Here is a 1,153,433-nt window from a genome sequence, read left to right on the forward strand (position 1 = left end):
GCGGGATGAGGTTTCATGTAGGGTTTTAAAAATTTTAATAAAGTTTTTTTTAGAAATTGTGAACATGCCCCAACTCATGTGACATTGTCACATGGCGGGGGGCGTGTTAGGGAAATTTTATTTTTCTATTTTGAGCTTTTTCACATTTAGAGCCGATCTCCCTGAGGCTGCACTTAGCCTCAGGGAGATGGGTGTGCTCTTTCATGCACATGCGCGAAAGAGCACACTCTCGATTTTAGGAATCCCCCCACCGCCCGCACAGGGAGCGCATAGCGCTTCCCTGCGGACATCACGCTGGGCGGGATGTAATTGGCCCGCCCACCTAAAATGGTGCCGCGCCTCCGATTGGGGGCACCGATCGGAAGCGTGCCCATATGCGCCCGCCCATCAACTGAAAATTCAGCCCATAGAGTTTAAAACAATAGGTGGGTGATTTCATTTAAATATATAAACTTAAAAAACATTTCTTTCACAGGAAGTGGGTGTCGCTGGCAAGGCCAGGCATTTGATGCCCATCGTAATTGCCCCTTGAGAAGGTGGGTGGCGAGCTGCCTTCTTGAACCGTAGGTACACCCACAGTGCTGTTGGGGAAGGAGTTCCAGAGTTTTGACCCAGCGACAGTTCAGGAACGGTGGATAGAGTTCCGAATTGGGATGCTGAGTGGCTTGGAGGGGGATTTCTTAAGGGACTTGACAGGGTAGACGCCGGGAGGAAGGTTCTCCCGGCTGGAGAATCTGGAACTAGGAATCATGGTGTCAGAATAAGGGGTCAGCCATTTAGGAATAGAGAGTTGTGAATGTTTGGAATTCTCTACTCCAGAGGGTCATGGATGCTCAGTCATTAAGAACATTCGAGACAGAGATTGATAGATTATTGGATACTAGGAAATGAATGGATATAGGGATAGGGCAGGAAGGTGGAGGCAAGGTAAAAGGTCAGCCCTGAGCTTATTGAATGGCAGAATAGGCTCGAAGGGCTGAATGACTTGCTCCTGCTCCAGTTTCTCCTGGTCCTTTATGTTTGTTAGATCCATTTCTCACTCCAGCAAATCCTGAGGCTGTTTGGAGTGAGTGTGGGATCTCCTGTTCGCTCCAATGTGTGGGTGATCTTGTGCTCCCAGTGTCAGTGGGAAGGGGACATCCAGCACATTAGACTGGGCCTAGATCCAAGATTAGATGGAAATACAACACTGAGACGTCATGCAGGGCCAGATATTGCATGCTATGTAGACTTAATTTGGTGAATTTTCTGACTGTACCTTTGTCTTATCCTGGGTCACTACAGTAGTAGAGAGAAGATTAACAATAAGGAGAGACTGTGTAGGGGGTTGGGTGGGGGCAGTGAAAATGCATGGCAGTGAGTTCTGAGATCAGAGGGAGCTCTGCCACTGGAACTAAGTGGGGCTTTTTGGAAACTTAAAGTTTAACTTTCAACAGCAGTGTCCATCTCCTTGATGCAGCTGGAGCCTTTAATTGCTTCTCTCACTTTGATCCAAAAGAGCTTTTGAGCTTCCACATCTGTTGGCCACTGGATGTAGGTCTTCTTCCTCATCACCTTCCTCATCTTGTGATAGGTTGAGAGTTCGGCATCTGGAATCTTCTCCAAGAAGATGAGTATGATGACATCTTTCAATTCGTGGAACAACCTGTAACTAACCAGCTGTAGTTCCATCGAGCACCATTCACTCTCCAGGTAGTTGTGGCTCATCACACAGATAGTCTTCCTGCTCTGGTAGATGCTGTCCACAATGTTATCGATGACGTATTTGCCCAGTTCGAAATCTCTGTGGTGGAGGCAGAGCTTGAAGCATTGAGGTCCTGTCGTTTCCAGGTTCGGCACCAGCTCTTGCAGGACCCAGCCCTCGTCATTTGAATTATAGGAGATAAATGCATCGTACTTGTAGCACTGCTGGCTCTCGTTTCTTCCCCTGTGGTCATTCAACCATGAGCGAAAAATGTAAAACCCATACTTGATGTGCCAGTATCCTTCCTTGTAGATTAGAGGGATGAACATGCACATGATCAAGATTGGAAAGGTTATTTGGAGCATGAGATGTCCAATGTCCAAGTAGCACACACGAGCATCAAACCTGTACAAGTATTCAGTCGGCTGACCTGCACAGGTATGGTTGTAAAAATAGACAACCTGGACCCTGGGGTTAGACAGCGACCAGTTTTGGAACCAGCTGTTACTACAGGTACAAGGAAATGGGTTCTTCCGTAAATCCAGGTAGGTCAGGGAGGGCAGGTGTTTGAGAACCGTGCTATTGACAGTCTGAATGGCGTTTTTTCCCAAGAACAGTGTCCTGAGGTTGGAAAGGTTTCCAAGGATGTCAACAGACATGAATTGGAGACCCACATTTTCCAGGTTTAGCCTCTCTAGTCTCTGGAGGTTCTCAAAGATTCCTGGGTTCAGACTATGGATCCCATTGCAAGTGTCGGGCATGGAGAGGATTCTCAAGTTGTTCAGATCTTCAAATCCACCTTGGGACAGTGACATTTTATTCCTTCCTATGTACAGATCCCTTAAAGAGATGAGGCCTTTGAAAAACTTTGGAGGAATAATGTTAATGCCGTAAGGTTGCTGGGCTTCTAGCTTGAGAATGTAGAGCTTTGTCAGGTTAATAAATGGAGATGTTACAGTCAGACCGCTATTGTATCTGATCCAATTACTGTCCAGGTCCAATACCCCCAATGACAGGAGATTGCTGAAGATTTCCCTGCTGATATGGCTTATATAGTTTCTGTCGAGATACAGCTTGGACACATTGTCCAATCCCCTGAAAGACAGGCTGGTGAGGCTTCGGATTTTGTTCCCTCCCAGGTCCAAAGTCTCCAGGTTGTCGAGATTTTCAAACACCCTCTCGAAAAGAATTGAGATCCTGTTGTTCCTGAGATTGAGGATCCTGAGGCTTCGGAGCCCGCTGAAGTTGTGTTGGTGGATGTCAGTGATGAGGTTGTTGTCGAGCCTGAGTTGCAGTAGGCTGGTGAGGTTAGAAAAGGCTCCACTGTTGATGACAGCGATGTTGTTAATGTTTAACATCAGGCTCCGGAGATGGGGAGCATAAGAGAAGGCATGGCTTGAAATGGTGAAAATCCTGTTGTAGCGAAAGGAGAGGCGTGACAGTTTTGGAAACAGCGTGACTGTCCTCCCATCCCTGAAACAGGAAGGCAGGTATTGGATTTGGTTGTGTTCGATAATGAAAGAAATGACTTGCTCCCTTTTGGACACAAATTCAAGGCAGCCGACAGAAGTGAGGGGATTGTGTGATAAGTCCCAGCTGGTGATGGGTGGGCACTGGGCGAAGGAATGGGCGGTGAGGTTGGAGATCTGATTGTTCTGCAGGACCAGGCTTCTCATGGTCAAGTTACCTAGATGATGGCACAAGTCAGAGAGCCTTGTCTGGTTCAGCCTTAAACCAGAGTACTGAACCTTCCGCAGGTCCACGTTTCCAGAGTCGAGAAACTCAGTGATGTTTAAGGGGTTGCCCTTGATGATCAACCAGGAGATCTTTCTCAGGTCAACTTTAGAAAATTCCGAAGCATCGGAGAGCTTGTTATCAGACAGATCCAATGTGAAGTTGTGGTTGAGAAAATTCCGTTTGCAGCCAAAGGTTGTGAGAGAGGTGTTGCGGAGGTAAAGGAACTGAAGGGAGGGTGGGAGATTGGTAGATTGTTGCAGGGAACCCAGACAGTTATTGCTCAGATCCAGGAGAGTCAAGTTTCTGAATGCAGAGACAGCGCTCACCACGTGAGAGAAATTCTGGAGGTCATTGGAGCTTAAAACGAGTGTTTGAAGACTTGCCAATTCAGCGAAGGCGTTTGGTTCAACTGTGGCCAAGCGGTTGTGGTGGAGCAGGAGGCAACGTAACTTCCCAAGCCCCCGCAAGTCCAGAGGCGCCAGGTGGGCGATGCTGTTGTAGGACAGGTTGAGGGTCAGCAGGTCGGTGAGGTTATTGAACACGCCACAGCATACGCTGTCAATCCGATTGTAATCCAGGCGCAGGGTCAGCAACTTGGGCAGGCTGCCAAAGCTGCCCGTTGGCAGTTGGGTCAGCTGGTTGTGAGAGATGTTCAGGTGCGCAGTGCTGGCTGGGAGGTCAGACACGGCGCTGGAGACCCGTGTGAGGAAACGGTGGACGCATCGGAAGGTATCGTTTTGACTGAAATCCTGGATGCAGTTCCTGAAACTGTAGGCCGGCACTGTGGGCATCAGCACAATGCTCGAAAAGGCATAGAGGAGCCATAGACGGTCAACATTTAGTCTCAACATCTCCTTTTGCCCGAGAGCCCCAAATGTTTAGCTGGAGGTTACCTGAGAAAAATGTTGGAGGTTTGTATTTTCCTCTATCCCTTCTCACGATGGCCTATAAATCGGAGATAATTTAAATGGTCAATTTAGTAAATATTAAACAAAGCATTTAACCTGCACTCCAGTGTCACTACTCTCCGCACTCTGAAACACCATATTTACTATCTTGTATCTGAGGATATTACCAGCTCACTGAAGACCCCTGAGATAAAAACAAAAAGCTAAAAGCTACTGCGGATGCTGGAAATCCAAAACAAAAACAGAATTACCTGGAAAAACTCAGCAGGTCTGGCAGCATCGGTGGAGAAGAAATCAGTTAACGTTTCGAGTCCTCATGACCCTTCGGCAGAACTGAGTATAGTTAGGAGAGGGGTGAAATATAAGCTGGTCTAAGGTGGGGGGGGGGTGCGGGGGGAGAGAGAAGTTGAGGGTGTGGTGATTGTGGAGATAAGCAAGCCGTGATAGGAGCAGATAATCAAAAGATGTCACAGACAAAAGGATCAAAGAGGTGTTGAAGGTGGTCCTTGGCCACACGAAACTCTCTTGGCATTGGTTCATGTAATCTGATGTCTCCCTCTGTCCACTCCATATCCTGAAAATGGCAGCAGCTCAGGATCTCCCTCTAAGACCTTCAACTTGAATATTGCTGAAAAGAGAGACACGCGGCCGCAGTTTCTGATCTTGCGCTCATCAGGACAAACGCAAGAATGCCAAATTTCAAACTCTCACAACAATTTATACTGCATAGTGAAAAGGAAGCTGATTGGCTGGTAAGTGGACTCTGATTGGTTGAAGAGTTGCCATAGAGAAAGCAACGGGAAACTGCGGGCTCCCCAAGCTCCTGGGTAATTCGAAAAAGATGCACAGCTTGAACATATTCCTTTTGTTTGTGGAGAACATGTCCCTGTGTATGAATGGATGTGCTTCTTAGCAAGCATAAATGAGCCATGTTATGAGCCTGACTGATTATCTTAAATTGGTTGTTAGTGTAGTTATTAGTGCACTCAGGATTGTGCAGCACTTGCTGAAATTTGCAGAATCATATCCAACAGTGGATATTTGTTTTGGGTTTTGCGAGCACGGGCTTGTTGAGTACAGTCTGTACTCTACCTTTTCAGCTAATCGTTGGGACGTACAGCCTACATACCTAGCATTGCACCAGCACTGAAATTCATACACAACGTTGCTCAATTGTGTGGTAGTCAGAACATCTCTTTAGACTGATGGCAGCGTCCAGCTATTGGAAAATACCACTCATGTAACCACTTCATACTAGCAGTGTGAAATGGCTTGCTTAACTTGTTGTTCAAATTCTTGATATACTTTTCCCTTCCAAGGTAGTTTGAGGTAGACCGGGCACTTTTCAGGTCCAAAAGTAGCGGCTTTTGGTCCATTTGCAAGTTTGTGTGACACACACAGTGAACAATGACCTGACCGGTCTCGCTACTGTCCCGCACGTTAGCTCTGATACAACATGCACAGGGACCAGTTCTCCACAATCAAACGGAATGTGTTAAAACCTTGCAACCTTTTTGAATTACCTGGAGGTTCCTTGTTGATTTCACCATGGCAACGCCTTGGCCAATCAGAGTCAACTTGCCAACCAATCAGCATCCTTCTCCCCTGCAGCATAAATTGTTGTGCGAGTTTGAAATTTGGCATTCTTGCCTTTGTCCTGATGAGTGCAGGAGGAAATATTTCGGCAATATGCCTCTCTTAACAGCAATATTCACGTTCTGTGCTACCAACCCTTCACTTTACTACAATTAGTTATTTCCAACCTGGTCAAACAGTTTTCCCTTCACCCCCACCCAACGCCCCCATCCCTTTCACTCACTCCTCCAATCATTCCCCCTCGGGCACCCTTTCACATTCCCCGCATTCGTGGCCCACTTCATCTGCTCCTCCAGTCTTGCCCATTTCACACCTCCCTCCATTTACACCCCTTTCACACCCCCCCTCCATTCACACCCCTTTCACACCCCCTCCATTCACACCCCTTTCACACCCCCTCCGTTTACACCCCTTTCACACCCCTTTCACCCCCCCTCCATTCACACCCCTTTCACACCCCCTCTTTTCACACCCCATTCACACCCCCCTCCATTCACACCCCTTTCACACCCCCTCTATTCACACACCCTCCATTCACACCCCTTTCACACCCCCCCTCCATTTACACCCCCTCCATTCATACCCCTTTCACACCCCCCCTCCATTCACACCCCTTTCACACCCCCTCTATTCACACACCCTCCATTTACAACCCTTTCACACCCCCCCTCCATTCACACCCCTTTCACACCCCCCCTCCATTCACACCCCTTTCACACCCCCTCCATTCACACCCCTTTCACACCCCCTCCATTCACACCCCTTTCACACCCCTTTCACACCCCCCCTCCATTCACACCCCTTTCACACCCCTTTCACACCCCCCCTCCATTCACACCCCTTTCACACCCACCTCTATTCACACCCCTTTCACACCCCCTCCATTCACACCCCTTTCACACCCCCTCCATTCACACCCCTTTCACACCCCTTTCACACCCCCCCTCCATTCACACCCCTTTCACACCCCCTCCATTCACACCCCTTTCACACCCCCTCCATTCACACCCCTTTCACACCCCTTTCACACCCCCCCTCCATTCACACCCCTTTCACACCCCCCCTCCATTCACACCCCTTTCACACCCACCTCTATTCACACCCCTTTCACACCCCCTCCATTCACCCCCCCTCCATTCACGTCCCTTTCACACCCCCTCCATTCACCCCCCCTCCATTCACATCCCTTTCACACCCCCTCCATTCACACCCCTTTCACACCCCCTCCATTCACACCCCTTTCACACCCCCTCCATTCACCCCCCCTCCATTCACACCCCTTTCACACCCCCTCCACTCACACCCCTTTCACACCCCCTCCATTCACCCCCCCTCCATTCACACCCCTTTCACACCCCCTCCATTCACACCCCTTTCACACCCCCTCCATTCACGTCCCTTTCACATCCCCTCCCATCACACCTCTTTCACACCTCCCTCATTCCTACCTTCTTTCATGCCTGTCCACTTTCTCCCTCCATTCATTACCCCTTTCTCCACTGCTTTTCAATACCAATAGGTTCCAACTGTCACATTATCCCAGGTGAACTGTTTGACATTCAGCCCGGAAAGAAACCTAAGTTGGGGCAGTGTCTACCTCACGTGGAGATTGGAGACACATTCTATATCTTGCTTTGCCTAATCAGCTCTCCTAATACCCCTCTGAACACCTCACCCTCTCACATCCCTTGCCCATCCAATCATCACCTGTGACTCCACTGGGTCACAGTTAAATAGTTAAAGGGTTAACAGATGGGATATGCTAACATATGATGATGTATCATTGACATCTATCAGCCTTGTGTTAGACTCTCTCTCTCTCTCTGTCCCTGCCTCTACTCCGTCCATTTGACTGCCCGGAAGGCCTGCAGAAGGCCCAGCAGTGTGGGTTATGTAAATGCCATTTCCTCCAGCACTGAGCAGCATCGGGCCTTAACAGTAGAGAGAAAAGGCTTCAAGTCAGTTCCTTCCTTTACTCAATGGGCCCAGGAGCGGATGACGTTCTCCTAAGGCAGGGAGGCAGGAGTCCGCAATGGACTTTGAATTCATTCTGAAAGCCTTTGACACTTATTTAAGTCCAAAACCAAGCTTGATAATCGAAGGAGCACACCTTAACCAGCGCTCACAACGACCTGGGGAATTATTTCAAACCACCTAGCTAGTTGTTGCGGATACGGGGACGCTGAGGGACAAACGAATCTTTGATCGCGTACTCGTGGGTGTCTGGGGTCAAAGAGGATCATACTTCAGATCAAGCAGGCCCTTACCGAGGCAGGCCGAGCTTGGAGGATTTAACCCGGCTATAATTCGGCGCGACTATGAGGCTTCACATGGCTCCGTTGACAGGGTTGACCCACGGGCAACAGCCTCACCCACAGAAAAGCCAGCCAAGCCAGGCTAAAGGGCAGGAAACTCCGCTGCCGATTTGAGATGCTTGCATTGTGACGTGCAAACCCAGCATAGATATCAGGGCTGCCCAGCAGAGGGTGTGGAATGCTTCCAGTGTGGAAAAACTGGACATTTCCTAGTCTGAGTCTGAGGATACGGGGTAGACCATTTAGGACTGAGATGAGGAGAAATTTCTTCACCCAGAGAGTGGTGAGCCTGTGGAATTCGTTACCACAGAAAGTAGTTGAGGCCAAAACATTTTATGTTTTCAAGAAAGAGTTGGACATAGCTCTTGGGGCAAAAGGGATCAAAGGATATGGGGAGAAAGCGGGAGCAGGCTATTGAGTTGGATGATCAGCCAATGATCATGATGAATGGCAGAGCAGGCTCGAAGGGCCAAATGGCCTACTCCTGCTCCTAGTTTCTATGTTTCTATGTATGTTTCTGCAAATCCAACAATTTTAATCAAGGTGGAAGACAAAAATATATTTATGAAACATGCTCCATCCAAGAATCAGAAAGTCAAGATAAAGACAAAATTACAAGTTCCTAGGCGGAGTTGATAGTCTTAGTCTAGATTATTGGTCAGCTTTTTAAAAATTCATTCACGGGATGTAGGCGCCGCTGGCTAGGCCACCATTTATTGCCCATCCCTAATTGCCCCTTGAGAAGGTGATGGTGAGCCGCCTTCTTGAACTGCTGCAGTCCGTGTGGTGTAGGTACACCCTCAGTGCTGTTAGGAAGGGAGCTCCAGGGTTTTGAACCAGAGACAGTGAAGGAACGGCCGATATATTTCCAAGTCAGGATGGTGAGTGACTTGGAGGGGAAATTCCAGGTGATGGTGCTCCCATCTATCTGCTGCCCTTGACCTTCTAGATGGCAATGGTCGTAGGTTTGGAAGGTGCTGTCGAAGGAGCCTTGGTGAATTCCGCAATGCATCTTATAGATAGTACACACTGCTGCTACTGTGTGTCGGTGGTGGAGGGAGTGAATGTTTGTGGATGTGCCTATCAAGAGGGCTGCTTTGTCCTGGATGGTGTCGAGCTCCTTGAGTGTTGTGGGAGCTGCACTCATCCAGGCAAGTGGGGAGAATTCCATCACACTCCTGACTTGTGCCTTGTCGATGGTGGACAAGCTTTGTGGAGTCAGGAGGTGAGTTACCGATTGTATGATTCCTAGCCTCTGACCTCTTCTTGTAGCCGTAGTATTTACGTGGCTAGTCCACTTCAGTTTCTGGTCAATGGTAAACCCCAGGATGTTGATAGTGGGGGATTCAGTGATGGGAATGCCATTGAATGTCATGGGGCGATGGTTGGATTCTCTCTTGTTGGAGATGGTCATTGCCTGGCACTTGTGTGGCGCGAATGTTACTTGCCACTTGTCAGCCCAAGCCTGGATATTGTCCATGTCTTGCTGCAATTGGACATGGACTGCTTCAGTATCTGAGGAGTCTTGAATGGTGCTGAACATTGTGCAATCATCAGCGAACATCCCATATCTGACCTTCTGATGGAAGGAAGGTCATTGATGAAGGAGCTGAAGATGGTTGGGCCAAGGACACTATCTTGAGGAACTCCTGCAGTGATGTCCTGGATCTGATTTGACTGACCTCCAACAAGAGCAACCATCTTCCTTTGTGCTGGGTATGACTCCAACCAGCAGGGAGTTTTCCCCCTGATTCCCATTGACTCCAGTTTTGCTAGGGCTCCTTGATGCCACACTCGGCCAAATGCTGCCTTGATATGAAGGGCAGTCACTCTCACCTCACCTCGGGAGTTCAGCTCTTTTGTCTATGTTTGAATCAAGGCTGTAATGAGGTCAGGAGCTGAGTGGCCCTGGCGGAACCCAAACTGGGCATCAGTGAGCAGGTTATTGCTAAGCAAGTGCCGCTTGATAGCACTGTTGATGACCCCTTCCATCACATTACCGATGGTCATGAGTAGGCTGATGGGGCGGTAATTGGCCGGGTTGGATTTGTCCTGCTTTTTGTGTACAGGACACACCTGGGCAATTTTCCACACAGTCGGGTAGATGCCAGTGTTGTAGCTGTACTGGAGCAGCTTGGCGAGGGGCACGGCAAGTTCTGGAGCACAAGTCTTCAGTACTATTGCCGGAATGTTGTCAGGGCCCATAACCTTTGCAGTATTCAGTGCCTTCAGCCGTTTCTTGATATCACGTGGAGTGAATTAAACTGGCTGAAGACTGGCATCTGTAATGCCGGGGACCTCTGGAGGATTGCAAGTTCAAGGCTTCAATACCACTTTTAGAATTGATACTGGAGGCACTGTTAACACATTAGTAGATGATCTCAATTGGCTTCAGCCAATGACCCTTCATTCATCAGACATCAAATTACAAGGTCCAGGTGGCATAGACCTTACAATTGAAGGTAGGATTATTCCTCCTCTTCGCTACAAGGGGTGACAGATCATTGATTCTCTCTATGCTCTTCACAATCAATGTACATCCTTATTGAGTGGCGATGTTGGCATGCTAGGAATCCTAGAAAAACCAGATGATACCCACCATTTGAATGACTTGTCTTATTACAGAAGATGTTGCGGTGTTGGCTGCATATCATTGAATCACAGAAGGTTTACAGCACAGCAAGAGGCCACTTGGCCCATCGTGTCTGTGCCAGCCGACAAGCGAGCCACCCAGCCTAATCCCCCTTTCCCGCATTTGGTCCATCGCCCTGCAGGTTATGGCTCTTCAGGTGCATATCCAGACGCTGTTTAAATGAGTTGGGTGTTTCTGCTTCTACTACCCCTTCAGGCATTGAGTTCCAGACTCCCACAAACCTCTGGGTGAAATCTTCTTTCTTATCTCCCCTCTAATCTTCCTACCAATCACTTTAAATCTATGCCTCCTGGTCACTGACCTCTCTGCTGAAGTAAATAAGCTATTCTCATCCATTCTATCCAGGCCCCCCACAATTTTGTACGTCTCCAATCAAGTATCCCCTCAGCCTCCTCTGTTCCGAGGAGAACAACCCCAGCCTATCCAATCTCTCCTCATAGCTGCAATTTTCCAGCCCCAGCAACATCCTCGAAAATCTCCCCAGTACTCTCTCTACTGCATTTACATCCTTTCTGTAATGAGGTGACCAGAACTGTACACAGTAGTCAAGTTGTGGCCTAACTAACGTTTTATCCTCAGCAATTCTTCCCATTACCCTTATTAGAGCAACCTCACACAGAGAGAAAGCTGATTGTCTACTTTCTGTAGGCAGTCCTCCCGAAATATCATTGGATAATCATCTGTTCTTCTCCTGACGGGCTTACAGCAATTTCGTCATTTTTTTCCCCTTTGTTGTCTAAGTTCATTGAAATCTCGGATCTTCAATGCCTTTTCGGTCATTGATACAGCTGTGATAGCCTTTCCTGGACTTAGAGATTATCCCTCTTCTGAAGGTCTTCCCAGTGTGCTTTGAGGGAGCAAATAGTTCCTCAGAGTGTCCGGAGTTCTCAGCTTCTAGTCCCAGAGGGTCCAAAGATTGATGCCCTCCTGTCTTCTCTCTTGGATCAGTCTCTCATTGAAAATCTTCGTTAAACCTTGCAGTTAATTCATCTTGCAACTTACGCTGTGCTTCCCAGCAATGCTACTGTAGTGCTGTCCTGTTCTGCGGATGTTGATGCCTTACTAGATGCAAGATGAAAGCCTTCATGTCCCCAGGATGTCTCCCCTAAGGGCTGAGAATACTGTGCGAGATTGAATCTCCCAGGACTGTGACTTGGGGAGGCGAAGAGTAGGTATTGGAGTTGAGTAACGTTTAGTACTTGTAAAAAGGGTGTTACAGAAATGCAATGTAAATAGTTAAAGACATAGTTTCATGTTGTTGTTTGAAAATAGGAGGGGGGGGGAAGGAATATTTTAAAGGGTTAACAGATGGGATGTGTGAATGTCATAACAATCTTCAACCAGAAGTGCCGAGTGGATGATCCATCTCGGCCTTCTCCGGAGGTCCCCAGCACCACAGATGCCAGTCTTCAGCCAATTCGATTCACTCCACGTGATACCAAGAAATGGCTGAAGGCACTGGATACTGCAAAGGTTATGGGCCCTGACAATATTCCGGCAATAGTACTGAAGACTTGCGCTCCAGAACTTGCCGCATCCCGAGCCAAGCTGTTCCGGTACAGATACAATACTTGCATCCACCCAACAATGTGGAAAATTGCCCAGGTATGTCCTGTTCACAAAAAGCAGGACAAATCCAACCCGGCCAATTACCGTCCCATCAGTCGACTCTTGATCATCAGTAAAGTGATGGAAGGGGTCATCAACAGTGCTATCAAGCGGCACTTGCTTAGCAATAACCTGCTCACTGGCGCTCAGTTTGGGTTCTGCCAGGGCCACTCAGCTCCTGACCTCATTACAGCCTTGGTTCAAACATGGACAAAAAGCTGACCTCCAGAGGTGAGGTGAGAGTAACTGTCCTTGACATCAAGGCAGTATTTGACTGAGTGTGGCACCAAGGAGCCCAAACAAAACGCAGTCAATGGGAATCAGGGAGAAAACTCTCCGCTGGTTGAAGTCATACCACGCACAATCATCATCAAGTCAATCATCTCAGTCCCAGGACATCATTGCAGGAGTACCTCAGGGTAGTGTCCTAGGCCCAACCATCTTCAGCTGCTTCGTCAAGTACCTTCCTTCCATCATACGGTCAGAAGTGGCGATGTTCATTGATGATTGCACAATGTTCAGCACCATTCGCAACTCCTCAGATACTGAAGTAGTCCCTGTCCAAGTGCAGCAAGACCTGGACAATATCCAGGCTTAGCCTGACAAGTGGCAAGAAACATTCGAGCCACACAAGTGCCAGGCGATGACCATCTCCAACAAGAGAGTATCTAACCATTGCCCCTTGACATTCAATGGCATTACCATCACTGAAGCCCCCAATATCAATATCCTGGGGGTTACCCTTGACCAGGAACTAAACTGTATCAATCCCAAACCCATCCCATTGCCCCGCTCTCTCCCCATAGCCCTGTATCAATCCCAAACTGATCCCACTGCTCTACTCTCTCCCCATAGCCCTGTATCAATCCCAAACTGATCCCACTGCTCTGCTCTCTCCCCATAGCCCTGTATCAATCCCAAACTGATCCCACTGCTCTACTCTCTCCCCATAGCCCTGTATCAATCCCAAACTAATCCCACTGCCTCGCTCTCTCCCCATAGCCCTGTATCAATCCCCAAACTGATCCCACTGCCCTACTGTCTCTCTATAGCCTTGTAACAACCCCAAAGTGATCCCACTGCTCTGCTTTCTCCCCACAGCCCTGTATCAATCCCAAACTAAACCCACTGCCCCATGCTCTCCCCATAGCCCTGTATCAATCCCAAACTAAACCCACTGCCCCGCGCTCTCCCCATAGCCCTGTTTCAATCCCAAACTAATCCCACTGCCCCGCGCTCTCCCCATAGCCCTGTTTCAATCCCAAACTAACCCCACTGCCCTACTCGCTCCACATAGATTTGGAGGGGCGAGGACATGGAGTGTTTTGAAAACAAGGATGGAAAATTTTAAAATCAAAGTGTTGCATAACCAGAAACCAATGGGGATTAACGAGCACAGGAGTGATAGATGAATGGAATTTGATGTGTGTTCGGACATGGGGAGCAAAGATTTAGATGACCTTAAGTTTACAGAGGGTTGAATGTGGGAAACTGCTCAGGAGTCAAGTTTAGAGGGTTTCAGCAGCTGATGTGCACATGTAGGGGTGGAGTCGGGTGAAGTTATGGTGGTGGAAATAGGCAGCCTTAATGATGGGACCAATATAAGGTCAGTAGCTCAACTCAGAGTTAAAAACACCAAGGTTGCCAACAGACTGATTCACCTTCAGGCTGTTCCCAGGGAGAGAGTTGGAGTCGGCAGCTGGTGAATGGAGTTTCTAATGTAGACCAAAGACAATGTGAAATAAAAACAGAAAATGCTGAGTTTTTCCAGCATTCTCTGTTTTTATTTCAGATTTCCAGCATCCGCAGTATTTTGCTTTTACCAAAGACAATGTGTTCAGTATTCCAAATAATTATCTGATGGAAGTTTCTGTTCATCCGGGACTGAATGTCGGACAAGCAATCTCCCCATGGCGCTGTATCGACTAAACCAATTGCTCACTTTCTTCTTTGGTCCGGTATCAATTACGAACAAATCCCTCTTTGGTCTCTCCCCATAGACCTGGTGCCGGCTCTTTGAATGAGCAATCCAATGAACCCCACTCCCCCAATACCCTGTCCCCGTAGCCTTGTAAATTATTTCCTTTGCACTTTTGAAAGTTACTATTGAATATGCTTCCTTTCAGGCAATGTATTCCAGATCATAAGAACTGCTTGTGTAAAAAAAAAGATCCTGTTTTGCTTCTGTATATGTTGCTGAACTGTGTCCTCTGGTCACCGATTCTTCTTACAATGGAAACAGTTTGTACTTATTTACTCTATCAAAACCAATTGTGATTTTGAACGCTTCTATCATATCTGCTCTCAACCTTCTCTGCTCTGAGGAGAATGATCCCAGCGTCTCCAGTCTCTCCACATCACTGCTACCATCCTCTGCACCCCTTCCAAGGCATTGCTTCCCTGCTGTATCGGCTAAACCAATTGTTAACAACATAGCACTGATATGTCACGGTACTTTGAAAGGTTTTTAATCGATCATTGACAGAGGGTATATCTCACCTGTTGCTGGAGTTTTGAGTCATTAAAAGCTGGCAGCCGGCAGTAGATGTTATCCCAGGGCTGTAGGTGCAGTCATTTTGCAAAGACAGTCAGAGGGGATGTGGTTTAGACACTGCATGGAACAAATGGAAGTTTCATCTTAAAAAAGGAGAAGAGCAAGTGAAAGTTGGTCACGTGAGGGATGGATGGTGAAAAGGATGGGTTGTGGTTACACACTGTCCAACAGCAGCAATTCCATTCCTGTACTTTGTCTACAAACTTCCTTCCCCCCCCACCCCCCTCCTCTCCTCCCCTCACCGTTCACAGTGTCCACAGCCAAAAGGGCAAGCAGCCGAGAACCAAGGCTTATTCACCCTCTCCCTGAGCTTTGTAGGGGAAGCAAGTTCCAGATTGCCACTCCCCTTCGTATGAAGAAACGCTCCCTGACATTCCTGATTGGCCTACTTCTAATTTTAAGGTTATGCTCTCTTGTTTGGACCTAGCCCACCACACCTTTATCCTGTCAATTCTTCCTTTTCTTTTATCCCATATCATTGACAGCTTTAAAAGGAGCCAATCTGTTTCTGCAAATGTTGGGATTGAAGGACCAATATTGAGGCAGGGAAAAAAAGCTAGTCTCAGTAATGGTGACCATGAAACAATTGAATTGTCATATAAACCTATCTGGTTCACTAATGCCCTTTGGGGGAGGAAATCAGCCCTCCTTACCCAATCTGGCCTACATGTGACTCCAGACCCACAGCCACGTGGCTGACTCTTAACTGCCCCCCTGAAATGGCCGAGCGAGACACTCAGTTGCATCAAACCGCTACAGAAAAGTTGACTAGGAATGAAACTGGATGGACCACCCAACATTGACTGAAGCATCGAAATGACAAAGGCACACTCTGCCCAGTCAACCCTGCAAATTCTCCCTCACTAACATCGTGGGAGAGCTGGCCCACAGACTAGTCAAGAAACAGTCTGAAATAGCTAACTCACCAAATCAGACTTTATATCCAATGTCCCACACACCACCATCACCATCCCTGGGCATGCCCTGTCCCATCGACAAGACAGACCCAGCAGAGGTGGCGCCAATGGTGGTATACGGTCAGGAGGGAGTTGTCCCGGAAGTCCTCAACACTGACTCCGCAGGCCATAAAGTTTCATGGCATCAGGTCAAACACGGGCAAGGAAACCTCCTGCTGATTGCCACCTACTTCCCCCCACCACCACCCCCCCACCACCCTCCCCACTCAGCTGACGAATCAGTGTTCCTCCATGTTGAACACCAATTGGAGGAAGTACTGAGGGTGGCAAGAACATAGAATGTATGCTGGGTGGGGGACTTTAATACCCATCACCAAGAATGGCTTGGTAGCACCACTACTGACCGAGCCAGAGGCTGAAGGACATAGCTGCTATTCTGGGGCTGTTGAAGGAATCAACGAGGGGGAAAACCTACTTGGCCTTGTCCTCTTCAGTCTACTTTTTGCAGATGCAACTGTCCATGAGATTAAAGGTAGGAGTGGCCACCGAACAGTCCTTGTGGAGACGAAATCCCATCTTCACAATGAGGATACCCTCCATCGTGTTGTGTGGCATTATCACCGTGCTAAATCAGATTGACTCAGAGCAGAAACTAGCAACTCGAAACTGGACTTCCATGAGGCGCTGTGGGCCACCAGCAGCAGCAGAATTGTACTCAACCGCAATCTGTAACCTCATGTTCACACTGCCGCTACCATTGAGCTAGAGGATCAACCCCTGGTTCAATGAAGAGTGTGGGAGGGGATGCCAGGGGCAGCCTCAGGCATATCTAAAATGAGGCATCAACCTGGTGAGCTGCAACACAGGACCACTTGCGTGCCAAACACTGGAAGCAGTATGCGATAGACAGCTAAGTGATCCAACAACCAACAAATCAGATTGAAGTTCTACAGCCCTGCCACATACAGTCGTGTATAGTGTAGGAGAATTGAACAGCTAACTGGATGAGAAGGCTCCACAAATATACCCATCCTCAGTGATAAGGAAGCCCAGCACATCAATGCAAAAGAGAAGGAATGAAGTATTTGCAACCATCTTCAGTTACAAGTGCCAAGTGAATGACTCATCTCAGCTTTCTCCTGAGCTCCTCAGCATCAACGTTGTCAATCTTCAGCCAATTGGATTCACTCCACATGATATCATGAAATGGTGGGAGGCACTGGATACTGCTAAAGCGATGGGCCCTGATAAAATCCTGGCAGTAGTAATGAAGACTTGTGCTCCAGAACTAGCTGTGGCCCTAGCTAAACTGCTACAGCAGAGCTGCAACACTGACACCTACCTGACAATATGGAAAATTGTCCAGGTATGTCCTCTCCTCAAAATTCAAGAGGTGAGGTGAGAGTGACGGCTGTTAGCATCAAGGCAGCTTGATCAAGGAGCCCTAGAAAAATTGGAGCCAATGGGAATCAAGGGGAAGACTCTCCGCTCGTTGGAGTCACACCTAGCACAAAGGTAAATGGTTGTGGTTGTTGCACGATTAATCATCTCAGCTCCAGGACATCACTGCAGGAGTTCCTCAGGGTAGTGTCCTCGGCCCAACCATCTTCAGCTGCTCCTTCAATGACCTTCCTTCCATCATAAGGCCAGAAGTGGGGATGCTCGCTGATGATTGCACAATGCTCAGCACCATTCGCGACTCCTCAGATACTGAAGGAGTCCATGTCCAAATGCAGCAAGACCTGGACAATATCCAGGCTTGGCCTGACAAGTGGCAAGTAACATTTGTGCCACACAAGTGCCAGGCAATGACCATCCCCAACAAGGGAGAAACTTACCATTGCCCCTGGACATTCAATGACATTACCATCGCTGAATCCCCCACTATCAATTTCCTGGGGGTGACCATTGACCAGGAGCTGAACTGGACCAGCCATATAAATACTGTCCATTTGTACAAATCGAGCCTGTAAAACAGGAACAGAAGGAGGCCATTCAGCTCCTTCAGTCTGTCACATAGGCACAGCCCTTAGAGAGGGGAACCCCTCTACCCCCACATTGTAATCTGCCCCTCTACCCCCAAACACACTGTAATTAGCCCATCTCTCCCAACACTCTGTAATCCGTCCCTCTCTCCCCACCCACACACTGTAATCAGCCCCTCTCCCCCCCACACACTGTAATCAGCCTCTCTCCCCAACACACACACTGTAATCAGCCTCTCTCCACACACACACTGTAATCAGCCTCTCTCCCCAACACACACACTGTAATCAGCCTCTCTCCCCAACACACACACTGTAATCAGCCTCTCTCCACAACACACACACTGTAATCAGCCTCTCTCCCCAACACACACACTGTAATCAGCCTCTCTCCCCAACACACACACTGTAATCAGCCTCTCTCCCCAACACACACACTGTAATCAGTCCCTCTCCACACACACAGTAATCAGCCTCTCTCCACACACACACACACTGTAATCAGCCTCTCTCCCCAACACACACACTGTAATCTGCCTCTCTCCACACACACACAGTAATCAGTTCCTCTCCACACACACAGTAATCAATCTCTCTCTCCCACACACACTGTAATCAGCCCCTCTCCCCACCCACACACAGAGTAATCAGTCCCTCTCCACACACACACTGTACTCATCCCCCTCACACTCTGCCCCCGCCATACACACTGTAATCAGCACCCCTCTCTCTCCCACACACTGTAATCAGTCTCTCCCCCCCCACACACACGAAAACCAGCCCCTATCCCCCACACACGCAAATCAGCTTTTCCCCCACACACACTGTATTCAGCCTCTCCCCCCACACACACACTGTAATCAGTCCCTATCCACACACACACACACACACACTGTAATCAGCCTCTCTCTCCCGCTACACACACTGTAATCAGCCTCTCTCTCCCGCTACACACACTGCAATCAGCCTCTCTCTCCCGCTACACACACTGTAATCAGTCCCTATCCACACACACACACACATACTGTAATCAACCTCTCCACCCCCACACACACTGTAATCAGTCTCTCTCCGACACACACTGTAATCAGCCTCTCTCTCCCGCTACACACACTGTAATCAGCCTCTCTCTCCCGCTACACACACTGTAATCAGCCTCTCTCTCCCGCTACACACACTGTAATCAGCCTCTCTCTCCCGCTACACACACTGTAATCAGCCTCTCTCTCCCGCTACACACACTGTAATCAGCCTCTCTCTCCCGCTACACACACTATAATCAGTCTCTCTCCCACACACACTGTAATCAGCCTCTCTCTCTCCCACACACACTGTAATCAGCCTCTCTCTCCCGCTACACACACTGTAATCAATCTCTCTCCCACACACACTGTAATCAGCCCCTCTACCTCACACTCTGTAATCAGCCTCTGTGAAAGAATAAAATACATCTACAGGTCAACTAACGGTTGAACAGTTAGCACCATGGTGGAATACTAGTTCCCTCTCTCGTTAGCACAATGGTGGAATACTAGTTCCCTCTCTCGTTAGCACAATGGTGGAATACTACAGCACAGTTCCCTTTTTTGTTCTAGCAGGCACACCTGCAGCTGCCAGCTAATGGAGCAGGAGGGGAGAAAGGGGAGTATCATGGGCAGGCTTCCTGGAGTCCTTGAGACGGGATGTCTGCCCCCAGGATCAAGCAATGGTCATCTATTCTCTGTCTCACTTTTATTACTACGTGAGCCTCCCCCAATATCCTGTATAGACATAAACTTAGAATAGACTAATTGTGTGACAATGATTCTCAATGTAATTGATCATTGAAAGTTAGACAGCCTTATCACCTTCAAGCTCTTTGATATGTACAACTTCTACTATAAATACGTGTGTGCTCTGATGCTTCCTCAGAGTGTCAGCTAGCTACCTTGTATGTTACTGGGCTCTCCGTGATATCTCGATTAATAAAGGCTTCCGAGACAAACCTCCTGGGTCTGAGTGTTCACTCCGATTTCCGCGACAGCCTCTCTCCCCCACTACACACACTGTAATCAGTCCCTATCCACACACACACACACACCCCGTAATCAGTGCCTCTCCACACACACAGTAATCAGTCCCTATCTACACACACACACTGTAATCAGCCTCTTTCCCCACCCCCACACACACCCCGTAATCAGTCCCTCTCCACACACACAATAATCAGTCCCTATCTACACACACACACTGTAATCAGCCCATCTCCCCCCAGACACACTGTAATCAATCTCTCTCCCACACACACCCAGTAACCAGTCCCTCTCCACACACACACACACACACACTAAGTGAGGTAAGAGAGTGTATGTCTGAGAACTGGAGGCTGTAGTATATTTCCCAAAGAGCTCAAGACTGCTTTTGAAAAGTGTATTCCTAAAACACCAGGTGAGAGTGACCTCTCTTGACATCAAGGCAGCGTTTGACCGAGTGTGGCATCAGCAAGACTGAAGTCAATGGGAATCAGGAGGAAAAATCTCAGTTGGTTGGAGTCATACATAGCACAAAGGAAGATAGCTGCGGTTGTTAGAAGTCAATCATCTCAGTAATCAGTCCCTCACTGAGGGAGTTTGGCAAGGTTGGATGGCATTTATTTTAATGCAAGGAATCTGACGAATAAGGCAGATGAGTTGAGGGCACAAATTAACACATGGAAATATGATGTCACTGCTGTCACAGAGACATGGTTGAGAAAGGGGCAGGATTGGCAGCTCAATATTCCAGGATATAGGGCCTTCAGGCGAGACGGGGAAGGAGGTAAAAGAGGAGGGGGTATCGCAATATTGATCAAGGAATCAATTACTGCAGTAAGGAGGGATGACATCTTAGAAGGCTCCTCAAATGAAGCCATATGGGTAGAACTTAAAAACAAAAAAGGAGCAATCACATTGCTGGGAGTGTACTATAGGCCCCCAAACAGTCAGACAGAAAAAGAAGAGCAGACATGTAGACATATTTCAGAGAAGTGTAAAAATAATAGGGTAGTAATAGTATGGGATTTCAACTTCCCCAACATTAAGTGTGTTAGTCATAGTGTGATAGGTTTAGAGGAAGCGGGATTCTTAAAATGCATCCAGGAGAGCTTTCTAAGCCAGTAGAAGGTCCTACAAGAGAGTGGGTGGTCCTGGACTTAATTTTAGGGAATGAAGCCGGGCAAGTGGTAGAGGTATCAGTGGGGGAGCATTTTGCAGAGAGTGATCATAACTCTGTTAGATTCAAGGTTGTTATGGAAAAGGGCAAGAATGGGCCAGCAATCAGAGTTCTAAATTGGGGGAAGGCCGATTTTAATAAGGTCAGATATGATTTGGCCAGAGTGGACTGAGAGCAGCTACTTTTAGGTAAATCTGCATCAGAGCAGTGGGACTCATTTAAGAAGGAAATAGGGAGAGTACGGGGCCAACATATTCCAGTAAAGACAAAGGGTGGGACCAACAAATCCAGGGAACCTTGGATGTCGATGGATATACAGGATTGGATAAAGAGAAAAAGGGAGGGTTATGGCAGATAACGAGGGCTTAAAACAGCAGAAATTCGAGAGGAGTATAGAATGTGTAGGGGGAGCTTAGAAAGGAAATTAGGAGAGCAAAAAGGGGGCATGAAAAAACATTGGCAGGTAAAATAAAGGAAAATCTAAAGTTATTTTCCAAGTACATTAAGAGTAAGAGGATAACTAGGGTAAGATTTAGGGCCCATTAAGGACCATAGTGATAATTTGTGTGTGGAGCCGGAAGAGGTAGGTAGGATTCTAAATGAATACTTTGTGTAGGTGTTCACAAGTGAGAGGGACGACGTGGGTATGGAAATCAGGCAGAAGGACTGTGATATAATGAAAGAAATTAGCATAGAAAGGGAGGAGGTTTGAAGTGGTCTGGCAGGCTTAAAAGTAGATAAATCTCCAGGCTGGGATGAAATGTATCCCAGGCTGTTGAGTGAGGCAAGGGAGGAGATAACAGGGGCGCTGGCAATAATTTTCAATACCTCTCTGGTCACAGGAGAGGTGCCAGAGGACTAGAGGACAGCCAATGTGGTACCTTTATTCAAGAAGGGGGGGAAGGGATGAACCAGGGAACTACAGGCCAGTCAGTCTAACCTCAGTGGTGGGGAAACTATTGGAAACAATTCTGAGGGACAGAATTAATCTACACTTGGAGAGGCAGGGATTAATCAAGGACAGTCAGCATGGTTTTGTTAAGGGGAGGTCATGTCTGACCAATTTGATTGAATTTTTCGAAGAGGTGAGCAGGTGTGTAGATGAGGGCAATGCATTTGACGTGGTCTACTTGGATGTCAGCAAGGCTTTTGATAAGGTCCCGCATGGGAGACTGATAACACAGGTAAGAGCCCATGGGATCCAAGGCAATTTGGCAAATTGGATCCAGAATTGGCTGAGTGGCAGGAAGCAGAGGGTGATGGTCGAGGGGTGTTTTTGTGACTGGATGCCTGTGTCCAGTGGGGTTCCATAGGGATCGGTGTTGGGACCGTTGCTGTTTGTGGTATATTAAAACGATTTAGACTTGAATGTAGGAGGGTTGATCAGTAAGTTCGCGGATGACAGGAAAATTGGTGGGGTGGTAAATCGTGAGGAGGATAGCCTTAGATTACAGGAGGATATAGACGGGCTGGTCAGATGGGCTGATCAGTGGCAAATGGAATTCAATCTGGATAAGTGTGAGGTGATGCACTTGGGCAGGACAAACAAGGCACGGGAATACACGATGAATGGTAGGACCCTGAGAAGTACCAAGGATCAGGGGGACCTTGGTGTGCATGTCCACCAGCCCCTTAAGGTAGCGGGACAGGTAGATAAGGTGGTTAAGAAGGCATATTGGATACTTGCCTTTATTAGCCAAGGCATAGAATATAAGAGCAGGGAGGTTATGCTGGAACTGTATAAAACGCTAGAGTATTGCGTGCAGTTCTGGAATCCGCACTATCGGAAGGATGTGATTGCACTAGAGAGAGTGCAGAGGAGATTTACCAGGATGTTGCCTGGGCTGGAGAGTTTTAGTTATGAGGAGAGATTGGATATACTGGGTTTATTTTCCCTAGAGCAGAGAAGATTGAGGGGGGACATGATTGAGGTGTATAAAATTACGAGGGGCATAGTTAGGGCAGACAGGAAGGAACTTTTCCCCTTGGTGGAGGGATCAATGACCAGGGGGCATAGATTTAAGGTGAGGGGCAGGAGGTTTAGTGGGGATGTGAGGAAGAGTTTTTTCATCCAGAGGGTGGTGGGAATCTGGAACTCTCTGCCTGAAAGGGTGGTAGAGGCAGAAACCCTCCTAACATTTAAGAAGTATTTGGATGTGCACTTGCGATGCCATGGCATACAAGGCTATGGGCCTAGTGCTGGAAAGTGGGATTAGAATAGTTAAGTACTTGTTTGACTGGCGCAGACTTGATGGGCCGAAGGGCTTTTTTCTGTGCTGGAGACTTCTATGACTCTAACACTGCAGGAGTTCCTCAGGATAGTGTCCTCGGCCCAACCATCTTCAGCTGCTTCATCAATGACCTTCCTTCCATCATAAGGTCAAAAGTGGGGATGTTCGCTGATGATTGCACAATGTTCAGCACCATTCGCGACTCCTCAGATACTGAAGCAGTCGATGTCCAAATGCAGCAAGACCTGGACAATATCCAGGCTTGGGCTGACAAGTAGCAAGGAACATTCGCGCCACACAAGTGCCAGGCAATGACCATAGTTAGCAAGAGGCTGGGTCACTATAATAAGTTGCAATACGAGGATTGCTGTTTGAGGTTGTTTGCTTTGTCAGGAGCAGGGGTCAACTCTCACCCCATACAAATTGCATTTTCTATTGAAGCCTTTTAAAGAACTGCTTGTAAAATAAGTTGTTTCAAAAGTTAAATAAGAATTTTTGCTTCCATGTAGATATTTGGAATAGTAAGTGTAATGTGAATTTGTATCTGCTGTGAAACAGTTGGGAAGGGAAGTGATGGTATAAAACTTGGAAGCATTGTGAGCTGTGAGGAGGATAAAGTAGGACTTCAGAAGGACATCGACAAGTTGGTGGAATGGGTGGACAGGTGGCAGATGAAATTCAATGGAGAGAAATGTGGAGTGATTCATTTTGGTAGAAAGAACATGGAGAGACAATATAAAATAGAGGGGAACTCTAAATGGGGTGCAGGAGCCATTGAAAATGGCAGAACAGGTTGACAGAGCAGTTAATAAAACATGCAACATTTATTAATAGGAGCATACATACAAGACCAAGGGGGTTATGTTGAATTTGTATAAGTCACTAGTTTGGCCTTAGCTGGAGCATTGTGTCCAGCTCAGGGCACCACACTTTATCAAGGATGTGAACGCACTGGAGAGAGTGCAGAAAAGATTCAGGAGAATGGTTCCTGGGATATTGTGTGTATTGTGGGTGTTCGAGCAGAGAGGGTGTGTGTGTGTGTGTGTGTGCGCAGAGAGGATGCCGTGTGTGTATGTGTGTGTGTGTGCAGAGAGGATGCCGTGTGTTGTGAGGCATGTTTAGAGAGGTGGTGTGTGTGCAGAAAGGATGTTGTGTGTGTATGTGTAGAGAGGATGTTGTGTGTGTGTGTGTGTGCAGAGAGGATGCCGTGTGTTGTGAGGCGTGTTTAGAGAGGTGTAGGATGTGTGTGTGTGTAGAGAGGAAGTGTGTGTGCAGAGAGGATGTTGTGTGTTGTGAGGCGTGTTTAGAGAGGTGTGTGTGCAGAGAGGATGTTGTGTGTGTATGTGTAGAGAGGAAGTGTATGTGCAGAGAGGATGTTGTGTGTGTATGTGTAGAGAGGAAGTGTATGTGCAGAGAGGACGTTGTGTGTGTATGTGTATGGTGTGTGTATGTGTAGAGAGGATGTTGTATGTGTGTGTGTGTGTGTGCAGAGAGGATGTTGTATGTGTATGTGTAGAGAGGAAGTGTATGTGCAGAGAGGATGTTGTGTGTGTATGTGTAGAGAGGAAGTGTATGTGCAGAGAGGATGTTGTGTGTGTATGTGTATGGTGTGTGTATGTGTAGAGAGGAAGTGTGTGTGCAGAGAGGATGTTGTGTATGTGTTGTGAGATGTGTGCAGAGAGGATGTTGTGTGTGTGTTGTGAGATGTGTGCAGAGAGGATGTTGTGTATGTGTTGTGAGATGTGTGCAGAGAGGATGTTGTGTATGTGTTGTGAGATGTGTGCAGAGAGGATGTTGTGTGTTGTGAGATGTGTGCAGAGAGGATGTTTTGTGTGTGTTGTGAGATGTGTGCAGAGAGGATGTTGTATGTGTGTTGTGAGATGTGTGCTATGTTTTGTGTGTGTGTTGTGAGCTGTGCAGAGAGAGAGAGAGCGAAGTGGAGCACTGGTGTGAAGAGAGTGTATGGCTGTGAACTGGAGGCTGTAGCAGATTTCACAAAAACCAATGCCGGAAAATGCTATTGCTGCAATACCAGCGGAAATGGGGGTTGAGAGGGAAATGGGTGTATCCGTGGCGGCCGGTTAGCTCAGTTGGTTAGAGCGTGGTGCTAATAACGCCAAGGTCGCGGGTTCGATCCCCGTACGGGCCATTCATTTTCATAGAGGGGGGGACCCCCTTGAATGATCTCTTGCTGTGAGCAACCTGCAAGGAAACTCTCACAGTCATGGCTTCTTTCTTGTGAAAAATTGTCGAGTGTGCAGGGGGTTCATAAGACATGCAGATTCTGGGCTGGGCTGTATATATAAAAAAAAATAGGGTGTATGGAGTATAAAAGGGAGGAGGTGAAATTAAACCTGTACAAGAAACACTGGTTCAGCCTCAGCTGGAGTATTGAGCCCAGTTCTGGGCACAGCATTTTGTGTGCAATTGTGTCTATCGCTTTAATAGGCAGCAGTGGAGTTTCTGTGTCAGTTTGTAATCACTACTGAATACAAAAAGCATCAGACAATTGCCCTGGGGAGAGAGGTTCTCTGACGCCTTTTGAACTTTGTTCCAGCTTAATATGGAAAATTAAAATCCTGCAAAGCCCACTGGCCCCTGTTGCTCACCCACCCACCCCCTGCTTCTCAATCTCTCTCTCTCTCTATTTCTCCTTCCGAGGCGTTTATCTTGTGCATGGTTCACCAATCAGAGGGAAAGTGGGGAGGGACTGGAGCAGGAAGTGGGAGAAAGGATCTGCTTTCTCCACCCTCCTCCCTCCTTGAGCCTGTCTGAGGGAGTCAGGCTGCCAAAAATATATATATATAAAAATCCGGCACCCCGCCAAATTTCACCTAAAACCCGACTCTGGTGGGACTCGAACCCACAACCTTTGAATGCCTTATTCCATCATTGCACTAGAAGTCCAACGCGCTATCCATTGCGCCACAGAGCCACTGAAGAACACCACTTTCACATTCCCTATATGTGGAGTTCTGTCCAATTCCACTGCACTGTTTCCCCCCCAAAACTGGAGTTTCATCCAGATCAGAAACAGAAATACCTGGAAAAACTCAACAGGTCTGGAGTAAGAGCACAGCTGAAGTTTCGAGTCCTCATGACCCTCCCACAGAACCATTCATCAGGGCAGTTTAAAATATAGAAGTGGGATGGGGAGTAAGTCATTCTCCCTCAGGTTGTTGGGTGGGCTCCCCATGATTGAAGCAAAGTGTGTGTGTGTGTGGTTGTTTGCAGAGGAAGTTGTGTCTTTGAGCTAATTTTGCCTGGGTCACACAGAGTGAAGTAATTAAGAGCAGTCACAGGAAATGTAAAATGCCATGTCTGACATGTAACCCTCTCCTAGGCTGTAATAATGGTACTTTTGCCTGTGTCACACAGAGTGAAGTAAGAGCAGTCACAGGAAATGTAAAATGCAAAGCCTGTGTTAGAGTCCTCTCTTGGGCTTTAATAATTCTGATTCTATGGAGCAGCCGTGGTGCTGTGCAGTGGCCGGTTAGCTCAGTTGGTTAGAGCGTGGTGCTAATAACGCCAAGGTCGCGGGTTCGATCCCCGTACGGGCCATTCATTTTTCTTTCAGTTTTCTTTCTAAATCGCGTCAGTGCCCTTTACAAGGGAGCTCACAATATTTTGAAGCAATGCATGCAGAGGCTCACTTCTACGGCCCTATCATTGATTTTAACACCGTGGAGACAACGCTTTCTGAGGCCTTGGAGGGACTGACATCCCACTATGAAGAAAACCACCTCCGCGCAAACCCACCAAAGACCAAAGGTTTGTGCATTCCCCCTCAGAAAGCGTGAAGCCAAACGCCAGCTTAAAGTAACCTGGTGTGGAGCAACACTGACGCATTGCGAGCACCCTACCTACTTAGGAGTCACCCCTGACAGATGCCTCACCTTCAAGAACCACATCGAAAAGACAAAGGCAAAAGCGAGCGCACGAAACAACATCCTGAATAAGCTCACAGACACAAAATGGGGAGCAAGCTGGAAAACATTGCGAACCAGTGCACTTGCTCTTTGCTAATCCACTGCCGAATACGCCTGCCCTGCATGGGAAAGATCTACTCATGCTAAGAAGATGGATGCTGTTCTGAACGCAAGCTGCCAACTTATCACAGGTTGTTTAAAACCAACAAACACCAACAGCCTGTATATCCTGGTGGGTATCGCTCCCCCTGATATAAGAAGAACGATAGCCAGCAAGAAAGAGCGACTCAGTCAAACATCAGATGAGAGGCACCCTCTACATGGTCATACACCTACACCCAGCCGCCTAAAGTCAAGGAGGAGCTTCATGAACAGTGTTGTTCCATTACAATCAACCCCATCTGAAGCCCGCATCGCCTTGTGGAAAGACTGGCTCGCCAGTCTCGAACAACCCCCAGCGATGGAAATTCTAGCTGATGAAAGTCTTCCCCCAGGAGCTAATTGCAACTGGGCAACCTGGAAGTGCGTTAACAGACTTAGGACTGGTGTAGGTCGTTCAAAGGTGTCACTAAGCAAATGGGGATATACAACCAGTCCGACAACTTGTGAATGTGGAACTGAGCCACAGACTTTGCAACATCTCCTGCAATGCCTATCGCTAGAGGAACCCTGCATTGTTGCAGATCTTGCCGAATTCAACAACAAGGCGCAAAAATGTGCCCAGTTCTGGCTGGGCCATGTATAGACTGTCCGTGGACACGATAAGAGGAATATCTCTCTATGTGCCACTTGAGAGATGTGTGAGCTGTTGACAGTTTACAGCCTTCCTTTCATCTTTCCAGATCCCAGCACCAAACCTGTAGTTTGGATTCTTTAATATTTCACCCCAGTGGGCTGCTATTAACAAAAGTAAATAGCAGAGGCTGGAACAATGCATTGTCTAATCCTGTGGTCCCGAAAGGCAGAAAGAAATGATTGAATTTCTGGGATAAACGGTCTGATATTTGGGATTATTTCTGGGGCGAATGGTCTGTTATTTGGGATTATTTCTGGGATGAATGGTCTGTTATTTGGGATTATTTCTGGGATGAATGGTTTGATATTTGGGATTATTTCTGGGGTGAATGGCCTGATACTTGGTGTTAATGTGAGGAATGCAGCTCTCTAACAAATTTGATTGAATTTTTCGGAGAGGTGAGACTAGTGTAGATGAGGGTAGTGTAGTTGATGTAGTCTACATGGACTTCAGTAAGGCTTTTGACAAGGTCCCACATGGGAGACTGGTCAAGAAGGTAAGAGCCCATGGGATCCAGGGCAATTTGGCAAATTGGATCCAAAATTGGCTTAGTGGCAGGAGGCAGAGGGTGATGGTTGAAGGTTTTTTGTGTGATTGGAAACCTGTGACGAGTGGTGCACTGCAGAGATCGGTACTGGGACCTTTGCTGTTTGTAGTGCACATTAACGATTTAGATGTGAATATGGGGGGTATGATCAGTAAGCTTGCAGATGACACAAAAATTGGTGGTGTCATAAATATTGAGGAAGAAAGCCTTAGATTACAGGACAATATAGATGGGCTGGTAAGATGGGCAGAGCAGTGGAAAATTGAATTTAATCCTGAGAAGTGTGAGGCGATGCATTTTGGGAGGACTAACACGGCAAGGGAATACACGATGAACGGTAGGACCCTAGGAAATACCCAGGGATCAGAGGGATCTTGGTGTACATGTCCATAGATCCCTTAAGGTAACAGGACAGGTAGATACAGTGGTTAAGAAGGTATATGGGATACTTGCCTTTATTAGCCAAGGCATAGAATATAAGAGCAGAGAGGTTATGTTGGAGCTGTATAAAACGCTAGTTAGGCCACAGCTGGAGCACTGTGTGCAGTTCTGGTCGCCACACTATAGGGAGGATGTGATTGCACTGGAGAGGGTGCAGAGGAGATTCACCAGGATGTTGCCTGGGCTGGAGCGTTTCAGCTATGAAGAGACTGGATAGGCTAGGGTTATTTTCCTCGGAGCAAAGAAGGCTGAGGTGGGGCCTGATAGAGGTATACAAAATTATGAGGGGCATAGTTAGGGTAAATAGGAAGGAACTTTTCCCCTTAGCTGATGTGTCAATAACCAGGGGAGCATTGATTTAAGGTAAGGGGCAGGAGGTTTAGAGGGGATTTGAGGAAAAGTTTTTTCACTCAGAGGGTGGTTGGAGGAACATACTGCCTGAGGGGGTGGTAGAGACTGGAACCTTCACAACATTTAAGGAGTATTTAGACGGGCGCTTGAAACACCATAGCACACAGGGCTATGGGCCAAGTGCTGGAAAATGGAAATAGAATAGATAGGGGCTTGATGGCCGGCATGGACACGATGGGCCAGTGCTGTACAACTCTATGACTCTCCTTCTGGATGTGATGGTTGAGATACTCCAAATTCAGTATCAATAACAGTATCTGTAACAATCCTCTGATTCTGTGGAACAGCAATAATAGTATCAGTGTAACTGTAACAATCCTCTGACTCTGTGGAACAGCAATAATAGTACTAGTGTCACAGTAACAATCCTCTGTCTCTGTGGAACAGCAATAATAGTATCAGTGTAACTGTAACAATCCTCTGACTCTGTGGAACAGCAATAATAGTATCAGTGTAACTGTAACAATCCTCTGACTCTGTGGAACAGCAATAATAGTATCAGTGTCACTGTAATAATCCTCTGTGGAACAGCAGTAATAGTATCAGTGTCACAGTAACAATCCTCTGACTCTGTGGAACAGCAGTAATAGTATCAGTGTCACAGTAACAATCCTCTGACTCTGCGGAACAGCAGTAACAGTATCAGTGTGACAGTAACAATCCTCTGACTCTGTGGAACAGCAGTAACAGTATCAGTGTCACAGTAACAATCCTCTGACTCTGTGGAAGAGCAGTAACAGTATCAGTGTCACAGTAACAATCCTCTGACTCTGTGGGAGAGCAGTAACAGTATCAGTGTGACAGTAACAATCCTCTGACTCTGTGGGAGAGCAGTAACAGTATCAGTGTGACAGTAACAATCCTCTGACTCTGCGGAACAGCAGTAACAGTATCAGTGTGACAGTAACAATGTTGTGACTCTGTGGGAGAGCAGTAACAGTATCAGTGTGACAGTAACAATGCTGTGACTCTGTGGGAGAGCAGTAACAGTATCAGTGTGACAGTAACAATGTTGTGACTCTGTGGGAGAGCAGTAACAGTATCAGTGTGACAGTAACAATGCTGTGACTCTGTGCAACAGTATTGAATGCTGCTGCCAGCGGCCGGTTAGCTCAGTTGGTTAGAGCGTGGTGCTAATAACGCCAAGGTCGCGGGTTCGATCCCCGTACGGGCCAGTCTCACATTTTAGCTTTTTAGTAATAATAATAATTCTCAATCCTTTGCAAAAAAGCCCTTGGGGTTGTTTTTATGGAGGGGAAAGGGAGAGAGAGGGGCAGATGCAGCTGGAGAATGTCCCTGTGAGACCCCAGGGGAAGGGGGGTGGTCCCTGACAGACAGGGTTTATTCGCTATTAATGCGGAGGATGCGGTGCTGGGGCTGTGGAGCTGCGATGGCCGAGTGGTTAAGGCGTTGGACTCGAAATCCAATGGGGTTTCCCCGCGCAGGTTCGAACCCTGCTCGCAGCGACCGACAAACCTGCTTTTGCTTCCTTGGCTTTTCCTCTGAGAAACTGAACAGACTCAGAAATTGCATCGGGACCTCGCTCAGCCCCAGTCCCAGCCCCAGACCCAGCCCCCAGTCCCCAGCCCCCAGTCCCCAGCCCCCAGTCCCAGCCCCCAGCCCCCAGTCCCAGCCCCCAGTCCCAGCCCCCAGCCCCCAGCCCCAGCCCCCAGTCCCAGCCCCCAGTCCCAGTCCCCAGCCCCCAGTCCCAGCCCCCAGTCCCAGCCCCCAGCCCCCAGCCCCAGCCCCCAGTCCCCAGCCCCAGCCCCCAGCCCCCAGCCCCCAGCCCCCAGTCCCAGTCCCCAGCCCCAGCCCCCAGCCCCCAGTCCCCAGCCCCCAGTCCCCAGTCCCCAGCTCCAGCTCCAGCCCCAGCCCCCAGTCCCCAGCCCCAGCTCCAGCCCCAGCCCCCAGCCCCCAGTCCCCAGCTCCAGCTCCAGCCCCAGCCCCCAGCCCCAGTCCCAGCCCCAGCTCCAGCCCCAGCCCCCAGCCCCAGTCCCAGCCCCAGCCCCAGTCCCAGCCCCAGCTCCAGCCCCAGCCCCAGTCCCAGCCCCAGCCCCAGCCCCAGCGCTACATTTGTAGTCCCGGCTCCCACTCGACACATTGTTTTGGCGACAATGTTACCAAAAAAAAAAGCTAAAATGTGAGACTGGCCCGTACGGGGATCGAACCCGCGACCTTGGCGTTATTAGCACCACGCTCTAACCAACTGAGCTAACCGGCCACTGCGGCATCAGCGGGATGGTTACTGCTCCATGATACTCTCATTGCTCTCCCACAGGGTCCACAGGGATTGTTACTGTCACACTGATACTCTCATTGCTCTCCCACAGGGTCCACAGGGATTGTTACTGTCACACTGATACTCTCATTGCTCTCCCACAGGGTCCACAGGGATTGTTACTGTCACACTGATACTCTCATTGCTCTCCCACAGGGTCCACAGGGATTGTTACTGTCACACTGATACTCTCATTGCTCTCCCACAGGGTCCACAGGGATTGTTACTGTCACGCTGATACTCTCATTGCTCTCCCACAGGGTCCACAGGGATTGTTACTGTGACACTGATACTCTCATTGCTGTTACACAGGGTCACAGGGATTGTTACTGTGACACATACTGTTATTGCTGTTACACAGGGTCACAGGGATTATTACTGTGACACTGACACTCTCATTGCTGTTACACAGGGTCACAGGGATTGTTACTGTGACACCGACACTCTCATTGCTGTTACAAAGGGTCACAGGGATTGTTATAGCTGCACTGATACTGTTATTGCTGTTACACAGAGTCATAGGGATTGTTATAGCTGCACTGATACTGTTATTGCTGTTACACAGAGTCACAGGGATTGTTATAGCTGCACTGATACTGTTATTGCTCTTACACAGAGTCACAGGGATTGTTATAGCTGCACTGATACTGTTATTGCTGTTACACAGGGTCACAGGGATTGTTATAGCTGCACTGATACTGTTATTGCTGTTACACAGAGTCACAGGGATTGTTATAGCTGCACTGATACTGTTATTGCTGTTACACAGGGTCACAGGGATTGTTACAGCTACACTGATACTGTTATTGCTGTTACACAGGGTCACAGGGATTGTTATAGCTGCACTGATACTGTTATTGCTGTTACACAGAGTCACAGGGATTGTTATAGCTGCACTGATACTGTTATTGCTGTTACACAGAGTCACAGGGATTGTTATAGCTGCACTGATACTGTTATTGCTCTTACACAGAGTCACAGGGATTGTTACTGTGACACTGATACTGTTATTACTGTTACACAGAGTCACAGGGATTGCTATAGCTACACTGATACTGCTATTGATACTGAATTTGTTGTTAAACTGAATCAGAGGATTGTCACAGTTACACTGATACTGTTATTGCTGTTCCACAGAATCAGATTGCTACAGTTACACTGATACTGAGTTTGTTGTTAAACTGAATCGGGGATTATTACAGCTACACTGATACTGTTATTGTTGTTACACAGCTCACAAACATTATCACACAGCCCACTGACAGTCTCACACAGTTCACGAACATTCCCACAAATGTTACAGCTACACTGATATTGATATTGACACTGTTACTGATACTTTATTGATACTGGATTTCGAGTATCCCAGCCATCAGAGCCACGGGGAGAAAGAGTTGCATTCCTCACATGAACACCAAACATCAAACCAACCATTCACCCTAGAAATAACCCCAAAATAGCAGACCATTCACCCCAGAAATAACCCCAAATAGCAGACCATTCACCCCAGAAATAATTCCAAAGATCAGACCATGTGCCCCAGAAACAAATATCTGCAGCATTGCTTCAATATGTTGTGAACTTATTTGCAAAGGTTTTTGTATAGTTCAGAAGGAAAGATAAAGAAGCAGAAATAAAATGAATGGCCCGTACGGGGATCGAACCCGCGACCTTGGCGTTATTAGCACCACGCTCTAACCAACTGAGCTAACCGGCCAGATACACAAACATTTTTATGGCTGTTACACAGAATCAGAATTATTAGAGGCCAAGAAAATACTACATCCTAGACATTGCTTTTCCCCATCTCCAGTGACAGTTCTTCTGATTTCACTCTGTTGACACAGACAAAAGCATAATTATTCATTAACACAATTATTAATTACCACAGTAATTAAACACAACAGCACCCTGCCAGCACAGATAGTTTTGCATTTCAGCATTATACTCAAGCATTATATTCTAGCACTCATCACACTCCAGATTCCCAGCAATTGTTCCACTTATTCTGTGCCACACAGAAAGGCCCATAACTCCTGGGCTCCGGAGCAGATACCCCAAAGATGCCCTGGGGGTTCTGCCCAGGAAGTACCCAGGTAAAGGTTGACCACAATTGCCCGAAGGTGTTCAAACTTCCATTGGGAAATTGCCCTGCGCCTGGAAACATCCGAAAACAGGATTCAAATTGCAAACTTTGGATGGTTCCGACTGTCATAGTTACCCAGAAAAAGTTAGAAGAATTAAAATCACTTTTAACTCCTGGGTAACCAAAGTAATGACCCCCCCCCCAACCTCTCCGACTCCCCCCATCGGACTACCCTGACCATCCGACACCCCCCCCCATCGACCACACTCAGGACCACCTGACCCCCAATGACCCAATCCTAAACCACCCGATCACCACCCACCTACTGACCAATCCCCGACCATCCGATCTGCAAGCTCCCAATGACCACTCCTCTGAACCACCCAACCACCTCCGCCCCTGCTGATTGCCCCCTCGCTGACCACCCAACCACCCCCCCCACCGACCACCCGACATCCCCCAATCACCATACCTCCACACCTGACCCCCACTGGTTCCCACTGATAACTCTGATCAAATACCCCTGATCCTTCTTAATTCCAGCAATACAACAGTGTGTCACAACTTGTAATTTAACCCTTGGTGTCCAGGAATCATTCTATGAAACCTATGCCGCACTCAAATGGACGCGGACCCCCAAGTCTCTTGGAACTTCCACAGTTTCTAGTTTCATCATTTAGTAAGAGTGTGTGTCTGTGTGTATCTGCATGTGTGTGTGTATGTGTATTTCTGTCACATGGGAGCATCGGAACAGGAGGAGGCCATTCGGTCCATCAAACCTGCTCCACCATTCAAACAGATCGTGGCTGATCACCTACCGCTCCGCCATTTTCCCCACATCCCCATATTCCTGATGTCACTAGTCTCCAGAAACCTCTCAACTTCTCTCTTGAACATGGTCAATGACTGAGCCTCCACTGCCCTCTGGGGGAGGGAATTAGGCATTAGAGGTTGTTCTTAACCACCCTATTTATGTGTAGGGTCCTGTTAGAATATCTCATGATTGGTGGTATTTTGAGTATTTTCTTGTCCCACTCTGTTGTCCGGTTCTGCTGGGAAGCGGGATTTGATATGTCGAAGGAATCCTTTTGTGTAAGCCCTCTGTCTGAGCCCAGTGAATAAAGTGGTTACTGACTGGACAAAATCTACTTTAGTACAAATGTGGAGGAAGCAGGTTGGCTGTGATGAACTACTCCCCGGGTGGTGTCTAGGGTGGAGGCTTTCTGCATGTAGCAAGGTGTCTGTTGGTTTAAAGAAAACCTTTGCCAACTTGTGTTTTCTCTTGTGTTAGTTAAAAACACTTCTGTCTAAGAAATCGACCCTTCATTTACCTATTGTGGCTTTTGAGAGGGGGGTGATGGTTGTTAAGGCTCTGTATGAATCCCAACATTTCCACTTTGGCATGGGTCCTAAATACTAAATGAATTATGGCTTCATCTGCTCTTTCAAGTTGCAGGTAATTGTTGAGGGTGCTTTGTACAGTTTGGAAGTCTCTGAAGAAGAGTCATACGGACTCGAAATGTTATCTCTGTTCCTCTTTGCTGCCAAACCTGCTGAGTTTTTCCAGAATTTTCTGTTTTTGAAGCAAAGTGCAAAGGTGGGCGGGTTCCGCGGCTCGTTTCCTGCTGATCAGAATGGAGGTAATCGCACTCAATCCCACGCTCGGAAGCTTATTAATTGTGCACAGACGAGTATCTCTGGGAATCACATGGTGGGACAGGAGCTGATTCGTCTGCCCTGCTGTCACCTAATGGGGGTCAAAGGTCCGGGCGCCATATTTAAACACCACCTGAGCACACACATTTCACTTCTACCTGTAGAGGTGTTAACAAGCAGGAAGAAGGAGGCTGCTCCCCACTTCAGCAACAACACCCTCCAGGCCTTGAGCACAGAAGTATGGCAGCGTCGGGATGTCCCCTACCCCAGTGCTGGTGCGAAGAAGCATACCAGCCTCACCTCTCCGGCCTGGGAGGCCATCGCAAGGCAGGTCAGCGTGGCTGTACCCGGAGTGCGATCCGGGGCAGGAAGAGAATGAACGATCTCATCCACTCCGCCAGGGTAAGTCAACTTTCAAATGCCTCCAATGTCAAAATTCCCATTATGGCCTTATGCACTCAAAGGGCTGCTTCTCTTCAGCGATCTCACACAAATATCAGCACCGATTCTCCCGGGTACCTTCCCATCATTGCCATCTCATCCACCAAGTGGCACACACGCCATCCTCAGTCCTTTGTGAGGAGGGCTCACCACACACACACACACACACACACACACACACACACACAGGGGGGAAATGCATCTTTCCCAACTTCGGCACCATCCCTTCTCCTCACAGTCCATCCCTTTGCCATCAAGCTTGCCCACAGCCGGAGGGAAAGATGCCAGGCCGGAGGAAGGACGGCTGACCCTTCACCCCTCACCCAGTTGGAGGAAGATGGCCACCGAACTGGCTGGGGAAAATAGGGATCGCGCCCGTGGTGGGGAAGGACAGATTGGCTTATCCCAGCAACCTAGTATGGATGACACCTCTATGACGTCATCACACTTGCGGCCTCCAGATCTTCATTCCAGGAGTTCTCAGCTACCCACACGGAAACCAGGCACACTGATGGCTTTGTCACGATCAGGTAAGCATGTCGACTGCCCGTTGGAGAGTTGGCTCAGGGATTACGCCAAGCTATGCCAGCCAGCCCTTCAGGTCCGGAGCAGCAGCCTCCCATTTCATAGTCCGGCATCTGGGCCTTGACACACACCTCTGAAGCCGCATGGTCATTGTTCTCTAGCAGGTATTTCAGGAGTCACCAAGTGTCAGCAAGGTCCATAGCTCTGTATCATGCAGGTGGAGATTGGGAACTACTATAGGGGTGATGTCTGATTGCAGACACACACAACGCCATGCTACAGGCCACCACTAGCGGCTAAGATCCCCGAATATTTGTGGGAATGTAACCCACAGTCAAGCTTGACAGACATTACATGGAGGCCACTAAAAGATGCTCTGAGTGTGATTGACTCCAATGTGGGTGGTCATTGAAATCTCTTAAGGTCCACATTGACCAGTCTTCAGTGCAGCAGCATCAGGAGAAGGAACCAAACTGCAACATCTATACTCATGAGGCCACATGACCTGATCTTCTGACATAACTCTCAGGTGGGCATAGCCCAAGCACCTGGTTGTTGCAGCGAGAGGCTCTGCTCATGTCGCTGCTGTGGACAGAACGGTGACTCGCTGGAATGAGATGGTGCGAGATGCCATAGGCCTGAGGGACAGGATGGGAGATAAGTGAGGAGGGGGGGGGAAATGGGGGTGTGGGGGCCCCTGTTACACTTGTATGATCTCGGAGCATTGCACCAGACAGAAGAGCTATTCGCTGGACGAGAATTTCGGAGAAAGAAAATATATTTACAGACGTGCAGAGTATCTGCAGAGAGTGAAACCCTTTGTGCCCTTCATATTTCTTAACCTGCTTACCCTACCGCCGCGTCCAGATGCATTCCTGACATCTGCAGCAGTGGTGGAGGCTGCCTGCTACGTCCTGTTGTCTGTGATAACCTCGGCGGGCGACTTCTGGAGGGTTGAGACCTGGAGGGCCCCGGCCTGCTCTGGGTCTCTGGCACCCTCCTTGGCCGGTGGGGCTGGAGTTGCTGGGGTCACAGGCAGAGGGGAGCTGGAGCGGCTGGACAGTCCTGGGTTGGAATGCCCCAGGGTGTCTGGCTGACATCCTCCTCTCTGTGGGGGCCAGAGGCCCCTACCCGACTCCTTGACGGGAAAGGGCTGCTGGAGGAGATTGAGGTGCCCTGCCCCCTCTTGCGAACCCACTGATGGATCCCAGTCATAGCTATAGTGATGGGATGTGCAGGTCCCGGTGATTATCTGGCAGGAACGGAGTGTTCTTCTGGACCTTCCGGTGGTGACCCCGATGCGCTGTCACGTCGGTGCCACCACATCAGACAATACGTGGACGGACTCCTCCATCCTCCGTTCCAATCTGGTGATGGCCTCTGACCATCCTGCCCGCTGTACCTCTTGCTGGTGCCTGTGGTACAGAGACGAGATAATGAGGGATTGGCTGGATGGTCACCTACAGTAAAGAGCACTCAGTTTCGGCGGGGGGGGGGGGCGAAGACTGCTGGATGGACCCTCACTGGCTTGTTGTGAGATGCTGATCTCGCCGTTGGAGCAGGAGCGGTCGCTGTCCTCGCCAGCTAGCCCTGTCGCCTGCTCCTTGAAAGGAGCTCAGCTCTGGCATATCCCCCTCCAACCTGGGATCTCTCCCGGTTGTTGTGTGGTGATCTTTTCCTGCATAATGATAGGTGGACAGACCGTGGGCAGGATGGATGCCAAAGCTGATGATCGGCGTGCCTGCCTTCTGTGCGTGTGCTGTGTGGACCGATACAAGGGCTGAAAACGCGACTTGTGCAGGATGAGACTAGAGATGAAGATGTAAAAGTGTGTGTGATGAATCAGTGATGATGTCCACTGTGTTGGCCGTGTGTGAGATCCCAGCAAATGCCTGATGGCCTGGTGAAAGTGAGAGTTTAGAGTGAGGAGAAGGTTGACTTGCCCTGGCGGAGTGGATGAGGTCATTCATCCTCTTCCTGCATTAGATTGCAATCCTCTTAAGCAGCGCATTAGCACTGACTGCACTAGCGACCTCTTCCCAAGCCTTGGTGATCAGGCTGGTGGACCTCTGCCTCCCATCATGGGAGGAAAGTATCTTCTGCTGGTCCTCGACCTCTTGGAGGGCTGCGGCCAGTGCATTTTCACTGAACTTTGGGGCTGTGGGCCTCTTTCACTTTTCAGGGCCATCCTGACGCTTGCCATAACCAGTCCCGGGCTGCAGGGGGTGAATGTGTGTGTGTGGTTGCAGTTTAAATATGGTGCCCGGTGATATGAGATGTGGGAATGGCGGGACAGACGAGTCACGTCCCACCCTGCCACAAGATCTGACGTGCATCACATTCGTGCATAAACAATGAGCTGAAAAGCAGACGATCTGATGCTGAACCTGCCATGGCTGGCGGGTGATACACTGCCTTCCCCACCCACCACTGCAATTAGTCTCCACAGCCGAAAACACCCCCCAAGGTCTCTCCTTCCCTCTCTCCACCCAACCCCCCCCCACGACCCCAGTTCTCTCGTTCCCCCTCTCCACTCCCCTCCTCTCTCTATCCCTCCCTCTCTCTCTGGCTCTCTCTCCTTGGGATTTTGTTCCTGTTGCTTTATTTCTACAGTAATTAGGTGTATCTCCCTTTCTCTGTTTTTGCCCCTCTCTCTCTGCCCCCCTCTCTTTCTATCCCTCCTTTGCTCACTCTGTCTTTGCCCCTCTCTCTCTCTCTCTATCCCTCCCTTGCTCTCCCTGTCTTTGCCCCTCTCTCCATCCCTGCCTCTCTCTCCCTATCCCTCCCTGACTTTGCCCCTCTCTCTCTATCCCTCCCTTGTTCTCCCTGTCTTTGCCCCTCTCTCTCTATCCCTCCCTGGCTCTCCCTGACTTTGCCCCTCTCTCTCTATCCCTCCCTTGTTCTCCCTGTCTTTGCCCCTCCCTCTCTATCCCTCCCTTGTTCTCCCTGTCTTTGCCCCTCCCTCTCTATCCCTCCCTTGTTCTCCCTGTCTTTGCCCCTCTCTCTATCCCTCCCTTGCTCTCCCTGTCTCTGCCCCCCTCTCTCTATCCCTCCCTTGCTCTCTCTGTCTTTGCCCCTCTCTCTCTCTCTATCCCTCCCTGGCTCTCCCTGTCTTTGCCCCTCTCTCTCTCTCTCTATCCCTCCCTTGCTCTCTCTGTCTTTGCCCCTCTCTCTCTCTCTATCCCTCCCTGGCTCTCCCTGTCTTTGCCCCTCCCTCTCTCTCTCTATCCCTCCCTGGCTCTCCCTGTCTTTGCCCCTCTCTCTCTCTCTCTATCCCTCCCTTGCTCTCTCTGTCTTTGCCCCTCTCTCTCTCTCTATCCCTCCCTGGCTCTCCCTGTCTTTGCCCCCCCTCTCTCTCTCTCTATCCCTCCCTTGCTCTCTCTGTCTTTGCCCCTCTCTCTCTCTCTATCCCTCCCTTGCTCTCCCTGTCTTTGCCCCTCTCTCTCTATCCCTGCCTCTCTCTCTCTCCAAGCCCATTTCTCTTTCTGTCTCTCCCTCCTTGGGATTCTGTTCCTGTTATTTTATGACCACAGCCATTTTGTGTATCTCTCTGCCTCCCTCTAACAGAGATTCAGGTACTATTGACCTTTGACCCCCAATGTTGACCCTGAGAGAGACTCCGCCTCCACGGGCCGCCTTGTGAGCTCACTTCCTCTCGGGACCTCCCCCTTCACCGGTGCACTCTGGGAATTGTAGTCCGGGGTTTCCGGTTGCCCCGAACAACTGGCCTAGGGATTCAGGCTGGGTGGAGACATGAAGACAAATTATAAAATAATTAAACACCTGCAGCTGCTGCGAATGTGAAAGGCAGAACAAACCAGTCGGGGACTTAATTTAGCTCTAAGTCTCCAGGAGACTGAATCTCTGGGCACTGCCCCTGGGAGCAAACAAACAAAAACCGATTAAATTTGTCATCAAGGCGGTGGGAGGGCGGGGTTAAGGATTCGGGCTTTTTGGCTGTCAGTCAAAAATCCTCCAATCAATGTGACGGGAGGAAGACCGTTATCCAATCAGGGTGAGGGAGGAGAATGATGGACAGGCGGACTGGCCAATGGACGCGGAGCAACGCTTGTGGGTGGTAGGTTTTTCTGTCTAATTGGAGGGGGGGGGTGGGGTTTGATGGGGACTGGCCAATGGTGCTGGATCATGTATGGGAGCGGTTGGCTCACTGTCCAATCTATGAGAGGGGGGGGGGGTAAATGATGGACAGGTGGACTGGCCAATGGGTGCAGAGTGCTGTTAGGGGTTGGTAGGATCCCTGTCCATTTGGGGGGGGGGGGTGTGGGAGGGGCATGATGGACAGTTGGATTGGCCAGTGGGAACAGGGTGATGGAGGCGGGGCAGGGGGGCTGGGTAGGTCTCACTGTCGAATCAGGGCGAGCGAGCAGGATGATGGACAAGTGAACCCTCAAATGGTGGGGGGTGGGGGGGAAACAAAAATACCTGGAAAAACTCAGCAGGTCTGACAGCATCTGCGGAGAGGGACACAGTTGACGTTTCGAGTCCATACGACCCTTCATCAGAATTAAGACATATGGAAATGAGATGAAATATAAGCTGGTGGGGGGGGGGGGGGAGGGGGTGGGACAGGTGGAGCTGGATAGGGGGCCAGTGATAGGTGGAGGCCACGAAGAGATTGCCAAAGACGTCATAGACAAAAGGACAAAGGGGCGTTGACGGTAGTGATATTAAGGGAAGCAAGCTAGTGGCAGATGGCCCTAGTGTGGGTGGGGTGGGGGGAAGGGATCGAAATGGGCTAAAAGGTGGAGATAAAACAATAGATCGAAATAAATTTAAAAATAGGAGGGAAAAGAAAAAAAATAAAGTTGTAAAAAAATTATACATTATTGGAAAAGGGGGGGATCGGAAAGGGGGTGGGGATGGAGGAGAGAGTTCATGATCTGAAATTGTCGAACTCAATATTCAGTCCGGAAGGCTGTAAAGTGCCTAGTCGGAAGATGAGGTGCTGTTCCTCCAGTTTGCGTTGAGCTTCATTGCAGCAGGCCAAGGACGGACATGTGGGCATGAGAGCAGGGTGGTGTGGGAGACTAGCTCCACCCCCCCCCCCCCCCACACCCGTCCGTCCGTTACCACAGCTTCAAGCTCCACCCCAATCAGTTACTACAGCAACTAGCCCCACTCCCTATCTGAGAGCACAGAAACAGGCCACACACACCCACCCCCCCACCCCCCACTGGAAATGGTGAAATAAAATGAGAAAATCCTGGAAAGTCTCAGTGATTCAGTTCTTCTCATCAAAGTCCGATGTTGAATCAGTCTGGGTGGAGCTAAGAAGCAACAAGGGGCGGAAAACAATAGTGGGAGTTGTCTTTAGGCCGCCAAACTGTAGTGGGAATGTAGAGAACGACATTAAACAGGAAATTAGAGATTTATGTAACAAGGGTGCTACAGTAATCATGGGTAACTTTAATCTACATATAGACTGGGCAAACCAAATTACCAATAATACCGTGGCAGATGAATTCCTGGAGTGTGCACGAGATGTTTCTTTAGACCAGTACATCGAGGAACAGGCTAACCTAGATCTGGCATTGTGCAACGAGAAGGGGTTAATTAATAATCTTGTTGTGCAGGGTCCTTCAGGGAAGAGTGACCATAACATGATAGAATTCTTCATTAGGATGGAAAGTGAAGTAGTCCACTCCAAAACTAGTGTACTGAATCTAAACAAAGGAAAGTGCGAAGGTATGAGGGGTGAGTTGGTTACAATAGATTGGGGAGCTTCATTAAAAGGCATGACAGTGGATAGACAATGGCTAATATGTAAGGAACGAATCTATGCTTTGCAACAGTTATACATTCCTTTCTGGTGCAAAAACACACCAGGAAAAGTGGCCCGACCATGGCCAACAAAAGAAATTAAGATTAGATCCAAAGAGGAGTCATATAAAGCTGCTCGAAAAAGTAGCAAGCCTGAGGATTAGGAGCAATTTAGAATTCAGCAAAGGAGGGCCAAGAGATTGATTAAGAGGGAAAAAAGAGAGTATGAGAGTAAATTTGCAAGGGACATAACAGCGGATTTAAAAGCGTCTATAAATATTTAAAAAGAATAAGGTTAGTGAAGACAAATGTAGGTCCCTTACTGCCTGAAATAGGAGAATTCATAATAGAGAACAAGGAAATAACAGAGAAATTAAACAACTACTTTATTTCTGTCTTCACAGAGGACGGCACAAGTAACTCCACAGAAATGCTATGATACTAAGGGTCTAGTGGGGAGGAGGAATTGAAGGAAATTAGTATTACTAAACAAGTAGTACTCGAGAAATTAATGGGACTGAAAGCTGATAAATCCCCAGAGCATGATAATCTACATCCCAGGGTACTAAAGGAGGTGGTCATGGAAATAGTGAATGCGTTGGTTGCCATCTTCCAGAATTCTATAGATCCTGGAACAGTCCCGGCAGATTGGAGGGTGCCAAATGCCACCCCACTATTTAAAAAAGGAGGGAGAGAACAATGAACTACAGACCGGTTAACCTAACCTCAGTTGTAGGTAAAATGCCAGAGTCTGATATAAATGATCTGTTAACAGGGCAGTTAGAAAATATCAACAGGATTAGATGAAGTCAACATGGATTTATGAAAGGGAAATCATGTTTGATAAACCTACTGGAGTTTCTTGAGGATGTAACAGGCAGATGGATGGGGAGAACCAGTCGATGTGCATTTGGATTTTCAGAAAACTTTTGATAAAGTCCCACCTAAGAGCTTAGTGTGCAAAATTAAAGCATGTGGCATGGGTTGAGAATTAGTTAGAAGACAGGAAACAGAGAGTAGGAAAAAAATGGGTCTTTTTCGGAGTGGCAGGCGGTGACTAGTTGGGTACCGCAGGGATCAGTGCTTGGGGCCCAGCTATTCACAATATATATCAATGATTTGGATGAGGAAACCAAATGTAAATATTTCCAAGTTTGCTGACAACACAAAACGAGGTGGGAATGTGAGCGGTGAGGAGGATGTTAAGAGGCTTCAAGGCAATTTAGACAAGTTGAGTGAGTGGGTAAATACAGTATAATGTGGAAAGGTGTGAAGTTATCCACTTTGGTAGGAAAAACAGAATGGCAGAGTATTATTTAAATGGTGATAGATTAGGAAATGTTGATGTGCAAAGGTACCTGGGTGTCCTTGTACACCAATCACTGAAAGCAAGCACGCAGGTGCAGCAAGCAGTTAGGAAGCCAAATGGTATGTTGGCCTTCATTGCGAGAGGACTTGAGTACAGGAGCAAGGATGCCTTACTGCAGCTGGACAGGGCCTTGGTGAGACCACACCTGGAGTATTGTGTGCAGTTTTGGTCTCCTTACCTTAGAAAGGTTATACTTGCCATAGAGGGAGTGCAGTGAAGGTTCACCAGACTGATTCCTGGGATGGCAGGACTATGTGATGATGAGAGATTGAGTCGATGAGGCCTATATTCACAGAGGTTTAGAAGAGTGAAAGGATATCTCAGTGAAGTATATAAAATACTGGCAGTGCTGGACAGACTGGATTCGGGACGATGTTTCCTCTGGCTAGGGGGATGTCTAGAACAAGGGGTCAGAGTCTCAGGATACGGGGTAGGCCATTTAGGACTGAGATGAAGGGAAAGCTCTTCACTCAGAGGGTGGTGAACCTGTGGAGTTCTCTACCAGGGAAGACTGTAGAGGCCAAGTCACAGAATATATTTACAAAGTAAGTAAATAGATTTCTACACTCTAAAGGTGTCAAGGGGTGTGGGGAGAAAGCGGGTGTATGTCATTGTGGTAGATAATTTGGCTATGATCATATTGGATAGTGCAGCAGGGCTGAATGACCTACTCCTGCTTCTATTTTCTGTTTCTATGAGTAAAGGGATATTTGAGCACATTCTTCAAGTGCTCTCTGAACTTAGTCTGGCTGATGGCATAAATAGCAGTGTTTGTGCAGCAACTCAGGAGCTGCAGCATGGAGCCTAATTCCATCACTAAATAGTTTATCCATACAGAATCATACTGCATCCGGCTCCATATAGAAAACACCATTAACAGTGACCATAACAGGATGAAATTGGCCGAGATGGCAAACAGTAAAATGATGGATTTGCTTCGACTCTCCATCTCTGGGACTCTCCCCACTGCTGTGAGCCCGGAGTCTCCTGCGGGCTCTGCTGCTCACTAAAATGTGCCTGACGGTGAGAACATTGAGCAGCAGAATCAGGGCAAATGGGACACACGGGTTTAGAATGTTGTGGAGGAACTCGATTCCTGTCCAGACCAGAGAGACCCAAACATCTTCTGATACCTCACACAACCAGGGTCGGTTCAACAGCGCATACCGAGCTGATAACATAAAATACCAGAAAACGTTCTTTACACAGCTCAGCACTGTCACTGTTCCCAGAACCATGGCCGCCATTTTCTCACTGCAATATTTACTTTTCAGCTCCTGGCAACAAATGGCCACAAATCGATCAAAGGTGAAAGTGACGGTGAACCAGTCAGTGACTGCATTAAGCAGGACAGCGTGGATATTACACACAGGGATGAAATACAGGAAATAAAACTGTTCCCCATAAACAATCGGAATGTGTCTCAGTATCAGGTCGATGATAATGACCAGTAGATCCACCACAGCCATGGCCACCAAATAACAAGTGACACATTTGGAGAGACCACATTTTTTGCGAGTAACAATTACAATTGTTACTAAGTCAGCTGTGAGGAAGGGAAATGAACAATGAAATTACACATCAGGCTGGGGACAAAGCTACCAATTTAACTGAGGACTTATTGTGATTTTCAAATATGTTAGTTCTCACATGCAATTCAGACCCTCTTTACGACATGCTTATCTGATCAGTATGCCGGGTTTCCATGTGGATAGCTGAGAACTCCTGGCATGAAGATTTGGAGGCTGCAAATGGAATCAGAGTGAAGCTCCACTACATCTGATGTGTGTTCTTTATTACAAACTCCACAGATTATTAATGCCCAAATACAGTGTCGCAATTTTCTGAGCCAAAGATGACAAGGCAAGGCTGGACAGGAACTTAGGATACTCCAAACTAAGGCTGAGTCATGAGTGCTTCTCAATGCTCAGGCGATGATGCTGCTGAAGTTCTCTCTGTGCGCACAAAGGTGACCCGAATCGCCGGCTCGCACCCATGACTGAGAGTGACAGATCAGTGCGTCCGACAGAACGAGCTCAGGCTGGGGACTCAGCATGATGCTGGGGACTCAGCATGATGATGAGGCCGGAACAGTGATCTTGCACGTGGGAGTGCCTGTGGATCAGACCTCAGGCATCAACATGAGAACCACGTGTGTACCGAGAGCAATGGGGCCCCCAGCGACACAGTGGAGCAGACCATGGGTGTGATGAAGCAACGCCTCTGATGTCTGAACCGCTGGGAGTGAACCCTCCAGTACACCCTGGAGCAGGTGTCCATGGTGTTCTGCTGCACCCTTCATATCATCACCATCCTGAAGGCACAAGCATTGTCACCAGGAATCCGGAGGACACGTTAGGAGGAGGCAGGGAGGATATTTGCTGGATGCCTTTGACACATACAGGCTGTCGGAGAGTGGCTGCTAAGATTCCCTCTCTCTCTCTCACTCTTTCTCTTTCTCTCTCCATCCCTCTCCCTCTCTGACTCTCTCTTTCCCTCTCTCCGTCCCTCTCTCTCTTTCTTTCCCTCTCTCCGTCCCTCCCTATCTCTCTCTTTCTCTCTGTCTCCGTCCCTCTCCCTCTCTCTCTGACTCTCTTTCTCTCTCTCTCCGTCCCTCTCCCTCTGACTCTCTCTTTCCCTCTCTTCGTCCCTTCCTATCTCTCTCTTTCCCTCTCTCCGTCCCTTCCTATCTCTCTCTTTCCCTCTCTCCGTCCCTCCCTCTCTCTCTCTTTCCCTCTCTCCGTCCCTCCCTCTCTCTCTCTGACTCCCTCTGTCCCTCCCTCTCTCTCTCTGACTCTCTCTTTCTCTCTCTCCGTCCCTATCCCTCTCTCTCTGACTCTCTCTTTCTCTCTCTCTGACTCTCTTTCTCTCTGTCTCCGTCGCTCTCCCTCTCTCTCTTTCTCTCTCTCTCCGTCCCTCTCCCTCTGACTCTCTCTTTCCCTCTCTCCGTCCCTTCCTATCTCTCTCTTTCCCTCTCTCCGTCCCTTCCTATCTCTCTCATTCCCTCTCTCTCTTTCCCTCTCTCCGTCCCTCCCTCTCCCTCTGACTCTCTCTTTCTCTCTCTCCGTCCCTCCCTCTCTCTCTGACTCTTTCTTTCTCTCTCTCTCCGTCCCTCTCCCTATCTCTCTCTGACTCTCTCCATCCCTCTCTCTTTCTCTCTCTCTCCGTCCCTCTCCCTCTCTCTCTGACTCTCTCTTTCTTTCTCTCTCCGTCCCTCTCCCTATCTCTCTCTGACTCTCTTTCTCTCTCTCTCCGTCACTCTCCCTATCTCTCTGACTTTCTCTTTCGCTCAGAGATAAAAACAAAAAACTGCGGATGCTGGAAATCCAAAACAAATACAGAATTACCTGGAAAAACTCAGCAGGTCTGGCAGCGTCGGCGGAGAAGAACAAAGTTGACGTTTCGAGTCCTCATGACCCTTCAACAGAACTAAGTAAAAATAGGAGAGGGGTGAAATATCTCTCTCTGACTCTCTCTTTCCCTCTCTCCGACTCTCTCTTTCCCTCTCTCTCTCTCTCTGACTCTCTCTTTCCCTCTCTCCGTCCCCCTCTCTCTCTGACTCTCTCTTTCCCTCTCTCCGTCCCTCTCTCTCTCTGACTCTCTCTTTCCCTCTCTCCATCCATCTCTCTCTGACTCTCCCTTTCCCTCTCTCTCTCTGACTCTCTCTTTCCCTCTCTCCGTCCCTCCCTCTGACTCTCTCTTTCCCTCTCTCTCTGACTCTCTCTTTCCCTCTCTCTCTGACTCTCTCTTTCCCTCCCTCTGACTCTCTCTTTCCCTCTCTCCGTCCCTCTCCCTCTGACTCTCTCTTTCCCTCTCCCCGTCCCTCTCCCTCTGACTCTCTCTTTCCCTCTGACTCTCTTTTTCCCTCTCTCCGTCCCTCTCCCTCTGACTCTCTCTTTCCCTCTCTCCGTCCCTCTCCCTCTGACTCTCTCTTTCCCTCTCTCCGTCCCTCTCTCTCTGACTCTCTTTCCCTCTCTCCGTCCCTCTCCCTCTGACTCTCTCTTTCCCTCTCTCCGTCCCCCTCTCTCTGACTCTCTCTTTCCCTCTCTCCGTCCCTCTCCCTCTGACTCTCTCTTTCCCTCTCTCCGTCCCTCTCTCTCTGACTCTCTCTTTCCCTCTCTCCGTCCCTCTCCCTCTGACTCTCTCCGTCCCTCTCCCTCTGACTCTCTCTTTCCCTCTCTCCGTCCCTCTCCCTCTGACTCTCTCTTTCCCTCTCTCCGTCCCTCTCTCTCTTTCCCTCTCTCTCTGACTCTCTCTTTCCCTCTCTCCGTCCCTCTCCCTCTGACTCTCTCTTTCCCTCTCTCCGTCCCTCTCCCTCTGACTCTCTCTTTCCCTCTCTCCGTCCCTCTCCCTCTGACTCTCTCTTTCCCTCTCTCCGTCCCTCTCTCTCTGACTCTCTCTTTCCCTCTCTCCGTCCCTCTCCCTCTGACTCTCTCTTTCCCTCTCTCCGTCCCTCTCCCTCTGACTCTCTCTTTCCCTCTCTCCGTCCCTCTCCCTCTGACTCTCTCTTTCCCTCTCTCCGTCCCTCTCCCTCTGACTCTCTCTTTCCCTCTCTCCGTCCCTCTCCCTCTGACTCTCTCTTTCCCTCTCTCCGTCCCTCTCCCTCTGACTCTCTCTTTCCCTCTCTCCGTCCCTCTCCCTCTGACTCTCTCTTTCCCTCTCTCCGTCCCTCTCTCTCTGACTCTCTCTTTCCCTCTCTCCGTCCCTCTCCCTCTGACTCTCTCTTTCCCTCTCTCCGTCCCTCTCCCTCTGACTCTCTCTTTCCCTCTCTCCGTCCCTCTCCCTCTGACTCTCTCTCTCTCCTTCCCTCTCCCTTTATCTTCTTGTTTCTCTCTTTCTCTTTGTCTCTCTCTCTCTCTCCTTGGGATTCTGTTCCTGTTATTTTATTTCTAGTCATTATGTGTATCTCTGTGTAAGAGAGATTCAGGTCCAATTGACCCTTCAATTTCCCTTTAACATCCCATGTTGACCCTGAGTTAACCCCTGTCCCTTGACCTCTCCCTCCCCCCCCCGCCCACCCCAAGCTGGCTGGTGGAAGTTGAGAGACTCCGCCTCCACAGGGCGCCTCTATGACCTCACTTCCTCCCTATGACCTCATTCCTCAGTCTCACCCTGTGACCTCACGTCCTCTGCCCCTCCCACCCGTGCACTCTGGGAATTGTAGTCCGGGGTTTCCGGTTGCCCTGAGCAACAGGCCTAGGGATGCAGGCTGGGTGGAGACAAGAGCAGTTGCTGCAAATGTGAAAGGCGGAACAAATCAGTCAGGGACTTCATTCGGCTCGAAGTCTCCAGGAGACTGAATCTCTGGGACACTGGCCCCTGGGAGCGAACAAACAAAAACCGAAGGCGGGGGTTAAAGATTCAAGTTATTTTAAACTGTCTGTCAAGAATCCTCCAATCATTGTGACGGAGGGAGGACGGCTGTCCAATCAGGGTGAGGAAGGGGATGATGGACTGGTGGACTGGCCAATGGGTGTGGAGCGGTTAGGGTGTGGTGGGCTGCCTGTCCAATTGGTGTAAGGTAAGGGGGATGACGGACAGTTGCCTGGCCAATGGGAGCGGTGACATGTCAGGGAGTTGGTGGGCTCCCTGATCAATCCATGAGTCAAAGTCAAGGGGTCTAGAGCACAGAAAAAGGCCCTTCGGCCCATCGAGTCTGTGCCGGTCAAACAAGTACCTGAGTGCTCTAATCCCATTTTCCAGCACTAGGCCCATAGCCTTGTATGCCACGGGCATCATCGCCAGTGCACATCCAAATACTTCTTAAATGTTAGGAGGGTTTCTGCCTCTCCCACCCTTTCAGGCCGTGAGTTCCAGATTCCCACCACCCTCTGGGTGAAAAAATTCTTCCTCACATCCCCTCTAAACCTCCTGCCCCTTACCTTAAATCTATGCCCCCTGGTTATTGATCCCTCCACCATGGGGATAAGTTCCTTCCTGTCTAATCTATCTATGCCCCTCATTATTTTATACACCTCAATCATGTCCCCCCCTCAATCTCCTCTAGGGAAAATAACCCCAGTCTATCCAATCTCTCCTCATGACTAAAACACTCCAGCCCAGGCAACGTTCTGGCAAATCTCCTCTGCACTCTCTCTAGTGCAATCACATCCTTCCTATAATGCAGATTCCAGAACTGCACGCAATACTCTAGCGTTTTATACGGTTCCAGCATAACCTCCCTGCTCTTATATTCTTTGCCTCGGCTAATAAAGGCAAGTATCCCATATGCCTTCTTAACCACCTTATATACCTGTCCCGCTAGCTTAAGGGACCGGTGGACGTGCACACCAAGGTCCCTCTGATCCTCGGTACTTCCCAGGGTTCTACGATTTATCGTGTATTCCTGTGCCTTGTTTGTCCTGCCCAAGTGCATCACCTCACACTTATCTGGATTAAATTCCATTTGCCACTGATCAGCCCATCTGACCAGCCTGTCTATATCCTCCTGTAATCTGAGGCTATCCTCCTCACTATTTACCACCCCACCAATTTTCGTGTCATCCGCGAACTTACTGATCAACCCTCCTACATTGAAGTCTAAATTATTTATATATACCACAAACAGCAAGGGACCCAACACCGATCCCTGTGGAACCCCACTGGACACAGGCATCCAGTCACAAAAACACCCCTCGACTATCACCCTCTGCTTTCTGCCACTCAGCCAATTCTGGATCCAATTTGCCAAATTGCCTTGGATCCCATGGGCTCTTACCTTCGTTATCAGTCTACCATGTGGGACCTTATCAAAAGCCTTGCTGAAGTCCAAGTAGACTACGTCAAATGCATTGCCCTCATCTACACACCTGGTCACCTCTTCGAAAAATTCATTCAAATTGGTCAGACATGACCTCCCCTTAACAAAACCACACTGACTGTCCTTGATTAATCCCTGCCTCTCCAAGTGTAGATCAATTCTGTCCCTCAGAATTGTTTCCAATAGTTTCCCCACCACTGAGGTTAGACTGACTGGCCTGTAGTTCCCTGGTTTATCCCTTCCCCCCTTCTTGAATAAAGGTACCACAATGGCTGTCCTTCAGTCCTCTGGCACCTCTCCTGTGGCCAGAGAGGTATTGAAAATTATTGCCAGCGCCCCTGCTATCTCCCCTCTTGCCTCACTCAACAGCCTGGGATACATTTCATCCCGGCCTGGAGGTTTATCTACTTTTCAGCCTGCCAGACCACTTAGAACCTCCTCCCTTTCTATGCTAATTTCTTCAATTATATCACAGTCCGTCTGCCTGATTTCCAGACCCACGTTGTCCCTTTCACTTGTGAACACCGACACAAAGTATTTAGAACCCTACCTACCTCTTCCGGCTCCACACACAAATTATCACTATGGTCCTTAATGGGCCCTACATTTTCCCTAGTTATCCTCTTACTCTTAATATTCTTGTAAAATAACTTTAGATTTTCCTTTATTTTACCTGCCAATGTTTTTGCATGCCCCCTTTTTGCTCTTCTAATATTTTTTTAAGTTCCCCACTCTACATTCTATACTCCTCTAGGGCTTCTACTGTTTTGTGCCCTCGGTATCTGCCATAAGCCTCCCTTTTTCTCTTTATCCAATCCTGCATATCCATCGACATCCAGGGTTCCCTGGATTTGTTAGTTTCACCCTTTGTGTTTACTGGAATATGTTGGTCCCGTACTCTCCCTATTTCCTTCTTGAATGAGTCCCACTGCTCTGACGCAGATTTACCTAAAAGTAGCTGCTCCCAGTCCACTCTGGCCAAATCATATCTGACCTTATTAAAATTGGCCTTTCCCCAGTTTAGAACTCTGATTTCTGGCCCATCCCTGTCCTTTTCCATAACAACCTTGAATCTAACAGATTTATGATCACTATCTGCAAATTGCTCCCCCACTGATACCTCTACCACTTGCCCGGCTTCATTCCCTAAAATTAAGAGAGGGAGCGAGATGATGACAAGTGGGCTGGCCAATGGGAGCAGGGTGGTGCAGGTGGGGGTGGGAAGGTCTCACGGTCGAATCACTGTGAGGGAGCAGGATGATGGACAGGTGAACCCTCCAGTGGGAGACTAGCAACTGACCTCCACCGCCCCCCCCGCCCCATTACTATAGCGACAGGCCCTACCCTCGGTCTGTTATATAGGAAAAAGGAGCAGGAGTAGGACATTCGGCCCTTTGAGCCTCCTTCGCCATTTAATGTGATTATTGTTGATCCTCTATCTCAACGCCGTACTCCCGCTCTCTCCCCATAACCCTTGGTGCGTTTAAAGTCCTGAAACCTATCTATTTCCTTCTTAAATATATTCAGTAACTTGGCACCCACAGCCTTCTGTGGTAGAGAATTCCACAGGTTCACACCCTCTGAGTGAAGAAGTTTCCCCTCATCTCAATCCTAACCGGCCTATCCCGTATCCTGAGACTGTGACCCCTTGTTCTAGACATCCCCCTAGCCAGAGGAAACATCATCCCTGCATCCAGTCTGTCCATCCCTGTCAGAATTTTATACGTCTCAGTGAGATCCCCTCTCATTCTTCTAAACTCCAGTGAATACAGGGCCTAGTCAGCCCAATCTCCTCGACAATCCTGTCATCCCAGGAATCAGTCTGGTGAACCTTCGCTGCACTCCCTCTATGGCAACATATCCTTTCTTAGGTAAGGAGACCAAAACTGCACACAATACTCCAGGTGTGGCCTCACCAAGGCCCTGTACAGCTGCAGTAAGACATCCTTGCTCCTGTACTCAAGTCCTCTCACAATGTAGGCCAACATACCATTTGCCTTCTTAACTGCTTGCTGCACCTGCATGCTTGCTTTCAGTGATTGGTGTACAAGGACACCCAGGTCCCTTTGTACACCAACATTTCCCAATCTATCACCATTTAAATAATATCTCTGCCATTCTGTTTTTCCTACCAAAGTGGATAACTTCACACTTATCCACATTATGCTCCATCTGCCATGTATTTGTCCACTTAATCAACTTGTCCAAATCACCTTGAAGTCTCTTAACACCCTCTTCCTCGCTCCCATTCCGACCAAGTTTCATGTCGTCAGCAAACTTGGAAATATTGTATTTGGTTCCCTCATCCAAATCATTGATATATATTGTGAATAGCTGGGCTCCAAGCACTGACCCCTGCGGTACCCCACTAGTCACCGCCTGCCACTCCGAAAAAGACCCATTTATTCCTCCTCTCCGTTCCCTGTCTGCTACCTAATTCTCAATCCATGCCAATATATTACCCCCAATCCCATGTGCTTTAATTTTACACACCAACCTCTTATCTGGGGCTTTATCAAAAGCTTTCTGAAAATCCAAATACTGCATGTCCACTAGTGCTCCCTTATCTATTCTGCTAGTTACGTCCTCACAAAACTCCACTGGTTTGTCAAACATGATTTCCCTTTCATAAATCCATGTTGACTTTCTCTAATCCTGTTGATATTTTCTAAGTGCCCTGTTATTACATCCTTTATAATAGACTCTAGCATTTTACCGATATTAGGATGTTATCATAGCTTCAGTCTCCACTCCTGATCTGTTACCATCGTGGCAGGTTCCGCCTCTGATCTGTTTCTATAGTGACCCACCCCACCCCGCACAGATCTATCAGCACAGACACAGGCCGCACTCCCCCCCACCCCCACTGGAAATGTGAATTAAAATGAGAAAGTTCTGGAGACTCCCAGTGATTCAGTTCTTCTCGTCGGTGAATGAAATGAAGATTTGCAGTTAAGGGATATTTCAGCACGTTCTTCAACTGCTCTCTGAATTTAGTCTGGCTGATGGCATAAATAGCAGTGTTTGTGCAGCAACTCAGGAGCTGCAGCATGAAGCCTAATTCCTCCACAAAATAATCTATCCATACACAATCATACCCCAAATACCACATTCGGCTCCCTATGGTGCACACCATGAATATTGACCACAACAGGATGAAATTGGCCAAGATAGCAAACAGTAAAATGATGGATTTCCTTCGAATCTCTATCTCTGGGTCTCTGGGTCTCTCCCCATTGCTGTGAGCCCGGAGTCTCCTGCGGGCTCTGCTGGTCACTAAAATGTGCCTGACGGTGAAGACATTGAGCAGCAGAATCGGGGCAAATGGGACACACGGGTTTAGAATGTTGTGGAGGAACTCGATTCCTGTCCAGACCAGAGAGACCCAAACATCTTCTGATACCTCACACAACCGGGGTCGGTTCAACAGCGCATACCGAGCTGATAACATAAAATACCAGAAAACATTCTTTACACAGCTCAGCACTGTCACTGTTCCCAGAACCATGGCCGCCATTTTCTCACTGCAATATTTACTTTTCAGCTTCTGGCAACAAATTGATCAAAGGTGAAAGTGATGGTGAACCAGACAGAGCAGTCAGTGACTGGATAAAGCAGGACAGCGTGGATATTACAAACGCGGATGGACTTCAGGAAATAAAACTGTTCCTTATAAATAATTGGAATAAGTCTCGCTATCAGGTCGATGATAATGACCAGTAGATCCACCACAGCCATGGCCACCAGGTAGCAAGTGACACACTTGGAGAGACCACATTTTTTGTGAGTAAGAATTGCAATTGTTACTAAGTCAGCTGTGAGGAAGGGAAATGAACAATGAAATTATACATCAGGCTGGGGACAAAGTTACCAATTTAACTGAGGACTTATTGTGATTTTCAAATATGTTAGTTCTCACTCGCAATTCAGACCCTCTTACACCCACAACCTCCATCTGAATGCTTTCCCCTTCAGGCCTAAAATGGGAAATACAACCAACACTCACTGCTCGAACACACAGATGCACACATAAGGAAAGATGATATCTTTAAAATTAAATGCACTTAGATTATTAGAAGAGTGAAACAGAAAGAGGTCACTTCTTTCCAGTCCTTTAGATAATGGTGGAAAATGTTGCAGGCATGAAGGATTCTCTCCTCATTTCTCAAAGACAAATGGAGGTTGGAAATTTCTGTGTTTTAATCTAAATTGTGATCGAGTCCCTGCAGTGAAGGAGTTTAACAACAGGCAAAGAGGATGAGCCCTTTTTACTGCCTGAGGTGACATTTAAACAGGGTTCATCTTTTGCTGAACCAGCATCTCTTCCCACAGGACCTTCCTGCTTTTCTTCGATTAACTGGCTTCTGGACATTCAAGAAAAAATACTATGGAATGCTTCAAAAAAATATCTGTTATATAATGTCAGTTATAAAGTGTTTTCATCCTAAACTATCTCCCTGTGCTGTGACCACAGTGTCAGATTTCCATTGTCCATAGATTAAGATTCCCATTATGAACAGACTCCAAATCTCTCCGTGCACCTCTGTTCTCCTACATGGGAATATGACGTGACTGGAACAGGGTCCACACGGATGGATGTTTGTCTTTTATTTTGATTTTTACATTTGCAAGAAAGCCTATTTTGTGACTGTTGCTGAAAGTTTTGGTCCCCACATTTAAGAAAGGACATCCTTGCGTTGGAGGCAGTCCAGAGAAGGTTCACGAGATTGGTCCCTGGGATGAAGGGGTTGTCCTTGGATGAGAGGCTGAGAAAATCGGGTGTCTATTCCCTGGAGATTAGAAGAACGAGAGGACATCTCATTGAAACCTACACAATTCCGAAGGGTAGTTGCTGAGAGATTGTTTCCGCTGGTCGGAGAATCTAAAACATGGGGGCATAGTTTCAGGACAAGGGGCCGATCATTGAGGACTGGGATGAGGAGAAATTTCTTCACTCAAAGGGTTGTCAATCTTTGGAATTCTCTACCCCAGAGTGTTGTGAATGCTCCATCGTTAATACATTTAAGATTGGGATAGACAGATTTTTGGTCTCTCAGGGAATTAAGGGATATGGGGAGTGGGCAGAAAAATGGAGTCAAAGCCCAAGATTAGCCATGATCGTATCGAATGACGGGACAGGCTCGATGGGCCGTGTGACCTACTGCTGCTCATATTTCTTATGTTCTTGTGTATTCAGTCCCTCAAGCCTGTTGACGGGAACAGGAGGCCATTCAGCCCCTCAAGCCTGTTAGACAGGAACAGGGGGAGGCCGTTAAAGCCCTCGATCCTGTTGAACTGGAGTGGGAGGAGGCCATTCAACCCAATGAGCCTGTAACACAGGGGACAGGAGGTGGAGGCCCATCTAACCCTACGAGCAGGTTACAGAGGGAAATGAGCAGGCTGTTCAGCCCACCAAGCCTGCCGCACAGGGATGGCAGGATAACCATGTGCTTGTGGTGCCTGTTATACAGGAAATGCAGGAGGCTATTTAGCGCCTCTCAAGTCTGTCACGCTGCCGCATAAGAAGATGAGACCATTCAGCCCCTTGAGCCTGTAACATAGGAACAGGTGGAGGTCATTCAGCCTCTCAAGCCTCTTGCATAGGGACAGGTGGAGGCCATTCAGCCCCTTGACCCTGTTACACAGGAATAGTAAGAGATCATTTTGGGGGAGGTGGTGATGCAGTGGTATTGTCACCAGACGAGTAATCCAGACACCCAGGGTAATGCTCTGGGGACTGGGCAGATGGTGAAATTTGAATTCAAGAAAAAATCTGACGACAACCATGAACTCATTGCCGATTGTTGTAAAAACCCATCTGGTTCACTAATGTCCTTTAGCGACATCCGGCCTGTCCTACACATGACTCCAGACTCACAGAAATGTGGTTGACTCTTAAATGCCCTAAACCACTGTAAAGTCCAAAAGGGATGAAACTAGACAGACCTGGGCACCAGAAATGACAACGGCAAACTCAGCCCTGTCAACCCTGCAAAGTCCTCCTTACCAACAACTGAGGGCTAGCGCTAACATTGGGAGAGCTGCCTCACAGACTAGTCAAGCAACAACAATCTGGTGACGGCCTCTGAGAACTGCCTGTCTTTAGAGTTCCAACATCTCTTAAGAGCCTATTCCAGAGGGTCAACATCGGACTCGGATGCAGCAGGAGCTTGGCCTCCAGCTGTCCTCCGAGCGTCGCTTTCCTAGGCTGTCACTTCCTCTGCTGTGGAGCTGAATTTGTGCTGTGCTCACCAGATGGTGACCGCCCCCCCACCAGCCTGCTCTTGAACTAGGTCCCACCGAGGTCTGTGTCTCTGAGCTGGTGGAGGGTGCAGGTGCTGTGGCAGCTCGACATCTATTGGGTCCCCAGGATCTTCATCAGAGGTGGTCTGGGGGCTGGGGCTGATGGGCTCACTGGTGGTGTGTATCCTCCTTTTCTCGCTGGTGCCTGTAATAGAGTGATTGGCTGGATGGTCACCCACAGTAAAGAGCACTCAGTTTCGGCGGGGGGGAGGGCGAAGACTGCTGGATGGACCCTCATTGGCTTGTTGTGAGAAGCCGATCTCGCCGTTGGAGCAGGAGCAGTCGCTGTCCTCGCCAGCTAGCCCTGTCGCCTGCTCCTCGAAAGGGGTGAGTGGTCTCAGCTCCGGCATCCCCCTCCAGCCTGGGATCTCTCCCTGTTGTTGTGTGGTGATCTTTTCCTGCATAATGACAGATGGACAGACCGTGGGCAGGATGGATGCCAAAGCTGATGATCGGCTTGCCTGCCTTGTGTGTGTGTGCTGTGTGGACCGATACAAGGGCTGAAAACGCGACTTGTGCAGGATGAGACTAGAGATGAAGATGTAAAAGTGTGTGTGAAGAATCAGTGGTGATGTCCGTTGTGTTGGCCGTGTGTGAGATCCCAGCAAATGCCTGATGGCCTGGTGAAAGTGAGAGTTTAGAGTGAGGAGAAGGTTGACTTGCCCTGGAGGAGTGGATGAGGTCATTCATCCATTAGCTCTTCCTGCATTAGATTGCAATCCTCTTAAGCAGCGCATTAGCACTGACTGCACTAGCGACCTCTTCCCAAGCCTTGGTGGTGAGGTTGGTGGACCCCCGCCTCCCATTAGGGAGGAAAGTATCTTCTGCTGGCTGTCGACATCCTGGAGGAGTGCTGCCAGCGCATTTTCACTGAACTTTGGGGTTTTGGGCTTCTTACTTTTGGGGGCCATCCTGGTGCTTCTGACTGCCAGTCCCGGGCTGCAGAGAGTGAATGTGTGTGTGCGGGTGCGGTGTAAATATGGTGCCCGGTGATATGAGCTGAAGGGGTAACGGTGGGGCAGACAAATCGCAGCCCAACCCGCCACGAGATCTGACGCTCATGCATAAATAATGAGCTGAAAAGCAGACGATCTGACGCTGCCTTTCCCACCCGCCACTGCAGTTAGTCTCCAGAGTGGAAAATTCAATCCCTATGTCTTTCTCCCTCTCTCTTTCCCTCTCTCCGTCGCTCCCTCTCTCTCTCTTTCCCTCTCTCTCTCCGTCCCTCTCTCTCTCTCTCTCCGTCCCTCTCCCTCTCTGACTCTCTCTTTCCCTCTCTCCGTCCCTCTCCCTATCTCCCTCTGACTCTCTCTCTCTGTCCCTCTCCCTCTCTGACTCTCTTTTTCCCTCTCTCCGTCCCTCCCTCTCTCTGACTCTCTCTTTCCCTCTCTCCGTCCCTCTCCCTATCTCTCTGACTCTCTCTTTCCCTCTCTCCGTCCCTCTCCCTATCTCCCTCTGACTCTCTCTCTCTGTCCCTCTCCCTCTCTGACTCTCTCTCTCTGTCCCTCTCTTTCTCTCTCTCCGTCCCTCTCCCTCTCTCTCTGACTCTCTCTTTCTCTCTCCTTCCCTCTCCCTATCTCTCTCTCTCTCTGACTCTCTCTCCGTCCCTCATTATCTCTCTCTTTCCCTCTCTCCATCCCTCTCTCTCTCTGACACTCTCCTTCTCTCTCTCCATCCCTCACTCTCTCTCTTTCCCTCTCTCCATCCCTCTCTCTCTCTGACTCTCTCCTTCTCTCTCTCCATCCCTCCCTCTCTCCGTCCCTCCCTCTCTCTCTTTCCCTCTCTCCGTCCCTCCCTCTCTCTCTGACTCTCTCCTTCTCTCTCTCCATCCCTCCCTCTCTCCGTCCCTCCCTCTCTCTCTCTGACTATCTCCTTCTCTCTCTCTCCATCCCTCCCTCTCTTTCCCTCTCTCCGTCCCTCCCTCTCTCTCTGACTCTCTCCTTCTCTCTCTCCATCCCTCCCTCTCTCTCTTCCCCTCTCTCCATCCCTCCCCCTCTCTCTTTCCCTCTCTCTGTCTCTCTCTTTAACTCTCTCTTTCCCTCTCTCTCTCTGTGTCTCTCTCTGACTCTCTCTCTTTCTCTCTCCTTCCTTCTCCCTCTATCTTCTTGTTTCTCTCTTTCCCTCTGTCTCTCTCTCTCTTCTTGGGATCCTGTTCCTGTTATTTTATTTCTACAGTCATTATGTGTATCTCTGTGTAAGAGAGATTCAGGTCCAATTGACCCTCCAATTTCCCTTTAACATGCCATGTTGACCCTGAGTTAACCCCTGTCCCTTGACCCCCCCCACCCCCAAGCTGGCTGGTGGGAGCTGAGAGACTCCGCCTCCACAGGGCGGAACCATGACATCACTTCCTTCCCATGGCATCTCCTCAGCCCCACCTTGTGACCTCACTTCCTCTGCCCCACCCACTCGTGCACTCTGGGAATTGTAGTCCGGGGTTTCCGGTTGCCCTGAGCAACAGGCCTAGGGATGCAGGCTGGGTGGAGACAAGAGCAGTTGCTGCAAATGTGAAAGGCGGAACAAATCAGTCAGGGACTTCATTCGGCTCGAAGTCTCCAGGAGACTGAATCTCTGGGACACTGGCCCCTGGGAGCGAACAAACAAAAACCGAATGTGGGGGTTAAAGATTCAAGTTATTTTAAACTGTCTGTCAAGAATCCTCCAATCATTGTAACGGAGGGAGGAGGGCTGTCCAATCAGGGTGAGGAAGGGGATGATGGACAGGTGGACTGGCCAATGGGTGTGGAGCGGTTAGGGTGTGGTGGGTTGCCTGTCCAATTGGTGTAAGGTAAGGGGGATGACGGACAGTTGGACTGGCCAATGGGAGCGGTGACATGTCAGGGAGTTGGTGGGCTCCCTGATCAATCCATGAGTCAAAGTCAAGGGGTCTAGAGCACAGAAAAAGGCCCTTCGGCCCATCGAGCCTGTGCCGGTCAAACAAGTACCTGACAATTCTAATCCCATTTTCCAGCACTAGGCCCATAGCCTTGTATGCCACGGGCATCGTCGCAAGTGCACATCCAAATACTTCTTAAATGTTAGGAGGGTTTCTGCCTCTCCCACCCTTTCAGGCAGTGACTTCCAGATTCCCACCACCCTCTGGGTGAAAAAATTCTTCCTCACATCCCCTCTAAACCTCCTGCCCCTTACCTTAAATCTATGCCCCCTGGTTATTGATCCCTCCACCATGGGGATAAGTTCCTTCCTGTCTAATCTATCTATGCCCCTCATTATTTTATACACCTCAATCATGTCCCCCCCTCAATCTCCTCTAGGGAAAATAACCCCAGTCTATCCAATCTCTCCTCATGACTAAAACTCTCCAGCCCAGGCAACGTTCTGGCAAATCTCCTCTGCACTCTCTCTAGTGCAATCACATCCTTCCTATAATGCAGATTCCAGAACTGCACGCAATACTCTAGCATTTTATACGGTTCCAGCATAACCTCCCTGCTCTTATATTCTTTGCCTCGGCTAATAAAGGCAAGTATCCCATATGCCTTCTTAACCACCTTATATACCTGTCCCGCTAGCTTAAGGGACCGGTGGACGTGCACACCAAGGTCCCTCTGATCCTCGGTTCTACGATTTATCGTGTATTCCCGTGCCTTGTTTGTCCTGCCCAAGTGCATCACCTCACACTTATCCGGATTAAATTCCATTTGCCAGTGATTTGACCAGCCCGTCTATACCCTCCTGTAATCTAAGGCTATCCTCACTATTTACCAATTTCCGTGTCATCTGCGAACTTACTGATCAACCCTCCTACATTCAAGTTTAAATGGTTTATATATATCACAAACAGCAACGGACCCAACACCGATCCCTGTGGAACCCCACTGGACACAGGCATCCAGTCACAAAAACACCCCTCGACTATCACCCTCTGCTTCCCGCCACTCAGCCAATTCTGGATCCAATTTGCCAAACTGCCTTGGATCCCATGGGCTCTTACCTTCGTTATCAGTCTCCCATGCGGGACCTTATCAAAAGCCTTGCTGACATCCAAGTAGACTACGTCAAATGCATTGCCCTCATCTACACACCAGGTCACCTCTTCGAAAAATTCAATCAAATTGGTCAGACATGGCCTCCCCTTAACAAAACCATGCTGACTGTCCTTGAATAATCTCTGCCTCTCCAAGTATAGATTAATTCTGTCCCTCAGAATTGTTTCCAATAGTTTCCCCACCACTGAGGTTAGACTGACTGGCCTGTAGTTCCCTGGTTCATCCCTTCCTCCCTTCTTGAATAAAGGTACCACAATGGCTGTCGTTCAGTCCTCTGGCACCTCTCCTGTGGCCAGAGAGGTATTGAAAATTATTGCCAGCGCCCCTGCTATCTCCCCTCTTGCCTCACTCAACAGCCTGGGATAAATTTAATCCCGGCCTGGAGGTTTATCTACTTTTCAGCCTGCCAGACCACTTTGAACCTCCTCCCTTTCTATGCTAATTTCTTCAATTATATCACAGTCCGTCTGCCTGATTTCCAGACCCACGTTGTCCCTTTCACTTGTGAACACCGACACAAAGTATTTAGAACTCTACCTACCTCTTCCGGCTCCACACACAAATTATCACTATGGTCCTTAATGGGCCCTACATTTTCCCTAGTTATCCTCTTACTCTTAATATTCTTGTAAAATAACTTTAGATTTTCCTTTATTTTACCTGCCAATGTTTTTGCATGCCCCTTTTTGTTCTTCTAATATTTTTTTAAGTTCCCCACTCTACATTCTATACTCCTCTAGGGCTTCTACTGTTTTGTGCCCTCGGTATCTGCCATAAGCCTCCCTTTTTCTCTTTATCCAATCCTGCATATCCATCGACATCCAGGGTTCCCTGGATTTGTTAGTTTCACCCTTTGTGTTTACTGGAATATGTTGGTCCCGTACTCTCCCTATTTCCTTCTTGAATGAGTCCCACTGCTCTGACGCAGATTTACCTAAAAGTAGCTGCTCCCAGTCCACTCTGGCCAAATCATATCTGACCTTATTAAAATTGGCCTTTCCCCAGTTTAGAACTCTGATTTCTGGCCCATCCCTGTCCTTTTCCATAACAACCTTGAATCTAACAGAGTTATGATCACTATCTGCAAATTGCTCCCCCACTGATACCTCTACCACTTGCCCGGCTTCATTCCCTAAAATTAAGAGAGGGAGCGAGATGATGACAAGTGGGCTGGCCAATGGGAGCAGGGTGGTGCAGGTGGGGGTGGGAAGGTCTCACGGTCGAATCACTGTGAGGGAGCAGGATGATGAACAGGTGACCCCTCCAGTGGGAGACTAGCAACTGACCTCCACTGCCCCCCGACCCGTTACCATAGTGACAGGCCCCACCCTCGGTCTGTTATATAGGAAAAAGGAGCAGGAGTAGGACATTCGGCCCTTTGAGCCTCCTTCGCCATTTAATGTGATTATTGTTGATCCTCTATCTCAGCGCCGTACTCCCACTCTCTCCCCATAACCCTTGGTGCCTTTAAAGTCCTGAAACCTATCTATTTCCTTCTTAAATATATTCAGTAACTTGGCCCCCACAGCCTCTGTGGTAGAGAATTCCACAGGTTCACACCCTCTGAGTGAAGAAGTTTCCCCTCATCTCAATCCTAAACGGCCTACCCCGTATCCTGAGACTGTGACCCCTTGTTCTAGACATCCCCCTAGCCAGAGGAACACCATCCCTGCATCCAGTCTGTCCATCCTTGTCAGAATTTTATATGTCTCAGTGAGATCCCCTCTCATTCTTCTAAACTCCAGTGAATACAGGGCCTAGTCAGCCTAATCTCTCCTCATACGACAATCCTGTCATCCCAGGAATCAGTCTGGTGAACCTTCGCTGCACTCCCTCTATGGCAAGTATATCCTTTCTTAGGTAAGGAGACCAAAACTGCACACACAGTTCTTCTCATCGGTGAATGAATTGAAGATTTGCAGTAAAGGGATATTTCAGCACGTTCTTCAACTGCTCTCTGAACTTAGTCTGGCTGATGGCATAAATAGCAGTGTTTGTGCAGCAACTCAGGAGCTGCAGCATGAAGCCTAATTCCTCCACAAAATAATCTATCCATACACAATCATACCCCAAATACCGCATCCGGCTCCATATAGAAAACACCATTAACAGTGACTATAACAGGATGAAATTGGCCGAGATAGCAAACAGTAAAATGATGGATTTCCTTCGACTCTCCATCTCTGGGTCTCTGGGACTCTCTCCATTGCTGTGAGCCCGGAGTCTCCTGCGGGCTCTGCTGGTCACTAAAATGTGCCTGACGGTGAAGACATTGAGCAACAGAATCAGGGCAAATGGGACACACGGGTTTAGAGTGTTGTGGAGGAACTCGATTCCTGTCCAGACCAGAGAGACCCAAACATCTTCTGATACCTCACACAACCAGGGTCGGTTCAACAGCGCATACCGAGCTGATAACATAAAATACCAGAAAACGTTCTTTACACAGGTCAGCACTGTCACTGTTCCCAGAACTACAGCCACCATTTCCTCACTGCAATATTTACTTTTCAGCTTCTGGCAACAAATGGCCACAAATCGATCAAAGGTGAAAGTGATGGTGAACCAGACAGAGCAGTCAGTGACTGCATAAAGCAGGACAGCGTGGATATTACAAACGCGGATGGACTTCAGGAAATAAAACTGTTCCTTATAAATAATTGGAATATGTCTCAGTATCAGGTCGATGATAATGACCAGTAGATCCACCACAGCCATGGCCACCAGGTAACAAGTGACACATTTGGAGAGACCACATTTTTTGCGAGTAAGAATTGCAATTGTTACTAAGTCAGTTGTGAGGAAGGGAAATGAACAATGAAATTACACATCAGGCTGGGGACAAAGTTACCAATTTAACTGAGGACTTATTGTGATTCTCAAATATGTTGGTTCTCATATGCAACTTAGACCCTCTTACACCCACAACCTCCATGTGAATGCTTTCCCCTTCAGACTTAAAAAGTAAAGTAGAACCAACATTCAATGCATAAGCACACAAGCACACACATAAGAAAAGATGATATCTTTAAAATTAACATGCACTTAGATTATTAGAAGAGTGAAACAGAAAGAGGTCACTTCTTTCCAGTCCTTCAGATAATGGTGGAAAATGTTGCAGGCATGAAGGATACTCTCCTCATTTCTCAAAGACAAATGGAGGTTGGAAATTTCTGTGTTTTAGCCTAAATTGTGGTTGAGTCTCTGTCGTGAAGAAATGTAATGAGCTAAAGTGTATTAGCCCCTTTTACTGCCTGAGGTGACTTCTAAAAAGGGTTCATCTTTTTTTGCTGGACCAAGATCTCTTCTCTTAGGGCCTTCCTCTTTTCTTCGATTAACTGACTTCCAGGCATTCAAAAAAATGTCAGTTATGGAATGTTTCCAAAAATGTCTGTTATATAATGTCAGTTATAAAGTGTTTTCATCATAAACTAATCTCCCTGTGCTGTGACCATGGCGTGGGATTTCTGTTATCCATAGATTAACATTCCTGTTATGAACAGACTCTGAATCTCTCCGTGCACCTCCATCTTCCCAACAAGTTCCACGGGAACATGACACGACCATAATGGGGTCCGCACATTAACAGAAGGATGGATGTTTACCTTTCATTTTGATTTTTACATTTACAAGAAAGCCTGATTTGTGACTGTTGCTAAAAGTCTTGGTCTCCACATTTAAGAAAGGACATCCTTGCATTGGAGACAGTCCAGCGAAGGTTCACTAGATTGGCCCCTGGGATGAAGGGGTTGTCCAATGCTGAGAGTCTAAGAAAATCGGGTGTATATTCCCTGGAGATTTGAAGAATGAGTAGCGATCTCGTTGAAACCTACACAATTCTGAAGGGGCTTGATAGGGTGGACCCTGGGAGATTGGTTCCATTGGTCGGGGAATCTAAAACACGGGGACACATTTTCAGGATAAGGGGCCGGTCATTGAGGACTGAGCTGAGGAGAAATTACTTCACTCAAAGGGCTGTGAATCTTTGGAATTCTCTACCCCAGAGGGTTGTGGATGCTCCATCGTTGAATATATTTAAGGCTGGGATAGACAGAGTTTTGGTCTGCCGGGTATTTAAGGGATATGGGAAGTGGGCGGGAGAATGGAATGGAAACCCAAGATCAGCCATGATCGTATTGAATGGGGGAGCAGGCTGGATGGGCTGAGTGGTCTATCCTGCTCCTAATTCTTATGTTCTTGTGTATTCAGTCCCTCGAGCCTGTTGACGGGAACAGGAGGAGCCCAATCAGTTCCTCGAGCTTGTTACACAAAAAACAGTTGGAGGCTATTCAGTCCTGTGAGCCTATTTAACAGGAGGAGGCAATTCAGGAATGGGAGGTTGTCTTTCAGCTCTTTTGTAAGATTGCAAAGAAACAATAAGAGGATGGAGGAGGGGGGCGTGGATGGTGGTGTGTAGTTGTAATGTCTAGTGGCTCTGGGTACATGGGTTCAAATCCCACACCAGCAACTGACGAAATTTAAATTCAGCTGATAAAAATCTGGGGTTAAAAGCTCGTCTCAGTAATGGTGACCATGAAACCATAGCCGATTGTTGTAAAAACCCATCTGGTTCACTAACCTACTTTAGGGAAGGAAATCTGCCATTCTTACTTGGCCTGGCCTACCCGTGACTCCAGAGCCACAGCAACATGCTTGACTCTGAACTGCCCTCTGAAATGGCCTAGCGAGACACTCAGTTGTACCAAACCGCTGCAGTGTCTACAAAATGGATTGAAACTGGGCGGTCCAGGCAGCGTCAATCTAGGCACCCGAAATGTCAATGGCAGACTCAGCCCTGTCTCCTTATTAACATATGGGGGCTGGTGCCAAAATTGGGAAAGCTTTCTCACAGACTGGTTAAGCAACAGCCTGACATAGTCGTACTCATGGAATCATACCTTACAGGCAATGTCCCAGACACCACCATCACTATCCCTGGGTATGTCCTGTCCCACCGGCAGGACAGACCCACCAGAGGTGGTGACACAGTGGTATACAGTCAGGAGGGAGTTGCCCTTGGAGTCCTCAACATTGACTCTGGACCCCATGAAGTCCCATGGCATCAGGCCAAATATGGGCAAGGAAACCTCCAGCTGATTGCAAACTACCACACCACACCCCCCACCCCTTCCCCACCCCCCTCAGCTGATGAATCAGCCCTCCTCTATGTTAAATATCAATTGGAAGAAGTACTGAGGGTGGCAAGGGCACAAAATGTACTGGGGGTGTGGGGGGACTTCAATGTCCATGATCAAGAATGTCTTGGTGGTGATCATTACTGACCGAGCTGGCTGAGTCCTAAAAGACATAGCTGCTGGACTGGGATAGATTTCGAACAGAACTAGCAATTCAAAACTGGGCATCCATGAGGTGCTGTGGGCCATCAGCAGCAACAGAATTATACTCAACCACAATCTGTAACCTCATGGCCTGGCATATCCCCCACTCTACCATTGCCATCAAGCCGGGGACCAAATCTGGATTAATAAAGAGTGCTGAAGGGCATGCCCGGAGCAGCATCAGGCATACCTAAAAATGACGTGTCAACCTGGTGAAGCTACAACACAGGACTACTTCCGTGCCAAACAGTAAAAGCAGTAAGCGATAGACAGAGCTAAGCGATACCACAACCAACGGATCAGACCTAAGCTCTGCAGTCCTGCCACATCCAGTTGTGAATGGTGTTGGACAATTAAACAACTCACTGGAGGAGGAGTCCCCACAAATATTCCCATCGTCATTGATGGAGGAGCCCAGCACAGCAGTGCCCAAGCCAAGGCTGAAGAATTTGCAACAATCTTCATCCAGAAGTGCCGAGTGGATGATCCATCTTAGCCTCCTCTGGACATTCCCCATCATCACAGATGCCAGTCTTCAGCCAATTCGATTCACCCCATATGTTATCAAGAAATGGCTGAAGGCACTGGATACTGCAAAGGCTTTAGGCCCTGACAATATTCCAGCAATTGTACTGAAGACTTGTGCTCCAGAGTTTGCCGCGCCCCTAGCCAAGCTGTTGCAGTACAGCCACAACAACACTCGCATCTACCCTGCAATGTGGAAAATTGCCCAGGTATGTCCTGTACACAAAAAGCAGGACAAATACAACCTGGCCAATTACCACTCTTGATCATCAGCAAAGTGATGGAAAGTGTCATCGACAGTCCTATCAAGCAGCACTTGCTTAGCAATAACCTGCTCACTGATGCTCAGTTTGGGTTCCACCTGGGCCACTCAGCTCCTGACCTCATTACAGCCTTGGTCCAAACATGGACAAAAGACCCGATCTCTAGGGGTGAGGTGAGAGTAACTGCCCTTGACATCAAGGCAGCATTTGACTGAGTGTAGCATTAAGGAGACCTAGCAAAACTGAAATCAATGGGAATCAGGGGGAAAATTCTCTGTTGGTTGGAGTTATACCTAGCACAAAGGAAGATGGTTGTAGGAGACCAATCATTACAGTCCCAGGACATCACTGCAGGAGTTCCTCAGGATGGTGACCTTGGCCCAACCATCTTCAGCTGCTTCACCAATGACCTTCCTCCCATCATAAGGTCAGAAGTGGGGATGTTCGCTGATGATTGCACAATGTTCAGCATTATTCGCGACTCCTCAGATACTGAAGCAGTCCCTGTCCAAATGCAGCAAGACCTGGACAATATCCAGGCTTGGGCTGACAAGTGGCAAGGAACATTCGCGCCACATAAGTGCCAGGCAATGACCATCTCCAACAAGAGAGAATCGAACCATCTCCCCTTGATGTTCAATGGCATTACCATCACTGAATCCCCCACTATCAACATCCTGGGGGTTACCATTGACCAAAAACTGAACTGGACCAGTCATAAAATTACTGTGGCTACAAGAGCAGGTCAGAGGCTGGGAATCCTGTGGTGAGTAACTCACCTCCTGACTCCCCAAAGCCTGTCCACCATCTACAAGGCACAAGTCAGGAGTGTGATGGAATACTCTCCACTTGCCTGTATGAGTGCAGCTCCTACAACACTCAAGAAGCTCGACACCATCCAGGACAAAGCAGCCCCGCTTGATCCACAAACATTCACTCTCCCTACCACCGACGCACAGTAGCAGCAGTGTGTGTACCATCTACAAGATGCACTGCAGGAACTCACTGAGGCTCCTTAGACAACACCTTCCAAACACACGACCGCTACCATCTAGAAATACAAGGGCAGCAGACACATGGGAACACCACCACCTGGAAGTTCCCCTCCAAGTCACTCACCATCCTGACTTGGAAATATATCGGCCATTCTTTCACTGTCACTGGGTCAAAGTCCTGGAACTCCCTCTCTAACAGCACTGTGAGTGTACCTACACCACAGGGACTGCAGCGGTTCAAGAAGGTGGCTCATCTCTACATTCTCAAGGGGCAATTAGGGATGGGCAATAAATGATGGCCTAGTCAGCGGCGCCCACTTCCTATGTAAGATTATTAAAAATAAAGATATTCAGTCCTCGAGCCTATTACACAGGAACAGGACAGCATTCAGCCACTTGAGCCTGTTACACAGGAAGAGGAGACCATTGGCTCCTGGAACATGGTACACAGGAACAGGTGGAGGCCATTCAGCCCCTCGAGTCTGTTGCAAAGGAAGAGGGCGAGGCCATTCAGCCCCTCAAGCCTGTTAGACAGTGACAGGACGAGGCCATTCAGCCTGATGAACTTGTTCCTCAGGAACAGGAAGGGCCATTCTAACTCTTGAGCCATTTGGAGGATAAAAGAGGCCATTCAGCCCCTCAGGTCTGTTGTATGTGAACAGCAAGAGGCCATTCAATCCCCGAGCCTGTTACAGTGGAACAGGAGGAGGTCATTTATTCCATTAAGCCTGCTATACTAACCTGCGATAGGAGGCCTCGAGCCTGTTACACAGGACTCGGAGGAGGCCATTCAGCCCTTCAAGCCTGTTGCATAGGAGCAGAAGGAGGCCATTCACTCCCTGGGGACTGTTACTGAGCAACAGGAGCAGGCCATTCAGCCCCTCAGGCCTCTGAAACACGCAGAGGAGGACATTTGGAAAGTTGGTGTTCATTGCAAGGGGAGTTGAGTATAAAAGCAGGGAAGTGTGCAGGGCCTCAGATAGACTACACCTGGAGTACTGTGCATTCTCTGTATTTAAGAAAGGATATAAATGTGGTAGAAACAGGTCAGAGAATGTTCACTCGACAGACACCTGGGAAGGGTGGGGTGGGTTATCTTATGAGGGAAAGGTTGGACAGGCTGGGCCTGTGTCCTTGGAAATTTAGAATTTAGAAGATCATCTTCGGTGACCTTATCGAAATATATAAGACCCTGAAGGGACTTGACAGGGTGGGAGGATGTTTCTCCTTGTGGTCGAGACTAGAATTAGGGGACACAGTTTCAAAATAAAGGGCCTCCCATTTACTAAAGAGAGGGTTGTGGGGGACAGGTAGGAAAGTGGAGTTAAGGCCACAATCAGGTCAGCCATGATCTTATTGAAGGGTGGAATAGGCCTACCCCTGCTCTTAATTCTCCTACAAGCCTGTCATACAGGAACAGGAAGAGGCCATTCAGCCCCTCGAGCCTGTCACACAGGAACAGGAACAGGAAGAGGCCATTTAGCCCCTCGAGCCTGTTGCATGGTAAGTGCTGGAGATCATTCAGCCAGTTGAGGCTGCTATACAGGAAAAGTTGGGAGGAGGCCATTCAGGCCCTTGTTTCTGTTACAGAAGATCGGGAGGAGGCCATTCAACCCGTCGAGACTATTGCATAAGAACAAGGGGAAGCCATTCAGCCCCACTATCGAGCATGTTACACAGAAACAAGAGAAGACAAATTCAACCCCTTGAGTGTGTTACCAAGGAATAGAAGGAATCCATTCAGCCCCTCATCCCCGTTGCATCTAAACAGGAGGAAGCCATTAGGCCCCTCGAGCTGATTGTATGGGAATACAGAGGAGGCCATTCAGTTCCTCAAGCCTGTTACTCAAAGGAGGCCGTTCAGCCACACGAGTCTGTTAAACTGAAAATGAGAAGGCCAGTCAGACCCTAGAGTCCACTGCAGAGAAATAGGAGGAGGCCATTCAGCCCCTCAAACCTGTTGCAATGGAAGAGGAGGCCAATCAGCCCCTCAATCGTATTATACAGGAACAGGAGGAAGCCATTCAGCCCCTCAAACCTGTTGCACAGGAACACTTGGAGGGCATTTAGCCTGTCAAAGCTGTTATACAAGAACAGGAGGGTGTCATTCACCCCTTGAACCTATTGCACAGGAACAGGTGGAGGCCATTCAGCCCTCAAACCTCTTACGCAAGAACGGGAGGAGGCCATTCAGCCTCTCAAACCTGTTACACAAGAAAAGGAGGAGGCCATTCAGACCATTGAGCCTGTTACACAGCAACAGGAGGAGACTATCCAGCCTCTCTCGCCTGTTAAAGAGAAATTACAGACAGCATTAGTTCTCCCATCACTGCAACTCCGCCAGTGTCCTTGCTGTTATCCAGCACAGACTGCTGCTGCCCATATCGAGGTGGTGCAGTCCGAGGCTGAGCCCTCAAGCCCCAGGGCTGCTCGAGGGTGTCCTGTAAGGTCATCTGCAGTCTCCACCTCCCAGTGAAAGCCAGCAGCCTTTCACCAGCCATGCTGCAGTCACTGGGGAAACAGGAGGACTAGGGAACCCACAAGACAGGCACTAGGGGAATACACAAGGGTGAGAAATTCAGTTTAGTTTGTCAAATTGGATGTGTTGTTGGTTAACGATACTAATGAAAAGGTTTTGGTTGCTGGTTTTTATGACAGGATGGTGTCCAAGGGGAAGCTGTGAAGAGACGTCTCAGGTAGAGGAAACCGTGGAGAATGGGGGATCCATGGTGGGAAAGGGAAGTTGTCCTACAGGATCTGGAGTCTTAGCAGGCACTCTCTGACAGCCTGCCTGGGTCGAAGGGGTCCAGGAAATATCCCCCCTGCCTCCTCCTGCTGTTCCTGATGTGTCCTCCGGATTCTGGGTGACAATGTGCTCAGGATGATGGTGATATGAAGGGTGCGGCAGAACACCATGGGCACCTGCTCCAGGGTGTACTGGAAGGGTCACTCCCAGCGGTTCAGGCATTAGAGGGGTTGCTTCATCACATCGATGGTCTGCTCCTCAGTGTCGCTGGGGGCTCCATTGCTCTGGTACACACGTGTTATTTTCATGTGGTTCGCTGGCGGTGGGGAGCGGTGAGGGGTTGGGCACTTTGAGCCTGGCATCGCGGTGTTCATCTCCCAGAAGCCACCCTCTGGCTCTCTGTGGGGTACTGAAGATGGTGGGAATGGCTGTGCTTCAGAATGAAGGCATTGCGGCTGCTGCCAGGATTGTAGACATTCACCAACATGATGTACTGTGCACGGTCACACACCAACTGAGCATTAATGGAGTGAGAGCTCTTTCAGACCCTGTACCTCTCCCCAAGCAGTGCCACATACACCATCGGGAATCCCGCTATGCTGGGAACATCATGGGACCTCTCATCCTGCTTCTCCCTGCTGAGGGAGAAAACGAATGCATTCACCTCACCCGGCATAGATGGTCTCTGTCACTCAATGGACAGCAGACTCGGAGATGCTGGATATCCCACCCGCTCCTGTCAGGAATGTTCCAGATTCGTTGAAGTTCAGTGAAACTGTGACCTTACTGGCCACTGACAGCACCGTCCTCACCCTGGTGTGAGGCTCCAGGTTGTGTTGAAGCTCTCTGATCACCCCCTTGTTGAATCAGAGTTGGCTCATGCTCTGCTCCTGGGTTAGGTGTAGCTAAGGACTTAGGAGCATTGGAAATAGGAGCAGGAGTAGGCCTTTCAGCCCCTCGAGACTGCTCTGCCATTCAACTAGATCATGGCTGATTTTCTACCTCAACGCAGTTTTCCCGCACTGTCCCCATATCCATCGATATCTTTAACAACTAGAAACCTATCAGCCTCTGTCTTGAACACGCTCAATGACTGAGAGCATCCACGCAGTCCTCGGGGTAGAGAGTTTGAAAGATTCACCACCCTCTGAGTGAAGAAATTCGCCCTCATCTCAGCCTTAAATGCCCTCTTTCTTATTCTGACACTGTGTCCTCTGGCTCTAGACCCCCCAACACCTCCCCCCACCACCCCACCAAGCCAGGAGAAGCATCCTATCCACATCCACCCTTTCGAGCAGTGTAAAAATGTTGTATGTTTAAAAGGAATCGCCTCTCATTCTTCAAAACTCTGCACAATATAGGTCCAGCTTCCTCAATATATCCTCATAAGGCAACCTCTTCCTATAATAACTTTTTGCACCTGCATGATAGCTTTCAGTGACTGATGAACAAGGACTCCCAGGTCCCTTTGCATATCAACACTTCCCAATCTCTCACCATTTAAGAGACGCTTTGCATTTCTGTGTTTCCTACGAAAGTGGATAACTCCACCTTTGTCCATGTTATATTCCATGTCCACTCACTTAGCCTGTCTAAATCTCTTTGAAGGCTCTTTCTACCCTCCTCACAAGCACACATTTTCACCAACTTTTTGTTATCAGTAAACTTGGGAATATTACATTTCGTCCCCACATCCAAATCAGTGATATAGGTTGTGAACAGCTGGAGTCCAACCACTGATCCTTGCAGTACCCCACTAGTCACAGCCTGCCATCCAGAGAATGACCCATTTATTCTTACCCTCAGTTTTCTGTCCAGAAACCAGTTCTCAATCCATTCCAGTATATTACCCCCAATCCCATGTGCTGTAATCTTGCATACTAACTTCTTGTGTGCAACCTTATCAAAAGCCAAATACATAACATATGTTTTCCCTTATCTATTCTGTTAGTTACATCCTCAAAATACTCCAACAGGTTTGTCAAACACGATTTCCCTTTCATAAATCCATGATGACTCTGCCCCATCCAACCATTATTTTCTGTGCCCAGTTATCACATCCTTTATAATAAACTCGAGCATTTTCCCTACTACTGATGTCAGGCCAACAGGTCTGTAGCTCCCCCATTCCTCTCTCCCTCCTTTCTTAAATAGTGGGGCCACCTTCCAATATGCAGGAACAGTTCCAAAATCTTTAGAATTTTGGAAGATGACAACCAACGCATCCATTATCTCTACAGCCACCTCTTTCAACACTCTGCAATGCAGAGCATCAGTCCAGGGGATTTATCAACTTTGAGTCCCATTAATTTCTCCAGTACTACATTTTTATGATTAATTTCTTTCAGTTCTTCATTTACACTAGTCAACTTGGTTCTCTGGTATTTCTGGGAAGTATTTTCCTCTGTGAAGACAGACACAAAGGATTTGTTTAGTTTCTCTGCCATTTCCTTATTCCCCATTATAAATTCTCCTGTCCCCACTTGTAATGGACCCACATTGGTCTTTGCTAATCTTTCCCTTTTTACACACCTATAGAAACTTTTACAGTCCATTTTTATGTTTCTCACTAGTTTACTTTCATATTCTATTTTCCCTTTCTTTATCAGTTTCTTGGTTCTTCTTTGCTGAATTCCAAGATGCTCCCAATCCTCAGGCTTACTAATTTTTCTGGCAAGTTTATAAGTCTCTTCCTTTGATCTAATACAATCTTTAAGTTCTCTTGTTAGCCACAGTTGGATCACATTTCCTGCTGGGTTTTGTGCCTTAAAGGAACGTAAATTTGTTGTAAATCATGCATTAATTATGTTAATTAATTAATTAATTAATTAATAGCCATTGCCTGTCTGACATCATACTTTTTAATGAAGTCTCCCAATCTAACACGGCCGACTTGCTCCACAAACCTTCGAAGTTTCCTTTGTTTAGATTTAAGACCCCAATTCTAGATTGAAGTACATTGCTTTTAAACTTCAGGTAAAATTCTGTCATTTTATGGTCACTCTTCCTGAAATTAATTAGCCCTTTCTCATTGCACAATAGTCGGACCTCTAGTTGGTTCCTCAACATACTGTTCTGGAAAACCGCCAGTGTACATCCCAGGAACGTGTCCTCCAGAGTAATAATGTTAATTAGGTTAGTGCATTCCATATGTAGGTAACGTCTCCTATGATTACTGTATTACCTTGGTTGTATGCACTTCTAATTTCCTGATATATACTGTGCCCTACATTACCACGATTGTCTGGTGACCTATAAATAACTCCTACCAGTGTTTGCTGCCCTTGCTCTTTCTTAACTCCACCCAAATTGATTCTACATCTTGATCTTCTGATTTAAAATCCTTTCTTACCAATGTACTGATCTCATCCTTTATTAAAAGCACCACCCCACCTCCTTCTATATGTTGCCCATCCTTAGCCTTGGTCACCCTGCTGCCTCGCCTCCATATTTGGAATTAGATCATACCTCTTTACTTCCATTTGTGCTGTGAATTTATCTACCTTATTACAAATGCTGCTTGCATCCTGATAGAATGCTTTTAATTCTCTAATTTTATTATTTTTGCAACCTCTTGCCTTATCTGCTGGTATGCTCTTAAGTTTGTACGCTCTAACCCTCCCTTATTGTTACCTTGCTCTCTTGTCCTCTGCCCCCCAACACCACTATTTAGATTAAAACCTTCTGTATCACCCTAGTTACACCCAGCATGGTTCAAGTGTAAAACAACCCAACAGTAAAGCTCCCATTCTCCAATACTGGTGCCAGTGCCCCATAAATTGAAGCCCATTTATCCCACACCAACCTCTGAGTCCCACGTTTAACCCTTGAATATTATTTACCCTATGCTAATTTGCTCATGGCTCAGCTAATAATCCAGAGTTATTACCTTTGAGGCTCTGCTTTTAATTTAGCCCCTAGCTGCTCATACTCCCTCATTCTACCTATGTCATTACATATTACATAGTATTGGCGGTTGGGGAGGGAAAGTTAGCTGCCTGACTTCTAATTTTAATTCAGAGTCCAAAATTTGGTGTTGGAGAAATGAAATGATGTCAAATTAAAGGGTGTTAATTTGCAACCAGTGGTGGGGGGTGCTTTGAGATCCAACTTGTTCTTCTGGGGACAGAGAGAGTGTGAATCTATTTGGTGATTATATTTGCCATGTACCAGTCAGAAAGAATTACAGTTATCAGGTTTAATAATTTGGAGTGCTGGTTGTCCACTGTGGCAAATCAGCTTTTATCTTTTAAAGTATCAAGTCATTATCAAGTTTAGAAACAGGACTGGGAGATGTCGGTCGTTGGTACCTACGTGAACCATGACAACTGGATCCTCTGCCTTCCACTGCAAGTTCCTCTCTAGCCCCGAGCAGATGTCCTGAATCCTGGCACTGGGCAGGCAACACAGCTGTCTGAATCGCAGCCGCAGAGAACTATGTCTATTTCCCTGACTATGCCCCAATGACCACTGCATTCCTATTTACTTCCCCCATTTGAGAAACTTTCTGTGCCATGGCCCCATGGTCAATTTGCTCAGTCACATTGCAGCCACCACTTTCATCCACACATCGGCTGCAAGAACTTCGAACCTGTTGGACATTTTCAAAGGCTGAGGCTCCTCTACTTCCACTTTCTTGATCCCCTCACCCGCCTGTCTCGAAGTCACACCCTCCTGTCCCTGACCACAGACCAAATCAGACCACCCTATCCTCAGGGTTGTGACTGCCTCCTGGTACAAAGTGCCCAGGTAACTTTCCCCCACCCTGATTTGTCGCAGTGTCTGCAGCTCGGCCTCCAGCTCATTCACTCTGAGCCGAAGCTCATAAAGCTGCAGACAGTTGTTGAAGACATGTTTGCCTTGTAACACACTGGTGTGCAGGAAACCCACATTCTGCAGCTGCCACACATCACCTGACCAGGCATTTTAATAATGTTTAATTAATTAATGATTTTACTGGTTAATTTAAATTAATGTCTCTACTCCCGCCTGTGCTGTTATTCTTATTATTTCAAAAATGTTCTACTTAACCTGATTGAAACTCCCTCGTTAAGATAAATAGGAAATACTCACCTTCCAATCTAACAAGCTTTACTACTATTAGTAAAGCTACTATATTAATAAAAACCTTCCAATTACTAAAATTATCCAGGTTTTGAAAGATAAGCAAGAAATATATTCGGCAACCAATCAACTACCTGTTTTCCTGTGATGTCACACTTGGATTTTTTTCCCCCCAAAAATAGACTTTATTCATAAAATATCCAAAAGGTAATTTCAAATTGGGCATTACATAAAGCGAAATAATATTTAACTTTTCTCCATAAAGCGCGTTCCACGCTGAGGTGCCTCAATGCAATTGCATTTGCAATAAACATTCAATGAGGGGTTCTACAATGTTATCAGCCCCTCGGTGTGCTCTGGCTGAAATGTCTTGAACAGTGACCTTTCCCCATTGTGCCTCTTTGGAGCATCCCTCAGCATGTAGCCCTGGACCTTGGAATGTGTCAGTCTGCAACACTTGGTCGTGGACAACTCTTTGCACTGGAACAAGTCTCAAAGAAGCATCAGGTTTCGGGCAGGCCAAAGTGTGTCTTTCACTGAGTTAATGGTCCCCCAGCTGCAGCTAGTGCCTCTATTGGTGTGCATCCCTGGGAAATGCCCCTAGAGCACAGAGTCCTGTGTCACTGAGATCCCTGGGATGAACCTTGACAAAAAACCATTGCATCTCTCTCCAGGTGTGCTTTTCAAAGGATCATTCCAGAGGGAAGTGGACAATGGTCTCTTGCCTCCCCCTCCCCACCACAGCTGCTTCAAGAGACAGTGTGTGGTGGCGCAGAGACTTCAGCCGTGTTGGAAGGATCTGATGGGGAGGGCCTTTCTCACCACCAGCCAAGCTGCGACTTGGTGCTTGTTTGAATGCTCTGTAGATGAGGCATTCTGCCAAATGACTTTGACAGTCTGCTCGGGGAACCATCTGACAGGATCTGTCATCTCCTTTTCCTGCAGGGCCTCGAGGACGTTATGTGCCGACCACTGCCTGATGGTCACATGTGTTGCTTTGCATAAATTTCCCCATGATGGACAGGTGATATGGTACTTGGAGCATTCCACGGCAATGTGGGCAGGCCCATCCTTCACAACACTGGCCGAACCTCAGCACATAGTGACACTTGGTATTTGCGTATTGAGGATCTACACAGAGCTTGGTGCAGCCCACACATGAGGATGAGGGGGACATTGGATATGCTTTTCCCTCCTCTATCCAGAGCTTTGTACATGGTATCCCCGCAACCTCCAGACATGACCCATCTTTGATCTCTGGATTGTGAGAATCATATCTCTCAAGGCTGAATTTTTCTCTTACAAAATGGAAGGACATGGCATCATCTGTACATTTGGCTGCTAACCTGGGAATTGTTTTAAAAGAGGTTCATAAGTTCACCTTGGAACTGCCAACATGCAGGACTTTGCCAATGAACCCCCTGACCTTTACGGTACTTGAGGAAGGTCTGGCTGTTTGTTTTGAACAACAATCACTTTAATTGATGGAGAAAAAAATGGAAAAGGCAAAGGTTGGTAATTTCCTGGAAATCACATGGGAGAGAGGAAGAAACTTAAGTTGTGACCCCGCTGGTTTTGACAGCGGTCTCGTTGGGGAACAAGCTGAGGAAGGAAGGCTACCCTAACTGGCTCTCTCTCTCTCTTCACCTTGCCTAAAATTGTGGCTATCAACCTATAGCCAGAGAACCCTAATCTGAGTGTAACTGGTCTGCATTTGGTCTTGCAAAGCTGGGGCCAGTTGGTGAGAAGTTCCAGACATCCAGCAGCCTGTCTTCACATGAGGGAAATCCAGGCCGACAGCTTAGAGTCCCTGCGAACCTATTCCTTTAGTTTATAACACCCATCCTCTAAAGCCCATCTCTGCAGAGACACTCCATCGGTTTGTCCTTTGTTTATCTGTGTGTGTATGTGTCTCTCTGTGTGTGTGTGCTTGTTTGATTGGATTCCCAATTACAAATGAGTGTTAACCAGTACTTGCAACTTGTTAAAAAGAAATTTCATTTTATAATAAACAGTCACTCTGAGTTTATTGAAAGAAGCCTGGTTAAAGACTCTTTTAGTCTGGGCACCAGTAGGGGAAATAGACCATTGGCTATTTTGGTGAGAAAAATTAAACTTTTAAATTAATGGCATGGCCTGCGGAGTAGTGGGTCTAGATCATACACACACTCCTCCCATCCCGGTCTTAACGAGACGAAGTGGAAGATGGTTTAAGTGACTGCTGTGGAGCAGAATCGAGGTATGGGCCACACCTGTGCCATGTGCAGCAACACCGAGAGTGCCTCACACCTAATGGCAAGGTTCTTACCTGCAGTAGAGAGGGAGCATCACTCCCACAAGCCCAGTTTCTGCCTCGCCTTGGCTCTACGCTCCTTCCAGTTTTTGGCACATTCTCGGGTCCCTTCAAACCATATCCCCAGCACCTTCAGGCAGTCCGACCTGATGGTGAAGGGGACAAAGGATTGGTCAGCCCAGTTCCAAAAGAACATGTCCTCACTCTTGACGCGATTTGCCTTGGCTTCCGAGGCCTGTTCGAACTGGTCGCAGATGCTCGTCAGTCTGTGCACCAATAGCAGGTCTGAGTGGAAGAAACAAAGGTAACTCCTTTATTCAAAAGGGGAGGGAGACAGAAAGCAGGAAACTACAGGCCAGTGGGCTTAACATCTGTCATAGGGAAAATGTTAGAAGCTATTATTAAAGATGTTATGGCAGGGCACTTAGGGAACTTCAAAGCTATCAGGCAGTGTCAACATGGTTTTGTGAAAGGAAGATAGATCATGTTTAGCCAATTTATTGCAGTTCTTTGAAGGAGTCACATGTGCTGTGGATAAAGGGGAACCAGTGGATGTACTGTACTTAGATTTCCATGAAGCATTTGATAAGGTGCCTGTCATGAAACTATCACATTTTTCATAATAATGTTGTGGAGTATTGTAAAGTAGGTTTATGTGCTTGTGTGGTTCTGCGTGTGGCTGATTTAATGAAATTTGGGACGGTTAGACTGCACGGTTAAAATTATCAAAAGAGTTAGGTGTAAATGGCATTTGAAATGCTAATGCATAAGCTGGGTGAAGTCAACAGATAGGGTGTGAATGAAATTTGCATTTTTAGATAAAGGGAAATGTTGTTGGATTTTCAAAGAGACATGATAGGGTTTTTACGACTGGAAAGATAAGTGGGGCATGTTTTTCCCCAAAATGCTGCCATAATGACAACATAAAATGTTTTAATATTAAGAGCAAAGTAAATTCCAAAGACATGGGGGATTTACAGATTACCGATTAAAGAGGAAGAAATATATTTAAAGAAGGATTGGAAGGCTACGTGTATGTGGCTGTGTGGGATCTGAAAGGTACACCATTTGAAACAGACTTGGGGAAAAGCCTAGAGGCTTACAGAACACTGCTGTTCCAGTAATCAAAGTTGTGTTAAAAGCTTTTGGAATTCCACTGTCGAGTGGGTGCTTGTGGTAACCTTGCTGGATTGTCTCTATAAACTTAAAATATATTTTGGAATGTTGCCTTAAAGGGGATGTGTTGTTGGGAGTCAGGTTAATTAGGAATTTTGGGAATTGTTATAATATTGAGCAACTGTATCATTGTAATCTTGTGTATGTGTTTTATTCTTTTGTTAACGAATGTTCTGATTTACTTTTTAAAATCTCTAAAAGTGTTAGTGCACTCATTACTCTGAAATCAGCGCACAAAACTTCTCGTAATTAAAAACAACTTGCAAAACCATTGTGATAGCGTTGCCAATTCCCATTGTGGATTTGGTCAGGCTGGTGAATACTGCCTGTCATATCATCACAGTGCCATATGAAAGGTTATTGTGGAATATTAAAGTTCATAGTGTAGGGGGTAACATTTTGGTATGGATGGAAGATTGGTTAGCTAACAGGAAACAGGGGATAGCCAAAAATGGGCCTTTTTCTGGTTGGTAGAATGCAATGAGCGGTGTGCTACAGGGATCAGTCCTGGGGCCTCAAGTTTTTACAATTGATATAAATGATTTGGATGAAGAGACCTAAGGTATGGTTGCTAAATTTGCTGATGGCACAAAGATAGGTAGGAAAATAAATTGTGAAGAGGACATAAGGAGGCTACAAAGGGACATAGATAAATTAAAAGTGATTTGGCAAAGATCTGGCAAATGGCGTATAATGTGGCCAACTGTGAACTTGTCCATTCTGACAGGAAGAATAAAAGAGAAGCATATTATCTAAATGGTGAGAGATTGCAGAGCTCTGAGATTCAGAGGGATCTGGGTGTCCTAGTGCATGAATCACAAAAGGCTGGTTTGTAGTTACAGCAAGCAATTAGAAAAGCTAATAGAATGTTACTGTTAAGTGAGAGGGGAATTGAATACAAAAGTAGGGAGGTTATGCTTCACTTATACAGGGCACTGGTGAGACCACATCTAGAGTACTGTGTACATTATTGCTATCCTTATTTAACGAAGGATGTAAATGCATTGGAACCAGTTCAGAGAAGGTTTACAAGATTAATTTGCAGCCTTCTGGACTTAATATTGAGTTCAACAATTTCAGATCATGAACTTTCTCCTCCATCCTCACCCCCTTTCCGATCCCCCTTTCTCCAATAATTTATAATTTTTTACACTATATTTTTTTCTTTTCCCTCCTATTTTAAAATTTATTTCGATCTATTGTTTCATCTCCACCTTTTAGCCCATTTCAATCCCTTCCCCCCACCCCACCCACACTAGGGCCATCTGCCACTAGCTTGCTTCCCTTAATGTCCCCATTAGTACATCTTTTAATATCACCACCATCAACACTCCTTTGTCCTTTTGTCTATGACATCTTTGGCAGTCTCTTCTTGGCCTCCACCTATCACTGGCCCCCTATCAAGCTCTCTTGTCCCACCCACTTCTACCAGCTTATATTTCATCTCATTTATATATGTCTTAGTTCTGATGAAGGGTCATACGGACTTGAAACATCAACTGTGTCCCTCTCCGCAGATGCTGTCAGACCTGCTGAGTTTTTCCAGGTATTTTTGTTTTTGTTCTGGATTTCCAGCATCCGCAGTATTTTGCTTTTACTAGATTGATGTCAGGAATGGGCGGGTTGTATTATCAGAATAGGTTGGACAGGCTAGGCTTGTATCCACTCGAGTTAAGAAAAGTAAGAGGGGACTTGATTGAAACCTTTGAGATCCTGAGGGGTCTTGACAAGATGGATGTGGAGAAGATGTTTCCTCTTGTGGGATAATCTAGAACTAGGGGTCATGGTTTAAAAATAAGGGGGTGCCCATTTAAAACAGAGATGAGGAGAACATTTTCTGTCAGGGGGCTGTTAGTCTTTGGAACTCTCTTCCTGAAAATGTGGTGGAAGCAGAGTCTTTGAATATTTTTAAGGCAGAATGAGATAAGTTCTTGATAAGCTAGGTGGTGAAAGGTTATTGGGGGTAGGTGGGAACGTGGAGTTGAGGTTATGATCAGATCAGCCATGATCTTAGTAAATGGTCAAGCAGGCTCGAGGGGCTGAGTGGCCTACTCCTGCTCCTGGTTTGTATGTTCTGAAAGCCATCACTTCCGGGAGTTTTATGCATCTTGAAGCACTTGGCAGCCTTTGTCAGCTCATCGGGAGGCGATGGCGTAGTGGTATTGTTGCTGGGCTAGTAATCCAGACACCCAGGGTAATGATCTGGGGACCTGGGTCGGAATCCCGCCATGGCAGATGGTGGAATTTGAATTCAGTAAAAATCTGGAATTAAAAAGTCTGATGATGATGATGAAACCATTGTCGATTGTTATAAAAACCCACCTGGTTCCCTTTAGGGAAGGAAATCTGCCGTCCTTACCCAGTCTGGCCTACATGTGACAGGAGGAAGAGCATCCAACAGAGGGCGCTGGTGAGAAGTGACTGAAGCATTCTGGGAGAAGTCATCGCAGCCACTGCGACTCAGGAGGTAATCGAGGAGAAGGACTCTTGCACTCAACAGGAGGAAGGACATCCAACAGAGGGCGCTGGTGAGAAGTGACTGAAGCATTCTGGGAGAATTCTGTGGGACTTGATCGGCCCAGACCTGCTAGGGGTGTACGAGAGTATGCTCCTGGCCGGTAGTATGTCAGAATCCATGAGGAAAGGCATCATCACCCTCATCTACAAGCACAAGGGGGAAAGGGAGGAAATTAGAAATTGGCGACCCATTTCACTGTTGAATGTGGACTATAAGATTCTGTCCAAGGTCATCGCCAATCGGGTCAAATCCGCTCTGGAATTGGTGATTCACCCTGACCAGACCTGCTCTGTGCCAGGCAGGAAGATCTCTGACAGCCTGGCGCTGCTCAGGGATACGATTGCCTATGTACAGGACAGGGGTGTGGATACCTGCCTCATCAGCTTGGATCAGGAGAAGGCCTTTGACAGAATATCGCACACCTACATGGGGGATGTGCTCTCCAAAATGGGGTTTGGGGAGGGAATTCGAAATTGGATCCAACTGCTCTACACTAACATCAGTAGCGCAGTCTCAATCAATGGGTGGGAAACAGATAGCTTTCCGATTAAATCTGGAGTCAGGCAGGGCTGTCCTCTCTCGCCTGTCCTTTTCGTGTGTTGCATAGAACCCTTTGCCTAGTCCATCAGGAAGGATCCGGGCATAAGAGGAGTGACGATCCCAGGCAGTGGAGGCACTCAGGTGAAAGCCTCCCTGTACATGGACGACGTCGCCGTCTTCTGCTCGGATCCGCTGTCGGTGCGCAGACTGATGCACATCTGCGACCAGTTCGAACTGGCCTCGGGAGCCAAGGTAAATCGTGGGAAGAGCGAGGCCATGTTCTTTGGGAACTGGGCTGACCGATCCTTTGTCCCCTTCACTGTCAGGGCTGACGGCCTGAAGGTGCTGGGGATATGGTTCGGAGGGACCGGGGCATGCGTTAGAAACTGGAAGGAGCGAGTGGCTATGGTGAAAAGGAAACTGGGCATGTGGGAGCGACGCTCCCTCTCCATTGTGGGTAAGAACCTGGTCATCAGGTGTGAGGTACTCTCGCTGTTGCTGTACGTGGCGCAGGTCTGGCCCATTCCAGACTCCTGCGCGATGGCGATCACTCGAGCCATCTTCCGCTTTATCTGGAGGTCGAAAATGGATCGTGTCCGCAGGGACGCGATGTACAAGCCTCTAGATAAAGGGGGAAAAAACGTGCCCAACATCGCCCTCATACTGATGGCCACCTTTGTGTGTGGCTGCATCAAGCGGTGCGTAGACCCTCAGTACGCAAACACCAAGTGTCACTACGTGCTGAGGTTCTACCTGTCCCCGGTGTTGCGAAGGATGGGTCTGGCCACGCTGCCGCGGAACGCTCCAAGTAGTTGGACCGTGCCGTACCACCTGTCCCTGGTGGAAAAATTTATGCAGAAAAACACCTTTGACCACAAGTCCATCAGGCAGTGGTCAGCACGTAACGTCCTAGAGGCCCTGAGGGAAAAGGAGAGGGTGGACCCTGTGGGATGGTTCCCCGAGCAGACTGTCAAAGTCATTTGGCAGAATGCCTCATCGCCAGAACTTTCCAACAAGCACCAAGACGTAGCTTGGCTGGTGGTGAGAAAGGCCCTCCCCGTCAGATCCTTCCTACATGCCAGGAAGCTCACCCCCTCTGCACGTTGCCCTCGAGGTGGCTGTGGTGGGGAAGAGACCGTTGTTCACCTCCTTGTGGATTGTGCCTTTGCAAAGAAAGTCTGGAGAGAGATGCAGTGGTTGCTGTCGAGGTTCATCCCGAGCAGTTCTGTGACACAGGACTCTGTGCTCTACGGGCTGTTCCCAGGGACACACACCGAGACAAACATCAACTGCAGCTGGAGGATCATCAACTCGGTGAAAGAGGCGCTTTGGTCTGCCCGAAACTTGTTGGTCTTCCAGCACAAAGAGTTGTCCCCGACCGATTGTTGCGGACTGGCACAATCCAAAGTCCAGGACTACGTGCTGAGGGACGCACTAAAGCTTGGGGCAGCTGCCGCAAAGGCGCAATGGGGAAGGGTCGCTGTCTAAGACCTTTCTACCACAGCGCACCGAGAGACTGGGAACTGTTTAGAGCCCCTCGGGCTGTACAGATCAAAATGAAAGGCTGTAAATGATTGTAATATTGTTTGTACTGATGCACCTGGTGAAACAATTTGTAAAAGTTTAACCTGGATTGTACCCTTGTAATGTTGTGTTTGAAATGGTTTTGAATGTGATTGAAGATATTTTATGAATAAAGTATATTTTTACAAAAAAAAAAAAAAAAAAAAATTCTGGGAGAAGTCACCACGACTCAGGAGGGAATTGAGGAGGACCCACTGTCAAAGAACGGAATAGCCCCAAACATTACATTGCTGTAGTGCTTCCATCCCTCCCTCCTCCTCAAACCTAAAAAAAAAGAGAGAGAGGAAGAGGCAGTGCCTTCAGGAGTGCACCAGACCTGTGAGGGACACTCTTCTGAAAGTGGATTTTAAAGAAAAAGCAGCTGATTGGTGAGTAAACCCTGGGAGCAGACTCGGAGGGAGGAGCACCGGAGCAGTGAGTATTGATCTAGCTTACCTCGGGGATTCGCGGCATTGTCTCCAGGGAGCAGACTCGGAGGGAGGAGCACTGGAGCGGTGACCTTGGGGCACAGAGTAACTGAAGCCAAAACTAAAAAAGTGACATCACAGGAAAGCTGTGACCTGATTGGTTGGTAGGAAATCTGCACCAAATTTGAAAAAAAAACACTGCAAGCTAATTAATAAATTAATTATCTAAGTAGAGATGGCTGGGCAGGTGATGTGCTGTAGCTGTATGATGTGGGAGCTGGCAGATCCCATTGCGAGCCGCAGTGACCACATCTGCAGCAAGTGTTGGTTGCTGGAGGAACTCCAGCTCAGAATTGGTGAGCTGGAGTCCGAGCTCCGGATGCTGCAGCACATCTGGGAGGGGGAGAGTTACCTGGACGCTTTGTTTCAGGAGGCGGTCACACCCGATAGATTAAGTACCTCAAGTTCGGTCAGTGGTCAGGGTCAGCAGGGTTTGACTGCAAGTGAGGCAGGTAGAGGGACCCTGTGTTCAGGAACAGAGGAGCCTCAGCTCTTGACCTTGTCCAACAGGTACGAGGTACTTGCTCCCTGTATGGATGAGGAACAGAGCTGGAGGGAGGATGAGCCAGCTGACCACGGCACCGTGGCACAGGAGGCCATTCAAGAGGGGGGAGCAAAAAGACAAGTGGTAGTTGTAGGGGATTCTATAATTAGGGGAATTGATAGCATCCTTTGTAAGCAGGATCGAGAGTCCCGCATGGTATGTTGCCTGCCCAATGTCAGGGTGAGGGACATCTCTGACTGGCTTGAAAGGATATTGGAGAGGGAGGGGGAGGATCCAGTTGTTGTGGTCCACGTCAGGACAAATAACATAGGTAAGACTAGGAAAGAGGACCTGTTTGGGGATTATCATGAACTAGGAACTAAATTAAGGAACAGGTCCTCAAGGGTTATAATCTCCGGATTACTACCCGAGCCACGTGCAAGTTGGCATAGGGACGCGAGAATAAGGGAAGTAAACATGTGGCTAAAGGAATGGTGCGGGAAAGAGGGGTTCTATTTCGTGGGGCACTGGCGTCAGTATTGGAACAGGAGGGATCTGTACCGTTGGGACGGTTTCCACCTGAACCGATCTGGGACCAATGTTCTAGTGAAAAGGGTAAATAGGGTGGTCAACAGGACTTTAAAAAAGGAAGTGGAGGTTGTGGGGAGGGAAGGGTAAAACTCCAAGAAGTACAACTAATTGGAAACAAAGCAGCAGGTTAGCGTGTGGGGGGGTGGATTCAATTTCATGGAAAATTATGAAAAAACTGAAAAGAAAGGAGAGCCCAGGAGAGGCTATTAAAGTCCCCAGAACACAAAATAGGACAGAGTGTTTGGAAAGGGCTAGGAATCTAACTTCAAGCACATCAGATAAAGGGACGACAATGAGAAAGGGGACGGGAAATACAGGACTGAAGGTGTTGTATCTGAATGCACGCAGTATACGAAATAAGGTAAATGAGCTTGTGGCGCAGATTGAAATTGGCAGGTATGATGTGGTGGGCATCACGGAGACATAGCTGCAAGGGGATCAGGACAGGGAGCTAAATATCCAAGGATATACATCCTATCAAAAAGATAGGCAGGTTGGCAGTGGGGGTGGGGTTGCTTTGTTAGTAAGAAATGAAATTAAATCGATAGCACGAAATGACGTAGGGTCAGATGATGTAGAATCTAAGTGGGTAGAGTTGAGGAACCGCAAAGGTAAAAAACCATAATGGGAGTTATGTACAGGCCTCCGAACAGTAGTCAGGATGTGGGGCACAAGATACACCAGGAGATAGAAAAGGTGTGTAAGAAAGGCAAGGTTACAGTGATCATGGGGGATTTCAATATGCAGGTAGACTGGGAAAATCAGGTTGGTAGTGGATCCCAAGAAAAGGAATTTGTAGAATGTCTACGAGATGGCTTTTTGGAGCAGCTTGTGGTGGAGCCCACTAGGGAACAGGCAATTCTAGAGTTAGTGATGTGTAATGAGGCAGATTTGATAAGGGAGCTTAAGGTGAAGGAACCCTTAGGAGGAAGTGACCATAATATGATAGAATTTACCCTGCAATTTGAGAGGAAAAAGCTGGAATCAGATGTAACGGTATTACAGTTGAATAAAGGTAACTACAGAGGCATGAGGGAGGAGCTGGCCAGAATTGACTGGGAGATGAGCCTAGCAGGAAAGACAGTGGAACAGCAATGGCAGGAGTTTCTTGGAGTAATTTGGGAGACACAGCAAAAATTCATCCCTAGGAAGAAGAAGCATACTAAAGGGAGGACAAGGCAACCATGTCTGACAAGGGAAGTCAGGGACAGCATAAAAGCTAAAGAGAAAGCATACAATGCGGTGAAGAGCAGTGGGAAACCAAGGGATTGGGAAGCCTACAAAGACCAACAGAGGACAACTAAAAAAGAAATAAGGAGGGAGAAGATTAAATATGAGGGTAAACTAGCCAATAATATAAAAGAAGATTGCAAGAGTTTTTTTTAGATATATAAAGGGTAAGAGAGAGGCAAAAGTGGACATTGGGCTGCTGGAAAATGATTCTGGAGAAGTAGTAGTGGAGAACAAAGAAATGGCGGAGGAACTGAGTAGGTACTTTGTGTCAGTCTTCACGGTGAAAGACACGAGTAACATCCCCAAAGTTCAAGAGAGTCGGGGAGCAGAGGTGAGTATGGTGGCCATTACCAAGGAGAAGGTGCTAGGAAAACTGAAAGGTCTGAAGGTGGATAAATCACCTGGGCCAGATGGATTACACCCCAGAGTTTTGAAGGAGATAGCTGAAGAGATAGTGGAGGCGTTAGTGGTGATCTTTCAGGAATCACTGGAGTCAGGGAGGGTCCCAGAGGACTGGCAAATTGCTAATGTAACCCCCCTGTTTAAGAAGGGAGTGAGGCAAAAGATGAGAAATTACAAGCTGATTAGCCTGACCTCAGTCGTTGGTAAGATTTTAGAGTCCATTATTAAGGATGAGATTTCAGAATACTTGGAAGTGCATGATAAAATAGGGCAAAGTCAGCATGGTTTCATCAAGGGGAGGTCATGCCTGACAAATCTGTTAGAATTCTTTGAGGAGGTAACGAGAAGGTTAGACAAAGGAGAGCCAATGGATGTTATCTACTTGGACTTCCAGAAGGCCTTTGACAAGGTGCAGGAGGCTGTTCAGTAAGATAAGAGCCCATGGTGTTAGAGGCAAGGTACTAGCATGGTTAGAAGATTGGCTGTCTGGCAGGAGGCAGAGAGTGGGGATTAGGGTAAGATAAGATAAGATAAGGATAAGATCAGGATGGCGGCCGGTGACTAGTGGAGTTCCACAGGGGTCAGTGTTGGGACCACAACTTTTCACTTTATACATTAATGATCTAGATGAAGGAACTGAGGGTATCCTGGCTAAGTTTGCAGATGATACAAAGATAGGTGGAGGGACAGGTAATATTGAGGAGGCGGGGAGGCTGCAGAAGGATTTGGACAGGTTAGGAGAATGGGCAAAGGAGTGGCAGATGGAATATAACGTGGGGAAGTGTGAGGTCATGCACTTTGGTAGGAAGAATAGAGGCATAGGCTATTTTCTAAATGGTGAGAGAATTCAGAAATCTGGAGTGCAAAGGGACTTGGGAGCCCTAGTCCAAGATTCTCTTAAGGTTAACTTGCAGGTTGAGTCAGTAGTTAGGAAGGCAAATGGAATGTTGGCATTTATTTCGAGAGGACTAGAATATAAAAGCAGGGATGTGCTGCTGAGGCTTTATAAGGCTCTGGTCAGACTACATTTAGAATTTTGTGAGCAATTTTGGGCCCCGTATCTCAAGAAGGATGTTCTGGCCCTGGAGAGAGTCCAGAGGAGGTTCACAAGAACGATCCCAGGAATGAAAGGCTTAACATATGAGGAACGTTTGAGGGCTCTGGGTCTATACTCGATGGAGTTTAGAAGGATGAGGGGGGATCTGATTGAAACTTACAGAATACTGAAAGGCCTGGATAGAGTGGTCGTGGGGAAGATGTTTCCATTAGTAGGAGAGACTAGGACTCAAGGGCACAGCCTCAGAGTAAAGGGAAGACCTTTTAGAACAGAGATGAGGAGAAACTTCTTTAGCCAGAGAGTGGTGAATCTATGGAATTCATTGCCACAGAAGGCTGTGGAGGCCAGGTCATTGAGTGTATTTAAGACCGAGATAGATAGGTTCTTGATTGGTAAGGGGATCAAAGGTTACGGGGAGAAGGTGGGAGAATGGGGTTGAGAAACTTATCAGCCATGATTGAATGGCGGAGCAGACTCGATGGGCCGAATGGCCTAATTTCTGCTCCTATGTCTTGTGGTCTTATGGTCTTATGGTCAGACCTACAGCAATGTGGTTGACTCTTAACTGCCCTCTGAAGAAGGGTAATGAGGGATGGGTAATAAATGCTGGCCTAGACAGTGATTCCCACATCCCATGAATAAATATTGAAAAAGTTAGTGGTTTGCCCACAGTCTCCCGCTCACTATAATCTAAGACATCTGTGATAAAGGACAAGAAGGACTTGGAGGCTGTGTTTTTTGTGGGATTCAGGTCATGCAATCCGGCATAAAAGGATTTGCTAATCCTCAAAATTTCAGACTGTGATGGCTTTACTGAGCTGCCTCCTTCCTACAGGCTGCTGATCACAGAGCTCTCTCTGTGTACCTTTCAGAAGGAGAAATCGACCACCTCTCATCCAGCTCTGCAGCGTGGACCCTGGATCGGAAGATGACCTCTGAGGCAAAGAGCGAGACTTGCTGGCTCCTCACGACTTGGAGATCCTCCTTGACATTGACCCCCATCGACTGCCGCCGGAGCAGGTTCTGTGTATTTTTCTGGAGCTGGGACATTTCTCACTGTCTCTCTCTCACCTTCTGAACACCTTTGAAGGTGAAGAACCTTTTAATGTTCTCCTTGATCACCCCCCCAGTGTGTCTGACACTCAAAGAGGGGTTTCACGGTTCTTCAGCCTTTGCAATCCCTTTTGAGTTCCTCCATGTTCCCAGGGGCCAATAGTCTGCAAAGCCTGGCGCTGATGACCGTGAGTGCTGCCCGAAGCAAGGTAGGCAAACAAACCTGGGAGTCCTGAGCAAAGTGCAGCTCACCAGGTGCACATCACTTATGTACAGTTGTGAAACATGTTGGCGTGCAGTCATGCCAATGTGCTCGGATGATCCAGCAGGGGGCAATGATTCCAGTGAGCTGGGTTTGTAATGATACGCAGATGTACTACAATGTATTACATCCGATGGTGGGACATGTGGGCCCCCTATTGACGGGTAGACGATTGCAACCTGGTTTCACAATGTTGTGAAACTGATTTTTGGCCTTCTTGCCATATTGTCTGCTCATGTCATTGAACACACCCGATGCCAATGGGCGGGGAAAATTCCAGCCAGAAAGCAGAGAGGAGTAGTGAACGATGGTTATTTAGACAGGGTAGTATACAGTGATGCTCCCAGGGGCCAGCCTTGGGACGAATGCTTACTTTGACACTTATACGCGATGAAGACTCATGTCTAAATGACTAAATTTTTACGTTTGCAGATAGCAGGAACTGGGAAATATAAACAGGAGGATAGCCCTAGGCTTCAAGGAGATATAGACAGGTTGGTGAAATGGCAAAACACATGGTAAATGAAATTGAATGCAGAGCAGAGTGAAGGATAGATCTGGGAGGAGGAAAGAAGAGAGACAATATAAACTAAATAGGGCAATTAAAAACAGAATTTCTGTACACACTTCTTCAACAATGGGAATACAAATCGATAAGATGGTTCAAGTGCACACAGAATATTTAGATTTATAAATGGTGTCATAGTTGCGACAGTGTGGATGTTATGCTAAAACTTTATAAATTATTGGTTGGGCCTCAGCTGAGGTATTGGGTTCCTCTCTCTCAGTGACCCTCCTCCCTGGGGCTCTCTGCTCTCCACAGCCCCTCCCTCTCTCAGTGACCCTCCTCCCTGGGGTTCCCTGCTCTCCACAGCCCCTCCCTCTCTCAGTGACCCTCCTCCCTGGGGCTCTCCACTCTCCACAGCCCCTCACTCTCAGTGACCCTCCTCCCTGGGGCTCTCCACTCTCCACAGCCCCTCACTCTCTCAGTGACCCTCCTCCCTGGGGCTCTCCGCTCTCCACAGCCCCTCACTCTCAGTGACCCTCCTCCCTGGAGTTCTCCGCTCTCCACAGTCCCTCCCTCTCTCAGTGACCCTCCTCCCTGGGGTTCTCTGCTCTCCACAGCCCCTCCCTCTCTCAGTGACCCTCCTGCCTGGAGTTCTCTTCTCTCCACAGTCCCTCCCTCTCTCAGTGACCCTCCTCCCTGGGGTTCTCTGCTCTCCACAGCCCCTCCCTCTCTCAGTGACCCTCCTGCCTGGAGTTCTCTGCTCTCCGCGGTCCCTCCCTCTACCAGCGACCCTCTGCCCTGGGTTCTCCACTCTGCACAGTACCTCCCTCTCCCAGTGACCCTCCACATTGGGATTCCCCACTCCCCGCAGCCCCTCCCTCTCTCAGTGTGATGACTATGGAACAGACTATTTTCGTCAAGAAAGAGTGAAACTTTATGACAGAAACAATTTCAGTGCTTGCACGATCGACCAGATCTCTCATCGGAAAAGCCCTGCATCCTGGATTGCCCGCGCTAAGAGCTCATCTGTGGGAGCCCCCGCAATACATCACATGACCCACGATTGGCAGGAGGGAGGGCCAATACATGCAGTTACCACCGTGCCTCCCCCTTTAATTGTTTACAATTACTCTTTACAAAACACATTTGAACATCCAAAAAACATATATACAATTTCAGGTGATAATAAATCAAGTGTCTGAGGTGCTTTTCGTATACGGTTAGGGTGGGGTAGCTCTACCACAGGTGTTTTTTAACAGGATCTGGAGCTGCAGTATGAGACACATCATTGGAGCTGGGCAGTTCAGGATTTGGCAACTCCTCTGAAACATCTGGAATGTCTGTTCTAGGTCAATCACAGCTCAGAAGCCGATGGTGCAACATTCACCACAGGTTGATCAGTTAATTGTTGGGGTGCCTCACTGGCATGGATGTGATCTATGTGCTTACAGATGATTCTATCTCCCAGTTGTGCTTGGAAAGATAATGGACCAGACGCTGAAACCATGGCTGCCGGAGCCCAACAGATCTACTGCTGAAATTTTGCATGTATACCATGTCACCTACGCTGAATGTGTGAGCCTTACAGTGTATGTCATGGTTAAATTTCTGATTACTCTGGGTCTGTGTTACTTTCCCCTCTAAATTTGGAAATACCAAGTGTAAATGTATGTGCAGACAGTGTTTCATTAATAACTCTGATGTGTAGAACCCGTAGTCAAATGTGCCATTCAACGATAACTTAAGGGAATCTGGGAAAGTCGAAATTCCAGAGTGCATTCCCATAACCTTTTCATACCAGATTTAAAAGTTTGCACAGCCCTCTTGGCTACATCATTCAATGAATGATGCCAGGGAGCTGTCTTTATATGGTGGATCCCATTCAGATCCATGAATTTCTGTAACTCGGTGCTGGTAAAGGCTGTACAGTTATCAGAAACGACAATTTCAGGTAGGACATGTATGCTGAAACAGTGACGTAGTTCCTCGATAGTTGTGTTCGGCATTGGCAATTTGACTTTGTACACATCCATCCATTTTGAATGTGCATCTACAATTGACAAGAACGTGGCACCTAGGAATGGCCCTACATAATCGATATGTAGTTGAACCCAGGGTCAACCAGGCCACTCCCACAGATGCAGAGGAGCTGAAACAGGCAGCTTCTGATGTTGCTGACAGCGAAAACACTGCTTGACCACGCTTTCGATGTCTCTGTCAATGCCTTGCTACCATACATAGATTTGCGCAAGGATTTTCATCTTTGATATGCCTGGATGCACGCTGTGAAGCTCTGTCAAGAATGGATGCCTACCTTGTGATGGGGAGACAACTCTTGAACCCCACAGCACAATTCCATCTTGACAGCTTAATTCTGTGTTGCTGACATGGAATAGTCTCAATTCTTCAGATACGGGCGAATTTGGCCACCTTAGCAAAACACAGTCTTTGACTTGGGATAATACTAGATCTCTGTTCATCCAATTTCTAATTTGTTTCACACACACTGGTGAAGAATCTCAGAAATTCAGTAATAGCACTAGTTCTTGTGGAGTATTTACAATGCTATCTGGTAATGGGAGGCGACTGAGTGCATTTGCATTTTCAATGTGTAAGCCAGGATAACATGGATCCTACACCATAACGAGAGGCATCACATGTTAACACCAGCTCTTTCCATGGGTTGTAGTGCACCAATAAACCCGATGAATGCAGCAATTTCTTTAATTTCACAAAAGCTTCTTCTTTCTGTGAACCCCTTGACAACAGTGGTTCTTTTTTTAGCAGTGAGTGTAATGGTGTCATAACAGTTGATAGGTTGGGTAAGAAGCAGCTATAGTAGTTGATCATACCCAGGAAGGACTTGAGTTCGGTTACATTGGACGGTGAGGGCCCATCTTTTATTGCCTGAACTTAATATTCTACTGGATGAAAACCCATGGCGCCCACCCTGTGACCTGGACAAGTGAATCCTGGTGCTTGAAATGTGCAAATAATCGTGTGCCAGCTTCCATGAACCTTCTTAGCATCTCCTCCCAAGTTGGCCAAGTCCCAGTGATGCCAACATCATCCAAATGTACTGCCACTTGTGGGTGTCCTTGCAAAAGACTCTCCATTGATCTCTGGAAAATAACACATGCTCCAAAGGTTAGATGAGTGTACTGACAGAGACCCTTATGTGTGTGTTAATAGTCAAGTATTCTGTCGAAGTGCTATCCAGTTTTGGCTCATATCCAATTACACATAGGACTTGCCCTCAGCCAGCTTGGCATATAAGTGGCCTATCATTGGAATGGGGCACTTGCCTAGTTTTTCAGCCTTATTTAAAGTCAATTTATAGTCTCCACAGGTGCGTTTGGTGTGGTCCAGTTAACCAATGGAACTATGGGTGCTGCCCACTCTGAGAATTGGACAGGTTGGATAATGCCCAGCTTTTCTAACCAGCACAGCTCTGCATCCACCTTTTCTTTCAATATATAAGGCACAGGCTTAGCCTGAAAGAAACCTGGTGTCACCTGAGGATCAACATGTATCTTGGCGTGCATGCCTTTTAACTCCCCTAATTCATCCCGAGACCCATGTTGTATTTCCTTCGAGGTTCTGGGATCCCGTCTGATTTTAGGTGAAATATCTCAGAGCAGTTGAGTTTGTTATTCTGTAGCCAATCTGGACCTAAAAGATTGGGTCCATCCCCTTTCACTATTATTACAGGCAGTTGGGTTGTCTGTCGCTTGTGAGAGGACTAGGGCAATGGCGATGCCCTTTACTTGAATAGACTCCCATATAAGTTCTTAATTTAGTGGTTGTCCGCTCCAAGTTTATTGACTGTCTTCCTTCATTAAGGTACCTGAAAGTGTGCTCTCCTACCACCATAGTTGAGTTACCAGCATCCACCTCCATTGTTAGTGGCTTCTCATTCACTTGTACTGTCACCGTAATAGGCTCAGTCTTCACAGCAGTCACATTATATAAGGAGTAAACATCAGGAGCAGCAGCTTCAGCTTTTGCTGTACCTGTTACTTCCATCATGTTTGCTTGCTGTTTTCAACTTTGTCCGGCATTGCCTAACCACGTGACCCTTCTTGTGACAATAATGACATTCTGCCTCTTTGAATTTACTGGTATCTGCCCCGTGGTTATCTCCACATCTATCACAATTTTATCTTGAAACTGATGATGAAGCGTTTCTGTCAGGCTTCTCAATATTTCTCACAGTGGCCATCGAATTGCGCTTTCATTCTGCAGGTCTGGCTTTTGCTCCATGCTCGGCGGCAGGTTCCCTCCCAACATGAAGTACCATTACCCATGTGCTGCAAAAGCTGCAAACTCTCGCGGCACTTTCCAAGGCGAGGGAGATTTCCGGGGTGGGTTTAACATCGATATTGAGCTCGACAAGTAATCGGCGCTGAATGGCATCACCCTTGACTACACATACCAATCAGTTCCACAGCATTTCATTCAAAAGGTCTCCGAAGTTGCAGCATCCTGTTAACTGCTTGTGGTTCACTACATAGGCTGCGATGGACCCTCCTGGGGCCTGAACTCTTGAATTGAATTTAAAGTGCTGCATTATTACAATTTAAAATCTGAGGCGCTCGACACACTGGCTTGAGTCTTCAACATTAGCATCGTATGGATAGATTCTTCCAAACGGTGGCGTGACTGGTGAGTAGCTTTCTTAAAATTCGATTTACTCGGAGTAACAGGGCAAGGTGCAGAGTCGAAGTTGATTTCACCCTCGTCGCCAAATGTGATGACTGTACGGAGCAGACAGGTTTCCTCAACAATGAAAACAGAAAATGCTGTAAAAAACTCAGCAGGTCTGACAGCATCTGTGGAGAGAGAAGCAGAGTTAACCTTTCGAGTCTGTGTGACTCTTCTTCAGTTTCATCAAGAAACAGGTAAACTTTATTGCAGAGACATTTTCAGTCCTTGCACGCTTGACCAGATCTCTAATGGGAAATGCCCCTCCTCCCGGATTGCCCACTCTAAGAGCTCACTGGTCAGAGTCCCCCGCAGTACATTACATGACCCGCGATTGCCAGGAGGGAGGGTCAATCCAGGCAGTTACCACGCTCAGCGTTCCTCCACCCTGGGGTTCTCCATCTTCACAGTCTCTCCCTCTCTCAGTAACCCTCCTCCCCCAGATCCTCCACTCCATTCTCACAGTCAGGTCACTCGTAAGTTCTAAATTCCTGCTTCTGTTGTCCCAGCCTATTTAAATGAATCCACCTGGGACAAATCTTTTGGCCCAGTCGTTCCTGCTTAGTTGTCAGCAGGTCCTCTGTGTGATATCGTTGGTGATAAAAGATCTGAGATCCCACCCAGTATTGAAACATGGTCTTTCAAATGATTATTAACTATCAAAGTGTCCACGGCACACAGGACGCACATGTCCCTCTGTCTATAATCGAATGAAAAGACTAAGGATACTGGAGACCTGAAGATAAAACAGAAAGTGTTGGAAAATCTCGGCAAGTCTGATAGCATCCGTGGAGGGAGAAACAGAGTTAACGATTCGAGTTCAAGCATTGAGTTCAGTCCTGAAGAAGTCATGATGGACTCAAAACGTTAACTCTGCTTCTCTCTTTGCAGACTTGCAGCACTTTCTGCTTTGAGTGTTGCTGTTAAAAGAGACATGCTGTCAAAGCTTTTCATCTTGCACTCATCAGGACAGAATCACAAGAATACAAAACTACAAAGGGAACAACAACTTGTGCTGCATGAGAAAAGGTGCTGATTGGCTGGCAAGTGGACTCTGCGTGGTTGAGGCATTGCCATGGGTAATTCCACAGGGAGCAATAACCCCCCCTTCCTGCCCCCAAAAGCTTTTGTTCAAATTCAAACCAGGCAAGTGGACTCTGATTGGTCAAGCCTTTGCCATGGGGAATCCACTGGGGCACAATTGTTCTTCCAAGTGTTTTGTTTAGTTGAAAGAGGTGCAGTGCCTGGTCACGTTCTTCCTGTTTGCAGAGGACAGGGCCCTGCATGTGAATATATGTAGCTTCTAGCATGTGTAAGTGAGCCACACTGCAAAATGACTGATAATCTTAAATTGGTTGTTCGTGTTGTACACTTGGGATTGCTCAGTCAGTGTTGTCCGATTACAGAAACACATCTAATGTCAGACACTATGCTCTGAGTTTTGCAAGTATAGGCTGGCTGTGTTAATGGTCAGGAAGCTGCCTGTTGTGGACCACTGGAAGGGGCGTGCTGTTAGAGATGACCCACCAGTCTTTGGGACATATGGCCTATATACGTGACACCTCACCAATACTAAAATTCATAAACCACCTTACTCATTTTTGAGCTTGGAGAATACCTTTTCGGTTTGATGACAGCATCCTGTTGGTGGAGAGTACCGCCCCTGTTGCTACTCATGGTAGCAGCATGGAAGAGCTTCAGTTGTTGCTCACATTTTTGTGGCACCTTACCCTTCCAGGGCAATCTGAGGTGGACTGTGCACTTTTCAGGATCAAAAGTGGTGGCCTTAGGCCCATTCGTGAGCTTATGTGAGATACAGAGAGTAATGATCTGGCCAGTTTAGCCATTAGCCGCAGGATACGAACATACGAAGATACAAATTTTGGAGCAGGAGTAGGCCATTCGGCCTCTTGAGCCTGCTCCACCATTCAATAAGGTCAGGTCTGATCTGATTGTGGCCTTAACTCCACATTCCCGCCTACCCCTGATTACAGTATCTTTACAGTGCAGAAGGAGGCCATTTGGCCCATCAAGTCTGCACTGGCTCTCTGAAAGAACATTCCACCTAGTCCCACTCCCCTGCCTTATCCCTGTAACCTTGCACATTCATTATTTTCAGGTAGCAATCCAATTCTCTTTTGAATACCTTGATTGACCCTGCTTCCACCACCCTTCCAGGAAGTTTGTTCCAGACTCCAACCACCCTCTGGGTTAAAATTATTTTCCACACAACACATTTACTCCTTTTGCCAATTATTTTGAATCTTAATTAATTAATTAATCTTAATCAATCAGCTTCATTGGCTGCCCGCTTCTGTGGTGCAGGCAGCCAGCATGGGTCCCTGTCTTCCTATTGTAATCCCCAGTGGTGGGAATGCACAGGAAGCCATCACAATGCAGCTCCCCCTGTGCCTGCCCCTTAGATAGATAGAATCTATCTCCCTCTGTTTTAAAAATATTCACTGATCCTGCCTCCATCGCTCTCTGAAGAAGAGAGTTCCAAAGATTCACGACCCTCTGAGAGAGAAAAAAAATCTTCTCATCTCCGCCTTACCTGAGAGACTCCTTATTTTTAAACTGTGTCTCCTAGTTCTAGCCTCTCCCACAAGGGGAAACACCCTGTCAACATCCACCCTGCCAAGTCCCCTCAGGATCTTACATATTTCAATAAGGTCACCTCTCGACCTTCTGAGCTCCAATGGATACAGGCCCAGCCTGCTCAACCTTTCCTCATAATATCTTACCCACTCATCCCAGGTATCAGTTGAGTGAACCTTTTTTTTTTGCTCTGAGAGGCTTGATGGGCCCTATTTTGGCATCAAGCCTTCACAGTGAGCAAATGCCTCAATCTCTGTTCACGAGGTTGCCGATAAGGCCAATCTTATAGCACATGGCGCAGTAAGAACCCCAACACATTTCTGACCAGCGGATGCAGGCTTGGGGTAGACAGTAGGTTGGCAGGTTTCTCAACCGGCAAGCGGAGAAAAGGAAGCTCATTGGACTGCTCCATTCCAAAGGTGAATTTGAACGCGGGATGGAGTCCATTAAGTTGTACAAGGAAACTCTTACTTTCAGCTGCACATTCAAAGATAGCAATCACACCGTCTATGTGTTGGAAATATGCAAGCTGTAGGAGGTTAGGGGGTCATGCCTTCGAAAACAAGTTTCACGTGGAAACCGAAAAGTGCTCACGAGAGCTGATCCCAGAGGGGATTCCATGGGCATACACGGCCAAGCTGAACTTAACAGCGTGAGGTGCTAAGTTCATAAGTTCAATGAATACCGATTCAGATGATGGCAGTGCATCTGGATTGCCATGATACAGTGATGCAGTGTATATGTCCTTGGCTTCTTTGAGTGGTGCTTCAGTGAATAGGCTGGCAATGTGAAATTTGCACATGGACATGGCATTGCTATCGGTATGTAAGTGCTGTATGGACCTCACAAAAGTGAAGGAATCCCTCACCGTGGATGTGGAAAACTTGCTCAGAACTGGTTGCAGCAACTGACCAAACCATTGGACTAATTCATGTTGTGCAGAACTAGTCATAGGTAAGGTGGGACATAAAGGGACACCACTGTTGTGTGTCTTTGGCAACCCACACACATGTGGACGAGGTGAGTCATGAGGATGAATCCTATCATATGCACCACCAGACAGTTCATTATTCTTAGATAAGCCTTAACAAACATTTTTGTAACTTGCTTTTGAGCAAGGCTGTGTGGCCATGCTTAGTGGCAGGTCCAATGGATACGATTTGGACCCGTCATTAAGAATGGCGTACATTTTCTGTTTTGATTGTCATGCCGTGTATAATCTACTTCTCTCTCCACTTTTGTTTGTGCCCATCTATCTCTCCTCATTCTCTGTCTGCCACCCCGTCTCTATCTCTAGTTACTGCACTCTCCTATCTTTCTATCCCTGTTCCCATCTCTCAATTCTCCCTCTCGCAGTTTCCATCCAACTCCCATTTTCTCGCCCTCACAAAATGTCTTTTTTTCACTCTCTTCTCTCTCTCTCTCTGCCTCCTATCTCTCTGTCTCCCTCTCTCCCTTTCTCAATCTCCCTGTTCTCCTGTCCCTCCTTCCCCCTCTGCCATTCACACCAACTCGCTTTTCTTCACTCATAATCACTATTTATTCATCTGCCTCTATCACCCACTCTCTTTCACCCCACCCACCCCGCAACACCCCCACAACTTTCTCTGCCGGCACTTTTCTCCACGTCCCTTCGCCGTGCCTCTCTCTCTCTCCATGTTCTCTCAATCCCTTCCGGTCTCACTCTGTCTCCCTCTAATAGCATCCCCATTTCTCTCCAAGCCTCTCTGTTTGTCTCTATTTTTCATTCCCACTGTGTGTGTGTTTGTGTCACTCTCCCCCTTTGTCTTTCTCCACCTGTATCTATCTTCATCTGCCTCTCCCTTTCTCTCGCTCTTTCTCTGCCATCCCTGTAGCCCTGATTCCCTCATCCTGTGTGTCACTCTCTGTATCCCGTCTCTGGCCCCACTCCCTCTAGCTTACTTTTCCTTTCCTTCTCTGTATCGCTCTCTAATTCTAGTCAGAAGGGTCTCGACTACGAAGCATAATGGTCTCTACTTCTAGAGAAAGTGTCTCTATTTCTAGACACAAGCGTTTCTACCTCTAGAGATAAGGGTCTCTACTTCTAGATAAAGGGTCTCTACTTCTAGACATAAGGCTCTCTACCACTAAACTTAAGGGTCTCTACTTCTAGACATAAAGGCCTCTACTTCTAGTCATAAGGGACTCTATTTCTAGATAAAAGACCCTACTTCTAGATAATGGGCCTCTACTTCTAGTCATAAGGGTCTACTTCTAGACATAAGGGTCTCTATTTATAGACATAAGGGTCTCTAATTCTACTCATAAGGGTCTCCATTCTGACTACTTCTAGTCAGAAGGGTCTCTACTACTAGGCATAATGGTCTCTGCTTCTAGTCATAAGGGTCTCTACTTCTAGATAAAGCATCTCTATTTCTAGACATAAGGGTTTCTACTTCTAGAGATAAGGGTCTTTACTTCTAGATAAAGGGTCTCTACTTCGATACATAAGGGTCTCCACCTCTAAACTTAAGGGTCTCTACTTCTAGACACAAAGGCCTCTACTTCTAGTCATAAGGGGCTATATTTCTACATAAAGGGTCCCTACTTCTAGATAATCAGCCTCCACCTCTACTTCTAGACATAAGGGTCTCTATTTATAGACATAAGGGTCTCTAATTCTACTCATAAGGGTCTCTAATTCTAGACAAAAGGGCCTGTACTTCAAGTTATAAGGGCCTCTCCTTCTAGTCACAATGGTCCCTACTTCTAGTTAAAGGGTATCTACGTATAGACAGAAGGGCCTCTACTTCTATTGATAAGGGCCTCTACTTCTATTGATAAGGGCCTCGACTTCCAGACATAACAGTCTCTACTTCTAGACATAAGGGTCTCTACTTCGATACTTCTAGTCATCAGGGTCTCTACTTCCAGACAAGGGGTTTCTACTTAAAGTCACAAGGGTCTCTACTTCTAGACATAAGGGTCTCTACTTCTAGACATAAGGGCCTTTACTTGTAGATCATAAGAGTCGCTACTTCTAGATGTAAGGGTCTCTGGTTCTAAACATAAGGGCCTCTATTTCTACACATAAGGGTCTCTACTCCTAGGCAAAAAATTCTCTACATCTAGACATAAGGGTCTCTACTTCCAGATCATAAAGGTCCCTACTTGTAGATCATAAGGGTTTCTACTTGTCGATCATGAGAGTGTCTACTTCTAGACATAATGGCCTCTGCTTCTAGGCATAAGGGTCTGTACATCAAGGCATAAGAGTCACTACTTCTAGACATAAGGTTCTCTACTTCTAGATCATAAGAGTCTCTGCTTCTAAACATAAGGGTCTCTACTTCTAGACATAAGGGTTTCTACTTCTAGAGATAAGGGTCTCTACTTCTAGACAAAAGGACTCTACTTCTAGGTATAGGGGTCTCTACCTCTGGACATAAGAGTCTCTACTTCTATAAAGGCCTCTACATCTAGCCATAAGGGACTCTATTTCTAGAAAAAAGGTCCCTACTTCAAGATAATGGGCCTCTACCTCTAGTCATAAGGTTCTCTACTTCTAGACATAAGGGTTTCTATTTATGGACATAAGGGTCTCTAATTCTACTCATAAAGGTCTCTAATTCTAGATAAAGGGTTTCTACATCTAGACATAAGGGTCTCTACTTCGAGTAATAAGTGTCACTACTTCTAGACATAATGGTCTCTACATCTAGGCATAAGGGTGTCTACTTCTAGATAAAGTATCTTTACATCTAGTCATAAAGGTCTCTACTTCTAGACATAAGGGTCTCTACTTCTAGACATAAGGGTCTTTACTTCTAGACATAAGAGTCTCCACTTCTAGACATAAGGATCTCTACTGCTAGATAAAGGTTCAGTACTTCTAGACATAAGGGTCTCTACTTCTAGTCACAATGGTCTCCACTTCTAGTTAATGGGTATCTACTTATAGACAGAAGGGTCTGTACTTCTAGACATAAGGGTCTCTATTTCTATTGATAAGGGCCTCTACTTCCAGACATAAAGGTCTCTACTTCTAGACATAAGGGTTTCCATTTTGAGAAATAAGGGGCCCTTCTTCTAATCACAAGGGTCTTGACTTCTAGTCATAAGGGTCTCTACTTCTAGACAAAGTGTTTCTACTTCAAGTCATAAGGGTCTCTACTTCTAGGCATAAGGGTCTCTACTTCTAGACACAAGGGCCTCTACTTGTTGATCATAAGAGTCGCTACTTCTATATATAAGGGTCTTTGGTTCTAGGCATAAGGGTCTCTACCTCTAGTCATAAGGGTCTCTACTTCTAGGCATAGGAGTCCCTACTTCAAGGCATAAGGGCCTCTATTTCTAGACATAAAGGTCTCTACTTCTAGTCATAAAGGTCTCTACATCTAGACATAAGGGTCTCTACTTCCAGATCATAAAGGTCCCTACTTGTAGACCATAAGGGTTTATATTTGTAGATCATGAGAATCTCTACTTCTAGACATAAGGGCCTCTGCTTCTGCACATAAGGGTCTCTACCAGTAGGGAATAAGGGTCTGTACATCAAGGCGTAAGTGTCACTACTTCTAGACATAAGGTTCTCTACTTCTAGATCATAAGAGACTCTACTTCTAAACATAAGGGTCTCTGCTTCTACACATAAGGGCCTCTACATCTAAGCATAAGTGTCTCTGCTGCTAGAAATAAGGGTCTCTACTTCTAAGCATAAGGGTCCCTGCTTCTAGTCATAAGGGCCCCTGCTTCTAGATATAATAGTCTCCACTACAAGGTATAAGAGTCTCTTCTTCTACCCATAAGGGTCTCTACTTCTAGATGTAAGGGTCCCTACTTGTGGATCATAAGGGTCACTACTTTGAGATCATAAGAGGTCTGCTTCTAGACATAAGGGCCTCTGCTTCTAGACATAAGGGTCTTTACTTCTAGGCATAAGGGTCTCTACTTCAGGCATAAGAGTCTTTACTTCCAGGCATAAGGGTCTCTACTTCTAGACATAAGGGTCTCTACTTCTAGACATAAGTTTCTCTACTTCTAGATCATAGGAGTCTCTGCTTCTAGACGCAAGGGTCTCTACTTCTAGACATAAGGGTCTCTACTTTGAGATCATAAGAGACTCTACATCTAAACTTAAGGGTCTCTGCTTTAAACATAAGGGTCTCTACTTCTAAACATAAGGGTCTCTGCTGATAGTAATAAGGGTCTCTACTTCTAGGCTTATGGGTCTCTGCTTCTAGTCATAAGGATCTCTGCTTCTAGTCATAAGGGTCTCTATTTGTGGTCATATCAGTCTCTACTTCTAGTAATAAGGCTCTCTACTTCCAGTCATAAGGGCCCCTACTTCTCGACACAAGGGTCTCTACTTCTAGTCACAAGGGTCTGTACTTCTAGACATAAGGGCCCTCTACTTCTAGACTTAAGGGTTTCTACTTGTAGATCATAAGGGTCTCAACTTCTAGATCATAAGAGACGCTACTTCTAGATGTAAGGGTCTTTGGTTCTAGACATAAGGGTCTCTACTTCTAGATATAAGGGTTTCTAATTCTCGACATAAGGGTATCTACTTCTAGTCATATGGGCCTCTACTTGTAGTCATTAAGGCCTGCACTTCTAGACATAAGGGCCTCCACTTCTAATCAGAAGTGTCTCTACTCCTAGACATACAGGTCTCTACTTCTAGTCATAAGGGTCTCTGCTTCTGGATATAAGGATCTCTACTTCTAGTCAAAAGGGTCTCTACTTCTAGGCATAAGAGTCCCTACTTCAAGGCATATGGGCCTCTATTTCTAGACATAAGGGTCTCTACTTCTAGTCACAATGATCCCCACTTTTAGTTAAAGGGTATCTACTTATAGACAGAAGGGCCTCTACTTCCAGAAATAAAGGTCTCTACTTCTATACATAAGGGTCCCTACTTCGAGACATAAGGGCCTCTACTTCTAATCATAAGAGTCTCAACTTCTAGTCATAAGGGTCTCTACTTCTAGACAAAGGGTTTCTACTTCATGTCATAATGGTCTCTACTTCTAGACATAAGGGCCTCTACTTGTAGATCATAAGAGTCTCTACTTCTAGACATAAGGGCCTCTGCTTCGAGGCATAAGAGACTCTACTTCCAGGCATAAGGGTCAGTACGTCGAGGCATTAGAGTCTATACTTCTAGACATAAGGGTCTCTACTTCTAGACATAAGGCTCTATACTTCTAGATCATAAGAGTCTCTGCTTCTAGACATAAGGGTCTCTAGTTCTAGGTCATAAGAGTCTCGACTTCTAAACATAAGGGTCTCTGCTTCTACACATAAGGGTCTCTGCTTCTAAGCATAAGGGTCTCTGCTGCTAGTAATAAGGGTCTCTACTTCAAGGTATAAGCGTCTATGCTTCTAGGCATAAGGGTCCCTACTTCTAGACATAAGGGTCTCTACCTGTAGATCATGAGAGTTGCTACTTCTAGATGTAACGGTCTCTGGTTCTAGCCATAAGGGTCTCTATGTCTAGGCATAAGTGTCTCTACCTCTCGTCATAAGGTTCTCTACTTCTAGACAGAAGGTTCTCTACTCCTAGAACTTAAGAGACTACTTCCAAACATAAGGGTTTCTGCTTCCACACATAAGGGTCTCTACTGCTAGTAATAAGGGTCTCTACTTCTAGGCATAAGAGTCTCTGCTTCTAGTCATAAGGAGCCCTGCTTCTAGACCTAAGTGTCTCTACTTTTAGACATAAGGGTCTATACTTATAGATCATAAAGCTCTCTGCTTCTAGACATAAGGGTCTCTGCTTCTAGACATAAAGTTCTCTACTTCCAGACAAAGGGGTCTCTACTTCTAATCATAAGGGCCTCTACTTCTATTCATAATGGTCTCTACATCTTGACATAAGGGCCGCTACTTCTAGTCATAAGGGCTCTACTTCCAAACATAAGCGTCTGCGCTTCTAGTCATAAGGGTCTCTACTTCTAGGCATCAGGGTCTCTACTTCTAGAGATATGGGTCTCTACTGCTAGACATAAGGGTCTCTGCTTTTAGACATAAGGGTCTCTACTTCTAGTCATAAGGTTCTCGACTTCTAGACATAAGGATCTCTACTTCTAATCATAAGGGTCTCTACCAGTCGCTGAAGGTAAGCATGCAGGTGCAGCAGGCGGTAAAGAAGGCAAATGGTATGTTTGCCTTCATAGCCAGAGGATTCGAGTACAGGATCAGGGATGTCTTGCTGCAATTATACAGGGTCTTGGTGAGACCACACCTGGAATACTCTGTGCAGTTTTAGTCTCCTTATCTAAGGAAGGATATACTTGCTATAGAGGGAGTGCAGCGAAGGTTTACCCGACTGAATCCTTGAATGGTGGGACTAACATATGAGGAGAGATTGAGTCGATTAGGATTATATTCGCTGGAGTTCAGAAGAATGAGGGGGGATCTCATATAAACCTGTACAATTGTAACAGGACTAGACAGGGTAGATGCAGGAAGGATGTTCCTGATGGTGGGGGAGTCCAGAACCAGGGGTCACAGTCTGGGGATATGGGGTAGAGCATATAGGACTGAAATGAGGAGAAATTGCTTCACCTAGAGAGTGGTGAGCCTGTGGAATTCGTTACCAAAGAAAGCAGTTGAGACTAAAACATTGTATGTTTTCAAAAAGTTAGATATAGCTCTTGGGGCGAAAGGGATCAAAGGATTTGGGGAGAAAGCGGGAGCAGGCTATTGAGTTAGATGATCAGCCATGATCATAATGAACGGCGGAGCAGGCTCGAAGGGCCGAATGGCCTACTCCTGTTCCTAGTTTCTGTGTTACTTCTATACTTATCTACTTCTAGATAATGGGCCTCTACTTTTAGTCATAAGGGCCTCTACCTCTAGACATAAGGGTCTCTACTTCTGATCATAAAGGTCTCTATTCCTAGACATAAGAGTGTCTACTTCTAAACATAATAGTCTCTACATCTAGTCAGAAGGGTCTCTACTTCTCGATAAAGGGCCTCTACTTCCAGTCCTAAGGGTCTCCACTTCTAGACATAAGGGCATCTACTTCTGGACATAAGAGTCTCTACTTCTAGACATAAGAGTCTCTACTTCTAGTCATAAGGGTCTCTACTGATAGACATAAGGGTCTCTATGTCTACTCATAAGTACCTCTACTTCTAGATAAATGGTCTCCGCTTCTCGATAAAGGGCATCTACTTCTAGACATAAGGGCCTCTATTTCGAGATAAAGTGTCTCCACTTCTAGAGATAAGGGTCTCTACATCGAGACATAAGGGTCTCTACTTCTTTTCACGTTCCTAACTTCTTCCACGGTCCTTGTTCTTCTCAAACTATGACCTCTACTCGTGCCCTGTCTCCATCTGGACTACCGTTACAAGATCTCTCCCTCCTCCGACCAGATTCCCTTTCGCAAGTCTGTGATCTTTTCCTAGCGCCCAGATCACTCCCAGGTCCACTTTCAGAGCCCACACTGCATTTTCTGGCCTTCTACGTCTTCACTTTATTTTGCCAATCCATGGGTCTTGCCTCCTGTCCCTCATCTTGCACATTCAGGCAATGTTTGTATTTGCCAGTGGCTTTTCCTGCTCTCCTTATAATGGTGACATCCCCCATTGTCTGGCCTCTACTGGCATATATGTTACTCTAGTGCCTATATTGGGTAGTTGTCCTTAAGGATAAAGAGCCTTATCCTGCATGTCAGTATCATTTTGCTCATATTAGCTCAGCCCTTTATCTGCCATCATCTGCTCCTCGTAATTGTCCAACATATGCATTTGTGAAGTACACGTTGCCTCTACACTTTCTATTCCCTGTTCAGATTCTGTAAATGTATAACCAGTGCCAATTAGCCTTGAGGAATGTACCCTAACAGTTTGATTGGCATGTTGTAAAATTACTGTTTTTCCATCACTGATTATAACCTTACCCGGGCCTTTCTGCTCTTTCTGCCCTTCTCTTTTGTAATTTACCACGTCCCTTGGATTAAAATGTATTTCTGATGGCCTTATTGGCTATGGTAAGGCTCGCCAAATTTTCTATGAAACCTCAGTCTTGATAAATGTCCTTCCCCCTTCATGAAAGGCGTTCAAGTCCTCAGGGCAAATTGAACCTTACAAGGCCGGGGTATGATCTCACATTACCGAATGCACTTTTGGATTTCTCCCATAGACTAACTGATAGGGACTGTAGCCTCCCAACCATTCAATGTGATTTCTTCAGATGGAGCGTCTGCACCAAAGCAGATGTCAGTTTACAGCTGGGTTGGCCAGCTAAGATTTTAGGGAGCATAACAACAATTGCAGTGTGATTTCTTTCACAAAAACAATTACTAAAGGGACTTTCCACTGCTGTGTTCATTATGACAATGTTCATATTTTCACACACACTTTTAAATGCATCCTTGGCAAACTCCACCACCACCACTGCCACATTGTCAGTTAAGAATTCAGCCAGTGCTCCCAGTCCAGTTTCTATCCATTTTCCATTATCCTGTCCCCAGTGACCTTTTTGTTTTTACTATAGGTTACTTTTGACAGACTGTATCTAGTTGTCATGTCTATGAAGCATAAGAGAAAAATATTTTTGTCCTTATCCCAACGCTTCAAGTCCATTGCTGCAATTTCATTAAAGTCTCTTGCTAATGGGAGACTCACTTTAGGCCATGATGGCATCCTCCTATATATATTTTTTTTTACATATATTGCAATTCTCACCCATCTCTTCTATAAGTTTAGTATGTTCATCATCCATTACCCCTGCATCCTTTAGTGGAATTTTGAACCTATGACAAGATAGATGGACAAACTGCTGATGTAGTTTTGATCAATTTGCCTTTTTTTCTTTAAACACCTGCCCCTTGATGTCACCAACACTTCTTTAAGGTGGTGATTCGAAATGTCAGGCCTTGTTAAAGGGATACAATAATGTCCCAATTGTGTAAGCTGTAAACTTACAGATTTTCCAAAAACTATTGCCTTATTGTGTTCCAGATCTAATTTCATTTGAACCTTTTTCATAGACAGCTTATTCAACAGTAAGGGTATTTCACTGGAGACTACATCTGTGCTGATAAAATGGTTTATTCTGGCTATTTTACATGGAATCACCACTCCCATTGGTGGCTTTAACATGTTATCATCCCCAAACATGAAGTAAGTAGAACTTCCGTATCCCTTAACCTTACTTCCGTCTTTATTACTTGGAGAATTCAAGTAATACTTCAACCAATCCACTCCACAGACCGTGGGCTTGTACCCATGGTCTAACAGAGTACCATTGAATGAGTCTGCAACTAGAATACACATCACTTGACTCAAACGTCTGGTGACCAGTAAAATTCCTTTTGACTGGCCAGTATTGCCATCTTCCCCTTTTGAACATTCCTTATCATGTGTCACTTTAAAACCCTGTTATTCCATTTTGGCAATTCATTGTATCATGATATCTCGAGTCCCATCTGAAAAAAACAATTCATCATTCCTCGGTTTCTCTGGGAGTTCATTCTCCTGCCATCGTCACCCAATCCCTGATGTCCATTAGAGTTACCAGAAGGGTCACTATTCTCATTTATTTTGTTTGTACCCCATCTCGAAACACTACCAGCATCAAATCCTCCATCGTTCGTGTTACCGCTGAAGGTCACGTGAAGGTGCCGTGAAAATAGATGGAAATGAATGCTTCCCCAGAAATATTTTTAAAACTCCACTCATCTGCTCCTAAAGTGTATCTCTTTCTGAGGACTTAACTCCAGTCAAGACCAGGAGCCTATCAGCAGAATGTGGACAGATTTCCCTTTTAGACACTGACCATGGTGTGTTTGTGAACTTGTGTCACACAGCTTCTAATAAACACCAAGTGCTGATATGAAATTAAATTGGTCGATCATTATTCAGCACGTAAAGGAACAGGGGGAGGATTGACAGTAAATAATTTACAGTTCAGACAATAAAACATAAAATTACATAAAATGACAGGACAGGAAGAGAATTGCAGACAGTAACCGCACAGAAACATGTATCTATACTATTCTCCTCGATTACTCCCTGTGGGAGCAAGTTCCACATTCTCCCCACTCTCTGAGGAAAGTCATTTCTCCTGAATTCCCCATTGGATTTTTTTTGGTGACTATCATACACAGGTGATCAATGTTTTCCAAATCCTGCAGATGTCGAGCTAACATCCCAATGTCTGCCTTATTAAACCATTTCCTTATTTGAAAGACCTCTATCAGGTCACCCATCAATCTTCTATTCTTTTTTAAGAGAAAAGAGTTCCAGCTTGTTCACTCTTTCCTGGTAGTTAGAAGCTCTCAGTTCTGGGTCAAGGACAATGAGCTTCCTCAGCATCTGTGCATTGTCCCATCTCTTCCAGGAGGAGATATCCTGTCAGGTTCAGGTAGAGTGGAGAGGGGTTTGGAGAGCGTAACTAATGAGAAGATGTTTCCACTGGGCAGGAGGGTCGGTAACCAGAGGGACACAGATTGAAGAGAATCGGCAAAAGAACCAGAGGGGGAGATGAAGAGAATTATTTTTATTCAGCGAGTTATTGTGATCTGGAAGGCGCTGCCTGAAAGGGCGGTGGACGCAGATTCAATAGGAACTTTCAAAAGGGGGAATCAGATAAATATTTGAAGGTGAAAAATTGCAGGGATATGGGGGAAAGAGTAGGGCGGGGAGTAGAGACTAATTCAATAGATCTTTCAAAGAGCCAGCAGAGGCGTGGCGGGCCGAATGGACTCCTCGTCTCAAAGGCGCAATTTCAGTCCAGTCTCTCTCCACATTTCAACGTCATTGTATTGGTGTTTTTAATTGCATTCTGCCTCTTTATACAGTATATGAGCAAGATGTAATTCAAATAATATTTGCAATGTTCCTGTGTCCGAGTTACCAATATATTGAAGGACATTTGAAAACCAATGATAACTTTGCATCTCCATTTTTTTTTTGATGGTTCAGACCAGGGTCGCTCAGGGTGTTTCTTACTCTAATTTACAAATGCATTTAAAGAGCGAATGCGTGCAGGTTAGAAATGAGGTTAAGGGCCGAGAGGGCCGGTCAGGCACTGGCTGGAGATTTAGGCTGAATTAATATGAAAACTGCAGTGTTAGTGGATCTCGAGCCTTCACTGGTTGTGTCCTGGGAGTCAACATTTACACATACTCTTGAAAGAAATTTATTTGCAATCCACCTACCCTTTGGATAATGCAGTTCAATGGATTTTACAGACTAGAATCATAGAATCATAGACACTTACAAAATATAACTAGGCCATTCGGCCCGTCACGCCTATGCTGGCTGTTCGAATGTACACTTTAGTCCCACTCCCCAGCTATCACCGCAAGACTCTGAGAATTAGTCCTCTTGTAGTAAACCTCCAGTAAATGTTAGTATCGATGCTGCCTACAGCAGAAACCGCCGGCTGTGACTGAAAGCGGTTTGCTGACAATATTAAGAATTCGCAAGAGTCAACACAATTCACTTCTCGCATGAGAAGGTCAGTCAAATCGGCGACTAAACTTGAGATAGTGTTTCGCTGAGATGATATGAGATATTTCCATGGAGCCTTTGATTTCATAAACACTAAAAAGCTGGACTGGAATTCGTTGGTGTGAAGATCACTGGATAATTGTGTTGGTTATTGAACTCTGATCGAATGAAGATCCTCTTGTCCTTAACGGATAGAAGCATTCCCAAATTAATATCGACTTATTCTGCTGTAAATTTACATTCTGCACTGACACTGTAAATTGTATTTGGAGGCACTTGTTACAAGATACAGATGGAAAAATTCATTCTGCTAAACACGGCTCATCCACCCGGGAATGTTCTGCCCCCCTCAACCATCAGAACAACAATTCTTTCTTAAACAATTTCGGGAGTTTCACAGACCCAATCCCCCTCAGCCCCAACTGGCTCTACCCAGAGAACCATTCTCAATGCTGCTCGTCCTGTGTGTGATAGACCTCCTGACATCAGTCCTCAACTTATGGCTTCTCAATCCCACTGGAAACAGGAATTTGGAGTAGGACGAGGCCATTCAGCCCCTCGAGCTTGTTTCGCCATTCGATTAGGTCATGTGTGATCTGCTCCTGAACTTCACATGATTGCTTTCATTCCAGATCCTTTAATCCCCTCGCCTGAATAAAATGAATTAACCGCAGCATTAACTGCTTTTTTGGGGAAGACAGTTGGGGATTTCCACTCAGCTTTGTGTGAACAAGTGCTTCCTGACATCAGCTCTGAGCAGCCTCACTCTAATTTGAAGGTTCATCCCCATTGGTCTGGACGCCCCCACTGCCCCTACTAGAGGTAATAGTTTCCCTCCATCAACCCTATCGAATCCTTTCATAACCTTAAACACTCCAGTTCGATCACCCCTTAATCTTCTAAACTGGAAGAATGGGAGCTTTGCGTTACCAGCCTGTACTCCTAATTTAACCCTGTGAACCCCGGTATCGTCCTTGTGAACGTAAGTCTGCGTTATGTAAGCCTCTAACACAACCTAAATGCACATTAGGAAGAGCGCGATAGATCATTTAAGTCTCTTGAACATTTTCTCGGAGATGGATTTTGAAAGAGTTTTTTGCCTGGAACTGTCATTGCTGCTGCCGAATCTGATCCTGTTGTACCAGTGATTCTGGAGTAATCAGAATGGGAATATTTAGACTGATGTGACTCTGCTCGGTAATTCAGTCTAACCAGGTGTAGTGTCAGCCTTTATCTCTAGGGCTAAATATCTTGTAAATAGCCGTTTGGAGGTTGGGAACTCGAGTATTGATGAAAAAAGGAGAATTTTTGTTGAAGCTTTTCTTTCTGAACTCATCCTTGAAATTCGCAAGGAAGTAGTAATTTCTGGGGAAACCTGCCTATTTATATTTATATACACCAAAGGCAACAGTTTCTCCCTATCCACTGCCTCCAGACCCTTCATGATGTTGAATATCTCCATCAAACCTCCTCTCAACCTTCTCTTCTCCCAGGAAAACAGCCCCAGATTCTCCAATCTAACTTTGTAACTGAAGTTCCTCGGCCTTGGAACCATTTTTAACAATATTATCTGCATCTCCTCTCTACAGCCTTCACATCCTCCCCAGAGTGTGGTGACCAGAACGGGACACAATGCATCGGCCCAGGTCGAACTCAAACTTTTAAGGAGGTTTATTATAACTTTATGCTTTTCTACTCTATGTCCGCATGAATAAAGTTCTGAATCCCCTCGATCTTTACTAACTATTCTGTCAACCTAGTCTATCACCTTAAATGATTTCAACACACATATAACCAGATGACTCTGTTCCTGCAACACTTTTAGAATCGTATCCGTTATTTTATATTGTCTCTCCTCGTTCTTTCTAACAAAACAGATAACTTCACACTTCTGTGCATTAAATTTAATCTACCACCTGTCAGCCCATTCCGCCAACCATTCTGAGACCCCTTAAAATCTATCAATCTCCTCCTCACAGGTCAGAAAACTTCCAAGTTTTGTGTGAAACGTTAAGATTGTACCTTGTACACCTGTGTCTAGGTCATTAACATACATCAGGAAAAGCCTGGGCCCTCAAAGCCCAGCCCTGTGGAACTCCAGTCGATACTTTCCTGCAGCCTTAATTAATAACCAATAATTGACCTTTTCTATGGGACCAACAGACCGGAGAGTGATTTCAGAATATCTTGATGGCGGGAAATGCACTTATTAATCACCAGAATTTCCCGAATTTAATATTGAATCTGCACCAAATTTTCAGTGCAACTGGCCCGTTTGTCAGTCATTCTGCACCTCTCTTTGCTCCCTCTCTCTCTCTCTCTCAAGCTAAAACTGGATTGGAACAAATATATCAAACAACTGTTCGGTTTTGTAAATCCTGCCTCAGGTGCCAGAGATAGGTGAGAAGAAAATTGCCGAGCGGCCTTAGAATCAATCGTAAACTATCCAGCTTCTATCATTGCAATCAGTGTTGGGGTTGAACTGGGTTAGACCCATGTTAAATATAGAGAGGGTGCTCGGGATAAACTTTCCAATTGGCTCTGTTACTTACTTTTCATTGTGGGATCTCTTGTCTTGTTCTCCTGAAAGAAGAATCTGTAATTAGCAATCTAAAACTGCGAGAAGGGAATCACATTGGACAACCAATTATGAAAATGTCCCTGATAAACATTGTTCCTCACCTGGTCTGCCGCTTTTATGTGTCCCAATGAAAATGAGGATCAAGAGTAGAACTGGGATCGCCGCCACCATTCTGACAACGTTAAGGGTCGGAATGCACCATCCTACAGAGACAAAACAATTAGAAACTGCTGCTCGGTCAAATCATTATTTTCTGGGATCCTCTCTTGGGAAACCTGGCCCAGTTAAAAGTCAGTGTCTCAAACAGCCGGTGCGACAGATAGCGGCGAGTGGACGCACAGAATGAAATACATGAAGCAATGTTTTCGAATTGAGATGAATTGGCGGACAGCACTGTCAGGGTTGTTCCAAAATTATACTGTATCAGTATGAAAACATCTTACCGATGTCTACCTGGGAACTCAGTTATAGAATCATAGAATGAACTAACACCGAAGGAGGCAGTTCGGCCCATCGTGTCTGTGACAGCTTTTTGTGTAAAAAAGGAGTCAACGTATTTTCCACAGAATTGGACACAATGCTCCAACTGTGGTCTGACCAGGGATTTATAATGTAGAACTTTCTCTTGTATTTTTTTTCCTGTATTAATAAAGCCGAGGTCTCCCTATGATGTTTTAGCGGCCATCTCAACTTGTCCGGCCACCTTCAGAGATTAATTAACATGCGCCATGTGCCTGATGAGTGTGAAACTCGATCAGTCCCTTATTAACCCAATTTCACTGACGTTTCATCACACGGGGTTAATGTAAAATCCCACTGCTGATATCGCCAACTGATGTTAAAATTAAACTGGATTTTGCCAGGAAAATGGAGATTGCTAAGGGAGATTGCGGGAAATGAGGAAGGTGACGGGGGCAGAGGGCGAGAGTTACATCCCTGCAGATCCATCGCTTTTCCCAAATACCTCATCTCTTCACCGCTTTCTGCTCATGAACTCATTCTGTGTGGAACTAATCTCAAACCTGTTCCTCGTCCATTGTCTGAAAGAATGAAGGAAGCTGATTAAATAATAACTTCCCTAAGGGAAATCGGGTTATTAAATGGATTATGATGAATGGGAACGTGTTACAGGATGATTGGGAAAAGGTGGGATTAATTGAATGTCCTCTTTCTGTGCTGTATCACTCTATGATTCTAAGATGTCACACAGGAGCTGAAGGCGAACCGAGAACGTGTTGACAAGACAAGACAGAGGAAATCTCTAATTTATTTCAAATCATTGAATGCGCCTTTTACTTAAATGGTAGACACACATAAACGCATACGTACATAAGTATATATATATAACATATATTATACATGCACAGGCAAATGCATAAGCACATATATAAACACACACGCACACACACGCACAGATATACACGCACACACATATATGCACACAGACACACACACACAAATATATATTATATGTATCCGTAGTATTCTATTGATCCCGTGGAGGCGTTTAAATCGGACGCTGCAGACTTTTAGAATCTAGTAAATAACTCCAACTGATTCGTTGAATAAAAGTCTCCATTGAACAGATCACCAGCTCACCTGATCCTGTCTCTGCTGCTTTGGGGATCGATACGCTCTTTGTCCAATATTTGTTTAGGGACCCCAGTTGAACAATACAAGTACAGACACCGCCAGTTTTCCAGGTTTCCCTCGACACCATGACGTGACTTCTGATACTGTAGGTCCCATCCGCTTCCATTGTACCGGGATCGCTCGGCCCCTCGGTGACCAGGCCGGAAATATTCCAGAAAATAGCAATCTGGTTGGAAGAAACTCCACTGACCAAACACACTAAGGGGACGGTTTCATTCAAATGCAGCTCACCCGGCGGGACGAACACCAGCACAGCCGTCTTGTTGGTGGAACTGTCTGGACAGAGATTGGGACACAGTTAACGGTTAAATTGCACCAAATGTTAATGTTGTGCACGATCTGAATTTATTTCACTTGCTCTCTTACCTCCAACCAGTAGTGTCGGTCCATTCTGTAGCGGTGCATTGCCAAACCTATCAGTACAGTCGTAGGAACCCGAGTCATTCACCTGGACATTGCGAATTTCCAGAATCAACACATTTCCGCTGTTGCCTTTTTTGGAAATAAACTTACAATTGTCCCCGTGACAGGACTGGATGTCGATTTGTTTCGGGGCTTCACCCACCCGTTGTTTGTACCAGAAATAGCTCCGCACCAATTCCACTTCGTAAATTCAGTGACAGGTTAATTCCACCGTCTCCCCGACTTCAGCTGTCATTATGAAGGGGCCCGGAGACAGAGAGGGCTCGGATTCTGTAACTAGAGGGATTATTGTTACAATTATCACTGATTGTTGAGGGATAGGAAGCAGTCGCTTTGAAAGACGTCGCGTGTAATTTAAGAGCAGTCACATCATTATCTATAAATATTCTTGGTTAGATTAATTCTCCAATTTGTTTTTGTTCTCCTGATAAGAGCAACCAATAAATAAACTAACACGAACAGGTCAAATCCCTTCACCTGGTCCCTGGGTTACATTTTCAGTTTAGTAAACACTGATTCTGGCTGATTCCAATTTAAAATTCCCACCCTCCTCTAACTCACCGTAAACCCGCAGCACTTGGAAAATGAGCATCAGAGATAAAGATTCCTTGGACATCTTGACGCGGTGAGTTCTCCCTGTTTTCGCTCTCACCAGTTTGTTTGTGCAGGCGGAGCGGCCGCAGACTGACCTGAGCTCAGTCCCAGTGAGTTACTCCCCTTTCAGATGCGGTGGAAACTATGACGAGCTCTGCTGTGGAAAGTGTGGTACTATTTTGGCTGAAGCGTCCTGGTGAGTGCTACATACGTTTGACTTACTGTGGCCACCGCCTGTGCGTCACAGCGGTCAAGTGGCAGAGTGTTTATAAAGATCTTTACTGGGTTGTCGTTCGGGGTGGGGGGTGGGGGCGGTGGTGGGGCCTGGGTCACAGAATATGAATTGTATGGATGGATGCTGAATATTTCAGGTAAAGATGAATGAATTCTGGGGATGTCGGAGCCGCTAGCAAGGCAAGCATGTATTAACTATCCCTAATGGACTCTTGAGAAGGTGGTGGTGAGCCGCCTTCATGAACTGATGCAGCCCATGTGGTGTAGGTACACCCACAGTGCTGTTAGTTAGGGGGGGTTACAGGAATTTGACCCAGCGACAGTGACGGAACTGCGGTTCTTTTCAAGCCAGGGTGGTGAGTGGCTTGGAGGGCAACTTGCAGTTGGTGGTATTCCCATGTATCTACTGCGTTGTACTTGATGTTTGTAGGGGGTCACAGGTTTGGAAGGTGAACGCCAGGAATTCAGAGTGTTATGTCATAGCACTCAATATAACCTATTCTGTGAACAGGTTGTACAAGATTCATGATAAAATCTGGTCAAGACAGAGACTGGAATATATTGGGTAAAATACATATGGATCGATTTGAATTTTAATTACTAGTGTCGCATTCTCTATATCACAATTTAAGCAGAGATCTAGAGTGGAATTCTGATGGAACAAACACGGTCTCTCACTGCACTTATCGAGAATCTAAATGAATGAATCTCTTTCGAATTCAGTTCCACTCTTTACAATGTCCATGCACCGCCCTCCTTTCTGTTAAGTCTCATTGAGTAGGCTTTCGACTGACTTATTCCATAATATAAAACGCCATTGCTGATTGACCTGAATTCTGTGTTCTGAGTTCATTGTAGAATTCTATTTACCAATGATTTATTGATTGACCCCATGAAGAGAGTTTCAAACAATAATACATGTCGCACTCTGTATTGTGCTCTAAGCGCGTTTACAGCAGTTCAATGGAAAATTCACTGCACAGTTATCACTTTGAAATATCTGTTTAGCTCCGTGGATGTTACAGTTTACAGAGTTACATAGAATTTGCAGCACAGAAACAGGCCATTCGACCCGAATGCTGGTGCCCGTGTTTATGCTGCGCACCAGCTTCCTCCCACCCCCTCTTCATCTCAAACCAACAGCATATCCTTCTATTCATTTCTCCCGCATTTGTCTATCCAGCTTCCCAATTAAATGCATCTCTGCAATAGACTCAACCACTCCCTGTGGGAGCGGGTTCCACATTCTGCCAACTGCCTTGGTAAAGAGGATTTCCCTGGATTCCCGACTGGATTTATCTCATATCAAGGACCCCTAGTTACACAGGGCCATAGGAACACAGGGGCAGGATTAGGCCTTTCGGCTCTTCGAGACTGCTCCACCATTCAATAAGATCATGGCGGATCTGGTTGTGGTCTCAAATCCACTATCCTGTCTGCCGCCCAGAGGCCTTGACTCCCTCGCCTAACAAAAACCTGTCCATCACGGCCTTGAATAAATTCAAAGGCCCAGCCGGAACTACTTTCTGGGAAAGAGAATTCCACATATCAACAACCCATTGGTTGATAAAAAAAAACCTCCTCATCTCTGTCATAAAATGGAAACCTCTATTTTTGACCCATGCCCCTGGCTTTGGCCTCAACAGGAAACATCCCCTGGGTATCCGCCCTGTTAAGGCCCCTCAGGAACTTATATGTTTCAACAAGATCACCTTTCATTCCTCTAAACCCCAAGCGGAATTCTTGAATACTTCGGAATTCCCGATTGAATTCTTGATGGCCAACATTTTTGAAATCCAGCTGAAGTAGAACCACCTACCCCTCCGCCTGCCTAAATAAACCATTTCATAATTTTAAAGATCTCATCAAGTCACCCCTCAATCTTCCCCCCTTCTTAATAGTAAAGGGCTCCGGCCTGTTTATTTTCCCTGGTAGTTATAAGCTCGCCATTCTGTTGTTGCCTTTGTGAAATATTAACTGTACATTTTACACTGCCTCTATATCCTTTCTAGAATATGCAGAACTGTGTTCTGTGCTCCAAGTGAGGTCTAACTAATGTAAGTACAAACCTGCTGTATTTTGCAAAACAGATGATGAGTGCGTGACAGCATTTGAACCTGCAATAAACAGGAAAACCACAGAGAGCTGTCTACCTCGGCACCATTTTGCAACCCCTATCGTGTATCTATGAAGAAACACAGAATGCTATTCAGTCTGCACATTTCACACCTTCACACCGAGAGAACGAGAGCGAGTTCTCAGTGAGATTCGGACTGGGGGCTCAAGAGTCTGACTGTCTGAAGTCCCGGGCAATGAGCTTCCTCGCTGTGTGTGCATTGTCCCATCTCTTCCAGGGTGAGATATCCTAACATGGTCAGATAGAGTGAAGAAGGGTTGAGAGCGAGTAAATAAGGAGAAACTGTTTCCACTGGGCAGGAGGGTCGGTAACCAGAGGGGGACACAGATTGAAGAGAATCGGGGAAAAGAACCAGAGGGGGAAATTAGGAGATTTTATTTACACAGCGAGTTGTTGTGATCTGGAAGGCGATGCCTGAAAGGGCGGTGGAATCAGATTCAATCGGAACTTCCAAAAGCGGAATTGGATAAATAGTGGAAGGGGTAACATCTGCTGGGATATAGGAGAAGGAGCGAGGTCGCGGGGAGAGCGGGGACTAACTGGACAGATGTTTCAAAGTGCCAGCACTTCGAAGGGCCGAATGGCCCCCGCTAGTCCTCTCCGCTTCTATAAGGTGTAATTCAGGCTGCAGGTTCAATTTAAAACCAGACCCGATGTATTGAACAAAGTGGATAATGTCGCCTATCAGTCAGGAACAATGAATGGAATTAATCCGAGATGCGATCTCTCCCGAGGTTAAAGATGTGAGTTGGTTCCGTTGACATTCTTGGCGGATGAGGAGAGGAGAGAGTTTCAGGTAAATCATTAGACAAAGTTATAGTCTCTTGAACAAAATAAAATGCACAAAGTCAGGGAAGGGGAGGAAACGAAGGATGGATGAGAGAAACATAAACCAGGTGGGAAATTTAGCTTTGAAGCAGCTCTTTTGTGTTATTAACTTCACACAGTCCCCATGTCTGTGCACCAATGATTAAACCAGGTTTACTGGTGAATGGACTCGGACTGTGTCCTTGGAAAGACCAGGGTGAAACGGCGCAAACAATCGCTGAATCGGCCCGATTTTAACTGTGTGCAATTTTTCGATATGGACTATTTTTTATAAATGCTTTTGCCTCCTCCATATCGGGGTGTCTTCGCCGGAGGCTGGCTTCGGGTGAGAGGGGTTGGAGGTGCGGGGTGACGGGCTGCACCATAACCTGAAGTGACTCATGTTTATTTCTCTCTTGCTCAGTTATTGTGTCTCAGCCCGTCTTGTCTCAGTCTCCGCGCGTTCAGACACTCACTGCAGGGAGTCGCGCTAAACTGAGCTGCCACACGGAGATGTCCAAACCTGGGCTCATCTTCTGGTACAGACAGCGAGAGCGAGACGACATGAAGCTGGTTTATACAGCGCACAAGCTCACCCCAGCAGAGGGGAGGTTTTCCCGCGAGATTTCTGACAAAGCGGGTTATTATTCACTGCTCATTGCGGATACCCGGAGAGATGATTCTGGAATGTATTACTGTGCAACCCGCAATTACCCGAACAGGGCCTTAATATTCGTAAATGGCTCCCAGTTAGTGATTACAGGTAAATTTCATTATCATTCTATTGCACTGGACATTTCTACAGCAATTTAAAGTATCTGGTTTCAGCTGTTAATGGGGTTTCTGTTTCATTTGCCAAATTTAGAGGGCTCCCCCACCATATTCCTCCTCACCCCGCCGGAGGATGAGATTCCTTCGATGGAAAGGGTCCCGTTGTTGTGTTTGATCAGAGGCTTGTCCCCCGATCCCTTCCCCCGTCCGCTGGAATGTGTCCGGACGGGATACCGAGAGACAGACCGATTCCTGGACAATTGAGTCGGACGGGACCTACACCATCAGGAGTTACACCAGCCTCTCGGCGGAAACTTGGAGCAGCGGCGCTCTCTGTACTTGCGCCGTTCAAATCAACTCCAGTGAAAATCTTCTCAGTGCAAGTGTCTCATCTCAGAGAGGTAGCTATTAACAGTGACCGTTTACCAACCTATTTAATGCTGATGGGAGGCTTTTTCAACTTTGTAAATTAGAATTGTACATCTGTCCGTGTGTGTCCATGTAACATCATTTTATCATTGACCTATCACAGGTCTCTCAATCTTTCAGAGTTTAGCTTTCTGAAATTTTAACCCCATCTGTTCTCCCTACCCCACAGAGCTATGGATGTTCAGTCACTGAGATAGATTTTTGTACACTGAGGGAATAAGGGAGGTGGACAGTGCGGGAATGTTAAATTAATGTCCAACATTAGCCATGGTCTTCATGAATGGCAGGTCTCTTTGACGGGCCGAATAGTCTACTGCTCCTATTTCTTGTGTTCTTATGTCTATCTAGCCATATTGACAGTGTTGCATGCCTCTGGATAATTTGTCAGTGTGTTAAATTGAAAGGTGTGATTACATTCCCAGTGCACCACTCTGTCTCGCCATGCCTGTGTACAATTATCTATTCATCTCTCTATCTACTTAACATTCACAATATTTCTGTCCATCTTAATTAAACAGTGAGGTATAAGATATCTTCTCTATCTGCGTGTCTATCTGTTTATCTGTCTATCCACCTCTCTCTCTCTATCAATCAATCTATTCCTGTCCTGTCCTATCCTTGTTTTATCTATTTGTCTGCCTGACTGACTGTCTGACTGTCTCTCTCTCTGAAACAGACTCTCTATAACTCCTCTCTCTGTGTCTCTCTCTGTCCCTCTCTTTGTTTGCCTATCACTTTCTGTCTGTCTTGTTCTCTGTCTTCATCTATTGATTTTTCTTTTAGTGATCTCTCTATCCAACTATTTCACTCTCCTGCTCGTCTTATCTATTTCTATCCTAGTTAAAAGGTGCATTATATGACTTCTGGAACTTTCATCTATCTTCCTATATCCCGATCTCTTTCTATCGCTCTCTCCCTCTTTATCCTTTTCTATCCAGTTAAACAGTTCTGTGTAAGTTTCCTGCTCTATCTACCACACTTTCTTCATCTCTATATCTCTATTTATCTCTCCATTCATCTCTCCATCCATCTCTCAGTCCACCTCTCCTCCATCTCTGCTCTCCCTCTCCCCCTTCTCCAAATCTGCCTTCCTCTTTCCCTCTCCTATCTCCCACCTTTCCCTCTCTCCCCATCTCTCCCTCTCCCCCTAACTCCCCAGCACTCCCTCTCTCCAACCCTCCCTCTCTCCCCTATCTCCCACCTCTCCCCCTCTCCCATACTCTTTTCTCCCCTTCTCTCCCCAGGTCTCACTTGTTCCCTCTCTCCACCGTCTCTCCTCTCAACCATCTTTCCCTGTCTCCACCATCTCTCCCCTTTCTCTCTCGCTCCCTCACCTCTACCTCTCTCCCTATCTCTCCTCTCTCCATCTCTATCCCCTCTCTCCCCTCTTTCCCATCCTCCCCCCTCTCAACTCTCTCCCCTTCTCCAACTATTTCTGCCTGTATTTCTATCCTAGTTAAACAGTTTTCTATAAGTGATCTGCTCTCTAGATCACTCTGTCCATCTCTCTATGGCTTAACATTTCTGTGCTATTAAAACATCTATCTCTCAATCTCTCTCTCTCTGTCATTCTCCCTCTACCTCACTTTCGTATCTCTCTATGTTTGTCCTATTTAAAAAGCGTTCTGTAAGATCGCTGACCATTCTCTCTTGCTTTCTCTCCCTCTATTTCTGACCCTTGAAAACAGTGTTCCATCGATCTCTCTATCACTCTCTCTCTGTGTCCTATTTAAGCAGCGCTTTAAGAGATTCCTGCTCCACCGCTCTCGTTATCATTCTCTCCTGCTCTCTCTCCCTCTTTCTCTCTCTCTCTCTATTCTGCCCTGTTTTAGCAATGCTCTATAAGATCTCTGCCCTCTCTTGTTATCAATCTCTCAATCTCTTTATCCCTCTTTGTCTAACTCTTCTCGCTCTTTCTATCACTTTTACTCCTCTCCTATTTCAGCATTGTTCTATCAGATCTCTGCTCTATTTCAGGGTCATGAAATAAGCAAAAAATCTATTTCTGCTTTCGGGTGAAATCACACATTCAGATTTGTCATCTTTTCGGTTGTCTATTAATTCCACAAACTTTCTTTTAAATGAAAAGGGTTTTTTTTTCCCCCCCAGCAGATTCTCCGCTCTTTACCACCTGCAGTGTCCCGCTTTCCGAGAGTTTGGCGGCGGCGGTGCTTCTCGTTCTGGGAATGAGCCTTGTGGCCGGGAGAAGGAGCTGCCGGAACCGGCAGACAGGTAGCGATTGTTGGGAGACGCTGTAACTCCGCGGCGCTCTCAATCCATCCATTTATCAATGGGTTATTGACACCTTCAGCCGGTTCAGTGTGAAATGTAACCATTTATGCTCAGTTTGAATTTTGCTTTCTAACAGGAAAGATGAATATTGATGTGGAACTGACAGATTCCAGAGCACACCGACAGGATGAAGAGGTAAAAGGATGGAATTGTAGCTGAATGGATGCATTTCACTGAATTTTAAGCCAAGGTTTAAAATTCATAATTATTGTTACAAGAGTCAGGAAAACTTTGCGTCGTGGGCAGTGCAGGATGGTAGAAACTAGGCTTCAATCCCTCTCGCGGGGAAGATTAAGGGGTGATCCAACTGAGGGGGTTAAGATAATAAAAGGATGCGATCGTGTCTATAGAAAGTATGTGCTCTGGTGGCGCTGGGGCTGGTGGGGTGGTGAGATGTGTAATGGGGGAAGGGGGTTGGTGGGGGTGGCTGGAGTCCAGAACAAGGGGGCAGAACCTTAAAATTGGAGCCAGGCCGTTCAGGGGTGATGTCAGGAAGCACTTCACACACACACACAGGGGAATGGGAATCTGGAACTCTCTCCCGTCAAAAGCTATTGAGGCTGGGAGATTAATTGGAACCGTCAAGAATTATATTAACAGATTTTTGTCGGGTTTGGGGATTAAGGATTAGGGAATCAAGTTGGGTGGGTGCAAGTTATGATACAGACCCGCCATGATCTAACTGAACAGGCTGGAGGGGCTGAATGGCCTCCTACTAACCCAACGATGATGGTGTCAGTTATATTAATAGAGTCTGTTTTTACCTTTTCTCCACAGACACTTTGTGCTCGCTTGGCCTTTAAGGAGGAACCCACACTCTGATTGGAGAGGAAAGAGGGAGAGAGCTCACAGTCTGCTCCCTGAACATGACGTATTGTAGAAAGTTTCCTCTGTTGGGCGGGGAGTTTTGAAAGTCCAACCGACGCAAATTCACGTGTATTCTCGGCGCAATTTTATGATGTTGACCAAAGCGGAAACTGAATAATCTCTCAATGTCCGCTTTTCTAACGATGAAATATCGCCTGCAGTTCCCACTCCAGCCTCTCCAGATTCTGTTATTTGGTATTAGTGTTTATAATTGAATTCTGCATCTCTACTCATGATGTGAGTAAAGATATTATTAATATTGACTTTACAATGCAACTGTGCTCCAGTCAACAATACATTAAAACAGATTTGAAAACCAATGACTGCTCTGTGATTCCAGTTTTTTGATCATTTAGACCAAATGCGCCCAGGATACCTGTGATGCCAATTTACAAAGTCGTTAATAAAGAGAATGTATACAGCATAAGAATAGGGTTAAGGATGGGGATTTAGGCTGCATTGATATGAAACCTGCAGTGTTAATGGACCCCAAGCCTTCACTGGTTGTGTCCTGGGAGGGAACAGCGTTACAGTTACACTTGAAAGATGATTATTGACAATCCATCGGCCTTTTTGATAACACAGTTGCGTGGATTTTGCAGACTAAAATCACTAGTTCGCAGAACCTTAAAGCACAGAAGGAGGCCATTTGACCCTTCACCGCAGTGCCAGCTTTTTGAATGTGTACTTTAGTCCCACACCCCAGCTGTCTCCTCATGACCCATAGAATTATTCCTCTTGTCGTACATCTATCGGTAAATGTTAGTCTCTAACCCGCTTACAGCACAACCCGCCCGGCTGTGACTTAAAGCGGTTTGCTGGCGATGTTAATAATTCGCAAATGTGAACACATTTCGCTCCTCACATTAGGAGATCAGTCAAACACGTGATAAATTTGAGATGATGTTTCACTGGGTTGATGTGATATATTTCCATGACAAATTTAAAATCATTCCTATTAAAAAGCTGGTCTGGAAACCCTTGGTATGCTGATGACTGGGTAGTTTTGTTGGTGATTAAACTCTGATCTGCAGAACCCCTTGTGATCCCTGTTCCTAGCGGCTAGAATCATGCCCAAATCAGCATCGCCTTATTCTGCAGTCAACACACATCCTGCACAGATATTTGGAGAGTATTTCCAGACACTTATTTCAACATGCAGTTGGGAAATGACATTCTGCTAAACACAGTTCATCCGCCCAGAATGGTTCTTTTTTCCTCAACCTGCAGGACAACAAGTGTTTCTTAAAAAGAAAACAAAAAATCAGGGGGTTCGCAATCGCCTCCCTATTGCCCCCACCCAAAGCCCCATTCTTAGTGCTGATCACTCTGTGTGTCATAGACCTTCAAACATCAGTCCTCTTAATATCCTGAACGATCAATCCTACAGGCACTTTGGAGAAGGAGAAGGTTCGGGTGGGGTCGGGGAGGGGGAATTGATGAGAGATCCATAGCATCTGTTTGGTGTGTGGGGCGGAGAGTGGGTGGAATATATTAAATATTGTGGATAGGCTCATTTTAGCATGCAAAGCTACCTGGGGAATCACAGGAAGGAAGATCTGTTCACGCCTGCTTCTAAACCTCAGCTCCTCAGGTGTAAAAAAGGGCAGCTGCCAGTGAGGGAGAAACACCATCAGACACCCACTCTGCTGCCATCGGAGAAGGTGGTTAATGAACACAATGACCCAATTCACGTCCAAGTTTCAGTATTTTTAAAGCGAATCATTAATCCCATCGGAGGCTAATTGACAGGAAATAGTTCACGAGACCTTCAGAAGCAGAGAGTAGGAATAATTTAATGGTGGAATTGTGGATTTGAGCCGATTATCACACTCTGACGCTGTTCACTAGTGCAATTGTTTTTTCTAAATAAATCCGATATAAGATTTTATAAATTAGCTCCCCAAAATATTGCCTTAAAGTTTATTCGTGGGTCATTCTGCGAGTGAATGTGATTTACCGATATTTCAGCCATGTTGGACACCTGGATGATTCAGGATATCACAAAAAGCGGATTAATGGACACCAGGTTGAATGGTTTGCGTCGGGTCACAGAATCACAGAATCACACAGTGCCCAGAAGAGGCCCTTCGGCCCATCGAGTCTGAACTGAAACTTGAGACACCTGACCGACCTAGCTAATCCCATTTGCCAGCACTTGGCCCATTGCCAAGAATATTATGACGGGTCAAGTGCTCATCCAGGTACTTTTTAAAGGATCACGAAATTGTTTGTCCCGGTTTCGAGGTTATAACCATCAGGAACGATTGAACAGGCCGGGGCTCTTTCCTCTAGAAAAGTGGAGGCTGAGGGGGTGACCTGATAGAGGTCTTTGAAATTATGAACATATTCGATACGGTAGACGCAAAGAGATGTTTCCACTTGTGGGAGCGAGAACAGAACCAGGGGCCATCAATATAAGACAGTCACTAAAAAATCCAAAGGGGATTCAGGAGAAACTTCTTTGCCCAGAGAGTGGGGAGAATGTGGGACTCGCTCCCACAGGGAGTGGTCGAGGCGAATCGCAGAGATTGATTGAAGGGGAAAGCTGGATAAACACATGAGGAAGAGAGGAATAGAAGGATATGTTGATGGCATGAGATGAAGAGGGGGAAATTAGTATTAGTAAGAAGGTTGCATTGGAGAGATAAATGGTACTGAAAGTTTAAAAGTGCCCGGGGCCTCATATTCTGCATCCCAGACTATCGAAAGAGTTTGCTGTAGAGATAGAGGATGCATTGGTGATCATTTTCCTAAATTCGATAGATTCTGGAATGTTTCCCCAAGTTTGGAAGGTAGAAACTGTCATTCTTATTGAAGAAGGGACGGAGAGAGGGAGAACAGGGAACTACAAGCCTGTTAGCCTTACTTGAGTAGTAAGGAAAATGCTAGAATCTATTATAAAGGGTGTGATGAATGGATACTTGGGCAATCATGGTCTGATTGGACATAGTTGGCGTGGCTTTGCGAATGGGAAATCATGTTTGACGAAATTGTTAGAGCTTTTTGAGGATGTTACTCACAACATTGTTAAAGGAGACTCGATGGATGTAGTATACTTGGATTTTCAGGAGAGCTTTTGATAAAGGCCCCCACAGGAGGTTGATTAGCAAAATAAAAGCAGATAGGCTAGGAAGCAATATAACTGGCATGGGTTAAGGATTGGGTAACAGGCAGAAAACAGTGACTAGGGATAAACGGATCCTTCTTGCATTGGCAGTCTGTGACTAGTGGGGTACCGCAAGGATCAGTACTTGGGCCCCAGCTGTACACAATATATATCAATGATTTGGATGTGGGGACCAACTGTAATATTTCCAAGATTCTGCAGAGGATACAAAGTTGAGAGGGAATGTGTGTTGTGAGGAAGATATAAAGTGGCTACAGGAGGATGTAGACAGACTTAGTGAGTGAGCAAGAACATGGCAGATGGAATAAAATGTGGATAAGTGTGAGGTTATCCACTTTGGGAGAATGAACAGATGTACCGAGTATTTCCTAAATGGTAAGAGATTAGAAAGTGGAGATGTAAAAATAGACATTTGTGTCCTTATCCATAAGTCACTGAAGGCTGACATGCAGATGCAGCAAGCTATTAGGAAGGCTAAGGGGATGTTAGCCTTTAGCTCAAGTGGATTTGAGTACAGGGGCAGTGAAGTCTTGCTTCAATTGTAAGGAAGCTTGATTGGACTGCACCTGGAGCACCGTGTGCAGTTTTGGTCCCCTTACCTCAGAAAGGATATTATTGCCATAGAGGGAGTGCAACAAAGGTCCACCAGACTTGTTCCGGAGATGGCGGGACTGTCTTATGAAGAGAGATCGGGCAAACTGGGCCTGTATTCTCTAGACAATTGAAGAATGAGAGGTGATCTCATTGCAACCTACAAAATACCTAAAGGAATAGACAGGGTGGATGCAGGTAAGATGTTTCCCCTGGTTGGGGAGTCTAGAACCAGAGGACACAATTTCAAAATAAGGGAGAAGCCACTTAGGACCGAGATGAGGGGGAATTTCTTTACTCAGGTGGTTGTGAACCTTTAGCATTCTCTACCCCAGAGGGCCGTGGAAACTCAGCCAAGGAGTATGTTTAAGGTAGAGATTGATAGATTTCTGATTAACAATATTGTAAAGGGTTGTGGGGAAAATGTGGGTAAAAGGCATTGAAGTGTTCGATCATCCATGATCGCATTGAATGGCAGAGCAGGCTCGACGGGCTGAATGGCCTTCTCCTGTTCCAAGTTCCTATGGGAGGAGGATCGAGTGGAGGCGAAAGAACGACACAGAGCAGATGGTCCATGCTCCGTTGGTCCACAGGGATAATTTTTACAGAAAGAGACAGGCGGGGAGAGAGATTCTGGGTAACACAGTTACTAAAATATTAGCACTAGATTCTAGGTTTCTTCAAACTAGTGTGCTTTCGTTGAAATCAGAATAGATTAAACTGTTCTGGATGAATTAAACAGAAAACTCGGAATTAGGGGCTTTTCCCCCGCCTTCACGCGAATGTTATAAGCAGCAATGTTGTTGAATTCAGCACCATTGCATTTTGACCTCAGTTTGGACAGCGCACCGCCTGTGACGCGTGTTTACCACGATCTGTAGCGTGTTGTCCTTTGCAGGCAGAGCCGTGCGCGGTCTCCTAACCTGTAAACAGGAAACCCTCAGCTAAAACTTACACCGCGCTGCTTTTTTCAGTGAATGTATATGTGTGTGTGGGCCGGGGGCGGAGGTGGGTGGAGGGGGGTGGTGGGCAGAAGGAGGGTGCGGATTTAACCCCTGTGTCCCCGGGGCTCATGTTTATCCCCCGAACAACATCATTAAAGGCATGATCAGTGTCACAAACACATTCTTATTTGTGGGTCTTGCTCTGCGCAGTTACCGCTGCCGCACTGTTGTAGCCGCTTCTCCATAGGAAGAATTTTCTCTCTCCCGGTCATAACAGAACCCAGGGTGTTGTTTTTGAACCTCTCAGTTAGTGTATCTCAGGCTGTTTTGTCCCAGGCTCCGGCGGTTCAGAGTCTCTCGCTTGGAAGTGCCTACAAAGTGCACTGCGACACAAGGGTATTTTCGGGAGAAGTTAGCGGCACACGGAGTCTCTATTCTCTGATCATGTGACTATGTATAATTTCTGAGCCCTTACTCCGTCATCATGCATCTCATCATTTCCGTGTTTAGCTTCCTGAATTTTTAAGTCTATCTGTCTATTCGGCGTAAAAGCGGATGGAGGGAGATATGCTGTTTTGACAAGTCAATGATTAAATCAAAACCCAATTTTCTGTTTACCAATTTCTCTCCCGATTCCTCTCATCACCTGTACTCCATTGAGTTTCCAGCACGGAAACAGTGCATTCGGCCCCTTTGCTCGGTTCTGGTGTTGCTGCACCACACGAACCTCCTCCCACCCCCTCATCATTTCACTCCATCAACATATTCTATTCGCCCATTCTCACTCATGTATTTATACAGCTTCACCCATAAACCCATCTCTGCAAGTGACCGCAACCACTCCCTGTGGGAGCGACTTCCACATTCTCCCCGCTCTCTGGGTAAAGAGATTTCTCCTGAATTCCCGCTTGGATTTATCAGTGATTATCTGACATTGATGGATTCGAGCTGTGGACTCCCCCAACAAGTGCAAACACCTTGTCTGCGCCTGCGCGAAATATCCTTTCAAAATCTTAAAGATCTCAGGTCACTCCTCAGTCTTCTCTTTTCTTGGGAAAAGAAGATAGCCCGTTCAAATTTTCCTGACTGTTACACTCTCAGGTTTGGAATCGTTACAGTAAACTATTATTTCACCTTCCCCTGTTTCTCCATATTCTTTATTATCATATAGAGACCAGAATGATTCACAGGAACCTAAGTGTGCTCAGGTTAAGTTTTATTATCCGTTTGATAAAGCCTTACTTCTTTACATGCTTATTTATGTAGACATACCCACACTCTGGGCCTCAGTTTATTTATGAACTTATTAACCCCCAGGGTATATCGCATTATATGAAAACGAATCGAAAATAATTATGGGCAGCAATGGGAAGCTCAACGCTTCCCATAGGATAACACTCCTCGGGGCGTGGGGATGGGTGGGGGTCGGTGGGGTGGGTGGAGGTGGGTGGGGTGGGGTTGGGGTGGCGGGAGTGGTGGTGGCTGGGGTAAACAGGTAAATCTCTCCCCCCCCTTTGCCAGGCCTGTCGATGGCAGCTTCACTCACGCACCCACCCCCACCTCTGACAGGAGGGAGAGGTCCATCTACCATCCCAAACTGCAGCTGCCCACTCAGCTTGACATTTGCACAGAGGGAGGAGGTGTTGTGTGTGTGGGGGTGGTGGCGGCGGGCGGGGGTGGGTGGTTGGTGGTTGGGGGTAGTGGAGAGGGGTGTGGGATTCCAGTTAGCAAAATAATCCTCCTGGCGGCTGTTGGCAATTTGCTGAAGCATTTTTTGCACTCTCCCTGTCAGTCCGGATCTAACAGGCCTCCAATTGGAAATGTGACAATACAGGAACTCAGTCTGTCACTTGTGTTCCCATTGTCCGTTGGAGCCCCTGTACAAAGAATAGCGCGGTTCTCCTCTCAATTCAACTCGCCTCGAAAGTAAAAGACCCCAGGAACAGGAGGAGGCCATTCATCCACTCGAACCTGTTCCCCCTTTCAAACAGAGCGTGGCTGACCTGTATCTTAACTTCATCTAACCACCTTGGTTCCCCTGTTAATTCCGTTACACGGGAAAAATCTATCAATCTCAGGTTTAACATTTCCGGTTGACCTCCAGCCAAGGCAGCTTTTTGGTGGGGGGGAGAGTTCCAGGTTTCCACACCCCTTTGTGTGAGGAAGTGCTTCCTGACACCACGCCTGGCTCCCATTTTAACCCGAACCCAGGGCCCTGTGGGGCTCAGTCTTTGAGTGAATTCACTAACTTAATTCGAACACTTCAATTGACTCATCCCTTCATCTCCTGTGCACAAGGAATACTAGTTTATTCGAAGCATCCACACGACATAATCCAAGCCTTTAATCTTCGCTAAATTTGTTGTGATACTGCACTGGTTTGAGGAACCGGAAACTATCTAGACTCGGCGAGAATCAGGCCCCAGTTCCATAAAACCACCCCTTTAAAATTCACTCTGGCTCCTTTTTTCCAGAAGCAAACAGGGTTTTAGGTTTAAGTATAAATGAAGAAAAAACCCTGCAATTTTTAGAATTTAAGATGTAAACAGAAACTGCTGGAGACGCACGGTGGGTGGGTCAGTGTTTATTTCTGGGACAGGCAGGTTTAATGCAGGTTCAGGGGTCTGTTCAGCACCTGAAGTGGCCATTAACTAGTCTTCCAGCCCCCACACGTGCTGACGGGTTCGCTCTCTACTTCCAGCATTTCCTGTTTTTTTCATCTTGACCAGAAAGAAATTTTGTCCAGTTCATAGTGAAATTTTAAAGGGGGTTCAGTAATAGAGGGACCTGGGGGTTTATAAACACTAATCTTTGACAGTGGCGAGAGGTCGAGGAAACTGTTTGAAAAAGGGATATATGACTCTCGGCTTTAATAATAGAGGCAAAGAGTACAGAAACACGTATGCAATGTCCAAAATTTACAAATGGCTGACTCTGCCTCAGCTGGATTATTGAGTCCTAATGGGCCCCACACTTTAGGAAGGATATCCAGGGCCTTGGAGAGGGTGCGGATGGACACTCCCCCAGAATGGGACCAGGGATGAGGGGACTTCAGTCCGTGTGGGAGAGACTGGGAGAAGCTGGGATTGTTCTCCTCAGAACGGAGAAGGTTAATGGGGAGATTTAATCGAGGCATCCAAAATCAGCAAGGGGGTTCGGACAGAGTAAATAAGGAGAAACTGTTTCCACTGGGCAGGAGGGTCGGTAACCAGAGGGGGACACAGATTGAAGAGAATCGGGGAAAGAACCAGAGGGGGAGATGAGGAGAATTTGTTTTTTATTTACACAGCGAGTTGTTGTGACCTGGAAGGCGCTGCCTGAAAGGGCGGTGGAAGCAGATTCAATAGGAACTTTCAAAAGGGTGAATTAGATAAATACTTGAAGGGAAGACATTTGACAGCTATGGGGGGAAGGGTGAGTGTGGTACTAATTGGAGAGATATTTCAAATGGCCTCTTTCTATGTACGATCAGTCTATGAATCTGTGATTTCCGTAGAACATTCAACTTCACTGGGAATTCCCAAAGGGTTTATAACCAATGTAATATTTTTCAAAGGTAGTCATTGGTATAATGTAGGCAAAGGAATTGAAAGATTAGCCGGGGGATTATGGAAATAAAAAAGAATTGAAACTCTTCAATTAGTGAGTAATTTATTTTAAAGTGGATGTGGTTTGTGGGGACTTTTGGCGTCCAATCTGATTACAGATCAGAGTGTTCTATATGTTCATGAATCCCTCTCTCTCACACACACACAGACACGTCAAGGTGTTCTGTATTTTGATGATTTTTCTCTCCCCCTTCCCACACACACACACACACACACACACTCACACACGCAGGTGGTGAGGATCGGAGTCCACCTGTCCTGCTTCCTCCCTCCTCGGAAGAAATAGACTCAGGCTCGGCCACTGTGTCCTGCCTGGTGAGTGGCTTTAAGCCGGGTTTCGTGCGGGCCCTCTGGAGTGTGAGGGGTAAACAGACAGAGAGCGGAGTGAGGACGAGTCCTGTGTCCCGGACAGCGATCAAACTTACAGCCTGAACAGTTACCTGGGAGTGCCGACCACTGCCTGGAAGGAGGGCTCCAGATATTCCTGCGGTGTCAGCCACAGTCCCTGCACTCACCCCTTCTCAAAACCATCAGCTCCAGCGGTTGCTCGCTCTGAGAGGCTGCTAGTCGGCGTTACAGTTTGATTAATTGAAGATATTTCATATGGTGGCGCAAATTATTCAACGTGTGAAAAATGCGCCTTTTTTTGCAATGTTATCGCTGTAACAATGTCAGATTTTGGAGAGGAACACGAATGTCAAATGAAACCAGAAGCGAGCGAAATTATTATCTGACCTTGTGCCTCGGAATTTCCCATGGAATTGTTCCCACTCTCCTGTGTGCAAAGTTTCGCTGTGTGCACACTGGGGACAGGTTCCCCCTTTTATACACTGACCATGGTGTGTTTGTGAACTTGTGTCACACACCAAGCGCTGACATGACATTAAATTGGTCGATCATTATTCAGCAACTAAAGGAACGTGGGGGAGGATTGTCAGTGAGTAATTTACAGTTCAGATAACAAAACATAGAATTACGTAAAATGACAGAACAAAAATAGAATTGCATACAGTAACAGTACAGAAACATGTACCTATACTATTCTCCTCTAACCCACTCCCTGTGGTAGCGAGTTCCACATTCTCCACACTCTCTGGGAAAAGAAGTTTCTCCTGAATTGCCAATTGGATTTTTTCTGTGACTACCTTATACATATGACAAATATTTTCCAAATCCTGCATAAGTAGAGCCTTATTAAACTATTTTATAATTTTAAAGGCCTCTGTCAGGTCACCCCTCAATCTTCTATATTTTTTAGAGAAAAGAGTTCCAGCCTGTTCACTCTTTCCTGGTAGTTATAAGCACTCAGTTCCGGGTGACGTACAATGAGCTTCCTCGGTGTGTGTGCATTGTCCCCTCTCCTCCAGGGGGAGATATCCTGACAGGTTCTGATAGAGTGGAGATGGGTTTGGAGAGCGTAACCACTGGCAGGAGGGTCGGTAACCAGAGGGACACAGATTGACGATAATCGGCAAAAGAACCAGAAGGGCAGATGAGAAGATTGTTTTTTAAAACAGCGAATTATTGTGAACTGGAAGGCGCTGCCTGAAAGGGCGCTGGATGCAGATTCAATAAGGACTTTCAAAAAGGGGGAATTGGATAAATTCTTGAAGGGGAAAAATGCAAGGATATGGGGGAAAGAGTAGGGCGGAGATTGAGGACTAATTGGATAGAACTTTCAAAGAGCCAACAGAGGCACGGCGGGCCGAATGGACTCCTCGTCTTAACGGCGCAATTTCAGTTCAGCCTCTGCACGTTTCAACTTCCTTTTATTGGTGATTTTAATTGCATTCTGCCTCTTTAGACAGTATAGGAGCAAGGTGTAATTCAAATAATCTTTGCAACATATCTGTGTCCGAGTTGCCAAAATATTGAAGCACATTTGAAAACCAATAATAACTTTGTAACTCCAGTTTTTTTGATGGTTTAAACCAGAGGCTACTCAGGGTGTCTCTTACGCTAATTTACAAATGCATTTCTAGAGTGAATGTGTGCGGGTTAGAAATGGGGTTAAGGGCCGAGAGGGCCGGTCAGTCACTGGCTGGAGATTTCGGCTGCATCAATATGAGAGCTGCAGTGTAAGTGGATCCCGAGCCCTCACTGGTTATGTCCTGGGAGTGAACAGTTGTACTAACTCTTGAAAGAAATTTAATTGCACTCCACCTGCCCTTTGGATAATACATTTCAATGGATTTTACAGACTAGAATCACAGAATCATAGACACTTCCGGAATATAATGAGACCATTCGGCCCGTCACGCCTGTGCTGGCTGTTCGAATGTACACTTTAGTCCCATTCCCCATTCACCTCCTCATGACTCTGAGAATTAGTTCTCTTGTAGCAAACCTCCAACAAATGTTAGTGTCGATGCTGCTTCGGGCAGAAACCATCGGCTGTGACTGAAAACCGTTTGCTGACCATATTAGGAATTCGGAAAAGTTAACACAATTCGCTTCTCACATGATAAGATCAGTCACATCGGCGACTAAATTTGAGATGGTGTTTCACTGAGATTATGTGATATATTTCCAGTACAACTTTAATTTCATAAACATTAAAAAGCTGGAATGGGATTGGTGTGATGAGCACTGGATAATTGGGTTGGTTATTAAACTCTGATCGAATGGCGAACCTTTTGAGATTCCTGTTCCTAACAGATAGAATTATTCCCAAATTAACACTGGTTTATTCTGCTGTAAAGCTACATTCTGCATCGATATTGTAAAGAGTATTTGGAGGCACTTGATAAAAGATGTAGATGGAAAAGTACGTTCTGCTAAACACAGCTCATCCACCCGGGAATGTTCTGCCCTCTTCAACCATCAGAACAACAATTCTTTCTTAGACAATTTCAGGGATTTTCACAGCCCCAATCCCCTCAACCCCAATCCGCTCTCGCCAGAGAACCATTCTCAATGCTGGTCGTTCTGTGTGTGATAGGCCTCCTGACATCAGTCCTCAACTTATGACTTCTCAATCCTACTGGCAACATGGATATAAGATGAGGGTGAGGCCATTCAGCCCCTCGAGCCAGTTTCGCCATTCAACTATTTCACGTGTGATCTGTTCCTGAACTCCACCTAACTGCTTTCATTCCAGATCTCCAAATCCCCTCACCCGAATAAAATGAATTGACCGCAGCATTAACTGCTATTTTGGGAAAACAGTTGAAGATTTCCACTCAGTTTTGTGTGAACAAGTGCTTCCTGACATCAGCTCTGAGCATCCACGCTCAAATTTGAAGGTTCCTCCCCTTTGTTTTGGACGCCCCCACTGCCCCCACCAGAGGTAATAGTTTTCCTCTCTCCGCCCAATCGAATCTTATCATAATCTTAAACGCCTCGGTTCGATCACCCCTTACTCTTCTAAACTGGAAGAATGGGAGCTTTGCGTTACCAGCCTGTACTCGTAATTTAACCCTCTGAGCCCCGGTATTGTCCTTGTGAACGTGAGTCTGCGTTATGTAAGCCTCTAACACAATCTAAATGCACATTAAGAATAGCGCGAGAGTTCTTTTAAATCTCCAAGAGATTTCTTGAGAACTTTCTCAGAGATGGATCTTGAACGATTTTTTGCCTGGAACTGCCTCTATTGCTCCGGAATCTGATCCTGTTGTACCTGTGATTCTGGAGTAATCAGAATGGAAATATTTAGACTGATCTAGCTCTGATCGGTAACTCAGCCTAACCAGGTGTGGTTCAATCCTTTATCTCTCTAACTAAATATTTTGTAAATAGTCGTTTGGTCGTACAGATTATAATATCGCTGAAAAAAGAGAGACTTTTATGCGGAAGCGTTTCTTTTTGAACTCAACCTTGACATTCACAAGAAAGTGCCAATGTCAGGGGAAAGCATCTATTTATACTGTTCGAGAAGAAAGCGCTGATTGGTTGGCCGGTGGACCCTGTTTGGTAGAGGTGTTGCAATGGAGAATGCACTAGTTGAAGGTGACCGGCAGCTAAATGCCAAGCAGGAAATCTCATACATTTCAGCAACGGATTAAACTAGCTGCTTCACGTAAATACTATGCAGTAGCAACACGAGTGGTGTTCGCCATTAACAGGATGTTACCGTCAAACCCTAAATATGTTCTGCCTATCACACAAAAGGCTAATGTGGTCCATGAAGTCCTGTGCCAAAGTGATGCTGGGCATATAGTCCGCATGTCCCAAAGACTGTCCGATTGTATCAAACAGCGTGTGCCTTCCATTGTTCACACTGGGCAATGTACGGACTGTACCCAACCAGCCCGTGCTCGCAAAACTCAAAACACAATGTCCAACATTAAAACTGATTCCGTGATTGAACAACCTTTGGCAAATAATCCTCATGGTGCTCCGAATTACGCTGAGAACCATTGTAAGATAGTCAGTTGGGCTCAAAGTGGGGCGCATTTATGTGCACTTGAATTTACATATTTTAACACACAGGGCCCGATTCTTTGCAGACAGAAATAACATGTACACACATTGTGTCTGTTTCAGCTAAATGAAATGTGTCAGCCATTCACTGCTTCATTACTCAGGATAATGTCTTGTCCAACCACAGCCAAACTACCTGGTAAAAATTTCAAAAAATGCTTGGCAGTTAACTGTCTGTCACCATTAACTATTGCATTTTCCAAGGCAACGCCTTTACAAACCCACTTTCCAATCAACCAACACTTTCTTCTCAGGTGGTATAAATATATATTTTTTTCTCTGAGATCGGTATTCTCATGTGAATTGTCCTGATGAGCTCAAGGTGAAAATCTTCGACAAAGATATCTCTTTTTTTCAGTGATGCTCGATTACCTTGTTGAAAGCTGTGCCAACGTACAAATAGGAAAATACGAATATCTAGACGGAAAAAGACCAAATTCAGATAGATTGCATCCAACCGCCCTAGTATTTCTATGATGCAATGGTAATTGGGTTGTCACGGCAATAAATCAATATCAATTTGTCCACACCAGACCCAGATGTGAGGCGGGAGAATCCCTCAGTGATGGAGAGTTGTGGGAAACATATCTCCAAAGTCATCTCTCCTGCCAGAACACACTTCGCTCACCTTATGGCTCCGACATGTTGGTTTAAAATTAAACACAATCCAAAACACACTGCATAAGAGCAAAATGGAATCATCATAAGTTTCCTGCATCACTGCCCGCGTCCCTCTCCTGCTGCGCTCTAATCCTGTAAATGATTGTAGAGATAAACAGAATTTTTTAAAAAAAATCAGAAAACTGGAAATCTGAACTAGAAATTGCTGGGGTACGGAATTAGAGATGAACGGAGATATTCCATCTGAAATATTAACCTATCATTTGAATAATCCGATTGGGAGAGGGTTGAAGGATATCTTCTGATTCCAGTTAGAGGGCTGAATGGGATTTGACATAAATTCAATTGCTCTAGATTGTGACCTGCTCGCTGCTAACTGCGTGAACTATCCAGCAATACGCACTTTATCCCAAAAATGAACTTTCTGTACGTTATTCCAACAGCTCTATAAACTCACCTCTTTTGCACCCTGATGTGTCTCCTCGCCTCTGTCTGACTGTGGTCACCTGTGTATTAATGGTTTAGGTATGAATTGAAAATATATACCAGCGTAGACAAGCTATAATCAATCACAGGCACATTGAATGACAAATACCGTAATTTTCCCCAATGTGCCAATATTTCTCCAATCTTGCATTACTTCCCCACATGACAATGGATGGACATGGACAATGTACACGAAACAACACCCACCCCCTCCTTTCCCCGACCACCGCAATGGACATGCCTGATACAATATTGCCAATGTTAGACCCGCCAGATGTCTATAGCACAGAAGCAGCCGATTCAGCCTCTTGTGTCTGGGTTGGGTCTCTGAAGGGAGAACTCACATAGTCCACCCTCTTCTCAGCCCCGCCTTTTCTCCGTAGCCCTAGAAATTATGTCTCTTTCCATCTTCTCACAATTATCCAATTTCCTCATTCTAGGACCTTCCAAATATGGCAACACCTTCCCCTACCCACTGTCTCCAGACCCTTCATGATTTTGAATATGTCTATCAAATCTCCCCTCAACCCCCTCTCCTCCAAGGAACACAGCCCCATTTTCTCGACCCTAACTCTGGAAATGAAGTCCCTCAGGCTTGGAACATTCTCAACGAACTTTTATGCACCCTCTGTAAAGTCTTTACATCCTTCCCAAAGTGTGGTGACCAGAACCGGACACAATGCACCTGCCGAGGCCAAACTCAATCTTTCTATGCAGGTTTATTCTAACTTTGTGCTCTTGTACTCTGTATCCGTATTAATAAAAACTTGAATCCCCTATGCTTTGTTAACTACTTTGTTAACCTATTCTGTCACCTTAAATGATGTGAGCACATATACAACCAGAGGAATCTGTTCCTACACCCATTTTAGAATTGTGCCCTTTATTTTACATTGTCTCTCCCCATTCTTCCAAACAAAACGTATCAATTCACATTTCTGTGCATTAAACTTAATCTGCCACGTATATCACTCTCCCCCTCGCAGATCAGGAAACTTCCAAGTTTTGTGTCAAACGCATATTTTGAATTTTTACCCTGTACACCCATGCCTAGGCCATGAAACTCTTTCGAGTTATCAACAGTCACCGATTGCAACTTTTTCGAGTACAATCGCTGTTCTTGGTTTCCGGGAGTGGGACATGAACCCACAACCCTCTGATTCAACGGCGAGGGTGCTATGAACTGAGCCACAGCTGACACCTCTAACATGTGTCAGAGGAAGCCCGGGTCCTAAAAGCTGAGCCGTGGGGAACTGTTGTCCATAATTTCCTGCAGTCTCAATTAATAACCAATAATTGGCAATTTTTATCGGACCAACAGGCCGGAGAGTGATTTCAGAATTTATTGATGGCGGGAAATGCACTTATTAATCTCCTGAATTTCCCGAATTTAATATTTGATGGGGCACAAATCTTTGAATCCAACTGACCCTTTTGACATTCATTCCGCACCTCGCTTGGCCCTCTCTCTTTCTCTCAAGCTAAAACTGGGTTCGAACAAACATACCAAACAAGTGTTAGGTCTTGTAAATCCTGGCTTAGGTGCCAGAAATAGTTGAGCAGAGAATTGTCGAGTGGTCTTAGAATCAAACTTAAAAGATCATGGGGAATGTCAGCGTCTATCATTGGAATCAGTGTTGGGGTTGAACGGGGTTAGACACAATGTTAAATATAGAAGGTGTTCAGGGTAAACTTTTCAAATGGCTGTTACTTACTTTTCATTCTGGGATCACTTGTTTCGTTCTCCTGAAAGGACAATCAGTAATTAGTAAATTAAAACTGCGAGAAGGGAAACACATTGGGGAACTAATTATGAAAATGTCCCTGATAAATATTAATCTTCACCTGATCTGCCACTTTGATGTGTCCAAATGAACATGAGTATCAAGAGTAGAACTGGGATTGTCGCCACCATTCTGAAAGTATTAAGGGTTGAAATGCACCATCCAACAGAGACAGAACAATTAGAAACTGCTGCTCGGTCAAATCATTATTTTCTGAGATTCTCTCATGGGAAACGTGACCCAGTTAAAAGTCGGTGCCTCAAAGAGCCAGTGCGACAGATCGCGGTGAGTGGACGCACAGAATCAAATAAATGAAGCAATGTTTTCGAATTGAGATCAATTGGCGGACAGCACTGTCAGGATTGGTCCAAAATTTTAATGTATCATTATGAAAACATTATACCAATGTCTACCTGGAAACTGAACTGTAGAATCATAGAGTGAACCAATACAGAATGAGGCAGTTCGGTCCATCGTATCTGTGGCAGCTCTTGGTGTATGAAAACTCAATATATTTTCCCCTTTTGTTCTCTGTCCGTGGAAACAGTTTTCCCTTTTTAACTGTATCAAAACAATTCATGATTTTGAACACCAGTGCTAAATCTCCCGTTAAACGTCTCTGCTCTAAGGAGAACAATCCCAGACTCTCCAGGCTCTCTACATTAACGGAATCCCCTCATCCCGGCTCCCATTCTGGTGAATGTACCCTGCACCCTCTCCGAGGCCCTGTCATCTGTTCTTAATATGGTGTCCGGAAATGGACACAATATTCCAGCTGCGGTCTGACCAGGATTGATAATGTAGAAATTTCTCTTGTAATTTTTCCCTCTATTAATGAAACCGAGGTCTCCCTATGATGTTTTAGCGGCCATCTCAACTTGTCCTGCCACCTTCAGAGATGAATATAAATGCGCCATATGCCTGATGAGTGTGAAACTCGATCAGTTCCTTATTACCCAATTTCACTGATGTTTCATCACACGAGGTTAATGCTAAACCCGACTGCTGATATCACCAACTGATATTAAAAATAAACTGGATTTTACCAGGAAAATAGAGATTGATAAGGGAGATTGCGGGAAATGAAGAAGGAGGCGGGAGCAATGAGCGAGAGTCAAGTCCCTGCAGATCCATCGCTGTTCCCAACAATTTCATCTCTTCACTGCTTTCTGCTCCCAAACTCATTCTGTGTGGAACTAATCTCTAACCTGTTCCTCGTCCATTGTCTGAAAGGATGGGGGAAGCATCCCTGAGGGAAATTGGATTATTAAATGAATTTTGATGAACGGGAACGTGTCAGGGGACTATTGGGGAAAGGTGGGATTAATTGAATATCATCTTCCTGTGCTGTATCACACCATGATTCTAAGATGTCACACAGGAACTGAAGGCGAGCCGAGAACGTGTTTACAAGAGAAGGTCTCCCTCTCGGACAGAGGACATCTCCAATTTATTTCAAATCATTGAATGCACAATTTACTTAACTGGTAGACATACATAAACGCATACGTACATAAGTATATATATAAAACCTACTTATTATATATGCAGAGGCGAATGGACACGCACATGTATGAGCACGTGCACACACACATACATAGATATACACGCACACACATATATACACACAGGCACACATATGTATGCACGAACACGCGAGCGCGCGCACACACACGCAAATATATATGCATCCATAGTTATCTGTTTATCTCGTGTAGGTGTTTAATTTGTAGACCGTAGATTCTTAGTATCTAGTAAATTATTCTAACTGATTCGTTCAACAAAAGCCTCCATTGAACAGATCATCAACTCGCCTGCCCCTGTCTCCGCTGCTTGTCCAAAATTTGCCTGGAGACCCCAGTTTAACATTAGAAGTACAGGGACCGCCGCTTCTCCAGCTTTCCCTCGACACCATGATGTGACTTCTGATGCTGTAGGTCCCGTCCGCCTCCCTTGTACCGGGATCGCTCGGTCCCTCGGTGACCTGGCCGGAAATATTCCAGAAAATAACAATCTGGTTGGATGAAACTCCACTGACCAAACCCTCTAAGGGGACCATTTCCCCCAAATGCAGCTCACCCGGCGGGACAAACACCCGCAGAGCCGCCTTGCTGGTGGAACTGTCTGGACAAAGATTGGGACACAGTTAATGATAAATTTGCTCCAAATGATAATGCTCTGCACGGCCTGAATTCATTTCACTTGCTCTCTTACCGCTAACCAGTAGACTGCGTCCTGGAGCGGTGCATAGCTGGTAGGTGCATAACTAGTGCCTTATGCACACTACAGTAGGAACCCGAGTCATTCACTTGGACATTGCGAATTTCCAGAATCAACACATTTTCGCTATTCCCGTTTTTGGAAATAAACTTACAATCGGATCCCTGAAAGGACTGGCTGTCTATTAGTATCGGGGCTTCACCCACACGCTGTTTGTACCAGAAATAGCGAGACACCGATACCAATTCGTAAATGTTAATTCTACCGTCTCACCGACTTCAGTTGCCATTATGAAGGGGCTCTGAGACAGAGAGGGTTCGGAGTCTGCAACTAGAGAAATTATTGTTACATTATCACTGGTTATTGAGAGATAGGAAGCAGCCGATTTGAAACATTTCGCCCGTAATTTAAGAACAGTCACGTCATTGCCTTTAAGTATTCTTGGTTAGATTAATTCTCCAATTTGCGTTTCCCTCGCCCCACAGGAGGAACCTGTAAATAGACTCAAATAAATATCCTCGTTCTGTGGTGTATCCCTCTGTGATTCTAAGATGTCACACAGGAGCTTAAGGCGGGCCAAGAAAGTGTTTACAAAACAAAGTCTCCCTCTCGGACCGAGGACATCTCTAATTTATTTCAAATCATTGAATGCGCTTTTTACTTAAATGGTAGACACACATGAACGCATCCATACATGCGTATATACATATATATAGATAAAACCTATACGTTATATATACACAGGCAAATGCACATTCACATATATACACACAGGCACACATATATGTATGACCAGACACACGCGCGCACACACACATACACAGGCATACACGCACACACATATATACACACAGGCACACATATATGTATGACCAGATACACGAGCGCGCCCACGCACTCACACACACACACCAACACACACACACACACCAGAAATAACAATCAGCCCCATCTGAAGCTAGGAGGAATCCTCTTTGAACAAATCGCCCGTAAGTTAAGAAGGATCTCGTTATTGTCTTTAATAATTCTTGGTTAGACTAATTCTGCAATTTGCCTTTTCTTCGATTTATAGCAGAAAACAGAAAACAAACTCACATGCTCTGCTCAAATCCCTTCACCTAATCATCGGGTCACATTTTCAGCTTAGTAAACACTGATTCTGGCTGATTCCAGTTTAAAATTCTCCCCCGCCTCTTACTCACAATAAACCCGCAGCACTTGGAAAATGAGCATCAGAGATAAAGATTCCTTGGACATCTTGACGCGGTGAGTTCTCCCTGTTTTCGCTCTCACTAGTTTGTTTGTGCAGGGGGAGTGGCCGCAGACTGACCTGAGCTCAGTCCCAGTGAGTTGTTCCCCTTTCAGATGCGGTGGAAACTATGACGAGTTATCCTATTGAAAGTGTGACACTATTTTGAGTGAGGTGTCCTGGTGAATGCCGCATGCGTTTGACTGACTGTGGCCACCGTCTGTGCGTCACAGCGGTCAAGTGGCAGGGTGTTTGCAAAGAACTTTACTGGGTTGTTGTTCGCGGGGACGGGAGGTGGGTGGGACCTGGGTCACAGAATACTAATTGTATTGATGGATGCTGAATATTGTAGTTAAAGATTAGTGAATCCTGGGCATGTCAGAGCCGCTGGCAAAGCAAGCATGTATTAACCATCCCTAATGGACTCTTGAGGTGGTGGTGATAAGCCGCTTTCCGGATTGGTGCACTCCATGTGGTGTAGGTGCACCCACAGTGTTGTTAGGTAGGGAGCTCCAAGAGTTTTGAAACAGTGACAGTGACGGGATGGCGGTTCTTTTCAAGCCAGGGTGGTGAGTGGCTTGGAGGGCAACTTGCAGTTGGTGGTGTTCCCCATGTATCTACTGCCGTTGTTCTTGACGTTTGGAGAGATCGCAGGTTTGGAGGGCGAACGCCAGGAATTCAGAGTGTTATGTCATTGTGCACAATATAATCTATTCTGTAAACAGATTGGACAAGATTCATGATAATACCTGGTTAAGATTGAGAGTGGAACATATTGGGTAATATGTATAGGGATCGATTTGAATTTTAATTACGAATATCTCATTCTCTATATCATTAATTACGCAGAACAAACACGGTCACTCACTGCACTTACCGAGAATCTAAATGAACGAATCTCTTTCGAATTCAGTCCACTCCTTAAAGTTTCCTTGCATCGTCCTCCTTTCTGTTAAGTCTCATTGAGTAGGGTGTCGAGTGACTTATTCTACAATAATAAACGCCATTGCTGATTGACCTGAATTCAGTGTTCTGAGTTCATTGCAGTATGCTATTTGACCATCATTTGATTGATTTACCCCGTGGAGAGAGTTTCAAACAATAATACATGTTGCACTCTGTATTGGGCTCTAAGCGCGTTTACAGCAGTTCAATGGAAAATTCACTGCACAGTGATCACTTTGAAATATCTGTTAAGCTCCTTTGATGTTACAGTTTACAGAGTTACATAGAATTTACAGCACAGAAACAGGCCATTCGACCCGACTGCTCGTGCTCGTGTTTATGCTCCGCACAAGCCTCCTCCCACCCTCTCTTCATCACAGCCCACAGCATTTTCTTTTACTCACTTCCCCTGCATTTGTTTATCCAGCTTCCCACTTAAATGCAAATCTGCAATCGACTCAACTACACCCTACGGGAACGGGATCCGCATTCTCCCCAAAGTCCGGGTAAAGATATTGTTCCTGAATTTCGGGCTGGATTTATCTCATGTTAATGACCTCATTGCAGAGGACCATAGGAACATAGGGCTAGGCCATTCGGCCCTTCGAGCCGGCTGCACCATTCAATAAGATCATGGCCGATCTGGTTGTGTTCTCGACTCTACTTCTCTGTCTGCCGCAAATAGGCCTTGGCTCCCTTGCCGAACCAAAATCTGTCTAATGCGGCCTTGAATACATTCGAAGGCCCATCCGCCACTACTTTCTGGGGAACAGATTTCCACACACCAACGACCCTTTGGGTGAAAAAAAATCTTTTCAGCTCTGCCTTAAAATGGAGACCTTTATTTTTGATCCATGCCCCTCGCTTTGGCTCTGACAGGAATCATTCTCCAGGTATCCGCCCTATCAGGACCCCTCAGGAACTTAAATGTTTAAATAGGATCACCTTTCATTCCTTTAAACCCTAATGGGCATCCCTGAATTCTCCGGAATTCGCGATTGGATTTATTGATGACCAATATTGTGGAAATCGTGCCGTAGTCGAGTCACCTTCGTTAAGTCTGCCTAAATAAAGCATTTTATAATTTTAAATACCACGACCAGGTCACGCATCAATCTTCCCCCTTTTTTTTAATACAGAAAATAGCCCCAGCCCGTTCATTCTTTCTTAATAGTTATAAGCTCTCAGTTCTGATATCATCCCTGTGAAATATTAACTGCACCATTTCCAGTATTTCTGTATCCTTTCTAGAGAATGCAGAGCCGTGTTCTGCACTCCAACTGTGGTCTAACTGATGTGAGTAAAAACCTGGTGTATTTTACAAAACAGATGATGAGTGCGTGAGACCAGTAATAAACAGGAAAACCGCAGAGAGCTGTCTACCTCGGCAACATTTTCCAACCCGTATCGTGTATCTATGAATAAACGCAGAACGCCATTCAGTCTGCATATTTCACACCTCCTTCACACCGAGAGAACGAGAGCGAGTTCTCAGTGAGGTTGGGGTCGGGGGCTTAGAGTCTGACCTTCTGAAGTCCCGGACAATGAGCTTCCTCGGTGTGTGTGCATTGTCCCATCTCTTCCAGGGTAAAATATCTTAACATGTTCAGATAGAGTGGAGAAGGGTTGGGAGAGAGTGAATAAGGAGAAATTGTTTCCACTGGTCAGGAGGCTCGGTAACCAGAGGGACACAGATTGAAGAGAATCGGCAAAGAACAGGGGGGTGGTGGGTGCCGGGGGTCGGCGAGAAGATTCTTCTTAACTAAGCGAGTTGTTGTGATCTGGAAGGCTCTGCCTGAAAAGGCGATAGAAGCAGATTCAATAGGAACTTTCAGAAGGGAAATTGGATAAATAATCGAAAGGGAAACATTTTCAGGGATATGCGGAAAGGAGCGGGGGCAGAATGGGTGATAACTGGTTATATGTCCCAAAGTGCCAGCATCCTGAAGGGCCGAATGGCCTCCGCCTTCGCTGCGCGGGTCTATAAGATGCAATTCAGTTGTCAGGTTCGATGTAAAAATAGAGCGAATATAGTCAACAACGTGGAAACTGCATCCGTCAGGAACAATGAATGGAATTAATCCGAAATGTAACCTCCCCTGGGATTATAGATGTGATTTGGCTCTATCGACATTACTGGCGATTGAGAAGAGGACAGAGTTTCCAGTGGATCATTAGAGTGAGTTTTAATCTCTGGAACAAAATAAAATGCCCAAAGTTAGCGGAGAAGAACAGGAAACGAGGGGAGGATGAGAGAAAAAATATAACAGTTCGAAAACGTAGATTTGAAGCAGTTCTTTTAACTTATTAACTTCACACAGTTCCCATTTGTGTATCCCAGTGATTAAACCAGATTTACAGCTGAATGGACTCGGACTGTGCCCTTGGAAAGACAGGAATAGAACGGCGCAAACAACCGATTGCGCGCGATTTTTCGACATGAGCTATATATATTGTAATGATTGTGCCTTCTCCTTATCGGGGTGTATTCGCCGGAGGCTGGCTTCAGGAGAGGGGGTGTGCGGGTGCGGGGTGGCGGGTTGCACCATAACCTGAAGTGACTCTTGTTTATTTCTCTCTTGCTCAGTTATTGTGTCTCAGCCCGTCTTGTCCCAGTCTCCGCGCGTTCAGACACTCCCTGCGGGGGGGTCGCGCTAAACTGAGCTGACACACGGAGAGCTCTAAACCTGGTACCATCTTCTGGTACAGACAGCGGGAGCGAAACGACATGAACTTTGTTTACAGAGCGCATAAGTTCGCCCCAGCAGAGGGGAGGTTTTCCAGCGACTTTTCTGACGAAGCAGGTTATTCTTCACTGCTCATTGCGGATACCCGGAGAAATGATTCTGGAATGTATTACTGTGCAATCAACAGTAACCAGAACAGGAATTTAATATTCGGAAATGGCTCCCAGTTAGTGGTTACAGGTAAATTTCAACAATAATCCATCGAATAGAGCATTTCTACAGCAATTAAAGGTGTCTAGGCTGAACTGTTAATGGGTTGTCTGTCCCATTTGCCAAATTTAGAGGGCTCCCCCACCATATTCCTCCTCACCCCGCCGGAGGATGAGATTCCCTCCATGGAAAGGGTCCCGTTGTTGTGTTTGATCAGAGGCTTGTCCCCCGATTCCTTTCCCGTTCGCTGGAATGTTTCCGGGCGGGTTACCGAGGCACAGACCGATTCCGGGACAATTGAGTCGGACGGGACCTACACCATCAGGAGTTACACCAGCCTCTCGGCGGAAACTTGGAGCAGCGGCGCTCTCTGTACTTGCGCCGTTCAAATCAACTCCAGTGAAAATCTTCTCAGTGCAAGTGTCTCATCTCAGAGAGGTAGCTATTAACAGTGACCGTTTATCGATCTATTTAATGCTGATGGGAGACTTTGTCAACTTTGTAAATTAGAATTGTCCATCTTTCCGTGTGTGTCCATGCATAATGATTTTATCATTGGCCTATCATAGATATCTCCATCTTTCAGTGTTCAGATTTCTGAAATTCTAACTCCATCTGTTCTCCCCAGACCAGAGAGTTATGGATGCTCAGTCACTGAGGTAGATTTTTGTGCACTTTTAGAATAAGGGATGTGGACAGGTCAGGAACGTTCATTTAATGTACAAGATTAACCGTGGTCTTCTTGAATGGCGGATCTGCCTGAGGGGCCGAATGGTCTCCTGCTCCTATTTCTTGCGTTCTTGTGTCTGGCTAAGCATATTGACATGGTTCCATGCCATTGGATAATTTATCAGTGTGTAAAATTGAACGATATGATTACATTCCCAGTGTACCACTTTGTCTCACCATGCCTACGTACAATTATCTATTCATGTCTCTTTCTGCTTAACATTCACAATATTTCTGTCTTTCTTAGTTAAACAGGGAGGTATAAGACATCTTCTCCATCTGCGTATCTATCTGTTTATCTGTCTATCCATTTCTCTTGCTCTGTATCAATCAATCCATTCCTGTTCTCGTGCAGCTTTAGATAGCTGATATATCTGTCTGTCTGACAGTCTCTCTCTCTCTCTCTCTCCCCCTCTCTGAGACCCTCTCTCTACATGTCCCCATCTTTGTCTCCCCCGGACCCTCTCGCTGTTTGTCTATTCACTTTCTGCCTGTCTCGCGCTCTGTCTCTATCTATTGATACATGTATTGATCTCTGTATCTATCTCACTCTACCTCTGTTTTTCTTGTCTATTTCTATCCTAGTAAAATGGTGTTATAAGAAATCTGGGGCATTCATCTATCTTCCTATCTCTCGATATCTCGCAATCTCTCCCTCTCTCTTTCTTTCTCTCTTTCGCTCTCTGTCTCAATCGCTCTCTCTCTCTATCCTTTTCCATCCAGTTAAACAGTTCTGAAAAATTATATGCCCTATCTATCACACCCTCTTCATCTCCCTATCTCTATCTGTCTAACTATCTCTCCAACCATCTCTCCATCCACCTCTTTGCCCCGCTTCTCCCACTTTCCTAATCTCCCGCTCGCGCTCGCCCCCTCTCTCCTCAACTCTCCATCTCCCCTCTTCACCTCTCCCTTCCACCCTCTCTACCCTATCTCTCATTTCTTCCTCTCTCCCCCACTCTGTCCATCTCTACCCCTATTCCTCTCTCCCTCTCTCTCCATCGCTCGCTCTTCCCCTCTATCCCTAAATCTCCCTCTCTCGAACTCTTCCATACCCCCATCTCTCCCCCTCTTCATCTATCTCCCCATCTCTCACTCCCTATCGCTCCCTCTCTCCCTACATCTCCCTTTTCTCCTCTCTCCCCAACTTTCCCTCTCTCCACCATCTCTCCCTTTCTCCACCATCTCTCCCTCTCTCCCCATCTCCCACTTTATCCTTCTCTCTCCCCCATCTTTCCCTCTCTCCAAATCTCTCTCCCTCTCTCTCTCTACCCCTGTTTCCCCTCCCTTCCCCTCTCACCTCTCTCCCCTTCAACTATTTCGCTCTGTGTTTCTATCCTAGTTAAACAGCTTTTTCTAAGCGATCTGCTCTCTTGATCACCCTCTGTCCATCTCTACCTGGCTTAACATTTCTTTGTTTTCAAAACAGTGCTTTATCTACCTCTCCCTGTCATTCTCCCTCTATCTCTCTTTCGTTATCTCTCTATGTTTGTCCCATTTAAATAGTGTTCCATATGATCGCTGCTCTCTCCCTCTCTCGCTTTCTCTCTCTCTATTTCAGTCTCTATAAACAGTGCTCTATCTACCTCTCTATCACTCTCTCTCTGTCTGTGTCCTATTCTATAAGCGTTTTGAAAGATCTCTGCTCCACCGCTCTCGTTATCATTCTCCCCATTTCTCTCTTTCACTCTCTCTCCACCTCTCTCTCTATATTTCTGGCGCTGTTTAAACAGTGCTTTAGAAGATCTCTGCTCCCTCTTGCCATCCATCTCCCCATCTCTCTTTCTAACTCTTCTCCTTCTTTCTATTTCTTTCTACTTCTGTTCTGTTTCAACAGTGTTCCAAAAGATCTCTTCTCTATTTCCGGATAATGAAATGTGCAAAAATCTATTTCCGTCTCCAGGTGAAATCATACATTTAGATTTGTCATTTTTCCCCACTTGTTTAATTAATTCCACAAACTTTCTTTGAAATGAAAAGGGTTTTTTTTTGTTGCAGGTTCTCCGCTACCTGCCGCCTGCCGCTTCCTGCTTTCAGTGAGGTTGTCGGCGGTGGCACTTCTCCTTCTGGGGATGATCCTTGTGGCCGGGAGGAGGAGCTGCAGGAACCCGCAGACAGGTAGCGATTGTTCGGAGGCGCTGTAACTCATCGGCGCCGGCAACCTATCCATTTATCTGTGGGTTATTGACACTTTCAGCCGGTTCAGTGTGAAATGTGGCTATTTATGTTCATTTCAAATTTTACTTTCTAACAGGCAACATTGATGAACATTGATGAGGAACTGACAGATTCCAGAGAACAATTAAAGAACAAAGAGGTAAAAGATAGAATTGTTGTTGTCACTGTGCATGGATGCTTTTCACTGAATTTTAATCCAAGGTTTTAAGTTCATAGCTGTGGCCATGAATCTAGAAAGGTTTGCGTCGTGGGCACTACAGGATGGCAGAAACTAGGCTTCAATTCCTCCCGTGGGTGGATTAATCGAGGGGTTTAAGATGATAAAGGATACGATCGTGTCTATAGGGATAAAGTATTTGCTCTAGTGGCGCGGGTGTGAGGGTGGTGTGCCGGATGAGTACTGGTGGTTGAGGGGCTGGAGTGCAGAACTAGAGGGCACAACCTTAAAATTAGTAGAAAAGCAAAAATAGCTGGAAATAGCTGTGAAAACTCAGCAGCTCTGATGAAGAATCATACGGACTCTATACGTTAACTCTGTCTTCCTCTCCACAGATGTAGTCAGACCTGCTGAGTTTTTCCAGCTTTTTTTGTTTTTGTTTCAGATTTCCAGCATCCGCAGTATTTTGCTTTTACATAAAACATTAGTGCTCGGTCGCTCAGGGGTGATGTCAGGAAGCACTTAGTCACACAAAGGCGAGTGGGAACTTGGAGCTCTCTCCCCTCAAAAGCTGTTGAGGCCGCGGGATCAATTGGAAAAGTCAAAACTGAGATTGATAGATATTTGTTGGGTTAGGGGATTAAGGATTATCGAACCAAGGTGCGTACATGGAAGTTATACAGATCCGCCATGATCTAATTGAATATACTGCAGGGTCCGAATGGTCTTCTCCTATCCCTATGATGATGGTGTTTGTTATATTTATGTATTCGTTTTTTATTGTTTCTCTACAGACACTTTATGCCCGCTTGGCCTTTAAGGAGGATCCCACACTCTGATTGGTGAGGAAAGAGCTCACTGTCTGCTTCCCGAACATGACGTGTTGTAGAAAGTTTCCTCTGTTGGACGGGAAAGTCCGAAAGTCCAACAGGTGCAAATTCAGGCGCATTCTCGGCGCAATGCTGTGATGTCGCCGAAAGCGTGAACTGAATAACCTCTAAATTCCCGATATTCCAACGATGAAATGTCGCCTGCGGTTCCACTCTACCCTCTCCAGCTTTCTGTTATCTGGTTTATTTTGGTATTCTGCATCTTTAATCAGTATGTCAGCAAGAAATTATTCAAACAACATTTACAATGTATCTGTGCTCGGGTTACCTACATATTAAAACAGATTTAAATAATAATAATGACAGCTCTGATTTACCAGTTTTTTTGTTCATTTGGAGCAGATGCGCCCAGGATATCTCTGAGGCCAATTTGCAAAGTCATTTATAGACGAATGTAAGCAGGATGGAAGTAGGGTTGTGGACCGACAGGGACTGGATGGGGATTTAGGCTGCATTGATGTGAAAGCTGCAATGTTAGTGGACCCCGAGTCTTCACTGGTTCTGTCCTGGGAGTGAAAAATGTTACATTTACACTTGAAAGAAGGTTATTGACAATCCATCCGCCCTTCTGTTAATACAGTTGATTGTATTTTAACGACTAAAATCACTAGTTCGTAGGCACTTAAAGAACAGGAAGAGGAAATTCGTCCCGTCACGCCTGTGCCAGCTTTTTGAATGTGCACTTTAGTCCCACTCCCCAGCTGTCTCCTCACTGCCCTATGAATTAGTCCTCTTGTAACACACCACCAATTAAACATTAGTCTCTATCATGAGTACAGCACATCCCATCGACTGTGACTGAAGGCGGTTTGCTGGCGATGTTAACAATTCGCAAACATGAACACAATTCGCTCCTCACATTAGAATATCAGTCAAGCGCAAGAGTAAATTTGATGCTTCACTGAGATGATGTAAACTATGTCCATGACATCTTTCATTTGATCAATATTAAAAAGCTGCACTGGAAACCGATGCTGCGCTGATTACTGGATAGTTATGTAGATGATTAAACTCTGGTCTGCGGAGAATATCGTAAATCCTTTTCGTAGCAGATAGGAACATTCCCAAATTAACACTAGCATTATTTTGTTGTAAAGTCTCATTCTGCACAGATATTTCGAGAGTATTTCCAGATACTTATTACAAGTCGCACATGGAAAAGGTCAACCTGCTAATCACAGTTCATTCGTCCGGCAAGGCTTTGTCATCCTCAACCTGCAGGGAAATAACCTTTTCCTTAAAAATACCAGCAGAATTTGCAAGTGATTCCCTATTCTACCTACCCAGAGAACCATTCCTGCTGCTGATCTCTCTGTGTGTCATCGACCTCTAGGCATCAGTCCTCATAATATCTTGACCTATTAATCACAGAGGCACATTGGAGCCTTTCAGCCCCTCTGGTTGTATCTGGCATTCGATCTGGTCATGGGTGAAATTAGGAAATTGAGATCGTTTAATTACGTTCTATGTGCATTAGTGTTTTTTAAGTATAAGGCACATCTGTAAGTTTAAGTTTAATTTATATATCTTTTTCTATTTTTCGATTAAAATGTGAAACCTGGGATCTAGTTTCATTTTTGAATGAGGCAGCAGGTCCAAAGCATCTGTTTTTATACTTGCGTTTCTCATGGGTTTTATGACTCCTGAAGACAAGGTGAAGCAATCACAAGAGTAGAACAAACGGTGCCGTTGACTAGCAATAGGGAGGGTTGATCAATAAGTTCGGTGATGACACAAAAATATGTCGGGTGGTAAATAGTGAGGAGGATAGCCTTAGATTACAGGAGGGTATAGACGGGCTGGTCAGATGAGCTGATAAGTGGCAAATGGAATTTAATCCGGACAAGTGTGAGGTGATACACTGGGGCAGTACTAAAAAAGCAAGGGAATACGGGATGAATGGTAGGTTCCCGGGAAGTGCCAGGATCAGAGGGACCTTGTTGTGCATGTTCACCGGTCCCTTAATGTAGTGGGACAGGTAGATAAGGTGGTTAGGATGGATGTAAGGTAAGGGACAGGTGGTTTAGAGGGGATCTAAGGAAGCATTTTTTCAACCGGAGGGTGGTGGCATTCTGGAACTCACTGCCTGAAAGGGTGGTAGAGGCAGAGAACCTCTTAACCTTTAAGAAATAATTGGAAGTGCACTTGCGATGTCATGGCATACAAGGGTATGGGCCTGTGTTGGAAAATGGAATTAAAATAGCAAGGTGCTATTTGTTTGACTGGCGCAGACTCGATGGGCCGAAGGGCCTTTTTCTGTGCTGTAGACCCCTATGACTCTATGACTGCACCCATGTTGGATACCTGTATGATTCTGGATAGCACAAAATGCGGGTTAATGGGCTACAGGTTAAATGGTTTGCGACGGGTCACGAAATTGTCGGTCCCGGTTTCGAGGCTATAACTTTCAGGAAAGATTGAACAGGCCGGGGCTCTTTCCTCTAGAAAAGTTGAGGGGGTGACCGGATAGAGGCCTTTAAAATTATGACCATATTCGATACGGTAGACGTAAAGACGACATTCGCACTTATGGGAACGAGACCAGAATTAGCGCCATCAATATAAGATAGGCACCAATAAATCCAGTCAGGAATGCAGGAGAAACCTCTTTACTCATAGAGTGTGGAGAATGTGGAACTCGCTCCCATAGGGAGTGGCCGAGGTGAATTGCCGAGATGCACTGAAGGGGGCATCAAAATAAACACCCGTGTTGTAAGGAATTGAGGATGTGTTGATGGTGTGGGATGACGGGAGGGAGGCGGCGGGTTGTGGCGTGGGGAGGAGTGGTGGGGAGAGGTGGGGGGAATTTCCTGTGCATCAGAAACACCGGCGCAGAGCAGATGGCCGATTCTCCGCTGATCCACAGGAGTAATTCTGACACATAGAGGCAGGCGGGGAGACAGATTCCGGGTGAAACAATCACTAAAATATTCGCGTCATATGCTTGTTTTTTTTTCAACCTGGTGTGTTTTTGTTGAAATCAGAATAAATTAATGTGCTCTGGGTGAATTAGACAGTGCACTCGGAATGAGGGGCATTTCCCCTCTGCCCAGGCAAATGTTCTAAGCAGTGATGTTGTTGATTGCAACACTATTGCCTCTTGTCTCCAGTTTGAACCAGTCTGGACTGCGCACCGCCTGTGACGCGTGTTTACCACGATCTGCAGCACGATTTGCAGGCAGAGCCGTGTGTGGTCTCCTAACCTGTAAACAGGAAACCCTCAGCTAAAATTTACACCGCTCTGATTTCTCCTGTGCGCTTTTTTGAAACGTTTCATGGACATTCCCCTTGTCTCTCTGGGGCCAATATTTATCCCCCAAACAACACCATTAAATGCACGATCTGGGTTATAATCACTTTGTTATTTGTGGGTCTTGCTGTGCGCAATTTCGGCTGCTGCGTTTCCTACATAACAACAGGGGTTACACTTGAAAAAAAAAATGTCTTTCATTATATCTGATGCGCCTGTTTTTCCTTCTTGCTCGTGTTATTGTTTCAAATTTAATCATCAAACGTTTGAGTCCATTAGCGTGTCTTCACCAGTGGATGGTCTTTTTATATATTTCACTGTTGTAGCCGATTCGTCATGACAAGTAATTTCTCTCTCTCTGCCATAGCAGAGCCCATAATGTTGATATTGTACCTCGCAGTTATTTTATCTCAGGCAGTTTTATCCCAGACTCCGGAGGTTCAGACACTATCGCTTGGAAGTAAAACAAGATGCATTGTGACACGCCATAGCTGGCGGTGATGGGGAGGGGGCGGTCGACTGGTATAAACCGAACCAGCGGACGCATCTCCAACTGGATCGCAGCGTGACAGAATACAGCTCTCCAAACGGGAGATATTCGAGAGAAGTTAACGAGAATCGAACCTCTGTTCTCTGAATATTGCGGATGCCCAGGCTAGTGATTCGGGCATGTATTACTGTGCAGCTAAGGATCTCAGTAGGGTGTGCTTTACGTTTGGAAATGGTTCCAAATGGTTTATCACAGGTGCAAATTAAGACTATTTTACACATTGTATCATCAATAACCAGTAAGTTATGGCCAATAGTGACCGAATTTCAACGCCTGATTCCACCGCGTTCTCCAATAATCTACCATTTAACTCCGCCTCCAGCTTAAATTCGCTCGATGGGAGGGGAACTTTTGGTGTGTTTGGTGAAGTGTTTGGGTCCCGATTCCTTTGCCGTCCGCTGGACTGTTTCCGGGCGGGATGCCCAGGGACAGAGCGATTCCAGGGCAATGGAGCCGGACGGGATCTACACCAACAGGAGTTACATAATTCTCTGGGGTAAACTCGAAGCAGCGGTGCTCTTTGTACTTATGCCATTCAAATCAAATACAGTGAAAATCTTTCAAGTGAAAGTGTCTTATCTCACAGAATTATATCTTATCAGATTCCTCGTGCATTTAATGTGCGGCCTATTTGTTAGTAATATCTCTTTGCACATTTGAACTCCCCTTCAACGAGTTCACTTATTGTTTTCTGATCCCTTAATCCGTTCTGATGTATCTCATCATTTCAGCGTTTACCTTTCTGAATTCTTAAGCCCACCTATCTAGTTGGGATAAAAGCGTATGGAGAGAGATAAACCATTTTGACGTGTCAATGATTAAATAAAATGCCAATTTTCTGTTTACCACTTTCTCTCTCGATTCCTCAGCGGATTATCTGTATCCCATAGAGCTTCCAGCACCGACACAGTGCATTCTTCCCTTTGGCTTAGTGCTGCTGTTTCTGCTCCAAAAGAACCTCCTCCCGCCCCTCCTCATCTCACCCCATCAACATAACCTTCTACTCCTTTCTCCCTCATGTGTTTATACAGCGTCACCCATCGATCCGTCTCTGCAATTCACCTCAACCACTCCCTGTGTGAACGATCTCCACATTCTCCCTGCTCTCTGATTAAAGAGGTTTCTCCTGAATTCTCGATTGGATTTATTAGTGACCATCTGATATTGATGGCTTCTAGTGCTGGTCTCCCCCAAAAAGTGCTAATACCTTCTCTGCTCCTGCCCGAAAATCCCTTTCATTGTGTCAAAGATCTTGATCAGGTCACCCCAAAGTCTTCTCTTTTCTCGAAAAAAAGAAGACAGCCTGTTCAATCTTTCCTGACTGCTATAACTCTCTGTTCTGGTAACATTCCAGCAAACCTTCTCTTTATCGCACGTTCCCATGTGCCTCTGTATTCTTTTGCTGATAGGCACGCCAGGATAATTCACAGGACTCCATGTGCGGTCTAGCTATGTTTTGATATACCTTAATGTCACCTTTCTTCTTTTCATTGCTGGGCTTGGTTTTTACCACCTTATTTACCTATTGTCACTACTTTCAATGATTTTTGTCTTATACCTCAGATCCCTCTGCTCTTGTATCCGATTTAAACGCTTATTTTCCAGTGGGTGTGTCGCCCAAACCTTATCACATTGTCTAACCCAGACCCCAATCCTTCTGCTTCCTAGCTAAACGGTCTCTATTTTACGTTTCATCCAAGACAAAATAAAGGAATCCGCTGGATGATTATAAGCTGGTTAGTCTTTCATGCGTGGCGGAGAAACGCTTAACATCAACTACTATACATGAAATTGGTGAGCGTTTCTAAATAGATGAATTCATTAAGGACACGCAGCACGAATTTGTGAACTTGCAGTCATGCTTAACACATTTAATAAAGATTGTTCTTTCAAGAAGTGTCCGAGTGGACAGATAAAGATTATTCAGTAGATAGAACCTGCATGGAGTTCCCTAAGGTCTTCATGTGTTTTTGTTTGGAAAATTTACCTATGTATTTCTCGCTCGCACCCGATCTTACGTATAACAATCTATCTATCTATCTATCTATCTATCTATCTATCTATCTATCTATCTATCTATCTATCTATCTATCTATCTATCTATCTATCTATCTATCTATCTATCTATCTATCTATCTATCTATCTATCTATCTATCTATCTATCTATCTATCTATCTATCTATCTATCTATCTATCTATCTATCTATCTATCTATCTATCTATCTATCTATCTATCTATCTATCTATCTATCTATCTATCTATCTATCTATCTATCTATCTATCTATCTATCTATCTATCTATCTATCTATCTATCTATCTATCTATCTATCTATCTATCTATCTATCTATCTATCTATCTATCTATCTATCTATCTATCTATCTATCTATCTATCTATCTATCTATCTATCTATCTATCTATCTATCTATCTATCTATCTATCTATCTATCTATCTATCTATCTATCTATCTATCTATCTATCTATCTATCTATCTATCTATCTATCTATCTATCTATCTATCTATCTATCTATCTATCTATCTATCTATCTATCTATCTATCTATCTATCTATCTATCTATCTATCTATCTATCTATCTATCTATCTATCTATCTATCTATCTATCTATCTATCTATCTATCTATCTATCTATCTATCTATCTATCTATCTATCTATCTATCTATCTATCTATCTATCTATCTATCTATCTATCTATCTATCTATCTATCTATCTATCTATCTATCTATCTATCTATCTATCTATCTATCTATCTATCTATCTATCTATCTATCTATCTATCTATCTATCTATCTATCTATCTATCTATCTATCTATCTATCTATTACCTTCTATCTATCATTGTCTCTCACCCTATGCATGTATCTGTCTCTCGCTCTATCTAGCCATCCATCTACTTTCAACTTTGAAGATCAGCTTTGGCTCTTTAATCCTTTTTCAAAATCTGTTATTTGCAACATTGCATGGTGATATTTGTCGCAGTGACAAGATTGACACTCATTGCCCATCCTGAGCTGGCCTCTGTCGGTGGTGCTGGATCTCCTTGAACCGTGTTTAACAGTCATACATCTTGTGTTGCGGGATTTCCTCTCAAATAGAATGATATTTTTCAATTTTTGCTCTGCATATTCTCTGCTACCTAGAGCCTGCAGTTTCCCACTTTCCAAGAGTTTGCCCACGTCGGCGCTTCTCATTCTGGGGATTGTTCTTATGCCCGGGTTATGACACAGCAGTTGGTATAGGCTGTTATTTAAAATCCCAGAGGGAAACCTTAAACAGCTGTTATAGCATATTTGCAAGTGGTATGTTTGACAAGCAGCTTTAAATTCATGAATAAGACCACCAGTTCTCGAGAGGTTTTTATGGCAAAATACATGAAACATTTAGTAATTTACGCAGGTTAAACATATACACATGCTTACAAATTACTACAAGCATAACTTTTTAACCAATTCCCAAACTAATCTCCACTAAGACAACAACACCCCATCGACTTTTAGCAGCCACCAGGCAAATCATTATCATCTTACAAATGCAAAATGAGGATCCTTTCACTTTTGTCCCTTAGCAGTCACTTGTAGGTTTACAGATGCTTTGATGTTTTCTGCCTTTGCCCTACACACACAACACTCCCTTTAGGTTATACCCAGCACTTCACCTGGCTGGTAAACTTTCATTGTATCATCAGGCTCGTGGATCTCCACCTCATCTATCAATAAACCCCCTTTCAAAGCACCAATTCTATTCGCAATATAAGCATATTGAATTTATTAAATGAACTATACACCAAAATGCAAATATGCTCCACCTTACTGTTTACCTGTCAATGCTACTATAGATCAAAGCACCCAGACTAGCTGGTTTTAATCCAATTAAAACACGCACGGACACCCCCACAGGCTGAACATCTAATTTAAAAAAAATAAATTGCAGTAACATTATATACATTAATATTTTCATGACAGGCCGGGAGATGGAGTTGCAGGAACCGGCAGGCAGTTAGCGATTATACAAAGACGTTGTAACCCCGCGACACTCTCAATGCATCCATGTATCGCAGGGTTGTTGACAATTTCAAGTGTTTGAATGTGAAACGTGGCATTTCCAACTCAGCTTAAATTTCACTTTCAAACAGGTAACATGAATAGTGATGCGGAACTGACGAATTCCAGAGCACGGAGACAAGAAAATACGGTAACTATGGGTGAAATTGTTTCCTAACATGTGGAGATACATTTCACTGAGTTTTAATCCAAGGTTTAACATTCATAATTGCTGCCATATATGCCTAGGATATTTCAAAATGCATACTGCAAGATAACAATGTTTATGTGTCCTATAACAGTGCAGCAATAGTTGAAAATAAAGGTATGTGTTTGAATTGATTATGTTAACATTGAGATTGGTAGATTTTCCTTGGGTGAAGGGGATCAATTGTTAGGGAACGAATGCGAGGAGATGGGGTTAAAACACAGATCAGAAAGGACCTAATTGAAAGGCGGAACATGCTCGAAGGTCTGAATGGCCTCCTGGTGATGGTATGGCTCACGATAACTGTTTTCTGTTATAGGCTGTTTTTGCTCTATCGGCCTTTAATGCGGGCCCCACATTCTGATTGCAACAATATTGCGAGCTCATATCCTACTTCCGGGCTATGACGTGTTATTGGGAGTTTCATCTGCTGCGTTCTCATTGGAGGAAAGCCTGGAGGCGTGACCCTTTCTGAAGGACAGCCATGTCAAATTCTGTTCTCGGCTGAATTTATACTTATTAATAATAATGAACAATTCAGGATGCCGATTCATCAGCTACTGAATAGTTATCAAGTCTGAAAAACAGGCTCCATTTTAAGGCTCCATTGCAATTTGACACTCGGAAATTTAAGCTTTCTGTTCAGTCTCACTATGTTTCTATTTTCTTGTGGCATTGACTGTAAGTTCATTGTGCACCTTTGTGTATGCTTGAGCAGGAAAGAGCGAATGAGTGTCCAAGTTAGCGATTCATTGAAACACGTTTTGAAAGCAAAGCGTTGCATTTAGTAGTTCAGGCTGTTTGATCCCTTAGTGCAGATGTGCACGGTCAATCTGCAATGTTAGGTTATAGGGAATCTTTATAGAACAGATGTGTGCATCTTAAAAGCTGGAAACAATTCGACACGATGATACTAGAACTGAGAGTTTATGATATCAGGGAAGGTTGAACAGGCTGGGCCTCTTTTCTGATGAAAAGGGAAGACTGAGGGGTGAACTGATGAGGATAATTACAATTATGAAAAGATTCAATTGGTGTTGCCGTGTAGAGAATGTTTCCATTTGCAGGCAGAGCTGCAGTAAAGGCCATGAATATAAGATGTACACTAATAATTACAATGGAGAATCCAGGAAAAATTACTTTCCCAAGAGAAAGTGGAGAATTCAGAACTCGGAACCAAAGCGAGTGGTCGAGGTGAATAGCTAAGATACATTTAACGGGGAAGATGGATAAACAGATCATTAATAAAAGAATTGACTGATAAGTTGATGGAATGAGCTGAAGAGGGGGCGTGAGTAGGCTCGTGTGTAACAGGAAAGTTAACACGGAGCAGAGCGGCCTATTGGTCTGTTTCTACTCTGGAAACAACTTTGAATTTTTAAAGCAGAAAACATGAGCCGTGACTGAAAGTGCTTTTCTGTGAATAGATTGCATCAATAGCACCATTTGTTCTTCGAAATAAAAGAAAGAGTTAAATGTGAAAGTCGAATTCAATGTATGTTTCACGAGGTGATCTGATATCTTTCCTTTACTCCCTCAATATTATAAACATTGAAAAGTAGGTTTTGAGGCCACTATTTACGATGCACTGATACATGTCGTTCAATGAACAAGCCAAACCCCAGAGCGAAACTTGTCATCCTAATCATATTGTTTTTGTATTTTGATAACGAGGGGAAAATAATGATCCCAGAAGTAAAGAACCGCAGTAACACTTTTACGATTTTAAAATTAAAAGATTTATGAACAAGAAGGAAAGCATAAGCACACAAGCTGAAACTTTCCTAATTGAAATATTCTTATAAACCAGCCCTCCAAGAAAAACCTCTGTGTCAGAACACACAAGTGAGCTAATTGGCAACAGATACCTTATAGTTTTGTAATCATGAAAATCGAGTAATAATACCCAAGGCAAACACTGCCAATACTTGAGGAAAGAATACCACACGACTTGTCACTCTCTTCCGATCTGCTGTGGAAATCCGATGGAGGTCCAGAAACACACTCCTCCCTGAAAACAAAGACTTCTCTTTCTTCAAACTGGATGGCTGCTTCAAATTCACCATTTTTCTAAGCACAGAGCTGGTCTCAGGACCAATCCCCCACACAGCCTCCTAAACTCAAACAAACATGTCCCTTAACTACCTATTTTTACCTTTCACCCTAGGTTCTATTGTCCTGAGCACATCGTAGAAATCAACTTTTCTAAAATATAAAAAAAAATATTTCATGTCTTCCTATTGCCTCTACTTTCTGGTCAATTAAAATAAAATGACCTTCGCCTGCTACCGAAGAAATCTTTGTGAGTTGTAAAAGTCCCTTAAACTTCCTTTGAAGTTTAGAGGCTGAAAAGACAAGACCTTATCTATCACCTAATGTAAATGAAAAAAACCATCGAATTCACTTGTAATTCCAACTTAACATAGCCTCTCCTTACAAATGTACGCATCCAGCTCTTTACATTGTATTTCCCATTTCACAAAGACGAGCTGCCTTTACTAACTTTCCCCAGTTCAATTACCTATGAACACACACACACAGACAACTTTCTTTGCAGACTACCACCAAAATAGATTAAAAAGAACAACATCCATCTTCACGTACTGAACTCCAGTCATTCACCTTGTTTGCATATCCCTTAATGCACTTGCACAACAATATAAAATGGACACCATCTTCAGCATCTTTCTGGGGGAGGGACATCCAGGTTTAGACTCCAGCTTCCACGTAACTTCTTTCTCCAAAACACAATACACTCACAGTAAAGCTCTGGCAAGTAGTTTTAAAGTTGAACATAAAACAAAAGACAATGTGTAAAAATGATATGGAACCATCACACGTTTCCTGCATCACTGCCCGTGTCCCTCTCCTGCTGTGTTCTAAATCTGTAAATGATAGAACACATCACATCTCAGACAACGAAACCCAGCACGAACAGCATCTCAATCCAGGACTGATATTGTCAGCTGAAGGGAAATTGCAGTTTGATTCAGCTGACATTTAACTATCAAGTAATTAATAATCATTACAATCCTCTGGTGCATCGTTATTATCGAAGAATGATTTATTTTATTTAGACACAAACATTTGTCAAGAAATCAACATCCTGTCATTAACTGATGTTACAGAATCAGCATAAAATTCCCAGAGAAACCGGGGAATGTCCGTACTCTTTGCTCAATGTTTCTTTCACACTCGAATTCCACGATAACGGTGGAATATCCTTAACAATAGTCAAAGCAACTTCTACATTCAGCAAAATGAGCCAGTCTTTGTAGATCTGGGCAGTGGACGAGGAACGTTTATTTCTTTAAAAGGAGCCTCCTTTGCTCCATGTTTATTTCCACAAGGCTGTTGGTTTTTTGGCAAATCCTGTCTCCTCCATAATTCATCAGACGGAAACCGCCCCGATTCTCATCTGCGACCCGCCTTCTTTTTTGACCTTTTATCCAATGCAGCCAAGTCCAGGGAGGCGTAGACAGGTCCGCCTTGGGTCTGGGAGACATATTAAACATTAACACCCGAAAGCAGTAAAAAGACAGGTCGTATTACCCACTTCCGCAACCGCGTTTCATAGAGTCACAGAATGAAGCAGCGCAGAAGGAGGACATTCGGCCCATTTCGTCTGTGCCAGATCTTTGAAAAAGCAATGCAATTAATGCCAATGTAGCCTTCTCTGTCCCCATATCGCTGCCAGTATTAACCATTTGACTGTTTTTTTGTAGTTCTTTCTTGAAAGTTATGATTGAATCTGCTTCCAATGCCCTCTATATCAGTTTGAGGATATCTTTGCTTCATTTGTCTGAATTAATGCTTTGTAACAGCGAAGCAGGTTTGGGAAAGCAACCGGAAATCACCAAAGTTTAATCAGAAAATTGGGTTGATGAGGCTATCAATTTAATTGGATTGTATTGCTGCTAATCAGCCAATCCGGTTCCCATGTTTCGCGATGCGCCATCCACACGATTGAATAGAGCCAACAGCATGAATCACATTTAGAGGATTCACTCACACCCACAATCACAATTAAAAGACTTGCGTTTATATTGCGCCTGTCACGAATTAAAGAAGACTCAGAACATTTTACAGTCACATATTTGAAGTGTGGTCTCTGTCCTCAATGCAACGGGGCAGCCAGTCTGCGCACAGTAAGATCCCATAAACAGCAATGTAATAATGACCCAGGTTTTTTTTTATGATGTTGGTTGAGAGATATAACATGAAATGGGCCACCAGAAAGAGCCGCTCCCCAACAATCCAAGCATTACCCGTCTTGCAATAGCGGCAGTGTCATCTTTTATATTATCCTGAGAGGGTAGACAGTGCCTCGCTTTAACGTTTAATTTGAAAACGGCACCTCTTACAGTGCAGCAGATGCTCTGGTGGTTCAGGATAGATTTTCTGCTCACGTCTCTGGATACACACACACACAGACACACACAAAACACACACACAGGCACACAAAAACACGCACACAAACACACACACACACACATACACGCAAAACACACACACAAACACACATACAGACACACACACACACGCACAAGTATACGCACACATACACAGACACACGCAGACACACACAATACACACACACAAACACACAATCACGCAGACACACACAGACACAAAGCACACACAAATACCCACAAGCACACAGACACGCAGACACAAACACTCACGTACAAACACATTCACAGACACAGACATACAGGCAAACAAAACACGCACACAAACACCCACACATACACAGACACGCATACACAAACACGCACACGTACACGCACAGACACACACACACACAGATACACGCAGAAACAGACACCCGCACACGCACACACATACACACACACTCTTTCTGCCCGAACTGATTCCATCTTTGTCCACTTACAATGGAAATTCATTTTTATTTATCTATAAATCTCCCCTGAGTTTGGCATTATCTTCATTGTAATTCGATTGGCTAATGCAGCTACTTAGTTGGTTGGGTCGGGGAGCAGAAATTTGCGAAATCAGGGAGGGGGATTGGACTCACTGTAGAGGGAAATGCAAATAGCAGAAAGTTAAACGTTTAGCTGCTGTTAATCCGCAGTGAAGTCTGGTGGAACATTACTCTATCCTTTGTATTAAGAGATGGGGTGCGGGTCTGGGGGATATGTTCTGATTCCACGTCGAGGGACGTGCGGGATCGGCAGAAATTTAGATGCTCTGTGACCTGGTTTCCATTAACCGCGTGAAATATCCATCATGGAATTCCTTGCAGCTTATCCCCAAAAAACAAGTGTTTGTATATTATTACAACAGTTCGAAAACCTTACCGTTATTGCATCCTGACATGCCCGTTTAGCCTCTGTTTGACGGTGGTCGCCTGTGTTTTTAATGGTTAAAATAAGAATTGAAATGTTACCCCAGTCTGGCTAATCCATAATTAATTACAGACACACCGTGCGTAAATGATCCACCAATTTTGCAATTGCCCCAATACCTCATTGGGCCCCAGATGCCCACGGACCCCCAATCCGTTGAAGTTCCTCCAATACGTGAAAAGTCCCTCAATAATTCAGTGGAGCGGTTTAACCCCGGTGCCAATCATCTCTTGTCCATCTGCTCTAGTACTGCCACAATTCGGAACCAGTAATTGGCATTTTTTATGGGGCCCACAGGCAGCAGAGCGATTGGAGAACATTTTGATGGCAGGGAATGGTCTTAAGCATTTTTCCAATTCCAGCCACTTGACTTTTAATCCTTGCCAACATTTCAATGCCACTTACCCTTTTGTCGCTCATTCTGCCCCTCTCTTTGCCTTCTCTCTCTCAACCTAAAATTGGATGCAAACAAAAAGGTCAAACACGTGTTATGTCTTAGGTACCATAAATAGCCGAGAAGAAATTTGTAGCGCTGCCTTAGAATCAATCCTAAAAGATCATGGAAAATGTCAGCATATGTCATTGGAATCGGAGTTGGGGTTGAACTGGTCTAGACGCAATGTTAAAGAAAGGGATGGTGTTCGGGTTGAGCTTCTGAAATGGTTCAGTTACTCACTTTTCATTGTGGGGTCTCTTGTCTCGTTCTTCTGAAAGCATAAAATGCAATTAGTAATTTTAAACGACAAGAAGGGAATCAGATAAGGGAAACAATTATTCAAATGTCCCCGATATATATTAATCCTCACATGATCTGCCGCTTTTATGAATCCAAATGGAAATCAGGACCCAGAGTAGAGTCAGTATCACCAGGGCAGTTATGATAACAGGAAGGATCAGATTGCACCATCCTACAGAGACAAAATACTAAGAAGCTGCTGCTCGGTCAAATCATCCTTTTCTGGGATTATCTGAAGGGAAAAGTGACCCAAATGGAAGCCCAGAAACAGTCCATTCGGACGATTGTGCTAGTGCAGTCCCTTTGAACGAGTTGTCTAATTTGTCCTATTCTCTCTGCTCTTCTGCCCAAAAGACCTGAAAATGTTTCCCCTCTAAGTATTTATCCGATTCTCCCCTTTTGAAAGTTCCTATTGATACTGCTTCCACCGCCGTTTCAGGCATCGCCTTCCAGATCACAAAAACTCGCTGCGCTTAAACAAATTCTCCTAATCGCCCTCTCTGGTCCTTTTACCGATTGTCTTCACCGTCTCCCACTGGTTACCGGCCCCCCTGCCAGTGGACGCAGTTTCTCCTTATTTAATCTATCGAAACCCCTCATAATTTTAGGCGCCTCGATTAAATATCCCCTCAACCTATTCTGATCTAAGGAGAACAACACGAGGTTCTACAGTTTCTCCACATTAACTGAAGTCCATCATCGCTGGTCCCATTCTATTCAAAATTCTTTATACCCTCTGAAAAAAATGTTTGGAAGTAGGTTCAACAATAATTTTCAGAAGGAAACTCCTATATGACTTGAAGAGGAAAATGTAAAAGTGGTATCGGGAAACTGATTTCAAAGTCGAATAAAAGCCTTCATTGCTGAAATCACCTTCTCACCTGTCCATGTCTCTGCTGCTTTGGAGAACGACGCGCTCTTTCTCCAATATTTGCCTGGAGACCCCAGTTGAACAATACAAGAACAGAGACCGCCGCTTCTCCAGGTTTCCCTGGAAACTATGACGTGACATTTGATGCTATAGGTCCCGTCCGCCTCCAATGTACCGGGATCGCTCTGTCCCTCGGTGACCAGGCCGGAAATATTCCAGAAAATTGCAATCTGATTGGAAGAAACTCCACTGACCAAACACACTAAGGGGACGGTGTCATTCGAATGCAGCTCGCCCGGCGGGACAAACACCAGCACAGCCGTCTTGTTGGTGGAACTGTCTGGGCAGAGATTGGGACACAGTTAACGATTAATTTGCTCCAAATGTTAATGCTGTGCATGATCTGAATTAATTTCGCTTACTCTCTTACCTCCAACCAGTAGCGTGGGTCCATTCTGTTGCGGTGCATTGCCAAACCTATCAGCACAGTAGTAGGAACCCGAATCATTCACCTGGACATTGCGAATTTCCAGAATCAACACATTTCCGCTGTTGCCTTTTTTGAAAATGAACTTACAATCGGGCCCCTGACAGGACTGGGTGTCGATTAGTATCAGGGCTTCACCCACACGCTGCTTGTACCAGAAATAACGAGACACCGATTCCTCTTCGTAAATGCTCTGAGAAGTTAATTGCACCAACTTTCCGACTTCAGCTGTCATTATGAAGGGGCTCTGAGACAGAGAGGGATCGGATTCTGCAACTAGAGGGATTATTGTTACATTATCACTGGTTATTGAGAATAAGGTTGTAGCCGTTTTGAAGCATTTCGTCCTTTATTTAAGAAAAGTCACATCATTGTCTTTAAGCTTTCTTGTTTAGGTTACTTCTCCAATTTGATTGTTTTTCACTTTAAAAGAGGAACCAGTAAATAAACTCACATGATCAGGTCAAACCCCTTCACCTGGTTACATTTTTAGCTTAGTAAACACTGATTCTGGCTGATTCAAGTTTAAAATTCTCACCTGCCTTTTACTCACCATAAACCCGCAGCATTTGGAAAATAAGCAACAGAGATAAAGATTCCTTGGACATCTTGGCGCGGTGAGTTCTCCCTGTTTTCGCTCTCACCAGTTTGTGCAGGCGGAGTGGCCGCAGACTGACCTGAGCTCAGTCCGAGTCAGTTGCTCCCCTTTCAGATGCGGTGGAAACTATGACGATCTGTGCTTTGGAGATTGTGAAACCATTTTAGGCGCGGTTTCCTGGTGAATGCCACATACGTTTGACAGACCGTGGTTACCGTCTGTGCGTCACAGCGGCCAAGTGGCAGCATGTCTATAAAAAAACTTTACGGGGTTGTGGCCCAGAGTGTTTGTTGAGGTGGGGGTGGGTGGGGGAGGGGTGCTGGGGGGGGGTGGTTTCAATGAATACTAATTGGATGCATGAATGTCAGACTTGCTAGAAAGGCCAGCATGCATCAACGATCCCTAATTCCCCCTTGAGAAGGTGGTGGTGAGCTGCCTTCCTGAACCGCTGCAGTCCCTGTGGTGTAGGTACACCCACAGTGCTGTTAGGGAGTGGATTCCAGGATTTGGAATCAGTGACAGTGATGGAACTGCGATATAATTCCTAGTCAGTGTGGTGAGTGGCTTGGAGGGGAACTTGCAGTTGGTGCTGCTCCCATTCTTGCATTCCAACATTGTAGAGGTCGTAGGCTTGGAATGTAAAAGACAGGAATTCAAATTGTTAGCATATAGTGCTCAATATAATCCATTCTGTGAACAGATTGTACAAGATACGTGATACAACCTGGTTAACACAGAGACTGGAATACATTGGATAAAATGTATGTTGATTGATTTGAATGTTAATGACTAGTATCTTATTCAACATGCACAAATTACGCAGAGATCTTGAGTGGAATTCTAATGGAACAAACACGGCCACTCACTGCACTTATCGAGAATCAAAATGAACGAATCTCTTTCAATTCAACATGTTCCTTGGAATGTCCGTGCACCGTTCCCCTTTCTGTTAAGTCACCTTGAGTGGGTTTTCGAATGACTCATTCTGTGGTGTAAAGCACCATTGGGGATTATCATGAATTCAGTGTTCTGAGTTCATTATTGAATTCTACTTACCAATTATTTGATTGATAGCGTTTCAAATAATGATACATGTTTCACTTTGCATTGCACTGTAAGCGCGTTGCAGCAGTTCAGTGGAAAATTATCTGCTCAGTTATGACTTTGAAGTTGCTGTTAAGTTCCGGTGATGTTACAGTTAACAGTTACATAGAATTTACAGCACAGAAACAGGCCATTCGAACCAACTGCTCGTGTTCATGTTTATGCTGCGCACGAGCCTCCTCCCGCCCCATCTTCATCTCAGCCCAACAACATTTAATTTTATTCATTTCTCCCGCATTTGTTTATCCAGCTTCCCACTTAAATGCATCTCTGCAATAGATTCAAGGACTCCCTGTGGGAGCGGGTGCCACATTCTCCCTACTGTCCGGGTAAAGACATTTATCGTGGATTCCAGACTGGGTTTATCTCATTTTAATGACCACTCGTTAAAGAGGGCGATAGGAACACAGGAGCAGGATGAGGCCATTGGGCCTTTCGAGCCTTCTCCACCATTCAATAAGATCATGGCCGACCTGGTTCTGGTCTCAATTGCACTTTACTGTCTGTCGTCCTTAGGCCTTGATTCCCTTGCCTAACAAGTATCTGTCTAACACTGGGCCTTGAATAAATTCAAAGGCCCAGCCGCGACTAATTACTGGGGAAGGGAATCCCACACACCAACGACCCATTGAGTGAAAATAATTCTCCTCATCTCTGTCTTAAAATGGAGACCCTGATTTTTGATCCATGTCCCTAGATTTGTCCACAAGAGAAAACATCCACCGAGCATCCTCTCTATCAAGGCCGCTCAGGAACTTATAAGAAAATAAGACCATAAGAACTAGGAGCAGGAGTGGGCAATTCAGCCCCTCGAGTCTGCCTACCCCGCCATTCATTATGATCATGGCTGATCTCATTTCAGCCTTAACTCCAATTTCCTGCCCTCTGCCCATAACCTTTTAACCCTTTATTAATTTAAAAATTGTCTATCTCCTCCTTATATGTTTCAATAAGATCACCTTCCATTGCTCTAAACCCCAAGGGAATCCGCGAATTCGCCGGGATTCCCGATTGGATTTATTGATGACCAAGATTTTTTAAATCCTGCAGAATTAGAGAAACCATTCCATGATTTTAAAGACCTCGGTCAGGTCACCCCTTAATCTCTCCACAAGAGCCTCCAAAACACTTTTGAGAGAGAAGAGCCCCAGACGGCCTTTTATTTCCTGATGTCTATACGCTCTCAGTTCTGGTCTCATCCTTCTGAAACATTAACTGCACCTTTTCCACTGTCTCTGTATCTGAATATAGATCACATTTCTAGATTATGCAGAACTGTGTTCTGTACTCCAAGTGTGGTTTAACTAATGTGAGTATATAGCTGGGTTATTTTGTAAAACAGATGCTCAGTGCGTGACAGCACTTTTGGCCTGTAATGAACAGGAAAACCGCAGAGAACTGTCTCACTCGGCACCATTTTACAACCCCTGTCGTGTATCTGTGTATCTATGAAGAAGCACTGAATAGTATTCAGTCTGCATATTTCGCAACACCTTCACACCCAGACAATGAGAGCGAGTTCTCATTGAGATTCGAGTCGGGGCTCAGAATCTGACCGCCAGAAGTTTAGGAAAATGAGCTTCCTCGGTGTGTGTGCATTGTCCCATCTCTTCCAGGGTAAGATATCCTAAAATGTTCAGATAGAGTGGAGAAGCGTTGGGGTGGAGTAAATAAGGAGAAACTCTTTCCACTGGGAGGAAGGTCGGGAACCAGAGGGACACAGATTGAGGAGAGGAGAACGTTTAAGTTAAATCATTAAAGAATGTTATAATCTCTTGAACAAAATGAAATGCACAAAGCCAGCGGAAGTTAAGAAGAAGCGAAGGGTAAATGAGAACAAAATAATAAGATTGTAAATTATAGATTTGAAGAAACTCTTTAGTAATTAACGGCGTACAGTTCCCATGTGCGTACCCGAGTGATTAACCCAGATTTGCTGTTGAATGGACTCGGACTGTGTCTTTGGAAAGACCGGGATAAAACAATGCAAACAATCGCTTGATCAGCCCGATTTGAATTGTGCGCGGGGCGGGTGTGCCATTTTCCGATATGGAATATTTTTTATAAATGATTCTGCCTTCCCCAGATCGAGCTTTATTCGCCGGAGGCTGGCTTCGGGGGAGAGGGGTTGTGGTTGCGGGGTGACGGGCTGCAACATAACCTGAAGTGACTCTTGTTTATTTCTCTCTTGCTCAGTTATTGTGTCTCAGCCGGTCTTCCCTGCGGGGAGTCGCGCTAAACTGAGCTGCCACTCAGTAGTTGACCCCGTTTACTGGTACAGGCAGCGGCAGCGAAGCGACATGAAGCGGATTTACACAGCCAGCAAGTACTTTTCAGCGGTGGGGAGGTTTTCCAGCGAGTTTTCTGACGAAGCGCATTATTCTTCACTGCTCATTGCGGATACCCGGAGAAATGATTCGGGAATGTATTACTGTGCAATCCGCAATTCCCAGACCATGACCTTAATATTCGGAAATGGCTCCCAGTTAGTGATTACAGTTAAATTTCATTATCATTCTATTGCATTGGACATTTCTACAGCAATTTAAAGTCTCTGGTTTCAGCTGTTAATTGAGTTTCTGTTTCATTTGCCAACTTTAGAGGGCTCCCCCACCATATTCCTCCTCTCCCCGCCGGAGGATGAGATTCCTTCGATGGAAAGGGTCCCGTTGTTGTGTTTGATCAGAGGCTTGTCCCCCGATCCCTTTCCCGTCCGCTGGAATGTTGCCGGGCGGGTTACCGAGGGACAGACCGATTCCGGGATAATTCAGTCGGACGGCACCTACACCATCAGGAGTTACACCAGCCTCTCGGCGGAAACTTGGAGCAGAGGCGCTCCCTGTACTTGCGTCGTTCAAATCAACTCCACTGAAACTCTTCTCAGTGCAAGTGTCTCATCTCAGAGAGGTAGCTATTAACAGTCACCGTTTGTCAATCTATTTATTGCTGATGGGAAGCTTTGGCAATTTTGTAAATTAGAATTGTACATCTTTCCGTGTGTGTCCATGTATCATAATTTTATCATTGGCCTACCAGAGATCTCTCCATCTTTCAGAGTTTAGCTTTCTGAACTTTTAGCTCCACCTGTTCTCTTTAGCCCAGAGGGCTATGGATGTTCAGGCACTAAGGGAATAAGGGATGTGGACAGTTCGGGAGTGTGAATTTGATGTACAACATTAACCATGGTCTTATTTAATGGCGGATCTCCATGAGGGGCCGAATCATCTCCTGCTCCTATTTCTTCTGTTCTTGTGTCTGGCTCGGCAAACTGACATGGCTGCATGCCAGAGGGTGACTTGTCAATGTGTAAAATTGAAAGATTGGATTGCATTCCCAGTGTACCACTCTTATTCGCCATGCCTGTGCACAATTATCTATTCATCTATATACTTAACATCACAATATTCCTGTCTCTCTTAGTTAAACAGTGAGGTACAAAGTATCTGCTCTATGTGTGTCTGTCTGTTTATCTGTCTCTCCATCACTCTCGCTCTCTATCAATCAATCCTTTTTTGTCCTCGTGCTGTGTAAGATTCCTGTTTTCCTGCTTGTCTGCCTGCCTGTCTGACTCTCTCTCGCTCTGAACCCGTCTCTCTACAACCCACCTTCTCTCCCTGTCTCTCCCAGTCCATCCCGCTGTTTTTCTATCACTTTCCCCCTGTGTCGCCCTCTGTCTTTATCGATTGATTCATTTGTTGATCTCTCTATTTATCTCCCTCTCCCTCTGTTTATATTGTCTATTTCTATCCCAGTTAAATGGTGCGTTATGAGACATCTGGGAAATTCATCTCTCTTCCTACATTTCGATCCGCCTCTGTCTCTCTCTCTCTCTGTTTCTCTCTGTCTCCATCTTGCTCTCCGTCTTCCTCTCTCCCTCTCTCTCTCTATCCTTTTCCATCCAGTTAAACCGTTCTGTGTAAGTTTTCTGCTCTATCTATCACACTTCCTTCATCTCTCTCTATCTATCTATATATCTCTCCATCTATCTCTCCATCCATCTCTCCGCTCATCTCACTGTCTCTCCACCATCTCTCCTACTACTCTCCTCCTATCGTTTTCTCCTCTATCTCTCCCCCCCTATCCCCATCCCTCACACATCTCTTCTCTCACACTCTCCCACCCTACCTCTCTCCCTAACTCCGATCTCTCCCTCTCTCTTCCATTCTGCACATCCCTCTCTCCCCTTTTCTCCCTACACCGTCTCTCCCCAACTCTCCCTCTCTTGAACTCTCCCTCTCTCCCCAACTACCACCTCTCCCTCGCTCTCACTCTCTCCCCATCTCACCCTCTCCTCCTCTCTCCCCAACTGCCTTTTTCTCTGGCATCCCTCCCTCTCTCCCCATCTCTTCGTTTCTCCATCTCTCTCCCTCATTCCTCTCTTTCTCCCCATCTCTCCTCTCTCCCTCTCCGCCTGCTCACTCACCCTTTCCCGTCCTTCCGCCTCTCACCTCTCATCCCTTCCCCAACTATATCTCTCTGTAATTCTATCCTAGTTGAAAAGTTTTGTCGAAGTGATCTGCTCTCTCGATCGCGGTCTGTCCATCTGTGGCTTAAAATTTCTGTGCTATTAAACCAGTGCTCTATCTGTCTCTCTCTGTCATTCTCCCTCTATCTCTGTCTCGTTCTGTCTCTATGTTTCTCCTATTTAAACCTTGCTCCATAAGGTCGTTGCTCAAGCTCTCTCTCTTGCTTTCTCACTCTTTATTTATCTCTTATAAATAGTGCTCTATCACTCTCTCCCTCTTAGCGACCTATTTTAATACGTTTTTAGAATATCTCTGCTCTCACTAGCTATCAATCTCTCAATCTCTCCCTCTATCTCTTCTCCAGCTTTCTTTCTCATTCTCCTTCTGTCCTATTTCAGCATTGTTCTCTAAGATCTGGGTTCTATTTCAGGATGATTAAATATGCATAAATCTATTTCCGTTTTCGGGTGAAATCATACATTCAGGTTTGTCTTTTTGTTCACTTGGTTAATTAATTCCACAAAATTTCTTTTAAATGAAAGGATTTTTTTGCAGATTCTCCGCTAACTGCCACCTGCATTTTCCTGCTATCCGGGAGTTTGTTGGCGGCGGCGCTTCTCCTTCTGTGGACGATCCTTGTGGCCGGGAGAAGGAGATGCAGGAACCGGCAGACAGGTAGCGGTTGTTGGGAGACGCTGTACCTCCGCGGCGCCCTCAATCCTTTCATTTATCAATGGGTTATTGACACTTTCAGCCGGTTCATTGTGAAATGTAGCCATTTACGCTCAGTTGATTTTTTACTTTCTAACAGCCAAAAATGATGAGGAACTGACAGATTCCAGAGCACAACGACAGAATGAAGTGGTAAAAGAATGGAATTATTGCTGCCACTGTGCGCGGATACATTCCACTGAATTTTAATTCAAGGTTTAAATTTCATCATTATTGTTGTAAGAGTCAGGAAAACATTGCGCCGTGGGCACTGCAGGATGGCAGAAACTTGTCTTCAATCTCTCTCGTGGGGCAGGTTGAGGGGTGATCCAATTGAGGGGTTTAAGATGATAAAAGTGCACGATCGTGTCTATAGAGAGAAGCTCTTTGTTCCGGTGGGCGGGGAGGGGGTTGGCGGTGCGGGAGGAAGGGGCTTCTGGTAGTGGGTGGATTCCAAGTCGTGGAACCTTAAAATTAGAGCTAGGTCGTTCAGGGGTGATGTCAGGAAACACTTAGTCACACAAAGGCGAGTGGAAACCTGGTGCTCTCTCCCCTCAAAAGCTGTAGAGGCTGCGGGGTCAATTGGAAATGTCACAATTGAGATTGACAGGTTTTTGTTGGTTAAGAGATTAAGAATTATGCAAACAAGGAGGGTAGCTTGAAGTTATTAAACAGATCCGCCATGATCTATTGAATAGACCTGGGGGAGCGGGGTTGATTGGCCTCCTCCTATCACTGTGGTGATGGTGTTCGTTTTGTTAATAAATTCTGTTCTTATTTTTCTCCACAGACACTTTATGCCCGCTTGGCCTTTAAGTAGGATCCCAGACTCTGATTGGAGAGGAAAGAGGGAGAGAGCTCACGGTCTACTTCCCGAACATGACGTGCTGTAGAAAGTTTCCGCTGTTGGGCGGGAGAGTCGGAAAGTCCAACCGGTGCAAATTCAGGCGCATTTTCGGCGCAATTTTATGATGTCACCCGAAGCGGGAATTGAATAATCTGTTAATGTCCGCTATTCTAACGATGAAATGTCGCCTGCAGTTCAACTCCATCCTCTCCAGGTTTCTGTTATTTGGTATTCATGCTTATTAATTAATTCTGCAATTTTATACAGTATGTGAGCAAGATATTATTCAAATGGGTTTTGCGATGTATTTGTGCTCGAGTTACCAACATATTAAAACAGATTTGAAAACCGATGACTGCTCTGTGATTCGAGTATTTTTTGGATCATTCAGGCCAGATGCGCTCAGGGTATCTCTGAGGCCAATTTATAGAGGGAATGTAAGGACGATAGAAGTAGTGTTAAGGACTGACAGGTACTGAATGTGGAGTGGGGTTGCATTGATATGAAAGCTTCAATGTTAATGGACCCCGAGCCTTCACTAGTTGTGTCCTGGGAGTGAACAATGTTACATTTACTCTTGAAAGAAGATTATTTACAATCCATCCGTCCTTTTGATATTACAGCTGAGTGGGTTTTACCGACTTAAGTCAGCACAGGGCAGTTGACCCTTCACCGCAGTGCCATCTCTTTGAATGTGCACTTTTGTCCTACACCCCAGCTGTCTCGTCATGAACCTTAAAATTATTCCTCTTGTAGTACACCTGCCAGTAAATGCCAGCATCTATCCCGCTTGCAGCACAACTCATCCGCTGTGACTGACAGCTGCTTGCTGGCGTTCTTAATAACTCACAAGTGTGAACGCAACTCTCTCCTCACATTAGGCATCCGCCCGGCAAGGTTCTGTCCTCCTCAACCTCCAGGAAAACAACTGTTTTTAAATTTAAAAAAATCAGAGGGTTTGCAACCGCCTTCCTATTGTCCCCAGACAGAGAAACATTCTTAGAACTGATCACTCTGTGTGACAGTGACATTCAGACATCAGTCCTTCTAATATCCTGAATGGCTAATCCGACAGACACATTGCAGAAGGAGGAGGCCGTTCAGTTCCTATCTTGACAAAAACAAAAACAAAAATACCTGGAAAAACTCAGCAGGTCTGACAGCATCTGTGGAGAGGAGCACAGTTAACGTTTCGAGTCCGTAAGACTCTTCATCAGAACTAGGAAATATATAAAAAAGGTGGAATATAAGCTGGTTGAAGTGGGGTGGGACAGGTAGAGTTGGATAGAGGGCTAGTGATAGGTGGGGGTAAAGAAGAGATTGCCAAAGGTGTCATAGACAAAAGGACAAAGCGGTCTTGACAGTGGTGATATTAGCTGAGGAATATGTTAATGATGACATTCAGGGTAGAAAGCAGGACGAGCAAGTGACAGCTAGCCTTAGTGGGGTTGGGGTGGCGGGAAAGGGATCGAAATAGTCTAAAAGGTAGAGATAAAACAATGGATGGAAATACATTTAAAAATAATGGAAATAGGTGGGAAAAGAAAAAATATATATATAAAAAATCATATATAAAAAAATATAAATTATTGGAAAAAATGGGATCGAAAAGGGTGTGGGGATGGAGGAGAGAGTTCATGGTCTAAAGTTGTTGAACTCAATATTAAGTTCCGAAGGCTGTACAGTGCCTAGACGGAAGATCAAGTGCTGCTCCTCGATTTTGCGTTGAGCTTCACTGGAACATTGCAGCAGGCCAAGGACGGACATGTGGGCATGAGAGCAGGGTGGAGTGTGGGAATGGTAAGCGACGGGGAGGTCTGGGTAATGCTTACGGGGCTGTCAGCAATTGTTTCAACTCTACAGAGAGTCGGGATACTTTAATGATGTAGTGTTGGATTTGAGCCGATTGTCACTGTTACTGTTCACTGTCATAATTATGTATTCTAAATAAATCAGATATAAGATTTTATAAATGATTTGTACAAAATATTGCCCGAAAATTTATTCGTGGATCATTCTGCAGGTGAAACTGATTAATTGATATTCAACCCATTTTGGACGCCTGTGCGATTCAGGATATCACAAAATGCGGGTTAATGGTCCCAAGTTGAATGGTTTACGTTGGGTGACGAAATTGTTGGCCCCGGTTTGGAGGTTATGCTTTTCAGGAAATATTGAACAGGCTGGGGCTCTTTCCTCTAGAAAATTGGACACTGAGGGGGTGACCTGAAAGAGGCCTTTAAAACACAGAAAATGTTCCATAGATTAGACGTAAAGAACGGTTTCCACTTGTGTGAGTGGGACCAGAACTAGGAGGCCATCAGTATAAGATATTCACTAACATACCCAATGGGGAATTCAGGAGAAACATTTTACCCAAAGAGTGGTGATAATGTGGGACTCATTCCTACAGGGAGTGGTCGAGGTGAAACGTAGGGATTGATTGAAGGAGGAAGCTGGATAAGTGCACGATAGAGAAAGGAATAGAAGGATATGTTGATGGGGTGGTGTGAAGAGGCGGGTGGGTGGAAAGTAGTATCAGGAGGAAGGTTATGTTGGAGAAATTAATGGGGCTGAAAGCTGATGAGTTCCTGGCACCTTATATTCTGCATCCCAGACTGATGAAAGAGGTTGCTATAGAAATAGTGGATGCATTGGTGATAATTTTCCTAAATTCAATAGATTCTGGAAAGTTTCCCGAAATTTGGAAGGTAGCAAATGTCATCCCCTATTTAAGAAGGGACGGAGACAGAAAAACAGGCCTACAGACCTGTTAACCTTATATTAGTAGTAAGGAAAACGCTAGAATCTATTATAAAGGATGTGATAAGTTAATACTTGTATAATCATGGTCTGGTTGTGCATAGACAGCGTGGATCTGCGAATGGGAAACCATGATTGACGAACTTGTTGGAGATTTTTGAGGATTTGACTAACATAATTGTTAAAGGAGAGTCGATGGATGTAGTATACTTGGATCTTCAGAAAGCTTTTGATAAATTCCCCACAGGAGGTTGATCAGCAAAATAAAAGCAGACTGGAGAGGAGGCAATAAACTGACAAGGGTTAAGGATTGGGTAACAGGCAGAAAACAGGGAGTAGGAATAAACTGGTCCTTCATGCATTGGCAGGCTGTGACTACTTGGATAGCGCAAGGATCAATACTTGGGCCCCAGCTATTCACAATGTGTATCAAAGGTATAGATGTGGGGACCAAATGTAATATTTCTAAGTTCACAGATGATACAATGTTAGCCAGGAATGAGTGGTGTGAGGAAGGTGCAAAGCGGCTACAGGAGGATTTGGACAGACTTAGTGAGTGGGCAACAACATGGCAGATGGATTAAATTATGTGAAAATGTGAGGTTATTCGCTTTGGGAGAATGAACAGATGTGCAAAGTATTTCCTAAAAGGCAAGAAATTGGGAAGTGTAGATGTACAAAGGCACCATTTTGTCGTTACCCATAAGTCACTGAAGGCTAACATGCCAGCAAGCTATTAGGAGGGCGAAGAGGATGTTTGACTTCATCTCAAGTCGGTTTGAGTACAGGAGTAGTGATGTCTTGCTTCAATTGTATAGAACTTGGTTTAGACCGCACCTGGAGTGCTGCTAAGAGTTTTGGTCCCCTTACCTCAGAAAGGATATTATTGTCATAGAGTAAGTACAATGAAGGTTCATCAGATTTGTTCCGGGGATGGCGGAGCTGTGATATGAAAAGGAATGGGAGTTCTGCAGAATGAGAGATGGTCACATAATACCTAAAAAATGTTGAAAGGAATAGACAGGATGGTCTCAGGTGCGATGTTTCCCCTGGTTTTGGAGTCCAGAACCGGGAGTGAGGCGCACCATTTCAACATAAAGGGGAAGCCCCTTAGGACCAAGTTGATGAGAAATGTCTTCACTAAAAGGGTTGTGAATCTTTAGGATTCTCTACCCCGGAGGACCCTGGAACTCAGTCATTGAAAATGTTTAAGGTGCAGATTGGTAGTTTTCTGATTAACAATTAACCAAATGGTTATGGGGATAGTATTGGTAAAAGGCACTGAAGTGTTCAATCTGCCATGATCGTATTGAATGGCGGAGCAGGCACGGCGGGCTGAATGGCCTTCTCCTGTTCCTGTGCTCCAAGGGAGGAGGATCTTGCGGAGCAGACACACCGGCACAGAGCAGATGGTCCATACTCCGCTGATCCACAGAAGTAATTCGGACAGAACTAGACAGGTGGGGAGGGAAATTCTGGGTATAACAGTTACTAAGATATTAGCATATGATTCCAGGTTTCTTCACTCTGGTGTGTTCCTGTTGAAACCAGAATAGATTAATCTGTTCTCGATTATTTAAACAGAACACTCGGTATTAGGGGCATTTTTCCTGGCCTTCACGAGAATGTCATGAACAGTAATGCTTTTGGATTCAGCCTTTTGACCTCAGTTTGAACCAGTCTGGACTGCGCACCGCCTGTGACGCGTGTTTACCACGATCTGTAGCATGTTGTCTTTTGCAGGCAGAGCCGCGTGTGGTTTCCTAACCTGTAAACAGGAAACCCTCAGCTGAAACTTACACCGCGCTGCTTTTTCCAGTGAGTGTATGTGTATGTGTGTGTGTGGGCCGGAGGCAGTGGTGGGGGTAGGCTGGGGGGAGGGGGGTGGGGGGGGGGGGGGGATGGTGGGATGTGGTTTGAGGGTTGGTGGGCGGTGGTGCGTATTTCCCCCCCCTGTGTCCCTACGACCCATGTTTATCCCCCGGACAACATCATTAAAGGGATGATCTGTGTCACAAGGACATTGTTATTTGTGGGCCTTGCTCTGCGCAATTACGGCTGCCGCATTGTTGTAGCCGATTCTTCACAGGGCGAATTTTCTCTCTCTTCCGCCCATAACAGAAACCAGAGTGTTGTTTTTGAACCTCTCAGTTATTGTGTCGCAGGCAGTTTAGTCCCAGACTCCGACGGCTCAGATTCTCTCGCTTGGAAGTGCCTACAATGTGCACTGTGACACGGCGATGGTGGGGAGCGGGCGGGGGCGGTGCCCTGGTATAAACCGGACTCATCGGCAACTGGTTTATATCGCGACAGAATATAACCTTCCAACAATGTTATTTTCGGGAGAAGTTACCAGCACATGTCGTCTCTATTCTCCGCTCATGTGCCTTTGTCTAATTTCTGACCCCTTACCCCGTTCTCATGTATCTCATCATTTCAATCTTTACCTTTCTGAATTTTTATGTTTATCTGTCTCTTTGGCGTAAAAGCGGATGGAGGGAGATAAACTATCTTGCCATGTCAATGATTAAATAAAAGCCCAATTTTCTGTTTACCAATTTCTCTTCCGATTCCTCTCAGTCATCATCTGTGCTCCACTGAGCTTCCAGCACAGAAACAGGGCATTCGGCCCCTTTGCTAGGTGCTGGTATTGCTGCTCCACACGAATCTTCCCCCACCCCCTCTTCTCAATCCATCAACATATTCTATTAGCAATTTCTCCCTCATGTGTTTACACAGATTCACCCATAAATCCATCTCTGCAAGTGACCTCAACCTCTCCCTATGGGAGTGAGTTGCACATCCGCCCTGCTCTCTGGATAAAGAGATTTCTCCTGAATTCCTGATTACATTTATTAGTGATTAGGTGATATTGATGCCTTCGAGCCCTGGACTCCGCCAACAAGTGCAAAACACTTTTTCTACGCCTGCCCGAAAAAAAACCTTTCACAATCTTAAAGACCTCAGGTCACTCCTCAGTCTTCTCTTTTCCGTGAGAAAAGAAGACATCCTGATCAATCTTCCCTGACTGTTATAAATCCTTATTTTTGGAATCATTCCAGCAAACTTTTCTTTTCTCCTTCCCCGTTTCTCTAGATTCTTTTTATGATCTAGAGACGAGAATCATCCTAATATTGCACAAGTTGCAAAGTAAAGCCAGACAGAAGTTTGGGAACAAAATGTAAAACTAACATATAAAGGAGAAAGTACCCCAGGGCTGCAGTTTTTTTAATAGGATCCTTGGCTATGGAAATATCAACTGAGAGCAATGTTAGGTATCCCCCGCCATTCTCCAACAATTACAGTGCCTGTTTATGGTGTGTGCACATGTGCTCCATCCACATCCTCAGGAGAGACACATGAATCTTGTCGGGTTGGATAGTGTCCTTGGTCCCCATGATGATTCTTAATGTCCAGATTCCACCATGTCAGAGAACATAATAAAGCGAGTGACGAGCTTCAGCTAATATACCAACCACAAATTCTACCTTGTCCATTGATCCCAGTTTTCCCCCCAAATCCTCAAATTGCATTTTAACAATGAGGCTGAGTCAATATTTACCGGAAATGATCGCTAGCTAAAGCATAGCTGTCTATTTTAGTCCAGACACCCCCGACTTGCTTCGGACAGCCTTTCCACACCCATCACGGGTGAAGCTCCAACGTGTCCTGCTCATCCTTGAACTCAGCGTCCTGCCCTTACCCCGAGTCCATTCCACTGACTACTGACTGCGGTCTTCTAAATATTGGCTGCGTTTATCCCGGATCCAACAACCCTGATCCAGAGCTCACCACCTCGACGTTTAATTTCAACAGCGCTCTTCCTACCAAGAGGCCCACTTCCTTCTTCCTCAAACACCATCCATACCGAATGATAGCGCCGAAGCAATAACACAACCAAGACAAACTCCTTCTGCCTTCTTGACAAGTTCCTTTGCTTTCCTGAATTCCAGTGAATCGATTCGAAAACACTTGCCGGTCCCTGACAATCACTTTGTGCATGAACCGCTGACTATCACAGCGACCTCCCACACATATCAAGCCGATAGTGTGCATTCTCCACTCGTCTCTCAGGCCACGTGGTGCAACATTTCTGCTTATTCCCCGCTCCATCCGCTACACCAGCGCCTCAAATCCTGCAAAGAGCCACACCCAAACCATCTGGGGAAATCTGGACCCCCATCAGCTCCCTACTTAAAATGCACTCACGTCCAGAGCATATGTCCATGCCTCTTTTCAGGAGCTGACCGTGCTAGCATCCTTCACCATTCCCCTTCCCAGAGTCAGGACTAAAGAACGGGGTGTTTCACGGTCATTCTCCGAGATTGTGCGTAAGGCATCACTGTTTGCTGCGCGTTGTAGGGTAGTGGATTAAATGATCGATTAAGGTTACAGGAAGCCAATCTGCGTAATTTATACTAAAGAGGGACTCGCCCCAATAAATAATGACCTCCAGTTGTTCGAGGTGGGGTAGTATTTTCAGCTGGTGTATTAGATCAAAGGGCTGCATCAGTCAGAGAAGCTGTTTGAGTATGAAGAACAGTATAATTTTGTGGGATATCATTGTCTTGAGGAGTTGTATTAGTTTGACAGCTAATTCAGTTTAACCTTGTATCCACAAACACAATCCAACATTTCGAATTGACTTACTGAGTGTCAGCGGTGATAGAGGGCAGCCACATCCCAGAGTGCTTGACAATCAGACTTGACAGGGCAAACCTATGTGAGGAATTCAATTATTGAATAACGACAACAGAGTAAAGGACATCATTGAGACAGAATGAAATGTAGAGATTGGCCTGATGCTGTTGGAGTAAATGTACATGCCTTTGTGTCCAGGTTATCTATTTTCTTTAGTTCATTAGTAATATCGGAATTTACACGTTTTGGAATTTTTTCAAAGCAGACACTGTACAAAATATATTCTGTCAAATCAAGGATATAAGTTGATGACGTAATAAGTTTGTAGTAATAAAAAAAAACATAAAATATTTGAACAATGATGTAAAGTCAGCGTTCCCGTAGAGATACCGAAGGTTGTCAATTTTTGCCTTTGGGAATATGTTGCTCCTGTGGTTAATTCAGGGACATTGACGGGACAGATCACTTCACACGAACGACCATGAACATATTTTACAATTTCAGGAAAGTATATAACACGATTCTTGCCGCCTTTGGTGTTCCTGGTAAGTTAGTGTAACCATTAACGTTGCGCAGTGTATCAGCATTTACTCTGTGACTGATAATGTTACATGCACATACAGTTGTGAACAGTTATGCACATAACCGTCCAGTGATATCATTTCATTAATTCAAAATCCTGAATTATCTCCTAGACTTTGTTCCATTGCATCATTTGAAAATGAACCTTTGTTTGTACCTCCCAGGAATTCCTAACTGTCCAGTGACTTGCTTCTTTTGAGATTTGCATTCTGTTTTGCAGACATGGCCCTGAGAGAAACTCTGCGTGGGTGTCTCAGTCAATGTGATTTCACATTGCGTAAGGCCCACTAAATGGAGTGAAGCAAATGACCCCACTGACCACGTATCAACGGGAGTATCTGTCACTGTGGAACTCCACTTAGAGTCATGTAATTAATAAAGCTAACGGCACAGAAAGAGGCCACGGGGCCCATCTTGCTTGCCCAGGCAGGAAAACAAGCCACACTGGGAGCCACCCTCAGTGTGGGGATTAACCGCGCGATTAGACCTGCATGCATAGGGCAAGGGTGACTGGGGTATCTGTCAGTATAGAGCTATGCAGAGCAACATGCGTGGAACATCTAATCCCAGTGTAACATGTATCATTGTAAATCGAAGCCTGTGATGAACTGTTTGGAATGTGGGCCTCCAGCTGGAGTGTGGCGCCTGATGCTGGTGCCTATGCATTATGGAGAGTAGAAACTCACAAGGTGCTGTTAAGCCGCTGGTAAGCAGCAGAAGAGCAATGTTACTTTATTTAATTCCTCTTTAATACTATGTATTGTTCGCATATGTCTAGTTATTCTAAAGACTGAAGTTGCTTTGGTGCTTCTTCGTCAGGCCGCTAGTCGTGACCTAGCGCAGAAAAGGCAGATAATTTATGGGCACGTGTGTTTAATTATATTACCTTGCTAGCACAGGGCGTAAACTGGGAGCTTGTTCTTAATGATTTCAGCTCTGAAACTGATTACATTTTCCTGAACAAGTTCTTATATCTGATTAAGTATGTCGACGCATGTAACCTGCACGTCATCCGCTTGTAGTCCAGGGAGGTGTGTCCCTGCCAGGAGACACTCCGACAAATGAGGACCATAGGTTTCATGCATTCACAATAGAGTGAATAGCGAGAGGACAGTAGAAATAACGTTGCTAACCCGTTAAGAATGTAATAAATAGTGCACTGCATGAATAAATATTGATTTTCAATATTATGAAATAACTTAAAACCCCATATGTTAAAAAGATCCAGTCTTCCGAGTTTCTCGGTAAAAACGTTGTATTCAATAGAGATTCTCCTACATTAAATAACTCCACATGACATCTTCCTCCCAAAGGGAAGCATTATCCTCATGTTTCCCCTCTCAATCTCTTTGATGTTTTAAATTTCTCCATTTGATTACTCCTCAGCTGTCTGTTTTTTAGAGATTAAAGTTACAGCCTGACAATCTTCCTGACAGTTATCATCTCTCAGATGTGACATTGTTCTTGTAAATAATATTTGCACGCTTGGAAAATTTCGATCTCTATTTCGTAATATGACGACCACAAATGAAGGCACAATGTTGAATGTAGCATAGTTAAGGTACCATAAACGATTATAATCTTTCTGATTTTATTCTTCTGCCTCTATAAATAACCCCAGTGCTTTCATCGCATCTTCATGGTTTTGATCGCCCTCATTGCTAGCTTGAATCACTTGTGACTGTGCTCCCCCAAAATCCTGTTCACCATCGTTTACTTTATGAATTATTTGTCTCATTTTACCTTAAATGCCTTGCACTTTGTATTATTCATTCGTTCAATTCTTACTTGAGAGGGAATTGCTTCCTCTCAGATTTCCCTCCCTTTTCTGCATCTGAATCCTCAACAATGGTTTCTTCTTCTCCAATTGCCCCACAAAGCCTCTTGACAAAGACTTTGAAGTTGCCCCCTGGATGCCCATTGTAATTGCTACCCATGCCAGACCGCCATCTCTGCTCCAAAGGCAAGATACGCGAGTTGCCCTTGAACTGCTATAAGTCTGGACCTTTCTTGACCTATAGCAGTCGTTCTTTGCCCAGCCAATATCCCTCGGCCATCTCCCACAATTCCTTTTGGGGGGGTCCCCATTTGGAACATATTCGTTTGTTTTGGGTTCGCTACAACCCTCATTGGAAATATTTTCCTCATTAGCGGCTGTGCATTGCTCAGGTTTCCTGCTTCAACCTTGGTTTTTCCAGCACTTTCATGACCGTATCACTCCCATTCCCTTCTTTCGTCCTGGCTTGCCTCCACATGATCCATTTCTGAATCTTCCTTTCTTTCCCCAAGTTTTCCATCTCTATTTCAGTATATAGACCTTCCACCAATATCAGACATCGAAGTCAATGGTTAACTTGACCATGCACCCTGAAACTCTGCTTTTTTTAAGGGCTCTGTTCTAGCCTCCTAGTTGCTCGGTCTTATCTTCCTCTGTAGCTCTGATGACACCTTCCACATCGGTGTTTCCCAAGTGAAGTATTTTGCTCCTCAGCAGAGGTTTGGCCACCGGTAACCTGGCCCAACCGTGTCGAATCTGTTCCCAGCATCGATGCGCTCACTCTCTGCCCTCCCAGCCAGAACCTGCAGAGGGAGCTCTTGTCCTGAGAGATTTCTCCCGCCTCTTGTGTTCAAAAACTCTCTCGCTGTCAACAGAGCTTCTTACAGACCCTTCCACACTGTCGTCTGAATCATTCCCCTGAAAGTGAGAGAGAAAATAAATTGGTTAGAAATTATCAAAAGATTCAGAACAAAAGAAGGCACAGCAAGAGCCAAAGCTCCATTTCTCAGTTCCTTAGGTAACCTCTCTGCACCTGCCAATTATCAGCAAATTTCATCTCCCAATCTACACGTTTGCTCATCTAAACCTAAACTGGCCTCAAGTAAATTCTGTTCAATCCCGAAATATTGTTTCCCATCCCTCAACGGGTATTCATCTCAAAGGCTCCCACCATTATTTAAACTCCTTTGAAACCCTAAAAAATATTGTCCTTCTCTCAATGTGTGTTAATCTAAAACTCTTATCTTAGCATGTAAACGCATGTATATCCCTAAAGATCCTTGTGCTTCCCCTTCTCTGTACCTTCACCAGCTAGTAAAAACTTTGAGATACTTGCGTTATTCTAATTCGCTCTTCTTGCGCATCCCTTATCTTAATTGTTCCAACATTGTATACCCTTCATTTAGCTGCTTTGTCTCAAAGCTCTCGGGTTATTTTCCCAAATACCTCCGCCCCAATAAATCTCTTTCCTGTTTCAAGCCCATTAAGCCGGCTCTGCCATTCAATCTGATCATGGCTGATGGAACACCTCAATGCCGTTTACCCACACTATTCCCTTAACTCTTTACGTTATTGTTAATCATAAATCTATCAATCTGAGGGTGTTTTTCTGCTTTAAATACACCTTGAAAATGCAAACTGTTATCACCCTGATCCCAAAAAACTCTCCAAGAACAGGCACAACACGGAATGGATGCAGATTGAATTCAATCCACGCTGTATCATCAATTGTTGTCATGGCAGGAACGGAATTATTTACATAAAGACTTAAGACACCTAATAGCCCGGAGGATGGAGTGCGTCTTACATGCAGAGAAGCACACCCTGAATTATAACCAATAAAACTCTTCTAAGAATTGCAAAGATCTGGATACATAGAGAGTTATTCTCCTTATACAGTGTCCCATCAAGCACTGTCTCAGCAGTTACCGGCGTGTATCAACTAAAGAGTTATGTTCCGTGTACACAATCACCTCAAAACATCCCAATTACATACAGAACTTTTCAAACACAGCGAATCCGCTGTATGCTCTCCAATAGAACACTAAATGAAAAAAGATACAATGCAGGTTAGATGCATATTAATCATCCTTTTACAGTCCAAGACCATAAAACTTAGCAGAAATACAAGTTAAACTTCTCTATAAAATGTCACATCAACCATGCTCTGAGCAAGGGTTCAATCCTGATTTAAACTCTTTTACGCTGTTCCATCAAATTATGCAAGGGCAGGTGAAGCACAGTTTAGACACAGAGTAAATCTCCCTCGATACACTGTTCCACAAAACACTCCGATGGAAGGTACAGCAGGGGTTAGATACAGATTAAATCTCCCTCTATATACTGTTCCACAAAACACTCCTGTGGGAGGTACAACAGAGTTTAGACACAGAGAAAATCTACCGCTGCACTGTTCCATAAAGTACTCCACTTAAATTACAGCAGGGTTTATATACAGCTTAGACACAGAGGTACAGCTGTCCTTTAAAATACTGCCGGGAATGGTACATAACCGGTTTGGTAGAGGCTAATGTTCCCTCTGCAGTCGATTACCATTGCAAGGGCAAGAAATGCATGGCTTGGATATAATGTAAATGTCACATTTAAATGTCATAACATCAAATCATAGGCATGTAGAGCTTGGGTTATATCCCGATTATAATTGCTTCCGCTCTGCCCCATTTCATTCATGGCATGTACAGCAGGGTACACATAGAATAATAATGCTTCCTTTACACTATCTCCAGAACGTATCACGGCAGGTACAGCACAGGGTAGTGTTGTCTCTATGTTCTCCCATCAAACACCCGGTTCAAGGACAGAAAAGGTTAGATGCAGAGTAAATTGCACTGGGTACTCGAAGATCAGTTTCATGGAAGATCAAGCAGTTCTTGGATGCAGCAATAATCTGGTCCTAAAGAGTCCCAAAAAACACGGCCAAGCCGTGTTTATTGTACACGCATGGATAAAGAGGAAAGCTCACTCTACAATGTCCCGGCTAACTCCCCCAGGACAAGCTCAGCAAGGGGTTAGAAAGAGAATAATGCGCCCTCTACATTGTCCCCAACAAACTCTCCCAGGACAGGTACATCACAGGGTTTAGATACAGATTAAATCTCATTCGGCACTGTCTCCATCAAACACCGAGCTGGTAAGTATAGAACGGGTATGATAGAGAGTTAAGCTCCATGTGCACTGTCCCATGTAAAACCCCAGGACAGTTAGAGCACGCTTGAGACACAGAGTAAATCTGCCTCTATATTGTTCCATCAGCATTCATATGAATGGTCAAGCAGTGCTTCGATATATGTTAAAGCTCACTCTCTAATGCCAGGTGAAACGATCCTAAATGAAGTACCACTCCACGGTCAGCACTGCCTGGTTCCGTGCTCCAATATGGTGAGGAGGACTTCGTAACAGGCTGTATTACCAAGTAGTCACAATCTTGGACGCAAGGAGATGTGTCCAGTCCCTGGTAATCAGAGCAAATACTCAGAGCTTAGCCCTATCCCCAGAAGTGTGGACTTTGACTGACACAATTCCTATGTGGATGCATGAATGTGTTTTGTGGAATCGAGTGGGGCTGGAAACACTTTTGCTCCTGCTGTCCCATAAGAAGTGATGTAAAGACATTTGCTGTCTCTTCAAAGCTGTCCTCAGCTCTTTTCAACTCCGGAAATTCTGAGGTGTGTAAATCACAACTGGCCAATGAGAAACAGCAAACTAGGTTAGAATAGAAGTTGCCAGCCTCATTATAATATTTTACATGCAATATCGCCTCCTGGGTGCAGCCTGCTGCTTGTCTCCTCTCCATATACTGTTAAACATTGAAGCCAGCCATCCAGATGCGGTCTGAAGATGTTTTTCAGATTCTCTACCATCTGACCAGGTCCCCTAGTTTACTGCCTGGGTGACGGAGAATATTTCATCAATAATTTGCAGTATCTTCCGCTTGCCTTTCTGACAGTTAATTTAGTGGCGATTGTGATCCTGTCCGTCAGAAAGTGTGGCCTCTCCAACTGCACCACTCGCTACCTAGTGGCCTTGGCAACGGCGGATCTAATGGTCATTATCACCGAAGTCATCCTGTTTCGAGTCAATTTTTAGTATTTCTCCGTGAGGTTCCTGGACATCACCGCTGTGTGTCGTGTTCGCGCTGTCCTGACTGGAGCAGCAACAGAATGTGCTGTTTGATTCACCGTCACTTTTTCCTTTGATAGATATGTAGCTATCTGTTGCAGCAATGTGAAACTGAAATATTGCCGCGTGAAAAATGTGGTTGCGGTTCTCGCAACAACCGGCATTCTGCCCTGTTTAAAAAACGTTTCTGTCTACTTTACATATGAAGCTGGAAAGACAATCGTCAATGTGCCGTTCTTTTGTATGGTAAAGGCGAGTTATTTCACTGTGCCCGGATGGTTGGGGTTTGACTGGTTTGATAAGATTTGAACCCCAGTGTTTCCAATTGTTTTAATTCTGCTTTGCAACGCTCTGACTGTCAGATATATTTTAGCCGCCAGTCGAGTCCATAAGGGACTGACAGGCCAGAGCGAGGGAGATTCCCACAGTGAGCCAGAAATGGAGAGCAGAAGGAAGTCTCTGATTTTACTCTTCACCATATCCAGCAGCTTCATTCTTCTGTGGCTGACACAGAGTATCGAACTTTTATATGATGTAGTTACAGGGTCTGATCGCAATAAATACGACTGATCTTCTAATATTCTTCGAAAAGTTGGATACTTGCTGGTGGTTTTAAGTTACTGCATGAACACATTTATTTATGGGGCGATTCAGTCGAAGTTTAGACAACAGTTAATGATCGCGCTGAAATATCCGATTATATTAATTATTCAATCCATTAATAAAAAAAGCAGCTGAGGCCTCGTGTGCATCCCAGCATTTACTGACCTTCAAGATACTAAAGGGCAGCAGACGCATGGGAACACCACCACCTGGGAGTTCCCCTCCAAGCCACTCACCATCCTGACTTGGAAATATATCTCCGTTCCTTTACTATCGCTGGGTCAAAAGACTAGAACTGCCCCCTAACAGCACTGTGGGTGAACCTACACCTCATGGACTGTAGCAGTTCAAGAAGGCAGCTTACTACTACCTTCCCAAGAGGCAGTTAGGGATGGGCAATAAATGCTGGTCTAGCGACGCCCACACCCCATGAATGAATAAAAAACAGACTGACTCACATCAACAGAATTACACCCGGAATGAGCAGGGGGCCAAACAGCAACGAAGCCGTGAGAACCCTTCTCCCTCCCTTCTTGTAAGACTAAGGTGGGCTCTTCACTGGACAAGCCAAGGTTTTTGGGTGTCTGTGGGAGAGGACAAGGGTCCATAGATTTTTTGTTTCCATTTAGGGAATGTGGGATTTGCTGGCTGGGCGAAAGGTTAACCAGATGGGTTTTGAATGATAATCGTTAATGGTTTCATCGTCATCATTCGCCATTTATTCAGATTTCTCTTCAATTTCAATTCCAGCCTCTTCCGTGTTTCGGTTCCAATCAATGTGTCTCTGGACTACCAGTGACAATACTACTACACCATCGCCTCACTTATTTGTTGTCATATGTGCCCCCTGGGTGAACACCAAAACCCATATTCTGGCATTCACATTGCTTCAATTGTCACTTGTTTTAACAACTCTATATTGTCCCTGGTGGACTGGGATATGTCGATTGAGTGGAATGTGATGTTGGATTTAGTTATGATCCATCTGTTTTAAATTGGCTAGAATTAGAATTGGAGAACAGCCTCGGGAAATAAAACAGTGTTGAAAAGTAATGTAACTCCATTCCCTCTCCAATTCACAACCAGAGGCTAAAAGGAAATTTTGTTTTTATGGAAATGCTGCCTGAACAGACGGTGGAAGCAATTTCATTAGGAGCTTTCAAAAGGGGAATTAGATGAATATCGAAGGGGGACATTTGCAGGGCTAAGGGGAAAAGAGTGCCAGGCGAGCAAGACTAATTGGATGGATCTTTCAAGGAGCTAGCACGGACACAGTGGGCCGAATGACTCAGTTATTTATCATTTCTGCCTTTATTCTTTTGGCCGCCCCTGTCTAGTTCTGGCAGTTGGCAGAGAGGCAGAGAAAATCTCCCCCACACGCCACCTCTGTAGTGAGAGCATTTTTCGATCTCATTGAGGGAGATCAAGAAGTGAAAATCTTCATCAAACTATTTGTAGTATGGTTACCCGAGGTCACTAAGTGAGTGGCCGAGGGTTTAGAATGTCCTCTCCTCGTTCGGTGAGGACTTCAATACTCAACATTATTCCTGACGCAAATTTCATCGCCGCGATATTTGAAAACGGATCGAAAATAATTATGAGCAGCAATATGAAGCTTAACGCCTCCCACACTGCTCGGGGCGGGGGTGGGCTGGGGGGCGGCGATCGGGGGGGAGCATGTTTGAGGGGGACGATTCGTTCCATTGCGCCTGTGCTGTCGCTTTGAAAGAGATATACAATTCATCTCACTGCCTCCAGATCTTCCCCCACATCCCTGCAAACTTTCCCCTTCAAGTATTCATCCGATTCCCCCTTTTGAAAATTCCTATTCAATCTGCTTCCTCCGCGCGTTCAGGCAGCGCCTTGCAGATCACAACAACTCATTGTGTTAAAAATAAAATCTCCTCATCTTCCCCTCTGGTTCTTTTCCCAATTCTCTTCAATCTGTGTCCCTTTGGTTACCGACCCTCCGGCCAGTGGGAAAAGTTTAGGTTCCACAGGTAAATCTTTCCCCGCCTTTGCCACGCCCTTCGATGTCAGCTTCACTCACACACCCGCCCCGCTCCGACAGGAGGGAGAGGTCCATCTGTCATTCTAAACTGCAACTTCCCCCTAAGCTTGAAGTTGCACACAGAGAAGAGGTGTTGCGTGTGTGGGGGTGGTGGTGGCGGATGGGGGTGGGTGGTAGGGGGTTGGTGATTAATGGTAGTGGAGAGGGGTGTGGGATTCCAGTTAGCAAAATAATCCACCTTGGGGCTGCTGGGAATTTGCTGAAGCATTTTTTGCACTCTCCCTGTCAGTCCGGATCTAACAGGCCTCCAATTGGAAATGTGACTATACAGGAACTCAGTCTGTCACTTGTGTTCCCATTGTCCGTTGGAGCGCCTGGACAAAGAATAGCGCGGTTCTCCTCTCAATTCAACTCGCCTCGAAAGTAAATGACCCCAGGAACAGGAAGATGGCATTCATCCAACTCGAACCAGTTCCGCCATTCAATGACATCGTTCCTGTTCTGTATCTTAACTCCTTCTGACCGCTATGGTTCCGTAATCGTTATTCCCCATACACGGGAAAAAGCTATCATTCTCAGGTTTAACATTTCCAGTTGAACCCCAGCCAAGGCTGCTTTTTGGGGGGAGAGTTCCAGGTTTCCACACCCCTTTGTGTGAGGAAGTGCTTACTCACACCACGCCTGTCTCCCATTTTAACCCGAACCCAGGGCCCTGTGGGGCTCAGTCTTTGAGTGAATTCACTAACTTAATTTAAACCCCCCAGCTGACTCACCTCTTAAGCTCCTGTGCACAAGGAATAGTCGTTTATTCTATGCAACCAGACAATTGAACCCTTTAATCTTCGGTAAATTTGTTGTGAAACTGCACTGGTTTGACGTATGGGAAACTATCCAGACTGGGCGAAAATCAGATCCCAGCTCCATAAAACAACCCTTTTAAAATTCACACTGGCTCCTTTGTTCGAGAAGCAAACCGGGTTTTAGGTTCAAGTATAAATGAAGAAAAAAAACCCTGCAATTTTTAGAATTTAAAATGTAAACAGAAACTGCTGGAGATGCACGGTGGGTGGGTCATTGTTTACTCCTGGGACAGGCAGGTATAGCTCAGGTTCAGGGGTCTCATCTGCCTCTGAAGTGGCCATTAACGACTCTTCCAGCCCTGTAGGTGCTGACGGATCCGACCTCTATTTACAGCTTTTCGTTTTTGTTAACTGTACCCGAAATAAATTTTGTCCAGTTCATAGAGATATTTTAAAGGGGTTTCAGGAATAGAGGGACCTGAGGGTTTATAAACACTAATCTTTGACAGTGACAAGAGAGGTCGGGAAAACTGTTTGAAAGAGGGATATATGACTCTCGGAATTTATACTGGAGGCAGAGAGTACAGAAACTCGGATGCAATGTCCAACATTTACAAATGGCTGATTCTGCCTCAACTGGATCATTGAGTCCTAATGGGCCCCGCACTTTAGGAAGGATGTCCAGGGCCTTCTAGAGAGTGCGGAGGGACACGTACCCAGAATGGGACCAGGGATGATAGGTTTTGGTTCATGTGGAGAGACTGGAGAAGCTGGGATTGTTCTCCTTAGAGCAGAGAATGTTAAGGGAGAGATTTAATCGAGGCCTTCAAAATCAGCCAGGGGGTTTGGATCGAGTAAATAAGGAGAAACTGTTTCTACTGGGTAGGAGGGTCGGTAACCAGATGGACGCAGATTGAAGAGAATCTGGAAAAGACCCAGAGGGGGAGATGTGGAGAATGTTTTTTTTTAACACAGCGAGTTGTTTCAGGCGCTGCCTGAAAGGGCGGTGGAAACAAATTCAATAGGAACTTTCAAAAAGGGGAATTGGATAAATACTTGAAGGGGAGACATTTCACCGCTATGGGTGAGTGTAGTACTAATTGGATAGATATTTCAAATGGCCTCCTTCTGTGTTCGATCAGTCTATGATTCTATGATTTCCATACAACATTTAATTTCATTGGGAATTCCCAAAAATGAACTTTCTGTATATTATTCCAACAGCTCTATAAACTCACCTCTTTTGCACCCTGATGTGTCACTTCGCCTCTGTCTGACGGCTGTTACATTCTCCAAGGCAACGCCTACACAATTCAGACCCCACTTGCCAATAAATCAACACTTTCTTCTCAGCTGGTGTAATTGACTTCTCCCTGACATTTGTATTCTCATGCGAATTGTCCTGATGAGTGCAAGGTGAAAAGCTTCGGCAAAGAAGTCCCTTTTTTCAGGAATACGCGGAAATCTTGTTGCAAAGACTTGCAAAAGTGGAATTAGGAAAATGCGAATATCTAGATGGAAAATGTCTAAATTCCAGCTAGATTACATTACACCATCCTAATATTTCAATGATGCAATGATAATTGGCTTATCATGGCAATAAAGTAACATCAACTTGTCCACATCAGGCCCAGATATGAGGCGAGAGAATCCTTCTGTGATGGGCAGTTTTGCTCCACAGTCATCTCTTCAGCCAAAACACATTGCACTCACCCTATGGGTCTGACATGTTGGTTTCAATTTCAACACAAGCCAAAGCATACTGTATCAAAGCAAAATGGAAACATCACAAGTTTCCTGCATCACTGGCCGCGTTCCTCTCTTGTTGTGCTCTAATTCTGTAAATGATTGCAGAGTTAAACAGGATTTAAAGAAAAGCTGGAGATCTGAACTAGAAACGGCTGGGAATCCGCAGTGGGGACTGATGGAGATATTCAACCTGGAACATTAACCTATTATTTGAATTATCAGAGTGAGAAAGGGCCGAGGGACATGTTGTTATTCCAGTTAGAGTCCTCAGTGGGAGTTGACACAAATTCAATTGCTCTAGATTGTGACCAGCTGTTCACCGCGTGAAATATCCAGCATGGGGCGCCTTGCACCTTATCCCAAAAATGAACTTTCTGTATATTATTCAACAGCTCTATAATCTCACCTGTTTTGCACCCTGATGTGTCGCTTCGCCTCTGTCTAACGGCTGTCACATGGGCATTAATGGTTTAAGTATGAATTGAAACTTTATACCAGTCTAGATAAGCTATAATCAATCACAGACACTGAATGACAAATACGCTAATATTCCCCAATTCGCCGATGTTTCTCCAATATTGCATTACTTCCCCAACATGACGTTGGATGGACAATGTACACGAAGCAAACACCTCCGCCTCCCCCTCCCCCGCAATGGCCATGCCTGACACAATATTGCCAATGTTAGACTCATCTGGTGGTTCCAGCACAGAAGCAGTCAATTAAGCATCTTGTGGCCGGGTTGGGTCTCTGAAAGAGGAACACATATAGTTCACCCTCTACTCAACCCCGCCTTTTCCCCGTGGCCCTAGAAATGATTTGTCTTTCTATCTTCTAACCATTATCCAATTTCCTCATTCCAGGCCCTTCCACCAATGGCAACAGTTGTTCCCTATCCACTGTTTCCAGACCCTTCATGATTTTGAATATCTCTATTAAATCTCCTCTCAACCTTCTCTTCTCCCAGGAAAACAGCACCAGTTTCTCCAGCCTATTGTATTTTTTAACTGAAGTTCCTCATCCTTGGAACCTTCTCAACAATATTGCCTGCAACCTCTCTATAGCTTTCACATCCTTCGCAAAGTGTGGTGGCCGGAAAGGGACACAATGAGGCCGAACTGAATCGTTTTATGGAGGTTTATTTGAACTGTGTGCCTTTGTACTCTATGTCCGTATTATTAAAAGCCTGAAACTCCAACGCTTTACTAACTCCTCTGTCAACCTATTCTGTCACCTTAAATGATTTGATCACATATACAACCTGATGACTCTGTTCCTGAACCCCTTTTACAATCGTCTCCTTTGTTTTATATTGTCTCTCCTCGTTCTTCAAAACAAAAGGTGTCATTTCACACTTCTGTGCATTAAATCTAACCTGCCGGGTGTCAGCCCATTCCAGGAACCTGTCTGTGTCCCCAGGAAGTCTATCGCTCTCCTCCTGTAGGTCACAGCGCTTTCAAGTTTTGTGTCAACCGCTAATTTTGAAATTGTAGTCGTGACACCAATGTCAAGGCTATTAATATCCACCAGGAAAAGCCCGGGTCCTAAAATCCGAGCCTTGAGGACCTCCAGCCTATACTTTTCCTGCAGTCTCAATGGTGGGCATCTTATATGGGATCAACAGGCCGGAGAGTGGTTTCAGAATATCTCGATGGCGGGAAATGCACTTATTATTCTCTTGAATTTCCCTAATTTAATATTTAATCTGCACAAAATATTTAGTCTAACTGACCCGTTTGTCATTCATTCCGCGCCTCTCTTTGCCCTCCCCCTCTCTCTCTCTCTCTCAAGCTTACCAGGATTCGAACACAAATATCAAGCACGTGTTAGTTCTTGTAAATCCTGGCTCAGGCGCCAAATTAGCTGATAGGAAAATTGCCCTGGGGTTTTAGAAGCAATCTTTATAGATCATGGAAAATCTCATTGGAATCAGAGTTGGGGTTGAACTGGGTTGTACACAGTGGCAGATGTAGAGAGGGTGTTCGGGATAAAGTTTTCAAATGGTGCAGTTGCTCACTTTTCATTGTGGGATCTCTTGTCTTGTTCTTCTGAAAGGAGAGTCTGTAATTAGCAATTTAAAACTGCGAGAAGAGAATCACATTGGACAACCAATTATTAAAATGTCCCTTATAAATATTGGTCCTCGCCTGATCTGCCGCTTTTATGTGTCCAAATGAAAATGAAGATCAAGTGTAGAAGTAGGATTGCCGTCACCATTCTAACAACATTAAGGGTCGGAATGCACTATTCCTACAGAGACAAAACAATTAGAAACTGCTGCTTGATCAAATCATTATTTCGTGGGATGTCTCATGGGAAACGTGGCTCAGTTAAAAGTCGGTGCCTCAAACAGCCAGTGCGACAGATAGCGGCGAGTGGACGCACAGAATGAAGTAAATGAAGCAATGTTTTCGAATTGAGTTGAATTGGCGGACAACACTGTCTGGATTGTTCCAAAATTACACTGTATCAGTATGAAAACATCTTACCGATGTCTACCTGAAAACTGAATTGTAGATTCATAGAATGAACCAATCGACAAGGAGGCAGTTTGGTTCATGTTGTCTGTGGCCGTTGTTTGTGTAAAGAAAACTGAACATGTTTCCCCCTTTGCCCCTCTGTCTTTGGAAGCAGCATCTCCGTATTTACTCTATCTAAACAATTCATGATTTCGAACTTCAGTGCTAAATTTTCCGTTAACCTTCTCTGCTCTAAGGAGAGCTATCCCAGATTCTCCAGCCCCTCCACATTAACTGAAATCCCTCATCCCGGGTCCCATTCTGGTGAATGTCTTCTGCACCCTCTCCAAGGCCCTGACATCTTTCCTTAATATGGCGTCCAGAATTGGACACAATACTCCAGCTGGTGTCTGACTAGGGATTTATGAAGTGCAATTTTCTCTCCTATTTGATTCCTCCGTTAATGAAGCCGCGGGTCTCCCAATGCCTTTTTTGCACCCCCTCAACTTGTCCCTTCAGAGATTAATATCCACGCGCTATCTTCCTGAAGAGAGTTCAACTCGGTCAATTCCATATTAACCCAATTTCTCTGTCGCTTCACCACACGCAGTTAATGTTAAATCCGACTGCTGATATCACCAACTAATATGACTTAAACTGGATTTTACCAGTAAAATGGAGTTTGATAAGGGAGATTCCGGGAAATGAGGAAGGTGACGGAGGGAAAATTGAGCGAGAGCCACATCCCTGCAGACCCATCGCTTTTCCCAACAATCTCATATCTTCACTGCTTTCTGCTCAAAAAAAAACCCATTCTGTGTGGAATTAACCTCAAACCTGTTCCTCATCCACTGCCTGAAAGAGTGGAGGAAACAGATTAAATAATAACGTCCCTGAGGGAAACCGGATTATTACATGGATTATGATGAAAGGGAACCTGTTACAGGATTATTGGGAAAAGGTGGGATTAATTGAATATCCTCCTTCTGTGCTGTATCACTCTATGATATTAAGATGTCAGACAGGAGCTTAAGGCGAGCCGAGAATGTGTCTACAAGACAAAGACTCCCTCTCGGACAGAGGACATCTCTAATTCTTTTCAAGTTATTAAATGCGCGTTTTACATAAAGAGTAGACACATATAAAAGCATATATACATAAGTATATATAAAACATATATATTGCATATAGACAGGCAAATGCACATGCACATTTATAAACACACGCGCACACACACATACACCGATATACACGCACACACATATGTGTGAACAGTCATACACACGCACACACGTTAACACACACATTAAAATACACACACGCATTAACATCCACACACACACACACACTCACACAGACACCCACACGCTCTCTCTCTCTCTCTCTCACTCTCACACACACACACGACCACAAACTCACAAATATCTTTATATGTGTCCATTGTTATCTGTTGTCCCGTGGAAGTGCTTAACTGGGAGGCAGATGCTTAGAATCTAGTGAATTCCTGTAACTGATCCTCTGAAATAAAAACCTTCACTGAACAGATCACCAAAAAATCTGTCGCTGTCTCTACTGCTTTGGTCCTTAGTCCAATATTTGTTTGGAGACCCCAGATGAACGATACAAGTAGAGGGGCCGCCAGTTCTCTGGGTTGCAATCGACACCATGGCGTGACTTCTGATGCTGTCGGTTCCATCCGCCTCCCTCGTACCGGGATTCTGTAAGTAGAGAGATTATAGTTACATTATGACTGGTTACTGAGGGATGGGAAGCAGCCGCCTTGAACGACGTCGCGTGTAATTTAAGAACAGTCACATCATTATCATTAATTATTCTTAGATTAAGTCTTTCATTTGATTTTCTTCGCCTTATAAGAGGGAAAATTAAATAAACTCATAGGATCAGGTCAACCCCTTCAGCTGGTCACTGGTTAACATTTTTAGTTAGTTAACAATGATTCTGGCAGATTCCAGTTTACAATTCTCACCCGCCTCTGACTCACCACAAACCCGCAGCACTTGGAAAACAAGTGTCATAGATAGAGATCCCTTGGACATCTTGACGCGGTGACTTCACTCTGTTTTCTCTCTCACCAGTTTGTTACCTCAGGCCGAGTGGCCGCAGACTGACCTGAGCACAGTCCCAGTCAGTAGCTCCACATTCAGATCCGGTGGAAACATGACTAGCTATGCAATTGAAAGTATTAAACTATTTTGGGTGACACGTCCTGCTGAGTGCCACATGCATTAGACATACTGTGGTCACCGTCTGTGCGTCACAGTGGTCAAGTGGTAGAATGCCACTCAAGTTGTCGCCCGGGGGTGGGGGATGGGGGAGGTGGTGGGGCCTGGGTCACAGAATACTGATTGTATGGGTGGGTGCTGAATATTGCAGTTAAAGATTACTGCATTCTGGGCATGTCAGAGCCATTGGCAAGGCAAGCATAAATTAACCATCCCTGGTTGACTCTTGTGGTGGTGGTGGTGACCCGCCATCTTGAACTGGAGCAGTCCATGTGGTGTAGGTACACAAGCAGTGCTGTTAGTCAGGGAGTTACAGGATTTTGGCCCAGTGACAGTGAAAGAATTGCGGTTCTTTTCAAGCCAAGATGGTGTGTGGCTTGGAGCGCAACTTGCGCTTGGTGGTGTTCCTATGCATTTCCTGCCATTGTACCTGAAGTTTCTAGAGGTCACAGATTTGGAAGGTGAACGCCAGGAATTCAGAGTGTTATGTCATTGTACTCAATATAATCAATTCTGTAAACAGTTTGTTCAAGATTCATGATAAAATCTGGTCAAGACAGAGACTGGAATATATTGGGTAAAATGTATGTGGATTGGTTTGAATTTTAATTACGAGTATCTCATTCTCTATATCACAAATTACGCAGAGATCTGGTGTGGGATTCTAATGTAGCAAAGACGGTCAGTCACCGCACTTATCGAGAATCTAAATGAACTGAATCTTTCGAATTCAGTTCCACTCCTTCCGTGCATCGTCCTCCTTTCTGTCAAGTCTCATTGAGTAGGGTTTCGACTGACTTATTCTATAATATAAAACGCCATTGGTGATTGACCTGAATTCAGTGTTCTGAGTTCATTGCAGTATTCTAATTACCAATGATTTATTGATTGAGCCCGTGAAGAGAGTTTCAAACAATCATACATGTTGCACTTTACATTGTGGTCTAAGCGCGTTCACAGCAGTTCAATGGAAAATTAACTGCACAGCTCATTTTCCATTGAACTTTGAAATAGCTGTTAAGCTCCTTTGATGTTACAGTTTACAGAGTTACACAGAATTTTCAGCACAGAAACAGGCCATTCGACCCGAATGCTCGTGCTTGTGTTTTTGTTCTGCACGAGTATCCTCCCACCTCTTCTTCATCTCAGTCCAACAGCATATCCTTGCATTCCCTTCTTCCGCATGTGTTTACCCAACTTCCCACTTAAATGCAAACCTGCAAGAGCCTCATCCATTCCCTTTGGGAGGGGGTTCAACATTCTCCCCAACGCCCGAGTAAACAAGTTTCTCCTGAATTCCAGACTGGATTCAACTAATATTAATGGCCCCACATTATAGAGGACCATAGGAACACAAGGCTAGGCCATTGGGCCTTTCGAGCCTGCTACACTATTGAATAAGGTCATGGCGGAACTGGTAGTGGTCTTGACTCCACTTTCCTGTCTGCCGCCCTTAGGCCTTGGCTTCCATGCCGAACAAATATCTGTCTAACACAGGGCCTTGAATACATTCAAAGACCCAGCCGGCACTAAATTCCACACACCAACTACCCAATGGGTGAAAAAAAAATCTCGTCATCTTTGTCTTAAAATGGAGACCTTTGTTTTTGAATTCTCCGGGATTCCCGATTGGAATTATTGATGGCCAATATTGTTGAAATCCTGCAGAAGTAGCGTCATCCTCCTTCAGCCTGCCAAAATAAACCACTTCACATTTTTAAAGGCCCCGACGAGGTCACCCCTCAAACTTCTTTTTTAGATTAAAGAGCTCCAGCCGGTTCATTCTTTCCAGACAGATATAAGCTCTCAGTTCCTATATCATCCTTGTGAAACATTAACCGTACCTTTTCCAGTGCCTCTGTATCATTTCTAGAATATGAAGAGTTGTGTCCTGTACTCCAGCTGTGGCCTAACTAATGTGAGAACATAGCTGGTGTATTTTGTAAAGCAGATGAGTGCGCGACAGCACTTGGACATGTAATAAACAGGAAAACCGCAGAGAGCTGACTACCTCGGCACCATTTTTCAACCCCTATCGTGTATCTATGCATAAACACAGAATGCCATTCAGAATGCATAGTTCACACCTCCTTCAGACCGAAAGGAGAACGAGTCCTCTATGAGATTCGGATCGGGGGCTCAGAGACTGACCGTCTGAAGTCACGGGCAATGAGCTTCCTCGCTGTGTGTGCACTGTCCCATCTCTTCCAGGGTGAGATACCTTAACATGTTCACATAGAGTGGAGAAGGGTTGGGATGGTGTAAATAAGGAGAAATTGTTTACACTCGCGGGAGACCCTGCAACCAGAGGGACACAGATTGAAGAGAACCGGCAAAAGGAACAGAGAAGGTGGGGGAGTGGAAACAAGAATAGTTTTTCTTTAACCAAGAATTGTTGTGATCTGGAAAGCTCTGCCTGAAAAGGCGATAGAAGCACATTCAAAAGGAACTTTCAAAAGGGAAATTGGATGAATACTCGAAAGGGAAACATTTGCAGGGATATGCGGAACGGAGCGGGGTGGGGTTGGTGGCGGTGGGGGGAGGGGGGGATGTTGGCGGGCGGTTGGGGGGAGGGACAGAATGAGGGGCAGTTGGATAGATCTCTCAAAGTGCCAGCATTCTGAAAGTCCGAATGGCCTCCGAATTCGCTGCGTGGGTCTATGAGATGCAATTCAATTATCAGGTTCGATTTAAATAATAGAGCGAATATAACCAACAACTTGGGAACTGCATCCGTCAGGAACAATGAATGGAATTAATCCGAAATGTAACCTCTCCTGGAATAGGAGATGTAAGTTGGCTCCATCGACATTATTGGCGATTGAGAAGAAGAACAGAATTTCAAGTGGATCATTAGAGTGAGTTATAATCTCTGGAACAAAATAAAATGTCCAAAGTCAGCGGAGAAGAACAGGAAACGACGGGAGGATGAGTGAAGAAATATAACAGTTCGAAAGTTTAGATTTGAAGCAGCTCTTCTAAGTTATTAACTTCACACTGTTCCCTTTTGTGTATCCCAATGTTTATCCCAGATTAACTGGTGAATGGACACGGACTGTGCCCTTGGAAAGACAAGAATAGAATGGCGCAAACAACCGATTGCGCGCGATTTTTCGATATGAACTATATATTTTTTTAATGACCGTGCCTCCTCCCTATCGGGGTGTATACATCGGAGGCTGGCTTCGGGAGAGAGGGTGTGCGGGTGCGGGGTGGTGGATTGCACCGCAATCTGAAGTAACTTGTTTATTTCTGTCCTGCTCAGTTATTATGTCTCAACCTGTCTTGTATCAGTCTCCGCCGGTTCAGACACTCCCTGCGGGGAGTCCCGCTAAACTGAGCTGCCTCGCAGAGGGCTCAGTGGTTGGCTTCGTCTTCTGGTACAGACAGTCGGAGCGAAATGACATGAAGCTGGTTTACAGAGCGGGCCAGTACATCCCCGCAGAGGGGAGGTTTTCCAGCGAGACTAGTTGCAAAGCAGGTAATTGTTCACTGCTCATTGCGGATACCCGGAGAGATGATTCTGGAATGTATTACTGTGCGATCCGCAATTTCAAGAACATGGCCCGGATATTCGGAAATGGCTCCCAGTTAGTGATTACAGGTAAATTGCAGCATTATTGCATCGAATTGGGTATTTCTACAGCACTTAAAAGTCTCTGGTTTCAGCTCATAATGATGTTTCTCTTTCATTTGCCAAATTTAGAGGGCTCCCCCACCATATTCCTCCTCACCCCGCTGGAGGATGAGATTCCCTCCATGGAAAGGGTCCCGTTGTTATGTTTGATCAGAGGCTTGTCCCCCGATTCCTTTACCGTTCACTGGGATGTTTCCGGGCGGGATGCGGATGGACAGACCGATTCCGGGAGAATTGAGACTGACGGGACCTACACCATCAGGAGTTACACCAGCCTCTCGGCGGAAACTTGGAGCAGCGGCGCTCTCTGTACTTGCGCCGTTCAAATCAACTCCAGTGAAAATCTTCTCAGTGCAAGTGTCTCATCTCAGAGAGGTAGCTATTAACAGTGACCGTTTAACAATCTATTTAATGCTGATGACAGGTTTTGTCAATTTTGTAAATTAGAATTGTCCATCTTTCCGTGTGTGTCCATGTATTATTATTTTATCATTGACCTATCATAGATCACTCCGCCTTTCAGAGTTTAGCTTTCTGAAATTCTAACTCCATCTGTTCTCTCTACCTCAGAGGGCTATGGACGCTCTGTCACTGAGATAGATTTTTGTGCACTAAGGGAATAAGGGATGTGGACAGGGCAGGAAAGTGCATTTAATCTGCAAGATTAACCGTGGTGTTTTTGAATGGCGGATCTCTTTGAGGCGCCGAATTGTCTCCTGCTCTTACTTCCTGTGTTCTTGTGTCTGTCTAAGCATATTGACATGGTTCCATGCCACTGGAGCCGTTGACAGTGTGCAAAACTGACAGGCGTGATTACATTCCCAATGTACCACTTTGTCTCACCATTCCAGTGTTCAATTATCTATTCATCTCTCTATCTACTTAACATTCACAATATTTCTGTCTGTCTTAGTTAAACAGTGAGATACAAAATATCTTCTCTATCCGTGTGTCCATCTGTTTATCTATCTATCCATCTCTCTTGCTCTCTTGCAAACAATCCATTCCTGTCCTAGTACAGTTTAAGATGGGTTTATATATTTTTATGTCTGACTCTCTCTCTCTCTCTGAAACCTTGTCACTACCAGTCCCCCTCTCTGTCTCTCCAGGTCCTTCTCACTGTTTGCCTCATCACTTTCTCCCTCGCACTCTGTCTTTATCTATTGAATAATGTACTCATCTCTCTATCACACTCTACCTGTGTTTATCTTGTCTATTTCTATAGTAATTAAATGATGCGTTATAAGAAATCTGGGGCGTTCATCTATCTTCCTATCTCTCGATCTCGCTCCAACTCTCACCCTCTTTCTCTCTTTCGCTCTCTGTCTCTATCGCTCTCTCTCTCTCTCCCTTCCCATCCAGTTAAAAAAGTTCTGTCTATGTTTCATGCTCCATCTGTCACACACTCTTCATCTCTCTATCTCGATCTAACTATCCATCTCTTCATCCATTTCTCCATCCAGTTCTCCGTCCATCTCTTTGATCTGCTTCTCTCTCCTCTCCTTATCTCCCTCTCTGCCTCTCCCCATCTCCCATTTCTTCCTCTCTCCCAAACTCTCTCCATCTCATCCCCTCCCTCTATCCCTCTCTCCCCATCTCTGCCACACCCCAATTCCCCGTCTCTCGAACTCTCCCTCTCTCCCCTATCCCCCATCCCTTCCTCTCTCTCCCCATCTTTCCCTCTCTCCCTTGCTCCCTCTCTCCCCATCTCTCCCTCTCCCCCGCTCTCCCCAACTCTCCCTCGCTCCCCCATCTTCTCCTTTCTCCCTCTCTCTCCTCCATCTCTCCCTCTCTCCACATCTCTCCTCTCTCCGTCTCTACCCCTGTAAGTGATCTGCTCTCTCTATCACTCTCTGCCCATCTCTCCCTGTCTTAACATTTATTTGCTATTAAAACTGCGCTCTATCCACCTCTCTCTTTCATTCTCCCTCTATCTCTCTTTCGTTATCTCTCTATGTTTGTCCTATTTAAATAGTGTTCTATAAGATCGCCTCTCTCTCTCGCTTTTTCTCTCTCTATTTCAGCCTTAATAAACGGGCGTCTATCTATTTCTTTATCACTTGCTCTCACTGTCCGATTCAAGTAGCATTTTTAAAGATCTCGTCTCATTCTCCCTTTCTCTCTCTCTCTTTCTATATATAGATATATACCATGTTTAAATAGTGCTTTATAAGATCTCTGCTGTCCCTTGACACAGTCTCTCTTTCTCCGTCTCTATCGCTTCTCTCTTTCTATCTCGTTCTCCTTCTGTCCTGTTTCAATATTGTTCTGTAAGGTCTCTGTTCTATTTCCGGATATTGAAAGATGTAAAAATCTATTCCAGTCTCCAGCTGAAATCAGGCATCTAAATTGTGATTTTTTCCCCCACATGTTTAATTAATTCCACAAACTTTCTTTTAAAAGAAAATTTTTTTTTGCAGTTTCCCCGCTCTTTACCAACTGCAGCTTCGTGCTTTCCGGGGGTTTGTCGGCGGCGGCGCTTCTCCTTCTGGGGATGATCCTTGTGGCCGGGAGAAGGAGCTGCCGGATCCGGCAGACAGGTAGAGATTGTTGGGAGACGCTGTTACTTCGCGGCGCTGTCAATACATCCAATAATCAATGGGTTATTGACACTTTCAGCCTGTTCAGAGTGAAATGTAGCCACTCATGCTCAGTTCAAATTTTACTTTCTAGCAGGAAAAATTAACAGTGATGAGGAAATGAAAGATTGCAGAGAACAACGAGAGAATAAAGAGGTAAAAGAATGGAATTGTTGCCAAAAGCCTGGATACATTTCAGGAAATGTTAATCCAAGGTTTAAATCTCATAGTTATTGCGATTAATCTAGATTACTTTGCGTCATGGGTAGTACAGGGTGGCAGAAACTAGGCTTCAATTCCTCTCGTGGGGAAGATTAAGGGGTTATTTAATCGAGAGTGTTAAGATGATAAAAGGATACGACCTTGTCTGTAGAGATAAACTCTTTGCTCTGGTGACGCGGATCTGGGGTTTGGGTGCTGGATGAGTAGTGGGTGTTGGCGGGCTGGAGTTCAGGACAAGGGTGCAGGACTTTAAAATTATCGGGAGGTCATTCAGGGGTGATGTCAGTGTGCACTTTGTCACACAAAGGCGAGTGGAAATCTGGAGCTCTCTCTCCTCAAAAGTTGTTGAGGCTGCGGGACCAATTGGAAATGCCAAAACTTAGATTGATAGATTATTGTTGGGTAAGGGGGTTAAGGATAACGGAACCAAGGTGGGTGGATGGAAGTTATGATACAGACCCGCCATGATCTAAATGAATAGATTGGAGGGGCTGAATGGTCTCCTGCTATCCCGATGATGATGGTGTTCGTTATATTAATAGATTCGATTTTTATTTTTTCTCCACAGACGCTTTATGCCCGCTTGGCCTTCAATGAGGATCCCATACTTTGACTGGAGAGCAAAGAGGCAGATAGAGCTCATAGCCTTCTTCCCGAACACGACGTGTTGTAGACATTTTCCACTGTTGGACCGGAAGTTCCAAAAGTCCAACCGGTGCAAATTCAGGCGTATTCTCGGCGCAATTTTATGATATCGTCCAAAGCGGCAACAGAATGATCTCTTAATGCCCGCTATTCTAACCATGAAATATCGCCTGCAGTTCCACCCTAGCCTCTCCAGCTTTCTGTTATTTGGCATTGGTGTTTATTAATGCACTCTGTGCCTTTATTCAGTATATCAGCAGGATATTATTCAAACATGCTTTATAATGTATCCGTGCTCGAGTTACCTACATATTAAAAAAGATTTGAAAACCAATGTTAGCTCTGTGATACAAGTTTTTTTGGATCATTCAGAACAGATGCACCCAGGGTGTCTCTGAGGCTAATGTACAAATACATTTATAGAGCGAATTTTAGCAGGATAAAAGCAGGGTTAAGGACCAGCAAGTACTGGATGGGAGTTTAGGCTGCAGCGGTAGTGGACCCCGAGCCTTCACCGGTTGTGTCCTGGGAGGAAACATTGTTATATTTACTCTTGAAAGAAGATTGTTGACAACCCATCCAACCTTTTGTTAATACCTCACTATATAAAAATGGAGGTAGAGCGAAAACAGGGAATTATAGACCAGTCAGCTTAACATCGGTAGTGGGCCAAATTCTAGAGTCTATTATAAAAGATTTAATAGTTGAGCACGTAGAAAACAGTGACGGAATCGGACAGAGTCAGAAGGGGTTTACGAAAGGGAAATCATGCTTGACAAATCTACTGGAATTTTTCGAGGATGTAATCAGTAGAGTTGATGAGGGGGAGCCAGTGGATGTGGTTTATTTGGACTTCCAGACGGCTTTCGACAAAGTCGAACCACATGAGAGGTTAACGTGTAAAATTAAAGCTCATGGGATTGAGCGTCGTGTATTGGGATGGATAGTTAACTGGTTGGCAGACAGAAAACAAAGAGTAGGTATGAATGGGTCTTTTTCCGAATGGCAGGCAGTGAATAGTGGGGTACCGCAGGGATCGGTGCTGGGACCCCAGCGATTCACAACATATACTAATGATTTAGATAAGGGAGCTAAATGTAATATCTCCAGATTTACAGACGACACAAAGCTGGGTGGGAGGGTGAGCTGTGCGAGGGAGGCAGAGATGCTCCAGGGTGATTTGGACAAGCTGAGCGAGCGGGCAAATCCATGGCAGATGTAAAGTACTGTGGATAAATGTGAAGTTATCCCCTTTGGAAGAAAAAACAGGAAGGTATATTATTACCTGAATGGCTATAAATTGAGAGAGGGTAATGTGTAACGAGACCTGGGTGTCCTCGCACACCAGTCGTTGAATGTAAGCATGCAGGTGCAGCAGGGGGTAAAGAAGGCAAATGGTATGTTGGCCCTCATAGCGAAAGGATTCGATTGCAGGGGCAGGGATGTCTTGCTGCAGTTATACAGGGCCTTGGTGAGACCATACTTGGAATATTGTGCGCAGTTTTGGTCTCCTTATCTGAGGAAGGATTTGCTTGCTATAGATGGAATGCAGCGAAGGTTAACCAGACTGATTCCTGGGATGGCGAGACTAACATATGAGGAGAGATAGGATTATATTTCCTGGAGTTCAGAAGAATGAGGGGGGATCTCATAGAAACCTATAAAATTCTAACAGGGCTAGGCAGGGTAGATGCAGGAAGGGTGTTCCAGATGGTAGGGTAGTCCAGGACGAGGGTTCACAGTCTGAGGATACAGGGTAGACCATTTACGACTGAGATGAGGAGAAATTTCTTCACCTAGAGATTGGTGAGCCTGTGGAATTCATTACCGCAGAAAGTAGTTGAGGCCAAAACATTGTATGTTTTCGAGAAGGAGTTAGATATAGCTCTTGGGGCGAAAGGAATCAAAGGATATGGGGAGAAAGCGGGAGCAGGCTATTGAGTTGGATGATCAGCCATGATCATAATGAATGGCGGAGCAGGCTCGAAGGGCCGAATGGCCTACTCCTCCTCCTAGTTTCTATGCTTCTATGTTTCTGTGTTTGCTCTTTGTGGTATATGTAAACGATTTAGACTTAAATGTAGGAGGGCTGATCAGAAAGTTCGCGGATGACACGAAAATTGGTGGTATGATAAATAGTGAGGAGGATCACCTTTGATTATAGGAGGATATAGACAAGCTGGACAGATCGGCTGATGAGTGGCAAATGGAACATAATCAGGTTAAGTGTGAGGTAATGCACTGGGACAGGGCAAAAAAGGCACGGGAATACACGATAAATGGTAGAACCCTGGGAAGTACCGAGGATCAGAGGTACCTTGGTGTGCATGTCCACCTGGCCCTTAATGTAGTGGGACACGTAGATAAGGTGTTTAAGAAGTCATATGAGATACTTGCCTTTATTAGCCGAGGCATAAAATATAAGGGCAGGGAGGTTATGCTGGAGCTGTATAAAACTTTGGCTAAGGCGACAGCTAGATTTTTGCATGCAGTCCTGGAATCTGCATTATAGGAAAGATGTGATTGCACTGGAGACAGTGCAGAGGCGATTTACCAGCCTGGAGAGTTTTAATGATGAGCGGAGATTGAATAGGCTGAGGTTATTTTCCTTTCAGCAGAGGGGATTGAGGAGGTATATGGTTGAGCTGCATAAAATTATGAGGGGCATAGATAGGGTAGAGAGGAAGGAACTTTTCCCCTTGGTGGAGAGATCAATAACCAGGGGGCATAGATTTAAGGTGAGGTGCAGGATGGTTAGGGGGTATGTGAGGAAGAACTTTTTCACCCAGAGGGTTGTGTGAATCTGGAACTCACTGCCTGAAAGGGTGGTAGAGTCAGAAACCCTCATATCATTTAAGACATATTTGGGTGTGCACCTGCGATGCCATGGCATACAAGGCTAACGGTCAATTGCGGGAAAATGGGATTAGAATAGTTTGGCATTTGTTTGACTTGCGCCAGATTCCATGGTCCGAAGGACTTTTCTCTGTGCTGTCGACCCTTATGATTCTATGACTCTATGAGTCCACCCATGTTGGATACCTGGATGATTCAGGGTATCACAAACTGCGGGTTATTCGGCGCAGGTTAAATGGTTTGCGTCGGGTCAAGAAATTGTTGCCCCCGGTTTCGAGGTTACAACTACCTGGAAAGATTGAACAGGCTTGGGCTCTTACCCCTAGAAAAGTAGAGGCTGAAGGGGTGACCTGATAGAGGTTTTAAGTTATGAACATATTCGATATAGTAGAACTAAAGAAGGTGTTCCTACTTGTGGCAGAGAGATCAGAACTAGGGGCCATCAATATAAGATAGTCACCAGGAAATCCAATCAGGAATTCAGGATAAACATCTTTACTTATCTGATGCGAAGAATGTGGAATTCTCTCCCACAGGGAGTGGTCGAGGTGAATCGCAGCGCTGCATTGAAGGGGGAATCAGGATAAACACACGAGGTGTAAGGGATAGCGGATGTGTTCATGCAGTGGAATGACAAGGAATGGGAGGATGTTCCTGTGGAGCAGATACATCGGCACAGAGCATATGCCACGTGCTCCGCTGATCCACAGGGGAAATTCTGACACAAAGAGGCAGGCGGGAAGGCAGCTTCTGGGTGAAACAGGTATTAAAATTTTAGCGTCATATTCTAGTTTTCTTTCTTGTTGAAACCAGAAAAACATAATGTTGCCTCGGTGAATTAAGCATAACACTCGGAATGAGGGACATTTCCGCTCTGCCCACGCGAACGTCACAAGCAGTCTTGTTGTTGAATTCAGAACCATTGCCTTTTGTCTCTGGTTTCAAGCAGCCTGGACTGCGCACCGCCTGTGACGCGTGTTTACCACGATCTTTAGCGTCTTGACCTTTGCAGGCAGAGCCGTGTGTGGTCTCCTAACCTGTAAACAGGAAACCATGAGCTAAAATTTACAGCGCGCTGATTTTTCCAGTGAGCTATTTTTAAACGTTGCACCTAATTAAAGCAGCATCTGCATTTTCATCATGTCTTCCGAGCCCGGGGCCGAGAACAGAGACATCCGAGCGAAGAGGCCGAGCAAATCTCAAAGGAACCGGCCCGGGATCTGAGACCACGTGCTTCTTAATGCTCTGTGCGTTGCTGCATCTGTTTCCAGGTTTGAGACTTCTTCACTCGTCACTCAGGATGGTTTAAGGCCATGAGATAGTCAACCGAGTAGAAAATTATCCCCATGCCAACATTCTATCATATTAGCTTCATGTCGTTGGACTGAGTTATGTCCACCTGCTCAAAACTGATCACATATCAACATTCTCCAATCTATCTGAAAAAATGTTCAAACGAGATCCTTTGACTGCCTATTTCGATTGCAAACGATCCCAGGGCCACTATTAGCAGTTGAACGGATGGGTTGGGGAAGGGGCAGCGGAGTTTCACCCCTGTGCCCCTGGAGCCAATATTTATCCCCCAAACAGCATGATTAAAAGCACGACCTGGGTCATAGTCACTTTGTTACTTGTGGGTCTTTTTGTGCGCCATTAAGGCTGCCGCGTTTCCTACGTAACGTCAGAGACAGTATTTTTAAAGAAGTCCTTAATTGTCTCTGATGCGCCTCTTCTTCTCTCTTGCTCGTGTTATTGTTTCAAATTTAACCCTCAGCTTTTGACTCCATTAACATGTATTAATCAGTGGGTGGTCTATTTATATTTTACTGTTGTAGCCGATTTGCCTGAGCGAACATTTTCTCCCTCCCTGCCATAGCAGAATCCATAGTATTGATTATGTACCTCTCAGTTAATGTATCTCAGGCATGTATTACTGTGCAGCCAAAAAGCCCAGTCGGATGTCTTTACGTTTGGAAATGGTTCAAAATTGTTTATCACTGCTTCAAATGACGATTTTTTTTACAATTCCATTATCAGTAACCAGAAATCTACGGCCAATAGCCATCGAATCTCAAAGCCCGATCCCTTCACGTTGGCCGAAAACCGACCTTTGAACTCCGCCTCCAGCTGAAATTCTCTCGATGGGAGGGGACCTTTCCTTGCGTTTGGGGAAGTGTGTGGACTCCGATGCCTTTGCCGCCCACTGGAAAGTTTCCGGAGGGGGTGACCTGGGACTGAGCGATTCCAGGACAATCGAGCCGGACGGGACATACCCCATCAGGAGTTACGTAATTCTCTGGGCGGAAACATGGAGCAGCGGCGATCTCTGTCCTTGCGCGGCTCAATTAAACTCCAGTGAAAATCTTCCAAGTGAAAGTGTCTCATCTCAGGGAGTTAACTGTTAACAGCTTGCTCGTGCATTCAACGTGCAGCCTATTATTTTGTCATATCTCTTTGTACATCTGAACTTCCACCTTCAATGCGTTCACGTATCATTTTCTGACCCCTTACCCCGCTCTCCTGTATCTCCGAATTTCAGTGTTTATCTTTCTGAATTCTTAGTTCATCTGTCTAGTTGGGATAAAATCCCAATTTTCTGCTAACCACTTTCCCTCTCGATTCCTCTATGACATTATCTGTATCCCATAGGGCAGAGCGTCCAGCAGTGACACAATGCACTCTGCCCTTTGGCTCGTTGCCGGTGTTTCTGCTCCAGAAATCAATCAATCAATCAATCAATCAATCAATCAATCAATCAATCAATCAATCAATCAATCAATCAATCAATCAATCAATCAATCAATAAATCAATCAATCAATCCATCAATCAATCAATCTATCTATCTATCTATCTATCTATCTATCTATCTATCTATCTATCTATCTATCTATCTATCTATCTATCTATCTATCTATCTATCTATCTATCTATCTATCTATCTATCTATCTATCTATCTATCTATCTATCTATCTATCTATCTATCTATCTATCTATCTATCTATCTATCTATCTATCTATCTATCTATCTATCTATCTATCTATCTATCTATCTATCTATCTATCTATCTATCTATCTATCTATCTATCTATCTATCTATCTAAATATATATCTCTGTCTACCTATTCTATCCATCCGTCTCTCTCTCTCTATCTTTCTCACACAAGCTGCCTATGTGACTGTCTCCCTTTATCTAGCCATCCATCTACCTTCAAATTTGTAAATTTGCTTCGCTTGCCTAATAAATGTCGATTTTTTAAAAAAATGCGCTTGGTGATGTTGGTGACAGTGACAAGACTGACATTGTTGCCCATCCCGAGCCGCCATGCGTAGGTGGCGCTGGATCTCCTTGAACCTTATGCAAGAGCCAAACGGCTCGGGTTGCAGTATTTTTCTGAAATACAATGAGATTCTTCAATTCTTGCTCCCTACCACATGCAGTTCCCATTTTCAGGGATTTCGTCCGAGGCGGGATTCTCCTTCAGGGCATGGTTCTTGTGCCCGGGAGAAGGGGTTTCAGGAACGGGCAGTCAGGGAGAGATTGTAGGGAGAAGCTGTAACTCCGCGGCGCTCTCAATGCATCTGGGTTTTGGCAGTTTCAGCTGTTTGAATGTGAATTGAGGACATTTCAACTAAGTTTACATTTCACCTTCTAACAGGCAACATGAACAATGATGCGGAACTGACACATTCCAGAGGAACGACACAAGAAAATGCGGTAATTATGGATGGAATTGTTTCCTAACATGTGCAGATACATTTCACTGAATTTTAACCTAAGGTTTAAAGTTCATTGTTAATGCCATATGTGTCTAGGAGATTTTGCATGGTGCATATTGCAAGATAACACTGTTTACATGTCATATAACATTCTGATAATAAATGAAAAATATAGATCGGTGTTCAATTAAATATGTCAAAATTGAGATTGATAAACTTTTGTTGGGTAAATGAACTGTTAGGGAACGAAGGAGTGGAGATGGGGTTAAGACACAGGTCAGAAAATACGTTATTGTAAGGCAGAACATGCTCGAAGGGCTGAATGGACTCCTGATGATGGTAAGCTCACGATAACCGTTTGTGTTTCCTCTTACAGACTGTTTTTGCCCGGCTGGCGTTTAATGCGGATCCCACAGTCTGATTGCAAACGATATTGAGAGCTCAAGTTCTGCTTCCGGGATATGACGTGTAGTGTAAAATTTCCTCTCTTGTGATCTTATTGGAGGAGAGCCTAGAGGTGTCACCCTTTCCAAGAGACAGCCATGGCAAATTATGTTCCCGGATGAATTATTATTTAATAATAACAATGAGCAAAATAGTACGCCGTATAGTCACCTACTGCTGAGTCCTCAATTCTGAAAGAACAAGTCCTTTTCAAGGCCACATTGACTCTCTGGAGTTTTAGCTTTTTGCTCAGTATCGATATGTTTCTACTGTCTTGTAGCAGTGTTTTTATGTTCATTCTGCATCTTTGTGTAGCGCTTGAGCAGGAAAGAGCGCATCAGTGTCCAAGTCAGCAATCCATTAAACACGTTTTGAAATGCAAACACTGTGTTTGGGACTTCAGGCTGTTTGGCCCCTCAGTGCAGAAGTGCTCAGCGAACCTGCAATAGCAGGGTACAGGATATCTTTATCGGCCATATGTTTGCAGGTTAGACGTGGGACCAATTCAACAAGAATGATATCAGAGCTAAGAGGTTATGATGCCAGGGAAGAGTGAACAGTCTGGGCCTCTTTTCTCCCCAAAAAAGAAGACTGAGGGGTGACCTGATGAAGATAATTCAAATTATGAAACGATTTGATACGTGGAGGCGGAGAGAGAATGTTTCCATTTGCAGGCAGAGCTGCAGCAAAGGCCATGAACATTAGATATTCGCTAATAATTCCATTGGGGAATTCAGGAATAACTACTTTCCCAGGAGAAAGGGGAGAATGCAGAACTCACAACCACAGCGTGCAGTCGAGGTGAATATCTGAGATGCACTTAAGTGGGAAGCTGGACAACTACGTCATGAATAAAGACATAGGAGGACATGTTGATGGGGTGAGGGTGTTGGAGGAGGGTCGTCTGAAGCACAAACAATAGCAGAGAGCAGAGGGGTTGAATGGCTTGTTTCTGCTCTGGAAATAAGTTTGAATTTTGTAAAGCAGAAAACATGAGCAGTGACTGAAAGCTCTTTGCTTGGAAAAGTTTGCCTCATTAACACAATTCCTTCTTCGCACTGATATAAATAACTAAATGTGAAAGTTGGATTCAGCGGGTCGAGGTGATCTGATATTTTGTGTTAGACCTTCAAGATTATAAGTATTAAAAATTAAGGTTTGAAACCATTGATTTTTAAGATACATGTTACATAGAATCACAGAATCACACAGTGCAGAAGAGGCCCTTCGGCCCAACGAGTCTGCACTGACACGTGAGAAACACTTGACCTACCTACCTAATCCCATTTACCAGCAAATGGCCCATAGCCTTGAATGTTATGACTTGCCAAGTGCTCATCCGGGTACTTCTTAAAGTATGTGAGGCAACCAGCCTCTTCTGCCCCCCCAGGCAACGCATTCCAGACCGTCACCACCCTTTTGTTAAAAACATTTTACCGCACATTCCCCATAAACTGCCTGCCCCTCACCTTGAATCTATGTCCCGTCTTGACTGACCCGTCAACTAAGGGGAACAGCTGCTCCCTATCCACGCTGTCCAAGCTCCTCATAATTTTGTTCACCTCGATCAGGCCGCCCCTCAGTCTTCTGAGTTCCAACGAAAACAACCCAAGTCTAACCAACCTCTCATCATAACTTAAATATTTCATCCCGGACAACATCCTGGTGAATCTCCTCTGCACCCCCTTCAGTGCAATCACATCCTTCCTATAATGTGGCGGCCAGAACTGCACACAGTACTCCAGCTGTGCCCTCACCAAGGTTCTATACAACTCCAACATGATCTCCCGACTTTTGTAATTTATGCCTCGATTGATAAAGGAAAGTGTCCCATGTGCATTTTTAACCAGCCCACTATGATGCCCCAACCGCCTTCAGAGATCTATGGACACACATGCCAAGGTCCGTTCATTCCTCAGAACTTCTTAGTGTCATGCCGTTCATTGAATGCTTCCATGTCAAATTAGTCCTTCCATAGGGATAAATCCCATCTGTCATTTATCTGCCCATTGGACCATCCCGTCTATATCTTCCTGTATCCCAAGACAGTCAACCGCACTGTTAACCACCCGGCCAATCTTTGTGCCATCCGCAAACTAACTAATCCTACCCCCCACATTATCACCTATGTCGTTGATAAATATGACGAATAATAGGGAACCCAGCACAGATCCCTGTGGTACGTGACTGGACACTGGCTTCCAGTCACAAAAACATCCTTCTCCCATCACCCTCTGTCTCCCAAAACTAAGACAATTTTTAATCCACCTAATCAAATTACCCTGTACCCCATGGATATTTGCCTTCTTTATAATTCTCTCATGTGGATACTTGTTAAAGGCTTTGCTGAAATCCATATAAACTACATCAACTGCTCTACACTTACGACTTCAACCAATGTTATTCACTGAGCAAGTGAAATCTCAGAGGGGCGTTTTTCTTACTGATTGGATTTTTTTTTTTTCAATTTTGAAAACGAGGGAAAACCTTGATGATTCTTGGATCAAGAAAAAAAAAACTTACCACACAAAATAAAAAATATATGGCTGAAGCACTCTTACAAGGTATTCCTCCAAAGAAGAAGCATTTTCAGAGCTCACAAGTAAACTATTTGGCAATAGCTCTTTTATGGAGTTTTAACTGTAAAAAGCCATCAATCTTACCGAAGGAAAAAATTGCTTCTGTTTTAGTAAAATATATGACGCTCCCTCCCACTCTCTTCCAGTCTGATCTGGAAATTCGAAGGGAGTTCAGATACAGACTTCTCCCTGAAAGCAAAGACTTTTCCGGTTTGAAATCGGATGGCAGCTTCAAATTCTCAATTCTTCTAAGCACAAAGATGGTCTCAGGATATCTCCCCCACAGAGCTATTTCAACTCAACTAAGCATTGCCTTTGAATATCTTCCCCCCGCCCCCTTTCATCCTGGCCTCCATTGATCTAAGCACCTCTTTGAACTCAGTTTTTCCAAAATATAAAAATCCTTCATGTCATCCTATTACCTCAACTTTCGGCCAAATATCAATAAATAACCTCCCCTTGTTTACTTATGAAGTATTTGTAAATGGTAAAAGTTCTTAAATTCCTTTGAAATATAGCAGCTTAAAGGACAAGCTCTTACCTATCACCTCATGCAAATTTAAAAAGCCCATCACATTTACTTATACTCGCAGCTTCACCATACCCTCTCGTTACAAATGATTGGATCCAGATCTTTCATCTCATTTCTCACAGACAATCTGCCTTTACTAACTTCCCCCGTTTAATTACCCATGAAGACACACACACACACACACAACGTTCTTTATAGAATACCATGATCTTCACAAAAATATATAAAAACATCATCCACCTTCACGTAGAAAAATCGACCCATTCACCTTGTTTCCCTTTCATTCATTACACCTACAGCACAAAAGGTATGGAATATCAGCTTCAGCAACGTTCTGAGGGAGAGAGATCCAGATTTTCACTCCATCTTCCACAGTACCTTTTATTCCAAAACATACTACACTCAAGGTAAATCTCTGACTCAAGGTAAATCTCTGACATGTAGGTTCAAATGTGAACACAAATGAAAATATACTGTGTAAAAGTGAAATGGAACCATCACAAGTTTCCTGAATCACTGCCCGTGTCCCTCTCCTGCTTTGTTCCGATTCAGTAAATGATAGAACACGTCACACGTCAAAGACCCCCCACCACTAACAGCATCCCAATCCAGGACTGATATTGTCAACTCAGCAGAAATTGCAGTTTTACCCAGGTGACATTTAATTATAATTTAATCACTAATCAATACAAACATCTGATGCATCGTTATAATCGAAAAATAATTTATTTTATTTACATACAGACATTTGCCAAGAAATGACTACCCTGACAGAAAATTGAGTTGCTGAATCAGCACAAAAAGTCCAGATAAACTAAGGAAAGTCCCGAGTCTTTGTTCAATGTTTCCTACACACTTGAGTTGCACGATAACGATGGGATATCCTTAACAATATTCAAAACAACTTCTACATTTAGCAAATTGAGCCAGCCTTTGAAGCTTTGGACAGTGAACGGGGAAAGATAATTGTCTCTTTGGCTCCAGGTTTATGTCCACTAGGCTGTGTGTTATTTGGCAAATCCTGTCACCTCCATAATTCATCAGAGAGAAACAGACCGGATTCTCATCTGCGACCTTCCTTCTTTTTTTGCCTTTTATCCAATGCAGCCAAGTCTAGTGAGGCATAGAGATGTCCGCCTTGAGTCTGGGAGAGATTTTAAACATCAACAGCGAAAAGTAGTTTAAAGATAGGTAAGATTGCCCACTCTCGCAACCGCGTTTCATAGAATCATTGACTGATACAACACAGAAAGAAGTAATTCCACCCATTGTGTCAGTGCCAGCCCTATGAAAGAGCTATGCAATTAGTCCCATTGTACCTTTCTCTTTCACCGTATCGCTGTCATTATTTCCACCTTCCACTATTATTGTAATTCTTTCTTGAAAGTTGCTACTGAATCGGTTCCTATTGCCCTCTTTCCCAATTTGAGGAAAGTTTTGCTCCATTTGTATGCACAAGAATCGTCTGAATTGATGTTTTCTAACAGAGCTGCAGAATTCGCAAAGAAACTGGAAATAACCAAAGTTTAAACAGAAAACTGGGGTGATGAGTCTATCAATTTGATTGAATTCCTTTGTTGTTAATTGGCCAACCCGATTATTGTGTTTCGCCATGTGCCATCTACACAATTGAGTAGAGTCCACTAAATTGATCACATTTAGAAGAATGGAACAAACACAATCAAAAGGCTTGTGTTTATATAGCGCCTGTCACGCACTGAAGAAGCCCCAGCACATTTAGGTCCACTTCTTTGAAGTGTAGTCTCTGTTCTTGTTGCAACGCGGCTGTGAGTTTACGCACAGTGAGATCTCATAAACAGCAATGAATTAATGACGTAGATAATTTATTTTTAAGGTGCGGGTTGAGAGATAAATTATGAAACGGGAAACCAGAGAGAACCCCCCCCCCCCACAACACACACCGCAACCCCGATCCCCCAACGCCCCACCACTGGTCGTCTTGCAATAATGGATGTACCATCTTTCATGCCGACTTGAGAGGGCTGTCAGGGCCTTGGTTTAACGATTCATTTGGATTCGGCACCTCGGACAGTGCAGCACTCGCTCCAAAGGTTCAGTCTAGACCTTCTTCCTAAGTCTCTGGACACACGCACACACACAAATACACACACGCACTTGCACATAAACACACACACACACACACACACACACACACACATATAAACACACACGCACACACACACTTTCTCCCCAATCTGACTCCTTCGCAGTCCACTTCCAACAGAAGCAGATTTAGATTTATCTATAAAAACTCGCCTGCGTTTAGTCTGACCTTCATTCTAATTCCATTGGCTAATGTGTTTACTAAATTGGTTAGGTCGGAGGAGGGGAAAAGGTGTTCACCGAGGGAAGGGGATTAGACTCGCTGTAGAGATAAAAGAAAATACCACAATTCTAAAATATGAACTGCTGAAAATGCGCCGTTAAACCTGACGGAGACATTCCACCTGGAAAATGGTCCTATCCTTTCTGTTGTCAGATGGGGAGAGGGAATGGGGAATATTTTTTGATTCCAGTTCGAGGGACGAGTGGCATTATATACAAATTCAGATGCTCTGGACTATGACCTACCCTGTGATAAACGCGTGAAATATCTGGCATGGGAAGCCTTGCACCTTATCCCAAAAAGGTTTTTGTATGTTATTACAACAATTTCATAACAACTCACCTGTACTGCATCCCGACGTGTCCGCTTTCCATCTCTTTGACGGTGGTCATCTGTGTTATTAATGGTTGAGATAGGAATTGAAATGTTATCCCAGTCTGGCTCATTCATAGTTATTACAGATACGTCATTCGCCAATGATACAGCAATACACCAATGGCTCCAGTAAGCCCATTTGTGAGCCTGTTCATAGAATGTCTCCCAACACGCGAAAGTTCCGTCAAAACTTCAGTGAAGTGAAAATTGCCAATGGATGGACAAGCACTCTCCACCCACATTGCCTGGCGTCTATTGTCCTTCTGGTAAACTACGGCAACTATTAATAACCAGGAATTGGCATTTTATATGGAAACCAGAGACAGCAGAGTGATTGAGAACATTATTGATGGCGGGAAATGCTTACCTGTTTGTCGCTCATTCTGTCCCTCACTTTGCCTTCTCTCTCTCAAGCTGAAACTGGATGCGAAGAGAATTATCAAACACGTGTTATGTTTTATGAATACTGACGGAGGTGCCAGAAATAGGCGAGAAGAGAATGTCAAGTGGTTTTAGAATCAATCTTAAATGCTCACGGAAAATGGCTGCATATATCATTGGAAGCATTTTGGGGTTGAACTGGGCTAGGTCCAGTGTTAAATATAGAGCCTGGGTTCGGGATGAACTTTTCAAATGGTTCAGTTACTCACGTTTCATTGTGGGACCTCTTGCCTGGCTCTCCTGAAAGCAGAAAGTAAATTATCAATTTAAAACTCGGAGAGGGGAATCATTTGAGACAATCAATTATTAAAATATCACTGATAAATATTAATGCTCACCTGATCCGCCGCTTTTACAAATCCAAATGGAAATAAGGACCAGAAGTAGAACCAGTATCACCAGGACAGTTATGATAACAGGAAGGGCCTGCATGCACCATCCTACAGAGACAAAATACTTAGAAACTGCTACGCCATCAAATCAACCTTTTCTGTAACACTCTGATGGGAAACCTGCCCCAAAATTAAGCGCAGAAGCAGTCCATTTGGATCATCGTGCCAGTGCAGGCTCTTTGCGAGCGGTCACTAATTAGTCATATTCTCCCTGCCCTGTCCCCCATACGCCTGAAAGTGTCTTTCCATCAGCTATTTATCCAATTCCCCTTTTGAAAGTTCATATTGAATCTGCTTCCAACGCCCTTTCGTGGGGCGTTCTCCAGGACCATTCGCTGTGTTAAAAGAGAATTCCCCCCATCTCCCCTGCTGGTTCCTTTGCTGATGATCTTCAATCTGTGTCCCTCTGGTTACCGACCCTCCAGCCACTGGAAACCGTTTCTCCATGTTCACCCTGTCGAAAACTCTCATGATTTTGAACGCCTCGATTAAGTCTCCCCCTCAACCCTTTCTGCTCTATGGAGAACATTACCAGATTCTATATTCTCTCCACATTTACTGAAGTCCCTCATCCCTGGTCCAATTCTGGTAAATCTCCTCTACCCTCCCCAAAACATCTTTGGCTGTTTTCTGCTTGTAAAGTGCATCCAGTTTGGAACTGACCTCAATTTCATTCCAACATCCACTGCCTAAACAGGAGGGCGGATGTAGATTCAATGTTAACTTTCGGAAGAGTAATCAGATTCTAACTTGAAGAGGAAAATGTGGAAGTGTTGTGAGGAAAGGGTGGATCCAATGGGTTAACGCTTACAAAGAGATAGCACAGGCACGATGGGCCGTAATCGTTCTTTCTGCATCTATCGTTCAAGGATTCGACGATGTGACGGAGAAATATAAGGCAAGTCCAGAAACTGTTTAAAAGGACAACTCTACACCTGGGCCTAAGGTAACCCAAACTTATTTTTATCATATTTAGAATATCTATATTTATAGCTTACTTTACAGCTGCAGGTTCCAACAATAACTTAATTCCTCCAATCGACTCTAAAGTCGCATAAAACATTGAACAGATCGCCTACTGACCTTCCCCTGACTCTGCTGCTTTGGAGAAAGGCAATCTCTTTGTCCAATATTTGCCTGGAGACCCCAGTTGAACAATACAGGCACAGACACCGCCGCTTCTCCAGCTTTCCCTCGACACTGTGACATGACTTCTGACACTGTAGGTCCCGTCCGCTTCCATTGTACCGGGATCTCTCGGTCCCTCGGTGACCAGTCCGGAAATATTCCAGAAAATAACCATCTGGTTGGAAGAAACTCCACTGACCAAACACACTAAGGGGACGGTTTCACTCAAATGCAGCTCACCCGGCGGGACAAACAACAGCACAGCCGTCTTGTTGGTGGAACTGTCTGGACAGAGATTGGGACACATTTAACGATTCATTTGCTGATAATGCTGTGCATGATCTGAATTAATTTCATTTGCTCTCTTACCTCCAACCAGCAGTGTTGGTCCATTCTGGAGCGGCGCATTGCTACTCCTATGAGCACTGTAATAGGAACCCCAGTCATTTTTCTCGACATTGCGAATTTGCAGAATCAAGTGATGTTTGTTGTTGCCTTCTTTGGAAATAAACTTACAAATGCCCCAGTGACAAGACTGGGTGTCTATTAGTATCGGGGCTTCACCCACACGTTGTTTGTACCAGAAATAGAGAGACACCGATTCCACTTCGTAAATGTAATGAGAGGTTAATTCCACCTTCTCTCCGACTTCAGCTGTCACTATGAAGGGGCCCGGAGACAGAGAAAGCTCGGATTCTGTAACTAGATAGATTATTGTTACATCACTATCGCTTATTGGGAGATTGTAAGCAGCCACTATGAAAGACTTCGCCTGTAATTTTAAAATAGTCACATCATTGCCTTTAATTATTGGTGTTTACATTAATTCTGTAATTTGATTCCTTCGCTTTCTCGGAGGAACGACTAAATAAAATCACAGGATCAGGTCAACTCGCTGCACCTGGCCACTGGGTCATATTTTCAGCTTAGGAAACACTGATTCTGGCTGATTTCACTTTAAAATTCTCACCCGCCTCTTACTCACCATTAAGCCGCAGCATTTGGAAAATTAATATCAGAGATAAAGATCCCTTAGACATCTTGATGCGATGAGTTCTCCCTGTTTTCATACTCACCAGTTTGTTTGTGCAGGCGGAGTGGCCGCAGACTGACCTGAGGTCACCCCCAGTCAGTTGCTCCCCTTTCAGATGCGGTGGAAATTATGACGAGTTCTGCTATGGAAAATATGACACCATTTTGGGTGCAGTGTCTTGGCGAATGTCACATGCGTTTGACTGACTGTGGTCACTGCCTGTGCGTCACAGTGGTCAAGTGGCAGCATGTCTTTCAAGAACTCTACTGGGTTCTCGCTTAGAGGGGGGTGACAGGATAATAATTGTATAGGCGTACTCTCAATATTGCAGTTAAAGTTTAATTGAATTTAACCACCCCCAATTGTTATTGAGAAGGTGGCGGTGACCCAGTTTTAAGAACCTCCGTCAAATCGCTCCTCAGTCTTTTCTTTAGAGAAAAGGGACCTAGCCGAATCAGTTATTCCTGTTAGCTATAACCTTTCAGCTCTGGTATTAGCCTTGTAAATCTGTCTTCCACCGCCTGCAGTGCATCAATATTGCTTTTATAAAATTGAGTCCAGGAATGTGCACATTTTGACTAAATGTGGCCTGAACAAGTTTCTATAGACGAACATGTCTTCTTTGTTTTTCACTTATGTTTGTCTGCAAATAAGCACCGTACTGATTTGTATTGTTCCAGTTAAGATCACAGGCAATTGCATCAGTGAGAACTTCCAATATACTGACTCACAGGGCGAATGAACCGTTCGTTTAATCCGCGTCAGAAACAGACCAGGACCTGAGGGCAAGATAAAGGAAAATTTCTGCGGATGTTGGAAATCTGAAATTAAAACAGAAAATGCTGGTAAATTTCTGCAGGAATCTCTGAAGAAGAGCCATAAGTACTCCAAACGTTAAATCTGTTTCTGTTCCAGACTTGCTGAGTTTTCCCAGCATTTTCTATTTTTATTTCAGAACCTGAGGTCTCTGTTTTCCGGGTTTGGATTTAGGTCCTGAACGGGGATCACACTCCCACATTGTGCTGTTGAGTGAGCGGCGTCACTGCAAAAAACCCGGGCAGAACCGGCTCACGTAGCCCAGCGGCAATAACAGTGGACATGATTTTTTAAAAGCGCAGATTTTACGAAAGAACCGCGTTCGGGTTTAAAGGAAACTAATTCTCAGAGGGGAATCAGCACGAGCCGGACACACACAATCTCCGGGAATCGGTAATGAGAAAATTCTTTACGTTAGCGAAACTGAGGGGCAGTGGGTGCAAGGTTTATAAGAATCTGATATCAATAGAAACTTCCATTATCATTTGCTGAAGGCAAGAGTCCGCTAATTTATTTGAACCCGCTCATGGGATTTGACGGTCGCGGGCTAGGCCAGTGTTTATTGCCATTCCGCATTGCCCCCTGAGAAGGTGGTGAGCCGCTTTCTTAAAAAGCTGCAGTCCCTGTGGTATAGATACACCCACAGTGCTCAGGGAGGGAGTTCCAGGATTTTGACCTAGAGACAGTGAAGGAACAGCAATAAAGCTCCGAGTCAGGATGGTGTTTGTCTTGCGGGGTAATTGGAGTTGGTAGTGTCAGATGCCCCCTCTGTCCTTGTCTTTCTAGGTGGTGTCAGCCTTGGCGATTGGTTCCAATGCTGCCTGTGTATAGATAGTACAAACTGCAAACTCTCTGAGCCTCTAATGAAGCGAATGCATCAATTGTTAATTATTATCGGGATCAGTTATTTTTTTTAAATACCGGGAATCGCAGATAAACAGTGACCCGGTGCCAGGTCGATGTGGACACTGTACATGAGATGAATGTACACCAGCCTGTTCTCTGTTCAGCTGAATCTACCCTGGACGACAAAGCTTCTTCAGTCTGCGGTTTAACATTGAGTCAAATGCAGGCGGTTCTGTGCATGAAGCGCCTCAACTGTAAAAACAGGAAAACCACCGAGAGCTTCTGGATCGAACATCATCTTCCATTTCAAGCGAAAAGCGGTCAGAATCTCGGCAAGCGGTTTACGCCAATCGTTGTGCTTTGCACAGCCCCCGAATGGGCTGTGAGCGAGGCGTCTTTCTGAGACTCGCAGTAAACAGCCGCGGTCACTGCCAATGCGCCTCTTTGCTGCCCAGCCCCGCTCTCTGTTGCAAGGTTCACTGACCCACTTCTTTGTTATTGAAGGTCAAGCATTTCTGCAGAACAGTTCAGACACTCAGTAAGGAACAACACTGTCTGCTCATTTCAGAACTCATTCTAAAAGTAATTCATTCTACCAGGTTAGTCACATTAAGGTAAACGTTTCTCCCTCTTCACACCCAGTTTCCGCCCGTCAGCATTCTCCTGAAGGTTCCTTGACATGGGTTCCTGTGGAGTCTTGCAGAGAATTTGCAGCACGGATTTGCTGCTTTTACTTTATAATTGGCTCAAGTTTGCCATGATGGAGACCCATAAAATAATCATTTGACCCAGCAGCAGTTTTTAAGTAATTTGTCTCCGTTGGGGTTGAGCCTTTTGATCCTTTACCACAACTGTCACCATTATCCAGGGTCTCGTCTTCGTCTTGATTCGTATGTGGATTCATTAAAGCGGCAGGTCTGGTGAGTATTGGTGTTTAACCGGGACTACTCAATAAGCGTGTGTTAATATGCTCGCTTTTAAATACTGATTTCAGTTTCTCGTTTCAGAAAACTCAATGAATATATCCCAAAAGGAAAAGCGTCTAACATTTTGTCAAATTCATCACTAACAATCCCGCTGTCTTCATCACTGTGTCAAACCAATTCAACCCAAACGCGCATTCCAATTGTATAGATATTTTAATATTTTCCAAGTTCTTTTCAGATTGATTCTGAGACCCATGAACATTTCCCATCTAAATATGTATTTCAAGTGACCAAAGACTAAAAGATCTTCAGCAACAGGAGCAGGGGTAGACCCTCGATCCTGCTCCGCCATTGAAGACGATCTTGGCTAATCTGGTTGTGGCCTCAAGTGCACTTTGCTGCACATAACTCAAGGCTCCCTTGTCAATCAAAAATCTGCCCAACTCAGCCTTAAATATATTGAATGGCGAAGCCTCCAGTGCTCCCTGGGGAGGGAAATTCCAAAAAATCTAACCACCAACCGAGAGAAGAACTTCCTCCGCATCTCCGTCTTAAAAGGGAAATCACATATTGTGAAACTGTGTCCCTATTTCTACTTACGTCCACGAGTCGAAACACCCCTTCAGCAGTTACCCTGTAAACCCCTTCAGTATCTTATATGTTTCAATAAGTTCACCTCTCATTCTTATATTTACAACCAGAAGTGCGTGTTTGATATTTTTTGTCTGTGTGTAGTTTGAGTTTGCAAGGAACATTTCTCCCGGTTAACAGAGGGCATTATCAGTCTATAATGATCATCTTCATTTGCTCCCCAAGCGCTACTACCGCTCTAACTGGAAACTCACTGTCACCAACAAAAGAAGCATTCGTTAAGGCGTAGGAGGTAATGTCTTCGTCAGATTTATTACCCAAGAATGCATTTTGCTCTTTTGAAGACGCCGCCAAAAAGAAGGCGGGAGAGAAGGGAGAACTCAAATGGATTCGAGTAGCTTTCCAAAGAGATACACTGATGTCGAAGGCAGTAATTTAACTTTCAGTGTGAGGCATCGGAAACTCTCAACCAACAACTAAGCTATCTTAATTTAGAGTGGTTAAGAGAGTTAAAGTTACTTTGGGTGGAGACAGATAACATTCCCTCACGCGGGTTGAGTGTGTGTGTGTGGTGGGGGGAAGGGTAGGTGGGGAGGAGGAATAGAGTCCTGACCAAGGGGCCATTGCATTCAAATTATAACCAGGCCGCCCAGGGGTGATGTCCGGAAACAATCCGTCCCCCCAAGAAGTTGCTGATGGGTCGTTTAGTTGCTGTGCGTTACTGAAAACATGATGCGCCTAAGGGCTCAGGCACGTGATGACCTCTGCAATTGTTGGGTAATAGCTGATTAACACAGATTATGTTAAAAAATCTCACTATCCACAGGCACCTTTACCTTGCGCTCTGTCCCTCTACTGTATACTATCGTAATCACTCTCTCTCTCTCTCTTTCTCTCTCTCTCACACACACACACACACTAGCAAGCAGGCATTCATCATTCGGAGCCTCACTCAGATGTACAGGCACATTCTCCTGTTTGAGTGAACTACTAACTCTTGCGGTTACACAGGGCACAATGACCCTCTCTATATGCTTCAAGAGTCACTTTATCTCCTTCCAACGTTGGGTTGTTGCATAGCACATGTATTTATGCAGTGATACAAAACCAGTTCGGACAGGAGAGAAAATAGATAAAGCAATCAGTGAAAAACCTGAAGAGCCTCTTCTCAGTTTATTTTATTTAAATGAAATCGACATAATAAGGAAAAGACATCACGCCAGCATTGCGGTCACGTGCTCCGTCAGAGATGGAGGGGAGGGAGGTGGTGGCGGGGCCAGAGTTAGACAAAGAGCAGGGACCGCTCTCGGGGTGAGGCAAGAGTCGATGCCGGGAGGACCAGAGATGGAGGAGGCCTTGAAGGGAGTTAGAGCGGCCGCCTGTGGACAGGACGCGAAACGGCAACAGCCACCGTCTCTGTGACAGTGTCCGTGCTGAAGAATTTTCAACTCTCATGGAATTATTATACTCCTGTTGAAATAATGGGTGCCCCTTTGGAGGCTGCTAACCTTTCTGGACTCCTTCAAATGCTGGAAAATCCCAACTTTCTTCATTCTTAATCTTCCTCGTTATGTGGCCTCACAAGTTTGTGTTTATGCAGATTTCATCCTCCCCCCCCCGCCCCACCTGCTCACCCCGCCGCCACCTCTCCATACAATCATTAGCTGGGACATAAATTTGCACATTACAGTCTGTCCGCTCTGTGCCCTCTTTTACACGAAAACGCTTTGCTTTTAAAAATAAAGACAGACTTGCATTTCTGTAGCACCTTCCACGCCCTCAGGTCACCCCATAGCAACTTAAGGTCAATTAAAGACTTTTTTGAAAAGCCGTCTCCGTTGTAATGTAGGGGCCGCAGCAGCCAATATGCGCACAGCAAGATCCCAGAACCATCAATGAGATAATGAACAGATTTGATTGAGAGGTAAACATTGGCCCCAGGGCACAGTGGAGGACGTCACCCCCGGTTACTCTTCTTCCAATGGAGGCTGTGGGGTCTTTTAAATTCACCTGAGATGGCTGACTGGCCCTTGATTTAACATCTCGTCCGAGAGACAGCTCCTCAGACAGTGCTGGTCTCTCTCAGAATTGACAATGCGGGATCAGCCTCAGGACAGGGAAATGAACCCCCAAGTTTCTGATGCAGAGGTGAGGGAGCTACGCTCTGAGCCGCAAGTCACGTCTGGTCTGGACTGTGTGGGTCAAGGTTTATCAGTTTAAATGGGTGATAACCCTGAACACTTTGATGCCCCTAAGGTCAATTTCCAGGAGTGATGTTGAATTTGATTGATAGTGAATTCTGGGAAAGATCTGATCAATTTCCTGCTCTATGTTGAAGGTGAGAAAGAATGAAAATTGAGAGAGTGTATAAGAGTGGAATGAGCCATTCATGCCGGATACAAAATATCTTCCAATGCTAAAACGTCTTAATTTTAAAATATTTATTCATAGGATATGGGCATCGCTGACAAGGCAAGCATTTGTTTCCCATTCCTAATTGCACTTTAGAAGCCACCTTCTTGAACCACGACAGTCCCTGTGGCGAAGTTGCTCCACAAATCCATTGGATCTAGAGTTCCAGGATTTTGACCGATAGACGAAGGAGGGAATATGTCCATGTCTGGTTGTTGTGCAACTTACAGATCGTGGTGCCCCCTGCTGCCCCAGCCCTTTGAGGTGGTAGAGGTTGCAAGTTTGGAATGTGCTGTCAAAGGGGCCTTGGCGAGTCGCTGCAGCTCACCACGTGGATGCTACACACTGCAGGCACTGTGCGTTGTTGCTGGAGAAGGTGAATGTTTGAGGTTTTGGATGTGGTGTCGCTCAAGCAGACTAGCCCAAGGACAGCCTGGGTGCCAAACCCACATCTACGACAAATTTTGAAATGAGCAACATTGACATAACTGACCATGAGAAAACACACGTACATTTTCTGTCTGATGGGTGACGAATTAAATTGGGCTAATTTTACACTCTCTGAATGTTCAAATGATCGTCCCCTTTACTCCTGCAGAGAGCTGATCGAAACACCTGAATGGCTGGATAACAAACCTCCTGTTAACTGCATACCATATGAAGTGGAGAAATTGGAAGATTTAATCTCCCGTCTGGACTGAGTTAACTGACCTCAGTGGAGGTCATAAAATCTAACCAGTTTGTAAGGATGTTGAAGTACCTTAGAGAACCACATACTGTTTTGAAAGACATTGAACAGCATTGCACTTTATCGCAAAGTGGAATAGCCATGTTATGTACCTCAGAAATGTTTCTTAATAAAGTTGATGTTTTGGAAAACTAAAGTATTACTTAGTCTGCTGCCCTTTGACGCCCAATGGAACGGTAGTTGGTGTTTATCTCAATATGCATCCTATAGGCCACAGAGCCTTTAATCCCGGGTAGGATCTCGACAGAACACACTGCACCACTTACCATAGTTGCTTCACCAAAGTATATTGCAGCATTTAATCTACCCTGTTTTCCATTTTTAAGAGACCGATCCTTTTTGTTCATTCCTTTCCTTCCCGCTCTTTGTGTGAAACTTGTAAAGTGTGTAACCTTTTCGAGCTCTGATTTAGGCTCACTGACCTGAATCATTAGTCAGTGAGTTTCATGGAAAGGCATGGAGTTAGTGAGTTCCCTGTTAGACAAAGAATTGTCTTGTAAATATCAACTCCAATTATGTATGTGGTGGATAACATAGAGTACTGGAAGACAGTAATTTGGTTTGCATCTTATGCAATCTCAGATTTTAAGGGCCATGTAATGCTCTTTTATGAATTTTCATGAATGAAGTATGTTTTAGGAAAAATAAAGACTCGTCTGAAACTCCCTCAGCCCCTGACAAAGCCTCATGTCTCCCGGCTGACCAAGTTTTCAAAACGGTTTGAAGTTTTACACAAGGTTTTGCTTATCGGTTTTGAGTTCACTGAAACATTGCCAACTTCTCTATCTCCTCGCTGGAAAAATGTACCAGGTTTACTCCAATTGAAAGGGTCGGTTAGTGGAAAACTGGCAGTATGGCCGCAACCTGGCTGCTGAAGTTTTGAAATTGCAGCGCAACTGCGTTGGATTCTTTTGCAAATCCTGTCTCCTCCACAATTCATCAGAGAGAATCCATCCAGATTCTCAGCTACGACCCGCCTTCGGTTTTGATCTCTTTTCTAACGCAGCAGGGAGGCGGAGACAGGTCTTCCCCGAGACTTGTTAATATATTAAAGATTAACATTAAAGGTAGGTAAAACACAGGTCAGATTACCCTCCTAAATTTATCAAAGTCCTTCAATTTTTTTCCTTTTAGTCCCGATAAGCAATGCTCACTTCTGTCTCCACGCTGAACTTGTGGCTGCGTTGATGTTGCCACCATTTTACATTGATGCTCTCCTCCCTTTTGGTGAATCCCTGATGATTTTCCCTCTGCTTGTACAATAGCGTCGATAGGCCAGAAGAGGGTGGGATTGTATAATTTTCACCACATGTTAGAAAAACAGGTTTGCGGAGAAGTTGAATTGGCCCTTATTAATTCATTCAGTCACCCAGAGACAAAAGATTACCCTTTGCAACCATCCTTGCTGCTTCTGACATCACATTAGATATTTCATTCTCAATGCAAGATTAGTTCCGGAACTGATATTTCACGTTGTTGTCCCTGGAGTTATTTCTCTCTTTAGGTATTTTTCTAATTTTCTTTCGAGGATTAATGTTGACAGCAACAGCTGCGCCAATAACACAAACACAGCGAAGCAAACACACACACGCACAGACACACACACACACACACACACGCTCAGACACACACAGACACACACACACAGAGACAATGACACACATACGCACAAATACCCACACGCACACACACACACACACACACACACAAGACACACACACACACACACACAGGCACAGGCACACACACACACACACACACACAGGCACACACACACGCACAGACACAGTGACACACACACCAATACCCACACGCACAGACACAGCGACGCACACACACAGACACACACACACACAAAGACACAAACGCACAAACTGAGCGACACACACACAAACAGCATAACTCACACAGGGACACACACACACCCATACACGCACACACACACACACACACACACACGCCCTCACACAGCGCAGAGATGCGCATGAACTCACATAAGCTGTGTTTTCTGGTTCCCGATCGTCCAAACAATGGGAATTGTTTCTCTGATTCACACTGTTTAGAATCGTACAAAGTTTATGGCACAGATAGCGGCCACCCGGCCGACCGTGCTTTCGCCGGCCGAATATAGAGCCACTCAGCCCAATCCCACTTGTCAGCAATTGGTCCATAGCCCTGCATGTTCTAGCACTTGAGGTACCCAGACACATTTTAAATGAGTTGAGGGTTACTGCCTCCACCTTCAGGCAGTGAGTCCCAGAACCCCATAACCCTTTGGATGAAAAAAAAATCTCATCTCCCAAGATTCCTAGCACCTCGATTAAATCTCTCAAACGCCTCTTCACCAATGTTAACAATGCCCACTTCTCCAATCTATCCATGGAACTGAAGTCCCCGGAACAATTCTTATCAATCTTTTCTGGAACCTCTCTGATGCCCAGACATTTTTCCTAAGGTGTGGTGCACTGAATTGCACACGGTTGATGTTGAATCAGTGTTTTATAATTGTTCATTGTAACGTCCTTGCATTTATATTCTTCGCCACAATTTATAAAGCCCAGCATCTCGTCTGTCGTAACCACTTATTGTATCCATACCTAAGGAAGTATATCGAAACAGCTAATTAAGAACAGTCAAATAATTTGAGAAAAACCAATGTAAGACTGATGAAAGCTCTCTGTAAGTGTTAAAAAGCGAGATGGTCGAACAATGTCCTAAATGGAGGGGCCTGGCCTATAGTTGACTCGAGACGCACACTGACTGCGAACGTTCTCAGAGCAACTTAGTGATGGGCATTTCTCAAGCACTTTTCATGACTTTAGGGTATCTTAAAGCACTTTAGAGGCAGTGAAGCAGTTTTGTTGTCCTTTCGTTCTTGCTTAGAGATGCTAATTTCAGAGAGAGACACGGAGAAATAGGCTCACAGATGAAGAATGAGATTGTGGTGTATAAATTTCAGAGTTGACAGTGAGGCGCACAGGGTGAACAGCAGCAGTTGTGAGTGAATTTTCCCCTTTTGCCTCTGGTGTAATGGATATGTACAGGAGCTAACAGGCAACATCTTATAATTATATAGCAACATTAGCCACAATAAAGCGTCATAAGATCGCCAGAGCCTTATGGAGCAAAATTGTGGCCCAACAGATTAGGTTCAATGGTCGGGTTCATCAAAGAGGCAGGTTTTAGGTCTTCAATGAGGCGAGAGAGAGAGGTGTTGAGGCAGAGAGTTTGAGGGAATGAATTCCGCAGTTAGGGCTTTGTTAGCTCAAGGCACGGCTAACAATGATCACAGAACCTTTTCAGTGCAGACGGAGGCCATTCGGGGCCCATTGGCTCTCTGTAAGAGAATTCTGCCTAGTCCCACTGCCACGCCTTGTCTCCATAACACTTGACATTGTCTCTTTCAGGGGTGGGATAATAAAAATGTGGGAATCTTAAGAAGAGAGAATTAGCCGAACACTTATACCAGAGGATTGTGGAACTGGAAGAGATTACAGCTTGGGAGAGATAGTTTGGCGAAGCCAGTCCCAAATTTTACCATCATCATGTCTAGGTGTGTTTCTTATTTTGACTCTTGTAAGAGTTATGGACAACTGTTAGACTTTAAATTGTTCCACTAGCCCTAGATTCCCCAAGCAGTAGAAATCGACCCTCTCAACCTGCCCTATCAGTTTCCATTGCAGGACAGGGTTTGAGGAGTCAGGAGCTGAATTATTCCCTGCACGATTCCTAGCTTCTGGTCTGCACTTGTCGCCGCAATATTTACATAGCTACTCCAGTTCAGTTTCATCTGAGTGGTAACCCCCAAGTTTTTGATAGTCGGCATTCAGCAACGGTAATGCCATTGAATGTCTAGGGGCAATGGGTAGATTTTCCCTTGTTGGAGGGGGTCATTGATTGGCACTTCTGTGGCACAATTGTTAATTGCCACCTGTCAGGCCAAGCCTGGAAATTGTCCAGGCCTTGCTGCATTTGGGCGTGGACTGCTTCAGCAACTGAGGAGTCATGAATGCTTCTGAACATTGTGCAGTCATCAGCGAACATCCCAACTTCTGTCCTTATGATGGAAGGAAGCTCATTGAAGAAGCAGCTGATGATCGTTAGGCCTAGCACGCCCTCTTGAGGAACTCATGCGATAATGCCCGGGAACTGAGATGACTGATCTCCAACAATCACAACCGTCTTCATTTTGGATAGGTATGACTGCAAACAGCGGAGAGTTTCCCCCGATTAACATTGGCTCCAGTTTTGCAAGGGCTCCTTGATGCCACACTCAGTCAAATGCTGCCATGATGTCAAGGCTAGTCACGCTGAAACCACGTCTGGAGTTCAGCTCTTCTTTGTCCAGTTTTGAACCAAAGCTGTAATGAGGTGAAGAGCTGAGTGACCCTGCCGGAACCCAAACTGACCGTCACTGAGCAGGTTATTGCCAAGAAAGCGTCGCTTGATGGCACTGTTGATGACCCCTTCCAGCTCTTTACTGATGATCGAGAGTAGACTAATGGGGTGGCAATTGGCCAGGTTGGATTTGTCCTACTTTTTGTGCACAGGACATATGTTGTGGTATCTTTGGAAAACGGAGCACAGGAGAGGCTCAAGAAGAGGTTACGCTCGTTTATTCGAGCAATTGCAAGGCGGGATCCACCTCAAGCATTTTGAAGTAGCACTCTGCTAATTTACAAGTGCTCAGCATATTTATATATCATTGGTCACGTACAAGAACATTTTTCAGATTCCAATCTCGTCAACATATAGGTTTCCATTAAACAGACATCTCTGGTAACAGGTACATGCATCATATGACCCTATTTTCACGCAGGCAGAGACCCTTCCTCCTATCTAAACTAGGACCATCTGTTCCTTCCCTACCTGTTGGAAACAGGCTCAACCTTATTTGATTTTCAACCCAAATCTCCAGTCTGACTCCTAGGACACCTAATGTAATTTATTTGCATTCTTCTATGTCCAGCCTGGCTCCCAGGACCTTGCTGATGTTCACAGGCCCTCAGGCTGTACAAGGTTCATATGGTGGTTTTGAACTGCTTATGCACTTGTAGGCACTGGCTGCTTGGAGAAGTAAACAGTATCATTCCCTTACAATCAATTCTTCCTGGAATCTTACTTGTCCTCCCTTACCTGGACAACTTTCCACATTGCCGGGTAAACACCAGTGTTGATATTGTACAGGAAAAGCTTGGTGAGAGGCGCGGCAAGTTCAGGGGCACAAGCCGTCAGTGCAAGTGCCGGAATATTGTCAGGGCCCATAGCCTTTGCAGTAAACGTCTTGGTACTATTGTTTGTGCACATGCGCCTCTCCCTGTGCGTCATTCTTTACATTCTCTCTCCCCCTCTCTCTCTTTAGATCTCCAGATCCCTATTTCTTCATCCCCCCCCCTCTCTCTCTCTCTCTCTCGCGCGCACACACACACACACACACACACACACACACACACACACATACATGACGTACCCTTCTCTGCCCCTCGGTATTTCTGCTTTTCCATTACTCTCCCTGGGTTATATCTACTTTTGTTTTCTCTGTTACTCTCAGTTCTGTCTTTCTCCCTGTATTTCTCGGCTCTTTGCTCCCCTCACTGGGGGAGATTTAGAGTCAGCACCATGGTGTTTTATAGCTCATAAATGTACCGTCATCCTTCTGTTTTCCATCTGTCCCGAATTTATTCTCAGTGAGTGGTAAGAGTAGTGGAGAGAGGTGGAAATGAGCAGCTGGTTCACAAGCGCCCGGTTTGCACGATTGAACCGAGTCAAAGTCCAGCCCAGTGGTCGGTGTGGGGGGAAATTAATTATTAATGTTTAAAATGCGGAGGATTTTGTGCTTTAGATTTAAAATTATGCATTCCGAACAAGGACTAACTCATGATTTGAATGTCTTTTTACACTAAGCTCAGCGATGGTCTGACAGCGGTGGGGTTGTTGGGGAGGACATAAGGAATTGTAATCGCGAATCTAAATGGGGAGGTGGCGAATCAAACTGGGGATCTGTTCACATGGAAGCAATGAATCAGACAGGATTGTATTTGAAGAGTGGGGGAATCAGACAATGATCGGTTCACAGGGTGCTGGAATCAGACAGGGACCTGTTCACATGGAGGGGGAATCAGACAGGTATCTATTCACTGCATGAGGGCATCAGGCAGATACTTGTTCATATGGTGGTAGCAAATCAGACAAGTCTCTGTTCACAGGGGCGGCGATCAAGACAGTTGTTCAGTTCACAGGGAGGGGGATATCACATGGGGATCTTTTCACAGGTCAGTGGAAAAGCAGACAGGTGTCTGTTCACAGGGAGGGAAGTCATCCTGGTTAATTCCACTTGCTAACCAATCAGCACTCTCTCCTTCTTCTTGCTTCGCCTGATATTGGTATTCTTGCGATTGTCCTGATGAGTCCAAGAAGAAAAGCTTCAACAAAATGTCTTTTTTCAGCGACACTCAAGTTCTGTGCTGTCTTCACTCTCTTCAGTACAGTATGTGGCACTTTATCATACTTCAATAAACTCACAGCATGATCAGATTTGCAGTTCTCACTTGATGTCAAACATCCTCTGCTGCCTTGTGTTACAGAGGTCAGACTGACAGCAGTGCGGAACATGAGCAGAAGCATTCCCAGGTAATTTGCCTGCATTAAGCAAGTGTTAGCGCTACTCAGCTTGCACCTTTGAAGAAAATGGCTTTTGACTTATATTTTTGCATTTATTTTTTCACGTTCCTAACGCCCACTAAAACTATTATGTGTGTTAACAGCTCAGATATTTGAGGACTCTCTCTGCATCACACTAACTCACCTTACTAATATTTCTCTTTTTTTTTGAATCCCTTGGTGAACTCTTGCATCGCCTCTTGTAGATATAACACACTGCTGCTACTTAGCTTCGGTGGTGGAGGGAATGAATGTTTGTGGATGGGGTGCCAATCAAGCGGGGCAGCTTAGTCCTGGATAGTGTCGTGCTCCTTGAGTGTTGTTGGAGCTGCACTCATCCAGGCAAGTGGGGAGTATTCCATCACACTCCTGACTTGTGCCTTGTAGATGGTGGACAGGCTTTGGGGAGTGTGAAATGCACCTGGAAGCAGCACAAGTTTAATTGCGGTTGTGACATTCTTCCAAGGTTTGTTCTGCACTCTGAAATTGGCTGTTCTTTTTGCAGCTAATGTTAAATGAGAAGACAAAGCGAGGTCCCAGTGGAAACTTCTCCCATTACCAATGACTCCAGTTTTGCTCGTGCTCCATGATGCCACATTCGTCAAATGCGGCCTTGATGCCAAGGGCAGCCACTCTCACTCACCTCGGGAGTTCAACTGTTTCTTCCAATGTTTGAATCACGGGTGTAATGGACGAAAAATCTGAACTCCCGAGGTGAGCTGAGGGTGACCTGAAGCGGGATCCGCTTTCGAATCCCACAATGGCAGATGGTGAAATTCGAACTCAATAAAAATCTGGAATTAAAAGTCTGATGATGACCATGAAACCATTGCCAATTGCGCTAAAAACCCATCTGGTTCACTAATGTCCTTTAGGTAAGGAAACCTGCTGTCGTTTCCTGTTCCGGTGTGCGTGTGACTCTAGACCCACAGCAATGTGTTTGACTGTTGAATGTCCTCTGAACAAGGGAAACTAGGCATGGGCAATAAATTCTGGTCTAGTCAGCTTTTCCCACATCCTATGAACGAATACAAAAAATCGCTACTCCTTAGATACTGAAGCAGTCTATGCCGAAATGAAACAAGACCTCGACAATATCCAGGCCTGGGCTGAGAAGTGGAAAATAACATTCACGCCACAGAAGTGGCAGGTAATAACGATCTCCAACAATAGAGAATCTTGACGTTCAATGGTATTAACATAACTGAATCCTTACTCTCAACATCCTGGCGGTTACCATTGACCAGAAACATAACTGGAATAGCTAGGTAAATAATGTGGCTACAAGATGAGATCAGAGGCTAGGGATCCTGCGAAGAGTAACTCACCTCCTGGCTCCCCAAAGTTGGTCCACCAGCTACAAGGCACAAGTCAGCAGTATGATGGAATACCCTCCACCTGCCTGGATGAGAGCAGCTCGAACAACACTAAAGAAGCTTGCCACTATCCAGGACAAAGCAGCCTCTTTTGATTGGCACTCCATCCGCAAACGTTCACTCCCTGCAGCACCGACGCACAGTAACAGCAGCGTGTAACATATAGAAGTTGCACTGCAGGAATTCACCAAGGCTCCTTAGACAGCACCTCCCAAACCCACGGCCACTACCATCTAGAAGAACAAGGGTGGCAGATTGATGGGAACACCACCACCTGGAAGTTCCCCTCCAATTCACTCACCATCCTGACTTGGAAATATACCACCGTTCCATTACTTTCGCTGGATCAATGCCCTGGGACCCTCTACTAACAGCACCTTGGGTGTACCTACACCACAGGGACTGCAGCAGTTCAAGAAGGCAGCTAACCACCACCTTCTCAAGGGCAACCAGGTATGATTGGCCCAGCCAGCGAAGCCCATATACCTTGATTTAAAAATAAAACACATTGCCCATCTCTAATTGCCTGTGCCGGGTGCTGTCAAAATCACACACTCACACAGTCACACACACGCTCACACAAACACGCTGCCTCTCTCACACACATGGTCTCACACACATCCGAACTCACACACACACGCTCTCACACAGACACTTAGACAACATGTCGGGTCTCAGTACTACTAGAGTTAATTCTGCTTTAAACCCTCCTCTCCAGTCACTTGCTCAACTTCCATTCACTTCAATCTACTGGAAAATAAGAGTTGGAACCTGTAAGCATTTGGAAGATATTTACGGATGACTCCAGGTTTTCTTTCAGTTGGAACCTTTATCTAATCTGTCCACTCGAGGTGCTGTTTCGCAGACTTGCCCCTGATAATATCAATTGTTTCCTTCTTGATCGGAAATGATGAATCTTGTGAATTCACAACGTAGATAATCAAGCTCACATACAATTGATAGTTCTTTATTGACTTTATTAACTTCAATAACACAGACTAAACCATTCAGCAATAATTGAAGAAGTTCACTAAAGGTCATTAAGATATAAAGTGAGAGATGTTTGCTAAAGTGTATAATAGGAACACTGGATTCTATAGGTTAAGGTTAACAAACCATTTTTCACAACAATCAGGTCACCAAGACCGTTAAAATTCGACGGAACTGCAGATGTTAATTTCCAGAGGAACTGAATTGACAGGCACAGATAATCAAAGTTACTTTCTATTTCTCTGTAGCTCTGATGAAGGGTAATACAGACTCGAAACGTTAAATCTGTTTTTCTCTCCACAGATGCTGTCAGGCCTGTTGAGCTTATCCAGCATTTTCTGTTTTTCTTTCAGATATCCAGCATCCGCAGTATTTTTCTATAAACTTAACTGCAACCTTGCTTATATCACACTCACCATACTGTTGGCAGTGTGTAATGATGGCTTTTAAGGAAAGGAATCAGGAAGGTCTACAATCAACACTGGGAGATTAGGAGGCACAGAGTCAGAGTTAAAGGATTGAAAGAAGCTGAGCCGAGAAAGGAGGCAAATTTCAAACTCACGGTGCAGTATCATGCAATGAAAAGGGATACACGCACACATAGACGGCATTACCTTCAGTATTTTCCCATTAGCTGGGCTGTCTCTGTATCACACATACACAACACACACACACAACACAAACACAAACACACACACACACACACAAATACACCTCCCCACACACACACAAACACACACACGCAGGCACACACATACATACACTCAAACAGATTCCCCGACACACCCACATCTTTTCGTTCCCAATCTACCCTCCGTTGGATACTGTCAGCATCACACACCCGTAAATCGCGACCAATACACCATCAGCTGGTCACTGCCAGAATCTCACACACAAACACGCACGCACATACATTTTTTCGAATATGCCCTCTGCTCGATATTGTCAGAATCACACAAACATACACACACACATTTTTTTCGAACATGCCCTCTGCTGGATATTGTAAGAATCACACACATATACACACGCACACATTTTAAGAAATGTGCCCCCTACTGGATAGTGTCAGAATCACACACACACAAATACACACGCGCACACGCACACACAGACATGCACACACAAAAACATGATTTCGAATATTCCCTCTTCTGGATAGTGTCAGAATCACACACACACAAACACAAGCACATACACTCACGCACTCACACACATACATGTTTTCGATTATGCCCTCTGCTGGATAGTGTTAGAATCACAGGCACACTATCACGCACACACACACACACACATACCCACACACACACACATAGATATATATATATAATTTATGTTGCAGTTTCTTCGGAACGAGTGAATTTCTCCAACTGATTCTTTGAATGCAACCCTCCATTGAACACAAAACAGCAACCTGATTGGATAAACTGCACTGACCAAACCCACTCACTCAAATGCAGCTTACCCAACGGGGCAAAAGCCAGCACAGCCGTCTTGTTGGTGGAACTGTCTGGACTGAGATTGGGACAGAGTTAACGAATATTTTGAACCAAATTATCATGCTGTGCACGATATGAATTCATTTCACTTGCTCTATTAACCTCAACCAATAGTGCGGTACATATCTGAGCGCTACATAGCCAAACTTATCAGCACAGTAGTAGGAACTCGAGTTATTCCACTGGACATTGCGAATTCCCAGTATCAATTGAAGTTTGCTGTTGCCTTTTTTGGAAATAAACTTACAATCGGCCCATTAACAGGGACGGATATCGATTAGTATCGGGCCTTCACCCACAGGTATTTTGACCAGAAATTGCGAGATACCAATCCTTCCTCATAAATGTAGTGACAGGTTAATTGCGCCGTCTGGCCGACTTCAGCTGTCAATATGAAGCGTCTCTGAGACAGAGAGAGTTCGGATTCTGCAACTAAAAATATTATTGCTTCGTGGCCATTGATTGTGGAGAGACAGGAAGCAGCGGCTTTGAAACGCGTGGCCTGTAATTTAAGAATAGTCAGGTCATTGCCTTTAATTATTCTTGGTTAGATTTATTTTCCAATTTGCGTTTTCTTCACTTTACAGGAGGTACCAGTAGATAATCTCACATGATCAGATTAAGTTCCTTCACCTAATCGCTGGATCAAATTTTCAGCTTGAGAAACACTTTTTCTGGCTGATTCCTGTTCAAAATTCTCACCCACCTCTTCCCCATCATAAACCCGCAGAACTTGGAAAATGAGCATCAGAGATAAAGATTCCTAGGCATGTTGACGAGGTGAGCTTTGCTTGCTTTCGCTCCCATCAGTTTGTTACTGCAGGCACAGTGATCTCTGACTGACCTGAGCTCAGACCCAATGAGCTGCTCCGCTTTCTGATGTTATGGAAACTATGATGAGCTTTGCTATTGACAGTATGACACAATATTAGGTGCGGGTCCTTGTGAATGCCACGTGCATTTGACTTCCTGTGAGCCACAGCGGTCAAATGGCAGAATGCTTATTAAGGGCTTCATTGGGTTGTCATTCAGAGGGGTGGTAACAGAAAACTACCGGTAGGGGAAAAGGTTCAATATTGCAGTTAAAGATTGATTCGTTCTCGGGATGAAAGCCTCACTTGGAAGGCCAGCATGTATTAACCATCCAGAATTGCCTATTGAGAAGGTGGTGGTGAGCTACCTACTTAAAGTGCTGCAGTCCATGTGGTCTAGGTACACCCAGAGTGCTGTTTGGGCGAGGGTTCCAGGATTTTGACCCAGTGGCATTGAAGGAACTGTGGTTTATTCCAAGTCAGAATGGCTTGTGACTTGGAGGGGAGCTTGCAGTTGGTGGTGATCCATGTATCTGCTGCCCTTGTACTTCTAGGTTGTAGAGGTCGCAGCTTTAGAATGTGAACGCCAGGAAATCATAAAGTTACGTCACAGAGTTCAATACAATTTATTCTGCAAAGAGGTTTTAAAGATTCTTGATGCAGCTTGATAAACACAGAGGCTGGAAAATATTGAATGTGACTTCTGTACATTGATTTGAATTTTAAGTACGGGTATCTCGTTCTCCAAAATACAAGTTGCACACAGACATGGAGTGGAATTCGAATGGAACATTACGTTCTTGCACTGCACTTATCAGGAATCAATTATAAGATTCTCTTTCTACTTCAGTTCTGCTCCTTAACATTTCCGTGCACTGTCGTCCTTTCTGTTAAGCCTCATCTGTGATATAAAATGGCAATGCTGATTAGCCTCAATTCAGTGTTTTGAGCTCAATGTAGAAATGAATATAAAATGATTTGGCTGATTGATTCCGTGAAGAGTTTCAAACAATAATGCATGTTTATCTTTAAATCTTACTCTAAGTGCGACTACAGCAGTTCAATGGAAAATTCACTGTACAGTTATACTTTTGAAATAACTGTTAAGCTGCTTTGATGTTAAAGTTTACAAACTTACATAGAATCTACAGCACAGAAACAGGCCATTCGACTCGAATCTACGTGCTTGAGGTTATGCACCACACGGGCCTTCTCCCAGCCCCTCTTCCTCTCAGCCCAAGAGCTTATTCATTTCTTCCTTTCTCACGCATATGTTTGTCCAGCTTCACACTTAAACACATCTCTGCAAGGCTCTACCACTCCTGATGGGAACAGGTTCCACATTCTCCCTCTTGTCTAGGTGAAGGAGTTTCTCCTGGATTCCCGGCTGGATTTATCTCATATTGATGACCCTAAGTTACAGAGGACCACTGGAACACAAGAGCAGGATTAGGCCATTTCGCGTTTCGAGCCTGCTCCACCTTTTAATATGATCATGGCCGATCTGGTTGTGGTCTCAAATCCACTTTCCCGACTGCCGCACATAGTCCCTGAGTCCCTTGCCGAACAAAATTCTGTCCATCACGGTCTTGAATACGTTCAAACGCCCAGGCGCCACTACTTTGTGGGGAACGACCATTTGGGTGACAAAAAATTCTCCTCATCTCTCTCTTAAAATGGAGACCTTTATATTTGAAACATGTCCTCTAGCTTTGTGCACAACAGGAAACATCCTCCGGCTATCCGCGCTATCAAGGCCCCTCAGGAAGATATACCTTTCAATAGGATCACCTTTCATTCCTCTAAACCCCAGTTGGAGTTCCTGAATTCCCGGTTGGATTTATTGATGACCAATATTTTGGTAATACTGCCGAAGTAGAGCCACCTTCCCGACGTCTGCCGAAATGAAGCATTTCATAATTTTAAAGACTTCGGTCGAGTCACCCCTCAATTTTCCCCTTTTATAAGAGTAAAGAGCCCCTGCCTGTTTATTTTCCCTGATAATGATAAGCTCGCCGTCCTAGTGTCATCCTTGTGAAATATTAATTGTACCTTTTCCACTGTCTCTGTAACCTTTCTAGAATATGCAGAGGTGTGTTCTGTACTCCAAGTGTGGTCTAACTAATGTGAGTACATACCTGCTGTATTTTGTAAAACAGATGAGTGCGTGACAGCATTTCAACCTGCAATAAACAGGAAAACCGCAGAGAGCTGTCAACCTCGGCATCATTTTCCAACCCCTATCTTGTATCTATGAATAAACACAGAACGCCATTCAGTCTGCACATTTCACACCTCCTTCACACCGAGAGATCGAGGGCGAGTTCGCAATGAGATTCGGATTGGGGGCTCAGAGTCTGACCGTCTGAAGTCCCGGACAATGAGCTTCCTAGGTGTGTGTGCATTGTCCCATCTCTTCCAGGGTGAGAAATCGTAACATGTTCAGATAGAGTGGATAAGGGATTGGATAGAGTAAATAAGGAGAAAGAGTTTCCACTGGCAGGAGGGTCGGTAACCAGAGGGACACAGATTGAAGAGAATCAGCAATAGAACCAGAGGGAGATGAGATTCTATTTTAACTAAGCCAGTTGTTGTGACCTGGAAGGCGCTGCCTGAAAAGGCGGTAGAAGCCAATTCAATCGGAAGTTTCAAAAGGGAAATTGGATAAATACTTGAAAAGGAAACAGTTGCAGGGGTATGCGGGAAGGAGAATGTTGTGAGCGGGGGCTAAATGGATAGATATGTCAGAGTGCTAGCACTTTGAAGGGCCGAATGGCCTCTGCCTGAGCTTTGCGGTTCTATAAGATGTAATTCAGTTTTCAAGTCGGACGTAAAAATAGAGCGAATATAGTCAACAACGTGGGAAATGTGTATACGGCAGGAATAATGAATGGAAATAAACCGAAATGGATCCTCTCCTGGAATGAAAGATGTGAGTTGGCTCCATTGAAATTATTGGCAATTGAGAAGAGCACAGAGTTTCTAGTAGATCATTAGAGTGAGTTATAATCTCTGTAACAAAATAAAATGCCCAAAGTCAGCCGAGAAGAAGAGGGAACGAAGGGTGGATGAGAGAAAAATAAAACAGGAGGAAAATTTCGATTTCAAGCAGCCCTTTTAAGTTATTAAGTTCATACAGTTCCCATGTGTGTATCCCAGTGATTAAATTAGATTGAGTGGTGAATGAACTCGTACTGTGCCCTTGGAAAGACAGGGGTAAACCGACGCAAACAACCGATTCCGCGCGATTTTCAGATATGGACTACTCTTTAAAAAGGCTTTTGCTTCCTCCATTTCGAGGTGTCTTCGCCGGAGGCCGGCTTCAGGAGCGAGGGTGTGCGGGTGACGGGCCGCTCCAAAATCTGTGGTAACCTCTTGTTTTTTCTCTCTCGCTCAGTTATTGTGTCTCAGCCTGTCTTGTCCCAGTCTCCGCCGGTTCAGACACTCCCTGCGGGCAGTCGAGCTGAACTGAGCTGCCACACGGAGAGCCCATTAGTTGATTACGCCTTTTGGTACAGACAGTGGTGGCGAAACGACATGAAGCTGGTTTACACAGCAGGCAAGTACCTCCCAGCAGAGGGGAGGTTTTCCAGCGAGAGCTCTGACAAAGCGGGTAATTATTCATTGCTCATTGCGGATACCCGGAGAAATGATTCTGGAATGTATTACTGTGCAATCCGCAATTACCAGAACAGGGTCTTAATAATCGGAAATGGCTCCAAGTTAGTGATTACAGGTAAATTTCATCAATATTCCATTGCATTGCGTATTTCTACAGCAATTAAAATTGTCTGGTTTCAGTTCTTAATGGGGTTTCTGTTCCATTTGCCAAACTTAGAGGGCTCTCCGACCATATTCCTCCTCGCCCTGCCGGAGGATGAGATTCCTTCGATGGAAAGGGTCCCGTTGTTGTGTTTGAACAGAGGTTTGTCCCCCGATCCCTTTTCCGTCCGCTGGAATGTTTCCGGGCGGGATATCGAAGGACAGACAGATTCCGGGACAATTGAGACGGACGGGACTTACACCATCAGGAGTTACGCCACCCTCTCGGCAGAAACTTGGAGATCCGGCGCTGTCTATACTTGCACAGTTCAAATCAACTCCAGTGACAATCACCTCAGTGCAAGTGTCTCATCTCAGAGAGGTAGCTGTTAACAGTGACCGTTTACCAATCTATTTAAAGCTGATGGGAGACTTTGTCAATTTTGTAGATTAGAATTGTCCATCTTTCCGTGTGTGTCCATGTATCATCATTTTATCATTGACCTATCACAGATCTCTCTATCTTTCAGAGTTTAGCTTTCAGAACGTTTTACTCTATCTGTCCTCTCTACCCGAGAGAGCTATGGATGTTCAGTCACAGAGATAAATTTTTTCATATGTGTACACGGTGGAAATATGAAGCTGCAGTACAGTATTAGCCTTAGTCTTATTGAATGGCGCACCAACTTTAATGGACCGAATGGTCTCTTGCGCCCATTTCTTGTGTTGGTGTGTCTGGTTAGGCATATTGACATGGTTCCATGCCACTGGATGATTTGGCAGTGTGTAAAATTGAAAGGTGCTATTACATTCTCAGTGCAGCACTTTGTCTCACAATGCCATTATACAATTACCTATTCATCCCTCTACCTAATTCACATGCACAGTATTTCTGGCTGTCTCAGTTAAACGTTTAGTTAAAAGGTACTATATTTAACTGTTTGTCTGCCTATTTATCTGTCTATCCATCTTTCTCTCTCTCTCTCTCACTTTCTTTCTCTCTCTCTCTCTAGCAATCATTATATTTCTTTCCGAGTGCAGTGCAATATGTCTACCCCTTCTGTCTGTCTGTCCGGCTCTCTGTTTCTTTCTCTCTGATCTCGTCTCTCTTTTTTCTGCCTTTCTCTGCTTCTGTCTCACTCAGTTTGTCACTTTATGTCTGTTTCATTCTCTGTCTCTGTTGATTTATTTATTCATCTCTCCATTTGTCTATCTCACACTCCCTGTGATTATCTTTTTTCATTTCTGCCGTAGTTAAATGGCGCGGTATAAGACATCTAGCCCATTTACCAATCTGCCTATCTCTCTCTTTCTATCCTCACTCTCTCTTTCTCTCTCTCTTTCTCTCTCTCCCTCCCTCACTCACTCTCTTTCTCTCTCTCTCTCTCTCTGTATCAATCATTACATTTGTTTCCTAGTGCAGTTTAATATGTCTACCCCTTCTGTCTGTCTGTCCGACTCTGTTTCTCGCTTTCTGATCTCCTCTCTTTTTTCTGCCTTTCTCTGCTTTTGTCTCTCTCAATTTGTCATTTTATTTCTGTCTCATTCTCTGTCTCTGTTGATTTATTTATTGATCTCTCCATTTGTCTATCTCACTCTTCCTGTGATTATCTTGTTCATTTCTGCCGTTGTTAAATGGTGCGTGATAAGACATCTAGCCCATTTGCCAATCTGCTTATTTCTCTCTTTCTATCCTCTCTCTCTCTTTTTTTCTCTCTCCCTCTCCCTCTCTCACTGTTTGTCCTCATGCATGATTCACTGATAGCTTGTATGCAGCTACAGCAGGTAACAAGGAAGGCAAATAATATTTTGTCATTTATTGCTAAAGGAATAGAGCATAAAACAGGGAAGTGATTTTGCAGTTGTAAAAGGCATTGGTGAGACCGAACCTGGAGTGCTGTGCACAGTTTTGGTCCCCTTACTTGAGCAACGGTGCAGTTGCATTAGAGACGATTCAGAGAAGGTTCACTAGATTCATTGCAGAGTTGCGTGGCTTGTCTTATGAGGAGAGATTGAGCAGTTTAGGCCTGTACTCGCTGGAGCTTAGAAGGATGAGAGGAAATCTAATTGAGGTATATAAGACGCTAAAGTGGATAGAGAAAGTAGACGTGGAACTGATGTTTCCCCTTGTGGGGCATTGTAGAACGAGAGGCCATAGTTTTCAGCTAAGGGGTCGTAGAATTAAATCAGAGATGAGGAGAAATTACTTTTCTCAAAGGGTCGTGAAACTGTGGAATTCAGTACCTCAGAGTGCAGTGGATGCCGGGACGCTGAATAAATTTAGGGAGGAGATAGACAGGTTTTTAATTAGTAACGGATTTAAAGTTTATGGGAAGAGGGCGGGAAATTGGAGTTGAGGCTGAAATGAGATCAGCCATGATCGTATTGAATGGCGGGGCAGGCTCGAGGGGCTGGGTTGCCTACTCCTGCTCCTAGTTATTATGTTCTTATTTTTGTTTGTCTCTCTCTCACACTCTCTCTCTCTTCCCCGCTGCCTTTCTATTGCCCCCTGTTTCCATCTGTCACTAAATCTCTTTCACTCTCTATTTCTCTCTCTCTGTCGCTCTCTCTCTTCCTCCCTCTGTCTGCCTCTATCTCTCTTTCATTATCGATGCCTCTATCTAACGATTTATCTGTGCATTTCTATCCTAGTTAATCTGTTTTGTATCATATATATGCCTTTTCTATCAGCCTCTCTCCATCTCTCTCTATGTTACTATTTATCTCCTGTTTAAACAGTGCTGTATAAGATCTATGCTTTCAATTGCTATCCAACTATCCATCTCTCTATCTATTTGTCCTCTCTCTTTTTATCTCATTCTGCTTCTGTCCTGTTTCAACACTGTTGTGTAAGATCCCTGCTCTATTTCAGGATGATGAACTTGGCAAAAAATCAATTCCCATTTTCGGGTGAAGTCAAACATTTAAATTGTCAAAATTTCTCTTGTTTAGTTAATTTCACAAACTTATTTCAAATGAAAGGCTTTCTTTTTCAGGTTCTCCGCCCCCTACCACCTGCAGTGTCCCGCTTTCCGGGAGTTTGTCGGTGGCGGCGCTTCTCCTTCTGGGGGTGATCCTTGTGGCCAGGAGAAGGAACTGCAGGAACAGGCAGACAGGTAGCGATTTTTGGGAGACGCTGTAACTCCGCGGTGCTCTCAATCCATCTATTTATTAAGTTATTGATACTTTTAGCCTGTTCAGTGTGAAATGTAACCATTTACGCTCAGTTCAAATTTTACTTTCTAACAGGAAAAATGAACATTGATGAGCAACTGACAGTTTCCAGAGAACAACCAGAGAATACAGAGGTAAAAGTATGGAGTTACTGTCACCACAACGCGTGAATACATTTCACGGAATTCTAATCCAAGGATTGCATTTCACAATTATTTTCCTATGAGCCTTGAAAACTTTGCGTAGTGAGCGCTACAGTATTGGCGAAACAGGCTTCAATCCTCCGAGTGCAGCGGGTTAAGGGGTAATCTCACCGAGGGCTTTATGGTAGTTAAAGGATACGTTAGGCTCAATGGAGAGAAGCTTTTCCACTTTTGGGGCTGGGAAGGGGGGAGTCCAGAACAAGAGGAAGAACGTTAACATTAGATCAGCTCGTTGAGATGTGATATCAGGAAGCACATCGTAACTCAAAAGCGAGTGGAAATCTGGAAATCTCTCCCCTCAAAAGCTGCTGCGGCTGCGGGATCAATTGGAAATACCAAAACTGAGATTGATAGATTTGTGTTGCGTAACAGGATTAAGGATTATGAAACCAGGTTGGGTAGATGGGAGTTATGATACAGATCCGCCATGATCTCAGCGAATAGGCTGGAGGGGTTGAATGGCCTTCTCCTAACCCTATACTGATGGTGCTCATTATATTATCGCTTCTGTTTTTACTTTTCCTCCACAGACACATTATGCCCGCCTGGCATTTAAGGACGATCCCAGACTCTGATTGGAGAGGAAAGAGGGGGAGAGCTCACAGTCTTTTTCTCGAAAATGACGTGTTGCAGTAAGTTTCCTCTGTTGGGCGGGAAAGCCCGAAAGTCCAACCGACGTAAACTCAGGCGCATTATCGGCGCAATTTTGCCATATTGCCCAAAGCGGGAACTGAATTTTCTCCTAATGTTCGCTTTCCTAACGAGGAAATATCGCCTGCAGTTTCTCTCCAACATCTCCAAGTTTCTCTTATCTGGTATTAGTGTTTATTATTGCATTCTGCATCTTTAATCAGTATGTCAGAAAGATATCATTCAAACAGGTTTAACAATGTATCTGTGCTAGAGTTACCTACATATTAAAACCATTGAATAACAGTGACAGCTCCATGCTTGTTTTTTTTTTGATCATTCAGACCAGATGCGCTCAGGGTATCTCTGAGGCCAATATACAAATACACTTTTAGAGTGAATGTTGTTAAGACAGAAGTAGGGCTAAGGACAGACAGGTACTGGGTGGGGATTTAGGCTGCATTGATATGAAAGCTGCGTTGCTAGTGAACCCCGAGTCTTCACTGGTTGTGTCCTGGGAGGGAACAATGTTACATTTACTCTTGAAAGAAGATTATTTACAATTCTTTGGCCCTTTTGATAATGCAGTTGAGCGCATTTTACCGACTGAAATCACTGGTTCGAAGATACTTACAGCAAAGGAGGAGGCCAATCGGCCCGTCACGCCTGTGCCAGCTTTTTGAATACGTACTTTAGTCCCACACTCCAGCTGTGTCCTCATGACCCAAAGAATTAGTCATCTTGTAACGCACCGCTCATTAAATGTTAGTCTCTATCCTGAGTGCAGCACATCCCATCGGATGTGACTGAAAGCGGCTTGCTCGCGATGCTAATAATCCGCAAACATGAACACAATTCGCTCCTCACATTCAAATGTCAGTCTAACGCTTGAGTAAATTTGAGGTAATGTTTCACTGAGGTGATGTAATCTATTTCCATGACTATTTCATCAACGTTAAAAAGCTGAGCTGGAAACCGTTGCAGTGCTGATCACTGGATATCTGGTTTGCAGAGTGTCTTGTGATTCCTCTTCGTAGCAGATAGAAACGTTCCCAAATTAATACTGGCTTATTCTGCTGTAAATCCTCATTCTGCACAGATATTTGAGAGTATTTCTAGACACTTATTACAAGATGCATGTGGACAAAGTCATTATGCTAAACACAGTTCAACCGTCCGTCAAGCTTCTGTCATCCTCAACCTGCAGGAAAAAAACTTCTTCCTTAAAAAATATCAGTGAGCTTTGCAAGAGCTTCCCTATTCTACCTACCCAGGGAACCATTCCTCGTGCTGATCATTCTGCATGTCATCGACCTCCAGGCATCAGTCCTCATAATACCTTGACATATTAATCCCAGGGACACAATGGAGCCATTCAGTCCCTCAGGTTGGATTTGGCATTCGAACTGGTCATGGCTGAAATTAGGAAATTGGGATAATTTAAGTGCGTTCTCTGTGTTTTTGTGTTCTTTTAAGCATAAGGTACATCTTTAAGTTTAATTGATATATTTTTTCTATTTTTCGATTAAAATGTGAAACCTGGGATCTAGTTTCATTTTTGAATGGGGGCAGCAGGACTAAAGCTGTATTTGTTTTCTGGCGCTTCTAATGACTTTTATTAATCTTGAAGTGAGTGTAAAACAATCACAAGAGTAAAAACAAACGGTAATGTTGCCGAGCATTAGGGGTGCAGGAAGGGAGTCACTCACCCAGAAGCGCACACACACTCACATATATAAACGAACAGAGAGAGAAAGAGAGAGAGAAAGTAGCAGTTTGAGTTCACTTGGAAGCAGCTGCCAACGAGAGGATGGAGATCAGAGATAGCAAGTCGCAAACTGAAGTTGAAGTCAAGACTCCAGATAAATAGTCTACTGGGAGACGAGGCTGCAGAGAGCAGGTTTCCCAAAAGAACCGAAAGGTTCCAAGCCCAAGGAGTGATACAGAAACGTGGCAAATTCACAAGGATACGTTCCAGTTAAATGAAAGACAGGGGCCGGGTGTTAAATTGATTGGATATTCTCATTTTACCGTGTAAAGCTACCTGGGGATTCATTGAAAGAAGCTCTGCTCAAGCTGCACCTAGGCCTCATCTCCTCAGGTGTAAAAAAAAGGGCAGCTGCCAGTGAGGGAGAAACACCATCAGGCACTCTCTCTGCTGTCACCGGAGAAGGTGGTTAATGAACTGAATGACCCAATTCAGCTCCAAGTTTGAGTATTCTTAAAATGAACCATTAATCTGCTCGGAGACTATTTGACAGGAAATAGTTAATGAGTCCTTCAGAAACAAAATTAAACTGGTTTGAATTTTATAATAACGGATTCAAATATTTTAATGATGGATTTGTGAACTTTAGCCGATTATTACACTCTGACATTGTTCACTGGTATAATTTATTCTCCAAAATAAATCAGATAGAAGGTCTTAGAAATGTGTTGCCAAAATATTGCCTTAAATTTTAGACTTGGATTATTCGGCGAGTGAATGTGATTTACCGATATTCCACCGACGTTGGATACCTGGATGATTCAGGATATCACAAAATGCAGGTTAATGGACACCAGGTTAAATGGTTTGCGTCGGGTCACGGAATTGTTGCCTCCGGTTTCGGGGTTATAACTATCAGGAAAGGTTGAACTGGCCGGGGCAGTTTCCTCTAGAAAGGTGGAGGCTGAGGGGGTGGCCTCTTAGAGTTCTTCAAAATTATGAACATATTCGATATGGAAGACGTAAAGAAGATATATCCCAATTGTGGGAGAGAGAACAGAACTAGGGACCATCAATATATGATAGACACCAATAAATCCAATCAGGAATGCAGGAGAACCATCTTTACTCATACAGTGTGGAGAATGTGAAACGCGCTCGCAGAGGGAGTGGTCGAAGTGAATCGCATAGATGCATTTAAGGAGGAATCAGCAATAACACACGAGGTGTGAGGGATAGAGGACATGTTGATGGTGTGGGATGAAGGGGCTGTGGGCGGAAGATCCTGTGCAGTAGAAACACCGGCACAGAGCATATGGCCGATTCTCCGCTGATCCACAGGAGTAATTTTGACACAAAGAGGCAGGCGGGAAGGCAGATTGTGGGTGAAGAAGTTACTAAAATAATAGCGTCATATTCTAATTTCTTTTTTCAATCTGGTGTGTTTTTGCTGAAATCCGAATAAATGAATGTTGTCTCGGTGAATTAACCAGAACACTCGGAAAGGGGGACATTTCCACTCTGCCCACGCGAATGTCATAAGCAGCCGTGTTGTTGAAATCAGCACCATTGCCTTTTGTCTTCAGTTTGCACCAGCCTGGACTGCGCACCGCCTGTGACGCGTGTTTACCACGATCTGCAGCGTGTTGCCCTTTGCAGGCAGAGCGGTGTGTGGTCTCCTAACGTGTAAACAGGAAATCCTCAGCTAGAACTTACACGTGCTGTATTTTCCACTGCGCTATTTTTAAATGTTGCACGTAATTTCCGCAAAATATGCATTTTCACCTCGTCTTCCGGGTCCGGGGCCGAGAACAGAGGCGCCCGAGCGAAGAGACGGTGAAAATCTCACAGCAGCCGGCCCGGGATCGGAGGCCGAGAGCTTCTTAATGCCCTGTGCGTTGCTGCATCTGTTTCCAGGTTTGTGCCCTCTTCACTCCTCATTCGGACTTGTTTAAGACCACTGATATAGTCAGCCAAGTGGAAAATTATCACCATGGCTATATTCTATAATATTAGCTTCATGTTGAAGGACCGAGTTATGTCCTCCTGATCAAAATTGATCACATATTAACATACTCCAATCTATCGGATGAGATGTTCAAACGATATCCTTTGTCTGCCCCTTTCGGATGCAAAAGGTCCCAGGGTCAATATTCGCAGAGGAACGGAGGGGGAGGCGGGCGGCGGAGTTCCCGCCGTATCCCTGGGGCGAACACATATCCCCCAACCAACAACATTAAAAACACGAACTGGTTCATAATCACTTTATTATTTGTGAGTCTAGCTGTGCGCAGTTAAAGCTGCCGCCTTTCCTGCATAACAACAGAGATTAACTTAAAAGAAACTCCTTCATTGCCACTTATGCGCCTCTTTTTCCCTCTTGCTCCTGTTATTGTTTCAAATTTAACCCTCAATGTTTGACTCCGTTAGCCTGTATTAACCGGTGGATGGTCTATTATATATTTTACTGTTTTAGTCGATTCGCCATGGCAAGTGTATACTCTCTCCCTGCCACAACAGAATCCATAGTGTTGGTTTTGTACCTCGCAGTTATTGTACCTCAGGCAGTTTTGCGCCAGACACTGGAAGGTCAGAGTCTGTCGCTTGGAAGTGCCTACAAGGTGCATTGTGACACGGCTTAGTTGACGGTGGTGGGGTGGGGATTGTGGGGTTTGCTGTTGGTGGGGTGCGGGGGGCGGTCCACTGGCATAAGCGGAACCATCGCACACATCTGCAACTGGTTCTACATCTAAGCCGCGACAGAATGCAACTCTCGAACCGGGATCTTTTCGAGTGAAGCTAACCAGAATCCACACGCTGTTCTCTGAATATTGAGCGTGTCCAGGCCCCTGATTCGGGCATGTATTACTGTGCAGCTAAGGAACTCAGTGGGATGTCCTTTACGTTTGGAAATGGTTCAAAGTTGCTTATCACAGGCAGAAATTCGGATAACTTAACACATTGCAACATCAATGACCAGGAAGTTATGGTCGATGGTAATGGAATCTTAAGGCCCGGCCCTACAACGTTCTCCAATAATCGATCATTTAACTCCGCCTCCAGCTGAAATTGTGTCGTTGTAAAGTGTCCCTTCGGTGTGTTGGGTGAAGAGTGTGGGCCTCGATTCCTTTTCCGTCCGCTTCAATATTTCCGGGCGGGGCCCCGAGTGACAGATCGATTCCGAATATCGAGCCGGACGGGACATGCAACATGAGGAGTTTCATAATTCTCTGCGCGGAAACTTGAAGCCGCGGCGCTCTCTGTACTTGCGCCGTTCCAATCAACTCCAGTGAAAATCATCCAAGTGAAAGTGCCTCAGCTCAGAGGGGTCGGTATTAACAATTACCTTGTACATTTCATTTGCGGCCGATTTGTTACCAATAGTTATTTGTATATCAGAACTCCCCCTTTCTATGCGCTCATGTATCATTTTCTGAGCCCTTACCCTGCCCTTATATAACTCATCGTTTTAGTGTTTAGCTTTCTGAATTTTTAAGTCCATCTGTGTAGTTGGGATAAAAGGGTACGGAGGGAGATAAAATATTTTGACATGTCAATGATTAAATAAAATCCCAATTTCCTATTTACTATTTTCTCTCTTGATTTCTCTATGTCATGACCTGTTTTCCATCGAGCTTGCAACACAGAAACGGTGCTTTCGGCCCTTTGGCTCGGTGCTGGTGTTTCTGCTCCATGCGAACCCCCTCCAACCCCATCTTCATCTCAGCCCATCAACATATCCTCCTGTTCCTTTCTCCCTCATGTGCTTATACAGCAACACCAATCAACCCATCTCAGCTTGGATGACTAAACTGATCATAACACCGTGGTACAGGGAGCCAGTCAATTGGGTGGTGGTGGTGGTGGTGGTGGTGGTGGTGGGGGGGGGGGGGGGGGGGGATTGGGCGTGGGGAGGAGTGGGGAGGAGGGGAGGGGTTGGGGGCGAGTTAGAAATAGAAATGTAGCTCTAATCGGGGACAGTATAGTTCGGGGAATAGATATTGTTCCCTTCAGCCAGGATCGAGAATCCCGAAGGCTGTGTTGCCTACCTGGTGCCAGGGTTAAGGATATCTCATTTCATCTAATCTGGGCTGCAGCCGAATTTGGCGTGAGGGCGGAAAGATCCAGTTGTCGCGTACCACCTAGGTACCAACGGTATAGGTAGCACGAGGAATGTAGTTCTGCTGAGAGAATACGAGCAGCTAGGGGCTAAATGAAAAAGCAGGATCAAGAAGGTAATAATCTCCGGACATCCACCTGAGTCACGAGCTAATTGGCGGTGGCAGATTTAACTAAGGAATGAGGAGGAATTACGTTTCTGAAAGGGTCGTGAATCTGTGGAACTCACTACCTCAGAGTTCAGTTGGTGCCAGGACGCTGAATAAATATAAGGAGGAGATAGACAGGCTTTTAATAAGCAACGGGTTGAAAGGTTACGGGAAGAGTGCGGAAAATTGTTGTTGAGGCCGAAATTAGATCAGCCATGATCGTGTTAAATGGCGGGGCAGCCTCGAGGGGTTGAATTGCCTACTCCTGCTTTAAGTTGTAATGTTCTGTAATTCACCTCAACATCTGCCTTTGGGAACGAACATCACGTTCTGCCCGCTGTCTGGTTAAAGAGGTTTCTCCTGAATTCTCGAAAGGATTTGTTAATGACTATCTGGTATTGACGTCTTCTAGTTCTGGCCTCCCCTAAAATGTGCCAATACCTTACCCACGCCTGCTCGGAAATCCCTTTCATAGTCTTAAAGTCCTTGATCAGGTCACCCCACAATCTTCTCCTTTCTCGAAAAATAGAAGACAGCCTTTTCAAACTTTCCTGAATGTTATAACCTCTCACTTTGTTGACATTCCAGTAAGCCTTTTTTTGCACCTTCCCCTGTGCTTCTATATTCTTTTTTATGATGTGGAGACCAGAAATATTCACAGGACGCTAAATGTGGTCAAGCTATGTTTTGATACATGCTTAGAGTCGCCTTTCTCCTTTTCAATCCTGGGCCTGTTTTTTTTTATGACCTTATTAACCTCTCTCACCACTTTCAATGATTTTTGTGTCTATACCTCAGAATCCTCGGCTCCTCTATCCGATTAAAACTCTTATTTTCCAGTGAGTGTGTGGTCCGAACCCTATCACTATGCCGAACCCAAACCCCAATTCTTATCCTTCCCAGCAAAACGGTCTCTCTATAGCATTTCATCCAAGACAGAAACAATGAATCCGCTGGTTGAACTTAAGCTACTTAGCCTTTCATGCATGGCGGACAAACGCTTTGTATCAATAACTATACATGAAATTGGTGAGCATTTCTAAATAGATGGTTTCCTTAAAGGCAACCAACACCGATTTGTGAATGTGAAGTCATGCTTAACACATTTAACAGAGATTGCTCTTTCAAGTAGTGTCTGAGTGAACAGTTAAAAAATAATCCAGTAGATGGAAACTGTATGGAGTTCACAAGGCCTTCATGTGTTTGTGCTTTATAAATTTACCTATGTATTTCTCGCCTGCACCCGATCTTCTTTATATCCATCTATCTATCTATCTATCCATCTATCCATCTATCTATCTATCTATCTATCTATCTATCTATCTATCTATCTATCTATCTATCTATCTATCTATCTATCTATCTATCTATCTATCTATCTATCTATCTATCTATCTATCTATCTATCTATCTATCTATCTATCTATCTATCTATCTATCTATCTATCTATCTATCTATCTATCTATCTATCTATCTATCTATCTATCTATCTATCTATCTATCTATCTATCTATCTATCTATCTATCTATCTATCTATCTATCTATCTATCTATCTATCTATCTATCTATCTATCTATCTATCTATCTATCTATCTATCTATCTATCTATCTATCTATCTATCTATCTATCTATCTATCTATCTATCTATCTATCTATCTATCTATCTATCTATCTATCTATCTATCTATCTATCTATCTATCTATCTATCTATCTATCTATCTATCTATCTATCTATCTATCTATCTATCTACCTAACTATTTATCAACCTAACTGTGTATCTATCGATCTCTCCCTCTCTCTCTCTATCTCACTCTATCCATCTATTGATAATCGATCGATCTATCTACCTATCCGTCTCTCTCTCTCTATCATTCTCTCATACGCTGTCTATGTGACTGTCTCTCCATCTAGTCATCCATCTACCTTCAAATTTTAATATGTGCTTCGCTTACCTAATCATTTTCAAAACTTTTTTTTAATGTGCTTGGTGATGTTGGTGACAGTGACAAGACTGACTTGATTGCCCATCCCGAGCTGCCCTCTGTAGGTGGTGCTGAATCTCCTTGAACCTTGTGCAAGAGCCAAAATGCTCGGGTTGAGGGATTTGTTCTGGAAAACAATGCCATTTTTCAATTTTTCCCCCGACCGCCTGCAGTTTCCCACTTCCCGGGAATTTGTCCGAGGCGGCAATTGTCCTTCTGGGGATGATCCTTGCGGCCGGGTGAAGGAGATGCAGGAAAAAGCAGTCAGGGAGAGATTAGAGAGAGACCCTGTAACTCAGCAGAGCTCTTAATGCATCCATTAATCACTGGGTTTTTGGCACGTTCAGCTGTTTGAATGTCAAATGAGGTCATTTCAAATAAGTTTAAATTTCGCTTTCTAATAGGCAACATGAACAGTGATGCGGAAGTGACACATTCCAGAGCACGGAGACAAGGGAATCCGGTAGCTATGGATGGAATTGTTTCCTAACAAGTGTCGGTACATTTCACTGAATTTAAATCTAAGGTTTAAAATTAATAGTTGCTGTCATATGAGTCTAGTTGATTTTGCTTAGCGCATATCGCAAGATAACACTGTTTACCCGTCCTATAACACTGCGGCAATAGATGAAAATATAGGTAGGAATTCAATTGAATGTGTCAAAATTAAGATTGATAAGTATTTGATGGGTAAAGGGGATTTCGTGTCAGGGAACGAAGGCGAGGAGATGGTGTTAAAATAAAGATGAGGACGAGGCTTATAGAAGGACAGTAGATGCTCGACGGGCTGAATGGCCTCTTGATGATGGTGTGGCTCCGATAATTGTTTGTGTTTTCTCTTACAGATTCTTTTTGCCCGGCTGGCGTTTAATGCGGATCCCACTGTCAGATTGCAAACGATATTGAGGGCTCAAGTGCTGCTTCCGGGCTATGACGCGTAGTGGAAAGTTTCCTCTGTTGACTCCTTATTGGAGGATAGCCTGGAGGTGTGACCATTTCCAAGAGACAGCCATCGTAAATTCTGATCCCGGCTGAATTCATATTTATCAATAATAATGAGCAATACAGGCCGCCGATTCGTCACCTACTGGACAGTCTTCAAGTCGGAACAGACTCTGTTTCAAGCCCAATTTGACTGTCGGAAATGTTAGCTTTCTGTTCAGTCTCGATATGTTTGAATTTTGTTATGGTAGTGTTTTTAAATACATTGTGCATCTTTGTGTAGCGTTTGAGCAGGAAAGAGCGCATCAGTGTCCACGTTCGCAATCTATTAAACACGTTTTGAAACGCAAGCATTATATTTGGGCTGTTTGATTCCTCAGTGCAGGTGTGCTAATTGGATCTGCAATGGCAGGTTACAGGACATCTTTATGGTCCAGATGTGAGCGGTTTAAAAGTGGGAACAATCCTACAATAATCATACCAGAACTGAGAGTTTATGATAGCACTGATCAATTCTCCACAAAAAAGATGACTGTGTGGTGACCTGATGGCGATAATAAAATTATGAAACTATTTCATGCGTGGAGACGGAAAGAGAATGTTCTCCTTTTCAGGAAGAGCTGAAGTAAACGCCGTGAACATTAGATATTCGCCAATAAATCCAATCCGGAATTCAGGAATAATTACTTTCCCAGGGGGAAGGGGAGAATGCGGAACTCGCAACCACAGCGAATGTTTGGGGAAAATAGCTGAGATGCATTTAAGGGGGAATTTGGATAAATACATCATGAATAACGGGACAGGAGGATATGTTGATGGGATGTAGAGGGCGTGGAAGGGTGCTCCTGTGGAGCATAAACATCAGCAGAGAGCAGAGGGGCTGAATGGCCTGATTTTGCTCTGAAAATAATTTTGAATTTTGTAAAGTAGAAAAGATGAGAAGTGACTGAAAGCTGTTTGCTCTGAGCAGTTTGCATCGATAAAAGAATTTCTTCTTCACACTAAAATAAATAGTGAAATGTGAAATTGGAATTCAAAGGACTTTTCGCCGACATGATCTAATATCTTTGCGTTACCCCTTCAGTATTATCATCATTAAAAAATAAGGTTTGAGACCACTGCTTTTTAAGAAATATGTTACGACTTCAACCAATGTTATTCACTGAGCAAGAAAAATCCCAGAGGGAGATATGGCTCACTGGTAATATATATATATTTTTCTATTTTGAAAAAGAGAGGTAATCTTTTACGATTCCTATATTAAAAGATTTATTAACAAGGAGAAAAAAAAACTCAATCATACAAGACTAAATTTAAACGCTTGAAGCAGTCTCACAAATTATTGTCCCGAGAAAAACACCCGCTTTTCAGAATGCACAAGCAAACTGTTTGGAAACAGCGTTCTTCTGGAGTTCTAACCGTAAAAATGCAGTAGTATTACCCAAGGCAAATACTGCTGCTACTTTAGTACAGTATGCCACACGACTTCTCACTCTCTTCCAGTCTGCTGTGGAAATCCAAAGGGAGTTCAGAAACAGGCTCTGTCTTGAAAGGAAAGACTTCTTTGTGTTGATATCGGATGGCTGCTTCAAAGGCGATATTCTTCTCGGCACAGAGCTGGTCTCAGGGCATTTTCCCCACACAGCCACCTCAACTCAACTAAGCATTTACCTTAAGTATCTTTCTGACCCCCTTTCATCCTTGGTTCCAATGTCCTAAGCATTCCTTTGAACTCAAATTTCCAAAACTAAAAACTCATTCATGCCTTCATATTGAATTCACATCCACGTCAAAATAAATTTAATAACCTTTCCTTGTTTACTTCTGAAATATCGGCTGCTGAAAAGACAAAGTGCTTCCTAACAGCTAATTCAAATTAAAAAAAAAACAACATATTAATTTATAATCCCAACATTACCATAGCCTCTCATTACAAATGCATGCATCGATCTGCTGTATCTTTCATCTCTAATTTCCCACAGGCAATCTGTCTTTACGAAATTTCCCCAGTTTAATTACTTATTGACACACAGACACACGCACCTTTCTTTATAGAATACCACCATGTTCCCAAAAATACATGAAAATAACATCCATTTACAGAAACCATTCACCTTGTTTCCAGATCCATTAATAATCGTGCACAACAAAATATAATGGATACCAGCCTCAACAGCTTCCTGAGGGACATAGATCCAGATTTCCACTCCAGCTTCCAAAGCACCTCTTGCTCCAAAACACAGTACACTCATGGATAATCTCCGACAAGTAGGCTTAAAGTTCAACATAAACCAAGAGACACTCTGTGGAAGTGAAATGGGACCATCACAAGTTTCCTGAATCACTGCCCGTGCCCCTCCCCTGCTGTATTCTAATTCATTAAATGATAGAGCACATCATAAATCAGAGAAAGAAACCCACTCCGAACAGCATCTCCATTCAGGACTGATATTGCCAGCACAGCAGTAATTGCAGTTTTATCAAGATGACATTTAATTATAATTTAATTATTAATCAAAACAAATCTCTGGTGCATCGTTATAATCGAAGAATAATTTATTGTATTTACGTACAGACATTTGTCAACAAATGAACATCCAGTCAGTGCTTGGAGTTACAGGATCAGCAGAAAAAGCCCAGAGAAACTAAGGAAAGTCCTTAGTCTTTGTTTCATGTTTCTTTCACACTTGAATTACACGATAACCGTGGAAAATCCTTAACCCTACTCAAGATCCCTTCAGAAAATGAGCCAGTCTTTGTAGTCTCTGGCGTGTCCACGGGGAAAGATAATTGTTTGATGGGAGTCTCATTGGCTCCATGTTGTTTCCACAAGGCAGTGGGTTATTTGGTAAATCCTGTCACCTCCATAATTTATCAGAGAGAAACAGTCCCGTTTCTCATCGGCGACCCGCTTTCTCTTTTGATCTTTTATCCAATGTAGCCAAGTCCAGGGAGGCGTAGAGAGGTCCGCCTTGGGTCTGTGAAACATTTTACACATTAACACCAGAAAGCAGTTAAAAGACAGGTCAGATTACCCAATCCCACAATCGCGTTTCATAGAACCACATAATGATACAACACTGATGAAGGACATTCGGCCCATTGTGCCAGCTCTTTGAAAGAGTTATGCAATTTGCCCCCTTGAACCTTTATCTGTCTCCATATCGCTGCCATAATTTTCCCCTTCCACTATTTTCTAATTCCTTCTTGAATGTCCCTTTTGAATCTGCTTCAATTTCCCTCTAGATCAATTTGAGGGGATTTTTTTGCTTTATTTGTATGTGTAATAATTGTCTGAATTAATGTTTTGCAACAGAGAAGCAGAATTCGGAAATCTGTTTGATGTTGTTTCAGGCATAAAATATGAAACACCCTCCACCCCCATCCCCTTCACCCATCTACTTGTAATAGTGGCGATACGATCTTTTATGCCGAGCTGAAAGGGCAGACAGGGCCACGGTTTAAAGTTTGATGCAAAAGCGGCACCTCAGACAGTGCAGCACTCGGCTTGGAGATTCAGTCTAGACTTTATGCTCAAGTTTCTGGACACACACACTCTCTCTCTCTCACACACACACATACACAGACAGAGAGGCACACGTACTTTCCACCCAAATGGAATCATTCTTAGTCCACTTACAACAGAAACACAAATTCATTATTCTGTAAAACTCCCCTGATTTTGGTGATACCTTCATTGTAATTCCATTGGCTAATGTATTTATAAATTGGTTTCTTCGGGGGAAGGAGAAATGTGGGAAATTTGGGGGTTGGGGATGAGACCCAATGTGGACATAAAAGAAAATAGCTTAATGCTAAAATTGAACCTGCTGCGAATCCACTGCTAAGTCTGACGGAGGCATTCTACCTGGAACATCACCCTATCCTTTGTAGTATCAGATGGGGAGAGGACTGGGGGGAATTTTCTGATTTTAGATAGAAGGATGAATGGGATTTTATACAAATTCAGATGCTCAACACTGTGACCTGCTCTATGATAACAGCGAGAAATATCTAGCATGGGAACCATTGCATCTTATCCCAAAAACGAATTTTTTGTATATTGTCACAACAGATTCAAAAAACTCACCCGTATTGCATCCTGATGTGTCTGCTTTGCCTCTGCTTGACGCTGGTAATCTGTGTTATGAATTGAAACGTTATCCCAGTCTGGTCAATACATAATTCAATGCAGATACATTGTTCGCCAATGATCCGCCAAATTACCAATGGCCCCAATACGCCAATCGGCCCCATATGTCTCTGGGCCCCCATTTCGGCGGGAGATCCCCCAATGCGAGAAAAGTCTCTCAATATTTCAATACAGTGGGGTGAATTTCTCCAATGGATGAACACGTACTATCTACCCCGCTGCGTGGTGTCTATTGTCCATCTGGTATATTACTGCCATTATTAATAACCAGTAAATAACATTTTACATGGTTCTCACAGATAGAGCGATTGTAGAACATTTTCATGACAGGAAATGCTCTTATTCATCTTCCAATTCCACCCACTTGAATTTAAAATGGTGCCAACATTTCAATGCAACTTACCCGTTTGTCGCTCATTCCGGCCCTCTCTTTGCCTTCTCTCTCTCAAGCTAAAACTGGATTGGAACAAAAATATCAAACACATGTTATATCTTTCAAATCCTGGCTCAGATGCCAGCAACACTTGAGAAGAGAATTGTAGAGCGTCCTTAGAATCAACCTTAAAAGATCATGGAAAATGTCATTATACATCATTAGAATCAGTGTTAGAGTTGAACTGGGTTATAGACAGTGCTAAACATAGAGAGGGTGTTCGGGATTTACTTGGTTCAGTTACTCACTTTTCATTTTGGGATCTCTTGTCTCGTTCTTCTGAAAGCAGAAAATGTAATCATGAATTGTAAACTACAAGAAGGGAATCAGATAAGGGAAACAATGTTTCAAATATCCCAGATAAATATTAATCCTGACCTGATCTGCCGCTTTTATGAATCCAAATGGAAATAAGGACCAAGAGTAGAACCAGTATCACCAGGACAGTTATGACAACAGGAAGGGTCAGCATGCACCATCCTACAGAGACAAAACACTTAGAAACTGCTGCTCGGTCAAATCATCCTTTTCTGGGATTCTATGATGGGAAAGGTGACCCAAAAGGAAGCCCAGAATCAGTCCATTCGGACGATCGTGCCAGTAAAGGCTCTTTGAAAGGTATTTCTGATTATTCCTAGTCACCCTGCTCTTCCCCACAAATTTGAGTCCACCGCCCTTTCAGGCAGCGCCTTCCAGGTCAGAGCAACTCGCTGTGTAACAAAAAAAATCTCACCGTGCCCCGCTCTGGATAATTTATTGATTATCTTCCATCTGTGTCCCTCTCGTTACCGACCCTCCCGCCAGCGGAACGTTTTATGCGTATTTACGACATAGAGACCCCTAATTATTTTGAATTAAATCTCCCCCTTAAACCTCCTCTGCTCTAAGGAGAACAATGCTAGCTTCTGTAGTCTCTCGACATTAACTGAAGTCCCATATCCCTGGTGCTAGTCTGCCAAATCTCCTCTCCCCCCATCAAAACCCCCCAACCACCACAAGGCATCCTTGGCTGTTTCCTGCTTGTAAAGTGATTCCAGTGTAGAACTGAACTCAAATCCATTCCAAGATACACTGCCTGAAAAGGGAATAACGCTTCGAAAGAGATAGTACCGGCACGATGGGCCGAAATCACTCTTTTCGCATCTAATGTTCTAGGATTTTACGATGTGATGGAGAAATATAAGACAAATCCAGGAATTGTTTACAAGGACAAGACTACACCTTGGGCTAAGATAACCATAACTTATTTTAAAATACTTTAACAGGCTGAAAGCACACACACACAAACACACACACAAACACACACACTCACACACATAAACACACAAACACATACATACATATACATACATATATATATATATGGCTCTAAGAAGCTCATGATTTACTCCAAATTACTTCAAAGTCGGATAACAGCCTCCGCTGCACAGATCAGCAACTCACCTGTCCCTGTCTCTGCTGCTTTGGGAAACGACACGCTCTTCGTCCAATATTTGCCTGGAGATCCCAGTTGAACAATACAAGTACAGGGACCGCCGCTTCTCCAGGTTTCCCTCGACACCATGACGTGACTTCTCACACTGTAGGTCCCGTCCGCCTCCCTTGTACCGGGATCTCTCGGTCCCTCGGTGACCAGGCCGGAAATGTTCCAGAAAATAACAATCTGTTTCGAAGAAACACCACTGACCAAACACACTATGGGGACGGTTTCATTCAAATGCAGCTCACCAGGCGGGACGAACACCAGTACAGCCGTCTTGTTGGTGGAACTGTCTGGACAGAGATTGGGACACATTTAACGATTGATTTACACCAAATTATAATGCCGTGCATGATCTGAATTCATTTCACTTGCTCTCTTACCTCCAACCAGTAGTGTCGGTCCATTCTGGAGCGTTGCATAGCTAGCCCTACGAGCACAGTAGTAGGAACCCGAGTCATTCAACTGGACATTGCGAATTTCTAGAATCAACACATTTTCGCTGCTGCCCTTTTTGGAAATAAACTTACATTTGTCCCCCTGACAGGGCTGGATGTCGATTTGTTTCGGGGATTCACCCAGAAGTTGTTTGCACCAGAAATAGCTCGACACCAATCCCACTTGGTAAATGTACTGACAGGCTAATTCCACCGTCTCTCCGACTTCAGCTGTCATTATGAAGGGACCCTGAGGCAGTGAGGGCTCGGATTCTGTAACTAGAGAGGTTATTGTTTCATCACTACTGGTTACTGAGAGATAGGAAGCAGCCGATTTGAAATACATCGCGTGTAATTTAAGTAGAATCACCACATTGACCTCAATCAGTCTTGGTTAGGTTAATTCTCCAATATGTTTTTATTCGTCTTGTAGTAGGAAACTGTAAATAAACTCAAATGTTCAGGTCAAATCCCTTGGCCAGATCACTGGGTCGCATTTTCAGCTAAGTAACCACTGATTCTGGTTGATTTCAATTTAGAATTATCTCCCGCCCTTTACCCACCGTAAATCCGCAGCACTTGGAAAATTAGAATCAGCGATAAAAATCCCTTGGACATCTTGACGCGGTGATTTCTCCCTTTTTCCGCTCTCACCAGTTCGTTTCTGCAGGCGGAGTGGCCGCCACTGATCTATGCTCAGTCCCAGTGAGTTGCTCCCCTTTCAGATGCAGTGGAAACTATGACGAGCTATGCTATGGAAAGTATGACACCATTTTGGGCGCGGTGTCCTGGTGAATGTCACATGCTTTTGATTTACCGTGGTCACCGTCTGTGTGTCACAGCGGTCAAGTGGCAGAATGTCTATAAAGAAGTTTACTGTGTTGTCATTCAGAGTGGATGGTAGAATAATAATTGTATAGGTGTTTTTGAATATTGCAGTTAAAGTTAATTCAAGTTTAGCCATTCCTAATTGACAATGAGAGGGTGGCGGTTGAGCCAGTTTTAAAAACCTCTGTCAGGTTACTCCTCAGTCTTGTCTTTAGAGAAAAGAGACATAACCTGTACAGTCATTGCTGTTAGTTTTACCTCAGCTCTGGTAACCGCTTTATCATTTGTGTTTGCACCGACTCCATTGCCTCAATATACCTTTTATAAAATTGAGTCCAGAAATGTGCACAGTTAGTCCAAGTGTGGTCTGAACAAGGTTCTACAGACGAACATGACTTTTTTGTTTTTCAATTATATTCCTCTGCAAATAAATCCCACTGCTGATTTGTACTTTTTTCCAGTTAAGAGCACAGACAATTGCATAAAAAGCAACTTGTTATAGAATTATTGACAGGGTCAAAGAAGCAACCGTTAAATCAGCTTCAGAAACTGACCAGGCCCGAGACCAATGCAAAAGCAAAATACTGCAGATCCTGGAAATCTGAAATAAAAACAGAAAATGCTGGAAGAACTGTGCCGGCTTGGCAGCATCTGTTCACATAGAGAGAGGATAAACGTTAACGTGTCGAGTCTTCCTGCTTAGTTCTTCTCCACAATTTTCTGTTTTTAGTGATGCTACCTGACCTGCTGAGCTTTTCCAGCATTTTCTATTTTGATTTCGGAACCTGAGGCCTCTGTTTAACGGGTTTGTATTTACCTCCTGAACGGAGGTCACAATCACACATTCTGCTGTTGAGTGAGCGACTTCACTGTAAAAAACCGGGGCAGAACAGGTTCACATAACCCAATCATGGTCGAGGGAAGTCTTTCGGGAGTTTTCCTTTTAACCGGAAGCGCACCGTGTTTGCTCCGTTGTTTTGCAATCCGTGTTCCTAAACATTTCACTGAGAAGGGTTTTTCCACTGGGGAATAACAATGCACATGATTTTAAATAAAGCGCCACAATGAGGCCGTGATTATAAACCTCGAATGCATAATGGGGATTTTTCCCAGTCTGCAATCTGTTGGCAAACTCGGGAATAAAGATTTCCGATCTTCGCCATTCCCAGCGGAATTCTGTAGGTTTTACTAAAGATCCGCGTTAGGGTTTAATGGAACCGAAATCTCAGAGGGAATTCAGCACAAGCCGGACAGAGAGAGTCTCCGGGGATCTGTAGAGAGAAAATCCTCTACAGGAGTGAAACTGAGGGACAGTGGGTGAGAAGTCTTTAAGAATCTGATATAAACACACACTTCCCGTTTTCTTTTGTTGAAAGAAAGAACCTATTGCCTTATTTTTATTCGATCAAGGGATGTGAGGGTCGCGGGCTAGGCCAGCACTTATTGTCCCCCATAATTGCCCCTTGAGGAGATGGTGGTGAGCCGGTTTCTTCAAAAGCTGCGGTCCCTGCAGTTTAGGTGCACCCACAGTGCTGTCAGGGAGGGATTTCCAGGATTTTGACCCAGATACAATGAGGGAACGGCCGTACAGTCCCAGGCATGGCTAGTGTTTGTCTTGGGGGGTAATTGGAGGCCGTGGCTCTCACATGCCCCCTCTGCCCTTGTCCTTCTCGACGGTGGCAGCCTTGGCGATTGGTTGCAGTGCTTCCTGTATATGGATAGTACAAATTGCAATCTCTCTGAGTCTCTGATGAAGCGAGTGCATCAATTGTCAATAATATTGGGGATCAGTTATTTTTTGAAAATATCGGGCACAGCAGGTAAGCAGTGACCCGGTCTCAGGTCACTGAGGACACTGTAAATAAGGTGAATGTGCACCAGCCTGTTCTCTGCTCTGAGGAATCTACCCTTGACGTCAAGGCCTCTGCTGTCTGCGGTTTAACATTTAGTGAAATGCAGGCGGTTCTGTACATGAAGCGCCTCAACTGCAAAAACCACAGAGAGCTTTTGGACAGAACATCATTTTCCATCTCAAGCCAAAAGCGGCCAGAAACTCGGTCAGCGATTTATGCCAAATGATATGCTTTGCACAGCCCCCGCATGGGGTGTGAGCGAGGCGTCTTTCTGAGACTCGCAGTAAACAGCCGCGGTCACATCCAATGCGCCTCTTTGCTGCCCAGCCCCGCTCTCTGCTGCAAGGTTCACTGACCCACTTCTTTGTTATTCAAGGTCAAGCATTTCTGCAGAACGGTTCAGACCCAATAAGGAGCAACACTGTCTGCTCATTTCAGAACCCATTCTGTCAGTAATTCATACTATCAGTTTCGCCACACTAAAATAAATGTATCTCACTCTTCTCTTCCAGATTCCGTCCCTCAGAATTCTCCTGAAGATTCCTTGACATGGGTCCCTGTGGAGCCTTGCAGAGAAGTTGCAGCACGGATTTGCTGCTTTGACTTTATAATTGGTTCACGTTTGAGACGAGGGAGTCCCATAAAAGAGTGATTTGGCCCAGCAGCAGTTTCTAGTAACTTGTCTCGGTTTTGATCCTGTGCCATAATTGTCACAATTATCCGGGTTCTACTTTTCACCCTCATTCGGATTTGGATTCATTAAAGCGGTTAGTCGGGTGAGTATTAATGCTTAACAGGGACATCGCAGTAAGCATGTGGTAAAGTGCTTCGCTATTAAATGCTAAATGCAGTTTCCTGTTTAAAAAAAAACCTGAGAGAATATCTCCCACGAAGAAAACCGACTAACTGAATCATTTTGTAAAATTAATCACTAACAATCTCGCTGTATTTATCATTGATTGAAGCCAGTTCAATCCAAACACCCATTCCATTGGTACAGATACTTTAATATTTTCCACGTCCTTTTCAGATTGATTCTAAGAACATCAACATTTACCATCTCAATATTTATTTCAAGTGACCAAAGATTAAAAGATCATAAGGAAGAGGTGCAGGAATAGGCCCTCGATCCTGATCCGCCATTGAATAAGATGTTGCCTAATGTGCTTGCGGCCTCAAGTGCATTTGACTGCCTAAAACCCATGACCCCGTTGTCAATGAAAAATTTTCCCAACTCAGCCTTGAATATATTGAATGGCCCAGCCTCCAGTGCTCTCTGGGGAAAGGAATTCCATAAACAGAAACGACCAACGAAGAGAAAACAAAATCTTCCGCATTTCCGTGTTAAATGGGAGGTCTTTTTTTTTTGTAAAAATATACTTTATTCATAAATTATCTTCAATCACATTCAAAACCATTTCAAAAACAACATTACAAGGGTACAGCCAGGTTAAACTTTTACAAAATGTATCACCAGGTGCATCAGTACAAACAATATTACAGTCATTTACAGCCTTTCATTTTGATCTGTACAGCCCGAGGGGCTCTAAACAGTTCCCAGTCTCTCGGTGCGCTGTGGTAGAAAGGTCTTAGACAGCGACCCTTCCCCATTGCGCCTTTGCGGCAGCTGCCCCAAGCTTTAGTGTGTCCCTCAGCACGTAGTCCTGGACTTTGGATTGTGCCAGTCCGCAACAATCGGTCGGGGACAACTCTTTGTGCTGGAAGACCAACAAGTTTCGGGCAGACCAAAGCGCCTCTTTCACCGAGTTGATGATCCTCCAGCTGCAGTTGATGTTTGTCTCGGTGTGTGTCCCCGGGAACAGCCCGTAGAGCACAGAGTCCTGTGTCACAGAACTGCTCGGGATGAACCTCGACAGCAACCACTGCATCTCTCTCCAGACTTTCTTTGCAAAGGCACAATCCACAAGGAGGTGAACAACGGTCTCTTCCCCACCACAGCCACCTCGAGGGCAACGTGCAGAGGGGGTGAGCCTCCTGGCGTGTAGGAAGGATCTGACGGGGAGGGCCTTTCTCACCACCAGCCAAGCTACGTCTTGGTGCTTGTTGGAAAGTTCTGGCGATGAGGCATTCTGCCAAATGACTTTGACAGTCTGCTCGGGGAACCATCCCACAGGGTCCACCCTCTCCTTTTCCCTCAGGGCCTCTAGGACGTTACGTGCTGACCACTGCCTGATGGACTTGTGGTCAAAGGTGTTTTTCTGCATAAATTTTTCCACCAGGGACAGGTGGTACGGCACGGTCCAACTACTTGGAGCGTTCCGCGGCAGCGTGGCCAGACCCATCCTTCGCAACACCGGGGACAGGTAGAACCTCAGCACGTAGTGACACTTGGTGTTTGCGTACTGAGGGTCTACGCACCGCTTGATGCAGCCACACACAAAGGTGGCCATCAGTATGAGGGCGATGTTGGGCACGTTTTTTCCCCCTTTATCTAGAGGCTTGTACATCGCGTCCCTGCGGACACGATCCATTTTCGACCTCCAGATAAAGCGGAAGATGGCTCGAGTGATCGCCATCGCGCAGGAGTCTGGAATGGGCCAGACCTGCGCCACGTACAGCAACAGCGAGAGTACCTCACACCTGATGACCAGGTTCTTACCCGCAATGGAGAGGGAGCGTCGCTCCCACATGCCCAGTTTCCTTTTCACCATAGCCACTCGCTCCTTCCAGTTTCTAACACATGCCCCGGTCCCTCCGAACCATATCCCCAGCACCTTCAGGCCGTCAGCCCTGACAGTGAAGGGGACAAAGGATCGGTCAGCCCAGTTCCCAAAGAACATGGCCTCGCTCTTCCCACGATTTACCCTGGCTCCCGAGGCCAGTTCGAACTGGTCGCAGATGTGCATCAGTCTGCGCACCGACAGCGGATCCGAGCAGAAGACGGCGATGTCGTCCATGTACAGGGAGGCTTTTACCTGAGTGCCTCCACTGCCTGGGATCGTCACTCCTCTTATGCCCGGATCCTTCCTGATGGACTCGGCAAAGGGTTCTATGCAACACACGAAAAGGACAGGCGAGAGAGGACAGCCCTGCCTGACTCCAGATTTAATCGGAAAAGGTCACTTATTCTGAAACTGTGCCCCTAGTTCTGCACTCCCGCATGAGTCGAAACATCCTCACAGCACCTATCCTGTGAAGCCTCCTCAGAATCTTATATGCTTCAATGAGTTCACCTCTCATTCTTAGATTTACAACCAGCAATGCTTGTTTGATATTTTTGTCTGCATGTAATTTGAGTTTATAATGAATATTTCACCCGGTTAACAGAGGGCATTGAGGGGTCAATGTCGAGCATCTTAATTTGCATGGCAATCACTATTATCGCTCCAACTGGAAACTCACTGTCACCAACAATAGAAGCATTAGCGAAGGCTCGGGGGTAATGCCTTCCATACATCCATAGATCCATAGAAAAGTTACAGCACAGAAGGAGACCATTCGGCCCATCTTGCCCATGCCATCCAGAGGACAACCAGGTGTCCTTTCTAATCCCACCTTCCTGTACCAGGCCGATAGCCCTGCAGTTTACAGCACTTAAGGTGCAGATCCAGGTACTTTTAAAAAGAGTTTAGAGTTTCTGCCTATACCACCAGCTTGGGCAACGAACTCCAGAAAACCACTGCGTAAAAAAGTTCTTCCTCATGTTCCCCTTACACCTTCTGCCACTTATATTGAATCTATGTACCCTGGTTCTAGAATTCTCCACCAAAGGAAACAATTTTATCCTGTCCAATCTATCTATTCCCCTCATAGTTTTGTACACCTAAATCAAGCCACCTCTTAACCTTCTTTGTTAAAAGAAAACTAACCCCAACCTATCCAATCTCTCCACGTAGCTACACTTTTCTAACCCTGGCAACATTTTTGTAAACCACCTCTGCACTCTCTCCAGAGCTATTACGTCCTTCCTGTAATTTGGTTACCAGAACTGCACACAATACTCCAGTTGTGGCCTCACCATTGTTTAATACAATTCCAACATCATATCCTTACTTTTATATTCTATACCTCTGCCAATGAAGGACAGCATTCCATATACCTTCTTTACATACTTGTCTACTTGAACGGCTGCCTTCAGGGACCTGTGTACTTGTTTGAAAAGATCTCTCACTTCATCTACCCCTCTTAGTGTATTCCCATTTATTGTGTAATCCCTGTAACTGTTTGACCTCCCTAAATGTATGATCTCACACTTGTCTACGTTAAAATCCATCTGCCACTTTACCGCCCACTCCACCAAAACATCTATATCGTTTTGGAGATTATGTGTATCCTTTACACTATCCGCTACTCAACCAATCTTTGTGTCATCTGCAAATTTCCCATACGGGCCCCCCAGGTTCACGTCCAAATCGTTAATATATAACGCAAACAGCAAGGGTCCTAACACTGAGACCTGTGGAACACCCTTTGAGAAAACTGTTCATTCGCAAGAGCATCCCTCGACAATTACCCAATGTTTCCTGGTACAAAGCCAACCTGTTATCCAGTGTGTCACATTAACCTCAATCCCATGGGCGTTTTCTTTCCTGACCAATCTGCCATGTTGGACCTTTTCCAATGCCTTGCTATAATCCATGTGCACCACAGCCACTGCACTACCTTCATCAAACCCTTCTTGTCACTTCCTCAAAGAACTCAATCAAATTTGTGAGGCAAGACCTTCCTTTAACAAATCGATGCTGACCATCCCTGACTAGTCCATGCCTTTCCACATGACAGTTAATAGTATCATTCAGGATTGATTCTACTAATTTGCTCACCACCGATGTAAAACTAACTGGCCTATACTTGTTTGGCATTTCCTTTGATCCCTTTTTTAAACAACGGAAGTACGTTTGCATTTCTCCAGTCCTCGGGTACCTCCCCTGTATCTCGTGAAATTGGAAAAACATCCTCAGAGCATCTGTTAGCTCTTCACTGACTTCCTTCAGCAGCTGTGGAAACAATCCATCTGGCCGTGATGACTTATCAACTTTCAAGGATTTCAACCCTTCGAGTACTTCCTCTGTCTTTATGACTATCCCGTCCAATATCTCGCAGTGTTACTCGTGGACTACTATATCTACATCTCCCTTTCCTTTGTAAACACGGAGACAAAATATTCATTCAAAACCCACAGCCTCTGCATCTACACACAAGTTTCCATCTTCATCTCTGATAGGTCGCATTTTTCCTTAACTAACCTTTTAGCATTAATGTAATGGTGAAGAATCTTTGGGTTTTCTTTAACTTTACTTGCTAATCATTTTTCATGCCCTCTGTTTGATTTCCTTATTTCCATTTTCACTTCGTCCCTGCACTTCCTATATTCATCTAGGCGATCTGCAGTGCTTAGTTCTTTGTGCCTATCGTACACTTTCTTTTTCTGTTTAATCTTCCCCTGTATTCCACTCGACAACCAGGGGAGTCTAGATTTGGCAGTATTACTCTTATTTTTGCAGGGGACATGTCTACTTTGTACAATTAGGATCTCGCTTTTTAGTGCTTCCCACTGGTTTTCCACTGTTTTATCCTCTAGCAATGCTGTCCATTCCACCTCAGCCAAGTCCCTTCTCATTTCTGCAAATTTTGCCTTCCCCCAGTTCAAGAGTTTTACTCCTGCCTTATCTCTGTCCTTTTCCATGATAACGCTAAATCTAACTGAATTGTGATCACAGTCCCTGATACGGTCGCCAACTGTCTATTCACCCACTTGCCCTTCTTTGATCCCCAAGACGAGGTCTAGAATTGCATCTCCTCCCGTTGGGTTTGTCACTAATTGTTGAAGATATTTTCCTGGACACAGTGCAAGAATTTCTTTTTCCCCTCAGTGCCCCTGATATTGCTTAAATCCTAGTTGATATTAGGGTAGTTGAAGTCTCCTACTATTGTTGCCCTCTTGTTCTTACAAGCAGAAATTTACCAATATATTTGTTCTTCTATCCCCTTTCACTATTTGGGGATCTGTAGTATACTCCCAGTAGCGTGACTGGCCCTTTTGTATTTCTAAGCTGAATCCATAAAGCCTCGTTTGTTGACCCATTTAGTGTATCATCCCTTCTCACAACTGGAATTGATTCTTTAACCGTTTGTGCTGACCACCCCCAGCTCCCCCACTCTCCTTTTTTTTAATCTCCTGCTCTATCGTATCTGAAGACACTATAACCAGGGATATTAAGCTGCCAGTTTTGCCCCTCCTTTAGCCAGGTCTCCGTTATAGCATTGGCATCCTGCTGCATCCTGTGCCCTTAACTCATCTCCGTTGCTTGTAATACTCCTTGCATTGAAGTAAAACAGTTTAACCCCGTCAATTTCCCTTGCTGGACACATTGAAAACTTTGCTTCTCAAAGTCAGGTTCTTTAGCCAGGAATGGATTTTGCTGCATTGTAAACGCCGCCAGTGAGAAGGCAGGAGGGAATGGAGAACTTAAATGGATTCCACCAGCTTTCCAAACGGATCCACTGATGTCTTAGTCACTAACTTAACTTTCAGTGTAAAACATCGGAGACTTTCAACCAACAAATAAACACTCTTAATCTAGGTTGAGTAAAAGAATTAAAATTAATTTGGGTGGAGCCAGAGATACCATTTCCTCAAGTGGGTGGAGTGCGTGTGTGTGGGTGGAGTGCGTGTGTGTGTGTGTGTGGGGTGGGGGTTGGGGGGGGATGTTGGGGGAGGGGTGGGGGGAGTGGGGGGGGTCCAGACCAAAGGGTCACTACGTTCAATTTGTAACCAGACCGTCCAGGGTTGATGCCCGGAAGCAATTCTTTGCCCCAAGGAATGGCTGATGGGGCATTAAGTTGCTGTGCGCTGTTGAAAACATGTTGTGCGCTGAGGGCTCAGGAACTTTTAGACCTCTGGAATTGTAGAGTAATCGCTGATTACCACAGATTATGTTAAATAATCTCAAACTTCACAGACACCTTCACCCTGAGCAATGCCCCTCTATTGTATATCGTCGAAATCTCTCTCTATCTCACAGACACCGACACTCATCAATCGGAGCCTCACTCGCCCGTACAGACACGTTATCCTGTATGATTGAATTGCTAACTCTTATAGTTACACAGGACGCAGTGATCCTCTCTATATGCTTCAAGAATCAGAATGTCTGCTTCTCCATTTTGTGTTGCTGCACTAGCACATGTATTGATGCACTGAACCAGAACAAGTTCAGAAAGGGGATAAAGGAGATGAAGCAAGCATTTAAAACTCTGAGGTGCCTTGTCTTAACTTTTCGGTTTGATTTTTAAAAACTGAAATAAATGTCACGCCAAGTTGTGGGCCACGCGCTCTGTCAGGGGGGCGTGGCCGGTATTTAACACAAAGCAGCCGCCGGGCACGGGGGGAGGCAAGAGGTGACTCAGGGAGAACTGGGGGGGGGAGAGGAGGCCTTGAAGAGATTTAATGCGGCCCCAGTGGACAGGGCAGCAAACGACAGCAGCCACCGCCTCGGTGACAGTGACCCCACTGAAGAACTTTAAACTCTCATGGAATTATTGTTCTCCTATTGAAATAATGGGCGCCCCTTTGGAACTCTGATAGTATTTCGTCCCCCCTTTCAAGGCAGGCAACCCCCATCTTTCTTCATTCTTTACCTTCCTTGTCATGTGGCTTCACAAGTTTGTCTTTTATATACATTTCTTCCTACCTCCCCCCTCCATAAAATAATTCGCTGGGTCATGAGATTTCGCATTTCAGTCACATTGAATTGGCCTGGCCTCTCGGTTCCCTCATATAGCATGAGAACTCTGCTTTTAAATATAAAGACAGACTTGTATTTGTACAGCACCTTCCACTACCTCTGGGCATCCCAAAGAGATTTACAATCAATTAAGGAGGTTTTTGAAATGTCGTCGCTGTTGTAATGCAGGAGACTCAGCAGCCAATTTGCACACAGCAAGCTCCCACAGCCATTAATGTAACAAATGAACAGATTTGATTGAGAGGCAGACATTGGTCCCAGCATAGAGGGGAGAAAGTCACCCTGACTGCTCTTCATCCAATAGAGGCTGTGGGATCTTTGTATCCTACTGAGATGGCTGACAGGCCCTCGATTTGGCAGCTCGTCTGCGAGGAAGCTTTAATGCAATGGAAACTAACTGTTGGAAACTGTAAGCATGTGGAAGATATTTACAAATGACTCCAGGCTTTCTTACAGTTGGAATCTTTCTCTAATCCGTTCATTCGAGATGCTGCTTCACAGATTTCCCCCTGCGAATATCAAGCTTCCTTCTTGACCAGAAATGTTGAATCTTGTAAATTAACACCCTAGATGATCATGATTGCATTGTTACTGGCTTTATTAACTTCAATCATACAGGTTAACCCATTCAGCAATAATTGAATAAATTCGTAAAAGGCCATTATGAAATAAGGTGAGAGATAATTGGTAAAGTTTATAATGAGATCATTGGATTCTACAGGTCCAGATTAACAACTCATTTCTAACAGCAGGTTAGAAAGACCATTACAACGCGAAGGAAGGACTGGTGCTAATTTGCCTAGGAATTGAATGGAAAGGCAGAGAGAATCAAGCTTACTCTCTACTTCTCTGTAGCCCTGAAGAAGCGTCATACGGACTCGAAACGTTAACTCTGTTTTTCTCCCCACAGATTTTGTCAGGCCAGCTGAGTTTTTCTAGAATTTTCTGTTTTCCTTTCAGATTTCCAGCATCCACAGTATTTTGATTTTAAACTAACATGTAACCTTGCTTATATCACACTCACCATACTGTTGGCAGTGTGTAATGATGGCGTCTAAGGTGAGGAATAGGAAATTCTACAATCAACACTGGGAGATTAGGAGACGCAGACTGAGAGTTGAAGGATTGAAAGAAGCTGAGAGGACAAAGGAGGCAAATTTCAAACTCACGGCGCAGTATGATGCACTGAAGAGACACACACACAGACTGTTTCACGTTGAGTAGTTCCCCTTCGTTGAACTGCCTTTGTATCACACACACACGCACATACACACACACACACACACACATGTTCACTAATCTAACCTCCGTTGGATAGTGTCAGAATCACACAACCAGAAATCACTGGCTATCTGCACTCTGCTGGATATTTCCAGAATCACTCACAAACACACACATACCCAGGCAGAGTCCACCACACACCCACAGCTCTTCTTTCCCAATCTACCCTCCGTTGAATACTGCCAGAATCACACGCACACGCAAACACACACACACAGACTCACTCACACACAGACAGAGAGACTCACTCACACACACACACAAACACATACACTCACTCACACACACACACACACACACACACACACATACACAAACAAACACACACGCAAACACACGCTCAGGCAATGTCCCCCACTCTCCCAAATACTTTCCTTCCCAATCTACCCTCCGTTCCATACTGTAAGAATCAGACACTCGCAAATCACTATGTACCCTCAGCTGGTTACTGCCAGAATCTCACACACAGGGACACACGCACACACACACACACACACACAAACACGCAAACACCTTTACCAATCTGCCCTCTACTGGATGGTGCCAGAATCACGCAAACCCACCTGCAGAAATCTACCCTCTTCTATCACTGTGATAACACTCTACTAAATACATTACCATCATTTCCCATGATGTTCCCCGAGAATCACCTCCATGTGGTTATTTTAAATGATATGAGGTTTTCAGCCACATATTGTTCTGTCTGTTTGACTGTCAATTTCAAATGTGATCGATTTGTGACCATTTGCAGACAGAAGCAGAAAACTAAATATCACAAGGAGGAAACTGCAGCTTTCTCACAGCAACCAGCATTCTAAGCCCCTCAATGCTGTTGACCCAATCGTCCACCACCTCCCACGCAGCATGATCCTGGGATTCCACTTCTTCCCAATTCTTGGCATGAGTTTTTTTATCATGCACGTGCAGTAGGAGGGCACGACGGGCGGCCTCACTGCATCTAAAAGCAGCTTTGTCTCTTCTCGAACGCCTCTCCCCTCGCTTCATTTTCGCAGATATCTATGCATGGTAATATGAAATAAATGTGGAACTCTTCAATGGGAAAATGTGGGAGTATTGCAGATTTTTAAAACTTCTGCCACCCATGAAGACTGATATGGTTCGCAGAGATGAGCTAAATTTATAATAAAACAGGAAATGTTGGGCAATTTTCAATAGGCGATTTGGAAATTCCATTCTCATTATTTTGTATTAAAGACGCTCCCAAAGCATCGACTGGCTTTAACCATTTTGAACTCATTTACGGTCATGAGGTAATGGGACCACTGAAATAGACCCATGAGATATTGATGGTTAAAAATTCAGAAACTAACCTGCTGGATTACGTATGAAAGTTCTGGGAGAGATTAGAAAGAGCATGTGAATTGGATAGGGAACAGTTAAAGGTATCACAGCAAGTTGTGAAACTTAAAGCAGGCCGGAAGGCTACAGCTCAGAATTTTGTTGCTGGAGAGAAATTGCTATTTCTGTTACTAGTACTGGGCGACTCATTAAAAGCAAAGTATAGTGGGCTTACTGGATTGAAAAGAAAGTGAGTGAAACAAATTATTTAATAAATATTCGAAATAGAAGAAAGAAGCAGAGGGTGTGCCGTGGAAACATGTTTGAAAAGTACTTTGGCAGGGAAAAGGGCCAAAAGGAAATGTGAGTAGTCGCAGAAAATGAGAAAGAGGTGGAATTGCAGGACTATGGAATTGGTTTTCCTCAAATCAATTTGTATAATGAGGGGGGTTATTATCTATGAGGAGAGGTACATAAACTCGGACTTTTCTCACTAGAGCGACGGAGAATGAGGACCGACTTGATAGAAGTTTACAAAATTATGAGTGGCATGGACAGAGTAAATAGCCAGAAGCTTTTTCCCAGGGTGGAAGAGTCAATTACATGGGGACATAGATTGAAGATGAGAGGAGAAAACTATGAAGGTGATGTGCGGGGCAAGTTTATTATGCAGAGGGTAGTAAGTGTTTGGAATTCGCTGCCAGAGGAGGTGCTGGAAGCAAGTACGATAGTGGTGTTTAGGAGGCAGCTTGACAACTACATGAATAGTATGGGAATAGAGGGATACGGACCCCGGAAGTGAGAATGTTTTAGTTGACCGGCAATATAATCGGCGCAGGCTTGGAGGGCCGAAGGGCCTGTTCCTGTGCTGTACTTTTATTTGTTCTTTGTTCTTTGAGGTGTAGGATTCGGTGTTGACCTTGCAGGATTTTGAAATCAATGTGGCAAACAATTCATCAGAAAGAATTGTTTATGCAGAGCACAATTCTTTAAAGCTTCTGGTCAAATTTCGAGACAGAAGCGCAAGGCTATTCATATGGAGTATATTATAGCAACCATTAAATCTACAGACTATACACGTTGCTGGTAGGGTAAATCTGATTTCAGGTGTCTTATCAGGAGTTTGTAGTTTTAAAGGGAAAATTGGACATTTAAAACCTGGAGACTGAACTTGTAAAAATTTTGTGGATTCCAAGGATTTGTATTGATATTCTTATGGTAATGCATGCACCTGGTAATATAATAAAGTACATAGATAAAGACAGGAGGTAGTTTAAGGTGGGTTAATCAAAATGAATCTGTCTTTTAGAATTATGATTGTTCATGTTTCGATAAGGATGGGCGATATCATAAGATATAATAGTGTTTATAATGTCACTGGAAATTATTTCAAAATAGAGTTCATGTTGTGTATCCAAATGGCTGTGTCTTAATTGGATTAGAGCCAGCTGGTCTCGAGGCTTTGATGCATAAAAGCGAAGCAGGTTTGAAGTTTTAATTGGGTAAACATAGGGAAGTCAGAAGGTGAAGTGGAGAGGGGGCAGTTTTCATTTTAAAATAAGCCATTCAAAAGAGTGGGTGAAATATGGCACATAGACAGATGAAGCCAAAGACTGTGTTTATTTTAAGAAAGGTTACTAATAAAATTGGTGTTTTCCAAGGGTTTTATTGTTAGAAGAGGTAAAGTTCAAAAAACCTAGTGAACAATGAGAATTTGCATTCAAATAGCAAAATATGTATAGTGGAAGAGAAGGCTATTGGTAAATCTGACAGGATACTAAGACCTAAAATTTCCATCCTGTAAGCCTCAAGGACCCAGAGCTGAAAGAAACTCCTTTTGAAATCGACTTTCCAGAGTGTGCTTTGCCAGGGGTCTGTTTAAATATTTTTGTTTACTGTTGACTTAACAGATGTATAAGTGAGAGTCGGTATAATTATGGGATTTTTAGAAATTATTTTAGTAGCATTTTGTAGTCTTCTGTACGTGCTTACAAAGTTTTAATTAACAGATGTTTGATTTCGTTTAACTAAAACCTTTTTAAACGTTGCAGTCATATTATAACGGAATTCAAAGTCTGCATTTCGAAACATACAAATTGCAAAAATTGGTTCTGGCAGTCGTTTCACGTTTTCCTCCGGGATTTCACCAACACTGTGTTTCTTTGCTCTGCTCGCTGCCCTCAGGTGCACACACCGAGATCAGCTTGAATTCCTGTTTATGCTGGAATCTGCAATTAACTTTCCAAAAATATACTTTATTCATAATACATGTGAAATACATTGCATGACTCCCAGGTTGACATAAAGTGCAATGCAATTCATGTTCGTTCAATACAGTATGTGGCACTCTGAGTTATTTCAATCCCGTTACAACATGATTAGATTTACAATTCTCACTTCATATCAAACATTCACTGGGTTGTGTTATAGAGGTCAGATTGGCAGCAGCCCAGAACAATATCAAGATATCTCTGAGATAGTTTGCCACGTATTAAACAACTGTCAGCTATACTTCAGCTTCCATCTTTGGAGAAAATGGCTTTTGAATTTTATTTTCGCAGATATTTTATCACTTCCCTGGTACCCACAAAATCATGTCCGCTTACAGCTCAGGTATATGAGGGCTCTCTCTAACTCACACTAACTCACATTACTAATATTGATCAACCAGGGTCTGCCTCACTTTGCCTTTCAGATTAAAGACGAAGCGGCAAATATATCAGGTCATTTCAGAATTCAGAACAAACTGTCGAAGGATGTCACAACCACATTTCACTTTATGCTGCCTCCATTACCAAAGGCAATTCACGCCCGGGGACATCATGGTGGTCGGAACGACTATGCTAATCATAATTATTTGGACACTTAGACACTCGCCCCATATTTACGGAACAAACAAAGATTAGGGGCCGAGACACTAACTTGTTTTTAATTTTTTTTTTACGGGTTGCTGGCATCGCTGGCTAGGTCAGCAATATTGTCCACCCCCACTTTCCTCTGCTGGGTACTGTCGTAACCACACAGGCACACGCACAAAGGCAGACACATACACTCACACACACACGCTCTCACGAAGAAAGGCTGTCACACACCCACGCTCTATCTCACTCTCTCGCTCTCTCTCTCTCTCTCTTTCACACACACGCTCTCACACACACGCTCTCACACACACGCTCACGCACAGCTGTGTTTCCTTCTTGTTTTGCAATGTTGAATCTTGTGAATGCACACCCTAGTTAATCAAGCTCACAAACAATCGATAGTTTTTTTACTGAATTATTAAATGCAATAATGCATTCAGCAATAGTTAAATGTATTCAGTAATACATTTATGAATATATTAATGAATACATTTCATCATGGCTAACAAATCATTCCTATCAACAATCAGGTTAGCAAGAACATTCCAATGCGAAAGACGAACTGGTGCTAATTCCCAGTTACTGAATAGAGAAGCAGAGATGCTATATCAAAGTTAAGTGCAACACTGGTTTTACCACACTCAGCATACTGCTGGCAGCATGACATGATGACATTAAGGAAAGGAATAGGAATGTGTACAAGCAGCGTTGGGAGCTCCGGAGGCACAGAGGTCAGAGTCGAAGGATGGAATGGTGCGGAGAGGAGAAAGGAGGCAATGTTCAAACTCAGGACGCAGGACGCACTGCAAAGACACATGCACGCCTTCATCTTTAGTGGCATCCCCTGTATCACACACATTCTCTATATCACACACACACACACACACACACACACACATGCACGCACGTATGCATGCAAACGCTCGCGTGCGCACACAGGCACACACGGGCGCGCACACACACAGACACACACACACACACACATATACACCTTTACCAATCTGCCGGATACTGTCAGAATCATACGCACAAACATAAACAGAGATTTACCAATCTACCCTCTGCTGGATACTGTCAGAATCACACAGACACAATCGCACAACTTCATCAATCTACACTCTGCTGGACACTGCCACAATCTCTCTACAAATTTCTCTCTCTCTCGCTCTCTCACGCACACACACACACACACACACAAGCACACACACACACACACAAGCAAACCAATACCAATCTCCCTTCTGCTTTCACTTGAGATCACGCTGTACCAAGTCAATTAATATTATTTCCCATTATGTTCCGGGAGAATCACTCATGTTTGTGGGACTTTCAATGTTCTGCGGTTTTCATCCACACATTGTCTGGTTCATTGTCAATTTCATATTTCATCGATTTGGGGCCATATGCTCCCAGAACACCCAACTCTGTGCTAAAAAATGCCTCTACTTCTGCCAGCTCTGATATATGGTCACTGGCCGGAAACATTAACCATGTTGCATTATCATTGGCATCAGTAAGGTCGGAAATAGAAAGCTGGATTCAGTCGGCGTTTTCAGTGAACAAAGGGGCTGACTTGTAAATGGGTATAGTACATGTAAATGCAGTGAATAACAAACAATATTGGAAGAAAGAGATTTAGTCTGTACCTTATGAAATGTAACGTAAATAAGTGGATGATGAAAAATTCCACCTGAGTTAGTCCAGTGTCAAGGGGCTATAGCATGAATGCTCTTGCATCAAAGTTAGGCTGCTGAACGTGTAAAACAGCAATCTATCTGAGATCCAATCTTACTGAGGTATGGGGATGGCGTGGAGGGTCGGGTAGAGGAAGGGAGAGAGTCAGAGACAGACAGCCAGGGGCGAAACCATTTTTCCTTGTGTCCTTCAACCCCACTGTCACACAATGATTCATGTTGGTCTGTGCAACACCTGGGAAGGTGTGTTTATGATGGAAATAGCTGAAAGATGGCTGGATGGGGTTGATTTAGGAGGTGTGGCGTGTTTGTGTGACAAACATAGGGGCATAAAACTATTGGAGAAGCCATCTGCCTTGCTCTTGACCATGCAGGCTTGAGTGAAAACCTGTATCTATGTGAGGTTTTTCTGTCTGCCTTTGTCTGTGCGCATTTGTGGGACTTGCCTGAATGGAATCACTGATCTGATCGTTTTGACCCCACCTCACTGCCAACCAGCGCCAAACACGCTGGCATAGGATGTCTCTCCCCATAAAAGAGGCGATGGGGGGAGTCTGACAGCCTATCCGGAGAACCCAGACTACGTGGAATGGTAACGATCACCTTTACTACCTCTCCCTGTCTTTCTCTGCCTCATGTCTGTTTTTCTTTCATTGCCTGAATCTCTCTACCCTTGTCTCTCTCTTCCTTTATTTCTCTCTCTCTGTCCCTTTCTCTGCCTTGCTTTGTCACCCTGCCTTTGCCTTTCTGCCTTCATCTCTCTGCCTTTCCCTCCCTGTCTCTATCTCTTTGCTTTCTCTATATCTCTCATTATCTCGCTATCCCTCAATCTCCTTTTCTCTATCGATCACTCTCTTCTCTGCCTATCTCTGTTTATTTCCACCCTGCTTCCCCTCAATCCCTCGTATACTATATATTTCTTCTTTTTCACTCTCTGTCTTTTTGCTCTAGCGCTCACCTGTTCGCTCTTCCATTCTCTCTCCGCCTTTCTATTTTTCCCTCTGTCTTTATGTATTTTTTTTCCTTTCTGCCTTTCTCTCTCTGTGTCCTTTTCCCTCTCTCTCTCTCTCTCTCCATCCGTCATTCATGCTCCGTCATTTACTCTGAATTTTTCTCTCTAACATCCTTTTCTCTTTCTTCTCTTTCTCTCTCTCTCTCTCTCTCTCACTCTCTTTCTCTCTCTCTGGCTCCCTCTTTCTGTCTTTCTTTCCTCTTTGATCTCTCACTGACTCGCTCCCTCTCTTTTCCTCTCAATTCCTTTTTCCATGTGCCTCCATTCCACATTACCCTCGATAATCTTGTCCCTTCTTCCTAAGACCGCCCCTCCACCCCAAGGAATTTTGCCTCCAAATTCCACACCTGCCAGAAATCTGATCAGTTAAGCAGGGCCTACCCGCCAAATGTGCCCACCGACCACGCAATTCGGCCTCTTCAATTCCCTCGCAACCAGCACGCAATTTCTCCCATGCCGCAATTTCTCCCAGCCCGCAATTTCTCCCAGCCCGCAATTTCTCCCAGCCCGCAATTTCTCCCCCGAAATTTCTCCCCCACAATTTGTCCCGACGGCACAATTTAGCGACCGCAAATTCTCCCATCTCCTGAATATCCCACCCCTACGTAAATCTCCCCCCAGCCGTAAATCGTGGATCACTTTCTCTTCCCTAAAGTGCTCGTTAATTACCACAGCAAACAGATTCCTGATCATGTCTTCCCTCTGAGGCTCTATCCTGAATATTTCTCAACGCCCCCACGTCAGAAACAGCTCTCTGCAGAATGACCCTCCCCACCACTACCACCACTCTTCCTACCCCAATACGTGCGAATCTGCCCCCTAGATTATTCCCCCGATGAAAGTTCCCGTGGATAACTCGCCCTCACTGTGAACATACCTCTATCTGATGTGCCACCTCCCTAAGAACAGATCCCTGTCTACTTCACCCTCCCTGGTAGCAGACCCCCTGTCTTGATTTCCCCAACTCATGAATAGATACCGAAATGATTCCCCCATCCCTTGAACAGATCGCTCTCTGATTCCCCAAACCTGTGAACAGATCCATGTCTGATTCATCCCTTCCCTGGAAACAGATCGCCAGTTTGTTTTGCTACTTCCCCATTTAGACAGGCGATTAATTCTCCGTCACTCCTCCCATCCAAACCCACCACTCTCAGCCCATCTCCGAACTTCTGTGTGAAATGAAATTCACATGATCAGTCGGTCCCGGATCGAAATTCATCATTTAAAATCTTGAGCAGGGAACCCTCCTCATTCTCAACATTAGCAAGAATCCCCACCGCTCTCCACCCACACACTCCCCCACCCGTCCAAGCAGCCCCCTCTATTTTAAGAGCCGCCAGTCCCTATTCGCCAGCCCCCCCGCCCCCACAGTATAATTCCCCCCAACCGTAAAATTTCCCCCACCCACTCCCCGCCCCGTCCCGCCCCCAATATATGTCCTTTCACGCAAAATTCCTTCAACCAGTGACTTTCCTCTCCATTGTAGAAAACGCTTTCCTGAGCTCTAAATCATAATCAAAACCTTATCTTACTGATCACCAACCAACGCCCCTACCTCCTCCAACACCAACCGCATCTCCCACACACCGATTAACCCCTCCACCCCACCCCCAATGCCCTCCAGAAGACATTGCAAATACACACACAAACTTTGCACAGAAGCAGGAGGAGGCCATTCTGCCCATTTGAAACTTTCGCCATAATATTAGTGAATGGCTGATCTGCCTTTTGCCCCCACCCCCTCCACTTTCCCCATTAGAAAGTGAGGTAGACACAGTGTTTGAGCTGGCACATCGAGAGGGAAAGAAAACATTGGGATAGACCTTGATTCGGTGCAATTGCGCAACCGGGTGCTCGTGAACCATCCGCTCGTTTTCACCTCTCTGCCTTTGTTGCTACCACTCAATGAGTATAAAACTCGGGAAAGATGGATAACAGGAGGATTGCGATAGAATTATCAGCTACACAATACCATGGTACTGAGTTTACTGCTCCCCCAGCCAGAGGGACAGCGAGCAGAGAAATCCAGGGAGAATGACAGAACTGAGAGTAACAGAGGAAGTAAAGGGAGTGAAACCCCAGGAAGAGAAACTGAGAGCACAGGTACCGAGAGAAAGAAGAGTAGACAGTGAGAAATGGAGAGAGAGATGAAGAAGTAGACAGCTGGAGGTCTAATGCAAGAGAGAGAGTGGGGAGGAATGAGAGGTGGGGCGGGGGTGGAAAATGCTGCAATGCAGTTATCAAGAATGACCGACAGGGAGAGACACATGGGCACAAACAAAAGGATATCAAGCAGCGCTGTAAATATTCCAGCAATTGTGCTTTTTTTCCTGAAATTGCACGGATAGCCAAATGCCTCTGGTATAGCTACAGCCCAGGCATCTACCCGACAATGTGGAAGATATCCTAGGTATGTCCTGTACAGAGTGCAGGACAAATCCAACCCGGCCAGTTACCTCCCCATTAGTCTAATCTCCATCCTTAGAAAAGTAATGGAAGGGGTCAGCAACAGTGCTATCAAGCGGCACTTGCTTAGCAATAACCTCAACACTGCCAGTCAGTTTGTGTTCCGACAGGATCACTAAGCTGCTGACCTCATTACAGCCTTGGTTAAAACATGGAAAAAACAGATGAAATCCCGAGGTGAGGGGGGAATGACTGACCATGACACCCAGGCAGCATTTGCCCTTGCGTGGCATCAGGATGCCCTAGCTAAACTGGAATCAATGGGAATAAACAGAAAAACTTCCCGCTGGGTTGAAACATACCGAGCACAAAGAACAATGGTCGTAGTTGTTGGAGGATAGACATCAGAACTCCAAGACATCACTTCAGGAATTCCACAGGGTAGTGTCCTCGGACCAACAATTTTCAGCCGCTTCATCAATGACCTTCCTCCCATCATAAGGCCAGAAGTGGACATGTTCGGTGATGATTGCACAATGTTCAGCACCATTTGTGACACCTCAGATACTGAAACAGTCCATGTCCAAATGCAGCAAAACCTGGACAAAAGCAGGCTTGGCCTGACACATGGCAGGTGACATTTGCGCCTCCCAAGTATCAGGAAATGATCATCTCCAACACGAGAGAAACTAACCATGGCCCATTGATAGTTAATGTCATTGCTATCGCTAAATCCCCCACTATCAGCATCCTTGAGGTTGCCATTCATGAGAAACTGAACTGGGCTAGCCATATACATACTGTGGCTACAAGAGCAGGTCAAAGACTAGGAATCCTCCACCGAGAAACTCACCCCTGGCTCCCCAAAGCCGGTCCACCATCTCGAAGGCAACGCCAGGAGTGTGATGCAATACTCTCCACTTACCAGGATGAATACAGTTCCAACAACACTCAAGAAGGAGGGAGACAGAGCGCCAAAGTTTCAGAAAGAGAGAGAGGGGGTTAAATATGCAAATATTTTTGAAAAGAGATTTATATATATTTTGAGAGACGGAGATGTAAAGGATGTGGAGAGAGGGATAAATTTGAAGATGTGGGGAAATAAGTACGAATATGGAGGGAAGTGCAGAGTTCCAGGAAGAGGTGGAGGGACTGAAATCTATGGGATTACGTTGGGACCCGTCTGCAACAGGGAGCCTCAAGCTCCTCAGCTCTGGTTCCCTCCTCCACGCAGCTCAACCGCAAACCCCCCCGCACCCCCATTCATCGGCACCCCGCCAGACGCTGCCCCATATTGTAATCACCCCACGGATTAATTTAAAGATACATTTTAGCTGCATATGCAAATGAGAGACAATGAGACATATGCATTTATTATTATTTCCTCCTCTTGTTAAAGCTCTTGTTTCGGGATTCCTGGTGGTAAAAGTATTCTCTCTTTTCCTCGTCAAAAGTTGCAGCTTCCACATAAGCTCGGCGCGAGAGAGAGAGAAGGATTGAAATTGATTAAAACAGAGCGAAGGTTATGGGAAGAAAAAGACACAGCAAGATCCCAGGACTCCCCTCATTCACTGACATAAACAATCTCAGTGGTTACCATTTCAAAACACATGCCCTGAAATTAAACCCAGGCAATGGGAACAGATTTCAAATATAATGAAAGTGTGAATGTCTCATGACTGCCCCAGAATGTATTTTTTATATACCTCACACAGTGGAAGACGGGGATGGTAGGGGTGGGGTCTTTAATCCAGAGGCTGGACTGTCTACAAACACTGGATCCGTACCCCCACCCCCGCTCCCACCAACACCCACAGAGTCTTAACCTCTCCCTCTCTGATTAACCTGCTTTCTCCAGGGATATTTTCTGTCTCATTGTACAACAGACAAACACTGATGATTCTCTTAGATCCCTCTCCCATTCACTACAGCCCCTCCCCCACACCCCCGCCCCGCTGCTACCTGCTCAATCCATGATAGGTGCTGTGTGTACATCTGGCACAGTCACCTCCCTTGCTGTTTCTCTACCCCTCTGTCGCTGTTCAACTTCCATCTCTATTCATCTTTCCATTTCTCCTGCTTTCGTTGCATCTGTCCATGTCTCTGTTCCCTTTGTCTAACTCGGGATGACTCTTGATTGAAATGCACTCTGTGAAGTTTCTGTCTTACCATTTGAGCTGACATACATGACATTGTAGCCCTGTTTTATATTGAGAATCCACACGTACATTCCCAGTAAACTGAATCTGGGCAGCGTCGCCAAGTTTGCATTGCAGGGAAGGCTGTGGGCAATTTTTGCCCAGCAAGAACCCACTGTAACAATGCTATATTTGACAGGTATTCCCCTACAACACCCCCGCTTCCGCAACCCCAGTGGCTCCAAAAAGTAGCAACTTCCCTCTTTCCAACTGGGAAGGAGCCTCTGATCCTTTTGTAAAACCTTCTTAAAGGTTTTTCAGAAAACCACATGAACTGAATTCAAATACATCTTTCGCCTTCCTGAAAACACATTTCAATGATCAATTCGTCCCTCTGCCTAAAACACAGGCGTTATTCAGGAAGTGTAACAAGCCTTTACACAGCTTCGCATTTAGAAATTAATTCCAGGACCTGGAGCATGAATTAAAAATTGCAACTGAGGCAGTTTTGCACAGCAGCATCCAACTCGCTGTATCACCAGGGACATCACCACAATGGGAAGACAACCTTCGGACTTGAGTCTATTTCCCTTCCACCCAAGCCTCCAACACACCCCTTCCCATCCGTTTTTCCCTCTTATCTCTGTTTCTTTTTTGTCGTCATTCCACTGAACCCCGCCCCTTCTTTTTCACAAATCTTTTATTTTTAAAGCGAGGTCACTGTTGCAATGAACAAAACAGTGAGCTGGCCGCGTGCAACGAGCAGGATATCACAGAGAATGGGGTCACGGTGGGATCAATGTGTTTCTGGTGAGGATTGCTGGAAAGCCGGGGCAGGCAAATATATTTCACATTCACCCCTCTCTTTGTGTGCCTCTGTGTCTCTCTCGGTGTCACTTTATCTCTCTCTATGCAACTTGTCTGGGTGTAATCTTCATTGAAATGTGCTTTCAAATTGACATCATATTGCTGTTTTTGCCGTGTTGTTAATGAATAGCATAAGAGAGAGAGAGAGAGCAGAGTGATGGGGTGGGGGTGGTGCTTGGGTGGAGATAGAGCGAGAATTTCACCTCCCCCAGCCCCAGCCGCGCTCAAATCCTCAGTAAAATAAATTTAAATGATCACTGAATATTTTATTTCAACGTCAAACTCACATCGCCCTACCTAAAACAACACAAAAACAATTTTTTGAGAATTACTGAAAAATCCTTCACACAGGTTCGGGGCTAATTGAAATCCTCGCGAATGTTTCAAACGCAATGAATTAATTCGCACTTTATTCCTAGAATTTAGAAGTAGCTGTGAGTTGATCAATGTTTTCCAAGAAATAATGATAATTGATAGGGCGAGCAGAGAGAAACTATTACTACTGCTTGGGGAATCCATGGAGAGGAGAACAGTCGTAAATCTAACGGTTGTCCCAAACCTTTACAAGAGTGAAAATAAGAAGCACTTGGATACACAAGGGATGGTAGAAGTTTGAAACTAGGATTTTTCCCTTCCAGTTCAATAATCCTCTGCTATGAGTGCCCCTTCGATTCTATCTTCTTGAGGGACCCCAATTCTAATCATGGCAATCCGGAGATAATGCGGGGGAGTGGGACTAGGCAAATGCTCTTTAAGACGGCCAGTGCAGACCCGATTGGAAGCATGACCTCCTTCCGAACTGTAACTATTGTGTGTTTCTGTGCTCATTGTTGATGATGCGTCGAACTGCCAAACCCATTACTGTGCAATTTCTCCCTCAAAATCTATGTCTCAATTTCCTCATTAAAGATGCTCCCTGACACCAATTTCTTTGACGATGCCAAAAATTGAGCATAATATCTTGGTCTGTAATTTTGCTCCATGATGCTCTGGAGAAACGTCTTATGACGTTTTATTGTGGTTGAAGGCGCTATGTAAGTATAAGGTGTTGTTGTCAGTTCCTGTACATATCCATTGCACTACAGGTAAAAGGGAATGATTCACTCACATCTGCTGCTGTACAACTTGTGTATTTCAGTGCCAACAATGAAAAATATATAGGGCAAAATCTCAGTCTTCCGTGGTGAATCTGTCTCCACATCTCTCTCTGAAATTAGCTTATCTATTGTCTAAACAAAAACGACTATACATCAGCTCTGTTCCTTTGCCTGCAATCTGCTTTGGGATAGCCTAAATTCATGTTAAGTGGTTTATAGATGCCCACCACTAAGTTGCTCTGCGGACATTCACAGTGAGCGTGTCACTCGAGTCAAATATAGGCCAGGCCTCTCCTTTTAGTACATTCTTCTACCATCTCGCTTTTTAACACACACAAAGGGCATTCATCAGTCATGCATCAGATTTACTCGCATTCTTTGACTGATGTTACTTAGTTGTTACTATATCCTTCCATTGGCAGAGAGGCAATAAGTTATTAAAGACAGACGAGAAACTGGGCTGTATTAATAGTGGCGTAAGATATAAAAGTAAGGAAGTTACAATGAACCTTTATAGAACACTGGTTCAGTATCAACTGTCTGCAATTCAGGGCACTACACCTTATGAATAATGTGAAGGCATCAGGGAAGTACCAGAGAAGATTTATAAGAATTGTTCCAGAGTCTTCAGTTCCATGGATAGGTTGGAGAAGCGGGCAGTTTTAACCTTGGAGATGAGGAGGTTGATGAATTGATAGAGGTGCTCGGAATAATGTAAGATGATGATGTTTTAGTCATCCAAAAGTTAGTGAGGGTGTGGGACTCACTGTCGAAAACGGAAGTAGAGGCAGTAACCCTCAACTCATTTACAATGTGTCTGGATATCTCAAGTGCACGAACCTGCAGGGTGTTGGACCAAATGCTGCCCAGTGGAATTGGGCTGAGTGGCTTGATTTTCGGCCGGCGGAGACACCATGGGTCAATTGGCCGCTTTCTGTGCCGTAACATTTCTATGAATCTTACTGTGTGGATCAGAGACACAATTCCCATTGGTGGCTGGGTGCGGGGTGGTGGGGGCGGGGTGCGGTAGAGTACCAGAACACACAGTTTATTTGTATGCATGCGCATGTGTGTCGCTGTGTGCGTGTCACTGTGTGTGTGTGTTTGTGTGTGTGCATCTGTCTGTGTGTGTGTGTGTGTGTGTGTCGTAGTGTGTCACTGTGCCTGTGTGTGTGTGTATGCGCGTCGCCGTGTATGTTCTTGGCGCATATTCCGCTGTCAATATTAACCTTGAAAAGGAATTCAGATCAGTACTTAAAGAGGAATATCATTCCAGGGGCAAAAAAAAAAATCAGTTCCGGAACTGATTTGGCGTTGGGGGTGAGAAGCCAAAAGTCATGTCAGAAGCAGCAGAGGTGGTGGCAACGGGTGATCATTTGTCTTTTGGTCAATGAGTGAATTAAAAGGCGTCGAATCCTCTACTCCGCAAGAATGTTTCCCTGTTTTTTGATTAAAGTGATACAAGCCCTGCCTCTGCTGGCGGACCGCAGTTAATGTACAAGCAGAGGAGAAATCATCAGGATTGCGCCAATAGGCAGGATCAGATCAATAGAAAATGGCAGGAACATCAACGCAGCCAGACATTCAGCGTGGAGATAGAGCTGAGCATTCTTTAATAGGGCGCACAGAAAAACCTGGAAGGACATTGATAAATTTTTGACAGATAATCTGACCTGTCTTTTCCGTATTTTTAATGTTATTTTTAAATATATTCCAGTTTCGGAGAGGACCTCGCTATGCCTCCCTGCAGTTTGCTGAATTGGAAAATGGATCAAAAAATATGTCGGGTCGCCGATGGGAACCCGGGATGGACTCTCTCCGATTAGTTGTGGAGGAGACAAAATTTGCCAAAGAATCTACCGTATTTGCGCTGCAATTTCCAAATTTCAGCAGCCGGTTTACGGCCAAACAGCCAACTTTCCGCTCGCGGCTCATTTCAGCTGGACTAAACCTGGTGTATTTTCCAAGGAGGGGATACATAAATGAACAATGTTTCACTGAGCCCAAAACCGCTAAATAAAACCTTGCAAACGCATGAGCAAAACTTCGAATGATTATGAAAACTTGGTCAGGCAGGAGACATGGGGCTTTGTCAGGGGCTGAGGGAGTTTCAGGAAAGTCATTTTTTTTCCTAAAATACAATTTATTCATAAATCCTTGTAAAAGTGCATTACACGACCCTTAATATGTGACATTACATAAGATTAGTTTCTACCAATATTGCAAGTTGTTCACCACATTTACAAATATTGTTGACACTTACAAGACAATTCTTTTGTCTTCTAAAGACCTGACTAACTCTTTATCTTTCTAAGAACCTCACTGACTTAATATTTCAGGTCAGAGCTCCCAAAGGTTACACAGTTTACAAGTTTCATAAACAAAGAGCGGGGAAGGGAGGAAATGAATAAAAACGATCGGCCTGTGATAAAACGGAGAACAGGGCAGATTTATTACTGCAATCTGTCTTTGTGAAGCACCTGTGGAAGGAGAGGCCGTAGTCTTTGTCGAGAAAGATCCCGGGCTTCATCCGTGACACAGGACTCTGTGCTCTACTTGCAGATCCCAGGGATGCACACTGAGTTAAATACCAAATACCGCCCCATAGGGCAGCAAACGGCTGCAGACTGTGTAATGCTTTAGTTTTCCAAAAACAATACTTTATTTATAAGATATGTTAAGGTACATAACATGTCTTTTCCACTTTGTGTTAAAGTGCAGTACAGGTCAACCTCCGTCAAAACAGTATGTGGCGCTCTGAGGTGCTTTAACACCCTTACAAAGTAATTAGATTATCTAACCTCCACTGAGGTCAGTTAACTCAGTCTAGACGAGAGATTAAAACTTCCGATGTCCCCACTTCATACGGTGCCCAGCTATCGGTAGGTTAGTTATTTAACGATTCATGTGTTCCATCACGTTCTCAGGGGCAATTAGGTTTCGGAAACAAATGCTTGTCTTGCCAGCAATATCCATACCCTGTGGATAAATATTAAAAACAGTAATACGTTTCAATTATTAAGATATTCTGCAACAGGAATGAATGGGTTATCCCACTGTTATACACTCTCTCCATTTTCTTCCTTTATTACCTCTAATATAGAACAGGAAATTGATCAGATATTTGCCACCATTCACTGTCACTCAAAATCATGTCCCACTCCAGAGAATGATGCTCCCATTATCAGTACTGAGAACAGGTTACACTATCGGTGGAGCAATTTCTCAGATGCGAATTTAAATCGCGGGTCTTGGAAGCAGTTCCCAAATGTTAGCAGGGCTCATTATTTCAAGAGGAGAGCAATAATTCCATCAGAGTTTAACGTTTTTCAGCAGGGATCCTTTCACTGAGAATGTGGCTGCTGCTGTTTCCCCTCCTATCCACAGGGGGCCGTTCTAACGCCCTTCATATCCTTCTATACTCTCTGGCCCTCCCGCAGTCAGCTCTTGCCATCCCCGGAGCCCGGTCTCTGCTCTGGGCGTGACGTCTTCTTCGTTTATTTTTTAAAAATAAATTCGTCAAAGAAAAGCGAGCATCTGCAGAATTTTTAAAGATATGCTTTATCTCCTTTCTCTCCTGAAATTTGTCTGGGTCGCTACACAAATGGATCATTCATACACGTCTTTGTGCTGCAAATCAAAATGGAGAAGCAGGCACCCTGATTCGTGAAGAATATAGAGAGGGTCATTGTGTCCTGTATATCTGTAAATGTTAGCATTACACGCACACAGGAAATTTATTTTTTTTTTTGCATAAATATACCTTATTCATAAAATATCTTCAACCACATCCCAAACCATTTCAAAAACACCATTACAAGGGTACAATCCGGTTCAACTTTTACAAAATGTATCACCAGGTGCATCAGTACAAACAATATTACAATCATTTACAGCCCTAAATTTTGAGTTGTACGGCCCGAGGGGATTTAAACAGTTCCCAGTCCCTCGGTGCCCTGTGGCAGAAAGGTCTTAGACAGCGACCCTTCCCCATTGCGCCTTTGCGGCGGCTGCCCCAAGCTTTAGTGCGTCCCTCAGCACGTAGTCCTGGACTTTGAATTGTGCCAGTCTGCAACACTCGGTCGGGGACAACTCTTTGTGCTGGAAGACCAACAAGTTTAGGGCAGACCAAAGCGCGTCTTTCACCGAGTTGATGATCCTCCAGCTGCAGTTGATGTTTGTCTTGGTGTGTGTCCCTGGGAACAGCCCTTAGAGCACAGAGTCCTGTGTCACAGAACTGCTCGGGATGAACCTCGACAGCAACCACTGCATCTCTCTCCAGACCTTCTTTGCAAAGGCACAATCTACAAGGAGGTGAACAACGGTCTCTTCCCCACAACAGCCACCTCGAGGGCAACGTGCCGAGTGGGTGAGACTCCTGGCGTGTAGGAAGGATCTGACGGGGAGGGCTTTTCTCACACACAGGGAAATGTACCTGTGTAAGTGAGTGAGGATCCGCATGATAAGTGTGTGTGAGACAGCGATTATGACATTATCCAATGGAGAGGCTTTCCTCAAGGTGAAGGTGACTGTGGAGTGTGATTTAAAAAAAAAGACCTGTGCTAATCAGCTATGACCCTGCAATTGCAGATGTCTTTAAGTGTCTGAGCCTTCACCGCACATCATATTTTCAGCAGCGCACAACATCTTATCGTCCTAGCAGTCATGTCTTTGTTGGGGTGTGGTGGGGGGAGAACTGCTGCTGGACTTCACCCCTGGACGGACTGCCCTAATTTGAACTTACTTAACTCCACACCCCACAACCCACGCCACACACACACTTCCCACGCACGGTAGGAATTAGTTTCTCTCTCTCCACCCAATCAAACTTAACTAAATTTAGTGACCCCGCAAACAGTGGATCCCTTTGGGAATCTGATAGAATCAATTTGAGTTCTCCCTCCCTTCCCGTCTTCCCATTGGATGCATTTTCAGTGCAGCCAAATCCATTCCTGGGTGAAGAGTCTGACGGAGGCATTGCTCCCTAAGCCTTAAAATATTTTTTATATTGTTCGGTGACAACGAGTTTCTATATAGAGCGATAAAAGCGATTGGGGTGCAGATGAAGATGATCAATATGAATTCCTAATGCCCTCGGTTAACGCGGAGTATCCTTCGTTGCCAGCCCAAACTACATACAGATAAAAATATCAAACAATCATTGCTGGTTCTGAATATAAGAATGTGAGGTGAACTTATTAAAACTTATAAGATTCTGAGGGGGCTTCACAGGTTAGATGCTGAGAGGATGTTTCGAGTCGTGCGGGAATGAAGAACTAGGGGCACAGTTTCAGAATAAGTGATTTCCCACTTAAGACGGAGATGTGGACGATTTTTGCGCTCAGTTGGTCGTTAGCTTTTTGGAATTCCCTTCCCCAGAGAGCACTGGAGGCCGGGCCATTGAATGTATTCAAGGCTGAGTTGGGCGGAATTCTGATGGACAAGCGAGCCTAGGGTTATGGGCACGGCAGTGCACTTGAGGCCACAACCAGATTAGCCAAGATCTTATTGAGTGTCGGAGCCATATGGAGGGCCGACTCCTGCTCCACTTTCTTATGATCTTTTAATCTTTAGTCACTTGAATTAAATATTGAGATGGGTATTATTGATTGGTCTCAGAATCAATCTGAGAAGAACGTGGAACATGTTAAAATATCTTTCCCATGCGAATGGGTGTTTGGGTTGAACTGGTTTAGATTCAGTGTTAAACAGAGCGAGGTTGTTAGTGATAAATTTTCGAAACTAATTCAGTTACTCGCATTCCTTTGTGGCAGATATTCACTCGGCTTTCTGAATCAATATACTGCAATTAATATTTAAAATCGATGCAATTTAAAGAAACGCCTATTAAAATGGCCATCAATACTCACCAGATCAACCCTTTTACTTAATCCAAATCTCAGTGAGGATGAAGACTAGAACCCGGATAATGGTGACAGTTGTGGCCAAGGATCAAAATGCGCCATCCCGACCGAGACAAATTACTTAGAAACTGCTGCTGGGTCAAATAATTATTTTATGGGATTCCCTCATGGGAAACTTGAACCTATTATAAAGTAAAAGCAGCAAATCCGTGCTGCAAAATGTCTGCAATACTCCACAGGAACCTATGCCAAGGGATCTTCAGGAGAAAGCTGAGGGGCGGAAGCTGGGAGAGAAGAGCGAGATACATTCATCTTACTGTGACGTATCTGGTAGAGTGAAATACTGTCAGAATGGGTTCTGAAATGAGCAGACAGTGTTGTTCCTTACTGAGTGTCTGAACCGTTCTGCAGAAATGCTTGACCTTGAATAACAAAGAAGTGGGTCAATAAACCTTGCAGCAGAGAGCGGGGCCGGGCAGCAAAGAGGTGCATTGGCTGTGACCGCGGCTGTTTACTGCGAGTCTCAGAAAGACGCCTTATTCACAGCCCATTCGGGGGCTGCGCAAAACACATCGATTGGCGTAAACCGCTGGCCGAGATTGTGCCCGCATTTCACTTCAGATGGAAAATGATGTTCGACCCAGAAGCTCTCGGTGGTTTTCCTGTTTTTACAGTTGAGGCGCTTCATGTACAGAACCGTCGGCAATTGACTCAATGTTAAACCGCAGACTGAAGAGGTTTTGCCGTCCAGGGGAGGTTCAACTGAACAGAGAACAGGCTGATTTACATTCACTTCATTTACAGTGTCCTCATCGACCTGATACCGGGTCACTGTTTGTCTGCGATGTCGGGTACTTGAAAAAAAAACTGATCCCCAATATTATTCAAAATTGCTGGACTCGCTTCAACAGAGGATCAGAGAGATTGCAGCTTGTGCTACTTCTGCACAGGCGCCACTGCGACCAATCGCCAAGGCTGCCACCGCCTAGAAGGGCAATGGCAAGGGGGCCAAGTAAGCACCACCACCTCCGATTACCCTCCAACACAAACACTATCCTGACTTGGAACAATATCGCCAACGCTTCACTGTCTCTGGGTCAATATCCTGGAACTCCCTCCCTAACAGCACTGTGGGCGTGTCTTTATCACAGGGACTGCAGCTTTTCAAGAAAGCGGTTCACCACCACCTTCTCAAGGAGCAACTAGGGATGGCAATAAACGCTGCCCTAGCCCCGCGACCCTCACATCCGATCAACGGATACGCATAAATTGGCAGACTCTTGTCTTCAGCGAAAGATGAAGGCCGCTTGTATTTATATCAGATTCTTATAAACCTTTCGCCCATTGACCCTCAGATTCACCACCATGAAATATTTTCTCATTAGAGATTCCAGGATATTCTCTCTGTCCGGCGTGTGCTGAATCCTCGCTGAGAAATAATTTGCATTAAACCCTAACGCGGCTCTTAAGGAAAAACGGCAATTTTCCTCTCAGAACTACGATCCTCGGAAATCCTTATTCCCGAGGTTACTAACAGATTGCAGACAGGGAAAAATCTCCTTATGGTTTCGGGGTTTAAAATCGCTTCCTTATTCGGGCATGAATCATGTCCATTGTTATTGCCGCTGGGCGATGTGAGCCAGTTCTGCCGTTCACTCGACAGCAGAATGTGTGAATGTGATCCCCGTTCAGGATTTAAATACAAACCCGGTAAACAGAGGCCTCAGGTTCTGAAATAAATAATAAAAAATGCTGGAAAAATCAGCCCGCCTGGCAGCAACTCTAAAAACAGAAAATGCTCGGAAATCTTATATTTTCTGGAACGGACGCAGACCTAACGTTTCTAATCCGTATGACCGTTCTTCTAAGTCTTCCTGCTGAGATTTAGCAGCATTTTCGGTTTTTATTTCAGATTTTCAGCATCCGCAGAATTTTGCTTTTATCTTGCCCTCAGGTCCCGGTCAGTTTCTGACGCGGATCAAAGGATTGGTTCGTTCGCCATGTGATTAATTATATTGGAAGTTCACTTTGATGCAATTGCCTGTGATCTTAACTGGAAAAATGCAAATCAGCACCGGGCCTCATGGGCAGAGGAATATAAGCGAAAAACAAAGACGTTATGCTCGTCTATAGAACCTTGTTCAAACAAAATTTGCACTAACTTTGCACATTTCTCGACTCAATTTTATAAAAGGAATGATGAGGCACTGGAGACGACGCAAACAAGATTGACGAGGCTGTTTCCAGAGCTGAGCGGTTAAACTAACAGGGATAACTGAACAAGCTGCGGCTCTTTTCTCTAAATACAAGACTGAGGAGCGACCTGACAGAGATTTTTAAAACGGACTCCCCGCCACCTTCTCAATGACAATTGAGGATGTTTAACTTTAATTAAACTTTAACAATAATATTCAGCATACAAACATACAATTGTTATTCTGCCACGCCATCTGAGCGACAATCCAGTATAGCTCTTTATAGACATGCTGCCACTTGACCGCTGTGACGCACAGACTGTGACCACAGTACGTCAAACACACGTGACATTCACCAGGACGCCGCAGCCAAAATGGTGTCATACGTTCCACAGCAGAGCTCGTCATAATTTCCACCGCATCTGAAAGGGGAGCAACTCACTGGGACTGAGCTCAGGTCAGCCTGCGGTCACTCCGCCTGCACAAACGAACTGGTGCGATCGAAAACAGGGAGAACTCAGGGCGTCAAGATGTCCAAGGAATATTTGTTTCTGATACTCATTATCCAAGCGCTGCGGGCTTACGGTGAGGAAGATGCGGGTGAGAATTTTAAACTAGAATCAGCAAGAATGAATGTTCACTAAGCTGAAAACTTGACCCAGTGGTGAGGTGAAGGGGTTTGACCTGATCATGTGCGTTTATTTACTGGTTCCTTGGAGAAAGCGAATGAATCAAACTGGAGAATGTATCTCACCACCAATAGTTAAAGACAATGAGGTGGCTTTTCTAAAATAACAGGCGGAGTCTTTAAAAGCTTCTGCTTTCGATCTCCAATTAACCAATATTAATGTAGCAATAATCTCTCTAGTTACAGAATCCGAGCCCTCTCTGTCTCAGAGTCACTTCACAATGACAGCTGAAGTCGGAGGCACGGTGGAATTAACCTGTCAGTACATTTACGAAGTGGAATTCGCGTCTAGCTATTTCTGGTACAAACAACGTGTGGGTGAAGCCCCGAAGCTAATCGATATCCAGTCATGTCAGGGGGCGGATTGTAAGTTTATTTCTAAAAAAGGCAACAACAAACGTCAATTGATACTGGAAATTCGCAATGTCGAGGTGAGTGACTCGGGTTCCTATTCCTGTGCTCATAGGGATAGCTATGCACCGCTCCAGAATGGACCCACACTACTAGTTGGAGGTAAGAGAGCAAGTGAAATGAATTCAGATCATGCACGGCATTATAATTTTCCGCAAATCGATCGATAACTGTGTCCTAATCTCTTATTCTCTGTCCAGACAGTTCCACCAACAAGACGGCTGTGCTGGTGTTCGTCCCGCCGGGTGAGCTGCATTTGAATGAAACTGTCCCCTTAGTGTGTTTGGTCAGTGGAGTTTCTCCCAATCAGATTGCTATTTTCTGGAATATTTCCGGCCTGGTCACCGAGGGACCGAGCGATCCCGGTACAATGGAGGCGGACGGAACCTACAGTATCTCAAGTCACGTCATGGTGTCGAGCGAAACCTGGGGAAGTGGCGGTCTCTGCACCTGTATTGTTCAACTGGGATCTCCAAACAAATATTTGACAAAGAGCGTGTCGTTCTCCAAACCAGCAGGGACAGGGACTGGTGAGTTGGCGATCTGTTCGGCTTTTATTCGACTTGATAATCAATTGGAGAAATTAATTGATTCTTAGAAACTGCAGGCTGTAAATTAAACCATAAATATACACTTTATAAATATGTTAACATAATTTAGAGTTACCTTATCCCCAGGTGTAGACTTGCCCTTGTAAACAATTTCGGGGCTTGCCTTATATTTCTCCGTCACATCGAAGAATCCTAGAACGATAGATGCGGAAAGAGGGATTTCGGCCCATCGCGCATGTGTTATCTCTTTATAAGAGTTATCCAACTGGATCCAACCTTTCCCCACAACACTGTCACATCTTCTTATTTTCTTCAAGTTAGACTGTGCTTCCTCTTCTGAAAGTAATTGTTGAATTTCCTTCAACCACCCATTTCAGGCAATGGAATTTGGAATGAAATTGAAGTAAATTCCATAATGGATGCACTTTACAAGCAGGAAACTACCAAGAATGCTTTGTGGAGGGTGTACAGGAGATTTGCCAGAATGTGACCAGGGGGGAAGGACTTGAGTTAATGTTGAGAGACTGTAGATTCGGGGATTGTTCTCCTTAGATCAGGGAAGTTTGAGGGGGAGATTTAATCGTGGCGTTCAAAATCATGAGGGGGTTCGACAGAGTGAATAATGAGAAATTATTTCCACTGGCAAGAGGGTCGGTTACCAGAGGGTCAAAGATTGGAGAGAATCAGCAAAAGAACCAGAGGGAGAGATGAGGAGAATTATTTTTAACGCAGCGGCTTGTGACCTGAATGGCACTGCCTGAAAAGGGCAGTGCAAGCAGATTCAAACATTACTTTCAAAGGGGAATTGGATAAATACGTGACGGAAAGGCATTTTCAGGGATATTGGGGGAAGAACATGTAAAAGGGCACCTCTTTCAGAGGGAATGCACTGTCACAATCGTCCGAATGGGCTGCTTCTGGGCTTAATTTTGGGTCACGTTTCCTATCAGACAATCCCAGAAAAGGATGATTTAACTGAGCAGCAGTTTCTAAGTGTTTTGTTTCTGTAGGGTGGTGCCGTCTGGTCTTTCCTGTTCTCATAACTGTCCTGGTGATACTGGCTCTACTCTTGGTCCTTATTTCCATTTGGATTCTTAAAAGCGGCAGATCAGGTAAGGAGTAATATTTACCGGTGATATTATAATAAGTGTTTGCCTAATCTGATTCGCTTCTCGGAGATTTAAATTGCTAATTTAATTTTTGCTTTCAGGAGAACGAGACAAGCGATCCCACAATGAGAAGTGAGTAACTGAAACATTTGAAAAGTTCATCCCGAACTCTGCATTTTACACTGGGTCTAACCCAGTTCAACCTGAACACTGATTCCAATGGTAGATGCTGACATTTTACATGATTTTTTAAAAAGGTTGATGCTAAGTCCGCTCGGCAATTCTCTTCTCAGCTATTTCTGGATCCTGCTTCAGGATTTAGAAAACTAACATGTGTTTCATATTTTTGTTCGCATCCATGTTTAGCTTGAGAGAGAGAAGGCAAAGAGAGGGGCAGAATCAGCGAAAAGCAGGTAAATTGCATTGAAATGTTGGAACATTTTAAATTCCAAGTGGGTGGAATTGTAAAGATGCCTAAGAGCATTTTCCACCATCAAAATGTTCACAATCACTCTGCTGTCTCTGGGTCTCATATTAAAAGCCAATTACTGGTCACTAATAGTGAGAGCAATATACCAGATGGACAATAGACGCCAGGCACGGTGGGTGCTTGTCCAACCATTGGCGAATTTACTCCACTGATGTATTGGGGGACCTTCCGCGGATTAGGGGCTTGCTGACATATCGGACTCAGTGACGTATTGGGGCCATTGGTACAGTGGCGGATCATTGGCGAACCGTGCATCCACATCAATTATGAATCAGTCAGTCTGGGATAACATTTAAATTTGTATCTTAACCATTAATAACACAGATGACCACCGTCAAACAGAGGGAAAGCGGCCACATCGGGATTCAATACAGGTGAGTGTTTTTGAAATTGTTGTGATAAGATACCAAAACTTGTTTTTTGGCATAAGGTGCAAGGCTTCCCATGCTGGATAATTCACGCATTTATCAGAGAGCAGGACACAGTCTAGAGCATCTGAATGTGTGTATAATTCCACTCGTCCCTCTAACTGGTTTCAGAAAATACACCTCTGACCCTCGCTCCACCTGATAATAGAAAGGATAGTCTAAATTTCCGGGTAGAATTTTTCCGCCTGACTTAACAGCGGATTTCCAGCAGTTCATATATTAGATTTCTGCTACTTTCTTTTATTTATACAGCGTGCGTAATTCTCATTCCTCGTTTCCCGCCTTTGCACCCCCCCACCCCCCCACCGCCCCGAACCCGAAAATGCTGATTTAGTAAATACATTAGCCAATGGAATTACAAAGAAGATAAGACCAAACCCAGGAGCGTTTTATAGATAAATCAAAATGTGTTTCTGTTGTATTTGGACTAAGAATTAATCAGTTTGGGCAGAACGGGTGTGTGTGTGTGTGTGTGTGTGTGTGTGTGTGTGTTTGTGTATGTGTGTGTGTGTATTTGTGTGTGTGTGTTTGTTTGTTTGTGTATGTGTGTGTGTTCAGAAACTTGAGCAGAAAGTCTAGACTGAACCTCCGGAGCGAGTGCTGCACTGTCTGAGGCGCCGATTTCAGGTGAAACCTTACACTAAGGCCCTGTCTGCCCTCCCAGGTTGGCATGAAAAATGGTACTGCCAGTATTGCAAGAAAAACAGTAGTTGGTTGTTGGGTGGGGTCGGGGAGGGGGTTTTCTCCCTGGCGTCCGGTTTCAAATTTTATCTCACAATCCGCATGTTAAAAATATATTATCTACCATTGCTGTTTATGGGATTTTGCTGTGCGTACATTAGCTGCTGCGTTGTATTAAGAGCAGAGACTACAATTCAAAGGAGTGGATGTAAATGTCATGAGGCTTCTTCAGTTCGTGACAGGCGCTATATAAACACAAGTCTTTTGATTGTGTTTTGTGATTCTTCTGAATGTGATGAATTCTGTGGTCTCTGATTAATCGTGCAGATGACATAGGGCGAAATACAGTAATCGGAATGGCCAATTAACAACAAAGGCATTCAAACAAATTGAAAGACTCATGATCCCAATTTTCTGATTGAACTTTGGGGATTTCCAGTCGTTTTTCGAATTCTGGTGCCCTGTTACAAAACATCAATTCAGACAATTCTTGCACATACAAATGAAGCAAAACATTCCTCAAATTGATATAGAGCGCAATGGAAACCGAACCAATCGCAAATATCAGTAAGGAATTTGAAAAATAGTGGAAGGGGAAAATAATGGCAGCGATATGGGGTCAGAGAAGGCTGCAGCGGGATTAAATGCATTGCTCTTTCAAAGATCTGGGGCAGACAGATTGGGCCAAATGGCCACCGTTTGTGCTGTATCATTCCATGGTACTTTGAAACGCGTTTGCGGGAGTGGGTAATCAGACCTGTCCTTTAAGAACTTTTCGCTGTTAATGCTTAATATGTCTCCCAGACTCAAAGCGAACCTCTTTACGCCTCCCTGGACTTGGCTGCATTGGATAAAAGATCAAAAAAGAAGGCGGGTCGCAGATGAGAATCGGGTCTGTTTCTCTCTTATGATTTATGGAGGTGACACGATTTGGCAAACAACCCACGGCCTTGTGGAAGTAAACATGGAACCACGGAGACTCCCATGAAACAATTATCTTTCCCCGTGCACTCGCCAGGATTTACAAGGACTGGCTCATTTTGCTAAATATAGACTGTGTCGTGTGTATTGTTAATAATATTCCAATGTTACCGTGTAACTCAAGTGTGAACGAAACATTGAGCAAAGGCCAAGGACTTTCCTTAGTTTCTCTGGGCTTTTTCTGCTTATTCTGTAACTCCAGTTACTGACAGGATGTTCATTTGTTGACAAATGTCTGTATGCAATTAAAATAAATTATTCTTCGATTATAACGATGCACTATTGGTTTGCATCGATTAATAATTATATTATAATTAAATGTCATCTGGATAAAACTGCAAATTCTGCTGAAATGACAACATCAGTCATGGATTGAGACGCTGTTAGTGGTGGCTTTCCTTGCCTGAGATATGATGTATTCTAGCATTTATTAAGGACGCAGTCGGAGGGAGATACGGGCAATATTGCAGGAAACCTGTGATGGTTCCGTTTCGCTTTTACAGAGTCTCTTTTGGTTTATGTTCAACTTTAAACATGTCAGAGATTTATCGTGAGTGCAGTAGTGTAGTAAGAGGAACTGTGGAAGGTGGGGGCAAGTCTAGCTCAGAAAGCTGTTAAACTGGTATCCATTACATTTTGTTGTGTAAGCGTATTAAGCGACACGGAAACAATTGTGGAATTTTGGACGGAAAGATGGATGTTGTTTTTATATAGTTTTGGGAACATGTTGATATTCTGTAAAGAAAGCTTTATGTGCGTGTGTGTGTGTGTGCGTGTCCATGGTTAATCAAACCTGGGGAAAGTTAGTAACGATAGATTGCCCGTGGTAACTGAGAGGTGAAGGGTAATCCAGCTGGATGCATGCATTTGTAATGAGAGACTATGGTAAATTTGGAGCTATAAGTGAAGACGTTGGGTTTTAAAATTTGCGTTAGGTGATAGGTAAGGGCTTGTCTTTTCAGCTGCTAAATTTCAAATGGAGTTTAAGGACGTTTAGTAATTACAAATATTTCATAAGTAAACAAGGCAAGGTTATTAAATGTTATTTGACCTGGAAGTGGAGGCAATAGGGAAACATGAAGGATTTTTATAATTAAGTTCTAAAAGGTGCTTAGGACAATGGATCCCAGGTTGAAAGGGGGGCGGGGGTGGAAAAGATATTTAAGGAAAATGCTTCGTTTAGTTGAGGTGACTCTGTGAGGGAAATGTCCTGAATGTTGCATTGTGCTCAGATAAAAAAATGAAGCAGACGTCCGATTGCAAGACAGTGAGGTCTTTTCTTTCTGTTTGCGATCTTTCTTCGGATTTCCACAGCAGACTGGAAGAAAGTGAGGAATCGTGTGGTATACTGCACTAAAGTAGTAGCAGTTATTGCCTTGAGTGATATTACTGGATTTTTTTTTACAATAAAATCTCCACAAGGGAGCTGGTACCAAATAGTTTACTTGTCTGTACTGAAAACCTTTTTTTTTGGAGGAATAATTTGTAAGGCTGCTTCAACCGTAAAATTTTAATCGTGTGTGAATACGCTTTTTTCCTTCTTGTTTAAAAATCTTTTACTCTAAGAATCGTAAGGGTTTTCCCCTCGTTTTCAAAATAGAAAAAATATATATGATCAGTGAGATAGGTTTCCCTCTGGGATTTGTCTTGCTCAGTACATAACTTTTGGTGCATTCGTGACATGTATCTTAAAAAGCACTGGATCCAAGCGTTACTTTTTACTGTTTATAATATTTTAGTTGTAATGCAAAAATACCAGGTCACCTCGGTGAAACATCTTTTGAATTCTACTTCCACATTGAACTATTTGCTTTAGTGTGAAGAAGAAATTCTGTTATTGATGCAAACTCTTCAGAGCAAACAGCTTTCATCACTGCTCATGTTTCCTACTTTCCAAAATTCAAAATTATTTCCAGTGCGGGAACAGAGCATTCAGCCCCTCTGCGGTCTGCTGGTGTTTCTACTCCACACTATCCTCCTCCCACACCTCTACATCTCACCACATCAACATAGCCTCCTATTGCTTTATTCATGATGTATTTAAAAAGCTACCCCTTTAAATGCAGCTCAGCAATTTACGTCGGGCACTCGCTGTGGTCGCGAGTTCTGCATTCTCACCTTTCTCCTGGGAAAGTAATTATTCCTGAATTCCCCATTGCAATTATCAGTGAATACCTAATGTTCATGTTCTTTACTTCAGCTCTTCCTGCAAATGGAAACATTTTCTTTCCCTCTCCACGTATCGAACCCTATCATAATATTCAAAATCCTCATCAGTGCACCCCTTAGTCTTCTCTTTTCTGTAGAAATAAGGCCCAGCCTGTTCAAGCTTCCCTGATATCACAATTCTGGCGTCATTCTTGTAGAATTCGTCCCAGTTTTAAAACGCACACATCTGGACTTTGAAGATGTCCTGTAATCTGCCAGTGCAGATTCACTGAGCAAACCAGCACTAAAGAATTGAACAACCTGAACGCCCAAATGCAATTCTTGGGTTTCAAAACGTGTTTTAATGGATTGCGAACTTGGACACTAATGCGCTCTTTCCTGCTCAAGCACTACACAAAGATGCACAATGCACTTAAAAACACTATCACAAAAAACTCGAATCATATCGACACTGAGCACAAAGTTAAAATTTCCGGGAGTCAAATTGGACTTGAAATGGAGCCTGCTTTGTCAGACTTGAAGACTGTCCAGTAGGTGACGAATCGGCGGACTGTATTGCTCATTATTATTAATAAATATTAATTAAGCCGGGAACAGAATTTGAGATGGCTGTCTCTTGGAAATGGTCACAACTCCAGGCTTTCCTCCAACAAGGGCACAGCAGAGGAAGCTTTCCACTACGCATCATAGATCGGAAGCAGAACTTGAGCTCTGAATATCGTTTGCAATTAGACTGTGGGGTCTGCATTAAACTCCAGCCGAGAGAAAAGAGTCTGGAAGAGAAATCACAAACAGTTTTCGTGAGCCACATCATCATGAGGAGTCCATTCAGCCCTTCGAGCATGTTCTGCCTTTCAATAACCCCCTTTCTGAACTGTATTTTAACTCCATTTCCTCTCCTTCGTTCCCTAATAATTAATCCCCTTCACGCAACAAAACTTATCAATCTTAATTTTGACATTCAATTGAACAGTTATCTATATTTGCATCTATTGTTGCAGTGTTATAGGACAATAGAACAGTGTTATCTTACTGTATTCAAGAGGCAAAATCTCCTAGACTGATATAACAGTAACTATGAATTTTAAATCTTAGATTAAAATTCAGTGAAATGTATCTGCACATGTTAGGAAACAATTCCATCCATAGTTACCACATTTTCTTGTGTCGTTGCTCTGGAATGTCTCAGTTCCGCATCATTGTTCATGTTGCCTGTTAGATAGTGAAATTTAAACTTAGTTGAAATGATCTCAGTTCACATTCAAACAGATGAAAGTGCCAAAAACCCACTGCTAAATGGATGCATTGAGAGCGCAGCTGAGTTATAGCGTCTCCCTCCAACCTCTCCCTGACGACCTTCCTGGAACTCCCTCTCCCGGCCACAAGAACCACCCCCAGAAGGAGGAGCGGCGCCACGGACGACCCCCGGAGATTGGGCGCTGCAGAGGGTAGGGAGCATAAATTGAAAAATGCCATTGTATTTCAGAAGAAATCCTTGCATCCCGAGCCTTTTACTCTTGCAGGGGATTCAAGGAGATCCAGCACAACTTACAGAGGGCAGCTCGGGTTGGACACTCAGTGCCAGTCTTGGCACTGTCACCAACATCACCGAGCACATTAAAATGAGAAATGAAAATGATCATAGAAGCGAAGCAGATTTACAAATTCGAAGATAGATGGATGGCTTGATAGACGGAGACAGTCACATGAACGGCATGTGAGGGAATGATAGGGAGAGAGATAAGAGGCGGATGGATAGATAGATATATGGATAGATAGATAGATAGATAGATAGATAGATAGATAGATAGATAGATAGATAGATAGATAGATAGATAGATAGATAGATAGATAGATAGATAGATAGATAGATAGATAGATAGATAGATAGATAGATAGATAGATAGATAGATAGATAGAAAGACAGACAGACAGACAGATAGACAGACAGACAGACAGACAGACAGACAGACAGACAGACAGACAGACAGACAGACAGATAGACAGATAGATAGATAGATAGATAGATAGATAGATAGATAGATAGATAGATAGATAGATAGATAGATAGATAGATAGATAGATAGATAGATAGATAGATAGATAGATAGATAGATAGATAGATAGATAGATAGATAGATAGATAGATATGTATTAAGAAGGGGCGGTGCGAAAAAGAAAAGGTTGACTGGGATGATACCAAAACTGAGAGGTTACAACAGTCATGATAGTTTGAACAGGCTGTTTTCTTTTTTTGAGGAAAAGAAAAGTATTTGGGATGACCTGATCAAGAACTTTAAGAGCATGAAAGGGATTTTCGGGCAGGAATAGATCAGATATTGGCACTTTTGGCGGGGAGACCAGAACTAGAATACATCAATATCAAACATTCACTAATAAATCCATGCGAGAACTCAGGAGAAAACTCTTTAACGAGAGAGTGTGGAGAATGTGGAGCACGTTTCCACACTGAGTGGTTGAGGTGAATTCCAGGGAAGGATTGATGTGTGACGCTGTATAAACACATCAGGGAGAAAGGAGTAGAAGGATATGGTGATGGGCTGTTGTGGGAGGAGGTTCTTTTGGAGCAGAAACACCAGCAGCAAGCCAAAGGGCAGACTGTACTGTGTCAGTGCTGCAAGCTTTGCCCTAAGGGATAGAGAAAATGTCATAGATGAATCGAAAGGGAAAGTGGTAAACAGAAAATCGGCATTTTATCCCAACTAGGCAGATGGACTAAGCATTGAGAAAGATAAACACTTCCAAGCGAGAGGCTCTGAACCTCAGGAGCCTGGACAAAACTGCCTCACATACAATAACTGCGAGGTACATAATCAACACTATGTGTTCTGCGATGGTAGAGGGACAGAGAAAATACTTGCTCTGCTGAATCGGATAGAACAGTAACATATATAATACACCATCAACTGGTTAATATTTTCTAATAGGGTCAAAGGTTGAGGGTTAAATTTGAAACAATAACACGAGCAAGAGGGAAAGAGGCCGTTCAGGTGCACTGAAGGACTTTTTTTTTTGAAATGTAGTATCTCTTGTTATTTAGGAAAAGCGGCCGCCGTAACGGTGCACAGCAAGATCCACAAATAACAAAGTGACTATAACCTAGATCGTTGTTTTAGTGATGCTGTTTGGGGGATAAATATTAGCCCCAGGGGCACAGGGGGGAAAATCCGCAGCCCCTTCCCCAGCCCATCCGTTCCACTGCGAATAGGGGCCCTGGGGTCCTTTGCACCCGAAAGAGGCAGACAAAGGATCTCGTTTGAACATCTTATACGATAGATTGTCGAATGTTGATATGTGATCAATTTTGATCAAGTGGACATAATTCAGTTCTTCAACATGAAGCTAATATTATAGGATATAGGCATGGGGATAATTTTCCACATTGCTGACTATCTCTTTGGCTTAAACCATCATGAATGAGGAGTGAAGAAGGCACAAACCTGGAAATAGATGCAGCAACGCACAGGACATTAAGAAGCTCTCCGTCTCCGACCCAGGGCTGGTGCCTATGAGATTTGCAACGTCTCCTCGCTCAGGTGTCTCTGTTCTCCGCCTCGGGCTCGGAAGACGAGGTGAAAATGCACATTCTGCTTTAATTACGTGAAACGTTTAAAAATAGCTCACTGGAAAAATCAGCGCGCTGTAAGCTTTAGCTGAGGGTTTCCTGTTTACAGGCTAGGACCCCACACACGCCTCTGCCTGCAAAAGGCAACACGCTACAGTTCGTGGTAAACACGCGTCACAGGCGGTGTGCAGTCCAGGCTGGTTCGAACTAGAGACAAAAGGCGACGGTGCTGAATTCAACAACACGGCTGCTTGTGACAGTCGCGTGGGCAGAGTGGAAATGCCCGAGTGTTCTGCTTAATTCATCGATACAACATTAATTTATTCTTGTTTCAACAAAAAAAGACCAGATTGAAAAATAAAACAAGAATAACTGTTTCACCCAGAACCTGGCTCCCTGCCTGACACTTTGTGTCAGAATTACTTCAGTGGGTCAGCGCCGCATCGGCCATCAGCTCTGTACGGGTTTTTCAGCTCCACAGGAACTTTCTCCCACCCCCTGTTATTCCACAGCATCAACATATCCTCTATCCCTTACAACCCGTGTGTTTATCTTGATTCCCCCTTATGTGCACCTGTGCGATTAATCGCGACCACTCCCAGTGGGAGCGAATTCCACATTCTTCGCACGATATGAGTAAAGAGGTTTATCCTGAATTCCTGAATGTATTTATTGCTGACTATGCTATATTGATGGCCCCTAGTTCTGGTCGCTCTGCCTCAAGTGGGAATATATTCTTTAGGTCTACCGTATCGAATATGTTCATAATGTTAATAGACCTCTATCGGGTCACCCCTTCAACCACCACTTTTCTATATGAAAGAAGCACAGCCTGTTCAATCTTTCTGGGGAATTATAACCTCGAAACCGGGGCAAACAATTTTTTGACTCGACGCAAACTATTTAATCTGGCGCCCAACAACCCGCAGTTTGTGCTTTCCTGAATCATCCAGGCATCCAACATGGTTGAAATCATAGGGTCATAGAGTCATAGGGGCCGACAGCACAGAAAAAAGCCCATCGGCCCATAGAGCCTGCGCCGGTCAAACACATGCCAAACTATTCTAATCCAATTTTCCAGCACTAGGCTCAGTGCCTTGTATGCCACGGCATCGCAAGTGCACATCCAAATATTTCTTAAATGTTATGAGGGTTTCTGCCTCTACCACCCTTTCAGGCAGTAAGTTCCAGGCCCACATCACCCTCTGGGTGACAAAAATCTTCCCCACATTCCCTGTAAACTTCCTGGCCCTTACCTTAAATCTATGGCCCCTCGTTATTGATTACTCCACCAAAGGGATGAGTTCCTTCCATTCTACCTTATCTATGCCCCTCATAATTTTATACACTTCAATCATGTCCTCCCTCAATCTACTCTGCTCCAAGGAAAATAACCTCAGCCTATCCAATCTCTCCTCATCATTAAAACTCTCCAGCCTGGTAAATCTCCTCTGCACTCTCTCCAGTGCAATCACATGCTTCCTACAATGCCAATTCCAGAACTGCATGCAATTCTTTAACTGTGGCCTAACCAACGTTTTATACAGCTTCAGCATAACCTCCCGGGCCTTATATTCTATGCCTCGGCTAATAAAGGCAAGTATCTCATATGCCTTCTTAATCAACTTATCTACCTGCACCAATAACTTAAGGGACCGTGGGGCATGCGCACCAAGGTCCCTCTGATCCTCGGTACTTCCCAGCGTCCCACCATCCGTCGTGTGTTCCCGTGCCTTGTTTGTCCTGCCCCAGTACATCACCTCACACTTATCCGGATTAAATTCTATTTGCCACTGATCAGCGCATCTGACCAGCCTGACTATATCTCCTGTAATCTAAGGCGATCCTCCTTACTATTCATCACACCACTAATTTTCGTGTGATCCGCAAACTTACTGATCAACCCTCCTACATTCAAGTCTAATTCGTTTATAAAAACACAAACAGCAAAAGACCCAACAGCGATCCCTCTGGAACCCCACTGGACACAGGCATCCAGTCACAAAAACACCCTTCGACCATAATGCTCAGCTCCCTGCCACCCAGCCAATTCTGGGTCCAGTTTGCCAAACTGCCTTGAATTCCATGTGCCCATACGTTCGTTCTGAGTCTTCCATGCGGCACGTTATCAAAAGCCTTGCTGAAGCCCAAGTAGGCTACGTCAAATGGGATTGCCCTCATCTACAAGCCTGGTGACCTCCGTGAAAAATTTAATCAAATTGGTCAGACATGGCCTCCCCTTAACAAAACCATGTTGAGTGTCCAGGATTAATCCCTGCCTCTCCTAGTTTAGATTAATTCTGTCCCTCAGGGTGGCTTCCATTAGTTTCCCCGCCACTGAGGTTAGAATGTGGAATATCGGTAAACCAGGCTCGCTCACTGAATAATCCAAGACTAAAATTTAAGGCAAGACTTTGGCAACACATTTAGAAGGCCTTCTGTCTGATTTATTTTGAAGAATGGCTGATATCAGTGAACGTTGTCTGAGTGTGATAATCGGCTAAAGTCCACAAATCCGTCATTGAAGTATTTCAACCCATCATTATAAATTTCCAATCAGTTTAGTTTTGGCTCTGAAGGACTCATTAACTGTTTCCTGTCAACTAGTCTCCAATCAGATTAATGATTCGCTTTAATAATGCTCAGTCTTGGATGTGAATTGTGTCATTCAGATCATCAACCTCTTTCTCCAGTGGCAGCAGATTTGGTATCTTACGGTGCTTCTCCCTCACTGGTAACTGCCCCTTTTTACACGTGAGGAGCTAAGGTTTAGTTAGAGCGTAAACAGAGCTTCCTTCCTGTGACTCCCGAGGTAGATTCGCACGTTAAAATGAGCTTATCCACATATCCAATCAATTACACACCTGGTCCCTGTCCTTTATTTGACCAGAAAGACGTCTTGGGACTTTGTACCGTTTCTCTTTACCTCCGTGGGTTTGGGAGCTTTCCTTTCTTATGGAAATCTGCTCTCTGCAGTCCTTTCTCCCAGTGGTCTACTTATCTGGAGTCTTGGCTTCAACTTCAATTTGGGACTTGCTATCTGTAGCTCTGCTCTCCAGTCTCTGTCTGGCAGCTGCATTCATGTGAACTCAAACTGTTGCTTTCTCTCTCTCTCTTTCACTGTATTCATGCGTGTGTGTATGTATGTATGTATATGTGTGTGGGCGTACACATGTGCGAGAGCCTCCCTCCCTGGACCCCTATTGCTGGCAGCAGCACCGTTTGTTCTACACTTGTGATTGCTTTACCTTCTCTTCAAGAGTCATAAAACCCATTGTAAATGCAAGTATAAAAACAGAGCGTTGGACCTGCTACCTACATTCGAAAATGAAACTAGATCCCAGGTTGTTAATCGACAAATAGAAAAAAATTACATGAAAATTAAACTTGTACTTAAAGATGTAACTTATACTTAAAAAAAACACAAAAACTCATTGAACGTAATCAAACTACCTCAAGTTTCTAACTTCAGCCATGACCAAATCGGATTCCAGATCCAACCAGATGGGACTGAATGGCTGCAATGTGCCTCTGGGATTAATAGATCAAGATATTATGAGGGCTGATCCCTGGATGTCAATGACACAAAGAGTGATCAGCACCAGGAATGGTTCTCTGGGTAGGTGGAATATGTAATGGCTTGCAAAGACCCCTGGTATTTATAAGAAAAAGTTATTTTCCTGCAGTTGAGGATTGAGAAAACCTTGCCGGATGAATGTACTGTGATTAGCAGATTGACCATTTCTATCTGCCTCTTGTAATAAGTGTCTGGAAATACCCTCGAAATAACTGTGCAGAATAAGGAGCGTTTACAGCAAAATAAGCCAGTGTTAATTTGGGAATATTACTATCTGCTACGAACAGGATTCACAAGGCAGTCTGCAGATCAGAATTTATTCATCAGCAAAAGTATCCAGTAATCAGCGCACCAACGGTTTCCAGAGCAGCTTTTTAACATTGATGAAATGAAAGATGTCATAGAAATAGATTACATCATCTCAGTGAAACATCAAATTTACTTACACGTTGGACGGAAAATCTAATGTGAGGAGCAAATTGTGTTCATGTTTGCAGATTATTAACATCGCCAGCAAGACATTTTTCAGTCACAGCCGATGGGATGTGCTGCACTCAGGATAGAGACTAACATTTAATGGGCGGTGTGTGACAAGGGACTAAATTTTAGGGTCATGAGGACACAGCTGGGGTGTGGGACTAAAGTGCACATTCAAAAAGCTGGCACCAGCGTGAAGCGATGAATGGCCTCCTCCTATGCTTTAAGTGCCCTCGAACCAGTGATTTAGGTCGCTAAAATGCAATAAATTGTGTGACATAGAAACATGGAAAAAAGGAGCAGGGGTAGTCCTTTCGGCCCTTCGAGTCTCCTCCACCATGCATTATGATCTTGGAAGATCATCCAACTCAATAGCCTGCTCCCGCATTCTCCCCATATCCATTGATCCCTTTCGCCCCAAGAGCTATAACTAACTCCTTCTGGAAAACATACAATGTTTTGGCCTCAACTGTTTATGTGGTAGCGAATTCCATAGGCCCACCACTCTCTGGGTGAAGAAATCTCTCCTCATCTCAGTCCTAAATGGTCTGCCCCGTATCCACAGACTGTGACCCCTGGTTCTGGGCTCACCCACCATCAGGAACATCCTTGTTACATCTACCCTGTCTAGCCCGGTTAGAATTTTATTGGTTTCTATGAAACCTCCCCTCATTCTTCTGAATTCCAGCGTATATAATCCTAACTGACTCAATCCCTCCTCATATGTCAGTCCCGCCATCACAGGAATCAGTCTGGTAAAGCTTCGCTGCACCCCCTCTATAGCAAAAACATCCTTCCTCAGATAAGGAGACCAAAATTCAACACAATATTCTAAGTGTGGTCTCACCAAGTCCCTGTATAATTGCAGCAAGACTTCCCTGCTCCTGTACTTGAACCCACTCGCTATGAAGCCTTCTGTACCGCCTGCTGCGCCTGCATGCTTGTCTTCAGCGACTGGTGTGCGAGGACACCCAGGTCTCGTTGCACATCCCCCTCTCACAATTTATAGCCATTAAGATAATAATCTGCGTTCCTGTCTTTGCTACAAAAGTGGATAATCCTCACATTTTTCCGCATATTCTTGCACCTGCCATGCATTTTCCCACTCACTCAGCATGTCCAAATCATCCTGAAGCATCTCTGCATCCTTTTGAAAGCTCAACCTCCCACCCAGCATTGAGTCATCTGTAAATTCGGAAATATTACATTAAGCTCCCTCATCTAAATCATTAATATATATTGTGAATATCTGGGGACCCAGCAACGATCCCTGCATTAGACCACTAGTCACTGCCTGCCATTCGGAAAACGACCCGTTTATTCCTACTCTTTGTTTCCTGTATGCCAACCAGTTTTCTATCCATCTCAATACAGTACTCCCAATACCACGTGGTTTAATTTAACACGCTAATCTCTCATGTGGGACTTTGTCGAAAGACTTCTGAAAGTCCAAATAAACCACATCCAATGGCTCCCCCTCATCAACTCTACTAGTTACATTCTCGAAAAATTCCAGTAGATTTGTCAAGCATGATTTCCGTTTCGTAAATCCATGCTGACTCTGTCCGATTCTGCCACTGTATTCCAAGTGCTGAGCTATTAAATCTTATAATGGACGCTAGGATTTTGCCCACTACCGACGTCAGGCTGACTGTTCTATAATTCCATGTTTTCTCTCTAACTCTCTTTTTAAATATTGGGCTGTTAACAAAACGGCTGACGGATTGTCAACAATCTTCTTTCAGGAGTAAATGCAACATTGTTCCCTCCCAGGGCACAAGCAGTAAAGGCTCAGGGTCCACTAACGCTGCAGCTTTCATATCAATGCAAGCGAAATCCCCATCCCTTACCTGTCGGTCCTTAGCCCTACTTCTATCCTGCTAACTTTTGCTCTATAAATGCATTTTTACATTGGCCTCAGCCATACCCAGGGTGCATCTGGTCTGAATGATACAGAAAACTGGAATCGCAGAGCTGTCATTGGTTTTCAAATCTGTTTTAATATGTAAGTAACTCGAGCACAGATACATTGCTGGAATAATATCTTTCTGATATACTGAATAAAGATGCAGAATGCATAAATCAACACCAATACCAGATAACAGAAACCTGCAGGTGCTGGAGTGGAAATGCATGCGAAATTTCATCGTTGGCATAGCGGGCATTAAAAGATTATCCTTCTGCCGCTTAGGACGACATTGTAAATTTGCGCCAAGAATACACCTGAATTTGCACAAGTTGGGCTTTCGGAACTTCCCGTCCAACAAAAGAAAATGTCTACAACACGTCATGGTCGGGAAGCAGGCTGTGAGCTCTCTCCCTCTTTCCTCGCCCATCAGAATGTGGGATCCTCCTTAAAGGCCAAGCGGGCATAAAGTGTCTGTGGAGAAAAAATAAAAGCCGAACCTATTAGTATAACGAACACAATCATCATAGGCATAGCAGGAGGCCATTCAGCCCCTTCAGTCTATTCAATTAGAGCATGGCGGGTCTGTATCATAACTTGCATCAACGCACCATGGTGCTCAACTCATTAATCATCTTACCCAACAAAAATCTATCAATCTCAGTTTTGACATTTCCAATTGATCCGGCAACCTCAACAGCTTTTGAGAGGACAGAGCTCCAGATTTCCACTCGCCTTTGTGTGACTAAGTGCATCCTGACATCACCCCTGAACGGCCTACCGCTAATTTTAAGGTTCTGCTCCCTTATTCTGGACTCCAGCCCCCCATCCCCCACTACTCACCCCGGACCCCACCCCCACAACAGCGCCATCAGAGCAAATATTTAATCTCTATAGACACGATCGCATCCTTAAGTCATCTTAAACCCCTCGAATAAATCACCCCGTATTCTTCCCCACGAGATGAAGTGAAGGCTAGTTTCTGCCATCCTTTAGTGCCCACGACTCAAAGTTATCTAGATTAATCCCAATAACTATGAAATTTAAACCACGGATTAAAATTCAGTGAAATATATCCACGCTTGTGGCAACAACAATTCCATTCTTTTACCTCTTTATTCTCCCGTTGTTCTCTGGAATCTGTCATTTCATCTTCACTGTTCATGCTGCCTGTTAGAAAACAAAATTTGAACTGGGCATGAGTGACTACATTTCACTCTGAACAGGCTGAAATTGTCAATAACCCATTGATAAATGGATGGATTGAGTGCGCCGCGAAGTCACAGTGTCTTCCAACAATCGCTACCTGTCTGCCGGTTCCTGCAGCCCTTTATCCCGACCACAAGGATCATCCCCAGAAGGAAGAGCGCCGCCGCAGAGAAACACCCGGAAAGCAGGAAACTGCACGGCGCAGAATCTGCAAAATAAACCTTTTGTTTAAAAGAAAGTTTGTGGAATTATATAAACAAATGGGAAAAAAATCACAAATCTGATTGCCTGATTTCACCTGCAGTAGGAAATAGATTTCTGCATATTTCATTCTCCAGAAATAGAGTAGAGATCTTTTAGAATAATGTTGAAACAGGACAGAAGTAGAAACAGATAGAAAGACGGAGGCGAGATGGAGAGAGAAATGGAGAGATGGGTGGCAAGGGAGAGCAGAGATCTTATAGAGCACTGTTTAAACAGGGCAGGTATATATATATATATATATATATATATATATATATATATAGGGAGGGAGAGAGAGAGAGAGAGCGAGAGAGAGAGAGAGAGAGAGAGATAGGGAGAATGAGAAGGGCTCTTTAAAAACGCTGTTTGAATCGGATACTACGAGAGACCGATAAATAGATAGATAGACCACTGTTTATAAAGGGTGAATTAGAGAGAGAGAGAAAGCGAGAGAGAGAAGAGCGATCTTATAGAACACTATTTAATTAGGACAAACATAGAGAGCTAACGAAAGAGATAGAGGGAGAATGACAGCAAGAGATAGATAGAGCACTGTTTTAAAAGCAAAGCAATGTTAACCCAGGGAGAGATGGACAGAGAGCGTTCGAGAGAGCAGGTCACTTAGAGATAACGGTTTAACTAGGATAGAAACAGAGAGGGAAATATTTGAAGAAGGGGAGAGAGGTGAGAGGGGGAGGGAGGCAGGGGGGAGAGGGGAAATGACGGAGAGCGGATATATGCGGTGAGACGGAGAGATGGGGGAGGGAAAGGGAGAAAAGGGGAGATGGGGGAGCGAGAGAGAAATGCTAGAGAGAGGGAGAAATGGTGGAGAGAGGGAGAGTTGGGGAGAGATGGAGTGAGGGAGAGATGGGGAGGAATGGAGAGTTCGAGAGGGGGGAATTGGGCAGAGGGGAAGCTGGGGATTGAAGGAGAGGGGGAGAGATGGAGAGGGCGGGGGAGAGAGGAAGAAATGAGTGAGAGTGATGATATGAGAGGTGAAGAAGGAGGAGAGGGAGAGATGGAGGAGAGAGGAAAAGATGATGTTGAGAGGGAGAGTTGGGGAGAGAGGGAGCGACGGAGAGTGGGAGAGATGGGGAGATAGGGGAACAGAGGAAGAGATGGTGGATAGGGGAGGGAGGCAGAGTTCTAGAGAGGACGAATTGGGGAGAAGGACAGCTGGGGAGAGAGGGAGAGTGGGTGACGGGGAGAGGTGGAGAGAGCCGGGGAGAGAGGAAGAAAGGAGAGTGAGGGAGGAAGTGAGAGGTGGAGAAGGGGGAGAGGGTGAGATGCGGAGAGACGGGGAGAGCGAGAGCGGGAGATTATGAGAGGTGGGATAATCGGAGCAAAGAGACGGGCTGGGAGATGGATGGAGACATAGATAGATAGTTTGAGATAGAGAAATGAAGAGAATGTGAGAGATAGAACATAAAACATATGCAGAACTTTTTAACTGAATGGGAAAGGATAGAGAGACAGCGACTGAGACAGAGAGAGAAACAGAGAAAGTGAGAGAAAGAGGGAGAAATAGAGAGAGATCGAGAGATAGGAACATGGATGAATGTCCCAGGTTTCCTGTAACGCACCATTTAACTAGTACAGAATTAGGCAAGATAAACAGAGGTAGAGTGAGAGAGATATAAGAGATCAATACATGTATGAATAGATGAAGACAGAACGCGAGGCAGGGAGAAAGTGAATAAGCAAACAGCGAGAGGGAGCTGGAGAGACAGAGATGGGAAGTTGGACAGAGAGGGTTTGGGAAAGAGATGGAGATTCAGACAGACAAATATATAAATCAGCTGTCTTAAACTGCACTAGGACAGGAATGTATTGTTTGATAGGGAGCAAGAGAGATGGATAGACAGATAAACAGATTGACACACAGATAGGGAATATATTTTATATCTCACTGTTTATCTAAGAAATACAGAAATATTGTGAATGTTAAGTACAGAGAGACATGAATGGATAATTGTACACAGACATGGTGAGACAAAGTGGTACACCTGGAATGTAATCACCCCTTTCAATTTTACACACTGACAAATGATCCAATTGCATGGAACCATGTCAATGTGCTTATCCAGAAAGAAGAACACAAGACAAAGGAGCAGGAGACCATTCGGCGCCTCAAGGATATCCGCAATTCAATAAGACCACATGTATTTTAAATGAGCTTTCCAGCCTTGTCTTCATCCATTTATCCCTTAGTGCACAGAAATCTATCTCAGTGACTGAACATCCATAACTCTCTGGGGGTAGAGGGAACAGATGGAGTTAGAATTTCAGATAGCTAAACTCTGAAAGAAAGAGAGACCTGTGATAGGTCATTGAGAAAACGATGCTACATGGGCAAACACGGAAAGATGGACAGTTTTAATTTACAAAATTGGAAAAAACTGCCATCAGGAGTAAATAGGTTGGTCATCGGCCACGGTTAATAGCTACCTCTATGAGATGAGACACTTGCACTGAGAAGATTTTCACTGGAGTTGATTTGAACGGCGCAAGTACAGAGAGCGCCGCTGCTCCAGGTTTCCGCCGAGAGGCTGCTGTAACTCCTGATGGTGTAGGTCCCGTCCGACTCAATTGTCCCGGAATCAGTTTGTGTCTCGTTAACCTGCCCGGAAACATTCCAGCGAACGGGAAAGGAATCGGGGGACAAGCCTATGATCAAACACAACAACGGGACCTTTTCCATCGACGGAATCTCATCCTCCGGCGGGGTGAGGAGGAATATGGTGGGGGAGCCCTCTAAATTTGGCAAATGAAAGAGAAACCCCATTAACAGCTGAAACCAGATACTTTTAATTGTTGTAAAAATGCCCATCTCGATAGAATAATGATGACATTTACCTGTAATCACTAACTGGGAGCCATTTCCGAATATTCGGCTGAAGTTCTGGGAATTGCGGATTGCACAGTAATACATTCCAGAATCATTTCTCCGGGTATCCGCAATGAGCAGTGAAGAATAACGCGTTTTGTTAGAAATCTCGCTGGAGAACCTCCCCTCCGCTTTTATGTACGTGCCCGCTGTATAAACCAGCTTCATGTCGTTTCGCTCCCTCTGTCTGTACCAGTGGATGACTCCAGCTACTACCCTCTCCGTGTGGCAGCTCAGTTTAGCACGACTCCCCGTAGCCAATGACTGAACCGGGGGAGACTGGGTCAAGATGGGTTGAAATATGAGAACTGAGCAAGGGAGAAATAAACAAGAGTCACCTAAGGTTATGGTGCAGCCCGTCTCCCCGCACTCACACACCCTCTCTCCGGAAGCTAGCCTCCGACGAATACACACCGATAGCGAGGAGGCACAATTATTAAAACAATATATAGTTCATATCGAAAAAAGGGGCGCAATCGTTTGCTTGCGCCGTTTTATTCTTGTTTTTCCAAGGGCACAGTCCGAATCCATACAGCAGTAACTCTGCTTTAATCACTGGGATACACAAATGGGAACTGTTTGAAGTTAATAACTTAATATTTTGTTCAAGAGATTATAACTCACTCTAATGATCCACTTGAAACTCTGTCTTCTTCTCAATCGCCAATAATGTCGATAGAGCCAAATCACATATTTAATTCCATGGGAGGTTACATTTCGGATTAATTCCATTTATTCTTACTGACGGATGCACAGTTTCCACGTTGTTGACTATATTCGTTCTATTTTTACATCAAACTTGATAACTTAATTGCATCTCACAGACCCCCGCATCGCACTTGGAGGCCATTCGGCCCTTCAGGATGCTGGCACTTTGAGAGATCTATTCAGTTATATCCGATTCTGCCCCCCGCTCCTTACCGCACACCCCTGCAAATGCTTCCCTTTCGATTATGTATTGAATTTCCCTTTTGAAAGTTCCTATTGAATATGATCCTGCCGTTTTTTCAGGCGGCGCCTTCCAGATCACAACAACTCGCTTAGTTAAATATTAAGTCGTCTCGTCCCCCTCCGCCCCTACCCCACTGTTTTTTTTGACGATTCTCTTCAATCTGTGTCCCTTTGGTTACCGTGCCTCCTGCCAATGGAAACCGTTTCACGTTATTTACTCTATCCCAATCCTTCTCCACTCTATCTGAACATGTTAAGATATCTTACCCTGTAAGAGATGGGGCAATGCACACACAACGAGGAAGCTCATTGCTCGTGACTGGAGACAGTCAGACTCAGAGCCCCTGATCCGAATTTCACTCAGAACTCGTTCTCCTTTCGGTGTGAAGGAAATTTACAGACTGAATTGCGTTATGTGTTTATTCTTAGATACACGATGGGGGTTGAAAAATGGTGCCGAGGTAGAGAGCTCTCTGCGGTTTTCCTGTTTATTGCAGGTCCAAATGCTGTCACGCACTCATCATCTGCTTTAAAAAATACACCAGTTATGTACTCATATTAGTTAGACCATAGTTGCAGTGCAGAACACAGCTCTCCATATTCTAGAAAGGATACAGAGGCACTGGAAAAGGTACAGACAATGTTTTATAAAGTTGATATGGGAATTGGGAGCTTATCAGGAAAGAATGAACCGGATGGAGCTCTTTAATCTAAAAAGGTGAAGATTGAGGGGTGATCTTGTCGAGCTCTTTAAAAATATGAAATGGTTCATTTAGACAGACTGAATGAACATAACTCTACTTCTGCAGGATTTCAACAATATTGGCCATCAATAAAACTGGAAGCACAGAAAATTCAAAACTAAAGCTCTCCATTGTAAGACAAAGATGAGGAGTTATTTTTCACCCAAAGGGTCTTTGGGGTGTGGAATTCTCCACCTCAGAAAGCAGTCGTGGCTGGCTCTTTGAATTTGTTCAAGGCCGTGTTAGACAGGTTTTTGTTCGGCAAGGGATCCAAGGCCTATGGGTGGAAGAGAGGGAAGTGGAGTCGAGACGACTACGAGATCCACCATGATCTTATTGAATAGTGTAACAGGCTCGAAAGGCCCAATCCCCAAAACCGGTGTCCCTATGGCCCTCTGTAACGTAGGGCCATTAATAAGAGTGAAATCCAGCCTGGTATTCAGGAAAAACGTCTTTACCCGGGCGTTGGGGGGAATGTTGAACCCTCTCCCACAAGGAATGGATGAGGCTACTGCACATTTGCATCAAGGTGGGAAGCTGGGTAAACACATGCGGAAGAAGGGAATGCAAGGATATGCTGTGCGGCTGAGATGAAGAAGGGGTGGGAGGAGGCTCGTGCGGAGCATAAACAGGAGCACGAGCTGTCGGGTCGAATGGCCTGTTTCTGTGCTGCAAATTATATGTAACTCTGCAAACATTAACATCAAAGGAGCTTGACTAAGAGCGTGTATTCCCTAAAGCAGCAGAAACAGGGGCAGGTGAGTTGTTGATCTGTTCAAGGGACGTTTTTTATTCATAGGATCAGTTGAAGGAATTCAATAGAATCTAAGAATCTGTCTCCTAATTAAGCACTTCCACGGGACAAACAGATAACAATGGATACATATAAAGATATTTGTGAGTGTGTGGTCGTGTGTGTGTGTGTGTGTGTGTGTGTGCGTGTGTACGTGAGAGAGTGCTTGTGGGTGTGTTTGTGTGTGTGTGTGAATGCTTGTGTGTGTGTGTGAATGCTTGTGTGTGAGTTATTGTGTGCGTGTGTATGACTGTTCATACATATATGTGTGCCTGTGTGTATATATGTGTTTGGATTTATATCTGGACATGTGTGTGTGCGCGCGTGAGTTTATGTATGTGCGTGTGTATTTGTCTCTCTATATCCAATGTATATGTTATAATAATACTTATGTACATGTGCGTTTATGTGTGTATACCATTTAATAAAAAGCGCATCCGATAATTTGAAATACATTGGAGATATCCTCTGTCCGAGAGGGAGACTTCGCCTTGTGAGCACATTCTGAGCTCGCCTTAAGCTCCTGTGTGACATAGATTGATACAGAACAGAAAGAGGATATTCAGTTAATCCCAACTTTTCTCAATAATCCTGTTACATATTCCCGTTCATAATAGTCAACATACTAACCCGGTTTCCCCAGGGAAGTTATTATTTAATCTGTTTGCTCCATTCTTTCAGGCAGTTGATGAAGACCAGGTTTGAGATTCGTTCCCTACACAATGGGTTTAGGAGCAGAAAGCAGTGAAGAGATCAGTTGAGAAGAGAAGAGCAGCGATGGGTCTGTAGGGACGTTGCCCTCGCTCAATTACCCCCGTTACCTTCCTCATTTCCCGGAATCTCCCTTATCAATCTGCATTTTCCTGGGAAAATCCAGTTTAAGTCATATTAGTTGGTGATATCAGCAGTCGGATTTAACATTAACCTCGCGTGGTGAAGTGACAGTGAAATTGGGTTAATATGGAATTGATCGAGTTGAACCCCCATCAGTCAGACAGCACATGGAAATTAATCTCTGACGGTGGAAGGACAAGTTGAGGTGGCGGATAAAAGAAATATGGAGACGGCGGCTTCATTAAAAGAGGAAACAAATAGGAGAGGAAATTGCACTTTATAAAGCTCTGGTCGGACCCCAGCTGGATTATTGTCCCCAATTCTGGTCGCCATGTTAAGGAAAGATGTCAGGGGCTTGGAGAGTGTGCAGAGGACATTCGCCAGAATGGGGCCCGGGATGAGGGATTTCAGTTAACGTGGAGAGGCTGGGGAATCTGAAATCGTTGTACTTAGAGCAGAAAAGGTTAACGGAAAATTTAGCACTGTTGTCCGAAATTATAACTTGTTTTGAAAGAGTAAATACGGAGAAACTGCTTCCACAGGCAGAGAACCAACGTGGGAAACATGTTGAGTTTTCTTTACACAAATAGTGCCACAGAGACGATGTGTCGAACTGCCTCCCTGTTGATTGATTCATTCTATGAATCTACAATTCAGTTTCCTGGTAGACATCGGTATATTTTCATACTGATACATTATAATTTTGGAACAACCCTGACAGTGTTGTCCGCCAATTGATCACAATTCGAAAAAGAATTGCTTAATTTATTTCATTCTGTGCGTCCACTCGACGCTACCTGTCGAACTGGCTGTTTGAGGCACCGACTTTTAACTGAGCCACGTTTCCCATGAGAGGATCCCAGAAAATAATGATTTGACTGAGCAGCAGTTCCTAATTGTTTTGTCTCTGTAGGATGGTGCATTCCGACGCTTAATGTTGTCACAGTGGTGGCGGCGATCCCAGTTCTACTTTTGATCCTCATTTTCATTGGGACACATAAAAGCGGCAAATCAGTTGACGATCCATGTTTATCAGGCACATGTTCATAATTGTTTGTCCAATGTGATTCCCTTCTCGCAGTTTTAAATTGCTAATTACAGATTATTTTTTCAGAAGAACGAGACAAGGGATCCCACAATGAAAAGTGAACAACTGCGCCACATGAAAAGCTTATCCCGAACACACTCTCTACAACTAACACTCTGTTCAACCCAGTTCAAACCCAAAACTGATTCCAATGATTAATGCTAAGATTTTCCAAGATCTACCAAGATTGCTTCTAAAACCCCAGGGCAATATACTGCTCAACAATATCTGGCGCCTGGGCCAGGATTTACAAAATCTCACACGTGCTTGATATTTTCGTTCGAATCCTGGTTAGCTTGAGAGGGAGGGAGAAGGCAAAAAGAGATGCGGAATGAATTACAAACGGGTCAGTTGGACTAAACATTTTGTGCACGTTAAATATTAAATGAGGGAAATTCAAGAGAATAATAAGTGCACTTCCCACCATCAAGATATTCTGAAATCACTCTCCGGTCTTTTGGTCCCATATAAAAGGCCAATTATTGAGACTGCAGTCAACGTATAGGCTGGAGTTCCTCAGGGCTAGGATTTTAGGACCCGGGCTTTTCCTGATGTATATTACCACCTAAGGCATGGGTGTAATGGATACAACTTCAAATTAGCGATTGACACAAAACTTATAAGATTTGTGACCTTGAGGAGGAGAGTGATCGGCTTCATGGCGCAAGAGAAAGGTTGGTGGAATGGGCGATCAACTGGCAGGTTAAATTTAATGCACCGAAGTATGAAATGACAAGTTTTGTTTGGAAGACCGAGGAGAGACAATATAAAGCAAAGGATACGATTGTAAAAGGGGTGCAGGAACAGAGTCATCTGGTTGTAAATGTGCTGAAATCATTTAAGGTATCAGAATAAGTTGACGGAGTAGTTAGTTAAGCGTAGGGGTTTCAGGTTCTTAATAATATGGGCAAAGAGTGCAAAGGCACAAAGTTGAAATAAACTTCCATAAAAATATTGAGTTCGGCTTCGGCTGGTGCATTGTGTCCCGTTCTGGCCACCACACTTTGGGAAGGATGTGAAGTCTTTAGGGAGGATGCAGACAAGATTGTTGACAAGGTTCCAACGATGAAGAATTTCAGGTAAAACGTTAGTCTGGAGAAACTGGGGCTGATTTATTGGGAGAGGAGAAGTTGGGGAGGAGAGTTAATAGAGATATTCAAAATCATGAATGGTCTGGAGACAGTGGATAGGTAGAGAGTAATGTCATTGGTGGAAAGGTCTGGAATGAGGAAATTAGATAATTATGAGATGGTAGAAAGAAAAATCAGTTTCTACGGCTATGGGGAAAAGGCGGGTATGGGTAGAGGGTGAACTATGTGTATTCCTCTTTCTGAGACACTTGACGGACACAAGAGGCCGAATTGACTGCTTCTGTGCTGTAACCACCAGATGAGTCTAACATTGGCAATATTGTATCAGGCATGGCCACTGCGGGGGTGGGGGAGGCGGAGGTGGTTGGTTCATCTACATTGTCCATCCATTGTCATGTTGAGGAAGTAATGCAATACTGGAGAAACATCGGCGAATTGGGGAATATTAGTGTATTTGTCATTCAGTGTCTGTGATTGATTATAGCTTATCTAGACTGATATAAAGTTTCAATTCATACCTAAACCATTGTTGCACAGGTGAAAACCGACAGACAGAGGCGAAGCGACACATCAAGGTGCAAAAGAGGTGAGCTTATATAGATGTTGGAATAATATAAGAAACTTCATTTTTGTGGTAAGGTGCAACACGCCCCATGCTGGACATTTCACACGGTGAAAAGCTGGTCTCAATCTAGAGCAATTGAATTTGTGTCAAATCCTACTCAGCCCTCTAACTGGAATAATAATATATACCTCGGCCCTCTCCCACTCTGATAATTCAAATAATAGGTTAATGTTCTAGGTTGAATATCTCCGCCAGTCTCCATTGCGGATTCCCAGCAGTTTCTAGTTCAGATCTCCAGCTTTCTGCCTTTCTTTAAATTCTGTTCAACTCTGCATTCATTTACAACATTAGAGCACAGCAGGAGAGGGACGTGGATAGTGATGCCGGAAACCTGTGATGTTTCCATTTTGCTTTTATACAGTGTGCTTTGATTTGTGTTAAAATTGAAACCAACATGTCAGAGCAATAGGGTGAGTGCAGTGTGTTTTGGCTGAAGAGATGACTTTGGAGCAAGGCTGTCCATCACTGAAGCATTCTCTCGCCTCATATGTGGACCTGATGTGGACAATTTGATACTAATTTATTGCCATGATAAGCCATTTATCATTGCAACATTTAAATAATAGGATGGTGGAATGTAATCCAGCTGGAATTTAGAATTTTTCCATCTAGATATTTGCATTTTCCTACATCCACGTTTGCACACCTTTGCAGCAAGATATCCGCATATTCCTGAAAATAGAGACTTATTTGTCGAAGCTTTTAACCTTGCACTCATCAGGACAATTCGCATGAGAATGCCAATGTCAGGGGGAAGAAAAAAACACCATCTGAGAAGAACGTGTTGATTTATTGGCAAGTGGGATCTGATTTGTGGACGCTTTGCCTTGGAGAAAGCTACAGTTGATGGTGACCTACAGTTAACTGTCAAGAATTGTTTGTAATTTTTGGCAGGCAGTTTGTCTCTGATTGGCCAAAACATTGCCCTGATGAATGAACCAATGAATGGATGACGCTTATTTTGAGTAGCTGAAACAGGCATAATGTGTGTACAAGTTCTTTCTGGCTGCAAAGAATAGTTCCCCGTGCGTTAATATACGTAGATTCAAGTGCACGTAAATGTGCCCCACTCTGAGCCCAACTGACTATCTTAGATTGGTTGTCAGCATAATTCGTAGCACCCTGAGGATTCTTTAGCAAAGGTTGTCTGATCACGGGATGACTTTTAATTTTCGACACCGTGTTTTATTTTTAAACAGAATAGAACGCTGGTTGTTGCTCGAATTGCAACTGCAGTTTTATCGCAATATTTCCGTTTCACATTGCTGCAACAGACAGCCACATGTCTATCAATGGAGAAAGTGACGGTGAATCAAAAAGAACAATATGTTACTGCACCAATCAGGACAGCGCGAATACCATACACAGGGCTGATGTCCAGGAAGCTCATGGGGGAATAATAAAAATTGATCTGAAACAGTATGACCTCGATGATAATAACCAGTAGACCCGGCGTAGTCATGGCCACATTGTAGCACGTGGTGCAGTTGGAGGCCACACTTTCTGCTGGACAGGATGACAGTCGCCAAAAAATTAACTGTAAAAAAAACAAGGGGAAAATACTGCACATTATTGATGACACATTCTCCGAGACCCAGGCAGTAAACACGGGTGTCTGGTCAGATGGCAGGGAGTCTCAAAAACATCCTGAAACCTCCTCCAGCTGTCTCACTGCAATGTTTAACAGAGTAGGGAGAGCAGACAAGTAGCAGGATGCATGCAGGAGGCATTATGGCATATACATTATTTTAATAAGGCTGGCAAATTCTATTGTAACCCAGTTTACGATTTTTCATTGGCCAGTTATGATTTCCACACCTCAGATTTGCATGAGTTGAAAAGAGCTGAGGACAGCTATGGTGAATTCTCTCTCTCTCTCAAACACAAACACACATGGATAAGAGTGTTATGTGTTTGAATGAATTTTCTTTCAAAGACACAGACAGGTCAAAGTCTCCTATAGAGTAATGAATCTCTCCATCTCTCTCTCTCTCTCTCTCACAAACGCACAAGTCAGAGTGTTCTCTCTATATATACATTTTTTGTGCTCTCTCACACACGCAGGTACTGAGGATCGGAGCCCATCCGTCATTCTTCTCCATCCTTCCTCGGAAGAGATAGACTCAGGCTCGGCCACTCTGTCCTGCCTGGTGAGTGGCTTTAAGCCGGGTTTCGTGCGGGTCCTCTGGAGTGTGGATGGTAAAGAGACAGACAGCGGGCTGAGGACAAGCGTCGTGTCCCCGGACAGCGATCAAACCTACAGCCTAAGCAGTTACCTGAGAGTCCCGGCCACCGACTGGAAGAAGGGCTCCAGATATTCCTGCAGTGTCAGCCACGGCTCCCTGAACTCACCCCCTCTCAACACCATCAGCTCCAGCGATTGCTCACTCTGAGAGACTTTTTTTGGAGTTAGAGTTTCATTTATTCATGTTTCATGTAATTCCGCAGAAGAAGGTGCAAAATGCGCCTCTGTTTTACTGCAATGTAGTGGCTGTGGCAATGTCAGGTTTTGGCGAACAACCCGAATGTTGAATAAAATCGGAAGCGAGTGAAATGAGTGTCAGACTTTGTGACTGGAAATATCCTGTCGAATTGTCCCCAGTATCCTATGTGTAAATTTTCTCTGCTTGTAGAATGGGGATAAATTCCCTTTTTAGACAACGACCATGTACTGTTTGTGAACAGAAGCTCTGAATAAACATGAAATACAGCCATGAAATTAGAGTTCTCCATCATTATACAACACTTAAAGGGACATTGAGAGGACCGATAGAGAATAATGGCAGCTCAGGCAATAATACATAGAATTACTTAAAAGAGAAATAGGGAAATATGTGTCTGTGCGATCCGCCTCAACCGCTCCCTGGGGAGCGAATTCCACATTCTAACCACTCTCTGGTTTAATAAGTTTCTCCTGAATTCCCCATTGGATTTATTCATTGTAAAGACATGTCTCCTGGTTTTGGACGTTGCCCCTTATCAGGAGAGTATTTTCTGTCTATTTACCCCTTCATTTTTTTCCCAAATGCTCAAAATCCCTATCATATCCTCCCGTAATAATCCCCAGTTCAGGGAAGCCAAACTATGTAACTCCCCCTCGTAATTTAAACCATGGACTCCCAGTAACACGATGGTTAATCTGTGCTGCGCCCCTTCCAATCGATGCTTTATGTAAGGAGGTGTCGGGAACTATACACAATCTTTCCGATCCTGAAAGGTTTAAGAAGGGCGGGGGAAAGGACGTCCAGGTAACCACGGACCTCTCAGTGTATCGCCAGTTGTGGGGGAGTTTTTAGAAGCTGTCATTAAGGATAGGGTGGATGGAGTCTTCAGCAAAATGAACTGAGCAGTGGTCGCCAGTACAGCTTTATTGAAGGGAAATCTTGTTTGTTTGATGTGATTGTAATTCTGAAGGACATCACTGATCAGACAATGGTATTTCCATGGAAGTTTCTCCTCACTCGCCGTCCGTCTATATTTCTCTCTCTCTCTCTCTTTGTAATTCTCTCTTTCTCTCCCCCCTCACCCCACGCCTCACATTCACCCCTTTCTCTCTCCCTCTCAATTTCGAACACAATCTCTCCTTTCCTCTCTGTCTTCCTCTCCCCTTCTCTCTCTCTCTCACTCTATCTCTCTTTCTCTCTCTTTCTGGCAAGTTGCGAACATGCGCAGTAAGTACAATTAAAGCAGATTTAGAATATTGCTTCACAATTGTCATTCTCACACATCCAAAATGAGGTGAGAGAAAAATTTTAACCATCAGACAAAGAGATGGTGAGAGAGATACAGCCCGAGAGGGTGAGCGACAGACAGAGGGCGAGTGACAGAAGGATACTTGGATTTTCAAAAGGGATTTCATCAATTTGATCAAATCACCCCTGATGCTGCTAAATTTCAGGGAATATAATCCGGTTTTGTGCAATCTCACTTTGTAATTTCAACCTTGGAATCCAGGTCTCATTCTGGCAAAGCAGCGTTGCGCTCATACTGTCTACACTGTCCCTGGAGTGTCGGATTAACCCGGGTCACTGACTTTCACCTGGATCAGGCTCAAGTTTCACCTGTCTCACTCACTGAGACGCTCCTGTATCACTTGCCTAATTGTAGTCGGATGCCATGTTTTGGAGAAGAGCAGGTACAAGGGATTAGAATGACTGCTCATGTGGAGGATAAGCACCATGAATCTATCAGAGACTTAGAACAGGCCAGGAAGAATCAATCAAGGAAACTCGTGTTCAATTTGTGAACCCTGCATTGTGGAATGCTTTTGTGTTGGGTGAGAATGTTGCCATCTAATATCCCCAGAGATGGTGCAGCACGAGGTTAAATATAGAGTAAATCTCCATCTGCACTGTCCCCATCAAACTCTCCCAGGACAGGTACAGCATGAGGTTAGATACAGAGTAAATCTCCTTCTACACTGTCCCATCAAAGATTTCCCGAGCAGGACCAGCACACGATGAGTTACAGACTTAATTTCCCGTAACAACCTCATATCAAAAACATCCAGGATAGGGATAGTACAGAATTAAGCCCGCTCTACAATCTCCCATTTAACATGACAAGGACAGGTACAGCACACGTAAGAAACAGAGAAAAGCTTCTTCTTCACTGTCGCATTAAACACTTGATGTACAGGAACAGTACAGGGTTGTACAGAGGTTAAGCTCCCTCTACACTGTCCAATCAATTGGTCTACAATATTAAGAAAGTCTTGCTGTGATCAAACAGGAATTTGATGTAAAAATGACCACAATGAAATAACTTAAAATGGCGAAATGATGTATGTAGTAGCAGAAGGGAGTGAATCATTCCATCTAGGAGATTTTCTTCTATTTCAAACTCATTTTTTCATCCTTAGAGAAAACAGTATTTTAATTTATAACAGCCCAATGCGGCTTTTGATAAATTTCTGTTTTCAGGATCGGCCCAGTTTTCCAGATTTGGACACATTGTGAACAAGACTCACATCTTCAATTCAATGCTTAGCTGCCATCTCACCTTTTGTATTTTACAATCTCTTTCTTTCCTTCATGTGTCTGAAGAATTGGGCTGTGTGGAAGCTTTTAATTGTCTTGGGGCACTTACTGTAACCAGCTTATCTCAACGGGACATCATTGAATTTGCTATTAAATCAACCAAAAACCGGCATGTGAATTCAAACCCACCCATCTTTACTTTCTGCAAAGATAACTCACATTTCCACAATGCAGGAATCCCTGAAAGAAAAATGCTTTTGACAAATTACCCTCATGCAATTGATAACAGCTTTCAGGATGAAATTTTCAGGACAACAGCCCAAAACTGAATCGGAAAGAGATTGAAAGCAACACCGGAATGAAACTGCAGCTTTCTCTGTTCTATGCACCCACTTTAACATCGGACAATTTGTTTCACATTGCCCCTCCTCAGTCTAACATTCAAAATGGTTCACGACACATATCACAATATTCATGTTATCCTTCTATGAGTCTGTCCATTTCACCAGACTGACTATATCCTCCTGAAGTCTGCTGCTATTCTCTTTCATGTTCACTACATTGTCACTTTGCGAGACATCTGCAAACTGTGAAGTTATGCCCTGTGAACACAGGATGAGTTTATTCTTATATAACAGAAAAAGCAGTGCCCCTGATATGAACCACTGGGGAATAGGATTCTGTACCTCCTCCAGACCTGAAACAACTGTTATCGACTACACTGTGTTCAGTCTCTGAGCCAATGTCACATACATTCTGCCACTGCCCCTTTAATCACTATTCAAATATGAGACATTATCTCCTCCACAGGAAGATATCACAGACCTCTCCACTTCCACTGTACCAATAACATTCCCAGCACAGGTATAGCACAGGTTCGATACAGAGGAAAGCTCTGTCTGTCCAAACTATCCTGTGAAACTGTCCCAGGACAGGTACAGCATGAGATTAGATACAGAGTAAAGCTCCATCTAAACTGTCCCCATCCAACACTCTCAGGAGAGCTACAGCAGGGTTTAGATACAGTGTTAACCTCTCTGGATAAAACACTCACATGGCATGTGCAGCACAGCGTTAGATACAGAATGAATCTCTTTCTACACTGTCCCCTTAAACACTCCCAGGGCTGTTACAGCATGGGATTACATACATGCAAAATTGCCACTAATACCGTGCACATCAAACACTCTCAGGCCAGGGACAGCGAAGGGTTAGAAGCAGCTTAAAAGCTCTCTGAACTGCTCCCATCAAACACTCCAAGATCAGGTACAGCACAGGGTTAGATAAGAGTAAATCTCACTCTACACTTTACGTATCAAACACTCACAGGACAGGGACAGCACGGGTTAGATACAGAACACAGAGGGGAGGTGGGGAAATGAGGTTGTGTTTAACTTGAATTCTTTAGATGTCTTCACCAGGTAGGGCAGGAAGTCACAGGAGACTGGGAGATACTTCAGAAGACACGACAGACACAGACAGACCGACACACATACACACACACATACAGACAGACAGACACAGTGGCACACGCAGACGTACATAAACAGACACACTGACAGGCACACATACACACTCACGGACACACACACACACATAATGTACAATGCACTCTTCCGCCCTTTCTCTGTCACCCTGAAAACATTTTCCCTTCATCTTCACATCCAATTTTGGATTAAAAGGGACAGGGAAAGGGAGAGGGTGAAAGAGAGAGAGAGAGAGACAGAGTGAGACAGGGCGAGAGAGAGAGCGAGAATGGCAGAGAGATGTGGTGAGTGGGAAAGGGAGGCAGAGAGACGGGACGAGGGATGGATAGACAGGGAGGGACAGGGAGACGGGGTGAGAGGGAAAGAGAGACAAAGAGACAGGGTGAAGGAGAGAGATAAAGAGAGGTGATTAAGTGACAGAAGAAGATATGTGGTGAGAGAGAGACCGATAGAAGGGAAGGTTTGATAGCTTATGGAGTGAGGTGAGCTAGAGAGAGAAACAGAATTAAGAGGTTAGGGTGGCAGAGAAATGGGGCAGGAGAGAGATAGAAGGAACGAGACAGGAAGAGAGAGAGAGACAGAGCAGGAGGGAGAGAGGGGGAAGGGGCAAGAGGTAGGTAGAGACAGAGCGATATGCAAGAGAGAAAAAGAGGTGGTATGTGAGCGAAAGATTGGGCGAGAGAGAGAGACACACACAGGTACAAGGCAAGAGAGAGAAATAGAGAGAGAGAGACAGAGGCAGGGCGAAATAGAGGAAATGCGTTGGGATGAGAGAGAGAAGTAAACGGACTGGGGAGAGAGAGAAGAGGGATGGCACGAGCGAGAGAGGGAGAGAAGGGGTGAGAGAAGACAAAGATGTGCGGTGAATAGTGAGAGAGAGAGTCAGGGAGGCGAGTCGAGAGAAAGTAAAAGATATAGTGCGAGAGGGAGAAAGAGAGAGAGAGAGAGAGAGAGGACGAAATGGAGCAAGGACCACCCTCAGCATTTAAAATGCAGGAAGATTCCTGCTGCATCTTTAAAATGGAGGAGATCGCTTTTCAAACTTAAAATGAAGGGAGATCCCTTAACCAGGTTTGAAATGGAGGGTGATCCCTTCCACATCTTCAAAATGGAGGAAGATACCTTTTCCATCTTGAAATGGAGATCGATCCCTTCTCCATCTTTAAAATGGAGGGAGATCCCTACTCCACCTTTATGATGGAGGGGGACCCCTTCTCAGATATAAAATGTTTCCCTGCGTGCTGAGCTTGACAGCATTTCCAAAATCCAACACACATTGCTGCCTGTATTGTGTGAATGCAGTTGTGAAGAGGTTTAAAAATTTAAACATCAGACAGAGAGACAGTGAGAGAGATACAGCCCGAGAGGGTGAGCGAGAGACAGAGAGCTAGTGACGGAAGGATACTTGGATTTTCAAGATTGATCCCACAAGGTGCCTGACGAAAGGTTGTTACACAGGAAAAGGGCTCATACTTTGACAGCTTGATCAAATCACCCCTGATGCTACTAAATTTCAGGGAATACAACCCGAGTTTGTGCAATCTCACTTTGTAATTTTACCCTTGGAATCCAGTTCTCATTCTGGCAAAGCTGCGATGCACTCAAACTGTCTAAACTGTCCCAGGAGTGTCGGATTAACCAGGGTGACTCACATACACCCGGGTCAGGCTCAAGACTCACCTGTCTCACTCACTGCGACGCTCCTATATCACTTGCCTTATTGTAGTCGGATGCCGTGTTTGGGAGCAGGGCAGGTACACAGTATTAGGATTTCTGCTCATGTGGTGGATAAGCTCCAGGAATCTATCAGAGAATCCGAACAGACCAGGGAGAATCAAACAAGTTAACTCAAGCTGAATTTGTAAGTCATGCTTTGTGGAATGTTTTCGTGTTGGGTGAGAATGTTGCCATCAAATACCCCCAGAGATGGTGCAGCACGAGATTAAATATAGAGTAGATCTCCGTCTGCACTGTCCCATCAAACACTCCTAGGACAGGGACAGCACGGGGTCAGATACAGAGTAAATCTCCCTCTACACTGTCCCCAACAAACATTCCTAGGGCAGTTACAGCACGGGTTTAGTTATAGATTAAAGCTCCCTCTACACTGTCCCCATCAAACACTCCCAGGACTGTTACAGCACGGGGTTAGATACAGAGTAAATCTCCCTCTACACTGTCCCCATCAAACACTCCTAGGGCAGTTACAGCACGGGTTTAGTTATAGATTAAAGCTTCCTCTACGTTGACCCATCAAACACTCCCAGGACAGGGACAGCACAGGGTTTGATTCAGAGTAAAGCTCCCTCTACACTTTTCCCATCAAACATTCCCAGGAAAGGCACAGCACGGAGTTAGATAAAGAGGAAATCTCCCTCTACACTGTCCCCATAAAACACTCCCAGCACAGTTACAGCACGGGGTTAAATACAGAGTTAACACCCTCTAAACCGTCACATGAAACACTCCCAGGACATGTCAGGTACAGCACACTGTTGGATATGGAATAAATCTCTCTCTACACTGTATCCTCAAATACTCCCCAGGCTGATATAGTACGGGGCTAGGGACAGGTTAAAGTTCCCTTTAGATGGTTACTGATAATCAGTCCCTGGAGGTTTACAGCACATGGTTATGTGCAGAGAAAATCTCCCTGTACAATGTCCCAATATTCACTCCCAGTGCAGGAACAGCACATGGTTAGTAACAAAGTAAATTTCCCTTTACAATCTCCTTGCAAACACTTCCAGGACAGGTACAGTACAGAGTAAAGCTCCCTCAACAATCTCCCATTCATACATGCCCAGGACACGTAAGAAGCTGGGTAAACCTTCCTCTTCATTGCCCCATCAGACACTCGCAGTACAGAAACAACTACAGTTTATATAGTAGGTCAAGCTCCCTCTACACTGTCCCTTCAAATACAGAGTAAATTTCTCTGCACAATCTCCTTTGAAACACTTTCAGGACAGGGAGAATACAGAGTAAGGCTCCTTCTACACTGTCCCTACCAAACACTCCCTGGACAGGTACAGTACAGAATAAAACACCTTCTACAATCGCCTATTCAAAGACGCCCACGACAGGTGCAGCACATCTAAGAAACAGAGTAAACCTTCCTCTTCACTTTCCATCAGACAGAGCAGGTACAATACGGGGTTATACTGAGCCTCAAGCTCCCTTTTCACTGTCCCATCAATGGGTGTACAATATTAAGGAAGACTTGCTGTGGTAAAACCGAATTTTGGTGTGAAAATGGCCACCATGAACCAACTCAAAATGGCCAAACGATGTATGTAAAGGCTTCCAGGGTGCCGGAGAGAGCAACAGGGAAACACTCACACACGCACACAAACACACACACAGAGAAACACAAACACAGAGACGCACAAACACACACACATACAGACACACCAAACAGATGCACACAGAAAGAGGTACACACATACACACACACACACAGACTGAAACAGATACACACAGAAAGAGGTGCACAGGCACATACACACACAGACACAGACACACACACATACACACAGACACAGATGCACACAGACACACAGAAAGAGGCACACACACACACATACAAATTGAGCGAGGGACAGAGAGGAATAGAGGCATATTTGGATTTATGAAAGGCATCAGATCAGGTCTATCATAGATTTGAAAATTAAAAATTGACTCAGCATCAACTACAATTGTTGAGGACAGTTCCAAACATACACGGCCCTTTGTGTGTAGAAGTTATTCCCTCTACACTGTCCCCATCAAACACTCCCAGGACAGTTGCAGCTAGATGGGTTCTGGTATGTTTATATGCACAATAACGGATACCCAGAAGTGAGTTACAGACTGGAATCTAATCGAAGGGTTTGGGCGGGTTGGGGGGTTGTGGGGGCGGCGTTATATATACAATAACGGATACCCGGGAGAGAGTTCAGACTGGAATCATATCGAAGGTTTCAGGCTGGTTTATTTACAGGATAACAGACACCCGGGAATGAATTACAGACTGGAATCTTATCGAGGGGTTCGGGTGGTTTATATATAGAATAACAGATACCCAGGAGTGAGTTACAGGCTGGAATATAATCGAAGGGTTTGGGGGAGTTTATATTTAGATTTACGGATACCCGGGATTGAGTTACAGGCTGGAATCTAATCGAGAGGTTAAGGGTGGTTTACATATATTATAACAGATACCCGGGAGTGAGTTACTGACTGCAATCTAATCTAGCGGTTCGGGGTGGTTTATATATAGAATAACAGATACCCGGGAGTGAGTTACAGGCTGGAATCTAATCGAGGGTTTCGGGGTGGTTTAAATATAGAAAAACAGACACCCAGGAATGAATTACAGACCGTAAACTAATCGAGGTGATCGGTGGAGGTTTATATATAGAATAACAGATACCCGGGAGTGAGTTACAGACTGGAATCTAATCGAAGATGTCGGGGTGGTTTACATATAGAATGGAAGATACCCGGGAGTGAGTTACAGATGGGAATCTAGTCGAGGGGTTTGAGGGGTTTATATATAGAATAACAGATACCCGGGAGTGAGTTGCAGACTGGAATCTAATCGAGGGATTCGGTGGGGTTTGTACGTAGAATGATTGGTTCAAATCACGAACCGTTGAAAATATCATTTTTCTTGTGATGTGCTGAATTGCAGGTTACAGAGGCTGATTCATGGAATGTGTAGTGTGAGTTGTTAACCAGCTTTACCCCGATCACTTTTAATTTCTCATTGTAACGATTTGAAGTTTTATTTGTCTTGACACAAATGGACAGGGGCTCCCAAGTCTTTTAGATCCCCACTGTTTCCACCTTTTCATCATTTGTAATGTAATCTGTTCCATCTTTTTTAATGTGAGCGGCCATACATTTTTCCTACAATGAAATCCATCGTTCTCTATTTCACACATTCACTTAAGGTGTTCATATCTCTTTGGAATTTGAAGCTTCCAACAATGTTTGCGTGAGGGTGAAAATATCTGTGAGCGAGAATGTGTGTGTTCATGAGAGAAAGAGAGAGAGAGAAAATTGGTGTCTGTAAGAGAGGGAATGTGTGTGCATCTGAAAGAATATTTCTGTGTGAGTGTGACAGTGTGTGTGTGTGAGAGAGAGAGAATGTGTGTGTATGTGTGCAAGAGGAAGAGTTTATCTGTGTGTGTGTGACTGTGTGTGTGAGAGAGAGAGAGAGCATGTGTGTGGATGTTTTTGTGATGGAGAATATATCTGTGAGTGTGACTGTGTGTGTATGAGGATATGATTGTGTGTGCCAGTGTATGAGAAAGAATATATGTCTGTATGTATCTGTGTGTGGGAGAGAAAATATATCTGTGTAAGTATGCCTGCATGTGTGTGTGAGAGAGAGAGAATGTGTATGTGTCCACGTGTGTGAATGCCTGTGTGTGTGTTTGTGTGCGTGTGGGAGAGAGAAAATATACCTGTGTGAGTGTGACTGTGTGTGTGTGAGAGAGAAGGAGAATGTGTGTGTGTGAGAGAGAGAGAGAGAATGTGTGTGTGTGTGACTGTGTGTGTGTGTTTGTGAAGGTGTTTGTGTGTGTGAGAGAGAGAGAATGTGTATGTGTGCGTGTGTGTGAAAGAGAGAGCAAATGTGTGTGTGAGAGAGAAAGAATGTGTGTGTGAGACCGTGTATGCTTGTGTGAAGGTGTTTTTTTGTGTGTGAGAGAGAGAATGTGTGTGAGTGTATGTGTGTGACTGTGTTTGTGTGTGAAGGTGTGTGTGTGAGAGAGATTGAGAAAGAGAGAATTGGTGTCTGTAAGAGAGAGAATGTGTGTGTGTGTGAGGAAGAATGTATCTGTTCGAGTGTGTGTGTGTGAGAGAGAATGTGTGTGTGTGAGAGAGAGATAGAATGTGTGTGTGTGTGTGTGTGTGTCTGTGTGTGACTGTGTGAAGGTGTTGGTGTCTGTGTTAGAGAGAGAAAGAGAGAATTGGTGTCTGAGAGAGAGATAATGTGTGTGCATGTGAGAATGCATCTGTGTAATTGTGACTGTGTGTGTGTGTGTGTGCAAAGGAAATAGGGAGAGAGAGAAAAAGAGATGGGGTAGCAGAGCAAGAAAGGAAATGGAAGGAGATCAATTCCCCATCTTTAATATGGATGGAGATCCCTTCACCCTCTTTAAAATGGAGGGGAAACCCCTTCTCCCTCTTTAAAATGGAGGGGGATCCCATCTCCCTCTTTAAAGTGAAAGGAGATACCTTTTCCACCTTCAAAATGGAGGGAGATCCCTTCTATATCTTTAACATGGAGAGAGATTTTTCTCCATTTTTGAAATGGAAGGTGGTCCCTTCCCCCTCGGTAAATGGATGGAGACCAATTCTCCATCTTTAAGATGGAGGGGAATCCCTTCTTCCTCTTCCCTATCTTTAAAATGGAGGGAGATCCCTTATCCCTCTTTAAAATGGAGGGTGGTCCCTTCTCCATCTTTAAAATGGAGGGGGATTTGTTCTCCCTCTTTATAATGAAGGTAGATCCCTCCCCCACCTTTAAAATGGAGGGAGACACCTTCTCCATCTTTAAAAAGGAGGGAGATTCCTGCTCCATCCTTAAAATGAAGGGAGATCCCATCTCTATCTTTAAAGTGGAGGGAGATCCCTTCTGCAACTTTAAAATGAAGGGAGACACCTTCTCCATCTTTAACATGGAGGGATATCCCATCCCGAACATGTGACGTGTAAGTGCTGGAACCTACAATGGAGGAATGAGTAAAGCTTATTTGAGAATGGAAACATAATCTGTGTGTGTAACACAGAACGGTTACTGCACAGGAGAAGGCCATTCAGCCCATCAAGCTACTGTTGACTCTCTGCAAGAGCAGTTTTGCTGTCCTCACTTGTCCATCCTTTCCCCATAAACCTGCAAATATTTTCCCCTCAGCTTCACATCCAATTTGTGCTGAAAAAATAGTGGGCGAGAGAGAGGGACAGAGAGAGAGGGAGCAAGAAATGTTGAGAGAGAGAGAGGAAGAGTCAAACAGAGGCGTAGAGAGACAGGGAGAGAGAGAGAGAGAGAGAGAGATAATTCTGGACAGAGTAAGAGAGAGAAGGCGAAAGACATAGACAGAGAGAGAGAGAGGGAGAGAGAATGGCTGAGTGAGAGAGAGAGGGACGGAGAGCGAGAGAGAGATTCGGAGTGAGGGAGAGAGGGTGAGAGAGCAATAGAGAGAGAGGGCAAGAGAGAGAAACACAGGGCAAGAGAGAAAAGGACAGGGAACGACAGCGAGACGAGTCTGAGAGCGACAGAGAGACGGGGCAAGAGAGAGAGGGAGCGAGAGTGACAGGGGCCGGAGGTGAGAGCGACGGAGTGAGAGAGACGGACAGAGAACGACATTGAGCCAGGGCGAGGGAGAGATGGGACGAGAGAGATAGTTGGAGAGAAAGAGATAGAGATGGGGTGAGAGAGAAAGAGAGGCTAAGAAACGGGTTGAGAAAGGATCTCCATCCCCTCTAACCATCTCTCATCCAAAAATGGAGAGAGCATCGGGGAAAGACATAGCGCGGGGGGCAGAGAGAGTGTGGGCGGGGTGGGGGGGGGGGGGGCAGAGAGAGTGTGGGGGGGGGCGGTGCAGGGAGACTGTGGGCGGCGGGGGTTAGGGGTGGGGTGGGGGGGGGGCGGTGTGGGAGAGAGGCGATGGGGGGAGAGAGAGTGTGCGAGTGAGTGTGTGAGAGATTGCAGAAGTGAATTTGAGAATGTGTGTGTGAGAGTATGTGAGCGTGTGTGAGAGAGAGGGACAGAGAATGTGTGTTTATGTGTGTGTGTATGTGTGTGGGGAGAGAGAGAGAATGTGAGTGTGTGTATGTGTATGTGTGAAAGAGAGAAATATCTGTGTGAGTGTTACTGTGTATGTGGGGGTGTGTGTGTGTGTTTTTGTGTGTATATGAGAGGGAGAGAATGTATGTGTGAGTGTGTGAGAGGGTGTGGGTGTGTGTTTATGTGCGTGTTTGAGGGAGTTTGTGTGTTTATGAGGGAGGGAGAGAGAGAGGATGTGTGTGTGAGAGGGAGAATATATCTGTGTGTGTGAGAGTGTGTGTGAGAGTGCGAGAGAGAGAGGGAGAATGAGTGTGTATATGTGTGTATGTGTGTGTGTATGTGTGGGGACAGAGAGAGAGAATGTGTGTGTGTGTATGTGCCTGTGAAAGAGAGAAATAATTGTGAGTGTGTGAATGTGTTTGTTAGGGTGTCTGTGTGTTTTTGTGTGTGTGTGCCTGCGTGTATGAGAAAGTATATATCTGTGCGTGAGTGTGTGTGTTTGTGTGTATATGAGAGACAGAGAATGTATGTATGTGTGTGTGTGGGAGGGTAGTGAGTGTGTGTGTGAGTGTCTGTTTGTCTGTGAGGGTGTGTGTGTGTGCTTGTGTGTTTGCGTATGAGAAGCAATATATCTGTGTGGGTGTTTGTGTCAGAGAAAATGTATGCGCTTGTGTGTGTGAGAAAGAATATATCTGTGTGTGAATGTATGTGCGAGGTTGTGTGTGTCTGCGTGTATGAAAAATAATATATCTGTGGGAGTGTGTGTGAGAGAGAGGAAGAATGTGTGATGTATGTGTGTGTGAGGGAGAAAACAACCATCAGTGACAGTGTGTGTGTTCATGAGAGAAAGAGAGAGAAAATTGGTGTTTGTAAGAGAGAGAATTTGTCTGCATGTGGGAGAGAATGTATCTGTCTGAGTGTGACTGCGTGAGTGGGTGTATCTGTGTGTGAGACAGACAATGTGTGTGTACGTGTGCAAGAAGGAGAATATACCTGTGTGAGTCTGACTGTGTGTGTGTGTGTGTGCCTATATATGATAAAGAATATATCTGAGTGGGTGTGTTTGTGTGCTAAAGACAATATGTGTGTGACAGAGAATATAATTGTGTGATTGTGCCTCCACGTGTGAGTGTGGGAAAGAATACATCTGTGTGTGAACGTTTGTGTGATGTTGTGTGAGTCTGCGTGTATGAGAAAGAATACATCTGTGCGAGTGTGTGTGTATGTGTGTGAGAGAGAAAATGTGTGTGAGAGAGAGAATATGTCTGTGTGAGTGTGACTGTGAGAGAGAGGGAGAATGTGTGTGTGTGTGTGTGTGACTGTGCTTGTGTGTGAAGGTGTTTGTGTGTGAGAGAGGGAGAGAGAATTGGTGACTGTAAGAGACAGAATCTGTGTGCGTGTGACAGAGCGTGTATCTGTGTGAGTGTGACTGTGTGTGAGAGGGTCTGTGTGTATGTGTCTGCGTGTATGATGAAGAATGCATCTGTCTGAGTATGTGTGCATGTGTGTGAGAGAGAATGTGTGTGTGCGTGAGAGAGAATGTGTGTGTTTTTGTGCGTGTGTATGAAATAGAGAATATATCTGTGTGAGCGTGACTCTCTGTGAGAGGGTATGTGTGTGTGTGTCTGCGTGTATGAGAAATAATGTATTTGTGTGAGTGTGTGTGCTTGTGTGAGAGAGAAAATGCGTGCGTATGTGTGTGTGAGGGAGAATATATCTGTGGGTGTGACTGTGAAGTCATTTTGTTGAGATTCTGCTCAGTTATTTTTATTTGGTCAATGATCCCACTGCGCGCAACAAACTCAGTTTCATGAAGTTGCCCCCAGTTATAAAGAAAATAGGAAGAGTTGGGATGTGGTTAAGAACGCTGCAGCCAGCGGTTCAATTATAGATTTATTGATTGTTTTACGATGGGAAGTTTGCTCACACATTTATTGCAATCGGGATGTCAAAATGAAGGGAGGCCTCGGATTGTGACACATGAGAGATTTCTGAACAGTTTCATCCCATTATGGACGGCGTTCATTGTGCATTCTACAGGGTACCAGGTCTTTTGATTGGGATTTCTATCTTCCGCTGCACAGGCTGTGATACAGCCTGAACTCGCACATTTTGTCAGCGTTTTGTCTTTTTTTATCCTTTGAACAAAGAATGAATTTAAAAAGTGCCAAAGCCTCTTCTCAAATCAGGTTCACTGTCTTGTGATTAAAGTGATACAAGCCCACCCTCTGCTGGTAGCGCACCGCCACTACAGGCGCTGTTCTTTGCCAGTCTCAGAGAAGTTCAGTTCCTGCAAGGCTGCATCTGGAAACAGACCGGTGAAGAGTGAATATTGACAAATAGTGTAGGGATTGAAGTTTGCAACAGGGTGCACAGTTCGCTCGGGTGGTGTATTGGCTCTTTTACCACCTCAACCTGTACATGAGCTCTCTCCTCATTCCCCATTGGAGATATTGGCTGGAGATGGTAGTTGGGGATTATTTCAGTCTGCAAGGTGCACATTTGGTTCTGTTATCAGACTGTAATCCCATTCAGAATGGGAATGGATAAACTTTGCTGTAACCTGTACCTCCTCTGCAATACATTTTCAATGTTTAACCTGACACTTTGGATTTTGCTAAAGGTTTTTATTAACTATGTTTCCAAGATAGTTTTACTCAATTCCCCACTCGGATTCTTTGCCCTAGAAAAAAAAACATTGAAAGAACAAACAATATAAACCAGAGAATTTATTTTAACATCCTTACAGCCATTATTCACATTGTGTCCGTGCTGGCCCAGAAGTGAAGAGCTCTGCAATCTATTCCCATTTTGCAGCTCTTGGTCTGCACCCCTGTAGGTTTCAGTGATACAGAGGGAGACCAGCTGAGTTGGAAACCAAATGCACTACCTCCACTCTTGCCCCTAATTCACCCTGCCAGCCACAACAGAATTGCCAAGGAAACGTTTACTTTCATAAATCAGTGTTGGCTCTGGTGAAACTGGTGACCCTTCCCCAAAGCACAATAAACACACAGAGGCCGAATAATATCTCAGTTATGTCTGGAAACTGATAACAGCAACTGGGCACACGGTGGGTAAAGTGATTCTGTTCCAAAGGTGGAATGTGTTGCTGCTTTATAATATCAATCTCACACAGACACACTCAATCACAAACACACTCACATAGACGGAGACTTACAAACTCTCACCCGCATGCGTTGGGCACCCGGCTTTGAATGGCACCTCCGGCAGAGGGAGGAAATGGAACTGAAGAGGAATCTGGAATTAAAAGTCTAATGATGACCAGGAATCGATTGTCAGAAAAAAGAAAATAAACCCCATCTGGTTCACTAATGCCCTTTAGGGAAGGAGATATTCCGCCCTTACCCGGTCTGACCCTACATATGACTCCAGATCCACATTTTCCCTTCAATGCCCTCTGAACAAGGTTAATTATGGATGGGTAATAAATGCTAAGCCGAGCCAGAGACACCCACAACCCGTGAACGAAGGAAAAAATAATGATAAAGCGAGTAAACAATCTCATTTCTCTTTTTTTTAATATATCTGTGCTGAACAATTTGGAGCCGGTCCCGAAGACCAGGGACATTCCATGGGTTTTCCGGGCTGCGCAGTAATAAACACCCGAGTCATTTCGCTGGACCTCCACGATCACCAGGGTGTAACTGGTCGATTTGTCGTTGATTTCTCCTGAAAACCTTCCCTCTGCAGGGATGTGCTTTCTCACCATGTGAAGGAACTGCAGGTGCTCTCGGTGCCGCTGTTTATACCAGTAAACAGCTCCACTTGATAACCAGCCTGTGTGGCAATGCACCTTGAAGCTACTGCCCACCGAGACGGTCTGAGCGGCCGGTGTTTGCGGGAACGCGGCCTGAGAGACGGTCACTGAGGGAAAAGAACACATCACAAGAAATCCTGTTATGTCAGGGAAACATAAAACCTGTTTCACACCAATTCTGTCAGGAAGGATCGCCAGTTCCTGACCTGTAGCCGGGGTAAAGCGCTGAGGGTTAAATTTGAGATCATATCTGGAGGGAGGGAGGAAGGAACAAAGAAATAAAGAAATAAAGGAAGGAAGAAAGGGAGAAAGAGAGGAAGGAAGAAAAAAGAAAGAAAGGAGTTAAAGGCGCTTGACATGAATTATTTTTCAAGGGCGGTCACTCTTGCATTCACGGAAATGCGGCGAACAGTTAGCGCACAGCAAGATCCCACAAATAGCGCCGTGGTAATAACCAGACAGTCTGTTGGGTGGAGGGATAAGTCTCGGCCCGGAGCAATGTCAGGGCTGTCCTGCCCTCTTCAAAATTGCATCCATGAGATGTGGGACATTTCGCTTTATCTCGAGTTGTGACCTTTTGACCATTCAGTCCCTCGGCAGAGGAGGAATATTCCAGAAAGCGGCAGCGTCGCCTCCTCACCTTCCTGAGTTTCCTCAGTGAGCTTCCCCTGGAATCCCCCCGTGCATCAGGAGTGAGGAAATCTAACCAGGGAAGAGGTGCAGCAGGACGCAGAGAGTGAAGACGCCCATTGTCGGCGGCCGAGGCTGTGGCTGAAGTTGTGAGTTTCACATTCGACACTTATTCCTCTGGGGGGTCGGGATCCTCAATCCAGACGGGGAACCGGGTGAAACAGTGAAATACGGAGCCGCGGAAATTAGGCGCTGCCTTTTAAACACAGGCGGATGGAAAATGCAGCAGGAGTTAAGCGGTGATTCTGAGCTTCCTCTTTACTCGCTCAGCTCCCACACACAGGTCCTGCCTGTAAAGTGATGGAAGAAGTTCACCCGCTGCTGCGCTAAGCGGTTTGCAACACATCCTTGTGTCCACTGCAGTCAGCAGCGGCTGTAACTCTGAACAATAAACTGCTGCTTTAAGGCGGAACACATTGAGCTTTCATAAAGATTGTAGAAATGTTTCGGGTTTTTTGGGGGTTTATCAAACACCGGTGAAGTTGGGCCCATTTATTTTATTCCTCAATTCGTATTTGATAAATCATATTCCACCTTTGGAAGGGGAGGATCTGGAAGTTTTGACTCCTTTGGAATTAAGCACAATATGAACGCTGATGCTTTCAAAAGCAATTACTGAGCACAGGAGATTTTGACCATCCGGTATCCCATGTGAGGGGAATGGAATGGGGGCGCGTCCGTCATCTTAATTTAACATTGAGGGGGGTGTGGGGGGTGTTGTTTATGCTTTGGTTCTGTTTGATTAAGCAAATTGTAACCCCGTTGTTTAGAAATAACGCCGGCAAGTACTTCCTCACAGAGAAGGCATTGAAAATCTGCGACCCATTCGTTTCAACAGCAGGAAATTGAGACTGGCAGGTTTTTGTTGGGATTACTGGGCAAGAGAATGGGATTAAGACACAGACCAAGAACGACATTCCTGAATGGCTGAATTGACTCACGGGCCCCTCATGTTCCTAGGCTCTGGGACATTGATGTCTGCATCGAACATGTACCCATCCTGGTAACATTAGTTGACACATACTGCAAGCTCTATTTAGAGTAAATGTCCCCCTTATTCTAGTTCGCCACTTCGGCTTCCTTACAAAGGATTTCTTTTGCTGGGATAATTTCAGGCGTGGAGTTGGCCCGATTTCTGGTCCAATAGACCCGGACAGGGTTTCCAACGCTTTAAATAAAGCAACAGGACTATCTCTGTGGGATCTTAGAGCAGTTGTGCACTTAGTGTTGTTCATCTTGGCTTTTCGTGCCAAAATTATGAAGAAGAGTGTCTAGAAAATATAATACAGAAAACATTTAAGGCGTGAAAGATGTGCAAGTGACTCTGTTAATGCAACCGATTCACTACTTTGAATTACATAGAATGCAAAGCACCGAAGCAGATCATTCGGCCCAGGTAATTCTGTCAATGTTAATCCTTAAGACAAAGCTTTACCCATTGTTATGACAGGGCAGATGCGGTGTGCCAGGCAGAGCAAATACACGAGGGAAAGTTGGTAGGTCTCTCACAATGGCTTCACAATTTGCATGTGTTATGAAATGTGTGCACTGAATTCAGAAGTAAAACGTCCACCAAGGCATTTAGAGATTTTTACAAGGTAAATGAAAATGTTTATTAACAAAATGAAAGGTGTCTAGCACATATATAACGCTACGGTTACGACTGTAATACCTCGTAACAATCCTAATTAACCTAATCCCCCAATTATACACCATTTAAGGCAATGTTACAAAATAGATGTTAGTTTTAAAACAAACTCAGCATTTAACACAATACCCTGGGCAGTGGAATTCCAAATCGCTTTTCCCTAACTTCAGTTTTGTTACATAGCAGACTTATGCACAAATCCTGGAGACTTTATTAAGGTTACTTCATACATTCCTCTTAGATCTTACATGGCCTTGTGACACGTAGAATTTCGTTCTCCTTTATATATATCCCTCTCTTATCAATATGTCGAAGAAGGCTTGGTGAGTTCCTGCAGTGCATCTTGTAGATGATGCACAATTCTGCTGCTGTGCATCGGCGGTGGAGGGAGTGAATGTTTGCGGATGGGGTGCCAAACAAGCGGGCTGATTTGCCCTTTGTCCTGCATGGTGTCAAGCTTCTTTATTGTTGTTGCACCAGGCAAGCTGAGAGTATTCTATCACACCCCTGATTCGTGCTTTATAGATGGTGGACTGGCTTTGGGGATTTAGGAGGTGATTCACTCGCTGCAGGACTCCTAGCCTCTGATGCTCTTATAGCCACATTATTTATAAGGCCAGTCAAGTTCAGTTTCTGGTCCAAAGCTGAAGGGTTGAGGCACATCCCGGAGTGAAGTAGAACAACCCCGAAGGGAATACCCTAAAATGTATAATTCAGTTACTGAAGGAGAAAAATTAAAGAGGTAAGCTACATCCCAGCCTGTACAAAAGAAATACTAAGAAACGCAGTGTACCAATTGGTATTTAATTACTGAAGGAGCGCTGCAGATTGAAAGGCATCATCGAAACGCCAGGAGATCTAGATATAAATATAATGAGGTTTGCAATAACAACGTCATTACTTGGAATAAAACATGTCTAACCTTCATGACAATGAATTGTGCATCTCTAATCCAGTCTCAGTGCTAAATATATTCAGCCATAACACCGACTTAATACGATGTCGTCATATGTTTGTTCCAATTGTGAAAAGAAAAGATTTTGCAATCGACATATCCCCCATGGAACTCTCACATGGTATTAGTTAAAGACTCTGCGAATGTAGTGATTCAGACGTTAATTCAAAGGAATTGACTGCAGAACGAAAGACTGGTTACTTCACAAAGAAAATGCTTGAAACATTCTACGGCATCAGGAAAGTGTACTACACAACCCTTGCTCTTATTGGTGTTCCAGGTGAGTGAGTGAAACTGTTGAAGTCGTTCAAATAATTCTGAGTAGAGGTTGTGTTTGCTCATGATGTTCCTGATGATGTTGTGCGCCGATGTATCGTCACTCTTATGCAGTCATTGGATCAGTTATATCATTTCATTCATGCTGAATGATCCCTGCTGTTTTATTCAATTGACCGAAACTTGACACAAACAACTGCACTGATATCAACAGTTCGTTGCATTATCATACTCCATCCTTTAGTGGAACATCTGCAATTGGTGAATCGAACATTGGTGTAGGCAACTCTCTTGGCAAAGTTATTAGTGAAAGTATCGGTCAGTGTGAATGCAGGATGTGTGTCAATTGGCATAAAACACCAGGCGCCAGACAGAATATTTGTCGCTGTAGAATTTTCACGAGGTACGGTTCACTAAATGGATTGGAGCAAAAGAGCCCAGTCTATGTATCACTGGCAGTGTATGTAATTGCACCATTGAGCTGAGTGGCTGTTCAATACCTGCAGTGGAACAAGTCAGTTTTGCTTCGAAATCATTCCTTCAGGCGACTGATTCTGTATTTTGATTGAGCGGTTTACCTGCTTTATGAATGTAAATGGTGATGTTGGCTTGGTGTGTTTGGCAGTAAGACTACAGAAAGGTGTGCATTGATAGTGTCCTCTTTCCTATTGATATGCATGGCCAGAGAAAGATGTAGCGAATTTACTGATAGCTGAACAGCAAGACAGCATTGATACATAGGAAAATCATGTGTATAATGTATATAATGTCCTGTATATAATCCTGTGCCCCTATTATACCAAAAGTGGGCCAGTTGGACGAGCGTTTGGGGCATAGTTCTGAGTCTTTAACCTTGCTGCGTTCTCCTTGACAGAGGGAATGTTTCACCGCTAACTTTATTTATTTTTCCTCTTCTTGTACCCTTCTTTCTCTTCCAGTTAACTTGGTGGCGATAGTGATACTGTCCCGGGGCAGCTGCGGTCTATCTACCTGCACTACCCGCTACCTGGTAGCCATGGCAACGGCGGATCTAATGGTTATTATCACTGAGATCATACTGTACCAAATCCAGTCTTATTACTTCCCGCTATTTTTCCTGAGAATCACCCCTGTGTGCAGTATTTTCACTGTTCTGAGGTTTTCAGCCACTCATTGTTCCGTCTGGTTCACTGTCAATTTCACATTCGATCGATTTGTGGCCATTTGCTGCCAGACTCTGAAAAGGAAATATTGCACCGACAAAACTGCAGCCTTGGTCCTCACAGCAACCTGCATTCTGCTCAGTTTGAAAAACGTTCCCTACTATTTTACATATGCCCCGGGAGATATAATTGACAATGTGCCCTGGTTCTGTTCCAGAAAGCCAAGCTATTACACTGAGCCCGGATGGGTGGGGTTTGATTGGTTTGATACGGTTTTAACGCCATTGCTGCCATTTACTTTAATCATCTCTCTCAACGCTCTGACGGTCAGACACATTGTGGTGGTCAGTCGAGCCCGTAAGGAACTGAGGGGTCGGCGGAATGGAGGGAATTGCATTGACCCCGAGCTGGAGAGCAGGAGGAATTCTGTGATTTTACTCTTCACCATATCGGCAAACTTCATATTCCTGTGGCTATCATTTGTTATCCATTTCTTATATTACAACATTTCAAGCGCAAATCCCGCTGATTATACGGATTCCTTATATATCTTTCGACATGCCGGGTATATGTTGCTGAATCTAAGTTGCTGCACAAACACATTCATTTATGCGGTGACTCAGTCCAAGTTCAGAGAGAAATTCAAGAGCGCAGTGAAATATCCGGTTACCTCAATTGTTCAATTGATTCATCAACAGAACATTTGAAAACGGTCCAGGGGCAATTTTCAGCGTTTCTATTCCGTGAATATACTATCCACCCCAGACTCCCATCAGCTTAATGAGACCCAGTACCGCTGCTGATCTGAATATATAAACAGTTCACAGGACTAAAGTGGTACTTCGGACACAATCGTATTTCTGTTTGCCAGTCTGGGCATTTTCTTCCTGCACATCAGCACGAGTTTGATGCACTGCGTCATGTGTAGAGAGTCACTCCGGCTGTCACTGATGTATCTGTCACTTCCACAATTTCGACACAAGCAGAGCTCGGCTGCTTTCAGAAAAATCCTTCTAAACGTCGGTTAATAACCAATAAATATCAATATATGACGGCCATCTCCAAACTACATGAGGCTTTGAAATTACGTGAAATAATAGCAACCCGTGTTAAAGAATGAGGAATAACTGTGACCGGTCTGCTTTCCCAAATAGACTGTAGCAGAGGCACCTTGGAGTCGGGCTGCTCTCCCCGGCATTCCACACCTGTTGCTGCGGCCTCTCAATGGAGTTTGCGAAAATATTATTTACTTTAACCGGCCGAACCTTTGGCCTCTTTGTTCTCCCTGTTTCTGCGTTATTTCTTCTCTACAGATCATCCTCTGCGACCCCTAGATCACAACTGATACTGATCTACCCTCTGCTGGATAATGTCAGCATCACACACACAGCTTTACCGATCTTACCCTCTGTTGGATAATGTCAGAATCACACACACACACCTTTACCAATCTACCATATATTATTATTATTATTATTATTATTAGATATTATATCACTTTGCAATGCAGCTCTGGTTTACCCCACTCACCTTCACTGTTCCATACCGCTGCTGCATAACCTCAGAATTACACACACACCTTTACCAATCTACTCCCTGCTGGATAATTTCAGAATCACACACACAACTTAACCAATCTACACCCTGCTGGATAACCTGAGAATCACACACACACACCTTTACGGTTGTAACCCTGTGCTCGATACTCTCAGATTTGCTGTGAATATACAGGGTTTTGGGGAGAAAATGGCCGCCATGAACAAACGCAAAATGTCTGATTGATGTATGTGGAGATTTACAGAGATTCAGGGATTGGCGGGAGTGAAACACACACACACCAGGGGACAGAGAGTGACAGAATCAATTTAGTTCAATATTATATTTAAATTAACAATTGTCTGAGCATCAATCTTCACTTGCGGAAGACAGTTCCAAACTTCACCGACCCAAGCGTGTTGAAGTGTAGGATGATATCACCCCTGATCCTCCTAAATTCCTGGGAATACATTCGGACCTTGTGCAATCCCACTTGTAATTTACCCCTTCCTGGTATAATTTGAGTAAAGCTGCCCTGCGCTCAAATGTATGGACCCTCAACTTTCTTTCGACGTCCACAGTTTGTAGCTTTGTGTTATTTCAGCAAGCATTCTATCATATCATCTTCAATCACGAATAAATACATTGAATCTCAGAAACACACACGCAGACACTTGTTTTTTGCAAAATTATTCTTTTTTCATAAAATATTTGAGAGAAGATTACAAAACATTTCAGAAAGTGCAATGATATTCAGATTTTCTACTTAAATCATGTTGTACTCTGAAGTGCTTCAATACAATAAAAGAAGCAGCCATTTCAAAATGGTTGTTACAGAAAGGGCAATGATGTTTAACAACATTTGCAGCATTTCCAAAATGTAACATACAATGCTGTCTGTATTGTGTGAGTCCAGCTGTGAACATTTATGAGGAACTGACACATTCCAGAGCGCGTACAGAAGAAAAGACGGTAACTATGGATAGAAATGGTTCTTAGCGTGTGTAGATAGGGGTGGCGGAGTTTTAATTAAAGGTGAAGATTCCTCATTCCTGTCATTTGAGTGTATGAGACTTTGCATGGCGCATGATTTAAGATAACACTGATTACCTATTCAATAGAACCGTGACAATAAACGTGAATAACTATATGGGGGGTCAGCTGAAAATGGCGAAACTCAGGTTGATAGATTTCCGTTGGACTAAGGTTTATAGTAGCAAGGCGGGTACGTGGGTTTGACATGCGGGTTCAAATTGATTGAACTGTCTGGCGGGAAAGGTTCGAAGGGCTGAATGCCCGCCTTCTGCCCCCTGATGATGGTGCTTCTCATGATCACGGTTTGTGTATTCTGCTGCAGACTCTTTATGCTCGGCTGGCGTTTACTGCGGTCCCCACACTCTGATAGTAATGGAAATTGACAGCTCATATGCTGCTTCCGGGATATGACGTCTTGGAGAAAGTTTCCTCTTGTTTTTGGTCCACATTGGAGGAAAGCCTGGATGTGTGAAACTTTCTAAGAGACTGTCATCGCAAATTCTGAACGCAGTTTTATCAGTAATTGTGAGAACATTTATCGCCGACTGGATAGACTGCATGCCTGATAGAACCTGCTCCATTTCAAGAGAATGTTGACATTGGGACATTTTAGCTTTCTGCTCAGTTTCTACATGTGTTACTTTCTTGTGTTAGTGTTTTTCTTAATTTAATTGCGCAACTTTGTGGAACTTGAGCAGGAAAGAGAGCATCAGTGTCCGATTTACCGATCCATTAAAGGAGGTTGGGAAATCGAAGCATTGCGTTTGTCATTACAAGCTGTTTGTTCGCTCATTCCAAATGTGCTCTTTGGATCTGCAGTTCGGGATATCTTTAGATAGCAGATGTGTGCGGTTTAAAATTTGGGAACAATTCTCCTAGGATGATAACAAAAATTTTATTTTATGATATCAGTTAGGATTGAACAGGCTCACTGAGGGGGTGACCTGATAGAGTTCTTCAAAATTATGAAATGATTGGATACTTGAGTGGGAGACAAGAACTATAGGCCATCAGTATGAGATATTCACTGATAAATCCAAAGGGGAATTCATGTTAATCTTCTATAGCCAGAAAGTGGGTAGAATCCACATCGATACCGGGGGCGAGGGCGGGGGGGGTTGCGGGGGTGGGGTTGGGGAGCAGTTGAGATGACTATCAGACTTACTTTTCAGGGGAAGTTGGATAATCACATGAGGGAAAAAATCAATGGAATGATATGTTGAATGGGCGAGATCCAGAGGTGGTGGGAGGAGTCTCGTGCGGACCGGAAACACCATCACGGAGGGAATACAAGTCTAGTCTGATCAACCTTTTCTTTTATTTAAACCATTTTGTCCCGAGTCCTGGTAAATTTACATCTGCTGTAAATAACACTACAATACAATCTAAATTCACATTAACAAGTTCACCACAGTCAGGAGCTCAGTTAAATCCTCAACATGTTTATTAGACAGTTTCTGGGAGATGGATCTTGAAAGTGACTTTACCAGGAACTGTTTTTCTTGCTCGTTTGTCTCATCCGGCTTTAACTTTTGATTCCAGTGTAAAGAGAATGATAATATTTAGACTGATATGACCCTGATCGAAAATGAATTGTGCCCGGGTGTGGGGTAATCCTCTATCTCTCTGACTGAAAACATTGTTCCAAAGCTTTGCAAAACTGGTACTGGGATAATAGGAAAATCAAGATGGACAAAGGAAAAACAAACAATCAGTCTAGATTGCACCCTACCAGCCTGGCAGTTCAGTGGTACAATGATAATTTGGTTGCCATGGCAGTAAACCCGTCTTAATTTGTCTACAACATTCCAGGCATGAGGAGTGAATACCCCAGTGGTGATCGGCTTGGGGAAACATAGCAGAAAAGTCACCTCTTCTTCCAAAGCACACTGCACTGAACCAAAGGCTCTGACATGTGTATTTATAACTAAGCTCAAAGCAGAACACACTGTGTAAAAGTAAAATGGGACCATCACAAGGTTCTTGCATGAGGGCCCGTGTCCCTCTCCTGCTGTGTTCTAATTCTGTAAATGATTAAAGTCATCACATCTCAGGCAGAAAACACCACCACCAAACCATCTCAATTCAGTGCTGATATTGTCAGCTCAACAGGAATTGCAGTTTCATCCATTTGACATTGAATTATAAGCTAATTATTGATCGATACAAATCTCTGATGAATCGTTATAATGGAAAAATACTTTATTCTATTTACTTACCTACAGAAGTTTGCAAAGAAATAAAAATCCTGTCAGTAACTGGGATTTCAGGAACAGCAGAAAAGGTGCAGAGAAACTGAAGAATGTCCCTAAGATTTGTTCAGTGTTTCTTTCACACTTACACGAATACAGTGGAATATCCTCAACAATCCTGAAAACAACTTATTTCCCATTTCAAAAAAGGAGACAGTGTTTTGTAAATTCTGGCGGGAGTAGTTTAGTTGTTTCTTGGGAGTCTCCTTGGTTCCGCTTTGTTTCCACGAGGCTGCGGGTTATTTGGCAAATCCGGACTCCTCCATAATTCATCAGAGGGAAAATGTCCAGATTCTTATCTGCGACCCGTCTTCTTTATGATTTATTTTCCATTGCAGCAAACTCCAGGAAGGCGTAGAGAGGTCCGCCCTGAGACTGGGATATGTATTAAACATTATTATTCAGAAATAGTTAAAAGTAAGGTCAGATTATCTCTGTAATAGAGCTTGATCAAATTATATAATGATAGAGCACAGAAGGAAGCCATTCGGACCATAGTGTCTGTTCCAGCCCTTTGAAAGAGTAATCCAATTCGTCCCAGTGAACTCATCTCCTACCCATATCTTAGCATTTTTCCTACCACAAATATGCCTGCCTGTTGAAATGTATTATTATATCTGCTTTCATTGCTCCGTATCTTAATTTTATGATTGTTTTGCTTAATGTGCCTTTGCAAGAATTGCCTGAATTAATGTTTTGGATTAGAGAAGCAAAATTCGGAAAGCAATTTAATACAGAAATCACCAAGTTGTAATCAGAAAATTGATATGATGAGTCTCAATTTTATTGGATTGCATCGATGTTAACTTGCCAATCCGATTACCATGTTTCGCACTATGCCATTTATACGGTTGGGTAGATCCCACAGAATTAATCGTATCCAGATAGAATCACACACAATTAAAAGGCTTGAGTTAAAATAACGCTTTTCAAGACTTCAGCAACCGCATTTGTTTTTCAGACACTTCTTGTAGTGCACTCACTGTTTGTAATGTTGGTAACGCAGCAGCTATATTGCGCAGAGCAAGATCCCATTAAAACGCAATGAGATTATGACCTTGTAAAAGTGTTTTAAGATGTTGTTCGAGAGATTAAATATCGCCCAGGTCACAAGAGAAAACCCAGTTCCCATCCCAGCTCTTCATTCAGTAGCGAGGGTGCATCTTTCACACCGACCGACGGGCAGAAAGGGCCAAGGATTAACGCTGAATCTGAAAGCGGCATCTTAGGCAGTGCAGCGCTCCCTCGGGTCTCCTGTGATGAGCCAGTCTACACTTTGTGCTCAAATCTCTGGCGTGGTGACTCGAACCCTCCACTTCTGACTCTGAGGAGCGTGTTGGTGGGTGAGGGATAGTAGAGCAACAATCAAATTTAATTTTATTAAAATCTTCACAGTGCACAGACAGCTCCGGAAGAAAGCTATCATCTTACTTGCCTCATCTACACTTTTATTTCACTAAAATACCCGATTGATATTTTCTATTCAACTACGGCCAAGGGAAATAATTCCCATTTGATGATCTGTCTTTTTCCTACATTTATGTCCCACCATCAATTACTTCCTCGCACAATATTGCACATGGAATAGTTACCATCCTATCACATACAGGAACACTGGAGAAACTTTACCTTACAGTACAATATCCTCATAAGATCTTTAAAGCAGAAATCAAACAGTCTCACGTGTTTCCAGTCATGAACACAGTTTGTTTGTTTGTTTTTGCTTTGAGGCAACGTCTGACGCTTTACAATTTCAAAATTGTCCCAGATTCAATTCGCAGTGTTATTGGGCTGATAGGCGCTTTTTGTGCTCAATTTATTCCTCTCTAAATTAACCTTTATTTATACTACCCAGAAGCCACCTAGACTGTGTTTTTCCATTAGCTTTTATGTTTGAAGGTTAAAATTTGATTACCCTCTTAAAGAACAGGTAAATTTCCCTTTCAGTGTTTGAACTAGCAACTCATATCAATTTATTATACTCATTCAAATTTCAGAAAGAGTTATACCTAAGATTGTCGGCTTTAATTTTTTTTTATATCGGAGACACAGAGGCTTGCTATCAGTTTGGAGATAGTTTACACATTTCCAATTCTCCAGCAGTTTTTCTTGGAAGGTAACAAATTACCTGAACGGTCATGGTCCAGGCTTTGAAAGGCAAATATCTTTTTCAAAACTGTCAGCATGCTGCGATTAAATTCTCAAAACTGTTGGATTCCTTCCTGCACCAGCAGTATTAACATGGAGCTGGAAACGATCGCCACCAATTGCCAAAAACACAAACAATCCATTGTGACTTTAGTTAGGAGTCCAGTGGGTATATCTATAAAATTAGAATATTTACATTTAATAATGTCCATGATATGAAGTTACATTAGCAAGACAAAAAATTGCGAAGTGATTTTTTAAAAAGCGCCTAATAGAAAAAAGGGTAAAATTAGCTGCTGGTTTTCAGGGAGCGGAGAAACATTTGCACACAACTGTGTCTCTTTTTTTACCCAATGTTGCTTTTTTGAAAGTTTCCCATAAATAAAGAGCCATGTTCCATTTTAAATTGTTTCCTATTCCTAAATAATTTTGTTTTCTTTTCCTTTCCACTTTTATGAACAAAAAAGTCAACTTTCAGGTTAGAACAAAAGCTTCAACGTTGGAACTTTTATCTGCAGAAAACAGGACATAAACTTTCTCATAGCTGTTTTGTTTGTGCTTTTTTCTCTCTCTTAAAGCAATGTTTAAGCTTCGGTGTTTGCAAATTAACCGCATAGGTTAAGGGTCTTTAATATATATCTTGAAGCTGTAAAACAAAACAGTACATTTTACACTCCAGTAAAATCAAAGCAGCTCTCCGAGGAATGCGCCATGCCTCTGAACACAAACACACACAAGCTCAGTCACACACGCACACATTCACGAAAGAACACACGTACAAAGACGCAGTCATTCTCATTCACACGCACACACTCACAAATTCAGACACATACAAACACGCACAGACACAGAGTTAGTCACACACAGCAACAGGCACACACAGCCACACACATAAACAGGCACACACAGTCACACACGCACAAACACACACATAAACGCACACACACTTACAGTCACACGCATGAACAGACACACACTTAGTCACAAACATACACACACACGGCATATACAAACCTTAAAATTCTGAGCTGCAATTTGAAAAAATAATTTTTTGACAATTTAACACCATTTTGAAGTATGTTAGGTTTAGAATTATCTATCTGCTGTATCCCAAACTAGCCATTTCTTTCTGTTTCTATCGCGCTACCTGTGCATATCTATCTGTCTCCATGCCTCGTTTTCACGTTATCCATGATCAGCACAAACTTAACGAATGTGGAGAATGTGGAACTCGTTCCCACAGGGAGTGGTTGAGGTGAATAGCGGAGCTGCATTTAAGGGGGAAGCTGGATAAACGCACGGGCGAGAAAGGAACAGAAGGATATGTTGATGGGGGTGAGATGAAGAGATGTTGGAAGCGATTCCTTGTGGGGTATCAACACTAACATGGTGACGTTAGCCGAATCGCCTGCTCCTGTGCTGTACGGACTGTGCAGCGCTTTGCAAGTTCAAACAAATCTACATGAATTGTCACGTTCAGTGGCGGCATGGAAATTGAACGACATGAGCGAGAAATATAAACTTTAATCAGAAAGTCCTGATATAATGAATTACTGACAGAATTGGTTCGGAGTTGAGCTGGATTATTCAGGCAGACTGTATATCAGAACTGTTTATGGAAAAATGCTAGGACTTAAGTGACGACTAAGCGAGCCAGGGGACTTCAGACAGAAGGACAGCGAGGTTGACAGCAGAAGGTCACTGAGTATATCCGCGGCTGTTGCTGCGAACCAGCCAGAGGCGCCTCTCTCACAAACCATTGCGTTCGGAGTGTGAAAGGTACATCGAGTGGCGGAAATCCCTGGCCTACATTCTGAGCAACTTGCGCTTAACTCGTAAAATAATACCTCAGCCAGAGGACCCTGTGGTTTCCCTCGCTTCACAATTCAGGCCCTCACCTGTAGAACTGTCTGCAAAGTTCCAGCAGCGAGACTCAATGTCAAACCGCAGGTACAAGAACGTTTGTCAGAGGGCCGATTCATAGAATCATAGGATGTTTACAGCAAACACACACGCACACACGCACACACAGGTCATTGCGCCAAAGTCAGGTCCCTTCAAGAGAAACTCAACTGAACAGAGAGCAGCACATTAACCTCATTGAGAGTGTCTCTTCCACGTGACAGTGAGCCTTGCTTATCCGTATTGGTCGGTGTTTGAAAAGGATTAACTGATGCCCTGGTTTTATACCCAAATGATGCGGCCCCACGACCGGGCTCAGAGGTACTACGGTGCACATACTATCTACTCACAGGCAGCACTGCAACAACTTGCTAATGCTGCCACTGCCCAGAAAGTCAAGGGCAGCAGACACATAGGAACATCTGCAAGTTGCCCACTAAGTCAAACACCATCCTGACTTGCAAGTCGATTCTTCATTGTCCATGGGTCAAAAACCAAGAAATCCCTTCCTAAGAGCAGTGTTGGTGTGACCACACCACATGGACTGCAACGGTTAAAGGAGGCATCTCGCCTCCAACTTCTCAAGTGGGAACAAGGGGAGGCGATATATTTTGCCCCAGCCAGCGACGCTCACATCCCGGGAACGACGAAATAGTGTTTAGACGAGTCTTGCTTTGGTATAAAGGATGAAGTGAAGATTCTTACAAACTTTTCACTCACTGTCCTCCAGTTTCACTTCTCTAAAGGGTTTCCTCATTACAGTTCATCACAGATTGTCTCTGTCCGGCATGTGCTGAATTCCCCCTGAGAATTACTTTCAATTAAATCCTAAAGCGGCTCTTCAGGGAAACCGGCACCATTCCGCTGGGAATGGCGACCGTCATAATTCTTTATTCCCGAGGTTAATAACAGATTACAGGCATTTAAAACAGAGATGAGGTGAAATTTATTCTCTCAGAGGGTCGTGAATCTTTGGAAATCTCTTCCTGAAAAGGACTTGGAAGCAGAGTCTTTGAGTATGTTTACAGCAGAGGTGGACGGATTCTCGGTGATCTAGAGGGGGTGATAGGTTATCGGGGGTAGGTGGGATGCAGATTTACGGTTACTCTCAGATCAGTCATGATCCTATTAAATGGCGAAGCAGGCTCTACGCGCCGAATGGCCTACACCTGCTCCATGTTTAAATTTCCGTCTGTCCCCTCGCCACTCGGTGTTTAGATTCGCTTCCTTATTGCGGCAATTATTAAAAAATGTCTACTGCTACTAACCAGTGGAAAAACGGTTTTAAGCGAATTGTTCAGAAACAAGGTTTGCAAATCAACAGAGCGGACGTGGTCATAACCCAGTTAAAAGAAAAGCTCCACAAAAACAACTCTCGACCAGCGTTGGTTTGTGTGAGCCTATACCTCTTCTGGCTATTTGCAATGGAGCTACTCACTCAATAGCAGAATGCGGGATAATTATCTCCGTCCAAACTCAGTAAAGCGAGGCCTCAGGTTCTTGTCTGTTTCTGACGCTGACCAAACGGTTGTTTCATTCAGGCTGTGAAATATTCTAAAGTAAGTTGTTTTTGATGGAGTTGCTTATGATCTCTATTAGAAATATGCTAAATATGCACTGAGGTTCATTTGTGGGAGAATATAATAGAGAAGCAGAGAAGGTATGTTTTAATGTACAAGCTTTGCGAGAATGTAATTTAACAGTACTCGATATAATCTATTCTGTGATGAGTTTGTACAAGGTTCTTGATACAACTTGTTTAACACAAAGACTGGAGAATTGGATGATCTGTGTGTGGGTTGATTTCAATTTTCATTACTCGTCTCATATTCCTCATAGCACAAGTAATGTGGAGAGCTAGGATTCACTGTACACATGTCTCCCCCCTCCTTTTATAAACAGCGTATAAAGGCGCTGTGGTCTCAGTCTGTGGTGACTTCTCATGCAGGATCAAACTCGTAAGGGCGCGAATAGGGAGAACTCAGCGCATCAAGATGCCCAAGACATCTTTATCCCTGATGCTCGTTTTCCAAGTGCTGCGGGTTTCTGATGAGTTAGAGGCGGGTGAGAATTTTAAATTGGAATCAGCCAGAATCAATGTTTACTAAACTGAAAATGTGACCCAGTGAACAGGTGAGGGGGCTTGACTAGATCATGGGTGTTTCATTTTCTGGTTGCTACTGCAAATTAGAGAATAAATCTAACCTAGAATAATTAAAGACAACAATGTGACTGTTCTTAAATGACAGACCAAGTGTCTCAAAGCGACTGCCTCCTGTCTCTCAGGAACCAGTGGTAATGTAACAATAATCTCTCTAGTTACAGAATCCGAGCCCTCTCTGTCTCCGAGTCCCTTCATAATGACAGCTGAAGTCGGAGACACGGTGGAATTAACCTGTCACCACATTTACAAAGTGGAATTGGTGTCTAGCTATTTCTGGTACAAAAAACGTGTGGGTGAAGAACCGAAACCAATTGATATCCCTCCATGTCAGGGGCCCGACTGTAAGTTTATTTCTGAAAAAGGTAACAGCAAGTATGTATTGATTTTGGAAATTCGCAATGTTCAGGTGAATGACTCGGAGTCCTATTACTGTGCTCATATGCATAGCAATGCACTGCTCCAGAATGGACCCACACTACTGGTTGGAGGTAAGAGAGCAAGTGAAATGAATTCAGATCATGCAGAGCATTAATATTTGGAGTAAATTAATCGTTAACTGTGGCCCAATCTCTGTCCAGACAGTTCCACCAACAAGACGGCTGTGCTGGTGTTTGTCCCGCCTGTTGAGCTGCATTTGAGGGAAACCATCCCCTTAGTGTGTTTGGTCAGTGGAGTTTCTTCCAACCAGATTGCTATTTTCTGGAATATTTCCGGCCTGGTCACCGAGGGACCGAACGATCCCGGTACAAGGGAGGCGGACGGGTCCTACAGTATCAGAAGTCACGTCATGGTGTCGAGGGAAACCTGGAAGAGCGGCGGTGTCTGTACTTGTATTGTTCAATTATGTTCTCCTGGCAAATATTGGATAAAGAGCGTGTCCTTCTCCAAACCAGGGACAGGTGAGTTGGTGATCTGGTCGATGGAGCTTCATTTCAGAGTTGGCGTAGTTCTCAAGATTCTAAGAAACTGCGCTCTTTGAATTAAACATCTCTACGTGATAAACAGATGAGTGTATAAGTGTGAGTTAGTGTGCCTGTGTGCGTGTGTGTGTGTGTGTGTGTGCGTGGTTGTCTGTCTGTCTGTATCAGGTAAGTATCTGCATCCGGTATATATGTATAGATGTGTGTGCACACACGTGTCTGTGTGTGTGTTTCTATAATATATGAAAACATGTATTAACTTTGTTCAAATAAGTTTGAGTTACCACATTTTCTCGGTTTGCTTTATATTTAGGTGCGAATTCTTAGAATCACAGATTGACACAGCATGGAATGGATCCATTCTGCTATTCAATTAGTCCCACCCTTTCCCAATAAACCTTTAACAATCTTCCTTCATAATCCCTTTAGTAATCCAATTTCCGTGTTGAAAGTTATTATCGAATCTGCTTCACCCGCCCTTTCAGGCAGTGGTTCTTGGAATGGAATTGAGATTAGGTCCACACAGAATGAGTTTATGGGAATAAAGCAGTGAATAGGTGAGATTCTTGGGAAAATGCGTGTGTCCGCAGGGATGTGATTTTCGCTCAATTCCACCACCAACCCGAACATCACGTTCTTCATTTCCTGTGAGCTCTCTTATCAATCTCCAGTTGCTTGGTAAAATTCAGTTAACTTTAATTACACTTTGTAATATCAGCAGTCGGATTAACATTAACATCGGTTTATGAAACTTCAATGAAGTTGGGTCATTCGAAACTCTCATCAAGCAGGTGACGCACAGAGGAGGTAGGGCAAGTTGAACTGGCCGCTAAAAGACGTATGGAAACCTTGGCTTCATTAATAGAGGAATCATATGCCAGACGCTGTTATACTTTATTGATACCTCGTCAAACCACAGCTGTATTATTTTGTCCAATTCTGGACACAGTACGATAGGAAGGAAATCTAGGCCTTGGAGAGGCTGGGGAGGAGATTTACCAGAATGGCACCAGGGATCAGGAACTTCAGTTAATGTGGAGAGAATGGAGAATCTGGCATTGTTTCCTTTAGAGCAGAGAAGGTTACCTGAGTATTATTAACTGAGGCTCAATTGAGGGAAAAATGTCAATAGCATGAATGGTTTTGATAGAGAATTAAGGAGGAATCTGTTTCCACTTGCAGAATCCAAAGCTGGAGATGTGGTGATTTTGTATTCTTTATACATAAAGAGCCGGCGCACACACGATGGGCCGAACTGCCCCAGTGCTTGGGCCGCAGCTATTCAGAATCTTTGGATGTGGGGACGAATTGTAATATTGCCAAATGTGTTGAGGACACAACTCTAGGTGGGAATGTAATTTGTGAAGAGGCTGCAACAAGGCTACAAGGGGGTTTAGGCAGACGGAGTGAATTCACAAGCAAATGGCAGATGGAATGTCATGTCAACAAGAGTGAAGTTATCCACTGTGGTGGAAAAAAGAAACAGAAAGGCTAGTATTTCTTAAACGGTGGGAAGTTTGAAAATGTTCATGTCAAAAGGCACCAGAGTGTCCTTCACGTGTCACTGAAAGATACCATGCAGCTTCAGCAAGCTGCAGCAAGCAACAAGGAAAGTAAGTCGTATTTTGGCCTTCATCGCAAGGGTACTTGAGTAAAAGAGTAAAGATGTCTTGTTGCAAATGCATAGAGCCTTCGTGAGACCGCACCTGGAATATTTTGTACGGTTTTGATCTCCTTATCTAAGGAATCATGCATTTACCATGGAGGGAGTGCAACAGAGGCTCACCAGACTAATACCTGGGATGGCGGGATTGCCTGATGAGGAGAGATTGAGGGAACTGAGACTGCCTTCTCTATAGTTTGAAATAATGAGAGGTGATATAAATGAAAGTTACAATCTTTTTTACAGGGTACGATAGGGAATCTGAGGATAGGATATGTTTTCTCCTGCTTGGTGAGTCTAGATATAGGGAGCACGCCGTCAGAATAAGGGGCGAGCCATTCAAAACTGAGATGAGGAGGAATTTCTTCAGTCAGACGGTGGTGATGTTTTGGAATTCTCTATCACAGAGCGCTGTGAAAGCTCAGCCACTGAGCGTCATCAAGAAAGGTGTCGATAGATTTCTGGAAGCTAATGACATCAAGAGATATATCGATAATGGGAAAACGGCGTGAGAATAGATGATCAACCATAATCTGTTTGAATGAAGCAGCAGGTTCGACCGGCCGAATGGCCTGCTCACGGTCCTATTTCCCCTGTCCCTACGCCCCTATGCCTCCTCTTCTGACGTGTCATTCTGAGATTCTATAATTCAGTTTTTAGAGAGACATTGTTATGATGCTTTCATACTGATAACACTGTAATTATCGAGCTATCCTTACAGCGCTCTCATTCCATTCATCTCAATGAGCCAACAGTGTGTCACTTGTCCCATTCTGTGCGTCCACGCATCGTTATCAGTCCCGCTGGCTGTGTTTTTTTTAATTCTTACCCGAATTTAATGATCCGGCTTTTTAAATGGTCACGTTTCCCATGAGGGAATCCCAGAAAATAATGATTTAACCGAGCAGCAGTTTCTAAGTCTTGTGTCTCTGCAGGATGGTGCATTCCGACACTAAACTTTGTCAGAATGGCGGCGGCGATTGTAGTGCTGCTTTTGACCCTCATATTAATTTCCATGCACAAAAGCGGCAGACCAGGTGAGGGTTAACGATTTTTCGGGGCCATTTTCAGAATTCTTTCTCAATGTGCTTTCCTTCTCATGGTTTTCAATCTCTAATCACAGTTTCTGGTTACAGAAAAAACGAGACAAGAGATCACACAATGAAAAGTAAGTAACTGAACCATTTGCAAATTTATCCCAAACGATCTATTTACCGATGGTTCAAAGCCCATTCAATGCCAGCACTTGCTCCAATGATATATGCTGACATATTTCATAACCTGTCCTGCCTTTTAGCTATTTTCTGAATGACAACGTTCAATATATTTTTTAGTCTCAGGGGTGGACATCTCCACGCCTCCCTGGACTTGGCTGCATTGGAGAAATAGGTTATAAGAGAAGGCTGGTCGCAGATGTGAATCTGGGTGATTTCTGACTCATGAATTAAGAAGGAGACAGGATTTTCCAAAGAACCCACAGCCTGATGGAAATGAATATGGAGCCACGGAGACTCCCATCAAACAACCAAACTGTCCCCGTGCACTCCCCAGAGTTACAAAGACGGGTTCCTTTTGTTAAAAGTTAAACAAGGACTTTTGGGTACCGTTGAGAACAACCTTCTCTATTCGTGTAATACAAGTGTGAAGGAAACATTGAGAAAATACCAGGGAATTTCCTAGATTGTATGAAAATTTTCTGCTGATCATGTACCTGCAGTTACGGACAGGTTTTGTTTCTTTGGAAATGTCCTCATGTAAATAAAATGAATTATCCTTCGATGATAATGATGCAAAATGTGTTTGGATTGATCATTACAACAAAGAAAGTTCCCGGTAAAATACTTTCAGGATCCGCCCCCCAGAAACTGCCGAATACATCGTTTTGGGATTCAAATGAACTCTTAGCTGCATTGCAACTGTTAATGTGAATTTAGATTGTGCTATAAGGTTGCATGAAGCGGATCTAAGTGCACCAAGACGATACTGGGGTAAAAGATTTCATAGGCAAGCTGTCTATTCCATCCAGTGTAGAAGGTTAAGGGCAGCTCGAATCGAGGTGTTTCAGCTGATTCAATAATACAATAATGTCGGTAGAGTGAAAATATTTCCTCTGACCGGGGGGTGGCGGGATGAGGGTGGTGTGTGGGTGGGGGAGGGGGTTGTGGTGAGGGGGGGAGTCCAGATCAAAGGGGCAGAACATTAAAACCAGAGCCAGTCCGTTCAGGGGTGATGCCAGGAAGCATTTCTTCACAAAAGGGGAGCGGAAATCTGCAATTGTCCCTCAGCAAAAAGCAACTGAGGGTTTGGCTCAAAGTATTATTTTTACGGTAAGGCGCGAAAGAGATATGGAATGAAAGCAGACGGGTAAAGTTAAGAAACTGATCACGCATGATCAATTAAATTCTGGAACAGGCGCGTGGGGCTGAATGGCCTCATCAAAGAGTGGCCACATAAAGAGGTATCAGGATCAAGAATAACTTCCTGGGTGGAGAGAATTGGGGTGTGGTTCGTGTGTGTTGTTTGTGGGGGAGGGTGGTGGAGGTGAGTTGGTGGTTGTTCGAGGGGTTGGGCGGGTAGTGGCTGCGGATGTGAAACTCTCTGAAATGATTTAACAAACCGTCATTGTCCTAATGGTTGAGAAGGACAGACCCTTTGCGGATGGATGAAGTGTAGCAGAATGTCCTTTCTCAACTGCATGTTGTAACAACCCTCCTCAAATTTTTTTGATCGCACCTGTGGAGAATGTATTTTCACAGCAGAGTAAGCTGATGTTAATTCGGGAATATTTATATCCGTTAGGAACAGGAAAAGCAAGGAATTTTCCATCCGATAAGTGTTCAACAACTAACGCAACTATCCAGCAATCATTACACCAAATGTTTCCAGTCCAGCTTCTTAATATTTCATAAAGGAAAGGTTTCTTCGAAATATCTCACATCATCTCAGAAAACTGGCATCTCAATTTTACTCCGAAAATTATCTAATATTCTAATGTGAGGAGTGGGTTATGTGAACGTATGTAAAATATTAATGCTGCCAGCAAATCACTCTCAGTCACAGCCACTGGGTTCTGCTATAATCAGTATAGATTCTAATATTTATTGAGAGGTGTCCCACAAAATGTCTGTTTCAGCGGGTAACCGGATGTTAGCTGGGGTGTGGTACTAAAGTGCACATTCAATGAGTCGGCACAGGCGTGAAGGACCCAATGGCCTCCTTCTGTGCTGAAAGTGGCTACGATTCTATGATTCTACTCGGGAAACTCCACTGAAATGTATTATCGGCAGGGAAGGTGGGTTGAAAAATAATCTTATTTCAAGAGTAAACTTAATATTTTTCACTCCCAGGTCACAAACAGTGAAGGCTCGGGAGCCAAGATGAGTGCAACTTTCATATTGATGCAGCCTAAATCCCCAGCCAGTGTCTGAATTGCCGTGTTAATCCTTAACACCACTTCTCATCCACACAGATTCGCTCTGTAAATCTCTTTGTAAGTTAGCCTAAAAGACACCCTGAGCACAGTTGCCCTGAACCATCAAAAGGCTGTCATCACAAATCTATCACTGGTTCTCAAATCTGTTTTAGGAAAATGGCAACTCAGAACCAGGCGCATTGTAGATATTATTTAAATTATATCTTACTGATCTGATTTACTGCATAAATGTGCAAAATGCATTTATAAACAGAAGGACGCCGAACGTGGAGAGAGAGTGAAATGAAATTGCTCCACTTAGACTAGCATTCGTACCTGCTGTTTGAAAGCGCTATCCCATTATTCCGCACTCCCCCTGCTATTTCCTTCATAACCTGGCATATTTTATCCCTTAAAATATTTTTCCAATTCCCTTTTGAAAGTTCCTATTGTATCAACTTCTATCGCCCATTCAGGCAGCTCCTTCCAGATCACAACAACTCGCTTTGTGAGAAATAATCTCATCTCCCCCTCTGGCTCTTTAACCAATTAACTTCAATCTGCGTCCCTCTGGTTAGCGGCCCTCTTGCCAGTGGATAGTGTTTCTCCTCATTTACTCTATCCAAGATTTTCCCTGCTCTATCTGAAGATGTCAATAAACACCACCCTGGAAGAGACGTGACTCGACAAACCTGGCGCATTGGCGCAGGCATCAAGTCAATGGGGGTAAATGGCTGCATTTCTGCGTTAAAGCGACACTGGGAATCGTATCCCTTCCTCCCCCTCATTCGAGCGGTGCAAATGATAAAGCGACGAGCGTTGAGCAAATTTATCGTTTAATTTTGGACGGCAAACCCCAACCCCTACACAGGTTAAAAGCGAATTGTTACCTGTTGCTCTTTGCAGGCAGGACCTGTGAGTCGTAGCTGAGCGAGTAAAGAGGAAGCTCAGAGTCACCGCTTAACTCCTGCTGCATTTTCCATCCGCCTGTGTTTAAAAGGCAGCGCCTAATTTCCGCGGCTCCGCATTTCACTGCTTCACCCGGTTCTCCGTCTGGATTGAGGTTCCCGACCCCCCAGAGGAATAAGTGTCGAATGTGAAACTCACAACTTCAGCCACAGCCTCGGCCGCCGACAATGGGCGTCTTCACTCTCTGCGCCCTGCTCCACCTCTTCCCAGGTTAGATTTCCTTACTCCTGATGCACGGGGGGACCCCAGGGGAAGCTCACTGAGGAAACTCAGGAGGGCGAGGAGGCGACGCTGCCGCTTTCTGGAACATTCCTCCTCTGCCGAGGGACTGAATGGTCAAAAGGTCACAACTCGAGTTAAACCGAAATGTCCCACACCTCTTGGCTGCCACTGTGAAGAGGACAGGACAGCCCTGACATTGCCCCGGGCCGAGACTTATCCCTCCACCCAACAGACTGTCTGATCATTACCACGGCGCTATTTGTGGGATCTTGCTGTGCGCTAACTGTTCGCCGCATTTCCGGGAATGCAAGAGTGACCGCCCTTGAAAAAAATAAGTCATTTGAAGAGCCTTAATTTCCTTCCTCTACCTTCCTTTCTTTTTCCTCTCTTTCTTTCTTCATTTCTTTATTTCTTTGTTCCTTCCTCTCTTCCTCCAGGTCTGATCTCAAATTTAACCCTCAGCGCTTTATCGCGGCTACAGGTCAGGAACTGGCCATCCTTCCTGACAGAATGTTCCTGTCACCAGGTGACAGGCGGAATGTCTCATTGGTATAAAACAGGTTTTATGCTTCCCTGACATAACAGGATTTCTTGTGATGTGTTCTTTTCCCTCAGTGACCGTCTCTCAGGCCGCGTTCCCGCAAACTCCGGCCGCTCAGACCGTCTCGGTGGGCAGTAGCTTCAAGGTGCATTGCCACACAGGCTGGTTATCAAGTGGAGCTGTTTACTGGTATAAACAGCGGCACCGAAAGCACCTGCAGTTCCTCCACATGGTGAGAAAGCACATCCCTGTAGAGGGAAGGTTTTCAGGAGAAATCTACGACAAATCGACCATTTACACCCTGGTGATCGAGGATGTCCAGAGAAATGACTCGGGTGTTTATTACTGCGCAGCCCGGAAAACCCATGGAATGCCCCTGGTCTTCGGGACCGGCTCCAAAATGTTCACCACAGGTAAAAACAAAAAGAGAAATGAGACTGTTTACTCGCTTTTTCATTGTTTTTTCCTTCGTTCACGGGATGTGGGTGTCTCTGGCTCGGCAAAGCATTTATTACCCATGCCTAATTACCCATGGTCAGGGGGCATTTAAGAGAAAGTGTGGGTCTGGAGTCAGATGTAGGGTCAGACCCGGTAAGGGCGGCAGATTTCCTTTCCTAAAGGGCATTAGTGAACCAGAAGGAAGTTATTTTCTTATTGATGACAATCGATTCCTGGTCATCATTAGACTTTTAATTCCAGATTCTTCTTCAGTTCCAATTCCTCCCTCTGCCGGAGGTGCGATTAGAAACCGGGTCCCCAGAGCATTACTCACTCTCTAGATTACCCCAGCCCAGTGACAATACCACTCCGCACCGTCTCCCCCAAACTACCAATAACCAGGAATTCACGGTGAATAATAATTGCATCTTACCTCCCAAACTCGCCAGGTCCGGCGACAATATTCTCTTTGCTCCGCATGTGGATGAAGCTGTTGGGATGGAGACTGTCCCATTGATGTGTTTGGTGAACAACGCGGCCTCTGTTACCCTTCCCGTCCGCTGGAATTTTTCCACGTGGGAGACCGAGGGATGGACGGATTCTGGAACAATCGACTCCGAAGGGGCGCACAATATAAGAAGCCTCATCAGAGTCCCGCCAGGAACGTGCAGCGGTGGCGGGTTCTGCACTTGCTCTGTTCAAATCACCTCCACTCAAAGTCTCATCAGTGAAAGGTTCTCATATCAGAGAGGTAACTATTGACAATGTCCCTTTACTGGTATATTTATTTGCTGATGTGAGACTTGATTGTTCGCAATACCGCATGCTTTATTTTAATAGTAGTTCCCTTTCCGTGTGTATGGACACAGGCACTGAATCGTAGAAAGTTTACGACAGTGTCTGCCCCATAGAAAAACGAGCCACCCAGCCCAATCCCACTTTCCAGCATTTGGTCCGTAGCCCTGCAGAACACACCGCTACAGATACAAATCCAATTGCCTTTTAAATGATTTGAGGGATTCTGCCTCTCCTGCCCTTTCAGGCAGCGAGTCTCAGACCCCTGCAACCCTCTGGGTGAGAAAAATCTTCCCTCGTCTCCCCTCTGATCTTTCTACAAATCACTATAAACATGAACACTGACCTCTCTGCTAAATTTAAAAAGCCATTCCTATCCCCTCTATCCAGACTCCACACAATTTTGTACACCTCAACCCAATCTCCCCTCATCCTCCTCTGCTCCATGGAGAACAGTCCCAGCCTATCCAATCTTTCCTCATAGCTGCAATTTTCCAGTCCTGGTAACATCCTTGTGAATTTGTTCTTTACCCTCTATAATGCAATCACCTCCTTTCTGTAATGAGGTGACCAGAACTGAACACAACACTCACGCTGCAGTCTAACTCATGTTTTATACAGTTCCAGCATAGCCTTCTGCTCTTGTATCTTAAAGCTCGCCTAATAAATGAAAGAACTGGGGCTAATTACCCGGTCAATTACCTCTTCCCTATCCCTCAATGTTTCATTGTTTAGCTCCCTGAAATTTAAAGTCCATCTGTTTAACTATGCCAGAGGTATATGGTGGGAGATAAGGAATCAGCCTGAAATCTTGCAGTTTAAAATTGGAAAATTGAAATTCAATTTCCAGTTTGAAACTTGAGCAGTATTTTGCTTCTATCCTCCCAAATGCATTCATTACAATCCCATTAGCATGTGCTCTTAGCCTCATATCCCTTTCCCCCCCGTGTGTTTAAGGAGTTTCTATGCAATGATACTTTCCGTTGTAGCCATTTCCAAATTATAACGATAAGAGGAAAATACGGCGGATGCTGGAAATCTGAAGCAAAAACATGGAAGAAAAGGCCTGGAGAAGGGTCACGCAGACTCGAAACGTTAACTCCGTTTCTCTCCCCACAGATGCTGTCAGGCCCGCTGAGTTTTTCCAGTATTTTATATTTTTGTTCCGCTTTCTAACCACCCTGAACAAAAGAAAAAAAACACGCTTTCGCCTGAAACCCCAATTGGGGTTCATAATTGGTAGAAGAGTTGAAAGTTCGACATTCCAGGAGACAAAGCGAACTTTGCATTAGATTCGGATTGATACAAGAGTATGGGGAAAGGTCCAAGTAGTGGGGCGGAGTTTTGATCCCTTTGGCGAAGGATAATGTTCTGCAATGGACACTAAACCACAAGACAACAACAACACTATCAGGGACCAAGTAAGCCGCTTGATTGGCACCTTATAAATGCTCACCCTCTGCATGGGCACAGTGGCAGTAATATCTACCATCTACAAGATGTCCTGCAGAATCTCGCCACGGTCACTTTATTCGCTAATCGTGTTGTGTTTTCTTGAATGTACCTCTAAGTCCTTCTCTCTTCCAGTCTCGCTCTGTCGCGCCACCAATCTGTCTATCCCTTTTCATTTTATTTTTTTTTATTTCACTCGGTTGTTGATTCTACTAGCAAAACTGACTTTGAGCCCCATCCCTCGCTATTTTGAATGGGCGGTCGTGTGTATCCTTGAAATTTTGGCAAGTGACAGGTGGCATCGCTAAGGGATTTTTCAATATTGTTTCTCCCCACCCCCCACCCCCTCACCCCCTCTACCCCTACCCCAACCACTTCATCAGAGCCGCGAAAATCTACCTGTCTTCTGTTGTTTTACGGAAGTTCGTTGGGGATCATTCTCCTTCTATTGACCTTGACTGTCGTCGCCGGATGGACCTGCATAAAGCGACACTCAGGTAGGAAGGGCTGTACATTTTTGGGGCTCGACAACACTGCATGTGAGATGCAACCTTTGCCTCTTTTTGACACGTTAATTAACCCGATCAGGGTAAAATTTGCAGACATTGATGTCCTTTTTTAAATATCAGGCAACGGGAACTCGGATAAGACATTCACGGATTCTGAGCCACGTGAACGGAACCATGAGGTAAATACATGGAGACTTTTTTTTTGCAGTTTCCTGCCGCTGATTTGATAAAACAACATTTATGCGGGGTCGTTATGTTCCCGAATGTCTACTAAACTTCTCATAGTCAAAATGGCACCATTTACCATATTACTAGAACTGGAAACAGCTGGAAATATATATCTGGAGATTTAATATCAGTAATGACATTTAATGATGTTTCAATCGAACGATAGCAGGGTTAAAATGGTTGAATTATGAGAACAGTTGGCACATATTTGTTTTTTATACTGAAGAATAAATCATGTTCTAATTGTAATGATTAAGCTGCTTAAATTATCTATGGGGGATGTGGTGGCAGAGTGGTATTGTCACTGGGCTACTATTCCAGTGTAATTACCCGGATATCCGGGTTCCAATTCCAGCGCAGCAAATGGTTCAATTTGAATTCAATCATAATTTGGAATTAAAAAATCTCGAAACCATAGCTGATTGTCATAAAACCCTCTGACGGAGGTTAATATGGACTCGAAATGTTAATTCTGTTTTTTTCTCTGCACGGACGCTGTTAGACCTGCTAAGTTTTTCCAGCATTTACTGGTTTTCTTTCAGATTCCCAGCATCTGCAGTATTCTTTTATTATATTGTCGTAAAAACCCATCTGATGCACTAATGCCCCATAGGGGAGGACATCTGCCGCCCTCACCTGGTCTGGCTGACACGTTTCTACAGACCCACAGCACTGTGGTTGACCCTTAACTGCAATTAGGGATGGGCACTCAGTACTCTCCTAGCCAGCGACGCCCACATCCCATCAACGAAAAAAGAAATAATTGGATAAGACGAGAGAATCTGTTGCAGGCGTGACAAAAGCTAGGGGTCAAAACCCTAACATTTGGAGCAGCCGTTCAGAGGTGTCATCAGAGAGCACCAGCACAGACAAAGGGGAGGTGGGAATACCCGCTAGATTTTAATATTTCCTTTCAATCCTAAAGCATTGCAAAGTATTTGGAGATAGAGACCAACCACTATCTAATAGAATGGGGTGTCAAGGTCCAGGGCCGGATGACTTAACACTGCTTCTGATGTTTATATGATGATAATAGTTTCTATTTTCCCTCATAGACTCTTTATGCTCGCCTGGCGTTTACTACAGATTCGACGTCCTGACGGGGATGAACAGTCATTGGATGAAGCAGGAGATGACGCGTTGAAGAACATTCCCTCCGTGGAATTCAATAAGAAACATTATCCAGTGGTAATTCCAACATCATTTCCTTGATCTTGTGCCGTGCTCGTGTGTTTTGACGCTCATTGGCATAGGTGTGGAAATGTAATTTAGAAGACCTGGAGGTGACAGCACTTCCACTAGACGGTGTTTCACTTTTATGTTAATGATGTAACATCCACTTGTCACCAATGAATGACCCCTCAGATGTATTTTCCAATATAGAAACGATTGAGCACCTACTGTGGATTTGTCATTTTTATTGTTCTCATTATTATTACCATTATTATTATCATTATCCGTCACATACATGGCGATTGGTGATATCACAACATGAACACGGACATATACAGAGATATAACTGCATAGCTAAACCTTGTTTAACACTGCAAAATTTGGTTTCCTCAAACAAACAGAAGCGGCAGGGATAGCACTGTGGATCTGTGTCTGTCGAAGGAATTACTCCTTAATACTTAACTGACCCTTCTATTATTAGATGTCAGTGCGGTTTCCAGTTAGATCGATGATGGGGACCGGATTCAAATCAAGATTATGATTGCAGACTCCTATTGCCCTCTGTTAACAGAGAGACATATCCCTTGCAATCTGAAGCTAAATGCAGAGAAAAAATATCAAACAAGCATTGCTGGTTTAAATCTAAGAATGAGAGATAACCTGACTGAAACATACAAGATTTTGAGGGAGCTTTGACAGGGTAGATGTTGAGAAGCTGTTTGCCCTCGTGAGGAATCTGAAACTCGTGTTCACAGCTTCAGAAAGAGGGTTTCCCATTTACCATTCAGATGAGGAGATGTTTCTCCTCTCAGATTGATTTTTGTATTGTCCTGCCCAGAGAGCATTTGAAGCTGGGTCAGTGATCATGCTGAAGTCTGAGTTAGACAGATTTTTGATTGACAAGGTAGACAAAGATTATGGGGAGCAGACAGGAAAGTGAAGCCAAGGCCACAATCAGTTCAGCCATGTTCTTATTGAATGATGGCACAGGCTCGGGAGGACAAATGTTCTACTCCTGCTCCTATTTCTCAGGATAGTTTAACATTTGGACAATTGAACTAAATGGTCAGATGGGAATTGCTGAATGGTCTAAAATCAATCTTAAAAGAACGAGGAAATTATTTTAAAAATCTACACCAAAGGACTGGGTGTTAGGGTGAACTGGTTTTGACACCGAATTAAATACAGTGAGACTGTTAGTAATGAAATTTACAAAATGGTTCCATTGCACCCTCGCTTCGTGGGAGCTCTTCACTCCGCTTCCTGAAACTAGGAGCTGCACTGATTATGTAAAATAATGCGCATTAAACAAACAATCATTCATATGCCCCTGTTAATCATTAATATCGACCCCAGCAGCCGGATTAATGAATCAGAATCCCAATTAGGATGAATATGAGAACCCGGATTATCGCGATGCTCATCGCAAAGGGTCAATGTGCTGCATCCCAATCAAGACAAAACAGTTAGAAACTTCTGCTGGCTGATATCATTCTTTTATGGGAACCCCTCATGGGGAACTTGAGCCAATTATAAAGTTAAAGCAGCAAATCCGAGCTGCAAATTCTCTGCCATACTCCACAGTAACCCATGTCAAGGAATCTTCAGGAGAATGCTGAGGGACGGAAGCTGGGAGAGAAGAGGGAGTTAAATTCATCTTAATGTGACTAACGTGATAGAATGAAACACTGTCAGAATGGGTTCTGAAATGAGCAGACAGTGTTGTTCCTCACTGAGTGTCTGAACTGTTTTGCAGAAATGCTTGACCTTAAAAAACAAAGAAGTGGGTCAGTAAACCTTGCAGCAGAGAGCGGGGCCGGGCAGCAAAGAGGCTGTGACAGCGAGCTTCAGAAAGACGCCTCGATCACAGCCCATTCAGAGAGCGTGAAAAGCACATCGAGGGCGGAAATCGCTGGCCCAGATTCTGACCACTTTACAGTTGAGATGGAAAGTTGTCCGAGCTAAAAGCTCGTAGTGGTTTTCATGTTATGGAAGCTTCACATACCGAGCTGCCTTCAGAGGTGAAACGCTGGGTATCAATGTTAAACTGCAGAGAGAAGGCGGCTTGCTCCAAAAATAGATTCAACCGAACAGAGAAGAGGCTGGTTTACAATGAACCTCATTTACAGCGCCCTTATCGATGTGGCATCTGGTCACTGTTTATCTTCAATCAATTCGGCTAAAATTTACAGGTTCCCAATATTATTCACAAATGATGCCCTCACTTCACCTGCGGCTCACAGTGCCTGTTACCCACACACAGGCAACACTGCAACAGCTCACTCGCTCTTTTAATGTAGTTTTCAATTCAATGCACACACAATTCATTCATATGTTTCAGTCTCGGTATTGAGCAGATTGTACCAGGAATTGTGCATATCAAGGTGCAATGCAGGTGAGGTTATTGAAACTTATATTACTTTATTGACTTTATTTTTGGGGTAATTTTAATGGAGTCCCATTACTGAATGTTTCACGTAGTTAACAGAGAGCTTCTGTCAGTCTGCAGCATCTGATTTTTACTCAAATCCCACTCGTCCCTCTAAATGGAATCGGAACATATTCCTCATCCTTCTCCCGATCTGATAATATAAATGATAAGCTAATGTCCAGGATAGTATTTACCTGTCAGACTTTTCTGCGAATTTCCAGCTCTTTCCCTTTAAACGTTCTCCTTTCATTTAGTTTATCTCTACAATGAGGCCATTCCGCCCTCTCCTCCCTCCCCCCTTGCTCTCACCCCCACCCAACTGTTTTGCTTTCATATATTAGCCAATGGAATTGCAGATGAGGCCAATCCCAACCCAATGTCATTTTATAGTTTTGGTAAAATATGTTTATGTTGTGAGTGACAGAGAAGGAATCAGTTTGGGCAGAATGTGTCTTTGTGTGTGTGTGTGTGTGTGTGTGTGTTTGTGTGTGTGCGTGTGCGTGTTTGTGTATGTGTTTGTGTCTGTATGCGTATGTGTGTGTTTCTGTCTGTGCGTGTGTGTGTTTGTATGTGTGTGTGTGTGTTTGTGTGTCTATGGGTGTGTGTGTGTGTGAGTGTATGTCTGTATGTATGTGTGTGTTTGTGTGTGTGTGCGTGTGTGTGTTTGTGTCTGTGCGTGTGTGTGCTTGTGTGTCTGTGTGTGTGTTTGTGTGCCTATGGATGAGTGTGTGAGTGCATGTGTGTGTGTGTGTGTGTTTGTGTGTGTGTGTATCTGTGTGCGTGTGTTTGTGTGTGCGTGTGTTTGTGTGTCTATGGGTGTGTGTGTGTGTCTGTGTATGTGTGTGTATTGGTGTGTGTTTGTATTTGTGCATGTGTTTGTGTGTGAATGTGATTGTCCGTACCTCCGTGGGTCGCTGTCTACCTCTGTCCCCACCCACCTCCCTCACCCACCTACACGCCGCTCAGTGTCAGAAGTGGAGGCTTCGAGTCTTCACGCCAGAGATTTGAGCAATAAGTGTAGACTGGCTCATCAATGCAGACCCGAGGGAGTGCTGCACTGACTAAGGTGCCGCTTTCAGATTCAGCGTTAAACCTTGGCGCTTTTGGCCCGTCGATCGGATTGCAAGATGCACTGTCGCTATTCCGTGAAGAGGTGGGGTGGGAATTGGATTCTCTCCTGTGACATGGGCGATATTTAAGCTCTCGACCAACGTCTAAAAACACATTTTCTAGGTCACAATCTTCTTGTTTTTTCCTGGGATCTTACTCTGCGCAATATAGCTGCCGCGTTAACAACATTACAAAACATGAGTGCGCTACAAGAAGTGTCTGAAAAACAAATGGGGTTCCTGAAACCTTGAAAAGCGCGATATTAACACAAGCCTTTTAATTGTGTGTGTGTTATTCTATCTGGATACGATTAATTCTGTGGGATCTCCCCAATCGCATAGATGGCATAGAGCGAAACATGGTAATCAGATTGGCAAGTTAACATCAATGCAATCCAATAAAATTGAGATTCATCACCCCGATTTTCTGATTACACCTTGGTGATTTCTGTATTAAGTTGCTTTCCGAATTCTGCTTCTCTATTCCAATACATTAATTCAGGTAACTCTTGCAACGGCACATTTAGCAAAAACAATTATAAAACTAGTATAGGGAGCAATGAAAGCAGATATAATAATACATTTCAAAAGGCATGCATATTTGTGATAGAAAAAATTGCAAAGATATGGAGAAGGAGATGAGTTTACTGGGACGAATTGGGTTACATTTTCAAAGAGCTGGCACAGAAAGCATGGGCCGAATGGTTTCCGTCTGTGGTGAATCATTCTATGATTCGATCAAGCTCTATTACAGAGATAACCTGACCTCACCTTTAACTATTTTTGAATGTGAATACATATCCCAGTCTCAGGGCGGACCTCTCTACGCCTTCCTGGAGTTTGCTGCATTCGAAAATAAATCATAAAGAAGCAGATAAGAATCTGGTCATTTTCTCTCTGATGAATTGTGGAGGAGGCAGGATTTGCCAAATAACCCGCAGCCTCGTGGAAACATAATGGAGCCATGGAGACCCCCATAAATGGACTAAACTACAACCGCCAGAATTTACAAAACACCGTCTGCTTGTGTGAAATGTGAAATAAGTTGTTTTCAGGATTGTTAAGGATATTCCACTGTATTTGTGTCATTCATGTGTGAAAGAAACACTGAACAAATCTTAGGGACATTCTTCAGTTTCTGCGGACCTTTTCTGCTGATCCTGAAATTCCAGATACTGACAGGATCTTTGTTTCTTTGCCAACGTCTGTATGTAAGTAAATAAAATAAATTATTCTTCCATTATAACGATTCATCAGAGGTTTGTATCGATCAATAATTAACTTAAAATTCAACGTCAAATGGATCAAATTGCAATTCCTGTTGAGCTTACAATATCAGCACTGGATTGAGATGGTTTGGTGGTGGTGTTTACTGCCTGAGATGTGATGTGTTTAATCATTTACAGAATTAGAACACAGCAGGAGAGGGACACGGGCCCTCAGGCTGGCACCTTGTGATGGTCCCATTTTACTTTTACACAGTGTGTTCTGCTTTGGGCTCAGTTTTAAATCCATATGTCAGAGCCTTTGGTCCAGTGCAGTGTGCTTTGGAAGAAAAGGTGACTTTGCAGCTATGTTTCCCCACGCCAATCACCACTGGGGTATTCACTGCTCATGCCTGGAATGTTGTAGACAAATTAACAGGGATTTATTGACATAGCAGCCCAATTATCATTGTACCACTGAACTGCCAGGCTGGTAGGGTGCAATCTGGATTGATGTTTTTTTTTCTCCATTTTTCTGTTTTTATTTCCCTATTTTCCTGATCCCAAGTTTGCAAAATTTTGCAACAATGTTTTCAATCAGAGAGATAGATGATGACCCCACACCCGGGCACACTTCATTGTTGATCAGGGTCACATCAGTCTAAATATTCTCATTCTGTTCACTCTGGAATCAAAAGGTAAAGCCGGATGAGAGAAACGAGCAACAAAAAACAGCTCCTGGTAAAGTCACTTTCAAGATCCATCTCCCAGAAACTGTCCAATAAACCTGTCGAGGATTTAACTGAGCTCCTGACTGTGGTGACCTTGTTAATGTGAATTTAGGTTGTATTGTAGTGTTATTTACAACAGATATATTTTTAACAGGACTAGTGTTAAGAAGGTTAAACTACAAGAAAAGGTTGCTCAGACTAGGCTTGCATTCCCTCCGTGATGATGTTTCTGGTCCACACGAGCCTCCTCCCACCCCTCTGCATCTCACCCCATCAACATATCATTCCATTCATTTTTCCCTCATGTGATTATTCAACTTCCACTGAAAAGCACGCCTCATAGTCACCTCAACTTCTCCCCTTGGGATCGAGTTCCGCAATATACCCACTCACTGGGTAAAGAAGATTATGATGAATTCCCCATTGGATTTAGTAGTGAATATCTTAAACTGATGGCCTATCGTTCTTGTCACCCCCTCAAGTGTGCAATAATTTCATTATTTTGAAGACATTTATCGGGTCACCCCCTCAGTCTACTCTTTTCTAGGGAAAAGAGTGCCACCCTGTTCAATCCTACCTGAAGTCATAAACTCTCATTTTTGTTATCATTCCAGTAGAATTGTTCCCAAACTTTAAACCGCACGCATCTGGTCTATAAAGATACCCTGAATTGCAGATTCAAAGAGCACATTTGGACTGAGCGACCAAACAACTTCAAATGACAAACGCAATGCTTGGATTTCAAAACCTGCTTTAATGGCTAGGTAAATTTGACATTGATGTGCTCTTTCCTGTTCATGCTGAAACAAAGATCCGTAATTAAATTTAAAAAAAAACTCTGACACAAGAAAGTAACACATGTAGAAACTGAGCAGAAAGCTAAAATGTCCGAATGTCAACATTCTCTTGAAATGGAGGCGGTTCTATCAGGAATGCAGTCTCTCCAGAAGTCGATAAATTTCCTCATTATTACTGATAAATCTGCGTTCAGAATTTGGGATGTCAATCTATTAGGAAGGTTCACACGGCCAGGCTTTCCGACAATGAGGACGAAAAAGGAGGAAACTTTCCACAGCACGTCATATCCCGGAAGCAGCATATGGGCTGTCAATTTCCATTGCTATCAGAGTGTGGGATCCGCATTAAACGCCAGCCGAGCATAAAGAGTCTGCAACAGAAAACACAAACCGTGATCATGAGAAACAGCATCATCAGGGGGCATAAAGAGGACATTCAGCCCTTCGAGCCTTTCCCGCTAGACATTTAAATAAATTTTGGATCCGCATCTCAACCCTATTGACGCTCCTTGCTACCATAACGCTTAATCCAACGAAAATCTATCACCTTGAGTTTCAGCGTTTTCAGCTGATCCCCCATCTATTCTTCTTTACATTTATTGTCACAGTGCTATTGAAAAGGTAAACAGTGCTATCTTAAAACATGCGCCATGCAAAGTCTCATACACTCATATGACAGCAACCAGATATCTTCAAACTTGAATTTAAAATCCGCCACCCCTATTTACACACGCTAAGAACCATTTCTATTCATAGTTACCGCCTTTTCTTCCGTACGTGCTCTGGAATATGTCAGTTCCTTATCAATGTTCATGTTGCCTGTTAGAAAGAGGATTTTAAAATGAGTGTAACTGTCCACATTTCACACTGAACCGGCTGAAAGTGTACACAGCCCTGCGACAAGTATATAGATTAAGAGCGCTCCTGATTTACAACGTCTCCTTACAATCTCTTCCTGTCTGCCGGGTCTTGTGGATCCTTCTCCCGTCGAGCAGGTCTAACGCCACAAGGAGTAGCGCCGCCAACAAACTCCCGGAATGCGAGAAACTGCAGGGGGCAGGTAGCGGTGAATATGGAGAGCAAATAAAAAGCATTGCATTTGAGAATAAATCCCGTAACTGAAGCCTTCTGACTCTGACAGTACGTTCAAGTAGACTCTCGCACATGGGAGCTAGAGATGGGGAAATAATGTAAGTCTTGTCAATATCATCAACATCTCCAGGTCATTAAAAAAAAATAAGCTGAAACAGATTAGAAAAACGAAGCGAAATTACAAAGCTGAAATCAGGTAGATGGATATGGAGAGAGAGATAGAGAAATTGGGAGATAAATAGAGTTAGAGGGAGAATTATATAGAGAGAGAGATGGATGGTTCGATAGAAGGAGAGGTGGATAGATAGAAAGACAGACGGACAGTTAGACAGAGAGGCACGTAGGTATATAGATAGATACACATACATACACACATAAATACATACATACATCCATATACACATACACACAGACATACATACATACACACATAAACACAGACATACATAGACACATACATACATATATTTAAGCAGAAGAATATGATAGAACTACACAAGAACGGCCAGCGTGGTGTGGGGCACAGGATGATGCAACGGGATCTCCAAGTTTCTGCTGACTCTTCAAAGTCCACATTGCAATTCAGCACTTCCAAACCCCGTCAATCTGAGGAATACTCATCCACCCCCGTGCATGCATCTAACTTTCTATCCATCTTCCCACATCTCCTACAAGCTGCGTGTTTTATTTTTTCCCAACAGCCATCTTGTGAGGCACATAAAGGCCTTGCGGAAATCCATTCACGTAACATCCAACGTATTCTCTTTAAATATCCATTCGGACATTTCTTCAGAAGAAAAGCTCTATTCAACTCTTTAAACATAACCACACTTCCACAAACCGGGGCGGCTGACCTTAACTACCCCATCTGCTTAGAAACGCTCACCTATTTCATTTAGAATAATGGATGGTAAAAGTTTGCCCGCCAGTGATGTTAGACTGACTTGTTTATAATTTCGCAACTGACTTCTATGCTCTGCTTTTGATGCAACGCTATGATTAGAAGGTTTTTGCTAGGAATGATGAGGATTAGGGTTAGGGTTCTGCTTAGGTTTGGGTAAGAGTAAGGGCTAGCATAAGGGTTAGCATTAGGGTTGGGGTTATGGTTCGGTTTCGGATCAGGTTTAAGGTGAGTATTAGGATTAGGGTTAGGATTACTGTTAGTGCTAGGGTTATACACTCACTGGAAATGAGAGTCTAAATCGGACAGAGGAGCAGAGATAAATTGGTTACACAGACACCCAAACACTTGACATTAGAGACAGAGGTTAATAAGGCCACAAAAAGCAACCCACCCAGCACTGGGAGTAATGCCTAAATAAATAGAATTGAAAAGCCTTTGTTGAAGTTATCATTAGCTTAGTTGGACAACACTTGTAGTCCTGTGAACAACCTTCATCTCCAGATTATAAAAAGGATATAGAGGATTGGAAAGGGGGAAACAAAGAACCTTTACCTGGATGATATCCACACTGAGAGGTTGTAATTATCAGAAAGCTTGAACAGGCTGGGGTTCTATTCTCTGCAAAATAGAAGACTGAAGGGTGACCTGATGGAGAACTTTAGGCTTTTGAAGTGATTTGTGAGGATAGAGGTAGAAAATGTTTTTCGACATGTGCAGGGTAGAGACCCGGTCTCTAGGCCATCAATATATGACATTCCCTAATATCTCCAATCGGGGATTCAGGAGAAAATTTTATACCCACAGAATAGGGAGAATGTGGAACTCGTTACCACAGGAGTGGTTAAGGTGAATAGCAGAGATGCATTTAGTTCAAAGCTGGATAAACACATGAGGTCGAAAGGAATAGAAGGATATGCTGATTGTGTGATTTGAAGTTGGAATGGAGAGGGCTTGTGCGGAGCATAAAAAGCAGCACGGAGCAGAGGAGCCGAATGGCCTGTTTCTGTCCTGGAAACTCTGCGGAATATAGATAATAACAGAGAGGAATCGGCGGAGGAAGTAGTAAAGGGAAAACTGTGGTGTTATTTGATCATCGACAATCTAGAATGTCCTTTTTCCCGCCATACACATTAATCCCAATGAGACAGATAGATGAATATTTCATAAAGCTTTACACTGGGAAAATGAGCTGTATGAGAGAGGAGACATGGGCACATGGAAAGGGGGAATATTTAACGTACAAAGAGATATTGCCAAAAGAATAAGCGGCATATCAACTAAAGCAGGAAACTATTAAGAGCTACCTCTCTCAGACGAGGCACTTTCACTGAGAAGAGTTTCACTGGAGTTGATTTGGACGGCGCAAGTAAAGCGAGCGCCGCTGCTCCAAGTTTCCGCCCTGAGAATTATATGGCTCCTGACGGCACAGGTTCCGTCCGTCTCGATGGTTCCAGAATCGTTCTGTCCCTCGGTATCGCGCCCGGAAACATTCCAGCGGACAGCAACCGAATCGGGGTCCACACCCTTCACCAAACACACCAAAGGGACCCTTTCCATTGAGGCAATTTCAGCTGGTGACGGAGTTAAGAGGTAGATTATGGGAGATCCTGGCGGGATGGAGAGATAGGATTCAATCACTATTGGGTATAAACTGCTGATTAGTTATGGTGCAAAGTGTAAAATAATCGTAATGTTTACCTGTAATGAGCAATTTGGAACCGTTTCCAAGCATCAAGGGCATTCCGCTGAGCCCCTTAGCTGAACAGTAATACACACGCGAATCATTGCACGTCCGTAATGACCAGAGAATAGACAGTGGATTTCTGGTTAACCTCTCTCGAAAATCTCCCGGTTGGAGAGTTGTATTTTGTCACGGTGTAAACAAGTTGTAGATTCTCCAGGTGCTGATATTAATACCACTGGACCGTTCCCCCTGCCAAACAGCCTGTGTGACAATGCACCTTGTAGGTACTTCCATGCGAGAGAATCTGGGCCGCCGGAGTCTAGGAGAAAACTGCCTCAGATAGAATAACTGAGAGGGACAAAAATCAACAATAGAGGTTCTGTTTTGGCAGCGAAAAACATCATGTTTCCTCTGCAGAATTGGTTAGAGCAGTAAACTACAAAACCGACCAGCGTGTCATTCTTAAATCCGGTCGATCCAAGCGCTGAAGGTTCTATTTGAAACAATTGCAGGCGCCAGGGCGAAAGAGAAACGGGTTTGCAGCCGATGAAGGATTTTTTTTCAAGTGCAGCCGCTGTTGTAAAACAGGAAGTTCGGAGAAATTGCGCACAGCAAGAATCCACAAACAGCAATGTGATATTCACCCATATTGTTAGTTCTGAAGTTGTTTGAGGGATAAAATTTGTCCCAGGGAGGCCGAGGAAAACACTCATTCCCTGGGTCATCCACTGCCCCCCCCACCCCCACACACACACACACCCACCCCCCGTCCCCACACCCGTCCCCACACCCCCCACCCAGCGTCGTCTCCCCACACCACCCACGCACCCCCACGTTCCCCAACCGCCCCCACCCCTCCTCCGTCCCCCCGGCGTCGCCCCCAGCTCTTTTGCTGGGTGGTGAAATGCGGGTGGGTTTCATGTCAAAGGGGCAGACAGGAGATCTCGGTTCACCAGGGAATCCGATAGATTGGAGAATGTTGACATGTGATCGATTTTGATCAGGTGGGATAATGTATTTCTTCAATATGAAGCTAATATGATAGAATGTAGGTTTGGGAATAATTTTACACCTGACTGACTAGCTCAGTGGTCTCAAACTTGCAATGAGACATTTCTGAATGAAGAGTGAAGAAGACACAAACCTGGAAACAGATGCAGCAACGCGCAGGACATTAAGAATCTCATGCTTGGCGCTCCCGGAAAGGTCGCTGTGATATTTACACCGTCTCTTCCCTCCGGTGTCTCTGTGCTCGGGCTCGGAGCCCGGAAGACATGGAGAAAATGCACATTTTGCAGAGATTATGTGCACTGATTAAAAATAGTATACTGGAAAAATCAGCCCCTGTAACTGTTGGCTGTGGGTTTCCTGTTTACAGGTTCGGAGCCCACTCACAGCTCTGCCTGAAAAGGGCAACACGTTACAGCTCGTGTGAAAAGCCTGTGAAAGGCGGGGCGCGGCCCAGAGTTGCTCAAACTGTGGGCAAAAGGCAATGGTGCAGAATTCCACAACATTAACGCTTGTGATGTACGCGTGGGTGCAGGGTTAACGCCCTCAATTCCGAGCGTTGTGTTTAATTCCTCCACAAAACACTAATTTATTCTGGTCTCCACAAAAATTACATGCCAGATTGAAGAAAGCTGGAATCAGATGTTAATATTTTAGTCACTGTTTCACCCAATACCTGTCTCCCCGCCTGTCACTTTGTGTCAGAATTACTCCCTCACTCGCACCCAAGCCCCTTGAACCAATTACCCGGGATGTGTAACATTGCCATTCTCTGAGAGGGGCCCGGTACGGCCAGGAGGCCAGAGTTGCACAGAAAGCTACTGCGAGGTGGAAAGTGAATCTGGTTCGATTTAATTGCTGAAGTGTCCCATAACAAACTGGAAACATTCCAGCCCTTGGCCATGCAGCAGCCATTCACTCACAACACGTTTAGATATAGTAACCATGGATTGTTGGATAAACTTGGACAGAGTATAGCAAGATCCCTGACTGTTAAGCGTGTGGAACAGGATAGAAAAAGCAGAAGAGAATGTACCAAATAAGCTCTACTTGAGAGAAAGTGTGGTGGTGGGCGCGGCGGTGTTCAGATGGATAGACAGGGGTTATAGATTGAAGGTGTCTAGATGGAGTTAAGGTATCGATCAATAGCCTGATTTAATGGCAGAACAAACTCAATTGAGAGGATGAATGGCCTCCACCTGCTGCATTGTTCCAGTAGGATTAGGAGGTCAAATTATTAAAAGACAAATTGAGGATTGATATCAGAAGGTCCATGACAATTAAATTGATTAACATTGGGAATTGTTCTCTGGGTAGGGAGAATGGTGCGGCGAGTTGGGGGTTGAGTATCGGCGTGGATGGTGAAACCCACTGAAATTATTTAGGAAACGGATGTTGTTCTGATGCTTGAGTGAGGCATAACGTTTCTGGAAGGATGAACAGTGTATAGTGAACGATCTTTCCCATCTGCATCTTGCAAAAAGGCTCTCCAAATTATCATTACGATTTCTGTGAGAAATCTAATTTCACAGGAAAATAAACGATGATAATTTGAGAATATTTCTAATCGCTACAACAGGACTGACAAGAGATTGTTGAGTGGATTGGAGTTATCCAGTCATCTTAACTCTACTGATCGCTGCATTGAGCACACTCAGAGACTGTGCATCCCCAGCTCTCTGGGTGGAGAATTCCAAAGATTCTCAAAACTCTTAGTGAATAAATTTCTACTCAACTCAGTCCTAAATAGCTAACACCTTATCCTGAGATTTGATACCGATTACTGGACGCTCCAGGCATGGCGGGGGCTGGGCGGGGTCTAGAGTTAGGAAACACTCTCAGCATTAACCCTGTCAAGCTCTTGCAGAATTTTACATGTTTTAATGAGATCACCTCTCATTCTTCTAAACTCCAAAATCTATAGACCGAACGTACTCAATCTCTCCTCATTGAGCTACTGCCCCCTTGCCCTGGACTCCCTGACCCACGAGAGGAAATAGTTCCTCTCTACCGATTCTACTGAATCAACTAATCATCTTAAACTCCGCAATTAGGTCACAATTTAACTTCCCACATTCGAGGCAATGCAAGCCTAGCCCGTGAAACCTGTCCCCGTAATTATAACCTTATAGTACCTGTATCGCCCTGTTGAACTTCCTGTTTATATACCCCCACAGCACAATCTAAATTCACATTCATGAGAAAGCTACTGCTAAATGTTTATTTTTACCCGCAAGGGATTTATTGGATAGTTTCTGGGAGATGGATCTTGAAAGAGTCTTAAAAGGGAGCTCTTTGTTAGCCTGGTACCTGACCCGTTTGTATCTGCTGATTCTGGAGTAACGAGAATCGGAACATCTGGACTGACGTGACTTTGATCGGCAATGCAATGAAGCAGGCGTGGTGTTCTCCTCCATCCTTCTCTCTCTCTCTCTCTCTATCTCTCCATAACTGAATATCGTGCTGCTAATGTTTGCAAACCTAGGATCAGGAAAACAGTAATATCTAGACGGAAAAATGAGAAATTCCATCTAGATTGCATTTTATCTTGCTGGAAGTTACATTATACAATGATAATTGGGTTTTTATGGCTATACACTTCTAGCAATTTGCCCACAATATCGCAAACATGAGAAGGGAATCCTCCAGTGGTGGAGGTTTCGGGGAATCATTGCTGCTTGGTCACTTGTTTTTTTTTCCAAAACAAACGGCACTCACTCTTAAGATTCTGACTTGTAGGTTTAAACTTAAACGCAAACAAAAACAGACTGTGTAAAAGTAAAGTTGAACTCTCGTATGATTTCTGCATCACCTTCCTGTTCCTCTCCTGTTGTGTTCTAATCGTGTAAATCATTAAGACAGCTCTTCTCAGACAGAGAAACCCACAACTACCAACATCTCAACCCAGGACTGATATTGCCATCTCAAAACAAATTGCAGATTCACCCAGGCGACATTTAATTATAAGCTAAATATTCATCAAAACAAACTTCTACTGTGTCGTTAAAATCGAAGAATAATTTATTTTATTTATATACAGACATTTGGAAGGAAATAATAACCCTGTCAGTAACTGGAGTTACAGAGTCCGCATAAAAGATTGATTAAACCTCAAGGAAGTCCCGAATATTTGCTCAATGTTACGTTCATGCTTGAATTACACTAATACAGTGGAATATCATTCGCAATATTCAATGCAACCTATTTCATATTTTTTTAAAAATGAGCCAGCCTTTGTAAGCCCTGACGATTGCACGGGGAAAGCTGCCCCTGTAATTTAAACCTTATAGCTCCTATATCGTCCTGTTCAGTTTAGATCTGATTTGCATAAACCCAGAGCAAAATCTAAATTCACATCCACAAGAATGCTACTGTTAATAGTTCAATTTTACCAGCAAGAGATTTATTGGAAAGTTCCTGGGATATGGATCTTGAAAGAGTTTTAACAGGGAGTTCTTTGTTCCGCCGGAATCTGACCCGTTTCCATTCACTGATCCTGGAGTAATAAGAATGGGAATATGCAGACTGATGTGACTTTGATCGGTATTGCAGTGTAACACCCAGATGTGGTGTCCTCCTCCCCCCTTCTCTCCCTCTGTCTCTCTCTCTCTCTCTCTAACTGAACATCTTGTTGCTAATGTTTGCAAACCTAGGATTAGCAAAACAGTAATATCTAGACTGAAAAATAAGAAATTCCATCAATATTGCATTTTATCATGCTGGCAGTTACATTATACAATGATAATTGGGTTTCCATGGCAATACATTTCTATCAATTTGGCAACAATATCCCAGACATGTGAAAAGAATCCTCCAGCGGTGGGGATTTTTGGGAACCATTATTCCTCGGTCAGCTTTCTTTTTCCAAAACAAACTGCACTCACCCCATGTCTCTAACTTGTAGGCTTAAACTTAAATACAATCAAAAACAAACTGTGTAAAAGTAAATTTGAACCCTCATAGGTCTCCTGCATCTGTTTCCTGTTCCTCTACTGTTGTTTTCTAATCCTGTAAATCATTAACACAATTCCTCTCAGCCAGAGAAACCCACAACTACCAGCAACTCAACCCAGGACTGATATTGCCATTTCAAAATTAATTGGAGATTCATATTGGAGGTGACATTTAATTATAAGCTAAAAATAATAATTTATTTTAGTTACATAAAGACATTTGCAGGGAAATAATAAGCCTTTCAGTAACTGGAGTTACAGGGTGCGCATAAACGATTGAGAGAAACACAAGAAAGTCCCTAATTTTTATCAATGTTACTTTCATGCTTGAATTACACTAATAGAGTAGAATATCCTTCACAATATTCAAGGCAACCTATTTCATATTTTATAAAAAATGAGCCTGTCTTTGTAAGCCCTGACGATTGCATGGGGGAAATCTTAATTGTTTGATGGGGATCTCCATGGCTCAATGGTTATTTCTACAAGGCTGTGGGTTCTTTGGCAAATCCTCTCTCCTCCATAAATCATCGAAGAGAAAACATCCGGATTCTCATCTGCGGCCAGCCTTCTTTTTTGATCTCTTTTCCAATGCAGCTATGTCCAAAGAGGCATAGAGAGGTCCGCCCTGAGACTGGGAAACACATTCAACATTGTTGTTCAAAAATACTTTAAGAAGACGCGTCAGATTATCTAGGCCCGCAATCGCGTTTCATAGAAACAGAGAATGATACATCCAAGGAGGAGGCCATTCGGCCCATTATTTCCCTTCTGGACTTTTTGTAAACGCCATCCAATTAGTCCCACTCTCCCCTTCTCTGACCCCTTACCCCAACTATTTTCTCCTCTTCAATTCTTCATTCTTGAATCTGTCATTGATTCTGCTTTCATTGCCGTCACTACCAATTTGACATTTTTTTGTTTAATGTGTCCATGCAAGAATTATCTGAATAAATGTTTTGTAACCGATAAGTAAAATTCGGAAAGCAATTAACACAAAAATTACCAAAGTTTAATCACGAAACTGGAAAAGTGACTCTATGGATTTGAATGGATTGCTCTGCAGTTCACTGGACAATTGGGTTGTCATGTTTTGCCATGCGCCAGGTACAAGATAGAATCGTACACACAATCAAAATAATTTCATTTATATCGCTCCTTTCACGTCTTCAGGAAGGCACAGATCACTCAAAGGCACGTCCCTGAAACGTAATTACTGTTCTTCGTGTATGAAACGCGGCAGCAATTTTGCGCACATTAATATCCCATAGAAAGGATTTTGATAATGGTCCAGATGATTTATTTTTTCAGATATTGGCTCAGGGATTAAATATCAAACAGGACACAGGTGAGAACCCCGCCCTGCTCCTTCTCCAACACCGCTGGCGTCATCTTTCAGCCAACCGGAGATCGCAGCCGGGCCTCGGTTTAAAGTTTCACCTGAAAACAGCATCTCGAAATTGCAATACTCACTCAGTCCTGCACTTGAATGTCTGTCCAGACTTATTGCTCAGTCTCTGAAGTGAGGCCTCGAACCCACGGCCTCCTGATTAAGAGGTGTGTATGGGGAGGTTTGGTTAACGGGGTGGGGGGGGAGAGACAGCTACAGGCATACCCATTGAGTCAAGGCTCACAATCGCTCACGCAATCTCACAATAAAACGCACACACAGTCTCGCACACTCATATTCTCCAGAACGTATTCCTTCTTTGTCCACTTACAACAGGAACATATTTCGATTAACCTAAAAAATTATCCTGGGTTAGGCCTTTTCTTCATGGTAATTCCAGTGGCTAAGATATTTAGAAACAAAATTGTTGGGTGGAGGACGGAGGAACGAGGGCCGAGGAGGATGGGAGCTAGACTCACCGTAGAAATTAACAAAGTAAAAATAAATATCACAGAAAGCTCGAGATCCGAAATAAAAACAGCTGGAAGAGACATTCTACCAGGAACATAAGCATATACTTTGTATTATCAGATGGGGAGAGGGCGGGGAGAATTGTCCTGATTCCAGTTAGAGGGAAAGGAATTATGACATAAATTCAGCTGCTCGAGACTGTGACCTGCCCTCTGTTAACCACGTGTAATATCCGGGATGGGACGCCATTGACCTTATCCCAAAACTCATTTTTTCTGCATATTATTACAGCAGTTTCAATGCTCTCACCTGTATTTCGCCGTGATCTGTCCGCTTCGCCGCTATTTGACGGTGATCACCTGTGTGTTAATGGTTAGATATGAATAGAAATTTTATCCCAGTCGAGAAAGTCTATAGTTACTTACAGAGGATTGCGTGCCAATGACCACGAATGCACCAATGGGCCACAAACATCAATGGGCCCCCAAACCGCGAAAACTCATCAATATGCAAATTGTTCCTAGAACTTCAATGGAGTCCAATTCGACAATTGTGGAAACGTAGCCCTAACACCAGAGTTTGTGGCCTATTTGGTATATTACTGCCAGTATTAAGAAGCAATAAATTGGCCTTTTATGAGACTAACAGAGAGGAAAGGCTTCTACAAGAAGGAGCGGGAAGTTCTGGACTTAATATTCGGAACTGCGTCAGGGTAGGTGGGAGGTGTATCAATAGAGGACCATTTTCGCGATAGTGAACATAACACAGTTAGATTTAGGATAGAAATGGAAAAGGATAAATTTAGGCTGGCAGTATAAGTTCTAAACTTGGGAAAGGCAAATTTTACTAACATGAGGTAAGATTTGGCCCAAGTGCACTGGGGGCAGCTCCTTGCAGATAAAACTGTATCAGAGAAATGGGAGGCATTTAAGGAGGAAATAGGGAGAGTACAGGGCAAATATGTTCCAGTGAAGATAAGTGGGTTGGGGTGTGCGGGGGGCTGCAAGTGCGGAGAACCCTTGATGTCAAGGGTCATAAAGGTTCGGATTAAGACAAAAAGAGACGCTGATGGCAAATACCGAGGACACAATACGGCAGTGTCCCGAGAGGATTATAAAAAGTGCAGGGGAGAGCTTTAAAAGGAAACTGGGAAAGCTAAGAGAGTGCATGAGAAAACATTGGTTGGCAGAATAACGGAAAACCCAAAGAGCTTTTTAAATAAATATATAAAGAGCTAGATAATAAGTAGAGGAAGAGTAGGGCTGATTATGGTCCTTGGAGGTAATCTGTGTGTGGACGCAGAAGATGTGGGTATAGTCCTCAATGACCACTTTGCTTCGGTCTTCACAACGGAAAATGACAACACAGGTATAGACACCAAGGTGGAGGCCTGTGAAATATAAGTTGAAATTAACATATACTGAAAGGGGGCACTAGCGGTTTTAGCGGCCTTAAAACTGGATAAATCTGTAGGCGCAGATGAGATGCGTCCCAGGCTGTTGAGGGAGGCAAGGGAAGAGATATCAAGGTCCCTGTCAGTAATTTTCAAATCCGCTCTGGCCACAGGTGAGGTGCTCACTTTGTCCTATTATTAATAAAGGGAGCAAAAGTTAGACAAGGAAATTCCAGGCCAGTCAGTCTAACCTCCGTAGTGGTGAAGCCACTAGAAATAACTCTGAAGGGTGGAATATACCTACACTTGTAGAGACACGGATTAATGAGGGATAGTCAGCATGGTTTTGTTCAGGAGCTTGGTGTCCATATCCACACATACCTGAAGGCAGCCGGGCAGGTAGATAAGGTGGTTAAGAAGGCATATGGGATGCTTGCCTTTAATAGCTGTGGTGGAGAATACAAGAGCAGGGAGGTTATGGTGGAACTGTTTAGAACGCTGGTTAGGCCATAACTGGAGTGCTGCGTGCAGTTCTGGCCCCAACATTATATGAAGGATGTGATTTCACTGCAGAAGGCGCAGAGGAGATTTAACAGGGTACTGCCTGGGCTGGGGAGTCTGAGCTTGAGGAAGGATTGGATGGGCTGTGGTTGGTTTCCTTGGATCAGCGAAGATTGAGAAGGGAACTGATAGAGTTGTATAATGTTATGAGGGGCATAGGTCAGGAGGATAAGAAGGCACTTTTTCCATTAGTAGAAAGGCCAATAACCAAGGGGCACAGATTTAAGGTAAGAGGTAGAAGACTAAGGGGGAAATTGAGGAGAAATGGTTTCGCTCTGAGGGTGGTGGGAGCATGCAAATCACTGCATGAAAGGATGGTTGAGTCAGCAATTCTCATCACATTTAGGAATTATTCAGATATTCACTTGCGTTGCCTTAGCCTCCAGGGCTAAAAGCCAAGCGTTTGATAATGGGATTTGTGTAGTCAGATCTTTGTTGGCCGGCGCAGACACGATGGGCTGAATGTCCTGCATCTGTGCTGCAAACGTATATGAGTCTATGAAAATAATCGAGGAACATTCTGATTGTGAGAAAAGCACTCTGCAGACACTAAGGTCATATGCACATATTGTAACTGTTTCAAATCAACGAAATAGGCGACAGCCATTCTCTGGTTATTTCCCCAGTGCAATGTCGTGACCAATCAGATAACCTGTCTGGTTTAAATTTTAACAAAGCTTGGCAGTGAACTGTCAATTAACTTGTGCATTTTCAATGCAAACACCTCTGCCAGTCACGGACCACATGCCAAATAATCTGTACTCTCTTTTCATGAAATATAAATTGTTCCTCTTACATTTGGTATTCTTGCGATTTTTTCCTGAGGAGTGCAAGACCAAAAGCTTCGACATCATGCTCTTTATTTCGGCAATTTACCCATTTTGGCATTTAATCTCTCCCAATATTTCAATACAACTTACCCGTTTGGCGCTCATTCGGCTTCTTGCTTTGCCTTTTTTCTCTCAAGCTAAAACTGGATGCGGACAGAAATATCAAACACGTGTTAGGTCGTGTAAGTCCTGGCTCAGGTGCCGGAAATAGTTGAGAAGAGAATTGCCCAACGATCTTAGAATCTACCTTAAACAATCATAGAACATTTCTGAATATGCTATTTGAATCGGTGTTGGGGTTGAACTCGGTTTGACACAGTGTAAAGTAGAAAAATATTGTTGGTGATGAACTTTGCAAATTGTTCAGTAACTCACTTTCCGTTGGGGGATCTCCTGTCTCGCTCTTCTGGAAGAAGAATGTGTAATTAGTTATTGAAATCTCCGAGAAAGGAATCTCACTGGAAAAATAAATACTGAAATATCCCTGATAACCATTAATCCTCACCTGATCTGCTGTTTTTACGAATCCAAATGGAAATGAGCACCAAGAGTAGAATCAGTACCAACAGGATAGTTATGGCAACAGGAAGAGACAGTTTGCACCAACCTACAGAGACAAAACACTTAGAAACTGCTGCTGGGTTAAATCATTCTTACCTGGGATTCTCTGAAGGGAAACGTGATCCAGTTAAAAAGTTGGAGCCTCAAACTCGGGTGTGAAGGTAAATTTAAAAAAAAACAGTCAGTGGGACTGAGAGCGGAGAGTGGATGCGCAGAATGGATTCAACGGCGCAGTGTTTGCTAGTGGAGATGAATTAACTAACAGCACGGCCAGGATTTTTTCACATGCTTAATGTATCAGTATGTATGATGAAAAACATCATACCAATGTCTCAGTTGAAAATTGAATCTTAGAATGATACGACAAAGAAGGAATCTAAAAGTATCTGTGGAGAGAAAGACAGTTAACGTTTCGAGTCCGTATGTCTCTTCTTCAGAGCCACGGACTCGAAGCGTTAACTCTGTCTTTCTCTCCACAGATGTTGTCAGACCTGCTGAGTTTTTTTGCCAGCAATTTTTGTTTTTGTTTCAGATTTCCAGTATCCGCAGTATGTTGCCTTCATAAAAGAAGCAGTTGAGTCGGCCCATCGTACCTGACTTGGCTCTTTGAAATAGCAATCCAGTTATTACTACTCTCTCTGTTCTTTGCCACATAACACTGCACATTTTCCCCATTAAGTATTTATCCGATTCACCTTTTGAAAGTTCCTATTGAATCTGCTTCCACCGCCCTTTTAGGCAGCGCCTTCCAGATCACAACAACTCGCTGCGTAAAAAAAAAAAAATCCCCTCATCTCCCCCTCTGGTTCTTTTCCCGATCCTCTTCATTGTGTATATCCCTTGTTACCGACCCTCCTGCCACTGGAAACAGTTTCTCCTTATTTACTCCTTCAAAGGCAATCATTATTCTGAACGCCTCGATTAAAAATCCTCTTAACCTCTTCCGCTCTAAGAAGAAAAATCCCAGTTTCCCCAATCCCTCCAGATTAACTGATGCTAATTCTGATTAGCGGCCCCATTCTGGTCAATCTCCCCTGCATCCCCTACAAGGCCTTGACATCCTTCCGAACCAATAGTGCCCAGAACTGAGGACAATGCTAGAAACTTGGCCAGCCGGAGGTTTATGAATTTTAAGTCTATCTTTCTTGTATTTAGTCTCGTTTCCTCAATTAATAAAGTGAAGAATTCCCCGACATTCAACAGCTATTTCTGTTTATCCTTCCACCTCCAAGCATTTATGGTATTAGAGAATGATTATAACAAAGAAGGAGGCCATTCAGCCCATCGTGTCTGTGCAGGCTCTCTGCAAGAACAACTCACTGAGCTCCACTTCCCTGCTTTTCCACGTCATCTTGCATTTTGTTATCCTTTTCAGGTAATTCTCCAATTTTCTTTGGAAAGCAACGATTGAATCTGCCTCTACTACAGTGCCAGATATTACACTCCATATTTTAACCACACGCTGCAGAGAAGGGTTTATCGTCTTGTCTCTGTAACTCCTTTTGTTCCCAATCAGTTTAAATCCGTGCCCTTCGCTTCCCAATCAGCCCGCCAATGGGAACGGTTTCATCCTAACGGTGCTGTCCATAAACCTTATAACTTTGAACACCCCTATCAAATCTCCTCTAAACCTTCTCTTCTCCAAGGTAAGCAGCCCCATTTTCTGCAATTCATCCATTTAACTGAAGTTCCTCATCCCTGGAACCATTTTAGAGAACCTGCACCCTTTCTCTCTCTTCACATTATTCCTAAAGTTCTGTGCCCAGAACTAGACAGAATAATTTAGTTGAGGCCAAACCAGAATATTGTAGAGATTCATCATGGCTTCCCTTTCTTTTGGACTCCCTGCCGTATTTCTAAAGGCCAGGATCCTCGATGCTTTATGCGCGGCCCTGACACGATCAATGAATTGTACACCTGAACCCCGCATGCTCGCCCATATGTTTTACGTGTGATAAACTTGAGCTGCTTCGAACAATCCAAACTCAGTGAAAATTCAGATCCTTGGCTTAATGTTACGTAAGATTGCTGATATCAAGGATTAAAATTAAAATAGGTTTTAAGGGGAATTTGGAGATGATAAATAAGGTTCCTGGGGGTAAAAGAGGAAACTGAATGGACGACAAGTCTCAGCAAACATGTCCATTTTACGGAGCAAATTCGCTTCTTGGCCGTTGTTTGTTTGCTCGCAAAGCGCATCCAGTTCAGAACTGACCTCAGCCACATTACAAGACCCTTTGCATGAAAGGGACGATGCAAGCAGATTCAATCATGACTTTCAAAGGGGAAATATATGATTCTAAAGTCTCTGCAGAAATATAAAGCAAATCAAGAAAGTATAAACAAGAACAAAAGACTATTCTGGACTGATAAAGCAATAATTTATTTTAACATAACTTAACAAGTGAACGCACAACACGCACACCAACACACACATATACACACACAGGCACAGACACACATACACACAAACGCAAACACACACACAAACACACAGAGACACACACACACACACAAACACAGAGGCACACACACACGAACACACACACAAACACACAGAATGACACGGCCGCACAGAAAGACACACGCACACACACACACCCACACACATTCAACTTTAGAGTCAGTTGGAGTGCCGACTGTGAAATGAATACCTCCAACAGATAACCTTATGTATTTGTCGATTATGTCTTGGAGGTCTTCAGTTCACTTTCGGCAGGATCTTAGAAGCTAGACAATTAGTACAATTGAAACCAAAGTTGAATAGAACCCTCCATTGTACATATCACCAACTCACTTGTCCATGTCCCTGCTGCCTTGGAGAACAACACGCTCTTCATCCAGTTTTTGCTGAGAGATCCCAGTTGAACAATACAAGTACAGAGGCCGCCGCTCCCCCAGGTTTCCCTGGACACCGTGACGTGACTTTTGATGCTGTATGTCAAGTCCGCCTCCCTTGTACCGGGATCGCTCTGTCCCTCAGTGACAAGGCCGGAAATATTCCAGAAAATAGCAATCTGGTTGGAAGAAACTCCACTGACCAAACACACTAAGGGGACGGTTTCCTTCAAATGCAGCTCACCCGGCGGGACAAACACAAGCACAGCCGTCTTGTTGGTGGAACTGTCTGGACAGAGATTGGGCCACAGTTAACGATTAATTTGCTCCAAATGTTAATGCTGTGCATGATCTGAATTCAGTTCACTTGCTCTCTTACCTCCAACCAGTAGTGTGGGTCCGTTCTGGAGCAGGGCATTGCTATGCATATGAGCACAGTAATAGGATCCCGAGTCATTCACCTGGACATTGCGAATTTCCAAAATCAATACATATTTGCTGTTGCCTTTTTCAGAAATAAACCTACAGTCGGCACCCTGACAGGTAGGGATATCGATTAGTTTCAGTTCTTCACCCACGCGTTGTTTGTACCTGAAATAGCTAGACACCAATTCCACTTCGTAAATCTGGTAACAGGTTAATTCCACCGTCTCTCCGACTTCAGCTGTCATCATGAAGGGACTCGGAGACAGAGAGGGCTCGGATTCTGTTACTAGAGAGATTATTGTTACACTACCACTGATTATTGAGAGATAGGAGGAATGTTCTTGGAACAAATTCGCCCGTAATTTAAGAAGGATCTCGTTACTGTCTTTAAATATTTTTGGTTAGACTAATTTTGCAATTTGCCTTTGCTTCGCTTTATAGCAGAAAACAGAAAACAAACTCACATGCTCTGGTCAGATCCCTTGACCTAATCACCGGGTCACATTTTCAGTTTATTAAACACTGATTCTGGCTGATTCCAGTTTAAAATTCCCACCCGCCTCTTACTCACCATAGACCCGCAGCACTCGGAAAATGAGCATCAGAGATAAAGATTCCTTGGACATCTTGACGCGGTGAGTTCTCCCTGTTTTCGCTCTCACCAGTTTGTTACTGCAGGCGGAGCGGCCGCAGACTGACCTGAGCTCAGCACCAGTGAGTTGCTCCCCTTTCGATGCGGTGGAAACTATGACGAGTTACGCTGTGGAAAGTATGACACCAATTTGGGTGCGGTGCCCTAGTGGATGCCACATACATTTGTCATATTGTGGTCACTGTCACAGCGACCAAGTCTTGAATAACTGCAGCCCATGTGGTGTATGTAAATTGGCAGTGAATGAACGGCGATGCAGTTCCAAAACAGGCTTGCGCGTGACTCGGAGGGGAACTTGCAGGTGGTGGTGTTCCCATCAGTCTGCTGCCCTTATCTTTCTGGGAGATAGAGGTTTTGGATTAGCAGGGTGAGCGGCCAGAATTCAGAATGTAATGCAATAGTGCTCAGTAAAATTCACTCTGTAAAGAGGTTGTGCAGGATTCTTGATACAACCTGCTTAACACAGAGCCTGGGAAACATTGAATGACCATCGCATTGAATGGATTGATTTGAAATTTATGACGGCAGCCTCAGTGAGCGGTCCCGGTATTCCCTGTTTGTGGAAAGTACACAGCTCAATTTCCGCGAGCTGCTGATTAAAGGAACGCTTCATTTGTGAATAATGTTGGGGATTTGTACATTTTATTCTTATGCCGGGCATTGCAGATACACATGTAACCGGTGTCACGTCGATGATCACAGTGTAAATGCGTTCAGTTGTGCACCAGCGACCTGTTCAGTTGCATCAACCCTGGGCGACAGACCCTGAACTGCCTGCGGTTTAACGCTAAATCCTAATGTTTAATCTCTAAAGGCACTTATGCGCGCGAATCGTCTCAACTTTAAAAACAGGAAAGCCGCTGAGAGATTATGGCTCGAAATTCATTTTCCATCTCAAGCCTAAAATAGACAGAATCTCGGACAGTGATTTTCACCCCTCATTGTGCTTTGCCCAGCCCCCGAATGGGCTCTGAGGGCGGCGTCTTTCTGAGACTCGCAGCAAACAGCGGTGGTCACAACTGCAAGGTTCACTGACTCGCTTCTTTATCATTCACGGTCAAGCATTGCTGCAGAAAAGTTCAGACACTCAGTAAGGAACAATACTCTCTGCTCACTTCAGAACCCATTCTGCAAGTAATTCACTTGAAGATGAATGGAGCCCGCTCTAGTCTCCCAGATTCTGTTCCTCATCATTACCCTGAAGATTCCTTGACATTGGTTCTTGACGATTCTTGCAGTGAATTTGCTGCTTTGACTTTATAACTGGGTGAAATTTCCAATGAGGGGCTCCCATGAAAAGAATGATCTGACCCAGCAACAGTTTCTCAGTGTTTTGTCTCTGTTAGTGTGACGCATTTTGACCCTTTGCCATAGCTGTCACGATCATCCGGGTTCTATCCTGCATCCTAATAAGGATCTGGGTTCATGAAAGGAGCTGATAGAGTGAGTAGTCACACCCTCCTGTCCCTGACTACTGGCTGAATTTAAGTCAGTTAACCTAAGGGGTGTGACTGTCTCCTGAAACACAGCGTCCAGGTAACTCTCCCCCTTCCAGATGTGTCGCAGTGTCCGAAGCTCAGACTCCAGCTCATCAACTCTGAGCCGGAGTTCCTCGAGCAACCAACGTTTTCTGCAGATGTGGTCACTAGGAACCACAATGGGGTCCACCAGCTCCCACATCATGCAGCGACAACACATCACCTGGCCCTGCTTATCTGTGTTATTTAATTAGTTTTTCAATTTGCTTTTAAATTTCCTACCAGTCTTTAGTTTATCAATCTGTAAAATATTTCTCATATTTAACTTTAATCTAAAAGCAAGTTAGAATAGAGATTCAAAATGCACTCTTTAAAACAACTGGAACTCGCTCTCACGGTAGAGTTGAAGCTGAAGCGTTAGGCCTCCGATCCTGGGCCCCAGTAGCCACCTTTAATCTTAAATCAGTTTAGAATAGGTAGCTCAAACTAGCAGTTACTTACCAACCAATGAACTTACGGTTTTCCCTGTGATGTCACTCTTTGATTTTTTTTACACTCGGCGACGGTGGCTGCAGAGGACACTCTTCACAGACACATTCGTCTCACTGTCATTCTCTTGATCCCTATCTGTATTTCAGTCCTATTAATACTGTGTTCTATCTATCTCTCGCTTCATTCTCCTTCTATCTCTTTCTCTCGCTATCTCGCTATGTTTGTCCTGTTTAAACAATGTTTTATAAGATGTCAGCTCTTTCTCTCTCTCTATTTCTGCCAATTATAAACACTGTCCTATATATCTCTCTATCATTCTCTCTCTGTACCCCATTTAAACGGCGCTTCAAAGGATCTTTGTTCCATCTCTCTCGCTATCATTCTCTCTTTCTCTCTCTCTCTCACCATTTCTCTCTCTAAATGCATTTTTGCCATGTTTAAACAGTGCTCTATAAGATCTCTGCTTTTTCTTGCTACTATTTTCTCTCTCTATCTCTTCTCCCTCTTTCTATTTCATTCTTCTTCTCTCTGTTTCAACGTTGTTCAATAAGATCCCCTGCTCTTTCTTGCTATCAATCTCTCCATCTTTCTCTCTATCTCTTTCCCTCTCTCTATTTATTTCTACTTCTGACCTATTTCAATCCTGTTCTTTTAGATCTCTGCTTTATTTCAGGGTGAAGAAATATGCAAAAATCTATTTTCGTTTTCGGCTAAACTCACATATCGAGGTTTCCCAAATTTCACTTGTTTAATCAATTCCACGAACTTTCTTTTAAATGAAAGGTTGTTTTTTTATGTGGACTCTCCGCTCCCTACCACCCGCAGTTTGCCGCTTTCCGGGAGTGTGTCGGCGGCGGCACTCCTCCTTTTGGGGATGATCGTTGTGGCCGGGAGAAGGAGCTGCAGGAACCGGCAGACAGGTGGCGATTGTTGGGAGACGCTGTAACTCCGCGGCGCTCTCAATCTATCCATTTATCAATGGGTTATTGACACTTTCAGCCGGTTCAGTGTCAAATGTGGCCCTTAAAGCTCAAATTAAATTTTACTTTCCAAGAGGCAGGATGAACATTAATGAGAAACTGACAGTTTCCAGAGGACACGAGCAGAATAAAGACGTTCAAAAATGGAAATGTTGCCAGCACGCGTGGATATTTCTCACTGATTTTTTATCAAAGGTTTAAAATTCATAATTATTGTTACATGAGTCTAGAAAACTTTGAGTAGCGAGCAGTTCAGGATAACAGAAACTGGACATCAGTGCCTCGAGTTTAGAAGATTAAGTCGTGATCTAATCGGGGGGTTTAAGATGATTAAAAGATACGATAGGGTCGTTAGAGAGAAACTACCTCCTCAGGCAGCGGGGTTGGGAGGGAGGGAGGAGGGGGCGTGTGTGTCGGGGAGGGGCGGTGGGCCGTCGAGAACAAGGCGACAGAACCTTAAAATTGGAGCCAGAACATTCAGGCGTGATGTCGGGCAACTCCTCGTCACACAAAAACGTGTGGAAATCTGGAACTCTCACCCCTCCCCACCCCCGCCCCACCAAAAAAAAAACGATTGAGGCTGTGGCTTCAAGTTGAAAAAATCAAAACTGTGATTGAAAGATTTTTTGGGGGTGAGGAGATTAACGATTATGGAACCAAGCTGGGTAGATGGAAATTAAGATACTCACCCGACGTGATCTAATTGAATTGGCAAGAGGGGCTGAATGGCCTCCTCCTATCCCTATGGTGATGCTGTTTGTTATATTAATAGATTCGGTTTTTATTGTTTCTCCACATACATTTATGCCCGCTTTGCCTATAAGGAGTATCCCACACTCTGAATGGAGAGGAAAGAGGGAGAGAGATCACGGTCTGCTTCCCGAATATGACGTTTTATAGAAAGTTTCCTCTGTTGGGCGGGAAATTCCTAAAGCCCAACCTGTGCAAATTCAGGCGCATTTTTGTGATGTCGCGTAGTGCGGGAACTGAAGAATCTCTCAATTCCCGCTATTCTAACGATGAAATATCGCCTGCAGTTCCACTCCGGCCTCTCCAGGTTTCTGTTATCTGGTATTGGTGTTTATAAATGCATTCTGAATCGTTATGCAGTATGTGACAAGATATTATTCAAATAGGTTTTACAATGCATCTGTGCTCGAGTTACCTATATATTAGTATAGATTTTAAAACCAATGTTAGCTCTGCAATTCCAGTTTTTTTTTAAATCTTTCAGACCAGATGCACCCAGGGTATTTCTGAGACCAATTTACAAATACATTTATAGAGCAATGTAAGCAGGATAGAAGTATGGTTAAGGACCGACAGATGCTGGATGGGGATTTAGGCAGCATTGATGCGAAAGCTGCAGCATTAGTGGATCCCAAGCTTTCACTGGTCGTGTCCTGGGAGTGAACAAAGTTACATTTGCTCTTGAAAGAAGATTATTTACAAATTATCCACTCTTTTGATAATACAGTTGGGAGGGTTTTTCAGACTAAAATCACTGTTTCGAAGACACTTAAAGCACAGCAGGAGGCCATTCGTTCCGTTATGCCTGTGCCAGCTCTTTGGATGTTCACTTTAGCCCCACACACCAAGCTGTCTCCCCATGACCCTAAGAATTATTCCTCTTGTAGCACACATGCCAGTAAATGTTAGCATCTATCCTGCTTACAGCACCACCCAGTGGCTGTGACTGAAAGAGGTTTTCTGGCGATGTTAATAATTCGCAAACGTGAACACAATTCGATCCTCACATTGGAAGGTCTTTCAAACAGGTGAGTAAATGCTGGTTCACTGAGATGATGCGATTTACTTCCATCACATCTTTAACCTCATAAATATTAAAAGATGGACTGGAGCCCTTGTTGTGCTGATTACTGGATATTTCTGTTGGTGATTAAACTTTGAACTGCAGAACGTCTTGTGATTCCAGTTCCTACAGGGTAGAAACTTCCCCAAATGAACACCAGCGCATTTTACTGTAAAGATTAATTTTGCACAGATATTTAGCGAGTATTTCCAGATACTTATTTAAACATGCAGCTAGAAAGGCTCATTCTGCTAAACAAAGCTCATCTGTCCGGCAATTTCTGTCCTCCACAACCTGCAGGAAAACAATTGTTTCCTTACAAAAATTGGCAGGGAATCCAGCGAGCACTTCCCTGTTCTTCTTACCCAGAGAACCATTCCTCGTGCTGATCACCCTGTGTGTCATGGACCCTCAGGTATCAGTCCTCTTAATATCTGGACCGATTAATCCGTCAGGCACATTGTAGCCATTAATTCCCTCTGGTTGGAACTGGCAATCGGCCTGATCATGGGTGATGTTAGGAAATATATATAGCTTAAGTAATTTATATGTACATTTGGGTTTCCTATGTATAAAATACATCTTTCAGTTCAGGTTTATTTTATATATATATTTTTTTCTGTTTGAGTGTTAAAATGTGAAACCTGTGATATAGTTTCAGTTTTGTGTAGGGGCAGAGGTCTGAAGCACTGTTTGTACACTTGCATTTGCAATGGGTTTTATGACTCTTGAAAAGAAGGTAAATCAAACACAAGAGTAGATAAAGTGTTGTTGTTGCCTAGCAACAGGGAACCAGAGAGGGTGGGCTCACACACACGCACACAGACACACACACACACAAACACACACACACACACACGCTCATACACAACAGAGAGAGAGATAGAGGGAGAGAGAGAGAAGGGTGGGGTTGGGTTGGGGTGGGGGAGAGAAAGCAGCAGTTTGAGTTCACTTGAGAGGAGCTGCCAGAGAGAGGCTAGGCAGCAGAGGGACAGATAGCAAGTCCCAAACTGAAGTTGAAGCCAAGACTCCAGAGAATCAGTCTACTGGGAGAAGGAGCTGCAGAGACCAGATTTTCCAAAAGAGCTGACAGGTCCCAAGGCCAAGGAGCGAAACAGGAACAGGAGAATGTCCCAAGGTGGCTTTCTAACCAAATGAAGGACAGTAACCTGGAAAAGGTCCTGCTTCGTGAAATTAAGAGTGAGGGGCAGAGGAAGGCTCCAAACTTTAAGATTAAAGAGAGGAAGCTGCAGGAAGCAAATTTAGTTCGAGATATGCTTGAGACGAGGCAGAATGTCCAAGGAGACAGCTAATGGTCTGTAACTCTTTATAATGTGCAAGTGAATCAGTGCTGCGCTGTTGACGGTTGAGTCAGTGAAATAGAGTCCGTGGAGGAAAGTTTCATTGCACGTGGTGATCCTGTGGAGAGAAACATTGGAAGGAGAGTCGAAGCCCTGGAGGTGGACACTTGCGAAAGGCGCCTGGCAGAAATCATCGGTTTGGGAGAAGGTCCCAAAGCGAGTTCCTGGAGAGTGGAGACGGCAAAGCCTCTGCTGAGAGACGGAGTTCAGTCAACCTGGTTGTCTCACGGTGTGACAAGCGTCCTGTCGGGCGGGGGGTGAGGGAGCGTGGCATTGGGGTTTTAAGAGAGGCCCATAGCATCTGTTTGGGGTGCGCAGCACGTGATGGGTCGAGTTGATTGGATATTTTCTATATCTTCAATTTACCATGCAAATATACCTGGGGAGTTACAGGAAGAAAGCTCTGCTCAGGCTCTATCTAAACCTCAGTCTCTCACGTGTAAAAAAGGGCAGCTGCCAGTGAGGGAGAAACAACATCAGACACTCACTCTGCTGCCACCGGAGAAGGTGGTTGAAGAACTGAATGACCCAATTCACATCCAAGTTTGAGAATTTTTAAAGAGAATAATTAATCTGCCCAGTTGCTAGTTGACAGGAAATAGTTAATGATTCCTTCAGAGACCCAGTTAAACTGGTTTGAAATTACAATGACGCACTTTAATGGTGGATTTATGACTTTAGGCGATATTTTTAAAAATTATTCCCAGGACGTGTGCTTCGCTGGCTGTTCCAGCATTTATTGCCTATCCCTAATTGCCCTTGAGAATGTGGTTGTGAGCTGTCTTTTTGAACGGCTGCAGTCGATGTGGTGTATGCACACCCACAGTGCTGTCAGGGAGGGTGTTCCAGGATTTTGACCCAGCGACAGTGAAGGAATGTCGATACATTCCCAAGTCACGATGGTGAGTGAATTGGAGGGGACCTTCCAGGTGATGGTGTTCCCATCTAGCTGCTACCCTCGTCCTTCCAGGTGGTAGAAGTAGAAGTCATCGGTTTGAAAGGTGCTGTCTAAGGAGCCTTGGTAAATTCCTGCAGTGCATCTTGTAGAAGGTACACAATGTGCTACCGTGCTTTGGAGTTGGAGGGAGTGAATGTTTGTGGATGGGGTGCCAATCAAGCGGATTGCTTTGCCCTGGACGGTGTCCAGCTTCTTCAGTAGAAGTGGCACACATCCAGGCAAGTGGGGAGTACTTGCAGCAGGAAAAATGTCCATTCCTAGATGTTGTGTAACTTGCAGATCGTGGTGTCCCCTTCTGCCCCTCTTCTTTGAGGTGGTAGAGTTTGAGGGTTTGGAATGTGCTGCCGAAGGGACCTTGAGGAATACCTGCAGTTCACCTCGTGGATGCTTCACATTGCTTCTACTGTTCATCGGTGTTGGAGCGGGTGAATATTTGAGGTTATGGATGAGGTGTCGCTCAAGCAGACTGGACCAGTGACAGCCTGGATATCAAGACCACATTTTCGAGAAAGATTGAAATGAGCAACATAGACATAACTGACCATGAGAAATCACACTCACATTCCCTGTCTGACAGGTGATTTAATAAATAGATTATTTTACACTCCCTCTCAATGTTTAAATGATCTCTTTGCTCCTGCAGAGACCTGATTAAAACATCTGAATCGCTCGACAACTAACCTCCCGTTAACTGGGTACGTTATGAAGTGGGCAAATAGGCAGCTTAATCTCCCGCCTAGGCTGAGTTAACTCACCTCAGTGGAGGCCAGAGAGTCCAGCCAGTTTGTAATGGAGTTTAAGTACCTCAGTGCGCCACATACTGTTTTGAAAGAGATTGAACAGTATTGTAATATATCACAAAGTGGATCAGTCCCGTTATGCACCTTATTATGTCGTATGAATAACTTTTTTTTTGGAAAACTGAAGTATTACAGTCTGCAGCAGTTTGCTGTCCTATGGGACGGTATTTGACGTTTATCTGAATTTTCATCCCTGGCAACTGCAAGTAGAGCACAGAGTCCTGCATCACGCATGAAGCCCGGTATCTTTCTCGAGAAGGACCACAGCCTCTCTTTCCACAGTTGCTTCACAAAGACACATTGCAGCATTTAATCTGCCTTCTTTTCCATTTTATCACGGTCTAATCGTTTATCTTCATTTCCTGCCCTCCCCGCTCTTTGTGTGATACTTATAAAGTGAGCAAACGTTTCCAGCTCTGGTCTGAAGCATTACGTCAGTGAGGCTCATAAAAGACGACGGGTTTTTCAGGTCTTCAGAAGACAAAGACTTGTCTTGTAAATGTCAACTCTATTTGTAAATGTGGTGAGCAAAATACAGTATTGGAAGAAAGTAACTTGGTTTGCATAATATGTAATTTCAGATATTAAGGGTCGCGTAAGAACGTTTATAAATTTTCATGAATAAGGTATATTTGAGGAGAAAGAAAGACTTTTCTCAAACTCCCTCACCCCCTTACAAAGCCTCATGCCTCCCGCCTGAACAAGTTTTCAAAATTATTTGAAGTTTTGCACATGGATTTGCAAGGTTTTATTTATCGGCTCTGAGTTCAGTGAAACATTGCTCAATTCCATATCTCCCTCTTGGAAATTACACCAGGTTTAGTCCAGTTGAAATGAGTTGCGAGCGGAAAGCTGGCTGTTCGGCGTAAACTGGCTGCTGAAGTTTGGAAATTGCAGCGTAAATGCGGTGGATTCTTTGGGAAATTCTGACTCCTCCACATTTCATCAGAGTGAATCCATCCGGGGTTCCCATCTGCGACCCGCCTTCTTTTTCGATCTCTTTTCCGATGCAGCAAACTTCAGGGACGGAAAGGGAGATCCTCCCCGAGACTGGGAAATATATTAAACATTAACATTAAAACAAGACAGGTCAGGTAATCTCTCCGAAATTTATCAAAGTCTTTCCTTATTTTTCTATGCGTTCTGTTATGTAATGCTCAGCTCTATCTACACGCTGACCCTGTGGCTGCGTTGATGTTCCTGCCATTTAACATTGATAATATGCTCCCCCTTTGTCAATCCCTGATGGTTTCCCCTCTGCCCGTGTAGTAGCTCCAGTCCGCCAGCAGAGGGAGGGTCTGTATCACTTTAATCAAATGATAGAGAAACACGTTTCCGGAGAAGAGGATTTGGCCCTTTTTAATTCATTCATTCACCCAGAGACAAAATACCACCAATTGCAACCAGCCCTGCTGCTTCTGACATGACTTTAGGCTTTTCACCCCCAATGCCAAATCAGTTCCAGGACTGATATTTTATTTTTGTACTTGGGATTATTTTTCTCTTTAGGTATTTACCTGTATTCCATTTAAAAGTTAATATTGACAGCGGAAGCTGCGCCAAGAACTCACACATCGACGCGCGCACACACACGGAACGACACACGCGCGCACATAAATATATATATATATATATACACACACACACAAAACAAACTGGATTCGAACAAAAATACAAAACAAATGTTAGGTCTTCTAAATCCTGGCTGATGTGCCAGAAAAAAAAGCAATGCAGAAAATTTTCCAGCGGCCTTAGAATCAAACTTGAAAGATTATGGAACATGTCAGCGTCTATCATTGGAATCAATGGGGTTGGGGTTGAACTGGGTTAGACACAGTGTTAAATATGGAGAGGGTGTTCGGGATAAGCTGTTCAAATGGCTCAGTTACTCATTTTTCATTGCGGAATCTCTTGTCTCGTTCTCCTGAAAGGAGAATCTGTAATTCACAAATTAAAACTGCGAGAAGGGAATCACATTGGACAACCAATTATGAAAATGTCCCTGATAAATATTGATCCTGACCTGATCTGCCGCTTTTATGTGTCCAAATGAAAATGAGAATCAAGAGTAGAACTGGGATCGCCGCCACCATTCTGACAACATTAAGAGTCCAAATGCAGCATCCTACAGAGAAAAAACAATTAGAAACTGCTACTCGGTCAAATCATTATTTGCTGGGATTCCCTCATGGGAAACGTGACCCAGTTGAAAGTTGGTGCCTCAAATAGCCACTACGACAGGTCGTGGCGAGTGGACGCACAGAATGAAATATATGAAGCAATGTTTTCGACTTGAGATCAATTGGCGGACAGCACTGTCAGGATTGGTCCAAGCTTATAGTGTATCAGGATGAAAAGTTCTTACCATTGTCTACCTGGAAACTGAACTGGAGAATCATAGAATGAACCAACACGGAAGGAGGCAGTTCGGCCCATCATGTCTGTGCCAGTTCTTTGTGTAAAAATAAATCAACACATATTTACCTTTGTTTCTCTGTCATTGAAAACAGTTTCTCCTTATTCACTCTATCAAAATCATTCATGATTTTGAGCATCTATGCAAAAATTTCCCATTAACCTTCTCTCCTGTAAGGAGAACAATCCCAGCTTCTCCAGTCTCTCCACATTAACGGGCACATTCTGGTAAATGTTCAAAGCACCTTCTCCTAGGCCGCGTAATCTTTCCTTTAGTATGGTGTCCAGAACAGGGCACAACACTCAAGCTGGGCTCTGACCAGGCTTTATAAAGTGCACGTTTCCCTCCTATTTGATTCCTCCATTAATTAAGCCGAGGTCTCCCAATGTCTTTTAGCGGCAAACACAACTTGTCCTGCCACCTTCAGAGATTAATATACATGCGCTACCTGCCTATGAGAGTTCAAACCGATCAGTTCCAAACAACCCAATTTCACTGTCGGCTGATAACCCGAGGATAGTGTTAAATCCGACTGCTGTTATCACCAACTGATATTAAAATTAAACTGCATTTTTCCAGGTAAATGCAGATTGATAAAGTACATTCCGGGAAATGAAGAAGGAGATGGGGGGAATTGAGCGGGAGTCACGTCCCTGCAGATGCATCGTTTTTCCCCAGCGACCTCATCTCTTCACTGCTTTCTGCTCATAAGCGCATTCAGTGTGGAACTAATCTCAATCCTGTTCCTCATCCACTGCCTGAAATGACGGGCAAACTGATTAATTTATAACTTTCATCAGGGATTTCGGAATATTTAAGGGGATATTATGAAGAGGAAAGTGTTACAGGTTATTGGGAAAGAGTGTGATTAATTGAATATCCCCTTTCTGTGTTGTATCACTCTGTAAATTTAAGATGTCACATAGTAACATAAGGCGAGTCCAGAAAGTCTCCGTCTCAGACAGAGGGAAACATTAAGTTATGCCAAGACATTGAATGCACTTTTTACTTACATTATAGACAGACACAACGCATGCATACATATGTATATAAGATATATGTATATACACAAACATACACACATAGAGACACATATACACACATATTCATATGCACACATATTTCCAGACAGGCACACACACCTGTAGATTATATATATATATCCATGGTTTTCTGTTGATGTCCTGGACGTGATTAATTCGGGCAATTAGAAACTACCGAATTACTCCAACTGATTCTTTGAATAAAAGCCTCCATTGCACAGATCACCAGCTCACCTGTCCCTGCCTCTGCTGCTTTGGACAACGTGCTCTTGGTCCAATATTTGCCTGGACACCCCAGCTGAACAATATAAGTACACACAGCGTCTCTATTCCAGGTTTCCCTCGACACCATGACGTGACTTCTGATACTGTATGGTCCCACCCGCCTCACTTGAACCGGAATCGCTCGGTCCCTCGGTGACCAGGCAGGAAATACTCTAGAAAATAGCAATCTGGTTGAATGAAACACCACTGACCAAACACACTAAGGGGACGGTTTCCCTCAAATGCAGCTCACTTGACTGGGCAAACACCAGCACAACCGTCTTGTTGGTGGAACTGTCTGGACAGAGATTGCGAGACAGTTAACGATTAATTTGCACTATATATTAATGTTGTGTACGACCTGAATTCATTTCACTTACTCTCTCACCTCCAACCAGTAGTGTCGATCCATTCGGGAGAAGTGCATAGCCATCCTTACCAGCAAAGATAAACTTCAGGTTTGTAAAGGTCGCAGGCTTAGAAGGTGAACGCCTGGATTTCGGAAATTAGCATCATTGTACTCCACCTCATTTATTCTGTGAAGAGGTTGTACAAGACTCTTCATAAAATCTGGCCCACTCATTCACCCGGAGATTGCGAATTTGCAGAAGCAATTCATATTCGCTGTTACCTGTTTTTGGAAATAAACATACAATCGGCCCACTGAGAAGGAGAGATATCGGTTAGATTCGGGTCTTCACACAAACGCTGTTTGTACCAGAAATAGCTCGACACCAATTCCACTTCGTAAATGCAGTGACAGGTTAATTCCACCGGGTCTCCGACTTCAGCTGCCATTATGAAGGGACCCTGAAACAGAGAGGGCTCGGATTCTGCAACTAGAGAGATTATTGTTACATTACCACAAGTTATTGAGAGATAGGAAGCAGCCGCGTTGAAACACGTCGCGTTAATTCAAGAACAGTCACATCAGTATTTTCAATTAGTCTTGGTTAGATTAATTCTGGAATTTGCGTTTTTTTTCACTTTATGGAAGGAACCAGTAAATGAACTCACATGATCCGGGCAAATCTGTTCACCTGATCACTGGGTCAAAATTTCAGCTTAGTTTCCACTGTTTCTGTTGATTCCAGTTTAAAATTTTCACCCGACTCTTACTCACCTGAAACTCGCAGCAGTTGGAAAATGAGCATCAGAGGTAAAGATTCCTTGGACATCTTGATTCGGTGAGTTCTCCCTGTTTGTTACTGCAGGTGGAGTGGCCGCGGACTGACCTGAACTCAGTCCCAGTGACTTGCTCCCCTTTCAGATGCGGTGGAAACTATGACGAGCTATGCTATTGAACAGATGTCATTTTTTAGGTACGAGTCCTGGTGAGTGCCACATGCATTTAACACACTAATGTCACCATCTGTGCGTCACAGCTGTCAAGTAGCAGAATGTTTATAAAGAACTTTACTGGGCAGTCGTTCACGGGGGCGGCAGCGGGGGGTAACAGAATACTCATTGTATGGTGCATCCTCAATGTTGCAGTTAAAGATTGATTCATTCCAGGGATGTAAGCCTCACTGGCAAGGCAAGCATGTATTAACCATCTCTAATTGCCTCTTGAGAAGATGAAGGTCAGCCGCCTTCTTGAGCTGCTGCAGTCCACGTGGTGTAGGTACACCCAAAGTGCAGTTATGAAGAGAGTTCCAGTGTTTTGACCCAGTGACAGTGAAGGGCCTGCAGTCCTTTCCAAGTCAGGATGGCACGTGGCTTGGAGAGTACTTGCAGGTGGTGGTGATCCCATGTAACTGCTGCCCTGGTACTTCAAGGTTGTAGAGGTCGCAGGTTTGGAAGGTGAACAGCTGGAATTCAGAAAGGACTAAAATTGTACTGCATTTAATTTATTCTGTGAAGAGGTTGTACAACATTCTTGATACAATCTGGTTAACCCCGAGTTTGGGAAACATTGAATGAAATAGGCATGGATTGATTTGTATGTGAATTACTAGCATCTTATTGTCTATAACACAAGTTACGCAGAGACCTAGAGTGGAATTCTAATGGGACAAACACGTTCATTCACGACGCTTATCGAGAATCTAAGTGAACGAAGCTCTTTCAAATTCAGTTCTACTCCTTAAAAGTTCCGTACATCGCCCTCCTTTCTGTTCAGTCTCATTGACTAGGTTTTCAACAGTCTTAGTCTGTGATATAAAACACCAATGGGGATTAACCTAAATCCAGTGTTCTGAGTTCGTGGTAGAATTCTATTTGCCTACGATTTGATTGATCCCGTGAAGGGAGTTTCAAACAATAATACATATTTCGCTTTGTGTTTTAGGCTAAGTGCGTTCACAGCAGTTCAATGGAAAATTCAGTCTGCAGTTATGCCGTGCAAGTAGCTGTTAAGCATCTTTGATGTTACAGTTTACAAAGTTACATCGAATTCACAGCTCAGAAATAGGCCATTCGACCCGAATGCTCGAGCTCCTCTTCATGCTCCGCACGAGCCTCCTCCCACCCGTCCTTGATCTCACTACAAAAACAAACCCTTTTATTCTTTTCTCCCTCGAGTGTTTGTACAGGTTCCCATTTAAATGGATCTCTGCAATAGCTTCAACCATTCCCTGTGAGAGAGGGTTCCACATTCTCCCCACTGCCTGTGTAAAAAAAGGTTCTCCTGAATTCCCGAATGGATTTATCTCCTATTAATGACCCATAGTTACCGAGGGCCGTAGGCACGCAGGAGCGGAATTAGGCCATTGGGCCCTTCAAGCCTGCTCCACCATTCAATAAGATCATGGCCAATCTGTTTCTGGTCTCGACCCCACTTTCCTGTCTGCTGCGCATAGGCCTTGACTCCCTTGCCGATAAAAATCTGTCTAACACGGCCTTGAATATATTCAAAGACCCAACATCCACTACTTTCTGGGGAAGGGAATTCCAGTCACCGACGATCCTTTGGGTGAAAAATAATCTCCTCATCTCTGTCTTAAAATGGATACCTCTATCTTTGATCCATGCCCCTAGCTTTGGCCACAACAGGAATCATCCTCCGGGTATCCGCCATATCAAGACCCCTTAGGAATTTACATGTTTCGATAAGATCACCTTTCATTCTTCTAAACACCAATGGGAATTCCTGAATTCTCCGGGATTCCGGTTGGATTTATTGAAGACGAATATTTTTGAAATCCGGCATATGTAGAGTCATCTTCCCCTCCCTCTGCCAAAATAAACCACTTCGTCATTTTAAAGACCTCGATCAGATCACCCCTCAAACTGCCCCCTTTTTAGAAAAAACAACTCCAGCCGGTTTATTGTTTGCTGATAGATATAAGCTCTCAGTTCTGATATCACTCGTGTGAAACATTAACTGCAGCTTTCCCAGTGCCTCTGTATTCTTTCTAGAATATGCAGAACTGTGTTCTGTGCTCCAAGTGTGGCCTAACTCAGGCACTGGTATTGGGTAAAAACATTTCTTGCGTGCGTGAAGGCATTTTGGCCTGTAATAAACAGGAAAACCGCAGACAGCTGTCTACCTCGGCACCATTTTCCAACCCCTTTCGTGTATCTATGAATAAACACAGAACGTCATTCATCTGCACCTTGCACATCTCCTTCACACCTAGAGAACGAGAGCGAGTTCTCAGTGAGTTTCGGGTCGGGGATCAGAGTCTGACCGGCTGAAGTCACGGAAAATGAGCTTCCTCGCTGTGTGTGCATTGTCCCATCTCTTCCAGGGTGAGATATCTTAACACGTTCAGATAGAGTGGAGAAGGGATTGGATAGAGTAAATAAGGAGAAACTGGCAGGGAGGCCTAAAATCAGAGGGACACAGATTGAATAGGATCGGCCAGAAAACCAGAGGAGGAGATGAGAAGATTTTTCTTTGACTAAGCGAGTTGTTGTGATCTGGAAGCCTCTGCTTGAAAAGGCGGTGGAAGCAGATTCAATAGGAACTTTCAAAAGGGGAATTGGATAAATACTTGAAAGGGAAACATTTGCAGGGATATGGGAGAAGGAGCGGGCGGGAGAGTGGGGCCTAAGTGCATAGATCTCTCAAAGTGCCAGCACTCTGAAGGGCCGAATGTCCTCCACCTGCGCTGAGCGGTTCTATAAGATGAAATTCAGTTATCAAGTTGTACGTACAAATAGAGCGAATATCGTCAACAACGTGGAAAAAGTGCATCCGTCAGGATCAATGGATGGAATTGATTCGAAATGTAACCTCTCCTGGGATAAAAGGTGTGAGTTGGCGCCATTGACACTATTGGCGATTGAGGAGAGGACAGAGTTTCAAGCAGATAGTTAGAGTAAGTTATAATTTCTTGAACAAAATAAAGCGCCCAATACAGGCGGAGAAGAACAGGAAACGAAGGGTGGATGAGAGAAAATAAAAAAAGTTGGAAATTTCAGAGTTGAAGTAGCTCTTTGAATGTATTAACTTCACACAGTTCCCAAGTGTGAACCCCAGTGATTAAACCAGATTTACTGCTGAATGAATTCCTACTGGGCCCTTGGAAAGACAGGGATAAAAACGCGCGAACAATCCATTGCGTGAGATTTTTCGATATGGGCTATATTTAAAAAATGTTTGTGCCTCCTCCCTATCGGGCTGTATTCGCCAGAGGCTGGTCTCAGGAGAGAGGGTGTGCGGGTGCGGGGTGGCGGGTTGCACCATAACCTGAGCTAACTCTTGTTTATTTCTCTCTTGCTCAGTTATTGTGTCTCAGTCTGTCTTGTCCCAGTCTCCGCCGGTACAGACACTCCCTGCGGGGAGTCCCGCTAAACTGAGCTGCCACACGGAGAGACCAGTAGTTGGCTACGTCTTTTGGTACAGGCAGTCGGATCGAAGCGGCATGAAGTTGTTTTACAGAGCGCACAAGCACCTCCCAGCTGTGGGGAGGGTTTCCAGCGAGATTTCCGAAAAAGAGGGTTATTCTTCACTGTTCATTGAAGATACCCGGAGAAATGATTCTGGAATGTATTACTGTGCAATAAGCAATTACACAAACATGGCCCAAACATTCGGAAATGGCTCCCAGTTAGTGATAACAGGTAAATTTATTCATTATTCCATTGAATTGGGCCCTTCTACGGCAAATAAAAGTCTCTAGTTTCAGCTGTTAATGGGGTTTTTGTTCCATTTGCCAAATTTAGAGGGCCCCCCCACCATATTCCTCCTCACCCCGCCGGAGGATGAGATTCATTCGATGGAAAGGGTCCCGTTGTTGTGTTTGATCAGAGGCTCGTCCCCCGATTCCTTCCCGGTCCGCTGGAATGTTTCCGGGCGGGTTACCGAGGCACAGACCGATCCCGGGACAATTGAGACGGACGGGACCTACACCATCAGGAGTTACACCAGCCTCTCGGCGGAAACTTGGAGCAGCGGCGCTCTCTGTACTTGCGCCGTTCAAATCAACTCCAGTGAAAATCTTCTCAGTGCAAGTGTCTCATCTCAAGGAGGTAGCTATTAAGAGTGACCGTTTACTTATCTATTTAATGCTGATGGCAGGCTTTGCAATTCTGAAAATTAGAATTATCTATCTTTTCGTGTGTGTGTCCATGTGTCATCATTTTGTCATTGACCTATCACAGGTCTCTCAATCTTTCAGACTTTAGCTTTCTGAAATTTTAACTCCGTCTGTTCTCTCTACCCCAGAGAGTTATGGATGTTCAGTCACTAAGATAGATTTTTGTACACTAAGGGAACAAGTGTTGCGGACAGCGCGGGAATGTAAAGTTGACGTACAAGATTAGCCATGGCCTTATTGAATGGTGCATCAGCTTTGAGGGACCGAATGGCCTCCTGCTCCGATTTCTTGTGTTGTTTCTGTCTAGACATATTGACATGGCTGCATGCTGCTTGAGTATTTATCAGTGTGTAAAATTGAAAGGTGTGATTACATTCCCAGTGTACTACTTTGTCTCACCATGCTGTGTACAGTTATGCATTCATCTCTCTATCTACTTAACATTCACAATATTTCTGTCCGCCTCAGTTAAACAGTGAGGTATAAGACATTTTCTGTATCTGTCTGTCTATCTGTTCATCTTTCTATCTATTTCTCTCTCTCTCACTCTCTCTACCTCTCTCTGTCTCTCTCAATCAATCAATCTACTTCTGTGCTAGTGCAGTTTAATATATCTGGCCCATCTGCCTGTCTGTTTGTCTGTCTGACTCTGTCTTTCTCTCTCTGACCTCCTCTCGCTCTCCAACTGCATCTCTTTGTCTCTGTCTCTCCCTGTCGTTCTCCCTGTTTGTGTGTCGCTTTCTGTCTGTCTCGTTCTCTGCCCTAATGATTTATTTATTGTTTCCTCTATTTACCTATCTCACTTCCCCTCTATTAACCTTGAATATCTCTACCGTATTGAAATGGTGCTGCAAAATGCATATATGTCCATTTATCTCTCTACTTATCTCACTCACGCTCTCTCCACACCTCTCTCCCAGTCTTTCTCTCTGCTTCTTCCTGCCACTATCTCTTGCCCCATCTCTCTCTGTCTCTAAATCTCTCGCTCTGTTTCTATCCTTTTCTTTAAACAGTTCTGTATACGCTGTCAGCACTATCTATCCATACACCTATCCATCTATCTATCTATCTATCTATCTATCTATCTATCTATCTATCTATCTATCTATCTATCTATCTATCTATCTATCTATCTATCTATCTATCTATCTATCTATCTATCTATCTATCTATCTATCTATCTATCTATCTATCTATCTATCTATCTATCTATCTATCTATCTATCTATCTATCTATCTATCTATCTATCTATCTATCTATCTATCTATCTATCTATCTATCTATCTATCTATCTATCTATCTATCTATCTATCTATCTATCTATCTATCTATCTATCTATCTATCTATCTATCTATCTATCTATCTATCTATCTATCTATCTATCTATCTATCTATCTATCTATCTATCTATCTATCTATCTATCTATCTATCTATCTATCTATCTATCTATCTATCTATCTATCTATCTATCTATCTATCTATCCATCTATCCATCTATCTATCCGTCTATCTCTCCGTCTGCCTGTCTGTCTGTCTATTTATCTATCTTCATCTGTCTGTACCCCAACTCCCTCTATTTCTCCGATTTGAACGGTGTTCCATAAGACCTCTATTTCTCTCTCTCTCTGTTTCCGTCCCTATCTCCCTTTCATAATATATCTCTCTATCTAACGATTCAGCTCTGTATTTCTACCCTAGTCAATCTGTTTTGTATCATATATCTGCTTTCTCGGTCAATCTCTCTCCCCCTTTCTCTATCTTATTAATTATGTCCTGCTTAATCAGTATAAAATCTCTGCTCTCTCTTGCTATCCATCTCTGCATCTCTCTACCTTTCTCTCTCTCCCCATTTCTCCTCTCTATTTCTATCTCTTTCTATTCCTGTCCTGTTTCAATATAGTTCTATCAGACCTCTGCTCTATTTCAGGATGATGAAGTTTGCAAAAAATCTATTTCCGTTTTCGGTTGATATCAAACATGTAAATTGACAAAATTTATCTTCTTTAATTAATTCCACAAACTTCTTTAAATTGGAGTTTCATATTTTTTTTTGTTGCATATACCAGCTGCAGTGTCCCACTTACCAGGGGTGTGTCGGCAGCGGCGCTTTTCCTTCTGGGGGTGATCCTTCTGGCCGGGAGAAGGAGCTGCAGGAACCGGAAGACAGGTAGCGATTGTTGGGAGACGCTGTAATTCCGCCGCGCTCTCAATCCATCCATTTATCAATGGGTTATTGACACTTTCAGCCATTTCTTTGTGAAATGTAACCATTTATGATCTGTTGAAATTTTACTTTCTAACAGGAAACATGAATAATGATGAGGAACTGACAGATTCCAGAAAACAAAGAGAGAACAAAGAGGTAAATGAAAGGAATCGTTTCTGCCACTACGTGTGGATGCTTTTCACCTACTTTTAATTCAAGTTTTAAATTTCATAGCTAATGTTATATGAGCCTGGACAGCTTTGCCAAGTGAGCACTACAGGGTGGCGGAAACAAGGCTTCAATCCCTCGAGTGCAGAAGATTAAGGGGTGATGTTACTGAGGGTTTTAAGATGGTTAATGGATCCGATAGGGTCAATGGAGATAAACTATTTCCCCCTGGTGAGGTTGGGAAGTGCGGAATCGAGAATAAGGGGCAGGGCGCTATAATTAGAGCAGCGCGTTCAGGGATGGTATCAGGAAGCAATTCGTCACACAAGAGCCAGTGTAAATCTGGAACTCTCTCTCCTCAAAAGCTTTTGAGGCTGCGGGATCAATTGGACATGTCAAAACTGAGACTAACAGATATTTGTTGTGTAAGGGGATTAGAGATTATAGAACCAAGCTGGGTGGATGGAAGTTATGATACAGATCCGCCATGATCTAATTGAATAGACTGAAGGTGCTGAATGGCCTCTTCCAAACCCTATAATGATGGTGCTGGTTATTTTAATAGATTCTGTTTTTACTTTTTCTCCACAGACACTTTATGCCCGATTGGCCTTTAAAGGGGATGCCACACTATGATTGGAAAGGAAAGAGGGGGAGCGCTCACAGTCTGCTTCCCGAACATGACGTGCTGTAGAAAGTTTCCTCTGATCACAGGAATGACTGAAATTCCAATCGGCGCAAATTCAGGCCCATTCTCTGTGCAATTTTGTGATTTTGCGCAAAGCGGAGACTGATTTCTCTCTTAATGCTCGCTGTTCGAACGATCAAATATCAAATTCCAGCTTCTCCACGTTTCTGTGATCTCGCATTAGTATTTTTATTCGAATTCTGCATTATTATACAGTATGTGAGCGAGACACTATTCAAATAGATTTTACAATGTATCTGTGCTCGAGTTACCTAGATATTAAAACAGAATTGAAAACCAATGACGGCTCTGTGATTCGATTTTCTTTTCCATTCAGGCCAGATGCGCTCAGGTACCTCTGAGGTCAAGATGCAAACACATTTATAGAGCGAATGTAAACAGGATAGAATTAGGGTTAAGGCTGAAGGGTACTGGAAGGGGATTCAGGCTGCATTGATATGGAAGCTGCAGTGTTAATAATCCCCCATCCTTCATTGGTTGTGTCCTGGGAGGGAACAGTGTTACAATTACTCTAGAAGGAAGATTATTTACAATTCATCCGCCCTCTTGATAACACAGTTGAGTGGATTTTACCGGCTAAATTCTCTGGCTCGAAGACACTTAAAGCACAGGAAGAGGCCATTCTGCCCGTCACGCCCGTGCCAGCTCTTTGAATGCACTCTTTAGTTATACACCATATCAGTCATATGGTCCTAAGAATTAGTCTTCTTGTAGCACACCGCCCATTAAATGTTAGTATCTGTCCTACACATCACATCAGCTGTGACTGAAGTGCCTTGTTGGCCGTGTTAATAATTGGCAAACGTGAACACAATTCGCACCTCACATTAGAATATCAGTCAAAAGCGTGAGTGAATTTGAGCTGATGTTTCATTGAGATGATGTAATCTATTTCCATGACATCTTTAATTTCATCAATATGAAACGGCTGGTCTGTAATCCCTTGGTGTGCTGATTGCCGGATATTTCTGTTAGTGATTAAACTCTGATCTGCAGAACGTCTTATGATCCCCGTTCGTAACGATTTGAAACATTCCAAAATTAATACTGGCTTATTCTGCTGTAAAGACTCTTTCTGCGCAGAGATCTGGGAGTTTTTAGAGACACTTATGACAAGATGCACATGGAAAAGCGAAACACAGTTCATCCGTCTGTAAAGGCTCTATCATCTTCAACCTGCAGGAGAGCGACTACTTCTTAAAAGAAAAGAAACTCAGGGCATTCTCAACAGGCTCCGTATTGCCCCTATGCAGGGAGCCATTCTTAGTGCTGATTACTCTGTGCGTCATCGACCCCCAGGCATCCGTCAATTAATATAATGACGCATTAATCCTGCAGGCACACTGGAGCCATTCAGTCCCTCTGTTTGGATCTGGCATTCGATATGATCATGGCTGATGTTAGGAAATTGAGATAGTTTAAGTAAATTATATGTATATTTAGGTATAGGTTTAAGGTACATCTGTAAGTTTATATCGTGTTTTTTTCTATTTGTCGATAAAAATATGAAACCTGGCATCTAGTTTTATTTTTAAGTGGAGGGAGCATGCCTAAAGCTGTTTGTACACTTGCATTACTATAGGGTTTTATGACCCTTGAAGAGAAATTAAAGCAAACACAAGAGTAGAAACGAAACGGTGCTGTTCCACTGCAATAGGGGTCCAAGGAGGGTGGCTGTCGCACACATAAACAAATGGACAGATAAATACACACACACATACACACACAGAAACACGCACACACATACACACATAGAAAGCAACCTTTTCTGTTCACCTGAAAGGAGCTGCAAGAGAGAGGCTAGATGGCAGAGGTACAGTTAGCAAGGCCCAAGCACAATTTGAAGCCAAGACTCCAGATAAGCAGACTACTGGGAGAAGGGACGGCAGAGAGCAGATTTTCCAAAAGAGCTGAAAGTTCCTAAGGCCAGGGAGTAAGACAGAAATGGCAGAAAGTCCCAAGAAGAAGTTCTTGTCAAATGAAGGACAGGAAACTGAAAAAGGTCCTGCTACTTGAAGTTAAGAGTGAGGAGCTGAGGAAGACTTCAAGCTTAAAGGGAAAAAAAATCAAGAAGCAGATTAATGCGGGATAATATTATGAGGAACCGGAAATTCCAAGGAGAGAGCTGATGGTCTGTAACTCTTTACTATGTAGATGTGAATCAGTGGCACACTGGTGACGACTGAGTCAGTGAAAGAGAGTGCGTGAATGGAATCTTGAATGTACATGGTGACCCTGGGGAGAGAAACTTTTTCAGGAAACTCGAAACACTGGAGGTGGACCCTTGCAGAAGGCGTCTGGGAGGCAGCGTTGGTTTGGAAGAAGGCTGCAAAGCGAGGTGCTGGAGAGTGGAGATTGGAAACTCTCGTGTAAAGGACGGAGCTCAGTGAAACTGGTTGGCGCACAGTGTGACAAGCATCTTGTGGGGCGAGGAGTGGGGGAGGGGGGGGTGGCGGTACGGGGGCGGGGGGGGGGGTGGTTGGTCGGGGATGGTGGGGGCGTGTTGGAGATGGGAATTGATGACGCATCGATTGCACCTGTTTCAGGTGTGGGTCGGGTTGTGGTTGGAATTGATTGGATATGTGGATATGCTCGTTTTAACTGGCAAAGCTACCTGGGGAGTCACTGCAAGGAAGTTCTGCTCACGCTAACTCTAAACCTCAGCTCCTCAGGTGTAAAAAAGGGCAGCTGCCAGTGATGGAGAAACACCATCAGACACCCACTCTGCTGACACCGGGTAATGTGTTTCGTGAACTCAATTACCCAACTCACATCTAAATTTGTGTATTCATAAAGTCAATAATTAATCTGTTCGGAGACTATTTAACAGGAAAGAGCTAATGAGTCCTTCAGAGACAAAAATAAACTGGTTTGAAATATATAATAACGGATTCAAATACTTTAATGGTGATTTTCTGGATTTTAGCCGATTATCACACTCTGACACTGTTCATTGGTATAATTTATTCTTCAAAACAAATCAGATAGAAAATCTTATAAAGGTTGCCTTAAAATTTCGTCGTGGCTTATTCTGCGAGTGAATCTGATTCGCCGATATTTCCCTCAAGTTGGATACCTGGATGATTCAGGATATCACAAAATGCGTGTTACTGGACAACAGGTTAAATGGTTTGCGCAGGGTCACGAAATTGTTGGTCCCGGTTTCGACGTTATAACTATTAGGAAAGATTGAACATGCGGAGGCTCTTTCCCCTAGAAAAGTGGGGGCTGAGGGGGTGACCTCATAGAAGTATTTAAAATTATGAACATATTCGATACGGCAGACGTAAAGAAGTTATTCCCACTTGTGGCAGAGAGACCAGTGGCCGAGGTGAATTGCATAGATGGGGTGAAGGGGGATTGAGGATAAACACACGAGGGAGAAAGGAACAGAAGGATATGCTGATGGGGTGAGATGAAGAGGGGGTGGGAGGAAGATCGCGTGGAGCAGAAACACCGGCACAGAGCAGATGGCCGTTATTCCGCTGATCCACAGGAGTAATTCTGACACAAAGAGGCAGGCAGGAAGACAGATTCTGGGTGAAACAATTACTAACATATTAGCGTCATATTCTAGCTTTCTTCAATCTGGTGTGTTTTTATTGAAACCAGAATAAATTAACGTTGTCTCGGTGAATTAAGCAGAACACTCGGAATGAGAGGCATCTCTACTCTGCCCACGCACGTGTCATAAGCGGCAATGTTGTTGAATTCAGCACCATTGCCTCTTGTCTGTCGGTTGCACCAGCCTGGACTGTGCACCGCCTGTGACGCGTGTTTACCACGATCTGCAGCGTGTTGCCCTTTGCAGGCAGAGTCGTGTGCGGTCTCCTAATCTGTAAACAGGAAACCCTCTGCTAAAACTTACACCGCGCTGATTTTTCCAGTGCGCTATTTTTAAACGTTGCACGTAATTTCCGTGAAATGTGCATTTTCACCACGTCTTCCGAACCCGGGGCCGAGAACAGAGGCACCCGAGCGAAGAGACGGTGAAAATCTTAGAGCAACCGGCCCGGGATCCGAGACAGAGAGCTTTTTAATGCCCCGTGCGTTGCTGCGTCTGTTTCCAGGTTTGTGTCTTCTTCACTCCTCAGTCAGATTGGTTTCAGACCTGTAAGATAGCCAAGTGGAAAATTATCCCAATACCTATATTATATAACAGCTTCATGTTGATGGACTGAATTTTGTCCATCTGTTCAAAATCGATCACTTATCAACATTCTAGGATGAGATGTAAAACCGACACCCTCTGTCTGTCCCTTTGGGATGGGCAGGGTCCCAGGGCCACTATTAGCAGAGGAACGGAGGGGTGGGGTGGGGTGAGAGAGGCTGCGGAATTTCCCCTCTGTGTCCCTGGGGCCAATATTTATCCCCAAAACAACATCATTAAAATTACAATCTGGATCATAATCACGTTGTAATTTGTGGGTCTTGCTGTGCTCAGTTACAGCTGCTGCTTTTCCTACATGACAACAGAGACTAACGTCAAAAAAAGTCCTTTAGTGTCCCTGAAGCGCCTTTTTCCCTCTTGTTCCTGTTATTGTTTCAAATTTAATCCTCAACTTTTGACTCCATTCGCCTGCATTAACGAGAGGTTGGTATATGATATGTTTTACTGTTGTAGCCGATTCGCCATCGGAGGTATTTTACCTCTGCCTGCCATAGCAGAACCCATCGTGTTGGTTTTGTACCTCTCAGTTCCTGTATCTCAGGCAGTTTTGTGCCAGAATCCGGGGGTTCAGAGTATCTCGCTTGGAAGTACCTACACGGTGCATTTTGACACTTCTTAGTTAGCGGTGGTGGGGAAGAGGGGTGGGGCGGTGTTGAGGTGGGTGGCGGGGGGGGGGGGGGGGGGGGGGGGGAGAGGTGGGGAAGGGTGGTGGGTGCCGGGGCCGAGATCTTTTATAAACGGAATCATTGGACGCATCTGCCACTATTTTACACCGTGACAGAATACAAATTTCCAACCGGGAGGTATTCGACAGAATTTAACCAGAATGGATACTATTTTTGAATATTGCGGATGCCCAGACCAGTGATTCGGGCATGTATTGCTCAGCGGGAAGTTCTTTACGTTTAGAAATGGTTCAAAATTGCTCATCGCTGATACAAACCACAGTCATTTTACACATTAAATATTCCACAACCAGGAAGCTATGGCCAATAGTGATCCAAACTTAACGCCCGATCCCACCACGTTCTCCAATATTCGACCTTTTAACTCCGCCTCCAACTGAAATTCTCCCAATGTAAAGTGTCCCTCTGATGAGTTTGGTGAAGGGTGTGGGCCCCGATTCCTTTGCCGTCCGCTGGAATATTTCCGGGCGGGGTCCCCAGGGACAGAGCGATTCCAGGACAATCGAGCCGGACGGGACCTACCCCATCAGGTGTTACATAATTCTCTGGGGGAAATTGGAAGCAGCGGCGCTCTCTGTACTTGCGCCGTTCAAATCAACTCCAATGAAAATCCTTCAAGTGAAATTGTCTCATCTCAGAGAGGGAGCTGTTAACAGTTACCTCGTGCAATTAATGTGCGGCCTATTTGTTCGCAATATCGCTTTGTGTGTTAAAACTCCCACTTTCTATGTGTCCATTGATAATTTTCTGAGCCCTTACTTCACTTCCATGTATCTCAGCATTTCAGTGTTTAGCTTTCTCAATTTTAAGTCTACCTGTCTACTTGGGATAAAAACGTATGGAGAGAGATAAACTGTTTTGACACGTCAATGATCAAATGAAATCTTAATTTTCTGTTTATCAATTTCTCTCTAGATTCCTCTTTGTCATTACCTGTACTCCATAGAGCTTCCAGCACAGAAACAGTTCATTCGGTCCTTTGGTTCGGTGCTGTTGTTTTTGCTCCAAAATAACCTCCTCCTACCCTCTCTTCATCTCACCCCATCAACATATCCGTCTGTTCCTTTCTCCCTCATGTGTTTGTACAGCCCAATGGGAACGAGCTCCAAATTCTCACCGGCCTCTGGTTAAAGAGTTTTCTGTTGAATTCTGGATTGGATTTGTTAATGACTACCTGATATTGATGGCTTCTAGTTCTAGTTTCTCCCAAAAAGTGCTAATACCTTCTCTACGGCTGCCCGAAAATCCCCTTCGTATTCTTAAAGACTTTCATCAGATCACCCCACAGACTTCTCTTTTCTAGAAAAACAGAAGATAGACTATTCAAACTTTCCTGACTGTTATAACCTCTCGGTTTTGGTATCATTCCAGTAAACCTTTTCTTTTTTGCACCTTCCCCTGTGCTTCTCTATTTTTTAATGATATTGTGACCAGAATTCTTCACAGGACTCTAAGTGCGGTCCAGCTAAGTTTTGTAATAAGTTTATTGTCGCCTTTCTTCTTTTCAATGCTGGGTCTTTTTTTTAATTCACCATATTAACCTCTTTCCCTTGTTTCAATTATTTTTGTGCCTGTACCTCAGAACCTTCTGCTCATCATTCCGATTTAAACTCTTATTTTCCCATGAGTATGTAGCCAAAACCCTATCACTAAATCTAATCCAAACCCCAATCCTTATCCATCCGAGCAAGACGGTCTCTATATAACGTTTCATTCAGGACAAAAGAAAAAGATCCATTGGATGACTATAAGATAATTATACTTTCACACGTGGCGGACAAACGCTTAGCAAAAAATATTATAAATCAATATGGTGAGAATTTCTAATTAAATAGGCTAATTAAGGCCAGCAACCACCGATTTGTGAAAGTGTAGTCATGCTTAACACATTTAATAGAGATTGCTCTTCTAGAAGTGTCCGAGTGGACAGTTAAACTGAATGCAGTAGATAGAACCTGTATGAATTTCCACAAGGTATTCATTTATTTGTGTTTTATGAATTTACCTATGTATCCCTCACTCGCACCCGGTCATCTTTATATCTATCTATCTATCTATCTATCTATCTATCTATCTATCTATCTATCTATCTATCTATCTATCTATCTATCTATCTATCTATCTATCTATCTATCTATCTATCTATCTATCTATCTATCTATCTATCTATCTATCTATCTATCTATCTATCTATCTATCTATCTATCTATCTATCTATCTATCTATCTATCTATCTATCTATCTATCTATCTATCTATCTATCTATCTGTCTGTCTATCTGTCTGTCTATCTGTCTGTCTGTCTGTCTGTCTGTCTGTCTGTCTGTCTGTCTGTCTGTCTGTCTGTCTGTCTGTCTGTCTATCTATCTATCTATCTATCTATCTATCTATGGTTCTTGGGGCCGGGAGAAGGAGTTGCAGGAAATGAGGGAGTGATTATAGAGAGGCGCTCTAACTCCTCAGCGCTCTAAATGCATTCATTAATCACTGGATTTTTGGCACTTTCAGCTGTTTGAATGTGAAATGTCGCTGTTTCAACTCCAATTACACTTCACTTTCTAAGTGGCAACATGGACAGTGATGCGGAACTGACACATTCCAGAGCATGGGCACAAACCAAGTTGGTCTATGGATGGAATTGTTTCCTAACATGTGTAGATACATTTGACTGAATTTTAAACTAAGTTTTAAAATTCGTAGTTACTGTCATATGAGTCTAGGGGGTTTTGCATTGTGCATACTGCAAGATAACACTGTTTACGCGCCGCATTACACTGCGCCAATAGATGAAAATATAGATACGAATTCAACTGAATATGACAAAATTGAGTTTGATAAGTTTTTGTTGGTTAAAGTGTTATGAACGAAGGAGAGGAGATGGCATTAAGATACAGATCAGAAAGAAGTTTATTGAAAGGCAGAACTTGCCCGAAGGGCTGAATGGCCTCCCGGTGATGGTGTGGCTCACGATAACTGCTTGTGCTTCCTCTTACAGACTGTTTTTGCTCGGCTGGAGTTTGATGCGCATCCCACAGTCTGATTGCAAACGAAATTGAGAACTCAAGTTCTGCTTCCGGGCTATGACGTGTAGTGGAAAGCTTTCTCTCTTGTGTTCTTATTGGAGGAAAGCCTGGAGTTGTGATCCTTTCCAAGAGGCTGCCATCTCAAATTCTGTTCCCGCTGAATTCATATTTATCAACAGTAATGAGCAATGCAGCCCGCTGATTCGTCAGCTACTGGAGAGTCTTCGAGTCTGACAGAACAGTTTCCATTACAAGTCCAATTTTGCTCTCGGAAATTTTAGCTTTCAGTTCAGTTTTGATATGTTTTTGCTTTCTTGTGGTGGTGTGTTTAAGTTCATTGTGCATCTTTGCGTAGCGCTTCAGCAGGAATGAGCGAATCAGTGTCCAAGTTTACAATCCATTCATACATATTTGAAACTCAAGTATTGTATTTGGGAGTTCAGGCTGTTTGATCCCTTAGTGCGGTTGTGCTTAGTGATTCGGCAATGGCAGGTTACAGGATATATTTATAGGCCACATGTGTGCGGTTTAAAAGTGGGAATAATTCTACAAGAACGATACCAGAACTGAGAAGTTATAATATCACTGAAGATTGAACAGACTGGGACCCTTTTCCCCACAAAAGGTAAGGCTGAGGGGTGACCTACTGGCATTGAGACGGAGAGAGAATGTTTCCATTTGCAGGCAGAGCTGAAGAAAAGGTCATGAACATTAGATATTCACTAATAATTCCAATTAAGAATACAGGAATTCTCCCAGGGGAAAGGGGAGAATGCAAAACTCGCAGCCACAGCTAGTGGCCGAGGTAAATGGCTGAGATGCATTTAAGGGGGAAGCTAGATAAATATATTATCAATAAATCAATAGGAGCGTATGCTGAGGGGATATTGAGGGTGTGAGAGGAGCATCGTGTGGAGCACAAACACCAGCATAGAGCAAAGGGTCCGAATGGGCTGTTACTGCTCTGAAAATAACGTTGAATTTTGCAAAGCAGAAAACATGAGCAGTGACTGAAAGCTGTTTGCTCTGAAGAGTTTGCATCAATAAAATAGTTTCTTCTTCGCACTAAAATAAAAAGTTAAAACTGAAAGTGGAATTCAAAGGACGTTTCACTGAGGTGATCTGATATTTTTGCGTCACACCGTCACTATTATAAACATTAAAAAGTAAGGTTTGAGACCAGTGCTTTTTCAGATACATGTTACGACTTCAACCATTGTATTTCACTGAGCAAGAGAAATACCAGAGGGATGCTTGTCTCACTGGTCATATATATATATATATATATATATATATATATATGTACACATTTTTTTTGTTTTGAAAACGAGGGGGAAACTTTTACGATTCTTATAGTAAAATATTTAAGAACATGAAGCAGTCTTACAATGTATTCCTCCCAACAAGACCTCGCTTTTCAGAATACACAAGTAACCTATTTCGAAGCAGCTCCCTTAGGAATTTTAATCGTAAAAATCCAATAATATTACCCAAGTCAAATACTGCTGCTACTTTAGTGCAGTATACCACACGACTTCTCATTCCCTTCCAGTCTGCTGTGAGAATCCGAAGGAAGTTCAGAAACAGACTCCTTCCTGAAAGCAAAAACTTTTCTGCGTTTAAATCTGGCAGCTGCATCAAATTCCACATTTTCCTCGGCTCAGAGCTGGGTTCAGGGCATTCCCCCCACACAGCCACCTCAACTCAACTAAGCATTTCCCCTAAATATCATTTTCCCCCTTTCATCCTGAGCTCCACTGTCCTAATCATCCCTTTAACTCAAATTTTCCAAACTAAAAAATCCTCCATGGCTCTCTATTGCCTCCACATCCGCGTCAAATAAAATTTAATAACCTTCCCTTGCTCATTTATGAAAGATTGGTAACTGAAAAGACAAGCCCTGACCTAACATCTCATTCAAAATTTAAAAAAACAACGGATTTGCTTATAATGCCAACATCACCAGAGCCTCTCATTATAAATACATGCATCCAGCTCCTTTGTATTTCATCTCTAAGCTCCCACAGGCAATATCTCTTTACTAAATTTCCCCAGTTTAAATACCCATGGACACAAAGGCACACACACACACACAAACACACACACACAAACATCTTTCTTCATCGAATATCACCATGTCCCCAAAATATATAAAAACAACATTCATGTTCACTTCACGTACAAAACACCACCCATTCACCTTGTTTCCCGGCCACTTGGTACACTTGCACATCAACAGCTTTCTGAGGGAGAGAGATCCAGATTTCCACTCCACCTCCGACAGCACCTCTTGCTCCAAGACAAGCGATACTCACGTGACAACTCTGACATGTAGGTTTAAAGTTGAACATAAACCAGAAGGGGCTTTGTAAAAATGAAATGGAACAATCACAAGTTTCCTTAATCACTGCCCGTGTCTCTCTCTTGTTGTGCTCTAATTCAGTAAATGATAGAATACATAATATCTCAGAGAAAGAAACACAGCACTGAGAGAATCTTAACCCAGGACTGATATTGCTAGATTTGCTGAAATTGCAGTTTGAACCAAGTGACATTTAATTATAATTTAAGAATTAATCAACACAAACCTCTGGTGCATCTTTATAATCGAAGAATAATTTATTTTATTTACATACAGACATTTGTCAAGAAATGAACATCTTGTCAGTAACTGGACTAACATAATCAGCAGGCAAATTCCAGAGAAAATAAGGAAAGTCCTTAGTCTTTGCTCAATGTTTCTTTCACACTTGAGTTACACGATAGCGGTGGGATATCCTTAATAATATTCGAAACAACTTCTACATTTAACAAAACGAGCCAGTCTTTGCAAGCTCTGGCGAGTGCACAGGGAAAGATAACTGTTTCATGGGAGCCTCTTTGGCTCCATGTGTATTTCCAAAAGGCTATGGGTTTTTTGGCAGATCTTGTCACCTCCATAATTCATCAGAGAGCAAGAGGCCGGATTCTCATCTGCGACCCGCCTTCTTTTTTGATCTTTTATCCAATGCAGCCAAGTCCAGGGACGTGTAAAGAGGTCCGCCTTGTGCCTGGGAGACATATTAAACATTAACAGCGTAAAGTTGCTAAAAGATTTCACGCAGAGGGTGTTGGGAATTTGGAACTCACTGACTGAAAAGGTGGTAGAGGCAGAATCCCTTAAATAACATTTAAGAAGTATTTGGATATGCATTTGCGATGCCATGGCATACAAAGCTATGGACCTAGCCCCTGGGAAATGGGAGTAGAATAGTTAGGTACTTGTTTGAACGGCACAGACTCGATGGGCAGAAGGGTCTTTTTCTGTGCTGTAGACCTCTACGATTCTCTGACTATGAGTCTCTGAGATAGGCAATATACCCACTCCCGTAACCGCGTTTCACACAATTATAGAATGATACAGCACAGAAGGTGCCCGTTGAGTCCATTGTGTCTGTGTCAACTATTTGAAAGAGCTATACAGTTAGACCGGCTCTACACTTCTCTGCTCCCATATCGCCGCCATTATTTTCCCATTCCAATATTTTTCTAATCCCTTCCTGAAGTTTTCTGTTGGATCGGTTTTAATTGCCCTGTATATCAATTTGAGGAATGTTTTGCTTCATTTGTATGTCAAAAAATTGTCTGAATTGATGTTTTGTGACCGAGCAACAGAATTTGTAAAGCAACTGGAACTGACCAAGGTTTAATCAGAAAACTGGGATGATGAGTCTATCAATTTGATTGGATTCCATTGGTGAATCCGATTACTGTATTTCGCCATGTGCCATCTACACAATTGAGTAGAGGCCACAGAATTCATCACATTGAGAAGAATGACGCAAACACAATCAAAAGACATGCGTTTATATAGCGCCTGCCACGAACTGAAGAAGCCTCAGAACATTTGCATCCACTTTTTTGAAGTGTAGTCTCTGTTCTTAATGCAAGACGGCAGCGAACTTACGCACAGTAAGATCCCTAAATAGCAATGAATTGATGAGCTAGATAATTTATTTTTTTAAGATGCTGGTTGAAAGATAAAATATGAAAACCAATACCGGAGAGAACCCCCAAATCCGGCACCTACCATCCCCCTAAGACCCCACCACTGTTCTTCTTGCAATAATGGCGGTAATCGTAGAGCCATAGAGGTCAACAGCGCAGAAAAAATCCCTCCGGCCCATCGAGTCTGTGCCGGTCAAACAAGCACCTAACTATTTTAATCCCATTTTCCAGCACTAGGCCCATGGCCTTGTATGCCACGCACTATCTTTTATCCCCATCTGAGAGGGCAGACAGGGCCTCGGTTTAACGATTCATGTGAAATCGGCACCTCCGAAGGTGCAGCACGTGCTCTGGAGTCTAGACACTTTGCCAAGCCTCTGTACACACAAGTACGCAGACATACAGACATACACACATAAACACACACACACACACACACAAACACAAAACTTCTGCTCAAACTGAATCCTTCTTAGTCCAATTACAACAGCAGCACATTTTGATTTATCGACAAAACTCCTGTGGGTTTGGCCTTATCTTCCCTGAAATTCCATTCGCCAATGTATTTACTAATTCGGTTGAGTCGGAGGAGGGACAAAGGTGGGAGTTGAGCGAGGGGGATAAGAGTCACTGTAGAGATAAAAGAAAATCGCAGATATCTGAAACATGAACTGCTGGAAATCCGCCGTTAACCCGATGGAGACATTCTACCCCGAAAATTACCCTGCCTTTCTATTATCAGATGGGCAGAGGGACGGAGGTATATTTTCTGATTTCAGTTAGAGGGGCGAGTGGGATTTTATACAAATTCAGATGCTCTGGACTGTGACCTGCTCTCTGGTAAACGCGTGGAATACACAGCTTGGGAAGCCTTGTACCTTATCCTCAAAAAAGAAGTTTTTGTATGTTATTACAACGATTTGAAAAAAACTCACCAGTATTGCATCCCGATGTGGCCGCTTTGCTTCTGTTTGACGGTGGTCATCTGTGTTATTAATGGATAAGGTATAAATTAAAATATTATCCCAGCCTAGTTAATACATAATTATTCCAGATACACCATGCGCCAATGATCCGCCAATGTACCAATGGCCCCAAATACGTCAATGGGCCCCCTATGTCACCAGGCCCCAAATCCACAGAAGGTCCCTCAATACATCAGTGGAGTGAAAATCGCCAATGGATGGACAAGCACTATCTACTCACTGGGGCCTGTTGTCAAACTGGCATACTATTGCTACTATTATTAACCAGTAATTGGCATTTTCAGTGTGATTCACAGAAAGCACTGTGATTCTGGAATTTGATGGCGGGAAATGCTCTTATGCATCTTTCCAATTCCACCCACTTGACATTTAATCTGTGCCAACATTTCAATACAACTTACCCGTTTGTCGCTCATTCTGCCTCTCTCTTTGCTTTCTCTCTCTCTCAAGTTAAACCTGGATGCGAACAAAAATTTCAAACACGTGTTATGTTTTGTGAAATCTGGCGCAGAAGGAAATTATCGAGCGGTGTTTGCATTAATCTTAAAAGCTCATGGAAAATGACAGAATATATCATTGGAATCAATGCTAGGGTTCAACGGTGCTGGACACAATGTTAAATATGAACAGGGATTTCGCCATGAACTTTTCAAATGACTCAGTTACTCACTTTTCATTGTGGGATCTCTTGTCTCGTTCTTCTGAAAGGAGAAAGTAAATTTTCAATTTAAAACTACGAGAAGGGAATCACATTGGAGAACCAACTATGAAAATGTCCCCGATAAATATTAATCCTCACCTGATCTGCTGCTTTTACGAATCCAAATGGAAATAAGGACCAGGAGTAGAGCCAGTATCACCAGGACAGTTATGATAACATGGAGGGCCGGACTGCACCATCCTACAGAGACAAAACACTTAGAAACTGCTGATCGGTCAAATGTTTTTTTTTCTGGGACTCTCTGATGGGAAACGTGATACAAAAGGAAGACCGGAAACAGTCCATTTGGAAGATCGCGCCAGTGCAGTCCCTTTGAAGGAGGTGTCTAATTAGTCCTATTCTCTCTGCTCTTCCCGCAATATCCCTGAAAAATTCTCTCCATCTGGCATTTATCCGATTTCCCCTTTGGAAATTTCCCTTTGAATCTGTTTCCACTGCCCTTTTGGGCAGAGTGTTCCAGATCACAACCCGCTTAGTTAAAGAAAAATCTCCTCACCTTCTCCTCTGGTTCTTTCCCCGATTCTCTTCAAGTCTGGTTACCGACCCTCCTGCCCAGTGGAAACAGCTTCTGCTTATTTACCCCATCGATACCCCTCATGATTTTGAACGCCTCTATTAAACTGCCCCCTGAACCTTCTCTGCTCTAAGGAGAAAAAAACCCAGATTCTACAGTCTCTCCACAATAACTGAAGTCCTTCATCCCTGCTCCCATTCTGGTAAATCTCCTGTACACCCTCGCCAAAGCATTCTTGCCTGTTTCCCGCTTGTAAAGCGCATCCAGTGTGGAACTGACCACAATTTTATTCCAAGATCCACTGCCTGAAGTGGGCGGTGGAAGTAGATTCAACAATAACTTTCAGAAATGGAATCACGTTCTAACATGAAGAGGAAAATGTGTCAGTGTTGTGGGGAAAGGGTGGATCCAATGGGTTAACTTTTACAAGGAGATAGCACGGGCACGATGGGCCGAAATCCCTCTTTCCGCGTCTATCGTTCTAGGATTCTACGATATGAGGGGGAAATATAAGACAAGCCCAGAAATTGTTTACAAGAAGAAGCCTGCACTTGGGGCAAAGGTAACCCGAGCTTATTTAACATATTTATAAGATGTATATTTATAGCTAAATTTAAATCCTGCAGGTTCTTAAATGCTAATTAATTCTCTAATTGACTCATAAGTCGCTTAAAACCCTCCATTGAACAGCTCGGCAAATCACCTGTCCCTGCCTCTGCTCGTTTGGGGAACGACACGCTTTTTGTCCAATATTTGTTTCGAGACCCCAGTTGAACGATGCAAGTACAGACGCCGCCACTTCTCCAGGTTTACCTCGACACCTTGACGTGACTTCTGAAACTGTAAGTCCCGTCCGCTTCCATTGTACCGGGATCGCTCTGTCCCTCGGTGACCAGGCCGGAAATATTCCAGAAAATAGCAATCTGGTTGGAAGAAACTCCACTGACCAAACACACTAAGGGGACGGTTTCCCTCAAATGCAGCTCACCCGTCGGGACAAACGCCAGCACAGCCGTCTTGTTGGTGGAACTGTCTGGACAGAGATTGGGGCACAGTTAACGATTAATTTGCACCAAATGTTAAAGCTGTGCACCACCTGAATTTAATTCACTTACCTCCAACCAGTAGTATGGGTCCATTCTGGAGCGGTGTATAGTTACCTCTACGAGCACAGTAGTAGGAACCCGAGTCATTCACGTGGACATTGCGAATTTCCAGAATCAACACATTTTCGCTGTTACCTTTTTTAGAAATAAACGTACAATCGGCTCCCTGACAGGACTGGCTGTCGATTAGTTTCGGGGCTTCACCCACGCGCTGTTTGTACCAGAAATAGCTGGACACCAATACCACTACGTAACTGTAGTGACAGGCTAATTCCACCGTCTCTCCGACTTCAGCTGTCATTATTATGGAACTCTGAGGCAGACAGGACTCGGATTCTGTAACTAGAAACATTATTGTTAAACTACTATTGGTTATTGGGGGATTGAAAGCAGCCGCTGGGAAAGACTTCGCCTGTAATTTTACAATAGTTACATCAATGGCTTTAATTTTTCGCGCTTAGATTAATTCTCCAATTTTATTCCTTCGCCTTTTCGGAGAAACCAGTAAATAAACTCTCATGATCAGGTCAAATCCATGCACCTGGTCACTGGGTCACGTTTTCAGCTTCTTAAATCCTGATTCTGGCAGAGTTCGGTTTAAAATTCTCACCTGCCTCTTACTCACCGTAAACCCTCAGCACTTGGAAAATGACCATCAGAAATAAAGATTCCTTGGACATCTTGACGCGGTGAGTTCTCCCTGTTTTCGCTCTCACCAGTTTGTTTGTGCAGGCGGAGTGGCCGCTGACTGACCTGAGCTCAGTCCCAGTGAGTTACTCCCCTTTCAGATGCGGTGGAAACTATGACGAGCTATGCTATGGAAAGTGTGACACAATTTTGGGCGAGCCGTTCTGGTGAATGCCACATGTGGTCTTACTGTGGTCACCGTCTGTGCGTCGCGGAATGTTTATAAATAAATTTATTGGGATGTCGTTCAGAAGGGGTGACAGAATAATAATTGTACGGATGTATGCTGAATATTGCAGTTGAAGTTTAATTCTAGTTTAATCTTCCCTAATTGTCATTGAGAAGGTCGCGGTTGATCCAGTTTTAAAAACCTCTGTCAGGTCTCTCCTAGTCTTGTCTTTAGAGAAAAGAGACCTAGGCTATTCAGTTATTCATGTTAGTTATAACCTCTCAGCTCCTGTATCAGGCTTGTCAACCTTTTATAAAATTGAGTCCAAAAATTTGCAGTTAGTCCATGTGTGGTCTGAACAAGGAACTAGAAACGAACATAACTTATTTGTTTTCAATTATATTCCTGGTCCCGGAGCTGATTTGCATTTTTTCCAGATAAGATCACAGGCAAATGCACCAACGGGAACTTCCTATACAATTTTTCACAGAACGAATGAACCAACCGTTTGATCCGCGTCAGAAACAGACCAGGACCTGAGGTCAAGATAAAAGCAAAATACTGCGGATGCTGGAAATCTGAAATAAAAACAGGAAATGCTGGAAAATCTCAGCAGGAAGTTTCGGAAGGAGGGTCACACGGAGTGGAAACGTCAGGTTTGTTTCTGTTTCAGACCAGATGAGTCTTTCCAGCATTTTCTATTTTTATTTCAGAACCTGAGGCCTCTGTTTACCGGATTTGGATTTAGATCCTGAACGGGGATCAGGCTCCCGCATTCTGCTGTTGAGTGGGCGGCGTCACTGTAAATAACCCGGGCAGAACCGGCTCACGTAACCAGCGGCAATAACAGTGGACATGATTTTTAAAAACGCCACAATAAGGAAGCGTTGTTAAACCCCGAATATATAAGGAGATTTTTCCCTGTCTGCCATCTGTTAGTAACCTCGGTTATAAAGATTTCCGACGGAATGTCCCAGCGGAACGTTGCAGATTTTCCTAAAGATCTGCCTTAGGGTTTAATGGAAACGAATTCTCAGCGGGAATTCAGCACAAAGCGCACAGAGAGAATCTCCGGGAATCGGTAATGAAAAAATCCTTCAGAGCCGTGAAACTGAGGGACAGTGGGTGAAAGGTTTATCAGAAACTGATATAAAAACACACTTTCCTTTATCTTTTGCTGAAGGCAGCAATCTACTAATTTATTTGTATCCATTAATGGGATGTGAGGGTCGCGGGATAGGGCAGCGTTTATTGCCCATCCCGAGTTGCCCCTTGAGAAGGTGGTGAGCAGCTTTCTTGAACCGCTGCATTCCCTGTGGTGTCGGGAGACCCACAGTGCTGTCAGGGAGGGAGTTCCAGGATTCTGATCCAGAGATGGTGAAGAGAAAACGATATAGTTCTAAGTCAGGGTTGAGTTTGTTTTGCGGGGTAATTGGAGTTGGTGGTGCTCACTTGCCCCCTCTGCCCTTGCCCTTCTGGGCGGTGGCAGACTTGGCGCTTGGTTGCAGTGCTGCCTGTGGATAGATAGTACAAGCTGCAATCTCCCTGAATCTCTGATGAAGCGAGTGCATCAATTGTCAATAATATTGTGGATCAGTTATTTTTTTTAATAAAATACCCGGCATCGCATATAAACAGTGACCCGGTGTCAGGTCGATGTGGACACTGTAAATGAGGTGAATGTGCACCAGCCTGTTCTCTGTTCAGTTGAATCTACCCTGGACGGAAAAACCTCTTCTGTCTGTGGATTAACATTAAATCAAATGCAGGCGGTTCTGTACATGAAGCGCCTCAACTGTAAAAACAGAAAAATCACCGAGAGCTTCTGGATCGAACATCATTTTCCATCTCAAGAGAAAAGCGATCAGAATCAAGTCCAGCTATTTACCTCAATCGATGTGTTTGCACAGCCCCCGAATGGGCTGTGAGCGAGGCGCCTTTCTGAGCCCTGCAGTAAACTGCCGCGGTCACAGCCAATGCGTCTTTTTGCTGCCGAGCCCCGCTCTCTGCTGCAAGGTTCACTGAGTCGCCTCTTTGTTATTCAAGGTCAAGCATTTCTGCAGAACAGTTCAGACACTCAGGAATGAACAACACTGTCTGCTCATTTCAGAACCCATTCTGACAGTAATTCATTCAACCAGGTTAGTTACATTAAGATGAATGTATTTCTCTCTTCTCTCCCAGCTTCCGATCCTAGGCATTCGCCTGAACATTCCCTGGCATGGGTTCCTGTGGAGTCTTGCAGAGAATTTGCAGCACGGATTTGCTTCTTTGACTTTATAATTGGCTCAAATTTCCCATGAGGGAGTCCCATAAAAATAATGATTTGACCCAGCAGCAGTTTCTAATTAATTTGTCTCAGTTGGGATGGTGCATTTTGATCCATTGCCATAACTGTCGCCATCATCCGGGTTCTACTCTTCATCCTAATTCTGATTTGGATCAGTAAAGCGGTTGATTGTGTGAGTATTGATGTTTAACAAGGGACATTTTAAGAAACGTTTCTTTAATGTGCATCGCTTTTAAATATGACTTGACTTGAATCCGAAAGCCGATTGATCCTTTCCCACAAAGAAAATGAGCTAGCTGAACTAATTTGTAAAGTCCTTCACTAACAATCTCGTTTTATTTAACAATGAGTCTAAACCAGGGCAACGCAAACACCTATTCGCATGGTAAAGATATTTTAATATTTTCCACATTCTCTTCAGTTTGATTCTGAGACCAATAGACAATTCCTATTTCAATATTTATTTCAAGTGACAGAAGATGAAAAGATCAGAAGAAATCAGAGCACGAGTAGGCCCTCGATCCTGCTCCACAATTCAGTAAGTTTTTGGCTAATCTGATTGTGGCCTCAGGGGCGCTTTCGTGTCCATCACCCTAGACTCCCTTGTCAACCAGAAATCCACCCAACTCAGCTTTGAATATATTCAATGCCCTAGACTCCAGTGTTCTATGGGGAAGTGAATTCCAATAAACTAGCGACAAACCGAGAGAAGAAATTACTCCGCATCTCGGTCTTAAATGAAAGATCTCTTGTTCTGAAACTGTCCCCCTAGTTCTACATCCCCCCCATGAGCCGATACATCCTCTCAGCATCTACCCTGTGAAGCACCCGCAGAATCTTATATGTTTCAATAAGTTCACCTCTCATTCTTAGATTTACATCCAGCAATGCTTTTTTGATATTTCTGTCTGCTTATAGTTTTAGATTGCAAAGAATATTCCTGCCGATTAACAGAGGTTATTAAGAGACTATAATGATCATCTTCATTTGTACCTCAATAACTATTATCGCTCTATCTGGAATCTCTCTGTCACCTAACAATACAAACATAAGTTAAAGCTTATGGAGTAATGCTTCCGACCGACTCTTTATCCAGGAATGAATTTGGCTGCATTGAACTCGCCGCCAGTAGGAAGGTGGGAAAGGGGGGAGAACTCAAATCGATCCTATCAGCTTTCCAAAGGATCGATTGTTGGTCGGGTCACTAATGTAACAGTCAGTGCAAAGCATTGGAGACTCTCAAGCAACAACTAAACTATAGTAAACTGGGCTGCTAAAGAGAAGTTAAGTTCATTCGGGTGGAGGGAGAGATGCTATTAACTACAGTGGGTGGGGTGTTTGTGTGTGGCGGGGCTTCAGCGGGATGGGGGGTAGTGGTTGTGGGGGTGGGTGGCGTTGGTGAGGTCCAGAGTAAAGAGTCATTAACTTCACATTAGGGCAGACCATCCAGGGGTGATGTCCGGAAGCAAACCCCACCTCACCAAAAAAGTGGCTTCCGGGATTTTAGGTTGCGCTTCGCCACTGAAACATGATGTGCGGTGACGGCTCAGGCACGTGAAGGCCTCTGAAATTGTAGGGTAATTGCTGATTAACACAGATTATGTTTAAAATAAATCACACGCTCCACAGTCACCTTCACCTTGAGCAATCTCCCTCGACTGGATACTGTCGGAAACCCTCTCTCCCTATCTCTCTCACAAACACACACTTATCATACGGAGCCTCCCTCACTGTACACGCATATTATCCTGTATGTGTGAATTGCTAACTCTTGCAGATATACAGGACACTGTAATCCTCTCTATATCCTTCACTTGTACAGGTACATTATCCTGTGTGTGTGAATTGCTAACTCTTGCAGATATACAGGACACAGTAATCCTCTCTATATCCTTCACTTGTACAGGTACATTATCCTGTGTGTGTGAACTGCTAACTCTTACAGATATACAGGACACAGTGATCCTCCCTATAACACTCACTTGTACAGGTACATTATCCTGTGTGTGTGAATTGCTAACACTTACAGACATACAGGGCACAGTGATCCACTCTATATCCCCCACTTGTATAGGTACATTATCCTGTCTGTGTGAATTGCTAACACTTACAGACATACAGGGCACAGTGATCCACTCTATATCCCTCACTTGTAGAGGTACATTGTCCTGTGTGTGTGAATTGATAACTTACAGATATACAGAACACAGTGATCCTCTCTATATCCTTCATTTGTACATGTATTTTACCCTGTGTGTGTGAATTGCTAAAACCTACACATATAAAGGTCACAGTGATCCACTCTATATCCCTCACTTGTACAGTTACATTATCATATCTGAGTGAATTGCTAACTCTTACAGAAATACAGGACACAGTGATCCTTTCTGTCTCCCTCAGGAATCAGGGAGGCTGCTTCTCCAGTATGGTTTGCTGCACAAACATGTGTATCAAGCTCCATTTATGCACCGACACAGACACATTTCAGGAAGGAGAGAATGGAGATATAGCAATCTGTAAATAATCTGCAGAGGCTCTCCTTCCTTTGACGATTTGGTTTTTAGAAAGAGAGCAGAAGTCACGCCAAGATCAGCAGCCGGGCCCGGGTGCAGGCAAGTGGTGACTGCGGGAGGACCAGACAGTATAGAAGGACATGAGTGGGGGTAGAGCAGGAGGGGGAAACAGCAGCAACCACAGTCTCTGTGAAAGGATCTCTGCTGAACTAATGTTAATCTCTGAAGGAACTATTATTCTCCTATTTAAAAAAATAGCGTCCCTTTGGGTCCCTGCGAACATTTGGGCACTCCGTCCAAGTGTCTCATATCCAGTCTTTCTTCATTCTTCATCTTCCTTGTTATCGGGTCCCACAAGCTAGTGTTTTGTTCAAATTTCACCCCTTCCCCCCTCGCTATTCTCCACTTACACTTTACACTTTCCAGTCACATTAAAATGACCTGGCCGCTCGGTGCCCCAATTTAACATGAGGTCTCGGAGTTTAAAAACAGAGACAGGCGTGCATTCCTATAGCGCCTTTCACGACCTCAGGGCATTCCCTTAGCGATTGGCAGTCAATTAAGTTCTTTTTTGAAATGTCATTTCCGTTGTAATGTGGGAAACGCAGAAGCCAATTTGTGCAGAGCAATTCGCACAACCATCAATGTGACAATGGATAGATTTGACAGCCGGGTAAACTTTGGTCCCAGGACGCAGAGGAGTTTTTCACCCCCGCCTGCACGTCTTCCAATGGCGGCTGTGGGATCTTTTGCATTCACCTGAGATGGCTGACAGGCTCGCAATTTAAAATCGCGCCTGAGAAACAGCTCCTTCCCAAGTGCACCCCTTTCTCAGTACTGATACTGAAAGCATCACTCTCTGGAGTGGACATGAACCCACAACCTTCTTATTCAAAGGTGAGGGAGGTACCATCTAATCCGTAAGTCAAAGCCAGCCAGCAGCCTGGATTTGTCAGTTTAACTCTATGAAAGTCCTCAATACTTTGATGTTCCTAAAATCAATTTGCGGGGGCGATGTTGAGTTTGAATGATAGTGAATTCTGGGAAACATCTGATCAATTTCCTGCCCTATATTGAAGGTAAGAAAGGAATTAAGAAACTGTCTAACTGCGGAATGATCCATTTATCCCTGATACAGACTATTTCCAAAGTTAAAATGTATTAATTTTTTAATATTTATTCACAGGATATGGGCAGCGATGGCAAGGCAAACATTTGTTTCCTTATTGCCGCTGAGAAAGTGATCGTGAGCCGCGTCCTTGAAACAATGCAGTCCCTGTGGCGAAAATGCTCCACAAATCCGTTAGAAAAGGAGTTCCAGGATTTTGACCCAGCGATGAAGGAGGAAATATGTTTATTTCTCGCTGTTGTGCAACTTGCAGATCGTGGTGCCCCCTTTGGCCTCTGTCCTTTGACGTGGTAGAGGTTTCAGGTTTGGAATGTGCTGTCGAAAGGACGTTGGCGAGTTGCTGCAGTGCAACTTGTTGATGCTACGCGCTGAAGTCACTGTGATTTGGTGCTGAAGAGGGTGAACATTTGAAGTTTTGGATGAGGTGTCGCTCAAGCAGACTGGCCCAGGGACAGTCTGGGTAACAATCCCATACCTACGAAACAGATTGAAATGAGCAACATTGACATAATAATCATGAGAAAACACACATAAGTTTCCTGTCTGACAGGTGATTAATTAAATAGAACTTATTTTACACCTTTTCTGAATGTTCAAATGAACCCCTTTGCTGCTGTAGAGAAGTGATGGAAACACCTGAATCGTTCGATAACTAACCTCCCGTTAACCGGGCACCGTATGAAGTGGGGGGATAGGAAGACTTAATCTTTCCTCTAGACAGAGTTAATTTATCTCAGTGGAGGTCAGAAAATCTAACCAGTTTGCAAGGGTGTTGAAGTACCTCAGAGCGCCACATACTGTTTTGAAAAAGATTGAACAGTATTGCACTTTATCACAAAGCAGAACAATCATGTTATGTAGCTTAGCATATCGAATGAATAAAGTATATTTTTTGGACAACTAAAGCATTACACAGTTTGCAGCGGGTTGCTGCCCTACAGGATGTTAGTTGATGTTTATCTGATTGTGCATCCCTCGGAACGGCAAGATGAAGCCCAGGCTCCTTCTCGCTAAAGTCCAGCCTCTTTCTTTCCACAGTTGCTTCGCAAAAACACATTGCAGCATTTAACCTGCCCTCTTCTCCATTTTATCGCAGGCCGATCGTTTTTTTTTATTTCCTCCCCTATCCGCTCTTTTTTTGAAACTTCGAAAGGGAGTAAACCTTCCGAGCTCTGGTCTGAAGCATTAAGTCAGTGAGGTTCATAGAAAGACAAAGAGTTAGTCAGCTCTTTAAATTACAAAGACTTGTCTTGTAAATGTCAACTCTATTTGTAAATGTGGTGATCAACAGACTTTATTGGAAGAAATTCATTTGGATTACATTCTATGGAATGTCACATGTTAAGGGTTGCCTAAGCAGTTTTGTAAAATTTCATTAATAAAATGCATTTTTGGAGAGAGAAATACTTTTCTCCAAATCCCTCACCCATGACAAAGCCTCATGTCTCCCGCCTGACCAAGTCTTCAAAATCATTTGAAGCTTTGCATATGGATTTGCGAGGATTTATTGATCTGTTTTGAGTTCAGTGAAACATTGCTCACTTCTATATCTCCTCCTTGGAAAATACACCGGGTGTAGTCCAGTTGAAATGAGTTGTGAGCGTAAAGTTCCTTTTTGGCCTCAAACAGGCTGCTGAAGTTTGGAAATTGCAACGCAAATGCGGTGGGTTCTTTGGCAAATGCTGTCTCCTCCACAATTCGTGAGAGAGAATTCATCCGGATTCTCATCTGACACCCAAATTCTTTTTTGATCTATTTCCCAATGCAGCAAACTCCAGGGAGGCAAAGAAAGGTCCTCGCCGTGAGTGGGAAACATATTAAACATTACCATTAAAAGTAAGTAAAAGACATGTCAGGTAATTTATATACCTCCATAATTTATCAAAGTCTTACAAGGTTTTCTTTGCGTCATGTTAAAAAATGCCCAGCTCTACCTCCACACTGAAGTTGTCGCTGCGTTGATGTTCCTGCCATTTTACTTTGATATTGTCCTCCCTCTTGGTGATTCCTTGATGATTTACCCCCTGCCTGTGCAGGAGCTGCAGTCCGCCAGCAGAGGGCGGGATTGTATCACTTTAATCAAAGGATAGAGAAACATCTTCACTTCTTTTCTATTTTCCCTTAGTTCCGTTGAAGAGTCATAAAGATTTGAAACGTTAACTGTGTTCTTCTCCGCAGATGCTATCAGACCTGCTGTGTTCTTCTAGGTATTTTTGTTTTTGTTTTGTGATAGAGAAACATGTTTGCGGAGAAGGGGATTTGGCCCATTTTAATTCATTCATTCGCCAAGAGACAAAAGATCACCCATTGCCACCGCCCCTGCTGCTTCAGACATGACTTTAGGCTCTTCACCCCCAATGCCAAATAAGTTCCAGAACTAACACTTTATATTTTTTCCCATGGACTTATTTTTCTCTTTAGGTATTTATCTGAATTCCATTTGACAGGCAATAATGATCGGCGCAGGCTTGGAGGGCCGAAGGGCCTGTTCCTGTGCTGTACTTTTCTTTGCTCTTTGTCCTATAATAGAGAAGCTCATTTCAGAGAGATATACGGAGACAGAGACTCACAGATAAAGGATGAGATTGTGCTGTACATGTTTCAGAGTTGACGCTGAGACAGGCGGGTTGTACAGCAACAGATGTGAATGAATCGCTCCCTTTTGCCTGTAGTGTAATAGATATGTACAAGATCTGGCAGGCAACGCCTTATAATTATATGGCACGTTTAACCGAAAAAAAAAAGCGCCATGAGATGTTTCACCAGAGCCTTTTGGGGCAGAATTTGACACCAAGAGATTAGCCTCAATGATCAGTTTCTTCAAAGAGGCCGCTTTTACAGAGCGTCTTCAATGAGGAAAGAGAGAAATGTAGTGGGGAAGGGAGTTCGAGGCAATGAGTTCCACAGTTCGGGCTTTAGAAGCCCAAGGCAAGGCCAACAATATTCACAGAATCACAGAATCATCGTATCTACATTGGATCTCTGAAAGAGCATTTGGTCTGGATCCACTCCCCTGCCTTATCTCCGTAACCCGGCACTTTCTCTCCATTCTGGCAATGGGTTATCAAAGTTGGGGGTCGTCAAGAAGACAGAATTAGAGGGACCCTCATATCGGAGGATTGTGGAACTGGAAGAGGTTACAGGTTGTGAAGAGTCCTTTGGGGAAGCCATTTCCAAACTTCTACCATCCTTCGTGTTTCTTATTTTCACTCTTGCAACTGTTTGGGACAACTGTTAAATTATAGATTCTTTCCCTAGCCCTAGATTCCCCCAGCAGCGGAAATAGTCAATTTGCCCTATCAGTTCCCATTATTATATTGAAAACTTTGACCAGCTCACATCCGCTTCTAAATTCCAGGAATAACGTGTGAATTAATTCATTGCATGTAAAGCATTCGGAAGGACTTCAACTAGTCTCGAGCCTGTGTAAAAGATTTTTCTGAAATTCTCAAACAATTATTTTCGTGTTTTTTTAGACAGGGCGGTGTGAGTTTGAGGTTTAAATGAAATATTCAGTGATAATTTAAATTCATTTTACTGCAGACCCCAGAGCGGTTGGGAGCTGGGGGTGAAATTCCTGCTGTCTCTCTATCTCAATCGAGCTTTCTCGCTCTCTGTTAATTCGCGACAGGGAAATACAGCAATATGATGTCATTAACAGGATATTTGAAAGCACATTCCAATGAAGATTACACACAGACAAGGTGCAGAGAGGGAGATGAAGAGACACCGAGAGAGATACCGAGACATAAAAAGAGACAGAAAAAGATAGGGTTCAAAGTGAAAATTGTTTCGTTGCCTTGTTTCCAGAAATCCTCACCTAAAACACATTTATCTCACCGTGACCGCATTCTCTGTGAGATCGTGTTGTGTGTACAGTGCCTGCGCCCTCTTCCGTCCACTGCAAGAATAAACTCACTTTGGAAATACCAGGTTGGAGAGAAAGAAGGTGCGGGGAGCGGGGGGAAGGGCGAAAAAGAGAGAGAGAGAAACAGTTAAAGAGAGCAAAATAGATGGGAGGCATGTTGGAGGTTTGGGTGGTAGGGGAAATAGGAACAACTTTTAATGGAATGACAGCTCCCGAGGGCCTGGAATTGATTTACTAAATGTGAAGCTGTGTAAACACTTGTTATAATCCCTGAATAGCGTCTGTGTTGTAGACAGAGTGACGAATTGGGCATTGAAATGTAATGTGCTTTGAGGAGGGTGAGTAATTTGAATTCAGTTCATAATATTTTCTGAAAAGCCTCTTAAAAAGTTTTCCAAAGGGAACCGCTGCTTCTTCCCAGTTGGACAGCGGGAGGTTAGTCCTTTCTGGAGTGACTGGGGATGGGGTGCGGGGAAGGGGGGAATAACTGCATATTATCACATTGCTGCAGTGGGATCCGGCTGTGCACATGTTGCCCACAACCTTCCCTGCAGTAAAACCGTGGCGACACTGCCCAAAACCAGTTTATTGAATTGTAATTGTGGATTTTCAATACAAAACATGGTTACAGTGTCATGTATCAAAGTGAAAATGGTAAGGCAGAAAATCACAGAATGCATTTCAATCAAAATTCATCCCAAGATAGTGAAAAAAGAACAGAGACATGGATAGATTTATTGAGAGCAGGAGGAAGAGAAAGTTGAGCAGAGATGTAGGGCTATACAGGTACAGAGAGAGTTGGGGAGAGGAACAGCGAGGCAGGGGACTGTGCGAGAAGTGTAAGATTCATTGTCAAACACCGAATGTACAACAGCACCAATCCTGGATTGATCGGGTAGAGTGGAGTGGCGGTGGGGATAGGGGCGTAGTGAATGGGCGAGTTGTAGAGGGGAATCATCAGTGTTTGCCTGTTTCACAATGAGGCAGAAAATACATCTGGAGGTGACAGATTAAACGCAGAGGGAGAGGTACAGGCTCTGGGAGTGTAGATGGGAATGGGTCTGGGGGTAGGGTTCCAGTGTTTATTGATTGTCCAGATTCTGGAGTAAGCCCCGCTCCCCCACAACCTTCCAACACCGCCCCCCCCTCCCCCAACACACACACACACACACACACACACACACACACACACACCCTCCCTCATTCCAGTGTGTGTAATGTGTCATTTTTTAATTTAATTTAATTTAATTTAATTGACAGTCATGTGGCATTGGCACCTTCATTTCATTTGAAATCTGTTCCCATTTTCTGCTTTCAATATCAGGGCATGCGTTTTACAATGGTATCCCCTGAGATTGTGTATGTCAGTGAGTGAGAGGAGCCCTGGGATCTTGCTCTCTCTTTTCGTTTCCATAATACTTGCTTTCATTTGATGAATTTCCATGTTCTCTCTCTCTCCCGAGCCGAATTTATTTGGAAGCTGCATTTTCTGACGAGGCAAAGAGAGAATACTTTTGCGACCAGGAATCCTCGGACAAGAGCTGTAACATGAGGAGGAACTGTTAATAAATGTATATATCACGTTGTTATCCATTTCTCTACACAGAGAAAAGTCTTATCTTTGAGGTAGTTTGTGGGATGTTTACAATAAGGGACAGGGTCTGCGGGGTGGGGTGAACTCGGAGTTAAGAAGTTTCAGACTCGCTGCTGTAGAGGGAGCCCTAAGTAATTCCATAGATTTCAATCCCTCCATTACTTCCTGCAACTCTACATCACCTTCACTTTCATAGCTGTTTCCACACATCTTCAAATTCCTCCCTCTCTACACATCATTCATCTCTCTCACTCTCTAAGAAAATTTAGACAAATCTTTTTCTTAACCTCTTTGCATATTTGTCCTCTCTCCCTTTCTGAACCATTTTCGGTGTCTCTCCCCCTCCCCACCGCAAACCGTTCCCCTCCGCCCCCCACGACGAACGTTATTTCTCTCACTATTTACATGTCCATGTATCATTTCGTATCGCTGACTTTTTAAAAAAATCATTCACGTGATTTTAGTCTGGCACTTATTGCCCATTCCTCATTGCCCCTTGAGAAGGTGGTGATGAGCTGCCTTCTTGAACCGCTGCAGTCCCTGTAGTATCGGTACACCCACAGTGCTGTTAGGGAGAGAGTTCCAGGATTTTCAAACAGCTACACTGTAGGAAGGAATATTTCCAAGTCAGGATGGTGAGTGGTTTGGAGGGGTAATTCCAGGTGATGGTGTTCCCACCTATCTGCTGCCCTTGTCTTTCTAGGTGGTAGTGCTCTTGGGTTTGGAAAGAATATTTAAAGCGAGAAGGATAGTTTTACTGAAGGTTTGAAATGATGATTTGCCAACAGAGACTGACTGATGGTGTGAATGTCATTTTACACAGAAGATCAGAGATAGGCTGACAGGGGTTGGAGGGGAGGACAGAAAGATTAATACTTTCAGGTCTAAGGGAGAGGAGATCAATCAAATTTGGATCTGTTCACATGGAAGGGGCGAATTAGGCAGGTTTCTATTCAGGGAGAGGGGGAATCAGACAGGGGTCTACTCACGGGGCGAGGGGGGGGGGAGCGGGGAAGTTGGAATGATGCATGATCTGTTCACTGGTAAGAAGTGAATCAGGTAGTGATCAATTCACAGCGTAAGGAATGAAGACAGGGATTTGTTCAGTGGGTGCTGGCAAATCAGACAGTGGCCTGTACACAAGGTGTGACAATCATACAGGTACCTGTTCACATGGGGCGGGGGTGAATCAGTCAAGGACCTGTTCACAGGGGCGGAGATCAAGACAGGGGTTCAGCTCACAGGGAGCGGGATATCAGGTACGGATAGGTTCACAGGGTGGTGGGAGATCAGACAGTTTTCTGTTCATAGGGATAGGGAGTTATCCGCAGGAAGCATCGGAGGGAGGATCATCCAGGGGGCATTTTCGGGTGCGGGTTAATTATCTAGGGAGCAGTTACGGCGGGGGTAATGTAGAACTATCCAAGGGGCAGATTGCTTGGTATGGAAACAGACACCAGGTATGTAAGCAGTATGTCTCAAATAGTGGTGGATGGTATCAGATAGCATGTCTCTTCCGCTGTTCACAACGGGCAAGGTACAGATCAGACACAAGCAGCCCGTGCTTGCAAAACTCATAACAAAGTGTCCAAAGTTTGATGTGATCATGCGACTGGACAACGTTTGCTAAATAATCCTTAGCGTGCAAAATATTACTCTGACAAACAATTTAAGATTGTCAGTCCGGCTCGTAATGAGGCAGGTTTTCGTGTACTGGAAGCTGCATACAGTTATACACAGGAACACTTGCAGACAGAAAGAACATGCAAACACATTGCGCCTGTTTCAGCTGAACATAATAAGTGATTGTCATTCGCTGGTTTATTCCTCAGTGCAACACCTTGACCAATCAGATTCAAGCTGCCTGTTTTCTATTTGAAACTATGCTTCGCAGTTAACTGTCAGTCACCATCACTGGTGCATACACCATGGCAACGCCCCTACCGACCAGAACCCACTCGCTAACCAATCAGCACTCTTCTCATTATGCACAGAGTTGTTGCTTCCCCTGATATTGATATTCTTGTGATTGTCCTGATGAGTGCAGGACGGAAAACTTCAACAAAATGCCTTTTTACAGAGATACTCAAATTTTGTGCTACGAAACTACTACTCACTCTCTATCAGTACAGTATGTGGTTCTCTACGGTACTTCAATAGACTGACAGCTTGATTAGGTTTACAGTTCTCATTTCATATCAAACATTTTCTGCTGCCTTGTGTGACAGAGGTCAGATTGACAGCGCAGGACATTATCAGGAGGTCACCTGGATAAGTTGCCATGTAATAAACAATTGTCAGCTCTGCTCAGCTTGTACCTTTGAAGAAAATGGTTTTTGACTTTAATTTTTGCATTTATTTTCTCACCTCCCTAACTCCCATTTAAATCATGATACGTGCTAACAGCTCAGATATGTAAGGACAATCTTTGTATCACACTAACTCAACTGACTACTATTGACTTACTGGGGCATACAGGTTAAACATGAGCTGCACACATAACAGGTCACTTCAAAATGCAGAATAAGCTTTTGAAGGATGTCACTACGGCAATTCATCTCATGCTACTTCCATTACCAAGTGCAATTCACACCCAGGGGTGTCACGGTGGTCGGAGGGACTATATAAATCACAATTGCTTGGACTATAGGCACTCGGCCAAAATATGCAGAACCAGCAAAGAACGGAAGGCCAGACACTAACTTTTAATTTATTTATTCTTTCACAGGATGTGGGCATCGCTGGCTGTGTCAGCACTTATTTCCCATCCCTAATTGACTGTGCTGGGCGCTGTCATAATCACAGACTCAGACATACAGACACATACACACGCTCACACTCTTTCCCTCTCTCTCAGACGCATACACAAAGACAACCGTGCTCTCAGAAATACACGCTCTCTCACACACATACACGCTTACAAAGTCACGCGCTTTCTCTCACACACGGATGTTCTCTCACACACACGTCCTGTCACAAACTCGATTACACACATACCCTCTCTCTCTCACACACACTCTCACACACACAAACACATGCACTCTCTCACACACATGATCTCTTACACACACGTCCTGTCACAAGCTCGATTACACACATACCCTCTCTCTTACACACAAATCCTCTCACACACACAAACACATGCACTCTCTCATGCACATGCCCTCCCATAGGTTCTCACAGGCAAACATTCTCACACAGACACTTACATAACATCTAGAGTCACAGTGATAGTGGCCATAATTCTGCTTTATATCCTCCTCTCCAGACGCTTTCTCACCTTCCATTCAATTCAATGTAATTGAATCTAAGAGTAGGAACCTGTAAGCATTTGAAAGATGCTTACAGATCACTCCAGGCTTTCTTACAGTTGGAATCTTTCTCTAATCTGTCCACTAGAGATGTTGGTTTACAGCCTTTTACCAGCGAAGATCAAGTTGTGTTTCCTCCTTGATCTGAAATGGCGAATCTTGTGAATTCACAACCAAGATAATCAAGCTCACAAACAATAGATAGTATTTTACTGACTTTATTAACTGCAATAATTCAGACTAAACCATATAGCAAATATTGAGCGAGTTCATCAAAGTCCTTTAAGATATAAATTGGGAGATAATTGGTAAAGTATGCAATAGGAACAGTGCATTCCATAGGTTCAGTTTGACAAAGCATTTGTAACAACAATCAAGTTAGCAAGACCATTGCAGTGAAAGGAATGGCTGGTGCTAATTTCCAGGGGAATTGAATTGAAAAGCAGGAGAACTATATGAAACGTAAATGTAACCTTGCTGATAGCACACACAGCATACTGTTGGCAACATGTAATTATGGCCTTTAAGGAAAGGACTACCATCAACATTCGGAGATTCGGAGGCGCAGGGGTCAGATTTCAAGTATTAAAAGAAGTTGGGAGGCGAAAAGAGGCAAATTTCAAACGCACGGTGCAGTTTCGCGCACTATCCCCGAAACAAACTGCAAGATAAATATCCTGTATGGGACGTCTTGCACCTTATCCCAAAAATGAAGTTTTTGTATATTATTCCAACAGCTGAATAAACTCAGCTCTTTTGCATCCTGTCAGGTCCTCTCGCCTCTGTTAGACACTGGTCGACTGTGTATTAATGGTTTAGGTATAAATTTAAACTTTTTACCAGTCTGGATAATCTATAATCAATTACACAAACACTGCATGATAAATACTCAAATGTTCCCCAATAAGCCAATGTTCCACCAACATTGCATTGTTTCCACAACATGAAAATGGATGAGCATGGACAATGTACACAACAAGACCACCTCCCTTCTCCCACCCCTTCAATGGCCATTTCTACTTGTCCGCCTGATACAATATTGCCAATGTTAGACTCATGGGGTAGTTACAGCTGAGAAGTAGCCAATTCAGCCTTTTGTGTCCGTGTTGGGTCTCTGAAAGAGAATCGCACTTGGTCCACCCCCTCCACATCCCCGCCGTTTCCCCGTAGCCCTGGAAATTATTTTTCTTTCTAACTTCTCATAATTAACCAATTTCCACATTCTGGACCCTTCCACCAATGACAACACTTTATCCCTATCCACTGCCTCCAGACACTTCATGATTTTGAATATCCCTATCAAATCTCCTCTCAACCTTCTCTCCTCCCGGGAAAATAGCCCCAATTTCCCCTAACTAACTTTGGAACTGAAGTTCCGTATCCTTGGAAACATTCTCAACGATCTTGTCTGCATCCTCTCGACAGCCCTCACACCCTTCCCAAAGTGTGGCGCCTAGAACTGGACACACTACTCCGGCCGAGGCCGAACTCAATCTTTTTATGCAGCTTTAGTATAAATTTGTGCTTTTGTACTTTGTGTCCGTATTAATAAAATCCGGAATCCCCTGCGCTTTACTAACTGCTCCATGAATCTATTCCGTCACATTAAATGATCTGAACACGTACACAACCAGATGACCCTGTTCCTGAGCCCCTTTTAGAATCGCACCCTGTATTTAATATTGCCTCACCTTGTTCTTCCTAACAAAACGGATCACTTCACACTTCTGTGTATTAAATTTAATCTGGCGCCTGTCAGCCCATTGCACCAACCTGTCTGTGTTCCCTTGACGTCGATCACTCTCCCTCTCACAGGTCAGAAAACTTCCACGTTTTGTGTCAATCGCTAATTTTGAATCTGTACCCTATACACCCATGTCTAGGACATTAATATGTATTAAGCAAAGCGCGGGTCCTCAAAACCAAGCCCCGGGGAACCCCAATCCAGACTTCCCTGCAGACTCCATTAATAACCAATAATTGACCGTTTTTATGGGGCCAACAGACTGGAGAGTGATTTCAGAATATATTGATGGCGAGAAATGCACTTCTTAATCTCGTGAATTTCCCGAATGTGATATTTAATCGGCACAACAATGCCAGTCAATCTGACCCGTTTGCCTCTCATTCCGCGCCGCACTTTACCCTCTCTCGCTCTCTCGAATTGGATTCGAACAAAAATATCAATCAAGTATTTGGTCTTCTAAATCCTGGCTGATGTGCCAGAAAAAATCTTATGCAGAAAATCGTCGATCCGTCTCAGATTCAAACTTGGAAGATCATGGAGCATGTCAGCATATATCATTGGAATTAGTGTTGGGTTTGGACCGGGTTATACCCAGTGTTAAATAGAGAAAGGGTGTTCGGATTAAACTTTTCAAACGGCTCAGTTACTCACTTTTCATTGTGGGGTCTCTTGCCTCGTTCTCCTGAGAGGATAATCTGTAAGTAGCAATTTAAAACTGCGAGAAGGGACATTGGACAACCAGTTATGAAAATGCCTCTGATAAACGTCGATCCTGACCTGATCTGCCGGTTTTTTTTTGTCCTAATTAAAATGAGAATCAAGAGTAGAACTGGGATGGCAGCCACCATTCCGACAACATTGCGAATCGGAATTCGCCATCCTGCAGAAACAAAACAATTAGAAACTGCTACAAAAGCAAAAATACCTGGAAAAACTCAGCAGGTCTGACAGCATTTGCGGAGAGGGATACAGTTGACTTTTCGAGACCGTATGAACCTTTATCACGACTAAAACAGACAGAAATGAGATGAAATATAAGCTGGTAGAAGGGGGTGGGACAGGAGAGCTCGATAGGGCGCTAGTGATAGGTGGAGGCCAAGAAGAGACTGCCAAAAATGTCATAGGCAAAAGGACAAAGTGGTGTTCTTGGCCTCCACCTATCAATGTTCCCCTGTCGAGCTCTCCTGTCCCACCCCCTTCTACCAGCTTATATTCGACGAGAGAACTTGGTTGACCGACATTCCACAGTCTAACCTCAGCGGTGAGGAAACTATTGGAAGCAAACCTGAGGGACAGAATTGATCTACACTTGGAGAGCAAGAGTTAACCAAGGACAGGCGCATGGTTGTGTTAAGGCGAGGTCATGTCTGACCAATTTGATTGAAGTTTTCGAAGAGTTGAACAGGTTTGTAGATGAGCGAAATCTATCTGACGTAGTCTACTTGGACTTCAGCGATGTTTTTGATAAATTGGATCCACAATTGACTGAGTGGCAGGAAGCAGAGGGTGATGGTCGAAGGGTGTTTTTGTGACTGGATGCGTGTGTCCAGTGGAGTTCCAAAGGTATCGGTATTGGGTTCTTTGCTGTTTTTAAACGGTTTAGACTTGAATGTAGGTGGGTAGATCAGTAAGTTCGCGGATGACACGAAAATTGGTCAGGTGGTAAATAGTGAGGAGGATAGCCTCAGGTTAGAGGAGGATACAGACGGGCTGGTCAGATGGGTTGATCAGTGGCAAATGGAATTTAATCCAAATAACTGTGAGGTGATGCGTTGGGGCAGGACGAGCAAGGCAAGGGAATACACGATGAATGGTAGGATCCCGGAAATAAAGAGGATCAGAGGGGCCTTGGTGTGCATGTTCACCTATCCTTTCATGTAGCGGGTCAGGTAGATAAGGTGGTTATGAAGGCATATGGGATATTTGCCTTTATTATACGAGGCAGAGAATATAATGGCAGGGAGTTTATGCTGGAACTGTATAAATTGCTGGTTAGGCCACAGCTAGAGTATTGCATGCAGTTCTGGAATCCGCATTGTAGGAAGGATGTAATTGCACTGGAGAGAGTGCTGAGGAGATATACCTGGATGTTACCTGGGCTGGAGAGTTTTAGTTATGAGGAGAGATTGGATAGACTGGGGTTATTTCCGTTGGAGTAGAGATGATTGAGGTGGCACATGATTGAGGTGTATAAAATTATGAGGGCCTTAGAGAGGGCTGACAGGATGGAACTTTGCCCTTTGGTGGAGGGATCAATAACCAGGGGGCATGGATTTAAGGTAAGGGGCAGGAGGTGTAGAGGGGATTTGAGGAAGATTGTTTTCACCCAGAGGGCGGTGGGAAATTGGAAAACATTGGCTGAAAGGGTAGTAGAGGCAGAAACCCTCATAACATTTAAGAAGCATTTAGATGTGCACTTGCGATGCCTTGACATACAAGGCTATGGGCTTAGTTCTGGAAAATTGGATTAGAATATTTTGGTACTTGTATGACGGGAGCATACTCGATGGGCCGAAGGGCCTTTTTCTGTGCCGCCGACCCCTATGGTGCTATGGCTCTATGTCTGCACCCAGGTTGGATACCTGTCTGATTCTGAAAACGACAAAATGCGGGTTAATCGGCTACAGGTTAAATGGTTTGCGTCGGATCACGAAATTGTTGGTCCCGGCTTCGACGTTATAACTATTGGGAAAGATTGAACAGGCCGGGGCTCTTTCCACTATAAAAGTGGAGGCAGAGGGGGTGACCTGATAGAGGCCTTTAAAATTATGAACATATTCGATACGCTAGAAGTAAGAAGATATTTCCACTTGTGGCAGTGAGACCAGAACTCGGGATCATAAATATAACAAAATCACCAATAAATCCAATCAGGAATGCAGGAGAAGTCACTTTACTCATACAGTGTGGAGAATGTGGAACTCGCTCCCAAAGGTCGAGGTGAATCGCCGAGATGCACTGAAGGGGGAATCAGGATAAACACACGAGTTGTAAGGGATAGCGGATATGTTGATGGTGTGGGATTACAGGAGGTGGGAGAAAGTTCCTGTACAGCAGAAACGCCGGCACAGAGCAGATGGTGCATGCTCCGCTGACCCACAGGAGTAATTCAGACACAAAGAGGCAGGCGGGAAGACAGATTCCGGGTGAAATATTCACTCAAATATTAGAGCCATATTCTTGTTTTTTTTTAACTTGGTGTGTTTTGTTGAAATCAGAATAAATTAATGTGTTCTGGGTGAATTAAATAGAACACTTGGAGCGAGGGGTATTTCCCCTTTGCCCTCGCAAATGTTCTAAGGAGTAATGTTGTTGAATTCAGCATCATTGGCTTTTGTCTCCAGTTTGAACCAGTCTGGACTGCGCACCGCCTGTGACGCGTGTCTACCAGGATCTGTAGCGTGTTGCCCTTTGCATGCAGAGCCGTGTGTGGTCGCCTCACCTGTAAACAGGAAGTCCTCAGCTAAAATTTACACCGTGCTGAATTTTCCAGTGTGCTGTTTTAAACGTTTCACGTAAGTTCCCCCAGTGTCCCTGGGGCCAATATTTATCCCCAAACAGGATCATTAAATGCACGATCTGAGTCATAATCACTTTGTTATTTGTGGGTCTTGCTGTGCGCAATTACGGCTGCCGCATTTCCTTCATAACAAGAGAGACTACTCTTGAAATAAAAAAAAAGTCTTCCATTGTCCCTGAAGCGCCTCCTTCCCTCTTGCTCCTGTTATTGTTTCAAATTTAACCCTCAACGTTTGACCCCATTAGCCTATATTTATCAGCGGATGGTCTATTATATATTTTACTGTTGTCGCTGATTCCTAATAACAAGTACTTTGTCCCTGCCATAGCAGAACCCATAATGTTGATTTTGTACCTCTCAGTTATTGTATCTCAAGAAGTTTCGTCCCAGACTCCGGAGGTTCACAGTCTCTCGCTTGGATGTAAAACAAGGTGCATTGTGACACGGCTTAGTTGGCGGTGGTGTGGAGGGGGCGGTAGACTGGTATAAACCGAACCAGCGGACGCATCTGCAACTGGTTTACACGGTAACAGAATACAAAACTCCAACCGGGAGATATTTGGGAGAAGTTCACCAGAATCGACTCTTTATTCTCTGAATATTGGAGGTGTCCAGGCCAGTGTTGCGGGCATGTATTATTGTGCAGCTACGAAGATCAGTGGGATGTCCTTTACGTTTGGAAATGGTTCAAAATGGTTTATCACAGGTACAAATTACGATTAATCTACACTTTGTATCATCAATAATCAGGAAGTTATGGCCAATAGTGATCGAATCTCAGCGCCCGATCCCACCACGTTCCCGAATAATCGACCTTTTAACTCCGCCTCCAGCTGAATTTCTCTCGGTTGGAGGGGAGCTATTGGTGAGTTTGGAAAAGTTTGTGGGTCCCGATTCTTTTACCATCCGCTGGAATGTTTCCAGACGGGATGCGCAGGGACAGAGCGATTCCAGGACAATCGAGCTGGACCGAACCGGCACCATCAGGAGTTATATAATTCTCTGGGCGGAAACTTGAAGCAGCGGCGCTCTCTATACTTACGCTTTCAAATCAACTCCATTGAAAATATTCCAAAAGAAAGTCTCGCATCTCAGAGAGGTAGCTTTTAACAGTTACCTCGTGCATTTAATGTGCGGCCTATTTATTCGTAATAACTCTTTCCACATTTGAACTCTCCCCCTCAGTGTTTTCACGTATCATTTTCTGGCCCCTTATCCCGCTGTCATGTATCTCATCATTTCAGTGTTAATCTATCTGAATTCTTAAGCCATCTTTCTAGCTGGGATAATAGCTGATGGAAAGAGATAAACTATTTTGGCCTGTCAATGATTAAATAAAATCTCAATTTTCTGTTTACCACTTTCTCTCTCGATTCCTCTATTTCATTCTTTGTATTCCATAGAACTTCCAGCAACGACACAGTGCTTTCTGCCCTTTGGTTCAGTGCTGGTGTTTCTGCTCCAAAAGAACATCCACCTACCCCTCTTCATCTCATCCCAGCAACATATCCTTCCACACCTTTCTCCTTATACAGCGTCACCCATCAATGCGTCTCTGTAATTCATCTCAGCCACTCCCTGTGGTAACGTGCTCCACATTCTCCCCGCTCACTGATGTGAGGTGGAAATTAGAAATGCTATCAGAGCACACTGTAAGAATTTACTGCAAAACCCCTAAAATCTCCAGGCAGACATGGCTGCTAAATATATTAAGAGTTGAAGATTACCTGATGAACATTGCATAACCTTGAGAGCCTGACTGGGGACACAAGCAGGACATAAATCAGATTAAGTGTACTCTCCTCTCACATAGGGAAGGGGCAGATGGTTTTAGCTTAGATATGGGAGGACATACAATAGACAAAGAGGGGACTTTGATGGTACACAAGCTGTCTTGAGCTGTGAGAACCAATGTCTTTGCGTACGTGTTTTAATTTTGATTGGATAATCTAATTATGTATACCGGCTTTAGAATAATTGGTTAGCAAAATCACGTGTTTATGTACTCAATAGGATAGAGTTAGCATGAGACCTGTGTGTCGGTTACCGACTGGATGTATTTAAATGTACTCACTGTATTATGTTAAGGAAAAGTACAAAAGCAATGAAACACAATCAACCTGGGAGCTGGGTCTTCATTCTTAGGAATGATTGCAGCTCCCATGCATAGCAGAGCTTAGTTTGAATATGAACTGAGGTCATTTCAACTAAGTTTAAATTTCACTTTCTAACAGGCAACATGAAGAGTGATGCGGAACTGACACATTCCAGAGCAACTACACAAGAAAATGCGGTAACTATAGATGGAATTGTTTCCTAACATGTACAGATACATTTCACTGAATTTTAATGTAAGTTTTAACATTCATAGTTAATGACATATGAGCCTAAGAGATTTTACATAGTGCACATTGCAAGGTAACAATGTTTACATGTCATATAACATTGCGACAATAGATCAAAAATATAGACATTGAATATGTCAAATATGTCATATATTGAATATGTCAAAATTGAGACTGATAAGTTTTTGTCGGGTAAAGGGGGTTAACTTTTAGGGAACGAAGGAGAGGAGGTGGGTTAAGTTCCAAATCAGAAAAGGCATAATTGAAAGGCAGAACATGCTCGAAGGGCTGAATGGCCTCCTGATGATGATATGGCTCACGATAACTGTTTGTGTTTTCTCTTACAGGCTATTTTTGCTCGGCTGGCGTTTAATGCTGATCCCACAGTCTGATTTCAAATGATATTGAGAGTTCAATTTATGCTTCCGGGCTATGATGCGTAGTGGAAAGTTCTCGCTCTTGTGTTCTTATTGGAGGAAAGCCTGGGGGTGTGAGACTTTCCAAGAGACAGCCACGGCAAATTCTGTTCCCGGCTGAATTCATATTTGTTAATAACAATGAGCAATATAGCCCACTGATTCGTCACTTTTTGGAGAGTGTTCAAGTCCGAAAGAACAGGCTCTTTTTGAAGCCCAAATTGGCTCTCGGAAATTTTAGCTTTGTGCTCAGTATCGATATGTTTCTACATTCTTGTGGTAGTGTTTTTAAGCTCATTGTGCATCTTTGTCTAGCGCTTGAGCAGGAAGGAGCGAATCAGTGTCCAAGTTAACATCCCATTAAAACACTTTATGCAATCCAAGCATTGCATTTAGGAATTTAGATTGCTTGATCCCTGAGTGCAGAGGTGCTCAGTGAATGTGCAATGGCTGCTTACAGGGCATCTTTATAGGCCAGGTGTGTGCAGTTTAATGGTGGGACCAGTTCTACAGGAATGATACCGGACCTGAGAGTTTTTGATATCAGGGAATATTGAACAGGCTGGGCCTCTTATCTCGGCAAAAGAGAAAACTGAGAGGTGACCTGATGGCGATAATTAAAATTATGAAAAAATTGATATGTGGTGACGGAGAAGGAGTGCTTCCATTTGCAGGCAGAGCTGAAGTAAAGGACATGAACATTAATATTTGCCAATAAATCCATTGGCGAATTCACGAAGAATTACTTTCGCGGGAGAAAGGGGGGAAAGCAGAGCTCGCAACGACAGCGAGCGACCGAGGTAAATATCTGAGATGGACTTAAGGGGGAAGCTGGATAACTACATCATGAATAAAGAAATAGGAGGACATGCTGATAGGGTGAGATGTTGAGGGTGTTGGAGGAGACTCGTCTAAAGCAGAAGCACCAGCAGAGAGCAAAGGGGCTGAATGGCTTGTTTCTGCTCTGGAAATAATTTTGAATTTTGTAAAGCAGAAAAGATGAGCAGTGACTGAAATCCCTTTGCTCGGAAAAGTTTGCATCATTAACAGAATTTCTTCTTCGCACTAAAAGACATATTTAAATGTGGAAGTAGGATTCAAAGGACGTTTCACTGAGGTGACCTGATATTTTCGCATTATACCTACAAGGTTATAAAAATTAAAAATTAAGGTTTGAGACGACTGCTTGAGATACACGTTATGACTTCAAACAGTCTTATTCACTGAGCAAGTGAAATCCCAGAGGGATACTTGTCTTGCTGATCATTTCTTTCTCCTATTTTGAAAACGAGGGGAAAAATGGAACGATTCTTATTCCTCCAAAAAAAAAAAAAACATTTTTCGAACACACAAGTAAACTATTTGGCAACAACTCCCTTATGCAGTTTTAACTGTAAAAATCCAGTAATATTACCCAAGGAAAAAATTACTGGTACTTTAGTAAAATATTCGACACTTCCTCTCATTCTCTTCCAGTCTGCCCTGGAAACCCGAAGGAAGTTCAAATAAAGATTTTGTCCTGAAAGCAAAGACTTCCCTGGCTTGAAAGCAGTAATGGCTGCATAGAATCCTCAATTTTTCTCAGCAAAATGCTGGTCTCAGGGCATCTAGCCCATAGAGCCACCTCCACTCAACTAAGCATTGCCCTTAAATATCTTTCCCCGCCCCTTTCATCCTGGCCTCCATTGTCCTAAGGACCTCTTTGAGCTCAACATTTCCAAAATATAAAAATCATTCATGTCTTCCTATTGCCTCTACCTTCGGGCCAAATATCATTGAATAACTTATGAAATATTTGTAAGTGGTAAAAGTTCTTAAACTTCCGTTGCAATTTAGCAGCTGAAAACACAAGTCCTTACCTATCACCTATTGCAAGTTTAAGAAGCCTAACACATTTACTAATACTCCCAAACGCACCATAGTCTCTCGTTACAAATATACGCATTCAGCATGTTTATCTTACATCTCTCACTTTCCACAGACAAGCTGACTTTACGAACGTTCCCCAGTTTAATTACCCATGAAAGCACACACACACAGCTTTCCTTATAGGATATCACTATGTTCCCAGAAATATATAAAAGTAGCATCCATATTCAGGTACAAAATTCCGCGCATTCACCTTGTTTCCCTATCAGTTAATACACTTAGACTGCAAAATATACGGGATACTAGGTTCAACAGATTTCTGGCAGAGAGACTTCTAAAATTTCGCTCCACCTTCCACAGCACATCTGCTTTCAAAACACACTACACTCACGGTAAATCTCTGATAAGTAGGTTCAGATTTGAACACAAATCAAAAGACATTGTGTAAAAGTGAAATTAAACCATCACAAGTTTTATGAATCACTGCTAGTGCCCCTCTCCCGCTTTGTTCTAATTCAGTAAATGATGAATCACATCTCCGGCAAAGAAACCCACAACGAACAGCATCTCAATCCAGGACTGATATTGCCAACTCAGGAGAAATTGTAGCTTTATCCAGATGACATTTAATTATATCTCAATTATTAATCAATAGCAATCTCTGGGGCATCGTTATAATAGAAGAATAATTTATTTAATTTACATGCAGACATTTGCCAAAAATGAGCATCCTGACAGTAACTGGAGTTACAGAATCAGCAGGAAAAGTCCAGAGAAATTAAAGAAAATCCTTAGTCTTTGCTTAATGTTTCTTGCACAATTGAGATACACAATAACGGTGGGATATACTTAACAATATTCAAAGCAATTTCTACATTTAGCAAAATAGGCCAACCTTTGAAGATCATCCGGAAAGATAATTATATCATGGAAGTCTCCTTGGCTCCACGTTTATTTCCACAAGGCTGTGGGTTCTTTGGCAAATCCTCTCACCTCCATAATTCATCAGAGAGAAACAGACCAGATTGTCAACTGTGACCCGCCTTTTTTTCTGACATTTTATCCAATGCAGCCAAGTCCAGGGAGGCGTAGAGAGGTCCGCCTGGAGTCTGGGAGACATATTAAACATTAACAGCGAAAAGTAATTGAAAGATAGGTAAGATTACCCACTTCCGCAACCAGGTTTTATAGAATCATAGAATGATACAGCACAGAAGGTTCCGAACACTGTGTCTGTGCCAGCTCTGTGAAAGATCTATGCAATTACTCCCACTGTACCCTTCACTGACCCCATATCGTTGCCATCACTTCTCCCTTCCACTATTTTTATAATTCCGTCTTGAAACCATCCCAATGAATCAGTTTCCATTGCACTTTATAGCAACTTGAGGAAAGTTTAGCTTCATTTGTATGTAAAAGAATTGTCTGAATTGATACTTTCCAATAGAGCTGCAGAATTCACAAAGCAACTGGAAATCACCAAAGTTTAATCAGAAAATTGGGATGATGAGTCTATCAATTTGATTGAATTCCTTTGCTGTTAATTGGCCAATCCGATTACTTTGTTTCACTATGTGCCATCTACACAATTGAGTAGAGTCCACAGAATTCATCACATTCAGAAGAATGACACAAACACAATAAAAAGATTTGTGTTTATATAGCGCCTGTCACGAACTGAAGAAGACCCAGAACATTTGCATCCACTTCTTTGAAGTGTAGCCTCTGTTCTTAATGCAAGGCGGCAGTGAATTTACGCACAGTATGCGCTCATAAAGAGCAATTAATTAATGACCTAAACAATTTATTTTTAAGACGCTGGTTGAGAGATAAAATATGGAACGGTACACCAGAGAGAACCCACCCAAACCCGGAACCCCCATCCCCCAACACCCCACCACTACTCTTCCTGCACTAATGGCAGTTCCATCTTTTATGCCGACCTCAGAGGGCTGAGAAGGCCTAGGTTTAACGTTTCATGTAATTTGGCACCTCAGACAGTGCAGCTTTCGCTCTGAAGGTTCAGTCTAGACCTTCTGCTCAAGTTTCTGGACACACAAACACACATAAACAGACACACACATAAGCACACACACACACATAAACACACAGACATAAACACACACATACAAACGCACTCACGCAGACACAGGCATAAGTACACACACACACACACATAGACACACACACAGCAAACACATACACATATACACATAAGCAGACACACACACAAACTACATACACCACACACACATTCACACACCATACACACACTCACACACCCACACACCACACAAACATTCGCGTACACACACACATAATAGCACACACAGACACACATTACACACACACACTACACACACATTCACACACACGCATAAACACACACACACACACCCATAGAGACACCACACACACATAAACACACACACATTCCACACACATTCGCACATACACACACACACACACACACACAGCAAACGCATACACATATACACATAAACAGACACACACACAAACTATATATGCCACACACACATTTACACACACACACACGCACGCAGACTTTTTCCCCATGCTGACTCCTTCGCAGTCCGCTGACAACAGGAGCACATTTTGATTTAACGCTAAAAAAAACCCTGCTTTGGTCTTATCATCATTCTAATTCCATTGGTAATGTATTTACTAAATCGGTTGGGTCGGAGGAGGGACAAAGGTGGGAAACGAGGGAAGGGGATTCGGCTGACTGTAGAGATAAAGGATAATAGCACAAATCTAAAATATGAACTGCTGGAAATACGCCTTTAAGTCTGGCGGAGATATTCCGCCTGGAAAATTACACTATCTTCTCTATTATCAGATGGGGAGAGGGACTGGGGGATATCTTCTGATTCGAATTCCAGGGAGAATGGGATTTTAAACAAATTCAGATGCTCTGGACTGTGGCCTGCTCTCTGATAAAAGCGAGAAATGTCTAGCATGGGAAGCCATGTACCTTATCGTGCTAAACAAGTTTTTGAATGTTATAACAACAATTTCAAAAAACTCACCTGTATTGCATCCCGATGTGGCCTCTTTCCCTCAGTTTGACGGTGGTCATCTGTGTTATTAATGGTTAAGATATGAATTGAAATATTATCCCAGTCTGGCTGATTCATAACTATCAGAGATACACCGTGAGACAATGATTCACAAATGTGCCAATGGTGCCAACACGCCAATGGGCCCTATTTGTTACCAGGGCCCCAATCCACGGAAGGACCCCAATACGGGAAAGTTCCCTCAATGTTTCAGTGGAGTGAAAATCGCCAATGGACGGACAAACACTATCTAACCACCGTGCCTGGCGTCTATTGCCCATCTGGTATACTACTGCCACTATTAATAACCAATAATTGGTATTTTATATGGGACCCAGAGACAGCAGGCTGATTGTGAACATTTTTATGGCTGGAAATGCTCTTATGCATCTTTCCAATTCCACCAACTTGACATTTAATCTGTGCCAACATTTCAATGCAACTTACCTGTTTGTCGCTCATTCTGCCTCCCTCTTTGCCTTCTCCCTGTCAAGCTAAACCTGGATGCGAACAAAAATATCAAAGACTTGTTATGTTCTGTGAATACTGACGGAGGTGCCAGAAATAGTTGAGAAGAGAATGTCGAGTGGTCTTAGAATCAATCCTAAAAAACTCATGGAAAATGTCAGCATATACCATTGGAATCAGTGTTGGGACCGAACTAGGTTAGGCCCAGTGATAAATATAGAGGGGATGTTTGAGATGAAGTTTTCAAATGGTTCTGTTACTCACTTTTCATTGTGGGATCTCTTCTCTCGTTCTCCTGAAGGCAGAAAGTTAATTAGCAATTTAAAATTACGAGAGGGGAATCAGATACACAATCAATTATTAAAATAAAGATTAACCCTCACCTGATGTGCCGCTTTTAAAAATCCAAATGGAAATAAGGACCATGAGGAGAACCAGTATCACCAGTGGAGTTATGATAACAGGATGGGGCAGATTGCACGATCCTACAGAGACAAAAATCTTAGAAATTGCTGCTTGGTCAAATCAGCCTATTCTGAGACTATCTGATGGGAAACGTGACCCAAATGGAAGCCCAGAAACAGTCCATTTGGGCGGATGTGCCAGTGCTGGCTCTTTGAAAGAGGTAACTAAATAGCCCTATTCATCCTGCTCTACCCCCAATATTCCTGAAAGTGACTTTCCATCAGGTATTTATCCAATTCCCCTTTTGAAAGTTAATTTTGATCCTGCATCCACAGCACTTTCAGGTAGCGCCTTCCAGAGCACAACCCGCTGAGATATATATTAAAAAAATCTCTTCATCTCCCCCTCTGGTTCTTTTGCTGATTCTCTTCAATCTGTGTCCCTCTGGTTACCGACCCTCCTGCCAGTGGAAACAGTTTCTCCTTGTTTACTCTACCGAAGCCCCTCATGATTTTGAACGCCACGACTAAATCTCTCCCTCAACCCTTTCTGCTCTAAGGAGAACATTCCCAGATTCTACAGTCTCTCCACGTTAACTGAAATCCCTCATCCCTGGTCCCATTCTGATAAATCTCCTGTGCACCCTCACCAAAGCATTCTTGGCTGTCTCCTGCTTGCAAAGAGCATCCAGTGTAGCACTGACCTCAATTTTACTGCAAGATTCACTGCCTTAAATGGGCGGTTGAAGGAGGTTCAACAATAACTTTCAGAAGATAAATCTCATTCTAACTTGAAGACAGTGTTGTGTGGAAAGGATGGATCCAATGGGATAACTCTTACAAAGAGATTGCACAGGCACGATGGGCCGAAATCCCTCTTTCCGCGTCTATTGTTCGAAGATTCTACGACGGGGAAATATAAGGCAAGTCCAGAAATTGTTTACAAGGACAAGACTACACCTGGGGTTAAGGAAACCCTAACTTATTTTAACATATTTATAATATAGATATTTACACTTTAATTTACAGCCTGCAGGTTCTATGAATTAATGAATTTCTCCAATTGACTCTAACGTCGAACAAAAGCCTCCATCGAACAGATCGCCAACTCACCTCTCGCTGTCTCTGTTGCTTTCGTGAACGACAAACTTTTCGTCCAATATTTGCCCGGAGACTCCAGTTGAACAATACAAGTACACACAACGCCAGTTTTCCAGGTTTCCCTCAACACCATGACGTGACTTCTGATGCCGTAGGTCCCGTCCGCCTCCATTGTACCGGGATCGCTCGGTCCCTCGGTGACCAGGCCGGAAATGTTCCAGAAAATAACAATCTGGTTGGAAGAAACTCCACTGACCAAACACACTCAGGGGACCATTTCCCTCAAATGCAGCTCACCCGGCGGGGCAAACAGCAGAACAGCCGTCTTGTTGGTGGAACTGTTTGGACAGAGATTGGGACACAGCTAACGATTAAATTGCACCAAATAATAATGCCTTGCATGATCTGAATTAATTTCACTTGCTCTCTTACTTCCAAAGAGTAATATGGGGCAATTCTGTCGCACTTCATCGCCATCCTTATCAGCAAAGTATTAGGAACCCGAGTAATTCAACTGGACATTGAGAATTTCCAGAATCAACACATTTTCGCTGTCGCCTTTTTTGGAAATAAATTTGCAATTGGCCCCCTGACAGGACTGGCTGTCGATTGGTTTCGGGGCTTCATCCACACGTTGTTTGTACCAGAGATAGCTAGGCACCGATTTCAATTCGTAAATGCAGTGACAGGTTATTTTCACCGTCTCTCCGACTTTAGCCGTCATTATGACGGGGCCCTGAGACAGAGAGGGCTCAGGTTCTGTAACTAGAGAGATTATTGTTACATTACTATTGGTTAATGGGAGATTGAAAGCAGCCGCTTTAAAAGTCTTCGCCTGCAATTTTATAAGTTACATCATTGTCTTTATTTATTGGTGGTTAGATTAAGTCTCCAGTTTGATTCCTTCACTTTGTCAGAGGAACCAATAAATAAACTCACATCAACAGGTAAAATCCCTCCAGCTGACCACTAGGCCATATTTACAGCTTAGTAAACACGGATTCTTGCTGATTCCAGTTTAAAATTTTGACCCGCCTCTTACTCACCGTGAACCCGCAGCACATGGAAAATTAGCATCAGAAATAAAGATTCCTTGGGCATCTTGACGCGGTGATATCTCCCTTTTTCCGCTCTCACCAGTTTGTTTGTGCAGGCGGAGTGGCCGCAGACTGATCTCTGGTCAGTCCCAGTGAGTTGCTCCCCTTTCATAGGCGGTGGAATCTATGACGAGTTATGCTGTGGAAAGTATGACGCCATTTTGGGTGCGCTGTCCTGGTGATGTCGCATACATTTAACATACTGTGGCCACCGTCTGTGCGTCACAGCGGACATGTGACAGCCTGTCTATGAAGAGCTTTGCTGGGTTATACTTCGCGGGGTGGGGGGCGCCGGGGTACGAGAATGCAAACTGTATGAATGGATGCTTAAAATTGCAGTTAAATACTGATTCAATCTCGGAATGTCAGAGTAGCTGGAAAGGGCAGCTTGTCTTCCCCATCCCTAATTGCCCCTTGAGAATGCGGTGGTGAGCTGCCTCCTTGAACCGCTGCAGTCCCTGTGGTGTTGGTGCACCCACAGTGCTGTTAGGGAGGGAATTTCAAAATTTTGACCCAGCGACAGTAACGGAACGGCCGATATATTTTCAAGTTAGGGTGGTGATTTGGGGGGTGGGGAGGAGGGGACTTGCAAATGGTGGCGTTCCCACGTATCTGCTGCACATGTAATTGAAGTTTGTGGGGGTCAGAGGTTTGGAAGATGAACGCCAGGAATTAAGAGTGTTATGTCATTGTGCTCAATATAATTCATCCTGTAAACAGTTTGTGCAAGATTCATGACACAATCTATTTAAGACAGAGACTGGAATATATTGAATAAAATGTATGTGGTTTGATTTGAATTTTAAAAACTAGTATCTGATTCGACATAACGCAAATTATGCAGAAATCTAAAGGGGAATTGTAATGGAACAAACACGGTCTTTCACTGCACTTATCGGGATTCGAAATGAACGATCCTCTTTTCGATTTCAGTTCTACTTCTTAATACGTCCGTGCAAGTTCCTCCTTTCTAGGAAGTCTCACGGAGCAGGTTTTCGACTGACTTATTCTATAATATAAAACAGGATTGGTGATTGATCTGAATTCAGTGTTCTGCACTCATTGTAGAATTCTTTTTACCAATGATTTATTGATTGACCCCATGCAGAGAGTATCAAACAATAATACATGTTGCACTTTGTATTGTGCTCTAAGTGCATTTACAGCAGTTCAATGGAAAATTCACAGCACAGTTACTACTTTGAAATAGCTGTTAAGCTCCTTTGATGTTACCGTTTACAGATTTAATTAGAATTTGCAGCACAGAAACAGGCCATTCGATCCGAATGCTTGTGCCCGTATTTATTTCCCGCAAAAGCTTCCTCCCACCCCCACTTCATCTCAGCCGAACAGCTTAACCTTCTATTCATTTCTCCCTCATGTTTTACCCAGCTTCCCACTTAAATGCAATTCTGCAAGAGCCTCACCCATTCCTTGCGGGAGAGGGTTCCACATTCACCCCAAAGTCTGGGTAAAAAATTTGCTCCTGAATTCCAGACTGGATTTATTTCATATTAATGACCGGATTACAGAGGACCATAGAAACACAGCCTTAGGCCATTGGGCCCCTTGAGCCTGCTGCACCATTCAATAAGATCATGGCCGATCTGGTAGTGGATCGAATCCACTTTTCTGTCTGCCGCCCATAGGCCTTCGCTCCCACACCGAACAAAAATCTATCTAACTCGGGGCCTTGAATAAATTCAAAGACCCATCCGCGACAACTTTTTGGGGAACAAATTTCCATACACCATCGACCCTTTGGGCGAAAAAAAATGTTTTCAGCTCTGCCTTAAAATGGAGACCTTTATTTTTGACCCATGCAACTAGGTTTGGCCACAGCAGGAAACATCCTCCGGGTATGCGCTCTCTCAGGACACCTGAGGAACTATTTTTTTTAAAATAAGTTTACCGTTCATTTATCTAAATCCAAATGGGAATTCCTGAGTTCTCCGGGATTGCCGATTGGATTTATTGATGTCCAATATTGTTGAAATCCTGCCGATGTAGAATTACCTCCGTTAAGTCTGTCGAAATAAACCATTTTATAATTTTAAAGACCTTGGCCGGGTTGCCCCTCGATCTTCCTCTTTTTCAGAGAAAAGAGCCCAACCGGTTCATTCTTTCTTGATAGTTATAAGCTCTCAGTCTGATGCAATCCTTGAGAAATATTAACTGTTCAATTTCCAGTGCCCTTGTATCCTTTCCAGAAAATGCAGAACAGTGTTCTGCACTCCAACTGTAGTCTAATTAGTGTGAGTACAAACCTGGTGTATCTTGCAAAACATATGATGAGTGCGTGACTGCAGTTCGACCTGCAATAAACAGGAAAACCGCAGAGATCTGTCTAACTCGGCACCATTTTCCAACCCGTATCGTATATCTATGAATAGAAACAGAACGCCATCCAGTCTGCATATTTCACACCTCCTACATACCTAGAGAACAAAAACGATTTCTCAGTGAGGTTGGGTCGGGGGCCAAGAGTCTGACCGTCTGAAGTCACGGACAATGAGCTTCCTCGCTGTGTGTGCATTGCCCTATCTCTTCCAGGGTAAGATATCTTAACATGTTCAGATAGAGTGGAGAAGGGTTGAGATAGAGTAAATAAGGAGAAATAGTTTCAACTGGCTGTAGGCGCGGCAATCAGAGGGACACAGATTGTTGAGAATCGGCAAAAAAAGAGGTGTTTTGGGGGTGGGGTGGGGGGTGGGGGCGGGGTGGCGGGGGGGTAGGGGATTTGGGGGTGCGGGCGGACGAGAAGATTTTTCTTAACAAAGCGAGTTGTTGTGATCTGGAAGGCGCTGCCTGAACAGGCGACAGAAGCAGATTCAGTAGGAACTTTCAACAGGGAAATTGGATAAATACCTGAAAGGGAAACATTTGCAGGGATATGCGGGAAGGAGCGGGGGACAGAATAGAGGGTAACAGAATAGATCTCTCAAAGTGCCAGCATTCTGAAGAGCCGAATGGCCTCCACGGTTCTATAAGATGCAATTCAATCAGCAAGTTCGATGTAAAAAATAAAGCGAATATAGACAACAACGTGGAAACTGCATCGATCAGTAAAAATGAATGGAATTAATCCGAAATTTAACCTCCCCTGGAATAAAGAAATTGAATTGGCTCTATCGACATTATTGGCGATTGGGAAGAGCACAGAGTTTCAAGTGGATCATTAGAGTGAGTTATAATCTCTTGAACAAAATAAAATGCCCAAAGTCAGCGGAGGAGAACAGGAAACGACAGGTGGATGAGGGAAAAAATGTAACAGTTCGAAAATTTAGATTTCAAACAGCTCTTTTAATTTATTAACTTCACACCGTTCCCATTAGTGTATCCCAGTGATTTTCCCAGATTTCCTGCTGAATGGACTGGTACTGTGCCCTTGGAAAGACAGGAATAGAATGGCGCAAACAACCGATTGCGCGCGATTTATCGATATGAACTGTATATTGTTTTAATAATTGTGCCTTCTCCTTATCGGGGTGTATTCGCCGGAGGCTGGCTTCAGGAGAGAGGGTGTGCGGTAGCGGGGTGGCGGGTTGTACCATCACCTGAAGTGACTCGTGTTTATTTCTCTCGTGCTCAGTTATTGTGTCTCAGCCCGTCTTGTCCCAGTCTCCGCGCGTTCAGACACTCGCTGCGGGGGGTCGCGCTAAACTGAACTGCCACACGGAGAGCTCTAAACCTGGGATCATCCTTTGGTACATACAGCGAGAGCGAAAGGACATTAAGCTGGTTTACACAACGCATGAGCACTTCCCAGCCCTGGGGAGGTTTTCCAGCGAGATTTCTGACGAAGCGGGTTATTATTCACTGCTCATTGCGGATACCCGGAGAAATGATTCTGGAATGTATTACTGTGCAATCAACAGTTACCAGAACCGGACTTTAATATTCGGAAATGGCTCCCAGTTAGTAATTACAGGTAAATGTCATTTTTATTCCACCGAATTGAGCTTTTCTACAGCAAGTAAAGATGTCTACATTGAACTGTTAATGGGTTGTCTGTTCTATTTGCCAAATTTAGACGGCTCCCCCACCATATTCCTCCTCACCCCGCCGGAGGATGAGATTCCTTCCATGGAAAGTGTCCCGTTGTTGTGTTTGATCAGAGGCTTGTCTACCGATTCCTTTCCCGTCCGCTGGAATGTTTTCGGGAGGAGTGTTGAGGGGCAGACCGATTCCGGGAAAATTGAGACGGACGGGACCTACACGATCAAGAGTTACACCAGCCTCTCGGTGGAAACTTGGAGCAGCGGCGCTCTCTGTACTTGCGCCGTTCAAATCAACTCCAGTGAAAATCTTCTCAGTGCAAGTGTCTCATCTCAGAGAGGTAGCTATTAACAGTGACCGTTTACCCATCTATTTAATGCTGATGGGAGGCTTTGTCAACTTTGTAAATTAGAATTGTCCATTTTCCGTGTGTGTCTATGTATCATGATTTTATCTTAGGCCTATCATAGATATCTCCATTTTTCAGTGTTCAGATTTCTGAAATTCTAACACCATCTGTTCTATCCAAACCAGAGAGTTATGGATGCTCAGTCACTGAGCAGATTTTTGTGAACTAAGGGAATAAGGGATGTGGACAGGGCAGGAAAGTGCATTTAATGTACAATATTAACCTTATTGAAAGGCGGATCTCCTTGAATGGTCTCCTGCTCCTATTCATTGTGTTCCTGTGTCTGTCTCAGCATATTGACATGGTTCCATGCCACTGGATCATTTGTCAGTGTGCAAAAATGAATGGTGTGATTGCATTCCCAGTGTACCACTTTGTCTCACCATGCCTGTGTAAAATAATCTATTCATATCTCTATCTGCTTAACACTCACAATATTTATGTCTGTCTTCGTTAAACAGTGAGGTATAAGACATCTTCTCTCTCTGCGTGTCTATCTGTTTATCTGTCTATCCATCTCTCTTGCTCTGTATCAATCAATCCATTCTTGTCCTAGTGCAGTTTAAGATAGCTGATATATTTGTCTGTATGACATCTCTCTCTCTCCCTGTCTCTCTGAAACCCTCTCTCTACAAATCCCCCCCTCTCTCTCTCCCGGTACCACTCGCTGTTTATCTATTCACTTTCTGCCCGTCTCGCGATCTGTCTTTATCTATTCATACATGTATTGGTATCTCTTATCTATATCACTCTATCCCTGTTTATTTGCCTATTTCTATGCTAGTTAAATGGTGTGTAAGAATAAATCTGAGACATTCATCTATCTTCCTATCTCTCGATCTGTCGCCATCTCTCCCTTTCTCTCTCATTCTCTCTTTCTCCCTCTGTCTCCATCGCGCGCTCTCTCCATCCTTTTCTATCCAGTTAAACACTTCTATATAAGTTATATGCTCTATATATCACACTCTCTTCATTTCCCTTTCTGTATCTGTCTAAATATCCCTCCATTCGCCTCTCCATCCATCTCTCCTTCCATCTCTTTCCTTCGCTTCTCCCACTCACCTAAAATCCCGCTCTCGATCCTCTCTTTCTCCCCATCTCTCCCTCTCCAACCTCCACCTCTCCCTTCCTCCTTTTCTCCCCTATCTTCCAGTTCTTTCTCTCTCTCCCTCACTCTATACACCTCTCCCCCTCTCCATCTGTCCCTCTCCCCTTTGTTTCCCTCTTTTTGTCTCTCCCCAAATCTCCCACTCTCGAACTCTGCCTCTCTCCCCTAATCCCATCTCTCCCACTCTTGATCTCTCTCCCTATCTCCCCCTGTCTCTCTCGCTCCCTCTCTCCCTATGTCTCCCTCTGCTCCTCTCTCCCCAACTCTCCCTCTCTCCACCATCTCTCCCTCTCTCCACCATCTCTCCCTCTCTCCACCATCACCCCCATATCGCCTTTCTATCCCCCATTTCCCCCTCTCTGCGCATCTCCCTCCTCCCCCTCTCTACCCCTCTCTGCCCTGTTTCCCCTCCCTCCACCTCTCACCTCTCTCCCCCTCTTCAACTGTTTCCCTCTCTATTCGTATCCTAGTTAAATAGTTTTCTTTAAGTGAAATGCTCTCTCGATCACCCTCTGTCCATCTCTCTCTGGCTTAACATTTCTTTGCTATTAAAACAGTGATCTATCTACCTCCCTCTGTCATTCTCCCTCTATCTCTCTTTCGTTATTTCTCTATGTTTGTCCAATTTAAATAGTGTTCTTTCAGATCGCTGCTCTCCCTCTCTCGATTTCTCTCTCTTTCAGTCTCTTTTAACCGTGCTCTATCTACCTCTCTATCACTCTCTGCCTCAGTGTCCTATTAAAACAGGGTTTTTAAAGATCTCTGCTCCCCCGGTCTCGTTATCATTCTCCCTATCTCTCTCACTCTCTCTCTCCATACATATATATTTGTCGGGTTTAAACTGTGCTTTATAAGATCTCTGCTCTCTCTTCCATCCATCTCACAATCTCTCTATCTCTTCTCGCTCTTTCTATCTCTTTCTACTTCTGTCCTGTTTCAACATTCTTCTAAAAGATCTCTGCTCTATTTCGGGGTAATGACATATGCAAACATCCATTTCCGTCTCCAGGTGAAATCGCACATTCAGTTTGTCATTTTTCCCCACGTGTTTAATTTATTTCATAAGCTTTCTTTTAAATGAAAGGTTTTTTTTTGCAGATTCTCCGCTCCCGACCACCTGCAGTTTCCTGCTTTCAGGGGGTCTGTCGGCGGCAGCGCTTCTCCTTCTGGGGATGATCCTTGTGGCCGGGAGAAGGAGCTGCAGGAACCGGCAGACAGGTAGCGATTGTTGGGAGACAGTGCAACTCCGCGGCGCTCTCAATCCATTCAGTTATCAATGGGTTACTGAAAGCTTCATCCGGTTCAGCGGGAAATGTAGCCACTTACGCTCAGTTCAAATTTTACTTTCTAACAGGCAGCATGAACATTGATGAGGAACCGAAAGATTCCAGGGAACAACGAGATAATAAAGAGGTAAAAGAATGGAATTGTTGTTGCCACAAGCGTGGATACATTTCACTGAACTTTAAGGTTTAAAGTTCATAGTTATTGCGATGAATCTCGAAGACTTTGCGCCGTGGGAACCACAGGATGGCAGAAAGTAGGTTTTAGTCCCTCTCGTAGGGAAGATTCAGGGGTGATCTAATCGAGGGGATTAAGATGATAAAACAATAGAGAGAAATTAATTGCCCTGGTGGCGCGGGAGTGGAGGGGGTTGGGGGGGTGGGGTGGGGGGGGCGCGTTGGGCTACGTAGTGGGGAGTCCTTGAACGGGAGGGCAGAACATTAAAAATAACGCTAGGTCGCTCGGGGGTGATGTCAGGAAGCACTTAGTCACACAAAGGCGAGTGGAAATCTAAAGTTCTCTACCCTCAAAAGCTGCTGAGGCTGTTGGATCAATTGGAGATGTCAAAACTGAGATTTATAGATTTTTGTTGGGTATCGGGATTAAGGATTATGGAACCAAGGTGAGTTGATGGAAGTTATGATACAGACCCGCCATGATCAAATTGAATAGACTAGATGGGATGAATGGCCTGCTCCTATCCCTCTGATGATGGTTTTTGTTATATTAATAGATTCGTTTTTTATTTTTGCTCCACAGACACATTATGCCCGCTTGGCCTTTAAATAGGATCCCACACTCTGTTTGGAGAGAGATCATGGTCTGCTTCCGGAACATGACGTGTTGATGAAAGTTTCCTCTGTTGGGCAGGAAAGACCGAAACTCCAACCGGTGCAAATTCAGGCGCATTCTCAGCGCAATTTTGTGATGCCACGCAAAGCGTGAACTGAATAATCTTTTAATGCCCGCTATTCCAACGATGAATTATCGCCTCTCCAGAATTATCTCTCTCTTGTCCTCTTGTAACACGCCGCCCATTAAATGTTAGCCTCTGTCCTGTGTACAGCACATCCTGTCGGTTGTGACTGAAAGAGGCTTGCTCGCGATATTAATAATTATCAAACATTATCAACTATTCCTGCCTCTCCAGGTTTCTTTTTTCTGGTTTATTATGGCATTCTGCATCTTTATTCAGTATGTCAGCAAGAAATTATTCAAGCAGCCTTTACAATGGATCTGTGCTCGAGTTACCTAAATATTAAAAAGACTTTAAAACCAGTGACGGCTCTGTGATGCCATTTTTTTTATTTATTCAGCGGAGATGCTCCCAGGATATCGCTGAGGCCAAATTACAAAGTCATTTATGGAGCGAATGTAAGCAGTATAGAAGCATGGTTAAGAGCCGACAGGTACTGGATGGAGATTTAGGCTGCATTGATATGAAAGCTGCATTGTTATTGGACACAGAGCCTTCACTGGTTGTGTCCAAGGAGGGAGAAATGTTAAATTTACTCTTGAAACAAGATTATTGAGAATCCATCCGCCCTTTTGTAAATTCAATTTAGTGCATTTTAACGAATAAAATCACTGGTTCGAAGGCACTGAAAGGACAGGAGGAGAAAATTTGGTCCGTCACGCCTGGGCCAGCTTTTTGAATGTGCACTTTATTCCAACATCCCTTATGAATTTGTCCTCTTGTAACACACCGCCCATTAAATATTAGCCTCTATCCTGAGTACAGCACATCCCATCGGCTGTGACTGAAAGAGGCTTGCTGGCGATGTTAATAATTATCAAACATTAACACAATTCGCTCCCCACACTAGAATATCAGTCAAACGCGTGAGTAAATTTGATGTTTCACTGAGATGATGTAACCTATTTCCATGACATCTTTCATTTCATCAATAATAAAAAGTTGCTCTGGAAACCGTTGGTGCGCTGATTATCGGATATTTTTGTTGATGATTAAACTCTGGGCGGCAGAGTGTCTCGGGAATCCTGTTCGTGGCAGATATGAACATTCCCAAATTAACAGTAACTTATTTTGTTGTAAAGGTTCATTCTGCGCAGATATTTCGAAAGTTTTTCGAGACACTTATTACAAGGTGCAGATGGGAAAGGTCAATCTGCTAAAGTAGTATGGAACCAAGGTGGGTAGATGGAAGTTATGATACAGACCCGCCATGATCTAATTGAATAGACTGGAGGAGCTGAATGGCCTCCGCCTATCCCTATGATGTTGGTGTTTGTTATAAAAATAGATTCGGTTTTTTATTGTTTCTCCACAGGCACTTTATGCGCGCTTGGACTTTAAGGATGTAGTTGCACTGGACGTGGTTCAAAGTACGTTCATTAGATTGATTCCAGAGATGCGGGGCTTGTCATCTGAGGAGAGATTGAGGGGGAAAGATCACAATCTGCTTTACGAACATAACGTGTTATAGAAAGTTTCCTCTGTTGGGAGGGCAAGTCCAAAAGTCCAACCGGAGCAAATTCAGGTGCATTCTCGGCGCGATTTCGTGATGTCGCCCAAAGAGTGAACTGGATATTCTCTTAGATAAAAGAAAAATACTACGGATGCTGGAAATCTGAAACAAAAACAAAAATAGCTGGAAAAAATCAGCAGATCTGACAGCATCTGCGGAGAGGAAGACAGTCAACGTTTCGAGTCCGTATGACTCTTCATCAGAACATTTTAGCACTTTAGCATTTTAGTGATTGCGACCACAACATGGTACAATTTAAGCTTGTTATAGACAAAGAAATAGAGAAATTGCAATTGACAATTGAATAATCTCTTAAGTCGGTTACTGCAGTAAGGAAAGATGATATCTTGGTGGGGGCATCGAATGAATATTTGTGGGTGGAGCTTAAGAGTAGAAAAGGGGCAGCCAGATTGCTAGGTGTTTATTATAGACCCCCAGATAGTCAGCGGGAAATTGAGGAACAAATATGTGCACAATTTGCGGAGGTGTGTAAAAACAATAACAATAGTGTAAATTATATTATATTTGGTGATTTCAACTTCCCAACATTAACTGGGATAGACAAAGTGTTAAGGGCTTGGATGGAGTGGATTTCTTGAAATGTGTGCAGGAGAAAATTTTATGTCAATATGTAGAGGGTCCAACAAGCGACGTGGCAGTACTGGACCTAATTCTGAGTAATGGAGCCGGACAGATGGCTGAGGTGTAGGTGGGGGAGAATTTTAGTGATAGCGACCACAACATGGTACAATTTAAGCTTCTTATAGACAAAGAAATAGTCAAGTTGCAAAAAAAATGTTTTCGATTGGGGGAGAGCGGATTTTAGTTAAATCAGGTAGGACCTGGCCAAGGTATACTGGTCACAGCTACTTGTGGGGAAATCTACAGGGGGCATTGAGGGGCGTTCAGAAAGGAAATGGGGAGGGTACAGGCTCAACATGTTACCTCTAGGGTGATAGGAAGGAGTAACACGCCAGATAACCATGGGTGACCAGAGATATTCAGGATACCATGAGAAGGAAAAGGGAGGCTTTTAGCGGGTACAAGGGAAGCAAATCTGCTTCAAAACCTCAGCTCCACAGGTATAAAAAAGGGCACCTGCCAGTGAGGGAGGAAAACCCACGCTGCTGCTACCGGAGAAGGTGGTTGATGAACTCAGTGACCTTATTCACATTCAGATTGGAATATTCTTAAAGTGAATCATCAATCCGCTCCGAGACTAGTTCACGGGAAATAGTTCACGAGACCTTCAAAAGCACAATTAAATTGTTTTCACTCGACAGAGAGTTGGAAAACTTTAATGGTGGATTTGTAGATTTGAGCCGATTATCACATTGTTCATTTGTATAATATTGTGTGGGTAAATAAACCAGATATAATATTTTATAAATTATTTCTCCAAAGCATTTCCTTAAAGTGTATTCGTGGACCATTCTGCAACTGAATCTGATTTACCGATATTCAACAAATCTTGGATGCGTGAATGATTCAGGATATCACAAAATGCGGGTTACTGGATATCAGGTTAAATGGTTTGCGTCGGGTCACGAAAATGTTGATCCCGGTTTCGAGGTCATAACTATCAGGAAATATTGAACAGGCCGGTGCTCTTTCCTCTAGAAGAGTGGACGCTGAGGGGGTGACAACATAGAGGTCTTCAAAATAAAGATAATGTTCGATAGGGTAGACGAAAAGAGGCGTTTCCACTTCTGGGAGCGAGGCCTGAACTAGGGGGGCATCATTATAATACAGTCACTAAAAAATCCAATGAGGATTCAGGAGAAACTTCTTTAGCCGGAGAGTGGGGAGAATGTGGGATTCGCTGCTATAGGGAGTGGTTGAGGTGAATCACAGAGATGCACTGAAGAGGAAAGCTGGATAAACACATGAGGGAGAAAGGAATAGAAGGATGTGGTGATGGGGTGTGATGAAGAGAGGGCGGGAGGAAATTCCTATCAGTAAGAAGGTTGTATTGGATAAATTAATGGGGCTGAAACTTGACAAGTGCGCGGGACATGATATTCTGCATCTCAGACTGTTAAAAGAGTTTGCTGTAGAGATATTGGATGCTTTGGTGATCATATTCCTAAATTCTGTAGATTCTGGAATGAATTCCGAAATTTGGATGGTAGAAAATGTCATCCTTACTTAAGAAGGGACGGAGAGAGAGAAATCAGTAAACTACAGACCTGTTAGCCTTACATCAGCAGTAGGGAAAATGCTAGAATCTATTATAAAGAATGTGACAAATGGATAGTTGGATAATCATGGTCTGATTGGGCATAGTCAACATGGATTTGCGAATGGGAAATGATGGTTGACTAACTTGTTGGAGTTTTTTTAAGCATGTTCCAACAAAATTGTTAGAGGAGAGTCGATGGATGGACGTAGTATACTTGGATTTTCAGAACGCTTTTGATAAAGTACCCCAGAGGAGGTTGATTAGCAAAATAAAAGCAGATAGGCTAAGAAGCAACACTGGCATGGGTTAAGGATTGGGTAACAGGCAGAAAACAGAGAGTAGGAATGAACGGATCCTTCTTGCATTTGCAGTCTGCGACTAGTGCGGTACCGCAAGGATCAGTACTCGAGCCCCAGCTGTTCACAATATACATCAATGATTTGGCTGTGGGGAACAATTGTAATATTTCCAAGCTCGCGGATAATGCAAAGTTAGGATGGAATGTGTGCTTTGAGGAAAATGTAAAACCGCTTCAGGAGGATTTGGACAGACTTAGTGAGTGGGAAGACCATGGCAGGCAGATTAAAACCTGGGAAAATGTGAGGTTATTCATTTTGGTAGAATGATCAGATGTTCAGAGTATTCCCTAAATGGTTAGAGATTAGAACGTCTAGATGTACAATGGAACATGTGTGTCATTGTAACAAGTCACTGAAGGCTAGCATGCAGATGCAGCAAGCTATTGGGAAGGCTAAGGGAATTTTAGTCTTTATCTCAAGTGGGTTTGAGTACAGGAGTATTGACGTATTGCTTCAATTGTATAGAAGCTTGTTAGACAGCACCTGGAGTACTGTGTGCAGTTTTGGTAACCTTTCCTCTGAAAGGAAATTATTGCCATACGGGGAGTGCAACAAATGATCACCAGGCTTGTTCTGGAGATGGCGGGACTGTGTTATGAAAAGGAATGGGGAAAACGGGGCCTGTATTCTCTAGTATTTTGAAGAATGAAAGATGATCTCATTGAAACCGAAAAATAAAACACTTAAAAGAGTAGACAGGGTAAACTCAGGTAAGACTTTTCCTCTGGTTGGGAGTCTAGAACCAGGGGACACAAGTTCAAAATAAAAGGGACCCTTAGGACCGAGGAGACGAGAAAATGCTTCACTCAGACGGTTGTGAATCTTTGGAATTCTCTACCCCGAAAGAACCTGGAAGCTCAGTCATTGAGTATGTTTAAGGTGAAGATTGATAGCTTTCTGATTAACAATTGACAGAGTGGTCATGGGGATAGAATGAGTAAAAGGCATTGATGGCATCGTATTGACGGGCTGAATGGCCTTCTGTTCCTTTGTTCCTATGGGAGGAAGATCGCGTGGAGATAAAAGAACGGCACATGACAGATGGTCCCTGCTCCGCTGATCCAAAGGAGTAATTCTGACAGAACGAGACAGGCGGGAAGAGGGAGTTTGGGTAAAACAGTTACTAAAATATTTGCATCTAGTTTCAGGTTTCTTCAATCGGGTGTGTTTCTGTTGAAACCAGAATAAATTAACCTGTTCTCAATGAATTAAACATGACACTCAGAATTAGGGGCCTTTTGCCCCCCTTCACGCGAATGTCATAAACAGAAATGTTGTTCAATTCATCACTATTGCCTTTGACCTCAGTTTGACCCAGTCTGGGCTGCGCACCGCCTGTGACGCGTGTTTTCCAGGTAGAACCGTTTGTGGTCTCCTAACCTGTAAACAGGAAACCCTCTGCTAAAATTAAACACCGCGCTGTTTTTTCCAGTGAGTGTACATGTGTGTATGGGCCAGGGGCGTGGGAGGTGCGCATGTTTATCCCCCGAACAACATCATTAAATGCATGATCTGTGTCACAAACACATTCTAATTTGTGGGTCTTGCTCTGCGTAGTTACCGCTGCCGCACTGTTGTAGCCGCTTCTTCATAGGAATAATTTTCTCTCTCCCGGTCATAACAGAACCCAGGGTGTTGATCTTGTACGTCTCAGTTAGTGTATCTCAGGCTGTTTTGTCCCAGGCTCCAGCGGTTCAGAGTCTCTCGCTTGGAAGTACCTACAATGTGCACTGCGACATGGCTTAGTTGGCAGTGCTGGGGAGGAGGAGGGTGCACGGGCGCTGCTGGGGAGGGGGCGGGGACGGTGCTGGGGAGGGGGAGGAGGAGGGAGAGGGGGAGGGGGAGGGGGAAGGGGCGGATGCGGTCCCCGATCCCCTGGCATAAACCGGACGCGTCTGCAATTGGTTTATACGGTGACAGAATACGACCCTCCACCAAAGGTATTTTAGGGCGAAGTTAATGGCACATGGAGTTTCTGTTCACTGTTTATGTGCCTATGTATAATTTCTGACCCCTTACTCCGTTCTCATGTGGCTCATCATTTCAGTGCATAGCTTTCTGAATTTTTAAGCCTGTCTGTTTGGCGTAAAAGCGGATGGAGGGAGATATGCTGTTTTGACATGTCAATGATTAAATCAAAACCCAATTTTCTGTTTACAAATTTCTCTCCCGATTCATCTAAGTCATCACCTGTACTCCATTGACCTTCCTGCACAGAAAAAGTGCATTCGGCCCTTTTGCTCGGTGCTAGTATTGCTGCACCACACGAACCTCCTCCCACCCCTCTTCATTTCACCCCATCATCATATTCTATTCGTCCCTTCTCACTCATGTGTTTATACAGCTTCACCCATAAATCCATCTCTGCAAGTGACCTCAACCACTCCCTGTGGGAGCGACTTCCACATTCTCCCCGCTCTCTGGTTAAAGTGGTTTCTCCTGAATTCCCGCTTGCATTTATCAGTGGTTATCTGATATTGATGGATTCGAGCTGTGGACTCCCCCAACAAGTGCAAACGCCTTGTCTACGCCTGCCTGAAAAAATCTTTCCACACTTCAAGATCTCAGGTCACTACTCAGTCTTCTCTTTTCTTGAGAAATGAAGACAATCTGTTCATTTATTTTTACTGTTGCAGCCTCTCAGGTTTGGAATCGTTACAGTATTTGTTTTTCACCTTCCCCTGTTTCTCCATATTATTTTTTATGACATAGAGACTAGAGTATTCACAGGAGCCTACGTGTGGTCAAGTTAAGTTTTAATATCCGTTTGATATTGCCTTTCTTCTTTTCATGCTTGTTTATGTAGACATGTCCACACATTGGTCCTCTGTTTTTTATGACCTTATTAACCTGTCACCAATTTCAATGATTTTGTTGTCTGCACCTAAGAACGCTCAGCTTCTCTACTCCAATGAGTGTGTAGTCATCACCCTAGAGCTAAGCCTCACCCAAACCACAATCTGCTTCCTTCCTGGGAAAATGGTGTCTATATGATATTTCATCCAGGACAAAAGACAGAAATTCGCCGGATAACTATAAACTAGTTGGTCTTTCATGCGTGGAGTACAAACGGTTAGCGTCCATTATAATAAATGGAATTGGTGAGCATTTCTCAATATTTGGGTTCGTTACGGTCAGACAGCACCGAGTTGTGAAAGTGTCACAATGCTGAACACATTTAATAACGGCTTACTTCACAAGACGTCTCCGAAAGGACAGTTAAAATGAAAGCAGTCGATAGAACGTGTAGGGATTTCTAGCAGGTCTTCATGTGTCTCTCAAGATGCTGAATTGAAATAATAACGCGCCCAGCGTGAAGAAGGTGTTGGTAGATGGATATAGACACAAATACAGACAGGGAGAAAGGACTGTTCCTCATGTCGAGGGACGGTTGGAAGTGTTACATTCCGGTGAGGACTTCACTATAAGTTTGGAATTGATGTAAGAATATGGGGCGAGATGTGGGTAGTGAGAAATGCTTTAAATGAATTTATCAAAGAGCCAGTAGAGACATGGATACCCTCGTTGCCTCAGTCTGTGTCCTGCACTATGCTAGTCATTGTTGAATCGTTCCATGATGCAACAGAATGCAGCTACTGTTCGCTCCCTGACTTCTTTATACTTATAAATCAATATATATATATATATATATATATATATTTATCTATCTATCTACCCATCTATCTATCAAGCAATCTATCTATAAATATATTTGTCTGCCCGTCCATCTCTCTGTCATTATCTATATATATCCATCCATCTATCTCTCCATCTATCTCTCAATCTCTCTCGTCATCCATCACTCCCTCCATCTATCTCTCTCTCTCTCAGTCCGTCCTTCTATCTATCTATCTATCTATCTATCTATCTATCTATCTATCTATCTATCTATCTATCTATCTATCTATCTATCTATCTATCTATCTATCTATCTATCTATCTATCTATCTATCTATCTATCTATCTATCTATCTATCTATCTATCTATCTATCTATCTATCTATCTATCTATCTATCTATCTATCTATCTATCTATCTATCTATCTATCTATCTATCTATCTATCTATCTATCTATCTATCTATCTATCTATCTATCTATCTATCTATCTATCTATCTATCTATCTATCTATCTATCTATCTATCTATCTATCTATCTATCTATCTATCTATCTATCTATCTATCTATCTATCTATCTATCTATCTATCTATCTATCTATCTATCTATCTATCTATCTATCTATCTATCTATCTATCTATCTATCTATCTATCTCTCTCTCTCTCTCTCTCTCTCTCTCTCTCTCTCTCTATCTATCTATCTATCTATCTACTTATCTGCTGAAACATCCTTATGTTGCACAAAATGCGAAGTAATGAACGACAAAAGTTTGGCAACAAAATGTAAAACGAGCATGTAGAGGAGAAATTACCCCAGGGCTGAAGGGGGAATATTTGCAATGCGACCAGTTTTTCTGCTTGCTAATGCCCATCTCCAGGGAATTCCCACTTCCCTTCGCCATATCGCTTTCGTTCTGCTGGCAATTCAGTCGGAGGACTGGCAATTCAGTCGGAGGACACATTAGAGGGAGCTGCCACATGGCGTCTTCACTGTTTCCCAGTTCAGTTTTTTTAATAAGACCCTTAGCGCTGGTCCTCTCAACTGTGGGCAATGTTAGGTTTCCCCCGCTATTCCCCAACAATTACAGTTCCTGTGTATGGGGTGTGCACATGTGCTCCATCCACTTCCTCAGGGGAGGCACTTGAAACTTCTCGTGTTGGATCATGTCCTTGGCTCCGCTGATGATTCTTAGTGACTGGATTCCACCTTTTTCGAGAACATTATAAAGCAATTGACGAGCTTCAGTAAATAAACCAGCCATGAATTCTACCTTGCCCATTGAACCCATGTTGTCCCCATGTTCTAAAATTCAACAATGAGGCCGAGTCAATATTTACTCGATATGAACGCTAGCTAAAGCGAAACTGCCTATTTAGTCCTGACACCCAAGACTTATTTCGGACAGCCTTTCCACTCCGTGATGGGTGAAGCTCCGACGTCTCCTGCTCATTCCTGAACTCAAGTTCTACTCTTAACCCGTATCCCTTCGCTGACTACTGACTGCGGCCTCGGAATTGCTGGCTGCTCTTGTCCCGGATCCCACAACCCTGATCCAAAATTCTCCTCTCGATGGTTTGGTTCAACAGCGCTCTTAGTGCCAAGCGGCCCACTTCCTTCTCCCTCAAACACCACCCATCACGAATGATATCGGACAAATCATTAACAGAACAAAGATAAACTCCTTCTGCCTTCTTGACAAGTTCCATTGCTTTCCAATATTCTCGTGAATCGATTCGAAAACTCTTCCCGCTCCCCGACAATCACTTTAAGCATGAACCGCTGACTATCACAGCGACCTCCCACACATACCAAACGACAGCGTGCATTCTCCACTCCTCTCTCGGGCCACGTCGTACAACCTTTCTGTTTATTCCCCGCTCCATCCGCTACGCCAGCGCCCCAAGTCATGCAAGCAACCACACCAAACATTCTGGGGAACTCTCGAACTCCATCAGCTCTCTACTCAAAATGCCTCTAAGTCCCGAATCAATGCCCTTACCTCTCTTCAGGAGCTCACCGTGCTAGCATTCTTCACCGTTTCCCTTCTCAGAGTCAAGTTTGAAGAATGCGGTGTTTCACGTAATCCTCTTGGAGTGCGCGTAAGGTGCCCCTGTTCGCCTGCCATTGCAGGGCAGGTGTATTAAATGATCGATTAAGCCTTCACTGAGCCAATCGGCATAATTCAATCTAAGGAGGAACTCGACCCGATAAATAATGATCTCCAGTTATTCGAGATGGGACAATATTTTCAGCCGGTGTATTGGATTGAAGGACTGAATCAGTTAGACCACCTGTTTGATTATGAAGGACAGTATAATTTGGTGGGATTTCATTATCTTGACGAGTTGTATTAGTTTTATTGCTAATTCAGTTTAGCCCTGTAGTCCATAACTACGACTTTCACAATCCAACATTTGGAATTGTCCTACTGAGTGTCAGCAGTGAAAAGGGGCAGCCACATCCCAGAGCACCTGACAACCAGACTTGCCAGAGCAAACTTATGTTAGAAATTAAATTCTTGAATCGCGACAACAGAGTAAAGGGCATCACTGAGACAGAATGAAATGTAGAGATTGGCATGATGCTGTTTGAAATAATGCACCGTTTCTTTGTGTCCATGGTATCTATTTTCTTTAGCTAATTAGTAATCTCGGAATTTACAAGTTTTGGATTTTTTGCAAAGCAGACAATGTACAGAATATATTCTGTCAAAACAAGGATATAAGCTGATGACGTAATACGTTTGTATAAAAAACAGGCTATTTGAACAACGATGTAATGTCGGTGTCCTCGTGGACATACCGAATGATATAAATGGAAGTCTTTGGGAATGCGTTATGCTAGTGCTTAATTCAGAGATATTACCTGCAGCGCGAAGGGACAGGTCGGTTCACGCAAAAGATCATGGGCATATTCTGCAATTTCAGGAAAATATATGACATGATTCTTGCCGTCATTGGTGTTCCTGGTGAGTTACTGTAACCATTGACGTTGTGCAGTGTTTCTGGATTTACTCTGTGACTGACAGCGTTACATGCTTTTTTAGATTTGACAGTTATCCACACATCTGTCCAGTGATATCATTTCATTAATTCAAAAATCCTGAATTATCTTCGCGACATAATTCCATTGCCTCACTTGAAAAGGAATCTTTGTTTGTAGCTCCCAGGATCTCCGAATTGTCCAGTTAGTTGCTTCTTTTGAGAATTGCATCCTGTTGTATCAGACCTCAGTGCAGACATGGCCCTGAGGAAAACACTGTGGGGGAGTCTCAGTCACTGTGATTTCACGCAACCTATGGCCCACTAAATGAAGTAAAGCAAACGACCCCAGTGATCACGGATCAAGGGGACTATCTGTCACTGTAGAACGGCACTAAGAAACATGTAATCATGGGAAGTTTAAAGCATAGAAAAAGGCCATGGTCCATCTTGTCTGCGTAGGCCGCAAAACCATTCACACTCGGAGTTACCTTAATCTGGAGTTTAACCGGACAGTTAGACCTGAATGGGGCACGTGTCACTGGGGCTATATGTCAATGTAGAGCTATGGAGAACAACCTCCGTGGAGCATCTGGTCCCAGTGTAACATGTATCATTGGAAGTCCTACCCTGTGAGGAACTGTTGGGAATGTGGGTCTCCAACTAGAGTGGGGACGCCTGATGCTGGTGCCTGTGCATTATGGAGTGTAGAAACACAGAAAGTGCTGGAAATTCTCAACAGATTGGGCATCATTTGTAGAGAGAAGCAGAATTAATGATTAGAGCCAAATATTCGATTCTGAAACTCAACTCTGCTTCGCTCTCAGCAATTGCTTCCAGATCTGTTGAGTATTCTCGGCAGTTTCTATTTTGTTTCAGATTTCCAGCAACCATAGTGATTTGTTTTCATTGCTGGGAACATGCTCCTTTGTAGAGCTGAGATCAGTGTGGTTCCTTAACGGAAGTCGAACACTTGACTCCTGTGACCATTGGGTGTATATTTAATGCAGATTTATAGTTCGGGCGTGTCAGGAAACTGATCAGAAATCCTGATCCGTGTGAGGATGTACCAGTGGGAGTATTTATCATTGTGAAATTGTACTGAGGGTGGGTTGCTAACTGCCGTGGAGGAAACTGACTGCTGTGATGATGTGTCACTGGGAATACTTGGTTGGTGGAATGGGCGGTAAAGTGGCAGATGGTTTTTAACTTAGAGAAGTGTAAGGTCATACATTTATGGAAGTCAAACAGTTACAGGGATTGCAAAATAAATGGGAATATACTAAGAGGGGTAGATAAAGTGAGAGATCTTGGCGTGCAAGTACACAGGTCCATGAAGGCTGCATTTCAAGTCGGCAAGGTTGTAAAGAAGACATATGGAATGCTATCCTTCATTGGCAGAGGTATAGAATAAAATAAATAAGGATATAATGTTGGAATTGTATAGAACACTGGTGAGGCCACAACTTCAGTGTTGTGTGCTTTTCTGGTCGCCACATTACAGGAAGGACGTAATAGCTCCGGAGAGAGTACAGAGGAGGTTTACGAGAATGTTGCCAGGGTTAGAAAAGTGTCGCTACGAGTAGAGATTAGATGGGTTGGGGTTATTTTCCCTGGAACAAAGAAGGCTGAGAGGTGACTTGATTTAGGTGTACAAAATTATGAGGGGAATAGAGAGAGTGGAGAGGATAACATTGTTTCCCTTGATGGAGAATTCTAGAACCAGGTGATATAGATTCAAAATAAGTGGTAGAAGGTTTAGGGGGGACATGAGGAAGAACTTTTTTATGCAGAGGGTAGCGGGTGTCTGAAATTCGCTGCCCAAGTTGGTGGTAGAGATATAAACTTTAAACTCTTTTAAAAAGTACTTGGATCGGCAACTAAAGTGCTGCACGCTGCAGGACTATGGGCCGGGTGCATGAAGGTTTTAATTAGAAAGGGAACATTCTCTCTCACACAACCACACCCACAGAGATATATTCTCTCTCAAGCATAGACACACACACACACACACACACAGATATATTCTCTCTCTGACACACACGCATTTTCTCTTTCCCACACAATCACACACACATTCACACACACAAACTCGCACAGATATACTCTCTCATACAAGCAGACAGAAACACATTTACATACCCTCACACACACACAGTCAGACTCACAGATATATTGATAAATAGTGATCAGAAAAGGGTCAGAGATACAGTCATAGTATAGTCCAGTACTGGAGGAGGCTATTCTGCCCATCCAGATGTGCTGGCTCTTTTGAAGAGGGATCCAGTTAGTCTCACTGCCGCACTCTTTTCCCCATAATCCTGCATGTTATTCTCATTCAATCATTTATCCGATTCTCCTTTTGAAGGATCCTATTGAATCAGTCGCCACCTTCTTAGCAGACATTGCATTATATAGTTGAGTTCTGAGGAATTTTGGATTCCTTGTACAGAAGTCACACAGAAAGTTAACATACAGGAACAGCTAACCAGGGGGAAGTGAAATGAAGTGTTGGCCTTTATTGCAAAGGGATTGGAGTACAAGAGTAAGAGGTCTTGCTGCAAGTGTTCTGCTGAGACCACACCTGGAATACTGAGGAGAGATTTCATCCCCAGACCCAAGGAGGGATAACAGATATATGACACATGTGAATTATTTTCTTCTGTGTGTGTGTCTATCTTGATATTTCAATGCTGGATTCATACAACATAATTGGCAGTCTATATTGTCTGATCTGAAGCTGCCAATTTTGTTATACTCAATAATCGATGTCCCCCGGTTATTGACCTTTCTTTGTCTCTCCCTCCCTCTCCCTTTGGGAATCTGTAAAAAAGAAAACTCAGAAACATCAGTCAGCCATTTTAAGTTTCTTCATTGTGGCCATTTTCTCCTCAAATGCATGTCTCATCGGAGCAACATTTAATCTTGTGCACCAGATATCTGACAAAGTAAACCACTTGCAAGCGATATAGAGTAAGATCACAGATAACCAGTGATCTCATTGAGTGTCAGAACAGAGTTGATTGATTAAATGGAAATCTCCTCTTCCCATGTGCTATGACCAATATCCTTCTTTCACTCTCTGTGACTCCGTCTCCCTCTCGATCAGTGTCTCTCTCTCTTTCTAACACTTGCTCGGCCTGTGACTTCCATTAGTGTCTCCCCTTCCCTCTCTCTCTGGAAATATAGAAAATATCCACAAATGTCATTCAGCCCTTTTAGATTTGTTTTCAGTGGCCATTTTATGTGCGAACAGCACTGTCACATTAATGACTGATTTGTCTCCTCACTAAGGAATCGTTAGTACATTAAACATGGCAGAGACACAGCTATTCAGATACAAACGAGAATTGTATTCCCTGGAATGCTGAACGATCCGGGCCAACTTGACCAAAGTTTTCAGGAGAATAATGGAAACTGATAGGTAGATAGAGTGAAATGCTTACTAGCTGCGGGGTCTAGGACCAGGATCGTAGACTAAATATTTAACAATAGCCTGAACCCCTTATCTGAGTGTAATTAAGAAACATTTATTCACACATGCGGAATGAGAACTTCTGTAAATGTTCCCTCCCTATCTCTTCCTGTCCCACCATCCACCAATGTCCGTTTTCCTTTAATTCCTGCTCTCAGAATTTTCAGAGCAGGAAATCAGCTGGAACCTTTCTTTCCTGAAATCTGTGTTTGCTGCTTGTTTCCGCTCTGCTCCCTCTCTCTTTCTAGGCCTCTCTGTCCTTCTGTCCCTCTCTGTCTAAGAATCTAAGAAATAAGAGCAGGAGTAGCCCACCAGACCCCCTCGAGCACCCCCCCACCCCTCCCACCCCCCAGCCCCCTCTGTCATTCCCTATTGAGACTTCGGTGTGCTGCCTCTGGATATTTCACATCTGGATTCACACAATACACATGACAAAGTCTATTATATGATGGGAAGCAGCCAACACTGTTTCACTCAGTACACACGCTAACTTCATGAAGCAATGTTATAATATCTAGTCAGACAACTGTCAGCCCACATGGGCAAAACTTCACTGGGTCAGCATTCTCACCAAACAATAAACCGCCCCACAAAGAAAGGCTCACAAATCCAACACAATTTTCCTTGTTTCATTCTCCCCGGTCTGTTCTGATTCTCTGATAGATTCTTGGTGCTTACCCTCCATATGAGCAGTCATCCTGTTCCCGTGTGCCTGTCGTGCTCCCAAACACAGCATCCGACTACAATAAGGCAAGTGATACAGGAGTGTCTGAGTGACTTAGACAGGGTGACTATCGATCCTGAGTCAGGCGTGTACGTGACAAGGCTTAATTCCAGGGACAATAGAAACTGGCCATCACTCTGTACCTAAACCGTGCTGTACCTTCGCTTAGTGTTGGATGGAATGGTGCAGATGTGTAGAAGGTAATCATTCAAGTTCATATCAAAGTGTGTTTGAAACGTGCTGAGGGATCCTGCCTCTCCCACCCATTCAGACAGTGAGTTCCAGATACCCACCAGTCTCTGGGTGAAAATATTACTGCTCAGTTCCTCATAAATCCTTCACATTCAATCGATGGTCCCAGGTTATTGAGCTCTCTGCTCAGGGAAAGAGGATCCTCCCTATCCACACTCTGTAGGCTCCTCATCCTTTTATAGCCTCAATTCTTCGGTATCCGTGTTTCAGGAGGACTGGAGCTGGGAGAGAACCCTGACCTGAGGATTACAACATGTCCTAATCTAGCACACCTCGAGCAAATCTCTCCAAGGGGTAAATTACAAAGTAAGATTACACAAAGTGGTGATGTATTCCCAGGAATTTAGAAAGATTCCATCCTGCACTTCAGCACCCTTGAGTTGGAGAGCTTTGGAACTGTCTTCGGCAAGTGAAGATTGATGCTCAGCTAATTGTTAATTTTTAAATATAATATTGAACTAAATTTATTCTGTCACTCTCTGTCCCCTGTTTTGTCCATGTGTTTCACTCCCCTCTCTGCGAATCTCTGTAAATCTCCGCACACATCAATCAGACATTTTGTGTTTGTTCATGGTGGCCATTTTCTCTCCAAAGCCTTGTATATTCACAGGAAATCTGCGAGTTTCGAGCACAGGGTTAAAACAGTAAAGGTGTGCGTGTGTGATTATGAGAGTGTCCACCAGAGGGTAGATTGGTAAAGGGGTGTGTGTGAATCTGACATTATCCATCAGAGGGTAGATTGGGAAAGGTGTATGTGTGTAAATCTCACATTATCCATCAGAAGGTAGATCAGTCGAGCTGAGAGTGTGATTCTGGGAGCATCCAGCAGAGGTTAGATCAGTAAAGTGTGTGTGTGTGATTCTGAGAGCATCCAGTAGATTGTTAAAGGTGTGTGGAGAAACCTGAGCGGCATTGCAGATTGATATAATATCTCTGCGTTTTAACTCTATACCTGGGGAAATTTGCAACAGTGCCTCCTTTGTTGTGTCCGGCCCTTGTTAACATGATTAATATTGAAAATGATGCGTTAACCTGTACCTTCCTCCCCTTTCAGGCAGCAATCCAGTAACTCAGTTGTTGCTGGATCAATGGCGGTTCCTTTTCCCACAGTCCCCCGCGGATGGGAAAGTCACAGTGACACAGGCCGCGCTGCACTCTGGGAGGGAGACCCCAGTGCACATGCGCAGCTCCGCTCCCGTCCTGCACCAACTGCTTTTTATTTGTTATTATTAATAATATTAATCACCTCCTCGCCGGCTCAATATCTCAGTTCCCGACTCATCCTGAAGGGTCTCTTCTTCCTTTTCGCTTTAATTAAATAAACGGGGAGGAGCTGGCGGTGACGTCTTGCCAACATGGCGGCCGCTGCCCCTCCTCCCCACGGCAGTTGGACAAAGAGCAGCGGCCGGGACAAGTGTTGGGCAAGAGGTGACACTGGGAGGAGCCGCTGTTGGAGCAGGAGGTCCTGAGAAGAGTGAGCGCGGCCTCTAGCGGACAGGAGTGGAAACAGCAGCAGAAACTGTCTCTCTTCCCAAAGGCCCCAGTTCTGCTGTTTGAGGCTCTGGGAACTTCTTCAAATATAAACTTCAGCTTCCTGATCCACCACCAGCAAGAACCATTCCCTCTGCAGAGCAGCTTCACTCTCCATTCCCACCCTGTATTCCACCTCTTTCGCAGCAACTGTGCTCTCACATACTTTACACCCTGAGATATTTACAGCAAAAACTAGCCCTGGGTCACATTTAATAACTGTTTTGGGGTCAGACATCAGTCACATCATCAATTACACTTCCAACCTGGGCTATGGGGATATATTTGCATTGTCTAATTTCAGAATAACAAGCACAGAGACTTTCAGCTCTGCTTGTCTTATTCTTCTAATAAATTACCTGGGTTGACTAGAATGAGATTGACATTAACCCCCACCCCCTGCTCTCTGTCTGTGTGCTGTGTCTGTGTGTCTGTGTGTGTGTGTGTTTGTGTCTGTGAGGGTGTTTTTGTGCGAATGTGTGTATGTGGCTCTGTGTTTTGCGAATATGTGTATGTGACTCTTTGTTTGTGAATGTCGGTGTCTGTGAGAGTATGTGTATGTATGAATGTGTGTGTGTTTATGGCTGTGTGTGCCAGTGTGTGTGTGTGAGTCTGTGCATCTTTTTGTGTATCTGATTGTGTATGAGTGTGTCGGTGCATGCAACTGTAAGTGTGCGAGTGATTGCGTGTCTGTCTGAGAGAGTATTTGTGTTTTTGTACATTTGCATGACTGTGTTTTGTGTGTGTGTATGTGTTTCTTTGTATTCATTTGTGTATGACCTTGTATGTGTGTGTTTCCGAGAGTGAGTGTGTGTGTATGAAAATGACTGAGTGTGTGTGAGGGTGTCTGTGTATGTGAGTGTATGTGTGTGTGAATGTGTACGTATGAATGTCTGTATCACTCTTCTCCCGAGCTAAAGAAACAGTGGTATGTGTCCAAGTCTTGCAGGGGGGAGCTTGAAAGCGCGAGCGTTTTGTTATTTATTTTAGAAACACATCCTATGTCTGTGCTATTTCTCTTGTTCCTCTTATGTCAATTAAGAATCCAACTGCAGCCCCTGTGGTGCAAAGTAATTATGGCAAAATTATGAAAGTTACCGTTTGGTATTTTGGGGATGAATGTACCTCACTGGGCACTTTGCAATCAGCTGTGTTTGAAACCAATCAGTTACTAAACACGGAACGAATGTATGTCAGTGACCTTTCGGGTAGTGGATGTACGCTACTCGGTGAGCGTTAGTGTCAGGCAGTAGAATTTTGGATTAACTGAAATCTATTGCATGGACCAGGAGGAAGAAAGGTGGATAGCATTAGACTAATCTAGCAAGGAGCTAGCAAACCCCTGTTTCCTGATTTCAGCAGCACAGGAGTTAAGGCGGGGCAGCGATATGCAAGAAAATGCGCCGAGAAGTGTGGGGTCTTGGTGATGGGGAGGCTGTTGATTTGAAAGTTCAGCTGAGCTGATTATAAAGTGGAATGCTATGGGTGTGAACGAGCTGTACCAGCCTCAGAAACTGTCTGCCTGGTGGTAGGCAGAGTCAGAAAATAGAACCTGCAGAGGGAAGCGTCAATGGACAGTGACTGTGGTAGCTCCAATGGTCCAATAGCCACGCTCAGCACTGAACAAAGAAGTGTCTACTCGTGGAACCCAAAACCTAGCGATAGGCAGGTTCTGGAAGAACAGCACTTATTAACACAAACACTGTCACGACTTTTAATACACAGAAATTTCATGAGTTGGAAATAACAATAATGTTCCATCCATCTGTTCTAAGGTGTGTATTGTACCTGTTATATGCAAATGAAACTCATTGCCCACTGTTCATATTACACTGAGAAGTTACTTATATCATGTGTAGGATATGAACTACAATTCCCTCATGGCCTACTTGCAGGGCAGCCTCTGGGTAGAATTAGTCATTTGTTGGTCTGCGATTGGGACTCAGTACCAAAACAGATGCAGCCTTTACTTTACTCTGTGTGAGTTTCAGTAACACATCTGTTGGTATTTAAATAGACCGCTTGTGGAACTATCGCTTTCTTCCTCTTTTTCTGTGTCTCAGAGCCACATTGTGTGGGATTAACACAGGTCAGCCATAGAATTGACCCTTTTGCGTTCTGCGCCAGCATGGTATGGTACCACATGGTACCACAATGTGGAATAAAGACTGCCCAGGAATAGAATTGGTCCATACTGGTTTTGGTATGGTGACCATTACCCCACCGCATGAGATTCCCTGGCCCTAAGCGGTCCGAACTTAGAGGTTAGCCTTTGGTGAAGGTCAGCGTCTTCCCCTCTCTCAGCGATGCTCCTATCTCTGATGCTCTGCTCCTGTTTCTGTTTCGAATATATTTTGAACTATCAATTCCTGCTTCTGTTGATATAACTTGATGGGATTTACCCCACCTTCTCCTAAAAAGAAATCCATATTCCTAGTAGCTGCTCTTTAGCAGTGAAAAGACCTGAGATCACATCCTGTATTAAAACGCATACTTTGCCAGGATCTACGATTTTACCTTTCTCTCCTCTTTTACCGGTACACCTTTTCTCTCCTATATAGCACTCTGTCCCCCTCTCTTTTAATTCCCCTCTCATTTTAACGACTTGCAAACATACAAACAAAGGGCAGGATACCAAATATGCCAAATATTACCAAATATATTCGCCTCTACCTCTATCTATAACCTGCTATTTTATGATCTCATTTCATCGTCCCCATCTATCAGTCTGTCTATCTCAGTTTCTATCACTCACTTGATTTAACGCTCATATTACCTCTCTCACTCTCTCTCTGCCGCTCACTTACTCTGGCTATCTCTAACGCAGCTTGTCTTTGCCCCCTTTTCGGTCTCTGCCTTCCTGTTTGCCTTTGAATCTCTGTATCACTTTACCTTCCCTATTCCTTGACGTTCTACCTTAATATATCACATTGCATATCCGGTTATTGTTTGTTTTCCTCTCTCGAAAATTAATTGTCCCTCCAGGGATTATGATATTCCCTCTCTCTCCATGTCGATATCTATTCATCTGTATTTATATTTTTTATCTCTATTTGCCCTTCTCTGCCTCTCTCTGTAACCCCAACTTTCTGCCTGCCCGCACTTGCAACGTTATATCTCTGCTTCCCCTTTGTCCTGACTAGTTTTGCTTCTTACTCTGCTTTTCTCGATCCATCTCTCTCTTTCTCCCTCTCTCTGTCTCTCTCTCTCTCTCTCTCTCTCTCTCTCTCTGTGTGTGTGTAACAGAAAAAAGCCATTCCCATCAGTCACGAATCAAATCAAGACAGATCTTAATGTCCCAAAGTCAGGGCTTGCATGGGAGTCGTATAGAGGGCGCTAGACGGAAATGACACCAGGGTCTCTTCTGGCACCGTGTGCACATTATTCTCTATACAAGCCTCTGCAAATGACAAACAGAGAACTTGAGGTGAAGTGAGGGACAATGGAGTAGGTGAACACCCTGACATCTTGGGTACCTGTGACACCCCCATTGGCCAGAGCTGATCAAATAAGTGATTGGCATGTGGAAAACAATCAGTCCACAGAAGTGGCACAAATCACCCAACATCCAGATCGCTGGGGAGGGGGATATATCTTGTAAGATCTATGTCAGAACACAGTGAACTTCACTTCCTAAGCCACTGATGAACAATGACAGCATGTGCACCATTTTCAAAATGCAAGGTAGGATCTCACCAAACGCCATGAGCCAGCACCTTACAAACTCGGGATTTCTACCACAGACGAAGCCAAGGGCAGCAGATGGATTGGAAAATGCTCACCTGCCAGATCCCATCCAAGCAACTGAATTGGACAATTATTGCTGTTCCTTTTCTGTTGCTGGGTCAAAATCCTGGATGTCCCTTCAGAACAGCAATCTGGGATTCCCTACACCACACGGGCAACAGCATTTCCAGAAGGTGTTTCATCGCCACCTACCCAAGGGGCAGTTAGGTATAGGCAATGAATGCTGGCCCAGCCAGCGACGCCTACATCAGTGAAAGAGTAAAATTTAGTGACAACCCGGAAACGTAGTGGAAGCATTGACGAAATAAAAAGAACTGAGCAGAATCTCAACAAAATCACTTCCCTGCACCTGGAAAAAAAAAATTGGAGGATTATCCAAACAAACTGGCTGACAAGTCTAAAGATTTATTCTCCATCTATATTGCATCTCTGTTATATTGTATAATGTGACATGGAAAGGGTCGGTTTTCCTCTTTACAAAGCTCAATAATTTTTATTGATAACCAATTTAACAATCACCAGGATCGGATATATCAACATGCTCTTGAACTGCTCTCTGAACCTGCTCTGGGTCACCCCATAAATAAATGTATTTATGCTGGAGCTTAAATTCTGCAGCATAAACCTGATACGAGCAAAAGTGTTTAACGTATCAGTGTAATCTAAGGAAGTTTTTTCTGCAATGTTATAATATAAGAAATCTGCAACATATGGCAGCCACATAAGAATGAAGCTGCCTGAAATTGTGAAGAGTAAAATAACGGACTTCCTTCTGCTCTCCATCTCTTGGTCACTGGGGCTCTCTCCGTTGTTCTGACCCCTCAGTGCCTTCTGGACTCTGCTGGCCACTAATATGTGTCTGACTGTCAGAGTGTTTGGCAGTAATATTAGGAACAATGATGTTAAAATTGTATTAAAACAGTCCAAAGCCACCCACCCAGGCTCAATAAAACAGTTTGGCTTAACAGAACAACACCACGGTGTATTGTCAATTATCTCCACAGGTTCATATATAAAATACCAAGCAGCGCTTTTCAAACTCAGCAGAATGCACGTCGTTGCTACAATTACAGATGCAGTTTTCTTTGTGCAATATTTTGTTCTCTGCTTTTGGCAACAGATGGCGATGAAGTGATGAAACGAGAAACTAATGGTTAACCAAACTGAGCAGTCTCTCAATGCATGAGTCAGAACAGCAATAGCGCTGCACACAGGGGTAAGGGAGAGTAATGACCCAGGGTATAATTGATAACCTATCCGAAATGATATGACCTCTGTGATAATGACGGGTAGATCCGACACCACCATTGCCAACATGCAGCTAGTGATACATTTGGAAAGACCGCACTTTCCCCGGGTCAGTGTCACCATCGCAATCAAGTTAACTGTAAAAGAGAATGAGAGCGAGGAGGGGGGAGGGGAGAGAAATGACACTGAAATTTAGTGATAAAACTCAACAGCGAGTTCTACAAAACCTGATTCTAAAAAGTTTTCATTTGAGCGTGGCGACATTTCATTATTTCCAACCAAGTTTAAAAAAACACACTGAGGTAGATCATTCAGAAGGATTAGAAACAAAACTCTGAGTCTCTCAGAGCCCCGTTTCATTCTGAATTAATCAATTATTGTTTCAGTGAAGAAAATCTATTGTGGAAAGCTTTCTTGGAGATTGACAAAATTGTGGTAAGCATAGATACGTGAGGCAATGCACATTCAGCCCCTATTGAGTGAGGTACAAGGACTAGGGAATACACATTTTCATGTTTGGCCAAGAGATGCAGGGGGATGTGAGGTATATCCTATTTCATGCAGTGAGTGTTAATTACCTGGAACTCACAGACCAAGTGTGGTGAAAGGGGAGAGCATGAATGATTATAAAAGGACATTTACTGAGGCAAATAATCTTACAGACTCAATGTCGAACACCGGAGTTAGGGTTTTGATTGCGTTAATCCAAGATAACGGGTATGCCCTCCATGGTAGAGTGACCTTCCTCCGAGTTGTAATAATTCTAAGGCTCTATGACTCCGGGAGACCTCTGGACCTGTGTCAGATACGCATATAATGAAATAACATTTCATGAGGGGGATGACCCATAAATACAATGACTGCCCAGTTAAAATGAATACCATGATTTGGGAGAGATTCCTGCTCTCTGCCTCGTAATACTCAGACCGTGTGATTTCCAATTATCAGTCGCTCGAATGTATATTTGTGAAGAAATGTTTCAGGACTGCTTTGTTGCTCAATATGGAACCGTATTATCCCCTGATGGCCAGATAATAGTTCCTCTGTTCCCAGTGCATTCAATGCCAAGGCTAATACAGTTGCATCATCAGAGTTGGGTTTGTAAAGATAATTTCAAATCTTATGGGGAGATTAAAAGAGCGAAGAAAAAGAGATTTAATTCCTTTCATCATGCACCCGAGTGAACAGAGCAAAGAGCTAATGGGAAAAACAATGAGGCGACAGAAATATTGCCACATGCATCAGCGCAATTATACATCATCAACAGATTAAATAAAAACTCACCAGGAACTCCAGCTGCTGCGAGAAAAGGATGGTAAATATGCTCTATCTGAAGAATGAATGCATATCCCATGATTGAGAAACGCTGAAGCCGGTTGTGTTGAATCCACAGCTCCAGTGGGCGCGCCGAGATTCAGCATTTGAAGGAGCCCTGATTTGAGGAGCATCTTAAACCTGTTCTGCTCCGGCTAATCCCCAGATCATTGCGATTAGATACACCGACATGAACAAACAACTTGCATCAGCAGCTTTGATTCCAATGCAAATAATATGTCGTGCAAAGCACAAACATCTCCAGCTACAGGTTGTTGTTTTAAGACACCGTTTAGTTGGAATCGCGCTAAAAACTAAGCCTGCAGAGTTGATCCAACAATAATTAGTCAATGGCGTTGGGCTTTCATTCTGTGAAGCCCCTTCGCTCCTGCCGGCACATTGTTAAATGTTAATGATCACTTTGCAAATTGTACATTGTGCCCAGGGATCTGTTCCATTGTTTCCAAGTCGAGATACAACGTCTCAGACTCTGACCCGAGGCCCATTGAAGGCCTGGTCCATGAGCGCAGTCTAGAAATTGCTGTGATTGATGCCAGGGGGAGGACAATAAACACACTCTTGATAAAAACAAAAATATAAAAACAAAAAACTGCGGATGCTGAAAAGCTAAAACAAAAACAGAGACAGAAATACCTGGGAAAACTCAGCAGGTCTGGCAGCATCAGCGAAGAAGAGCACAGTTGAAGTTTCGAGTCCTCACGACCCTTCAACAGAACTAAGTAAAAATAGGAGAGGTGTGAAATATAAACTGGTTTAAGTGTGTGTGTGTGTGTGTGTGGGGGGGGGGGGGGGGGGGGGGGGTTTGTGGCTGGGGTTGTTGGGACAAGGAAGCAGTGATAGGAGGAGATAACCAAAATATGTCATAGACAAAAGAACAAAGAGGTGTTGAAGGTGGTGATATTATCTAAAAGAATGTGCTAATTAAGAGTGGATAGCAGGACAAGCAAGGTACAGATAGCTCTAGTGGGGGTGGGGTGAAATAAGACTAAAAGGGCATAAAAGGTATAGATAAATGATGGGTGCAATACATTTAAAAATAATGGAAATAGGTGGGATCGCGGCGAGTGGACGCACAGAATGAAATAAATGAAGCAATGTTTTCGAATTGAGAAGAATTGGCGGACAGCACTGTCAGGATTGTACCAAAATTATAATCTTTCAGTACAGAAATATCATACCGATGTCCAACTGGAAACTGAATTGTAGAATCATAGAACGAAGCAACACAGAAGGAGACAGTTCGGCCCATCATATCTGTGCCAGCTCTTTGTGTAAAAATAAATCAAATCATTTTTCCCATTGGTTCCTTGTCAGTGAAAATAGTTTCTCCTTTTTCATTCTATGAAAACCCTTCATGACTTTGAACATCTGTGCACAGATTTCCGGTTAACCTTCTCTGCTCTAAGGAGAAAATTCCCAGCTTCCCCAGTCTCTCCACATTAACAGGCTCACTCTGGTAAATGTACACTGCACCCTCCCCGAGGCCGTGTCATCTTTCCTTAAGCATGGTGTCCAGAATTGGACACAATACTCCAGCTGGGGTCAGACCAGGCTTTATAAAGTGCAAGTTTCCCTCCTATCTGATTCCTCCATTAATGAAGCCGAGGTTTTCCAATGTCAGTTAAGGGTTGATTCATTCTAGGGGTGACAGCCTCACTGGCAAGGCAAGCATGTATTAACCACCCCAAATTGCTTCTTGAGCAGATGATGGTGAGCCGCCTTCTTAAACTGCTGCAGTCCACGTGGTGTAGGTACACCCACAGTACAGTTAGGAACGGAGTTCCAGTATTTTGACCCAGTGACAATGAAGGGTCTGCAGCCCTTTCCAAGTCAAGGTGGCACGTGGCTTGGAGGGTACTTGGAGGTGCTGGTGTTCCTATGTATCTGCTGCCTGGTACTTGAAGGTTGTAGAGGTCGGATGTTTGGAAGGTGAACGCCTGGAATTCAGAAAGTAGTGTCATTGTTCTCCATATAACTTATTCTGTGAAGAGGTTGTATAACACTCTTTATACAATCTGGTTAACACAGAGCCTGGGAAATATTGAATGAAATATCTATGGATTGAATTGAATGTGAATTACTAGTATCTTATTTTCCATAACAGAAGTTATGCAGTGACCTACAGTCGAATTCTAGTGGAACAAAAACGACCATTCACTGCACTTTTCGCGAATCTAAGTGAACGAATCTCTTTCGAATTCAGTTCCACTCCTCAAACGTTCCGTGCACCGTCCCCCTTTCTGATGTATGTCATTGACTATGTGATTAACTGACTGATACTATGATATAAAACGCCAATGGGGATTAACCTGAATCCAGTGTCCTGGGTTCTTGGTAGAATTCTATTTACGACTGATTTGATTGACTGCGTGAAGGGAGTTTCAAACAATAATACATGTTTCCCTTTGTATTTAGTTTAAGCGCGTTTACAGCAGTTCAGTGGAAAATTCATTGCGCAGTTAAGACTTTGAACTAGCTGTTAAGCTTCTTTCCGTTTACAGTTTACAGAGTTACATAGAATTTACAGCACATAAACAAGCCATTCGACCCGTCTTCTCGTGCTCGTCTTCATTCTCCTCACGAGCCCCCCCCGCCCCTTCTTGATCTCATCCCAAAAACATATCCTTTTATTCCATTCTCCATCAAGTGTTTGTCCAACGTTCCAATTAAATGGATCCCTTCCATCGCTTCAACCATTCCCTGTGGAAGCGAGTTCCACATTCTCACCGCTGCCTCGGGTAAAAAGTTTCTCCTGAATTCCCGACTAGATTTATCCCCTATTAATGGCCCCTGTTGACACGGGACCATAGGAACATCGGAGCAGGATTTGGCCATTTGGCCATTCGAGCCTGGTCCAATGTTCATTACGATCATAGCTGATCTGGTTGTGGTCTCGTCTCCAATTTTCTGCCTGCCGCATTGGTTACCTTGCGTAGCAAAAATCTGCCTAACACGGGGCCTTGAAAAAAATCAAAGGCCCAGCCGCGACTATTTTCTGGGGAAGAGAATTCCACACACCAACAACCCTTTGGGTGAAAAGTAATGTTCTCATCTCTGCGTTATAATGGAGACCTCTATCTTTGATCCGTGTCCATCGCTTCGGCCACAACAGAAAACATCCTTCGGGTACCTGCCCTATAAGGCCCCGTAGGAACATATATGCTTCATTAAGATCAACTTTCATTCTTCTAAATCCCAATGGGAATTCCTGAACTCTCCGGAATTCCCGATTGGATCATTGATGACCAATATTTTGAAATCATGCAGAATTAGACCCATCTTCCATACAGCTGCCTAAATAAACAATTTCATAATTTAAAAAACATCAATCAAGTCACCCCTCAATATTCCCCATTTGTAGACTAAAGAGTTCCAGCCGGTTCATTCTTTCCTGATAGTGATTATCTCTCAGTTCTGATATTATCCTTATGAAATATTAACTGTACCTTTTCCAATGCCTCTGCATCATTTTTGGAATATGCAGAGCTGTGTTCTGTGCTCCATCTCTGGTTTAACTAATGTGAGTACCTAGCTGGTGTATTTTGCAAAACAGATGATGAGCGCGTGACATCATTTTGAACTGCAATAAACAGGAAATCACAGAAAACTGTCCAACTCGGCACCATTTTCCAACCCTGATCGTGTATCTATGAGTAAACACAAAGCCCCATTCAATCTGCATATTGCACACCCCCTTCACACCGAGAGAACCAGAACGAGTTCTCAATGAGATTCGGATCACCGTCTGAAATCACAGACAATGAGCTTCCTCGCTGTGTGTGTATTGTCTCATCTCTTCCACGGTGAGATATCCTAACATGTTCAGGTATAGTGGGGAAGGGTTGGGATAGAGTAAATAAGGAAAATTTGTTTTCACTGGCAGGAGAGCTGGAACCAGAATGACACAGATTGAAGATAATCGGCCAGAAAACCAGAGTGGGGGACGAGAAGATATTTTTTTAACTAAGCGTGTTGTAGTCATCTGGATGGCTCCGTATGAAAGAACGGTAGAAGTAGATTCAACAGGAACTTCCAAAAGCGGAATTGGATGAATACTTGAAAGGGAAACATTTGCAGGGGTATTGGGGAAGGGGCTGGCGGGAGATTGGGGGTTAATTGGATAGATGTCTCAAGGTGCCAGCTCTCTGAAGGGCCGAATGGCCTCAGCCTGCGCTGTGTGGTTCTTTCAGATGTATCAAGTTCGGTGCACAAATAGAACGAATATCGTCAATGACATGGGAAATGTGCATCCGTCAGGAACAATGAATGGAATTAATCCGAAATGGAACCGCTCCTGGAAAAAAATATGTGATTTGGCTCCATTGACATTATTGGCGATTGAGAAGAGGAAATGGTTTCAATTGGATCATTAGAGTAGGTTATAATCTCTTGACCTAAATATAGCGCCCAAAATCAACGGAGAAGAGGGAACGAAGGGTGGATTAGAGAAAAAGAAAACAGTTGGAACATTTAGCTTTGAAGCAGCTCTTTGAAGTTATTAACTTCACACAGTTCCCTCGTGTGTCTCCCAGTGATTAAACCAGATGTACTGGTGAATGAACTCCTACTGCGCCCTTAGAAAGACAGGAATAAAACGGCGCAAACAACCGATTCGCGCGATTTTTCGATGTGGGCTATGTTTTTAAAGGAGTGTGCTTCCTCCCTATCGGGGTGTCTTTACCGGAGGCAGGCTTCAGGAGAGAGGGTGTGCGGGTGCGGAGTGGCGGGAAGCGCCATAACCTGAAGTAAATCTTGTTTATTTCTCTCTTGCTTAGTTATTATGTCTCAGGCGGTTCAAACACTCTCTGCGGGGAGCCGCGCTAAACTGAGCTGCCACACAGGGAGCTCAGTAGTTGACTACGTCTTCTGGTACAGACAGCGAGAGCGAAACGACATGAAGCTGGTTTACACAGCGAGCAAATACCTCCAAGCAGTGGGGAGATTTTCCAGCGAGATTTCTGAAAAAGAGGGTTATTATTCACTGCTCATTGCGGATACCCGGAGAAATGATTCTGGAATGTATTACTGCGCAACCAGCAATTACCAGAACCTGGCCCAAATATTCGGAAATGGCTCCCAGTTAGTGATTACAGGTAAATTTAATGAATATTCCATTGAATTGGGCTTTCTTACAGCAATTAAAAGTGTCTAGATTGAACTCTTAATGGGGTTTCTGTTACATTTGCCATTTTAGAGGGCTCCCCCACCATATTCCTCCTCACCCCGCCGGAGGATGAGATTCCCTCCATGGAAAGGGTCCCGTTGTTGTGTTTGATCAGAGGCTTGTCCACCGATTCACTTCCAGTCTGCTGGAATGTTTCCGGACGGGACACCGAGGGACAGACCGATTCCGGGACAATTGAGATGGACGGGACCTACACCATCAGGAGTTACACCAGCCTCTCGGCGGAAACTTGGAGCAGCGGCGCTCTCTGTACTTGCGCCGTTCAAATCAACTCCAGTGAAAATCTTCTCAGTGCAAGTGTCTCATCTCAGAGAGGTAGCTATTAAAAGTGACCGTTACCAATCTATTTAATGGTGATTTGAGGCTTTGTCAATTTTCAAAATTAGAATTGTCCATCTTTCCGTGTACCCATGTATCATCATTTTGTCTTTGATCTATTACAGGCCTCTTAACCTTTCAGAATTTAGCTTTCTGAAATTCCAACTCTCTGTTCTCCCTACTCTCTCTGTTCTTCCTACCCTATGGATGTTGAGTCCCTGAGATAGATGTTTGTACACTAAGGGAAAAAGAAATGTGGACAATGAGGGAATGTAAAGTTTATGTACAAGATTAGCCATGGCCTTATTGAATGGCGCATCAGCTTTGAGCGACCGAATGGTCTCCTGCTCCGATTTCTTGCGTTCTTGTTCCTGATTAGGCATATTGACATGGTTGCATGCTACGGATGACTTGTCAGTGTGTAAAATTGAAATGTGTGATTACATTCCCACTGTACAACTTTGTCTCACCTTGCCTGTCTATCTTCTCTATTCATCTCTATCTCCTTAACATTAACAATATTACTGCCTGTCTCAGTTAAACAGTGAAGTATAAGATATTTTCTGTATCTGTCTATCTGTTCATCTGTCTATATATTTTTTTTCTCTCTCTCACTCTCAGTAAATCTATTTCTGTCCTAGCGCAGTTTAATGTATCTGAGACATCTGTCTGTCTGCCTGCCTGACTCTCTCAGTCTTTCTCTCTCTCTCTGAGTTCCTCTCCCTCTCCAACTGCCTCTCTCTGTCTGTGTCACTCCCTGTCGCTCGCTCTGTTTGTCTGTCGCTTTATGTCTGCCTCTTACGTTGTCTCTATTGATTTATTTATTGATTCCTCTATTTACCTATCTCACTCTTCCTCTGATTATCTTGTCCATTTCTACCGTCGTTAAATGGTGCGGCATACGGCATCCAGTCCATTTACCTATCTACTCACCTCTCCCCCGCCCTCTCCACCTGTCTCTCTCCCTCTCTGTCTCTCTGTTTCTTGTTGCCTCTCTCGCACTCCCTCTGTATCTGTCTCTAAATCTCTTTCTCTCTTTCTATCCTTTTGTACCCTATGTAAACAGTTCTGTATGAGCTGTCAGCGCTATCTCTCACACCCCTCATCTTTATCTATCTATCTATCTATCTATCTATCTATCTATCTATCTATCTATCTATCTATCTATCTATCTATCTATCTATCTATCTATCTATCTATCTATCTATCTATCTATCTATCTATCTATCTATCTATCTATCTATCTATCTATCTATCTATCTATCTATCTATCTATCTATCTATCTATCTATCTATCTATCTATCTATCTATCTATCTATCTATCTATCTATCTATCTATCCATCTATCTATCTATCGATCGATCTCTCGATCTCTCTCTCTCTCTATCTATCTATCTCCCTCTATCCATCTATTGATAATCGATCGATCTATCTACCGAGCTATCTATCCGTCCCTCTCTCTCTCTATCATTCTCTCAAACGCTGTCTATGTGACTGTCTCTCCATCTAGCCATCCATTTACCTTCAAGTTTTTAAATCAGCTTCGCTTACCTAATCATTTAAAAACTTTTTTTAATGTGCTTGGTGATGTTGGTGACAGTTACAAGACTGACTTGATTGCCCATCCCGAGCTGCCCTTTGTAGATGGTGCTGGATCTCCTTGTACCTTGTGCAAGAGCCAAAATGCTCGGGTTGCGGGATTTGTTCTGGAAAACAATGCCATTTTTCAATTTTCCCCCCGACCGCCTGCAGTTTCCCACTTCCCGGGAATTTGTCCGCGGCGGCAGTTCTCCTTCTGGGGATGATCCTTGCGGCCGGGTGAAGGAGTTGCAGGAAAAGGAAGGCAGGGAGAGATTAGAAAGAGACCCTGTAACTCACCGGCGCTTTCAATGCATCCATTAATCAGCGGGTTTTTTGCACTTTCAGCTGTTTGAATGTCAAATCAGGCCATCTCAAATAAGTTTAAAATTCACTTTCTAACAGGCAACATGAACAGTGAGGCGGAAGTGACACATTCCAGAGCACGGACAGAAGGGAAGCCGGTAGCTATGGATGGAATTGTTTCCTAACATGTGTAGGTACATTTCACTCAATTGAAATCTAAGCTTTAAAATTAATAGTTACTGTCATATGAGCCTAGTTGAATTTGCTTCGCGCATATCGCAAGATAACACTGTTTAACTGTCCTATAACACTGCGGCAATAGATGAAAATATAGTTAGGAATTCAACTTAATGTGTCAAAATTGAGAATGATAAGTTTCTGATGGGTAAAGGGGATTTAGTTTTAGGGAACGAAGGCGAGGAGATGTGGTTAAAATAAAGACCAGGACGAGGCTTATAGAAAGACAGTAGATGCTCGACGGACTGAATGTCCTCCTGATGATGGTGTGGCTCCGATAATTGTTTGTGTTGTCTCTTACAGATTGTTTTTGCTCGGCTGGCGCTTAATGCGGATCCCACAGTCAGATTGCAAACGATATTGAGGGCTCAAGTTCTGCTTCCGGGCTATGACGGGTAGTGGAAAGTTTCCTCTGTTGAGTCCTTATTCGAGGAAAGCCTGGAGGTGTGACCATTTCCAAGAGACAGCCATCGTAAATTCTGACCCCGGCTGTATTCATATTTATCAATAATAATAAGCAATACAGGCCGCCGATTTGTCACCTACCGGACAGTCTTCAAATCTGTCAGAACAGACTCTATTTCAAGCCCAATTTGACTGTCGGAAATTTTTGCTTTTTGTTCAGTCTCGATATGTTTGAATTTTCTTATGGTAGTGTGTTTATAATTCATTGTGCATCTGTGTGTAGCACTCGAGCAGGGAGGAGCGCATCAGCGTTCACGTTCGCAATCTATTAAACACATTTTGAAACGCAAGCATTGTATTTGGGAGTTCAGGCTGTTTGATTCCTCAGTGCAGATGTGCTCATTGGATCTGCAATGGCAGGTTACAGGACATCTTTATGGTCCAGATGTGAGCGGTTTAAAAGTGGGAACAATCCTACAAGAATCATACCAGAAATGAGATTTTATGATATCACTGATTAACTCTCCACAAAAGAGATTACTGAGTGGTGACCTGATGGCGATAATAAAATTATGAAACTATTTAATACGTGGAGACGGAAAGAGAATGTTCTCCTTTTCAGGAAGAACTGAAGTAAATGCCGTGAACATTAGATATTCGCCAATAAATTCAATCCGTAATTCAGGAATAATTACTTTCCCAGGGGAAAGGAGAGAATGCGGAACTTGCAACCACAGCGAATGTTTGGGGAAAATAACTGAGATGCAGTTAAGGGCGAAGTTGGATAAATACATCATGAATAACGGGACAGGAAGATATGTTGATGGGATGTAGAGGGCGTGGAAGGGGGCTCCTGTGGAGCATAAACACCAGCAGAGAGCAGAGGGGCTGAATGGCCCGTTTTTGCTCTGATAATAATTTTGAATTTTGTAAAGTAGAGAACATGAGAAGTGACTGAAAGCACTTTGCTCTGAGGAATTTGCATCGATAAAAGAATTTCTTCTTCACACTAAAATAAATAGTGAAATGTGAAATTGGAATTCAAAGGAAATTTCACCCACATGATCTAATATCTTTGCGTTACCCCTTCAGTATTATTATCATTAAAAAGTAAGGTTTGAGACCACTGCTTTTTAAGAAACATGTTACGACTTCAACCAATGTTATTCACTGAGCAAGAAAAATCCCAGAGGGAGATTTGGCTCACTGGTCATATATATATTTTTTTCTATTTTGAAAAAGAGGGGTAATCTTTTACGATTCCAATATTAAAAGATTTATTAACAAGGAGAAAAAAAAACTCAATCATACAAGACTAAAATTACACGCTTGAAGCAGTCTCACAAAGTATTGTTCCGAGAAACCCACCCCCCCGCCCCGCCTTTCAGAACACACAAGCAAACTGTTTGCAAACAGCGTTCTTCTGGAGTTCTAACCGTAAAAATGCAGTAGTATTACCCAAGGCAAATACTGCTGCTACTTTAGTACAGTATGCCACACGACTTCTCACTCTCTTCCAGTCTACTGTGGAAATCCAAAGGATGCTCAGAAACACGCCCCGTCTTGAAAGGAAAGACTTCTTTGTGTTGATATCGGATGGCTGCTTCAAATGCGATATTCTTATCGGCACAGAGCTAGTCTCAGGACATTTTCCCCACACAGCCACCTCAACTCAACTAAGCATTTACCTTAAGTATATTTCTGACCCCCTTTCATCCTTGGTTCCAATGTCCTAAGCATTCCTTTGAACTCAAATTTCCAAAACTAAAAACTCCTTCATGCCTTCATATTGAATTCACATCCACGTCAAAATAAATTTAATAACCTACCCTTGTTTACTTATGAAATATCGGCTGCTGAAAACACAAGTCCTTCCTAACAGCTAATTCAAATTTTTAAAAAAACAGCATATTAATTTATAATCCCAATATCACCATAGCCTCTCATTACAAATGCATGCATCGAACTGCTTCATCTTTCATCTCTAATTTCCCACAGGCAATCTGTCTTTACGAACTTTCCCCACTTTAATTACTTATTGACACAGAGACACAGGCAGCTTTCTTCATAGAATACCACCATGTTCCCAAAATACATAAAAATAGCATCCATTTACAGAAACCATTCACCTTGTTTCCAGATCCATTAATAAGTGCGCACAACAAAATATAATCGATACCAGCTTCAACAGCTTCCTGAGGGATATAGATCCAGATTTCCACTCCAGCTTCCACAGCACCTCTTGCTCCAAAACACACTATACTCATGGATAATCTCCGAAAAGTAGGTTTAAAGTTCAACATAAACCAAAAGACACTCTGTGGAAGTGAAATGGGACCATCACAAGTTTCCTGAATCACTGCCCGTGCCCCTCCCCTGCTGTATTCTAATTAATTAAATGATAGAGCACATCATAAATCAGAGAAAGAAACCCACTCCGAACAGCATCTCCATTCAGGACTGATATTGCCAGCTCAACAGAAATTGCAGTTTTATCAAGATGACATTTAATTATAATTTAATTATTAATCAATACAAATCTCTGGGGCATCGTTATAATCGAAGAATAATTTATTGTATTTTACGTACAGACATTTGTCAACAAATGAACATCCAGTCAGTGCCTTGAGTTACAGGATCAGCAGAACAAGCCCAGAGAAACTAAGGAAAGTCCTTAGTCTTTGTTTATTGTTTCTTTCACACTTAAAATACACGATAACCGTGGAAAATCCTTAATCATACTCAAGATCCCTTCTCAAAATGAGCCGGTCTTTGTAGCCTCTGCCGAGTCCACGGGGAAAGATAATTGTTTGATGGGAGTCTCTTTGGCACCATGTTGTTTCCACAAGGCTATGGGTTATTTGGTAAATCCTGTCACCTCGATAATTGATCAGAGAGAAACAGTCCCGTTTCTCATCTGCGACCCGCCTTCTTTTTTGATCTTTTATCCAATGCAGCCATGTCCAGGGAGGCGTAGAGAGGTCCGCCTTGGGTCTGTGAAACATTTTACACATTAATACCGGAAAGTAGTTAAAAAACAGGTCAGATTACCCAATCCCACAATCGCGTTTCATAGAACCATATAATGATACAACACTGATGAAGGACATTCGGCCCATTGTGCCAGCTCTCTGAAAGAGTTATGCAATTTGCCCCCTTGAACATTTATCTGTCTCCATATCGCTACCATTATTTTCCCCTTCCACTATTTTCTATTTCCTTCTTGAATGTCCCTATTGAATCTGCTTCCATTTCCTTCTCGATCAATTTGAGGGGATATTTCGCTTTATTTGTACGTGTAATAATTGTCCGAATTAATGTTTTGTAACAGAGAAGCAGCATTCGTAAATCTGTTTGATGTTGTTTGAGGCACAAAATATGAAACGCCCTCCACCCCCCCCAGCCCCGCCGCCACCCCCCCCCCCCCCACGCCCCCTTCACCCATCTACTTGCAATAATGGCGATTCCATCTTTTATGCCGAGCTGAAAGGGCAAACAGTGACACGGTTTAAAGTTTGATGCAAAAACGGCACCTCAGACAGTGCAGCACTCGCATTGGAGATTCAGTCTAGACTTTATGCTGAAGTTTCTGGACACACACACTCTCTCTCTCACACACACACACGCATACACAGACAGAGAGGCACACATACTTTCCACCCAAACTGAATCATTCTTAGTCCACTTAAAACAGCAACACAAATTCAATATTCCATAAAACTCCCCTAATTTTGGTGTTACCTTCATTGTAATTCCATTGGCTAATGTATTTCTAAATTGGTTTGTTCGGGGGAAGGAGAAATGTGGGAAATTTGGTGGTGGGGGATGAGACCCAATGTGGACATAAAAGAAAATAGCTTAATGCTAAAGTGGAAACTGCTGCGAATCCGCCGTTTAGCCAGACGGAAGCATTCTACATGGAACATCACCCTATCCTTTGTAGTATCAGATGGGGAGAGGACTGTGGGGAATTTTCTGATTTTAGATAGAAGGATGAATGGGATTTTATACAAATTCAGATGCTCAACACTCTGACCTGCTCTCTGATAACAGCGAGAAATATCTAGCATGGGAACCATTGCATCTTATCCCAAAAACGAATTTTTTATATATTGTCACAACAGATTCAAAAAACTCACCCGTATTGCATCCTGATGTGTCCGCTTTGCCTCTGCTTGACGCTGGTAATCTGTGTTATGAATTGAAACGTTATCCCAGTCTGGTCAATACATAATTCAATGCAGATACATTGTTCGCCATTGATCCGCCAATTTACCAATGGCCCCAATCGGCCAATCGGCCCCATATGTCTCTGGGCCCCCATTCGGCGGGAGATCCCCCCAATGCGAGCAAAGTCTCTCAATACTTCAATACAGTGGGGTGAATTTCGCCAATGGATGAACACGTACTATCTACCCCACTGCGTGGTGTCTATTGTCCATCTGGTATATTACTGCCATTATTAATAATCAGTAAATGGCATTTTACATGGTTCTCACAGATAGAGCGATTGTAGAACATTTTCATGGCAGGGAATGCTCTTATGCATCTTCCAATTCCGCCCACTTGAACTTCAATTGGTGCCAACATTTCAATGCAACTTACCCGTTTGTCGCTCATTCCGGCCCTCTCTTTGCCTTCTCTCTCTCAAGCTAAAACTGGATTCGAACAAAAATATCAAACACATGTTATGTCTTTTAAATCCTGGCTCAGGTGCCAGCAACACTTGAGAAGAGAATTGTAGAGCAGCCTTAGAATCAACCTTAAAAAATCATGGACAATGTCATTATACATCATTAGAATCAGTGTCGGTGTTGAACTGGGTTATAGATAGAGCTAAACATAGAGAGGGTATTCGGGATGAACTTTGAAAATGGTTCAGTTACTCAGTTTTCATTTTGGGATCTCTTGTCTCGTTCTTCTGAAAGCAGAAAATGTAATCATGAATTGTAAACTACAAGAAGGGAATCAAATAAGGGAAACAATGTTTCAAATATCCCAGATAAATATTAATCCTGACCTGATCTGCCGCTTTTATGAATCCAAATGGAAATAGGGACCAAGAGTAGAACCAGTATCACCAGGACAGTTCTGACAACAGGAAGGGCCAGATTGCACCATCCTACAGAGACAAAACACTTAGAAACTGCTGCTCGTTCAAGTCATCCTTTTCTGGGATTCTCTGATGGGAAAGGTGACCCAAAAGGAAGCCCAGAATCAGTCCATTCAGACGATCGTGCCAGTAAAGGCTCTTTGAAAGGTATTTCTGATTATTCCTAGTCTCCCTGCTCTTCCCCTCAAATTTGAGTCCACCGCCCTTCCAGGCAGCGCCTGCCAGGTCAGAGCAACTCGCTGTGTAACAAAAAAACTCTCACCGTGCCCCGCTCTGGATAATTTATTGATTATCTTCCATCTGTGTCCCATTCGTTACCGACCCTCCCGCCAGCGGAACGTTTTATCCTTATTTACGACATAGACACGCCTAATTATTTTGAATTAAATCTCCCCCTTAAACCTCCTCCGCTCTAAGGAGAACAATCCTAGCTTCTGCAGTCTCTCGACATTAACTGAGGTCCCTCATCCCTGGTGCTATTCTGCCAAATCTTCTCTCCCCCCATCAAAACCCCCCAACCACCACAAGGCATCCTTGGCTGTTTCCTGCTTGCAAAGTGATCCCAGTGTAGAACTGACCTCAAATCCATTCCAAGATACATTGCCTGAAAAGGGAACAACTCTTCGAAAGAGATAGCACCGGCACGATGGGCCGAAATCACTCTTTTCACATCTAATGTTCTAGGATTCTACGATGTGATGGAGAAATATAAGACAAATCCAGGAATTGTTTACAAGGACATGACTACACCTTGGGCTAAGATAACCATAACTTATTTTAAAATACTTGAACAGGCTGAAAGCACACACACACACACAAACACACAGACACACACACACACACACACACACACACAAACACACAGACACACACACACACACACACATAAACACACACACACACACATACACACATATACATATATTTATATATATATATATATATATATATATGGCTAGAAGAAGCTCATGATTTACTCCAAATTACTTCAAAGTCGAATAACAGCCTCCACTGCACAGACCAGCAACTCACCTGTCCCAGTCTCTGCTGCTTTGGGAAACGACACGCTCTTCGTCCAATATTTGCCTGGAGATCCCAGTTGAACAATGCACGTACAGAGACCGCTGCTTCTCCAGGTTTCCCTCGACACCATGACGTGACTTCTGACACTGTAGGTCCCGTCCGCCTCCCTTGTACCGGGATCAATCGGTCCCTCGGTGACAAGGCCGGAAATGTTCCAGAAAATAACAATCTGTTTCGAAGAAACACCACTGACAAAACACACTAAGGGGACGGTTTCATTCAAATGCAGCTCACCTGGCGGGACGAACACCAGTACAGCCGTCTTGTTGGTGGAACTGTCTGGACAGAGATTGGGACACAGTTAACGATTGATTTACACCAAATTATACTGCTGTGCATGATCTGGATTCATTTCACTTGCTCTCTTACCTCCAACCAGTAGTGTCGGTCCATTCTGGAGCGTTGCATAGCTAACCCTATGAGCACAGTAGTAGGAACCCGAGTCATTCACCTGGACATTGCGAATTTCTAGAATCAACACATTTTTGCTGCTGCCCTTTTTGGAAATAAACTTACAATTGTCCCCCTGACAGGGCTGGATGTCGATTTGTTTCGGGGATTCACCCAGAAGTTGTTTGCACCAGAAATAGCTCGACACCAATACCACATGGTAACTGTATTGACAGGCTAATTCCACCGTCTGTCCGACTTCAGCTGTCATTATGAAGGGACCCTGAGTCAGTGAGGGCTCGGATTCTGTAACTAGAGAGGTTATTGTTTCATCACTACTGGTTACTGAGAGATAGGAAGCAGCCGATTTGAAATACATCGCGTGTAATTTAAGTAGAATCACCACATTGACCTCAATCAGTCTTGGTTAGGTTAATTCTCCAATATGTTTTTATTCGTCTTGTAGTAGGAAATTGTAAATAAACTCAAATGTTCAGGTCAAATCCCTTGACCTGATCACTGGGTCGCATTTTCAGCTAAGTAACCACTGATTCTGGTTGATTTCAATTTAGAATTATCTCCCGCCCTTTACCCACCGTAAATCCGCAGCACTTGGAAAATTAGAATCAGCGATAAAAATCCCTTGGACATCTTGACGCGGTGATTTCTCCCTTTTTCCGCTCTCACCAGTTTGTTTCTGCAGGCGGAGTGGCCGCCACTGATCTATGCTCAGTCCCAGTGAGTTGCTCCCCTTTCAGATGCAGTGGAAACTATGACGAGCTATGCTATGGAAAGTATGACATCATTTTGGGCGCGGTGTCCTGGTGAATGTCACATGCTTTTGATTTACCGTTGTCACCGCCTGGGTGTCACAGCGGTCAAGTGGCAGAATGTTTATAAAGAAGTTTACTGTGTTGTCACTCAGAGTGGGTGGTAGAATAATAATTGTATAGGTGTTTTTGAATATTGCAGTTAAAGTTAATTGAAGTTTAGACATTCCTAATTGACAATGAGAGGGTGGCGCTTGCGCCAGTTTTCAAAACCTCTGGCAGGTTACTCCTCAGTTTTGTCTTTAGAGAAAAGGGACCTAACCTGTACAGTCATTGCTGTTAGTTTAACCTCAGCTCTGATAACCGCTTTGTCATTCGTGTTTGCACCGACTCCATTGCCTCAATATACCTTTTATAAAATTGAATCCAGAAATGTGCACAGTTAGTCCAAGTGTGGTCTGAATCTGAACAAGGTTCTACAGACGAACATGACTTCTTTGTTATTCAATTATATTCATCTGCAAATAAATCCCGCTGCTGATTTGTACTTTTTTCCAGTTAAGATCACAGATAATTGCATCAAAAGCAACTTGCTGCAGAATTATTCACAGGCTCAATGAAGGAACCGTTAGATCAGCGTCAGAAACAGACCAGGCCCGAGGCCAATGCAAAAGCAAAATACTGCAGATCCTGGAAATCTGAAATAAAAACAGAAAATTCTGGAAGAACTGTGTCGGCTTGGCAGCATCTGTTCAGAGAGAGAGAGAGAGGGACAGCGTTAACGTGTCGAGTCTTCCTGTTGAGTTCTTCTCCAAAATTTTCTGTTTTTAGCGATGCGACCTGACCTACTGAGTTTTTCCAGCATTTTCTATTTTTATTTCGGAACCTGAGGCCTCTGTTTAACGGGTTTGTATTCACCTCCTGAGCGGAGATCGCATTCACACATTCTGCTGTTGAGTGAGCGACTTCACTGTAAAAAGACGGGACAGAACAGGCTCACATAACCGAATAGTGGTCGAGGGAAGTCATTAGGGAGTTTTCCTTCTAACCAGAAGCGCACCTTGTTTGCTCCGTTGTTTTGCAATCCGTGTTCTTAAACATTTCACTGAGAAAGGTTTCTACACTGGGAGATAACAGTGGACATGATTTTAAAGAAAGCGCCACAATGAGGCCGTGATTATAAACCTCGAATGCATAATGGGGATTTTTCCCAGTCTGCAATCTGTTGGCTACCTCGGGAATAAAGATTTCCGATCTTCGCCATTCCCAGCGGCATGCTTTAAGTTTTTCTAAAGATCCGCGTTAGGGTTTAATGGAACCTAATTCTCAGAGGAAATTCAGCACAAGCCGGACAGAGAGGGTCTCCGGGAATCTGTAGAGAGAACATCCTCTAGGGAAGTGAAACTGAGGGACAGTGTGAAAAGTTTATAAGAATCTGATATAAACACACACTGTCCTTTTTCCTTTGTTGAAAGCAAGAGCCTATTGACTTATTTTTATTCGTTCAAGGGATGTGAGGGTCGCGGGCTTGGCCAGCACTTATTGTCCCCCATAATTGCCCCTTGAGGAGATGGTGGTGAGCCGCTTTCTTCAAAAGCTGCAGTTCCTGCAGTTTAGGTGCACCCACAATGCTGTCAGGGAGGGATTTCCAGGATTTTGACCCAGATTCAATGAAGCAACGGCGGTCCAGTTCCGAGTCAGGATAGTGTTTGTCTTGGGGGGTAATTGGAGGCCGTGGCTCTCACATGCACCCTCTGCCCTTGTCCATCTCGGCGTTGGCAGCCTTGGCGATTGGTTGCAGTGATGCCTGTGTATAGATAGTACTCTGAACCTCTGATGAAGGGAGTGCATCAATTGTGAATAATGTTGGGGATCAGTTATTTTTTGCAAATATCGGGCACAGCAGGTAAGCAGTGACCCGGTCTCAGGTCAATGAGGACATTGTAAATAGGATGAATGTGCACCAGCCTGTTCTCTGCTCTGAGGAATCTACCCTTGACGTCAAGGCCTCTGCTGTCTGCGGTTTAACATTTAGTAAAATGCAGGCGGTTCTGTACATGAAGCTCCTCAACTGTAAAAACCACAGAGAGCTTTTGGACAGAACATCATTTTCCATCTCAAGTCAAAAGCGGCCAGAAACTCGGTCAGCGATTGGTGCCAATTGATATGCTTTGCACAGCCCCCGCATGGGGTGTGAGCGAGGCGTCTTTCTGAGACTCGCAGTAAACAGCCGCGGTCACATCCAATGCGCCTCTTTGCTGCCCAGCCCCGCTCTCTGCTGCAAGGTTTACTGACCCACTTCTCTATTATTCAAGGTCAAGCATTTCTGCAGAACGGTTCAGACCCAGTAAGGCGCAACACTGTCTGCTCATTTCGGAACCCATTCTGTCAGTAATTCATACAATCAGTTTCACCACACTAAAATGAATGTATTTCACTCTTCTCTTCCAGATTCAGTCCCTCAGAATTCTCCTGAAGATTCCTTGACATGGGTCCCTTTGGAGCCTTGCAGAGAAGTTGCAGCACGGATTTGCTGCTTTGACTTTATAATTGGTTCAAGTTTGACACGAGGAAGTCCCATAAAAGAGTGATTTGGCCCAGCAGCAGTTTCTAGTAACTTGTCTCGGTTGGGATGGTGCATTTTGATCCTGTGCCATAATTGTCACAATTATCCGGGTTCTACTCTTCACCCTCATTCGGATTTGGACTCATTAAAGCAATTAGTCGGGTGAGTATTAATGCTTAACAGGGACATCGCAGCAAGCGTGTGGTAATGTGCTTCGCTTTTAAATGCTAAATGCAGTTTCTTGTTTTAAAAAACCTGAGAGAATATCTCCCACAAAGAAAACCGACTAACTGAATCATTTTGTAAAATTCATCACGAACAATCTCGCTGTATTTATCATTGAGTCAAGTCAGTTCAATCCAAACACCCATTCCATTGGTACAGATACTTTAATATTTTCCACGTCCTTTTCAGATTGATTCTAAGAACATCAACATTTACCATCTCAATATTAATTTCAAGTGACCAAAGATTAAAAGATCATAAGGAAGAGGTGCAGGAATAGGCCCTCGATCCTGATCCGCCATTGAATAAGATGTTGCCTAATGTGGTTGCGGCCTCAAGTGCATTTGACTGCTTAAAACCCATGACCCCGTTGTCAATGAAAAATTTTCCCAACTCAGCCTTGAATATATTGAATGGCCCAGCCTCCAGTGCTCTCTGGGGAAAGGAATTCCAAAAACGGAAACGACCAACGAAGAGAAAAAAAAAATTCCGCATTTGCGTGTTAAATGGGAGGTCACTTATTCTGAAACTGTGCCCCTAGGTCTGCACTCCCGCATGAGTCGATACATCCTCACAGCACCTATCCTGTGAAGCCTCCTCAGAATCTTATATGCTTCAATGAGTTCACCTCTCATTCTTAGATTTACAACCAGCAATGCTTGTTTGATATTTTTGTCTGCATGTAATTTGAGTTTACAATGAATATTTCACCCGGTTAACAGAGGGTATTGGGGGTCAATAACGAGCATCTTCATTTGCATCGCAATCACTATTATCGCTCCAACTGGAAATTCACTGTCATGAACAATAGAAGCATTAGTGAAGGCTCGGGGGCAATGCCTTCCATACATCCATAGATCCTTAGAAAAGTTACAGCACAGAAGGAGACCATTCGGCCCATCTTGACCATGCCAGCCCGAGGACAGCCAGGTTTCCTTTCTAATCCCACCTTCCTGTTCCAGGCCCATAGCCCTGCAGCTTACATCATTTAAGGTGCAGATCCAGGTACTTTTAAAAGGAGTTTAGAGTTTCTCCCTATACCACCAGCTTGGGCAGCGAATTCCAGAAACCCACTGCGTTCTTCCTCATGTTCCCCCTACACCTTCTGCCACTTATATTGAATCTATGTTCCCTGGTTCTAGAATTCTCCACCAAGGGAAACAATTTTATCCTGTACAATCTATCTATTCCCCTCATAGTTTTGTACATCTAAATCAAGCCACCTCTTCGCCTTCTTTGTTCTAAGGAAAATAACCCCAACCTATCCAATCTCTCCTCTTAGCTACTCTTTTCTAACCTTGGCAACATTTTTGTAAACCTCCTCTGCACTCTCTCCAGAGCTCTTACGTCCTTCCTGTAATTTGGTTACCAGAACTGCACACAGTACTCCAGTTGTGGCCTCACCATTGTTTTATACAATTCCAACATCATATCCTTACTTTTATATTCTATACCTCTGCCAGTGAAGGACAGCATTCCATAGGCCTTCTTTACAAACTTGTCTACTTGAAGTGCTGCCTTAAGGGACCTGTGTACTTCTACGAAAAGATCTCTCACTTCATCTACCCCTTTTAGTATATTCCCATTTATTGTGTAATCCCTGTAACTGTTTGACCTCCCTAAATGTATGATCTCACACTTGTCTATGTTAAAATCCATCTGCCACTTTACCGCCCACTCCACCAAAACATCTATATCGTTTTGGAGATTATGTCTATCCTTTACACTATCCGCTACTCAACCAATCTTTGTGTCATCTGCAAATTTCCCAAACGGGCCCCCCAGGTTCACATCCAAATCGTTAATATATAACGCAAACATCAAGGGCCCTAACACTGAGCCCTGTGGAACACCCTTTGAGATAACTGTATATTCGCAAGAGCATCCTTCGACAATTACCCGTTGTTTCCTGTTACAAAGCCAACCTGTTATCCAGTGTGCCACATTAACCTCAATCCCATGGGCGTTTACTTTCCTGACCAATCTGCCATGTTGGACCTTTTCCAATGCCTTGCTATAATCCATGTGCACAACATCCACTGCACTACCTTCATCAACCCTTCTTGTCACTTCCTCAAAGAACTCAATCAAATTTGCGAGGCAAGACCTTCCTTTAACAAATCGATGCTGACCATCCCTGACTAGTCCGTGCCTTTCCACAGGACAGTTAATCCTATCTCTCATGATTGATTCTACTAATTTGCTCACCACCGATGTAAAACTAACTGGCCTATACTTGTTTGGCATTTCCTTTGATCCCTTTTTTAAACAACGGAAGTACGTTTGCATTTCTCCAGTCCTCGTGTCCCTCCCCTGTATCTTGTGAAATTGGAAAATCATCCTCAGAGCATCTGTTAGCTCTTCACTGACTTCCTTCAGCAGCCGCGGAAACAATCCATCTGGCCGTGATGACTTATCAACTTTCAAGGATTTCAACCCTTCGAGTACTTCCTCTCTCTTTATAACTATCCCGTCCAATATCTCGCAGTGTTACTCTTGGACTTCTATATCTACATCTCCCTTTCCTTTGTAAACACGGAGAGAAAATATTCATTCAAAACCCACAGCCTCTGCATCTATACACAAGTTTCCATCTTCATCTCTGATAGGTCGCATTTTTCCTTAACTAACCTTTTAGCATTAATGTAATGGTGAAGAATCTTTGGGTTTTCTTTAACTTTACTTGCTAATCATTTTTCATGCCCTCTGTTTGATTTCCTTATTTCCATGTTCACTTCGTCCCTGCACTTCCTATATTCATCTAGGCGATCTGAGTGCTTAGTTCTTTGTGCCTATCGTACACTTTCTTTTTCTGTTTAATCTTCCCCTGTATTCCACTCGACAACCAGGGGAGTCTAGATTTGGCAGTATTACTCTTATTTTTGCAGGGGACATGTCTACTTTGTACAATTAGGATCTCGCTTTTTAGTGCTTCCCACTGCTTTTCCACTGTTTTATCCTCTAGCAATGCTGTCCATTCCACCTCAGCCAAGTCCCTTCTCATTTCTGCAAATTTTGCCTTCCCCCAGTTCAAGAGTTTTACTCCTGCCTTATCTCTGTCCTTTTCCATGATAATGCTAAATCTAACTGAATTGTGATCACAGTCCCTGATATGGTCGCCAACTGTCTATTCACCCACTTGCCCTTCTTTGATCCCCAAGACTAGGTCTAGAATTGCATCTCCTCCCGTTGGGTTTGTCACTAATTGTTGAAGATATTTTCCTGGACACAGTGCAAGAATTTCTTTTTCCCCTCAGTGCCCCTGATATTGCTTAAATCCTAGTTGATATTAGGGTAGTTGAAGTCTCCTACTATTGTTGCCCTCTTGTTCTTACAAGCAGAAATTTACCAATATATTTGTTCTTCTATCCCCTTTCACTATTTGGGGATCTGTAGTATACTCCCAGTAGCGTGACTGCCCCTTTTGTATTTCTAAGCTCAATCCATAAAGCCTCGTTTGTTGACCCATTTAGTGTATCATCCCTTCTCACAACTGGAATTGATTCTTTAACCGTTTGTGCTAACCACCCCCAGATCCCCCACTCTCCTTTTTTTTAATCTCCTGCTCTATCGTATCTGAAGACACTATAACCAGGGATATTAAGCTGCCAGTTTTGCCCCTCCTTTAGCCAGGTCTCCGTTATAGCATTGGCATCCTGCTGCATCCTGTGCCCTTAACTCATCTCCGTTGCTTGTAATACTCCTTGCATTGAAATAAAACAGTTTAACCCCGTCAATTTCCCTTGCTGGACACTTTGAAAACTTTGCTTCTCAAAGTCAGGTTCTTTAGCCAGGAATGGATTTTGCTGCATTGTAAACGCCGCCAATGAGAAGGCAGGAGGGAATGGAGAACTTAAATGGATTCCACCAGCTTTCCAAACGGATCCACTGATGTCTTAGTCACTAACTTAACTTTCAGTGTAAAACATCGGAGACTTTCAACCAACAAATAAACTCTCTTAATCTAGGTTGAGTAAAAGAATTAAAATTAATTTGGGTGGAGCCAGAGATACCATTTCCTCAAGTGGGTGGAGTGCGTGTGTGTGGGTGGAGTGCGTGTGTGTGTGTGTGTGGGGTGGGGGTTGGGGGGGGATGTTGGGGGAGGGGTGGGGGGAGTGGGGGGGGGTCCAGACCAAAGGGTCACTACGTTCAATTTATAACCAGACCGTCCAGGGTTGATGCCCGGAAGCAATTCTTCGCCCCAAGGAATGGCTGTTGGGGCATTAAGTTGCTGTGCACTGTTGAAAACATGTTGTGCGCTGAGGGCTCAGGAACTTTTAGACCTCTGGAATTGTAGAGTAATCGCTGATTACCACAGATTATGTTAAATAATCTCAAACTTCACAGACACCTTCACCCTGAGCAATGCCCCTCTATTGTATATCGTCGAAATCTCTCTCTATCTCACAGACACCGACACTCATCAATCGGAGCCTCACTCGCCCGTACAGACACGTTATCCTGTATGATTGAATTGCTAACTCTTATAGTTACACAGGACGCAGTGATCCTCTCTATATGCTTCAAGAATCAGAATGTCTGCTTCTCCATTTTGTGTTGCTGCACTAGCACATGTATTGATGCACTGAACCAGAACAAGTTCAGAAAGGGGATAAAGGAGATGAAGCAAGCATTTAAAACTCTGAGGTGCCTCATCTTAACTTTTCGGTTTGATTTTTAAAAACTGAAATAAATGTCACGCCAAGTTGTGGGCCACGCGCTCTGTCAGGGGGGCGTGGCCGGTATTTAACACAAAGCAGCCGCCGGGCACGGGGGGAGGCAAGAGGTGACTCAGGGAGAACTTGGGGGGGGAGAGGAGGCCTTGAAGAGATTTAATGCGGCCCCAGTGGACAGGGCAGCAAACGACAGCAGCCACCGCCTCGGTGACAGGGTCCCCGCTGAAGAACTTTAAACTCTCATGGAATTATTGTTCTCCTATTGAAATAATGGGCGCCCCTTTGGAACTCTGATAATATTTCGTCCCCCCTTTCAAGGCAGGCAACCCCCATCTTTCTTCATTCTTTACCTTCCTTGTCATGTGGCTTCACAAGTTTGTCTTTTATATACATTTCATCCTACCTCCCCCCTCCATAAAATAATTCGCTGGGACATGAGATTTCGCATTTCAGTCACATTGAATTGGCCTGGCCTCTCGGTTCCCTCATATAGCATGAGAACTCTGCTTTTAAATATAAAGACAGACTTGTATTTGTACAGCACCTTCCACTACCTCTGGGCATCCCAAAGAGATTTACAATCAATTAAGGAGGTTTTTGAAATGTCGTCGCTGTTGTAATGCAGGAGACTCAGCAGCCAATTTGCACACAGCAAGCTCCCACAGCCATTAATGTAACAAATGAACAGACTTGATTGAGAGGCAGACATTGGTCCCAGCATAGAGGGGAGAAAGTCACCCTGACTGCTCTTCTTCCAATAGAGGCTGTGGGATCTTTGTATCCTACTGAGATGGCTGACAGGCCCGCGATTTGGCAGCTCGTCTGCGAGGAAGCTTTAATGCAATGGAAACTAACTGTTGGAACCTGTAAGCATGTGGAAGATATTTACAAATGACTCCAGGCTTTCTTACAGTTGGAATCTTTCTCTAATCCGTTCATTCGAGATGCTGCTTCACAGATTTCCCCCTGCGAATATCAAGCTTCCTTCTTGACCAGAAATGTTGAATCTTGTAAATTAACACCCTAGATGATCATGATTGCAGTGTTACTGGCTTTATTAACTTCAATCATACAGGTTAACCCATTCAGCAATAATTGAATAAATTCGTAAAAGGCCATTATGAAATAAGGTCAGAGATAATTGGTAAAGTTTATAATGAGATCATTGGATTCTACAGCTCCAGATTAACAACTCATTTCTAACATCAGGTTAGAAAGACCATTACAACGCGAAGGAAGGACTGGTGCTAATTTGCATAGGAATTGAATGGAAAGGCAGAGAGAATCAAGCTTACTCTCTACTTCTCTGTAGCCCTGAAGAAGCGTCATACGGACTCGAAACGTTAACTCTGTTTTTCTCCCCACAGATTTTGTCAGGCCAGCTGAGTTTTTCTAGAATTTTCTGTTTTCCTTTCAGATTTCCAGCATCCACAGTATTTTGATTTTAAACTAACATGTAACCTTGCTTATATCACACTCACCATACTGTTGGCAGTGTGTAATGATGGCGTCTAAGGTGAGGAATAGGAAATTCTACAATCAACACTGGGAGATTAGGAGACGCAGACTGAGAGTTGAAGGATTGAAAGAAGCTGAGAGGACAAAGGAGGCAAATTTCAAACTCACGGCGCAGTATGACGCACTGAAGAGACACACACACAGACTGTTTCACGTTGTGTAGTTCCCCTTCGTTGAACTGCCTTTGTATCACACACACACGCACACACACACACACACACACACACATGTTCACTAATCTAACCTCCGTTGGATAGTGTCAGAATCACAAAACCAGAAATCACTGGCTATCTGCACTCTGCTGGATATTTCCAGAATCACTCACAAACACACACATACCCAGGCAGAGTCCACCACACACCCACAGCTCTTCTTTCCCAATCTACCCTCCGTTGAATACTGCCAGAATCACACGCACATGCAAACACACACACACAGACTCACTCACACACAGACAGAGAGACTCACTCACACACAAACACAAACACATACACTCACTCACACACACACACACACACACACACACACACACACACACAAACAAACACACACGCAAACACACGCTCAGGCAATGTCCCCCACTCTCCCAAATACTTTCCTTCCCAATCTACCCTCCGTTCCATACTGTAAGAATCAGACACTCGCAAATCACTATGTACCCTCAGCTGGTTACTGCCAGAATCTCACACAAAGAGACACACGCACACACACACACACACACACACAAACACGCAAACACCTTTACCAATCTGCCCTCTACTGGATGGTGCCAGAATCACGCAAACCCACCTGCAGAAATCTACCCTCTTCTATCACTGTGATAACACTCTACTAAATACATTACCATCATTTCCCATGATGTTCCCCGAGATCACCCCCATGTGGTTATTTTAAATGATATGAGGTTTTCAGCCACATATTGTTCTGTCTGTTTGACTGTCAATTTCAAATGTGATCGATTTGTGACCATTTGCAGACAGAAGCAGAAAACTAAATATCACAAGGAGGAAACTGCAGCTTTCTCACAGCAACCAGCATTCTAAGCCCCTCAATGCTGTTGACCCAATCGTCCACCACCTCCCACGCAGCATGATCCTGGGATTCCACTTCTTCCCAATTCTTGGCATGAGTTTTTTATCATGCACGTGCAGTAGGAGGGCACGACGGGCGGCCTCACTGCATCTAAAAGCAGCTTTGCCTCTTCTCGAACGCCTCTCCCCTCGCTTCATTTTCGCAGATATCTATGCATGGTAATATGAAATAAATGTGGAACTCTTCAATGGGAAAATGTGGGAGTATTGCAGATTTTTAAAACTTCTGCCACCCATGAAGACTGATATGGTTCGCAGAGATGAGCTAAATTTATAATAAAACAGGAAATGTTGGGCAATTTTCAATAGGCGATTTGGAAATTCCATTCTCATTATTTTGTATTAAAGACGCTCCCAAAGCATCGACTGGCTTTAACCATTTTGAACTCATTTACGGTCATGAGGTAATGGGACCACTGAAATAGACCCATGAGATATTGATGGTTAAAAATTCAGAAACTAACCAGTTGGATTACGTATGAAAGTTCTGGGAGAGATTAGAAAGAGCATGTGAATTGGATAGGGAACAGTTAAAGGTATCACAGCAAGTTGTGAAACTTAAAGCAGGCCGGAAGGCTACAGCTCAGAATTTTGTTGCTGGAGAGAAATTGCTATTTCTGTTACTAGTACTGGGCGACTCATTAAAAGCAAAGTATAGTGGGTTTACTGGATTGAAAAGAAAGTGAGTGAAACAAATTATTTAATAAATATTCGAAATAGAAGAAAGAAGCACAGGCTGTGCCGTGGAAACATGTTTGAAAAGTACTTTGGCAGGGAAAAGGGCCAAAAGGAAATGTGAGTAGTCGCAGAAAATGAGAAAGAGGTGGAATTGCAGGACTATGGAATTGGTTTTCCTCAAATCAATTTGTATAATGATGGGGGTTATTATCTATGAGGAGAGGTACATAAACTCGGACTTTTCTCACTAGAGCGACGGAGAATGAGGACCGACTTGATAGAAGTTTACAAAATTATGAGTGGCATGGACAGAGTAAATAGCCAGAAGATTTTTCCCAGGGTGGAAGAGTCAATTACATGGGGACATAGATTGAAGATGAGAGGAGAAAACTATGAAGGTGATGTGCGGGGCAAGTTTATTATGCAGAGGGTAGTAAGTGTTTGGAATTCGCTGCCAGAGGAGGTGCTGGAAGCAAGTACGATAGTGGTGTTTAGGAGGCAGCTTGACAACTACATGAATAGTATGGGAATAGAGGGATACGGACCCCGGAAGTGAGAATGTTTTTGTTGACCGGCAATATAATGGGCGCAGGCTTGGAGGGCCGAAGGGCCTGTTCCTGTGCTGTACTTTTATTTGTTCTTTGTTCTTTGAGGTGTAGGATTCGGTGTTGACCTTGCAGGATTTTGAAATCAATGTGGCAAACAATTCATCAGAAAGAATTGTTTATGCAGAGCACAATTCTTTAAAGCTTCTGGTCAAATTTCGAGACAGAAGCGCAAGGCTATTCATATGGAGTATATTATAGCAACCATTAAATCTACAGACTATACACGTTGCTGGTAGGGTAAATCTGATTTCAGGTGTCTTATCAGGAGTTTGTAGTTTTAAAGGGAAAATTGGACATTTAAAACCTGGAGACTGAACTTGTAAAAATTTTGTGGATTCCAAGGATTTGTATTGATATTCTTATGGTAATGCATGCACCTGGTAATATAATAAAGTACATAGATAAAGATAGGAGGTAGTTTAAGGTGGGTTAATCAAAATGAATCTGTCTTTTAGAATTATGATTGTTCATGTTTCGATAAGGATGGGCGATATCAATAAGATATAATAGTGGTTATAATGTCACTGGAAATTATTTCAAAATAGAGTTCATGTTGTGTATCCAAATGGCTGTGTCTTAATTGGATTAGAGCCAGCTGGTCTCGAGGCTTTGATGCATAAAAGCGAAGCAGGTTTGAAGTTTTAATTGGGTAAACATAGGGAAGTCAGAAGGTGAAGTGGAAAGGGGGCAGTTTTCATTTTAAAATAAGCCATTCAAAAGAGTGGGTGAAATATGGCACATAGACAGATGAAGCCAAAGACTGTGTTTATTTTAAGAAAGGTTATTAATAAAATTGGTGTTTTCCAAGGGTTTTATTGTTAGAAGAGGTAAAGTTCAAAAAACCTAGTGAACAATGAGAATTTGCATTCAAATAGCAAAATATGTATAGTGGAAGAGAAGGCTATTGGTAAATCTGACAGGATACTAAGACCTAAAATTTCCATCCTGTAAGCCTCAAGGACCCAGAGCTGAAAGAAACTCCTTTTGAAATCGACTTTCCAGAGTGTGCTTTGCCAGGGGTCTGTTTAAATATTTTTGTTTACTGTTGACTTAACAGATGTATAAGTGAGAGTCGGTATAATTATGGGATTTTTAGAAGTTATTTTAGTAGCATTTTGTAGTCTTCTGTACGTGCTTACAAAGTTTTAATTAACAGATGTTTGATTTCGTTTAACGAAAACCTCTTTAAACGTTGCAGTCATATTATAACGGAATTCAAAGTCTGCATTTCGAAACATACAAATTGCAAAAATTGGTTCTGGCAGTCGTTTCACGTTTTCCTCCGGGATTTCACCAACACTGTGTTTCTTTGCTCTGCTCGCTGCCCTCAGGTGCACACACCGAGATCAGCTTGAATTCCTGTTTATGCTGGAATCTGCAATTAACTTTCCAAAAATATACTTTATTCATAATACATGTGAAATACATTGCATGACTCCCAGGTTGACATTAAGTGCAATGCAATTCATGTTCGTTCAATACAGTATGTGGCACTCTGAGTTATTTCAATCCCGTTACAACATGATTAGATTTACAATTCTCACTTCATATAAAACATTCACTGGGTTGTGTTATAGAGGTCAGATTGGCAGCAGCCCAGAACAATATCAAGATATCTCTGAGATAGTTTGCCACGTATTAAACAACTGTCAGCTATACTTCAGCTTTCATCTTTGGAGAAAATGGCTTTTGAATTTTATTTTCGCAGATATTTTATCACTTCCCTGGTACCCACAAAATCATGTCCGCTTACAGCTCAGGTATATGAGGGCTCTCTCAACTCACACTAACTCACATTACTAATATTGATCAACCAGGGTCTGCCTCACTTTGCCTTTCAGATTAAAGACGAAGCGGCAAATATATCAGGTCATTTCAGAATTCAGAACAAACTGTCGAAGGATGTCACAACCACATTTCACTTTATGCTGCCTCCATTACCAAAGGCAATTAACGCCCGGGGACATCATGGTGGTCGGAACGACTATGCTAATCATAATTATTTGGACACTTAGACACTCGCCCCATATTTACGGAACAAACAAAGATTAGGGGCCGAGACACTAACTTGTTTTTAATTTTTTTTTTACGGGTTGCTGGCATCGCTGGCTAGGTCAGCAATATTGTCCACCCCCACTTTCCTCTGCTGGGTACTGTCGTAACCACAGAGGCACACGCACAAAGGCAGACACATACACTCACACACACACGCTCTCACGAAGACAGGCTGTCACACACCCACGCTCTATCTCACTCTCTCGCTCTCTCTCTCTCTCTCTTTCACACACACGCTCTCACACACACGCTCTCACACACACGCTCACGCACAGCTGTGTTTCCTTCTTGTTTTGCAATGTTGAATCTTGTGAATGCACACCCTAGTTAATCAAGCTCACAAACAATCGATAGTTTTGTTACTGAATTATTAAATGCAATAATGCATTCAGCAATAGTTAAATGTATTCAGTAATACATTTATGAATATATTAATGAATACATTTCATCATGGCTAACAAATCATTCCTATCAACAATCAGGTTAGCAAGAACATTCCAATGCGAAGGACGAACTGGTGCTAATTCCCAGTTACTGAATTGAGAAGCAGAGATGCTATATCAAAGTTAAGTGCAAAACTGGTTTTACCACACTCAGCATACTGCTGGCAGCATGACATGATGACATTAAGGAAAGGAATAGGAATGTGTACAAGCAGCGTTGGAAGCTCCGGAGGCACAGAGGTCAGAGTCGAAGGATGGAATGGTGCGGAGAGGAGAAAGGAGGCAATGTTCACACTCAGGACGCAGGACGCACTGCAAAGACACATGCACGCCTTCATCTTTAATGGCATCCCCTGTATCACACACATTCTCTATATCAGACACACACACACACACACACATGCACGCACGTATGCATGCAAACGCTCGCGTGCGCACACAGGCACACACGGGCGCGCACACACACAGACACACACACACATATACACCTTTACCAATCTGCCGGATACTGTCAGAATCATACGCACAAACATAAACAGAGATTTACCAATCTACCCTCTGCTGGATACTGTCAGAATCACACAGACACAATCGCACAACTTCATCAATCTACACTCTGCTGGACACTGCCACAATCTCTCTACAAATTTCTCTCTCTCTCGCTCTCTCACGCACACACACACACACACACAAGCACACACACACAAACACACACAAGCAAACCAATACCAATCTCCCTTCTGCTTTCACTTGATATCACGCTGTACCAAGTCAATTAATATTATTTCCCATTATGTTCCGGGAGAATCACTCATGTTTGTGGGACTTTCAATGTTCTGCGGTTTTCATCCACACATTGTCTGTCTGGTTCATTGTCAATTTCATATTTCATCGATTTGGGGCCATATGCTCCCAGAACACCCAACTCTGTGCTAAAAAATGCCTCTACTTCTGCCAGCTCTGATATATGGTCACTGGCCGGAAACATTAACCATGTTGCATTATCATTGGCATCAGTAAGGTCGGAAATAGAAAGCTGGATTCAGTCGGCGTTTTCAGTGAACAAAGGGGCTGACTTGTAAATGGGTATAGTACATGTAAATGCAGTGAATAACAAACAATATTTGAAGAAAGAGATTTAGTCTGTACCTTATGAAATGTAACGTAAATAAGTGGATGATGAAAAATTCCACCTGAGTTAGTCCAGTGTCAAGGGGCTATAGCATGAATGCTCTTGCATCAAAGTTAGGCTGCTGAACGTGTAAAACTGCAATCTATCTGAGATCCAATCTTACTGAGGTATGGGGATGGCGTGGAGGGTCGGGTAGAGGAAGGGAGAGAGTCAGAGACAGACAGCCAGGGGCTAAACCATTTTTCCTTGTGTCCTTCAACCTCACTGTCACACAAAGATTCATGTTGGTCTGTGCAACACCTGGGAAGGTGTGTTTATGATGGAAATAGCTGAAAGATGGCTGGATGGGGTTGATTTAGGAGGTGTGGCGTGTTTGTGTGACAAACATAGGGGCATAAAACTATTGGAGAAGCCATCTGCCTTGCTCTTGACCATGCAGGCTTGAGTGAAAACCTGTATCTATGTGAGGTTTTTCTGTCTGCCTTTGTCTGTGCGCATTTGTGGGACTTGCCTGAATGGAATCACTGCTCTGATCGTTTTGACCCCACCTCACTGCCAACCAGCGCCAAACACGCTGGCATAGGATGTCTCTCCCCATAAAAGAGGCGATGGGGGGAGTCTGACAGCCTATCCGGAGAACCCAGACTACGTGGAATGGTAACGATCACCTTTACTACCTCTCCCTGTCTTTCTCTGCCTCATGTCTGTTTTTCTTTCATTGCCTGAATCTCTCTACCCTTGCCTCTCTCTTCCTTTATTTCTCTCTCTCTGTCCCTTTCTCTGCCTTGCTTTGTCACCCTGCCTTTGCCTTTCTGCCTTCATCTCTCTGCCTTTCCCTCCCTGTCTCTATCTCTTTGCTTTCTCTCTATCTCTCATTATCTCGCTATCCCTGAATCTCCTTTTCTCTATCGATCACTCTCTTCTCTGCCTATCTCTGTTTATTTCCATCCTGCTTCCCCTCAATCCCTCGTATACTATATATTTCTTCTTTTTCACTCTCTGTCTTTTTGCTCTAGCGCTCACCTGTTCGCTCTTCCATTCTCTTTCCGCCTTTCTATTTTTCCCTCTGTCTTTATGTATTTTTTTCCTTTCTGCCTTTCTCTCTCTGTGTCCTTTTCCCTCTCTCTCTCTCTCTCTCCATCCGTCATTCATGCTCCGTCATTTACTCTGAATTTTTCTCTCTAACATCCTTTTCTCTTTCTTCTCTTTCTCTCTCTCTCTCACTCTCTTTCTCTCTCTCTGGCTCCCTCTTTCTGTCTTTCTTTCCTCTTTGATCTCTCACTGACTCGCTCCCTCTCTTTTCCTCTCAATTCCTTTTTCCATGTGCCTCCATTCCACATTACCCTCGATAATCTTGTCCCTTCTTCCTAAGACCGCCCCTCCACCCCAAGGAATTTTGCCTCCAAATTCCACACCTGCCAGAAATCTGATCAGTTATGCAGGGCCTACCCGCCAAATGTGCCCACCGACCACGCAATTCGGCCTCTTCAATTTCCTCGCAACCAGCACGCAATTTCTCCCATGCCGCAATTTCTCCCAGCCCGCAATTTCTCCCAGCCCGCAATTTCTCCCAGCCCGCAATTTCTCCCAGCCCGCAATTTCTCCCAGCCCGCAATTTCTCCCCCGAAATTTCTCCCCCACAATTTGTCCCGACGGCACAATTTAGCGACCACAAATTCTCCCATCTCCTGAATATCCCACCCCTACGTTTATCTCCCCCCAGCCGTAAATTGTGGATCACTTTCTCTTCCCTAAAGTGCTCGTTAATTACCACAGCAAACAGATTCCTGATCATGTCTTCCCTCTGAGGCTCTATCCTGAATATTTCTCAACGCCCCCACGTCAGAAACAGCTCCCTACATAATGACCCTCCCCACCACTACCACCACTCTTCCTACCCCAATACGTGCGAATCTGCCCCCTAGATTATTCCCCCGATGAAAGTTCCCGTGGATAACTCGCCCTCACTGTGAACATACCTCTATCTGATGTGCCACCTCCCTAAGAACAGATCCCTGTCTACTTCACCCTCCCTGGGAGCAGACCCCCTGTCTTGATTTCCCCAACTCATGAATAGATACCGAAATGATTCCCCCATCCCTTGAACAGATCGCTCTCTGATTCCCCAAACCTGTGAACAGATCCATGTCTGATTCATCCCTTCCCTGGAAACAGATCGCCAGTTTGTTTTGCTACTTCCCCATTTAGACAGGCGATTAATTCTCCGTCACTCCTCCCATCCAAACCCACCACACTCAGCCCATCTCCGAACTTCTGTGTGAAATGAAATTCACATGATCAGTCGGTCCCGGATCGAAATTCATCATTTAAAATCTTGAGCAGGGAACCCTCCTCATTCTCAACATTAGCAAGAATCCCCACCGCTCACCACCCACACACTCCCCCACCCGTCCAAGCAGCCCCCTCTATTTGAAGAGCCGCCAGTCCCTATTCGCCAGCCCCCCCGCCCCCACAGTATAATTCCCCCCAACCGTAAAATTTCCCCCACCCACTCCCCGCCCCGTCCCGCCCCCAATATATGTCCTTTCACGCAAAATTCCTTCAACCAGTGACTTTCCTCTCCATTGTAGAAAACGCTTTCCTGAGCTCTAAATCATAATCAAAACCTTATCTTACTGATCACCAACCAACGCCCCTACCTCCTCCAACACCAACCGCATCTCCCACACACCGATTAATCCCTCCACCCCACCCCCAATGCCCTCCAGAAGACATTGCAAATACACACACAAACTTTGCACAGAAGCAGGAGGAGGCCATTCTGCCCATTTGAAACTTTCGCCATAATATTAGTGAATGGCTGATCTGCCTTTTGCCCCCACCCCCTCCACTTTCCCCATTAGAAAGTGAGGTAGACACAGTGTTTGAGCTGGCACATCGAGAGGGAAAGAAAACATTGGGATAGACCTTGATTCGGTGCAATTGCGCAACCGGGTGCTCATGAACCATCCGCTCGTTTTCACCTCTCTGCCTTTGTTGCTACCACTCAATGAGTATAAAACTCGGGAAAGATGGATAACAGGAGGATTGCGATAGAATTATCAGCTACACAATACCATGGTACTGAGTTTACTGCTCCCCCAGCCAGAGGGACAGCGAGCAGAGAAATCCAGGGAGAATGACAGAACTGAGAGTAACAGAGGAAGTAAAGGGAGTGAAACCCCAGGAAGAGAAACTGAGAGCACAGGTACCGAGAGAAAGAAGAGTAGACAGTGAGAAATGGAGAGAGAGATGAAGAAGTAGACAGCTGGAGGTCTAATGCAAGAGAGAGAGTGGGGAGGAATGAGAGGTGGGGCGGGGGTGGAAAATGCTGCAATGCAGTTATCAAGAATGACCGACAGGGAGAGACACATGGGCACAAACAAAAGGATATCAAGCAGCGCTGTAAATATTCCAGCAATTGTGCTTTTTTTCCTGAAATTGCACGGATAGCCAAATGCCTCTGGTATAGCTACAGCCCAGGCATCTACCCGACAATGTGGAAGATATCCTAGGTATGTCCTGTACAGAGTGCAGGACAAATCCAACCCAGCCAATTACCTCCCCATTAGTCTAATCTCCATCCTTAGAAAAGTAATGGAAGGGGTCATCAACAGTGCTATCAAGCGGCACTTGCTTAGCAATAACCTCAACACTGCCAGTCAGTTTGTGTTCCGACAGGATCACTAAGCTGCTGACCTCATTACAGCCTTGGTTAAAACATGGAAAAAACAGCTGAAATCCCTAGGTGAGGAGGGAATGACTGACCATGACACCCAGGCAGCATTTGCCCTTGCGTGGCATCAGGATGCCCTAGCTAAACTGGAGTCAATGGGAATAAACAGAAAAACTTCCCGCTGGGTTGAAACATACCGAGCACAAAGAACAATGGTCGTAGTTGTTGGAGGATAGTCATCAGAACTCCAAGACATCACTTCAGGAATTCCACAGGGTAGTGTCCTCGGACCAACAATTTTCAGCCGCTTCATCAATGACCTTCCTCCCATCATAAGGCCAGAAGTGGAGATGTTCGGTGATGATTGCACAATGTTCAGCACCATTTGTGACACCTCAGATACTGAAACAGTCCATGTCCAAATGCAGCAAAACCTGGACAATATGCAGGCTTGGGCTGACACATGGCAGGTGACATTTGCGCCTCCCAAGTATCAGGAAATGATCATCTCCAACAAGAGAGAAACTAACCATGGCCCATTGATAGTTAATGTCATTGCTATCGCTAAATCCCCCACTATCAGCATCCTTGGGGTTGCCATTCACGAGAAACTGAACTGGGCTAGCCATATACATACTGTGGCTACAAGAGCAGGTCAAAGACTAGGAATCCTCCACCGAGAAACTCACCCCTGGCTCCCCAAAGCCGGTCCACCATCTCGAAGGCAACGCCAGGAGTGTGATGCAATACTCTCCACTTACCAGGATGAATACAGTTCCAACAACACTCAAGGAGGAGGGAGACAGAGCGCCAAAGTTTCAGAAAGAGAGAGAGGGGGTTAAATATGCAAATATTTTTGAAAAGAGATTTATATATATTTTGAGAGACGGAGATGTAAAGGATGTGGAGAGAGGGATAAATTTGAAGATGTGGGGAAATAAGTACGAATATGGAGGGAGGTGCAGAGTTGCAGGAAGAGGTGGAGGGACTGAAATCTATGGGATTACGTTGGGACCCGTCTGCAACAGGGAGCCTCAAGCTCCTCAGCTCTGGTTCCCTCCTCCACGCAGCTCAACCGCAAACCCCCCCGCACCCCCATTCATCGGCACCCCGCCAGACCCTGCCCCATATTGTAATCACCCCACGGATTAATTTAAAGATACATTTTAGCTGCATATGCAAATGAGAGACAATGAGACATATGCATTTATTATTATTTCCTCCTCTTGTTAAAGCTCTTGTTTCGGGATTCCTGGTGGTAAAAGTATTCTCTCTTTTCCTCGTCAAAAGTTGCAGCTTCCACATAAGCTCGGCGTGAGAGTGAGAGAAGGATTGAAATTGATTAAAACAGAGCGAAGGTTATGGGAAGAAAAAGACACAGCAAGATCCCAGGACTCCCCTCATTCACTGACATAAACAATCTCAGTGGTTACCATTTCAAAACACATGCCCTGAAATTAAACCCAGGCAATGGGAACAGATTTCAAATATAATGAAAGTGTGAATGTCTCATGACTGCCCCAGAATGTATTTTTTATATACCTCACACAGTGGAAGACGGGGATGGTAGGGGTGGGGTCTTTAATCCAGAGGCTGGACTGTCTACAAACACTGGATCCGTACCTCCACCCCCGCTCCCACCAACACCCCCAGAGTCTTAACCTCTCCCTCTCTGATTAACCTGCCATCTCCAGGGATATTTTCTGCCTCATTGTACAACAGACAAACACTGATGATTCTCTTAGATCCCTCTCCCATTCACTACAGCCCCTCCCCCACACCCCCGCCCCGCTGCTACCTGCTCAATCCATGATAGGTGCTGTGTGTACACCTGGCACAGTCACCTCCCTTGCTGTTTCTCTACCCCTCTGTCGCTGTTCAACCTCCATCTCTATTCATCTTTCCATTTCTCCTGCTTTCGTTGCATCTGTCCATCTCTCTGTTCCCTTTGTCTAACTCGGGATGAATCTTGATTGAAATGCACTCTGTGAAGTTTCTGTCTTACCATTTGAGCTGACATACATGACATTGTAGCCCTGTTTTATATTGAGAATCCACACGTACATTCCCAGTAAACTGAATCTGGGCAGCGTCGCCAAGTTTGCATTGCAGGGAAGGCTGTGGGCAATTTTTGCCCAGCAAGAACCCACTGTAACAATGCTATATTTGACAGGTATTCCCCTACAACACCCCCGCTTCCGCAACCCCAGTGGCTCAAAAAAGTAGCAACTTCCCTCTTTCCAACTGGGAAGGAGCCTCTGATCCTTTTGTAAAACCTTCTTAAAGGTTTTTCAGAAAACCACATGAACTGAATTCAAATACATGTTTCGCCTTCCTGAAAACACATTTCAATGATCAATTCGTCCCTCTGTCTAAAACACAGGCGTTATTCAGGAAGTGTAACAAGCCTTTACACAACTTCGCATTTAGAAATTAATTCCAGGACCTGGAGCATGAATTAAAAATTGCAACTGAGGCAGTTTTGCACAGCAGCATCCAACTCGCTGTATCACCAGGGACATCACCACAATGGGAAGACAACCTTCGGACTTGAGTCTATTTCCCTTCCACCCAAGCCTCCAACACACCCCTTCCCATCCGTTTTTCCCTCTTATCTCTGTTTCTTTTTTGTCGTCATTCCACTGAACCCCGCCCCTTCTTTTTCACAAATCTTTTATTTTTAAAGCGAGGTCACTGTTGCAATGAACAAAACAGTGAGCTGGCCGCGTGCAACGAGCAGGATATCACAGAGAATGGGGTCACGGTGGGATCAATGTGTTTCTGGTGAGGATTGCTGGAAAGCCGGGGCAGGCAAATATATTTCACATTCACCCCTCTCTTTGTGTGCCTCTGTGTCTCTCTGTGTCACTTTATCTCTCTCTATGCAACTTGTCTGGGTGTAATCTTCATTGAAATGTGCTTTCAAATTGACATCATATTGCTGTTTTTGCCGTGTTGTTAATGAATAGCATAAGAGAGAGAGAGAGAGCAGAGTGATGGGGTGGGGGTGGAGCTTGGGTGGAGATAGAGCGAGAATTTCACCTCCCCCAGCCCCAGCCGCGCTCAAATCCTCAGTAAAATAAATTTAAATGATCACTGAATATTTTATTTCAACGTCAAACTCACATCACCCTACCTAAAACAACACAAAAACAATTTTTTGAGAATTACTGAAAAATCCTTCACACAGGTTCGGGGCTAATTGAAATCCTCGCGAATGTTTCAAACGCAATGAATTAATTCGCACTTTATTCCTAGAATTTAGAAGTAGCTGTGAGTTGATCAATGTTTTCCAAGAAATAATGATAATTGATAGGGCGAGCAGAGAGAAACTATTACTACTGCTTGGGGAATCCATGGAGAGGAGAACAGTCGTAAATCTAACGGTTGTCCCAAACCTTTACAAGAGTGAAAATAAGAAGCACTTGGATACACAAGGGATGGTAGAAGTTTGAAACTAGGATTTTTCCCTTCCAGTTCAATAATCCTCTGCTATGAGTGCCCCTTCGATTCTATCTTCTTGAGGGACCCCAATTCTAATCATGGCAATCCGGAGATAATGCGGGGGAGTGGGACTAGGCAAATGCTCTTTAAGACAGCCAGTGCAGACCCGATTGGAAGCATGACCTCCTTCCGAACTGTAACTATTGTGTGTTTCTGTGCTCATTGTTGACGATGCGTCGAACTGCCAAACCCATTACTGTGCAATTTCTCCCTCAAAATCTATGTCTCAATTTCCTCATTAAAGATGCTCCCTGACACCAATTTCTTTGACGATGCCAAAAATTGAGCATAATATCTTGGTCTGTAATTTTGCTCCATGATGCTCTGGAGAAACGTCTTATGACGTTTTATTGTGGTTGAAGGCGCTATGTAAGTATAAGGTGTTGTTGTCAGTTCCTGTACATATCCATTGCACTACAGGTAAAAGGGAATGATTCACTCACATCTGCTGCTGTACAACTTGTGTATTTCAGTGCCAACAATGAAAAATATATAGGGCAAAATCTCAGTCTTCCGTGGTGAATCTGTCTCCACATCTCTCTCTGAAATTAGCTTATCTATTGTCTAAACAAAAACGACTATACATCAGCTCTGTTCCTTTGCCTGCAATCTGCTTTGGGATAGCCTAAATTCATGTTAAGTGATTTATAGATGCCCACCACTAAGTTGCTCTGCGGACATTCACAGTGAGCGTGTCCCTCGAGTCAAATATAGGCCAGGCCTCTCCTTTTAGTACATTCTTCTACCATCTCGCTTTTTAACACACGCAAAGGGCATTCATCAGTCATGCATCAGATTTACTCACATTCTTTGACTGATGTTACTTAGTTGTTACTATATCCTTCCATTGGCAGAGAGGCAATAAGTTATTAAAGACAGACGAGAAACTGGGCTGTATTAATAGTGGCGTTAGATATAAAAGTAAGGAAGTTACAATGAACCTTTATAGAACACTGGTTCAGTATCAACTGTCTGCAATTCAGGGCACTACACCTTATGAATAATGTGAAGGCATCAGGGAAGTACCAGAGAAGATTTATAAGAATTGTTCCAGAGTCTTCAGTTCCATGGATAGGTTGGAGAAGCGGGCAGTTTTAACCTTGGAGATGAGGAGGTTGATGAATTGATAGAGGTGCTCGGAATAATGTAAGATGATGATGTTTTAGTCATCCAAAAGTTAGTGAGGGTGTGGGACTCACTGTCGAAAACGGAAGTAGAGGCAGTAACCCTCAACTCATTTACAATGTGTCTGGATATCTCAAGTGCGCGAACCTGCAGGGTGTTGGACCAAATGCTGCCCAGTGGAATTGGGCTGAGTGGCTTGATTTTCGGCCGGCGGAGACACCATGGGTCAATTGGCCGCTTTCTGTGCCGTAACATTTCTATGAATCTTACTGTGTGGATCAGAGACACAATTCCCATTGGTGGCTGGGTGCGGGGTGGTGGGGGCGGGGTGCGGTAGAGTACCAGAACACACAGTTTATTTGTATGCATGCGCATGTGTGTCGCTGTGTGCGTGTCACTGTGTGTGTGTGTTTGTGTGTGTGCATCTGTCTGTGTGTGTGTGTGTGTGTGTGTCGTAGTGTGTCACTGTGCCTGTGTGTGTGTGTATGCGCGTCGCCGTGTATGTTCTTGGCGCATATTCCGCTGTCAATATTAACCTTGAAAAGGAATTCAGATCAGTACTTAAAGAGGAATATCATTCCAGGGGCAAAAAAAAAAAAAAATCAGTTCCGGAACTGATTTGGCGTTGGGGGTGAGAAGCCAAAAGTCATGTCAGAAGCAGCAGAGGTGGTGGCAACGGGTGATCATTTGTCTTTTGGTCAATGAGTGAATTAAAAGGCGTCGAATCCTCTACTCCGCAAGAATGTTTCCCTGTTTTTTGATTAAAGTGATACAAGCCCTGCCTCTGCTGGCGGACCGCAGTTAATGTACAAGCAGAGGAGAAATCATCAGGATTGCGCCAATAGGCAGGATCAGATCAATAGAAAATGGCAGGAACATCAACGCAGCCAGACATTCAGCGTGGAGATAGAGCTGAGCATTCTTTAATAGGGCGCACAGAAAAACCTGGAAGGACATTGATAAATTTTTGACAGATAATCTGACCTGTCTTTTCCGTATTTTTAATGTTATTTTTAAATATATTCCAGTTTCGGAGAGGATCTCGCTATGCCTCCCTGCAGTTTGCTGAATTGGAAAATGGATCAAAAAATATGTCGGGTCGCCGATGGGAACCCGGGATGGACTCTCTCCGATTAGTTGTGGAGGAGACAAAATTTGCCAAAGAATCTACCGTATTTGCGCTGCAATTTCCAAATTTCAGCAGCCGGTTTACGGCCAAACAGCCAACTTTCCGCTCGCGGCTCATTTCAGCTGGACTAAACCTGGTGTATTTTCCAAGGAGGGGATACATAAATGAACAATGTTTCACTGAGCCCAAAACCGCTAAATAAAACCTTGCAAACGCATGAGCAAAACTTCGAATGATTATGAAAACTTGGTCAGGCAGGAGACATGGGGCTTTGTCAGGGGCTGAGGGAGTTTCAGGAAAGTCATTTTTTTTCCTAAAATACAATTTATTCATAAATCCTTGTAAAAGTGCATTACACGACCCTTAATATGTGACATTACATAAGATTAGTTTCTACCAATATTGCAAGTTGTTCACCACATTTACAAATATTGTTGACACTTACAAGACAATTCTTTTGTCTTCTAAAGACCTGACTAACTCTTTATCTTTCTAAGAACCTCACTGACTTAATGTTTCAGGTCAGAGCTCCCAAAGGTTACACAGTTTACAAGTTTCATAAACAAAGAGCGGGGAAGGGAGGAAATGACTAAAAACGATCGGCCTGTGATAAAACGGAGAACAGGGCAGATTTATTACTGCAATCTGTCTTTGTGAAGCACCTGTGGAAGGAGAGGCCGTAGTCTTTGTCGAGAAAGATCCCGGGCTTCATCCGTGACACAGGACTCTGTGCTCTACTTGCAGATCCCAGGGATGCACACTGAGTTAAATACCAAATACCGCCCCATAGGGCAGCAAACGGCTGCAGACTGTGTAATGCTTTAGTTTTCCAAAAACAATACTTTATTTATAAGATATGTTAAGGTACATAACATGTCTTTTCCACTTTGTGTTAAAGTGCAGTACAGGTGAACCTCCGTCAAAACAGTATGTGGCGCTCTGAGGTGCTTTAACACCCTTACAAAGTAATTAGATTATCTAACCTCCACTGAGGTCAGTTAACTCAGTCTAGACGAGAGATTAAAACTTCCGATGTCCCCACTTCATACGGTGCCCAGATATCGGTAGGTTAGTTATTTAACGATTCATGTGTTCCATCACGTTCTCAGGGGCAATTAGGTTTCGGAAACAAATGCTTGTCTTGCCAGCAATATCCATACCCTGTGGATAAATATTAAAAACAGTAATACGTTTCAATTATTAAGATATTCTGCAACAGGAATGAATGGGTTATCCCACTGTTATACACTCTCTCCATTTTCTTCCTTTATTACCTCTAATATAGAACAGGAAATTGATCAGATATTTGCCACCATTCACTGTCACTCAAAATCATGTCCCACTCCAGAGAATGATGCTCCCATTATCAGTACTGAGAACAGGTTACACTATCGGTGGAGCAATTTCTCAGATGCGAATTTAAATCGCGGGTCTTCGAAGCAGTTCCCAAATGTTAGCAGGGCTCATTATTTCAAGAGGAGAGCAATAATTCCATCAGAGTTTAACGTTTTTCAGCAGGGATCCTTTCACTGAGAATGTGGCTGCTGCTGTTTCCCCTCCTATCCACAGGGGGCCGTTCTAACGCCCTTCATATCCTTCTATACTCTCTGGCCCTCCCGCAGTCAGCTCTTGCCATCCCCGGAGCCCGGTCGCTGCTCTGGGCGTGACGTCTTCTCCGTTTATTTTTTAAAAATAAATTCGTCAAAGAAAAGCGAGCATCTGCAGAATTTTTAAAGATATGCTTTATCTCCTTTCTCTCCTGAAATTTGTCTGGGTCGCTACACAAATGGATCATTCATTCACGTCTTTGTGCTGCAAATCAAAATGGAGAAGCAGGCACCCTGATTCGTGAAGAATATAGAGAGGGTCATTGTGTCCTGTATATCTGTAAATGTTAGCATTACACGCACACAGGAAATTTATTATTTTTTTTTTGCATAAATATACCTTATTCATAAAATATCTTCAACCACATCTCAAACCATTTCAAAAACACCATTACAAGGGTACAATCCGGTTCAACTTTTACAAAATGTATCACCAGGTGCATCAGTACAAACAATATTACAATCATTTACAGTCCTAAATTTTGAGTTGTACGGCCCGAGGGGATTTAAACAGTTCCCAGTCCCTCGGTGCCCTGTGGCAGAAAGGTCTTAGACAGCGACCCTTCCCCATTGCGCCTTTGCGGCGGCTGCCCCAAGCTTTAGTGCGTCCCTCAGCACGTAGTCCTGGACTTTGGATTGTGCCAGTCTGCAACACTCGGTCGGGGACAACTCTTTGTGCTGGAAGACCAACAAGTTTAGGGCAGACCAAAGCGCGTCTTTCACCGAGTTGATGATCCTCCAGCTGCAGTTGATGTTTGTCTTGGTGTGTGTCCCTGGGAACAGCCCTTAGAGCACAGAGTCCTGTGTCACAGAACTGCTCGGGATGAAGCTCGACAGCAACCACTGCATCTCTCTCCAGACCTTCTTTGCAAAGGCACAATCTACAAGGAGGTGAACAACGGTCTCTTCCCCACAACAGCCACCTCGAGGGCAACGTGCCGAGTGGGTGAGACTCCTGGCGTGTAGGAAGGATCTGACGGGGAGGGCCTTTCTCACACACAGGGAAATGTACCTGTGTAATTGAGTGAGGATCCGCATGATAAGTGTGTGTGAGACAGCGATTATGACATTATCCAATGGAGAGGCTTTCCTCAAGGTGAAGGTGACTGTGGAGTGTGATTTAAAAAAAAAGACCTGTGCTAATCAGCTATGACCCTGCAATTGCAGATGCCTTTAAGTGTCTGAGCCTTCACCGCACATCATATTTTCAGCAGCGCACAACATCTTATCGTCCTAGCAGTCATGTCTTTGTTGGGGTGTGGTGGGGGGAGAACTGCTGCTGGACTTCACCCCTGGACGGACTGCCCTAATTTGAACTTACTTAACTCCACACCCCACAACCCACGCCATACACACACTTCCCACGCACGGTAGGAATTAGTTTCTCTCTCTCCACCCAATCAAACTTAACTAAATTTAGTGACCCCGCAAACAGTGGATCCCTTTGGGAATCTGATAGAATCAATTTGAGTTCTCCCTCCCTTCCCGTCTTCCCATTGGATGCATTTTCAATGCAGCCAAATCCATTCCTGGGTGAAGAGTCTGACGGAGGCATTGCTCCCTAAGCCTTAAAATATTTTTTATATTGTTCGGTGACAACGAGTTTCTATATAGAGCGATAAAAGCGATTGGGGTGCAGATGAAGATGATCAATATGAATTCCTAATGCCCTCGGTTAACGCGGAGAATCCTTCATTGCCAGCCCAAACTACATACAGATAAAAATATCAAACAATCATTGCTGGTTCTGAATATAAGAATGTGAGGTGAACTTATTAAAACGTATAAGATTCTGAGGGGGCTTCACAGGGTAGATGCTGAGAGGATGTTTCGAGTCGTGCGGGAATGAAGAACTAGGGGCACAGTTTCAGAATAAGTGATTTCCCACTTAAGACGGAGATGTGGACGATTTTTGCGCTCAGTTGGTCGTTAGCTTTTTGGAATTCCCTTCCCCAGAGAGCACTGGAGGCCGGGCTATTGAATGTATTCAAGGCTGAGTTGGGCGGAATTCTGATGGACAAGCGAGCCGAGGGTTATGGGCAGGGCAGTGCACTTGAGGCCACAACCAGATTAGCCAAGATCTTATTGAGTGTCGGAGCAATATGGAGGGCCGACTCCTGCTCCACTTTCTTATGATCTTTTAATCTTTGGTCACTTGAATTAAATATTGAGATGGGTATTATTGATTGGTCTCAGAATCAATCTGAGAAGAACGTGGAACATGTTAAAATATCTTTCCCATGCGAATGGGTGTTTGGGTTGAACTGGTTTAGATTCAGTGTTAAACAGAGCGAGGTTGTTAGTGATAAATTTTCGAAACTAGTTCAGTTACTCGCATTCCTTTGTGGCAGATATTCACTCGGCTTTCTGAATCAATATACTGCAATTAATATTTAAAATCGATGCAATTTAAAGAAACGCCTATTAAAATGGGCATCAATACTCACCAGATCAACCCTTTTACTTAATCCAAATCTCAGTGAGGATGAAGACTAGAACCCGGATAATGGTGACAGTTGTGGCCAAGGATCAAAATGCGCCATCCCGACCGAGACAAATTACTTAGAAACTGCTGCTGGGTCAAATAATTATTTTATGGGATTCCCTCATGGGAAACTTGAACCTATTATAAAGTAAAAGCAGCAAATCCGTGCTGCAAAATGTCTGCAATACTCCACAGGAACCTATGCCAAGGGATCTTCAGGAGAAAGCTGAGGGGCGGAAGCTGGGAGAGAAGAGCGAGATACATTCATCTTACTGTGACGTATCTGGTAGAGTGAAATACTGTCAGAATGGGTTCTGAAATGAGCAGACAGTGTTGTTCCTCACTGAGTGTCTGAACTGTTCTGCAGAAATGCTTGACCTTGAATAACAAAGAAGTGGGTCAATAAACCTTGCAGCAGAGAGCGGGGCCGGGCAGCAAAGAGGTGCATTGGCTGTGACCGCGGCTGTTTACTGCGAGTCTCAGAAAGACGCCTTATTCACAGCCCATTCGGGGGCTGTGCAAAACACATCGATTGGCGTAAACCGCTGGCCGAGATTGTGCCCGCTTTTCGCTTCAGATGGAAAATGATGTTCGACCCAGAAGCTCTCGGTGGTTTTCCTGTTTTTACAGTTGAGGCGCTTCATGTACAGAACCGTCTGCAATTGACTCAATGTTAAACCGCAGACTGAAGAGGTTTTGCCGTCCAGGGGAGATTCAACTGAACAGAGAACAGGCTGGTTTACATTCACTTCATTTACAGTGTCCTCATCGACCTGATACCGGGTCACTGTTTGTCTGCGATGTCGGGTACTTGAAAAAAAAACTGATCCCCAATATTATTCAAAATTGCTGGACTCGCTTCAACAGAGGCTCAGAGAGATTGCAGCTTGTGCTACTTATGCACAGGCGCCACTGCGACCAATCGCCAAGGCTGCCACCGCCTAGAAGGGCAATGGCAAGGGGGCCAAGTAAGCACCACCACCTCCGATTACCCTCCAACACAAACACTATCCTGACTTGGAACAATATCGCCAACGCTTCACTGTCTCTGGGTCAATATCCTGGAACTCCCTCCCTAACAGCACTGTGGGCGTGTCTTTATCACAGGGACTGCAGCTTTTCAAGAAAGCGGTTCACCACCACCTTCTCAAGGAGCAACTAGGGATGGCAATAAACGCTGCCCTAGCCCCGTGACCCTCACATCCGATCAACGGATACGCATAAATTGGCAGACTCTTGTCTTCAGCGAAAGATGAAGGCCGCTTGTATTTATATCAGATTCTTATAAACCTTTCGCCCATTGACCCTCAGATTCACCACCATGAAAGATTTTCTCATTAGAGATTCCAGGATATTCTCTCTGTCCGGCGTGTGCTGAATCCTCGCTGAGAAATAATTTGCATTAAACCCTAACGCGGCTCTTAAGGAAAAACGGCAATTTTCCTCTCAGAACTACGATCCTCGGAAATCCTTATTCCCGAGGTTACTAACAGATTGCAGACAGGGAAAAATCTCCTTATGGTTTCGGGGTTTAAAATCGCTTCCTTATTCGGGCATGAATCATGTCCATTGTTATTGCCGCTGGGCGATGTGAGCCAGTTCTGCCGTTCACTCGACAGCAGAATGTGTGAGTGTGATCCCCGTTCAGGATTTAAATACAAACCCGGTAAACAGAGGCCTCAGGTTCTGAAATAAATAATAAAAAATGCTGGAAAAATCAGCCCGCCTGGCAGCAACTCTAAAAACAGAAAATGCTCGGAAATCTTATATTTTCTGGAACGGACGCAGACCTAACGTTTCTAGTCCGTATGACCGTTCTTCTAAGTCTTCCTGCTGAGATTTAGCAGCATTTTCGGTTTTTATTTCAGATTTTCAGCATCCGCAGAATTTTGCTTTTATCTTGCCCTCAGGTCCCGGTCAGTTTCTGACGCGGATCAAAGGATTGGTTCGTTCGCCATGTGATTAATTATATTGGAAGTTCACTTTGATGCAATTGCCTGTGATCTTAACTGGAAAAATGCAAATCAGCACCGGGCCTCATGGGCAGAGGAATATAAGCGAAAAACAAAGACGTTATGCTCGTCTATAGAACCTTGTTCAAACAAAATTTGCACTAACTTTGCACATTTCTCGACTCAATTTTATAAAAGGAATGATGAGGCACTGGAGACGACGCAAACAAGATTGACGAGGCTGTTTCCAGAGCTGAGCGGTTAAACTAACAGGGATAACTGAACAAGCTGCGGCTCTTTTCTCTAAATACAAGACTGAGGAGCGACCTGACAGAGATTTTTAAAACGGACTCCCCGCCACCTTCTCAATGACAATTGAGGATGTTTAACTTTAATTAAACTTTAACAATAATATTCAGCATACAAACATACAATTGTTATTCTGCCACGCCATCTGAGCGACAATCCAGTATAGCTCTTTATAGACATGCTGCCACTTGACCGCTGTGACGCACAGACTGTGACCACAGTACGTCAAACACACGTGACATTCACCAGGACGCCGCAGCCAAAATGGTGTCATACGTTCCACAGCAGAGCTCGTCATAATTTCCACCGCATCTGAAAGGGGAGCAACTCACTGGGACTGAGCTCAGGTCAGCCTGCGGTCACTCCGCCTGCACAAACGAACTGGTGCGATCGAAAACAGGGAGAACTCACGGCGTCAAGATGTCCAAGGAATATTTGTTTCTGATACTCATTATCCAAGCGCTGCGGGCTTACGGTGAGGAAGATGCGGGTGAGAATTTTAAACTAGAATCAGCAAGAATGAATGTTCACTAAGCTGAAAACTTGACCCAGTGGTGAGGTGAAGGGGTTTGACCTGATCATGTGCGTTTATTTACTGGTTCCTTGGAGAAAGCGAATGAATCAAACTGGAGAATGTATCTCACCACCAATAGTTAAAGACAATGAGGTGGCTTTTCTAAAATAACAGGCGGAGTCTTTAAAAGCTTCTGCTTTCGATCTCCAATTAACCAATATTAATGTAGCAATAATCTCTCTAGTTACAGAATCCGAGCCCTCTCTGTCTCAGAGTCACTTCACAATGACAGCTGAAGTCGGAGGCACGGTGGAATTAACCTGTCAGTACATTTACGAAGTGGAATTCGCGTCTAGCTATTTCTGGTACAAACAACGTGTGGGTGAAGCCCCGAAGCTAATCGATATCCAGTCATGTCAGGGGGCTGATTGTAAGTTTATTTCTAAAAAAGGCAACAACAAACGTCAATTGATACTGGAAATTCGCAATGTCGAGGTGAGTGACTCGGGTTCCTATTACTGTGCTCATAGGGATAGCTATGCACCGCTCCAGAATGGACCCACACTACTAGTTGGAGGTAAGAGAGCAAGTGAAATGAATTCAGATCATGCACGGCATTATAATTTTCCGCAAATCGATCGATAACTGTGTCCTAATCTCTCATTCTCTGTCCAGACAGTTCCACCAACAAGACGGCTGTGCTGGTGTTCGTCCCGCCGGGTGAGCTGCATTTGAATGAAACTGTCCCCTTAGTGTGTTTGGTCAGTGGAGTTTCTCCCAATCAGATTGCTATTTTCTGGAATATTTCCGGCCTGGTCACCGAGGGACCGAGCGATCCCGGTACAATGGAGGCGGACGGAACCTACAGTATCTCAAGTCACGTCATGGTGTCGAGCGAAACCTGGGGAAGTGGCGGTCTCTGCACCTGTATTGTTCAACTGGGATCTCCAAACAAATATTTGACAAAGAGCGTGTCGTTCTCCAAACCAGCAGGGACAGGGACTGGTGAGTTGGCGATCTGTTCGGCTTTTATTCGACTTGATAATCAATTGGAGAAATTAATTGATTCTTAGAAACTGCAGGCTGTAAATTAAACCATAAATATACACTTTATAAATATGTTAACATAATTTAGAGTTACCTTATCCCCAGGTGTAGACTTGCCCTTGTAAACAATTTCGGGGCTTGCCTTATATTTCTCCGTCACATCGAAGAATCCTAGAACGATAGATGCGGAAAGAGGGATTTCGGCCCATCGCGCATGTGTTATCTCTTTATAAGAGTTATCCAACTGGATCCAACCTTTCCCCACAACACTGTCACATCTTCTTATTTTCTTCAAGTTAGACTGTGCTTCCTCTTCTGAAAGTAATTGTTGAATTTCCTTCAACCACCCATTTCAGGCAATGGAATTTGGAATGAAATTGAAGTAAATTCCATAATGGATGCACTTTACAAGCAGGAAACTACCAAGAATGCTTTGTGGAGGGTGTACAGGAGATTTGCCAGAATGTGACCAGGGGGGAAGGACTTGAGTTAATGTTGAGAGACTGTAGATTCAGGGATTGTTCTCCTTAGATCAGGGAAGTTTGAGGGGGAGATTTAATCGTGGCGTTCAAAATCATGAGGGGGTTCGACAGAGTGAATAATGAGAAATTATTTCCACTGGCAAGAGGGTCGGTTACCAGAGGGTCAAAGATTGGAGAGAATCAGCAAAAGAACCAGAGGGAGAGATGAGGAGAATTATTTTTAACGCAGCGGCTTGTGACCTGAATGGCACTGCCTGAAAAGGGCAGTGCAAGCAGATTCAAACATTACTTTCAAAGGGGAATTGGATAAATACGTGACGGAAAGGCATTTTCAGGGATATTGGGGGGAAGAACATGTAAAAGGGCACCTCTTTCAGAGGGAATGCACTGTCACAATCGTCCGAATGGGCTGCTTCTGGGCTTAATTTTGGGTCACGTTTCCTATCAGACAATCCCAGAAAAGGATGATTTAACTGAGCAGCAGTTTCTAAGTGTTTTGTTTCTGTAGGGTGGTGCCGTCTGGTCTTTCCTGTTCTCATAACTGTCCTGGTTATACTGGTTCTACTCTTGGTCCTTATTTCCATTTGGATTCTTAAAAGCGGCAGATCAGGTAAGGAGTAATATTTACCGGTGATATTATAATAAGTGTTTGCCTAATCTGATTCGCTTCTCGGAGATTTAAATTGCTAATTTAATTTTTGCTTTCAGGAGAACGAGACAAGCGATCCCACAATGAGAAGTGAGTAACTGAACCATTTGAAAAGTTCATCCCGAACTCTGCATTTTACACTGGGTCTAACCCAGTTCAACCTGAACACTGATTCCAATGGTAGATGCTGACATTTTACATGATTTTTTAAAAAGGTTGATGCTAAGGCCGCTCGGCAATTCTCTTCTCAGCTATTTCTGGATCCTGCTTCAGGATTTAGAAAACTAACATGTGTTTCATATTTTTGTTCGCATCCATGTTTAGCTTGAGAGAGAGAAGGCAAAGAGAGGGGCAGAATCAGCGAAAAGCAGGTAAATTGCATTGAAATGTTGGAACATTTTAAATTCCAAGTGGGTGGAATTGTAAAGATGCCTAAGAGCATTTTCCACCATCAAAATGTTCACAATCACTCTGCTGTCTCTAGGTCTCATATTAAAAGCCAATTACTGGTCACTAATAGTGAGAGCAATATACCAGATGGACAATAGACGCCAGGCACGGTGGGTGCTTGTCCAACCATTGGCGAATTTACTCCACTGATGTATTGGGGGACCTTCCGCGGATTAGGGGCTTGCTGACATATCGGACTCAGTGACGTATTGGGGCCATTGGTACAGTGGCGGATCATTGGCGAACCGTGCATCCACATCAATTATGAATCAGTCAGTCTGGGATAACATTTAAATTTGTATCTTAACCATTAATAACACAGATGACCACCGTCAAACAGAGGGAAAGCGGCCACATCGGGATTCAATACAGGTGAGTGTTTTTGAAATTGTTGTGATAAGATACCAAAACTTGTTTTTTGGCATAAGGTGCAAGGCTTCCCATGCTGGATAATTCACGCATTTATCAGAGAGCAGGACACAGTCTAGAGCATCTGAATGTGTGTATAATTCCACTCGTCCCTCTAACTGGTTTCAGAAAATACACCTCTGACCCTCGCTCCACCTGATAATAGAAAGGATAGTCTAAATTTCCGGGTAGAATTTTTCCGCCTGACTTAACAGCGGATTTCCAGCAGTTCATATATTAGATTTCTGCTACTTTCTTTTATTTATACAGCGTGCGTAATTCTCATTCCTCGTTTCCCGCCTTTGCAGCCCCCCCCCCACCCCCCCACCGCCCCGAACCCGACAATGCTGATTTAGTAAATACATTAGCCAATGGAATTACAAAGAAGATAAGACCAAACCCAGGAGTGTTTTATAGATAAATCAAAATGTGTTTCTGTTGCTTTTGGACTAAGAATTAATCAGTTTGGGCAGAACGGGTGTGTGTGTGTGTGTGTGTGTGTGTGTTTGTGTATGTGTGTGTGCGTATTTGTGTGTGTGTGTGTTTGTTTGTTTGTGTATGTGTGTGTGTTCAGAAACTTGAGCAGAAAGTCTAGACTGAACCTCCGGAGCGAGTGCTGCACTGTCTGAGGCGCCGATTTCAGGTGAAACCTTACACTAAGGCACTGTCTGCCCTCCCAGGTTGGCATGAAAAATGGTACTGCCAGTATTGCAAGAAAAACAGTAGTTGCTTGTTGGGTGGGGTCGGGGAGGGGGTTTTCTCCCTGGCGTCCGGTTTCAAATTTTATCTCACAATCCGCATGTTAAAAATATATTATCTACCATTGCTGTTTATGGGATTTTGCTGTGCGTACATTAGCTGCTGCGTTGTATTAAGAGCAGAGACTACAATTCAAAGGAGTGGATATAAATGTCATGAGGCTTCTTCAGTTCGTGACAGGCGCTATATAAACACAAGTCTTTTGATTGTGTTTTGTGATTCTTCTGAATGTGATGAATTCTGTGGTCTCTGATTAATCGTGCAGATGACATAGGGCGAAACACAGTAATCGGAATGGCCAATTAACAACAAAGGCATTCAAACAAATTGAAAGACTCATCATCCCGATTTTCTGATTGAACTTTGGGGGTTTCCAGTCGTTTTTCGAATTCTGGTGCCCTGTTACAAAACATCAATTCAGACAATTCTTGCACATACAAATGAAGCAAAACATTCATCAAATTGATATAGAGCGCAATGGAAACCGAACCAATCGCAAATATCAGGAAGGAATTTGAAAAATAGTGGAAGGGGAAAATAATGGCAGCGATATGGGGTCAGAGAAGGCTGCAGCGGGATTAAATGCATCGCTCTTTCAAAGACCTGGGACAGACAGATTGGGCCAAATGGCCACCGTTTGTGCTGTATCATTCCATGGTACTTTGAAACGCGTTTGCGGGAGTGGGTAATCAGACCTGTCCTTTAAGAACTATTCGCTGTTAATGCTTAATATGTCTCCCAGACTCAAAGCGGACCTCTTTACGCCTCCCTGGACTTGGCTGCATTGGATAAAAGATCAAAAAAGAAGGCGGGTCGCAGATGAGAATCGGGTCTGTTTCTCTCTTATGATTTATGGAGGTGACACGATTTGGCAAACAACCCACGGCCTTGTGGAAGTAAACATGGAACCACGGAGACTCCCATGAAACAATTATCTTTCCCCGTGCACTCGCCATAATTTACAAGGACTGGCTCATTTTGCTAAATATAGACTGTGTCTTGTGTATTGTTAATAATATTCCAATGTTACCGTGTAACTCAAGTGTGAACGAAACATTGAGCAAAGGCCAAGGACTTTCCTTAGTTTCTCTGGGCTTTTTCTGCTTATTCTGTAACTCCAGTTACTGACAGGATGTTCATTTGTTGACAAATGTCTGTATGCAATTAAAATAAATTATTCTTCGACTATAACGATGCACTATTGGTTTGCATCGATTAATAATTATATTATAATTAAATGTCATCTGGATAAAACTGCAAATTCTGCTGAAATGACAACATCAGTCATGGATTGAGACGCTGTTAGTGGTGGCTTTCCTTGCCTGAGATATGATGTATTCTAGCATTTATTAAGGACGCAGTCGGAGGGAGATACGGGCAATATTGCAGGAAACCTGTGATGGTTCCGTTTCGCTTTTACAGAGTCTCTTTTGGTTTATGTTCAACTTTAAACATGTCAGAGATCTATCGTGAGTGCAGTAGTGTAGTAAGAGGAAGCGTGGAAGGTGGGGGCAAGTCTAGCTCAGAAAGCTGTTAAACTGGTATCCATTACATTTTGTTGTGTAAGCGTATTAAGCGACACGGAAACAATTGTGGAATTTTGGACGCGAAGATGGATGTTGTTTTTATATAGTTTTGGGAACATGGTGATATTCTGTAAAGAAAGCTTTATGTGCGCATGTGTGTGTGTGCGTGTCCATGGTTAATCGAACCTGGGGAAAGTTAGTAACGATAGATTGCCCGTGGTAACTGAGAGGTGAAGGGTAATCCAGCTGGATGCATGCATTTGTAATGAGAGACTATGGTAAATTTGGAGCTATAAGTGAAGACGTTGGTTTTTAAAATTTGCGTTAGGTGATAGGTAAGGGCTTGTCTTTTCAGCTGCTAAATTTCAAATGGAGTTTAAGGACGTTTAGTAATTACAAATATTTCATAAGTAAACAAGGCAAGGTTATTAAATTTTATTTGACCTGGAAGTGGAGGCAATAGGGAAACATGAAGGACTTTTATAATTAAGTTCTAAAAGGTGCTTAGGACAATGGATCCCAGGTTGAAAGGGGGGCGGGGGTGGAAAAGATATTTAAGGGAAATGCTTCGTTTTGTTGAGGTGACTCTGTGAGGGAAATGTCCTGAATGTTGCATTGTGCTCAGAAAAAAAAATGAAGCAGACGTCCGATTGCAAGACAGTGAGGTCTTTTCTTTCTGTTTCCGATCTTTCTTCGGATTTCCACAGCAGACTGGAAGAAAGTGAGGAATCGTGTGGTATACTGCACTAAAGTAGTAGCAGTTATTGCCTTGAGTGATATTACTGGATTTTTTTTACAATAAAATCTCCACAAGGTAGCTGGTACCAAATAGTTTACTTGTCTGTACTGAAAACCTTTTTTTTTGGAGGAATAATTTGTAAGGCTGCTTCAACCGTAAAATTTTAATCGTGTGTGAATACGCTTTTTTCCTTCTTGTTTAAAAATCTTTTACTCTAAGAATCGTAAGAGTTTTCCCCTCGTTTTCAAAATAGAAAAAATATATATGATCAGTGAGACAGGTTTCCCTCTGGGATTTGTCTTGCTCAGTACATAACTTTTGGTGCATTCGTGACATGTATCTTAAAAAGCACTGGATCCAAGCGTTACTTTTTACTGTTTATAATATTTTAGTTGTAATGCAAAAATACCAGGTCACCTCGGTGAAACATCTTTTGAATTCTACTTCCACATTGAACTATTTGCTTTAGTGTGAAGAAGAAATTCTGTTATTGATGCAAACTCTTCAGAGCAAACAGCTTTCATCACTGCTCATGTTTCCTACTTTCCAAAATTCAAAATTATTTCCAGTGCGGGAACAGAGCATTCAGCCCCTCTGCGCTCTGCTGGTGTTTCTACTCCACACTATCCTCCTCCCACACCTCTACATCTCACCACATTAACATAGCCTCCTATTGCTTTATTCATGATGTATTTGAAAAGCTACCCCTTTAAATGCAGCTCAGCAATTTACGTCGGGCACTCGCTGTGGTCGCGAGTTCTGCATTCTCACCTTTCTCCTGGGAAAGTAATTATTCCTGAATTCCCCATTGCAATTATCGGTGAATATCTAATGTTCATGTTCTTTACTTCAGCTCTTCCTGCAAATGGAAACATTTTCTTTCCCTCTCCACGTATCGAACCCTATCATAATTTTAAAAATCCTCATCAGTGCACCCCTTAGTCTTCTCTTTTCTGTAGAAATAAGGCCCAGCCTGTTCAAGCTTCCCTGATATCACAATTCTGGCGTCATTCTTGTAGAATTCGTCCCAGTTTTAAAACGCACACATCTGGACTTTGAAGATGTCCTGTAATCTGCCAGTGCAGATTCACTGAGCAAACCAGCACTAAAGAATTGAACAACCTGAACTCCCAAATGCAATTCTTGGGTTTCAAAACGTGTTTTAATGGATTGCGAATTTGGACACTAATGCGCTCTTTCCTGCTCAAGCACTACACAAAGATGCACAATGCACTTAAAAACACTATCACAAAAAACTCGAATCATATCGACACTGAGCACAAAGTTAAAATTTCCGGGAGTCAAATTGGACTTGAAATGGAGCCTGCTTTGTCAGACTTGAAGACTGTCCAGTAGGTGACAAATCGGCGGGACTGTATTGCTCATTATTATTAATAAATATTAATTAAGCCGGGAACAGAATTTGAGATGGCTGTCTCTTGGAAATGGTCACAACTCCAGGCTTTCCTCCAACAAGGGCACAACAGAGGAAGCTTTCCACTACGCATCATAGATCGGAAGCAGAACTTGAGCTCTCAATATCGTTTGCAATTAGACTGTGGGGTCTGCATTAAAGCCCAGCCGAGAGAAAAGAGTCTGGAAGAGAAATCACAAACAGTTTTCGTGAGCCACATCATCATGAGGAGTCTATTCAGCCCTTCGAGCATGTTCTGCCTTTCAATAACCCCCTTTCTGAACTGTATTTTAACTCCATTTCCTCTCCTTCGTTCCCTAATAATTAATCCCCTTCACCCAACAAAACTTATCAATCTTAATTTTGACATTCAATTGAACAGTTATCTATATTTTCATCTATTGATGCAGTGTTATAGGACAATAGAACAGTGTTATCTTACTGTATTCAAGAGGCAAAATCTCCTAGACTGATATAACAGTAACTATGAATTTTAAATCTTAGATTAAAATTCAGTGAAATGTATCTGCACATGTTAGGAAACAATTCCATCCATAGTTACCACATTTTCTTGTGTCGTTGCTCTGGAATGTCTCAGTTCCGCATCATTGTTCATGTTGCCTGTTAGATAGTGAAATTTAAACTTAGTTGAAATGATCTCAGTTCACATTCAAACAGATGAAAGTGCCAAAAACCCACTGCTAAATGGATGCATTGAGAGCGCAGCTGAGTTATAGCGTCTCCCTCCAACCTCTCCCTGACGACCTTCCTGGAACTCCCTCTCCCGGCCACAAGAACCATCCCCAGAAGGAGGAGCGGCGCCACGGACGACCCCCGGAGATTGGGCGCTGCAGAGGGTAGGGAGCATAAATTGAAAAATGCCATTGTATTTCAGAAGATATCCTTGCATCCCAAGCCTTTTACTCTTGCAGGGGATTCAAGGAGATCCAGCACAACTTACAGAGGGCAGCTCGGGTTGGACACTCAGTGCCAGTCTTGGCACTGTCACCAACATCACCGAGCACAATAAAATGAGAAATGAAAATGATCATAGAAGCGAAGCAGATTTACAAATTCGAAGATAGATGGATGGCTTGATAGACGGAGACAGTCACATGAACGGCATGTGAGGGAATGATAGGGAGAGAGATAAGAGGCGGATGGATAGATAGATATATGGATAGATAGATAGATAGATAGATAGATAGATAGATAGATAGATAGATAGATAGATAGATAGATAGATAGATAGATAGATAGATAGATAGATAGACAGACAGACAGACAGACAGACAGACAGACAGACAGACAGACAGACAGACAGACAGACAGATAGACAGATAGACAGATAGATAGATAGATAGATAGATAGATAGATAGATAGATAGATAGATAGATAGATAGATAGATAGATAGATAGATAGATAGATAGATAGATAGATAGATAGATAGATAGATAGATAGATAGATAGGTATTAAGAAGGGGCGGTGCGAAAAAGAAAAGGTTGACTGGGATGATACCAAAACTGAGAGGTTACAACAGTCATGATAGTTTGAATAGGCTGTTTTCTTTTTTTGAGGAAAAGAGAAGTCTTTGGGATGACCTGATCAAGAACTTTAAGAATAGGAAAGGGATTTTCGGGCAGGAATAGATCAGATATTGGCACTTTTGGCGGGGAGACCAGAACTAGAATACATCAATATCAAACATTCACTAATAAATCCATGCGAGAACTCAGGAGAAAACTCTTTAACGAGAGAGTGTGGAGAATGTGGAGCACGTTTCCACACTGAGTGGTTGAGGTGAATTCCAGGGAAGGATTGATGTGTGACGCTGTATAAACACATCAGGGAGAAAGGAGTAGAAGGATATGGTGATGGGCTGTTGTGGGAGGAGGTTCTTTTGGAGCAGAAACACCAGCAGCAAGCCAAAGGGCAGACTGTACTGTGTCAGTGCTGGAAGCTTTGCCCTAAGGGATAGAGAAAATGTCATAGAGGAATCGAGAGGGAAAGTGGTAAACAGAAAATCGGCATTTTATCCCAACTAGGCAGATGGACTAAGCATTGAGAAAGATAAACACATCCAAGCGAGAGGCTCTGAACCTCAGGAGCCTGGACAAAACTGCCTCACATACAATAACTGCGAGGTACATAATCAACACTATGTGTTCTGCGATGGTAGAGGGACAGAGAAAATACTTGCTCTGCTGAATCGGATAGAACAGTAAAATATATAATACACCATCAACTGGTTAATATTTTCTAATAGGGTCAAAGGTTGAGGGTTAAATTTGAAACAATAACACGAGCAAGAGGGAAAGAGGCCGTTCAGGTGCACTGGAGGACTTTTTTTTTTTGAAATGTAGTATCTCTTGTTATTTAGTAAAAGCGGCCGCCGTAACGGTGCACAGCAAGACCCACAAATAACAAAGTGACTATAACCTAGATCGTTCTTTTAGTGATGCTGTTGGGGGATAAATATTAGCCCCAGGGGCACAGGGGGGGGAAATCCGCAGCCCCTTCCACAACCCATCCACTCCACTGCGAATAGTGGCCCTGGGATCCTTTGCATCCGAAAGAGGCAGACAAAGGATCTCGTTTGAACATCTTATACGATAGATTGGCGAATGTTGGTATGTGATCAATTTTGATCAAGTGGACATAATTCAGTTCTTCAACATGAAGCTAATATTATAGGATATAGGCATGGGGATAATTTTCCACATTGCTGACTATCTCTTTGGCTTAAACCATCATGAATGAGGAGTGAAGAAGGCACAAACCTGGAAATAGATGCAGCAACGCACAGGACATTAAGAAGCTCTCGGTCTCCGACCCAGGGCTGGTGCCTATGAGATTTGCAACGTCTTCTCGCTCAGGTGTCTCTGTTCTCCGCCTCGGGCTCGGAAGACGAGGTGAAAATGCACATTCTGCTTTAATTACGTGAAACGTTTAAAAATAGCTCACTGGAAAAATCAGCGCGCTGTAAGCTTTAGCTGAGGGTTTCCTGTTTACAGGCTAGGACCCCACACACGCCTCTGCCTGCAAAGGGCAACACGCTACAGTTCGTGGTAAACACGCGTCACAGGCGGTGTGCAGTCCAGGCTGGTTCGAACTAGAGACAAAAGGCGACGGTGCTGAATTCAACAACACGGCTGCTTGTGACAGTCGCGTGGGCAGAGTGGAAATGCCCGAGTGTTCTGCTTAATTCATCGATACAACATTAATTTATTCTTGTTTCAACAAAAAAAGACCAGATTGAAAAATAAAACAAGAATAACTGTTTCACCCAGAACCTGGCTCCCTGCCTGACACTTTGTGTCAGAATTACTTCAGTGGGTCAGCGCCGCATCGGCCATCAGCTCTGTGCGGGTTTTTCAGCTCCACAGGAACTTTCTCCCACCCCCTGTTATTCCACAGCATCAACATAGCCTCTATCCCTTACAACTCGTGTGTTTATCTTGATTCCCCCTTATGTGCACCTGTGCGATTAATCGCGACCACTCCCTGTGGGAGCGAATTCCACATTCTTCGCACGATATGAGTAAAGAGGTTTATCCTGAATTCCTGAATGGATTTATTGCTGACTATATTATATCGATGGCCCCTAGTTCTGGTCGCTCTGCCTCAAGTGGGAATTTATTATTTAGGTCTACCGTATCGAATATGTTCATAATGTTAATAGACCTCTATCGGGTCAACCCTTCAACCACCACTTTTCTATATGAAAGAAACGCAGCCTGTTCAATCTTTCTGGGGAATTATAACGTCGAAACCGGGGCAAACAATTTTTTGACTCGACGCAAACTATTTAATCTGGCGCCCAACAACCCGCAGTTTGTGCTTTCCTGAATCATCCAGGCATCCAACATGGTTGGAATCATAGGGTCATAGAATCATAGGGGCCGACAGCACAGAAAAAAGCCCTTCGGCCCATAGAGCCTGCGCCGGTCAAACACATGCCAAAGTATTCTAATCCAATTTTCTAGCACTAGGCTCAGTGCCTTGTATGCCACGGCATCGCAAGTGCACATCCAAATATTTCATAAATGTTATGAGGGTTTCTGCCTCTACCACCCTTTCAGGCAGTAAGTTCCAGGCTCACAACACCCTCTGGGTGACAAAAATCTTCCCCACATTCCCTGTAAACTTCCTGGCCCTTACCTTAAATCTATGGCCCCTCGTTATTGATTACTCCACCAAAGGGATGAGTTCCTTCCTTTCTACCCTATCTATGCCCCTCATAATTTTATACACTTCAATCATGTCCTCCCTCAATCTACTCTGCTCCAAGGAAAATAACCTCAGCCTATCCAATCTCTCCTCATCATTAAAACTCTCCAGCCTGGTAAATCTCCTCTGCACTCTCTCCAGTGCAATCACATGCTTCCTACAATGCCAATTCCAGAACTGCATGCAATTCTTTAACTGTGGCCTAACCAACGTTTTATACAGCTTCAGCATAACCTCCCGGGCCTTATATTCTATGCCTCGGCTAATAAAGGCAAGTATCTCATATGCCTTCTTAATCAACTTATATACCTGCACCAATAACTTAAGGGACCGTGGGGCATGCGCACCAAGGTCCCTCTGATCCTCGGTACTTCCCAGCGTCCCACCATCCGTCGTGTGTTCCCGTGACTTGTTTGTCCTGCCCCAGTACATCACCTCACACTTATCCGGATTAAATTTTATTTGCCACTGATCAGCGCATCTGACCAGCCTGACTATATCTCCTGTAATCTAAGGCGATCCTCCTTACTATTCATCACACCACTAATTTTCGTGTGATCCGCAAACTTACTGATCAACCCTCCTACATTCAAGTCTAATTCGTTTATAAAAACACAAACAGCAAAAGACCCAACAGCGATCCCTCTGGAACCCCACTGGACACAGGCATCCAGTCACAAAAACACCTTTCGACCATAATTCTCAGCTCCCTGCCACCCAGCCAATTCTGGGTCCAGTTTGCCAAACTGCCTTGAATTCCATGTGCCCATACGTTCGTTCTGAGTCTTCCATGCGGCACGTTATCAAAAGCCTTGCTGAAGCCCAAGTAGGCTACGTCAAATGCATTGCCCTCATCTACAAGCCTGGTGACCTCCGTGAAAAATTTAATCAAATTGGTCAGACATGGCCTCCCCTTAACAAAACCATGTTGAGTGTCCAGGATTAATCCCTGCCTCTCCTAGTTTAGATTAATTCTGTCCCTCAGGGTGGCTTCCATTAGTTTCCCCGCCACTGAGGTTAGAATGTGGAATATCGGTAAACCAGGCTCACTCGCTGAATAATCCACGACTAAAATTTAAGGCAAGACTTTGGCAACACATTTAGAAGGCCTTCTGTCTGATTTATTTTGAAGAATGACTGATATCAGTGAACGTTGTCAGAGTGTGATAATCGGCTAAAGTCCACAAATCCGTCATTGAAGTATTTCAACCCATCGTTATAAATTTCCAATCAGTTTAGTTTTGGCTCTGAATGACTCATTAACTGTTTCCTGTCAACTAGTCTCCAATCAGATTAATGATTCGCTTTAATAATGCTCAGACTTGGATGTGAATTGTGTCATTCAGATCATCAACCTCTTTCTCCAGTGGCAGCAGATTTGGTATCTTACGGTGCTTCTCCCTCACTGGCAACTGCCCTTTTTTACACGTGAGGAGCTAAGGTTTAGTTAGAGCATAAACAGAGCTTCCTTCCTGTGATTCCCGAGGTAGATTCGCACGTTAAAATGAGCTTATCCACATATCCAATCAATTCCACACCAGGTCCCTGTCCTTTATTTGACCAGAAAGACGTCTTGGGACTTTGTACCGTTTCTCTTTCCCTCCGTGGGTTTGGGAGCTTTCGGTTCTTTTGGGAAATCTGCTCTCTGCAGTCCTTTCTCCCAGTGGTCTACTTATCTGGAGTCTTGGCTTCAACTTCAAATTGGGACTTGCTATCTGTAGCTCTGCTCTCCAGTCTCTGTCTGGCAGCTGCATTCATGTGAACTCAAACTGTTGCTTTCTCTCTCTCTCTTTCACTGTATTCATGCGTGTGTGTATGTATGTATGTATATGTGTGTGGGCGTACACATGTGCGAGAGCCTCCCTCCCTGGACCCCTATTGCTGGCAGCAGCACCGTTTGTTCTACACTTGTGATTGCTTTACCTTCTCTTCAAGAGTCATAAAACCCATTGTAAATGCAAGTATAAAAACTGGGCGTTGGACCGGCTACCTACATTCGAAAATGAAACTAGATCCCAGGTTTTTAATCGACAAATAGAAAAAAATTACATGAAAATTAAACTTGTACTTAAAGTTGTAACTTATACTTAAAAAAAACACAAAAACTCATTGAAAGTAATCAAACTACCTCAAGTTTCTAACTTCAGCCATGACCAAATCGGATTCCAGATCCAACCAGATGGGACTGAATGGTTGCAATGTGCCTCTGGGATTAATAGATCAAGATATTATGAGGGCTGATCCCTGGATGTCAATGACACAAAGAGTGATCAGCACCAGGAATGGTTCTCTGGGTAGGTGGAATATGTAATGGCTTGCAAAGACCCATGCTTTTATAAGAAAAAGTTATTTTCCTGCAGATGAGGATTGAGAAAACCTTGCCGGATGAATGTACTGTGATTAGCAGATTGAACATTTCAATCTGCCTCTTGTTATAAGTGTCTTGAAATACCCTCGAAATAACTGTGCAGAATGAGGAGCGTTTACAGCAAAATAAGCCAGTGTTAATTTGGGAATATTACTATCTGCTACGAACAGGATTCACAAGGCAGTCTGCAGATCAGAATTTATTCATCAGCAAAAGTATCCAGTAATCAGCGCACCAACGGTTTCCAGAGCAGCTTTTTAACATTGATGAAATGAAAGATGTCATAGAAATAGATTACATCATCTCAGTGAAACATCAAATTTACTTACACGTTGGACGGAAAATCTAATGTGAGGAGCAAATTGTGTTCATGTTTGCAGATTATTAACATCGCCAGCAAGACATTTTTCAGTCACAGCCGATGGGATGTGCTGCACTCAGGATAGAGACTAACATTTAATGGGCGGTGTGTGACAAGGGACTAAATTTTAGGGTCATGAGGACACAGCTGGGGTGTGGGACTAAAGTGCACATTCAAAAAGCTGGCACCAGCGTGAAGGGATGAATGGCCTCCTCCTATGCTTTAAGTGCCCTCGAACCAGTGATTTAGGTCGCTAAAATGCAATAAATTGTGTGACATAGAAACATGGAAAAAAGGAGCAGGGGTAGTCCTTTCGGCCCTTCGAATTTCCTCCACCATGCATTATGATCTTGGAAGATCATCCAAATCAATAGCCTGCTCCCGCATTCTCCCCATATCCATTGATCCCTTTCGCCCCTAGAGCTATAACTAACTCCTTCTGGAAAACATACAATGTTTTGGCCTCAACTGTTTATGTGGTAGCGAATTCCATAGGCCCACCACTCTCTGGGTGAAGAAATCTCTCCTCATCTCAGTCCTAAATGGTCTGCCCCGTATCCACAGACTGTGACCCCTGGTTCTGGGCTCACTCACCATCAGGAACATCCTTGTTACATCTACCCTGTCTAGCCCGGTTAGAATTTTATTGGTTTCTATGAAACCTCCCCTCATTCTTCTGAATTCCAGCGTATATAATCCTAACTGACTCAATCCCTCCTCATATGTCAGTCCCGCCATCACAGGAATCAGTCTGGTAAAGCTTCGCTGCACCCCCTCTATAGCAAAAACATCCTTCCTCAGATAAGGAGACCAAAATTCAACACAATATTCTAAGTGTGGTCTCACCAAGTCCCTGTATAATTGCAGCAAGACTTCCCTGCTCCTGTACTTGAACCCACTCGCTATGAAGCCTTCTGTACCGCCTGCTGCGCCTGCATGCTTGTCTTCAGCGACTGGTGTGCGAGGACACCCAGGTCTCGTTGCACATCCCCCTCTCACAATTTATAGCCATTCAGATAATAATCTGTGTTCCTGTCTTTGCTACAAAAGTGGATAATCCTCACATATTTCCGCATTTTATTGCACCTGCCATGCATTTTCCCACTCACTCAGCTTGTCCAAATCACCCTGAAGCATCTCTGCATCCTTTTGAAAGCTCAACCTCCCACCCAGCATTGAGTCATCTGTAAATTCGGAAATATTACATTAAGCTCCCTCATCTAAATCATTAATATATATTGTGAATATCTGGGGACCCAGCAACGATCCCTGCATTAGACCACTAGTCACTGCCTGCCATTCGGAAAACGACCCGTTTATTCCTACTCTTTGTTTCCTGTATGCCAACCAGTTTTCTATCCATCTCAATACAGTACTCCCAATACCACGTGGTTTAATTTTACACGCTAATCTCTCATGTGGGACTTTGTCGAAAGACTTCTGAAAGCCCAAATAAACCACATCCAATGGCTCCCCCTCATCAACTCTACTAGTTACATTCTCGAAAAATTCCAGTAGATTTGTCAAGCATGATTTCCGTTTCGTAAATCCATGCTGAGTCTGTCCGATTCTGCCACTGTATTCCAAGTGCTGAGCTATTAAATCTTATAATGGACGCTAGGATTTTGCCCACTACCGACGTCAGGCTGACTGTTCTATAATTCCATGTTTTCTCTCTAACTCTCTTTTTAAATATTGGGCTGTTAACAAAACGCCTGACGGATTGTCAACAATCTTCTTTCAGGAGTAAATGCAACATTGTTCCATCCCAGGGCACAAGTAGTAAAGGCTCAGGGTCCACTAACGCTGCAGCTTTCATATCAATGCAAGCGAAATCCCCATCCCTTACCTGTCGGTCCTTAACCCTACTTCTATCCTGCTAACTTTTGCTCTATAAATGCATTTTTACATTGGCCTCAGCCATACCCAGGGTGCATCTGGTCTGAATGATACAGAAAACTGGAATCGCAGAGCTGTCATTGGTTTTCAAATCTGTTTTAATATGTAAGTAACTCGAGCACAGATACATTGCTGGAATAATATCTTTCTGATATACTGAATAAAGATGCAGAATGCATAAATCAACACCAATACCAGATAACAGAAACCTGCAGGTGCTGGAGTGGAAATGCATGCGAAATTTCATCGTTGGCATAGCGGGCATTAAGAGATTATCCTTCTGCCGTTTAGGGCGACATTGTAAATTTGCGCCGAGAATACGCCTGAATTTGCACAAGTTGGGCTTTCGGAACTTCCCATCCAACAAAAGAAAATGTCTACAACACGTCATGGTCGGGAAGCAGGCTGTGAGCTCTCTCCCTCTTTCCTCGCCCATCAGAATGTGGGATCCTCCTTAAAGGCCAAGCGGGCATAAAGTGTCTGTGGAGAAAAAATAAAAGCCGAACCTATTAGTATAACGAACACAATCATCATAGGCATAGCAGGAGGCCATTCAGCCCCTTCAGTCTATTCAATTAGAGCATGGCGGGTCTGTATCATAACTTGCATCAACGCACCATGGTGCTCAACTCATTAATCATCTTACCCAACAAAAATCTATCAATCTCAGTTTTGACATTTCCAATTGATCCGGCAGCCTCAACAGCTTTTGAGAGGACAGAGCTCCAGATTTCCACTCGCCTTTGTGTGACTAATGCATCCTGACATCACCCCTGAACGGCCTACCGCTAATTTTAAGGTTCTGCTCCCTTATTCTGGACTCCAGCCCCCCAACCCCCACTACTCACCCCGGATCCCACCCCCACAACCGCGCCATCAGAGCAAATATTTAATCTCTATAGACACGATCGCATCCTTAAGTCATCTTAAACCCCTCGAATAAATCACCCCGTATTCTTCCCCAGGAAATTAAGTGAAGGCTAGTTTCTGCCATCCTTTAGTGCCCACGACTCAATCGCAATAACTATGAAATTTAAACCACGGATTAAAATTCAGTGAAATATATCCACGCTTGTGGCAACAACAATTCCATTCTTTTACCTCTTTATTCTCCCGTTGTTCTCTGGAATCTGTCATTTCATCTTCACTGTTCATGCTGCCTGTTAGAAAACAAAATTTGAACTGGGAATGAGTGACTACATTTCACTCTGAACAGGCTGAAATTGTCAATAACCCATTGATAAATGGATGGATTGAGTGCGCCGCAAAGTCACAGCGTCTTCCAACAATCGCTACCTGTCTGCCGGTTCCTGCAGCCCCTTATCCCGACCACAAGGATCATCCCCAGAAGGAAGAGCGCCGCCGCAGAGAAACACCCGGAAAGCAGGAAACTGCACGGCGAAGAATCTGCAAAATAAATCTTTTGTTTAAAAGAAAGTTTGTGGAATTATATAAACAAATGGGAAAAAAATCACAAATCTGATTGCCTGATTTCACCTGCAGTAGGAAATAGATTTTTGCATATTTCATTCTCCAGAAATAGAGCAGAGATCTTTTAGAATAATGTTGAAACAGGACAGAAGTAGAAACAGATAGAAAGACGGAGGCGAGATGGAGAGAGAAATGGAGAGATGGGTGGCAAGGGAGAGCAGAGATCTTATGGAGCACTGTTTAAACATGGCAGTTATATATATATATATATATAGGGAGAGAGAGAGAGAGAGAGCGAGAGAGAGAGAGAGAGAGAGATAGGGAGAATGAGAAGGGCTCTTTAAAAACGCTGTTTGAATCGGATACTACGAGAGACCGATAAATAGATAGATAGACCATTGTTTATAAAGGGTGAATTAGAGAGAGAGAAAGCGAGAGAGAGAAGAGCGATCTTATAGAACACTATTTAATTAGGACAAACATAGAGAGATAACGAAAGAGATAGAGGGAGAATGACAGCAAGAGATAGATAGAGCACTGTTTTAAAAGCAAAGCAATGTTAAGCCAGGGAGAGATGGACAGAGAGTGTTCGAGAGAGCAGGTCATTTAGAGATAACGGTTTAACTAGGATAGAAACACAGAAGGAAATATTTGAAGAAGGGGAGAGAGGTGAGAGGGGGAGGGAGGCAGGGGGGAGAGGGGAAGTGACGGAGAGCGGATATATGCGGTGAGACGGAGAGATGGGGGAGGGAAAGGGAGAAAAGGGGAGATGGGGGAGCGAGGGAGAAATGCTGGAGAGAGGGAGAAATGGTGGAGAGAGGGAGAGTTGGGGAGAGAGGGAGTGAGGGAGAGATGGGGAGGAATGGAGAGTTCGAGAGGGGGGAATTGGGCAGAGGGGAAGCTGGGGATTGAAGGAGAGGGGGAGAGATGGAGAGGGCGGGGGAGAGAGGAAGAAATGAGTGAGAGTGATGAAATGAGAGGTGGAGAAGGAGGAGAGGGAGAGATGGAGGAGAGAGGAAGAGATGATGTTGAGAGGGAGAGTTGGGGAGAGAGGGAGCGACGGAGAGTGGGAGAGATGGGGAGATAGGGGAACAGAGGAAGAGATGGTGGATAGGGGAGAGAGGGAGAGTTCTAGAGAGGACGAATTGGGGAGAAGGACAGCTGGGGAGAGAGGGAGAGTGGGTGACGGGGAGAGGTGGAGAGAGCCGGGGAGAGAGGAAGAAAGGGGAGTGAGGGAGGAAGTGAGAGGTGGAGAAGGGGGAGAGGGTGATATGCGGAGAGACGGGGAGAGCGAGAGCGGGAGATTATGAGAGGTGGGATAATCGGAGCAAAGAGACGGACTGGGAGATGGGTGGAGACATAGATAGATAGTTTGAGATAGAGAAATGAAGAGAATGTGAGAGATAGAACATAAAACATATGCAGAACTTTTTAACTGAATGGGAAAGGATACAGAGACAGCGACTGAGACAGAGAGAGAAACAGAGAAAGTGAGAGAAAGAGGGGGAAATGGAGAGAGATCGAGAGATAGGAACATGGATGAATGTCCCAGGTTTCCTGTAACGCACCATTTAACTAGTACAGAATTAGGCAAGATAAACAGAGGTAGAGTGAGAGAGATATAAGAGATCAATACATGTATGAATAGATGAAGACAGAACGCGAGGCAGGGAGAAAGTGAATAAGCAAACAGCGAGAGGGAGCTGGAGAGACAGAGATGGGAAGTTGGACAGAGAGGGTTTGGGAAAGAGATGGAGATTCAGACAGACAAATATATAAATCAGCTGTCTTAAACTGCACTAGGACAGGAATGTATTGTTTGATAGGGAGCAAGAGAGATGGATAGACAGATAAACAGATTGACACACAGATAGGGAATATATTTTATATCTCACTGTTTATCTAAGAAATACAGAAATATTGTGAATGTTAAGTACAGAGAGACATGAATGGATAATTGTACACAGACATGGTGAGACAAAGTGGTACACCTGGAATGTAATCACCCCTTTCAATTTTACACACTGACAAATGATCCAATTGCATGGAACCATGTCAATGTGCTTATCCAGAAAGAAGAACACAAGACAAAGGAGCAGGAGACCATTCGGCGCCTCAAGGATATCCGCAATTCAATAAGACCACATGTATTTTAAATGAGCTTTCCAGCCTTGTCTTCATCCATTTATCCCTTAGTGCACAGAAATCTATCTCAGTGACTGAACATCCATAACTCTCTGGGGGTAGAGGGAACAGATGGAGTTAGAATTTCAGATAGCTAAACTCTGAAAGAAAGAGAGACCTGTGATAGGTCATTGAGAAAACGATGCTACATGGGCAAACACGGAAAGATGGACAGTTTTAATTTACAAAATTGGAAAAAACTGCCATCAGGAGTAAATAGGTTGGTCATCGGCCACGGTTAATAGCTACCTCTATGAGATGAGACACTTGCACTGAGAAGATTTTCACTGGAGTTGATTTGAACGGCGCAAGTACAGAGAGCGCCGCTGCTCCAGGTTTCCGCCGAGAGGCTGCTGTAACTCCTGATGGTGTAGGTCCCGTCCGACTCAATTGTCCCGGAATCAGTTTGTGTCTCGTTAACCTGCCCGGAAACATTCCAGCGAACGGGAAAGGAATCGGGAGACAAGCCTATGATCAAACACAACAACGGGACCTTTTCCATCGACGGAATCTCATCCTCCGGCGGGGTGAGGAGGAATATGGTGGGGGAGCCCTCTAAATTTGGCAAATGAAAGAGAAACCCCATTAACAGCTGAAACCAGATACTTTTAATTGTTGTAAAAATGCCCATCTCGATAGAATAATGATGACATTTACCTGTAATCACTAACTGGGAGCCATTTCCGAATATTCGGCTGAAGTTCTGGGAATTGCGGATTGCACAGTAATACATTCCAGAATCATTTCTCCGGGTATCCGCAATGAGCAGTGAAGAATAACGCGTTTTGTTAGAAATCTCGCTGGAGAACCTCCCCTCCGCTTTTATGTACGTGCCCGCTGTATAAACCAGCTTCATGTCGTTTCGCTCCCTCTGTCTGTACCAGTGGATGACTCCAGCTACTACCCTCTCCGTGTGGCAGCTCAGTTTAGCACGACTCCCCGTAGCCAATGACTGAACCGGGGGAGACTGGGTCAAGATGGGTTGAAATATGAGAACTGAGCAAGGGAGAAATAAACAAGAGTCACCTAAGGTTATGGTGCAGCCCGTCTCCCCGCACTCACACACCCTCTCTCCGGAAGCTAGCCTCCGACGAATACACACCGATAGCGAGGAGGCACAATTATTAAAACAATATATAGTTCATATCGAAAAAAGGGGCGCAATCGTTTGCTTGCGCCGTTTTATTCTTGTTTTTCCAAGGGCACAGTCCGAATCCATACAGCAGTAACTCTGCTTTAATCACTGGGATACACAAATGGGAACTGTTTGAAGTTAATAACTTAATATTTTGTTCAAGAGATTATAACTCACTCTAATGATCCACTTGAAACTCTGTCTTCTTCTCAATCGCCAATAATGTCGATAGAGCCAAATCACATATTTAATTCCATGGGAGGTTACATTTCGGATTAATTCCATTTATTCTTACTGACGGATGCACAGTTTCCACGTTGTTGACTATATTCGTTCTATTTTTACATCAAACTTGATAACTTAATTGCATCTCACAGACCCCCGCATCGCACTTGGAGGCCATTCGGCCCTTCAGGATGCTGGCACTTTGAGAGATCTATTCAGTTATATCCGATTCTGCCCCCCGCTCCTTACCGCACACCCCTGCAAATGCTTCCCTTTCGATTATGTATTGAATTTCCCTTTTGAAAGTTCCTATTGAATATGATCCTGCCGTTTTTTCAGGCGGCGCCTTCCAGATCACAACAACTCGCTTAGTTAAATATTAAGTCGTCTCGTCCCCCTCCGCCCCTACCCCACTGTTTTTTTTGACGATTCTCTTCAATCTGTGTCCCTTTGGTTACCGTGCCTCCTGCCAATGGAAACCGTTTCACGTTATTTACTCTATCCCAATCCTTCTCCACTCTATCTGAACATGTTAAGATATCTTACCCTGTAAGAGATGGGGCAATGCACACACAACGAGGAAGCTCATTGCTCGTGACTGGAGACAGTCAGACTCAGAGCCCCTGATCCGAATTTCACTCAGAACTCGTTCTCCTTTCGGTGTGAAGGAAATTTACAGACTGAATTGCGTTATGTGTTTATTCTTAGATACACGATGGGGGTTGAAAAATGGTGCCGAGGTAGAGAGCTCTCTGCGGTTTTCCTGTTTATTGCAGGTCCAAATGCTGTCACGCACTCATCATCTGCTTTAAAAAATACACCAGTTATGTACTCATATTAGTTAGACCATAGTTGCAGTGCGGAACACAGCTCTCCATATTCTAGAAAGGATACAGAGGCACTGGAAAAGGTACAGACAATGTTTTATAAAGTTGATATGGGAATTGGGAGCTTATCAGGAAAGAATGAACCGGATGGAGCTCTTTAATCTAAAAAGGTGAAGATTGAGGGGTGATCTTGTCGAGCTCTTTAAAAATATGAAATGGTTCATTTAGACAGACTGAATGAACATAACTCTACTTCTGCAGGATTTCAACAATATTGGCCATCAATAAAACTGGAAGCACAGAAAATTCAAAACTAAAGCTCTCCATTGTAAGACAAAGATGAGGAGTTATTTTTCACCCAAAGGGTCTTTGGGGTGTGGAATTCTCCACCTCAGAAAGCAGTCGTGGCTGGCTCTTTGAATTTGTTCAAGGCCGTGTTAGACAGGTTTTTGTTCGGCAAGGGATCCAAGGCCTATGGGTGGAAGAGAGGGAAGTGGAGTCGAGACGACTACGAGATCCACCATGATCTTATTGAATAGTGTAACAGGCTCGAAAGGCCCAATCCCCAAAACCGGTGTCCCTATGGCCCTCTGTAACGTAGGGCCATTAATAAGAGTGAAATCCAGCCTGGTATTCAGGAAAAACGTCTTTACCCGGGCGTTGGGGGGAATGTTGAACCCTCTCCCACAAGGAATGGATGAGGCTACTGCACATTTGCATCAAGGTGGGAAGCTGGGTAAACACATGCGGAAGAAGGGAATGCAAGGATATGCTGTGCGGCTGAGATGAAGAAGGGGTGGGAGGAGGCTCGTGCGGAGCATAAACAGGAGCACGAGCTGTCGGGTCGAATGGCCTGTTTCTGTGCTGCAAATTATATGTAACTCTGCAAACATTAACATCAAAGGAGCTTGACTAAGAGCGTGTATTCCCTAAAGCAGCAGAAACAGGGGCAGGTGAGTTGTTGATCTGTTCAAGGGACGTTTTTTATTCATAGGATCAGTTGAAGGAATTCAATAGAATCTAAGAATCTGTCTCCTAATTAAGCACTTCCACGGGACAAACAGATAACAATGGATACATATAAAGATATTTGTGAGTGTGTGGTCGTGTGTGTGTGTGTGTGTGTGTGTGTGCGTGTGTACGTGAGAGAGTGCTTGTGGGTGTGTTTGTGTGTGTGTGTGAATGCTTGTGTGTGTGTGTGAATGCTTGTGTGTGAGTTATTGTGTGCGTGTGTATGACTGTTCATACATATATGTGTGCCTGTGTGTATATATGTGTTTGGATTTATATCTGGACATGTGTGTGTGCGCGCGTGAGTTTATGTATGTGCGTGTGTATTTGTCTCTCTATATCCAATGTATATGTTATAATAATACTTATGTACATGTGCGTTTATGTGTGTATACCATTTAATAAAAAGCGCATCCGATAATTTGAAATACATTGGAGATATCCTCTGTCCGAGAGGGAGACTTCGCCTTGTGAGCACATTCTGAGCTCGCCTTAAGCTCCTGTGTGACATAGATTGATACAGAACAGAAAGAGGATATTCAGTTAATCCCAACTTTTCTCAATAATCCTGTTACATATTCCCGTTCATAATAGTCAACATACTAACCCGGTTTCCCCAGGGAAGTTATTATTTAATCTGTTTGCTCCATTCTTTCAGGCAGTTGATGAAGACCAGGTTTGAGATTCGTTCCCTACACAATGGGTTTAGGAGCAGAAAGCAGTGAAGAGATCAGTTGAGAAGAGAAGAGCAGCGATGGGTCTGTAGGGACGTTGCCCTCGCTCAATTACCCCCGTTACCTTCCTCATTTCCCGGAATCTCCCTTAACAATCTGCATTTTCCTGGGAAAATCCAGTTTAAGTCATATTAGTTGGTGATATCAGCAGTCGGATTTAACATTAACCTCGCGTGGTGAAGTGACAGTGAAATTGGGTTAATATGGAATTGATCGAGTTGAACCCCCATCAGTCAGACAGCACATGGAAATTAATCTCTGACGGTGGAAGGACAAGTTGAGGTGGCGGATAAAAGAAATATGGAGACGGCGGCTTCATTAAAAGAGGAAACAAATAGGAGAGGAAATTGCACTTTATAAAGCTCTGGTCGGACCCCAGCTGGATTATTGTCCCCAATTCTGGTCGCCATGTTAAGGAAAGATGTCAGGGGCTTGGAGAGTGTGCAGAGGACATTCGCCAGAATGGGGCCCGGGATGAGGGATTTCAGTTAACGTGGAGAGGCTGGGGAATCTGAAATCGTTGTACTTAGAGCAGAAAAGGTTAACGGAAAATTTAGCACTGTTGTCCGAAATTATAACTTGTTTTGAAAGAGTAAATACGGAGAAACTGCTTCCACAGGCAGAGAACCAACGTGGGAAACATGTTGAGTTTTCTTTACACAAATAGTGCCACAGAGACGATGTGTCGAACTGCCTCCCTGTCGATTGATTCATTCTATGAATCTACAATTCAGTTTCCTGGTAGACATCGGTATATTTTCATACTGATACATTATAATTTTGGAACAACCCTGACAGTGTTGTCCGCCAATTGATCACAATTCGAAAAAGAATTGCTTAATTTATTTCATTCTGTGCGTCCACTCGACGCTACCTGTCGAACTGGCTGTTTGAGGCACCGACTTTTAACTGAGCCACGTTTCCCATGAGAGGATCCCAGAAAATAATGATTTGACCGAGCAGCAGTTCCTAATTGTTTTGTCTCTGTAGGATGGTGCATTCCGACGCTTAATGTTGTCACAGTGGTGGCGGCGATCCCAGTTCTACTTTTGATCCTCATTTTCATTGGGACACATAAAAGCGGCAAATCAGTTGACGATCCATGTTTATCAGGCACATGTTCATAATTGTTTGTCCAATGTGATTCCCTTCTCGCAGTTTTAAATTGCTAATTACAGATTATTTTTTCAGAAGAACGAGACAAGGGATCCCACAATGAAAAGTGAACAACTGCGCCACATGAAAAGCTTATCCCGAACACACTCTCTACAACTAACACTCTGTTCAACCCAGTTCAAACCCAAAACTCATTCCAATGATTAATGCTAAGATTTTCCAAGATCTACCAAGATTGCTTCTAAAACCCCAGGGCAATATACTGCTCAACAATATCTGGCGCCTGGGCCAGGATTTACAAAATCTCACACGTGCTTGATATTTTCGTTCGAATCCTGGTTAGCTTGAGAGGGAGGGAGAAGGCAAAAAGAGATGCGGAATGAATTACAAACGGGTCAGTTGGACTAAACATTTTGTGCACGTTAAATATTAAATGAGGGAAATTCAAGAGAATAATAAGTGCACTTCCCACCATCAAGATATTCTGAAATCACTCTCCGGTCTTTTGGTCCCATATAAAAGGCCAATTATTGAGACTGCAGTCAACGTATAGGCTGGAGTTCCTCAGGGCTAGGATTTTAGGACCCGGGCTTTTCCTGATGTATATTACCACCTAAGGCATGGGTGTAATGGATACAACTTCAAATTAGCGATTGACACAAAACTTATAAGATTTGTGACCTTGAGGAGGAGAGTGATCGGCTTCATGGCGCAAGAGAAAAGTTGGTGGAATGGGCGATCAACTGGCAGGTTAAATTTAATGCACCGAAGTATGAAATGACAAGTTTTGTTTGGAAGACCGAGGAGAGACAATATAAAGCAAAGGATACGATTGTAAAAGGGGTGCAGGAACAGAGTCATCTGGTTGTAAATGTGCTGAAATCATTTAAGGTATCAGAATAAGTTGACGGAGTAGTTAGTTAAGCGTAGGGGTTTCAGGTTCTTAATAATATGGGCAAAGAGTGCAAAGGCACAAAGTTGAAATAAACTTCCATAAAAATATTGAGTTCGGCTTCGGCTGGTGCATTGTGTCCCGTTCTGGCCACCACACTTTGGGAAGGATGTGAAGTCTTTAGGGAGGATGCAGACAAGATTGTTGACAAGGTTCCAACGATGAAGAATTTCAGGTAAAACGTTAGTCTGGAGAAACTGGGGCTGATTTATTGGGAGAGGAGAAGTTGGGGAGGAGAGTTAATAGAGATATTCAAAATCATGAATGGTCTGGAGACAGTGGATAGGTAGAGAGTAATGTCATTGGTGGAAAGGTCTGGAATGAGGAAATTAGATAATTATGAGATGGTAGAAAGAAAAATCAGTTTCTACGGCTATGGGGAAAAGGCGGGTATGGGTAGAGGGTGAACTATGTGTATTCCTCTTTCTGAGACACTTGACGGACACAAGAGGCCGAATTGACTGCTTCTGTGCTGTAACCACCAGATGAGTCTAACATTGGCAATATTGTATCAGGCATGGCCACTGCGGGGGTGGGGGAGGCGGAGGTGGTTGGTTCATCTACATTGTCCATCCATTGTCATGTTGAGGAAGTAATGCAATACTGGAGAAACATCGGCGAATTGGGGAATATTAGTGTATTTGTCATTCAGTGTCTGTGATTGATTATAGCTTATCTAGACTGATATAAAGTTTCAATTCATACCTAAACCATTGTTGCACAGGTGAAAACCGACAGACAGAGGCGAAGCGACACATCAAGGTGCAAAAGAGGTGAGCTTATATAGATGTTGGAATAATATAAGAAACTTCATTTTTGTGGTAAGGTGCAACACGCCCCATGCTGGACATTTCACACGGTGAAAAGCTGGTCTCAATCTAGAGCAATTGAATTTGTGTCAAATCCTACTCAGCCCTCTAACTGGAATAATAATATATACCTCGGCCCTCTCCCACTCTGATAATTCAAATAATAGGTTAATGTTCTAGGTTGAATATCTCCGCCAGTCTCCATTGCGGATTCCCAGCAGTTTCTAGTTCAGATCTCCAGCTTTCTGCCTTTCTTTAAATTCTGTTCAACTCTGCATTCATTTACAACATTAGAGCACAGCAGGAGAGGGACGTGGATAGTGATGCCGGAAACCTGTGATGTTTCCATTTTGCTTTTATACAGTGTGCTTTGATTTGTGTTAAAATTGAAACCAACATGTCAGAGCAATAGGGTGAGTGCAGTGTGTTTTGGCTGAAGAGATGACTTTGGAGCAAGGCTGTCCATCACTGAAGCATTCTCTCGCCTCATATGTGGACCTGATGTGGACAATTTGATACTAATTTATTGCCATGATAAGCCATTTATCATTGCAACATTTAAATAATAGGATGGTGGAATGTAATCCAGCTGGAATTTAGAATTTTTCCATCTAGATATTTGCATTTTCCTACATCCACGTTTGCACACCTTTGCAGCAAGATATCCGCATATTCCTGAAAATAGAGACTTATTTGTCGAAGCTTTTAACCTTGCACTCATCAGGACAATTCGCATGAGAATGCCAATGTCAGGGGGAAGAAAAAAACACCATCTGAGAAGAACGTGTTGATTTATTGGCAAGTGGGATCTGATTTGTGGACGCTTTGCCTTGGAGAAAGCTACAGTTGATGGTGACCTACAGTTAACTGTCAAGAATTGTTTGTAATTTTTGGCAGGCAGTTTGTCTCTGATTGGCCAAAACATTGCCCTGATGAATGAACCAATGAATGGATGACGCTTATTTTGAGTAGCTGAAACAGGCATAATGTGTGTACAAGTTCTTTCTGGCTGCAAAGAATAGTTCCCCGTGCGTTAATATACGTAGATTCAAGTGCACGTAAATGTGCCCCACTCTGAGCCCAACTGACTATCTTAGATTGGTTGTCAGCATAATTCGTAGCACCCTGAGGATTCTTTAGCAAAGGTTGTCTGATCACGGGATGACTTTTAATTTTCGACACCGTGTTTTATTTTTAAACAGAATAGAACGCTGGTTGTTGCTCGAATTGCAACTGCAGTTTTATCGCAATATTTCCGTTTCACATTGCTGCAACAGACAGCCACATGTCTATCAATGGAGAAAGTGACGGTGAATCAAAAAGAACAATATGTTACTGCACCAATCAGGACAGCGCGAATACCATACACAGGGCTGATGTCCAGGAAGCTCATGGGGGAATAATAAAAATTGATCTGAAACAGTATGACCTCGATGATAATAACCAGTAGACCCGGCGTAGTCATGGCCACATTGTAGCACGTGGTGCAGTTGGAGGCCACACTTTCTGCTGGACAGGATGACAGTCGCCAAAAAATTAACTGTAAAAAAAACAAGGGGAAAATACTGCACATTATTGATGACACATTCTCCGAGACCCAGGCAGTAAACACGGGTGTCTGGTCAGATGGTAGGGAGTCTCAAAAACATCCTGAAACCTCCTCCAGCTGTCTCACTGCAATGTTTAACAGAGTAGGGAGAGCAGACAAGTAGCAGGATGCATGCAGGAGGCATTATGGCATATACATTATTTTAATAAGGCTGGCAAATTCTATTGTAACCCAGTTTACGATTTTTCATTGGCCAGTTATGATTTCCACACCTCAGATTTGCATGAGTTGAAAAGAGCTGAGGACAGCTATGGTGAATTCTCTCTCTCTCTCAAACACAAACACACATGGATAAGAGTGTTATGTGTTTGAATGAATTTTCTTTCAAAGACACAGACAGGTCAAAGTCTCCTATAGAGTAATGAATCTCTCCATCTCTCTCTCTCTCTCTCTCTCACAAACGCACAAGTCAGAGTGTTCTCTCTATATATACATTTTTTGTGCTCTCTCACACACGCAGGTACTGAGGATCGGAGCCCATCCGTCATTCTTCTCCATCCTTCCTCGGAAGAGATAGACTCAGGCTCGGCCACTCTGTCCTGCCTGGTGAGTGGCTTTAAGCCGGGTTTCGTGCGGGTCCTCTGGAGTGTGGATGGTAAAGAGACAGACAGCGGGCTGAGGACAAGCGTCGTGTCCCCGGACAGCGATCAAACCTACAGCCTAAGCAGTTACCTGAGAGTCCCGGCCACCGACTGGAAGAAGGGCTCCAGATATTCCTGCAGTGTCAGCCACGGCTCCCTGAACTCACCCCCTCTCAACACCATCAGCTCCAGCGATTGCTCACTCTGAGAGACTTTTTTTGGAGTTAGAGTTTCATTTATTCATGTTTCATGTAATTCCGCAGAAGAAGGTGCAAAATGCGCCTCTGTTTTACTGCAATGTAGTGGCTGTGGCAATGTCAGGTTTTGGCGAACAACCCGAATGTTGAATAAAATCGGAAGCGAGTGAAATGAGTGTCAGACTTTGTGACTGGAAATATCCTGTCGAATTGTCCCCAGTATCCTATGTGTAAATTTTCTCTGCTTGTAGAATGGGGATAAATTCCCTTTTTAGACAACGACCATGTACTGTTTGTGAACAGAAGCTCTGAATAAACATGAAATACAGCCATGAAATTAGAGTTCTCCATCATTATACAACACTTAAAGGGACATTGAGAGGACCGATAGAGAATAATGGCAGCTCAGGCAATAATACATAGAATTACTTAAAAGAGAAATAGGGAAATATGTGTCTGTGCGATCCGCCTCAACCGCTCCTTGGGGAGCGAATTCCACATTCTAACCACTCTCTGGTTTAATAAGTTTCTCCTGAATTCCCCATTGGATTTATTCATTGTAAAGACATGTCTCCTGGTTTTGGACGTTGCCCCTTATCAGGAGAGTATTTTCTGTCTATTTACCCCTTCATTTTTTTCCCAAATGCTCAAAATCCCTATCATATCCTCCCGTAATAATCCCCAGTTCAGGGAAGCCAAACTATGTAACTCCCCCTCGTAATTTAAACCATGGACTCCCAGTAACACGATGGTTAATCTGTGCTGCGCCCCTTCCAATCGATGCTTTATGTAAGGAGGTGTCGGGAACTATACACAATCTTTCCGATCCTGAAAGGTTTAAGAAGGGCGGGGGAAAGGACGTCCAGGTAACCACGGACCTCTCAGTGTATCGCCAGTTGTGGGGGAGTTTTTAGAAGCTGTCATTAAGGATAGGGTGGATGGAGTCTTCAGCAAAATGAACTGAGCAGTGGTCGCCAGTACAGCTTTATTGAAGGGAAATCTTGTTTGTTTGATGTGATTGTAATTCTGAAGGACATCACTGATCAGACAATGGTATTTCCATGGAAGTTTCTCCTCACTCGCCGTCCGTCTATATTTCTCTCTCTCTCTCTCTTTGTAATTCTCTCTTTCTCTCCCCCCTCACCCCACGCCTCACATTCACCCCTTTCTCTCTCCCTCTCAATTTCGAACACAATCTCTCCTTTCCTCTCTGTCTTCCTCTCCCCTTCTCTCTCTCTCTCACTCTATCTCTCTTTCTCTCTCTTTCTGGCAAGTTGCGAACATGCGCAGTAAGTACAATTAAAGCAGATTTAGAATATTGCTTCACAATTGTCATTCTCACACATCCAAAATGAGGTGAGAGAAAAATTTTAACCATCAGACAAAGAGATGGTGAGAGAGATACAGCCCGAGAGGGTGAGCGACAGACAGAGGGCGAGTGACAGAAGGATACTTGGATTTTCAAAAGGGATTTCATCAATTTGATCAAATCACCCCTGATGCTGCTAAATTTCAGGGAATATAATCCGGTTTTGTGCAATCTCACTTTGTAATTTCAACCTTGGAATCCAGGTCTCATTCTGGCAAAGCAGCGTTGCGCTCATACTGTCTACACTGTCCCTGGAGTGTCGGATTAACCCGGGTCACTGACTTTCACCTGGATCAGGCTCAAGTTTCACCTGTCTCACTCACTGAGACGCTCCTGTATCACTTGCCTAATTGTAGTCGGATGCCATGTTTTGGAGAAGAGCAGGTACAAGGGATTAGAATGACTGCTCATGTGGAGGATAAGCACCATGAATCTATCAGAGACTTAGAACAGGCCAGGAAGAATCAATCAAGGAAACTCGTGTTCAATTTGTGAACCCTGCATTGTGGAATGCTTTTGTGTTGGGTGAGAATGTTGCCATCTAATATCCCCAGAGATGGTGCAGCACGAGGTTAAATATAGAGTAAATCTCCATCTGCACTGTCCCCATCAAACTCTCCCAGGACAGGTACAGCATGAGGTTAGATACAGAGTAAATCTCCTTCTACACTGTCCCATCAAAGATTTCCCGAGCAGGACCAGCACACGATGAGTTACAGACTTAATTTCCCGTAACAACCTCATATCAAAAACATCCAGGATAGGGATAGTACAGAATTAAGCCCGCTCTACAATCTCCCATTTAACATGACAAGGACAGGTACAGCACACGTAAGAAACAGAGAAAAGCTTCTTCTTCACTGTCGCATTAAACACTTGATGTACAGGAACAGTACAGGGTTGTACAGAGGTTAAGCTCCCTCTACACTGTCCAATCAATTGGTCTACAATATTAAGAAAGTCTTGCTGTGATCAAACAGGAATTTGATGTAAAAATGACCACAATGAAATAACTTAAAATGGCGAAATGATGTATGTAGTAGCAGAAGGGAGTGAATCATTCCATCTAGGAGATTTTCTTCTATTTCAAACTCATTTTTTCATCCTTAGAGAAAACAGTATTTTAATTTATAACAGCCCAATGCGGCTTTTGATAAATTTCTGTTTTCAGGATCGGCCCAGTTTTCCAGATTTGGACACATTGTGAACAAGACTCACATCTTCAATTCAATGCTTAGCTGCCATCTCACCTTTTGTATTTTACAATCTCTTTCTTTCCTTCATGTGTCTGAAGAATTGGGCTGTGTGGAAGCTTTTAATTGTCTTGGGGCACTTACTGTAACCAGCTTATCTCAACGGGACATCATTGAATTTGCTATTAAATCAACCAAAAACCGGCATGTGAATTCAAACCCACCCATCTTTACTTTCTGCAAAGATAACTCACATTTCCACAATGCAGGAATCCCTGAAAGAAAAATGCTTTTGACAAATTACCCTCATGCAATTGATAACAGCTTTCAGGATGAAATTTTCAGGACAACAGCCCAAAACTGAATCGGAAAGAGATTGAAAGCAACACCGGAATGAAACTGCAGCTTTCTCTGTTCTATGCACCCACTTTAACATCGGACAATTTGTTTCACATTGCCCCTCCTCAGTCTAACATTCAAAATGGTTCACGACACATATCACAATATTCATGTTATCCTTCTATGAGTCTGTCCATTTCACCAGACTGACTATATCCTCCTGAAGTCTGCTGCTATTCTCTTTCATGTTCACTACATTGTCACTTTGCGAGACATCTGCAAACTGTGAAGTTATGCCCTGTGAACACAGGATGAGTTTATTCTTATATAACAGAAAAAGCAGTGCCCCTGATATGAACCACTGGGGAATAGGATTCTGTACCTCCTCCAGACCTGAAACAACTGTTATCGACTACACTGTGTTCAGTCTCTGAGCCAATGTCACATACATTCTGCCACTGCCCCTTTAATCACTATTCAAATATGAGACATTATCTCCTCCACAGGAAGATATCACAGACCTCTCCACTTCCACTGTACCAATAACATTCCCAGCACAGGTATAGCACAGGTTCGATACAGAGGAAAGCTCTGTCTGTCCAAACTATCCTGTGAAACTGTCCCAGGACAGGTACAGCATGAGATTAGATACAGAGTAAAGCTCCATCTAAACTGTCCCCATCCAACACTCTCAGGAGAGCTACAGCAGGGTTTAGATACAGTGTTAACCTCTCTGGATAAAACACTCACATGGCATGTGCAGCACAGCGTTAGATACAGAATGAATCTCTTTCTACACTGTCCCCTTAAACACTCCCAGGGCTGTTACAGCATGGGATTACATACATGCAAAATTGCCACTAATACCGTGCACATCAAACACTCTCAGGCCAGGGACAGCGAAGGGTTAGAAGCAGCTTAAAAGCTCTCTGAACTGCTCCCATCAAACACTCCAAGATCAGGTACAGCACAGGGTTAGATAAGAGTAAATCTCACTCTACACTTTACGTATCAAACACTCACAGGACAGGGACAGCACGGGTTAGATACAGAACACAGAGGGGAGGTGGGGAAATGAGGTTGTGTTTAACTTGAATTCTTTAGATGTCTTCACCAGGTAGGGCAGGAAGTCACAGGAGACTGGGAGATACTTCAGAAGACACGACAGACACAGACAGACCGACACACATACACACACACATACAGACAGACAGACACAGTGGCACACGCAGACGTACATAAACAGACACACTGACAGGCACACATACACACTCACGGACACACACACACACATAATGTACAATGCACTCTTCCGCCCTTTCTCTGTCACCCTGAAAACATTTTCCCTTCATCTTCACATCCAATTTTGGATTAAAAGGGACAGGGAAAGGGAGAGGGTGAAAGAGAGAGAGAGAGAGACAGAGTGAGACAGGGCGAGAGAGAGAGCGAGAATGGCAGAGAGATGTGGTGAGTGGGAAAGGGAGGCAGAGAGACGGGACGAGGGATGGATAGACAGGGAGGGACAGGGAGACGGGGTGAGAGGGAAAGAGAGACAAAGAGACAGGGTGAAGGAGAGAGATAAAGAGAGGTGATTAAGTGACAGAAGAAGATATGTGGTGAGAGAGAGACCGATAGAAGGGAAGGTTTGATAGCTTATGGAGTGAGGTGAGCTAGAGAGAGAAACAGAATTAAGAGGTTAGGGTGGCAGAGAAATGGGGCAGGAGAGAGATAGAAGGAACGAGACAGGAAGAGAGAGAGAGACAGAGCAGGAGGGAGAGAGGGGGAAGGGGCAAGAGGTAGGTAGAGACAGAGCGATATGCAAGAGAGAAAAAGAGGTGGTATGTGAGCGAAAGATTGGGCGAGAGAGAGAGACACACACAGGTACAAGGCAAGAGAGAGAAATAGAGAGAGAGAGACAGAGGCAGGGCGAAATAGAGGAAATGCGTTGGGATGAGAGAGAGAAGTAAACGGACTGGGGAGAGAGAGAAGAGGGATGGCACGAGCGAGAGAGGGAGAGAAGGGGTGAGAGAAGACAAAGATGTGCGGTGAATAGTGAGAGAGAGAGTCAGGGAGGCGAGTCGAGAGAAAGTAAAAGATATAGTGCGAGAGGGAGAAAGAGAGAGAGAGAGAGAGAGAGGACGAAATGGAGCAAGGACCACCCTCAGCATTTAAAATGCAGGAAGATTCCTGCTGCATCTTTAAAATGGAGGAGATCGCTTTTCAAACTTAAAATGAAGGGAGATCCCTTAACCAGGTTTGAAATGGAGGGTGATCCCTTCCACATCTTCAAAATGGAGGAAGATACCTTTTCCATCTTGAAATGGAGATCGATCCCTTCTCCATCTTTAAAATGGAGGGAGATCCCTACTCCACCTTTATGATGGAGGGGGACCCCTTCTCAGATATAAAATGTTTCCCTGCGTGCTGAGCTTGACAGCATTTCCAAAATCCAACACACATTGCTGCCTGTATTGTGTGAATGCAGTTGTGAAGAGGTTTAAAAATTTAAACATCAGACAGAGAGACAGTGAGAGAGATACAGCCCGAGAGGGTGAGCGAGAGACAGAGAGCTAGTGACGGAAGGATACTTGGATTTTCAAGATTGATCCCACAAGGTGCCTGACGAAAGGTTGTTACACAGGAAAAGGGCTCATACTTTGACAGCTTGATCAAATCACCCCTGATGCTACTAAATTTCAGGGAATACAACCCGAGTTTGTGCAATCTCACTTTGTAATTTTACCCTTGGAATCCAGTTCTCATTCTGGCAAAGCTGCGATGCACTCAAACTGTCTAAACTGTCCCAGGAGTGTCGGATTAACCAGGGTGACTCACATACACCCGGGTCAGGCTCAAGACTCACCTGTCTCACTCACTGCGACGCTCCTATATCACTTGCCTTATTGTAGTCGGATGCCGTGTTTGGGAGCAGGGCAGGTACACAGTATTAGGATTTCTGCTCATGTGGTGGATAAGCTCCAGGAATCTATCAGAGAATCCGAACAGACCAGGGAGAATCAAACAAGTTAACTCAAGCTGAATTTGTAAGTCATGCTTTGTGGAATGTTTTCGTGTTGGGTGAGAATGTTGCCATCAAATACCCCCAGAGATGGTGCAGCACGAGATTAAATATAGAGTAGATCTCCGTCTGCACTGTCCCATCAAACACTCCTAGGACAGGGACAGCACGGGGTCAGATACAGAGTAAATCTCCCTCTACACTGTCCCCAACAAACATTCCTAGGGCAGTTACAGCACGGGTTTAGTTATAGATTAAAGCTCCCTCTACACTGTCCCCATCAAACACTCCCAGGACTGTTACAGCACGGGGTTAGATACAGAGTAAATCTCCCTCTACACTGTCCCCATCAAACACTCCTAGGGCAGTTACAGCACGGGTTTAGTTATAGATTAAAGCTTCCTCTACGTTGACCCATCAAACACTCCCAGGACAGGGACAGCACAGGGTTTGATTCAGAGTAAAGCTCCCTCTACACTTTTCCCATCAAACATTCCCAGGAAAGGCACAGCACGGAGTTAGATAAAGAGGAAATCTCCCTCTACACTGTCCCCATAAAACACTCCCAGCACAGTTACAGCACGGGGTTAAATACAGAGTTAACACCCTCTAAACCGTCACATGAAACACTCCCAGGACATGTCAGGTACAGCACACTGTTGGATATGGAATAAATCTCTCTCTACACTGTATCCTCAAATACTCCCCAGGCTGATATAGTACGGGGCTAGGGACAGGTTAAAGTTCCCTTTAGATGGTTACTGATAATCAGTCCCTGGAGGTTTACAGCACATGGTTATGTGCAGAGAAAATCTCCCTGTACAATGTCCCAATATTCACTCCCAGTGCAGGAACAGCACATGGTTAGTAACAAAGTAAATTTCCCTTTACAATCTCCTTGCAAACACTTCCAGGACAGGTACAGTACAGAGTAAAGCTCCCTCAACAATCTCCCATTCATACATGCCCAGGACACGTAAGAAGCTGGGTAAACCTTCCTCTTCATTGCCCCATCAGACACTCGCAGTACAGAAACAACTACAGTTTATATAGTAGGTCAAGCTCCCTCTACACTGTCCCTTCAAATACAGAGTAAATTTCTCTGCACAATCTCCTTTGAAACACTTTCAGGACAGGGAGAATACAGAGTAAGGCTCCTTCTACACTGTCCCTACCAAACACTCCCTGGACAGGTACAGTACAGAATAAAACACCTTCTACAATCGCCTATTCAAAGACGCCCACGACAGGTGCAGCACATCTAAGAAACAGAGTAAACCTTCCTCTTCACTTTCCATCAGACAGAGCAGGTACAATACGGGGTTATACTGAGCCTCAAGCTCCCTTTTCACTGTCCCATCAATGGGTGTACAATATTAAGGAAGACTTGCTGTGGTAAAACCGAATTTAGGTGTGAAAATGGCCACCATGAACCAACTCAAAATGGCCAAACGATGTATGTAAAGGCTTCCAGGGTGCCGGAGAGAGCAACAGGGAAACACTCACACACGCACACAAACACACACACAGAGAAACACAAACACAGAGACGCACAAACACACACACATACAGACACACCAAACAGATGCACACAGAAAGAGGTACACACATACACACACACACACAGACTGAAACAGATACACACAGAAAGAGGTGCACAGGCACATACACACACAGACACAGACACACACACATACACACAGACACAGATGCACACAGACACACAGAAAGAGGCACACACACACACATACAAATTGAGCGAGGGACAGAGAGGAATAGAGGCATATTTGGATTTATGAAAGGCATCAGATCAGGTCTATCATAGATTTGAAAATTAAAAATTGACTCAGCATCAACTACAATTGTTGAGGACAGTTCCAAACATACACGGCCCTTTGTGTGTAGAAGTTATTCCCTCTACACTGTCCCCATCAAACACTCCCAGGACAGTTGCAGCTAGATGGGTTCTGGTATGTTTATATGCACAATAACGGATACCCAGAAGTGAGTTACAGACTGGAATCTAATCGAAGGGTTTGGGCGGGTTGGGGGGTTGTGGGGGCGGCGTTATATATACAATAACGGATACCCGGGAGAGAGTTCAGACTGGAATCATATCGAAGGTTTCAGGCTGGTTTATTTACAGGATAACAGACACCCGGGAATGAATTACAGACTGGAATCTTATCGAGGGGTTCGGGGGGTTTATATATAGAATAACAGATACCCAGGAGTGAGTTACAGGCTGGAATATAATCGAAGGGTTTGGGGGAGTTTATATTTAGATTTACGGATACCCGGGATTGAGTTACAGGCTGGAATCTAATCGAGAGGTTAAGGGTGGTTTACATATATTATAACAGATACCTGGGAGTGAGTTACAGACTGGAATCTAATCTAGCGGTTCGGGGTGGTTTATATATAGAATAACAGATACCCGGGAGTGAGTTACAGGCTGGAATCTAATCGAGGGTTTCGGGGTGGTTTAAATATAGAAAAACAGACACCCAGGAATGAATTACAGACCGTAAACTAATCGAGGTGATCGGTGGAGGTTTATATATAGAATAACAGATACCCGGGAGTGAGTTACAGACTGGAATCTAATCGAAGATGTCGGGGTGGTTTACATATAGAATGGAAGATACCCGGGAGTGAGTTACAGATGGGAATCTAGTCGAGGGGTTTGAGGGGTTTATATATAGAATAACAGATACCCGGGAGTGAGTTGCAGACTGGAATCTAATCGAGGGATTCGGTGGGGTTTGTACGTAGAATGATTGGTTCAAATCACGAACCGTTGAAAATATCATTTTTCTTGTGATGTGCTGAATTGCAGGTTACAGAGGCTGATTCATGGAATGTGTAGTGTGAGTTGTTAACCAGCTTTACCCCGATCACTTTTAATTTCTCATTGTAACGATTTGAAGTTTTATTTGTCTTGACACAAATGGACAGGGGCTCCCAAGTCTTTTAGATCCCCACTGTTTCCACCTTTTCATCATTTGTAATGTAATCTGTTCCATCTTTTTTAATGTGAGCGGCCATACATTTTTCCTACAATGAAATCCATCGTTCTCTATTTCACACATTCACTTAAGGTGTTCATATCTCTTTGGAATTTGAAGCTTCCAACAATGTTTGCGTGAGGGTGAAAATATCTGTGAGCGAGAATGTGTGTGTTCATGAGAGAAAGAGAGAGAGAGAAAATTGGTGTCTGTAAGAGAGGGAATGTGTGTGCATCTGAAAGAATATTTCTGTGTGAGTGTGACAGTGTGTGTGTGTGAGAGAGAGAGAATGTGTGTGTATGTGTGCAAGAGGAAGAGTTTATCTGTGTGTGTGTGACTGTGTGTGTGAGAGAGAGAGAGAGCATGTGTGTGGATGTTTTTGTGATGGAGAATATATCTGTGAGTGTGACTGTGTGTGTATGAGGATATGATTGTGTGTGCCAGTGTATGAGAAAGAATATATGTCTGTATGTATCTGTGTGTGGGAGAGAAAATATATCTGTGTAAGTATGCCTGCATGTGTGTGTGAGAGAGAGAGAATGTGTATGTGTCCACGTGTGTGAATGCCTGTGTGTGTGTTTGTGTGCGTGTGGGAGAGAGAAAATATACCTGTGTGAGTGTGACTGTGTGTGTGTGAGAGAGAAGGAGAATGTGTGTGTGTGAGAGAGAGAGAGAATGTGTGTGTGTGTGACTGTGTGTGTGTGTTTGTGAAGGTGTTTGTGTGTGTGAGAGAGAGAGAATGTGTATGTGTGCGTGTGTGTGAAAGAGAGAGCAAATGTGTGTGTGAGAGAGAAAGAATGTGTGTGTGAGACCGTGTATGCTTGTGTGAAGGTGTTTTTTTGTGTGTGAGAGAGAGAATGTGTGTGAGTGTATGTGTGTGACTGTGTTTGTGTGTGAAGGTGTGTGTGTGAGAGAGATTGAGAAAGAGAGAATTGGTGTCTGTAAGAGAGAGAATGTGTGTGTGTGTGAGGAAGAATGTATCTGTTCGAGTGTGTGTGTGTGAGAGAGAATGTGTGTGTGTGAGAGAGAGATAGAATGTGTGTGTGTGTGTGTGTGTGTCTGTGTGTGACTGTGTGAAGGTGTTGGTGTCTGTGTTAGAGAGAGAAAGAGAGAATTGGTGTCTGAGAGAGAGATAATGTGTGTGCATGTGAGAATGCATCTGTGTAATTGTGACTGTGTGTGTGTGTGTGTGCAAAGGAAATAGGGAGAGAGAGAAAAAGAGATGGGGTAGCAGAGCAAGAAAGGAAATGGAAGGAGATCAATTCCCCATCTTTAATATGGATGGAGATCCCTTCACCCTCTTTAAAATGGAGGGGAAACCCCTTCTCCCTCTTTAAAATGGAGGGGGATCCCATCTCCCCCTTTAAAGTGAAAGGAGATACCTTTTCCACCTTCAAAATGGAGGGAGATCCCTTCTATATCTTTAACATGGAGAGAGATTTTTCTCCATTTTTGAAATGGAAGGTGGTCCCTTCCCCCTCGGTAAATGGATGGAGACCAATTCTCCATCTTTAAGATGGAGGGGAATCCCTTCTTCCTCTTCCCTATCTTTAAAATGGAGGGAGATCCCTTATCCCTCTTTAAAATGGAGGGTGGTCCCTTCTCCATCTTTAAAATGGAGGGGGATTTGTTCTCCCTCTTTATAATGAAGGTAGATCCCTCCCCCACCTTTAAAATGGAGGGAGACACCTTCTCCATCTTTAAAAAGGAGGGAGATTCCTGCTCCATCCTTAAAATGAAGGGAGATCCCATCTCTATCTTTAAAGTGGAGGGAGATCCCTTCTGCAACTTTAAAATGAAGGGAGACACCTTCTCCATCTTTAACATGGAGGGATATCCCATCCCGAACATGTGACGTGTAAGTGCTGGAACCTACAATGGAGGAATGAGTAAAGCTTATTTGAGAATGGAAACATAATCTGTGTGTGTAACACAGAACGGTTACTGCACAGGAGAAGGCCATTCAGCCCATCAAGCTACTGTTGACTCTCTGCAAGAGCAGTTTTGCTGTCCTCACTTGTCCATCCTTTCCCCATAAACCTGCAAATATTTTCCCCTCAGCTTCACATCCAATTTGTGCTGAAAAAATAGTGGGCGAGAGAGAGGGACAGAGAGAGAGGGAGCAAGAAATGTTGAGAGAGAGAGAGGAAGAGTCAAACAGAGGCGTAGAGAGACAGGGAGAGAGAGAGAGAGAGAGAGAGATAATTCTGGACAGAGTAAGAGAGAGAAGGCGAAAGACATAGACAGAGAGAGAGAGAGGGAGAGAGAATGGCTGAGTGAGAGAGAGAGGGACGGAGAGCGAGAGAGAGATTCGGAGTGAGGGAGAGAGGGTGAGAGAGCAATAGAGAGAGAGGGCAAGAGAGAGAAACACAGGGCAAGAGAGAAAAGGACAGGGAACGACAGCGAGACGAGTCTGAGAGCGACAGAGAGACGGGGCAAGAGAGAGAGGGAGCGAGAGTGACAGGGGCCTGAGGTGGGAGCGACGGAGTGAGAGAGACGGACAGAGAACGACATTGAGCCAGGGCGAGGGAGAGATGGGACGAGAGAGATAGTTGGAGAGAAAGAGATAGAGATGGGGTGAGAGAGAAAGAGAGGCTAAGAAACGGGTTGAGAAAGGATCTCCATCCCCTCTAACCATCTCTCATCCAAAAATGGAGAGAGCATCGGGGAAAGACATAGCGCGGGGGGCAGAGAGAGTGTGGGCGGGGTGGGGGGGGGGGGGGGGCAGAGAGAGTGTGGGGGGGGGGGGGGGGGGGGCAGAGAGAGTGTGGGGGGGGGCGGTGCAGGGAGACTGTGGGCGGCGGGGGTTAGGGGTGGGGTGGGGGGGGGGCGGTGTGGGAGAGAGGCGATGGGGGGAGAGAGAGTGTGCGAGTGAGTGTGTGAGAGATTGCAGAAGTGAATTTGAGAATGTGTGTGTGAGTGTATGTGAGCGTGTGTGAGGGAGAGGGACAGAGAATGTGTGTTTATGTGTGTGTGTATGTGTGTGGGGAGAGAGAGAGAGAATGTGAGTGTGTGTATGTGTATGTGTGAAAGAGAGAAATATCTGTGTGAGTGTTACTGTGTATGTGGGGGTGTGTGTGTGTGTTTTTGTGTGTATATGAGAGGGAGAGAATGTATGTGTGAGTGTGTGAGAGGGTGTGGGTGTGTGTTTATGTGCGTGTTTGAGGGAGTTTGTGTGTTTATGAGGGAGGGAGAGAGAGAGGATGTGTGTGTGAGAGGGAGAATATATCTGTGTGTGTGAGAGTGTGTGTGAGAGTGCGAGAGAGAGAGGGAGAATGAGTGTGTATATGTGTGTATGTGTGTGTGTATGTGTGGGGACAGAGAGAGAGAATGTGTGTGTGTGTATGTGCCTGTGAAAGAGAGAAATAATTGTGAGTGTGTGAATGTGTTTGTTAGGGTGTCTGTGTGTTTTTGTGTGTGTGTGCCTGCGTGTATGAGAAAGTATATATCTGTGCGTGAGTGTGTGTGTTTGTGTGTATATGAGAGACAGAGAATGTATGTATGTGTGTGTGTGGGAGGGTAGTGAGTGTGTGTGTGAGTGTCTGTTTGTCTGTGAGGGTGTGTGTGTGTGCTTGTGTGTTTGCGTATGAGAAGCAATATATCTGTGTGGGTGTTTGTGTCAGAGAAAATGTATGCGCTTGTGTGTGTGAGAAAGAATATATCTGTGTGTGAATGTATGTGCGAGGTTGTGTGTGTCTGCGTGTATGAAAAATAATATATCTGTGGGAGTGTGTGTGAGAGAGAGGAAGAATGTGTGATGTATGTGTGTGTGAGGGAGAAAACAACCATCAGTGACAGTGTGTGTGTTCATGAGAGAAAGAGAGAGAAAATTGGTGTTTGTAAGAGAGAGAATTTGTCTGCATGTGGGAGAGAATGTATCTGTCTGAGTGTGACTGCGTGAGTGGGTGTATCTGTGTGTGAGACAGACAATGTGTGTGTACGTGTGCAAGAAGGAGAATATACCTGTGTGAGTCTGACTGTGTGTGTGTGTGTGTGCCTATATATGATAAAGAATATATCTGAGTGGGTGTGTTTGTGTGCTAAAGACAATATGTGTGTGACAGAGAATATAATTGTGTGATTGTGCCTCCACGTGTGAGTGTGGGAAAGAATACATCTGTGTGTGAACGTTTGTGTGATGTTGTGTGAGTCTGCGTGTATGAGAAAGAATACATCTGTGCGAGTGTGTGTGTATGTGTGTGAGAGAGAAAATGTGTGTGAGAGAGAGAATATGTCTGTGTGAGTGTGACTGTGAGAGAGAGGGAGAATGTGTGTGTGTGTGTGTGTGACTGTGCTTGTGTGTGAAGGTGTTTGTGTGTGAGAGAGGGAGAGAGAATTGGTGACTGTAAGAGACAGAATCTGTGTGCGTGTGACAGAGCGTGTATCTGTGTGAGTGTGACTGTGTGTGAGAGGGTCTGTGTGTATGTGTCTGCGTGTATGATGAAGAATGCATCTGTCTGAGTATGTGTGCATGTGTGTGAGAGAGAATGTGTGTGTGCGTGAGAGAGAATGTGTGTGTTTTTGTGCGTGTGTATGAAATAGAGAATATATCTGTGTGAGCGTGACTCTCTGTGAGAGGGTATGTGTGTGTGTGTCTGCGTGTATGAGAAATAATGTATTTGTGTGAGTGTGTGTGCTTGTGTGAGAGAGAAAATGCGTGCGTATGTGTGTGTGAGGGAGAATATATCTGTGGGTGTGACTGTGAAGTCATTTTGTTGAGATTCTGCTCAGTTATTTTTATTTGGTCAATGATCCCACTGCGCGCAACAAACTCAGTTTCATGAAGTTGCCCCCAGTTATAAAGAAAATAGGAAGAGTTGGGATGTGGTTAAGAACGCTGCAGCCAGCGGTTCAATTATAGATTTATTGATTGTTTTACGATGGGAAGTTTGCTCACACATTTATTGCAATCGGGATGTCAAAATGAAGGGAGGCCTCGGATTGTGACACATGAGAGATTTCTGAACAGTTTCATCCCATTATGGACGGCGTTCATTGTGCATTCTACAGGGTACCAGGTCTTTTGATTGGGATTTCTATCTTCCGCTGCACAGGCTGTGATACAGCCTGGACTCGCACATTTTGTCAGCGTTTTGTCTTTTTTTATCCTTTGAACAAAGAATGAATTTAAAAAGTGCCAAAGCCTCTTCTCAAATCAGGTTCACTGTCTTGTGATTAAAGTGATACAAGCCCACCCTCTGCTGGTAGCGCACCGCCACTACAGGCGCTGTTCTTTGCCAGTCTCAGAGAAGTTCAGTTCCTGCATGGCTGCATCTGGAAACAGACCGGTGAAGAGTGAATATTGACAAATAGTGTAGGGATTGAAGTTTGCAACAGGGTGCACAGTTCGCTCGGGTGGTGTATTGGCTCTTTTACCACCTCAACCTGTACATGAGCTCTCTCCTCATTCCCCATTGAAGATATTGGCTGGAGATAGTAGTTGGGGATTATTTCAGTCTGCAAGGTGCACATTTGGTTCTGTTATCAGACTGTAATCCCATTCAGAATGGGAGTAGATAAACTTTACTGTAACCTGTACCTCCTCTACAATACATTGTCAATGTTTAACCTGACACTTTGGATTTTGCTAAAGGTTTTTATTAACTATGTTTCCAAGATAGTTTTACTCAATTCCCCACTCGGATTCTTTGCCCTAGAAAAAAAAACATTGAAAGAACAAACAATATAAACCAGAGAATTTATTTTAACATCCTTACAGCCATTATTCACATTGTGTCCGTGCTGGCCCAGAAGTGAAGAGCTCTGCAATCTATTCCCATTTTGCAGCTCTTGGTCTGCACCCCTGTAGGTTTCAGTGATACAGAGGGAGACCAGCTGAGTTGGAAACCAAATGCACTACCTCCACTCTTGCCCCTAATTCACCCTGCCAGCCACAACAGAATTGCCAAGGAAACGTTTACTTTCATAAATCAGTGTTGGCTCTGGTGAAACTGGTGACCCTTCCCCAAAGCACAATAAACACACAGAGGCCGAATAATATCTCAGTTATGTCTGGAAACTGATAACAGCAACTGGGCACACGGTGGGTAAAGTGATTCTGTTCCAAAGGTGGAATGTGTTGCTGCTTTATAATATCAATCTCACACAGACACACTCAATCACAAACACACTCACATAGACGGAGACTTACACACTCTCACCCGCATGCGTTGGGCACCCGGCTTTGAATGGCACCTCCGGCAGAGGGAGGAAATGGAACTGAAGAGGAATCTGGAATTAAAAGTCTAATGATGACCAGGAATCGATTGTCAGAAAAAAGAAAATAAACCCCATCTGGTTCACTAATGCCCTTTAGGGAAGGAGATATTCCGCCCTTACCCGGTCTGACCCTACATATGACTCCAGATCCACATTTTCCCTTCAATGCCCTCTGAACAAGGTTAATTATGGATGGGTAATAAATGCTAAGCCGAGCCAGAGACACCCACATCCCGTGAACGAAGGAAAAAATAATGATAAAGCGAGTAAACAATCTCATTTCTCTTTTTTTTAATATATCTGTGCTGAACAATTTGGAGCCGGTCCCGAAGACCAGGGACATTCCATGGGTTTTCCGGGCTGCGCAGTAATAAACACCCGAGTCATTTCGCTGGACCTCCACGATCACCAGGGTGTAACTGGTCGATTTGTCGTTGATTTCTCCTGAAAACCTTCCCTCTGCAGGGATGTGCTTTCTCACCATGTGAAGGAACTGCAGGTGCTCTCGGTGCCGCTGTTTATACCAGTAAACAGCTCCACTTGATAACCAGCCTGTGTGGCAATGCACCTTGAAGCTACTGCCCACCGAGACGGTCTGAGCGGCCGGTGTTTGCGGGAACGCGGCCTGAGAGACGGTCACTGAGGGAAAAGAACACATCACAAGAAATCCTGTTATGTCAGGGAAACATAAAACCTGTTTCACACCAATTCTGTCAGGAAGGATCGCCAGTTCCTGACCTGTAGCCGGGGTAAAGCGCTGAGGGTTAAATTTGAGATCATATCTGGAGGGAGGGAGGAAGGAACAAAGAAATAAAGAAATAAAGGAAGGAAGAAAGGGAGAAAGAGAGGAAGGAAGAAAAAAGAAAGAAAGGAGTTAAAGGCGCTTGACATGAATTATTTTTCAAGGGCGGTCACTCTTGCATTCACGGAAATGCGGCGAACAGTTAGCGCACAGCAAGATCCCACAAATAGCGCCGTGGTAATAACCAGACAGTCTGTTGGGTGGAGGGATAAGTCTCGGCCCGGAGCAATGTCAGGGCTGTCCTGCCCTCTTCAAAATTGCATCCATGAGATGTGGGACATTTCGCTTTATCTCGAGTTGTGACCTTTTGACCATTCAGTCCCTCGGCAGAGGAGGAATATTCCAGAAAGCGGCAGCGTCGCCTCCTCACCTTCCTGAGTTTCCTCAGTGAGCTTCCCCTGGAATCCCCCCGTGCATCAGGAGTGAGGAAATCTAACCAGGGAAGAGGTGCAGCAGGACGCAGAGAGTGAAGACGCCCATTGTCGGCGGCCGAGGCTGTGGCTGAAGTTGTGAGTTTCACATTCGACACTTATTCCTCTGGGGGGTCGGGATCCTCAATCCAGACGGGGAACCGGGTGAAACAGTGAAATACGGAGCCGCGGAAATTAGGCGCTGCCTTTTAAACACAGGCGGATGGAAAATGCAGCAGGAGTTAAGCGGTGATTCTGAGCTTCCTCTTTACTCGCTCAGCTCCCACACACAGGTCCTGCCTGTAAAGTGATGGAAGAAGTTCACCCGCTGCTGCGCTAAGCGGTTTGCAACACATCCTTGTGTCCACTGCAGTCAGCAGCGGCTGTAACTCTGAACAATAAACTGCTGCTTTAAGGCGGAACACATTGAGCTTTCATAAAGATTGTAGAAATGTTTCGGGTTTTTTGGGGGTTTATCAAACACCGGTGAAGTTGGGCCCATTTATTTTATTCCTCAATTCGTATTTGATAAATCATATTCCACCTTTGGAAGGGGAGGATCTGGAAGTTTTGACTCCTTTGGAATTAAGCACAATATGAACGCTGATGCTTTCAAAAGCAATTACTGAGCACAGGAGATTTTGACCATCCGGTATCCCATGTGAGGGGAATGGAATGGGGGCGCGTCCGTCATCTTAATTTAACATTGAGGGGGGTGTGGGGGGTGTTGTTTATGCTTTGGTTCTGTTTGATTAAGCAAATTGTAACCCCGTTGTTTAGAAATAACGCCGGCAAGTACTTCCTCACAGAGAAGGCATTGAAAATCTGCGACCCATTCGTTTCAACAGCAGGAAATTGAGACTGGCAGGTTTTTGTTGGGATTACTGGGCAAGAGAATGGGATTAAGACACAGACCAAGAACGACATTCCTGAATGGCTGAATTGACTCACGGGCCCCTCATGTTCCTAGGCTCTGGGACATTGATGTCTGCATCGAACATGTACCCATCCTGGTAACATTAGTTGACACATACTGCAAGCTCTATTTAGAGTAAATGTCCCCCTTATTCTAGTTCGCCACTTCGGCTTCCTTACAAAGGATTTCTTTTGCTGGGATAATTTCAGGCGTGGAGTTGGCCCGATTTCTGGTCCAATAGACCCGGACAGGGTTTCCAACGCTTTAAATAAAGCAACAGGACTATCTCTGTGGGATCTTAGAGCAGTTGTGCACTTAGTGTTGTTCATCTTGGCTTTTCGTGCCAAAATTATGAAGAAGAGTGTCTAGAAAATATAATACAGAAAACATTTAAGGCGTGAAAGATGTGCAAGTGACTCTGTTAATGCAACCGATTCACTACTTTGAATTACATAGAATGCAAAGCACCGAAGCAGATCATTCGGCCCAGGTAATTCTGTCAATGTTAATCCTTAAGACAAAGCTTTACCCATTGTTATGACAGGGCAGATGCGGTGTGCCAGGCAGAGCAAATACACGAGGGAAAGTTGGTAGGTCTCTCACAATGGCTTCACAATTTGCATGTGTTATGAAATGTGTGCACTGAATTCAGAAGTAAAACGTCCACCAAGGCATTTAGAGATTTTTACAAGGTAAATGAAAATGTTTATTAACAAAATGAAAGGTGTCTAGCACATATATAACGCTACGGTTACGACTGTAATACCTCGTAACAATCCTAATTAACCTAATCCCCCAATTATACACCATTTAAGGCAATGTTACAAAATAGATGTTAGTTTTAAAACAAACTCAGCATTTAACACAATACCCTGGGCAGTGGAATTCCAAATCGCTTTTCCCTAACTTCAGTTTTGTTACATAGCAGACTTATGCACAAATCCTGGAGACTTTATTAAGGTTACTTCATACATTCCTCTTAGATCTTACATGGCCTTGTGACACGTAGAATTTCGTTCTCCTTTATATATATCCCTCTCTTATCAATATGTCGAAGAAGGCTTGGTGAGTTCCTGCAGTGCATCTTGTAGATGATGCACAATTCTGCTGCTGTGCATCGGCGGTGGAGGGAGTGAATGTTTGCGGATGGGGTGCCAAACAAGCGGGCTGATTTGCCCTTTGTCCTGCATGGTGTCAAGCTTCTTTATTGTTGTTGCACCAGGCAAGCTGAGAGTATTCTATCACACCCCTGATTCGTGCTTTATAGATGGTGGACTGGCTTTGGGGATTTAGGAGGTGATTCACTCGCTGCAGGACTCCTAGCCTCTGATGCTCTTATAGCCACATTATTTATAAGGCCAGTCAAGTTCAGTTTCTGGTCCAAAGCTGAAGGGTTGAGGCACATCCCGGAGTGAAGTAGAACAACCCCGAAGGGAATACCCTAAAATGTATAATTCAGTTACTGAAGGAGAAAAATTAAAGAGGTAAGCTACATCCCAGCCTGTACAAAAGAAATACTAAGAAACGCAGTGTACCAATTGGTATTTAATTACTGAAGGAGCGCTGCAGATTGAAAGGCATCATCGAAACGCCAGGAGATCTAGATATAAATATAATGAGGTTTGCAATAACAACGTCATTACTTGGAATAAAACATGTCTAACCTTCATGACAATGAATTGTGCATCTCTAATCCAGTCTCAGTGCTAAATATATTCAGCCATAACACCGACTTAATACGATGTCGTCATATGTTTGTTCCAATTGTGAAAAGAAAAGATTTTGCAATCGACATATCCCCCATGGAACTCTCACATGGTATTAGTTAAAGACTCTGCGAATGTAGTGATTCAGACGTTAATTCAAAGGAATTGACTGCAGAACGAAAGACTGGTTACTTCACAAAGAAAATGCTTGAAACATTCTACGGCATCAGGAAAGTGTACTACACAACCCTTGCTCTTATTGGTGTTCCAGGTGAGTGAGTGAAACTGTTGAAGTCGTTCAAATAATTCTGAGTAGAGGTTGTGTTTGCTCATGATGTTCCTGATGATGTTGTGCGCCGATGTATCGTCACTCTTATGCAGTCATTGGATCAGTTATATCATTTCATTCATGCTGAATGATCCCTGCTGTTTTATTCAATTGACCGAAACTTGACACAAACAACTGCACTGATATCAACAGTTCGTTGCATTATCATACTCCATCCTTTAGTGGAACATCTGCAATTGGTGAATCGAACATTGGTGTAGGCAACTCTCTTGGCAAAGTTATTAGTGAAAGTATCGGTCAGTGTGAATGCAGGATGTGTGTCAATTGGCATAAAACACCAGGCGCCAGACAGAATATTTGTCGCTGTAGAATTTTCACGAGGTACGGTTCACTAAATGGATTGGAGCAAAAGAGCCCAGTCTATGTATCACTGGCAGTGTATGTAATTGCACCATTGAGCTGAGTGGCTGTTCAATACCTGCAGTGGAACAAGTCAGTTTTGCTTCGAAATCATTCCTTCAGGCGACTGATTCTGTATTTTGATTGAGCGGTTTACCTGCTTTATGAATGTAAATGGTGATGTTGGCTTGGTGTGTTTGGCAGTAAGACTACAGAAAGGTGTGCATTGATAGTGTCCTCTTTCCTATTGATATGCATGGCCAGAGAAAGATGTAGCGAATTTACTGATAGCTGAACAGCAAGACAGCATTGATACATAGGAAAATCATGTGTATAATGTATATAATGTCCTGTATATAATAATGTGCCCCTATTATACCAAAAGTGGGCCAGTTGGACGAGCGTTTGGGGCATAGTTCTGAGTCTTTAACCTTGCTGCGTTCTCCTTGACAGAGGGAATGTTTCACCGCTAACTTTATTTATTTTTCCTCTTCTTGTACCCTTCTTTCTCTTCCAGTTAACTTGGTGGCGATAGTGATACTGTCCCGGGGCAGCTGCGGTCTATCTACCTGCACTACCCGCTACCTGGTAGCCATGGCAACGGCGGATCTAATGGTTATTATCACTGAGATCATACTGTACCAAATCCAGTCTTATTACTTCCCGCTATTTTTCCTGAGAATCACCCCTGTGTGCAGTATTTTCACTGTTCTGAGGTTTTCAGCCACTCATTGTTCCGTCTGGTTCACTGTCAATTTCACATTCGATCGATTTGTGGCCATTTGCTGCCAGACTCTGAAAAGGAAATATTGCACCGACAAAACTGCAGCCTTGGTCCTCACAGCAACCTGCATTCTGCTCAGTTTGAAAAACGTTCCCTACTATTTTACATATGCCCCGGGAGATATAATTGACAATGTGCCCTGGTTCTGTTCCAGAAAGCCAAGCTATTACACTGAGCCCGGATGGGTGGGGTTTGATTGGTTTGATACGGTTTTAACGCCATTGCTGCCATTTACTTTAATCATCTCTCTCAACGCTCTGACGGTCAGACACATTGTGGTGGTCAGTCGAGCCCGTAAGGAACTGAGGGGTCGGCGGAATGGAGGGAATTGCATTGACCCCGAGCTGGAGAGCAGGAGGAATTCTGTGATTTTACTCTTCACCATATCGGCAAACTTCATATTCCTGTGGCTATCATTTGTTATCCATTTCTTATATTACAACATTTCAAGCGCAAATCCCGCTGATTATACGGATTCCTTATATATCTTTCGACATGCCGGGTATATGTTGCTGAATCTAAGTTGCTGCACAAACACATTCATTTATGCGGTGACTCAGTCCAAGTTCAGAGAGAAATTCAAGAGCGCAGTGAAATATCCGGTTACCTCAATTGTTCAATTGATTAATAAACAGAACATTTGAAAACGGTCCAGTGGCAATTTTCAGCGTTTCTATTCCGTGAATATACTATCCACCCCAGACTCCCATCAGCTTAATGAGACCCAGTACCGCTGCTGATCTGAATATATAAACAGTTCACAGGACTAAAGTGGTACTTCGGACACAATCGTATTTCTGTTTGCCAGTCTGGGCATTTTCTTCCTGCACATCAGCACGAGTTTGATGCACTGCGTCATGTCTAGAGAGTCACTCCGGCTGTCACTGATGTATCTGTCACTTCCACAATTTCGACACAAGCAGAGCTCGGCTGCTTTCAGAAAAATCCTTCTAAACGTCGGTTAATAACCAATAAATATCAATATATGACGGCCATCTCCAAACTACATGAGGCTTTGAAATTACGTGAAATAATAGCAACCCGTGTTAAAGAATGAGGAATAACTGTGACCGGTCTGCTTTCCCAAATAGACTGTAGCAGAGGCACCTTGGAGTCGGGCTGCTCTCCCCGGCATTCCACACCTGTTGCTGCGGCCTCTCAATGGAGTTTGCGAAAATATTATTTACTTTAACCGGCCGAACCTTTGGCCTCTTTGTTCTCCCTGTTTCTGCGTTATTTCTTCTCTACAGATCATCCTCTGCGACCCCTAGATCACAACTGATACTGATCTACCCTCTGCTGGATAATGTCAGCATCACACACACAGCTTTACCGATCTTACCCTCTGTTGGATAATGTCAGAATCACACACACACCTTTACCAATCTACCATATATTATTATTATTATTATTATTATTAGATATTATATCACTTTGCAATGCAGCTCTGGTTTACCCCACTCACCTTCACTGTTCCATACCGCTGCTGCATAACCTCAGAATTACACACACACCTTTACCAATCTACTCCCTGCTGGATAATTTCAGAATCACACACACAACTTAACCAATCTACACCCTGCTGGATAACCTGAGAATCACACACACACACCTTTACGGTTGTAACCCTGTGCTCGATACTCTCAGATTTGCTGTGAATATACAGGGTTTTGGGGAGAAAATGGCCGCCATGAACAAACGCAAAATGTCTGATTGATGTATGTGGAGATTTACAGAGATTCAGGGATTGGCGGGAGTGAAACACACACACACCAGGGGACAGAGAGTGACAGAATCAATTTAGTTCAATATTATATTTAAATTAACAATTGTCTGAGCATCAATCTTCACTTGCGGAAGACAGTTCCAAACTTCACCGACCCAAGCGTGTTGAAGTGTAGGATGATATCACCCCTGATCCTCCTAAATTCCTGGGAATACATTCGGACCTTGTGCAATCCCACTTGTAATTTACCCCTTCCTGGTATAATTTGAGTAAAGCTGCCCTGCGCTCAAATGTATGGACCCTCAACTTTCTTTCGACGTCCACAGTTTGTAGCTTTGTGTTATTTCAGCAAGCATTCTATCATATCATCTTCAATCACGAATAAATACATTGAATCTCAGAAACACACACGCAGACACTTGTTTTTTGCAAAATTATTCTTTTTTCATAAAATATTTGAGAGAAGATTACAAAACATTTCAGAAAGTGCAATGATATTCAGATTTTCTACTTAAATCATGTTGTACTCTGAAGTGCTTCAATACAATAAAAGAAGCAGCCATTTCAAAATGGTTGTTACAGAAAGGGCAATGATGTTTAACAACATTTGCAGCATTTCCAAAATGTAACATACAATGCTGTCTGTATTGTGTGAGTCCAGCTGTGAACATTTATGAGGAACTGACACATTCCAGAGCGCGTACAGAAGAAAAGACGGTAACTATGGATAGAAATGGTTCTTAGCGTGTGTAGATAGGGGTGGCGGAGTTTTAATTAAAGGTGAAGATTCCTCATTCCTGTCATTTGAGTGTATGAGACTTTGCATGGCGCATGATTTAAGATAACACTGATTACCTATTCAATAGAACCGTGACAATAAACGTGAATAACTATATGGGGGGTCAGCTGAAAATGGCGAAACTCAGGTTGATAGATTTCCGTTGGACTAAGGTTTATAGTAGCAAGGCGGGTACGTGGGTTTGACATGCGGGTTCAAATTGATTGAACTGTCTGGCGGGAAAGGTTCGAAGGGCTGAATGCCCGCCTTCTGCCCCCTGATGATGGTGCTTCTCATGATCACGGTTTGTGTATTCTGCTGCAGACTCTTTATGCTCGGCTGGCGTTTACTGCGGTCCCCACACTCTGATAGTAATGGAAATTGACAGCTCATATGCTGCTTCCGGGATATGACGTCTTGGAGAAAGTTTCCTCTTGTTTTTGGTCCACATTGGAGGAAAGCCTGGATGTGTGAAACTTTCTAAGAGACTGTCATCGCAAATTCTGAACGCAGTTTTATCAGTAATTGTGAGAACATTTATCGCCGACTGGATAGACTGCATGCCTGATAGAACCTGCTCCATTTCAAGAGAATGTTGACATTGGGACATTTTAGCTTTCTGCTCAGTTTCTACATGTGTTACTTTCTTGTGTTAGTGTTTTTCTTAATTTAATTGCGCAACTTTGTGGAACTTGAGCAGGAAAGAGAGCATCAGTGTCCGATTTACCGATCCATTAAAGGAGGTTGGGAAATCGAAGCATTGCGTTTGTCATTACAAGCTGTTTGTTCGCTCATTCCAAATGTGCTCTTTGGATCTGCAGTTCGGGATATCTTTAGATAGCAGATGTGTGCGGTTTAAAATTTGGGAACAATTCTCCTAGGATGATAACAAAAATTTTATTTTATGATATCAGTTAGGATTGAACAGGCTCACTGAGGGGGTGACCTGATAGAGTTCTTCAAAATTATGAAATGATTGGATACTTGAGTGGGAGACAAGAACTATAGGCCATCAGTATGAGATATTCACTGATAAATCCAAAGGGGAATTCATGTTAATCTTCTATAGCCAGAAAGTGGGTAGAATCCACATCGATACCGGGGGCGAGGGCGGGGGGGTTGCGGGGGTGGGGTTGGGGAGCAGTTGAGATGACTATCAGACTTACTTTTCAGGGGAAGTTGGATAATCACATGAGGGAAAAAATCAATGGAATGATATGTTGAATGGGCGAGATCCAGAGGTGGTGGGAGGAGTCTCGTGCGGACCGGAAACACCATCACGGAGGGAATACAAGTCTAGTCTGATCAACCTTTTCTTTTATTTAAACCATTTTATCCCGAGTCCTGGTAAATTTACATCTGCTGTAAATAACACTACAATACAATCTAAATTCACATTAACAAGTTCACCACAGTCAGGAGCTCAGTTAAATCCTCAACATGTTTATTAGACAGTTTCTGGGAGATGGATCTTGAAAGTGACTTTACCAGGAACTGTTTTTCTTGCTCGTTTGTCTCATCCGGCTTTAACTTTTGATTCCAGTGTAAAGAGAATGATAATATTTAGACTGATATGACCCTGATCGAAAATGAATTGTGCCCGGGTGTGGGGTAATCCTCTATCTCTCTGACTGAAAACATTGTTCCAAAGCTTTGCAAAACTGGTACTGGGATAATAGGAAAATCAAGATGGACAAAGGAAAAACAAACAATCAGTCTAGATTGCACCCTACCAGCCTGGCAGTTCAGTGGTACAATGATAATTTGGTTGCCATGGCAGTAAACCCGTCTTAATTTGTCTACAACATTCCAGGCATGAGGAGTGAATACCCCAGTGGTGATCGGCTTGGGGAAACATAGCAGAAAAGTCACCTCTTCTTCCAAAGCACACTGCACTGAACCAAAGGCTCTGACATGTGTATTTATAACTAAGCTCAAAGCAGAACACGCTGTGTAAAAGTAAAATGGGACCATCACAAGGTTCTTGCATGAGGGCCCGTGTCCCTCTCCTGCTGTGTTCTAATTCTGTAAATGATTAAAGTCATCACATCTCAGGCAGAAAACACCACCACCAAACCATCTCAATTCAGTGCTGATATTGTCAGCTCAACAGGAATTGCAGTTTCATCCATTTGACATTGAATTATAAGCTAATTATTGATCGATACAAATCTCTGATGAATCGTTATAATGGAAAAATACTTTATTCTATTTACTTACCTACAGAAGTTTGCAAAGAAATAAAAATCCTGTCAGTAACTGGGATTTCAGGAACAGCAGAAAAGGTGCAGAGAAACTGAAGAATGTCCCTAAGATTTGTTCAGTGTTTCTTTCACACTTACACGAATACAGTGGAATATCCTCAACAATCCTGAAAACAACTTATTTCCCATTTCAAAAAAGGAGACAGTGTTTTGTAAATTCTGGCGGAGTAGTTTAGTTGTTTCTTGGGAGTCTCCTTGGTTCCGCTTTGTTTCCACGAGGCTGCGGGTTATTTGGCAAATCCGGACTCCTCCATAATTCATCAGAGGGAAAATGTCCAGATTCTTATCTGCGACCCGTCTTCTTTATGATTTATTTTCCATTGCAGCAAACTCCAGGAAGGCGTAGAGAGGTCCGCCCTGAGACTGGGATATGTATTAAACATTATTATTCAGAAATAGTTAAAAGTAAGGTCAGATTATCTCTGTAATAGAGCTTGATCAAATTATATAATGATAGAGCACAGAAGGAAGCCATTCGGACCATAGTGTCTGTTCCAGCCCTTTGAAAGAGTAATCCAATTCGTCCCAGTGAACTCATCTCCTACCCATATCTTAGCATTTTTCCTACCACAAATATGCCTGCCTGTTGAAATGTATTATTATATCTGCTTTCATTGCTCCGTATCTTAATTTTATGATTGTTTTGCTTAATGTGCCTTTGCAAGAATTGCCTGAATTAATGTTTTGGATTAGAGAAGCAAAATTCGGAAAGCAATTTAATACAGAAATCACCAAGTTGTAATCAGAAAATTGATATGATGAGTCTCAATTTTATTGGATTGCATCGATGTTAATTTGCCAATCCGATTACCATGTTTCGCACTATGCCATTTATACGGTTGGGTAGATCCCACAGAATTAATCGTATCCAGATAGAATCACACACAATTAAAAGGCTTGAGTTAAAATAACGCTTTTCAAGACTTCAGCAACCGCATTTGTTTTTCAGACACTTCTTGTAGTGCACTCACTGTTTGTAATGTTGGTAACGCAGCAGCTATATTGCGCAGAGCAAGATCCCATTAAAACGCAATGAGATTATGACCTTGTAAAAGTGTTTTAAGATGTTGTTCGAGAGATTAAATATCGCCCAGGTCACAAGAGAAAACCCAGTTCCCATCCCAGCTCTTCATTCAGTAGCGAGGGTGCATCTTTCACACCGACCGACGGGCAGAAAGGGCCAAGGATTAACGCTGAATCTGAAAGCGGCATCTTAGTCAGTGCAGCGCTCCCTCGGGTCTCCTGTGATGAGCCAGTCTACACTTTGTGCTCAAATCTCTGGCGTGGTGACTCGAACCCTCCACTTCTGACTCTGAGGAGCGTGTTGGTGGGTGAGGGATAGTAGAGCAACAATCAAATTTAATTTTATTAAAATCTTCACAGTGCACAGACAGCTCCGGAAGAAAGCTATCATCTTACTTGCCTCATCTACACTTTTATTTCACTAAAATACCCGATTGATATTTTCTATTCAGCTACGGCCAAGGGAAATAATTCCCATTTGATGATCTGTCTTTTTCCTACATTTATGTCCCACCATCAATTACTTCCTCGCACAATATTGCACATGGAATAGTTACCATCCTATCACATACAGGAACACTGGAGAAACTTTACCTTACAGTACAATATCCTCATAAGATCTTTAAAGCAGAAATCAAACAGTCTCACGTGTTTCCAGTCATGAACACAGTTTGTTTGTTTGTTTTTGCTTTGAGGCAACGTCTGACGCTTTACAATTTCAAAATTGTCCCAGATTCAATTCGCAGTGTTATTGGGCTGATAGGCGCTTTTTGTGCTCAATTTATTCCTCTCTAAATTAACCTTTATTTATACTACCCAGAAGCCACCTAGACTGTGTTTTTCCATTAGCTTTTATGTTTGAAGGTTAAAATTTGATTACCCTCTTAAAGAACAGGTAAATTTCCCTTTCAGTGTTTGAACTAGCAACTCATATCAATTTATTAAACTCATTCAAATTTCAGAAAGAGTTATACCTAAGATTGTCGGCTTTAATTTTTTTTTATATCGGAGACACAGAGGCTTGCTATCAGTTTGGAGATAGTTTACACATTTCCAATTCTCCAGCAGTTTTTCTTGGAAGGTAACAAATTACCTGAACGGTCATGGTCCAAGCTTTGAAAGGCAAATATCTTTTTCAAAACTGTCAGCATGCTGCGATTAAATTCTCAAAACTGTTGGATTCCTTCCTGCACCAGAAGTATTAACATGGAGCTGGAAACGATCGCCACCAATTGCCAAAAACACAAACAATCCATTGTGACTTTAGTTAGGAGTCCAGTGGGTATATCTATAAAATTAGAATATTTACATTTAATAATGTCCATGATATGAAGTTACATTAGCAAGACAAAAAATTGCGAAGTGATTTTTTAAAAAGCGCCTAATAGAAAAAAGGGTAAAATTAGCTGCTGGTTTTCAGGGAGCGGAGAAACATTTGCACACAACTGTGTCTCTTTTTTTACCCAATGTTGCTTTTTTGAAAGTTTCCCATAAATAAAGAGCCATGTTCCATTTTAAATTGTTTCCTATTCCTAAATAATTTTGTTTTCTTTTCCTTTCCACTTTTATGAACAAAAAAGTCAACTTTCAGGTTAAAACAAAAGCTTCAACGTTGGAACTTTTATCTGCAGAAAACAGGACATAAAATTTCTCATAGCTGTTTTGTTTGTGCTTTTTTCTCTCTCTTAAAGCAATGTTTAAGCTTCGGTGTTTGCAAATTAACCGCATAGGTTAAGGGTCTTTAATATATATCTTGAAGCTGTAAAACAAAACAGTACATTTTACACTCCAGTAAAATCAAAGCAGCTCTCCGAGGAATGCGCCATGCCTCTGAACACAAACACACACAAGCTCAGTCACACACGCACACATTCACGAAAGAACACACGTACAAAGACGCAGTCATTCTCATTCACACGCACACACTCACAAATTCAGACACATACAAACACGCACAGACACAGAGTTAGTCACACACAGCAACAGGCACACACAGCCACACACATAAACAGGCACACACAGTCACACACACACAAACACACACATAAACGCACACACACTTACAGTCACACGCATGAACAGACACACACTTAGTCACAAACATACACGCACACGGCATATACAAACCTTAAAATTCTGAGCTGCAATTTGAAAAAATAATTTTTTGACAATTTAACACCATTTTGAAGTATGTTAGGTTTAGAATTATCTATCTGCTGTATCCCAAACTAGCCATTTCTTTCTGTTTCTATCGCGCTACCTGTGCATATCTATCTGTCTCCATGCCTCGTTTTCACGTTATCCATGATCAGCACGAACTTAACGAATGTGGAGAATGTGGAACTCGTTCCCACAGGGAGTGGTTGAGGTGAATAGCGGAGCTGCATTTAAGGGGGAAGCTGGATAAACGCACGGGCGAGAAAGGAACAGAAGGATATGTTGATGGGGGTGAGATGAAGAGATGTTGGAAGCGATTCCTTGTGGGGTATCAACACTAACATGGTGACGTTAGCCGAATCGCCTGCTCCTGTGCTGTACGGACTGTGCAGCGCTTTGCAAGTTCAAACAAATCTACATGAATTGTCACGTTCAGTGGCGGCATGGAAATTGAACGACATGAGCGAGAAATATAAACTTTAATCAGAAAGTCCTGATATAATGAATTACTGACAGAATTGGTTCGGAGTTGAGCTGGATTATTCAGGCAGACTGTATATCAGAACTGTTTATGGAAAAATGCTAGGACTTAAGTGACGACTAAGCGAGCCAGGGGACTTCAGACAGAAGGACAGCGAGGTTGACAGCAGAAGGTCACTGAGTATATCCGCGGCTGTTGCTGCGAACCAGCCAGAGGCGCCTCTCTCACAAACCATTGCGTTCGGAGTGTGAAAGGTACATCGAGTGGCGGAAATCCCTGGCCTACATTCTGAGCAACTTGCGCTTAACTCGTAAAATAATACCTCAGCCAGAGGACCCTGTGGTTTCCCTCGCTTCACAATTCAGGCCCTCACCTGTAGAACTGTCTGCAAAGTTCCAGCAGCGAGACTCAATGTCAAACCGCAGGTACAAGAACGTTTGTCAGAGGGCCGATTCATAGAATCATAGGATGTTTACAGCAAACACACACGCACACACGCACACACAGGTCATTGCGCCAAAGTCAGGTCCCTTCAAGAGAAACTCAACTGAACAGAGAGCAGCACATTAACCTCATTGAGAGTGTCTCTTCCACGTGACAGTGAGCCTTGCTTATCCGTAGTGGTCGGTGTTTGAAAAGGATTAACTGATGCCCTGGTTTTATACCCAAATGATGCGGCCCCACGACCGGGCTCAGAGGTACTACGGTGCACATACTATCTACTCACAGGCAGCACTGCAACAACTTGCTAATGCTGCCACTGCCCAGAAAGTCAAGGGCAGCAGACAAATAGGAACATCTGTAGGTTGCCCACTAAGTCAAACACCATCCTGACTTGCAAGTCGATTCTTCATTGTCCATGGGTCAAAAACCAAGAAATCCCTTCCTAAGAGCAGTGTTGGTGTGACCAAACCACATGGACTGCAACGGTTAAAGGAGGCATCTCGCCTCCAACTTCTCAAGTGGGAACAAGGGGAGGGGATATATTTTGCCCAGCCAGCGACGCTCACATCCCGGGAACGACGAAATAATGTTTAGTCGAGTCTTGCTTTGGTATAAAGGATGAAGTGAAGATTCTTACAAACTTTTCACTCACTGTCCTCCAGTTTCACTTCTCTAAAGGGTTTCCTCATTACAGTTCATCACAGATTGTCTCTGTCCGGCATGTGCTGAATTCCCCCTGAGAATTACTTTCAATTAAATCCTAAAGCGGCTCTTCAGGGAAACCGGCACCATTCCGCTGGGAATGGCGACCGTAATAATTCTTTATTCCCGAGGTTAATAACAGATTACAGGCATTTAAAACAGAGATGAGGTGAAATTTATTCTCTCAGAGGGTCGTGAATCTTTGGAAATCTCTTCCTGAAAAGGACTTGGAAGCAGAGTCTTTGAGTATGTTTACAGCAGAGGTGGACAGATTCTCGGTGATCTAGAGGGGGTGATAGGTTATCGGGGGTAGGTGGGATGCAGATTTACGGTTACTCTCAGATCAGTCATGATCCTATTAAATGGCGAAGCAGGCTCTACGCGCCGAATGGCCTACACCTGCTCCATGTTTAAATTTCCGTCTGTCCCCTCGCCACTCGGTGTTTAGATTCGCTTCCTTATTGCGGCAATTAATAAAAAATGTCTACTGCTACTAACCAGTGGAAAAACGGTTTTAAGCGAATTGTTCAGGAACAAGGTTTGAAAATCAACAGAGCGGACGTGGTCATAACCCAGTTAAAAGAAAAGCTCCACAAAAACAACTCTCGACCAGCGTTGGTTTGTGTGAGCCGATACCTCCTCTGGCTATTTGCAATGGAGCTACTCACTCAATAGCAGAATGCGGGATAATTATCTCCGTCCAAACTCAGTAAAGCGAGGCCTCAGGTTCTTGTCTGTTTCTGACGTTGACCAAACGGTTGTTTCATTCAGGCTGTGAAATATTCTAAAGTAAGTTGTTTTTGATAGAGTTGCTTGTGATCTCTATTACAAATATGCTAAATATGCACTGAGGTTCATTTGTGGGAGAATATAATAGAGAAGCAGAGAAGGTATGTTTTAATGTACAAGCTTTGCGAGAATGTAATTTAACAGTACTCGATATAATCTATTCTGTGATGAGTTTGTACAAGGTTCTTGATACAACTTGTTTAACACAAAGACTGGAGAATTGGATGATCTGTGTGTGGGTTGATTTCAATTTTCATTACTCGTCTCATATTCCTCATAGCACAAGTAATGTGGAGAGCTAGGATTCACTGTACACATGTCTCCCCCCTCCTTTTATAAACAGCGTATAAAGGCGCTGTGGTCTCAGTCTGTGGTGACTTCTCATGCAGGATCAAACTCGTAAGGGCGCGAATAGGGAGAACTCAGCGCATCAAGATGCCCAAGGCATCTTTATCCCTGATGCTCGTTTTCCAAGTGCTGCGGGTTTCTGATGAGTTAGAGGCGGGTGAGAATTTTAAATTGGAATCAGCCAGAATCAATGTTTACTAAACTGAAAATGTGACCCAGTGAACAGGTGAGGGGGCTTGACTAGATCATGGGTGTTTCATTTTCTGGTTGCTACTGCAAATTAGAGAATAAATCTAACCTAGAATAATTAAAGACAACAATGTGACTGTTCTTAAATGACAGACCAAGTGTCTCAAAGCGACTGCCTCCTGTCTCTCAGGAACCAGTGGTAATGTAACAATAATCTCTCTAGTTACAGAATCCGAGCCCTCTCTGTCTCCGAGTCCCTTCATAATGACAGCTGAAGTCGGAGACACGGTGGAATTAACCTGTCACCACATTTACAAAGTGGAATTGGTGTCTAGCTATTTCTGGTACAAAAAACGTGTGGGTGAAGAACCGAAACCAATTGATATCCCTCCATGTCAGGGGACCGACTGTAAGTTTATTTCTGAAAAAGGTAACAGCAAGTATGTATTGATTTTGGAAATTCGCAATGTTCAGGTGAATGACTCGGGGTCCTATTACTGTGCTCATATGCATAGCAATGCACTGCTCCAGAATGGACCCACACTACTGGTTGGAGGTAAGAGAGCAAGTGAAATGAATTCAGATCATGCAGAGCATTAATATTTGGAGTAAATTAATCGTTAACTGTGGCCCAATCTCTGTCCAGACAGTTCCACCAACAAGACGGCTGTGCTGGTGTTTGTCCCGCCTGTTGAGCTGCATTTGAGGGAAACCATCCCCTTAGTGTGTTTGGTCAGTGGAGTTTCTTCCAACCAGATTGCTATTTTCTGGAATATTTCCGGCCTGGTCACCGAGGGACCGAGCGATCCCGGTACAAGGGAGGCGGACGGGTCCTACAGTATCAGAAGTCACGTCATGGTGTCGAGGGAAACCTGGAAGAGCGGCGGTGTCTGTACTTGTATTGTTCAATTATGTTCTCCTGGCAAATATTGGATAAAGAGCGTGTCCTTCTCCAAACCAGGGACAGGTGAGTTGGTGATCTGGTCGATGGAGCTTCATTTCAGAGTTGGCGTAGTTCTCAAGATTCTAAGAAACTGCACTCTTTGAATTAAACATCTCTACGTGATAAACAGATGAGTGTATAAGTGTGTGTTAGTGTGCCTGTGTGCGTGTGTGTGTGTGTGTGTGTGTGCGTGGTTGTCTGTCTGTCTGTATCAGGTAAGTATCTGCATCCGGTATATATGTATAGATGTGTGTGCACACACGTGTCTGTGTGTGTGTTTCTATAATATATGAAAACATGTATTAACTTTGTTCAAATAAGTTTGAGTTACCACATTTTCTCGGTTTGCTTTATATTTAGGTGCGAATTCTTAGAATCACAGATTGACACAGCATGGAATGGAGCCATTCTGCTATTCAATTAGTCCCACCCTTTCCCAATAAACCTTTAACAATCTTCCTTCATAATCCCTTTAGTAATCCAATTTCCGTGTTGAAAGTTATTATCGAATCTGCTTCACCCACCCTTTCAGGCACTGGTTCTTGGAATGGAATTGAGATTAGGTCCACACATAATGAGTTTATGGGAATAAAGCAGTGAATAGGTGAGATTCTTGGGAAAATGTGTGTGTCCGCAGGGATGTGATTTTCGCTCAATTCCACCACCAACCCGAACATCACGTTCTTCATTTCCTGGGAGCTCTCTTATCAATCTCCAGTTGCTTGGTAAAATTCAGTTAACTTTAATTACACTTTGTAATATCAGCAGTCGGATTAACATTAACATCGGTTTATGAAACTTCAATGAAGTTGGATCATTCGAAACTCTCATCAAGCAGGTGACGCATAGAGGAGGTAGGGCAAGTTGAACTGGCCGCTAAAAGACGTATGGAAACCTTGGCTTCATTAATAGAGGAATCATATGCTAGACGCTGTTATACTTTATTGATACCTCGTCAAACCACAGCTGTATTATTTTGTCCAATTCTGGACACAGTACGATAGGAAGGAAATCTAGGCCTTGGAGAGGCTGGGGAGGAGATTTACCAGAATGGCACCAGGGATCAGGAACTTCAGTTAATGTGGAGAGAATGGAGAATCTGGCATTGTTTCCTTTAGAGCAGAGAAGGTTACCTGAGTATTATTAACTGAGGCTCAATTGAGGGAAAAATGTCAATAGCATGAATGGTTTTGATAGAGGAATTAAGGAGGAATCTGTTTCCACTTGCAGAATCCAAAGTTGGAGATGTGGTGATTTTGTATTCTTTATACATAAAGAGCCGGCGCACACACGATGGGCCGAACTGCCCCAGTGCTTGGGCCGCAGCTATTCAGAATCTTTGGATGTGGGGACGAATTGTAATATTGCCAAATGTGTTGAGGACACAACTCTAGGTGGGAATGTAATTTGTGAAGAGGCTGCAACAAGGCTACAAGGGGGTTTAGGCAGACGGAGTGAATTCACAAGCAAATGGCAGATGGAATGTCATGTCAACAAGAGTGAAGTTATCCACTGTGGTGGAAAAAAGAAACAGAAAGGCTAGTATTTCTTAAACGGTGGGAAGTTTGAAAATGTTCATGTCAAAAGGCACCAGAGTGTCCTTCACGTGTCACTGAAAGATACCATGCAGCTTCAGCAAGCTGCAGCAAGCAACAAGGAAAGTAAGTCGTATTTTGGCCTTCATCGCAAGGGTACTTGAGTAAAAGAGTAAAGATGTCTTGTTGCAAATGCATAGAGCCTTCGTGAGACCGCATCTGGAATATTTTGTACGGTTTTGATCTCCTTATCTAAGGAATCATGCATTTACCATGGAGGGAGTGCAACAGAGGCTCACCAGACTAATACCTGGGATGGCGGGATTGCCTTATGAGGAGAGATTGAGGGAACTGAGACTGCCTTCTCTATATTTTGAAATAATGAGAGGTGATATAAATGAAAGTTACAATCTTTTTTACAGGGTACGATAGGGAATCTGAGGATAGGATATGTTTTCTCCTGCTTGGTGAGTCTAGATATAGGGAGCATGCCGTCAGAATAAGGGGCGAGCCATTCAAAACTGAGATGAGGAGGAATTTCTTCAGTCAGACGGTGGTGATGTTTTGGAATTCTCTATCACAGAGCGCTGTGAAAGCTCAGCCACTGAGCGTCATCAAGAAAGGTGTCGATAGATTTCTGGAAGCTAATGACATCAAGAGATATATCGATAATGGGAAAACGGCGTGAGAATAGATGATCAACCATAATCTGTTTGAATGAAGCAGCAGGTTCGACCGGCCGAATGGCCTGCTCACGGTCCTATTTCCCCTGTCCCTACGCCCCTATGCCTCCTCTTCTGACGTGTCATTCTGAGATTCTATAATTCAGTTTTTAGATAGACATTGTTATGATGCTTTCATACTGATAACACTGCAATTATCGAGCTATCCTTACAGCGCTCTCATTCCATTCATCTCAATGAGCCAACAGTGTGTCACTTGTCCCATTCCGTGCGTCCACGCATCGTTATCAGTCCCACTGGCTGTGTTTTTTTTAATTCTTACCCGAATTTAATGATCCGGCTTTTTAAATGGTCACGTTTCCCATGAGGGAATCCCAGAAAATAATGATTTAACCGAGCAGCAGTTTCTAAGTCTTGTGTCTCTGCAGGATGGTGCATTCCGACACTAAACTTTGTCAGAATGGCGGCGGCGATTGTAGTGCTGCTTTTGACCCTCATATTAATTTCCATGCACAAAAGCGGCAGACCAGGTGAGGGTTAACGATTTTTCGGGGCCATTTTCAGAATTCTTTCTCAATGTGCTTTCCTTCTCATGGTTTTCAATCTCTAATCACAGTTTCTGGTTACAGAAAAAACGAGACAAGAGATCACACAATGAAAAGTAAGTAACTGAACCATTTGCAAATTTATCCCAAACGATCTATTTACCGATGGTTCAAAGCCCATTCAACGCCAGCACTTGCTCCAATCATATATGCTGACATATTTCATAACCTGTCCTGCCTTTTAGCTATTTTCTGAATGACAACGTTCAATATATTTTTTAGTCTCAGGGGTGGACATCTCCACGCCTCCCTGGACTTGGCTGCATTGGAGAAATAGGTTATAAGAGAAGGCTGGTCGCAGATGTGAATCTGGGTGATTTCTGACTCATGAATTAAGAAGGAGACAGGATTTTCCAAAGAACCCACAGCCTGATGGAAATGAATATGGAGCCAAGGAGACTCCCATCAAACAACCAAACTGTCCCCGTGCACTCCCCAGAGTTACAAAGACGGGTTCCTTTTGTTAAAAGTTAAACAAGGACTTTTGGGTACCGTTGAGAACAACCTTCTCTATTCGTGTAATACAAGTGTGAAGGAAACATTGAGAAAATACCAGGGAATTTCCTAGATTGTATGAAAATTTTCTGCTGATCATGTACCTGCAGTTACGGACAGGTTTTGTTTCTTTGGAAATGTCCTCATGTAAATAAAATGAATTATCCTTCGATGATAATGATGCAAAATGTGTTTGGATTGATCATTACAACAAAGAAAGTTCCCGGTAAAATACTTTCAGGATCCGCCCCCCAGAAACTGCCGAATACATCGTTTTGGGATTCAAATGAACTCTTAGCTGCATTGCAACTGTTAATGTGAATTTAGATTGTGCTATAAGGTTGCATGAAGCGGATCTAAGTGCACCAAGACGATACTGGGGTAAAAGATTTCATAGGCAAGCTTTCCATTCCATCCAGTGTAGAAGGTTAAGGGCAGCTCGAATCGAGGTGTTTCAGCTGATTCAATAATACAATAATGTCGGTAGAGTGAAAATATTTCCTCTGACCGGGGGTGGCGGAATGAGGGTGCTGTGTGGGAGGGGGAGGGGGTTGTGGTAGGGGGGAGTCCAGATCAAAGGGGCAGAACATTAAAACCAGAGCCAGTCCGTTCAGGGGTGATGCCAGGAAGCATTTCTTCACAAAAGGGGAGCGGAAATCTGCAATTGTCCCTCAGCAAAAAGCAGCTGAGGGTTTGGCTCAAAGTATTATTTTTACGGTAAGGCGCGAAAGAGATATGGAATGAAAGCAGACGGGTAAAGTTAAGAAACTGATCACGCATGATCAATTAAATTCTGGAACAGGCGCGTGGGGCTGAATGGCCTCATCAAAGAGTGGCCACATAAAGAGGTATCAGGATCAAGAATAACTTCCTGGGTGGAGAGAATTGGGGTGTGGTTCGTGTGTGTTGTTTGTGGGGGAGGGTGGTGGAGGTGAGTTGGTGGTTGTTCGAGGGGTTGGGCGGGTAGTGGCTGCGGATGTGAAACTCTCTGAAATGATTTAACAAACCGTCATTGTCCTAATGGTTGAGAAGGACAGACCCTTTGCGGATGGATGAAGTGTAGCAGAATGTCCTTTCTCAACTGCATGTTGTAACAACCCTCCTCAAATTTTTTTGATCGCACCTGTGGAGAATGTATTTTCACAGCAGAGTAAGCTGATGTTAATTCGGGAATATTTATATCCGTTAGGAACAGGAAAAACAAGGAATTTTCCATCAGATAAGTGTTCAACAACTAACGCAACTATCCAGCAATCATTACACCAAATGTTTCCAGTCCAGCTTCTTAATATTTCGTAAAGGAAAGGTTTCTTCGAAATATCTCACATCATCTCAGAAAACTGGCATCTCAATTTTACTCCGAAAATTATCTAATATTCTAATGTGAGGAGTGGGTTATGTGAACGTATGTAAAATATTAATGCTGCCAGCAAATCACTCTCAGTCACAGCCACTGGGTTCTGCTATAATCAGTATAGATTCTAATATTTATTGAGAGGTGTCCCACAAAATGTCTGTTTCAGCGGGTAACCGGATGTTAGCTGGGGTGTGGTACTAAAGTGCACATTCAATGAGTCGGCACAGGCGTGAAGGACCGAATGCCCTCCTTCTGTGCTGAAAGTGGCTACGATTCTATGATTCTACTCGGGAAACTCCACTGAAATGTATTATCGGCAGGGAAGGTGGGTTGAAAAATAATCTTATTTCAAGAGTAAACTTAATATTTTTCACTCCCAGGTCACAAACAGTGAAGGCTCGGGAGCCAAGATGAGTGCAACTTTCAGATTGATGCAGCCTAAATCCCCAGCCAGTGTCTGAATTGCCGTGTTAATCCTTAACACCACTTCTCATCCACACAGATTCGCTCTGTAAATCTCTTTGTAAGTTAGCCTAAAAGACACCCTGAGCACAGTTGCCCTGAACCATCAAAAGGCTGTCATCACAAATCTATCACTGGTTCTCAAATCTGTTTTAGGAAAATGGCAACTCAGAACCAGGCGCATTGTAGATATTATTTAAATTATATCTTACTGATCTGATTTACTGCATAAATGTGCAAAATGCATTTATAAAAAGAAGGACGCCGAACGTGGAGAGAGAGTGAAATGAAATTGCCCCACTTAGACTAGCATTCGTACCTGCTGTTTTCAAGCGCTATCCCATTATTCCGCACTCCCCCTGCTATTTCCTTCATAACCTGGCATATTTTACCCTTTAAAATATTTTTCCAATTCCCTTTTGAAAGTTCCTATTGTATCAACTTCTATCGCCCATTCAGGCAGCTCCTTCCAGATCACAACAATTCGCTTTGTGAGAAATAATCTCATCTCCCCCTCTGGCTCTTTAACCAATTAACTTCAATCTGCGTCCCTCTGGTTAGCGGCCCTCTTGCCAGTGGATAGTGTTTCTCCTCATTTACTCTATCTAAGATTTTCCCTGCTCTATCTGAAGATGTCAATAAACACCACCCTGGAAGAGACGTGACTCGACAAACCTGGCGCATTGGCGCAGGCATCAAGTCAATGGGGGTAAATGGCTGCATTTCTGCGTTAAAGCGACACTGGGAATCGTATCCCTTCCTCCCCCTCATTCGAGCGGTGCAAATGATAAAGCGACGAGCGTTGAGCAAATTTATCGTTTAATTTTGGACGGCAAACCCCGCCTCCCACACAGGTTAAAAGCGAATTGTGACCTATTGCTCTTTGCAGGCAGGACCTGTGAGTCGTAGCTGAGCGAGTAAAGAGGAAGCTCAGAGTCACCGCTTAACTCCTGCTGCATTTTCCATCCGCCTGTGTTTAAAAGGCAGCACCTAATTTCCGCGGCTCCGCATTTCACTGTTTCACCCGGTTCCCCGTCTGTATTGAGGATCCCGACCCCTCAGAAGAATAAGTGTCGAATGTGAAACTCACAACTTCAGCCACAGCCTCGGCCGCCGACAATGGTCGTCTTCACTCTCTGCGCCCTGCTCCACCTCTTCCCAGGTTAGATTTCCTTACTCCTGATGCACGGGGGGACCCCAGGGGAAGCTCACTGCGGAAACTCAGGAGGGCGAGGAGGCGACGCTGCCGCTTTCTGGAACATTCCTCCTCTGCCGAATGGTCAAAAGGTCACAACTCGAGTTAAACCGAAATGTCCCACACCTCTTGGCTGCCACTGTGAAGAGGACAGGACAGCCCTGACATTGCCCCGGGCCGAGACTTATCCCTCCACCCAACAGACTGTCTGATTATTACCACGGCGCTATTTGTGGGATCTTGCTGTGCGCTAACTGTTCGCCGCATTTCCAGGAATGCAAGAGTGACCGCCCTTGTAAAAAATAAGTCATTTGAAGAGCCTTAATCTCCTTCCTCTACCTTCCTTTCATTTTCCTCTCTTTCTTTCTTCATTTCTTTATTTCTTTGTTCCTACCTCTCTTCCTGATCTGATCTCAAATTTAACCCTAAGCGCTTTATCCCGGCCACAGGTCAGGAACTGGCGATCCTTCCTGACAGAATGTTCCTGTCACCAGGTGACAGGCGGAATGCCTCATTGGTATAAAACAGGTTTTATGTTTCTCTGATATAACAGGATTTCTTGTGATGTGTCCTGTTCCCTCAGTGACCCTCTCTCAGGCCGCGTTCCCGCAAACACCGGCCGCTCAGACCGTCTCGGTGGGCAGTAGCTTCAAGGTGCATTGCCACACAGGCTGGTTATCAAGTGGAGCTGTTTACTGGTATAAACAGCGGCACCGAGAGCACTTGCAGTTCCTCCACATGGTGAGAAAGCACATCCCTGTAGAGGGAAGGTTTTCAGGAGAAATCAACGACAAATCGACTATTTACACCCTGGTGATCGAGGAGGTTCAGAGAAATGACTCGGGTGTTTATTACTGCGCAGCCCGGAAAACCCATGGAATGTCCCTGGTCTTCGGGACCGGCTCCAAATTGTTCACCACAGGTAAAAACAAAAAGAGAAATGAGATTGTTTGCTCGCTTTATCATTGTTTTTTCCTTCGTCCACAGGATGTGGGTGTCTCTGGCTCGGCAAAGCATTTACTACCCATCCCGAATTACCCATATTCAGGGAGCATTTAAGAGAAAATGTAGATTTGGAGTCAGATGTAGGGTCAGACCGGGTTATGGCGGCAGATTGCCTTCTCTAAAGGGCATTAGTGAACCAGATGGGGGTTATTTTCTTATTGATGACAATCGATTCCTGGTCATCATTAGACTTTTAATTCCAGATTCTTCTTCAGTTCCAATTCCTCCCTCTGCCGGAGGTGCGATTCGAAGCCGGGTCCCCAGAGCATTACTCACTCTCTATATTACCCCAGCCCAGTGACAATACCACTCCGCACCGTCTCCCCCAAACTACCAATAACCAGGAATTCACGGTGAATAATAATTGCATCTTACCTCCCAAACTCGCCAGGTCCGCCGACAATACTTCTCTTGGCTCCGCCGCTGGATGAAGCTGTTGGGATGGAGACTGTCCCATTGATGTGTTTGGTGAACAACGCGGCCTCTGTTACCCTTCCCGTCCGTTGGAACTTTTCCACGTGGGAGACCGAGGGATGGACGGATTCTGGAACAATCGACTCCGAAGGGGCGCACAATATAAGAAGCCTCATCAGAGTCCCGCCAGGAACGTGCAGCGGGGGCGGGTTCTGCACTCGCTCTGTTCAAATCACCTCCACTCAAAGTCTCATCAGTGAAAGGTTCTCATATCAGAGAGGTAACTATTGACAATGTCTCTTTACTGGTATATTTAATTGCTGATGTGAGACTTGATTGTTCGCAATACCGCATGCTTTATTTTAATAGTCGCTCCCTTTCCGTGTGTATGGACACAGGCACAGAATCGTAGAAAGTTTACGGCACAGGAAGAGGCCATGGTGTCTGCCCCATAGAGAAACGAGCCACCCAGCCCAATCCCACTTTCCAGCATTTGGTCCGTAGCCCTGTAGATCACACCGCCACAGATACACATTCAATTGCCTTTTAAATGGTTTGAGGGCTTCTGCCTCTCCTGCCCTTTCAGGCAGTGAGTCTCAGACCCCTGCCACCCTCTGGGTGAGAAAAGTCTTCCCTCGTCTCCCTTTTAATCTTTCTACAAATCACTATAAACCTGAACACTGACCTCTCTGCTAAAGTAAAACAGCCATTCACATTCCCTCTATCCAGACTCCACACAATTTTGTACACCTCAACCCAATCTCCCATCAGCCTCCTCTGCTCCAAGGAGAACAGTCCCAGCCTTTCCAATCTTTCCTCATAGCTGCAATTTTCCACTCCTGGTAAGATCCTTGTGAATTTGTTCTCTACCCTCTCTAATACAATCACACCCTTTCTGTAATGAGGTGACCAGAACTGCACACAGCACTCACGCTGCAGCCTAACTCATGTTTTATACAGTTCCAGCATAGTCTCCCTGCTCTTGTATCCTAAAGCTCGTCTAATAAATGAAAGGTCCTGGGGCTAATTACCGGGTCAATTACCCCTTCCGCATCTCTCAATGTTTCAGTGTTTAGCTCCCTGAAAGTTGAAGCCCATCTGTTTAACTATGCCAGAGGTATATGGTGGAGATAAGGAATCAGTCTGAAATTTTACTGTTTAAAATTGGAAAATTGAACTTCAATTTCCAGTTTGAAACTTGAGCTGTATTTTGCTTCTATCCTCCCAAACGCATTCATTACAATGCCATCAGCATGTGCTCTTACCCTCATATCCCTTTTTCCCCCCGTGTGTTTAATCAGTTTCTATGCAATGATAATTTCCGTTGTAGCCATTTCCACATTCCAACGATAAAAGCAAAATACGGTGGATGCTGGAAATCTGATGCAAAAACAGGGCAAAAAGGCTTGGAGAAGGGTCACGCAGACTCGAAACGTTACCTCCGTTTCTCTCTCCACAGATGCTATCAGGCCCGCTGAGTTTTTCCAGTATGTTCTATTTTTGTTCCACATACTATCCACCCTGAACAAAAGAAAAAAACACGCTTTCGCCTGAAACCCCAATTGGGGTACATAATTGGTAGAAGAGTTGAAAGCTCGACATTCCAGGAGACAAAGCGGACTTTGCATTAGATTCAGATTGATACAAGATTATGGGGATAGGTCCAAGTAGTGGAGCCGATTGTTGATTCCTTCGGCGAAGGATAATGTTCTCCAATGGATACTAAACCACAAGACAACAACAACACTATCAGAAACAAAGTAAGCCGCTTGATTGGCACCTTATAAATGCTCACCCTCTGCATGGGCACAGATGCAGTAATATCTACCATCTACAAGATGTCCTGCAGAATCTCGCCATGGTCACGTTGTTTTCTAATCGTATTGTGTTTTCTTGAATGTACCTCTTAGTCCTTGTCTCTTCCAGTCTCGCTCTGTCTCGCCACCAATCTATCTATCCCTTTTCATTTTCATTTTTTAAAATTTCACTCGGGTTGTTGATTCTACTGGTAAAACTGACTCTGAGTCCCCATCCCTCGCTATTTTGAGTGGGCGTTGGTGTGTATCCTTGAAATTTTGGCAAGTGACAGGTGGCATGGCTAAGGGATTTTTCAATATTGTTTCTCCCACCCCACCCACCCCCCACCCCCTCACCCCCTCTACCCCTACCCCAACCACTTCTTCAGGGCCGCGAAAATCAACTTGTCTCCTGTTGTTTTACGGAAGTTCGTTGGGTATCATTCTCCTTCTATTGACCTTGACTGTCGTCGATGGATGGAGGTGCATAAAGCGACACTCAGGTAGGAAGGGTTGTACAATTTTGGGCTCGACAGCACTGCATGTGAGTTGATGCAACCTTTGCCTCTTTTTGACGCGTTAATTAACCCGGTCAGGGTAAAATTTGCAGACATTTATGCCCTTTTTTATATATCAGGCAACGAGAACTCGGATAAGACATTCACGGATTCTGGGTCACGTGAGCGAAACCATGAGGTAAATACATGGAGACTTTTTTTTTGCAGTTTCCTGTCGCTGATTTTATAAAACAACATTTATGCGGGATAGTTATGGTCCCGAAAGTCCACTAAAGTTCTCATAGTCAAAATGGCACCATTTACCATATTACTAGAACTGGAAACAGCTGGAAATATATATCTGGACATTTAATATCAGTAATGATATCTAATGTTGTTTCAATCGAACGGTAACAGGGTTAAAATGGTTGAATTATGAGAACAGTTGGCACATATTTGTTGTTTATACTGAAGAATAAATCATGTTCTAATTGTAATGATTAAGCTGCTTAAATTATCTATGGGGGATGTGGTGACAGAGTGGTATTGTCACTGGGCTACTATTCCAGTGTAATTACCCGGATATCCGGGTTCCAATTCCAGCACAGCAAATGGTTCAATTTAAATTCAATCATAATTTGGAATTAAAAAATCTCGAAACCATAGCTGATTGTCATAAAACCCTCTGAAGTAGGTTCATATGGACTCGAAATGTTAATTCTGTTTTTTTCTCTCTACAGATGTTGTTAGACCTTCTGAGTTTTCCCAGCATTTTCTGTTTTTCTTTCAGATTCCCAGCATCCGCAGTATGCTTTTATCATATTGTCTTAAAAACCCATCTGATGCACTAATGCCCCATAGGGGAGGAGATCTGCCGCCCTCACCTGGTCTGGCTGACACGTGACTCCAGACCCACAGCAATGTGGTTGACCCTTAACTGCAATTAGGGATGGGCACTCAGTACTCTCCTAGCCAGCGACGCCCACATCCCATGAACTAATAAAGAAATGATTGGGTAAGTCGAGAGAAGCTGTTGCAGGCGTGAATGCTAGGGGACAAAACCTTAACATTTGGAGCAGCCGTTCTGAGGTGACATCAGAGAGCACCAGCACACACAAAGGGGTGGAGGGGATACCAGCTAGAATTTAAAATTTACTTTCAATCCTAAAGCATTGCAAAATATTTGGAGACAGAGACCAACCATGATCAAACTGAATGGGGTATCAAGGTCCAGGGCCGAATGACCTAACACTGCTCCTGATGTTTATAAGATGATAATAGTTTCTATTTTCCCTCATAGACTCTTTATGCTTGCCTGGCGTTTACTGCAGATCCGACGTCCTGAAGGGGAAGAACAGCCATTGGATGAAGCAGGAGATGACGCGTTGAAGAACATTTCCACCGTGGAATTCAATAAGAACCATTGTCCAGTGGTAATTCCAACATCATTTCCTCGATCTTGTGCCGTGCTCGTGTCTTTTGACGCTCATTGGCATAGGTGTGGAAATGTAATTTAGAAGACCTGGAGGTGTCAACACTTCCACTAGACGGTGTTTCACTTTTATGTTAATGATGTAACATCCACTTGTCACCAATGAATGACCCCTCAGATGTATTTTCGAATATAGAAACGATTTGGCACCTACTGTGGATTTGTCATTATTATTGTTCTCATTATTATTACCATCATTATTATTATTATCTGTCACTTATATGGCCATCGGTGATATCACAACATGAACACGGACATATTCAGAGATATAACTGCATAGCTAAACCTTGTTTAACACTGCAAAATGTGGTTTCCTCAAACAAACAGAAGCCGCAGGGATAACACTGTGGATCTGTGTCTGTGGAAGGAATTACTCCTTAATACTTAACTGACCATTCTATTATTAGATGTCAGTGCGGTTTCCAGTTAGATCGATGATGGGGACCGGATTCAATTTAAGATGATGATTACAGACTCCTAATGCCCTCTGTTAACAGAGAGACATATCCCTTGCAATCTGAAGCTAAATGCAGAGAAAAATATCAAACAAGCATTGCTGGTTTAAATCTAAGAATGAGAGATAACCTTACTGAAAGATATAAGATTCTGAGGGAGGTTTGACAGGGTAGATGTTGAGAAGCTGTTTGCCCTCGTGAGGAAGCTGAAACTCGTGTTCACAGCTTCAGAATGAGGGTTTCCCATTTACCACTCAGATGAGGAGATGTTTCTCCTCTCAGATTGATTTTTGTACTGTCCTGCCCAGAGAGCAGTTGAAGCTGGGTCAGTGATCATGCTGAAGTCTGACTTAGACAGATTTTGGATTGACAAGGTAGCCAAAGATTATGGGGAGCAGACAGGAAAGTGAAGCCAAGGCCACAATCCGTTCAGCCATGTTCTTATTGAATGATGGCACAGGCTCGGGAACACAAATGTTCTACTCCTGCTCCTATTTCTCAGGATAGTTTAACATTTGGACAGTTGAACTAAATGGTCAGATGGGAATTGCTGACTGGTCTAAAATCAATCTTAAAAGAACGAGGAAATTATTTTAAAAATCTACACCAAAGGACTGGGTGTTAGGGTGAACTGGTTTTGACACCGAATTAAATACAGTGAGACTGTTAGTTAGGAAATTTACAAAATGGTTCCATTGCACCCTAGCTTCGTGGGAGCTCTTCACTCTGCTTCCTCAAACTAGGAGCTGCACTGAGTATTTAAAAGTAACGCGCATTAAAAAAGCAATCATTCATATGCCCCTGTTAATCATTAATATCGATCCCAGCAGCCGGTTTAATGAATCAGAATCCCAATTAGGATGAATATGAGAACCCGGATTATCGCGATGCTCATCGCAATGGGTCAAAGTGCTGCATCCCAGTCGAGACAAAACACTTAGAAACATCTGCTAGCTGAAATCATTCTTTTATGGGAACCCCTCATGGGAAACTAGAGCCAATTATAAAGTTAAAGCAGCAAATCCGAGCTGCAAATTCTCTGCAAGACTCCACAGGAACCCATGTCAAGGAATCTTCAGGAGAATGCTGAGGGACGGAAGCTGGGAGAGAAGAGGGAGATACATTCATCTTAATGTGACTAACGTGATAGAATGAAACACTGTCAGAATGGGTTCTGAAATGAGCAGACAGTGTTGTTCCTCACTGAGTGTCTGAACTGTTCTGCAGAAATGCTTGACCTTAAAAAACAAAGAAGTGGGTCAGTAAACCTTGCAGCAGAGAGCGGGGCCTGCAGCAAAGAGGCTGTGACAGCGAGCTTCAGAAAGACGCCTCGATCACAGCTCATTCTGAGTGCGTGAAAAGCACATCGAGGGCGGAAATCGCTGGCCCAGATTCTGACCACTTTACAGTTGAGATGGAAAGTTGTCCGAGCCAGAAACTCTTAGTGGTTTTCCTGTTATTTTACGTTATGTTATGCAAACTTCACGTACCGAGCTGCCTTCAGAGGTGGAACGCTGGGTATCAATGTTAAACTGCAGAGAGAAGGTTTTTTGCTCCAAAGACAGATTCAACCGAACAGAGAAGAGGCTGGTTTACAATGAACCTTATTTACAGCGCCCTTATCGATGTGGCATCTGGTCACTGTTTATCTTCAATCCCGGTTTAGAATCAAATTTACAGGTTCCCAATATTATTTACAAATTATGCCTTCACTTCACCTGCGGCTCACAGTGAATAGTGTCTGTTACCCACACACAGGCAACACTGCAACAGCTCACTCAGGCTTTTAATGTAGTTTTCAATACAATCCACAGACAATTCATTCAATATGTTCCAGTCTCGGTACTGAGCAGATTGTATCTGGAATTGTGCACATCAAGATGCAATTCGGGTGAGGTTATTGAAACTTATATTACTTTACTGAGACTTTATTTTTGGGGTACTTTTCATGGCGTCCCATTACTGAATGTTTCACGTAGTTAACAGAGAGCTTCTGTCAGTCTGCAGCATCTGAATTTATGTCAAATACCACTCGTCCCTCTAACTGGAATAGGAACATAGTCCTCATCCTTCTCCCGCTCTGATAATATAAATGATAATCTAATGTCCAGGATAGAATTCACCTGTCAGGCTTTACTGCAAATTTCCATCTTTTTCCCTTCCAACGTTCTCCTTTCATTTAGTGTATCTCTACAATGAGGCCATTCCGCCCTCTCCTGCCTCCCCCTTCCTCTCACCCCCACCCAACCGTTTTGCGTTCATATATTAGCCACTGGAATTGCAGATAAGCCCAATCCTAACCCATGTCATTTTACAGTTATGGCAAAATATGTTTCTTTTGTGAGTGACAAGCATGGAATCAGTTTGGGCAGAATGTGCCTTTGTGTGTGTGTGTGTGTATGTATGTGTCTGTGTGTGTGTGTGCGTGTTTGCGTGTGTGTGTTTGTTAATGTGTGTGTGTGTGTTTGTGTCTGTGTGTGTATGTTTCTTTGTCTTTTTGTGTGTGCATGTGTGTGTGTGTGTGAATGTCTTTCATGAAACCTTGAAAAGCGCGTTATTAACTCAAGCCTTTTAAGTGTGTGTGTGTGTTATTCTTTCTGGATACGATAAATTCTGTGGGATCTCCCCAACCGTATAGATGGCATAGAGCGAAACATGGTAACCTGACTGGTGAGTTAACATCAATGTAATCCAATAAAATTGTGATTCATCATCCCCATTTTCTGATTACACCTTGGTGATTTCTGTATTAAGTTGCTTTCCGAATTCTGCTTCTCTATTCCAATACAATAATTCAGGCAACTCTTGCAACGGCACATTTAGCAAAACAATTATAAAACTATTATAGGGAGCAATGGAAGCAGATCTAATAATACATTTCAAAAGGCATGCATGTTTGTGGTAGAAAAAATGCAAAGATATGGAGAAGGAGATGAGTTCACTGGGACGAATTGGGTTACATTTTCAAAGAGCTGGCAGAGACACCATGGGCCGAATGGCTTCCTGCTGTGCTGTATCATTCTATGATTCGATCAAGCTCTATTACAGAGATAACCTGACCTCACCTTTAACAATTTTTGAATGTGAATACATATCCCAGTCTCAGGGCGGACCTCTCTACGCCTTCCTGGAGTTTGCTGCATTCGAAAATAAATCATAAAGAAGACGGGTCGCAGATAAGAATCTGCAGATTTTCTCTCTGATGAATTATGGAGGAGGCAGGATTATCCAAGTAACCCGCAGCCTCGTGGAAACAAAACGGAGCCTTGGAGACGCCCATGAATCAACTGAACTACTCCAGCCACAATTTACAAAACACCATCTCCTTTTGTGAAATGTGAAATAAGTTGTTTTCAGGATTGCTGAGGATATTCCACTGTATTCGCGGAATTCAAGTGTGAAAGAAACGCTGAGCAAATCTGAGGGACATTCTTCAGTTTCTCTGGACATTTTCTGCTGATCCTGAAATTCCAGTTACAGACAGGATTTTTATTTTTTTGCAAACGTCTATATGTAATTAAATAAAATAAATTATTCTTCCAGTATAACCTCCATAATAGGTTTGTATAGGTCAATAATTAGCTTATAATTCAACGCCAAATGGATGAAACTGCAATTCCTGTTGAGCTGACAATATCAGCACTATATTGAGATGGTTTGGTGAAGGTGTTCTCTGCCTGCGATGTGATGTATTTAATCATTTACAGAATTAGAACACAGCAGGAGAGGGACACGGGCCCTCATGCTGGAAACTTGTGATGACTCCATTTTACTTTTACACAGTGTGTTCTGCTTTGAGCTCAGTTTTAAATACATATGTTAGAGCCTTTGGTTCAGTGCAGTGTGTTTTGGAAAAAAGAGGTGACTTTGCAGCTATGTTTCCGCAAGTCGACAACCACTGGGGTATTCACTGATCATGCCTGGAATGTTGTAGACATATTAATAGGTATTTACTGGCATAGCAGCAAAATTATCATCGTACCACTGAACTGCCAGGCTGTCAGGGTGCCATCTAGATTGATTTTTTTTTTCTGTTTGTCTGTTTTTATTTGCCCATTTTCCTGATCCCAGGTTTGCAAAATTTTGTAACAATGTTTTCAATCAGAGAGATATAGGATTACACAACACCCGGGCACACTTCGTTGTCGATCAGGGTCATATCAGTCTAAATATTCTCATTCTGATTATTCTGGACTCAAAAGGTAAAGCCGGATGAGAGAAGTGAGCAACAAAAACATCTCCTGCTAAAGTCACTTTCAAGATCCATCTACCAGAAACTGTCCAATAAACCTGTCAAGGATTTAACTGAACTCCTGACTGCGGTGACCTTGTTAATGTGAATTTAGGTTGTATTGTAGTGTTACTTACAGCAGATATACGTTTACCAGGACTCGGGTTAAGAAGGTTAAACACAAGAAAAGGTTGCTCAGACTAGGCATGCATTCCTTCCGTGATTACGTTTCTGGTCCACACGAGCCTCCTCCCACCCCCTCTGCATCCCACCCCATCAACAAATCATTACATTTCATTTTTTCCTCATATGATTATTCAACATCCCCTGAAAAGCACGTCTGATAGTCACCTCAACTTATCCCCAGGATCGATTTCCGCATTATACCCACTCACTGAGTAAAGAAGATTATCATGAATTCCCCATTGGATTTATTAGTGAATATCTTAAACTGATGGCCTATCGTTCTTGTTTCCCTCTCAAGTATCCAATCATTTCATAATTTTGAAGACCCCTATCAGGTCACCCCAGCAGCCTACTCTTTTCTAGACAAAAGAGTGCCACCCTGTTCAATCCTACCTGAAATCATGCATTCTCATTTCTGTTATCATTCTAGTAGAATTGTTCCCAAATTTTAAACCGCACACATCTGCTCTATAAAGATATCCTGAATTGCAGATTCAATGAGCACATTTGGACTGAGCGACCAAACAACTTCAAATGACAAACGCAATGCTTGGATTTCAAAACCTGATTTAATGAGTTGGTAAATTGGACATTGATGCGCTCTTTCCAGCTCAAGCTGAAACAAAGATCCGCAATTAAATTTTAAAAAAAGCACTAACACAAGGAAGTAACACATGTAGAAACTGAGCAGAAAGCTAAAATGTCCGAATGTCAACATGCTCTTGAAACGGAGCCTATTCTATCAGGCATGCAGTCTATCCAGTAGGCGATAAATTGCCTCATTATTACTGATAAATCTGCGTTCAGAATTTGGGATGACAATCTATTAGGAAGGTTCACACATCCAGGCTTTCCACCAATGAGGACGAAAAAAGAGGAAACATTCCACTGCACGTCATATCCCGGAAGCAGCGTATGAGCTGTCAATTTCCATTGCTATCAGAGTGTGGGGTCCGCATTGAACGCCAGCCGAGCATGAAGAGTCTGCAACAGAAAGCACAAACCGTGATCATGAGAAACACCATCATCAGGGGGCAGAAAGAGGACATTCAGCCCTTCGAGCCTTTCCCGCTAGACATTTAAATCATTTTGTATCCGCATCTCAACCCTATTTACCCTCCTTGCTACCATAACCCTTAATCCAACGAAAATCTATCACCTTGAGTTTCAGCATTTTCAGCTGATCCCCTATCTAATCTTTTTTTACATTTATTGTCACAGTGCTATTGAAAAGGTAAACAGTGCTATCTTAAAACATGCGTCATGCAAAGTCTCATTCACTCATATGACAGTAACCAGATATCTTCAAACTTGAATTTAAAATCCGCCACCCCTATTTACACACGCTAAGAACAATTTCTATTCATAGTTACCGCCTTTTCTTCCGTACGTGCTCTGGAATATGTCAGTTCCTTATCAATGTTCATGTTGCCTGTTAGAAAGAGGATTTTAAAATGAGTGTAACTGTTCACATTTCACACTGAACCGGCTGAAAGTGTACACAGCCCTGCGACAAGTAGATAGATTAAGAGCGCTCCTGAGTTACAACGTCTCCCTACAATCTCTACCTGTCTGCCGCGTCTTGCAGATCCTTCTCCCGGCGACCAGGTCTAACGCCAGCAGGAGTAGCGCCGCCAACAAACTCCCGGAATGCGAGAAACTGCAGGGGGCAGGTAGCGGTGAATGTGGAGAGCAAATAACAAGCATTGAATTTGAGAATAAATCCCGTAAATGAAGCCTTCTGTCTCTGACAGTAAGTTCAAGTAGACTCTAGCACATGGAAGCTAGAGATGTGGAAATAATGTCAGTCTTGTCAATGTCATCAACATCTCCAGGTCATTAAAAAAATAAGCTGAAACAGATTAGAAAAGCGAAGCGAATTTACAAAGCTGAAATCAGATAGATGGATATGGGGAGAGAGATAGAGAAATTGGGAGATAAATAGAGCTGGAGGGAGAATTATAGAGAGAGATAGATAGATGGATCGATAGAAGGAGAGGTGGATAGATAGAAAGACAGACGGACAGTTAGACAGAGAGGCAGGTAGGTATATAGATAGATACACACATATATACACACATAAATACATACATACACACATACACACAGACATACATACATACATATATACATACATAAACACATACATACATATATTTAAGCACAAGTATATGATAGAACTACACAAGAAAGACCAGCATGGTGTGGGGCACATGATAATGCAACGGGATCTCCAAGTTTCTGCTGACTCTTCAAAGTCCACATTGCAATTCAGCACTTCCAAACCCCGTCAATCTGAGGAATACTCATCCAGCCCGCTGCATGCATCTAGCATTCTATCCATCTTCCCACATCTCCTACAAACTTCGCGTTTTATTTTTTCCCAACAGCCATCTTGTGAGGCACATAAAGGCCTTGTGGAAATCCATTCACGTAATATCCAACGTATTCTCTTTAAATGTCCATTCAGACATTTCTTCAGAATTAAATCTCTATCCAACTCTTTAAACATAACCACACTTCCACAAACTGGGGCGGGCTGACCTTAACTACTCCATCTGCTGAGAAATGCTCACCTATTTAATTTAGAATAATGGATGGTAAAGGTTTGACCGCCAGTCATATTAGACTGACTTGTTTCTCGTTCTCCAACTGACTTCTATGCTCTGCTTTTGATGCAACGGTATGATTAGAAGGTTTTTGCTAGTAATGATGAGGATTAGGGTTAGGGTTATGCTTAGGTTTGGGTAAGAGTAAGGGCTAGCATAAGGGTTAGCATTAGGGCTGGGGTTATGGTTCGGTTTCGGATCAGGTTTAGGGTCAGTATTAGGGCTAGGGTTAGGATTAGTGTTAGTGCTAGGGTTATACACTCACTGGAAATGAGAGACTAAATCGGACAGAGGAGCAGAGAGAAATGGGTTACAGACACACAAACACTTGACATTAGAGACGGAGATTAATAAGGCCACAAAAAGCAACCCACTCAGCACTGGGAGTAATGCCAAAATAAATAGAATTGAAAAGCCTTTGTTGAAGTTATCATTAGCTTAGTTGGACAACACTTGAAGTCCTGTGAACAACTTTCATCTCAAGATTATAACAAGGATATAGAGGATTGGAAAGGCGGAAACAAAAAACCTTTACCTGGATGATATCCACACTGAGAGGTTGTAATTATCAGAAAGCTTGAACAGGCTGGGGTTCTTTTCACTACCAAAAGATAAGACTGAAGGGTGACCTGATGGAGATCTTTAGGCTTTTGAAGTGATTTGTGAGGATAGAAGTAGAAACATTTTTTCGACATGTGCAGGGTAGAGACTCGGTCTCTAGGCTATCAATATATGACCGTCCCTAATATCTCCGATCGGGGATTCAGGAGAAATTTATATACCCACAGAATAGGGAGAATGTGGAACTCGTTACCACAGGAGTGGTTAAGGTGAATAGCTGAGATGCATTTAGGGCAAAGCTGGATAAACACATGAGGGTGAAAGGAATAGAAGGATATGTTGATTGTGTGATTAGAAGTGGGAATGGAGAGGGCTTGTGCGTAGCATAAAACACAGCACGGAGCAGAGATGCCGAATGGCCTGTTTCTGTCCTGGAAACTCTGCGGAATATAGATAATAACAGAGGGGAATAGGCGGAGGAAGTAGTAAAGGGATAACTGGGGTGTTATTTGATCATTCACATTCTAGAATGCCCTTTTTCCCGCCATACGCATTCATGCCAATGAGGCAGATAGATGAATATTTCACAAAGCTTTACACTGGGAAAATGAGATGTATGAGAGAGGGGCCATGGGCACATGGGAAGGGGGAATATTAAACGTACAAAGAGATATTGCCAAAAATTAAGCGGCATATAATCTAAAGCATGATACTATTAATAGCTACCTCTCTCAGACGAGGCACTTTCACTGAGAAGAGTTTCACTGGAGTTGATTTGAACTGCGCAAGTAAAGCGAGCGCCGCTGCTCCAAGTTCACGCCCTGAGAAGTATATGGCTCCTGACGGCACAGGTTCCGTCCGTCTCGATGGTCCCAGAATCGTTCTGTCCCTCGGTATCGCGCCCGGAAATATTCCAGCGGACAGCAAGCGAATAGGGGTCCACACCCTTCACCAAACACACCAAAGGGACCCTGTCAATTGAGACAATTTCAGCTGGTGACGGAGTTAAGAGGTAGATTATTGGAGATCCTGGCGGGATGGAGAGATCGGATTCAATCGCTATTGGGTATAAACTGCTGATTAGTTATGGTGCAAAGTGTTAAAGAAGCGTAATGTTGACCTGTAATGAGCAACTTGGAACCGTTTCCAAACATCAAGGGCATTCCGCTGAGCTCCCTAGTTGAACAGTAATACACACCCGAATCATTGCACGTCCGTAATGACCCGGGAATAGAGAGTGAATTTCTGGTTAACCTCTCCCGAAAACCTGCCGGTTGGAGAGTTGTATTTTGTCACGGTGTAAACAAGTTGTAGATTCTCCTGGTGCTGATATTGATACCACTGGACCGCTCCCCCCTGCCAAACAGCCTGTGTGACAATGCACCTTGTAGGTAGTTGGAGGCGAGAGACTCTGGGCCGCCGGAGTCTAGGACAAAACTGCCTGAGATACAATAACTGAGAGGGACAAAAATCAACATTAGAGGTTCTGTTATGGCAGCGAAAGACATCATGTTTCCTCTGCAGAATTCGTTAGAGCAGTAAACGACAAAACCGACCAGCCCCTCATTCATAAATCCGGTGGATCCAAGCGCTGAAGGTTTTATTTGAAACAATTGCAGGAACCAGGGTAAAAGAGAAACGGGTTTGCAGCCAGTGAAGGTTTTTTTTCAAGTGCAGCCGCTGTTGTAAAACAGGAAGTTCGGAGAATTTGCGCACAGCAAGATTCCACAAACAGCAATGTGATATTCACCCAGATTGTTTTTTCTGACGTTGTTTGCGGGATAACATTTGCCCCGGGGAGGCCAAGGAATACAATCAGCCCCCGGATCGTCCACTGTCAACCCCCCTACACTCCCACCCCGCCCCCCCACACCACCCACCAACCCCCACGTTCCCCAACCACTCCGGCCCCCCGGCGTCGCCCTGGCTCTTTTGCTCGCTGCTGAAATGGGGTGTGGGGGACGGGGGGGTGGGGGGGACGGGGGGGGGTTGGGGTTCACGCCAAAGGGGCAGACAGGGGATCTCGGTTCACCAGGTAATCCGATAGATTGGAGAATGTTGACATGTGATCGATTATGATCAGGTGGGATATTGTATTTCCTCAACATGAAGCTAATATGATAGATTGTAGGTGTGGGAGTAATTTTACACCTGACTGATTAGCTCAGTGGTCTCAAACTTGCAATGAGATAATTCTGAATGAGGAGTGAAGAAGACACAAACCTGGAAACAGATGCAGCAAATCGCAGGACATTAAGAATCTCATGTTCGGCGCTCCCCGACAGGTCGCTGTGCTATTTAGACCATCTCTTCTCTCCGGTGTCTCTGTGCTCGGGCTCGGGGCCCTGAAGACATGGTGAAAATGCACATTTTGCAGAGATTATGTGCCACTGTTCAAAAATAGCACACTGGAAAAATCAGCCCCTGTAACTGTTGGCTTTGGGTTTCCTGTTTACAGGTTCGGAGCCCACGCACAGCTCTGCCTGCAAAGGGCAACACGTTACAGCTCGTGTGAAAAGCCTGTGAAAGGCGGGGCGCGGCCCAGAATGGCTCAAACTGTGGGCAAAAGGCAATGGTGCTGAATTCAACAACATTAATGCTTGTGATATACGCGTGGGTGCAGGGTTAACGCCCTCAATTCCGAGAGTTGTGTTTAATTCCTCCACAACACACTAATTTATTCTGGTCTCCACAAAAATTACATGCCAGATTGAAGAAAGCTGGAATCAGATGTTAATATTTTAGTCACTGTTTCACCCAATACCTGTCTCCCCGCCTGTCACTTTATGTCAGAATTACTCCCTCACTCGCACCCAAGCCCCTTGCACCAATTACCCTGGATCTGTAATATAGCCATTCTCTGAGAGGGGCCCGGTACGGCCAGGAGGCCAGAGTTGCACAGAAAGCTACTGCGAGGTGGAAAGCGAATCTGGTTCGATTTAATAGCTGAAGTGTCCCACAACAAGCTGGAAACATTCCAGCCCTTGGCCATGCAGCAGCCGTACACTCACAACACGTTTAGATATAGTAACCATGGATTGTTGGATAAACTTGGACAGAGTGGAGCAAGATCCCTGACTGTTAAGCGTGTGGAACAGGATAGAAAAAGCAGAAGAGAATGTACCAAACCAAACTCTACTTTAGAGAAAGTGCAGTGGTAGGCGCGGCAGTGTTCAGATGGATAGACAGGGGTTATAGAATGAAGGCGGCTAGACACAGTTAAGGTATCAATCAACAGTCTGATTTAATGGCAGAACAAACTCAATTGAGGGGCTGAATGGCCTCCTCCTGCTGCATTGTTCCTGTAGGAATAGGAGGTCAAACTATTAAAAGACAAATTGAGGACTGATATCAGAAGGTCTATGACAACCAGACTGATTAACATTGGGAATTGTTCTCTGGGTAGGGCGAATGGTGCGGCGAGTTGGGGGTGGGGTATTGGGGTGGATGGTGAAACCCACTGAAATTATTTAGGAAACAGGTGTTGTTATGATGTTTGAGGGAGGCATAACGTTTCTGGATGGATGAACAGTGTATAGTGAATGATCTTTTCCAACTGCATCTTGTATAAAGGCTCTCCAAGTTATCTTTACAATATCTGTGCAAAATCTAATTTCACAGCAGAATAAGACGATGATAATTTGAGAATATTTCTATCCACTAGAACAAGACTGACAAGAGATTGTTGAGTGGATTGGAGTTATCCAATTATCCAGTCGTCTTAACAACAGCTGCCTCCAGCTTTTTAATGTTTTTGAAATTAAATCTCAGTGAAACATCTTCTCAATTTTTAGTCATGTATTTTACTGGTCTTCTGATGTGAGGAATAAATTGTGTTAACGTTTCCAAATTATTGACATCACCAGGAAACCACTTTCAGGCACAGCCATGGGTTGTGCTATAAGCCTTAAGACACTAACACTTATTCGAGTGGTGTGGCACAAGAGGACCCATTCTCAGCGTCAGGGTGAGATAAGCTGGGATGTTGGACTAAAGTGCACATTGAAAGAGCCGGCACAGGGATAACCTTCAGCAATCACCCTCTGCCAGTACTGTCTCGGTCACACACCAAACACACACACACACACATACACACATACACGCACAAGCCTCAAACACACACACACACCAAAGAAACACACACACACCAAACACACACACACAAACACACACCGAACGCACACACACCAAACACACACACACACACACACATTGACAGCAAAATCGAAAGCGAGACACATTAACTATACACACACCGAGACACGCTCAGAATAGGGCACCTCTGTCACCTCTACAGCTCCATTATCCTGCATGTGACAGTTGTTAACTCTTACAGTAACACAACAATGATGCTCCCGATATCCTTCAAGTTGTTGCACATCATTGCGATTTATACATTTACGCAGTGACCCAGAGCTAGCTCTGAAATGACATAAGTGAAATAAAGCATTCTGTGAAATATCCGTTTGTAGTCAGGTATAAAATGGTTAAATGACAGCTTTCCTGTTTTGGAATGAAGACACTACGTTTGAATTTATCGATGGGGCAATGGCGGCTCCTGTTACGACAATACCCAGCGGCTGGGAAAGGCCTCCAGCAGTGCAACAGGCCGCACTGCACTCTTGGAGAACCTGCCGCGCATGCTCAGCACAAACTCCGCCCAGAACGGACCTTTTTATTTCCTTCATTCGCCAATTACCAGGCAGAATTTCGGTTCCCTCTCGAGTCTAAAGAATCTCTTATGCTTCGTTTGACGACTTGATGAATTAAAAAAAAACAGAAAAGACGTCACACTGCCGCTTGCCCCGCTCGGGGGCCGGGGCCCAAGAGTGACAAAGAGCAGAGCCTGGTTTATGGGAGTGGGGGCAAGAGGTGAATCCTGGATGATCAGGCAGGCGAGGAGGGCGAGAAGACAGTTAGACTGGCCCCGTGCGGACAGGAGGGGAAATTGCAGCAGTCGCAGACCCTGTGACATCATCCCTGCTGAACATTTTTAAACTCCCATGGAAATATTGCTTGCCTATTGAAATAATAAGCGTCTTCTTGGAGCCCTGATAACATTTGGACAGTGCTTCCAAGTTAGGCATATCCCATTTTTCTTTCTAAATTCTTCCCCTTCTGATCTTGGCACACATCATTGCGATTTGTACAAATTTAAACCTATCCCTTTCTCTATAACATAAATCACTGGGACATAAGTTTACACATTTCACCCAGATTAAAGTGAGTTTGCTGATTGGTGCAGATGGGCAATTTTGGTTGAAATAGAAACACAAACGTGAATTTCCACAGCGCCTTCAATGAACTCAGGGGATCACAAAGTTCTTTCCATTCAGTTGAATAATATCACGACGTGCCGTCTCAGTTGTTGTGTAAGAAATTCAGCAGCCAATTAGCGCACAGCAAGCTCCCACAAACATCAGTGTGATAATGAGCAAATGTTGATTGAGAAGAAAATATTGCCCCCAGGAACGGGGAGAGGTGAGTTGGGGAGTTGGGGAACTGCACGCATCCCCTCCCCATAATTTCTGCTCCTGTTCTTCTTCCAATATTGCCTGTGGAATATTTTGGAATCGTTTACATCTGCCTGAGATGTCTGGCAGGGCCTCAATTTAACACATCACCCAAAACACAACTTATCTGCTACTGCTGAACTCCCTCAATACTGACACCTGGAGCATCAATCTAGCTCAAGTCTCTGGAGCAGGAGATTAATCCACAACATGCTGATTCCGAAGCGAGGGAGCTACGTATTGAGCTGTAAGTTACATCCTCTCAGGAATCGGTGGGTCTGGACTCATCAGTTGAAAGGTGTGATTGGCCCTAATGATTTGATGCTTTAAAATAAAAACAATTTCCAGAGGTGATGATGTGTTTGAGTGGCAGATGATTCTTGGCCATAACTGACCAGTTTGCTGCTCTATATTGAAGGCAAGAAAGAATAAAAATTGGGAGGGTCTCTAAGAGCGGACAACACAACTTGTACTATGCCATAGGCAGGCCAAAAGCAGCATTGAGTTGGGTATCATGACCTAAAATAAGATACAGACTGAGGTCTGGCTGTTGAACCATGTGTATCAACGTTGTCGTGGGTTAATCTGGACTGATAAATGTTTGGTGGCTTTTAGCAGCTTTTAAATGGACGGACCTTATTGTACATCTCAGCCCGCTCCTCCCCACCCCCAACACCCTCCCCCTCCTCCTCCCACAGATCTTCATGCAAAGGAACATAACGAACAGAAGCCTGATTTGCCCTTCGCGCCTGCTCCACCATTGAATAATGGCTGACCTTCTGCCTCAACTCCACTTTCTCTTAATTCCATTCGTTCCAAAACTCTACTGATCGCTTCATTGAACGCACTCAGAGACTGGGCATCCACAGCTCTCTAGCTGGAGAATTCCTAAATTTCACAAACCTCTTAGTGAATAAGTTTCTCCTCAACTCAGTCCTGAATAGGTAACACCTTATCCTGAGATTTGTTACCGACTAATGGACGCTTCAGGCATGCCGGGGGCTGGGTGGGATCGAGAGTTTGGAAAACGTCTCAGCATTAACCCTGTCAATCCCTTGGAGAATTTTACATGTTTCACTGAGATCACCTCTAATTCTTCCCAGTTCCAAAATCTATAGACCGATCCTACTCAATCTCACCTCACTGAGCTACTGCCCCCATGCCCTGGACTCCCTGTCCCACTAGAGGAAATACTTTCTCTCTACCGATTCTACTGAATCAATTAACCATGTTAAACTCCTCAGTCAGGTCACACTTTAACCTCCCACATTCGAGGAATGCAAGCCTAGTCCGTGTAACCTGTCCTCGTAATTATAACCTTATAGTTCCTATATCGTCCTGTTGAATTTAGATCTGGTTTAGAAACACCACAGTACAATCTAAATTCACATCCACGAGAATGCTACTGCAAAAGTTTATTTTTCCCCTCAAGGGATTTATTGGATAGTTTCTGGGAGATGGATCTTAAAAGAGTCTTAAAAGGGAGCTCTTTGTTACTCTGCAACCTGACCCGTTTGTATCTGCTGATTCTGGATTAACGAAAATCGGAACATTTAGACTGAACTGACTTTGATCGGTAATGCAATGAAGTGTCCTCCTCCCTCCTTCTCTCTCTCTCTCTCTCCATAAATGAATATCGTGTTGCTCATGTTTGTAAATCTAGGATTAGGAAAACAGTAATGTCTAGGCTGAAAAATAAGAAATTCCATCTAGATTGCATTCTATCATGCTGGCAGTTATATTATACCATGATAATTGGGTTTTCATGGCAATACACTTCTATCAGTTTGCCCACAATATCCCAGACATGGGAAGGGAATCCTCCAGTAGTGGGGATTTCTGGGAACCATTGCTCCTCGGTCAACTGTTTTTTTCCAAAACAAACGGCACGCACTCTAAGATTCTAACTTGTAGGTTTGAACTTAAACACAAACAAACCCGACTGTGTAAAAGTAAAATTGAACCCTCGCAAGTTTTCTGCATCAACTTCCTGTTCCTCTACTGTTGTGTTCTAATCCTGTAAATCATTAACAGAGCTCCTCTCAGACAGAGAAACACACAACTGCCAGCATCTCAACTCAGGACTGACATTGCCATCTCAAAATAAATTGCAGTTTCACCCAGGTGACATTTAATTATAAGCTAAATATTGATCAAAACAAACTTCTACTGTGTCGTTAAAATCGAAGAATAATTTATTTTATTTATATAAAGACATTTGCAGTGTAATAGGAATCCTGTCAGTAACTGAAGTTACATGGTCCGCATAAAAGATTGAGAAAAACTAAAGGAAGTCCAGAACCTTTGTTCAATATTATTTTCACACTTGTATTACACTAACACAGTGGAATATCCTTCGCAATATTCAAGGCAGCCTATTTCATATTTTTTTTAAAATGAGCCAGTCTTTGTAAGCCCCGACGATTGCACAGGGAAAGCTTATTTTTTTTGATGCGGGTCTCCATGGCTCAATGTTTATTTCCACAAGGCCGTGGGTTCTTTGGAAAATCGTCTCTCCTCCATCATTCATCGGAGAGAAATCACCTGGATCCTCATCTGCGACCCTCCTTTTTTGATCTCTTTTCCAATGCAGCCATGTTCAAAGAGGCGTAGAGAGGTCCGCCCTGAGACTGGGAAACACATTTAACATTGATGTTCAAAAATACTTTAAGATGACGCGTCAGATTATCTCGGCTCGCAAACGCATTTCATTGAATCATAGAATGATACATCATAGGAGGAGGCCATTCGACCCATTCTGTTCCTTCCTGGCTTTTTGAAAACGCCATCCAATTAGTCCCACTGTCCCCTTCTCTGACCCCTTACCCCAACTATTTCTCCCCTTCAAGTCTTCATTCTTGAAGTTACTATTGATTCTGCTTTCATTGCCGTCTGTATCGATTTGACATTTTTTTGTTTAATATGTCCATGCAAGAATTACCGGAATAAAAGTTTTGTAACAGATAAGCAATTAACACAAAATTCACCAAAGCTTATTCAGAAAACTGGAATGGTGACTCTATCGATTTGAATGGATTGCTCTGCTGCTCACTGGCCAGTTCGTTTATCATGTTTCGCCATGCGTCTTGTACAAGATAGAATCGTACATACAATCAAAATAATTTCGTTTATATCGCTCCTTTCACATCTTCAGGAAGGCACAGATCACTTAAAGGCACTTCTCTGAAACGTAGTTGCTGTTCGTCGTGTATGATATGCGGCAGCCATCTAGCGCACAGCATGATCCTTTAAAAAAGATTTTGATAATGGCCCAGATGACTTATTTTTTGAGATGTTGGTTGAGGGGTTAAATATCAAACTAGTCACAGGCGAGAACCACGCCCTGCTCCTTCTCCAACAGGCTGGCGATATCTTTCAGCCAACCTGAGGTCCCAGCCGGACCTCGGCTTAAAGTTTCACCTGAAAACGTCATCTCTAAATTGCAATACTCCCTCAGTCCTGCACTTGAATGTCAGTCTAGACTTATTGCTCAAGTCTCTGGAGTGAGGCCTCGACCCCACGGTCTCCTGACTAAGAGGTGTGTAAGGGGATTTGGGGTGGTGTGGGTGGGGGGGAGAGAGATAGAGGAATTCCCATTGAGTCAAGGCTCACAATCACGCTCAATCTCACAATCAAACGCACACACAGACTAGCACACTCATATTCTCCAGAATTCATTACTTCTTTGTCAACTTACTTCCCTGGGTTTGGCTTTATCTTCACTCTAATTCCATTGGCTAAGATAGTTAGAAAAAACACTATGGAGTGGACGATGGAGGAAGGAGGGGATCTAGACTCACCGTGGAAATAAGCAAGGTTTATATAAAATCTCAGGAAGCAGGACATCCGGAATATAAACTGCAGGGTATCGGCAATACAGACATTCTACCAGGAACATTAGCATATCCTTTCTATTATCAGATGGGGAGAGGGCGGGTGGAATTGTACTGATTGCAGTTAGAGGGAAAGGAATTGTGAAAATTCAGCTGCTCGAGACTCTGACCTGCCCTCTGTTAACCATGTTTAATACCCGGCATGGGGCACGATGGACTTATCCCAAAACTCATGTTTTCCTGAATATTATTACAACAGTTTTAATGCTCTCACCTGTATTCCACCCTGATGTGTCCACTTCGCCGCTGTTTGACGGTGATTACCTGTGTGTTAATGGTTAGGATATTAATTGAAATTTGATTCCAGTCGACAAAGTCTATAGTTACTTACAGAGGATTGTGTGCTAATGACCACAAATGCTCCAATGACCACAAAGGACAATGGGCCTCCAAAAAGCGAAAACTCATCAATATGCCAATTGTTCCTAAAACTTCAATAGAGCCCAATTCGACAATGGTGGATAAGGACTCCTAACACCGGTGTCTGTCGTCTATTGTCTATTTGGTATATTACTGCCAATATTAAGAAGCAATAAATGGCCCTTTTATGAGACCAACAGATACTTCAAAAACAAAGGGGGGATAGTACTGGACCTAATATTCTGAACTGAGTCAGGGCAGGTGGAAGGCGTATCAAGAGAGGAATATTTTGGCGATAGTGAACATAACTCGGTTAGATTTAGGATAGTTATGGAAAAGGATAAATTTGGGCCGGGAGTAGAAGTTCTAAACTTGGGAAAGGCTTATTTTACTAAGATGAAATACGATTTGGCCCAAGTGCACTGGGAGCAGCTATTTGCAGATAAAACTGTGTCAGAGCAGTGGGAGGCATTTAAGGAGGAAATTGCGAGAAAACAGGGCAAATATGTTCCAGTGAAGGCAAGGGGGTGGGGGTGCGAGGGGCAAGTGCAGAGAACCCTGGATGTCACGGGGCATAAACGTTAGGATCAAGGCAAAAAGTGACGCTTATGGCAAATACCGAGGACTCGATACGGCAGTGACCCTAGCGGAGTGTAAAAAGTGCTGGGGGGAACTTTAAAAGGAAATTAGGCAAGCTAAGAGAGTGCATGAGAAAGCATTTGTGGGTAGAATAAAGGAAAACCCATTGGGGTTTGTTTACTTAAATATATAAAGAGCAAGAGAATAACTAGGAGAAGAATAGGGCCAATTATGGACCACAGAGGTAATTTTTGTGTGGGCCTGGAAGACGTGGGCGCAGTCCTCAATGAATACTTTGCTTCGATCTTCACAATGGGAAAGGAATACACAGGTATAGACATCAGGGTGGAGGACTGTGAAATATCTGAGGAAATTAACAGATACTGACAGGCGGTACTAGCGGTTTTAGCGGCCAAAAAACAAGATTAATCCGTTGGCCTGGATGAGACGTATCCCAGGCTGCTGAGTGAGGCGAGGGAAGAGTTATCAAAGGCCCTGGCAGCAATTTTCAAATCCGCTCTGGGCACAGGCGAGGTGCGCACTTTGTCCCATTACTAATAAAGGGAGGAAACGTTAGACAAGGCAATTACAGGCCAGTCAGTCTAACCTCGGTGGTGGTGAAGCAACTAGAAATAATTCTGAGGGATGGAATATACTCGCACTTGTAGAACCACTGATTAATCAGGGGTAGTCAGCATGGCTTTGTTCAGGAGCTTGGTGTACATTTCCACACATACCTGAAGGCAGCTGGGCATGTAGATAAGGTGGTTAAGAAGATATATGACATGCTTGCCTTTAATAGCTGAGGTGTAGAATACAGGTGCAGGGAGGTTATGGTGGAATTGTTTAAAACGCTGGTTAGACCACAACTGGAGTACTGGCTGCAGTTCTGGCCCCCACATTATATGAAGGATGTGATTGCACTGGAGGGGGCGCAGAGGAGATTTACCAGAGTGCTGCCTGGGCTGGAGAGTCTGAGCTTGAGGGAAGATTGGATGGGCTGTGGTTGGTTTCCTTGGATCAGCGAAGGTTGAGAGGGGAACATATAGAGGTTTATAAGGTTATGAGGGGCATAGGTATGGTGGATAAGAAGGCACTTTTTCCATTAGTAGAAGGGCCAATAACCAAGGGGCACAGATTTAAGGTAAGAGGTTGAAGTCTAAGGGGGAAATTGAGGAGAAATGGTTGCGCCCTGAGGGTGGTGGGAGTATGCAAATCACTGCCTGAAAGGGTGGTTGAGTCAGCAATTCTCGTCACATTTAGGAAGCATTCAGATAGTCACTTGCATTGCCCTAGCCTCCAGGGCTATAAGCCAAGCGCTTGAAAATGGGATTAGTGTAGTCAGATCTTTGTTGGCCGGCGCGGACACGATGGGCTGAATGTCGCACTTCTGTGCTGCAAACGTCTATGAGTCTATGGGTCTATGAAAATGATCGTAGAACATTCTGATTGTGGGAAAAGCATTCTGCAGACAGTAAGAGCATATGCACATATTGCAACTGTTTCAAATCAACGAAATAGGCGACAGCCATTCTCTGGTTCTTTCCCCAGGGCAATATCGTGACCAATCACTTAACCTGTCTGGTTTGAATTTTAACAAAGCTTAGCAGTTAACTGTCAATGAACAGTTAGCTTGTGCATTTTCCATGCAAACACCTCTGCCAGTCACGAACCACATGCCAAACATTCTGTGCTCTCTTTTCATGAATTATAAATTGTTTCCCTTACATTCGGTATTCTTGTGATTTCTCCTAATGAGTTCAAGTCCAAAAGCTTCAACATCATGCTCTTTATTTCGGCAATTTACGCATTTTGGCATTTAATCTCTACCAACATGTCAATGCAACTTACCCGATTGTCGTTGATTCGGCCTCTCGGTTTGCCTTTTCTCTCTCAAGCTGAAACTGGATACGGACAGAAATATCATACACGTGTTAGGTCTTGGAAGTCCTGGCTCAGGTGCCGGAAATAGTTGAGAAGAGAATTGCCCAACGATTTAGAATCTATCTTAAACAATCATAGAACATTTCTGAATACGCTATTTGAATCGGTGCTGGGTTTGAGACAGTGTAAAATAGAAAAATATTGTTCTTGATGAATTTTGCAAATGGTTCATTTACTCACTTTTCATTGGGGGATCTCCTGCCTCGCTCTTCTGGAAGAAAAATGTGTAATTAGTTATTGAAAACTCCGAGAAGGGAATCATATTGGAGAAATAAGTATTGAAATGTCCCCAATAACCATTAATCCTCACCTGATCTGCTGTTTTTACGAATCCAAATGGAAATAAGCACCAAGAGTAGAATCAGTACCAGCAGGATAGTTATGGCAATAGGAAGAGCCAGTTTGCACCAACCTACAGAGACAAAACACTCAGAAACTGCTGCTGGGTTAAACCATTCTTACATGGGATTCTCTGAAGGAAAACGTGATCCAGTTAAAAAGCTCGGGTGTGAAAGTAAATTTTTAAAAAGTCAGTGGGACTGAGAGCGGAGAGTGGATGTGCAGAATGGATTCAACGGCGCTGCATTTGCTAGTGGAGATGAATTAACTAACAGCACGGCCAGGATTTTTCCACATGCTTAGTGTATCAGCATGTATGACGAAAAGCATCATACCAATGTCTAACAACATCTGTGGAGAGAAAGACGGAGTTAACGTTTCGAGTCCATATGACTTCTTCACATCCATGGACTCGAAGCGTTAACTCTTTCTTTCTCTCCACAGATGTTGTCAGGCCTGCTAAGGTTTTTTCCAGCATTTATTGTTTTTGTTTCAGATTTCCAGTATCGGCAGTATGTTGCCTTTATTATAGAAGGAGTCTAGTCGGCTCATCGCGCCTGACTTGGCTCTTTGATAGAGCTATCCCGTTATTCCTACTATCCCTGTTCTTTACCACATAGCGCTGCACATTTTCCCCATTAAGTATTTATCCGATTCCCCTTTTGAAAATTCCCATTGAACCTGCTTCCACCGCCCTTTCAGACAGAGCCTTCCAGATCACAACAACTCGCTGTGTAAAAAGAAAACACGTCATCTCCCCCTCTGGCTCCTTTTTGCCGATTATCTTCAATGTATCCCCCTGGTTACCGACCCTCCTGCCACTGGAAACAGTTTCTCCTTATTTACTCTATCAAAGGCACTCATTATTCTGAACGCCTCGATTAAAAATCCTCTAACATCCTCCGCTCTAATGAGAACAATCCCATCTTCTCCAATCCCTCCAGATTAACTGAAGGTAATTCTGATTAGAGGTCTATATCTGGTCAATCTCCCCTGCATCCTCCACAAGGCCTTGACATCCTTCCTAACCAATAGTGCCCAGAACTGAGGACAGTGCTACAAACCTAGCCAGCCAGACGTTTATTAATTTTAAGCCTATCTTTCTTGTTTTTAGCCTCGATTCCTCCATTAATCAAGTCAAGAATTCCACGCCTTTCAAAAGCAATTTAAGTTTATCATTCCACCTCCAAACATTTATGATATCAGAGAATGATTACAGCAAAGACGCATGCCATTCAGCCCATCGTGTCTGTGCAGGCTCTCTGCAAGAACAACTCACTGAGCTCTACTTCCCTGCCTTTCCCCGTTATCTTGCATTTTGTTTGCCCTTTCAGGTGATTCTCCAATTCCCTTTTGAAAGCAACGATTGAATCTGTTTCCACTACAGTCCCAAACATTCCATTCCTGATCTTAACCACTCGCTGCGCAAAAAGGTTTATCATCTCTTTCTTTCCAATCAGTTTAAATCGGTGTCCTTAGGTTACCAATCCTCCCGCCAATGGGAACAGTTTCTTCCAAATTGAGCTGTCCAGAAACCTTATAAATTTGAACACCTCTATCAAATCTCCTCTAAACCTTCTCTTCTCCAAGGAAAGCAGCCCCAATTTCTCCAATCAATGCATTTCACTGAAGTTCCTCATCCCTGGAACCATTTTAGAGAACCATTCCTGCACTCTCCCGCTTCACATTCTTCCTAAATTTCTGTGCCCAGAACTAGACTGAATAATTTAGTTGAGGCCAAACCAGAATGTTGTAGAGATTAATCATGGCTTCCCTTTCTTTTGGACTCCCTGCCGTATTTCAAAAGGCCAGGATCCTCTATGCTTTATGCGCTGCCTTGACACGATCAATGAATTGTGCACCTAAACCCCAATGCTCACCCACATGTTTTACGTGCGATAAACTTGAACTGCTTCGAACAATCCAAATTCACTGAAAATTCAGATCCTCGGTTTAATGTTACGTAAGATTGCTGATATCAGGGATTAAAATTAAAATAGATTTTAAGGGGAATTTGGAGAAGATAAATGTGGTTCCGGGGAGTAAAAGAGGAAACTAAATGGACGACAAGTCTCAGCAAACATGTCCATTTTACGGAACAATTTCGCCCCTTGGCTGTTGTTTGTTTGCTCGCAAAGCGCATCCAGTTCAGAACTGACCTCAGCTCCATTACAAGATCCATTGCATGAAAAGGGCGATGCAAGCAGATTTAATAATGACTTTCAAAGGGGAAATCTATGATTCTAAGGCCTCTGCAGAAATATAAGGCGGAACAAGAAAGTATATACAAGAGCCAAAGCCTATCCTGGGAAGGGGAAACAATAATTTATTTTAACATAATTTAACAAGTGAACGCACAACACACACACGAACATACAGTCAACACACTCACACACGCAGACACACACAGGCACATATACACACACAGGCACACACACAGAGAAAGACACACAAACACACACATTCAACTTTCGAGTCAGTTGGAGTGCCGACTGTGAAATTAATACATCCAAGAGATAACCCGATATACTTGTACATTATCTCTTGGAGGCCTTCAGTTGAAAGTCGGCAGGATCTTAGAAGCTAGACAATTACTCCAGCTGATACCAAAGTTGCATACAACCCTACATTGTACAGGTCACAAATTCACTTGCCCATGTCCCTGCTGCCTTGGAGAATGTCACGCTCTTTGTCCAGTTTTTGCTTAGAGGCCCCAGTTGAACAATACAAGTACAGAGACCGCCGCTCCTCCAGGATTCCCTCGACACCGTGACGTGACTTCTGATGCTATAGGTCCCGTCCTCCTCCATTGTACCGGGATCGCTCTGTCCCTCAGTGACAAGGCCGGAAATATTCCAGAAAATAGCAACCTGATTGGAAGAAACGCCACTGACCAAACACACCAGGGGGACGGTTTCCCTCAAATGCAGGTCACCCGGCGGGACAAACACCAGCACAGCCGTCTTGTCGGTGGAACTGTCTGGACAGAGATTGGAACACAGTTAACGATTAAATTGCATCAAATGATAATGCTATGCATGATCTGAATTAATTTCACTTGCTCTCATACCTCCAATTAGTAGCGCGGGTCCATTCTGCAGCGATGCATAGACATCGTTATCAGCACAGTAGTAGGATCCCGAGTCATTCACCTGGACATTGCGAATTTCCAAAATCAGTACATTTTTGCTGTTGCCTTTTTTCGAAATAAACTTACAGTCGGTCCCCTGACAGGGAGGGATATCGATTAGTTTCGGGGCTTCACCCACACGTTGTTTGTACCAGAAATAGCTAGACACCAATTCCACTTCGTAAATTTGGTGACAGCCTAATTCCACCATCTCTCCGACTTCAGCTGTCATTATGAATGGACTCTGAGCTGGAGAGGGCTCGGTTTCTGTAACTATAGAGATTACTGTTACATTACCACTGATTATTGAGAGATAGGAAGCATCACCATTGAACAAAATCGCCCGTAATTTAAGAAGCGTCTCGTTACTGTCTCTAATAATTCTTGGTTAGACTAATTCTGCAATTTGCCTTTTCTTCGCTTTATAGCAGAAAACAGAAAACAAACTCACATGCTCTGGTCAAATCCCTTCACCTAAGCACCGGGTCACATTTTCAGCTCAGTAAACACTGATTCTAGCTGATTCCGGTTTAAAATTCTCCCCCGCCTCTTGCTCACCGTAAACCCGCAGCACTTGGAAAATGAACATCAGAGATAAAGATTCCTTGGACATCTTGACGCGGTGAGTTCTCCCTGTTTTCACTCTCACCAGTTTGTTACTGCAGGCGGAGTCGCCGCAGACTGACATGAGCTCAGCACCAGTGAGTTGTTCCCCTTTCGATGCGGCGGAAACTATGACGAGTAATGCTATGGAAAGTATGACACCATTTTGGGTGCGGTATCCTGGTGAATGTCACATACATTTGTCATATTGTGGTCGCTGTCCAAATGGCTTGTTGTCTATGAAGATGTTTAGTCGGCTTACAGGATATCATTGAATTCTAACTATGAGGGTGCATGCTGAATATTGAAGTTAAAGTTTAATTCGTTCTCAGGATGCGTCTTTCGGTGCCTGGGGTAGCAGGTATTAATCATCATAAGGGCCGCTTGAGAAGCTGGCGGTGTTCCGCCTTTTTGAATAACTGCAGCCCATGTGGAGTATGTACGCCCCGTGCTGTAAATTGGCAGTGAATGAACGGCGATACAGTTCCAAGGCAGGCTTGCGCGTGACTCTGAGAGGAACTTGCAGGTGGTGGTGTTCCCATCAATCTGCTGGCCTTATCCTTCTGGGAGATAGAGGTTGTGGATTAGCAGGGTGAACGGCCGGAATTCAGAATGTAGTGTAATATTACTCAATAAAATGCATTCTGTAAAGAGGTTGTACACGATTCTTGATACAACCTGCTTAACACAGAGACTGGAAAGCATTGACTGACCATCGCATTGACTGGATTGATTTGAAATTTTTGGCGGCAGCCTTAGTGAGCTGCCCCGGTATTGCCTGTGTGTGGATAGTACACAGTGCAATTTCTGTGAGCTGCTGATTAAAGGAACGCTTCATTTGTGAATAATATTGGGGATCTGTAAATTTTATTCATATGCCGGGCATTGCAGATACACATGCAACCGGTGTCACGTCGATGAGGACACTGTAAATGAGGTCAGTTTTACACCAGCGACCTGTTCAGTTGCAGCAACCCTGGGCGGCAGGTCCTAAACTGCCTGCCGTTTAACACTAAGTCCTAATGTTTAATCTCTAAAGGCAGTTTTGCGCGCGAAGCGTCTCCACTTTAACAACAGGAAAGCCGCTGAGAGATTATGGGTCGAAATTCATTTTCAATGTCAAGCCTAAAGTGGACACAATCTCGGACAGTGATTTCCGCCCCTCATTGTGCTTTGCCCAGCCCCCGAATGGGCTCTGAGTGCGGCGTCTTTCTGAGACTCGCTGCAAACAGCGGCGGCCACAGCTGCAAGGTTCACTGACTCTTTTCGTTGTCATTCAAGGTCGAGCATTTCTGGAGAAAAGTTGAGGCACTCAGTAAGGAGCAACACACTGCTCATTTCAGACCACATTCCGCAAGTAATTCACTTGAAGATGAATGGAGCCCGCTCTTGTCTCCCAGATTCTGTTCCTCCTCATTACCCTGAAGATTCCTTAACATGGGTTCTTGACGACTTTTGTCGTGCATTTGCTGCTTTGACTTTATAACTGGGTCAAGTTTCCATTGAAAAGAATGATTTGACCCAGCAGCAGTTTCTAAGTGTTTTGCCTCTGTTAGGGTGACGCATTTTGATCTTTTGCCGTAGCTGGCACGATGATCCTGGTCCTATCCTGCATCCTCATAAGGAAGTGGGTTCATTAAAGCAGCTGGTCGAGTGAGTATTTATGTTTATCAGGGACATTTTAATGAACGTTTATTTAAGTTTCATGGCTTGTACATACAAATTTCAGTTTGTTGTTTCAGGGAACTGAGTGAACATCTCCCACAAAAAAGTACCTGAACTATTTTGTAAAATTCGCCAGTAACATCCACACTACATTTAACACTATGCCGGAACCAGTCGAGCCCAGCATAATTCAAATGATTTTGATATTTTAAAATTTTCCACGTTCTTCTCAGGTTGATTCTGAGACAAACCAAAAATCGCCATCTCAATGTTAACTTCAAGTGGGGCAAAGGTTAAACGATCAAAATAAATAGGAGTCGGTGTCTGCCATCCCGGCCTTCGGACCTGCTCCCACATTCAATAAGATAATGGTTGTTCTGGTTATGCCCTTTCCTTCACTCTCCTGTCTATTCCCCATTGGCCTTGGCCCCCTTGTCGATCGGAAATCTCTGTAACTCAGCCTTGAATATATTCAATGAGCCAGCCTCCACTGCTCTCTGGTTAAGGGAACTCCACAGGCTAACGACCCAATGAGAGAAGATATTCTTCCTCATCTCCATCTTAAATGGGAGACCCTTATTCTGAAACTATTCTCCATAGCTCTCCATTCCCCCATGAGGGGAATCGATCTGTCAGCAACTGCCCTGTGATGCTCCCTCAGAATAGCAAATGTTGCAATTAGATTACCTATTGTTGTTAGATTCACAACCAGCAATGCTTGTTTGGTTTATTTTTCTGCATGTAGCTTCAGTCTGCAAAGGACATTTTTCTCCGTTAACAGACGGCATTAGGAGCTGATAATCAACGTCTTATTTTGCATCCAATCCCCATTAACGCTCTAAATGCAAACCGCAGTGAAATCTAATCCGAGAAGACCAAATTGCGGATTAGCTACAGGACAGATCCTGATCCGAAATCTAATTCCAGCAGTTATTCTTTGTTTTAGAGGAGGACATATTTTGCATTTTTGTTTATTCGTTTATGAGTTATGGGCGGGGGCGGAGAGACCAACATTTGTTGCTCAAGCACAATTGCCCTTGAACTGAGTGTGTGTGTGTGTGTGTGTGTGAGTGTGTGTGTGTGTGTGTGTGTGTTGTGCGTGTGTATGTGTGTTTTTGTGTGTGTGTATGTGTGTATGTATTGTATGTATATTTGTGTGTGTGTATGTGTTTTGTATATGTGCTGCGTTTGTGTGTGTGTGTGTGTGTGTTATGTGTATGTGTTGTGTGTGTGTTTGTATGTGTGTGTGTGTGTGTGTGTGTGTATGTATGTGCTGTAATGAGATGCTGCCGTGTGAAGCACTAAGCAATGAGCTTAAATCCCCGAAACTGCAGCAATTTTTCCAGTAATGCCCTAAGTTAAAGAAGCCTCATCATTAACACCTGGGGGAGCTTTAGTGACAGCAACCATTCTCTTAAAACACTCTGCTGGCTCAGTTATTCTGAAGTATTCCCCTTCACACTGGGACCATTGACTCTGAGAGATTATGCAGAAGGATAGTCCACTTGGATTGATTGGTAGCATCCATTTATTTTAATCATTCATGGGACGTTGGCGTCGCAGGCCGTGTCAGCATTTATTGCCCATCCCTAATTGTCATTGAAAAGGTGGTGGTGAGCTGCCTTCTTCAACCGTGGCAGTATATGTGTTGTAGATGCAGCCAGAATATTGTTTGGGATGTGTTGAAGGATTTTGACCCAGAGGCAGTGAAGGACTGGTGATATAATTCCAAGTCAGGTTAGTGTGAGGCTTTGTGGGCAACTTGCAGGCCATGTTGTTCCCATGCTCCTCCTGCCCTTGTCATTCCAGGTGGTAGAGGTCGCGGGTTTGGAAGGTGCTTGCGAAGGGCATTTGTGAGTTGCTCCACATGACACACACTGCTACCATTGTTTGTCGGTGGTGGGGGGCTCCGTGATTTTTGAAGGTGCAAGGTGAAAGATGGGGCGCCAGTCGAGGCGGCCTCTTTGTCCTGGATGGCGTCGAGCTTCTTGAGTGATTTTGGTGTTGCACTCGTCCAGGCTTGTGTAGAGCATTCCACCACACTCTTGACTTTTGCCTTATAGACTGTGGACAAGCTTTGGTGGGTCAAGAAATGAATTGCTGTCCACAAAACTCCCAACCTCTGACCTGTTCTTGTGGCCACAGTATTAAGGTGGCCGGTCCAGTTCAGTTTCTGGCCAATGCTAATCTCCCGGATGTTGGTAGTGGGGGATTCAGCGATGTTAATGCCATTGGTTATCAAGGGGAGATGGTTGGATTCTCCATTAGTGGAGATGGACATTGCCTTGTAATTTCTTGACGCAAATGTTACTGGCCACTTATCAACCAAAGCATGAATCCTGTACAGTCCTGGCTGCATATGGGCACAAACCTCTTCAATTGTGCTGAACCTTGCACATATATCGGTGAACATCCGGCTTGTGATCTTGTGATGGAGGTAAGGTCACTGATGAAACAGCTGACGATGGATGAGCCTAGAACACCATCCTGAGAAACATTTGCAGTGATGACCCGGGACTGAGAAGATTGACCTCCAATAGGCACAGCCATCTTCTTTTGTCCTAGGTATGACTTCAACCAACGGAGTTTATTCCCCCTAATCCCCATTCACTCCAGTTTTACAAGGGATCCTTGATGACACACTTAATCAGATGCTGCCTTAATGTGTAGGGCAGTCACTCTCACCTTACCTCATGTGCTGACCTCCTTTGTCCACGGTTTGAATAAGGCTGTAATGATGTCCGTAGCTCAGTGGCCCTGGCGGAGCATAAACTGAACGTCAGTGAGCAGCTTATTGCTGAGTAAGTGCCGGTTGATATGATCCGTCGTATCACTTTGCTAACAACAGAGAGTAGACTGATGGGGTGGTAATTGGCCGGGTTGGATTTGTCCTGAGTTTTCTGGACAGGACGTACCAGGGCAGTCTTCCACATTTCCTTTAGTTGCCAGTGTTGTAATTGTACTGCAACAACCAAAGTGGTTGCTTCTTAATTTGTCTGAATTCAAAGCCACGAATTTCAAGGACAGTTATGGAACAGCAACAAATGCTGGCCTGGACAGAGATAGCTACATCCTAAGAAAGGATACATTAGCTTGGCTGAGGGCACATCTAGCTTTGGAGCAGAATCTTCATTATTATTGCCGGAATATTGTCAGGGCCCATAGCCTTTGCAGTGTCCCGTGCCTTCAGTCTTTTCTTGATATCACGTGGAGTGAACCAAATTGGCTGAAGACTGTCATCTGTGATGCTAAGGGCCTCAGGAGGAGGCTGAGATGTATCATCTTATCGGCACGTCTAACTGAAGATTGTTGCAAACTCTTTAAACTTATCTTTTGCACGGATGTGCAGCTCCTGGCATGCCCTCCAGCACTCTTCAATGAACCAGGGTTAATCCCCCGATTTGAAGCCAATGGTAGATTTGGAGTTATCCCAGGCCAAGAGGTGATAAACTGTGGTTGTACATAATTCTGCTGCCGCTGATGGCCCACGGCGCCTCGTGGATGCCCAGCTGTGAGTTGCTCGATCTGTTTGAAATCTATAGCAATTAGCACGGTGGTAGTGTCACAAAATGATGGAAGGTATCCTCAGTGTGATGAAGGAAGTTCGTCTTCACGAAGACTGTGACGTGCTCACTCCTATCAATACTGTCATTGACAGATGCATCTGTGGCAGGTAGATTGTTGAGGGCGAGTTCAATTAGGTATTTCCCTCTTGTTGTTTCCCATACCAACTGCCGCAGGCTCAGTCCTTTAGGATTCGGCAAGCTAGGTCAGTGATGGTGTTCCAGAACCACTCTTGGTGATGGTCATTACAGTCCCCCACCCGGAACACATCCAATGCCCTTGCTACCATCAGAGCGTCCTCAAAGTGGTGTTCAGCATGGAGGAGCATTGATTCATCAGCTGAGGTCTGGGGAGCGATAGGGAGGTGGTATGTGGCAGGTGGTAATCAACAGCAGCTTTTCTTCTCCATGCTGGAACTGACGCCAATTGACCTCTTGGGGCCCAGAGTCGATGTTCAGTTTTCCCTCCTGACTGTACATCACTGTGCCGAAAACTAAGGGATAGGAATGAAGCCTGGGCCATTGTCTCACATGCTGTGTTCAAAAGTCCGCCAATAAGAAGTCATAAAGAGGCGAGAACTCAATAGATTATTTCCGATTTCCAATCCGATGCGCTGCTGGTGGAATTTAACTTCCTACTGAAAACAATTGAAGCTCTCAGAGAACCACTAAACTATGTTAAGATAAGTTGGGTAAGACAATTAAGGTTAATAAGAACAGGAGAAAGAAACTACTTCTTCTGGAGAGGAAAGTCCAGAACAAGGGGAAGATCCTTTAAATTGAAGGCCGGCCGTTCAGGGATGATGTCAGGAAGCAATTCCTCACACAAAGGGGATTGGAAATCTGGAACTCTCTCTTCCAAAGAGCTGTTGAGGCGGTGTGGGTGGGGGGTCAGTTGGAGATGTCAAAACTAAGTTTGCTAGTTCTTTGTGTGGGAGGATGTAAAGTGTGACAGAACCAAGGCGGGTCAGTGGAGTTAACGCACAGTGCATACTTGATCGAGTAGAATGGCAGGATTGGTTTGAGAAATTGCACGTCCTCCACCCGTTCGTAAAATCCTAACATTTTTTTTGTGTCTTTCCAGTATTTATTCTGTGTACTTTAACAACGATGACAGTGTTCCAAAATGTGCAGCAGGCCGATGGAGGTGTGAAAAAATATGTAAACCATGAAGGCATTAGGATTTCGTATTTTCCTGCACTCTGCAAATTCACAGGTGACTAGATAATGATCAGATTGTTCGAAACTTCCCCACACATTTTTAAAAATGTACTCCGAATCGAGAACGATGCATCAAAAGTTTGTACAGATAATTGCCAATTTATAATCAGATTTCATCTTGATTTTTAGGAAGTGCAGCGGATATATCTCAGTAAGATACTGGAAGATGATAAATATATGTCCAAACAATTAACCTCCGAATTGACCTGCCTCTCACTCAGGGATGTTGCTGAGTGTGGTAGGTATTAATGTTGGCCGCCAGGCGGCTGAAGATCACTAGTTTCTATTCAGCAAGATGCACGATTGATATTCTTGTGCGTTCCCTCAAGAGTGACCAAAAATAGAAAATCAATTTGCATTAGAGCAATTAATTAAATGCAACTGACTAATTACCAGGACATTAAATGAGTTTAGCTCTTGAGCGATTCTGCAGATACCGGTTACAGTTCTGATGTGAATGCTTCGGGATCTGTTTTTTTTCCCCCATAGTATAATAGTGAGTGACAAAGCAGTGAGATTAAAAACACTGCAGGTCCGGCTGTCAAGCGTCAATCTGTTGCGTCTTGAATCAGAAGGTTTGTGAGCTCAGACCCAGTCCAGGTCTCAGGAAGTTCCAAAGAGTTTTCGAGACAACTGTAAAATATAGTCACTGTTGTAATGTTGGAAATACGTTTTTCAAACATTGTTCTTGAGAATAAAATTCATTCCGCAATAAAATTTTACCTTGCAGTATCGGTACATAAATGTATAATCACAGCATAAGACAATAAAGGGGATTTGCACACACCTGTCCGGTTGCACAATAAACAGAATTACAGGAATGACATGTTGTTGAAAAGAAAGAATTTTTTCACCTGCACTCATCAGGACAGATGCAAGAATGCCAAATTTCAAAGGATGAAGACAATTTATACCAGCCCAGATAGACGTGCTGATTGGTTGAAAAGTCAAGTCTGACTGGCCGTGACGTTGCCATGCAGATAGCAATTGTAGCTCTTGGCTCTGCAAGTTCCCGGGTAGTTCTATAAAAGCTGCAAGGTTTGAAAATATTCCTTTTGTATGCGGAGATCGGGTCCCAGTTCATGAATGTATGTCCCTTCTAGCAAGTTTAAATGAGCCTCGTTACGAGCTCGACTGATTCTAGTAAAGTGGCTTTTGTTGTTCCTGTTAGCACACTCAGGACTGTTCATCAAGTGTTCTCACTTTCCCACTCACTCGTTCTCCTGTTCTCACCTTCTTCCCTTTTCCACGCTCTCGCTCGTTTCCAGTGCTATTTTTGGGAAATTGTCAGTCGTAACATTATTCTGTTCTAATTCACTCCTCTATGTCAGGTCTCAGTTTGCATCTCAAAAGTTAACTTAGGACATCTGCCTCGTTACAAATTATATGCTCACATTCTAATGCATTGCGACTGATACTATACCTGCAAATATACAGCAAGCACTCCAAGTGGCGAAATGTAGACGCGCTGTTTTGTTTCTGTTCGAAGCCCGACCCTCTTCTGCCACTGACACTGTATCTGCGTATGTGCGGAAACTGCTTCCCTGGTGTTCCAGCAAAATTGAAAACTACCTTAAGAAACATTGTTAACTTTATTCCTTCTGAATTCTTTATCTTGGCCAACGTAACAATTAACTGCCACATTATTCGCCCGCGAATCGCTTACTACACCCAATGCAACAGTTATTTGTAAACTAAATCCTTGATGAATTCCATATAGATTTCAGTTTACCGAGTAACCGTAACTTTACCTACAAACGCTCGCATGTCAATTTAACAATGAACTGCACCATTAAATCACAAGTATATCCGATATATGTCCATTTCAACAATTATTATCCTGAAAGTTCATTTTTAGCCAAATATAACATGGCTCCTCGTCGAAACATCAGCAAGGCGAACTGAACATTTACTAAATTGAGTGTATCGCTTATGCTCACTTGAGCATTTACCTGTAGCTTTATTTCGCAATAAGTTGTTTGTACAACCACGTTCAACCGTCACCCAACTCTTCATTCCCAAGTCTGTTGATATCAAGACAAATTTCACACATAATTCGCACTTTATTCTTCTGTGCATTGGTAGTCATGGCAACATCATCAATGAACTGCAAACGTAATCCCTTAAGAATCAGCTATAACCTCCAAATCAATAACTAACTTCACCGCCATTTCCATGCGAATTGGTTACTTTTGCTCCCAGCAGCATTAATTGCCTTGTCTCATTTAACAATAACCTGTAACCTAACGTTCCTGTTTAATGATTATGCTGCCAAATATATCCATTAAATGGAACGTTGTTCGCTTGTGTGTTGGCTAAATGGGCAATTTCACAAATTAATTCAACTTGTGCCTCCGTTTCATCTTATAATACTCAAAATAAAAACCAAACCTCGGTGTTAGTTATAAAGCCTAATATCACAATTACTCGCAACATTATAGCTAGAACATTATTGAGCAGTCGCTATCTAAACACTATAAGTAACTTTAATCCTCCGATCTTTGGTTACTATGTCCGAATATCAATGCAATGTAACGTTATTCACTTGTGAATTGGTTAAAATGTCCCATTTGACACCCGTCTGAAATTTTATTGCACTTTGCCTTAGATATGACGTCGAAATTAACAATTAGAAATTCTACGCTCCTGCACATTGTTAACGCGCACAGTATAAAATTCAACTGTAAAGTAAAACCTGAATGTTAGATTCCTATTGTGACATAAATATTACATTTTACATTATACACATTAATTTGTGTAGCGTTTGCGATATTACAACTAAACGTATTATTATGCTGTGTAATTGTTGATGCGTACAATTCAATAATTTCATGCAACGCCATTGCCGTGTGCATCGCCTATTGTGTCCAATTTAAAATTTAACTCGAACATTATTCCGTTTTGCATCGGTTGTTATGTACAGTTTAAGAAATAACTGTTATTTTCTACCCCTGCCTACTGGTACCAAACCCAAGATGTCAAATCGCCTCTAAATTTAAGACAATGTCTTAGTTACTGCTCCATCATCATCATCATCATCATCATCGTCATCATCATCACCATCATGATCATCACCATCACCTTCATCATCATCTTCATTATCAGCATCATCATCTTCATTATCATCATCATCTTCATCACCATCATCTTGATTATAATCATAATCTACATCATCTTCATCATCATCATAATCATCATCATCATCATGATCGTCATCGTCATCTTCTTACTCTTTTTCTTCGTATTATTATTATTGTTACTCTTTCTTGTACTGATGTTGTTTTTTAAATTATTCTTTTGTAGAATCCGTCTGTCACTGGTAAAGGCAGCATTTGTGCTCATCCGTAATTGTCCTGAATGCTGGTTTTAACGATAGTGCCATGAATGATGCTCGATTGTTTAGAAGAAAGGCTTTGAGTTCAGTCATGTCGATTATGGAAGGAATGTGCTATCCTTACCTGGTCTGGCCTACATGTGTCCCCAGGCCCATACCAATAGGATTGACTGTTAATTGTCCTCTACATTCAGCTGGCAAGAAATTCAACTGTAGCGACCTGCTGCAAAAAAGCCAAAAAGGAATAACAGCGAAGGGGCCAGGTGTGACATCGACATAGGCACCGAAAACAACAACACCAAACAGAGCCCTGCCGAACCTGTAATGTCCACCTTACTAATATCTGGAAGCTTATGCAAAAAGAAAATGCATGCAGGAGCTTTCTCACTGTCATTACAGTCACTGTCCCAGACAACACGATTACCACAATCAAAGCAAAATGCACACAAAAGAATAGGAGCTTTGTTTGACCGAGAGTGTTAACTCGGTTTCTCTCTCCAGAGACCTTTGTCGACATTTATGTTTTTGTGCCGCAATTACCATCCCCAGGTAAGTCCTGTCCCATCTGCAGGACAGACACAGCAGGGATAGGTGCACAGGCATATACAGTTGGGAGGAAATTACCCGGTTCACCTACAAATTGAGTCTGGACCCCATGAAGCGTAATCAGGTCAAACATGAACAGCAAAACTCCTACTATTTATCACATGCCACTCTCCCTCAGTGGCTGAATCAGTGCTTCTCTCTGTTGAATACTGCCTGGAGGAGCACTGAGGGTGGCGAGGACTCGGAATGTTCTCTGGATTGGAGAATTCAATGTTCATAACCAAGAGTGGTTTCATAGCACTACGGCTAACAAGCCAGCCCAGTTGTGAAGGAAATAAATGCTAGACTGTGCCTGTGACAGTTGGGGAGGGAACGGCCAGGGGGTGGGGGAGACCGAGCAGACATGGCCCTCACCATTTAACTTGTCAAATATCCATCTGTCCATGACAGTAGATGTAATATGTAACATAACTAATTGCATGCCAAACAGCGGGACTATGATGCAATAGACTCGAAAGCTTTGCAGTCCTGCCCCAGTGAGAAGAGAATTGTGTTGAGCAATGTGAGAACTAATCGTGTGAGGAGGCTCTGCCACTATCCCCAGCCTCTATGATGGGGACCCCAGCATATCGGTGCAAAATCAGTGTAAAAGACAAGATTGAAGCATTTGCAACCATCTTCAGCCTGAATTGCCGAGTGGATGATGCATCTCGGCTGCTTGCTAACGTCCCCAGCCTTACAGATGTCTATTTTTGGCCAATTCGATACACATCACGTGAGATCGGGAAACGAATGAATACAATGGATGCTTCTTATCCTAGGCACATTGGTATTTTCCCGGCAATAATACTGAAGACTCCAGAACGAGCCACGCCCGTGGCCACGTTCGTCAAAAGCAGCTGCAACACATGGCATCTTGCGATCACCCCACAATGTGGAAAATTGCGCAGATGTATCTTGCCAATGTGAAGCACGGTAAAAGCAATCGGGAAAGTTGTAGCCTCCTGTCAATAGTCAGCGAATTGTTGGAAGTTGGCATCGGCAGTGCTATCAAGTGGCATTAACACAACAATAACCTGCTCACTAACGCCCAGTTCGGGTTCCGCCAGAATCATTCAGCCCCTGAACCTATTACAACCTTGGCATAGGCGTGACAAAGGGGCTGAATTCCAGAGATGAGGTGACAGCGTCTGCCATGTGATCAATGCAGTATTTACCAACATGTAGCAGCAAGGAGCCCTGGCAAAATTGAAGTCAATGGGAATTGGGCAAAGTGAAGAAGGGTGTGGGAGTGGGGGTAGCGAGTGAGGTCCCCTCTAGTTGGGGTCATACCTACCACAAAGGAATTTGATCCAGTTCTTTGGAGACTATTCTTGTCAATCACGGGACATTGTTGCAGGAGCTTCCCAGGGTAGTGTGCTTGATACAACCATCTCTGTCTGGTTCATCAATGATGTTCCCTCCATCTTAGGATCAGGATTGCAGATGTTCGCCGATGATTGCAAATTCTTGCAACATTCTCAAAAGTTTAAGCCCCTGTGGGCATATGCCGATGGACCTGGAGAACATTCCGTCTTATGCTTCTTAAAAAAAAATCATTCACATGACCTGGGTGTCGCTGTCTAGGCCAGAATGTTTATTGCCTAATCCTTATTGACGTTGAGAATATGCTGCTGAGCCGCCTTCTTGAACCGATGCAGTCCATGTGGTGCAGTTAAACCCAGAATGCTGTTAGGGAAGCGGTCCCAGGATTATGGCCCAGCGACAGTGAGTAACGGCGATACATTTAGTGCTCAGTTTGCTGAGCTTGGTATGGTAGGTTAATTGAGAAGTCCTATTCGTTTGAATGTTTGCAATGGTTTGAAGTGAAAATAAGTTTGGTTGGCTTCGTGGTTTGGAGGAGCCGTGCGGTCATAAGTTCCAGTGTGGGCTTGAGACGTTCTATTAGTTTGAGGTGTGATCATCGTTTGAGGTGTTGTGGCTTCAGAAGATATTTTGGATTGATTCTCTGCATTAGTTGAAACGACTGCATTAGTTTGAGTTGCTGCACTATTTTGTGGGGCTGCAGTAATTTGAAGAACATTGTTGGATTCAGGGACTATTATTTTCAGCTATTGTATTAGTTTGAGAAACTGTATCAGCTTGAGGTGTTGTGTTAGTCAGAGTGCAGTCTAGTGAGAGTGCAGTCTAGTGTGGAGTGGCTGTGTAAAGAGGCTCCGTATTGGTTGGAGGGGATGCATCGTTTGGTATTGTATTACATAGGTCTGAGGTCAATTATTAAAATGATTCTGAAACCACCGCAGCAAAGAAAGCACTTCAACCGTTTAGCAATACTGCAACAATAATGGGTGGAAGGTAAATACTAAAGTGTGGCACTGAGATGCCGCTCCAACTTTTGGAATCTGGCTTTTTGAACGAACACAGCAGCGTGAAAGACATTGTAAAAACTGTATGAGATACTAATTATGTTTGATGGGGCATGGCCATTGAAAGAAACCACAAAGTCAAATTGATCAGGACTGCTCATTATTTCGTATTTTCCAATTAAATCTCAGCACTAAATACATTAGCTGTTACATCAGGGATTTAAATCGGCTGTCGTAATCTGTTGTTTACCATTAAATAAATAATAACGTGAACAATGCCCCGGTGGAAAACTCACAGGGTATAAATTAAAGACCCTGAAAATGTATCCTCTCTTACTTCAAGTCGGGCATAGTGGCTGGAGCAGGAAGGGACAGATCGCTTCACAGAAAAAAATGTATGAAGCTTTTTTCAGTACGGCTATAATTGTCTACATTGTCATCTCCGTTATTGGTGTTCCTGGTAAGTGCCTACAGACATTGGAATTGTGCAAATGTGTGTGCGAAATGGTCTATGGCTTTGTATCTGACAGCTGTACAGCGGTGATCATTATGCAGAGAGCCGATTTGTTTACTCAAATATAGTGAAATTCTCCACAATTTTATTTCAGTGATTCAACTGATGAATATCCCTCTGCATGTAACTCACAGAGTTGCTGAATTCTAAAGTCATCGCTTTAATTGACTGTTTGGTGCTGCTGAATCCAATCTCAGGGCAGTCAGCAAGCTGAGAGAATATATGTGTGGAAGTATCAGTTAGTGTGAAATCAAGCTTTTGTGAGTTAATAATTAGAGCGGAATGCCTGACCCCAGTAGCCATGCATTGCTGAACTACCTGTCACTCTAAAATTATACTGAATGTGGGTCACTAATTGGGATAGAATACCTAATACCAATGGGCACGTATTATTGGGAGTATCTATCATTGCTGAAATATACTGGGTGTGGTCACTAATTGGATTGTACCAGCCAATTCTGCTTTGTACTAATTTTTCAGGTGATCGATCTAGCTACTACATAGAGCTGCCTCCCTATTTTACGAATGTAAACGGTGGAAAATGGGAATGCCACAGGTTCAAAAAATTGTTACTGCATTCAAATACCCGAAATAAAGACATATTATTATACTAGATTGAATTGCTCTGAACACTTTCTGGTACTGATTACTCGCAGTGGATAACAAGGGTTGAATTATTTTATATTGTTGCTACAAAAGGATGAGTAATGCGTCCTTGACTATCTCACTTCTGTGACATACAACCTTTTGGCAAAGCAGTCCTCATCTGCGATTACAATTCTCGCCATCTGCATGGTGAGATCTGTCTCTACGAGGAGCTAGAGGTATAACTGAAAAATAGACATTTCAACTTTTTGTATTCCAGGTATCAATCCGGAGGCAGTAAATAATAACTAAGTAAATCCATTAATTGTGAAATAAGTGTGCATTGCTTCAACAAAAGAGAATCTACATCAATGTTTGCAGGCTTACATAAGCATTTGTGATTGTGATGATTTATGCTAAGGTTGCTGAGAATTACAAAGTCTTTACAGGACCCAAACTGGCCACACTACCATTGCATGTTTTTATGCTTCGCAAGAGCTTCGCTCAATCCCTGCCCATCTCACCCGATCAGAATACCCTTATTTCATTTCTGCCTCGTGCATTTAGCCATCTTCATAAATATCACTCACCTCAACTGCCATATATAGCTACAAGTTACAAATTCTCACCAAACTCACAGTAAAAGCGTCTCCGCTGAATTCCTGCTTCGTCGAATTTGTGACAATGCTTTATTGACGAATTCCAGATCTGAGCTCCCTCATACGTGGAGATATTGTGTCCGTGTCACCCCTCTCAAACCAATTTCTTATACTAAGTGTATCTATTATGTTATTGCTCAGTCTTCCATTACTGAGAAAAAAAAGAGCCAGAATGCATTCAATTTTTCCTCATAGGTAAAACCTCTCAGTTCTGCTCTGCTCTTGTTTTGGGAAAAAAAATATATATTTACACTTCCGTAGTTCTTCAATATGCACTTTGTACTATGAGGAGCAGAACTGCGCACACTACTCTCAGTATGATATAATCTAGGATTTATAAAAGGTTAATCTATCATCTCCAGCTTTATTTAACTTTTACTAGAAATAAGCCCTATTGCTTCGTTCGCATTCCTAAGGCCTTGTTGTCATTGTTGCTAATTTAATCGTTTTTACTCTGTACTCCCTGAAATCTTAGCCCCTTTGTTAAGTTATCAATTATCTTTCTGCAATAATTCTCTTGGAGTTTTTGATGAACTTATTCAATTACTAATACACAGTTAGTTTCTTCCATCTTAGATCTCTGTCCCTTCTTGCACCTAGACACAATACCAGTTGGCTAATTGTGCTCCAACTGTTGCCGGCATGCCTGGTTTCCTTCCTGCTGAGATCGCAGATGGCCTCCAGGTTTCCCGTAATATTTCTGAGAATGCCGCTCTCGAGTCCAAATTCACACAAACAAAAGCTGCCCTTAAACTCACAATAGACGGCATCTTTCCTCACCCACTGAAGTAGGTATTTGGCCCGTCAATCTCCACCTCCTGTGGGAAAATTCGAAGGCCACATTTGGAAGGTGTTACATTGGCTTCATTCCCACAGGAAACCCGCTCTCCCCCACTGGCTCTGAATTGCTTAGATTTCCTCCTGCACCACTTTTTACAACACTGATGACTGTAGCGGTGTCACTTCATATCTTTTCTTTCATATGAACTGAAAAAGAAAACAACTTTGCTTCTAATTCCAACTCTTCCTTCCCTGCATGTGATCCATCACTGCCTCTTCACTTGTCTTCCTCAACATCTCTATTTCCATTTTGAAGGATAGGTTACTCCCACTATCTACTATAACGCCATCGACTTCCACAGATACCTTGTTTATACGTCCTCGATCACCACTTCCTGGAAATATTCTGTTCGATTCTTCCAGTGATTTTCTTTTGACGTTTGTATTGGCAACCGTTCGCACAGTAGCAACTTCCAGACCCAATAATCCAAGTTAAATATTTTCCTCAGCTGAGTAGTCCCTTCCATCATGATTATAAGAACATGTATGTTCCATTCCGCGGGGAAACTCTATCACTCACTCTCCTTCATGTGAGAACCATAATAGTGGCCCCCTTGTTCTTACATCTTGTCCAGTGACTCATCTTCCGCGACGCCCACCATATTGAACTGACGCCAACACAAGACAAGCCTTCCTGGATGACTCTCCCTTTGCAACATAATGATTCACTCTTCCATCACCCCCAACTTTCGGTTTCTACCTCTGCAGGATACGCAAATCCTGCCCTTGCACTCATTTCCTTCCCACTATATAGTGACACAAACGCTCGGTACAGATAAAACTGCGATACATTTGTGCCCCTTCACTTTAGTTATTATACTTCCTGCTCAGGATGCAACCTCCTGTGCCTTGGATTTGGCTAAATTCAGGCTTAGTTATTGTTTTCCTGAATGCCCCTTTGCGTCTATAAACACGATCCTGTGCTCCTGGTCACTTAGAGCTTTAGTGTACATCCTGCTTCCACTGTAGACTCTCTCTCTCTCGCTCCCTCTTTCTCGTCGGACTTCTGACGTCTTCCTCATTTAAGATCAATGAGGAGCAGCATGGATCCTTCCACTTGGTAGCTTATTGACTCATAGAATCAGCATTGCTATTCAAAATAATCTGATTATGACCACCATTTGTTTTCGATTGCATGTTCTGGTAATGGAGAGTAATAAGACCGGAGCCATTTGGTGGGGAGGAGCTGCAGACTGTCCCTTGAGTTAACGACCCCATACCTGTGCACTGTCAATGGTTCTATAGACATCCCTATTGCATAACTTGTATTTCTGTTTTTTTCCCCCTCTATTGAGTATTCCCTTCCACTGTGATTGTTAGGACATGTACGTCGGCTAACTGCTATCACTCTCTCTCCTTCCTGTCCACGATCTCTGCAGCCTTCTCCACTCGGTCAGATTTGCCCGGGGCACCTTTGCGCTCTGTTTTCGGCTGAACGCATTTACCTGCTCTGGCCCCATCTTTTGTTTACTTAGTTGTCCCGTTTGACTTGCACCATCATCCGTTATGTCACTGGCATCCTCCTGCCGCCAGGTGACCACGAGCTACCCCATAGATTATTTCTTAGCCCGAGAGCCTCACTTTCCCCAAGATCTGTAGTTACTTTAAAACTGTTCATCGCTAACATTTTCAGTTCAAGTAAAAATACATGTTATTGCATTGTCCAGCTGACAGGAAACAAAGACTCTGGTTGAAGAGGGAATTTTCAGTCTGGAAAGCTGTAAGCAGTGTATTGATGAATAGATCAGTGCTCGGGTTTGATCTATTTACATTCTATATTAATGACTTGGATGAAACGGCACAATATATTGTAACCAAATATGCTGATCATGCAGTAATACTGAGGAAATTCAGCAGCGAGGAGGACACAAAGAGGATCTAAAGTACATTGATATTTTAAGTGAGTCGACAAAAAAGTCCCAGATGCAGTATAATGTGGGAAAACGTAAGGTGGTCCATTTTGGCAGGGTTAATAATAATAAAAAAACTGAATATTATTTGATGGAGGCAGACTGCAGAATGTGCAGAACTGGGGTGTTTGGGCGCACTTTTGTTCATGAATGACAGAAAGTTAGCATGCAGTTAGAGCTAGGAATTAGGAAGCAAAATTGAATTGTTGCCTTTATTCGAAGAGGGGAGCAGAAAGGCAGGGAAGCCTTGTTACAGCTGGACAGACCATTGGCAAGACAGCACCTGGGGTACAGTTTATGCTCTGTGTCTCCTGACCTAATGAGGGATATAGTTGCATTTAAAGCAATTATATTGGGTTACGTAGGTGGCCCTGTTGGGTGGCTATGCAGAATTTGGGGAGAGAATTTGGACTTTTGGAGTTTTGATTTTTTTGCATACGCTGTGCAGTTTCACCACCGCAGATGGCGTCCTTTGCTCTTGGAAGTTTCCCAGCATTGATGTCAATTCCCTTGCGGATGGGGAGAATCCTAGAGCAGAAAGCAGGGCCAGGTAGGTTTAATTCTGGATCCTTGGAAATATGTTCGAATCTTAGCTAATCCGGGTACAATCCGACTGGAAATTATCTGGCCAAAATCCGATGGGGCATTGGAAGCAGGAGTGAATTATTGAGAGCCCGGTGGGTGAGGGGGGGTGGGGGGGGGGGGTCGGTAGTGGGGAGACGCGGGTGGCTTTGTGAAGGTGGATCAATTGCCAATTCTCCTGTCCTGAAAGTTGTGCTGGTAAAAGAATTACCTTCCCTCTGAAGACTCCATTCAGAGATTCGCATTCCCGAGGCCTGATAATCTTTGGCAGCTGATATTAAACCCGGAAATTAGAGGCTGTGTGATTCATAAAAATATTTAAAAACCCGAACTGCATCTTGGGGGATGTTTGCTGATCGCCGTGTCTTTTGCAGCTTTTAAACCTGGCAGCTGCCGTCTTGGAGATAGATTAATATCATTTTTGAGCTTCTTTCAAATCTGAGCCAACTCAACCCTTGGGTTTTGGAGCTAATATGCTGATCATGCTACACGGGGAAGGCACAGAAATTGTATTGTCAGCCATAACCAATGTCTCTTCCCTTCTCTCTCTTACAGTTAATTCAGTGGCAATTGTGATCCTATCCCGCGGAAAGTGTGGACTCTCCACCTGCACCACTCGCTACCTGGTGCCCATGGCAGTGGCGGATCTGATGGTCATTATCACAGTGGACATACTGTTCCACATCGGCTGCTACTATTTTGCAAACTCTTTCCTAAACATCACCCCGGTATGTACTGTTATCCTTGTCCTTACTAGTGCAGCCACAGACTGTTCTGTCTGGTTCACTGTCACTTTCACTTTTGATCGATTTGTGGCCATTTGTTGCCAGAAGCTGAAAACAAAATATTGCACAGAAAGAACTGCGACTGTGGTTGTAGCAACGGCGTGCACTCTGCTCTGTTTTAAAAATGTTCCATTCTACTTTGTATATGAGCCTGGAGAGATCATCGACAACTTCCACTGGTTCTGCCAAAGAAAGCCAAACTATTTCACTGAGCCCGGATGGGTGATATTTGACTGGTTTGATACAATTTTAATCCCATTGCTCCCATTCACGTTAATTTTGCTGCTTAACGCTCTGACAGTCAGATACATTTTAGTGACCAGTAAAGTCCACAAGGGACTGAGGGGTCAGAGCAAAAGAGGGAATTCCAGTGACCCTGAGATGGAGAGCAGAAGGAAGTCTATGATTTTGCTCTTCACAATTTCTGGCAGCTTCATACTTCTGTGGTTGACGTTTGTAATGGAATTCTTGTATTACAGCATCACAGGAACAGATCCCGGAAGTTACACCAGTTCTGAGTTTGTTTTTCAACAGGTCGGGATTATGTTGGCGAATTTAAGTTGTTGCACCAACACGTTTATTTATGGACTGACTCAGTCCAAGTTCAGGACGCAGTTCAAAAGTGCGATGCAATATCCAATTGCATCATTTCTTCAATTAATTAATAAACTGAACAATTGAGAACAGCCAAGGAGGGGCCCGAGTGTTTCAAATCCATGGATGCAATATTTAATTCCATCTTTCCATCAATTGAATATCACAAGTAATCGTAGGTGAACAGAGAAAACACAAAGTTGGGAAGGTGGGGCGAGGTGTGGTGGTGGTGGGGGTGACGGACGGTGGTCAGCGGTTGGACATGGTGGTCAGCCCTTGCGCTGAGGATACGGGGCTCTTCCTGAATGGCAAAGATCACTGCATTCTGGAAGAGGTCACCTGTGGAGGATGGGAGGAGTAAAAACCGTTGAAGAGAGGAGAGCGACAGGAAAGGGGTGGCTGGTCGCTGCAGAGCCGTAGGTCTACTGGCAGCAAGTTTTATACAGGCCAAAAACAGTGAAGCAAAGAGAATATTTGACCTTTGGAGGAAGGAAGTAAATTAGCAGGAGGAGTCAGACACGCCAAAGACAATTGGGCCCTGGGAAAGTGGTGACATTTGTCAGGCTGGAAATGAATGAGAACGAAGGGTTAGTAACGGGAAAGGGCAGTGGACCAAAAGCCAGAGCTGACACCCGGAGGATCGGATGTGAACAGCAACAAGAGAGTCACATCAGACCTCGCTGGATAGGAGGCCGAGGGTTCCTCCTTTCGTTGCACTGTTTTGATTCTGATATGCTAACACCTGCTCAGACAGAAATCAAAACTTGGCGCTGCAAAGCACAAAACTGGACGTCTTGTGGCACTTGACAATGATTATAATCATTATTATTGCTATCATTATGTTTTTTGGAGAAACCGTTTGAATCTGATTCTCTTTCACTCCATCCCCCGAGTCGATGTTGTCTGTACCTCTCTCTCCCCGAGGCAAATAGTAAAACTGGGGAACCCATTTCTGGACTGCATCAACCGAGGCTCTCGGGTGGAGAGACGGAAGCTAATGCGAGGGCACGGGATTGGCATTGGCGCCAGAACCAATAAACCCAATGGCCCAGCTTCATAATTGATCCGATGAGTGGAACCGAGTCGGTTTCTGGCTCCCATGTTTGTTGATATTGCTAACGGCTTTCTCTCTTGCGTTTTCTCTCCTCCGTCACCCGTTAAATCATCCGTCATAAACTCACTCCTCAAAAATACAACCCGTGACCACTTAGTCCTTGCAAACTGCTACCATATCTCCAAACTCCATTTCGTCTCAAAAGATCTTCAAAGTGTTGTTTGTCTCCCAAATACGTTCCCATCGTTCCTGGGACTCCAAGGCTGAATCTGAACGATCTGGTGACCAGCCCTGCCTCAGTATGGAAAAAGGTCTTAAGGAACTCACAGATTACACACAGTTTGACTGTAACAAAGGTAACCTATTCCTCGTTGCTTTTTTTTCACTTCTTGACCTCTCTATAGCTGTTGCTAGGTTCACAACAACATAATATTCCATACCCGTCACAGTGTCATCCCTCGGCGTGTTGCTGATCTCGCCTGGTTCTGTGCGTATCTATTTAATTGTATCTAGGGCATCATTTGCATTCGCGGACAACAAACTCTGATCCCGCACAAATATTCATCTTTCCGTCCTCCTATTTCACATTCACGTGTTGCAACAGATTGACATAAACGAAAGCACAACTCAATTTCCACGTGTACAGTTACAATATTCAGCTATACCTCACCAGCAGTGCCCTTTCCTCACGCACCACATCCCCGCCCCCACAGATATCTCCACTCTCTCTAAATTGGCATGGTGCTTCTCGCCATGCATTACCAAATTAACACATATATCTTCCTATTCAGCTATTGCTATCACAGAGAACATTCTCTTGCCCCCAGCCAGGAACACTGCGCTCCTGATTATCCTTTCCATCCGTAATATTTCGCAGCAAACTCCTTTCTTCATCTCATCTGTAACTGAAATTTAAGTTCCAAGGTTTTGTTTATTTTAGACTTGACTATTCCAATAAATGCTTGGCCAAACTCATAGAAATTATCACCCATAACTTTGCGGTTATCCAAATCTCTGTGGCCCTAGACTTTAAATGCAAAAGTAGTATTTGCTTCAAAACATTCTCAGCTCTATTTCGGTTAGAGATTTTTTTCTCCGGATTTGCTTATTGGGTTTATTGATGACTATCTTATATATAGATCTTTAGGCTATGACTTCACCACAAAAGCAATATAATTCACTCTATCCATTGCAAACGTGCAGAATTGCCCAATAACTGTCATAGGAAGATAGGCACCAAGGGAATAGATGCAGGGGGAGGCCAGTCAGTTCCTCGAGCCTGCTCCGCCATTCAATTAGATTAGAAGTCCGTAAGACGATAAGACACAGGAACACAAATTAGGCCATTCAGCCCATCGAGTCTGCTCCACCATTCAATCATGGCTGATAAGTTTCTCAACCCCATTCTTCCGCCTGCTCCCCATAACCTCTGATCCCCTTACCAATCAAGAACCTATCTATCTCGGTCTTAAATACACTCAATGCCCTGGTCCCCACAGCCTTCTGTGGCAATGAATTCCATAGATTCACCACTCTCTGGTTAAAGAAGTTTCTCCTCCTCTCTGTTCTAAAAGGCCTTCCCTTTACTCTCAGGCTGTGCCCTCGGGTCCTAGTCTCTACTGCTGATGGAAACATGTCCCCCACGTCCACTCTATCCAGGCCTTTCAGTATTCTGTAAGTTTCAATCAGATCTCCCCTCATTCTTCCAAACTCCATCGAGTATAGACCCAGAGTCCTCAAATGTTCCTCACATGTTACGCCTTTCATTCCTGGGATCATTTTCGTGAACCTCCTCTGGACCCTCTCCAGGGCCAGCACATCCTTCCTGAGATACGGGGCCCAAGATTGCTCACAATATTCTAAATGTGGTCTAACCAGAGCCTTATAAAGCCTCCACAGCACATCACAGCTTTTATATTCTAGTCCTCTCGAAAACAAGCCAACATTGCATTTGCCTTCCTAACTACGGACTCAACCTGCAAGTTAACCTTTAGAGAATACTGGACTAGGGCTCCCAAGTCCGTTTGCACTCCAGATTTCTGAATTCCCTACCCACTTAGAAAATATTCTATGCCTCTATTCTCCCCACCAAAGCGCATGACCTCACAATTCCCGACCTTGTATTCGATCTGCCACTTCTTTGCCCATTCTCCTAACCTGTCTAAATCCTTCTGCAGCCTCCCCGCCTCCTCAATACTATCTGTCCCTCCACCTATCTTTGTATCATCTGCAAACTTAACCAGAATGCCCTCAGTTCCTTCATCTAGATCATTAATGTATAAAGTGAAAAGTTGTGGTCCCAACACTGACCCCTGCAGAACTCCACTAGTCATCGGCCTCCATCTTTAGAAGAACCCCTTTATCCCCACTCTCTGTCTCCTGCCAGACAGCCAATCTTCTATCCATACTAGTACCTTGCCTCTAACACAACGGGCTCTTATGTTGCTGAGCAGCCTCCTGTGCGGTACCTTGTCAAAGGCCTTCTGGAAGTCCAAGTAGATGACATACATTGGCTCTCTTTTGTCTAACCTACTCGTTACCACCTCAAAGAATGCTAACAGATTTGTCAGGCATGACCTCCCCTTGATGAAACCCTGCTGACTTTGCCCTATTTTATCATGCACTTCCAAGTATTCTGAAATCTCATCCTTAGTAATGGACTCTAAAATCTTACCAACGACCAAAGTAAGGCTAATCGGCCTGTAATTTGCCTCACTCCCTTCTTAAACAGGGGGTTACATTAGCGATTTTCCAGTCCTCTGAGACCCTCCCTGACTCCAGTGATTCCTGAAAGATCACCACTAACTCCTCCACTATCTCTTCAGCTATCTACTTCAGAACTCTGGGGTGTAATCTATCTGGTCGAGGTGATTTATCCATCTTCAGACCTTTCAGTTATCCTAGCTCATTCCCCTTGCTAATGGCCACCATACTCATCTCTGCCACCGACTCTCTTGAACTTTGGGGATATTACTCGTGCCTTCCACAGTGAAGACTGACGCAAAGGACCTATTCAGTTCCTCTGTCATTTCTTTGTTCCCCACTACTACTTCACCAGCGTCACTTTCCAGCGGCCCAATGTCCACTTTTGCCTCTCTCTTACCCTTTATAAATCCAAAAAAACCTCTTGAAATCTTCTTTTATATTACTGGCTAGTTTACCCTAATATGTAATCTTCCCCCTCCTTTCTTTTTTTAGTTTTCCTCTGTTGGTCTTTGTAGGCTTGCCAATCCCTTGGCTTCCCACTGCTCTTCGGTGGATTGTATGCTTTCTCTTTAGCTTTTATGCTTTCCCTGACTTCTCTTGTAATCCATGGTTGCCTCTTCCCCCCTTTAGTATGCTTCTTCTTCCTAGAGGTGAATTTTTGCTGTGTCTCCCAAATTACTCCCAGAAACTCCTGCCATTGCTGTTCCACTTTCTTTCCTGCTAGGCTCATCTCCCAGTCAATTCTGGCCAGCTCCTCTCTGATACCTCTGCAGTTCCCTATATTCAACTGTAATACCATTACAACTGATTCCCCCTTTTTTCTCTCAAATTGCAGAATACATTCTGTCATATTATGGTCACTTTCGCCTCAGGGTTCCTTCAACGTCAACGCCATTTTTAACTTCTTTCCCCAGTAAGCTTGATATCTTTCAAAGCTAGAGTTCTAACGATCTTTGTCATGAACATATTCAATAGCTGAGAATCCACATCCCTCCCGGGCAGAGAATGCCAATGATTCTCTGAGTGAAGAAATTACTCCTCACCTCATAATTAATTTGCCAAACCCTTATTCTGAGGTTGAACCCCCTGGTTCTCGAACCCCCAAAGACGGGAACCTCCTCCCTGTATTTACCCCATTGAATCCTGGAAGAATTTTGCATGCTTCATTCCTAGAGTATTCAAATCAAGAGAATAGAGTCCCAGTTTCCTAATGTATCCTCATAGGAAATCCCGGCATCCCAGGAATCAGTCTGCTAATCCTTTGTTGTGGGATCGCAGTCAAGGGCACGTGGTGTCGTTCATCAGTCATTACCCTGCTCAATTGTGGGTCTTTCGATTATGCACAAAATGCGTTTTGAAGAGGAATCCCCCTGGAAAACCCCACCAGAACTCAACGTAATTTGCGTGGCGACCTTCTAGACACACGAATGACATATCCATCGCATTTACCCTCTGAGCTGCCATTAAATTATGGTCGGTTTCTGTCTTGTGTCGCGGCTTGTGTCACAAATTCTAGTGATGTGTTTATTTGTTGTTCAGATCACTTTGATCATATGACAGTTTGGATTTTTATTTCTCTTTCATGTGCAAACTCTGTTGTTTTTAGCAACGTGCTGTAACTCTCTATATATGTTGAAAAATAATTTGGAAGATTGTTCATATGTTGTCTTAATTTGCTGCAGACTTCCTCAGTATTCATTAACCCTCTCACAATGCGTTGTCATCTGTAAATTTAGAAGTTGTGATTTCGATTATTTTTTTTTCAATACTAAATATAAATTGTGAGCAATAGTAGTTCGAACACTGAACTTGTGGCCCGACACTTCTCACTTTCAGCCAATCAGAATAAGTACCCTTTATCCCATTCTGCTTTCTATGTTAAAAACCCAGATACCCATTCTGATTCTGTTGCCTCAATCCCCGGAATCTGCTCTTATCCATTAGCGAACAATTCACAGAATTTTTACAGCGCATAAGGCCATTTTTTTTTTCACATGGCTTTCAGCAAGATCTCCTTGGGGTTAAATCAGGAGTGTTTTTTCTTACATTAAAAACTGGGAGACGGTCGCAATTTCATACTCACACACACATCACACACTCTCCCTCTCTATCTCTCTCACACACACACACACGCACACACACACTCTCTCTCACAAACACACGTATACACAAGTAGATAATGAAACTATAGGAAAGAGGAGTTTTTACAACTAAGTATATATTTTTTTAAAAACACATAAGTTGACACCATTTGACAAGATGTGCAAAGTTTAGAAAGTCAGAGCCCACTGAAGGTTCCTTCACGGGGGACTTACATTTCAGATAAGTTCAGCTGGCTGAAACAGGAGTTTTTTTTTTCTTTTCTATATTCATGCACGGGATGTGGGCTTTACTGGCCCATCCTTAGTAGCCCTTGAGAAGGTGGTGGTGAGCTGCCTCCTTGAACAGCTGCAGCCCATGTGATGTAGGCACACACGTAGTGCTGGTAGTTGCAGGATTCCTTTAAAGTTGAAGGTGACGCAATGATATTAGGCTGATTTGTAGTGGCTGGGTCTGCTCAGCAGGCGATGGCAGGAACCTTCCAGAGAATCAGGCCTCAAGGAAGCTTAGACATAATGCAGGCTGTTAGTCAGTCTGGAGCCCCCTTCTGGTGTTTGAAGGTTGGAGGTTAAACCGAAGGCTATGTTGTGAGTCTAGAAAAATAGCATTTAAAATTGCCGAAGGCCAGTTGCTCACTTATGAATCCGTTGCATGGTTACAATCAATTTACCAACCTCTTTCAAGGTTCCTTTTTCACCTGAGGAGATAGGCGGTGGCAATAGCGCCTCTGGAGCCATGACTCGTTTCGATGGCTTTCCCTTTGTTATAGGACAAGGCTGGGGAGCCAGGTCATCTGCTCGTCCCTGGTATCCTTAATTGTAAAATGTCCTCACAATGAGTGGCGTGAGATTCCAGAAGGGTGAGGTTTGAGATTTTACACTTTAAATGCTGTTGGAAATTTCCAGAAACTGTCGCCAACTTGTGAATCATGTGACCTCCAGCCGCCGTACCCATGTGCAACAGGTGCACATCTTAAATAAGCAAATGCATTAGGATTGATTAAACGTTGTATGTTCTGTTTCATGTCTCAGGGACATGTAAACTCTATAACAGAAACCACACCGCCGAGTTAGAAGACTGCAAGTAAATAACTCCGTGACCTGCAGAGGGCCCATTTGTTCGACAGAATATTGCAACAACTCTCGCATTTGACTTTGCCTATTGGATTAATCTAACTATACATCAGCATTGAAAATAAACTCTGCTTCAGCAGACCTGCACTGTTTTACTCTTAGTATACTTTTAACTAAAGCGAATGATATTGAGGATCCGAATGCGATTAATCACCTCACAGATGTACATTAAAAAGATTCGGTGTCACACCGAAGAAGACGTTCTAAATGAGGTTAATGTACTCTTTTCTTCTAAAACTACCCTGGGTGGAAACCTGCCTTCTGTGTGTTGTTTAACATAAGGTTCATCCTCATGACCTTTGCAGAAACGTGTGCAATCGCCTTCGGTGCAATAAACAGGAAAACCACAGAAAGCTCTAAAGAACATGGGCCACCAAAATCGGCACGTCCTTGTGCTTTTCACATTGATTTGAAACCGACCCGAACAGAGTTGCTGTGTGAGGGCCACAGCAACAGCCGGGGTCAGAGCCAGCCAATGTGCTTCATTGCTACCCACATATTGTTCTCTCCCCGTTTCATTGTCTGATTCATTCCATTGTCATTCAAAGTCAAAATTAATAACAGAAGTTCAGTGAGGAACACAACTGACTACTCAATTCAACATCAATTCTGCCAGCAATTAATTATACGAGGACCATATGTTTAAAATTGAGGTAACTTTATTTTTCTCCCAGTTTCACTCTGCTTTATTTCTCTGAAGACGATGACCATTTGCAGGAGTTACTTAGGCGACTGCCACAGAAGAAGGTCTATTGACCCAACAGGCCACTAACGGGGTTTATGCAGCTCCAAGCCTCCTGCCACCTATTCTATCTAATAACAGCAAATTATACTTCTTTGATTTTCCGCCTCATTTGAATATCCAGCTTCCCTTCAAAGCACCAATGCTGTTGACCTCAAATATTCCATGTAGTTGTGAGTTCCACATGGTAAGTATTATCTTTGAAAACTAATATTTTAATTATTCACATTGCAATTATATAATTACCCTTCCAACCTTCTACCTATCCTTCCATTCTTCCATTCTTCCTTCCATTCTTCCATCTTTCCTTCCATTTATCTATCTGTCCATCTATCTGTCCACTTATCCATCTAGCTATATATTTATTCATGTAGTGATTTAACTATTCATTTTGTTTTAGTCAGACCATTCATGGATATAGAACAAAAGTGGTTAAATGTTACGTACAAATCAGGAATGATCTAAATGAATCATTAAACAGACTCAATGGGCCCTAACGTTCCCATCCCCCTGTTGTCGGTAACGTACGTGGATTAACTGTTAAAAGGCAAATGTTTGACTGATATCAGGAGGTTCAGCGCACAGGCGCACATGCACGCACACACACAAATCTACATTTGTATTTCTCCTCTTTGGTGAGGTGAAGGGGTTACAGTTGGTCGTGTATGGAATCCGTTGTAGTCACTTAAAAAGCTGGCGTAATGTGTGGCAAGCGGGTAACATTCCCGGTGGTTAAATCCATTCCAGTTTTTTTTTCTGCATGAGTCTTGTGACAAGTGCCTCCAATAACCCTTAGTGAAAAGTGAAACTTTTTATTACAGTGGGATAAGCCGGTGTCTATTCCCAAATGTTTATATTCATCCAACACAGAAAATACAAGAGACCCTTGATTTGGTCAGATTCTAACATGCAACTCAATGATCCATTAATCAGCACATCAAATCTCAACACAACTATTTCAATAAAGTGTATGAAATGGAATGCTTCCCTAAAAGTATCACGTCACTTCATCCATAGAGAGTTTGATGTTTGCTCTTAGGTTTATGTATTCTTAAAGAGAAGTGAGAATTGTGTGACCCTTGCAAATCATTAACATCACCGGCGGATATCCACAGTCACAGATGATGTGTTTTGATTTGCAAAATTAAAAAGTACAGAAGCGGACTCTTACAACGGCTGGCATTTATAACCTACTCAAGCCTCCACTCAACTTTCTGCATTTAAACAATTCAGCGTGTTATCTATTGCATTTTCCTTCATGTGAGGCTATCCCTCAAAGCCTCAATTCTATTCGTGTCAAATGCTCCACGTGGTTACAAATTTATCACACTAAGCAATCGCTAACAAATAATTATATATCCAATTCCCCAACGGATTTCATAGTAAATATTGTGTATTTTAGTCTTGTCCTCAAATGATTTTTTTTTTTTACATCTAACTTACAAAACACTTTCGCAAACATTAGCATCTCGATCGGGTCACACATCAGTCGACCTGTTCTAGAGAAAGAGACCCAGCCGGTATCAACATTTACCTGATTTGCACTACCTCGTTATTCTAGTCAATCTGTCAGTCCTAAACCTTACCTTTGAACCGCGAGCAATAACTCTCTAATTGTGTGGAGTTAGTTGGTGTAAGAGTTACATTGAGAGCATCTGGATTTAAATTTGAAGTAACTTGAGCAAAAACGTCACTCCTTTCAAAACCTATTTTATTGAATTTGTAGCTCGTGCTTAGAAATATTTTGAATGCTGTTCGAAATGAACCTTGCTAACTGTGCAGAAAAACACATATAACAAAAAATATATAATGTATATGTATATATATATATATATATATATATATAGATATATATATATATGGAATATCCCTGACAAACCTGAATGCATTAGCCACCCATAATTACTCTTGCTAATGTAGTATTGAGCTGCCTTTTGAATCGCTGTTGTGTGCGTGGCGTTGGCAAAAGTGTCGTTGTATAATAGTTAGGGCATATTGCGGATGATGGTTCAAATGAAGGATAGCGGAGTCCATCAGCCATAATGGCTCGAGTGGGGGTCAGGGGGTGGTGGTGTTGGTAGGGATTTCATATTAAGGCTCCTATTTTTAACGTCCTTATGGTCTATGCCCTAAAAATGTAAGTAAGGACCTAATGAAGTTGCAACACAAAACTGGATGTATCCTAAACACTGGAATGAGCATACGTGTGGCAGAGCTAGGTAACCCCACAACAAAAGGGTGAAATCAAAATTTTGCAGCCCTGAAACGTCATGCCGTGAATGATGTTGGATAATGAAACCATAACCGATAACAGGAGCCTCCTAGTACATTCCCATTTTCATTAATAGGGGAACTCAGCAAGTTAGTGCAGCGTTTGTAACCATCTTCAGCTTGAGGTGCTGAGAGAAAGATACATGTCAGTGTGAAGATCAAGCCACAAGCCTCACGGATGCCATTGTCCAGTCAATTCTACTCACTCTACGTTATATCAAGAACCGGCTGAGCGCACTGGATACAGCAAAGGGGTTAGTTTCTGGCAACATGCCGCCTGTATTACTGAACTCTTGTGTTTCCAGTCTAGTCACACCCCTAGCAAACCGGTTCCATAACAGCTTCAAACATGCATCTCACCGACAATATGAACGCGTGCATGGCTGTGTTCTGTCAACAAAAATCAGGGCAAATTGGCAATTGCCGTCCCACCAGCCCAATCTCAACGAGCAGCTAAGTGATAGGCTTTCTTTTCGACAGTGCAATAAAGCGGCACTTACTCATCAATGACCTGCTCACTGATGTTCCGAATGGGTACCTCTCAGGCCACTCTGCCCCAAACAATTGCTCATACCAAACTTGGATAACAAAAGCGATTTCCAGTGGCAAGGTGTGAGCGCAGCATTTGATCGAATGTTGCATAAAGGGGCAAGAGTAAAATTGTAGTCAATGGAAATGAGGCGGAAAAAAATCTCCGCTGACTAGATTCATACCAAGCACAATGAGGTATAGTGTTTGCTGTTGTTGGCCAATCATCTATTCCCAACACATAATTGCAGGTGTTCATCAGGGCAATGTCCTAGGCACAACCATCTACATAGGCCGACCTAATCCCCATCATAAGGGCAGAAGTAGGGGTTTTCGCTGAATATTACATTGTATTCTGTATAATTGATAACTCTGGATATAATTAAACACTCTGTGCCCGCATTCAGGCTTATATTGATTAGTCGTAATTAAAATTGAAGCTACAGGACAGCAATGCAATGAAGATCACCAACATAGCACATCGTTTCTTTGCATTCAAATGCATTTCTGCCGCTTAATATTATACGATTGGCATCCTGGATGTTTCCATTAGCCAAGGACTTAACTAGACCAGGGGCTTAAATGCCCTGTCTTATTGTCTGGATAAGAACAGCTGTAAAGGCAACATGCCCAATGCCATCAATAGAAAGTAAAGAGTTTGACTGGCATGTCATCTAACATTTCAAACGTTCACTCACTCCACCACATGTGCACACAGACAACCACGTCTACAAGCTGCGCTGCAGAGTCTCGTCTAGTTTTCCCGGCAGAAATTTCCAAACTCGCAATCGCTACCGACTAGAAGGAGAAGGGGGCACAACCACGTGCATGGCACACCCCACCTCCCACTCCACATCCCCCCACCCCCATCCCAACACGCCACCACCAACCCCACTCCCCATTCCCCCACCCCCAATCACACACCCCACCCCCATCCCTCACTCCCCACCCCTATCCCCACACCCCACCCCCACCCCCCACACCCATTACCCCACCCCCATCCCCACACCCCACACCCCACCAACCCCCCCTCCCCATCCCCCCACCCCCATCCTCACACTCCACTCGTGCACCCCCACTTCCCAAAGTAACATACCAACCTGCCTTGGAAATATTTTACCATTACTTCACTGTTAATGTTCAAAATTTTGGAAGTTCCTCTTTAACGGCACTCTGGCTGTTCCTATCCACAAGAACTGCAGCACTTCAAGGAGGTAACTCACCAACACCTTTCCAACGGCAATTGGGGACGCGCAATAAATTCTATCCTCACTGAATAACAATAACATTTTTTTAAAAATGACTGCTAAGTCGTTTCTATATTGGTCTTTTCAGGTTATTTATTCGTGATTGACAAAAGCACATTTCATCGGTAAGAAAAATTAAAATCACAGTTTGTTGGAAGGATGTACATTTCCGTATTGCGTTCATTGGCCTTATGAATTAAGTTTCCAAATTCATGTCAATGAGTCCCAAAACGCACGGCATAAAACCGAGAAAACGTTGCTTGAATTATTACTGAACAATGTTTCTTACTGACTTCCGCATGAGGAAAAATCAGCATTGTTCTTCAGTGATTAATATCCTGCTTCAGCCGATCAATGATCCTTTCTCATTCCCATCAGTGTGTCGGATCTTCAGTAAATGCCAGGCGAGTGTAAAAGGTCTATGAGAGAAATCATAAGCCATTTTCATCATGGAAACATAGGAGCAGTGTTTGATCATTCAACCGTTGACCCTGATAGCCCATTCAATTAAATCATAGCTAATCTGTATCCCCACATACCAGCAATGGTGTCCAATTAAACCCCACATTCAGACATTGAGGGGCGAGACCTTTCCAGGTCCTCAACCGCCTTTGTGTGCACAGTTGTTTCCTGATGTCAGGTCTGAAGTCCTAGACCTAATTTTAAGGCTTTTCCTCCAGTTACAGATGCCCACAACAGAATAAAGAGCTTCTATTTTATAACCTGATCAAATATTTTGGCATCTTAATCGTCACAATTAGATCATGCATTTTCTCTTTTATGCACACAGAAATAGTAGTCGAATCTATGTTACGTTTTCTTATAATACAGTCAATTTAACTCCGAGAACATTCCATTGGAACATTATTCTGAAATAATATATAATTACTGATATTGAATATCAGGCCAATATTTTCAGCTCTGCCAAAAAGTGCCATTTTCTAGTGTTCACTTTGAAATGTTTACAGACTTATGCAGCGATTACTATCCATCTTAAACGCTGTTTTATACAATCAGTGAAAGGAAGCAACATGTATTAAGAGTAAATATCTCTATGCACTCACCTCATTTTCGTGCTCACGTGGCCTCGAATCCGTGAATTCCTGACCCTTGGTCCTGTTGCCTGATATAAAGGCAAAGGTATAGATTTGCAAATTGAAAACTGAACAGGTCCATTAACGTGAAAAAAACAGACTAAAAAGAAGAATATCACAATGTCAGAGATGTAGAGCGCCACGGAGTTACACCGTGCAATTCTCACCTGAGCGCCGATTCCTGTAGCTGCATCCGACGGCGACAATAGAAATCATTAGAAGGAGAATCATCAGAAATGAACATCCGGAAAGCAGTAAAAGGCAATCATCATACGGCGGATCTGAAGTACAAAAATATAACTTAAAAAAAAAGTTACTGAATCCATCGGGCACTTGTAAAAAGTTCAAGCAGACCCTTCAACGCGTACTCAAAGGAACTAGGGGTGAGGACTCAACACCCGTATTATCAGAGTTATACATAGATATACATTTATATATCTATACACATATCACATATATATATACATATATATTAATGAGTACATATATACATATTATATGTATATATATGTGTGTGTGTGTGTGTGTGTGTTTGTGTGTATAATACCTGTCGAAACATATGAGAAAGCCAGGTAAGCAGCAAGATGCAATGAGAGAGTAAGCGAGAGAGGGACAGAGATAATCTTGCGAAATTATGCCAATTCACTGCTGGATGAATCTAAATCCATCTCATTTCTCCACGCTCTCTCCATCGGCCCGTTACAATGGGAAACTAATGCAAACGTCTAAAGGTGTCTGCTGGAATACATGATCTACAACTCATCTGCCAACGAAGCAATGCCTGTCTTCCCTAGCTACCTATTATCCGTCTGTCATCCAACTTTCATCCATGTACCAACACTTCCTTTACACCAAATGCCGAATTGTTTCCCTGCTGACCTCTTGATACCGAATGAAACGCCTTCTGGAATTCCAGGCACATTGCACCTACTGCCAGCTTTTAACTATGCAACTGATCGGTTCGGCAAAAGATAAAATAATTCTACTAAACGCGTTAAAACGAGTCTAGTATCGCGATTCGAAGCTAGTTGCCCTTAACTAAACCATCCATTTATAAATGCTCCCCACTTTCATCTTGATCTCAGACTTGAAGGGTTTCTCCACAACTCATGAGTGCCTAACTGGTCTCTGGGTCCCCAAATGAACCCCTATCTCTCTTATTGGCGAATTATTAGATGAACACCATTTTGCACGGAAAAACAAATAGGCTACACACACAACCTTGAAAAGTAATGTTCTAAAGGGGTAAAGCGCCAAAGTGATTTGGGTGCACAGTTTCAAAAATTACTAAATGTAGTTATGCAGCTTAATTAGGCCGTAACAGGCAACCAATGACGTTTATCTGGAGAAAGATAAAATTGCAAATTGGGGAAGTTATGCGAAACTTCAATAAAACAATGGTTAGGTCACCTGTGGTTTGGTCTCCAACCATTGGAGTTTTTGGAGGATTCTCCTTTGGAGCAGCAATACCGGCACTTACCTATCGGTATAAATCGAATGTTTCTTAGCCGCGAACGCTGTGGAATACATATTGGGGTCATAGGCATGAGGAGAGAAATACATATTGGGGTGATAGGCATGAGGAGAGAAAATCGGGATTGGAAATGGATATTTTATTTTCCAAATGTTCCATTTGGAAATTCCAACAGTTCAAACTGACACCTTACCTCCAAACATATACTTATGGCGCATGTAGATGGATTTAAACATTCAGGAAAAAAGATAAACACTAAAACATTTGGAGATCTAACAGAGGTAAATGAGAGTAAGTAAACATGAAGACAGAAAGTCAGCGAGTTTTTATATGTACGGCCATCTTTCAAACAACCAAGTCTCCCATCAGCGTTGGATATACGAATAAACTGCCATTGCCAATAGTTACCTCTCTGATATGAGACACTTTCACTGATAAGGTTTTCAGTTGAGTTGATTTGAACAGAGCAAGTACAGACAGCGCCATTATTGCACGTTTCTGCCGGGACTCTGATGTGGCTGCTGATGCTGTACGTCCCGTCCAGGCCGATTGTCCCAGAATCGGTCCATCCGTCGGTAATTCTCGCGGAAATATTCCAGCGCAAGGGGAGAGTATCGACGGCCAGGCTGTTCACGAAGCACAGCAGTGGGATAGTTTCCATCGGGAGAATATCATCCAAAGGTGGAGATAAGAGGAATATCTTGGGGGGACCTGATGAGTTTGGGAAATAAGGTGCAATTACTATTCAACCTTAATTTTTGTTTATTTGTGGTGAGATCAGTTAAACGGCCTTAATTCTTACCTACGATGAACAATTTCGACCCGTTCCCGAAGATAGATGACGTTCCCGTAGATTTCTTAGCTGCACAGTAATACACGCCTGAATCATTCCTCCGGACATCCTCAATCACCAGACTATAAATAGTCGATTCATCGTTCACTTCTCCTGAAAACCTTCCTTCTGGAGGAAACGGTTTTCTCGCGATGTAAACGAGCTCTAGGCGTTTTCCAGGCCGCTGTTTATACCAGTGAACAACTCCAGTCGCGAACCAGCCCTTGTGACAATGCACCTTAAAGGTGCTTCCAACCGAGACGCCCTGAACCGTTGGAGTCTGCGGGAACACAGCCTGAGAGACAACAACTGAGAGAACGGCATCGATCACATGCTTTTCTCTTATGGCAGAAAAGACAAACAGCTTGATACAGAAACAAGTAACCTGCCTCTAAAGTAAAAAGACAATCTTGGGAGAAAACTAAAGGAGACAGAAAGATAAAGAGAGAAAGGGAGAAAGTAAGAAAGAAAGAGAGGAATAGTGATAGGGAATGAGAAAGAAAGAAAGACAGAAAGAAAGAGAGATAGAGAGCAGGAGAGTGAAACATTTTTCATCCAATACAATGCATTGTCAAGCGTAATCACTCCCGTATTCTTGGAAACGCGGCGGGTGAATTACACGCGCGCCGGTTCCACAAACAGCAATGCCACAATAATCAGATAATCTGCCTTTGTGATTTTCATGAAGGGATGAGCATTGCCTCCGGGGCTGAACGGATTCCCGCTCTTCTGCCGACAGTGGCTGTGAGATTTAGACTTTTGGCCTATTTTAATTTCCCTTTGATCATTCAATTCTTCGAGACAACACTAATATCAGAGAAGACAGGGCGCAGTCTTCCACATGACTGACTTTCTCAGCGATCATACACTGGAATTATCCCATGAATTTTAAGTAAGAGAATCTTACCTGGGAAGAAATGGAAAAGCGCAAGAATAATGAAGAAGCTCATTGTCTGCGGCCGACGCGCTCACTTTAAGCTTCGCACTGACGCATATTTTTTCTGCTGCTCTTTGTGCTGGGTCTGGTTGGATCATCTGTGACATGCAGAGTTGCAAAAACTCTGTGCTGCGTTTAAAAATAGGTAGATGGAAAATTCAGCACCATGTCGCTGTGGGTTTCCTGTTTATGCGTTAAGTGCCCATGTACACACCAGCTGTGAAGGTAAAGTTAGTTAGTTATAAAAGTGCATAAAATACGGTGTATGGTCCAAACAAAAATCATGTTCAAAAGTACTGAATTTAACACATTTTACTTATTCACTAGTATTGGCCGAGGAAGTGATTCCATGTCGAGTGGCGTTTCTTATTTCTTTATCCTGAACGTTGTCAACTATACATTTATAACGTACTAACAAAACTGCACCAGGGAAAGAAATATGGAATCATACTTATTTTTCAGCAGCTGTTTCACCCAGTGTATGCATCTCGCTTGCCTCTTTCCTTTTGGAAATTACTCCTGTCCTTTACTCCGTGTCACGAATCTCTCCATGGTCGCTTACAATGCAAAACCTAACGGCTCATGTCCCGCTGCAGAGTGTTGAGCACAAGTTTCCAAGACACTCTCAGTGTCTGTACCCCGGAAATGCTTCAGACTTTGACGTGTTCTCTTTCCTGTGTGACGTTAAACCGAGGAACCGCCTTGTCCTTTCAGCGTGTCGTAAACAGGTCACTTAGACACTTTTTAGACAAAGAGAAGAGGTTCTCTCCTCAATGCCCTGGATACAATATACTCTCTCCCTCACATCATTACCGAGCTCGCTTTGCAACATTTGCCAGTCCTATTCGCTCCACGAGGTCACGGATAAATTTCAACTATTGTTGCTGACAATAGAAACCTTTTGCCTAAAGTTTTTCGTCAGTGAGTATCCTGAACAGGCCATTGTTCGCTGTGTGTGGCGCAAACTCGCAACTGTGCAAAAGGCCGGCAGTTTCTGACATGGAAACTGCTTGATCTACTTCAAATTACCCTGGAAAGGCAAAGTACATGTAAAAAAAATGAACAAGGCGCTAAGGAAGCCTTTTCACACCCTGACTGTGAAGTGGCCATGCACTAACACGATGCAGCCGCCATCCCAGAAAAGACGTTCTGCCTACCACACAATTGAAGAACACCCAGTATGAATTTCAGTGCCGGTACAATGCCAGGTAAATAGAGCGTACACCCCAGTGGCTGCCCTAAAGAAACATTATGTTCCGTCTGTTGCTTCGTCATAGACAAAGTACAGAACATACCCCAGGAGCCTGTGCTTACAAAATTCAATCCAAAACGTAGACTGTTAGATGTATATCAGCAAATAGACAGCACTTGCTGAACAATCCTGAGGGCGCTTCTAGCCACATTAACCAATTTTAGATTCTTAGTCGAGCTGGTAACGTAGCTGATTTAAGTTGGCTGCAAGTGACGCGTATTCATACGGCAGAGCCCTTCTTTTCTGCAAACAAAAGAAATATGTTCAAGCCTTTTTATTTTTGAATAAACGGATACTTGGGGAGCAACAAGCTTATCCGTTGCTTTTCTCCAAGGCAACACCTCAAACAAACAAATTTGACATGTCAATCAATCAATCAGCAGCGTTTTCTCCTGTAGTCAAATTTATGGCGAACAAGCAGGTGTTGGTGTTCCCATCCATCTGCTGCCCTTGATTCTCTTGGAGTATGTGTCTTTGTGTGTGTGTGTGTTTGTGTGTATGTGTGTGTGCGTATGTGTGTGTTTGTGTGTGTGTGTGTGAGAGAGTGTGTGCGAGACTGTGCGTTTGAGTGTGAGTGTTTGAGTTTGTATGACTATATGTATGAATCTGTGTGTTTGGGTTAGTCTGTGTGTGTTTGTGTTTGTTTGTGCGTGTGTTTGTGTGTGTGTGACAGTGTGTATGTGTGTGTGTGTTTATACCTATGTATGTGTATGTTTGCTTTTTTGTGTGTGTTTGTGTTTGTCTGTGTGTGTGTTTGAGTATGTGTGTGTGTGTTTATGCCTATGTGTGTGTATGTGTGTGTGTGCATCTGCATGTATATCTATGCGTGTGCGTCTTTTTGTGTTTGATTGTGTGTGTGACTGTGTGTATGTGTGTGAGTGTTTATGCCTATGTATGTGTATGTTTGTTTGTCTGTGTGTGTTTTAGCTTGTGTGTGAGTCTGTGTACCTATGTGTATGTATGCGCGTGTTTGTCTTTGTGTGTGCCTCTGTGTCTATGTGTGTATGTATATGTGTGTGTTTGTGTTTCTCTGTGTGTTTGAGTTTGTGTGTGTGTATGCCTATGTGTGTGTAGGTGTTTGTTTGTTTTTGTCTTCGTGTGTGCGTGTCCGAGATTACTGTGTCAAGCACAAAGCAGCGAGGAGCCTGCCCCTCCTAACCAGTAAACAGATTTTTTTTCAGTAATGCCCCAGGAACAAGGTACCTCTTGAAGTGTCGTTAGGGGAGCCATCGAGCTGGTTTTCAGTCTCTAAAATCACTGATCAATGTCAATAATTCGGAATAGTTCCCCTTCAACCTGTGACTATTGAAACTGACAGATGATGCAGAGGAACCATCTGCTTGGATGTTTTGGTCGTATCTAACAATAAAGCAGTCCAGTTCCCTGAATGGGTAGATTGATTTTAAAATTAATCTTATTGGTTTCTCATTTGAAGTATTTCCTGATAATATTTGCCTCTTGTTGCCTATACACAGGAAACCAGTTTCGTGTCTTATGGAGAATGATTGAACTGATATGAACTTGAGTTAAATCATTATATATTTCCCTGGTTTAACATATTTCCCATGTTCAGGGCGGCCAGTGCTTCCAGACTCTTCACCCAGGAATGGATTCTGCTGCATTGAAAATGTCACCATTCAGAAGATGGGAAAGGAGCAGGAAACGAATTGAATCCTAAGAGCTTTGCAAATGGATCCGCTGCTGACGGGGAGAGTATTTTAACATTCAATGTAAAGCATTGGAGACTCTCAGCGAACAGCTAAACTATCTTAGCTTAGGGTGGGTAGGATAATTAAAATTAATGGTATGGAGAGAGAGAAACTATTTACTCTGATTGTGGGGAGTCCAGAATAAAGTGTCAGGACTTTTAAATTAGGATCAATCCGTTCAAAGGAAACACTACTTCACACAAAGGGGAGTGGAAATCGGGAAATCTCACCCCCAGAAAATCGCTGCTGAGGCTTCATGCCACATAGAAATGTCAAAACTGAGTTGGTTATGTTTTTGTGAGGGAGGGTGTTAAGAGTTATTGAACCAAGGCGGCAAATGTAACTAGGAGACAAATCAGCCATGGCCTAATAGAACAGCGGACCAGGCCTGAGGGGTTGAATGGCCTCGGCCTCCTGTTCCCCTGATCCCGTCTCCTTTTCTTCGCCAGGATTTACATCTAAGGTATGTTTAATTTAACACCGATTTCAAAACGACAAAGACTGTAGCGGTCCTTTAAAAGTGTGAAACAAGCTGTAAACACTGAGGGATTTATGACTTCGTATTTTTTGCTTATAGAACGATGAACGAGAAGTTAGAATTGATAAGTTGTTAATTGAAAATAAGATTCCACCTTGACTTTTAGGAAGGGTTGTGGATTTATCTCAATGAGACACTGGAATATGATGAACATACATTCTATCATCTAACCTCCCATTTGGCTGAAATAATAATCCTGTATACTCCTATTTGAGTTGCTGCTCTCTCAGTGAAGTCCCTGATTGCAATAGTTATTGATGTTGACCGCTAGTTTCTGCTCAGGAGGGCACACCATTCACATTATTATACATTCCCTCTAGGATTCCCAGGACTGGAAAATCAATTTACGTTAAACCAATCAATTAAATAGAAATGATAGATTCACAAGGCATTGCATGTGCTTAATTTTTTTAGAAATGCTGTGGATATTAATTATATTTCTGATATGAATGCTTGGGGAACCGCTATCTTTCCGGAACACAACAGTGAGTGACACTGCAGTGAAATTAAAAATAGTGCAGAGCTTCCTGGCAGATGTGACTCAGTTACCTCTTGAATCAGGAGGGTTGTGGATTCGAGACCTAGTCCAGAACTCAGGACGATCAAAATGTTTTAAGGATAATTTTAATTTATAGTCCCGGTTTTAATGTTGGAAACCCTGTGGTTTGTTAGTGCACAGCAAGATCCCACACATAGAAATGTGCTAATTCCCTGAAAGTCTGCTTTAAAGAGGCTGGCTGCTCTTATTCAGATATGGTGCAGAGTTATTCTTTTCTCCTTACTCTGAGTTCTCGGAATAGCGTCTCAGCCAAAAGGCAGCACCTCTTACAGTGCGGCACTCCGTCATCCCTCTACTGGGTCGTCAATCTGCATTTTGTTCTCACGCCTCTGGAGTGAGACTTTAACGCACAAACTTCTGACTCAGAGGTGAGCAGACGAGTTTGTACATTTTGTTTCCTCTGGAATGAACACTCAACGAACAAAGCCATCAAAGACACGTCCACTTGAGGGCAGGAAATCCTCGATTGAAATGAAGGCCATGACTGAAGGCGTGAACACCGCGGTCGATACCTGGGACTGGGCTTTCAAACATTGTTCCTGTGAATAATAATCAATCCAAAATAAAATTACACCTAGTGGCAACTGTACCTCTGTGTTTAAACACAACACAAACCTTGCACAATAGTAACAATTATGCAGACATACTCTATTCCGCAAATAAAGCGAACTGCAGCACTGGCACTTTATAACTTAAAGCAAGTATTTTAACTATGGCTGGCATTTACATAGGAACATAAGAAATAAGAACAAGGAGAGGCCATTCGACACCTCGAGCCTGCTCCGCCATTCAATAGGATCATGCCTGATCTGTTTGTGTTTCTCATTCCACATTCCCATCTATCCCAAATAACCTTTGATTCCCTTGTCTAATAAAAATCTATTTACCTCTGCCTTAAAAAAATTCAATGACCCTGCCTTCACCACCTTCTGAGGCAGAGAATTCCAAAGTCAAACAACCCTCAGAGAGAGAAACATTCTCCTCATCTCTGTCCTAAGAGGGCGACCCCTGATTGTAAAACAGTGCCCCCTAGTTCTGGACTCACCCACAATAGCAAACATCCTTTCCACATCCACCTGTCAAGGCCGTTCAGGATCTTGTTTATTTCAATCAAATCACCTCTCACTCTTCTTAACTCCTTTAGAAACAAGCCCAATCTGTCCAACCTTTCCGTCTTTGACAACCTGCTCATTCCAGCTATCAATCCAATAAACCTCTTTTGAACCACCTCAAATGCAACATTATAAATTAGCTGCCATTGCATTTACTCCACATGTTCGCTACTGTCAGAGAGAGATGTTTAAATGGGGCACTCTGGACATGGGTGGTTAACTTTGGCCTCTTGTACAGCCCCTCTTCTGGTCACCATGTTTGCTTCATTCTTTCTTGGGATGTTGGAGTCGCTGGCAAAGACCAGCATGTGTGGCCCATCCCTAATTTTAGAGGGCAGTTAACAGTGAACCATATTGTTGCGGTTCTAGGATCACACGTAGGCCAGAGGAGGAGAGGACAAAAGAATTTCCGAGTGCATTATATTTTAGTTTGTCTTTCTTTTTTTTTGAGAAAATCAATGTTAGATCTCATTGGCACAATTACTGAGAGCAGTTTACAGCTTCAGATTTATCAATTGAATTTAAATTCCACTAGCTACTGAGCAGGGATTGGAACTCATGCCCCCAAAACATTAACCTAGACCTCTGGGTTACTGACCCAGTAACATTATCACCGCGCCACCACTTCATCAAACGTTATCAATAAAGCAAACTCTAACTCCGACCAACAGCCTGTCAGAGTGAACAGTCGCTGGAACTGATGGTGTTGAGAAGTGGTGAGTTCAGGGATCCGTGTCTGACTCTGCAGGAATATCTGGAGACCTTCTTCCAGTCAGAGGCCGGGACTCTCAGGTAACTGATCAGGCTGTAGGTTTGATTGCTGTCCGGGGACACGGTGCTTGTCCTCACGCCGCTGCCTGGCTCCTTATCATCAACACTCCGGAGGCAGGGCAGAGCTGCCGATCCAGAGTCTAATTCTTCCCAGAAGGGAGGGAGCACCAGGACTGATGGACTCCAATCCTCACTAGCTGTGCGTGTGTGAGCGGGGAGAGAAAATTAATATTTCAAACACTCTGATCTTTGTCGGTGTGTGTGGTTGAGAGAGAGAGAGAGAGACAGGGGAGGTAAAAACAATTTATATATAGAACATTTCGACCTTCGTGTGTGTGCCCGAGAGACAGGAGAGAAATTTATTAGCACATAGGACAGTCTGTTATGTGCGTGTATGTATGTGCGAGGCAGATAGAGGGAGAGGGAGTGAGAATTCATTAATATATTGAACACTCTAACCTGTGTCCGTATGAGATAGAGCATAGATAATTAATTATTATATAGGACATTCTGACCTGTATGCATTTGTGCGCACGCGTGTATGTGTGTGTTTGAGACAGAGGGATAGAGAGAAAGAATTCATTACTATACAGAACATTCAGGCCTGACATCGGCTTGGATGCCAAAAAGCGATCAAGTTTGAAATAAATTAATGACTAATTGAAGGGTTCCAAAGCATTCTTGTTTCTACATTTCTTTGGCTCATCACTCTGATGCTGATTTTCCACCGCTGTGCTGGGCTCCCCATCATTGAGGGCGGGGATATTGGTGGAGCTTCCTTCTAAGAGTAGTTGTTAAATTGCACCACCATTCACGACCGGGCTCAGGGGTATTCCAGTGTACACACCATCTACTCACAGGCAGCACTGCAACAACTCGCCAAGGCTGCCACTGCCCAGAAGGACAAGAGCAGCAGATACGTAGGAACATCTGCAAGTTCCATTCAAGTCACACACCATCCTGACTTGAAAGTATTTTGTCGATTCTTCATTGTCGCTGGGTCAAAAACGTGGAACTCCCTTCCTAAGAGCAGTGTCGGTGTGGCCACACCACATGGACTGCAGCGGTTAAAGGAGGCATCTCGCCTCCACCTTCTCACATGGGAACAAGGGGTCGGCGATATATTCTGCCCTAGCTAACGACCCTCTCATCCCAGGTACGAAGAAATAATATTTAGTCGAGTCTTGCTTTGGTCAAACGGATGAAGGGAAGATTCTTACAAACTTTTCACTCACAGTCCCCCAGTTTCACTGCTCTAAAGTGTTTCCTCATTACAGTTCATCACAGATTGTCTCTGTCCGGCATGTGCTGAATTCCCCCTGAGAAATATTTTCAACTAAATACTAAAGCGGTTCTTCAGGGAAAACGGTAACATTCCACTGGGAATGGCGACCGTCAGAAACCTTTATTCCCGAGGTTAATAACAGATTACAGACATTTAAAACAGAGATGAGGCGGATTTTTTCTTTCTCTTAGAGGTTCGTGAATCTTTAGAACTCTCTTCCTGAAAACGAGTTGGAAGCAAAGCCTTTGAATATTTTTCAGGCAGAGGTGTATAGATTTTCAGTGAACAAGGGGGAGTTAGGTTATCGGGGGTAGATGGGATGCTGATTTCAGGTTACTCTCAGATTAGTCATGATGCTATTTTTATGTTCTAGGGTCTGAATGGCCTACTCCTGCTCCATGTTCGTACGTTCGTTTGTCCCCTCGCCACTCAGTGTTGCCAATCGCTTTCTTTTTGCAGCACTTATTAAAACTCATCTCTACTGCTGCTAACCAGTGAAAAAAAAATGGCTTTAAGCGAATTGTTTAGCAACATGGATTGCAAATCAACACAAGAGAAGTGGTCATATTCCAGTTCAAAGAAAAAACTACCCAAAGACACCCCTCGGACACCATTGGTTTGTGTGAGCCGATTCCTCCCTGGCTACTTGCAATGGAGCTACTCACTCAACAGCAGAATGTGGGAAAATGATCTCCGTCCAAAACTAGTAAAGAGAGGCCTCAGGTTCTTGTTTGTTTCTGACGCTGATCAGGCGGCTGTTTCATTCAGTCTGTGGAAAAATTCTAAAATAAGTTACTTTTGCTGGATTTGCATGTGATCTTTGTTAGAAATATGCCAACTAGGAACTTAGGTTCATTTGTGGAGGAATATAATCCAGAAGCAGAGGAGGTATGTTTTAATATACAAGCTTTGTGAGAATGTAGTTTAATAGTACTCGGTATAATATATTCTGTAAACAGGTTGTACAAGGTTCTTGATACATCTTGCTTGACACAAAGACTGGGGAATTGGAAGATCTGTGTGTGGGTCTATTTGAATTTCAAAACTAGTCTAATATTCCTCATATCACAAGTCACGTGGAGATCGAGGAGTCACCGTGCACATGTCTCCCCCCTCATTTTATAAACTGGGTATAAAGGCACTGTCGAAGGGGCAAAGTGGATTTGTAATGATAATTCCAGAGGTGAGAGGTTATAACGACCAGGAAAGTCTGAACAGCTTGGGACTCTTTCTGGAAAAGAGAAAGCGAGGGGTGAACTGATACAGACCTTAAAAGTTATGACAGTGTTGCAGACGCTAAAGGTAAAGCAAGTGTTTTCATTTATGGGGAGGGCAGAACGAAGTTTCACCATTATGACATATTCACTAACAACATCAATATGGAATTCAGGAGAAACCTCCTTAGCCATAGATTAGGGAGAATGTGGGGCTCGCTAGCATAGAGAGTAATGGGGCTGAATAGCAGAGATGCATTTCAGGGGGAAACTGAATAAACTCATGAGGGAGAAACGAATAGAAGCATATGTTAAGTGGTTGAGTTGAATGGGGGCGGGTGGGTGTGTGGAGGCTCATGTGGAACAAACAGTACAACACAAAGCAAGTTGGGCCATTTCCTCTTCTGTAAGTTCTATGCAAATCTACAAAATATAACATCCAAGGGGCTGAACATGAATAGCTAAAAAAGTCTTCACAATGCATTGAATTTTACAGTGAACTAATAAGGCGGACATGAGGATAGTAATTAAAATTCAAAACAACCGCAAGCCGTTCATCCCATATTTCCAAGTCTCTGTGTTAAGCAGGTAGCAACACAATCTCTTACAACCTCTTCAATGGATATATTTCACTGAGGAATATTACATTATATTCTGTATTCCTGGCTGTCACCGCACAAGCCCTTGACCTCTACCACCTCGAAAGAAAAGGACAGCAGGTTCTTGGGAATACCACCAGCTGCAAATTCCTCTCCAAGCCAGACACCACACTGACCGAGAAATATATATCGGACTTTCCTCCACTGTCACTGGGTCTAGATCCTGGAACACCTAACATAAAAGCCTATCCGAGTGTGCCTACACGACTTGAAATGCAACGGTTCAAGAAGGCGTCTCACCACCTTCTCAAGAGGCAACTTAATATAGGTAATAATTGCCAGGTAACTCACATCCCTAGTGGGACTTAAAAAGAATCAAATGTTAACGGAAAACATTACTATTCAGCACAATGACAAATGCAGGCATCCACGCCTTTTGTTTTCTGCATCTCTTCCTGAAAGTGAAATCAGTAAAACTTCATTGATGATCCGAATGGCGGCCTCCTGCGCCATAAACGACTCCATAACTTTTTACATTCTGGTATTTGCAGGTGTTTAATCACTGATGCACAGAACCTGACCGCAAATAGTTAAAATGCATGAGGCATGAGATCCATCAGCACACCACACGCTAAGTGGTTGACTTGTCATCGTTCCCATCTCATTTGACAGTGCAGCAACTAACTGGGAGTGAGCTCAGGTCAGTCTGTGCGCACTTTTCCTACAGGACCAAACTCGGAAGGGCGCGTATAGGGAGAACTCAACGCATCAAGATGCCCAAGAGATCTTTATCTCGGATGCTCATTTTCCAAGTGCTGCAGGTTTATGGTGAGTTCGAGGCGGATGAGAATTTTAAACTGGAATCAGCCAGAATCAGTGTTTACTAAACTGAAAATATGACCCAGTGATCAGGTGAGGGGGTTTGACCTGATCGTGGGTGTTTATTTTGTGGTTCCACCTGCAAGTTACAGAACAAATCTAACCTAGAATAATTAGACAACAGTGTGACTGCTCTTAAATTACAGGCGAAGTGCCTCAAAGCGACTGCCTCCTGTCTCTCAGTAACCAGTGGTAATGTAACAATAATCCATATAATTACAGAATCCGAGCCCTCTCTGTCTCAGAGACCCTTCATAATGACAGTTGAAGTCGGAGACACGGTGGAATTAGCCTGTCACCACATCTACGAAGTGGAATTCGTGTCTAGCTATTTCTGGTACAATGTGTGGGTGAAGCCCCGAAACTAATCGATAACCGATCCTGTCAGGGGGCCCATTGTAAGTTTATTTCTAATAAATGCAGCAGCAAATATGTATTAATCCTGGATATTCGCAATGTCCAGTTGAATGACCCGGGAACCTACTACTGTGCTGATAAGGATGGCTATGCACCGCTCCCGAATGGACCCACGCTACTGGTTGGAGGTAAGAGAACAAGTGAAATGGATTCAGAACATGCACAGCATTATCATTTGTTGCAAGTTAATCGTTAATTGTGTCCCAATCTCTGTCCAGACAGTTCCACCAACACGATGCCTGTGCTGGATGTTGTCCCGCCGGGTGCGCTGCATTTGAGTGAAACCGTCCCATTAGTGTGTTTGGTCAGTGGAGTTTCTTCCAACCAGATTGTTATTTTCTGAAATATTTCCGGACTGGTCAACGAGGGACCGAACGATCCTGGTACAATGGGAGCAGAGGGGACTTACAGTATCCTAAGTCACGTCATAGTGTCAAGGGAAAACTGGAGAAGCGGTGGCCTCTGTACTTGCATCGTTCAACTGGGGTCTCTAAGCAAAAATTGGGCCAAGAGCGTGTCGGTCCCCAAAAGCAAGGACAGGTTAGTTGGTGATCTGTTCAGTGGAGGCTTCGTTTCAGAGTTGGCGTAATTCTCAAGATTCTTAGGAACTGCACTCTGTGAATTAAACATCTCTACATGATAAAGATATGGGTGTATAATTATGTGTCTGAGTGTGTGCAAGTTTGTGTGTGTGTGTGTATGCATGTGTGTCTGTGTGTGTGTGCGTGGGTGTCTGTCTGCCTTTATCAGGTATATATATGCATCCAGTATATATGTACAGATGTGTGTGTGCGCGCGCGTCTGTGTGTGTGTGTGTGCATGTGTGTGTGTGTCTATCATATAGGGAAACATGGATTCACTTTTTTGAAATAAGTTTGAGTTACCACAATTTCTCGGCTTGCCTTATATTTAGGTGCGAGTTCTTAGAATCATAGATTGACACAGGGAGGAATGGAACAATTCTGCTATTCAATTAGTCCCACCCTTTCCCAAGAAACCGTTTACATTTTTCCTTCATTATCCCCTTAATTATACAATTCCCTGTTGAAAGTTAGTATCGAACCTGCTGCACCCACCCTTTCAGGCATTGGATATTGGAATGGAATTGAGATTAGGTCGACACAGAGTGAGTTTATGGGAAGAAAGCAGTGAACAAATGAGATTCTTGGGAAAAGAGATGTGTCCAAAGGGATGTGGTTTTCGCTCAATTGCACCTCCAGCACCCCGCCCCCCAACCCGAGCGTCTCCTTCTTATTTTCCTGGGACCTCCCTTATCAATCTCCAGTTGGTTGGTAAAATTCTGTTTAATTTTAATTACATTTGGTGATATCAGCAGCCGGATTAACATTAACATCCGGTTATAAAACATCAATGAATTTGGATTATTCGAAACTCTCATCAAGCAGGTGATGCATGAAGGAGTTCGTGGAAGTTGAAGTGGCCGCTAAAAGACATATGGAAACCTTGGCTTCATTAATAGAGGAATCAATTGTTAGAGGAAGTTATATTTTATTAATATCTAGTCAGAGCGCATCTGGAGCATTGTGTCCAATTCGGAACACAGTACTTTAGGAAGTATATCAAGGCGTTGGAGAGGCTGAGGGCGGGGCCTGGATCGGGAGATTTACCAGAATGGGGCCCGGGATCAGGAACTTCAGTTAATGTGGAGAGAATGGACAATCTGGGATTTCTCCTTAGAGCAGAGAAGGTTAACGGAGGATTATTGATTGAGGGTCAATTCAGCACAAAATGTTAAAAGCATGAATGGATTTGATAGATGAAATAAGGAGGAATCTGTTTCGACTGGCAGAAACCAAAGCCGGGGATGTGATGGTTTTGTATTCTTTTTACACAAAGAGCCGGCACACACATGATCGTCCGAACTGCCCCAGTGCTTGGACCGCAGCTATTCTGAATCTCTGATGTGGGGACGAATTGTAATATTTCCAAATGTGTTGAAGACACAACTCTAGGTGGGAAGGTTATTTGTGAAGAGGATGCAACTAGGCGACAAGGGGGATTAGACAGGCTGAGTTAATTCACAACAAATTGGCAGATGGAATATAATGTCAACAAGTGTGAAGAATTCCGTTGTGGTAGCAAATAAAAAGCAGAAAGACTAGTATTTCTTAAATGGTGGGATGTTGCAACGTGTTCATGTAAACAGGGACCAGAATGTTCTTCTTCACATGCCACTGAAAGATACCATGCAGCTTCAGCAAGCTGCAGGAAGAAACTAGGGAGGTAAATAGTATTTTGGCCTTCATCGCAAGGGTTTTTGAGAATAGGAGATGTCTTGGTGCAATTGCATAGAGCCTTGGTGAGACCGCACCTGGAGTATTATGTACAGTTTTGATCTCCTTTTCTAAGGAAGCATGCATTTGCCATGGAGAGAGTGCAACAGATGTTTACCAGACTAATACCTGGTACAGCGGGATTGCCTGATGAGGAGTGATTGAGGGAACTGCGTCTGCCTTCTCTAGAGTTTGAAATAATGAGAGGTGATATAAATGAAAGTTACATTTTTTTACAGGGTGCTGCAGGGTAGATGAGGATAGGATATGTTTTCCCCTGCCTGGTGGGTCTAGGTGTAGAGAACATGCCATCAGAATAAAGCACGAGCCATGCAAAACTGAGATGTGGAGGAATTTCTTCACACAGACGGTGGTGAAGCTTTGCAATTCTGTATAACAGAGCGCTGTGAAAGCTCAGTCATTTCGCGTCATCAAGAAAGATTTTGATATATTTCTGGATGCTCAAGGGATGTGGCGATAATGGGAAAACGGCGTAAGAAATATACGATCAACCATGCTCTGCTTGTATGAAGCAGCAAGATCGATGGGCCGAATGGACTGCCTACGCTCCATATTCCCCTGTCACTTCGCCCCTATGCCTCCAATTGTGTAGTGTCATTCTGCAATTCTGTAATTCAGTTTTCAGATAGACATTTTTATGCTGCTTTCATACTGATAACACAAAAATTATGGAGCTATCCTTACAGCGCTGTCATTCCATTCATCTCAATGAGCGAACAGTATGTGATTTATGCCATTATGCGCGTCCATTCGTCGTTATCAGTCCCTCTGGCTGTTTCTTTTTTCATTTCATACCCAAATGTAATGATCCGGCGTTTTGAATGGTCACGTTTCCAATGAGAGAATCTCAGAAAATAATGATTTAACCGAGCAGCAGTTTCTAAGTCGTGCATCCTTGCAGGATGGTGCATTCCAGCACTAAACTTTGTCAGAATGGTGGTGGCGATTCTAGTGCTGCTTTTGACCCTCATATTAATTTCCATGCACAAATGCGGCATTTTCAGAATTGTTTCTACATGTGATTTCCTTCTCTTGGTTTTAAATCTCTAATTACAATTTCTGGTTACAGAAAACACTAGACAAGAGATCCCACAATGAAAGGTAAGAAAGCGAACCATTTGCAACGTATATCCCGAACACTCTATTTAACACAGGGCCAAACCCAGTTCAACACCAACACTCGTTCCAATGATATATGCTTACATGTTTCAGAACCTGTCCTGCCTTTTAGCTATATTCTGAATGACAAGGTTCAATATACTTTCCAGTCTCAGTGTGGACATCTCTACTCCTCTCTGGACCTGGCTGCATTGGAAAAATAGATCATAAAAGAAGGCTGGTGGCAGATGTTAATCCGGGTGATTTCTGACTCATGAATTAAGAAGGAGAAAGGATTTTCCAAAGAACCGGCAGTCTGGTGGAAATGAATATGGGGCCAAGGAGACTCCCATCAAGCAGCTAACCTATCCCCGTGCACTCCCCAGAGTTACAAAGACGGGTTCCTTTTCTTAAATGTAAAACAAGGTGTTTTGGGCACCGTTAAGGTTAATCTTCTCTATTTTTGTAATTCAAGTGTGAAGGAAACATTGAGCAAAGACGAGGGAATTTCCCGGATTGTCTGAAATTTTTCTGCTGATCTTGAACCTCCAGTTACTGGCAGGTGTTGTTTTTTTGCAAATATCCTCATGTAAATAAAATGAATTATGCTTCGATGATAATGATGCACCATGTGTCTGTGTTGATCAATACAAGGAACGTCCCCGGTAAAATACTTTCAGGATCCATCCCCCAGAAACTGCCTAATACATCGCTTTGGGAGTTAAATGAACTCTTAGCTGCATTGCACTTGTTAATATGAATTTAGGTTGCGTTATAGGGTTTCATGAAGCGGATCAAAGTGCACCAAGGCGATACCGGGGTAAAAGGTTTGGTACGCAAACATTCCATTCCATTCAGTGTAGAAGATTAAGGGCAGCTCGAATTGAGGTGTTTTAGCTGATCAAGTGTTTCAATAATGTCGATAGAGTGAAACGATTTCCTCTGGTGGGTGGGGGATGGGGTGGGGGGGGGTGCGTGGCGCGTGTCGGGGTGGGGGGAGTCCAGATTAAAGGGGCAAAACATTAAACCCAGAGCCAGTCCGTTCAGGGGTGATGGCAGAAACACTTCTTCACACAAAGGGGAGCGGAAATCTGTGATTGCCTCTCAGCAAAAAGCAACTGAGGATGTGGCTCAAAGTATTACTTTTTGCGGTAAGGGGCGAAAGAGATATGGAATGAAAGCAGATGGGTAAAGTTAAGAAACTGATCACGCAAGATCTAATTCAGTGCTGGAACATGCTCGTGGGGCTGAATGGCTTCAGCAAATAGTGACCGCACAAACAGAGGTCAACATCGAGAATGGCTTCCTGGCTAGAGAGAATTGGGCTGTAGTTCATGTGAGTTGTTTGGAGTTGTGTTGCGGGTAATGTATGTGGCCGTGAAACTCTCTGAAATTATTTAACAAACTGTCATTGTCCGAATGGTTGAGAAGGATAGATGAAGTGTAGCAGAATGACCTCTCCCAACTGCATCTCGTTGGGCTGGTTGATCTGAAGAGCAGAGATGGATTTGAGGAGTGGGGGTGGGGGGGAGGGGGGGGGGGGTGTGGTGGGGGTGGGGGGGGGGGTGCTGGTACGGGGGGGTTGGTGGTGCGGTGCTGCGGAGGTGGTTGGTGGTTGTGTGGGGGTGAGATGCTGGATAAACATATAAGGGAGACAGGAATAGAAGGATATGTTGGTGGGTTTAGATGAAGAGGGAGTGGATGGAACATAAATGAAAGGCCATCTAATGCCCAGTCTATATATGGTTGATATGTAAGGTGTTACTGTTTATGCTGCCTCTTTGTTCTGTATAATGTACATGATGCTCTTTCAAACATCAGGTGGCAGTGTGGTGGTGCAGAGGGCGGGAGGGGGAGAACTGCAACTGCCTTGTTTTATGATTGGCTAACAGGACATGTTCACCTTGAATGCGACGCGCTGGACAAATGGAAATCTTGTTTTTCTGTATCTCCCGTCCCGTCCCCAGGATGTTCCAAGCCTCCTCAAATTATTTTAATCGCACCTGTGGAGAATGCATTTTCACAACAGAGTCAGCTGATGTTAGATCGGGAATGTTTATATCCGTTACGAACAGGAAAAACAAAGAATTATCCATCAGGTCATTGTTCAATAAGCAACGCAACTAACCAGCAATCATTACATCAAATTTTTCCTGTCCCGTTTTTTAGTATTTCGTAAAGGAGAGGTTTCATGGAAATACATCACATCATCTCAGAAAAATGTCATCTCAATTTTAGTCCCACAATTATCTGATAATCTAATGTGTCGGGTGGGTTATTTGAACGTATGTAAAATATTAATGCCGGCAGCAAATCACGCTCAGTCACAGCCAGTGGGTTCTCCTATAAACAGCATAGATTCGAACATTCATTGAGAGGTGTGCAACAAGATGCCTGTTTCAGAGGGTAACTGAACGTTAGCTGGAGTCTGGGAATAAAGTGCATGTTAAATGAGTCGGCACAGGCGTGACGGGCTGAGTGGTCTCCTTCTGTGCTGACAGTGGCTACGATTCTATCATTATTGTCGTTAAAATCTAGTGAAATGTTTTATCGACAGAGAAGATGGATTGAAAAATAATCTTCTTTCAAGAGTAAACGTAAAATTTTTAATTCCCATTTCACAAACAGTGAAGGCTTGGGATGCATGATCAGTGCAGCTTTCAGATTGATGCAGCATAAATCCCCAGTCAGTGTCAGAACTGCCCGGTTAATGGTTAAGTCCACTTCTCATCCGGACAGATTCGCCCTGCAAATGTCTTTGTAAATTAATCTAAAAGGCACCCTGAGTACACTTGCCCTGAACCATCAAAAGGCTGTTATCACAAATCTATCATTGGTTCTCAAATCCGTTTTACTATAATGGCAACTCAGAACAAGACGCATTGTAGATTTTATTTGAAATATATCTTACTGACATGCTGCATAAATGTGGGTAGAATATGGAACTTGCTCCCAAAGGGACTGGCTGAGCTAAACAGCAGAGATGCATTTAAGTGGAGGGGGGTGGCTGGGATGGTGGGGTGGGGGTGCGGTGGGAAAGGGGGGATTCTGGATAAACATATAAGGGAAACAGGAATAGAAGGATATGTTGGTGGGTTTAGATGAAGAGGGAGTGGATGGAACATAAATGACAGGCCATACAGCGCAGAGTCGATATAGGACTGATATGTAAGGTTTTGCTGTTAGTGCTGCCTCTTTGTTCTGTATAACGTACATGATGCTCTTCTAGACGGCAGGTGGCAGTGTGGTGGTGTAGAGGATGGGAGGGGGAGAACGAGACCTGCCTTGTTTATTGATTAGCTAACAGGAAATGTTCGCCTTGAATGCGATGTGAGGTGTCAGCTGTGGCTCAGTTCATAGCACCCTCGCCTTTGAATCAGAGGGTTGTGGGTTCATGTCCCACTCCCGGAAAACCAAGAATTGTGATTGTACTCGAAAGAGTTGCAATCTTTGACTGTTGATAACTCGAAAGAGTTTGAATGCGATGTGATGACACTCGCCCTGCTGGACAAACTAAAGTCTTGTATTTCTATATCTCCCGTCCCCCCGCAAGAATTTTCCAGAGGTCACGGCACCGTCGCATATAGTTGAGAGGAAATAGCCCTGTGCACAGCAACTTTGAGTCTGCACCCCATTAAGTGCCAAAGCATCATGTCAAACATGGGCAGGAAAACTCCTACTGATTACCACTGACCAATCTCCCTCGCTTCTCCATGTGAAAAGCACCTGAAGGAAGCTCCAGGAGTGACAAGGGCTCAGAATGTACTCTGGATAACAGACTTAAATGCTCCTCACTAAGAGTGGCTCTGAAGAATTACGATTAACCTAGCCGATCTGAAGGACATAACTGCTAGCCTGGGCCCGGGACAGTTGGCGAGTGAACCAACAGGAGGAAAAGACCTATCAGACATGGTACTCACCAGAATATGCATCTCTCTGTGACAGTATAGGTAGGGGTTATCATCGCACAGTCCTCGACGTCCCGTCTTCACGCTACACACACTTACCATCATGTTGTTTTTCATTAAAACGGTGCTAAATTGGATAGGCTTGGATTATACCTCGGCACCTATTTACCAACACTCGGCAGGTCATAACATTCAAGGCTATGGGCCAAGTGCTGGAAAATGGGATTAGGAAATTAGGTCAAGTGTTGGTGTAGACTCGATGGGCCGAAGTGCCTCATCTGCACTGTGTGATTCTGTGATTCTGTGAACCTCGAAACTGGGCACCAATGAGTCGCTGTCGTCCACCAGCGGCAGCAGATTTGTATCCAACCACAATCAGTAACCTCATGGCCCGGTGTGTCCCCCGTTATACCATTGCCATCAATTCAATGAATCAACTGTGGTTCAATGAGGAGCATGGAACTGCATTCCGGGAGCAGCAGCAAGCTAATATACGAACTTGGTGCCAGACTCATGAACTCACAACAGAGGCCTGCTTGCACGTCAAACGGCGGAAGCATCATGCAGTAGATTATTTCGCTCTGCAGTCCTGCCCCATCTAGCCGTGAATGGTGGTGCGCAAATTAACAACTACTCTTAGGAGGAAGCTCCACCAATATCCCCATCGTCAATGATGGGGAGCCCAGCACGGTGGTGAAAAATCACAGTAAAAGACATGGTTAAAGCATTTGCAAACATCTTCAGCCAGAAGGGGTGAGTGGGTGACCCATCTCAGCAGCCTCCAAAGGTCCCCAGCATTGAAGATGCCTATTCATAGCGAATTTGATGCACCCGGCGGGAGGTCAAGAAATGGGTGAATACAGTGGATAGTCCAAATTCTATAAGCATTGGAAAAATCCCGGCAGTAATGCTGAGCTCCCCAGAACGAGCCCGCCCCCAGCCACGTTGTTCGGGCACAGCTGTAACAAATGCCATCTCCCCGCAGTCTGGCAAATGACCAGCTATGCCTTGGCCTCATAAAGCGGGATAAACCCAACCTAGCAAATTTCAGCCTCCTATCTATCATCAACAAAGTGATGGAAGCTGGCATCGACCGTGCTCTCCAGTGGTAGCGACCACAACATGGTGCAATTTCAGCTTGTTGTGGACAAAAAAATAGGCAAGTTGCAAAATAATGTTTTGGACTGGGGAAGAGTGGATCTTTGTAAAATAAGGCAGGATCAATCCAAGTTAGACTGGGAGCAGCTTCTTGTGGAGAAATCCATAGAAGAGCAGTAGGGGGCGTTCAAAGAGGAAATGGGGAGGGTCACCATGTTCTCTCTAATGTGATAGGTAGGCGTAACAAGCACAGAGAACCATGGATGACTAGAAATATTCATGATACGTTGAGAAGAAACCGAGGGGCTTTTAGCAGGTACAAGGGGAACAAATAAGGGGAGGCATTAGTGGTGTACAGAAAGTGCAGGGTGGAGCTTAAGAAAGCAATTAGGAGAACAAAGAGGGGATCTGAGAAAGCTCTGGCTGGTAAAGGGAGGGAAAATCCCAAGATATACTATAAGTATATCAATCGGAAGGGGATAACCAGGAAAAGAATATGGCCCATTGGAGACCAAGTGGAAAATCTACGGGTGGAGCCAGAGGACACCGGCATAGTTTTGAATGAATACTTCACATCCGTCTTGACCCAAGAGAATGAGGATGGAGGTATCGAACTCGGGGGGAGAGACTTCGAGGTTATTGAGCAAATTGATATAAGGAGTGACAAGGTATTGGAGGTATTGGCAGGATTAAAAGTCGAAAAATCTCCAGATCAGGATGACTTGTGCCCAAGGCTGCTGAGGGAGGCAAGGGAAGAGATCGCAGGGGCTTTGACCGAATTTTATATTCCCCTCCGGCCACGTTGGAGGTGCCAGAGGACTGGAGAACAGCTAATGTGGTTACGCTATTTAAGAAGGGTTGTAGAGATAAGCCAGGGACCTACAGGCCAATGAGTCTCACGCCAGTGGTAGGGAAAATATTGGGGAAAATTCTGAAGGAGAGAATCTATCTCCACTTGGAGAGGCAAGGATTGATCACGGATAGTCAGCATGGCTTTGCCAGAGGGATGTCATGCCTAATAGATTTGATTGAATGTTTTCAGGAGGTGGCCAGTTGTGTAGATGATGGTTGTGCACTTGATGTAGTTCACATGGATTTCAGCAAAGCCTTTGACAAGGTTCCACATGGGAGACTTGTCAATGCAGAAAATGCTTATGGGATACAGAGTAATTTGATAAGGTGGATTCAAAATTGGCTTAGTTGTAGGAGGAAGAGTGTGAGGACAGAAGGCCGCTTTAGTGACTGGAAGCCATTGTCCAGTGGCATACCACAGAGATCTGTGCTGGTTCCCCTATTATTCGTCATTTATATTAACGACATAAATGACCATGTGGGTGATAAGATTAGTAAGTTTGGGGATGACATAAAGATTGGCCGGGAGGATAACAGTGAGGTTGAGTGTCTTGGGCTACAGGAAGATATAGACGGGAGAGTCAAATGGGCAGCTAAGTGGCAGATGCAATTCAACCCTGAAAAGTGTGAGATGATACACGTTGGAATGAGTAATTTCACAAGGAAGCATTCAACGAACAGTATGACACTAGGGCATTCTGAGGAACAAAGGGACCTTGGCGTGTGGGTCCATAGATCTCTGAAGGCGGAGGGGCAAGTTAGTGGGGTGGTGAAAAAGGCGCATGGGACACTTGCTTTATCAATCGAGGCATAGATTACAAATGCAGAGAGGTCATGTTGGAGTTGTATAGAACATTGGTGAGGCCACAGCTGAAGTACTGTGTGCAGTTCTGGTCGCCACATTATAGGGAGGATGTTATTGCACTGGAGGGGGTGCAGAGGAGATCCACCAGGGTGTTGCCTGGGATGAAACATTTAAGTTATGAAGGGAGGTTGGATAGAATGGGTTGTTTTCGTTGGAGTACAGAAGACTGAGGGGCGAAATGATCGAGGTGTGGAAGGCTATGAGAGACATGAAGAGGGTGGATGTGGTCCAGCTGCTCTCCTTAGTTGAAGGGTCAGTCACGAGTGGACGCAAGTTCAAGGCCAGGAGGTTTAGGGGCGATGTGAAGAAAAACTCTTTTACCCAGAGGGTGGTGACGGTCTGGAATGCCCTGCCTGGGAGGGTGGTGGAGGCGGGTTGCCGCACTTCCTTTAACAAGTACCAGGATGAGCAGTTGGCACGTCATAACAATCAAGGCTATCAGCCAAAAACTGGTAAATAGGATTAGGTAGGTGGGTCAGGTGTTTCTCATGTGTCGGTGCAGACTCGATGGCCCGAAGGGCCTCTTCTGCACTCTGTGATTCTGTGATTCTGTTAACCCGAGTCATTCACATGGACATTGCGAATTTCCATATTCAGTTCATGTTTGCTATCGCCTTTTTTTGGAAATAATCTTACAAATGGCCCACTGACAGGCAGGAATATCGATTAGAATCGGATCTTCACCCACGCGTTGTTCGGACCAGAAATAAATAAATGCAGTGCTAGTTTAATTACACCGTGTCTCTGACTTCGTCTGTCATTATGTAGGGGCTCTGAGACAGAGAGGGCTCAGATTCTGCAACTAGAGAAGTTATTGTCACATTACCACTGATTGTTGAGAGAAAGTGCATTTACAACAGTTCAATGGAAAATTCACAGCACAGTTATGACCTTGAAATAACTGGTAACCTTCTTTGACGTTACAATTTACATAGTTACATGGCATTTAGAGCACAGAAAAAAGCCATTCGACCCGAATGCTCGTACCTGTTTATGCTCCACAGGAGCCTCCTCCCACCCTAACCCCCTCTTCGTCTCAGCCCAACAGTATATCCTTTCATTCCTTTCTCCCGCATATGTTCATCCATCTCCTCACTTAAATGCATCTCTGCAATAGCCTCATCCATTCCCTGTGGGAGCGGGTTCCACACTCTCCCCAAAGTGTTGGTAGAGAGGTTACTCCTGAATTCCAGGCTGCATCTATCTCATATTAATGACCCTTCTTTACAGAGGACCAGTGGAACGCAGGAGCACGATTAGGCCATTCGAGCCTTCTCCTCCATTCAATAAGATCATGGCCGATCTGGTTTTGGTCTCAACTCCGCGTTCCTGTCTGCCGCCCATAGGCCTTGACTCCCTCGACTAACAAAAATATGTATAATGCAGCCTTGTATAAATTCAAAGGCCCAGCCGCGACTACTTTCTGGGAACAGCTTTCCACATACCAAAGACCCTTTGGGTGAACAAAAACGTCTCGTCATCTCTGCCTTACAATGGAGACCTCTATTTTTGATCCATGCCCAGAGCTTTGGCCACAGCAGGAATCATCGTCCGGGTCTCCGCCCTATCAAGGCCCCTCAGGAACGTATATGTTTCAATGAGATCACCTTTCATTCCTCTGAACTCCAATACGAATTCCTGAATTCTCCGAAATTCCTGATTTGATTTATTGGTGACCAATATGTTTGAAATCCTGCAGATGTAGAACCATCTTCCTTACTTCTGCTAAATAAATCAGTTCATAACTTTAAAGACCTCGATCAGATGACCCCTCAATCCTTCCCTTTTTTAGAGAAAACATCTCCAGCCGGTTCATTCGTTCCTGATAGTTATAAGCTCACAGTTCTGATATCATTCTTGTGAAATATTAACATTAAATATTTCCAATGCCTCTGTATCCTTTCTAGAATATGCAGAACTATGTTCTGTACTCCAATTGTGGTCTAACTCATGTGAGTAAATGCCTGGTGTATTTTGTAAAACAGATTATGAGTGCTTGACAGCACTTTGACCTGCAATAAACAGGAAAACCGCAGTGAGCTGTCTACCTCGGCACCATTTTCCAAACCCTATCGTGTATCTATTAATAAAGACAGAAGACGATTCAGTCTGCACCATTCAAACTTCCTTCAGACGGAGAGAACGAGAGCGAGTCCTTAGTGAGATTCGGATCGGGGGCTCAAAGTCAATCAGGCAGTCAGTCTGAAGTCACGGGCAATGAGGTTCCTCGGTGTGTGTGCATTGTCCCATCTCTTCCAAGGTAAGATGTCCTAACATTTTCAGATAGAGTGGGGAAGGGTTGGGACAGTCACATAAGGAGAAAATGTTTCCATTGGCACGAGGAACGGCAAGCAGAGAGACGCAAGTTTAAGATAATCGGCCAAAAACCACAGGGGGAGACCTGAAGATTTTTCTTAACTAAGCGAGTTGTTGTGATCTGGAAGGCTCTGCCTGAAAAAGCGGTAGAATCAGATTCAGTAGGAACTTTCAAAAGGGGAATTGGTAAATACTTGAAAGGGAAAAATATGCAGGGATATGGGGGAAGGAGCGGGCGGGAGATTGAGGGCTAACTGTATAGATCTCCCCAAGTGCCAGCTTTCTGAAGGGCCGAATGGCCTCCGCCTACGGTGTGCGATTCTCTCAGATGCAATTCAGTTATAAAGTTCGAAGTAAAAATAGAGTGAATATAGTCAACAACGTGGAAAATGTGTATCTGTCAGGAACAATGACTGGAATTAATCCGAAATGTAACCTCTCCTGCGATAAAAGATGTGAGTTCCCTCCATTGACATTATTGGCGATTGAGAAGAGGACAGAGTTTCAAGTGGATCATTAGACTGAGTTATAATCTCTGGAACAAAATAAAATGCCCAAATTCAGCGGAGACGAACAGGAAGCGAAGGGCGGATGAGAGAGAAGAAAACACTTGGATATTTTAGCTTCGAAGAAACTCTTAAAAGTTAGTAACGTCACACAGTTCCCATGTTTGTATCCAAGTGATTAAACCAGGTTTACCGGTGAATGGACACGTTACTGTGTCCTTGAAACGACAGGAATAAAACGGCGCAAACAACCGATTCCGCACGTTATTTTGCTGCGGACTATTTTTTTAAAGGATTGCGCTTCCTCCCCATCGCGGTCTCTCCGCCGGAGGTTGGCTTGGGGGGAGAGGCTTCTTGGGTGCGGGGCGACGGGCTGCACCATAACCTGGAGTAAACCTTGTTTATTTCTCTCTTGCTCAGTTATTGTGTCTCAGCCCGTCTTGTCTCAGTCTCCGCCGGTTCAGACACTCCCAGCGGGGAGTCGCGCCAAACTGAGCTGCCACATGAGGAGATCAGTGGCTGGCTACGCCTCCTGGTACAGACAGTGGGAGCGAAACGAGATGAAGCTGGTTTATACAGCGGGCAAGTACATCCCAGCAGAGGGGAGATTTTCCAGCGAGATTTCTGAACAAGCGGGTTATTATTCACTGCTCATTGCGGATACCCGGAGAAATGATTCTGGAATGTATTACTGTGCAACCGATAATTACCAGAACCTGGCTTTAATATTCGGAAATGGCTCCCAGTTAGTGATTACAGGTAAATGTCATTAATATTCCATTGCATTTGGCATTTCTACAGAAATTAAATGTACCTGGTTTCAGCTGTTAATGGGGTTTCTGCTTCATTTGCCAAATTTAGAGGGCTCCCCCACCATATTCCTCCTCACCCCGCCGGAGGATGAGATTCCTTCGATGGAAAGGGTCCCGTTGTTGTGTTTGATCCGAGGCTTGTCCCCCGATTCCTTTCCCGTTCGCTGGAATGTTTCCGGGCAGGATAACGAGGGACAGACCGATTCCGGAACAATTGAGTCGGACGGGACCTACACCATCAGGAGTTACACCAGCCTCTCGGCGGAAACTTGGAGCAGCGGCGCTCTCTGTACTTGCGCCGTTCAATTCAACTCCAGTGAAAATCTTCTCAGTGCAAGTGTCTCATCTCAGAGAGGTAGCTATTAACAGTGACCGTTTACCAATCTATTTAATGCTGAAGGGAGGTTTTGTCAATTTTGTAAATTAGAATTGCCAATCTTTCCGTGTGTGTCCATGTATCATCATTTTATCAATGACCTATGACGGATTTCTCAATCTTTCAGACTTTAGCTTTCTGAAATTCAAACTCCATCTGTTCTCTGTACTCCAGAAAGCTATGGATGTTCAGCCACGGAGATAGATTTTTGTACTCTCAGGGAATAAGGGATGTGGACAGTGTGGGAATATGAAGTTGATGTACAAGATTAGCTGTGGCCATATTGAACGGCGCCTCAGATTTGAGGGGCCGAATAGTCTCCTGCTCCTATTTCTTGTGCTTTTGTGTCTGGTTAGGCATATTGACAGTGTTGCGGGTCAGTGGCTGATTTGTCAGTGTGTAAAATTAAAAGGTGTGTTTATATTCCCAGTGTACCACTTTGTCTCACCATGTCTGTGTACAATTATCTATTCATATCTCGATCTACTTCACATTCACAATATTTTTGTCTGTCTCAGTTAAACATTGAGGATATATATATGTATATATATATATATATATATATATATATATATATAAAAACATATATCAACCCATTTCTGTGCAAGTGCCATTTAGTATATCTGTCCCATCTGTCCATTTGACTGCTGCAACTCTCTTTGTCTCTCTGTCTCACTGATCTCCCCACTCTCTCCTGCCTCACTCTGTCACTGTCTCTCCCTGTCGCTTTCTCTGTTTGTCTGTCAGTTTCTGTCCGTCTTCTTCTCTGCCTCTATTGATTTATTTGTTGATTTCTATTTAACTATGTCAGTCTCCCACTTGTTATCTTGTCCATTTCAACCGTAGTGAAATGGTGTGCTTTAAGACATTTAACACATTTACCTACGGACGTATCTCTCCCCTGCTCTCTCCATAATGCTCGCTGTCGCTCTCTGTCTCTTTTTTTCTTCCTGCCTCCCTCTCTTACTCCCTGACTCTCTCTGTGTCTCTAAATTTCTTCCTCTCTATATCTCCTTTTCTATCCTTTTTAAACAGTTCTGCAAAAGCTCTCAGCACTACCTACCAGACTCTCTTCATCTCTACCCAACTAGATAGTTATCCACCTGTTTCTGTATGTATGTATCTGTCTGTCTATCTATCTATCTATCTATCTATCTATCTATCTATCTATCTATCTATCTATCTATCTATCTATCTATCTATCTATCTATCTATCTATCTATCTATCTATCTATCTATCTATCTATCTATCTATCTATCTATCTATCTATCTATCTATCTATCTATCTATCTATCTATCTATCTATCTATCTATCTATCTATCTATCTATCTATCTATCTATCTATCTATCTATCTATCTATCTATCTATCTATCTATCTATCTATCTATCTATCTATCTATCTATCTATCTATCTATCTATCTATCTATCTATCTATCTATCTATCTATCTATCTATCTATCTGTCTGTCTGTCTGTCTGTCTGTCTGTCTGTCTGTCTGTCTGTCTATCTATCTATCTGTCTGTCTGTCTGTCTGTCTGTCTATCTATCTGTCTATCTATCTATCTATCTATCTATCTATCTATCTATCTATCTATCTATCTATCTATCTATCTATCTATCTATCTATCTATCTATCTATCTATCTATCTATCTATCTATCTATCTATCTATCTATCTATCTATCTATCTATCTATCTATCTATCTATCTATCTATCTATCTATCTATCTATCTATCTATCTATCTATCTATCTATCTATCTATCTATCTATATATATATATATATATCTATCTATCTATCTATCCAACTGCCTCTCTATCTATCCAACTGCCTCTCTATCTATCTATTCATCCATCTCCCGCTCTCTGTGCCCCACCTCTCTCTATTTCTGCCCAGCGTGAAAAGTGTCCAAGAAGGTCTCTTCTTTTTTGCTTTCTCACTCTCTCTCTCTCTCCCCCTCAGACTTTCCATATGTCTCTATCTCTCTTTCATTATATATCTCTCTATTTAACGATTTCCCTGTGCATTTATATCTCAGTTAATCTGTTTTGTATCGTATATCTGCTTTCTCGGATGGTCTCCCTCAATCTGTCACTATGAATGTCCTGCTGAAAGAGTGCTCTATAAGATCTCTGCCCTCTCTTACTGGCCATCCAGCAATCTCTCTCTCTCTATCTCTCTCTCTCTATTTCTCTTCCTTCTTTCTATCTCTTTCTACTCCTGCCCTGTTTCAACATTGTTCTGTAAGATCTCTGCTCTATTTCAGAATAACGAATTACCCAAAAAAACTATTTCCGTTTTCGGGTGAAATCAAACATTTAAATTATCAAACTTTCTCTTATTTAATTAATTCCACAAACTTTTATTAAATGAAAGGTATTTTTTTTTTTTTGCAGATTCTCCGCCATCTACCACCTGCAGTTTTCCGCTTTCCGGGAGTTTGTCGGCGGCAGTGCTTTTCCTTCTGGGGATTATACTTGTGGTCGGGAGAAGGAACTGCAGGAACCGGCAGATAGGTAGCGATTTTTGGGAGACGCTGTAACTCCGCGGCGCTCTCAATCTGTCCATTTATCAATGGGCTATTGACACTTTCAACCTGTTCAGTGTGAAATGTGGCTATTTATGTTCATTTCAAATTTTACTTTCTTACAGGCAACATGAACATTGATGAGGATCTGACATATTCCAGAGAACAACAAGAGAATAAAGAGGTAAAAGAATGGAATTGTTATTGCCAATGCGCGTGGATATATTTCACTGAATTTTAATCCATAGTTTAAATTTCATAATTATTGTTATATGAGCCAGGAAAATTTTGCTTTGTGAGCGCTACAGGAGCGCAGAAACTAGGCTTTAATCCCTTGAGTGCAGAAGATTAAGGGGTGATTTAACCGGGGGATTTAAGATAGTTAGATGATACGATGGGGCCAATGGAAAGCAATTGTTTCCTCTGGTGGGGTTGGGAAAGGGGGAGTGCAGAACAAGGGGCAGAACGTTAAAATTAGAGCAGCTCGTTCAGGGGTGATATCAGGGAACACTTCGACACAAAAAAACTACAGGCAATGTGTAACTCTTTGCCCCAAACGCTGTTGAGTCCGCGGGATCAATTGGAAATGTCAGAACTGTGATTGATGGATTTTTCTTGGGTAAGGGGTTTAAGGATTATGGAAACAAGGTGGGTAAATGGGAGTTATGATATAAATTCTCCAGATAACAGAATACAGTATAATGATCTAATTGAATAGACTGGAGGGGCAGAATGGCCACCTCCTTTCTCTATGTTGATGCTGTGTGTTGTGTTCAGAGATTCTGTTTTTCTTTTCCCCCACAGACGCTTTATGCCCGCTTGGCTTTTAAGGAGGCCCCCACACTCGGATTGCAGAGGAAAGAGGGAGAGCTATCGCAGTCTGCTCCCCGTACATGACGTGTTGTCAAAAGTTTCCTCTGTTGAGCGGGACAGTCCAAAAGTCCAACCGTCGCAAATTCAGGCGCATTCTCGGCACAATTTTGTGATTTCGCCCATAGGGGACCCGGAATTATCTCATAATGCCCACTATACTAACGATGAAATATCACCTGCAGTTCGACCCCAGCATTCCCAGTTTTCTGTTATCTGGCATTAGTGATTATTGTTGCATTCTGCACCTTTGTTCAGTAGGTGAGCAGGATATTACATAAACAGCATTTAAAATGTATATGTGTTCGAGTTACCTACAGATTAAAACAGGTTTGAAAACCGATGACAGCTCTGTGATGCGAGTTTTTTGATGATGCAGACCACATGCGCCCAAGTTATCTCTGAGGCCAATTTACAAAGTCATTGAAAGAGCCAATGTAAGCAGGATAGAAATAGGGTTATGTACATGAGGAGAGGGCGTGGGACTAAAGGGCACATTCCAAGATATGGTACGGGCGTGACTGGCCGATTGGCCTCCTCCGGTGCTTTAAGTGTCTTCGAACCAGTGATTTTAGGCGGTAAAATTCACACAACTGCATTGTCAAAAGGGCGGTTGGATTGTAAATAATCTCCTTTCAAGAGTAAATGCAACATTGTTCCCTCCCAGGAGACAGCCAATGAAGGCTTGGGGTCCACTAACGCTGCAGCTTTCATATCAATGCAGCCTAAATACCCATCCAGCACCTGCTGGTACATAACCCTATTTCTATCCTATTAGCCCTCTAGTAGCACACCTCCCACTAAGTGTTAGTCTCCATCCTGAGTACAGTGCATCCTATCGGGTGTGACTGGAAGCGTCTTGCTGGTGATGTTAATAATTAGCAAACATGAACATAATTCGCTCCTCCCGTTAATATATCAGTCTGACGCGTGAGTAACTTTGAGGTGATGACTCATTGAGATGATGTAATCTAATTCCATTTGGCCTGGAAACCGTTGGTGCGCTGATTACTGGATATTTTTGCTGGTGATTAAACTATGATCTGCATAATGTCTTCTGATTCCTGTTCGTAACGAATAGAAACTTTCCCAAATTAACACTGGCTTATTCAGCTGCAAAGATTCATTCTGCGCAGATATATCGAGACTATTTTGAGGCATTAATTAAAAAATAAAAATGAAAAAGGTCAACCTGCAAAACAGAGTTCATCCGCCCGGCAAGGTTCTGACATCCTCATCCTGCAGGAAATCAAATGTTCCCTTTAATAAATCAGGGGGATTTGCAAGCGCTTCCCTATTCTACATACCCAGAGAGTCATTCCTGGCGCTGATCACTCTGCGTCATCGAACTCCAGGCATCAGTCCTCGTAATTTCTTGACCTGTTAATCCTAGAGGCACTTTGGAACCATTCAGTTCCTCTGGTTGGATTTAGCATTCGATCTGATCATGGCTGAAGTTAGGAAATTGAGATTGTTTAAGTACCTTAGATGTGTATTTGGGTTTGTTAAGTTCGGCAGGCGTCTTTAAGTTTAAGTTTAGTTTATATGTAGTTTTTTTCTATTTGTCGATTAAACGGTGGAACCTGGGATCTAGTTTCATTTTTCAGTGGAGGCAAAGGCCTAAAGCTCTGTTTGTATACTTGCGTTTCTCATTAGTTTTATGATTCTTGAAGAAAAGGTAAAGCAATCACAAAATTAGAAAAAAAACGGTGTTGCTGCTGAGCAATAGGGGCCCAGAGAGGGATGCTTTTTCACACACACACACACACAGACAGACACAGACGCACACAGAGAGGGGCAGAGGGAATACAGGGGAGAGCAGGGCGACTGACAGCAAGTCCCAAATTGAAGTTAAAGCCAAGACTTCAGTCTAAATGGAGAAGGGGCAGCAGAGAGCGGGTTTCCCAAAAGAAAGGAAAGGTCCCAAACCTAAAGGATGAGACAGAAACGGGGCGAAGGCCCATGGAGACGTTCAGGAAAGGAGAGGAACCTGGTGTGGAATTGATAGGCTATGTGTATAAGCTCATTTTATCATGAAAAGTTACCTGGGGAGTCTCTGGAAGGAAGCTTTTCTCACACTGCATCTAAACTTCCGCCCCTCACGTGTAAAAAAGGGCAGTTGCCTGTGAGGGAGAAGTGCTATCAGACACTCACTCTGCTGTCACCGGAGAAGGTGGTTGATTAACTCAATGACCCAATTCACATCCAATCTTTAGTATACTTAAGATGAACCTGCTCGGAGACTAGTTGACGGGAAATAGTTAATGGGTCCTTCAGAGGCAAAATTAAACTAGTTAGAAATTTATAATGACGTTTTCAAATACTTTAATGACGGATTTGTGGACTAAAGCCGACTATCACACTCTGGCACGTTCACTGATATTATGTATTCTTCAAAATAAACCAGATAGAAGATCTTATAATTGTGTTGACCAAAATATGGCTATAAATATTAGTCGTGGATTATTCCGCAAGTGAATCTGATTTATTGATATGCGGCACAGGTTGGGTATCTGTATGTTTCAGAATATCACAAAATGCGGGTTAATGGACACCAGGTTGAATGGATTGCGTCGGGTCACGAAATTGTTGGCCCCGGTTTCGAGGTTGTAACTATCAGGAAGGATTAAACAGGCTGAGGCTCTTACCTGTGGATAAATCAAGGCTGAGGGGGTGACCTGATAGAGGTAATTAAAATTATGTACATATTCGATACGGTAGACGTAAAGAAGATATTCACACTTGTTGGGAGAGAGACCAGAACTAGGGACCATTAATATAAAGTAGTCACCAATAAATCCAGTCAGGAATGTAGGAGAATCCTCTTTATTCATACCGTGTGGAGAATGTGGAACTCCCTCGCACAGGGTGTGGTCGAGGTGAATCACAGAGGTGGTTTGAAGGGGGAATCAGATAAAGACACGAGTGAGAAAGGAATAGGAGGGTATGATGATGGCGTGAGATGAAGAGCGGGTTGGAGGGGGGTCGGGTGCAGCAGAAACAGCGGCACAGAGCAGATGGCCGATGCTCCGCTGATCCACAGGAGTAATTCTGACACAAAGAGACAGGCGGGAAGACAGATTCTGGGTGATACAGTAACTAAAATATTAGCGTCATATTCTAGCTTTCTTCAATCTGGTGTGTTTTTGTTGAAACCAGAATTAATTAACGTGTCTCGGGTGGAAAATAAAAACAGAACACTCGGAATTGGAGATATTTCCGCTGTGCCCACGCGAATGTCACAAGCAGTAATGTTGTTGCAAGCAGAACCTTTTCATGTTGTCCCCACTTTGCACCAGCCCGGACTGCCCACCGCCTGTGACGCGTGTCTACCACGATCTGTAGCGTGTTGCCCTTTGCAGGCAGAGCCGTGTGTGGTCATCTAACCTGTAAACAGGAAACCCTCAGCTAAAACTTACATGCGCTGATTTTTCCAGTGCCCTATTTTTAAATGTTGTACGTAATTAACGCATAATGTGTATTATCACCACGTCTTCCGAGCCCGGGGCCGAAAACAGAAACACGGGAGCGAAGAGACGGTGCAAGCCTCACAGAAACCGGCCCGGGATCGGAGACCGTGAGCTTCTTAATGTCCTGTACGTTGCTGCATCTGTTTCCCGGTTTGTGCCTTCTTCACTCCTCATTCAGGATGGCTTAAGATCACTGAGATAGTCAGCCAAGTAGAAACTTATGCCCACATCTATACTGTATAACATCCGCTTCGTGTTGAATGACTGAAATATGTCCACCTGATCAAAATCAATCACATAGCAACATTCTCCAACCTATCGGCTGAGAAGTTAAACCGAGGCTCTCTGTCTGCCTCCTTCGGATGCAGAGGATCGGAGAGGTGGTGGAGCGGGTCGGCGGAGGTACCACCTGAGTCACTGGGGCCAATATTTATCCCCAAACAACAGCACGACCTCGGTCATTATCACATTGTTATTTGTGGGTCTTGCTGTGCGCAGTTACAGCTGCCGCTTTTACTACAGGACAACAGAGACTGACTTCAAAAAAGCTTCATTGCCCCTGAAGTGCCTCTTTCCCTCTTGCTCCTGTTGTTATTTCAAATTTAACGCACAACGTTTGACTCCGTTAGCATTTATTAAGGAGTTGGTGGTCTATTATACGTTTTATTTTTGTTGCCGATTCTTCATGGGAAACATTTTGTCTCTCCCTGCCATAACAGAACTCATAGTGTTGATTTTGGGCCTCTCAGTAAGGGCATCTGAGGCAGCTTTGTCCCAGATTCCGGCGGTTCAGAGTCTGACGCTTGAAAGTACGTACAATGTGCACTGTGACACGGCTTGATTGGCAGAGAGTCGGGGGTGGGGCGGGAGGCGGGAGGTGGTCCATTTGTGTAAACGGGGCATCTGCAACTGGTTTACACCGTGAAAATGTACGACCCTTCAACCGGGAGATTTTCGAGAGAAGTTAACAGCAAATTGACTCTCTATTCTCTGATAATTGCGGGTGTCCGGGCCAGTGACTCAAGCATGTATCACCGAGCAGCTAAAGAGCTCGGTGCGGTGCCTTTTACGTTTGGAAATGGTTGCAAATTCTCGACAGAGGTAAACATTACGAGAATTTTACCTACTGCGTCATGAATAGGAAGTTACGGCCAATAGCCATCGAATCGTAAAGCCCCATCCCACTAAGTTCACCAATAATCGACCTTCTAAACCCGCACCGGATGAAATTCTTTCCACGGGAAGGGGCCCTTTGCGGTGTTTGGTGAAGGGTGTGGATCACTTTGTCGCCTGCTGGAATGATCCCGGGCGGGATCCCCAGGAACAGAGCGATTCCAGGACAATCGAGCCATTAGGAGTTCCATAATTCTTTGGGTGGATACTTGAAGCAGCGGGTGCTCTGTGTATTTGCGCCATTCAATTAAACCCCAGTTAAAATCTTCCACGTGAAAGTGTCTCATGTCAGAGAGGTAGGTATTAAGAGTTATCTTGTGTATTTAATGTGCGGAATATTTGTTAGCAGTATCATTTTGTACATTAAAGATCCGCTTTTTTATTTGTCCATGTATAATTTCCTGACCACTTACCCCGCTCGTTGGGAAAGAAGCGTTTTGAGAGAGATAACCTATTATGGCATTTCAGTTATGAAATGAAATCCCAAATTCTTGTCCACCAATTTCTCTCTCGATTCCCACATGTGATTATTTGTATTCCTATAGCGCTTCCAGCAGAGACTCAGTGCATTCGGCCGTTCGGCTCCTGACTGGTGTTTCTGCTCCTCACAAACCTCCTGCCGCCCCTTTTCATCTCATCCCATCAACATGTTATTCTGTTCCCTTATTCATGACGTACTTACCCTGTGTCTTTTAAATGCATCTCAGCTATTGACTTTCAGCTGTTTCAATGTGGCTATTTCGACTCAGTTTAAATTTCACTTTCTAACAGACAACATGAACAGCGATGCGGAACTGACAGTTTCCAGAGCAACGACGCAAGAAAAGACGGTAACTATGGATGGAATTGTTTCCTAGCATGTAATACATGAAATACATTTCACTGAATTCTAGTCAACTGTATAACAGTCATCGTTACTGCTATATGAGTGTAGGAGATTTTGCAAAGTGCATATTGCAAGAAAACACTGTTTAGGCCTCCTATAACAATGCAATAATAGATTTAAAATGTTGATAGGGGATCAACTGAACATGTCAAAATTCTGATTGATACGTTTTTATTGGCTAAAGTGCAATGGGACGAAGGCGAGGATATGGGGCTGAGGTACAGATCGGAAATTATCTCCTTGAAAGGCAGAACAGGCTCGAAGGGCTGAATGGCCTTCTGATGATGGTGCGACTCACGATAATTGTTTCTGTTTTCTCTTACGGCTCTCTTTGCTCGGCTGGCGTTCAATGTGGATCCCACAATCTGATAAAAAACGATATTGAGAGCTCAAGTTCTGGTTCCGGGCTATGACGCGTAGTGGAAAGTATCCGCTGTTATGTTCTCATTGGAGGAAAACCTGGAGGCAGCCACCTCAAATTGTGTTACCGGCTGAATTAATATTTATTAATAATAATGAACAATAAAGTCCGCTGATTGTTCACCTACTGGAGAGTCTTCAAGTCTGACAGAGCAGGCTCCAATTCAGGTCCAATTTGTCACTCGAAACTTTTAAAATTCCGTTCAGCCTCGATGTGTTTCTGCTTTCTTGCGGCAGTGTTTTTATGTTCATTGTGCATTTTAGTGTAGCGCTTGAGCAGGAAAGAGCCAATCAGTGTCCAAGTTAGCAATCCATTAAAACATGTTTTGAAACGCCAGCATTGAATTTGGACCTCAGGTTGTTTGATCTCTCAGTGCAGATGTGCTCAGTGAACCTGCAATGAAAGGTTTCAGGACCTCTTTATAGAACACCTGAGTGAAGTTTAAAAGTGGGAACAATTCTACAAGAATGATACCAGACCTGAGAGGTTATGATATCAGGACAGATTGAACAGGTTGGCCCTCTTTTCGACAAAAACTGAAGACTGAGGGATAACCTAATGATGATATTTAAAATTATGAAATAGTTCGATATGTATAGACAAAGAGATAAAGTTTCCACTTGCAGGAAGAGCAGAAATAAAGGTTATGAATATAAGATATTCACCAATAATTCCAATGGGGAAATCAGGAATAATACTTTCTCAAGAAAAAGGGGAGAATGCAGAACTCGCTACCAGCTGGAGTGGTTAAGGTGAATAACTGCGATGCATTTAGGGGGACCTCGATAAACACATAATGAATAAAGGAATATGATATTATGATGGGGTGAGATGAAGATGGATAGAAGGAGGCAATTGTGGAGCAGAAAGGAGAGCAGTGAGCAGGGGGGCCGAATGGCCTGTTTCTGCTCTAGAAATAATTTGTCTTTTTTTAAGCAGAAAATATCAGCAGTGACTGACAGCGGTTTGCTGTGGATACTTATCACCAATACAACACATTGTTCTTCCCAATAAAATAAAGAGTTAAATATGACCGTAACATTCAAAGGACGTTTCACTTAAGTGGTCTGATATCTTTCCGTTACACCGTCAATATTATAAACATTAAACAGCAAGGTTTAGGACCACTGCTTTTTAAGATACATGCCACGACTGCAACCAAAGTTATTCACCGAGGAAGACAAATCCCAGAGGGAAAATTGTCTTACAGATTTTTTTCTTTGTATTCTGAAAACAAGGTGAAAGTTACTGGTGACAGAAACATAGAATCCGAGTAACACTTTGAGCACTCTAAAATTAAAAGATTTAAGAATAAGAAGAAAAAGACTTTAAGCACACCAGATTAAAAATTACACAGTTGAAAGAGCCTTGCAAAACATTCCTCCAAAAAACACAGTTGGCCAAAACACAGAAGTAAACTATTTTGCAACAGCTGCCTATTAGATTTTCAAATCATAAAAAAATCCAGTAATATTACACAAGGCAAAAACTGCTGCTACTTTAGTAAAGCATTCCGCACAGCTTCTCACTCTCTTCCATTCTGCTGTGGAAATCCGAAGGAGGTTCAGGAACATACTCCCTCATGGAAACAAAGGCTTCTTTTTCCTGAAATCAACTGGCTTCTTCAAATTTATATTTTGTCTCAGCACGCAGCTAGTCTCAGGACATGTCCTACACACAGTCACCTCAATTCAAGCAAATAACCTTCCTTTTATATCTTCTCTTCCACTTTCATCCTAGGCTCCTTTATTCTAAGCACCTCTTTGAACTCAGCTCTTCCAAAATATAAAAACCTTCCATGTCTTCCTATTGCCTCCACTTTCGAGTCAAATGAATTTAAATATACTTCCCTTGTTTAACTATGAAATCTTTGTACTAGTACTTTAAAGTCCCTTTGGAATGTAGCAGCTGGAAAGACAGGCCCTTATTTACCAACTGATGGAAATTAAAAACCCAATTTATTTGCTGGTAATCCAACTTCGCCATAGCCTCTTATTACACAAATGCATGCATCCAGCACCTTTACACTTAACTCTCAGTCCCCACAGCCAAGCTTCCTTTATTAAATTTCCCTAGTTTAATTAGCTATGTAAACACACACACACACACACACCACACAGACACGCACACACACCGCACAGACACGCACACACAAACACCCCTCTTATTACAGAATACCACCATGGCCCCCACAATTCATTTTTTAAAAATCGATCATCACGTACTGAGCTCCACCTATTCACCTTGTCTCCATATCCATTAATACACTTACACACAAAATGAAATAGACACCAGCTTCAGCATCTCTCTGGTGGAGAGGTATAGAGATTCCTAATCCATACTCCACAAAATTTCTTGCTCCAAAAGCACGGCACTCACGGTAAAGTATTGACATGTAGTTTTGAAATTATACACAAAGTAAGAGACACTGTGTAAAAGTGAAATGGAACCATTGCAAGTGTTCTGCATCACTGCCCTTGTCCCTCTCGTGTCCCGTGTTCCATTTCAGCAAGTGATAGAACACATCACATCTCAGACAAAGAAACCCACCACTAACAGCATCTCAATCCAGGACTGATTTTGTTAGCACAACAGGAATTGCATCTTTATACAGGTGGCATTTAATCATAATTTAACTATTAGTAAGCACAAACACCTGGTGCATCGTTATACTCGAAGAGTAATTTATTTTATTTACATCCAGACATTTGTAAAGAAATGAACATCCTGTCAGTAACTGGAGTTACAGGGTCAACAGAAAAAGTTCCTAGTGTTTACTCAATCGTTCTTTCACTTTTGAGTTACATGATTACAGTGGAAAATATTTAAGCAAACTCAAAACAAATTCAACATTTAACAAAACGGGCCAGTCTTTGAAAGCTCTGGAGAGTGCAGTGGGATAGTTTAGTTGATTGATGGGTGTTTCCTTAGCTCTCTGTTCATTTACACAAGGCTCTGGTTTGTTTGGCAAATCCTGTTTCCTCTAAAACTCATCAGAGGGAAACCGTCTGGTTTCTCATCTGCGACCCGCCTTCTTTTTAGATCTTTTATCCAATGCAGCCAAGTCCAGGGAGGCCTAGTGAGTTCCGCCTTGAGTCTGGGAGACATATTAAACATTAAGAGCGAAAAGTAGTTAAAAGACAGGTCAGAATATCAACTCCCGCAACCGCGTTTCATAGAATTATACAGCACAAAAGGCGGCGATTCGGCCATTGTGTCTCTGCCAGCTCTTTGAAAGAGCTCTGCAATTAGTCCTATTGTACTTATCTCTGTCCGCATATCGCTACCATTATTTTCCCCTTCCACTATTTTTCTAATTCCTTCTTGAGAGTAACTATTGAATGGGTTTCCGTTGCCCACTGAAGCAATTTGATGTATATTTTGCTTCATTTGTATGTGCAACAATTGTCTGAAATAATGTTTTGTAAAAGAGCAGCAGAATTCGGAAATCTTCCGGAAATCGCCAAAGTTTAATCAGAAAAAAATGGGATGATGAGTCTTTCAATTTGATTCGATTGCTTTGCTGTTAATTAGTCAATCCGATTACTGTGTTTCGTCATGTGCCATCCGCACGATCGAGTATAGCCCACAGAATTCAGCACATTCACAGGAAGCACACACAATCAAAAGACTTGCCTTCTTTATATAGCGCCTGTTACGAGCTGAAGAAGGCTCATAACATAATAATTCATTTTTTGATGTGTAAGCTCTGTTATTAATGCAAGGCGGAAGCGAATTTACGCACAGTAAGATCCCATAAAGAGCATTATATTAATGACCCAGATACTTCATTTTTTTATGATGCTGGTTGAAAGCTAAAATATGAAACCAAACACTAGAGAGCCACCTCTCCCAACTCCGCCAACATTCCACCACTGCTCTTCATACATTAGTGGCTGTCCCATCTGTTATGCCAACCTGAGAGGGCTGACAGAGCCTCGATTTAACGTTTCATATGAAAACGGCACATCAGGCAGCGCAGCACTCGCTCTGGAGGTTCAGTCTACACATTCTCCTCAAGTCTATGGATGCACTCACACACACGCACACACACACACACACACACACACACTTTCTGCCCAAACTGATTCTTTCTTAGTCCACTTGCAACAGAAACACGTTTTCATTTATCTATAAAACTCCCTTGGGTTTGGTCTTCTATTCATTGTCATTTCATTTGGCTAATACATTTACTAACTTGGTTGAGTCGGATGGGGGACAAAGGTGGGAGGCAAGGGAGGGAGATTCGACTCAGTGTAGAGATTTTTAAAAAATTGTGGAAAGCTGAATTATGAACTGCTTGCTATCTGCCGTTAAGTGTGATGGAGGCATTTTACCCGGAACATTGCCCAATCCTTTCTATTATCAGATGGGGAGAGGGGCTGAGGGTGTTTTCTGATTCCAGTTAGAGGGGCGAGTGGGACTTTATATAGACTCAGATGCTCTAGATTGTGACCTGCTCTCTGATAAACACGTGAATTATCCATCATGGGAAGCCTTGCACCTTATCCCAAAAAACAAATTTTTGTATGTTATTACGGCAATTTCAAAAAACGCACCTGTCTTGCATCCTGATGTGGCCGCTTTGCCTCTGTTTGACGGTGGCCATCTGTGTTATTAACGATTAAGATATGAATTAAAATGTTATCCCAGCCTGGCTAATCCATAATTAGTTACACAGATACAGATACACGGTGCGCCAATGATCCGCCAATGTACCAATGGTCCCAAAACGTCATTGGGCCCCAAGTGTCACCAGGCCCGAATCTACCAAAGGTCCCCCATTACGCGAAAGGCCACTGAATAATTCAGTGGTGTGAAATCCGCCATTGGATGAACAAGAACTAGGTACCCTGGGTGTCTGGCGTCTATTGTCGACCTGGCATATATACTGCAAATATTAATAACCAGCAATTGACATTTTCTATGGGATCCACCGACAGCACCTTCATTGTGGAACATTTTGATGGAGGGTAATGCTCCTATTCATTATTCCAAGTCCACCCACTTGATATTTAATGTGTGCCAACAATTCAATGCAACTTACCCCTTTGTCGCTCATTCTGCCCCTCTCTTTGTCTTCTCTCTCTCATGCTAAAACTGGATTCGAACAAAAATGTCAAACACGTGTTAAGTTCTGCAAACACTGGCTCAGGTGCCAGAAATATTTGAAAATAAATCTGTCGGTCTTAGCATCAATCTTAAAAGATCATGGAAAATGTCAGAGAGTGTGATCGGCATGAACTTTTCAAATGGTTCGGTTACTCATATTTCATTGTGGGATCTCTTGTCTCGTTCCCCTGAAAGCAGAAAGTGATTTAGCCATTTTAAACTGCGAGAAGGGAATCGGATAGACTAACAATTATTCAAATATCCCTGATAAATATTAATCCTTACTTGATCTGCCGCTTTTAAGAATCTGAACGGAAATAAGGACCGAGAGTAGAACCAGTATCACCAGGACAGTTATGACAACAGGAAGGGCCGGACTGCACGATCTTACAGAGACAAAACATTTAGAAACTGTTGTTCGGTCAAATCATGCTTTTCTGGGATTCTCTGATGGCAAACGTGACCCAAAACGAAGCCCAGAAACAGCCCATTCGAGCGATCTTGCCAGTGCAGGCTCTTTGAAAGAGGCACCTAGTTAGTCATATTCTCCCTACTCTTCCCCCAATATCCCTGGAAATATCTCTCCATCTGGCATTTATCTAATTACTCTTGTGCAAGTTCCTTTTGAATTTGCTTTCACCGCCCTTTCAGGCAGCGCCTTCCACATCACAACTCTCTGCGTTCAAAATAATTCTCCCCATCTCACCCTATGCTTCTTTTACTGATTATCTACAATTAGTGTCCCTCTGGTTGCCGAGCCTCCTGTCAGTGGAAACAATTATTGCTTATTTACTCAATCCAAACCCCTCATGATTGTGAACGCCTGGATTAAATTCCCCCATCGAAAACCGCACCCTTTAACATACTTTAACAGACTGAACGCACACATATACATACATAGTGTGTAATTTGCAGCCTGCAGTTTCTGAGGAGCTAGTGAATTTCTATAACAGTTTCGCAAGTTGAATAAAAACATTTAATGCACAGATAACCATCTCACCTGTCCCTGCCTCTGCTGTTTTGGGGAACGACACGCTTTTTTGTAAAATATTTGTTTGGAGACCCCAGTTGAACAATACAAGTACAAACACTGCCGCGTCTCCAGGTTTCTCTCGACAACATGATGCAACTTCGGACGCTGTAACTCCCGTCCTCCTCCATTTCACCTGGATCGCTCGGTCCCTCGGTGACCAGGCCGGTAATGGTCCAGAAAATAGGAATCTGGTTGGAAGAAACTCCACTGACCAAGCACACTAAAGGGACGGTTTCCCTCAACTGCCGCTCATCCGGCAGGACAAACACCTGCACAGCCTCCTGGTTGTTGTAACAGTCTGGACAGAGATTGGGACACAGTTAACGATTAATTTGCTCCGAATGATAATGCTGTGCGTGATCTCAATTCACTTCATTTACTGTCTTACCTCCAACCAGCATTGTTTGTCCATTCTGGAGCGGAGCAAAGCTATCTCTATGAGCACAGTAATAGGAACCCGAGTCATTCACCTCGACATTGCGAATTTCCAGTATCAATTGATGTTTGCTGTTGTCTTTTTTTAGAAATAAACTTACAATCCGCCCCCTGACAGGACTAGCTGACGATTTGTTTCGGGGCTTCACCCACAAGTTGTTTGTGCCAGAAATAGCGAGACACCAATACCGCTTCGAAAATGTAGTGACAGGTTAATACCACTGTCTGTCCGACGTCAGCTCTCATTATAAAGGGGCTCTGAGACAGAGAAGGCTCGGATTCTGTAACCAGAGGGATTATTGTTACATCACTTTTGGTTATTGGGAGATTGAAAGCAGCCGCTTCGAAAGACTTCACCTGTAATTATACAACAGTCGCATCATTGTATTTAATTTTGGTGGTTAGATTAAGTCTCCAATTTGATTCCTTCGCTTTCTCGGAGGAACCAGTAAATAAACTCAGATGAACAGGTCAAATCCCTTCACCTGACTATAGGGTCACATTTTCAGCTTTGTAAACACTGATTCCAATTTAAAATTCTCACCTGCCTTTTACTCACCATAAACCCGCAGCACTTGGAAAATGAGCATCAGAGATAAAGATCTCTTGGACATCTTGACGCAGCGATTTCTCCCTGTTTTCGCTCTCACCAGTTTGTTTGTGCAGGCGTAGTGGCCGCAGACTGACCTGAGCTCAGTCCCAGTCAGTTGCTCCCCTTGCAGATGCGGTGGAAATGATGACGAGCTATGCTATGGAAAGTATGACACCATTTTGTGCCCGGTGCCCTGGTTAACGCCACATACATTTGATTGAGTATGGTCACCGTCTGTGCGTCACAGCGGTCAAATGGCTGAATGCTTATAATGAACTTTATGGGTTGTCGTTCAGAGAGGGTGCCAGGATAATAATTGGACGGTCGTATGCAGAACATTGCAGTTGAAGTTTAATTCAAGTTTAATCATCCCCAATTGTCATTGAGAAGGTGGCGGTGAGCGAATTTTAAAAGCCTCTTTTCAGGCCGCTCCTCATTACTGTCTTTAGAGAAAAGGGACCTTACCCTGTTCAGTTATTCTTGTTAGTTATAACCTCTCAGCTCTGGTATCAGCCTTGTCATTCTTGTTTGCACCGCCTCCAGTGCTTCAATATTCATTTTATTAAACTGAGTCTAGAAATGAGCATTGATAGTTCAAGTGTGGTTTGAACAAGTTTCCTTAGGCGAACGTAACTTCTTTGCTTTTCACTTATATTCCTAGTCCCGGTGCTGATTTGCATTTTTCCATTTAAGATCACAGGCAATTGCAAAAAAAGGAACTCCCTATGGAAATATTCACAAAGCGAATGAACCAACCGTTTATGAACAGACCAGGACCTGAGGCCAAGGTAAAAGCAACATACTGCGAATGCTAGAAACCTGAAATAAGAACAGAAAATGCTGGAAACACTTAGCAGTAAAACTCTGATGAAGAGACATGCGCAATCGCAATTAAGCCTCTTTCTGTTTCAGACCTGCTGAGTTTTTCCAACATTTTCTGTTTTTATTTCAGAACCTGAGATCTCTGTTTACCGGGTTTGGATTTAGATCCTGAACGGAGATCACATTCCCGCATTCTGCCGTTGAATGAGCGGCTTCACTGTAAATAACCCGGGCAGAAGCGGCTCACATAACCAGCGGCAATAACAGTGGACATGATTTTTAAAAAGAGCAACAATAAGGAAGCGTAGTTAATCACCGAATATATAAGGATATTTTTCCCAGTCCGAAATCTGTGAGGAACCTCGGGAATAAAGGTTTCTGAAGGTCTCCATTCCCCGCGGAATGTTGTAGGATTTCCTAAAGAGCCGCGTTAGGGTTTCATTGAAAATGATTCTCAGAAGGAATTCAGCACAAGCCGGATAGAAAGAATCTCAGGGAATTTGTGATGAGAAAATCCTTTAGAGCAGTGAAACTGAGGGACAGCCGGTGAAAAGTTTATAAGAATCTGGTATAAATACAAACTTCCTTTATCTTTTTTCTGAAGACAAAAGTCTGCTAAGTAATTTGTATCCGTTCATGGGATGTGAGGGTCGCGGGCTAGGGCAGCGTTTACTGCCCATCCCTCATTGCCCCTTGAGTAGGTGGTGGTGAGCTGGTTTCTTGAAAAGCTGCACTCCCTGTGGTGTAGGTACACCCACAGTGGCTGTCAGCGAGGGAGTTCCAGGATTTTGACCCAGAGACAGTGAAGGGAAAGCGATATAGTACCAAGTCAGGATAGTGTTTGTCTTGGGGGGTAATTGGAGGTGGTGGTGCTCACATGCCCCCTCTGCCCTTGTCTTTCTCGGCGGTGGCAGCATTGGCGATTGGTTGCAGTGCTGCTTTTGAATATATAGTACTCTGAACTTCTGATGAAGCGAGTGCATCAATTGTGAATAATGTTCTGGATCAGTTTTTTTTTTCAAAAACCGAACATCGCATATAAACAGTGACCCGGTGTCAGGTCGAATTGGATACTGTAAATGAGGTGAATGTGCACCAGCCGGTTCTATGTTCAGCTCAATCCACCCTGGACGGCAAAGCCTCTTCTGTTTGCGGTTTACCATTGAGTCAAATGCAGGCGGTTCTGTAAATGAAGCGCCTCAACTATAAAAACAGGAAAACCACCGACAGCTTCTAGATTGAGCATAATTTTCCATCTCAAGCGAAAAGAGGTCACAATCTCGGCCAGTTTACGCCAATCGATGTGTTTTGCACAGACCCCTGAATGGGCTGTGAGCGATGCGCCTTTCTGAGACTCGCAGCAAACAGCCGCGGTCACAGCCTCTTTGCTGCCTGGCCCCGCTCTCTGCTGCAAGCTTCACTGACCCACTTCTTTGTTATTCAAGATCAAGCATTTCTGCAGAACAGTTCAGACACTCAGTAAGGCACAACACTGTCTGCTCATTTAAGAACCCATTCTGACAGTAATTCATTCTACCAGGTTAGCCACATTAAGATTAATGTATCTCCCTCTTCTCTCCCAGCTTCCGTTCCTTAGTATTCTCCTGAAGATTTCTGGACATGGCTTCCTGTGGAGTCTTGCAGAGAATTTGCAGCACGGATTTGAGCTTTGACTTTCTAATTGGCTCATGTTTCCCATGAGGGTGTCCCATAAAAGAATGATTTGACCCAGCAGCAGTTTCTAAGTAATTTGTCTCGGTTGGGATGGTGCATTTTGATCTTTTATTACCACTGTCACCCCTCATCCAGGATCTACTCTTCATCCTCATTCTGATTTGGATCAGTACTGTTGATATTTAACAGGGACATCTCAATAACCATGTGCTAATGTTTTATTTAAATGGTAATTCCAGTTTCTTGTTTAAGCAAACTGATTGACTGTCTCCCACAAAGAAAAGCGAGTAACTGAACCATTTTGTAAACTTTCTTACGAACAATCTCTCTGTATGCATCACTGTGTCAAACCAGTTCAACTTAAACACCTATTCCAATAGTGTAGATACTTATATATTTTACACGTCCATTTCAGTGATTCTGATGCCAATCAACATTTCCCATCTCAGTATTCATTTCAAGTCACCAAAGATTAAGTTCAATGGCCCAGCCTCCAGTGCTCTCTTGGGAAAGGGAGTCTAAGAAAAACTAACAACCAACCTAGAGAAAGCAATCCTCCACATCTCTGTATTAAACTGGAGATCACTTATTCCGAAACTGTACCCCTAGTTCTACCTTCCCCTACGAATCGAAACATTCTATCAGCATCTACCCTGTGAAGCCCCCTCAAAATGTTATATGTTTCAATAAATCCACCTCTCATCCATAGATTTACAACTAGCATGCTTGTTTGATATTATTTGTCTTCTTTTAGCTTGAGCTTGCAAGCAATATTTCTCCCCGTTAACAGAGGGCATTAGGAGTCTATAATGATCAACTTCATTTGCACGCCAATCTCTATTATCGCACTAGCTGGAAACTCACTGTCACCAACATAAGGCATATGGTGTAACACCTTCATCAGATTCTTTTCCGGGCAAGGTGTTTTGCTGTTTTTAAAACTCCGCCAATAAGAAAGCGGGAGAGAATGGAGAACTCAAATGGATTCTACCAGCTGTCGAAAGAGATATACAGATGTGGGAGGCGTTAATGTAACTTTCAGTTTAAGGCATTGGAAACACTGTCAACAAATGAACTATGCTATTTAAGGTGTGTAAAATCATTAAAGTTAGTTTGGTTGGAGATGGCGATACCACTTCCTCACGTGGGTGGAGTATGTGTGTGCGGAGGGGGCTTGAAGGGATTGGAGCCCAGGCCAAAGGGCCACTACCTTCAAATTTTAACCAGGCCGTTCATTGGTGATGTCCGGGAGCAATTCGCCCCTGCAAGAAATGGCTGATGGGGCATCAAGTTGCTATGTGCTAATGGAAACATGATGTGCTGTGAGGGCTCAGGCACTTGATGAACTCAGCAATTTTAGAATAATAGGCGAGTAACAGAGATTATGTTAAAGAATCTCACTCTCCATAGACACGTTCGCCTTGAGCAATGTCCGTCTACGGTATATTATCGTAATCTCTCTATCTCACTCTCTCTCTCTCACACACACACACACACACAGACGCACAGAACCTCATCATTCGGAGCCTCGCTCAACTGTACAGGCACATTATCCCGAATGAGAGAATTCCTAACTTTTAAAGTTGCAGAGGCACAGCGATCATCTCTACATGCTTCAAGAATCAAGGTATCTGCTTCTCCATTTTGGGTTGTAACTCAAGCACATGTACTTATGCAGTGATCCAGTACCAGTTCAGAGAGCGAAAAAGGAGATAAAGCAAATGGTGAAAAATCTGAAGAGCCTCTTCTGCTAACATTGTCAATTTGATTAAATAAACTGAGAAGACATCACGCCAAGAGTGTGGCCAGGCTTTGCGCCAGGGGGCGTGGCCGCAGTTTGACGAACAGCAGCGTCCGGTCTCGGGGGCTGGGGGGCAAACGGCGGCAGCGGGAGGACCAGAGAGACAGAAGAAGAGAGTTAGTGCGGCCCGGTGTGGGCAGGGCGCGAAACGACAGCAGCCAACTTCTCTGTGACAGGGTCCCTACTGAAGAACTTTATACTCTCATGGAATTATTGCTCTCCTATTGTGATAATGGGCGCCCCTTCGGAGCCCTAATAACATTTCCGCATTCCTTCCACGGCAGACAAACCCCGTTTTTCTTCATTCTGTATATTCCTCGTTATGTGGCCTCAAAGGTTTGTGTTTTATACAAATTACATCCCTCCCGACCCACCCCCTCACCACTTCCGCCTCTCCATTAAATCATTCGTTGGGGCATAAGTTTGCACATTTCAGTCACATTAAAATGGCCTGGCCGCTCGGTAGCATGATAACTGTTTTCTTTTAAAAATAAAGATAGACTTGAATTTCTATAATATCTACCGTGCCCCCAGGGCATCAGCTAGCGATTTACAGTCAATTAATGACTTTTTTTGAAATGTCGTCTCTGCTGTAATGTAGGAGATGCAGCAGCCAAATTTCGCACAACCAACTCCCACAACCACCAATATCATAGTGAATAGATTTGTTTGAGAGGTAAACATTCGTCGCAGGACACCGGGGGGTACGTCATACTCGTCTGCATGTGTTCCAATAGTGCCTGTGCATCTTTCCATACACCCGAGATGGCTGACAGGCCATCGCGTTAGCATCTCGCCTGAGAGACAGCTGCACCGATAGTGTAGCCCTTTCTCAGAATTGACAATGGGAATATCAGTCTCTGGAGTGGGAAATGAACACACAGTTTCCTGATTCAGAGGTGATGGATCTATCCACTGAGCCAGAAGTCACAGCTGGTCAGAAATCTGTGGTTCAGGATTTAGCACTTTCAATGTGTGACAGCCCATAATGCTTTGATGCTCCCAAAACCAATTCCCAGGGGTGATGTTGAGTTTGGGTGATAGTGAATTCTGGGAAATATCTGATCAATTTCCTACTCCATGTGCAGGGTAAGAAAGAATGAAAATGGATGGACTGTATCACAGCGGAATGATCCAATCATGCCTGACATAGGCTGGCTTCCAGAGTTAAAAATTCTTTCTGTTAAAATAATTATTCATAGGATTATGGCATCGCTGTCAAGACAAGCATTTGTTCACCATTCCTAATTGCCCCTGAGTAGCTGGTGATGAGCCGCCATCTTGAACTACGACAGTCCCTGTGCCGAAGGTGCTACACAAATCGATTTAGTAAGGACTTCCAGGATTTTGACAGAGACGAAGGAGGAAATTTGTCCATGTCTGGATGTTGTGAACTTGCAGATCCTGGTTCCGCCAGTGCCCATGCCGTTTGAGATGGTAGAAGTTATGGGCTTGGAATGTGTATTGAAGGGGCCTTTTTGAGTTGCCGCAGTTCACCTTGTGGATGTTACACACTGCAGTCACTGTGCATTGGTGCTGGAGAAGGTGAATATTTTAGTTATTATTTGGGGTGTCGCTCAAGCAGACTGGCCCAGGGACAGCCTGGGAACCAAACCCACATCTACGAGGTAGATTCAAATGAGCAATCTTGACATAACTGACCATGAGAAAACACACAAAAGTTTCCTGTCTGATGGGTGGTTAATTAAATTGAGCTCATTTTACAATCTGAGTGCTCAAATGATCCCCTTTGCTCCTGTAGAGAACTGATCGAAACACCTGAATTGTTCGATAACTAACCTCAAGTTAACTGGATACAGTATGAAGTGGGGAAACATGAAGATTTCACCCCCCGTCTAGACTGAGTTAATTGACCTCAGTGGTGGTCAGAACATCGAACCAGTTTGCAAGGGTGTTGCAGTACCTCAGAGCGCCACATAGTGCTTTGAAAGAGATTGAACAATATTGCACTTTATCACAAAGTGGAACGACCATGGTATGTACCTTAGCATATTTTATGAATAAAGTTGATATTTTGGAAAACTAAAGTATGACTCAGCCTGATCCCCTTTGTTGTCCTATGGAACGGTAGTTGGTGCTGATCTTAGTGTGCATCCCTGGGAACAGCCCATAGGCCACATTGAATCCCGGGAACAATCTCGACAGAACACACTGCATCCCTTTCCACAGTTTCTTCACAAAAGCGCATTGCAGCATTTAAACTACCCTGTTTTGTATTTTATCAGAGACCAATCGCTTTTGTTCATTTTCTTCCTTCCCTGCTCCTTGTGCGAAACTTGTAAAGTGTGTAACCATCTAGAATTCTGATCTAGGCTTACTGACCTGAAGCATTATGTCAATAAGCTTCATGGAAAGACATGGAATTAGTGAGCTCTCTGTTAGACAAAGAATTGTCTTTTAAATATCAACTGCAATTATTTATGTTTTGGATAACAGAGCGCATTGGAAGACCGTAATTTGCTTTGCATCTTATGCAATATTAGCTTTTAATGGCGGTGTAATGCACTTATATGAATTTTCATGAATGAAGCGTATTTTAGGAAAAGGAAAGACTTGTCTGAAACTCCCTCAGGCCCTGACAAAGCCTCATGTCTCCCGGCTGGCCAAGTTTTAAAAACGATTTGAAGTTTTACACAAGCTTTTATTTATCGGTTTTGAGTTCAGTGAAATATTGCCCACTTCTCTATCTCCGCGCTGGAAAAATCTACCCGTTTTACTACAGTTGAAAGGAACTGTTAGTGGAAAACCGTTTGTTTGACGGCAACTTGGCTGCTGAAGTTTTGAAATTGCAAGAAAATGCGGCGGGTTCTTTTTCATATCCTGTCTCCTCCAAAATTCATCTCTCATTCTTAGATTTACAAACAGCAATGCTTGTTTGACATTTTTGTCTGATAACAGCTTTATTTTGCAAAGAATATTTCTCCCGATTAACAGAGGTTATTCGGAGTCTATAATGATCATCTTCATTTGCACCACTATCCCTATTATCGCTCTATCTGGAATCTCACTGCCACCTAACAATACAAACATAAGTTAAGTCTTAGGGAGTAATGCCGACTCTTTACCCAGGAATGAATTTGGCTGCATTGAAAACGCCGCCAATAGAAAGGTGGGAAAGGAGGGAGAACTCAAATCGATTCTATCAGCTTTCCAAAGGGATCGACTGTTGGCCGGGTCACTAATATAACTAAAAGGGTAAAGTAACGGAGACTCTGAACCAACAACAAAACTATCGTAAACTGGGCTGGATAAGAGAAGTTGAGCTCATCTGGTTGGAGAGAGAGAAACTATTAAGTACCGTAGGTGGGGTGTTTGTGTGTGGCGGGGATTCGGTGGGCTGGAGGGGGTGGTTGTGCGGGGTGGGGAGCGGTGTTGGCGCCAAGGACAAAGGGTCATTAACTTCACATTAGGGTAGGCCGTCCAGGGGTGATGTGCGGAAGCAAACCCCACCCAACCCAAAAAAGTGGCTGCGGAAATGTAATTCACTGTGCACTACTGAAAACATGAGGTGCGCTAATGGCTCAGGGACGTGAAGGTCTCTGAAACTGTAGAGTGGTAGCCAATTAACACAGGTCATGTTAAAAAAATCAAACACTCCACAGTCTCCTTCACCTTCAGCAATGTCCCTCCACTCTATACTGTCGAAAACCATCTCTCCCTACCTCTCTCTTTCTCTCTCTCTCTCACACACACACACTCACAATGCGGAGCATCCCTCACTTGTACAGGTACATTACCATGTATGTGTGAATTGCTAACTCCTACACATATGTAGGACACAGTGATCCTCTCTATATCGCCCACTTCTACATTTACACTATCCTGTGTGTGTGAATTGCCAACTCTTTCTTACAGATTAATACGACACAGTGTTCCTCTCTATATCCCTCACTTGTGCAGGTACATTATCCTGTATGTGTGAATTGCTAACTCTTACAGATTTTTAGGACACAATGATCCTCTCTATACCACTCACTTTTACAGGTACATTATCCTGTGTGTGTGAATTGCTAACTCTTCCAGGTTAATTGGACACAGTGATCCTCTCGATATTCCTCAATTATATAGGTACATTATCCTGTGTGTGTGAATTGCTATCTCTTACAGATATGTAGGACACACTGATCCTCTCTATATCCCTCACTTGTACAGGTACATTATCCTGTGTGTGTGAATTGCTAACTCTTACAGATATGCAGGACACAATGATCCTCTCTATATCCCTCACTTGTACAGGTACATTATCCTGTATGTGTGAATTGCTAAATCTTACATATATAAAGGACACGCTGATCCTCTCCATATCCTTCAAGTATCAGAGAGCCTGTTTCTGCACTTTGGTTTGCAGCACAAACACTTGTATCAATGATCCATTTATGCTGCGGCCCAGGCAACTTTCAGAAAGGGGAGACTGGAGATGTAGCAATCGGGTTCTCCTTCCTTTGACTATTTGTTTTTTGGAAAGTGTACACAGAAGTCGTCACGCCAAGAGCAGCGGCCGGGCTCGGGGGGAGGCAAGAAGTGACTTCGGGAGAACCAGAGAGTATAGAAGGAAATGAAGGGCGTTGCAGCGGCCCCCTGTGGACAGGAGGGGGAAACATCAGCAGCCATATTCTCTGTGAAATGATCCCTGCTCAAAAAATGGTAAACGCTGATGGAACTATTGTTGTTTAAAATAACAGCGGCCCTTTGGAGCCCACCTAATATTTGGGTTCCCCTTCCAAGGCTCTCAAATCCAATCTTTCTTCATTCTTAAACTTCCTTGTTACCGGGCCCAACAAGCCAGTGTTTTATACAAATTTCACCCCTCCCCCCTCCCTTTTCTCCACTTACACTCTACACTTTCCAGTCACATTAACCTGACCTGGCCCCATGGTGCCCTCATTTAGCATGAGAACTCTGCTTTTAAAAACAGAGACAGACGTGCATTTCCAAAGCGCCTTTCACGACCTCAGGGCACCCTCTAGCGATTGGCAATCAGTTCTGATCTTTTTTTGAAATGTTATTTCCGTTTTTATGTGGGAACCGCAGAAGTCAATTCGCACAACCATCAATGTGACAATGGACAGATTTGACTGCCGGGTAAATTTTGGCCCCAGGGCACAGAGGAGTTCTTCACTATTGCCTGCATGTCTTCCAATGTTGGCCGTGGGATTTTTGCATCCACCTGAGATGGCTGACAGGCCCGTGATTTCAAATCACACCTGAGAAACAGCTACTTCCACAGCCCTTTCTCAGTTCTGATACTGAGAGCATCAACCTCTGGAGTGGACATGAACCCACAACCTTCTTATTCGATGGTGAGGGATGTACCAACCAAGCCAGTCAAAGCCAGCCAGAAACCTGTAGCACAGGATTTGTCAGTTTAAACGTGTGATAGCCCTGAATACTTTGATGTTCCTAAAATCAATTTCCAGGGACGATGTTGAACTTCAGTAATTTTGAATTCTGGGAAATAACTGATCAATTCCCTGCTCTATATTGAAAGTAAGAAAGGAAGAAAATTGAGAGAGTGTATAAGAGCGGAGTGATCCATTCATCCCTGATACAGACTATCTCCCAAAGTTAAAATGCCTTATTTTTAAAATATTTATTCATAGGATATGGACATCGCTGGCAAGGCAAGCATTTGTTTCGCATTTCTAATTGCCCCTCAGAAGTTCGTTGTGAGCCGCGTCCTTGAGCCAATGCAGGTCCTGTGGCGAAGGTGCTCCTCAATTCCATTTGATAAGGAGCTCCAGGATTTTGACCGAGAAACAAAGGCGGATTTATGTCCATGTCTGGATGTTGTGCAAATTGCAGATCGTGGTGCCCCCCCCTCTGCCCCTGTCCTTTGAGCAGGTAGATGTTGCAAGGTTTGAATGTGCTTTCGAAGGGCCCTTGGCGAGTTGCTGCAGTGCACCTTATAGATGCTACATGCTGCAGTCACTGTGCGTTGGTGCTGGAGAGGGAGAACATTTGAGGTTTTGGATGGGGTGTCGCTCAGGCAGACGGGCCCAGAGACAGCATGGGTACCAATCCCACATCTACGAAATAGATTGAAATGAGCAACGTTGACATAACTGATCATGAGAAAACACACATAATTTCCCTGCCTGATAGGTGATTAATTAAATAGATCTTACTTTACACCTTTTCTGAATGTTCAAATGGTCTGCTTTGCTGCTGTAGAGAAGTGATGGAAACATCTGAACCGTTAGATAACTAACCTCCCGTTAACTGGGTCCTGTATGACTTGGGGAAATGGGAAGATTTAATCTCTTGTTTAGACTGAGTTAGCTGACCTCAATGGAGGTCAGCGAATCTAACCAGTTTGTAAGGGTATTAACGCACCTCAGAGCGCTACATACTGTTTTGACGGAGGTTGAACTGTATTGCACTTTATCATAAAGTGGAACAGCCACGTTATGTGACTTATCATATCGTATGAATAAAGTATATATTTTTGTAAAGCAAAAGCATTACACAGTCTGAAGCCGTTTGTTGTCCAATGTAACGGTATTTGGCGGTTATCTCAGTGTAAATCCCTGGGTACAGCAAGTAGAACACAGAGTCCAGCGTCACGGATGAAGCCCGGGATCTTTCTCGACAAAGACCACTGCCTCTCTTTCACAGTTGCTTCACGAAGATACATTGTAGCATTTAATCTGCCCTGTTCTCCGTTGTATCACAGGCCGATCCTTTTTCTTGATTTCCTCCCCTCCCCGCTCTTTGTGTGAAACTTGGAAAGTGAGTAAACTTTTCGAGCTCTGACCTGAAGCATTAAGTCAGAGAGGTGCATAGAAAGGCAAAGAGTTCGTCAGGTCTTCAGAAGACAAAGACTTGTCTTGTAAATGTCAACTCTATTTGTAAATGTGCTGAGCAACATAGAGTGCTGGAAGAAAGTTATTTGGTTTGCATCTTATGTAATGTTGGATATTAAGGGTCGCGTAAGCAAGTTTATAAATGTGTGTATTAGGAGAAAGAAAGACTTTTCTGAAACTCCCTCAGCCCCTGTCAAATCCTCATGTCTCCCGCCTGACCAAGTTTTCAAAATCATTTGAAGTTTTGCACATGCGTATGCAAGGTTTTATTTATCGGTTTTGAGTTCAGTGAAACTTGTTCATTTCTATATCTCCTCCTTGGGAAATACACAAGGTTTAATCCAGGTGAAATGAGTTGCGAGGGGAGAGTTGACTGTTTGGCCGTAAACTGGCTGCTCAAGTTTGGAAATTGCAGCGCAAATGCGGTGCATTCTTTGGCAAATTCATCAGTGAGAATTCATCCGGATTCTCATCTGCCACCCGCCTTCTTATTTGATCTATTTTCCAATGCAGCAAACTCCAGGGAGGCAAAGAGAGGTCCTCCCCGAGTCTGGGAAACATATTAAACATTATAATTGAAAGTAAATAAAAGGCAGGTCAGGTAATCTCTCCAAACTTTATCAAAGCCTTACCAGTTTTTCTATGCGTCCTGTTAAAGAATGCTCAGCTCTAGCTCCACGCTGAACTTGTAGCTGCGTTCGTGTTCCTGCCATTTTATGTTGAAATTGTCCTCCCTCTTGATGACTCCCTGATGATTTCCTCCCTGCCTGTGCAGTAGCTTCATTCCGCCAGCAGAGGGCGGGATTGTATCCCTTTAATCTAAAGATAGAGAAGCATGTTCGCGGAGAAGAGGGTTTGGCCCATTTTAATTCATTCATTCGCCCTGAGACGAAAGATCGCCCATTGTCACCTTCTCAGCTGCTTCTGAAATGACTTTAAGGCCTTTCACCCCCAATGCCAAATAGGCATCATAACTGATATTTTATATTTTTTGTCCTGAAATTATTTTTCTCTTTAGGTATTTAGCTGTATTCCTTTTGAAAGTTAATATTGACAGCGGATGCTGCGCCAAGAACACACACAGCGATGCGCGCGCTCCCACGCACACACAGATGCACACACACAAACACACACAGATTGACACACAAACGCACACACAAACAGCGACACACCTGCGCATGAACACACAGAAACTGAGTGTTCTGGTTCTCGATATCCCTCCCCCCGCCCCCTGCCCCCGCCAATGGGAATTCTTTCCCTGATCCGCACTGTTTAGGGTCATAATAAAACTTCTGGCAGAAAAAGCGGCCACATGACTCATTCTGTCTGCGTCGGCCGAATTTCGAGTCAATCAACCCAGTACCACTGGGCAGTATTTGGTCCAGTGCACTATATGTAAAAAGACAACTTTTAAATGTGTTAAGGGTTTCTGCCTCTTCGGTAAGTGAGTTCCAGACCCAAACAACCCTTTGGGTGAGTAAGAAATCCTCATTTCCCATGATTCTGAACACCTCTATCAAATCCCTCAACCTCCTCTTCTCCAAGGTTAACACTGCCCGCTTCTCCAATCTATCCATGGAACTGAGGTTCCTGGAGCAATTCGTATCAATCTTCCCTGGAACCTCTCTGATGCCTTCACATTAAGGTGTGGTACCCTGAGTTACACACAGTTGATGCTCAACCAGTGTTCATAAAGCTTCATTGTAACTTCCTTGCTTTTATAATTTACGCCTCTACTTAGAAAGACCAGGATCTCGTCCGTCTTTAAACGATTTTTGTCTCCATACCTAAGGAAGGATATAGCAAAAACTAATTAATATCTATCAAAAAATTAGAGTAAAATCGATGTAAGACTGAGTAAAGCGCTCTGTACGTGTTAAAAAGCGACATGGCTGAACAATGTCCTAAAGAAAGAGGCCTGGCCTATATTTGTCTCGAATCACACACTGACCGTGAATGTCCTCAGAGCAACTTAGTGATGGGTATTTATAAAGCACTTTTCATGACTTTCGGGTATCCCAAAGCACTTTACCGGTAATGGAGCAGTTTTGATGTCTAGTCGTTTTTGTTTAGACAATCGAGAAGCTCATTTCAAAGTGATATACTGAGACAAAGACTCAGAAATAAAGGGTGAGATTGTGCTGTACATATTTCAGAGTTGAAGCTGAGATAGACGGGTTGCACAGCAGCAGATGTGAGTGAATCTTTCCCTTTTGCCTTTGGGGAATGGAGATGTACAGGGGCTGACAGGCAACACCTCATAATTATATAGCACCTTTACCCGTATTAAAACGTCGTACGATGTTTCACCAGAGCCTTATGGAGCAAAATTTGAGACCAAGAGATTAGGCTCAATGATCAGTTTCGTCGAAGAGATCGATTTTGCAGAGCGTCTTCAATGAGGAAAGAGAGAGGTAGTGAGGCAGATATTTTGAGGGAATCAGTTCCACAGTACAGGCTTGGGCAGCCCAATGCACGGCCAACAATGATCACAGAATCAGAGAGGTTCTCTGAAAGGGCATTTTATCTGGACCCACTACCCTGCGATATCTCCATAACGCTGCACTTTCTCACTTTTCTGGCAATGGGTTATCAAAGTTGGGGATCTTCAAGAAGACAGAATTAGCGGGACACTCATATCAGAGGATTGTGGAACTGGAAGGGATTATAGGTTGGAAACAGTCCTTTGGGGAAGCTTTTTCCAAACTTCTACCATCCCTCGTGTTTCGAAATGCTTCTTTTAACTCTTGTGCAGCTTTCGGACAACTGTTATAATTTATACTGTTCCCCTAGCCCTAGGTTCCCCCAGTAGTGGAAATAGTTGCTCTCAATCTGCCCTATCAGTTTCCATTATTATCTTGGAAAACTTTGACCAACTCAAACCTGCTTCTAAATTCCAGTAATAACGTGTGAATTAATTCATTGCGTGTAAAGCATTCGGAAGGACTTCAACTAGTCTCGAGCCTGTGTAAAGGATTTTTCTAAAATTCTCCAACAATTGCTTTTGTGTTGTTTTAGACAGGGCGGTGTGAGTTTGAGGTTTAAATGAAATATTCGGTGATAATTTTAATTCATTTTACTGCGGATCTGAGAGCGGTTGGGAGCTGGGGGTGAAATTCCTGCTGTCTCTATATCTCCCTCGAGATTTCTCTCTCCCTGTTAATTCGCGACAGGGAAATACAGCAATATGATGTCATTGACGGGGTATTTGAAAGCACATTTCAATGAAGATTACACACAGAGAAGGTTCAAAGAGAGAGAGAGATGAAGAGACACCGAGAGAGATACAGAGACACAACATGATAGGGATGCATGGGCAAAATGTTTCACTGCTTTGTGTTTCCAACAATCCTCACCTGAAACAAACTGACCCCACCGTGATCCCATTCTCTGTGAGATCGTGCTATGTGTACAGGGCCTGCGCCCTCTTCCGTTCACGGCAAGAATGCCCTCTCATTGGAAATATCAGGTTTGAGAGAAAGAAGATGCGGGGAGTGGGGGGAAGGGCGACAAAGAGAGAGAGGAACAGAGCTGAGGAGAGAAAATCAGATGGGGCACGTGTTGGAGGCTTGGATGGTAGGGGAAATAGAAACAACTTTTAATGGACTGACTGCTCCCGAGGGCCTGGAAATGATTTGTTAAATGTGAAGCTGTTTAAATAATTGTTATAATCTCTGAATACCGTCTGTGTTGTAGGCAGAGCAGCGAATTGGACATTGACATGTAATGTGCTTTGCGGAGGGTGAGTAATTTGAATTCAGTTCATAATATTTCCTGAAAAGCCTCATAAAAAGACTTCCAAAGGGATCAGCGGCTTCTTCCCAGTTGGAAAGCGGGAGGTTAGTTCTTTCTGGTCTAATTCGAGTTGGGGGACGGGGAACGGCGGAATGGCCGTATATTATCACATTGTCAAGTTCGGGTCTTGCTGTGCACGAGTTGCCCACAGCCTCCCCTACATAAAAACATTGGCGACACTGTCCAAATTCAGTTCGCTGAGCTGTAACTGTGGATTCTCAATATGAAGCACGGCTACAGTGTCAAGTATCGTCAGTTGAAATGGTGAGATAGAAACTGCGCAGAGTGCATTTCAATCAAAATCCATACCGAGACATGGATAGATTTATCGAGAACAGGAGAAAGAGAAAGTTGAGCAGATATTTTCGGCTGGACGGGTACAGACAGAGAAGGAGAGAGGAACAGGGAGTCAGGAGAATGTGCGAGAAGTGAAAGATTCAACGTCTAACGTTGAATATCCAGCAGCACCATTCCTAGATTGAGCGGGTACAGCGGGGTGGGGGAGGGGATGTGGGTGTAGAGAATGGAAGAGGGATAGAGGTGAATCATCAATGTTTGCCTGTTTCACAATGAGGCAGAAAATATATCTGGAGTGAGCAGGTTTAACACAGAGGGAGAGGAACAGTCTCTGGGAGTGTAGGTTTGAATGGGTCTGGGGGTAGGGTTCTAGTGTTTATTCATTGTCCAGCTTCTGGAGTAGGCCCCCATCCCCACCCTCTTCCCTTCCAGGATGTGTTATATATTTTATAAAAATACAAATGCTGGGACGGTCATGTGGCTCTGGCACCTTCATTTAATTTGAAATCTGTTCCCATTGTCTGCTTTCAAAATCAGGGCAGGCGTTCTATAGTGGTGACCCCTCAGATTGTGTATGTCAGTGAGTGAGAGGAGTCCTGGGATCTCGCTCTGTCTTTTCGGATCCATGCTACTTGCTTTCTTCTGATCAATTTCTATGTCCTCTCTCTTCCAGAGACGAATTTATTTGGAAGCTTCCGTTTTTGGCGAGGCAAAGAGTAAATTCATTTGCGACCAAGAATCCTCGGACAAGGGCTGTAACAGCAGGGGGAAGTAAGAATAAATGTATGTATCACGTTAACATCAATTTTTCTACACGGATAGAAGTCTTACGTTTCAGGTAGTTTGTGGGATGATTACAATGTGGGGCCGTGTCTGCGGGGTGGGGGTGAACTCAGAGGTAAGAAGTTTGAGACTCGCTGTTACCGAGGGAGCCCAATGTAATCCAATAGATTTCAATCCCACCATCTCTTCCTGCAACTCTGCATCTCTCTTCACTTTCATTGCTGTTTCCCCAAATCTTCAAATTTCTCCCTCACACCACATCCTTCACTCTTTCTGAACCTTTTTCGGTGTCTCTCCCCCCACCGCAAACCCTTCCCCTCCGTTTCCCACCACGAACGCTATTTCTGTCTCTATTTATCTCCCAACTTATCACTTCATATCGCTTCCTTTTTTTTTAATAAAATCATTAACTGGATGTGGGCGTCACTGGCTAGTCCAGCATTTATTGCCCCTTGAGAAGGTGGTAGTGAGCTGCCTTCTTGAACCGCTGCAGTCCCTGTGGTATCGGTGTACTCACAGTGCTGTTAGGGAGGGCAGGGGGGGGGGGTTCCTGGATTTTGAAAAAGCGACAGTGTAGGAAGGAATATTTCCAAGTCAGGATGTTGCGTGGTTTGGAGGGGAAATTCCAGGTGGTGGTGTTCCCACCTATCTGCTGCCCTTGTCTTTCTAGATCGTAGTGGTCTTGGGTTTGGTAGGAATGTTTAAAACGAGGAGGATTTTTTTACGGAAGATTTAAAATGATGAATTTCCAATCGAGACTGACTGATGATGTGAAAGTCATTTTACACAGAAGCACAGAGATGGGCTGACAGGGTTGGGGTTGGAGTGGAAGACAGAAGGGTTAATAATTGCATGTCTAAAGGACAGGTGATCAATCAAATATGGACCTGTTCACATGGAAGGGGTGATTCAGGCAGGGTTCTATACAGATAGTTGGGGAATCAGACAGAGATCTGTTCACAGGGTGGGGGAACGATTCACGTCTGTTCACAGTGAAGGAGTGAATCAGGCAGTGATGTATTCACATCGTGAGCGAAGCAGATAGGGATTTGTTCACAGGGTGGTGGTAAATCAGATAGTCCTCTGTACACAGGGTGGGGCAATCATACAGGGACCTGTTCACAGGGGTCGGGGGTGTATCAGGGAAGGACCTGTTCATAGGGCGGAGATCAAGGCAGGAGTTCAGTTCACAGGTAGCAGGATATCAGGTGGTGGTGGGAGATCAGACAGTTGCCTGTTTATCGGGAATGGGAGTTATCCGCGGGAAGCTTCGGAGGGAGGATTACCCAGGGGGCAGTTTCGGGTGGGGTTTAGTTATCTAGGGAGCAGTTTCGGCGGGGGTGATTTAGAAAACCCCAGGCAGCAGATTGCTTCGTATGTAGGCAGACACTAGGCATGTAGGCCATGCGTCTCAAAACGTTGCGGATGGTATCAAACAGTCTGCGCCTTCCGCTGCTTACAACCGGCAAGTTCCAGATCACACGCAACCCGCCCGTGCTTGCAAAACTCAAACCACAGTTTCCAATGTTTGATGTCATCCCGCGACTGGACAAAGTTTGCTAAATAATCATCAATATTCAAAATATCACACTGACAAACAATTAGGTTGTCAGTCAGGCTCGCAATGTGGTACATTTGCGTGTACCGGAAGCGGCACATATTAATGCATAGGGCCCCTGACAGACGGAAAGAACATGCACACAAATTGCGCCTGTTTCAGCTGAACAAAATAAGTGATAGACATTCGCTGGTTTATTCCTCAGTGCAAAGCCTTGACCAATCAGAGTCAAGCTGCCCGTGCTAAATTTAAAACTATGCTTGAGAGTTAACTGTCAGGCACCATCACTGGTGCATCCTCCATGGCAACTCCCCTACCAATAAGAATCCACTTGCTAAGCAATCAGCACTCTCTTCTCATTAAGTATGAAATTGTTGCTTCCCCTGACATTGGGATTCTTGCTATTGTCCTGATGAGTGAAAGACAGAAAACTTCAACAAAAGGTTTTTTTTCAGCGATACTCAAGTTCTGTGCTACCAAACTACTATTCACTCTCTTTCAGTACAGTATGTGGCATTCTGCGTTACTTCAATGGACTCACAGCTTGATTAGATTCACAGCTCTCATTTAATATCAAACATTTTATGTTGCCTTGTGTTACAGAGGTCAGATTGACTGTGCAGAACATTATCAGGAGACACGTAGATGCGTTGTCATGTATTAAACAAGTGTCAGCTCTGTTCAGCTTGCACCTTTGAAGAAAATGGCTTTTGACTTTGATTTTTGCATTTATTTTCGCACCTCCCTAACTCCCGCTAAAACCATGATTTGTGCTAACCACTCAAATGTGTGAGGACACTCTTTGTATCACATTAACTCACCTTACTAATATTGATTAACTGGGGTTTTCAGATTAAACATGAACTGCAAACATAACAGGTCACTGCAAGATGCAGAACATACTTTTGAATGATCTCACAACAGCAATTCATCTTATGCTGCTTCCATTACCAAGTGACGTTCACACCCAGGGACGTCACGGTTGTCGGAGCGAATATAAACATCACAATTACTTGGACTCTAGGCACTCGGCCTAAATATACAGAACTAACAAAGAATGGAAAGCCAGACAGTAACTTTTATTTTATTTATTCGTTCACGGCATGTGGGCATCACTGGCTGGGTGACCACTTATTTCCCAGCCCTAATGGACTCTGCTGGGTACTGTCATAATCACAGACTCAGACATACACACGCACACATTCTTTCGCTCTCTCTCACACGCACACAGACAAACACACATGCTCTCCCAAATACACGCTTACACAGTCACGCTCTTTGGCTCTCACACACACACTCTCACGCACACAAATACATGCGCTCTCTCACACACATGTTCTCTCATACACATCCTGTCACAAACTCGATTACACACATAACCTCTCTCTCTCACACGCACACTCTCTCACAGACACAAACGCATGCGCTCTCTCACACACATATTCTCTCATACACATCCTGTCACAAACTCCATTGCACACATAACCTCTCTCTCTCACACGCATACTCTCTCACAGACACAAACGCATGCGGTCTCTCATGCACCTGCTTTCCCACACGCTCTCACAGGCAAACGTCCTCACACAGACACTTACACGACATTTAGGGTCACACTGATAGTGGCCATAATTCTGTTTTAAACCTTCCTCTCCAGCATCCTTCTCGCCTTCCATTCAATTCAATGTAATTGAAACTAATCGTAGGAAACTGTACGCATTTGAGAAGTGTTTACAGATGGCTCTAGTCTTTCTTACCGTTGGAATCCTTGTCTTTTCTGTCCACTCGAGATGTTAGTTCACAGCCTTTCGCCTGCGAATGTCAAGTTGTGTTTCCTTCTTGGTCTGCAATGTTGAATCTTGTGAATTCACACCCTAGTTAATCAAGCTCACAAACAAAAGATAGTCTTTTACTGACTTTATTAACTGCAGTAATACAGGCCAAACCATAAAGCAAATATTGAATGAATTCATCAAAGGCCTTTAAGAGAAAAAGTGGGAGATAATTGGTAAACTATGTTATAGGAGCAGTGGATTCCATAGGTTCAGTTTGACAAAGCATTTGTAACAGCAATCAAGTTAGCAAGACCATTGCAATGAAAGGAAAGGTTGGTGGTAATTTCCAGGGGAATTGAATTGAAAAGCAGGAGAACTATATGAAACGTAAATGTAACCTTGCTTATAGCTCACTCAGCATACTGTTGACAACATGTAATTATGGCCTTTAACGAAAGGAATAGGACAGTCTACAACCAACACTGGGAGATTAGGAGACGCAGAGTCAGATTTAAAGATTGAAAGAAGCTGGGAGGAGAAAGGAGGCAAATTTCAAACGCACGGTGCAGTTTCGTGCACTATCCCCGAAACAACCTTCAAGATAATTATCCAGCATGGGACGTCTTGCACCTTATCCCAAAAATAAAGTTTCTGTATATTATTCCAGCAGCTCAATAAACTCAGCTCATTTGCATCCTGCCAGGCCGTCTCGCCTCTGTTAGACAGTGGTCACCTCTGTATCAATGGTTTGTGTATGAATTGAAACGTTATACCGGTTTGGAGAATCCATAATAAATTACAGAAATACAGTAAGATAAATGCTCAAATGTTCCCCAATAAGCCAATGCTCCACCAACATTGCATTGCTTCCACAACATGAAAATGGATGGGCATAGACAATGTACACGGCCCGACCACCTCCCTTCCCCGCACCTGCAATGGCCATGTCTGCTTGTCCGCCTGATACAATATTTCCAATGTTAGACTCATGTGGTGTTTACAGCACAGAAGTAGTCAATTCAGCCTTTTGAATCCGTGTTGGATCTGTGAAAGAGGAAGTCACATAGCGCACCCTCTCCCCATCCTCGCCTTTTCCTCGCAGCCCAATAAATTATTTTTCTTTCTATCTTCTCATAATTAATCAATTTCATAATTCTGGACCCTTCCACCAATGGCAACAGTTTCTCCCTATCCACTCTCTCCAGACACTTTATGATTTTGAATACCTCTATCAGATCTCCTCTCAACCTTCACTTCTACCAGGAAAATAACCCCAGTTTCCCCAAACTAACTTTGGGACTGAAATTCCGTATCCTTGGAACCATTCTAAACAATATTGTGTGCACCGTCTCTAAAACATTCACACCCTTCCCAAAGTGTGGCACCTAGAGTTGGACACATTACTCCGGCCGAGGCCGAACTCAATCTTTTTATGCAGGTTTAGTATAACTTTGTACATTTGTACGGTATGTCCGCATGAATAAAATCCTGAATTCCCTGCGCTTTACTAACTGCTCCGTCAATCTATTCAGTCACATTAAATGATTTGAACACGTGTACAACCAGATGGCTCTGTTCCTGCATCCCTTTTAGAATCGCTCCCTATATTTAATATTGCCTCACCTCGTTCTTCCTAATAAAACGGATCACTTCACACTTCTGTGCATTAAATTTAATCTGCCACCTGTCAGCCCATTCCACCAAATTGCCCATATTCCCTTCAAGCCTATCACTCTCCCCCACCCAGTTCAGAAAACTTCCAAGTTTTGTGTCAATCGGAAATTTTGAAACTGTACCCTTTACACCCTTGCCTCGGTCATTAACATGTATCAAGAAAATCCCCGGTCCTCAAAGCCGAGTCCTGGGTAACTCCAATCTATAATTTCCTGCAGTCTCAATTAACTAACAATAATTGGCCTTTTTCATGGGGCCAAAAGACCGGAGAGCGATTTCACAATAACTTGATGGCGGGAAATGTATTTCTTAATTTCTTGAATTTCCCTAACTTGACAGTTAATCGGCACAGAAATGTCTGTCAAAATTATCAGTTTGCCTTTCATTCCGCGCCGCTCTTTTTCCCCTCCCTCTCTCTCGAACTGGATTCGAACAAAAATATCAATCAAATGTTAGGTCTTGTAAACCATGGCTGATGTGCCAGGAAAGAAAATTATGCAGAAAATTGTCGAGCCGTCTTAGAATCAAACTTCAAAAATCATGGAGCATGTCAGCGTCTCTCATTATAATCAGTGTTGTTGATGAACTGGATGAGGCACAGTGTTAAATATAGAGAGGCTGCTCGGGATAAACTTTTCAAATGGCTCAGCTTTTCCCTTTTCATAGTGGAATCTCTTGTCTCGTTCTCCTGAAAGGAAAAACTGTAATTAACAATTTAAAACTGCGAGAATGGAATCGCATTGGACAACCAATTATGAAACTGTCCCTGGTAAACATTGATCCTGACCTGATCTGCCGCTTTTCTGTGTCCCAATGAAAATGAGGTTCAAGAGTAGAACTGGAATCGCGGCAAACATTCTGACAACATTAGGGGTCGGAATGCACCACCCTACAGACAGAAAACAATTAGGAACTGCTCCTCGGTCAAATTATTATTTTCTGGGATTCTCTCATGGGAAACGTGGCCCAGTTAAAAGTCGGTGCCACAAACAGCCAGTGCGACAGATCGCGGCTACTGGACGCACAGAATAAATTACATGAAGCAATGTTTTCGAATTGAGAAAAAAATTGACGGACAGCACTGCCAGGATTGGTCCAAAATTATAATGTATCAGTGTGAAATCATCTCAAAGATGTCTAACTGGAAACTGAATTGTGCAATCATAGAATGAACCTTAAGACCAGGAGGCAGTTAGGCCCCCATCGTGTCTGTGCCAGCTCTTTGTGTAAAAAAAAAACTCAACATGTTTGGTTCTCTGCCCCTGGAAACAGTTTCTCCGCATTTACCCTATGAAAACAATTCATGATTTCGAACATCAGTGCTAAATTTTCCGTTAACCTGCTCTAAGGAGAACAATCTCAGATTCTCCAGCCTCTCCACATTAACTGAAATCCCTCATCCCTGGTCCCATTCTGGTTAATGTACTCTGCACCCACTCAAAGGAACTGTGATCTATTCTTAATATGATGTGCAGAATTGGATTCAATACTCCAGCTGCTGTTTTGATTCCTCTGTTAATGAAGCCGCCGACTCCCTATGTCTTTTATCTGCCACCTCAACTTGTCCTGCCACCTTCAGAGATTAATATACATGTTCCATTTGTCTGATGATGTGAAACCCGATCAGTTCCTTATTAACCCAATTTTACTGTCGTTTATTTACACGAGGTTAATGTTAAATCCGACTGCTGATATCACTAACTGATGTTAAAATTAAACTGGATTTTACCAGGGAAATGGAGATTGATAAGGGAGATTCCGGGAAATGAAGGGGAATTTGAACGAGAGTAACGTCCCTGCAGATATATCGCTTTCCCCAACAGTCTCAGCTCTTCAGTGTTCTCTGCTCATAAACTCATTCTATGTGCAACTAATCTCAAACCTGTTCCTCATCCACTGCCTGAAAGGATGGGGGAAGCAGATGAAATAATAACTTCCCTGAGGGAAATCGGATTATTAAATGGACCATGATGAACGGGAACATGTTAGAGGACTATTGGGAAGAGATGGGATTATTTGAAAATCCTCTTTCTGTGCGGTATCATGCTATGATTCTAAGTTGTCACACGGGAATTTAAGGCGAGCCAGAGCGTGGTGTCAAGACAAAGTCTCCGTCTCGGACACAGGGCATATCTAAGTTATTTCAAAACATTGAATGCGCTTTTTACTTAATTAGTAGACAAACATAAACGCATTCGTACATAAGTATGTATATAACATGTATATTATACATCGACAGGTAAATGCACACGCAACATATAAACACGCGCACATACACAGATATGCACGCACCCACACATACATACAGACAGGCACACATATATGTATGAACAGGCTTACAAACGCACGCACACTAACACACACACTAACAGACATACACGCATTCGCACACAGACACACACGCGCTCCCTCTCACACGACCACACGCACACTCACAAATATCTTCATATGTATCCATAGTTATCCGTTTGTCCCTTGGGGATGCTTAATTCGGGCACAGCAGATTTTTAGAAACTAGTGAAATCCTACCACTGGAACAATAAAAAACCTTCATTGAACAGATCACCAACTTATGTGTCCCTGTCTATGCTACTTTGGTGAACGACACACTCTTTGCCCAACATTTGGAGACCCCAGTTGAACAATACAAGTTGAGAGGCCGCCGGTTCTCCGGGTTTCAATCGACACGATAATGTGTCTTTTGGTGCTGTCGGTTCACTCCGCCTCTCTCGTACCTGGATTCTGTAAAAAGCGAGATTATAGTTACAGTTTGACTTGTTATTGAGGGAAAGGAAGCAGCCGCTTTGAAAGACGTTGCGTGTAATTTAAGAACAGTCACATCATTATTTTTAATTATACTTGGCTAGATTATTCCTCCAATTTGATTTTCTTCGCCTTATAAGAGGAAGAAGTAAATAAACTCACAGGATCAGGTCCAATTCCTTCACCGGATCACTGGGTCACAATTTCAGATTAGTAAACACTGATCCTGGTGGACTTCAGTTTAAAATTCTCACCCGCCTCTTACTCACCATAAACCAGCAGCACTTGGAAAATGAGCATCAGAGATAAATATTCCTTGGACATCTTGACGCGGTGAGTTCTCCCTGTTTTCGCTCTCACCCGTTTGTTGCTGCAGGCGGAGTAGCCGCAGACGGACATAAACTCTGGCCCAGTGAGTTGCTCCCCTTTCAGATGCGGTGGAAACTATGATGAGCTCTCCTGTGGAAAGTATGACGCGATTTTGAGTGAGGCGTCCTGGTGAAGGTCACATGCATTTGCCTTAATGTGGTCAAAGTCTGTGCGTCACAGCGGTGAAGTGGCAGAATGTTTATAAAGAACTTTACTGGGTTGTCATTCGCGGGGACGGGGGCGGTGGTGGGGCCTACGTCACAGAAAACGAATTATATGGATTGATGCTGAATATTTAAGTTAAAGATTAATAAATTCTGGGGATGTCAGAGCCGCTGGCAAGGCAAGGATGTATTAACCATTCCCAGTTGACTCTTGAGGTCGTAGTGGTGAGCCGCCTTCTTGAACTGATGCAGCCCATGTGGTGTAGGTACACAAACAGTGCTGTAAGGGATGAAGCTCCAGGATTTTGACTCAGTGACAGTGAAGGAATTGCGGTTCTTTTCAATCAAGGATGGTGAGTGGCTTGGAGGGGAACTTGCGTTTGGTGGTGTTCCCATGTGACTGCTGACAGGAATTCAGAGCGTTACGGCATTGTGCTCAATATAATCTATTCTGTAAATAGGCTGTACAAAGTTCCTGATAACATCTGGTTAAGACAGAGGCTTGAATATATTGGATAAAATGTATGTGGATGGATTTGAACTTTAATTACTCGTACCTCATTCTCCATATCACAAGTTACGCAGAGATCTGGATTGGAATTATAATGGAACAAATACGCTCACTCACTGCACTTATCGAGAATCTAAATGGACGAATCTCTTTCGAATTCAGCTCCACTCCTTAAAGTTCCCTTGTATCACCCTCCTTTCTGTTAAGTCTCATTCAGTGGGTTTTCGACTCACTTATTCTATAATGTAAAACGCCATTGCTGATTAATCTGAATTCAGTGCTCTGAGTTCATAGTTTAATTCTATTTACCAATGATTTATTGATTGACCCCATGATGAGAGTTTCAAACAATAATACATGTTGCACTTTATATTGTGCTCTAAGCGCGTTTACAGCAGTTCAATGGAAAATTCAGTGCACAGTGATCACTTTGAAATAGCTGTTAAGCTCCTTTGATATTACAGTTTACAGAGTTACATAGAATTTACAGCACAGAAGCAGACCATTCGACCCCACTGCTCGTGCTTGTGTTTATGCTCCGCAGAGCCCCCTTTCCCCACCCACCCCCTCCTTCATCTCAGCCCATCAACATTTCCTTTCATTTATTTCACCCGCTTTTGTTTATTCAGCTTCCCACTTAAATGCATCTCTGCAAAAGATTCAACCACTCCATGTGGGAGCGGGTTCCACATTCTCCCTACTGTCTGGGTAAAGGGGTTTCTCCTGGGTTCCAGACTGGATTTAACTCATAATAATGACTCCTCGTTTTCGAAGGCCATATGAACACAGGAGCAGGGCTTGGCCATTGGGCTCTCCGAGGTTGATCCGCCATTCAATATGACCATGGCCTCGACTCCCGTTTCCTGTCTGCATCCCACCGGCCTTGAACCTGTCGCCTAACAAAATCTGTTTAACACTGGGCCATGAATAAATTCAAAGTCCCATCCGCGACTACTTTCTGGTAAAAAGAATTCCACACACCAACGACCCGTTTGACTGAAATAAAGCTGGTTATGTCTGTCTTAAAATTGATACATTTATTTTTGATCCATGCCCCTGGATTTGGACACAACAGAAAATGCCCTCCCTGTGTCCGCCCTTTCATGGCCCCCTCAAGAAGGTATATGTTTCAATAAGATCACCTTTCATCCCTCTAAACCACATTGGGAATCCTTGAATTCTCGGGGATTCCCGATTGGATTAATTAATGAACAATATTTTTGAAATCCTGCTGAAGTACAGGCTTCTTCCCTTCGTCTGCCAAAATAAACAATTTCAAAATTTTAAAGACCTCGACCAGGTCACCCCTCAATCTTTTATTTTAGAGAAAAGAGATCCAGCCGGTTCATTCTTTCCTGATATCTATAAGCTCTCAGTCCTGGAATCATCCTTGTGAAACATTAACGGCACATTTTCCAGTATCTCTATCTTTTCTAGAAATTACAGAAGAGTGTTGTTTATTCCAAGTGTGGTCTAACTAATGTGAGCACATACTTGGTGTATTTTGTAAAACAGGCAATGAGTGCGTGACAACACTTCGACCTGCAATAAACAGGAAAACCACAGTGACCTTTCGGCCTCGGCACCATTTTCCAACCCTTATCGTGTATCTATTAATAAACACAGAGAGGCGATCGGTCTGCATATTTCACACTTCCTTCACACCGAGAGAAAGAGAGCGAGTTCTCAGTGAGATCGGGGCTCAGAGTCTGACCGTCCGAAGTCCCGGAAGATGAGCTTCCTCGCTGTCTTTACATTGAACCATCTCTTCCAGGGTGAGATATCCTAACATGTTCAGGTAGAGTGAAGGAGGGTATGGGTAGAGTAAGTAAGGACAAACTTATTCCTCTTGCAAGAGGGCCCATACACAGAGGGACTGAGATTGAAGAGAATCGTGAAAAGAGTCAGAGGGGTTAGATGATGAGAATTTTTTTTTTTTTTTTACACAGCGAGTTGTTGTGATCTGGAAGGCGCTGCCTGAAAGGGCGGTGGAAGCAGATTCAATAGGATTTTTCAAAAGCGGAATTGGATAAATATTTGCAGGGGAAACATTTTTTGGGATATGGGAGAAGGAGCGGCGTCGTGGGGAGTGGGGACTAACTGGACAGATGTTTAAAGGGAAAGCACTTCGAAGGGCCGAATGGCCTCCGCCAGTCCTCTCAGGTTCTATAAGGTGTAACTCAGGCTGCAGGTTCAATTTAAAACCAGACCCGATGTATTGAACAAAATGGATAATCAGGAGCAATAAATGAAATTAATCCGAGATGCGATCTCTCCCGAGGTTAAAGATGTGAGTTGGTTCCGTTGACATTATTGGCGGATGAGGAGAGGAGAGAGTTTCAGGTAAATCATGAGAGAAAGTTATAGTCTCTTGAACAAAATAAAATCTACAAAGTCAGCGATGGATGAGAGAAAAATAAAACAGTTGGGAAATTTTGATATGAAACAACCCCATATAAGATATTAACATCACATAGTTCCCATGTTTGTGCCCCAACGATTAAACCAGATTTACTGGTGATTGGAGGCGGACTGTGCCTTTGGAAAGGCCAGGGAAAAACAGCGCAAACAATCGCTTAATCAGCCCGATTTTAATTGTGCGCGCGGCGGGTGTGCAAATTTTCGATATGGACTATTTTAAGTAAATTATTCTGCCCCCTCCCATTCGGGCTGTATTCGCCGGAGGCTGAGTTGGGGGGAGATGGGTTGGGATGCGGGGTGGACGGCTGCACCATAACCTGAGGTGACTCCTGTTTTTCCCTCTTTTGCTCAGTTATTGCTTCTCAGCCATTCTTGCCACAATCTCCGCCGGTTCAGACACTCCCTGAGGGGAGTCGTGCAAAACTGAGCTGCCACATGGAGAGCTTTAAACCTGCGCTCATCTTCTGGTATAGACAGAGGGAACGAAACGACATGAAGCTGGTTTACACAGCGAGCAAGTACCTCCCAGCAAAGGGTAGGTTTTCCAGCGAGATTTCTGAAAAAGAGGGTAATTATTCACTGATCATTGCGGACACCCGGATAAATGATTCTGGAATGTATTACTGTGCGGTCGACATTTACAAGAACATGGTCTTAATATTCGGAAATGGCTCCCAGTTAGTGATTACAGGTAAATTTCATCATTATTCAATTACATTGGACATTTCTACAGAAATTAGAAGTGTCTGGTTTCAGCTGTTAATGGGGTTTATCTTCCCTTTGCCAAATTTAGAGGGCTCCCCCACCATATTCCTCCTAACCCCGCCGGAGGATGAGATTCCCTCCATGGAAAGGGTCCCGTTGTTGTGTTTGATCAGAGGCTTCTCCCCCGATTCCTTTCCCGTCCGCTGGAAAGTTTCCGGACGGGTTACCGAGGGACAGACCGATTCCGGGACAATTGAGACGGACGGGACCTACACCATCAGGAGTTACACCAGCCTCTCGGCGGAAACTTGGAGCAGCGGCGTTCTCTGTACTTGCGCCGTTCAAACCAACTCCAGTGAAAATCTTCTCAGTGCAAGTGTCTCATCTCAGAGAGGTAGCTATTAACAGTGACCGTTTACCAATCTATTTACCGCTGATGGGAGGCTTTGTCAACATTGTCAATTAGAAGTCTCCCTCTTTCCGTTTGTATCCATGTACAATCAGTTCATCATTGATCTACCAGCGATATCTCAATCTTTCAGAATTCAACTTTCTGAAATTTAACTCCATCTGTTCTCTCTACCCTGGGGAGCTATGTATGTACAGTCCTTGAGATATGTTTGTGTACACTAAGGAAATAAGGGATGTGGACAGTGTGGGAATGTATAGTTGATGTAGAAGATTAGCCATGGTCTTACTGAATGGTGAATCTGCATTGAGGGGCCGAATGGTCTGTTGTTCCTATCTCTTGTGTTCTTGTGTCTGGATTGCCATATTGACATGGTTACATGCCAGTGGCTGACTTTTCAGTGTGTGATATTGAAGAGTGTGAATACATTCCCAGTGTACCACCTTGTCTCACCATGCTTGTGCACAATTATCTAGTCATCTCTCTACCTACTTAACATTCACGATATTTCTGTCTCTCTTAGTTAAACAGTGAGGTATAAGATATATTCGCTACCTGTGTATCTACCTGCCTATCAATCCATTCATCTCTCTCGCTCTCCATCAATTAATGAATGTCTATCATATTGCAGCTTAAGGTACCAACGTCATCTATTTGTCTGTTTGTCTGAGTCTCTCTGTCTCTCTCTCTGAAACCCTCTCTCTACAACTCCCTCGCTCTCTCTGTCACTCCCAGTCCCTATCGCTGTTTGCGTATCATTTAATGTCTGTCTCTCGCTCTGTATTTATCCATTGATATATGTATTAATCTCCCTATCTAACTCACTCTCCCCCTGCGTGTGTTGTCTATTTCTATCCTAATTAAATGGTGCGTTATAAAACATTTCGGACATTCATCTATCTTCTTATCCCTCGATCTGCCTCCGTACCTCATTTATCTGTATCTGTGTCTTCCTCTTGCTCTCTGTTTCTATCTCTGTCTCTATCACTCTCTCTTTATCAATTTCCATCCAGTTAAACAGTTCTGTATAGATTTCTGTTCTATCTATCACTCTTGTCGCCTCTCCACCTCTATCTATCTATCTCTCCTTCCATCTTACACCTTTTCTGCACCCCGTCCCCTCCCTCCTTATCTCCCCCTCTCTTTCCTCGTCTCTCCCCATCTCTCCTCATGCCACCCTCTCCATTTCACCCTCCCTACATCTCTCCCTCTCCTCCCTATCTCCCATCTCTCCCGCTCCAAGTCACCCCATCTGCCCCTCTCTGCCTCTCTCCCAATGCCTCCCTCCCCCTATCTCCCAAGTCTCCCACACAACAACGCTTCCTCTCTCCCCTACCACCTTACTCTCCCTTTCTCCCCATCTCCCCCATTCACTCCCTCCTTCCCTCGCTCCCTCTCACCCCAGCTGTGCCCGTCTCCAGAATCTCTCCGTCTCTCCCCTATCACCCTCATCATTTCCTCTCGCCCCATCTCACCTCTCCCTTTCACTAGGCCCTCTCTCCTTCTTTCCCCTCCCTCCCCCCTCACCTCTCTCCTCCTCTCCAAATATTTCTCTCTGTATTTCTATCTTTGTTAAACAGTTTCGTATAAGTGAGTTGCTCTCTGCATCACTATCAGATCTGTCCATCTCTCTGGCTTAACATTGCCGAGCTGTTAAGACAGTGTCCTATCAATCTCTCGCTCTCATTCTCCTTGTATCTCGCTCTAGTTTAGCTGTCTATGTTTCTCCTATTTAAATAGTGTTCTAAGGTCGCTGCTCTCTCTTGCTTTCTCTCTCCCTCCTTTCCGTCTCCTATGAACAGTGGTCTATCCACCTCTCCATCTATCTTCCTCTCAGTGCCCTATTTAAGCAGCGTTATAATCTATCTCTCCCCCACTGCTCTTTCTATGAACATCTCCATCTATCCCTTTATCTCTTCTCCCTCTTCCTTTCTCTTTCTACTTCTGCCCTCCCTCAACATTGCACTATAAGATCTCTGCTCTATTTGAGGATGATGAAATAGGGAAAAATCTATTTCCGTTTTTGGGTGAAATCGCGCATTCAGAATTGTCATTTTCTTTCCACTTCTTTAATTAATACCACAGACTTTCTTTTAAATTAAAGTATCTTTTCGCAGATTCTCCGCGCCCTACCACTTGCAATTTCCCTCTTTCCGGGAGTTTGTCGGCGGCGGCGCTTCTCCTTCTGGGGATGATCCTTGTGGCCGGGAGAAGGGGCTTCAGGAAGCGCCAGACAGGTAGTTATTGTTGGGAAAAGCAGTAACACGGCGGCGCTCTCAATCCATCCATGTATCAATGGTTTATTGACACTTCCAGTCTGTTCGTTGTGAAATGTAGCCATTTATGCTCAGTTTAATTTTTTCTTTCTAACAGGCAACATGAACAATGATCAGGAACTGACAGTTTCCAGAGAACACCGACAGAATGAAGAGGTAAAAGAATGTAATTGTTGTTGCCATTACACTTGGATGTATTGCACTGAATTTTAATCCAAGGTTGAAAATTCATAATTATGGTTATATAAATCTAGAAAACATTACGTGTTGGACACCACAGGATGGCAGGAACTAGGCTTCTATTCATCTCGTGAGGGAGATTAAGTACTGAACTAATCGAGGGGTTAAAGATAATTGAAGGATAAGATCGTCTGCATGGAGAGAAACTAGTTGCCCTGGAGGCGCGGGGCTGGGGGCTGTTGGTTGGGTGGGGGGTGGAGGTTTCGGTGCGGGGGATGCGTAGCGTGGGTGTGGGGCTGGAGTCCAGAACAGGGGGTCAGAACCTTAAAATTATAGCCACGACGTTCAGGGGTGGTGTCAGCAAACACATAATCAGAGAAAGGCCAGTGCAAATCTCGAACTCTCTCCTGTCAAAAGCTGTTGGGGCTGCGGATTCAATTGGAAATGTCAAAACTGAGATTACTTGATTTTTGTTGAGTAAGGATATTACGGATTATGGAACCAAGGTGGTTAGATTGAAGTTATAATGCAGATCCGCCATGATCTAATTGAATAGACTGGAGGATCTAAAAGGCCACCTCCTATCCCCATTCATTTTATTATTTTTTTTTCTCTACAGACACATTATGCCCGCTTGGCCTTTAAGGAGGATCCCAAACTCTGATTGGAGAAGAAAGAGGGACAGAGCTCACAGACTGCTTCCCGAACATGACGTGCTGTGGAAAGTTTCCTCCGTTGGGCGGGAAAGTCCGAAAGTCCAACCTGCGCAAATTCGGGCGCATTCTGGACTTAATGTTGTGATGTCGCCCAAAACGCGAACTGAATAATATCTTAATGTCCGATATTCTAACGATGAAATACCGCCTGCAGTTCCACTCCGGCCTGTCCAGGTTTCTGTTATTTGGTATTAGTGTTTATTATTGAATTCTTTATCATGATACAGCATGTGAGCAATATATTATTCAAATAGGTTTTACAATCTATCTGTGCTCGAGTTAACCTACATATAAAAACAGGTTTGAAAACCAATGACAGCTCTGTGATTGGAGGTTTTTTTTTTGATCATTCAGACCAGATGCGCCCAGGGTATCCCTGAGGCCAACATGAAAATACATTTATAAATCGAGTGTTAGCAGGATAGAAGTAGGGTTAAGGACGGACAGATACTGGATTGGGATTTAGGCTGCATTGATGTGAAAGCTGCAGTGTTAGTGAACCCCGAGCCTTCACTGGTGGTGCCCTGGGACTGAACAATGTTACATTTACTCTTGAAAGGAGATTATTTTCAACCCATCCGCCTCTTTGGTAAAGCAGTTAAGTGGATTTTACCGACTAAAATCACGAGTTGGCAGATCCTTAAAGCACAGAATGAGGCCTTTTGGCCCTTCAGCGCAGTGCCAGCTCTTTGAATGTGCACTTTAGTCCCACCCCACAGCTGTCTCCTCATGAACTGAAGAATTAGTCCTCTTGTAGCACACCTACAAGTAAATGCTAGCATTTATACCGCTTACAGCACCACCAAATAGCTGTGACTGAAAGCGGCTTGCTGGCGATGTTAATAATTCGCAAATGTGAACACATTTTGTTCCACACATTGGAAGATCATTCAAACGCTTGACTAAATTTGAGATGATGTTTCACTGAGATGGTGTGTTATATTTTCAAGACAAATTTAACATCATTACTATTAAAAAGCTGTTCTGGAAATTCTTGGTGTGCTGATGACTGGATAGTTTTGTTGGCGATCAAAATCTGATTTGCAGAACCCCTTGTGATTCCTGTTCCTAATGGATAGAAACATTCAGAAATTAACAGCTGCTTATTCTGCTGTAAACAGACATTCTGCAGAGATATCTCTACAGTATTTCAAGACACTTGTTACTAGATGCAGCTGGGAAAGGTAATTCTGCTATACACAGTGAACCCTCCAGAATGGGTTGTGCTCCTCAACCTGCAGGACAACAACTCGTTCATAAAAAGAAAGAAATCAGGAGACTTTGCAACCGCCTCCCTATTCTCCCCAACGAGAGAACCATTCTTGGTGCTGATTACTCCGTGCATCATAGGCCTTCAGACATCAGCCCTCTTAATATCGTGAACCATTAATCCTACAGGCACATTGGAGAACGGGAACGCCATTCAGACCCTCTCCTGGGTTGGACCTGGTTTCCAAATGGATGATGGCTGAAGTTAGGAAACAGAGAAAGCTTAAGTAAGTTATACGTGTAATTGGGTGTGTTATGAATAAGGTATATGTTCAAGTTTAAATTTCATTAATATTGTTTTCTATCTGTGTGTCGAATGCTGAAATCTGGGTGTTTAGGTGTGTTTTTGAGTTAAGTCATAGGTCAAAAGCTCTGTTTGTATACTTGCATTACTAATGGGTTTAATGACTCTAAAAGGGAATGTAAAGCTGCGCAAGAGTAAAAATAATTGTGCAGTTGCCCATCAATCGGGGTCCAAAGAGGGAGCCCCCTCACCAACCGCCCCGCCACCCCACCGCGCACACCCCCCACCACCCCTTCACCCCCACCTTCCCCCCCCCCCGCCCCCCCCCCCCCCCACCCCACACACACACACACACACACACAAACACACACACAGGAAGAGAGAGAGAGTAGAAAATAAGTTGCCTGAGTTCACTTGAAAGCAGCTGCCAGAGAGAGGCGGGGCAGCTGAGGGACAGAGAGCATGCCCAAAACTTAAAGCCATGACTCCAAAAATGTCTACTGCGGGAAGGAAATTCAGAGAGCAGATTTCCCGAAAGAACCGAAGTGCTCAAAGTCTAAGGAGTGAGACAGGAACAGGAGAATGTCCCAGGAAGACATTATATACAAAGGAATAACAGGAACCTGGAAAATGCCCTGCTTCGTGAAGTTAAGTGTGAGGAGCAGAGAGACGCTCAAAACTTCAATCTTTCCTGGAGAGAGCTGGAGGAAACAGATATAAGCTGGATAGTCTTGTGGGGAGCCAGAAGGTCCAAAGAGAGATCTGTAGGTCTGTAACTCTTTGATATGGTCATGTGAAGCAGTGTTGCACTTTTGACGGCTGAGTCAGTGAAAGAGAGTTCGTGGAAGAACGCCTGAACGCATGTTGTGTTCACGGGTAGTGAAACATCGGAAGGTGGGTGAACACCCTGAAGCTGGACTCTGGTGGAAGGCATCTGAGAGAAAGCGTTGGTTTGGGAAAAGATTCCAAAGCGAGTTCTTGGAGATTGGAATCGCTCGTCTGAAAGATGGAGTCCAGTGAGACTCACGGTGTGACGAGCGTCTTGGGAGTGGGGGAGGGGGGTGGCGGGGAGCGGTGGGTGTGTGGGTGTGAGGCAGGGAGGATGTGTTTGGAATCGATGAGATACCCATAGAATCTATTTGGTGTGTGGGGCGGCGTGTGGACGGAACTGATTGAATATTGTGGATATGCTCATTAAGCATGCACAGCTACCTGGGGAGTCACTGGAAGGAAGCTCTGCTCACGCTACTTCTAAAGCTGAACTCCTCACGTGTAACAAAAGGCAGCTGCTGGTGAGGGAGAAGCACCATCAGACACTCAATCTGCTGCCACCAGAGAAGGTGGTTGATGAACTCAATGACTCAATTCACATCTAAGTTTAAGTATTTTTAAAGTGAATCATAAATCTTCTCGAAAGCTAATTGGCAGGAATTAGTTCACGAGACCTACAGAAGGACAATTCAATAGTTTCAACTCTGCAGAAAATAGGAAGACTTTAATGATGGAATTGTGGATTTGAGCCGATTACCACACTCTTCCACTGTTCACAGGTGCAATTATTATTTATAAATAAATCATATATGAGATTTTATCAAGGATCTGTCCAAAATATTGCCGGAAAGATTATTCATGGGTCATTCTGCGAGCGAATCTGATTTATCGATATTCCACCCATGATGCATACATGGGTGATTCAGGATCTCACAAAAATCGGGTTAATGGACACCAAATTAAATGGTTTGCGTCGGGTCACGAAATTGTTGGTCCCGGGTTCGAGGTTATAACCATCAGGAAAGATTAAAATCAGGAAAAGTAGAGTCTGAGCGGGTGACCTCAGAGAGGTCTTCCAAATTTACATAATATTTCATAGAGTAGACATAAAGAGAGGTTTGCACTTGTGGTAACGAGACAAGATCTAGGGGCCATCAATATATGATACTCACTAATATATTTCAATGTGGAATTCATAAGAGTCTTATTTACACAGAGAGTGGGGAGAATGTGAGACTCATTCCCACAGAGAGTAGTCGAGGTGAATTGGAGAGATGGGTTGAATGGGGAAGCTGGATAAACACATGAAGGAGAAAGGAACAGAATAATATGTTAATGGGGTGAGATGAAGAGGCGGGTGGGAAGAAATTAGTATCATAAAGAAGGTTTTAGTGGAGAAATAACATTACTGAAAGTTTATAAGTGCCCGGGGCTTCATATTGTGCATCCCAGACAGTTGAAAGAGGTTGCTATAGAGCTAGTGGATGCTTTGGTGATCATTTTCCAAAATTTTATAGATTCTAGAATATTTGCCAAAGTTTGGAAGGTAGAAAATTACATCCCCGTTTTAAAAAGAGATGGAGAGAGAAAGCAGGAAACGACAGACCTGTTAGCCTTACATCAGTAGTACGGAAACTGCTAGATTGTATTATAAAGAAGGTGATACATGGATACTTGGATAATCATGGTCTGATTGGGCATAGTCAGCATGGAGTTGGGAATGGAAAATTATGTTTGACGAACATTTTGGAGTTTTTTGAGAATGTTGCCAACAAAACTGTTAAAGGAGATTCAATGGGAGCAGTATAATTGGATTTTCAGAAGGCTTTTGATAAAGTCCACAACAGGAGGTTGATTAGCAAAATGAAAGCAGTTGGGAGAAGAGGTAATATAGTGGCATGGATTAAGAATTGGCTAACAAGCAGAAAACAGAGAGTAGGAATAAACTGATCCTTCTTTAATTCGCTGGCTGTGAACATTGGGGTACCGCAGAGATCAGTACTTGGGCCCCAGCTATCACAATATATATCAATGATTTGGTTGTGGGGATCAACTGTAATATTTCCAAGTTCGCGAATGATACAAAGTTAGGCGGGAATGAGTGTTGTGAGGAAGGTGTAGAACAGTACAGGAGGAGTTGGACAGACATAGTGAATGGGCAAGATCATGGCAGATTGAATTAGATGTGCGAAAATGTGAGGGTATTCACTTAGGTAGAGTGAACAGATGTGCAGTGTGTTTCCTGAATAAGGGATTGGAAAATGTAGATTTAGTTCGTATCATGCGTGTCCTTGTCCATTAAGCACTGAAGGTTAACAAGCAGAGGCAGCAAGCTATGTGGAAGGCTAATGGAATGTTAACCTTTAACTCAAGTGGATTTGAGTACAGGAGTAGTGAAGACTTGCTTCAAATTTATAGAAGCTTGGTTAGACCGTACCTGGAGTACTGTGTGCAATTTTTGTCGTCTTACATCAGAAAGGATATTGCTGCCACAGAGGGACTGCAACAAAGTTCACCAGACTTCTTCCGAGCATGGTGGGACTGTGTTATGAAGAGAGATTGGGCAAACTGGGCCTCTATTCTCCAGAGTTTCGAAGAATGAGAGGTGATCTCGTTGAAACCTACAAAATGCTTAAAGCAATAGTCGGGGTAGACTCAGGTAGAGTGTATACCCTTGGTGGGGATTCTTGAACCACTGGATACAATTTCAAAATAAGGGGGAAGCCACTTAGGACCGAGGGGGGGGAGGATTTTTTTTTTACTCGGATATTTCTTAATCGTTGGAATTATCCACCCCAGAGGTCCGTGGAAGCTCAGCCATGGAGTCTGTTTAATGAAGAGATTGATAGGTTTCGGAATAACAATAACGCAAAGGGTTATGGGGATAGTGCAGTTAAAAGGCATTGAAGTGTTAAATTGAATGGTGGAGCAGGCTCGACAGGCTGAATGGACTTCTCCTGTCACATGTTCCTATGCGAGTAGGATCGTGTGGAGCAGCAAGAAATGCACAGAGCAGATGGCCTATGCTCCGCTGATCCACAGGAATAATTTTGACAGAAGGAGACAGGCGGGGAGAGAGATTCTGAGTAAAAAAGATGCCAAAATATTAACATCTGATTCTCAGTTTCTTCAATCTGGTATGGTTCTGTTGAAACCCGAATATATTACTCTGTTCTGGAAGATGAAACAGAACCCTTGGAATTAGGGGCTTTTTCCGGGCCTTCACGTGAATGTCATAAACAGTAATGCTGTTGATTTCAGCACCATTGCCTTTTGTCCCAAATTTGACTCTGTCTAGAATGCGCACCGGCTGTGACGAGGGTTTACCACGTGTTGCCCTTAGCAGGCAGAGCCGTGTGTGGTCTCTCAGCCTGTAAACAGGGAACCCTCAGCTAAAATTTATTGTGTGCTGATTTTTTTCCAATGAGGGAGGTAGGGGGCGCAGTTCGCCTCTATGCACCCGGTGCCCATGTTAATCCCCGAACAACATCATTGAGGGCATGATCTGTGTCATAAACACTCTGTTATTTGTGGGTCTTACTGCCACACTCTTGTAGCCGCTTCTTCATAGGAAAACATTTCTTCTCTCCCTGTCGTAACAGAACCCAGAGTGTTGATTTTGTTCCTCTCAGTTATTGACTCAACGGCAGTTTTGTCCCAGACTCAGGCGATTCAGCGTCTCTCGTTTGGAAGTCCCTACAAGGTGCACTGTGATACGGCTGAGTTCGCGGTGGTGGGGAGGGGGGCGGTCCCCTGGTTTAAGCCGGACGCACCTGCAACTGGTTTACACCGTGACAGAATGCAACTGTCCAACCGGGGGATTTTCGGGAGAAGCTAACGGCACACGGAGTCTCTATTCTCTGATGATGTGTCTGTGTGTAACTCCTGACCCCTTGCCGCATTCTCATGTATCTCGTCATTTCAGTGTTTAGCTTTCTGAATTTTTAACTCGATCTGTCCATTTGGCGTCAAAGGGGATGGAGGGAAACTAACTCTTTTGTCATGTCAATGATTAAATAAAAGCCCAATTTTCAGCTTACCAATTTCTCTCCTGATTCCTCTAAGTCACCACCTGTACTCCAAAGAGCTTCCAGCACAGAAACATTGCATTCGGCCCTGTTGCTCGATGCTGGTTTTGCTGCTCCACACGAAACTCCTCTCATCCCCTCTTCATCTCAGCCCATCAACACATTCTATTAGTCATTCCTCCCTCACGTGTTTATACAGATTCATGCATAAATCCATTTCTGCAAGTGACCTCAACCACTCCCTGTGGAAGTGGGTTCCGCATTCTTGCCGCTCTCTGGTTAAAGAGATTCCTCCTGAATTTCTGATTGCAGTTATTAGTGATTATCTGGCTTCTGGCTCTGGACTCCCCCAAGAAGTGCAAACACCTTGCCTACGCCTGCCCGAAAAATTCTTTTATAATTTTAAAGATGTCAGGTCACTCTTCTGCCTTCTCTTTGTTTGGGAAAAGAAGACAGTCAGTTCAAACTTTCCTGAATGTTATAGCCTCTCAGTTTTGGAATCATTACAGTAAACATTTATCTTTTCACCTTCCCCTGTTTCTCCACATTCATTTTATGATATAGAGACTAGGATTATTCACGTGGCCCTACGTGAGGTCAGGCAAAGATTTAATATCCGTTTAATAAAGCCTATCTTCTTTACATGTTTATTTCTGTAGGCATGCCCACACTCTGGGCACTGTTTTTTTATGACCTTATTAAACTCTGTCACCAATTTCAATGGTGTTTGTGCCTGTACCTCAGAAACCTCATCTCTTGTATCTGATTTAAACTCTTATTTCCAGTGAGTGTGTAGCCGTAACCCTAGACCTAAGCCTAACCGAAACCCGAATCCCTACCCTTCTTGACAAAACGGTCTCTATCTAACGTTTCATCCAAGTCAATGGAACGAAATCCGCTGGATAACTATGAATTAGTTGGTGTTTCATGCCCCCTGTAAACGCTTAGCATCAATTATTATAAATGAAGTTGGTGAACATTTCCGAATATATGGGTTCATTACGGATAGACAACACCGATTTGTGAAAGTGTTTCATGCGTAACACATTAAATACAGGTTTCTTTTTCACGAAGTGTCGGAGTGGACAAGTAATGAGAAAGCAGTAGATACAACTTTTATGGATTTGCACAAGGTCTTCATGTGTCTCCCAAGAGGTTTGATGGAAATAATAAAGTACTCAACGTGAAGGAGGTGTGGGAAGAAGGATAGAAGCATAGATACAGACAGGGAAAATGTCTACCCCTCATGTTGAGGGACAGGTGGAAGTGTTGCATTCCGGCGAGGATCGTGGGGTAAGTTTGGATATGAGGTAAGAATGCGGACAGAGAGATGGGTAATGAGAAAAGCTTTGAATGAATTAAGCAAAGAGCCATGAGAAACACGGATGCCCTCATTGCCTCAGGCTGCACTCTGTACTGCGCTGGTCATTGTTGAATAGCTCTATCATTTATTGTGTTTTAGTAAATGTATCTATGTATCTACCGATCGCTCCATGTCTTCTTTCTTTCTGTCTACCTTTCTGTCTATCCATCTATACATCTATCTATCTATCCATCTATCTTTCTCCCTATCTGTCTGTCTGTCTGTCTGTCTGTCTATCTGTCTATCTATCTATCTATCTATCTATCTATCTATCTATCTATCTATCTATCTATCTATCTATCTATCTATCTATCTATCTATCTATCTATCTATCTATCTATCTATCTATCTATCTATCTATCTATCTATCTATCTATCTATCTATCTATCTATCTATCTATCTATCTATCTATCTATCTATCTATCTATCTATCTATCTATCTATCTATCTATCTATCTATCTATCTATCTATCTATCTATCTATCTATCTATCTATCTATCTATCTATCTATCTATCTATCTATCTATCTATCTATCTATCTATCTATCTATCTATCCATCTATCTACCTAGCGGGTCATCTGGGTCATCCCGATATCCTGCAACTTGCTAAGGAACACATGATAGAATTTTGGCAACATTATGTAAAACTAGCATGTGGAGAGGCCGGTACCCTTGGACAGATGGAGGAATATTTTCAATACGAACAGCGTTTGCGCTTGCTAATGCCCATCACAATAACATTTCACAAGTGCATTCTCCACTCCTTTCTCAGGTCATGTGGTGCAACATTTCTTCCTACTTCCCGCTCTATCTGCTACGTCAGCTCCCCAAATCCTACAAGGAACCACAGCCAAACCATCTGGGACTCTTGATCTCCATCAGCTCCCTCCTGAAAATGCCTGCAAATCCCGAGTCAATGTGCTTGCCACTCTTCAGGAGCTCACCGTGCTAGGATTCTTCACCATGTCCCTTCCCAGCGTCAGCTCTGAAGAATGGGGTGTTCCACGGTCATTCTCTGAGGGTCTGTGAAAGGCGCCCCTGTTCGCTGAGCATTGTAGGGTAGATGGATTAAATGATCGATTCGGGTTTCAGTGAGCCAATCAGCGTGATTTAAACTAAGAAGGAACTATACCCAATGGGAAATGCTCCCCAGTTGGTCGAGGTGGGTTAATATTTTCAGCTGGTGTATTGGATTAAAGGGCTGCATCATTTCGAGCAGCTGTTTGAGTATGAAGGACAGTAAAATTTTGTGGGATTTCATTACCTTGAGGAGTTGTATTAGTTTGACAGCTACTTCAGTTTAACCCTGTAGTGCACAAACACGACTTTCAGAATCCCACATTGAGAATTGTCTTACTGAGTGGTTGCAGTGAAAGAGGGCAGCCACATCCGAGAACACTTGACAATTAGGCTTGGCAGGGCAAGCTTAGGTTCGAAAGGCAATTGTTGACTAACGACAGCAGAGTAAACTGCATCACTGAGACAGAATGAAATGTATAGATATTCCTGATGCTGCTGGAATGAAAGCACCATGTCTTTGTGTCCATGGTGTCTATTTTCTTTACTTAATTAGTAATATCGGAATTTACAGGTTTTGGAATATTTTCCAAAACAGACACTGTACAAAATATACTCTGTCAAAACAAGGATATAAGCTGATGTCGTAAATCGTTTGTGGAAATAAAAACACAAAATATTTGAACAATGCTGTAAAGTGAGTGCCCCGTGGATATACCGAAGGGTATAAATTAAAGCCTTTGGGAAGGTGTTGCTCTAGTTGTTAATTCAGAGACATTGCCTGCAGTGCGAAGCAACAGATCACTTCACACAAAAGACCATGGACATGTTTTACAATTTCTGGAAAATATATAACATGATTCTTGCCGTCATTTGTGTCCCCCCTGGTAAGTTACTGTAACCATTGGCACTTTGCAAAATTTCTGGATTTACTCTGTGACTGATAATGTTACATGCTCTTTTAGTTGTGACAGTTATCCACACACCCGTCCAGAGATATCATATAATTAATTCAAAAATCATGAATGATCTCCGCGACTTTATGCCATTCCCTCACTTGAAAATGAGCCTTCGTCGCTCCCAGGATCTCCAAAATGTCCAGTCACTTGATTCTTTTGAGAATTGCTTCGTGTTGATTCAGACCTCAGTGCAGACATGGCCCTGAGGGAAAATCTGCGTTGGAGGTTCAGTCAGTGTGATTTCATACTGCGTAAAGCCCATAAATGGAGTGAAGCAAACGACCCCAGTGACCGCGTATCAAGGAGAGTATCTGTCACTGTAGAACTGCACTTAGAATCATGTAAACATGGAAAGTTTACGGCGCAGAAAGAGGCCACTTGGCCCATCTTGACTGCGCAGGCCGAAAAACGAGCCATACTAGGAGCCACCCTCAGTGTGGGGATAAATCGGACGTTTGGACCTGAATGCATGGGGCACGTGTCACTGGGGGCATGTATCAGTGCACAGCTCTGCAGAACAACCTGCGTGGAACATCTGACCACAGTGGTCAAATCATGTATCATTGAAAGTCGAAACCTGTGAAGAACTGTTTGGAACGTGGGTCTGTAGCTGGGCGGGACGCCTGATGCTGATGCCTGTGCATTATTGGGATTAGAAACTCAGAAAGTGCTGGAAATTCTCAACAAGTCGGGCAGCATTTGTAGAGAGACAAAGAGAGTTAACGTTTCGAGTCAAATATTCGATTCAAAAACTCAACTCTGTTTCGCTCTCCTCAATTATTGTCAGACCTGTGTGTATATCCTGCACTTTATATTTTGTTTCAGGTTTCCAGCATCCATATTGATTTGTTTTCTTTGCTGGGAGCATGCTTCTTTGTAGAGCTGAGCTCAGTGTGGTTCCCTAACGGGAGCCGAACACCTGACTCCAGTGACCATCTATTATAGGGAGTGTTTGTGACTGTAGATTTATAATTAGGGCGTGTCAGGAAACTGAGCAAGAAACCTGATCCGAATAAGCGTGTATTAGTGGGAGTTCTTATTGTGAAGTTGTACTGAGGGTTGTTCGCTATCTGCATTGGAGGAAATGGACCCCTGTGATGATGTGACAATGGGAAAAACTGTCATTCTAGCGTTGAACTGAATGTGGGTTTCAACTGATGTCAAGCAATTTAGTTACACGTTAAATCATTTTTTCAGGCGACTGAACGCCCTGAATGTACTTTTGTATTTTGTTAAAGATGGGAAAGGGGAAGCGACTCGCTGTTCGTTGATGTTTGGTAATAAGTTTATAAATTGTAATTTATTGGTGCTGTTCCGTTCCCTATTCAAATGTACTTTTAATTATTGACTAACGGATAAGCAGCAGAAGAGCAATGTTACTCTATTTATTTCCCCTTTAAATGTATGTATTGTTCGGATATGTATAGTAATTCTAAAGAGTGTAGTTGCTTTGGTGCTTATTCGTCAGGCCGCTATCCCTGGTCCAGTGCAGAAAAGTCAGAGAATTTATGGTCACGTGTGCTTAAGTATATTAGCTTTCTAGCGCAGGGTGTACATGGGAACTGGTTCTAAATTATCTCAGGCCTGTGACTGATTAAGTTTTCCTGAGCCAGTTGTTATGTCTGCTTAAGTGTCTCGACACATGTAACCTGCCCGTCATCCGCTTGTAGTTCAGGGAGGTGTGTCCCTTCGAGGAGACACTCCTAGAAATGAGGAACATAGATTTCATGTTTTCACAATACAGGGAATAGCGAGATGACAGTAAAAATGAAGTTGGTAAACCGTCAATAATGTAATAAATAGTGCACCGCATCAATAAATATCACTTTTCAATTTTATGAAAGAACTGAAAACCCCATATGTTAGTTAGATTCAGTCTTCCGACTTTCTAGGGAAAGGAGCTTCTCTGGAGTTCTCTCTAAAATTAATTAAAGATTCTCCTACATTAATTAACTCCACATTACATCTTTCTCCCAAAGGGTAGTATTGTCCTCATGTTTCCCCTCTCAATCTCTTAGAAATTTGAAAGTTCTATATTTGATTACTCCTCAGCTGTCTGTTTTCTAGGGATTAGAGTCACAGCCAATTACTCTTCCTATAGTTATCATCTCTCGGACATGACATTATTTTTGAGAATAATATTTGCACATCTGGTAAGTTTCGATCTCTATTTCGTAATATGAAGACCAGAAATGTAGAAAGAACACTGAACGTAGTGTAGTCAGGGTTCCATAAACGATTACATTTCTCTCCGAGTTTATTCTTCTTTGTCTATAAATGAGCCCCAGCGCTTTGACCGCACCTTCATCGTTTTTGTTAGCCCTCATTGCTAAGTTGAATCACTTGTGACTCTGTTCCCCCCAAACGCTTTTCCCCATTGTTTACTTTATGAATTACATGCCTCATTTTGACCTCAAATATCGTTTAGCTTGTATTATTCATTCGTTCAATTCTTATTTGAGAGGGAATTGCTCCCTCTCAGATTACCCTCCCTTTCCTGCATCTGAATCATCAACAGCTGGTTATTCTTCCCCCATTATCCTACAAAGCTCCTCGCCATAGATTTTGAAGTTGCCTTTTCGATGCCCATTGATAGTTCTACCCATGCCAGTGCGCACTCTGTGCTCCAAAGGCAAGAAACGCGAGCTGCCCTTAAACTTTTATAAGGCTGGATCTTTCCTGACCTACAACATTCGGTCTTTGCCCAGCTAGTTTCCCTCGACCCTCTGCCACGCTTCTATTTCTGAGGGCCCCCTTTGTAATGTATTAGTTTGTTCTGGTTTATCTACAACCCACTTTGGAAATCTTTTCCTCATTACAGGCTGTGCATTGCTCATGTTTCCTGCTTCAACCTTTTCTTTTCCAGCACGTTCATGACCGTGTCACTCCCATTCACGTCTTTCACCCTGGTTTGCCTTCACATGATCCGTTTCTGAATCTTCCTTTCCTTCCTTGACTTTTCCATCTCCATTTCAAAGGATAGTCTTTCCATCAATATCAGACATCGAAGTAAACAGCTACCTTGACCATACCTCCGAAACCCCGCTTCTGGTAAGGACTCTCTCCTATCCTCCCAGTTTCTCTGCCTCATCTTGTTCTTTAGCTGTGATGACACCTTCGACACCGTTGCTTCCCAAGTGAAGTATTTTCCACCGAAGCAGAGGTTTGGCCACTTCACTGCGGTAACCAGGCCCAGCAGTATCCATTCTATTTCCAACATTGGCTGCCCTTACTCCCTGCCCTCCGAGGCAGAATCTGCAAGGGGTGCTCTTGTCCAGGGAGATGTATTCCCGTCTGTCTTGTGTTCAAAAAATCTCTCGCTGTCAACAGATCTCCTTACAGCTCTTTCCACACAGCCAAATGACTCATGCATCTGAAAGTGAGAGAGAAAATATATTGGTTACAACCGATCACAAGATTCAGAACAAAAGGAGGCATAGCAAGAGTCAAAGCTCCATTCCTGAGTTACATAGGTATTCCCCCTGCACCTGACAATTATCAGCAAATTGCATCTCCCAATCTGCATGTTTGCTCATCTAAACCTAATCTGCCCTCAAGTAAATACTGTTCAATCACGAAATGTTGTTGCCCATCCCTCAACGGCAATTCATCTCAAAGGTTCCCACCATCATTTAAACTCCTTTCAATCCCTAAATATTCTTCTACTTGTCTCAATGTGTGTTCCTCGAAAACTCTTCTGTTAGCATGTCAACGCATGTAAATCCCTAAATATCCTTCTGCTTTCCCTTCTCTGTACCTGCACCAGCCATTAAAGAATTTGAGATGCTTGTGTTCTTTTAATTCTCTCCTCTTGCGCATCCCTTATTGTAATTCTTCCAAGATTGACTACCAAGCCTTCAGCTGCTTTGAGTCTAAGCTCCATAATTAGTTTGCCAAACATCTCCGCCTTTCTAAGTCTGTTACAAGGTGTTCCTTAAACTCTGGCTTTAACCAAGTTTCGGGTTGTCTGACCTCATACCTACTTGTGTAGTTCAATATTAAAGCGTTAAACAAAAATTTGTGAGAAATAATGTTTTTGCTAATCGCCTAGGAACATAGGAAGAGGAGAAGACCATTCAACGCTTCGAGCCTGCTCCGCCATTCAATACAATCATGGTGGATCGAATACTTCAATACCATTCAGCCACCCCATTCCCGTGACCCGTAACGTTATTGGTAACCAGAAACCTATCACTCTGAGGGTGTTTTGCTTCATTAAATTCACCTTATAAATGTAAACTGCTGTTACCCTGACCCAAAGAACTCTGTAGGAACAGGCACAGCCTGGAATACATACAAATTGAACTCAATCTATGCTGTACCATCAATTGTCCTCATGGCAGGAATGGAATTAATTATTTAAAGGCTAAAGCTCCTTTTGCACTTCCCAGTCGAATGCCGCGGGGCATAGAGTACGACTTAGATGCAGAGGAGCACACCCTGAATTATAACCAATAAAACATGCGTAAGAAATGTAAAGATCTGGATATGTAGTGAGTTACACTCCGTATAAAGTGTCACATGGAGCAGTCCCACAGCAGTTACTGCATGTGTTAACTGCAAATTTAAGTTCCTTTGGCACTGTCACCGCAAAACTTTCCAATGAGGCACAGCACGGTTCAAACACAGAGAATATGCTCTACGGTCTCCTATCGAAATCTAATTCTCAAAATGTACAACGCAGGTTCGCTGCATATTAATCATCCTTCGACACTCTAAGGTCATAACACGTAGTATAAATACAGATTAAACTTCCCTATAAAATGTCACATCAACCATGCTCTGAGCTTGTGTTGCAAGCGTTCAATTCTGATTAAAGCTCCATTAACACCATTCCATCAACTTTTGCAAGAACAGGTGACGCACAGACTATATACAAAGGAAATATTCCTCTATGAACTGTACCACACAACATTCCTAAAGAAGTCCAACAGGGGTTAGTTAGAGAGTAAATCTCCCTCCATACATTAATCCACAAAGCACTCCTACAGAAGGTACAACAGGGGCTGCATACAGGGTAAATCTCCCCCTATACACTGTTCCACAAAACAATCCCATGGAAGGTGCAGCAGGGGCTAGATACAGAGTAAATCTCCCTCTACACTGTTCCATAAAGCACTGAATAGAAATTACAGCAGGGGGTTAGATTAGATACAGAGGTACAGCCATCCCTGCAAATAATGCCAGGAATGGTGCTGAACGAGATCGGTAGAAAGTAATGGTCCCTCTGCAGGCGATGACCATTACAAGGGTGCGTAAGGCATGGTTTGGATGTAGAACAAACGTAACATTTAATTGCCACAGCATCAAATCATGGGCCTGTACAGCTTGGGTTATATCCCGATTACAACTGCTTAAACCCTGCCCCATTACATTCATGGCATGTACAGCAGGGTAGGCATAGAAAAAAATAATGCGCCGCTTACACACTCTCAAAAAAATCTCAGGGCAGGTACAACACGGAGTAGGCACACAGTAAGGTTATCTCTATATAGTCCCATCAACGCAAGTTGAGGTACAGAAAAGGTTAGATGTACTGTAAAATTCCGTGGGTACTCCAAGGTCAGTTTCGTGGAAGATTAAGCAGTTCTTGGAGAGAAAATAAATCTACCGCTAAACAGTCCCAACAAACACAACTAAGACGTGTTTATCTAACCGGTGGATAAAGAGTAAATCTCCCTTAGTGTCTCCCTGAGTGTCCCATGAATCACTCCCAGGACAGGCACAGCATGGGGTTAGACAAACAGTAAATCTCTCTCTCTGCATTGTCCCCTTCAAACAATCCCAGGGCAGGTACAGCACGAGGTTATATAAAAAGTAAAGATCCCTCTACACTGTCCCCATCTAACACCACCAGGGCAGGTACAGGACGGGGTTAGATACAGAGTAAAGCCCCCTGTACAATGTCCCATCAAACACTCCCAGAGCCGGTACAGCACGGGTTTAGATCCAGAGTAAAGCTCCCTCTACACTGACCTCAACCAACACTCCCAGGGCAGAAACAGCACGGGGTTAGATGTAGAGTAAATCTCATTCCACAATGCCCCATCGAACACCAATATGATAGGTACCGAACGGATTGGAAATACTCTTAAGATCCATGTACACTGTACCATGAAAAACCCCAGGAGAGTTACAGCACGCTTCAGGCACAGAATAAAGCTATTTCTATATTGTCCCATCAATATTCCCATGAATGGTCAAACAGCGCTTCGATATAGGTGAAAACTAACTCTATAATGCAACATCAAAAAATTCTAGCACTCCTTGGTATGCGCGTTTGGTTCCACGCTCCAGTACGGTGAGGATAATTGCATAATAGCTGAATCACTAAGTAGGTCCAATCTTGGAACCCAGGGCATGTGCCCAGTCCCTGGAAATCAAAACAAGCACTCAGGACGGAGTCCTATCCCCCAAAGTCTTGTCTTTGCCTGAGCCAATTCCTATGTGGATGGGTGAGTGGGGCTGCTCCTGCTATTCCATAAGAAGTGACGACCATGCACTTGCCTTCTCTCCAAAGCAGTCGTCAGGTGTTTTCAACTTCGGCAATCCTGAGGCGTGTAAATCACAACTGGCCAAAGAAAAACAGTAAACTGGGTTAGAATAGAAGTTGCCAGCCTCATTGAAATATTTTACATGCAATACCGCCCCCTGGAGGCGGTTGGCTACTGTCCGCTCTCTCCACTCTGTTAAACATTGAAGAGAGCCAGCTGGAGGCGGTTTGAAAATGCTTTTGAGATTCCCTACCATCTGACTCGATCCCCATATTTACTGCCTGAGTCACGAAGAACGTTTCATCAATAATGTGCAATATTTCCCCATTGTGTTTCTAACAGTTAATTTCGTGGCAATTGTGACCCTGACCAGCAGAAATTGTGCCCTTTCCAACTGCAGCACTCCCTACCTCGTGGCCATGGCAACAGCGCTTCTACTGGTCATTGTCACCGACGTCATACGGTTTCAGAACAATTATTATTATTTCCCCGTGAGCTTCCTGGACATCACCCCTGTGTGTAGTGTTCGCGCTGTCCTGATTGGTGCAGCAACAGAATGTTCTGTTTGGTTCACCGTCACTTTTTCCTTTGACACGGCGAAGGGGCTGCGTGTTTCTGGTGTAGTGGGGACAGAACAAGGGTTCACAGTTTTTTTTTCATGCAGGGGATTTGAGCTTCTCTGGCTGGGCAAAAGATGAACCAGATGGGTTTTTACGAGACTCGGAAATGGCCTTGTGGTCATCATTCGCCTTTTCTTTCAGGTTTGTATTCAGTTTGAATTTCAGCATCTTCCTTGTTTGTTCTTGAACCTGGCCCCCAATGATTACCCTGGGTTTCGGGATTACCAGTGACAATAAAGCTACACCACCGCCTCACTTTTCTGTTGGCGTATGCGACTCCTGGGTGAACACCAAACCCATATTCTGGCATTCATATTGCTTCAATTGTGATTTTTTTTTTTACAAATCGATATTATCCCTGGTGGACTGGGATATCACAATTTAGTGGGATGTGATGTTAGATTTATCTATGCCCCATTTGTTTTAAATTGGCTAGAATTGGAATTGGTGACCAGCCTCTGGGAATAAAACTGTGTTGAAAAGTAATGTAACCCAATTTTCTCCCTCGTTCACAACCAAAGGTGGAGAAGAAGGGAATTTTGTTTTTATGGGAAATTATGCGTGAAACGGCGGTGGAAGCATACTCAATAGGAGATTTCAAAAGGCGAATTAGATAAACATCGAAGGGGAAAATTTGCAGGGCCATGGGGGAAAGAATAAGCGGGCAGGGGGACTAATTTTATCGGCCTTCCAAGGACCAAGCACAGGTACATCGGCCCAAATGACTGATTTATTCATCATTTCTGGTTTTATTCTTTTGGTTGCCGACGTCTAGTCTCTGGCTGTTGGCAGAGAGGCAGAGATAATTTACCAACGCCCTTCCTCCACACCCCACCTCCACACCTTCACACGCCACCTCCGTAGTGAGTACCCCTTCACCACCCGCCCCCCCCCAATCCCGCCAACGTCACTGGGGAATATCAAGCAGTGACAACCTTCATCCAATTATTTCTGATATGATTAGCCAAAGTCACTAATTGAATTGCCAAGAGTCTCTGCCTGCTTCGGTGAGTTCTTCAATAATATTCCTGGCTCATATATCATTCCCGCAATATTTGAAATTGGATCGAAAATAATTATGAGCAGCAATATGAAGTTTAATGCCTCCCATAGAATTACACAGCTCAAGAGGGAACCATTCTGTCCATTGCGCCTGTGTTGGCGCCTTGAATGTGGTATCCAATTCATCCCACTGTCTCCTGCTCTTCCCCCCATATCCCTGAAAAGTTGCCCGTTCAAGTATTTATCCAATTATCACTTTTGAGAGTCACTATTGAATCTGCGTCCACCTTAGTCAGCGCCTTCCAGGTCACATCAACTTGCTGCGTAAAAAAAAAACTGCTCATCTCCCCCTCTCGTTCCTATCCCAATTCTCTTATATCTGCGTCCCCCGGGTCACTGACCCTCCTGTCCATTGGAAACAGTTTCTGCTTTACAGGTCTGTTTATGTCAGCTGCACTCACATCCCCACCTCCCACCACCCTCCACGCCCCTCGTTCTGACACGAGGGAGAGCTCCGTCTGCCATTTTAAACTGCAGCCGCCCTCTAAGCTGGATATTGCACAGAGGGACAAGGGCTTGCGTGTGGGTGTGACGGTGAGAGGTTGGGTGGGGTGGGGGTAGTGGGGGTGGGGAGGGTTGGTGGTGGGTGGTGGATGGGTGCGGGATTCAGTTAGCATAATAACCCACCACGGGATTGTAGGGAATTTGCGGATTCAGTTTTTGCACTCTCCCTGTCCTTCTGGCTCTAACGGGTCTACAATTGGAAATGTGACTGTGCAGGAAGTCAGCCTGTCACTTGTGTTCCCATTGCCCTTTGGAGTGCCTGTACAATGAGGCGCGCGGTTTCCCTATGAATTCAACTCGCCCCGAGAGCAATAGGCCCCAAGAGCAGGAAGAGGCTATTCAGTCACTCGAACCGGTACTGCCTTTCAAACAGATCGTGGCTGGCTTGTATCTTAACTCCATCTGCCCACTTGGTTCTGTTATCCTTATTCCCCTTACAAGGGAAAAGTCTACCCATCTCATTTTTAACATTTCCAATTGACACTCAGCCTAAACCGCGTTTGGCGGGAGAGTTCCAGATTTCCGGACCTCTTTGTGTGAGGAAGTGCTTCCTGACATTGCTTGTTCCAGTCCCACTCCGGCCCCCTCCCACAACTCTTTCTCCAGTACATCGATGACTACTTCGGTGCTGCTTCATGCTCTCGTCGGGACCTGGAAAAAATTATTAATTTTGCTTCCAATCTCCACCCCTCCATCATCTTCATGTGGTCCATCTCTGACACTTCCCTTCCGTTCCTTGACCTCTCTGTCTCAATTCCTGGTGATAGACTGTCCACCAATATCCATTACAAGCCTACCGTCTCCCACAGCTACCTTGAGTACAGGTCCTCACACCGCGCTTCCTGTAAGGACTCCATCCCATTCTCTAAGTTCCTTCGACTCCGTTGCATCTATTCTGATTATGTCACTTTCAAAAACAGTTCCTCTGAGATGTCCTCCTTCTTCCTTAACCAAGGTTTTCCACCCACGGTAGTTGACAGGGCCCTCAAACGTGTCTGGCCTGTCTCCCAATCATCCGCTCTGACGCCTTCTCCTCCCTCCCAAAAAAAGGATAGGGTCCCCTTGTCCTCACTTATCACCCCACCAGCCTCAGCATTCAAAGGATCATCCTCCGCCATTTCCGCCACCTCCAGCATGATGCCACCATCAAACACATCTTCCCTTCACCCTCCCTGGCGGCGTTCCGTGGGGATCGTTCCCTCCGTGACACCCTGGTCCACTCCTCCATCACCCCCTACTCCTCATCATCCTCCCACGGCACCGTCCCATGAAAACGCAGAAGATGCAACACCTGACCCTTCACTTCCTCTCTCTTCACCGTCCAAGGACCCAAACACTCCTTCCAAGTGAAGCAGCATTTCACTCGCACTTCCCTCAACTTAGTCTACTGCATTCGTTGTTCCCAATGCGGTTTCCTCTACATTGGAGAGACCAAAAGCAGACTGGTGACCGCTTTGCAGAACACCTTCAGTCTGTCTGCAAGCATTACCAAGACCTCCCTGTTGCTCGCCATTTCAACACTCCACTCTGCTCTCTTGCCCTCACGTCTGTCCTTGGCCTGCTGCATTGTTCCAGTGAAGCTCAATGCAAACTGGAGGAACTGCACCTCATCTTCCGACTAGGCACTTTACAGCCTTCTGGACTGAATATTGAGTTCAATAATTTTAGATCTTGAACTCTCTCCTCCATTCCCACACCCTTTCCGTTTCTTCTCCCTCCTTTTTGTTTTTTCCAATAATTTATATAGATTTTCCTTTTCCCACCTATTTCCATTATTTTTAAATGTGTTTCCACCCATTGTTTATCTCTTTTATCTCTACCTTTTATGCCCTTTCAGTATTATTTCACCCCATCCCCACTACAGTTATCTGTACCTTGCCTGTCCTGCTCTCTAATCTTAATTAGCACATTCCTTTAGATAATATCACCACCTTCAACACCTCTTTGCTCTTTTGTCTGTGACATCTTGTGGTTATTTCCACCTTTATGTCCTAACAACACCACCGCACCCCCACCCCCCACCACCACCCCCCCTCGCCTTAAACCAGCTTATATTTCACACCTTTCCTATTTTTACTTGGTTCTGTTGAAGGGTCATGAGGACTCGAAACGTCAACTGTGCTCTTCTCCGCCGATGCTGCCAGAACTGCTGAGTTTTTCCAGGTATTTCTGTTTCTGTTTTTGTCTTCCTGACACAACGCCTGGTTCCTGTTTTAATCCTTACCCAGGTGCCTTTGGCGTTCAGTCTTTGAGTGTATTAATTGAATTAATTTAAAGAGCTCAGTAGACTCACCTCTTAATCTCCTATATACAAGGAATACTAGTTTATTCGACGCAACTAGTCCTCGCAATTCAACCCTTTCACATTCGGTAACTTTGTTGTGAAACTGCACTGGTTTGAGGTACCAGAAGCTATCTAGACTCGGCGAAAAGCAGATCCCAGCTCCATAAAGCCATCCCTTTAAAGTTCACACTGGCTTCTTTTTAGAGAATTAAACAGGGTTTTAGGTTCAGTTAAAAAAGAAAGAAAAACCCCGCAAATATTAGAATTTAAAACGTAAACTGGAGATTCACGGTGGGTGGGTCATTGTTTATACCGGGGACAGGCAGGAATAATGCTGCTTCAGGGGTCTAATCTGCATCTCAGTTGGCCATTAACTAGTAGTCCAACCCCACACATGCTGACGGATCCGCTCTCTATTTCCAGCATTTCCTATTTTTATATTTAAAAGAAAGACGGTTTGTCTAGTCCATCGTGAAAATTTAAATCGGGTTTTTGGAATACAGAGACCTTGGGGGTTTATGAACACTAATCGTTGACAGTGAAAGGACAGGTTGGGAAATCTGCTTGAAAAACAGACATATGATTCCCGGCTTTAATAGTAGAGGCAGGGAGTATAGAAGCACGGATGTTCTGCTCAGCATTGAAAAATGGCTGATTCGGTATCAGCTGGATTGTTGTGTCCTGGTCTGGGCACCGCACTTTAGGAAGGATGTCAAGGGCCTTGGAGAGGGTGTGGAGGTGATTTACCCACAATAGGTCCAGGGACGATGGACTTCAGTTCATGGGGAGGGATTGGAGAAGCTGGGATTGCTCTCATCAGAGCAGAGAAGTCTCAGGGAAAGATATAAACGAGACGTTCAAAATCATGAAGGGTTTTGCATAGAGTAAATAAGGAGAAATTACTTCCACTGGCAGGAGGGTCGGTTCCCAGAGGGGCAGAGACTGAAGTGAATTGGGAACAGAACCAGACGGGGAGATGAGGTGAATATTTTTTTTGCACGCGGCGGGTTGTTTTGATCTGGAAGTCGCTGCCTGAAAGGACGGTTGAAACAGATTCAGTGGGAACTTTCAAAAGGGGAATTAGATAAATACTTGAAGTGGAAACATTTCAGAGCTATGGGGAAACGGAGAGTGTGGTACTAATTGGATACATATTTCAAATGGCCTCTTTCTGTGCTCGATCAGTCAATGATTCTGTGATTTCTATAGCAGCATCAAATTCCTTGGGACGTCCCAAAGGGTTTATAACCGATGTAATACTTATGAAATTAAGCCGTTGATATAATGTACACAAAGGGATTAAGAGATTACCCAGGGAATTATGGAAATGAAAAATAATTGAAACACACGATCTAATCAGTAATTTATTTTAAAGTGGATGTAGTTTGTGAGGAACTTTTGGCATCCAATCTGATGACAGGTCAGAGTGTTCCATATATTCATGAATTCTCTCCCTCTCTCTCACACACACGCACAGAAACATGTCAGGGTGTTATATATTTTAATGACTTTTCTCTGCTCCCTCACACGCGCACATACACACACACTGTTATTGAGGATCGGAATCCATATGACCTCCTGCTCCCTCCGTCCTCGGAAGAAATAGATTCGGGCTCGGCCACCGTGTGTTGCCTGGTGAGTGGTTTTGAGCTGGGTTTCGTGCGTGTCCTCTGGGTTGTGGATGGCAAATAGACAGAAAGCGGAGTGAGGACAAGTGCCGTGTCCCGGAAAGTCATAAACTACACAGTCTGAGCAGTTACCTGAGAGACCTGGCCACTGACTGGAAGAAGGGCACCAGATATTCCTTCAGTGTCAGCCACGGCTCCCTGAATTCATCTCTTCTCAACACCATCAGCTCCAGCGACTGTTCGCTCTAAGAGGCTGCTGGCTGGTATTACAGTTTGATTAAATCATGATATTTTATGTGGTGGCAAAGATTATTCTAAGTGTGAAAAATGCGTGTTTTTGCAGTATAACCCCTGTAACAATGTCAGATTTTGGAGGATAACATGAATGTCAGTTGAAGTCAGAAGCGAACGAAATGATTATATGACCTCTTGATTCGGAATTTCCCATTGAATTGTTCCTAGTATACTTTGTGCAAAGTTTGGCTGTGTGCAGAATGGGGACAGCTTCCTCCTTTCAGAGACGGACCATGGTTTGTTTGTGAACTTATGTCACACAGCTTATAATAAACATCAAATGTTGATATGAAAATTAATTGGTCGATCATTTTTCTGCACTTAAAGGAACAAGGAGAGGATTGACAGTGAATAATTTAGAGTTCAGGCAATAAAACATAAAATTACATAACATGACATAACAGAACCTGAACTGCATATAGTAACAACACAGAAACATGTGTCCATACTATTCCCCTCGATCACTACCTGTTGGAGCGAGTTCCACATTCTCCCCTCTCCCTGAGTAAAGAAGATTCTCCTGCATTCCTCATTGGATCATTTTTTTTTGTGACTATCGTATACGGATGATCAATACTTATCAAACCCTGCAGAAGTCCAGCTATCATCCTAATGTCTGTCTTCTTAAACCATTTCATTATTTTAAAGATCTCTGTCAGGACACACTTCAATCTTTTACTTTATTTTAGAGAAAAGAGCTCCAGGCTGTTCACTCTTTCCAGGTAGTTGTAAGCTCTCAGTTCTGGGTCACAGACACTCAGTGTCTATGTATTGTCCCATTTCTCCCACAGGGAGATATCCTGACAGGTTCAGAGAGAGTGGAGAGGGGTTTGCAGAGCTAATGAGAAGGTATTTCCACTGGAAGGAGGGTCAGTAATCTGAAGGACACAGATTGAAGAGAATCAGCAAAAGAACCAGAGGGGGAGATGAGGAGTTACCATTCACACAGCGAGTTGTTGTGATCTGGAAGGCGCTGCCTGAAAGGTGGGTGGAAGCAGATTCAATAGGAACCTTCAAAAGGGGGAATTGCATAAGGACATGATGGTGATAATTTGTAGGGTAATGGGGGAAAGAGTAGGGTGCGGAGTGAGGACTAATTGGATAGAACTGTCAAAGAGCCAGCAGAGGCACGGCGGGTCGAATTGAATCCTCGTCTCAACGGCTCAATTTCAGTTCAGTCTCTCTCCATATTGCAATTTGCTTATATTGCGTTTTTTTAATTGCATTCTGCCTCTTTACACAGAATATGAGCAATATGTAATTCAAGTGATCTTTGCAATGCATCTATGTCCGAGCTTTCAATATATTGAAGAATATTTGAAAACTAATTGTTTCAATGATAGTTTTGTAACTCCATTTTTTTTGAAGGTTCAGACCAGGGTCGCTCAAGGTGTCCCTCACTCTAATTTACAAATGCATGTATAGCGCGAATGTATGTGGGTTAGCAATGGGGTTAAGGGCCGAGGTGGCAGGTCAGGCACTGGCTGGAGATTTAGGCTGAATTAATGTGAAAGCTGCAGTGTTAGTGGATCTCGAGCATTCACTGGTTGTGTCCTGGGAGGGAACATGTTGGCCGTATGTCCCGAAGACTGGCCGATTGTATCAAACAGCATGACCCTCCTACTGTTCACACTGGGCAAGGTACCCAACCAGCCCGTGCTTGCAAAACTCAAAACACAGTGTTAAAAATTAAAAGTCATCCCGTGATCGGACAACATTTGCTAAAGAATCCTCAGGGTGCTAGGAATTATGTTGACAACCAATCTAAGATCGTCAGTTGGGCTCAGAGTGGGGCGTATTTACATGCACTTGAATCTACGTATATTAACGCACGGGGACCTATTCTTTGCAGCCAGAAAGAACTTGGCAATAATTTCAAACAATGCTTGGCAGTTCACTGTCGGTCACCATCAACTGTTGCATTCTCCAAGGCAACGCCTCCACAAATCAGACCTCACTTGCCAATAAATCAACACTTTCTTCTCTGATGGTGTTTTTTTCTTCCCCCTGGCATTGGCATTCTCTTGCGAATTGTCCTGATGAGTGCAAGGTTAAAAGCTTCGACAAATAACTCTCTATTTTCAGGAATACGCGAATATCTTGTTGCAAAGATGTGCAAACGTGGAATTAGGAAATGCAAATATCTAGATGGAAAAATTCTACATTCCAGCTGGATTGCATTCCACCATCGTATTAATAAAATGTTGCAATGATAAATGGCTTAACATGGCAATAAATTAATATCAATTTATCCACATCAGGCCCATATATGAGGCGAGAGAATGCTTCAGTGATGGACAGCTTTGCTCCAAAGTCATCTCTTCAGCCAAAACAAACTGCACTCACCCTATGGCTCTGACATGTTGGTTTCAATTTTAACACAAACGAAAGCACACTGTATAAAAGCAAAATGGAAACATCACAGGTTTCCGGCATCACTATCCATGTCCCTCTCCTGCTGTGCACTAATGCTGTAAATGAATACAGAGTTAAACAGAATTTAAAGAAAAGCAGAAAGCTGGAGATCTGAACTAGAAACTGCTGGGAATCTACAATGGAGACTGGCGGAGATATTCAACCTGGTACATTAACCTATTATTTGAATTATCAGAGTGGGAGAGGGCCGAGGGATATGTTATTATTCCAGTTAGAAGGCTGAGTAGGATTTGACACAAATTCAATTGTTCTAGATTTCACCGCGTGAAATGTCCAGCATGGGGTGTATTGCACCTTATCACAAAAATGAAGTTTATTATATTATTCCAACAGCTATATAAGATCACCTCTTTTGCAACCTGATGTGTCGCTTCGCCTCTGTCTGACGGTTGTCACCTCTGCAACAATGGTTTAGGTATGCATTGAAACTTTATACCAGCCTAGATAAGCTATAATCAATCACAGACACTGAATGACAAATACGCTAATATGCCCCAATTCGCCGATGTTTCTCCAATATTGCATTATTTCCCCAACATGACAATGGATGGACAATGTGCACGAACCAACCACCTCCGCCTCCCCCACCCCCGCAGTGGCCATGCCTGATACAATATTGCCAATGTTAGACTCATCTGGTGGTTACAGCACAGAAGCAGTCAATTTGGCATCTTGTGTCCGTCAAGGGTCTCTGAAAGAGGAACACAATTAGTCCACCTTCTCTCCATACAAGCCTTTTCCCCCTAGCCCTGGAAACTGATTTCTATTTCTACCATCTCACAATTATCCAATTTCCTCATTCCAGACCTTACCACCAATGGCAATAGTCCCTACCTATCCACTGTCTCCAGACCCTTCATGATTTTGAATATCTCTATTAACTCTCCTCGCAAACTTCTCCTCTCCCAAGAAAACAGCACCAGTTTCTCCGGACTAACTTTTTAACTGAAATTCCACATCCTTGTAACCTTCTCAACAATCTTGTCTGCAACCTCCCTAAAGCCTTCACATCCTCCCCAGAACGGGACACAATGCACCAGCTGAGGCCGAACTCAATCTTTTTATGGAGGTTTATTTTAATTTTGTCTTTTTGCACTCTATGTCCATATTATTAAAAACCTGAAACCCCGACGCTTTAAAAACTACTCTGTCAACGTATTCAGTTACCTTAAATCATTTGAACACATTTACAACCAGATGACTCTGTTCCTGCGCCCTTTTTACAATCGTACCCTTTGTTTTATATTGTCTCTCATCGTTCTTCCAAATACAACGTGTCATTTCATACTTCTGTGCATTAAATTTAACCTGCCAGTTGTCAGCCCATTCCACCTACCTTTCTGTTTCCCCATGTATCACTCTCCTCCTCAAGGTCACAAAACGTCCAAGTTTTATGTCAAAAGCTAATTTTGAAGTTGTATCCATTACACCCATACCTTGGCTGGTAATATATATCATGAAAAGCCCGGTTCCTAAAAGCCTAGCACTGAGGAACTCCAGCCAATACCTTTCCTGCAGTCTCAATAATTGGCCTTTTATGTGGGACCAAAAGGCCGGAGAGTGATTTCGGAATATCTTGATGGCGGGAAATGCACTTATTATTATGTTGAACTTCCCTCCTTTAATATTTAATCTGCAGAAAATGTTTAGTCCAACTGACCCGTTTGTCATTCGTTCCGCACCTCATTTTACCTTCTCTCTCCCTCTTAAGCTAACCAGGATTCGAACAAAAACATCAAGCACGACTGAGGCTTTGTAAATCCTGGCCCAGGCGCCAGAAATAGTTGAGAAGGAAATTGCCGTGGGGTTTTGGTAGCAATCTTGGTAGATCATGGACAATCTTAGCGTTAATTATTGGAATCAGTGTTGGGTTTGAACTGAGTTGTACAGAGTGTTAGTTGTAGAGAGTGTGTTCGGGATAAACTTTTCATGTGGTGCAGTTGCTCTCTTTTCATTGTGGGATCCCTTGTCTCGTTCTTCTGAAAAAGTAATCTGTAAATAGCAATTTAAAACAGCGAGAAGGGAATCACATTGGACAATCAATTATGAAAATGTCCATGATAAACATTCTTCCTCACCTGATCTGACGCTTTTTTGTGTCCCAATGAAAATGAGAATCAAGAGTAGAACTGGGATCGCCGTCACCATTCTGACAACATTAAGCGTCGGAATGCACCATCCTACAGAGACAAAACAATTAGAAACTGCTCCTCGGTCAATTCATTATTTTCTGGGATCCTCTCTTGGGAAAAGTGGCTCAGTTAAAAGTCGGTGCCTCAAACAGTCAGTGCGACAGATAGCGTCGAGTGGACGCACAGAATGAAATAAATGAAGCAATGTTTTCGAATTGAGATCAATTGGCGCAGAACACTGTCAGGGTTGTTCCAAATTTATAAGGTATCAGTATCAAAATATCATACCGATGTCTGCCTGGAAACTGAATTGTAGATTCATAGAATGAATCAATCGACAAGGAGGCAGTTCGACCCATCGTTTCTGCGCCAGCTATTTGTGTAAAGGAAACTCAACATGTTTCCCACTTTGGTTCTCTGCCTGTGGAAGTAGTTTCTCCGTATTTACTTTATCAAAACCTTTGTAATTTAGGACAACAGTGCTAACTTTTCCGTTAACCTTTTTTGCTCTAAGGAGAACAATCTCAGAATCCCCAGCCTCTCCAATTAACTGAAATCCCTCATCCCGGGCCCCATTCTGGTGAATGTCCTCTGCACACTCTCCAATCCCCTGACGTCTTTCCTTACTATGGAGACCAGAATTGGAGACAGTAATCCAGCTGGGGTCCGACCTGAGCTTTATAAAGTGCAATATCCTCTCCTACTTGTTTCCTCTTTTAATGAAGCTGCGTTCTCCCTATTTTTTCTATCCGCCACCTCAATTTGTCCTGCCACCGTCAGAGATAAATTTCCATGTGCTATCTGCCTGATGCGGTTTCAACTCGATCAATTCCATGTTAACCCAATTTCACAGTCGCTTCGCCACACGATGTTAATGTTAAATCCGACTGCTGTTATCACCAACTAATATGAATTAAACTGGATTTTACCAGGAAAATGCGGATTGATAGGGGAGATTCCGGCAAATGAGGAAGGTGACTGGGGGAATTGAGCGAGAGCCACGTCCTTGCAAACCCATCGCTTCTCTTGTCTTCTCATCTCATCTCTTTACTTCGTTCTGCTCATAAACCTTGTGGGGAACGAATTTCAAACCTGGTCTGCTTCCACTGCCTGAAAGAAAGGAAAAAACAGATTAAATAATAACTTCCCTGGGGGAAACCGGATTACTATATTGACTATGATGAACGGGAACATGTAACAGGATTATTGTGAAAAGGTGGGATTAACTGAATATCCTCTTTCTGTGCTGTATCACTCTATGATATTAAGATGTCATACAGGAGCTTCAGGCGAGCCCAGAACATGCTCACAAGGCGAAGTCTCCCTCTCGGACAGAGAACATCTCTAATTTATTTCAAATTATTGAATGCGCTTTTTAATAAATGGCATACACACATAAACGCACATGTATATAAGTATTATTATAACACTTACATTGTATATAGAGAGACAAATGCGCACTACATGTATAAACTCATGCGCGCACAGACATGTACAGATATAAACGCAAACCTATATATACACACAGGAACACATATATGTATGAACAGTCATACACACGCACATACGTTTACACACACAATAACTCACACACAAGCATTCAAACACACACACACAGACACACACACAAACAGACACCCACACGCACTCTCTCACGTACACACGAACACACACACAGACACACGACCACACACTCACAAATATCTTTATATGTATCCATTTTTATCTGTTTGTCCCGTGGAAGTGCGGGTGGGACCTGGGTCACAGGATACTACTTGTATGGATGGGTTCTGAATATAACAGTTGAAGATTAATGAATTCTGGGCATTTCAGAACCGCTGGCAAGGCATCCGTAATAAACCATTGCGATAGTGGCGGTAAGCTGCCTTCTTGAACTGCTGCAGTCCATATTGTGCAGGTACACCCACAGTGCTGTTCGCTAGGGAGTTACAGGATTTTGACCCAGTGACAGTGAAGGAATTGCGATGTTTTTCAAACTATAATGGTGAGTGGCTTGGAGAGCAATCTGCACTTGATGGTGTTCCCATGTATCTGCTATCGTTGTACCTGAATTTTGTAAAGGTCACAGTTTGGAAGGTGAACGCCAGCAATTCAGAGTGCTATGTGATTGTACTCAATGTAGTCTATTCTGTCAACAGGCTGTACAAGATTCATGATAAAATCTTTTTATGATAGGGACTGGAATATATTGTTAAAATGTATGTGCATCGATTTGAATTTTAATTAATAGTATCTCATTCTCTATATCATAAATTACGCAGGGACCGAAAGTGGAATTATAATGGAACAGGCACTTATCGGGAATCTAAATGAACGAATCTCTTTCGGATTCAGTTCCACCCCTTAAAGTTCCCATGCATCGTCCTCCTTTCTGTTATGTCTCATTGAGAAGGGTTTCGACTGAATTATTCTACAATATAAAACGCCATTGCTGATTGACCTGAATTCAGTGTTCTGAGTTCATTGTAGAATTCTATTTATGGTTTACTGATTGGCCCCGTGAAGAGAGGATCAAACAATAATACATGTTGCACTTTGTATTGTGCTCTAAGCGCGTTTGCAGCAGTTCAATGGAAAATTAGCTGCACAGTTATCATTTAGAAATAGCTGGTAAGCTCATTTGACGTTAACGTTTGCAGAGTTACATAGAATTTGCTTCACAGAAACAGGCCATTCGACCCGACTGCTCGTGCTTGTGTTTATGCTCCGCACGAGCCTCCGCCCACCCCTTCTTCATCTCAGCCGCACAGCATATCCTTGCATTCCCTTCTTCCGCATGTATTTACCCAACTTCCCACTTAAATGCAAATCTGCAGTAGCCTCATCCATTCCCAGTGAGAGAGGGTTCAACATTCCCCCCCAACGCCAGAGTAAGGAGCTTTCTCCTGAATCCCAGACAGGATTTAACTTTTATTAATGGCCCCACGTTACAGAGGGCCATAGGGACGCAGGTTTAGGGCATTGGGCCTTTCGAGCCTGTTACACTATTCAATAAGATCATGGCGGATCTGGTAGACGTATCGACTCTACTTTCCTGTCTTCCGCCCATAGGCCTTGGCTCCCTTGCTGAACAACAAACTGGCTAACACGGCCTTGACCAAATTCAATGGGCCAGCCACGTCTCCTTTCTGGGGAGGAGAATTCCACACTCCAAAGACCCTTTGGGTGAAAAATAACTCCTCATCTTTGTCTTAAAATGGAGAGCTTTATTTTTGAATTCTCTGGGCTTCCAGTTTGGATTTATTGATGTTCAATATTGTTCAAATCCTGCAGAAGTAGAGTCATCTTCCTTCAGTATGTCTAAATGAACAATTTCATACTGTTAAAGACCTCGACCAGGTCACCCCTCAATCTTCTCCTTTTTTAGATTAAAAAGCTCCATCCAGTTCATTCTTTCCTGATATTTATAAGCTCCCAGTTCCCACATCATCCTTGTGAAACATTGTCTGTACCTTTTCCAGTGCCTCTGTATCATTTCTAGAATATGGAGAGCTGTGTTCTACACTGCAACTGTGGTCTAAGTAATGTGAGTACACACTTGGTATATTTTTTAAAGCAGATGATGAGTGCGTGACAGCACTTGGACCTGCAATAAACACGAAAACCGCAAGAGCTCACTACCTCGGCACCATTTTTAACCCCTATCGTGTATCTATGAATAAACACAGAACGCAGTTCAGTTTGCATATTTCACACGTCCTTCACACCGAAAGGAGAACGAGTTCTGAGTGAGAATCGGATCAGGGGCTCAGAATCTGATTGCCTGAAGTCACGGGCAATGAGCTTCCTTGGTGTGTGTGCATTGGCCCATCTCTTCCAGGGAAAGATATCTCAACATGTTCAGATAGAGTGGAGAAGGGTTGGGATAGAATAAATAAGGTGAAACTGTTTCCATTGGCAGGAGGCCCGGTAACCCAAGGGACACAGACTGAAGAGAATCATCAAAAAAAATAGAGGGGGTTGGGGCGGAGGGGGACGAGAAGACTTTTCCTTTAACTAAGCGAGTTGTTGTGATCTGGAAGGCTCTGCCTGAAAAGGCGATAGAAGCAGATTCAATAGGAACTTCACAAAAGGGAAATTGGATAAATAATCGAAAGGGAAGCATTTGCAGGGATATGCGGGAAGTAGTGGGGGGCAGAATGGGGGATAACTGAATAGATCTCTCAAAATGCCAACTCCTGAAGGGCCGGATGGCCTCCAAAAGCGCTGCGTGTGTCTATAAGATGCAATTCAGTTATTAAGTTCGATGGAAAAATAGAATGAATATCGTCAACAACGAAGAAAATGTGCATCCGTTAGGAAGAAAAAATGGAATTAATCGGAAATGTAACCTCCCATGGGATAAAATATATGATTTGGCTCCATCGATATTATTGGCGATTATTACCATCGACATTATTGAGAAGAGGACAGAGTTTCAAGTGCATCATTAGAGTGAGTTATAAACTCTGGAACAAAACATACTGCCCAAAGTTATCGGAGAAGAACAGGAAACGAAGCGAGGATGAGAGCGAAAAATATAACAGTTCGAAAATGTAGATTTGAAGCAGCTCTTTTAAGTTATTAACTTCAAACTGTTCCTATTTGTGTACACAAGTGATTAAACCAGAGTTACTGCTGTATGGACCCGGACTGTGCCCTTGGAAAAACAAGAATAAAACGGCGCAAGCAAACGATTGCGCACAAATTTTCGATATGAACTATATATTGTTTTAATGATTGTGCCTCCTCTCTATCGGTGCATATTCGTCAGAGACTGGCTTCAAGAGAGAGGGTGTGTGAGTGCGGGGCGACTGGCTGCACCATAACCTGAGGTGACTCTTGATTATTTCTCTCTTGATCAGTTATTATGTCTCAACCCATCTTGACCCAGTCTCCGCCGGTTCAGTCTCTGGCTACGGGGAGTCGTGCTAAACTGAGCAGCCACACGGAGAGGTCAGTAGCTGGAGTCATCCTCTGGTACAGACAGTGGGAGTGAAACGACATGAAGCTGGTTTATACAGCGGGCAAGGGCATTAAAGCGGAGGGGAGGTTCTCCAGCGAGATTTCTAACAAAGTGGGTTATTATTCACTGCTCATTGCGGGTACCCGGAGAAATGATTCTGGAATGCATTTCTGTGCAATCTGGAAGTACCAGAACCTGAGCTGGATATTCGGAAATGGCTCCCAGTTAGTGATTACAGGTAAATTTCATCATTCTTCCATCAAGATGGGCATTTCTACAGCAATTAAAAGTATCTGGTTTCAGCTGGTAATGGGATTTCACTTTCATTTGCCAAATTTAGGGGGCTCCCCCGCCATATTCCTCCTCACCCCGCCGGAGGATGAGATTCCGTCGATGGAAACGTTCCCGTTGTTGTGTTTGATGAGAGGCTTGTCCCCCGATTCCTTTCCCATCCGCTGGAATGTTGCCGGGCGGGTTACCGAGGGACAGACCGATTCCGGGACAATTGAGTCGGACGGGACCTACACCATCAGGAGTTACAGCAGCCTCTCGGCGGAAACTTGGAGCAGCGGCGCTCTCTGTACTTCAGAGAGTTCAAATCAACTCCAGTGAAAATCTTCTCAGTAAAAGTGTCTCATCTCAAAGAGATAGCTATTAACCCTGGCCGTTTACCAATCTATTTACTGCTGATGACAGTTTTTGTCAATTTTGTAAATTAAAACTGTCCATCTTTCCGTCTGTGCCCATGTATCATCGTTTTCTCATTGACCTATCACAGGTCTCTCTGTCATTCAGAGTTTAGCTATCTGAAATTCTAACTCCATCTGTTCCCTCTATCCCCAGAGAGTTATGGATGTTCAGTCACTGAGCTAGATTTTTGTGCACTCAGGGAATAGTGGATGAGGGCAAGTCCAGAAATTTCCTTTAATGTACATGTGGTCTTATTGAATTGCGGATATCCTTGAGGCGCCGAATGGTCTCCTGTTCCTATTTCTTGTTTTCTTGTTACTAGCTAAGCATATTGACATGGTTCCATGCCATTGGATCATGTGTCAGTGTGTAAAATTGAAAGGTGTGATTACATTCCCAGTGTACCACGTTGTCTCTCCATGCCTGTGTACAATTATCTATTCATGTCTCTTCCTACCTAACATTCACAATGTTTCTGTATTTCTTAGTTATACAGTGAGATATAAAATATCTTCTCTATCCGTGTGTCTATCTGTTTATCTGTCCATTCATCTCTCTTGCTACCTATCAAACAATACATCCCTGTCCTAGTGCATTTTAAGACAGCTGCTTTATATGTTTGTTTGTCTGACTCTTCATCTCTCTTTCCCAAACCCTCTCTCTCCAAATCCCCATCTCTGTCTCTCCAACTCCCTCTCGCTGATTGGTTATTCACTTTCTCCCTGACTCGCGTTCTGTCTTTAACTATTCATACATGCATTGATATCACTATCTATCTCACTCTACCTCTGTTTATCTTGCTTATTTCTGTCCTAGTTAAAAGGTGCGCTACAAGAAATTTGGGACATTCATCTATGTTCCTATCTCTCGATCTTTCTCCATTTCTCCATCTTTCTCTCACTTTCTCTGTTTCTCTCTCAGTCTCAGTCGCTCTCTGTCTCTATCCATTCCCATTCAGTTAAAAAGTTCTGTATATATTTTATGTTATATCTCTCACATTCTCTTCATTTCTCTATCTCAGCCCATCTATCTACCTCTCCATCCATCTCCCAGTCTGTCTCCTTGCTCCGCTTATACCACCTCTCATAATCTCCCGCTCTCGCTTTCCCTGTCTCTCCACATTTCTCCCTCTCCACCCTCTCCACCTCTCACTTCCTCCCTCACTCTCATTTCTTCCTCTCTTCCAGGCTCTCTACATCTCCCACTGTCACCCACTCTCCCTCTCTCCCCAGCAGTCACTCTCCGCAATTCTCCCTCTCTCGAACTCACCCTCTCTCCTCTATCCCCCACCTCTTCCTCTGTTCCCGTATCTCCCCATCTCTCCCTCTCTCCGTCGTTCGCTCTCTCCACATCTCGCCCTCTCTCCACCATCTCTTCCTCTCTCCTCCATCTCTCCCTCTCCTCCTTCTCCACCTCTCATTTCCTCCCTCTCACTCAATTCCTCCTCTCTCCCGCGCCCTCTCCATCTCTCCCTTCTCCCTCTCTCCCCAGCTGTCCCTCTCCCCAATTCCCCCTCTCGAACTCTCCCTCTCTCCCCATCTCTCCCTTGCTCTCTCTCTCCCCAACTCTCCCTCTCTCCACCATTTCTCCCTCTCTCCAGCATTTCTCCCTCGCTCCCCCATCTCCCCCTTTATCCCTCTCTCTCCCTCATCTCTCCCTCTCACCGCATCTATCCTCTCTGCATCACTTCCCCTCTCCCCCCTGCCTCACTCTCCCTCTCACCTCTCTCCCCCTCTTCAAATATTTCCCTCTGTGTTTCTAACCCAGTTAAACAGTTTTCCCTAAGTGACCTGCTCTCTCGATCACTCTCTGTCCATCTCTCCCTGGCTTAACATTTCTTAGCTATTATAATAGTGCTCTATCTATCACTTGCTGTCATTCTCCCTCTATCTCTCTTGCGTTATCTCTCTATGTTTGTCCTATTTAAATAGTGTTCTATATGATCGCTGCTCTCTCTCTCTCTCTCTCTTGCTTTCTCTCTCTCTATTTCAGCCTTCATAAACAGTGGTCTATCTATGTCTTTGTCAGTCTCTCGCTGTGTCCGATTCAAACAGTGTTTTAAAAGGCCTCTTCTCATTCTCCCTATCTCTCTCTCTCTCTTTACATATATCTATCTGTATATATATCTGTGTGTTTTTGTGTGTATATATGTATATATCTGCCCTGTTTAAACAGTGCTATATGAGATCTCTGCTCTCTCTTGCCACCAATCTCTCAATTTATCTCTCCATCTCGCCTCATTCTTTCTATCTGTTTCGACTTCTGTCCTGTTTCAACATTGTTTTAAAGGATCTCTGGGCTATTTCCGGAGAATGAAATATGCAAAAATCTATTTCCGTCTGCAGGTGAAATCAGGCATTCCGATTTGTGATTTTTTTGCCACTTCTTTAATTAATTCCACAAACTTTCTTTTAAACGAAAGATTTATTTTGCAGATTCTGCGCTGTGCAGTTTCCTGTTTTCCGGGGGTTTCTCGGCGGCGGCGCTCCTCCTTCTGGGGGTGATCCTTGTTGCCGGGAGAAGGAGCTGAAGGAACTGGCAAACTGGTAGCGATTGTTGGAAGACGCTGTAACTTCGCAGCGCTCTGAATCCATCCATTTATCAGTGGGTTATTGACAATTTCAGCTTGTTCAGAGTGAAATGTAGCCACTCATGCCCAGTTCAAATTTTATTTTCTAACAGGCAACATGAACAGTGATGAGGAAATGACAGATTCCAGAGAACAACGGGAGAATAAAGAGGTAAAAGAATGGAATTGTTGTTGCCCCAAGCGTGGATACATTTCACTTAACTTTAATCCATGGTTTAAATTTCATAGTTATTGCAATTAATCTAGATAACATTGCGTCGTGGGCACTAAAGGATGGCAGAAACTAGCCTGCGCTTCCTCTCGTGGGCAAGAATAACGGGTGATTTATTCAGGGGTTTAAGATGATTGAAGGATGCGTTCGTGTCTATAGAGATAAAGTATTTGCTCTGAGGGCGCGGGTGTGGGGGTGGGGTGCGGGATGAATAGTGGTGGTTGGGGGGCTGGAGTCCAGAACTAGGGGGCACAACGGTAAAATTAGCGGTAGGCCGTTCTGGGGTGAGGTCAGGATGCACTTAGTCACAAAAAGGCTAGTGGAAATCTGGAGCCCCTTCCCCTCAAAAGCTGTTGAGGCTGCGGGATCAATTGGAAATGTCAAAAATGAGATTGATAGATTTTGGTTGGATAAGAGGATTAAGGAGTTTGGCACCATGGTGCGTTGATGCAAGTTATGATACAGACCCGCCATGCTCTAATTGAATAGACTGAAGGGGCTGAATGGCTTCCTGCTATCCCTATGCTGATGGTGTTCGTTACACTAATAGGTTCGGTTTTTATTTTTTCTGCACAGACACTTGATGCCCGCTTGGCTTTTAAGGAGGATCCCACACTCTGATGGGAGAGGAAAGAGAGAAAGATCTCACCGCCTGCTTCCCGACCATGACGTGTTGTAGAAATTTTCTTCTGTTGGGCGGGAAGTTCCGAAAGCCCAACTGGTGCAAATTCTAGCGTATTCTCGGCGCAAATTTACGATGTCGCCCTAAACGGCAGAAGAATAATCTCTTAATGCCCGCTATTCCAACGGTGACATTTCGCATGCATTTCCAATCCAGCCTCTCCAGGTTTCTGTTATCTGGTATTGGTGTTTATTTATGCATTCTGCATCTTTATTCAGTATATCAGCAAGATATTATTCCAGCCGGCTTTAAAATGTATCTGCGCTCCAGTTACTTACATATTAAAATAGATTTGAAAACCAATGACAGCTCTGCGATTCCAGTTCTTTTGATTATTCAGACCAGATGCACCCTGGGTATCCCTGAGGCCAATGTACAAATGCATTTATGGAGCGAAAGTTAGCAGGATAGAAGGTGGGTTAAGGACCGACAGGTACTGGCTGGGGATTTCCGTTGCATTGATATGAAATCGGCAGCGTTAGTGGACCCTGAGCCTTCGCTGCTTGTTCCCTGGGAGGGAAGTATGTTGTATTTACTACTGAAAGAAGGTTGTTGACAATCCGTTGTCCGTTTTGTTAACACCCCACTATTTAAAAGGAGAGGTAGGGAGAAAACAGGGAATTATAGAACAGTCAACCTCACGTCGGCAGTGGGCAAAACCCTAGCGTCCATTATAAAAGATTTAATACCTCAGCACTTGGAATACAGTGGCAGAACCGGACAGAGACAGCATGAATGTACGAAAGGGAAATCATGATTGACAAATCTATTGGAATTTTACGAGAATGTAACTAGTAAATTTAATGAGGGGGTGCCAGTTGATGTGGTTTATTTGGACTTTCAGAAGTATTTCGACAAAGTCCCACATGAGAGATTAGCTTGTAAAATTAAACCACATGGTTTTAGGGTTAGTGTATTGAGATGGAGAGAAAACTGGTTGGCAGACAGGAAACAAAGAGTAGGAATAAACGGATCGTTTTCCGAATGGCAGGCAGTGACTAGTGGGGTGCAACAGGGATCGTTTGCTGGGTCCCCAGATATTCACAATATATATTAATGATTTAGATGAGGGAGCTTAATGTAATATCTACGAATTTGCAGATGACTCAATGCTGGGTGGGAGGCTGAGCTGTGAAAAGGATGCCAAGATGCTTCAGGGTGATGTGGAAAAGCTGGGTGAGTGGGCAAATGCATGGCAGGGGCAATAAAGTGTGGAAAATGTGAGGATTATCCACTTTTTTAGCAAACACAGTAATGCAGATTATTATCTAAATGGCTATAAATTGTGAGAGGGGAATGTGCAACGAGACCTGGGTGTCCTCGCACACCAGTCGCAGAAGGCAAGCATGCAGGTGCAGCAGGCAGTACAAAAGGTTTCATAGCGAGTGGGTTCGAGTACAGGAGCAGGGAAGTCTTGCTGCAATTATACAGGGACTTGGTGAGACCACACTTAGAATATTGTGTTCAATTTCGGTCTTCTTATCTGAGGAAGAATATTCTTGCTATAGAGGGAGTGCAGCAAAGCTTTACCAGACTGATTCCTCTGATGGTGGGACTGACATATGAGGAGAGATTGAATCAGTTAGTATTATATACGCTGGAGTTCAGAAGAATGAGGTGAGATTTCATAGAAACAAATAAATTCTAACAGGGCGAGACAGGGTAGATGTAAGAAGGATGTTCCCGATGGTAGGGGAGCCCAGAACCAGGGATCACAATCTGTGGTTCCGGGCAGACCATTTAGAACTGACATGAGGAGAGATTTCTTCAACCAGAGAGGGGTGGGCCTATGGAATTCGCTACCACATAAAGTAGTTGAGGCCAAAACATTTTATGTTTTCCGGAACGAGTTAGATATAGCTCTTGGGGCGAAGGGGATCAAAGGATATGGGGAGAATGTGGGAGCAGGCTATTGAGTTGGATGATCAGCCATGATCAAAATGAATGGCGGAGAAGGCTCGAAGGGCCGAAAGGCCTACTCCTGCGCCTTTTTTCCATGTTTGAATGTCATAACATTTATTGCATTTTACCGACCTAAATCACTGGTTCGACAGCACTTATAGCATAGGAGGAGTCACGTCATGCTAGTGCCAGCTTCTTGAATGTGCACTTTAGTCCCACACCCCAGCTGTCTCCTCATGAGCCTATGAATTAGTCCCTTGGCACACACCGCCCATTAAATGTTAGTATCTATCCTGAGTGCAGAGCATCCCATCGGCTGTGATGGAAAGCGTCTTGCTGGCCATGTTAATAATCCGCAAACATGAAGACAATTCGATCCTCACATTTGATTTTTGGCCCAACGTGTGAGTAAATTTGATGTTTCACTGAGATGATTCAATCTATTTCCATGACATCTTTCGTTTCATCAATATTAAAAAGCTGCTTTGGGAACAGTTGGTGCGCTGATTACTGGATACATTTGCTGATGAATAAACTCTGATCTGCAGAGTGTCTTGTGAATCCTGTTCGTATCAGATAGTAACATTCTCAAATTAACACTGGCTTATTTTGCTGTAAGCAAAAGTTATATCTGCACAGTTATTTCGAGGGTATTTCCGGACACTTATTAAACGATGCAGATTGAAATGGTCAATCTGCTAATCACAGTTCATTCGTCTGGCAATGATCTGTCATCCTCAACCTGCAGGAATAAAACATTTTCTTTAAAAATACCAGGGGTCTTTGCAAGCGATTCCCTATTCTACCTATCCAGAGAACCATTCCTGGTGCTGATCACTCTGTGTGTCATCGAACTCCAGGCATCAGCCCTCATAATATCTTGATCTATAAATCTCAGGGGCACATTGGAGCCATTCAGTTCCTCTGGTTGGATCTGGAATCCCATCTTTTCATGGCTGAAGTTATAAAATTGGCATAGTTTGATTACGTTCAACGAGTCTTTGCTCTTTTAAGTATAAGTTACATCTTTATGTTTAAGTTTAATTTACATGTATTTTTTTCTATTTGCCGATTAAAATGGGAAACCTGGGATGTAGTTTCATTTTTGAATGTAAGTAGCATGTCCAAGTCTCTGCTTTTATACTTGCGTTTACAATGTGTTTTATGACTCTTGAAGAGAAGGTAAAGCAATCATAAGAGTAGAACAAACGGTGCTACTGCCTACACACATAGGTACATACAAACACAAACGCAGGGAGGCACAGAGAGAGAGAGAGATAAAAAGCAGTAGCTTGATTTCACGTGAAAGCAGCTGCCAGAGAGAGACTGGAGAGCAGAGCGACAGACAGCAAGTCCCAAACTGAAGTTGAAGCCAAGACTCCAGATAAGTAGTCCACTGGGACAAGGGACTGCAGAGAGCAGATTTCCCAAAAGAACCGAATGCTCCCAAACCCGCGGAGTTAAAGAGAAACGGTACAAAGTCCCAAGAAGTCTTTCTGGTCAAATAAACGACATGGACCTGGTATGGAATTGATTGGATATGTGGATAAGCTCATTTTGTGGAGGATAAACTCATAGTGCAGTTCCGCAGGGGTCAGTGTTGTGACCTCAACTTTTCACTTTATACATTAATGATCTAGATGAAGGAACTGAGGGCGTTCTGGCTAAATTTGCAGATGATACAAAGATAGGTGGAGGGACAGGTAGTATTGAGGAGGCGGGGAGGCTGCAGAAGGATGTAGACAGTTTAGGAGAATGGGCAAATAAGTGGCAGATGGAATACATTGTGGGGAAGTGTGAGGTCATGCACTTTGGTAGGAAGAATAGAGACATAGACTATTTTCTAAATGGGGAGAGAATTTAGAAATCTGGAGTGCAAAGTGACTTGGGAGTCCTCGTGCAGGATGCTCTTAAGGTTAACTTGCAGGTTGAGTCGATAGTTAGGATTGCAAATGCAATGTTGAAATTTATTTCGAGAGGATTAGAATATAAATGCAGGGATGTGCTGCTGAGGCTTTATAAGGCTCTGGTCAGACGACATTTAGAAAATTGTGAGCAATTTTGGGCCCCATATCTCTGGAAGGATGTGCTGGCCCTGGAGAGGGTCCAGAGGAGGTTCACGAGAATGGTCCCAGGACTGAAAAGCTTAACATGTGAGGAACGTTTGAGGACTCTGGGTCTATACTCCATGGAGTTTAGAAGGATGAGGGGGGATCTGATTGAAACTTACAGAATACTGAAAGACCTAGACAGAGAAGACGTGGCGAAGATGTTTCCATTACTAGTAGCGACTAGGACCCGAGGGCACAGCCTCAGAGAAAAGGGAAGACCTTTTAGAACAGAGATGAGGAGAAACTGCTTTAGCCAGAGAATGGTGAATCTATGGAATTCATTGCCACAGAAGGCTGTGGAGGCCAGGTCATTGAGTGTATTTAAGAGCGAGATATACAGGTTCTTGATTAGTAAGGGGATCAAAGGTTTCGGGGAGAAGGCGGTAGAATGGGTTGAGAAACTTATCAGCCATGATTGAATGGCGGAGCAGAATCGATGGGCCGAATGGCCTACTTTCTGCTCCTATGTCTTATGGTCTTATGGTGTTATTTTAACGTGCGAATCTACCTCGGGAGTCACAGGAAGGAAGCTCTGTTTACGCTGCAACTAATCCTCAGCTCATCACGTGTAAAAAGGGGCAGTTGCCAGTGAGGGAGAAGCACCATCAGACACCCACTCTGCTGCCACCGGAGAAGGTGGTTGATGATCTGAATGACAAAATTCACATCCAATTCTGAGCATTAATGAAGCGAATCATTAATCTGATTGGAGACTAGTTGACAGGAAATAGTTAATGAGTCCTTCAGTGCCAAAACTGATCCGTTTTGAAATTTATAATGACGGGTTGAAATACATCAATATCGGATTTGTGGACGCCATCCGATTATCACACTCTGACACCGTTCACTGATATCAGTCATTCTTCAAAATTAATCAGACAGAAGGCCTTCTAAATGTGTTGCCAAAGACTTGCCTAAAATTTTAGTCATGGATTATTCAGCGAGTGAGCCTGGCTTACCGATATTCCACATTCTAACCTCAGTGGCGGGGAAACTGATGGAAGCCATCCTGAGGGACAGAATTAATCTAAACTTGGAGAGGCAGATATTAATCATGGACACTCAACATGGTTTTGTTAAGGGGAGGCCATGTCTGACCAATTTGATTAAATTTTTCGCGGAGGTCACCAGGCTTGTAGATGAGGGCAATGCATTTGACGTAGCCTACTTGGGCTTCAACAAGGCTTTTGATAACGTGCCGAATGGAAGACTGAGAACGAACGTAAGGGCATATGGGATTCAAGGCAATTTGGCAAACTGGATCCAGAAATGGCTGAGTGGCAGGGAGCAGAGCATTATGGTCGAAGGGTGTTTGTGTGACTGGATGCCTGTGTCCATTGGGTTTCCAGGGGGATCGTTATTGGGTCTTTTGCTGTTTGTGTTATATATAAACAACTTCGACTTGAATGTAGGAGGGTTGATCAGTAAGTTCGCTGATGACACGAAAATTGGTGGAGTGGTGAATAGTGAAGAGGATCGCCTTAGATTACAGGAGATATAGTCAGGCTGGTCAGATGGGCTGATCAGTGGCAAATAGAATTTAATCCGGATAAGTGTGAGGTGATGTACTGGGGCAGGACAAACAAGGCACGGGAACACACGATGAATGGTGGGACGCTGGGAAGTACCGAGGATCAGAGGGACCTTGGTGTGCATGTCCACCGGTCCCTTAAATTTCTGGGGAAGGTAGATAAGTTTTTTAAGAAGGCTTATGAGATAGTTGCCTTTATTAGCCGAGGCATAGAATGTAAGGCCAGGGAGGTTATGCTGGAGCTGTTGGTTTGGCCAGTTAGAGAATTGCATGTAGTTCTGGAATCCGCATTATAGGAAGGATGTGATTGCACTGGAGAGAGTGCAGAGGAGATTTACCAGGCTGGAGAGTTTTAATGATGAGGAGAGATTGGATAGGCTGAGGTTATTTTCCTTGGAGCAGAGGAGATTGAGGGAGGACATGATTGAGATGTATAAAATTATGAGGGGCACAGATATGGTAGAAAGGAAGGAACTTATCCACTTGGTGGAGGGATAAATAACCAGGAGCCATAGATTTAAGGTAAGGGCCAGGAAGTTTCCAGGGAATGTGAGGAAGAATCTTTTCACCCACAGGGTGTTGTGAGCCTGGAACTCACTGCCTGTAAGGATGGTAGAGGCAGAAACCCTCATAACATTTAAGAAGAATTTGGATGTGCACTTGCGATGCAATGGCATACAAGGCAAGGTGCCTAGTGCTGGAAAATTGGATTAGAATAGTTTGGCACTTGTTTGACCGGCGCACACTCTATGGGCCGAAGGGCTTTTTTCTTTGTTGTCGGTCTCTAAGATTATATGACCCTATCGCTCCAACCATGTTGGATGCCTGGATGATTCAGGAAAGCACAAACTGCGGGTTATTGGGCGCCAAGTTAAATACTTTGCGTCGGGTCAAAAAATTGTTGGCCCCGGTTTCGAAGTTATAACTCCCCGAAAGGATAGAACAGGCTGTGGCTCTTTCATGTAGAAAGGTGTTGGTTGAAGGGGTGACCTGATAGAGGTCTTTAACGTTATGAACTTATTCGATACGGTAGACCTAAAGAATATATTCCCACTTGAGGCAGAGCGACCAGAACTAGGGGCCATCAATATAACATAGTCAGCAATAAATCCATTCAGGAATTCAGGATAAACCTCTTTACTCATATTGTGCGAGGAATGTGGAATTCGCTCCCAGAGGGAGTGGTCAAGATTAATCGCACAGGTGCACTTAAGGGGGAATCAAGATAAACACACGAGTTGTAAGGGATAGAGGATATGTTAATGCTGTGGAATAACAGGGGGTGGGAGGAAGTTCCTGTGGAGCTGAAACACCTGCACAGAGCTGATGGCCTATGCGCCGCTGACCCAATGAAATAATTCTGACACAAAGAGGCAGGCAGGAAGACAGGTTCTGAGTGAAACAGTTATTAAAATATTAGCGTCATATTCTTGTTTTATTTTTCAATTTGGTCTTTTGTTTGTTGAAACCAGAATAAATTAATGTTGTATCGGTGAATTAAGCAGAACACTCGGAATGAGGTGCATTGCCACTCTGCCCACGCGACTGGATCAAGCAGCCGTGTTGTTGAATTCAGCACCATCGCCTATTATCTCTAGTTTGTACCAGCCTGGACTGCACACCGCCTGTGACGCGTGTTTACCACGATCTGTAGCGTGTTGCCCTTTGCAGGCAGAGGCGTGTGTGGTCTCCTAGCCTGTAAACAGGAAACCCTCGGCTAAAATTTACAGCGCGCTGATTTTTCCAGTGAGCTATTTTGAAACATTTCACGTAATTAAAGCAGAATGTGCAATTTTCCCACGTCCTCCGAGCCCTGGGCGGAGAACAGAGACACCTGAGCGAGGAGACGCTGCAAATCTCACTGTACCGGCCCTGGATCGGAGACCGAGAGCTTCTTAATGCCCTGTGCGTTGCTGCATCTGTTTCCAGGTTTGTGCCTTCTTCACTCCTCATTCAGGATGCTTTAAGCCACTGAGATAGTCAGCAATGTGGAAAATTATCCCCATGACTATATTCTATAATATTAGCTTCATGTTGAAGAACTGAATTATGTCCACTTGATCAAAATTGATCACGTATCAACATTCGCCAATCTATCTGATAAGATGTTCAAACGAGATCCTTTGTCTGCCTCTTTCGGATGCAAATGATCCCAAGGCCACTATTCGCAGAGGAACGGAGGGGTGGGGGAAGGGGCGGCGGAGTTTCCCCCTCTGCCCCTGGGGTCAATACTTAACCCCCAAACAGCATGATTAAAAGCACGATCTGGGTTGTAGTCACTTTGTTATTTGTGGGTCTTGCTGTGCATCATTACGGCGGCCGCTTTTCCGACATGACAACAGAGGCTACATTTCAAATGAAAAGTCATCATTACACCTGAAGGGCCTCTTTCCCTCTTACTCGTGTTATTTTGTTCAAATTTAATCCTCAACCTTTGACTCCATTAGAATTTATTAACCAGTGGATGCTGTACTATATATTTTACTGTTCTAGCCGATTCGGCATAGCAAGTACTTTCTCTCTCCCTCTGCCATAGCAGAATCCATAGTGTTGATTATCAACCTCTCAGTTAATGTATGTGAGGCAATTTTGTCCCAGGCTCCGGAGGTTCAGAACTTCTTGCTTGGAAGTGCTTATCTTTCTCAATGCGTAGTCCATCTGTCTAGTTGGGATAAAATGCCATTTTCCTGTTTACCACTTTCTCTCTTGATTCCTCCATAACATTATTTCTATCCCATAGGGCAAAGCTTCCAGCACTGACAGAGTACAGTCTGCCCTTTGGCTTTCTGCTGGTGTTTCTGCTCCAAAAGAACCTCCTCCCACAACAGCCCATCACCATATCCTTCTACTCCTTTCTCCCTCATGTGTTTATATAGTTTCACACATCAATCCCTCGCTGCAATTCACCTCAATCACTCCCTGTGGAAACCTGCTCCACATTCTCCCCACTCTCTGGTTAAACAGTTTTCTCCTGAGTTCTCGAATTTTTTATTAGTGAATATAGATATTTATGGTTTCTAGTTCTAGTCTCCCCCCAAAAGTGCCAAAACCTTATCTACTCCTGCCTGAAAATCCCTTTCATATTCTTAAAGATCTTGATCAGTTCATCCCACAGACTACTCTTTTCCCGAAAAAAAGAAGACAGCCTGTTCAAACTTTCCTGACTGTTGTAACCTCTCAGTTTTGGTATCATCCCAGTCAACATTTTCTTTTTCGCACCGCCCCCTGTGCCTGCATGTTATTTTTATGATATGCAGCTCTCAATAATTCACAGGACTCCATGTGCGGTCTAGTTAAGTTTTGATATAGCTTTAATGTCGCCTTTCTTCTTTTCATCGCTGGGTCTGGTTTTTATCGCCTTATTAACCTCTGTCACTACTTTCAATGATTTTTGTCCTGTGCCTCAGAACCCTCTGATATTCTAACGATGTAAACGCTTATTTTCCAGTGATGAGTAGCCCAAACGCTGTTGCTATGTCACACCCAGACCCCAATCACTCTCCTTCCTAGCTAAACGGTCTATATATAACGTTTCATCCAAGACAAAAGAAAAGGAATCCGCTGAATGACTATAAACTGGGTAGCCTTTCTTGCGTGGCGGACAAACGTTTAGCATCAATTACTATACCTGAAATTGACGAGAATTTCTAAATAGATGGGTTCGTTAAGAAAACCCAGCACAGACTTGTAAACGTGCAGTCATGATTAACACATTTAGTAGAGATTGTCCTTTCAAGAAGTGTTCGAGTGGACAATCAAATAAAATGCAGTTCATGGAGTTCCACGAGGTCTTCATGTATTTGTGCTTTATAAATTTATCCATGTATCCCTCACTCGCACCGGCTCTTCTTTATATCCATCCATCCATCCATCCATCCATCCATCCATCCATCCATCCATCCATCCATCCATCCATCCATCCATCCATCCATCCATCCATCCATCCATCCATCCATCCATCCATCCATCCATCCATCCATCCATCCATCCATCCATCCATCCATCCATCCATCCATCCATCCATCCATCCATCCATCCATCCATCCATCCATCCATCCATCCATCCATCCATCCATCCATCCATCCATCCATCCATCCATCCATCCATCCATCCATCCATCCATCCATCCATCCATCCATCCATCCATCCCTCTCTCTCTATCTATCTATCTATCTATCTATCTATCTATCTATCTATCTATCTATCTATCTATCTATCTATCTATCTATCTATCTATCTATCTATCTATCTATCTATCTATCTATCTATCTATCTATCTATCTATCTATCTATCTATCTATCTATCTATCTATCTATCTATCTATCTATCTATCTATCTATCTATCTATCTATCTATCTATCTATCTATCTATCTATCTATCTATCTATCTATCTATCTATCTATCTATCTATCTATCTATCTATCTATCTATCTATCTATCTATCTATCTATCTATCTATCTATCTATCTATCTATCTATCTATCTATCTATCTATCTATCTATCTAGCTATCTATCTATCTAGCTAGCTATCTATCTATCTATCTATCTATCTATCTATCTATCTATCTATCTATCTATCTATCTATCTATCTATCTATCTATCTATCTATCTATCTATCTATCTATCTATCTATCTATCTATCTATCTATCTATCTATCTATCTATCTATCTATCTATCTATCTATCTATTTGTATGTATATCCATTTATCTATCTATCGATCCGCCTCTTATCGCTCTCTCTATCATTCCCTCACATGCCGTTCATGTGACTGTCCCGGTCTATCAAGCCATCCATCTACGTTCGAATTTGTAAATCTGCTTCGCTTATCTAATCATTTTCATTTCAATGTGCTCGGTGATATTGATGACAGTGCCAAGACTGATAATGAGTGTCCATCCCAAGCTGCCCTCTCTAAGTGGTGCTGGATCTCCTGGAATCTCCTGGAAGAGTGAAAGGCTCGGGTTTTAATAATTTCTTCTGAAATACAATGGTATGTTTCAATTTATGCTCCCTACCCTCTGCAGTGCCCACTCTCCGGGGGTCGTCCGTGGCGCCCCTCCTCCTTATGGGTATGGGTCTTGTGGCCGGGAGAAGGAATTCCAGGAAGGTCGTCAGGGAGAGTTTGTAGGGAGACGCTGTGACTCAGCTGCGCCCTCAATGCATCCATTAATCAGTGGGTTTTTCGGACATTCAGCTGTTTGAATGTGAACTGAGGTCATTTCAACTAATTTTAAATTTCACTATCTAATAGGCAACATGAACAGTGATGCGGAACTCACACATTCCAGAGCAACGGCACAAGAAAATGCGGTAAATATGGATGGAATTGTTTCCTAACATGTCCAGATCCATTTCACTGAATTTTAACCTGAGGTTTAAAATTCATAGTAACTGTCATATGAGTCTGGGAGATTTTGCATAGTGAATACAGTAAGATAACACTGTTCTATTGTCCTATAACACTGCAACAACAGATGAACATATAGATAACTGTTCAATTGAATATGTCAACACTGAGATTGATAAGTTTTGTTGGATGAAGGGGATTAATTATTAGGGAACGAAGGAGAGGAAATGGGGTTAAAATACAGTTCAGAAAGGAGCTTATTGAAAGTCGGAACATGCTCGAAGGGCTGAATGGATTGCTCATGATGATGTGGCTCACGAAAGCTGTTTGTGATTTCTCTTCCAGACTGTTTTCTCTCGGCTGGGGTTTAATACAGACCCCACAGTCTGATTGCAAACGATATTGAGAGCTCAGGTTCTGCTTCCGAATAATGATGCGTAGTGGAAAGCTTCCTCTGTTGTGCCCTTGTTGGACGAAAGCCTGGAGGTGTGACCATTTCCAAGAGACAGCCATCTCAAATTCTGTCCCCGGCTAAATTAATATTTATTAATAATAATGAGAAATACAGTCCGCCGATTCGTCAGTTACTGGACAGTCTTCAAGTCTGACAAAGCAGGCTCCATTTCAAGTCCAATTTGACTCCCGGAAATTTTAACTTTGTGCTCAGTGTCGATATGATTCGAGTTTCTTGTGTTAGTGTTTTTAATTTCATCGTGCATCTTTGTGTAGCGCTTGAGCAGGAAAGAGGGCCTCAGTGTCAATGTTCGCAATCCGTTAAAACACGTTTTAAAACCCAAGAATTGCATTTGGGAGTTCAGGTTGTTTAATTCCTCAATGCAGGTTTGCTCAGTGAATCTGCAATGGCATCTTCAAAGACCAGATGTGTGCGGTTTAAAACTGGGACCAATTCTCCAAGAATGACGCCAGAACTGTGATGTCAGGAAAGTTTGAACAGGCTGGGCCTCATTTCTACAGAAAAGAGAAGACTGAGGGGTGAACCGATGAAGATATTTAAAATTATGATAGGTTTCGATACGTGGAGAGGGAGAGAAAATGTTTCCATTTGCAGGAAGAGCTGAAGTAAAGAACATGAACATTAGATATTCACCGATAATTGCAATGGGGAATTCAGGAATAATTACTTTCCCAGGAGAAAGGCGAGAATGCAGAACTCGCGACCACAGCGAGTGCTCGACGTAAATAGCTGAGCTGCATTTAAAGGGGTAGCTTTTTAAATACATCATGAATAAAGAAATAGTAGGCTATGTTGATGGGGTGAGATGTAGTGGTGTGGGAGGAGGATAGTGTGGAGTAGAAACACCAGCAGACCGCAGAGGGGCTGAATGCTCTGTTCCCGCACTGGAAATAATTTTGAATTTTGGAAAGTAGGAAACATGAGCAGTGATGAAAGCTGTTTGCTCTGAAGCGTTTGCATCAATAACAGAATTTCTTCTTCACACTAAAGCAAATAGATCAATGTGGAAGTAGAATTCAAAAGACGTTTCACCGAGGTGACCTGGTATTTTTGCGTTACACCTAAAATATTATAAACATTAAAAAGTAAGGTTTGGGTCCAGTGCTTTTTAACATACATGTCACGACTGCTCCCAATGTTATGCATTGAGCAAGACAAATTCAAGAGGGGAACCTGTCTCACTGATCATATATATTTTCTTCTATTTTGAAAACGAGGGGAAAACTCTCACGATTCTTAGAGGAAAAGATTTCTGAACAAGAAGGAAAAAACCTTAATCACACACAATTAAAATTATACGGTTGAAGCAGCCTTACAATGTGTTCCTCCGAAAAAAAAAACGCTTTTCAGTACAGACAAGTAAAGTATTTGGTAGCGGCTCCCTTGTGGAGTTTTAACTGTAAAAAAACCCAGTAATATAAATCAAGGCAAAAAGTGCTACTACTTTAGTGCAGTATACCACACGATTCCTCGCTCTCTTCCAGTCTGCTGTGGAAATCAGAAGAAAGATCGGAAACAGACTCCCTCCTGAAAGCAAAGACCTCGCTGTCTTGTAATCGGACGGCTGCTTCAAATTATTTTTTTTTCTGAGCACAATGCTGGAATCAGGACAAATCCCCCACAGAGTCACCGCACCTCAACCAAGCATTTCCCTTAAATATCTTCCCCACCCCCATCCCCCTTTCATCCTGGGCTCCATTGTCCTAAGCACCTTTTAGACCTTAATTTCTCAAAAAATTAAAATCCTTCATGTTATCCTATTGCCTACACTTCCGGGTCAAATAACATTTAATAACCTTGCCATGTTTATTTTTGAAATAATTATAATTACTAATAGTCCTTAAACTCCCTTTGAAATTTAGCAGCTGAAAAGACAAGTCCTAACCTATCACCTAATGCAAATTTTAAAACCCAACGCGTTTACTTATAATTCCAAATTCACCATAGCCTCTCATTACAAATGCATGCATCCAGTAAGTTTATCTTTCATCTCTCAGTTACCACAGGCAATCTATCGTTACTAACTTTCCCCAGATTTGATTTACCATGGACACACACACACACACACACACACGCACGCACACACAGCTTTCTTTACAGAATATCATCATGTTCCCAAAAATATATAAAAACAACATCCATCTTCACACCCAATCTTCCACACATGTTTCCGTGTCGCTTAATATGCTTACACAACAAAATGTAATGGTACCAGCTTTAACTGCTTTCTGAGCTAGACTTGCACCACACCTTCCACAGAACCCCTTGCTAGAAGACAAACTACATTCACGATAAATCTCTGAAATGTAGAGTTACAGTTGAACATGAACCAAAAAACACTGTGTAAAAGTGAAACGGAACCATCACAAGTTTCCCGTGTCTCTCCCCGACTGTGTCCTTAACAAATGCTAGAACACATCACATTTCAGGCAAGGAAAACCACCACTAACAGCGTCTCAATCAAGGACTGATATTGTCAGCTCAGCAGAAATTGCAGTTTTATCCAAATGACACTTAATTATAATTTAACTATTAATCAGTGCAAGCCTCTTGTGCATCGTTATACTCGAAGAATAATTTATTTTATTTGCATACAGACATTTGTCAATAAATGAACTTCCTGTCAGTAACTGGAGTTACAGAATCAGCAGAAAAAGCCCAGAGAAAATAGGGAAAGTCCTTGGCCTTAGTTCAAAGTTTCTTTCACACTTGAGTTACACGGTAACAGTGGAATGTCATTAACAATACACAAGACACATTCCACATTTAGCAAAATGAGCCAGTCTTTGTAAACTCTGGCAAGTGCACGGGGAAGTTTAATTGTTTCATGGGGGTCTCCATGGTTCCATGTTTATTTCCACAAGGCTGTGGGTTGTTTGGAAAATCCTGTCACCTCCCTAATTTATCAGAGAGAAACAGTCCGGATTCTCATCTGCGACCCGACTTCTTTTTTGATCTTTTATCCAACGCAGCCAAGTCCAGGGAGGCGTAGAGAGGTCCGCCTTGAGTCTGGGAGATATTTTAAAAATTAACAGTGAAAACGACTTAAAAGATAGGTAACATTACCCACCCCCGCAACCGCGTTTCAAAGAGCCATGGAATGATATTGCACAGGCGGAGGCCATTCGGCCCAATGTGTCTGCGCCAGCTCTTTCAAAGAGCAATGCACTTAGTCCCACTGCAGGCTTCTCTGACCCCATATCGCTGCCATTATTTTTCAAATTCCTTCCTGAAATTTGCTGTTGAATCGGTTTCCATTGCCCTCTATATTAATTTGGGGAATGTTTTGCTTCATTTGTATGTGCAGGAAATGTCTGAATTGATGTTTTGTAACAGAGCATCAGAATTCGGAAAGCGACTGGAAATCACCAAAGTTCAATCAGGAAATTAGGATGATGAATCTATCAATTTGATTGAATTCCTGTGTTTTTAAATGGCCAATCCGATTATGGTGTTTCGCCCTGTGTCATCTGCACGATTGAGCAGAGCCCACAGAATTCATCACATTCAGAAGAATGACAAAAGACAATCAAAAGACTTGTGTTTATGTAGCGCCTGTCACGAACTGAAGAAGTCTCAGGACATTAACATCCATTTCTTTTAAGTGTGGCCTCCTCTCGTAATACAACGCGGCAGCTAATTTACGCACAGCAAAATCCCATAAACAGCAATAGCAGATAATTTATTTTTTAACGTGCGGATTGTGAGATAAAATTTGAAACCGGACGCCAGGGAGAAACCCCCCGCCCCGCCCTCATCCCCTCTCCCCTACTCCGCAACAGCCCAGCACTGTTCTTGTTGCAATACTGGCGGTACCATCTTTTATGCCAACCTGGGTGGGCAGATAGGGTCTCGTTTTAACTTTCCATGTGAAATCGGCGCATCGGACAGTGCAGCACTCGCTCTGGAGGTTCAGTCTAGACTTTCTGCTCACGTTTCTGAACACACACACATTGACAAACACATACACCTTCTTCCCAAACTGATTCCTTCTTATTCCACATACAACAGAACAACATTTTGATTTATCCATAAAACTCTCCTGGGTTTGGTCTTATCTTCATTATAATTTCATTGGCTAATGCATTTACTAAATCAGCATTATCAGGGGAGAGACAAAGGTGATAAACAAGGCAGGAGAATTCGGCACACTGCAGAGATAAAAGAAAATAGCAGAAATCTAAAATATTAACTGCTGTAAATCCGCTGTTAAGTCTGACGGAAACATTCTACCCGGAAATTTACACTATCCTTTCTATTATCAGGTGGAGAGAGGGGCAGGGGTATATTTTCAGCATCCAGTTAGAGGGACGAGAAGAATTATACACACATTCAGACGTTCTAGACTGTGACCTGCTTTCTGATCAATGCGTGAATTATCCAGCATGGGAAGCCTTGCAACTTATCCCAAAAAACAAGTTTTTGTATCTTATTACAACAATTTCAAAAAACTCACCGGTATTGCATCCCAATGTAGCTGCTTTCCCTCCTTTTGACGGTGGTCATCTGTGTTATTAATGGTTAAGATACAAATTTAAATGTTATCCCAGTCTGACTGATTCATAATGATTGTGGATTCACCGTTCGCCAATGATCCGCCACTGTACCGATGGCCCCAAACGTCACTGGGTCCCATATGTCAGCAAGCTCCTAATCCACGGAAGGTCCCCCAATACATCAGTGGAGTTAATTCGCCAATGGTTGGACAAGCACCCACTGTGCCTGGCGTCTATTGTCCATCTGATATATTGCTCCCACTATTAGTGACCAGTAATTGGCATTTAATATGAGACCCAGAGGCAGCAGAGTGATTGTGAACATTTTAAAGGGGGAAAATGCTCATAGGCAACTTTACAATTCCACCCACTTGGCATTTAATCTGTGCCAACATTTCAATGCAACTTACCCGTTTGTCGCACATTCGGCCCCTCTCTTTGCCTTCTCCCTCTCACGCTAAACCTGGATGAGAACAAATCAAACACATGTTAGTTTTGTAAGTCCTGACGCAAGATACAGAAATAGGTGAAAAGAGAATTGCCGAGAGGCCTTAGCATCAACCTTTTTAAAAATCATGGAAAATGTCAGTATCTACCATTGGAATCAGTGTTGTGGTTGAACTGGGTTAGACCCAGTGTAAAATGTAGAGTTCGGGATGAACTTCTCAAATGATTCAGTTACTCACTTCTCATTGTGGGATCTCTTGTCTGGTTCTCCTGAAAGCAGAAATTAAATTAGTAATTTAAATCTACGAAAAGGGAATCAGATTAGGCAAACACTTATTAAAATATCCCTGGTAAATATTATTCCTTACCTGATCTGCCACTTTTAAGAATCCAAATGGAAATAAGGACCAAGAGTAGAACAAGTATCACCAGGACAGTTACAAGAACAGGAAGGGCCACACTGCACCATCCTATAGAAACAAAACACTTAGAAACTGCTGCTCAGTCAAATCATCCTTTTCTGCAATTGTCTGATGGGAAACAAGACCAAAAATTAAGCCCAGAAGAAGCCCATTCGGACGATTGTGCCAGTGAATTCACTCTGAAAGAGCTGTCTAATTAGTCGTATTTTCCATGTTCTTCCCCAAATATCCATGAAAATGCCTTTCCATCACATATTTATCCAATTCCCCTTTGAAAGTTATTCTTTAATGTGCTCACACCGCCCTTTCAGGCAGCGCCATCAAAATCACAAATTACTGCGTTAAAAGCAATTCTCCTAATCGCTCTCTGGTCGTTTTGCTGATTCTCTTCAATCTGTGTCCCTCTGGTATCCGAAACTCCTGCCAGGGGAAATAGTTTCTCTTTATTTACTCTATCAAACCCCCTCATGATTTTGAACGCCTCGGTTAAATCTCCCCCTCAAACTTCCCTGATCTAAGGAGAACAATCCCAGAATATACAGTCTCTCCACATTAACTGAAGTCCCTCACCCCTGGTCCCATTCTGGCAATTCTCCTGTACACCCTCCACACAGCATTCTTGGCTGTCCCCTGCTTGTAAAGTGCACCAGTGTGGAACTGACCTCAATTTCATTCCAAGATCCACTGCCTGAAATGGGCGGTTGAAGTAGATCCAAAAATAACTTTCAGAAGAGAAATCACAGTTTAACTTGAAGAGAATAAGAAAATGTGACAGTGTTGTGGGGAAAGGTTGGATCCAATTGGGTAACACTTAGAAAGAAATAGCACAGGCGCGATGGGCCGAAATCCCTCTTTCCGCGTCTATCGTTCTGGGATTCTACGATGTGACGAAGAAATATAAGGCAAGCCCTGAAATTGTTTACAAGGACAAGCCTACACCTGGGGCTAAGGTAACTCTAAATTATTTTATCATATATATAAAGTGTATATTTAGCGTTTCATTTACAGCCTACAGTTTCTAAGAATTACCTATTTTCTCCAATTGAGTTTAAAGTCGAATAAAAGCGGAAAAGATCACCAACTCACCAGTCCGTTTCCCTGCTGCTTTGGAGAACGACACGCTCTTTATCCACGATTTGTTTGGAGATCCCAGTTGAACAATACAGGTGCAGAGAGCGCCACTTCTCCAGGTTTCGCTCGACACCATGACGTGACTTCTGATACTGTAGGTTCCGTCCGCCTCCATTGTACCGGGATCGCTCGCTCCCTCGGTGAACAGGCCGGAAATATTCCAGAAAATAGCAATCTGGTTGGAAGAAATTCCGCTGACCAAACACAATAAGGGGACGGTTCCATTCAAATGCTGCGCATCGGACGGGACAAACACCAGCACAGCCGTCTTGTTGGTGGAACTGTCTGGACAGATATTTGGACACAATTAACGATCGATTTGCGCCAAATGATAATGCTGTGCATGATCTGAATTGATTTCACTTGCTCTCTTACCTCCAATAATTAGCATGGGTGTATTCTGAAGCTGTGCATAGCCATGCTTAGTAGCACAGTAGTAGGAACCCGAGTCACTCAACTGGACATTGCGAATTTTCAGTATCAATTGGTGTTTGTTGTTGCCTTTTTTAGAAATAAACTTACAATTGGCCCCCTGACAGGACTGTGTGTCGATTAGTTTCGGGGCTTCACCCACACGTTGTTTGAACCAGAAATAGCTAGACACGAATTCCACTTCGTAAATGTAGTGACAGGTTAATTCCACCGTTTGTCCGAATTCCGCTGTCATTATGAAGGGGCTCTGAGACAGAGAGGACTCGGATTCTGTAACTAGAGAGGTTATTGTTACATTACTATTGGTTAATGCGAGATCGAAAACAGAAGCTTTTAAAGACTTCGCCTGTTAATTTAGAAAATCCACCTCATTGTCTTTAACTATTCGTGGTTAGATAAATTGTCCAGTTTGATTCCATCGCTTTCTCGGAGGAACCAGTAAATAAACTGACATGATCAGGTCAAACGTGGCCACTGGATCATATTTTCAGCTGAGCAAACACTGAATCTGGTTGATTCCAGTTTAAACTTCTCACCCGCCTCTTACTCACCGTAAACCCGCAGCACTTGGAAAATGAGTATCAGAAACAAATATTCCTTGGACATTTTGACACGGTGAGTTCTCCCTGTTTTCGCTCTCACCAGTTTGTTTGTGCAGGCGGAGTGGCCGCAGACTAACATGAGCTCAGTCCCAGTGAGTTGCTCCCTTCTCAGATGCGTCGGAAATTATGACGAGCTATGCTGTGGAAAGTATGACACCACTTTGGGTGCAGGGTCCTGGTGAATCTCACATGCGTTTGACTTACTGTTGTCACCGTCTGTGCGTCACAGCGGTCCAGTGGCAGCATGTCTATAAAGAACTTTTCTGGGTTGTCGCTCAGATGGCGTGGCAGAATAATAATTGTATAGATGCATGCTAGATATAACTGTTACAGTTTCATTCAAGATTAATCGTCCCCATTTGTCATTGAGAAGGTCGCGGTGAGGCACTTTTAAAAATCTGTCAGGTCGCTCCTCAGTCTTGTCTTTATAGAAAAGAGACCCAGGCTATTCAGTCCTATTTGCATCGTCTCCAGTGCCTCAACATTCCTTTTATAAAATTGTGTCCCGAAATGTGCGCAGTTAGTCCAAATGTCGTCTGAACAAGATTCAATAGACGACCAAAACGTCTTTGTTTTTCGCTTATATTGCTCTGCCCATGAGGCCCGGTGCTGATTTGCATTTTTCCAGTTAAGATCACAGGTAATTGCATCAAAGAGAAATTCCAATACAATTACTCACAGGGCGGATGAACCAATCCTTTGATCGGCGTCAGAAACAGACCAGGACCTGAGGCCAAAATAAAAGCAAAACTCTGCGGATGCTGGAAATCTGAAATAAAAACCGAAAATGCTGGAAAAACTCAGCAGGAAAACTCTGATGAAGGGTCATAGGGACTAGAAACGTTCGGTCTGTGTCTGTTCCAGACCAGATAAGTTTTTCGAGCATTTTCTGTTTTTAGAGTTGCTGCCAGGCCGGCGGATTTTTCCAGAATTTTCCATTTTTATTTCAGAACCTGAGGCCTCTGTTTACCGGGTTTGTATTTAAATCCTGAACGGGGATCACACTCACACATTCTGCTGTCGAGTGAGCGACAGAACCGGCTCACATCGCCCAGCGGCAATAACTCTGGACATGACTCATGCCCCAATAAGGAATCGATTTCAAACCCCGAATCCATAAAGAGATTATTCCCCGTCTGTAATCTGTTAGTAACCTCGGGAATAAGGATTTCTAACGTTCGCGATTCCCAGAGGAATGTTGCAGATTTACCTAACAAGTCTCGTAAGGGTTTAATGGAAACTAACACTCAGCGGGATTTCAGCACAAGCCGGACAGGGAGATTATCCTGGAATCTGTAATGAGAAAATCCTTCATGGTAGTGGAACTGAGGGACAATGAGTGAAAGGCTTATCAGATCATCATATAAATACAAGCGTCCTTCATCTTTCGCTGAAGGCAAGAGTCTGCCAATTTATGAGTATCTGTTGATCGGATGTGAGGGTCGGGAGGAAAGGGCAGCGTTTATTGCCATCCATAAATGCCCCTTGAGAAGGTGGTGGTCAACAGCTTCCTTGAAAAGCTGCAGCCCCTGTGATAAAGACACACCCACAGTGCTGTTAGGGAGGGAGTTCCCGGATATTGACCCAGAGACAGTGAAGCGATGGCGATATAGTTCCAGGTGAGGATAGTGTTTGCGTTGGAGGGTAATCGGAGGTGGCGGTGCTAACATGCCCCCTCTCCCATTGCCCCTCTAGGCGGTGGCAGCCTAGGCGATTGGTTGCAGTGCTGCCTATGTATAGATAGTACAAACTGTAATCTCCCTGAGCCCCTGATGAAGCGAGTGCATCAGTTTTGAATAATATTCGGGATCAGTTTTTTTCAAATATCGGGCATCGCAGATAAACAGTGACCCGGTGTCAGGTCGATGAGGACACTGTAAATGAGGTCAATGCACACCAGCCTGTTCTCTGTACAGTTGAATCTGCCCCGGGCGCCAAAGCCTCTTCTGTCTGCGGTTTAACATTGAGTCAATTGCAGACGGTTCTGTACATTAAGCGCCTCAACTGTAAAAACAGGAAAACCACAGAGAATTTCTGGGTCGAACATCATTTTCCATCTCAAGCGAAAAGCGGCCAGAAACTCGGCCAGCGGTTTACGTCAATTGATGTGATTTGCAAAGCCCCCGAATGGGCTGTGAACGAAGCGTCTTTCTGAGACTCGCAGTAAACAGCCGCGGTCACAGCCAATGCGCCTCTTTGCTGCCCAGCCCCGCTCTCTGCTGCAAGGTTTACTGAGTCGCTTCTTTGTAATTCAAGTACAAGCATTTCTGCAGAACAGTTCAGACACTCAGTAAAGCGCAACAGTGTCAGCTTATTTAAGAAGACATTCAGACAGTATTTCACTCTACCAGGTTCGTCACACTAATGTGTCTCGCTCTTCTCTCCCAGCTATCGCCCCTCAACATTCTCCAGAAAATTCCTTGACATGGATTCCTGAGGAGTATTGCAGACAATTTGCAGCACGGATTTGCTGCTTTTACGTTAGAAGAGGTTCAAGTTTCCCATGAGGGAATTCCATAAAAGAATTATTTGACCCAGCAGCAGTTTCTAAGTTATTTGTCTCGGTCGCGATGGTGCATTTTGATCCTTGGCCATAACTGTCAGCATTATTCGGGTTCTACTCTTCATCCTCACTCAGATTTGGATTCAAAAAGCGGTTGATCTGGTGAGTATTGATGTTTAACATGGGCATTTTAATAGGCGTTTCTTTAAATTGCATCGATTTTAAATATGAATTGCAGTTTATTGATTCAGAAAGCCGAGTGAATATCTGCCAAATGAAAGCGAGTAACTGAACTAGTTTCGAAAGCTTATCAATAATCACCCCGCTCTACTTAACACTGAATCTAAACCAGTTCAAACCAATTACCCATTCGCATGGTAAAGATATTTTAATATGTTCCACGTTCTTTTCAGATTGATTCTGAGACCAATCAACAATTCCCATCTCAATATTAAATTTAAGTGATCAAAGATTAAAAGATCATAAGAAATAGGAGCAGGAGTCGGCCTTCGATCCTGCTCCGCCATTCAATAAGATCTTGGCTAATCTGGTTATGGCCTGAAGTGAACTTTCCTGCCCGTAACCCTAGGCTCGCTTGTCCATCAGAAATACGCCCAACTGAGCCTTGAATATATTCAATGGCCCGGCCTCCAGTGCTCTCTGGCGAAGGGAATTCCAACAAACTAACGATCAACAGAGAACAAAAACCCTCCACATCTCCGCCTTAAATGGGAAATCACTTATTCTGAAACTGTGCCCCTAGTTGTTCATTCCCGCACGAGTCGAAACATACTCTCAGCATCTACCCTGTGAAGCCCCCTCAGAATCTTATATGTTTTAATAAATTCACCTCTCATTCTTAAATTCACAACCAGCAATGCTTGTTTGATATTTTTATCTGTATGTAGTTTGAGCTGGCAATGAATATTTCTCCGTGTTAACAGAGGGCATTAGGAATTCATAATGATCATCTTCATTTGCACCCCAATCGCTTTTATCGCTCAATCTGTAAACTCGCTGTCACCGAACAATAGAAAAATATTTCAAGGCTTAGGGAACAATGCCTTCGTCAGACTCTTCACCCAGGAATGGATTTGGCTGTACTGAAAATGAATCCAATGGGAAGATGGGAACGGAGGGAGAACTCAAATTGATTCTTTCAGATTCCCAAACGGGTCCATTTTTGGCGGGGTCACTAAATTTAGTTAAGTTTGTTTGGCTGGAGAGAAAGAAACCATTTCCTACCGTGAGTGGGGAGCTTGTGTGTGGCGTGGGTTGTGGGGTGTGGAGTTAAATAAGTTCAAATTATGGCAGACCGTCCAGGGATGATGTCCAGCAGCAATCCTCCCCCCTCCCCACCCTAACAAAGACATGACTGCTCGGACAAAAGCTGTTGTGCGCATGATGTGCGGTGAAGGCTCAGACACTTCAAGACATCTGCAGTTGCAGGGTCATAGCTGATTAGCACAGGTTTTTTTTTTTAAATCACACACTCCACAGTCACCTTCACCTTCAGGAAAGCCTCTCCATTGGATAATGTCATAATCGCAGTCTCTCACACACTTATCATGCGGATCCTCACTCACTTATACAGGTCCATTTTCCTGTGTGCGTGAAATGCTAACCCTTACACATATATAGGACACAATCACCCTCTCTATATCCTTCACGAATCAGGGTGCCTGCTTCTCCATTTTGGTTTGCAGCACAAACACATGTATCAATGATCTACATATGTAGCAACCCAGACAAATTTCAGAAGGAGAGAAAGGAGATAAATCATATCTTTAAAAATTCTGCAAAGTCTCTCTTTTCTTTGACGATTTTATTTTTTAAAAAATAAACAAAGACGTCACGCCCAGAGGAGCGACCGAGCTCCGGGGGAGGCAAGAGGTGACTGCGGGTGGGCGATAAAGTATAGAAGGACATGAACGACGTTAGAGCGGCCCCCTGTGTACAGGAGGGGAAACAGCAGCAGCCACACTCTCAGTGAAAGGATCCCTGCTGAAAAACTTTAAACTCTGATGGAATTATTGCTCTCCTCTTGAAATCATGAGCGTCCCTTTGGAGCCCTGCTAAGACTTGGGAACTGCTTCGAAGACCCGCGATATAAATTCGCATCTGAGAAACAGCTCCACCGAGAGTGCAACCTGTTTTCAGTACTGATAATGGGAGCATCATTCTCTGGAGTGGGACGTGAGTATGAATGGCGGTGAATGGTGGAAAATATCTGATCAATTTCCTTTTCTATAATAGAGATAAGAAAGGAAGAAAATGGAGAGAGTGTATAACATGGGATAACGCATTCATCCCTGATGCAGAAATTCTTAATAGTTGAAATGTCTTACTGTTTTTAATATTTATCTATAGGGTATGGATATCGCTCGTAAGACAAGTATTTGTTTCCCATTCCTAATTGCCCCTGAGAACGTGGTGCAACACATGAATCGTTAGATAACTAACCTACCGATAACTGGGCACCGTATGAAGTGGAGAAATGGGAAGATTTAATCTTTCGTTTAGACTGAGTTAACTGACCTCAGTGGAGGTCAGACAATCTAACTAGATTTAAGGGTGTTAAAGCGCCTCAGAGCACCACATACAGTTCTGACGGAGGTTGAATTGTACTTCACTTTAACACAAAGTGGAGGAGACATGTTATGTACCTTAACATATCTTATAAATAAAGTATTGTTTTTGGAAAACTAAAGTATTACACTGACTGCAGCCGTTTGCTGTGCAATGGGGCGGTATTTGGTGTTTATCGCAATGTGAATCCCTGGGAACTGCAAGTAGAGCACAGAGTCCTGCGGCACGGATGAAGCCCGGGATCTTTCTCGACAAAGACCACGGCCTCTCTTTCCACAGTTGCTTCACAAAGACACATTCCCGCATTTAATCTGTCCTGTTCTCTGTTTAATCACAGGCCGATCGTTTGTACTCATTTCCTCCCTTCCCCGCTCTTTGTTTATGAAACTTGTAAAGTGTGTAACCTTTTGGACCTCTGAACTGAAACATTAAGTCAGTGGGGTTCATAGAAAGACAAAGAGTAAGTCAGGTCTTTAGAAGACAAAGACTTGTCTTCTAAATGTCAAATATATTTGTAAATGTGGTGAACAGCTTACAATATTGGAAGAAACTAATCTTAAGCAATGTCAGATATTAAGGGTCGCGAAATGCACGTTTACAAAGTTTCATGAATGAAGTGTATTTAAGGATAAAATGACTTACCTGAAACTCTCTCAGCCCCTGACAAAGCCCCATGTCTCCCGCCTGACCAAGTTTTCAAAATCATTCGAAGTTTTGCATATGCGTTTGCAAGGTTTTATTTATCGGTTTTGGGCTCAATGAAACATTGTTCATTTCTGTATCCCCTCCTTGGAAACTACACCAGGTTTAATCCAGTTGAAATGAGTTGCGAGCGGAAAGTTGGCTGTTTGGTCGTAAACTGGCTGCTGAAATTTGCAAATCGCAGCGCAAATGCGGTGGATTCTTTGGGAAATTCTGTCCCCTCCACATTCGTTCGGAGAGATTCCATCCCGGGTTCCCATCTGCGACCACACTTATTTTTTGATCCATTTTCCAATTCAGCAAACTGCAGGGAGGCAGAGCGAGCTGTTCCCCGAAACTGGAATATATTTAAAAAGAACATTAAAAGTACGGAAAAGATAGGTCAGATTATCTGTCCAAAATTTTCAAAGTCCTTCCAGGTTTATCTAAGCGCCCTGTTAAACAATGTTCAGCTCTGTCTCCGCGCTGAATTTCTGGCTGCGTTGATGTTCCTGCCATTTGATATTGATCTGATCCTGCCTATTGGCGCAATCCTGATAATTTCTCCTCTGCTTGTACATTAACTGCGGTCCGCCAGCAGAGGGAGGGCTTGTATCACTTTAATCAAAAGATAGGGAAATATCCTTGCGGAGAAGAGGATTTGACCCTTTTTAATTCAAGAGACAAATGATCACTCGTTGCCACCACCTCTGCAGCTTCTGACACGACTTTTGGCTTTTCAGCCCCAATAGCAAATCAGTTCCAGAAGTGATTTTTTTTTTGGCCCTGGAATGATGTTCCTCTTTAGTTATTGATCTAAATTTCTTTTGAAGTTTATTATCGACAGCGGAAGCTGCGCCAAGAACATACACGGCGACGCCCATACAAACACACACACACACACAAACACAAACACGCAGGCACAGTGACACACTGCGACACACACACACGCGCACACACCACGACACACACACACAGACAGATGCACACACACAAACACACACACACAACGACACACACACAGCGACACACACAGAAACACACACAGCGAAACGCATGCGCATGCATACAAATAAACTTTGTGTTCTGCTACTCTATCGCCCCCCGCCCTCACCACCCCGCACCCAGCCACCAATGGGAATTGTGTCTCTGATCCACACAGTTAGATTCATAGAAATGGTACGGCACAGAAAGCGGCCACTTGACCCATGGTGTCTGCGACGGCCGAAAATCAAGCCACTCAGCCCAATCCCACTGGGCAGCATTTGGTCCATCGCACTGCAGGTTCTCGCACTTGAGATATCCAGACGCATTGTCAATGAATTGAGGGTTACTGCCTCTACTACCGCTTTCTGCAGTGAGTCCCAGACACCCACTGCATTTTGGATGAATAAAACATCCTGATCTTACATTATTCCGATCACCCCTATCAATTTATCAACCTCCTCATCTCCACGGTTAACACTGCCCGTTTCTCCAATCTATCCATGGAACTGAAGACCCTGCAACAATTCGTAACAATCTTCTCTAGAACCTCCCTGATGCCTTCACATTATGCCTAAGGTGTGGTGCCCTGAATTGCAGACAGTTGATCCTGAACCAGTGTTCTATAAAGGTTCATTGTAACTTCCTTGCTTTTTTTATTTTACGCCACTATTTATAAAGTCCAGGATCTCGTATGTCTTTAACAATTTATTGTCTCTATGCCTATGGAAGGATATAGTAACAACTAAGAAACCTCAGTCAAAGAATGTGAGTAAATCTGATCCAAGACTGATGAATGCCCTTTGTATGTGTTAAAAAGCGAGATGGTAGAACAATGTCCTAAAAGGAGAGGCCTGTCCTATATTTGACTCGAGTCACACGCTCACTGTGAATGTCCTCAGAGCTACTGAGTGGTGGGCATTTATAAAACACTTCTCATGAATTTAGGCTATCCCAAAGCACATTGCAGGCAAAGGAGCAGAGCTGATGCATAGTCGTTGTTGTTTTGACAAGGAAGAAGCTAATTTCAGAGAGAGATGTGGAGACAGATTCACAGCTAAAGAGTGAAATTGTGTTGTATATTTTTCATTGTTGACACTGGAACACGCAGGTTGTACAGCAGCAGATGTGAGTGAATCCTTCCCTTTTACCTGTAGTGCACTGGATATGTACAGGAACTGACAGCAAGACCTTATACTTATATGGCGCCTTCAACCACATTAAAACCTCAAAAGATGTTTCTCCAGAGCATCCTGGAGCAAAATTTCAGACCAAGAGATTAGGCTCGGTGGTCGGCTTCGTCAAAGAAATTGATGTTAGGGAGCATTTTTAATGAGGAAAGTGAGACAGAGATTTTGAGGGGAAAAATTCCACAATTTTGGGTTTGGCATCTCGAGGCATCTTTAACAATTACCACAGAATCACGCAATCGTGACAGTTCGGAAGGAGGCCATGCGTCCCATCGGGTCTGCACTGGCTCTCTTAAACAGCTTTTTCCTACTGCCACTCCCCTGCATTATCTCCGGGATGGGATGATTCGAATTGGGGACCCTCAAGAAGACAGAATCGAAGGGACATTCATATCAGATGATTATGGAACTGGAAGATATCACAGGTTGGGATAAGTCCTAGTTTCGAACTTCCCTTGTGTTTCGAAGTGCTTATTATTTTCACTCTTGTAAAGGTTTGGGAAAACCGTTAGATTTATGACTGTTCTTCTCGCCCTAGATTCCCCAAGCAGTGGAAATAGTGTCTCTCGACCCGCCCTATCAATTGTCATTATTTCTTGGAAAACTTTGATCAACTCACAGCTACATCTAAATTCCAGGAATAAAATGCGAATTAATTAATTGCGTTTGAAACATTCGGGTCGACTTCAATTAGCCACGTACCTGAGTAAAGGATTTTTCATTAATTCTTAAAGATTTGTTTTTGTGTTGTTTTAGGTAGGGCGATGTGATTTTGACGTTGAAATGAAATACTCAGTAATCATTTAAATTAATTTTACTGAGGATTTGAGTGCTTTTGGTGTGGGGGGAGGTGAAATTCTGGATGTCTCCCCACCCCATCACTCTGCTCTCTCTCTCTCTCTTACTCTATTCATTAACAACACGGCAAAAACAGCAATATGTCATTTGAAAGCACATTTCAAAGAAGATTGCACCCAGGCAAGTTGCATAGAGAGAGATAAAGTGATTTCGAGAGAGACACAGAGGCACAAAAATACAGGGGTGAATGTGGAATATACTTGCCTGCGCCGGCTTTCCATCAATCCACACCAGAAACACATTGATCCCACCGTGACCCCATTCTCTGTGATATCGCGCTCGGTGCACGTGGCCTGCTCACTGTTTTGTTCACTGCAACAAGTGAGTGACCTCACTTTAAAAATAAAAGATTTGCGTAAAAGAAGGGGCTGGGTTCAGTGGAATGACGACAAAAAAGAAACAGAGGTAAGGAGGGAAAAACGGATGGGAAGCGGTTTGTTGGAGGCTTGGGTGGAAGGGAAATAGACACAAGTCCGAGGGTTGCATTCCCATTGTGGTGATGCCCCCGGTGAGACAGCGAGTTGGATGCTGCTGTGCAAAACTTCCTCAGTTGCAATTTTTAATTCATTGTCTGCTCCCGGACCTGGAATTAATTTCTAAATGCGAAGCTGTGTAAAGGCTTGTTAGACTTCCTGAATAATGCTTGTGTTTTAGGCAGAGGGACAAATTGATCATTGAAATGTGTTTTCAGGAAGGCGAGAGATGTATTTGAATTCAGTTCATATTGTTTTCTGAAAAACCTTTAAGAAGGTTTCCCAAAAGGATCAGCCGCTGATTCCCATTTGGAAAGAGGGAAGTTGCTTCTTTCTGGAGCCACTGGGGTTGCAGAAGCGGGTGCGATGTAGGCGTATACCAGTAAAATATCACATTGTTGCAATTGGATCTTGCTATACAAAAATTGCCCACAGCCTTCCCTGCAGTGCAAACTTGGCGACCCTGCATAGATTCAGTTTACTGGGAATGTAAGTGTAGATTCTCAATATAAAACATGGCTGCAATGTCATGTATGTCAGCTAAAACGGTGAGACAGAAACTTCACAGAGTGCATTTCAATCAAGATTCATCCCGACTTAGACAAAAGGAACCGAGACATGAATAGATGCAACGAAAGCAGGAGAAATGGAAAGATGAATAGAGATGGAGGCTGAACAGCGACAGAGGGGGGAGAGAAACAGCAAGGGAGGTGACTGCGCTAGATGTACACACAGCACCTATCATGGACTGAGCGGGTACAGCTGGTGGCATGGGGCCGGGGGTGTGGGGGAGGGGCTGTAGTGAATGGGAAAGGGATGAAAGAGAATCATCAGTGTCTGTCTGTTTTGCAATGAGGCAGGAAATACACCTGGAGCTGGCCGGTTAATCACATATGGAGAGGTTAAGACTCTGGGGTAGTTGGTGGGAGTTGGGGTGGGGATATGGATCCAGTGTTTGTTCACAGTCCAGCGTCTGGATTAAAGGCCCCATTCACACCTTCATTTTATTTGAAATCTGTTCCCACTGTCTGGGTTTAATTTCAGGGCATGGGATTTGAAATGATAACTTCTGAGATTGTTTATGTCAGTGATTGAGGGGAGTCCTGGGATCTTGCTGTGTCTTTTCTTTCTCACATCCTTCGCTCTGTTTTAATCAATTTCAATTTCTCTCTCACTCTCGCGCTGAGCTTATGTGGAAGCTGCAACATTTCATGAGGAAAAGAGAGAATACTTTTCCCACCATGAATCCCGGGACAAGAACTTTAACAAGAGGACGAAATAATAATAAATGTATATGTCTCATTGTCACTCATTTGCATATGCAGCTAAAATGCATCTTTAAATTAATCAGTGGGATGTTTACTATAAGGGGCAGGTCCTGCCGGGGTGCCGAGGAATGGGGGTGGGGTGGGGTGGTGTTGGGCTGCGTGGAGAAGGAAACCAGAGCTGAGGACCTTGAGGCTCCCTGTTGCCGACGGATCCCAACGTAATCCCATTGATTTCAATCCCTCCACCTCTTCGTGCAACTCTGGACCTCCCTCCATATTCGTAGCTATTTCCCCACATCTTCAAATTTATCCCTCTCTCCACATCCTTTACATCTCCATCACTCAAAATATATATAAATCTCTTTCAAAAATATTTGCCTATTTACCCCCTCTCTCTCTCTTTCCGAAACTTTGGCGCTCTATCTCCCTCCTTCTTGAGTGTTGTTGGAACTGCACTCATCCTGGCAAGTGAAGATTATTGCATCACACTCCCAACTTGTGCCTTTGAGATGGTGGACCCGTTTTGGGGAGCCAGGGGGTGAGTTACTCGGTGGAGCACTCCTAGCCTTTGACCTGCTCTTGTAGCCACAGTATTTATATGGCTAGCCCAGTTCAGTTTCTGATCAATGCCAACCCCACGGATGGTTATAGTGGGGGATTTAGCGATAGCAATGATATTAACTGTCAATGGACCATGGATAGATTCTCTCTTGTTGGAGATGATCTTTGCCTGATACTTGGGTGGCACAAATGTTATCTGCCATGTGTCAGCCCAAGCCTGGATATTGTCCAGGTCTTCCTGCATTTGGACATGGACTGTTTCAGTATCTGAGGTGTCGCGAATGGTGCTGAGCAGTGTACAATCATCAGCAAACATCCCCAATTCTGGTCTAATGATGGAAGGAAGGTCATTGATGAAGCAAATGAAAATTGTTGGGCCGAGGACACTATCCGGTGGATTTCCTGTAGTGATGTCTTGGAGTTGTGATGACTGGCCCCCAACAACTATGACCATTGATCTTTGTGCTCGGTAGTTTTCCACCCGGCGGGAAGTTTTTCCCTTGATTCCCATTGACTCCAGTTTTGTTAGGGCTTCCTGATGCCACATTCGGGCAAATGCTCCCTGGGTGTCAAGGTCAATCACTTCCCCCTCACCTGGATGGTTCAGCTGTTTTGTCCATTTTTTAACCAAGGCTGTATTGAGGTCAGGAGCTGAGTGATCCTGGTGGAACCCAAACTGACTGACAGTGATCAGGTTATTGCTAAGCAAGTGCCGCTTGATAGCCTTGTCGAGGAGCCCTTCCATTTCTTTACTAAGGATGGAGATTAGACTGATGGTTCGGTAATTGGCCGGGTTGGATTTATCCTGCACTCTGTACAGGACATACCTAGGATATCTTCCACGTTGTCGGGTAGATGCCTGGGCTGTAGCTATATTGGAGGAACTTGGCGATCTGTGCAATTTCTGGAGCACAAGCACAATTGCTGGAATATTGACAGCATTGCTTGACATCTTTCTGTTTGTGCCCATGTGTCTCTCCCTGTCGGTCATTCTTGATAACTGCATCGCAGAATTTTCCAGCCCGCCCATACCTCTTTTTTCTCCCCTCCCTCTCTTCCATTAGACCTCCAGCTCTCTACTTCTTCATCTCTCTCTCTCTTTCTCCCTGTCTATCCTTCTCTCTCTCGGTATCTCTGCTCTCAGTTTCTTTTCCTGGGGTTTCTCTGCCTTTGCTTTCTCTGTTATTCTCAGTTCTGTCATTCTCCCAGGATTTCTATGCTCGCTGTCCACGTGGCTGGGGGGAAGTAAACTCAGTGCCATGGTACTGTGCAGCTGATAATTGTATCGCAATCCTCTGGTTATCCATCTCTTTAGTTTTCTACCCATTGAGTGGTAGCAACAGAAGCACAGAGGAGAAGACGAGCAGCTGGTTCTCCAGCACCCGGTTGAGCAGTTTCACCTAGTCAAGTTCTATCCCAATGTTTTCTTTCCCTCTTGATGTGCCAGCTCAACGACTGCGTCTGCCTCACTTTCTAAAGGGGAAAGTGGGTGGGGTGCCAAAAGGCAGTTCAGCCTTAACCTAGTATTATAGCGAAAGTTAAAAATGGGCAGAATGGCCTCCTCCTGCTTCTGTGCAAAGTTTGTGTGTGTATTTGCAATGTCTTCGGGAGTGCATTAGGATTGGGGTTGAGGGGGTGATCGGGGTTTGGGAGATGCGGTTGATGTTGGCGGAGGTAGGGCCATTGGTTGGTGATCAGTGGGACAAGGTTTTGATAATGATTTGAAGCCCAGGAAAGCGTTTTCCACAATGGATAGGAAAGACTGTCACTGGCTGAGGAATAATGCGTGAAAGGACATATATTGAAGGCAGGAGGGGGCGGGGAGTGGGTGTGGGGAATTTTACAGTTGGGGGGAATTATACTGTGGGGGCGGGGGGGCTCTCGGATAGTGACTGGCGGCCCTTCTAATAGAGGGGGCTGCTCGGGCCGGTGGGAGAGTGCGGGGGTGGAGAGCAGCGGGGATTATTGCTTATGGTGACAATGAGGAGGGTTCCCTACTCAAGATTTTAAATGATGAATTTAGATCCGGGACCGAATGATTATGTGAATTTCCTTTTACACAGAAGCTCAGAGATGCGCTGGGCGTGGTGGGATTTGATGGGAGCATTGACGGAGCAGGAATCGCCCGTCTAAATGGGGAAGGAGCAAATCAAACTTGGGATCTGTTTACAGGGAAGGGATGAATCAGACTTGGATCTGTTCGCAGGTTGGGGGAATCAGAGAGCGAACTATTCTCAGGAATGGGGGAATCAGTTGGGTATCTATTGATGGGGTGGGGGAATCACGACAGGGGGTCTGCTCCCATGGAGGGTGAAATATACAAGGATCTGGTCTTAGGGAGGTGGCAAATCAGATACAGGTATGTTCACAGTGAGGGGGAATTATCCGCGGGAACATTCATCGGGGGAATAATCCAGGGGGCAGATTCGGAGGTAGGGGGGTGGGAAGAGTGGTGGCGGTGCAGCGGTTCATTATCCAGAGAGCTGTTTCGGGAATGGTGGCGTTCAGAAATATTCAGGATAGAGCCTCGGAGGGAATAAATGATCAGGAGTCTCTTTGCTGTGGTAATTAACGAGGACTTAAGTGAAGAGAAAGTTATTCACGTTTTAAGGCTGGGGGGAGGTACACGCAGGGGTGGGAGATTGCAAGGACGGAATACTTTGCGTGGGCTAATTTGTGCAGACGGGAGAAATTGTGGAGGAGAAAATTCGGGGGAGAAATTGCGGGCTGGGAGAAATTGCAGGCTGGTTGCGGGGGAATTGAAGAGGCCGAACTGCGTGGTCGGTGGGCATTTTTGGGGGGTGGGCCCTGCATAATTTAGCAGATTTCGGGTGGGGTGGAATTTAGGGGCAAAATCACTTGCGGTAGAGAGGCGGGTTTAGGAAGATGGGACAAGATTATTGAGGGTAATGCGGAATGGAGGCAGATGGAAAAACGAATTGAGAGAAAAAAGAGCGGTAGTGAGAGACCAAAGATTATGAAGAAAGAAAGACAGGGAGACGGAGCCATAGAGAGAGAGAGAGAGAGAGAGAAAGAGAGAGAGAGAGAGAGAGAGACATAGAGAAAAAATAAAAAGAGTAAAGGATGTGAGAGAGAAAAAGACAGAGTAAAAGACGGAGCGAGAAAGAAGGATGGAGAGAGAGAGAGAGGGAGAAGGACACAGAAAGAGAAAGGCAGAAAGGAAAAAAATAGAAATAGACAGAGGGAAAAATAGAAAGGCGTGGAGAGAAAGGAAGAGAGAAAAAGATAGCACTAGAGCAAAAAGACAGAGAGTGAAAAAAAGAAAGATATATTACACGAGGGATAGAGGGAAAGCAGGAGGGAAATAAACAGGGATAGACAAAGAGAGAGATCGATAGAGAAAAGGACATTGAGGGATGGCGAGATAAAGAGAGATACAGAGAAAGGAAAGAGATAGAGACAGAGTGGGGAAGGCAGAGAGAGGAAGGCAGAAAGGCAAAGGCAGGGTGTTAGAGCAAGGCAGAGAAAGGGGAAAAGAGAGATAAGAGTAGAGAGGGGAAATGAATATGAAGATTCAGGCAATGAGAGAAAAACAGACATGAGGCAGAGAAAGACAGGGAGAGATATTAAAGGTCATCGTCACCATTCCACGTGGTCTGGGTTCTCTGGATAGGCTCTCGCACTCCCTCCATCGCCTCTCCATTGACGGGGAGAGATACCCTGGGCCAGCGTGTTTGGCGCTGATTGGCAGTGAGGTGGGGTCAAAACGAGCAGAGCAGCGATTCCTTTCAGGCAAGTCCCACACATGCGCACAGACAAAGGCAGACAGACAAACCTTACATAGATACAAATTTTCACCCAATTCCGCATGGTCAAGAGAAAGGCAGATGGCTTCTCCAATAATTTTATGCCCCCATGTCACACAAACGCCCCACACCTCCTAAATCAACCCCATTCAACCAGCTAGCTCCATCTGAAACACACCTCCCTAGGTGTGGCACAGAACAACATGAATCTTTGTGTGAAAGTGGGGGTGGAGGGTACCGGGAAAAATGGTTTAGCCCCGGGCTGTCTGTCTCTGTCTACTCCCTTCCCCCACCCGACCCTCCACACCAGCCCCATATGTCAGTAAGATTGGAGCTCAAGGAGATTGCACTTTTACACGTTCAGCAGCCCAAATTTGATGCAAGATCATTCATGCTATAGCACATTGACACTGGACTGAGTCGGGTAGACTTTTTCATCATCCACTTATTTACATTACATTCTGTAAGAAACAAACTAAATTGCTTTCTTCCAATATTGTTTGTTATTCAGTGTATTTTCAATTACTATACCTATTTACAAGTCAACCCCTTTGTTCGCTGAAAACTCTGACTGAATCCAGCTTTCTATTTCCGACCTTACTGATGCCAATGATAGTGCAACATGGTTAATGTTGCCGGCCAGTGACCTTACATCAGAGCTGGCAGAAGTTGAGGCATTGTTTAGCACAGAGTTGGGGCTTCTGGGAGCATATCGCTCCAAATCGATGAAATATGAAATTGACAGTGAACTAGACAGAACAATGTGTGGATGAAAACCACAGTACATTGAAAGCCCCACACACATCAGTGATTCTCAGGGAACAAAATGGGAAATAATATTAATTGAATTGGAACAATATGATATCAAGTGAAAACTGAGGGGAGATTGGTATTGGTTTGCGTGTATGTGTGTGCGTGTGTGTGTGTATGCGTGAGAGAGAGATAGAGAGAGACAGAAAGTGGGAGAGAGATTCTGACTGTGTCCACCAGAGTGTAAATTGATGAAAATGCGCGAGCGTGTGTCTGTGTGCTTCTGACAGTATCCAGCAGAGGGTAGATTGGTAACTCTCTGTTTATGTGTGTGCGTGGGATTCTGACAGTAACCAGCAGATTGGTAAAGGCGTATGTGTGTGTGTGTGCTCGCGCCCGTGTGTGTGTCTGTGCATGTGCGCGCGCCCGTAGGTATGTGCGCGCGCGTTTGTGTGTGTCTGCTTGTGTGTGTGTGGGTGATATAGAGAATGTGTGTAATACAGGGGATGCCACTAAAGATGAACGCGTGCGTGTGTCTTTGCAGTGCGTGATACTGCGTCCTGAGGTTGAACATTGCCTCCTTTCTCCTCTCCGCACCATTCCATCCTTTGACTCTGACCTCTGTGCCTCCTGAGCTCCCAATGCTGCTTATACACGTTCGTATTCCTTTCCTTAAATGTCATAATTTCATGTTGCCAACAGTATGCTGAGTTTGGTATAACCAGTGTTACATTTAACTTTGATATAGCATCTCTGCTCCTCAGTTCAGTAACTGGGAATTAGCACCAGTGCTTCCTTCGCATTGGAATGTTCTTGCTAACCTGATTGCTGAAGAAATGATTTGTTAGCCTTTACCTATGGAAGACACTGCTCCTATTATGTACTTTACCAATTATCCCCCACTTTATATTTTAAAGGTCTTTAATGAATACATTTAACTATTGCTGAATGCATTATTGATTTAATAAGTCAGTAAGAGACAATCGATTGTTTGTGAGCTTGATTATCTAGGGTGTGAATTCACAAGATTCAACATTGCAGATAAGAAGGAAACACAGCTTGGTATTCGCAGGGGAAAGTCTGTGAACCAACATCTCGAGTGGACAGATTAGAGGAAAATTTCAACTAAAGGAAAGCCTGGAGTCATCTGTAAATATCTTCCATTTGCTTACAGCTTTTAACTGTTAGTTTCAATTACATTGAAGTGAATGGAAGATGAGAAGGAGACTGTAAAGGAGGGTTTGGAAAATAATTAGAGCCATTAGTACTCTGACCCTTGATGCTGTCTAAGTGTCTGTCCGGGAGCGTGTGTGAGAGCGTGTGTGTGAAAGAGAGAGAGAGAGAGAGCGCGAGAGAGAGCGAGAGAGTGAGAGACAGAGCGAGAGAGTGAGAGAGAGAATGGGCGTGTGAGAGCCTGTGTTTGTGAGAGCGTGTGTGTGTGAGTGTATGTGTCTGTCTTTGTGCGTGAGCGTGTGTGATTACGACAGTACCCAGCAGAGGCATTTGGGACTGGACAATATTGTTGGCCTAGCCAGCGATGCTAGCGACCCGTAAAAAAATAAATTAAAAAGGTAAATTTAAAAACAACTTAGTGTCTCGGCCCCTATTCTTTGTTTGTTCCGTATATTTGGGGCGAGTGTCTAAGAATACAAATAATTATGATTAGCATAGTCCTTCCGACCATCATGATGTCCCCGGACGTGAATTGCATTTAGTAATGGAGGCAGCATAAAGTTAAATGTGGCTGTGACATCCTTCGACAGTTTGTTATGCATTCTGAAATGATGTGTTATATTTGCCGCTTCGTCTTTAATCTGAAAGCCAAAGTGAGGCAGACCCTAGCTGAACAATATTAGTAATGTGAGTTAGTGCGACACGGAGAAAGTCCTTATATACCTGAGCTGTAAGCAGACATGATTTTGTGGGTATCAGGGAGGTGGAAAAATAACTGCGAAAATAAAATTCAAAAGCCATTTTCTCCAAAGATGGAAGCTTAAGTAGAGCTGACACTTCTTTAATACGTGGCAAGAGATCTCTTGATATTGTTCTGGGCTGCTGCCAATCAGATCTGTATAACACAACCCAGTGAATGTTTGATATGAAATGCGAATTGTAAATCAAATTATGTTATAACGGGATTGAAATACCTCAGAGTGCCACATACTGTATTGGACGAAAAAAAATTGCATTGCACTTTATGTCAACTTGGGAGTCATGCAATGTCCCTTCACTTGTTTTATGAATAAAGTATATTTTTGGAAAGTTAATTGCAGATTCCAGCATGAACAGGAATTCAAGCTGATCTCGGTGTGTGCACCTGAGAGCAGCGAGCAGAGCACAGGAACACAGTGTTGGTCAAATCCCGAAGGTAAACTTGAAACGACTGCCATGACCTATTTTTGCAATTTGTTGGTTTCGAAATGCAGACTTTGAATTCAGTTATAATGTGACTACAACGTTTAAAGATGTTTTTATTAAAGGAAATTAAACATATGTTAATTAAAAGGTTGTAAGCACATACAAAAAACTACAAAATGGAACAAAATAACTTCTAAAATCCCATAATTATTCCGACTCACACTTAGACATCCTTTAAGGTGACAGTAAACAGAAATATTTAAACAGACCCTGGGAAAGCACACTCTGGAAAGTCGATTTCAAAATGAGTTTCTTTCAGCTCTGGGTCTTTCAGGCTTACAGGCTGGAGATGTTATTTGTTAGAATCCTGTTACATTTAGCATTAGCCTTCTCTTCCTCCATACGTATTTTCCTATTTGAATGCAAATTCTCATTGTATCACTAGGTTTTTTTAACTTTACCACTTCTAACAATGAAACCCTTTGAAAACACCAATCTAATTAGTAACCTTTCTAAAAATATACACAGTCTTTGGCTTCAACTGTCTATGCGCCATATTTCACCCACTCTTTTGAATTGCTCATTTTAAAATGAAAACTGCCCCCTTTCCACTTCAAATGTAACTTCCCTATGTTTACCTAATTAACACTTCAAACCTACGTGGCTTTTATGCATCAAAGCCTCTAGACCAGCTGGCTCTAAGCCAATTAAAACACAGCCATTTGGATACAGACACAACATGAACTCCATTTTGAAATAATTTCCAGTGACATTATAAACATTATTATATCTTATTGATATCGCCCATCCTCATCGAAACATTAGCAATCATAATTCTAAAAGACAGCTTCAATTTTTATTAACCCACCTGACACTACCTCCTATCCTTATCTATATGCTTACTCTATTACATTACCAGATGCATGCATTACCATAAGAATATAAATACAAATCCTTGGTATCAACAAAATTCATACAAGTTCAGTCTCCAGGTTTCAAATGTCTCATTTCCCCTTTAAGCTTCAAACTCCTGACAAGGCACCTGAAATCAAATTTTCCCTACCAGCAACGTGTATAATCTGTAGATTAAATGTTTGCTATAATATACTCCATATGAATAGCCTTGCACTTCTGTCTCGAAATTTGACCAGAAATTTAATGAAGTGTGCTCTGTATAAATAATTCCTCCTGATGAATTCTTTGCCACATAAATTTTAAAATCCTGCAAGACCAACACCAAATCAAACGCCTCCTTTACAATCGTTGCATATCTTCTCTGTTGTGCATTGAGCTTTCGTGAAAAATAGCCTATCGGTTTTTCAGTTCTATTATCACATTCATGTATGGCCTCAATGCCCATTTCACTGGCGTCAACGGCCAACTTAAATTGCTTAGCGTAATTGGGCGCTTTCAAAACCGGTTTCGCGGTTAATGCAGTTTTCAAATGTCAAAAATGCCTTCTGATACTCCAGTGTCCATTGAAACATTTTGTTCTTTTTTAATAGTTCAGTGAGTGGAGCAACGACGCTGCTAAAATGTCGTACAACTTTCCGGTAAAACTGGCTCATGCCCAGGAATCTCAAAACATCTGGTTTCGTTGTAGACACTGGGAAATCCACAATAGCTTTGACTTTCACCTCTGTCGTAGCCACCTTACCATGTCCAATTGTATGGCCTAGATACGTAGATTGTGGTTTTGCAAATTCGCTTTTAGCCAAGTTCATCACCAAATTAACTTATTGTAATCGAGTATTTAATTCTTCTACATGTTGTGATTGCTTACCCCACGCCTGACTGACATGTTAAAAAGTCATTACTATATGGAGCGCAATTGCTTAGACCTGAACTTAATTTGTTTGCCAATGTTTGAAATGTCGCAACACATTCTTTATACTAAATGGCCTGACTTTATGCTGAAATAGTTCATTTGGTGACACAAAAGCCGAAACCTCCTTTGCCCTTTGCGATAGTGGTATTTGCCAATTTCCTTTTGACAACTCAATGTTTGGGATAAATGTTCATTGTCCCACTCTCTCATACAGTCGTCCAACCGTGGTACAGGGTATCAACCCACTTTTACCACCGCATTCACGTTCCGATGGGCCACGCGCAGTCTTTGTGTTCCAGCCTGTTCCAGTATCAATTCTATAGGCGAACTCTCGTTGCTGCAACTAGGCTCAATGATATCATTTTGAAGCATGAAATCAATTTCTTTCTTTCCTCCTGAAAACTTTGCCGGATTTAAGCTATAAGGGTGTTGCCCTATTCAAAATGCAACTTCTGCAGAGACATCATGCATAGCAAATCTGTCCTCACCAACTTATTTCCACAAATAGCTTTGTGAGACTGCAATAGCTTTAGCTTTTCCAAATCACTTTGACAGTTGCCTGGAAGGTAACTCAATATTACATTTAAATTTCCAAGCGCCCCCTCATTATCCAAATTTATTTGAGGAAAACCAATTCCATTGTCCTGCATTTCCACCTATTTCTCATTTTCTGCCACTAATAACATATCTTTTTGCCCCTTTTCCCTGTCAGTGTACCTGTCAAGCATATTTCCATGACACACCCTTTGCTTCTTTCTTCCACATGGAATATTTATTAAATAATTTTTTCACTCACTTTCTTTTCAATCCAGTAAGCCCACTAAAACTTGCTTTTAACGAGTCACTCAGTACTCGTAACAGAAATAGCAATTTCCCTCCAGCAACAAAATTCCGAGCTGTAGCCTTCCGGCCTGCTTTCACTTTCACAACTTGCTGTGATACCTTTAAATGCTCCCAAGCCAATTCACATGCTCTTTCTAATCTGTCCCTGAAGTTTCACACGTAATCCAGCATGGTAGTTTCTGAATATTAACCCATCAATTTCTCATGGGTCTATTCCAGTGGAACCCTTACCTCATGACCGTAAATTAGTTCAAAAGGGTTAAAGCCAGTCGATGCTTTAGGAGAGTCTTTAATACAAAATAATGAGAATGGAATTTCTCAATCGCCTGTTGAAAATTCCCCAGCATTTAACCTTTTTATGATAAATTTAGCTAATCTCTGCCAACCATGTCAAACTTCATAGGTGGCAGAAGTTTTAAAATTTTGCAAGACTCCAACATTTTCCCATTGACGAGTTGCACATTTATTACATATTACCATGCATAGATATCTGCGAAAATGAATTGAGGGGAGAGGCGTTCGAAAAGAGGCAAAGCTGCTTTTAGATGCAGTGAGGCCGCTCTTCGTGCCCTCCTACTGCACGTGCATGATAGACAACACCAACCCATACCAAGAATTGGGAAGAAGTGGAATCCCAGCATCATGCTGCGTGGGAAGTGGTGGACGATGAGGTCAACAGCATTGAGGTGCTAAGAATGTGGGCTGCTGTGAGAAAGCTGCAGTTTCCTCCTTGCAGTATTTATTTTTCTTCTTCTGCCTACAAATGTTCACAAATCGATCACATTTGAAATTGACAGTGAAACAGAAAGAACAATATGTGGCTGAAAACCTCAGATCATTTAACATAACCACATGGGGGTGATTCTCGGGGAACATCATGGGAAATTATGGTAATGTATTTAGTAGTGTGTTATCACAGTGATAGCAGAGGGTAGATTTCTGTAGGTGGGCTTGCATAATTCTGGAAGAATCCAGTAGAGGGCAGATTGGTAAAGGTGTTTGCGTGTTTGTGTGTGTGTGTGCGTGTGTCTCTGTGTGTGAGATTCTGGCAGTAACCAGCTGAGGGTATAACGCGATTTGCGGGTGTCTGATTCTGACAGTATGCAACGGAGGGTAGGCTGGGAAGGAAAGTGTTTGGGTGTGTGGGGGACTCTGCCTGAGTGTGTGTGTGTTTGTGTGTGTGTGTGTGTGTGTGAGTGTGAGTCTCTGTGTGTGCGTGTGTGAGAGAGTCGGTGTCTGTGTGTGTGTGCTTGCGTGTGTGTGTGATTCTGGCAGTATCAAACGGAGGTTAGATTAGTAAACATGTGTGTGTGTGTGTATGTGTGTGTGTGTGGGTGGGTGTGTGCACATGCGTGTGTGGGTGTGTGTGATACAAAGGCAGTTCAACGAAGGGGAACTTCTCAAAGTGAAGCAGTCTGTGTGTTTGTCTCTTCAGTGCATCATACTGCGCTGTGAGTTTGAATTTGCCTCCTTTCTCCTCTCAGCTTCTTTCAATCCTTTAACCCTGACTTTGCGTCTCCTAATCTCCCAGTGTTGATTGTAGACCTTCCTATTCCTCCCCTTAAAGGGCATCATTTCAAACTACCAACAGTATGGTGAGTGTGATATAAGCAAGTTTACATATTATTTTAAAAGCAAAAAACTGTGGATGCTGGAAATCTTAAAGGAAAGCTGGAAATCTTAAAGGAAAGCAGAAAATGCTGGAAAAACTCAGCAGGCCTGACAAAATCTGTGGGGAGAGAAACAGAGTTAACGTTTCGAGTCTGCATGACGCTTCTTCAGAGCTACAGAGAAGTAGAAAGTAAGCTTGATTGTCTCTGCCTTACCATTCAATTCCTCTGGAAATTAGCACCAGTCCTTCTTTCGCGTTGTAATGGTCTTTCTAACCTGATTGTTGTTAGAAATGATTTGTTAGCCTGAACCTGTAGAATCCAATGATCCCATTATATACTTTATCAATTATCTCTTACCTTATATCTTAATGGCGTTTAACGAATTTATTCCATTATTGCTGAATGGGTTAGTCTGTATGATTGAAGTTAATAAAAGCATTAAAACTGCAATCTTGATTATCTAGGGTGTGAATTTACAAGATTCAACATTTCCGGTCAAGAAGGAAACAAAGTTGTATATTCACAGGGGCAAGTCTGTGAACAAACATCTTGAGTGAATAGATTAGAGAAAGATTCCAAATGTAAGAAAGCCTGGAGTCATCTGTAAGTATCTTCCAAATGCTTACAGGTTCCAACTGTTAGTTTCCATTACATTGAAGTGAATAGAAGATGAGCAGGAGACTGGAGAGGAGGGCTTAAAGCAGAAATAACACCACTAGAACTGAGACCCGAAATGATGTGCAAGCATCTGCGTGAGAGCGTGTGTGTGTTTTTGAGTTCGTATATGTGTGAAGGAATGTGTGTGAGAGAGCGCGTGTGTCATTTTGTGTGCGAGAGAAAGGGAGAGAGAACGTGTGTGTGTATGCGTGTGCGTGTGAGATAGAGACAGAGTGTGTGTGTGAGCGTGTGTGGCTGTGTGAGTGTGATTTTGACAGTATCCGGCGGAGGCAGTTAGGGATGGGCAATAAGTGCTGACCCAGCCAACGATGCCCACATCCCGTGAAACAATATATTTAAAAAATGTTACAGTCTCACCTCCCCTTGCGGTTAGTTCCGTATATTTTGGCCGAGTGATTAACATAGACCCTCCGACCACCAGGTGTGAATTGCACCTGGTAATGGAAGCAGCATTAGATTAATTGCAGTCTGACATCCTTCCACAGATTGTTCTGCGTCTTGAAATGACTTTTCATTTTGCAGCTCATGTTTAATCAGAAGTCTAAGTGAGATCCCAATGGAGAGCGTTCCCCATGATTCCCATTGACACGAATTTTGCTAGGGCTTTTTGATGCCATACTCGGTCAAACGCGACCTTGATGTCAAGGGCATTCACTGTCAACTCACCTCGGGAGTTCAGCTTTTTTCCATGCTTGAGCCTAGATTGTAATGGAGATAAAAAAAAGCTACTCCTGAGCTACTGAAGCAGTCCATTTCCGAATGCAGCCAGAGCTGGACTATATCTGGGCTTGGGATGAGAAATGGAGAGTAACATTCGCGCTACACAAGTGCCAGGCAATGACGATCTCCAACAATAGAGAATCTAACCATCGCCCATTGACGTTCAATGGTATTACGATCACGGAATCCGACACCACCAACACCCTGGCGGTTACCATTGAACAAAAACTGAACTGGACTTGACATAAAATGTTATGGCGACAAGAAGGGGTCAGAGGCTCGGAATCCTGCGACGATTAACTCATCTCCTGACTCCCCAAATCCTGTCCACCATCTACAATGCACATGTCAGGAGCCTGATGGAATAGGGCCCACTAGCCTGGATGATTACTGCTCCCACAACAATCAAGAAGCTGGACACAACCCATTGCAAAGCAACCCACTTGGTTGGCAAGCCATATACAAACATTCATTCGCTTCAGCACGGACGCACAGTAGCATCAGAATGTAAGATGTAGAAGATGCAGGAACCCAACAAGGCTCAGTCGACAGCACCTTACAAACCCACCACCAATCTCATCTAGAAGGACAAGGCGAGGAGATAAATGGGAACACCACCAACTGCAGGTTTTCCTCCAAGCCAATCACCATCTTGACTTGGGAGTGTATCGCCGTTACTTCACTGTCGCTGGGTCAAAATCCTGGAACTGCCTTCCTAACAGAACTTAGAGTGAACCTATACCACATGCACGACATCGGTTCAAGAAGGCATTATCACGTTCTCAAGGGCATTTGACGATAGGCAATAAATGCTGGCCCAGCCAACGAAGCCCACACCCCGCGAATGTATAATAAAAAAAATCAACGTTAATAAGTTGAGCTGGCATGTTACGGGAGTCGTCACATACCTGAGCTGTTAGCGCACATCATGGTTTTAGAGGGAGTTAGGTAGGCGAAAAAAATAAAAACAAAAAAGTCAAAAGCCATTTTCTTCAAAGATGTAAGCAGGGTAGCGCTGACACCTGTTTAATACATGGCAACCTATCTAGGATATCTCTTGCTAACGTTTTGCACTGCTGTCAATCTGACCCCTGTAACAAAAGGTAGCAGAGAATGTTTAATATTAAATGGCAATTGTATATTTAATCAAGCTGTGAGTATATTGACGCACTTCAGATTCCCGCATGCTGTAAGGAAACAGAGTGATAAGAAGTTTGGTACTACAGAACTTGAGTATCGCTGAAAAAATACATTTTATTGATGTTTTCAGTCTTGCACTCATCATGACAATCGCAAGAATCCCAATGTCAGGGGATTCAACAACTCTATACTTAATGAGAAGAAAGTTCTGATTGGTTAGCAAGTGGACTTTGATTGGTAAAGGCGTGGCCATAGACGATGCAGCAATGATGGTGACTGACAGTTAACTGTCAAGCATCGATTGAAATTTAAACGTGGCACCTGGACCCTGATTGGTCAATGAATTGCATTGAGGAATGAACCAGCGAATGGCTACCACTTATTTTGTTTAGCTGAAACAGGCGCAATGTGTGTGCATGTTTCTTGTTTCTGAAAGGAGCCCTGTGTATTAATATGTGTAGCTTTCGGTGCATGCAAATGTGTCACATTGCGAACCCGACTGAGAATCTTCAATTGGTTCTCAGTGAAATATTTTGCACGTTGAGGATTATTTGGCAGAAGTTGTCCAATTGCAGAATCGCATCAAACTTGTTCAATGTGGTTTGAGTTTTTCAAGCAGGGGCTGTTTGCGTGAGGTCGTAACTTTGCCAATTGTGAACAGCGGAAGGGACATGCTGCTTGACATGATCCGCCAGTCCTTGGGACATATGGTCTACATACCTAGGATCTCCCTACATACCTAGCAAACTGTCCCCTGGATTTTTCCAACACTCGCACCCCCAGAAACATCTCCAGAGATAATTAACGCCCGACCCGTAACTGCCTCCGGATAATTCTCCCTTGAAACTTCCCCGGGATAACTCCCCCTCCCTGTGAACAGACACCAATCTGGTCTGCCACCCTGTTAACAGCTCCCCATGTGATATCGCGCTCCCCGTGAACTGAACACCTATCTTGATCTCCGCCCCCTGTGAACAGACCTCTGTATGATTCTCCCACCATGTGAACGGACCACTGTCTAATTCGCCACCACTCCGTGAACAAGTATTTGCCTCATGCCCTCATGTTGTGAATAAATCCCTATCTGATTGACTACCTCCTTGTGAAATGATCCCAGTCTGATTCCCCCACCCTGAGAAAAATTCCCTGCCTGATTCCCCCTCCATGTGAACAGATCCCTGTCTGATTTCCACACATTGTGAACCAATCCCTGTCTGATTCACCCACTCTCCAAATAACACCCTGTCTGATTCGCTCCATCCATGTGAACAGGTCCCCAATTTGATTCACCTCCTCCCCACTTAGACCCGCGATTACAATTCCTTATAGCAAAATATTGAGGATGCTGGAATTCTGAAACAAAAACAAAAATAGCTGGAAAAACTCAGCAGGTCTGAAAGCATCTGCGGAGAGCAACACAGTTAGCGTTTCGAGTCCGTACGACTCATTATCAGAACTGACTATTACTTATCTCGTCCCCTCCAACCCCACCACTGTCAGCCCATCTCTGAGCTTAGTTTAAAATGACATTCACATCATCAGTTAGTCCCTGTTTGAAATTCATCATTTCAAATCTTGAGTAGAAAATGCTCTTCATTTAAAACATTAACAATTAATTCTCTCCCTCACCGACAACTGGGCTGGAATTTGACCCGGTTCAATCATGCAAACCGGGTGCTTTTGAACAAGCCGCTCATTTTTATCTCTCTCCACTATTCTTACCACTCACTGGGAATAAAATTCGGGAGAGACGGAAAACAGGAGGAAGCCGATACATTTGTCAGCTTTACAATACCATGACACTGAATTTAAATATTCCCCAGTGAGCGGAGCAGACAGCAAAGAAATCCTTGGAGAAAGACAGAACTGAGAGTAACAGAGAAATCAAAGGTAGAAATGATCCAAAAATCTCTGATCAAACATCTTATGACGCTTCATTGCGGTTAAAGGTGCTATATAGTTATATGATGTTGCCTGTCAGCTCCTGTACAATTCCAGTACATGACAGTTAAAAGGGAAAGATCCACTCGCATCTCGCGGCTGGAAAACCTGTGCACCTCGATGTCAATTTTGAAAAGTATGCACCACAATCTCGTCCTTCATCTTTGAGCCTCTGTCTCTATGTATCTCTCTGAGATAGCTTCACTATTGATTCAACAACAACGACTATACATCAAAACTGCTCAATTGCCCGTAAACTGCCTTGGGATACCCTGAAATCATCAGAAGTACTTTATTAATGCCCATCACTAAGTTGCTGTGAGGACGTTCCCATTCAATGTGTGACTCGAGCCAACTTTCGGTCAGGCCTCTGCCTTTAGGTCATATTCGACCATGTCGCTTTTTAACACTTACAGAGAGCTTTCATCAGTCGTATATAGGTTTACTCAAATTATTTGACGGCTCTTAATTAGGTGTTGCTATATATTTCCTAAGGTATAAGGACAAAAATTGGTTAAATGCAGGCGAGATCCTGGACTTTATAAATTGCAGCGTAGAATATAAAAACAAGGAAATTACAATGAAGTTTTACAGAACACGGGCTCAGCATCAACTGTGTGCAATTCAGGGCACCACATCTTAGTGAAAATGTGAAGGCACGAAAGTGACTCCAGAAAAGAATGATAAGACTTCTTCCAGGTTCTACAATTCCATCGATTGTTTGGAGAAGCGGGCAGTGTTCTCTTTGGAGAAGATGAGTTTGAGAGATTTAGCAGGCGTGCTCAGAATCATGGGAGATGAGAATTTCGTATTCACCCACAGGGTTGTGCGGTCCTGGGACTCACTGCCTGAAGATAGAGACAGTCAGTCTCAACTCATTTAAAATGTCCCTGGATACCTCAATACCAGAACCTGCAGGGCTATGGACCAAATGCTGGCAAGTGGGATTGGGCTGTGTGGCTTGGTTTTCGGCAGGCGAAAACACGATAGGCCGAGAGGCGGCTGTCTGTGCAGTAAACTTTCTATGATTCTGCTCAGTATGGATCAGAGAAACAATTCCCATTGGCGACACAATCGGGAAACAGAACACTCAGTTCATTTGTGTGCATGCACATATGTGTCGCTGTGTGCGTGCCTTTGTGTGTCTCTGTATGTGTCTCTGTGATTGTGTGCGGCTGTGTGTTTCTCTGTTTGTGTGTGTGCGTCGCGCAGTGTTTGCGCTTGTGTGTCGCTGTTTATGTGTGTCTGTTTGTCCGTGTGTGTGTGTCGCTCTGTGTGTGTTTATGCATTTGTGTGTCTGTGCCGCTCTGCCTGTGTGTGTGTGTGTGTGTGTGTGTGCGCGCGCGTGCGTGCGCGCGCGCTCGGGTCGCTCTGTGTGTATTATTGGCGCAGCTGATGATGTCAATATTAACTTTCCAAAGGAAATTAGATAAATACCAAAAGAGGAAAATGGTTCAAGGGGCAAAAACGTAAACAATCGTTTCAGGAACTGATTTTGCATTGGGAGTTAAAAGGCTAAAGCCATGTCAGAAGCAGCAGGGGTGGTTGCAATTGGCGATATTTTTTCTCATCGAGAATGAACGAATTAATAAGGGCCAATTAATCTTCTTATCAAACCTGTTTTATCATCATGTGATCAATGCGATACAATCCCACCCTCTTCTGACCAATCGACGCTACTGCACAAGCAGAGAGAAAATCATCAGGGCTTCACCAAGGTGAACAGAATCAATGTAAAATGGTCGGAACATCAATGCAGCCACAAGTTCAGCGTGAAGATAGAAGTGAGCATTGTTTAAAGGGCCAATAAAAAAACTGGAAGGACTTTGATGAATTTTGGAGGGATAATCTGACCTGTGCTTTACCTACCTTTAATGTTAATCATTAATATATTTCCAAGCCTCGGTGAAGACCTCTCTAGGCCTCCCTGTTGCGTTAGAAAAAAGGTGAAAAATGAAGGGGGGTCGCAGATGAGAATCTGGATGGATTCTCTCTGATGAATTGTGGAGGAGACAGGATTTGCCAAAAAGCCCACCGCATTTGCGCTGCAATTTCAAAACTTCAGCAGCCACGTTGCGGCCAAACAGCCAGTTTTACACTAACCGGTCATTTCATTTGGAGTAAACCTGGTAGATTTTTCGAGCGAGCAGATAGAGAAGTTGGCAATGTTTCATTGAACTCAAAACTGATAAAAGAAATCTTCTGTAAAACTTCAAATAATTTTGAAAACTTGGTCAGCCAGTAAACATGAGGCTTTTTCAGGGGCTGAGGGAACTTCAGACAAGTCTTTCTTTTTCCAAAAACATACTTCATTCATAAAAATTCATAAAAGTGCATTACACGGCCATTAAAATCTGTCATTGCATAAGGTGAAAACCAAATTATTTCCAATACAGTATTTTATCCACCGCATACATAATGAGAGTTGATATTTACAAGACAATTATTTGTTCAATGAAGACATCAATAACTCCATGTTTTTCCATTGACCTCACTGACTTAATGCTTCAGGTCAGTGAGCCTAGATCACAGCTCGAAAAGGTTGCACACTTTACAGATTTCACACAAAGAGTGGGACGGGAGGAAATGTGCAAAAGCGATCGGCCTGTGATAAACTGGAAAATATTAAATTAAATGCTGCAATGCGCCGTTATGAAGCAACTGTGGAAAGGGATGCAATGTGCTCTGTCGAAATTCATCCCGGGTGCAAGGATCTGTGGCCTTTGGGCTGTTGCCAAGGATGGACACTGAGATAAATACCAATTACCTTTGCATTATACAACAAAGGACAGCAGTCTGAGTAATACCTTAGCTTTCCAAAACATCAACTTTATTAATAAATTATAATAAGGCACATAACATTGGCCGTTCCGCTTTATGTTAAAGTGCAATACTGTTCATTCTCTTTCAAAACAGCATGTGGCGCTCTAAGTTACTTCAAACACCGTTACAAACTGGCAAGATTATTCTGACCACCACTGAGGTCAGTTAACTCAGCCTAGATGGGAGATTAAATCTTCCTATTACTTCACTTCACACGGTACCTAGTTAACGGGGTGTTAGTAATCGAATGATTCAGGTGTTTCGATCAGCTCTCTGCAGGAGCAAAGGGGATTATTTGAACGTTCAGTAGAGTGTTAAATGATTTCAATTTAATTAATCACCCATCAGACAGGAAATTTATGTCTGTTTTCCCATGCTCAATGATGTCAATGTTTTTCATTTCAATCTATGTCGTAGATGTGCGTTTGATACCCAGGTTGTCCCTCTGCCAGTCTGCTTGATCGACACCCCATTCAAAACCTCAAATATTCACCCTCTCCACCACCGACACATAGTGACTGCAGTGCGTAACATCCACAAGGGTAACTTTAACAACTCCCAAAGGCCCCTTCGACAGCACAATCCAAACTCTCAACCAATAGCACCTCAAAGGACGTGGGCAGATGTGGAACCACGAACGTCAAGTTGCGCATCATCCAGGCATTGGCATATTTCCTTCTTCGTCTCTCATTCAAAATCCTGCAACTCCTTATCTAATGGATTTGTGGAGCACCTTCAACACTGGGGCTGTTGTGGTACAAAAAGGCGGCTCATAAACACCTTCGAAAGGGCAATGAGGAATGGGGAAAAAATGCTTGCCCTGCCAGCGATGTCCACATCCTATGAATAAATATTTTAAAAGTAAGACGTTTGAACTTTGGTAGATAGTCTGTATCAGGCATGACTGGATCATTCCACTGTTATACACGTTTTCAATTTTCATTCTTTCTTATCTTCGGCATAGAGCAGGAAATTGATTAGATGTTTCTCAGGGTGCACTATCACACAAACTCAAAATCACCCCTAGAAATTGATTTTAGGAACATCAAAGTATTAAGGGCGTTCACACATTTAAACTACTAATTCCGACCCACAGCTTTTTGACCAGCTGTGACTTACAGCTCCCTCATCTCTTTGTCAGAAAGTTTTGGGTACATGTATCACTCCAGAGACCCATTGCCAGTTCGGAGAAAGGGCTGTACTATCGGTGGAGATTCCTCCCAGACGAGATGCCAAATCGCGGGCCTGTCAACCATCTCAGTTGGATACCAAGGTCCCACAGCCTCTATTGGAAGAAGAGCAGTCGGGGGTGTATTTCTCCACTGTATGCTGGGACCATTGTCTGCCTCTCAATCAAATCTGTTTAGTGTTACATTAATGGCTGTGGGAGCTTGCTATGTGCAAATTGGCTGTTGTGTCTCCTGCATTACAACAGCGACGACATTTCAAAAACCTCCTTAATTCATTGTAAATCGCTTTGGGATGCCCAGAGGTAGTGGAAGGTGCTGTATAAATGCAAACCGGTCTTTATATTTTAAAGCAGAGTTCTCATGCTATATGAGGGAACCGAGAGGCCAGGCCAATTCAGTGTGACTGAAATGCGAAATCCCAAGTCCCAAAAACTGATTTTATGAAGGCGGGGGGAATGAAATGTGTATAAAACACAAACTTATGATGCCACATGACAAGGAAGATAAAGAATGAAGAAAGATGGGGGTTGCCTGCCTTGGAAGGAGTACCGAAATATTATCAGAGTTCCAAAGGGGCGACCACTATTTCAATAGGAGAACAATAATTCCTTGAGAGTTTAAAGTTCTTCAGCAGGGACCCTGTCACAGAGGCGGTGGCTGCTGCCGTTTCCCGCCCCGTCCACACGGGGCCGCATTAAATCTCTTCAAGGCCTGCTCTCCTCTCTAGTTCTCCTTGAGTCACCTCTTGCCTCTCCCCGTGCCCGGTGGCTGCTGTTTGTTAAATACCGGCCACGCCCCCCTGACAGAGCGCGTGGCCGCCAACTTGGCGTGACGTTTATTTCAGTTTTCAAAAATCTAACCGAAAACGTAAGACGAGGCACCTCAGAGTTCTGAATGATTGCCTTATCTCCTTTGTCCCCTTTCTGAACTTGTTCTGGGTCACCGCATAAATACATGTGCTAGTGCAGTAACCCAAAATGGAGAAGCAGATATTCTGATTCTTGAAGCAAATAGAGAGGATCACTGTGCCCTGTGTAACTAAAAGAGACAGCAATTCAATCATACAGGATAATGTGCCTGCACGGGTGAGTGAGGCTCGGAATGATGATTGTCGATGTCTGTGAGAGAGAGAGATTTAGACAATGAACAATAGAGAGACATTGCTCAAGGTGAAGGTGTCTGTGAAGTGTGAGATGTTTTAACATAATCTGTGTTAATCAGCGATTACTCTACAATTGCAGAGGTCTTCAAGTTCCCGAGCCCACACCGCACACCATATTTTCAACAGCGCACAGCAACTTAATGCCCCATCAGCCATTCCATGGGGTGAAGAATTGCTTCCGGGCATCAACCCTGGACAGTCTGGTTATAACTTGAACGTAGTGAGCTTTTGGTCTGGACTCCACCCACCCCCAACCCCTCCAACACACCCGCCCACCTACCACTCCTCCCACCACCACCAACACCACCAGCCCCCCTCACACACACACACACACACACACACACACACACACACTGGATCCTCTTGAGGAAATGCTATCTCTGTCTCAACCCAAATTAATTTTAATTCTTTTCCTCAACCTAGATTAAGAGAGTTTAATTGTTGGTTGGAAGTCTCCGATGCTTTACACTGAACGTTAAATTAGTGACTACGACATCAGTGGATCCGTTTGGAAAGCTGGTGGAATCCATTTGAGTTTCCATTCCCTCCCACCTTCTCATTGGCGGTGTTTACAATGCACCAAAATCCATTCCTGGGAAACGAACTAGACTTTGAGAAGCAAAGTTTGCAAAGTGTCCAGCAAGGGAAATTGACGGGGTTAAACTGGTTTTACTTCAATGCAAGGAGTATTATAAACAAGGATGATGAGTTAAGGGCGCGGGTAGACACATGGCAGCAGGACGTCAATGCTACAACGGAGACCTGACTAAAGGAGGGAAAAAACTGGCAGCTTAATATGCCTGGTTGTAGTGTATTCAGACACGATAGAGTAGGAGATAAAAAAAGGAGAGTGGGCGGGGGTGGTTAGCACAAATGGTTAAAGAATCAATTCCAGTTGTGAGAAGGGGTGATATACTAAATGAGTCAACAGACGAGGCTTTATGGATTGAGCTTGGAAATAAAAAAGGGGCAGTCACACTACTGGGAATATACTACCGACCACCAAGTAGTGAAAGGGAGATAGAAGAACAAATATGTAGGCAAATTTCTGCTTGTAAGAACAAGAGGGCAATAATAGTAGGAGACTTCAACTATCCTAATACCAACTAGGAGTCAAGCAATATCAGGGGCACTGCGGGAGAAACATTCATGTAGTGAGTCCAGGAAATTATTTTGAACCAATTAGAGACAAACCCAACGAGAGCAGATGCAAAAATAAAATCAAAGAACTGAGGATGCTGGAAATCCAAAACAAAAACAGAAACAGAAATAGGTGGAAAAACGCAGCAGGTTTTGCAGCATTGGCGGAGAAGAGCACAGTTGACGTTTCGAGTCCTTAAGACCCTTCAACAGAAGTAAGTAAAAATAGGGAAGCGGTGAAATATAGGCTGGTTTAGGTGGGGGTGGTGGGGGGGGGGGGGGGGGGGTGCTGTTGTTGGGACAAAAAGCCAGTAATAGGTGGAGATAGCCAAAAGATGTCACAGACAAAAGGCCAAAGAGGTACTGAAGGTGGTGATAGTATCTAAAGGAATGTGCTAATGAAGAGTAGACAGCAGGACAAACAAGGTACAGATAGACCTAGTGGAGGTGGGGTGGGGGGATGGAATACTAAAAGGGCTAAAAGGTAGAGATAAACAATGGGTGGAAATACATTTAAAAATAATGGAAACAGGTGGGAAAAGAAAAATGTATATAAATTGTTGGAAAAACCAAAAAGGAGGGGGTAGAACCGGAAAGGGAGTGGGGATAGAGGAGTAGGTTCATTATCTAAAATTGTTGAACTTAATATTCAGTCCTAAAGGCTGTAAAGTGCCTAGTCAATTGCCAGATGCAATTCTAGACCTAGTCTTGGGGAACGAAGGAGGGCAAGTGGGTGAAGTGACAGTTGGCTACCATATCAGGGAGAGTGATCACAATTCAGTTAGATTTAGCATTACCATGGAAAAGGACAGAGATAAGGCAGGAGTAAAGCTCTTGAACTGAGGTAAGGTAAAATTTGCAGAAATGAGACGGAACTTGGCTGAGGTGGACTGGACAGCACTGCTGGAGGATAAAACAGTGTAAAACCCGTGGGATACACTAAAAAGCGAGATCCAAATTGGACAAATTAGACATATTCCTTACAAATATAAGAGTGGCGCTGTCAAACCTAGACCCCACTGGTTGTCGAGAGGAATACAGGGGAAGTTTAAACAGAAATAGAAAGTGTACAATATGCACAAAGAACCAAGCACTGCAGATTGCCTAGACGAATATAGGAAGTGCAGGGACGAATTAAAAAAATGAAATAAGAAAATCATAGAGAAGGCATGAAAATGATTCGCAAGTAAAGTTAAAGATAACCCAAAGATGCTTTACTAATACATTAATGCTAAAAGGTTACTTAAGGAAAAATACGACCTATCAGAGATGAAGATGGAAACTTGTGTGTAGATGCAGAGGCTGTGGGAAGCGTTATGAATGAATATTCTGTCTCCCTGTTTACAAAGGAAATGGAGGGAGTAGATATAGTACTCCAGGAGTAACACTGCGAGATTTTGGACGGGATAGTAATAAAGAGAGAGGAAGTACTCGAAGGGTTGAAATCCTTGAAAGTTGATAAGTCACCAGGATTGTTTCTGAGGCTGCTGAAGGAATTCAGTGAAGAGCTAACAGATGCTCTGAGGATGATTTTCCAATCTTCACGAGATACAGGAGAGGTACCGGAGGACTGGAGAAATGCAAACGTACTTCCGTTGTTTAAAAAAGGGATCAAAGTAAATTGCAAACAATTATAGGCCAGTTAGTTTTACATCGGTGGTGAGCAAATAATTAGAATCAATCCTGAGAGATAGGACTAACTGTCATGTAGAAAGGCATGGACTAGTCAGGGATGGTCAGCATGGACTTGTTAAAGGAAGGTCTTGCCTCACAAATTTGATTGAGTTCTTTGAGGAAGTGACAAGAAGGGTTGATGAAGGTACTGCAGTGGACGCTGTGTACATGGATTTTAAAAAGGCAATTGACAAGGTCACACATGGCAGATTGGTCAGGAAAGTAAATGCCCATGGCATTCAGGTTAATGTGGCACATGGTTAAAAGGTTGGCTTTGAAACAGGAAACAAGGTGTAATTGTCGATGGATGCCCAAGCGAATGAAAAGTTGTCTCAAGTGATATTCCACAGGGCTCAGTGTTTGGACCCTTGCAGTTTGTAATATATATTAACGATTTGGACGTGAACGTGCGGGGCACGATTGGGAAATTTGCAGTTGACAAAAAGATTTGTCGAGTAGCGGATAGTGTAGAGGATAGCCATAATCTCCAAATCGACATAAATGGTTTGGTGGAGTGGGCGGTAAGGTCGCAGATGGATTTTAACATAGGGAAGTGTGAGGTCATACATTTAGGCAGGTCAAACATTTACAGAGATTACACAATAAATCGGAATATACGAAGAGGTGTAGATGAAGTGAGAGATCTTGTCGTACAAGTACACAGGTCCCTGAAGGCAGCAGTTCAAGTAGACAAGTTGTAAAGAAGGCATATGGAATGCCCTCCTTCATTAGCAGAGGTATAGAATATAAAAGTAAGGATATAAAGTTGGAATTGTATAAAAAAATCTGGTGTGGCCACAACTGGAGTATAGTGTGCAGTTCTGGTCACCGCATTACAGGGAGGACGTAATAGCTCTGGAGAGAGTGCAGAGGAGGTTTACAGGAATGTTGCCAGGGTTAGAAAAGTGTAGCTACAAGGAGAGATTGGATAGGTTGGGGTTATTTTCCTTAGAACAAAGAAGGCTAAGAGGTGACTTGATTTAGGTGTACAAATTATTGAGGGGAATAGATAGAGTGGACAGGATAAAATTGTTTCCCTTTGTGGAGAATTCTAGAACAAGGGACATAGATTCAAGATAAGTGGCAGAAGGTGTAGGGGGAACATGAGGAAGAACTTTTTTACGCAGTGAGTGTCTGGAATTCGCCGCCCAAGCTGGTGGTAGAGAGAAACTCTAAACTCATTTAAAAAGTACTTGGATCTACACCTTAAGTGCTGTAAGCTGCAGGGCTATGGGCCGGGAGCAGGAAGGTGGGATTAGAAAGGGCACCTGTGTGCCCTCGGGCTGGCATGGACAAGATGGGCTTCTGTGCTGTCACTTTTCTATGGTTCCATGGATCTATGGAAGGCATTACCCCCGAGCTTTCACTAATGCTTCTATTGTTGGTGACAGTGAGTTTCCAGTTGGAGCGATAAAAGTGATTGCTGTGCAAATTAAGATGCTCGTTATTGACCCCTAATGCCCTCTGTTAACCGGATGAAATATTCATTGCAAACTCAAATTACATGCAGGCAAAAACATCAAACAAGCATTGCTGCTTGTAAATCTAAGAATGATAGGCGAACTTGTTGAAGCATATAAGATTTGGTGGAGGCTTCACAGGATAGATGCTGTGAGGATGTTTCGACTCATGCGGGAGTGTAGAACTAGGTGCACAGTTTCAGAATAAGTGACCTCCCATTTAACACGGAGGTGCGGAAGATTTTTTTTCTCTTCGTTGGTCGTTAGCTTGTTTGCAATTCCTTTCCCCAGAGAGCAATTCAGGCCCGGCCATTCAACATATTCAAGGCTGAGTTGGGAAAATTTTTGATTGACAAGAGGGTCATGGGTTATAGTCGGGAAAGATCAAATGAGGCCGCAACCAGATTAGCCAACATTTTATTCATTGGCGGATCAGGATCGAGGGCCGACTCCTGCTCCACTTCCTTATGATCTTTTAATCTTTGGTCACTTGAAATAAATATTGAGATGGTAAATGTTGATATTCTTAGAATCAATCTGAAAAGGACGTGGAAAATATTAAAGTATCTGTACCAATGGAATGGGTGTTTCGGTTGAACTGGCTTGACTCAATAATGAATACAGCGAGATTGTTTGTGATGAATTTTACAAATTGATTCAGTTAGTCGGTTTTCTTTGTGGGAGATATTCTCTCAGGTTTTTTAAAACAAGAAACTGCATTTAGCATTTAAAAGCGAAGCACATTAGCACACGCTTGTTGAGATTTCCCTGTTAAATATCAATACTCACCCGAACAACCGCTTTAATGAATCCAAATACGAATGAGGGTGAAGAGTAGAACCCGGATAATGGTGACAATTAAGGCACAGGATCAAAATGCACATCCCAACCGAGACAAGTTACTACAAACAGCTGCTGGGCCAAATCATTCTTTTATGGGTCGCCCCCTGGTGTCAAACTTGAACCAATTATAATGTCAAAGCAGCAAATCCGTGCTGCAACTTCTCTGCAAGACTCCACAGGAACCCATGTAAAGGAATATTCAGGAGAATGCTGACGGACGGAATCTGGAAGGGAAGAGTGAGATCCATTCATTTTAGTGTGACGAAACAGATAGTATGTGTTACTGACAGAATGGGTTCTGAAATAAGCAGACAGTGTTGTTCCATACTGAGTGTCTGACCCGTTCTGCAGAAATGAATAACAAAGAAGTGGGTCAGTGAACCTTGCAGCAGAGAGCGGGGCTGGGCAGCAAAGAGGCGCATTGGCTGTGACCGCGGCTGTTTGCTGCGAGTCTCAGAAAGACGCCTCCCTCATACCCCATGCGGGGGCTGTGCAGAGCATATCAATTGGCATAAAGCGCTGACCGAGTTTCTGGCCGCTTTTGGCTTGAGATTAAAAATGATGTTCGGTCCAAAAGCTCTCGGTGGATTTTCTGTTTTCACAGTTGAGGCGCTTCATGTACAGAACCGCCTGCATTTAACTAAATGTTAAACCGCAGACAGCAGAGGCCCTGCCGTCGAGGGTAGATTCCCCAGAGCATAGAACAGGCTGGTGCACATTCGCCTCATTTACAGTGTGCTCATTGACCTGAGACCGAGTCACTGCTTACCTGCTGTGCCCGATATTTTCAAAAAATAACTAATCCCCAATATTATTCACAATTGATGCACTCGCTTCATCAAAGATTCAGAGAGATTGAAGTTTGTACTATCTATACACAGGCAGCACTGCAACCAATTGTCAAGGCTGCCACCGCCGAGAGGAAAAGGGCAGAGGGGGCATGTGATAGCCACGACCTCCAATTAGCCCCCAAGACAAACACTATCCTGTCTTGGTACTTTACCGCCGTTCCTTCACTGTATCGGTGTCAAAATACTGGAAATCCCTCTCTGACAGCACTGTGGGTGCACCTACACTACAGGGACTGCAGCTTTTGAAGAAAGCGGCTCACCACCATCTCCTCAAGCGGCAATTATGGGGGACACTAGGTGCTGGCCTAGCCCGCGACCCTCACATCCCATGACCTAATAAAAATAAGTCAATAGGCTCTTGCTTGCAACAAAAGACAAAGGGAAGTGTGTGTTTATATCAGATTCTTATCAACTTTTCACCCACTGTCCCTCAGTTTCACTCCTCCAGAGGATTTTCTCACTACAGATTCCCGGAGACTCTCTCTGTCCGGTTTGTGCTTAATTCCCTCTGAGAATTAGGTTCCATTAAACCATAACGCGGATCTTTAGGAAAACATACAGCATTCCGCTGGGAATGGCGAAGATCGGAAATTTTTATTCCCGAGTTTGCCAACAGATTGCAGATTGGGAAAAATCCCATTATGCATTCGAGGTTTATAATCATGGCCTCATTGTGGCGCTTTATTTAAAATCATGTCCACTGTTATCCCCCAGTGGAGAAACCCTTCTCAGTGAAATGTTTAGGAACACGGATTGCAACTTAATTGATTGTCAATCGCAAGAGGATTCCCTGAGGTCGTGGAAGGCGCTATAGAAATGCACGTCTGGCTTTGTTCTTAAAAACCGAGTTCTCATGCAAATGGCAGCACCGAGCGGCCAGGCCATTTTAACGTGATTGAAAAGTGTGAACTTATGTTCCCGAGAAAGATTTTATGGAGGGGGCGGGGGTGGAGGGAGCTGGGGAGGGTGAAATTTCCATAAAACACAAACTTATGAGCCATGATAACAAGGAAGTTGAGGAATGAATAAATAATGGGATATGAGTGTCTTGGAAGAAGTGCCCAAGTGTCAGCAGTGCTCCAAATGGGCGCTCATTTTTTATAGAGGAGAACAATAGTTCCATCAGAGTTTAACGTTTTTCAGCAGGGATCCTTTCACAGAGACTATGGCTGCTGCTGTTTCCCCTTCCTGTCCACACGGGTCCGCTCTACCGCTCTTCAAGGCCTTCTACACTCTCTGGTCCTCCTGCAGTCACCCCTTGCCTCCACCTGAGCCCGGCTGCTGCTATTGGCGTGACGAACTCTGCGTTTATTTTTTGAATATCAAACCGCCAAAGGAAGGAAAACCTCTGCAGATTGTTCTTTACAGATTCTTTATCTCCTTTTTCTCCTTCCTGCAATGTGCCTCGGCCGCTGAAAAAAGGGAACATAAATACACATCTATGCGCAGTAAACCAAAATGGAGAGGCTGGCTCCCTGAGGGATATAGAGGGGATCATTGTGTCCTTTATATCTGTAAGAGTTAGCAGTTCACACAAACAGGATATTGTACTTATACAAGTGAGGGAGACAGAGAGGATCACTCTGTCCTATATATCTGTAAGAGTTAACAATTCACACAAACAGGATAATGTACCTATACAAGTGAGGGATATAAAGTGGATCATTGTGTCCTATATATCTGTAAGAGTTAGCAATTCACACACACAGGATAATGTACCTATACAAGTGAGGGAGAAAGAGAGGATCACGGTGTCCTATATATCTGTAAGAGTTAGCAATTCACAGATACAGGATATTGCACTTTACAAGTGAGGGACCACACTGGGATGCAATACAGGTGAGTTTTTTTTTTAAATTGTTGTAATAATATACAAAATCTTGTTTTTTTGGGATAAGGTGCAAGGCTTCCAAAGCTTCCATTTCACGTGTTTATCAGAGAGCAGTTCTAGAGCATCTGAATTTGTATAAAACCCCACTCCTCCCTCTAACTGGAATCAGAAATATCTCCCAGTCCCTCTACCCATCTGATAATAGAAAGGGTAGGGTAATTTTCCGGGTAGAATGTCTACATCCCCTTTACCTGCGGGTTTCCAGCAGTTTGATTTTAGAGTTCTGCTATTTTCTTCTTATCTCCACAGCAAGTCTAATCCCCTTCCGTCATTTCCCACCTTTGTCCCTCCTCCCACCCAACAGATTTAGTAAATACATTAGCGAATGGACTTAGAATGAAGATAAGGCAAAACCCTGGGGAGTTTAATAGATAAATCAGAATGTGCATCTGTTGTAAGTGGACGAAGAAGGAATCAGTTTGGGCAAAAATTATGTGTATATGTGTTTGTGTGCGTGCGTGTCCGTGTGTGTGTATGTGTGTGTGTGTGTTGTCTGTGTCCGGAGACTTGAGCAGAAAGTCAAGGATGAACCTTCAGAGCGAGTACTGCACTGTCTGAGGTGTGGGTTTCACATGACTAGTTAAACCGAGGCACTGTGAGCCCTCTCAGCTCGGCATAAAAGATGGTACCGCCATTAGTGCAAGAAGAGCAGTGGTGGCGTGTTGGGGGTTAGGGGGGTGGGGGGGTTCTCTCTGCTATCCAGTTTCATACTTTATCTCTCTACCAGCACCTTGAAAATAAATTATCTAGGTCATTAATTAATTGCTGTTTTTGGAAACTTGCTGTGTGCAACTTCACTGCCGTGTTGCATTTAGAACAGAGACTACACTTCAAAGAAGTGGACGTAAATGCCCTGGGGCTTCTTCAGTTCGCGACAGGCGCTATACAAACACAAGTCTTTTGATTGTATTTGTGTCATTCTTCTGAATGCGATGAATTCTGTGGACTCTTCTCAATTGTGTAGATGGCACTTGGCGAAACACAGTAATAGAGTTGGCCAATTGACAACAAAGGAATTCAATGACATTCATAGACCCATCATCTCAGTGTTCTGATTAAACTTTGGTCTGTTCCAGTTGCTTTCCTAATTCTGCTGCTCTGTTACAAAACATCAATTCAATCAATTCTTACACATACAAATATAGCAAAACATCACCGCAAATTGATCTAGAGGGCAATGGAAGCAGATTTAATAGGGACATTCAAGAAAGAATTAGAAAATAGTGGAAGGGGAAAATAAGGCCAGCGATATGGGGACAGAGAAGGGCACAGTGTGGCTAATTGCACAGCTCTTCCAAAGAGCTGGCACAGGAACAGTGGGCGGCATGATCTCTTCCTGTGCTGCATCATTCTATGGTTCCATTGGAACACGGTTGCGGGAGTGGGTAATCTTACCTATCTTTTGACTAATTTTCGCTGTTAATGTTTAATATGTCTCCCAGGCACATGGCGGACCTCTTTACGCCTCCCTCGACTTAGCTGCAATGGATAAACGATCAAAAAAGAAGGCGGGTCGCAGATGAGAGTCCGGTCTGTTTGTCTCTGATGAATTATGGAGGCGACAGGATTTGCCACACAATCCACAGCCTAGTGGAAATAAACATGGAACCAATGAGACGCCCATGAAACTATCATCTTTCCCCGTGCATTCGCCAGAGTTTACAAAGACTGGCTCATTTTGCTAAATGTATCAATTGTTTTAAGTATTGTTAAGGATATTCCACTGTTATCGTGTAGCTCAAGTATGAAGGAAATATTGAGCAGAGACTAAGGAATTTCTTTAGTTTCTCTGGACTTTTTCTGCTGGTTCTGTAACTCCAGTCACTGACAGGGTGTTAATTTCTTGGCAAATGTCTGTATGTAAATAAAATAAATTATTCCTCGATTATAACGATGCACCAGTGTTTTGTATTGATTGATAAATAAATGACATCTGGATCAAGCTGAAATTTCTGCTGAGCTGGCAATATCAGCTCTGGATTGAGATGCTGTTAGTTGTGGATTTCTATGTCTGAGATGTGATGTGTTCTATTAATTACTGAATTCGAAGAAAGCAGGAACACACGAGCAGTGATTCAGGGCACTTGTGATGAATTAATTTCACGTTTACACAGTATCTTTTGGTTTATGTTCAACTTTAAACCTACATGTCAGAGATTTACCGTGAGTGCAGTGTGTTTTGGTGCAAGAGGTGCTGTGGAAGGCGGAGTGGAAATCGGATCTCTCTCCCTCAGAAAGCTGTTGAAGCTGATATATATTGCATTTTGTTGTGCACATGTATTAAGGGATCTGGAAACAAGGTGAATGGGTGGGGTTGTGTACGGGAAGATGGATGTTGGTTTTACATATTTTTGGAAAATGGTTGTATTCTATAAAGAAAGATGTGCGCGTGTGTGTGTGTCCATCGGTAATTAAACTGGGGAATGTTAGTAAAGACAGATTGTCTGTGGGAACTTAGAGATGAAACATAAAGGTGCTGATTGCATGCATTTGCAATGAGAGCCTAAGGTGAAGTTGGGATTATAAATAAATATGCTGATTTTTTTTTAGATTAGGTGTTAGGAAAGAGTTTGTCTTTTCAGTTGCTAATATTTCATAATTAAACAAGGGGAGGTTCTTACATTTTATTTGACCCGGATGTGGAGGCAGTAGGGAGGCAGTAAGTATTTTTTAGTTTGGAAAATTGGAGTTCAAAGGGGTGCTTAGGACATTGGAGCCCAGGATAAAAGGGGGGAAATTGATAATTAAGGGAAATGCTTCGTTGAATTGAGTTGACTGTGTGGGGGAAATGCCCTGAGGCCAGCTCTGTGCTGAGAGAAATGTGGAATTTGAAGCAGCCGTCCGATTTCAACACAGGGAAGTCTTTGCTTTCAAGAGGGAGTCTGTTTCTGAACTTCCCTCGGGTTTCCACAGCAGACTGGGAGAGAGTGAGAAGTCATGGGGTATACTGCACTAAAGTAGCAGCAGTATTTGCCTTGGGTAATATTACTGGAGTTTCATGATTAAAACTCCAAAAGGGAGCTGTTTCCAAATAGTTTAATTGTGTATTCTGAAAAACGAGGGTTTATTTTTCGGGGTAATACATTGTGACTGCTTCAGCCGTGTAATTTTAAACTTGTGCGATTAAGTTTGTTTCTTCCTGTTCATAAATCTTTTAATATAAGATTCGTAAAAGTTTTCCCCTCGTTTTCAAAACAGAAAAAAAAATAAAGGACCAGTGAGACAAGTATCCCTCCAGGATTTCTCTTGCTCAGTGAGTAACATTGATTGAGGCTGTAACAATTATCTTAAAAAGCAGTGGCCCAAACATTAATTTTTAATTATTATAATATTGAAGGCGTGACGCAAAGATATAAGATCACCTCGATGAAATGTTGCAGAGAATTATTATATGGAGTAAGGGGGGAGGGTAAAATTATCATAAAACACAAACGTGTGAGGCCCGATAATACGGAGGATAAAGAATGAAGAAAGTTGGGATATGAAAGCCTTGGAAGGAGTTCCCAAATGTTAACAGGGCTCTAAAGGGACGCTGTTTTTTTAAAGAGGAGAATAATAGTTCCATCAGAGTTTAACGTTTTTCAGCAGGCATCCTTTCACAGAGACTGTGGTTACTGCTGTTTCCCTCTCCGATACACACGTGGCCGCTCTAACGCCTTCTCGACTCTTTGCTCCTCCCGCAGTCACCTCTTGCCTCCGGCTGAGCCCGGCCGCTGCTCTGGGCGTGACGTCTTCGCCTTTTATTTTTTTTTAAATCAAATCGTCAAAGGAAGGAAAACCTCTGCAGAGTTTTTACATATTCTTTATCTCCTTTCTCACCTTCTGAAATCTGTCTGGGTCGCCACATCAATGGATCATTGATACAGGTGTTTGTGCTGCAAACCAAAATGGAGAAGCAGGCACCCTGATTCCTGAGGGATATAGAGAGGATGAGTGTGTTCTGTATATCTGTAAGAGTTAGGAACTCACACAGACAGGAAAATGTACCTGTACAATTGAGGGATATAGAGAGGATCACTGTGTCCTGTATATCTGTATGAATTAGCAATTCACACAGACAGGATAATGTACCTGTACAAATGAGGGATAAAGATAGGATTATTGTCCTATATATCTGTAAAAGTTAGCAATTCACACAGACAGGATAATGTACCTGTACAAGTGAGGGATATAGAGAGGATCATTGTCCTATATATCTGTAAGAGTTAACAATTCACACTCACAGGATAATGTACCTGTACAAGTGAGAGATATAGAGAGGATCATTGTGTCCTGTATATCTGTAAGAGTTAGCAATTCAGACAGACAGAATAATGTACATGTACAAGTGAGGGATAGACAGAGGATCATTGTGTCCTATGTATTTGTAAGACTTAGCAATTCACACAAGCAGGATAACGTACCTGCATAAATGAGGGAGGCTCCGCATGATAAGTGTATGAGAGGGAGTGATTAGGACACTATCCAGTGGAGAGGCTTTCCTCAATGTGAAGGCGACTGTGATTTTTTTTTTGAAAACTGTCTGTGTTAATCAGCTATAACTCTGCAATTTTAGGTGCCTTCAAATGCCAGAGTCTTCACTGCACATCATATTTTGATTAGCACACAGCAGCTTATTGTCCTAGCAGCCAAGTCTTTGGCGGGGGGAATGCTACTGGACATCACCCCTGGACGGCCTGCCCTAATTTGAATTTATTTGACTCCACACCCCACAACCCACGCCACACACAAGCTCCCCACTCACGGTAGGAAATAGTTTCTCTCTCTCCACCCACACAAACGTAACTAAATTTAGTAATCCCACCAGTAGTGGATCCCTTTCGGAACCTGATATAATCCATTTGAGTTCTCCCTCCCTTCCCGCCTTCCCATTGGATGCATTTTCAGTGCAGCCAAAACCATTCCTGGGTGAAGAGTCTGAAGAAGACATTGCTCCCTAAGCCTTAATTTATTTTTCTATTGTTCAGTGACAGTGAGATTCCAGATAGAGCGATAAAAGCGATTGGGGTGCAAATGGAGATGTTCATTATGAACTACTAATGCCCTCTGTTAACGGGGAGAATTATTCCTTGCAAGCTAAAACAGACAAAAATAAGAAACAAGCTTTGCTGGTTGTGAATGCAAGAATGAGAGGTGAACACATTAAACATAGAAGATTCTGAGGGGGCTTCACAGGGTAGATGCTGAGAGGATATTTCGACCGGTGGGCGAATGTAGAACTAGGGGCAAAGTTTCAGAATAAGTGATTTTCCATTTAATACGGAGATGTGGAGGATATTTGCTCTTAGTTGGTGGTTAATTTTTTGGAATTCCCTTCCCCAAAGACCACTGGAGGCTGGGCCATTGAATATATTCAAGGCTGAGTTGGGCGGATTTCTGATGGACAAGCGAGCCTAGGGTTATGGGCAGGACAGTGTACTTGAGGTCACAACCAGATTAGCCAAGATCTTATTGAATGGCGGAACAGGATCGAGGGCCGACTCCTGCTCCTCTTTCTTATGATCTTTTAATCTTTGGTAACTTGAATTAAACATTGAGATGGGAATTGTTGATTGGTCTTAGAATCAATCTGAATAGAACGTGGTACATGTTAAAATATCTTCACCATGCGAATGGGTGTTTGGGTTGAACTGGTTTAGATTCATTGTTCAATACAGCGAGGCTGTTCGTGATAAACTTTAGAAAATAGTACAGTTACTCGCTTTTCTTTGTGGCAGACATTCACTCGGATTTCTGAATCAGTAAACTGAAATTAATATTTGAAATCGATGCAATTTAAAGAACCGCTTATTAAAATGTCCCTGTAAAACATCAATATTCACCAGATTAACCGCTTTACTGAATACAAATCCCAATGAGGGTGAAGAGTCGAACCCGGATAATGGTTACAGTTATGGCCAAGAATCACAATGCACTATCCCGAACGAGACAAATTACTTATAAACTGCTGCCGTGTCAAATAATTATTTTATGTGATTCCCTCATGGGAAACTTGAACCTATTATGAAGGAAAAGCAGCAAATCCGTGATGCAATTTGTTTGAAATACTCCACATGAACCTATGCCAAGGGATCTTCAGGAGAAAGCTGAGGGGAGGAAGGTGGGAGAGAAGAGCGAGATACATTCATCTTAATGTGACTAACCTGATAGAGTGAAATACTGTCAGAATGTGTTCTGAAATGAGCAGAAAGTGTTGTTCCTTACTGAGTGTCTGAACTGTTCTGCAGAAATGCTTGACCTTGAATAAGAAAGAAACGAGTCAGTGAACCTTGCAGCAGAGAGTGGAGCTGTGCAGCAAAGAGGCGCATTGGCTATGACCGCGGCTGTTTACTGCGAGTCTCAGAAAGATGTTTCGCTCATAACCCATTCGGGGGCTTTGCAAAACTCATCGATTGGCGTAAATCGCTGGCCGAGATTCTGATCGCGTTTCGCTTCAGATGGAAAATGATGTTTCCAGACGAGGCGCTTCATGCACAGAACCGCCTGCATTTGACTCAATGTTAAACCGCAGACAGAAGAGGCTTTGCCGCCCAGGGCAGATTCAACTGAACAGAAAGCAGGCTGGTTTACATTCACCTCATTTACAGTGTCCTCATCAACCTGACACCGGGCCACTGTTTATCTGTGATTCCCGGTATTAGAAATAAAAACTGATCCCGAATATTATACAAAATTGATGCACTCGCTTCGTCAGGGGCTCAGAGAAATTGCAGTTTGGCTATCTATACACAGGCGGCAATGCAACCAATCGCCAATTATGCCACCGCCTAGAAAGGCAATGGCAGAGGGGGCAAGTAAGCACCACCACCTCCCATTACCCACCAGCACTTACACTATCCTGACTTGGAACGGTATCGCCATCGCTTCACTGTCTCTGGGTCAATATCCTGGAACTCCCTCCCTAACAGCACTGTGGGTGTGTCTTTATCACAGGGACTGCAGCTTTTCAAGAAAGCGGTTCACCACCACCTTCTCAAGGGGCAATCAGGGATGCCCTTTCCTCCTGACCCTCACATCCGATCAATGGATACATATAAATTGGCAGACTCTTGTCTTCAGCGAAAGATGAAGGCCGCTTGTATTTATATCAGATTCTTATTAGCCTTTCGCCCGTTGTCCCTCAGTTTCACTACCATGAAGGATTTTCTCATTACAGATTTCAGGAGATTCTCTCTGTCCGGCTTGTGCTGAATTCCCGCTGAGAATTAGTTTCCTTTAAAGCCTAACGAGACCCTTTCGGAAAATCTGCAGCATTCCTCTGGGAATGGCAACCGTCGGAAATCCTTATTCCCGAGGTTACTAACAGATTGCAGACAGGGAAAAATCTCCTTATGGATTCGGGGTTTAAACTCGCTTCCTTATTGGGGCATGAATCATGTCCACTGTTATTGGCGCTGGGCGATGTGAGCCGGTTCTGCAGCCCAATCGACAGCAGAATGTATGAGTGTGATCCCCGTTCAGGATCTAAATACAAACCCGGTAAACAGAGGCCTCAGGTTCTGAACTAAAAAGAAATACAAAATGCTGGAAAAATCAGCCCGCCTGGCAGCAACTCTAAAAACAGAAAATGCTAGAAAAACTTATCTGGTCTGTAACAGACACAGACCGAAAGTTTCTAGTCCGTATGACCCTTATTCAGAGTCTTCCTGATGAGTTTTTCCAGCATTTTCGGTTTTTATTTCAGATTTCCAACATCCGCAGAGTTTTGCTTTTATCTTGGCCTCAGGTCCTGGTCTGTTTCTGACGTGGATTAAAGGATTGGTTCATTCGCCCTGTGAGTATTTATATTGGAAGTTTTTTTTTAATGCAATTACCTGCGATCTTAACTGGAAAAATGCAAATCAGAACCGGGCCTCAAGTGCAAAGGAATATAAGTGAAAAACGTTATGTTCGTCTATAGAACCTTGTTCAGACGACATTTGGACTAACTTTGCACATTTCTCGACTCAATGTTATAAAAGTAATTTTGAGACAGTGGAGACGATGCAAACAAGATCGACCAAGCTGTTACCAGAGCTGAGAGGTTAATCTAACAGGAATGACTGAACAGGCTGGGTCTCTTTTCTCTAAAGACAGGACTAAGGAGCGACCTGACAGAGATTTTTAAAACTGGCTCACCGCCACCTTCTCAATGACAATTGGGGACGATTAATCTTGAATGAAACTACAACAGTAATATCCTGCATGCATCTATATAATTATTGTTCTGTCATGCCATGTGAGCGACAACCCAGTAAAGCTCTTTATAGACATGCTGCCACTTGACCGCTGTGACGCACAGACTGTGACCACAGTAAGTCGAACGCATGTGACATTCACCAGGACGCCGCACTCAAAATGGTGTCATACTTTTCACAGAATACATCGACATAATTTGCACCGCTTCTGAAAGGGGAGCAACTCACTGGGACTCAGTTCAGGTCAGTCTGCGGCCACTCCGCCTGCACAAACAAACTAGTGAGAGCGAAACCAGGGAGAACTCACCGCGTCAAGATGTCCAAGGAATCTTTCCTTCTGATACTCAGTTTCCAAGTGCTGCGGGTTTATGGTGAGTAAGAGGCGGGTGAGAATTTTAATCAACCAGATTCAGTGTTTGCTCAGCTGAAGATATGATCCAGTGGCCAGTTTACGGGGTTTGACCTGGTCATGTGAGTTTATTTACTGGTTCCTCCGAGAAAGCGAAGGAATCAAACTGGAGAATTTATCTAACAACGAATACTTTAAGACAATGAGGTGGCTTTTCTAAAATAACAGGCGAAGTCCTTAAAAGCTTCTGCTTTCGATCTCCCATTAACCAATAGTAATGTAACAATAATCTCTCTAGTTACAGAATCTGAGCCCTCTCTGTCTCAGAGCCCCGTCATAATGACAGCTGAAGTCGGAGGCACGGTGGAATTAACCTGTCAGTACATTTACGAAGTGCAATTCGTGTCTAGCTATTTATGGTACAAACAACGTGTGGGTGAAGCCCCGAAGCTAATCGATATCCCGTCCTGTGAGGCGGCCAATTGTAAGTTTATTTCTAAAAAAAGGCAACAACAAACATCAATTGATACTGAAAATTCGCAATGTCGGGGTGAGTGACTCGGGTTCCTACTACTGTGCTGATAGCGGTAGCTATGCACTGCTCCAGAATGGACCCACACTACTAGTTGGAGGTAAGAGAGCAAGTGAAATGAATTCAGATCATGCACAGTATTATAATTTGGCGCAAATCGATCGGTAACTGTGTCCTAATCTCTCAATCTCTGTCCAGACAGTTCCACCAACAAGACGGCTGTGCTGGTGTATGTCCCACCAGGTGAGCTGCATTTGAATGAAACCGTCCCCTTAGTGTGTTTGGTCAGTGGAATTTCTTCCAACTAGATTGATATTTTCTGGAATATTTCCGGCTTGGTCACCGAGGGACCGAGCGATCCCGGTACAATGGAGGCGGACGGAACCTACAGTATCAGAAGTCACGTCATGGTGTCCAGCGATACCTGGAGAAGTGGCGCTCTCTGCACCTGTATTGTTCAACTGGGATCTCCAAACAAATATTTGACAAAGAGCGTGTCATTTTCCAACGCAGCAGGGACAGGGACAGGTGAGTTGGCGATCTGTTCCGCTTTTATTCGACTTTAAACGCAATTGGGGAAATTAGTTAACGCTTAGAAACTGTAGGCTGTAACTTAAACGATAAATATACACTTTAGAAATATGTTAAAATAATTTAGAGTTACCTTAGCCCCAGGTGCAGCCTTTTCCTTTTCAACAACTTCTGGACTTGCCTTATATTTCTCCGTCACATCGTAGAATCCTAGAACGATAGTAGCGGAAAGGGGGATTTCTGCCCATCGCGCATGTGCTATCTCTTTGTAAGAGTTATCCAATTGTATCCACCCTTTCCCCACAACACTGTAACGTTGCCCTCTTCAAGTTAGAATGTGACGTCTCTTCTGAAAGTTATTGTTGAATGTACTTCCACCGCCCTTTTCAGACAGTGGATGTTGGAATGAAAGTGAGGTCAGTTGCACACTGGATGCGCTTTTCAAGAAGGAAGCAGCCAAGAATGCTTTGTGGAGGGCATACAGGAGAATTGCCAGAATGGGACCAGTGATGAGGGACTTTATCTAATGTGGACAGCCTGTAGAATCTGGGAATGTTCTCCTCAGATCAGAGAAGTTTGAGGGGGAGATTTAATCGAATCGTTCAAAATCATGAGGTGGTTCGAAAGAGTAAGTAAAGCGAAACGGTTTCCTCCGAGCAGGGATGTCGGTAACCAGAGGGACACAGATTGAAGAGAATCAGCAAAAGAACCAGAGGTAGAGATGAGGGGAATTCATTTTAACGCAGCGTGTTGTGATCTGGAAGGCGCTGCCTGTAAGGGCGGTGGAAGCAGATTCAAAAGGAACTTTCAAAGGGGGAATTGGATAAATACCGAATGGAAAGATATTTTCAGGGATTTGGGGGTAAGAGAATGGAGAATATGACTAACTAGATACATCTTTCAAAGGGACTGCACTAGCACGATCGCCCGAATGGACTGTTTCTGGGCTTAATTTAGGGTCACGTTTCCCATTAGAGTGTCCAAGAAAAGAATGATTTGACCGAGTAGCAGTTTCTAAGTGTTTTGTCTCTGTACGATGCTGCAATCTGGTCCTTCCCATTGTCAGAACGGTCCTGGTGATACTGTTTCTACCCTTGGTCCTTATTTCCATTTGGATTCGTAAAAGCTGCAGATCAGGTGAGGATTAATATTTACCAGGGATATTTTAATAATTTATTGCCTCAGATGAAATGTTTGGATGTGCACTTGCGATGCCATGGCATATCAGGCTGTGGGCATAGTGCTGGATAGCAGGATTAGAATAGTCCAGCACTTGTTTGACCGGAGCAGATTCGATAGGCCCAAAGGCCCTTTTCTCTGCTGTCGACACCTATGGCTCTATAAATCACTGTTTCAGGGTCATAGAATCCGAGAGGGCGGACCAAACACACTGCATCTTTATTACAGACCGAAGTGAAAGCACAGACTGAACCCACCGTGTCTCTCTCACGAGCGCCGTGAGAGTGAACAGTGCCCCATTCTGCTTGTAACACAGACCAGCAGGCAGAGCAGACCAATTCCAATCTGTCTGCCTCAATCACTTGATGGTAAAACAGACGAACCCATTGCTCTAATCACTTCAATAGTCACGGAGATAGAAGGTAGATCCCAGTGTCTCAGTATTCCAGCCTCAAAGGAGAACAGACCGAACTCACTGCACCAGTATCAATAACACCTGTGAGTGTGAATGACCGAGAATATGAAACATTGATTATTTCAGACACTGGAAAATTTAATGCTCATTTAATTAACTTATAAATTTGATTAAAGGGATTTTTCAGAATATTCTTGTACTGCTCTCGAAACTTGGTCTGTGTCATTGCATAAATACAAGTGTTTGTGCAGCAACTCAGCAGTTGGAGCATGAAACCAATTTCCTGAACAAATTGAGGCAAATGTACGAAATTATAGCCCAAGAAATGCATTCCAATCCATATAAAGTACACCATAAACATGATAACATGAAATTGCCTGAGATAACAAATAGCAAAATGATGGATTTCTTTTCGGGTCTCCATCTCACTGTCACTGGTTCGCTCCCCTTTTCTCTGAGTCCGGAGTCTCTTGCGGGCTGCGCCGCTGATTAATATGTGTCTGACGGTGAAAATATTCAACAGCAGAATCAAAATAAAAGGGACACCTGGTGTTAGAACATTATGAAGGAACTCGATTATTGACCAAGCCAGGGAATACAGAACGGCCCACGTAAAAAGACAAAACCAGGGAAAGTTGACGAGTAAATATCGACCTGACATCAAAAAATACCAATAAGTGTTCTTTAAGCAGCTCAAAACTGTCACTGTTGTCAAAACCGCAGCCGCCGTTTTCTCGGTACAATATTTACTTTTCAGCTTCTGGCAACAAATCGCCACACATCGGTCATGGGTGAAGGCGACGGTGAACCAGGCAGAACAGTCTGTGGCTGCATAAATTAGGACTGCATGGATATTACATACATGGATGGCTATCACAAAAAGATAGTTTTCGAAATAAACGATTGGAATCGGCCTCATGAGCAAGTCGGGGAAAATGACTAGTAGATCTGCCGCTGCCATGGCCGCCAGGTAGCTAGTGACACATTTGGAGAGACCGCACTTTCACTGAGATAGGATCACAACCGTTACCATGTTAGCTGTAAGGAAGTGAAATATCCCGTGATTGTGTTACATCTGAATAGAACATAGTTAACAGTGTGGCTCAGCACTTATTGACATTTACGGAAGCAATATTGCATCCAGTGATGTACTTGAATGATTGCACCTGAAATAATAACGCAGAAGGTCTGTGATGAGGCTCGAAGGTAAAAGAGATTAAATGAAAATATAAACTACAAGGCCATACTCGCCCTGGTTCAAGGCCCAACTTGTGTTGTAGGAGCTGGCAAAAAATCTCTGACTTTGTGCACCATAGTCAGCCTCACTCATTGCACCTTGATTACGTGTCAGTAAGGGGAGGATGCACATACTGACATTGACACTGGTGAGACGCAGGGTACTGTTCTGGGGACTTGGGCTCGAATCCCGCCTTGGCAGACCATGAAATTTATATCCAATAAAAATGTGGAATGAAAAGTCTGACGATAACCACAAAACCATTGCTGAATTTCATAAAAACCCACCTGATTCACGAATGCCCTTCCGGAAAGGGAACATGTTGTAGTTGTCTGGTCTGGAATACATGCGACTGCAGTTCCACAGCAATATGGGTGGTTCTAAAATATCCGCTAAACAAAGGTAATTAAGGATGGACAATAAATGTTGGCCTAGCCAGCGATGGCCACATCTCATTGATAAATTTATAATAACAGGGTAGCTAAAGACCCTCAACAATATTCACTCCTCTTTACAGTGCTTCCCCTCACGTCAGACTCTCTTAGATCTTTAGTCATGCTGCGGGCACGAACAGAGTGTAACGTTGTCCCCAGAAGTCGTCGAGAGATCGGCCACTAATTCCCTGCCTTAGCTGAATGTTTGCCACATAGCACACAAACTCCATGAAAACATCAATGGGCATGCGGCACGTACAGATGAAGTTTCAAAGACGTATTATGAAGTTGCTGAAACAACTGATTGATGTTACCTTCAGCCCTTCCTCACACGACCAGCAGCTGTGCGATACACCCCCGAACGAATGACCATGCAGCACGTGGCACTGTGCCAACCACACCACCAGCGGCCATCCGTGCAAATCGCACGATTTTTAATCGATCCGGGCTTGTTTGGTGCCGGCACCAGCCGCTCTCTGCAGCCAAAAAAAAATTGTAGCAGAGGGAGAAAGAGAGAGAGATTCATAAGGAAATAAATCCACTTTAAAGCGAAAAATGGGGGAGGGGGTGTTGTTGTGGGAGCGGGGAGAAAATCTTGAAAGGAAACAATAGGTGAGAATATGGAAAATATTTGGCAGGATGTGGTTAATAGAACGGGTGCGGCAAATGACGAAATTTAAGCAGCCGAATGAGAATATTAAAATGCTGTTTTCCCATGCCGTGAGCTCATGCAACCAAGTGAGCACAGGGGAGCTCATCCAACCGCGTAAATTAAGACAAAGGAAGCACAGTGTTGGATGGACTTTAGCTTATCGTACTTTATAACTGCGTGTCTGATCAGGGTAGCATTGCTGTAATTAACTTCGGACTGCAGAAAAAAAGAAACAGATCAGGATTTATGCAGCCAATGTAGTATGGAGAGAGGCAATATTTTTCTTACTTTTAGTGTGCAGATATGGTAATGAAAAAGGCAAGCTTAAAGAACTCAGACTCAGGTTTAATAGGGTGCGTAGGTTGCATGCACATATCGTTCAGCGTCAAATGTAGCCAGAGATTGAATCAGAGTGAATATGAAAGGAATTTGTGAGGCAGACTGAAGAGGATTGGGTTTCGCCTTCACGCTATTTTAAATTTAAGGAATGTAATATCAAGAATAGTCCATCAAACGAATTTCTGGCGACAGATCGTGACCAGGAACACCAACAGCAGATACGAAACAATAGTTTTCCCGAGCACTAGTACTGTTGACAAACCCTTGTGGGGTTAATAGCTGATATCACGAATTATGACTGCAGCAGAGAGGGAAGTGCAGATGGCAAGTGCAGTGTTACAATTAGTCTGGTTACTAGGATTAATAGCAGGATAGAGAGATTTAACAGGGACAACGACAATAGCGAGTATTGGATAGTAAATATACTGGACGATCTCAAGGGTCAACTTGATACGGTAATCACGTGGTATTCCATCACAATCTCTAATTAGATATTCAAGATCACTGGAGAACCTCCTATCCATTGTTGTAATATTCCAATCTGCCATTCTCAAATTGCGACCCATTGCCATATTATTCCAATCTAATGTTCTTAGATTCCAAACTATGCTTTCAGTGTCTCAAGCCACTGATCGTGGTTCGTGGCGGAGGTGATGCTCTCGCTGACACAATGGGATAACACAAAGAAATAGCTGCCTTATTAATAGAAAAAGGAAAGCCTCCAATGGCAAAACTGGAGTCCATGAAGGCTGGCATTAATTTCAGTCACTGAACAAACATTCAGTTTGCCCCTTTCCACACAACACTGCTTATATCCTAACAATGCAGAACATTTGCGCTGCCCGGATGAATTATGTGGGCGTTGCTGTGGGAAGGGAGTTTGAAGATAGCGGCAGCGCTGTCCAGAATCTTTCAATCATTCATGGAAATGGGAGCGATGCCAGAGGTCTGAAAGCATATGTTACACCCTGTTTATGAAAAAAAGAAGACAACGATACATTCTGAAATTACACAACATTTAGTCTAACATCAGTGATGGGGAAATTTCGGGATGCAATAAACTTGAAGATTTTTATTTTTTGCTTGGAAAATTATTGGTTAATAAATAACAATCAGCTGTGATTTGTAAATAAAAAATATTGTGTAACAACTTGATGAAATTGGTTAAGGGATTAACGAGGTCGTCAATGACGATAGCTTAGTTGAAATATGGACTTTCAGCATCCACGTGATCAAATGTCATTTAATGGACGTGCTGGAAAAAAACTGAAGCCTGTGTATTAAAGGGGCAGCGGGTACGACGTTGCTAAGGCAGAACAACAGAAAGCATCAGTGAATGTTGGTTACTCAGAATACAGAGACATACACAATGCTGTTGCAAGAGGACATTGTTCGGATTGCTGTTTATTTTGAAGAGTTATTTTCATAGGCTTGGAAAGAAGATAATTTCAAAGTGTGCGACTGAACCAGAGCTCGGAAAGATAAATATTGATGAAGGTAGCAGTAGGCTTCACGGGGGGGATAGTTTTTTGCAATGAAGACACAAATAACAGATGAATTGTAGTCCGGAGAAGTCCGAAGGGGGTTTGGGATGAAGAATGAGAGAAAAGGCGGCCTAAATTCACAACTATAAATGAAGTGTTGAAGGAGATGGGTTATATGCCAACATGTGTTCGTCATAGGAAAGGCAAAATAATAATACATTTAAAAATGGAGATATGACACTTGGCTTTCCAAATGGAGGTATAGATTGGAGACACAGATTGTAAAAGTCAGGGAGTTCTGCCCAAACTGGCAAAATAGCATCTGTGAACGAGCTGCCCTAGCATCAGAAATTGCCTGCCTGGAGATAAACAGAATCAGAAAATAGGAACTTCAGAGCAAGGTCTCGGTGGACCCTGACTGTGTTGGCTCCCGTGGTTGAATAGCAACGCTCAGCGCTGTCCAAAAAAAGGGACTAATCGCGGAATCTAAACTCAGCGATAGGCAGCAACAGATCGAGTTTGGGGATAACAAGAATTATCAACACAAACACTGTCACGACTATTTAATGCTCAGAAACTTGAAGATGGGGAGATACAAACAATGTTCCATTCCTCTGGTCCAGAGCATTATTGGTATCTGTTCTATGCAAAGTGAACTCCCTCTCCACTGTTCAAGTTGCACTTAGCGAGTAGTTACAAATCGGATATGATCTGGAATACAACTTCCTCCTGGCCGCTTTTTCTGGAGTTACGACAGGACCGGATGCGATTTATACAGGCTAGAGATAGAACTGGTGATTTGCTGATCTGCGAGTAGAGCTTATTTCCAAACCAGGCCGGGTTAATAATGCCGTGGTGAGAAGCACAACTTTTTTTTCTCTGTGTAATTTTCAGTGCCACATGTGCTGGGATTATAACAGGCTGCCTGCGCAAATGGTCCTTTCTTCTCCTTGTTCGGTGTCCCGGCGCCAGATTGTGAGGCCTGAACACAGGCCAGGCATAGAATTGACACTCCTGTGTGCTGCGTGTGTACGGGACAGTACTTCAGTGGGCTTGGTAAAGACAGACTGGAGATAGAATGGGTTTCTGTCTTTGGGGTGTTGGTCTTTTCCACACCGGGTGAGATCCCATAACCCTGCGGGGATATGGAGACTGACCCTTTCCTAAAGGTCAGAGGATGCCCCTCTCTCAGTGATGCTCTTCCATCTGATGCTGTGCCACTGATTTTCTGTCAAATATCGTTAACTTCTTAATTCTTGCGACTGCTGAGCGAGTGTATTGAAATTTAATCCGCCTTCTTTTGGAAGAAAACCATTGGCCTCATAGCTTCTGTTTTGCAGTCACCAACTCAGCTCTGTGGTATTATTGAAGAAAAAAGACCTGAAATCACACTAAAAATAAAACGCTTTCTTTCCCAGGATCTACTATTCAAATTACCTCTCCTCCTTTGCCTGCCCACTTCTACCTCCCCCATATAACAACGTGTTTCCCTCTGTCTATTCCCCTTCATTTTACGAAATGCATTCGCCTCTATAGCTGTCTATAGCCTCCCCTTGCTCTTTCTTTCTGCATCTGCCTATCACGTTAATTCCCCTCCTTGACTTTCTCTCTCTATCTCTCTCTCTCTTTCACTCTATCTCATTGTACAGCCCATTACTATCCCACTGCCTGTCTTCCTCTCTCAAACATTCACTGCCCCTTTATGGAATCTCGTTTTCCCCCTCGCTCCATGTCAATATTTATTTATCCTAAGTTCTATTTCTTTGTCAACAATTGCCTTCCGTGCCTCTCTGTTTCGAGATGTTTCGGGCTCCACCTCTCTCTGCATCTCTGCCTTTCTACTTCCCGTTTCCCGTCCATCTGCCTTTACCTCCGCACCCCTATCCCTGTCATATACAGAATACCCCCCCCCCCCCCCCCCCCCCCCCGCCCCCACCCCCCCCTCTCCCTCTTTCCAACTGCTAGGAAAACTTATAATTCGATAAACAGTATCAAACGTGACACAGCCACTGCCCTTGGAGCAATTTGTTGCTCTTCTGCACGTTGTGAGGCTAAATTTCAGTGGGTAAAATGCCCGCGGCTGCTTCCCGGTAAAGGGAAGAGCACTTCAATTTCCGTTGGAGCCTTTACTGGGAAAGTACAATATTCATTGGCTTCAAGAGTTTTAATAGTTTGTGAGTAATTTATTTTCAACAGGAAAAAAAAACGAAAGATTTGAATCGACTTCGCACTGTTACTGCAGGTCTTCCTGATGAAGTAACAAGTGGTTTGATTCGGAAGCAATAAGCAAAGGATGCATGATGAGAGTCGCATAGGATTCTGATGCGTGGTTTTCTTGCAAGAACAAGAAGTGGAAAGCCACAGGAAATGGTGACATGTTGCCCATTGCATCACCAAGAACTGGATTCGAAAACAACAGAGCCTGAATGAACCGCTGTGTAAAATGCAACTGCAACAGCTGTTATTTTTATTCCAAGTCCAGGCCTAACAATTCACATCGATAGGGCTTTGTTCAGAAATGGGTGAAAGCCATGGGAAATTACTGTTTTACACTGAAGTGCGTTCGTTAACTTGCAAGGCAATACAGAAAATTCCACTGACGATTCGTAAAGAGCTGCTGGAGAAATGATGCGCTCCAACATTCATTTGCTGAAAAGGCTCCCTGAAAACACTTGAACATGAAACTTGGTTCAATGGCTGGCGTGTTTAATTGGTTAAATACGCTGCATTTATTAATTAAATGGGGACAAGTGAAAAGCAACAATTTAAAGGTCCTAACAGCGCCTTTGGAAATGCTGCAGGGAGAAGGTGAGTATAAATGATTGTAGGCTGGGAAATGAGGCAGGGTGGGTGAGGGAAAGGGCGATGAGTGGGTAGAGTGGTAAGCGGGTATGATGGAGAAGGTCAGTCGGTTAGTGGCTAGGCTGGGAAAACTGGGTAGGTTATTTATGGTGGAAACGGATAATGTTAGTATTTAGATGGGTAAGTGTTTAGGGTGGATAAGCTAAGGGGGAAGATTTTAGGTGTTTAAGATGTTGAGCTCGGGGCAGGTCTGGTCGGGAGGAAGACGGTGTATTGTGGGGAGTTAGGTTGTGAGGCCCGGTCATGTAATGTTCGCGGAGTCCGGAGCTGGGGGCAGTCGGGCCGCGGAATGGGCGGGGGCGGGGGCTGGGGGGGGAGGAGTCGGAGGGTCGAGATGCCGGCCGGATGGTCGGGGGTAGTCGGTGCAGTCTGTGGGTATGTTGGTCAAGGAGGAGTCGGGGTGGTGGTGGTCAGTGTGGGGGATTGGGAGATCAGTTTTGTAGTTATTTGGCTGTTAGACTGGGGCTTTATTCAGTCTAAGAATTGTTTGTAACTGTCCAGTTAAGTACGTCGGGATTGTCCTAAGTATTGGGCTCTATCACAGAGATGGTGACTTTTCCACATGATCACGGAGAGCAGAGAAATTGGCTCCATTGCACATTTAAACACCAAGGGCAAGTCCCACTGAGTTATTCCATTCAGACTTCCGAGGGGCCTCGGAAGGTAACTCTTGGGTTGCTATGTCCAAATCTCCGACTATCCAGAGGCTGGAATTTCCGGGCATAATTTTTACACAAAGTTTGGACACGAGCTGCCATAGACCAGTTTTTTCGAGAGTTGATCAAGAGAAGGCGATTCATTGCCTGGAAAAAACTATGCAGGGACGCGAGGAGGGCATTCAGGCGCTGGATCCTGTTACACTGGAACAGAAAAAGGGCGCTAAGCCCCTCGGACCAGCGCTGCATGCACAGGAAGTGGTTAATCATCTCATCGACCATGTTACACTGAAGCAAAAACAGGATGTTCAACTCGTTGAATTAGTTAAATAGGGACAGGGTAAGGACATTCGATCTCATTTGTATAGGGACACCAGGTGGGCATTCAGCTCCTTAGGTGGGACATGCCCTGTATACTTACCTTAAAAAAACCTTACACGGGTTAATATATGGTCAAACTCAGTGATGAGGTAGTGCTAATGAGCGGAGCAACCCGGAGTGGAGCAGAATTCAATACATGCTGACAGAGCAGGGAGAAAACTTGCTGGATCAAATAACAAGTAAATGAATAACATGAATGATGTTGCAATCTCGATATCCCAGTGGAAATCTCACGGGATATAAAATTTTGGTCTGATACTCTACTGCCTCAGTGTTAAAACAAAGGGATTACCTGCAGAGCGAAGGGACACGTCTTCAGGCAGAACATAATGAAAACATTTTACAGCATCAGGAAATTATATTACTTGATTCTTGCCGTTATTGACGTTCCAGGTAAGTAAGGGTAGTTATTGATGTAAATCTGGTAATAAGTTTGTGCTTGTTTGTACTCGGCAATTGTTCATGTTATCATGCCAGTCTCATGATTACTAGTGGCTAGAAACCAGATGATTGATATTATTCCCATAGGTTGTGTCCATAATTATGATTGCCGTTTAATTCCATTGCCTACCCCAAAAATAAATAGATTCTGCTTGTCTTAACGTTTTCCTGAATTATCAAGCTGCTCTCTTCGCACTCTGTTTAATAAGGCCTCAGAGCATGAAATTCTCTCAGGGAAGATATATGTTGTGTATCAATTATAGTGCAATTTACTGCGCGTGGACAACTAAGCCAGAATGGAAGACCTGTTCCAGTGCAAAATTCTACTGAGTTTGGTTGATTAACTGGAGAGGGGTATGATGAATTTCAGTAAAGCCATTGTGTCAGGTGAGTTATCATCACATTCAGTTGAGCTACTGTTCTGTTTCTTGAATATCGTCGGTTGCAAAGGGAATAGTTTGTTATTAATCTGTTTGTTAAAGATGTTTGGTAATAGTCGACCGAAGTGAATTGCGCAGTTTCCTGTTAAACTGAACCAGTTATTTGACTGAGATACGAACAGCAGTTTTTAAATTGCAGTGATTAAATGTTCTATTGCCATGTTCCGGACTGACCTGTACCAACTAAAAGACATCAGCTACTTACAACAGGTTACAGTAATCAGTTCTCTGTTATTATAGAGAATATAAGAGCACATTATGGAGAATACAGACTTATATTAGAGAGTGAATTGATTGACATTCAAGGAGATATTTCGGTTTTCTTGCTTTTGCTCCAATATGTAAACCCCGATATCAACACGGGCGCGGGGGTACGGGAGGTGCTGGAGTTTTGGGAAGCTAATATGAAAATCTACGTTTGGGTGGAGTGCTGTCCGTGTCTTTTGTCCTTGAGAGTTTTACCGCACAGCAAAGAGACTGGTTGTTAGATTAGGTGTCCAGGCAGGTGGGGACGAGTCCGGAGAAAGCCATTAAATCACACATGTCCGGCCAGTACGCTGGGTGTTGTTGGACTGGGTCCCAACTGATGTGTGTTCCATTCCCCAAACCAGCCCCTGGGGGCTTTGGTGTTCTGCATCGCTGGGATTTCCGTCCCCACCTCTGGTCCGTGACCCAATTGGAGCTCTGATCCTGGGTGGAGGTTGGTCTATTCATCAGCTCCGGCATGGGGTTTAATGGGAAAACGAACAAATCAGTGTTAATCCTATAAAACATCTTAGAAAGGAGACTGACACTCTCATTAAAATATATGCACTGCCGACCAGCCATGTTGGAGATTTTGCCTCTTCAAATTTTCCCAAACTTCGTGAAACTAGCGAATTAATGTATTGGGGCTTTTTGTGTTTCAGAAACCTAAATTGTACCTGTTGGCCTGGCCCCAACCCATCAGTTTATCACAACTGAATTAAGTTCTGCCGTTAATATCTGGGATCAGACCAGGAGATTGCGTGATTAATGGATTCTCATTTCTGCCTTTATCCCTCTTACAGATAATTTAGTGGCAATTGGAATCCTTTCCCGGGGAAAGTGCGGCCTCTGCATTGGCACCACTCGCTATCTTGTGGCCATGGCAACGGCAGGACTACTCGTCATTATCATCGATGTCATCATCTATCGGATCAGCTATTTTGCTTTCCCTGCATCTTTCCTGACAACACTCCAGTGTGTAGTGTTATCTTTGTGCTGACTCGTGTTGCCACAGACTGGTCTGTCTGGCTCACCATCACTTTCTCCTTTGATAGATTTGTGGCCATTTGCTGTCAGAAAGTTGAAAGCGAGATATTGCACCGAGAAAACTGCAGCTATCGTCATAGCAACAACGTGCATCCTGCTATTTTTCCCCTGCTACTTTGCACTTGAAGCTGGAGAGATAATCAAAAATGTACCGTGGGACTGTTATTTAAACTCATTTAAACTTATTTAAACTGATCCCGGATGGGTTGGATTTCACTGGTTTGATGTGGTTTTAACTCCATTATCCCCATTCGCTTCAATCTTCTTGCTCAATGCTCTGACGGTCAGACAAATTGTAATGACTAGTCGAGTCCGTAAGGGACTGAGGCTTCAGGGGAAAGGGAGGGAACGGCAATGATCCTGAGATGGACAGCAGAAAGAAATCTGTGATTTAACTCTTCACCATTTCTGGCAGCTTCATACTTTTGTGGCTGGTAACTGTGATTCATTTCTTTTATTATAACATTTCAGGAACAGATCCCGGAGCTTACAGTGATTTTGAACACATCATTCAACGTGTCGGATTTATGTTGCAAAATTTAAGTGGCTGCACAAATACATTTATTTATGGGGTGACTCAGTCCAAGTTCAGGGATCATTCCAAACAAGCTGTGAAATATCCACTGACGAGAATTATTCAATGAAATAATGAAGAAACAACTGAGAATGCTGATCACAAATTTCTAATCCACGAATGTAACATTTATATGAGAATGCATGGCGTACATGACATTGAAAGAAACGCTCCTGTCCAACCAGACCATGCCGGTGTAATATACCACTCAACCGTCATTCTCCAAATGCTCATCCCAATAAAAATCATGACCAGCTATTACCTTCTCGCTCAAATGCATGTCGGCTCTCGTCTAAATGCATTTCCACTTTGAATAAATATGTTGCTTCGGAATTTACCTTTGCATTTTGGTGACTATCTAACATGGATGTGCTCTGGTCATTCTCCTACCCAGAAAGGGAGGCAGTAGTGGAGTAGCATTGTCACTGGACTAGAAATCCAGAAGCCAGGGTAATGCCCTGGTTTGAATCCCGCAATGGCGGATGGTGGAATTTGAATTCAATTTTGGAATTAAAAAGCTACTGATGGCGATACAACCTTTGTCCAATGATATAACAACCCATCTGGTTCACTAATAACCGTTAGGGAAGGAAATCTGCCGTCCTTACCAAGCCTGGTCTACATGTGACTCTAGACCCATAGCAATGTTGTTCAATCTTAAATGCCTGGAACCTGCAGCAAGTGGACTGTCGCGGTTCAAGGAGGCGACTGAGCATGAGCTTTTCAAGGGCAATGACGGATGGGCATTAAATACTGACATAGCTAGCGATGCCCACATACCACCAATGAATAACAAAGGGAGCCATTATACTGGCCTCCAGTCTATCAGAAAACGTAGCATTTTTTAACTACGCTCCTGGTAATACCTCAAAATTTTATTTCAAAATAAGAGACTCATCTTGTATATTGTTTATCTATTCTTCTCTCTCTCTCTCTCTCTCTCTCTCTCTCTCTCCCCCCCCACCCCACTCCCCACCACCAACCCCCCCCCCCCCCCCCCCCCCCCCCACCCCGCCACCCTCTCTCTCTCTCTCTCTCTCTCTCTCTCTCTGTCTCTATATATATACATATATATATATCATATATATCAATAAAGGTGTGCGTGTGTGATTCTGGGGGTATCCAGCCGAGGGATAGATCAATAAAGGTGCGTGTGCGCGTGATTGTAACATTATGCAACAGAGGGTTAGGTCAATAAAAGTGTGCCTGTGCGATTCTGACATTAACAAGCAGATGGTTAGATCAGTAAATCTGCCTGTGTGCGTGCGTGTGTGATTCCATCATTAACCAGCAGAGGGTTAATTAAGTTAGTTACTGAAGAATAATTGATTTTATTTACATACAGATATTAGCAAAGGAACATAAATACTGTCAGTAACTGGAGTTGGCAGATCAGCAAAAAAAGATTCAGAGAAACTCGGGAAAGTGCCTAGTCTTTGCTCAATGTTACTTTCACGGTTACAGTGGAATATCTTAAAAAGACACAAGACATATTCTGTTACATTTAACCAAAGGAGCCAGTCTTTGTAAAGTTTGGTGAGTGCACGCGGATAGTTTAGTTGTTTGGTGGGAGCCTCCCTGGCTCCATGTGCATTTCCACATGGCTGTGGGTTCACTGGCAACTCCTGTCCCCTCCTTAATTCATCAGAGAGAACCATCCAGACCCTCATCTGCGACCTGCCTTCTTTTTTGACCTCTTTTCCAATGCAGCAAACTCCAGGGAGGCGTAGAGAGGTCCGCCCTGAGACTGGGAAGCACATTAAACATTAACATTCAAACGTAGTTAAAAGACAGGGCAGATTATCCCGTCCCGAAATCGCCTTTCATAAAATCGTGGAATGATACAACACGGGTGGACGTTCGGCCCATTGTGGCTGCGTTGGCTCTTTTATAATCCTGTTCAATTACTCTCACTATCCCCACCTCGTCCATACATTGACCTGCAATTTTCTCCATTCAAGTGTTTATCCATTTCCCTTTAAAATTTCGATTGATTCGGGTTCTCTTGCCGCCTATATGAATTTGAAAATATTTTGCTTAATGTGTTTATGCCAGAATTGTCTGAATCAATGTTTTGTATCAGAGGAGCAGAATTCGAAAAGCAAATTAACCCGGAAATCATCAATGTTTAATCAGAACACTGGAATGATGAGTTTGGACTGCTTTTCTGTTAACTAGTTAACCCGATTACCATATTTCACCATGAGCCACCTACGCGGTTGGGTAGATCCCGCAGAATCAATCGCATCCAGATAGAATCATGCACATAATCAAAAGACTTACGCTTATGCGGCACCTTTCACGGGCTCAGGAATCCCAAGGTTGCTTTAAAGCCACTTTTCTGAAGCCCAAGATTTTCTGAAGGCATATCAATGGGAAGAAGATATCCAGGGAAAGAGTAGGGCCCATAAGGGACCAAGGGGGCAACCTATGGGTGGAGCCAGAGGACATCGCTACAGTGTTGAATGAATACTTCACATCCTTCTTCACCCAAGAGAATAAGGAAGAAGGTATGGAACTCGGGGTGAGAGGCTACGAGGTTCTTAAGCAAATTGATATGGGGAGTGACAAGGTATTGGAGGTGTTGCCAGGCTTAAAAGTGGACAAATCTCCAGGTACAGGTGATTTGTATCCTAGACTGCTAATGGAGGCAAGGGACGAGATCGCAGGGGCTCTGACCCAAATTTTTAATTCCTCTCTGGCCACGGGGGAGGTGACAGAGGACTGGAGAACAGATAATGTGGTTCCTCTGTTTAAGAAGGGTTGTAGAGATAAGCCAGGGAACTACAGGCCAGTGAGTCTCACGTCATTGGTGGGGAAACTATTGGACAAAATTCTGAAGGAGAGAAACTATCTCCACTTGGAGAGGCAACGTTTGATCAGGGATAGTCAGCATGGCTTTGTCAGAGGGAATTCACGCCTAACACACTTGATTGAAATTTTTGAGGAGGTGACCAGGTGTGTAGATGAGGGTAGTGCAGTTGATGTAGTTTATACGAATTTCAGCAAAGCCTTTGACAAGGTCCTACATGGGAGACTAAAAAAGAAGCCAAATGCACATGGGATACAGGGTAATTTGATAAGGTGGATTCAAAATTGGCTTAGTTGTAGGAGACAGAGGGTGATGACAGAAGGATGCTTTAGTGACTGGAAGCCCGTGTCCAGTGGCGTACCACAGGGATCTGTGCTGGTCCCGCTATTAATTGTCATTTATATTAATGACATAGATGACTATATGGGGGATAGGATTAGTAAGCTTGCGGATGACACAAAGATTGGCCAGGTGGTTAACAGTGAGGTTGATTGTCTTGGGCTACAGGATGATATAGATGGGATGGTCAAATGGGCAGATCAGTGGCAGATGGAATTAACCCTGTAAAGTGTGTCGTGATACACTTTGGAAGGAGTAATTTGACAAGGAAGTACTCAATGAATAGCATGGCAATAAGAAGTTCTGAGGAACAAAGTGACCTTAGCGTGTGATTCCATGGATCTCTGAAGGCGGAGGGACAAGTTAGTGGGGTGGTGAAAAATCCGTAGGGGACACTTGCCTTTATCAACCGAAGCATAGATTACAAAAGTAGGGAGGTCATGTTGGAGTTTTATAGAACCTTGGTGAGGCCACAGCTGGAGAACTGTGTGCAGTCTGTTCGCCACATTTTGGGAAGAATGTGATTGCACTGGAGGGAGTCCAGACGAGATTCACCAGGATGGTGCCTGGGATGAAACACTTGACTTATGAAGTGAGGTTGGATAGACTTGGGTTGTTTTCGTTGGTGCAGAGAAGACTTAAGGGCGACCTGATCGAGGTGTACAAGGTTATGAGGGGCATGGACAGGGTGGATAGGGATCAGCTGTTCTCCTTATTTGAAGGGTCAGTCACGAGGGGACATAAGTTCAAGGTGACGAGCAGGAGGTTTATGGGGGATGTGAGGAAAAACCTTTTTACCCAGAGGGTTTTGACGGCATGGAATGCACTGCCTGGGAGGGTGGTGGAAGCTGTTTGCCTCACATCCTTTAAAAAGTACCTGGATGAGCACTTGGCACGTCATAACATTCAAGGCTATGGGCCAATTGCTGGTAAATTGGATTAGGTAGTTAGGTCAGTTGTTTCTCACATGTCAGTGCAGACTCTATGGGCCGAAGGGCCTCTTCTGCACTCTGGGATTCTGTTATTCTGTAATACAGACAGAGATAACCCGTTTTCTTTAAGACATTGGCTGAGGGATTAGATACCAATCAGGGCACATGGGTGATTTCCCCTCGCTCCCCATGCTCTTATTCCAAATGTAGCGGTGAAATGTTTTGTCCCTTCCAGAGAGCGCTGTGAGCCTCGATGTAACGTTTCCTCAGGCATCGTAGCGCTCCTTCACTTCTGCATTAGAGTGTCAGCGTAGGCATTCTACTCAAGTCTCTGGAGTGGGGAATCAAACCCTCGACCTTCTGACCCAGAAGCGTGTGTGGGTATTGGGGTGGGGGAGAGATGGTGTGCTCGCCACTGAGCCAAGCCTGAAAATCATCTTCACACGTTTTCACAAACACACGTATGCAAACACACTGTCACAGACACACCCGCACTAACCCACATACACACACACACACACACACAAACACAGACATTCGCACACACAGACACACCCACACATTTCCACATACACAATCACATACATATGCACACACAGACGCTCACACACAAACACACAGACACACGCACACACAGACACACACACACGCGCACACAATATCTTCCAAAACTTATCCCTGCTTTGACCACTCAGACCCATAGAAGCATATAAAAGTTGCAGCACAGAAGGAGTCAATTTGGCCCATCTTGTCCATGCCAGACCGAGGACACCCAGCTGCCTTTTCTAATCCCACCTTCCTGCACCCGGCCCATAGCCCTACAGTTTACAGCACTTTAGGTGCATTTCCATTACCTTTTCAAAGAGTGTAAAGTTTCTGCCTCTACCACCAACCTGGGCAGCGAATTCCAGACACCACTCTGCATAAAAAAGTTCTTCCTACACCTTCTGCCACTTATCTTGAATCTATGTCCCCTGTTTCTCGAAGGCAACCAAGGCAAACAATTTTATCCTATCCACTCTATCTATTCCCCTCGTAATTTTGTATACCTCAATCAAGTCACCTCTCAGCCTTCGTTGTTCTAAGGAGCATAACCCAACCAATCCAATCTCTCCTCGTAGCTGCACTTTTCTAACTCTGGCAACATTCTTGTAAACCTCCTCTGCACTCTCTCCAAACCTATTACGTGCTTCCTGTAATGTGGTGACCAGAACTGCACACAATACTCCAGTTGTGGCCTCACTAGTGTTTTATATAATTCCAACATTATATCCTTATATCCTTATATATGTATATTCTATACATCTGCCAATGAAGGAGAACATTCCATATGCCTTCTTTACAAACTTGTCTACTTGAACTGCTGCCTTCAGGGACCTGTGTACTTGTACGACAAGATTTCTCACTTCACCTACCCCTCTTAGTATATTCCCATTTATTTTGTAATCCTTGAAACTGTTTGACCTCCCTAAATGTATGACCTCACACTTCTCTATGTGAAAATCGATCTGCCACTTTAATACCCACTCCACTAACCCATCTATATCGTTTTGGAGATTATGGCTATCCTCTACACTATCCACTACTCGGCCAATCTTTATGTCATCTGCAAATTTCCCAATAGTGGCCCCCACGTTCATGTACAAATCGTTAATATATAACACAAACAGCAAGGGTCCGAACACCGAGCCCTGTGGAACACCACTTGAGACAACTTTCCATTCGCAAGGGCATCCATCGACCATTTCCCTTTATTTCCTGTTACAAAGCCAACCTTTTGTCCAGTTTGCCACATTACCCTGAATCCCATGGGCTTTACTTTCCTGACCAATCTGCCATGTGGGTCCTTGTCAAATGCCTTGCTAAAATCCATGTACACGACATCCACTGCACTACCTTCATCAAACCTTCTTGTCACTTACTCAAAGAATTCAATCAAATTTGTGAGGCAAGACCTTCCTTTAACAAATTCATGCTGACGATCCCTGACTAGTCCATGCCTTTCCACATGACAGTTAGCCCTATCTCTCAGGATTGATTCTACTAATTTTCTCATCTCGGATGTAATACAAACAGACGTATAATTGTTTGACATTTCCTTTGACCCCTTTTTAAACAATGGAACCACGTTTGCATTTCTCCAGTCCTCCGGTACCTCTCCTGTATCTAGTGAAGATTGGAAAATCATCCTCAGAGCATCTGGTATCTCGTCCCTGACTTCCTTCAGCCCCTCAGAAACAATCCATCTGGCCCTGGCGACTTATCAACTTTCAAGGATTTCAACCTTTCGAGTACTTCCTCTCTCTTTATGAATACCCCGTCCAATATCTCGCAAGGCTCCTCCTGGACTACGATATCTACATCTTCCCTTTCCTTTGTAAACACGAAGACAAAATATTCATTCAAAACCCTCCCCACAGCCTCTGCATCTACACACAAATATCCATCTTCATCTCTGATAGGCCACACTTTTTCCTTAACTAACGTTTTAGCATTTATGTACTTAATGTAACTTACAGTGGAAATGTATTTTAATGAATCTACAAAACAAACCTGGATTTAACCTTATCTTCAATGTAAAACCAGAGGCAAATATATTTACAAAAAATGTTTGGTGGGGTTGTGATATAGAGAGCAAAGTTGGAGGAGGGGGAGGAGGACGAGGCACACTGCAGAGATAAACAAACTAAAAATAGCAGAAAGTTCTACACATGAAACAGAAACTGCTGAAACCCGGAGTAAAGTTTGACAGGTATTCGACTCGGAACCTATCATTTATATTGTCAGATAGGGAGAGCGCTGAGGGATATATTCTGATTCCAGTTAGAGGATTTGACAGAAATTCAGCTGCTCCAGACTGTGGCTTGCTCTCTGATAATCGCGTGAAATATTCAGCATGGGACAGCGTGCACTTCACCCCAAAAGTCATCAAGATTCCGAACAGTATTAAAATAGTCTCAGCTCACTCACTTGCATTGCATCCTGATGTTTCCGCTTCGCCTCTGGTTTGCAGAGGGCACCTGTGTATTAATATTTAAGACATGAATTGAAATGTTATCCCAGCCTGACTAACCTATCAGTCATTCTGGAGTCAAAGTTCTGCCAGCGCGCCAAAGCCAAACTACATTACTGGACCTCATGAGTCAATTGGTCCCTAGTCCGTGAAAGCTCCCAAATCCGACAATGTTCCCCCAATACGCCAATGTTCCAACAATACTTCACTGATCCCTCAACACTTCAGTGCAGGACAATTCGCCAATGAATGGACGAGCATTATTTAACCTGGTATCTGGAGACTACTGTCCATCTGGTATATTACTGCCAATATTAATAACCAAGAATTGGCCTTTTAATGGCGCCACCAGTCAGGAGAGTGACTGCACAACATTTTGATGGTGGGAAGTGCACTCATGAATATATTAAATATCCCCCATTTGGCATTTAATCTGTGCGAACATTTCAATGCGACTTACCCATTTGTCTCTGATTCCCCCTCTCTCTTTGCGTTCTCTCTCTCATGCCAAAACTGGATGTAGACAAAAGTATCAAGAAGTGTTACACCTTGTAAAACCTGGCTCAACTGCCAGCAGCAGTTCAGAATAAAATTATCACGTGGTCCTAGAATCAATCTCAAAAGATCATGGAAAATATCTGCAGATACCATTAGGATCAGGGAAAATATTGAACTGGGTTGACACAGCGCTAAATGGAGAGAGTGCTCATGATAAATTTTGCAAATCGTGCAGTTACTCACCTTTCATTGTATGATCTCATGTCTGGTTCGTCTGAAAGAAAGAACTGAAATTAGCTCATTAAACCAACGAGGAGGAAATCACATTGGACAAACTATCATGAAAATGTCCTTGATAAACATTAATCCTCACCTGATCTGTCCCTTTTAAGAATTCCGATGGAAATAAGGACCAAGAGTAGAACCAGTATCACCAGGACAGTTATCACAACAGGAAGGGCCAGACTGCACCATCCTACAGAGACAAAACACTTAGAAACCGCTGCTCGGTCATTTCATTGTTCTCTTTTTCTCTGGGGTCCTTTCATGGGTAACGTGACCCAGATAAAAGATCAGAGCCTTAAACTCGGGTGTGAAATTAAAAAAAAAAACAGCCAGTGGGAGTGGTCACACAAAATGGATCAACTAACATATTATTTCCTACCGGGGATCAATTAACTGACAGCACTGTCAGGATTGTTCTATATTCATAGTGCATCAGCAAGTATGAACAAAAGCATCATTCTAATCATTAAAAACGGAATCATAGAAAGTAACAGCACTCGATGAGTCCATTCAGTTCATCGTCCCAGTGTATACTGGTTGAAAGAGGTATCCAAATAATCGCACTCTCATTTCAGTTTCCCCATAGCTCTGAAAATTTCTCTCCATCAAATATTTATCCAATTCTTCTTCTGATCCAGGTCACAACAACACACTGTATTGAGAAAAATCTCCTCACTTCCCCTCTGGTTCTTTACCCGATTGCCTTCAACCTGTGTCCCTCTGGTTACCGATCCTCCTGCCAGTGGAAACAGTTTCTACTTACTCACCCTATCAAAAGACCTCATGATTTTTCAAGGCATCTAGTCAATATCCCCCTAAACATTCTCTGCTCGAAAGAGATCAATGCCAGTTTCTCCTGTCTCTCCACATGAACTGAAATCCGTTAGCCCTGGCCCCATTCTGGTAAAACTCCTCTGTATCCTCTCCAAGGCCTTCATGTCAGTCCTACAATGTGGTGCAGGGAAATGAAGACAATACTGCAAACGTGGTCAACCATTGGTCCATGAATGTTCAGCTTAACTTCCTTGGTTTTAGTTTCAAATCCTCAGTTAATAAATCAGAAATTCCATTCGCCTTTTAACACCCATTTCAATTTTTCCCTTCCACCTCCAAAGATTTGTGGAATTAGGGAATGATTACAAGACGAGACCATTCGACCCATCGTGTATTTGCTCTCTCTCTCTGCAAGAACAACTCACTCAGTCGCACTCCCCTGCCTTTCACCGCCGCACTGCATTTTCCTTTCATTATCACGTTAAGTATCCAATTCCCTTTTGAGATCCACGATTGAATCTGCCTCCATCAAACTCTCAATCATTCCATTCCAGAACCTAGCCATTCGCTGAACAGAAGGATTTCTCCTCATGTAGCCGTTGCTTCTTTTGCCAATCACCTAAAATCTGTGCCCTCGGATTCTCCATCCTCCCCCCAGTGGGAACAGCTTCTCCCTCTCTACTCTATCCAGGCCCCTCATGATATAAGAGCCATACATTCATAACATCATAGAAGTTTACAGCACAGAAAGAGACCCTTCGGCCCATTGTGCCCGCTCCGTTCATCAACCCCCTATACACTCTAAATCCATTTTCCAACACTTGGCCCGTAGCTTTGTGCGCTCTGGCGTTACAAGTGTTCATCTAAATGCTTCTACTTCTATAAAATCTGCGCCCAATCCTCTCTTCTACGTTAAAAAACAGCCCTATTTTCTCCAATCTGCCCAGGTGACTGAAGTTCTTGTTATCTGGAACATTCTGTGACTCTTTTCTACACTCTATTAAATGTCTTCACATTCTTCCTAAAATGTCATGCCCAGAACTGCGCACAGTTTTCCAGTGAGGCTGAAACAGTGTTTTGCAAAGGTTCATGGATTACTTCATTGCTTTTCTGCCCTCAGTCCATATTTCTAAAGCTTCATTAGCCACCCTGTCCCCTTCAGCGATTTGTGCACATAAACCCCCAGTTTCCCCTATCAGAAACTCGGACGGTTTCGAACAACACAGTCTCAATTAAGCTTCAGAGACTGAGTTTAATTTTGTACAAAGTTGCTGATATCAAAAAGTAAAAGTAAAATAAATTTTACGAGTAAAATGGAGACTGATCAAAGAGGTTGCGGGAAATAATAGAGGGAACTGAACGTATGACCCGTCCCAACAAACACGTCCATTTTACGAAACACTTGCCTGTTTTCTGCCTGTAAAGCGGATCCAGTGTAGAACTGACCTCAAATCCATTCCAAGACACACTGCGTGAAAGTGGAGGTGCAGATTCAATCCTAACTTTCAAAAGGCGAATCGCATTATGCCATGAAAGGGAAAACGTGACAGGGCTATGGAGGAACGGTGGTTCTAACTTGATAAATCTTTCAATGAGACAGCACAGGAAGGATGGCCGAGTGGCCCCTAAGGTTGAAATCAAACCTTTATCGCACAGATCAATAACTCACCTGTCCCTGCCTCTGCTGCTTTGGGGAACGACACGCTCCTTGTCCAATATTTGTTTGGAGATCCCGGTAGAACAATACAAGTACAGTCGCCGCCACTTCTCCAGGTTTCCCTCGACACCATGACATGGTTTCTGATTATGTAGGTCCCGTCCTCCTCCAATGTACCGGAATCTCTCGGTCCCTCGGTGACCAGGCCGGAAATATTCCAGAAAATAGCAATCTGGTTGGAAGAAACCCCACTGACCAAACACACTAAGGGGACGGTTTCCCTCAAATGCCGTTCACCCGGCGGGACAAAAACCAGCACAGCCGTCTTGTTCGTGGAACTGTCTGGACAGAGATTGGGACACAGTTAACGATTAATTTTCACCAAGTGTTAATGCTTTGCATGATCTGAATTCATTTCACTTGCTCTCTTACCTCCAACCAGTAGTGTGGGTCCATTCTGCAGCAGTGCATATCCAATCTTATCAGCACAGTAGTAGGAACCCGAGTCATTCACCTGGACATTGAGAATTTCCAGAATCATCACATTTTTGCTGCTGCCTTTTTTAGAAATAATCTTGCAATCGGCCTCATGACAGGCTGGGATATCGATTAGTATCAGGGCTTCTCCCACACGTTGTTTATACCAGTAAAATGCAGTAATCCATCCCAAGTCGGAACCTGTCGTGTAGCGACAGGCGATTTCCACCCTCTGCCCGACTTCAGCTGTCATTATGAAGGGGCTCTGAGGCAGAGAGGGCCCGGATTCTGTAGCTAGAGAGATTATTGTTACATTACCACTGGTTATTGAGATACAGAGGCAGCCTCTTTGAAACACTTCGCCATAATTTAAGAACAATCTCATTGTTGCCTTTAATTATTCTTCTTTAAATTTATTCCCCCATTTGCCTTTTCTTCGCTTTCTGGAAGGAACCAGTGAATAAACTCATATGATCTGGTCAAGTCGCTTCGCCTTTTCAATGGGTGACATTTTCAGCTTGATAAACATTGATTCTGGTTGATTCCAGCTTAAAATTCTCACCTGCCTCTTACTCACCGTAAACCCGCAGCATTTGGAAAATGAGCATTAGAGATAAAGATTCCTTGCACATCTTGACGCGGTGATTTCTCCCTGTTTTCGCTCTCACCAGTTTGTTACTGCAGGCGGAGTGGCCGCAGAATGACTTGAGCTCAGTCCCAATGAGTTGCTCCCCTTTCAGATGCGGTGGAAACTATGACGTGCTATTCTATGGAAAGTATGACACCATTTTGGGTGCAGCGTCCTGGTGAATGTCACATGCGTTTGCCTTACTGTGGTCACCGTCTGTGCGTTACAGCGGTCAAGTGGCAGAATGTCTCTAAAGAAATTTACTGGGTTGTCGCTCAGAGGGAGTCACAGGATAGTAATTATAGGGATACAACTGAATATTGCAGCTAAAGTTCAATTTATTATTCGGGTGAGCGTCGCTGGCAACTTGCTCTTTGAAAACGTGGTGATTGAGCCGCCTTCTTGAACCGTTGCAGTCCCTGTGGTGTTGGTACACCCACAGTGCTGTAGGGGAGGGAGTTCCTGGATTTTGACCGAGTGACAGTGAAGAAACGGCCGATATATCTCCACATCAGGATGTTATCTATCTTGCAGAGGAACAATAGTCCTGTATCTTTTGTAATTGTCATTCTCGGTGGTAGAAGTTGTGGATTTGGAATTTAAACGCCTGGAACTCGGAATACATGGTGATAGCACGAAATGTAATTCATTCTGTAAAGAGGTTTAAACGACTCTTGATAAAAGCTGCTTATCACAGAGTCTGGAAATTATTTGGTGAACGACGTGTGACTTGATTTAAATTTTAATTACTATTCTCTCTTTCCGCATTACACGAGATACACTGAGATCTAGGATGGAATTCTAATGGAGCTTCCATGCTCATTGACTGCAATTATCCAGAATCTAAATTAATGAATCTCTTTAGAATTCAGTTCTGCTGTTTAAACCTTCCGTGCCTCGTTCTCCTTCCTGTTAGTCTCATTGACTAGGTTATCCACTGACTGATCCTATGATATAAAACACCATTGGGGGTTAACAAGGATTCAGCATTGAGACTTCATTGTAGAATTCTACTTCTGATGTTTGATTGATTGCCTCATAGGAACTTAAGAACATAACAAATAGGAGTAGGAGTAGGCCGTTTGGCCCCTCAAGCATGCCCCGCCATTCAATAAGATCATGACTGATCTGCCCCAGGCCTCTACTCCTCTTTCATGCCAGCTCTTCATAGCCTTGGGCTCCCTGATATTTCAGAAATACCTCCTCTTTAAATACTTTCAGTGATCTAGCCTCCATAGCTCCCTGGGTTAGAGACTTCCAGACATTCACTGCCCTCAGAGAGAAGAAATTCATTTGCGTCTCAGTTTTAATTGTGCTGCCTTATCCTGTAACTATGTTCGAGATTCCCTCACTAGTGGAAACATGTTCTCAATATCTACGCTGTCAAGCCCCCTCAGAACCTTATACATTTCAATATGATCACCCCTCATTCTTCTAAGCTCTAATGAATAAAGGCCTAATCTGTTTAGCCGTTCTTGTTAAGTCAACCACTTCATCCCAGGAATCAGCCCAGTGAATATCTTTGGAACTGCCTCCAATGCAAGTATATCCTTTCTTAAATATGGGCACCAAAACTGTACAGGGTACTGCAGGTGCGTCCTAAACAACACCCTGTACAGTTTTAACAAGACTTCTCTATTTTGAAAAGCCAACCCCCAAGCAAAACAGGCCAAAATTCCATTCTGCCTCTTAATTACTTGCTGCACTTCCATGCTAACCTTTTGTGTCTCGTGCACAAGAATACCCAGATCCCTCTGTACTGCACATTTTTTGGTGTCTCCCATCTTTCAAAAAATAGTCTGCCTTGTGATTCTTCCTACCAAAGTGCATGACCTCACACTTTCCTATATGTAAGTCCATCTGTCAAGTTTTTGCCCACTCACTCACCCTATCTATATGCCTTCGCAGATTCCTTATGTCCTCATCACATCATGCCTTCCCCCCTATTTTTGTAACGTGAGCAAATTTGCATACATTACACTCTGTCCCCTCGTCCTAGTCGTTACTATAGATAGCAAATAATTGAGGTCTTTGGATTGATCCTTCTGGCATTCCACCAGTTAAGCCTTTCCAACCTGATAAAGATCCATCAATCCCGACTCACTGTCTTCTGTGTGTTAACCAACCTTAAAACATATTACTACATTACCCCCTCGGTAAATGGAGCTTCAAACAATGATTCATGTTTCACTTTTTATTTTTACCTAATGGTATTTACAGCAGTTCACTAGAAAACTCACTGAAAGGTTATGACTTATTGTAACTAGATGTTAAGTTCCTTTCATATTACAGTGTATAGATTAAAATAGAATCCCCAGCACCGAAACGGGCCGTTCGGCCCCTCTGCTCTGTGCTAGTTTTAATGCTCAACATGAGCCTCCTACAATCCCACTCTGCACCTCACCCCATCAAAATATCCTTCTATTCCTTCCTCCCTCATATGTTTATCTAGCTTCCCCCCACCCTTCAATCCATCTCTGTGATTCTCCTCCACCACTCCCTGCGGGAGCGAGTCCCACATTCTCTCCACTCTCTGAGTGAAGAAGTTTCTCCTGAATTCCTGACTGGGTCTCTACGTGACCAACATATACTGATGGTCCCTTGATCTGGTCTTTCTCTGGCAAGCAATAACTTCTCCACATCTATCTATATTACCGAACCCCTTTCAGAATTTTAAAGACACCTACCTCACAGCATTATTTTCTCCAGAGGAAATAATCCCCAGTTTGCTCAGATTCTCCTGATAGTTATAACCTCTCAGTTATGGTATCATCCTTGCAAATCTTTTTTGCACCATCTTCGGTGCCTCAGTATCCTTTACATATAATATGGGTGGCAGGATGGTGGTGTGGGAAGGGAGAGGGCAGAATTGTACAGTGACTCCAGGTGTGGTTTCATCAAGACACTACATAAGAACATAGCTAATGCTAAACTAATCTACTAGAGATTTTTGAGGATATAACTAATAGAATAGATAAGGCAGAACCAGTGGATATAGTGTATTTGGATTTCAAGAAGGCTTTTGATAAGGTCCCACATAAGAGGCTAGTGGGCAAAATTAAAGCACATGGGGTCAGTGATAATATGGATTGAGAATTGGTTGTCAGACTGGGAACAGAGAGTGGGAATAAATGGGTCTTGTTTTCCAGGTGGCAGGCGGTGAATAGTGGTGTACCACAGGGATCAGTTCTTGGGCCCCAGGTATCCACGATGTATATAAATGACTTGGATGAGGAAACCAAATGCAATATTTCCAAGTTTTCTGACAACACAAAACTGGGCGGGGTTGTGAGTCGTGAGGAGAATGCAAGGAGGTGTCAGGGAGATTTAGATAAGTTGTGTGTGTGGGTAAACACATAGCAGATGCAGTATAACGTGGATAAATGTGAAGTTTCACATTATACGTTTCAGTTTGAAAAACAGAAAGGCAGAGTATAATGTAAATAGTGATCTATTGGGAAACGTGGATGTACAAGGGATCTGGGTGTCCCTGTACACCAGTCAATGAAAGTAAACAGGCAGGTGCAGCAAGCAGTTAGGAAGGCAAATGGTATGTTGGCCTTCATTGCAAGAGGATTTGAGTTCATAAGTAGGGATGTCTTACTGCAGTTATACAGGGCCTTGGTGAGGCGAAGGGACCTGGAGGATTGTGTGCAGTTTTTGTCTCCTTACCTAAGGAAGGATATATTTGCCATTGATGAAGTGCAGCGAAGGTTCACTAGGCTGATACCTGGGATGGCCTGGCTGTCCTATGAGTGGAGATTTGTTCAACTGGGCCTGCGTTCACTGAGTTTAGAAGAGTGAGATGGGATCTGATTAAAAAACATATAAAATCCTAACACTGCTAGACAGACTAGGTGCAGGGAGGATGTTTCCCCTGCCTGGGGAGTACAGAACCAGGGGGCACAGTCTCAAGATACAGGGCACGGCATTTAGAACTGAGATGAGGAAACATTTCTTCACTCAGAGGGTGGTCAACCTGTGGAATTCTCTATCACAGAAGGCTGTGGAGGCGAAGTCACTGAGTATATTAAAGAAATAAATTGATGATTTCTTGGATATTAGGGGCGTCAAGAGAAAGCGAGAATATTACATTGAGATAGTGGATCAGCCATGACCATACTGAATGGCAGAGCAGGCGCGAAGGGCTGAATGGCCTACTCTTGCTCCTAGCTTCTATGTTTATATGTATGTTTCTACTCCTCTATAAATGAGCTCCAGCACATGATTTGCATTTTTCATTAAAGAACACAGACAAATGTTTCTCAAGAGGGTTTGCTTTAGAATCATTAGCAGAACGAGTAAACCGGCCGTCTGATCAGCACCAGAAACACATCAGTACCCGGGGCCTCTCTTTTCCGGCTTTGAATTTAGATCGCGGAGGGAGAGCACACTCCACATTTTGCCGTTGAGTGATCAGCTTCATTGTAAATATCTCGGACATAATCGCCTCACATCACCCAGCGGTGGTCGAGGGGAGCCTTTGGGGATTTTCCCTTTTAACCGGAATAGGGCCAGGTTTGTTCTGTTTATTGGCATCCTGCGTTTCTAAACAGTTCACTTAAAAGCGTTTGTGCACCGGGGGATAACAGCAGACATGCGCTTTAGAAAGCGCCACAATCAGGAAGCCATTCCAAACACCCAATACATGAGGGGGGACTTTACAATGTTAGTAACCAGGGGAATCAAGATTCCTGAGGGTGACCATTCCCAGTGGAATGGTGCACGGTTTTCCAAAGAACTGCATTAGAGTTTAATTGAAAATAATTCCCAGGGTAAACTCAGAACATGCCGGATAGAAAAATCTCCAAAAATTTGGAATCAGAAAATCCTTCATGGGTGTGAAACTGAGGGGCAGTTGGTAAAACGTGTATAAGAATCTGATATAAAGACCCACTTCCTTTTATCTTTTCATGAAAGCAGGTAATTCTTATTTGTTCTTGAGCTTTGGCTAAAGCATCATTAATGGCGCATCCCTGATTGCCCCTTGAGAAGGTGGTGTTGAGCCGCTTGCTTGAGCAGCTACCCTGCACCATGTGGTGTGAGTAGAGCCAGCGCGGAGTGCGGGAGGGAATTGCAGGATTTTGACCCAGCGACAATGAATGGACGGCAGAGATTTTTCTAAGTGAGGATGGCGAGTGGCTTGGAGGGGAATTTGCAGGCGGTGGTGTTCCCATGTGTCTGCTGCCACTGTCATTCAAGGCGATGGCAGCATTGGCGAGTTGTTGCATTGTTTCCTGTGTGTGGATAGTGTACACTGCAATCCCTATTATCCGCTGATGAGGGCAGTGCATCATTCCTGATTAAAATTGGGGATCAATTAATTTTATTTCAGTACTTGGCATTACAGTTAAACAATCACCCGCTGTCACATGGATGAGGGCGCTGCAACGAGGTTAAGTTTCCAACGACCTGTTCTCTGTTTCGTTCAATCTACCCTGGGCCACCTTCTCTCTGCGGTTTAGCATTGAGTCCCAATGTTTTCAGCTCTGCACACAGCTCTGCACGTCAAGCGCCTCAACTGTAGAAACAGGAAACCACTAGCAGCTTTTGGCTCGGGCAATTTTCCATCGCAAGCGTAAAGTGTGCAGAGTGTCAATCAGCGATTTCCACCTCTCGATGCGCTTCGCATACAACCACGAATGTGTTATGATCATTCTAAGACTCGCAGTAAACAGCCGCGGTCACAGCCAATGCGCCTCTTTGCTGCTCAGCCCTGCTCTCTGCTGCAAGGTTCACTGACTCATTTCCTTGTCATTCAGGGTCAAGCGTTTCCGCAGAACAGATCAGACACTCTGTAAAGCACAACACTGTCTGCTCATTTTAGATACCATTCTGCCAGTAATTCATTTCCCCAGGCTTTTCACATCTGTTTGAATTTAACTCCCTCTTTTCTCCGTTCCTCATCGTTCTCCTCAAGATTCCTTGACACGAGCTCCTGTGGAGTCTTGCAGGGAATATGCAGCACGGATTTGCTGCTTTGACTCCATAACTGGCTCAAGTTCCCCATGAGAGAATCCCATAAAAGAATGCACATCTGGCAGCCTCCGTGGAGGGAGAGACAGAGTTAAAGTTTCGAGTCCATATGACTTTTCTCCAGCTCTGAAGAAGAGTCATATGGACCCGAAGCGTTAACTCTGTTTCACTCGCCACAGATGATGCCAGTCCTGCTGAGTTTTTCCAGCATTTCCTGCTTTTATTTCAAGTTTCACGCATGCGCACTATTTTGCTTTTGCCATAACGGAACGATTTGACCCAGCAATAGATTCTAAATGTTTTTTTTTCTCTGTTAAGGTGTTGTATTTTGACCCTTTCCCCAGCTGTCATGATGCTCCGGGTACCCCCGGCACCCCCCCTTCATTCTCCTGAGCACTTCGATTCATTAAAGCTGCTGATGGGGTGAGCATTGATCGTTAACAGAGGCATCTTAATACACATTTTTTAATGAGCGTCGCTTTTCAATGCGAATTGCGCTTTCTAGCCTCAGAAAACCGAGTGAATAGCTCCCCCAAACAAAATCGAGTAGCTGAACTATTTTGTAAATTTCATCACTAACAACCTCGCTGCGTTTAACACTGAGACAAAGCCAGCCCATCCCCACCACCCAATCCCAAGGCATAGATGCTTTAACATTTTCCACGTTGTTTACAGATTAAATCTGGGACCAGGAAGCAATTCTCATCTCAATGTTTATTTCAAGGGACCAAAGAGTTAAAGGTCATAAGAAAGAGGAACAGGATTAGAAGAGTCCTGAGCCTCCTCCGCAATTCAATAAAACCATGGCTGATCTGATTGTGGCCATAACTCCACGTTCCTGCCTGTCCCCCATTACCACTGCCTTATCAATCAGAAATCTGTATAACTCAGCCTCGGATAAATGCAACGACCAAACCTCCACTGCTCTCTGGGGAAGAGAATTGAAAAGGCTAACGAGCCAGTGAGGGAAGAAATTCCTCCTCATCTCCATCTTCAATCGGAGGCCCATATTGAAATTGTGTTCCATAGTTCTAGATTCCCCAACGAGTTCCTGGCATCATGTCAGCAGCAACCCAGTGAAGCCCCAGTAAGAATTCTATATCTTTCAATAAGGTTACCTGTCATTCTTAGATTTACAACGGGAAATGGTTGTTTGATATATTTTGGCTGCATGTGGTTTCAGATTGCATGGACTTCTCCCCATTAGTGTGAGGGCATTAGGAATCCATCATCATCATCAAAATTTGAATCCAATCCCCATTATCGCTGTACCTAGAAACCGCACTTACGTCATAGAGAGATAAGTTAAGATTTATGGATAATTGTCTTCGTCAGGCTCTGATCCAAAGTTTCTGTTTGCATATTTTGCAGTGATGCACGAGGTTTAAGTATGGAGTTATGTCTCTATATGTCCGTGGTCATATGTATACATGGCCGTTCATGAATATCTGTATGTGTGTGTCTGCCTGTGTATGTGCCTTATTCATTAAAGAGATGTGGACGTTACTCGTAAGGCCAGCATTTGTTTCCCATTTATAATTGTCCTTGAGAAGGTGATGGTGAGCCGCCTTCTTGAAGTACTGCATTCCATGTGGTGTAGGACACACAGCGCTCCTAGGAAGAGTGTTCCAGGATTTTGCCTCAGAGGCCGCGAAATAAATGCGGTATAGCTGCAAGTCAGGACCTTGTGTGGTTCCGATAGAATCTTGCAGCCGCTGGTGTTCCCAATACATCTGTTGCCCCTCTACCGCTTTGTGTCTGTGTGTGTGTGTGTGAATGTATCTGGGTATGCGTATGATGTGCGCGCGTGCATTTGTATGTCTAAATGTGTGCGTATGCATGCATATGCATGTGTGTGTCTATATGAGAGAGAGAGAGGGAGTGTACATGTACTTGCCTGTGTGTTTGTGTAGGTGTGTGCAAGTGTGCCTATTTCTTTGTTTGTGTGTGTGTACTGTAAGGTGTCGCTGTTGTTCAAAACACTAAGCAGCGAGATTGAGCCCCGCAAGCAGTTTTTTTCAGATAATTTTCTAAAATGTAGAAGCCTCTGACTGACCGCTAGGGGAGCCATAAGGGCAGGCTACATTCTCGTCAACCACTGATCTGGGTTAATAATTGGAGACTCATCCCCTTCACACTGTTAACGCTGGCACAGGCAGGAGATGCAGAAGAACCATCTGCTTGGATTAGTTGTTCGTATCTGCCAATAAAACCGTCCCTTCCTCTGAATCCACATTTTGATTTGAACAGGAATCTTATTTGTTTATTGTCCTCTTGCATCAGCATTGTGCATTTCTCTATATTCTGAATAGCCATCACTCACCAACGCTGTCTGTTGTTCTACCTTAGCAACGTCATTCCCGCTGCCCCTTTATTACACAGGCTTCAGTTTTCCCAGCACGTCCATTGAATGCTATTTGATCACATGGATTCAGAAAGTTCATATTTCAACTAAGCTATCCTCATTGCCGACCCCGTTAATCCCTCAACCAATTTCATCAAACTGTTACACCATGTTTTCTATTAACAAATAACAGCTGGTTGTTATTTATTAACCATTGATTTTCCAAGCAAAAAATAAAAATCTTCTAGATTATTGCAGTCAGATATTTCTCCACCACTGATATTAGACTAAATGTTGTGTGGTTGCAGAATGTATCGTTGCTCATTCTTTTCATAAACAGTCTGTAACATATGCTTTCAGACCGCTGGCAACTCTCCCATTTCCTTGAATGATTGAACGATTCTGGACAGCGCTGTCGCTATTTTCAAATTCTCTTCCCACAGCAGCGCCAGCACATTCCATCTGAGCAGCGTAATTGTTCAGCATTGTTAGAATACAAACAGTGCTGTGTGGAAAGGGTAAACAGAATGTTTGTTCAAAGACTGTAATTAATGCCAGTCTCCATGGGCAACAGTTCTGCCACTGGAGGCTTTCCTTATCCTATTAATAGGGCAGCTAATACTTTGCGTTATCCAATTGTGTCAGCAGGAGCATCTCCTCCGGCACGACCACGATCAGGGGCTTGAGACAGTGAAAGGATAGTTTGGAATCTAAGAACATTAGATTGGAATAGGTTCGCAATATGAGAATGGCAGATTGGAATGTTACAACAATGGACAGGAGGTTCTCCACTGATCTTGAATATCTAATTAGAGATTATGATGAAATGCCACGTGATTACCGTATCAAGTTGATCATTGAGATCGTCCAGTATATTTACTACCCAATCCTCGCTATTGTTGGTGTCCCTGGTAAGTCTCTCTATCCTGCTGTTACTCCTAGTAACCAGACTAATTGTAACACTGCACTTGCCATCTGCACTTCCCTCTCTGCTGCCGTGGTTGCCCTCATAATTGTTTATATCATTGTTTATAATTGTCCGAGGTGAGCCTCTGGCGTCATATTCACATCAGCACTAAGGAAAAGCTGTTTTCCACCGATTCCACCCGCCTTTCTGCATCCTCTTGGAGTGTATTACTATCGTCCTCACCCATCAGTATACGCTCATGCTTCCGCAAATTCGTAATTGTTTCATGTACATCGAGAATATCAGTGGCCCTCGCACTGAAATCTGAGGAACAACACTGTGCCCTTCCGTCTCTCGGAATATTACTCATTAACAACAATGAAAATAAAATACCTCAGTATTTACGTTACAGGCCTCAGAAATATTTTTGGTGTTGATTTTTAAGGAACACCATGTTGACTAAATCATCTTATGTCATGCACTTCGCAATTTCCTCCTAATTCCAAAACAACCCCGCTTTTGTTAAATCTATTTCTCGGTAGAAACATGATTATTTAATTTAATCCGTGTCTCTATTAGAAAGCGCTGTAACCGATACAATAATTAGAATGCACGCAAAATGTGATATGAGGTGTATAAACGTCGCCTCAAAATCGTACAATCTGCTGCTTATGCATAATGCATCTGATAATTCTCCTTATTTATTGTTAACATAGTGAAGATGCATGATTATTTGATTCATTGGTTTTGAAATGGGCTAATCTTCTACCATAATTTTGAGATGATTGAAAATCTTGTTGCCTCGCCTGAGCTGAGCTAGCATCTCAGTCAGTCCAAAACTAAAACTGCTATAAAGGAGAATCGACAGCCGATGATTGCTATCAGCAATAAAATTAAACTGAAAATTCTGGATATTCTTAGCACGCCTGGCAGCATCTTTGGAGAGAGAAACAGAGTTAAGAAGCAGAATTTTACTTTGCGCTGTAGCGGGGTGAGAAGACATGCTGGGAAGCTCATGTCCTTCGGGCACCATCCCGCCCACACCTGAACTGTCAGTCATTGCACCGGGGCAGGCAAGTACTGGGGATGCCCAACCACCCTGGCCACAACATAGGGGATTATGCAGCTAGCCGTTAAGCATTTAAGAGTGGCTTCCCGCCCACCCTTGACTTTGAGTCAAACGCGAAGAGTTCAGAGATCGGACAAGATCAGCCTGTCACCCGGCTCTGGCCAGGTTGGGAAGGTGGAAGAGGCTGTCACAAGTGATAATTTCCCCAGATCGGGAGCTGCCCTCATAGCACGTCCCGGCCGCCCATCCCTCTTCTCCTGGCATTTCAAGAAACAACCCCAGACCCCAGCTACACACTCACTCACCGCCAGAATTACCCCACCCGCTTGTGCTCCCGGCCCCAGCAACTTCGGCTAAAAGCACTGTGCTGTCTGGAGAGCTGCCTGTCAATCACATGACGCAACAGCTGTCTTAGGTAGGACTTCTGCCCGGCTGAAGGGCAGCAGACCATTTGCAGCCGAGTCTGAATACCCGCCCGCACCCAAATAGCATATTAAACGGCTGCTGAGCTGTTCTGATCTGCGTGGATGCTCTTCTCGACAACGATGGGCGGGAAATCGAACCATGACACTTCCTCAAAGTTCTAGTTACTTCATGAGGAGTAGGAGGGCTGAGAGATGTAGACAGGCCGGAAAATAGACCGAGGTGAAGACTGTGATCAACATTTCATTCGTTAATTTCGGGGTAGGATTTTGGGAATCTAATCTCTTCTACCTTCGAGTCTCATCCAGATGTTCTGCATTATTATTTCAGGTGCAATCATTCAAACACATCACTGGATGCAATATTGCTTCCGTAAACCTCAATAAGTGCTGAGCCACACTGTTAACTATGTTCTATTCAGATGTAACACAATCACGGGATATTTCACTTCCTTACAGCTAACATGGTAACGATTGTGATCCTGTCTCAGCGGAAGTGCGGTCTCTCCAAATGTGTCACTAGCTACCTGGTGGCCATGGCAGCGGCAGATCTACTGGTCACTATCCTCGACTTGCTAATGAGGCAGATTCCAATCGTTTATTTCGAAAACTTTCTTTTCGTGATGGCCATCCATGTATGTAATACCCATGCAGTCCTAATCTATGCAGCCACAGACTGATCTGTCTGGTTCACCGTCGCCTTCACCTTTGACCGATGTGTGGCGATTTGTTGCCAGAAGCTGAAAACTAAATATTGCACCGAGAAAATGGCAGCTGCAGTTTTGACAACAGTGACTGTTTTGAGCTGCTTAAAGAACACTTATTGGTATTTTTTGATGTCAGGTCGATATTTACTCGTCAACTTTCCCTGGTTTTGTCTTGTTACTTGGGCCGTTCGGTATTCCCTGGCTTGGTGAATAATCGAGTTCCTTCATAATGTTCTAACACCAGGTGTCCCTTTTATTTTGATTCTGCTGTTGAATATTTTCATCGTCAGACACATATTAGTCAGCAGCGCAGCCCGCAAGAGACTCCGGACTCAGAGAAGAGGGGAGAGAACCAGAGACAGTGAGTTGGAGAGCCGAAGGAAATCCATCATTTTGCTATTTGTTATCTCAGGCAATTTCATATTATTATGGTCAGTGTTTATGGTGTACTTTATATGGATTAGAATGCATTTTTTGGGCTATAATTTCGTACATTTGCCTCAATTTGTTCGGGAAATTGGTTTCATGCTCCAACTGCTGAGTTGCTGCACAAACACTTGTATTTACGCCGTGACACAGACCAAGTTTCGAGAGCAGTACAAGAATATTCTGAAATATCCCTTTAGTCAAATTTATAAGTTAATTAAATGAGCATTAAATTTTCCAGTGTCTGAAAGAATCAATGTTTCATATCATCGCTCACTCACACTCACAGAGGTTGTTCACAATGGTGCGTTGAGCTCGGTCTGTTCTCCTTTGAGGCCGGAATACTGAAACACTGGGATCTACCTGCTATCACCATTATTATTGAAGTCATTAGAGCAGTGGGTCCGTTTGTTTCACTGTCAGGTGAAAGAGGCAGACAGAGTGGAATTGGTCTGCTCTCTCTGCGCATCTGTGATACAAGCTCAGTGGGGACGTTCTTCACTCCCACGGCGTCCATGAGAGAGACATGGTGGGTTCGGTCTGCTCTCTCTCTCTTCGGCTTATGATAAAGAAACAGTGGGACTGGTCTGCCTCCTTGGATCCTTTGACCCTGAAACAGTGAGTCATAGGAGTCCACAGCACAGAAGAAGGCACTTCGGCCCATCGAGTCTGTGCAGGTCAAACACGTACCTTACTATGCTGATCCTATTTTCCAGCACTAGGCCCATAGCCTTCTACGCCATTGCATCGCAAGTGCACATCCAACTACTTCTTCAATGTTACGAGGGTTTCTGCCTCTCCCACCCTTTCAGGCAGTGAGTTCCAGGTTCCCACCGCCCACTGGGTGAAAAAGTTCTTCCCCACATACCCTCTAAACCTCATGCCCCTCATCTTAAACTTGTGCCCCCTGGTTATTGATCCCTCCACCAAGGAGAAAACTTCCTATCTATCCTATCTATACCCCTCATAATTTTATTCACCTCAATCATGTCCCCTCTCAATCTTCTCTGCTCCAAGGAAAATAACCCTACTCTATCCAATCTCTGTGCTTGGTGTGCTGGGCCTGGACTCTGTTGTACACAGTGCTATCTCTCCGGTGTTTGTGACACAGACACTGTGATGTTTCGCTGATTCCCCCTCCCCCCACCCAGGGTGTCTGATATCGACCCAGCGCGGACAGTCTTCGCTCCCTTGGTTCTGTGATACGGGCTCAGTGTGGTGACGTGCTGTGCCAGTGTTAAGTGATATAAATACTGAGTACGTTGTTTGATTTGCGCTGACATGACGCGGATTTTTTGTGCAAGTCCCATTTGAATGGATGTGTGTGTGAATTCCCATCATACCCCTAGTTTCCAGCAGGGCTCGTCCGGAAGGGAACTTGGGTGCTGTTCTCTGACACATATTTGTGTGAGTCCGCTCTGAAAACCATAATATTTAACACTTTCCCTCTTTACAGTTGTGACTTCTCTTATATTTATTATCCCTCCCCACGGATGTATCTCAGCTTCCTGTATTCCTCCCAGTCTCAATCTCCGTGAGGTTGTTCACGAGGAAATTGCTTTCAACGCTTGCACCTCACATCCAGCTTCTTGTGGAACTTGGCAGAGTCAAAGGCGGGCGATACACATTTTATTGAGACACATCACCCTAAATTCCAACATCCTCGGTCTTAGGTGGCTTCCCCTGCTTTTATGTAACAGGTTTCCTTATCCAATGTATCAGGGACATGGGGTGGTCTGGCCATCTCTTGTTCCTGTGTAACACACCTGAGAGATATAAATTGTCCCATGTTGCTATGTCACATTCAGGACTGAGGAGCTTCAAGATGCCCGCTTATGCTCAGAGAGTTGATTTGCTCCCTGCTGATCCTCTATAACTGGCTCGATGGGCAAATTGTCTCAATCAGTTCTATGCAACAAGCTTGAACTGCAGAATTGTCGCCTCTTTCTCCTATGAGACAGTCGTGAAATGCTGAATGTGCAGCACCAGCAAAGCTCCAGAATGCAGTGCAAAGATAAGACGGAATGTCATAACCATATTCAGTTATAAGTGCTGAGGGATGACCCATATCGGCCTCCTGCTGATTTTCCTTACATTACACATGTCGGTCTTCAGTCAATTCTATGCACTCTACATGTTATAAGGAAGCGGGTGAAGGCATTGTATATAGCAGAACCATTGGCATAATCTTCCCGACTGATGCAGTAAACACACCTGTACCTGCAGATTGGAAGGTAGCAAATGTGACCCTACTATTCACACCAAGATGTGCAGGAAAGTATGTTACGATGCTTCTGGGTCAGAGCTCCGCCATTTGAGGAACCAAGCATCGTCCTTCCACCCCTGCCCCGCTCTCTACTATCTCCACCTGTGCTACTGACATTGTGTGCCATCTTAAAATTATCCAATAACAGGAGGCACGAGTTCCCCGTGCGGCCCTGACTGAACCTGCATTGACGGGCTGAATTTGGTTTGCTTGCCGAACAATGAGAATTCACGGCATACGAATGTGCTGAAAGTGGGAACATCATCAGGCATGTGGTTTGATAAGCCACAATCATGACTTTATCTCTTCGTTTTAACCTCCCATCGAGAAATTGAAATTTCCGCTCCCGCCACGTTCCCGCTCTTGCAGTCTCCATAACATCCCGAGGCTGAACACAATTCTCTGCAACATGAGGATTAATTAATCTGAATGGTCACTCCTTTCCTAATATTGACCGTCCACCAGGCGGATTCCTGGGATGGCAGGATTGTCGTATGAGGAGAGATTGGACCGACGGGAGTAAATGCTGTTTCACTGAGATGATGCGGTTTGCTCCCATCACATCTTTAAATTCATATATATTAAACGATGAACTGGAAAGCCTTGGTGTGCTGATTGCTGTATATTTTTGTTGGTGATTAAACTCTGATCTGCAGAACGTCTTGTGATTCCTGTCCCTCACAGATAGAAACATCCCCAAATTAAGACCAGCGCATTGTGCTGTAAATATGCATTCTGCACAGATATTTCGAGAGTGCCTCCAGACACTTATTAAAAGATGCAGCTCGAACGGCTCATTCTGCTAAACACAGCTCATCCGTCCGGCAAGATTCTGTCTTCCTCAACCTGCAGGAAAACAACTGTTTCCTTAAAAACAAAGTCTCAGGAAACTTAGCAAGAGCTTCCCTATTCTCCCTACCAAGAGAACCATTCTTCCTGATGTTCACCCTGTGTGTCATAGACCTCCAGATATCAGTCCTCTTAATATCTTGACCTCTTAATCCAACAGGCACATTCGAGCCATTAAGTCCCTATGGTTGGATCTGGCATTCGATCTGATCATGGGTGATGTTAGGAAATATAGATAGCTTAAGTAAGTGATATGTGTATTTGAGTTTCCTAAGTATAAGATACATCTTTGAGTTTAGGTTTATTTTTTACTATTTGAGGGTTAAAAGTTGAAACCTGGGATATAGTTTCAGTTTTGTGTAGCGACTGCAGGTCTAAAGCACTGTTTGTACACTGGCATTTGCAATGGGTTTTATGGCTCTTGAAAAGAAGCTAAATCAAACACAAGAGTAGAAAAAAGCATGTTGCTGTTGCAGAGCAACAGGGGACCAGAGAAGGCCTCACACACACACACATACACACACAAACACAAACACACACAAACATACCAGAGAGAGAGAGAGGGTGGGGGTGGAATGGGGAGGGGGGGCGGGGGGGGGCGGGGGGGAGGGGGTGGCGGACAGAAAGCAGCACGTTGAGTTCACTTGAGAGCAGCTGCCAAAGGGAGGCTGAATAGCAGACGGACAGATAGCAAATCCCAACCTGAAGCTGAAGCCAAGACTCCAGAGAAGCAGCGCCTGTAGTGGCGGTGAGTTGCCAGCAGAGGGAGGGGTTGTATAACTTTAATCACAAGACAGTGAAATTGTTTGAAAAGATGCTTTGACCCTTTTTAAAATTGATTCCTTGCTCAAACGATAAAAAGAGACAGAACGCTGACAAAAGATGCGAGTCCAGGCTGGGGCAGTCATTGCCGAATTGGGATAGAAGCCTTTTATACCTCATCTGAAGTTACATTGATGTCCGAATACACATTGATAACACATTGAAAGTGAATAACATCGGTTATCCCGGTGTTCCGTTTTCTGAATTGTTAAGGCTACCTGCCGAGTTGGGGTAAAGGTGTTTGGCGGGAGATAAGGTACTTCGACACTTTCTCACTTTCCCCCTCTATACTCTGACATGTTTTATATTCCACAGAGTGGCCATTCGGAGAATCTGCTCAGTGCTGTTGTTTTAGCTCCACACAAGCGTCCCCCTGCACCAGCCCCACTTCATCTCTCCCCCACCGCCCCCCCCCACCCCCACCTTCAACATTCCCTTTTATTCCTTTCTCCCCATGTGTGTATTTTTTCCCAGGCTCCCACTTAAGTGCATCTCTGCTAATCACCTCAACCATTCCTCCTTGGCAGTGAATTCCACATTCTCCCCACGCTCTGAGTGTGGACATTTCTTCTTGATTCCAGATTAAGTGGGAGATTAAGGGCTGGGCCAGATGTTGATGAAGATCTCGTTCTGGTCTCTCACCCGCACAAACCGATTTTTTTTCTCAACGCCCACCCGCATGAAACGCTTCAAACATCAAAAGACTCCATCTGTTCCACCCTTCAAGTCTTTTCTTTCCCAGAGAAAAGGGCCCGCAGCCTGTTCCATCTGTTCTGATCATTATAACCTCTCCGTTTTGAACTCAACATTCTTATGTTGCACCTTCCCCGCGGGTCCTTTTTATAATGTGGAGATCACATCTGTTCACAGGGACTCGGAATGTGGTCTAACTGAAGTTTGATATAAATTTCAGGTGAAGCTTTCTGTTTTTCAGTTGTATTTATTTCAGCATCACCCCCATTGCTCGCGTTTTGGTTTTCAGGGTATTTTGGGGGTCGCAGCAGGAGCGGGGCCTTAAATTGCGGCGAGTCTTTAAAAGGCTCATTTAGTTTGGCTGGACCGTAAAATCCCGCCGGTGTAAATCCTTGGCTCAACCTATTGCCGTCAGCTTGTTTGTCTCATTGTGTGAAATCACCAGACTCAACATTTCAAATCAAGAGTGAATTACAGCTTCATATCCACAGGTGAAACTCTGTTATCAAACACCCCGAGTGGACAGAATGGAGAAAGATCCCAACTGCAAGCCAGCCTCGAATCATGTGTAAATATCTTCTAAATGCTGACGGGTTCCAATGCATCCTGAAATGAGCTGTTTTATGTCTGCAGCTCCGTGTTTAACCTGAAAGACAAAGTGAGATCCCAGAGGATCAAGATGAGTACTCTTGAGCGTTGGCACAGAGAGAGTCCAGCAAATCTGTTTCACTACATTTACAGTGGCCCTCACAGATCTGAGCTGTGAGCACACAGCTTGGTTCGAGTGGGAGTTCGGGAGGGGAGACAACCAATGCAGAAATTAAACTCAGAAGTCACTCTCTTCAAAGCTGGGAGCTGAGCAGAGCTGTCACTCGTTGAATACATGGCAAAGCCTACAGGAGATCTGGGGATATTATTGTGCGGCGCTTTCAGTCTGGTCTCTGAAACACAACGCCTCAGAGAATGCTTGATATGAAATGAGAATTGTAAATCTAGCCAATGTATAAATGTATTGAAGTCCCTCAGAGTGCCACACAAAGGATTGAAAGAGAGTGAACTGTATTGCACTTTATGTCAACGTGGGAGCCATATAATGTACCCTAACAGATTGCCTAAATAAAGTGTATTCTTTAGGAAGCTAGTTGCAGTTCCCAGCCTTGTCGTATGGTACAGGAGTGGATTTGTGTGTGTGTGTGTGCGTGTGTGTGTGTCTGGGTACAGCTCAAAGAGCACAGGGTCCTCGGGGATGAGCCTGGGCAGAAGCCAATGCAGCTCGATCCAGGGCAGCTTGGTGAATGTACATCGCAGCATTTCACCTGTCCTGTTCCTCCATCTGATCACAGGGCATCTGCACTTTAATTCTTCCCCCCCTCCCCCACCCCCAGCTCCTTGTGTTCAATGTTTCCAGTGTCTAAACTCCTGCCAGCCCTGATCTCAGATCCCTGCCCTGAAATATGAAGCCTGTCGCTGTCGCAGTCTCATTGGCACCGATACAGCTTGAACTAGAAAGAGCTGCACTCACTCAGGGTGTCCAATGGACACAAGTGGCTGTCTGGTCATTGGAAATGTAGTCAGTAAAAAACACTATTGGAAGAAAGTGATGAAGTTTGAACCTTATGGAATGTAATATAATCTTTCCCTGGTTCAATCCAGTGGGAACAAGTTGTGGAAGGAATGTTCCTGAGCTGCTCTCTGCTGAATTTAAAGTTGCATCTCTCTCAGCTCCATTGTTCGTGGGCTGTGAGGCTGGTGTGGAGGGTGGACTGGGGGAAGGGAGAGACAGACAGATGGATTGCCCTGGGCTAAACCATTTGCCTGGTGGTTTTCACCCCTCCCAGTCACACAGAGAATCCTGTTGGGCTGTTCCACACCTGGGGTAGGTGTGTCTCAGGTGTAGAGAGCTGTAAGCTGGTTGGATGGGGGAGATTTGGGAGGTGTGGTGAGTGTTAGAGTGACAGATATGGGGATATAAAAGGTCTGGAGCATCCATTCTTTGCTCTCTCGACCCTGCAACATTGGGTAAGTGATATTGTCTGAGGTGATGATTGTACATATATCTGTCTGTCTGTCTGTTGCCTGAACCAAGTCCCAGCACTGGTCTTTTAAATTCCCCAACCAGCCCAAACCCCCAGGCCCAGGGTCTCTCTCCGCACCATGGGAGGAGATGGTAGGAGTGTGAGTCCATCAAGGGAAGTCGGAACGTGTATGTTGGTGAGTATGAAACTCTTTAATTTCTCTGCCTCTCACTCTCTCTGTTTCTCTGCCACATTCTCTCTATCTCTGCCTTTTTTCTGTCTCTCGCTGTCTCTCTTTCTCTGCCTCTCTCTCTCTGTTTCTGTCTCTCCCTGCCTTTTTTGCTCTATCTCTGTCTCCCTCTCTCTCTGCCTCTCTCTATGTTTCTGTCTCTCCCTGCCTTTTTTTTCTCTCTCTCTGTCTCTCTCTCTCTGCCTCTCTCTATGTCTGTGTCTCCCTGCCTCTCTCTCTCTCTGCCTCTGCCTCTCTCTCTCACTGCCTGTCTCGGTCCCTGTCTCTCTCTGTCCCTATCTCTTTCTCTATCTGCCTCCCACTCTCTCCCTCTCTCTGCCTCTCTCTATGTCTCTCTCTTCCTGCTTCTCTCTCTCTCTCTGCCTCTCTCTATGTCTCTGTTTCTCCCTGCCTCTCTCTCTCTGCCACTCTCTCTCTCTCTCTGACTCTCTCTATGTCTCTGTTTCTCCCTTCCTCTCTCTCTCTGCCACTCTCTAAGTCTCTGTTTCTCCCTGCCTCTCTCTCTCTGCCTCTCTCTCTCTCTCTCTGCCTCTCCCTATGTCTCTTTCCCTCCATCTCTCTCTCTCTCTCTGCCTCCCTCTGCCCCACTCTCTCTCTCTTTGCCTCAGTCTGTCTTTTTTCCATTTGTCTTTTTCCTTTTCCCTCTGACTTTTTCCTTTTCCCTCTGTCTTTTTCCTTTTCCCTCTGACTTTTTCCTTTTCCCTCTGACTTTTTCCCTCTGACTTTTTCCATCTAACTTTTTCCATCTGACTTTTTCCCTCTGACTTTTTCCCACTGACTTTTTCCCTCTGACTTTTCTCTTTTTCCCTCTGACTTTTTCCCTCTTGTCTTTTTCCCTCTCTGTCTTTTTCCCCTCTGTCTTTTCCCCTCTGTCTTTCCCCCTCTGTCTTTTCCTGTGAATTGGAGCTTTGCGTCTACTTCTGGAATTTTTTGAAAATATTTTTAAACTATGGTCCCTAGTTCCAGTCTCTCCCACAAGGGGAAACATCCTCCCCACATCCACCCTGTCAAGTCCCCTCAGCATCTTATACCTTTCACTAAGATCACCTCTCCAAATTCCAAACTCTAATAGATAAAGGCCCAGCCTGTACAACCTTTCCTCATAAGGAAATAAGAATCATTTCCTCACAAGATCAGAGATGATGAGAAATGCCTCACACAGTTGGCCTTGTCGTTGCCTTCATTGGTTTCTGAACAACAACCTGTTTCCGTTCTGACTGCACTGGACCAGGCCTCTGTTTCTATTACACTAGACCCTGCCTCAGTTATTACTGCATTAGACGATCTCTAAGTCGGAATAACACGCGGCCATTTTCTTCGACTGCTACACTTCACCCGCTCTCTGTTTGGACTGCACACGACCATTTCTCTGTTTATCACACAATAGGCCCTGTATTTACTTGGTATCTACCCCCGTGCTACCCCTTCGCTGGACCTGTTTGACAGGACAGAGCAGAGGGAATTTTACGCTGTATCGAACCCCATACTGTATTTGTGTTGGGGGTGTTTGTTGAACAGTGTGGATGAAGCTTTACACTGGAATTTAGGTGAGGGGTGATTGGATGAAATATTTCAGGTTAATAATAGAAGGAGAGGGTTGATAAAGGGTAACTATTTCTGCCGGTTTGGGGAGTCCGGGCCTTGGGCCAATGGTTTTTAGATGATATTTAGAAGTTTAGAATTTCAGGGGAGAAACTAAGAAACACTTTAAAACACCAAGTGTGGTATTAGTTTGGAACTCTGTCACATGAACAGAAATTGATGCTCAGCCACTAGTCCATGTTTAAAACTGAGGCTGATCAATTTCTGTTTCCTAACTGGGTGCAGAGATATGAGACAAAGGGGTTCGATCACAGATCAGCCAGGATCTCATTGAATGCCAGAACAGGGTTGCAGGGTTAATTGGCCTCTTTCTCTTTCCATCTGCTATGAACAATATCCTTTATTCACTCTCTGGCTCTCGGTCCCCCACTCGGTCTGAGAGTGTCGATTTCTCATTCACTCGATCTGTGTCTTCTCTCCCTGCCTCTCTTCCTCTAAGAATCTATATGAATTACACATACATCAGGCAGCCATTTTAGGTTTCTTCACAGTGGCCATTTTATGTTCCCACAGCACTGGGACATTAATGACAGAGGGACCACTCACTCATATAACATTAATACCTTAGACATGACAGAGAGACAGCTATGGAGACATAAATTCCCTGTGTATTCCCTGGAATATTGAAGGATCCGGGTGTTCAATCCCACACGTTGCTGTTGTGAATTTGAATCTTGAATTATCTAAAATTGAATTTGGAATTAAAAACCTCCAAGATGGAATGATTCACATTCTGTCTGCTGCTGAAAAGCCCGTGTGTATGTCTCAGTTCCTCTGTTTTAGAATGGTTTAAGTTAACGGGATAGAATGCCACAAGTTTGCCATAAATCAACTCAGTCATAATTATCCTAGTGCTATGACCAATATCATTCTTTCATCGTCTGCATCTTCATCCCCTCTCGCTCTGTGTCTCCCTCTTTAACATTACTTCGTTCTCTGTCTTCTCTTTCTCCCTCTCTCTTTCTCTCAGCTTCTGTAAGAAAAATCCCCAAACACCAGTCAAGCATTTTAGATATGTTCACAGTGGCCATTTTATGTTCCCACAGCACTGGGACATTTATGACAGAGTTGACTCCTCATGAATGTGACGTTAGTACTTTCAATGTGACAGAGACACAGCTATGGAGATACTGAGACACTGATCAAACACTCATCCCCTAAACACCGCATTGTCCACGGGTTCCAGGTCATCACCACTCGCTTATTTAAAAGGGTCTTCACCACATCCCCCCTTTCATCCCTTTCCCAAAACCTTCACCCTGTATCCTCCCCCCCCGTCATCCTTGAACCACATTTTTTTGAATTTGACCCTGTATCAAACCCCATACTGTAATTGGGTTGGGAGTGTTTGATGAACAGTGTAGTCAAAGAAAACAAAAACAGAATTACCTGGAAAAACTCAGCAAGTCTGGCAGCATCGGCGGAGAAGAAATCAGTCAACGTTTCGAGCCCTCATGGCCCTTCGGCAGAACTGAAGCATAGTTTCAACAAGGGAGAAATATAAATTGGTTTAAGGTGGGTGGGGGGGGGGAGGTGAAGAGACACATCGAGGGTGTGGTGTGAGCAGATAATAATCAAAAGATGTCACAGACAAAAGGGTCAAAGAGGTGTTTGTCTGAGAAAAGTGCTAATTAAGAATGGAAAACAGGATATTCAAAGTACAGCTCTAGTGGGGGTGGGGTGGAAAGACTAAAGGTTTTAGTTTTAGATTTAAAAATAATGGAAATAGGTGGGGAAAGAAGAATCTATATAAATTATTGAAAGAAAAGCGGGTGGGGGGGGGAAAGAAACGGGGTGGGGATGGAGGGAGGGGGAGTTTAAGATCTAAAGTTGTTGAATTCAATATTCAGCCCAGAGGGTTGTAAAGAGCCTAGTCGGAAGATGAGGTGCTGTTCCTCCAGTTTGCGTTGGGCTTCACTGGAACAATGCAGCAAGCCAAGGACAGACATGTAGTCAAAGCTTCACTCTGAAACACTGGATTTGAGGTTAAGGGGTGATTTGATCAAACGCTTCAAGATAATAATGGAAATGAAGAGAGTGGATAACAGTGGTAAAGATGGGGAAGGGATCTCCCTCTATTTTAAAGATGGGGAAAGGATATGTCACAGGATAATGGTTTTTATACCGAGGCATGGTGAAAAATATTCGGAGCTTTTCCCTATTCTCCAGCTGATGAATTTTTAATTTGAACACTGTTTTTAATTTGATCTCTAATTCAAAGGAAAATGACGCTTTTTAATCTCATAACTCTTGTGTTAAGGGAGCTTTACTGTGTATCTAACCCCGTGCTGTACCTGTCCTGGGAGTGATTGATGGGGACAGTGTAGAGTGAGGTTTAATCTGTATCTAACCCCGTGCTGTCCAATATCGGATGCAGAAACAAATACATCGGAGGTTTCATTTCTGTGACACTTTCCGTGTCTTGAAGCTTCCATTTGGAGATGTAAATCTGTCAGCTGGTGAAATTTGTCTTGAAAATTTCACCCTGAAAAGTGTGAGCGTTCGTATTGTGGAAACGTGTGAAGAAAGTGTTTGCATTCACACAGTCCAACATTGTGAAATGTGAGTTATCTTTGAAGCATTAGGATGTCGGGCCAGGGACCCTGAATAGACAAACAAGTTCTGATTGATTAAAGAGCGAATTTTAATTATGTCCTTTGCAGGAGCCGTTTACTGTAAATGCCCCGAGACAATGAAATGCTTCAGAAGCTGTTCACAGGAAATGTCCCGAGAGAATAAAATGGTTTCCCAATGTCTGAATCACTTTCCAAGTCTTCAGACACATGAAGGGGGCAGAGATATTGTGAGGTGCGGATCATGAGATCCTAAAGAATCACAGAATTGAAGTTGTGGGGGCCTCTCCTGTTTCAGAATGTCAGTTTTGATGTTGTAATCTGTGAACCTGGGCTAATGATTCAGAAAGCAGAAGGTTCCAATCCCACACTTTGCTGTTGTGAATTTGAATCCTGCATTTTCTAAAATTGAATCTGGAATTAATAACCTCCGGGATGGAATGATTCACATTCTGTCTGCTGCTGCAAAGCCCGTGTGTGTGTCTCAGTTTCTCTGTTTTTATTAACGGTTTAAGGTAATGGGATAGAAAGCCACAAGTTTGCTAAAGTGCACAAAAAGATGCAGCATTGTCAGCATTGTAGCTGGAAGCTTCAAATTCCAAAGAGATATGAACGCCTTAAATGAATGGGTGAAATAGTGAAAAATGGATTTCATTGTAGGCAAATGTGTGTCCGCTCACTTTAAAAAGGATGGAACAGGTTGCATTATAAATGATGCAAAGCTGGAAACAGTGGGAATCTAAAGAGACTTGGGAATCCCTGTCCATTTGCGTCAAGACTAAGAAAATATCAAATAGTTACAATGAGAAATTCAATATGATCTTTAGTATAAAGCTGGTTAACAACTCACACTACACATTCCATGAATCAGATTCTGTAACCTGCACTTCAGCACATCACAAGAAAAATTATATTTTCAACGGTTCGTGATTTGAACCAATCATTCTCTGTAAAAACCCCCATCGAACCCCTTTATTAGATTTCAGTCTGTAACTCACTGCCGGGTATCTGTTATTCAACATATAACCAGCCCAAACCCTACTATTAGATTCCAGTCTGTCACTCACTCCCTGGTATCTGTTATTCCGTATATAAACACCCCGAACCCCTCGATTAGATTCCTGTCTGTAACTCACTCCCGGGTATCTGTTGTTCTGTATATGAACCACCCCGAACCCCTCGATTAGATTCCCGTATGTAACTCACTCCCGGGTATCTGTTATTTTATATATAAACCCCCACCTAACACCTCGATTAGATTCCAGTCTGTAATTCACTCCTGGGTATGTGTTATTCTACATATAAAGCCCCCGAACCACTCGATTGGATTCCACTCTGTAACTCACTCCCAGCTATCTGCTAGTCTAAATATAAACCATTTACTTCAATAGACTGACAGCTTGGTTAGACTTGCAGTTCCCATTAAATATCAAGCAGTATCTGCTGCCTTGTGTGAAAGAGGTCAGACTGACAGCGCAGAACATTATCAGGAGGTCACCTGGATAAGTGTCCATGCATTAAACAAGTGTCAGCTCTACCCAGCTTGCATCTTTGAAGAAAATGGCTTTTGACTTATTTTTGCATGCATTGTCTCAGCTCGCTAACTCCCACTAAACAATGATGTGTGCTAACAGATCGGGTATGTAAGGGCATTCTTTGTATCACACTGACTCACCCTACTAATACAGATTAACTGGGACCGTTAGGTTAAAGTTGAGCTGCAAACATAACGGGTCATTTCAAGATGTAGAACACGCTTTTGAAGGATGTCACAGCGGCAATTCATCTTATGCTGCTTCCATTACCAAGTGCAATTCACACCCAGGGACGTCACGGTGGTCGGAGGGACTATGCAAATCACAATTACATGGACTCTATGCATTCGGCCTAAATATGCAGAACCAGCAAAGAACGGGAGGCCAGACACTCACTTTTATTTTATTTATTCCTTCACGGCAAGTGGACATCGCTGGCTGGGTCAGCACTTATTTCCCGTCCCTAATTGACTCTGCTGGGCATTGTCATAATCACAGACTCAGACATATACACACACACGCTCACGCACATACGTACACACGCACACACTCCATCGCTCTCTTTCACACGCACACACACAGACAATCGGGCTCTCACAAAAGCACGCTCTCTCACACACACACGCTTACACAGTCACTCTCCCTCTCTCTCGCACACACATTCTCACGCACACATCCTGCCACAAGCTCGATGACACACATACCCTCTCTCTCTCTCACACACACACTCTCTCACAGACACAAACACATGTGCTGTCTCATGCACATGCTCTCCCACACGCTGTTACAGGCAAACATTCTCACACAGACATTTACACAACATCTAGGGTCACAGTGATAGTGGTCCTAGTTCTGCTTTTAAACCTCCTCTCCAGCCTCTTTATCATCTTCCATGCAATTCAATGTAACTGAATCTAACAGTAGGAACTTGCAAGGAAAGATGCTTACGGGTAACTCCAGCCTTTCTTACAGCTGGAATGTATTTCTAATCTGTCACTCGGGATGTTAGTTCACAGACTTTCACCAGCGAATATCAAGATGTGTTTCCTTCTTGAACTGAAATGTTGAATCTTGTGAATTCAGAACCTAGATAATCAAGCTCAGAAACAATAGATAGTCTTTTACTGACTTTACTAACGGCAATAATAGAGTAAACCATAAAGCAAATATTGAATGATTTCATCAAAGGCCTCTAAGACATAAAGTGGGAGATAATTGGTAAAGTATATAATAGGAGCACTGGATTCCATAGGTTCAGTTTAACAAAACATTTCTGACAATAATCAAGTTAGCAAGACGAGTGCAATGAAACGAAGGGCGGGTGCTAATTTCCAGAGCAATTGAATTGAAGAGAAGAAGAATTATATGAAATGTAAATGTAACCTTGCTTATAGCGCACTCAGCAGACTGTTGAAAACATGTAACTATGGCCATATGGAAAGGAACAGGAAGGTCTACAATCAAAATTGGGAGATTAGTGGACGCAGAGACCAGAGTTAAAGGAATGAAAGAAGCCGAGAGGAGAAAGGAGGCAAATTTCAAACGTACGGTGCAGTTTCGCGCAATATCCCACAAACTAACTTAAAGATAAATGTGCAGCATGGGACGTCTTGCACCTTATCCCAAAAATGAAGTTTCTGTATATTATTCCTACAGCTCAACGAACTCAGCTCTTTTGTATCTTGTTGGGTCGTTTCGCCTCTGTAAGGCATAGGACACCTGTGTATTACTGATTTAGGTATGAACAGAAACTTTATACCAGTCTCGATAATGTATAATCAATTACAGAAACACTGCATGATAAATGCTCAAATGTTCCCCAATAAGACAATGTTCCGCCAACATTGCATTGTTTCCACAACATGACAATGGATGGACATGGACAATATCCATGACCCGACCACCTCTTTTCCCCCGCCCCTGCAATGGCCATGTCCCCTTGTCCGCCTGATACAATATTGCCAATGTTAGACTTATCGAGTGGTTACAGCGCAGAAGTAGCCAATTCAGCCTTTTGTGTCTGTGTTGGATCTGTGAGAGGATCTCAAATATTCCACCCTCTCCCCGTTCCTCCGTCGCCCTAGAAAATATTTTTCTTCCTATCTTCTCATAATAATTTGCAATTTCATCATTCCGGACCCTTCCAACAAAGGCAACAGGTTCTCCCTAACTACAGCCTCCAGGCACTACATGATTTTGAATATCTATATCAAATCTCCTCTCAACCTTCTCCTCTCCCTGGAAAATAGCCCCAGTTTCCCCAAACTAACTTTGGAACTGAAGTTCCATATCCTTGGAACCATTCTCAACAATCTTGTCTGCATCCTCTCGACAGCCTTCACACCCTTACCAAAGTGTGGCGCCTAGAACTGGACACACTACTCCGGCCGAGGCCGAACTCAATTTTTTATGCAGATTCAGTATAACTTTGTGCTTTTGTACTGTGCCCGTATTTATAAAATCCTGAACACCCTGCGCTTTACTAATTGCTCTGTCAATCTATTCAGTAACATTAGATGATTTGAACACGTATACAACCAGATGACCCTGTTCCTACACCCCCTTTAGAATCGCACCCTGTATTTAACATTGTCTTACCTCGTTCTTCCAAACAAAACGGATCACTTAAAACTTCTGTGTATTAAATTTAATCTGCCACTTGTCAACCCATTCCACCAACTTGCCCGTTTTCGCTTGAAGTCGATCACTCTCCACCTCACAGGTCAGAAAACTTCCAAGTTTTGTGTCAACCGCTAATTTTGAATCTGTACCCTGTACACCCATTTCTAGGTCATTAATATATATCAGGAAAAGCGCGCGTCCTCAGGAGGGCCGGCAATCAAGAGGACACAGATTGAAGAGAATCGGCAAAAAAAACAGAGCGAGAAGATTTTTCTTAACGAAGCGAGTTGTTGTGATCTGGAAGGCGCTGCCTGAAAAGGCGGTAGAAGCAGATTCAATAGGAACTTTCAAAAGGGCAGTTGGATAAATACTTGAAAGGGAAACATTTGCAGGGATATGCGGGAAGGAGCGGGGTTGGGGGGAGGGCTGGGGGGGGGGGGGGGGGGCGGGAGTGGGGTGGTGGGGTTGCAGAATGGGAGATAACTGGTTAGATCTCTCAAAGTGCCAGCATCCTGGAGGGCCGAATGGCCTCCACCTGCGCTGCACGGATCTATAAGATGCAATTCAGTTCTCAAGTTCGATATAAAAATAGAGCGAATATAGTCAACAACGTGGAAACTGAATCCGTCAAGAAAAATGAATGGAATTAATCAGAAATGTAACCTCTCCTGGAATAGAAGATGTGAGTTGGCTCCATCGACATTACTGGCGATTGAGAAGAGGACAGAGTTTCAAGTGGATCATTAGAGTGAGTTATAATCTCTGGAACAAAATAAAATGTCCAAAGTTAGCGGAGAAGACGAGGGAACGATGGTTGGATGTGAGAAAAAAACAAAACAGTTGGAAAATTTAGATTTGAAGCAGCTCTTTTAATTTATTAACTTCACACAGTTCCAATTTGGGTATCACAGAGATTAAACCAGATTTACTGGTAACTGGGCTCCTCCTGTGCCCTTGGAAAGACAGGAATAAAACGGCGCAAACAAACGATTGCGCGCGATTTTTCGATATCAGCTATATTGTAAACAATGATTCTCCCTCCTCCCTTTCGGTGGGTATTCGCCGAAGGGAGGCTTCAGGAGAGAGGGTGTGCGGGGTGATTGGCTGCACCATAACCTGAGGTGACTCTTGTTTATTTCTCTCTTGCTCAGTTATTGTGTCTCAGCCTGTCTTCTCAGTCTCCGCCAGTTCTGACACTCGCTGCGGGGGGCCGCGCCAAACTTAGCTGCCATACGGAGAGCTCAGTCGCTGACTCCGTCTTCTGGTACAGACAGTGGGAGCGAAACGACATGAAGCTGGTTTATACAGCGGGCAAATACTTTTCAACAGTGGGGAGGTTTCCAGCGAGAGTTCTGACAAGGCGGGTTATTATTCACTGCTCATTGCGGATAGCCGGAGAAACGATTCTGGAATGTATTACTGTGCAATCGGCAATTACCAAACCCCGGCCCAAATGTTCGGAAATGGCTCCCAGTTAGTGATTACAGGTAAATTTCATTCTTATTACATCGAATTCAACATTTCTACAGAAATTAAAGATGTCTTGATTGAACTTTTAATTGGGTTTCGGTTTCATTAGCCAATTTTAGATGGCTCCCAGAAATATTCCTCTTCACCCCGCCGGAGGATGAGATTCCCTCCATGGAAAGGGTCCCGTTGTTATGTTTGATCAGAAGCTTATATCCCGATTCCTTTCCCGTCCGCTGAAATGTTTCCGGACGGGATACCGAGGGACAGACCAATTCCGGGAAAATTGGGACGGACGGGACCTACACCATCAGGAGTTACACCAGCCTCTTGGCGGAAACTTGGAGCAGCGGCGCTCTCTGTACTTGCGCCGTTCAAATCAACTCCAGTGAAATCTTCTCAGTGCAAGTGTCTCATCTCAGAGAGGTAGCTATTAACAGTGACCGTTTACCAATCTATTCAATGCTGATAGGATGCATTGCAAATTTGTAAATTAAAATTGTTCATCTTTCCGTGTGTGTCCATGTATCAATCATTTTATCATTGACCTAACACAGGTCTCTCCATCTTTCAGAGTTCAGCTTTCTGAAATTCTAACTCCATATGTTCTCTCTACCCCAGAGAGCTATGGATGTTCAGTCATTGAGATACATTTTTGTGCACTAAGGGAATAAGGGATATGGACAGTGCAGGAAAGCCCATTTAATCTACAATATTAACCGTGGTCTTACTGAATGGCGGATCTCCTTGAGGGGCTGAATGGTCTCCTGCTCCTATTTCTTGTGTTATTTCTGTCTAGGCATATTGACATTGTTGAATGCCACTGGATCATTTGTCAGTGTGTAAAATTGAAAGGTTTGATTACATTCCCAGTTTACCACTTTGTCTCACGATGGCTGTGGACAATTATCTATTCATCTCTCTTTCTACTTAACATTCACAATATTTCTGTCTGTCTCAGTTAAACAGTGAGGTATAAGCCATCTTGTCTACCTGCATTCCGAGATTTTGATCTGTCTATCCATCTCTCTTGCTCTGTATCAATCAATCCATTCCCGTCCTAGTGCAGTGGGAGATAGCTGCTTTACATATTTATCTGTCTGACTCTCTCTCTCTTCCCCACTCACTCTCTGAAACCCTCTCCCAACAACTTCCCCTCTCTGTGTCTTCCGGTCCATCTCGCTATTTTCCTATTCACTTTGTTGCTGTCTCGCGCTCTGTCTTTATCTATTGATATATGTATTGAACTCTCTATCTATCTCACTTAACCTCTGTTAAACTTGGATATTTCTATCCTAGTTAAATGGTTACTTATAAGAAATCTGGGACATTCATCTATCTTCCTATCTCTCGATCTATCTCCATCTCTCCTTCTTTCTCTCTTTCCCTCTCTGTTTGTATCGCTCTCTCTCTCTATCCTTTTCTATCCAGTTAAACAGTTTTGTATAAGTTTTATGCTCTATCACAGGATCTTCATCTCTCTATCTCTATCTATCTAACTATCCATCTATTCATCTCTCCATCCATCTCTCCGTCCATCTCTTTGTTCCGCTTCTCCCACTCTCCTCATCTCCCGCTCTCGCTCTCCCCTTCTCCCCCTCTCTATTTCTCCCTCCCCACCTCTCCATCTCTCCCCATCTCCCATTTTTTCATCTCTCCCCCACTCTCTCCATCTATCCCATTTCTCCCTCTCTCGAACTCACCCTCTCTCCCCTATTCCCATCTCTCCCTCTCTTCCGCTCTCTCCCCATCTCTCCCTCTCTTCCTCGTTCCCTCTCTCCCGATCTCTCCCTCTCCTCCTCATTCCGACTCTCACTCTCCCTTCCATCTCTCCCTCTCTCAGCATCTTTCCTATATCCCTCTCTGCCCCTCTCTCCTCTGTTTCCCCTCCCTCCCCCTCCCACCTCTCTTCCCCTCTTCAACTGTTTCTCTCTGTACTGCTATCATGGTTAAACAGTTTTCTCTAAGTGATCTGCTCTCTCGTTTACTCTCTGTCCATCGCTCTCTGTCTTAACATTTATTTGCTATTAAAGCAGTGCTCTATCTACCTCTCCCTGTCATTCTCCTTCTATCTCTCTTTCGTTATCTCTCTATGTTTGTCCTATTTAATTAGCGTCCTAAAAGATCGCTGCTCTCTCTCTCAGCGCTTTCTCTTTCTCTATTTAGTCTCCATAAACAGTGCTCTATCTACCTGTCTATCACTCTCTCCTCCAGTGTCCTATGCAAAATGTTTTTTTTAAAGATGTCTTCCCCACCGCTCTCGTTGTCATTCTCCCTATCTCTCTCACTCTCTCTCTATCTCTCTTTATATATGCCTGTCCTGTTTAAACAGAGCTCCATAAGATCTCTGCTCTCATTTGCCACCCATCTCTCCATCTCTCTCTCTCGATCTCCTCTGTCTCTTTCTATTTCTTTCTACATCAGTCCTGTTCCAACATTGTTCTGAAAGATATCTGCTGTATTTCCAGATAACGAAATGTGCAAAAATCTTTTCCCGTCTCCAGGTGAAATCACACATTCAGATTTGTGATTTTTTTTACCCACTTGTTTAATTAATTCCACAAACTTTCTTCTTCATGAAAGTTCTTTTTGCAGATTCTCCGCTACCTGCCACCTGCAGATTCTTGCTTTCCAGGAAGTTGTTGGCGGCGGCGCCTCTCCTTTTGGGGATGATCCTTGTGGTCGGGAGAAGAAGCTGCAGGAACCGGCAGACAGGTAGTGATTGTTGGCAGACACTGTAACTCCGCGGCGGTCTCAATTTATCCATTTATCAATGGGTTATTGACACTTTCAGTCGGTTCAGTGTGAAATGTAGCCACTTATGCTTAGTTCGAATTTTACTTTCTGACAGGCAACATTGATGAACATTGATGAGGAACTGTCAGATTCCAGAGAACAACGAGAGAATGAAGAGGTAAAAGAATGGAACTGTTGTTGCTATAAGCGTGGGTACATTTCACTGAATATTAATCCATGGTTTAAATTTAATAGTTATTGCGATGAATATAGAAAGCTTTGCGTCGTAGGCACCACAGGATGGCAGAAAATGCCTCTCGTTGGGAAAATGAAGGGTTGATTTAATCGCAGCAGTTTAAGATAATTAAAGGATACGATCGTGTCTATAGAGAGAAACTATTTGCTCTGGTGACGTGGGGCTGGGGGTGGGGTGGGATGAGTAGTGGGGATTGGGGGGCTGGAGTCCAGAACAAGTCGGCAGAACCTAAAAATTACTGCTAGGTAGATCAGGGATGATGTCAGGAAGCACTTCGTCAAACAAAGTCGAGCGGAAATCTGGAGCTCTCTCCCCTCAAATGCTGTTGAGGCTGCGGGATCAATTGGAAATGTCAAAACTGAGGTTGATGGATTTTTGTTGGGTGAGGGGATTAAGGAATATATAACCAACTTGGTAGATGGAAGTTATGATACAGACCCGCCATGATCTAATTTAATAGACTGGAGAGCCTGAATGGCCTTCTCCTATGATGATGGTAAAACCAAAATACTGCGAATGCTGGAAATCTGAAAAAAAAACAAAAATAGCTGTAAAAACTCAGCAGGTCTGACAACTTCTGCGGAGAGGAACACTGTTAATGTTTCGAGTCCATATAACTCTTCATCAGAACTAAAGAAATATGGAAATGTGGTGAAATATAAGCTGGTTGAGGGGTGTGGGACAGGTAGAGATGGATAGAGGGCCAGTGAAAGGGGGAGGCAAAGAAGAGATTGCCAAATATGTCATAGACAAAAGGACAAAAGGGTGTTGGCGGTGGTGATATTATCTAAGGAATGTGCTAATGGTGCCATTAAGGGTAGACAGCATGACAAATAAGTGGCAGGTGGCCCTTGTGGGGTGGTGTGGGGGGGAAGGGATCGAAATGGTCTAAAAGGTGAATATAAAACAGTAGATCAAAATAAATTTAAAAATAGGTGGGAAAAGAAAATATATTCTAAAAATATAAATTTGGAAAAGGGGGGATCGGAAAGGGGTTGGGGATGGAGGAGAGAGTTCATGATATGAAGCTGTTGAACTCAGTGTTACATCTGGAACTCTGTAAAGTTGGAAGATGGGGGGCTGTTCCTCCAGTTTGCACTGAGCTTCACTGGAACATTGGAGCAGGCCAAGGACCGAAATGTGGGCATGAAAGCAGGGTGGTGTGTTGAAATGGCAAACGACAGGGAGGTCTGGGTTATGGTTGCGGACAGACCGAAGGTGTTCCGCAAAGCAGTCACCCAGTCTGCCTTTGGTTTTCCCAATGTAGAGGAGACCGCATTGGGAGCAGCGAATGCAGTAGACTAAATTGAGGGAAGTGCAAGTGAAGTGCTGCTGCACTTGAAAGGAGTGTTGGGGTTCTTAGACGGTGAGGAGGGGGGAAGTAAAGGGGCAGGAGCAGTGTCTTTGACTGGCTGAGGGGGCGGAGTCAGAGGTCATGAGGGGAGGGAGAAAGCAGTGTGGACCAAGCTAGGACTTGTGAGTGGTGGTGTGGCAGGAGCCTAGTCAGAGTGACTGGCAGCAACACTGAGTATGAGAAGCCTCATGGAGAGAGGGGAACATCACATGCCTTAACATACCTGTTGAGTGCTGCGCTGAGGAGCTACGGCCCGAATAGGATAGAGATCTGCAGCCTGGTCAGTGATTACTCTATGCAAACCTTCTGCGGTTGCATGGGAAGGAACCGTGGGAGGGGGTTGAGGTGCAGGGGGTGATGGAGGAGTGGACCAGGATGTTCCGGAGGAAGCAGTCCCTGCGAAATGCCGCCGGGGGGGTGAAGGGAAGATGCGTTTCAAATGGGTTCTATGACACTTGAAGAGATGGTAGAGCAATCACAAGAATAGAACAAACTGTTCTGCTGCCTAGCAATCGGGGTCCAGGGAGGGAGGCTCTCGCACACATGCACACACACAAAAACACACGCACACAGACAGGCACACACACACACACGCGCGCACAGAAAGCATCAGTTTGAGTTCACTTGAAAGCAGCTGTCAGAGAGAGAGGCTGCAAAGAGCAGAGCTACCGATAGCAAATGCCAAACTGAAGTTGAAGCCAAGACTCCAGATAAACAGTCAACTGGGTGAAGGGACTGCAGGGTGCAGATTTCCCAAAATAACCGCAAGTTCTCAAACCCAAGGAGTGAGACTGAAACGGGACAGAGTCCCAAGAAGGCTTACCAGTCAAATAAAGGACAGGAACCTGGTGTGGAATTGATTGGATATGTGGATATGCTCGTTTTACCATGCAACTCTACCTGGGAAGTCAGAGGAAGGAAGCTCTGTTCACGCTGCATCTAAACCTCAGCTCCTCGCGTCTAAAAAAGGGCAGCTGCCAGTGAGAGAGAAACAAAATCAGGCACTCAGTCTGCTGCTACCGGAAAAGATAGCTGATGAACTGAATGACCCAATACACATCCAAGTTTGAGTATTTTTAAAGTGAATCATTAATCTGCTCGGAATCTAGTTGACAGGAAATGGTCAATGAGTCCTTCAGAGACAAAATTAAACTGGTTTGTAATTTATAATGACGGAACCAAGTGCTTTAACGATGGATTTGTGGACTTTCGCTGTTTATCACACTCTGGCACTGTTCAGTGGTAGGAATTATTATTCAAAATAAATCAGACAGAAGATTTTATAAAGGTGGTGCCCAAAATATTGTCCTCAATTTTAGCCATGGATTATTCCGCGAGTGAACTTGGTTTACCGACATTCCACAGTCTAAGCTCAGCGGTGGGGCAACTATTGGAAGCAACCCTGAGGGATAGAATTGATCTACACTTGGAGAGGCAGGGATTAATCAACTTCAGTCAGAATGGTTTTGTTAAGGGGAGGTCATGTCTGACCAATTTGATTGAATTTTTCGAAGAGGTGACCAGGTTTGTAGATTAGGGCAATCTATCTGACGTAGTCCACTTAGACTTCAGCAAAGCTTTTGATAAAGTCTCGCGTGGGAGACTGATAACGAACGTAAGTGCCCATGGGATCCAAGTCAATTTGGCAAATTGGATCCAGAATTGACTAAGTGGCAGGAAGCAGAGGGTGATGGTCGAAGGGTGTTTTTGTGACTGGATGGTTGTGTCTAGTGGGGTTCCAAAGGGATCGGTGTTGGGTTCTTTGCTCATTGTGGTATATATAAACGATTGAGACTTGAATGTGGGTGGGTTGATCAGTAATTTCGCGGATGACACGAAAATTGGTGAGGTGGTAAATAGTGAAGAGGATAGCCTTAGATTCCAGGAGGATACAGATGGGCTGGTCAGATGGGCTGATCAGTGGAAAATGGAATTAAATCCCAATAAGTGTGAGGTGATGCATTGGGGCAGGACAAGCAAGGCAAGGGAATACACGATGAATTGTGAGGCCCCGGGAATTCTGAGGATCAGAGGGGCCTTCGCGTGGATGTTCACCTGTCCCTTAATGTAGCGGATCAGGTAGAAAAGGTGGTTATGAAGGCATATGGGATATTTGCCTTTATTATCCGAGGCATTGAATATAAGGGCAGGGAGGTTATGCTGGAACTATATAAATTGCTGGTTAGGCCGCAGCTAGAGTATTGCGTGCAGTTCTGGAATCCGCATTATAGGAAGGATGTGATTGCACTAGAGAGAGTGCAGAGGAGATATATCTGGATGTTACCTGGGCTGGAGAGTTTTAGATATGAGGAGAGATTGGATAGACTGGGGTTATTTTCTTTGGAGCAGAGGTGATTGAAGGGGGACATGATTGAGGTGTATAAAATTATGAGGGGTATAGATAAGGCAGACAGGAAGGATCTTTGCCCTTTGGTGGAGGAATCAATAACCATGGGGCATGGATTTAAGGTAAGGGGCGGGAGGTTTAGAGGGGATGTAAGGATGATTTTTTTTCACCCAGAGGGCGGTGGAAATCTGGAACTCACTGCCTGAAAGGGTGGTAGATGCAGAAACCCTCATAACATTTAAGAAGTATTTGGATGTGCACTTGCGATGTCGTGGCATACAAGACTATGGGCTTAGTGCTGGAAAATGGGATTAGAATATTTTGATACTTGTATGACGGGCGCAGACCCGATGGACCGAAGGGCCTTTTTCTGTGCCGTCGACCCCTGTGATGATATGACTCTATGATTGCGCCCATTTTGGATACCTGTATGATTCTGGATACCACAAAATGCGGGTTAATGGGCTACAGGTTAAATGGTTTGCGTCGGGTCACGAAATTGTTGGTCCCGGTTTCGAGGTTATAACTATTAGGAAAGATTGAAAAGGCCAGGGCTCTTTCCTCTAGTAAAGTGGAGGGGGTGACCTGATAGAGGCCTTTAAAATTATGAACATATTCGGTACGATAGACGTAAGAAGATGTTCCCACTTGTGGCAGTGAGACCAGAACTCTGGACCATCAATATAAGATAGTCGCCAATAAATCCAATCAGGAATGCAGGAGAAATCTCTTTACTCATAGAGTGTGGAGAATGTGGAATTCGCTCCCAAAGGGAGTGGTCGAGGTGAATCGCCGAGATTCACTGAAGGGGGAAACAAGATATACACACGAGTTGTAAGGGATAGGGGATATGTTGATGGCGTGGGATGACAGGAGGTGGGAGAAAGTTCCTGTGGAGCAGAAACGCCGGCACAGAGCAGATGGCCCATGCTCCGCTGACCCACAGGAGTAATTCTGATACAAAGAGGCAGGTGGGAATGCAGGTTCCCGGTGAAACAGTCACTAAAATATTAGCGTCATGTTCTTGTTTTTTTTTCAACCTGGTGTGTTTTTGCAGAAATCAGAATAAATTAATGTGTTCTGGGTGAATTAAACAGAACACTCGGAATCAGGGTCATTTCACCTCTCCCCACGCAAATGTTCTAAGCAGCAATGATGTTGAATTCAGCATCATTGCCTTTTGTCTCCAGTTTGAACCAGTCTGGGCTGCACACCTCCTGTGAGGCGTGTTTACCACGATCTGCCTCGTGTTGCTTTTTGCAGTCAGAGCCGTGTGTCGTCTCCGAACCTGTAAACAGGAAACCCTCTGCAAAACTTATACCGCGCTGAATTTTTCAGTGCGTTATTTGAAACGTTTCACGTAAGTCCCCACACCACCCCCAGACCACCTCCCCCCCCCCCCCTCCCCCACCACCCCACCGTGTCCCTGGGGCCAATATTTATCCCCAAACAAGATAATTAAATGCACGATCTTAGTCATAATCACTTTGTTATTTGTGGGTCTTGCTGAGCGCAATTACGGCTGCCGCATTACTTTCATAACAACAGGGGCTACACTTGAAGTGAAAAGCCCTTCATTGTCCCTGAAGCGCCTCTTTCCCTCTTGCTCCTGTTATTGTTTCAAATTTAACCCTCAACGTTTGACCCCATTAGCCTATATCAACCCGTGGATGGTCTATTATATATTTTACTGTTGTCGCCGATTCCTCATAGCAAGTATTTTTTCTCTCTCTCTCTGCCATAGCAGAACCCATAATGTTAATTATTTACCTCTCAGTTATTGTATCCCAAGCAGTTTTGCCCCAGATTCCGGAGGTTCATTGTCTCTCGCTTGGAAGTAAAACAAGGTGCATTGTGACACGGCTTAGTTGGCAGTCGCGGAGAGGGGGTGTTCGACTGGTCTAAACCGAACCAGCGGACGCATCTACAACTGGTTTACCCCGTGACAGAATAGAACTCTCCAACCGGGAGATATTCGGGAGAAGTTCTCCAGAATCGACTCTCTATTCTCTGAATATTGCAGGTGTCCGGACCAATGATTCGGGCATGCATTATTGTGCAGCTAAGGAGTTCAGTAGGATGTCCTTAACGTTTGCAAATGGTTCAAAATGTTTCATCACAGGTAAAAATTACGATCAATGTACACATTGTATCAACAATAATCAGGAAGTTATGGCCAATAATGATCGAATCTCAGCGCCCGATCCCACCACGTTCGCCAATAACCGACCTTTTAACTCCGCCCCCAGCTGAATGTCTCTCGGTGGGAGGTGAGATATTTGTGAAGTTTGTGGGTCCTGATTCTTTTGCCGTCCGCTGGAATGTTTCCGGAAGGGATGCCCAGGGACAGGGTGATTCCAGGACAATCGAGCTGGACCGGACCTACACCATCAGGAGTTACATAATTCTCCGGGCGGAAAATTGAAGCAGCGGCGCTCCCACTACTTGCGCCGTTGAAATCAACTCCAGTGACAATCTTCAATGTGAAAGTGTCTCATCTCAGATAGGGAGCTGTTAACAGTTACCTCGTGCATTTAACGTGCGGCCCATTTGTTAGTCATATCTCTATGCACTTTTGAACTCCCCCGTTCAATGTGTTCACGTATCATTTTCTGACCTCTTATCCCGCTCTCATGTATCTCATCCTTTCAGTCTGTATCTTTCTGAATTATTAAGCCATCTGTCTAGCTGTCCATCTGTCATACGCATAATAGCGTATGGAGAGAGATAATCTACTTTGACCTGTCAACGATTAAATAAAATCACAAATTTTCTGTTTACCACTTTCTCTCTCGATTCTCTGTATTCGATAGAGCTTCCAGCAACGACACAGTGTTTTCTGCCCTTCGGCTCAGTGCTGGTTTCTGCTCCAAAAGAATCTCCGCCTACCCTTCTTCACCTCACCCCAGCAACTTGTCTTTCTACTACTTTCTCCTTCATGTGTTTATACAGCGTCACCCATCAATGCATCTCTGCAATTCACCTCAGCCACTCCCTGTGGGAACGTGCTCCACACTCTCCCCGTTCTCTGGTGTTAGGGGGAAATGAAAAATGCCACAGTAATAATTTAGTGAAAAACCCCTAAAATCTCCCGGCAGAGATGGCTGCTAAATATATTTAGAGTTGAAGATTACCTGATGAACATTGCATAACCTTGAGAGCCTGACTGGGGACACAAGCAGGACATAAATCCGATTAAGTGTACTCCACATAGGGAAGGGGTAGATGGTTTTAGCTTAGATATGGAAGGACTTACAATCGACAAAGAGGGGACTTTGATGAAACACAAGCTACCTTGATCGGTGAGAACCAAGGTTTTGGGTGCGTGTTTTAATTTTGATTGGATAATCTAATTATGTAAAACTCCTTTAGAATTATTGGCCAGCAAAATCACATGTTTATGTACTCAATAGGGTAGAGTTAGCATGAGTCCGGTGTGTCGGTTACTGATTGGATGTATTCAAATGTATTCAAATGTGTTATGTTAAGTAAAATACAAAAGTAATGAAATGTTATCAACCTGGGAGCTGGGTCTTCATTCTTGGGAATGATTGCAGCTCCCATGCATAGGCTTGAATAAAACTGGTTAAAGAAAGCCTCGGTCTCTGTGGTCGCTGTGTGATCGGGGTTTGTAACCTCTCCTCTTCAACTGGCCTATGTGGTAGTTGCCCGTTTGGAGGGCGCAGCAGCACTGAGCCAAAGGGCAGAAATCATTGTGTCGTTGCTGGAAGCTCTGTGGAATACTTGACAAGGAAATAGAGGAATCGAGAGAGGAAGTGGTAAACAGAAAATTTGGGGTTCTATTTATTTATTGGTTACCCCACAGAATTCTCATTTCTATAAAAGAAGAAGACATCCTGTTCAAACTCTCCTGATTGTAATAACCTGTCAGTTTTGGTATCATTCCAGCAAACCTTTTCTTTTTCGCACCTGCCCCTGTGCCTGCATATTCTTTTTATGATATGCAGACCAGAATAATTCACCGGACACTATGTGCGTTCCAGCTAAGTTTTGATATAGCTTGAAAGGCACCTTTCTTCTTTTCATTGCTGGGACTGGTTTTTTTTTATCACCTTATTAACCTCTATCACTACTTTCAATAATGTTTGTCTTGTGCCTCAGAGCCCTCTGCTCCTCTATCCGATTTGAACGTTTATTTTCCGGTGAGTGTTTTGCTCAAGCCCTATCACTTTGTCTAACCCAGATCTCGATCATTCTCCTTCCTAGTTAAACGGTCTCCATATAACATTTCATCCAAGACAAAGGAAATGAATCCGCTAGATTCTGGATAAAGAAACTTCTTTAGCCAGAGAGCGGTGAATCTATGGAATTCATTGCCACAGAAGGCTGTGGAGGCCAGGTCATTGAATGTATTGAACACCAAGATAAATAGGTTCTTGATCGGTAAGGGGATCAAAGATAACGGGGAGAAGGCGGGAGAATGGGGTTGAGAAACTTATCAGCCATGATTGAATGACGGAGCAGACTCGATGGGCCGAATGGCCTAACTTCTGCTCCTATGTCTTGTGCTCTTATGGTTTTATGGATGACAAGGGCTGCTTAGTCTTTCATGCGTGGCAGACAAACGCTTAGCATCAATAACTATACATGTAAATGGTGAGCATTTCTAAATAGATAGGTTCGTTAAGGGCACCCAGCACCGTTGTGTGAACGTGTTATCAAGCTTAACACATTTAATAGAGATTGTTCTTTCACTAAGTGCACAAGTGGACAGTTAAAGAGAATATGGGAGATAAAACCTGTATGGAATTCGACAAGGTCTCCATGTGTTTGTGTTTTATCAATTTACCTTAGTATCCGTCCATCCATCTATCTATCTATCTATCTATCTATCTATCTATCTATCTATCTATCTATCTATCTATCTATCTATCTATCTATCTATCTATCTATCTATCTATCTATCTATCTATCTATCTATCTATCTATCTATCTATCTATCTATCTATCTATCTATCTATCTATCTATCTATCTATCTATCTATCTATCTATCTATCTATCTATCTATCTATCTATCTATCTATCTATCTATCTATCTATCTATCTATCTATCTATCTATCTATCTATCTATCTATCTATCTATCTATCTATCTATCTATCTATCTATCTAACTATCTATCAATCTATCTATCTATCCATCCATCTCTCTTTCTCCATCTCTCTATCACTCTCTACTATTCTGCCACACGCCGTGTACGTGACTGTCTCTCTCTATCTAGCCATCCACCTACTTTCAAATTTGTAAATTTACTTCACTTGCCTAATAAATTTCGAAGTTTTACTTTTATGTACTTGGTGTTGTTGGTGACACTGCCAATCCCGAGCAGCCCTCTATAGGTGCTGCTGGATCTCCTTAAACTTGTGCAAGAGCCAAAAACCTCGGGTTGTGGGATTTTTTTCCGAAATACAATGAGATTTTTCAATTTTTGTTCCCTGACACCTGAAGTTCCCAATTTTCGAGAGCTCGCACGTGGCGACCTTCTCCTTCGGGTGGATGGTTCTAGTGGCCGGGAGAAGGAGTTCCAGGAACCGGCAGTCAGGGAGAGATTATAGGGAGAAGCTGTAACTCCGCGGAGCTCTCAATGCACCGATTTATCACTGGGTTTTTGGCACGTTCAGCTGTTTGAATGTGAACTGAGGTCATTTCAACCAAATTTAAATTTCATTTTCTAACAGGCAACATGAACTGTGATGTGGAACTGACACATTCCAGAGCAACGACACAAGAAAATACGGTAACTACGGATGGAAACGTTTCCTAACATGTGCAGATACATTTCACTGAAATTTAACCTAAGGTTAAAAATTCATAGTTAATGTCACATGAGCCTAAGAGATTTTGCATTGTGCGCATTGCAAGATAACACAGTTTACATGTCACATAACATTGCGACAATAGATGAAAAATATAGATAGGTGTTCAGTTGAATATGTCAAAATTGAAATTGATAAGTCTTTGTTGTATAAAGGGGATTAACTGTTAGGGAGCGAAGTAGAGGAGATGGGGTTAAGATACAGATCAGAAAAGGCGTAATTTAAAGGCAGAACATACTCGAAGGGCTGAATGGCCTCCTGATGATGATGAGGCTCACGATAACAGTTTGTGTTTTCTCTTAAAGACGAATTTTGCTCGGCTGGCGTTGAATACGGACCCCACAGTCTGATTGCAAACGATATTGAGAGCTCAAGTTCTGCTTCCGGGCAATGACGCGTATTGGAAAGTTTCCTCTGTTGTGCCCTTGTTGGAGGAAAACCTGGAGGTGTGACCATTTCCAAGAGACTGCCATCTCAAATCCTGTTCCCGGCTGAATTCAGATGTATTAATAACAATGAGCCACATAGCACGCCGAACTGTCACTAATTGGAGAGTGTTCAAGTCTGAAAGAACAAGCTCCTCTTCAAGCTCAAATTGACTCTCGGAATATCTAGCTTTGTGCTCAGTATCGATATGTTTCCACTTTCTTGTGATAGTGTTTTAATGTTCATTGTACATCTTTGTGTAGCGCTTGAGCAGGAAAGGCGCGTCAGTGTCTAAGTTAACAATCCATTAAAACACGTTTTGAAAACCGAACATTGTGTTTGGGACTTCAGGCTTTTTGACCCCTCAGTGCAGATGTGCTCAGTGAATCTGCAATGGCAGGCTACAGGACATCATTATCGACCAGATGTGTGCAGTTTAAAAGTGGGACCAACTCTACATGAATGATACCAGAACTGAGAGGTTATGATATCAGTGAAGGCTGATCGGGCTGAGCATTTTTTCTCCACAAAAGAGAAGAGGGAGGGGCGACCTGATGGCGTTAATTAAATTTATGAAAAGATTCGATACGTGGAGGTGGAGATGGAGAGGCAGTGTTTTCATTTCCAGGCAGAGCTGAAGTAAAGGCCATGAATATTGGATATTCAATAATAATTCCATTGGGGAATTCTGGAATAGTTACTTTCCCAGGAGAAAGGGGAGAATGCAGAACTCGGAACCACAGAGAGCGGCCGAGGTAAATATCTGAGGTGCACTTCAGAGGGAAGCTGGGTAACTACATCATGAATAAAGAAATAGGAGGATATGTTGATGGGGTGAGATGTAGAGGGTGTTGTAGGAGGTTCATCTAAAGCAGAAGCACCAGCGGGGAGCAGAGGGGCTGATTGGCCTGTTTCTGCTCTGGAAATAATTTTGAATTTTGTAAAGCGGGAAACATGAGCAGTGACTGAAATCCCTTTGCTCGGAAAACTTTGCATCATTAAAAGAATTTCTTCTTCGCACTAAAAGAAATAGTTAAATGTGAAACTGGGATTCAAAGGGCTTTTCGCCGAGGTTTTCTGGTATTTTTGCTTTACACCTTCAAGTTTATAAACATTAAAAATTAAAGTTTGAGACCACTGCTTTAAAAGATACACATTACGACTTCAACCAATCTCATTCACCGAACAAGTGAAATCCCAGAGCGATACTTGTCTTACTGATCGTTTTTCTTTTTTGAAAACGAGGGGAAAACTTTTATGATTCTTATATCAAGAAGAAACAAAAAACGTTAATAACAAAAGATTAAAATTATTTGCTTGAATCAGTCTTACAAGGTCTTCCTCCAAAAAAGAAGCCTTTTCAGAACACACAAGTAAACTATTTGGCAACAGCTCCCTTATGGAGCTTTAACTGTAAAAATCCAGTAATATTACCCAAGGCAAAAAATGCTGCTACTTTAGTAAAATATACGAGACTACCTCCCAGTCTCTTCCAGTCTGCTCTGAAAATCCGAAGGAAGTTCAAATACAGACTTCCCTCTGAAAGCAAAGAGTTCTCTGTCTTGAAATCAGATGGCTGCTTAAAATTCTCATTTTTTCTCAGCAAAAAGCTGGCCTCAGGGCATCTCCCCCACAGAGCCACTTCAACTCAGCTAAGAATTTCCCTTAAACATCTTTCCCCCCCACCTTTCATCCGGGCCTCGATTGTCCTATGCACCTCTTTGAACTCAACTTTCCCAAACTATAAGCATCTTTCATGTCTTCATATTACCTCCACTTTCGGGCCAAATATCATTAAATAACCTTCCCCTGTTTACTTATGAAACATTTGTAAGTGGTAAAAGCTCTTAAACTTACTTTGAAATATAGCAGCTGAAAATAAACGCCATTACCTATCACCTAATGCAGATTTTAAAAAGCCGAACACATTTACTTTTCTCCCAACTTTACCAGAGTCTCTTGTTACAAATGCACGCGTTCAGCAAGTTTATCTTTCATATCTCAGTTCCCACAGATAAGCTGTCTTTACTAACATTACCCAGTTTAATAACCCACGAAAGTGCACACACACACAGCTTTCTTTATAGATTATCACCATGTTCACAGAAACATGTGAAAGTAGCATCCACATTCATGTAAAAAACTCCACCCATTTACCTTGTTTCCCTATCATTCAATATACTTACACCACAAAATGTACGGCATACTAGCTTCAACAACATTTTGGGGGAGAGAGATCCAGATTTCCACGCCACCTTCCACAGCACATTTTGCTCCAAAACACACTGCACTCATGGCAAATTTCTGACGTGTACGTTCAGTTTGAACACAACTCAAAAGCCACTGTTTAAAAGTCAAATTAAACCATCACAAGTTTCCTGAATCACTGCCCGTCTCCCATTCCTGCTTTGTTCTAATTCAGTAAATGATAGAACACATCACATGTCAGACTGGCAAACCCACAACGAAGAGCATCTCAATCCAGGACTGATATTGTCAATTCAGCAGAAATTGCAGTTTTATCCAATTAACATTTAATTCTAATTTAATTATTAATCAATACAAATCTCTGGTGCATCGTCATAATCGAAGAATAATTTATTTTATTTTCATAAAGACATTTGCCAAGAAATGAACATCCTGTCAGTAACTGGAGTTAGAGAATCAGCGGAAACAGTCCACGGAAACTTAGGAAAGCCCTTAGTCTTTGATCAATGTTTTTTTCACACTTGAGTTCCACCATAACGGTGGGATATCCTTAACAATACTCAAAACAATTTCTATATTAAGCAAAATGGGCCGGCCTTTGAAGCTCTGGCGAGTGCACGGGGAAAGCTAATTGTTTCATGGGAGTCTCCTTGGCTCCAAGTTTATTTCCACAAGGCTGTGAATACTTTGGCAAATCCTGTCACCTCCATAATTCATCAGAGAGAAACAGGCCGGATTCTCATCTGCGACCCGCCTTCTTTTTTGACCGTTTATCTAATGCAGCCAAGTCCAGGGAGGCGTAGAGAGGTCCGCCTTGAGACTGGGAGAGATATTAGACATTAACAGCGAAAAGTAGTTAAAAGATAGGGAATATTACCCACTCCCGCAACCACGTTTCTTGAATCATAGAATGATACAGCACAGAAGGAGGTCGTTCCGCCCATTGTGCCTGTGCCAGCTCTTTGAAAGAGCTTTGCAATTAGTCCCAATGTACCCTTCTCTGTCCCAACATCGCTGACATTTTTTCCCCTTCCACTATTTTTATAATTTCGTCTTGAAAGTTGCTATTGAATCGCTTTCCATTGCCCTCTATACCAACTTGAGGATAGTTTTGCTTCATGTGTATGCAAAATAATTTTCCGAATTGATGTTTTGTAATAGTGCTGCAGAATTCGCAAAACAACTGAAAATCACAAAAAGTTTAATCAGAAAATTGGGATGACGAGTCTATCAATTTGATTGAAATCCTTTGATGTTAACTGGACAATCCAATTACTGTGTTTCGCCATGTGCCATCTCCACCGTTCAGGAGAGTCCACAAAATTCATCACTTTCGGAAGAATGGCACAAACACAATCAAAAGACTTGTGTTTATCTCGCGCCTGTCACGAACTGAAGAAGCTGCAGAACATTTACATTCACTTCTTTGAATTGAATCCCTTGTCCTGAATTCAACGCGGCAGTGAATTTACGCACAGTAAGGTCCCATAAACAGCATTGAATTAATGACCTAGATAATTTATTTTTAATGCGCTGGTTGAAAGATAAAATGTGAAACGGGACACCAGAGAGAAGCCCCCACCCCGCACCCCGCACCCCCCATCCCACCAACACCCCACCATTGCTCTTCTTGCACTAATGGGGGTACGACCTTTTATGCCGACCTGAGAGTGCAGATAGCACCACAGTTTAAAGTTTCATGCGAATTCGGCACCTCAGACAGTGCAGCATTCGCTCTGCAGGTTCAGTCTAGACTTTCTGCACAAGTCTCTGGACGCACACACACACATAAACACACACACACATAAACACACACATAAAAGCACCCACACAGAGACATAAACACACACACACATATTTCCTCCCCAAACTGACTACTTCTCAGTCCACTTACAACAGAAACACATTTTGATTTATCTATAAAAACATCCCTGGTTTGGTCTAATCTTCACTCTAATTCCATTGGTTAGTGTGTTTATTAAATTGGTTGGGTCAGAGGAGGGACAATGGTGGGAAACGAGGGAAGGAGATCAGACTCACTGTAGAGATAAAAGAAAATCGCACAAATCTGAAATATGAACTGCTGGAAATCCGGCGTTAAGTCTAACGCAGACATTCTACCAGGGAAATTACCCTAACCATTCTATTATCAGATGGTAGGAGGGGCTGGGGGATTTTTTCTGATTCCAGTTCGAGGGACGAGTGAGATTTTATACAAATTCAGATACTCTAGACTGTGACCTGCTCTGTGATGAACGCGTGGGATACACAGCAGGGGAAGATTTGTACATTATCCCAACAAAAACAAGTTTTTGCATTTTATTAAAACAATTTGAATAAACTCACCTGCATTGCATTCCGATGTGGCCGCTTTGCCTCTGTTTGACGGTCGTGACCTGTGTTATTAATGGTTAAGATATGAAATGAAATATTATCCCAGGCAGGCTGGTTCATAATTATTACAGTTACACTGTGCGCCAATGAGCTGCCAATGCGCCAATCGCCCCAATACGCCAATAGGCGCTGTTTGTTACCAGGGCCCCAATCCACAGAAAGTCTCCCAATACGGTAAAGTTCCCTCAATACTTCAGTGGAGTGAAAATCGGCAGTCGATACACAAGCACTACCTTCCCATCGTGCCTGTTATCTATTGTCCACCTGGTATACTACTGCCACTATTAATAACCAGTAATTCGCAATTTATGTGGGACCTAGAGATAGCTGAGCGATTGTGAACATTTTGCGGGCAGGAAATGCTCTTGTGCATTTTTCCAATTCCACCCACTTGATATTTAATCTGTGCCAACATTTCAATGCAACTTACCCGTTTGTCGCTCATTCTGCCTCTCGCTTTGTCTTCTCTCTCTCAATCTAAAACCGGGTGCAAACAAAAATATAAACCACGTGTTATGTTTTGTGAATTTTGACGGAGATGCCAGAAATAGGTGAGAAGAGAATGTCGAGTGCTTTTAGAGCCAATCCTAAAAACTCTTGGAAATGTCAGCATACACCATTGGAATCAGTGTTGGGGTTGATCTGGATTGGACCCAGTGATAAGTACAGGGGGCGTATACGGGATGAAGTTTTCAAGCGGTACAGTTACTCACTGTTCATTGTGGGATCTCTTGTCTCGTTCGCCTGAAAGAAGAAATTAAATTAGCGCTTTAAAACTACGAGAGGGGGATCAGATAGACAAACAATTATTAAAATATCCCTGATAAATATTAATCCTTACCTGATCTGCTGCTTTTACGAATCGAAATGTACATAAGGATCAAGAGTAGAACCAGTACCACCAGGACAGTTATGACAACATAAAAGGCTATCTCGCACCATCCTATAGAGACAAAACACTTAGAAATTGCTTCTCGGTCAAAACATATTTTCTGGCATTACCGGATGGGAAACGTGAACCAAAAGGAAGCGCAGAAACAGTCCATTCGGACGATCGTGCCATTGCAGACTATTTGAAAGCGGTAAATAATTAGCCCCATTCTCCCTGCTCTTCTCCCAATATTCCTCAAAGCGTCTCTCCATCAGATATTTATCCAATTCCCCTTTTGAAAGTTCCTTTTAAACCTGCTTTCACAGCTCCTTCAGGCAACGCCTTCCAGATCACAACTCACTGAGTTAAAAATAATTTTCCTCATCACCCCCTCTGGTTCTTTTGCTGATTCTCTTCAATCTGTGTCCCTCTGGTTACAGACGACTCTGCCAGTGCAAACAGTTTCTCCTTGTTTACTCTACTGAGGCCTCTCGTGATTTGAACGCCACGATTAAATCTCCCCGTCAATCTCGTCTGCTCTAGGGAGAACATTCCCAGATTCTACAGTCTCTCCAAATTAACTTAAGTCCCTCATTCCTAGTCCCAATCTGGCATATCTCCATGTGCACCCTCCCCAAAGCATTCTGGGCTGTTTCCTTCTTGTAAAGCGCATCCAGTGTGGAACTGACCTCAATTTCTTTCCAAGATCCACTGCCTGAAATGAGCGGTTGAAGTAGATTTAACAATAACGTTCGGAAGAGAAATCACATTCTAACTTGAAGAGCAAAATGTGACAGTGTTGTGAGGGAAGGGTGGATCCAATGGGATAACTCTTACAAAGAGATAGCACAGGCACGATGAGCCGAAATCCATCTTTCCGCGCCTAGGATTCTACGATGTGACGGAGAAATGTAAGGCAAGTCCAGAAATTGCTTACAAGGACAAGTTTACACCTGGGGCTCAGGTAACCCTAACTTATTTTAACATATTTATAATACAGATAATTATAGTTTAATGTACAGCCTACAGGTTCTAAGAAATAATTAATGTCTCCAATTGACTCTAAAGTCGAATACAAGCCTCGATTGAACAGATCGCCAACTCACCTGCACCTGCCTCTGTTGCTTTGAGGAACGACAAACTTTTCGTCCAATATTTGCCTGGAGACCCCAGTTGAACAATACAAGTACATGGTCCGCCAATTCGCCAGGCTTCCCTCGACACCATGACGTGACTTCTGATAGTGTAGGTCCCGTCCGCCTCCATTGTACCGGGATCGCTCTGTCCCTCGGTGACCAGGCCGGAATATTCCAGAAAATAACAATCTGGTTGGAAGAAATTCCACTGACCAAACACACTAATGGGAAAGTTTGATTCAACTTCAGCTCATCCGACGGGACAAACACCAGCACAGCCATCTTGTTGGTGGAACTGTCTGGACAGAGATTGGGACACAGTTAACCATTAATTTGCACCAAATTATAATGCTGAGTAGGATCTGAATTTATTTGACTTGCTCTCTTACCTCCAACCAGCAGTGTTGGTCCATTTTGGAATGATTCAGAGTCATCTTTATTAGCACAGTAGTAAGAACCCGAGTCATTCACCTGGACATTGCGAATTTCCAGAATCAACACATTTTCGCTCCTCCCGTTTTTGGAAATAAACTTACAATTGCCCCCCTGACAGGACTGGCTGTCGATTCGTTTCGGGGCTTCACCCACACGTTGTTTGTACCAGATATAGCTAGACACCGATTTAACCTCGTAAATGCAGTGATAGGTTAATTCCACCGTCTGTCCGACTTCAGCTGTCATTATGAAGGGGCTCTGAGACACAGAGGGCTCGGATTCTGTAACTAGAGAGATTATTGTGACATTACTATTGGTTATTGGGAGATTTAAAGCAGCCCCTTTGAAAACATTCGCCTGTAATTTTACAACAGTTACATCATTGTCTATTTATTGGTGGTTAGATTAATTTTCCAATTTGATTCCTTCGCTTTCTCAGAGGAAACAGTAAATAAACTCACAGGATCAGGACAACTCCCTGCACCTGGCCACTGGGTCACATTTTAATCTTTGTAAACACTGATTCTGGCTCATTCCAGTTTAAAATTCTCACCCGCCTCTTACTCACCGTAAACCCGCAGCGCTTGGAAATTAAGCATCAGAGATAAAGATTCCTTGGACATCTTGACGCGGTGCATTCTCCCTGTTTTCGCTCTCACCAGTTTGTTTCTGCAGTCAGCCGCAAACTGACCCCAGCTCAGTCCCAGTGAGTTTCCCCCCTTTCAGATGCGGTGGAAACTATGACGAGCTATGCTATGGAAAGTTTGATGCCATCATGGGTGCGGTTTCCTGGTGAACGTCACATGCATTTGATATACTGTGGCCACCGTCTGTGCGTCACAGCGGTCAAGTGACAGCCTGTCTGTAAATAATTTTGCTGGGGTATCGTTCGGAGGGTGGGGCGCGCCGTGGTAACAGAACGCAAACTTTATGGATGGATGCTGAATATTGCAGTTAAATATTGATTCAATCTCGAGGTGTCAGAGCAGCTGACAAGGCCAGCATGCATTACTCAGCCCTAATTGCTCGTTGGGAAGGTGGCGGTGAGTGCCTTCTTGAACCGCTGCTGTCCTGTGGTGTAGGTACACCCACAGAGCTGTTAGGGAGGGAGTTCCAGGATTTTGACCCAGCGGTAGTGAAGGAACGGATGATATATTTCAACGTCAGGGTCGTGAGTGATTTAGGGTGGGTGGGGAGGGGCGGGGGGTGCTTGCAGGTTGTGGAGTTCCCACATATCTGCTGCACTTGTAATTGAAGATTTTAGGGGTCGCAGGTTTGGGAGGTGAGCGCCAATAATTCAGAGTGTTATTCATATCACTCAATATAATCTATTCTGAAAACTGGTTGCACAAGCTTCTTGGTAAAATCTGGTTTAGACAGAGACTGGGAAATATTGAATGAAATGTACGTGGTTTGATTTGAATTTTAAAAACTAGAACCTTATTCGACATAACAAATTATGCAGAAATCTAGAGTGGAATTCCAATGGAGCCAACACGGTCACTCTGCACTTATCGAGAATCTAAATGAACGAAATTCTTTTTGAATTCAGTTCGACTTCTTGAAATGTCCGTGCACCGTCCTCCTTTCTATTAAGGTTCACTGAGTAGGTTTCCGACTGACTTATTCTGTAATATAAAACGCCATTGAATTCAGTGTTCTGAGTTCATTGTAGAATTCTGTTGAGCAATGATTTTTGATTGGTCCCAGAAGGGAGTTTCAAACCATAATGCATCTTTCACTTTGTATTGTGCTCTAAGTGCGTTTACAGCAGTTCGATGGAAAATTCACTGCACAGTTATTACTTTGAAATAGCTGTTCAGTTCCTTTGATGTTACAGTTCACAGAGTTACATAGAATTAGCAGCACAGAAACAGGCCATTCGAGCCGAATGCTCGTGCCGGTTTTTATATAACGCACGACTCTCCTCCCACCCTCTCTTCATTTCAGCCCAAAAGAATATCCTTCTATTTACTTTTCCCTCATGTATTATCCAGTTTCCCACTTAAATGTAAACCTACAGGAGCCTCATTCATTCCCTCTGGCAGCGGTTTCCAAATTCTCCCCAAAGTCTGGGTAAAGAAGTTACTCCTGAAATCCACATTGGATTTATCACATATTAATGACCCCATTACCGACAATCATAGGAACACAGGGCTAGGCCACTGGGCCCTTCGAGCCTGCTACACCATTCAATAAGATCATGGCCGATCTGGTTGTGGTCTGTACTCCACTTTCCTGTCTGCCGCCCATAAGCTTTGACTCCCTTGCCGTACAAAAATCTGTTTAATACGGCTTTGAATAAATTCAAAGACCCAACCGCGACGACATTCTGGTGAATAGGTTTCCACATACCTTTGAGCCTTTGGGTGAAAAAATATCTCCTCAACTCTATTAAAATGGAGACCTTTATTTTTCAACCATGCACCTAGTTTTGGCCACAAGAGGAAACATCCGCCCTATCAGGACCAGTCAAGCACTTATATGTTTAAATAAAATCACATCTCATTTATCTAAACCCCAATGGGAATTCCTGAAGCCTCCGGGATTCCCGATTGGATTTATTGATGGCCAATATTGTTGAAATCCTGCTGAAGTAGAGTTACCTTCATTAAATCTGCCGGAATAAACCATTTCATAACTTTTAAGAGCTCGACCTGGTCACCCCTCAATCTTCCCCTTTATCAGAGAAAAGAGCCGAGCCGGATCATTATTTCTTGATAGTTAAAAGCTCCCACTTCTGATATCGTCCTTGTGAAATATTAACTGCACCATTTTCAGTATCTCTGTATACTTTCTAGAAAATTCAGAACAGTGTTCTGTACTCCAAGTGTGGCCGAACTAATGTGAGTGAATACCTGAAGTATTTTGCAAACCAGATGATGAGTGCGTGACAGCAGCTCGACCTGCAATAAACAGGAAAAACGCAGAGAGCTGTCTAAATCGGCATCATTTTCTAACCCGAATCGTGTATCTATGAATAAACACAGAACGCCATTCTGTGTGCATATTTCACACCTCCTACACACCGAGAGAACGAGAACGCTTTCACAGTGAGATTGGAGTCGGGGGTTTAGAGTCTGACCTTCTGAAGTCACGGACAATGAGCTTCCTCGCTGTGTGTGCATTGTCCCATCTCTTCCGCGGTGAGATATCTTAACATGTTCAGATAGAATGGAGAAGGGTTGGAATAGAGTAAATAAGGAGAAACAGTTTCCACTGGGCAGGAGGTCCGGCAATCAGAGGGACGCAGGTTGAAGTGAACGGCAGAAAAACAGAAGTGGGTGGGGGTGGAGTGGGGGAAGGGGGGTTGGGGGTGCGGGCGGACGAAATGCCTTTTCTTAACACAGAGAGTTGTTGTGATCTGGAAGGCGCTGCCTGAAAAGGCGATAGAAGCAGATTCAATAGGAACTTTCAACAGGGAAATTGGATAAATACCTGAAAGGGAAACATTTGCAGGGATAAGCGGGAAGGAGCGGGGCACAGAACGGGGGATAACTGAATAGATCTCTCAAAGTGCCAGCATCCTGAAGGGCTGAATGGTCTCCGCTTGCGCTGCGCGGATCTATAAGATGCAATTCAGTTATCAAGTTCGATGCAAAAATAGAGCGAATATAGTCAACAACGGGGAAATTGTATCCGTCAGGAACAATGAATGGAATTCATTCGAAATGTAACCTCTCCTGGGATAAAAGATGTGAGTTGGCTCCATCGACATTATTGGCGATTCAGAAGAGGACAGAGTTTCAAATGGATTATTAGAGTGAGTTATAATCTCTGGAACAAAATAAAATACCCAAAGTCAGCGGAGAAGAACAGGAAACGAAGGGCGGCTGAGGGAGAAAATGTAACAGTTCGAAATTTAGATTTGAAGAAGCTCTTTTAATTTACTAACTTCACACAGTTCCCATTTGTGTATCCCAGTGATTATCCCAGGTTTACTGCTGAATGGACTCGGACTGTGCCCTTGGAAAGACAGGGATAAAACGGCGCAAACAACCGATTGCGCGCGATTTTTCGATATGAACTATATATTGTTTTAATCATTGTGCCTCCTCCCTATCGGGGTGTATTCGCCGGAGGCAGGCTTCTGGAGAGAGGGTGTGCGGGTGCGGGGAGGCGGGTTGCACAATAACCTGAGGCGACTTGTTTATTTCTCTCTTGCTCAGTTATTGTGTCTCAGCGTGTCTTGTCCCAGTCTCCGCGCGTTCAGACACTCCCTGCGGGGGATCGCGCTAAACTGAACTGCCACACGGAGACATCTAAACCTGGGGTCTTCTGGTACAGTCAGCGGGATCGAAACAACATGAAGCTGGTTTACACAGCGTATAAGCACATCCCAGCACTGGGGAGGTTTTCCAGCGAGGTTTCCGACGAAGCGTGTTATTATTCTCTGCTCATTGCGGATACCCGGATAAATGATTCTGGAATGTATTACTGGGCAATAAACATTTACCAGAACCGGACTTTAATATTCGGAAATGGCTCCCAGTTAGTAATTGCAGGTAAGTTTCATCATTATTCCAACGAATTGAGCATTTCCACAGCAATTAAAGATGTCTACATTGAACTGTTAATGGGTCGTCTGTTCCATTTGCCAAATTTAGAGGGTTCCCCGACCATATTCCTCCTCACCCCGCCGGAGGAGGAGATTCCCTCCATGGAAAGGGTCCCGTTGTTGTGTTTGATCAGAGGCTTGTCCCCCCATTCCTTTCCCGTCCGCTGGAATGTTTCCGGGAGGGATGCTGAAGGACAGGCCGATTCCGGGAGAATTAAGACGGGCGGCACCTACACCATCAGGAGTTACACCAGCCTCTCGGCGGAAAATTGGAGCAGCGGCGCTCTCTGTACTTGCGCCGTTCAAATTAACTCCAGTGAAAATCTTCTCAGTGCAAGTGTCTCATCTCAAAGAGGTAGCTCTTAATAGTGACAGTTTATAAATCTAATTAATGCTGATGGGAGGCTTTGTCAACTTTGTAAATTAGAATTGTACATCTGTCCGTGTGTGTCCATGTATCATGATTTTATCATTGGCCTATCATAGATCCCTCCATCATTCAGAGTTCAGCTTTCTAAAATTCTAACTCCATCTGTTCTCTCCAACCCAGAGAGTTATGGATGCTCAATCACTGAGGTAGATTTGTGTGCACTAATGGAATAAGGGATGTCGACAGGGCAGGAAAGTGCATTTAATGTACAAGATTAACCGTGGTCTTATTGAATGGCGGATTTTCTTGAAGGGCCGAATGGTCTCCTTCTCCTATTTCTTGTGTTCTTGTGTCTGTCTAAGCATATTGACATGATTCCATTGCGCTGGATCATTTGTTAGTGTGCAAAGTTGAAAGGTGTGATTACATTCCCAGTGTACCACTTTGTCTCACCTGGCCTCTGTAGAATTATCTATTCATACCTTTATCTGCTTATCATTAACAATAGTTCTGTCTGTCTTAGCTAAACAGTGATGTATAAGGCATCTTCTATATCTGGCTGTCTATCTGTTTATCTGTCAGTCAATCTCTCTTGATCTGTATCAATCAATCCATCCCTATCATAGTGCAGTTTAAGGTAGCTGCTTTATGTATTTGTTTTTCTGACTCTCTCTCTCTCTCCCTCTCTTTCTGAAACCCTCTCTCTACAACTCCTCTCTGCCTTTCCCAGTTCCTGTCGCTGTTTATCTATTCACTTTCTCCCTGTCTCGCGCTCTGTCTTTATCTATTCATACATGTATTGATCTTTCTATCTCCCTCACTCAACCTCCGTTTATCTTGTCTATTTCTATTCTAGTTCAATGGTGTGTTATAAGAAATCTGGGACATTCATCTATCTTCCTATCTCTTGATCTGTCGCCATCTCTCCCTTTCTCACTCTTTCTCTCTTTCTCTGTCTGTCTCTATCACGCTCTTTCTCTATCCTTTTGCATCCAGTTAAACACGTCTGTATACGCTATGCACTCTATCTATCACAGTCTCCTTATCTCCCGATCTCTATCTGTCTTACTATTTCTCCATTCATCTCCCCATCCATCTCTCCATCCATCTCTTAGCTCCGCTTCTCCCACTCTCCTAATCTCCCGCTCTCGCTCCCCACTCACTCCCCAACCCTTCCTCTCCCCCTTTCCACCTCTCCCTTCCTCCCTCTCTCCCCTATCTCCCATTTGTTCCTCTCTCCCCCACTCTATCCACCTCTCCTTCTCTCCCTCTCTCGCCATCTCTCCCTCTCCCCCTCTCTCCCCATATCTCCCTCTCTTGAACTCTCCCTCTCTTCCCTATCCCTCATCCCCCTTTATCTATCTCCCTATCACTCCCTCTCTTTCGTGCTCCCTCTCTCCGTATCTCTCCCTCTCCTCCTCTCTCCCCAACTCTCCCTCTCTCCGCATCTCTCTCCTCTCCCTCTCCACCCCTCTCTCCCCCTTTTCCCCTCCCTCCACCTCTCACCGCTCTCTTCCTCTTCAACTATTTATGTCTGTATTCCTATCCTAGTTAAATATTTTTCTCTACGTGATCTGTTCTCTCGATCACTCTCTGTCCATCTGTCTCTGGTTTAACATTTGTTTGCTATTAAAACAGTGCTGTATCTACCTCTCCCTGTCATTCCCCCTCTATCTCTCTTTCGTTATCTTTCTATGTTTGTCCCATTTAAATAGTATTCTATGAGATCGCTGCTCTCTCCCTTTCTCGGTTTCTCTCTCTTTCTTTCTGTTTCTATAAACAGTGCCCTATCTACCTCTCTATCAATCTCTGTCTCAGTATCCTTTTCAAACAACGTTTTTAAAGACCTCTGCTCCACCGCTCTCGTTATCATTCTCCCTATCTCTCTCACTCTTTCTCTCCATATATATATATATATATTGTCCGGTCTAAACAGTGCTTTATAAGATCTCTGCTCTCTCTTACATTCATCTCACCGTACCTCTCTCTAACTCTTCTCCCTCTCTCGATCTCTGACTACTTCTGCATTGTTTCAACATTTTTCTAAAAGATCTCTGCTCTATTTCCAATCATGAAATGAGCAAATATCTATTTCCCTCTCCAAGTGAAATCACACATTCAGATTTGACATTTTTCCCCATTTGTTTAATTAATTTCATAATCTTTCTTTTAAATGAAATTTTTTTTTTTGCAGATTCTCCGCTCCCAACCATCTGCCGTTTCCTGCTTCCCGGGGGTTTGGCGGCGGCGGCGCTTCTCCTTCTGGGGATGATCCTTGTGGCCGGGAGAAGTTGCTGCAGGAACCGGCAGACAGGTAGCGATTGTTGGGAGGCGCTTAACTCCGCGGCGCTCTCAATCCATCCATTTAACAAGTTACTGACACTTTCAGCCGGTTCGTGTGAAATGTTGCCACTTATGCTCAGTTCAAATTTTACTCTCCAACAGGCAGCATGAACATTGATGAGGAACTGACAGATTCCACAGAACAACGAGAGAATAAAGAGGTAAAAGAATGGAATTGTTGTTCCCACAAGCGTGGATACATTTCACTGAACTTTAATCCAAGGTTTAAATTTCATAGTTATTGAGATGAATATAGAAAACTTTGCGTCGTGGGCACCACAGGATGGCAGAAACTAGGCTTCAATTCCTCTCGTGGGGAAGCTAAAGGGGTGATCTAATCGAGCGGGTTAAGATGATAAGAGGATACGATCGTGTCTATAGAGAGAAACTATTTGCTGTGGTGGCGAGGAGATAGGATAAGTAGTGGAGGCTGTGGGTCTGGAGTCCAGAAGAAGAGGGCAGAACCTTAAAAATAACGCTAGGTCGTTCAGGGGTGATGTCAGGAAACACTTAGTCACAGAAAGGCGAGTGGAAATCTGAAGCTCTCTCCTTTCAAAAGCTGCTCAGGCTGTGGGATCAATTGGAACTGTCAAAACTGACACTGATAGATTTTTGTTGGGTATGGGGATTAAGGATTATGGAACCAAGGTGGGTAGATGGATGTTATGATACAGACCCGCCATTATCTAATTGAATAGGCTGGATGGGCTGAATGGCCTCCTCCTATCCCTATGTTGATGGTGTTTTCTATATTAATAGATTCGTTTTCTTTTTGTTTCTCCACAGAAGCTTTATGCCCGCTTGGCCTTTAAGGTTGATCCCACACTCTGATTGGAGAGGAAAGAGGGAGAGTGCTCACAGTTTGCTTCCAGAAAATGAGGTGTTGTAGAAAGTTTCCTCTGATGGGCGGGAAAGACCGAAACTCCGACCGGTGCAAATTCAGGCGCATCCTCAGCGCAAATTTATGATTTCACCCACAGCGTGAACTGAATAATATTTTAATGCCAACTATTCCAACGATGAATTATCACCTGCAGTTCCATTCCAGCCTCTCCAGGTTTCTGTTATCTGGTGTACTATGGCATTCTGCATCTTTATTCAGTATGTCGGCAAGAAATTATACAAGCAGATTTTACAATGTATCTGTGCTCGAGTTACCTACATATTAAAACAAGTTTGAAAACCAATGACAGCTCTTTAATACCAGTTTTTTTGTTTATTCAGAGCAGATGCGCCCAGGGTATTTCTGAGGCGAATTTACAAGGTCATTTATAGAGCAAATGTAAGCAGGATAGATGTTGGGTTAAGGGCCGACAGGTGCTGGATGGGGATTTAGGCTGCATTGATATGAAAGCTGCAGTGTTAGTGGACCGCGAGCCTTCATGGGCTGTGTCCTGGGAGGGAACAAGGTTACATTTACTCTTGAAAGAAGATTATTGGCAATCCATCCGTCCTTTGGTTAATACAATTTAGTGCATTTTAACGATTATAAGCACTGGTTCGAAGGCACTGAAAGGACAGGAGGAGGAAATTTGATCCGTCACGCCTGGGCCAGCTTTTTGAATGTGCACTTTAGTCCCACACCCCAGGTGTCTCCTCATGACCCTATGAATTAGTCCTCTTATAACACACCGCCCATTAAATGTTAGAGTCGATCCTGAGTACAGCACATCCCATCGGCTGTGACTGAAAGCGGCTTGCTGTCGCTGTTAATAATTATCAAACATGAACACAATTCGCTCCCCACATTAGAATATCAGTCAAACGCGTGAGTAAATTTGATGTTTCACTGAAATTATTGAACTTATTTCCATGACATCTTTCATTTCACCAATATTAAAAAGCTACTCTGGAAACCGTTGTTGCGCAGATCATCTGATATTTTTGTTGATGAATAAATTCTGGGCTGCAGAGTGTCTCGGGAATCCTGTTCGTAGCTGATATGAACATTCCCAAATTAACGGTAACTTATTTTGTTGTAAAGGCTCATTCTGCACAGATATTTCGAGAGTTTTTCGAGACATTTATTACAAGGCTCAGATGGGGAAGGTCATTCTGCTAAAGGAGTATGGAACCAAGGTGGGTAGACGGAAGTTATTATACAGACCCGCCATGATCTAATTGATTAGACTGGAGGAGCTGAATGGCCTCCGCCTATCCCTATGATGATGGTATTTGTTATATTAACAGATTCGGTTTTTATCGTTTCTCCACAGACACTTTATGCCCGCTTGGCCTTTAAGGACGTAGTTGCACTGGAGGTGGTTCAGAGGAAGTTCATTAGATTGATTCCAGAGTTGCGGGGCTTGTCTTCTGGGGAGAGATTGAACACTTTAGGCCCATACTCGCTCGAGTTTAGAAGGATGAGAGGAGATCAAATTGAGGTAAATAAGATGCTAAAGAGGATAGACAAAGCAGACGGGGAGCGGATGTTTCCCCTTCTGGGGCATTCCAGAACGAGAGGCCATAGTATTAGGACAACGGGTGGTAGATTTAAATCAGAGATGAGGAGGAATTGCTTTTCTCAAAGCGTCGTGAATCTGTGGAATTCACTACCTCAGAGTGCAGTGGATGCCGGGATGCTGAACAAATTGAAGGAGGAGATAGACAGATTCTTAATTAGTAAAGGATTGAAAGGTTATGGGGAGAGTGCGGGAAATTGGAGTTGGGGCCGAAATAAGATCAGCCATGATTGTAATGAATGGCGGCGCTGACTCGAGGGGCTGAATTGCCTACTCCTGTTCCTAGTTCTTAGGTTCGTATGTTCGTATGTTCTAAGGAGGAACCCACACTCTGATTGGAGAGGAAAGTGGGAGAAAGATCACAATCTGCTTCCCGAACATGACGTGTTGCAGAAAGTTTCCTCTGTTGGGTGGGAAAGTCCGAAAGTCCAACCGGTGCAAATTCAGGCGCATTCTCTGCGTGATTTTGTGATGTCGCCCAAAGCGTGAACTGAATAATCTCTTACTAAAAGCAAAACACTGCGGATGCTGTAAATATGAAACAAAAACAAAAATAGCTGGAAAAAAAATCAGCAGATCTGACAGCATCTGCGGAGAGGAAGGCAGTTAACGTTTCGAGTCCGTATGACTCTTCATCAGAACATTTTAGCACTTTTGCGTTTTAGTAACTGCGACCACAACATGGTACAATTATTGTTATGGACAAAGAAATAGACAAATTTCAATAGAAAAGTGAATAATCTCTTAAGTCGGTTACTGCAGTAAGGAGAGATGATATCTTGGAGGGGGCACGAATGAATTTTTGAGGGTAGAGCTCAGTAGTGAAAAAGTTGCAGGCACATTTTTAGGTGTTTATTATAGACCCCCAGATAAGCAGCTGGAAATTAAAGGAGCAAATATGTGCACAATTTGTGGAGGTGTGTGAAAACAATGACAATAGTGTAAATAATATTAATAGGTGATTTCAACTTTCCCAACATTAATAGGGATAGGCATGGTGTAAAGGGCTTGGATGGAGTGGATTTCTTGGAAATGTGTGCAGGAGAACTTTTTAGGTCAATATGTAGAGGGTCCAACAAGGGACAGGGCAGTGTTAGGCCTAATTCTGGGGAATGAAACTGGACAGGTGGCTGAGGTGGAGGTGGGGGAGCGTTTTGGTGATAGCGACCACAATATGGTACAATTTAAGCTTCTTATAGACAAAGAAATGGTCAAGTTGCAAAATATGTTTTTGACTGGGGGAGAGCGGATTTTAGTAAAATAAGGCAGGATCTGGCCAATGTAGACTGGTAAGAGCTACTAGTGGGGAAATCAACAGGGGAGCAGTGGGGGGCGTTGAAATATGAAATGGGGAGGGTACAGGCTCAACATGTTCCCTCTAGGGTGATAGGAAGGAGTAACAAGCCCAAAGAACCATGGATGACCAGAGATATTCAGGATACGATGAGAAGGAAAAGAGAGGCTCTTAGCAGGTACAAGGGAAGCAAATATGCTTCGAAACCTCAGCTACTCAGCTGTAAAAAAGGGCAGCTGCCAGTGAGGGCTACCACTGGAGAAGGTTGGTGATCAAGTCAGTGACCTAATTCACATCCAGATTTGATTATTCTTAAAGTGAATCATCAATCCGCCCCGAGACTAGTTCACGGGAAATAGTTCACGACACCTTCAGAAGCACAATGAAATTGTTTCAACTCTACAGAGAGTAGGAAAACTTTAATGGTGGATTTGTGGATATGACCCGATTATCGCACTCTGACGCAGTTCACTGGTATAATTATGTTTTGGTAAATAAACCAGACAGAACATTTTATGAATCATTTCACCAAAATATTGCCAAAAAGTGTATTAGTGGATAATTCTGAGAGTTAATCTGATTTACCGATATTTCCCCCATGTTGGATCCGTGGATGATTCAGGATATCACAAAATGCGGGTTAATGGACACCATGCTAAATGGTTGGCGTCGGGTCACGAAATTGTTGGTCCGGGTTTCGAGTTTATAACTATCAAGAAAGATTGAAAAGGCCGGGGCTCTTTCCTCTAGAAAAGTGGAGGCTATAGGGGTGACTACATAGAGATCTTCAAAATTAAGATAATATTCGATAGGGTAGACGTAAAGAGACGTTTCCACTTGTGGGAGCGAGGCCAGAACTAGGGGGGCATCGATATAAGACAAACACTAAAAAATCCAATGGGGATTCAGGAGAAACTTCTTTACCCAGAGAGTGGGGAGAATGTGGGACTCGCTCCCACAGGGAGTGGTCGAGGTGAATCACAGACATGCACTGAACACAAAAGCTGGATAAACACATGAGGGAGGAAGGAACAGAAGGATGTGATGATGGGGTGAGATGAAGAGAGGGTAGTAGGAAACTAGCATCAGTAAGAAGGCTGTATTGGAGAAATTAATGGGAATGAAATTTGGCAAGTGCCCGGTACCCGACATTTTGCATCCCAGTCTGTTGATAGAGTTTGCTGAACGGATAGTGTATGCTTTGGTGATCATTTTCCTAAATTTTATAGATTCTGGAATGTTTCCAGAAATTTGGAAGGTAGAAAATGTCAACCTTGTTTAAGAAGGGACGGAGAGAGAGAAAGCAGGAAACTACAGACCTGTTAGCCTTACATCAGCAGTAGGGAAATTGTTAGAATCTATTATAAAGGATGTGATAAATGGATACTTGATCAGATTGGGCACAGTCAACATGAATTTTCGAATGGGAAATCAAGGTTGACTAACTTGTTGGAATTTTTTAAGGATGTCACTAACAAAATTGTTAAAGGAGAGTCGATGGAAGTAATATACTTGGATTTTCAGAAAGCTTTTGAGAAAGCCCCCAAAGGAGGTTGATTAGAAAGAAAATAGCAGATAGGCTCGGAGGCAATATATTGGCATGGGTTAACGATTGGATAACAGGCAGAGAATACGCAGTAGTAATAAACGGATCAATATTGCATTGGCTGTCTGTGACTAGTGGGGTACCGCAAGGATCAGCAGTTGGACCCCAGCTGTTCACAATATATATCAATGATTTGGATGTGGGGACCAAACGTAATATTTCCAAGCTCGCAGGCAATGCAAAGTTAGGAGTGTATGTGTGTTTTGAGGAAAATGTAAAGTGGCTGAAGGAGGATTTGGACATACTTAGTGAGTGGGCAAGAACAAGGCAGGTGGAATAAAATGTGGGAAAATGTGAGGTTATTCATTTTGGTAGAATGAACAGATGTGTAGAGTATTTCCCAAATGGTAAGAGATTAGAAAGTATAGATGTAAAATGGGACATGAGTGTTGTCCATAAACCACTGAAGGCTAGCATGCAGATGCAGCAAGCTATTAGAAAGGCTAAGGGAATGTTAGCCTTTATCTAAAATGGATTTGAGTACAGGAGTAGTGAAGTCTTGTTTCAATTGCAATTTTTAGGCTGCACCTAAACTGTGTGCAGTTTTGGTCCCCTTACCTCAGAAAGGAAATCATTGCCATAAAGGGAGTGCAACAATGTGTCACCAGGCTTGTTCCGGGGATGGCGGGACTGTGCTATGAAAGGGAATGGGGAAAATGGGGCCTCTATTCTCTATAGTTTTGAAGAATGAGGGATGATCTAATTGAAACTTACAAAACACTTAAAAGAATAGACAGGGTAGACTCAGGTAAGATGTTACCCCTGGTTTGGGATTCGAGAACCAGGGGACACAAGTTCGAAATAAAGGGGAATCCCCTTAGGACCGAGGTGACGAGAAATTTCTTCACTCAGACGGTTGTGAATCTTTGGAATTATCTACCCCGAAAGACCCTGGAAGCTCAATCATTGAGTATGTTTAAGGTGCAGGTTGATAGTTTTCTGATTAACAATTGACTGAATGGTTATGAGGATAGAATGGTTAAAAGGCATTGAAGGCATCGTATCGACGGGCTGAGTGGCCTTCTCCTGTTCCGATGTTCCTATGGGAGGAAGATCGTGTGGAAATGAAAGAACGGCACAGAGCAGATGGCCCATGCTCCGCTGATCCAAAGGAGTAATTCTGACAGAACGAGACAGGCGGGAAGAGAGATTCTGGGTAAAACAGTTACTAAAATATTAGCGCCTGGTTCAAGGTTTGTTCAATCTGGTGTGTTTCTGTTGAAACCAGAATAAATTAACCTGTTCTCAATGAATTAAACATAACACTAGGAATTAGGGGGCTTTTACTCCCCTTCACGCGAATGTCAGGAGCAGAAATGTTGTTCAATTCAGCGCCTTTTGACCTCAGCTTGACCCAGTCTGGGTTGTGCATCGCCTGTGACGCCAGTTTTCCAGGCAGAGCCGTGTGTGGTCTCCTAACCTGTAAACAGGAAACCCTCTGCTAAAGTTTATATGCGCGCTGGTTTTTCCAGTGAGTGTATACGTGTGTGTGGGCCGGGGGCGGGGTAGGTGCCCATGTTTATCCCGCGAACAACATCATTAAAGGCATGATCTGTGTCACAAACACATTCTTATTTGTGGGTCTTGCTCTGCGCAATTACCGCTGTCGCACTGATGCAGCCGCTTCTTTATAGGAAGATTTTCTCTCTCCCGGACATAACAGAACCCAGGGTGTTGATTTTGTACCTCTTAGTTATTGTATCTCAGGCTGTTTTGTCCCAGGCTCCGGCGGATCAGAGTCTCTCTCTTGCAAGTACCTAGAAGGTGCACTGTAACACGGCTTAGTTGGCGGTGCTGGAGAGGGGGACGGGGCTGGGGCGGACCCCGGGTATAAACCGGACGCGTCTGCAACTGGTTTATACCGTGACAGAATACAAACCTCCACCAGAGGTATTTTCGGGAGAAGTTCGCGGCACATGGAATCTCTATTCTCTGATCATGTGCCTATGTATAATTTCTGACCCCTTACTCCGTTCTCATGTATCTCATTCTTTCAGTGTTTAGCTTTCTGAATTTTTAAGCCTGTCTGTTTGGCGCAAAAGCGGATGGAGGAAGATATGTTGTTTTGACAAGTCAATGATTAAATCAAAACCCAATTTTCTGTTTATCAATTTCTCTCCCGAATCCTCTATTTCATCACATGTGCTCCATTGAGCTTCCAGCACGGAAACAGTGCATTCGGCCTTTTAGCTCAGCGCTGTCATTGCTGCTCCACACGAAACTCCTCCCACCCCCTCCTAATATAACCCCATCAACATATTCTATTCGTCCACTCTCACTCATGTGTTGATACAGCTTCATCCATAAATCCGTCTCTGCAAGTGACCTCAACCACTCTCTCAACCACCGGTCTCTGTTTAAAGAGATTTCTCCTCAATTCCTGCTTGCATTTATTAATGATTATTACTGATGGCTTCGAGCTCTGGACTCCCCGAGCAAGTGCAAACACGTTGCCTACGCCTGCCTGAAAAATCCTTTCAATATTTTAAAGAACTCAGGTCACTCCTCAGCCTTCTCTTTTCTTGAGAAAAGAAGACAACCTGTTCAAATTTTCCCCACTGTTACAGCCTCTCAGGTTTGGAATCGTTACAGTAAAAAACATTTTCACCTTCCCCTATTTCTCCATATTCTTTTTTATGATATAGAGACAAGATTGATTCACAGGACTCCAAGTGTGCTCAGGCTAAGTTTTACTATTCGTTTGATATAGCCTTTCTTCTTTTCATGCTTATTTATGAAGACATGTCCACATTCTGGGCCTCTGTTTATTTATGACCTTATTAACCTCTCACCAATTTCAGTGATTTTTTTAGTCTGCACCTAAGAACCCTCAGCTCCTCTATCCGATTTAAACTTTTATTTTCCAGTCAGTGTGTAGCCCTCACCCTAGACCTAATACTAACCCAAACTCCAATCCTTATCCTTCCTCGGAAAACGGTCTGTAAATACCACTTCATTCAAGACAAAAGAATGAAATCCGCCGGATAACTATAAACTAGTTGGTCTTTCACGCGTGGCGGACAAACGCTTAGCATTAAATATTATAAATGGAATTGGTGAGTATTTCTGAATATGTGGCTTCGTTACGGTCAGATAGTATCGATTTGTGAAAGTGTCGCCATGTTGAACACATTTAATTAAGATTTATTTTTCAACAAATCTCCGAACCGACAGCTGAAATGAAGGCATTCCATTGAACGTGTATGGATTTCTATCAGGTCTTCAGGTGTCTCTCAAGATGTTTAATTGAAATAATAACGCGTCCAGCGTGAAAGAGGTGGGGGAAGATGGATATAAACACAAATACAGACAAGGAGAAATGACTATCCCTCATGTCGAGGGTTGGAAGTGTTGCATTCCGTTGAGAACTTCGGGATAAGTTTGGAATTGATGTAAGAATCTGGAGCGATATGTGGGTAATGAGCAAATCTTTGAATGAAGTTAGCAAAGAGCTAGCAGAAACATGGATGCCCTCGTTGCCTCAGCCTGTGTCCTACACTGTACTGGTCATTGCTGAATAATTCCATGATGCAACAGTATGCATCTACTGTTCGCTCCCTGACTTCTGTCTATTTAACAATCAATATATCTCTCTACCTGTCTAGCTTGCTATCCGTCCGTCCGTCCGTCCGTCCACCCACCCACCCACACATCCATCCACACATCCATCCATCCATCCATCCCCACCCATCCAGCCATCCACCCATCCCTCCCTCCATCCATCCCTCCCTCCATCCCTCCCTCCCTCCATCCCTCCCTCCCTCCCTCCCTCCCTCCCTCCCTCCCTCCCTCCCTCCGTCCGTCCGTCCGTCCGTCCGTCCGTCTGTCTGTCTGTCTGTCCGTCTATCTCTCTCTCTTTATCTTCATATCTATATATCGATATATCCATCTATCTATCTATCTGTCTATATATATATCTACCTATCTGTGTATCAATGTATCTATCCATTCCCCTGCCTGTCTGTCTGTCTATCTGCCTATCCATCCTTTCTTTCACTCTCTCTCTCCCTATCTATCTATCTATCTATCTATCTATCTATCTATCTATCTATCTATCTATCTATCTATCTATCTATCTATCTATCTATCTATCTATCTATCTATCTATCTATCTATCTATCTATCTATCTATCTATCTATCTATCTATCTATCTATCTATCTATCTATCTGTCTATCTGTTTATATTTATGTCTGTCTTTCTGTCTGCCTGTCTGTCCACCTGCCTGCCTCTCTGTCTTTCTCTATCTCTGTCTGTCTATCTATCTATTTATCTATCTATTTATCTATCTATCTATCTATCTATCTATCTATGTATCAATGTATCTATCCATGTCTCTGCCTGTCTGTCTGCCTGCCAGTCCATATTTTCTTTCCCTCTCTCTCTCTCTCCCTCTCGATCTACCTATTTATCTATCCCTAAATGTCTCTACCTGCCTACCACTCTGTCTGTCTGACAGTCTATCCAGTTTTTTCTTTCTCTCTCTCTCGCTCTCCATTTATATATCTGTCGATCTATCTATCAATCTATCCATATATCTATATCTCTGCCTGTCGATCTGACTGTCTGTCCGTCAGTCTGCCATCTTTGCTTTCTCTCTCTCTCCCTTTCTATCTATCTGTCTGTCTGTCTGTCTGTCTGTCTGTCTGTCTGTCTGTCTGTCTGTCTGTCTGTCTGTCTGTCTGTCTGTCTATCTATCTATCTATCTATCTATCTATCTATCTATCTATCTATCTATCTATCTATCTATCTATCTATCTATCTATCTATCTATCTATCTATCTATCTATCTATCGAACTAACTAACTGTCTATCTATGTTTCTGCCTATCTATCTATCTACTCATCTGCTGAATCATCCTTATATTGCACAAAATGCGCAGTAAAAACCGACAAAAATTTGATAACAAAACGTAAAACGAGCATGTAGAGGAGAACGCACCCCAGGGCTGAGGGAGGAATGTTTGCAATGCGACCAGTTCTGTGCTTGCTAATGCCCATCTCTAGAGAATTCCCAATTCCCCTCGCCATATTGCTTTCATTATGTTGGCAACCCAGTCCGACGCCACATCAGAGGCTGCTGCCACACGGCTTGATTACTGTTTCCTAATTCAGTTTTTTAAAAGGACCATTAGCTATGGAACTATCAACTGTGGGCAATGTTAGGTATCCCCGTCATTCCCCTACAATTTCAGTGCCTGTGTATGGTGTGTGCACATGTGCTCCATACACTTCCTCAAGGGAGGTCCATGAATCTTCTCGGGTTGGATCATGTCTCTGCCCCACCCCCCCACCTTGTGATTCTTAATGTCTCGATTCCACTATGTCAGAGAACATAATACAGCGAGTGATAAGCTTCAGCAAATACGCCAGCCATGAATTCTACCTTGCCCATTGAACTCATGTTGTTCCCATGTTCTCAAACTGCATGTTCAACAATAAGGCCGAGTCAATATTTATTCGGTATGAACGCTAGCCAAATCGAAACTTTGTATTTTAGTCCAGACACCCCCGACATATTTCGGACAGCCTTTCCATGCCGTGATGGGTAAAGCTCCGACGTTTCCTGCTCATCCCTGAACTCAGCATCCTGCCTTTACCCCGAATTCATTCGCTGACGACTGGCTGCGGCCTCCGAAACGTTGGCTGCCCATGTCCTCGGATGCCACAACCCTGATCTAGAGTTCACAACCTCGATGCTTAGTTTCAACACCTCTCTTCTAACCAAGCGGCCTACTTCCTTCTACCAAAAACACCATCTATCACGAACGATAGCGCCCAAATCATTAGCAGAACAAAGACAAACTCCTTCTGCCTGCTGGACAAGCTCCATTGCATTCCAATGTTCCAGTGAATCGATTCGAAAACCCTTGCCGGTCCCTGGCAATCAATTTATGCATGAACCACTAATTACAGCGACCTCCCACACATACCAAACGACAGCACGCATTCTCCACTCCGCTCTCAGGCCTCGTGGTACAATATTTCTGCTTATTCCCCGCTCCATCCCCTACACCAGCGCCCCAAATCATGCAAGGCACAACACCCAAACCATCTGTGGAACTCTCTACCTTCATCGGCTCTCTACTCAAAATGTCCCCAATCACCGAGTCAATGCCCTTGCCTCACTTCAGGAGCTCACCGTGCTAGCATTCTTCAGCGTTTCCCTTCTCAGAGTCAGGTATGAAGAGCGGGATGCTTCACGGTCATTCTCATGGAGTGCGCGTAAGGTGCCCCTGTTCGCTGGCCATTGCAGTCTAGGTGGATTAAATGATCGATTAAGGTTTCACTGATCCAATCAGCATAATTCAAACTAAGTCGGGACTCGCCCAATAAATAATGATCTCCAGTTGTTCGAGGTGGTACAATGTTTTCAAGCTGATGTATTAGATTCAAGGGCTGCATCAGTTGGACCAGCTGTTTGAGTATGATGGACAGTGTAATTTTGTGGGACTTCATTATCTTGACGAGTTGTATTAGTTTGATTGCTAATTCAGTTTAACCCTGTAGTCCATAACTACGACTTTCACAATCCAGCATTTGGAATTTTCGTACTGAGTGGCTGTAGTGAAAGAGGGCAGCCACATCCCATAGCGCTTAACAATCAGACTTGACAGAGCAAACTTATGTTAGAAATTAAATTGTTGAATAAGGACAACTGAGCAAAGGGCATCACTGAGACAGAATGAAATGTAGAGATTGGCGTGACGCTGTTGGAATGAATGCACCATTTCTTTGTGTCCATGGTATCTATTTTCTTTTGCTAATTAGTAATTTCGGAATTTACACGTTTTGGAATATTTCCAAAGCAGGCAAAGTACAAAATATGTTCTGTCAAAACAAGGACATAATTTGATGTCGTAATAAGTTTGTTTCAATAAAGAAAAAATCTATTTGAACAATGATGTGAAGTCAGTGTCCTCGTGGAGATACCGGAGGATATAAATTAAAATCTTTGGGAATGTGTTGCTCTCGTGCTTAATTCAGAGACATTCCCAGCAGCTCGAAGGAACAGATCGCTTCACGCAAAAGATCATGAACAGATTCTCCAATTACCGGCTATGCTTTGTTCAGGTTTTCAGCTTCAACCTTTGCTTTTCCAGCACCTTCATAATCATGTCACTCCCATTCCCTTCTTTCGCCCAGGCTTGCCTTCACATTATCCGTTTGTGAATCTTCCTTTCCTTCCTCGAATTTTCCATTCCCATTTCAGCGGATGGTCTTTCCACCAATGTCAGACATCGAAGTCAACATCTACCTTGACAATGCACCCTGAAACCCTGCTTCATGTAAAGACTCTGTTCTACCCTCCCAGCTTCTCTGTCTCATCTTATTCTATAGCTGTGATGACAAAATCCACATCTGTCTTTCCCAAGTGAAGTATTTGCCTCCTCAGCAGAGGTTTGGCCCCTTCACTGCGTTGACCTGGCCCAACCGTGTCCATTCTATTTCCAGCATTGTTGCCCTCGCATCCAGAAACAGCAGAGGGAGCTCTTGTCCAGAGAGATTTCTTTTCCACTTTATCTTGTGTTCAAAGCATCTCTTGCTGTCAATAGAACTTATTGCAGAACTTTCCACACAGTCAAATGAATCATTCCTCTGAAAATGAGGGAGAAAATAAATTGGTTCGAAAATATCAAAAGATTCAGGTGAAAAGAAGGCACAGCAAGAGCCAAAGCTGCATTTCTAATTTTCATACACAATCACCCTGCACCTGCCAATTATAAGCAAATATCATTTCCCAATCTTCATGTGTGCTCATCTAAACATAATCTGGCCTCAAGTAAATTGTATTGAATCCCGAAATATTGTTGCCTATCTCTCAACGAGCATTCATCTCAAAGGCTTCCACTATCATTTAAATTCATTTGAATCCGTAAATATTTCTTGTCCTTCTCTCAATGCATGTTCATCTAAAACTCTCCTGTTAGCATGTAAACGCATGTAAATATCCTTCTCTGTACCTCCACCAGCCATTAAATAGTCTGAGATACTTGCATTCTTCTAATTCTCCCGTCTTACGATTCCCTTATCTTAATTGTTCCAGCGTTGCCTCCCGTGCCTTTCGCTGTTTTGAATCTAAGCTCTAGAATTAGTTACCCAAACATCGCCACCCCACTAAATCACTTTCCTGTTTTAAGATGTTCCTTTAAACTCTGACTTTTATCAAGTTCCCAGTCATCTGACCTCATATCTCCTTGTGTAGTTCAATGCTAAAGCGTTCAATAAAAATCTGTGAAAATATTGATTTGCTAAGCGCCTAGCAGCATAGGAACAGGAGAATGACATTCAGCCGTCGAGCGAGCTCCACCATTCAATACGATCATGGCTGATCAAACATGTCAATACACTATCACCATAGCCCTTTACGTTACTAGTAATTATACATCTATCATCAGAGAGTGTTTTGCTGCTTTAAATACACTTTACAAATGTAAACTGTTGTTACCCTGACCCACCAAACTCTCAATGAACAGGCACAACAGGGGATGTATAGAGATTCAACTCAATCTATGCCGTAGCATCAATTATCCTCATGGCAGGAACGGAATTATTTACATAAGGAAGGACTAAATATCCCTTTGCACCTCCCGGTCGAATGACCTGGGGAAAGATGACACAAAGATTTGCCGAGTAGTGGATAGTGTACAGATGACACAAAGATTGGCCGAGTAGTGGATAGTGTAGAGGATAGCCATAATCTCCAAAACGATATAGATGGGTTGGTGGAGTGGGCGGTAAAGTGAGAGATGGATTTTAACATAGAGAAGTGTGAGGTCATACATTTAGGCAGGTCAAACAGTTACAGGGATTTCAAAATAAATGGGAATATACTAAGAGGGATAGATGAAGTGAGAGATCTTGGCGTACAAGTACACAGGTCCATGCAGGCAGCAGTTCAAGTCGACAAGGTTGTAAAGAAGGCATATCGAATGCTCTCCTTCATTGGCAGAGGTATAGAATATAAAAGTAAGGATATAATTTTGGAATTGTATAAAATAATGGTGAGGCCACAACTGGAGTATTGTGTGCAGTTCTGGTCACCACATTACTGGAAGGACGTAATAGCTCTGGAGAGAGTGCAGAGGAAGTTTACTAGATTGTTGCCACTGTTAGAAAAGTGTAGCTACGAGGAGATATTGGATAGGTTGGGATTATTTTCCCTGGAACAAAGAAGGCTGAGGGGTGATTTGATTTTGGTGTACAAAATTATGATGGGAATAGAGAGAGTGGACAGGATAAAATTGTTTCTGTTAATGGAGAATTCTAGAACCAGGGTATATAGATTCAAGGTAAATGTCAGAATGTGTAGGAGGTACATGCAGAAGAACTTTTTTATGCAGAGGCTAGTGGGTGTCTGAAATTCGCTGCCAAAGTTCGTGGTAGAGACAGAAACTTTAAACGCTTTTAAAAAGTACTTGGATCTGCTCCTAAAGTGCTGTAAGCTGCAGGGCTAAGGGCCAGGTGTTGGAAGGTGGGATTATAAAGGGCACCTGTGTGTCCTCGGGCTGGCATGGACAAGAGGAGCCGACTGGCCTCCTTCTGTGCTGCAACTTTTCTATGGTTCTAAGAGTGTGGCTTAAATGCAGAGATGTGCAACCTGAATCATAACCAATTAAAAACTTCTTTGAAATGTAAAAGGGCACGTGTTTACTGCAGAGTTTAGATCCTTGTACGCGGTCACCACAAAGCATTCCAATTAGATTCAGCACTGTTAAAACACAGAGAATCTGCTCTACACTCTCCTATTTACCACTAAATCTCAAACTTAGACGCATATTAATTATCCTTCCACACTCTAAGATCGTAAAGCAGAAAGTAAATACAGATTAATCTTCCCCAAAAATGTCACATCAACCATGTTCTGAGCAAGGGTTCAATTCTGATTAAAACTCCATTTGCACCATTCCATCAAATTATGCAAGAACAGGTGAAGCAAAGGTTAGATACAGGGTAAATCTCCCTCTATATACTGTTCCACTAAACAATTCCTGTGGAAGGTACAGCAGGGGTTAGATGCGGGGTGAATCTCCCTCTATACTGTTCCAAAAAATACACCTAAGGAGATTTAGCAGGGGTTAGGCATATTTTTGGTACAGAGATACATCTGTCCTTTGAAATGTTGCCAGGGATTGTACTGAACCGGATAGGTGCAGCGTAATGTTCCCTGTGCACTCGATGGCCATTACAAGGGCAAGTAAAACATGACTTGGATGCAGTGTACAGTTCACATTTGAATGTCACAGCATCAAGTCATGGACAGATATAGCTTAGTGATTCGCTGATTACAAGATCTTCAGCACTGCTCCGTTACATTTATGGCATGGACAGCTGGGTAAACATAGAATTACAATGCTTCCTTTACACTAGCTCAAGAACATCTCAGGGCAGGTACCGCACCCCGCAGCTACACATTAATGTTGTCTCTACTTTGCCCCGTCAAATACCCAGTTCAGTTACCGAACGCGCTAGATGCAGAGTAAATTTCCTTGGGTGCTCTAAGATCAGTTTCATTGAAAATCAAGCAGTTCTTGGATAGGGAATAAATCTCCCGCTGTACAGTCCCATCAAACAAAACCAAGACATGCTAATCCAATTCGGGTGGATAAAGAGGAAAGCTCACCCCACAATGTCCCGTCAAACACTCGCAGGACAGGCACAGCAAGGGGTTAGATACAGAGTAAAGATCCCTCTACACTGTGCCCATCAAACACCCTCAGGACAGGGACAGCATTGGGTTAGGTACAGAGTAAATCTCCCTTTGCACTGTCGCCAACAAACACTCCCATGACAGTTAAAGCACAGGGTTAGATACAGAATAATGCTTCTTCTACACTGTCCCCATAAAACACTAGCAGGACAGATACAGCACGGACCAAAGATCCCTCTACACTGCCCCATGAAACACCCCCGAGCAGGTTCAGTAGGGGTTAGATACAGAGTAAATCCTCTTCGACAATGCTCCATCGAACATCGATATGCTCGGTACCGAACAGGCTGTATATAGATTCAAGCTCCCTGTGCACTGTCCCATGGAAAACCCCAGTAATATTACAGCACGCTTGAGACAGAATAAAGCTACCTCTATATTTTCCCACCAACATTCACACGAATGGTCAAGCAGAGCTTCAGTATAGGTTGAAGGTCACCCTATAATGCTACGTTAAACAATCCTAGATGAAGTACAACTCCACGGTCGGCACTGCCTAGTTCCACGCTCCAGTTCGATGAGGAGGAATTAGTAACAGGCTGTATCACCAAGTAGGTCCAAACCTGGGCCGAGGTGATCTGCCCAGTCCCTGGTGATCAAAACAATTACTCAGGTCGGGGTCCTATTCCCCAAAGCGAGATCTTTGCCTGAGTTAATTTCAATGTGCATGGATGACTGTATTTGTTGGACTCGAGTGGGACTGGAACCACTTCGGCTCCTGCTGTTCCATAAGAAGTGAGGCAAAAACACTTGCCATTTCTACAAAACTGCCCTCCGCTTTTATCAACTCCTGCAATTCTGAGATGGAGAAATCGCAACTGGCCAATGAAAAACCGTAAACTGGGTTGCAATAGAATTAGCCAGCCTTATTAAAATATCCCATATGCCATAACGCCTCGTGCATGTAGTCTGCTACTTTCCCGCTCTCCCTACCGTGTTAAACATTGAGGTACGCCAGCTGAAGGCGGTTTGAAGATGTTTTTGACATCCCCTGCCATCTGACCAGATCCTCATGTTTTCTGCCTGGGTCACGGAGAATGTTTCATCAATAATTTCCAGTATTGTCCCTTTTCCTTTCTTACAGTTAATTTAGTGGCGATTGTCATCCTGTCCAGCAGAATGCGTGGCTTCTCGAACTGCACCACGTGCTACCTAGTAGCCATGGCAACGGCGGATCTGCTAGTCATTATCACCGAGGTCATACTGTTTCAGATCAATTATTATTATTGCCCCATGAGCTTCCTGCACATCACATCCGTGTGTCGTGTTCGCGCTGTCCTGATTGGTGCAGCAACAGAATGTTCTGTTTGGTTCACTGTCACTTTTTCTTTTGATAGGTATGTGGATATGTGTTGCAGGAAGGTGAAACTGAAATATTTCCGCGAGAAAACTGCGGTTGTGATTCTAGCAACAACTGGCATTCTACCCTGTTTAAAAAACGTTCCCGTCTACTTTACATATGAAGCTCGGAAGACAATCGGCCATGAGCCGTTCTTTTGTATGATGAAGACAAGTTATTTCACTGAGCCCGGATGGGTGGAGTTTGACTAGCTTTACGCGATTTTAACCCCACTGTTGCCATTTGTTTTAATTCTGCTTTTCAACGCTCTGACTGCCAGATTTATTTTTGTCGCCAATCGAGTCCGCAACGGACTGAGCGGCCAGAGCAAGGGAGGTTCTCACAGTGACCCAGTGATGGAGAGCAGAAGGAAGTATGTGATATTAGAACAAACAAAGAACAAAGAAAAGTACAGCACAGGAACAGGCCCTTAGGCCCTCCAAGCCTGCGCCAATCATATTGCCCGTCAACTAAAACATTTTGCACTTCTGGGGTTCGTCTCCCTCTATTCCCATCCTATTCGTGTATTTGTCAAGCTGCCTCTTAAACACCACTATCGTACCTGCTTCCACCACCTCCTCTGGCAGCGAATTCCAGACACTCATTACCCTCTGCGTAAAAAGCTTGCCCCGCACATCTCCTCTATAGTTTTCTACTCTCACCTTAAATCTATGTCCCCTAGTAATTGACTCTTCCACCCTGGGAAAAACCTTCTGACTATCTACTCTGTCCATGCCAGTCATAATTTTGTAAACTTCTATCAAGTTGCCCCTCAATCTCCGTCGCTCTACTCAGAACAATCCGAGTTTCTCCAACCCCTCCTCATAGCTAATAACCTCCAGACCTGGCAGCATCCTCCTTTGCACCCTCTGCAACGCCTCCATATCCTTCTGGTAATGTGGCGACCTGAAGTGCACGCAATATTCCAAGTGTGGCCTAACCAAGGTTCTATACAGCTGTAGCATGACTTCCCAGCTTTTATACTCAATAACCCTGCCAATGAAGGCAAACATGTCATATGCCTTCCTGACTACCTTACCCACCTGCGTTGCCACTTTCAGTGACCTGTGGACCTGTACACCCAGACCCCTCTGCCCGTCAATGCACTTAAGGGTTCTGCCATTTACTGTATAATTCCTGCCTGTATTAGACCTTCCAAAATGCATTACCTCGCATTTGTCCGGATTAAACTCCATCTTCCATTTCTCTGCACAAGCCTCCAACCGATCTATATCCCGTTGTATCCTTTGACAATCCTCCTCATTATCTGCAACTCCTCCAACCTTAGTGTCGTCTCCAAACTTGCTATTTAGCCCAGTTATATTTTCGTCCAAATCATTTTTGTATACTACAAACAGCAAGGGTCCCAGCACTGTTCCATGCGGAACTCCACTAGTCACAGCTCTCCATTCAGAAAAGCACCCTTCCACTGCTACCCTCTGTCTTCTATGACCAAGCCAATTCTGTGTCCATCTTGCCAGCTCACCTCTGATCCCGTGCGACTTTACCTTCTGTACCAGTCTGCCATGAGGGACCTTGTCAAAAGCCTTACTGAAATCGATGTATATAACATCCACTGCCCTTCCATCGTCGATCATCGTTGTCACTTCCTCGAAAAACTCGATCAAGTTAGTGAGACACGAGCTCCCCTTCACAAAACCATGCTGCCTCTCACTAATACGCCCATTTGCTTCCAAATTGTAGTAAATCCTGTCACGAAGAATCTTCTCCAATAATTTCCCTACCACTGACGTAAGGCTCACTGGCCTTTAATTTCCTGGACCATCCCTGCTACCCTTCTTAAACAATGGAACAACATTGGCCATTATCCAGTCCTCTGGGAAAACACCCGTAGCCAATGAGGATACAAGGATTTCTGTCAAGGCCCCAGCAATCGCCTCCCTTGCCTCCCTCAGTACTCTGGGGTAGATCCCATCTGGCCCTGGGGACTTATCCACCTTAATATGCTTCAAGACGCCTAACACCTCCTCTTTTTTGATCTCAACATGTTCCAGGCTATCTACACACTCTTCCCTAGACAAATCGACCGCTAAGTCCTTCTCTTTGGTGAATACTGATGAGAAGTATTCATTTAGTATCACTCCCATTTAATTTGGCTCCACACACAGATTCCCACCTCTGTCCCTGAGTGGGCCTACCCTTTCCCTGGCTACCCTCTTGCTTTTTACATATGTATAAAAGGCCTTGGGATTTTCCTTAATATTGGTTGCCAGTGACTTTTCGTGACCCCTTTTAGCCCTCCTGACTCCTTGCTTAAGGTTCTTCCTACTTTCTTTATATTCTCCATGGGCTTCATCTGTTCCCAGCCTTCTAGCCCTTACGAATGCTTCCCTTTTCTTTTTGACTGATCTCACAATATCCTTCGTTATCCAAGGTTCCTGAAACATGCCATGCTTATCCTTCATCCTAGCAGGAACATGCTGGTCCTGAATTCTTATCAACTGACGTTTGAAAGCACCGCCCCCCTCCCCCACATGTCAGTTGTTGATTTACCCTCAAACATTGGCCTCCAGTCTAGATTCCTCAGTTCCTGACTAATATTGTTATAATTAGCCTTCCCCCAATTGAGCACCTTAACCCGAGGACTCCTGTTATCCTTATCCACCAGTCTTGAACTTGAAACTTACTGAATTATGGTCACTTTTCCCGACATGCTCCCCTACTGAAACTTCGACCACCTGGCCGGGTTCATTCCCTAATACCAGGTCCAGTATTGCCTCTTCCCTAGTTGGACTATCTACATATTGTCTCAGGAATCCCTCCGGGGATGCACCTTACAAATTATACACCATCCAAGCCCCTAGCACGAAGTGATCCCCAGTCAATATAGGGAAAGTTAAAATCACCCACCACAACAACGCTATTGATTTTATATCTCCCCAAAGTCTGCCTACATAACTGTTCTTCAATCTCCCCCAGGCAATTGGGAGGCCTATACTAAACCCCCAACATTGTGACTGCACCCTTCCTATTCCGGAGCTCTACCCATATTGCCTCGCTGCATGAGCCCACCGAGGTGTCCTCCTGTCGTACAGCTGTGATATTCCCCTTAACCAGCAGTGTAGCTCCCCCACCTCTTCTAAATCCCTCTATATCCTGCCTGAAACATCTAAATCCTGGAACGTTTATCTGCCACTCCTGTCCATCCTTCAACCAAGTCTCTGTAATAGCAATAACATCATAGTCCCAAGTACTAATCCAAGCTCTAAGCTCATCTGCCTTGCCTGTTATACTTCTCGCATTGGAACAAATGCATTTCAGACCCCCAATCCCACTGTGTTCAGTAATTTCTCCCTGCCTGCCCTTCCTCTTAGTCCTACTGGCCATATTCACTGGTTCCCAGTCATTTATTTCACCTGCTGACCTATTGCTCTGGTTCCCACCCCCTTGTCATATTAGTTTAAACCCTCCCGAGTGACACTAGCAAATTTCGCAGCCAGGATATTGGTGCCTATCCAGTTTAGATGCAACCCGTCCTTCTTGTACAGGTCCCACCTGCACTGCAGGAGATCCCACTGATCCAGATATCGGAAACCCTCCCTCTTACACCATCTGTTCAGCCACCTGTTCAGCTGCACTATCTTCCTATTTCTAGCCTCAGTGGCACGTGGCATAGTGAGTAATCCTGAGATTACAAACCTAGAGGCCCTGTTTTTTAACTTTCTGCCTAACTCCCTGAACTCCCGCTGCAGGACCTCGTCACTCATGCTGCCTATGTCGTTAGTACCAATGTGTACCACGGCCTCTGGCTGTTCTCCCTCCCCCTTCAGAACGCCCCGTACCCGATCAGAGACATCCTGGACCCTGGCACCAGGGAGGCAACATACCACCCTGGTGTCTCTTTCACGACCTCAGAAGCGCCTATCTGAGCTCCTGACCCTATGACAATTGTTCTTCTGTGCTTTGATCCCCCTGCTGAACAACAGAAACAGCCGTGGTGCCATTGCTCTGGCTACTGCTGTTGTTTTCTCCGATAGGCCATCCCCCCCAACAGTATCCAGAATGGTATACCTGTTAGAGAGGGGGACAGCCACAGGGGATTTCTGCACGGACTGCCTGCCCCTTCTAGCGGTCACCCATCTATCTGTCTGTACCTTGGGTGTGGCCACCTCTCCAAAACTCCTTTCTATGACGCTTTTCACCACCTGAATGCTCCTAAGTGCATCCGACTGCTGCTCCAACTGATCCATGCGGTCTGTGAGGAGCTGCAGTTGGGTGCATTTCCTGCAGATGTAGTTGTCCAGGTCAATTGAAGCGTCACAGACTTCCCACATCCCACAGGTGAAGCACTTCACCCCAGCAACTGCCATTTCTAGAAATATTTAATAAACTAATTTAAATCTAATAACTGCTTATTGACTCCTTATTAACTATACGTTCCCTAGGGCTAGATTTCTACTATAAATGCTAAATTCTAAGAACAGTAATCCCCTGATTCTAGTCTAGATACCCTCTACTTATTAATTAAGTGATTAATTTATTTGGTTTAATTAGTTTAACAATGTTTTAGTTTCAAATTCAATGTAGATTCTCTACCAGCCAGTCAGATCACAGATTTACCGTGACGCCACTTTTTTCTTAATACCCGAGGTCCACAAATCCCCGAGGTAAGGTTTTTATACTCAAATCTCTGGAACTCCGCCCTCCCATTCTGCTCCCTGGAACTCTCCTCGCGCTCTTTTATCCTGTGTCTCCTCCGCTCTCCTCGCGCTCTTTTATCCTGTCATCTTCACCATCTCCGGTAGCTTCATGCTTCTGTGGTTAACACTTATAATCGACTTTTTATGTTATGAGATTACAGGGTCTGATCCAAATAATTACGGACTGTTCTTTATATAATCTTCGAAAAGTTGGATACATGCTGGTGGATTTAAGTTGCTGCATGAGCACATTTATTTATGGGGCTACTTATTCTAAGTTTAGACAGCAGTTAAAGACAATGCTGAAATATCCGGTTATATTAATTATTCAATCCATCAATAACAAAAGAATTGAGAGCTGGTGTGAATCCGCGCGTTTGCTGACCATCAAGATAATAAAGGGCAGCAGACACATGGTAAAGCTACGATCTGAACGTTCCCCTCCAAGCCACTCAACATCCCGAGTTGGAAATATATGTCAACTCCTTCACTGTCGCTGAGTGAAAATCCTGGAACTCCCTCCCTAACACCACTGTGGGTGTACCTGCAACACAGGGACTGCAGAGGTTCAAGAAGGCAGCACGACACCACCTTCTCAAGGGCAATTAGGGATGGGTAATAAATGCTAGCCTAGCGACGCCCACATCCCATGAATAAATGGAAAAGTGCACAGACTCACATGAACTGAATTACACCCGGAATAAGCAGGGACCGGAAAACAATTTAGCAGTGTGAATCCTCTCACTCTAACTTCCATTTTAAGACTGAGGTGGGGGTTCTTTACTGGAGAAGAAAAAGGAGTTGTGTGCCTGTTGGAAAAACAAGGGTTCACAGATTTTTATTAAGTGAGGGGAGATGGGTTTATCTGGCTGGGCGAAGGATGAACCAGGTGGGTTATTACGACAATGGCTGCATTATCATCATTTACCTTTTCGTTCAGATGTCTGTTCAATTCAAATTCCAGCGTCTTCCGAGGTGGGATATGAATCCGGTCCCCAGTGATTACGCTGGGTCTCTGGATTACCAGGGGCAATCTCCCTGCGCCACCGCCTCCCCTAGCTGTTGACATATGTGACTCCTGGGTGAGCACGAAATCCATATCCTGGCATTCATATAGCTTCAATTGTCATGTTTTTTTAACAAAACGAAATTATCCCTGGTGGACTAGGATATCTCGATTTAGTAGAATGTAATGCTGGATTCAGTTTTGTCCCATCTGTGTTAAATTGACTAGAATTGTAATTGGGGAAGAGTCTCAGGGAAAAAATAAAGTCTTGAACAGGAATTTAACCCCATTCCCTCTCCCACTCACAACCAGAGGCGGAGAGGAAGGGAATTTTGATTTTATGGAAATGCTGCCGGAAAGGGTGGTGGAAACAAATTCAATAGGAGCTTTCAAAAGGGGAATTGGATGAATATCGACGGGGGAGATTTTCAGGGCTACGGGGGAAAGAGTGAGAGGCGAGTGGGACTAATTGGATGGAAATTTCAAGGAGCTAGCACAGGTACGAGGGGCCGAATGACTCTTTTATTCATGATTTCTGGTTTTATTCTTTTGGCCGCCGCTGTCTAGTTCTGGCTGTTGGCAGAGAGACGGAGATAATTTCTCCGCAATCCGACCCCCAACTCCACCTCTGCAGTGGGAACGTCTTTCCACCTAGCTGGGGAATGTCAAGCTTTTAAAACCTTGATCAAACCATTTCCAATCTGGTTACCCGGTGTCATTAAGTGAATTACCGAGGGTCTAGAATGTCCCCTCCAGGTTCGGTGAGTTCTTAAATACTCGGTATTATTCCTGACTCAAATATCATTGCCGCAATATTGGAAAATGGATCAAAAATAAATACAAGCAGCAGAATAAATAGAAGTTTAACGCCTCCCATTGGATAACATGGCTCGGGGGACCATTTGGTCCATTGCGCCTGTGCTGGCGCTTTGAAAGTGATATCCAATTCATCCCACTGCCTCCTGCTCTGTCCCCCTACAAACTTTCGCCTCCAAGTATTTATCCAATTCCCTCTCTTCAATGTTTATGTTGAATCTTCTTCCACTGTCCCTTCAGGCAGGGCGTTCCAGATTAAATAACTCACTTTTTACAAAAAATCAATTCTCCACATCTCCCTCCTCCCGGTTCTTTTCCTGATTCTCTTCAATCTCTGCCTCTTGGTTACCGACATTCCTGCCACTTGAAACAGTTGCTGCTTCACAGGTAAACCTCTCTCCACTTTGCCAGGCCTGTCGATGTCAGCTTCACTCAAACCCCACCCCGACCCCACCCCACCTCACCCAGCTCTGACAGGAGGATGAGCTCCATCTACCGTTCTAAACTGCAGCTGCCCCATAAACTGGACAGTGCACAGAGAGACAATGGCTTGGGTGCGGGGGTGGGGGTGGGGGTGGAGGGTGGGGACGAGTGCGAGATTCCAGTTGGCAAAATGATCCACCTGGGCGCTGTTGGGAATTTGCTGATGCATTTTTGCACTCTCCCTGTCTGTCCGGATCCAACAGATTTTCAATTGGAAATGTGACTTTGCAGGAACTAAGTGTCACTTGTACTCCCATTACCTACTGGAGTGTCTGAACAATGCGACACGCGGTCTCCCTCTCAACTCAACATTTCAAAAAATAACTGCAAGTATTAGAATTTAAAATATAAACAGAAACTGGTGGAGATGTATGGTGGGTGGGTCAGTGTTTATACCGGGGACAGGCAGGAATAATGCAGGTTCAGGGGTCTAATCTGCTCCTGAAGTGGCCATTAACGAGTCTCTATTTCCAGCATTTCCTGTTTTTATCTTGACCAGAAAGAAATTTTGTCCAGGTCATAGTCAAATTTTAAAAGGATTTCAGGAATAGAGAGGCATGGGGATTTTTGAACACAATTTTTTGACGCTGACAAGAAAGTTTGAGAAAACTGCTTAAAAAATGGACATCTGACTCTTGGCTTCAATAATAGAGGCAGAGAGCGCAGAAACACGGATGCTATGTTCAACATTTATAAATGGTGCTTCGGCCTCAGTTGGATTGTTTTGTTCTAATGTTAGGAAGGGTGTCAAGGGCCTTGGAGAAGCTGTGGAGGGAGAATTTCCCAGAATGGGGCCAGGGATGAGGGACTTCAGTTCATGTGGAGGGGCTAGAGATGCTGGGATTGTTCTCCTTCGAGCAGAGAAGTTTAAGGGGGAGATTTTATCCAGGCGTTAAAAATCACGAGGGGGATTTTATAGTCTACATCAGGAGAACTTCCACTAGCAGGAGGACCGAAAACTAGGGGGGCCCAGATTGATGAGAATCGGGAAAAGAACAAGAGGGGGAGATGAGGAGTTTTATTTTTACACAGCGAGCTGTTCTGATGTGGAAGGCGATGCTTGAAAAGGCGATGGAAGCAGATTCAATAGGAACCTTCAAAAGGGGGGAATTGGATAAATGCCTGAAGGGTAAACATTTCAGTGCTCTGGGGAAAGTGTTACAAATTGAATGGATATTTCAATTGGCCTCTTTCTGTGCTCGATCTGACTATGATTCTGTGATTTCTACAGGACCTTCAACTTCCTTGAGAAGTCCCAAAGGGTTCATAACCAATGTGGTGCTTTTGAAATGTAGTCATTGATATGATGTTGGAAAGGAATTGAAAGATTAGCCAGGGAATTAAGAAAATAAGGTATAATTGAAACTCTTGAATTAACCAGTCATTTATTTTAAAGTGGTTGTGGTTTGCGAGGGACTTCTCAATCACACACACACACACACTCACACTCACACACGCACACACACACAAACACACACACACACACACACACACAGGCCAGGATGTTGTATATGTTAATGAATGCTCTCACTCACTTACACACACACACACACACACACACACACACACACACACACACAAACACACACAGGTCAGAATATTGTATAGACTAATTAATACTCACACACACACAAATACACATGTCAGAATATTCTCAATGAATTTTCTCAATCATACATACACGCACACACACACACACAGACACACACACGCACACACACGCACACACACACACACAGGTCAGAATATTGTATATATTAAAGAATGTTCTCACTCAACACACACACACACACACACGTCAGAATGTTGCATATATATTAATGAATGTTCTCAGTCACTCGCATACACGCACGCACACACTCGCACGCACATGCACAGACAAACATGTTAGGTTGTTCAATATTTTAATAAATATTCTCTCTTCCCGCCCTCACACACACACACAGAGACTGTAAGGATTGGAGTCCATCTGTCCTTCTGCTCCCTGCCTCCTCGGAAGAAATAGACTCGGCATCCGCCACTGTGTCCTGCCTGGTGTGTTGCTTTAAGCAGGGTTTTGTGCGGGTCCTCTGGGATGTGAATGGTAAAGAGGCAGAGAGAGGCGTGAGGACAAGCCCCGTTTCCAGACAGCGATCAAACTTACAACCTGAAAGTTACCCGAAACTCCCGACCACTGTCTGGAAGAAGGGCTCCAGATATTCCTGCAGTGTCAGCCACCGCTTCCTGAATTCATCCCTTCTCAACACCATCGGTTCCAGCGGCTGCTGGCCTGCGTTACAGTTTGATTAATGGATGACATTTCATGTAGCGACACAAATTTTTTCAACGTGTGAAAAATGCCCCTTTTTTGCAGTATAATCGCTGAAACAATGTCAGATTTTGGCGAAAAACACGAATGTCAAATGAAATCCGAAACGAGCGAAATGATTATCTGTCCTTGTGGCACGGAATTTCCCGTGGAATTGTTCCCAGTATCCTATGTGCAAATGTGTAAAGTTTCGCTGTGTGCAGAATGGGGACAGATTCCCCCTTTCAGACACCGACCATGATATGTTTGTGAACATGTGTCAAACAGCTTCTAATAAGCATCAAGTGCTGATATGAAAATAAATTGGTCGATCATTATCCAACACTTAAAGGAACATGAAGGCGATTGACAGTGAATAATTTACAGTTCAGACAATAAAGCATAGAATTACATAAAAGGACAAAACAGAAACAGAACTGCATAGAGTAACCGCACAGAAACATGCATCTATACAATTTCTCCTCGGCCATTACCTGTGGGAGCAGGTTCCACATTCTCCCCACTCTCTGGGTAAAGAACTTGCTCCTGAATTTCCCATTGGATCTTTTTGTGACCATCTTTTTCAAATGACCAATATTTTCCCAATTCTGCAGAAGTAGAGCTATGATTCCAATATCTGCCTTGTTAAAACTTTTCATTATATTAAAAACCTCTGAAAGATCATCCCTCAATCTTTTACCGTTTTTTAGCGAGAAAAGAGCTCCAGCCTGTTCACCCTTTCCTGGAAGTTATCAGCTCTCAGGTCCGGGTCACGGACAATGAGCTCCCTCGGTGTCTGTGCATTGTCCCACATCTTCCACGGGGAGATATCCCGACAGGTTAAGATAGAGTGGTGAATGGTTTGGAGAGCGTAACTAATGCGAAGATGTTTCCACTCGCAGAAGGATCGATAACCAGCGGGACACAGTAACCAGTGGAAACAGTTTTTCCTTATTAACTGTATCAAAACAATTCATGATTTTGAACATCTGTGCTAAATTTCCCGTCAAAGTTTTCTGCTCTAAGGAGAACAATCCCCGCTTCTCCAGTCTCTCCACATTAACTGAACTCCCCCACCCCGGGTCCCATTCTGGTGAATGTCCTCTGCGCCCTCTCCAAGGCCCTGTCATCTTTCCTTAAAATTGTGTCCAGAACTGGACACAATGCTCCAGCCGGGGTCTGACCAGGGATTTATAATATAGAAATTTCTCTTGTAATTTTTTCCACTGTAAATGAAGCCGAGGTTTTCCTATGTCTTTCAGCGGCCATCTCAGCTTGTCCGGCCACCTTCAGGGATTAATATACATGGGCCAAATGCCGGATGAGTGTGAAACTCGATCAGTTCCTTATAACCCAATTTCACTGACCTTCAACACACGAGGTTACTGTTAAATCCGACAACTGATATCACCAACTGATATTAAAATTAAACTGGATTTTAGCAGGAAAATAGAGATTGATAAAGGAGATGCCGGGAAAGGAAGGAGGAGGCAGGTCCAATGAGCGAAAGTCACGTCCCTGCAGACACATCGCTATTCCCAACAGTCTCACCTCTTCACTGTTTTCTGCTTATAAACTCATTCTGTGGGGAACTAATCTCAAACCTGTTCCTCATCCGCTGCCTGGAAGGATAGGGGAAGCAACCCTGAGGGAAATCGGATTATAAGATTCATTTTGATGAACGGGAACGTGTTACAGGACCATTGGGAAAAGGTGCGATTAATTGAATATCCTCTTTCTGTGCTGTATCACACTCTGATTCTAAGATGTCACACAGGAGCTGAAGGCGAGCCAGGTATGTGTTTACAAGACTCCCTTTTGGATCTCTAATTTATTTCAAATCATTGTATGAGCTTTTTACTTAACCGGTATAGATACATAAAAGCATACGTACATAAGTATATATATACCTGATGTATTATATATGCAGAGGCTAATGCGCACGCACATAGATAAACACACGTGCAAACACACATACACAGATATACAGGCACGCACAGGCACACATATATGCATGAACACAGGCGCCCTCGCCCACACACACACACACAGACACAGACACACTGACAAACATATATTATGTGTATCCATAGTTATCTGTTTTTCTCGTGGAGGAGTTTAATTCGTAGATTGCAGATTCTTAGAATCTAGTCAATTATTCTAACTGATTCGTTGAATAAAAGCCTCCATTGAACAGATCACCAGCTCACCTGCCCCTGTCCCTGCTGCTTTGGGGAACGGCACGCTCGTTGTCCAATAATTGCCTGGAGACCCCAGTTAAACAATACAATTACAGGGACCACCGCTTCTCCAGGTTTCCCTCGACACCATGACGTGACTTCTGTTCTCGCAGCTTCTGTCCACCTCCATTCTACCGGGATTGCTCAGTCTCTCGGTTACCAGGCCGGAATTATTCCAGAAAATATCAATCTGGTTGGATGAAACTCTACTGACCAAACACTAATGGGACGGTTTCCCTCAGATGCAGCTCACCCGGCGGGACAAACACCAGCACAACCGTCTCGTTGGGAGAAATGTCTGGACAGAGATTGGGATACAGTTAAAAATTAATTTCCTCCAAATGATAATGCTCTGCACGATCTGAATACATTTCCCTTACTCTCTTACCTCCAACCAGTAGAGTGGGTCCGTTCTGGAGCGCGTGCAAAGCTGGTAGGTGCATAACTAATGCCTTATGAGCACTACAGAACGAAACCGAGTCATTCACCTGGACGTTGCGAATTTCCCGCATCAACACATTTTCGCTATTTCCGTTTTTGGAAATAAACTTACAATCGGCCCCCTGACAGGACTGACTGTCGATTAGTATTGGTGCGGCACCCACACACTGTTTGTACTCGAAATAGCTAGACAACAATAACGCTCCGTAAATGCAGTGACAGGTTAATTCCACCGTCTCTCCGACTTCAGCTGTCAGTATGAAGGGGCTCTGAGAAAGAGGGTTCCCGGATTCTGCAACTAGAGAGATTTTTGTTACATTACCACAGGTTATTGAGAGCTAGGAAACAGCCGATTTGAAACGTTTCGCCTGTAATTTAAGAACAGTCAATCATTGTCTTTAATTATTCTTGGTAAGGTTAATTCTCCAAATTGCGTTTTCTTCGCCCTGCAGGCGGAACCAGTAAATAAACTACTATGAATGTCGTCCTTCCGTGCTTTTTCACTCTATGATTCTAAGATGTCACAGAGGAACTTAGAGCGAGCCGAGAAAGTGTTTATAAGACAAAGTCTCCCTCTCGGACAGAGGACATCTCTAATTCATTTCAAATCATTGAATGTGCTTTTTACTTAAATGGAAGACACGCATAAACATGAGTATATGCATATATATATATATAGACAGATAAAATTTACATATTATAATTACACAGGCCACTGCACACGCACATATATAAACACATGCACACACACACACACATACACAGATATGCACGCACAAACATTTATGTACACAGGCGCACACATAGATATGAAAGGGCATGCGCACGCACGACCACACACATTCACAAATATCTTTATATCCATATTTATCTCTCTGACCAGTGGTGATGTTTAACTCGAAGACTGCAGATTCTTTGAAGCTAGTGAATTCCTGCATCTGATTCTTTGAATAAAAAAACCTTCATTGAACAGATCACCAACTAACCTGTCCCTGTTTCTGCTGCTTTGGGGAACGACACGCTCTTTGTCCAATATTTCTTTGAAGTCCCCAGTTGAACGATACAACATGAGAGTCCGCCGTGACGTGACTTCTGATGCTGCAGATTCCGTCGGCCTCCCCCTTACCGTGATTCTGTAAATAGAGAGATTATAGTTACATTATCACTGCTTATCGAGGTATAGGAAGCAGCCATTTTGAAAGATGTCGCATGTAACTTAAGAACAGTCACATCGTTATCATTAAATATTCCTGGATAGATTAATTCTCCAAATAGATTGTCTTCGCCTTAGAAGAGCAACCAGTAAATAAACTCACATGATCAGGTCAAATCCGTTCACCTGATCACTGAGTCACAATGTCAGCTTAGTAAACACTGATTCTGGCTGATTCCAATTTAAAATTCTCAACCGCCTCTTAATCACCATAAACCCGCAGCAGTTGGAAAGAGATGAAGGTCCCTTGGACATGTGGTTTTCGATCTCACCAGTTTGTTACTGCAGGCGGAGTGGCTGCAGACTGACCTGAGCTCAGCCCCAGTCAGTAGCTCCACATTCAGATGCGGTGGAAACTATGACGAGCTATGCTATTGAAAGCATGACACTATTTTGGGTGAGGCCTTCTGGTGAGTGCTACATGCATTAGACACACTGTGGTCACCGTCTGTGCGTCACAGCGGTCAAGTGGCAGAATGTTTACAAAGAACTTTACTGGGTTGTCTTTGGGTGGTGGGGGGTGGGGGCGGTAGTGGGGCCTGGGTCACAGAATATGAATTGTATGGATGGGTGCTGAATATTTCAGTTAAAGATTAATGAATTCTGGGCATGTCGGAGCCGCTGGTAAGGCAAGCATCTATTAACCAACCCTAATTGACTCTTGAGATGGTGGTGGTGAGCTGCCTTCTTGAACTGATGCAGCCCATGTGGTGTAGTTACACCCACAGTACTGTTAAGGAGGGAGTTCCAGCATTTTGGCCCAGTGACAGTGAAGGAATTGCGCATCTTTTCAAGCCAGGGTGGTGTGTGGCTTGGAAGGAAACTTGCAGTTGGTGGTGTTCCCATGTATCTACTGACGTTGTTCTTGAAATTTGTTGGGGTCGCAGGTTTGGAAGGTGAACGCCAGGAATTCGGAGTGTTATGTCATAGCACTCAATATAATGAATTCTGTAAACACGTTGTACAAAGTTCATGATAAAATCTGATTAAGACTGAGACTGGAATATATTGGGCAAAATATTTATGGCTCGATTTGAATTTTAATTACTAGTGTCTCATTCTCTATAACACAATTTATGCAGAGATCTAGAGTGGAATTCTGATGGAACAAACACGGCCGCTCACTGCACTTATCGAGAATCTAAAGGAGCGAATCTCTTTCGAACTCAGTTCCGCTTCTTAAAGATTCCGTGCATCGTCCTCCTTTCAGTTGAGTCGGTTTTCGACTGACTTATTCTGTAATATAAAACGCGATTGGCGCTTGTCCTGAGTTCATTGTAGAATCCTAATTACCAATGATTTATTGATTGACCCCATGAAGAGAGTATCAAACAATAATACATGTTGCACTTTGTATTGTGCTCTAAGCGTCTTTACAGCAGCTCAATGGAAAATTCACTGCACAGTGATAACTTTAAAATAGCTGTTAAGCTCCTTTGATGGTACAGTTTACAGTTACATAGAATTTACACCACAAAAACAGGCCATTCGAACCAAATGCTCGTGCCCGTGTTTATGCTCCGCACGAGCCTCCTCCCACCCCCTCTTCACCTCAGCCCAACAACTTATCCTTGCATTCCCTTCTTCCGCATATGTTTATCCAGCTTCCCACTTGAATGCAAATCTGAAAAAGCCTCAGCTATCCCCTGTAGGAGCGGGTTCCAAATTCTCCCCATCGCCCGGGTAAGGAGGTTGCTCCTGAATTCCAGGCTGGCTATATCTCATATTAATGGTCCCGCGTTACAGAGGACCATAGGAACACAGGGCTAGGACATTGGGCCCTGCGAGCCTGCTCCACCATTCAATAAGATCATGGCCAGTCTGGTAGCGGACTCGACTCCACTTTCCTGTCTGCCGCCCATGGGCCTTGGCTCCCTTGCCGAACAAAAATCGTTCTAACACGGCCTTGAATAAATTCAATGGGTCAGCCGCAACTACTTATGTGGAAGAGAATTCCACGCACCAATCACCCTCTGAGTGCGAAAAAGATCTCCTCATCTCTGCCTTAAATTGGAGACCCCTATTTTTGACAGATGCCCCCAGCTTTGGCCACAACAGGAAACATCCTCCGGGTATCCGACCAATCAGGACCGCTCAGGAACTTAGTTGTTCAAAGAAGATCACCTTTCATTTATCTAAACCCGAATGGGAATTCCTGGATTTTCGGGATTCCCGATTGGATTTATTGATGGCCAATATTTATGAAATCCTGCAGAAGCAGAGTCAGCTTCCCTCAATCTGCCGAAATAAGCCATTTCATAATTGTAAAGGCCTCGACCAGGTCACCCTTCAATCTTCCCCTGTTTATAGTAAAGAGTTCCAGCAGGTTCATTTTCTCCTGATAGATATAAGCTCTCAGTTCCTATATGACCCTTGGGAAACATTTACTGCACCTTTTCCAGTGTCTCTGTATCCTTTCTAGAATATGCAGGGCTATGTTCTGTACTCCAACTGTGGCCTAACTAATGTGAGTACATACCTGCTGTATTTTGTAAAACAGATGAGTGCGTGACAGCACTTTGACCTGCAATAAAGAGGAAAACCGCAGAGAGCTGTCTACCTCGGCACCATTTTCCAACTCCGATAGTGTATCTATGAATAAACACAGAACGCCATCCAGGCTGTATATTTCAAACCTCCTTCACACCGAGAGAACGAGAGCGAGTTCTCGGTTGGATTGGGATCTGGGGCTCAGAATCCGACTGCCTGAAGTCAGGGACAATGAGCTTCCTCGCTGTGTGTGCATTGTCCCATCTCTTCCAGGGTAAGATATCTTAACATGTTAAGGAAGAGTGGGGAAGGGTTCGGATGGAGCGAATAAGGAGAATTTTTTTCCACTGGCAGGAGGTCCGGCAACCAGAGGGACGCAGATTGAAGAGAATCGGCAAAATAAGAGGGGGGCACGAGGAAATATTTGCAGGGATAAACAGGAAGGAGCGGTGGGGGGGGGAGGGGGGGGGGGAGGGTGAGGGGGGGCGGTGGTAGTGGGGGGGCAGAATGGGGGATAACTGAATAAACCTCTCAAAGGGCCAGCAAACTGAAGGGCCGGATGGCCTCCGCCTGCACTGTGCACTTCCATAAGATGAAATTCAGTTGTCAAGTTGGATGTAAAAATAGAACGAATATAGTCAACAACGTGGAAAATATGCATCCGTCAGGAAAAATGGATGGAATTAATCCAAAATGTAACCTCTCCTGAAATAAAAGGTGTGAGTTGGTTCCACTGACATTATTGGTTATTGAGAAGAGGATAGAGTTTCAAGTAAATAAGTACAGTAAGTTACAATCTCTTGAACTAAGTAAAATGCCGAAAATCAGCGGAGAAGAAAGGGAAAGAAGGGCGAATGAGAGAAAAATAAAACAGTTGGATAATTTAGATTTGAATAAGCTCTTTTAATTTATTAACTTCACACAGTTCCCATGTGCGTATCCCAGTGCTTAAACCAGATTTACCGGTGAATGGACTCGGACTGTGCCACTGGTAAACTGGGGTAAACCGGACCTAACAACTCGTTGCGCGCGATCCTTCAGCATGGGCTATTTTTTCAAAGGATTGTGCTTCCTCCCTATCGGGGTGTCTTCGCTGGAGGGAGGGTTCAGGAGAGGGGGTGTGCGGGTACTGGATGGGGGGCTGCACCATAATCTGAGGTGACTCTTGTTTATTTCTCTCTTGCTCAGTTATTGTGTCTCAGCCTGTCTTGTCCGAGTCTCCGCGCGTTCAGACACTCCCTGCGGGGAGTCCCGCTAAACTGAGCTGCCACACGGAGAGACCAGTAGTTGGCTCCGTCTTCTGGTATACACAATGGGATGGAAACGACATGAAGCTGGTTTACAGAGCGACCAAGCACATCTCAGCAGAGGGCAGGTTTTCCAGCGAGGTTTCTGGCAAAGCGGGTAATTATTCACTGCTCATTGCGGATACCCGGAGAAATGATTCTGGAATGTATTACTGTGCAATCCACAATAACCAGAACATGGCCCGAATATTCGGAAATGGCTCCCAGTTAGTGATTACAGGTAAATGTCATCATTATTCCATCGGAATGGGCATTTCGAAAGCAATGAAAGGTGCCTAGATTGAACTGTTAATGGGGTTTCTGTTTCATTTGCCAAATTTAGAGGGCTCCCCGACCTTATTCCTCCTCACCCCGCCGGAGGATGAGATTCCCTCCATGGAAAGGGTCCAATTGTTATGTTTGATCAGAGGCTTGTCTCCCGATTCTCTTCCCGTCCGCTGGAATGTGTCCGGACGGGATACCAATGGACAGACCGATTCCGGGACAATTGAGACAGACGGGACCTACACCATCAGGAGTTACATCAGCCTCTCGGCGGAAACTTGGAGCAGCGGCGCTCTCTGTACTTGCGCCGTTCAGATCAACTCCACTGAAAGTCTTCTCAGTGCAAGTGTTTCGTCTCAAAGAGGTAGCTATTAACAGTGACCGTTTAACAACCTATTTAATGCTGATGGGAGGCTCTGTCAATTTTGTAACTTAGAATTGTCCATCTTGCCGTGTGTTTCCATGTATCATCATTTTATCATTGGCCTATCAGAGATGTCTCTATCCTTCAGAGTTCAGCTTTCTGAAATTCTGACTCCATCTGTTCTCACTACCCCAGAGAGTTATGGAAGCTCAGTCACTGAGATATATTTTTGTGCACTAACGGAATAAGGGATGTGGACAGGGCAGGAAAGTGCATTTAATGTACAAGATTAACCGCAGTCTTATTAAATGGCGGATCCCCTTGTGGGACCCAGTGGTCCCCTGCTCCAATTTCTTGTGTTCTTGTGTCTGGCTAGGCATAATGGCATGGTTGGATGCCACTGGATCATTTGTCAGTTTGCAAAATTGAAAGGTGCATTCCCAGTGTACCAGTTAGTCTCACCATGCCTGTGTACAATTATGTATTCATATCTCTATCTGCTTAACATTCACAATATTATTGTCGTAATTGAACAGTTAGGAATAAAGTATATTTTCTATCTGTGTGTCTATCTTTTTGTCTGTCTATCCATCGCACTTGCTCTCAATCAATCAATCCATTCGTGTCCTAGTGCAGTTTAAGATAGCTGCTTTATATATTTGTCTGTCTGACTATCTCACACTCTCTCTCTCTCTCTCTCTCTGAAACCTACTCTGTACAACTCTACCTCCCTGTCTCTCCCGGCCTCTCTCGCTGTTGTTCTACTCACTTTCTGCCTGTCTCGGGCTCTGCCTTTAACTATATATATATATATATAGATCTCTCTATCTCACTCTCCCGCTGTTTATCTTGTCTATTTCTATCCTCGTTAAATGGTGTATTATTAGAAATCTGGGACAGCCATCTTTCTTCCTATCTCTCGATCTCTCTCCATCAGTCCCTCTGTCTCTCTTTCTTTCCCTCTTTCTCTCTCTGTCTCTATAGCGCGGTCTCTCGCTATCATCTTCCATCCAGTTAAACAGTTCTGTATGAGTTTCATGCTCAATCTATCACATTCTGTTCATCTCTCTATCTCTATCCATCTATCTCTCTATCAATCTATCTATCTATCTATCTCTCCATCCACCTCCCAATCCATCTCTCCATCCATCTCTTTGTTCCTCCTCTCCCCCTGTCCTAATCTCCAGCTCTCGCTCTCCTCCTATCTCCCTATCTCTCCCTCTCCCCACTCTCCACCTCTGCCTTCCTCCCTCTCTCCCTCTCTCCCCTATCTCCCATTTCTTCCTTTCTCCCCATTCCTCCTCCTCCTCCTCTCTCCCCAAATCTCCCTCCCCCTCTCATCCCTCTCCCCCTCTTAATTATTTCCCTCTGTATTTCTATCCTAGTTAAACAGTTTTCTCTAAGTGATCTGCTCGATCACCCGCTGTCTTTCTCTCACTGGTTTAACATATATTTGCAATTAAAACAGTGTTCTACCTATCTCTTGCTGTCATTCTCACTCTATCTCTCTTTCGTTATCTGTCTATGTTTGTCCTATATAAATCGTGTTCTTTAAGATCGCTGCTTTCTCTCCCTCGCTTTCTCTCTCTATTTCAGTCTTTATAAACAGTTTTATATCTATCTCTCTATCTCTTCTCCCTCTTTCTACCTCTTTCGACTTCTCCCCTGTTTCAGCATTGGTCGAAAAGTTCTCTGCTTTATTTCCGGATAATGAAATATGCAAAATTCTATTTCCGTCTCCAGGTGAAATCATGCATTCAGGTTTGACATTTTTTCCCCACTTGTTGAATTAATTTCGCAAACTTTCCTTTAAATGAGAGGCTTTTCTTTGCAGATTCTCCGCTCTCTACGCCCTGCAATTTCCTTTTTTCCGGGGGTTTGGCAGCAGCAGCGCTTCTCCTTCTGGGGATGAACCTTGTGGCCGGGAGAAGGAGCTGCAGGAACAGGCAGAAAGGTAGACATTGTAACTCCCCGGCGCTCTCAATCCATTCATTTATCAATGGGTTTCAGCCGGTTCAGTGTGAAATGTAGCCACTTATGTTCATTTCAAATTTTAATTTCTAACAGGCAGCATGAACATTGATGAGGAACCGACAGGTTCCAGAGAACAACGAGAGAATAAAAAGGTAAACGAATGGAATTGTTGTTGCCACAAGCGTGGATACATTTCACTGAATTTTAATCCAAGGTTCAACTTTCGTAGTTATTGCGATGAATCGAGAAAACTTTTCGTCGTGGGCACTACAGGATGGCAAAAACAAGGCTTCAATCACTTTCGTGGGGAAGGTTAAGGGGTGATTTAATGGAGGGTTTTAAGATGATTAAAGGAAACTATCGCGTCTATAGAGAAAAAATATTTTCTCTGGTGGCGCGGAGGTGGTGTGGCGGGAAGGGTACTAGGGATTGGGGGGCTGGAGCCCAGAACAAAGGGGTAGAACCTGAAGATTAATGCTAGGTCGCTCAGGGGTGATGTCAGGAAGCGCATAGTCAAACAAAGGCGAGTGGAAATCTGAAGCTTTCTCTCCTCAAAAACTGTTCAGGCTGCAGGATCGATTGGAAACGTCAAAACTGAGATTGATAGATTTTGTTGGGTAAGGGGATTTAGGAGTATAGAACCAAGGTGGGTAGATGCAATTCATGATAGGGACCCGCCATGATCTAGCTGAATAGACTGGTAGGGCTGAATGGCATTCTCCTAACCCTATGATGATGGTCGTTATACCAATAGAGTCTGCTTTTACTTTTTCCGCACAGACAACTTATGCCCACTTGGCCTTTAAGGAGGATCCAACACTCTGATTGGAGAGGAAAGAGGGAGAGAGATCACAGTCTGCTTCTCGAACATGACGTGTTGTAGAAAATTTCCCCTGTTGGGCTGGAAGTTCCGGAAGTTCAATCGGTGCAAATTCAGGCGTATTCTCGGCGCAATTTTACGATGTCGCCCAAAGCGGCAACAGAATAATCCGGTAATGCCCGTTATTCTCACGATGGAATATCGCCTGCAGTTCTACTCAACCAATCCAGGCTTCAGTTATCTGGTATTAGTTTTTATTATTGCATTCTGCATCTTTATTCAGTGTGTCAGCAAGATATTAGTCAAATAGGCTTCACAATGTATCTGTGCTCCAGTTGCCTACATATTAAAACCGATTTGAAAACTAATGACAGCTTTTTGATACCAGTTTTTTTGATCATTCAGACCAGATGCACCCAGGGTATATGTGAGGCCAATATACAAGTACATTTATAGAGCGACTGTCGAGCAGGATAGAAGTAGGGTTAAGGACTGACAGATACTGGATGGGGATTTAGGCTGCATTTATGTGAAAGCTTCAGTGTTAGTGGACCCCGAGTCTTCACTGGTTGTGTCCTTGGAGTAAACAATGTTACATTTAGTCTTGAAAGAAATTGTTGACAAGCCATTTGCCCTTTTGTTCATACTGTTGAGTGCATTTTGCCGACCAAAATCACTGGTTCGACGGACCTTATAGCACAGGAGGAGGCCATTCGGACCGTCACGCCTGTGCCAGCTTTTTGAATGTGCAATTTAGTTCCACACCCCAGCTGTCTCCTCATTACCCTATGAATTAGGCCTCTTGTAACACACCGACCATGGAATTTTAGTCTCCATCCTGAGTACAGCACATCCCATCGGCTGTGACTGAAAGCGGCTTGCCGGCGATGTTAAAAATTCGAAAACATGTACACAATTCGCTCCTCACATTAAATTCTCGGTCCAACGTGTGAACAAATTTGGTATTTCACTGAGATGATGTAATCATGACATTTTTCACTTTATCAATATTAAAAAGCTGCTCTGGAAACCGTTGCTGCACAGATCTCTGGATAGTTTTGTTTGATGATTAAACTCTGGGGTGCAGAGAGTGTCGTGAATCCTGTTGGTAGCAGATAGGAGCATTCCCAACCTAACACTGGCTTATTTTGCACTAAAGACTCATTCTGTACAGATATTTCGAGAGGGTTTCCAGACACTTATTACAAGACGCAGATGGAAAAGGTCAATCTGCTAATCACAGTTCATTCGTCCGGCAAGTTTTTGTCATCCTTAACCAGCAGGAAAATAACTTTTTCTTTAAAATTACCAGGGGTCTTTGTCAGCGATTCCCTATTCGACCTGCCTAGAGAACCAATCCTGGTGCTGACACTCTGTTTGTCATCCAATTCCATGCATCAGTCCTCATAATATCTTGATTTATTAATCCTAGAGGCACATTGGAGCCATTCAGCCCCTCTGGTTGGACCTGGCATTCGATCTGAATGAAGTTAGGAAATTGAGATAGTTTAAGTACATTCTACATATATCTGGGCTTTTTAAGAATAAAGTACATCTTTAAGTTTAAGTTTAATTTCTATATATTTTCTAATTGTCGATTAAAATGTGAAACCTGGGATCTTGTTCCATTTCTAAATGGAGGCAGCAGGTCTAAAAGTTTGTTTTTATACTTGTGCATCAAATGGGTTTTATGACTCTTGAATAGAAGGTAAAGCAATTACAAGAGTAAGCCAAACATTGCCGTTGCCTAGTAATTGAGTTCCAGGGAGGGAGGTTCTCGCACATATGCAACCGACACACACACATACACAGACACACACACACACAAACTGAAAGGGAGAGAGAGATATATAGAAAGCAGCAGTTTGAGTTCACTTGAAAGCAGTTGACAGAGAGAGGATGGAGAGGCAGAGCTACCGATAGCAAGTCCCAAACTGAAGTTGAAGGCAAGACTCCAGATAAGCAGTCAACTGGGAGAAGGGACTGCAGAGAGCAGATTTCCCCAAATAACTGAAAGCTCCCAAACCCAATGGGTGAGACAGAAACGGGACAATGTCCCAAGAAGGCTTTCTAGTCAAATGAAGGACAGAAACCTGGCGTAGAATTGATTGGGTATGAGAATATGCTCATTTTACAATGCAAATCTACCTGGGGAGTTACAGAAAGGACGCTCTGTTCCAGCTGCAGCTAAATCTCTGCTCCTCACGTGTAAAAAAAAGGCAGCTTGCAGTGAGGGAGAAACACCATCAGACACCCACTCTGCTGCCAACGGAGAAGGTGGCTGATGAACACAATGACCCAATAAACATCCAAGTTTGAGTATTTTTAAAGTGAATTATTAATCTTTTCGGTGATTAGTTGTCAGGAAATGGTTAATGAGCCCTTCAGAGACAAAATTAAACTGGTTTGAAATTTATAATGCCGGATTCAAATACTGTAATGGTGGATTTGTGGATTTAAGCTGATTCACTCTGACACTGTTCACTGGTACAAGTTATTCTTCAAATTAAATCAGACAGAAGATCTTATAAATGTGTCTCCCAAAATGTTGGCTTAAATTTTAGTCGTGGATTATTTGGCGAGTGAATCTGGTTTACCGAAATTCCACATTCTAAACTCAATGGTGGGGAAACTATTGAAAGTAACCCTGAGGGATAGACTTAATCTATACTTGGCGAGGCAGGGATTAATCAAGGACAGTCAGAATGGTTCTGTTAAGGAGATGCCATGTGTGACTAATTTTATTGAATTTTTCGAAGAGTTGACCAGGTTTATAGATGAGGGCAAAACATTTGACGTAGTCCACTTGGACTTCAGCAAGGCTTTTGATAAGGCCCCGGATGGGAGACTGATAAAGAAGGTAAGAGCCCATGGGATCCATGGCAATTTGACAAATTGGATCCAGAATTGGATGAGTGGCAGGAAGCATGGGGGGATTGGCGAAGGGTGTTTTTGTGACTGGATGCCTGTGTCCACTGGGGTTCCACAGGTATCAGTGTTGGGTCCCTTGCTGTTTGTGGTATATAAATAAAGAATTTAGACTTGAATGTAGGAGGTTTGATCAGTAAGTTCGCGGAGGGCACAAAAATTGGTGGGGAGGTAAACAATGAGGAGGATATCCTTAGATTACAGGAGGATACAGGAGGGCTGGTCAGATGGGCTAATGAATGGCAAATGTAATTTAATCCGAATAAGCATGAGGTCATGCACTTGGGCAGGACAAACAAGGCAAGGGAATACACGATCGATGGTAGGACCCTGGGAATACCGAGGATCAGAGGGACCTTGGTGTGCATGTTCACCGGTCCCTTAATGTAGCGGGACAGGTAGATAACTTGTTTAAGAAGGCGTATGGGATATTTGCATTCATTATCCGAGGCATGGAGTATAAGGGCAGGGAGATTATGCGGGAAATGTATAAAACGCTGGTTAGGCCAAGCTAGAGTATTGCGTGCACTTCTCGAATCCGCCTTATAGGAATGATGTGATTGCACGAGAGAGAGTGCAGAGCAGATTTATCTGGATGTTGCCTGGGCTGGTGAGTTAAATTTATGCGGAGAGATAGGATAGACTGGGGCTATTTTCTTTGGAGCAGAGGAGATTGAGTGGGGACATGACTGAGGTGTATAACATTGTGAGGGGCATAGATAGGGTGGACAGGAAGGAAGATTTTCCATTGGTGGAGGGATCAATTACCAGGTGGCATAAAATTAAGGTTAGAGGCAGGGGATTTGGAGGGCAACTAAGGAAGAATCTTTTCACCCAGAGGGTGATAGGAATTTGGAACTCACTGCCTGAAAGGATGGTAGAGGCAGAAACCCTCACATCATTCAAGAAGTATTTGGATGTGTACTTGCGATGCCATGGCATACAAGGCTATGAGCCTAATGCTGGAAAATGAGATTAGAATAGTTTGGTACTTGTTTGATCGGCACAGGATCGATGGGCCGAAGGGCCTTTTTCGCTGCTGTCGTCCCCTGTGATTCTCGACTGCATGCCTGCACCCATGTTGGATACCTGTATGATTCAGGATATCACAAAATGCGGGTTTATGGGCAACCGCTTAAAGGGTTTCCAATGGGTCACGAAATTGTTGCTCCTGGTTTCGAGGTTATAACTATCAGGAAAGATTGAACAGGCTGGGGCTCTTTCCTCCAGAAAAGTGGAGGCTGAAGGGTGACCTGACAGAGGTCTTTAAAAATATGAACATATTCGATACGGCAGACGTAAAGAAAATATTCCTACTTTTGGTAGTGGGATCAGAACCAGGCACCATCAATATAAGATAGTCACCAATAAATGCAACCAGGAATGGAGGAGAAACCTCTTTACTCATATAGTATGGAGAATGTGGAACTCGCTCCCACAGGGAGTGGCCGAGGTGAATTGCCGAGATGCACTGAAGGAGGAATCAGGATAAACAGACGAGTTGTGAGGGACAGAGGATATGTTGATGGCGTGGGATGACAGGAGGTAGGAGGAAGTAGAAGGAGAAGCACAGAGCAGATGGCCCATGCTCCTCTGATCCACAGGAGTAATTAGGACACAAAGAGGCAGGCGGGAAGGCAGATTCCGGGTGAAACAGTGACTAAAATTTTAGTGTCATAGTCTTGTTTTCTTTTTCAATCTGGTGTGTTTTTGTTGAAATCATAATATATTAATGTGTTCACGGTGAATTAAACAGAACACTCGGAATGAGGGGCATTTCCCCTCTGCCCAGGCAAATATTCTAAGCAGCAATGTTGTTGATTGCAACACCATTGTCTTTTGTTTCCAGTTTACACCTGCCTGGACTGCGCGCCGCATGTGACGCATGTTTACTACGATGTGTAGACTGTTGTACTTTGCAGGCAGAGCGTGTGTGGTCTCCTAACCTGTAAACAGGAAACCCTCAACTAAAATTTATACGGAGCTAATGTTTACAGTGCGCTATTTTTAAACGTTTCAGGTAATTTCCACCCTGTCTCCCTGGCGCCAATATTTATTCCCCAAACAACATCATTAAATGCACGATCTGGGCCATAATCACTTTGTTATTTGTGGATCTTGATGTGTGCGCTTTCGGCTGCCGCTTTTCCTACATAACAACGGAGACTACACTTGAAATAAAAAGCCCTTCATTGCACCTGATGCGCCTCTTTTTCCCTCTTGCTCGTGTTATTGTTTCAAATTTAACCCTCAAAGTTTGACTCCATTAGCCTGCATTAACCAATGGATGGTCCATTATATGTTTTACGGGTGTAGCCGATTCGTCATCGCAAGTATTTCCTCGCTCTCTGCCATAGCTGAAGGCATAGTGTTGATTATGTAGCTCTCAGTTATTGTATCTCAGGCAGTTTTGTCCCAGACTCCGAAGATTCAGAGTCTCTCGCTTGGAAGTAAAACAAGATGCATTGTGACACGGCTTAATTGGCGTTGGTGCCGAGGGGACGGTCGATTGGTATAAACCGAACCAGCTGGCGCATCGGCAACTGGTTTACATCGTGACAGAATACAACTCTCCAAACGGGAGATATTCAGGAGAGGTTGACGAGAATCGACTCTCTATTCTCTGAATATTGCGGATACCCAGGCCAGTGATTCGGGCATGTATTACTGTGCAGCTAAGGAACTCAGTAGGATGCCCTTTACGTATGGAAATGGTTCAAAATGGTTTATCACATGTACTAATTACGATTATTTTAAACAATGTATCATCAATAACCAGTAGGTTATGGCCAATAGTGATCGAATGCCAATGCCCGATCCCACCACGTTCCCCAATAATCGACCATTTAACTCCGCCCCCAGCTGAAATTCTCTCGATGGGAGGCGACCTGTTGGTGTGTTTGGTGAAGAATGCGGGTCCCGATTCCTTTGCCGTCCGCTGGAATGTATCCGGGCGGGATCCCCAGGGGCAGAGCGATTCCAGTACAATCGAGCCCGACGGGACCTAGTAATCATCAGGAGTTACATAATTCTCTGGGGCAAAGTTGGAGCAGCGGCGCTCTCTGTCCTTGCGCCGTTCAAATCAACTCCAATCAAAATCTTCCAAGTGAAAGTGTCTCATCTCAGAGAGGGAGCTGTTAACAGTTCCCTCGTGCATTTAATGCGCGGCCTATTTGTTAGTAATATCTCTTTGCACATTTTAACTCCCCCCTTCAATGTGTTCACGTATCATTTTCTGACCCCTTATCTCGCTCTCATGTATCTCATCATTTCAGTGTTTATCTTTCTGAACTCTTAAGCCCATCTGTCTAGTTGGGATGAAAGCGTATGTAGAGAGATAAACCATTTTGACGTGTCAAGGATTAAATAAAATACAAATTTCCTGTTTAGCACTTTCTCTCTCGATTCCTCAATGGCATTATCTGTGTCCCATAGAGCTTCCAGCACCGACACAGTGCATTCTTCCCTTTGGCTCAGTGCTGGTGTTTCTGCTCTAAAAGAACCTCCTCCTGCCCCTCTTCATCTCACCCCGTCAACATATCCTTCTATTCCTTTCTCCCTCATGTATTTATACAGCGTCACCCATCGATCCGTCTCTGTACTTCACCTCAACCACTCCCTGTGGGAACGAGGTCCACATTCTCTTTGCTCGCTGATTAAAGTGTTTCCTCCTGGATTCTCGATTGGATTTATTAGTGACTATCTGATATTTTTGGCTTCGAGTTCTAGTATCCCCCAAAAAGTGCTAATACATTATCCACGCCTGCCCAAAAATCCCCTTCATAGCCTTAAAGCTCTTCATCAGGTCACCCCACAGTCTTCGCTTTTCCCGAAAAAAAAAAGACAGCCGGTTCAAAATTTCCCGACTGTTATAACCTCTCACTTTTGGTATCACTCTTGGAAACCATTTCTTTTTCGCCCCTTCTCCTCTGCCTGCATATTATTTTTTCTGATATGCAGCCCAGGATAATTCACAGGACTCCATGTGCGGTCTAGCTAAGTTTTGATATAGCTCTAAAGTCGCCTTTCTTCTTTTCATTGCTGGGCCTGGTGTTTATCTCCTACTACTTACTACTTTCAATGATTTGTGTCCTGTGCCTCAGGACCCTCAGCTCCACACTCCGATTTCAACGCTTATTTTCCACTGAGTGTGTTGCCCAAACCCTATCACTATGTCTAATCCAGACCCCAATCATTCTCCATTCTAGTCAAACAGTCCCTATGTAACGTTTCATCCAAGACAAAAGGAACAAATCCGCTGGATGACCATAAGCTAGTTAGTCTTTCATGCGTGGCCGACAAACGCTTCGCATCAATTACTACACATGAAGATGGCGAGCATTTTTAAATAGATTGGTTCGTTAAGGACCCCCAGCACCGATTTGTGAACGTGCAGTCATGCTTAACAAATTTAATAGAGATTGCTCTTTCAAGAAGTGTTCGAGTGGACAGTTAAAGAGAATGCAGTAGATAGAACCTGCATGGAGCTCCACAAGGTCTTTATGTGCTTTTGTTTTATACATTTATGTATGTATCCCACACTCGCGCCCGGTCTTCTTTATATCTATCTATCTATCTATCTATCTATCTATCTATCTATCTATCTATCTATCTATCTATCTATCTATCTATCTATCTATCTATCTATCTATCTATCTATCTATCTATCTATCTATCTATCTATCTATCTATCTATCTATCTATCTATCTATCTATCTATCTATCTATCTATCTATCTATCTATCTATCTATCTATCTATCTATCTATCTATCTATCTATCTATCTGTCTATCTATCTATCTATCTATCTATCTATCTATCTACCTACCTACCTATCTGTCTGTCTGTCTGTCTGTCTGTCTGTCTGTCTGTCTGTCTATCTGTCTATCTATCTACCTATCTATCTATCTATCTATCTATCTATCTATCTATCTATCTATCTATCTATCTATCTATCTATCTATCTATCTATCTATCTATCTATCTATCTATCTATCTATCTATCTATCTATCTATCTATCTATCTATCTATCTATCTATCTATCTATCTATCTATCTATCTATCTATCTATCTATCTATCTATCTATCTATCTATCTATCTATCTATCTATCAATCTATCTATCTATCTCTCTTTCTCTCTCTCTCTCTCTCTCTCTTTCTCTCTCTCTCTCTATTATTCCGTCACATGCCGACTATCTCTCTCTACCTAGCCACCCATATGCCTTCAAATTTGTAAAATTGCTTCGCTTGCCTAATAAATTTCTAATTTTTATTTTAATGTACTTGGTGATGTTGGTGACAGTGACGAGACCGACATTGTTTCACCATCCCGAGCAGTCTAGCATAGGTGGTGCTGAATCTCCTTGAACATTGCGGAAGAGCCAAAAGGCTCGGTTTGTGGTGTTTCACATGAAATCTAGTTATTTTTTAAAAACTTTTGCTCCCTACAACCTGCAGTTCCCACTTTCCGGGAGTTCGTCCGCGGCGGCATTCTCCTTCTGCCAGGAGAAGGGGTTCCAGGAACCGGCAGTCAGGGAGAGATTATAGAGAGAAGCTGTAACTCCGCCACCCTCTCCATACATCCATTTATCACTGGGTTTTTGGCACTTTAAGCTGTTTGAATGTGAACTGAGGTCATTTCAACTAAGTTTAAATTTCACTTTCTAACAGGCAACATGAACAATGATGCGGAACTGACACATTCCACAGCACGGACAAAAGAAAATAAGGTAACTATGGTTGGTAACATGTGCAGATACATTTGACTTAATTTCAGTCTAAGGTTTAAAATTCATAGTATGTCATATGAGTCGAAGAGTTTTTGCATAGTACACATTGCAAGATAACACTGTTTACATGTCATATGACATTGCGACAATAGATGAAAAATATAGATGGGTGTCCAATTGAATATGTCAGAATTGAGATTGATATATTTTTGTTGGGTAAAGAGGATTAACTATTAGGGAACGAACGAGAGGAGATGGGGTTACGATACTGATCAGAAAAGACGTAATTGAAAGGCAGAACATGCTCGAAAGGCTGAATGGCCTACTGTTGATGGTGTGGCTCACGATAACTGTCTGTGCCTTCTCTTACAGACTATGATTGCTCGGCTGGCGTTGAATGCGGGCCCCACAGTCTGATTGCAAACGATATTGAGAGCTCAAGTTCTGCTTCCGGGCTATGACTCGTAGTGGAAAGTTTCCTCTGTTGTGTTCTTATTGGACGAAAGCCTGGAGGTGTGACCATTTCCAAGAGGCAGCCACCGCAAATTCTGTTCCCTGCTGAATTCATGTTTATTAATAACAATCAGAAATATAGCACGCCGATTCGTGACTTATTGGACTGTATTCAAGCCTGAAGGAACTGGCTCCTTTTCAAGCCCAAACTGACTCTCGGAAATGTCATTTTTGTGCTCAGCATCGATTTTCTTGCGGTACTGTTTTTATCTTCATTGTGCATCTTTGTGTAGCGCTTGAGCATGAAAGAGCGATTCAGTGTCGCATATAGCAATCCATTAAAACACTTTTTGAAACCAAAACATTGCATTTAGGCGTTCAGGCTCTTTTATTCCTCAGTGCAGATGTGCTCAGTGAATCTGCAGTGGCAGGTTACAGGACAACTTTATCGACCATATATGTGCAGTTTAAAAGTGGGGCCAATTCTTCAAGAATGATACCAGAGCTGAGAGGTTATGATGCCAGGGAAGATTGAATAGGCTGGACCACATTTATCCGCAAAAGGGGAGTCTAAGGGGTAACCTTATGACGATAATTAAAATTATGAAACGATTCAATACGTGAAGACGGAGAGAGAACATTTCCATTTGCAGGCAGAGCTGAAGTGAAGGCCATGAAAATTAGATGTTCACCAATAATTCCAGTGAGGAATTCAGGAATTACTACTGCACGTAAGGGGCAAGCTCTATAATTACATCATGAATAATTGAATAGGAGGATATGTTGATGGGGTGAGATGAAGAGGGCGTTGGAGGAGGCTCGTCTGCAGCAGAAACACCAGCAGAGAGCAGAGGGGCTGAATGGCTTGTTTCTGCTCTGGAAATAATTTTGAATTTTGTAAAGCAGAAAACATGAGCCGTTCATGAAAGCTCTTTGCTCTAATGAGTTTGCATCATTAGCAGAATATCTTGTTCGCACCAAAAGAAATAGTTACATGTGAAATAGGGATTCAAAGGGCTTTTCACCGAGGTGATCTGATATCCTTGCTTTACATCTTCAAGGTTATAAACATTAAAAAAATGAGGAGGTTTGAGACCATTGCTTTTTAAGATACGTGTTACAACTTCAACCAATGTTATTCAATGAACAAGCGAAATCCCAGAGTGAAACTAGTCTTATTCATGATCATGTTTTTTTCCAATTTTGAAAACGAGGGGAACCGTTAACGATTCTTATACCAAGATGAAGAAAAAAATAATCACACAAGATTAAAATTATTTGGTTGAAGCAGCTTTATAAGGTATTCATCCAATAAAAACCCTTTTCAGAAAACACATGTAAAATATTTGGCAACAGTCCCCTTATGGAGTTTTAACCATAAAAATCCAGTAATGTTACCCAAGGTAAAAACTGCTGCTACTTTTGTAAAGTATAACACGAGACCTCACACTCTCTTCTAATCTGCTCTGGGAATCCGAAGGAAGCTCAGATACAGACTTCTTCTTGAAAGGAAAGGCTTCTCTGGCTTGAAATCTGTTGGGTGCATCAAATTCACAACTTTTCTCAGCACAAAGCTGGTCGAAGGACATGTCCCGCACAGAGCCACCTCAACTCAACAAAGCATTTCCCTTAAATATCTTTTCCCGGCCCTCCTTTCATCCTGGCTTCCATTGCCCTACGCACCTCTTTGAACTCAGCTTTCCCAAAATATAAAAATTCTTCAAGTCTTCCTATTACCTCCGCTTTCTGGTCAAATATAATTAAATAAACTTCCCTCGTCTAATAATGAAAAATTTGGGAATGGTAAAAGTTCTTGAACGTCCTTTCAAATTTCGCAGCAGAAAAGACTAGTCCTTACCTCTCCCCTAATGCAAATTTAAAAAGCCAAGCACATTTACTTATACACCCAACTTCACCATAGTCTCTCGTTACAAATGAATGCATCCAGCACGGTTATCTTTCACCTCTCAGTTCTCATAGACAAGCTGTCTTTACTAACTTTGCCCAGATTAATTGCCCATGAAGTCACACACACACACACAACTTTCTTTATAGAATGCCACTATGATCCCAAAAACATATAAAAACAGCATCCATGTTCATGTACAAAACTCCACCCATTCACCTTGTTTCCCCATCACTTAATACACTTACACAACAAAATGCACTGGATACCAGCTTCAGCAGCGTTCTGAGGGAGAGAGATCCACATTTCCACTCCACCTTCCACAACACCTCTTGCTCCAAAACACACTACACTCACGGTAAATCTCTGAAATGTAGGTTTAAAGTTGAACACAAATAAAAACACACTGTGTAAACGTGAAATGGAACCATCGCAGGTTTCCTGACTCACTGCCCGTGTCCCTTTCCTGCTTTGTTCTAATTCAGTAAATGATACAACACATCATATCTCAGACAAAGAAACCCACCACTAACAGCATCTCAATCCAGGACTGATATTGTCAACTCAGCAGAAATTGCAGTTTTACCCAGACGACATTTGAATATAATTTAATTATGAATCAATGCAAAACTCTGGTGCATCGTCATAATCGAAGAATAATTTATTTTATTTACCTACAGACATTTGCCAAGAAATGAACTTCCTTTCAGTAACTGGAGTTACACAATCAGCAGAAAAAGTCCAGAGAAACTGAAGACATTCCTTAGTCTTTGCTCAATGTTTCTTTCACACTTGAGTTACACGATATAGGTGGAATATCCTTAACAATACTCAAAACAACTTCTATATTCAGCAAAATGAGCCAGTCTTTGTAGCTCTGGCGAATGCACGAGTACAGTTGATTTGTGTCATGGGAATCTCTTTGGCTCCATATTAATTTCCACAAGGCTGTGGTTTATTTGGCAAATCCTGTCACCTCCATAATTCATCAGAGAGAAACAGACCAGATTCTTATCTGCGACCCGCCTTCTTTTTTGACCTTTTATCCAATGCAGCCAAGTCCAGGGAGGCGTAGAGAGGTCCGCCTTGAGACTGGGAGAGATATTGAACATTAACAGCGAAAAGTAGTTAAAAGATAGGCAAGATTACCGACTCCCGCAATCGCATTTCGTAGAAGCATAGAATGATACAGCAGAGAAGGAGGTCATTCCGCCATTGTGTCTGTGCCAACGCTTTGAAAGGGCTGTACAATGAGTCCCACTGTGCCCTTCTCTGTCCACATATCGTTGTCATTATTTTCTCTTTCCACTACTTTTTATAATTCCTTCTTGAAAGTTGCAATTGAATCGGTTTCCAGTGTACTATATATCAATTTGAGGAAAGTTTTGCTTTATTTGCATGTACAAGAATTGACTGAATTGTTGTTTTGTAACAGAGCAGCAGAATTCGCAAAGCAACTGGAAATGACCGAAGTTTAATCAGGAAACTGGGATGATGAGTCTATCAATGTGTTTGAATTCCTTTGTTGCTAATAGGCCAATCCGATCACTGTGTTTCGCCATGAGCCATCTACACAATTTTGTGGAGCCCACAGAATATATCACATTCAGAAGAATGACACAAACACAAGCAAAAGACTTGTGTTTACATAGCGCCTGACAAGAACTAACGAAGCCCCAGAACACTGATATTCACTTCTTTGAACTGTAGTCTCTGTTCTTAATGCAATGCGGCAGCGAATTTACGCACATTAAGATCACATAAACAGCAATGAATTAATGACCTAGATAATTTACTTTTTAAGGTGATGGCTAAGGGATAAAATGTGAAACGGGACACAAAAAGAACACCCCCCCCCCCCCACCCCCCCACCCCCCACGCTCCACACCCCACCACTGCTCTGGTTGCAGTAGTGGCGGTACCATCTTTTCTGCCGACCTGAGAGGGCTGAAAGGTCCTCGGTTTAACTTTTCATGTGAAATTGGCATTTGAGACAGCGCAGCACTTGCTCTGGAGCTTCAGCCTAGACTTTCTGTTCAATTCTCTGGTAACAGACACATACACACACTTAAACACACACACAAACACACACACACACAAACACATAATGCCCAAACTGATTCCTTCTTAGTCCACTAACAACAGGAACACATTTTCATTTAACTATAAGAAGTCCCCTGGGTTTGGTCTCATCTTCATTCTAATTCCATTGGCTAATGTGTTTACTAAATCGGTTGGATCAGAGGAGGGACAAAGGTGGGAAACGAAGGAAGGGGATGAGATTCACTGCAGAGATAATAGGAAATAGCACAAATCTAAAATATGAACTGCTGGAAATCAGCGGTTACGTCAGACGGGGACATTCTACCCGGAAAATGACCCTATCCTTTCTATTATCAGATGGGGAGAGGGAAAGGGGGATATTTTCTGACTCCAGTTAGAAGGACGGGTGGGAATATATACAAATTCAGATACTCTAGACTGTGATCTGCTCTTTGATAAACGTGTGAAATACACAGAATGGGAAGCCTTGCAGCTTATCCAAAGAACACGTTTTTGCATGTTATTACAGCAATTTCAAAAAACTCACCTGTATTGCATCCCGATGTGGCCGCTTTCCCTCTGTTTGACGGTGGTCATCTGTGTTATGAAAGGTTAAGATCTGAATCATAATTCAATAATGAATTGAAATATCTTCCCAGTCAGGCTAATTCATAGTTATTACAGATACGCCGTTCGTCAATGATGCACCAATGTACCAATGACGCCAATGGGCCTTATTTGTTACTAGGCCCCCAATCCACGGAAGGTCCCCAATGCGCGAAAGTGCCCTGAATAGTTCAGTGGAGTGAAAATCGCCAATGGATGGACAAGCACTATCTACCCACACTGCCTGGCGTCTATCGTCCATCTGGTATGCTACTGCAGCTTTTAGTAACCAGTAATTGGCATTTTATATGTGACCCAGAGACAGCAGAGTAATTGTGAACATTTTGATGGCGGGAAATGCTCTTAGGCATCTTCCCATTTCGATCCACTTGATATTAAATCTGTGCCAACATTTCAATGCAACTTACCCGTTTGTCTCTCATTCTGCCTCTCTCTTTGCCTTCTCTCTCTCAAGCTAAAACTGGATGCGAACAAAAATATCAAACAGATGTTATGTTTTGTAAATCCTGACGAAGATGCCATAAATAGCTGAGAAGAGAATGTCGAATGGTCTTAGCATCAATCTTAAAAGCTCATGGAAAATTTTAGCAGATACCATTGGGATCACTGTTGGGGTTGAACTGGGTTAGGCCCAGTGATAAGTTTAGAGAGAGTGTTCGGGATAAACTTTTCAAAAGGTTCAGTTACTCACTTTTCATTGTGGGACCTCTTGTCTCGTTCTCCTGAAAGCAGAAAGTAATTAGCAATTTAAAACTACGAGAAGGGAATCAGCTGAGACAAACAATTATTAAAATATCCCTGATGAATATTAATGCTCACCTGATCTGCCACTTCTACGAATCCGAATGGAAATAAGGACCAAGAGTAGAACCAGCAGCACCAGGACAGTTATGAGAGCAGGAAGGACCAGATTGCACCATCCTACAGAGGCAAAACACTTAGAAATTGCTGCTCGATCAAATCATCCTTTTCTGGGATTCTCTGAAAGGAAACGTGACCCAAAGGGAAGCCCAGAAACAGCCCATTCGGGCGATCGTGCTAGTGCAGGCTCTTTGAAAACGGTAACTAATTTGCCCTATTCTCCCTGCTCTTGCCCCATTCCGCAAGTGTCTTTCCATCAGGTATTTATCCAATTCCCCTTTTGAAAGTTCTGTGTGAATCTGTTTGCACCGCCCTTTCAGGAAGCGCTATCCAGGCATCATTCGCTGAGTTAAATACAATTCTCCTTATTACCCCTTCTAGTTCTTTTGCTGATTATCTTCCATCTATGTCCCTCTGGTTACCGACCCTCCTGCCAGTGGAAGAGTTTCTCCTTGTTTAATCTATCGCAGCCCCTCATAACTTGGAACAGCTCGATTAAATCACCCCCTGAACACTTTCTGCCCGAAGGAGATGATTCCAGATTCAACAGTCTCTCCACACTAACTGACGTCCCTCATTCCTGGTCCCATTCTGGTAAATCTCCTGTACACCCTCCCCAAAGCATTCTTGCCTTTTTCCTGCTTGTAAAGGGCATCTAGTGTGGAACTGGCCTCAATTTCATTCCAACATTCATTGCCTGAACAGGGCGATGGATGTAGGTTCAACAATAACTTTTAGAAGAGAAAGCACATTCTCACTTGAAAAGGAAAATGTGACAGTGTTGTGGGGAAAGGGTGGATCCAATGGGCTAACACTTAAAAAGAGATAGCACAGGCACGATGAGCGGAAATCCCTCTTTCCGCGTCTATCTTCCAAGGATTCTACGATGTGACCGGGAAATATAAGACAAGCCCAGAAATTGTTTACAAGGTCAAGTCTACACCTGGGGCTAAGGTAACCCAAACTTATTTTAACATATTTATAATTTATATATTTATAGTTTAATTTACAGCCTGCAGGTTCAAGGAGTTAATGAATTTCTCCAACTGACTCTAAAGTCGAATAAAAGCCTCGATTCAACAGATCGCCAACTCACCTCCCCCTGTCTCTGCTGCTTTGGGGGACGACACGCTTTTTGTCAAATGTTTGTTTGGAGACCACAGTTGAACAATACAAGTACAGACACCGCCACTTCTCCAGGTTTCCCTCGATACCATGACGTGACTTCTGATACTGTAGGTCCCGTCCGCCTCCATTGTACCGGGATCGCTCGGTCCCTTGGTGACCAGACCGGAAATATTCCAGAAAATATCAATCTGGTTGGAAGAAACTCCACTGACCAAACACGCTAAGGGGACGGTTTCCATCAAATGCAGCTCACCCGGCGGGACAAACACCAGCACAGCCGTCTGGTTGGTGGAACTGTCTGGACAAATATTGGGACACAGTTAACGATTCATTCGCACCAAATCATAACGCTGTGCATGATCAGAACTCATTTCACTTGCTCTCTTACCTCCAACCAGTAATGGGAGTCCATTCTGGAGCGGCGCATAACTGTCCTTATGAGCACAGTAGTAGGTACCCGAGTCAATCAGCTGGGCATTGCGAATTTTCAGTGTCAATTGATGTTTGCTGTTGTCTTTTTTGGAAATAAATTTACAATCGGCCTCTTCGCAGGACTGGCTGTCGATTAGTATCGGGGCTTCACCCACACGTTGTTTGTACCAGAAAACTTGAGACGCCGATTGCACTTCATACGCGTAGTGACAGGCTAGTTCCACAGTTTCTCCCACTTTAGCTGTCATTATATTGGGACTCTGAGACAGAGAGTGCTGGGATTGTGTAACTAGAGAGATTATACTTCCATTATTATTGGTTATTGGGGCCGTTTTGAAAGACTTCGCCTGCAATTTAAGAATGGTCACATCATCGTCTTTAGTTATTCGCGTTTAGATTAATTTTCTAAATTGATTCCATTGTTTTCTCGGGGGAACCAGTAAATAAACTCACATGATGAGGTCAAATCCCTTCACCTGGTCACTGGGTTACATTTTCAGCTTGGTAAACACTGATTTTGGCTGATTCAAGTTTAAAATTCTCACCTGCCTCTTACTCACCATAAGCCCTCAGCAATTGCAAAATGAGCATCAGAGATAAAGGTTCCTTGGACATCTTGACGCGGTAAGTCCGCTCTGTTTTCGCTCTCACCAGTTTATTTTTGCAGACGGAGTGGCCGCACTCTGACTTGAGCTCAATCCCAGTGAGTTGCTCCCCTTTCAGATGCGGTGGAAACTATGACGAGCTATGCTATGGAAAGTGTGATACCATTTTGGGTGCGGTATCCTGGTGAATGTCACATGCGTTTGACTTACTGTGGCCACCGTCTGTGCGTCACGTTAGTCAAGTGGCAGAAGGTCTATAAAGAACTTTACTGGGGTGTCGTTCAGAAGCGGTAACAGAATAATAATTGTATGGATTTATGCTGAATATTGCCGTAAAAGTTTAATTCTAGTTTAACCATCCCCAATTATCATTGAGAAGGTGGCGGTGAGCCATGTTTAAAAAACCCTCTGTGAGGTCGCTCCTCAGTCTCGTCTTTAGAGAGAAGAGACCCAGCCTGTTCAGTCATCCCTGTTAGTTTAACCCCTCAGCTCTGGTATCAGCCTTGTCAATTATTTTTGCACGGACTCCAGTGCCTCAATATTCCTTTTATAAAGTTCAGTTTAGAAATTTACACGGTTAGTCCAACTGTGGTCTGAACAAGGTTCTATGGACGAACATGGCTTCTTTGTTTTTTATTTATATTCCGCTGCAAATGAGTCCCGGCGCTGATTTGCATTTTTCCTCTTCAGATCACAGGCAATTGCAACAAAGGGAACTTCCGATAGAATTATTCACAGGGGGAATGAACCAACCGTTTTATCCGCGTCAGAAACAGACCAGGACCGGAGGGAAAAATAAAAGCAAAATACTGCGGATGCTGTAAGTCCGAAATAAAAACAGAAAATGCTGGAAAAAGTCCGCGGGAAGACTCTGGTGAAGAGACATGTGGACACGAAAAGTTACGTCTCTTTCAGTTTCAGACCTGCTGAGTTTTTGCAGCATTTTCTATTTTTACTTCAGAACCTGAGGCCTCTCTTTACCGGGTTTGTATTTAGATCCTGAACGGGGATCACACTCTCGCATTCTGCTGTTGAGTGAGCGGCTTCACTGTAAATAACCCGGGTAGAACCGGCTGACGTAGCCCAGCGGCAATAACAGTGGACATGATTTTCCTAAAGAGCCGCGTTAGGGTTTAGTGGAAAGTAATTCTCACGAGGAATTCAGCAGAAGCCGGGCAGAGAGAATCTCCGGGAATCTATAATGAGAACATTCTTTACGGTAGTGAAACTGAGGGACAGTGGGCTACAGGTTTATAAGAATCTGATATCAATGCAAACTTCCTTTATCCTTTGCTGAAGACAAGGGTCTCCTACTTTATTTGTATCCGCTCATGGGATGTGAGGGTCGCGGGCTAGGACAGTGTTCATTGCTCTCTGTAACTGACCCTTAAGAAGGTGGTGGTGAGACGCTTTCTTGAAAATCTGCAGTCCCTTTGGTGCAGGTAAACCGACAATGCTGTCGGAGGGGGTGGGGGGAGCGGGGGTGGAGGGGGAGTTCCAGGATTTTGACCTAGCGACAATTAAGGAGTGGAGATAAAGTTCCAAGTCAGTATAGAGTTTGTCTTGCGAGGTAATTGGAGTTGGTGGTGCTCACTTTCCCTACTCTGCCCTTGTCCTTCTGGGCGGTGGAAGCCTTGGCGATTGGGTCCAATGCTGCCTGTGTCGAGATAGTACAAACTGCAATCTCTCTGAACCTCTGATGAAGCGAGTGCATCAATTGTGAATAATATTGGGGATCAGTGATTTTTTTTTCAAATACAGAATATGGCAGAAAAACAGTGTGCCGGTGTCAGGTCGATGAGGACAGTTTATATGAGGTGAATTTACACCAGCCTGTTCTCTGTTCAGCTGAATCTACCCTAGCCGGAAAAGCCTCTTCAGTCTGCGGTTTAACATTGAGTCAAATGCAGGCGCTTCTGTGCATGAAGGGCCTCAACTTTAAAAACAGGAAAACCACCGAGAGCTTCTGGGCCGAACATCATTTTCCATCTCAAGCGAAAAGCGTTCAGAATCTCGGCCAGCGATTTATGCCAATCGATGTGCTTAGCACAGCCCCCGAATGGGCTGTGAGCGAAGCGTCTTTCTGAGACTCGCAGCAAACAGCCGAAGCCACAGCCAATGCGGCTCTTTGCTGCCCAGCCCCGCTCTCTGCTGCAAGGTCTTAGACTATTATCTTTGTTAATCACGTACAAGCATTTCTGCAGAACACTTCAAACACTTTGTAAGGTGCGACACTCTCTGGCCATTTCAGAACACATTCTGACAGTATTTCAGTCTACCAGGTCAGTCACATTCTGATGAATGGAACTCGCTCGTCTCTCCCAGCTTCCGTTCCTCAGCATTCTCCTGAAGATTCCTTGACATGGGTCCCTTTGGTGTCTTGAAGAGAATTTGTAGCACGTATTTGCAGTTTTTATTTTATTATTGGAGCAAGTTTCCCATGAGGGAGTCCCATAAAAATATGATTTGACCCAGCAGCAGTTTCTAAGTAATTTGTTGGGATGGTGCATTTTGATCCTTTGCCATCATTGTCACCACTATCCGATTTCTAATCTTCATCCTCATTCGGATTTGGATTTAGTAAAGCGATTGATTGGTTGAATATTGATGATTAACATGGATATTTTAATAAGCGGTGTTTAATGTGCATTAATTTTAAATATTAATTGAAGTTTCTTGATTCAGGAAACCGAGCGAATATATACCACAAAGAAAGGTAACAGAACTATTTTCTAAAACTTATAACTAACAATCTCTCTGTATTTAACACTGAGTCTAAACCAGTTCAACCCAAACACCCATTCGCATGGTAACGACATTTTACCAAGTTCCACATTCTATTCAGATTGATTCTGAGACCAACCAACAATTCCCATCTCAATATTTATTTCAAATGACCAAAGGCTAAAAGAACATAAGAAATCGGAAAACAAGTAGACCTCGATCCTGCTCCGCCATTCAATAAGTCGCTGGCTAATCTGGTTGTGGCCTCAAGTGCAATTTCCTGCATTTAACCCTGGTCTCCCTTGTCCATTGGTTGGTAGGAAATCTGCACAAAATTTGAAAAAAAAGAACACTGCAAGCTAATTAATAAATTAATTAACTAAGTCGAGATGGCTAGGCAGGTGATGTGCTGTAGCTTTATAATGTGGGAGCCGGCAGATCCCATTGCGAGCCGCAGTGACCACATCTGCAGTAAGTGTTGGTTCATGGAGGAACTCTGCTTCATAACTGATGAGCTGGAGTCCGGGCTTCGAACACTGAGGCACATCCTGGAGTGGGAGAGTTACCTGGACGCTTTGTTTCAGGAGGCGATCATACCCGGTAGATTAAGTACCTCAAATTCGGTCAGTGTGGTCAGGGTCAGCAGGGTGTGACTGCAAGTGAGGCAGGTAGAGAGATCCTGTGTTCAGGAACAGAGGAGACACAGCTCTTGACCTTGTCCAACAGGTACGAGGTACTTGCTCCCTGTGTGGATGAGGAACAGGGCTGTAGGGAGGATGAGCCAGCTGACCACAGCACCGTGGCACAGGAGGCCATTCAAGAAGGGGTAGCAAAAAGACAAGTGGTAGTTGTAGGGGATACTATAATTGGGGGAATTGATAGCATCCTTTGTAAGCAGGATCGAGAGTCCCGCATGGAATGTTGCCTGCCCGGTGTCTGGGTAAGGGACATCTCTGACTGGCTTGAATGGATATTGGAGAGAGACACGGAGGGGGAGGATCCAGTTGTTGTGCTCCATGCCGGGACAAATAACATAGGTAAGACTAGGAAACATGACCTGTTTGGGGATTATCAGGAACTAGGAACTAAATTAAAGAACAGGTCCTCAAGGGTTATAATCTCCGTATTACTACCCAAGCCACGTACAAATTGGCATAGGGACGCGAGAATAAGGGAAGTAAACACGTGGCTAAAGGAGTGGTGCGGGAAAGAGGGGTTCCATTTCGTGGGGCACTGGTATCAGTGTTGGAACAGGAGGGATCTGTACCGTTGGGACGGTCTCCACCTGAACCGATCTGGGACTAATGTTCTAGCAGCGAAAAGAGTAAATAGGGTGGTCCACAGGACTTTAAACTAGAAAGTGGGGATGAAGGGAAGGGTAGAACTCCAAGAAGTATGACTAATGGGAAACAAAGCAACAGGTCAGTGTGTGTGTGTGTGTTGGGGGGGGGGGGGGGGGGGTGGGGGGTGGTGGATTCAACTTCATGGAAAATTATGAAAAAACTGAAAAGGAAGGAGAGCCCAGGAAAGGCTATTAAACTCGCCAGACCACAAAATGGGACAGAGTGTTTCGAAAGGGCTAGCAGTCTAACTTCAAGCACATCAGATAAAGGGACGACAATGAAAAAGGGGAGGGGAAATACGGGACAGAAGGTGTTGTATCTGAATGCACGCAGTATACGAAATAAGTTAAATGAGCTTGTGGTGCAGGTTGAAATTGGCAGGTATGGTGTGGTGGGCATCACGGAGACATGGCTGCAAGGGGATCAGGACTGGGGGCTAAATATCCAAGGATATACATCCTATCGAAAAGATAGGCAGGTTGGCAGAGGCGGTGGGGTTGCTTTGTGAGTAAGAAATGAAATTCAATCGATAGCAAGAAATGACGTAAGGTCAGTTGATGTAGAATCTGTGTGGGTAGAGTTGATAAACAGCCAAGGTAAAAAAAAAAAAGCATCGTGGGAGTTATGTACATGCCTCCGAACAGTGTTCAGGATGTGGGGCACAAGATACACCAGGAGATAGAAAAGGCGTGTAAGAAAGACAAGGGTACAGTGATCATGGGGGATGTCAAAATGCAGGTAGACTGGGAAAATCAGGTTGGTAGTGGATCCAAAGAAAAAGAATTTGTGGAATGTCTACGAGATTGCTTTTTGGAGCAACTTGTGGTGGAACCCACTAGCGAACTGGCAATTTTAGATTTAGTGATGTGTACTTAGGCAGACTTGATAAGGGAGCTTAAGGTGAAGGAACCGTTAGGAGGAAGTGACCATAATATGATAGAATTTGCCCTGCAATTTGAGAGGATAAAGCTGGAATCAGATGTAACGGTATTACAGTTCAATAAAGGCAACTACAGAGGCATGAGGGAGGAGCTGGCCAGAATTGATTGGGAGATGAGCTTAGCAGGAAAGTCAGTGGAACAGCAATGGCAGGCGTTTCTGGGAGTAATTTGGGAGGCACAGCAAAAATTCAACCCTAGGAAGAAGAAGCATACTAAAGGGAGGACGAGGCACCCATGGATGACAAGGGAAGTCAGGGACAGCATAAAAGTTAAATAGAAAGCAAACAATGCGGCGAAGAGCACTGGGAAACCAGGAGATTGGGAAGCCCACAAAGACCAACAGAGGACACTAAAAAAGAAATAAGGGGAGAGAAGCTTAAATATGAGGGTAAACTAGCCAGTAATATAAAATAAGATTGTAAGAGTTTTTTTTAGGTATATAAAGCGTAAAAGAGAGGCAAAATTGGACATTGGGCTGCTGGAAAATGACGTGGGAGAAGTAGTAGTGGGGAACAAAGAAATGGCGGAGGAGCTGAATAGGTACTTTGGGTCAGTCTTCACAATGGAGAAACGAGCTGGATCCCCAAAGTTCAAGAGGGTCGGGGGGCAGAGGTGAGTATGGTGGCCATTACCAAGGAGAAGGTGCTAGGAAAACTGAAAGGTCTGAAGATGGATAAATCACCTGGACAAGATGTATTACACCCCAGAGTTCTGAAGGAGATAGCTGAAGAAATAGTGGAGGCATTAGTGTTAATCTTTCAGGAATCACTCGAGTCAGGGAGGTTCCCAGAGGACAGGAAAATCGCTAATGTAACCCCCCTGTTTAAGAAGGGAGTGAGGCAAAAGAGGGGAAATTATAGGTCGCTTATCTTGACCTCGGTCATTGGTAAGATTTTAGAGTCCATTATTAAGGATGAGATTTCAGAATACTTGGAAGTGCATTGTAAAATAGGCCAAAGTCAGCATGGTTTCATCAAGGGGAAGTCAGGCTGACAAATCTGTTAAAATTCTTTGAGGAGGTAACGAGTACTTTAGACAAGGGAGAACCAATGGATGTTGTCTACTTGGACTTCCAGAAGACCTTTGACAAGGTGCCACACAGGAGGTTGCTCAGTAGGATAAGAGCTCATGATGGTAGAGGCAAGGTACTAGCATGAATAGAAGATTGGCTGTCTGGCAGGAGGCAGAGAGAGGGGATAAGGGGGTCCTTCTCAGGATGGCGGCCGGTGACTAGTGGAAGTCCGCAGGGGTCAGTTTTGGGACCACAACTTTTCACTTTATAACTTAATGATCTAGATGAAGGAACTGAGGGCTTTCTGGCTAAATTTGCAGATTATACAAAGATAGTTGTGGGACAGGTAGTATTGAGGAGGCTGGATGGCTGCAGAAGGATTTGGACAGGTTAGGAGAATGGGCAAAGGAGTGGCAGATGGAATACAACATGGGGAAGTGTGAGGTCATGCACTTTGGTAGGAAGAATAGAGGCATAGACTATTTTCTAAATGGGGAGAGAATTCAGAAACCTGAAGTGCAAAGGGACTTGGGAGTCCTAGTCCAGGATTCTCTTAAGGTTAACTTGCAGGTTGACTCGGTAGTTAGGAAGGCAAATGCAATGTTGGCATTTATTTCGAGAGGACTAGAATATAAAAGCAGGGATGTGCTGCTGAGGCTTTATAAGGCTCTGATCAGATCACATTTAGAATTTGTGAGCAATTTTGGGCCCCGTATCTCAGGATGGATGTGCTGGCCTTGGAGAGGGTCCAGAGGAGGTTCACGAGAACGATCCCAGGAATGAAAGGCTTAACAGATGAGAACGTTTTTGGACTCTGGGTCTATAATCGATGGAGTTTAGAAGGATGAGGGGGGATCTGATTGAAACTTACAGAATACTGAAAGGCCTGGATAGGGTGGACATGGGGAAGATGTTTCCATTAGTAGGAGAGACTAAGACCCGAGGGCACAGCCTCTCTTAGAACAGAGATGGGGAGAAACTTCTTTAGCCAGAGAGCGGTGAATCTATGGAATTCATTGCCACAGAAGGCTGTGGAGGCTAGGTCATTGAGGGTATTTAAGACCGAAATAGATAAGTTCTTGATTGATAAGGGGATCAAAGGTTATGGGGGGAAGGCGGGAGAATGGGGTTGAGAAACTGATCAGCCATGATTGAATGGTGGAGCATGCTCGATGGGCCGAATGGCCTAATTTCTGCTCCTATGTCTTATGGTATTATGGTCTAAAATGGTTTAGCCCCGGGCTGCCTGCCTCTTTCTGTCCCTTTCCTCCCGACCCTCCACACCAGCCCCACACCTCAGTAAAAATGGAGCTCAGACATATTGAACATGTTCAGCAACCCAACTTTGTCAAAAGATCATTCATTCCACGGCTCCTTGACACTGGACTAAGTCAGGCAGACTTTTTCATCATCCACATATTTACAATACATTCCGTAAGAGACAAACTAAGTCAGTTTCTTCTAATGCCGTGTGTTACTTACTGCATTTGCAATTAGTTTGTTCAAGACAGCCTCTTTGCCAATAAAAACCCTGACTGAATCCAGCTTTGGATTCCAGATCTTGCTGATGTAAATGATAATGCAACAGGGTTAATGTTTCCACACACTGACCTTATATCAGGGCTGGCAGAAGTTGAGGCATTGAACTTGTTTACCACAAAGGTGGGGTGGGGTGGGGTGGTGGGGTGGGTTTGGGGCGAATGGGGTGGTTGGGGGAGTGGAAGAAAAGAATATAAGTTGAGCTCTTCTCTGATCAAATGGAAAACAGGGCAGAGATGATGCTGGACAGTGCCTTGGGCTCTGAGATAGTTTGCCACGTATTCAAGAAGCGTCAGCTCTCTTTCAGCTTCCATCTTTGAAGAAAATGGCTTTTGACTTTTATTTTCGCAGTTATTCTTTTCACCTCCCTGACCCCCACGAAAATCATGAAGTGTATTTACAGCTCAGTCATGTGAGGACTCTCTCTGTACCGCTCTATCTCACATTGATCAACTGGGACCTCACTTTTTCTTTCAGAGTAAAGAAGAAGCTGTAAATATAACAGGTCATTTCAGAATGTAGAACAGACTTTCAGAGAATGTCAGGACCACATTTAACCTTCTTCTGCCTCCATTATCAAGTGCAATTCACACCCGGGGGCCTCACGGTGGTCGGGAGGACTATGATAATAGCAATTATTTGGACTCTGATGCACTCGCCCCAAATATACAGGGTAAACAATTAACGGGAGCCGAGGCGCTAGCTTGTTTTTAAATTTATTTTTTCACAGGTTGCGGGCATCGCTGGCTAGGTCAGCAATGCTGTCCATCCGTAATTTTCTCTGTTGGGTATCATCAAAATCAAACACACACATGCAAAAACTGTCTCTCTCTCACACACACACACACACACACACACACGCTCATACACACATTCTCTCTCTCTTTCGCGCGCGCACGCGCGCGCACAAACACGCAAAGGCAGACACATACGCTCAAAGAAACACGTTCTCTCAGACACAGGCTCTCACACGCGCACACTCTCCCTCTCTTACTCACTCGCTCTTTCCCTCTCTCTCTCTCGCTTTCACACACAAGTTTCACACACACGCATGCGCACAGACACTTACACAGCATCAAGTGTCACAGTACTAGTGGCCCTAATTCTGCTTTATGCCATCCTCTCCAGTCTCTTTCTCATTTTCCATTCACTTCAATGTAATGAAGACTAACGCCTGCAAAATGAAAGCAATTGGAAGATATTTACAGATGACTCCAGGCTTTCTTACAGTTGGAATCTTTCTCTAATCTGCCCACTCGACGTGTTGGTTCACAGACTTTCGCCTGCGAATATCAAGTTGTGTTTCCTTCTTGATCTGAAATGTTGAATCCTGTGAATTCACAACCTAGATAATCAAGCTCACAGACAATTAATAGTATTTTACTGACTTTGAAAAATGCAATAATACATTCAGCAATGATGAAATGTATTCATTAAAGACCTTTAAAACATAAAGTGGGTGATGATTGTTAAAGTACCTTCCATAGTGCAGATTAACAAATCATTTCTAACAACAATCAGGTGAGAAAGACCATTACAATGCGACGGAAGCACTGATGATAATTCACAAAGTTATTGAATTGAGATGCAGTGATACTATACCAAATTTAAATGTAACACAGGTGAGATCATGCTCAGCATACTGTTGTCAGTATGAAATGCTGGCATTGAAGGAAAGGAATAGGAATGTCTGCAATCAATATTTGGAGCTGAGAAGGCATAGATGTCAGAGTTAAAGGATTTAATGGTGCAGAGAGGAGAAAGGGGACAATTTTCACACTCACAACGCAGCATTACAAATTGCAAAGAAACAGCCACACCTTCATCTTTGCTGGGAATTCTCTATGTAATACACACACACACACACACACGCACACATGCGCACACGCGCGCGCACACAACACACACACACACATCGCCTTTACCGATCTGCTGGTTACTGTCAGAGTCACACGCACACGCATAAACACAGCTTTACCCATCTACCCTCTGCTGGATACTGTCGGAATCACACAGACGCATACCCGCACTCCTTCATCGATCTGCACTCGACTGGACACTGCCAGAGTCTCTCTCGTACTCATTACCAATCTTCCCTCCGCTTTCACTTGATATCGTACTGTACAAAATCAGTTATTATTATTTCTCATTATGTTTCCTGAGAATCACCCATGTGTGTGGTATTTTCAATGTTCTGAGGTTTGCAGCCACACATTGCTCTGTCTTGTTCAATGTCAATTCCATATTTGATCGATTTGGGGGCATTTGCTGCGAGGAGCTGGAAACGAAGTATTGCACGGAGAAAACTGCAGCCTTGGTTGTCACAATAACCTGCATTCTGCCCTGTTTAAAAACATTCCCCTACTATTTTACATATGCACCTGGAGATATAATTGACAATATGCCATGGTTCTGTTCCAGAAACCCAAGTTATTATATTGAGCCTGTATGGGTGGGGTTTGATTGGGTTGATACACCATTGCTACCACTTGCTTTAATTATCTTGCTCAACGCTCTGACAGTCAGGCATATTTCAGTGGTCAGCCGAACTAATAAGGAACTGAGGTGTCGGCGGAATGGAGAGAATTGCATTGACCCAGAGATGGAGAGCAGAAGGAGGTCTATGAATGTACTCTTCACCATATCCCAAAGCTTCATACTACTGAAGTTGTCATTTGTTATACATATTTTATATTGCAACATTTCAAGCACAAATCCCACAGATTATACTGATTCTTTATATATCTTTCGATCTGACGGATATATACTAATGAATCTACGTTGCTGCACAAACACGTTTATTTATGTGGTGACTCAGTCCAAGTTCAAAGAGAAATTCAAGAGCGCAGTGAAGTATCCGGTTACCTCGATTTTTCAGTGGATTAAGAAACCAAACGAGCGGCGATTCCCAATGTGCCCATTTCGTGAATATAATATTCACTCCCAGGCTTCCATCAACTTAAAGAAACAGAGTATCACTGCTGATATGAAAACACAAACTTGGCCGAGCAAACACTGTCTTTCGTGCACTCTTTATTTCTGTTTGCCAGTGCAGACATTTTCTTTCTGCGCACAAACACGAGCTTCTTGCATTGCGCCAGGAGTAATGTGGAAAGAGTAAGTCCCGCTCTGTGGTGCACTAATGCATTTGCCATTTACTGAATGGTTAAGCACTCAGAGCACGGTGGCCTTTAGAAAAATCCTTCTTAAATATGGGACGGCCATTTCCAAACTGGACGAGGCTTTGGAATTTCATGAAGTAAACAAAAACAATCCGTATTAACTTGTATTGAAAACCTCTAACCGGTCTGCTTTCCCAAATGGCCTGTAACAGAGACACTTTGGAGTCGGCCTGCTCTCCCCGGGATTCCGTACCTGTTGCTATGGCGTTACAATGAAGTTTGCGGAAATATTATTTAACTTAACTGGCAGAACTGTTGGCCTCTTTGTTCACACCTCTTTGTGTCTTTTCGTCTCCACATAGCAACCTCGGCACTTCCCCTATCACATCTAATATATTAAAATCAATCGGACTCCATGCAATATTCTTTGTTCCTCCGACCATTGCTAATACCCCAATACCCTGAGCACAAAGCCACCATAACTAAATATACCTAATTCCTTTCCAATGTCACTTATCAAAGTCAAATTCTGCCATTCCCCATAAATCATTTTTCGCTCCGTTCAACTCCACAAAAAAGCCTCAGCATCTCTTCAATTAGCTCAATGCATACATACCACAGCTGTTAATTGAACACTTTCTGCCTGGGAACAATAAAAGTATTTACTGCACTGACCTGTGTACAGTCTGTAGATAAACACCATGCACTCTCCTCCAGGGGACTTGTCCTGCACTCATCTCCGTGTAGACATTCAGTAGCTTTCAATCATACACACTCCTCACAAAAACTAAAATTGACTTTCATGCCCAGAAAGTCTTTCCCTGATAATCAAACACGTTTATCCTATTAATTATTTAGAAACAGGTAAAAAAAAAACATTCACAATTTATCAGTCACGCAGCTCAATTCCAAAGCATGATTCCTTTTTGAATCCCAAAACACAATTCCTTCAACTTTATTTTGATTTTATAAAATATCATTTCGGAAAATTGCATTATTCTTTAATGTCCCGAAAAATGTATTCCTTTGCTGTCTCTAAGGCCTTCTCATAAGAGTTTTTCTTTCAATTTTTCGCAACGTTCTCTGGATTCTGCTTTAGTTTCGATTTTATTCGGCGCTGACATAAACTTCATTTTTCTATTTATTTTAAATATATTTGTGTTGTCATCGAGGAAGTTTCAGCTTTGGATGTCCCATATTTAATTTTCAATTAAACATTGGTTGATTTGGACCTTAACTATTCCACGTTGAGCTCCTGACGTTGCTTACTTCCTGTGTTCTTTGTTAATAGTTGTGCTTGATCTCTTGTCAAATCTTGGAAATTAGTGCAGTTGGGCAGGTTCAACGTTGATTTTTTTTTCCCTTTCCGAAAGGACTTAAATAATTGATAAATTATCTTCTCTATTGCAAAGATATTAACGAATTACAGACAATTTCCTTTGCCCTTTTTTACATTCGTCCAGAACTTGACCTATTGCCGTTTCCTTTCACATTGTGCAAGAATTACAATAATGGAGAAAGTTTTCCTGAACAATGTTATGTTCCTCTTTTTACCGGCCTTGCACTTTACTCTGCTCCATCCCCAGTCTCTATGCTTTGCATTTCTCTGAAGTTTGCCTGCAGTTTTTATTCTATGTCTTCTTTTCACTACTATGCGTCCATATGTTCACAGTACAAAACTAGCAATTTAATAGTAAAATGAAATCAAAATAGTGCGGATGACAGAAACCTGAAATGAAAACAAAAAGTGCTGGGAATCCTCAGCCGGCCCAGCAGCATTTCTGGAGAGAGGAACAGAGTTAACGTTTCGAGTCGAATATGACTTCTTACGAACTAAAGGGAAGGAGCAATGTGATGGGTTTTTTGTCGTTGAAATGGAGAGCGGAGGGAAGGACAGAAGAAGGGTTTCCAGTATGAGGTAGAAGGCGGGAAAACTTAAATGACAAAACCGTCATGGACAGAATGCAAAAGGAGCAGTAATGGTTAGATTCTCCCTTGTTGGAGATGGATATTGTCTGGCACTTGTGCGGCGGAAAAGTTAGTTACCGCTTATCGGCCAAAAGCTGACCGTTGTGCAGACTGCAGGTGGACACGGATGGGTTTCGTGTCCGAATGCTGCCGAAGATTGTGCAATCATCACTAAAGACCCTTACTGCTGACATAATGATGAAGGGCCGGTCATTATTGAAACCAGATCAGTAGAAATTTCCTAGCATTAAACACTTACAGGAATGTAGTCATTTATTTTGGTCCCGCCCCAAACGCTGTTCTCTTTCTACCAATTTTTACTGGCCACACTCTGTACGCATTTTTGGCGTAACATTTGATTTTGGGGTTAAAATCCAACTCTAACAGCGCCTTTTTCTACGTTTGTAACGTTGCTTGACTTGTACTTTAGCTACCCAACCGTAACAATTAGTGATACGATTATGCTTAAACTGCCATCCAAATGCTGTAGCTCATCATAAAGACATGTGAACAAACCCTGTTCTACTGGAACTTCACTTTCAGATACATCACTGACCCCACTTGAACTATAACTATCCATCCAAGTATATCACCGACGTCACTTGTACTGTAACTATCCAGACAGATTGTTCAGTGAGGTCACTTGTTCTGTAATTTGCAATTCAGTTCCTGCACTGATCAGACTTCGACGGCAACACTGCATCCAGAAAAATCTCTGAACGCACTTGCAATTTTACCCCGAATTCCGATGTATCACTAAACCCACTTTTCCTGTTATTACTCTTTGAAGTATATATCACTGTCACCAGTTGTATTGTATCTAACCATCCGGATATGTCACTGAATTCTCTTGTAACAAAATGTCCAGAAGCAACACCGGCCTCACTTGCGCTGGGCCCACCAACACAGATATATCAGCAACCTCTATTGTATTGTACATACGCATAAAAACATTTTCCTGACGACATTTGTTCTATAATTACCCATACAGCATCATCGCTGATTGCAACTGAACTATAACTACAGATCCAATTAGATCACTGACGACATTGCCCTGTAACTAAGAGTCAGTCATAACGCTGGACACGCTTCTACAGTAAATACCAATCTCCGTTTCTCACTCACACCTTTAAAATACAATTACCATGCAGAAATGCCAGAGAACGTTCTTGCATGTTACCTATGCGCCCATTGTCAGGTCTGTCTGCTTGGCTATCTATCTATCTATCTTTATATCTATCTATCTTTATATCTATCTATCTATCTATCTATCTATCTATCTATCTATCTATCTATCTATCTATCTATCTATCTATCTATCTATCTATCTATCTATCTATCTATCTATCTATCTATCTATCTATCTATCTATCTATCTATCTATCTATCTATCTATCTATCTATCTATCTATCTATCTATCTATCTATCTATCTATCTATCTATCTATCTATCTATCTATCTATCTATCTATCTATCTATCTATCTATCTATCTATCTATATATCCGTCCCTCTATCTGTATATCTATCTATATCCCTCTCTATTTGTTGCCAAAATCTGAAAAAAACACATTTCAGCGAGAAAACGACGGTTTTCGTTCTACATACCTCCTGCATTCTGCCCTAACTGTTTCAAAATCATTTACTTTATATATGAGCCTGGATATATAATTAGTAATGTGTTACTGCTATGTATTATGAATAGATGTTTTACCGAACGAGGGTGTTTGGGGTTTGACTGGTTTGATATGGTTTTAAGCCAATTGTTGCCATTTGCTTTAATTCTGTATTCCAGCACTCTGACTGGCTGATACATTTCAGTTGCCAGTCGAGTTCAAAAGAGGCTGAGGGGAAAAATTACATTGAGCCAAAGATGAAAAACAGTAGGTTGTCTGCGACTTTACTCTTCAGCACATCCGCAAACATCATGCTTCTGTGTTTGACACATATTATTGATTTCTTTGATTGTATCATTCAGCATCAAATCCGTATAGTTGCTATGAATCTTTATATTCCTTTCGAAATTTTGATATATTCTGGTTGATTTAAGTTGCTGCATAAACATTTTTGTTTCCGGGACGACTCAATCTAAGTTCAAATGTCTGTTGAAAGCTTTGGTTTCGTCAATTATTAAAATGATTAATAAACAAAACAACCGAGATCAACCCGGATGCGGATCACAGTGTTTCCAGTCCATGAATGCATTTCTTCTACACAGGCTTGAGTAGTCAATATGACACCAAGGATGTTTCGAGATCTGAAAATAATTTGACAGTGCCAGTACTTGCCGCCTCTCTCTATCTTTCCCTCTCTCTCACTCAATCTCTCTCTCTCTCTTTATTTCCATTCTCAGGCTGCTGTGCGGCACGTTAGCTTTTTGACTGGACAACCAAAGTGCTTTCTGGAGCATTGGAGGTAGGTGGGAACAAGGGGGCGTAGTTTCTGCATAACGGCCAAATCGTTTTGGAATGGAATGAGGAGACATTTCTGCACTGAAATTGTTGTGAATCCTTGGAATTTCTTAGCCCAGAGGATGTTGAAAGCTTCATCATTGCATATATTTACGGTTGACGTAGAGAGATGTTTGGTCTCTCAGGGAAATAAATGACCTGGAGAGCAAGCAGTAAAGTGCGGTTGAATCCCAAGATTAGCCATGAGCATTTTGAATAGCCGAACAGGCTCGTTCAGCCAGAAGAGTTTTTCATTCTCCTATTTGTAAGCTCTAATGATAGAGACTGGATTCTGGCTGAGGCAGCAGAGCTTTCCTCCACACAGGCGTGGAAATCACTGTTACATCAATTTGGTCGCTAGCCAGATGGTCAGGGTTCAAACAATTCATACTCCTCGTATTATCTGTCATTACTAAAGATTATCTCCCTACATGTTCTGTCTCTCTCGCCTTCAAATATTCTTTCCTCACCCCATTCCTTAAAAAGTCTACCTGCTCCTCGGTCTTCTAAATTACCGTTACATCACCACATCCCATTTCCTCCCGATATATCTTTCCATCTCCCAAATCCTTTTCCATTCGTTCGTATCAGAGAGAGGGGGAGAAAAAGAGAGGGTAAGAGAGAGAGTCGGCAAGTGATTACCAGGGCGGAAATAGTGCAGAAAATGGCAATCTGGTTGGAAGAAACTCCACTGACCAAACACACGAATTGCCTCAAATGCAGGTGGCCCGGCGAGACAAAAACCAGCACAGCCGCCTTGTTGGTGGAACTGTCTGGACAGAGATTGGGAGACAGTTAGCGATTAATTTACACCAAATGATAATGTTGTGCACGATATGAATTCATTTCACTTGCTCTCTTACCTCCAACCAGTCCTGTCGGCCCATTCTGTAGCTTTGCATAGCTATCCCTGTGAGCACAGCAGCAGGAACTCGAGTCATTCACCTGGACTTTGCGAACTTACAGTATTTTTTATTTCATTCCTGGGGTGTGGGCGTCGCTGGCTGGGCCAGCATTTTTTGCCCATCCCTAATTGCCCCTTGAGAAGATGGTGGTGAGATGCCTTCTTGAACCGCTGCAGCACATGTGGTGTAGATACAGTCAAAATGCTGTTAAGGAGGAATTACGAGGATTTTGACCCAGCGACAGTGAAAGAATGGCAATATATTTCCAAGTCGGGATGGTGAATGGCTTGGAGGGGAACATCAAGGTGGTTGTGTTCCCATCTATCTGCTGCCCATGTCCTTTTAGATGGTAGTGGTTGTGGGTTTGGAAGGTGTTGTCGAAGGAGCCTTGGTGAATTCCTTCAGTGCATCTTGTGCATGGTACACACTGCTGCCACTGTGCGTCAGTGGTGGAGGAAGCGAATGTTTGTTGATGTCGTTCCAATCAAGCAGGCTGCTTTGTCTTGGACAGTTTCAAGCTTCTTGAGTGTTGCTGAAATTCCACTCATCCAGGCAAGTGGGGAGTATTCCATCAGACTCCTGACGTGTGCCTTGTAGATGTTGGACAGGCTTTGTGGAGTCAGGAGGTGAGTTACTCATCGCATGTGCCCAGCCTCTGACCTGCTCTTCTAGCCACAGTATTTAGCAATGGCAGTTTCAACACACGTTTGCTGTTGCTTTTTTTGGAAATAAGCCTAAAATCGAGCCCTTGGCAGGGAGGGATGTTGATTAGTATCCGGGCTTCACCCGCAAGTTGTTTGTATCAGAAATCGCTGGACACCAAATCCACTTTGTAATTGTAGCACAGATTTATTCAACCGTGCCACCGACTTCAACGGTTATTATGATGAGTCAGAGGAAGGCATGCATAGTGGTGTTGTCAATTGGACTGATTGTCACTGTCAGCAGACGCGGATTCGAATCCAACCCCAGCAGGTCATGGAATTTAAGTTCAGGAAAAATTTGCAATTAACTGTAATGATGAGCATGAAACCATTGTTGTAAAAAGGGTATGTGGCTCACCAATTTTTTTTAGGGAAGGAAATCTGCTGTCCTTACCTGGTATGGCTTACATATTACTTCAGATCCCCAATAATGTCGTTGCCTCTGAAATGCCCTCTGAACAAGGCAATTAGGAATGGGGAAAAACATGCTGGCCTAGCCAGCGACGCCCACATTCTGTGAACGAATAAAACTTAACTCTGAGACAGAGAGGGCTCGGATTCTGCAATGAGGGAGTTTATTGTCACAGTGTCACTGATGATTGAGAGACAGGAAGCCTCCGCTTTCAAAGGCATCGCCCGTAATTGACGAACAATTTCATTATTGTCCTTAATTATCCTTGGTTATGTTTATTCCCCAATTTTCCCTTTCTTCGCTTTATAGGGGGAACCAGAAAATAAACTAACGTGACCCAAGTAAATCGCTTCAACTGACCACTGTGTCACATTTGCAGCTTATTAAACACAGAAGTCGTTGATTCCAGTTAAAAATTCTCAGTCGCCTCTTACCATAAACTCGCAGCACTTGGAAAATGAGGATCATACATAAAGATTCCTTGGACATCTTGACGCGCTGAATTCTCCCTGTTTTCGCAATAATCAGTTTGTCACTGCTTTTGACATGTTGTGGTCATCGACTGTGCGTCACAGTGATCAAGTGACAAAAGGCCTATAAAGAGATTTATTGCTTTGTCGATCGGGGGTGGGGGTTGTGGTGGGTGGGGGTCACAGAATAATTATTGTATTGTTTTATGTTGAATATCGCAGCTATTTTTGATTCATTCTCGGGATCTAAGCCTCCTTGTTAAGACCAACTTGTATAAGCCTCTTGAGAATGTAGCGGTGAGCTGCCTTCTTGAACTCCTGCAGTCCATGTGGCGTAGGCACACCCACAGTGCTCTTAGGCAGGGAATTCCAAGACGTTAACCCAGTGACAGTTAAGGAACTTTGGTTCTTTCCAAGTCAGCATGGCATGTGGCTTGAAGGATAGCTTGCAGTTTGTGGTGATGTCAAGTATCTGCTGCCCTTCTACTTGTGGGAGGCAGAGGTTGCATATTTGGAAGGTGAACGCCAGGAATTCCCAAAGTAATGTCATAGTGCTCAATATAAATTACTCTGCAAAGTGGTTGCACAAGGGTCTTGATACAACCTGGTTAACACAGAGACCAGAAAATACCGAACGAAATGTCCGCGGTTTGATTTTAATTTTAATTTTAATTACTCGCATCTTTTGTTCCATAACATAAATTACGCAGTGATCTGGAGCGGAATTCCAATGGAACACACACCTTTATTCACTGCATTTATCGAGAAACTAAATGAACAAATCACTTTCGCATTCAGTTCTACTCCTTAAAATTTCAGTGCAATGCCCTCCTTTCTGTTAAGTCTCACTGACTATGTTTTCTGGTTACTAAGACTATGATATAAAACGCTATTGAAGATTAACCTGTAGTGAGTGTTCTGAGTTTATTGAAGAATTCTATTTGCCAATGATTTGATTGACAGACCCCGTGAAGTTTCAAAAAGTAGTTCGTTTCACTTTATATTGTTCTCTCACCGCGTTTACAGCAGTTCAATGGAAAGTTCACTGCACAATTATGGCTTTGAAATTGTTGTTAAGCTCCTTTGATGTTACAGTTTTCAGAGTTACCTAGAATTTACAGCACAGAAACAGGATATTGGATCCAACTGGCCCTGTTCTTGTTTATGCTCCACACGAGCATCCTCCAACCCCCTCTTCATCTCAGCCCAACAACATTCCCTTTCATTTCTTTCTCCATCATTTGTTTATCCAGCATCCCACTTAATAGCATCTCTGAAATAGCCTCAATCACTTACTACTTTCCACGGGTTCCACATTCTCCCCACCGTCTGGGTAAAGACGTTTCCCCTGAATTCAGACTGGATTTATCACATATTAATGGTCCTCGTTACAAAAGACCATAGGAACACAGGAGCAGAATGAGGCTTTGAGCCCTTCGAGCCTGCTCCACCATTCAATAAGATCATGGCTGACCTGGTTGTGGTCTCAACTCCACTTTCCTGTCTGCCGCCCATAGGCCTTGGCTCCATTGCCTAACAAAAATTTGTCTAACACGTCATGAATAAATTCACAGGCCCAGCCGCCACTACTTTCTGTGAAAGAGAATTCCACACACAAACGAATCTTTGGGTAAAAAAAAATCTCCTGATGTCTAACCTAAAAATGGAGGCGTCTATTTTTGTAACATATCCCCTAGCTTTGGTCTCCATCACAACAGGAAACATCCTCCGGGTATCCGCCCTATCAAGGCCCCTCAGGGACTTATGCGTTTCAATAAGCTCACCTTTCATTCCTCTAAACTCCGATACAGTTCCTGAATTCCCCTGAATTCCCGATTGGAATTATCAATGGCCAATATTCTTGAAATCCTGCCGAAATAGAGCCATCCCTCAAACATCTGCCAAAGTAAACCATTTCATAATTTTAAAGACCTCGATCAGGTCACCACTCAACCTCCCCCTTTTTAGACATAGGAGTTCCAGTGGCTTAATTCTTTCCTGATGGTTATAAGCTCGCAGTTCTGGTATCATCACTGTGAAATCTTTACTGCAGATTTTCGTGTATCGCTGCATCCTTTCCAGAATACACAGAACAGGGTTCTGTACTCTAAGCGTGGCCTAACTAATATGAGTACATGCCTAGTCTATTTTTTTAAAACAGAGGCTCAGTGCGTGACAGCACTTTGACCTGTAATAAACAGGAAAACTGCAGAGAGCTGTCAACCTCGGCATCATTTTCCAATCCCTTCGGCGTATCTACAAATAAACAGAGTGGCATTCAGTCTACATACTTCAGACGTCCTTCTCACTGAAAGAAGCAGAGCGAGTTCTCAGTGAGATTCGGATCGGGGCTCAGAGTCTGACCGTCTGAAGTCACGGACAATGAGCTTGCTTGGTGTGTTTGCGTTGTCCCATCTCTTCCAGGGTAAGTTATCCAGCCTTGTTCAGATAGAGTGGAGAAGGGTTTGGGGAGAGTAAATAAGGAGAAACTGTTTCTACTGGCAAGAGGGTCGGCAACCAGAGGGACACAAATTGAAGAGAATCGGGAAAAGAACCAGAGGGGGAGACGAGAAGATTTTATTCTAACTTTCTTCTAACTGTGATTTGGAAGGCGCTGCTGAAAGAACGGAAGAAGCGGATCCAATAAGAACATTCAAAAGCGGACTTGAATAAATACTTGAAGGGGTAACATTTGCTAGGATATGGGTGAAGGAGCGGTGTCGCGGTGAGAGCGGGGACAAACTGGACAGATGTTTCAAAGTGCCAGCACTTCGAAAGGACGAATGGCCTCCGCCTGTCTTCTACGGCTCTATAAGATGTAATTCAACGTGCAAGTTCAATTTAAAACTAGAACGGATGCATTGAGCAAAGCGGGTAATGTCGCCTATCAGTCAGGAACAATGAATGGAATTAATCCGGGACGGAATCCTTCCCCAGATAATAGATGTGAATTGGCTCCATTGACATTATTGGCGATTGAGGAAAGGAGAGAGTTTCAGGTAGATCATTAGAGGACGTTATAGGCTCTTGAATAAAATAAAGCGCCAAAAGCTAGTTCAGAGTGTTAGGCAGAAATAAAGGGATACAGTATAGGGATACGGTAATAACTTATTGAAGGGAATCAATACTTAAAATATCCAAGCAGGCAAAACCTGCTTACGTAAGCAGTTAACAGTTAATGGCCAGGCTGGAACTGAGAGAAATCTAAACCTTGCACATTCTCAGGGCTTGTGAGTATCAGCAAGGCCATATTGGACGAAGAAGAATGTGAATACGATAGATTGGGAATTTTGGGAGTCAGACTGGAGCCTTAGGCTGGAAAACAACTAAGATTGAGCCTGTTTACAGCAGATAGGGAAAGAACAGATGGTCCTAGTTTAGGTACGAGGGAGGTGAGGCCTGGGTGAGAAACAAATAGGGACATACAATGCATGTACTTGTAACCAGACTTGTCAGTTTAATGTAAACCTATATGTTGACAAGAGTGAAACCTGGAAACTGTTCTTGTGTGACCAATAATGTTTAAATATGGTGAACACATGTAGTTCAGCAGAGTACTGTCTCAAGCTGTATTGAGACGGTGCTCTACTTGCAATTGCTCGGATAAACGATCGTAACCTGTACCTGAGTCTCCTGTGGCCCGTTCATCAAAGTCACCACATCGAGAGGAAGAGGAAACGAAGGGTGGACTACAGAAAAAATGAAGTTGTTGGTAAATTTAGATTGAAGCAGTTCTTTTAAGTTATTAACTTCACAAAGCTCCCAAGTTGTATCCCAGTGATTCAATCAGATTTCTTAGTGAACGGACTCGTATTGTGCCTTTGAAAAGGCAGGGATAAACCAGCGCAACTAAGCGCTTAATCAGGCCCATTGTAGTTATGCGCAGGACGGGTGTTCAATTTTGCGATATGGACTACTTTATGAAATTGATTTTATCTCCTCCCTATCGGGGTGTATTCGTTAGAGGCTGATTTCGGGGCAGGGTCCGGGGTGGTGGGCTGCACCATAAAATGAGGTGACCTTTGTTTTTTCTCCCTTGTTCAGTTATTGTGTCTCAGCCTGTCTTGTCCCAGTCTCCGCTGGTTCAACACTCCTTGCGGGGAGTGGCGCTAAACTGAGCTGCCACATGGAGAGCTCCGTAGTTGACTATGTATTCTGGTACAGGCAGCGGGAGCGAAACGACATGAAGCTGGTTTACGGAGCGAGAAAGAACATCTCAACAGCTTCCAGCAAATTCACTGCTCATTGCAGATATCCGGAGAAATTATTCTGGAATGTATTACTGTGTAATCGACAATTACTAGAACCTGGCCCGCATATTCAGAAGTGGCTCCCAGGTAGTGATTACAGATACATTGCACCATTATTCCATTGCATTGGGCATTTCTACATCAATTTGAGGTATCTTGATTGAACTGTTAATGGGGTTTATGTTTCACTTGCCAAATTTAGCGGTTCCCCACACAGTATTTTATATTGTTGTAGGTGTCCACCGGTCCCTGAGGGAAGCGGGACAGGTAGATAACGTGGTTAAGAAGGCATATGGGATGCTTGCCTTTATTAGCCGAGGCATATAATATAAGGAAGGTTATGTTGGAACTGTATAAAACGCTGGTGAGATCACAGCTAGAGTCTTGCATGCTGTTCTGGAATCCGCATTTTCGGAAGGATGTGATTGCACTAGAGAGATTGCAGAGGAGATTTACCAGGATGTTCCCTGGGCTGGCGAGTTTTAGTTGTGAGGAGAGATTGGATGGACTGCAATCTGTCCTGCCTGGCTGACAAACACTTAACAGTAATTAATATAAACGAAATTTGTGAGTATTTCAGAATATATGGCTTCGTTAAGGACAGTCAGAACCGGTTTGTGAAAGTGTAAACATGCTAAACAAATGTAATAGAGGTTTATCTTTCACGAAGTTTCGGAATGGACAGTTAAAGAGATAACGGTAGATAGAGCGTGTATGGATTTCCACATGGTCGTCCTGTGTCTCGCAAGATGTTTGATGGAAATAATAAAGCATCCAGTGTAAAGGGGATGTAGGAAGAGGGACTTAAGCACAGATACAGACTCGGGGAACTGACTATCCCTCATGTTGAGGGTTGGAAGTGCTGCATTCCGGTGAAGGCTTTAGGATAAGTTTGGAATTGAAGTAAGAATGTTGGGAGAGAGGTGGTTAATGAGAAAAGCTTTGAATTAATTTACCAAATAGTCAGCAGAAGTATGGAGACCCTCGTTGCCTAATTCTGCACCCGACACCGTATTGGTCATTGTTGAATAGTTCTATTGGAATTTACACTGTTTGGAATTTTTCCAAGGCAGACACTGTACGTAATATATTCTGTCAAAAAAAGGATTTAAGTTTATGACGTAATAAGGTTGTAGAAATTAAAGGCTTTGGGAACGTCTTGCTCTAGTAGCTAATTCAGAGACATTGCCAGCAACGCGAAGGGACAGACCACTTCACACAAAAGTTCATGAACATATTTTGCAATTTCAGTAAAATATTTAACATGATTCTTGCCGTCATTCGTGTTCCTGATAAGTTACTTGAACCATTGACGTTGTGCAGTGTTTCTGGATTTACTGTGCGACTAATAACGTTACATGTTCTTTTAGTTATGACAGTTAACCACACATCCGCCCAGAGATGTCATTTCATAATTCAAAAGTCCTGAATTATCTCCGCTACCTTCTTCCATTGCCTCATTTGAAAATGAATCTTTGTTTGTAGCTCCCAGGATCTCCGGACTGTCCCGTTACTTGCTTCTTTTGAGAATTGCTTCCTGTTGAATCAGACCTCAGTGCAGACATGGCCCTGAGGGAAACTATGCGTGGGAATCTCAGTCACTGTGATTTCATACTGCGCAAGTCCCACTCAATGGAGTGAAGCAAACGACCCCCGTGATCACGGATCAACGGGAGTATCTGTCACTGTAGAACTGCACTTAGAACCATGTAATAATGGAACGGTTACGGTATTGGAAGAGGTCGCGTTTCCCATCTTGCCTGCGTAGACCGCAAAACCAGCCTCCCTGGGAACCACCTTAGTCTGGGGATCAACTGGACGGTTAGACCTGAATGGGCACGTTTCATTGGGGGTATCTGTCAGTGTAGAGCTATGCAGAACAACCTGCGAGGAACATCTGATCCAGTGTATCATGTATCATGGGAAGTCTTAGCTTGTGATCAAATGATCGATTTGTTTGGAATTTGTTTCTCCAGCTGGAGTGGGGACGCCTGATGCTGGTGTCTATGCATTATGGAAAGCAGAAACTCAGAAAGTTCTGGGAATTCTCAAAAGGTCGGGCAGCATTTGTAGAGAGAGAAACAGAGTTAATGTTTCGAGCCAAATATTCGATTCAAAATCTCAACTCTGCCTCGCTCTCCACAATTATTGCCAGAGTTATTTGTTTTTATTACTAAGAGAATGCTTCCTTGTAGAGCTGAGCTCAGTGTGATTCCTGAACGAACACCTGACTCCAGTGACCATTTATTACTGGAAGTGTTTGTGACTGTAGATTTATAGGTAGGGCGTGACAGGAAACTGAACAGAAATCCTGATCCGAGTGAGGATGTATCAGTGGGAGCGTTTATCATTGTGAATTTGTACTGAGAGTGGGTCGTTAACTGCAGTGGATGAAACTGACCCCTATGATGGTGTGCCACTGGGAATGACTGTCATTTTAGCATTGGACAGAGTGTCGGTCTCAACTGATGTGAAGCAAGTCATCTACACGTTAAATCATTGTTTCTGGCGACTGAACGCCCTGGATGTACTTTTGTATTCTGTTATCGATGTGAAAGGGGATGCTTTTCGCAGTTGGTTGACGTTTGGCAATAAGTTTATAAACTGTAATTTTTTGATGCTGTTTTGTTCTCTAATCAAACCTACTTTTAACTATTGACTAACAGGTAAGCAACAGAAGAACAATGTTGATCTACTTAGTTCATATTTAAAATATGCATTGTTCGCATCAGTAGAGTTATTCTAAAGATTGTTGTTGTTTTGGTGCTTACACGTCAGGCCGCTAGCCCTGGCCCAGTTCAGAAAAGTCAGCGAATTTAGGCTTACGAGTGCTTAAGTATATTATCTTTCCAGCACAGGGTGTAAAGTAGGAACTGGTTCTTAATTATATCAGCTTTGTGACTGATTAAGTTTTCCTGAACCAGTTCGTGTGCCTGATAAAGAGTGTCGACACTTGTGACCTGCACGTCATTCGCTTTCAATTCAGTGAGGTCTGTCCCTGCGGGGAGACACTCCTAGAAATGCGGGAAATAGATTTCATGTTTTCTCAACGCAGGAAAAAGCGAGAGGAGAGTAAAAATGACGTTAGTAAGCCGATAATAGTGAAATAAATAGTACACTACATCAATAAATATCGCTTTCAAATATTATCAAATAACTGAAAACGCCATGTTTTAGAAATATCCAGTCTCCCGACTTTCTAGGTAAATACATTTCTCTGGAGTTCACTCTTGTATTCAATGGAGACTGTCCTACATTAATTAACTTCACATTCCATCTTTCTCACATAGGGAAGTGTCATCCTCACTTTTCTACCTCTCAATCTCTTTGATATTTAAAAGTTCGCCAATTGATTATTCCTCAGCTGCCTGTTTTATAGAGATTAGAGGCACAGCCAGTTATTTTTCCTGACAGTTGTCATCTGTCGGATATGACATTATTCTTGAGAATGATATTTGCACACCTGGAAAGTTTCGATCTCGATTTCGTAATATGAAGGCCAGAAATGTAGAAAGAACACTAAACGTAGTATAGTCCGGGTTCCATAAATATTTTAACATAATCTTTCCGATTTTATTCTACTTCATCTATAAATGAGCCCCAGTGCTTTGATCGCATCTTCATTGTCTTGTTAGCCCTCATTTCTGGCTTGAATCACTTGTGAATCTTTTCCCCCAAAACCCTTTTCCCCATTGTTTACTTTATGAATTGTTTCCCTCATTTTACCTTAAATATTTTCCACTTTGTATTAATAATTCTTACAACTCTTACTTGAGAGGCAATTGCTCCCTTTCAGATTTCCCTTTCTTTTCTGGATGTGAATCCTCAACAGCTGTTTATTATTCTCCCGTTGTCCCACGAAGTTTCTTGCCTTAGAGTTTGAAGTTGCTCCCTGGATGCCCACTGATATTTCGACCTTTGCCAGTCCGCCCTCTCTGCGCCAAAGACAAGAAATTGCCCTTAAACTGCCATGAGTCTGGATCTTTCGTGACCTACAGCATTCGTTCTTTCCCCAGCCAGATTCCTTCGATCACCTCCCGCGCTTCCCTTTTCGAAGACCCCATTTAAAATGTATTATTTTGTTTTGGTTTATCTATAACCCACTTTGGAAACCTTTTCCTCATTACTGGCTGTGCATTGCTCAGGTTTCCTGCTTCAACCAATGTTTTTCCAGTATTTTGATGACTGTGTCACTCCCATTCCCGTCTTTCGCCCAGGCTTGCCTTCACATGATCCGTTTCTGAGCATTCCTTTCCTTCCTCGCCTTTTCCATCTCCATTTCAGCAATACCAGACATCGAAGTCAAGAACTACCTTGACTATGCACCCTGAAACCCTGCTTTTGTAAAGACTCAATCCTCCAAGTTTCTCTGTCTCATCTTCTTCTATAGCTGTGGTGACACCTTCCACATCTGTGTTACCCAAGTGAAGCATTTTCCTCCTCAGCAGAGGTTTGGCCCCTTCACTGCGATAACCTGGCCCAACCGTGTCCATTCTATTTTCCAGCTTTGCTGCCCTCCCAGCCAGAAACTGCAGAGGGAGCTCTTGTCCAGAGAGATTTTCTTTCCACTCTGTCTTCTGTTGAAAGCTTCTCTCGCTGTCAACAGAGCTTCTTCTAGATCTTTTCACACAGTCAAACAAATCTTTCCTCTGAAAGTGAGAGAGAAAGTAAATTGGTTAGAAAATATCAGAAGCTTCAGGTGAAAAGAAGCACAGCAAGAACCAAAACTTCATTTCTAATTTTCACACATAATCTCCCTGCACCTGCCAATTGTAAGCAAATATCATCTCCCAATCTGCATGTGTGCTCATCTAAACCTAATCTGACCTCAAGTAAATTCTATTCCGTCCCGAAATATTGTTGACCATCTCTCAACGGGCATTCATCTCAAAGCCTTCTACCATCATTTAAACTCATTTGAATCCCTAAACTTTCATTGTCCTGCTCTCAATGTATGTTCATCAAAAACTCTTCTCTTAGCATGTAAGTGCATGTAAATCCCTAAATATCCTTGTGCTTCCCCTTCTCTGTACCTGAACCAACCATGAAAGGTTCTGAGACTTTAGTGTTATTCTAAATCTCTCCTCTTGCACATCCCTTATCTAAATTGGCTCAACGTTGCCTCCCGTGCCTTTAACGGCTTTGACTCTAAGCTCTAGAATTAGTTTCCGAAGCATCTCCGCCTCTCTAAATCTCTTTCCTGTTTTAAAATGTCCCTTAATCACTGGTTTTTATCAAGTTTCCGGCCATCTGATCTCATATATGCTTGTGTAATTCAATGTTAAAGTATTCAGCAAAAATCTGTGCGAAATGTTGTTTTTGCTAAGCACCTAGGAACATAGGAACAGGATAAGGCCATTCAGCCCGTCGTGCCTGCACCGCAATTCAGTACGATCATGCCTGATCGAACACTTCAATGTCGTTTACCCACAGTATCCCCATAACTCTTTACGTTGGTGTTAATCGTAAATCTATCAATCTGAGGGTGTTTTGCTGCTTTAAATACACTTTAAAAATGTAAACTGTTGTTACCCAGATCCAACAAGTTCTCAGAGAACAGGCACTAAACTGAATGTATACAGATTGAACTCAATCTATGCTGTACCATCAATTGTCCTCACGGCAGGAACAGAATTATTTACATCAAGATTAAAGCTCCCTTTGCACTTCCCAGTCGAATAGCCCAGGGAAAGAGTGTGGCTAAAATGCAGAGAAGCGCACCCTGAATCATATCCAATTAAACACTTCTATGAAATGTAAAAGGGCTTCTGTGAACTGAAGAGTTTATTTCCTTGCGCACGGTCACCTCAAAGCATTCCATTAGAAACAGCACTGTTAAAACACAGAGAATCCGCTCTATGCTCTCCTCTTTAACACTAAATCTCAAAATGTACAATGCAGGTAAGATGCGTATTAATCATCCTTCTACACTCTAAGATCATAAACCATCGCGTAAATACAGATTAATCTTCCCGAAAAATGCCACAACAACAATGCCCTGAGCAAGGGTTCAATTCTGATTAAAACTCCATTTGCACCGTTCCATCAAATTATGCAAGAACAGTTGAAGCACAGGTTAGATACAGAGTAAATCTCCCTCTGTGCACTGTTCCCCAAAACACGCCCATGTAAGTTACAACAGGGATTAGATACAGAGTAAATCGCTCTCTATACACTGTTCGACAAAACGCTCCTATGGAAGGTACAACAGAGATGAGATGCAGAGCAAATCTCCCTCTATACACGGTTCCCCGTACACTCCCATGGAAGGTACAAAAGGGTTTTGTTACAGAGTAAATCTCCCTCTATACACGGTTCCATGAAACACACCTATGGAAGGTAGAGCAGGGGTTAGATACGTGGCGAATCTCCCTCTACACTTTTCCAAAAAGTATCCCTTGGATATTTTGCAGGTGTTAGATATAGCTTAGGTACAGAGGTACATCTGTCCCTTCAAATGCTGCCAGGAATGATACAGAACTAGATAGATGCAGTGTAATGTTCCATCCGCTCTCGATGACAATTACAAGGGCAAGTAAAGCATGGCTTTGATGCAATGTACAGTTCACATTTAAATGTCACAGCATCATATCATGGACAGGTATAGCTTGGTGATACGCCGATTACAATAACTTTAGCACTTCCCCCATTACATTTATGGCAGCTACAGCTGGGTACACAAAGAATTACAATGCTTCCTTTACACTATCTCAAGAACATGTCAGGGCAGGTAGAGTACCGCGTAGGCACACAGCAATGTTGTCTATATTTTGTCCCATCAAACACCCAGTTCAGTTGCAGAACAGGTGAGATGAAAAGTAAACATACCTGGGAGCTCAAAGTTCACTTTCGTGGAAAATCAAAGAAGATCTTGGATAGAGAAGATATCTCCCGCCGTGAAGTCCCAACAAAGAAAACCAAGGAGTGCTAATCTAACTCGGGTGGATTAAGAGGAAAGCTCACTCCACACTGTTCCGTCAAACCCCGCAGGACAGGTACAGCACGGGGTTAGATGCTGAATAATGCTCCCTCTACATCGTCCCCATCAAACTCCCCCAGGACAGGTACAGTACAGGTGTAGATACAGAGTAAAGCTACCTTTGCAGTGTCGCCAGCAAACATTCCCGGGACAGGTGCAGCACCGAGATAGATACAAATAAAGCTCCCTCTACATTGTCCTCATCAAACACTCCCAGCACAGGTAAAGCACAGAATTATATACAGAGTAATTCTTCCTCAGCACTGCCCCCATCAGACACTCGCAGGACAGATACAGCACTGGGTTATATACAGGGCAAAGGCTCCTCTACACTGCCCCATCAAACACTCCCGACTAGATACAGTGGAGGTTAGATACAGAGTAAATCCCCCTCGGAAATGCCCCATTGAACGTCGATATGATCGGCATCGAAAGGGTTGGATATAAAGTCAAGCTCCCTGTAAACTGCCCCATGAAAAACCCCAGGACGATTACAACCCGTTTGAGACACAGAATAAAGCTACTTCTATATTCTTCCATTAACATTCCCATGAATGCTCAAGCAGAGCTTCAATATAGGTTCAAACTGATTGCATAATGCCACATCAAACGATCCTAGATGAAGTACCACTCCACGGTCAGCACAACAATGAAAAGGACTTCGTAACAGGCTGCATCACCAAGTAGGGTCAAACTTGGGTCCCAGGGGATGTGTCCAGTCACTGGTATTCATAACAAGCACTCATGACTGAGTCCAATTCCCCAAAGAGAGATCTTTGCCTGAGATAATTCCAAAGTGAATGGGTGACTGTGTTTGGTGGACTCGAGTGGGGCTGGATCCACTTCTGCACCTGCTGCTCCATAAGAAGTGATGCAAAGACATTTGCCATCTCTCCAAAACTGTCCTCAGCTCTTTTCAACTCGAACAATTCTGAGGCGTGGAAATCGCAACTGGCAAATGAAGAGACACAAACTAGGTAAGAATAGAATTTGCCAGCCTTATTAAAATATTTTACGTATCATACCGCCTCCTGCATTCAGTCTGCTACTTGTCTGCTCTTCCTACTCTGTTAAACATTGAAGAGAGCCAGCTAGAAGCGGTTTGAAGATGTTTTGAGATTCTCTACCATCTGTCCAGATCCCCATGTTTACTGCCTGGGTCACGGAGAATGTTTCATCAATATTGTGTAGTATTGTCCCCTTGTTTTTCTTACAGTTAATTTAGTGGCGATTGTGATTCCGTCCAGCAGAAAGTGTGGCCTCTCCAACTGCACCACGTGCTACCTAGTGGCCATGGCAACGCCGGGTCTACTGGTCATTATCACCGAGGTCATACTCTTTCAGATTAATTATTATTATTCCCCCATGAGCTACCTGGACATCACCCCTGTGTGTAGTGTTCGCGCTGTCCTGATTGGTGCAGCAACAGAATGTTCTGTTTGATTCACCGTCACTTTGCCCTTTGATAGATATGCGGCTCTCTGTTGCAGGAAGGTGAAACTGAAATATTGGCGCGAGAAAACTATGGTTCCGGTTCTAGCAACAACCTGAATTCTACCTTGTTTAAAAAACGTCCCCGCCTACTTTATATATGAAGCTGGAAAGACATTCGGCAATGTGCTGTTTTTTTTTATGATGAAGACAAGTTATTTCACTGAGGCCGGATGGGTGGGGTTTGACTGGTTTGAAACAATTTTAACCCCACTGTTGCCATTTGTTTTAATTCTGTTTTTCAACGCTCTGACCGTCAGATATATTTTAGTCGCCAGTCGAGTCCATAAGGGACTGAGAGGCCAGAGCAAGGGAGATTCTCACAGCGACCCAGAGGAGGAGAGCAGAAGGAAGTCTGTGGTTTTACTTTCCACCATATCCGGAAGCTTCATATTTCTATGGTTGACACATATAATCGATTGTTTAGATTATGTAATTACAGGGTCGGATCCCAATAATTACGGACGAATCTTTTTATAATCATCGAAAAGTTGGATGAATTCTGATGGATTTAAGTTGCTGCATGAGCACATTTATTTTTGGACGATTCATCCTAAGTTTCGACAGCAGGTAAAACTATGCTGAAATATCCGGTTATATTAAAAATTCCATCCATTAATAAACAAAAGAACAGAGAGCTGGTGTGGATCCGAGCGTATGTTCTCCATCAAGCTAATAAAAGGCAGCAGACACATGGGAACACTGCCACCTGGGAGTACCCCTCCAAGCCACTCACCATCCGGACTTGGAATTATATCTCCATTCCTTCGCTGTAGCTGGGTCAATATCCTGGAACTCCTAACCTAACGACACGGTGGGTGCGCCTATACCACAGGGACTGCTGTGGTTCAAGAAGGCAACTCACCACTAACTTCACAAGGGGCAATTAGGGATGAGCAATAAATGCTGGCCCCGCGGCGCCCACGCCCCATGAATGAATGAAAAAGGGCGCATACTCACATGAACTGAATAACACGTGGAATAAGCAGGGGTCGAAACCAACTTAGCGGTGTGAATCCTTCTCTCACTCTAACTTCCATTTTAAGACTGAAGTGGGGGTTATTTACTGGAATAGACAAAGGGGTTGTGTGTCTGTGGAAAAAACAAGGGTTCACAGTTTTTTTTATTCGTTAAGGGGAGATGAGCTAATCTGGCTGGGCGACAGGTGAACCAGGTGGGTTATTACGACAATGGCTGCACAATCATCATTTGTCTTTTCGTTCAGATTTTTGTTCAAATCAAATTGCAGCATCTTTCGTAGTGGGATATGAATCCGGTCCCCAATGACTACGCTGGGTCTCTGGGTTAGCAGGAACAATGACATTACGCCACCGCCTCCCCTAGCTGTTGACATATGTGGCTCCTGGGTGAACACGAAACAAAAGCCTGGTATTCATATTGCTTCTATTTTCATGTTTTTTTTAAACAAAACGATACTATCCCTGGTGGACTGGGATATGTCGATTTTGCGGAATGTAGTTTTGGATTTAGTTATGCCCCATCTGTTTTAAATTGGCTAGAATTGAAATTGGGGAAGACCCTCGGAAAAAATAAAAGCTGGGGTGAAATGTACTTTAACCCCATTCCCTCACCCAATCACAACCAGAGTTGGAGAGGAAATTAGTTTTTTTTTCATGGAAATGCTGCTGGAAAGGGCGGTGGAAGCAAATTCAATTGCAGCTTTCAAAAGGGGAATTGGATGAATATCGAAGGGGGACATTTTCAGGGCTATCGGGGAAAGAGTGAGAAGCAGGTGGGACTAATTGGATGGAACTTTCAAGGAGCTAGCACAGACAAGGGAGGCCGAATGACTCATTTATTTATCATTTCTGGTTTTATTCTTGTGGCCGCCCTGTCGAGTTCTGGTTGTCGGCAGAGAGACAGAGTTTATTTCCCGCCACCACAGTCCCAACGCCACCTATGTGTGGAAAACCTTTTTCCATCTCATTGGGGAATATCAAGCAGTGAAAACCTTGATCAAACTATTTCTAATATGCTCTCCCGATGTCACTAAGTGAATTACAGAGGGTTTAGAATGTCCACTCCTGGATCGGTGAGTTCTTCAATACTCAGTAATATTCCTGACTCAAATGTAATCGCTGCAAAATCTGAAAATGGATCAAAAATAATTACGAGTAGCAATATGAAGCTTAACGCACCCCATAGGATAACATAACTTTGGGCTGGGGGGGGGGGGGCATTCGGCCCATTGCGCCTGTATTGACGCTTTGAAAGTGAAACCCAATTCATCCCACTGAACCCTGTTCTTTCCCCCATAGCCCTGCAAACCTTCCTCTTCAAGTATTTATCCAATTCCCCCTCTTGAAGGCTCCTGTTGAATCTGCTTCCACGGCCCTTTCAGGCGGGGCCTTCCAGATGAAATAACTCGCCGTGTACAGAAATCAATTCTCCTCATCTACCACCCACGGAGCGCAGAAACACTAATGCTATGTTAAACATTTATACATGGTGCTTCGGTATCAGCTGCATTGTTTTGTCCTAATGCGGGTACCGCACTTTGGGAAGGATGTCAAGGGCCTTGGAGAGGCTGCTGAGGGATACTTTCCCAGAATGGGACCAGGGATGGCGGGCCTAGTTCATGTGGAGCAACTGGAGATGCTGGCATTGTTCTCCATTCGAGGCAGGGAAGGTTAAGGGGGAGATTGAATCCAGGCGTTCAGAAGCACCAGGAGGTTTGGATATTGTAGATAAGGAGAAACGGTTTCCACTGGCAGGAGGTTGCGTAACCAGAGGGGCACAAATTGAAGAGAATCGGGAAAAGAACCAGAGGGGTAGATGAGTAGTTTTTTTACACAGCGAATTCTTCTGTTCTGGAAGGCGATGCTTGAAAGGGCGGTGGAAGCCGATTCAATAGGAACCTTCAAAAGGGGGAATTGGATAAATGTTTGAATGGGAAACATTTCAGAGTTATGGGGAAGAGGGGGCGGGTGTGGTACTAATTGGATGGATATTTCAAATGGCCTCTTTCTGTGCTCGATCAGTTTGTGATTCTGTGATTTCTATGGGAGCTTCAAATTCCTTGGGAAGTCCCAAAGTTTTCATAACCAATGTGGTGCTTTCGAAATGTAGTCATTGATATAATGTAGGCAAAGGAATTGAAAGATTAGTCGGGGAATTAGATAAATAAAATATAATTGAAACTCTTGAATTAACCAGTCATTTATTTTAAACTGGTTGCCGTTTGTGAAGGGTTTATGGCGTCCAATCTGATTACAGGTCAGAGTGTTCTATGTAACCATGAATTACCTCTCTCCCTCCCTCCCTTTCTCTCCCCCTCTCTCTATCTCTCTCACACACACAGGTCAGAATGTTGCATGTATATTAATGGATGTTCTCACTCACACCCACACACACAGGTAAGGACGTTGTATATGTTAATGATAGTACTCGCTCACTTACACACTCACACACGCACACACAGGACTGAATATTGTATATATTAAGGAATGTTCTCACACACACATACGCAGACACACACATGTCAAAATGTTTTTTATGTTAAAGAATGTTCTCAGCCACTTACACACACACACACACACACACAGGTCAGAATATTTTATAGACTAATGAATACTCTCACACACACACAAACAGACACACACGTCACAATATTGCATATATTAATGAATGTTCTCACTCAAACACACAAACGCACACACACACACAAACACACAGGTCAGAATGATATACATTAATGAATTGTCTTATTCACTCGCATACACGCACACACACACACGCACATGTTAGGGTGTTCTATATTTTAATGATAATTCTCTCTTTCCGCCCTCACACACACACACACACACACACACAGAGGCTGTGAGGATCGGAGTCCATCTGCCCTTCTGCTCCCTCCCTCCTCGGAAGAAATAGACTCGGCATCCGCCACTGTGTCCTGCCTGGTGACTGGCTTTAAGCTGGGTTGCGTGCGCGTCCTCTGGGTGGTAAAGAGTCAGAGAGCGGCGTGAGGACAAGCCCTGTTTCTGGACAGCGATCAAATTTACAATCTAAACAGTTACCTCAGAGACCCGGCCACTGACTGGAAGAAGGGCTCCAGATATTCCTGCAGTGTCAGCCATCGCTCCCTGAATTCACCCCTTCTCAACACCATCGGCTCCAGCGGTTGTTCGCTCTAAGAGGCTGCTGGCCGGCGTTACAGTTTGATTAATGCATGACATTTCATGCAGTGACACAGATTCTTCAACGTGTGAACAATGGGCCTTTTTTGCAATATAATCGCAATGTCAGATTTTGGCGAACAACACGAATTTCAAATGACATCAGAAACGAGCGAAATGATTATCTGACCTTGTGACACGAAATTTCCCGTGGAATTGTTCCCAGTGTCCTATGTACAAAGTTTCGCTGTGCAGAATGGGGCTAGATTCCCCCTTTTAGACACCGACCATAGTGTGTTTGTGAACTTGTGTCACACAGCTTCTAATGAACATCAAATGCTGATATGAAAATAAATTGGTCGATCATTATTCAGCACTTAATGGAACATGGAGGCGATTGACAGTGAATAATTTACAGTTCAGACAATAAAGCATAGAATTACATAAAAGGACAAAACAGAAACAGAACTGCATAGAGTAACAGCACAGAAACATGTAACTAGACAATTCTCCTCGGCCACTCCCTGTGGGAGCAGGTTCCACATTCTCCCCACTCTCTGGGTAAAGAAGTTTCTCCTGAATTTCCCATTGGATCTTTTTGCGACCATCTTTTTCAGATGACCAATATTTTCCAAATTCTGCACAAGACGAGCTACGATTCCAATATGTGCCTTGTTAAAACATTTCATTATCTTAAAGACCTCTGTCAGGTCACCGCTCAATATTTTACCTTTTTTTAGAGAGAAAAGAGCTCCAGCCTTTTCACCTGTTCCTGGTAGTTATAAGCTCTCAGTTCTGGGTCACCGACAATGAGGTTCCTCGGTGCCTGTGCATTTTCCCATCTCTGCCACGGGGAGATATTCCGACAGGTTCAGATAGAATGGAGATGGGTTTGGAGAGCGTAACTAATGCGAAGATGTTTCCAGTGGCAGGAGGGTCAATAACCAGAGGGACACAGTAACCAGTGGAAAAAGTTTTTCCTTATTAACTGTATCAAAAAAATTAATGATTTTGAACATCTGTGCTAAATTTCCCGTTAAAGTTTTCTGCTCTAAGGAGAACAATCCCCGCTTCTCCAGACTCTCCACAATAACTGAAGTCCCTCACCCCGGGTCCCATTCTGTTGAATGTCCTCTGTGCCCTCTCCAAGGCAACTTTCCCTAAAATGGTGTCCAGAATTGGACACAATGCTCCAGCTGGGGTCTGACTTACAATGTAGAAATTTCTCTTGTTATGTTTTCCTCTATTAATGAAGCCGAGGTTTCCCTATGTCTTTCAGCGGCCATGTATACTGGTCCTGCCACCTTCAGGGATTAATGTACATGCGCCATACGCCTGATGAGTGTGAAACTCGGTCAGTTCCTTATAACCCAATTTCACTGACCTTCATCACACGAGGTTAATGTTAAATCAGACTGCTGATATCACCAACTGATAATAAAAATGAACTGGATTTTACCAGGAAAATAGAGATTGATAAAGGAGATGCCGGGAAAGGAAGGAGGAGACGGGGGCAATGAGCTAGAGTCACGTTCCTGCAGACACATCGCTTTTCCCAACAATCTCATCTCTTCACTGTTTTATGCTCATAAACTTATTCTGTGGGGAACTAATCTCAAACCTGTTCCTCATCCGGTGCTTGGAAGGATGGGGGAAGTATCCCTAAGGGAAATCGGATTATTAAATTGATTTGGATGAACGTGAACGTGTTACAGGACCATTGGGAAAAGGTGGGATTAATTGAATATCCTTTTTCTCTGCTGTATCAATCTATGAATCTAAGATGTCACACAGGAACTGAAGGCAAGCCGAGAACGTGTTTACATAACAAAGTCTCCCTCTCGGACAGAGGACATCTTTCATGTATTTCAAATCATTGAATGCACTTTTTACTTACCTGGTATAGATACATAAAAGCATATGTACACAAGTATATCTATATCTCATGTATTATATATGTAGAGGCAAATACACACGCACATATATAAACACACGTGCAAACACACATACACAGATGTACAGACACATATATATATATACACAGGCACACATATATATATACACACAGACGTCCGCGCGCTCGCCCACACAAACACACAGACACACTCACAAATATTTATTATATGCATCCATAGTTATCTGTTTATCTCTTGAAGGAGGTTAATTCGTAGATTGAAAATTCTTAGTATCTAGTAAATTATTCTAACTGATTCGTTGAATAAAAGCCTCCATTGAACAGATCACCAACTCACCTGCCCCTGTCCCTGCTGCTTTGGGGAATTGTGCCGATCGATGTCGAATAATTGCCTGGACCTCCCAGTTGAACAATACAAGTGCAGGGACCGCCGCTTCTCCAGGATTCCCTCGACACTATGACGTGACTTCTGATACTGCAGTTCCCGTCCACCTCCATTCTACTGGGATCTCTCGGTCCCTCGGTGACCAGGCCGGAAATATTCCTGAAAATAGCAATCTGGTTGGATGAAACTCTACTGATCAAACACACTAAGGACGCGGTTGCCCTCAAATGCAGCTCACCCGGCGGGACGAACACCAGCACAGCCGTCTTTTTGGCGGAACTGTCTGGACAGAGATTGGGACAGAGTTAATGATCAATTTGCTCCAAATGATAATGCTGAGTACGATCTGAATTAATTTCACTTGCTCCCTTACCTCCAACCTGTACAGTAGGTTCGTTCTGGAGCGGTGCATAGCTAGTAGGTGTATAACTAGTGCCCTGAGAGCACCACAGTAGGAACCCGAGTCATTCACCTGGACATTGCGAATTTCCAGAATCAACACATTTTCGCCTTTTTTTGGAAATAAACTTACAATTCGCCCCCTGACAGGACTGGCTGTCGTTTAGTATCGGCGCGGCACCCACACACTGTTTGTACTCGAAATTGCGAGACACCAATACCGCTTCGTAAATGTAGTGACAGGTTAATTCCACCGTCTCTCCGACGTCAGTTGCCATTATGAACGGGCTCTGAGACAGAGAGGGCTCGGATTCTGCAACTAGAGAGATTATTGTTACATTATCACAGGTTATTGAGAGATAGGAAGCAGCCGATGTGAAACATTTCGTCCGTAATTTAAGAACACTCACATCATTGTCTTTAATAACTCTTGGTTAGATTAATTCTCCAATTTGCGTTTTCTTCGCCCGACAGGAGGAACCAGTAAATAAACTCACATGAAAGTCCTCTTCCTTTGCTGTATCACTCTATGATTCTAAGATGTCACACAGGAACTTAAAGCGAGCCGAGGAAGTGTTTACAGGACAAAGTCCCCCTCTCGGACAGAGAACATCTCTAATTTATTTCACATCATTCAATGCGCTTTTGACTTAAATGATAGACACACATAAACGCATACACACATGAGTATACACACACACACACATACACATACACACACACACACACACATATATATATATATATAGATAGATAAAACCTATATGTTATATATACACAGGCTACTGCACACGCACATACATAAACACGCGCGCGCACACGCATATATACATCGATATGCACGTGCACACAAATATATACACAGACACACAGATATGCATGCAGACACAAGCGCGCGCGCACACACTCACGCACACACAAACACACACGCCAGAAATAGCGAGACACCAATTCCACTTCGTAAATGTAGCGACAGGCTAATTCCACCGTGTCTGCGACTTCAGCTGTCGTTATGAAGGGGCCATGAGACAGAGAGGGCTCGGATTCTGTAACGAGAAAGATTATTGTTACATTACCACTGCTTATTGAGAGATAGGAATCAGGGGATTTTAAACATATATAACTCCTATATATGATATATACACAGGCAAATGCACATATATAAACACACGCGCGTACACATCGCACATGCACAGATATACACGCACAGACATATATACACATATATATGAACTGGCATGCACACGCACACACGACCACACGCATTCACAAATATCTTTACATGTATCCGTAGGTATCTCTTTGTCCCGTGGAGATGTTTAATTCGAAGACTGCAGATTCTTAGAAATTAGTGAATTACTGCAACTGATTATTTGAATTTAAAAAAGCCTTCATTGAAACGATCACCAACTCACCTGTCCCTGTCTCTGCAATTTTGGGAACGAAACGCTCTTTGTCCAATATTTGTTTGGAGACCCCATTTGAATAGTACAAGCAGAGAGGCCGCCGCGTCTCCAGGTTTCAATTGACTCCATGACCTGACTTTAGATTCTGCAGGTTCCGTCAGCATCCCTCGTACCGAGATTCTGTAACGAGAGACATTATAGTTACTTTATCACTGGTTATTGAGAGACAGGAAGCAGACGCTTTGAAAGACGTCGTGTGTAACTCAAGAACAGTCACATCATTATCTTTAAATATTCTTCGTTAGATTAGTTCTCCAATTTGATTTTCTTCGACTTGGAAAAGCAACCAGTAAATAAATTCACAGGATCAGGCTAAATCATTTCACCTGATCACTGGGTCACATTTTCAGCTTAGTAACCACTGATTCTGGCTGTTTCTAATTTATAATTCTCACCCGCCTCTTATTCACAATAAACCCGCAGTACTTGGAAAATGAGCAAAAGGGATAAAAATTCCGGGACATCATGACGCGGTGAGTTCTCCCTGTGTTCGCTCTCACCAGTTTGTGACTGCAGGCGGAATGGCTGCAGACTGATCTGAGCTCAGTCCCACTCAGTTGTTCCTCTTTCAGATGCGGTGGAAACTAAGACGAGCTATGCTATTGAAAGTGTGACACCATTTTGGATGCGGCGTCCTGATGAACGTCACATGCATTTGACTTACTGTGGTCGCCATCTGTGCGTCACAGCGGTCAAGTGGCAGAATGTTTACAAAGAACTTTACTGGGTTGTCTTTCTGGGGTGGGGGGTGGGGGCGGTGGTGGGGCCTAGGTCACAGAATATGAATTGTATGGATGGATGTTGAATATTTCAGTTAAAGATTAATGAATTATGGGGGTGTCAGAGCCGCTGACAAGGCAAGCATGTATTAACCATGCCTAATTAGCTCTTGAGATGGTGGTGGTGAACTGCCTTCTGAACTGATGCAGTCCATGTGGTGTAGTTACACCCACAGTGCTGTTAGGGAGGAAGTTCCAGCATTTTGACCCAGCAACAGTGAAGGAATTGCGGTTCTTTTCAAGCCAGGATGGTGTGTGGCTTGGAGGGCAACTTGCATTTGCTGGAGTTCCCATGTATCTGCTGCCGTTGTTCTTGACGTTTGGAGAGGTCGCAGTTTTGAAAGTGAACGCCAGGAATTCAGAGTGTTATGTGATAGCACTCAATATAATCTATTCTGTGAACAAGTTGTTCAAGGTTCATGATAAAATCTGGTTAGAACAGAGACTGGGATATATTGTGTAAAATGTATGTGGATCCATCTGAATTTTAATTATTAGTGCCTCCTTCTCTACATCACAATTTACGCAGAGATTGAGAGTAGAATTCTAATGGAACAAACATGGGCACTCACTGCACTTATCGAGAATCTAAATGAATGGATCTCTTTCGAGTTCAGTTCCGCTCCTTAAATTTTCCGTGCATCATCCTTATTTCTGTTAAGTCTCATTGAGTAAGGTTTCGAATGACTTATTCTATAATATAAAACGCCATTGGTGATTGACCTGAATTCAGTGTTCTGGGTTCATTGTAAAATTTTATTTACCAATGATATATTTATTGGCCCCAGAGAGAGAGTATCAAACAATCATATATGTTGCACTTTGTATTGTGCTCTAAGCGCGTTTACGGTAGTTCAATGGAAAATTCACTGCACAGTGATTACCTTGAAATAGGTGATAAGCTCCTTTGATGTTACAGTTTTCCGAGTTACACTGAATTTACACCTCAAAAACAGGCCATTTGACCCGACTGCTCATGCTCGTTTTTATGCTCCGCACGAGGCTCCTCCCATCCCCTCTTCATCTTAGCCCAACAATATAATATTGCATTCCCTTCTTCCGCATGTATTTATCCAGCTTCCCACATAAGTGCAAATCTGGAAAAACCTCATGCATCCCCTGTTGGAGCGGGTTCCACATTCTCCCCAACGTCTGGATAAACAAGTTGCTCCTGAATTCCAGACAGGACTTACCGCATATTAATGACCCCACGTTACAGTGGACCATAGGAACACAGAGCTAGGCCATTGGGCCCTTCAAGCCTGCTCCACCATTCAATATGATCATGGCCAATCTGGTAGTGGCCTCGAATCCGCTTTCCTGTCTGCTGCCCTTAGGCCTTGGCTCCCATACCGAACAAAAATCTGTCTAACACGGCCTTGAATAAATTCAAAGGCCCAGCCGTGACTACATTCTGGGGAAGACAACCCCACACACCAACGATCCTTTGGTTGAAAAATAGATCTCCTCATCTCTGTCTCAAAATGGAGACCACTATTCTTGGCCCATGCACCTAGCTTTGGCCACAACAGGAAACATCTTCTGGGTTTCCTCCCAGTCAGGACACGTCAGTAGTTTATGTGTTTTAATAAGATTACATTTCATTCCTCTAAAATCTAATGACAATTCCTGAATTATCCGGGATTTCGGATTGGATTTATTGATGGCCAAAATTGTTGAAATCCTTCAGAAGTAGAGTCACCTTCCTTCAGTTTGCCAAAATAAACTATTTCATGATTTAAAAGACCTCGACCAGGTCACTCCTCAATCTTCCCCTGTTTAGAGTAAAGAGCCGGTTCATTCTCTCCTGATAGATATAAGCTCTCAGTTCCTATATCATCCTTGTGAAACTCTTCCTGCACCATTTCCAGTGCCTCTATATCCTTTTTAGAATATGCAGAGTTGTGTTCTGTACTCCAACTGTTATCTAACTAATGTGAGTACAAACCTGGTGTATTTTGCAAAACACATGATGAGTGCGTGACAGCACTTTGACCTGTAATAAACAGGAAAACCACAGAGAGCTGTCTACCTCGGCACCATTTTCGAACCCCTATCGTGTATCTATGAATAAACACAGAACTCAATTCAGGCTGCATATTTCACACCTCCTTCACACCGGGAGACCGAGAGCGAATTCTCACTGAGACTGGGGTCGGGGGCTCAGCGTCTGACCGCCTGAAGTCAAGGACAATGAACTTCCTCGCTGTGTGTGCATTGTCCCATCTCTTCCAGGGTAAGATATCTTAACATGTTCAGATAGAGTGGAGGAGGGCTGAGATAGGATAAATAAGGAGAAAATATTTCCACTCGCAGGAAGCCCGGCAACCAGAGGGACACAGATTGATGAGAATCGGCAAAAGAGAGGGGGGCACAAGGAGCGGCGTTTAGGCGGCGCGGTGAGTGGGGGGTAAGTGGATAGATTTCTCAATCTGCCAGCACATTCAAGGACCGAATGACCACAGCCAGCGCTGTGCGGTTCGAAAGATGCAGTTCAGTTATCAAGTTTGATGTCAAAATAGAGCGAATATTGTCAATGACGTGGAAAATGTGCATCCGACAGGAACAATGAATGGAATTAATCCGAAATGTAATCTCTCCTGGGATAAAAGATGTGAGTTGGCCCCATTGAAATTATTGGCGATTGAGAAGAGGACAAATTTTCAAGTAGATGATTAGAGTGAGTTATAATCTCTTGAACTAAATGAAATGTCCAAAGTTAGCGGAGAAGGGGGAAACGAAGGGTGGATGGGGGGAAAATAAAACAGTTGGAAAATTTAAATTTGAAGCAGCTCTTTTAAATTATTAACTTCGCACAGTTCCCATCTGTGTACCCTCGTGATTAAACCAGTTTTATTGGTGAATGGACTCGGACTGTGCCGTTGGTAAACTAGGGTAAAACGGCCCAAACATCTGATTGCGCGCGATTCTTTAACATGGGCTAATTTTTCAAAGGATTGTGCTTCCTCCCTTTTCTGGAGGGAGGCTTCAGGAGAGAGGGTGTGCGGGTGTGGGATGGCGGGCTGCACCATAACCTGAGGTGACTCCTGCTTTCTCTCTCTCTTACTCAGTTATTGTATCTCAGCCCGTGCTGTCTCAGTCTCCGCCGATTCAGACTCTCCCTGCGGGGAGTCCCGCTAAACTGAGCTGCCACACGGAGAGACCAGTAGTTGGCTCCGTCTTCTGGTATACACAATGGGATGGAAACGACATGAAGCTGGTTTACAGAGCGACCAAGCACATCTCAGCAGAGGGCAGGTTTTCCAGCGAGGTTTCTGGCAAAGCGGGTAATTATTCACTGCTCATTGCGGATACCCGGAGAAATGATTCTGGAATGTATTACTGTGCAATCCACAATAACCAGAACATGGCCCGAATATTCGGAAATGGCTCCCAGTTAGTGATTACAGGTAAATGTCATCATCATTCCATCGGATTGGGCATTTCAAAAGCAATGAAAGGTGCCTAGATTGAACTGCTAATGGGGTTTCTGTTTCATTTGCCAAATGTAGAGGGCCCCCCGACCATATTCCTCCTCACCCCGCCGGAGGATGAGATTCCTTCGATGGAAAGGGTCCAGTTGTTATGTTTGATCAGAGGCTTGTCTCCCGATTCTCTTCCCGTCCGCTGGAATGTGTCCGGACGGGATACCAATGGACAGACCGATTCCGGGACAATTGAGACAGACGGGACCTACACCATCAGGAGTTACACCAGCCTCTAGGCGGAAACTTGGAGCAGCGGCGCTCTCTGTACTTGCACCGTTCAAATCAACTCCAGTGAAAATCTTCTCAGTGCAAGTATCTCATCTCAGAGAGGTAGCGATTAACAGTGACCGTTTGCCAATCTATTTAATGCTGATGGGAGGCTTTGTCAACTTTGTAAATTAAAATTGTCCATCTTTCCGTGTGTGTCCATGTATTATCATTTAATCATTGATATATCACAGATCTCTCCGTCTTTCAGAGTTCAGCTTTCTGAAATTCTAACTCCATCTGTTCTGTCTACCCCAGAGAGTTATGGATGTTCAGTCACTAAGATAGATTTTAGTGCACTAAGAGTAAAAGGGATGTGGGCAGGGCAGCAAAGTACATTTAATGTACAAGATTAACCGTGGTCTTATTGAATGGTGGATCTCCTTGAGCGGCCGAATGGTGTCCTGCTCCTATTTCTTGAGTCCTTGTGTCTGTCTAAGCATAATGTCATGGTTCCATGCCACTGGATCATTTGTCAGTTTGTAAAATTGAAAGGTGTGATTACATTCCCTGTGTACCGCTTTGTCTCGCCATGCCTGTACAACCCTCTATTCATCTCTCTATCTATTTAACATTCGCAACACTTCTGCCTGTATTAGTTAAGCAGTCAGGTATAAGGTATCTTCTCTATCTCTTCGTCTATCTGCTTATCTGTCTATCCATCTCTCTTGCTCTCTATCAATCAATCCTTCCCTGTCCTAGTGCATTTTAAGATAGCTGTTTTATATATTTGTCTGCCTGAATCTCTCTCTCTTTCTCACCCTCTCTCTCTCCGAACCCCTATCTCTACAACTCCCCCTCTCTGCCTCTCCCGGTCCCTTTCGCTGTTTGTCTCTTCGCTTTCTGCCTATCCTTATCTATTGATATATCTATTGATCTCTCTATCCATCTCACTCTCCGTCTCTTTATCTTGCCTATTTCTACCATAGTTAAATGTTATGTTAAAAGAAATCTGGAATATTCATCTATCTTCCTATCTCTTCATCTGCTTCCATCTCTCCAGCCCCCCCCCCACCCCAACCCCCCACCCCCTACCCCCACCCCCACCTCTCTTTCTCTCTTTCCCTCTCTGTCTCTGTCGCACTCCCTCTCTATCCTTTTCGATCCAGTTAAACAGTTCTGTACGTGTTTCATACTCTTATCTATCGCATTCTCTTCATCTCTCTATCTCTATCTATCTATCTATCTATCTCTCCATCCATCTCTCTATCCATCTCACCGTCCATCTCCTTACGCCATCTCTCCTAATCTCCCGCTCTTGCTCTCCTCCTCTCTGCCCCTCTCCTTCTTCCCCTCTCTCCCCATCCCTCCCTGTCCCTCTTTCTCACCAACTCCCCCTCTCTCGAACTATCCGTCTCTCTGCTATCTCCCATTTCTCTCTCTCTGCCTTCTCTCCCCATCTCTCCCTCGGTCCCTCTCTTCCCATCACTCCATCTCCACCTCTCTACCCAACTCTCCCTCTCCCCATCATCTCTCCCTCTCTCCACCAACTCTCCTTCTCTGCCTTTCTCCCTGTCCCTCCCCATCTCTCGCCCTTTTCGCATCTCTCCTCTCTCCCACTCTACTCACTTCTCCCTCTCTACCCCTCTCTCCCCTGTTTCCCCTCCCTCCCCATGTCGCCTCTCTCCTCCTCTTCAACAATTTCCCTCAGTATTTCTACCCTCGTTAAACAGTTTTCTCTCAGTGACCTGCTCTCTTGATCACTCTCTGTCCTTCTCTACCTGGCTCAACATTTCTTTGCTATTAAAACAGTGCTCTATCTACCTCTCCCTGTCATTCTCCCTCCATATCTCTTTCGTTATCTTTCTATGTTTGTCCTATTTAAATTGTGTTCTCTAAGATTACTGCTATCTCTCTATCTCGCTTGCTCTCTCTATATTTCAGTTTTTATAAACAGTGTTCTATCTATCTCTCTATCATTCGCTCTCTCAATGTCCTATTCAAACAATGTTTTAACGATCTCTGCTCCACCGCTCTCGCAATCATTCACCCTACCTCTCTCACTCTCTCTCACTTTCCATCTCCTTCTCTCTCTCTCTCTCTCTCTGTAAGCTCTCTGCTCTTTCTTGCCATCCATCTCTCCATCTCTCTGTATCTATCTCTTCTCCTTCTTTCCACCGCGTTCTACTTCTGCTCTGTTTCAACATTGTTCTATAAGATCTCTGCTCTGTTTCCGGATAAAGAAATTAACAAAAATCTATTTCCGTGTCCAGGTGAAATCACACATTCAGGTTTGTCATGTTTTCCCCACTTGTTTAATTAATTCCATAAACTTTATTTTTAAATTATTTTTTTTTTCGCAGATTATCTGCTCCCTGCCACCTGCAGTTTCCTGCTTTCCTGGAGGTTGTCGGCGGCGGCGCTTCTTCTTCTGGGAATGATCCTTGCGGCCGTGAGAAGAAGCTGCAGGATCCGGCAGACAGGTAGCGATTGTTGTGAGACGCTGTAACTCCCCGGCGCTCTCAATCCATCCATTTATCAATGGGTTATTGACACTTTCAAAACAGTTAAGTGTGAAATGTAGTCACTCATGCTCAGTTGAATTTTTTTCTTTCTGACAGGCAATATTGATGAACATTGATGTGGAACTGACAGGTTCCAGAGAACAACGAGAGAATAAAGAGGTAAAATAATGGAATTGCTTTTGCCACAAGCGTGGATACATTTCTTTGCATTATAATCCAAGGTGTAAATTTCACAGTTATGGCGATGAATCAAGAAAACTTTGCATCGTGGGCACCACAGGATGGCAGAAACTAGGCCTCAATCCCTTTCATAGGGAAGATTAAGGGCTATCCAATCGAGGGGTTTAAGATAATTAAAGGGTACGATGGTGCTTATAGAGTCAAATTATTTGCTCTAGTGACACGGGGGTGGGGGGTTGCGGGGGGATGGGTAGTGGGGCTTGGGGGGCTGGAATCCAGAACTAGATGGCACAACCTTCAAATTAGCGACGGGTCGTTCAGGTGTGGTGCCAGGAAGCACTTAGTGAAACATAGGCGAGTGGAAATCTGGAGCTCTGCCCCATAAAAAGCTGCGGGGTCAATTGGAATTGTCAAAATTGAGAATGATAGATTTTTGTTGGGCAAGGGGATTAAGTAGTATGGAACCAAGGTGGGTAGATGGAAGTTATGAAACAGATCCGCCATTTTCTAATTGAATAGCCTGAAGGTTCTGAATGGCCTCTCCCTATCCCTATGATGATGGTGTTTGTTGTACTAAGAGTTTCTCTTTTCATTAGTTCTCCACAGACATGTTATGCCCGCTTGGCCTTTATGGAGGATCCCACACTCTGACTGGAGAGGAAAGGGGGAGAAATCACAGTCTGCTTCCCGAATATGACGTGTTGTAAAATGTTTCCTCTGTTGGGCGGGGAATTCCGAAAGTCCAAGCGATGCAAATTCAGGCGCATTCTCAGCGCAATTTTATGATGTCGCCCAAAGCGTAAACTGAATAATCTCTTAATGCCAGCGATCCTAAAGATGAAATATAGCCCGTAGTTCCACTGCAGCCTCTCCAGTTTTATGTTATCCGGTATTAGTGGTTTATTATTGAATTCTGGATCTTCATTCAGTATGTAAGCAAGATAATATTGAAACAGATTTTACAATGTATCTGTGCTCGAGTTACCTACATAGTAAAACAGATTTGAAAACCAACGACAACTCTGTGATTCCAGGTTTTTTGATCATTCAGGCCAAATACGCCCAGAGTATCTCTGAGGCCAATTTACAAAGACGTTTACAGAGCGAATGTAAGCAGGATAGAAGTAGGGTTAAGGACCGACAGTAACTGGATGGGGATTTAGGCTGCATTGATATAAAAGCTGCGGTATAGAGGTCCCCGAGACTTCATTGGTTGTGTCCTGGGAGGGAACAATGTTCCATTTACTCTTGAAAGAAGAATATCTACAATCCATCCACCCTTTTCATAATACAGTTGAGTGCTTTTTAATGACTAAAATCACAGTTTGGAAGACACTTATAGCACAGGAGGAGGCTATTCGGCCCGTCACGCCTGGCCAGCTTTTTCAAGGTGCACTTTAGCTCAACACTCAATGTTCCTCCTCATGACCCTATGAATTAGGCCTCATGTAACACACCGCCCATTAAATGTCTATCCTGAGCACAGCACATCCCATCGGTTGTGACTGAAAGCGGTTTGCTGGCATTGTTAATAATTCGGAAACTTGAACACAATTCGCTCCTCACATTAGATTATCATTCTTACCTGCGAGAAAATTTGATGTTCCACTGTGGTGATGTATTCTATTTCCGTGACATCTTTCATTTCGTCAATATTAAAATGCTGCTCTGGAAACCGTTGGTGCGCTGATTACTGGATATTTTTGCTGATGATTAAACTCTGATTCGCAGGGTGTCTTGTGCATCCTATTCGTAGCAGATGGGGTCATTACCAAATTAACACTGGTTTATTTTGCTGTAAAGGCTCATTCTGCACAGCTATTTCGAGAGTAGTTCCAGGCACTGATTGCAAGACGCAGCTGGAAAATGCAAATCTGCTAATCACAGTTCATCCATCCGACCAGGTTTTGTCATCCTCAACCTGCAGGAAGATAAATTTTTCCTTATAAAATCCAATGAAATTTGCAAGCGATTCCCTATTCTACTTACACAGAGAACCGTTCCTGGTGCTGATCACACTCTGTGTCATCGACCTTCAGGCATCAGTCCTCATAATATCTTGACCTATTAATCCTAGAGGTACATTGGAGCCATTCAGCCCCTCTGGTTGGACCTGGCATTCGATCTGGTCATGGCTGAATTTAGGAAATTGAGATAGTTTAAGTACATTCTATTTGTATTTGGGTTTTTTAAGTATGAAGTACATCTTTAATTTTAAGTTCAATTTATCTATTTGTCGATTAAAATGTGAAACCTGGGATCTAGTTTCAATTTTGACTGGAGGCAGCAGGTCTGAAGGTCTGTTATTATACTTGTGTTTCAAATGTGTTTCATGACTCTTGAAGAGAAGGTAAATCAATCACAAGAATGGAGCAAACCGCGCCGTTCCCTGATAATAGAGGTCCAGGGAGGGACGCTCTCGCACAGATGCATACACACACACACACACACACACACAAACACACAGAGGGGCAGAGGGAAAGCAGCAGTGATTGTACTGGAGAGAGTGCAAGAGGAGATTATTTGGATGTTACCTGGGCTGGAGAGTTTTAGTTATGAGGAGAGATTGGATAGACTGGGGTTATTTTCTTTGGAGTAGAGGAGATTGAGGGGGGACATGATTGAGCTGTATAAAATTATGAGGGGCATTGATAGGGTAGACAAGAAGGAACTTTTCCCATTGGTGGAGGGATCAGTAGCCAGGGGGCATGGATTTACGGTAAGGGGCAGGAGATTTGGAGGGTATCTAAGGAAGAAGTTGTTCACCCAGAGGGCGGTGGGAATCTGGAACTCACTGCCTGAAAGGGTGGTAGATGCAGAAACCCTCATAATATTTAAGAAGTATTTGGATGTGCCATGGCATACAAGGCTTTGGGCATGGTGATGGAAAATGGGAAAATAATATTTTGGTACTTGTTTGCCCGGCGCAGACTTGCTGGGGCGAAGGGCCTTATTCAGTGCTGTTGACCCCTCTGATTCTATGACTCTATCACTCCACCCATGTTGGATACCGGTATGATTCTGGATATCACAGAGTGCGGGTTAATGGACAACAGGTTGAATGGTTTGCGCCGGGTCACGGAATTGCTGGCCCAGGTTACGAGGTTATAACTATCAGCAAAGATTGAACAGCCCGGGGCTCTTTCCTGTAGCAATGTGGATGCTGAGGGGTTACCTGATTGTGGTCTTTAAAATTATGATCATATTCGATACGGTAGACATAAGAAGATATTTGCACTTGTTGGAGCGAGACCAGAACTAGGGACCATCAATATATGATAGTCACCAATAAATCAAATCAGGAATGCAGGAGAAACCTCTTTACTCTTACAGTGTGGAGAATGTGGAACTCGCTCCCACAGGGAGCTGTCCAGTTGAATCGCCGAGATGCACTAAAGGATGAATCAGGATAAACACACCAGTTGTAAGGGATAGGGGATATGTTGAAGGAATGGGATAAGAGGGGGTTGGAGGATGTCCCTCTGGAGCAGAAACACCGGCACAGAGCAGATGACCCATGCTCCGCTGATCCAAAGGAGTAATTCTGACACAAAGAGGCAGGCGGGAAGACAGATTCCGGGTGAAACAGCTAATTACTAAAATATGAGCGTCATATTCTTTTTTTTTCTCAATCTGTGTTTATTTTGAAATCAGAATAAATTAATGTGTTCTGGGTGAATTAAACAGACCACGCGTAACCTGGGCCAGCAATTCCGTGACCCGGCGCAAACCATTCAACCTGTTGTCCATTAACCCGCACTCTGTGATATCCAGAATCATACCGGTATCCAACATGGGTGGAGTGATAGAGTCATAGAATCAGAGGGGTCAACAGCACTGAATAAGGCCCTTCGGCCCAGCAAGTCTGCGCCGGTCAAACAAGCATCTCCACTCTGCCCACGCGAATTTCATAAGCGGAAATGTTGATTGCAACACCATTGCCTTTTGTCTCCAGGTTGAACCAGTCTGCGCTGCCCACCGCCTGTGACGCGTGTTTGCCACGATCTGTAGCGTGTTGTCTTTTGCAGGCAGAGCCGTGTGTGGTCTCTTAACCTGTAAACCGGAAACCTTCAGCTAAAATTTATACCGCGCTAATTTTTACAATGCGCTACTTTAAACGTTTCACTTAAGATCACCCCACCCCCCAGTCCACTCTCTCCCCCCATCCCCTCTTCTCCCTGACGGCCAATATTTATCCCCCAAACAATATAATTAAATGCAAGATCTGGGTCATAATCACTTTGTTATTTGTGGGTCTTTGTGTCTGCAATTTCGGCTGACGCATTTCCTCCATAACAACAGAGGCCGCACTTGAAAAAAATTCTGCATTGTCTCTGATGCGCCTCTTTTTCCCTCTTCTGCGTGTTATCGTTTCAAATTTAACCCTCACCGTTTTACTCCATTAGCCTGTATTAACCACTGGATGGTCTATTATATATTTTACTGTTGCATCCGATTCCCCATCGCAAGTATTTCCTTGCTATCTGCCATAACAGAACCCATAATGTTGATTTTGTACCTCTCAGCTGTCGTATTTCAGGCAGTTTTGTCCAAGATTACGTTGGTCCAGAGTCACTTGCTTGGAAGCAAAACAAGGTGCATTATGACACGGCTTAATTGGCGGTGGTGGGGAGGGGGCGGTCGACTGGTATAAACCGAACCAGCGGAATAACGCCAACTGGTTTACACTGTCACAGAATACAAATCCCCAAATGGGAGATATTCAGGAGAAGTTTACGAGAATCGACTCTCTCTTAACCTGAATATTCCGGATGCCCGGGCCAGTGATTCGGGCATGTATTACTGTGCAGCAAAGGAGCTCAGTAGGGTGTCCTTTATGTTTGGAAATAGTTCAAAATGATTTATCACAGGCACAAATTACGATTATTTTACAAAATGTATCATCAATAACCTGTTAGTTATGGCCAGTAGTGATCGAATCACAACGCCCCATTCCACCACGTTCCCTAATAATCTACCGTTTAACTCCGCCTCCAGCTGAAATTCTCTCGATGGGGGTGTACCTTTTGGTGTGTTTGTTGAAGTGTGTGGGTCCCGATTCCTTTGCCGTCCGCTGGAATGTTTCCGGGCTGGATGCCCAGGGACAGAGCGATTCCAGGGCAATGGAGCCGGACGGGACCTACACCATCTGCAGTTACATAATTCTCTCGGGGAAATTTAAAGCAGCGGCGCTCTCTGTACTTACGTCGTTCAAATCAACTCCAGTGAAAAACTTCCAAGTGAAAGCATCTCATCTCAGGGAGGGAGCTGTTAACAGTTGCCTCGTGCATTTAACGTGCGGCCTATTTGTTAGTAATATCTCTTTGTACATTTGAACTCCCCCCTTCAATGTGTTCACGTATCATTTTCTGACCCCTTATCCCGCTCTCATGTATCTCATCATTTCAGTGTTTATCTTTCTGAATTCTTAAGCCCATCTGTCTAGTTGGGATGAAAGCGTATGTATAGAGATAAACCATTTTGACGTGCCAATGAATAAATAAAATCCCAATTTCCTGTTTACCACATTCTCTCTCGATTCCTGTACGGCATTATCTGTATCCAACCGTGCAGATCTTCCAGCACTGACGCAGTTCATTCTGCGGTTTGGCTCAGCGCTGGTATTTTTGCTCCAAAAGAACCTCCTTCCACCACTCTTCATCTCAACCCATCATCATAATTTCTATTCCTTTCTCCCTCATGTGCTTATACAGCGTCACGCATTGATCTGTCTCTGTACTTCACCTCAACTACTCCCTGTGGTAACGTGCTCCACATTCTCCCCGGTCTCTGATTAAAGAGTTTCCTCCCGAATTCTCGATTGGATTTATTAGTGACGATCTGATATTGATGGCTTCTAGTGCTTCTCTCCCTCAAAAAATGCTAATATCTTATCTAGGGCCGCCCGAAAATCCCTTTCATAGTATTGATCACGTCACCCCACAGACTTCTCTTTTCTCCAAAAAAAGAAGACATTCTGTTCAAACTTTACTGACTGTTGTAACCTCTCAGTGTTGGTATCTTTCCGGCAAACCACTTCTTTATCGCAACTTCACCTGTGCCTGTATATTCTTTTTATGATATGCAGGTCAGGATAATTCACAGGACCCCATGTGCGGTCCAGCTAAGTTTTGATAAACTTTAATGTCGCCTTTCTTCTTTTCATTGCTGGGCCTGGTTTTATCACCTTATTAAACTCTGTCACTACTTTCAATAATTTTTGTCTTATGCCTCAGAACCCTTTGCACCTAGCTCCGATTTAAACGCTTATTTTCCAGTGATTGTTTTGCCCAAACCCTATCAGTTTGTCTAACCCAGACCTCAATCCTTCTCCTTCTTAGCCAAACGGTCTCTATATAACGTTTCATCCAAGACAAAAGAACCTCTCTCCCCCCGCCCCCCCACCTTAGACCAGCTTATATTTCACCTTTCTCCTAACTATACTCAGTTCTGCCGAAGGGTCATGAAGACTCGAAACGTTAACTGATTTCTTCTCCACCGATGCTGCCAGACCTGCTGAGTTTTTCCAGGTAATTCTGTTTTTGTTACAAAAGAAACAAATCCACTTAATGACTATAAGCTACTTAGTATTTCATGAGTGGGGAACAAACGCTTAGTATCAATTACTATACATAAAAATGCTGAGCATTTATAAATAGATGGGTTCGTGAAGGACACCCAGCACCGATTTGTGAACGTGTAGTCATGCGTAACACCTTTAAGAGAGATTGCTCTTTCAAGGAGTTTCCGAGCGGACATTTAAATAGAATGCAGGAGATAGAACCTGCATGGAATTCCACAAGGACTTCATGTGTTTTGTTTTATAATATTATCTATGTATCCCTCAATCACACCTGGTCTTCTTTATAACTGTCTGTCTATCTATCTATCTATGTATCTATCTATCTATGTATCTATCTATCTATCTATCTATCTATCTATCTATCTATCTATCTATCTATCTATCTATCTATCTATCTATCTATCTATCTATCTATCTATCTATCTATCTATCTATCTATCTATCTATCTATCTATCTATCTATCTATCTATCTATCTATCTATCTATCTATCTATCTATCTATCTATCTATCTATCTATCTATCTATCTATCTATCTATCTATCTATCTATCTATCAATAAATATATTTATCCGTCTATCTATCTGTCTAATCAATCTATCTATCTATATATCTATCTATTTATCTATCTATTTCTCTATCTATTTATCTTTCAATCTTTTCTCCCTACCACCTGCAGGTCCCACTTTCCGTGAGTTTCTACGCGACGGGATTCTCCTGTGGGAGACAGTTCCTGTGGCCGGGAGAAGGAGTTCCAGGAACCGGCAGTCAGGGAGAGATTATAGAGACAATCTGTAACTCCGCGGCGCTCTCTATGCATCCATTAATCACTGAGTTTTTGGCACTTTCAGCTGTTTGAATGTGAACTGAGGTCATTTCAACTAAGTTTAAATTTCAATTTCAAACAGACAACATGAACAGTGATGCGGAACTGAAACATTCCAGACACAACGACACAAGAAAATGCGGTAACTATGGATGGAATTGTTTCCTAACATGTGCAGAGATATTTCACTGCATTTTAACCTAAGATTCAAAATTCATGGTTAATTTAACATGAGTCTAAGAGATTTTGCATAGTGCACATTGCAAGATAACACTGTTTCCATGTTATATAACACTGCGGCAATAGGTGGAAAATATAGTTAGGTGTTCAACTGAATATGTCAAAATTGAGATTGATAAGTTTTTGTTGGATAAAGGGGATTCACTGTTCGGGAACGGAGAGGAGATGAGTTTAAGATGCAGATCAGAAAAGACCCTATTTAAAGGCAGAACATGCTCGAACAGCTCAATGGAAAATCGAAATCCCACAGGGAAATTAGCCTTATTGATCGTATTGTTTTTTCCTACTTTGAAAACGAGGGGAAAACGTTTACGATTCTTAGGTGAAGAAGAAAAAAACTTAATCACGCAAGATTAAAATTATTTGGTTGAAGCAGTCTTGCAAGGTATTACTCCAATAAAAAACCTTTTCAGAACGCACAAGTAAAATATTTGCCAACAGCCCCCTTATGGAGTTTTAACCGAAAAAATCCAGCAATATTACCCAAGGTAAAAACTGCTGATACTTTTGTAAAATATACGACACGACCTCACACTATCTACCAATCTGCTCTTGGAATCCGAAGGAAGCTCAGATACAGACTTCCTCTTGAAAGGAAAAACTTCTCTGGCTTGAAATCGGATGGCTGCTTCAAATTCACAATTTTTCACAGCACGGAGCTGGTCTCAGGATATCTCCCCCACAGAGCCACCTCAGCTCAAAAAAGCATTTCCCTTAAATATCTTTTGCCGGCCCCCCTTTCATCCTGGCCTCCATTGTCTGAAGCTTCACTCTGAACTCAACTTTTCAAAAATATAAAAACAACATTCATGTCTTCCTACTACCTCCACTTTCTGGTCAAATATTATTAAATAACTTTCCTTTGTGCACTTATGAAAAATTTGTAAATGGTAAATGTTCTTAAAACTCCTTTGAAATTTAACAGCTGAAAAGACAAGTCCTTACCTATCACCTAACGCAAATTTAAAAAGCCCAACGCATTTGCTTTTTCTCCCAACTTCACTGGACCCTCTCGTTACAAATGCATGCATCCAGCTCGGTTATCTTTCATCTCTCAGTTCTCACAGACAAACTGTCTTTACAAACTTTCTCCAGTTTAATTACCCATGAAGACAAACACACACAGCTTTCTTTATTGAATACCACCATGCTTCCAAAAATATATAAAAACAGCATCCATCTTCACGTACAAAACTCCATCCATTCGACTTGTTTCCCTATCATTTAATACGCTTACACTGCAAAATATACTGGATACCAGCTTCAGCAGAGTTCTGATGGAGAGAGAGCCAGGTCTCCACTCCACCTTCCACAGCACCGCTTGCTCCAAAACACACGACACTCACGGTAAATCTCTGACATTCAGGTTAAAAGCTGAACACAAATAAAAACACACTGTTTAAACGTTAAATGGAAACGTCGCATGTTTCCTGAATCACTGCCCGTGTCCCTCTCCTGCTTTGTTGTAATTCAGTAAATGCTAGAACAAATCACGTCTCAAACAAAGAAACCCAGAACTAACAGCATCTCAATCCAGGACTGACTTTGTCAACTCAGGAGCAATTGTAGTTCTATCCAGATGACATTTAATTATAATTTAATTATTAATCAATACAAACCTCTGGTGCATCGTTCGAATCGAAGAATAATTTATTTTATTTGCATACAGACATTTGCCAAGAAATTAACATCCTGTCACTAACTGGAGTTACAGAATCATCAGAAAAAGTCCAGAGAAACCGAAGGCAGTCCTTAGTCTTTGCTCAATGTTTCTTTCACACCCGAGTTACGCGGTATCGATGGAATATCTTTAACAATACTCAAAACAACTTCTATATTTAGCAACATGAGTCAGCCTTTGTTGCTCTGGCGAGTGCACGGGGAAAGTTGATTTGTTTCATGGGAGTCTCCTTGGCTCCATGTTAATTGCCACAAAGCTGTGGTTTCTTTGGCAAATCCTGTCACCTCCATAATTCATCAGAGAGAAACAGACCGGATTCTCATCTGTCTTATTTATTGACCTTTAATCCAATGCAGCCAAGTCCAGGGAGGCGTAGAGAGGCCCCCCTTGAGTCTGGGAGAGATATTAAACATTAACAGCGAAAAGCATTTAAAAGATAGTTAATATTACGCACTCCCGCAACCAAGTTTCATTGAGGCATACAATGATACAGCACACAAGGAGGTCATTCCGCCCATTGCCTCTGTGCCAGCTCTTTGAAAGAGCTATACAATTAGTCCCACTGTGCACTTCTCTGTCCCCATATCGCTGACATTATTTTCCTCTTCCGCTGTTTCTATAATTCCTTCTCGCAAATTGCAAGTGAATCGGCTTCTGTTGCCCTCTATGTCAATTTGAAGAAAATTTTGCTTCATTTGCATGTCCAAGAATTGTCTGAATTGATGATTTGTAACAGAGCAGCAGAATTCGCAAAGCAAGTGGAAATCACCAAAGTTTAATCAGAAAACTTGGATCATGAGTCTATACACTTGATTGAATTCCTTTGTTGCTAAGTGACAAATCCGGTTACTGTGTTTCACCATCTACACAATTGAGTAGGGCCCACAGAATTCATCACATTCGGAAGAATGACACAAACACAATCAAAAGACTTATGTTCATATAGCGCCTGTCAAGATCTGAAGGAACCCCAGAACACTTACTCCCCCTTCTTTGATGTGTAGTCCCTGTTCTTAATGCAACGCGGCAGCCAATTTATGCACAGTGAGATCCCATAAACAGCAATGAATTAATGACCTAGATAATTTATTTTTTAAGGTGCTGGTTGATGGATAAACTAGGAAACGGGACACCAGAGTGAACCCCCCTGCCCCCGCATCTCCCGCATCCCCCAACACATCACTCTTCTTGCAATAGTGGTGGCACCATCGTTTATGCCGACCTGAGAGGGCTGACAGGGCCTCGGTTTAACGTTTCATGTGAAATCGGCATCTCAGACAGTGCAGCACCCGCTCCGGAGTTTCAGCCTAGACTTTCTGCTCAAGTCTCTGGACACACACACAGAAACACATAAACACACACATACACACATACACACACGCCCGCACACACACGCACATAAACACACACACACACACACACACACACACACACTCTCTTTCTGCCGAAACTGAATCCCTCTTAATCCACTTACAACAAAAGCACATTTTGATTTATCTATAAAACTCTCCTGGATTTGGTTTTATCTTCAATCTAATTCCATTGGCTATCATGTTTACTAAATCGGTGGGGTCGGAGGAGGAACACAGGTGGGAAACGAGGGAAAGGGATTAGACTCGCTGTAGAGATGAAAGAAATAAGCACCATTCAAAAATATGAACTGCTGAAAATCCGCCGTTATGTACGACAGAGACATTAAGTCTGGAAAATTACCCCTTTCATTTATATTATCAGATGGGGAGAGGGACTGGGGTATATTTTCTCATTCCAGTTAGCGGGACTAGTGAGATGTTAACCAAATTTAGATGCTCTAGACTGTGACCTGCTCTTTCATAAATGCGTGAAATATCAGCTTGGGAAGCCTTGCACCTTATCCCAAAAAAAACAATTTTTTATATGTTATTACAACAATTTCAAAAAACTCCTTTGTATTGCATCCCGATGTGCCCACTTTCCTTCTGTTTGACGGTGGTCATCTGTTTTATTAATGGTTAAGATATGAATGGAAATATTATCCTAGTCTGGCTAATTTATAATTATTACAGATACGCAGTTGGCCAATGATGTGCCAATTTACCAATGGCCCCAGTACGCCAATGGGCCCTATTTGTTACCAGGCCCCCAATCCACGGAAAGCCGCCCAATACGGGAAAGTTCCCTCAATGCTTCAGTCGAGTGAAAATCGCCAATGGATGGACAAGCACTATCTGCCTATCGTGCTTGGCGTCTAGTGTCCATCTGGTATACTACTGCAGCTATTAGTAACAAGTGGCTGGCATTTTATATGAGACTCAGAGACAGCAGAGTGATTGTGAACATTTTGAAGGTAGGAAATGCTCTTATGCATCTTTCTAATTCCAACTACTTGTGCCAACATTTCAATGGAACTTACCCATCTGTCGCTCATTTTGCCTCTAGCTTTGCCTTCTCTCTCTCAAGCTAAAACTGGATAAGAACAAAAATATTAAACAGGTGTTATGTTTCGTAAATCCGATGGAGGTGCCAGAAATAGCAGAAAAGAGAATGTCGAGTGGTCTTAGCATCAATCTGAAAAGCTCATGGAAAATGCCAGCATATAACATTGGAGTCAGTGTTGGGGTTAAAGTGGGTTAGACACAGTGTTAAATATAGGGAGGCTGTTCGGGATGAAATTTTTCAAATGGTTCAGTGACTCAATTTTCATTGTGGGATCTCTTGTCTCGTTCTCCTGAAAGCAGAAAGTAAATTACCAATTTAAAACTGCGAGAAGGGAATCAGATAGACAAACAATTATTAAAATATCTCTGATAAATATGAATCATACCTGACCTTCCGCTTGTACGAATCCAAACGGCAATAAGGACCAATAGTAGAACCAGCATCACCAAGTCAGTTATGAGAATAGGAAGGGCCAGATTGCACCATCCTGCAGAGACAAAACACTTATAAACTGCTGCTCGGTCAAATCATCCTTTTCTGGGATTCACTGATGGGCACCGTGACCCAAAATGAAGAACACAAGAAGTCCATTCGGACGGTAGTGCCAATGAAGGCACTTTGAAAGCGGCAACTAATTAGTCCTATTTTCCATGCTCTTGCCCCAATATTCCTGAAACTGTTTATCCATCAGGTATTTATCCAATTCCCCTTTTGAAAGTTCCATTTGAATCTGCTTCAAGCGGCGCTCTCCAGGTACCATTCACTGAGTTAAAAAGAATTCTCCTTATTTCCCCCTCTGGTTCATTTCCTGATTATTTTCCATCTGTGTCCCTCTGGTTACCGACCCTCCTGCCAGTGGAAACAGTTTCTCCTCTTTTACTCTATCGAAGCACCTCATGATTTTGAACGACTCGAATAAATCTGCCCGTCAACTCTTTCTGCTTTAATGAGAATATTCCCAAATCCTACAGTTTCTTCAAGTTAACTGAAGTCCCTCATCCTTGGTCCCATTGTGGTACATCTCCGGCACACCCTCCCCAAAGCATTCTTGGCTGTTTCCTGCTTGTAAAGTGCATCCAGTGTGGAACTGGCCTCAATTTCATTCCAACATCCACTGCCTGAACAGGGCGATGGATGTAGGTTCAACAATAACTTTTAGAAGAGAAATCACATTCTCATTTGAAAAGGAAAATGTGACAGTGTTGTGGGGAAAGGTGGGTCCAATGGGATAACACTTACAAAGAGATAGCACAGGCACGATGAGCCGAAATCCCTCTTTCAGCGTGTATGTTTCAAGGATTCTATGATGTGACCGGGAAATATAAGACAAGCCCAGAAATTGTTTACAAGGTCAAGACTACACCTGGTGCTCAGGTAACCCTAACTTATTTTGACATATTTATAATTTATATATTTTTAGTTTAATTTACAGCCTGCAGGATCAAGGAGTTAATGAATTTCTCCAATTGACTCTAAAGTCGAATAAAAGCCACCATTGAACAGATGGCGAACTCACCTACCCCTGTCTCTGCTGCTTTGGGGGACGACACGCTTTTTGTCAAATATTTGTTTGGAGACCACAGTTGAACAATACAAGTACAGACACCGCCACTTCTCCAGGTTCCACGCGATACCATGACGTGACTTCTGATACTGTCGGTCCCGTCCGCCTCCATTGTGCCAGGATCGCTCGGCCCCTCGGTGACCAGACCGGAAATATTCCAGAAAATATCAATCTGGTTGGAAGAAACTCCACTGACCAAACACGCTAAGGGGACGGTTTCCATCAAATGCAGCTCACCCGGCGGGACAAAAACCAGCACAGCCGTCTGGTTGGTGGAACTGTCTGGACAAATATTGGGACACAGTTAACGATTCATTCGTACCAAATAATAACACTGTGCATGATCAGAACTCATTTCACTTGCTCTCTTACCTCCAACCAGTAATGGAAGTCCATTCTGGAGCGGTGCATAGCTATTCTTATGAGCACAGTAGTAGGAACCCGAATCATTCGGTTGGACATTGCGAATTTTCAGAGTCAATTGATGTTTGCTGTTGTCTTTTTTGGAAATAAATTTACAATCGGCCTCTTCACGGGACTGGCTGTCGATTAGTATCGGGGCTTCACCCACACGTTGTTTGTACCAGAAAACTTGAGACGCCGATTGCACTTCATACGCGTAGTGACAGGCTAGTTCCACAGTCTCTCCCACATTAGCTGTCATTATATTTGGACCCTGAGTCAGGGAGTGCTGGGATTGTGTAACTAGAGAGATTATACTTCCATTATTATTGGTTATTGGGGCCGTTTTGAAAGACTTCGCCTGCAATTTAAGAATGGTCACATCATCGTCTTTAGTTATTCGCGTTTAGATTAATTTTCCAAATTGATTCCATTGTTTTCTCGGGGGAACCAGTAAATATACTCACATGATGAGGTCAAATCCCTTCACCTGGTCACTGGGTTACATTTTCAGCTTGGTAAACACTGATTTTGGCTGATTCAAGTTTAAAATTCTCACCTGCCTCTTACTCACCATAAGCCCTCAGCAATAGGAAAATGAGCATCAGACATAAAGGTTCCTTGGACATCTTGACGCGGTAAGTTCGCTCTGTTTTCGCTCTCAAAAGTTTGTTATTGCAGGCGGAGTGGCCGCACTCTGACCTGAGCTCAGTCCCAATGAGTTGCTCCCCTTTGAGCTGCTTTGGAAACTATGACGAGCTATGCTATGGAAAGTGTGATACCATTTTGGGTGAGGCGTCCTGGTGAATGTCACATGCGTTTGACTTACTGTGGCCACCGTCTGTGCGTCACGTTAGTCAAGTGGCAGAAGGTCTATAAAGATCTTTACTGGGGTGTCGTTCAGAAGCGGTAACAGAATAATAATTGTATGGATTTATGCTCAATATTGCAGTTAAAGTTTAATTCTAGTTTAACCATCCCCAATTATCTTTGAGAAGGTGGCGGTGAGCCAGTTTTAAAAAAACCTCTGTCAGGCCGCTCCTCAGTCTTGTCTTTAGAGAGAAGAGACCCAGCATGTTCAGTCACCCCTGTTAGTTTAACCCCTCAGCTCTGGTATCAGCCTCGTCAATTATTTTTGCACGGACTCCAGTGCCTCGATATTCCTTTTATAAAGTTAAGTTTAGAAATTTACACAGTTAGTCCAAGTGTGGTCTGAACAAGGCTCTATGGACGAACATGGCTTCTTTGTTTTTTTACTTATATTCCGCTGCAAATGAGTCCCGGCGCTGATTTGCATTTTTCCGCTTCAGATCACAGGCAATTGCATCAAAGGGAACTTCGGATAGAATTATTCACAGGGGGAATGAACCAACCGTTTTATCCGCGTCAGAAACAGACCAGGACCGGAGGGAAAAATAAAAGCAAAATACTGCGGGTGCTGGAAGTCCGAAATAAAAACAGAAAATGCTGGGAAAAGTCCGCGGGAAGACTCTGGTGAGGAGTCATGCGGACACGAAACGTTAAGTCTCTTTCAGTTGTAGACCTGCTGAGTTTTTCCCGCATTTCTTACTTTTATTTCAGAACCTGAGGCCTCTCTTTACCGGGTTTGTATTTAGATCCTGAACGGGGATCACACTCCCGCATTCTGCTGTTGAGTGAGCGGCTTCACTGTAAATAACCCGGGTAGAACCGGCTCACGTAACCCAGCGGCAATAACAGTGGACATTATTTTCCTAAAGAGCCGCGTTAGGGTTTAGTGGAAAGTAATTCTCACGGGGAATTCAGCATAAGGCCGACAGAGAGAATCTCCGGGAATCTATAATGAGAACATTCTTTACGGTAGTGAAAGTGAGGGATAGTGGGCGACAGGTGTATAAGAATCTGATATCAATACAAACTTCCTTTATCTTTTGCTGAAGACAAGGGTCTCCTACTTTATTTGTATCCGCTCATGGAATGTGAGAGTCGCGGGCTAGGACAGTGTTCATTGCTATCTGTAATTGACCCTTAAGAAGGTAGTGGTGAGACGCTTTCTTGAAAATCTGCAGTCCCTTTGGTGCAGTTACACCGACAATGCTGTCGAGTGGGGTGGGGGGGTGGGGGTGGGGGGGTGGAGTTCCAGGATTTTGACCTAGCGACAATTAAGGAATGGCGATAAAGTTCCAAGTCAGGATAGAGCTTGTCTTGTGGGGTAATTGGAGGTGGTGGTGCTCACTTGCCCCCTCTGCCCTTGTCCTTCTGGGCGGTGGAAGCCTTGGCAATTGGTTCCAATGCTGCCAGTGTCGAGATAGTACAAGCTGCAATCTCTCTGAACCTCTGATGAAGCGAGTGCATCAATTGTGAATAATATTGGGGATCAGTTACTTTTTTTTTCAAATGCAGAATATGGCAGAAAAACAGTGACCCGGTGTCAGGTCGATGAGGACAGTTTATATGAGGTGAATTTACACGAGCCTGTTCTCTGTTCAGCTGAATCTACCCTAGCCGGAAAAGCCTCTTCAGTCTGCGGTTTAACATTGAGTCAAATGCAGGCGCTTCTGTGCATGAAGGGCCTCAACTTTAAAAACAGGAAAACCACCGAAAGCTTCTGGGCCGAACATCATTTTCCATCTCAAGCGAAAAGCGTTCAGAATCTCGGCCAGCGATTTATGCCAATCGATGTGCTTAGCACAGGCCCCGAATGGGCTGTGAGCGAAGCGTCTTTCTGAGACTCGCAGCAAACAGCCGCAGCCACAGCCAATGCGGCTCTTTGCTGCCCAGCCCCGCTCTCTGCTGCAAGGTCTTAGACTCTCATCTTTGTTATTCACGTACAAGCATTTCTGCAAAACACTTCAAACACTTTGTAAAGTGCGACACTCTCTGGCCATTTCAGAACACATTCTGACAGTATTTCAGTCCACCAAGTCAGTCACATTCTGATGAATGGAACTCGCTCGTCTCTCCCAGCTTCCGTTCCTCAGCATTCTCCTGAAGATTCCTTAACATGGGTCCCTGTGGTGTCTTGAAGAGAATTTGTAGCACGGATTTGCAGTTTTTATTTTATTATTGGATCAAGTTTCCCATGAGGGAGTCCCATAAAAAAATGATTTGACCCAGCAGCAGTTTCTAAGTAATTTGTTGGGATGGTGCATTTTGATCCTTTGCCATCACTGTCACCACTATCCGATTTCTAATCTTCATCCTCATTCGGATTTGGATTTAATAAAGCGATTGATTGGTTGAATATTGATGATTAACATGGACATTTTAATAAGTGGTGTTTAATGTGCGTTAATTTTAAATATTAATTGAAGTTTCTTGATTCAGGAAACCGAGCGAATATATACCACAAAGAAAGGTAACAGAACAATTTTCTAAAACTTATAACTAACAATCTCTCTGTATTTAACACTGAGACTAAACCAGTTCAACCCAAACACCCATTCGCATGGTAACGACAATTTACCAAGTTCCACGTTCTTTCCAGGTTGATTCGGAGACCAATCAACAATTCCCATCTCAATATTTATTTCAAATGACCAAAGGTTAAAAGAACAGAAGAAATCGGAGAACGTGTGGGCCCTCGATCCTGCTCCGCCATTCAATAAGTCCCTGGCTATTCTGGTTGTGCCCTCAAGTGCAATTTCCCGCCCATAACCCTGGGCTGCCTTGTCAATCAGAAGTCCGCCCAACTCAGCCTTGAATATATTCAATGGCGCAGCCTCCAGTGCTCTCTGGGGAAGCGAATTCCAACACAAACCAACGACCAACTGAGAGAAGAAAATCCTCCACACCTCCGTCTTACTAGGGAGGTCACTTATTCTGAAACTGTGCCCCTAGTTCTACATTCCGCAATACATTCCGCAACATCATCTCAGCATCTACCCTGTGAAGCCCCCTCAGAATCTTATACGTTTCAATACTTTCACATCTCAATTTTAGATTTACAACCAACACTGCTTGTAAGATATTTTTGCCTGCTAATAGTTTCAGTTTGCATGAAATGTTTATCACCGTTAACAGAGGGCATCAGGCGTCTATAATGATCATCAACATTTGCACCCCAATCCCTATTTTCGCTCTATCTGGAATCTCTGTGTCACCTAACAATGCAAACATAAGTTAAGTCTTCCGGAGTAATGCCTTCGATAGACTCTTAAAGAGGAATGGATTTAGCTGTATTGAAAACGCCACCAATAGGAAGGCGGGAAAGGAGAGGAGAACTCAAATGGATTCTATCAGCTTTCCAAATTGATCCACAGTTGGCGGGGCCACAAATTTAACTGTCAGGATAACGCATCGGCAACTCGCAACCAACAATTAAACTATTGTAAACTGGGGCGGTTGAGGGAAGTTAAGTTAATTTGGGTGGAGCGAGAGAAACTATTTCCTACCGGGGATGGTTTGTATCTGTGTGGCAGGGAGCGGGGTGGAGCTGGGCTGGGCTGGTGGAGTCCTGAACAAGGAGTGTTGAAGTATCTCAGATCGCCATTTACTGAATTGAAAGAGATTGAACTATATTGCACTTTATCACAAAGTGGAACAGCCATGTTATGTTCCTTAACATGTCGTATGAAAAATGCATGTTGTTTTGGAAAACTAAAGCAGCACACCGCCTGCAACCGTTTGCTGTCCTATAGGACTGTATTTGGCGTTTTTCTCAGTGTGCATCCCTGGGAACAGCAAGTACAGCACTGATTCCTGCGTCACGGATAAAGCCCGGGATCTTTCTTGCAAAGACCACGGCCTCTCTTTCCACAGTTGCTTCACAAAGACACATGGCAGCATTTAATCTGCCTTCTTCTCCATTTTAACACAGGCCGATCGTTTATCTTCATTTCCTCACCTCCCCGCTCTTTGCGTGAAACTTGTAAAGTGTATAACCTTTTCGCGCTCTGACCTGAAGCATTAAGTCAGTGAGTTTCATAGAAAGGCAAAGAGTTAGTCAGGTCTTAAGAAGACAAAGACTTGTCTTGTAAATGTCAACTCTATTTGTAAATGTGGTGAACAACATGCAGTATTGGAAGAAAGTTAGCTGGTTTGTATCTTATGGAATGTCAGATTTTAATGGCCCTGTATTGCACTTTTAGAAATGTTCATTTAGAACGTGAATTTTAGGAAAAAGAAAGTCTTTTCTGCAATTCCCTCACCCCCTGACAAATCCCCTTGTCTCTCGCCTGACCAAGTTTTCAAAATCGTTTGAAGTTTTGCACGTGTATTTGCAAGGTTTTATTTATCGGTTCTGAATTCAGTGAAGCATTGCTCACTTCTATATCTCATCCTGGGAAAATACACCAGGTTTAGTCCAGTTGAAACGAGCTGTGAGCGGAAAGTTGGCTGTTTGGGCTCAAACTGGCCGCTGAGGTTTTGAAATTGCTGTGCAATTGCGGTGGGTTCTTTGGCAAATCCTGTCTCCTCCACAATTCATCAGAGAGAATCCATCCCGGGTTCCCATCGTCTTCTTTGTTGATCTATTTTCAGATGCGGCAAACTCCAGGGAGGTAAAGAGAGATCCTCCCCGAGACTGGGAAATATATTAAACATTAACATTAAAAGTAGTTACAAGACAGGGCAGGTTATCTCACAAAAATTTATCCAAAATCAAAGTCTTTTGATAATTCAAAATCTCTTTCAAAACAGTATGTGGCGCTGTGAGGTACTTCAACACCCTTACAAACTGGTTGGAATGTCAGCACTCCACTGAGGTCAGTTAACTCAGGGAAATTAAATGTTCCTATTTCCACACTTCATACGGTACCCAGTTAACGGGAGGTCAGTTTATCGAACGATTCAGGCATTTCGATCAGTTCTCTGCAGGAGAAAAGGGGATTATTTGAACATTCAGAGAATGTAAAATAAGCTGTATTTAATTATTCACCCATCAGACAGGAAACATATGTGTGCTTTCTCATGGTCAGTTATGTCAATGTTGTTCATTTCAATCTTTCTCGTAGATGTCAGATTTGCCTAACAAATTTGATTTAATTTTTGAGGAGATGACCAGATGTGCAGATGAGGGTCGTGCAGTTGATGTAGTTTATTTAGATTTCAGCAAAGCCTTTGACAAGGTCCCACACGGGAGACTTATAAAGGAGGCAAATGCACATGGGATACAGGATAATTTAAGTAATTTAATAAGGTGGATCCAAAATTGGCTTAGTTGTAGGTGACAGAGGGTGATGACAGAAGGCTGCTTTAGTGACTGGAAGCAAGTGCACAGTGGCGTACCACAGGGACCCCCTATTATACGTCATTTATATAAACGACATAGATGACTATATGGGGGGCAGTGTTACTAAGCTTGCGGGTGACACAAAGATTGGCCGGGTGGTTAACAGTGAAGTTGAGCGTCTTGGACTACAGGAAGAGATAGACGGGATGGCCAAATGGGCAGATAAGTGGCAGATGGAATTTAAGCCTGAACAGTGAGAGGTGATACACTTTGGAAGGAGTAATTTGACAAAGAAGTATTTGATGAACAGCATAACACTAGGAAGCTCTAAGGAACAAAGGGCCCTTGGCGTGTATGTCCATGGATCTCTGATGGTGGAGGAGCATGTTAGAGGGGTGTTGAAAGAGTCATATGGGGCCCTTGCTTTTATCAATCGCGGCATAGATTACAAAAGTAGGGAGGTCATGTTGGAGTTCAAAAGAACCTTGGTGAAGCCACAGATGGAGTAGTGTGTGCAGTTGTGGTCGCCACATCATAGGAAGGATGTGATTGCACTCTAGGGGGTGCAGAAGAGATTCAGGTGCAGGATGTTGCCTGGGATGAAACATTAAAGTTATGAAGAGGGGTTGGGTAGACTTGGATTCTTTATGTTGGAGCAGAGAAGACTGAGCAGCGACCTGATCGAGGTGTGCAGGATTATGAGGGGCATGGGCAGGGTGGATAGGGAGCAGCTGTTCGCCTTAGTTGAAAGGTCAGTCACCAGGGGACACAAGTTCCAGGTGAGGGGCAGAAGATTTAGGGGGGGCGTGAGGAAAACCCTTCTTACCCAGAGGGTGGTGACAGTCTGGAATGCGCTGCCTGGGAGGGTGGTGGAGGGGTGGAGGTGGTTTGCCTCACATCCTTTATAAAGTGCCTGGATGAGCACTTGGCACGTCATAACATTCAAGGCTAAGGGCCGAGTTTAGGTAGGTAGGTCAGGTGATTCTCACGTGTCGGTGCAGACTTGATGGGCCGAAGGGCCTCTTCTGCACTGTGAGATTCTGTGATCCTCTGATTCTGTGATGTGTCTCTGCTTGAGAGACACCCCATCCAAAACCTCAAATATTCACCTTTTCCACTACCAACGCATAGTGACTGCAGTGTGTAGCATCCATGATGTGAACAGCAGCAATCCCCCAAGGCCACTTCGACAGCACATTCCAACCCGCAAACTCTACCACCTCAAAGAACAGGGGCAAAGGAGGGGGGCGGGTGGCGGGGGTGCACCTCGACCTGCAAGTTGCACAACAGCCAAACATGGACATATTTCCTCCTTCGTCTCTCAGTCAAAATCGTGGAACTCCTTATCTAATGTATATGTGGGGCACCTTCGCCACAGGAACTGCCGTGGTTCAAGAAGGCGGCTCCCCACCTCCTTCTCAGGGCCATTTAGGAAATGGGAACAAATGTTTGCCATGCCAGCGATGTCCATATCCTATGAATAAATATTAAAAATTAAGACATTTTAAATTTGGAAGATAGTCTGTATCAGGCATGAATGAATGATTCCGCTGTTACACACTCTGTCATATTTCATTCATTCTTACCTCCAATATAGAGCAGCGAATTGTTCAGGTATTTCCCAGAATTCACTGTCACTCAAACTCAACGCCATCCCTGGAAATCGAATTTAGGAGCATCAAAGTATTCAGGGCTATCACACATTTATACTCAAAAAGCCTGACGAAAAGATTTCTGACCAGCTGTGACTTACAGCTCAGTTGGTAGCTCACTCTCTTCTGAACCAGAAGGTTGTAGTTCCTTGTACCACTCCAGAGACTGATGCTACCCGTGCCAGTAATGAGGGAGGACAGCACTGTCGGAGGAGTGTTCTCTCAGAGGGGATGTGCTTCGAGGGCCTGTCAGGCATCTCAGGTAAATGAAAAAGATCCCAGAACCACTACTGGAAGACGTTCAGGCGGGGGTGACGTACTCCCCTGTGTCCTGGGATCATTATTTACCTGTCAATAAAATCAGTTCATTATCACATTGATGGTTGTGGGAGCATGCTGTGAGCAAATTGGCTGCTGCATTTCGCACATTACAACAAAGGCGACATTTCAAAATTCCTTAACTGGCAGTAAATCGCTAGCTGGTGCCCTGAGGTCGTGGAAAGCGCTTTAGAAATGCAAGGCTGTCTTTATTTTTAAAAGCAAAGGGTTTTCATGCTAAATGTGGGCACCGAGTGGCCAGGCCATTAAATGTTGCTGAAATGTGTAAAGTTATGTGCCAGCGAATGATTTCATGGAGGGGGTGGCGGGTTCAAATTTGCATATAAAACAAACTTGTGAGGCCAGATAACAAGGAAGATAAAGAACGAAGAAAGGTGTGATATGCCAGCCTTGGAATAATTGCCTAAATGTTATCAGGGCTCCAAGGGGACGCTCGTTATTTCAATAGCAGAACAATAATTCCATGAGATTTTAAAGTTGTTCAGGAGTGACCCTGTCACAGAGACTGAGGCTGCAGCTGGTTTCCCCCCTCCTGTCCACACGGGGGCGCTTTATCTCTCGCCAAGGCTTCCTCCCCCGTTTGGTCCTCTTGGCCTCCCCACCTTTTGCCTCCCCACCCCACCCCCCCAAACAGGCCGCGGGCCTTTCTCAAACTCCGGCCACGCCCCCACCCACCCCGCAGGACGGAGCGCGTGGCCGCTGCTCTTGGCGTGAGGCCTTCTCCGTTTAGTTTTTTAAAATCAAATCTCAAAAGAAGAAGGGGCTCTTCAGATTTTAAACGGATTGCTTTCTCTCCTTTATCTCCTTTGTGAACTCGTTTGGCGTCACTGACTTGTGTCTGTGTCTGTGCAACAACCCAGAATGGATCTTTGAACCATACAGAGAGGGTCCCTGTGCCCAGTGTAACTATATGAGTTAGGAATTCACTCATACAGGGTAATGTGCATGTACAGGTGAGTGAGACCCCGTATGACGAGTGCCTGTGTGTGTGTGTGTGTATGTGCGAGAGAGAGTGATTAGGACAGAATTCAGTGGAGGGTCATTGCTCAATGTGAAGGTGTCCGTGGAGTGTGTGATATTTTTTACATGACCTGTGTTAATTGGCCACAATTGCAGAGGTTTTCACGTTCTTTGGGTCGCCACCGCACCTCATGTTTTCAGTAGCACACAACAAATTAATGCCCCAGCAGCCAATTGCTTCTGAACATCAACCCTCGATGGCCTGGTTGTAATTTGATGGCACTGACGTCTTATTCTCGACTCCACCGCCATCCACAACGCACCCCTCCCACCCCCCGCCCTCACCCCCAACAACCCAGCCGCGATAGGAAATAGTTTCTCTCTTTCCGCGCAAATTAACATTAATCCTCTTAACCACGCTAGTTTAAGATAGTTTAGTTGGTGGTCGAGACTCTCTGATGCTTTACACTGAAAGCTAAATTAGTGACTCCGTCATCAGTGGACCACTTTGGAAAGCTTGTAGAATCCATTTGAGTTTTCCCGCCTTTCCTGCCTTCCTATTGTGGTGCAAGAACAGGGTAGTCTGTTTGTATACGTGTTCAAATCATTTAATGTGACTGAAGAGATTGACAGAGCAGTTAATAAAGTGCAGTTGGTTCAGGATTTTATTATTATGGACATACCGTACAAAAGCACAAAGTTATACTAAACCTGCATAAAAAGATTGAGTTCAGAAACGACCGGAGTAGTGTGTCCAGTTCTAGGCGCCACACTTTGGGGACGTTGCAGAAAAGATTGTTGAGAATAGTTCCAAGGATACCAAACTTCGGATCCAAAGTTAGTTTGGGAAAACTGGGGCTATTTTCCTGGGAGGAGAGAGATTTGAGAGGAGATTTGATGAGATATTCAAAATCATGAAGTGTCTGGAGGCAGTGGAGAGGGAGAAACTGTTGCGTTTGGTGGAAGGATCCGGAATGATGAAACTGGAAAAGTATGAGACGATAGCAAGAAAAACTATTTCTAGGGCTACGGTGAAAAGGCGGGGATGGGGAGAGGGTGGACCATGTGAGTTCTTCTCTCAGAGACCCAGCACGGACACAAAAGGCTGAACTGCCTACTTCTGTGTTGTAACCACCCTATGAGTCGAACATTGGCATTATTGTATCAGGCGGACAAGTAGAAATGGCCATTGCAGGAGTGGGGGAAGGGAGGTGGTCGTGTCGTGTACATTGTCCATGTCCATCCATTTTCATGTTGCGGAAACAATGCAATGTTGGGGGAACATTGGCTTATTGGGAAACATGTGAGTATTCATCATGCTGTGTTTCTGTATTTGATTATACATTATCCAGACTGGTATAAAGTTTCAATTTATATCTAAACCATTAACACACAGGTGACCACTGTCTACCAGAGGCGAGACGACCCGAAAGGATGCAAAAGAGGTGAGTTTATTCAGCTGTTGGAATAATTTACAGAAACATCATTTTTGGGATAAGGTGCAAGACGTCCCATGCTGGATATTTATCTTGAAGGTAGTTTGTGGGATAGTGCACAAAACTGCACCGTGCATTTGAAATTTGCCATCTTTCTCCTCTCAGCTTCTTTCAGTCCTTTAAGTCTGACCTCTGCGCCTCCCAATCTCCCAATGTTGATTGTAACCCTTCCTATTCCTTTCTAAAGGCCATAATTGAATGTTGCCAACAGTGCTGAGTGTGCTATCAGCAAGGTTACATTTACGTTTCATATAGTTCTCCTGCTTTTCAATTCAATTCCCCTGGAAATTTGCACCAACCCTTCCTTTCACTGCAATGGTCTTGCTAACTTGATTGTTGTTTTAAATGGCTTGTAAACCTGTTCCTATGGAAGCCACGGCTCCTATTGCATACTTTACCAATTATCTCCCACTTTCTATCTTAAAGGACTTTGATGAATTCATTCAATATTTGCTATATGGTTTAGTCTGCATTATTGCAGTTAATAATGCCAGTAAAATACTATCTATTGTTTGTGAGCTTGATTATCTAGGTTGTGAATTCAACAAAATTCAACACTTCAGATCAAGGAGGAAACAAAACTTCATACTCGCTGACGAAAATCGGTGAACCAACAGCTCGAGTGTTCAGATTAGAGAAAGATTCCAACTGTAAGAAAGGCTGGAGTCATCTGTAAAACATCTTACAAATGCTTACAGGTTTCGACTGTTAGATTCAAATACATTAAATTGAATGGAAGGTGAGAAACAGGCTGGAGAAGAGGGTTTAAAGCAGAATTATGGCCACAATCACTGTCACCCTAGATGATTTGTAAGTGTCTGTGTGAGAATGTTTGCCTGTGAGAGCGAATGGGAGAGCATGTGCATGAGACAGCGCATGTGTTTGTGTCTGTGAGAGAGTGTGTGTGTGAGAGAGAGAGGGTATATGTGTAATCGAGTTTGTGACCGGGCGCGTGTGTGAGAGAACATGTGTGTGAGAGAGCGCATGTGTTTGTGTGTGAGAGAGTGCGTGTGTGTGAGAGAGAGAGCGTGACTGTGTAAGCGTGTATGTGTGTGAGAGAGCGTGTATTTCTGAGGGCACGGTTGTCTGTGTGCGTGCGTGTGAGAGAGAGCGAAAGAGTGTGAGCGTGTGTGTGTCTGTATGTCTGAGTCTGTGATTATGACAGTGCCCAGCAGAGTCAAGTAGGGATGGGAAGTAAGTGCTGACCCAGCCAGCGATGCCCACATCCCGTGAAAGAATAAATAAATTAAAAGTTAGTGTCTGGCCTCCCGTTCTTTGCTGGTTCTGCATATTTAGGCCGAGTGCCTAGAGTCCAAGCATTTGTGATTTGTATAGTCCCTCCAACCACCGTGACATCCCTGGGTGTGAATTGCACTTGGTAATGGAAGCAGCATAAGATGAATTGCCGCTGTGACATCTTTCAAAAGCGTGTTCTACATCTTGAAATGACCTGTTATGTTTGCAGTTCATGTTTAATCTAAATACCCCAGTGAATCAATAGTAGTCACGTGAGATAGTGTGATACAAAGATTGCCCTTACGTATCTGAGCTGTTAGGACACATCATGGTTTCAGTGGGAGTCAGGGAGGTGAGGAAATAAATGCGAAAATAAAAGCAAAATGCCATTTTCTTCAAAGATGCAAGCTGAGTAGAGCTGACACTTGGTTATTACATGGCAACTTATCCAGGTGACCTCCTGATAATGTTCTGCGCTGTCACTCTGACCTCTGTCACACAAGGCAGCAGAAAATGTTTGATATGAAATGAGAACTGTACACCTAATCAAGCTGTCAGTCTATTGAAGTACCGTAGAGCACCACATACTGTACTGAAAGAGAGTGAGTAGTAGTTTCGAAGCACAGAACTTGAGTATCTCTGAAAAAAGACATTTTGTTGAAGTTTTCCGTCTTGCACTCATCAGGACAATCGCAAGAATATCCATGTCAGGAGAAGCAACAACTCTGTACATAATGAGAAGAGAGTGCTGATTGGTTAGCGAGTGGGCTGTGGTCGATAGGGGCGTTGCCATGTAGGATGCACCAGTGATAGTGACTGATAGTTAACTGTCAAGCATAGTTTTAAATTTAAAACAGGCAGCTTGACTCTGATTGGTCAAGGTGTTGCACTGAGGAATATACCAGCGAATGACGATCACTTATTTTGTTCAGCTGAAACAGGCGCAATGTGTTTGCATGTTCTTTCTGTCTGCAAGGGTTCCTGTGTATAAATGTATGTAGCTTCCAGTACACGAAAACGTGCCTCATAGCGAGCCCGACTGACAATCTTAAATTGGTTAACAGTGTAATATTTTGCACGCTGAGGATTATTTAGCAAACGTTGTCCATTCGCAGGATCACATCAAACTTTGGATACTGTTTTATGAGTTTTGCAAGCACGGGCTGGTTGTGTCTGATCTGTACCTTGCCCGCTGTGAACAGGGGAATGGACATGCTCTCTGATACCATCCACCACTCTTTGAGACGTACTGCTTACATACCTAGTGTCTGCCTCCATACCAAGAAATCTGCCGCCTGGATATTTCTACATTACCCCCGCCGAAACTGCTACCTAGGTAATTAACCCCCACCGAAAATGCCCCCTGGATGATCCTCCCGCCGAAGCTTCCCGCGGATAACTCCCCATCCCTATGAACAGACAACTGTCTGATCTCCCACCACCCTGTGTCTCTGTATCTCTCTCGGTGTCTCTTCATCTCCCTTTCTGCACCTTGTCTATGTGTAATCTTCATTGGAATGTGCTCTCAAATACCCCGTTAATGACATCATATTGCTCTATTTCCCTGTCGCGAAGTAACAGAGGGAGAGAAAGCGCGAGGGAGATAGAGAGACAGAAGGAATTTCACCCCCAGCTCCCAACCGCTCTCAGGTCTGCAGTAAAATTAATTTAAATTATCACTGAATATTAAATTTAAACCTCAAACTCACAACGCCTTGTCTAAAACAACACAAAAATAATTGTTTGACAATTTCAGAAAAATCTTTTACACAGGCTCGAGACTAGTTGAAGTCATTCCGAATGCTTTACATGCAATGAATTAATTCACACGTTCTTCCTGGAATTTTGAAGTAGATGTGAGTTGGTCAAAGTTTTCAAGATAATAATGGAAACTGATAGGGCAAATTGACTATTTCCGCTGCTGGGGGGATCTAGGGCTAGGGGAACAGTCTAACATTCAACAGTTGTCCCAAACCTTTGCAAGAGTTAAAATAAGAAACACGAAGGATGGTAGAAGTTTGGAGTCCTTGCCCAAAGGACCCTTCACAACCTGTAACCTCTTCCAGTTCCACAATCCTCCGATATGAGGGTCCCTCTAATTCTGTCTTCTTGACGACCCCAAACTTTAATAACCCATTGCCAGAATGGAGAGAAAGTGCCGGGTTACGGAGATAAGGCAGGGGAGTGGATCCAGCCCAAATGCCCTTTCAGAGATCCAGTGTAGATACGATGATTCTGTGATTCTGTGATCATTGTTGGCCTTGCCTTGGGCTTCCAAAGCCCGAACTGTGGAATTCATTGCCTCAAACTCCCTTCCCCAATACATTTCTCTCTTTCCTCATTGAAGGCGCTCTGTAAACCCGGCCTCTTTGAAGAAACTGATCATTGAGGCTAATCTCTTGGTTTCAAATTATGCTCCAAAGCTCTGGTGAAACATGGCATGACGTTTTATTGTGGTTAAACGTGCTACATAATTATAAGGTGTTGCCTGCCAGCTCTTGTACATATCCATTACACTACAGGAAAAAGGGAAAGATTCATTCACATCTGCTGCTGTACAACCCGCCTGTCTCAGCGTCAACTCCGAAACATGTACAGCACAATCTCATCCTTTATCTGTGAGTCTGTCTCCGTATATCTCTCTGAAATGAGCTTCTCTATTATAGAACAAAGAACAAAGAAAAGTACAGCACAGGAACAGGCCCTTCGGCCCTCCAAGCCTGCGCCGATCATTATTGTCTGTCAAATGGAATTCAGATAAATACCTAAAGAGAAAAATAATTCCAGGGCAAAAAAATATAAAGTATCAGTTCTGGAACTTATTTGGCATTGGGGGTGAAAAACCTAAAGTCATGTCAGAAGCAGCAGGGGTGGTGGCAATGGGTGATCTTTTGTCTCAAATCGAATGAATGAATTAAAAAGGGCCAAATCCTCTTCTCCGCAAAGATGTTTCTCTATCCTTTGATTAAAGTGATACAATCCCGCCCTCTGCTGGCGGACTGCAGCTCCTGCACAGGCAGGGGGTAAATCATCAGGGAATCACCAAGAAGGAGGTCAATATCAAAGTAAAATAGCAGGAACATCAACGCAGCGACAACTTCAGTGTGGAGGTAGAGCTGGCCATTTGTTAACATGACGCATAGAAAACCTGGTAAGACTTTGATAAATGATGGAGGTATATAAATTACCTGACATGTCTTTTACTTACTTTTAATAGTAATGTTTAATATGTTTCCCACTCTCGGGGAGAACCTCTCTTTGCCTCTCTGGAGTTTGCTGCATTGGGAAAAAGATCAAAAAAGAAGGCGGGTGGCAGATGAGAATCCGGGTGAGCTCTCTCTGATGAATTGTGGAGGAGAAAGGATTTGCCAAAGAATCCACCGCATTTCCGCTGCAATTGCCAAACTTCAGCAGCCAGTTTGAGGCCAAAAAGCCAACTTTCCGCTCACAGCTCATTTCAACTGGACTAAACCTGGTGTATTTTCCAAGGAGGAGATATAGAAGTGAGCAATATTTCACTGAACTCAAAAGCGATCCATAAAACCTCGCAAATCCATATGCAAAACTTCAGATGATTTTGAAGACTTAGTCAGGCGGGAGACATGAGGCTTTGTCAGGGGGTGAGGAAGTTACAGAAAAGTATTTCTTTCTCCAAAAATACAATTTATTAATGAAAATTTATAAACGTGCTTATGCGACCCTTAATAACTGACATTCCAGAAGATCTAATCCAAATTAATGTCTTCCAATACTGTATGTTGCTCACCACATTTATAAATAGAGTTGACATTTACAGGACAAGGCTTTGTAATTTAAAGACCTGACTAACTCTTTGTCTTTCTATGAACCTCACATGGCTTAACACTTCAGACCAGAGCTCGAAAGGTTTACTCACTTTCCAAGTTTCACACAAAGAGCGGGGAAGGGAGGAAATAAAAAACACGACCTGCCTGCGATAAACTGGAGAAGATGATAGATTAAATGCTGCAATATGTCTTTGTGAAGCAACTGTGGAAAGAGAGACGGTGGCCTTTGGCGAGAAGGATCCTGGGCTTCATCCGTGACGCAGGACTCTGTGCTTTACTTGCTGTTCAGAGGGATGCGCACTGAGATAAACATCAAATACAGTCCTATAGGGCAGCAAACCGCTCAGGCTGTGTAATGCTTTAGTTGTCCAAAAAATATACTTTATTCATTCGATATGCTAAGGTACATAACATGGTTGTTCCGCTTTGTGATAAAGTGCAATGCTGTTCAATCTCTTTCAAAACAGTATGTGGCGCTCTGAGGTACTTCAACACCCTTGCAAACTGGTTAGATTTTCTGACCTCCATTGAGATAAGTTAACTCTGTCTAGACGAATGATTAAGTATTCCCCACTTCATACGGTGCCCTGTTAACGGGAGGTTAGTTATCTAACGATTCAGCTGTTTCCATCACTTCTCTACAGCAGCAAAGGGGGTCATTTGAACATTCAGAAAAGGTGTAAAATAAGTTCTGTTTAATTAATCACCTGTCAGACAGGAAAAATATGTGTTTTCTTATGATTAGTTATGTCAATGTAGCTCATTTCAATCTATTTCGTAGGTATGGGATTGTTACCCAGTCTGTCTCTGGGCCAGTCTGCTTGAGCGACACCTCATGCAAAACCTCAAAAGTTCACCCTCTCCAGCACCAAATTACAGTGACTTCAGCGTGTAGCATCAACAAGTTGCACTGCAGCAACTCGCCAAGGTCCTTCCGACCGCACATTCCATACCTGAAACCTCTACCACCTCAAAGGACAGGGGCCAAAGGGGGCACCACGATCTGCAAGTTGCACAACAGCGAGACATGGACATATTTCCTCCCTCATCACTGGGTCAAAATCCTGGAACTCCTTTTCTAACGGATTTGTGGAGCATTTTCGCCACAGGGGCTGCATTGTTTCAAGGACGCGGCTCACCATCACTTTCTCAGCGGCAATTAGGAAACAAATGTTTGCCTTGCCATCGCTGCCCATTTCCTGTGAATAAATATTAAAAATTAAGACATTTTAACTTTGGAATATAGTCTATCAGGGATGAATGGATCATTCCGCAGTTAGACACTTTCTTAATTCATTTCTTACCTTCAAAGTAGGGCAGGAAATTGATCATATGTTTCCCAGAATTCACTGTCATTCAAACTCAACATCGCTCCTGAAAATTGATTTTAGGAACATTAAAGTATTGAGGACTTTCACAGAGTTAAACTGATAAATCCAGGCTGCTGGCTGGCTTTGACTTACGGCTTAGATATTACCTCTCTCACCTTTGAATGAGAAGGTTGTTGGTTCATGTCCACTCCAGAGAGCGATGCTTTCAGTATCAGTACTGAGAAAGGGATGCACTTGGGAAGGAGCTGTTTCTCAGGCGCGGTTTTAAATGGCGAGCCTGTCAGCCATCTCAGGTGCATGCAAAAGAGCCTACAGCCGCCAGTGGAAGACGTGCAGGTGGGGGTGAAGAACTCCTCTGTGTCCTGGGACCAAAATTTATCCGGCTGTCAAATCTGTCCATTGTCACGTTGATGGTTGTGCGAATTGCTCTGCGCAAATTGGCTTCTGCGTTTCCCACATTACATCGGAAATGACATTTCAAAAAAGAACTTAATTGACTGCCAATCGCTAAGGGAATGCCCTGAGGTCGTGAAAGGCGCTATAGGAATGCACGTCTGTCTCTGTTTTTAAACTCCGAGATCTCATGTTAAATTGGGGCACCGAGTGGCCAGGTCATTTTAACGTGACTGGAAAGTGTAAAGTGTAAGTGGAGAAAAGGGAGGGGGGAAGGGGTGAAATTTGCATAAAACACGAGCTTGTGGGGCCCGATAACAAGGAAGATGAAGAATGAAGAAAGATTGGATATGAGAGATTGGAGGGAGTGCCCAAATGTTAGCCGGACTCCAAAGGGACGCTAATTTTTTTAAAGAGGAGAATAATAGTTCCATCAGAGTTTAATATTTGTTCAGCAGGGGTCCTTTCACAGAGACGGTTGCTGCTGCTGTTTCCCCCTCCTGTACACACGGGGCCGCTCCAACGCCCGTCATGTCCTTCTATACTCTCCGGTCCTCCCGCAGTCACCTCTTGCCTCCCCCCAAGACCGGCTGCTGCTCTTGGCGTGACTGCTTCTCTCTTTCTAAAAAAACAAATGGTCAAAGGAAGGAAAGCCTCTGCAGATTATTTACAGATTGCTATATCTCCATTCTCCCCTTCCTGAAATCTGTCTGTGTCGCTGCATAAATGGATCATTCATACACGTGTTTGAGATGCAAACCGAAATGGAGTAGCAGGCTCCCTGATTCCTGAGGGCTATAGAGAGGATCACTGTGTCCTGAATATCTGTAAGAGTTAGCAATTCACACATACAGGATAATGTCCATGTACAAGTGAGGGATATAGAGAGGATCACTGTGTCTTACATATCTGTAAGAGTTAGCAATTCACACATACAGGATAATGTCCATGTACAAGTGAGGGATATAGAGAGGATCACTGTGTCTTACATATCTGTAAGAGTTAGCAATTCACACATACAGGATAATGTCCATGTACAAGTGAAGGATATAGGGCGGATCATTGTGTCTTATATAGCTGTAAGAGTTAGCAATTCACACACACAGGATAATGTACCTGTACAAGTGAGTGATATAGAGAGGATCAATGTGTCCTGTATATCTGTAAGAGTTAGCAATTCACACATACAGGATAATGTACCTGTACAAATGAGGGATATAGAGAGGATCACTGTGTCCTGTATATCTTTAAGAGTTAGCAATTCACACACACAGGATAATGTACCTACACAAGTGAAGGTTACAGACAGGATCACCGTGTCCTGTATATCTGTAGGACTTGGCAATTCACACACACAGGATAATGTACCTGTACAAGTGAGGGATATAGAAAGGGTTATTGTGTCCTATATATCTGTCGGAGTTAGTAATTCACACAGACAGGATAATGTACCTGTATAAGTGAGGGATATAGAGAGGATTACTGTGTCCTGTATATCTGTAAGAGTTAGCAATTCACAGACACAGGATAATGTACCTGTACAAGTGAGGGAGGCTCCGCATGATGAGTGTGTGTTAGTGAGAGAGAGAGAGAGAGAGCGAAAGATAGGGAGAGAGGGTTTCCGACAGTACCCAGTGGGGGGGCATTGCTCAAGGTGAAGGTGACCTTGGAGTGTGTTATTTTTTAAAAGATAATCTGTGTTAATCAGCAATTACCCTACAATTTCAGAGGCCTTCACGTGCCTGTGCCGTCACAGCACATCATGTTTTCAGTGGCGAACAGCAACCTAAAGTCCCGGGAGCCACTTTTATGGGTGGGGTGGGGTTTGTTTCCGGACATCACCCCTGGATGGCCTGCCCTAATGTGAAGTTAATGACCCTTTACCCTGGACCTCACCACCGCCACGGACCCCGACAACCACTACCCCCAATCCCGCTGAAGCCCCGCCACACACAAACACCCCACCCACTGTAGTTAATAGCATCTCTCTCTCTCGACCCAAATGAACTTAACTTCTCTTAACCAGCCCAGTTTACTATAGTTTAGTTGTTGCTTGAGAGTCTCCAATGATTTGCACTGACTATTACATTAGTGACCCGGCCAACAATCGATCCTTTGGGAAGCTGATAGGATCGATTTGGGTTCTCCCCCCTCTTCCCACCTTCCTACTAGCGGCGATTTCAATGCAGCCAAATTCATTCCTGGATAAAGAGTCGATCGAAAGCATTACTCCATAAGCCTTAACTTATGTTTGTATTGTTAGGTGACAGAGAGATTCCAGATAGAGCAATAATAGGTACTGGGGTGCAAATGAAGATGATCATTATGGACGCCTAATAACCTCTGATAATCGGGAGAAATATTGTTCGCAATCTAAAACTATAAGCAGACAAAAATATCAAACAAGCATTGCTGGATGTAAATCTAAGAATGAGAGATGAACTTATTGAAACATATAAGATTCTGCACAGGGTAGATGCTGAGAGGATGTATCGGCGCGTGGGAAGATGTAGAACTAGGGGGCCAGTTTCAGAACAAGAGATCTTCCATTTAAGACCGAGATCTGGAGGAATTTCTTCTCTCGGTTTGTCGTTATTGTATTGGCATTCACTTCCCCAGAGAGCAATAGAGGCTAGGCCATTGAATATATTCAAGGCTGAGTTGGGTGGATTTCTGGATGACAAGGGAGTCTAGGGTGATGGGCACGAAAGCGCCCCTGAGGCCACAATCAGATTAGCCAAAAACTTACTAAATTGTGGAGCAGGATCGAGGGCCTACTCGTGCTCCGATTTCTTCTGATGTTTTCATCTTCCGTCACTTGAAATAAATATTGAGGCGGGAATTGTCCATTGGCCTGAGAATCAAACTGAATAGAATGTGGAAAATATTAAAATATCTTTACCATGCGAATAGGTGTTTGCGTTGAACTGGCTTACTCTCAGTGTTAAATAAAACGAGATTGTTAGTGAAGGACTTTACAAATTAGTTCAGCTAGTTGCTTTCCTTTGTGGGAGAGGATCAATCGGCTTTCGGATTCAAGTCACGTAATATTTAAAAGCGATGCACATTAAAGAAACGCTTATTAAAATGTCCCTGTTCAACATCAATACTCACTCGATCAACCGCTTTACTGATCCAAATCAGAATCAGGATGAAGAGTAGAACCCGGATGATGGCGACAGTTATGGCAATGGATCAAAATGCACCATCCCAACCGAGACAAATTACTTAGAAACTGCTGCTGGGTCAAATCATTATTTTTATGGGACTCCCTCATGGGAAACTTGAGCCAATTATAAAGTCAAAGCAGGAAATCCGTGCTGCAAATTCTCTGCAAGACTCCACAGGAACCTATGCCAGGGAATCTTCAAGAGAATGCCAAGGAACGGAAGCTGGGAGAGAAGAGCGAGATACATTCATCTTAATGTGACTAACCTGGTAGAATGAAATACTGTCAGAATGGGTTCTGAAATGAGCAGACAGTGTTGTTCCTTACTGAGTGTCTGAACTGTTCTGCAGAAATGCTTGACCTTGAATAACAAAGAAGCGACTCAGTGAACCTTACAGCAGAGAGCGGGGCTGGGCAGCAAAGAGGCGCATTGGCTGTGACCGCGGCTGTTTACTGCAGGGCTCAGAAAGGCGCCTCGCTCGCAGCCCATTCGGGGGCTGTGAAAAACACATCGATTGAGGTAAATAGCTGGACTTGATTCTGATCGCTTTTCGGCTTGAGATGGAAAACGACTTTAGACCTAGAAGCTGTCGGTGGTTTTCCTGTTTTTACAGTTGAGGCGCTTCATTTACAGAACCGCCTGCATTTGACCCAATGTTAAACCGCAGACAGAAGAGGTTTTGCCGTCCAGGGTAGATTCAACTGAACAGAGAACAGGCTGGTGCGCATTTACCTCATTTACAGTGTCCACTTCGACCTGACACCGGGTCACTGTTTATCTGCGATGCCGGGTATTTGATTAAAAAAAATAACTGGTCCCCAATATTATTCAAAATTGATGCACTCGCTTCATCAGAGACTCAGGGAGATTGCAGCTTGTACTATCCATACACAGGCAGTACTGCAATCAATCGCCAAGTCTGCCACCGCCCAGAAGGGCAAGGGCAGAGGGGGCAAGTGAGCACAACCAACTCCAATTACCCCGCAAGACAAATTCTATCCTGACTTAGAACTATATCGCTTTCTCTTCACCATCTCTGGGTCAGAATCCTGGAACTCCCTCCCTGACAGCACTGTGGGTCCCCCGACACCACAGGGACTGCAGCGGTTCAAGAAAGCTGCTCACCACCTTCTCAAGGGGCAACTAGGGATGGGCAATAAACGCTGCCCTATCCGGCGACCCTCACATCCCATGAATGGATACAAATAAATTAGTAGACTGCTGCCTTCAGCAAACGATAAAGGAAAGTGTGTTTTTATATCAGTTTCTGATAAACTTTTCACCCACTGTCCCTCAGTTTCGCTGCGCTAAAGGATTTTCTCATTACGGATTCCCGGAGATTCTCTCTGTGCGCTTTGCGCTGAATTCCCGCTGAGAATTCGTTTCCATTAAACCCTAAGGCAGATCTTTAGGAAAATCTGCAACGTTCCGCTGGGACATTCCGTCGGAAATCTTTGTTCCCGAGGTTACTAACAGATGGCGGACAGGGAAAAATATCCTTATATATTCGGGGTTTAACAACGCTCCCTTATTGTGGCGCTTTTTAAAAAATCATGTCCACTGTTATTGCCGCTGGTTACGTGAGCCGGTTCTGCCCGGGTTTATTTACAGTGAAGCCGCCCACTCAACAGCAGAATGCGGGAGCCTGATCCCCGTTCAGGATCTAAATCCAAATCCGGTAAACAGAGGCCTCAGGTTCTGAAATAAAAATAGAAAATGCTGGAAAAACTCAGCAGGTCTGGCGGCATCTCTAAAAACAGGAAATGCTGGAAAGACTCATCTGGTCTGAAACAGAAACAAACCTGAGGTTTCCAATCCGTGTGACCCTCCTTCCGAATCTTCCTGCTGAGATTTCCCAGCATTTCCTGTTTTTATTTCAGATTTCCAGCATCCGCAGTATTTTGCTTTTATCTTGGCCTCAGGTCCTGGTCTGTTTCTGACGCGGATCAAACGGTTGGTTCATTCGTTCTGTGAAAAATTCTATAGGAAGTTCCCTTTAGTGCATTTGCCTGTGATCTTATCTGGAAAAAATGCAAATCAGCTCCGTGGCCAGGAATATAATTGAAAACAAAGAAGTTTTGTTCGTTTCTAGTACCTTGTTCAGACCACACATGGACTAACTGCAAATTTTTGGAATCAATTTTATAAAAGGTTGACAAGCCTGATACAGGAGCTGAGAGGTTATAACTAACATGAATAACTGAACAGCCTAGGTCTCTTTTCTCTAAAGACAAGACTGAGGAGCGACCTGACAGAGGTTTTTAAAACTGGATCAACGGCGACCTTCTCAATGACAATTTGGGATGGTTAAACTAGAATTAAACTTTAACTGCAATATTCAGCATACATCCATACAATTATTATTCTGTCACCCCTTCTGAACGACATCCCAGTAAATTTATTTATAAACATTCCGCGACGCACAGAGGGTGACCACAGTAAATAAAACGCATGTGGCATTGACCAGGACGCCTCACACAAAATTGTGTCACACTTTCCACAGCATAGCTCGTCATAGTTTCCACCGCATCTGAAAGGGGAGTAACTCACTGGGACAGAGCTCATGTTAGTCTGCGGCCACTCCGCCTGCACAAACAAACTGGTGAGAGCGAAAACAGGGAGAACTCACCGCGTCAAGATGATCAAGGAATCTTTATTTCTGATGCTCATTTTCCAAGTGCTGAGGGTTTATGGTGAGTAAAAGGCGGGTGAGAATTTTAAACCGAACTCTGCCAGAATCAGGATTTAAGAAGCTGAAAACGTGACCCAGTGACCAGGTGCATGGATTTGACCTGATCATGTGAGTTTACTTACTGGTTTCTCCGAAAAGGCGAAGGAATAAAATTGGAGAATTAATCTAAGCGCGAAAAATTAAAGCAATTGATGTAACTATTGTAAAATTACAGGCGAAGTCTTTCCAAGCGGCTGCTTTCAATCCCCCAATAACCAATAGTAGTTTAACAATAATGTTTCTAGTTACAGAATCCGAGTCCTGTCTGCCTCAGAGTTCCATCATAAAGACAGCTGAAGTCGGAGAGACGGTGGAATTATCCTGTCACTACAGTTACGAAGTGGTATTGGTGTCCAGCTATTTCTGGTACAAACAGCGCGTGGGGGAAGCCCCGAAACTAATCGACAGCCAGTCCTGTCAGGGAGCCGATTGTACGTTTATTTCTAAAAAAGGTAACAGCGAAAATGTGTTGATTCTGGAAATTCGCAAATGTCCACGTGAATGACTCGGGTTCCTACTACTGTGCTCATAGGGTTAACTATACACCGCTCCAGAATGGACCCATACTACTGGTTGGAGGTAAGTGAAATAAATTCAGGTGGTGCACAGTATTAACATTTGGTGCAAATTTATCGTTAACTGTGCCCCAATCTCTGTCCAGACAGTTCCACCAACAAGACGGCTGTGCTGGTGTTTGTCCCGCCGGCTGAGCTGCATTTGAGGGAAACCGTCCCCTTAGTGTGTTTGGTCAGTGGAGTTTCTTCCAACCAGATTGCGATTTTCTGGAATATTTCCGGACTGGTCACCGAGGGACCGAGCGATCCCGGTACAATGGAAGCGGACGGGACTTACAGTTTCAGAAGTCACGTCATGGTGTCGAGGGAAACCTGGAGAAGTGGCGGCGTCTGTACTTGTATCGTTCAACTGGGGTCTCGAAACAAATATTGGACAAAAAGCGTGTCGTTCCCCAAACGAGCAGAGGCAGGGACAGGTGATTTGCCGATCTGTTCAGTGGAGGCTTTTAAGCGACTTATGAGTCAATTAGATAAATTAATTAGCTTTTAAGAACCTGCAGGATGTAAATTTAGCTATATATATACATCTTGTAAATATGTTAAATAAGCTCGGGTTACCTTTGCCCCAGGTGCAGGCTTCTTCTTGTAAACAATTTCTGGGCTTGTCTTATATTTCCCCCTCATATCGTAGAATCCTAGAACGATAGACACGGAAAGAGGGATTTCGGCCCATCGTGCCTGTGCTAAGTCCTTGTAAAAGTTAACCCATTGGATCCAGCCTTTCCCCACAACACTGACACATTTTCCTCTTGAAGTTAGAACGTGATTCCATTTCTGAAAGTTATTGTTGAATCTACTTCCACCGCCTACTTCAGGCAGTGGATCTTGGAATGAAACTGAGGTCAGTTCCACACTGGATGCGCTTTACAAGCGGGAAACAGCCACGAATGCTTTGGGGAAGGTGTACAGGAGATTTACCAGAATAGGAGTAGGGATGAAGGACTTCAGTTATTGTGGAGAGACTGTAGAATCTGGGATTTGTCCCCTTAGAGCAGAGAAGGTTCAGGGGGAAATTTAATTGTGGCGTTCAAAATAATGAGGGGTTTCGATGGGTTAAATAAGGAGAAGCTGTTTCCGCTGGGCAGGAGGGTCGGTAACCAGAGGGGCCCTGGTTGAAGAGAATCGGGGAAAGAACCAGAGGAGAAGATGAGGAGATTTTTCTTGAACTAAGCGGGTTGTGATCTGGAACACTCTGCCCAAAAGGGCGGTGGAAGATTTAAAGGGAAATTTCAAAAAGGGGAATCGGATAAATACCTGATGGAGAGAATTTTTCAGGGATATTGCGGGAAGAGCAGAGAGAATAGGACTAATTAGACACCTCTTTCAAAGGGACTGCACTGGCGCGATCTTCCGAATGGACTGTTTCTGGTCTTCCTTTTGTATCACGTTTCCCATCAGAGAGTCCCAGAAAAAAAAAAACATTTGGCCGATCACCAGTTTCTAAGTGTTTTGTCTCTGTAGGATGGTGCAGTCCGGCCCTCCATGTTATCATAACTGTCCTGGTGATACTAGTTCTACATTTGGTTCTTATTTCCATTTGGATTCGTAAAAGCGGCAGATCAGGTGAGGATTAATATTTATCGGGGACATTTTCATAGTTGGTTCTCCAATGTGATTTCCTGCTCGTAGTTTTAAATTGCTAATTTACTTTCTCCTTTCAGAAGAACGAAACAAGAGATCCCAGAATGAAAAGTGAGTAACTGAGCCATTTGAAAAGTTCATGGCGAAATCCCTGTTCAGATTTAACATTGTGTCCCGCACAGTTGAACCCTAGCATTGATTCCAATGATATATTCTGTCATTTACCATGAGCTTTTAAGATTAATGCAAACACCGCTCGATAATTTCCTTCTGAACCAGGGTTCACAAAACATAACACGTGTTTCAAATTTTTGTTCGCATCCAGGTTTAACTTGAGAGAGAGAAAGCAAAGAGAGAGGCAGAATGAGCGACAAACGGGTAAGTTGCATTGAAATGTTGGCACAGATTAAATGTCAAGTGGATGGAATTGGAAAGATGCATAAGAGCATTTCCCGCCATCAAATTCCAGAATCACAGTGCTTTCTGTGAGTCACACAGAAAATGCCAATTAATGGTTAATAATAGTAGCAATAGTATACCAGTTGGACAACAGGCCCCAGTGAGTAGATAGTGCTTGTCCATCCATTGGCGATTTTCACTCTACTGATGTATTGAGGGACCTTCTGTGGATGTGGGGTCTGGTGACATAGGGGGCCCATTGACGTATTGGGGCCATTGGTACATTGGCGGATCATTGGCGCATGGTGTATCTGGAATAATTATGTATTAACTAGGCTAGGATAATATTTTAATTTATACCTTATCCATTAATAACACAGATAACCACCGTCAAACAGAGGCAAAGCGGCCAGATCGGGATGCAATACTGGTGAGTTTTTTTCAAATCGTTGTAATAACATACAAAAACTTGTCTTTTGAGGATAAGGTACAAGGCTTCCCAAGCTGTGTATTCCACGCGTTTACCAGAGAGCAGGTCACAGTCCAGAGCATCTGAATTTGTATAAAATCCCACTCCCCCCTCTAACTGGAATCAGAAAATATCCCCCAGTCCCTCTCCCCATCTGATAATAGAAAGGCAGGGCAATTTTCGGGGTAGAATGTCTCCATCAGGTTAACGGCGGATTTCCAGCAGTTCATGTTTCAGATATCTGCGATTTTCTTTTATCTCTACATTGACTCTTATCCCCCTAGCTCAACTCCCACCTTTGTCCCTCCTCCGACTCAACCGAATTAGTAAATACATTGGCGAATGGAATTACAGGGAAGATAAGGCCAAACCCACAGGAGTTTTGTCGATAAATCAAAATGTGTTGCTGTTGTAATTGGACTAAGAAGGATTCAGTTTGAGCAGAAGTTTTGTGTTTGTGTGTGTGTGTGCGTGTGTTTATGTGTGTATGTCTGTGTGTCTGCGTACTTGTGTGTACAGAGGGTTGGCAAAGTGTCCAGACTCCAGAGCGCGTGCTGCACCTTCGGAGGTGCCGATTTCACATGAATAGTTAAACCGAGGCCCTGTCTGCCCTCTCAGATCGAGATAAAAGATAGTGCGTGGCATACAAGGCCATGGGCCTAGTGCTGGAAAATGGGATTAGAATTGTTAGGTGCTTGTTTGACCGGCACAGACTGGATGGGCCGGAGGGTTTTTTTCTGCGCTGTTGACCTCTATGGCTCTACGATTACCGCCATTATGGAAAGAAGAACAGTGGTGGGGTCTTAGGGGGATGGTAGGTGCCGGATTTGGGGGTTCTCTCCGGTATTGGTTTTCATATTTTATCTTTCAACCAGCATCTTAAAAAAATAAATTATCTAGCTCATCAATTCATTGCTATTTAGAGATCTTACTGTGCGTAAGTTCGTTGCCGTCTTGCATTAAGAACAGAGACTACACTTCAAAAAAGTGGATGCAAATGTTCTGAGGCTTCTTCAGTTCGTGGTAGGCGCTATATAAACGCATGTCTTTTGATTGTGTTTGCGTCATTCTTCTCAATGTGATGAATTCTGTGGCCTCTACTCAATTGTGTAGATGGCACATGGCGAAATAAAGTAATCGGATTCACCAATGGAATCCAATCAAATTGATAGACTCATCATCCCAGTTTTCTGATTAAACCTTGGTCAGTTCCAGTTGCTTTACAAATTCTGTTGCTCGGCCACAAAACATCAATTCAGACAATTTTTTGACATACAAATGAAGCAAAACATTCCTCAAATTGATATACAGGGCAATTAAAACCAATCCAACAGAAAACTTCAGGAAGGGATTAGAAAAATATTGGAATGGGAAAATAATGGCGGCGATATGGGGGCAGAGAAGTGTCGAGCCGGACTAACTGTATAGCTCTTTCAAATAGTTGACACAGACACAATGGACTCAACGGGCACCTTCTGTGCTGTATCATTCTATAATTGTGTGAAACGCGGTTACGGGAGTGGGTATATTGCCTATCTCAGAGACTCATAGTCAGAGAATCGTAGAGGTCTACAGCACAGAAAAAGACCCTTCTGCCCATCGAGTCTGTGCCGTTCAAACAAGTACCTAACTATTCTACTCCCATTTCCCAGGTGCTAGGTCCATAGCTTTGTATGCCATGGCATCGCAAGTGCATATCCAAATACTTCTTAAATGTTATTTAAGGGATTCTGCCTCTACCACCTTTTCAGTCAGTGAGTTCCAAATTCCCACCACCCTCTGCGTGAAATCTTTTAGCTACTTTTCGCTGTTAATGTTTAATATGTCTCCCAGGCACAAGGCGGACCTCTCTACGCGTCCCTGGACTTGGCTGCATTGGATAAAAGATCAAAAAAGAAGGCGGGTCGCAGATGAGAATCCGGCCTCTTGCTCTCTGATGAATTATGGAGGTGACAAGATTTGCCAAAAAACCCATAGCCTTTTGGAAATACACATGGAGCCAAAGAGGCTCCCATGAAACAGTTATCTTTCCCTGTGCACTCGCCAGAGCTTGCAAAGACTGGCTCATTTTGTTAAATGTAGAAGTTGTTTTGAATATTATTAAGGATATCCCACCGCTATCGTGTAACTGAAGTGTGAAAGAAACATTGAGCAAAGACTAAGGACTTTCCTTATTTTCTCTGGAATTTGCCTGCTGATTATGTTAGTCGAGTTACTGACAAGATGTTCATTTCTTGACAAATGTCTGTATGTAAATAAAATAAATTATTCTTCGATTATAAAGATGCACCAGAGGTTTGTGTTGATTAATTCTTAAATTATAATTAAATGTCACTTGGTTCAAACTGCAATTTCTGCAAATCTAGCAATATCAGTCCTGGGTTAAGATGCTCTCAGTGCTGTGTTTCTTTCTCTGAGATATTATGTATTCTATCATTTACTGAATTAGAGCACAACAAGAGAGAGACACGGGCAGTGATTAAGGAAACTTGTGATTGTTCCATTTCATTTTTACAAAGCCCCTTCTGGTTTATGTTCAACTTTAACCCTACATGTCAGAGTTGTCACGTGAGTATCGCTTGTTTTGGAGCAAGAGGTGCTGTGGAAGGTGGAGTGGAAATCTGGATCTCTCTCCCTCAGAAAGCTGTTGATGTGTAAGTGTACCAAGGGGCCGGGAAACAAGGTGAATGGGTGGTGTTTTGTACGTGAAGTGAACATGAATGTTGTTTTTATATATTTTGGGGACATGGTGATATTCGATGAAGAAAGATGTTTGTGTGTGTGTGTTTGTGTGTGTGTGTGTCTTTGTGTCCATGGGTATTTAAACTGGGGAAATTTAGTAAAGACTGATTGCCTGTGGGAGCTTAGAGGTGAAATACAAAGGAGCTGGATGCATGTATTTATAATGAGAGGCTCTGGTGATGTTGGCATTATAAGCAAATCCGTTGTTTTTTTAAATTTTGAATGAGATGTTAGGTCAGGGCATGTCTTATCAGTTACCAATCTTTCATAAATGAGCAAGGGAAGGTTATTAAATTTTATTTGACGCGGATGTGGAGGCAATAGAGAGCCATGGAGGATTTTTTAGTTTGGAAAATTTGAGTTAAAGGGATGCTTAGGACAATGGAGCTCAGGATGAAAGGGGGAAAATGATATTTAAGGGAAATGCTTAGTTGAGTTGAGATGGCTGTGTGGGGGGAATGCCCTGAGCCCAGCTCTGAGCCGAGGAAAATGTGGAATTTGATGCAGCTGCCAGATTTAAACACAGAAAAGTTTTTGCTTTCAGGAGGGAGTCTGTTTCTGAACTTCCTTCGGATTCTCACAGCAGACTGGAAGGGAATGAGAAGTCGTGTGGTACACTGCACTAAAGTAGCAGCAGTATTTGACTTGGGTAATATTATTGGATTTTTACGATTAAAATTCCTAAGGGAGCTGCTTCGAAATAGGTTACTTGTGTATTCTGAAAAGCGAGGTCTTGTTGGGAGGAATACATTGTAAGACTGCTTCATGTTCTTAAATATTTTACTATAAGAATCGTAAAAGTTTCCCCCTCGTTTTCAAAACAAAAAAAAATGTGTACATATATATATATATATTGACCAGTGAGACAAGCATCCCTCTGGTATTTCTCTTGCTCAGTGAAATACAATGGTTGAAGTCGTAACATGTATCTGAAAAAGCAGTGGTCTCAAACCTTACTTTTTAATGTTTATAATAGTGACGGTGTGACGCAAAAATATCAGATCACCTCAGTGAAACGTCCTTTGAATTCCACTTTCAGTTTTAACTTTTTATTTTAGTGCGAAGAAGAAACTATTTTATTGATGCAAACTCTTCAGAGCAAACAGCTTTCAGTCACTGCTCATGTTTTCTGCTTTGCAAAATTCAACGTTATTTTCAGAGCAGAAACAGCCCATTCGGACCCTTTGCTCTATGCTGGTGTTTGTGCTCCACACGATGCTCCTCTCACACCCTCAATATCCCCTCAGCATACGCTCCTATTGATTTATTGATAATATATTTATCCAGCTTCCCCCTTAAATGCATCTCAGCCATTTACCTCGGCCACTAGCTGTGGTTGCGAGTTTTGCATTCTCCCCTTTCCCCTGGGAGAATTCCTGTATTCTTAATTGGAATTATTAGTGAATATCTAATGTTCATGACCTTTGCTTCAGCTCTGCCTACAAATGGAAACATTCTCTCTCCGTCTCAATGCCAGTAGGTCACCCCTCAGCCTTACCTTTTGTGGGGAAAAGGGTCCCAGTCTGTTCAATCTTCAGTGATATTATAACTTCTCAGTTCTGGTATCGTTCTTGTAGAATTATTCCCACTTTTAAACCGCACACATGTGGCCTATAAATATATCCTGTAACCTGCCATTGCCGAATCACTAAGCACAACCGCACTAAGGGATCAATCAGCCTGAACTCCCAAATACAATACTTGAGTTTCAAATATGTATGAATGGATTGTAAACTTGGACACTGATTCGCTCATTCCTGCTGAAGCGCTACGCAAAGATGCACAATGAACTTAAACACACCACCACAAGAAAGCAAAAACATATCAAAACTGAACAGAAAGCTAAAATTTCCGAGAGCAAAATTGGACTTGAAATGGAGACTGTTCTGTCAGACTTGAAGACTCTCCAGTAGCGACGAATCAGCGGGCTGCATTGCTCATTACTGATGATAAACATGAATTCAACGGGAACAGAATTTGTGATGGCAGCCTCTTGGAAAAGGTCACAACTCCAGACTTTCCTCCAATAAGAACACAAGAGAGAAAGCTTTCCACTACACGTCATAGCCCGGAAGCAGAACTTGAGTTCTCAATTTCGTTTGCAATCAGACTGTGGGATGCGCATCAAACTCCAGCCGAGCAAAAACAGTCTGTAAGAGGAAGCACAAGCAGTTATCGTGAGCCACACCATCACCGGGAGGCCATTCAGCCCTTCGGGCAAGTTCTGCCTTTCAATAAACTTCTTTCTGATCTGTATCTTAATGCCATCTCCTCTCCTTCGTTCATAACACTTTAACCAACAAAAACTTATCAATCTCAATTTTGTCATATTCAGTTGAATTCGTATCTATGTTTTCATCTATTGGCGCAGAGTAATGCGGCGCGTAAACAGTGTTATCTTGCAGTATGCACAATGCAAAACCCCCTAGACTCATATGACAGTAACTACGAATTTTAAAACTTAGTTTAAAATTCAGTCAAATGTATCTACACATGTTAGGAAACAGTTCCATCCATAGACCAACTTGGTTTGTGCCCAAGCTCTGGAATGTGTCAGTTGCGCATCACTGTCCATATTGCCGCTTAGAAAGTGAAGTGTAATTGGAGTTGAAACAGCGACATTTCACATTGAAACAGCTGAAAGTGCCAAAAATCCAGTGATTAATGAACGCATTTAGAGCGCTGAGGAGTTAGAGCGCCTCTCTATAATCACTCCCTCATTTCCTGCAACTCCTTCTCCCGGCCCCAAGAACCATAGATAGATAGATAGATAGATAGATAGATAGATAGACAGACAGACAGACAGACAGACAGACAGACAGACAGATAGACAGATAGACAGATAGATAGATAGATAGATAGATAGATAGATAGATAGATAGATAGATAGATAGATAGATAGATAGATAGATAGATAGATAGATAGATAGATAGATAGATAGATAGATAGATAGATAGATAGATAGATAGATAGATAGATAGATAGATAGATAGATAGATAGATAGATAGATAGATAGATAGATAGATAGATAGATAGATAGATAGATAGATAGATAGATAGATAGATAGATAGATAGATAGATATAAAGATAACCGGGTGCGAGTGAGGGATACATAGGTAATTTCATAAAACACAAATAAATGAATACCTTGTGGAAATTCATACAGGTTCTATCTACTGCATTCAGTTTAACTGTCCACTCGGACACTTCTAGAAGAGCAATCTCTATTAAATGTGTAAAGCATGACTACACTTTCACAAATCGGTGGTTGCTGGCCTTAATTAGCCTATTTAATTAGAAATTCTCACCATATTGATTTATAATATTTTTTGCTAAGCGTTTGTCCGCCACGTGTGAAAGTATAATTATCTTATAGTCATCCAATGGATCTTTTTCTTTTGTCCTGGATGAAACGTTATATAGAGACCGTCTTGCTCGGATGGATAAGGATTGAGGTTTGGATTAGATTTAGTGATAGGGTTTTGGCTACATACTCATGGGAAAATAAGAGTTTAAATCGGAATGATGAGCAGAAGGTTCTGAGGTACAGGCACAAAAATAATTGAAACAAGGGAATGAGGTTAATATGGTGAATTAAAAAAAAGACGCAGCATTGAAAAGAAGAAAGGCGACAATAAACTTATTACAAAACTTAGCTGGACCGCACTTAGAGTCCTGTGAAGAATTCTGGTCACAATATCATTAAAAAATAGAGAAGCACAGGGGAAGGTGCAAAAAAGAAAAGGTTTACTGGAATGATACCAAAACCGAGAGGTTATAACAGTCAGGAAAGTTTGAATAGTCTATCTCCTGTTTTTCTAGAAAAGAGAAGTCTGTGGGCTGACCTGATGAAAGTCTTTAAGAATACGAAGGGGATTTTCGGGCAGCCGTAGAGAAGGTATTAGCACTTTTTGGGAGAAACTAGAACTAGAAGCCGTCAATATCAGGTAGTCATTTACAAATCCAATCCAGAATTCAACAGAAAACTCTTTAACCAGAGGCCGGTGAGAATTTGGAGCTCGTTCCCATTGGGCTGTACAAACACATGAGGGAGAAAGGAACAGACGGATATGTTGATGGGGTGAGATGAAAAGAGGGTAGGAGGAGGTTATTTTGGAGCAAAAACAACAGCACCGAACCAAAGGACCGAATGAACTGTTTCTGTGCTGGAAGCTCTATGGAGTACAGGTAATGACAAAGAGGAATCTAGAGAGAAATTGATAAACAGAAAATTAAGATTTCATTTGATCATTGACGTGTCAAAACAGTTTATCTCTCTCCATACGTTTTTATCCCAAGTAGACAGGTAGACTTAAAATTGAGAAAGCTAAACACTGAAATGCTGAGATACATGGAAGTGAAGTAAGGGCTCAGAAAATTATCAATGGACACATAGAAAGTGGGAGTTTTAACACACAAAGCGATATTGCTAACAAATAGGCCGCACATTAATTGCACGAGGTAACTGTTAACAGCTCCCTCTCTGAGATGAGACAATTTCACTTGAAGGATTTTCATTGGAGTTGATTTGAACGGCGCAAGTACAGAGAGCGCCGCTGCTTCCAATTTCCCCCAGAGAATTATGTAACACCTGATGGGGTAGGTCCCGTCCGGCTCGATTGTCCTGGAATCGCTCTGTCCCTGGGGACCCCGCCCGGAAATATTCTAGCGGACGGCAAAGGAATCGGGGCCCACACCCTTCACCAAACTCATCAGAGGGACACTTTACATTGAGAGAATTTCAGTTGGAGGCGGAGTTAAAAGGTCGAATATTGGAGAACGTGGTGGGATCGGGCGTTAAGTTTGGATCACTATTGGCCATAGCTTCCTGGTTGTGGAAGATTTAATATGTAAAATGACCGTGGTTTGTATCAGCGATGAGCAATTTTGAACCATTTCTAAACGTAAAGAACTTCCCGCTGAGCAATACATGCCCGAATCACTGGTCTGGGCATCCGCAATATTCAAAAATAGTATCCATTCTGGTTAAATTCTGTCGAATACCTCCCGGTTGGAAATTTGTATTCTGTCACGGTGTAAAATAGTGGCAGATGCGTCCAATGATTCCGTTTATAAAAGATCTCGGCCCCGGCACCCACCACCCTTCCCCACCTCCCCACCCCCCCCCCCCCCCCCCCCCCCCCCCCACCCACCTCAACACCGCCCCACCCCTCTTCCCCACCACCGCTAACTAAGAAGTGTCAAAATGCACCGTGTAGGTACTTCCAAGCGAGATACTCTGAACCCCCGGATTCTGGCACAAAACTGCCTGAGATACAGGAACTGAGAGGTACAAAACCAACACGATGGGTTCTGCTATGGCAGGCAGAGGTAAAATACCTCCGATGGCGAATCGGCTACAACAGTAAAACATATCATATACCAACCTCTCGTTAATGCAGGCGAATGGAGTCAAAAGTTGAGGGTTAAATTTGAAACAATAACAGGAACAAGAGGGAAAAAGGCGCTTCAGGGACACTAAAGGACTTTTTTTGAAGTTAGTCTCTGTTGTCATGTAGGAAAAGCAGCAGCTGTAACTGAGCACAGCAAGACCCACAAATTACAACGTGATTATGATCCAGATCGTAACTTCAATGATGTTGTTTTGGGGATAAATATTGGCCCCAGGGACACAGAGGGGAAATTCCGCAGCCTCTCTCCCCCCACCCCACCCCTCCGTTCCTCTGCTAATAGTGGCCCTGGGACCCTGCCCATCCCAAAGGGGCAGACAGAGGGTGTCGGTTTTACATCTCATCCTATAGGTCGGAGAATGTTGATAAGTGATCGATTTTGATCAGATGGACAAAATTCAGTCCTTCAACATGAAGCTGTTATATAGTATAGGTATTGGGATAATTTTCCACTTGGCTATCTTACAGGTCTTAAACCAATCTGACTGAGGAGTGAAGAAGACACAAACCTGGAAACAGACGCAGCAACGCACGGGGCATTAAAAAGCTCTCTGTCTCGGATCCCGGGCCGGTTGCTCTAAGATTTTCACCGTCTCTTCGCTCGGGTGTCTCTGTTCTCGGCCCCGGGTTCGGAAGACGTGGTGAAAATGCACATTTCACGGAAATTACGTGCAACGTTTAAAAATAGCGCACTGGAAAAATCAGCGCGGTGTAAGTTTTAGCAGAGGGTTTCCTGTTTACAGATTAGGAGACCGCACACGACTCTGCCTGCAAAGGGTAACACGCTGCAGATCGAGGTAAACACGCGTCACAGGCGGTGCGCAGTCCAGGCTGGTGCAACCTACAGACAAGAGGCAATGGTGCTGAATTCAACAACATTACCGCTTATGACACTTGCGTGGGCAGTGTAGAAATGCCTCTCATTCCGAGTGTTCTGTTTAATTCACCGAGACAACATTAATTTATTCTGGTTTCAATAAAAACACACCAGATTGAAGAAAGCTAGAATATGACGCTAATATGTTAGTAATTGTTTCACCCAGAATCTGTCTTCCTGCCTGCCTCTTTGTGTCAGAATTACTCCTGTGGATCAGCGAAATAACGGCCATCTGCTCTGTGCCGGTGTTTCTACTCCACGCGATCCTCCTCCCACCCCCTCTTCATCTCACCTCATCAGCATATCCTTCTATTGCTTTCTCCCTCGTGTGTTTTTCCTCATTTCCCCTTCAACCCATCTATGCGATTCACCTCGGCCACTGGTCTCTCTGCCACAAGTGGGAATAACTTCTTTACGTCTGCCGTATCGAATATGTTCATAATTTTAAATACTTCTATGAGGTCACCCCGTCAGCCCCCACTTTTCCAGGGGAAAGACCCCCAGCCTGTTCAATCTTTCCTAATAGTTATAACGTCGAAACCGGGACCAACAATTTCGTGACCCGGCGCAAACCATTTAACCTGTTGTCCAGTAACACGCATTTTGTGATATCCTGAATCATCCAGGTATCTAGCATGAGGGCAATATCGGCGAATCAGATTCACTCGCAGAATAAGCCATGACTAAATTTTAAGGCAACCTTTATAAGATTTTCTATCTGATTTGTTTTGAAGAATAAATTACACCAATGAACAGTGTCAGAGTGTGATAATCGGCTCAAATCCACAAAATCACCATTAAAGTATTTGAATCCGTTATTATATATTTCAAACCAGTTTATTTTTGTCTCTGAATGACTCATTAGCTCTTTCCTGTCAAATAGTCTCCGAACAGATTAATTATTGACTTTATGAATACACAAATTTAGATGTGAGTAGGGTAATTGAGTTCATCAAACACATTACCCGGTGTCAGCAGAGTGGGTGCCTGATGGTGTTTCTCCCTCACTGGCAGCTGCCCTTTTTTACACCTGAGGAGCTGAGGTTTAGAGGTAGCGTGAGCAGAACTTCCTTGCAGTGACTCCCTAGGTAGCTTTGCCAGTTAAAACGAGCATATCCACATATCCAATCAATTCCAACCACAACCCGACCCACACCTGAAACAGGTGCAATCGATGCCTCATCAATTCCCACCTCCAATACGCCCCACCATCCCCGACCACCCCACCCCCCACCCCCCTAGCCCCACAAGATGCTTGTCACAACGTGAGCCAACCATTTTCACTGAGCTCCGTCCTTCACACGAGAGTTTCCAATCTCCACTCTCCAGGATCTCGCTTTCCAGCCTACTTCCAAACCGACGCTTTTTCCCAGACGCCTTCTGCAAGTGTTTCGAGTTTCCTTAAAACGTTTCCCTCCCCAGGGTCACAATGTACATTCAAGATTCCATTCACGCACTCTCTTTCACTGACTCTGTCGTCACCAGTGTGCCACTGATTCACATGTACATAGTAAAGTGTTACAGACCATCAGCTGTCTCCTTGGAATTTCCGGTTCCTCATAAGCTTATCCCGCATTAATCTGCTTATTGATTTTTTTTCCCTTTAAGCTTGAAGCCTTCCTCAGCTTCTCACTCTTAACTTCAAGTAGCAGGACCTTTTTCAGTTTCCTGTCCTTCATTTGACAAGAACTTCTTCTTGGGACTTTCTGCCATTTCTGTCTTACTCCTTGGCCTTAGGAACGTTCAGCTCTTTTGGAAAATCTGCTCTCTGCCGTCCCTTCTCCCAGTAGTCTGCTTATCTGGAGTCTTGGCTTCAAGTTTTGCTTGGGCCTTGCTAAATGTCCCTCTGCTATCTAGCCTCTCTCTTGCAGCTGCTTTCAGGTGAACAGAAAAGGTTGCTTTCTCTGTGTGTATGTGTGTGTGTGTGTGTGTTTCTGTGTGTGTATGTGTGTGTGTGTGTATTTATCTGTCCATTAGTTTATGTGTGCGAGAGCCACCCTCCTTGGACCCCTATTGCAGTGGAACAGCACCGTTTCGTTTCTACTCTTGTGTTTGCTTTAATTTCTCTTCAAGGGTCATAAAACCCTATAGTAATGCAAGTGTACAAACAGCTTTAGGCATTCTCCCTCCACTTAAAAATGAAACTAGATGCCAAGTTTCATATTTTATTCGACAAATAGAACAAAAACATAATATAAACTTACAGGTGTACCTTAAACCTAAACCTAAATATACATATAATTTACTTAAACTATCTCAATTTCCTAACATCAGCCATGATCATATCGAATGCCAGATCCAAACAGAGGGACTGAATGGCTCCAGTGTGCCTGCAGGATTAATGCGTCATTATATTAACTTGACAGATGCTTGGGTGTCGATGACGCACAGAGTGATCAGCACTAAGAATGGCTCCCTGCATAGGGGCAATACGGAGCCGGTTGAGAATGCCATGAGTTTCTTTTCTTTTAAGAAGTAGTCGCTCTCCTGCAGGTTGAAGATGATAGAGCCTTTACAGACGGATGAACTGCATTTCGCTTTTCCATGTGCATCTTGTCATAAGTGTCTCGAAAAACTTCCAGATCTCTGCGCAGAAAGAGTCTTTACAGCAGAATAAGCCAGTATTAATTTTGGAATGTTTCAAATCGTTACGAACGGGAATCATAAGACGTTCTGCAGATCAGAGTTTAATCACTAACAAAAATATCCGGCAAACAGCACACCAAGGGATTACAGACCAGTCGTTTAATATTGATGAAATTAAAGATGTCATGGAAATAGATTACATCATCTCAATGAAACATCAGCTCAAATTCACCCACGCTTTTGACTGATATTCTAATGTGAGGAGCGAATTGTGTTCACGTTTGTGAATTATTAAAATGGCCAGCAAGGCACTTCAGTCACAGCCGAAGGGATGTGCAGGATAGACAGTAACATTTAATGGGCGGTGTGCTACAAGAAGACTAATTCTTAGGACCATGAGACTGATATGGTGTGGTACTAAAGTGCGCATTCAAAGAGCTGGCACGGGCGTGACGGGCAGAATGGCCTCTTCCTGTGCTTTAAGTGTCTTCGAGCCAGAGAATTTAGCCGGTAAAATCCACTCAACTGTATTATCAAGAGGGCGGATGAATTGTAAATAATCTTCCTTCTAGAGTAATTGTAACACTGTTCCCTCCCAAGACACAACCAATGAAGGCTTGGGGTCCATTAATACTGCAGCTTCCATATCAATGCAGCCTAAATCCCGATCCAGTACCCTTCGGTCCTTAACCCTAATTCTATCCTGTTTACATTCGCTCTATAAATGTGTTTGCATCTTGACCTCAGAGGTACCTCAGCGCGTCTGGCCTGAATGGAAAAGTAAATCGAATCACAGAGCCGTCATTGGTTTTCAATTCTGTTTTAATATCTGGGTAACTCGAGCACAGATACATTGTAAAATCTATTTGAATAGTGTCTCGCTCACATACTGTATAATAATGCAGAATTCGAATAAAAACACTAATGCGAGATCACAGAAACCTGGAGAAGCTAGAATTCGATATTTGATCGTTCGAACAGCGAGCATTAAGAGAAAAATCAGTCTCCGCTTTGGGCAAAATCCCAAAATTGCACAGAGAATTGGCCTGAATTTGCGCCGATTGGAATTTCAGACTTTTCTGTGATCAGAGGAAACTTTCTACAGCACGTCATGTTCGGGAAGCAGACTGTGAGCGCTCCCCCTCTTTCCTTTCCAAACACAGTGTGGCATCCCCTTTAAAGGCCAATCGGGCATAAAGTGTCTGTGGAGAAAAAGTAAAAACAGAATCTATTTAAATAACCAGCACCATCATTATAGGGTTTGGAAGAGGCCATTCAGCCCCTTCAGTCTATTCAATTAGATCATGGCGGATCTGTATCATAACTTCCATCCACCCAGTTTGGTTCCATAATCTCTAATCCCCTTACACAACAAATATCTGTCAGTCTCAGTTTTGACATTTCCAATTGATCCCGCAGCCTCAACAGCTTTTGAGGAGAGAGAGTTCCAGATTTACACTGGCTTTTGAGTGACGAATTGCTTCCTGATGCCATCCCTGAACGTGCTGCTCTAATTATAGCGCCCTGCCCCTTGTTCTCGATTCCACCCTTCCCAACCTCACCAGGGGGAAATAGTTTATCTCCATTGACCCTATCGGATCCATTAACCATCTTAAAACCCTCAGTAACATCACCCCTTAATCTTCTGCACACGAGGGATTGAAGCCTTGTTTCTGCCACCCTGTGGTGCTCACTTGGCAAAGCTGTCCAGGCTCATATAACATTAGCTATGAAATATAAAACTTGAATTAAAAGTAGGTGAAAAGCATCCACACGTAGTGCCAGAAACAATTCCTTTCATTTACCTCTTTGTTCTCTCTTTGTTTTCTGGAATCTGTCAGTTCCTCATCATTATTCATGTTTCCTGTTAGAAAGTAAAATTTCAACTGATCATAAATGGCTACATTTCACAAAGAAACGGCTGAAAGTCTCAATAACCCATTGATAAATGGATGGATTGAGAGCGCGGTGGAATTACAGCGTCTCCCAACAATCGCTACCTGTCTTCCGGTTCCTGCAGCTCCTTCTCCCGGCCAGAAGGATCACCCCCAGAAGGAAAAGCGCCGCTGCCGACACACCCCCGGTAAGCGGGACACTGCAGGTGGTATATAGTGGAGAATCTGCAACAAAAAAACATGAAACTCCCATTTAAAGAAGTTTGTTGAATTAATTAAACAAGATAAATTTTGTCAATTTACATATTTGATATCAACCGAAAACGGAAATAGATTTTTTGCAAACTTCATCATCCTGAAATAGAGCAGAGATCTGATAGAACCATATTGAAACAGGACACGAATAGAAAGAGATAGAAATAGAGAGGAGCAATGGAGAAAGAGAGAGGTAGATAGATGCAGAGATGGATAGCAAGAGAGAGCAGAGATTTTATACTGATTAAACAGGACAAAAGTAATAAGATAGAGAAAGTTGGAGAGCGATTGACCGAGAAAGCAGATATATGATATAAAACAGATTGACTAGGGTAGAAATACAGAGATAAATCGTTAGATAGAGACATATATAATGAAAGGGAGATAGAAACAGAAACAGAGAGAGAGACAGAGACAGAGAGAAGAGGTTTTATGGAATACCGTTCAAATCGGAGAAATAGAGGGAGTTGGGGTACAGACAGATGAAGATAGATAAATAGACAGACAGACAGAGAGATAGACTGATAGATAGATGGGTAGATGGATAGATAGATAGATAGATAGATAGATAGATAGATAGATAGATAGATAGATAGATAGATAGATAGATAGATAGATAGATAGATAGATAGATAGATAGATAGATAGATAGATAGATAGATAGATAGATAGATAGATAGATAGATAGATAGATAGATAGATAGATAGATAGATAGATAGATAGATAGATAGATAGATAGATAGATAGATAGATAGATAGATAGATAGATAGATAGATAGATAGATAGATAGATAGATAGATAGATAGATAGATAGATAGATAGATAGATAGATAGATAGATAGATAGATAGATAGATAGATAGATAGATAGATAGATAGATAGATAGATAGATAGATAGATAGATAGATAGATAGATAGATAGATAGATAGATAGATAGATAGATAGATAGATAGATAGATAGATAGATAGATAGATAGATAGATAGATAGATAGATAGATAGATAGAGCTGACAACGTAAACAGAACTGTTTAAAGAAAAGGATAGAAATAGAGCAAGAGATTTCGAGACAGAGTTAGGGGCAAGAGATAGTGGCAGGAATAAGCAGAGAGAAAGACTGGGAGAGAGGTGTGGAGAGAGCGTGAGTGAGCTCAGTAGAGAGATAAATGGACATAGATGCCTTTTGCCGCACCATTTCAGTACGGTAGAGATATTCAAGGTAATCAGAGGGGGAGTGTGATAGGTAAATAGAGGAAACAATAAATAAATCATTAGGGCAGAGAACGAGACAGACAGAAAGCGACACACAAACAGGGAGAACGACAGAGAGAGACAGAGACAAAGAGATGCAGTTGGAGAGTGAGAGGAGGTCAGAGAGAGAGAGAAGGACAGAGTCAGACAGACAAACAGACAGGCAGATGGGCCAGATATGTTAAACTGCACTAGCACAGAAATAGATTTATTGATTAAGAGAGAGAGAGAGAGATAGAGAGAAATAGATAGAAAGATGAACAGATAGACAGACAGATACAGAAAATGTCTTATACCTCACTGTTTAACTGAGGCGGACAGAAATATTGTGAATGTTAAGTAGATAGAGAGATGAATGGATAACTGTGCACAGCATGGTGAGACAAAGTAGTATACTGGGAATGTAATCACACCTTTCAATTTTACACACTGATGAATCATCAAGCAGCATGCAACCATGTCAATATGCCTAGACAGAAACAACACAAAAAATCCGAGCAAGAGGCCATTCGGTCCCTCAAAGCTGATGCGCCATTCAATAAGGCCATGGCTAATCTTGTACATCAACTTTACATTCCCGCGCTGTCCGCAACACTTGTTCCCTTAGTGTACAAAAATCTATCTTAGTGACTGAACATCCATAACTCTCTGGGGTAGAGAGAACAGGTGGAGTTAAAATTTCAGAAAACTAAAGTCTGAACGATTGAGAGACCTTTGATAGTTCAATGATAAAATGATGATACATGGACACACACGAAAAGATAGACAATTCTAATTTTCAAAATTGCAAAGCCTGCCGTCAGCATTAAATAGATGGGTAAACTGTCACTGTTAATAGCTACCTCTCTGAGATGAGACACTTGCACTGAGAAGATTTTCACTGGAGTTGATTTGAACGGCGCAAGTACAGAGAGCGCCGCTGCTCCAAGTTTCCGCCGAGAGGCTGGTGTAACTCCTGATGGTGTAGGTCCCGTCCGTCTCAATTGTCCCGGGATCGGTCTGTGCCTCAGTAACCCGCCCGGAAACATTCCAGCGGACGGGGAAGGAATCGGGGGACAAGCCTCTGATCAAACACAACAACGGGACCCTTTCCATCGAATGGATCTCATCCTCCGGCGGGGTGAGGAGGAATAGGGTGGTGGAGCCCTCTAAATCTGGCAAATGGAACAAAAACCCCATTAACAGCTGAAACTAGAGACTTTTATTTGCCGTAGAAGGGCCCAATTCAATGGAATAATTAATAAATTTACCTGTTATCACTAACTGGGAGCCATTTCCGAATGTTTGGGCCATGCTTGTGTAATTGCGGATGGCACAGTAATACATTCCAGAATCATTTCTCCGGGTATCTTCAATGAGCAGTGAAGAATAACCCTCTTTTTCAGAAATCTCGCTGGAAACCCTCCCCACAGCTGGGAGGACCTTGTGCGCTCTGTAAAACAACTTCATGCCGTTTCGATCCGACTGTCTGTACCAGAAGACGTAGCCAACTACTGGTCTCTCCGTGTGGCAGCTCAGTTTAGCGGGACTCCCCGCAGGGAGTGTCTGTACCGGCGGAGACTGGGACAAGACAGACTGAGACACAATAACTGAGCAAGAGAGAAATAAACAAGAGTTACCTCAGGTTATGGTGCAGCCCATCACCCCGCATCCGCACACCCTCTCTCCTGAGACCAGCCTCCGGCGAATTCACCCCGATAGGGAGGAGGCACAAACATTTTTTAAAAATAGCCCATATCGAAAAATCTCACGCAATGGATTGTTCGCGCGTTTTTATCCCTGTCTTTCCAAGGGCCCAGTAGGAATTCATTCAGCAGTAAATCTGGTTTAATCACTGGGGTTCACACTTGGGAACTGTGTGATGTTAATACATTCAAAGAGCTGCTTCAACTCTGAAATTACCAACTTTTTTTATTTTCTCTCATCCACCCTTCGTTTCCTGTTCTTCTCCGCCTGTTTTGGGCGCTTTATTTTGTTCAAGCAATTATAACTTACTCTAACTACCTGCTTGAAACTCTGTCCTCTCCTCAATCGCCAATAGTGTCAATGGAGCCAACTCACACCTTTTATCCCAGGAGAGGTTACATTTCGAATCAATTCCATCCATTGATCCTGACGGATGCACTTTTTCCACGTTGTTGACGACATTCGCTCTATTTGTACATACAACTTGATAACTGAATTTCATCTTATAGAACCGCTCAGCGCAGGTGGAGGACATTCGGCCCTTCAGAGTGCTGGCACTTTGAGAGATCTATGCACTTAGGCACCACTCTCCCCCCCGCTCCTTCTCCCATATCCCTGCAAATGTTTCCCTTTCAAGTATTTATCCAATTCACCTTTTGAAAGCTCCTATTGAATCTGTTTCCACCGCCTTTTCAAGCAGAGCTTTCCAGATCACAACAACTCGCTTAGTTAAAGAAAAATCTTCTCATCTCCTCCTCTGGTTTTCTGGCCGATCCTATTCAATCTGTGTCCCTCTGATTTTAGGCCTTCCTGCCAGTTTCTCCTTATTTACTCTATCCAATCCCTTCTCCACTCTATCTGAACGTGTTAAGATATCTCACCATGGAAGAGATGGGACAATGCACACACAGCGAGGAAGCTCATTTTCCCTGACTTCAGCCAGTCAGACTCTGATCCCCGACCCGAAACTCACTGAGAACTCGCTCTCGTTCTCTCGGTGTGAAGGAGACGTGCAAGGTGCAGATGAATGACGTTCTGTGTTTATTCATAGGTCCACGAAAGGGGTTGGAAAATGATGCCGAGGTAGACAGCTCTCTGCGGTTTTCCTGTTTATTACAGGCCAAATTGCCTTCACGCACGCAAGAAATGTTTTTACCCAATACCAGTGCCTGAGTTAGGCCACACTTGGAGCACAGAACACAGTTCTGCATATTCTAGAAAGAATACAGAGGCACTGGGAAAGCTGCAGTTAATGTTTCACACGAGTGATATCAGAGCTGAGAGCTTATATCTGTCAGCAAACAATGAACCGGCTGGAGCTCTTTTTTCTAAAATGGAGGCAGTTTGAGGGGTGACCTGATCGAGGTCTTTAAAATGACGAAGTGGTTTATTTTGGCAGACGGAGGGGAAGATGACTACATCTGCAGGATTTCAAATATATTCGTCTTCAATAAATCCAACCGGAATCCCGGATGAATTCAGAAATTCCCATTGGTGTTTAGAAGAATGAAAGGTGATCTTATCGAAGCATGTAAATTCCTAAGGGGTCTTGATATGGCGGATACCCGGAGGATGTTTCCTGTTGTGGCCAAAGCTAGGGGCATGGATCAAAGATAGAGGTCTCCATTTTAAGACAGAGATGAGGAGATTATTTTTCACCCAAAGGGTCGTCGGTGCGTGGAGTTCCCTTCCCCAGAAAGTAGTGGATGTTGGGTCTTTGAATTCATTCAAAGCCGTGTTAGACAGATTTTTATCGGCAAGGGAGTCAAGGCCTATGCGCGGCAGACAGGAAAGTGGGGTCGAGACCAGAAACAGATCGGCCATGATCGTATTGAATGGTGGAGCAGGCTCGAAGGGCCCAATGGCCTAATTCCGCTCCTGCGTTCCTATGGCCCTCGGTAACTATGGGTCATTAATAGGAGATAAATCCATTCGGGAATTCAGGAGAATCTTTTTTTACACAAGCAATGGGGAGAATGTGGAACCCTCTCTCACAGGGAATGGTAGAAGCTATTGCAGAGATCCATTTAAATGGAAACCTGAACAAACACTGGAGGGAGAAAGGAATAAAAGGGTTTGTTTTTGTAGTGAGATCAAGGACGGGTGGGAGGAGGCTCGTGCGGAGTATGAAGAGGAGCTCGAGCATTCGGGGCGAATGGCCTGTTTCTGTGCTGTGAATTCGATGTAACTCTGTAAACTGTAACATCAAAGATGCTCAACAGCTAGTTGCACGGCATAACTGCACACTGAATTTTCCATTGAACTGCTGTGAACGCACTTAGCCTAAAACACAAAGCGAACTATGTATTATTGTTTGAAACTCCCTTCACGGGGTCAATCAAATCGTTGGCAAATAGAATTCTACCACGAACTCTTAACATTGGATTCAGGTTAATTCCCATTGGTGTTTTATATCACAGATTAAGACTGTTGAAAACCTAGTCAATGAGACTGAACAGAAAGGAGGGCGATGCACGGAACTTTTAAGGAGTAGAACGGAATTCGAAAGAGCTTCGTTCACTTAGATTCTCGATAAGTGTCGTGAATGAACGTGTTTGTCCCATTAGAATTCCACTCTAGGTCTCTGCGTAACTTGTGTTATAGAGAATAAGATGCTAGTGATTCACATACAAATCAATCCATGCCTATTTCAGTCAATGTTTCCCAGACTCGGTGTTAACCAGATTGTATCAAGAATCTTGTACAAGCTCTTCACAGAATAAATTATATGCAGTACAATGATCGTCCTTTCTGAATTCCAGGCGTTCACCTTCCCAGCCTGCGACCTCTACAACCTTGAAGTACCAGGGCAGCAGATACATAGGAACACCACCACAGGCAAGCACTCTCCAAGCCACGTGCCGCCCTGACTTGAAAAGGACTACAGGTCCTACACTGTCACTGGGTCAAAATAATGGAACTCTCTTCCTAACTGCACGTTGGGTGCACCTACACCACGTGGACTGCAGCAGCTCAAGAAGGCGGCTGACCATCATATTCTCAAGAGGCAATTAGAGATGGTTAATACATACTTGCCTTGCCAGTGAGGCTTACATCCCGTGAGTGAATCAATGTTTAACTGCAACATTGAGGATGCACCATACAAAGAGTATTCTGTTACCCCTGCCGCCGCCCCCGTGAACGACCGCCCAGTAAAGTTCTTTATAAACGTTCTGCTACTTGACAGCTGTGACGCACAGATGGTGACATTAGTGTGTTAAATGCATGTGGCACTCACCAGGACCCGTACATAAAAAAGTGTCATCTGTTCAATAGCATAGCTCGTCATAGTTTCCACCGCATCTGAAAGGGGAGCAACTCACTGGGACTGAGTTCAGGTTAGTCCGCGGCCACTCCACCTGCAGTAACAAACAGGGAGAACTCACCGAATCAAGATGTCCAAGGAATCTTTACCTCTGATGCTCATTTTCCAACTGCTGCGAGTTTCTGGTAAGTAAGAGGCGGGCGAAAATTTTAAACTGGAATCAACAGAAACTGTGGAAACTAAGCTGAAATTTTGACCCAGTGATCAGGTGAAGGGATTTGCCCGGATCATGTGAGTTCATTTACTGGTTCCTCCCATAAAGTGAAAAAAAAACGCAAATTCCAGAATGAATATCTAACCAAGATTAATTGAAAATAATGATGTGACTGTTCTTGAATTAACGCGACGTGTTTCAAAGCGGCTGCTTCCTGTCTCTCAATAACTTGTGGTAATGTAACAATAATCTCTCTCTAGTTGCAGAATCCGAGCCCTCTCTGTTTCAGGGTCCCTTCATAATGGCAGCTGAAGTCGGAGACACGGTGGAATTAACCTGTCACTGCATTTACAAAGTAGAATTGGTGTCGAGCTATTTCTGGTACAAACAGCGTGTGTGTGAAGACCCGAATCTAAGCGATATCTCTCCTTCTCAGTGGACCGATTGTATGTTTATATACAAAAACAGGTAACAGCGAATATGAATTGCTTTTGCAAATTCGCAATCTCCGGATGAATGAGTGGGCCAGATTTTATCAAGAGTCTTGTACAACATCTTCACAGAATAAATGAGTTGGAGTACAATGATGCTAATTTCCGAAATCCAGGCGTTCACCTTCTAAACCTGCGACCTCTACAAAGTTGAAGTTTCTGTTTGCTGATAAGGATGGCTATGCACATCTCCCGAATGTTTCGACACTACTGGTTGGAGGTGAGAGAGTAAGTGAAATGAATTCTGGTCGTACACAACGTTAACATATAGTGCAAATTAATCGTTAACTGTCTCGCAATCTCTGTCCAGACAGTTCCACCTACAAGACGCCTGTGCTGGTGTTTGCCCCGCCGGGTGAGCTGCATTTGAGGGAAACCGTTCCCTTAATGTGTTTGGTCAGTAGTGTTTCATCGAACCAGATTGCTATTTTCTAGAATATTTACGGCCTGGTCACCGAGGGACCGAGCGATCCCGGTACAAGAGAGGCGGACAATATCAGAAGCCACGTCATGGTGTCGAGGGAAACCTGGAATAGAGACGCTCTGTGCACTTATATTGTTCAACTCGGGTCTACAGACAAATATTGGACCAAGAGCGTCTAGTTGCCTAAAGCAGCAGAGGCAGGGACAGGTGAGCTGGTGATCTGTTCAATAGCGGCTTTTATTCATAGAATCATTTGGAGTAATTCGGTAGTTTCTAATAACCCCAATTAAGCACGTCCAGGACATCCACAGAAAACCATGGATATATATATAATGTACAGGTGTGTGTGCCTGTCTGGAAATATGTGTGCATGTGAATATGTGTGTATTTGTGTCTCTATGTGTGTATGTTTGTGTATATACATATATCTTATATACATATGTATGCATGCGTTTGTGTCTGTCTATAATGTAAGTAAAAAGTGCATTCAATGTTTTGGCATAACTTAATCTTTCTCCCTGTCCGAGAGGGAGAATTTCTCGCCTCGCCTTATGTTACTATGCGACATCTTAAAATTGCAGAGTGATACAGCACAGAAAGGAGATATTCAATTAATCGCATTCTTTCCCAATAACCTGTAACACTTTCCTCATGATAATAACCGCTTAAATAATCCGAAATCCCTGATGAATGTTATCATTTAATCAGCTTCCCCGTCATTTCAGGCAGTGGATGAGGAACAGGGTTGAGATTAGTTCCACATTGAATGTGTTTATGAGCAGAAAGCAGTGAAGAGATGAGGTAGCTGGAGAAAAACGATGCATCTGCAGGGTCGTGACTCCCGCTCAATTCCCCCCATCTCCTTCTTCATTTCCCGGAATGTACTTTATCAGCCTGCATTTACCTGGAAAAATGCCGGTTATTTTTAATATCAGTTGGTGATATCAGCAGTCGGATTTAACACTAACCTCGGGTTATCAACCGACAGTGAAGTTGGGTTATTTGGAACTGATCGGTTTGAACTCTCATAGGCAGGTAGCACATGCATATTAATCTCTGAAGTTGGCAGGACAAGTTGCGATTGTCGCTAAAAGACATTGGGACACCCCGGCTTTATTAATGGAGGAATCAAATAGGAGAGAAACTTGCACTTTATAAAGCCTGGAGTGTTGTGCCCAATTCTTGATACCATACTTAAGGAAAGATGACGCGGCCTAGGAGAAGGTGCTTTGAACATTTACTAGAATGCGCCCGTTAATGTGGAGAGACTGGATAAGATGGGATTCTTCTCCTTAGAGGAGGAAACGTTAACAGGAAATTTTTGCACAGACGCTGAAAATCATGAAGGGTATTGATAGAGTGAATAAGGAGAAACTGTTTTCACTGACAGAGAACCAAAGGGAAAAATGTGTTGATTTATTTCTACACAAAGAGCTAGCACAGACATGTTGGGCCTAACTGCCTCCATCCGTGTTGGTTCATTCTAAGATTCTCTAGTTCAGTTTCCAGGTAGACATTGGTAAGTTCTTTTCATCCTGATACATTATAAGCTTGGACCAATTCTAACAGCGCTGTCCGTCAATTGATCTCAATTCGAAAACATTGCTTCATTTATTTCATTCTGTGCGTCCACTCGCCGCGATCTGTCGCAGTGGCTCTTTGAGGCACCAACTTTTAACTGGGTCACGTTTCCCATGAGGGAATCCCAGCAAATAATGATTTGACCGAGCAGCAGTTTCTAATTGTTTTTTCTCTGTAGGATGCTGCATTCCGACTCTTAATGTTATCAGAATAGTGGCGGCGATCCCAGTTCTACTCTTGATTCTCATTTTCATTTGGACACATAAAAGCGGCAGATCAGGTCAGGATCAATGTTTACCCTGGGTATTTTCATAATTGTTTGTCCAATGTGATTCCATTCTCGCAGTTTTAAATTGCTAATTACAGGTTCTCCTTTCAGGAGAACGAGACAAGCGATCCCACAATGAAAAATGAGTAACTGAGCCATTTGAACAGCTTATCCCGAACGCCCTCTCCATATTTAACACTGTGTCCAACCCCAACACTGATTCCAATGATAGACGCTGACATATTCCATGATCTTTCAAGTTTGATTCTAAGGCCACTCGACAATTTCCTGCATTATCTTTTTTTTCTGGCACATCAGCCAGGATTTACAAGACCTAACACTTGCTATGTATGTTTGTTCGAATCCAGTTTGTTTTCTGTGTGTGTGAATATATGTATATATGTGCGCGCGCGTGTCGTTCCATGTGTGTGCCTGTGTATTTGTGTGCCTATGTGTGTCGCTCTGAGTGTGTGTACGCGCGTCCATGTGTGATTTCTTGGCGCAGCTTCCGCTGTCAATATTAACTTTTAAATGGAATTCAGGTAAATACCTAAAGAGAAAATATAATTCCAAGGACAAAAATAAAGTATCAGTTCTGGAACTGATTTGGCACTGGGGCTGAAAAGCCTAAACTCATGTCAGAAGCAGCAAGGCTGGTTGCAATTGGTGATCTTTTGTCTCTGGGTGAATTAATGAATTAAAAAGGGCCAAATCCTCTTCTCCGTAAACGTGTTTCTCTATCATTCGATTAAAGTGATACAAACCCTCCCTCTGCTGGCGGACTGGAGCTACTACATGGGCAGAGGGGAAACCATCAGGGATTGACCAATGGGGAGGATAATATCAATGTTAAATGGCAGGAACATCAACGCAGCCACAAGTTCAGCGTGTAGATAGAGCTCAGCATTGTTTAACAGAACGCATAGAAAAACCAGAAAGACTTTGAAAAATGTTGGATAGATTATCTGACCTGTCAATGTCAATGTTTAATATATTTCCCAGTCTCGGGGAGGATCTCCCTTTACCTCCCTGGAGTTTGCTGCAATGGAAAAGAGATCGAAAAAGAAGGCAGGTCGCAGATGGGAACCCGGGATGGATTCACTCTGATTAATTGTGGAGGAGACAGAATTTCCCGAAGAATCCACCGCATTTACGCTGCAATTTCCAAACTTCAGCAGCCAGTTTACGGCCAAACAGCCAGCTTTCCGCTCGCAACTCATTTCAATTGTAATAAACCTGGTGTAATTTCCAAGGGGGAGATATGGAAGTGAGCAATGTTTCACTGAACTCAGAGCCGATAAATAAAACCTTGCAAATCCATGTGCAAAACTTCAAATGATTTTGAAAACTTGTTCAGGCGGGAGGCATGAGGCTTTGTAAGGGGGTGAGGGAGTTTGAGAAAAGTCTTTCTTTCTCCTAAAATATACCTTATTCATGAAAATTTATAAACGTTCTTACGCGACCCTTAATATCTGAAATTACATATGATGCAAACCAAGCTACTTTCTTCCAATACTGTATGTTGCTCACCACATTTACAAATAGAGTTGTCATTTACAAGACATGTCTTTGTCTTCTGAAGACCTGAATAACCCATCGTCTTTCTATGAGACTCACTGACGTAATGCTTCAGACCAGAGCTGGAAACGTTTACTCACTTTATACGTATCACACAAAGAGCGGGGAGGGCAGGAAATGAAGATAAACGATTAGACTGTGATAAAATGGAAAAGAAGGCAGATTAAATGCTGCAATGTGTCTTTGTGAAGCAACTGTGGAAAGAGAGGCTGTGGTCCTTCTCGAGAAAGATACCGGGCTTCATGCGTGATGCAGGACTCTGTGCTCTACTTGCAGTTACCAGGGATGAAAATTCAGATAAACGTCAAATACCGTCCCATCGGACAGCAAACTGCTGCAGACTGTAATACTTCAGTTTTCCAAAAAAAAAGTTATTCATACGACATAATAAGGTGCATAACGGGACTGATCCACTTTGTGATATATTGCAATACTGTTAAATCTCTTTCAAAACAGTACGTGGCGCACTGAGGTACTTAAACTCCATTACAAACTGGCTGGACTCTCTGGCCTCCACTGAGGTGAGTTAACTCAGCCTAGGCGGGAGATTAAGCTGCCTATTTGCCCACTTCATAACGTACCCAGTTAGCGGGAGGTTAGTTGTCGAGCGATTCAGATGTTTTAATCAGGTCTCTGCAGGAGCAAAGGGATCATTTAAACATTGAGAGGGAGTGTAAAATAATCTATTTATTAAACCACCTGTCTGACAGGGAATTTGCGTGTAATTTCTCATGGTCAGTTATGTCTATGTTGCTCATTTCAATGTTTCTCGAAGATGTGATCTTGATATCCAGGCTGTCACTGGTCCAGTTTGCTTGAGCGACACCTCATCCATAACCTCAAATATTCACCCGCTCCAACACCGACGAACAGTAGAAGCAGTGTGAAGCATCCACGAGGTGAATTGCAGCTATTACTCAAGGTCCCTTCGGCAGCACATTCCAAACCCTCAAACTCTACCACCTCAAAGAAGAGGGGCAGAAGGGGACACCATGATCTGCAAGTTACACAACATCTAGAAATGGACATTTTTCCTGCTGCAGGTACTCCCCACTTGCCTGGATGTGTGCCGCTTCTACTGAAGAAGATGGACACCGTCCAGGGCAAAGCAATCCGCTTGATTGGCACCCCATCCACAAACATTCACTCCCTCCAACTCCAAAGCACGGTAGCACATTGTGTACCTTCTACAAGATGCACTGCAGGAATTTACCAAGGCTCCTTAGACAGCACCTTTCAAACCGATGACTTCTACTTCTACCACCTAGAAGGACAAGGGTAGCAGCTAGATGGGAACACCAACACCTGGAAGGTCCCCTCCAATTCACTCACCATCGTGACTTGGGAATGTATCGACATTCCTTCACTGTCGCTGGGTCAAAATCATGGAACACCCTCCCTGATAGCACTGTGGGTGTACATACACCACATCGACTGCAGCCGTTCAAAAAGACAGCTCACCACCACCTTCTCAAGGGCATTTAGGGATAGGCAATAAATGCTGGAACAGCCAGCGAAGCACACGTCCTGGGAATAATTTTTAAAAATATCGCCTAAAGTCATAAATCCACCATTAAAGTGCGTCATTGTAATTTCAAACCAGTTTAACTGGGTCTCTGAAGGAATCATTAACTTTTTCCTGTCAACTAGTAACTGGGCAGATTAATGATTCTCTTTAAAAATTCTCAAACTTGGATGTGAATTGGGTCATTCAGTTCTTCAACCACCTTCTCCGGTGGCAGCAGAGTGAATGTCTGATGTTGTTTCTCCCTCACTGGCAGCTGCCCTTTTTTACACGTGAGGGGCTGAGGTTTAGATACAGCCTGAACAGAGCTTCCTTCCTGTAACTCCCCAGGTATATTTGCATGGTAAATTGAGGATATAGAAAATATCCAATGAACTCGACCCATCACGTGCTGCACGCCCCAAACAGATGCTATGGACCTCTCTTCAAACCCCACCGCTACGCTCCCCCACCCGCCACCCGACAGGACGCTTGTCACACCGTGAGACAACAAGGTTCGCTGAACTCCGTCTCTCAGAAGAGGCTTTGCAATCTCCACTCTCCAGGAACTCGCTTTGGGACCTTCTCCCAAACCGATGATTTCTGCCAGGCGCCTTTCGCAAGTGTCCACCTCCAGGGCTTCGACTCTTCTTTCAATGTTTCTCTCCACAGGATCACCACGTGCAATGAAACTTTCCTCCACGGACTCTATTTCACTGACTCAACCGTCAACTGCGCAGCACTGATTCACATGCGCATTATAAAGAATTACAGACCATTAGCTGTCTCCTTGGACATTCTGCCTCGTCTCAAGCATATCTCGAACTAAATCAGCTTCCTGCAGCTTCCTCTCTTTAAGCTTAAAGTTTGGAGCCTTCCTCTGCCTCTCACTCTTAATTTCACGAAGCAGGACCTTTTCCGGGTTACTGTCTTTTATTTGGCTAGAAAGCCACCTTGGGACATTCTCCTGTTCCTGTTTCGCTCCTTGGACTTGGGAGCTGTCGGGTCTTTTGGAAATTTGCTCTCAGCAGTTCCTTCTCCCAGTAGACTGCTTCTCTGGAGTCTTGGCTTCAACTTCAGTTTGGGACTTGCTATCTGTCCCTCGGCTGCCTAGCCTCTCTCTGGCAGCTCCTCTCAAGTGAACTCAAACTGCTGCTTTCTCTCCCCACCCACCACCCCCCCACCCCCACCCCCTCAACTCCCCGCCAAACCCCACCCTTCTCTCTCTCTCTCCCTCTATCACTCTCTCTGTTGTGTATGTGTGTGTGTGTGTGTGTGTGTGTGTGTGTTTGTGTGCGTGTGTGTGAGCCCTCCCTCTCTGGTTCCCTGTTGCTAGGCAACAACAACACTTTTTCTACCCTTGTGTTTGATTTACCTTCTTTTCAAGAGTCATAAAACCCATTGCAAATGCAAGTGTACAAACAGTGCTTCGACCTCTGCCTCTACACAAAACTGAAACTATATCCCAGGTTTCACATTTTAACACTCAAATAGAAAAAAAAATATATAAAATAAACCTGAACTGAAAGATGTATTTTATACATAGGAAACCCAAATGTACATCTAAATTACTTAAGCTATATGTATTTCCTAACATCACCCATGATCAGGCCGATTGCCAGATCCAACCAGAGGGAATTAATGGCTCCAACGTGCCTGACGGATTAATCGGTCCAGATATTAAGAGGACTGATATCAGGAGGTCTATGACACACAGGGTGATCAGCACGAGGAATGGTTCTCTGGGTAAGGAGAATAGGGAAGTTCTCGCTGGATTCCCTGCCTTTTTTGTAAGGAAACAATTGTTTTCCTGCAGGTTGAGGAGGACAGAAATTGCCGGACAGATGAGCTTTGTTTAGCAGAATGAGCCATTCTAGCCTCATGTTTTAATAAGTGTCTGGAAATACTCTCTAAATACCTGTGCAAAATTAATCTTTACAGTAAAATGCGCTGGTGTTAATTTGGGGAAGTTTCTCCCCGCGAGGAACTGGAATCACAAGACGTTCTGCAGATCAAAGTTTAATCACCAACAGAAATATCCAGTAATCAGCACACCATGGGCTTTCCAGTCCATATTTTAATATTTATGAGGTTAAAGATGTGATGGAAGTAAATCGCATCATCTCAGTGAACCAGCATTTACTCACGTGTTTGAAAAACCTTCCAATGTGAGGATCGAATTGTGCTCATGTTTGCGAATTATTAACATCGCCAGAAAACCTCTTTCAGTCACAGCCACTGGGTGGTGCTGTAAGCAGGATAGATGCTAACATTTACTGGCATGTGTGCTACAAGACGAATAATTCTTAGGGTCATGGGGAGACAGCTGGTGTGTGGGGCTAAAGTGAACATCCAAAGAGCTGGCATAGGCGTGATGGAACGAATGGCCTCCTGCTGCGCTTTAAGTGTCTTCGAAACAGTGATTTTAGTCTGAAAAACCCTCCCAACTGTATTATCAACAGAGTGGATGATTTGTAAATAATATTCTTTCAAGAGTAAATGTAACGTTGTTCACTCCTAGGACACGACCAGTGAAAGCTTGGGATCCACTAGCGCTGCAGCTTTCACATCAATGCAGCCTACATCCAGCATCTGTCGGTCCTTAACCATCCTTCTATCCTGCTTACATTCGCTCTGTAAATGTATTTGTACATTGGCCTCAGAAATACCCTGGGTGCATCTGGTCTGAATGATCAAAAAAAAAACTGGAATCGCAGAGCTAACATTGGTTTTAAAATCTAAACTAATATATAGGTAACTTGAGCACAGATGCATTGTAAAACATATTTGAATAATATCTAGTCACATACTGCATAACGATTCAGAATGCATATATAAACACCAATACCAGATAACAGAAACCTGGAGAGGCCGGAGTGGAACTGCAGGCAATATTTCATCGTTAGAATAGCGGGCATTGAGAGATTCTTCAGTTCCCGCACTGCGCGACATCACAAAAATGCGCCTGAATTTGCACCGGTTGGGCTTTAGGAATTTCTCGCCCAACAGAGGAAACTTTCTATAAAACGTCATATTCGGGAAGCAGACCGTGATCTCTCTCCCTCTTTCCTCTCCAACCAGAGTGTGGGATACTCCTGATAGGCAAAGCGGGCATAAAGTGTATGTGGAGAAACAATAAAAACCGAATCTATTAATATAACAAACACCATCATCATAGGGATAGGAGGAGGCCATTCATCCCCTCTTGCCAATTCAATTAGATCACGTCGGGTGAGTATCTTAATTTCCATCTACCCACCTTGGTTCCATAATCATTAATCTCCTCACCCCCCAAAAATCTTTCAATCTCAGTTTCGAATTTTTCAACTTGAAGCCACAGCCTCAACCGTTTTTTTTTTTGGCGGGGCGGGGGTGGGGAGGGGTGAGAGTTCCAGATTTCCACACGCTTTTGTGTGACGAGGAGTTGCCCGACATCACGCCTGAACGTTCGGGCTCCAATTTTAAAGTTCTGTCGCCTTGATCTCGACGGCCCACCGCCCCTCCCCGACACACACGCCCCCTCCTCCCTCCCTCCCAACCCCGCTGCCTGAGGAGGTAGTTTCTCTCTAACGACCCTATCGTATCTTTTAATCATCTTAAAACCCTCGATTAGATCACGACTTAATCTTCTAAACTCGAGGCACTGATGTCCAGTTTCTGTTATCCTGTAGTTCTCGCTACTCAAAGTTTTCTAGACTCATATAACAATAATTATGAATTTTAAACCTTTTATAACAATTCAGTGAGAAGTATCCACGCGTGGTGGCAACATTTCCATTTTTGAACGTCTTTATTCTGCTCGTGTCCTCTGGAAACTGTCAGTTTCTCATCAATGTTCATGTTGCCTCTTGGAAAGTAAAAGTTAATTTGAGATTTAAGGGGTACATTTGACACTTAACCGGCTGAAAGTGTCAATAACCCATTGATAAATGGATAGATTGAGAGGGCCGCGGAGTTACAGCGTCTCCCAACAATCGCCACCTGTCTGCCGGTTCCTGCAGCTCCTTCTCTCGGCCACAACGATCATCCCCAAAAGGAGAGGCGCCGCCGCCGACACACTCCCGGAAAGCGGCAAACTGCGGGTGGTAGGGAGCGGAGAGTCGACAAAAAAAAACCCCTTCATTTAAAAGAAAGTTCGTGAAATTGATTAAACAAGTGAAATTTGGGAAACCTCAACATGTGAGTTTAGCCGAAAACGAAAATAGATTTTTGCGTATTTCTTCACCCTGAAATAAAGCAGAGATCTTATAGAACAGGGTTGAAACAGGTCATAAGTAGAAATAAATAGAGAGGGAAAGAGATGGACAGAAAATGGAGAGACTGATAGCAAGAAAGTGCAGGGGATCTTGTAGAACAACGTTCAAACAGAGAGAAGAAGAATGAAATAGAAAGAGGGAGAAGAGATAGAGAGAGAAAATAGTAGCAAGAGAAAGCAGAGATCTTATAAAGCACTGTTTAAACAGGACAAAAAAGCATTTAGAGAGAGAAATAGTAAGAGAGAGAGAGAGAAAGAGGGAATAATAGGGAGAGAGATGGAACAAAGATCCTTTGAAGCGCCGTTTAAATGGGGTACAGAGAGAGCATGATAGAGAGATATATAGGACAGTGTTTATAAAGGGCAGAAACAGAGAGAGAGCAAGAGCTGACATCTTATAAAACATTGTTTAAACAGGACAAACATAGCGAGATAGCGAGAGAGAGAGATAGAAGGAGAATGATGGCGAGAAATAGATAGAACACAGTTTTAATAGGACTGAAATACAGATAGGGATCAAGAGAATGATAGTGAGACGAATGAGTCTGGGAAGAGTGTCCTCTGCAGTCACCATCGCCGAGTGTAAAAAATCAAAGAGTGACATCACAGGGAAAACCGTAAGTTCATTGGTTGGTAAGTAACTGCTAGTTTGAACTACCTATTCTAAACTGATTTAAGATTAAAGGTGACTACTGGGGCCCAGGATCGGAGGCCTAACGCTTCAGTTTCAACTCTACCTAGAGAGCGAGTTCCAGTTGTTTTAAAGAGTGCATTTTGAATCTCTATTCTAAGTTGCTTTTATATTAAAGTTAAATATGAGAAATATTTTACAGATTGATAAACTAAAGACTGGTAGGAAATTTAAAAACAAATTGAAAAACTAATTAAATAACGCAGATATGCAGGGCCAGGCGATGTGTTGTCGCTGCATGATGTGGGAGCTGGTGGACTCCATTGTGGTTCCTAGTGACCACATCTGCAGAAAACGTTGGTTGCTCGAGGAACTCCGGCTCAGAGTTGATGAGCTGGAGTCTGAGCTTCGGACACTGCGACACATCTGGGAGGGGGAGAGTTACCTGGTCGCTGTGTTTCAGGAGACAGTCACACCCCTTAGGTTAACTACCTTAAATTCAGCCAGTAGTCAGGGACAGGAAGGTGTGACTACTCACTCTATCAGCTCCTTTAATGAACCCAGATCCGTATTAGGATGCAGGATAGAACCAGGATCATCGTGACAGCTATGGCAAAGGGTCAAAATGCGTCACACTAACAGAGACAAAACACTGAGAAACTGCTGCTGGGTCAAATCATTCTTTTCATGGGAGCCCCTCATTGGAAATTTCACCCAGTTATAAAGTCAAAGCAGCAAATTCACTGCAAGAATCGTCAAGAACCCATGTCAAGGAATCTTCGGGATAATAATGAGGAACAGAATCTGGGAGACAAGAGCGGGCTCCATTAATCTTCAAGTGAATTACTTGCAGAATGGGTTCTGAAATGAGCAGAGAGTATTGTTCCTTACTGAGTGTCTGAACTTTTCTGCAGCAATGCATGACCTTGAATGATAAAGAAGCGAGTCCGTGAACCTTGCAGCTGCGACCGCGGCTGCTTGCTGCGAGTCTCAGAAAGACGCCGCCCTCAGAGCCCATTCGGGGGCTGTTCATAGCACATTGAGGGGCGGAAATCACTGAACGAGATTGTGTCCACTTTAGACTTGAGATGGAAAATGAATTTCGAGCCATAATCTCTCAGCGGCTTTCCTGTTTTTAAAGTTGAGACGATTCGCGCGCATAAGTGCCTTTAGAGATTAAACATTAGGACTAAGCGTTAAACCGCAGGCAGTTCAGGGTCTGCGCCCAGGGCTGATGCAACTGAACAGGTCGCTGGTGCACAACTGAACTCATTTACACTGTGATCATCGACGTGACACCGGTTGCATGTGTATCTGCAATGCCCGGCATATGAATAAAATTTACAAATCCTCAACATTATTCACAAATGAAGCGTTCCTTTAATCAGCAGCTCACAGAAGTTGCACTGTGTACTATCCGCACACAGGGAATACCGGGACCGCTCACTGAGGCTGCCGCCATTAATTCCAAATCAACCCATTCAATGCGATTGTCATTCAACGTTTTCCTGTCTCCGTGTTAAGCAGGTTGTATCAAGAATGCTGCACAACTTCTTTTCAGAGTGAATTTTACTGAGCACTATTGCATTACATTCTGAATTCCGGCCGTTCACCCTGCTAATCCACAACCTCTATCTCCCAGAAAGATAAGGGCAGCAGACTGATGGGAACACCACCACCTGCAAGTTCCCCTCCGAGTCACGCGCAAGCCTGTTTTGGAACTGTATCGCCGTCCATTCACTGCCAGTTTACTGCACTGGGCGTACATACACCACATGGGCTGCAGTTATTCAAGAAGGCGGAAAACCGCCAGCTTCTCAAGCGGCCCTCAGGATGGTTAATACCTGCTGCCCCAGGCACCGAAACACGCATCCTAAGAATGAATTGAACTTTAGCTTCAATATTCAGCTCTCTCACAGTTAGAATTTAGTGACACCCTCTCAACCGCCCAAACCTCTTTATAGGTACCCAGCTACTCGGTCGCTGTGACAGTGACCACAATATGACAAATGTATGTCGCATTCAGCAGGGCACCGCACCCAAATTGGTGTCACACTTTCCATAGCATAACTCGTCATAGTTTCCACCGCACCGAAAGGGGAGCAACTCACTGGTGCTGAGCTCAGGTCAGTCTGCGGCCACTCCGCCTGCAGAAACAAACTGGTGAGAGCGAAAACCTCATGATGTCCAAGGAATCTTTATCTCTGATGCTCATTTTCCAAGTGCTGCCGGTTTATGGTAAGAAGCGGGTATGAGTTTTCAATTGGAATCAGCCAGAATCAGTGTTTACTAAGCTGAAAATGTGACCCGGTGATTAGGTGAAGGGATTTGACCGGAGGATGTGAGTTTGTTTTCTGTTTACTGCTATAAAGCGAAGCATATACAAGTTGCAGAATTAGTCTAACCAAAAATAATTAAAGACAATAACGAGGTCCTTCTTAAATTACAGTCAATTTTGTTACAAGAGCATTCCTCCAATCTCTCAATGTAGTAATGTAACAATAATCTCTCTAGTTACAGAATCCGAGCCCTCTCTGCCTCAGAATCCCTTCATAATGACAGCTGAAGTCGGAGAGACGGTGGAATTAACCTGTTCCCACATTTACGAAGTGGAATTGGTGTCGAGCTATTTCTGGTACAAACAACGTGTGGGTGAAGCTCCGAAACTAATCGATATCCCTCCCTGTCAGGGGGCCGACTGTAAGTTTATTTCGAAAAAAGGCAAAAGCAAATATGTATTGATTTTGGAAATTCGCAATGTCCAGGTGAATGACTCGGGTTCCTACTACTGTGCTCACATGGATGTCAATGCACCGATCCAGAATGGACCCACACTACTGGTTGGAGGTAAGAGAGCAAGTGAAATGAATTCAGATCATGCACAGCATTAACATTTGGAGCAAATTAATCGTTGACTGTGGCCCAATCTCTGTCCAGACAGTTCCAGCAACAAGACGGCTGTGCTTTTGCTTGTCCCGCCGGGTGATCTGCATTTGAGGGAAACCGTCCCCTTAGTGTGTTTGGTCAGTGGAGTTTCTTCCAACCAGATCGCTGTTTTCTGGAATATTTCCGGCCTGGTCACTGAGGGACTGAGCGATCCCGGTACAAAGGAGGCGGACGGGACCTACAGCATCAGAAGTCACGTCATGGTGTCCAGGGAAACCTGGGGGAGCGGCGGCCTCTGTACTTGTATTGTTCAACTGGGCTCTCTCAGCAAAAACTGGACGAAGAGCGTGTTGTTCTCCAAGGCAGCAGGGACATGGACAAGTGAGTTGGTGATATGTACAGTGGAGGGTTCTATTCAACTTTGGTTTCAATTGTACTAATTGTCTAGCTTCTAAGATCCTGCCGAAAGTGAACTGAAGACCTCCAGGAGATAATCGACAAATACATAGGGTTATCTGTTGGAGCTATTAATTTCACAGTCGGCACTCCAACTGACTCTAAAGTTGAATGTGTGTGGGTGTGTGTGCGTGTGTCTTTCTGTGCGGCCGTGTCTTTCTGTGTGTTTGTGTGTGTGTTCGTGTGTGTGTGCCTCTGTGTTTGTGTGTGTGTGTGTGTGTGTCTCTGTGTGTTTGTGTGTGTGTTTGCGTTTGTGTGTATGTGTGTCTGTGCCTGTGTGTGTTTATGTGTGTGTTTGTGTGTGTGTTGTGCGTTCACTTGTTAAATTATTTTAAAATAAATTATTGCTTTATCAGTCCAGAATAGTCTTTTGTTCTTGTATATACTTTCTTGTTTTGCTTTATATTTCTGCAGAGACTTTAGAATCATATATTTCCCCTTTGAAAGTCATGATTGAATCTGCTTGCATCGTCCTTTTCATGCAAAGGGTCTTGTAATGTGGATGAGGTCAGTTCTGAACTGGATGCGCTTTGCGAGCAAACAAACTACGGCCAAGAAGCGAATTTGCTCCGTAAAATGGACATGTTTGCTGAGACTTGTCGTCCATTCAGTTTCCTCTTATACCCCCAGGAACCTTATTTATCATATCCAAATTCCCCTTAAAACCTATTTTAATTTTAATCCTTGATATCAGCAATCTTACGTAACATTAAGCCAAGGATCTGAATTGTCACTGAGTTTGGATTGTTCGAAGCAGCTCAAGTTTATCACACGTAAAACATGTGGGCGAGCATGGGGGTTCTTGTGTACAATTCATTGATCGTGTCAGGGCCGCGCATAGAGCATAGAGGATCCTGGCCTTTAGAAATACGGCAGGGAGACCAAAAGAAAGGGAAGCCATGATGAATCTATACAATATTCTGGTTTGGCCTCAACTAAATTATTTTGTCTAGTTCTTGGCACAGAACTTTAGGAATAATGTGAAGCGGGAGAGAGAGTGCAGGTTCTCTAAAATGGTTCCAGGGGTGAGGAACTTCAGTTAAATGGATGAATTGCAGAAAATGGGGCTGCTTACCTTGGAGAAGAGAAGGTTTAGAGGAGATTTGTTAGGGGTGTTCAAAATTATAAGGTTTATGAACAGCACCGTTAGGAAGAAACCGTTCCCATTGGCGGGCTGATTGGGAAGCGAAGGGCACGGATGTAAACTGATTGGAAAAAAAGGAGTTACAGAGACAAGACGATAAACCCTTCTCTGCAGCGAGTGGTTAAAATATGGAGTGTAATGTCTGGCACTGTAGTAGAGGCAGATTCAATCGTTGCTTTCAAAAGAAAATTGGAGAATTACCTGAAAAGGATAACAAAATGCAAGATGACGTGGAAAAGCAGGGAAGTGTATCTCAGTGAGTTGTTCTTGCAGAGAGCCTGCACAGACACGATGGGCTGAATGGCCTCCTTCTTTGCTGTAATCATTCTCTAATACCATAAATGCTTGGAGGTGGAAGGATAAACAGAAATGGCTGTTGAATGTCGTGGAATTCTTCACTTTATTAATTGAGGGATCGAGACTAAAAACAAGAAAGATAGACTTAAAATTCATAAACCTCCGGCTGGCCAAGTTTCTAGCATTGTCCTCAGTTCTGGGCACCATTGGTTCGGAAGGATGTCAAGGCCTTGTAGAGGATGCAGGGGAGACTGACCAGAATGGGGCCTCTAATCAGAATTAGCATCAGTTAATCTGGAGGGATTGGAGAAACTGGGATATTTCTTCTTAGAGCGGAAGAGGTTAAGAGGATTTTTAATCGAGGCGTTCAGAATCATGAGTGCCTTTGATGGAGTAAATAAGGAGAAAGTGTTTCCAGTGGCAGGAGGGTCGGTAACCAGGGGGATACATTGAAGAGGATCGGGGAAAGAACCAGAGGGGGAGATGAGGGGATTTTTTTTTTTTTTACGCAGCGAATTGTTGTGATCTGGAAGGCGCTGCCTGAAAGGGCGGTGGAAGCAGATTCAATAGGAACTTTCAAAAGGGGAATCGGATAAATACTTAATGGGGAAAATGTGCAGTGTTATGTGGGAAAGAACAGAGAGAGTAGTAATAACTGGATTGCTATTTCAAAGAGCCAATTCAGGTACGATGAGCCGACTAGACTGCTTCTTTTATGAAGGCAACATACTGCGGATACTGGAAATCTGAAACAAAAACAAAAATTGCTGGCAAAAAACCTCAGCAGGTCTGACAACATCTGTGGAGAGAAAGACAGAGTTAACGCTTCGAGTCCGTGGCTTTGAAGAAGAGACATACGGACTCGAAACGTTAACTGTCTTTCTCTCCACAGATACTATTAGACTCCTTCTTTGTCGTATCATTCTAAGATTCAATTTTCAACTGAGACATTGGTATGATGTTTTTCATCATACATGCTGATACATTAAGCATGTGAAGAAGTCCTGGCCGTGCTGTTAGTTAATTCATCTCCACTAGCAAACACTGCGCCGTTGAATCCATTCTGCGCATCGACTCTCCACTCTCAGTCCCACTGACTGTTTTTTTTTAATTTACTTTCACACCCGAGTTTGAGGCTCCAACTTTTTAACTGGATCACGTTTCCCTTCAGAGAATCCCAGATAAGAATGATTTAACCCAGCAGCAGTTTCTGAGTGTTTTGTCTCTGTAGGTTGGTGCAAACTGGCTCTTCCTGTTGCCATAACTATCCTGCTGGTACTGATTCTACTCTTGGTGCTCATTTCCATTTGGATTCGTACAAACAGCAGATCAGGTGAGGATTAATGGTTATAATGGACATTTCAGTCCATATTTTTCCAATGTGATTCCTTTCTCGGAGATTTCAATAACTAATTACACATTCTTCTTCCAGAAGAGCGAGGCAGGAGATCCCCCAATGAAAAGTGAGTTACTGAACAATTTGCAAAGTTCATCACCAACAATATTTTTCTATTTTACACTGTGTCAAACCGAGATCAACTCCAACACCGATTCAAATAGCATATTCAGAAATGTTCTATGATTGTTTAAGGTAGATTCTAAGATCCTTGGGCAATTCTCTTCTCAACTATTTCCGGCACCTGAGCCAGGACTTACAAGACCTAACACGTGTTTGATATTTCTGTCCGCATCCAGTTTTAGCTTGAGAGCAAAAAGGCAAAGCAAGAAGCAGAATGAGCGCCAAACGGGTAAGTTGTATTGAAATATTGGGAGAGATTAAATGCCAAAATGGGTAAATTGCCGAAATAAAGAGCATGATGTCGAAGTTTTTGGTATTGCACCCCTCAGGAAAAAATCGCAAGAATACCAAATGTAAGAGAAACAATTTATATTTCATGAAAAGAGAGTACAGATTGTTTGGCATGTGGTCCGTGACTGGCAGAAGTGTTTGCATTGAAAATGCACAAGTTAACTGTTGATTGACAGTTAACTGCCAAGCTTTGTTAAAATTCAAACCAGACAGGTTATCTGATTGGTCACGACATTGCGCTGGGGAAATAACCAGAGAATGGCTGTCGCCTATTTCGTTGATTTGAAACAGTTGCAATATGTGCATATGATCTTAGTGTCTGCAGAGTGCTTTTCTCACAATCAGAATGTTCTACGATTATTTTCATGGACTCATATACGTTTGCAGCACAGAAGCAGGACATTCAGCCCATCGTGTCTGTGCCGGCCAACAAAGATCTGACTATACAAATCCCATTTTCCAACGCTTGACTTTTAGCCCTGGAGGCTAAGGCAACGCAAGTGAATACCTGAATAATTCCTAAATGTTACGAGAATTGCTGACTCAACCACCCTTTCAGGCAGTGATTTGCATACTCCCACCACCCTCAAGGCGAAACCATTTCTCTTCAATTTCCCCCTTAGTCTTCTACCACTTACCTTAAATCTGTGTCCCTTGGTTATTGGCCTTTCTACTAATGGAAAAAGTGCCTTCTTAACCTCCCTACCTATGCCCCTCATAACATTATACACCTCTATCAGTTCCCCTCTCAATCTTCGCTGATCCAAGGAAACCAACCACAGCCCATCCAATCTTTCCTCAAGCTCAGACTCCCCAGCCCAGGCAGCACCCTGGTAAATCTCCTCTGCGCCTTCTGCAGTGAAATCACATCCTTCATATAATGTTGGGGCCAGAACTGCACGCAGCACTCCAGTTATGGCCTAACCAGCGTTCTAAACAGTTCCACCATAACCTCCCTGCTCTTGTATTCTCCACCACAGCTATTAAAGGCAAGCATCCCATATGCCTTCTTAACCACCTTATCTACCTGCCCGGCTGCATTCATGTTTGTGATATGGACACCAAGCTCCTGAACAAAACCATGCTGACTATCCCTGATTAATCCGTGTCTCTCCAAGTGTAGGTATATTCCACCCCTCAGAATTATTTCTAGTTGCTTCACCACTACGGAGGTTTGACTGACTGGCCTGGAATTTCCTTGTCTAACTTTTCCTCCCTTTATTAATAATGGGACAAAATGAGCACCTCACCTGTGGCCAGAGCGGATTTGAAAATTACTGCCAGGGATCTTGATATCTCTTCCCTTGCCTCCCTCAACAGCCTGGAATGCATCTCATCCGCGCCTACAGATTTAGCCAGTTTTAAGGCCGCTAAAACCACTAGTGCCCCCTTTCTGTATATGTTAATTTCATCTGATATTTCACAGTCCTCCACCTTGGTGTCTATGCCTGTATTGTCCTTTTCCATTGTGAAGACCGAAGCAAAGTGCTCATTGTGGACTGTACCCACATCTTCTGGGTCCACAGACAGATTACCTCCAAGGACCATAATCAGCCCTACTCTTCCTCTAGTTATTCTCTTGCTCTTTATATATTTATTTAAAAAGCTCTTTGGGTTGTCCGTTATTCTGCTAACCAATGCTTTCTCATGCACTCTCTTAGCTTTCCTAGTTTCCTTTTAAAGCTCCCCCCTGCACTTTTTATACTCCTCTAGGGAAACTGCCGTATTGTGTCCTCGGTATTTGCCATCAGCGTCTCTTTTTGTCTTAATCCTAACCTTTATGCCCCTTGACATCCAGGGTTCTCCGCACTTGCAGCCCCCCGCCCACCCCAACCCACTTGTCTTCACTGGAACATATTTGCCCTGTACTCTCCCTATTTCCTCCTTAAATGCCTCCCACTTCTCTGATACAGTTTTATCTGCAAGGAGCTTCCCCCAGTGCACTTGGGCCAAATCTTACCTCATGTTAGTATAATTTGCCTTTCCCAAGTTTAGAACTTATACTGCCAGCCTAAATTTATCCTTTTCCATATCTATCCTAAATCTAACTGTGTTATGTTCACTATCGCGAAAATAGTCCTCTATTGATACGCCTCCCACCTGCCCTGACTCAGTTCAGAATATTAGGTCCAGAACTTCCCGCTCCTTGTTGTAGAAGCCTTTCCTCTCTGTTAGTCTCATAAAAGGCCAATTTATTGCTTCTTAATACTGGCAGTAATATACCCAATAGGCCACAAACTCTGGTGTTAGGGCTACTTATCCACCATTGTCGAATTGGGCTCCATTGAAGTTTTAGGAACAATTTGCAGATTGATGAGGTTTCGCGGTTTGGGGGCCCATTGACGTTTGTGGCCCATTGGTGCATTCGTGGTCATTGGCACGCAATCCTCTGTAAGTAACTATAGACTTTCTCGACTGGGATAACATTTCTATTCATATCTAACCATTAACACACAGGTGATCACCGTCAAATAGCGGCGAAGCGGACAGATCACGGCGGAATACAGGTGAGAGCATTGAAACTGCTGTAATAATATGCAGAAAAAATGAGTTTTGGGATAAGGTCAACGGCGTCCCATCCCGGATATTACACGTGGTTAACAGAGGGCAGGTCATAGTCTCGAGCAGCTGAATTTATGTCACAATTCTTTTCCCTCTAACTGGAATCAGGACAATTCTCCCAGCCCTCTCCCCACCTGATAATACAAAGGATATGCTTATGTTCCTGGTAGAATGTCTCTTCCAGCTGTTTTTGTTTCGGATCTCTAGCTTTCTGTGATATTTATTTTTACTTTGTTTATTTCTACGGTGAGTGTAGCTCCCATCCTCCTCGGCCCTCGTTCCACCGTCCTCCACCCAACAATTTTGTTTCTAAATATCTTAGCCACTGGAATTACCATGAAGAAAAGGCCTAACCCAGGATAGTTTTATTGGTAAATCAAAATATGTTCCTGTTGTAAGTGGACAAAGAAGGAATACGTTCTGGAGAATATGAGTGTGCGAGACTGTGTGTGCGTTTTATTGTGAGATTGCGTGAGCGATTGTGAGCCTTGACTCAATGGGTATGCCTGTACCTGTCTCTCCCCCCCACCCCGTTAACCAAACCTCCCCATACACACCACTTAGTCAGGAGGCCGTGGGTTCGAGGCCTCACTTCAGAGACTTGAGCAATAAGTCTGGACAGACATTCAAGTGCAGGACTGAGTGAGTATTGCAATTTAGAGAAGCTGTTTTCAGGTGAAACTTTAAACCGAGGCCCGGCTGCGCTCTCCGGTTGGCTGAAAGATGTCGCCAGCGCTGTTGGACAAGGAGCAGGGCGGGGTTCTCACCTGTGTCCTGTTTGATATTTAATCCCTGAGCCAACATCTCAAAAAATAAATCATCTGGACCATTATCAAAATCCTTTCTATGGGATATTAATGTGCGCAAAATTGCTGCCGCGTTTCATACACGAAGAACAGTAATTACGTTTCAGGGACGTGCCTTTGAGTGATCTGTGCCTTCCTGAAGACGTGAAAGGAGCGATATAAATGAAATTATTTTGATTGTGTGTACGATTCTATCTTGTACCTGGCGCATGGCGAAACATGATAACCCAATTGTCCAGTGAACTGCAGAGCAATCCATTCAAATCCATAGAGTCACTTTTCCAGTTTCGTGATTAAACTTCGTGATTTTTGTGTTAATTTCTTTCCGAATTTTACTTATCGGTTACAAAACATTTATTCATAATTCTTGCATAGACACATTAAACAAAAAATGTCAAATTGGTAGTAACGGCAATGAAAGCAGAATCAATGACAGATACAAGAATGAAGAATTGAAGTGAAGATAATAGTTGGGGTAAGGGGTCAGAGAAGGGGAGCGTGGGACTAATTGGATGGCGTTTACAAAAAGCCCAGAAGCGAAATAATGGGCCGAATGGCCTCCTCCTTGGATGTATCATTCTATGATTCTATGAAACGCAATTGCGGGCCTAGATAATCTGACGCGTCTTCTTAAAGTATTTTTGAACAACAATGTTGAATGTGTTTCCCAGTCTCAGGGCGGACCTCTCTACGCCTCTTTGAACATGGCTGCATTGGAAAAGAGATCAAAAAAGAAGGCGGGCCGCAGATGAGAATCCGGATGTTTTCTCTCCGATGAATTATGGAGGAGAGAGGATTTGCCAAAGAACCCACAGCCTTGTAGAAATAACCATTGAACCATGGAGATCCCCATCAAACAATTAAGCTTTCCCTGTGCAATCGTCAGGGCTTACAAAGACAGGCTCATTTTTTATAAAATATGAAATAGGTTGCCTTGAATATTGTGAAGGATATTCTACTCTATTAGTGTAATTCAAGCGTGAAAGTAACATTGAGCAAAAATTAGGGACTTCCTTGTGCTTCTCTCAATCGTTCATGCGCACCCTGTAACTCCAGTTACTGAAAGGCTTATTATTTCCCTGCAAATGTCTGTATGTAACTAAAATAAATTATTCTTTTTAGCTTATAATTAAATGTCACCTGGCTGAAACTCCAATTAATTTTGAGATGGCAATATCAGTCCTGGGTTGAGATGCTGGTAGTTGTGGGTTTCTCTGGCTGAGAGGAGCTGTGATAATGATTTACAGGATTAGAAAACAACAGTAGAGGAACAGGAAACAGATGCAGGAGACTTATGAGGGTTCAAGTTTACTTTAACACAGTTTGTTTTTGTTTGTATTTAAGTTTAAGCCTACAAGTTAGAGACATGGGGTGAGTGCAGTTTGTTTTGGAAAAAAACAGGTGACCGAGGAATAATGGTTCCCAAAAATCCCCACCACTGGAGGATTCTTTTCACATGTCTGGGGTATTGTGGGCAAATTGATAGAAATATATTGCCATGGAAACCCAGTTATCATTGTATAATATAACTGCCAGCATGATAGAATGCAATATTGATGGAATTTCTTATTTTTCAGTCTAGATATTACTGTTTTGCTAATCCTAGGTTTGCAAACATTAGCAACAAGATATTCAGTTAGAGAGAGAGAGAGAGAGAGAGAGAGAGAGAGAGACAGAGGGAGAGAAGGGGGGAGGAGGACACCACACCTGGGGGTTACACTGCAATACCTATCAAAGTCACATCAGTCTGCATATTCCCATTCTCATTACTCCAGGATCAGAGAATGGAAACGGGTCAGATTCCGGCGGAACAAAGAACTCCCTGTTAAAACTCTTTCAAGATCCATTTCCCAGGAACTGTCCAATAACTCTCTTGCGGGTAAAAATGAACTATTAACAGTAGCATTCTTGTGGATGTGAATTTAGATTATGCTGTGCGGTTATGCAAATCAGATCTAAACTCAACAGGACGATATAGGAATTATAAGGTTTAAATTACGGGGGCAGCATTCCCCGTGCAATCGTCAGGGCTTACAAAGGCTGGCTCATTTATTTTTTAAAATATGAAATAGGTTGCATTGAATATTGCGAATGATATTACACTGTATTAGTGTAATTCAAGCGTGAACGTAACATTGAGCAAATATTCGGGACTTCCTTGAGGTTTACTCAATCTTTTATGCGGACTTTGTAACTTCAGTTACTGACAGGGTTATTATTTCCTTCCAATTGTCTGTATATAAATAAAATAAATTATTCTTCGATTTTAACGACACAGTAGAAGTTTGTTTTGATGAATATTTAGCTTATAATTAAATGTCGCCTGGGTGAAACTGCAATTTGTTTTGAGATGGCAATATTAGTCCTGGGTTGAGATGCTGGTAGTTGTGGGTTTCTCTGGCTGAGAAGAGCTGTCTTAATGATTTACACGATTAGAACACAACAGGAGAGGAACAGGAAGGTGATGCAGAAAACTTACGAGGGTTCAACTTTACTTTTACACAGTCTGTTTTTATTTGCGTTTAAGTTTAAACCTACAAGTCAGAATCTTATGAGTGAGTGCAGTTTGTTTTGGAAAAAAAAACAAGTGACCAAGGAGCAATGATTCCCCGAAACCTCCACCATTGGAGGATTCCCTTCTCATGTTTGCGATATTGTGGGCAAATTGCTAAAAGTATATAGCCATGAAAACCCAATTATCATTGTATAATGTAACTTCCAGCAAGATAAAATGCAATGTAGATGGAATTTCTCATTTTTCGGTCTAGATATTACTGTTTTCCTGATCCTACGTTTGCAAACATTAGCAGCACGATATTCAGTTAGGGTGAGATAGAGAGAGAGAGAGAGAGAAGGATGGAGGAGAACACCACGCCTGCTTCATTGCATTGCCGATCAAAGTCACGTCAGTCCAGATGTTCCGATTCTCGTTACTCCAGAATCAGCAGATACAAACGGGTCAGGTACAGGCTAACAAAGAGCTCCCTTTTAAGACTCTTTCAAGATCCATCTCTCAGAAACTATCCTATAAATCCCTTGCGGGTAAAAATAAACATTTAGCAGTAGCATTTTCATGAATGTGAATTTAGATTGTGCTGTGGGGGTATATAAACAGGAAGTTCAACAGGGCGATACAGGTACTATAAGGTTATAATTACGGGGACAGGTTTCACGGGCTAGGCTTGCATTGCCTCGAATGTGGTAGGTTAAATTGTGACCTAATTGCGGAGTTTAAGATGATTAGTTGATTCAGTAGAATCGGTAGAGAGGAACTATTTCCTCTCGTGGGGCAGGGAGTCCAGGGCAAGGGGGCAGTAGCTCAATGAGGAGAGATTGAGTACGTTCGGTCTATAGATTTTGGAGTTTAGAAGAATGAGAGGTGATCTCATTGAAACATGTAAAATTCTGCAAGAGCTTGACAGGGTTAATGCTGAGAGGGTTTCCTAACTCTAGACCCCGCCCAGCCCCCGCCATGCCTGGTGCGTCCAGTAATCGGTATCAAATCTCAGGATAAGGTGTTAGCTATTTAGGACTGAGTTGAGTAGAAATGTATTCACTAAGAGGTTTGGGAATCTTTGGAATTCTCCACCCGGAGAGCTGGGGATGCACAGTCTCTGAGTGTGTTCAATGCAGCGATCAGTAGAGTTAAGATGACTGGATAACTGGATAACTCCAATCCACTCAACAATCTCTTGTCAGTCCTGTTCTAGCGATTAGAAATATTCTCAAATTATCATCGTTTATTCTCCTGTGAAATTAGATTTCTCACAGATATCGTAAAGATAATTTGGAGAGCCTTTTTGCAAGATGCAGATGGGAAAGATCGTTCACTATACACTGTTCATTCTTCCAGAAACGTTATTCCTCACTCAAGCATCAGAACAACACCCGTTTCCTAAATAATTTCAGTGGGTTTCACCATCCACGCCGATACTCAACCCCCAACTCGCCGCACCATTCGCCCTACCCAGAGAACAATTCCCAATGTTAATCAATTTAATTGTCATAGACCTTCTGATATCAGTCCTCAATTTGTCTTTTAATAGTTTGTCCACCTAATCCTACTGGAACAATGCAGCAGGAGGAGGCCATTCATCCTCTCAATTGAGTTTGTTCTGCCATTAAATCAGGCTATTGATCGATACCTTAACTCTGTCTAGCCGCCTTCAATCTATAACCCCTGTCTATCCATCTGAACACCGCTGCGCCCACCACCACACTTTCTCTAAAGTAGAGCTTGGTCTGATACATTCTCTTCTGCTTTTTCTATCCTGTTCCACACGCTTAACAGTCAGGGATCTTGCTCCACTCTGCCCAAGTTTATCCAACAATCCATGGTTACTATATCTAAACGTGTTGTGAGTGTATGGCTGCTGCATGGCCAAGGGCTGGAATGTTTCCAGTTTGTTATGGGACACTTCAGCAATTAAATCGAACAAGATTCACTTTCCACCTCGCAGTAGCTTTCTGTGCAACTCTTGCCTCGTGGCCGTACCGGGCCCGTCTCAGAGAATGGCAATGTTACACATCCCGGGTAATTGGTTCAAGGGGCTTGGGTGCGACTGAGGGAGTAATTCTGACACAAAGTGACAGGCGGGGAGAAATGTATTGGGTGAAAAAGTGACTAAAATATTAACATCTGATTCCAGCTTTCTTCAATCTGGCATGTAATTTTTGTGGAGACCAGAATAAATTAGTGTTTTGTAGAGGAATTAAACACCACGCTCGGAATTGAGGGCGTTAACCCTGCGCCCACGCGTACATCACAAGCATTAATGTTGTTGAATTCTGAACCATTGCCTTTTGCCCACAGTTTGAGCCACTCTGGGCCGCACCCCGCCTTTCACAGGCTTTTCACACGAGCTGTAACGTGTTGCCCTTTGCAGGCAGAGCTATGCGTGGGCTCCGAACCTGTAAACAGGAAACCCACAGCCAACAGTTACAGGGGCTGATTTTTCCAGTATGCTATTTTTGAACAGTGCACCTAATCTCTGCAAAATGTGCATTTTCTCCATGTCTTCCGGGCCCCAAGGCCAGACACAGAGACACCGGAGAGAAGAGTCGGTGTAAATAGCACAGCGACCTGTCCGGGAGCGCCGAACATGAGATTCTTAATGTCCTGCGCGTTCCTGCATCTGTTTCAAGGTTTGTGTCTTCTTCACTCCTCATTCAGAATTGTCTCATTGCAAGTTTGAGACCACTGAGATAGTCAGTCAGGTGTAAAATTACTCCCACACCTACATCCTATCATATTAGCTTCATATTGAAGAAATACATTATCCCACCTGATCATAATCGATCACATGTCAACATTCTCCAATCTATCGGATTACCTGGTGAACCGAGATCCCCTGTCTGCCCCTTTGGCGTGAAACCCACCCCCCCATTTCACCAGCGAGCAAAAGAGCCGGGGCGACGCCGGCGGGGGGATTGGGGAACTTGGGGGTGCGTGGGTGGTGTGGGGAGGCGACGCTGGGTGGGGGGGCGGGGGGTGGGGGGGTGGACGCGGGGTGGGTGTGCAGTGGGGGGCGGGGGGGAGTGGGCGCAGTGGATGGCTCGGGGGCTGATTGTTTTTCTCGTACTGCCCGGGACAAATTTTATCCCTCAAACAACGTCAGAAAAAACAATCTGGCTGAATATCACATTGCTCTTTGTGGAATCTTGCTGTCCGCAAATTCTCCGAACTTCCTGTTTACAACAGAGGCTGCACTTGAAAAAAATCTTCACTGGCTGCAAACCCGTTTCTCTTTCGCCCTCGCGCCTGCAATTGTTTCAAATAGAACCTTCAGCGCTTGGATCCACCGGATTTATGAATGACAGGCTGGTCAGTTTTGTAGTTTACTGCTGTAACCAATTCTGCAGAGGAAACATGATGTTTTTCGCTGCCATAACAGAACCTCTAGTGTTGATTTTTGTCCCTCTCAGTTATTGTATCTCGGGCAGTTTTGTCCTAGACTCCGGGGGCCCAGAGTCTCTCGCTTGGAAGTACCTACAAGGTGCATTTTCACACAGGCTGTTTGGCAGGGGGAGTGGTCCAGTGGTATTAATATCAGCACCAGGAGAATCTACAACTTGTTTACACCGTGACAAAATACAACTCTCCAACCGGGAGATTTTCGGGAGAGGTTAACCAGAAATCCACTCTCTATTCTCTGGTCATTACAGACGTGCAATGATTCGCGTGTGTATTACTGTTCAGCTAAGGGGCTCAGCGGAATGCCCTTGATGCTTGGAAACGGTTCCAAGTTGCTCATTTCAGGTAAACATTACGATTATATTACACTTTGCACCATAACTAATCAGCAGTTTATACCCAACAGTGATTGAATCCTATCTCTCCATCCCGCCAGGATCTCCAATAATCTACCTCTTAACTCCGTCACCAGCTGAAATTGCCTCAATGGAAAGGGTCCCTTTGGTGTGTTTGGTGAAGGGTGTGGACCCCGATTCGTTTGCTGTCCGCTGGAATGTTTCCGGGCGCGATACCGAGGGACAGAACGATTCTGCGACCATCGAGACGGACGGAACCTGTGCCGTCAGGAGCCATATAATTCTCAGGGCGGGAACTTGGAGCAGCAGCGCTCGCTTTACTTGCGCCGTTCAAATCAACTCCAGTGAAACTCTTCTCAGTGAAAGTGCCTCGTCTGAAAGAGGTAGCTATTAATAGTTTCCTGCTTTAGTTTATATGCCGCTTATTTTTTGGCAGTATCTCTTTGTACGTTAAATATTCCCCCTTTCCATGTGCCAATGTCCCCTCTCTCATACATCTCATTTTCCCAGTGTAAAGCTTTATGAAATATTTATCTATCTGTCTCATTGGGATTAATGCGTATGGCGGGAAAAAGGACATTCTAGAATGTCAATGATCAAATAACACCCCAGTTTTCCGTTTACTACTTCCTCCGCCGATTCCCCTCTGTTATTATCTATATTCCGCAGAGTTTCCAGGACAGAAACAGGCCATTCGGCTCCTCTGCTCCGTGCTGCTTTTTATGCTACGCACAAGCCCTCTCCATTCCAACTTCAAATCACACAATCAACATATCCTCCTATTCCTTTCGCCCTCATGTGTTTATCCAGCTTTGACCTAAATGCATCTCTGCTATTCACCTTAACCACTCCTGTGGTAACGAGTTGCACATTCTCCCTATTCTGTGGGTATATAATTTTCTCCTGAATCCCCGATTGGAGATATTAGGGACTGTCATGATGGCCTAGAGACCGGGTCTCTACCCTACATATGTCGAAAAAATCTTTCTACTTCTATCCTCACAAATCACTTCAAAAGCCTAAAGGTCTCCATCAGGTCACCCTTCAGACTTATCTTTTGTAGTGAAAAGAACCCAGCCTGTTCAAGCTTTCTGATAATTACAACCTTTCAGTGTGGATATCATCCGGGTAAAGGTTCTTTGTTTCCCCCTTTCCAATCCTCTATATCCTTTTTATAATCTGGAGATGAAAGTTGTGCACAGGACTACAAGTGTTGTCCAACTAGGCTAATGATAACTTCAACAAAGGCTTTTCAATTCTAGTTATTTAGGCATTACTTCCAGTGCTGAGTGGGTTGCTTTTTGTGGCCTTATTAACCTCTGTCTCTAATGTCAAGTGTTTGTGTGTCTGTGTAACCCATTTCTCTCTGCTCCTCTGTCCGATTTATACTCTTATTTCCAGTGAGTGTATAACCCTAGCACCAACACTAATCCTAACCCTAATCCTAATACTGACCTTAAACCTGATCCGAAACCGAACCATAACCCCAACCCTAATGCTAACCCTTATGCTAGCCCTTACTCTTACCAAAACCTAAGCAGAACCCTAACCCTAATCCTCATCATTCCTAGCAAAAACCTTCTAATCATAACGTTGCATCAAAAGCAGAGCATAGAAGTCAGTTGGGGAATTATAAACAAGTCAGTCTAACATCACTGGCGGGCAAACTTTTACCATCCATTATTCTAAATTAAATAGGTGAGCATGTCTCAGCAGATGGAGTAGCTAAGGTCAGCCTGCCCCGGTTTGTGGAAGTGTGGTTATGTTTAAAGAGTTGAGTAGAGCTTTAATTCTGAAGAAATGTCTGAATGGACATTTAAAGAGAATACGTTGGATTTTACGTGAATGGATTTCCACAAGGCCTTTATGTGCCTCACAAGATGGCTGTTGGGAGAAAATAAAACGCGCAGTTTGTAGGAGATGTGGGAAGGTGGATAGAAAGTTAGATGCATGCAGGAGGGTGGATGAGTATTCCTCATATTGACGGGGTTTGGAAGTGCTGAATTGTAATGTGGACTTTGAAGAGTCAGCAGAAACTTGGAGACCCCGTTGCATCATCCTGTGCCCCACACCACGCTGACCATTCTTGTGTAGTTCTATCATGTTCTTGTGCTTAAATGTATGTATGTATGTGTGTATGTATGCATATATGTATGTCTGTGTGTATGTGTGTATGTATGTATGTATTTATGTGTGTATATATATGTGTATCTATCTATATACCTACCTGCCTCTCTGTCTAACTGTCCGTCTGTCTTTCTACCTCTCCTTCTATCGATCCATCTATCTATCTCTCTCTATAATTCTCCCTCTAGCTCTTTTTATCTCCCAATTTCTCTATCTCTCTCTCCATATCCATCTTTCTGATTTCAGCTTTGTAAATTCGCTTCACTTTTCTAATCTGTTTCAGTTTTTTTTTTAATGACCTGGAGATGTTGATGATATTGACAAGATTGACATTATTTCCCCATCTCTAGCTCCCATGTGCTAGAGTCAACTTGAACGTACTGTCAGAGTCAGAAGGCTTCAGTTACGGGATTTATTCTCAAATACAAAGCTTTTTATTTGCTCTCCACATTCACCGCTACCTGCCCCCTGCAGTTTCTCGCATTCCGGGAGTTTGTTGGCGGCGCTACTCCTTCTGGCGCTAGTCCTGCTCGTCGGGAGAAGGATCTGCAAGAACCGGCAGACAGGTAGAGATTGTAGGGAGACGTTGTAACTCAGGAGCGCTCTTAATCTATCTCCTTGTCGCAGAGCTGTGTACACTTTCAGCCGGTTCAGTGTGAAATGTGGACAGTTACACTCATTTTGAAATCCACTTTCTAACAGGCAACATGAACATTGATAAGGAACTGACATATTCCAGAGCACGTACGGAACAAAAGGCGGTAACTATGAATAGAAATGGTTCTTAGCGTGTGTAAATAGGGGTGGCGGATTTTAAATTCAAATTTGAAGTATCTGGTTACTGTCATATGAGTGTATGAGACTTTGCATGGCGCATGTTTATAATAGCACTGTTTGCCTTTTCAATAGCACTGTGACAATAAATGTAAAGAAAATTTGATGGGGGATCAGCTGAAAATGTTGAAACTCAAGGTGATAGATTTTCGTTGGATTAAGAGCAAGGAGCGTAAATAGGGTTGAGATGCGGATCCAAAATGATTTAACTATCTAGCGGGAAAGGCTCGAAGGGCTGAATGTCCTCTTTATGCCCCCTGATGATGCTGTTTCTCATGATCACGGTTTGTGTTTTCTGTTGCAGACTCTTTATGCTCGCCTGGCGTTTAATGCGGACCCCACAGTCTGATAGCAATGGAAATTGACAGCTCATATGCTGCTTCCGGGATATGACGTGCTGTGGAAAGTTTCCTCTTTTTTCGTCCTCATTGGCGGAAAGCCGGGCTGTGTGAACCTTCCCAATAGATTGACATCCTAAATTCCGAACGCAGATTTATCAGTAATAATGAGGCAATTTATCGACTTCTGGAGAGACTGCATGCCTGATAGAACCGGCTCCATTTCAAGAGAATGTTGACATTCGGACATTTTAGCTTTCTGCTCAGTTTCTATATGTGTTCCTTTCTTGTGTTAGAGTTTTTTTTTAATTTAATTGCGGATCTTTGTTTCAGCTTGAGCAGGAAAGAGCGCATCAATGTCCAATTTACCAACCCATTAAATCAGGTTTTGAAATCCAAGTATTGCGTTTGTCATTTGAAGTTGTTTGGTCGCTCAGTCCAAATGTGCTCATTGAATCTGCAATTCGGGATATCTTTATAGACCAGATGTGTGCGGTTTAAAATTTGGGGACAATTCTACTGGAATGATAATAAAAATGAGAGTTTATGATTTCAGGTAGGTTTGAACAGGCTGGCACTCTTTTCACCTAGAAAGGAGTAGACTGAGGGGGTGACCCGATAAAGGTCTTCAAAATTATGAAATGATTGTACACTTGAGGGGGTGACAAGAACGATAGGACATCAGTTTAATATATTCACTAATAAATCCAATGGGGAATTCATCATAATGTTCTTTACCCAGCGAGTGGGTACATTGTGGAACGCGATCCCAGGGGGAGAAGTTGAGTTGACTATCAGACGTGCTTTTCAGTGGAAGTTGAATAATCACATGAGGGAAAAATGAATGGAATGATATGTTGAATGCACGGGATGCAGAGGGGGTGAGAGGAGGCTCGTGTGGACCAGAAACATCATCACGGAGGGAATGCAAGTCTAGTCTGAGCAACCTTTTCTTGTAGTTTAACCTTCTTAACCGTAGTCCTGTTAAAAATATATCTGTTGTAAATAACACTACAATACAACCTAAATTCACATTAACAAGGTCACCACAGTCAGGAGCTCAGTTAAATCCTCGACAAGTTTATTGGACAGTTTCTCCGGAGATGGATCTTGAAAGTGACTTTATCATGAGCTGTTTTTTCTTGCTTGTTTCTCTCATCCGGCTTTACCTTTTGATTCCAGAGTAAACAGAATGAGAATATTTAGACTGATATGACCCTGATCAAAAATGAAGTGTGCCCGGGTGTGGGGTAATCATCTATCTCTCTGATTGAAAACATTGTTGCAAAATTTTGCAAACTTGGGATCAGGAAAATCCGGAAATAAAAACAGAAAAATGGAAAAAAAAACATCAATCCAGATTGCACACTACTAGCCTGGCAGTTCAGTGGTACGATGATAATTGGGTTGCTATGGCAATAAATCCCTGTTAATTTGTCTACAACATTCCAGGCATGAGCAGTGAATACCCCAGTGGTGATCGGCTTTGGGAAACATAGCTGCAAACTCACCTTTTCTTCCAAAAGTCACTGCACTGAACCAAAAGCTCTGACATATGTATTAGAACTAAGCACAAAGCAGAACACACTGTGTGAAAGTAAAATGGGACCATCACAAAGTTCCAGCCTGAGGGCCCGTACCCCTCTCCTGCTGTGTTCTAATTCTGTAAATGATTAAAGACATCACATCTCAGGCAGAAAACACCACCACCAAACCATCTCAATCCAGTGTTGATATTGTCAGCTCAACAGGAATTGCAGTTTGATCCATTTGACATTGAATTATAAGCTAATTATTTATCGGTGCAAACCTCTGATGAATCGTTATAATGGAAGAATAATTTATTTTATTTACTTACATATAGACGTTTGCAATGAAATTAAAATCCTGTCAGTATCTGGAATTTCAGGATCAGCAGAAAAGGTCGACAGAAACTGAAGAACGTGCCTAAGATTTGTTCAGTGTTTCTTTCACATTTGAATGACACGAATACAGTGGAATATCCTCAACAATCCTGAAAACAACGTATTTCACATTTCACAAAAGGATACAGTGTTTTATAAATTCTGGCGGTTGTTGTTTAGTTCATTTATGGGCGTCTCCATGGCTCCGCTTTGTTCCCACGAGGCTGGGGGTTATTTGGCAAATCCTGCCTCCTCCATAATTCATCAGAGAGAAAATCTGCAGATTCTTATCTGTGACCCGTCTTCTTTATGATTTATTTTCCATTGCAGCAAACTCCAGGAAGGCGTAGAGAGGTCCGCCCTGAGACTGGGATATGTATTCACATTCAAAAATTGTTAAAGGTGAGGTCAGGTTATCTGTGTAACAGAGCTTGATCGAATCATAGAATGATTCAGCACAGAAGGAAGCCATTCGGCCCATGGTATCTGTGCTAGCTCTTTGAAAATGTAACCCAATTCGTCCCAGTGAACTCATCTCCTTCTCCATATCTTTGCATTTTTTTCTACGACAAATATGCATGCCTTTTGAAATGTATTATTAGATCTGCTTTCATTGCTCCCTATTAGTTTTATTATTTTTTTTGCTAAATGTGCCGTTGCAAGAGATGCCTGAATTAATGTATTGGAATAGAGAAGCAGAATTCGGAAAGCAACTTAATAAAGAAATCACCAAGGTGTAATCAGAAAATTGGGGTGATGAACCTCAATTTTATTAGATTGCATTGATGTTAACTCGCCAATCCGATTACCATGTTTCGCTCTATGCCGTCTCTGCGGTTGGGGAGATCCCACAGAATTAATCGTATCCAGATAGAATAACACACACACAATTAAAAGGCTTGAGTTAATATCGCGCTTTTCAAGGTTTCATGAACCCCATTAGTTTTTCAGACACTTCTGGTAGCGCACCCGTGTTTTGTATTGTTGTTAACACGGCAGCTATATTGCGCAGAGTAAGATCCCAGGAAAAAAAAGCAATAAGGTTATGACCTAGAAAATGTGTTTTTAGATGTTGGTCGAGAGCTTAAATATCGCATATGTCACAGGAGAGAACCCAATCACCACCCCACCTCTACACGGAATAGGGAGGATGCATCTTTCACACGGACCGACGGGCAGAATGAGCCACGGTTTAACGCTGAATCTGAAAGCGGCACCTTAGTCAGTGCAGCGCTCCCTCGGGTCTGCATTGATAAGCCAGTCTACACTTATTGCTCAAATCTCTGGCGTGATGACTCGAACCCTCCGCTTCTGACACGGAGGGGCGTGTAGGTGGGTGAGGGAGGTGGGTGGGGACAGAGGTAGACAGCGGCCCACGGAGGTACGGACAATCACATTCACACCCAAACACATGCACACATACAAACACACACCAATACACACACACACACACACACACACACACACACATTCACCCATAAACACACAAACACACACACACACATACATACACACACACATACATACACACACACACACATACACACATACATACACTCACACACCCATCCATAGGCACACAAACACACACACACACAGAAACACACAAACACACACACGCACAGACAGAAACACACATACACATACACACACAAACACATACACATACACACACAAACACATACACAAACACGCACGCACACACACACACACACACACACACACAAAGGCACACTCTGCCCCAACTGATTCCATCTTTGTCACTCACAACATAAACGTATTTTACCATAACTGTAAAATGATATTGAGTTGGGATTGGCCTTATCTGTCATTCCATTGGCTAATATATGAAAGCAAAACAGTTGGGTGGGGGTGAGAGGAAGGGGGGAGGCAAGAGAGGGCGGAATTGCCTCATTGTAGAGATAAACTAAATAAAAGGAGAACGTTGAAAGGGAAAGAGCTGGAAATTCGCAGAAAAGCCTGACTGGTAAATACTATCCTGGACATTAACTTATCATTTATATTATCAGATCGGGAGAAGGATGAGGAATATGTTCCGATTCCATTTAGAGGGACGAGTGGGATTTGAGTAAAAATCAGACGCTACAGACTGACACAAGCTCTCTGTTAACTACGTGAAAAATTCAGTAATGGGAACCCATTAAAATTACCCCAAAAATAAAGTCTCATAAAGTAATATAATTTCAATTACCTCACCTGAACTGCACCTTGATATGCACAATTCCTGATACAATCTGCTCAATAGCGAGACTGGAACAAAGTGAATGAATTGTGTGTGTTTGTATTGAAAACTACATTAGAAGAGCGAGTGAGCTGTTGCAGTGTTGCCTGTGTATGGGTAACAGGCATTGTATTCATTGTGAGCCGCAGGTGAAGTGAGGGAATCATTTGTGAATAATATTGGGAACCTGTAAATTTTAGCCTAAACCGGGATTGAAGATAAACAGTGACCAGATACCACATCGATGAGGGCGATGTAAATGAGATACATTGTAAACCAGCCTCTTCTCTCTTCGGTTGAATCTATTTTTGGAGCAAGCCGCCTTGTCTCTGCAGTTTAACATTGATACCCAGCGTTTCACCTCTGAAGGCAGCTCGGTACGTGAAGTTTGCATAACGTAAAATAACAGGAAAACCACTACGACCTTCTGGCTCGCACAACTTTCCATCTCAACTGTAAAGTGGTCAGAATCTGGGCCAGCGATTTCCGCCCTCGATGTGCTTTTCACGCTCTCCGAATGGGCTGTGATCGAGGCGTCTTTCTGAAGCTCGCTGTCACAGCCTCTTTGCTGCCCGGCCTCGCTCTCTGCTGCAAGGTTTACTGGCCCACTTCTTTGTTTTTTAAGGTCAAGCATTTCTGCAAAACAGTTCAGACACTCAGTGAGGAACAACACTGTCTGCTCATTTCAGAACCCATTCTGACAGTGTTTCATTCTATCACGTCAGTCACATTAAGATGAATGTATCTCCCTCTTCTCACCCAGCTTCCGTCCCTCAGCATTCTCCTGAAGATTCCTTGACATGGGTTCCTGTGGAGTCTTGCAGAGAACTTGCAGCACTGATTTGCTGCTTTAACTTTATAATTGGCTCAAGTTTCCCATGAGGGCTTCCCATAAAAGAATGATTTCAGCCCGCAGATGTTTCTAAATGTTTTGTCTCGATTGGGATGCAGCACTTTGCTACCCTTTGCGATGAGCATCGCGATAATCCGGGTTCTCATATTCATCCTAATTGGGATTCTGATTCATTAATCCGGCTGCTGGGATCGATAGTAATGATTAACAGGGGCATATGAATGATTGTTTGTTTAATGCGCGTTACTTTTAAATACTCAGTGCAGCTCCTTGTTTCAGGAAGCAGAGTGAAGAGCTCCCACGAAGCTAGGGCGCAATGGATCCATTTTGTAAATTTCCTAACTAACAGTCTCACTGTATTTAATTCGGTGTCAAAACCAGTTCACCCTAACACCCAGTCCTTTGGTGTAGATTTTAAAAATAATTCCTCCTTCTTTTAAGATTAATTTTAGACCAGTCAGCAATTCCCATCTGAACATTTAGTTCAATTGTCCAAATGTTAAACTATACTGAGAAATAGGAGCAGGAGTAGAACATTTGTGCCCCCCGAGCCTGTGCCATCATTCAATAAGAACATGGCTAAACTGATTGTGGCCTTGACTTCACTTTCCTGTCTGCTCACCATAATCTTTGGCTACCTTGTCAATCAAAAATCTGTCTAACTCAGACTTCAGCATGATCACTGACCCAGCTTCAACTGCTCTCTGGGCAGGACAATACAAAAATCAATCTGAGAGTAGAAACATCTCCTCATCTGAGTGGGAAATGGGAAGCCCTCATTCTGAAGCTGTGAACACTAGTTTCAGATTCCTCACGAGGGCAAACAGCCTCTCAACATCGACCTTGTCAAAGCTCCCTCAGAATCGTATATGTTTCAGTAAGGTTATCTCTCATTCTTAGAATTAAACCAGCAATGCTTGTTTGATATTTTTTCTCTGCATTTAGCTCAGATTGCAAGGGATATGTCTCTCTGTTAACAGAGGGAATTAGGAGTCTGTAATCATCATCTTAATTTGAATCCGGTCCCCATAATCGATCTAACTGGAAACCGCACTGACATCTAATAATAGAAGGGTCAGTTAAGTATTAAGGAGCAATTCCTTCGACAGACACTGATCCACAGTGTTATCCCTGCCGCTTCTGTTTGTTTGAGGAAACCACATTTTGCAGAGTTATACAAGGTTTAGGTACGCAGTTATATCTCTGTTAATGTCCGTGTTCATGTTGTGATATCACCGATGGCCATATACGTGACGGATAATAATAATAATGATAATAATAATGAGAACAATAATAATGACAAATCTACAGTAGGTGATAAATCGATTCTATATTGGAAAATACAACTGAGGGGTCATTCATTGGTGACAAGTGGATGTTACATCATTAACATAAAAGTGAAACACCGTCTAGTGGAAGTGTTGACACCTCCAGGTCTTCTAAATTACATTTCCACACCTATGCCAATGAGTGTCAAAACACACGAGCACGGCACAAGATCGAGGAAATGATGTTGAAATTACCACTGGACAATGTCTCTTATTGAATTCCACAGTGGAAATGTTCTTCAACGCGTCATCTCCTGCTTCATCCAATGACTGTTCATCCCCGTCAGGACGTCGGATCTGCAGGAAACGCCAGGCGAGCATAAAGAGTCTATGAGGGAAATTAGAAACTATTATCATCATATAAACATCAGGAACAGTGTTGGGTCATTTGGCCCTGGACCTTGATACCCCATTTAGTTTGATCATGGTTGGTCTCTATCTCCAAATATTTTGCAATGCTTTAGGATTGAAAGTAAATATTAAAATCTAACTGGTATCCCCACCTCCCCTCTGTGTGTGCTGCTGCTCTCTGATGTCACCTCTGAACGGCTGCTCCAAATGTTAAGGTTTTGTCCCCTAGAATTCACGCATGCAACGGCTCCTCTCGTTTTATCCAATCATTTCTTTATTCGTTCATGGGATGTGGGCGTCGCTGGCTAGGAGAGTACTGAGTGCCCATCCCTAATTGCAGTTAAGGGTCAACCACAGTGCTGTGGGTCTGGAGTCACTTGTCAGCCAGACCAGGTGAGGGCGGCAGATCTCCTCCCCTATGGGGCATTAGTGCATCAGATGGGTTTTTACGACAATATAATAAAATCATACTGCGGATGCTGGGAATCTGAAAGAAACACAGAAAATGCTGGAAAAACTCAGCAGGTCTAACAGCATCTGTGGAGAGAAAAAAACAGAATTAACATTTCGAGTCCATATGAACCTACTTCAGAGGGTTTTATGACAATCAGCTATGGTTTCGAGATTTTTTAATTCCAAATTATGATTGAATTTAAACTGAACCATTTGCTGCGCTGGAATTGGAACCCGGATATCCGGGTAATTACACTGGAATAGTAGCCCAGTGACAATACCACTCTGCCACCACATCCCCCATAGATAATTTAAGCAGCTTAATCATTACAATTAGAACATGATTTATTCTTCAGTATAAACAACAAATATGTGCCAACTGTTCTCATAATTCAACCATTTTAACCCTGCTATCGTTCGATTGAAACAACATTAGATATCATTACTGATATTTAAAGTCCAGATATATATTTCCAGTAGTTTCCAGTTCTAGTAATATGGTAAATGGTGCCCTTTTGACTATGAGAAGTTTAGTGGACTTTCGGGACCATAACTATACCGCATAAATGTTGTTTTATAAAATCAGCGACAGGAAACTGCAAAATAAAAGTCTCCATGTAGTTACCTGATGATTTCGTTCATGTGACCCAGAATCCGTGAATGTCTTATCCGAGTTCTCGTTGCCTGATATATAAAAAAGGGCATAAATGTCTGCACATTTTACCCTGATCGGATTAATTAACGTGTCAAAAAGAGGCAAAGGTTGCATCGACTCACATGCAGTGGTGTCGAGGCCAAAAATGTACAACCCTTCCTACCTGAGTGTCGCTTTATGCAGGTCCATCCAGCGACGACAGTCAAGGTCAATAGAAGGAGAATGATCCCCAACGAACTTCCGTAAAACAACAGGAGACAAGTTGATTTTCGCGGCTCTGAAGAAGTGGTTGGGGTAGGGGTAGAGGGGGTGAGGGGGTGGGGAGTGGGTGGGGTGGGAGAAACAATATTGAAAAATCCCTTAGCCATGCCACCTGTCACTTGCCAAAATTTCAAGGATACACACCAACGCCCACTCAAAATAGAGAGGGATGGGGACTCAGAGTCAGTTTTACCAGTAGAATCAACAACCCGAGTGAAATTTTAAAAAATGAAAATGAAAAGGGATAGATAGATTGGTGGCGAGACAGAGCGAGACTGGAAGAGACAAGGACTAAGAGGTACATTCAAGAAAACACAATACGATTAGAAAACAACGTGACCATGGCGAGATTCTGCAGGACATCTTGTAGATGGTAGATATTACTGCATCTGTGCCCATGCAGAGGGTGAGCATTTATAAGGTGCCAATCAAGCGGCTTACTTTGTTTCTGATAGTGTTGTTGTTGTCTTGTGGTTTAGTGTCCACTGGAGAACATTATCCTTCGCCAAAGGAATCAACAATCGGCTCCACTACTTGGACCTATCCCCATACTATTGTATCAATCTGAATCTAATGCAAAGTCCGCTTTGTCTCCTGGAATGTCGAGCTTTCAACTCTTCTACCAATTATGTACCCCAATTGGGATTTCAGGCGAAAGCGTGTTTTCTTCTTTTGTTCAGGGTGGATAGTATGTGGAACAAAAATAGAAAATACTTGAAAAACTCAGCGGGCCTGATAGCATCTGTGGAGAGAGAAACGGAGTTAACGTTTCGAGTCTGCGTGACCCTTCTCCAAGCCTTTTTGCCCTGTTTTTGCTTCAGATTTCCAGCATCCACCGTATTTTGCTTTTATCGTTAGAATGTGGAAATGGCTACAACGGAAAGTATCATTGCATAGAAACTGATTAAACACACGAGGGAAAAAAGGGATATGAGGGTAAGAGCACATGCTGATGGCATTGTAATGAATGCGTTTGGGAGGATAGAAGCAAAATACAGATCAAGTTTCAAACTGGAAATTGAATTTCAATTTTCCAATTTTAAACAGTAAAATTTCAGATTGATTCCTTATCTCCCACCATATACCTCTGGCATAGTTAAACAGATCGGCTTCAACTTTCAGGGAGCTAAACACTGAAACATTGAGAGATACGGACGAGGTAATTGACCCGGTAATTAGCCACAGGTCCTTTCATTTGTTAGACGAGCTTTAGGATACTAGAGCAGGGAGACTATGTTGGAACTGTATAAAACATGAGTTAGGCTGCAGTGTGAGTGCTGTGTGCAGTTCTGGTCACCTCATTACAGAAAGGGTGTGATTGCATTAGAGAGGGTACAGAACAAATTCACAAGGATGTTACCAGGACTGGAAAATAGCAGCTATGAGGAAAGATTGGATAAGGTGGGACTGTTCTCCTTGGAGCAGAGGAGGCTGAGGGGAGATTGGGTTGAGGTGTACAAAATTGTGTGGAGTCTGGATAGAGGGGATGGGAATGGCTTTTTTACTTTAGCAGAGAGGTCAGTGTTCAGGTTGTAGTGATTTGTAGAAAGATTAGAGGGGAGATGAGGGAAGCTTTTTCTCACCTAGAGGGTTGCAGTGGTCTGAGACTCACTGCCTGAAAGGGCAGGAGAGGCAGAAGCCCTCAAATCATTTAACAGGCAATTGGATGTGTATCTGTAGCGGTGTGACCTGCAGGGCTACGGACCAAATGCTGGAAAGTGGGATTGGGCTGGGTGGCTCGTTTCGACATGAGGCAGACACCATGGCCTCTTCCTGTGCCGCAGAATTTCTACGATTCAGTGCCTGTGTCCATACACACGGAAAGGGAGCGACTATTAAAATAAAACATGCGGTATTGCGAACAATCAAGTCTCACATCAGCAATTAAATATACCAGTAAAGGGACATTGTCAATAGTTACCTCTTTGATATGAGAACCTTTCACTGATGAGACTTTGAGTGGAGGTGATTTGAACAGAGCAAGTGCAGAACCCGCCCCCGCTGCACGTTCCTGGCGGGACTCTGATGAGGCTTCTTATATTGTGCGCCCCGTCGGAGTCGATTGTTCCAGAATCCGTCCATCCCTCGGTCTCCCACGTGGAAAAATTCCAGCGGACGGGAAGGGTAACAGAGGCCGCCTTGTTCACCAAACACATCAATGGGACAGTCTCCAACCCAACAGCTTCATCCAGCGGCTGAGCCAAGAGGAATATTGTCGGCGGACCTGGCGAGCTTGGGAGGTAAGTGCAATTATTATTCACCGTGAATTCCTGGTTATTGGTTGTTTGGGGGAGAGGGTGCGGAGTGGTATTGTCACTGGGCTGGGGTAATCTAGAGAGTGAGTAATGCTCTGGGGACCCGGTTTCTAATCGCACCTCCGGCAGAGGGAGGAATTGGAACTGAAGAAGAATCTGGAATTAAAAGTCTAATGATGACCAGGAATCGATTGTCATCAACAAGAAAATAAACCCCTTCTGGTTCACTAATGCCCTTTAGAGAAGGCAATCTGCCGCCGTAACCCGGTCTGACCCCACATCTTACTCCAGATCAACATTTTCTCTTAAATGCTACCTGAATATGGGTAATTCGGGATGGGTAATAAATGCTTTGCCGAGCCAGAGACACCCAGATCCCGTGGACGAAGGAAAAAACAATGATAAAGCGAGCAAACAATCTCATTTCTCTTTTTGTTTTTACCTGTGGTGAACAATTTGGAGCCGGTCCCGAAGACCAGGAACATTCCATGGGTTTTCCGGGCTGCGCAGTAATAAACACCCGAGTCATTTCTCTGGACCTCCTCGATCACCAGGGTGTAAATGGTCGATTTGTCGTTGATTTCTCCTGAAAACCTTCCCTCTGCAGGGATGTGCTTTCTCACCATGTGGAGGAACAGCAGGTGCTCTCGGTGCCGCTGTTTATACCAGTAAACAGCTTCACTTGATAACCAGCCTGTGTGGCAATGCACCTTGAAGCTACTGCCCACCGAGACGGTCTGAGCGGCCGGAGTTTGCGGGAACGCGGACTGAGAGGCGGTCACTGAGGGAACAGGACACAGCACAAGAAAACCTGTTATGTCAGATAAACATAAAACCTGTTTCATACCAATTCTGTCAGGAAGGATCGCCAGTTCCTGACCTGTAGCCGGGATGAAGCGCTGAGGGTTAAAATTGAGATCAGATTTGGAGGGAGGGAGGAAGGAACAAAGAAATAAAGAAATGAAGAAAGAAAGAGAGAGAAAAGAAGGAAAGGCATAGAAAAGAGATAAAGGCGCTTCACATGAATTTTTTTTTCAAGGGCGGTCACTCTTGCATTCTCGGAAATGCGGCGAAAAGTTAACGCACAGCAAGATCCCACAAATAGCGCCGCGGTAATAATCAGACAGTCTGTTGGGTGGAGGGATTACTCTCGGCCCGGGGCGCAGTCAGGGCTGTCCTGTCCTCTGCACAGTTGCAGCCATGAGATGTGGGACATTTCGGTTTTTCTCGAATTGTGACCTTTTGATCATTCAGTCCCTCAACAGAGGAGGAATATTTCGGAAAGCGGCAGCGTCGCCTCCTCACCCACCTGAGTTACCTCAGTGAGCTTCGCCTGGCATCCCCCGTGCATCAGGAGTTGTGAAATCTAACCTGGGAAGAGGTGCAGCAGGGCGCAGAGAGTGAAGACGCCCATTGTCGGCGGCCGAGGCTGTGGCTGAAGTTGTGGGTTCGACACTTATTCTTCTGGGGGGTCGGGATCCTCAATCCAGACGGACAACCGGGTGAAACAGTGAATTGCGGAGCCGCGGAAATTAGGCGCTGCCTTTTAAACACAGGCGGATCAAAAATGCAGCAGGAGTTAAGCGGTGACTCTGAGCTTCCTCGATACTCGCTCAGCTCCGACACACAGGTCCTGCCTGCAAAGAGCAATAGGTCACAATTCGCTTTTCAACTTGTATTTGAGGCGGGGTTTGCGATCCAAAATTATACGATGAATTTGCACAACGCTCGTCGCTTTATCATTTGCGCCGCTCGGATGGCGTTGGGGGGTGGGGTGGGTGGAGAGAAGGGATCCGATTCCCAGTGTCGCTTTAACCCAGAAATTCAGCCATTTACCCCATTGACTTGATGCCGGCGCCAATGCGCCAGGTTTAGCGAGTCACGTCTCTTCCAGGGTGACCTTTCTTGACATCTTCAGATAGAGCGGGGAAAGTCTTGGATAGAGTAAATGAGGAGAAACACTATCCACTGGCAAAGAGGGTCGCTAACCAGGGAGACGCAAATTGAAGTTAATTGGCCAAAGAACCAGAGGGGGAGAGAGGAGATTATTTATTACAAAGCGACTTGTTGTGACCTGGAAGACGCTGCCTGAAAGGGCGAAGGAAGCAGAATCAATAGGAACTTTCAAAAGGGCATTGGATAAATATTTGAAGGAGTAAAATGTGCCAGATTATGAAGGAAATAGCAGGGGGTGTGCGGAATAATGGGATAGCTCTTTCAAACAGCAGGTAAGAATGTTAGTGTAAGCGGGGCAATTTGACTTCACTCTCGCTCCACGTTCCGCGTCCTGGTGTTTATAAAAGCATTTTTCACATTTATGCAGTAAATCAGTAAGATATAATTCAAATGATATCTACAATGCGCCTGCTCCTGAGTTGCCATCATAGTAAAACAGATTTGAGAACCAATGATAGATTTGTGATAACAGCCTTTTGATGTTTCAGGGCAACTGTGCTCGGGGTGTCTTTTAGGCTAATTTACAAAGACATTTACAGAGCGAATCTGTGTGGGTGAGAAGTGGAATTAAGCACTAATAGGGCAGTTCAGACACTGGCTGGAGATTTGGGCCACATCAATCTGAAAGCTGCACTGATCTTGGCTCCCGAGCCTTCACTGTTTGTGACCTGGGAGTGAAAAATGTTAAGTTTACCCTTGAAATAAGATTATTTTTCATTCCATCTTCCCTGCCGATAATACATTTCAGTGGATTTTGCCGACTAGAATCATAGAATCGTAACCACTTTCAGCACAGAAGGAGGCAATTCGGTCCTTCACGCCTGTGCCGACTCATTGAATGTGCACTTTAGTCCCACACCCCAGTTAACGTCCGGTGACCCTCTGAAACAGACATCTTGTGGCTCACCTCTGAATAAATGTTAGAATCTATATTGATTATAGCAGAACCCACTGGCTGTGACTGAGAGTGATTTGCTGGCCACATTCATATTTTACTTACGTTCAAATAACTCATTCCTCACATTAGAATATCAGATTAATTTGGGAGTAAAATTGAGACGCCATTTCTATGAGATGATGTGAGATATTTCCATGACACATTTCCTTTACGAAATACTAAGAAGCTGAACTGGAAACATTTGGTGTAATGATTGCTGGAGAGCTGCGTTGGTTGTTGAACACTGGTCTTATAGAGAATTCCTTGATTTTCCTGTTCCTAACGGATACAAACATCCCCGTATTAACATCAGCTGACTCTGCTGTGAAAGTGCATTCTCCCACAGGTGCGATCAAAAGACTTTGAGGAGAGTTGTTACAAGATGCAGTTGGGAAAGGCCATTCTGCTACACTTCATCCATCCGCAAAAGGTCTGTCCTTCCCAGCCATTAGGACAATGACGGTTTGTTAAATCATTTCAGAGAGTTTCACAGCCGCAACCACTACCCGCCCATCCCCTCCAAACATCACCAACTCACCTCCACCAACCTCCTCCCTAAAAAACACAGACGAAGCGCACCCCAATTCTCTCTACCCAGGAAGTCATTCTCGATGCTGATACCTCTTTGTGTGGTCACTCTTTCATGAGGCCATTCAGCCCCACAAGCCTGTTCCAGCATTGACTTAGATCATGCGTGAGCAGTTTCTTAACTTTACCCGTCTTCTTTCATTCCATATCTCTTTCGCCGCTTACCGTAAAAATAATACTTTGAGCCACACCCTCAGTTGCCTTTTGCAGAGACATAATCGCAGTTTTCCACTCCCCTTTGTGTGAAGAAGTGTTTTCCGCCATCACCCCTGAACGGACTGGCTCTGGCTTTAATGTTCTGCCCCTTTGATTTGGACTCCCCCCACCCCTACATCCGCCCCGACCCCCATTCCCCACACACAAGAGGAAATAGCTTCACTCAATCGACATTATTGAGACTTAATCATCTGAAACACCTCGATTCGAGCCGCCCTTAACCTTCTACACTGGAAGGAATGGAAGGTTTGCCTATGAAATCTTTTACCCAAGTATCGTCTTGGTGCACTTTGATCCGCTTCATGTAACCCTATAACACAATCTAAATTTACAGTAACACGTGCAATGCAACGAAGAGTGCATATAAATCCCTAGGCGAAATATTGGGCATTTTCTGGGGGATGGATCCTGAAAGTATTTTACCGGGAACTTTATTTGTTGCATTGATCAACACAAACACAGGGTGCATCATTATCATTGAAGAATAATACGTTTTATTTGCATGGGGACATTTGTAACGAAACAGCACCTGTAAGTAACAGGAGGTACAAGATCAGCAGAAAAGTTTCATACAACCCAGGAAATTCTCTGGTATTTGCTCAATGTTTCCTTCACACTTGAATTACATGAATAGAGAAGATTATCCTTAACGGTACGCAAAACATATTGTATAAAATTAAATAAAAAGAACCCGTCGTTGTAACTCTGGGCAGTGCACAGGGATAGTTTAGCTGTTTGACGGGAGTCCCCTTGGCCCCATATTCATTTCCACCAGGCTGTGGGTTCATTCAGCAAATCCTGTCTCCTTCTTAATTCATGAGTAAGAAATCACCCAGATTCTCATCTGCCACCAGCCTTCTTTTATGACCTCTTTTTCCAATGCAGTCAAGCCCAGGGAGACGTGGATATGTCCACCCTGAGACTGGAAAATATATTGAACATTGTCATTCAGAAAATTGAAAATAGAAAAAAGGCAGGACAGGTTCTGAAACATGTCAGCATATATCATTGGATTGAGTGATGGTGTTGAACTGGGTTTTACCCAGTGCTAAATAGTGTACGGGACATTATTTGTAAAATGGTGCAGTTACTTACCATTCATTTTGGGATCTCTTGTCTTGTTCTTTCTGTAATCAGAAACTGTAATTAGAGATTTTAAACCACGAGAAGGGAATCAAATTGAGAAACAGTCCTGAAAATCGCCCCGAAAAATGTTAACCCTCACCTGATCTGCCGCTTTTGTGCGTGGAAATTAAAATGAGGGTCAAAAGTAGGACTAGGATCGCAGCCACCATTCTGACAAAGTTTAGTGTGGGAATGCACCATCCTGCAGAGACACAAGACTTAGAAACTGCTGCTCGGCCAAGTCATTATTTTCTGGGATTCTCTCATGTTAAACTTGACCATTGAAAAAGCCAGATCATTAAATTCAGGTATGAAATGAAAAAAAAAACCACACAGCCAGGAGGGAATGATAGCGACGAGTAGACGCACAGAATGAGATAAATCACACATTGTTTGCACATTGAGATGAATGGAATGACAGCGCTGTAAGGATAGCTCCGTAATTACAGTATTATCAGTATGAAAGCATCATAACAATGTCTATCTGAAAACTGAATTATAGAATCGCAGAATGACACAGCACAAGAGGAGGCATACGGGCGTAGGGACAGGGGAATTAATAGCGTGAGCAGGCCTTTCGGCCCGTCAAGCCTGCTGCTCCATTCACACAGATCATGGTTGATCGACGATTTCTGACGCCAATTTCCCATTATCGCCAGATATCTTGATGTCATTAGCATCCAGAAATCTATTGACACCTTTCCTGATGACGCTCAGTAACTGAGCCTTCACAGCGCTTTGTGATAGAGAATTCTAAAACTTCACCACCGTCTGAATGAAGACATTGCTCCTCATCTCAGTTTTGCATGGCACGCTCCTTATTCTGACGGCAGGCTCCCGACATCTAGACCCACCAGGCAGCAGAAAACATATTTTATCCTCATCTACCCAGCATAACCCTGTAAAAAAATTGTAACTTTCATTTATATCACCTCTCATTATTTCAAACTCAAGAGAAGGCAGAACCAGTTTCCTCAATCTCTCCTCACCAGACAATCCCGGCATCCCAGGTATTAGTCTGGTGAACCTCTGTTGCACTCCCTCCATGGCAAATGCATGATTACGTAGATAAGGAGACTAAAACTATACAAAACACTTCAGTTGCGGTCTCACCAAGGCTCTATGCAATTGCACCAAGACATCTTTACTCTTGTACTCAAATACCCTTGCGAGAAAGGCCACAATACTATTTACCTCCCTAGTTGCTTGCTGCAAAATGTTGAAGCTGCATGGTATCTTTCCGTGACACGTGAAGGACACTCTGGCCCCTTTTGACATGAACATTTCCCAACGTCCCACCATTTAAGAAATACTAGCCATTCTGTTTTTTGTTCGAGCACAGTGGATAACTGCACACTTGGTGACATTATATTCCATCTACCATTTCCTTGTGAATTCACTCCGTCTGCCTAAACCCCTTTGTAGCCTCGTTGCATCCTTTTCACAGATTACATTCCCACCTAGAGTTGTGTCCTCAACACATTTGGAAATATTACAATTCGTCCCCACATCCATAGATTCGGAATAGCTGTGGCCCAATCACTGGGGCTGCTCATTGTTTATCAAGAATACAAAATCGCCACATCTCCGGCTTTGGATTCTGCCAGTGGAAACAGATTCCTCCTTAGTTCCTCTATCGAAACCATTCATGCTTTTGACATTTTGTGCTCAGTTCACCCTATATTTATAATCCTCAATTAACCTTCTCTGCTCTTAGAGAAACAATGCCAGATTCTCCATTCTCTCCACTTTAACTGAATTTCTGATCCTTGGTCCCATTCTGGTAAATCTCTTCCGCAGCCTCTCAAAGGCATGTATATCCTTCCTAAAGTACTGTTTCCAGAATTGGAAAAAAAAATACTCCAGCAGCGGTCTGACCAGGTATTAATGAAATATAACTTCCTCCAGCATTTGATCCCTCTATTAATGAAACAAGGTCTCCATATGTATTTTGGCGGCCAATTCAACTTCCCCTGCCTCCTTCATTCATCACCTGCTTCATGAGAGTTTCGAATAATCCAAATTCATTGAAGTTTCATAACCCGATGTTAATGTTAATCCGGCTGCTGATATCACCAAGTGTAATTAAAATTAAACTCAATTTTACCAGCCAACTATGGAGTGATAAGGGAGGTCCCCGGAAATGAAGAAGGAGACGGTCGGGTTGAGAGAGCGAGGTGGTGGTGGTGGGATTGAACGAAAGTCACATCCCTGCGGGGATACATTCATTCTCCCAAGAATTACATCTCTTCACTGCTTTCTTCCCATAAACTAATTCTGTGTCGACCTAATCTTAATTTCATTGCAATATCCACTGTCTGAAAGGACGGATGAAGCAGATTCGAAAATAACGTTCATCAGGGAAATCGGATTGTTTTGGGGATTATGAAGGAACAACGGTAAAGGTTTATTGGGAATGGGTGAGACTAATTGAATAGCAGAATGGCTCCTTTCTGTGCTGTGTCAATCTATGATTCTGAGAATTCACATATAAACATCAGGCAAGCCGAGAAACAGTGGTAACTTATTTCAACAAAATGAATCCATGTTTTCTTATATGATAGACACAGACAGACACCCACTCACATGCACACACACACGCGCACACACACAGACAAACACACAGTCAGACGTATACACCCGTCCATTTATCATGTAGAGATGTTTAATTCACAGAGTGAAGTTTCTTAGACTCATGAGAATTGCGCCAAAAATGAAATGAAGCCTCAATTAAACAGGTCACCAACCCACCTGTCCGTGTCTCTACTACTTTGGGGAACGACACGCTCTTTGTCCAATATTTGCCTAGAAACCCCAGTTGAACAATACAGGTACAAACACCGCCTCTTCTCCAGGTTTCCCTCGACACCATGACGTGACTTCTGATACTGTATGTCCCGTCCGCGTCCATTGTACCTGGACCTCTCGGTCCCTCGGTGACCAGGCCGGAAATATTCCAGAAAATAGCAATATGGTTGGAAGAAACCCCACTGACCAAACACACTAAGGGGACGGTTTCACTCAAATGCAGCTCACCCGGCGAGACAAACACCAGCACAGCCGTCTTGTTGATGGAACTGTCTGGACAGATTTTGGGACACAGTTAACGATTAATTTGCACCAAATGATATTGCTTTGCATGATCTGAATTCATTTCCCTTACTCTCTTACCTCCAACCAGTAGTGTGGGCCCATTCAGGAGCGTTGCATATCTAGCCGTATGAGCACAGTAATAGGATCCCGAGTCATTCACCTGGACATTGCGAATTTCCAGAATCAACACATTTTCACTGTTGCCTCTTTTGGAAATAAACCTACAATCGGCCCCTTGGCAGGAATGGTTGTCGATTAGTTTCGGGGTTTCACCCACACATTGTTTGTACCAGAAATAGCTAGACACCAAACCCACTTCGTAAGTGTAGTGACAGCTAATTCCACCGTCTCTCCGACTTCAACTGTCATTATGAAGGGGACCTGAGACTCAGAGGGCTGGGATTCTGTAACTAGAGAGATTATTGTTACATTCTCTGGTTACAGAGAAACAGAAGGTAGTCGATTTGAAAGTCTTCACCTGTAATTTAACAACAGTCACATTGTTGTCTTTAATTATTCTTGGATAGATTTATTCACTAATTTGCTGGCGGAGCCAGAAATTAAACACCCATGATCAGGTCAAACACCGTCATCTGTTCACTGGGTCACTGTTACAGTTTAGTAAACACTGATTCTGGCTGATTCCAATTTAAAATTCACACCCGTCTCTAACTCACCAGAAACCCGCAGCACTTGGAAAATGAGCATCAGAGATAAAGATGTGTTGGGCATCTTGACGCGCTGAGTTCTCCCTATTCGGGCCATTACGAGTCTGTTCCTGCAGGCGGAGTGACCACAGACTGACCTTAGCTCACTCCAAGTTATTTGCTGCACTGTCAAATGAGGTGGTAACGATGACAAATCAGCCATATTAGCGAGCGATGTGCTAATAGGTCTCATGCTTCATGAATTTTGCATATTTGTGATTCGGTCCTGTTCTCAGCGATAACACACCTGCAAATACCAGAATGTATAAAGTTATGGAGTCGTTTATGGCAAAGGAGGCCGGCATTCGGGCTATCAATAAACAGTTTTACTAATGCCTCGTTCAGAAAGGGATGCAGAAAACAAAACGTGTGAATGCCTGCATTTGTCATTGTGCTGAATAAAAATATTTTCCGTTAACGTTTAAGACTCTTTAAGTCCTACCAGAGGTGTGAGCGTCCCTGGCAATGTTTACCTATCCTGAGTTGCCTCTTGAGAAGGTGGTGATGAGACGCCTTCTTGAAGCGTTGCATTTCAAGCCGGGCAGGCACATTCGTGTAGGCTTTTATGTTAGGTGTTCCAGGTTTTCGATCCAGTGACAGTGATGGAAAGGCCGATAGATTACCAAGTCAGTGTGGTGTGTGGCTTGGAAAGGAATTACAGCTGGTGGTGTTGCCAAGAATCTGCTGTCCTTTTCTTTCTAGGTTGTATAGGTCGAGGGCTTGTACGGTGAAATCCAGGAAGACAGAATATAATGTAATATTACTCAGTGCAATCTATTCTGTGAAGAGGTTTTTCAAGATCCTGTTGCAACCTGCTTCACACAGAGATTGGGAATTATGGGATGAATGGCGTGCGGTTGTTTTGAATTTTAATTACTAGTCTCATGTCCGCCATAACAGTTCACTGTAAATTTCACTGCATAGTGATGACTTTTTTTAGCAATACATGTTCAGCCCTTTGGATGTTATAGTTTGTAGATTTACATAGAAATTACAGAAGAGGAACTGGCCCAACTGGCTTTGTGCTGGACTGTTTGCTCCACATGAGCCTCCACTCACCCCCTCTTCATCTCAGCCACATAACATATGCTTCTATTCGTTTCTCCCTCATGAGTTTATCCAGCTTCCCCCTGAAATGCACCTCTGCTTTTCAGCCCCAATACTCTCTATGATAGCCAGTCCCACGTTCTCCCCACTCTTTGGCTAACGAATTATCTTCTGAATTCCGTATTGGTGTTGTTAGTGAATATCTCCTAATGGTGAAACTTAATTCTACCGTCCCCATAAATGAAAACACTTTCTTTACGTCTACCGTCTGCAACAATGTCAGAACTTTTAAGAGCTGAATCAGTTCCCCCCTCGCCTCCTCCTTTCCAGAGAGAATCCCAGGTTGTTCCGACTATCTTGATCGTTATAACCTCTCACCTCTGGCATGATCATTAAAAATCCTGTTTGCACATTCTAGAGTTCCAAAGATTCACGAACCTCTGAGACAGAAAATGATCCGCGTCATCTCTGTTTTAAATGTCTGCAATCTGTTATTTTCCTCCTTTAACCGCTGCAGCCCATGTGGTGTGGTCACACCAACACTGCTCTTAGGAAGGGAATTCCAGGCTTATGACCCAGCGACAGTGAAGAATCGACGGTATAATTTCAAGTCAGGATGGTGTGTGACTTGGAGTGGAACTTGCAGGTGTTGGTGTTCCTATATATCTGCTGCTCTTGTTTTTCTGGGCAGTGGCAGCCTTGGCGAGTTGTTGCAGTGCTGCCTGAGTAGATAGTGTGAACACTGTAATGCTTCTAAGCCCGATCGTGGGTGGCACATCATTTGGGAATAAAAACTGGGCATCAGTTAATCCTTTTCAAACACCGACCAATACGGATAAGCAAGGCTCTCTGTCACGTGGAAGAGACACTCTCAATGAGGTTAATGTGCGTCTCTCTCTTCAGTTGTGTTTCTCTTGAAGAGACCCGACCCTTTTGCAATGTCCTGTGTTCGTGTGCTGTAAACATCCTATGATTCTATGAATCGGCCCTCTGACAAACTCTCTTGTAGCTGCGGTTTGACATTGAGTTTCGCTGCTGGAACTTTGCAGACAGTTCTACAGATGAGCGCCTGAATTGTGAAGCGAGGGAAACCACAGGGGCCTCTGGCTGGGGTATTATTTTACAAGTTATGCGCAAGTTTTTCAGAATATGGGCCAGTGATTTCCGCCACTCGATGCACTTTTCACACTCTGAACGCAATGGTGTATGAGAGAGGCGCCTCTGGCTGGTTCACAGCAACTGCCGCGGATATAGTCAGTGAGCCTCTGCTGTTAACCTCGCTATCCTTCTGCCTGAAGCCCTCTGGCTCGCTTAGTCTTCACTTAAAGCCAAGAATGTCTGCATAAGCATTTCTGATATACAGTCTGCCACAATATTCTCACCTCAATTCAGCATTAATTCTGCTAGTAATTCATTATGTCAGGTCTTTCAGATTAAGGTTAATATTTCTCGCTCATGTCGCCCAAATCCCATGCCGCCCCTGAACATGACAATTCAGTTCGTTTGAACTTGCAAAGGGTTACACAAAAAGTGCAGCACATGAACAGGCCATTCGGCTAACTGGCCCAAGTTAGTATTTTTGCCCCACACGAGATCGCTTCTACCACCTCTTCTTCTCACCCCCATCAACATATCCTCCTGTTCCTTTCTTGCTCGTGTGTTTATCCAGCTACCCCCTTAAATGCACCTCCGCTATTCACCTCAACCACTCCCTGTGGGAGTGCGTTCCACATTCTCCCCATTCCGTCAATAAAGACGTTTCTCCTGACCATAGATAACGAGAAAACTCGGCACGGAGACAGATAGCGGTGCACAGGTAGCGCGAAAGAAACAGAAAGAATGGCTAGTTTGGGATACAGTAGATAGACAGTTCTAAACCTAACATATTTCAAAATGGTGTTAAATTGTCAAACAATATTTTGTCAAAGTGCAGCTCAGAATTTTAAGGTTTATTTATGGTGTGTGTGTGTATATGTGTGACTGAAAGTGTGTGTGTGTGTTTATTATTGTGACTGTGTGTGTGTGTGCGTCTGTTTATGTGTGTGGCTGTAAGTGTGTTTGTGTTGATGTGTGTCACTGACTCTGTATGTGTGTGTATCTGTTTTTGTACGTGTGTAACTTTGTGAGTGTGTGTGTGTGTGTGAAGCAGAGAGGCTGCGTCTTTGTATGTGTGTTCTTTCGTGAATATGCGCGTGTGTGACTGAGCTTGTGTGTGTGTTTGTGATCAGAGGCATGGCAAATTCCTCAGGCAGCTGCTTTGATTTGATTGGAGTGTTAGAAGTACTGTTTTTTTTACAGCTTACCTGTAAAACTTACCCTATGAGGTTTATTAGCAAACACCGAAGTTGAAACATTGCTTTAAGAGAGATAAAAAGCACAAACAAAACAGGTATGGGAAAGTTTATGTCGTCTTTTCTGCAGGTAAACGTTGCAAATTGAATGTTTTGTTTTAGTCTGAAAGTTGACTTTTTTATTCATCAAAATTGAAGGCAAAAGAAAACAAAAGTATTTAGGCAAAAGAAACAGTTTAAAATGGAGCATGGCTCTTTATTTATGGGATTTTTTAAAAAAAAAGCAATTTTGGGTTAAAAAGTGGCACAGCTGCGTGCAAATGTTTCTCTGCACTCTGAAAACCAGCAGCTAATGTAAACCTTTCTTCTATTAGGCGCTTTTTAAAAAAAATCACTACACCACTTATTGTCTTGCTAATGTAACTTCATAGCATGGACATTATTAAATATAAATATTCTAATTTTATAGATATACCCACTGAACTATAGACGAAATGGATTGTTTTTGTTTTTTGGCAATTGGTGGCGATCGTTTGAAACTCCATGTTAATACTGCTCGTTCAACAAGGAATCCAACAGATTTGAGAATTAAATCGCAGCATGCTGATAGTTTTGAATCATGTATTTGCCTTTCAAAGCCTTGACCATAAACATTCAGTTAATTTGTTACCTTCCGAGGAAAACTGTTGGAGACTTGTAAATGGTAACATTATCTCTAAACTGAGAGCAAACCTGCGTGTCTCTCATATAAAACCACAGTTTAAAGCCGACAAGCCTAGACATAACTGTTTCTGAAATTTGAATGAGTATAATAAATTGATGTGAGTTGCTATTTCAATCACTGAAAGGGAAATTCACCTGGATTTAAAGTGGGTAAAAAAATTTTAACCTTCAAAAATAAAAGCTCATGGAAAGGACAGTCTAGGTGGTTTCTGGGAAGTGTAAATACAGCTTAATTTGGAGAGGAATAAAATGAACATGAAAAGCGCCTATCAGCCCAATAACACTGCGAATGGAATCTGGGATAATTTTGAAATTGTAAAACGTCAGACGTTGGTTGAAAGCCAGGAAAAAACAAACAAAATGTGTTGCTGGTTGAAAACACGTGAGACTGTTTGATTTCTGTTTTAAAGACCTTATGAGGATATTGTACTGTAAGGTGAATTGTCTCCAGTGTTCCTGTATGGAATAGGATGGTAACTATTCCACGAGCAATATTGTGCGAGGAAGTGATTGATGATGGGAAATCAATATAGGAAAAAGACAGATCACCATATGGGAATTATTTCCCTTGGGCGTCGTTGAAAATAAAATATCAATAGGGCATTTTAGTGAAAGAAAAGTGTAGATGAGTTGAGGAAGATGATAGCTTTCTTTTGGATATGTCATTTTCCCATGATGATTTAAAAAAAAGAAAATTGATATTCTATCTACTATGAGAGAGATTGGGACCTTGCAGAGGAGGAGAAGCAAAGGTTTTCAGAGAGCTCACCACGACCCCCTCAAGCGCAATTAGCGATAGGCAATAAATTCTTGCCTAGTCTGCGATGCCCGCATCCCATGAACAAAATAAAATGTGCCCAGTTCTGCGGCTGGTAGCTGGTAAGTGTGGTGTGGAGTGAGAGTCTAATGAAAATTTCAAATCTGCGAATGGTAGATTTTTTTTGGGCAGGGGCATTAAGCGTTATGAACCAGGATGTATAAATGGAGTTAACACACATATCAGTCATGATCTAATAAATGTTTTGTTTCTGCAATATAGGTTAGAAGTCAGCAACTGTCTCTGTCAGTTTCCTCATCAATAGTTTAGTTACAATTCTGCACATCACGCCTGAACACTTAAGGTTTATTTCATTCGGGGCCCGTCTTCTGGGAGGTTAAGAATTCATACATCATTTAAAATCTAAAATTCATGCAGCATTTATTTCGTCTAACTTCAATATTCCCGCAACAAACTTGTAACCTAACTCAGCCAGCGTGTTAAACTTAATCGCACACACATCAATGTCGTGACAAAAATCTCGGCATAAGTTACGGGTGTTGGGGGGGTGGGTGTCACAAAATTACGGGTCACAAGGTTCAACCGGGAGCCAACCCAGGGTTCTAACCGGTAGCAACCGATGAGCGGGCAACTAGTGCCAGCAGCTTTTCAGCCAGGCGAACGTCAACTGCCCGTGAGCCTGGATGAACCGGTTAACAAGCGGGTGGAGGGCAAGTCCCCACTTACACGGATCAGCTGGTTTTCAGCAGTCCCCAAACACAGCTGGCTTTACCGGTTCTGTCAAACTGCAGCCTGACCAGTGTTTTCTAAAGCTTTCACAGAACTTTCATCATTTTCTACTCAGTTCCCCTGCAATTAAGCCAATAATTACATTTTTTATACTACCTCCTTAATTTACCCTAGTATCGTTTTGGTGCACTTTGATCCGCTTCATGTAACCCTATAACACAATCTAATTTCACGTTACGAGGCGTAATGCAGCTAAGAGTTCATTTGAATCCTAAAGCGATGTATTCGGCAGTTTGGGGGATGGATCCTGAAAGTATTTGGCCAGGAATTTTCTATGTTGTATTGATCAGGTACTGTGCATCAGTGATTAAACGCCTGCAAATACGAGAATGTATAAAGTTATGGAGTCGTTTGTGGCACAGGAGGCCGCCATTCGGACCATCAATAAACAGTTTTACTCATGCTTCCTTCAGATTGGGATGCAGAAAACAAAAGGCGTGGATGCCTGCATTTGTCATTGTGCTGAATAATAATGTTTTCCGTTAACGTTTAAGACTTTTAAAGTCCTACTAGGTGTGTGTGCGCCCCTGGCAATTATTACCTATACTAAGTTGCCTCTTGAGAAGGTGGTGGTGAGACACCTTCTTGAACTATTGCATCCCAAGTCGTAAAGGCACAGTCGTGTAGAATTTTAAGTTAGGTGTTCCAGGATTTCGACCCTGTGACAGTGAAGGAAAGGCTGATTTATTTCCCAGTCAGTTTGGTGTGTGGTTTGGTGAGGAACTTACAGCTGGTGGTGCTGCCAAGAATCTGCTGTCCTTTTCTTTCTAGGTGGTAGAGGGCTTCCACGGTGAAAGCAAGGAATACAGAACATAAAGTAATATTACCCAGTGCAGTATATCCAGTAAAGAGGCTGTAAAAGATTCTGTTGCAACCTGCTTCACACCGAAACTGGGAAATACGGGATGAACGGTGTGCGGTTGTTTTGAATTTTAATGCCTAGTCTCATGTATTCCATAACAGTTCACTGTTAAAATTCACTGCATAGTGATGACTTTTTTTTTCAGCAATAAATGTTCAGCTCCTAAGATGTGATAGTTTGTACACTTACATAGAACTTACAGAAGAGGATCTGGGCCAACTGGCTTTGTGTTGTACTGTTTGCTCCACATGAACCTCCGCCCACCCACCTCTTCATCTCAGCCACATAACATATACTTCTATTCGTTTCTCCCTCATGAGTTTATCCAGCTTCCCCCAGAAATGCATATCTGCTGTTCAGCACCATTATTCTCTATGATAGCGAGTCCGACATTCTCCCCACCCTATGGCCTAAGAAGTGTCTCCTGAATTCCGTATTGGTGTTGTTAGCGAATATCTCATAATGCTGAAACTTACTTCTGCTGTCCCCATAAAAGAAAACACTTTCTTCACCTTTAACGTCTGCAACACTGTCATAACTTTTAAGAGCTGTATCAGTTCACTCCTCGCCTTCTCTTTTCCAGAGGGAGTGCCAGGCTGTTCAGACTTTCCTGGTCGTTTTCACCTCTCACCTCTGGCATCATAATTAACATATCCTGTTTTCACATTCGACAGAGCCTTTATACTTTGTTTATAAAATAAGGGGTGAGACATATGCACAATGACTCCTAGGTCTCCACGTGACTTGTGTTATGAGGAATATGAGGCTGGTAATGAAAATTCAAATCAACCCACACACCGATCATCCAACTTCTCAGTCTTTGTGTTAAGCGCGTTGTATCAAGAACCTTGTACAACCTCTTTATAGAGTAAATTATACCGAGTAGCATTAAATTACATTCTCTCAAAGCTTGTATATTAAAACGCACCTTCTCTGCTTATCAATTATATTCCCCCACAAATGAACCTCAATGCCTAATTAGCATTTTTGTAACAAAGACCACAAGCAACTCCGTCAAAAGCAACTCACTTGATAAATTTTCACAGCCTGAATGAAACAACCGTTTGATCAGTGTCAGCAGCAGACAAGAAAAAGAGGCCTCTCTTTACTGGGTTTGGACGGAGATCATTTTCCTACATTCTGCTGTTTAGTGAGCAGCTCAATTGCAAATAGCCCGAGGAGGAATCCATTCACACAAACCAACGGTGGTCGGGAGGTGTATTTGGGGAGTTTTTCTTTTAACTGGGATATGACGCCGTCTGTTCTTTTGCATTTCAATCCGTGTGACTGAAGAATTCGCTTAAAAAACGTTTTTCCACTCGTTAGTAGCAATAGACATGATTTGTTAAAAGTGCCGCAATAAGGAAGCGATTCTAAACACGGAGTGGCGAGGGAACAAACGAACATTCAAACAAGGAGCAGGCGTAGGCCATTCGGCCCGTCGAACCTGCTTCGCCATTTAATAGGTTCATGACTGATCTGAGAGTAACCTGAAATCTGCATCCCACCTACCCCCGATAAGCTATCGCCCCCCTGGGTCACCGAGAATCTATCCACCTCTGCCTTAAAAATATTCAAAGACTCTCCTTCCAACTCCTTTTTAGGAAGAGAGTTCTAAAGATTCACGACCCTCTGAGAGAGAAATATTCTATCTCATCTCTGTTTTAAATGTCTGTAATCTGTCATTAATCTCAGAAATAATGATTTCGGAGAGTCACCATTCCCAGGGGAATGTTGCTGATTTCCCTGAAGTACCGCTTTAGGATTTAATTGAAAATAATTCTCAGGGGGGATTCAGTACAAGCCGGACAGAGACAATCTGTGATGAACTGTAATGAGGAAAGCCTTTCGAGCAGTGAAACTGGGGGACAGTGAGTTGAAAGTTTGTAAGAATCTTCCCTTCATCCCTTTTCCCAAAGCAAGACTCGACTAAATATTATTTCTTCGTTCCCGGGATGTGAGGTTCGTTGGTTAGGGCAGAATATATCGCCGACCCCTTCTTTCCACGTGAGAAGGTGGAGGCGACATGCCTCCTTTAACCGCTGCAGCCCATGTGGTGTGGTCACACCAACGCTGATCTGAAGAAGGGAGATCCAAGATTTTGACCCAGCGGCAGTGAACAATCGATGATAGACATTCAAGTCAGGATGGTGTTGGACTTGGAGTGGAACTTGCAGATGTTCCTATGTGTCTGCTGCCCTTGCCTTTCTGGGCAGTGGCAGCCTTGGCGAGTTGTTGCAGTGCTGCCTGTCAGTAGATAGTATGTACACTGTAATATCTCTGAGCCCGGTCGTGGGGGTGCAACAGTTAAACCTTTTCAAACACCGAACAATACGGATAAGCAAGGCTCGCTGTCACGTGGAGGAGACACTCTGAATGAGGTTAATGTGCTGCTCTCTGTTCAGCTGAGTTTCTCTTGAAGAGACCGCACCGTGGCGCAATGACCTATGTGTGTGTGTGTATGCGTGTGTAGTAAGCATCCTATGATTGCATGAATCGGCCCTCTGACAAAATCTCTTGTACCTGCGGTTTGACATTGAGTTTCGCTGCTGGAACTTTGCAGACAGTTCTACAGGTGAGGGCCTGAATTTTGAAGTGAGAGAAGCCACAGGGGCCTCCGGCTGAGGTATTATTTTCAGAGTTAAGCGCAAGTATTTCAGAATGTAGGCCAGCGATTTCTGCCACTCGATGTACCTTTCACACTCCAACTGCAATGGTGTGTGAGAGAGGCGCCTCTGCTGGTTTATAGCAAGAGCTGCGAATATAGTTTGTGAGGCTCTGCTGTCAACCACGCTGTCCTTCTGTCTGAATTCCCCTGGATCGCTTAGTCGTCATTTAAGGCCAAGCATTTCTGCATAAGCAGTTCTGATATACAGTCTGCCACAATATTCTCACTTGAACTCAGAACCAATTCTGCTAGTAATTCATTATATCAGGGCTTTCATAGTAAGGTTAATATTTCTCGCTCATGTTGCTCAATTTCCATGGCGCCCCTGGACATGGCAATTCATGTAGATTCGTTTGAACTTGCAAAGGGTTACACAGAACCTACAGCACATGAACAGACCATTCGGCTAACCGGCCCATGCTAGTGTTTATGCCCCACAGGAGATCACTTCCACCACCTCTTCATCTCACCTCTATCAACATATCCTTCTGTTCATTCCTCCCTCGTATGTTTATCCAGCTTCCCACTTAAATGCATCTCAGCTATTCACCTCAACCACACCTTGTAGGAGCGAGTTCCACATTCTCCGCATTGCCTCAGTAAAGAAGTTTCTCCTGATCACGGATAACGTGAAAACGAGGCACGGTGACAGAGATGCACAGGTAGCGCGATAGAAACAGAAATAAATGGCTAGTTTGGGATACAGTAGATAGATAGTTCTAAACATTAAATACTTAAAAATAGTGTTAAATTGTCAAAAAAAGTATTTTTCCAAAGTGCAGCTCAGAATTTTAAGGTATATTTATAGCGTGTGTGTGTGTATGTGTGCATGTGTGACTAAGTGTGTGCCTGTTCATGTGTGTGACTGTAAGTGTGTGTGTGCTTATGTGTGTGACTGACTGTGTGTGTGTGACTAAGTGTGTGTCCGTTTAGGTGTGTGACTGTGTGTGTATGTTTGTGCGTGTGACTAACTCTATGTGTGTGTGTTTCTTTGTATGTGTCTGGCTTTGTAAGTGCGCGTGTGTGTGTGAAGGAGAGAGGCTGTGTCATTGTATGTGTGTTCTTTCGTGAATGACTGTGTGTATGACTGAGCTTGTGGATGTGCTTGTGTTCAGAGACATGGCACATTCCTCAGGCAGCTGCTTTGATTTGACTAGAGTGTAAAATATACTGTTTTTTTTACAGCTTAAAGATATATATTAAAGACCCTTTCCCTATGAGGTTAATTTACAAACACCGAATCTTAAACATTGCTTTAAGAGAGAAAAAAAAACACAAACAAAACAGGTATGGGGAAGTTTATGTCGTCTTTTATGCAGGTAAAAGTTCCAACGTTGAAGGTTTTGTTTTCGTCTGAAAGTTGACTTCTTTGTTCATCAAAGTTGAAGGGGAAAAAAACAAAAGTATTTAGACAAAAGAAACAACTTAAAATGGAGAATGGTTCTTTATTTATGGAAACTTACAAAAAAGCAACATTGGGTAAAAGAAAAGTGACACAGCTGATTGCAAATGTTTCTCCGCCCCCTGAAAACCAGCAGCTAATTTAAACCTTCTTTTTATTAGGCGCTTTTGAAATAAAAAATCACTGCCCAACTTTTTGTCTTGCTAATGTAAATTCATATCATGTACATTATTAAATGTAAATATTCTTATTGTATAGATATACCCACTGGACTCCTAACTAAGGACACAATGGATTGTTTGTGTTTTTGGCAATTGGTGACGATCGTTTCCAGCTCCATGTCAATACTGCTGGTTCAGCAAGGAATCCAACAGTTTCGAGAATTAAATCGCAGCATGCTGACAGTTTTCAATAAGGTATTTGCCTTTGAAAGCCTTGACCATAACCATTCAGGTAATTTGTTACCTTCCGAGGAAAACTGTTGGAGAACTGGAAATGTGGAAATTATCTCTAAACTGATAGCTATCCTGCTTGGCTCTGACATAAAACCACAGTTTAAAGGCGACAAGCCTGGGCATAACTTTTTATGAAACTTGAATTCGTATAATACATTGATCTGAGCTGCTATTTCTAGCACTTAAAGGGAAATTGACCTGGACTTTAAGTGGGTAATCAAATTTTAACCTTCAAAAATAAAAGTTTTTTGAAAAAACAGTCTAGGTGGTTTCTGGGTAGTATAAATGAAGCTTAATTTGGAGAGGAATAAATTGAGCAGGAGAAGAGCCTATCAAAACAAAAAAAACTGCGAATTGAATCTGGGAAATTTTGAACATGTAAAACTTCAGGCGTTGGCTCAAAGGAAGAACAAACAAACACAATGTGTTCATGATTGGAAACACGTGAGACTGTTTGATTTCTGTGTTTAAGAACTTATGAGGATATTTAACTGTAAGGTAAATTTTCTCCAGTGTTCCTGTATGGGATAGGATGCTAACTATTCCATGTGCAATATTGTGCGAGTAAGTGATTGATGGTGGAAAGTAAATATAGGAAAAAGACAACTCACCAAATGGGAATTATTTCCCTTGGGCGTAGCTGAATATAAAATATCAATAGGGCATTTTAGTGAAATAAAACTGCGGATGAGGTGAGGAAAATGATAGCTTTCTTTTGGAAATGTCTGTGCCCTATGAAGGTTTTAGGAATATTACATTTGACAGTTGGTCTACTATCCAAGACATTGGGACCATGCAGAGGGGGAGAAGCAAATGTCTTCAGACCGCTCACCACCACTCTCTCAAGCGCAATTAACGATAGGCAATAAATTCGTACCTGGTCTGCGATGCCCAGATTCCATGAACGAAATAAAATGTGCCCAGTTCTGCGGCTGCCAGCTGGTAAGTGTGGTGTGGAGTGGGAGTCTAATGAAAATTTCAAATCTGCGAGTGGTAGATTTTTGTTAGGCAGGGGGATTAAGCGTTATGAACCAAGATGTATAAATGGAGTTAAAATACAGAACAGTCATAATCTAATACAATTTCTGGTTTTACAGTGTATGTTGGAAATCAGCAGTTGTTTCTTTCAGCTTCCTCATCAACAGTTTGGCAGCTCGTTTAATATATTCCTGCTGACTTTCACTTATTAATTCGCACTTACCTGAATGCCAAGTAATTTCGTCTCTATAAATATCACCACCACTGGCATTATGTTGAAGTCCTTATTCAGTATTCAGGTTTATCCTTCTACAATTTTTCAAACCTTGGTGTAGCTTCCCCATCTGAAAGTCGCCTGGTAGGTCTCTCGTATCCAAGGAGGGATGGAAGTTTGTGGTCTGTAATTTCGACCCTTATTTTCCTGAGGAATCTAGGATGCCTCAGATCTCAACGAAGTCCTAAGAAGACTTTGAACCCTATAAGTACATGCCTTTTGTTTATTTTTAACCTGTCCAATGTCACACCGGTCTCTTCCATTATTGTAAGTAATTGCATAATTGATTCTTACTTATGAGAATCGGTGGCTAGGACAGCATGTAATCTTCATCCCTTCTTGAATCGCTGCAGCCCATGTCGTGCACGCATATCCACAGTGCTGTAAGGAAGAGAGTTCCAGGGTGTTGGTCCAGTGACAGTGAAGTAACGGCAATAAAGTTATAGGTCAGATTGTTTTGTGGCTTGGTGGGGACCTTGCAGCTGTTGGCGTTCCTATGCATCTTGTGCCCTTGTCCTTATAAGTGGTAGAAGTTGATGGGTTTGAAAGATGCTGTTGAATGGCCCGTGGTGAGTTGCTGCAATGGATCTTGTAGGTGATACACTTTTCTGCCTCTGTGCAGCGATAGTGAAGGGAGTAGATGGGTTGGGGATAAAACGTTATCCTGGATGGTGTCGAGCTTCTTGAGTGTGCACTCATGCAGGCAAGTAGAGAGTAATCCAATACAGTCCTGCATTGCATATGGTGAATAGGCTTTGGCAGACAGGTGGTGAAACATTCATTACAATTACATTCCTTCTCCACTGAAAACAGATGCAATGCATTTAATCATTACCACAACCATGCCCTCTGCGTCCTCAACATCTCATCGCTTGTCCTGCGGTACAATACACACTGTAGCCAATCCTCTGGAGAGATTGTTTCTCCAGTCAGGTAGTATTAATTTCAGCAACGACAAAGATAATAATGAATCTGTTCCACCCCAGAAACATGAGGTGTGGATTGCAGCGATGTGGATTAGCTGATTCCATTCACCCTGAATCATTGAGTTAACAGCCTGTTCCTTCCTGAATTCCTGGTTCACAATGAAAAATGATCTGCCTACCTCAAATACAAATTTCAGAATGAACTGACGTCAAAATCTCTCAATGACCATGAAACCAAACGTGGTTTAAATAATCCCTCTTGCAATTGCACTCCCAGATTATTTGGGCTGCAATGTGTGACGTAGTTTTGGATGCAAGCAATCCTTAATTGGAGTGAAGAGCCAATGAGATCAATGGGAAAGAGTGGGGAAAAACAACATTATAAACCCTGCTCCACATCAGAGACAGTTTAACATATTATAATGTGAACCATTCGTTTTCAAACGGAACAGGGCCGATGAAAGTTGACAAACAATTGTTAATTAACATGGCCTTTCAACTGCATCGGAATCATGCGCGCAATTTCCCCGTTCAAACCCTGTTACAGCTAAATCGATGGCAGGGTGAGAAGTTTCTGGGACTTAAGGACAGAAGAAATAGGAATAGCTTTTTTTTAGGTCCCTCGAGCCTTCTCCGCCATTCATGATTGATTTAAATGTGGCCTAAAATACACTTTCTTGCCTGTCCGCAATTACCCTTGAATCCCTTTTCAATCAAAAATCTGTGTAACTCAGTTTTGAATATATTCAGTGATCCAGCTTCCACTACTGAATTGGAACGAGAATGCAAAAGGCCAAGGAACCTCTCAGAGAAGACATTCCCCCTTGTCTCTGCCTGAAATAGGAGACCTCTTTTCCTGTAACAGTGCCCCTTAAGCTCTAGATTCCCCCACGAGGGGAAACGCCAGCAGCCGCTCTGTAAAGCCCCTCAGAATCGTATATGTTTCAGTAAGACTCTGTAACAACTCCAGATCTGTTTTGTATAAATCGCAAACTTTCCACATTGACTCTTCGCTTGTCTTTCTAGAAATGAGATTCAATCTAATTTGTATCAGTTGCTTGAGGGGCAAAGAAAAAAATGCATTAAATTGTTGATAAATGGACTGCCTGGAGCTGTTAACTTGAAAGTTAATAAACATTTGTTGAATAACAATGAAGTGAGATATTCCTCAGCGGAATAATGTTAATTGAATGCACCGATCTTTGGAACATTGGAACATCCCGAAAACACAAACTCTAATAGCAGGTTAAACATTTATAAATCAAATGTTAATTTTTTAAAAATACTTTCAGAACCAGAAATATATAAAATTCTATAAATTTGCTTACACTGTTTTCCCGGCAGCTCCCAATCATTTGCATTCCTCAAACGCCGATGGAAGCAAAGTCTTTGAATGTTTTTAAGGCAGTGCTTGATCGATTTTTGATAAGCAAGGAGGTGAACGATTATCGGGGGTTGGCGGGATTGTGGGGTTGACGTTAAAATCCGATCATTCGTGATCTTCTTGAATTGAGGCGCAGGCTCGACCAGCGGAGATTGATTTAGACGCGCTGAGTGGCCCTCTCCTGTTCCTTATTCATGTGTTGAGAAATAGAGCCGGATTCTCTGTTCTTTCCGACACCGGATCCGGAGCCGCTCTCGGAGTTTACAACAATCTATGCAGTGGGAAATTTCGGCCGTTGGTGTTGACGTTTCTCCGTCGGAAATGGCTCCATTGCTGCATCTCCTGTGGGCTCTGCTGCTCCGTCTACGAGGTGAGAGATTTCTTTTTATTGGTCACGGGGAATCCTTTAAATACCGAGATGCGGACGGTACTGCACATATATTTATTGATGTGTTGACATCCAGGTTAATGATAGTTTTTTTTTTCCTCTGTTCACAATCTGTCCCCAATTTCCCACCCAGTCTCCGCTGGTCAGTCGGCCCATTTAATGTGCGGGACTTTGAACGGTATTGTGAGCAGCAACAGCATTAACTGCTACCGTCAGCGATCCGGTTACAATCCAATCCGGCTGTTATATCACAGTACAGGTGGTGGCACCAATCGAGGTACCGCTTCACGGACCGTTTTCGATCTGGCAGAGACACCCCCAGTGACAATTTCATTTTGGACATCTGAAGCTGAATCCCGGTGACTCCGCCGCCTATTGCTGTCAGGTTTGGGAGAACTCAGCAGGGATAATCAGCGAGATAGGGCCATATAAAAACTGTATGTAGAAAATCTCTCAGAATTACAACAGCCGCTGGACTATTCCTGGATGAGAATATCCCATCATCTTTAAAAATATTCCTTGTGCAATTTACTTGGAAATCTAACTTAAAGTCCAATTGTTTATTTGCATTTTGCGAATATTAGTTCTCACTTTTCCCCAGGTGAATGTTCAAAAGATTTGCGCTGTTTTGGATATATATCTCTGGCTAGAGTCCCTTTGAAAGACGAAATACAACAGAGGATGTACTAAAGGGAAGACTATTAACATTTCATCCTCTGTTTTGCCCCCAGCCTGAGTCCCATTTCAAAACCGCTCCTTGTGGATCGTCGGAGGCGGGAGCACCCCGGGTGTTGGGAGAAAGTGACTCACTCTGTCTCTCCAACAAAGATTTTTTCGATTTGTGTTCATTTAGATGCGATTTCAGTCCTCAGCGGAGGCCGAATTTCAACATGGAAAATTGTGCATCAGAATCATTTATATCAAGAAACGTGAACGCGATCTGATTTGGAATTGAACCTCCTCGGGAGTGGGGTATAACTAAACAGAGAATCACGTTGACATTATTCAATAAATGATAAAATAAGGTTAAAGTGGAAACGGATTCAATGGGATCTTTCAAAGGGGGATTGGATAAATACTTGATCGAGGGTTGAGGGTAATGTCAGAGCTATGGAGTTTTCTGGGGAGTGTAACCAATTGCATAGCTCTTTCAAAGAGCGACGCAAGGTCGATGGACCAAATGGGCTCTTTCTGTGCTCTTGCAGTCTCTGATTCTATGATATCTGTAACATCCTCAGGACGCCCCAAAGCGTTTTATAACCAATGAACTACTTTAAAAAAGTAACTGCTGTTATAATTTAGGAAGATGAATGGAAAGATGAGACGAAGAAATGTATAAACAATAATCCTTTGGAACCCTTCAATTAGTCATTACTTTATTTCAAACTTGATCGTGTTTGCGAGAGATTTTTGCCATCCTGCGGGTCCTCTGGAGTGTGGATGATAAGGAGCCAGGCAGCGGCGTGAGGACAAGCACCATTTCCCCGGACAGCGATCAAATCTACAGCCTGAGCAGTTACCTGAGAGTCCCGGCCATTGACTGGAAGAAGGGTTCCAGATATTCCTGCAATGTCAGACACGGCTCCCTGAATTTACCCCTTCTCAACACCATCCGCTCCAGACACCGTTCACTCTGAGAGGCTGTTGGTCGGAGGTAGTCTTTACTTTTTGGTAATGTTTGATGTAATGGTGGCGCCGTGATAATGTTATTGGGCTAGTAACCCAGGGGTCTAGATTATTCTTTTGATGGCATGGGTTCCAATCCCTCCTCAGGAGCTGGTGGAATTTAAATTCAATTGATTTAAACTCAATTGAGCTGTAAACTGCTCTCAGTAATTGTACCAATGATATTTAACATTGATTGTCTCAAAAAATAGACAAACTGAAATATAATGCACACGGAAATTCTGTCATCCTCTCCTGCTCTGGCCTACATGTGATCCGCGAACTGCAACAACATGGTTCACTCTGAACTTCCCACTGAAATTAGGGATGGGCTCCACATGCTGGCCTTTGTCAGCGACTCCAACATCCCATGAAAGAATGAAGCAAACATGGTGACCAGAACAGGGGCTGTACAAGAGGCCAAAGTTTACCGCCCATGTTCCAAGTGTCCCATTTGAACATCTCTCTCTGACAGTAGCGAATATGTGGGGTAAATGCAATGACAGCTGACTTATAATGTTGCATTGGAGGTGGTTCAGAAGAGGTTTACTGGACTGATAGCTGGAATGAGCGGGTTCTCTTATACGGAAAGTTTGGACAGGCAGTGCTTGTTTCCACGGAGTTTAGAAGAGTGAGAGATGATTTGATTGAAATAAACAAGATCCTGAACGGTCTTGACAAGGTGGATGTGGAAAGGATGTTTCCTCTTGTGGGTGAGTCCATAACTAGGGGGCACTGTTTTAAAATCAGGGGTCGCCCTTTTAGGACAGCGATGAGGAGAATGTTTCTCTCTCCGAGGGTTGTGCGACTTTGGAATTCTTTGCCTCAGAAGGTAGTGGAGGCAGGGTCATTGAATATTTTTAAGACAGAGGTAAATAGATTTTTATTAGACAAGGGAATCAAAGGTTATCTGGGATAGATGGGAATGTGGAATGAGAAACACAGACAGATCAACCATGATCCTGTTGAATGGCGGAGCAGGCACAAGGTGTCGAATGGCCTCTCCTTGTTCTTATTTCTTATGTACCTATGTAAATGCCAGCCATGTTTAAAATACTTGCTCTAAGCTATAAAGTGCCAATGCTGCAGTTCGGTTTATTGTGGATAGAATATTGGTACATAATTGTTTCTATTGTGCAAGGTTTGTGTTGTGTTTAAACACACAGGTACAGTTGCCGATAGGTGTAATTTTATTTTGGATTGAATATTATTCACAGGAACAATGTTTGAAAGCCCACTCCCATGTATCAACCGCCGTGTTCACGCATTCAGTTATGGTCTTCAGTTCAGTCGAGGATTTCCAGCCCTCAACTGCAACTGTGTTTGACGGCTTTGCTCAATGAGTGTTCATTTCAGAAGTTACAGAATATACACACTCCTCTGTTCGCCTCTGAGTAAGAAGTTTGTGCGTTCAAGTCTCACTACAGAGGCGTGAGAACAAAATGTAGACTGAGAGCCCAGTACAGGACTGACGGAGTGCTGCACTGTAAGAGGTGCTGACTTTTGGCTGAGGCGTTATTCTGAGAACTCACAGTAAGCAGAAAAGAATAACTCGGCAAAATATCTGAATAAGAGCAGCCAGCATTTCTAAAGCAGACTGTCAGGGAATTAGCACATTTCGATGTTTGGGAGCTTGCTGTGCGCGAACAACCTGCAGGGTTTCCAACATTAAAACAAGGACTATAAATTAAAATTATCCTTAAAACGTTTTGATCGTTCTGAGTTCTGGATTGGGTCGCAACTCCACAAGCCCCCCGATTCAAGAGGCAACAGAGTCACATCTGCCAGAAAGCTCCGAACTATTTTTAATTTCACTGCAGTGTCACTCACTGTTCTGTTCCGGGACGATAGTGGCTCCATAAGCATTCATATCAGAAATATAATTAATATCCACAGCAATTCTCAAACATTAAGCACACGCAATGTCCAGTGAATCTATCATTTCTATTTAATTGATTGGTTTAACGTAAATTGATTTTCCAGTCCTGGGCACCCCAGAGGGAATGTATAATAATGTGAATGGTGTGTCCTCCTGAGCAGAAACTAGCGGTCAACATCAATAACTATTGCAATCAGGGACTTCACTGAGCGAGCAGCATCTCAAATAGGAGTAAACAGGATTATTATTTCAGCCAAATGGGAGGTTAGATGTTTGGACGTATTTTCATCATATTCCAGTGTCTCACTGAGATAGATCCTCTTCCCCTCCTAAAAGTCAAGGTGGAATCTTATTTTTAATTAACAACTTCTCAATTGTAACTTCTCGTTCATCGTTCTATAAGCAAAAAATACGAAGTCACAAATCCCTGTGTGTTTACAGCTTGATTCGCACTTTAAATGGACTGCTACAGTCTTTGTGGTTTTGAAATCGGTGTTAAATTAAACATACCTTAGATGCAAATCGTGGCGAACAAAAAGAGATGGGATCAGGGGAAAAGGAGGCCGAGGCCATTCAACCCCTCAGGCCTGTTCCGCCGTTCTATTAGGCCATGGCTGATTTGTCTCTTAGTTACATCTTGCCGCCTTGGTTCTATAACTCTTAACACCCTCCCCCACAAAAACATAACCATCTCAGTTTTGACATTTCTATTTAACACCCCACCCTCGAAGCCTCAGCAGCGATTTTCTGGGGGAGAGATTTCCCGACTTCTACTCCTCTTTGTGTGAAGTA

General features: G+C 43.8%; 12 protein-coding genes, 6 long non-coding RNA genes and 7 other non-coding genes across 25 annotated transcripts in view; 13 read left to right on the forward strand and 12 right to left on the reverse strand.

Annotated features, from left to right (window-relative positions):
• LOC144672168 (uncharacterized) overlaps nucleotides 1–4,284 on the reverse strand; it is a 4,808-nt gene extending 524 nt beyond the window's left edge. The window contains exon 1 of the mRNA XM_078533993.1: nucleotides 1–4,284. This exon is cut by the window's left edge and continues 524 nt beyond it. Within this exon, the coding sequence (XP_078390119.1) occupies nucleotides 1,423–4,272 (2,850 nt within the window). The 5' untranslated portion in view covers nucleotides 4,273–4,284 and the 3' untranslated portion in view covers nucleotides 1–1,422.
• A 21,168-nt stretch (nucleotides 4,285–25,452) lies between these two features.
• Nucleotides 25,453–25,526, forward strand: trnai-aau (transfer RNA isoleucine (anticodon AAU)). Its single transcript has one exon. It is a non-coding gene; the product is annotated as a tRNA-Ile (tRNA).
• A 693-nt stretch (nucleotides 25,527–26,219) lies between these two features.
• trnar-ucu (transfer RNA arginine (anticodon UCU)) lies at nucleotides 26,220–26,312 on the reverse strand. Its single transcript has 2 exons — nucleotides 26,276–26,312; nucleotides 26,220–26,255 (listed from the first exon to the last, which is right to left on the reverse strand). It is a non-coding gene; the product is annotated as a tRNA-Arg (tRNA).
• Nucleotides 26,313–26,864: 552 nt separating this feature from the next.
• Nucleotides 26,865–26,938, forward strand: trnai-aau (transfer RNA isoleucine (anticodon AAU)). Its single transcript has one exon. It is a non-coding gene; the product is annotated as a tRNA-Ile (tRNA).
• A 3,664-nt stretch (nucleotides 26,939–30,602) lies between these two features.
• On the forward strand, nucleotides 30,603–30,676 carry trnai-aau (transfer RNA isoleucine (anticodon AAU)). The gene has a single exon. It is a non-coding gene; the product is annotated as a tRNA-Ile (tRNA).
• Nucleotides 30,677–30,885: 209 nt separating this feature from the next.
• trnas-cga (transfer RNA serine (anticodon CGA)) lies at nucleotides 30,886–30,967 on the forward strand. The gene has a single exon. It is a non-coding gene; the product is annotated as a tRNA-Ser (tRNA).
• A 681-nt stretch (nucleotides 30,968–31,648) lies between these two features.
• trnai-aau (transfer RNA isoleucine (anticodon AAU)) lies at nucleotides 31,649–31,722 on the reverse strand. Its single transcript has one exon. It is a non-coding gene; the product is annotated as a tRNA-Ile (tRNA).
• A 1,700-nt stretch (nucleotides 31,723–33,422) lies between these two features.
• On the reverse strand, nucleotides 33,423–33,496 carry trnai-aau (transfer RNA isoleucine (anticodon AAU)). The gene has a single exon. It is a non-coding gene; the product is annotated as a tRNA-Ile (tRNA).
• Nucleotides 33,497–160,673: 127,177 nt separating this feature from the next.
• Nucleotides 160,674–163,340, reverse strand: LOC144672217 (uncharacterized). The gene is made up of 4 exons (XR_013574081.1): nucleotides 163,308–163,340; nucleotides 163,037–163,083; nucleotides 162,584–162,633; nucleotides 160,674–160,757 (listed from the first exon to the last, which is right to left on the reverse strand). It is a non-coding gene; the product is annotated as an uncharacterized LOC144672217 (long non-coding RNA).
• A 4,661-nt stretch (nucleotides 163,341–168,001) lies between these two features.
• On the forward strand, nucleotides 168,002–203,587 carry LOC144672194 (uncharacterized). The gene is made up of 10 exons (XM_078534012.1): nucleotides 168,002–168,044; nucleotides 168,624–168,912; nucleotides 171,449–171,568; nucleotides 180,300–180,400; nucleotides 198,279–198,431; nucleotides 199,485–199,823; nucleotides 199,926–200,231; nucleotides 202,277–202,396; nucleotides 202,533–202,591; nucleotides 203,226–203,587. Exons 1-10 carry the CDS (start codon nucleotides 168,002–168,004, stop codon nucleotides 203,268–203,270), a joined length of 1,575 nt encoding a protein of 524 aa, XP_078390138.1. The 3' UTR covers nucleotides 203,271–203,587.
• Nucleotides 203,588–220,944: 17,357 nt separating this feature from the next.
• On the forward strand, nucleotides 220,945–407,793 carry LOC144672195 (immunoglobulin lambda-1 light chain-like). The gene is made up of 4 exons (XM_078534013.1): nucleotides 220,945–221,131; nucleotides 239,093–239,248; nucleotides 240,223–240,561; nucleotides 407,477–407,793. Exons 1-4 carry the CDS (start codon nucleotides 220,945–220,947, stop codon nucleotides 407,791–407,793), a joined length of 999 nt encoding a protein of 332 aa, XP_078390139.1.
• On the forward strand, nucleotides 240,633–244,647 carry LOC144672178 (uncharacterized). Its single transcript, XM_078533999.1, has 4 exons — nucleotides 240,633–240,969; nucleotides 243,584–243,703; nucleotides 243,837–243,895; nucleotides 244,495–244,647. The coding sequence occupies exons 1-4, from the start codon at nucleotides 240,633–240,635 to the stop codon at nucleotides 244,537–244,539; spliced, it is 561 nt and encodes a 186-aa protein (XP_078390125.1). The 3' UTR covers nucleotides 244,540–244,647.
• LOC144672213 (uncharacterized) lies at nucleotides 256,026–259,685 on the reverse strand. The gene is made up of 6 exons (XM_078534031.1): nucleotides 259,529–259,685; nucleotides 258,464–258,565; nucleotides 258,334–258,364; nucleotides 258,056–258,108; nucleotides 257,590–257,639; nucleotides 256,026–256,477 (listed from the first exon to the last, which is right to left on the reverse strand). The coding sequence occupies exons 1-6, from the start codon at nucleotides 259,647–259,649 to the stop codon at nucleotides 256,397–256,399; spliced, it is 438 nt and encodes a 145-aa protein (XP_078390157.1). The 5' UTR covers nucleotides 259,650–259,685; the 3' UTR covers nucleotides 256,026–256,396.
• LOC144672179 (immunoglobulin kappa light chain-like) lies at nucleotides 361,450–366,650 on the forward strand. The gene is made up of 5 exons (XM_078534000.1): nucleotides 361,450–361,575; nucleotides 362,203–362,546; nucleotides 363,002–363,317; nucleotides 365,443–365,501; nucleotides 366,606–366,650. The coding sequence occupies exons 1-5, from the start codon at nucleotides 361,533–361,535 to the stop codon at nucleotides 366,648–366,650; spliced, it is 807 nt and encodes a 268-aa protein (XP_078390126.1). The 5' UTR covers nucleotides 361,450–361,532.
• A 2,133-nt stretch (nucleotides 407,794–409,926) lies between the features above and the next one.
• LOC144672214 (uncharacterized) lies at nucleotides 409,927–411,068 on the forward strand. Its single transcript, XR_013574078.1, has 3 exons — nucleotides 409,927–410,020; nucleotides 410,157–410,215; nucleotides 410,819–411,068. It is a non-coding gene; the product is annotated as an uncharacterized LOC144672214 (long non-coding RNA).
• A 10,613-nt stretch (nucleotides 411,069–421,681) lies between these two features.
• Nucleotides 421,682–795,126, reverse strand: LOC144672197 (immunoglobulin kappa light chain-like). The gene is made up of 7 exons (XM_078534014.1): nucleotides 794,832–795,126; nucleotides 794,412–794,741; nucleotides 793,272–793,373; nucleotides 424,459–424,489; nucleotides 424,190–424,244; nucleotides 423,738–423,787; nucleotides 421,682–421,865 (listed from the first exon to the last, which is right to left on the reverse strand). The coding sequence occupies exons 1-7, from the start codon at nucleotides 795,121–795,123 to the stop codon at nucleotides 421,682–421,684; spliced, it is 1,044 nt and encodes a 347-aa protein (XP_078390140.1). The 5' UTR covers nucleotides 795,124–795,126.
• LOC144672180 (immunoglobulin kappa light chain-like) lies at nucleotides 425,833–426,860 on the reverse strand. The gene is made up of 3 exons (XM_078534001.1): nucleotides 426,755–426,860; nucleotides 426,139–426,471; nucleotides 425,833–426,056 (listed from the first exon to the last, which is right to left on the reverse strand). Exons 1-3 carry the CDS (start codon nucleotides 426,807–426,809, stop codon nucleotides 425,833–425,835), a joined length of 612 nt encoding a protein of 203 aa, XP_078390127.1. The 5' UTR covers nucleotides 426,810–426,860.
• LOC144672216 (uncharacterized) lies at nucleotides 499,176–500,689 on the reverse strand. The gene is made up of 2 exons (XR_013574080.1): nucleotides 500,649–500,689; nucleotides 499,176–499,503 (listed from the first exon to the last, which is right to left on the reverse strand). It is a non-coding gene; the product is annotated as an uncharacterized LOC144672216 (long non-coding RNA).
• On the reverse strand, nucleotides 664,727–672,168 carry LOC144672181 (immunoglobulin gamma-1 heavy chain-like). Its single transcript, XM_078534002.1, has 4 exons — nucleotides 672,104–672,168; nucleotides 666,856–667,226; nucleotides 666,462–666,764; nucleotides 664,727–664,860 (listed from the first exon to the last, which is right to left on the reverse strand). Exons 1-4 carry the CDS (start codon nucleotides 672,166–672,168, stop codon nucleotides 664,727–664,729), a joined length of 873 nt encoding a protein of 290 aa, XP_078390128.1.
• Nucleotides 691,746–694,760, forward strand: LOC144672215 (uncharacterized). The gene is made up of 3 exons (XR_013574079.1): nucleotides 691,746–691,874; nucleotides 691,977–692,282; nucleotides 694,704–694,760. It is a non-coding gene; the product is annotated as an uncharacterized LOC144672215 (long non-coding RNA).
• A 122,819-nt stretch (nucleotides 795,127–917,945) lies between the features above and the next one.
• On the forward strand, nucleotides 917,946–927,386 carry LOC144672198 (uncharacterized). Its single transcript, XM_078534015.1, has 7 exons — nucleotides 917,946–918,033; nucleotides 921,375–921,710; nucleotides 921,813–922,118; nucleotides 924,328–924,447; nucleotides 924,579–924,637; nucleotides 926,693–926,722; nucleotides 927,259–927,386. The coding sequence occupies exons 1-7, from the start codon at nucleotides 917,946–917,948 to the stop codon at nucleotides 927,271–927,273; spliced, it is 954 nt and encodes a 317-aa protein (XP_078390141.1). The 3' UTR covers nucleotides 927,274–927,386.
• Nucleotides 927,387–974,179: 46,793 nt separating this feature from the next.
• LOC144672171 (uncharacterized) overlaps nucleotides 974,180–1,153,433 on the reverse strand; it is a 312,256-nt gene continuing 133,002 nt past the window's right edge. The window contains exons 4-5 of the long non-coding RNA XR_013574070.1: nucleotides 975,861–975,910; nucleotides 974,180–974,362 (exon numbers count right to left, since the gene is read on the reverse strand). This is a non-coding gene — a long non-coding RNA (uncharacterized LOC144672171). The remainder of the gene's footprint in view (nucleotides 974,363–975,860; nucleotides 975,911–1,153,433) is intronic.
• On the reverse strand, nucleotides 1,077,184–1,082,463 carry LOC144672218 (Ig heavy chain Mem5-like). Its single transcript, XM_078534032.1, has 6 exons — nucleotides 1,082,349–1,082,463; nucleotides 1,081,032–1,081,370; nucleotides 1,080,624–1,080,929; nucleotides 1,078,380–1,078,499; nucleotides 1,078,185–1,078,243; nucleotides 1,077,184–1,077,581 (listed from the first exon to the last, which is right to left on the reverse strand). Exons 1-6 carry the CDS (start codon nucleotides 1,082,389–1,082,391, stop codon nucleotides 1,077,489–1,077,491), a joined length of 960 nt encoding a protein of 319 aa, XP_078390158.1. The 5' UTR covers nucleotides 1,082,392–1,082,463; the 3' UTR covers nucleotides 1,077,184–1,077,488.
• LOC144672280 (uncharacterized) lies at nucleotides 1,085,477–1,089,016 on the forward strand. Its single transcript, XR_013574092.1, has 3 exons — nucleotides 1,085,477–1,085,657; nucleotides 1,087,621–1,087,722; nucleotides 1,088,713–1,089,016. It is a non-coding gene; the product is annotated as an uncharacterized LOC144672280 (long non-coding RNA).
• Nucleotides 1,138,443–1,153,433, forward strand: part of LOC144672182 (uncharacterized) — a 21,267-nt gene continuing 6,276 nt past the window's right edge. Inside the window, exons 1-2 of the mRNA XM_078534003.1 lie at nucleotides 1,138,443–1,138,575; nucleotides 1,144,951–1,145,108. Coding sequence (XP_078390129.1) covers nucleotides 1,138,443–1,138,575; nucleotides 1,144,951–1,145,108 — 291 coding nt within the window. The remainder of the gene's footprint in view (nucleotides 1,138,576–1,144,950; nucleotides 1,145,109–1,153,433) is intronic.

The sequence above is a fragment of the Cetorhinus maximus genome, chromosome 36 (assembly GCF_964194155.1).
Source record: "Cetorhinus maximus chromosome 36, sCetMax3.hap1.1, whole genome shotgun sequence".
NCBI lineage: Eukaryota > Metazoa > Chordata > Chondrichthyes > Lamniformes > Cetorhinidae > Cetorhinus > Cetorhinus maximus.

Bases quoted from the DNA above. Each gene is read 5' to 3' on its own strand.
- LOC144672194 (XM_078534012.1), top strand. From the start codon at position 168,002: ATGAGCTTCCTCGGTGTGTGTGCATTGTCCCATCTCTTCCAGG. The intron at 180,401-198,278 runs GTAAGTTAGTGT...GCATAAACACAG, and splicing joins TGCCGCCTTTGGTGTTCCTG to AATGCCATTCAGAATGCATA. The intron at 202,592-203,225 runs GTAAAAGAATGG...TTTTCTCCACAG, and splicing joins AACAACGAGAGAATAAAGAG to ACGCTTTATGCCCGCTTGGC.
- LOC144672195 (XM_078534013.1), top strand. From the start codon at position 220,945: ATGAATGTACACCAGCCTGTTCTCTGTTCAGCTGAATCTACCCTGGAC. The intron at 221,132-239,092 runs GTCAGAATCTCG...GAATAAACACAG, and splicing joins TCCATTTCAAGCGAAAAGCG to AACGCCATTCAGTCTGCACA. The intron at 239,249-240,222 runs GTGAGAAATCGT...TCTCTCGCTCAG, and splicing joins ATTGTCCCATCTCTTCCAGG to TTATTGTGTCTCAGCCTGTC.
- LOC144672178 (XM_078533999.1), top strand. From the start codon at position 240,633: ATGGGGTTTCTGTTCCATTTGCCAAACTTAGAGGGCTCTCCGACCATA. The intron at 243,704-243,836 runs GTAGCGATTTTT...ACTTTCTAACAG, and splicing joins CTGCAGGAACAGGCAGACAG to GAAAAATGAACATTGATGAG. The intron at 243,896-244,494 runs GTAAAAGTATGG...TTTCCTCCACAG, and splicing joins AACAACCAGAGAATACAGAG to ACACATTATGCCCGCCTGGC.
- LOC144672213 (XM_078534031.1), bottom strand. From the start codon at position 259,649: ATGGTGTCGAGGGAAACCTGGAGAAGCGGCGGTCCCTGTACTTGTATT. The intron at 258,566-259,528 runs GTGAGTTGCTGA...TTGTCTCTGTAG, and splicing joins AGCAGCAGAGACAGGGACAG to GATGGTGCATGCTGACCCTT. The intron at 256,478-257,589 runs GTGAGTTTTTTG...AATGTTTCACAG, and splicing joins CACATCAGGATGCAATACGG to ACCCAAGGCGGACCTCTCTA.
- LOC144672179 (XM_078534000.1), top strand. From the start codon at position 361,533: ATGGGCGTCTTCACTCTCTGCGCCCTGCTCCACCTCTTCCCAG. The intron at 362,547-363,001 runs AACAAAAAGAGA...TGCATCTTACCT, and splicing joins AAATGTTCACCACAGGTAAA to CCCAAACTCGCCAGGTCCGG. The intron at 365,502-366,605 runs GTAAATACATGG...TTTCCCTCATAG, and splicing joins CACGTGAACGGAACCATGAG to ACTCTTTATGCTCGCCTGGC.
- LOC144672180 (XM_078534001.1), bottom strand. From the start codon at position 426,809: ATGTCCAAGGAATCTTTATTTCTGATGGTCATTTTCCAAGTGCTGAGG. The intron at 426,472-426,754 runs GTGAGTAAGAGG...TAATGTTTCTAG, and splicing joins CCAAGTGCTGAGGGTTTACG to TTACAGAATCCGAGTCCTGT. The intron at 426,057-426,138 runs GTAAGTGAATTA...ATCTCTGTCCAG, and splicing joins ACCCATACTACTGGTTGGAG to ACAGTTCCACCAACAAGACG.
- LOC144672181 (XM_078534002.1), bottom strand. From the start codon at position 672,168: ATGACGGAGTGCCGCACTGTAAGAGGTGCTGCCTTTTGGCTGAGACGC. The intron at 666,765-666,855 runs GTAAGAATTAAG...CAAACTCATCAG, and splicing joins GTCGAAATTGTTCATCGTAG to GTCCCCCCAAGATATTCCTC. The intron at 664,861-666,461 runs GTAACTATTGGC...TTTGTACTTCAG, and splicing joins AAGTGTCTCATATCAGAGAG to ATCCGCCGTATGATGATTGC.
- LOC144672197 (XM_078534014.1), bottom strand. From the start codon at position 795,123: ATGACAGCGGAATTCGGACAAACGGTGGAATTAACCTGTCACTACATT. The intron at 424,245-424,458 runs GTGAGTAACTGA...GTTCGCATCCAG, and splicing joins AAGAGATCCCACAATGAAAA to GTTTAACTTGAGAGAGAGAG. The intron at 423,788-424,189 runs GTAAGTTGTATT...TTAATAACACAG, and splicing joins GCAGAATGAGCGACAAACGG to ATGACCACCGTCAAACAGAA.
- LOC144672198 (XM_078534015.1), top strand. From the start codon at position 917,946: ATGACGAGCTATGCTATGGAAAGTTTGATGCCATCATGGGTGCGGTTT. The intron at 921,711-921,812 runs GTAAGTTTCATC...TGCCAAATTTAG, and splicing joins CTCCCAGTTAGTAATTGCAG to AGGGTTCCCCGACCATATTC. The intron at 924,448-924,578 runs GTAGCGATTGTT...ACTCTCCAACAG, and splicing joins CTGCAGGAACCGGCAGACAG to GCAGCATGAACATTGATGAG.
- LOC144672218 (XM_078534032.1), bottom strand. From the start codon at position 1,082,391: ATGAGCTTCCTCGCTGTGTGTGCATTGTCCCATCTCTTCCATG. The intron at 1,081,371-1,082,348 runs GTGAGATATCTT...TCTCTTGCTCAG, and splicing joins ATTGTCCCATCTCTTCCATG to TTATTGTGTCTCAGTCTGTC. The intron at 1,080,930-1,081,031 runs GTAAATTTATTA...TGCCAGATTTAG, and splicing joins CTCCCAGTTAGTGATAACAG to AGGGCTCCACCACCCTATTC.